The following is a 994,359-nucleotide window of genomic DNA, read 5'->3' as shown; positions in this document are numbered from 1 at the left end:
GGACATCTTCCTGAGGTGGCTCAGCAGCATTGTGACTGCAGGAAGGGTCTGTGATGTCAATGGGGTTGGCCCTCACACTTTACATTCTTAAATCCCTGGGATTTAGGAGCTTCAAGGGCCTTCTTACTGCTCATTGTCATAACAATCACTAGGTTCTGTCACCTCTGTCTCATTAGATGGGAAAGGGCCATTTTAAAATTGATGTTTCACACCTTTCCCCTGATTTCACCTTCACAGTTTGATAAAGGACCAATTTCCATCAAAACAGACAAAGCAAATGAAAGGCTGCAGTCTGCCCAAATCTTCCTCTAGCATGTTTGTTAAGGAAGCCAACTCTTTTAAAAGGCCACTAGGGGGAGTTTGACAAAGAATGTAGCAATGACGGCAGGTGGGACCCAGCTTTACATAAAATACTGAACTCTGGCTTTGAAGAAGAAATTTCGTTCAGTTATTTCACGAATAACATGTGGATTGTTTTAGCTCTGAAATATTTTCCCAAGTCTTAAAATTGGAATTTGCATGGTTTACTAATACTACTAGGCCCACATATATATAAATGATACTTTTGGCTGTGTTACTTTTCAAATTATAGTACAGGATTTGCCTTGCTCCGAGGACACATGATGTTCAGGATGCTGAATGACAAACTTTGATCCCACAGGTATCACATCCATGAGATTTGATCCCACATCCATGAGATTTGGCTTCAACGGTGCTAAGCTAAGCCCTCAAAACCCAGAGATACAGTATTTGATGTTTTCTTTATGCAGTCCAAAAGGCTCATTAAACCATCCTAAGTATCATTTTATCAAGTGCCAAGGGAGACTGACACAACAGTGACAGAGGACAAGTGGCTATGGACACCAAGAGAGTGGGTTAGGACCTTGACCCCTCAAGTACTTTGGGCAAAATTACTTTACCTCTTCAAGCCTCAGTTTTCTCATCTGTAAAGTGAGCTAATAATAGTTACCTCATAAATTGGTTGTGAGGATTAAATGCAGTAATACATCTAAAGTGCTCAGCTGAGTGCCAGGTGGGGAATCCACTAGGCTGTATCTGTTATTAATGATTATTTCCCAAGGTTGCAACAATCCAAGAAACAGATACAGGGTCTGTAGGTGAGAAAGGAAGACTGGATTTGACAGATAAAAATGCAAAGAGTTCACAGAGGTTAAGTGACTCATCTAAGTAAATGGTGCAAATCTGACCAGACCCCCCAGTCTTCCAATCATCCCTTTTGCACGTTCCCTCCTGGGAGGCATCACTCTGAATTCTGCTAAGGTGTGAGTGTTTCACTTCCATTCTAAAGGGGTGCTCAGTGCTAAGTGGGTCCTTGATGCTCCTTGCAATTATAGGTCATTTCCTTAGTCCATCACTCTCTTGCTCTCCTACCTTTTCCTCTAATGTCAAACAGCTCCTCTCTCATCTTCACTTTCAGCTGATGACCTTTCCTTACTATTTCACCAAGAAAATGGAAGGGAATTTTGAGAAGCCCACCCACTACATCTCTAGACCTACGTGCATTTGTGTCCATAAATTCTGCGTCCTCTCCTGTTTTAGCAGATGAACCCTCCTTGCTCCTCTTTCAGGCCCTTCCCAGTTGTCCAGAGGTCCCACTCCCTCTTGCCTCTTTACGGGATTATTCTCATCCTCATATGAACATACTTTTTTTTCTTCCATTCACTTTAAAGCAAATAACCTTCTTTTGATACTATATACCCTTCAGCTACCACTCACTTTTTTTTTCCTTTCCTGCATAGGAAAATCACTTTCCTTCCCTGAAAGTGTTGTTTATATTTTGCTCTTTCCAATTTCTCTTTGCTATGGTCTGAATTGTGACCCTCTCCCAAATTCAGATGTTGAAACCCTAACCCCAATGAATGTGACTGTATTTGGAGATAGGATCTTTAGGAATTAATTCAGGTTAAGTGAGGTCGTAAAAGTGGGTTCCTGAATGGTGTCCTTATAAGAAGAGAAAGCAATCTCAGTATTTCTTCATCCCTCCCTCCCTTCCTCTACACACACACACACACACACACACACACACACACACACACACACACACAGAAGAAAGTGTGAAGACACAGTGAGAAGACAGTCGGCTGTAAGCTAGGAGGAAGACTCTTACCAGGAACCAAATCTGCCAACACCTTGATCTTGGACTTCGCAGCCTCCAGAATTATGAGGAATAAATTTCTGTTGTTTAAGCAACACAGTCTATGGTATTTTCTTATAGCAGCCTGGCCAGACTAAGACAATCTTGAATCACTAAAATCAGTCTTTCTGTCCCTTACTCTTTCCACTGCTCTTGACAAGGTCCCTTTGACCTCTCTTGCTAAATCCAGGGATCAATTCTTAGTCCACATCTTACCCCATCAGCGGTATTTGACAGAGCTGAGACTGTCTTCTACTTGAAACTTGTTCTTCAAGTTCTTTAAACTTGGCTCTCAGGGCAACATGTCTCCCGTGGCTCTGCTCTTCCTTTTCATGGGTTTCTCCTTCAGCTCCCTGACCTCCGAGCAGGTGATCAATCATCTCAGTTCGCTTGGAACTTCGTCAAAAGTCTTATGTCCTGGGAACCGTCCGCCCTGGGCAAACGAGCGTTGCTGGCCACTCTCTGCCTCTGAGTGTGGAAGCGTGCCAGCACTCAGTTCTGGAACTTCTCCATTCACGACCTGATGATCTCAGTGAATCTGCTGGCTGTAGGCTGATGGTCCCTCAGAGCCTCTTCTCCCAGACAGCCTTTCCTATCGCAGATGACAACAGCCTGTTTCCAGTTGCTCAAGCTCCAAACCGTGGAATTCTCTTTCACCCTCCTCTTGTCTTCTCCTACCCTACCTGTTTGCCAAGCCTTCCAAATATATCCAGACCAGGTCACTTCTTACCACCTTCTCTGCTGCTACACTGGGCCAAACTGCCGTTATTTCTCCCTTGGATTATTGCAATAACTCGCGAAAACCAGTCTTTCTTCTATTAAACTTATCACGTCCTCCAACAATTATTCTCAATGAAATAGCCAGTGATGTGGTCAAAGGTCCAGTGACATGAGACTCATCAGCTCAAAATCCTTCAATAGTTTCCAACTTGTAAGGGACGAAATGTTTCTAAAATCTACAGAAGCTTTCTGAGGCCGATGTGATGTGGTCCGCCCATAGCCTCTGACCGTCTCTCCTGTCTCTTTCCCTGGCCTACTCTCCTGCAGCCTCAAAGGCCACCTTGGGTCTCCTTGAAAATACTAGTAGCCTTGGCCTCAGGGCCTTTGATCTTGCTGTTGCCTCAGCTTAAATGCACTTTCCCTGGACATTCTCTCTGCTCACTCCCTTTTTCCCTTCTAGTCTTTATTTCAAATCAGAGAGGACTTCCCCGCTATCTAAAACTCTAGTTTCCTCTTACAAACACACTTCTTACTACTATTTCCTGCTGTACTTACCCCTTAGCATTCATGCATTTACTCTTCTTATTAAATATTTTCCTTGCTAGAATCTAAGCTCAATAGGGCACAAATTTTGGTCTCCTTTGTTGATTCCTCTGCCCCAGTGCCTAGAACAGTGTCTGGCACTTGGTAAGTGCTCAGTAAATATGTGTTTAAATAAGTGAATAAACGAAGTCCATAAAGACGTGTAGGCAAAATTCTACAAAGGAATTCAGAAGTACAGCTGACTTCTCTCTGGGGATAGGTGGGTGAATATGGCACGAATTGTGAAGGAGCTGGCATTTTACCTGGACCTTGAAAAATGCAGATGGGGAGTCCCTAAGGTCTGAGTGGCACTCATGGAGGTTGGACTATTTTCTTTCCCCCGTAATAGCCCTAAGGACACTTCCAGGGGCTCTTACTGTGTAGGATCTCCACTGACCCTTGGAGAGAGGACAGACTCCCTCACCACCTCCAAATATTTCTTGTCCCATTCTCTTCCTGTCTGACTTGTAGCCAGTTGTCTATAAGAAAAGGCTCTAATGAAGTCAGTATGGGCTTTACCCCTTACAAAGGACAATCCTTAGTCCGGGCATTTCAAACATTAGTGTGTATAACACTTGAGAGCTTCTTAGACTGTAGATTCTTAGGCTCTACCCCCATAAGTTTCTAAACAAGCTCATTTTGGTCCAGAGATCCAAGGACCACACAATGAACAACTCAAAGGAAGGAATTTCTAAAGGTGGCATCCCTGAAGGTCTATAGAGAACATAATTCTGGTCAGGAGCCTCATGTGTGTTCCTAAAATTGATACTGTGTTCCTACAAACAGTCTTCTAGTTGTCTACCCACCTGCCTATCCATCCATCCACCTCTCAGTGTCTTAGATTCACATCTATGTGAATTTTCCTACACTGTAGCAGTGCTGGAGGTGGTTTCTCCTTTCAGAACATCTTCCCCAGGTTCTCATTACCATGTGCACCTCCCCACCCCCAGGCCAAACCACATCCTACCAGGCACCCCTCAGGTGACAGCTAGCAATTTGCTGTCATTCCTACCTTTGTGTTTATACCTGGCTCCTCCTCCTCCTTCCAACGTTCAGCAAAGCTCTTTATTTCCGTTTTCTGTTTTCCTGTTACCACTTCTTTCCCTCCCACCTCTGAACAAACAGCTTCTCCCCAGACACCTAATTGCAGCCAAGCTGCTGTGGTGAATTCCCACCTCCCTTAGGCGTGTTTCCTGCTCCCAACCCCTACTGTCCTTTATCTGGCTTTGCTTAATGTCAGCTAAACACATGACTAACCAAATTAAGAAGTGACATATGTTAAAATATAGTACCGTTGATAATTTACAATGAAATAAAATGCCAAAGGAAAACATACACTCTGGGGGAGTGCATTCATCTTTGTATACAGCCTGTCACACATACTCACATGTGCAAACAGCATCCAAAACAACAAACAAACTTCAACAATGGAAAAAAACTGACAAAAACCCACATGGCTGACTATGCAGTACAAAGCTAGGTGAGCTAATATTTCAAAGGCCACGACAATTCAAGTGCTGATTTATTGTGTAGCCACCAGATACGGGAGCCAGGAGTTTTTGTGGAGGCAATAAAAGCTTGTGCTTGTTGTTAACTTAGTTTACAGAATTGCTATGCTGCTCGCACCAAGAATATTGATTCTAGCTGTTCCAGTCCCATTTCTTGTTTCCTTCATTTCTCTGCAAAAATCTCTTTGTTGTGGGGAAGTTTACTCTTCCAGCGAGGCCCTGAGTGAGCCTTGTGGATCCAGCAGTCTGCTCTAAAGACACCTCCATCTGACACCCCTGAGGGAGTCAGCTCGGGGCACCGGCTAGTGTGGGCCGCACCCCACTTGCTGCTCTACTGATCTGGAGAAGCCCGTTTTTGTTGTGTAGTGAGACCGTGTCCCCACTATCCCCCCACCAGCCTGACATAAGCACAAGGCTTCAAGGTGAACAGAAATATCTGTTTGAAAGCACAGAAATAGATTCTAATCCCCAAATCAATGAATGTATTTTTGGCCCCAGACATCCACACATTTAGCCAAATGGCTCTAGGACAGAACTTAGAATTGTATGTGTTTGTGTCATCAATAGAAAGTGTACTGAAATCCATAAGGGGGAGGTTTTTCCTTGCTCTGGGAATACCTTTAGGTCCCACCATTAAAATATGTGAGATTCTGTTCTGTACAAAACTTACCCCTGAATAACCTTCTCAGGGGCCCATTACGTCGGTATGTGCTACACCCCTACCTCTCCTTAGGGTCATGCCTCACCTTGTAAGAGTTTGGGCATCTCCCCTTTGCCCTTCTAGCATGATTTTTCTTTTAAAAAATTAAAGTAAAAAAATTTTGTCCAGCTCACTTTTTTCCTAGAAATTTGTGATCAGCTTTTCATAGTTATAAAAATAGACATAAGGGAATAGGGAAAAAGTCAAACATTTATTGAATACCTACTACATGCAAAGTACTGCATGTGTGTATTTATATATTTATAGTTAGTTTTCACAACTGAGTAAGCATAGTGTCCCATTTTACAGGTACAAGTTGAGGAACTTTCTCACAGTCACATAGTCGTGTGTCCGATGCCCTTTCCACCTTGCCAAGTTGCTTCTTTTTGAAGTCTCTATGTACCTTCATCTTTTTCTGCCCCTTTCTGCTTTTGGCATTACTTCTACCCCTTGTCAGGCACCTTGTGTTTTAGATACTCAAGTTCTCTGCTGAGTTCATTCAATCATTTGTTCACTCACTCTTTTATTCTGTCAGTTAGTCAAACAAGCATGCCAACCTTTATTGGGTACCTTCTAAGTACTTTTTAGGCACTGGGCATATGGCAATGAGCAAAACAGGAAAAAAACTCTGTCTTCTCTGATATTATAAAAGGGAATTAGAATAAGTACACAGGCATTCAAGATGAAGTGCGGTAAGTACAATTATAGAGGAGAGAGAGCAAAGATGCTGTGGCAGTCCAGAGGAAGAACACGTAGCCGCCTGCAGGGAAGGAGGGAAGGAGGACTTCTTGGAAGCAGTGACACCTGAGGGGAGTCCTGTGGCCCTGGAGGAGTTATCCCCCCACCACAGAGTGGATGAAGTAAGTTTCACGCAGGGAGTGCCCATATTCAGGGCAAGTAGGGCTGAGTGGCAGGAACAGGGAGGGTTGATAGTCAGAGATGAGGCTGTACAGGTTAGTAGACGCCAGGCCCCAAAGGGTCTTCTGTCTTCTTATAGGCATTCTAAGGAGTTTCGATTTTACCCTGCAGGCGAGGGAGAGCTGAGCAGTCAAATAGTGTTTCCTGGGTCCTTGAGTACTATGACTTATATGTCAGAACAAAGCCTGGTGAAATGTAAACACAGGCAAATGTATGAATTCGGTTTCTACTTCCTTGTGAAGGAGATTTTTTTCCTAAACTTTAAGATGCCAAGTCCATAATAGAAAACTATGACAAAAATATTTAGTTCTTGTAGAGAACTGTTGGGTTTTTTTTATTTCTTCTTGTGTCTAAAATTGCCATTGTAAGATCCAGTTAAACAATTTGGAAACTTGGGCCTCTAAGATCACATTGTTTCTGAAGAAGCATTCATGGCACTGTTACAGGAACTCCTAACATGGTGTTTTTAGTTTTGTAACATGAAAAAGTATCCATGTAAACTGATAAACTTCTCCATCCAAAACAAAATAAAGACACAAAAAATAAACTCTGAAAAATAACTTTGTAGGAAGTGGGGTATCTCTGTATTTATTTTAATGTTTTAAATGTTATATTCAATATCCATCGATGTCCATACATATATAATTTTACATAAATGCAAAATGTGATATCACATTTTTAAGGGAAGTCTTCCCCCCCCATTTTTGCTTCCCCCTTCCCTCAACTCTCTCACCCATGTTAATTACATACCATGTAGCCTTCCTACGAGACCTTTGTAACTTCAGAATATATCAAGTAGATTTAAACACCCCTTTCCCACTGGGATTTTTGGGTGAATGTTACACTTCAAATATTGGCCAGGTTTGAAAGCTCAGTGGCAACAGCTTCTTATCAGTAGCTAGTCTGTGCTAAAATTATACTTAGAGAAGTGTTATCTGGTTTTCCGTTAAGAATTGAAGATCTAAATGTTGTTTCTGGCAAGTGAACAGCTTCTTTTTTATGCTACCTCAGTTTTAAAAAGTTCAAGTAAATGTTCTGTGACTTACAAAATAAAAAATACTTTCCTGGGGGCATTTGCAGGGGAGAACACCAGGGAGCTTCCTGGAGTGATAGAGATGTTCCTTATCTTGACAGTGGTGTTGATTGCATAGGTGTACGTCCTGTCACCTGCAGAGCTACCTTTCCTTCTCCATCACTTCCCAGTCCTTAAATGGCCCCATAGAATAAATCATTGGAAACCCCATGTCATCACACATGGGGGAAGAGTGAAGACTCTAGTGACAAATGACAATGTTTTCACAGAAAATTCTAAAAATCCACAATTTAAATGAATAAAAGTGCTTTTGTCCTATAAGTTTTATTTGGGTATAGTTTACCTACAATAAAATGTATCCATTTTAAGCATATAGTTCAACGGGGTCTGCAGGTGACAGGGCGTCACTCAAGAAAATGTCATCAGAGCTGCTTATGTCTCATTCCTGTTGTGCCACAGAAGCCGCTCAGCTCTTTCCGCTTCTACAAGCATCTTCCAAATAGTGGTGAAAGATGGAGAAGGGGACAGTTCTTCATTTGGTATCATGGAGACAGAGTTCAATTCTCTGTCTCAATATTTCTTTCTGTCTTCTCTCTCTCATTACTGTATCAAACATAGATTGGCAGATAATTTGGTATTTGGTTAATAAAACAAACATTATTTCTGAGCCAAGCGTCTCTCCAACTGCTTGTTACAGTCTCCTCTAAGGCAATTTTGTGCTAAACGTCATCCTGCTTTTTAGTCTATTGTTTATGTTAATCATGTTTATGGAATAAACTATTCTTTAAGGAATGGCATCATAATGTGGCTCACTCTAAAGTACTCTCTATATATATTTTTGATGTTTTTATTTTTTTTAATTAAAGTTTATTGGGGTGACAATTGTTAGTAAAGTTACATAGATTTCAGGTGTACAATTCTGTATTACATCATCTATAAATCCCATTGTGTGTTCACCACCCAAAGTCAGTTCTCCTGTCATCACCATATATTTGATCCCCTTTACCCTCATCTACCACCCTCCCACCCCCCTTACCCTCTGGTTATTATATATTTTAAGTATTACAATAGAAATATCTTTTGCTCTCTTTTTCTCCATTTGGATACATTGATAAACTGCATTATTGAATAGTTTTATTTTATTTAACATACAGTTTTATTATTTATTTATTACTTAAACATATGAGACCAACAAAGAATTCTCCATTAGAATCCCCAAGGACTTTGTCAAAGAGATTTTAAAATAAATAAGGAAATGCGTATGCGCCTATGTACTAGACATCCGTACACAAATCCATTCTTCTGATGCTCTTCACAACAGTTGAAGACTTTCCTCATAAGTATATGTAGATCTTAGGTGTAGAAATAAATAAATGATACATTTATTTTGAAAAGCTTTGAATAAGCAAGTCAAAGGTGTGAAACCCCACTGACTTAGTAATATTTTATTTGTGAGATAGACATTGAATCACTTGATGTGGAATAGCTTCTAATGTTTTAAATATATTTTATGACTGGCTAGTTGAACATTAGAAAGCATAAAAAATTTACCTCATCTTGGCAACGTGTTTAGGTCTCATCTCCAAATTTATTTTTATATATTCATAAGTTTTTTAAAAAATGTATACTGATAAAGTATGATAAATCTAGTGTGGGGCAAACTTAAATTAACTTCTCTCTCTGCAAAAGCAAATTTATTTTAGAATTATTCATAGTTGCTCATGGACCTGTGGTGTATAAGAGATGTGGAATAATTTCCCCAAAGTGCAAACTTAATCACCTTTTCCTGTACTTTTTGTAATAATTCAGGTTTTTAAAGCTTCTGGAGTGAAAATGTTCCAAGTATCCAAAACATTATTCAGCTGAGAACATTGATAAAACCTTATAATTTCAAGGATAGCAATTTAATTACAGGCAATTTGAACATTAGAAAGCTTGAAATATTAGTGTATACAAGTATATAGCTGAGAGTGCACATTGCAAATCCTCACGAAAGAGTTTCAGAATGTTACTTCTTTTCATGTAAACTTATCTTTCTTGTCCCTTTGACATTTTCACCTCTAAACAGGAGGAGCAGCCTTGGGAATCTGAGCCCAGATCCATTTTCCCTGCAGCAACTTTCATTAACCTTTAAGATTCTTTCTCTCATTTGTTGAAGAATTGTGACTTGTCCTATTGCAATCATGGTCTGGCATTATGTCTCTGTTACTGCCCATAGTAGGAGAGACTTGCTGTAAGGGAGAAATGGGTAGTGAGAATGTGACACACATGTACGTTCAGTACTCTCTATTCAGTATGCATCTGGTGATAGAACGTAGATATATATTACTTTCTGTGTAATGGGGAAAGGTGAATTCAGGAAGCTGTGAGTCAGCCAGATAGATCTGGGAGGAACTGGACCAGGCCAGGAGGGTTTATCCACCCCATTGCTCATAAATAACAACTAGGTAGAAAGAGCATTGGTGTTACTGCAAGGAGATGGTGTGCCAGCCAATAGCAGGACATCTGATTACACTGACTCTGTGTGCATACTCCAGGCTCCAGGGAGATAAAGTCTAACTTTCCTAATTAGAATGACATGTTCAGAAGACATGTTAAAGGAAATAATAAACTAAAGTGGGACATTCTGTGACCAAGACTTGAAGGACACAGAAATGGGAAGAGGAGGCGTAGGGGGGAGTTTGGAGGTGCTGAAGGGGAGGAGACAGGGAAGGGAGGATCCTGACTCCCCACTGAGTCACGGGCTTGGCCTGCCTCCAATTGGTTACTAGCTGCCTGGAGGCACGAGCTTTCAAGTAGGAATCTTGTGAAAGGAGGAGTTCTGCTACCCTGACTTTGTGCTCTTACTCAGAAAGACCATTGTCAAAGATCGTTTGCTTGAGAATGGAATGACCAATCCCAGTTTGTCCAGGACTTTTCCTGCTTTTGCACGGAAAGTCCTGAGTCTTGGGAAACCCTTCGGTGGTTAGTTGCCTTAGAGTCCTATGGAATCTGATGTGGGGGTCGGGGCTGGGTCTGGTGGTTAGAGACCTTGTTTGAAGTGGAGCTCTCTTGGATGCAGGATTAGTAGCTAGGGCAGGTCAAAGGGGGGGCAATGGGAGCAAATTTAAAAAGCATGATTCACATAGGAGATTTACTTTCCTCTCATTTCGATTTGGATTCCGAGATCTCTTGGTCTAGAGAAAGAAGGACAAATCTGTTACTATTGAGGTTTCAGGTCACATGTAGGTATCAGGGGGCCAGAGATCTGCATTCTGGTTCAGGGGACAGAGATAAAGGGATTAGCAACATGAGGTGCAGGAGGTGGTAGGAGAGGTTTGGCTATGAAGTAGTTTTCTTCTATTCCCACCTCTGCCATGGCAAGAAGCTGGCTGTTCACTCAACTTTACTCTTTCCTCATGACAGGAAGCAAAGAACATTTCATGGTTCTTGTCGGAAGAAACCACCACTATTTGAAAACAAATAATGGGAGAGAGACAATCAAGTTATGTGTAAGGGGGGTGGGGGGTGGGAGATGAGGGTACAGGGGAATCAAATATATGGTGATGGAAGGAGAACTGACTCTGGATGGTGAACACACAATGGGATTTATAGATGATGTAATACAGAATTGTACACCTGAAATCTATGTAATTTTACTAACAATTGTCACCCCAAATAAATTTAAAAAAATAAATTAAAAAAAAAGTTATGTGGAAAAAATTCCACTGATTTCAACTCAAAATATGTGTGCACATGGGAAGGCCATGCATTGGGGAAATGCATCAGGAGGTAAAGTAGCAGTGCCATGAAACATATTAGGAGCAGCTGTCTGTCCTTTTACAGGAATTAGAGAATAAAACAATTACACTCTTTCACTAAAGAAAAGGCTTTCTACCACATGGGGTGAGTACCTGCTGATGTAAATGCAGGAAAGCTACACAGCTAAGGGGGTAAAGTAATCTGGAGAATTGTCAGTCAGAAGTGGTGCAGCTAAAAATGGAGCGGGGGTAACTGGGAGTGGAGTAGGACACAGAGGGAGAGACAATTTACCTTCGAAACTGCCTTGGTGGCTTCAAATTCTTCATCGGGGCATTTAATAGTTTTTCCTTGAAAGAAGAATTTGCGGTCAGATAAGTCTAGGAAACACTTTCTCTTAGCTCCCTCTTCAGCATGTGCTTTAGCAGGTCAAACTGCTTAACTTCATTTTCAAAAGTTTTATAACCACGTAAATTAATTTTATTTTACATTGAGAAAGAATTATCCTCATCCCAGGGAAACAGTGAGCCACAGAACATACTTTCAGAAATACTGCCTTGGAAAGTTTGTTTCTGAGAATAATCCCAGTGCAAAGCTCAGATAGGAATTTCCTAGAAATTCTTTTACAGGTCAGTGGCATTTTCACTGGTGGACTAGCACAATGGAACCCCTCCCCATCCAGAGGTATAGGACCAGAATCAACACCAACTGCTCAGGAGATTGGTCCCTCTACTAAAACTCAAGTTTGACATTGGAATACCTGGCCTTTCAGAAGAGAAGCGTTGTCTTATTTCGTTGATGTTCTGTATGATTGAATCTTTGTGAATCTTCTCCTTGAACAGACATTTAAAATCCAAAATCTAAAAAGAGATCAGTCTTATAGAAATGCTGTAAACAAGAAAAGAGCTAAGAGGAATACATGGAAATTAAAGTCACTTGAAGATCAGAATAATATTGCAATTAAAAAAATACTACTTGAAACAAATATTAAATTCTTTCTAAAATTTGGATGGAATTAAAAATAAATATAATTATGTTGAGTATGGGCCCATTAGGAAAAGATTTTTATTTGCTTGGGAAAAATGGTGTAACTAGTAAAATACAAATGTAGTTCTTACCCAAACACTACCCTGATAATTGTCAACCTGTTGAAAGGGCAAAACATAGGAAAATTACTTTATAAACATTTTATAACTAGAGAACATTTTAGCTGAGCAGCCTAAACATAGCCTTTTAGTTTAGAAGTAATACACTCTTATTTTCTTTTGATATAAATAGGTTATCTATCATTATTTGAGAATATTTTTTTGCACTGAGTAAAAAAAAAAAAAAAAAGAGGTGGGGGTACTGTATTCAGATGAGGGAAAACAAAAGGCATTACAAATATTTATAAAAATGGTTTACTATCTTTCAAGAATTCTTCCGAAGATATGTTTTGATTGAATTGTCCTTTCTATTTTTTTTAATTTATTTTTTTAATTTATTGGGGTGACAATTGTTAGTAAAATTACATAGATTTCAGGTGTACAATTCTGGAATTGTCCTTTCTAAGATAAATGAAACACTGAAGAAGTTTGTTATCACTTGACTGAAGTATTCTGGAAAAGTACTTTCTCACTGACTTATGAATGAAATGTAGGGAGGTGGGGAGATACATTGACCTTGAATAAACCTACGTGCTCTTTCATGGGTTGCCATATTTATACACAGGACCATGCCCAGGAAAATTTGTGAATGGTCAGTTTTTCTTGGGGATTTCCTCCTCCCCATCTTAATATCTCCATAGGGGTCCAGTCTTTTAGTTCTTCAGTGGACAAGGGTTGCTTGTTTGGTACTCCACGCTGGCCTGCTTATATAACACACCTTTCCTGCATCTTACTGAAACTTCAAATCTTACCATCTTTCCTATTTACAAGAGCAAAACATTGAAAACAACTTAAATATGAAACAGTAAGTAAATTAAATAAATGGATTCTGATGAAATACAAATCAACCATTAAAATGGTGATTTTTATTTACTAAAGAAATGTTAAGTAAAAAAACAAGACATAAATTCTATGTATTATATAATCTATATATAAAAATTCTCTATGTATACATTCTCTCTATATACAAACACACACATATATATTCCACATGAGTACTCTGTACACATATTTACACATGTACAAACACACACTTAAATGTTAAAGCACTTATCTCTTGGTATAGTAGTAGTTTATTTTTGTCTTCTTTATGCATTTTATTAATTCCAAATTTCCTACATTGAACATGCACTACTTTCCTAGTAAGAAAAAAAACTGTCTAGAAATAATAGAACTATTTTCACTGTGGTCCATTTCTTTGAATCTCTAGTGTTTGCTAGATGAACTGAATTTTTATGTGCAATTATGTTAATTTTTGTGGTGCAGACCTTGAACTTCGTGTCAAGAAATCTGGAGACGAGACCTCATCTCTGCTGATCAGCTGTGACCCTGGCCTCTCCCCGGGTCCCAGTCTTCTCATCATTAAAAAAGGAGGTTTGGAAGAGACAGATGACCCCTGAGGCACCTGTCTGGAGTCTGTGGGCTGTGTCTCCCCTAAGTAAGGTATGGTCACTGTGAGGGGCTCGTGCATTGATCCCACGGAATACATTTAAATGATAAACATTTCTGTAACATAAATGGTAGTCTTATATGAGAATATCTGTGGATTTGTGGGTTTTTTCCAGACCCTTACTTATCACTCTAGGACAATGGCTCTCAAACTTGAATCTGCATCAGAATCGCCAGGAGTCTTGGGAGAACACAGACTGCTGGGCCCTAGCCCCTGAGTTTCTGATTCAGTGGGGCTGGGATGGGGCTGGAGAATTGTGTTTCTAACAAGTCCCAGCTAAGGCTGGTGGTCTGGAAGAAACCTACCTAAGGAAAATAATCCTGGTTAGGGGAAGGCATTTTCAATATCTGTAAGTATTTTGGATCTCTCTATTTTTTCCCCTTTCCAAAATTCTTAGAAAAGTGTTCTGGATATCTTCAAAGCCCTTTTTTATTTTAAAATAAGTTTATTTGAAAACATTATACCTCTGGATGCTGTAAGTAGGAACAAATGAAGAGATTAATGAAAGACTTGGGTTTGAGGGTGGGACAGGGAAGAGAAAATGTGTTGTTTCAGTTGACTAGATGGCATCTGCATATAGCAGGCACAGTTTCACGGACGGATGAATTCAACAACAGAGTGAGATGGCTATTTCTGTGGAGCACTTTAACCTAACTGTCAGGATAGTCTCAGGATGTCACGGTTACTTGATTGGTACCTGGGTAAGCCCTGACATACATTTCCCCTTTCTTGTTAGGCAGCTTAGGAAATTGATGGCAGCGTATAAGTGTGTACATCTGAGTCTGCAAAACCAGACAGGATGCTGATAAGGCAGCCTCCTCTGCCTGTGCTGCTAGTGCCCATTCCAGAAATAAATCATGTATTGTCACTTCCCATATCTTTTGCACACACGACTCTGTCTGCCTAGAATGCCTCAGACTAAGCCGTTTGTTGTTGTTCTAATAGTCATCTGTAAGTGAATTGCATTTACCACATCTTATTGTCATTGTCCTGTGTTGTCCTGCTTCCTCCACGGAACTGGAAATATCATGAAGACACAGCTGGTCTTTTATTCATTTCTGCATTTCCAGAACCTAACAGAGCATCTGACAAATGTTTTCTGTTCAAAGTAGGGCTGTGGATATTCACAGACAAAATTTTATGTTTAATATAAGTAAATTGTTCAATAAAACAAGACCATAACTCAAAAGTAGGCAAAGTGTGAAAAATCAAACATCTTTCTGCTTTCACCTGTTCAAACTATGATAACACACCAACATACCTCCTCTGGTCTCCAAGCGCTCTCAGCACTCAGCTTCTCATAGCCTTTGCTCCAGTATCTGCCAGTGCTCGTGGGGAAATTTCAGGAATCTACTGTGGATTTCTTACCTAACTCCCCTCTGCAATCTCTGAAGGGGATTCTTGTTTTGTTTTGTTTGTTTTGTTTTGTTTTGTTTTCTCCTTAGAGACAAAACAGAACCCCAATATTTCCACAACAAGTTTTGCACAAAGAAGCTTGGAGGTATTTGATGCTACGCTAGATTTCATACTTGCTTTTAAAGAAAGAATGAGCTACTTCTCTCCATTTACCTATTTAGCTATTTAAAGTAGCTATCTGTCCTTGTATTCGTATGTTATATGTAGAAAAGTATTTGAAATGATGTTTACCTGTTGTTAGTCATGGGTAGTTTAGAGAGTAGGATTCAAGTGACTTTGAAATCACTTATTTATTTGGTCTGAGCTGATTATTTGAAAAATGAGTATGTTTATTTTTACAATTTCTGTTCCAAAATAATTAAAGAATGTACTGCCTCTCTAAGTGTTGAGAAGTTCCCATGCCTTACCTAATGTCAACATGGATTTATCTGTCCTGCTACTTCGAAGATATAAACAGAAAAATGCACTCCAAGCTATCAAACCCCAGAGCAGAAAAGTGACTTGTGTTTATTTATAGCAGTTTTGACTCTGGAAATGCTCCTGATCTGAACATGTATGCCCTCTCAATCTGCAATACGTGGAGCCCTCTGTGGGGAGGGAATCGGACACTCATACAGGTGGATCAAGGGAGTTGTTTCAGGCAGCCACGGTAGTTCTGTCTTTAGAATGAGTCAAAGCAATGCGGTTTGTCAAGCTTTCCCCAAAAAGCACGTGACAGTAGGGATGAGAAACAGGGCATGAGGTGGTCAGGACCTGATAGTTCTCCAAGTGAGACATGATGAAGGGCTGTTGTTCTCAATGTGCTTGGTAAAGCATTTTTTAACTTTTTATCTGGATGACTTTATAGAGTTTTGCTACTATTATAGGCTAGCTATATTAGTCCTTACTGGGAACAGAAAATTAAAATGGAAGTTTTAGCTAAACTCTCCAGTAATAGATATCAGATAACAATATAAGTCGTAAGACAGAGCATCTTATAGAAATTTCCAAGTAAATATCCAAAAATCAGTTATGTGATGGTAACACATTTCAAACACCTCAAAGATAAAAAAAAAGGTCAGTTGTTAGGGATCAGGGAGAATTTGTGAGGAGGATTTCCTTGGAGACCTATTCCCAAGGGGAAAAGGTTAATGTGTGTGTGTGTGTGTGTGTGTAGGGGGTACTTACCCTGCAGTTCAAATCAAGAGGAAGGGGCTTCAGGGCTGCAGTGGGATCATTTGGAGAACTTGGTATGTTTCCCCTTAGATTAGGAGGATACAGTGGACTGATGTCTGATTCCTACCTAGGAAATGTTCGTGGTGAGAAATGGCTGACTACCTGCTGTAGTCTGAGTGAGCCTGTGGGATGGGATAAAAGGCACATGTCAGGATGAGAGGGAATGAAGATGACCTGGAGGTACAGCTCTCTGAGCTCCTTTTGGGTTAGTGGCAGAGTACACCTACCTCAGGAAGTGAAATCCCAGAGCAGACATCCTTTTGAGGTAAGTCATCACCTGGGGACAATAGCCACCCCAATACTAGTAATCAGTCTAAGCGATGGCCTGCTCCAAACCAGGATGACAGGCTAAAGGCAGGATGAGAAAGCAGGTCAGTCAGATCACTAGTTTTTGAGGTCTGAAGATATAGTTGGAATAAGTCAGAATTATGGCACCAGTTACTTCAGTTTTCCATATGAGACCTCTTACATCATGACCAAAACATTAATTGGTCCCACTCCTGCTGAAGAAAGCTGTGCCCTCAAGTGGAGATTAAAACAGCAATCACAACTTCGAACCAAGCAACCAATAAACAAAAACTGCTTACGGGCAATTCACACATCACTAAATGTTGCACAGATTTAAGGAGTATCAGTTAGAAGGGGGGCAGTGGTACATGATTAGTTTGACACATGTCATGGTTTAGCTTTGTGCCTGGAATTTTTTTGACTCATATGGTTTGGTTCTAAGCTCATTCCTCCACGCTTGTGGAGTCTTATCTCTAAAAATTCATCTTACATTCTACTGGCTTTGCAGAGAAAACACAAGACTGGGTCACTTTGAGTACAGACCTGTAAAAACAGAAAAGTATAAGATTAATTTATATAAACACATTTCGGTTAAAAGTATAACTGAATTTGGTGGATTTCTAGCTCCCACTTGAAATTGTTTATAAAGAGTCAGGAAAGAGTGGGAATCTATTGAGGACATGAGATTTGAAAAGACAAGTCTTAAATCAGCCATTACATCTTAGGTGGATAAGGTGACAGTGACAAATATTTTCAGAAGAGTTCTGGTAAAATTTAACTTAAATATAAACCCATTCTATATCTTGTCATCATAAAATTGAATATTTGTCTCTGTTTGCTATGAACAGCATTCAGCTTTCCTAAAATATTGAGATGCTGATTTGAGTAGTTTCAAGAACTGTTGAGTTGTAAGTTCCAAACTAGACCATTATATATATAGAAACCCAATTTGTTGGAATGTTTGTTGCAGAGAACTATGTCTTTTCACTTAAAAGTTGTAAACTAAGTTTTTAGTGGGTGGTTGATTTACCAAGGAAGTTAAATGTTGGTGATAATTAACTGATGGTGTCATTAATCTAGCTCAAATTAACTGAATTAGCAAAAGAGGATTGTGTAGATTTTCTTAAAATCAGGAACATAGTTCAAGGCATAACTCTTCTTTGTGATATTTTTTTACAACTAAAATCAGGAATCTAAGACATTAAGTGAAACACTATGAGAATCTCAATTTCTTTTCTATAGCTTCTAGTAACTTTTACTCCTATTAATTCAACAAAGTTTATCACAAGGGTACAGATAATAACAGATCTGACTCTGAAACCCAAAGGATTTCATTGACTTATTTTGGCCTCACCATTTGTCTATTATTCAGAATTATTTTGTTGTAACTTATAGATAATTCAGCTTAAAAATGACTCAAGCAAAGGAACGTATTAGCGCCCAGAACTGTAAAGTCTAGGCAACGTGCTAGGCAAGAGCCAGGGTCCCAGGATGCCATTAAGATTGGCTCTCTCAATCCTGTTCTGCTTCTTCCATGTTGCCTTCATTCTCAGACAGTTCCTCCCCTCAGTATGGTCAGATGGCCACTAGCACGTCTACACACTCATCAGTTTAGCAATCTCAGTGGAAAGACAGCTTCTATCGCAACAATTTCAGTGAAAGTTCTGAATCTGAAGGTTATTGGTTCTTCAGTAACCAGTTTGGTCCACCCCAAATCAATCACTATTTCAAAGGGTTACAATGCTCTAATTGGCAAGACTTGGGTGACATCTTTCTTCCCTGCCAATAAAAGGAGGACTCGCCAGACAGAGAGACCTAGAGTGCATGTACACAGGTTTGGGGGTAGAGGGGCATTCTGAGTATGAAAAGACCTCCTTCATATATGTACATCCTGGTCAAGTCTGGCCCTCTTTTATTCCTTTCTTCCTAGGTGACGTTTTCAGTGTACACACACTGCACCCTCATACTATATTCCTGGCCCCCTGTCTTCTCCATTTCTTTCTCATGCCTAAGCTTTCTAGCCTCATAATCATAGCCCCACATTAGAAGTCACATGGACTATTTTAACTTAAAAAGGTAGGTGCCCAGGCCCCACCCCAGAGACTCTGACTCAGTTGTAAAGTAGAGCCCTTTCAGTTGTGTTTTGTAGAAGCTTCCTAAGTGATTTTAAGTGCAGGTGGGGTTGAGACAGCTGCTGCAAGCTACACTTGAGGCTGGGAACAACCTGTCGGTCCTCCACACAGAGGAAGATGAAGTCTGAGTGTTAACCTTCTCTGGGGGTATTACCATTTAACCACATCCAATCCTTAAACTAAAGGAATGAAGCATTAATGGTTACATTTCAGTTTATCAGGACAGAGAAAGCATCAGGGCATTCTCACTACTCCTGAAATAATATCATGAGTTGTCTCTAGTTTTGATCTTGCATATGGTTTTATCCAGTTTATAATTAACCTGACTGAGATGAGCTACCAAAGTGATGTTGTTCAGTGATTTTTAGAGTAACAAATGTTTTAAAGTGTAGGCTTGTGTTTGTGTGTCTGTGTGTGTGTGAGTTTCCTTCATCAAAAAATGATTCAGTTAAAAAAGGGGAAAAAAAATTCGTTTTCGTGTTCTCTGTCACAGGCTTGAATTGTCATTGCTTGGCTCTCAGAAACCAAGTTGTATATTTTCTGCCACATGACTCATTATAAACAACAGCTTTGGGAAGGCACTCTAGGGCCAGTAATTATACCGATGAAACAGAAAGATTGTATTCCAAGTGAGGTTAATTTTAGCAGAAGTCAGATAAAAATATTGTCAACTAACAGCAAACGTGCTGGCAATAGAGCCCACATCACTGGTGGTAGTGATTGGTTGTTTGGGCTAGTGTTCCCGGGTCATGCAGGAAACCAGACTGAACCTTCTGCCAGTCCCAAGTTGCTTTACAAGTCTGAAGTAGATGCTTGGGGCATATTACACAACAATCCTGAGAAATCACAAAGTGGAAAATAATCCTGAATCAGAAATGTATTATAATTAAGAGTACAAAATGCTAACAATTTAAGGTGTGTGTGTGTCTGAATCTGTGTGTGCCTGTATGTGTGTGTGTGAGAGAGAGAGAGACACAGAGAGAGAGACAGAGAAACAGAGAGAGGGAGAGGAAGAGGGAGAAGGAGAGGGAGAAGGAGAGGGAGAGGGAGAGGGAGAGGGAGAGGGAGAGGGAGAGGGAGAGGGAGAGGGAGAGGGAGAGGGAGAGGGAGAGGGAGAGGGAGAGGGAGAGGGAGAGGGAGAGGGAGAGGGAGAGGGAGAGGGAGAGGGAGAGGGAGAGGGAGAGGGAGAGGGAGAGGGAGAGGGAGAGGGAGAGGGAGAGGGAGAGGGAGAGGGAGAGGGAGAGGGAGAGGGAGAGGGAGAGGGAGAGGGAGATAGGTGGGGAGAGGCTCGTAGACCTGTGTAGTTGATAAATGACCCAAACTTATATTTATTTCTCCGTGGAGTTAGCTACTCTGTGAAGAAAAGCCATAAACGGAGAAAAACAATGATGCATCTTATTATGAAAGCAATTTAGATGTCTTAAAAAAATAATCCATGTTTAAATTTTGTTCAGAGTTCTGTATTCTACAAAGAATACAGTATTTTTAGGAAACCACTTAGGCGCCTTGTAGCTAGTATGTGAAGTCAGTTTGCAGAAATGAGTGTTACTGAATAATTAAACAATCGAGTCATTCTGGAAAAAAAAAATTAAGGCTAAAAACGCAAAGGTAATTGGAAAAGAAATTAGCCCCTGAAGAGATCTTTGACATAAGGAGGAAAGATGCTGTTTATTCTCATTGGAAAGATGCCACATATAACTTTTCCTTTTCCTTTTTTTATCATGTAGAGAAAAGCAGAAATTCTGATCACAAAAAATGTGAGTACAAAATAAGGTCTTCTCTATTGGTAGTTAAGCCAGGGTAATATAACGACATGCATATGATTTAGAGATTAGGTATCAGTTGACAGATAAACAGTTTCATTAGTAAGAAAAAAACAATACCCCAATTTAAATTAGCTTAATAAAAAGAGAATGAATTCAACCATGGTATTGAGATGTTTGTGGATGGAAACACAATTTCAGAATCTACTGGATAAGGGACTTTTAATGATATCACTAGGAGTTTCTTCCACACACCTATCCATCCCTTGCTTCTGATTGTTCCAGAGTGACTTGAGTCTGCTTCAGTCTCTTTCCATGTGTCAAGCAAGATGACCATTCAGTCTTAGATAAACAACACTGGTAGAAAGAGATTAAATTTCTCAACATCAGCACATCAACTTTAGAAAATTCCCTAATTATCTCTTGATTGGGCTATATTCTCATTCTTGAAAAACCTCTGTGGGCAGGGCTACTGGTACTCAGACTGACCCAGTGGGGTAGAATGAATCCCTGCAGTCTGTGAATACGTTACCACACTAAGTGAAAGGGATTTTGTAGATGTGATTAAGTTAAGGCTTTTGAAATGGGGAGATTATCCTGGGTGATTTTGGCAGGTCCAATGTAGTCACAAGTTTCTTTATAAGAGTGGCAGGAGGGTCAGAGTCAGAGAAAAAAGCGACTGTGACGATGAAAGCCAAGGTCGAAGAGAGAATTAGATTGAAAGAGACTATGCTTTTAGCTCGGAAGATGGATATTGTGACTGTGGGAGTACAGGCATCCCATAGAAGCTAGAGAAAGCAAGGGAGTGGATTCTCCCCTCAGCTTCCAGAAGAAATGCAGCCTTGTGACACCTAGGCTTTAGTGCTTCTCACCTCTCTCACTGTAAGAGAATGCATTTTTATTGCGGGCGCCACTAAGTTTGTGGTAGTTTGTTATAGCAGCAATAGGAACACTCAGTCTGTACCCAGCTGACCAAAAGCAGCAGGGCACAATGATTGACAACCTTCCTAGAAACACAAGAAGGATGGGGAGAGGTGATTTTCCCAGAGTGACATTGGAACACAAAAACAATATGTATCACATTCATCAAGTCAAGTTTGATGCTGAACAATCTGAAAGTCGCGGAGAGAACTCTCGCAGTGCAATTGGAAGAAGGGAACTGGAGTCCTTCCAAATAAAAGTAATAGAAACCATTTCTAAAGACCCAGCAGAGCTTGTTGTCTCCAGTCATTGCCCATCTTTGTTCATGTCTCCTCAGAAGGATCTTTTGGAACAGTTTGCATCATTTTAGTGGACTTCTTAGGATGAATATTATCTTTTCATGGAGGAATCAATCACACTTATCTTAGTAAGGCACACCTCTATGAATTAACATATTTAAATAAATAGCTATTCCTAAAGTATTCATTTCCTATAAAAAGTATTTGCTATATGTCTTGGAGAAGCAAATCTGTGACTATATCTATCTATGACAGATATATCCTCTTATTCAAGGTAGTTTGAATAGGCCAGCTGGCTTAAAAGTTAGGTTCCAATATGAATAATTAATTTATATTTTGACTAACACTAATAAAGGAGTCTCTTTCCCACTTCTCTAATTGCCCCTGATCATTTTTTTTTTTAATTCAGTTCTTTAAACTGCAGTTATTTGTGAAAGACATCAATTATTTTTGCCACATTACAGTACCACCTTTATCTCATTAATGTTTTTCTTTAAATCAATTCATTTTTAACATCCCACAAAGAAAAGGTAATTATAAAAATCAATACATAGCTCTCAAAATAAAAAAGTTTGTCACCTAAAATCATTTTACATACTACTAGTTTTTCAGGTTGAATACTTTTGAATACTCTTAGTTCAAAGAGAGAATAGCTTTAGTTAACTTTTTACTCTAACTACGCCAGTAATCTACAAGCATAGATTATCAGCCTTTGGCTTCTAATAAAGGCAGAATGGGTAATTTGGACTAACAGTCCCATTAAGAACAACAAAAGTGGTTAGACAAAATATGAAAATAATCTTTTTTTTTTTAAGCAAAACAATTGTTTTTATCTGAATAGAAGAGGAGATAAACATATCAAGTCTCTATTCCCAGGTGCTATAACAGGTATAAGGAGTCAAGAAAATAATCTTTTTGAAGGCATCAGAGAGCTACCAAGGCTGCAAAGAATTATGAGACTAACATCCAGGATAGGTAAACCCAGAGAGATGAGCTCAGAATTTTGGGCTGCTCTTCTCACTGTGATGCCAGCAAAACCCAGAAATGTTGGATGAAAACCTGAAGAGCTGAACAGATAGTTCAACAGACTCATGTGGCAAAGGGGAAAACATGGAAGGAAGGAAGTCCCTCATAAACCCATAGGCACTGGGTTGGCACTCCATAGATCTATCCACCACCCAAGTAAGGGTGTATGGAAATTAGGCAAGTGCTCTCAGGTACTAAAGCCCAGCTTCAAATCATTTCAATCCCTTGTTATGTTAAACAAATCTAGAATTTCAGTGTTCATGTTTCCTACCAAAAGTAAAGGTAAATTCTCTTTGGAGAAAGATAATATCATAAGGCTCAAGTTACAGCTATCATTTTTCATTTATAATATTTGGCACGCAATCAAAAATAAAAGGCATATGAGGAAAGTAGGCAATATAACTAAAAACTACAAACTGAAACAGAATTCAAAACGCTATACGTATAATTTGATTAAGGAAATAAAAGGCAAGATAAGAACTTTTGCAAAGAACTAAAAATAAAATGAAAAGAAATGAGAAACACAACATCTGAAATCAATGGCTCAATGGTTGGATCAGCTACCACTGAAAGGAGAAATAATAGACAGAGTGATAGGTCAGAAGAAAATATCTAGAAGGAAGCACAAAGGGACAAAAGGTTGGAAATACTAAAATGAATGAAAGACACAAAGATGTAGAAAAAAATAATATGTGTTCTGTTGAAATTCCAAAAAAAGGAAAAAAAAAGTGGACAGAGGAAATATTTGAAGAAATAATAACTGAAGATTTTTCCAAAATTGATGAAAGACATTAAGCCATAGATTTAAGGACTACATCTCAAATAATTTAAATACAAAGAAAGTCACACATAGAGACATTATGGTAAAACTGCTGAAAAGAAATAATGAAGACAAATATATTTTAAAAGTAGCCACAGTAAAAAGACAAAAATTAGAAAAAATAATAGACCCCAGAAGACAGTGGATAGTATTTTACAAATTACTGAAAGAAAATATTTCCAACCTAGAGAAAATGAAGATAAAATAAAGACTTTTTCAGACAAATAAAAACTGGCAGAATTCATCAGCAGAATGAAATATTAGTGTTATTCAGGTACAAAAAGATCCCAGATGAAAGCTTAGAGATGCAGGAAGAAATGACGAGCACCGAAAAGGGTAAGTCTAAATGAGTACTGACAGTGCGAAACAATAACAAAAACATAACAAAACACATATATTTTTAAGTTATATAAGACAACAGTAGGATATAAATTGAGAGCAGAGGTAAATGAAATCAAATTGTTCTAAGTTCCTTGCATTATGTGGAAGAAGGTAAAATACTTGTTTACGTTAGACTTTGATAAGTCAAAGATAATTGTTACTTTAGTAACCACTGAAAGGACATTAAAATACTGTAAAACTATGAAATTAATGAAGGTGGGAGTTAGAATTTAAAAAATCAGTATGGACTAAGAGTGAAAAAAGAAAAATTCCCCACTGTAAAACAGTTCTACAACCAATTCAACAGCAACGGTTATTTTTAGTCCTCAGATTGTGATCTTTAAGTACCATTTCCCGCTAAAGGAACAAGGGGATCTTGGAGAAATGTCTTGGAGAAACATACAACAGTAACCTTGTCACGACAAACAAGAAGAGCGCTCTCCAAGGCTACTGAGATCATGCCGAGTGAACTCAGCCAAAATGAATTCATTCTCCCTGGTTTAAAGTTGGAAAATTTGATAATAAGAATAATAAAATATAGTTAAATCCTTGAGTTTAAAATGATATTTTTTTAAAAGCCTCCAATAAACTCAGAGATTGACTTTTAATGACACAAGGGCATCAACTCATTACCAATAATGAGAAATACAGGGAAAGAGCAAGCATTTATTTTAATTTTCTTCTAAGAACTATACTTCAGGGTAACCAAGTGGTTGTAAAAGAGAAGTTCTTTCTTATAAAAGTATTTTAACTAATCAAGAAGTAATGATAGAATTAAGAAATCTCTTAATGAATTACTAGATCTATGAACCAACTATCGATGGTTCCTAGCTTCACATGAAAAAAGGAAACCAGATATCATGTGCCTCCTAATGGAAGTACACAGTAACACTGATGAAATGTCAGACTGTGGGAATCTCCATATGACAAACAACTTGGTTTCTTTAGCAATAAAACTGCAAGGAAAATATAATTAGATCTATGAGGAACCTGTAAATTATTAGAGACTCAGGAGTCCTATTAACTAATTGTAATTATGTTATTTGGATTCAAATGCCAACAAAAGACACTTAAAAAATGAATATAGGCCAACTGTGGAAATACGAATGCAGAATGAATGTTTGATAATTAAGGCATTATTAAAATGTTTAGGTCTTATGATGGAATTGTCGTATTTTAAAAGGAAAGTCTGTGTTTTGGAGTTATATAGTAAAAAAATTTATAAATGAAGTAATCTGATGTTTAGGATTTACCTCAAAATAATCTGATGGGTGGAGAAGTAGGAAGAACTTTAGAAGAAACAAAAAAAATCACATGATAGTTTTTGAAGCTATGTGATGACTACGTGGGTCATCATGGTGCATTCTGCCTGGTTAATTTGTGTAATGAGGCATCTGACTCCATATTTTGATGTTTGATTGCTCACAACTTTTAAGCCTCACCCCTCCCTCTTCCCACTGTACCCCACATCTGGACAAGCTGATGAGAAAGCCTCGTGTTCCTTCATTTGGCAGTTGTGGGAGACTCAGACCACACAAGCCCCTTCGCAAGCCTGCGAGCCCTTACCCTGTCCCTACCCCCAACCACAATACAAACCCAGGCAAGTCTCCTTTTATTGCTTTCAAGACATTTCAAACCTGCCTGAGAGGCCTGTCCTGCAAGTATGTAGCCTGTTAGTCAGAAGTGTGGCTGGCCTGGGGCTCCAGTTATGGCTGGTGTCTGAAATGGGGACAGTCTTGTTGGGGACGGTACCCTTTCACCTGTGGGGTCTCTGCTGACTGAGTGGTTTGTGCCAGGATTGCATGCGGTACACAGTACACCTGTTTGTATCAGAATAACTCCTCATCCACCTTCCACACAGACATCATCTTCCTCTTTCCTAAATGAACCTCATAGACTGACTGGGATGTTTCCTTTATACAAGAAAAATATGAAAGTGTGGGTAGAACAGAAATCATACAAGCAATGAAATGATTCCAGAAAGCAAGCCATACCTGGGGAAACAAGAGGCAGTTTTTCAGATGAGGAGAGAATACCATTACCCTTACCCAACCCAAGCACTCATTACTCTTTTTTATGCGCTGGAGTGTTTCAGTATTAAAAGTAACTTCAATCTACCCATACAACATGTATTTATTAAGTGTCTACATAGGCCAGCTTTTGTGGGTGTAGGACCTGAGCATTTGCTCAGGACCTTGGGCTTGTAAGGGTCCTGAGCTTGGTGTCAAGCTCTGCTTTTTCCATCCTTAAATTCTTAGTAAGTTTTGAACAAGGACGCCTACATTTTAATTTTGCATAGGGAGCTGCAAAGTACGTGGCTGGTTCTGGGAAAACCATTCCAATTAGAAAACACAGCCTGTTCTCAGACTTGAGACAGGGAAGAACAGGTTGTGTGAGAAGAATTGAACCAAGGCCAGGAAGGCTGAGTAAGGAGCAGAGTGGCAGGAGGTAAGGTCAGAGGGAGGCAGAAGCTCTGGCAGCGGTGGGAGTGGACTCGCTGCCATTGCCACCTTCTACCAGCTCAATCACTAAAGCCACCCTGACCCCCTTATCTAGGGACCTTAGGAGGACCATTGTCCCTTAGAGATTCTCCGGGGAGGGCTTTCCTAACCCACCCCTAAGATGGGGCTAAAGCCTTGGGACACAGGCCAAAAAGGGATCATGAGTGGTTGGCAGACAGCTACTGACTCGAGGCTTCTGTTTGTGTTCTCATTTCCAGGTAGAGGCAGCTGAATCCAGAGGCAGAGCCCACTGGGGACTTGCTGGGATCCCAGCCTTCAGAGGCTCATTATCAGTGGTGCAGGAAGGTGCCAACACCAAGTAGTGGGATCTTCAAAAGGATTAGGAATTGTTTTTCCCCAGGTTTTTGTAAGTCCTGTATTTTTTCTTTATAGGAAACCTGGCATTTTAACAGAGCTTACTTGCATTTGAAGAAACAGAGTTGTTTATAAGCTGGTTGGCTTTTACTAAGTTACAAATAGCAAACTGTGCCATTAAGTGATGAATATCTAAAAGCATTTGTAAGTTTCAAATGTTTCCCTCTCTATCTAGGGCAGAACATTCTAGACCTTTTTATTGTGTGAGAAGCAGCTATTTTTCATTTCTCTTAAAGTTCGAGATCACCAGATCCCCAGGAGATAGGTTTTTTTTTTTTCTTTTTTTTTCTTTTTTTTTTTCTTCCCCCCTCAGACTCATCTTAGAATTGGTGAGGGAAAGAAAGTTCCTAACAGCAGCTATTTTCTCCCACTTGGGAATCCAGGAGAACTTTGAAGAGAAGACAGGGCAGTAGGAAGGTCATGCTGGAATCACCTTGCAAGATAACTTATCTTACATGTCTAAATCTGAGGTCCCTCATCAGTGGGGGCCACTTTGCCAGTGGTCCTCCTGAGGTCCCTAGCCCTAGATAAAGGGAACAGGGTGGCTGTAGTGATTGAACTGGTACAAAATGGCCTTGGTAGGTTGGTAGACTTATATACCCTCAACACCTACTGTGTCTCTATGAGGATGGGAATTGCTTAGCAGGTATTCTTTTATTCACCTGAAGAATGAAATTTAGTATTAACACTAGTAAAAATGATACCCGTTAATATTGAACACCTAGTATGTGCCATCACTTTATACACATTCTTGCACTTCTCACAACAGATCAAATAAGTAATTACTATCCTTCTTCTACAGTTGCTAAAAGTGAATCTGGGAGAAGTCAGGTAAGTTACCAGGGGACTGACGTGTCAATGCCAGTGAGTGGCAGCCTGGAATTTGTACTCAAGTCTTCCTGATGTCCAAGGTCATCCTCTCAATGAATACCCCTTTCCTTGCCCAGGAAGCCTCTTCTCCCAGTTGCCACAGAACTGGAGCAGAGCTGGGGTGGCAATCACCATTTTGTTCTTTTCAGAATGGCTGATTCCTGACTGGCCCAGTACTTACAGGAAGCAGATGGAGCAGACACTAGGATTCCGCTGAGTTCAAAAGAGACAATCAAGACTTACTCCTTGAGTCTTTTTTGACGTGAAATTTTGTTTGATAGTTTGAAATGTTTTTAAAACCAGGGCACTAAGAGGCAAAGATTAGCATAGCCTAGTTCAAAGGATGATTGTATGCATTTAAAATCTAGATTGGTAGTGTTATGTTTTAAAAATACTGGCCAGGGCTGCACAATGGATTTTGTTTTAAATACCAGATGGTGACAAATACCCAGCCAGATTGTCTCAGGGTAGACAGAATTTCTTGGCAGGAAACTGGATATTTTGGGAAGTGTATTAACTCTTTCCGACCACTGGAGTGGTAGCTGGTGCTTTCAAAATGTTGACTCTCAAAGGGCTTCTTTAGTGTTAAAGACAGATTCATTCTGAGAATTTAGAACTACCTCACTGCGTAAAAAAAAAGTCATTATTAAAGTTAAGGAGTAAGTTACTTTCCAGGAAGTTAAAATGGTGCATTAGATACAATAAATAATGCCTCTAAATTGGTTTTCATGGTGATCATAGCGATGAGTGAAAATAATGATTTAGCCGCACTGGCCTCCTCTTTATTCCCTGACTTTGGTGAACACCTTCCAGCCTCTAGACCTTTGCACCTGGGTTCCCTCTGCCTGGAAGGTTGTCCCCACCAAACTCCATCTCGTCATTGTCTTTTTCTCATTCCTTTGGTCTCAGCTCAGATGTTATGCCCTCAGAGATGATTTCCTTAAGTGTTTCCTATCAGTCCCTTTCTACCTCTTTACCCAGTTTGTTTCTCACAACGTGACATTTTGTTGTGGTCGTTTATGTGTTTATTTTCTGCCTTCATCTTTGGAATATAATGTCTCTAAGGGCAGGATCTGGTGTTTGGTTTAGTGCTGTGTCCTCAGCTCCCAACTCTTCATAACTGGCCCATTCAGGGAATCAATAAATATTTGTTAAAAGAATGAATGAGTGATTACCCCTTGATATTTGAGAAAACTTTAAAAATGTCAAATCTCTTTAGTAAAAACCCTAAATTTTATCTTTATATTTGATTATTATCTTAATAATTGTGAATACTTTATGTCCAAAACAGAGGTTGATCCACATGTTTTGATATATTAGAAATAGCAATCAGGTATGGGAAAGCTATAGATTTTTCTTCTCTTTTTGAAGGTAAACACGAAAGTACCATATTACATGTTGATTCAGGGCAGAGATAGCCTTGAAGCAATAAAGATGAGAATTGGCCTTTACATTTGCCTAAGAGAGAAAAGTATGGACAGAAAAACAGAAACAAATTTATTGCTATGTTGAGAATTTATACCGAAGGGCTCTTGACTGAATTATGATAGAGGAGATGATAAGAAAAATAGTCTGAAAAATATCAGGAGAGTTTTTTTGGGAGTAACATTGTGGTTTTTATCTGACCTAGGTTTGAAAGTTTTTCATTGTTCCATTATTTCTGGAAGATATATGCTGGGTTACATTTTATGAAGCCAGGCTAGATTGTTGGAAATAGGAAAATAAATCCAGCATCTTGGCATAGTTAGAATAAAAGAAACCAAAATAATGGCATAGGTCTTTCAAAGGATTTGGAGAGATACCAAATTCTATAGGACTTGAATTGAAAGTCTGAAACTTTGTACTAATCTGGGTAAAGAAAAAAACACATTTAAATACTAAGAATCACCAAGTTAGGAAAGAAGGCAATAGATTTCAGGAGAGAAAAAATTATGTGTCCTTGATAATACTAAGTGCTGGATGTCCTATTTTGAATATTTTCTCACAGATGGAATGATACTAATAGCATATAAAAATGTTATGATAGATGGAGAAACTGAGTTTTTAACTATCCCAAATTTATCTCATTTGTTTTTGTGCTCTTAAGAAAAACAAAGCTAACCTTTTAAATTAATAAGCTTGCTTAAGCCCAAGAATTTGGCAACTACATCTATCTTGGTATGAATAAGAACACATTTTATTTAAAATATGTTGTCTGCCTGATTATTATTTATTTTTCCTTTATCTTTAAAATGCTTCATTGCAAACCAATTCTTCTTCAATGCTCTGTCCTAAATCCCACTGAAAAATTCTCATTTAAGGTCTTCTGCAGCATCATGGTGTCCAACTGTGAGGAATACCGCAAGTTACTATGATAGTCTCCAAAATTCTTCCAGTCAGATTGCACCAGTTACAAACAGGACTTCAGGACTGGAGAAGCATTGGAAATTGAGGGTGTCTGCTGTTTTGGCCTCATGGAGTTCATTCTCCTTTCTTTGGGTAACAGAACATACTCATTTTCCTTGGAGCACCAGCTCTGGATGTGATCCAGGCCTGGCCACAAAGCACATTTTTTCCTGCTGGCTGCCGTGTTTGGTTGGTGAGCACATGACCCAAGCCGATGCAATCAGAACTGATCCTGGGACTTTTCAAGGAGCATCAGGAAGAAGGCTTTTCTTCCCCTTGGACCTGCAACTGTGCTCATGTTATCCTGGAGAAATGAAGCACACCACGAGAACGGAGCCAGCTGGAAATGAAACAACATGGATGATGGATAGCACAGCCATGGGATGGAGAGAGGCTGCTCTCTGACAATTTTATTAGAGCAGGCGAATTCAGACTGTCACTTGCATACTGATTGAATGGAGAGTCAACTGTCCTAGAGGTTTTAATGTTGGCTCATGGACCAATGATTGTCAATAATGTTTTCACTCATTCATGGTAAAATGAGAAAAATCAAGTTCAAAGTGATGAATTTTTTCAGAGAACTAGCTTTTCAATCTGAATGACTGCTCCTATTTCTAAAGATTGTATCTTCATACAATTTTGATGTTAAAATGTCCTTTTTCTGTGATTGTAGATGGTATCTTCTAAAATATCCTTACTTGGTATATAGATTATGGTAAGTAATGACTCATGTTCACTCAGGGACCCAGGATCCTTCCATCATGTGGCTCTGCCCTCAATGGTCCCCAAAGTCTCCTCCATACAGTGGGCAAATGTAGAAAGAGAAGATTTCAGGAGGGAGGTTTTTATTGGCAATCCCGTTAATATAAGGTTATTAAGGTAGGCCCTGATCCAAAATGTCTGGTGTCCTTATAAAAAGGGGATATTTTGCACACAGACAGATACCGATCGAGGGAAGATGATTTGGAGATATAGGGAAAATGTCATCTGAAAGCCAAGGAATGCCTGAGGCTACCAGAAGTTAGGAGACAGGCATGGAACAGATTCTCCCTCACAACCCTCCAAAGGAGCCAACCTGGCTGACAGCTTGATATTAGAGTGCTAGCTTCCAGAACTCAGAGGCGATGCATTTCTGTTGTTTAGGGCACTCTGTGGTACTTTGTTATCGCTTCTCGGCCTTCTGGCTAAGATCACGTGCAGTTTGGGGTACTTTGCTCTGGCTGCTCTAGACAATTAATGCAACCTTCCTGATTTTTTGCCAGATGTGTAAACTTCTTGCAATTATAAATTATTACTTACAGTGGTTTCCCAAGACAACTCACTTTTAAAGTAGAAATAAATTTACTAGCTTGTGTCCCTTGGCATATAGCTGCACCTGTCTGCACCTTCATGGCTCTATGTCTTTAGTCTGGGTGACAGCCCCCACCTGTCTTCTCTCCTGGCAGAGTACAGTGGAGGGTATGAGGCCTCCAGGAAGGAGGGAAACAAAGCGCAATGGCTGTTCTAATCCCGAGATTCTTTTATTGCTGCACTCCATCGCAACTTCCTTGGTCCCTGAATTTACAGGGTGCTGAGGACTCTGGGGGACATCCTATGGGACCAGAGGTGCCTGGTGTAGTGCTGACTGCAGAAGGCAGGCACCTGCTTGCTTCAGGTAACTCTAGCCTCTCCTTACATGTGTGGTTTTCACCTATTAAAATATGAAATGATTTTCCTTATATCAACTAACATCCTTTAGTACTTCCGATGTTCCATGGCTCAACTTTGGGGAATATCGCTTCAAACTACCAGCTCTAGCCAAACGTGGGTTAGAGATGTCATTCTCCATACCTTTACTTACACTGTTTCTGTCACCTGGGATGTCCTCTCCTCTTCATTCCATTATCCAAATCCTTTAGTGCCCCACAGTGCCTCTTCCTTTATGAAAGCTTTCCAGCCCCAAAAGACCACAGTGGCTTCCTCCTCATCTGGGCCACAGCACCGACTCCTCTCCCCATGCATGTGACTCTTTCGGCGGGACTGTTCTGTGTCCCCTTCAATATGCTTGTCTTGTGTTGTTACTTACCTTTTCATTGCCCCACGTCTCATATATCTCTATATTCTTATGCACCTCTTCATGATCAAACATTTATCAAGCAGCAAGGGCTGATAAATGAAAAAAAAAACACATTAAAGCATTTTGCACATTAAAACTGTGAAAAAAACAACAACAGTGATCTCTGAATCTACTTTTTAAAATGAAACAAGCACTCAAAGAGATAGAAAATACTATGGAGGCAGGTAATCTGAGATTTGAAATAGGAAACACCAAATGGGCTCAAATCTATTCCAGTATGTTAAGAATCCAAAGGACTCTAAAAATAGTTTAGGAAACAGAGTAGTGAAATGTGGTAGGTCATAGGTAAAGGGAGTTTGCTTTAATGATATAGAAAAATTGGAATAAAATTTGGAGATATAATAAAAACCAAGTGACACTGTCCTCCTAACTGCTTGGATTATTGCATTTATAGCATTGTTGGTCTCTTCCCTTTCCTGGAACATTTTCTTGCTTGCTGGCTCTTCAATCAGGGAATTTCTTTTTGCTGCTCTAAGGTGGCTGCAAAGGTCAGGTGGGAGAGGAGGCTGAATTCAAATGATGACTTGGCTCGGGCTCTCCAAGCAGAGTTCACATTGTTCCCTTTTGGGCAATACAGAGGTTTCTCAAGCTTGTTCTCTCATTTCTGACGTCCTTGAGTTCACTTTGGGTTTGAAATGACCGCCCCCCTTTATTTTTAAGAACCAGAATCTGTTGAAAGATACAGGATTCGATTTCATTTTCTGCAGTTGATGCCAAAAGAAATATGGATTGTTGAAAAACTGGCGGATGTACTGTTTACTTTATTTAAACTAGGAAATTAAATATTTGAAATTATTAGGAAAAGTTCAGCAAAGAGTTAGATTTATACATTTAATTTTAAAATATTTTAGGTGGGGAGTATAAAAGCTAAGAGTTTTTGAACACTTATTTTATACCAGATATTGTGATTCATTCATCTATCCATCCATTCATTTATTTATTTTTTTTATCAAATAGGTGATATGTCTGATGGTTCAAAATTTGAAAGGTATAGAAGGGAGTTTCCCTTTCACCTCTGTCCTCCAGTGTCCCAGTTTCCCTCCTCAGAGGTCACCAAAGTGATATGATCCCTGTGTGTCCTTACAGAAATATTTCCTGCACATTAAAACTAATATTTTCTTCTCTAAAAAAACACAAACGGTGGAATATTATATGCTTTCCTTTCTGTACTTTTGTTTTTCACTGAACAAGTTATCTCGAAGATCATTCCATGTGATTACTCTACAGTGAACTTCGTTTATTATAGCTTTACAATTTTCTGTTATATGGATGTGAATTTTTTGAACCAGTTCATTATTTTTGTATATTTAGGCTATTTTTCTAAATGTATATAATTACAATCCTATAATGAATAACCATGCATATAATGTCATTTCATAATTGTGTGAGGCTGTGTGATAAATTTCTTGAAGTAGATATGTCTGTTTTATGTGGTAGCTATTGCCACATATCTCTTCTCAGATGCTGTACCAATTTCCATTCCCATCAGCAGAAAATAGTAGGATTTACTGTCACATCTAAATTAATCTTTCCAGCAGCCCTATGAGCTAGTATTATCCCATTTGACAGGTGAAGAAACAGAGTTTCAAAGGAATAAACTTACTTGACAAAGACGAAACAACTAATAACAAACAGAGCCCAGGTTTGAACCCAGACTTGTGTGGCTATAAATCTCCCACCTGGGCCACACTGTGCTCTTGTACCTTATTATTTGTATTTAATTATAGGCACAAATTCCTCTACCACTGTTTATTAAATTCACATGCTTGTAACAAGAATACTTAGGATAGTATTCACCTTTAAGATAGCACTTAACTTTTCAAAAGGATTTTATAATTGTAACTATATTTTATAGGCCCATGGAGACTGGCTACATATGAGATTGGACAATTAAGTTTGTGAACTCATCCTAGAAAAAGTGCTACATACCTCATTGCTGAATATCACTATGGTCACCTTCGAAGTTCTCCCCTTGGGAAGCTATGCACCAATGTCAGTGCCTAGTCTACCCTTCAAAGCAATTTTGGAACTCTTTTTCTGAAATAGCCATCAGAGCTTTTGTCATATTACCCTTGATGTCCTGAATGTCATCAAACTGTCTTCCTTTCAATATTTCATTTATCTTTAGGTAAAGAAAGAAGCCATTGGGGGCCAGATCAGGTGAGTAAGGAGGGTGATTTGTTTCCTGGCTAAAAACTCCTTCACAGACAGTGCTATGTGACCTGGTGCATCGTCGTGATGCAAGAGCCACGGATTATTGGCGAAAAGTTCAGGTTGTATAACTTTTTCACTTAGCATTTTAAGCACTTCCAAATAGTAAACTTAGTTAACTGTCTGGTTGGTACAAATTCATAATGAATAACCACTCTGATATCAAAAAAGTTTAGCTACATCATTGTAACAGGTTCGCGAATTTAATTGTCAGACCTAATGTGAGCATTATGCCACTGATAAATTAAAAAATAAAATGCAGAGTATTTGGTTAGTTGTGTAAAGTCACATAAAGAGTTGGTAATAGAATTGGGTCTAGAAACTTGCCTTTTGACTATGTTGCACTATATTAGACATAAGGCGTGCCTGGGGCCTACCCTGCCTTGAGCTCCAGTAGCAGGAAATAGGCAAGTACACCCATCGCTCTTTTCATTAGACAATGGTGATCCTCAGGTCCTTGCATCAGGATGAGCAATCACATGGGAGTTCCTAGTACTCTTTAGTCAAGGGGATGAAAAAATTGGGTGCATATAGTGTTTTTGTTTTTTTTTCCTAAAAAGAGGTGACAGACTCCTAACAATGGAAGGGCAAGAGGCTATGATTACAGTGCAAAATATAGGAAATAGTTAAGTTCTGGAGACTGTACAAGACTACAAACTCCTTAAGGCATAAATTTGTTATTCATTTTTAAAATGAATATTTGATGCATGAAAAGAATATAAATAAAGGTTATGTGTGTTATAAAGCATAATAATAAAATCAATACCTGAGGGCCGACCACTCCCCCCAGAACTCCAACCACGCATACCAGTGCGGCTACTTGCATATCCCCCACCCAACCCACCTCCTACCTCCCCCACAGGCAGCAGTATTCTGAATATTATGGATTTTAAAATCAGTTACACCACACACATATATATTCCTAAACAATACATGATTTAGTTTTAATGGCATTTCATAATTCCTGGGACATTAATTACATAAGCTTAGTAAACATTTGTTGGAAGAATGAAGAAATGAATGAGTGAATGGCAAACAAGGAAGCTCAATCAAAAGATGGGGTATATAACAAAAGCCTCTTCTCTAAACAGTGCTCTTTTATACTTTCAAATGTATATGGCTATAAATCACAATAAAAGATGTTTCTATTATTAACCATTAAGAGTGTGAGGGTGGGACTCTTGGCTAATGCAAGACCAGTTCCTTTTCATGCTTTGTAGGCATGAAGATGAACATTGCTTAGGATTGGAATCTCTTAGAGGATCCCAGAACCTATTAAAAATAAAAGATCTTCATATTTTATGTGTCTAACAAAATTTTTCTCTTGGGAAAATGTAAATTAGATAAGTTAATCAAATACTGCAAACATTACATTTCTGAAATAAAATGTCTAGCTATACTGTAAACCCACCAAATCTATCAAACACAATAAATTTCAAAAAGGAAAATTCAGAAATGGCCCAAATCTATAATGAGTATCAGGTCACTGGCAAGTGTGGCTAATTTTATCCCATTGTCATGGTGTCATTAAGCCAACAAGCTAATCAGAGAATTCACTTTCACTCAGTTGTATGAAGAACTGAAATGACTGTGTTTATTTCAAGGTCTTGGTTTAAAATGCAAACTCATCAACTAGCAGCACTATAATTAAGTCCTCAAGAAGTAAGAAAGTTCTCTTTTAAAAATGTGTAGCACAGCTTGTTCTAGCTAGTTAGAAATAAGCAAGATGCGTTAGATGTTCAAAGCAAAAACAAAGCATCTTAAGAAGGTACTCCACGCAATTCAGGGCTTTAAGGTTATTAAACATTAAGCAGGCATTTTTTTCTTATGCTGTTAAAATGGATACAGGAAAAACATGTAGTTGAAGTATGGCTCTCAGGTAAAATCTCATAACAAATATCAAAAAGGAAGGTAAATAAAAACAATAAAATAACAGTAGCAATATTTAACATTTATTGAGCACTCACTATGTGTCTGGCATTCTAAATATTATATGCATTATTTCATTTCACCCTCAAGTAGATAGTATGATTAATCTCATTCTACAGATAAAGAAATAGGAATAGAAAAGTTACTCTCCCAAACCCCCACAGGTGCTAAATGATAGTCAGAATTTGAACCATGGAGATTTGTATAGCTGCCATAGAAAATTGTCACAAATATAGCAGATTAAACAACACCAACTTATTATCTTTTGTTTCCATAGGTCACAAGTCTGACAATGGTCTCATTGGACTAAAATCAAGGTTCAGCAGGGCTGCATTCCTTTCTGGAGGCTCGAGGGGGAGAAGCCATGTTCTTGTCTTTTCCAGTTCCTAGAGGGTTGTCTGCATTCCTTGACTCCCGGTCCCCTTCTTCCAACTTCAAACCCAGAAAAGGCAAGTTGAGTCCTTCTCACATCGTATCACTCTGACCTCCTCTTTGGTCTCCCCCATATACTTTTAGGGGCCCTTGCAATAACATTGCCCACCTGTATAATTGAGGATGATCTCCCTGTTTTAAGGTCAGCTGAAATATTAGTTCCATCTTCAACTTTAATTTTCCTTTGAGACTATCTGGACAGTTTCCAGCATTAAGACAAGATATTTTTTGGGGGGTGGTGCACAATTCTGGATACCACACAGTCTTATTCCAAAGATCATGCTCTTAACAATTTTACCCTACTAGTGGCATGCAGAAATATTAGCATTTATTATTTTGGCAAACCTGGTTTGCAGATTTTTGGTTATCGATGGTCCAAAGTGAATATATCTTAAGAGAAAAATCGTTTGAAATAATTAACTGGGTAATGTTGCCTTAATATTACTTTACTTAGAAATGTTGGTTTGTTGTGGACATCTAGGCATTCGCTATTTTCTGAGAGTAGTCCATTAAGTAGAGGGATGGAGCCCTCACTGCTGAATAGAAAGCCTAGGGCAGCCATGTTCTGCTGTGAGAGAGTGGCCTGTTTGTTCACCTGAGCAAGAGAAATTGTGCACAGTTGAGTTATGGGGGATCAGGCTCTGTACCTTCTCCTGGTTTGGCTGGACTGAATGCTCTCCCTGTGGCTTCCCTGGGACTCTGACCCAGCCTGCACAGAACATTTCTCCCTACAGATGTGTTCTCTCCCTGACTCTGCTATGACTTCATGGCACGTACCCATCTTCATTTTTGTCACTTCACTGTGGAAGGACAGGTGAGATCAAGCATAAAGAATAAACAGTCTTCATTGGGCTCAGTCCAGGAGCTCTTGAGTCTTGAGGACCTCTGCGTATTTGTCAGTTTTCTTCTCCATGTTCTTTTCATTCTGTTTCCATAGGCTCATGAGCTATTTTTTATGCCAGTAATGGATCTTAGCCTTCTGTTCCCTCTTCTCCTCCAGGGTGGCTGTCATCACCTGGTACTTCCAGCCAACCTCATGGCATCCCAGGTAGGCAAATTCTTACATAGGCTTTAGATGCACAGCCTGGAGCGCAGCAGGAAGCACAACCTGATTTTTCCTTGTTGTAGGACAGTGGGATCCCATCGAATACCTTGAGGCGTCGAAGGCAGCCTGGCCTCACTTGGTCTTGTGGTGCAGCACACTTTGTATGGTCTGCCCTTGTTTTTGTAGAAATTGCCAGAAATGTTGATGCCCTTATAGTACACAACCATCATCTTGCAGCTCAGCAGTCCTTGCTTGATCATGATGGCCGCTGGATGGTCAGGAGATGACATCAGTCATCCAGCAGTAGGACCCACCTCTTCGCTGTTTTTAGCAGCCACCTGGGAAACCCACATGTTATTAAAGTGCTGGAGATCAGACATCTGAAGTGAATCTTATGGGACTAGAATCAAGGTGTCTACAGGGCTGTGTTTCTTCTGGAGGATCCAGGTGAGAATTTGTATCCTTGACTTTTCTAGCTACTAGCAGACACCTGCATTGTTTGGTTCATGGCACCTTCCTTCATCTTCAAAGACATCACTCCATCTCTCTGCTTCTTTCTGTTGTCACATCTTTTCGTTTGACTTTGACTCTTGGGCCCAATTGGATAATCCAGAATAAGTTCCCAGTTTTAAGATCCTTAATTTAATCAGGCCTGCAAAGTTTCTTTTGCCATCAGGTCACATATTCCCAGATTCTGAGGGTTAGGATGTGACCATCTTTGTGGGGGGCATTATTCTGTCTACAGAAAATTTCATATGTAATACTGCCAGTATATAAAAGTTCTGACATTTCCCCAATAGTATTCAACTTTGCAGCAGTAATGGTAGAGAAGGTAAGTTGTTGAATTAATTCAAGTTTAGGGATTGGCAGGGTAGGATTAAGGTATGAGCACAAGGAGGTAAGTGAATTTAGGAAGACGTCATTGAGTTGATCCATCAAGGGACCTGGCTGGGATGGAGGGAAGAAAATCCAGGAGGGGCTCATAGCTTGGGAGAAAGAAGAGTGAGACTTTCCTATACCTTCTTAACAATTTCCTTTTTGATATGGCTTTTACATTTCATTAGCTGCTCCCTTACCCCCCCCCCCCCACCAACTGAAGGAGTTTCTAAATGGTTGCAGTGAAAGGGCCTTATTTGATTTCCATTACAGAAACTTTTCCTCTGTGTTGGCAACACCCCAAAATTGTTGTATTCAGGTTGTAGCAGCCAGTGTTTAAACTCATGGGTGATTTCTGTGGGAGATGTAGGATTAAAGATTACATACTCAATACAGATTTCACTGTGTCCCATGAAGACTAATGGGCACCAGGGGAACATACGTTCTTTTGCTGGACAAGAGGTAAACTCTCCTCATAAATTTTTATCTGAATAATTAAAACTAAGGGTTTTTTTGTTCCTCTTAGGAGGAAATCTAGTGAAACTAGTCTACTTTGGCAAATGTTTTATAAATTGTAAAAAATCAGTTGCTGCCATTGTCCTATAGGTCTGACCAAGATGGCCCTGAAGTTCCCTTTAGCTTGGCCTAATATTAGACAGGCTTTTTCCTGACTCTAGGCACCTAACCTCCCTTCTCCTAGAGCATTTACTTTAGGCAGTTGCTCATTGTAAATCCTTTCTGTGCCCCTTTGAGAAGTAAGTATTAAAAAAAACACACACACAAAAACCTCTTGCCAGTTTTACAACCCAGGAGTATCTTTTTCAAGGACCTGGGAGACTTCCCTTTAAAATATAATCACTGAAGTCCATAGAGCCCCTCTCTCCCAATCTCTGTAGGAGGGTAATTTTCTCTGACTGCTTTTAAAACTGCATCCTGTCATGACGATATGAGAAAGTTTACTTTTCCTTTGGGTAAAGCCAATGAACAAACACAGGTTCCTATGATCCACCATCCCAGCTCTTCAGCACTTTCCAGCCTTTTGTCTGTATGGAGTTAGGCATCCAGGGATGGTCTGTGCTCCCTCCTCTACTGCTGGCAGCAGTATCCGAGTAAAATCAACTCTACTCATCTTGTCCGGTGAGATTTTTTTTTCCCCCTAACAATCTCCCGAGAAAGTCGAGTCAACAACCATAAGGGAAGAGGATATGAAGAGAGTGAGTGGTTGGAAAAGTTGTAAGTAACGACCAGGTAGTAAAGAGCTGTGCTTTCTAATTCAAGTCACAGACAACTGCACTTTGATTTACTTCACCCGTTACAATGGCAGGTGGAATACTGTGCGACCGTATGAGCACAGGCTTTGCTAGAGAAGGAGTAACTAAGGCATATTTTCTTTTGTTGGGCTTTTTGGGAAGGGTGGATTTATTTAGCAGGGTGGTATCAGTTAGGACTTTAGTTTCAAATGACTGAAATCTGAGTCCAGATGGCTTAGCCGTAAAAGGAAATGTATTGGTCCATGTAATTGAAAAGCCTAGGGCTAGAACTGTATCTGGCGCTCAGATATTTACCAAGTGCCTCCTCCATGTCAGACATTGTCATAGGCACAGGTGATACGAATTTTTGTCAGTAAAACAGGTAGCATTCTGTGCTGTCACGGAGCTTAGAGCCTGGTGTTCACGTCCTCAGGACCTAGTTACTCTCCGCTTGCTGGGTGGGTTCTGTGTTGCCGTCTGCTGATGTGTGAGGGGAAGAGAGGCTGGCTTGTGTAGGGTGGGGGAAAAGAGGACCAGGAGCCCCAACTTCTTAAGCAGACTTTGGTTAGGGTCCCCTTCGTCTACTGCCAGTGCTGTGAATTTCTGAGCCTTTGGGAGAGTCTGTGATGCAAATCTGGCTGTTTTTGGCTTTCCCCACTGCCTATTTAGGATTCAGCTTTCTCGTGTCTAAGTTTATCAATGATCCGCTGGTTTTCCAGCTTCCAAAAGTTCGTGGCTATTGTCATTTCTCTTTTGGTCTTTTCTTCTTGTAGGTTTATGCTTTCACATGTTCCCTTTACTGTCATTTTAGTGGGATTTCAGGAGGGAATGAAATAAATGTATTTGTTAAATTCATTACAGTAATCAAAATGACCATTCATTTATTTTCATAAAATAAAATTTATTGTGCATTTTATTATGATAAAATCAAGAGATGCTTAGTGGAGGTAATGCAGAAGTGTGTGAAGAAAAAAAGAACAATCCCTTCGAATCCCAGAAACACCGTAGTTATATGACCAGTCACCTGCTAAACACTTATTTTCAATTTTCTGATGCTGCAAACAACATGTGTTGAAAATCTTACAGCAAAATCCTTATGAACAGCCACAAATATTTCTTTAGCATCAATTCCTAATCGGGGTCAAAGAGACTGCATCATTTTATTGCTTTCAAGAAAGACTATACCACGTATTCATTTCTAGACAGTAGAATTTTCAAACCTAGAGTGGATGGGGAGTGACATCTAACAACACATAAGGTTACTGTTTACATTTCTGAACTTCGGCTTTTGTAAAATATTTTTATGTGGGAATTGCATTTAAAAATTATAATGAATAATAAATAGAAAATTTCAAATGATTATTATTAACTGAAAGAAAGATAGTTTTTCGTAGAAGCAGTTAGAATGAAATAAGAACATACATGACTATTTCAGCGTTTGTGTTTTAATCCTTTGTTAATTGCTATCCACACTGTAAACTTTATCCTAATTTTTCTTCAGTTAAGTTATCATTTGTTCTTTTTAAGGAGCTGCACTTCTGAGCCAGGAGTGAGGAGAGGGTGAGTGGAATCTGTGCCCCTTAGTGGGATGTGACTTACTAGACGACTGTCTCTTTGTGCACAGGGGCTGGGATGTTGCCTTCTTCATCATCACGATTTTCAACAGTGCCTCTCACCATTTGCTTTTACAATCGCCATCTCGTTTTAATCCTCAGAACCATCTGGTGAAGCTGGTAGGACAGATTATTTTATCATTCCTAATTTACAAATGGGGATCAAAGTTAAAGGACTCATTTCTTCAGCTGGGAAGACGCAGAAGAAGGTTTTTAATCGGAATCTTCAACTTCAAAAGGCACCGCTATTTCTACCATGCACCATATGCTTCATCTTGTCTAGCGCCAGGCCTTCAGATAACAATATTTGAGTGAATAAATTGGAAAGGTCGTGGAGTCAGAACTGGTGTTCCAAAGGCAATGACCATAAGAAAAAAGTGGGAGAGTGCCTAACGTAAAATTGTACGATGTTTTCCTGGCATCTCTGTTCCAACTTGAATGTCTGTAATGACTCCAGTAATCATATATTTCTTAATAAATGGCTGAAGCTGTAATGATTGCAAATTTTATGCGGAACATCACCCCAGACAGTAGGAGAAACACATATTTTCTCATATTTGTCTTAAGTTGTTTGGAAAGAAAATCCATTTTTTATAGAAACAAACTGCTGTATTGGTTTTGATATGCTGAACAATTTTTATTGTTGTTTGCCAGTTCCTGTAAAGAGAATTGATCAAGGCTGTCCTTCCCTTTGGGTTTCTATAGGTTGCAAAGTGTTTTTCATTCTTTACCACTGATTAATACATGAGTAGGCAATTGGTGGCAATGGATAAATGTCTGAAATGCAACTATTAGTGGTGAGATTAGGCTCTAGGTTCATTGTCAGGGAGCTCCGCAGGAATACAGATAAAAAATTAAAAAAACAAAAACAAAAAACTTTGGGTGTTTCTCATGGATGATTATTTATTGAATTGACTTGAATCTAGTACATCTTGATTAATTCAATAAATTTCTCCAAGTATTGATACTATTAGTTCTTAACCACATACGACGTCAATCATTATGCCTAGAGTTTTAATAATAAAAAAAGAGGACCCAGTTCTTTCACTTTGACATTAGTTGAGGATACTTTTTTTTTTTTTATCAATTTCAAATAAACATTAATTGCATTAGGCTTGGAGACCATTTCTCCCCAAGGCAAGCATCCTTGGATAACTGAGTATTGAATAAAGAGAGCAGTTTTTATAAGTCATTTCTGTAGAATTTAAATTTTTTGTTGTGAAAAACACATAATATATAATTTATCATTTTAACCATTTTAATGTGTATAATTCAGTGGCATTTAGTACATTTACAATGTACAACCATTAGCACTATCTAGTTCCAGAATATTTTCATCACGCCGAAAGGAAACTCGGTTCTCCTTAAACAGTCATTCTCCATTCCCCATCATCCTAACCCCTGGCAACCACTAATCTGTTATCTCTCTGTATGGATTTGTCTATTATGGATATTTCATATAAATGAAATCACAAAATGCACGGCCTTTTGTGTCTGGCTTACTTCAATAAGTGTAATCTATTCAAAGTTAATCCATATTGTAGCATATATAAAAATTTCAGTCTTTTTTCTGGCTGAATAATGTTCCACTGTATGTATATACCACATTTTGTTTATCCGTTCAACTATTGATGGACATATGGTTGTTTCCACCTTTTGGTTACTGTGGGTACTGCTGCTATGAACATTGGTGTACAGACATCTGTTGAAGTCCCTCCTTTCAATTCTTTTGTATATACATATAGGAGTGAAATTGCTGAATCATATGGTAGTTCTATGTTTAACCATTTGAGAAACCACCAAACTGTTTCCACAGTGGCTGTACCATTTTACATTCCCATGAGCAATGCATGAGAGTCCCAGTTTCTCTATATTCTTGCCAACGCTTATTATTTTCCACTTTTTAAAAATTATTCTGATAGGTATGAAGTGGTATCTCATTGTGGTAAATTTCTGTTGCTTTTTATTGCAGATACGTTTACTCTCCCTTCCACCTTTAACTAGGCCATTGTAAATTGTAGAGCAAAGGCTTAGGTCATGTGAGCAGAACCGTGAGTGGTTTCATTTGACTGAAGGGCTACTAGGTGTGAGGGCGGGTGGAAGATGAAGCTGGAATATTACATTGCGATCAGATTGTACAGGGCCTTGAATGCTAAAGTGAGGCACTTCAGAGGGTGAAAGGTAGCTTTTAAGGAAGGAAATGCCGTAACGGGAGTTGGGAATTAAAACAGTAAAGGGCACTGTGATGTAGCCTGGACTGGAATGAACAAAGGATTATTCCATTGTTGAGGTGGTTCTTAGGGCGCTAAATATATTAATTGCCCGCGTATTATCAGATAGCACCTTATAACTTGTCACATTAGCCCCAAATTCTGGACGATTCCTACATTCCACAGGGATGCCAAGTATGGAGATAAACATAATTGGAGACATTTTAGACTGTGAGCAGTTCCACACTAAGGACTGTAGAACTCTTTGAGTCTAAGTAGAAATCTCCTTTGAGCTGATGTCCATTGATGTTCTCACACGGGGAGAATGTTGTGGCGAAAAACATGAGATTTGACAGCTGACAGACCTGGACTATGCTCGAGTACTTGTCCTTCTCTGAGTATCTGTCCTCAGTCTTTAAACTGCGTATATTATCTATTTCATTGTGTTGCTGGGAAAATCATTGAGATTACATATGTAAAGAGATATGCCTAGGAAACACACAGAAGAGAGCCTGGCACACAGCTGGTGCACGGGACATGTACCACAAAGCCCAAAATACTTAGGCCACCTACTTTTCAAGTGAGTGCTTGACTTACAGTTCAGGGGAAGGTTTATAAGAGTAGAAGTCATACTAGAATGTATAAAAAATGGAGAGAGAGAGAGAGAGAGAGAGAGAGACATCGTTGCCCAGAGAAAGCCTTGGGTCACTTTGATGTAAGTATAACTTGGGAACAAAGAGTAGGCTGATGGGACCTGATTCAAGTCCACCCCCTGGTAGTTGCTTTAAATTTGGCTCCTTTTTCATTGACATTAACTGACATTAACTCATCTGTCAGTTGAAATAATTTGCAGATTATCTATAGTCTGACTTTTGTTTCATTGGTAAATTAAAATCCTTGTAAAACTGGCTGCAGTTTATTCTCAGAGCAGATAGATGATGGCAGGCAGCGGATTGCAAAAGCGTGTAGCACTTAGCTGGGCCTCTGTCCAGCTCGGTTCTCCTCTCTGAGAGAAAGAAGTAAACAACAGAAGCACGATAAAACACCACCCCGTGCTGTTGGGAGGAGGTGGTGATATTTTTAGCTCTTGGATGTGACGATTTGCCTAATATTTCTAACTATATATTTGCCAGAAAACGTGACATCTAGGGGATCAGGAAATGCAGTCCCTGGTGCAAGAGTGGGGTACCCTTAGCATCAGCCTGGTATGTCAGCTACTGGGGAGGGGGTGTTGGCTAATACTTGTCAAATGGTGATGTTCTTAATTATCCTTTCCAATGGAAATTCCTGATGATTAATAACATTAACTACCATTTGGCAAGTGTAGGCTGGGTTTTTACATTTAGTCTTCATAACAACCAAATGAAGTAGGCAAGTAAACTGAGGCTCAGAAAAATTAATTAGCTTGCACACATCCATATAGCTACTGTTGTGGAAAAGAAAAAAAATGCTGTTCAAAAAGATGACTACAGTCATTACATTAATATTCCAAGATAGCAATTTAATTCATTTCAGGGGAAGAGAGTCTGTTTTCGTTTATGTAAAGGAGCCAACAGCCTGTCTAAGGTGGAGTTTGAGAAACTGAATGGCTCTGCATAGTAAAGTACCAGAACGTCTTAGATTGTGCACTCGCAACTGGAAAGGAGGAGAGGATTTCTGGAAGACAGAGGCATGAAGAGAATGGAGAGAGTACGTGGAGACCAAGGATGGCCAGGCACCCAGTAGCAAGTCAGAACCTGAGGAAGAAAAAGACCATCTGATTGGAAATGGCCAAAGCATTTTTAGGGACAGTGAAATCTGCATTGAACGCAAAGCTGCTTTTTGCCCTGAGTTGAATTATTCTTGGTTGCAATCAAAACTTAGCAAAACCTTGTGACACTTAAGTGTCTTGTGTTGATAGTGACTTGGCTGTGTAGCCCATGTTTCGGGTGAAGTGAGGGAGAGAAAGGAGAGGAGTAACAGAAGAGAAGATCTAAGTAGTGATTGAGAATCGGACTTAGAGCAAGAATTTAGAGCAAGAAGGAATGGAAACATGAGGTCCTTCCTCCTAAAATCCTCAGAAATGTTGAGGAGGTTGTGGACTTCTCTCAGAGTCTAAGTCATTTTATTTCAATAATAAAAGAAAGGCCTGTCCCAGAAAGCAAGAGTCTTTGGACTTTTTCATCACATTAGTGTGTGACAGAAGCATCTGGAGGCCTGTTCTGCCTGACCCCAAAGCCCAGTTCTCACTGCCCTGCCCTGCATATGTACAGTCTCTTACTATGTCTTGATGTCCCAGGCTGGAGTGAACCCAATACTGGGGACTCTCTTGTCACTCCCAGCTTGTGAGAGTTCTTGCTCTTTTACACACGGCTCCAAAGTCAATTGTTATTAAAACAATTTCCTGGTGTCAAGGAATTTCTATCGGAGGGCACTGAAACACTAAAGAAGTACTCATAGCTCAACAGCCACAAAGTTGTCAGGTGATCTAAAAGTAGATTTATCTTTTTGCTAAAAGTGGATTTGCTGTTTATGATAAAGGACTACTTTAAAGCTGAGTTTGTTGTGTTTGATTTCTAGCAGAATCGCAGTGTCTCAGTTAAATATGAAGTGACGCTGTGCAGCATGCAGTGGATAGGCCAAGAGGACGGGGCTGACGTGATGACAGCATTACGTGGGTAACCGATAATTTCCTAAGAGTAGTGTTGATGACAAATGTAGGTTGGACATTTTGAATTAATGTCATCTTTGTAAAGATTTTACCAAAAAGTCTTTGTAAAAAAAAAAGAATGTTATTCTCTCTGCAAAACGGTGCTATATAGCAATGTCCCTATAGCAGTGTCATCTAACCCTTTAAAAAATGTGATGGGTGTCCTTTAAATTACATGTTCCTCAAGTGACTATCACAGTTTTTCATTACTTACTCCACATTTATACAGATAAAAATATTTCTTTGAAGCCCAGCTGGGAGATAGAAACTAAAGCAAGCAAGGTATGTGAGTAGCTGAATCAGGTATAACTCAAGCCTTCACTCTGAGTGATAGACCAGAGGAAAATTCAAATACATGTTGGCTGAATGAAGAAATGAATGAATGAGTCTATTTATGTACTTATTTTAAAGAGGGTTCTAATGAACTTGCATATTTATTTTCCTAGTCAACAGGAAATTAGAAGAAGCACCTTAGAAGGAATTAAAGGAATTAGAAGACTAAGATTGTTAAGGACAGGTATACTGCTATCTGACCAAAAATGTGGGGTAAGGGACAGCTGACACATGACGTACAATGACTACAAAATGCAGGCACAAGAAGGAAGCAAGACACAGCTGAGATCACCACTAACTATCATGCGTACTTCTCAACATGTGCGCCCCAGACTAGCAGCGTCACGATCACTTGGAAATTTAGAAATACAAAGTCACAGGCCCCACCCCAGACCTACTGAATCAAAAACTCAGGGTGGGGCTTAGCAATCCCCCAAGCCCTCCAGGGGGCCCGATGCCCACTACAGTGTGAGGTCCCCTGGTGTAGTGCTTGGAGCACTCTAAATACAGAGGACAGCACTGCATTTCAAGAGTGAAATGAGTGTTCATAACTTGGATCAGAGTGCAGAAGTTTCTTTACCTGGAATATCCTGTCCAAGCACATAGGAAAGTTACTGTGGTTGATTGACCATACGTCTGGTTTCACTGGGACAGTCCGGATTTAGGCAGGTTGTCCAGATACATTAAAAATAGTATTCCCTTTTACTTTTGAAAGTGTCTCTATTTGGTTGATTAATTATATGGTCACCCTATTAATATAATAGGCTTAGAAAGATTACAGTCAAAATTGTTAAAATCAACAGATGTATTGGAATTTAAAAGGGAGTTGAGTTATTTGGTAAATTCCCACCACTCATTTCTTGATAATAACATGTAATGAGATTTCAGCTTCTCAGTACTTTTCTTGCCCAGACATATTGCCAACTTTCTTTGCCTAAAGGTGGATTCTCACCATTCAAGCCAGGTTTTCAGCTGTTCTTACCTTTGCAGAACAGTACCTAGAGATTTCCATGGTACGTAGGCAGATCTGTTCCCAACTGAAAATCTGGGCTGGGACCTGTTTGCCTTTTCATTCCACCCCTCTTAGTTACTCACTTTTTAACCCCTGATGGTGCAGCACTCTCTACTTTCTTCTCTTTCCTCATCAAAATGTTATCTGAAGGAAGGGTCAATACATTCATGTGTGCCGAGGAAAAACTGAATACAGTCCCACCTTGGGATGTTTGCACTGGAACTGGAGACACTCTATTAAATTACTGAAATAGCCTGTAGGTGGTTTTTAGTGAGTGGAATAGTTGTAAGGCTCAGGAAGTGATGCAGTATCAGGGGCCACAGGATTGGAGCCTCCCAGACTGAGGCTTTAAGCCTGATCTTCTAACCCACATAAGGTATCAGGGGGCCAGTGAGGGGATCTGACCTTGGCAGTGTCTAGCACTCAAACCTACTGTCAGTGATAAAGATGGACTAATAATCCGTTCATCTTGCTCATCTCAATTAGTTCCAGATCCCAGTATAAACATACTTTCTTGCAAGTAAATGTAGTCACTGTGTTCTTTCCTTTCTCTTAGGTCTCCAAATTCCTACTCCCTCCACCCCCCAACCTGATCAGATACATTCTTCCTAATGCCAAAACCTGAGATTGACCTGACTGAATCTGTAAATGAAGTTGTTTCACTGAATTGGCTGTAAAAAATTTTAGTGCTACAGATTTTTATAGCTAGGGAAGTGACACTTGGAGAGGATCAAATTCAATTCTGTCATTTTGAGGATGAGGCACAGAGAGGTTAAGTGACTTGCCTATGACCACACAGATTGTTGTTTCAATGAAGATGAGGAGGACCCAGGTTTCTTGACACAATACTTGGATACTTAGGTTTGAGGGTGAGGGAATTTCATGCTTCCTTCAATTCTGGTTTAGACCTAGAAATGAGTACAATGTTAACAGTGGAGACTGTGGCCCGCTTTTATGGGTGAAGATACGAGAATATTTTTCTGAAGCCTCTTTTGGGAGTGATAAAAGTGGAAACACCATTATATGGAATCTCACTGAAAAAAATCCCTGCTGCTGTTTAAACAGAACACACTCTGTAGTCCAGTAGACTTTCATGTTCAAGTGAAAGAATAGAATAAGTTTATTTATGCACATTTTTATATCTCCCTTTATAATAGGAGGAATCCTATTTTAGTCAAATGCTTTTTGGAAATGAATGATCAACTTCCTCCCATTCTGGGTGTAATGGGAGACTGCCCATTTCAGTCAATGCTGAGAGAGCGGAATGGTTTTATACTTGGGATAGTGACACCAGATAGCTGTATTTCTCAGCTTCCCCCACTTTCCTCCTGGGTCTAGGACAAGGGCAACTATTCCTCAAGAGAGCTGTCCCTTTGGGCACTTTTCGTCGCTATCGGTAGGAATAGACAATGCAAGGGCATGAGTAGAAAAGACAGAAGCAGGAGCGAGGATGATAACAAAAAGTGTTCACGGTGTGGAGTTTTGTACAGTAGCAAAATTTCCATTTTATTTTATGAGAAAATACAGATATTGGGTTGAAATTTAACATGTAACATTTGACCCCTCATTAATGGATAAAAAGTGTTATTAAATACTCATACTTCTTTAAGTTTTAAAACATGAACAGTGTAACAAAGTATTTTTAAATACTCATCTAATACTGGGGAAAGGAATGTTTATTTCAAGGAAGTACATTTCTCAATTAACTTTTCCAACAGAAAGATCATTGGTTAAAGTATATTTTGTCATGTTACTCTATGCTATTTCTTGTAAGTGCCACAAGCAATACAAATGGTTGTATTTTTTTAGCATGTGTTCAATTAAAGACAACTTTTGTACCTGCAGGGAAACTTAGAGAGCTTATTTATTCAAACTCTTCTTACTGAGAAAATAGTAACAGAAGCAAAAATCAAGGCTCAGGAAAGCTGAGATTTCTATGTCCAACAGTGGAGAGCAAGAAACAACTGGCATCCATCCTGGGAGTGTGGAGCCCAAACAAGACATGACTGCATTTTAATGTAGACTAGATTGTTAGAGTCCTTTTTGTTTCTATCATTTCTATTTGCAAAAGATTAAAAATGAGAAGTAATTAAATTTAACCCCAGGTTCTCTAAGTTCTGTATTTAAAATACAAGGTAAAGAAGAATATGAAAAACAAACGCATAATAACAGGAAAGATAGTGAAATGAAAGGAAAAGCAAGAATGCCTTAGGGTCTAGATTATTGGCAACAATATAAACAAATTTGTTATGTCCCTCATGAAAACCTTTAATTTTATCACATGTAAGGAAATATCTAGGAATATTAGTTTTTGTTGCAACAAATATTGAAGATACTCAGAAAACATTTTAAAAAATCAGTAAATAGCCTAAAAGAGGCCAGTATGGTATAGGCACTAGGAGAAAGAAACCAGCCCTTAAGACCAAATATAGTAAAGAAAGAGCCAGAGGGTGAAACTATCTCTCCAAGGCCTCCACTCACTACTTACAAGGTAGTTTCTCATAGAGGTGAATTTAAAAAAAAAGAAAGAAAGAAAAAGAAAAAGAAGAGAAACACTTAAGATATAATATTTACGGCTTTAAAATAATCCAAACTGTGAATTCAATTTTATTCAAGAGGAGAAAGACAGTTTTCATAGATGAAATACTTAAAATCGTCCCAAAGAAATAGAAAACAGCTCAAAGTAAAGGCAAGAACTCATGAATCAATGTCATGAGCATAAACTTTATCTTCCTGATGCATCATGCATTATGCAACCATAGAAAATAGCAAAATAATAACCAGGGAAAGAAGCTCATGTCAGTGTTTTGCATTCTTCAGTTTAATAAAGATAAATGAAAAGAGAATTGAACTATATGTACAAAAACCCAATATAATGCAATAATGGAAATGTAATAAATCAATTAGTTCAAATTAAGGTATATTTACAATATCAACCTAGTTTATTTGCAACAGAAAAAGACCAAATAGCCCGATTCAAACACATTTAAATACTTAGTCAATAGTCACCATATTATGAGTATTTATTATACTTATTAAACATTTATTATATATTTGTTACAGGCTAAATGATGATAAATGCTTTACATGGATTACCTCATTCAGTCTTTCCAACAGTTCTTTAAGATAGATACTTTTATCATTATCATCACAATTTTGTTAAGGAGGCAGCTGATCCCGGGAGAGGTTCACTAATTTGTCCAAAGATTACAGAGCTCATAGTGGTAAACTTAGCATTTGAAGCAGGCAGCCTGGCTCAGGAATCTAAATGCTGAGCCACTGTTTCATCAACACCCTGCTAAGTGATGTCTGTACCATGGTAAACAAAATGGACATGGTCTCTGCCCTCCTGGTCCCTGCTACCCATTGCTTCAATTCTTAACAGAATTCTTTTAAATGGTAAACTTTAGAGCAATAATTATGAATTCAACCTGCCCTTTAAGACAGAGGCTAGAAATTAAACCACGGATCTCTCACAAGCATTTTTCCTATTAAGTATAGCAGAGATCATATATTTAAAATGTCATGGACAGGATGAGTGTGAATCCTGATGTCAGAGTAAGAAACAAAACCACTCAAAGACAAAGGAACGAAGAAAAAGAAAACAGTGATAGTCTACTGTTGAGGAAGTCCAGGGAACTCAATGAGTATTTATTATACTTATTAAACATTATTATACTTATTATACTTATTATACTTATTAAAGTCCAGGGAACTCAATGAGTATTTATTATACTTATTAAACATCGTAGATACAAACGATCAACATGTTGGATTGCAAGGAGATGCCTGAGACTGGTATCAGTGGATTAAGTCTTCTGTGGTGTCTGTGATCCAGAAATGAACTGCAAGGGATGCTGGTTGGTGATCATATCGTCAGGCGAATTGGACCACTTCACTTGAGGCCAGTTGACCTCTGGCTGAACTGGGCCGTACCTGCCCATCCTCCCTTTCCTGTTGGATTTGCTCTCTGAAGTCCTTGTTTGGAGCTTCAGCCACTGCTGCTGTTCTTTCTTTGTTGCTTCTCTGCTGTCAGAAAGACTTACATGAAAGATGCTGAACTTTCTCCTACGCCTTTGTGCTCGCCTCAGGTCTCTGAGAAGTCAAACTGACTTCTTCAAAGGAAAATGATGCTAAATTATCAAATGCAAGAAACAAACCTAAGAGGACTTAGTCATCTTATAGATAATTAAATATGTTAGAAGCTTTGTCATTTTCTTCTATACTTAATTTAACTAAAATGCACTTAGTATGAAACACATGCCAGGATTGTGGTGATAGATAGTTTAGCCTCACTTCTCTGGAAACTTTTCACAGCATTACAATGCTTTGCTGAGGTATTGAGACTCCTAGTGCTTAAGAGCTAGAAACATTTATCTCCCATTAGTTGTTTTAGATTATTCAGATAAATTTAGCCCTTAATGCGATTTTCTCAGGCACTTATAATTTACCTTTAAATGTGCTGTGCTTTGTTAGAATCAGGAAAAGCTTGGTTCAGCAAAGGGGAAATAATTATCCCCAAAGTGTAAAGCAGACACTAATCATCATTAAGGGCATTTTTTTTTTTCCAGAGAGAGGGAGATGGGCATCGTGTCTTATATGTATTGGGTTCTCATGTTTGTTAACTAGATTGATGGAATTTATATTCCAAAAAAAGGACCACAACCCAAAGAATTATACTTCCAAAAATGTCCTTAGTCTTCTCATGTTCAAATAATATACTCCAGAAAAAATAGGCTTATGAGCTCAGAATCTTCTGTTTCAGACAGTTTGCTTCGTGAAGCTATTTTGGGCATTTTACACGAACTGTCACTAAAAAATATTTTGTTATGCACTTGACTTTACAGAAAAACAACAACTCAGGGAACATAATACTTTATTTCACTAAATTAACTTCTGAATTTCATCAGCTTAAATATAAATGTTTTCCATAGTTATACTTCATTTTCTTTATCTTTTTAAATTTCTTCTAATTTATATTATCATGTTATGTGTTATAGGTCCTTTAAAGTGACCAAATACTTTTTTGAAGAAAGCAGACTCTAAATAAACTGTAATAATTTTAAACAGCGTGTACGTTATATTTTACAGTTACTTTGAAAATGAACACCATTTTGCAGACATATTTCCATTTACAATATTAGCATAATTTACAGATTTGTGATTTGTATGAAAATACTGAATTTCACTGGTTGATGTATTATTGTTTAACTGCCCTCCTCCATCCCATTGTAACACACAGCGCGGGTGCACAGATTTGGAGAAAAGAATGATGAGCATCACCATTGAAATTATTATCTGGCACGTTTAATCTTGAATTATATACTTGAGCATTCTTTCATTATGCCCTAAACAGTAGAGCCCCCATGTATAGATCTCCAGTAAAAGAAAATAAAATGTTACACATGCTCCTTTAGATAGGAAAGTTCCTGTTTCAAATGATAAGACATGGATGTGAAGTAGTATTGCAGAAAAAACAGTGAAGCATAAAAGGACAATAAAACTCTTGGGATTATTTTTCAAGGAGAAACTACCACACACTTTACAAAGTTAAACTGCGGAACTTGAAGGTTTTAGAGTGAAAGTCTATGGAATTTATGTATTTTGAGAAACATATATGGCTTATTTATCTTCCCTAAAATGAATTTCAAATTTTTTGATCATCTGTGGTAAATAAACACAGGAAAGTTTTCAAAGGAGAAAAAAATTATTTGAAAGATTTTACCATTGAGCAATGCTTCAGTGCAAGGGAGTATGACCTCAATTTTGAACTCCATATTGGTTTGTTTCACTCATAGTTTTTAGTTTAGCAACCATCAACGTTGTCTTTGAGTTGCTATATGGAGCTATAACGTGGTAGCAGATTAATGATGCGAAAGGTACTGTTCTGCACTTACAAACATGATACACCTTAATGGCAGAAAGGGGATTTGTATAGGTGAAAACCGCAATTATTACCAGGTCAGGTCTCAGCTGTATGAAATCGATCAGAGAAGCAGGAAGATGGCCAGCTACTTTTGAACTGAAGTGTCGGGCACCTATGAAGCAAAAGGCTGAGATACAGCAGAGGGAGACGTGGGAGAGACATTATCCTTAAACCCAGCAGGAAAGAATCATGTGCTTGTTTGCATCTGATCATCCATTTTCATAGTGATTTTGGTATCAGGGACTGGGAAAGGCTAACATTTGATATAAAACTATTCCATATTCCATTATATTAATTTGTTTATCAATGTTCAAGTACCTACTCTGATTGTGAATTTATAAAATGATCAGTGGTATTAGCTGTCCACTTTCTGACCAAACTCTTGCACTAAGAAAAAGAGCTTCGAGAGCTTTCTTGTTTGGAGAAAAGGACCAAATCTCCCCAGCACAGGTCAAGAGGGAGACCCAGGGACTCAGAATAAGCCCACCCCTTCCTATACCTCCAGGCCTCTACCAGCAAGAATGAAGAGGTCCCCCCCTTCTTTCTACCTCTCTTTCCATCCATCTTTCTTACACCTCTGCAACACGCCTAGTCTTGCCACTCTGCCATATGACCTGTAGACTGTGCAACAAAATCATTTTGGGAGCTTGTTCCAAACGTAGATTGCTAATACCCTAGTCCTCCCCAGTTCCTAGATCACTGACTGGGAATTTCTGGGGATGGATCGCTGGAGTCTGTAATTTCACCAAGCTCCCCAGATGACTCTTATGCACACTTAAGTTTGAGAACCACTGTTCTCAGAGTTTAAACACAGAGAATCTGTAGATATTTCTTTACAAATACATAGTACTTTAAATTTTGCAAGGCACTTTTATACAGCAGCTCATTAGATCCCTAGAAGAATCAAATGACATAAACAACATAGGTATTGGCATTTTTATTCTATAAATGAGACAATGGGTGTCTATAATGCCTAATGTCCTGGTTATACCATAGCTGAGCTGAAGACCTGGCTTCTCTTAACATAGCAAGCTGCCTGTGGATGATATTGGAATGAAGATATTTATAGTTTACTCATTCTCTTATATTATCTCATTTATTCTCCCCAATAATCCTATGAGGTAGATAAAGCAAATATTATTAAATCTATTTGACAGAGGTGAAAACTGAGACTCGGAGAGTTGAAGTGAGGTGCCCAAAGTCATAAGCTAGAAAGTGGTAGAATCTGGACTCAAATTCAGGTTTTTCAAATCCAAGTGCTGCCTGCTGTCTGCTTTTTACTACTACTCAAATGAAGAAGTTGTGAAGTACAAATATTTTAAAATTTTGGATTGCTTAATATTTAATAAATATTGCTCATACCATAAAGTGTTTCTTATGTATGTTTGGCTTTCTCAATAGTGTAACAACTAAAATATTTTCTTGATTCCACTGTACTATTTTTATAACTGGGCATTATATAACTTTTTATGCATTGTTGCTTTAATAACTGTTCTTTTGAAGGTCATAGTAACTTTGGAAACATAGCTACCAAATCCAGAAACCAATTTGCGGTCTTTTTTCTCCTCTTTGTAGTAATTGACACAGTTGAACACCCTCTTTCTTCCTGAAAACGTCTTCTTTCTGTGAAGTGGCATGCTCATGATTCTGAGTTTTCCATCTATCCTTTGCTGGCATCTCTTTTTTAGTCTACACCCAAGGTTCGCCTGTCGTTGCCGTTCTTTCCCTTCATGAATTTCCCCTGGTAATATATACATTTCCATAATTTCAGCTATTAGAATTATTCTGATGACCTTCAAACATATCTTTAACATTTTTCCTGAGCTCCAGATCTATTCAGAATCTTTAACATAATAAATACTCACTAAATATTTCTTGAATTAAACTTCTGTTTGCTAAACATCTCATTTATTCAGTGGATATTTACTGAGTGCCTACTAAGTACTAGGCAATGTGCTAGGGGCTTGGGGTGCATCGGCGAATAAAGCAAAGTTACCCTCATGGACCTTACTTTTTAGTGGCAGAAAACAGACAAGAAACCATAAACATAAAAAATACAAAAAACATGATTGTATATGTGAAGCCCTGTGAAAAAGGAAAGACAGAACAGGATAAAGGGACTAAAGAGTGCAGTGAGCACGAGTGTTGGTGGGAGTGCGGGTTGCACTTTTCTATAGGGTGACCAGGGTTGGCCAGGCTGAGAAGAAAAGTACTTGCAAAAGTCTTAAAGAATATAAGGTACTTCATCCAGGAAAAACGCATTTTAGGCAGCAGCATAGCCATTGCAAAGATCTTCAGGCATAAGTGGGCCTGGTTTATTCGAGAAATAGTGGTAGCAGAAAAGGTCAGAAAGAAAATGAAAAATTAGATTGTGCAGTAAAGACTTTGTAAAGACTCTGGCATTTATCCTTAGTGAAATGGGGAGCTATTGGAGAGTTTTGAACAGACGAATGACACAATGTATTTTACATGTTTAAAGGATCATTTATAGACTACAGGGTGGTAATGGTACCACCGAGAGACCAGTTATAAAGCAACAGTAATAACCTGGGCAAGACATGATAGTGGCTTGTACCAGAATGGTAGAAGTAGAGTTGATGAGAGGTGGGCAGCTCGTGGATATATTTTGAAGATAGAGCCATTAGAATTTCCTGATGTATTAGATATGTTTAACCTGAGCAACTGGAAGGATGGAGTTGCTATTGATTGAAATTGGGAAGGCTGCAGGTAGAACAGGTTTCGTGGAGAAGATCAGGAGGTCAAATTTGGGCACATTAAGTTTGAGGCATCAAGTAGAGATGTTGGATAGAATGTTGGATTATAAGAGTCTGTTACTCAGGAGTGATATTGGGATGGGAATATAAACGTGACCATTGGTGGCATATAGATGGTATTCAAAGCCACGATTCTGGGTGAGATCGCCAAGAGGACGGGCATGGATGGAAAAGACAAAAGAACTGAACTCTGAACTCTGGGGCACTCCAACATGACAAGTGTTGGGAGAAGAGGAAGGACCAGCAAGGAGACTAAGAAGTTTATCTATCACGTAGGAGGAAAGGCAAGAGAGCAAGCACAGTGTTAGAGAGAAAGCAAAAAACAAAAAACAACAAGAACAACAAAATCCCCACAAAACATTATCAGGGAGGAGAGAGAACATAGTTATGTCAAATGCTGCTGATAATTTAAGAGGAGAGGAGAGAATTGGCCATTGGACTTAATAATGAGGCAGTCGTTCGTTTGGGTGGAATGGCAGAGATGAAAGGCTAATCTGAGTGAGTTAACAAGGGATAGTGGGTGACAAAAATTAGGTAAGGTAACTATTGACAACACTTTAGAACTGATTCAAACTCAAAGTGTCTAAACTAGACTATCCTCCTAGTCTCAATCACTCTTGGTCAAAGCCAGAGAGCCATCTTTTACTCATTTCTCTCTCTGGTGCCCCCACATCAATCCCCTACCAAGTCCTGTCAATTTTACTCAAGAAGGCAGAAAGGTAAAGTAGAAAAAATATGCACTTTCAAATCAGACACACAGTTATTTAAAACAGACAGTTATTTAATCTCTTTTAGCCTCAGGTAAGGAGGATATTACTTACCTCCTAGAAATTTTGTGAGAAGTACAAAAGCTCATGCACAAAGCATCTAGAATAAAACAAGATCTGAATATGTGTTAGCTTTCCTCCTGTGTGTCACTTGCCCTTGGGTTTCAAATCTCTTCCTTGTTGCCACAACCTTAGACCAAGGCCCTAAGGCCCTGGTTACTTATCCCCTTGCCACTCCAATCTATACCTGTTCTCCCAGCTTCCAGTGTTGCTCTTGTCCATTACGAGTAATCCCTCTAAAGCACAATTTTAACCATGTCACTTCTATGCCAATTTTTTTTTTTTTTTTTTTAGTGACTCTCCATTACTCAAAGTCCAACACACTGTATAAATGACGTATGGTGATATCCTGCTCCTACGTAATATAGAGCTCCCCCCAATATTTGACAAAATAAGCTGGGCAAACTAGACCATTTACTGATTCTTGTGCATCTTGCTTTTCTACCATTGTGCTTTCAATTATGCTCTCCCTTCCATTTTGCATTTCTGCGCCTCATCTCCACCTGTCAAACTAAATCTTATCAACTTTTAAAAATTTATCTCCAATGCCACATTGGTTGCAGAAACTTCTTGACTTATATCACCCACCCTATCCGCCAACCAAAAGTTCTTTCTCCTCTCTCTTCCCCTCAAGCATCTTTTCGTTCTCTTAATAAAATAAATCACTTTATTATTTAATAGTTATTATGCATGTGTATAGCTCCCTTTCTAGAATATGTGCTCTGCAAAGGGCAAAGATCAGGCATGACTCATCTTTGTGTCTATTTAGCATCTAGGACAGTCTCTGTACTTTGGAAGTACTTACAATGTGTGCACTGAATTAATTTATTGGATCCTTTTATTGCTTTTATAAGTTTGAAGTTATTGCCTTAAAAGTTACTTATGTCACTTAATCTTCTTAGTTCACTTTACTACCAGAGAGAATAAATCACAGGAATAATCCCAAAACACTAAAAAACAATATGCCTTGGCGTGACCAGAGCGCTAGCATGGCGTGTTCTCTCTCTCTCTCTCTCTCTCTCTCTCCCCCCCCCTTCCCTCCCTCACTCCCTCCTTCCCTCCCTCTATCTATCCCTTCTTTCCCTCCCCCTTGTGAGGACAGAGCCAGAAGGTGGCCATCTGCAAGCTAGGAAGAAAACTCTTGTCAGGAATAGAATCTGCCAACACCTTGATCTTGGACTTCCCAACCTTCAGAACTATGAAAAATAAATGTCTGTTGTTTAACCCACCCAGTCTATGATGTTTTGTTATAGCAGGCTGAGGTGAGTAAGATAGTATCTGTTTATCTATAGTTTATTTTTCAAGCAAAGATACTTTTGTTCTTTCTATTTTCACTAAAAACCCAGGCTAGTGACGTCAGCTGTAACTGCACATACTTCACATTCAGCAAATGTTTCCTGAGTGCTTATTATGTTCCAGGCACTAGCTAGATACTTTCACATCCATTAACTCATCCAATTGTCACAATAGTCTGACAAGTAGCACTGTTACTCCCATTTGAATGATGGGGAAACTGCAGTCCAGATAGGTTAAGTGATACAACTAGTAAATGGGATTGTTGACTCCATAATGGAAAGCTGTGTTCTGGCTCACTACTGTGTTTCCCCAAAAATAAGACCTAGCCGGACCATCAGCTCTAATGCATCTCTTGGAGCAAAAATTAATATAAGACCCACTCTTATTTTACTGTAATATAAGACCAGGTCTTAGATAATATATAATATAATATAATATAATATAATATAATATAATATAATATAATATAATATAGTATAATATAATATAATGCCTGGTCTTATATTAATTTTTGGTCCAAAAGAAGCATTAGAGCTGATTGTCCGGCTAGGTCTTTTTTTCGGGGAAACATGGTAGTTGCTAGAATTCTAGTAGCACAGAGGTACTAGTAGCTCAGTAAATATGGGTTTGATAAGTTATTGAGAGTAAGGGATAAAGCTGAATTCAAATATGGGTCTTACAATGCCAAGCCTTCTAATGCCCACTACGTTATGTCCTGTATCAATATATAGTTGATATTAATTAATATTAATATCTGTTGTGTCTTATATTAAATTCACTCTTTATTGTTAAAAATATTAAGGCTTTTCCATGTTTTCTTAACATTTTAATCAGTTTGTAAAAGGTTTTTATTATAAAGCTAACAAATGGTTGTAGAGATCTGACAGTTCAAAATTGTGTGATGTGAGAAACCCTCTGTGCCACATACCAGAAATTGCCATTATTCAGAATTATGTATGTTTCCTTCCAGATGCCCTACGTACACACATGGGATGTACATATACTTGCTTACACACTTCTAAAGACAAAACAAACAATGGCATTTTTGTGTTGTTGTGTGATTTAAAAAAAATGTAAATGTATACTAATTTTTCTTATCTTTCAGATTTTATTATAATGGCTATGTGGCATTCCCTTGTTTTTATGCATTGCTATTTAACCAGACTCCTACTGATGGATATTTAGTTGTCTTCAAATTTTACTATTATAAACATGTTATAATTGAATAGACACCTTTGAACATTTGTGACAGTCTATCTGTGGGAGAAGTTCTTAGAAAAACTTACTACTGGAGGACGTCATCAAGAGGACCTTGGTTGACTGGAGAGCTAGACCCCTCCCTGTCCTTGTAATGTTTTGTGCCTAGAATCCCCATACTAGCAGCAGTTCCAAGGAGATAGCCTTGAGAGAGTTAAGGCGTTGTTGAGACCAGCTGAACTCAATATGTAAATGAACCCAGTTAAGACCGTTACAAATTTACCAGACTCTAGTGGGCAGGCGCAGAGATCTACCTGTCTTGTAGCAGCCCGGATGCAAACCTCCTATGTAAATTCCCTTCTTTATTACACCTGCCCAAGGGGGCCAGTTTCGAACTTACTTCACCGGATGAATGCCGGAGGTTGTGAATCAAAACTTATTGGATCAAATGGTAAGCATTTTCAGCATTTTGACATATATTGACAAATTACCTTCACAAATGTGTTCCAGTTTATTTCCACTAATAGTGCATGAGAGTTCCTTTTTTAAAAAGCGACACATGAACACTGGATATAATCCATTTAATTTATCTTTTCTCCAATATTATAGGTTAAAAAATGTGGTAGTTAATAATTTTGTATTTACATACTTATTGATAAAGTTGTTGAGCATCTGTAGTCATTTATCTGTGTATATAGCTTTATTTACTACTTGCTGCTAATTTTCTGTTGGGTTGTTGGTGTTTTAGTATTGATTAGTAAATAACTTTTTGAATAGTAAAAAGATTGTCTTGCCTTTCCTATATGTTTCTCATATATGAGAATTTTTGTGGAATGAAGTTTAATTTTCATTTCACCAGGCTTATTAATGTATTTTTCCCCCTCTGGTTTCTGGACTTCCTATAATAATGAGAAAGACCTTCTTAATTCAAAGATTAAAAAAAAATTCAAATTTTCTTATGTAATTTTTATCTCAATATTTTGATCCATGATTTATGCATTCAAACAAATATTTATTGTACAACTACTGTGTGTTCACCAGCATCATACCTTAGTGAACAAAACAGACCAAAATGCCCACGTTTATAGAATGATGTTTGATCCACTTAGATATTCTTTTAATATGCTGAATTTGCTATGATATTGTTAATTATTTTAGCATTGGCTTAATACTTGAGCTATATGAAATTTACTTTGATGGAAGGAATGGGGTAGGAATCCATCTTTGTTATGTTTTTATTCATAGGATCAGCTATTTATCTCAACTAAGATCTTTTACTGGTTGTCTTCCAATATCACCCTATGAAAAATTAAATACTTGTAGGTATTTCAGTTTATTTCTAGACTCCATTCTGAACATTGATTGGTTGTGTCTGTTCCTGAACCAGTGTTATAATTTTAAAATTACTATAGCTTTACAATAAAATTTGATTTTTGAAGGGACTCATTTCCCTTTGAAACACTTCTTTTACAGATTTATTTTTCTGATTCTTATAACATGTTTAATCTTCCAAATGAAATTCTTGGTATTGTGATTGGGATTGTACTGAGTTGATGGATTCATTTAAGTAGAAATGATTGCTATTCAATAGTGAATCTCCTCATCCAGGTGTTTTAAGTTCATTGAAGTCTTCTTTCATGTTCCACAATAGAGTTTTAAAACTTTCTTCATGTAGCTCTTGGTTTTATCTTATTTTGTTCACTTTATTTTTATTTTTTTGGTTATTTTTAACAATTTTTTTTTCTATTTTATAATTTTGTGTGTGTGTGAAAAGGAAAATTATTATTTGTTTTGATTAATTTTGTAATTTACTCCTTTACATTGTTTTTGTTTTTTCCCTTCAATTTTTCAAGTACATAGTGATGATATCATTTATAAATAATGAAAACTTTGCCTCATTCTGTCCAATATTTACACATTTATTTCACGTGCCTTTTGAAATGCATTGGCTCACTTTTGCAGAACACTTAAGTAGCTGTGCCCTTATTGGGAATTGTTGCCTTGTTCTTATACAGGATTACCTCCATTATTGCTTTGGTATGAAGCATATTGGTGGTTTTGGGGGTTATTCATGCATTATTATGTCACATTAAGGAATTAATTGTCTCTTTTTATTTTAACAAGATTTTTGAATTAGGAAAGGATGTTGAATTTTATTATGTGCCTTCTAAGCATTATTTTATCTCATTTGACCAATAAATAGGGCATACTATTTTAATAAATTCCCTAATATCAAACTATTATTCCACTATGGAGATGAATCTAAACATGTTGTGGTTTATTATTTTTTAAATAGGCTACTGATTTCTATTTGCAAATTTCTTTATAAATGTCAGTATGCTATTATAAGATACATAATCAATTTACAACCTGCTCTTTTTGACTCAACGATGTTTTAGTGATCTTTCTCATGTGAACCTATTGATCTATCATTTTCTTTTTGTCTGCTGCACAGAATTTCATAGCATGGATAAATCACAGTTTATATAATCATTCCTGTGTTGAAGGGCATTCAATTTTTTTCTTGTTTCGGCTATTACTAATCATTATTACTATTTCTAACAATGCTGCAATACAATTCCTTAAATGCTAATCTGTGTGCAGAGTTTTGGGTGGGGGCGGGAAGATGCCTAGAAGTTTTGGAATTCCAGAGTCATATATGTTATGTACATTTAAATAGGTATTGCCAAATTGACCTCTTAAGTGGCTGTAACAATTGACATGGCCACTGGTCACAAATGTGGTATCTGTTCCCACATCCATTCCAAAGCTGACACTCAAGCAATTTTATATTTTACTAATCTCTGTAACAATAAAAGAAAATCTTAGTGGGGTTTAAATTTGCTCCTTTCCTTTTTGATATTGATATTTCTCTCTTGTGAATTTCCTGTTTGTGGCCTTTGCCTATTTTCTGTTGGGTTGTCTTATGAATTGGAGGATTCTTTGTAATTTCTGCATTTTAATCTCTGCCTGTTAACATACTTTGTAAACTTTTCCCCTCATTTTGTTTTTTGCCTTTTACTTTGTTTGTAATGTCCTTTGTTGTCAATATTACATGGTATGGAGCCTCTGGAAAACTCCAATGACATCTTAGAATTATTGGGAAAATATCTTGGTCTGAAAGGATCTGTCTCACATTCTGAGAGCCACTGCTCTAAACCTTGCCACATCTTTGAAAATAATTAAATTTATTAAATTTATATCAAATGTGCCATCTATTTTCTGTTATAACCCTGACTGATAAACATAGGCTGTTTAGATAGTAAAAGACAGTCCCAGGGGGCGGAAAAAAAGGCAGGGGATAGGAAGAGAGAGAGAGGTTAAAGAGCAAGAGTTCAACTTTTTTTCTTTTTAACTTTATTGGGTGACATTGGTTAATAAAATCATATAGGTTTCAAGTGTACAATTCTATAATACATCATCTGTATATCGCATTGTGTGCTCACCACCCAGAGTCCATGGATGAATCGTGAGATTATTATACTAAGCAAAATAAGTCAGACAGAAAAAGTTGAGAACTGTAAGACTTCACTCATATGTGGGATATAAAACTGAAAGCAACAAACGAACCAGACAAATAAAGAAAAACTCATAGACACAGACAACAGTTTAGTGGTTACCAGAGTGTAAGGGGCGGGGGGAAGAGGGGTGGAAGAAGAGGGAAAAGGGAGTTCTAGCTATTTCCTCTCTGAGGACAGAGCTGTTGCAAACCAATTTAGGCTGCAGCCACGTTAACAAATCCTAGGTGGTGCTCTATAGCTGGAAGGAGGAGGCCACCTCGCTCAGCGCTCCTGAGCCTATCTCATCACTCGTGTTGTGGATACTGAGCTGGTAGCCAGTGGGTCTACATGGCCTTGCAGCAGAGGCTTAGTATGTATAACTGGGCCCCAGCTGGTAAGGGAAACGGCACATAGATGTCAGGGACCCCATAAGTGGGAGCCAAGGGGGCGATGAGTCATCGGGGAGCTTTCTGGGCTCTGATTAGGGTGGGAGAGATGATCATGTGAGTGCACACTTACTCATGAATGTTAGCAGGCAAACTGGGTCACAAAGGATTATCTCCCCCAGAGCAGAAGGGGCAGATGGCAATGCTCCCAGACTCTGGCTCTTTCCGACTTTCATGAAGATGTGAAGGTCGTATCCTCTTCCCATCTACCCAGATATCTTCTTAGGAAGAGTAACAAGGGAAGAGAAGCCTACCTCAGAGACATACATGTTATCCCAAGAAGACTGCAGGCATTTTCTAAAGGGACTGTCCAAATGATTCAATGTTGATGATGGTTAAAATTGCTTTGGATATTTCGTTCTTTTTTTTCTCCATTAGCCTGTGATTAAGTGGTGTTATTTTAAAGGGAAAACCAGATTAGTTACAGAAAACATAAAGGGACTGTATTTTTCTACACAGCTGCGTAATAGTTAGTAGGATTGATTTTTGATCCCAGTACACTGTTACGTGCAATGTGAAACTGTCTCTCCAGGTCCCTAGCCCTCTTACCAATATATCCACTCTCACTAATGCTCAGAGGTCTTATTTAAAGATGAAAGCCACCCAGAAATGGTTTGTGCCACTTTGTTTATTTATGGCAGCAATTGTTCTGTCTCAATTTAGTTTCTTAACCCTGTGCTGGAGAAAAAGTGCAGAGTTCCTAGGCACTGTTCTCCAGCCTGAGCCAAGGCTGTGCGATGCCAAACCTGATGTCTTTGTAGTTCAGGCTATTGTCTGCTGTATCCTGACAGAGATAAACTATCTTGGGTCTTGGAGTGGTTAAATTGTGGTTAGGTCCAATCTACTGAATTGTAGAATTGAATGAGTAATAGATCCGCAAACACTGGGTGTGGTGGGGAGTAAGGATGGCTCAAACCTAAGGTCCCCTAAAAGATGTTGCCGCACGTAATTACCTCACTGTTCCCACCACTGACTTTATATGAGACCTGGGCCAAGTCCCGTCATACCTTGGTTTCTTAGGTGTTCTATCAAAGGGGAAAACATTACCTGTGCTATCTGTATCATGACATGGCCAGAATTTTGAGGTTTAAATGTGGATGATGGTAGAAGTCAAGATTAAGAGCAAACCTGGAGGACGGATTTCTAAGGTACAAATCAGGGTCTGAGAAACCTGTTTTAGCCAAAACAGTTTCACTGAAGGTAGTTTTCCTCATACAACATTGTATAAGAGTTACTTCTAACTAGTTCTTGCTCGTGTGTTTTCTAGGCAGGCAGTTTTACGCAGGGCTTGCCAGAAAAGCAGCTACATTTTCAGGAACTGGTTTGAAGTCAATAATGTATATCTCTGAAATAACCATTTTATCTCACTGAGAGAGAAATGTGTGAATTAGGGGATTGGATTTGAAATAAACCAAAAACTGATTGCAACCTGGAAAGCATCACGTTGGGAGAAAATGGGGGAGCAGTATAATTCTAATTAGCAAAATGGCCAGATTCAGAATAGCACAGCAAAAGGGAAAAGTCTGCCCTCGTTAGCTAGTCTCTCAGTGTTCTTATCATTAATGAATGTTGGTCTGTCTTAATTCTGTTACTTTGCAACATTGAGCCAGTTCCTCTGAGTCTAACACTGAGAATGAGGCAGTCTGGGGAGATGAGTCCTTTCTCCTGGTCTGCCATGAGGACGTGTGGAGCAGGAAGCTTTGGGCTCTAGGGAACTTGTGGGAGGCAAAATTCTAAAGATGTCCCCCTCCCCGCCCCCCCACCAAGATTCCTGTCCTCTAGTGATTCAATTAAATGCTAATATAGGGGCAGGTGTGAAGAGACTTCGTAGAATGATAGTTGTTTTCTAATCAATTGACCTTAAAATAGGGACATTATCCTGAGTTATCCCAGTCGGCCCAATGTGATCACATGAGCCCTTAAAATTAGAAGGCAGAAGAGTCAGTAAGAGATGAGGCAGAAGGGGAGTTCTGAGAGATTTGAAGCGTGAGAAAGACTCAATCTGCCATTGTTGGCTTTGAAGATGAGGAAGAGAGCACGAGCCAAGGAATGCAGGCAGCCTCTAGAAGCTGAGTGTGACGCCCACTCCCCCCACCCCTGTGGACAGCCATTAAGGAAACGGGATCTCTGTACCCTTGTGGGCAAGGGTACAGACCTTAATTTGGCCAGCCATCTGAATGAGCTTAGAAACAGATTCCTCTCTGGAGCCTCCAGAAAGGAATGCAGGCTTCCCCACACTTTGAATTCTGTCGTGTGAGACGTGAAACAGAGAAGCCAGTGAGGTGATGCTATGCCTAGATTTCCGACCCACAGACACTGCGAGACAATAAATGGGTGTTGTTTTAAACAGTAAAACTTGTGGTAATTTGTTATGACAGAAATTAAAAAAAACACACAAAAAAACCCTAATATAAAACAGCTAAAACTGGCTAGAAACCTAAATCAATTAACTTTCAAATAATTAATAGTTAATTGCATAGTAATAGGATCAGAGTTCAGGAAGGCCTCAGGTTGATTCTGTGTCACGATAAGATCTTCAAGAACTGAGGTTCTTTCCATATCTCTTTTCTGCCAACCTTGGTGTTTGCTTCATTCTCAGCCTTATAGCGAGATGGCTACAGCAGTTCCCAGCATTGTACCAAACACCACAACATGTAGACTAAGAAAAGAGATCATTTCTTTCGTGCTGCTTCTTTATGAGTAAAGGCCTTCCTATGACTACTGCTCTGTGTCAGAGTCTGCTTGTTATTGCCCAATATCCAGCTTCCCTTTCTTCTTCACTAACAAAACCCAGATTTTTAGCTGGACACATGACTGCCCAGAATAAAGTGTTTTTGGCTAGGCATGGCCACGTGCCAGAGTTCTGGCCCCTGGGATACAAGAGTTGGAAAGTAACTCTAAAGGAAGGGGGCATACTCTCCTCCACTCTTTCCTCCTGTTTGCTGGTGGATTGGAAGGTGACTGTAATGGTGGGAGCTGCAATGATGATCTTGGAGCATGTGGTGACTTTGAGAATAGTAGGCATGTGGTGGAGCAACAAGAGAGAAGGAATGTCATACTAGGTCTGGGTGATGACCTTCAGACTTCTTGAACTTGTTTAAGGTTGATGTGTTAATCACAGTTGAATCAAGTCTCAAGTCATATACCCTTGTAGTTTCCAGGATTGATTATAAAGGGATAGAATGACTGCAGTCAGTTGAGATTAATTTTGCAGGGTGTAATGGATGCTGAGGGGTCCACCTATTGTCCTAGGAGGCCCGTGGACTCCATCAAGGAGGTGAATCACAGAGGAACACTCTGGTTCTCAAGGGGACTTACTTTCAGAGTATAGACTGTAGGCTTGGGATAAATTTTGTTTTTATAGTCCCCTATAAAAGAATCATATGACCCAAAAGAATCTTGCTGGAGAACATTCCTTTGATTCTCATAGAGTGGTCACGTTGGGAACCTCATTAGCTAGGGATTAAAATGTCCATATAATGTGCCTTAGCTTGGGTTCCTCTAGACGCTGATATAATGACAGGATTTAGTGGAAGTGGTTTATTTGTGAGGTGCAGGGATCAGTCTTAGGGGAGGGGGGGCATGTGAAACGGGAAGGAAAGAAAGCTCAGAAAGGGTGTGCTGGCAAGCCACCTAGCACCAAGGGCAGTGGAACTGGGAAAAATATTGAATCCCTGCCTCTGAGTTATTCCACCAGAACCCCTCTCAGGGCACGAGGGAGCTAGAAATACCTATACATGGACAGTCAGCATTCACTGGTTGAGAGCTGTTCAAGGCACTTGAGGGATATATGGTTTGTAAGACAGCCCTGAGTTGGAGAGATCACCTACCTGCCCTGAAATCCTGAGGCCTGAGAATATAGAGTGGCAACATCTTCTGCGACATGGTACATATTCAAAGGGGTTATTTATATGTCTATCTAGTAATACCTGCCTTTGTATATACCAGTGAAAGTGGGAAATCAGAATTATATCCCACCTTGGAGAATTGTTTCAGAAACTTACATAATTTTGAAGCTGAAAGGGACCTTAGAGAGACACTAGTTCCATTTCTTTATGTTACTGATGAAAAAATGGAGGCTCCAAGAGCTGCCTGTGGTCACAGAGCACTTAGGCGCAATACCTAGCAAACATCCAAGTCTTCTGACTTTGTGCAGGGCAGACTTGGCATGAGGGATGGGCAAGGGGAAGCTTCTGCTCCCTCCACGTCTCCAAATTACCTCCTTTTCTTCTTTTATATGGACAGTTAATTTTTAAAAATGTGAATGTAAATATAGCTTCAAGTCCCCGCTCTCTCTAATTCAAGCCCCATGGACACTCCTGTGCCCTTCTGACATAGGAATTCCAGAGCATTTCTTGGTCGAAGATTCTAGAATTTTTTACCACTCTGATTCAGAAGAAACCAGTGGCTTAGGTTAAATAGAACAAACAGAAATAGATCCTCTGAAGTTACTTAGACATTAAACTGCATTTGAGAACTGTTGAGAAAACTTTCAAGAAGAAAAAGGCAAAAACGACTTTACACTTGAACAGGAATTGATTCTGTGGAGTTGACTGTATATTAGCAGCCATCTCAATATGTGGAAATGATTACTGGGTTCCTGGTTTTGAAAGGTTCTAAATGCTTCTTTCCACACAGGCAGGGTTTTTCCACGAGAGTTGGAACAAGTCAGTCTGATAGCTTTTCTTGTTTTTGGTTACAAAATGATCATAAAGTATATCTTGGGGACGGGCTTCATTCATCAAAAATACTGCATATATTTGAGTTTTACTTTGGTCCTTGTGAGTGGGTCAGGCTAATAGATGTTATTATCCCCATTTCAGAGACTGAGAGAAGAAATGAGGGCCTGAAGGCATCTGGCTCAGTGCTGGGAGCTGGGACAGCAGCCAGGGCTCCACTGACAAGAGAGCTCCTTAAGTGCCGTTTAGTTGGCACTTTAACTCCCAGAAATGTTTTGTGCTTGCATTTATGCCCTTGATCTCATCAAGTGAAAGTCTGTCCAAGACAGTCTTGTTGCTCACCTAAGGCAAGGACATGGATCAGTGAATCTTTTGAGGCCTCTTAATTATTCTGTTTAGTAATACATACATTTTAAAATTAAAGAAGCTGTGTGGCTCTGGAATCCTGTAGATCTGGGATCTGCTAATTAAGCAAGGAGTGACCTTGCAAGATCACTTAACATGCCTCAGACTTGGTTCCTTTATCTATAAAGTGAGGTTTTTTGTGAGAATTACGTATGTTCAATGATGCAAACCATTTAGCATGCTTGAGTATTCCATGTCATAACTATGGCTAGTCCTGTCAGTTCTATCTTCAAAATATTGTATATCTCAAATTTATCCACTTTCATCACTTCTCACCTACTACCTCAGTCAATGCCACCATTGTCCCTCACAAATTGCTGTGATAGCTCCTGTCTAAACTCTGTTCTCACCTATTCCCTTCCTCCACTTTATTGTCAAGCCAGGATGAATCTTTAGAAATGCAAATTGGATTATAAAGAAACTCTACTCAAAGCCCTCCAGTGACTTCCCATCCCACCCAAGTCCAAAGTGCTCACTGTTGCCTCCAGATTCCTACGTGATTGGGCCCTTAGCCATCTCTGCACTATCTTCTCCTCCCACTCCCCTTTCTCTCTGTTCCAGCCACTCTGTATTTCTTGCCTTTCCTCAAGCTGAGCAAGGTCCTGCTTCAGCATCTTTGCATTTAATGTTTCTTCTTCTTGGGAAAATTTTTCCTGCAGATTCACTACTTGGTTTCCTCCCTCACTTCCTTTGGGTTTCTGCTCAGATATTACATTGTCCATCATCTTTCCAACCTCCTATATTTCAATATGTGATGCATATATTAATTTTATATTAATTCAAGCAATAGATGTTCTGTCAATATTTAAGATGGATTGCAAATTGTAATAAAAAGATTAGCTAATATTCATTGAAGTCTTGCTCCATGCCATGATTTTTTTTTTTCTTTTGCAGGTGGCAGTCTATCTTCTTGGTGTTGTCACTTACAATAGATCTTAGCTCAGATGATGATTTCAACGAGAAATCTTTTACTAGACAAGCCAGAAGTGATTCTTTACTCTTCTGTATTCCCTCAGTGAGCAGTTTGTACCATTCAGTTTCCCCTTGTGTTGTAGAGTTTTTATAAATATCTTCTCTTAAATATAATAAGACATTTGATGGCAGAGAGCATATCTAGTGCAACTTTATATAATTTGTACAATATTCTCTCATTTTATAATCCACTTTAGATATTTAGGGAAAATTACATGTGCTGTTTGAAGTTGAGTAAATGAATTCACATTGGTAAGTGTTATTTAGGATCATAGAGTTCAGAACCTGAAATCTCAGAGTTAGTATATTCAAGACAAAATTAGGTAAAGAGAAAAATGAAAATATTAAGGTACAAAAGTCAACGAAGTGCATCATTATGAGACTATATGCATAAAAGGTTGAATTGTGTAAAGTTATCTCCATGGGTCCACATCGTATAAGTATGACAAAAACTTAACATGTGTAAAGAGTTCTGGAAGAAGTAGTAGTCATTTCTTCTTAATTCTTTACAGTAATACCATATTTCTTTACTTATCTTCTCTGCAGTTCTGCTGATCATGTCCCAGAAAAACTAGTAACAAAACTAGTAACAAAACATGTTTCCTGTGTTAGAGAGAACACTTCTGGATGTTGCAGTTTCTTTTTGGGCTATCAGAGTCTCTCTCTCTCTCTCTCTCTCTCTCTCTCTCTCTGTTTTTCTCTTTGTTGTGGTACTTTCAGCTTGTCTCTCGTGGAAAAGCCTCAGGCATTGAGCTAAGTCATCAGAGGGATTCTCCCTGTATATATCATGTAGGTAAAACAAAAACCAACCTCCCCCCCTTTCCGATTGGGTTGCCAGATTTAGCAAATAAAAATACAAAACACCCAGTTAAATTTGATTTTCAGATAGAAAACAAATAGTATTGTAGCATATCTCATGCAGTATTTGGGACATATACTTAAAATATTTATTGTTTATTTGAAATTCAAATTTAATTGGGTGCCCTGCAATTTATCTGGCAACCCTACCTCCATAACCACTCTTTTATGGTACCGTTTTATTGTCTCCTTGGGACTTTTCACTATCAGAAATTGTGTTTATTGTCTGACTCTCCTGGCTCCTTTGTTCATAGCTGCATTCCCACAACTGATCACAGTGCGTAGTACATAGTAGGTGCTCAATAAATATTTAAGTATTTGTTACAAAGGTAGCAAATTCTTTGTTACAAAGAAACAGAAAACTCAAAAGCTATGAGAGGTTAGTAACATCTCCACGGCATACTGCTAGCTAGATGAGGCTGGAATCAGACAGCATGGTGCCAAAGCTCAGGGAACTCTTGCATGATTTCCATATTTAGGGGTGCAGAGGGCAGTGGGGGAGGGAAGGGACACTGTCACCTGCCTTTCAAGAAGCTTCTTAGTAGAAGACCCTTGAATCAGTAGATTTTGGGAGAAGCAAAGTCTGAATGAGTTAAAACGCCTTTTCTATTTGCTTATAATGAAGCAACCAAAGGAAAATGCACTTGAGTGAAAAGAACAAGATACTTCGCGTTTGGAACGGGGGTCAGAGGCAGAGCGCACCCTCCACATGTTCGTCTACCTGAAACTCCCTGCAACTTCAGGGCTGGCCTCATTGCCAGACTTCAGAAACCTCTAGACCTTGATCGCAAGAGAAACTACCAGTGCACATACAAATAATGAGCGGGGAGGGGTGGATGGCGATGAAGTCAAGACAGAAGAAATCAAACTCTCGTTTTGGACCCAGGGCGCGCAACGGGGCGGGGACAGCGGTGTTCAGCCCCAGAACTCAGTCGGGTTCATCTCTTCGTGTGGACGCTTGGCACCTCACAGAACCCACCGAAGGCGTATAATCTTCATGCTAGCTCACTTTATTGGATCCAGACGTTCACTAGCGGGCACGTCCAGCGGCTGGCCCAGAGCGAGCTGCGTGGGAACTGTGGCCGGATCCTAGCAAGCAAGCTGGCTCCGGTCCCTACCCAGCTCCACCTGGCTCTCGCCTGCCCGCCCGCCCTCCTATCCAGGAGTTGGAGGATGGTCCCGGGGTACTCCTGTGGGGCTGCTGGTCCCCTGTGTCTTCAGCCGGATCCTCTCTATTGTGTGAGTCCTGTGTGCGCCCCGTTTGGAGGCAGCCGCCCCCGCCGCTGACAGGTGCTGCCCGTAGGGTGCCGGGTGCGGTCCCTGGCGCAGCTGGACGTGCACACCAGGGTGCGCGTAGCTTCCGAGCCCGGAACCAGCGAGGAGGAGGAGGCCGGGCGCGGCCTGGGGGACTACAGTGGACTGCAGCCGCGGAACTCGGGGCTAGAAACTTTGCAGGCGCAGCGGCCAGGATTTGGTGACAGCGCCAGCCCACCCCGGCAAGTGCAGGAGGAAGAGGCGGCGCCGGAGTCCCGCGGCCCGAGAGCCGCGGCGGCAGCGGCCTCTTTCCCCGGCGCTGGCCTGAAGCCGCTGGGCGCTCCCAGCTTCTGCTGCTGCGCCCGCCGCAGCCGCCACCGCCGCCGCCGCCACCACGGTGGGGCTCCCGGAGGAGGCGCAGCGGGAGAGGGCGGTGGAGAAGGAGGGGGTGGAGGAGGGAAGAGGAGGAGCAGGGGGTGGAGGATGGAGCCCCGGGCTGCCGCGGCGGGCTCGCCAGAGCCTGTGGCAGCATCCTCCTCTTTCCAGGCCCGGCTCTGGAAGAACTTACAGCTGGGAGTGGGCAAGAGCAAGGGCGGGGGCGGCGGGCGTGCTGGGGCCCCCGAGCGCCGCACTGCGGACACCCAGTCGCCCTCCCCGCCACCCCCAGGGGGCAGGCGGGAGGTACTGGCCAGCGCGGGTGGCACGGGCAGCAGGTGGAGCGGCTTCAAGAAACGGAAGCAAGTGCTAGATCGCGTGTTCTCCTCCTCCCAGCCCAACCTGTGCTACTCCTTGCCGGAGCCTCTGGAGCCTGGGGGTACCGGCAGGGCAGAGCAGGGGTCAACTCTGCGCCGCCGGATTCGTGAACATCTGCTCCCCATAGGAAAGGGGCCGGCGGCAGCCGCGGGAGCAGGCGGAGTGACGCCCCCTGGCGGACACTCCCCAGACTCAGCTCCCTCTTCTTCCTCCGCCTCATCGTCCCTGTCCTCATCGCCCCAGCCACCCCCAAGGGGGGACCGTGCCCGAGATGAGGGTGCACGGCGTCGGGGCCCCACGGCGCACTTGTGCCATCAGAAGAGTTCCTCCCTGCCGGGCACCGCCTGCTTGGAGCAGCTGCTGGAGCCACTGCTGCCTCCCGCAGAGCCAGCACGGATCCCCGCGGAGCTGCGGATCCCGGAGAGGGGCGCGGAGCGCAGCTGCAGCCCGGTGAGTGACTGGTGGGCGTGGCTTCAGACTAGGTGCGCGGGGCCTTGCCTCCTGCTTTGGGGGAACACGACCTCAGAGTTGCAGGGCGGGGCGGGTGATACCGGCTAAATCAAACAGTGGGAAGAAACATGTTGCCCCGGCTTAGTAAAGGTAGCGTTCTGACTTGCACCTGACTTTACTTTTGACAGAAATACTACCACCTGCCAGAAGCTGTTTGGGTAGCTTTGTGAGTTGCCAGTGACAGTGGAAGTATTAATGGTAGCCAAGTGGCAGAGGAATAAAGTTAGATGTAAAGTGGGCACTTTTTGGAGGACCACTGGAAGGGCTCTCCAGCTGTGTCCCCTCGTCAAAACTAAAAACAAACCCGACAACTTAAAAAAAGATTGCAGCCAGGTATGATGATGGTGCGTAGGGGTAGGCATTTGAAACTAATGTTTTGCAGGATGGAATAGAAATGGGGAGAGGTGACTTAATGTTAAACATGAGATCGTGTCTTGGGGAAACCCTTGAAGCAGAAGTCTGCACATTTTCCCTCCGTGGTTAAAACTTCCTGTTGCAAGTGGATCGCTGCCCAACAACTGGGCAGCCTGAGCATCTCATCCGAGTTAAATACGGTCCTATGGCTTTTTCTAAAATTTAATAGTCATCTGAAGCGATTGTGTTTCAAGTATGCTGCTTTACACATCGTGTTGACTTCCTTGGTCAGGCAAATTTGGTCAGACAAGAGTCAAGTAAAAAGTGAAAATGTACCTGTAGGATCCCTAAGGTGGTCCACTGAGCAGCTGCTTTTACTCCCTCAGTTTTGTAGAGGCGAGGCTCTCCTTTTGTAAATGTTTATCAAATAGTGTTAATGCTAACAAATACAGAGGATGCCAAAAAAGTGTATGTATGCACAGTTTAAGAAAGGAAAAAAACTATTAAAATTGTAATATTCAATATACACCAATAACAAAAGATGATTACAAGTCACATTTGACTTCTGCTCTTATGAGAGGTGCTCAAAGTGGTTACCATCAGTGTCCAGACACTTTGATTACGGCAAACTACTGTTTAAGCCATATTGACCAAAGTGTCCACTTGTATACATTTTTTGGGCACCCCTGGTATTTTGAACGTTCCATTCTGCCAGGGACCTCTTTTCTTTCAATGTATCTTAGCTTATGTAAATTCTCATTATTTTGATTATGAATTATTGTGAGATTAATGACATATACATTAAAACTTAGATTAAAAGTTGAATTACAAAAACCGTAAGGCCATGTTTTGAAGGATAAGATATGGGAATAGATGTGTTTTCAGTTGAAAATATTTTTAGTTCATGAGCTAATTTATTAGTATAGTTTCAGAAAGTAAAGCAGAATACAAATATTTTATTGTTTAATAAACAGAATTGCTTTCAGTGGCCTGATGTTACTGATGTTCAAGAAAACACCTGATGTTCTACAAAAAGGTTTTAGTTCTTCTCAGTAGAGTAGGCAGAGATATTATTGACAAAAAGCCTAAATAAACCTACCTTTCCTTTTATCCTAAAAGAGAATTGAATAGAACTGTTTCTGGTTCCAAAAGTAAGGTAAAAAGTCATTTTAAAAGGATGTTTTAAATTCAGTATAGATGCATACTGTGTATTTAAAAGGCATTTATTTGTGAGTGTGTACCTCATCCTAATGTATAAGAATTTTACAGTTGGAATACTGTTAACACTTATTTTTATGAATTTTTGCAATCAAGAAGAATAAACAGCAAATAGTAATTGAATAATTTTGGAAGGTTGGTATCCTATTATTGCAGATGTTAACTTACTACATTACTTTGCAGTTCACTGAAGCAAGATATTTTCAAAGCAAAAGCAGAGAATTCTGAATTGATCTTTATGTTGGTTTTTACCAAAAAGTTTTCAGATACCATCACTCTTGAAAAAAATACTGCTGTGTAAATACAAATTTTGTATTCAAAACACCTAAACCTATTTTGGAGAAGATACTGAACTAACATTATTGTGTGTGTCTTCACCATATGCTGGCCACTTTATAGCCTTACATGATTTAACACAGCAGTCTTACATGATAGAAGTGCTTGTTGCCATTTTTATGGATTAGGAAACCAACTCTCAAAATAATTAAATAATTTTTTCAGGGTCACATGGTTAATAAATGACAGAGAGAGGTTTTGTACTCAAGTCATTCTCTAGAATCCTTTGATTACCTTTGACAAGTTTTAGAACTTGCTGTGTTTCTGAGATTACTTCATTCCTATTGATTAATACCTGCAAGTTTACATACGTGTTTTTATTATATTAGTTTCAGGTGTACAAAACATAATGGTTAGACATTTACACCCCTCACAAAGTGATAACCCCCCCGCAAGTCTGCCACCTCTCTGACATTGTATATATTCCCGATGCTGTACTTTACATCCTGTGACCATACACACACACACACACACACACACACACACACACACACACACACAAACACAACATGGTGCCAAAAAAATGTATACACATTTTAAGAAAGGAAAAAAACTATTAAATTTGTAATACTCAATATATAGTCATGTTTGACTTCTGCAATTACAAGATGTGCTCAAAGTGGTTACCATCAGCGTCCAGACACTTCTGATTATGGTGAACTACTGCTACATAGATAACACTTCTTAAAATGTGTATACATTATTTGGAACTCTGTGTGTATGTGTGTGTGTCTGTGTGTGTATACACATACACATATGTTTAATTATAGTTGACATTCAATATAATTCTACTTCAGCTTCAGGTGTACAGTGCAGTGGTCAGGCATCTACACTATTTATGAAGTGATCCTGTTGATAAGTCCAGTGCCCATCTGATACCATACATAGTCTTTGCAACATTATTGATTAGGTTCCCCCTACTGTATTTCACATTCCCGTGACTATTCTGGAGTTTTTTCTTCATCCCTAGAATCAGTTCTATGATGGAATAGTTATATTAATTTCTTTTTTGTCCTCTGTGATGCATTGTTGCATATCTATTATATCACATTTACACCGACATTATTAATCATACCATCTATAGTTCTAAGGAAGCTTTTCATTATAAAGAATTAGCGTTTCAATGAAGACACAGGAGGAATAAAAAACCTAAAGTATCTTTCAAAGAATAGGTGAAAGGTAGGGTATAGGCAGAACAAGAAGCCCTGAGGGGCTTGTCTGGTACCAGACACAGTCCCAGAAAGAGGAACCATTGTTGGTTCCCAGCATGTCCTGCCCATGGAGCCTTGTTCCCTGAGAAGTGGACAGTTTTCTCTGTTATGGGTCACAAATCCAGCTGCCAGGAGCATTCTCTCATGAATATACAAGGGAGGATTCCTCAGTCCTTGAAATACTTCTCTGTCCAACTCAAAGGAGCCCGCTTACCTCTCTGAATGGGGAAGAGGAAGAAATATGGTCGAAACCTGGAACAGGAAGAGGACTCACTGAGGGATCCGGGGAGCAGGCCTAACTCTGCTGTGCCCTTCCCAGCTTCCTACATGTCTCACAGACCTTTCCTTGCTTTCCTTGCACCTCATCTCTGAAGATACTTGGGCTTGGGGAGGGAGTCTAGAGCACATGCAGATTTCAGTTTTATTCACAGTTCACAACAGATGGGAACACATGAAAGAAAAGACAGTAAAGACATTACATCAGTCTCCAGATTGTCTATAAAACAAAGACCAAAAAATCTTTCTTTTAAGGAAGAAATAAATTTTTTTGCAAAACCAAGGCAAAGGGCTCAATTTTTTTCTTTTTCTCTGCTTGATCCTGGCATCAGCCATATTCTCCAACACACTTCCCACCCCTCCACCCACTGGCCCAGCATGAGGCCCCAACAACATACTCTGACACTGGGTGGAGATGTTAATCAAAAGCCAAAAATCAGTTTGGGTTTCTGGGGAAGGAGATTTGGAAGTCACTGATGTTCAATGGTTAAAACTGAACAAACTACCTCCCGTGCCCCACCAGCCTTCTTGCTATTGTTTTCTTTCGTCAAATGTGCCTTTGAAACACATTAAAACACACTTGATAATGCCTTGCACATTAAATAATGTGTATTATTTAAAATATTCCGCTTTGAAAAAAATAAAAAAGAAACCACTTTCTTCCCACTGATTCTAATTCACGTGTCAGGCCATATTGTCACACCAGATGCATTTCATTTTCTGCAGTACAGTTGGGAAAGACGCTTTCTCAATTTGTGTGCATATCAAAAATATGCCTATTTTATGTATTCTGTCTTGAGTTGCTAAAATTATATTTTGCTAGCATCAGAAAGTCAGTATTTTAAGATAAAGAGTGAGGAATATGTTGTGTTTTTTAGTGTTTTAACAAAAAGCTTGTAGTGTTTATGAACGTTAAACTTTTATTGTTCTTTCAAATTCATTTTGTTAAAATTGTCTACATAAAGGACTAAAAATGTTTTTTACAAAAAAGTAGGTAAATTATTCAAGGTATGATAGAAATGTTTCAAAACATTGTAAGAGGAACGTTCATTCATTGGGATGAAATTCCTAGAACACATCTGTAAGCCCTAACAAAAAGTGGAAAAATATTTTCTAACATAGTCTATATGGGAAGTGCATCTTGCTTTATTAATTATCTGACCTTTTAAAGAAAACCTGTATTTTTAAAAGCGATTTCAAAAGGTGATCTGCGTTAATTTTTGCTATCTATTTTTTCAGGTGTTTTTAATATTACTTCAAAGAACATAATCTTAGGGAAGGCACAAATTTAAAAAATGTAATTTTTTTACCATTTAAAATTTTTTTATTAAACTTACTGGAGTGACATTGGTTAGTTAGGTTTCGAGTATACAATTCTATAATACATCATCTATATATTGCATTGTGTGTTCAACACCCAGAGTCAGTTCTCCTGCCATCACCATACATTTGACCCCCTCTACCCTCTTCTGCCATCTTCCCTCCCTTCTTACCTCTGGTAACCATTAAACTGTTGTCTGTGTCTTGAGTTTTTGTTTGTTTATTTGTCTTGTTCATTTGTTGCTTTCAGTTTTATATCCTACACATGAGGGAAGTCATAATTCTTGACTTTTTCTGATTTATTTCACTTAGCACGATAATCTCAAGATCCATCCATGTTGCCACAAATAGCAGTATTTCGTCTTTTCTTATGGCAGAGTAGTATTCCGTTGTATATATGTACTACATCTTCTTTACCCAGTCACCTATCGAAGGACACTGGTTGTTTTCATGTCTTGGCCACTGTGATTAATGTGGCAATGAACATAGCAGTATATACATCTTTATGGATAAATGTTTTCAGATTTTGGGGTAGATACCCAAAAGAGGGGATTGCTGGGTCATATAGTAATTTTATTCTTAATTTTTTGAGGGACCTTTGTATTGTTTTTCCATCATAACTGTACCAATTTACATTCCCACTGGCGGTGTATGAAGGAAAACCACTAAGAAATCTACTAATCACAAAAAGAAGCCCCTGAAAGTAGCATTAGTAGGTTTTTCAAAGTAAGGGTGGTAGGGGATTTGACCTTAGGATATTTTGGAGCAGAATATGAAGTGAAGTTTGTTGTGTGATAGCCATTCTTGAAGAAATACTGTGATCATCTCCAGAGAAAGGGTGTGATCAGTGAGAGATTTACTGTAGAGTGGGATTTTTTCCTCTGTAACTTTTAGTTACTATCCTGTTTGTCTGGCAAATTTGAGTAGAGCTATTACTCTTGCATAAATGGAAGTGTTATACATATTATATGAGATTGGCTTGTAACAAAACTGAATAAACACTAGCAATTGCTCTGTTAATTGTTATTATTGAACAGTATTTTAAAGTTTTGTCACTGCCACCACTACAAATAAGTGGTTGGTTAGAAAATATTAACAGGGATCTTTGCTGGTCCTTTTCATTTAATTTAAGGTATGCATTATTTTACTTGCAGTGGTGGCAAAAGTAGCTCAAAATTAACCAAGGCAGTATTGGCGACATTACAACTTCACACAGAAATGAAACAATCTTATGTTACTTTTGGCAAGTATGTGCACATTATCATGCAAAAGTGAATGAATGCTTTGAGGGATAAAATAGGATTAATGGATTTATAAAGAAAATAGGACAAACATTCCTCCTTTTTCCCCACTGTTTGGAAATAAGGGATGATTTCACAAAATTAAAGTTTAATAATATAGTTTTGGTACCTCAAGGAAACATATAGTGTGGTTTCTTTGCTCATGATGATTATCAAAACATTGTCCAACACTAGACTGATGAGAAGTAAATAGTATGTCTATAGATAACATTATAAACATTGACAAACTCTGAAGATTCAGAAGTTAGGTTTATGGGTTTTTGTTGTTGTTGTTAATTCATAGTTGTTTATGGTGTCATAGCAGATATCTGTTTTAGATAATTAATGTTTTTGACATTAATGTTTTTGAAATCTGAAGCTTTTCTTTAGTTGGAAAATTTACTAAAATTATGTATTTCCCTGCCTCAATAAGTCAAGCATGCCGACTAAATAAGACCTTTTCTTAGCAATTGAGGATAATTGTTTGAATATTGGCTTCTTGGGGGTTTGTTTAATGTGCATGAAATAGTTATTGTATTAGAACTTGCTTTAGGTAAAATTGGTTGGTTTCATAAAATTATAGTATTACCTATTTTTGATAAGTTTTTCTTTCTAGAAAGTTAATTATTGAAAGGTATGAGGCAACCTTCCTCAAACTTTTCTTTTTTTTACTTGCCAAATAATCTTTACTGTTTTTATTGATGAGTTTTGATTTGTCCGTACCATTAAAAATATCATCTGTTTTTTCCAACAGGATTAACTTTATGTACCGTTTTGATTTCTTTGTCATTGTCAACCTTTTCTTCTAAATTATATTGCTTTTTATCAATCAGGTGTGGAAAGTGATTACTATCCTTCAACATTTCAAGGTGTTATGCAAATATATTTTCCCTTCCAGTGTATACCAGTTTCTTATTAGAATTTTTTTTTTCAGCAGAATATCAGCCCATGATTACTCTGTCTCCAAATATTTGTATTTAACATTTTCAATGTAAGCAATGCGAAAAACTGTATTTTCAGTATAATGAGATTTAAAAGTCCAGCATACTGCCTTCTTGAGAGAACAATTTTCCTGTGAAGTCTGAGATATTTTACACCAGTCCATTTCCCATTCTCTTGGGTCCCAGCCAATCTGGAAAATTACAGTACATGATAGACAAATGGGCCTCTGGATGTTTCAGAATTTATGCCTCCTTCGAACTCCATGGGTTCTATTCAAAGAGGCCCCTTCAGCATTAGCAGTCTCACCCGAGTTTGGTGAAGCCTGAGCTACCTGCACCAGTACCGCTAGAGTAGGATTTGGCAAACCTTAGTACAATAGACCTATTTAATAAGCATTGTAAAAAGGTTCAGGAAAATCACTCAATAAATGGTTGCTGAATGAATGAATGAATGATGGAATAAACAATGCCTTCTTGTTTCTGAGTCTCTTTAAGTCTGGCAGATGTATTTGACATTCCCCTCTTCTTCCAGCTGGTGGCTTGGCTTTTCTCAGCTTGTACTTTAATTCTGGTTCACGTCTGTGGGCAGGAAGGGAGGACATGATGCCTGCTATGTACATGGCAGCCATACTGTGCTCACGTGGGGGATGGAGGAGTGGTTTCTTTTTCAGAGGTTTCTGGCTCAGGGCTGCATTTCTTGGTGCTTATCTCTGATCCAAGGTATCCATTTTTGCACCCAAGTCTCCTTGTCTGGCCTCTGACATTGCACCCCCACATCTGGATTCTAGATACCTGCTGATACATTGTTACTTACAATCTCTGAGTCTTGAACTCTGCTTGAATCTTAGCTCAAGATGCTTTCCTGCCGGCCTCACGGCCACTTTTCCTGAAACCCATTTTCTTAGAGTAGATTAAAATCCCAATCTTGATCAAGAATCCTGCCCTCACTAGCCTGGTCCATTGCTGCCTCTTGAGTGCCAAAGGTGTGAGCTGGGGTTCAGACAGCTGGCCAGTTGCTTGTCATAATGATCACCTGTCTCATGCTGAGGCTACTTAGAAAACACCAAAGCCTCGCTCCAGAAGAGCTACTTTGCCAGTTAACTGCATTTGCCTACAAAGGCTGTTTCTTCCCCTGGGGCACTGGACTAGAGCTGATTTTTTCACTTCTCTGTGTCCCTACTCCCTCCTTTGCTATTTATATAGCTCTCAACAGGCCTATTCTTTGTCTTCATCACCCTTTTCCTTAGTCCTTCGTGCTTCTTTCTCCTTAGTCTTTCCTTTTCTCTCTCTCTCTCTCTCTCTCTCTCTCTCTCTCTCTCTCTCTCTCTCCTCCCCGCCCCCGCCCCTTTCTTGCAAGGCAGTTTTTATAACTCACCCTGAAGCATCTGGAGCAGTGCTGTCCCATATGGCACCCACTAGCCTCCTGTGGTTTTGAGCCCTGGGAATTGTGCCATAGGTGTAAAGTACACACTTGATTTTGAAGCCTTAGCCTTAAGGAAAGAAAGGAAAATATCTCATTACTGTTTTTTTTTTTTTCGTTTGTTTTGTTTTTTAATATTGCTTGCATGTTGAAATAATATTTTGGATATAATGGATTAAATAAAATATATAATTAAAATTAATTTCACCTGTTCCTTTGCATTTAAAAAAAGTGGGTATTAGAACGCTTAAATTATGTGTGTGGCTCATATTTTTATTTTTATTGGACAGCACTGATCTAGAGCAGGTGTTCAAACTCCGTTGCCCACTGCGGCCATCAAAGTAAGAAAATAAACAAAAAAGATTTGATGGGGCCCAGGGTGAAGCAGGGAGCCCTTACCCCATCGAAGGGGCAGCTGCCTCTCAGCTCCAGCTGATGGCTGGCATGCAGTGAAAGAAGCAGGGTTGCCAAGTTTCTAGGTTCTTTCATAGAAGCCAAACATCTGGATTTTTGTATTGAAGTCTTGAAGTTTTGATAAATAGTTTGTATTTTTAAAAACACATCGCAGGCCAAATAAAATATGTCTCTGGAGTGAATTTAATTATCAGTTTGACCTTGTGACTCAGAGAGCTCATGTGTGATTTCTCTTCTCCCCTCCCAGTGCTAGGCATAGGTTATTTGGGACACACTAAGTGTCAATACATTTTACACAGTAATGGAATCTGGAGTGGTGGGATGGAAGCCAGAATGCAGTGGTTGAAGGGTGTCTGGAAAAAGGAGGTAGGGACAGGGAGAATGACCCAGCAGTTTGGTTCTAGCCAGGGGATAAAAGGAAGTGGTAGAAGGAGAACTGGAATGATCTTGGCATGGGATCACGATGCTGGCATGGGATCACGGGAGGGATTTTTTTTTAAATGGCTATCACCTGAATGGGTTGATGAGTAGAAGCCTGCAGAGAGGGAGAAGGAGAGGCTGAAGTGAAAGGGGAAGAAGGGGGTAATCAGTGGGATGAGGTCCCTAAGGATGTGTGTAAGGGTGGGTCCCAGAGACCAGGGGAAGTGGTAGCCTCAGTCAGAAGGTGGATGCAGGAAAGCAGGAAATTTGGTGGCAGCAATTTGAGGGTGTTTCCACCTCTGCCTTGTTTGAAAGTGTAGGTTAGGATTTGGACACAGAGGGATGGGGAGAAAAATATGGCCCTAGGCACAGAGGGGAATAGTGCCCTGTGTATTTAAGAAATGGGGAGTCAGTAGTGGGATGAAACCTAGGGTGTGGGAATGGGGATAGTGGGAAATAACAGTGCAGGTGAAGGTGTGCCAGACTGAGGGGTGTGTCTAGTGCAGTAATAGGACCGGGAGGCATTTAAGCAAGGAGACAGGGCCAGGTGAGCCTTAGAAAGGCAGTAGAGATGGAGACCGTGCGAGGTGACAATGATCCTAGTGGAGTTAGGGAGTGACCTGACCTTGGGGTTGGGAAGATGGAAAGATTTGAAAGACCAGGATGTGGCTGAACCTTTAGAAAAAGAGAAAAGTGGAAGAAATGAATTAAAGCACGTTTCCCTTTTACTTATGCCTTTGATTTTTCCAGGTCTGTTCAGAAATGTCGGTATCGAAAAGTCTTTATAACTCGTGGAAAGGTAGAGGGAAGGCTGAGTTTTGAATTTGCTGGTATGCGACATGGTTGAGGGTGCCAGGCTCCTGAGTGGCAGATTTATCACCTATTTACTGTAAAAGCTCATTCTTTTTAGCTATTTTGTATTCTTCCTGAATAAGATAGTTATTTTCTCTTCAGGACTAGGCACTTAAAGTAGTGAGTGTTAATGGAGAAAAAGAAAGGGAAAAACAAGTTTGTCAGTTTAAAATAAACAGGTAGAACAAGAAAACCTCCTACATATCCCTGGAACATAGACTCATATGGTGCCTGATGTCACAGTAGCTACATATTTGGAGAAATATAATGAAAGGGTGTAGACTCCATGGACTGACTCTATGGAAACTTTTATTCTTCAGGCAGTACACTTGAAACATGTTAAATATGCATTCTCTCTGATGGAAGGTTGATCTATTGTGTATGGCAAATGATTAGTTTTTGAAAGTTGCAAATAGATATTTTCTCAAAATAGAAACCGTATTCTATCTATGCCCTTAAGGCATATTTGACTACTGTTCTTTCATTGAAATGTAAAATAGTTTTTAATAAAAGAAAAATTCAGCATTTGTATAGCTGCCCTTGAATAGTATTTTTACCACATCAAATTAGAAATGTTTTCCAAAATGTGTATTAAGATTGGAATAGATTCTGCAGACAAGTTCCAGGTTGTTATCCAGCTATTGCCAAGCCTCATGTTCCTTACAGGTCAGAATGCTCTGAACCAGCATGGCCCCACTTACTCCTGGCCCAGAGCAGACATGGCTGTGCCTTCCCCTTCTGCTTTTTTCACGTTCCTCTATTTTTAAAAGGGAGCTGGAGGTGAGGGATGTGGTCGAGCTGAGATTGGGACCTTGTCTGGTTCTCTCTGGCCTTGCATATATGCCAATTCAACTCAACAGTTTCAGGTGAAAAAACATTTACTTAACCATTTTTGTCATCACCTCTCAGGCAGCATCCATTTACTCTAGACTCAGGCTGCTGCTCTGTGATTTCCTAGCTTGCTTTGTGGGAGCCAGCACTGTGAGACTTAGGGGAATGGGCAGAGATGGGAGGGAGACCTACATTTTGCAGTTTCCCAGGCCGCGTGCCCTCTGCCTCTTTTCAAGGAAGATGGAACTTTGTCAAGTATTCTTATATCTATTCCTCTCTATCTGACATTTGCACTTTCTCTGACTTCAGCTTTATTCTTCCTGGATATATGGCAGAATATGAGGGAGAACTATATGGCACTTACCGTGAGAGAGGATCTTGGTGTATCTGGGATGATCAGCTGTGGTCATAGGACTATCCAGGTGGTATTTTATTTGGGTCTTGGCTCCTCCTTTTCTACCTTCCTAATACCTGCCTTACAGCTATTTCACTTCTCTTTCTGGGAACATGGGCAAGGAAAGTAAAAAGGAAATTAGGCTTTTCTTTTCTGTTTTCTTTTTAACATTTCTAAACTCATTTATTGAGGTGACCATTACACTCATATCAAAGCCAGATAACACTTAAAAAAAAAAAAAAAGAAATTGGCAGGCCAATATCCCTGATGAACATAAATGCGGAAATCTTCAACAATATACTAAGATATTTAACAGCACATTAAAAGAATAATTTACCATGACTGAGTAGGATTTCTTTCTGGAATGCAAGGATGGTTTAACCAAGCATTTATTTTTATTAGAGGCTTTCATAATATTTTTTCTTGCATTGAAGTTTAAATAATTGGCTCCTATGATGTTTTGACATTTTGTGTTGCTTTGGCATATGCTGCACACACACACACACACACACACACACACACACACACACACACACACACTTAATGCCTTCACCAGGAATGGTTTATATACATACCTATTCTTTCACATGCACCGTATTTTCCACTGGAGTCAAAGACAACCAGGAAAAATACAATATTTTTTCATTTCTAAATTTAATATGATAATACTAAATTTCAATGATAACATAATTTTTTTACAAATGTTTTAAGTTTCTCTAGTCTGAGTAACTATAAAATAACCTGATCAGCCAAAGACCGAAAAAAAAAATGAGAAGATAACTTTTATGGTTTACTATGGGGTGTGTTCTACAAACAGAACAAGTAATCTTGCTTTGAATTTAAACTAGTATATAAGGAATGCCTTTTCTTCAGTAGAATAATCATTCTTCTATAAGTATCCATCTTACCCTGTTTCCCCAAAAGTAAGACCTAACCGGACAATCAGCTCTAATGTATATTTTGGAGCAAAAATTAATATAAGACCCAGTTATATTATGTTATATTATATTATATTATATTATATTATATTATATTATATTATATTATATTATATTATATTATATTATTATAAAGACCTAGTCTTATATTATAGTAAAATAAGACTGGGTCTTATGTTAATTGTTGCCCCAAAAGATGCATTAAAGCTGATTGTCTAAGTCTTATTTTTCGGGAAAACATGGAATTTACACCACCATGGAAGAGAGAGAGAGGTCATTGAATTATTCGCTTAATATTTTGAAACCTAGGTATCACAATGGGTGATATCTATCATTAGTATTTTCAAGCCTTGCCTGTCTTTACCATTACCAAATGATCCTTACAGTTAAAAAATGTGGAAGCATTTTTGTAAGCTTCTTTATAGAAATAGTTCACCTTTTAATTAGAGAAAAAGTGATACCTTTAGGATAATAAATCACATTCTCATAATACCTTTAGGATAATAAAGATACATTCTCATAATCTCATAAAAAGCTCATTTTTTGAAATCACCTCAAAAAGAGAGTGGGAGACTATCTGAATTAGGAACAATTGGATCTGGGATAGCAGAGCCTTTGTGTTGGCTGCTTAAAGAATGTGCAACCTACTGTTAATGTTGCTAATGATTCTTAATGGCTCTTTGAAAAAAATATCTTACACCATTTTATTACTTAATTCATCCTCTTAATTATATCTGGATTGTATCCTGAGTGGTGTATTTTCAAGTGCCCGTTTCATATTTTAAAATCTATTTTTTTTCTTTCTAGGAGTATAAGTCTAGTGCAAATTTTAAGCAGCTGCACACATTCTGTTTGTATTTGGTGCCAGAAATTGGCTGTGTGAATTAGTTTTGCACAGCATCCATGAATTTCTTCATGGTATTACCTATTGTGGTAGGGCTTGGCTTTACTACCCTGCCTTTGAGTGAATTTTTGTTAAATCACGATTCACCTTCTGCCTTCCAAAGTTGTGTTACATGAGGTAGGACACATGGGTTGTGATCCTTCTCTGCCCACCCTGAGCTTGGTTTTGTTTGGTCAGTTGTATTGTCTTACCTCCGACCTAAGGCTAACTAAGACATGGGGCTACTTTAAAATGACACTTTATAACTAGTATTAATTGTAGCTAAACATACAGAACATTTATTATGTATGGCACTATTCTAAGGGCTTTCTACGTATTAGCTCATTTATTTACTATAACACTTTCTGAAGTAAGTTTATTAATGTTTGCATTTTCTAGATGAGTAAACTGACCCACAGGAGATGAAGTGACTTGCCAAAGTCACACTTCACTGTAACTTGGATTCAGGTCCCCTGGCCCTTGAGCTCTACAAAGGAAGGCTGTCTGAAGTAGGTTGTGCCTGCGAAGAAGCCCAGTTGAGGACAGTAGAACTCCAAGTGGAAGTTTGGAATGAAGTTCTAAAGCCGTATCTTCCTCCCCATCTCAGTGTGACATGATGGTGCATCTTTGCCTCTCCCATTGCCCTCCCATCTTTCTTATTTTTGAAGGTCATCTCATACAAGTAAATTTAATAACAACAGATTTAGTGTAATGGTTAGAAGATTTTGGTGTCAGACGTAATCCTAGCTGTACCACTTCTTACTGGTGATATGCCCTACAAGCTCTCTTTGATTACTAGATAAAGATACAGTGAACAGCTGTTAAATGTCAGTAATGCTTAAAAAGAGTCTTCCTCACCAGGTACCCCACTAGATCATTATCAGTATTTCTGTTATTGATATTGTTATTAGGAACATGTTACTAATTCCAAGATCCTCATAATTATGTATTTTCTGTATTTTATAGCTTCATCTCACTTCTGTCATTAATGCTTTCTTGTTCTGTGAAAGGTGTGGTATTAGGGAAAAGAAACAAAACATCTATCTGCTAGGCATTCTTTATACAGTATCTCCAATAAACATTATGTGTTATGTACATTATCTTACTTAAACCTTACAGCAGTTTTCACACAGAGGTATATTGTTCATTACATTTTATATCTGGGAACTTCTCAGGCTGAGTAACTTGACTGAGTTACTCACGGTAACAGATGGCTGATTTCTGCCTGGGCCATAATTTCTAGGGTACCCACTACTCCATCAGTTAGTGAGGGAGGCCAGGTCAGTGGACCAGAGCCAGGTGTGACTGATGCCCATGCCAGTGATTAGTGGTTGAGTCTGGCATTCCTTCAACACCAGCCTTGCTAATGAGCCTGAGTGTTACCATTGTTATGGAGAGACAGCTGGAGAAATGTGCTATTATTGGTTGGAAAAAAGTGTCCAGAAAGATATCTTGAATGGGAGTGGGTGAACTTGTTTATTTGGGGGCTCAGTTCTGAGAGCTTTTAAGTGAATATGTTTCAACTCCTTCTTGTAAGTTTTGCACATGTACCTTGAATTCCAATCATGTTGTTAAATACCTGTGACAAATAAAGCTATACATTCTGCAATTAGTGTAGCTGTTAAGATCTCTGGACAGGAAAACAAGTAGTTTTCTGAGCATTTACTTGTTTGTGAATATGTCTATTTGGAGCATATTCCTTTAATATGGAAAAGGCAAGATATAAAATAACATCTTCTGAATTTGGTACAACTCTAGTTTCTTAGTAATAATAACAACAGCACTAAAATCTTAGTCTTGTGCTGGTCACTGTCTTAAGTGCTTCATAGGCATTGCTTCATTTAATCTTTGAGGCAACTTTAAAGGAGCAAGAATTCTTCACCTCATTTTATTGATAAATCAATGGAGATTCAGAAAGGGTGAGGAAAATTGCTCAAGGTCACACAGCTAGTAAATGGCAGCGCTAGGGTTTTGTACTAAGTGCTGGCTCTAAAACTTATGAGTCTAACTGCCATGTTACATGGCTTCCTTTACACTGAAGAGCTGCTACATCTGCTCTTGAGAGTTGTGTAGCTCTTTTCCAGATATATGTGTGTGTACCTGAAAGATCTCCTTATATTACAATAACAATGATTCCTTTTTCTCTCCCTTCCTCACACGTTTATTAAATATCTATCCTGTGGTAGACATGGTATCTTGTCGATACCTTGATAAAAAAAGACCAATTCCTGATCTAGTAGAAGAAACTTCCATTAAATTAAAAAAATACACATTATCAGTTACAAGTATGATAAGGGATTTCAGAGGAGTACAGAGAACTGTGGGAAATAATTGTAAGAGGTCTCAACCTAATCTTGAAGAAAGGGGGTCGGGGGGACATCAGGGAAGGCATTCCAAATGCAAGAAGTAAAATTTAGGATGAAATAAAAGAAGGAATAGGAGTTGGCCCGATCTGGGGGAAGTTAGGGTAGTAAGGGATGTGGCATTTAGTTCTGAGCAAAGAAAAGCACAGCAGAAGTCACTCAGGGAAGAATTGCCTGCGGCAGCTGGGATTTGGTGAGTAAGAGGGCAGATGAGGGGGATGGGTCTGGAAAGGTTGGCACGGGCTAGATTACACAGGACCTTTAGAGCTGTGGGGAGATTTTGGACCTCTACAAGCACTGAAACAGTCTTGAGAGCCCAGATCATTGGCCATGAAGAGGAGAACCATTTTCAGGAAAGTTAATGACTTTGGGAATAGCTTTTCTTTGCTGTTATGTGTGGGAACACTTTGCAATCATAGAATTGTAAAAAGATAGAGAAGTATGTTGGCACTACCATTCTCTACTAAGATAATGGTATTTTTTAAATGTCTGTAAGAATTAGAAACACGTACTGAATGAAAATATCTTTTCCTCTGGGAAAACACGCCACTTCATTCTTCCTATTGCTTTTTTTTTTTTTTTTTTTTAATTGGAAGGTAAATGAAGGTAGGAAAGGCAATCTAATCTCCCATTGTCAGTACTCAGGGAAGAGATTCTCATAGCACATTTCAGAGGTAGGTAGAGATGAAAATGAGATAGAAACCAGTGATCCAGATGTTGCAGCTGTAAATTATGGAGAACATTTTATTGTGAGCTTCCAATTTCTTTCCTGAAGTTAGAGTATAAAAAAAATAAATGAAGAACTTTGGAAAGGGATTCTGTAAGGAGGTGTGCATTTAAAAGGCTGTTATTTGTTAATATAATTAATTGTAGGGGTGAGTAGGAGGATGCTTGTTGAACAGATCTAAAGCACAATAAAGGAGATTTGATTTAACTTTTATATTTTTCTATATTTTTTAGATATGAAACCTAAGTTTTATATTTTCATGTACAGTCAGAAGTATTCACATTTATGAAACATTTGCAACAGTGTGCTCAAGTAAGAAGGAAAGCTTAAAGTATGTAAAACCTCACCATTACATTTGTCAACACAACGTAATAGGATGATAAAGAGGAAATGTCCCAAGTTTCTCATTGAGACTATAGCCCAACAAACAATCAAAGTGGAAGTGGCTGCATAAGCCAGCCGCCTGCCACTCTGGAAGCTCAGGGTATTGATTTTAGCATGTGTGATAGGCAAGTGTAAGTGCTCAGAAATTGTACCATGTCTGCCCCCATCAGGCCTGCCAATCTGTGCTTTGACCTCTCCGGCCAATTACTGTGATGACCAATACCCAGGCAACACGGGCTGCCCTAAGCACCCAAGTGTTACTGTCATCTGGAATAGGACATAGCGTTTGCTAAAAACTCAATGACATGAGCCCAGGTCTTCTGAGTATCAAGAACTTACTCATTTTCTATCTTCTGTAATGGAAAAGTGTGATGTGGTTTCTTCTTTTCTTTGTCATTACGTAGCATTTTGCTGGAGTCATAACCGTGTAAACACAGTACTATTCAAACCACGAAGACGTTTAACATTAATTCTCATTCTGTTTGGGAATCATAGACCCTTTTCAGAAACTACTGAAAGTTGTGGTGTTCTTCTCATAAAGAAACATAAGTGTACATAAAATCGATATTGTTCATTCACCTTCAATCAAGGAAATCCATGATTTCCAACCCATGGACTCCCAGAACCCTTGTTTAGTGCCCTTGGGATCAAAGGAAAACTCAGTGATAATTCTCATAAATAAAATGGCCCCATTAGCACTAGAAAACAAAAATTTGAGTCTCTGGGTTTTCAGTTATGACACTGTATGTTTATCCCAGAACCTTGCAGGGTATGTGATTGATTCTTAAGAAAGAGCTGTAGATTGGCCTCCTAGGGAGAAGTACAGACGTGCCCAGAAAATTAAATACATAAATAAATTAATTAAATAAAATAAATTGTGGCCTATAGCATTTACTGATGAGATCAGCATATAATTGGAACCCTAATTTGGTCACAGTTGGAGTTTCTTGTTAATATTGGGTTCTGTTTCCTGGAAATTGATTTCTATTCCCGTCTTATTCTTGTCTTTAGACAATTCTTTGGTACTGACCCACTGAGAAGTAAGATTCCTGTACTGGAACGCAGTCTAATGTACTGTTAAGTAAATGAAACCAAGAGAATTACCGATCTCAGGAAATTAATACAGAGACTTAATTACCTCAACATAACAGCTGTTGGGATAATTGGTCGTTTGCGCCAGCAAACCAGTGTGAATAGAATTTTGTCCTCTCAGTTCTCACTACTCATTTTTTTTCAATGAATCCATGGACATCTTTTAGAAATAAACGTGTTTGAAAATGTAGAAAAGCCCATAATCTGGAGTCACTTTGAGAGAGCTTTGTTCAAGTGAGAAGGCAGTTCTCAAACCTCAGAGGTGGGTAGCTCAGAGGGACATGGATCTGTGCTGTGTGCGCTGGGCCTTGACAAATGAAAGCACAATTCCCTCCTTTAAAATAAACAAACCAAACACAGGCCTAACTCAGCTCTTTGCCTGGAAGCCGCATTCTCTGCTTAGGGCAGTGGCCTTTGAGAAGGAAGATGGGTGAAGCTGGTGGTGGAATGTCAGTGCCTGTTGGAGAACTGATGCTTGGTGTACCAGGGGTGAGGAGACACACCTGCTTCCGGGGTTGGTTCCACCAACCCTGTTTGGCTCTGGGATTGGTCCTGCCTGCCAGTCAGACTTGGCTTGGTAGCGTAAGAGGTACACAGTGGTTCCCATCATCATAATTTGAGGAGAGGTGGGTAGGAATGGAAATGTCTAATGAGACAGATGGAATTCAGGGATCAGGGATGTCTTATTCAGGATGCTTTCCTTGTAAGTGACGGGAGCTCAGTTCTTCCTGGACTTGGCTTCAAGTCTCTCTGTCTACCCCTCCACTCTATCTTTCCCTCAGAATTGCTTGGCTTTGGATATCTTTTCTCTTAGGTAGGTTCTCTCTACATGGTGGACCCCACCAGCTCTTGGCATACATCCTCCTTCCAGTTCTCGGGAGTGAGTCATTGGAATGATTTGAATCCCTACTCCATCCACTGTGGCCAGGAGATGAGGTGTTTGGCCAATTCATGTGTGTATCCTTGGAGCCCAGGAGTGAGGAATATCTAGGTTAAACAATGTAGATTGACAGTGGGAGGGAGGAAGGTCCATAAAGGCAAATCAGATTGATATTGGCAGGCAGAAATCTCCAGTGTCCACTTGGGGTTTGGTCAATAATCCGCAGTTGGGAAGATGAATGACCAGCCATACAGAAAATCTATCTGTGAGCTGCTGGACTGAGCGCCTGGCCTGGGACACGGTGCTCACTCCAGCCTGGCAGAGGGAAACTGTTTTTCCTGTGTTTTTAATATAAAATGAGCATAGAATTTGGAATAAAAGAGTATGTCAACAAAATTTTTTAAATGCCTTTTTTGAATGACTTATACTATTTGTAAAGCCAGAGTAATGAGATGACTAGATTTAAAGTCAGCTGTGGAACAAATGATAGTACCTGAGTTAATCCAAAGTGTATCTTATTTGTTGAGTCCTAGAATGTTAGAAAGTAACCTTTAAAACACACTTTGCATTAGGGAGATACTGATGCTTGGGATAAATACACTGAAGCAGTTAAGATATTATTCTGTCCTTTCTCAGAACCTAGAATACAAGCAGTTCCTGATCTATACCTTGCTTATCAGTAGTTTCATTTATACAAATATGTTGTAGTGGTATTCACGGACCACTGCCTCAGATTCTCCTACTGTCCCTGCCACCACACTCTGAGAAACAAATGTTGCCTTAGAGGAGCTGTGGTTTCAATACAAAGGAAGAGAAGAAATAGTGCAGAAGAAGAATGGCCTAGGTGAACTGTCTTACAGAGCCCAGTAACCTCTCCAAACCCCACATTTCTCTTCTGTAAAACCGGGGGAATGACATACTCATTTGATGGTGTTTTTTTTTTTTTTAAATTAAATTTATTGGGGTGACAATTGTTAGTAAAATTACATAGATTTCAGGTGTACAATTCTGCATTACATCATCTATAAATCCCATTGTGTGTTCATCACCCAGGGTCAGTTCTCCTTCCATCACCATATATTCGGTCCCCCTTACCCTCATCTCCCACCCTCCACCCCCCCCACCCCCCTTACCCTCTGGCAACCACTAAACTATTGTCTGTGTCTATGAGTTTCTGTTTCTCATTTGTTTGTCTTGTTCTTTTGTTGTTTTTGGTTTATATACCACATATCAGTGAAATCACATGGTTCTCTGCTTTTTCTGTCTGACTTGTTTCGCTCAGCATTACTCTCTCAAGATCCATCCATGTTGTCACAAATGTTCCTATATCATCTTTTCTTACCGCCGAATAGTATTCCATTGTGTATATATACCACAACTTCTTTATCCATTCATCTATCGAAGGACATTTTGGTTGTTTCCATGTCTTGGCCACAGTAAACAAAGCTGCAATGAACATTGGAGCACATGTGTCTTTATCTCTAAATGTTTTCAGATTTTTGGGTAGATACCCAGGAGAGGGATTGCTGGGTCATATGGCAATTCTATTCGTAATTCTTTGAGGAACCTCCACACTGCCTTCCATAACGGCTGCACCAGTCTGCATTCCCACCAACAGTGTATGAGGGTTCCTTTTTCTCCACAGCCTCTCCAACATTTGTTACTATTTGTCTTGTTGATGATAGCCATTCTGACTGGGGTGAGGTGATACCTCATTGTGGTTTCTATTTGCATTTCTCTGATGATTAGTGATGTTGAGCATTTTTTCATATGTCTATTTGCCATTTGTATGTCCTCTTTGGAGAAATGTCTCTTCAAGTCCTCTGCCCATTTTTCAATTGGGTTGTTTGTTTTTTTGTTGTTGAGTTGCATGAGTTCCTTGTATATTCTGGATACTAGCCCCTTATCGGAGGTACTGTTTGCAAAAATCTTCTCCCATTCAGTTGGTGGCCTCTTTATTTTGTCAATGGTTTCTTTTTCTGTGCAGAAGCTTTTAAGTTTCATAGAGTCCCATTCGTTTATTTTAGCTTTTACTTCCATTGCCGTTGGAGTTAAGTTCATAAAATGCTCCTTGAACCCAAGGTCCATAAGTTTAGTACCTATGTTTTCTTCTATGCAGTTTATTGTGTCAGGTCTTATGCTTAAGTGTTTGATCCATTTTGAATTAACTTTGGTACATGGTGACAAATAGCAGTCCAGTTTCATTCTTTTGCACGTGGCTATCCAATTCTCCCAGCACCATTTATTGAAGAGGCTGTCTTTGCTCCATTGTATGTTTTTAGCTTCTTTGTCAAAAATTATCTGTCCATATTTATGTGGTTTTATTTCTGGGTTCTCAATTCTATTCCATTGGTCTAAGTGTCTGTTTTTCTGCCAATACCATGCTGTTTTGATTATTGTAGCCCTGTAGTACAAGCCAAAGTCAGGAAGTGTGATACTTCCATTATTGTTCTTTTTTCTTAAGATTGCTTTGGCTATTCGGGGTCTTTTGTGGTTCCAAACAAATCTGATGATTTTTTGTTCTATTTCTTTAAAATATGCCATTGGGATTTTGATGGGGATTGCATTGAATCTGTATATTGCTTTGGGTAATATGGCCATTTTAACTATGTGATTCTTCCAATCCATGAGCACGGAATGTCTTTCCATTTCTTTGTGTCTTCAATTTCTTTCAAAAATGTCTTATAGTTTTCAGCATATAGGTCTTTCACATCCTTGGTTAAGTTTATTCCTAGGTATTTTATTCTTTTTGCTGCAATTGCAAAATGAATTGTTTTTTGTATTTCTTTTTCTGAGATTTCATTGTTAGTATATAGGAAGGCAATGGACTTTTGTGCGTTGATTTTGTAGCCGGCAACTTTACTGTATTCGTTGATTGTTTCTAATAGCTTTTTGGTGGAGTCTTTAGGGTTTTCTATATATAGCATTGTGTCATCTGCAAAGAGTGATAATTTAACTTCTTCATTCCCAATTTGGATGCCTTTTACTTCTTTCTCTTGCCTGATTGCTCTGGCAAGGACTTCCAACACTATGTTGAAAAGCAGAGGTGATAGGGGACATCCCTGTCATGTTCCTGAACGTAGAGCAAAGGGCTTCAGTTTTTCTCCATTAATTATGAGATTTGCAGAGGGCTTGTCCTATATGGTCTTTATTATGTTAAGGTATTTTCCTTCTATACCCATTTTATTAAGTGTTTTAATCATAAATGGATGTTGTATCTTGTCAAATGCTTTTTCTACATCAATTAATATAATCATATGATTTTTGTCCTTTATTTTGTTTATGTGATGTATCACATTGATGGATTTGCGTATGTTGAACCATCCTTGTGCCCCGGGGATGAACCCCACTTGGTCGTGATGAATAATCTTTTGAATGCATTGTTGTATTCGATTTGCTAGAATTTTATTTAGGATTTTTGCATCGGTATTCATCAGAGATATTGGTCTGTAGTTTTCTTTTTTTGTGCTGTCCTTACCAGGTTTTGGTATCAGGGTGATGTTGGCCTCATAGGAGTACTGTCTCTTCTTCAATTTTTTGGAAGAGTTTGTGCAGGATTGGTATTAGATCCTCTTTGAAGGTTTGGTAGAATTCACTAGTAAAGCCATCTGGTCCCGGACTTTTGCTTTTGGGAAGGTTTTGGATGACTGATTCAATTTCGTTACTGGTGATCAGTCTGTTTAGATTTTCCAGTTCTTCATGGTTCAGCCTTGGAAGGCTATATGTTTCTAAGAACTTGTCCATTTCTTCTAGGTTGTTGAATTTGGTGGCATATAGTCCTTCATAGTATTCTTGGATGATCCTTTGTATTTCTGTGGTGTCCGTGATAACTTCCCTTTTTACGTTTCTGATTTTGTTAATCAGTGTCTTCTCTCTTTTTATCTTAGTAAGTCTAGCCAAGGGTTTGTCAATTTTGTTAATCCTTTCCAAGAACCAGCTCTTTGTCACATTAATTTTTTCTATTGTCTTTTTGTTCTCTATTTCATTTAGTTCTGCTCTAATTTTTGTTATTTCCTTTCTTCTGCTGACCTTGGGTTTTACTTGTTCTTCTTTTTCTAGTTCTTTAAGGTGTAACATGAGGTTATTTATTTGGGAGTTTTCTTGTTTCTTGAGATAGGCCTGTAATGAGATAAATTTCCCTCTTAAAACTGCTTTCGCTGCATCCCAGAAATTTTGGTAGGATGTATTTTCATTGTCATTTGTTTCTATGTATCTTTTGATCTCTCCTCTAACTTCTTCTTTGACCCAGTCCTTCTTTAAAAGTATGTTGTTTAATCTCCATGTATTTGTGTTTTTTCCCGCTTTCTTTTTACAGCTGATATCCAATTTCAAAGCCTTGTGATCAGAGAATATGCATGGTATGATTTCAATCTTCTTAAATTTGTTGAGACTGATTTTATGTCCCAATATATGGTCTATTCTTGAGAATGTTCCATGTACACTAGAAAAGAATGTGTAGTCTGATGTTTTAGGATGAAGTGCTCTATAAATGTCAATTATGTCCATTTCATCTAATGTGTCATTTAGGGCTACTATTTCGTTATTTATTTTCTGTTTGGCTGATCTAGCCATAGCTGTCAATGGTGTATTTAAGTCCCCTAGTATAATTGTGTTTTGGTCAATTTCTCCCTTTAGTTCTGTTAGTAGTTGCTTGGTGTATTTCGGTGCTCCCTGATTGGGGGCATAAATATTGATGACTGTTATGTCTTCTTGTTGTACAGTCCCCTTCACCATTATGAAATGTCCATCTTTGTCGCTTGTTATCTTTTTCACCTTGAAGTCTGTTTCATCTGATATCATTATGGCTACACCTGATTTTCTCTGGGTACCGTTTGCTTGGAGTGTCAATTTCCACCCTTTCACTTTGAGTCTATGCTTGTCCTTGTAGCTGAGATGTGTCTCTTGGAGACAGCATATGGTTGGGTTTAGTTTTTTGATCCAATCTGCTACTCTGTGCCTTTTTATTGGTGAGTTCAGTCCATTTACATTTAGGGAGATTATTGATATGTGAGGATTTCCTGTCATTCTATCTTTAGTTTTCTGGTAAGGCTGTGTCTCCATTGTTTCTTTGCCTTTTTGTTGTTGTCTATTATTTCTGTGTGGTGGTATTCTATGCTGTTTCCCTCTATTTCTTCTTTTATTTCAGTATATATTTCAGTTCTGGATTTTTTTTGAGTGGTTACCCTTAAGTTTATGTAAAAGAAAGTTTGATAATTAGAGTATTCCATTTTCTTCAGCACGCTTACTTTCTCCATTCCCATATTCCGGTTCAGGCCTTTACTCTCCCCCTTTTTGAGTTTTGGTTGCCACAAATTGTCCCTGTTGATGGTGGTCGAATAGCCTCCTTTATTATTTCTTGTAGTGCAGGTCGTGTATTAGAACATTCCCTCAGCTTCTGTAAGTCTGGAAAGGTCTTTATTCCTCCTTCATATCTAAAGGATATCTTTGCTGGATATATTATTCTTGGCTCATGATTTCTCTCTTTCAATAGTTTGAATATTTGGTTCCACTCCCTCCTGGCTTGTAGAGTTTCTGCTGAAAAATCTGATGATAATCTAATGGGCTTTCCTTTGTAAGTTACCGTCTTCTTTTCCCTGGCTGCCTTGAGGATTCTTTCTTTGTCGTTGATTTTAGACAGCTTCAATACAATGTGCCTTGGAGAAGGCCTGTTGGGATTGAGGTAACTAGGTGTTCTATTTGCTTCTTGGATTCGAGGGTCCAGTTCTGTCCACAAATTTGGGAAGTTCTCATCGACAATTTGTTTGAATATATTCTCTGTTCCCTTCTCTCTTTCTTCTCCTTCTGGTATGCCCATTAGTCTTATATTGCTCTTTCTGATGGAGTCAGAAAGTTCTTGTAGAGTTCTTTCATTTCTTTTAAGTCTCAAGTCTCTTTCTTCTTCTATCTGTGTCATTTCCAGGTTTTTATCTTCGATGTCACTGATTCTTTCCTCCATCTGGTCAACTCTACTACCTAAGCTGGTTATTTCATTCTTAATTTCTTCTATTGAGTTCTTAATCTCCAGAAATTCTATTTGGTTCTTTTTTAAAATTTCAATCTCTTTCGTAAAATGCTCATGCTGTTCTTTGATTGAGTTTCTGAGTTCATTTAACTGCCTATCTGTGTTTTCTTGTATCTCGTTGAGTTTTTTCAGAACTGCAATCTTGAATTCTCTGTCACTTAAGTCACATATTTCTGTATCTTTAAGTGCCTTCTCTGGAGATTTTTCACTTTCTTTCTGAGCTATCTTGTTGCCTTGGTTATTCATGGCGATTACTGGTTTACTATTTCTCTTCCTAGACATCTACAGGAGTGACTTCTGCAACAGGTTGATAGAAAGCGGTCTTTCTTTTGTTTGTCAGTAATTGTTGGTAGAATGTTTTATTATTTCTCCAACTGCAACTTATTTTTCTTCTCCCACACAGTAGTGCTATGTTTTCTCTGCACTATTCCAACTTCTCACACAATGGGGGGATTCCCTGGGAGATGGGCTTCTCCTCTGTTAATAGTTCGTCTAGGTCACAGGGCGCAGTGTCCCGGTGGGTATGCAGGGAGCTTTTGATGTTCCAAAGCTCTTCCAGCTCCTGATTCAGAGCCCGTATGTTTCAGCAGTTCTGTTTACTCCTGCAGGGATCCGCCCAGATAGGTGGGGTCAGGGGCGGGGTGAGTTGTGAGAGGTGGCCCAGAGCAATGGCGGCGACCACCACCACAGCCGGTCCTGCTTCCACAGCTCTCTCCCTTTGCCGGAACTAGTTGGGCTGTGAATTTGCATCTGCGGTCCACAGTTCTCAAAATAGCAAATTTTCTGTTGTTTTGATCTGACACTGCTACTGTTTTGCTTCTAGCACAGGGCAGGTGGGGGCGGGGCGAGCTCTGGGAGGGTGGGGAGGGGGCGGCTAGTCTCAGTGCCTAAGGCTCCGTTCTCTGCTCGGCAGTGAGGGCTTAAACCACCGTTTTCAGCCTTTTTCCCTCAGTCTTTTCTCCGAGGTCTCTGCCGTGAGCGTTGGGTTCAGCCGTGTTATATGCTGTCCCCTCAGCCCTGTGGAGCCCTGGCGGAGCCCTAGCAGTCCGAGTTCTTCCCTCTCCCGCAGCTGCGGTAGCTCCGGGCAGCAGCGAGCTCGGCGCACTGAGCCAGGTTTGCATCCTGCGCCCCGCGCGGCTCCGTCTCCACGCACTTCTCCCTTTCCTCCTCCCCCCGCTGGCGCGAATCTCCCACCTGTAGGTGATTTCAGTCGGTAGTGGGCCTCTTCATCTTGCCTGTCTGCTGTGCAGGGAGTCCTTTGTGGAGTTTTTGTTGTTCGATTCTTTGTAAATTCCAGGGGAGCTTTACAGAGGCTCATCTAACGCCGCCATTTTTCCGGAAGAAGCTGATGGTGTTTTTAAGAGTGTCCAGTGAAGCAGTATGAGTTCCTGACATGTGGTAAGTGCACAATACATATTCATTATTCTTCCTTGCTTCCCTTGCCCTGTTACTGCTAATGGCCTGTTAATTCCATATTTGGCTTAACAAATATTTTCTTTAAAAGTTACACCAGTGATTTATGGTTAAGATGGAGAACTAGGTTAATGCAGTGCTTGCATCCTCTCATGGCCACATCAAAATTAGAACTAAACTACAGAAGAACCATCATTGAGAATCGCCTGAAGTCTAACTGAACTGAAGTTTTGCAACTAACAACATAGAGAAGCAGCCACCTTGAGACTGGTAGGAGGAGCAGAGACATGGAACGGGCTGGTCCCACACCTGAGTGTGACCATTAAAAATCGGGAGGGATATGTCGGCTCTGGAAGTCACCCACAGGAAGAGCGAGGGGTCCCAACCCCACACCAGGCTTTCCAGTCCAGGGTTTCAGTGCTCGGGGAGAGAAGTTCCCATTACTTCTGGCTGTGAAAACCAGTGGAGATTGTGGCTGAGTCAGACGAGGGTGGCCACAGTCCCTGCTGCTCCTCTTAAAGGGACCATGCACAGACTTACTTACTGACGGACTCACTCCAGCACTGGGGCAGCAGCTCCAAAGGTGCCAGGGACATACAAAGGATGTGAGTTCTCTGGTTCCAGAGTGAGGGCTGGAGGGGCAGCTTTCACCCAGATGGAGGAGCTGGGGGAAACCATTGTTTTTCTGTTGATCCCTAACCCCTCCCTGAGTGTAGATGCAGGCAGACACCATATCTGAGTGTCCATCAAAAGCTGGCTAACATTGTTCATTTGCCCCACCCTGGTCATTCTGAGACCCTGGCCCACTCAACTTTTGGGCACACCCAAGCTGCTTCCAGTGTCTTTTCCATACACACAGCCTGCCTTGGTTCATGCTGTGGACTTTCCTAAAATCTCTCAAAGGTTCAACAAACCCAGACAAACAGCATCTGGCTTCGGCATGTCTTGTACCTCTGGCTGAGCAGCTCTAAGCCTGGCACTAGTGATAGCCAGCCTCAGTTCATGGTTTGGACTCTCAAGGCACTTCCAAGCCGAGTGTGGGCAGCAACCATATGCGATTTGCTTTGTGGCTCATGCCAGGTAGCCTTTGGCATGGCACAGGCTGTGGCTGAACTTGGCCTGCAGTGGGTCCCCTCCCAGGAGGCCCCAGGGTTGGCACACCCAGTAGTCAGCTTTGGACTGAACTGGAGCATCTCCCGGCTGCCTCCAAGGTTGACACACCCAAAGGGCAGAATTGGCAGGCACTGGAGTACCGCTAAAGCAAATCCTGCTCTGTCGGGTCAGCCCCTGCACCACAGCTCCACCACAACTCCACCACTGTAGTCATGGCCAGCTCTCACAACCAATCAGACCGAGGGTCTGTCCTTCCCGTTGACATGCAAAGAGCAACTAAGGCTCAACTACAATAGGAAGGCATATACAAACCATACAAGGGACACACTTGGAGCACCTGGCTCTGGTACCCATGGAGACTGCCACCAGGCCCCACAGGACACCTACTACATAAGGCCACTCTACTAAGACCGGGAGACATAGCTGTTATACCTAATTAATAGAAAAAAACACAGGCAAACACCCATAATGGGGAGATAAAGAACGTGCCCCAAATAAAAGAACAGAGCAAAGCTACAGAAAAAGAACTAAACCAAATGGAGACAAGCAACCTAACAGAACCAGAGTTCAAAACACTGGTTATAAGGACGCTCAATGACCTCAGGGAGAACTTCAACAAAGAAATAGCAAGCATAGAAATAGAGATAGAAAACATTAAAAAACAAAAAAGCAAAGAATACAGTAACTGAAAAGAAGAATACATTAGAGAGAATCAACAGTAGATTAGATTACATGAAGCATAGGATCAAATCAACGATTTAGAAGATAAGGTAGCAGCAAAATTGCAACAGCAAAAAGAAAAAAGAATCCAAAAAAAATGAGGACAGTTTAAGGGGCCTCTGGGACAACATCAAGCATACCAACATTCGCATATAGACGCACCAGAAGGAGAAGAGAGAGAGAGCAAGGAATTGAAAACCTATTTGAAGAAATAATGATGGAAATTTTCCCTAACCTGGTGAAGGAAATGGATATTCAAACCCACGAAGCACAGAGAGTCCCAAACAAGATGAACCCAAAGAGGCCCACTCCAAGAAGCATCGTAATGAAAATGCCAAAGGTTAAAGACAAGCAGTAAGAGAAAAGTAAGAAAAAAGCAATTAGTTATCTACAATGGAGCTCCCATAAGACTATCAGCTGATTTTTCAACAGAAACTTTGCAGGCCAGAAGGGATTGGCTTGAGATATTGAAAATGATGAAAAGCAAGGACCTACAACCAAGATACTCTATCCAGCCAAGCTATCATTTAGAATTGAAGGACAGATGAAGAGCTTCCCAGCCAAGAAAAAGCTAAAGGAGTTCCTCACCACCAAACCAGTATTACCAGGAATGTTAGAGGGACTTCTTTAAGATGAAAAAGAAAAGATAAAAAATATGAATAATAAAAAGGCAAAACTACGTATCTATCAACAATACTTTACATGTAAATGGATTAAATGCTCCAATCAAAAGCCATAGGGTGTCTGAATGTATAAGAAAAGAAGACCCATACATATGCTGCCTACAAGAAATTCACTTGAGATCAAAAGACACACACAGACTGAAAGTAAAGGGATGGAAAAAGATAGTTCATGACATTGGAAACAAACGAAAAATCTGAGGTAGCAATACTTATAGACTTTAAAAATAGACAGACAAAATAGACTTTAAAACAAAGGCTATACCAAAAGACAAGGACCTAGTAATCGCTCTTCTGGGTATTTATATGAAGGAACCTAAAATGCTACTTTGAGAGGACATGTGCATCCATATCTTCATTGCAGCATTACTTATGACAGCCAAGATATGAAGGCAACCTGGGTGTCCCTGAATGGATGAATGGGTAGTGAAGAGGTGGTACATATATACAATGGAATGTTACTCAGCCATAACAGAAGAGTGAAATCTTGCCATCTGCAACAACATGGATGGACATAGAGGGTACTGTGCTGAGTGTAGTAAGTCAGATAGAAAAAGACCAGTGTTGTATGATTTCACTTAGAAGTGGAATCTAAAGAATAAAATAAACAAATGAAAGAGAAACAAACTGACAGATACAGAGAACATTTTGATGGTTGCCAGATAGGAGGAGGAGTTGGAGGTGAGTGAAAATTGGGAAGGGATTAAGAAATACAAATTAGTAGTTACAAAATAGTCATGGGGATGTAAAGTAAAGCATAAGGAATATAGTCAATAGTATGGTAGTACATATGTGTAGTGCCAGGTGAGTACTAGACTAGTCAGGGGGATCACGTCTTAAATTATATAAATGTCTAACTGCTATGCTGTACACCGCAAATAAATACCAAAAACAAAACAAAGCAAAAACCAAAAACAAACAAACAAAAAACTTGAAAACAAATGTTATACCAGTGTCTTTTGGAGGCTTAAAGGATTATCATTCACACTTAAGCATGAATTAATTTAATTATATTATTTCTTCCTAATTCCTGAATAGAAAACTATACCTTTTGAATAGGAGGTGGAATGGGTGGGATATAAATGAATTACCTCAATGTGTAGAATTTGTGGCAGTGACCTGGACCTGGGTGGATGCTACAGGACTTAGTATGGGGTGGTGGGAGGTGCTGAGAAACTAGAAAATAGTGGAGCTATGAGTGCAGGTGTTTGGGAAGGGAGAATACTACCTAAAGACTTTCTCTGATCCAGAATGTTGCCATAGAATGGCTCTGTATCTGGCAAGGGAATGGGAATTTCCATGTTCTCCTCCTGACCCTCATAACTTCTTGCTCCTAGAACTTGGGCTGGAACTTCTAGTACTGAATTAAGCGGTTTCATCTGGAAATGAGCCCCCTTTATGACATTGCATCCTTGGGCAAATGAGGTCAGTAAATAGCTTTCAAATGAACTTCTGGAACCTTACTAGTTCAGGAAGCCAGGGGCTGTCTGTACTACATAGATAATGTTTTCATAATGATTAGCCTTCCTACTCTTGCAAATTTCTTTTTACTACATCTTAAAGTGGAGGGTCTCAGAAGGGGTCACTTTTAGTTACATCTTCTGCTTAATATATGCCTTTTACATAGTAGATAACTCACAAATGTAAGGTCAAAATGAATAATTATATGAATTTATATTAATTGAAGAAAAGCTTTTAATTTTTAAAATACTGGGAGAATAATTAAGAATAGATGATATGATATAAATGAACTTTACCTTTTAATTTTCTGATATTTATTGAATAGTTTGGTCATTCATTTTATTACAAAATACCTTAAGGTGCTTATCAACCATAAGTTTTAAAAAATATTTAACATCTCTTAATTTCCTGATATCTGTACAATAGTGAATTTTTTCAAAGAAAACATTTTATAAATCCAAACCTGTTTTTAAAACAAGTTTGAACTTGTGAGAGCCAGACAATTACATAAAGTGTAAGAAAACAAACAAAAAAACCCAAAATACAAAACAGATGAACCCAACGTAAGACAGTTGAATGCAAAGTTTTGTTCCCAAAATCGTAAGTTTTTGAGTTAAGCTACTTTTTATTTTCCTGAGACTATCCTACATTGCACAACTATGTCTACAGAGATTTCATTTTTCATAGTTAAATGAAATAATCAGTTTCTCAAGTATAGATCTTCTAATGTGATTCCTGGTCTTTTCAAGCACACAGCTACCCACAGAGTTTTCCCTTAGATTTTGTGCTGGGAACTGACTTAGGCATATGTATCTCATTGTTGGTCTTTTTATATTATTTAATTTTAGTTTTTATGTGTTGTTTCTTCTTACTTCCTAAAAATTAGTGTAATGCTTAAGAATAACGATGCTTTTAGTATATTTTAAAGTTATTTACCAAATACCTACCTAGGCACTGCTAGGAGTTGCCTGTAGGGGTACCTACTTGCTTAACCATTTCAAATCTGAAATGAGCTATGTGCTGTCAGAAGTCTCTTTGCTTAAAAAGTATGTTGATTATAGATTTCACTTTTAAGAGCTTGATCATCTTAATTTAAGATGCACTGGTGAAAGTCAATGAGCAGACAAAGACTCAATAAGGATGGACCTTTGATGCTCTGCCCAGATCCCCTGTCTGGCGATGCAGGCATCCTCCCGCTGCTAGGGTGATAGACTGTAAGGGTTTCACAGCTGTGTCCCTCACTGGGAATTGTCCTTGGCCACAGGAGACTTTCTTTCAAGGTTGTCCCACTGCAAGGGAACACTCAGAGTCAATGACTGCTTGATGAGGGGATTTAAAGGCCCAGCTCTCTTGGCTCGATTTGGGGGCACTTCTGCAGTCCCAGCTCCAGGGCTCCTTGTAGGATCGTGCTGGCCTCTCTTGGAACCACTTGTAGGTCACCTTCTCCCTCTGTCCAATCTTGCCTCCTCACTTCCTTAGAGGTATATTCTCCAGCCTCTCCCCGCCCCCACCTCACCCTAATAAACCATCTTCATACAGCTCTCCATTGCAGAGAACATTTCCAAGGAACTCAGTCTAACAGACATCATTGTTCAATTTCTTGAAATGAAATTTTAGGAAGAAACAATTAGAAGTCATGGAAACAGTGGCAACAGTTTTGAAGAACTTGGTGACACATGGACATTTTGAAGACAATCAAGGGAAGTTCTGCTGGTGGGGTTACACCCAGGTTTAAAATAACAAGGGAGGATGAAAAAGCACAGAAATGCCAGAGGAGATAGGCGTTAGGTGGCACCAGAGGGCAGTGAAGTTAAATAGATTAAAAGTACTAAAAAAAAAAAAAAAAAAAAAATCAATTATAGATTTAAAAATGTAAGATGTTAATTAAGTATTGTTAAAAATCACCAAATGCCAATGTGGGAGGAATCTTTGTTAGCTACAAAATCACATTGTGGCCTGGAGATTCAAGTGCTGCAAAAATTTGTATAAAATCACCTACTTACTATTCATATACTATTTCATTGCAAGGAGCTGGAAGTGGTCTTTAGCTGTCAGATGTAAGAATTCTATGAAGTGTTCCTGTATTATGCATCACAGTATATAAGATCTTAAAGCGGTTAAATGATTTTCTTAATAGTACGTTTGCCTGGTGTCTAACAGGTACTCAGATGTTTATTGAATGGATATATAAATCGGGATGAGGCTGGGAGTTGAATGTAAATTCTGGATATTTTTCTCACTCTTTAGAGGAATGGAACTTAATTCAGAAAAATTGTACAATCTAATGGGACTTCCAATGCTTTTGGTTATTGTTTCTGTTAGAGCGTATTGTACATAAATGTATTATTTTCACTTTTTAACAAAGTGGCATGAACTTCTAGGAATCTATTGTTAGAACATAGTCAACAGTATGAACCAAATATATATGTAGACTCTGTTACTTTTAACAAGGAAAAATTGGCAATGGCTCAAATTTTCAACAAGAGGAAACTGCTTAAATAATTATAAACTCTGGGCTATTATGTGTTAAAATGCTTCAAAATATTTTTTGGTATGCATTTTAAATAAACTTTATTTTTAGAACAGTTTTAGATACACAGAAAAATTGCAAAAGTGGTTCAGAGAGTTCTCACATATTCAGCACCCAGTTTCCCTTGTTATTAACATCTCACATAACTATGGTGCATTTATTTCAATTAATGAACTGACATAGGTACGTGATTATGAACTTACAGGCCATACTTTATTTATTCAGATCTTCTTAGTTTTTACGTAATATCAATTTTTTGTTCCAGGATCCCATTCAGGACATCAAATGACATTTTGTTATATCTCCTTAAGCTCCTATTGGCTATGACAGTTTCTCAGACTTATTTTTGATGATACTGATAGGTTTGGGGAGTACTGATCAGATGTTTTGTAGAATGTTTGTCAGTTGGGATTTGTTTGATGTTTTTTTCGGGATGCGACTGGGTTGTGGGTTTTGGGGGAGAAAGACCAGAGATAAAGTACCATTTTCACCACATCTTATCAAGGGTACATACTATAACATGACTCATCATGGTAAATGTTATCCTTGACCAATTGGCTGCAGTGGTGTTTGTCAGGCTTCTCCCCTGTAAAGCTAGACTCCCACTACCCTGTATGACGTGCTCTTGGGAAAGAACTCACTATGCACAGCTTACTCTTAAGGAGTGGGAAGTTATGTTTCACTTCTTTGAGGGTGGAATATTTACATAAGTTATTTGAAATTCATCATGGGAGATTTGTCTATTATCCCCCATTATTTATTTATTCAATCATTTATAGCAGTATGAACTCATGAATATTTATTATTTACTTTGGGTTATAACTCAATACTAATATATTTACTTTTTTGTTCAGAATGTTCCAGCTTTGTACAATATTGGGGGTTCTTTCAGTTGGCCCTTGTGTCCCTTGGACATCCCAACCTTGTGTGTGTTTGTTTGCTTGAGCACTTTCTTACTGTAAGAGGCTCCAGGCTCTTGTACGTTCTCTGCCCTTGTCCTAGAAATAGTCATTTCTCTAAGAATCCCTAGTTCTTTTTGTTGGAGAATTAGAAACCAAGATCTGGGCAGTAGGTGTGCTTATTACTATTGGGGATAATTTTTAATGGCCTAGAACAATGTTTATTATAATCTGAAATTTTAAAAACACATAAAATTTGATAGTGATGTGAATTGTGTGCAAGAAAAAAATGTTAAAATGTCAACAATTCATTTATCAACGGGTTGTGAGGTTTTTGTTTGTTTACACGTTTTTTCCCCCCTGCAAGTTCTGGATCATGAACCATATACCTAACAATTAGAAAAAGGAAATAATAGTGTTTATTTTAACATTAAAATTATTTTTTAAAAAGTAAAATGAGGCAGATATTGTTAGAATTACCCATCTCCTAAGGCTGTATTTTTAGTAATCATTAAGCTCCTATGTCAAATAAATTCTCAGCATATATAGCCAGACGCTGTTATCAACATCTGTTTAGAGGAGAATTTGAGGACAGCTAATGTAATCATGGGAATTTTCCAGCAATCACAATATTGTGAAATGTCCTTACCAGTATTAAAATTATTCAGGAACATTATTTTTTATGTTAAGGTTTATTAAACTTCACTAATTCAAATTTTGTGCCATATCTACCCACCTCTGTACAATATTTATTTAATAGTTTTCTCTAAATTGATTTTTTCAAAGTTTGGATACAATTACAAAAAAACCTTTTTCACTACCCTAAGCAAAAATCTCATGTCAAAGAATAGAACATAAATATAAAGTGAAATACAAATGTTCCAAAACAATACTATTAAAATGAAAAGATAAAATGAAGGATGTCTTGATACCAACGTGTAAATATGGCCTAAAAAGTTCTGTGTGGTTTTGGGCCCTACTTCACCATGTCATCTTAACTTTTCTTGCTTCCCCCAACTAACCCACACTGTTCTTACTTGAGAGCTTTTTCTTGGTCATAATCTCTGCCAAGCTGTTTAATGGCTTATTTGCTGGCTATCAGCTCATCCTCAGGGATACTGTTCCCGGTCTTCCAGACTTAGTCAAATCCCCAGTTATTTCTCTCCTTTACATATTCTGCTTTGTTGTACTGTTCCCAATAGGAATGTTATAATAGTAAGATTATTTGATTACCCATCTCTTTTCCTCCACGGGAGTATGGATCTGGATTCATTGTTGTATTCCCAGCATGTCAGGTAGTGCCTGGCTCATAATACTGAAATGAATGCATAAATGAACATAACACTCCCCAAGGTTTTGACATTATAGATTAGCGAATTCCAAACATTCATTTTTGAGTGTAATGTTTTTTCTCTATTCAATTTGCTTCTCTCCCAGGTCTGTTAAATTTGACTCAGCAATAATGAGGGATAGGGAATAAAAACTAGTTAGCTTTTTGTACCCCCTGAAAATGCTTTTGAGGTTCAGGCCTTCTGAACCCTGCCAAAGGAGTTTCCTTGTTCTCATACCTTGTGGCCATATTGTGTCCCAGCCTCTCCTACCCTATTCATTCTGGCCTTCTCTCGTTTGTCTGATGTGTAGGAGTCACTCAGTCAATTTTAGTTTTTTGTTGTTTTTTTCCCCCAGAAGAAGTTGTTCCATATGTAGGTATAGATTCGCTTTGTTTGTGGGAGGAGGTGAGTTCAGAATCCTATTACGTCAACATCGTGAGTCAGAACCCTTGGAAGTTTAAATTCTGACAAGATCTTTAATGACTTCTTTGTGGGAATGGAATTTTATGAGCAGATAGTTTGTTTTTAAAAAGATAGCTCTATTTTATTTTTTAAAAATAAAGATGGCTTTATTTATTGGAGAATAATTGTCATAATAAATTTCACATGTTAAAAGAATACAATTTGATGAGTATTGAAATATGTGTATATACCTGTAAAATCTTCATTATAATCTAGATTAAAAAAACAACACCAAACATTTCCATGGGTCAAGAAAGATTCCTTGTGCTACTTTTTTTTTAAAATTTATTGGGGTGACAATTGTTAGTAAAATTACATAGATTTCAGATGTACAATTCTGTATTACATCATCTATAAATCCCATTGTGTGTTCACCACCCAGTCAGTTCTCCTTCCATCACCATATATTTGATCCTTGTGCTACTTTTTAATTCCTTCCTCCCTCCATTCTCTTCCTTAGGCCACCAGTGATTTGATTCATGTCATTGTAGATTTAGTTTGCATTTTCTAGAATTATTATTTAAGTAAGATTATGCAGTATATATATTTGGGGGGGGGTAATTTTTTTTTCTCAGTATAATGATTTTGAGATTTATTCATATTGTTTTAGGTAGTAACAGTTCATTCCTCTTTATTGCTGGGTATATCTACTATATGTATATACTTCAATTTGTTCTTACATTCACCTGTTAATGGACATTTGGGTGATTTCCACTTTTACAAATAAGGCCAGATTTCTAAAATTTATTACTGATTCCAGTAGAATATTGTTTTATTACTTCTCACAATTTGGGTAATTTAGGGACTCATTAAAAAACTGGCTTTCAAATGATTCCAGCCATTAGAAAAATTTCAGAATCCCAATTAAATTTCCAAGTGACTGAGTTTTCATAATACTTTTCCATTTTGCTTTCCCTTTATTTTTTTCCTATTAATGCCTCACCAGAAATCAAAGGAAGCGAAAAAAGGGGAAAACAGTGAAGAGTAATGTAACAAATTAGAAAAATCTAGTTGGTGGTTGAAAATGAAACTATTCATTTCTTAGTTGAAAATTGCTAGAGTTGAGTTTTAAATGAATAAGGGCAGTTTCATCTGGATGAAATATTACAAACACGGTTCTGAGGATTTTTTTTTTTTTTTGTCTCACTAAGCCATTTTAATAGGCATTTTGATTCATAAAGTTAGTGATGTTCGTTAAGCCTTATACTCAATTTATATTTTTGTTTTCTCTGCCTATTTTCACTCAGTGAGACTGTAGTTCAGTGTTTCCTTTTTTGTTAAGTATGTAACTTTTTCACTCTTGAGACTATTTTGCTTTTCAAAGTTGTGCTTTAAATCTCCTCCAGAAGAGGAAGTGACTCATTTATATACAGTAGCATGTAGGTGTTTGATGAATGTTGCTGCTAGGTAGAAATAGACTATAATGCCAGTGTAAATGGAGTTTTACAGCTACTAAAATCTGGAGGATTTCAATTTTCTTAGGAATTTAAATTGAAGAAAAATAACTTCAGAAGTTGGTAAGGGCTCTGTGTTAGGAAGACCTTTGGTTAAATTAACAAGTGGTATGAATGTTATGAAATTGCTGATGGCATAATGCAAGAGTGATGTACTCCTTGAGATACTTTTTTGACTCTGAAATATTGGCTTGGGATTTTGCGAGCTCGAGCAGGATGATGCCCCAGGTATAGTGTAGGCCTGGTATGTCAGATCGCCCAAATCTATTTTTAAGACTTCTGACTGTTATGAAGTCATAGAAATGTCCCGGTCTACATGTTCTTCAGACTGCTGTTGTATAAAGAAATGAGGAAGTGGGTTGTACAGTTATCTTCCTTTGCAGACTTCTTAATATTCTAAAAATAATGGCATTGTCTTCATTTTGGAGACTAGGAGAAGATGAGTTGCAAATATCACATTGTCCTGCCAAATAGCTGCCATCCTGAGACATGGGAATGAGCTTTGTACTTGTGTGGACAGGCTGATGTTAGACTTGTTAGACAGACTTGCCACTTGGATAGGGTTCACTAAATATGAACAATAATATATAGTGGACACCTGACCAATTACATTTTTTTCTTAATTTATGGCAGTGCCTAGAGCAGCACCTTATGCAATCATAGGCACTTAATAAAATTTCACCAAACTGGATCAGTTAAACACTGAAAACTGGTGCTGAAAATTTTTAAATTCTTCCTTGAGGTGTGACTGTGACCAAGTTTGAATCTGATGAGGTACGCACAGATGACAAAGATCTCTGGCTTGAACCGGCTGTCAGGTCTCAGCCTTGTGGACAGTTCAAGAACAAATGCCCACCGTGATATTGTTTCTGTCATCCCTGAACTTGTCAGCATCTTGTCTAATGTATACATATGCAAGGTATGGAATTCAAATTTAAGGTTAATGTGTGAAGGTTAACTTTTAAATACAGGTAAGCGTTGTACATATAACTTTCCATAATAATAGGCGTATGTGCTTTTTACGTGAAATGTTTTTGAATTCCAAATAATTAAATACATAGAAGACCAGTTGGACAAATAACACAAATACTGAGATAGTACATTAGCTAGATAACATTATGAAGAACGTTATATATTTTCACCAGATAAATTTTTATAAAAATGGCAAAATTTATAGGCATATTATAAAAATTTAACAATACATGGAAGAAGAATATAGATGAGGTCATATTGTATAGCTAATCTTTATAGAATTCTAATCTTTGTAGCAATCTTTAGGACTCAAAATTTTACAAGGAGGAAAAATAGCACAATAATATGTAAGAGCATCCATAAGAAATCTTCTGTAATTAGATGTAGTAAATAACATACAAAGTACGAAGAAGAAAGTGGTAGAAAAAGTGATGTGCCTCAAAATCTCAACCAACCTGTGTTGAAAGTGAGCATCTTCTTAGTAAAGCCCATGTAGCATGGTAACTATAGGAGCAATCTAGTGACTATCAAGGATGAGGAAAAAAACATAAATAATTTTTACATGAAATTATAATTATTCTAATATTAACATGCTTGATAAAGTTTCATAGTAATTCTTTCAGTCCATGTATTTGTTGTGTTATGGAGGAACTTGTCTTCTACTTCATCTTTGGCTAGATGTGCAGGCTAGATGGAACAGCCAGTGCAAAGGTCAAAGGTCCTGACTTGGGAATGTGTGTGGGGTGAGCTCGGTGCCTGGAGGAGGCCAAAGTGGCTGGGATGGGGGAGGGAGGAGGGGAGACCATAGAGATAACACGGGGCAGGTCACTCAGGTTTTTATAGTTTTTGTGAGCACTTTTGACTTTTCCTCTGTATGAAATGTGAAGTGTTGGAGGGGTTTGAGCAAAGTCATGATTTGACCTGACTTAGATTTTAAAGGCTGTTAGGTTGGGAACAGACTGGGGATAGAGACAAATGTGTAAACAAAGACCTAAGAGGCTGATGCAGCAATGCAGGGAGAGCTTCCAGTTTTATCTTCTGTTGGACCCTGGGCTGATAGCATACGTGCTCCTCTCTCACCTCAGGACCTTTGTGCATACACATCTTCTTATGAAATGTCCTTCTCCTGGCCATTCATCTTTGCCTAGTTAACTCTTCCTGTCTTTCAGATCTCTTTTATACACAACTTTCTCAAAAACAGATCTTCCATGACCATCTCTCAGAATACATTAGGTCCCCATCGTTATATATTCTCAAGGCTCCTAGTGATTTTCCATCTTGTAGCTTGTTTGTGAATATGTGAGTCTATACTCCTTGGAGTTTTGACTCCATGAAGAGTCTATACTTCATGAGGACAGAAACTTATGGCAGCTGATAAATATTTGCTGGGTGACTTGTGAATGAGTACATGTGTGATTGAATGGATTAAATAATGAAATGGAAAGAAGACACAGCCTGGGACTAAAATATTCAATAAATTGGGCTCCTGACTTGGTGACTGCAATGAGGAGGGATAATTAAATGTGGTATAATTAAATGTCATCGCCTCATAGGAGAGGTCACCTGTCTTGACCTGTCATTGAAAGTAAGTGCCCTTTATCTCTCTTTATCGCCTTCCTCCTTTAGAAATTAGAAAAAGCAAAGAAGTGAGTTGTAAACATGTACCCAAAAGTCTGTGTAACTAAGTGCAAGAAAATGCCTGTGGCAAGAGAAAATGATTAGCAAATTCATGGAACATCTTTAACCCAAACCAGGTCATTTCTGAATTAAGACATTTAGTCTTTGATTACAGATCTCTAGGAGTGACTGCTGTTTTTATCTTATGTTTGATTTTCACAAGTCTTATAATTCAGTCCCGGAACTAGACTCACCAGGCTTGTCTTGTGACAACATCTTTAGTTAAACTCTGTTAAAACCTACATCTGTGAAAATACATAAACCTGAAAACACAGTAAATAAATGTGAGAGGACTTTTATATTATAGGTATTACCTGCAAGAGATTTTTCCTGAAAATGGAATGCTTGGACGATGGTCACTATCATAGATGGGGCTGACCAGAAAGCCCAGGAACTTGAGAACCACAAACTCCTGAACGGACTTAGTTTTGTCTGTTCTGCTTCTACCTGTCTTCAAGAGCTTTCTCCAGGGTGCTTGGAGGTGCATTAGAACATTTGCATAATTTTGCCACTGGAGGGCTCAATGGCCTTTTTGAAAGTTCCTTTTAGGAGACCAAATCTTATGTTTGTATACCAGTGAGACTTAGAGACAAAATGTTTTCTCCCTCTTTTGAGGAAACCTGCTTTTTCTGAGGTGGTGTACCTTTAGATGCCCAATGCCTGTGTCATTCCAGCCAAAAAGCTTTTGTAAACGCCCTTGAAGACGAAAAGTCTTGTCATTGCTGCATGTAGACTGAACTCAAGGAGGCTGCGCTGATCTCTCTCCCAGAGAATAGAAGGGAATGGAGATTATACCGGGCAGGACTTTGAGCACGCACGTGTGCATACGCGGGGTGCTTGCATGTGTATGCTGATGGCAGTCTGGGGGAGAAGTGGAGTAGGATGGGCCGAGAGGTCAGCAGTAGTACAGGAATTACATGACTAATGTAGTTGGGGTGGCGAAGGACTATTTTTAGGGACTAACTGAAAGGATGTAGGGGTGAGTGTCAGGGTGATAGTGGTCACGGACGCTTCCAGGATTCCTTGTTGCATGTTCTCTTATAAAGATTGTGCCTGTGGTTCTTTTCCCGCATGTGTTATATGCATGGTGGTCCAGCTTCTCTGAGACGGATGCTGCAGCATGGATTAAGCAAAGGAATTCTGACATGGGTGCCATATCCATGTGGCATGTGCACAATTTTTAGGAGGCACCCAGGGGGTAACCAAGAGGTATTATTACACAGAAACGTGGAGGCAGTGTTGGCCCCCAGGTGAAAGTATAAAATCAATGTAAAACAGAGAGATGGAAAGACCAGAATGACCCTTACAGATTTGGAAGATTTCATTATAAACTAATGGAAGAATCAACACGTTTAAAGGTCAATAATATGCCCATTAGAAGGGAGATGACTACTCCGACTGAAACCTAATCAGGATAAGGGCGAGTCTGAGAAAGAACCTTTGGAGGGGCCTGGCGAAAAACTACTTACAAAGGCTGGCTCGCTGGAAACGTCATTTCTTGTGACTTCCCCACCATGGTGATGGATTCTGGTGTCTCTAAAATTGTGAAACATTAGTGAATTCTCCTTATTTTGATTTCTTGCTGATTCGGCTGCATTTGGTTTATGACTTGGTCTCCCGTGTGTTTGCCTATTGCAGAGAATAGACTGGTCATATCAATGTGAGTATTCAGAGTCACGTGTCAGTTAGGCTTTTCACAGCAGCTCAGCTTCTACATCCAAGTGTGGTGTGCCAACAGTACCAGGTCCTGCGCCAGCAGAGTTGAGAACAAGGCTCTGGACCCTGGCCAGGTCACCAAGATGCATGCCACTTTCTTAGGCTGTTCGCAGCTTGCAAGTGGGCCTGTCATAGTGACACCTTTCACTGTTCACCTGCCTTCTAATCTCTACAAATCCCACTAAGAGAATAAATCAGAAAAAGAGGCAGAGACCAGGAAAACTGTAATTTTTGAAAGGAAATACCAAGTATAATTTAACTGTTTTTCGTATTACATTTGATTCATGAATCAAAGAAAGATTTAGTGAGCATTTATGATGTATAACATTTCATATTTTCCACTGTGGTGTTCCACTGCAATTTGCCAAGAAAATAAAGCGGAATATCTCTCTTCCTTGGAAGCTTGGTTTCCTTGCTGTGAAGCAACAGCCACACCTACTAGAGGCTCCTTGGGGAGGCAGAGAACAGCTCACATGGGGCTTTGCTGTCGGGCTCCCTACCTCCGTCGTGCTTAGAGGAACGGAAGCTGTTCCTTTACACACAGGTTTGCTCTCCATCCTACCAGACTGTTTTCTTCTGGGTGGAGTGCAAGCTTTCTCCACCTCACTGTGTCCCTAACAGCCTATTTTGAAGCCACCTGCAGCAAGTGTTTCTGGGGAACTTCAGTCTGGGCTCAGCAGTGGTGCCTGCTGGTTTTGGGGAAGCTTAAGGGGCAGCCAGCTACCAGCTCTGCAGGGCTGCCTGTGCATGAGTATGTCGCCTGGCAGACTGCCACCTTGCTGATCCTTAGAGGATCTTTGGGATTACTGGTTCAAGGAACAGGCCGAAAAGAGGGACTAGAGATAATTATGACACACTCAGCATTCCTAGGAACTGTCTGGGGATGCTGGCCGATTAGACAACGTGGGTTATAAGGAAGAATCAGAATGCCCAACAAAAAATGGCTTCAATAAGAAGCCCAGTGTAAGTCTCACTTAATAGGGAACTTTGAGGTTCCAGGGTCAGTTTGGCAGCTCATCTGAGTCTTCAAGGACTGAAGTGCTCTTCATATTTTCCTTCTGGATCCAATAGGACATCGGTGAAGTCTCCTTTAATAGATACAGGGTGACTCCAGAAGTTCTGATTATCTTGTGTTTCCAGATGTGTTATACTCATATGCACATGTGTTTCAACCTCTTTGAGGCTGACTCAGCACAGATTGGGCAAAGGAATTCTGACATAAGTACCACATCGATTTGGTATCGGTATACATTGTGTGTGTGTGTGTGTGTGTGTGTGTGTGATTTTTAGCAGGGAACACATGATGAGTATTTTTGTGCATTTCCCTTTTTACTAAGGAGGAAAATCCTTCCCGTGAGCTTCCAGCAGGCTTCTTTTTAGGTCTTTCTGGTCAGAACTGGTTTGCATGCCCACCTTTTATTCAACTATCAGCAGAAACTACAGAATAGTCTCAATCTAGACCAATCACAATTGATCTCCTAGAGATGGGCACATCATTACTCAAGGGTCTTCATAGGAAATAAATGATGTTAACATAAAAAGAAGATGACCAGTTGTTAACTATCTTCTATAAGATCTGAAAGAGAAAATTCATTTAAATGACATTAAAAATTTGAAAGCCTCTAAATGAAGACTGTTCAGTCAAGAAAGTGGCATTGTGGGGGTGGGAGATGAGGGTAAGGGGGATCAAATATATGGTGATGGAAGGAGAACTGACTCTGGGTGGTGAACACACAATGGGATTTATAGATGATGTAATACAGAATTGTACACCTGAAATCTATGTAATTTTACTAACAATTGTCACCCCAATAAATTTAAAAAATAAATTTAAAAAAAAAGTGAAAAAAAAAAGAAAGTGGCATTGGACACTTGATCATATTGTTGAGCATGAGAATGTTTATTCAGTAAAGATTTTTGGAAAACAGAATGAATGGATTTTGACTACAACATAATTCAGCTTTGCTTGGAGGCTGGAAAATGGACTAAATGAACTTAAGAGTTTTTTTCTTCATGTTGATAAGGAGAAATGTCATCAACAAGGGATTAACTAGGAACTGTATTCACATTGTTGTAAATGGATATGGCCGGTTAAGCTTTGAGAGACCAATGCAAAGTATAATCTGTTTCATTTCTGTGATCATGTTCTTCTACTTCAGTTTGCTTGCACTTAACTGTGTATAAAAGTTAACTAGGACCTTGTTACACAGATACATTCTGAAACACTGCATTCCAGAGATATTGATTCAGAAGGTGTATTAGTTTTCTATTGCTACATAACAAATGAATGAGCTTAGCAGTATAAAACAATACCTATTATTTCACAGTTCTGTAGTCAGAAGTAGTTTGGGTGGGTTTAATTGGGTTCTCTACTTAGTGTCTTGAAAGTTGAAATCAAGATGTCAGCTGGGCCGAACTCTAAGCTAAAGGATCTAGGTAACCATCTGCTCCCAAGCTCCCTTCAATTGTTGATAGAATTGCCTTCTTTGTGATTGTAAAACTGATGCCCCCTTTTGTCTTTCTGGCTAGCTGTTGACTAAGGATCCCTCAGGTCCTTGCCACAGGACTCCCTCCATTTCAGCAGTGGAGAACCTCCCTCATGTCAAATCCTTCTTACATTCAGATTCCTCTGACTCCCCCTTCTGTAACTAGCCAAAGAAACTCTCTGCCTTTAAAGGCATATGATTAGGTTAAGGCCTCCTGGATAATCTCTCTATCTTAAAGTTAATTGAGTTGCAACCTTAATTACATGAGCAAAATCCCTTTTGCCTTGTAACATGACATGATTGTGGGAGTAACAATAGGCGGTGGATATCATGGAGAACAGCTTAGAATCCTGCCTCCCATAGTGTATGTGTAGTGGGACCCGTATATCTGCGTTTTTAACAAATGCATAAGATTCTGATGCAATTCACAGAGTAAAGAGTTCTAGCTGAAGTGTTGCCACAGCTATCCTTGTGGATTAAGGCAAACCTCTTGAAATTAGAAGTGTTAGAAAGGGAGGCAGAAATATGTATAAACAAAAAGTTAATATATTGACCAAATTTTGAGTCAAGTTGCTACTGCAGTATGAGTGACAGATAATGAGTTGCATTTCCAGGGTCTGGAGAATGTGAAAGTGGGTCAGTTAAGTAGTAAGAACTATTTCTTTAACTCTGGGTTATACTCTGAACTGCTTTACAGCTATGAGGAATCATACCCCCTTTTTTTTTTCCCCCCACTCTTCTGGAATGGAAAGTGTTATTAGAAAACTGACCAGCTTATTTGGCATGTTTATATAAAATAAACACTGTGTGTGGTTGAAGTATTTGACTTCGTAGTAAATATTCTGGGATTTTACCTAATGGCTGTTTTCCCCTTTCTTGACTGCTAAGAAGACAGTTTTTCTTTTCTTTTTTTGCTTTTGTTGTTCTTTCGCTTCACATGATTATTTGAGATTCGTCCACATTGCACACATCAATCATTTATTTATTTTAATTGCAAATAATATTCTATTGTATGTAATATTCTATATACAACAACTTATTTCTTCATTCACCATTGATGGCCATTTGGGTTGTGTCCAGATTTGGCTATTATAAATAAAGCTACTGTGAACATTTAGGGACACATCTTTGTATAGACGTTGCTTTCACTTCTCTTGGTTAAATACTTAGAAGTGGAATGGCTGGATCATATGGTAAGTGTATATTTAACTTTTTAAGAAACTGTCAAACTGTTTTCCAAAGTGGTTTTAACATTTCACATTGTCATCATCAGTACCTGAGAGTTCCAGTTCCTCCACATCCTCATCAACAGCTGGTGTGGTCAGTCTTTTAAATTTTAGCCACTCTAATATTTGTGTAGTGGTGTCTTGTGGTTTTAATATGCATTTCTCTAAATACTAATGATCTCGAGCATCATTACATATGGTTGTGTGCCATCTGCATGTATTTGTTTGGTGAAGTGTCAGTCCAAATACATTGTCCATCTTTTTTTTTTTAAATCAAATTTAAAAAGTTAACAAGTTTTAAGCGTTCTTTATATGTTCTGGATTCAAGTCTTTGATCAGATACATGATTTGCAAATATTTTTCGCCAGTGTATAGTTTGTCTTTTCTTTTTTTTTTTTTTTGGTTATAAACTTTATTTTAATGGATTTTCATGTCTTTGCATTTTTTGAACAGTATCTTTCAAAGATTGGAAGTTTTGATAAAGTTCAGTTTATCAGTTAAAAAAAATTTGTTTTCTGTCTTTGTGGTTGCACCTAAGAAGCCTATGCTTGACCCAAGTTCACAAAAATTTATGCTATGCTTTCTTCTAGAAGTTTTATGGCTTTAGATTCTACATTTAGGCCTATGACCAATTTCTAGTTAACTTAATATATTGTGAAAGGCATAGATTGAAATTCATTGTTTTGCATGTGGGTATCCAGTTGTTGAAGTGCCATTTATTGAAAGATTATGCTTTCTTCAATGAATTACCTTTCCACCTGGAATATTTGTTTTCCTTGTAAATGTGGGTCTATTTCTGGACTTTCTATTTTATTTCATTGATCTATTTCTGTATTTTTATACCAATGCTACACTGTCTTGAGTACTATAAATGTATGGTATGTCTTAAAATCAGATGTTAGTCCTCTTTTTTCTTCTTTTACCAAGTTGTTTTGGCAATGTTAGGTCCTTTGCATTTTGATACGAATGTTAGGTTCAGTTTGTCAATTTTTACCAAAAAATTCCTCCTGGAAATTTGATTAGGTTGTGTTGAATCTCTAGACCAATTTGGAGAGAAGTGACTTCTTAACAACATTGAGTCTTCCAACCTATGAGCACAGTATGTCTCTCTATTAATTCAGATTTTTAATTTTTCTCAGCTTTCAGTATTCAGGTCTTGCCCATCTTTTGTCAGGTTATATCTAAATATTTCATATTTTTGAAGCTATTTATTATAGTATTATTCTTTTTAAATTTCAATTTGCTGTTGTTTGTTGCTAGTATATGAAGATTACAATAGATTTTGTATATTGATGTTGTATCCTAAAACCTTACTAAACTCATATTTTAGATCTAGTAACTTTTTTGTAGATTCATTGGATTTTCTACATCGATGGTTATGTCATGTGTGAATAAAGACAATTTTACTTCTCCCTTTGCACTGCCTTTTCTTTCCTTATTGCACTGACTTGAACTTCCAATAAATAAAAGTAAATGAAAGTGGTGAGAGTAAGCATCCTTTCCTCATTCCTGATCTTGGGGGAAAGTGTTTAGTCTTCCATCATTATGATTTTAACTCTAAGTTTATCTTTTTATGAATTATTTTCATTAAGTTGAGGAGTTTCTTTTCTTTCTTACTTTGATAAGAGATTTTATTAGGAATAAATGTTGAATTTTTGTCAAATTCCTTTTTTGCATCTCTTGAAATTATATGGATTTTCTTTTTGAGTTTGTCACTATGGTTAATTACATTGATTACTGTTTAAAAATGTTAAATCAACCTTACATTCCTGGGAAAACACCACTTTATGTATTGATTTTTTATATTGTTGGATTTGATATACAAACATTTTACTTTAAACAATTGCATCTGTGCTCATGAGACATACTGGTCTGTAATTTTATTTTCTTGTAATATCTTTGGTTTGCTATCAGAGAAAAGCTGGAAATATCTAGAATTACTTGGGGGTTACATCCCCCTCCTCAATTTTTTGAGGAGTTTGTATAGAATTCATCCTGTTTTTTCTGTAATGGTTGCTAGAATTCACCAGTGAAACCATCTGGGCTTTGAGTTTTCTTTGTGGGTAGGTTTTTGGCAAAATCAATTTATTTACTAGCTATAGAGTTACTCAGTTATATATTTCTTCTTGAGTCAGTTTTAGTAGTTTATGTCTTTCAAGAATTTGTCCATTTCATCTAAGTTGTTAATTTTGATTGAGATTGTCACTCGTAATATTCACTCATTATGCTTTTAGTATTTGTAGAAAGTTTTATTATATCACTGATGAGTTTTAAATATCTATATTTATTCATATTACCCTAAAAGTAGATACAAACTGAGGCAAGGACAGACTATTATTACTTATAGCAATAATCACATTGGTTCCCCTTTCCTTAGTACTTCCCCCTTCTTGGGAGATGAGAGCCGAAAGTCACACAGCAGTACTGGGGTCTGAACTGTTGTTAAACAACTGCAAAATTTTGGATCTGAGAACTTATGTAAAAGTGTTGAACTCTTTCCTCTTAAAATCGAAGTCAAAGCCTGCACTGTTTGCTAGTTCCTATCACACAGGAAGCAGGAAAAAGCTTTATGTCTGAAATTTAGGTTGGTATCTGAAGACACATATGTCTTTGAGCCATATAGTGGTTTTTTAGTGTTACCGAGCTGTGAGGGAGTCAGGAGTACTCATATGTGTGTGTGCATGTCTGTGTGAGAGAGACCCTTGGGTTTGTGTGTGTGTGTGTGTGTGTGTGAGAGAGAGAGAGAGAGTGGGAGAGAGGGAGAGAGAGAGAGAGAAAAGAAGCAGAGGGGAGTGGAGGGGAGGGGGCGGGGAGAGGAGAGGAGAGGATTGGCATAATTGATGTAAGCTAATTTTATTCCTCAGAGCAGTGAAAACCACAAGATAAGTTATAGAGTATTGTTTGGAATTTGTCCACCTTTTTGTTAATTGTGCTATAAACAAACAGATAATGCTTTTTGGTATAAAGGGGGCATACTCTTTGTACATGGGAAACAGTGACTCTGGATAAAAATTAAGGGGAATAAATGCATTTATCCTATTGCCCTTTCTCAGAGGGAAAGTAAGGCTCATGCCTTCATTTAAGCCAATCTGTGTACACCTAAAATTGTACTGACTCAAGGTCATTGTTGACTCCCTCAGTTAGAGTTGGTTTGAGACAGTTGTTTAAATGCAGAGAAATTGAACTGTGAACGGATTCTTTGGATGCTTCAGAGTACTCTGCATTATTTGCTAATACCGTAGTTGAATCTACATATCCCTGTAGATGTTGACAAGGCAAGAGTGAATCTTGGAAGTTCATTTGGTTTTTATCAGGAACATATCAAGAAGAATAATTCCCATCTCTGAGGGATGTGAAGAGCTGCTGTACAACATAGAATCCTTATTCCAGGGAGGCATGGCGTACCTCCCTTCAGCCCTGCACATACTTGGTTATTCTGGGGCCCACTGTGAGTAGAGGGTGAAATTTCATAACATGCGCTTTACAGTAGCTGATGCTTACTTCACCAGAACCATTGCATTTCCCATGTTGCTAAAGATCAGAGTTTCCTCTGTTTGTACTGTATTTTCAAGAGTTTATACATGATTTTCTGCTATTTAGACATGATTCTTAGAAATGTTTTTAAATTAACCTCATTGTTTACCATGAAGAGAACCTAGAAAAACAAAAATGTTTCAATTCTAGTTGGTAGTAAATGTTTGGTATGATCTTTAAAAACACACAAGATACACAGTTTTTGCGCCAACTATAGGTGATGGGTTAGAGACGTGAGAAGTGAATTTTAGACTTAGGCTTAAGTTAACTTTGAAGAACCGTAGTCGTCTGCTGTTACACCTGAAGAAAATTCCTTCTGTGTTGTTGTATTTGATATTCCTTTCACTTATATCCCCTAGTTAGTTAATTTTTCTGAATTTAAACTTTCTATTATTACAGCATTTTTTCCCCCAGTTTCTAGCAATATGTAAGAGAGACTTGTGCAATCATCATTAACAAATAATAACTACAATTACTAGTGTCCCTGGTTAACAATTATAATAAGCAATAAACTACTTGTTACAATTACACAAAAAGTACCCCTAAAGAGGGGTTAAATGAATAGTTTCTCATGTAATGTGATTGCTGTGTAAAAACGCATAATGAATGTGTATCAATTACATACTTTTAAAATGTGAAGAGATATACATAAAACTTGTGACTGAAATATTTAAAATGGTTCTTCTTAAAATAATTATTTTAACTGGTCTTGAAATTCTCCCTTTAAAAAAAGTAAAGGCCTTAGTAGGCCTTTTTATTAAAGTTTTGCCTTTTTATTATTTTATACAGTTTTCCATTTCCCCTTGCATTTTGTGATAGTGTACACAACGAAATCCCTGTGGTACAACAAAATTGTAAAACCATGAAGCAGAATTCCTAAAGTTGAGGGGAAAAAATAGGAAATTTTATTTAGATACCAAGCTCAAAGAAACTGTGCTGAATAGAGACTTGAGAATCAATGCTTATTTTATTAACCAAGGACTAATGGTAAAAGAATCTTTAAAATTGGCAGGCTTTGAATATTAAAATATTCTAAATTGAAGCTAGTTGTCCTCAGAATGTAGTCTCTCTTTCTTATCTGTAATAGACACACTAGAACACCTAATTTTTACCTAGCACATGGATGTTAGGAATAAAGACATTATTTTCCAGTTGGCTTGCAGCTGGACATGGCCATGTGACCAAGTCCTGGCCACGGGGTGCCCGTTAGATATGGCAGTTTAAATGCAGGCAGCCATCCTTGAATACGAGGGAGAAGTTGCATGCTAAAGATGGCAAAGCAATAAAAGAGACAAAACCTGGGCACCTGCCATCCTGCCATGCCATATCAGACGTGGCTTGATGACCTTCAGTCTTTTTCTTTTTTTATCAAGAGTAATAAACTATTTTATTTAATTAACTTATTTTCAGCTACTGGATTTAGTTTAGATCCCTTTTTAGGATCCAGGGTTACTGAAGTTAACCGTACCCGGTACATCACATTATTTTTCTTTTTGATCACTTGTAAAATCATTTTCTGTGTAAATGAATTCCTTGGTGGGGTGTGTGTCATAAAGTTCAGTGGCATGTTCTGGGATCAACAGCAACATTGAAAGCCTGTTTAACGTTAGGACCTCATGTGTCAGACCTTATTGATCAAAGAACTCAGTTGGGTAGAACAGGTGAACGAGCCTGGCTTCTGAAAAAAAGGAGAACCTATGCAGAGTTCCTCAAGACCTTACATTCAGCACTCATTGTCCATCACCTGGACACATGAGACAACCACCAGGTGTTTTGGGAGCCAAGGGAGGATAAATATATGTTGATAGTAACATGTTTTGATAGTAAAAGTGTGTCTAAACTTTCCAAAAGGCACAGGTTAGAATGTAGAAGACAGACGTATGGTGGTGATGGTGGCATTGGTGGTCCGATCCATGTCTACCGTGTTCTGTCACCACTATTACAGATGGTATTTCTAACCAAGAAATGTCTCGGATGTACCCCATTAGTCACTGTGGGAAGCAGAGGACAAGCTCGAAGCCTCCTGCAGCCCCAAGCGCAGCCCTCCTAAGACACATTATTTCTGTTTTGGTCTATATGAAAAATCTGCCCCGACAGATGGCTCTGCCTAAATGGAAGATAAATTTAAGCTTATAAAAATGCTTAGGAAGAAGTAAGTTTATTTGGAATAAGCTTTCTAAATGGAACTTTGTATTCTTCCAAAGTTACAAATGGATGAATCTGAACTTCCATTGGCACTTTCTAATGTAATCACAGGTCCTACCCATTTATTACAAGTGTTATATATTTGTGATTGCCAGCCCCCCTTCAAAGCATGTTGACATGTTACTTGATTTTGAAGAGTTGAAAATGATTCTGGCGGGCTTGTTTTTACAGACTGGTTATAGCATCCATGCTGGACAACATCTTTTGGGTCCTCTAAAAAAGAAATGTCATTTTCTTTATGGAGTTAAAAATCTTTTGCTTTTATTTAAAGCATGTTAGGGTGTTTTGCATAATTTTTCCTGCCTTTACTGATGTTTGCAACACTTCTCAATTTAGTACCATCTGTGAATCCATCAGCTTGCTATTTACTGCCTCTTCTAGATCATTAAGGGAGATGTTATGGCAATACGCTTTATTTACATGTCACTTTTCCAGGAAACTCAAAGTATATTTATAAAGTTATTGTATTAAACAATGGCACCCATGTGAGTAAAAAAAAAATATATAGTTAGCATTTTAACATTATTATGACTTATTTTAAATAGGAAGAAATATTTCAGTGATTCTAGAGTTTAAGTGTGTCTTTTATTTGATATTGTTGCTATGAGCCATTAAGGAAATTGTTACAGTAGCTTCTGGTAGTTGTATAATGACATGAGGGGGAGAGTGATTGGATTAGATTGATGAATGAGGTTTACATTTTTTCCAGTTGCCTTTCGGCCCCAACATTAAAGTCTTAATTATTGTGAAGTGGTACAAAACCGGTAAAGTTAGAGGAAGAAAGAGAAACAAAAGAATCAGGTAAAATGAATTATTAAGAATAAAAAAATTCACTGTATTGTCTCTCTTCCTTTTAAATTATGGTATTTTCAATATTTATACATGGTTTTAAAGAGGTCTGCATCCAAGCAATTCATTATAAAATGGGGAAAATGAGAATCCGTGTTGATTACTGAATGTGTATATTTTATTTTATTTTTTAATGGTGTTGTACTGTGGCAATCAGGTTGTATTTCGTTAAACACAGAAAATGATTTATCTCTTCTGTAGCTAACTGTATTTTGATTGATTAATGATATAGGTCATTAACCTGTATACGCCATTAACAGGTTTTTAAGGAACCTTAGCTTTTGAATGTCAGAAAGCTCATACCACCTTTGCAGGATAGTTCAAGAACTTTGGTCTCCCAATTTAGTGCAGGTTGTTGCTGAATTTAGTTTGAGATCAGTTGCTTATTGTGGAATTAAAGTTATAATCATCAAAAAAAATCACATGATGTTTACAGGATTTCTAGCTGATATTTGATTTCTAAATTTCTATTTTCTCTTACTTCTTGAGCTCATCAATTAATTGGCTTAGTATTTATTTATAAATTAGTTTAACAGTGAAAAGTCAAGTGAATAAATATGAGGGGACAGTTATAGGCAACTCTGTTAAAAAGAATATAAAATTTATGGCAGAGTTGGGAAAGTGGAGTTTTTGTATTTGCATTTAAGTTGGTCACCAGGAGGCTGAGAATACATTCGTCTGATGAATATTTGACTCAGGTTGCTGGGGTAGGCAGTGGCTTCTGGACCCATGGCTAATTCAGTACACCGAGAGGGGGCTCTGTGAGGGCCATCTGACGCTGACATTAAGTCTCTGTTGCTAGGACAGCAGTGTGATCTAAGGTCCCATGTGAGGGCCAAGGCAATTAGAACAGAACCTCCCAAATTTAATTCATTTGAGTATCATCATCTGATTTCTGCTATATATACACATGGCCTTTATTATTCAACTGTTTTTCTTTTAAATCAACTCAATTTTGTGACTTAAAGAATTATTTTAAAACAAAAATTTTATTTTACTGCCATAAATCAGAAAAATCAGTACCTTGTCCTAAAATAGATGGTAACTAAAAATAAATACAATGAAACCAAACAAAGTATACAGTGCTAGCTAGACGGTGTTCCTGGGAGGCTCAGTGCCTGGTAACACCTTTCTCCTGTTAAAACAAGAATGGAGAGATGTTAAAGACCTCTAGCAGCAAACTGAGATTTTTCTCCTTGATATTAGAAAATTGAAAAGGGAAAACTCTGTCAGTCCCTGATTTAGAATTTTTTAATGTACCGTTACCACCGAAAATGAAATTCTGGACCATACTTTTCAAATACTAGATTAAAAAAGCAAATAAAGAACCTGGATCCAATTGCCTAGTCAATTCATTTGTTCATTCATTCAACTTATGTGCCCCCAAACTGGGTATGCAATGTTGAATAAAACACACAAATTACCCCCCATGGACTATCTGTCTACCACAGATTTCCCTTTCAACCTGTTGTATCATGCATCCAATCCTACTTTCTCTTGTTCCTTTTGTCCCAGCTTTTCTCTCATTGCTACCCCAATCCAGTGTAACTTATTGTGGGGTCTAGAAACTCCTTAGGATCCTTGTTTTCTTCTGACATCAAGCTAGTCCCTTCTATTCCCTTTGTCTAAGACTCAGCCTTGGAATGCACCCGGATCTTGCCCATAGGTAGAACTTCTCCAGACTTCTAGCAGACGTAAAAATTTCAAGTTCATTATCCAGTTTCTGTCATTCCTGTAAGATCAGAGGAATGAGAAAGCCAGGAGGCACATCTAATGTTAGGAGGTCCAGGGTCCTGGTTATTCTTTCCATTTGTGCTACTGTTTGGTAGCAAAAAGCTGGGTTTAAATTCCAACGTGAGCCCTGGGGCCTCAGATGTATAATCAGACATCATCAATTAATCTAAGCAGTGCCTGGTAAAACCACTTCACTGAAGGTCAGTACAAAAGATATTGATGTTACTAATGTTACCTAGTATGGTAGTAAGTGAAGGTTTTCATGTAAAATCTCGCCTCCAGGGTTATTACCAACCCTTAGAATTTCTTCATTACCAATACCAGTGAACTCCCCAGTTAAGTCTCCATTGTTCCTGTAGAAATAGTTTCTCACAGTGTAGATTATTTGATGTCATGAGAGTTTAATAACAAATATATGGCCTCATGTTCCCTTTGCCAGAGGGAAAGCAGTTGTGGCCAAGATCAGCTGTGCTAATAGTCTTCCTACCCTCTACCCGCCCCCATCTTTATTGGAACAAATACAGAGTTGTCTGTAGTTAGACTATAAAACTCCCTATTCCCATTGTTCTGAGCGGATCTCAGTGTAATTATATAAAGTGCTTTGAGAAAGGGGCATACCTGTCTCATCATCCTTCTAAATTTAGATATGATAAATTTTGACATCCTCTAGGAGAAGAGAAGTCTTGAAAATTCTGATGAAAGCAAACCCATGACCAAATTTGAAAAGTGATGTCAATGGTAAATTCCAGGAAAGAAAAGCTATTTACAGTGTATGCTAGGAATATTTGAAAACAATAGTAGGAAATACAAATGTGCTAGGTTGCATGAGTAATGAGTAGTTTTTGAAGTCTGCAATGGCATCAGTAATCATACATCTGTGGTCTTATTTGAAAGCGAATCTGTTTTGTTTTTGAAAGCTTTACTGTGCATGCCTTCGATTGTGGATTCCACTAGGGTGGTATAAAACCTTATACATCTGCTCGAGTCGTGTACCCCTGGGGTAGTCAATAAAAATACGAACTGAAAAAGAGTTGACTTCCTCTCCTTTTATTTCATCTTTTTCTTTCAGAGATAGCTTCAGAAGAGATGATACTGGCTGTACTCTTGTACTTTATTGATGATAGTAATTTGGAGATGAAGTCTTTGAAAAACTTGGCATGCAAGACAGGCGGGAACAGTTGCACAGCTTAGATTGAAAAGACAATAAGTATATGTTTGTGTTCTGCCAGATTATCCATCAGTTTAATGTAGCTCTGCAATTTCTCACTTTGGTGTGACAGTGTGTTTATAACAAGAATTTATAATTCTGCCATTTCACTTCTCAGTGTGTGTGACCTATATTTCTTGTAAGTGGCTGCTTCTGAGAGTGTTGTGATGGTGGAGGGGGCGTTGACATCTGGTGGAATTTCCTCTGAACGCCTTAGGAGAAACTCATGAAGACAGTTCTGTGGGGCCATCCCAGCAGGTACCTGTCAGGCTTGGGAGCCTTACTTTCCTCTGAGCTGTAGAAATGCCAATAGAACACAGTATCAGAGGAATAATGCCAATAAAATATTCCCGCTTACGGGTAGCCATGAAAAAAGGACATCTTACAGGATGGAGTAGTTTCTTAATAATTCTCTAGAAAGGCAGGGAATGATTTTCCCAGCTCTGGTTCCTTGGACCAAAGCCCAGGCTTCCTATGGACATTTCGCAGCAAGAATTCCTGGCAACCAAGCAGTGTCTCCAATTGTGCTCCACACACTTAGAGAGACATCTACGAGTAGGAAGGACATTCGCACAATGGTATTTTCAAAATCATGACTATGTTTTCGATAACATTTAGTATATTTTCTTATTGGACTTCAAGGAATCTCTATTTATCATAGGCTCTCTTAAAGTACCATGAAAAAATGTTTACAACAAATGCCAAACAAAGATCAAAGAGTTAATTTTTTAAATGATCTCTTTCCATTTAAATCAAAGAAGGTAAACTCTAGGTTTATGAAATTGAGAAATATGTTAATTTGTGCTCATAATAAGGTGTTGAAGAATTCTCAGTGTATAACCTCCTCTTTATTTAAAAATAAATATTGTGAGTGTGTAAGAATTTAAATTTGGGGTGTTGAAGAAGGTAGTTGTTACTTGAATGCAGTTGGGGCTAATATGTCCTGAATATTATGCTGAGTCAGACCTCAGGAGAGGCCATGGCCACAAGTTAACAGTGGATTATCTCTGTCATTTGCCTTGAACATTTTTCAAAGAATCCTTCAATTGTTCCTGAAAAATCATCACTTGTGAGGGGACTGGTTGAAGAATAAGGGAAAATAAATGAAATCTGAAGCAATTTTAATTCTTATTACCAGCCAGAGACTGTTCCATTGCATTGGAGGTGAACCCTTTCTTTCCATTTTTCCTTACAATTTTTGAGGTGTTATCACAAAATACGGTGAATGCTACTGCCAAATGCCATCCAATAGAAAGGCAGGGATCTTCACTAAGGGAAGCGGTGCGTCGAAACTTAGTAACAGTGGTGACAGGTTTCAACTTGTTCTGTGCAGTCAGTTGGGTGTGGACTATTGTTGAGAGAAGGTGTGTTTTAAAGTGTGTCATAAGTCATCCTCCATCGTGACAATGCTCCATGTCTCACATCATTTCTGGTATACGGCAATTTCTGTCAAATAAAAACATTATGGTGTCCTCATCCACCTTATTCTCTGGATCTGGCACTGAGCGACTGCTGGCTCTTCCCCAAAGTCAAAATGCCATGAAAGGTAAATGTTATGAATCAATTCAGGGCATCAAGGCAGTCACGACAGTGCAACTAAAGATACTCATGAAAGAGGACTTCCAGAACTGCTTCAGAAAGTGCCAAGAATGATGGGATGAGTGTTTTTGAAGCGAGGGGCAGTATTTTGAGGGGGATTAATGACAATGTGTCTTTTACTGTAATAATTTTTTTAAATTTAAACATTGACTGTATGTTGTCGTCAAACCTTCATATGATATTCGTGGAAGGGCACATAAGATGACTCTTGAGCTATGACTTTGAATTCCAAGGTAAAAACCCTATTGAACAGCACGTCTGAGGTTAAGATGGAGGAGAAGTTAACTAGCATTTGAATTGTCTTTTCTCAACTCTAATAAAATAACTGAAAATGAATAAATAGAACATTGCAAATAGCTCTACTAACTTAGGAGAAAATCTAGGTAGTTTGTGCTAACTTCGGCCTGTTCTATTCCAACAGGGATACAAATAAGAGGAGCCATGAATCAATTTGGAATTGTATTCTCTTCATAACAGAACACCCCCCCCCCCAAAAAAAAAAAAAAAAAAAAAAAAAAAAAAAAAAAAAAAAAAAGCACACACCAAAAAATAAAGACCAATGGCCTAAATATTTTGTTTTATTTTTCTCACCTAACTAGAAGTTGGGAGGTAGGTGGTTGCTGACTCAAGGATTTTTGTCTAGGTCCTGTAAATCTCTTGCCTTTTTCCCTGTGTTTTTCTTATGGTTACATGATAGCTGCTCTATCTCCAACATCACATGCATATTCTAGGCAGATAAAAGGAGGGGAAAATAAAAAGGCTCATGTGAAGTTAGCGTGAGTTTACTCCCTTTTTGAGACTGCTCAATGTACTTATATCTCATTGGCCAGTATTGTATCAAATGGCATCTGCTCTGCCTGAGAAGATGCTTATTGCTTACTAGATGAGAAATGTCCCTTTGGAGAGGGACATTCTCTTAGGAAGGAAGAAGGAAAGGGTAAGAAATTGGTGTGTCACAAATGTCCATCACTAGTATTACCTCAAATAATTCTCAAATCTATCCATATTTCTGTATCTCCATTTATACTATATTTAACATATGAGAAATAAGAAGAAATCAGTTCATTGGATTGACCAGGGAGGATCTCGTGGAGGAGTTGAGACTTAAAGATGAGTTTTGAAGTTTATACTTGTCTTCTATAACTTAGAAGAAAATGGGGTAGGAATTACAAGCAGAAGGAAATAAGGGATAAAAGCTCTAAGATGGAAATGATCATGGTACATATAAGTGTGATTATGGTTATGGGCAAAGAGACAATTAGGAGAGAAGACATGCTTGAGCTGAGACATTTGGAAACTCTTATAGCTAGTTCTTTAAAAAGTAAAATGGATGGAGAGAACTATGTCAGATACTCATATCTGATTGTTATATAGCATTATGGAGAAGCATGAATAAATCCAAAGTATAATCCAATGAAAGCTCTAATCCTTAACGTCTCAGAAAGCAACTCACCTCTAAATGTAGTTTCCATCAACAGCTATTTGATATGCATTCTCCATTTCTATAGCCCATCTCCTTAGAGGCTACCGTGAATTTTCTAAGTTTTTAGAGTAATTAGCATTTCATCACCTTCCTAGAACATAGAAAGTACTAATATATTTGCAGGATCAAATTAAATTGAATTATCTCACTACTGGTCCATAGCTCCTATGGAAGGGTCAATCTAAGCTGCCATGTTGGGTCCTCCAGACATGTCTTTTTTCCCTAGACCACCTGAGTCAGAGGAAACTCATTCATAGCAGATGATGTGAGCCAAATATATTTTCTCTTGAGAATTTAAGCTAAGGGTTTATGAATCTTACTAATTTAACTCTCAAGAACAAAACCAGGCCATGTGGAAATAGGGTTACTGACAAGCACATCCAAGTGATGAGGGGGAGCGGAGGCCATAATCCACAATAAGCAGAGGGAGCTGTTTTGCATGGAGAAAAAGTGCAGGGAGAATCTGCAAGTGGGAAGGGATCATTCCAAAGACAGCAGAGTTTCCATTTCCCAGAGGTTTGGCTCGACTTTACTTTTCCTTCTGTGAAAATATAGTGTCCTTTCAGTAAATTTTCTTTAGTTTGGATTTCTCTTTCAGTTAACTTACAAAGACAGAAATACATTTGAATGATAATTGCTACATATCCCTATTGGAGGGATGAGATTACATTTAAAAAGGGAGGCACTATTGATATATTTTTTTAAAATCACAATATAAAATCAGTGTAACCACATTCCAACCGTCTTATTCTTGCATGTAAGTAAGCATCATTATTCATGTTTGAAACTGTAGAATTGATAGTGATGTCTTTTTTAAAATGAGTCTGTGTCATCACTGAAGTTAATGTGGATTGTCTTAATCTACTATTATTTACTTACTAGTCCAATTTATTACCACGATCCACCCAACCATGGAAGCTCTAATAACACAGGATAGGAGGCATATTTGTATAAGTAGATTTTCCATGTTTTTATTGGGGAAATCAGAAGTTGCTACAGAGGCCAGTCAGAAGTGTGTTTAGTAAAAAGACTACAAAACCATGGTTATGAGTCAGCTTCCCTATCATTGTGAGACTTTGTCTTACCACGGATATAACAATCACCCTGATCTGTTGGATGAGAGTTACCTAATGAGCCAAACTTGACCTTCTGTAGTTCATCAGACGTGAATGCAGGGATGCTGCAAAGCAAGCACTTATTACAAGAGAAGGTGTTGCCACCTCTGCTCAGTAGCAGCTGCCTGAGGTGAAGAATGAAGGTGGGGAGACCTCAGCCAGTATCAAAAGAAACGCCGTCACCAGGGTCATATAATTTTGTTTGGCTTGATTTCATCTTATGAAAGTCCTCTGTGTAATAGGAGTAAAGATGTTTAGAAGCAAAGGACTTGTTTTGAAACATGCCTCATTTAGGAGATCCTCCGTTGGTAGGTTTGAATCCTGTCTGTGCTAACGCATACCTGTGTCTGGGTCAGAGGCCCTTGGAAAGGTGAGGTAGTGAGTAGGTGAGTGGATGCAACCCTCCAGTGTTTTATGCCTTCATACGGTGGAACTTTATTTCTGGAGAGAAACAAGAAATATAGCAGGATGATGAAAGGACCTCTGACTACCCTTGGATTGGGCAGAGAGCGTCTAGAGGCCACAACTCAGGGAGATGGGGAATGTGTGAGGGCATGGGATGTATTGAAGACATGGGAATTTAAGGGGCAAGAAGACATCCTCCTTTCTCACAAATCCCTTTCATTTTCCCCTCCTCTCACTGTTCTCTGCTTGATTTACCAAAGAGAGATGCAGAATTACTTTGTATTGAGCACCTGCTACACCCCACCTTTTGCTTTAGGCACTTCCATACCCAACTTCTGACCAATCCACCAACAGTCTTGGGAAAACTTAGATGACTCTGCATTACAAAGTGGTCTGTGATGGTTTAATGAGTGTGAACTCCCAACTCATCAGTGAAAATTAACCTCGGTGATTTAGAGGGAGACTAAAAGGGTAAATTGAAACCAGACCATAGAAGGGGTCCAAGGCTGTCCTGAGGACTCTGGACTTCAGTCTATGAATTATGGGAATTGCAGAAAAGGAATATTCATTAGAAGGACTTAGAAATGACATGTAGAGACATTGTTGTTTCCTGTGGCTGGGCACATATATTTTTGATAGTTTATACTATCTTCATTTTTTATTTTTGAAGGATTTTTTTTTTTCAAAAGAGAGGCAGAGAATTTCTGAAACCCTGAATACTTGAAAATTATTTCACTAGTCAACGCTATCAAGCATCAAATTTGGATGCTTTACAAGAATCATGAATTACATAGTACAAGTGATTCTCGTGTTTCAGTTCCAGTAGTTCCAGCATTTTCTACACTAATCTAATCTTTTGTGAATCCCAGAGGACTGAACTGGTGATAATTAGTTTTATGCTACAGGGGTTATAACTTTGCATGAAAAGGTATATATGTATAGTGTTCCTTTGCATGTAGTACAAATGGGTTATTTGATTATTGGAGTTAGCAGTGAAATCTGTTTGCTTCAAGAGGATAGGGGACAGCCACCTTCTCTAGGGACAGATCAGCTTTCCCCTCTGTATTATTACAACTCACTTCTCTTAGAGATAATCTGATATATCACAGTACCCATTTTGTTATGTTGTGCTTTTAGAGCTTGAAAGAACTTTATTGGAGAGTTTCAGATTTTTGATTAAATTTAAAATTTATTGTAACTTACTAGGCATAAGTTATTGCATGTTAATTATCTTCCTAGAAGTAATACATGAAATAAAATATTACCAATGTTAGCTCATTATACTCCATTTTATGGCTTTTATTTTCTTTAGTTTCATTAAGTGTTCTGAAATAATCCTGAAAAAAATTAATGTGCTTTGTTGAGAGAATGAATTAAACATCCAAGAAAATCTGTTTTTATATTAGAAAATAGATATTCTAGTAATGTACTTTGCATTGAGAGAAATTTATGAATGATAAGGTTAGGTGTATTTTTTTAAATAGGAAAATGTGGTTGAAGACTTAAAAATGAAGACTTAAAAATTATACACAGAGAAAAAATTTTTATATGACAATATTTTTTGTAATTTTATAGATCAAATTATTTGAAAAGTGGAAAAGTAGGTGAATAAAATATTTCTCTGACAAAAATACTGAAAATAGAGGTAGTTCTAAACCAATGAACACCATGAAATTAAAAGAAAAATCTGCTGTGAAATTTATAATAGATAATCTAACATGAATTACTTAATTGAAGAGTTAGTTTTTCACTGGTGGTGAGTTATTAGAGAAAATTCAAAAGGTCATTGATTCAAAGGAAATTTATGCCAGTGATGGCTTAGAAATTTATATTTCTTGATGAGAGAATGAACACACTTTTGAGGGTTTTTTTTATTTTTTATATGGTAATACTTTATAACATCATTTGTTATAACAGAGGATTTTTATTCTCCAAGTGGCTTCAAACTAATGGCAGTTACTGCTTGCAATTAGTCTTTCCCTCTTCCAAGCTGGGATAAACTAAATTTGAGTTTACCCCAAATAAATTTGAGAGTCAAGCATTTACAGGACAGGATGTTCCTGTTTAATATTTTGTGCTCTCTCATGTTCATCCACTGATAAGATATTTTCTTGTGCTCTTTTGGCAAAGGGAGAAGTTAGCTAAGCATAACTTTTTTTCTGACCTCATTTTATTCTTTTAAGAAATCCTTAGTTTTTTGCAGCATCAAGGTGACAAAAATAGAAGCATTTGAATTCATATTTATAAGGTCTGTGGCAGGCCTAGAAAACAACCCTCAGCACGTAAGTTAGAAGCTGCAAGTCACTGAGGAGAATGGAGCGAGGGAGTCCAGCGTTTAGATCATACAACTGATTTTATCTGAGGATCATGGCTAGGAACTGTGAATAGAAACAGCGTCATGACTGGTGTTTTACTCCTCAAACTTGTGTATTCCTTTCAAAGCTTGTTCTGCTTATATGGAGATCTGGGAATGGACAATGATAGCTCCTTTTTCTTTTTGACACTGTAATAAAAAATGAAAGAGATGAAACAACTTTGTTTTATTAATTATTTAACCTTAAGAGTTTCTATTAAAATGTTTACTTCCTTGTAACTTGAACTACATTATGCATTTTATCTAGCAATAAAGGTAAAAAAGTATACTTTTGGGGGCCCAGAAGTCAATTCACTGTTACGTGATATCATATGCTACCTGGCAGTATAATATGTTTTATTTTTAATTTAAATGCTTTTCACTTCGTAATGCTACAATTCAGTGAACATTTGTGCAGCATTTATATGCTAAGAGCTCTGTAGAATTAACAATGGAAAATTGTAATCTGGTGGGAGAGATACTTGTATATGCTGACTATAATATGAGTGGTTATGAGTAAAATGGTAAAACAAAATGGAACTATTAAGAAAGATAGTATCAATTTTGACTGAGGCTTTGGAGTGGAGGTGGTATTAAAAGGTGCTTCCTGAGGAAGTAACGTTTAAGTAGGACCTTGGAAGATAATTAGGACAGGGGTGTGAGCATTCTGGGTGTAGGCTGGTGGTGATGTGGCCTAACATGAGTTCAAATGTAGCCATTGGTAGTCTTAGGTATGTATGTGTGGAAGCATCAAATAATTCACTTTTAGGGGGAGCTTGAAAGGGTAAATTGAAATCAGACCATAGAAGGGGTTGAAGGCAGTACTGAGGAATCTGGACTTTGTCCTGTGAATTATGGGGATTCTGAATGTTTTTGAATAGAGGAATAATTGTGTTTTTTTCAATTTAATATTTTTATTAGTGTCAGATGTACAAAACAATGTAATAATAGTTGGACATTTACACCCCTCACAAAGTGATAACCCCTCTCCCCCAATCTACTACCCCTCTGACATTGTATATAGGAATAATCATTAAGGACAGTAACTCTGATGGCAGTAGAAAGGACATAGGTGAGAAAGAGATAGGCGGGGAGGAGCCAGGCACATGTTGCTATTTCTTAGGAGGCTCCAAGTAGCCCCGAGACAGTGGACTAAATTGAGAAGTTCATGGTGAGGATGGATTTCTGAATATAGCTGGGGTCTGATGGCTGGCCTGGGAAGGGGAGAGGACAGGAGTCAAAACATTTCCCCCTCAATATTTTGACTTAGTGAGTGGGAGAATGGTGCTATTAGCTAAAGTTGGTAATATTGGAAGACAATTGGGGAAAATAAATATCATTCTGGTCATGTTATGCATGAGAATTAGTGGAATGTTCTTGTGGGGCAATCAAACTCTTGAGTTAGGTAAAAGTAATAGTGATAAAGGTCTAGATATGTTAAATGTCTTCCTAAAACTGAAGGAAACACATGCATAGATGGAACAATTATAGGGAACCAAAGGCAAAGGGGAGATGGCAGAGAACAGGGTCATGAAAAGGAACAGAAATTAAAGAAGGAAGTAATGGTCCATGGTGATAAATACTATAGAGTGGAAAAGTAGATTGAAAATTGAGAATTCATTGACTTTGCTGATTAATGGATCACTGGTCACTTTCAAGAAAGTAATTTTTCAATAAGCAGGGACAATTCAATTAAGGACAATAAGTACTTTTTAGAACCTTCTTTTTTTTTTCGGGAAAGGTTCAAGGTGAACACACAGAATTGGTACCCCTTTCATGTCTCACTCTGTGATTCTTTACTCCTGACACCTGTTATAGGCACTTGGGTTTAGAACTTACTGAAGTTGCAGTTCCTCTATCTGTATGCTCCTGCTCGTGTTTTTTAAACTCTCAAACACCAAGTTTCTTTATCTGCTGAAAAAAGAATATAGAATGTTGTGAATGAATTAAGGTATGTTAAAGCATTTTATAAACTATTAAGTCCTATGCAGATGTTGCTGTTAAAGTATCTGTAGTGGCTTTTGATGAAGTGGTGAATACAGAATGACAAAATACTAATTTGTTTCTTGTTATTGCTTCACTGAATGATCCTTCTTTTTCTTCATTTTGATGTGTTAGAAAGTGACTCCATGTCTTATTTTATGTAGGAAAGTCCTGGGGTTGTGTTTCCTGTCTGTTCTGTGTCCTCAGATCTCCTTATTGTTGAATTTTTTCTTCATCTTCTTTTACTTTCATTCTTATTTTTTCCGTCACCCTCTCTCTCTTTTTTTGATCATATTTTTATTAATCTATTAAGTAAATACTTATATGCTAGGAACTCTTTTGGGAAATCTGAGCATATAGTAGTCTGTTGTCTTTGTATTTTGTTTGTTTATGCTGGAAATTTTATGAGAAGTTGTATTTATCACTCCCAATTGGTGTATCTTACTCTGGCAAAGGTTCATATTCTGGACCTCGGTATACTTCAGGTTTGCTATTCCTAATCTACTTCATTTTGTCTAAACTCTGATCAATATAATGAGAATTAGCAGAGATACTTAAATAACATTTTATAGAACTTGCAAAAACTTTTGAATATTGTCTCTATGGTGATTCACATTATATTTGGGTAAACACATCTCCTGTATGTGTTTGTCAGAATTTGAGGAGAGAAAACTTTCAAAATATGTTTCACGCTGGAAGTTGTTAAACACCCCTCCTTCTCCCTCATTCCAGAGACATGCTTCCTATTTCCAACCCACACTGCCCTGTACTGAGGAATGTTCCTGATGGAAATTTGCCAAATTTTTCTGGTATGTTAGAATTACTTAAGAAAGAAAAAAATGACAGAATCACTGCTTTATTGGACAGAGATAATATGACACATATATGCCATTTCATATAAATATATAATTTGACTTACATAATGAAGAAATTCCTGAAATGACATATATGTCGACATTTAATAAGTGTAATGATTAAATTTTAATTGTAGACACTCTTCAAGTTCTCTGACCTTATGTAAAACTCTCCAATTGTCCTTTTAAAAATAACTTATAAAATGAAGTATATGAATGTCCTTTTACTTCTGTAATTTCATGAATCTGAGCGGTTAGGGATTTAAAATTTTTTTTTCTTGTAACAGTTTCATTGAGACATAATTCCCATACCATATAATTTATCCATTTTAAGTCTACAACTCAATGATTTTAGTATATTCATGCAGTTATCCAACTATCATCACAATCAGTTTGGGGACATTTTCATCACTCCTCAAAGAAATCCCATACCCATCACTACTTGCTATCCATTTTCCTCCAAGCCCCTAAGCCCTAGAAAACCACTAATTTACATTCTGTCAGTATAGATTTTCCTATTCTGGTCACTGTATATAAATGGAATTATATATACAATATGTAGTCTTTTGTGTCTGGCTTCTTTCACTTAGCATAATGTTTTCATGGTTCATCCATGTTGTAATATGTATCATTACTTCATTTATTTTTATTACCAAATAGTATTCCATTGTATGGATATACTATATTTTATTTATCCATTCATCGATGATGGTATTATGGTTGTTTCTAATTTTTGGCTATTATGGATAATGTCCCTTTGAACATTTGTGTTCATTTGTACAGGTGTTTTCATTTCTCTTGGCTATATAATTAGCTGTGGAATTGCTGGGTCAAATGTAACTGTTTAAATTACTTTTGAGGAATTCTCAGACTGGTTCTCAAAGCGGGTGCACCATTTTACATTCCCACCCATAGTGTGTGAGGATTCTAGTTTCTACATATCATTGCCAACATTTGTTATTATCTGTCTTGATTATAGCATTGTGTGAAAGGCATCTCATTGTGGTTTTGATTTGCATTTCCCTGATTGACAATAATGTTGAGCATCTTTTTACATGATATTAGCCATTCGTATATCTTCTTTAGAGAAATGTCCGTTCAGATCCTTTGCCCAATTTTAATTGGCTCATTTGTCTTTTTATAATTGAGTTGTTAAAGATTTTTTTTTATGTATTCTAGATACAAGTCCCTTATCAAATTTTCTGTGCTGTTGGTTATGTTTTCGCTTTCCTGATGGTATCTTTTGAAACACAAAAGATTTTAAATTTGATGAGGTACAGTGATTTTTTTCTTCTATTGCTTGTGATTCTGATGTCCTATCTGAGAAGCCATTGTGTAATTTAAGGTCATGAAGATTTACGCCTTTGTTTTCTTTTAAGCACTTTGTAGTTTCAGCTCTTACATTTAGATTTTTGATGCATTTTGGGTTAATTTTTATATACTGTGTGAGATAGGGGTATAACTTCATTATTTTTTATGTGGGTATCCAGTTATCCTAGCACCATTTGTTGAACTATTTTTCCCCATTTAATTTTTTTGGCACCTTTGTCAAAAATTAATTGACCATAATTGTGATTTATTTAGAATCTGTTTATCTCTAGACTCTAAATTCTATTCCATTTATGTATATTTCTATTCTCACAATAGTACCACACTCTCTTGATTACTGTATCTTTGTAGGAAGTTCTGAAATTAGGAAGTATGAGTACTTCAAGTTTCTTCTTTTTCAAAATTGTTTTGGATGTTCTGATTTCTTTGAATTTCCATATGAATTTTAGGAATAGCTTATCAATATTTACAAAGAAGATACCTGGGGTTCTGGTAGAAATAGTATTGAATCTATAGATCAGTTTGGGGAGTATTGCCATCTTAACAGTGTTTAGTCTTCTTACCCATGACAGGATGTCTTCCATTTATTTGTCTTAATTTCTTTCAACAATGTTGTATAGTTTCAGAGTATAAATTTTGTACTTATTTTGTTAAATTTATTCCTAAGTATTTTATTTTCTGATGCTATTATAAATGGAATTGTTTTCTTAATTTCATTTTCAGTTGCTAATCGCTACTGTATAGAAATACAGTTGATTTTTCTATATTAATCTTGTATCCTGAAACTTTGATGAAATTGCTTGTTAGAGCTAATAGTTTTGTAGTGGGTTCCTTAGGATTTTCTGTATTTAAGATTTTGTCATCTGCAAATTTCGATAGTTTTACTTCTTCCTTTCCAATCTTGATGCTTTTTATTTTATTTTCTTGTTTATTGTTCTGGTAGGAGTCTCCAGTGCAATGATGAATAGAAGGGAAAGAGAAGACATGCTTGCTATTCTTGATCTTAGGGGGAAAGTATTCAGTCTTTCACCGCTAAGTATGATGCTAGCTATGGGTTTTTTTGTAGATGGCCTTTATAATGGTGAGGACGTTCCTTTTTTTTTTCATTAAAGTTTATTGGGGTGACAATTGTTAGTAAAGTTACACAGATTTCAGGTTTACAATTCTGTAATACATCATCTATATATCACATTGTGTGTTCACCACCCAGAGTCAGTTCTCTTTCTATCACCATATATTTGATCCCCTTTACCCTCAGCTACCATCTCTTTCCCCTCTCATCCTCTTGTAACCACTAAACTATTGTCTGTGGCTATGAGTTTTTATTTCTTCATTTGTTTGTCTTGTTTTTTTGTTAAGTGACATAAGTCAGACAAAAAGTAGAGAACCATATGATTTCATTGATATGTGGTATATGAAACTGAAAATAACAAAAGAATGAGATGTTTCCTTTTAATCCTAGTTTATTGAGGGATTCTGTGCTTCCTCTGCCTGAAATGCTCTTTCTTCTCTCTTCTACCTGGTGTATTTCCTCTTACTCTCAAAAACCAGCTTAAATATATCTACACAACAAAGTTGATCCTCTCCCTGTTTCCACTACTGAATTGTAGGGATATAAATCAAAACAGAAGGGAAGGAATTGACTTTGAGTTACTTTTAAAAAGACTATTTCAATTAGGAAAATGTCCAATTATGAATTCAAGGGACTAAGATCACGGGGACTCCACAGATCATTTCATTTAACCTGTTGTGGTATTGATTTTCAAGCACAACACTGAGATGGTGGATTTGCATAAGCAGGAATGCATTTATAGCATACAAATCGATGCACATCTGTTTGCATAGTTAGTAATCTATGCATTTACAAAGGTCTAATAAAAATATGTCCAGAACAACCCAGATATAAACTGATAAATATTGAATGTCCTACAATAAAAAAGATACTGTGAGCTATCTGATCCCGTGAAATTAACTTTTCATTAAGATGGTTTATTGAGAGCTGAAGATTAATGATTTTTACTTGCATGTGTATTAAGTCATAATTCACTTCCTACAGTTTTCTTCTTAAACAGTGAAAGTATTGAGTTTTTCCTTAACTTGGGCAGGGTACCTTTTTAACTTTGTTTTAATGGCTTTCATTCACTCATTTGTTCACTTACTAACTCATCAATTACTAGCTCATTAACTTATTCAATTAATTTTTAAAATATGCATTTATGATGACTTCTATAGGAGATGTAAATAAAAACAGAAATTCCTATTCTGCAAAAATTTATAGTTTATTAGAGAAATTCAAATAATATAATGTGAAGTAGTTGATACAGACTTTCTAGTTCACGATAGCAGCCCATGTGTAGCTTCCTTTTGCCCCAACATATATACACACATGCAAACATGCACACACGTGCCCAAAGGAGAGGCAAGCTGGGAAGACAGATTTATACAACCATAGAGGAAATTTAAGCCTGTTATTGACACTAACCATTATAGTCCGTGATTTATAAACATAAGTGGACACAAAACGTTACTGTATATTTGGGAAACAACAGCAAAATGAAAGATGAACCAATAGAAATGACTCCAGACCAACACGACAGGGAGCAAAATAGAAATTAAAAATTTTTAATTACTATCTTTAGAGAGATTCTAATGTTGTTTGCATTCATAAAATAAGATAAACATGATGTGATTTAATGAGCAATCAAAATTAAGAAAATAATCTGGGAAGTTAAATGTATAGTAATAAATTACGATAAAATTTTGATTTAGCTAAATCACAAGATGCTTGTAGTTGAAAATAAAGTAAGAATCGGAAAGATAAAGCCATGGAAACTATTAATTTCTTAGGACTGCCATAAACTTGGTGGTAAAACAACGAAATTTTAGTCTCACAGTTCTGGAGGCCTTGAGTACAAAGTCAGGTGTCATCAGGGTTGATTCTTTCTGAAGGATTTCAGGGAGCATCTGTTTTATTTCTCTCTCCTAGCTTTTGGTGTTTGCTGGCAATCCTTGGTGTTCCTTGGCTTATAGATCCATCTCTCCAATCTCTCCCTCTGCCTTCACACGGCCTCCCCAGTGTGCCTGTGTGTCTGTTTCTCTTTTCTTCTAAGGACTTGCCATTGAATTTAGGGTCCACCCTGATCGGGATGGTCTCATCTAGAGATCCTTACCTCAAAGACCCTTTCTCCAAGTGAGGTCACATTCTAAGGTTCCAGATGGATATATCTTTTGAGGGTCACAATTCAAAGCACGACAGAAACATATCACAGAAATGGAAAATATGAGAGCAAAAGTATTTAAGGACCCAAAGAATAAATCCAGTTGGAAGTAACATTCAAAATATTTATCACTGGCATTGCCTAGGCATAGATGGTTCAACACGGAAGTTATCCAGTACAAATACAGATTCTGATTCAGTGGGTCTTAGCTGATAGCTGAGACTTTGTGTTTCTAACTAGCTTCCCTGATGTGCTGATGTTGCTGGTTCCCAAACCACACGTCTAGTTGCTGAGGCCCTATAGAAAGTTCAGTGAAGGGTGTAACATTTTGTCGTAGAAGTCCTAAAGTTTGGTGTGCAGCAGATTTACCAATCCAGTGTGTTAAAAATGCAGTTTCCTTGGTTCCAGTGTAGGAGATTCCAATTCAGCAGTTTTGTAATGGGGTTTTGGTATTAGAATGTTCAGTAAGCTCTACTCTTAATTCTGACACATACCTACATTTTAGGAGGTCTGTGTGCTAAGATTTTAAATATGGAGAAATTGTTTGTGATGCCGACAAACCTTTCATAGATAAAATTCTTTGGGATGTTGTTTAATCTATCCTTCCCCATTAACTAATGTACTTTTGTTGAGAAAAGTTCGTTAGGGTTCTGGATTGCATTAAAATTTGTATAGTACACATCAAATTGCAATGGAATTTTTGACTTGTTTAGACAGATACTAAAATAAAAGCTGTATTTAACCAAAATAATTAAGTTGAAACAGTGGCTGAATTAAAAAAAAACAAATTATGCTTAATGGCTAATGAGGGTAGAGCTCATTAGCCATTAAAGCTATCCCGAAAAAGTCATTTTATGTTAATTAAATATTACTTGTGTTAAAAATAAAAACCTCTAACAGCAACAACAAAAAATTAACAACTTAATGTGCAGATAAGAAAAAAAAAAACACCTCAGGATTAAACTTTAGTTTGCTTCTGGGGTTTAATTGCTAGCACCATTAACAAAATAAATACAGCAATGTGGTCCAGAGAGTTTGGCTTTTTCTTTAATATTCTCTAATGCCTCTCTGCCAATTGCTGGATTTTTGATTCTGACCAATGCTGGGAATATTTATTGATGTCATTTATTCATTGGTTGTTTCATTAAAAATGTATTCTAATAATACATTTATTAGGAGCGTATGTCCTGCTCCCGCTGAGTTCCCAGCCATTCTTGGAGGCCCATAAAATTGAATTTCTATCAGGAAGTGAGCCTGGGACATACAAGTTTGAAAAATGCAAAAGTTTGGCCTTTCTTTTAAAAGGGGGGAAACTCTTAAAAAAAAAAAAAGGAATACTGTAGATTGATAAATTGAAAGTATATTTTGCTTTTTACTTTATGTAAAATTTAAAAAAACTTTCATTTTTAATTATACGAGTAATAAAGAAATTCATTATTTTATAGCAATAAAGTAAATACATGGGGACAGATAAAGTTTCCTTTGAATACTTCCTTTAAACCCAATCTCTAGGAATTAAATATGTATATATGTATTTATGTGCATGTAGTAGATAGATCCTTACATAAACACATGTGTGACTGGGTATGAGTGTGTGATGTTTCTACATAATCGGCGTCTGATTATACATGTTCTGCAACTTGATTTTTTTCATTAACAATGTCTTGGAGATCTTACTATGTTAGTCCGTATAAATTGGCCTCATTGTTTTTCATTGTTACACAGGATCTTGATTTCGATTTCCTTTTACCTGATGGATGTCCGCTGATTGCTTCTAGCTTTTGTTCTTACACCAACACTGCATGGAACCTCCTGGTATATGCTTCATTGCGCCCCCCAAGTGGGGTTTTTTGTAGGGTAACCACTGAGTAATGAGATTGCTCTATTATAGTTTGTACTCCTTTTGTGTTTTATTAGCTACTTCTAAATTGCTAAATTAATTTGAGTAGATCTAATCTTATCAGTATTGCAAAGTATTAAATCTTAAAAGTGGGCTTTGAGAAAAACAACTTGTCCCTGCTCAGTTTAATTTCCTCAGTAATGAACTATAGCCCTGTAGATAAAGGGAGAAGAAAGAAAAGCAATACAGTTGCAGTGAAGCTTTGGATTTGGATTACATAATTTTCTTACTGAGCAAACTTGGCAAAACTGCTTTCAAATATACAATGATCAGGTACCCATTGTAGCTACATGCCAAAACCAAAAGCTAGTAATCAATAACTTAGCATCAATTTGAGGGTCTATGTTGAAATTCCTCTGGTTTGATACTCTTAATTTTTTGAAAAAAAAAATTAAAGGAACAAAAAAAGCAGGCTTAATAAAACTGAAGATAGCTTAACAATAATGGGGGCTTTTTTGGAAAAGTGATTATTACAAGTAGAATCTTCCTCATTGGTGATTTTATCCAAGGATTCATTCCAGTGATGTTTAGAATGAATTGAATCCACTGGTAATTGGCTCTCCTCCAGGCTGGATACTTCCCACCCTTCACAGCCTGTCTCCACCTGGCTCCTCATTCTCCAGTTCAGTGCAGACATACCTGCCCTAACTGTTCATACTCACACTGTTACTGCCAGTTCTACAAGAACTTAATAGAACATATAGTTCTTATAAAACTATATAGCACTTCTTCATACTCTTATGGATTGTATCTGTTCTTTTTCCTCTCTCTCCTCACTGCCCATGTGGACTCCTTGAAGGTGAAACCATGACTTGTTCATTACTGTGTTTCCAGGGGCAACACTGAGCCTAGTGGTTAAGGATGAGGACTTCAGACAGATCTGCGTTCTAACTTCTGTTTTGCCTTTGTATGTTCTTGGTGAAATTTCTTAATACACCTATGCCTCAGTTGTCTTATCTGTAAATTGGTGCTGACTACCTTACAAGATTGATTGAGGAGGACTCATTTTCATATCTGCATGCTTGGCACAGTATCTACAGTGAAATGATCGCTGCTCTAGTTGTAATATAATATCTAGTTTAAGAAGAAATAGTATGTAACAAAAAACTCCTTTACGAAGTAAAAGAGGGGTGTAATGTATTATAAAAATGTAACCCAAATTTTCCCAGTCTCTTTTATTTTCCAGTAGAAGGAAACATGTGAGTTACTTTTGTTTTTATCTGATAAGCTGTATCTCTCTGCATTTATTTAGCACGTACTGAGGGACCTCAATGCAAACTATGGTCAGATTTCCACAATTTACATTTAATCGAGCACTTAAAATTTTGGCAAAGGGCACAGCATGGCACTTAATAGCAATGAAAATATCTAGGAATGACGCAGCACACTGAGTTCAGTGGTCTTCTATTCTGCCCAGTGTAGAGATTTCAAAAAGGTGAGGGGTCACATATAAATGAAACAATAGAACGTTTTTAGAAGGCGATCTCATGGCTAGCATTGTCCTCTTCCCAGATCTTTAATTCCACTTTGGGAATTAACTCATGCATCACTCTACCTTCTAACGTGTAAAGTATCTATTCTTCTCACCAAGACCTATACTGCTACTGTTGAAATCTGGGTCTAGGAATTATTTACTGCTCAGTTTAGTTATTTTATACCCATTCTTCTTTCATGTTTTTTTTTTTTTTTTTTTTTTTCAGAGAATCCCAGCTCTCAGTTGACTGGGCATTTTGATGCAAACCTATACTTTTTGTAGTGTATATAATTGTTTTATAATTCTGTCTTTCCTTCTGAAAAATTGCAGGTCACCAACAGAGCCCCTTTCTGTGATCATACTGTGCAGGGAGCTGCTTTTCCTATGCTTCCCCCCATTACTGAGCAGCATCTGCTTTTTATTTTCTCTTCTGTCACAATAGTTTCTCCTCTCTGTTGCTCTCTTCATTGTTTTAGAGATAGATATGAAGTTTTACCTCACTCTTTCTGAAGAGTGAATTTTTGTTTTTATTTTCACATCCCCTCTGAGCTTCTGTGTGTGGTGTTAAAAGGAAAGTAGATATTGCGTATCGAAATTGTCACCTCCAGTCAAGTTGTCTCTGGGATAAAACTGGGGATTTTGGGAAGCTGCAGCATCTCACATCGTTCCTGGAAATGGCAAAAGCAAGAACCTCTTCTCTTTTCCGCCATCACTCGTTCTGGATCCCTGAAGTGTATTCTAGGATGCGCTGTGAATGAGGACTCTCAGTACCACCTCCTGCACTTTGGTTGCCTGCCATCTCTCAGTCCCTGGGATCAAGGTCTCGTCGTAATCCTGGCTAGACTCCACCTCATACTTCTGCTGGTGCCCAATTAACAAACCTGCCTCCCTATTTAGAACTTCTCTGAAAGCTTTCCAGTAGTTTCTTATTACCATGGCCTCGGCCCTCAGTTTTAAAGCCTTAAAGCCTTGCCTTTTCCCTTCTATGCCTCTCCCTCATTTGATCGATGACCTCTCCTGTGGCCAGGTTTCTGTTTCTGTGGGTGCCCTTCTGTGTGTTTAGGAGGCTCTCCTCCATATCCTGCCCTGGTCCCCAGCCCAGATGTGGAGCAGGCTCTTTTCGTTGCTTTTTCCTCTTGGAGGATTCAGGTCTAGGCACAACCCTGAATGTGGGATTTTATTTTTCCTTCATGTGGGTGTCGTAAGAGTCTTTGTTATCTCCATGATATTTGTTGAAAACTAAGGTAATCAGATAGTTACTGTACATATCCCCAAATACCTGCATAAAATAGAGGATTTTTGAAAACATCTCCTAAGAAGGAAACTCCAGATGAAAAGTCAGTGAGGTGAATATTTTAAGGAGGGTCCTTGTTTTTCTCTCCAATCGTGGCTGTGGGTACCATCTGATGGCATACTAAGCCCTGCCCTCCCCTTTCCTTCACAGTTTGAAATTCCTGTTCACAGTAGCAAATTACTTCTCCAGGCACTAGTGTGGGGTTAGGGACAAGTTGTAGGGAGCCAAACTGCCAGGGTTAGAATCTCACCTTAGGCGTGTGACTTCAAGTGATATTTCTTAATCCCTGTTCTGTAGTTTCCCTAGGCATAAAATGGGCACAACAATAGCACCCACTTCATAGGGTTCTTGTAAGGATTACATAAAATAAAATCTATCTTATTATTACCTTGAAGCAAATAAATAAGTGAAAAATTCTGTCTATGTACGATCACTTCTATGCATTTGCGCTTCAACTGATAAAAGAATAAATTTGTTTTCTTGCAGTTATGTACATTTATCATGTCTTTATTCTCTACCTGTCTGTTCCTGGTACGTTTGTGTTAATGGTTTATAGTTTATCCTGGAGAACAGTGCTTCATACAAATATTACTTAATACGAGCTTTTCAGTGCACTTGATGATCGAGTACATTGTCTTGGGTTTGCAAAGCCTTCAAAATATCTAAATCCTGTGGTCTTCATCTGCCTGATTGAATCTATTTGCATATTTGGTCAATTTATTAACTTCATCCAAGTCTATTTATGTAAATATACTCTGTTCTTGCAGGATGGTGAGGCTTGAGTGCAGTCATCCATGAATGAAAATCCTTTGTAAACAGAACATTTCTATGCAAATAGAAAACATATTATTAATCAATAGCCCTGTGGGCTATTTTCAGGTGAAAATAAGGCAGCAATAGTTAGATTCATGTAGTCAAAAAAGCCTTGAATATGATGAAAAATGCATGTTTACCTCTAATTTGTTGATCAATGACTATGATTACTTATTTGCTTATAAAAGTCTAAGATATTTATTAAACTTCAACATGATTGTTTTTCTTTTTTAAAGATTTTTATTAAGAGATATATCTAACATACATTATATCAGTTTTAGGCGTACACCGTAGTTCAATATTTATATACTTAAAGAAGTGATCACCATGGTAAGTCTAGTAACCATCTGACAGTGTACCATGCTATCACAATATTATTGATTTATATTCCCTATACTGTATGTAACGTCCCCATGACTTACTTGTTTTATACATGGACATTTGGACCACTTGCTGCCCTTCACCTTTTCCCCGTTTTTAGTTTTTTAATTACAATCGACACTCAGTATTATTTTATATTTGTTTCAGGTGTACAGCATAGTGGTCAGACATTTGTATAATTTAAGAAGTGATCCCCCTGACTAGTACTCACCTGTCACTATACATAGTTATTAGCATATTATTAACTATATTACCTTTGCTTTACTTTACGTCCCTGTGACTATTTTGTAAGTACCAATTTGTACTTCTTAATCCCTTCACCTTTTTCACCCTGTCCCCCAACTCCCTTCCAATCTATCACCTTGAATGTAGTAGCCGTCTGACACCATACATAGTTACTACAATATTATTGACTATAATCTTTATGCTATACCCTACATCCCTGTGGTTACTTTGTAACAACCATTTTGTACTTTTTAATTCCTTCTACATTTTCACCCATCTCCTAAACTCCCCTCCCATCTGGTAATCATCAAAATGTTCTCTGTATCTAGGTATGAGTTTCTTTCTATTTTGTTTGTTTATTTTGTTCTTTAGATTCCACATATAAGCGAAATCGCATTGCATCTGTCTTTCACTGTCTGATATACTTTATTCAGCACAATACCCTCTAGGTCCATCCATGCCACTGCAGATGGCAAGATTCCATTTCCTTCCATGGTCGAGCACTATTCCACTGTATATACATATATACCACCTCTTCTTTATCCATCCCTTCATCCATCAATGGATACCCAGGTTGCCTGCATATCTTGGCCATTGTAAATAATGCTGTAATGAACATATGGATGCACATGTCCCCTCGAAGTAGTGTTTTGGTTTCTTTGGATAAATACCAGGAAATGGGATTACTGGATCCTTCTTTGTCTTGTTAATAGCCTTTGTTTTAAAGTCTGTTTTGTCTGGTATAAGTATTGCTATCCCAGATTTTTTTTATTTTCCATTTTTATGAAATAACCTTTTCCATCCCTTTACTTTCAGTCTGTGTGTGTCCTTCAATCTGAAGTGAGTCTCTTGTAGGGATAAGGAAGGGTTTTGTTTTCTTATCCCTCAGCCACCCTATGGTTTCTTGATTGGAGCATTTAATCCATTTATGTTTAAAGTAGTTATTGATAGATACATAGTTATTGCCATTTTATTCATATTTTTAATTTTGGGGGCATCTTAAAGAAGTCCCTCTAACATTCTTTGTAATACAGGTTTGGTGGTGAGGAACTCCTTTAGCTTTTTCTTGTCTGAGAAGCTCTTTATCAGTCCTTTGATTTTAAATGATAGCCTTGCAGAGTAGAGTAATCTTGGTTGTAGTCCTTGCTTTTCATCACTATGACCATTTTGTGCCAATCCCTTCTGGCCTGCAAAGTTTCTGTTGATAAATCAACTGACAGTCTTATGGGAGCTCCCTTGTAGGTAACTATCTGCTTTTCTCTTGCTGCTTTTAGGATTTTTTTTCTTTGTCTTTGACCTTTGCCGTTTTAGTGGAAAGTGTGTTGGTATGGAGCTCTTTTGGTTCATCTTGTTTGGGACTCTCTGTGCTTTCTGGACTTGTATGTCTGTTTCCTTCACTAGGTTAGGAAAGTTTTCAGTCATTATTTCTTCACATAGGTTCTCAATCTTTTGCTTTCTCTCTTCTCCTTTTGGTACCCTGTGATGCGAATGTTATTATTCTTGATGTTGTCTCAGAGGTCTCTTAAACTATCCTCAGTTTTTTGGATTCTTTTTTCTTTTTGCTGTACTAATTGGGTGTTGTCTGCTACCTTCTAAATCACTAATTCGATCTTCTGTTTTATCTAGTCTGCTGGTGATTTCTTCGAGTACATTCTTCATTTCAGTTATTATATTCTTCACTTCTGACCGGTTCTTTTTCTATGGTTTCTATTTCCTTTTTTTATGCTTGCTATCTCTTTGTTGAAGTTCTCACTAAGTTCTTTGAGCATCCTTGTAACCAGTGTTTTGAACTCTATATCTGGTAGGTTGTTTGCCTCCATTTTGTTTAGTTCTTTTTCTGGGGTTTTCTCCTATTCTTTCATTGGGCATTTATTTCTTTGTTTCCTCATTTTGGCTGCCTCTCTGTGTTTGTATCTGTGTATTAGGTAGATCTGCTATGTCTCCCAGTTTTGACAGGTGGCTTTATGTAGTAGGTGTCTGTGGGGCCCTGCTCCAGTCTTTCTGGTTATCTGCTCCAGGACTATCCCTTGTGTAGATTGTGTTATAATTGAGCTGTGATTGCTCTTGGTACGTCAGTGGGTGATATTGACCCTCAGACTGACAGGTTGTGGGATTTGGCTACATCCACAACTTAATGGGCTGCTGTGTGGGGGGCTTACCCCATGGAACAGGATTCACGTGAGCGGACTCTGGTGCCTGTTGAGACCATCCTTTGTGTGTGCCTCTTGTGGGGCTAATTGGGTGGTGCTCTGCTGTGGTCTGAAGTCAGCCTCCAAGTATGTTTGTTCTGGGGCCTCTTGGGAGGGGCTCCAGTTCAGGCCCAGGTCAGCCACTGCCTGTGATTGGCTGGGGAGTACCTGGGGAGTCACAAAGTGATTGACAGGTGGTGCTGCCTGTGCTGTACCTGGAGGCACATGGGAGAGGCCACACTGCAAGCTGAGGATGGCAGCCACCAGTACCGGGTCTGGAGTAGTTCTGCAAAAAGCCAGGACACTCCAAGGCCTGCTGTCACCTGCCAGCTCCTATAAGGTTCAGTCGCTGATAAAATCTACTGTGGTACTGAGTTGGGTGTGGTGGGGTCTCAGTGAGTCGCCTGGGTAGAGTGAACTGAGCTCACCAGACCAATTGGGATTCAGATTTGACTATGGGCATGGGGGAGGGGCTCAACACAAGAAAGATGGCACCTACCTGCCAGCTACACAGGTGAAGGGCCCCACACAGGGGAAATGACAACTGTCCCTCCAATCCTTGCCTCGAAGTTACACAACTCAATATCTCCCCAAATGTCTCCAATACCCCCTGAGTCACCAGCCTTCCATCAGAGCCCAGGGTGAGTGCCTGTGTGGGCTCTTTAAGAGGATGTCTGGGTTTTCCATAGCCTTTGTCCCACCGGGACAATTGGAATCCCCACTGTTTGTCCCAGCTAGATGTTGTGGGAGCTCCTCTTCCTGGCACCAGTACTCGAGGCTAGGGAGCCTGGTGTAGGGTTAGGGTCCCTCACTACTTCGTGGGGAACCTCTGTGGCTGGGATATCTCTCCTGATTTTCAACTGTCACACGTGGCTGTGGGACCAACCTGTTTTTCATCTCCAACCCTCTGACTAGTCTCAACGTGGCTTCTTCTTTATATCCTTAGTTATAAAACTTCTGTTAAGCTAGACTTCAGATGGTTTTCCAGATTGATCGTTCTATAATTTAGTTGTAATTGTGGTGTTTTCACAGGATGAGGCAAGCGCAGTGTTTGTCTATTCCCCCATCTTGGATCTCCTCCCTTAGCATGATTTTAAAAATATATTGAGTTTAGTAGAGCATAATTTTGTCGCCTACTAACATTTATTAGGGTACTACTTTATACAGTTTTGAGAAAAAGCAATGACCTTTCTTTACAGACTCAAGGTAAATCCACTTACACAACAGGTAAAGTTTTACATGCTTTATATTTGATACTTCATTTTTCTAGTTTATAGTTGTAGTTTCTCACCTAGCCTACATTCACTGTCAGAAAAAAAAAATCTCACCAGCAAATAGCAGTCCCATTCCCTCAAGATGTTCCTGCTGACATGGAAAAATAGGAAGGAAATGTCACTGGAAACATAATTGGCCTTTGTAAATCTTGGCTTCAATATTGACACAAACACCCATTGTGCTCTTATATCTTCTGATATTCTATAATTAAAGGCTTCCCAGAAGGCCTGAAAATACCAAATACGTATGCTAAAAGAAAAATCTATTTTATCAAATTAGGATTTCAATGTTTTTTTCCAAGACATATAAAAGTATTTATTAACTGCTGTTAATTTTTACTAAATTCAAAAGTTATCCCCTTGATAATACCATATGTATATATATGATGCACTTTCACTGTATCTTACTGTTTTTTAAAATGAGATTTAAAAAGGTATGATACCTAACATTAACAATAACACCAATGAATTTTTACTAGATAGCACTCTAGAACTTGGGAAAGAAAACAAAAAGCAAATTTGTTAAAAAAGAGGTTAATATAGTTGTGTATTGGGGATTTGATTTGATTCTCAGCTTCCTGGAAGCCAGGGGGGGAAAATGGAAATAGGCTGAATTATATATTTTCAGTATCATAAAGGAAAAAGCATGTCAAATTCTTAATGTACTGTATTATGAATATGGTTATACATACATGATTCATTGCACATTGGGAAAGACTTACCAGCCAAAAAAAATATGTCTGTTTTACTAAATTTATATTTTTAGCTACTTTGCTTTGGTTAATGTGAAAAGCGTTTTTCATTTGCTAGGCATACTCTTTCTGGGCACACAGGTTGGTAGCAGCAGGCTATGGGGTTATAGGGAAAAAACTGCCATGGTAAAAAAAAGTGAAAATTTTGAATGTACATAATTTTTAGAATATTGGCTGTACAGTTAGGATTCTGACTTGTTGCATAGTAACTAGCCGTCTCGACAATTGGGAAGTAAGGCTGAACAAAAAGAAATTGATTTCAAAGTCTGGAATTTGTCTGGAGAATGAAGATACTTATCTTCACTATAACTATTTGGAGTTTGATTCCCAAAGCACAAGTTCCTTTAAAATCTTAGCCCAGGAAAATTTTTGTTATGCAATAGGTAAGGAAGACAAATGGGTTACTCAACTATAATAATGCACTTGCAACAGGGGTGATAGTTCAGGAAACATATTTCTTGGTTGAAATGGATTTGTTACTGACATGCTTTGACCACTGGAGCAAGAATAGTAGAGACATTATTTTCAAGCAAACTAATATACTTACTTTTACCTTCCTAGAAATGTTTGAAAAAAATGAAATAAAGGAAAGCAACTCTTAGGGACTCATAACAGAGAGCCATGAGATGAATAACAGGATGTAGTGGTAGAGAATAAAAACAAATTTCTTCTTCGGGTGAATGGTGAAGACTTGGCAGATGGCTTTTGAGATTAACAGACTCCTTTTTCAGATTCACATGTGATAGAAGGTAATGTAACTATAGATTGGCACATAATGTTGTATTTTCATTAGCATTATTAAATCTTCTGTTGGAGACCTAGGGGCATTTAGAAATTACTTTAAAAAGAATTTATTCTGCTTAAGTTTTAGTCTGACCACAGTTTAAAAAAATATGTTTTTTATTTTTATGTGAACACTTTGTGCAAATATTTGAATAGTGTTCCCTGGCATATTTTAATATACAATGATGAGTAGATTTTATGTCTCGATTATGAAAAGGAAAATGGAAAGAATAGAGAACATTTACTTAGCAATTTATGTTTATTTCTCTTGGTTATGTGCTTTGACCTTCAGAACCAAACATCTTGTAATAAAGTCGTGAGGTTCATGAACTAGCTGTGAGTTACTTAGCTGTACAAGACTCTTTTTTTGTGTTCACTGACACTGATTTCGCACCATTATCATACTCTGTAAAGCCAAATGTATAAGGTAATTTTGAGCTCTTGAATTTTGCAGATTTCAGAATTTTAATCCTATTGAGTAGTTCTATTTATATTTGATTTCTCCTGTTGTCAAAACAAAAGTTAATTCTCAAACTTTATCAAGTATCCATAAGTAAATCTATCTCTTCTGTCCAGCCTCTTCTCAAATATACATCAAATAGCATTTGTATAACACTTAATATATAAAACATGCTTTGTGTTTTAGGTGCATTCATTCATTTGATCCTCCATACAGTCTTGTCAGGAAGATAGGAAAGGAATTATTATCCTTGTTTTACCAGTAAGAAAGCAGGTCACCAGCTAGTAACGCGTATTTTCGGTTTCAATAGCTCAACTCTTTCTTTGGGTGCCATATTAGAAGTTAACACTTAGTGTGTTTGCTTCCAATTTTGTGCAGAAGGAGATTAAAGTCAGTATCTATAGAGCACAAGGGTCTAAAAAGAAGAGGTTTAGCAGAAAAAAATACATAATGAGATTGGTATATTGCTTTTGATAGTGAAGGACTGATCCTCTAAATTAGATAACTGACTCCAGAATAATTGTGTACTGTCTTTATAATTCAGCATATCAGACATCTTTTCCTCATGTCTTAATTTATTTCTTTAAAAAAATTAAGATGATGATGAGGTTTCCTAGAACTGACTATGTGCAGGCTGGTTGGAATTTCTAAATATCCTGGCATCAGAATTTAATGGCAATTCCAGAAGACATAAATGGTAGAGAACTGTTTGTTTCTTGACTAGATTTCCCTTCCAGGCTGTACAGTGTGCTGCTGGAATGTTGTGTTAGAAAAATGCTGTTGCTTTAAAAACACAGTGAAACTGAGGCAGTTGAAGGCCATTAATAAACGGCTGATAGCTTCATCTTCTAAGCTTACTTTGCTTTGGAATATATTTCAGTCTCTTCTGTATGTCTCTCCTGCCAACTATGGATATTAAAACCACCAATCAATATTTTCCATGTCATTTAATCTCCTAGTCTATTTGTTGATTCTCTGGTAGTGCTCAATAATCAAAAGTGCACAGTCATGGGAGGACATGATAAGTTAGGTGTGTTCCTGAACCCATATGTTTGATTATTTACGCATTAAGCATAACACTAATTAAACATATGCAGAAAAATGCAAATTATAATCTGTGCAAATTATAAGTCATCAGCAGTATCTCACCAAAGTGTCAGCTTCAGTGTTGCCCTTCTCCATACACTCCATGGTGCAGAGAAGTATTGTAACAGAAAAGGGGCTTTCTCTCTCACTCATTTCTTGGCTTTCTTTTTTCCCCAGCCTTATTGAAATATAATTGACTTAAAACGTTGTGTAAGTTTAGGTGATGAACAGTGCAATGATTTGATTCACAAATGTATTGCAAAATGTTACCACAATAAGGTGATTTAACATGCTGTACTTCACATAATTGACATTTTATTGTTATAGTGAGAACATTAAAGCTCTACTCTCATAGCAACGTTTAAATACATAGTACAGTATTGTTAACTATAGTCATCATACTGTACATTGGATCCCCAGACTTATTCTTTTTATAACTGAAAGTTTATACCCTGTGACCAACATCTCCCCATTTCCCCCACCCTCCTCAGCCCCTGGCAACCACCATTCTACTTTGTTTCTGTGAGTTTGATATTTTTAGATGCCACATTTATGTGAGATCATATATTGTTTGTCTTTCTCTGACCCACTTAACTTAGCATAATGAGCTCAAGATCCATCGTGTGGTTGCAAGAAACAGGATTTATTTTTTATTTTTTATGACTGAATAGTACTCGTGTGTACGTATGTGTGTGTGTGTGTGTGTGTGTGTGTGTGTGTGTGTGCTGTGTGGTGTGTGTGTGTATAATTTTCTATATCCATTCACCCATTAATGAACACTTAGATTGTTACATGTTTTGGCCATTGTAAATGATGCAGTCTCTTTTCTTTGACATTTTCCTTGCACATTCTCTATACCTAGCCCTTTAAGGCCATCTGACCAGCATGTAAGATGTCTGTACTAAGACCACCCGAAACACTTCCTTGCCTCCATCAATATTCTAGTCTGACCTACAACCATGTGGACACTTGTTTTTTAAATAACTTATTGAGGTGTTACATAAATTACTCATTGAGATATACAAAAAATCCCACAGATGTTAAGAATACAGTTTGATGGGTTTGGACAAATATGTATACCATGTAATCATCGTCCTAATCAAGATATAAAATGTTTCCATCGTCCTAGAAAGCCCCTCTTGTCCTTTTACAATCACTCCTGTTCCTCTCTTTCACCCAGATATCCACTGATCTAGTTTTTATCACCATAGATTTGTTTTGTTTGTTCCAAAACTTGACATAAGAAATGCTGACTTCTTTCATTTAAAATAATGTCTGTAAGATTATCTATGGTGTTGCATGTAATTTTATTTCTGAGTAGTATTTTATTGTATCATTGTACAAGTTCTTTCTCCATTTACCTGTTGATGGACATTTGGGTTATTCCCAGTCTGGGATTCATGTAAACAATGCTATATGAGACTATGTATACAAGTCTTTTTGTTTCAATAAAATTTTTTTGGTGATAATTATAGATTCACATGCAGATTTAACAAGTAATATGTAGAGATTCCAAGTATCCTTTATTCAGTTTTCTCCAATAGTAACATCTTGCAAAATTAGAGTACCTTATCACTACCAGGAAATTGACATTGATACAATCCACTGATAACATTCATATTGCCCAGGTTTACTCGTGTGTGTGTGTGTGTGTGTGTGTGTGTGTGTGTATTTAGTTCTAGGCAATCTTATCCCATATGGTAGTTTTGTATATCCACCACCACCACGGTCACATACAACAGTTCTATTACCACAGAGATCTCTCATGTTGCCCTTTTATAACCACAGTCATCTCCCGCACAAACCCCTTCTGGAAACCACTAATATGTTCTCTAGCTGTATAATTTTGTCATTTCCAGAATGTTATATAAATGGATTTATACAGTTTATAACTTTTGAGATTGGAATTTATTACTCAACATAATTCCCTTGAGGTTTATCTAAGTTTTACATCTACCAATGTTTGTTTCTCCCCATTGGTTGTTTCCAGTTTAGGGCTATGATAAATAAAACTGTCTTGAACATTAGTGTGTAAGTTTTTGTGTGAGCATGAATTTTAATTTTTCTAGCATAAATGCCCAAGAGTTCAATGCAGTTGCTGGGTCACATGGTTATAGTATGTTTAGTTTAAAGAAACTGCCAAACTATTTTCCAGAGTGTCTGTACCATTTTACATTTCCAGCAGCAGTGTATGAGTGATCCAACTTCTGTACATCCTAACCAGCATTTGATGTTGCCACTATTTTTTATTTTAGCTATTCTTACAGGTTTGTAATGATATTTTGGTGTGATCTTAATTTATTTCTTTAATGGCTAATGATGTTGAACGTGTTTTCATGTGCTTATTTGCCATCTGTATATCTGTTTTGGTGAAATACCTCATCGTGTCTTTTGTCCATTTTCTGTTTGGATTATCTGTGTTTTCCTGCTCAGTTTTGTGAATTCTTATACGTTAGATACTAGTCCTTTATTGGATATAAGGTTTGCAAACACTTTTCTCCCACCTACAGCTTGTCTTTTCATCCTTTTGTAAGGGTTATTTATAGATCAAAAGTTTTTAATTTTGAATAAGCCCATTTTATCAATTTTTTTCTTTCATGAATTGTGTTTTTGCTGTCAAGTCTAAGAACTATTTGATTAGCCCTAGATCTCAAAGATTTTCTCTAGTGTTTGTATGTTTTTCTAAAGGCTTTACATTTTTACATTTTTCATTTAAGTTTGTGATCCGTTTTGAGTGAATTTTTATATAAGGCATGTGAGCCTTGGGTCAAGGTTTCATTTTATTTTTTTCCCGTAAGGATGTCCAATCTCTCCAGCCAACACTGTTTTTGTTTATTTGTTTGTTTTTTAAGACAGCAATCCTTTCATTGAATTTCATTTGCACCTTTGTCAAAATCAGTTACCCTATTTTGTGGGTCTACTTCTGGGTTTTCTGTTCTCTGCCATCCATCTATTGTTGATTTCTCCACCAACACCACACTGACTTGATTATTGAAGATATATGGTAAGCCTTATTATCAGATAGAGTGATTTTTCTCCCTACTTTATTCTTCTTTATAAAGATTGTGGTAGCTATTCAGACACCTGTGTCTTTCCATATAAATTTTAGAGTAAGCTTGTCTATGTCTACAACGATGGAATTTTGATGGTAATTGTATTAAACCTATACATCAATTTGTGGAGCATTAACTAACATCTTTAGTATGTTGAGTTTTCCAATCCATGGATGTAGTATGTCTCTCCATTTATTTATGACTTCTTTGTTTTATTTTATCAGCATTTTGCAACTTTTAGCATAAGATCCTATACATGTTTTATTAATTTTATGCTTTAGAATTTACTTTGAAGTGATTCTAAATAGTATTTTGGTTTTAATTTCACTCTCTGCAGATTCATTGTTAGAAATGTGATGGATTATTTTGAGTTGATCTTACATCCTACAACCTTGCAAAAATTAAAAACATTCAGAATTAAAGTGTTTTGTTTCAAAAAAAATGTATCGAGTATTTTCAGCAGTGATTGTCTTCTTCTTCTCATTGTATAACCCGTGATACAGAGTGAGCATCTTCTTATATTTTGACAAATTGTCATACACCTTTCTAAGATTGGATTAGCTTTCAATGTTTTATCCCTTGTGTCTTCAGTGTCATAATCTATCTTGGAGAGTGCCTTTAAAGGGAAGGTTTTGGCAAGCGTGACTTCTGGGGCATCTTCATCCTTTCCATCACAACTGCTTTTCTCCTTTATGTTGACAGCTGCTCATCTCTTAGTTCCTCTAGCTGCTTATCTAGAGTTTCTCCAATGGTGGCAGTGTCAACATACCAGTCAGATATTTCTTCCGTAATTTCATTTATATTTCATTCAAATTTTACTTCCAGTATTATCACTTTTTTTTTCTTTAGTATGTGTTCCTCTTTGTGGGCCAATTCTCTCTTTCAGTTATATTTGTAAAATGTCACCTGAGTTTATCAATGGGAGACAGGGAGGCAGCAAAAGTTCATGCTTTGCTGTCTGTGAATGAACTGAATAAGAGATACACACTGACCACCCTCTAACAGATTTAAAAAGAAATGATACGATTGGTTACTGATCATCATGCACATCTGTTTTTTACTTAGTGATTTATAGACTGAGATCTGGCAGCAAAGTTTGTACATTATACTGTTAATCTATCATGGTAACTGAAATTTGATCTATGTTGTTGAGGGACTGGTATTTTTAACTAAGCCGTGATGACTGAACCCCATGCACATTGAAAGTGTGCAAAGTGAGGAATGCCTCACTTTGTGTGTGTGTGTGTGTGTGTGTGTATGTGTGTGTGTCTGTAATACAATGTTAAGGTGTGTGATAATTGCTATGAAGTAGCATAAAGAGGAAATGGGATATTGAGTGTGAGAAAGAAGTGCTATTTTATGTAATTTTGGAAGTCTTTTTGAAGAGCTAACTTTTGAGCAAAGAGACCTGAATGAAGTAAAGAAATAAAGCATTGCTAAGATTGGGGGACAACATGTTATATGGAAGGAATAAGAAGTGCAAAACTCCAAAGGCAGGAATGAGTGTTTGGAGAACGCGGTGCTGGCCAGTGCAGCTAGAGTGGAGTGAGTGAGAGAGAGAGCAATGAGCGGATAAGCCGGAGAGGAACGCAGAGCACAGATCACATCAGGCCTTGACAGGCCATGATGAGGAGTTTGGATTTTACACTTCGTATGATGAGAAGCCACCAAAGCTTTTAAGCAGAGGAGTGAATTGTATTTGCATTTTTAGGTCATTCTGGCTGCTGAACTAAAAATTGACTATGGGGCAGCTCTAGTGGAAGCAAGGGAACCAGTTGACAGACTTTTGCAGCAGTTCACATGAGAGAAAATTATGGTTTGGATCAGAGTTTTAGCAATGCAGATGGGAGAAGAGGTCAGCTCCAGGATGTATCCTGAAGACAGAACTGAGGAGACTTGTTACTGGACTGGATGTGGGCTATGAGGAAAAGATAGGAATTGAAGATCATTCCTCAGTTTTGGGCTGGGGCAACTGAGGGTATGAGTATCATATACAAAAATGGGAAGGATGGGAAGCAACAGATGGGAATGGAGGATATGAAGTTCTCTTTTAGACGTGGGAAGTTGAAATGCCTATTGGGAAGAGATGGGGGCTGGAGATACAAATTTGGGACACATTGATACATAGATGTACAGAGCGATTGGAATAAAAAGATAGTTTCTGAGTTTTTATACATCAATTAACTCATTTAATTCTCTCAAGGATTCAATAATCTATATAAATAGGAATCACCACTACTTTCCAGAGAAGAAATGTAGACCCAGAAAAATTAAATCAGATTTTGGTGTTAGAACTATGATTCTTGACGCTTAACCTGTGTTTGTCCATTGTGTCCTGATAACACTCTGGGAAGACAAAAGGACAATATCATCGTCACTTTTTCCTGTTTTTGAAAAGAACTTCTTTTAATTTTTGTTTCTCTTCACTGAACTACATTTGCTGGGCGTATTGGGCAGTGGATAGGCCTCCACCAGCAACATCCGGGCAGGTAGGAGTGGGAGGGGCTCTGAAGGACACCTTGTTTATGTAGAGGAAGTGTGGCTGCAGGAAAGCACTTCCCCTTACACTTAAAATGCAATTGTACTGAAAGCCTGGACCTAGCCAGAATCTATTTCAAGCAGCCTTTACCAAAAGTCATCCTTTAGAATTCTTGAATATTGGATTTGAAAGTGGATTTTTCTTTGATACGGGAGTCTTTTTTATGTTTTTTTTTCATGGTAGGAGAAGGATTTTGCTTTGGAGATTGTTCTAGTTTCTTCCATGTGCCCCCAAGTCAGAATGTTCTTCTATTTTCTCCACGACTGACAATAGAGCTTCAGGAAGAAATAGAGTTGAAGGGCACCGATATTTGTTGAACAGGTACAATCAGCCACAATAAATGTAAAACAAACTGAGTCTAAGTGGAGGAGGTTGGTTTAAGCTTGTGGAATCTTTGGTCCTGCACGTTTACTCTGCTAAAGGGCAGTGGGGTTCGGAGCTGTCCCTTTTGGTTTCAGACTCACCTGGCAGTAATGAAGCATGTCAGTTCAGGATAACATTCAGAGCTGAAGACGTACCAAGCACTTGTGTTCAACACTGATGACTGAATGGCTGTCTCACAGGATCATTTTCACTGAAAACGTTTAACTTTAAACAATTGATTTTAAAAGGCAACATGGATTTAATTCTAGTTTTATTATTTTTTTCTTCCCATTGTTCCTGAAGAGCAAGTGTTTTCTTATGTTCTTTTCATCACTGGTATTAATGTTATTTGCTTACTTATTTCTTGTTGAAGTAATAGATCCTTATTACTTATGCTTATTTACTTAATCATGGATCTTGCCTTCAGCATAGCCACTTTCTCCTCACTTACCAAAACTTAATATTTGTGCCAATGATATAATAAATGTTAAAGTAAGGAAGACAGGGAGACAAAATGGAAAAAGATACAGGAGAATGCAAGGTATGGCTAATACTATGGAGGGAGAAAAACACAAATGGGTTTATAATCACCAAATAAAATGTGTACATGAGCTTAGCAAGTATCCTGAAGTCACTTGCCTCAGGCCACATTGTTAGTAAGTGGTGGAATCAAGGTTCAAGCACAGGCCCCATGGCTCTGGATCAAACATTGTAAACCACTGTATGTGCCAGACTTCTTTCTACACAGATTGTGTCGTGCCTCATCTACCACATTGGTACTTTTTCAGATGGCTGTCTGTGAAAACAAACAACTATTCTGAAATTGCTGTGCTAAGCCATTTCTGATTAAATTTAAAGAAACTTCTAATCTCTAAAGCTAATGGATACCAAATTCAATGATTAAATATGGTTTTTAAAAATTAGTTGCCAGTCTTTTAATTACATTATAGCATTAAAAAATGTGTTTATTAACTTTAAACATTATAATCAGAGTAATCTATTTACATAAGTTTAAAGCTCAAACCATAATCCATGGCTTAGAATTGAAAGCTTTCCCTATCTTAGCATACCCCACAGCTTCCCTCCTTCCTCTAGTCCTAAACTGAGGATTTTAGCTCTCTTTTATCCCTCTACACATTCTCTCAATATACTTTGGTTGAACTTTCATCAAATACATCGTAATATCTTTAGTATTATGACTATATGAATACATTTTGTGGCTGAACCATTAATTTCCTTTCATCTGTAACTTGTTTTCCTGATTTTTTTTTTTTTTTTTTTCCATTTGGTTAATTTTCTTGATTCAATGCTAGTTCTTTCCACACTCTCTAATTTTCCATATGGTCAAACTTGGCAAATCTGGTGCTCCCAATTTTTTTTTTTTTTGAGTCATTCCTCCTGACTGTTGTATACTCTGGCTTTGATCTGGACTAGTTGCTCTTTAAACTTGCTGAACCATTGTCATCCAAGGACTCCTTTTGCTGTCATCCTGAAATTCCTATTGCATTTCTCTTAGGTTGGATTCCATTCATAGAGAATCTCTCTCATGCCTTACCTGTTTGTTTTGGTACGATATATCCTCCAGTAGTTTCCTGAGAAAAAATATGTGAGACAGAATTTTCTGTTACTTTTCACACACAAGAATGTCTTTACCCTTCCATTTGATTAATTGTTCTGGGCTAAAAAACAGTCTTCTCAGAAAATTTGAAGGCATCATTCTTTTGACTTCTAGGTTATAATATTTCTTTGAGAAGCTTACATCACTTTGCTTTTTAATTCTTAGTAATTGACCTGATTTTGCTCTTGGGTTTAGGACCTTTACTTTTTTCCTGATTCTGAAATTTCATGATAATGAGCATTGCTGTGAGTTGTTGTTGTTTTTTGTTTTTTTTAACAGTTATCCCGGACACTTGTTGGGCAATTTTATATGATGCATGTTCTTAATTTTTAGAAAAGCTTTGATTTTTCCTTTTTTCTTTTTTCTTTTTTTTTTTTTTTGAGCTTAGAAAAGGGTTATGCCTCTTTATTTTATTTTTTAATAATTTTTATTTTTTTAAGTTTTTCAAGTAACAGTTGACACACACTATATTAGTTTTAGGTGTACAGCATAATGATTATATAACGAGGTGATCACCCAGATAAATCTAGTACCCATCTGTTACCATACATTGTTATTACAATATTATTGACTATATTCCTTATGCTGTACTTTACATCCCCATGACTGTTTTGTAACTACTAATCTGTACTTCTAAGCCCTTTCCCCCTTTCAATCATCCCTCCAACTTCCCTCCCACCTGCAATCATCAAAATGTTCTCTGTATCTATGAATCTGTTTCTGTTTTGTTTGTTCATTTACTTTGGTTCTTCACATTCAATATATAACTGAATTCATATGGCATTTGTCTTTCTCTGTCTGACTCACTCTACTCAGCACAATACCCTCTAAGTCCTTCCATGTTGTTGCAGATGACAAGATTTCATTCTTTTTCATGGTTGAATAATTTTTCATTGTATCTCTGTACCACCTCTCTTTATCCATTCATCTATTGATGAACACTTAGGTTGCTTCCATATCTTGGCTGTTGTAAATAATGCTACAATGAACATATGGATGCATGTGTCTTTTTGAATTGAGGTTTTGGGTTTCTTCAGATAAATATCCAGAAGTAGGATTACAGGGTCCTTCTTTGTGTCTTGTTGTAGCCTTTTTAAAAAAATCTATTTTGTCTGGTATAAGTATTGCTACTCCAGATTTTGGTTTTTTTTTACATTTCAACTTTCATGAAATATCTTTTTCCATTCCTTTACTTGCAGTCTGTGTGTGTCTTTTGATCTGAAATGTCTCTGGTAGACAGCATCTGTAAGAGTTTTCTTACCCATTCAGCCACTCTATGCCTTTTGTTTGGAGCATTTAATCCACTGAAAGTAATTGTTGATAGATACGTAGTTACTGCTATTTTATTTTTTATCTTTTTTTCTTCTTAAAGAAGTCCCTGTAAAATTCCATGTAATACTGGTTTAGTGGTGATGAACGCCTTTAGCTTTTTCTTGTCTGGGAAGCTCTTTATCTGTCCTTCAATTCTAAATGATAGCTTGGCTGGCAGAGTAATATTGGTTGTAGTCCTTGTTTTTCATCACTTTCAATATTTCGTGCCACTCCTTTCTGACCTGCAGAGTTTCTTTTGAGAAATCATCTGACAGTCTTATGGAAGCTCCATTGTAAGTAACTAACTCTTTGTAAGTAAGTCTCTCTTTGTCTTTAAGCTTTGGCATTTTCATTACGATGTGTCTTGTTTTGGGCCTTTGTGTTCATCTTGTTTGGGACTCTATGCTACCTGGGCTAGTATGTCTATTTCCTTCACCAGTTAAGGGGAGTTTTCCATCATTGTTTCTTTAAATAGGTTTTCAATTTCTTGTGCTCTCTTATCACCTTCTGGTACCCCTATGATGACAATGATGGTACTTTTGATGTTGTCCCAGAGGCCCCTTAAAGTATGCTTATTTTTTTTTAATTCTTTTTCCTTTTTGCTGTTCCAATTGGGTGTTTTCTGCTACCTTATCTTCTAAATCGCTGATTTGATCCTGTGCTTCATTTATTCTACTGTTGATTTCCTCCAATGTATTCTTCATTTCAGTTATTGTAGTCTTCATTGCTGACTGGTTCTTTTTTATGTTTTCTATTTCCATTTTTATGTTTGCTATCTCTTTGTTGAAGTTCTCACTGAGCTCACTGAGCATCCTTATAACCAGTGTTTGGAACTATGCATATGGTAGATTGCTTGTCTCCATTTGGTTTAGTTGTTTTTCTGTAACTTTGCTCTGTTCTTTTATTTGGGACATGTTTCTTTGTCTTCCCATTTTGGCTGCCTCTCTGTGTTTGTTTCTATGTATTAGGTAGAGCTGCTATGTCTTCTGGTCTTAGCAGAGTGGCCTTATGTAGTAGGTGTCCTGTTGGGCCCAGTGGAGCAGTCTCCCAGGTCACCTGAGCCAGGTGCTGTGAATGTGTCCCTTTTATGAGTTGTGTATACCCTCCTGTTGTAGTTGAGCCTTGGTTGCTCTTTGCACATCATAGATAGATAGATAGACAGACAGATAGATGCCAGTACCATACTGCTTTGATTATTATAGCTTTGTAGTATAGTTTGATATCAGGGAACCTGACACATACCACTTTGTTCTTTCTCAAGATTTCTTTGGCTATTTTGGGTCTTTTGTGGTTCCATATACATTTTGGGATTAGTTGTTCTAATTCTGAGAAGAATGCCATTAGTATTTTCATAGAGATTGCATTGACTATGTTGCTTTTGGTAGTAAGGACATTTGATAGTAGTATGTTAATCTTAATGACTAAATATTAATCTATTGCTTCCAATTGCCTGGATACCCATTGTAATGTAATTTGTTTTTGAATTTTGATACAGGAATCAAGTAACAACTCTACCCAGTTATTCTCTTGCTTTTCAGCGAATTGCCAAGTTCTAATTGATTGAAATCACGTATGGCCTCATTGGCCCCAACATCATTCAGTCAACAATGCGTATTTTCTGTGTACAGGTTTTAATAACTACTTTAAAAAAGTAATTTTGTCAGTTTTTGTTTTCCATGGTACATAATAACTTTTATTTTTTTTCTAAATAATTTCAAATAAGTAAGTGACAATGTTCAGTTCAACAAATTACATAAACAAAATACCCCCCACACAATTTATTTTCCTAAAAGGAGGCTGAAGACTTTTTAAAAATTATATAGTATTACAATTTGTGCAAATTACTGTGTGTGAATGAAGTGGAAACACATTCCTGTTTAATGAATATATACAGTCAGCCCTCCACAGCTGTGGGTTCTGCATCTGAGGATTTAACCAGCTACAGATAAAAAATATATCATCCCTCCCCCCAAAAATTCCAGGGAGTTCCAAAAAGCAAACTTGAATTTGCTATGTGCATTGCACTACACCAAATGCATGCAAATGAAGTGATGTGTAGGCACACCCTACTGTAGCCTATATGCAAATATGGGTTACATTCAAATACTGTGCCATTTTATAAAAGGGACTTGAGCATCACAGATTTTAGTATTCTTGGTGGTCCTAGAACCAATCCCAGAAGGATATCAAGGGCCGACTATATATTTTTTTATTGTTAATGTTGGGGAGGGGGAGAATTTCCCCCTTCTACCCTTCTTTAGTTCTTATGGCTAGACTAATACTGAAATAATAAAATTATCACAATGGTAGATTAACAGGAGAAAAAAAACAATTTAATATGTATGCATCACAATGTGATGCTCAGATTATAAAACGGGCTCAAGAAAATGACCAAACCAGGCAACTTTTTATACCTTTTAGACAAGCAATAAATTTGTGAGAAATTGACAAGGCAAAGAAAGTTAGTGCTCAGTAGATAGGCATCTAAGCAAGGTTTGGGCTGGGTCAGCAAATTAGTAAATGAGTTACAAGGTTTGTCTATATAGGCTTTTCCAAGTCTAGATTTTTTTTTTTTTCAACTCTTGTGATAAGGTTGTCTCTCAGTCCTTAGGAGTAGTGAGGGCACCTATCATATGAGAGATTTATCTTTTGCTTTTAGAGGAAGAAAGGGGTCAGGTTTATTCTTGCAGGGGCAGTTTCTTAAGTAGCTTGAATTCAAAATGATCAGTATGCTATTGTGGGATATCATGGGGTGGTCTGTCCTGGGCCCTGACATTAGATTCTGAGGGTATTTATCGTGGTCTCTCAGAGCCATTTGAACCTATGATTTGTCCTGTGGTAATACTGCCCCCACCCATAAGCAATGGGATCGTTGGCCTTACAGCAAGGTAATGGTAATCAGCAGTATAGAAATCCCATACTTCTCATTCACTTCCTTATTCATTCTGCAAATATGTGTTGTAAGTCTATGATACACCAGGCCCCACTAACAAAAGGACAAATTTACATCTTGGTAAATCTCTGTGGTGCCTTGTATAGTGCCAGATATCATACAGGCAACCAAAGAAATGTTTGATGATGAAGAATGTGGTAATGCTTTCTAGCACTCTGATGGTTGAGTAGAGAGAATCATAGATGAAGCTGTGGATACAGGAAGGAGTTTTAAAAGTAACATGAATTGCAAGCTGCGTTTTACAAGAGAGGTAAGAATGTAGCTAAGGGACAGTGGAATGTTGCAAGAATCTAGCTCTTAAATGTTTTCATGAAAAACACACCTACATTTTGATTGCATTGCTATTGGGGAGGAATTTTCTTTTTTCTTTCTTTTTTTTTTTTAGAGAACTTTTGAAATGGTTATTTCAAGTTCAAGTTGAATGAGTTCTGTGTTTGGAAGGGGAGGGATGTTGTGATGTCTTCGAAGAGCTAAATGCTTATAGAGCAGATTCACATGTTTGCAGATTTAAATCTTTTAGGAAAGAAAAAAATGAGAGAGTAATTCCTTTGAGTGGCACAGAGAAAAGTAAACACACTGATTCTATTCTCTCCTTGGAGGAAAAACTGTGGAAAGCCAGATTTCAAGCATTCTGAGTAATTTTCACTTCCATATAGGGCTGGAACTTGTTGTGAGTGGTAGAGAGAGCAACAGGTAACTTTCTGTCATTTCAAATATGTCAGGAGAAGGCTTTCAGAAAGATTTAATTGGGGAATGCAGCTTACCAATAGTGGCCACAGATTTAATACCAGTGCCCACAGGGAGGGAAGCTAGCAAGTGAAATGGTAACAATGGAGTTATGGAAACTTCGACCAGGGGCCCAGTTCCAAGGAAAGGGGTGTTACTAGGGTTAGTAAAAGTCCTAAAAGTGAGGCAGATCTAACAGCAGGTCAAATGCAAAATTCTCATTGGGAAGGTCAGAGGCAGTGGGTAGAGATCCAAGATGGATGAAGATGCAGGAAGCAGCCAGACAGAATTAGAAAGCACAAAACTATGACTTTGTTTCAGTTTAGACCAGGCATGAGCAAACAAGTAAGGAACTGAGTCCCTCTCAGAATTAGAAACATGGGAGACCTACAGGTCAGGACTCATAGGCTATGGTGGAGCCTTCAGGGCTGACAGTTAAGGGTTATCTGCCAGAATAACAGAATTTGGCTGCTGGTGGTCTTTGCAGCAGACAGATCCTCCGAGGAGTCCTCAGTTGTAGCCTGTGACTTGATTTTCTGAGTGTGAATGGCATTTGAATTTGTCAAAGCAATTCACATTGTTTTGTAGATTCTCATGGTAGATCTTTGACATAGATTCTTATAGATACATAATCATAATTTCTCAGTTATCAGGAAAAACAATTCCACTCAAAACCACCAACTAGGTCAACTTTGTTTCTACTATTTACTAAATAGAACAGATTGTGTACCAGTAAATGCGAAGAGGGAGGTCCTAAATTGTTCAGTGTTTTTATTTCTCCAAAGTACAAAGTGAAATGGTATAAGGCAATTATTGTGTTTATTTCCTTTGGTTCCAAGCTGAAGCACAGATGACTAACTTTTTACCAAATGTCATCTCTTTTTTTCATTATATACAGTTGTCTCTGGGAAATCTCTAGTGTGCATGGAATTAAATTTTTCAGCCTCTGTTTAATCTACGTGGGGCCATATGACTACTTCTCATCAATGACTTGTGAGTGGAAACTATGTCCCTTCTAGGCCAAGGCAGTTAAGAAGTGGGTGTTCCTATCCATCCTTCTTTCTCCTGTTAGCTGGGTGCAGGGGACTCCCTCTAACTTCCCTGGGATGGCAGAGCCACAAAATGGAAGAGCTTGGGTCCTTAAATGAGCACCTAGAGAAAAGCCATCTGCTAACTGAGGTCATTCACATTAGAGAGTGAGAAACGGATTTCTTTTGAGTTAGGCCACTAGAGGTTTCTGTTCAGCAGCTATCATTACCCTGATTAATTCCTATTACAGATAGGATTTAGTTATTAAAGGGTTTAGTAAATAAAAATACAGCTAAATTTGAATTTTCAATAAATAGCAAATAAATTTTTAATATATTAATCATTTAGTATAAGAAATATTTTAGTATGAATATGTTCCAAATATTGCATGCATAATTATACTAAAAACTTATTCATCATTCATCTGAAATCTAAATTTAACTGAGCATCCTGTATTTTGAACAATAACCCTAAAATTAGGAGTAAGCATATTAAAGAGTTGGTGACATAATTGTATTTAAATAATTAATTTGTCACATGAGGTATTTTATTTTAGAAAAGACTTGTTTCTGAGCAAATGTCTTCTTCAATCCTGCCCTCTATGGTGAATTGCAGACTTTAAAACCCCAAGACATTTACTGTTGCAGACAATCTAAGGTGAGAATTTGCTAGCGGGTTGCATGTAAACCTGTCCTGAAAATGGATAAGGAAGGAAGTGATTAAAAAAAAAAAAGAAGAAAAGAAAAAGAAACTAAAAATAAGTTAAGTGTTTTACACAAATGGATAATTTCTTAATGGAGACATAATTCTACCACTTTAATTTGACACTCATTTAATGGCGATAAAGAAAGAACAGCTCAATGTATTTTCAAAGAAAATTATGCAGAGCCAAGGAACACCACCACTATCTACCAGGGTTGGTTCCTTTTCTGCCTGGCTTTGAAGTCATGGAAAATAGAATATATGAACTCAGAGGCAGAAGTAATAAATCACAGATACAAAGAATTACCGATTAGAGAAAATAGAAGGTGACTGATATCACCAAAACCCTTTAGCATAACCTAGAGCTATAAGAGAAATACTTTTCTAAAATAAAAGCATGAGATCATTAATGTGACAGATTCAAATGAAAAGGAAATCAGTGATTCTCTATCATTTAATTGAATTCTCCCTTTTTACAGAGAGAACTGAGGCCCAGAAAAGTATGGTTGTGCCCTAAGACCACAGATAATTCGTGCTGCCAGTCCCACTCGTATGCTTTTTCCTATGTCCATCTGTTTTTCCTGCAGAGAAATTCCTATAATGGATGCAAACTGAGAAAAGAGACCAAATTCTGTTTCCTTATTAAGACAGCAATGTTTATATTTAATTGCCCTGAAGAACAAAAGTAGAACTTCCCAGTGATATAAAATCTCTCTCTAATAAGAGCAGCAAATCATAAAAGTTTCAGTACATTTACATGGTTTATACACAACTGAATATACACCACTGCTCAACATCTGTTAAACAGTACTATTCTCTATATAATGACAGTGTCTTCACAGGTCAGTAAGTTTTTTTTCCCTTTCATCTGAAACAGTGAAGGCATTTTCTCAGCCAGAATGAACCAAAAGAACATTTAGAATACTTTCATTTTATAAAGGGTGGATTTTTAATGTTAAGCTAATGCCAACCAAGAAACATCAATATGTGGCATATATGTGGGACTACAGCACACTTAAACATTATCTAACCTGAAAGGTCATACATAGTATGTGTATCACCTGGGCAATTGAGACCATGTTCATTCAGTTGTTATTAAATGGTGTGACAAGTTGGGCTTTTCTGACTTTTGGCTTCACTATACTAACTATTTAAATCCTTAAAAATGAATACACAATTAAGATATGTGGGGTGAAATACTAATTAGAAGAATGCACTTGCGATAGATTCATATACTTAAAAAACAAATTCCGAAGTATAGTTTTTTAAAACTCTAAGATATATTTTAATAGTAAAATTGACATTCCAAATGTCTGGATCCCAAGGACCTGTTCAAAGAGTAAGAATATTTTTAACATGACTTTCCAATTCAGGCCATTTTTTAGATGTGACTTAGTCTTTAGTCCTAATTCCTTCCAATATTGTACTTATGCTGTGTAGAGCCAGAAAATAGGGCCAAATGATACTGTCAGCTTTATATGTAAATCTTCAGGGAAAAGCACAAAGTTAAGTAATGTTCATACTTGACACGTTAATGGTGATAGTGACATGGAATGTCATTATTACAGAACGATGGGGGCTATCACTGAAGCTGGGAGAAATGAAAGTAATCCAAAATTTTCCATGCCACCAAAATGATGTTTGTGCAGCTTTCACAGTTTCACATTGGATCATGGTATTCCATTAATATTTGGGCTGAAACGTCTCACAGCATTGTAATGAATCTTTTTTGGAATAATCCTTTAAAAATAGATGAATAAAATCTTGCTGACATGATACAGTTTGTAGATTTTGCCACATGTGTCATAACCTATTTCCCTCTTAGCCCATCAATAATCGAAAAGAAGAAGTCATATTGCTTAGTTTTCATTTCACTGCCATTTCCCCTCTGTGGCATTCCTTTCCTATCATTTTAGGCCAACAAAGAAGTGTTGAAAATTCTGTCAAGTCATTGTTACATTTCTTTTTCAAAAATATAATTTTAATTATCTTCTCATAAATGAAGAGGCAGCCTTTCAAAGAAATGGAATTCTGTTTATAATAGGATATAGATAAGTAGATATAAATCTGTACGTAATTCTTTACAACCTATTTTATCACCTGAACACACCATAACTACTCCCCCCAAATCTATTTTGTATGGCCTTCCTTTATCCCCCTAACACCACTATTTTAGTTCCAAACCTCATTATTTCTTACCCAGGATAATGTATTTCCCTGCTTCCATCTGGTTCTCCCTTACTATTTGCAATTTGTCTAATTATGTCACTTTATTGATTACAAAACTTAGGTAGCTCCCTGTGGCCCACAGATAGAATCAAAATTTCTAGCAGTGCGTACAAGGTCCTTCAGGGTTTGGCTTCTTCTGCATACCTTCCAACTTATTCTCCTGAGCTTTCCCCATGCATGCCTTCCATTCGTACCTAGCTGTTCACAATTCCACAAACATACCATGCTGTTCTCATGCCTTCATTTATTTCCACACTTATTATTATTTGTCTTGTTGATGATAGCCACTCTAATAGGTGTGAGTTGGTGTCTCATTGTGGTTTTGATTTGAATTCTCCTAATAACTAATGAAGTTGAACATTTTTTCATTTACCTGTTGGCCATTTGTATGTCTTATTGAGAGAAGTGTCTGTTCAGGTCCTCTGCCCATTTTTTAATTGAATTGTTTAGTTTTTTGTTGTTGAGTTGTACTAGTTCTTTATATACTTTGGATATTAGCCCTTTATTGGAGGTGTTGTTTGCAAATATCTTCTCCCATTCAATTGGTTGTCTCTTTGTTGTTGATAGTTTCTTTTGCTATGCTGAAGCTTTTTAGTTTGATATAGTTTCATTCATTTATGTTTGCCTTTACTTCCCTTGTGTTTGAGGTCAAATTCATAAAATCCTCTCTGAACCCAAGGTCCATAAGTTTAGTACTATGCTATTTCCAGTTTATTGTTTCAGGTCTTATATTTAGGTCTTTGATACATTTTGAATTAATTTTGGTATATGGTGTCTACCAAAAAAATCTGAAAACAGACCACCTGTAAGACATTTATCCATAAAGATATATTTACCCCTATGTTCAATGCAGCATTGTTCACCGTGGCCAAGACATGGAAACAACCAAAATGTCCTTCGATAGACGATTGGGTAAAGAAGATGTGGTGGTATACATATACAATGGAGTATTACTTGGCCATAAGAAAAGATGAAATACTGCCATTTGAGACAACATGAATGGAGCTTCAGATTCTCATGTTAAGGGAATAAATCAGACAGAAAAAGTCGAGAACCATATGACTTCACTCATATGTGGGATATAAAACTGAAAACAATAAACCAATAAGACAAAGAAACAAAACAATAAAACAAAGAAACAAAAACTCATAGACACAGACAACATTTCAGTGGTTACCAGATGGTAAGGGGGTGGGGGGTGGTAGAAGAGGGAAAAGAGGGTCAAATATATGGTGATAGAAGGAGAACTGACTGGATGGTGAACATTCAATGCAATATATAGATGATGTATTATAGAATTGTATACTTGAAACCTATATAATTTTACTAGCCAGTGTCACCCCAATAAATTTAATAAAAATTAAAAAAAAAACTCAAAGAAAAATAAATTATATACCTTTTGGAAAATACAGGTAATATAGTTGCTATTCCTTGGTGGTATTTATTTTTTTTCTGGATTCTTAACAATAATGTCTTTAATAATTTCAAAAGCTGTCATGGCCTTTTTTATTTCCATTTTCCGTTTGTTTTCCATCTCCACCAGGTTCTAGAATTAATTTGTACACAGAAGGTTGTAAAATTTCTGTAGAGTTATATTGCACAAAGGTCTACAGAGAAGTGAAATCAATCAAAAAATGTTTTGTGACTAAAATCTCAAAATGAGATTTGCAACAAATAAAAGATATGTAATGACCAAAAAATATTAATGGAACATGTTTACCATTTAGGAATGCTAACAAAAAAGCAAGATGTTGTCACAATTCATATTGAATGTGTCTGTGTTTGTGGAATCAACACATAATATATAAAATTTTGGATATGTGCACTTAATGTCAGTTCCATATATTTACTTAACCAATGACTGACTTTAATTAGGGTCATGTCTAATTCCTTCTAGGTGTTGTAGTTGTGGGCTTAGACTAAATACTGATTTTTGATGAACAAGATAGGGGTTGGCAAATGTTTTCTGTAAGGGGGGGGTCAGATATTATAGTAAATATCTTAGGCTTTGTAGGCCCTGCAGTCTGTGTCATGACTACTCAATGTTGTCCTTGTAGCCATAAATAATACATTAAGGAAGGGGTGTGGCAGTGTTTCAGTAAAATTTTATTCACAAAAAACACGCAACTGGCTGAATCAGACATGAGCTGTAGTTTACTGATCCCTGCTCTATATAATCATATTTTTTATTCCAAAAATAAGATGCTAGAAGAGGCCACGATTACCTGTGGCTTTGTTTGTGCATTATCTACTTATCTATAACTGGAAATCTTAAACTTTTTCCCCTGGTATTTGAAAGGATATATTTAGTGACAGTTAACTGAACAACTAAGTATATTTTTAAAAATTACCAGGAAAAATCCCTTGATCAATTCAAAAATTGAAATTTCAAAATTTCAGATCAATTTTTTTTCAGATCAATTTTTTGATCTGAAAAATAGATTAAATGCAAATATTTTGCCTCCTCTAACCCCATAACACTGACCATGGGCAAGTCACTAAAGTTTTCCATTCCACAGTTTTCTATGTGGGCAGTTGAATTTCTTTGATAGAATAATACAAACTGGAAAATTAACTTTCAATATCATATCTCTATCTGGAGTCAGTGCAAGTACATCCATGAAATCAACTCATAGTGCCTCTGTAGGGCAGCCTAGGGTACTGTGCCTTTATCCTGTCACTTAGCCCTCCAGGGCCTTTATGACAACTTCCCCTTCCATCAAAAGACAGAAGCTAGCGGGTTGGTTAATGTACTGGAATACCTAATACCTGCTGCACAGTGCATTTGCATTTCTATAGGCTTCCTTAAGACGATGTTAACCTGAGCAAGTCAAACTGATTTATTTATATTTGTATTTATTCTTGCCTATGTAGAATTTTCAAATAATGTACTTGAAAAAAGTATTTGGGGCACAAAGTAAATCTTAATGCTAGCAAAACTGGGTATCTTATTAAGGCGATGTGAGAGCTTTGGGGTTAAACTTTTAGTTACTCCTCAAATCATACTTCTCAGCGAGCTTAGCTGCTCAGGGAACCCATAATGTGTGAAAAAATTTGAATTAATAAAGGACCAGCTATGAATGCAAGAGAAAATATGAATTAATAAAGTTTCACCAGTATGTCAGATATGGGGAACATTTTGTTTTATTGTCAGATCAGTGTGCTGAAACATTTAGTTTTAAAATTGGTTTGTGGTTAGTTGACCAGTGACATGGGTAGAAAAACTGCTATATTTTTGTACAACCATGTTAGTTATTATAGAAAGATGGAAAAAATGTGTACAATAAATGTACAGATTTTGACAGAAATTGGATTTCTCAAGTTGGAATTTCATTAGGGATATGTTCTTTGTGCGTCATTTATTTTACTTCTGTTTGTTCTTGATCTTCAGAGCCATTATCAAGGTTGCTGTGAAAAAGCAGATGAGAGTTTTAAAAAGAATACTGTAGAACATAACATGCTAGGGAAGCAGTGTTTGTGAACAAAACTGGTTTTGAGTTAAGATAGGTAGAGAATCATGATCATTGCTTAAACTGAAACTTATCTACAGTAGTGCATAAGGCATACGTAGTATAATTAAAACCCACAAAAGAGGTTTCCAAAGTGGTTTGGGCATTTGATTCAGAATATCTCTAAATTCACTTGGCAGTTCAGATCATGCACTTATGAGGTGTTTTTTGGCCCTGAAATGTATCACAGATAGTCAAGTGTTGGTCATTCATTTTCTCTTGTATGTAATGAATTATCGTCAACTTAGCTACTTAAAACCACACAAACTTATTATCTCAGTTTCCGTGGGTCGGGAGTCAGGCCACCTCTTCTCAGGGTCCTTTGTTCAGAATCTCACCAGGCTGTATCAAGGTGTCGGACATACTGTGGTTCTCATCTGGAGCTGGGGGTACTGTCAGTTTTCAAAAACCAACTTACTATTTCCACCCTAGGTTTCTCTTTTTGATTAACCAATAGAAAGCAAAACAGTCATACACATACTGATTTCAAATGTTTAATTTACATTTGAGGATGTTTTACATGCAGAGAGGTTAGATGAGTAAGAGTCCAACAATCTTGCAAAAACCCTTTCTTAAAAGGTAGGAATGTGTTAAGACAAATTTTCTACAAATTACATACTCACTGTTTCTGGCTTTTTCCTGCTTATAATATGTACCTGCACAGTAACCCTTTAATTTCAGCTCAACATTCCTCGCCTGTGTCTTTATATTCTAATCATGTAATCACTTGTGATTTTCCTAATCATTCTTCTATATACACTGCATAGTATGGTAGAATTCTAAATAGCTAATATTTTTCTTTAAAGCAAAGACTTAAAAGGTAAATTTGATTTCATTAATAATCACTGGTATGTTTATATTCCTAATACTATCTATTTTGTTTCTGTTCATATTCATTGGGTATAACTATAAAATTATGCAAGCTTATACTTTCTATTTACAAAATATAGCTAGCTACACAGCCTAGTAGCTAACTTATGATGACCCACCCTCTTTTTCTCTGTAAGCCATACAGCTTATCATATTTGTACTTTAACCAACTTTTGTCAATTGAAAAAGAAAACTAATCTAGTAGAAATGTGGTCGAAGGTTGAGAATGGTTCCCTGGCCTCAGGTTTCTGTTGGCATAAAAACTTCATTTTGCTGCATGAGCGTGTTACACTTTTTATTGTACTAACCTAAAACCTGTGAGCTTCTATTATGAAAGGTACATCATACTGTTAATTTTTCCAATATTCTAGGTGCTCTAATTTTCATTAGCTCTAATTTTCATTAGTTCTAATTCTTTCATTTCATAGACAGAAGCTTGCATTATAGTTGTTAGTAAGGAATGACTAAGTGTTGGGCATGTACCTAGATCACCTTTGAGAGGTTACACCATGTGTCAAATATCTGTTGGTAGCTGAGTAACACAGTGAGAGAGGCAGAGCACAAATACGTCAGTACAGCCCAAACAACAATGTCACAAACATACGCACCGCAAAGGTTTCTGTTGAAAATATCGTTACCTGTCAGATTCTAAGTGGATAAAATGGCAAAGGTCTCTTATCAATAAAGAATATTGCTTTCATCATTAAAAATTAATTAGCATTTCAGGGGTGATTTTCAGAGAAGTGAGATAAAAATATAATTTCTTAGTTTTTTAGAAGTGCAATAAAAATCTTTGATTTAGAAAAATGAACCCTGATAATTCAAAGACTTCTAATTACACATTGTCTTTTCCGAGAGAGAGAAAACAAATCCTTAAACACAATGACTGCTCCTAATGAGGCTTCAGAATCCTGCAGACCTTCCTAGCAACTGAGAACCCATTTCCTCTTCACGGGAAAGCATTTTGGCTCAGTACCTCTTGGTCACTCCTCAGAGAGAGAACCAGAAAGCAGACGTAGGGACATATTTTTCATTACTTTCAAACCTTATCTATTGCTATTACACTGAGCTTTTGAAACTTCTATGCAAACATTCATGTTTGCGAAGTGTTTTCTCTCATTTCATTCTCTACCTTTGTCACCACTCGATGTCAGTGCCTGCTGTCCTGGGCGCAGATTACTGTGTGTTTGACTTGCTGAGCTGGTTAGTTGAACTGGCAGGATTTGGCTTAGGTTAATTGATCTTCTTGTAGGCATACAATGATTCCTGTAGTTGCATATTGTTGGTTAAGGAATGTGGCTGTTTTCTTTTGTTTCCTCTCAATAGAGATGTGGACTTACAAGACCACATACCCATATCCATAAGGACATGTGCCTATCTTCCCTTTATGAGATGAGTGGTCGGGAATAGGGAAGAGTATATTCTGTCTGGAAAGGAAAAGCTATTTGGGACCAAGTTCATGTCTTTGATATCCTTAGCAAGTGTCATAGGCAGCTGAACAACCAGCCACAAAGCTGTTGACGTTTGTTCCTATATCTGATTAGTTAACGTGAGATTTTTTCCCCCCTTTGGCATACTCCACAAAAACACAGGAATATAAATAAAGAATGAAGCCAAAAGGTATCTCTCCCCTGCTACCCTGCCCTGCAGGAGTATTTGCCAAAAGAACAAAACAAAGGAGTTGAATTTAACTATAACCCTCATCAACGAAGTTAAGTATAGCTAGATTCACTTTCTGGGTCCAAATTAAACACTTATAGAGTCAGTATTTCCCCCACATCTGGTAACATTCCCTAGTTTCTAAATGGAGAACTGTCCTAGATTTTATCCATGCATCCTGTGATGAACCTCCCACAAAACCATAGCTTGAGACTTAAGGCCCAGGTATAAGACAGATCTGGTGCCCTATATATCGAATGCCGTTCTCTGGCTTTTGGTTTTCAGTCTGCTGTCCTGAGGCTTCCTGCCCAAGCTCATTTCCATCGCATGCCTCATTTGAAGATGCAAAAAATAGTGGAATAGAATTTGGAATGATCCTGGCATTTGGATCAGATTTAAATTAGGAAGAAATCCAGCTCATCTCTCATTTCTGAATTCCCACTGAATTTTACTAGGGTGGTGGAGGACAAGTGACATTATTTTTAGGCTTTAGTTCGGTTTTTCTGTAGTTTACTGTTTTGACTATTTTATTAGTAACTGATGTTAGATTTTAAAATCTGTTCATTGAATTCATAATCCAAAGCTTTTTTTTTAAAAAAAATATTGTTTAACTAGTTTAAAGGAAAAATAAATGGCAATGTATTATCTTTGGCTATAATCTAGAATATTCATCAGTAAAGACTTAAACAAGTGTTGGCATTTGAAGTGCTGGTTGTCTGTGGAGGGAGCCATAGGAATGCTGCGCAAGCGTGTGTGTGTGTGTGTGTGTGTGTGTGTGTGTGTGTGTGTGTGTGTGTAAGAGGGGGGGTGGGGTAGGTAGGGCGGGGAGAGAGAGAGACAGCTATCAGGGGCTGTTCTGGGAGTGCTGGCCTCTGGTTGAAGGCTTTGAGTCAAAGGATGGAACAGAGAGGAAAATGCCAGGTAAGAGACCACTGCTTATCTGTGCAGAGAAACATTTTGCCTGAAAGTTAAAGCAAGTGGCAAATGGTAAGATATCCTAATCCCAATAGTCAAGTCGAAGAAGGTGGGTAAGTGGGGAAATACGTTGAAATGGAGATACAGCACTGCAGAGAGTCCAAGATGGTGTCAGGAGTGGGCTGTATAGAATGATTAGTCCGTCTCTTTGGTGGACTATAAAATAATGGCCCTTTCAGAAGCTATCCTAAGATAAGCTTAAAGCAACAATATTATATTTAAAAATATATATTCCCATGGCATCATTTTTAGAACAGAGATTCAGTTGAATTTGAGTGCTCTTCGTACTTTCTTAGAAAAAAATGTTAAATAATTCTAATACTTTTATAGTATTAGAAAATGATATTATAACCATATTTGCTACTAGAAAAATATTCAGTTCATTCATGTTGGATTTTGTTGTTTTCATTAAGTTTAAATCTTTGTTTTAATCAAAAAATAATTGGACAAAACTGTTAATGAGGAAACCTCTCAGCTGAAGTCAGCATTTTTACCCCTAGGCCTTACATACAATTAATTGATTCTTACTTAGGATACCACAGTATAAAATTCAGTTATCTCTTTTTCCAAAGCCGATCTGAACCAGCAGTTTATAAGAAGGGTTGTTCTGCTAGAGGCTGACTCCATGAGAGCAGAAGTTGTAGTCTAATGTAGAGAAAAGAGAAAGTAATTAGAAAGCAGAGATAGTGTTACATTAGCTAATAAATTAAATATGCTTGTAACATTCCAGCCATCAACGAAAGTTTGAATTATCATTATGTTAGATACTTAAAACAAATATGGAGAAGGGTACCACATTTTAGAAAGCTTCCATCAAAAATGGTTAAAATAGAAAGACTCCTTTTGTTACCCAAGGCATTGAGGTTCTGTTTCCTAGAACTTTTATTTGTGTAGAAGAGTTCATTTTATAACTTTATAGAAAATGTGTTGTTTGTAGAGAGTTGAGCCAATTTGGTGGCTGTAAAATAGGGAAATGTTTTTGTTAAAACCTATGAGCTTGTTGGTGAGGATGAATAATTCAATAAAGAGCCACTGACCTACATCCCGTTCCTTGGGCCCTTTCGTCAGAGATGAGACGGTGTCCCGGTAAGTGGGTATCCTGTGATATGTGGCAATCATGCTTGCCAGGGTAAAGAGGATGCTTCTCAGTAACCCATCGTTTTGTAATTTCCTACTAAAACTTTATTTTTTCTTGTCATTAGGACATATGCATTCCTTTGTGTGCCCAGTGATATTTGTAGTTTCTATTTCTCTTCCACATCTATCATTACATTAAAGCAGTAGCTTCTGCACGGATTTGGGTCATTCCATGATTTTAAGCTGTGTAGTTATTATTTCTTACCATACCATTCCTCTTCTTGCTCTTTTAAATATTGTTTTATGTTAGTGGATAATCTAGGTTTTATGTTATGCACATTGGGCCCAAGGTGAAAAGTCAGAGCAATCACTGGCCAGGGCCCAATGAGCTTTTCTTATGCCACCTATTGGCTCTGTGCAAATAGACTCTGAATTTTGATGCAGAAACAGGCTTTTGTTAAGTTTTTTCATTAAACAGAAGTTAAATTTACAAGTTTTGATGACTGTGTTTTAGCCCACAGTCCCTGCTTATATTTATTTTCTTTCTTTACCCATGGTGACTAATGGGAAAAAACAGTGCTATTTTTTGGTTTTCTGGGAACTGAAGGCTTTGATCCCATATGCCTGTGAGGAAATATGACATAGGGCTTAAATTGGGTGAAATTTCCCAGCATGCCGAGTGGTTGTTCCTTATGTAGAAATCCCATGTTTGATTCCTAATTATAAGCACAAGTTCTGTTTGTAAAAAGTTATTATATTTCCTGTTAGCTTTATTTTGTTGGCAGGCAGTTCAAATTGGTACTAACAATAGAGACACATAATAAGCCAGGATTCTTATTAACTGGAGAGTTGGCAACTATGAGAATCACATGGTGTCTTTCTGGAGACAATGACCAAGCTAAAGTCTGTGTTTTAAAATTCCTCATAACTGAAGTCAACTCTGTGCAGCCTTATGAGACCTGCCTTAGAGGAGTTAGACAATTATCTAATTAAAGAAAAATTATGGGGGAAATGCTAATGGAAAATCAGCCTGACTCAATGATGCAAAAAGAAAATTTGAGTATATTTGAAAAGGAATGAAGTTTTAGTTCCTTTAATTCATAGTACCTGTTCTATAAAAACACATTTTAAGCGTGCAATAGATGACTGTGGTCATTATTGTGGAGAATGGATACCAGCAATAAGTAGTCTCATTGTGCTTATTCAAGTAGTTTCAAGTCTTAAAGTCTTTTTCTAAAGAAACACATTTTAGCAGATATCTTGCTAAGTGTTTAACATGCTCTAATTAAAATTCTGGTCTAAATAAAAGTAAACGTGACATTCTTATATGAAAACCAGCACTGGTATGTATGCCAGGGGTGGGGGGAGGAGAAAGAAGGAGAGAGAGAGGGAGAGAGAGAGAACACAAGTGGGTGCGGTGCGTGCCGTGAGAGGAAACAGAAAAGAAAAAAGAAATCCAGAAGACGGTGCAGATGAGTAAAAGCAATGGTTACCAGGTCCTGAGACGTGAAGCTACTCTTTTTTTGGCAATTTATAGCAGATGGCAAAAAGGAGTAAAACACAGTCAAGACATCTGGGACTTTCCTTTAAAACATTCTCTCTCTCTCTCTCTCTCTCTCTCTCTCTCTCTCTCTCTCTCTCTCTGTCTCGCCCTTACACACTAACAGCAGAGTGATCTAAATCGAGCCAGGATACCAAGAGTCCCCCAACCATGTGACGAAGTGCTAGACTGTGGAGATGTTACCAAGTAAAACAGATATACTTGATTTAATTCGCATAATGACTGTAGATACTTGTAGGTTTTTAAAGTAATTTTTAAAAAGACTGTTCTATTGAGTAACCAGCATATTCCCGTTAGAATTTTTCCATACATTTTATTTGCTTGGTTAAGTCCTTTTAAAATGTCCATAATTGAAACAACTATCAGTTTTCCAATAATAAATTCCAGAGTTGTAGGAACCAAACGAATGAGATTTTATTAGAATGCCAAAATTTAAGTACCTTAGTTAGCAATCCTGAGTAAGTGGCGGTGAAAAGAGTTTCACCTTGGTACAATCCCATCTTTAAAGTTTTTGGGGAAGAGAAATAGGAGGGTAAAGCACTCTGCCCTAATTGAAGGGGAGTGGACGACGTTCTTGAGGTGACACAGTAAGTCTCTTGGGTTTGTCTTGTGCTCCTCTGTTGGAAATCACCTCCAATCTGAAACTGGTGGAGGGATGGAAGGGATCCACAGTCTTTTCTAGTACATTCTCATTAAATTGTTCTTAAGGCAGAGTAATAGGCCAAAGGTTTATTGTGACAACTGTTTTTCAGAGTGCTACAAAAAAGAAAGTGATTTTACCCATTGAATTTTTCAAATCTTCAAAATACTAGTCTGTCTTAAAAGTTTCTACATCCTCTCAAGTTTCTTTTGGAGTGTAGAGAAGTAATACAAGAACCAGTTGTCATATGGTTCTTGATTTTTTCTGACTTATTTCACTTAGTATAATAATCTCAAGATCCATCCATGTTGTCGCAAATGGTACTATTTCATCTTTTCTTATGAACGAGTAGCATTCCATTGTGTATATATACACCACATCTTCTTTAGCTGATCATCTATCGAAGGAAGCTTTGGTTGTTTCCATGTCTTGGCCATCTAAATAAAGCTGCAATGAACATTGGGGCACAAATATCTTTATGGATAAATGTTTTCAGATTTTTTGGGTAGATACCCAGGAGAGGGATTGCTGGGTCATATGGTAATTCTATTCGTAATTTTTTGAGGATCTTCCACACTGCCTTCCACAGAGGCTGCACCAGTCTGCATTCCCCCTAGCAGTGTATAAGGTTTCCTTTTTTTCCACAGTCTCTCCAACCCTTGTTATTATTTGTCTTGTTGATGATGGCCATTCTAACTTGGGTGAGGTGATATCTCATTGTGGTTTTTATTTGCATTTCTCTAGTGATGTAATGATATGAGAGACATAAAACTGAAAACAACAAAGGAACAAGACAAACAAACGAAGAAAGAAAAACTCATAGACACAGACAATAGTTTGGTGGTGACCAGAGGGTAGTGGGGGAGGGGAGTGATAGATGAGGATAAATGGATAACTGACTCTGTGTGGTAAAACCACAATATGATATATCGATGATGTAGTACAGAATTGTGCGCTTGAAACCTATGTAATTTTACTAATTGATTGTCACCCCAATCAATTTTAATTTTTTTAAAAAAGAAACAATTGTGTTCATTTCTTTTTTTCCTGTTTCTAATTGCCTAGAACACCTTACATATTGTGTGGCAAAGCTCCAGGGACAAGGACATGAATGATAGCTAGCATTTTGGAAAGCTGGACTAGAGTTCATGGAACAGATTACCAAAAAACACATTCGTCATTTTTATGGGGTGCATGATTACTCTTCTGAAAGCAAAACCCTATCTATCCTCTCTAGATGTGAGATACTTCGCTAAAATTCTAAGTTACAGCTGTATCTGGGTGGGAGTATGAGGGTGGGAGGAAGGCAGCAGGTCAGGCTGAAGTGAAAGCTGATTTGGCTCTTGATGAGGGAGTTGCGTTGAAGAGAAGCTGGGACAAGATGACAGCAAGGGTCCCCTTAAACATTAAATTTTACCATTTAAAAAATGTCCGTTCTTCTCTAGATCATCTTTTTTGTAAAGCAAAGCTTATAGATGTGAACGTTGATGACCATTCCTTTGTTCATTTATTTGTCAACCATTTATTAAGCCCTACCATGTGTCAGGTTATGTGCTAATTAATAAGACAAAGTTTAATGACCATTTTCCCTCTTAAGAACCTCTCAGTTTAGTGGAGAGTGGTGCTAATAGCACTTAATGTTGCTCATAAGAAGACAGCTTCTGTGGATCTGTAGTTATTTAGCTTTAGGCCTGTGTTCCTGGATGAGTAGCTACAAATAGCAATATTTGACCTAGAACCTAATCTTTTTGTGGGGGGTAGCAAGCAAGAATTCTTGTGTCAGGCTCAAAATATCTTCTTAATTAACTTTTTTATATTGTCATGGGATTGATTTTGAAACTCCTTTTTAAAATTCCGTTGACTAAAATAGTTCTGGAAAAAAGAGAAAAATGTAAAAAGAAGCTCTCTTATTCCCAGAGTGAGAGGCAAAGATACTGCAACAGGCAAATCTTGCTCTCACCTGTACTCATTTTCATTTGACATGCTGCAATTTTTAGATCTTTTCATTTCCTTAAGAAATTTGCATTTGCCAGAAAGAATACAATGCAAATATCTGTAAATTGCTAACCCTGTTCTTTCATGTTGCGTATATTCTCATAAAGCTTCCTAGATTACAAGGACATTAAGAATAATATGATTTAGTTCTGTTTTCTTTGTTTTGAATAGCACATGTTTCTGTTAGCATGCATGCATTAATTCTTCTGTTCTTGCCATTTATATTTTGGGTTTTGACATGAAAGTCTAACTCTTATGTTGGTTGTATTAAATCTTGGTTATATTTTTTAATTGATATTAAACGAATATGAGTATTGAAAGGAAGTATTTTAAAGGTCTTAAACAAGTTCTAAACTTTTTGAAAATTTAAACTAATATTAAGATAGCACTGTAAACAATTCTTTAAATATATATACGTATATGTATATGAGTAAGTTTATGAAGATGCTGACACATTCAACACATCAGAAAAGGATATAATTGAAAATAACTGATGATGGATTCTCCAGCTACATTATGAAATACTAGTTAAAGTACATTACATGATTTTGTATATGAAACATAATGTAGTGTATACTACTTTGTCCACATACACTACAGATACTGGTTACCAATTGGCTATCCAGTTAATGGGCAGGTTCTACATCTCACACTCTAGAGACAATGCCAGTCAAAAAAACAAAAAACGCCTTCAAACAACAACAACAAAACCCACCATCACCACTACCAACAACAACAATAAAAGCTAAGTGAAAAATAAGATAATGGTGCATTGTGCTAAGGACTCCAAAAGTTGATATGACAGGGAACAACTCGTGGGGTGAGGGCAACAGGAGGGACAGCTGCTAAGATTTGTCCGAGACGGTCTCTATGAGGAGGTGGCATTTGTTTTTTGAGCTGAGAGGGAAGAAGGCTGACCATTCCTTTTGTTACTAGCAGACCTTTTCCTAAATTTTTCTAAGGCCCTGTCAGACCCATGTACCAGGTCCACAGGATTTCTAATTAAATAGTTTGTTGTTGGTATAATATGGCATTTTAGAAAGGAAACTTGAACTGAAAGAACCTGTGAGTCCTTCTTTGTATTTGTAACTAATTTCATGTTCTGTTACTATGATTGTCTCTCTTCTAGAACGTTACAGGTGAGTATGGTGACAAGAACCTGGATGGGGACTGGGGAGCTGTGTTCTTGTTCAGCTCTGCTGCTGCTACTGTCTTCCTAACATATACATTCTCAGAACTTTGTTTTCTCGTCTAAAATGGGATACAACTGGCTCTCTACATTTCTATCCAGCTCCAAAACAATTATCCTTCTAATAGGATAGCCTAACAGGGAAGTCTGTGAATGCATCTTGGTATATAAAAGTGATAAATTCACTAGCAGACACTGCACAGCAGTTCTCCTGGGAGAATGAGAAAAGGGTATTAATTGAAATTATTGTGAAAGGTGACCAAAAAGTGGGGGAAAACATCATTGAAAAATAAATTTGAAGTAATTTGAAAATATTTAAACTTGCATGATTATCTAGAACTGGAATTTTAATGTTTTCTGTAGGACTTTCATTAAGTTTTGCATTCTCTACAATTCAATATTTGTGTATTAATTCAGTGAATATTTTTTAAGAGCATGTTGGATATAAATCATCAAGTTCAATTTTAGGGGAATCAACACATTGCCGACTTTAGGGGAAAAGTATTTCCTGGTAGCTGAGCATCATTCTTTCGTTTATTGTTTCTGTTTTATCCCACAAATTTGAAGCAGCTTACAATGATGCATATGCCAGTAGGAATGAATAAACAGTCAGGATGAAAGAAAATACAGATGGAATGGAAAGCAATGCTAGATCAGTGATCAGCAAGCAAAAGAATTCCACAAAGCTCTTAAGGTTGAGGTGAAATTTTGGTTCTGATCTTAGTAGCGGCCAAAGAAAAATAAGAAACTCCATGTCCATCAAAAGAAAAGTATGTCAACTCTTCAGGAGAGGCAACAACTTTCCTAGAGTGCACATCTTAAAGAAATTGCGTGGCACTTTTGTATGGGGGATACTGGTTGATGATGATGTTTGCTGAGCACTTTCTATGTGCTAGGCATGGTTCTTAGTTTTTTATAAGCTTTTTCTTACATAATCTTCGCAACAACTCTATGAGCTAGGAACTATCATGTTATTGATGGCAAAACTAAGGGTTAGAGAATCCAATCAACTTTGCAGGTCACAGTAACAGATGGAGGTGGGGCCTGAACAATTGCAGAGCCTTCCTCTTCATCAGTAGGTTCTAATTCCCCTGTGCAGTTCTCCCTGCCTTTTCTAGCAGAGAGCAAGATCATAAACAACAAGCCAGCAACAAAGACAACATTAGGTTTCATAATGCTGATGCTTATCACATCTCTCACGGTAAGCCTGACGGTGAAGGGATTCAGGGGAAGAATTTTTGCTACAAACGGAGAATGATTAAGTCATATACTTAGCTTAGTAATTGTTTTTGTTGATTGAGGGTTAAAATCTACTGTATCTTAATGATTTGATGGAATGTACTTCACGAATAATCTTTGCAAAATACGGTTTCTTTCAATGTGGTCTTGATGAAATTGATCAGGCAAGAGTCTGTAGTTACTGTTTCTTGATTTAAGGGCAGATTAATTGAGGCAGGAAAGCTTAATGGGTATTGTTCTGGGTGAAGATGTCTAGACCTTTGTTAATTCTCTTGTCCGCTTCTTCCTAACTGTGAGATTCTGGAGGAGGTACTCAGTATCTCTATGCCTCAGTTTCTTTATCCATAAAATAGGGATAATAATAGTATTTACCGTATAAGCTTATGTAAACATTAAAAAAGATAACGTATGTAAAATCTAGAGCTGGGCACATTGTAAGGTCTGCAAGCTAGTGTTGCTTTTTTCCCTCACTTCTTCTCGTGCTTGGCTTACTTCTCCCCAGATTTCCTTCCTTACCCACTTTCCCCTCCTTGATTTTCTTTCTCCCTAACTTCTTCCTCTCACCCTTCTTCCCTCTCATCAACTTCCCATTTTAATCTTCCCTCTGCTCTCCCCCCTCATCTCAATTCATCCTCTGATGTTCAGATGAGCACATAGCTTGAGCTGACACTGTGTCATGAGCCTGAGCTCTTCCAAGTGGACAGAGCCATCAACGCAGGAAAGCAACACAAGTGGGAACAAGCCCAACAAGAACTATTGGGGAGACAAAGAACCTACAGTGCTGTGAGTGTAGGACCTTCAGAAGTGAGTAAACAGTTAACTCTGCTTGGGGGCATTCATGCAGGAAGTGACATTTCTCTGGGTCTTCAGAAAGATAAAGAATGGGTGAAATTGAAAAGAAGGGGTAGGGATGACGAGGCATAGCACTCATGATTATCAAGATGTGTACATGTGAAAGAGTCAAGTGATTTAATATACTTGGAGGGTAGGAGGTTTACACGATGCAGGAAATGATGATAACAGTGGTTTAGGGACAGATTTTGAAACCTACTCCAATTACATTGAACTCTAATTGCAATCTTCTAAGTGGATGCTAGAGACTGACTCTTAATGTTTGTTTGTTATTTTCCAAAATAGAAAATGCTTAACAAACTGATTTGAAAAGTAAACCAGGAGATATTTTTCTTCTAGTTTATTGAACCAGAATATTATAATGTTTACTACACCTGATGATATTTCCTTTGACTTGGGAACTAGTTTATTTCATCGACCTTTTTGAATTCAGATTATAAATGATAAGTCATAATTATCCTTAATATCTTCAGTTTACCACCATAGTATATGTTTTTCTTTGTGATCTTTTGGTATTTTTGGTCCCTGACTCAAAAGTTGAGAATATTTATTGTTATTCACTATATTTTTTCATAGTTATAGAAACTGTCTCCATATTTGTTCTGCAAACATAAATTTTTCTTCAGTTTTATTTCTTGCACTGGCACTGGAACTATGCTTGAGCTAATGAAATATTGATTTTCACTTACCTCAGTGTCTAAGTTTGTCTGACCTTTTTTCTAATGTTAAACACAAAAGATATTTGGCCATTAGGCAAAAGTGAATCAAGATCATAGAAAAGCAATGTAACATATAGGTTATAATAAACTACAGTTGCTATCCGGAGATAGCATACTATTTAGTCAAAGACAATAACTGCAGCTGTATTTTGAAAACTGTGAAGAAAGAATTAATTGTAATTAATTGTAAATTAACTGTAATTAATTTATTATATTCTGTAGTAAATTGTTAGTGATAGCTTCCAATTAATCATATCTCTCTATATCAGTATCCTACTCTGACTTTGATCTTGACCATGTGATTTGCCTTGAACAATAGGATTAGCAAAGTGTCACAAGCAGAGCTTTGAAAAGCACGTGACCATTGGGGTTGTGTTTCGCTTGCTGCTTTTAGGACCCAGGTGCTGTGTGTCTTAAGCCCTGGCTAGCCTGCTGGAGACCTGTGGCTCAGCCAACACCTGACAGCAACATATACAAGTGAGGTCATCTTGGACCATCCAGTCCCAGCTGAAAATCTATCTGATTGCAGCTGCATGAGTAAGTCCAGCAAAGTAACTGTCTGGTGAAACTCAGCCCAAATTGCCAACACACTGAATTTTGAGGTACTAAGGTGATTGTAGTTTTAAACCACTAAATTAGAGAGGCTTGTTACACCATAATACTGATATGATACTCCTTTACATGTTATCTCACCTATAACGTATACGCATATATACATATATCAGAATTGAGGCTAGATTAAGTATTCAAATGCTTTAGTGGAATAATACTTAACTACTTAAGATATTGTGAAAAATAGAGTTTCAAAAAGTATAAACTTACTAAATAATTAAAGCACTTGACATTGGAAAATATCTTGTCTAATTAATATTTATTTATTATTTACAATCTCACCTATTTACAGAATATATTTGAAGCATTTATAGTGTTACATCATGCATACCCAAGGTAATAGGAAGCACACAGATTAATTGAAGAATGAAACTTTTTTTCTTCCATAGGGAAAATTTATGACATGGACCTTAATTACAGATAATAGATGTTTGACTATTATTGTGAAAAAGTTACAAAAATATTATTCTAATGATCCTTTCTTATATTATCTCTTGACAAATGCTCAACACATAGCATCAAATCTTAAATCAGCTCAAGACTTCCTTAGAGAGACCAGGTAATAGATGTGATGATTTCCGTATGAATCAAAGAGCTTGGTCAGACAAAAAATATTCATCTCTAGTCTTCCTAACACCTCACCTGGTTTCTGTCAGGCATTTGTCACTTGAAAAGTGTGTGCAGAAGGGAGGGATGTATTTATTGAGCACCTACTTGTACTAGACCCAGCAGGAAGCATTGGAAGGACTATGGTGAGTGAATCAGCCATGGCCCCTGCCCTTGTGTTCCTTAAATAATTGTGGAGACAGGCTTGAATCAAACAGTCACCCAATCTATAACCATCCAGGGGGGTCAAAGCTGCAAAGCTGAAATAGAAGAGACCTAACATACTTTCAAGAGACAGAAGGCTCCCCTGTGAGAGCTGGGATCTGCTGGGTGAGGCAGTGCCACCAGGTGAACGGAGGGATGGTTGGGGACAGCACAACTGGCAAGAGCCATTAACAAAGGTGTGAAACAGCAGGACCGCCAGAGCAGTCAGGGATCTGTAGGCAGGAGAGTGTGCCTGGTAAATAGAGAGTGAAAGAGTGTGGGGTGAGAGGAAGCTGTGGCCATCGTGCCTTCCTCACACTCATTTCCTGCACCCAGGGAAACTCCATCAAAACATTTTTCTGTTCTTTTATATGTCTTTCATATTTTCTCCATTGAGCATGTAATACTTCTGTATTGAAAAAAAAACACGTTGTTTGCAAAAGGTAGCCCCATGAAATAGCTTATAAAGATGTGTCACTTTTCTAATTTTTCATGCCTTTGTTTCTTGTACTTAATGTCCTACTCAGCTCAGTACTTAATTTAACATTTTAATTAAATCAGTTAGAGATAGAAGAACACACAGATATAATAGAACAAACACGTTGTGAAATGTGGTTATCCAAATGCTTCTTGACAAGCAAGAGTTATGTGTCCTGCCCAGAATGTTATATGCCGTCTCTACCAATATTAATAACATTGCAGGGTGTTACGCAGGCTCTCTTTTTCAATTCCGGTGATTGTGCAGTGAGATAATTTTTGTTGCTGTTAATTCTCTATTGAATCATCACAAATCTTTGCCTTTTCAGGTTGAATTTGACTTGGGGAAAGAACTAAAAATCATTTGAAACAAAGTTTGAAAAGGAAAATAGATGATTGCACTGAAAAAATGACAATTATATTGAAAAATAAAGCATAAGGTAACAAGATTAATTTCTTATGTGGCTCATAAACCAAAGATTAAGAAATGCTAAATAATTTTTGAGTGATGGCATAACTGGAATAAGGATAGAACCCCTGCCCATCACCCAGGGCGACTATTTCAAGAAACAACACATTATGTAATTATGAATCCTGGAATGCATGTTTAAAAAAATCACTTTACTTCATTTAATGAGACATATATTCATTCATTCCCTCAGTGAATATTTATTGAATGTCTACTATGGGACCAGCTTTATTCTAGGTGCTTAGAATATATCAATGAATAAAATAGGCAGAGATCCCTGCCTTAGGGGATTTTCATTTCAGTGTAGTATAGAGAGATAAAAAGTAAATTAAATTAAATAAGTAAATCATAAGTATGTTAGAAATGGTAACAACTATGACAAAGAAGAACAAGTGAAGCCTAGTAAGGGGTTTAGGAATGTACCCAGACCTATGTACCTAATGTTAAAAACCAAAAATGAGACCTAAATTGTAGTAAATAATGAGCTTTACTTAAAAATTTTCTCTTTATCATTACAAAGCCTGACCTTGTTTGCCCTGTTCCATTTCATGATCACAACCTTGGCCACTAATTAGTTTAATTCTGGGGTAATACTGTCAACTTTCAAATTTTATGATCCAGTAGGTAAGGCAAAAAAAAGTCCTTGGCATGGAAAGGTGGCCACATGAATAGAACCAGCTCTACTGAATCAAACCCAGTCCTTTAAACTATGTTTTCTGGAGCTCACTCTGGCTGTATTAATAATTCTGTCTATCACGTGGTCAGTCCTGCCCCTTCTCTCTTGCTCTTATTTGCTGTGTCTTAGATCTGAGACTTATGTGTGAGATCTAAAGAAAGGTGAGAAAAGCGGCATTTCCTTCCTTGTTTTTAGAGGCAACCCTTTGACAACATCAAGGCCTGGACAAGCAACTGTGTTTGTTCTCCCCAAAATGTACAAGAGCATTTCAGGAGGGCGAAGGGAAATAATGGACACCAAATTTGGCCCCCAGCAGTTGGCCAAGCTGGGTTGAGTATAGACACATGCCTGGAAGCCAGAGCCCATCGAATCCCCCATCTTCCAGCCCCTGCTTGGATGCTTTTAATCATGGTACTTCCTGCTATGCACGGCATCTGTTTTGTGGAAACTTAGAGGGAAGTCCTGCCTCCCTGGTACTTACACCATTGAACTTATACCACTGGTTCTGTTTGGAGGGAGAAATAGAAGCATTGAAGTCAGACAGACCTAGACTTTCATCTCTCTTCTGCCATTTAACCCTCGTCAAGATACTTACCGCTTCTAAGAACAACCCACCCCATCTGCAAAATAGGGATAATTATGCCTGCTTCTCAGAGTTGGTGTAGGGAGTACGGGAAATAATGAGCGTGAAGAGCTTATCCTAATGCCTGGCTCCTCACTTGGTGTCTGTTCCTTTCCTTCAGCTCCAGAGAACTAGTTGGTTTCCTCTTCTGTGATGCTGTGCCTCAGATATGTGAAGGCAGCGCTCACATTTGTTTCCTTACAACAAATGGAAGCATCAGTATGTTTTTATTAAATAAATACACAGAACAAGCAGAGCAGGCATGTATTCATCTGCTAGGGCTTCCAGAACAAAGTACCACAAAGTGGGAGGTTTAAATGACAGAAACTTATTTTTCTCATAATTCCAGAGGCTACGAGTCTCAGATCAAGGTGTTGGCAGGTTTAGTTTCTTCCAAGACCTCTCTCTTCTTGGCTTGTAGAAGGCTGCCTTCTCCCTGTATCTTCACATCATCTTCCCTCTGTACGTTTCTGTGTCCTAGTTGCCTCTTCCTATAAGGACACCAGTATATTGGATTAGGGTTCACCTAAAGACCTTATTTTAGCTTAATTACCTCTTTAGAGACTCTATCTCTAAATACAGTCTCATTTTAAGGTACACGTGGTTGGAACTTCAACATATGAGTGTTGGGGTGAGGGAAACACAATTCAGCTCATAAAAAGATGTCACAGGAAAACCCAGATGTATAAGGTAGTTGAGTTGAAGGTGACAAGCTGGACATGATCCATTTATTGCTTGTTCTTTGTTGATCAATGAATACATAAACAAACAAAACCATATGCATTCTTGTCTTTGTTTTTATTTTGCTTGTTCTTCCAATTTCTGAGCATTGGAAGAATAATTTTGATTGAAACAAAATGTAATCTAAAAACAAAACCAATGCATTTTTTAATTGGGTTATTTGTTTTTCTTGTTGAGTTGTATGAGTTCTTTATGTATTTTCGTTATTAGCCCCTTATCGGAGGTATTATTTCCAAATATCTTCTCATAGTCAGTAGGTTGTCTTTTTGTTTTGTTTATGGTTTCTTTTGCTGTACTATCTCAAGCTTTTTAGTTTGATATAGTCCCATTCACTTATTTTGCTTTTCTTCTCTTGCCTTTGGGATCAAATTCATATAATCCTCTCTGAGACCGAGGTCCATAAGTTTAGTACCTGTGTTTTCTTCTATGTATTTTTTGTTTGTTTGTTTCAGGTCTTATATTTCTATCTTTGATCCATTTTGAGTGAATTTTTGTGTGTGGAATGCACTCTAATTCTTGATTGCTAATTATTACTAAAGGATATTCAAAGAGAGATTTTATGGCTTAACTATAACCTGTTCTATGTGAAGTGATATCTTTGATGTACAGATGAAAGCACTTTTAAGTTCAAATAAATAAAGACATGCAGAAGGTGAAAGTCATCAAGTAATGTAAGAAGTAAAAGAAAAAATTGGGATAAATATCTTAGAAGTCTCTAAAATCTCTTTAGATTTTATTGAATAATTTGACTGAGTGGTGTAGTCATCACAAAATCCAGATAGCAGTCTTATGTATTTGTGGGAAATAATATAGTATGTAAATTCAACAAACATAGGAGTTACGCATTTGCTTTCTTATAAAGAGTAGGATAATACTCTACTTTCAGCATATATGTCATAAATGATAGTGTTGAAAGGAGCAAGGATTGCAAATACTGTAGGGTCATTTTAAAGGGAAAACATCAGAATGCAGTTTTGGAATCTTTCTGGGATTCAATCAAGCAAGTACTACATTTCAGAGCATATTGTCTGCAGACATCCAATCACTGGTGTAGTGAAATACATTCTCAAAATGGATATGGCTCTAATGTTAATTTGTTTCAAACAATTATCATCGTTGGGAAATTCTATATTCCACTATGAAAATTAATGTTTAATTAAATAAAATAGGTATGTGTATTGTATATTAGCTTCCTATGTTGTAAAGAAATAGTTTCTTACCTCAATATGTAACTTAAATAGTAATTTTTAAACAAATTGTATTAAAATGGAATTAATATGGACAGAATACAGAAGAAATATGTTATATGTTTTCTTCATGTAAAATACTGGAAGTGCTTTTGAAAGGCTGTTTTGGAATAATGCTTAGTGGACTTGCTACAAATTTATGACTGCAAATGTGAAATAGACACTCAACACTGCCAGGCAATCCTATTCTTCTTTCTAATAAAGTCACTTCCTCTTAGACGTATTTTCATTCTTTTTCTCAACCTCCAGAAATCTCTCCTAGTTGATCATTTCTCCAAATACTTACAGATAAAACAAAATAAATACACTTAGACAAGGTCTATTTTTGTCTTCCCACTACCAAAATATGCCAACCTATACCTTTGGCTGACCATCCTCTTATGATGGTGCATATATTGCTACTCCACCTAAAGCCACAGCTGCCATTTCAGCCCTGGATCCCATCCAATGCTCAGAGACTATTGCAATGATCTCTTTTCCCTCCTGTTCCTGGATTTATTTATTTTTCCTTTTTAGTGGGTCATTCCCATTTGACATATAAGCATGTATATTAGTACCACTTATTTATAAATAAAGGAGCAAAATTCCTGTTTTCAATTTGTGTCATCCTTTAGCTACTCCTCCATTTCCTTCTCACCTAAAGTGTTTCTTCTTGTTTTAGGCTTTTCTGCACCTCATACCGTCTCAATCCAGTACAATAGATTTTTATTCTTACTACTCCACTGAAATGGCTCCTATGAAGGTCAACGTTTTTCCAAAGCTAAAGGTAATAATAATAATAGTAACAACAATAATAATAGCACCTTTATAATGCTTACCATGTATCAGGCACTATTATAAGTGCTGAATTTATATTAACACATTTATTCCTACAACCACCTATATAAAGTAGGTACCATTATAACATACATTTTATAAATGAGGACACTGGAAGCTTCAATAACGTCACAACGTTCTCACTGTGGGTAAGTGGTAGAGCCGGGATTTGAACCTGAAGCAGTGTGGTTCAGGATTTCTCCTCTGAACCACTGCCCTCTTCTTTATCAATACCGTACTTCCTGTCTCAGCAGGCACTTAACATGACTGAGAGCATCCGACATGAACCACTTCATCTTTAGGATTCTCTGAACCATACACAGTTTTAAATTATATTTTAGTCAAGAATTAGTTGTAACTTCTTGCTTTTGGGCTATTCTTTCTGAGTCTCATTTGCTGGCTCCTCCTCCTCTAGCAGCCCTTCGGAGGTTGTAGTTCTCCAGAGCTCTGCCCTCAGCCCTCTTTTTTACTCTCACCCTGGGCTCAGAGCTTAAGACACCATCTCTCCACTGCTGACTCTCAAATGCTCATTTCTAGGCTCGTCTTCTTCCATGAGCTCCAGACTCACTTAGTCAATGGCCTACCTGACTTCTTTGATTTCTGAGAGGCATCTCAAACTTAACATTGGCCAAGATAAAACTACTGATTCCTCCCTCCACCCACCCCTGCAAAAATCCCCTTCCTACAAATCTTTCAAGTCTCAGTTAATGACAGAAAGGTCATGGAAAAATGCCTAACTATATCTGGTTAAAATTGAACAGATTCTCTTTGGAGTATTTTGGATTCCTACAGTCAATTTTTGGATAGGTGCTCAAAGCCTATGGGAGTGTTCTGGTAAGAGAGTTAGTGCACATAACTCAGGAGCTGGTTTGCTGTTGCACATGGTCCAGCCGTCTACATGCTGCAGATCCTGTGAAACTATGTCCTTAGCCATAGCATCACAGCAAAGTTAGAGGGGACTGGGAATCAAAAGCTGAGAGTAGCTTTTGAGGTGGTAAGAATGTTTTAGCATCACTTTGAGTCCTTTGTTTAATCCATACATTTTGAATCAGATTTTCCCATTTTATAAAGTGACTTCTATTTTATAAAGACAGTCTGACAGGCAGAAAGTATGTGCTTTCCCACACAAATCTGTCAGTTCACTCTCTTTATGCACCACCCCCACCTATGGTTCAAATTTGAAAACTTTCTGAAGCAGAGAATGCTAGTCAGGTGGAGGCAGTTTGACAAAAACATTAAAGTGAAAATTCGCCTTAAACCTACATTTATCTGGAATCCTAAACTGCGTGTAGGTAACTGCTGGATAAAGAGCTCTGAGGCCCCAGGTTGGGTACACAAACAGGATAGTACTCTTAAATTTGTGTATATGATCCTTAAATCCTTTTCTCCTTCATGTATTTGCCATGGAAGAATGCCTCAGAAAACCCTTATTTGTACATTGCTGCATGGCTTTGTTCCAAAAGATCAGACCTTGTTATAATCCAAATTCTTTCTTGGAAACCAAAAGTATAATCTTGCTCTGATTGGCAAATTCTGCCTCTCCTGAAGAAGCCCAGTGATGTTGTCAATGAAAAGAAGTGACAAACATTTCACATGCAAAGAGGTGTTTTTCTTGCAAACCTCAGGATGGATGTCATTTCTTAAAGGAAAAGTATTTTCTCTTCTGAAATACACTTAATGGATCTTCAGGGATATCTAAACTTTGGGAAAAACCTGCAATGAGACTAAGCTCATAAATCTTGTTTATAGTTGTTCTTTTCTAAACCAGTGGATTAGAAAAATCAAACTTTTACATATTCTATTTCCCCAATTTTTTAAAGAAGAGAGGCTAGTTTAGCTCTATTTTTTAATTTGTATAGTTAATACATGCACATGGTACTTCGCTCAAAAGGTACTAAATGACACAGTGAAAATTCTCTTTCCTATACTGCATTTTATTACCTAGTTCTTTCAACTTCTAGGCATGTACAATACTGTACTCTAAACTCTTAAAGTAGCACTAACATAAATCACTAAAACTCTGAATATACTTTATGCTTTTAGAAGCACATATACTGTGATTATATAACTAATAATATTGATTGAGGATAATAATAGACATTAAAAGAAAAATTTTAGCTCTTAATAAGTATTTCTTTCATTTTCTTATGTTTCCATAATGTTTATTGTATCTTATATGTTCTCTGCTAAGTATCTCATTTCATTGATTCTAAGATAAACTTTTTATTTCACATTTTAACATTTCAGAAATTAAAATGTTTCTTATAATTTTTGGCATCTTACAATTATTTGGCAGTTTTTATTTCTTAATGGCACACTAAATAAATAACTGTGTATCTTAGATTAGATGGAATATATTTTGACTTATTCTTTCTTGAAAAAATGATACAATAAGTGAGGAGGGGATTGCTAGGTCTTTTTTTAGACCTCCAAATAAAAATTAAAATCATTTTAAAGTTACTCCTAATCATGAGTTACTTTTAGACTTTGGGCTATGGTATGATGTATATAACTATCATTTTTTAAATTAAATATACCATGTTTCCCCCAAAATAAGACCTAGCCGGACAATCAGCTCTAATGCGTCTTTTGGAGCAAAAATTAATATAAGACCCAAGGTGCAGAAATGGTATCGTCACCTGTATTGACATATGGACAGGAGATTTTTTTCCCCATGAGACATTATAGATGGGAATCCAGTTAATAGTGTTCTACAGTGTTATTTTAAATCATTTGTTTTTAAAATGTTTGGCCTGGCAGGTACTGAGGTACAAGAAAGACCAATAAATCAGATATGATGCTTCCTCAGAGCTTTGGTGTATTAATATAAATAAGCAGTGTGCAAATAGCTAGAAAAACAAGTTAAAGAGGTAACAGTGCCATACAAGGTACAGCAATGAAGAGAAAGACATGACATGCATCAGAGAAAGATAAGGAAAACTTCATGAAGAAAGTATTCCTATAAAACTGATTAAAAATTAACAGGAAGTTAATGAGTTATTTGGTCTCGATTATTGGAAAAACCATTTCGTTGACGTTTCAGGTTCAAATTAGTTGAAATAGACCCCTTTCCAAGATAATAATGGTATTTTCTGTATGTATAGTTTTAAGTAAGAAGTTCTGTCTCTACAAAAATGCTTTCTCATCTTGTTATTTGACGAGTATGACAAGTTAACAGAAGTGAAATTGCTCAAGGGTTTGAGAGTGTCAGGTATGTGAGCAGCACCTGAGATTAACCAACTATAAACTAAGCTGAAAATAGATTTTTGGTGTGGTGTGAAGTGCAGGATCTCAGACTTGGTCATCCCATGTGCCACGGCTGTGGTAGAAAGTTTGTGGGACTCGGTACTTCCCATTTATTTCAAACCTTTGTTCTTCACTTGCCAGTGAATGGAATGCACCTTATGGTCACAGTTCCCAGTTTCGTCCAGAATCAGCAACCAGCTCCTCTATTCTTCTCCTTGTTTTCTTTTAAGAAGGCATCACAATCCTAGCTACTGTAAAAACAGGTGCAAAATAGACAATAAACATTTCCATTGGCATTTAAGTGACCATTTGAACAAAGATTTATTGACCATAGGAGATTTATACCTTGCGTATTTTTTTTAATTAAAAAGGACAGACAACTTTAATTTTAGTCAGAACCTTCAACATCTGAACATGTTTTAGGACCTTATTTTTGGCAGATTGTAAAGTGTCTTCAAAAGAATCTTCCATATTATACCATGAATGGATGTCTTGTTTTTCCCCTTAAAAAAATAATATGTGCTCTCACATAGAGCCTACTACTGGGGAAGAGGTGTTGTTTCTCTGAGATCTTAAGATAAGGAGTCCCAAGGACATATCCTTGGATTTCAGAAACTTAAAGAGACATAATTGACAGCAGAAATCTGAAGTCGGGTGCTATTGCAGTAAATCTTATCACCCACCATAGGATAGAATAAAAAGTCCTTTTAAACGCTCAGCTTGATCATAAGAACGTCTAACTTTTGGCTGAACGTAGTTCAGCTTAGCCAAGTGTGATCTTGCGAGCAAGCCAGACGGAGAAATTTAGTAATAAAATTGATGTGTTCCATGCTACATTTATTGTCATCTGCTACCATCTGGATGTCTGGATGTCTGCTTTACCCATGCATGTGTTTAGGGTTCTGCTAGTGGCTATTAAAAACAAACAAACAAACAAACAAAAACACCTCAAAAGTGTCAATAGAAATTTATTTCTCACTCACAGAACATCTAGTGTGTGTGTTTCTGAGCTTTCCTGGAATCCAGGTTTTCCATTTGGACTGTGATATTCGCTCGGGGTCTCGGAGTCCTCTGTGTACAGGCAGAAAGAGAAAGATAAAGGATAGAGAAGACACAGCCTTCTTTCATTCACTTTGGCTAGTAACAGACACACACATCTCTTATACTTACATTCCACCTTTAAGATATGGCCCCATCTAGATGTAAAGGTTGCTGGAAAATGTAACTGGCTGGGCAACTGCTTTTCAGAAAAACACAAAGAAAGAGTGGGTAAGTTTGCTGGATTCACAGGATCTGTAATATGGCAGAGGTTCCACAAATTTTCTGAGAGCGTAAGCTGCCTGCGCAGTGAAAGTTGATCACCCTAGGTTAGAGAAAATGGTGTGAAAATCCCAGTGGGAATTTGTTTTTGCACAACTGTGTTAATTTGGGGGAAATGTTTCATGCCCACTAGCTGAGTGTTGGTAAGAATTCCTTGAGAGAGACAACTTAGGGTATCACAGTAACAGACACTCAACCAGTCTACCACACACAAGTTAACGATTTACAGTACTTGTTATAGCAGAGTCTGTGAATGGTTTCTCTTGCGTGATTCTGTGAATCCAGTAAAGCTAACTACTATGTTTTTTATCTTTTGTTTTAATTTTGCATATTCTCCTTCTAAAAGGAAATGGGAATTTATGCAAAAGTACTTCTGACTTGTTTTTCTTGTCTGCAAACATTTGAGCTGATGAAGTATTGATATAAGGAAAGTCTTCTGACAAAGGTATTAACATACAGCAGAATGTAATGACTAAGAACTGTTGGACTGAGAGACGCAAGGTAGGTATGTAAGAAATAGCTCCCTCGTTAGTCAGTAAATTTGTCTTCTGATCTTATTTTCTGCCTATGTGTGTGACCCTAGGCAAGTTTTCACCATCCTCAACTGGTGTAAAGTTAGACTTGAATACTATCTGACTCTTTCTGTACTATTTTTTCCCCCCAATCTTAGTTTAAAGACTCTGGAATTGATAGGGAATGAAGTCATATTCTAAGTTCATTATGTAAGGCATAGCCTGAAGGGTTAAGAGTAAAGAGAATATGGTTGGCATATCAGTCACTTTGCTTGGTGAGCAAAAAAGTCCCCATCTTCTGAGAATTTGTATTCAGAGAAAAAGATATTTAAAGTAAAAGTGAATCTGATAGTGAACTTATTATCATCTGCCAGTTGTTGTTGTTGTTTTTTTGGGGGGGGGCTTCTGGAATTTTATTGGGCCTCTTAGCATTGTAAATTGACTCTAACTTGTTATTTTTCCACTGATACTCTACTCTTCCTTGCTTTTGCTTAAAGAGTGCATCCTCCTATATTGGGAAGTAGGTGGGTTTTTGTTTTTTGTTTTTGGTGTTAGGAGAAACCTAAGTGGTCAAGACTGAATGTGTTGAATGTATACCCCTGAATTCAGGATGATCTATGGGAGCAGCTGAGACTCCTGAAGGTAAAATGTCATTGATCTCAGAGTGTATGTTGATTAGTTCAGACTTTGGTAAATTTGTAAATATACTAAAATTGTCCGTATCAGGTAACGCTCATATGTTTGGCACCGACTGGTTTTACAATGAAAGCAATTTTACTTCTGTTGAATACCACTTTTCTTTTGTAATTCTTTTGAATGTCATGTTAAGTATTTTAATTTTTACAATGTAGCATCTATCACATAGTAGATACTGAACAATAGGTAGCTACTTATTGTTTCTACCTATTAATATTTTTTCTGGATTTTCAATTTTCAAGGTTGTATTGATTCTTTTGGATCTTTCCAGCCCTTGCTAAGATCCCTTTACAAATATTCATTAGCATCCACTGTGTGTGAAGGACCTTATTATAGGTATTTGTGCATATTATGACTCATAAGAAAAAGCATCAGATGGTGCAAAAAGGAAAGGTGTCTGGATATGGGTGATTTACCAGTTGTTAGCAAGGCCAGCTTTCCTTAATGATAGATGGCATCCCTGGTATGAAGTTGATTTGATGCAAAGGCTGCTGCAATGCCTTATCTAGTCTACAAACTTTACAAGCTGCATAGGTCTTTGAGATTCCAATGTAATATTCCATCCCCTTTGCTTTGTCCTTTTAAAATCTATTACTGGCTTGTGTTTGAGCCATAACACATTAAACTTGCTGGTATTCATTAACAGCTTGCTGTGAATTATTTTGTGAGGTTGTTCTGCGCCAGTTAGTAAGGTGTGTCAACGCCTGGGACCTAGCTGGAGGGAGCTGCCTTGACTTTTAGCAAAGGTTCTGGGTTTCCACCTGGTCCTCCTCGTGGGTCCAGCATCAGGCTGCCGTCTCCCATAACTGTACCTAGAACAAAGAGCACTTGAAGAGAGAGTGAAAAAACTCCCTTTCCTTTAAGGCAGCTCAGTAAGGCTCAGTCTTGAAAGAAATTGTTACGAGGAGACTAGAGAAAAGAAAACAAACCCCAATGTATAGAAATAAAGAGGAATGCAGGGCACAGATGTCTTCCCTTTCTTAACTATAGTGCACACTTAAGTTGATTTGCCTAATTCCTTTACCTTGACTTAACCATGTTATTGGAACCCCCAAATCCCCTTTTGGTACAGACATTCATATTGCCTCTGAATGATGAGACTAAATAGACTGACAGTTGACTGAAGTTTACCTAGCCTTATCCCACCTGAAGAAATTGGTTTTTCAGGCTATTTGTGAATGGTCAATCCTTGGGCAAAAAGAGAAAAATACCATTAGTATTTGGAGAACTTTCCAGATTAATGGCATTGAGGGACACATGGCACCTGAAGAATGTTGTAACAAACCTGAGAGCTCAGAAAAGTTAGGGCTAAAGTCAAACTTCACTTCCTTACTTAGGGTTTGCTGTACCTGACCGTCTTTGTATTCCTACCAGATTTATTTCTCTTTTTTTCATTTTGATCAGATTTCATTGTAAATTTATTCATTTTTTAATTTAATTTTACTTTTTAAATTAAATTTATTAGGGTGACAATGGTTAGTGAAATTACTTATGTTTCAAGTATACAATTCTGTCATACATCATCTATGTATCATATTGTGTGCTCACTACCCAGAGTCAGTTCTCCTTCTATTACCATATATATTTTCTGTAAAAGTTATATGCTAATTCTTATTTTTTATTATGACCTACTTAAAAAACTTCTGTAATAAAGTGATACTGTTCATTTATAAACAGTGAATAATGCTAATATAAGATCTTTGGAAAAGGTCTCTTTTTGACTCAGCTTGAAGTCTCATCTATTATAGTTTTATGAAGGGTGTTGCTATATTCTTAGGAGGAAATGCTACTCTTCCTTCATTAAAAGCACACGCTTTGAAGTATCTCAATACCATGTCCTCCAGAATACCTGAGTCATAGTCTGAACTAAGTAAACATCAGTTTGGAAAGGTAATCCCTTTCCTCATGCATTTTTGGATTGAAAATGAGTACTGATGAATTATATCAAAGTAAATTATTTAAAATACAAAACTCTCTAATGAATTCCTAAATGATTGTGTTCTCATGCTTCATGCTCTCTCTGGGTTTATTCATTTTATCTCCATTATAATTAACACTCAACTATATTTAGTATGAGTTTATTTTTCTACAGTGTTATTTTTGGTACAGTCAGCGTTGAATAAAATATTTACTATTGTGTTTTAGAATACTGTTTTTGGATGATAAATGTTCTGCTTCTCAGAATAGCTCTTCAATGAATATTTTATTCATTTATTATTAGTCTGTAAAAATACACTGCCAGTTTTATGCTTTTAAAAGCACGCTTACCAATTGGGTGTTATTCCCTTTCCTTGCCCTTCAAAATGACTGTTCTGGTCCAGTGAGACAGAGTCCGAATAGACATCCAGAATCTGTGCTTTTCAAACAGCATGTGGCTTTCAAAACAGCACGTGTCCTACTAACCTGCAGGGAACCTCTAAATCTTAGGTTTACTGCCAAGCACAGAATTCCCATGAGGTCAGCAGCTGTGTGTCACTCACACATATAGTCCTAGCACCTAGCACAGGGCCTGGCCCTCAGCAAGTACTTGATCAATGTTTGTTGAATTGAAGTGAATAGAAATACAGGCAAGTTAGTCAGGACTCATTATTTTTAAGCAAAAGAAAAGCCAGCTCATAACAGCCTGAAATAAACAGGAATTTATTAGCTCAGATATCTGAGATATCCAGGGATGCAAGTGGCTTCAGACTTGACTGGATCCAAGGGCCTCCCTGGTGTGATCAGAGCACCGTGCTTCTCCCATTCTCTCTCTGCCCACTCCACTATTCTCTGTATTGGCAGGCTCCCTGCAAGTGGAGGCAAAGGAGACCTCCCACAGCTCCAGACTTATGTTGCTTAGACAGCCAGCTCAGAGGAGAAGTGTCTCTGCTGCAGCACAAGTTCTGGTGTGACCCTCTGAATCCAGTGGCCTGCCTTAGGTGGCCTCACCATCCCTGAACCCGTCACCTGCACAGGGGAATAGTGTATTCTGGCCAGACCTGGGTCAGGGATAGTCCACTTGTGGTCAGTTCTCCTGAAATTGTATGTTCTACAAATGAGGTGTGGTGGTTCCCCAGAAAGATGCCTGGAGGTGGTCACCACCCCAGGGAAATGCTACATATCAAAGAGTGGTATAGCCGCTGGCAACAAATAACAAATGCAAAATAGACTGTAAGTTTGAAAATAGATTAACTTCCTTCCAGTGGGCTACATGCGTCTGGTAGACTTGGTGTTTTTAGGGACTCAGTAATAGATTTAAGCCTCCACTTGGAGTTACTGGGCCTTTAAACCTACAAGATGTGGTGGGGAAAATGTATTCTCCCTCCTCAGTGTGGAGAATATTAAAAGCTTAATCATCATATTTGTCCTGGATGTTATGCACATTGCAGACAGAATTATTTTTCTCTTCCAGATAAATCATGCTGGAGCAGATGCCTCCTAGGACAAGTTCTATTCAGACTGACATTTGTTCCTGCAATTCCTGATGATAGCTCTCATAACAGACAATTCCTGACTTTCCTCTGAGCAGTGTTCCCAGGGCTACACCCTGGTGGCAGCAGCTCCTTGCCTTTCCATTCTTCTCATAAGGGTCCCTGGAATGTAGGGGTGACTTGGCAAAAGTCCCTAGCGTTCTTTTAAAATGTCCTTTGGGTTAGAAGTGCTCACATGCAAACTGATTCCTATGAAATGTTTTGTGGGTCTGAGAGTTCCCCCAAGATATGACAGACAAATGAGGCCCTAATAATGACCCCAAATTCCATGAGAAAGCCCATTTCTGAGTTATCACTGGAATCTACTTATGAAGTGGTTATCTTAGGTTCAGCAGGTCAGGCCAAGTAGAAGCAGAAACTTGCTATAGAGTTATATAAAAAACGCTTTGAATCCTAACAGCATGCCTTCACTTCCTCTTTCTCCCCTTGGTTTGCGAATACAAGATATACCTTCAAGTTGTCTGGGGCTCTCTATTATTCCTGAGATATTACTTTCTGGTGACTTGAACGCACAGTGTTTTTTGTGAATGTCTGAAGAAATCTTACTAATTAAGAATATTGGAAAGTAAGTTTCTGCTATAGCAGAATATAGTAAAATTTCAATGAGTTGTCAAATAATCTTTTCATTATATTGAGATGTTGAACAAATTTATGTATCAGTATGCTACTCTTATTTCATGTTATGAATATTTTTATTTATTAGAAAAAATCAATTAACCTTTTATGATGGAATATACCGTTATACCAAATAATAGTTTTATTTGTATTTTATCTATAAATTAATATGCTTAATACATTTTTTTAAAATTAAAGTTTATTGGGGTGACAATTGTTAGTAAAGTTACATAGATTTCAGGTGTACAATTCTGTATTACATCATCTATAAATCCCATTGTGTGTTCACCACCCAGAGTCAGTTCTCCTTCCATCACCATATATTTGATCCCCTTTACCCTCATCTACCACCTCCTCCCCCCTTACCCTCTGGTAACCACTAAACTATTGTCTGTGTCTATGAGTTTTTGTTTCTCATTTGTTTGTCTTGTTCTTTTGTTGTTTTTGGTTCATATATCACATATCAGTGAAATCATATGGTTCTCTGCTTTTTCTGTCTGACTTATTTTGCTTAGCATCATACTCTCAAGATCCCTCCATGTTGTCACAAATGGTCCTATTTCATCTTTTCTTACCGCCGAATAGTATTCCATTGTGTATATGTACCACAACTTCTTTATCCATTCATCTATCGAAGGGCATTTTGGTTGTTTCCATGTCTTGGCCACCGTAAATAAAGCTGCAATGAACATTGGAGCACACGTGTCTTTATGGATAAATGTTTTCAGATTTTTTTCGTAGATACCTAGGAGTGGGATTGCTGGGTCATACGGTAATTCTGTTTTTAATATTTTGAGGAACCTCCACACTGCCTTCCATAATGGCTGCACCAGTCTGCATTCCCACCAACAGTGTATGAGGGTTCCTTTTTCTCCACAGCCTCTCCAACACTTGTTACTATTTGTCTTGTTGATGATCGCCATTCTGACTGGGGTGAGGTGATATCTCATTGTGGTTTCTATTTGCATTTCTCTGATGATTAGTGATGTTGAGCATTTTTTCGTATGTCTATTTGCCATTTGTATGTCCTCTTTGGAGAAATGTCTCTTCAAGTCCTCTGCCCATTTTTCAATTGGGTAGTTTGTTTTTTTGTTGTTGAGTTTCATGAGTTCCTTGTATATTTTAGATATTAGCCCCTTATCGGAGGCACTGTTTGCAAAAATCTTCTCCCATTCATTTGGTTGCCTCTTTATTTTGTCAATGGTTTCTTTTGCTGTGCAGAAGCTTTTAAGTTTGATATAGTCCCATTCGTTTATTTTAGCTTTTACTTCCCTTTCCTTTCGAGTCAAATTCATAAAATGTTCTTTGAACCCAAGGTCCATAAGTTTAATACCTATGTTTTCTTCTATGCAGTTTATTGTTTCAGGTCTTATGCTTAAGACTTTGATCCATTTTGAATTAATTATGGTACATGGTGACAGCAGTCTAGTTTCATTCTTTTGCACTTGGCTTTCCAATTCTCCCAGCACCATTTATTAAAGAGGCTGTCTTTTCTCCATTGTATGTTTTTTGCTTCTTTGTCAAAAATTATCTGTCCATACTAATGGGGGTTTATTTCTGGATTCTCAATTCTATTCCATTGGTCTACGTGTCTGTTTTTCTGCCAATAACATGCTGTTTTGCTTATTGTTGCCCTGTAGTACAAGCTAAAGTCAGGGAGTGTGATACCTCCAGTATTGTTCTTTTTTCTTAAGATTGCTTTGGCTATTCAGGGTCTTTGGTGGTTCCAAACAAATCTGAGGATTTTTTGTTCTATTTCTTTAAAAAATACCATTGGGATTTTGATAGGATTGCATTAAATCTGTATATTGCTTTGGGTAATATGGCCATTTTAACTATGTTGATTCTTCCAATCCATGAGCATGGAATGTCTTTCCATTTCTTTGTGTCTTCAATTTCTTTCAAAAATGTCTTATAGTTTTCAGCATATAGGTCTGTCACATCCTTGTTAAGTTTATTCCTAGGTATTTTATTCTTTTTGCTGCAATTGCAAAAGGAATTGTTTTTTGTATTTCTTTTTCTGAGATTTCATTGTTAGTATATAGGAATGCAATGGACTTTTGTACATTGATTTTGTAGCCAGCAACTTTACTGTATCCGTTGATTGTTTCTAATAACTTTTTGGTAGAGTCTTTAAGGTTTTCTACATACAGCATCATGTCATCTGCAAAGAATGACAATTTAACTTCTTCATTCCCAATTTGGATGCCTTTTATTTCTTTCTCTTGCCTGATTGCTCTGGCAAGGACTTCCAACACTGTGTTGAAAAGCAGAGGTGATAGGGGACAGCCCTGTCGTGTTCCCGAACGTAGAGCGAAGGGCTTCAGTTTTTCAACATTAATTATGAGATTAGCTGAGGGCTTGTCATATATGGCCTTTATCATGTTAAGGTATTTTCCTTCTATACCTATTTTATTAAGTATTTTAATCATAAATGGATGTTGTATCTTGTCAAATGCTTTTTCTGCATCAATTGATATAATCATATGATTTTTGTCCTTTATTTTGTTTATGTGATGTATCACATTGATGGATTTGAGGATGTTGAACCATCCTTGTGCCCTGGGGATGAACCCCACTTGCTCGTGATGAATAATCTTTTGAATGCATTGTTGCATTTGATTTTCTAAAATTTTGCTTAGGATTTTTGCATCTGTATTCATCAGAGATATCAGTCTGTAGTTTTTTTGTGTGTGTTGTCCTTACCAGGTTTTGGTATCAGGGTAATGTTGGCCTCATAAAATAAGTTGGGGAGTACTGTCTCTTCTTCAATTTTTTGGAAGAGTTTGAGCAGAATTGGCATTAGGTCCTCTTTGAAGGTTTGGTAGAATTCACTAGTGAAGCCATCTGGTCCCGGACTTTTGCTTTTGGGAAGGTATTGGATAATAGATTCAATTTCGTTACTGGTGATCAGTCTGTTTAGATTTTCCAGTTCTTCATGGTTCAGCCTAGGAAGGCTATATATTTCTACGAATTTGTCCATTTCTTCTAGGTTATTGAATTTGGTGGCATATAGTCCTTCATAGTATTCTTGGATGATCCTTTGTATTTCTGTGGCATCTGTGATAACTTCTTGTTTTTTATTTTTGATTTTGTTAATTAGTGTCTTCTCTCTTTTTATCTTAGTGAATCTAGCCAAGGGTTTGTCAATTTTGTTAATCTTTTCAAAGAACCAGCTTTTTGTCCCATTAATTTTTTCTAGTGTCTTTTTGTTCTCTATTTCATTTAGTTCTGCTCTGATTTTTGCTATTTCCTTTCTTTTGCTGACCTTGGGTTTCACTTGTTCTTCTTTTTCTAGTTCTTTTAAGTGTAACATGAGGTTATTTATTTGGGATTTTTCTTGTTTCTTGAGATAGGCTTGTAATGATATAAATTTCTCTCTTAAAACTGCTTTCGCTGCACCCCAAAAATTTTGATAGGATGTGTTTCATTGTCATTTGTTTCTATGTATCTTTTGATCTCTCCTCTAATTTCTTCTTTGACCCGGTCATTCTTAAAAGTGTATTGTTATTCTCCATGTATTTGTGGTTTTTTTCCTGCTTTCTTTTTGCAGTTGATATCCAATTTCAAAGCCTTGTGATCAGAGAATATGCTTGGTAGGATTTCAATCTTCTTAAATTTGCTGAGGCTGATTTTGTGTCCCAATATATGGTTTACCCTTGAGAATGTTCCATGTACACTAGAAAAAAATGTATAGTCTGATGTTTTAGGATGAAGTGCTCTATATATGTCAATTATGTCTGTTTCATCTGATGTGTCCTTTAGGGCTGCTATTTCGTTATTTGTTTTCTGTTCGGATGATCTATCCACAGCTGTCAAGTGATGTGTTTAAGTCCCCTAGTATAATTGTGTTTTGGTCAATTTCTCCCTTTAGTTCTGTTAGTAGTTGCTTGGTATATTTCGGTGCTCCCTGATTGGGGGCATAAATATTTATAACTGTTATGTCTTCTTGTTGTATAGTCCCCTTTACCATTATGAAATGTCCATCTTTGTCTCTTGTTACCTTTTTCACAGTGAAGTCTGTTTCATCTGATATCATTATGGCTACACCTGATTTTCTCTGGGTACCATTTGCTTGGAGTGTCAATTTCCACCCTTTCACTTTGAGTCTATGCTTATCCTTGTAACTGAGATGTGTCATTAGAGATAGTATATGGTTGGGTTTAGCTTTTTGCTCCAGTCTGCTACTCTGTGCCTTTTTATTGGTGAGTTCAGTCCATTTACATTTAGGGTAATTATTGATATGTGAGGATTTCCTGTCATTCTATCTTTAGTTTTCTGGTAAGATTGTGTCTCCATGGTTTCTTTGCCTTTTTGTTGTTGCCTGTTATTTCTGTGTGGTGGTATTCTATGATTTTTCCCTCTGTTTCTTCTTTTATTACAGTATGTATTTCAGTTCTGGATTTTTTTTGAGGGGTTACCATTAAGTTTATGTAAAAGAAAGTTTGATAATTAGGGTATTCCATTTTCTTCAGCATGCTTACTTTCTCCATTCCCATATTCAGGTTCAGGCTTTTACTCTCCCCCTTTTTATATTTTGGTTGCCATAAATTGTCCCTGTTGATGGTGGTTGAATAGCCTCCTTTAGTATTTCTTGTAGTGCAGGTTGTGTATTAGAAAATTCCCTCAGCTTCTGTATGTCTGGAAAGGTCTTTATTCCTCTTTCATATCTAAAGGATATCTTTGCTGGATATATTATTCTTGGCTCATAATTTATCTCTTTCAATAGTTTAAATATTTGGTTCCACTCCCTCCTGGCTTGTAGAGTTTCTGCTGAAAAATCTGATGATAATCTAATGGGCTTTCCTTTGTAAGTTACCGTCTTCTTTTCCCTGGCTGCCTTGAGGATTCTTTCTTTGTCGTTGATTTTAGACAGCTTCAATACAATGTGCCTTGGAGAAGGCCTGTTGGGTTTGAGGTAACTAGGTGTTCTATTTGCTTCTTGGATTCGAGGGTCCAGTTCTGTCCACAAATTAGGGAAGTTCTCATCGACAATTTGTTTGAATATATTCTCTGTTCCCTTCTCTCTTTCTTCTCCTTCTGGTATGCCCATTATTCTTATATTGCTCTTTCTGATGGAGTCTGAAAGTTCTTGTAGCGTTCTTTCATTTCTTTTAAGTCTCAAATCTCTTTCTTCTTCCATCCGTGTCATTTCCAGGTTTCTATCTTCGATGTCACTGATTCTTTCTTCCATCTGGTCTACTCTACTTCCTAAGCTGGCTATTTCATTCTTAATTTCTTCTACTGAGTTCTTAATCTCCAGAAATTCTATTTTTTTTTTTTTTTAATTTCAATCTCTTTCGTAAAATGCTCATGTTGTTCTTTGATTGTGTTTCTGAGTTCATTACACTGCCTTTCTGTATTTTCATGCATCTCATTGAGTTTTTTCAGAACTGCAATCTTGAATTCTCTGTCATTTAAGTCACATATTTCCATATCTTTAACTTCATTTTCTGGAGACTTATCTTTCTTTCTGAGCTGTCTTGTTGCCTTGGTTATTCCTGGCAATTAATGATTTATTATTTCTCTTCCTAGACATCTATAAGAGTGGATTGTGCAACAGGTTGATAGGAAGAGGTCTTTCTTTTGTTTTCCAGTACGTGTTGGTAGAATGTTTTATTTTCTCTCCAACTGCAGCTGTTTTCTCTCTATCACACTGTAGTGTTACGTTTTCTCTGCATGATTCCAGCTACTCACACAATGGGGGGATTCCCTGAAAGGCGGGCTTCTCCTCTCTTAACAGTTCGCCTGGGTCATAGGGCGCTGCATCCCTTTAGGTGAATTCAGTAGTGGGCCTCTTCATCTTGCCTGTCTGCTGTTCAGGGAGTCCTTTGTGGAGTTATATGTGTTTAATTTGTTGTAAATTCCAGGGGAGATTTCCAAAGGCTCACCTCACGCCGCCATTTTGATGACGTCCTACAATAGATTCTTAAGGAAGGTTTTTAAAAGGTAAAGGTAACTTCTAGTACTATTTTAGAAATGTGCAGTCCACTGAAGATCCTCTGTGAATCATCTCCTAGTACTCTGGTCATTCACTCCACTACAGTTTCACTGTGCCTTCTCACGTCAGTGTCTTCGAAGTTATTTTTTCCCTTTGCTGGAGTTTGCTTCCTTCAATTATCTGAATGTTTCTCTCTCTCAAGTCTACTTATTCATCTCTTTTCCAGCTCCATGATTTAGTCTCTAATGCAGATTTTAATATATGTTTTTGAATTATTTTTAATAATAAAGTATTTTAAATGGGTTAGATTATCAGCAGCTCAGAAGTGCTGGTAAATACCTATCATCTCCTTCTTCACACTTGTATCCAATTTAAAGTAGTTGGAAAATTAGAAAACTTTTCTCTCAGCAAATTAATTCAAATTTTGGCAAGAGCCTTCTATTTTACACAGAGACAGACGTTCCTGTAAAATTTAAATGGTAAGTCTTCATATGATCATTTAAATTCATACATGAATACACCGAGACCCTCATGAGCATATGATTATTAAATGTGTAATGCTGGGTATGCCTTCTAAGAAATAAAGGATTCTCACCATTCCTTAAAATCAGTATAATCATTATTATTAATGTTATTATTATTTTGTTTCCTAGATTTCCTAGAAAGTTACTTGAGCCTCCACAAAATTTCATCTTAAAAGCAGAATAACATGCTGACTGTTACTTCTTTGTGGAAAATCTGATTTAGTACTATCACCTTTGTACTGTTTTTGTAGTCATTATGGGTCAAAACTGTTCACCAAAACAAAATAAATGGCCATAGTAGACCAAAGAAAACACATGGCAGAAATATAGCTTATCTGTCTTATTTTATTTTAATTTATGAATTAATTGTAATATTTTAATTCTTTCTTTCCCCTCTGGTTAGTTTTTTCATTATATTGATTTAAAAATTTTATCACATATACGAGGTCTGACAGTTAACTTTGCAAACTTATTACAATGTTGTTGCTAACTTTTTTTGATATCAGAGGGATTATTCATTATGAATTTGTCCCATTTGGACAAACAGTTAACCAAGTTTACTATTTGGAAGTGCTGAAAAGGCTATGTGAAAAAGTTCAATGAAACGACCTGAACTTTTTGCCAACAATTCCTGGCTCTTGCATCAAAACAATGCACCAGCTCACACGGCACTGTCTGTGAGGGAATTTTTAGCCAGTAAACACATAACTATATTGGACACACTCCCTACTCACCTGATCTGGCCCCCAATGACTTCTTTCTTTACCTGAAGATAAAGGAAATATTGAAGGAAAACATTTTGCTGACATTCAGGACATCAAGGGTAATACGATGACAGCTCTGATGGCCATTCTAGAAAGAGTTCCAAAATTGCTTTGAAGGGTGGACTAGACGCTGGCTTTGGTGCATAGCTTCCCAAGGGGAGTACTTCGAAGGTGACCATAGTGATACTCAGCAATGAGGCGTGTAGAACTTTTTTAGAATGAGTTTATGAACTTAATTGCCCAACCTTGTATATTATGTATGTTATGAATCACAGATATATAAATCTATCGCAGATACACACACATATACAAGTATATCACAAGTCAAACAATAAAAATAATAGCTAACATGTACTAAGTACTTCCTATGTTTTTCAGGATATCAACCTTAACTTCAGAGATAGTGAGACGTACAACATGATGGTTAAGAGTAAAGACTCTGGAGCTGGACTGGATGGGTGCAAATTTTAGTTCTACAATTTCCTAACTGGCTAAGAGCTGCTAACAGGGAGAATGTCTCAAGTATGAGAATTAACACAGAACATATACAGCATACTGGAATGGATTGTTACAGGTCTGTTTTTAGGGACATTTCAGCACCCCTTGAAATAGCTTTCAAATATTCTATCTTTTCATAATAGATAATGGTAAAGCAGGTGCTTAGGGGATTTCAGTCATCCAAAGGAATATTATTTTTATATTAATCACATTTATAATCCTGCCTATTTAAATGTGCAGTTGATGCGAGAGACTGCAAAAACAAGGACGGATCACTAGATGATGAAGATGATGGCTTAACTTTCCCAACCTAGTCAGAAATTTGATAATTGTTCAGATGTTTTTCTTGTGTTATAAGAAAACCCATGGTATCTATTCTTTAGTATGTACTTGTTTTTGTAGTAGATTTTGGTATAACAGCTAAATTTTAAACAGCTAACATAATAAAAGTGCACATTGTAGTGTAGATGAACATAAACTGAACACAAATATAAATCTTGAAAATATTGATCCACTGGTGAGTGTTCCTGGTAAGAAGGGTCACTGGGTGCCACCATCTTTGGTGGCTGCTTATGCCTGGGGATTGGAGAGGTGGCCAGTGGATGCTCTTGCTAAGCTGAATCTGGTATCCTGTAACAAAAAATATTCTATGTTTTTGATGTTGGATTTTGCTTCTTAGAACTTGTCACTGTGGATTTCTGTTTTCCCAAACATCCAAATTTTATGGGATAAATCATAACACAGCTTGCAATATATCATCTGACATTGAACAAAGTCTCAAATTGATGAAATTGAGAGCCACGGGTTTCAAAGTAATCAATGTGGATTTTTGCTCATTTGTGTGGTTGGTTAACTAATTGAGTTTGGAAAGCTATTATAAGTTTGGGTTCCTTGAGCAACAGGGAAAATTGCTAACTTTCACTTCTGAAACTTGGGCAGGGAGTAAATCTAAATATGTTATGTTTGTAATGTAATTCTATTAGGCCCAGGTTATATAGTATTATAAATGTTATCTTATTCCTTTTATAGTTGGTATCTAAGGCATCCATGTTGGTAATTGCAAGCAGTAGATGCAGGAATAGAAATAGTACTCAGGTATGATGGAGACGGTTATAGGAAGGTGTGGTCTACAGAGAAATTGGAGATCACAGGAATAGGGAGAAACTGGGGTCATATGTCATTCAGTACACCACTCAAATCTTAGTTTTGAAAGTTTTGTCCTATTAACTTATTATACTCATAGAACTTGATCCATTTCCCTATAACAACAGACCATATTGAATTGTGGCAATTTGCTTCCAATATGTCTTAGCTACTAGCCTGAAACCCCTCTGAGAGCAGAACCTGGGTCTTATTACTTGCAATCCCTTACATTGGAGAAGTGCTGATGTATACAGAAGGCACTCAAACCTCGCTGAATAAGGTTGAATAAATGAAATGGTCTCATTTCACCCTTACTTAAATAGTAAGTGTATATTTTGATTGTTTTCTAAGACTGCTACATTAATTCCAAATGAAATCTAGCAATGGTTCCTCATTGCCTTGGAATAAAGTCCAAACTCTGCTTTATGTATGAGGCTTTATATGACTTAGCTCTTTGTACTTTCTTTCTCTCATCTATCGGATCCCTGTTGCTTGCCCATTACATGTTGGTCATATTTGGCATTTGCAGTCTCACAGATATGCCATACAATTTCACACTGCCCTGTCTTTGTACTTGCTATCCTTTCTGTCTGGAAAACCTGTTTCTCCACTTTTATTTATTTGATTTATTATAGAAACACATAATATAAAAATGCAGGTAAAGAATTTGCTTCTTTCCAAGGTATACAGATGCATTTGTAGTGTTCAGTGATCTCTTTGATTAGGATTTATTTTCTACTTTGTTGAAATAATTTTTTTTTCACATCATGCATCTTTATTTTTTTAAAAATATCCAATTCAAGGAAACAGTGCTTTCACATACGTAGGCAAGACATCTCCAGAGGAAGACTGACGGTAAGGGGACAAGATGACAATAATAACCTGTGGAAACAGAGACTTGTAAGGTGTCCAGGCAGGGCAGAGGGGAGGGGAAGGGAGGGCTGGAGGGGCGCTGGGAAGTTGGACGGGGCCCTGCAAAGAAAGTGACAAGCAGGTGGAGAGGGGCAGAGCAGCAGTTTTATCATAGTTTAAAGCCAAATAATTCTAAAAGTTCGTGTCCCATCCCCTCCTTCTGTTTTCTCCCTCTCCCGAGGCAGCCACCTCCAACTTTTGGTGGTTTTGAGGGTTGGAGTGCTTACCTCCATATCTCTAAACAATATACCTCAAATGCAACTTCTTGATTGTCAGTTCTTGAAATGGTGCTGACTTCCCACCAGCCCTGCCGCCCGTTAGTTAAACTGACCAGCACGATAGTTGTGTTTGAAGTGTCTTAACTGTGTGGATGATGTGCTTACCGATTGAGCTGCATAAAAAAGTGATTTCTTTTTCTGCACAAGTGTTTTTGGTGTTTCTGGAGTTTTTGTTCTGTATTTTAGTTTCCTGTGTACTTTACAAATTCACCCTAAACAATGCCGATTTTCTCAGGCTGCCCACATGCTCTCATGCACGGGGTGTTTTATGAATTTCATCTTCTCAGAGGCGTCTCTCCTAGACCTGTAACCGGCTGTGCCTACTGCACACATGCCACCTCCCCCTGAAGACCCCCTTCACTCGTCCATGTTCGCCTCTTTTTTGATAAGCCCTCTCCTTCCCCTAGTAGCTTCAGTGATCCCCTAGTAGCTTCGCGGCAAAGTGAGCCCAGACAGGAAACATCTGAAAATATCTTTGTTCTTTATCTATGCTCAACTGACAGTTTGGATGTAAATTCTCAGAAAACATTTTTCCTTCAGAATTTGAAAGCATTGCTTCATCCCTCCCAGGGTTGTTGTGAAAAAAGCTAGTTGTAACCTTTTTTGTTCCCTCTCTCTTGAAAGTTTTAGGAGCTTCTCTTTGGTTCCCAAGGTTCTGAAATGTCACTATTATGGAAATTAGGTGTGTCTGTTTTTGTCTGTTGTACTGGGCACCTGATGGTATGGACCCTTCCAGTCTGGCACTGCATGTCCTTGAGTACCAGGAAATCTTGAATTCTGAATTTTATTTTTCTCCCCTCTGTTGTCTCAGGAACTCCATAATTATTCAGATATTGAGTCTCCTGGACTGATCTTCCTATCTCTTCTTCCCTACTTTCCATCTCTGAATTTTTATTCTACTTTATCTTCCAACTTTTCTGTTGGTTTTTTGTTTCTGAGTTGTTCTTTTTTTTTTGTCCTCAGGTGTTCCTTATTAAAAAAAAGTATCCTATTTGGTTTCATGGTTGCAATACATATTTCGAATCTCTGAAGATATTAATGATACAGTTCAGGTTTTGTCTGTCTGCATAGCCTCTGAACTTTTTTTCCTGTTTTGTTGTCTTGGACTCTCTCTTTTGTGATGGAGGCTTTCCTCAGATTCCTGGTGTTGCCTGGTTGTCTGCACGCGTGGAAGAATGGGGCCTAACAAGCCCATGGGATTACACTCCGTGACTGAACATAGCAGTCAGCTGTGTCTTCCCTCAGGGTCATCAGTCTGGATGGCGGTGAGGAGAGGATCTTAAGCGCTTGGCTGGTGGGGTTCCTCCCAGAGAATTCCTCCAGTCTGGCAGTAAGGACCTAGCTGCCAACATCCTGGGAGCTAGCTGAGTGGGGAAGAGAGCTGGCTTCGGGTGGTGGGGTATGACTCAGCTTCCTGTATAAACTTGCCCTTTAAATTTCTCTTTTCCCACAGCTGGACTTTGTGTGGCTCAGTCCAGAAACCGTCTCCCTATTTTACCTTTTCTAGAGAAAACCCTTGCAGACTTCTGCTTAGGTGGGGTGGATAGGTACTCAGCTGGGTGATGGTGGTCAGGGGTGAGGGAGAGCCTGGCACTCTTAACTGCTGCTTAGATTTTCAGCCTACCTTCTTTAATTTCGTTCTACCCTGCTTCCTGAGCTTTTCCGCTCTCTGCATCTTTGTAGCTTACCTAGTATAATTGGGGTTGATTCTTAGTTTTCCCAACAGCCGGCTTAGGATTCAGTGTGCTATGTTTGCCAAGTCTATGCCACCGAATCACCTGCTTTCTACCTTCCCAATTTGTATTGCTGTTCCTTTCTCTTTCATTTTGCTCTATTCTTATGAGCCTTAAAAAAAGTCCTTTCGCAGCCATTTTAGTGGGTTTAAGGAGACAACAAGAGTAGATGACGGGTTCAATCCACCATCTTTTCTGGCCAGTCTTCCAACATAAAATTGGATTGTCAGGGAGAGGGGTGTAGAATGTAAGAGCCTCATTCAAGCAACAAATGCTGGTGGTTCTCTAGCAGCAGGCACTGGCCCTCCATGCTGGACTCTTCAGGCAAACATTTTCAATACAGTGGGTAATTAAAATCACAAATACACTAGATGTGGACATTTGGAGAACCCCCTTCCCCCCTTACCTGGACAGAAACGTTCAAGTTTTAACTGCAGCCCTTCAGTGTGGGTTTGATTTCCTCTGCAGCCTTCTCCACAACAAAATTACGAAAAAATTTTCTTGTATAAGTTTTGTTTTCAAACACAAAGATCTTTAATCTGCTCGTTGTTGTTTTAGGGTAGTGTGAGGTGGTATCGAATAGTTTTTCCCCAAATGGAAGCCAATTCATCCAATACTGTGTAGGGAAGAAACCATTTCTTTCCTTTCTGAGTTGTCACAGTGTCATCCTTGTCACCAACTAAGCTCACCTGGGTTTTTAATAACACATCTTCACAGGCCCCTGCCCAGAATCAGGATCTCTGGGAGTAGGACTCCCACCGTATTTGGAAAGCAGAGTCTTAGAGCCTCACCACCAGGCTGGCCGGAGGACCAGCAGCTTTGGTGAGATCTGGGAGCTTGGTAGATGGTAAAGTTTACGGGAGCCACGCCAGACCTGCCTAATCAGAAGCCCAGGGTGGAGCCTAGCACTGTGAGTGCTCAGTAGACCTCTGGGCAACTTTGGTGTTGGCTACAGTGAGAATCACTGAGAACTGAGCATGTGGTGAGGCCATGATGCTTAGATGACCACAGCACAGACGGGGGAGCTGTCTGGGCAGTTAACGGTGAGCACTGACGCAAGCCTTGTATTCAGCTCACTTTCTCCAGCTGTTTTCCTGCCTGCTGTTGGGAGACTTGGTCATAGATTTGCATAGAGATGACATATACATAACCGGTTAGGGAGTCATAGCTTCGCTCCTGGCTTCCTGTATACTGCTAAGGGCTTCTAGTGCGCTGCTTGAAGAGCCCAGGAGGGCCAAGCAGGGCCACCCCTTGCCCAGGGGTCCACCTCACTCTCTTCAGAGTTGGCTTTGGTGGGCAGGACACATGCCTCTCTTCTTGAGGCCTTGGAAATAATTTTAAATCCGAAGAAATACGTGCTTATGACAAGACAATAAAAATAATAATAGACAGTCTTTATTAAGTACATATTATATGCTGACACTATGCTAGCACTTTACTAGATTATCTTATTAATTGCTCAAAACAACACTCAGTGCCAAGTGCAATTCATATCCTATTCTGCTGATGAGCAAATGAACACTCAGAGAGCGGAATGTGGTGAGGTCCACATAGCTGATAACAGAGCAGCCACTAATAGTAAACGATCTTCCCCTCCCTTACTCTAGTCCCATTTTCCTGAGCAGTTTAGTTTATAGCTTTCTACACCTTTCTCTATGTTTGTATAGTACACACACCCACACAACCCCCACTACTTCAGCTAGTTACTTTTGCTTTTTTTTTTTTTTTTTTTTTTTTTACCACTTAGCTAATGAATCACCACCTCCTCACAGAACTTCCTCTGACCCCGACCCCTAATCTGGGTCCTGGGTATCTCCCACATTATCCTGAAAGTACCACTCATTGATTGCTACAGCATCTCGTGCAAATACCATCTAATGTTTTGTCTCTTCTGCGAGCCTGAAAGCTCTGTGACGACAGAGACCAAACTTTTCTCTCTGTATCTTCATACTTAGCCTAGCACTGGCATATCATAGGCTTATATTAGATAGATTAATTTATGCAACAACATATTTATATAACTTGTGATGTGTGCCTTCTAAAGGTATGGTACTGTGGTAGTCACTAAGGATGATAGTGTATCAGCTAGCTTTTGCTGAGTAATAAACCACCCCTAAACTTTGTGGCTTAAAACAACAGCCCTTTATTTAGTTCAGTTGGCATTTTGGCAATGCAAGTTGGCATTTTGGCTGAGCTGTGCTGGATGTTTCTTCTGGTACTGGTGTCCCTCACTCATGCATCTGCAGTTAGCTGTTGGGTCACTGGAGGCTGGTCAGAATGGCCTCAGCTGCTTATGTCCGGTCCAGGTGGTTTCACCCCTAGCCGGTTAGTCCGGGCTTGTTCATATTAGCTAGTTTATAAAAGCATGAGGGCCTCTTGAGGCCTATATTTGGAACTAGCACAGCATTACTTATGATGCATCCTTTCATTCAAAGAAAGTGACAAGCCAGTCTCCATTTGACGAGAGGGAGCAGAAATTCCACTTCTTAGCAAGATTAGCCACAAAATCATATTGCCTCATATGTGAATATAAAGAAGAACAAAAGATTGTCCCCTTTTTAGCAATTGACCACATATGGTGAGAAAAACCCCATAGTTCCTGACCTAAGAGAGCATATGATCTAATGGATGAACTATTGTATTATTTGCAAGGTCAAAAAAACAGCTGTGTTTTCCACCAACCACCTGAAATTAGACGCTATTAAATCCATTTATTTAGTTTTTGATGAGGGATCCTTCAATTAACTAACTCTTTAGCCTGTTCATGTATAATTTAGGTTCCTTGTTTTCATCCTCTCCATTGAGACATCTGGCCCGCGGAAGGCATTCCCCCCAGGAAACCTGGAAACTGCAGGAAGAGCGGGATCACCTTCGTTCTGACACAGCTTAGATCTGACTCTCTAGGTTCTTTCTGTCTGCCAGGTGGACTTCTGCCTCCATCCACCCTCCTCTGGGCACACACACTGCCTGTCATGCAGGCAGGACCAAGCTGATGGATGGCCTGGGGACTTGGCAGGGCTGGCAGGGAATCACTGACACCCTGGCCGTGGCTCAGAATCCCCAGGAGGTTTGCTGTCCTGACCACAGATCACACGTGCAGGAAAACTGTTACTTTGGCTACGAGCGGAGCCTCTAGATGTGTGATGTGCTCTGTGCTTCACGTGACTGAACCGAAAAGAACTAAGACATTCTCTCCCCTTTATACGCCATTTTGTTTCTTGACAGGAAAAACTCCTTATCTTGAAGTAAGAGGTTTTCGTCTCAGGTTATAGAACTTTTTGAAATAAATTTATCTGGTGTGGACTTCTTGTTTATATTTTAATTTTTAAAAATTCTAATTTTATTCCTTCTGTGTGGGTTTTTTTGTTTGTTTTTTTTTTGGCATTTATTTTGTTTAGTGTTCTCTGAGCTTCGTGGATCTGTGGTTTGGTGTCTGACATTAATTTGGGGGAAATTCTCAGTCATTATGACTTCAAGTATTTTCTCTGTTCCTTTTTCTCTTCACCTTCTGGTATTCCAGTTACACTACACAGCGGTTACATTTTTCGTAGTTGTCCCTCAGTTCTTGGATATTTCCTTCTGGGTTTTTGTTTTTTGCTTTATTTTGCAGTCTTTTTTCTCTTTGCTTTTCAGTTTGGGAAGTTTCTTTGACATATCCTTAAGCTCAGAGATCTTTCTTCAGCCCATATTTTATCTACTAATAAGCCTATCAAAGGAAGTTTTCATTTTTGTTACAGTGTTTTTGATCTCTGGCATTTCTCTTTGATTCTTTATTAAAATTTCTCTCTGCTTATCTTACCCATCTGTTCTTACAGGTTACCTACTTTTCCCATTAAATCCCTTAGCGTATTAATCATAGTTGTTTTAAATTCCTGGTCTGATAACTGCAACATCTCTGCCATATCTGAATGTGCTTCTGATGCTTGCTCTGTCTCTTTGAACTGTGATTTTTGCCTTTTAGTATGCCTTGTAATTTTTGTTGAAAGGTGGACATGATGTATTGCGTAAAAGGAACTCCATTAAATAAGTCTCAGTAATGTGGTCCTAAAGTGTGAAAGACTGGTGAGTGTTCTATGGTCCCATCATTCAGTTTCAGTCTTTAGTGAGCCTGTGCCCCTGGGCTGTGGATTTTACAAGTGCTTCCCAGTTCTCCCCCCTCCCCACTGCCCATTTTATGGCCGAGTGATACTCCATTGGATAAATGTACCACAATTTCTTTATCCAATCATCTTTTGACGGGCATTTTGATTATTTCTATATCTTGGCTATTGTGAATAGCACTGCAGTAAACATAATAATGCATATATTTTTTCAAATTAGTATTTTGGATTCTTTGGATAAATAGCCAGGAGTAGAATTGCTGGATCATAAGATAGTTCTAGTTTTAATTTTTTTGAGGAACCTGCATACTGCTTTCCGTAGTGGCTGCACCAATTTGCAATCCCACTAACAGTACACAAGGGTTCCTTTTTCTCCATATCTTTGCCAAGCCTTGTTGTTTGTTGATTTATTGATGATAGTCATTCTGACGGGAGTGAGGTGGTATCTCATTGTGGGTTTTACTTGCATTTCTCTGCTGATTAGTAATGTTGAGCATCTTTTTATGTGTATTGACCATCTGTATATCCTCTTTGGAGAAATGTCTATTCTGGTCCTCTGCCCATTTTTTAATTGGATTGTTTGTGGTTTTGGTGTTGTGTTGTATGAGGTTTTTTTTGTTTTTTTTTAAATTTTGGATATTAACCCCTTATCAGATGTATCATTCGCAAATATCTTCTCCCATTCAGTAAGATATCTCTTTGTTTTGTTGATGGTTTCCTTTGCTGTGAAAATACTTTTTAGTTTGATGTAGTCCCATTTGTTTATTTTTACTTTTGTTTCCCTTGCCCAAGGAGATATATTAGTAAAAATATTACTAAGGGTAATGTCTGAGCGTTTACTTTCTATATTTTCTTCTAGGAGTTTTATGGTTTGGGGCCTTATAGTTAAGTCTTTAATCCATTTTGAGTGTATTCTTGTAAATGGCATAAGAAGGTGGCCCACTTTCATGTTTTTGTATGTATCTGTCCAGTTTTCCCAGCACCATTTATTGAATAGATTGTCTTTACTGCAATGTAAATTCTTGCTTCCTTTGTTGTAAATTAAATGACCATATAGACATGGATTTTTTTTTTTTTCTGGGCTCTATTCTGTTGCATTGATATATATCTCTGTATTTATGCCAATCCTGTGCTGTTTAGATTACTATGACCTTGTAGTATAATTTGATATCAGGTAGTGTGATATGTCCAGCTTCATTCTTCTTTCTCAGGCTTGCTGTGGCTATTTGGGATCCTTTATGTTTCCATATAAATTTTAGGATTATTTGTTCTAGTTCTGTGAAAAATACATTGGGTATTTTGAAGGGATTGCACTGAATCTATGGATGGATTGCTTTGGATAATGCGGACATTTTAACTATATTAATTCTTCTTATCCATTAGCATGGTATATGTTTCCATTTATTTGTGTATTCTTGAATTTCCCTCTTCAATGTCTTACAATTTTCTGAGTACAGGTCTTTTACTTCATTGGTTAAATTTATTCCTAAGTATTTTGTTTTATTTTTTTGATGCAATTATAAATGGGATTGTTTTCTTAATTTCTCTTTCTGATAGTTCGTAACTGGTGTATAAAAATGCATTAAATTAAAATATTAATTTTGTATCCTGCTAATTTCATTCACCACTTTTAATAGTTTTTTTGTGTGGAATCTTTGAGGTTCTCTGCATGTAGTATCATGTCATGTGCCAATAATGACATTTTTACTTCTTCCTTTCCCATTGGGATGCCTTTTATTTCTTTTTGTTTTCTAATTGCTATGGCTAGGACTTTCAGTACTGTGTTTAATAAAAGTGGTGAAAGTGGGCAAATTGGGTACAGTTTTAATAATGTATTTATTAATGTGTGATAAAAGGACCTTTTTTAAATGAAATTTTGATACTCCACAAATAGAACCACTAAGTACTAACTCCATTGCGTAGAATAAAAGACTATGAATCATCTTTGATCCCCTTTTTCCTTTGTACTTTGATCTATTAGCAATTCGTATCATCTTTACCCAAAATACATCCTGAATCTTAACACACTTTTATCCACTGCACTTGGTTCCTGAAACAGCCTCCTGACAGGTAACCCATGTTCACTCTTTTATCTCCTGCGATCTAACCTGCACCCAACAGTGGGAGTGTTCTTCCTAAAAGAGGTCATGTGACTCCCATGATGGAAATCACCAAAATGAAGTCCAAATTTCTTTCCAGTGTCTCAAAGACTGTACACTATTAGGCCTCTATCCAGCATTTCAATATCCTGTCTTTTGACTCTACCCCTCTTTCACTACATTCTGGGCACTCTAGCCTTCTTGTGTTTCTCCCATACCAGAAGATCATTTCTCTCTCGGGCCTTTGCTCGTGCTGATCTACGTTACCAAAACAAACTTCCCCTGCAGCTTGCCATAACTACTTTCTTCTCATCAGTTGACTCTTCCTCAAAGGTTACCTTGTCAAAGTGACAACCTTTCTCTGCTAGCTCAAGCTTTTCCCTCTCCTTACCTGTCATCACTTAATTATCACATTAGCTTGTTTTATTTTCTTCATATTAATTTTTTAAGTGTTTAATATTATTTGTTTATAGGTTTATTTCCTGGATCTTCTTACTAGAAGGAGGGAAATTCTGCTGTGTCTTTATTCTAAGACAAGGGGCCTGGCACAAAGTAGACACTCAATAAATATTTGTTCAGGACGTAAATATGTTAACCATTAGTTATTTGTAAGAGTTCATATTATAGGCAATTTTTTAATCTGTATTTTTTTAGAATTTTTCTAATCTGTAAAATAAACATTGATTCCCATTATAATGAGGGGGAAAAAGCTATTAAAATAATGATTCATTGTCATGGTAGAAGCCCATAAGGCCTAACACATATGCGTTTGAACAATTATAACGCATAAAGTATTTAAACACAATGAATAAGCAAAAACATAATGGAATCCCATAAAGTTGTGCGGCAGGGGCTCCAATTAGAGCTATTTAAAATAGAGCAATTAGAGAATACTATCGCGTACAATGTATATTTTAGCATGATATATTCATTGATGGGTTGGGGAACTAATTTGGAAATTCAACTGATTCTTTCTCTGCCCCATTCATTTTCACAAAACAACTTTATAATTAAAATCCAGCCCATTCTAAGATAAGGTATTTCAAGCCTTTTATGGTATACAGGTCTTGTGCTGAAGTTCTTCCATTTATTTCACTTAGCTCTGTAAGATGCTCAAAGCTTTTGTGCTTTAGCATACTGCAAGAATTAGAGCTTCTACCATTTATGGTAACTTTTAAGCAGACCCATTTTCTCAAGCCAATTTTGAGACAACTCTGCTTTTCCCTTTCTTGCTTTTCTTTCTTGCTTCACATAGATTGTTTGTCTTTCTTCCTTCTTCACTACCATTAAGGCTCATAGCAAAGCAGAAGCTGAGAAAACTATAATCACTCCTCTTAGAAGTTTTTCTGTCTTTACCAACTGAAGCTATATTAGTTGTAAGAGTTCATTCCCCTTTTAAATTTAAAACATTATCAAATGGAACAAGCAATTAAGACTTTCCCTTTTATTTGACTGAGAATGAAAAAGTTCTTAGGTGTTTTGTCCACTAATTATAATGGGGTTATTAATACCTTCTTAAAGAAGCTGTTGAAATTCTTTGCTTCCCTCCCCCCGCCCCCAATAAAAATACCTCAGTAAGTCACAATCTCCACAATGGAAGTACTGACTACTGCTGCGTGGTACAGACAGAACACTGGCGTGTGCTTTTCTAATTTTGTTTTGCTGAAGATGTGGCACTTTTGAATGTCTCTGCCCACAAAATCAGTGTGTGATAAATATCACATTTCTTTGCTGTCTTTAAATCAGCTTAGTTGTAACTCTGAGTCCCCATTCAGAGTGTCTAAGGTTCCACTTCCAAAAGTGGGATTACCAGTCTTTCCTTTGAAGGTCTTGTCACCTCTCAGTGCACGAAACCCAGGAAAGTCTCTTAACTGCCCACCGTGCCTCCCTTTAGCTCAAACCCACTGTCACCATCCCACTCCCAACATAATATCTCACTTAATTTTTTCAGTGAGTTTACATACAGTGAAAGTCTAACAGTGTCATTGACTTCAGACTGCTGCTTCATTTAGCCTTGCCCAAATCCAGCATAATATACAGAGAACAGAGATTGCTGCTCATTTCTCATTCTTGAATGCAGATGTAAGAGACTGGCAGAAGCAGAGTAACCTGGAAGTAGAGATCCCGAAGTCAACTTTAAAATGAGAGATCAGAACACCTTCTTTTCCGAAGGGTAGCACTATAAAGTTGAACATGGTTTGGACATAGTTATTTTCAAAATTCCCTGAATTCTCATTATCTACAAATAAATCAGCCCCTATTCACTTTTGACCTTGCTACTTTGTCGTTTACTCTGTGACCTTTTTCTTCTAACTTTGTTCTTCTTTGCTAAAGCAGTGCTTGAAAGACGTGCATTAAAATAAACAAACAAAACACACACACACACACACACACACACACACACACACACAACCTCAGTATGCTAAGTAGCTAAAACTCCTTAGGGAAAATGGGTTTTATAAAAATCTAGCATAAATAATAAAAGAGAAAGTAGTCTACTTTGGATAGAATTAATCACTAAGAAGCAAAACAAATAAACAAATGTGCAAATAAAAAGAACTTGTTACAGGGGGATTTGGGAGTGGTTGTGTACTCCAGAAGGAATAAAGGAATATTTTGGAAAAAAAGATATAGCATATTGTGCTAATAGAAAAATTTGAGATTCTCAGAAATGGTAACAGCAAAAATTATACGTGGACGTTGAGAAATGCTTAAAATGCTATACTTTATATGATAAAGCAGGACAGTGTTTGTTCTTATAGTTCAGTATTTGTCAAAGTCAAATTATTGAGGTTTGGGCAAAACAGCATATTATCCGCTTATAAAGAAATTTGTGGTGATTTTCCCCACCATGTTTTCTTAGTTACAAGGTGTTTCCATCAAGAACGTCTCTCAATTTATAAGTCCAAACGATTTTAACATTGGCAAGTGAATTAATTTCTAAAAAATGTTTCCCATAGATTCATTTAAGGGAAATCAGCAGTTGTTAGTTTGGTAATTCAGTTTCACAGAATTTGCATGTTATGAGTCAAGACTCCGTTATAGATCCTATACAAGTTCCAGGAACAAAGTATTTTGCTAATTGATTTATGCACTACATTTTTAATGCTATTATAATGCTAAAAATGATTCATGACCTCAAGGTGATTACAGTCTAGTAGTAGAGATCCAAACTGGAAAAAGAGGGGAGGGGAGGGGAGGGGAGGGGAGGGGAGGGGAGGGGAGGGGAGGGGAGGGGAGGGGAGGGGAGGGGAGGGGAGGGGAGGCGAGGGGAGGGGAGGGGAGGGGAGGGAAAGAGAGAGAGAGAGAGAGAGAGAGAGAGAGAGAGAGAGAGAGAGAGAGAGAGAAAGAGAGAAAGAGAGAAAGAGAGAAAGAGAGAAAGAAAGGTTTGAGACATACGTTGATCAGCTTTATGGTCTAGAAAAGTCATGGCGAATAAGGAGTGAGAAATAGGAAGCACTCCAGTTATATATTGTTGCATACCATGCTGTCTCAAAGCTTAGAGGCTTACGATAGCATGAACCATTTATTTTGTTCATCAGTGTGCAATTTTGGCAGGACTTGGCAAGGCAGATTGTCTCTGCTCCATGCAGCATAACTCAACTGGGGGCTAGAGGATCCACTTTCAAGGCTTCTTCGGACACCTGGAAAGTTGGTGCTGGCTATTGACAGGAAGCTCAGCTGAGGCTATCGGCCTAGCTTTACCTACATACGGGCCTCTCCATGGGCTGCTTGGGCTTCATTGTGGTGTGGTGACTGGATGCAAAGAGCAAGTCCTCAAGAGAACCACATGGACACAATACCGACTTTTATGACCAACTCTCAGAGGTCACACAGCATCACTTCTGCTAGTCACAACTTTGTCCAGATTCAAGGGGAGGGAACCTCACATCCCCTGTTGATGGGAAGAATGGAATGTCAACATCACATAGAGAGAGGAGCATGTGGAATGGAAGATATTTTTTTTTTTTTTTCTTTTGGTGGCCCTGTTTGGAAAATACAATCTTCCACAATCTACCATGCAGCTCCCACTCACTTCTACCACACATGCAAGATATACTCATCCTTTTCCCCAAGACCTTCACATCTGCTTGAAGTCCAGTGTTTTATTATCTAAGGTCCAGGTGAAGATTAGGCTACTTCAGTGCAGTTCTTTGGGTATAGCTGCTAAATCTGAAGAATTCTGAACTAAAGAAATAAGTTATCTGCCCCCCCTCCCATCCATACCCAACTTTCCTTTTTACGCCCAGCTCTACTGAGGGTAGAAATAAATATTATGTATTTTAATGATATTCAATACAATGTCTTGATATATGTATACATTAGGAAATGATTACCACAATTAAGCTGACAGCCATCACCTCACATAGTTACCTTTTTTGTGTGTGATGAGAACATTTAAGATTTACAACCTTAGCAAATTCCAAGTATACAACATAGTATTAACTATAGTCACCACGCTGCACATTAGATCCCCAGCACTTATTCATCCTTCATAACCGAAACTTTGTGCCCTTTCACCAACATTTCCCTACGCCCCCCACCCTCCCAACACCCAACTTTCAGTAGCAAGGCAGACATAGGTAAATGGTTATACTCGTAGACACACTCATTAAAAAAGCAGGGAAAGCAGAAGGTATACAGCAGTCACTAGGCCACAGCAGTCATGAAATCCATCCAGGCTCATGCCACCTGTTTCTTCATTAGGATCTAGTTCTGTTGGGAATTGTCTTTTCCTGCTCTTGGTTCTACCCTCCAGACTCTTGGGCCTGCCCTCTGAGTCAGCCCTCATCTTCCATTAAACAAGCAAACAAACAAAACAAAACAAAAAACAAACAAACTGCATTTGCAACTAAATAGTTTTTCAGCCTGTTTCCTATCCATAGTGTCCAAAGTCCGCTTTATTTTGTACTGTCCCTATCTCTTTTAATCCAAATGGGTGGTTCCTATTCCAGAATGATTCTCTTAAATATTTTGTGAGCTATGCTGAGATTTCTGTGAGGTATGGGACTAACAAGCAGTATTGCCAGTGGAGTAAACTATGTTTTGATGACCAGACTATATAAATTGTGTTAAGCAAAATGTTTGGCCTGTTTTGGAGAATAGAGGGCTGAAAGAAAGAAGGACTGTAGGCACGGTCCCTATTGTTCAGAGCCACCTTGTGAGCTGATTCAGTAGCATGCCCTAGCTCCCAAAATGGCGGTTTGCAGAAAGAGTTTATGAACTAAATCTAACAGCAGAGACTAGAGGAGAACAAAACAGATCCCAGAATTAAAGGGATCTTCTGAATTCAGGATGGAGTTAACCTTTTTAGACCCTGGCAGAAAGAGTCTAAATTGGATTAAATGTTATAGAAACCAGTGAAGGCCTTTTCTCACTATTTAAATAGAAAAGTTTCCTTCACATTTACAATGTGAGTCTGAAGTTATTTTTGCCAAATCAATTCCAAAGTTTTATTCTTAATAAAAGTCGGCAATTTATAGATCTGAAAGTCCCATTTTAAGTTTAACTGGAAGTTTGGTTTAAAGTAGGAGGTAGCCACATCGATTTCTTTATGTTCAATGTACCTTTATTCTGAAATTAAACTTGCTCGGTTTCTAAGAGAAAATGACCTTTAAATTATTAATCTGGAATATTTGCTTCATCTTAGATGTCTCAAAAGTATTCCAGTTGTCACCTCCCAGGATTTATAAATGCAGAAATAAAAAATATTCCTGTCATTCCCTCTAGAGTAGTGAAGAAAAAAATGTAGACTTAAATTTGTCACTCTCCTTGGATATATCTCCTAAGAATAATTATATCCAGGCCTGCATTATTTTATGGTTATTACTTACTCTGTATGTCTCAAATACACAAGAGCTGTAGTTTCTCTAATTGGTATATAATAAGAGAAATGATATTACATAAGAGATTTGTTTCCCACGTGTTTCTATCCATCCTCCTGAAAAATGGCACTTACAATAGTACTGAAATTAATATTGAAAATTGGAATCGTCATCAATTCTTCCTAGGGAACATTGTGAGAGTAGCACAGAAACTGAGAGCAGGGTCTCTGAAGCCAGACTGCCTGAGTTTTCATCCTGGTAATGCTACCTACTAACTCTATAATCTTAGGCAAGTTAATCAACCTTTTGCCTCAGTTTCCTTATCAGAATTTTAGTGCACATTTCATAGGGTTTCTATGAAGGAGAAATTAGTTCATATCAGTAAAGTATTTAGAAGAATACCCAGCATGCTAAGTGCACAATGCATGTTTGGTGTTAAAAAAAAAAGCGAAATGCAGTATACAGACAACATAGTGTAGTGTTTGAGGGTATGGGTTCTAATCCCAACTATACTACTTGTTAGGTGTGTAAGTGTGATGGACTTACTTAACCTCCTGAAGCCTCAGTTTTCCTCCTTTGCAAAAGAGAATAATTGCCCAAAGTAGTACCTAACTCACAGAGTTTCTCAGGATTAAATGGGATGGTCTATAGCAAGTATATGGCATAGTTTTCACGTCCTAGTGCCAGTGACTACAAATATATAATTTTTGTGAGTTTTCTGTCCCTGTTCATTGAGGTTTATCTTTCATGCTCCACTTTGTACTTCTAGGTCATTTTGAGACCTTTAGAGAACCAGATAGGGGTCCTTTGAAAGGGATGTCTGTGGGTGCAGTGAGGGTAAGTGAGGCTGTAAGATAACTCACCTAAATTCCCAAGAGGCCTTGCAAGGTGGACTTGTGTTAAGGAATTTGCCACTATCCATGGTCTGGCCCAAAGCCATGTGGGCCCAGAAACCACACTTGTCAGCAGTTCCAGAGCCCATCTGTCCCCCAGAGCTGGGCTCGTATTAATGAAGCTCATACGACTAATGTACAGGCTCAGAATGCCAATGTTTCCATTTACAACGAGAAGTGAAACTGCTGGACCTGGACGCTTGTGTTCCCACCCAGCCCATTCTGTGCCTGTAGGCAGATCACATCTCTAACCAGGCTATCAGTGTATTAATTTATAATGAGACATAGCTGCTGAGTTGCTCCTCAAGTCCCTCAAGTTTCCAGTAAGTTCTCCCTGAAGCCATGCAGACGGGATACCATATTCTAATCAAAGAGCAGCTTGGTGAGCATGGAATCAGAAGGGCAGTTTTTTCCCAGACTCACAGGTTTAATGAATTAGAGGCAGATTCACAGTAAAAAAGGACATGGCACCAGCCCAGAGCACTTTCTCCCAGCGTTTGAATGGCCACTACCTATGATTGTTTCTGAGACTGCTTTGTACCTATTTCCTTGTCTAAACTATGTCTTTTTACTGGTAGAGTCAATATGTTCCATCAGATTATTGCCATGCCAGAGGCTGTGTTAATTCAGCCTGAGGGTCCAAGACTAGCTGTCCATGAGGCAAGTCTGGCTTTCAAAAGCTTTTGATTGTCTCTTATCCTGCATAGAGGCTAAGATTTAAAATTCAGGAGTATACACATAACCACCAGACCTCTAGCCTCCATTGAAAACTCCAGAGATCTGGCCTTCCTGGGCCCTTCCCACATCAGATCAGTCCTCTGGAGCTGAGGAGAGGCTATTCCCTTTAGATCAGGGGTGTCAAAACTGCAGCCCGCGGGCCACCTGCGGTCTGCAATCCATTGTTAATTGGCCCACAGCAAATTCCAAAAATATATTTAGTTTATTTAAATAAACCAGGTGAGGCACTATGTACTTCACCTCGAGTGAGTGGCCTGGCTGTTTGTGTATTTTACCACATATGGCCCGTGGTGAAAAATGTTGAAAAAAGTCTGGACCCCCCTGCTCTAGATGAAGCTTGGGTCCTGCCCTTCACTCAGTTCCCCATGTTTCCCACCAGGTACTTGACATTGATCCGCATTACCTGCTGGTAACATACGTGCCTCTAGGCATTTGAGTTTGCACTGTTCTGACAATTGAAGTTGTCTTCATTTATGCATATGTTCTGACCTACTGTATTTTTATTTCAAAGTTTAATTCTCAGATGGCGGTCTTTATTTTCTCAGTTCCTGATTCATTTTCACTGTCACCCCCAAGTATTGAAAACACATTTTAGTTTTTAAGTCCTTGAGGGTTACAGTGATATGGAGACTGAAGTGTAAATCTCATAGCTTCGCGGAAGTGGGATGGATGGATACCCTTGATCTTTCCTCAGGAAATATGTGCTGCTGTTTGCAACTCTTCTCTGTTTTTAGCCCAAGAGTCTTTTCTTCCTCCTGGGTGAAGAATATGAAGTACTCCTATATTCCATACTTTTTAAAAGGCTATAGCTTTTCCCTACATTGAGAGAAACATAATGTGAACACCGTATTTACAAAAAAGATGAATTTGGATGCTTTGTTTACAAATGTCTTACCATGGAATTTCTTTAAGGAACAAGAGCTTATTGTTAACTTCAGCATGCTATAGGAAGATGTGCCATTTGTTAGGATTCTTAAGAACTACGGGCCTTTTAAAAAAACTTTGCGTCTAATGGTGGCAGTGTCATTATGTAGTTGAAGCGCTGACTGTAAAAATGAATTTGTTGCCCAAGGAAGCATTTTTTTTTTTCCAAATGGGTAATCTGACCCTGAGTTCTTATAATCTTCTAAATAAATTAGGATTAATTTATGAGTGATGTGTTTGGGAAAATAGATCTGCTTGAGAAAATAGAAATGTCAGTTGTAGGTCTTACTAGACCTTACAGGTCCATACTACCTCAAATTTGACTACTTTATATCTTGAATAATCTTTGGGGTGCAAGATTAATGACATATTCTTTTCTCTCTGCTTCCATAACATCTTGTATATATCTTTTATAATAACATTTAATTCATCTTATTTAAACTACTGTTCAATTAAACACTAAATTAGCATAATTTCTGGCACATGATTACTTCTGAATTTCATTATCAGTGTATGCTTACAAATTTTTTTCCTCAGTGAGGCTGTATATTTCTTGATTCTGTGGACTACTTCATGTTTATATGCTCTTAACACAGTGTAGGGCACACAGCAGGTACTAATAAATGATGAACTGAACTTTTCATTGGAGATCAAAATTCTTCTCAGTTCCCCTGTAGAGATCCAACCTGACATTAATGTTGGGAATGCTTCAGAAATAATGACTACAAACCACTTAATTTTCACCATTTTTTGATTCAAGAAATACAGATAAGTAACTGAAAACAACAAACAAACAACTTTTCATTAGAAACAAACCAAAATTTTAAAATAATAAACAAACAGCAAAAGACATTTTAAGCAATGATAAAATAAACCACACACTGAAGGGGGATATCTATAACTCATATAATTGACAAAGGAGTAGAACTATAATATATAAAGACCTCCCCAAAATAAGTAAGGGAAGGGCACACAACCCCAAAGGAAAAAGGCTAATAATAATAAAATGCTCAACTTCAGAAGTAATCAGGGAAATCAAATTAAAACATTAAGATTCTGTACCAATCACACACAAGTGGCAAAAATGTCAGAACTGGAGTATCAATACTGTGCAGAGTGTTTGCAAGCATCCAGTGTGGCAAAACCTTTCATATGTTGTTGTTTGAATTGTAAATTAGCCTAATTATGTTGGGATATAGTTTGGCAATGTCTAGTAAAGGCGAAGCTGCATATCTTATGACCTTACAATTCCATTCCTAGCTGTATATCTTCCAAGAAATTATTGTACATGTACAAGAATTAGAGTAGTTTAATAATAGCTATAAATTAGAAACAACCTCAATGTCCACCAACAGGAGAATGGATGCATGAAGTAGAATGCTATATAGCAGTTAAAAAGAATAAACTATGTGGAGCTACATGTAAATTGCAAGAAGATAATGTAAGCAAAAATAAATGAGAGGATCTAGATATACTATGATACCATTTTATAAAGCTGAAAATATGTATCAGCATCTTGTTATGGATACTCACATATTTAACAAAAGTATAAAAAGATGTCTCGGAGTGATAAAAGATAACCCTGGAGAGTGTTTACCTTTGGAGAGAAAGGAAAGAAGTGAGATAGGTAGGAGCACTGGGGTCTTCAGTTGTATCTGTAATGTTTTATTTCTTCCAGAAAATCTGAAGAAAATTTTGCATAATGTTAAGGTTTTAAGTGGTGGGAAGGAGAAAGCCAAGAGATACTGTATGAGGTGTTCCGTTTTTAGGATAGGTGGCTTTGATAATAAAATAGAACTATACTCACTGCTGGACATGCTCATCCAGTTTGTCAGCACTGTATAAATTCAAATTATGCTTATCTATACGAAGTCAAAAGGACCCCAACTCTTGCCTCAGAGTCTAAGTATCTTTAGCTATGTAACTTTAAAAGAGGAAATACTGTACAAATCTAGGGAAAAGCATGAGTAGTATGCCCATATCTAAGCTAAGGGGAAGATTTTTGAGGACTAGTGCAAGCCAAAACAAAAGGCTTAGATTTTATATTAATGAGAATAGCAATTGTGCACAAGTCAGAGACTAGAAGTTTTTCAGTGAATTGATAATAAGCAAGTTTGTTTTCTGTGATTCAAAACTAAATTAATTTAAGGCATGTTATTATAAACATTTGGCTGTTACATTAACAGTTGAATAAATCCAAGCTGTGTTTTACTGAAGTCAATAAAAGAGTTTTCAGAAGGCCAAGAGGAAAAATAAATCAAAGACCTTGGCCAATGGTAGAAGGTACATTGGAGATTTTAGTGTAGTTTGCTGTCTGTTCCTTTCTCTCTATGTCCTTTCTTTCTCTATATTGGCATATCCTTTAGCCAGACTGAAAAATTCAGAGGATACATAAATTTGGGCTGGTAAAGAATGGAGACAGTGGGACAAAGAACAGCACTTTTATTTCTGTTACATTATTTTAAAAAATATTAAAGACGAGTAGTCCACTTAGAGTGAGAATAATATAGTGCAATATTGAGATACAGAATATCGAATTGTTATTTTATTTTAAAGAGTAACATATTCTTTTCAAATTACCTCAAAAATGCATGAATTCATTTAAATTTTATGAGCTTTATGCATTAGGTAATAAACAGCAAAATTTGTCCCCCATCATTATCTTAATTCAAATCTCTTTCCCAGACATAAGCACTTGTGGACAATTTGTGTGCAGTCATCCAGGCCCTTTTCTATGACTTTGCATATAAAATTTCCTATACCAATAACTGGGATATGTATTTTTCTGCAACGTGTTATTTCCATTTAAATAGGGAAGCTTTTTTTAGGGGAGCTTTGCATGTCAGTACCTCTAGATAGCCTGGTTCTTTTTAATAGCTACATAATATTCCCTAGTATGGTTAACCTGTTATCTATTTAACCCTTCTACTATTCATGGCCTGTTGCAACGTTTTTAGTTTCTCACTATTACAAAAAATTCTGCAGTGACCATTCTAGTGCATCCATCATTATAGCAGAGGGCAGATGGGACAACGCATAGCCATATCTAGGAACTGCAGTAGTGTAGTTTGTAATATGCCTTTAACATCTTTGATTTTGTTTTTCTTTTGGTTGGCCTCATTTTCAGACAGCCTCACTTCATGTGGTAGCAAATATGTCAACCAGCAGTTCCAGGCTTTCATTCTACAGACTTAACAACCTCTTTTCCAGTATCAGCAAACATGGAGGGGTTAGCTGTCACTGATCCAGCTTGGGCCGTGTGTCTATTCTCGACTTTATCATTGTAGCTCTGTAGATAACATACACTGATTGACCAGGCATGGGTCACATACCCACTTCTGGGGCCAGCTCAGCATGGCCCAAAACGCATGGATTGAGAACGAAGAAAGAGATGGTGATTTGCCAGATAAAAGTGAGGATGATGATACCAGAAGGCGGAAGCACATATGCTGGTCAGGAAAATATATCATTGTCCCCTAAGGATGTCTTATAGATAATATTTTGTTTTTGTGAGTAGGAGATAAATAGACATCTTATGGTATTCAGATTTATGTCATAAGGACCAAAGTATTCTTATAACTATCTTTCCAAATCTTTGCTAGGGTAATGAAAAGGTATATTATTCATATATAATATTGCATATGAAAATAAAGCATGCTATAGATTGAAGATCACTAACATTATAAAAAAGAGATAATTTTTCAATGCAGAAAAATGTTACCCAATGTATTTGCTAAAAATTTAGTGTTATGATAGATCATTTGCTAAACCACAGCACAAATTCTGTATTTTATTTATTCATTCATTAGACAATGTTGATTAGATTCTGCTGTGCACTCCTCACCGTGCCAGGGGATGGGGAGAAAATACTGACTATACCAAGATCTCTGCCTGCAGGTTATCGTTAGGGACCACATGTTAGAAATAAGTAAACCGATGAATAAAGGAGAAAATTCCAGGTTGTGATGCACTATGATGGAAATAAAAAGGATCATGAGCTAGGCAGTAATTGGGCAAGGTCATTTCAGGTAAGGTGGGAAGGGAAGCCCTCTCTGAGGAGAGAACATCTGAACTGCAACCTGGAGACTAAGAACCAACTTCAAACTCTAGACAGAATGCGGTCCAGTATGGTAGCTGCTAGCCATGCATGACTATTACGCCGTCAAATGTAGCTAGTTCCAATTAACGTGTATTCTAAATGTAAAATGCACAATAGATCTCCAAAACTAGTACACAAATTGTAAAATATTGAATTCATAATTTTGTATTGATTACATGTTGAAATTATAATATTTTAGACACAGTGGGGCAAACATTAAAGTTAATTTTATGTTTCTTTTTACTTTTTTAATGTGACCGCTAAAATGTTTAAAATTACATATGTGGCTCACCTTCTATTAAATATTCCTGGTCTAGATGGTTTCAGTCTATTTGGTATTATTGACATGTGTTTTGTTTTTGTTTTTGTTTTTGTTTTATCTTTTTGTCCTTGATGATGTGTTGGCAATTGAATTTATGTAGTAGATTTTTCTTCGAGGGTGTATGTCTATCGTATTTATTGACTGATGTGTCCAAATATAATAATTCAATGTGTTATCAAGCTTCATACAGCTCAGTTAAGAGGTAGCGGATGGTAGAGAAAGCACAGAAAATTGCCACATTTACTTGAGGAGTTGTGTCATTAGTCATGTTCCTGCAGAAATGTTCACAAAATACATGAAAAAGGGCTTGGAGTTGGAGAGGTAGGCAGAGTGAGTATCACAAGGTAATGACAGCGTAGGACAGGATTTCTGTGGGAATCAGCGACAGCAAACCACGAAGATCTGTTTCATTTCTCTACTCAGTGAAGGAGATGCTGCTGTATTGCATGGAATCGCCACTCCTTGCATGATAAATTCCACATACTGTTTTTGCACTGGTGGGAATGTTAGCGGCTTTATAGTGCCTATTTTTTATATCTCTGTCAGGGCGATATTGGTAAGTTCACACACATTTAATAATACTAAATTAGTTCACTGCAGAGAGCAAGCAGGATAGTTTTTCTTTGTGTCATGTTATAATTCTCATTTCCGTTCAGAACTTGTGCCACAGGGAAGAGGTTAATTACTAAACATGCATGTTTAGCAGGTGAAAATTTTAAGTTTATAAACATTTTAGGACCCCAAATGTGATGTTTATTATGTAACCTAACAGTTTTGCGAGGGGAAACTCTACCCCTACTGGTTAGAGAGAGAGTTGAGTCATATCCTGTGAATGTGAAGCAATGGTATTTAAACATCACGGGTTCCTCCGACTTTCATTCTAAGTCGCTGCAGTTCAGAGCAGCAAGTGCTCTCTGTGAAGAAGCTGTTACTAGTCCTTGGAGGTGGACAGCCTCCCTTGCTGGAAGTCAGTACGGAAAGCCTGAATATGCAGTTCTCTCAGTGGAGTGAAAGATGTTTTGTTTCTTTCTAATCAAATATGCTAGATAGCTGCAAGCTGAAAAGTGTCTGCAATTTGCCACTTATTTATAACAAGGTAAGTTCCATATTTTGGTTTAATCATTTTATTGTGGCAGCCTTGAATGGATGTGGCAGTTTTAGTATATGATTATGCTTCAGAAAATGCCTTCTCACAGAGTGTTGAGGTGGCGTTTGAAATTCTAATGGAAGTAATTTTAAACTTATAGTACAATCCATTTGCAAGATACTTAATGTGATAGATCGATATTTCCATTATGATAGTTTTTCATGAAAAATATGTGCTTAAGCTGTGGAAATATTGTAGTACTTTTATATATTTTTGTCTTGGTTTTCGTTTTTAAGGGTTAAACAGTACTAGGATCTTATTTATGTTTTTTCTTTTTGCTACTCTGATCATGGATAAAGGAGAAACATACATAAAATTCATATGATTGTGCTTGGATTTATTCTAATCATAGCTCTTTATGTTTCTCTATTGACATACAAAGTGGTCTTACTAATTATTAGAAAGTTTAAAGTTGAAAAGTAGTGAAACTCTCTTTCCTTTTCACACTTGACTTTCTATTTAAATGAAAGGCCACCATAGTTATAAACTTCTGATTGATGTGTTTGTTTTAAAATGTGTATGAGTTGATCAGAAGACCCCGTCCTCAGTGGCTGTTGGAGACACTCACATATAAATTGTATGGATAGAAAAATCTGTGGATAGAAAATGTGGTGTTTGTTTTTCAAATTCTTCAGGCTTGTTGCCAAGAGGTTGGTGTGAAAGACAGGAACGCTCTCTTGGTTTTTTATTGATTAAAGAAATAACATCAAATCAGTGCTAAAGGTGGTGTCTGGTGTCGCATTACTTTGGACACTCACAGTTAAGGCCTTTAAGTTCTTTGTAGGTAGAAAAGGTTAATTTGATTTTGAGAGCAACAGCTGTAAATTTGTAAGATATTAATGAATTGAGGGGGTTTTGCACGTTTAATGACAGTGGCTTTAGAATAATTTCTCTTTTTTTAATCGACCCACTATCATGCTTAGAGATTGTTTCATTTCATTTCAATTCAAAATTATACCCATGACAAAATTGCTAGATGCAAACTGCAAGATACAAATTGCTTTTCATTAGATGTATGTTCAATAACTCATGTTTTTGCAAAAGTAGAAGGGTTCATGAACTGATAGAAAGCATGTGGTTTTCCTCATCTTTGAAGGGAAAGTTAAAATTAGTTCAACTTCCAAACATATTTGAAGACAGTATTCCAAATTGGAAACGAAAAACTTTAAATAAAATGACAGTACTATGAGTCTCTGGGACCTTGCTTAGGGAAAAGGCACATGTCTCAAAAGATTAGAATATTAGATGTAATAAACAGATCTCCTGATGCAAGATTGTATATCGAACTCAACTTTTTTACCTGGGCAGCGAGGGAGCTATCCTGGTTAGTGAAGTATTCTGCTTCAGAATTTCTCCTTATATGTGAATTATTAAATGTCAATAAAAAGAGACTAGATCTACATCAAGACAAAAGCATGTCTTATTGCACTTTGCATTGTTTCAGATTCTTAATTACGGGTTATAATGGCCATACAAACTGTTGTTGGACATGACAACTCAGACTGATGAAATATTGTGAAATCAAGTATTTAGATTATGCTCTAAAATAATTAAGTTAATTATTTATGACATTGTACAGCCAACTGGCAATTACCTGATTAGATTATCGAGGCATCTTGTTTCTCCTCCTTCTTTCTGTTTTCCCCATCCTTTGGCTGTTTTCCTGTTTCTTTGCACTTCCAGAAGGGCTGTGTGTAATGGGCAGGAAGAGAGAAGGAAAGTAAGGAAACACAATTAATGTAATATTGCTATTTCTCACTTCTCATAATGGTTTTTATGAGGAAAGAGGTCAGAAAGAGGTTAGATATAATGACAAAAATGAATCTTTCAGATAACCTGTGCATTTCAATTATTCAGGAAATTCCTTGACCTCTGAGATGAAGAATAATTGGGAACATTGTTGGGACAACCTTATCTACCTTACAGGATTGTTGCATAGATGAAATAATATTACATTTCTTATTGTATTTTGTTAGCTATGAAATGTTAGACATATTTTTGAGGAATCGTTTTTGTGTCTTCCTGACGTGAAGGAGCTGACAAGACATCACAGATACTCAGAATTCCTGTCGGAATTCAGAATATTTCTTTTTACTAATGAGAGTCTCCTTTTTCTCCTCTTTGTAAACTATTTTACCTGTTAATTTCCGACTTACTTAAAAATATTTTGCAAAGATAAGCACCAAAAATAAAGACCCAATTTTACCAAAGCCCCAGTGCTCTTTTAAAATTTGCAGTTGCTCAAGGAAACTCATTCTGATTAAAAAGGTATTTATCATGTGGCAGTTAAATTTTATTTTCAACCTTAAATCAATATAATTTCCCTCCAGTAGGTACTGCATCGACAGAAGCACATAGCATGACATTTTTCTTTCTCTTTAATTTTTTTTTTTTTAACTAAGGCTTTAAAAGATTCATGATAAGGAACCACAGAGTAGGAAGAAATTTTTTAATAGAGTATTTGTTCTGATTCCTGAAAACTAAATCTTTCTGGATGGTTCTTTAGATTCTACTGTTTCTAATAAATCCCACTGGACATCAAAAGCAGCACACTTACTGGGAAAATAATAGTAGTGATAACTCCACCACCTACCTCTAAAAATCAGTTTATGAGGATCTAATGAAACAGTTGGTATGAAAGTGCTTTTGAACTCCACAGAGCTTATTACAAATACCATTATCACAAAGTACGATTTACAAAATTATATATTTAGAAGGGAACTTAGATGTCATCTCGTATCTTCATTTCACAAAGAAGGGCATTAAGGTCCAAAAGGATTAAGAAAGGTTCCTAGCTTCATTCAACCAGTGTCTGAGTCAACACCTAAACCTGGGTCTTTCTGTGTTTGTCCACGTAGCTGAAAATTGGTCAGAAGATGAGCTGTTTCTTGAGTCCTACTGGTAAGGTTTTTATAAACAAATAAATAATATTTTTCAGATGTTGAGGAACATCCTTATAGGAAGCTATATCCTTGGAGAATGTTTCATAGAAGACATGTTGCCTTGTTTACAGGTTTTGTGAGCTTAAGATTCTCTGTTGGATCTAGTCTAATGGAGCATGGATTTGTGAAATGATTATCAAACTATACTGTAGAAATCTTGTAATCTCTTAGCTGTTGCCATAGTGGAAGCTTCCAACATCTTATACTTTGGAATTGAATTATAAAAGTAAATATGAACAATGGCTAAGGATAGATTTTGTAGCTTTTAAAATTGTAGGTAGTATGGTAGATTGTTTTGTTACGTTTGTTAAAAGCAGTTAGCAAAAAGGGATTCCCCAAAAGCTTACCCTTAAAAAGAGATTAGGAAAATTTAAACAACCAATGAACTTCCAACCCTTTCTGTTAGAATTGATCTGGCTATTATATAATATAATATAATATATATATATATATATATATATGTATATATATATATATATGTGTGTGTGTGTGTGTGTGTGTGTGTATGTGTGTATACATACACACATACATACACACACGTTATGTATACATATGGGTCGCTACTCTTTTCAGGAAGATGAGATGGGAGAAAGATGACTTTTCATGATAGAAGTTAATACCATATATCCTACTATACTAATGAATGCATAGGTTTATAAAGAAAAAAATTCTTTAAAACCTGTTAACATTATGATTAGAAGACAGATTAATTAAAGTGTGTGTGTGTGTGTGTGTGTGTGTGTGTGTGTGTGTGTGTGTTGGTGGCGATGGTTTCAATAAGGGTTATTTCTTTTAAGAATTCAAAACATGGTCACCATTTCTTTCAATTAGAAATGTAACTCTTATGAAAGGTATATGCTATTTTCATGTCCTGTGTTCCAACTTATATCTTCAATAAATAAGTAGAATTTATCATCATGCTCTCTTATCAACACATCCTAGCCCTGCTTTGTAATAAAGTTTGTTTACTTTGATTTAAAAAACTGTGTGACTCTGATACGTAACCATTAAGAGATAAACAAAACAGATGCGGTAAATGTATATGGGTCGTAAAAACAATTTGCTAACTATAAATGCAATGGGATAGTGTGTGGTTTAAGGGACAGAGCCCTGAGCTGTAGAGTGTGGTGAGAGGAATAAATATTTATTTGTAATATTGCCCCCTCCTGTGGTTTTGGAAGTGACAGTGAAGCTCTTGCCTTTTTTCAATTTTGTTTTCTTATCTACAAAGTTAAGAAAACACTTTAATGCCAGAAAACAGTCCCACACATCCCATAGGTGCTTAGTAAATATTGAGTAGTGATTCTGTGAACAGCAAGGTGAGTGAAGCACTTTGTATTCAGTCTAAGAGTCCGTAGATGTGCCATCATTACACGTGCCAAGGTTTGTAATGAACATCCCCTTGAGAGCAGCCCAAATAAGAAAGCTTTGGAGACAGTTTATTGGATTTTTATCCCGTCTTACTTTAGCAGAGATACTCAAATTAGTCACTTGGTCTCCCTTGAGTCATTTTATTAGTGGAATGGGATTAGTAACATTTATTTATGACAATTTACAGCATGCCCAAATATAACAAATCAAGTTCCAAATCCCTCACTTTGCAATTGTTTTCTCTCCAAGATGAAAATAATAATAGTGACTAACATTTCAGTCTGTCCCTATAATACCTTTTTATGAACTATCTAATTTATTTCTTAAAACCACCTTATGAGATTTGGGCACTATTATTATTATTCCCTTTTACAGATGGAGAAACTGAAGTAAAGAGAAATTAAGTGACTTATTCCCAACATTACACAATGGCAGCAGAATGTCCAGGATTGAACACAGACGGTCAGGCTTCAAAGCCAGGGTTTTTAACTATAGTCTATGCTGCCTCTCGCTAGAATCCCTTGATCTCACTAATATGAAATGACTGCTAGAAAGTGCTACAGATAGAAAAAGAAATATTTTTAATGCTATTATATTTAACCATTTTTGATGACGTGGACATTCTCATTCTTAGTGAAACCCAGGCCTTTTTGAACGGGAAATAAGCTGAAGTTATTCAGGAATTCACGTGCAATAAGGCTCATGATAACGTAAAATGTGTCTGGAATTAAGCAAATATAACACAGAGTTCTCCTAGGTGATCATAGTCTTCGGAGATGTGTGAACAGATTTCCTTCTTTTTTTTGTTTTTTGTTTTTTTGTTTTTTGTTTTTGTTTTTTTGAGACAGAAAGAAACAGCTTTCAATGCATATGTAGGCAATGATCCCAGGAAAGCTTGTGGGAATTTTTATATTTTGAGGGAAGAGTAATGTCACATCTCCTTTTCTATGCACACTCCCTAGACATTTCCTGATGAAAGTCATTATTTGGGGGAGGGAGCAAATGGAAGAATGGTAGAAGGAGTTTAGGTCTATTATGTAACTAGGTCCATTTTGATCTGCTTTCTCCAGAGACCCACAAAGTATGCTTGAAATTCTTGGGTAGTTTTCAAACCTTCATGTTTCCTCAGGTCTTGCAAAACAGGACTTGCTTCACGATGTTATGTACCATTAGTGCTAGCACAGTATCGTTAGTATACCCTCGTTTGGCTGAATGGGTCGATGGTAGGTATAAGCTGTGGCACATCCAAATCTGCTCCGAGTCATGGCTCATATACCTGAGATTGGATTGAGACCAGCCTGTCACTGAGCATGATGTGTAAGGTGTGAAAGAGTTTACCTCAGTTCATCTCATACTTTATCTTCCAAAGGTTTTCAGTGTAGAACTGACATAGCTATAAGTCCCTTCTTGCCACAATCCTTTCCCTCTATTTCATATCAGAATTTCTTTAATGCACATAGGAACCATAATTGCTTTACTCCCTTGAGTCAAAAGCTAAATGTATGCAGATATATTCATATATAATTTACATGCATCATACACATGCAGAAAGAGATTAGATAAAATTAAAAAGTCAAAATAAATTTGAATGTAAAAATTCATGGGACTTGTCAAAGTTTAAATATTTTAGAATTTATTGTGAAAAAAATCAAAATGCAGAAGAAACAATTGAGTCAGAGTATCAAAGAAAAGAAAGGTATTTGTAAAAATCAATTTTAAACGCTTATTTACAAAAAAAAATTTTTTTTCAATCTTTGACCAAAAGCCTTGCTTTTTCTACAAAATTTCACTAGAGAGTTTAAGTAGTCTGGGAATCAAAATTTATTTGTCGTAATCTGTCAGTTGTGACAGATAGTTTCCAAAATGTCCTCATGACTAGTGACTAATGACTTGGGTTAGGAAATGCTATAGATTTCGAGAGAGAATATTAAAGTGGTTATTGTTTCTAGTTTAGCTAGGGGGGGAAAGCACAGAAAAACTTTCCTGTAAAAACACTCAATCAAACGCAAAGTATCCAAGTTTTAGACAATAGAAGCAACTTGATTCGGAAAATTACACATTTGGCCTTGACCCAAAGCAATCATTAAAAACAAAACACAATAAGAGAAAAAAAATCCCATCAGCACAAAATCATTGGATGCATTTTCTTTTCCCTGGTCCTAAACACAATAGCATAATGTTCACTATTCGAGGATGTTCTATTCCTTGGTATACAGATGCCTTGTGTTATTTGAAATGCATCTGATTCCTGTGGCTCACTGTTTTCTGGGGGTGATTTTCCTATCTTAGAGAAAGTATAATCCAAGTCAGCAATTAGTGAAAAGTGTTACCCTGGCCAACAGCAGACCCGAATTCTACACTGTACTATCTGGGTTTCTGTGTCAACATCCCTTAAATGAAGGATTTATCCTCTAGACCCTCATATTTTCCAAAGAGTAGGAATTATTTTAAGATAGGATTTTTTGATTTTTTTCTTTGTTTGTTTGTTTTTTGTTTGTTTGTTTTTTAAATTTTATTTTATTAAATTTATTGGGGTGACAATTGTTAGTAAAATTACATAGATTTCAGGTGTACAATTCTGTATTACATCATCTATAAATCCCATTGTGTGTTCACCACCCAGAGTCAGTTCTCCTTCCATCACCATATATTCGGTCCCCCTTACCCTCATCTCCCACCCCCCACCCCCCACCCCCCTTACCCTCTGGCAACCACTAAACTATTATCTGTGTCTATGAGTTTCTGTTTCTCATTTGTATGTCTTGTTCTTTTGTTGTTTTTGGTTTATATACCACATATCAGTGAGATCACATGGTTCTCTGCTTTTTCTGTCTGACTTATTTCGCTCAGCATTACTCTCTCAAGATCCATCCATGTTGTCACAAATGTTCCTATATCATCTTTTCTTACCGCCGAATAGTATTCCATTGTGTATATATACCACAACTTCTTTATCCATTCATCTATCGAAGGACATTTTGGTTGTTTCCATGTCTTGGCCACCGTAAACAAAGCTGCAATGAACATTGGAGCACACGTGTCTTTATCTCTAAATGTTTTCAGATTTTTTGGGTAGAAACCCAGGAGAGGGATTGCTGGGTCATATGGCAATTCTATTCGTAATTCTTTGAGGAACCTCCACACTGCCTTCCATAACGGCTGCACCAGTCTGCATTCCCACCAACAGTGTATGAGGGTTCCTTTTTCTCCACAGCCTCTCCAACATTTGTTACTATTTGTCTTGTTGATGATCGCCATTCTGACTGGGGTGAGGTGATATCTCATTGTGGTTTTGATTTGCATTTCTCTGATGATTAGTGATGTTGAGCATTTTTTCATATGTCTATTTGCCATTTGTATGTCGTCTTTGGAGAAATGTCTCTTCAAGTCCTCTGCCCATTTTTCAATTGGGTTGTTTGTTTTTTTGTTGTTGAGTTGCATGAGTTCCTTGTATATTCTGGATACTAGCCCCTTATCGGAGGTACTGTTTGCAAAAATCTTCTCCCATTCAGTTGGTGGCCTCTTTATTTTGTCAATGGTTTCTTTTGCTGTGCAGAAGCTTTTAAGTTTCATACAGTCCCATTCGTTTATTTTAGCTTTTACTTCCATTGCCTTTGGAGTCAAGTTCATAAAATGCTCTTTGAACCCAAGGTCCATAAGTTTAGTACCTATGTTTTCTTCTATGCAGTTTATTGTGTCAGGTCTTATGCTTAAGTCTTTGATCCATTTTGAATTAACTTTGGTACATGGTGACAAATAGCAGTCCAGTTTCATTCTTTTGCACGTGGCTATCCAATTCTCCCAGCACCATTTATTGAAGAGGCTGTCTTTGCTCCATTGTATGTTTTTAGCTTCTTTGTCAAAAATGATCTGTCCATATTTATGTGGTTTTATTTCTGGGTTCTCAATTCTATTCCATTGGTCTATGTGTCTGTTTTTCTGCCAATACCATGTTGTTTTGATTATTGTAGCCCTGTAGTACAAGCCAAAGTCAGGAAGTGTGATACCTCCATTATTGTTCTTTTTTCTTAAGATTGCTTTGGCTATTCGGGGTCTTTTGTGGTTCCAAACAAATCTGATGATTTTTTGTTCTATTTCTTTAAAATATGCCACTGGGATTTTGATGGGGATTGCATTGAATCTGTATATTGCTTTGGGTAATATGGCCATTTTAACTATGTTGATTCTTCCAATCCATGAGCATGGAATGTCTTTCCATTTCTTTGTGTCTTCTTCAATTTCTTTCAAAAATGTCTTATAGTTTTCAGCATATAGGTCTTTCACGTCCTTGGTTAAGTTTATTCCTAGGTATTTTATTCTTTTTGCTGCAATTGCAAAAGGAATTGTTTTTTGTATTTCTTTTTCTGAGATTTCATTGTTAGTATATAGGAAGGCAATGGACTTTTGTGCGTTGATTTTGTAGCCGGCACCTTTACTGTATTCGTTGATTGTTTCTAATAGCTTTTTGGTGGAGTCTTTAGGGTTTTCTATATATAGCATCATGTCATCTGCAAAGAGTGATAATTTAACTTCTTCATTCCCAATTTGGATGCCTTTTATTTCTTTCTCTTGCCTGATTGCTCTGGCAAGGACTTCCAACACTATGTTGAAAAGCAGAGGTGATAGGGGACATCCCTGTCGTGTTCCTGAACGTAGAGCAAAGGGCTTCAGTTTTTCTCCATTAATTATGAGATTAGCTGAGGGCTTGTCATATATGGCCTTTATTATGTTAAGGTATTTTCCTTCTATACCCATTTTATTAAGTGTTTTAATCATAAATGGATGTTGTATCTTGTCAAATGCTTTTTCTGCATCAATTGATATAATCATATGATTTTTGTCCTTTATTTTGTTTATGTGATGTATCACATTGATGGATTTGCGGATGTTGAACCATCCTTGTGCCCCGGGGATGAACCCCACTTGGTCGTGATGAATAATCTTTTTAATGCATTGTTGTATTCGATTTGCTAGAATTTTATTTAGGATTTTTGCATCGGTATTCATTAGAGATATTGGTCTGTAGTTTTGTTTTTTTGTGCTGTCCTTACCAGGTTTTGGTATCAGGGTAATGTTGGCCTCATAAAATGAGTTAGGGAGTACTGTCTCTTCTTCAATTTTTTGGAAGAGTTTGTGCAGAATTGGTATTAGATCCTCTTTGAAGGTTTGGTAGAATTCACTAGTGAAGCCATCTGGTCCCGGACTTTTGCTTTTGGGAAGGTTTTGGATGACTGATTCAATTTCGTTACTGGTGATCGGTCTGTTTAGATTTTCCAGTTCTTCATGGTTCAGCCTTGGAAGGCTATATGTTTCTAAGAACTTGTCCATTTCTTCTAGGTTGTTGAATTTGGTGGCATATAGTCCTTCATAGTATTCTTGGATGATCCTTTGTATTTCTGTGGTGTCCGTGATAACTTCCCCTTTTACGTTTCTGATTTTGTTAATCAGTGTCTTCTCTCTTTTTATCTTAGTAAGTCTAGCCAAGGGTTTGTCAATTTTGTTAATCTTTTCAAAGAACCAGCTCTTTGTCACATTAATTTTTTCTATTGTCTTTTTGTTCTCTATTTCATTTAGTTCTGCTCTAATTTTTGTTATTTCCTTTCTTCTGCTGACCTTGGGTTTTACTTGTTCTTCTTTTTCTAGTTCTTTAAGGTGTAACATGAGGTTATTTATTTGGGAGTTTTCTTGTTTCTTGAGATAGGCCTGTAATAAGATAAATTTCCCTCTTAAAACTGCTTTCGCTGCATCCCAGAAATTTTGGTAGGATGTATTTTCATTGTCATTTGTTTCTATGTATCTTTTGATCTCTCCTCTAATTTCTTCTTTGACCCAGTCCTTCTTTGAAAGTATGTTGTTTAATCTCCATGTATTTGTGTTTTTTCCCGCTTTCTTTTTACAGTTGATATCCAATTTCAAAGCCTTGTGATCAGAGAATATGCATGGTATGATTTCAATCTTCTTAAATTTGTTGAGACTGATTTTATGTCCCAATATATGGTCTATCCTTGAGAATGTTCCGTGTACACTAGAAAAGAATGTATAGTCTGATGTTTTAGGATGAAGTGCTCTATAAATGTCAATTATGTCCATTTCATCTAATGTGTCATTTAGGGCTACTATTTCATTATTTATTTTCTGTTTGGATGATCTATCCATAGCTGTCAATGATGTATTTAAGTCCCCTAGTATAATTGTGTTTTGGTCAATTTCTCCCTTTAGTTCTGTTAGTAGTTGCTTGGTGTATTTCGGTGCTCCCTGATTGGGGGCATAAATATTGATGACTGTTATGTCTTCTTCTTGTACAGTCCCCTTCACCATTATGAAATGTCCATCTTTGTCGCTTGTTATCTTTTTCAACTTGAAGTCTGTTTCATCTGATATCATTATGGCTACACCTGATTTTCTCTGGGTACCATTTGCTTGGAGTGTCAATTTCCACCCTTTCACTTTAAGTCTATGCTTGTCCTTGTAGCTGAGATGTGTCTCTTGGAAACAGCATATGGTTGGGTTTAGTTTTTTGATCCAATCTGCTACTCTGTGCCTTTTTATTGGTGAGTTCAGTCCATTTACATTTAGGGTGATTATTGATATGTGAGGATTTCCTGTCATTCTATCTTTAGTTTTCTGGTAAGGCTGTGTCTCCATTGTTTCTTTGCCTTTTTGTTGTTGTCTATTATTTCTGTGTGGTGGTATTCTATGATGTTTCCCTCTGTTTCTTCTTTTATTTCAGTATATATTTCAATTCTGGATTTATTTTGAGTGGTTACCCTTAAGTTTATGTAAAAGAAAGTTTGGTATTTAGAGTATTCCATTTTCTTCAGCACGCTTACTTTCTCCATTCCCATATTCCGGTTTTATATTTTTAATTTTTTAAAATTCTGAATTCAGTGGTTGCTCTGAATCTTGAAATCATTTCTGGAACAATTCCAAGTTTAGCCCAAGTGGCTGAAAACTTTTGCTAAGCCCATACCTGGAGCTTGAGAAATGTTAATGCAATAGATGATAGATAGATAGATAGATAGATAGATAGATAGATAGATAGATAGATAGATAGATAGATAATGATAGATAGATAGATAGATAGATAGATAGATAGATAGACAGATGATAAATAGATAATAGATAGATGATGGATAGATAGATCATAGATGCCTCATAGCAAATGTGTGCTCTAAATATGTGAATAGCTACAAAGAGTCATTAAAATATCAGACATAGGAGACTTTGTAGTCTTATTACCTGTTTTAAATAATTGATGAATTGCACAGTATATTAATAATATTCAAGAGTTTTTGAAAAGTGCATTGCAATTCCAAAGGTATCCAGATTACTACCAGGAAGCCACTGATATCTTGTAGTCACTTTGAAGAGAAGGTGTTAAGGTAGTTATTGTTTCAAGTTCTCTAAGGGAAGAAAAAAAAAGAAACATTCCTGTAAAAATACTTCATTAAAAACAACTAAAAAGTGTCAAAATATTTGCAAGTTTTCAACAATGGAAACAACTCTTGGAAAAATCATACTGTTTTTTAATCCTACATGGCCAATGCTTTACACCAAAGAGGCAGAGTCCCCATTTGGGTGATTTTTATATATGAGGCACTAACATAATTGTTTTCAGAAATCAGCTAAGATCTAAAAACTATAGTTGCTGCATTAAAATGCTCTTCTCATTACATCCTGGCCTCTTCTTCATGGTGTCCATTATTTTTATATGTTTCCAGGAAAGGTCACTGTTACATTTACCACTTTAATTGAAATTTTTAAACAAAAATTAAGAAGTTAACTAAAAACTGAACATCACTTTTATTTAAAAAGTATAGTTCAACAAGTCAAATTAGTTCAAAGTATTGTACCAGCTGTAAAATTTCCATCATTCCTTCCTTTACCTTAGTTGCATGTAATTCATATTCACAAAAGTTTGGAATTAAAAGGTGCCTTAGGGATCAACTAGCTCAAGTGTCTCATTTTGCACATGAAAAATATTCTGGCACAGGCAAATTAAATGACTTTCCCAAGGTTACACATACCTAGTTCCCAGAAGAGCCAAATTGGATGTGGGTTCCTAACATGCAACTCTGCGATCTTTATACTGTATCAATAAGTGAGAGCATCATTATCTGAATTTACTATTCTAATAATACATTGGACTTTAACTTATTAAAATGTTAATTGTGCAAACATAAATCAATTTAAGTTTGGCCTAATTTTCTTTTGGCCAGTAAACTTTTTTTCTTACCATATTTTTGGGAAGGACATATTTTAACCACAGATTCTGCATAGAAACTTTTCCTAACACCTGAAAGTTTACCTTTAGTCTATTCACTTGGCACTGTAGATGCACTTGTAATTATAGAGAAAGGTCCACATTTAACCACTTGTGCACATCTAAGACTGGTTATCGTTTTCCACCCCCTCCAACTTTCCAGATCCTCAAAATGAGTGAATACTCCAAGCTGAAAGAAAAACTCCATAAGTGAAAATTATTGTATTAGTAAATAACATATATACCGCTTTGCATCATTTAACCAAATAAATGGAAATGTCACTAAACAGTATCTTAATAACTGTACTTTGTCATCAAAGTCGTAATGCACTGGAAATTCCCAGCCCCTTTGCCTCTCTCTGGAGCTCCTTGAGGAGCTGGGTGGCCACACCCAGGTGGCAGCACTCAAGGTACAAAGTTCATTGCCTCTCCAGGTGGAAAGTCCTGTTAGGACATGGCCCAGTTGCAGACCAAGCCAGGTAGTGTCGTTTCCCCCACTTTTTAATTAAGAACCAGCAAAGATTGTGCCTCATTTGGCTTGTCATTTGCAACTGCAGTGGGGAATGAGAAAGACAGTTTTTTTCTAGAGTATTCTTTAGAATACTAGTTCCATGAAAACAGCATCCTATACTCAAGTAACTTTGGCAGACGTGGCAGATTGGATTCCTCTTTGGAAGATTCTCACTGAGTATAAAAGGCAAACACTTTAAACGACAGGTTTCTTTAATATTCTTTAAGCCAGTATTTCCCAGACAAACCCATGTTCGAAATACTCCCTGCTCCCATCATGGGACACACTTGGGAAACAGGTGAAACAGTCCCCTCAGTGCTTGTGTGTCCCGGAAAGAGGGTGGGTTAGGACAAGTGAATGTAGGTCTCTGTCCCTGGAAACCTCTCAGAATGTGAGCTCAAGCAGAGTGTGACAATAATTTTGACTTTGAGATTTTCACCCCCTTCAGTAATGTCAGAACCATTTATGGTACTATCCCTCTGAACTGATTTCATCACGAAACAAAGGAAGCTCAGTGCTAAACCTGTGAAGTGGCCGGTAGAGAAGATTTCACAGAAATGCTCCATACGCTGAATCTAGAAGGATGTATTGACATTTTCCAGGCAGATAAGAGCGCAGGCAGGGAGGCATGGCTTAGCATAACAGTTCAGGAAACTGGTTTATGAAACAACAGTAGTATCTTTGGAGTCTAAGGTGGAAAGTGGGGAATGACTGATGAGGCAGGTAGGCCCAGGTCAGCTCACGAAGGTCTTTTAATGCTATGCTGAGGAGCTTGGCCTTAACGTATAGGGCAGTGATTCTTCAACTGGAGGTAACATCAGATTCACCAGGAATCTTTCTGAAACTCTACAGACCCAGGCCCTATGCCCAGGAGATTCTGATTCGTTAGATAAAAGATACAGCTCAAGAATGTACATTTTGGGAAAAGCATTCAGGGGATTCTAATGTACACTCCAAGCAGAGAAAACTTGGGGCACCAAGAAAGGGTTTCACGGAAGGGGATGTTGTCATTGGAAATTTGAAGACTTTGAGGAGGAAGGTTTGAGAGGAATGATCCCAAAGGCAGGGGCACCCATGTGGAGGCTCTTACACCTGTCTGAGCAAAAGGCAGCTGGGGAAACAAAGGCAGTAATGTGGCAGCGGGAGGGGACTGGGTACCACAGGTCTGGGTCAGAGCTGACACATAGTGTTTGGTGCCTGACCAAATACAGTATGAGTGAGAAGGAGTGTCCGGATTTCAGGCTCCATGACATTGATGACATCAGGGGCAGGAAACACTGAGGGGATGCACATAAACTGTTACTCCCTCACTCGCCCCTTCCCGCCTACAACATGGCGACCTGGTGACACGTCTAGCATACTTCCGCCTCATAGTGCTGTTATCTTCTTCCATAAGTTTGCAGCCATCAGACAGACCTTCCATGCAACTGAGCACCTCCTTGTTGAAAAGACACCTGAGAAGCCCTGATCTATTGGTTGAGCTGTCCTAGGACCGAGAGGGCACTTGGAGTATAGGAGTAACCATGTGGGAGGGCACAGGTGCACGAAGGATCGTGTAGGCGAACCCACAGAACACCCTGCACTGTGAACCGAGTCAGGTTGTCTGATCAGCCACTCCATACTCAGCAAAGCTGAGGTGGGGAGGTAGAGGAGAATAGTCACAACATGCTGAACGAATAGGTACCCTCAGTCCTCTCCCAACCAAGCCTCAGCAGCAGAGAGAAGTTGAGCTTTGAGTCTGAGTGAAGAGAAAACTAATGAGGTGAGGAAGCTGAGATTCTGCTGAACAGACAAAGAATAACTTTGGCAAGTGCCATGGTGTGGGCTTGACTATGTCTCTTCCCAAGGCTAAGGGAGAGTTAAGAGGAACCTTGGTGTGGGGCTTGGTCGGTGCCCTGAAAAGGAGGATGGCTCATCCATACAGGAGAGCCTGGCTGTTAAAAGAAGGCCCTGTGAGCTGCGAGATGACCGTAGGGTAATGTGATGAGCTATAAAACAAGGTGGTACAATGCTTGAGAAAGAGTCAGTACATCACACGAAAACGGGTGATGAGTGGAGTCCAGATTTGGAGCTAGAAGACCTGGGTTCAAATCCGGCCCCTGTCACATACTGTGTGATTTTGAGAACATTGTTTGACATCACTGGGCTTCACCGTCCTCCTCCTAAAATGATCATAAAAATACTTTCTTTGGAAAGTGCATGCTGGATGTGGAGTATACTGTGGGTCCCTTTGTGCTGCCAATATTCTCACCTGATCAGTGCCCAAGCCTTTTCATATTATTTTAATTCAAGCATACAGTAGTCTAGTGGTCTGTGGAGCAGTCAATTCATATGAGACAATCTTGGGTGAAAATTGAAACAGCCTATACTATGCAGGATAAATTTGACAGTAGAGTGATTGATTGAAATAGTGTTTACAAGCTCTTGTTTATATTTCCTCAGCCTTATGTAATTTGTTTTGTTCAGGATTTATACAACTAGCATTAGGAGGGTAGGATTTAATGTACTGTGGAACTGACAGAATGCTTCTTAATACTGGTTTTTCTGGCACACATGAGCGGCTAGTCAAACTGTGTTCTAGAGAGGGGAGGGGTCTATTGGTGCCTCCAGAACCAAAGCCAAATATGCTCAACGTCAATATGCCCACTGACCCCCAGCCACAACACACACACACGAGAATTATGAGTAGTCTCATATTAGAGTCTGAGACATCCAAGTTTATAGACCTGTGTATCAGTTAAATTTGTGTACTCTAAAGGAAGACTTATTTTTCTCATGGACCTGTTATAATTTCTCCAGCAGGTTTCCTGTATGGAAATGCTGGAAAAGAGCACAAATAGATGGGAGCACAAATATTCTGTTTTCTTAGAAGTCCAGAGAAGTAGAAGTAAAATATAAAACTTATCTTTTGTATGATTGGCAGATTAGGCAGTGTAAAGTTTTATTTAAGATAATCTCATTTATGTGAGCATGGGTATCATTCTGATTTTTGGATACATTAGTCTGTGCCGTGGCCACAGTCCCACGGAGGGAAACTTTGAATCCACAAGGGCCTCGATAGCTCACATGTGATTCGCTGGTTGCTTCAGTGCATTCCTTTCCATGCATACAAGCGTGCAAAAATATTTTTTGAAAGTCTTTGTGCCAAATACTTTAGGGACACATTTAGCAGATAAAATGAACACAATGCATGCTAACAAGGAACTTTAATCACTCTCATGAATATCAAATTATGAGGTATACTGAGTGACGTTAGATAAACTAGATGATACATAGTATTATAGGGGAAGTTAGTTTAGATTATGGGCTCAGGGAAAGCTAAGAGAGTGACTTTTAAACTGAGACTAAAGATGCCACGTAGAGTTAATTTTAGTTTTCCCCATTGTTTGAAAGTTTCTGAGGATTAGAGAAAACATATGTAAAATACCCAGCATAGGATTTGGCACAAAGGTATCCAGGAGATTCAGATTCATCCCGTCTCCTAATCTATGGTTATCGATCCAGGTAGCACTTTAGAGACTAGGTGCTGTGGGCTGCAGGGCTGCCTTCTTCAGCTCTGGATTTGGTGATTTGGTCAGCCCCAGGTCAGCTGCGGACTCACCTGGCCCACGCCCTTTCTGGTTAGCTGTCATTGAGCATGCTCTGTATATGAATATCTGTGCAAATCTGCTTCATTCAATATTTCTCTGCAGAGATGAGTACCGTTCCCCTCCCAGACCTTGTGTTCCAGTCCATTCAGCTTGGCCCTGATTCCCTGCCTCCTCTCCTTGGGAACAGGTTCATCTTCTGGAAACCAACCCCCGTGGAAGTCACCTTGAATCAAGACATTGGCATCTCCCCAGTGAGAGATGTTCCCCCACCACCCCACAAACCACTTTCCAGGTCACACCCCTCCATTGCAGTTCATAATCAAGATCAGAATGAGCTTTATCTGCCCCTTAAACTTTGTTGTTCCTACTTTTACATTCACTCCTGGGGGGGTGGGACGAATGCTGCCTGGATTCAGCGAGCCACAGCCAGGCCTGCCTAGTCCTCTCTCCCACAGACAACCTGTCCTTGATGACCCTGCCTGGAACATGGCCAAAGCCTCATGGGTAATTGGTGAGGTCCCAGAGTGTTTCTCCCTGGGCATGGCAGTACCTCCCACGGGAGAGGAGATGGTAGCAGTGCTCGTACTGGGATCAGCCCACACTGGGTGTCTCTGAGGAGAATGATGCAATTATCTAGAGTGAACTGGAAATGGACTGGCTTTGAATTAGGTGTCAGAGGGTCCGAGAGTAGTCCTGAAGGACCCAGAGGTATTGTGGATGCTGGGAGGTTTGGAGCTCCCTAAAAGTATTCCTCAATCCGTACTAGAGTATTGGAATGCCCCCTAACAGAGAGCAGGGAAACTAGAGGAGATGGAGCAGGCCATGCTGTCCAAAGTCATCAAACCGCCAGGGAGCTACCAGCAACAGAGAGCAGATGCACTTCTAGCAGCGTTTCTCCAACACCCGTTCCCACTTGGCGAGAAGCAAAGCTGTGTCATGAGAGAGAACTGGCTCGTGACTACAGCCCAGTGGGCCTTTCTTGGATCTAGTGTTGGCACAGGTGTAAGAAGAGAACTTAGGTGCCAATCAGAGAGTGCTTCGATGTGGGTGTGCAAACAAACACCACCACAGAGAATAGGAAGCCGGTTTTCTTCTCTCTTTGTGGTTTCTAAGGTTTGTGGTTTCAGGCTTCTGGGACCATTTATGGGAAGGGACGGTCTTGTTTTTCTCTCTGATGTTCCCACGATAGAGAGGAGGTAAAGGACAAGAAGCACCAAGAAGAGCATGCGTTAGGAAAGGATGCCTATGCTGCCCCTTGCATGTGCTTTCTCATTGCAGATACATACGTGGACAAGCATGTCAGAGTCTGCCCTTGCAGGGATGTCACCTGGCCTGTATCATCAAAATGTAGCATGTTTCTATATATGTTACTCTGTTTTTGAAAAAAAAAAAAAAAAAAGAAAAAGCAAAAAGAAAAGAAAGCCTATGCTTTCTATGTTTGCCTAAAAGAAAGTCCCCGTTAGCAAGTCCTTTATTGTTTAATCTGATCAGTTTGGCCTCTGTCATGGAAGACCCGCAAAGCCAGTTGAAACTGTGATCTGCAAAGTTAGGTGTGCATAAAAATTCTTTCACTATGTGGACTTTACAATGATTTTATGATCAATTTTTGTTATACCTGTTACCATTTACTGACCTGCCAATAATATGACAGAGCTGTTGCTATTGCATTAACACCCTCCATCACATCATCCCCTTTCTTTCTGAGCTATCATAGTAGGCGATGAGAAAAATAGGATACATCTGAGAGAAATTAGGTGAGACAAAAGGCAAGCATATTTCTTTCTCTGTCAGAATGAGCTATGAAAATTAAGATTGAGAACATCTGTTTTAATTATGTTTGTAGCACAGACTGGTCTGTTGTTTCAGGATCTCAAAAAAAAAAAAAAGACGGAAGTTACCTGCTAGCCTCTCCTGATCTTCTAAGTCTAATTTGTTTTTTGCTATATAAAATGCTACTATTGACATTAAATCATGTTCCAATGTGCAAATATTATGTAAAATTTTTGTAATTCCCTTTGCAGACCCTTTATTGTAATATTGGAGAGGACAGACTAAATATAAGTGTACATAGATTTCTAATTAAAAATGACTGCCAAAGTATGTTAGTTCTGTATTTAGGCATAGAAGTTTTATTTTTTTGACCCAGTTATGAAAACCATAGTAATGCAAACTGACACAAAGAAAGCTGCTGGGAACAGCAAAGGAAATGGAAGTGAACTTAAGTAGAAAACAGATCTTGGGCCATCAGGCAGCTGAAGGGTTGAAATATTTATCATTTACCAAGTGTCCCCAGAGTGCTACACTATAGAAAATTAACCCATAAAGTTGCAAGGGTCTGTGCAACTGCCATCTGCCTCTGAGGCTGTTAACATACTTGACTAGTCCCCATTTTTGTTCTGTTTTATTTTTATTTCCTTTTAAAAAATAATTGTGGCTAAATCCCTACTTTTACTGTCCCTGAGAATTAAATATTTTCCCTCTTCCATCACCGTACTCTCTCACTTGTTCTCTTTTTGCTGTGGATTAAATCCATTTTTTTCTCATTAGATTATTTCTTAGAGGGAACCTGCCCAAGACCTCATCTCTGTCTTTGAGAAACTTACATTCAGATATTGCTCAGTTCATTTTCTAGTCTTGCTGTACATAATTTATTTCAATTTTATTTGAATAAAGTTGTAATGAATTAATAGAATAATTGCCTTTTCCCCTATCAAAAAATAAATTACTGAAGGATTAAATTAGTGATTTGTTTTTTTTAAATAGAGGTTAAGAAATTGTTTAAAGTTTATTCTCACAAAATACATATTTGAAATATTTGAAAATACATATAAGTATATTTCGTAGGTTAATAACGTGTTTCCCCAAAAATAAGACCTAGCCGGACCATCAGCTCTAATGTGTCTTTTGGAGCAAAAATTAATATAAGAACCAGTCTTATATTTATTGTATTATTTATATTATACTGTATTGTATTGTATTGTATTGTATTGTATTGTATTGTACCCGGCCTTATATTATATTAAAATAAGTTAATAATTATATTAAAATAAGACCGGGTCTTATATTAATGTTTGCTCCAAAAGACGCATTAGAGCTGATGGTCTGGCTAGGCCTTATTTTTGGGAAAACACAGTAGTAAATATACATTAGTTCATTTTTGTTTAACGATTTTTCAAGTTATTAATTTTATTAATATATTATTTGTAAATCCTTTTGAATTTGTATAGAGACAATCAATATATAGATTAGAGACTTTATGAATAATGCCAATTTTATTTCTTCTTGTTTAAATCATAGTTTGTATTTCATTTTCATCTTCATCTTTACTGCTCTGGTCAGGACCTCTAGTAAAGTGGTGAATTGATCATAGTGGGCATCCTATATTTTTCTCAAAGGGAAAGGTTTAATATTTTACCACAAAGTATAATGGTATTTGTTAATTTTATCAGATTAAGAGAGTTCTCTTCTATAGCTGGCTTGCTAGAATTTAAAAAAAATTAATAGATATCAAATTTTATCAAATGCTTTTCCTGGATCTTTTGAGATGGATTTCTGGATTGAGTATTAGTGTTAGCGTTATCATTAGTGTCATTTTTAGTTGTGTTTGTCAGTTACAGCTATTCTTACATAAACCACCATCCGTTTTGCTTCACTATTAATTCCTTTGTAGTGGGTTGTCAATAGTATGTAGAGTGCCTATTTAAATAAATATTTGTTGGGATCCTCTAGTCGTCTAATAATAAGACTTTAAGATGGGGTTTGTAATTTGAATATGAGCTATGCATCCATTTATGCTAAGGTAGATTTTTATATGATCTGATCTGCTCTGATGTTTCATTGTTATCACAGTCTTCCTTGAGCCTCCATCTCCCTGTCTGGAAAATGGGAATAGATAGCGTAGATTGGCTGTAGAGGTACTTGCCTTTTTATCATTGGGTTGAGATAATAACCTTTTGTGAATCACATGTTAGACTATATGGTTAAACATTCTGTGATTTAAAAAAAAAACCCACAAAGAAATGATCATGAATGAATGAACACCTTGCATTGGAAATTCTCTTTTATCTTCTAAATAATACAGATTAAATACATGTTTCCTTGTGTCCTATCTCCAAAAGCCAGACTTCTGTCATTAATTTCTTTGCTAATGTATGATCTTTTGATTTGGACAGACAAGGTAGAAATCCTGTAGCATAGACTTTCCTTAAGAAAATGAAGGGCCTAATCAGCACCACCAGTGAGTTTACTGTCATAGAAACAGATTTCACAGGAGAGAGAGCAAGAGTACAATGAAGTAGAAATAGAATCCGAAATGAAAAGCGAAAGATCACTGAACTGCAGTGTTTGAGGGTGGGAGGGTCGCTTTCCCAATGCAGTGATATTCTGTAGGATCACCCACATACACATCTTTCTTCATCTGTAGGAGAGCTCCTTTCTCTGTGGAGGTTAGGGAAAATTATTTTGAAAACTATGAAAGGAAAGTTCTTCTTTAAAAGATCATTTCTTGGACCCAGAAATAATAACATTGTCCTGATAATAATCATCATTTGCAGGGCATTTTGGAATTATTTCTGTATGTCTATTTGAATATGGGTGGATTTTTCTGGCTTGGAGAGAATTTATAATTACTGAAATTAAATAATGTAGATGCCGGAAGGATCTGTGCAGACTGTTCAGTTCCTTTGACCTGTCTTATGCTGAGGGGGCCCTTGGATGGGTTCCTGCCTACCGCTTTTCTGGTTTTCACATCTATAAAGGAAGTTGAATCTTAGCATGGGGAAGGAACCATGAAGCTCTTTTTCTCGTTTCAACTGTACTGCACACTGCACTGAGCCTAGAGACAGAGATACTACCAACCAGGAGTTAAAATTCAGAATAAGCAGTAATACATCAAGGCATTAACTGTGATGGGTTTTCCCAGTATCTGTTTTTACTTGCCACAATATATACTATTTAATAAAAAATAATAGAGGACACAAGGATTCTCTAAAATCCTGCTTGAGTGAAGTTTTAATTCTATAAACAACCAGAGGGTGAAAAAATCAGTTATTGTAAATAATTAAATCACAGTGAGTCAATGCTGTGACCACACTCCATTCATTGGTCAAGTTAGTGGACCTAGTCATTCTTGAATCCAAATCTCATGTCTATTGATAGCTTAGCTTCTCATTTTTGACTTTGAAGTTGCTAACGCCTACCTGGAGTAAGTAGCGTAACCTCTCTGAACTCCAAGCTCTTCCTTAGAAAGCAGGGTTAGTATAGTGAGGAAGTACATGGGCTCTGGAGTCAGCCTGTGACTGAAGCACAGCCCCCTAACCCTCCCTCCTTGCCCCTCATTTGCAGCTGTTTAACCTGAGGCATGTTTGCCTCTGTGTGACTAAGTCGCCTCATGTGTCAAATTATGGTCATAAAGCTGCCTCCTGGTGCAGTCGTGAGTTTCAGTGAGACTGAAAATGCCAAGCACTTGGCACAGTGCCTTCCACAAAGAAAGCACTCGATAAATGTTAGTTATTAAAAACAAACTTGAAGAAGGTTTGTGAAAATAGATATGGAAGTACATTAGATTTGCATGGGAAGCAAACCATGTCTAAAGGCAGACCAAGGGAATTTTGTACCAGTATGGCTTTGAAAACCTACCTCCATTTTTAAGAATTCTCTTTTCAACGATCATGTTTTTTCCTGATTTATCTCTTTCATCGATAGTTATTCCCCCTGTGCATTTATTCAGCACACTCTCTTTTTCTCTTCTTCTGTGTTTGGCATGAAAGGAAAAAAGAAAGATGTCAGAGAGTCAGTGTGGCTATACCTGTAGCAACCCTCCTTCCATGACCAGCGTGTCCCCACCGTTGTTGATGGAGTTGCCAGATGATGAAGGCTAACAGGCCTAATGACCTCTTGCCAAGAATTAAGAGTACAGAAACAAACATAGGTTTTAACAGATCTTCTGGAATTCTGCACAAAACAAAGTCAGTTTGGATAGATCCATAAATTACCAAGAGAGGGCTATGATTTTTTAATTATTACAAAAACTAAAAAGATCTGTATTAGTCCTTTCTTTATCTCTAAGTTTGAGACACCTAAAGACATGGCAGTTGATTTTTTTTACTTTTTCAACCTGTTGAGTGTAGGAGTAAATTATGTTCTGCATTCTTGTTTATTAGAAGTTGGTGTGCATTTTCCAACAGAAAAAATATTCTGAATAATGACCAACTTCCTAGGGAAGCTCACAAGTCTGTTCAAGCCACTGATTATTAAAAGTATGCTGGTGAGGTTCTAACAGCTCTGCGGAAGCTGGTTACCCAGCATGCCAGAGAGGCCCTATGGGGACGGGTTCTTCTTCCCCTGCCACGTCCCTTTGGCAGCAGGCAGATTAAGTGCCCCTCCAGCTTCGGGAACCTGGAGAAGAGGTGCCAAAGAGCTACAGAAACAAGAGAGGGAAGGGGAGAAGGGTGTGGCTGATGGCTCTAGAGACAGGGGCACTAAGGAGAGTGGGGAACTGGAGAGCCAGATAAGCACAAGCAGAGAATAGCCAGGAGTTTAGGACCTGTGGCCTCCTACACACCCTTCTTATTTCCAAACTCACTCCTTGAATGTCTCATTTCTGTTCCATCAAAGATCCTAGGGGGTTGAGCTACCTACTTCCTTTTCCATTGCTCTTAATTTGTTGCTTCTGACTAGGTTCCCCCCGCCCCCCCATGCTGGGTTCACAGAATAGAACAGTCTCTCAATTTCCCTTCTCCCTTGACTTTTGAGAAAGTGTAAGGAATTTTATTCCAAGTGATAAAAGAAAGCTGACTAAAAATAAAGTGTCCTTATTATGCTTACTCTTTTCTCAGCTCATCCTATGACTGCTATCATCACCCTGTATGACTGACTGCTCTTTCTCTCCTCCCTTCTCCTCTCCACTTTTATCTGCTACTGATAAGGTTCTGCTAATAAAACTTAGGGGACAAAATGGACTCAACTGAGATTTCTGCAGTATTTCAGACAGTGATCTTAATTCAGCTCTTACATGCATGTGCTTGTGACCTGGAGCTTCTGAGCCCCTGGGTCCCAGTGAAGAGGGTGGTCCTAGAGACCAGGGTCTGGAATGGGAGCTGGAGACATTGAGGGGACCAGCACTGGGGTCAAGGAAGTATGGGCTTTTAAAGAAGAGAGTGTCAACGAAACTCGAGAGCATATTGTTCTTCTTGTTCCCTGAAGACCCTATTTGGAGTCATTCCTGGGTTGAGGTTAAATGAAGAATTAATTATCCTGGAGGCAGGAAGCTCTGCAACAATAAGAGGCATAGGGAGAGAAGGCAGAAAGTCCCACGATCTTTCTTACATGAACTTGCTTTATCCTCACCCTTCCATTTGTTTTAATTTCATCGATGTTGGAGTAGCATATTTTAAGTTTGCATAAGGCTTAATAGTTTCCAAAGTGCTTTTCCAGATAGTATTTTATTTAAACCTCATAACAATGATAAAGTAGGCAAAGGAAGTCTTAAAAGCCCTATGAGTATTTATTGAAGGAAAAAAAAAAAACAGAGTCCAGAGAGATTGAGTTGCCAATGGTCATACACAGAGTGTATGTTACAGATCTCGGCCTGGAATTCTATTATTTGTCCTCTGTTTTTCCTTCACATTCGAATTTTTCCTCTTCTTACTGGTGTTGACTCACTGGATTAGCAAAAATATAGTAATGTGAAAATATGGTAAGTTTAAATGTTGTATGTTTTATGAAAATCTTTTAAAGTAAAATCTGAACTATGCAACGGTTTAAACTAAAGTAGGAATGTATTTTCCTTCCGTATTTCTTTTAACATTGTAATATTACATTTTTTCTAAGAATCAACCATAAATAATTCACGTATTTGAATTATTTGAAAGAGCTTTAATAGAATAAGAGGAAAGAGCTGGAGCCTTAGCTAATTTATTCTATTAGAATATGAATAGCAAACTTAAGGCTGTAAAATTGTTGGGTTGAAAATGACGTCATTCTGAACACTGATTTATCTTGAGGAGCCTGGTTTTGTTGTTGTTTTTTTTCTGTAATTAAAACAAACTCAGTTGATAGCAATAAACTTGCTCTTTGATTATAAACATGCCTCTGGTCATTGGATTAAGTCCTATGAAATGGAGATGGAAAATAAATGCTGTTGTTCAGGGCATGGTTATCTCGGTTTGATTATCTCTGTGCTTGCTTCCCATTCTTCTGTTTTGACGTTTTGCTGCTCATTGACATGCTACCAGAGGTTGAAAAAAAAGACAATGCTATGAAACAGATAGAGCTTGCAGAGCTCCACTTGTCATTGCATTGACTACTCTGAAGAAAAATTTGGGGGCGTGGAGGGGTACTCCAAGAGACACCTAATGGTATATATCAAAATGAAGTTTGGGATTATTTGTAATTTGGGGCTATTCCTATCACACATTATCAAGAAGTTTGGGTATTATTTGCTAAGTAAAACAGTTATTATGAGAGACAATCTCAATATCTATATAAATAAATGTTTTAAAAATCATTTTTAGTAGTTGTATAAATTTCTGTTAAATGCCTCTCTTATTTCTAAGTGGTTTATATGCCCTATAATCTGATGTTGGTAAATTTTTAGGAAATTACGTCTAATACAGAAAGAACTATTTATTCTAATAACTGCTAAATTATTCTTACTAACCTTTATACTTTTGGTGATTCATTTCCTCGTTGCATCACATTGCAGAACAAATAAGAGTTTTCAAAATGAGAAGAATTTTTTCCCAAAGTAGTTTTTATTGCCCAGTTGAGCATTTATAAATTCAGCCGTACTGTGATATAATTGTCATTTGCATAGTGGTTTATTTTATTCTTTTTAAAGACATTTAAAAAGTACAGAAAGTATAAAGAACAATAAGCCCCTCTGTTTCCATTCTCCATAACGAATAAATGTTAATATTTTGTGATATTTGCTGCCAGTGTTCTTTTTCCCCAAGAAAGAAAGTATTATAGATAAAATTATAGACTTTATGGCCACAAACCTGGTATTCTTTCAATTTCCTTTTAATCTTTTTACATAAAACATATGCATATACATAAGCAAAATATAGTATATTTTGTTTATATAAATGAAATCATACTATGTATTTCTCTGTGATTTTCTTTTTATACTTACTATTATGTCTTTGAGATCAGTCTTTGGAAATATATGTGGGGGGTCGGCTGCGAGATGAGGGAGTTCATTCCTTTCAGCAGAAACCCTGGAGTAGAGAAGCAGTATTTGGGAATTAAGGATATAGTACTTCCCCAGAAAATGAGCATTAGCAAGGGCACGGTCACTAATATAGCAATTATTACTATAAAAGCAGGATAAAAACATAATGGACCCCAATGCCAGAACTAGAATACCAGGTGAGGCCAGTGTGTCATGAACAATGCAGACGTATACTAACTAGTGAGACTCAGAGACCAATTTTTGCCCAGCCCACTCCCTACTAAGAAATAAAAAGGTATTTAAGTAGGGAAATCATTATATCCATTTTTAATATTTTGAAATGTCATTCTGATAGCACACATTTTACCTATATTATATGCTTGCAAATCTTGGTAAGAAACCCATGAAATATAACTACAAAATCACTGATAGCCTAACTAACATGATCTGATTTTCTCGTACCGCTTTCTTAAACGTTTCTACCCACACTTTCTTTATTTTTATGTTAGCAAGATATGCCTCAGTGAAAGAATTTTAAAAGAATCATTAATGAGTATAAGTATAAGCGTTCTTCAAGTGGCTGTATTGAGAGCTAACAATTCTCTTTAGCTAGAATATTAAATATGTGGAAAATGAAGCCTTCAGTTTTACATCCCACATATCAATGAAGACATATGATTCTCAACTTTTTCTGTGTGACTTATTTCAGTTAGCATAATAATCTCAAGATCTAGCCATGTTGTCGCAAATGGTACTATTTCATCTTTTCTTTTGGCCATTGTGTATATGTACCACACCTTCTTTATCCAATCATGTGTCAAAGAACACTTTGGTTGTTTCCATGTCTTAGCCACCGTAAATAAAACTGCAGTGAACATTGGCGCACATATATCTTTACGGATAAATGTTTTCAGATTTTGGTGGTATATGCCCAGGAGAGGGATTGCTGGGTCATATAATAATTCTATTCTTAATTTTCTGAGGAACTTCCACACTGCCTTCCATAACGGCTGTACCAATCTGCATTCCCACCAACTGTGTATGAGGGTTCCTTTTTCTCCACAGCCTCTCCAACACTTGTTACTATTTGTCTTGTTGATTATAGCCATTCTAACTGGTGTGAGGAGATATCTCTTAGTGGTTTTTATTTGCATTTCTCTGATGATTAGTGATTTTGAGGATCTTTTCATATGTCTGTTGGCCATCTGTATGTCTTCCTTGGAAAAATGTCTCTTTAGGTCCTCTGCCCATTTTTTAATTTGTTTGTTTGCTTTTTGTTGTTAAGTTGTATGAATTCCTTATACATTTTGGATATTAGCTTCTTATTGGAGGTGTTGTTTGCAAATGTCTTCTCCCATTTGGTTGATTGCCTCTTTACTTTGTCGATAGTTTCTTTTGCTGTCCCAAAGAAGCTTTTTTGTTTGATATAATCCCATTCATTTATTTTTGCTTTTACTTCCCTTGCCTATGAGGTCAAATTCGTAAAATCCTGTTGGAACCCAAGGTCCATAAGTTTAGTATGCATGTTTTCTTCTATGCAGTTTATTGTTTCAGGTCTTATTTTTAGGTCTTTGATCCATTTTAAGTTAATTTTGGTACATGGTGACAGATAGCAATCTAGTTTCATTCTTTTCCATGTGGCTTTCCAATTCTCCCAACACCGTTGATTGAAAAGGCTTTCTTTTCTGAAAGCAACAAAGGAAGAAGACAAACAAACGAAAAAAACAAAAACTCACAGACATAGACAATAGTTTAGTGGTTACCAGAGGGTAGGGGGACAAGGAGTGGTAAATGAAGGTAAATGGGGTCAAATATATGGTGATAGAAGGAGAACTAACTTTGGGTGGTGAACACACAATATGATACACAGATGATGTATTATGTAATTGTACACTTGAAACCTGTGCAATTTTACTAACCATATCACACTAATAAATTTTAATTAAAAAAAATGAAGCCAACAAGGAAATCATTGCATTCACAATTTCATATAATATTTCAAGTCCTGGATAATTTACTTCTACTCTTTTGTTGGGTAACGCTGACTTTTATATTTTTAATTAATGGCAAGTAATAGACTATGAATTACATAGTATTCTAATATGTGAACAAATATTCATAGAGATTATTATTTTTATATTGCATAATTTTTATTGCATTAAAAGGTGATGTGTACCATACTAACCTTAATTTGTCAAAATATTTTTATAATAGACAATCCTAATAGCTACTGCTAATTTATTGCTTATAAGCCAGGCACATCCTAGTTTCTTTTTATACATTGCTTCCAATTATTAAAACCCTGCCCAATGGATATTATTGATCCTATTTTACAGGTGAGGAAACTAAGAACTAGTGATTTTAAATAACTTACCCAAAGGAATGCAACTAGTACGAGGTATGATCAAATAATCTGGTGAATAGTTAAATAAATAAAAAATTATTACAGTAAAAGACACCTTGCTATCAATCCCCCTCAAAATACTCCCCTCCTCATTTTGAACACACTCATCCCATCGTTCTTGCCCCTTTCTGAAGCAGTTCTGGAAGTCCTCTTTCGTGAGCATCTTTACTTGCGCTGTTGTGACTGCCTCAATGTCCTGAGTCATTTTGACTTTGGGGAAGAGGCAGAAGTCATATGGTACCAGATCCAGTGAATAAGGTGGATGAGGACACACCGTAATGTTTTTATTTGACAAATTGCCATAGCAGAAGCAATGTGTGACACGGAGCAGAGTGTTGTCACGATGGAGGATGACTTACAGCACACTTTAAAACACTCCTTCTCTCAACCGTAGCTCACACCTGAATGACTGCACCGAATAAGTTGAAACTTGTCACACAATGTCACAAAGGTTCATTGTGCTGCTTCCCGTATTGAAGATCCCTGCTTTTCTGTTGGATGGCAGTCCAATTTAGCTGGTCATCCTGTATTATCTTTTTCTATTAGGTTGGTGCAAAAGTAATTTCAGTTTAAAAGATTAAAAACAATTGCAAAAACCGCAATTACTTTTGCATCAACCTAATAAATCTGGCACCTGCCTTGATATCATATTGCTTATGTTTTTTCCAGCTGTAAAAGGAGAACTTAACCCTAGTGCTATGGAACATGTCTCCCAGATGTTTCCTTGGTGGCATAAGAAATACCACATTATCTAGGTGGCTGCCCAACAGTTCTTGAAGGATAGAGAGGGTCAGCTGGGGCCCTGTCTCTGTTCCATCTCCTTGAGGGACTAAAGAGTTAACAGTGAAGATGTTTCTCAGATGTTTGTTTTGAGCTTAAGTATTTGTTTTTTATACTGTATTTAATTGGAGTTTGATCCATGTGACTTAAGAGAGAAGATAGAATGATAGGGGAGCTTTTTTAACCTGGCAGCCATGGCTAAGCTACTTGGTCCATTTTCAAGTGGGATAAGATGAAGGGAGATTTATTCTTTTTGGTTCTTTTGTTCTACTGGATGGTAGCACAATGTTGGTTTGATGAATTTGAAAATAGCATATTTGTACAGTATAATAAAGGACATCACCATTAGATTATTAATGAATTGTTGACAACCAGATAGCGGGTTGATAACTGAAGTAGTTTTCTATCAGGAGAGCTGTTTAAATATAGAATAGATCACCACTTTCCTGGGAGTCCATTCCTTTCATAACTACTATTCTGCATTTTAGCCTTTTTAGTTTTTGTGTCTCTGGATGAAATTTTATCCTTCTTTCTCTTCCTCGGTTAGTATTATTTCATTTATTTAAACCATTTTAGAATAATTTGTTAGCCTTTATGACAATCCAAATTTTGATTTATTCTGAGATCTCTGCTTCAACAAACTTTGTTCTTACTAGTGGGCAGTAATCCAAACCTCCTCAAAAGAGTTTGGCACTCAACTCTGAAGTTGTTTTTCTTGAATGAGAGTGTTATTCCTTAGGAGGCAAATGTTATGAAACTTAATGGGAAGTGCTAAACCCAGAAGTGCTTTGCTGACTTTTGTTTTTTGTTTTGTTTTGTTTTTTGGGGTGTTTTTTTTTTTTTGCCAAGAAGTGAGCTAATGTTTAGATTCAGCATTATGAACTCCTCACACTTGAGTTTGGTGAGAAAAGTATGACTCTGGAGATTCAGATGCATCGTTCTTTAATTAAAGATGATGCCATTAAAGAAATTAGAGGCCTGAGAACAAGACAGCTAATGCCGAAACTTGGGAAGCTTTGCCACTGATGTCTTTTAGAGTTCAGTTTGTTCCAGTGCACACAGAGATTTTCCATTAATGCAATATCCTGGCTATCCATATCTCTTTTCCAATAACTAGAAGGAAGTCCTTTGGAAGAGAACTCAAGCAACCAAGTATCAAGAGCTCTTCGCTTTAAAATGTGACTTCCTCTTTCTTTTCTGCAAAGAGGAAGATGGTAGCATTGATCCTTTGCCACTCTCTTCCTCTCTCCACATCTGCCCTTTGCTGATAGTGAATCAAATTACAGAAGTCAGTTAGTGGTTGTAAATTGTTATAATGAACACTTCTCAACCGAGGAAACTCTGAGTTGGGCCTGCTAGTCAGTTAGCAAGCAGCCGTAGAACACCCATGTGATTTGCGCCTTCATACCAGGAAATCCAGTACTTGAACATCTTATTCCTAAGTATTTCTCTGGTGTCACCTTAGTTGGTTACTAAGTGGGAAATTAATATGTGCTTTGGGCAATGGTGAACTCTTTCTTCTGACAATGATTTATCTATTTTAGTAGCTTCTCATGTTCCCTCAGGGTAGAAAAGCGACATTTTGACTGGATTTTGTAACCACATTTATCATGATGATTTGGTATTCTCAGCATAATGACAGTGGGCATAAATTCTTCATTAATCCCTGTGACAAACGATTCGTCATATAATGGTCTATGTATTTTCTTCCATAAAGTGCAAATTCTAATAAATATTAAGCCAGTCAAAATAATATTTTTATTGTGAAAAATTTTATATAAGCCGTATGCCATGATTTTTCTTTGACATTTTTAGGTTATGACAGCAATTACAATGAATGGCAGACAAAGATTAAAAGTACATCGGAAAATTACTCATACTCTGTATCCTAAATCCATTTTTTTAAAGCAACAAATTCTGTTCCTTTCATGTGTTGGAAAGAGAGGAAAAGCAATTATTCTGTCGTTATGTTAGTAGATTTGTGTTATTCAAGCATAAGTATAATAAGCTTCCGGTACTTAACCTGCTTTAAATGCAGTCATTATCTGAAAGCTTCCTTATAATACATATATACATATATGTGTGTGTGTATATATATATATATACACACACACATATATATATACATATATGTATATATATGTATATATATACATATATATACATATATGTATATATGTGTATATATATATATATATATATATATATATATATATATATATATATCTGACTTATATTTTTCTGCTGAACATCTCTTACATTATATGCAGCACCAAATATGTGAGTCCCCTAATGGGTGGGCGCCATGTCTTAATCCATGTTTGTGTATCCATTCCCTAATGGGAGAATGAATGGATAGATGGATGAGTGGATGGATAGAGGGAAGAGAGTTAGGGGATGGGATAAAGAGGAAGAGAGGGTGGGCAGGCTCTTTGGTACTCAGAATTCATGTTCCTCAGTAATAATGATATGAATACCTTGACTTGGTGTCCGACTACTAAAATGCCACTGTTGTTAATTTCATAGGAGGTACAGTGTTTTCATAGGAGAATAGGAGAAGACACTGGTGATGGCTTTTTATTTTCTTTATTCTTTAAAACTCACATGATTATTGAGTCAGAAAGAACTACTGGCATACCTCAGACCACTGCAATAACATGAATATTGTGACACTCCCTTGGGTGAATAAAGCAAGTCATAATCTTTTTGTTGGTGGAGGGTCTTACCTTCACTTCGTAAAAAATGCAACATCTGTGAAGCACAAGAAAGCAAAGCACAATACAACAAATTGTGCCTGTACTAGTTTTTATTAAAAGGGCAATCATTTTAAAGTTCTAATTTTTATTAATGCAATAACATAATATTTAAGTAATGGTCAGCCAGTCATGACATACCATATGCTACCAATTAGGAGCTTAGGGAACCAAAACCTCCTCCCAAGACTTGACTTTCAAAGGATAAATTGTCCATGACAAGGACAAACATTCACTGGGCATGTTGTGAGTCTGTGGCATGATACTCATGTAGTGCCCTGCAGACCATCCATCCAGGGTGATGTGAGGCACCGGGAAGAACAGACGTAACAGAGGCCATGCTCGTACAGGCTCAGGGGTAACTTGAGCCACACTAGGCTTGTTTTCTGAAAAATGAAAATACCTCTCTCGTTGGTGTCAATTGATACTGATTTTTAACTCACTTTACACAATTAATATGAAAGTAAACATGTTGAAGCGGTCTCCAACAAGAGGGACATGATACACAAATTAATCTGTGCTCTCAACAAGCAAATCCTGAGCTTTCAGTGAGGAGAACATCACACAACCTGTGCCACCTATGCAACTGCAAAAACAGTGTCATGGCAGCCTGGTTCCAAGCTGGGTGCTTAGCTGTTTTTAATGCTTTGGGAATCCAATCCAATGTTTGAAACTATAAATAAACCAAGCACTGTGTAAATTAAGCCACAACAGGAATATCAAATGAATCACTTTGTGAATTTGAATTCTCATAATTTAAGCATATCTCAGGATAGAACTCTATGCATGTTCATAGATGACCTATGAAGTGAAATGGAGACTCATCCACAGGAAAAATAAATGGTCTCATCATCTACTTCCATATATTTGTTGCAACCTCTGGTTAATTATCAGGCCTATTCTGATGTACAAACAGGTATAGGTATCTCCTCTATTCACTCCTCTAATGCATAAACATTTGATGAATGAATGAATGCACCGTGTCAGACAGTCTTGTAAATACATACTGGTGTGAACCAAAAAGATTAAAAAAAAATCACTGTTTGCAAAGAGCTTACCTTCCAGCAGAATGCTGTTTGAAATACTGCATTAGTGTCAAATGCTAAACATGAATATAGTCTTTCATGAATGTTTAATCAATTGATAAACCTTCATCAGGGTACCTGCAAAGATGAGCCAGTCCTGGCCTTAGTATCTAGGAATTTAGAGTCCAGCAGGGTAAAGTTTAGTGTGGTCAAGAGGTACAAAACTGTGAGACAGTAACAAAGGTGAGTCTTGACATAGCACAGACCCGGGGGTAACTAACTACAGGGAGAGAAAAATCAAGGAGAGAAGTTGTTAGGGTTAGGATAGTAAGGAAGGCTTCTCTGAGGGTGTCATCCTGTCTAGTGAGCTCCTAATTATCATTTAAAACACATGTACCTTGACATTTTAACACATTTTTTGCAGGAAACGAGTAAACTCGTCATATCGCCTCTAGTTGGAACCGGCAAAAATTTTGCAAAGTAAATAAATAGAGACCTCTTTTTAAACTAAAACATTGAAAGTTTCATAGAAAAATATCAAATAGATCGAAAGATATGAATATTTTACGGAAAGTCTAATTTTGGCGAGAAAATGTCAAAAAAGCCCCGCGTTAGGACGCGATTTGGCGGGAAAATGCCCGTTTACAAATTAAGATGAACGTGGTGAGATACTATTTATACTGGTGCTCATATACACTTATCCGTTGGTCTTTGAGTATTTTAGCATTTCTTCCAGTGGGATGAGAAAAATGAAGAATTGAGTTGATCAATGGGAAAACTATTAGCATAATGAAGTAACGTTCATGATAAAAGTTAATATAATAGATGCATTTATTTCTAAGAGCTCTATCTCTAGAGGTACAGAGGGACAGTCAAATTGTGAAATTAGGTGGTAGAGCTGATATATGTTTCACATTCATTAAGTTGACCATGGCTTTGTTCAAGGTTTCTATGCATCTTCTAAAGAATTGCATGTATGGCTAATTAGCCTTTCAAATGAATTCTTTTCAAGGTAATAATAGTGATTAAATTATAGCATCTCTATCTGTGCAAATTTTCGTGAATTGCCTCCCATGGTCGGTTCCATAGAATGCTGTATTGCTGGGAGACATGTTCTCAGAGTTCACCCTCTCCAAATACAATCTTTTCTATAGAAATACTAACTACAGAAATGTATTTCTATAGTTCCAGAAATATATTTCTGGAACTATAAGGCTAGGAGTTAACATTTCTATAGTGTTTACTATGTCCCTCACACTATTATTAGCACTTTACAATTATTAGTGCATCAAATTCTCACAAGCCAGTGAAGCATGACCTGTTAGTATCTCCATTTCAAAGGAAAACTGAGGTATACAAAGCTTAAAACACTTGCCCAAATTCCCATAGTTAGAAAATGTTAGACCCAAGGTTTGAACTCAGGCAGTCAGGCCGCAGAGTTGTGTTCTTAACCACTATGTTATACTGTTTCTAAAATACGGAAGGAGCATTGTTACCTTGAGGTTATTCTGAGAACTTTAAGTATTAGAAATTACCATGTGACCATATATCAGATGATAGGTCTATGTTTGCATATGAAATACAAATTCCGTAGCCTTTGTATCCCATTTGGCTCACACACAACCACTGACCGCAGATCCCTTTCACTGATGATGCAGGTTGACTCAAACCTCACTTCACTAAATCCTGAGACACGTTGCCAAATCCCGAGGCTTTTCTTTTTTATTATTTTATTATTTTTTAATTTTATTTTATTAAATTTATTGGGGTGACAATTGTTAGTAAAATTACATAGATTTCAGGTGTACAATTCTGTATTACATCATCTATAAATCCCATTGTGTGTTCACCACCCAGAGTCAGTTCTCCTTCCATCACCATATATTTGATCCCCCTTACCCTCATCTCCCACCCCCACCCCCTTACCCTCTGGTAACTACTAAACTATTGTCTGTGTCTAGGAGTTTCTGTTTCTCATTTGTTTGTCTTGTTCTTTTGTTGTTTTTGGTTTATATACCACATATCAGTGAAATTGTATGGTTCTCTGCTTTTTCTGTGTGACTTGTTTCGCTCAGCATTACTCTCTCAAGATCCATCCATGTTGTCACAAATGTTCCTATATCATCTTTTCTTACCACCGAATAGTATTCCATTGTGTATATATACCACAACTTCTTTATCCATTCATCTATCGAAGGACATTTTGGTTGTTTCCATGTCTTGGCCACCGTAAACAAAGCTGCAATGAACATTGGAGCACACGTGTCTTTATCTCTAAATGTTTTCAGATTTTTTGGGTAGATACCCAGGAGAGGTACTGCTCTGGGTCATATGGCAATTCTATTTGTAATTTTTTGAGGAACCTCCACACTGCCTTCCATAACAGCTGCACCAGTCTGCATTCCCACCAACAGTGTATGAGGGTTCCTTTTTCTCCACAGCCTCTCCAACACTTGTTACTATTTGTCTTGTTGATGACAGCCATTCTGACTGGGGTGAGGTGATATCTCATTGTGGTTTTGATTTGCATTTCTCTGATGATTAGTGATGTTGAGCATTTTTTCATATGTCTATTTGCCATTTGTATGTCCTCTTTGGAGAAATGTCTCTTCAAGTCCTCTGCCCATTTTTCAATTGAATCCCGAGGCTTTTTGTTCTCTCACACTAGCTCTCCTCTTCCTGAAAGCTAGCCATCTAACTTTCACTGAATCTAGCACTTTTTTCATTCATTCATTCATTCATCAAATGTTTATTGAGCCCCTTTGTGCCAAGCATTGTGCTAAAAACAGGAATTATGAGGGTAAATCACATAGATATAAAATCCACTAAAATAGGTCAGCTCACAAGTAAAATATTCCTAAATTGTGATGAGTTCCATACAGGAAACAGCAGGTTACTATGGTAAAGAATAACAAATGGAGAACTTTTCTGGTGCGTGGTCAGGGAAGGCTTCTCTGAGAATGAGAAGACCTCTAGGATGAGACCTCCAAGATGAGAGGAAGCTAGTTATGTAAATAGCCTGGGGAAGGAGGTTTCAAGCAAAAGTAACAGCTCGTATGTCACCTCGTGGACAAGAGCTGAGACATTCAAGAAATTCACACACGGCCAGCGTGGCTAGCATGTAATGAAGGGGGAGACTGGCTGGAGAGGAAATTGGAGAAGTTGGTAGTAAAGGTTGTAAATGGCCTTGTAAGCCCTGATAAGGAATTTTCAGTGCATGGGAATCCGTTGAAAAGCTGTATGCAGGAGAGTGACATGATCATTTTTTTGTTTGACGATCACTTCTGCTGCTTTGGGAGACTCAACTGTAGAGGGTCATGAGTGGTACGCGGATCATCATTAAGTGGCCACTGGGCTGATTCATTAGGGATGGTGGGGTGTGGCGTGGGGGGAGTAGTGATGGGTTTGGAGGAAAGGACAGAGTTAAGACCTGTCATTGAAGTGTACTTGACAGGCCTTGCTGATGGGTCTGATGAGAAGGTTGAAGGAAAAAGAAAAGGATGATGACGAGACTGAAGGGACAGCAAATGCTTTCCTGAATTGAATGATGAGTGCAGGGAAAAGTGGAACATTCAAGAGATGAGTTTGGACATAAAGTTTGAGTTGCCTCTGAGGCTTCCAAGTAGACATGTCAAGTTAAGTGGTTAGGCCTGAAACTCAGGAGAATCCAAGCCCCAGGGCATGAGTGTTAGCGAACGTGTTGGGGTTTGACAAACTCACCCAGGGACAGAAGATGAAGATAAATGTGAAGGCTGAAGATCACACCTTAGCACATGCCAACATTTTAGAGAAAGAAGACCATTGCTCTCTGTTCTCCCAAGCAGAACTGTTCTTCCCTTGCTGCTTTGCAGAAAGACAGAGATAGCCAGGCCATCTATCCTGCTTTTTTCCTGTGGCTGCACATGGCAGAACACCAGCTAAATTTCTCAGGTGGAAATTAATTCATCCCACCACTTCCATTCTTCTCTCCCTAGAGTCCCTTCTGTCTCACCTGGACCTAACTTCTGAGCAGGTCCTCCCAGAACCTCATTCCATGGTCAGGCCCCACACCACTGAAAACAGCACAGTACTTGAATGGGTCCTGCCCTCCCTGTAGGACGCAGAATCATCCCACCTGTGTGCGGAGAAAGTCAGGAAATTCACACTCCTCCACCACATTTTTTCCCCCCTAAGAACACTAAATTCTGTAGTACTACATAGCAAAAATCTAGCAAATGGCTTCTGGCAGAAAGACATTTTGTTGGAAGCCCACAGCATCCAGCGTTCAGCAGGCAGTTATAAGTGGTGGGAATACTTTGTCAGAATCACTCTACAGGTAGAATTCCTGCTTCCTGATTGTATCCACATAAGCCATGTCCTTTAGAATGAAGCCCTGACTAATTTCCTTAATTTACAAAGAGCACGTCCTAACCAATTAAAAAGAGCTCTTAAAATAAAAATGAGTCTAGAATATGCACAGGCAATTTGCATAAAATTAATATAAATGGCTAGTAGACATGAGAGACAGTCTCACTAGTAATTAAAGGATGCAGAACAAAACAAGGAGGTGCCTGTTTTAATCCATCAGAGGGGCAAACATTTAAAAATTTGCATGACAGTCAGACAGTGTTGAAGGTATGAGTGTTCATGACACCTCGCCCAGCATTTTCATGCTCAGTTTCTTCCTCTTCTCTACAACTGCAGAAGAAAACAAAGAAGGAAAATGGTTATGTGGAACAATATAATCAGAGAATTGGGAGTCAGGTTATTGAAGCAAAAGAGGACACATGGGTCTCAAGAAAGAGGCCATCTTGCTGACTGGTCTAGACGAAAGCATGGGTATTAGCAGGAAGTACCACTTAGGAGCTGATGTGTGAAAGGATCTAGGGGGAGGAAGACAATTTTGAGAAGTGTTCAAATAGGTTATAATTTGGATTAAATTTAAAATTTTTGAGAAATGCAAGTATAATGAAATTTCTTGTTTAGCTTTTGCATCTTTAAATGTGACCCTCTGCAGAAGAGTAGCTTATTGGAAATAGCTGATAACATCTATTTTTGGTGTGGATATATGACAAACTCTCAATCACTGTTAGTGGAAATGTTAATTGGTGGGATATTTTTGGAGGGTTAGTGATTTTACAAGATCTTTCAAAGTTAAAAACACAGCCTTTTGATGTAGAAATTCCATTAGTAGGAATTTACCCATTGGATACTCACAAACGTGTATACCACAATCTGTATAAGATGAAATTCTTTGCAGCATTGTAATAGTATAAAAAAGAGGGGGACTAGTGTTCATCAACCAAAAGCTGACTAAATAAATTATGGTATCTATTAATACATTTAATAGGATGTTAAGGGTCTGAGGTAGATCTGAATGTGCTGACATCAAAACATTGTCAAGATGAAACAAGTCAAGTGTAACAGTGCATACAATATATTCATTTCTATGCATGTACATTTTTTAAAAAAGGTATGTGCCAGTTTTTCTTTCTGGAGGATACTCAAGAAAATGTTAATGGTGCTTACCATTGTGGAGAAGCACTGAAATTTGAATGGGAAATGGAAAATTTTACTTTTCACCTTTACTTTTGCGTGCTGTTTGGAATTTGCAGTCAATGCATATGTTTTAAAGAAATGACACTGTGAGACAGACATTATTGGAAATTCTCCATGTGGCGCTCCTAACTCTATGTGTAAGCTCTGGTTTGTCTTTAACAAGAGGATGGTGTATAACGCTATTATTTTTTAACTCTGTTTTGTTTTTGTTTTCTTTTTGCTTACCTATCACCATCTATAAACAAAGACGCCAAATAGAGAGCAAATTTCTGGATCTCTCACTGTTTTCTGGTAATGTGATGTCATTTATATTTGTTTGTTGCTCAGTCCTGGCAGTTTCACATGAATCCGTTTGAATTGCCAAACATTTACACCCTTTGTACAGTGCATACCTGACATTCACAGTGACTTACTGCATTTATTAGCCTGGCAAATAGGCCTCATACCTATTTGATTTGGTTGTATAAACAAATTCTTCCTGACTGGCGTTGGAAAACTGGCTACAGTCTATGAAAATGTTTGTGGGTATGCCAATTATTCATAACTGGGAACTTCTCAAAGAACTGCACTGAACCAATAAAAAAAAGCTGATGATTTAGTATCTCGGTTGATGAGGCAGTGCGATTCAGAATCCAAGATAAGATCTCAGGTCTTCAGACTTTTGCAATTCGAACTAGAACTTCTGTAGAAAGGAAGATGCTGAGCTCATAGGTAGAGGGTTCTATCTTTTCAACTAACAAAAAAAGGACAGATTCAGCTGACGGTGTGACTGTGCAGAAGAGCTTTAATAAAAGAAATGAACAACATTTTTCTGTAAAATGGAGAGGCACATTTTATATTTGGAATAAAAAATAAATTTACAATTAAAGTACATATTCGACTTCAATACAGAAGATATTTTTCTGCACCTTTTAGATGGAGAAAGTTATATATTATTTCTGTACTACATTATCTGATATAAAGGCAATATGTATGATTCTATTCTCTTTACTGATTATGAACTCCTGATTTTTATATGCATTGTATAAAGGCCTTTATTCTGACATAGCATCCAGCTATGTAGTTTAGTCAGTTGCAGCAAAGATACTTGATTAGAAGACCCAGAAATGCGCTACAAATTACTTAAAGTAATAGAAGGCAGAGAAATATCTTTTCCATGAGAAAGATTCTGAATCTGTGATTTAGAAACCCTTGGCACTAGAAATTTAAAGTGCTTTTTTCTTAACCATGACCAACTGTTTCCTTTTGATGTGCACTTTTTATCTAAGGAAAATGATATAATTAGGGTCTAAGGAGTTAAAATTGCCATATAGTTTCAGATGTCTAATTCACTTTCTGATTTTTTTTTTTTTTTTTTTTTTTAATCTGGAAGGACAGTGTTAGCAGAGTGGTTCAGAGCATGAGTTTTTGGTATTAGAACAGTCTGGATCCTATTTCAGCTACTTCCTTGCTGAAGCAAGTTATTCAACCTCTCTAATCTTCATGTTCCACATCTGTATTACTAGGATAAGCGTAATTATGTCTTTGTTTTTTTGTGTAAAATTAATGAGGCCATGTCTGTGCTCCATCAGTGTTAGCTGTTTTCAGTTGGTTGCAAGTAACAAAAAACACAATTCAAATTGACTAAAATTATAAAGGGAATTCATTGGCCCATATAACTGGAAAATCAAGTGGTTAACTAAGTGGGTCAATCAAGTCTGAAGACTCTAAGGTATTTCTGTCTCTCCATACAACCTTCCCCAGTGTTAGCTTTATCCCCCTCGTGACCCCAGCATGGCTACCAGCTCTCCCACAGCTGGCTGCAGGTTTCCTCATTCTCCTCCAGGAGGAATGAGTGAGCCCGTTTGTTCCAGCATTCTCAACCAAGTCCAAAGATTTACCCTGATTGAAAGAGCTTAGGTCACATTCCAACCCTGAACCAGTCGTGGTGGTCAGGGGGTTGGAGTAGCCTAATCTTTGTGACATTCTCCACCTTTGAGCTGAGGAACTAGTGAGCTTCCCTCAACCACACTGATAATCAAGAGGAAATTGAGGACTATCAGGAAGGGGAAGGGGAGAGACACCTGCTTGGAAGGTAATCAATACACGTCACCATGTTGATCACAGTTATCCAGGCACCAAGGAGAGGGTTGTCCATTGCCCAGGCAGGAAGTATCCGTGGCCTTGAGTGGACTCAGGGAACACTTGACTCCCCAAAACCTTCTTAAAATTGCTGTTAAAAATAGAGTACTTTCAGGGAATTAAAATAGCATACAACTTTCATGCCAAGATGAACAGTATATGTTTCTATAATAAGTCAAAGCTTTCCTAGGATAAATATCTATTAGTGAGAAACATTTGACTATTTTAGATTATCAGCTAATGCTAAACTATGAGAAAGTTTTAAAAAATTACAAGTGACACCTGATGTTATTATTTATTAATATGATAGCACTCAAGTTTTGAAAGTTTAGAAAATCTTTTATTTTTTTTTTTTTCAGGGTGTACTGAGAAAACTTAAGCTGTTATTCACTTTGCTCTAGCAGTGTGTTTGGAACATGAAGAATGTCAGTTACTAGAATGATATAAGCCAAACATGTATTTTTATTGTGTTTATGTAGCTACTACAGTCAACTCTTGATCTACAATTTCTAGGATTTACAATTCATCCATAGCAGACCCTGCTTTAACATTTATTAATCCAAAAATTTTATTTATGTGTAGAAATCCCTTATACAATAACTCTCTATGACAAAATTGTGTAGCAAGAAAATACAATTAACAAGCCTACTGTGGTGTGATATTTTAGAATTCGAAATCTCACAAACAAGTATAAAAGCATATTTCAAAAGTAAATAGAAATTTATTTTTGATTTCTTGTCTGTTATTATGCATGCCTCAGCCTACAGCCCTCTCATCCACTGTAAGAATAATTGTGAATGACACACTTTCCTCATAAAATTGCGCTCAGGTGAGAGCATATCAATTTATGGGTGAAGGATTCTGAGGATTTGTGAAAATAGAGAAATCTCAATATTTATCTCTGACAAGTGACTTCCTACAACTGCTCAGACTTTTCTTCTTCAAAGCACACTCTTTGTGAGTATGTCTTAAATTCTCATCTAGATACTAATCTGTCTTTCACACCATCTAGTTTATGTTCTTATCTATAATTAGACTGTCGTTTTAAGAATACAAAGACAGGATCGAAGTATTACATGTTTAACATAGGATACTAAGTGTTTCACATAGATTATTTTACTTAATCTTCACAATAGCTCTATCAGGTAGGTACCATTTTTATCACCATTTTTTAAGGTCAGAAGCTATACTAAGTAATGGAGCCAAAATTTAAAGCAAAAGAATCTGAATAGAATCTGCAGTTAAGATGTTTATAGTAGCACACTACTTGCAAATTATTTTAATTAAACCTAATTGTGTAACTATATCCCTTAAATACATCATCACCCATAGTTTTTCTGGTCTGTAAAATGGGGGAAGGGAAAGGGCACGGTGAGGTAGGTTAAGTTAATTTATCACTAATATGCCTTCTGTGAAGTATATCATTATGCTTACTAAGCAAAGGCAAGTTAGAATAGTTGCCACCTACCAAATACTAGGTTATTTACTCAAAAAAATTAACTGTGCATAAACTTTTAAAAATCAGACTTTTCATTTTAGAATATTTTTACGTTTATAGAAAAGTTATGAAGATGGATAATTTTCATATACCCCACACCCGTTTCCCTTATTAACATCTTGCATTAGTATGGTACATTTGTCCCAACTAAGGAACCAGTATTGTTATATTAACTAAAGTCCTTACTTTATTCAGATCTTCAGTTTTCATTCAAGGCCCTTTTTGTTGTTCCAGGATCTCATCCAGATACCACATTTCATTTAGTTTTCATGTCTTCTTAGGCAGCTCATGGCTGTGACAGTTTTTCAGGCAATTGTTTTTGATAACCTTGACAATTTGAGTAGTACTGGTCAGATATTTTATAGAATGTCCTTCAATTTGGGGTTTTTTCTCTTATTTTCTCGTGGTTAGGCAGAGGTTCTGTGTTTTAGAAGGAAGACCACAGAGGTAAAGTGCCATTCTCATCGCAAACTTACTAAGGGAACATACTATCAACATGACTTATCCACACTGACTTTAACTCTCGTCACCTGGTTGAGGTAGTATTTGTCAGGTTTCTCCACACTGGCCTCTGTGGAAGGAAGTCTCTACGTCCAACCCACACTTAAGAGGTGGGGAGTTCTGCTTGGCTTCCTTGAGCAGTATCTACATAAACTATTTGGAATTCTTCTCTAACATAGACTTGTCTGTTCTCCCCCATTTATTTACTTATTTATTTATTCAATTATTTATTCAAATCATTTATTTAACATCAGTATGGAATCATGAATATTTTATACTTTGGATTTGAATTCAATACTATGTTATTTATCTTGTTGCTCAAAAACTCTTAACTCTACCAGAGTTGGTAAGGATGGTACATTATACCTTATGCCTTTTCCTGACAAATCTTTTCTTCTTGGAGTTGTTGTTGTTGTTGTTGTTGTTGTTGTTTCTGTGAGCTCTAAACTTTTTTATGCATTTTGGTTTTCTTAGGGGAGAAAAAGTGAGCAAAAGGTCAGAAAAGTTAATACAAACAAAAATCTATCATTCTCTCAGGTCTGACAAATACTATTGTGGTAAAATAGTAAGAATAACATTCATTAAGTAACATAATAATACTGAATGCAGAAAAGTCAACCCAAGTATTATTTACTTTCTAATCTCTGATTAACCGTTGGTGAACACTGGCAGCAGTATATGCATAATATATATTATAATTTGAAAAAAGCAGGAAGAACCTGCTTTGCATTTGTAAATCACTTGCCTCTTTTCAAAACACTTTAAATTACATTTCTTTTTTTCAATTTGGACAAGTCTGTGTTTTAAAGAAGAGGAAAATGAGGACCTTGGAGCTCAAAAAACTTTCCTTCTGCCTCAGGGCAATTTAATAGTACAACTTGGCCTTTTGACAGGTCTTTTGTTTTGACTGCTGTAATCTCTCCTCTATTTTATAATATTTCTCCTCATCACCTGCCTCCGAATAACTACTTATGTTTAAATAATTTCTTACATTTACAAAACACTTTTACATATTTTACATTTACAAAACACTTTTACATATTCATAATCAAAACAGTCCTTTATAAGGTATTTATTACCCCATTTTAAAGATTAGAAAACAAAAGTGCAGAGGGGATAGTATTTGGGGCCGAAGTGAAATAGTTGATATCATGCCTGCCCTTTCATCATTAGAATTTGCCTCTTGTAACATAAAGGCTGATTACAGGGTCTAATTCTAAAAGGAAGTGATCCATGTACATAGGGATTGAGAAAAGAGAATTTTATTTGCTTTACTTTGGCTCATGTTATTTTATGTACTGTATGTGTAGGTGGAAGGGTTACCAGTGGTAATGAAGTGATGTTGCACAGAACAGTCAATTTAGCACATGAGCCAAGGGTGAGTAATCTGTGTTGCAGGAGCCCCAGAAAAGACAGGCTGGGAATACTGATTTCGTGTTTCTTCCAGCAGCAGTTAAATATTGCCATTTAGTGGGCCTGAGAATTTATTGGCTCATTTTGTTTGGTTTGGTCTATTGCAAAATCAAAATCCCAGAATTAAACCCAGTGTTGTAGTTTGGTTCCAAAACAAACTATAGCAAAGCTTTGATATAACCAGATCAGACTTTCCTGCTTAGTTTATCTTTCTGGTTAAGTGAAGACTAACTTATTGAATACTATAACCATGCCTCCCAGTTTACCTGAGACAGCTGTGTTTATGCCTGTTTATGCCATGCCATTATTAACAGCACTCCCTTTCACTCTCCAGAGCATCCCAATTTGAATGATAAATTATCTGGGTATCCTAATCATAAGCTGTTTTTCCCAGTTCTTGTTGAAAATATTCATAAAAACACAAAGTTTTCCTCACTTAGTAACTGCAGAGCATTGACCTTATTTGACCTCTGGGTGAGCGAGGTCACAGGGGGCATCTGTGTGTGACCGTCAATGATCAGTGCCCAGCACCGTGGAGGAAGACATGGGAGGCATGGGGCAATTTCTGTGTGTTGGCAGCCTCACTGTGCACACTTGCTCCCATATCACTGTCCACTGACTGCGTACGGATTTCCTGAGTTTATCTAGCGGCTTTCTTGTTTCTATGCTTCTTTTGCTTATTCTTGTTGCTCTTCTAGTGTCAGTCTCTATTCTGTTGTAAGAGCCAAGGCCTCCCTCCATCTGTCTCATACAAGGTCAAAGGAGGTAAGAAGGTGAATGGGGATAGCATAGACATCCAAGATCACAGAGCCCGGTGCAGCCAGCCCTCGGGTCCAGAGCTGTTGTGCAGAGTTATATAACTCTATATGGGCCATCTTGCCCTCTCCAGTCTCTGTATTATGATCCTTTGGCGTTAGCAGCCACTTTTAACTTTTTATTCTCTCTGAACTTGGTCCAAATAACCTTTGCCTAAGTAAAGGAAACAACCTTTTTCTAAGTAAAAACCTGTCACTGACCAGCCTATTCATTGTCTGCCCTTATTTCAGATACCCACCTCTAGTCTAATCAGCTATAAACAAGGGTCAAGGAAATTAAGTTTACGTAGAATCAAGCATACGCTGTTCTTTCAGGTGGGGCTGTGTATTGGTCAGGCACTGTGATTGACGTACCTAGTCAGGTATGCCCATTGGTTGCCATGGATTTTCACCATTCTGTGTGGTTTCAGTTTTCAAAGTCATTTAGTCAGTTGACCCCTAACTAATCATGACGTTCACTTGACAAAATTGATCCCTGGGTTCCATTGAACTCTATCTCAGTGGCTTTTGAATTCTGTTTTTGAAAATTAAGTTTTAAAAACCTTTGATTTCTATTTGATAGAGATTTCACTGTGCAAATATTTTCAATGTCATAGAAACTAGGAGAGATGACTAACTAGAAACTGATAATGACTAAGTAGAAATCCTCAGTGATACCTCTTGGTATCTTTGACGAGGTTGTTAAATTTTAGAAGTTTAAAATGTAAAAGCTTTTATGAAATTTTAACTTTAAGTGGTTTTTATTGATAGATAAAGTTAGAGCTGCACTGAGCATGGCCTGAGTGTATGAAACACACAAGGAATAGCTTAACCAATCTATAATCTACTGTGCATGGCAATATTAAGAGCACCCAAGAAAATCTCACAATGCAGACACACTTCTCTCTCCCTGAGCACTGCTATACTAACTCTACTTCCGATTGATAATAAGGATCAACCACCCCCGCTAAATGAGTAACCACATTTTTTTGCTTGTAATGAGAACCTCAAAACGGCCAGGTGGTGCTCTCAAGTTTGCATTTATCAGCACCATTATGTCTTCTGGTGGAAACTTTCCTCACTTAGGTAAAAAGGCCTCCTCAGCAGCAGAGCTCAAAGTCACAGGGACCCTCATATTGATTCCTACACATATTCCCCAGGTGTTTCATGGTGTAAATAAGAAATGTATGGACATTCTTTGTGTAGAAGCCTTCTTGAAAACTTGCTTTTATAAGTGGCACAATGGGTCAAGCTAGGCTGCATATTGAAATTACTTAGGATCTGTAAGAAAAATTACTAATACCAGGGTCCCACCCCCAGTGTTACTGGGTGCCTAGACAAAGCCCTCAAGGTTGGGAACTGCTAGTCTGTATAAAATGACTGAAAGAAGGGTTAGGCATGAGGAAACTGGACATCACCATGCCTGGTAACTGCTGCAGTTCAAGCAAGCCGATAACAGTAGAGGAAGGACTTCTGTAAAAATGGTGTCTTGGTGGAGTGGAAGATGGGGAAACTCTGGTCATGATAATGTTCCAAGTGCTTCCTTTCAAATTCTCAGACTCTGTCTCTCTCCCAGGTTTTGTTTGTTTTTTGTTTTTGACTTTCCCATCGATGACCTAATAAGGCTGTGAATTTCACTGATGTTGTAATTTATAACTTCAGATATTACATCTGCTTTTTGGCCTCAACAGTCCCAAAACTTTGAGTGTTGTTGTAGAAACCTCCCTAATCCTCTAACTAGGCCTAGAACTCTGAATTTAAAATTTTGAACTTATCATTTCCTTTACATTCCCACCAAAGATGTACAAGGATTACCTCTTTTCCATATCCTCACTAGCATTTATCTTTTATTTTTTAATAATATCCATCATAATAGGCTTGAGATAATATCTCACTGTGGTTTTGATTTGCATTTTTCTGATGATTAGTGATGCTGAGCATCTTTTCACATACCTGTTGACCTTTTGTATGTTTTCTTTGGAGAAATGTTTATTCAGGACCTTTGCCCATGTTTTAATGTGTTTGTTTGGGGCTTTTTTTTTTTTTTTTTTTTTTGCTATTGAGTAGTATGAGTTACTTACATACTTTGGATGTTAACCCCTTATCATGTATATTGTTTACAAATATTTTCTGCTATTTCATAATTAAAATGCCTTTTCATTTTGTTGATTGTTTCATCTGCTGTGCAGAGCTTTTTTCTTTGCTAATTTCAAGTGTAAAAAACAATGTAATAGTTAGACATTTACACCCCTCACAAGGTGATAATCCCCCTCCCCCCAATCTAGTACCCCTCTGACATCGTATATATGTTACAATCCCATTGACTCTACTCCCTACGCTGTACTCCACATCCCGTGACTATATATATATTAAATTATAGTTGACATTCATTGTTATTCAGCTTCAGCTTCAGGTGTACAGTGCAGTGGTCAGGCGTCTAATGCAGAGCTTTTTAATTTGATGTAGCAACATTTGTCTATATTTGTTACCTGTGCTTTTGGTGGCATATCCAAAAATTCATTACTAAGACCAATGTCAAGGAGCTTTTCCCCTATGTTTTCTTCCAGGAGTTTTATGACTTCAGGTATTATGTTTAAGTCTATAATCCATTTTTAGTTCATTTTTGCATGTGGTGTAAGGTAAGGGTCTAATTTCATTCTTTTCCATGTGGATATTCAGTTTTACCAACGCTGTTTATTAAAGAGTATATCCTTTCTCCACTTTGTATTCTTGGTGTCCTTATAGAAGATTAGTTGACCATATGCGTGTGGGTTTATTGCTGCGCCCCTTATTCCATTGGTCTGTGTGTTTGTTTTTATGCCATTGCCATACTGTTCTCATCATATAGCTTTGTAGTATGCTTGGAAATTAGGAAATTTGATGCCTCCAGCTTTGTTCTTCTTTCTCAAGATTGCTTTGGCTATTCGGGGTCTTTTATGATATCATATAATCCAACAATTCCACTTCTAAGTATTTATGAAAATGAATTTAAATCATGATCTGGAAAAAATACCTGCACTTCCCAGTTCCTTGCAGCATTATTCACAGTAGCCACAGTATGGAAACAACCTGAAAGTCTATTGATGGATGAATGGATAAAGAAAATTGGGTATATAGATACAATGTAATATTATTCAGTGTTAAAAAAGAAGGAAAATCTGCCATTTTTAACAACATGGATGGACCTGGAGAACATTATGCTAAGTGAAATAAACCCAGTATGACAAATACTGTATTATCTCACTTATATGTAGAATCTGAAATAGTCAAACTCATAGAAGCAGAGAATGAAACGGTGGTTACCAGAGGCTGTGGAAGGGGAAAAAGAGAGGTAATGGTCAAAGGATACAAAGTTTCAGTTATGCAGGATGAATTAGTTCTGGAGATCTATATAGCAGAGCCTGTAGCTAACAATGTTGATTATATAATTAAAATTTTACAGGTGGGTAGATCTCATGTTAAGCGTTCTTACCACACACAAAAAAGTGATGATAATAATAATAAAGGGAGGCAGAGGAAACGTTGCAAAGTGCTGGATATGTTTGCGGCCTTGACAGTGGTGATGATTTCACAGGCATATACTTATCCCCAAACTCAGCGAGTTGTATACAGTAATTATGTACAACTTTTTACTTATCTATCATACCTCAATAAAGTAGTTAAAAAATAGCAGCATACATATAAGTGTGGGGCATAGTGTTTCGGGAGAGGAACGGGCTATTTGAAGTTCTAATAAAAGTCACTAAATAAGTGCTAAATTTGAAAAAACATGAAAGATTTAAAACGGCAAAGTTTGTATTAGAGCTGCATGTGTGCCTAGCAACTCACATCTTTCCTGGTACATCTTTATGTTTGAGAACTTTAATAAATATTAATAAAATGATACTTTACAATAAAAAATTATATTTCTAGTGTCCCTCCATAATTGGCCTGCTGGTGTTCTTCTTGGAACCGTTTCAGTGAGCTGAGGAGAGATGTCTCTTTACATGTACTTCAGTTCTTGACTTTCTTCTTTTATACAGTTGTGGGTACCCTTGGAACTTGACACAGTGGTGGCCTGGAACTTGCTCCTCCTCTCATGTCTGCTTTGTGCTACTGGCATTAGTATTGTTTCAGGAGCTCAGCTCAAACTTCTGAGTGACTCATCAATTCATTTCCCGTATCTACCACATCTTGTCAGTTGACAAATTCAACTGATTGAATCTCCTCAATATCTCTCCAATACATCTTGTATTTCCATTACCACTGACTAGGTGAGGCCCTTGTGACTTAAACTGGACTGTTATAAAACCTTTTAAATATTTTTTATGTCCACAGGATTGCTCTATTCTCTTGCATCCTACCGAGAGAAAAGGCTCAGTTTTGTTTATCTCTGTGTTCTAAGCGCTCAGTCCAGAACAGGAAAGATGAAAGATAGGCAATAAATGTGTGCTAAATGAGGCCTAGTGATATTTCTTCTCTCTGCAGAAGCCTGTGATGATTTTCTGCTGTCCACAGGCGGACCTCTCCTCCGCCTGACGTCGCTGTACATCTGTCATCCTTTCCACCTTGCTCCTCACACATTCCCATGATGCACCCGCTCGTGGCCACTCATCATTGGGCTCCCATTAATTTTTCTATCATCCCTTATTTCAAATCTTCACTTGTCAAAGTCCTACTCATATTTTCACACCTTGCTCCATTGTCGTCTCTATGAGACCACCTCAGATTCTTCTCCCATAATAATTGGGCTTTCCAGCTCTCTCAAGGACTTAATAGCACAGGCTATCTTTAATTATGGTGTTTGAGTGGACAGGGTTTCATTTTAAGTGCCAATTTTGATCAATTGGTAATGACAGCCTAGAGCACCGTATAGACAAGGATGCTAAGACTATACGGAGGTTCCTTATGAAAGAAGGTGCTAAAACGGATTAGATGCCATATTGGGCACAGGATAAGAGAGAGAACAAACTGTCCATGGAGAAGCCAACTTTGTTATAGATCCCCATGTATGCACTTACTCAGTTATATCATGTGCCCTTAAAGATATCTTTCTATCGTCATAGCCTCTATCACAACTTGTGTTTGGTTTGATCCTTAACCACTCTAGTCCCAATTTTAGAAGTTTACAATCCAAAATGGCAAGTATGACATATATGCTAGAATGTGATAATAGACACAATAAGTATATAAAGTGCTCATGAAATGGTCCTTGAAGAGTAGGTAGGAAGACATGGAGAACAATAGGTGGAAGGCAGCATATATCCAAAGGAAATTAAATCAGTATCTTGGAGAAGTATCTGCACTCATACATTCATTACAGTATTATTTCACAAGAGCCAAGATACGGAAACAACCTAAATGACTGTCATCAATGAATGGACATAAAACATGTCACACACACACACACACACACACACACACACACACACACACACATGCATACACACATACTGGAATATTATTCAGGCTTTAAAAAGCCAATAACTGTAAGTCCAATGAGGTTGTCTCTTAACAAAGTATTAAATTCTAAAACAGTGAAAGTGAAACATCTAGTATAGTTGAAATTACCTTTGAAAATTCCTTAAGTTGCCCATGTAGTGTATTTTTTAAATATAAAATCAGGTACTCAATACATTATTCACTCTAAACTTCAAGAAGCACTGCAATAGAGCAATGAAGCTACAAAAAAGTACAGACATCTGAGCATTCGAACTTGTCTGCCTTTTAGATACCTATCAAAACGCTAGCAGAGGATGCACAGTGGGTAGAAAATTTCTCCTTTCCTGTAGATTTTTAGAAAGTAGTAAATCTGTCTACATTTACTATTTATTAATGGATTTGTTTATTTTGAAACAATATATATAAAGAAAACTAAGAAAAGCTTGGAACATACTTGGAGTTTAAGAAATGTTTGCTGGATTTGAATTTAAATCTTGCTTATTAATTAGACCCATGTACAAACTGTTCTTGAAAAGTTATTTAGAAGACCTTGGTTGGCTTTCTATTTTTCCAGATTGGCGTCTTCCATGTGGCCCAGTGAACAGCTATCACTCTCTTGCCATTTACACTATTTTCGAGACACCTTATCATAGTTCTGGAAATGTGTATTGAAGGAAGATCACATTTTTTGCCCACCAAAATTGAAAATTAATAACATCCTGTGCTGGCTAGGATATGGGAAATAGGCATTCTTTTTTTAAATTTTTTATTGGGGAAGGGGAACAGCACTTTATTGGGGAACAGTGTATACTTCCAGGACTTTTTTACAAGTCAAGTTGTTGTCCTTTCAATCTTAGTTGTGGAGGGTGCCGTTCAGCTTCAAGTTGGTTGTTCTTTCAGTCTTAGTTGTGGAGGGCGCAGCTCAGCTCCAGGTCCAGTTGCCATTGCTTGTTGCAGGGAGCGGAGCCCACCATCCCTTGCAGGACTCGAGGAATTGAACTGGCAACCTTGTGGTTGAGAGCCCACTGGCCCATGTGGGAATTGAACCGGCAGCCTTCGGAGTTAGGAGCATGGAGCTCTAACCGCCTGAGCCACCGGGCCAGCCCTGCGAAATAGGCACTCTTGTAACATTTGATAGGATGTGAACTATTTAAACCTTTTTGGAAAAATTCATGTTCTAAGAAATAAAAACACAGGTCCTTGTAGTGGCAAATATTGACACAAACTCATGTTCATCAATAGGGAAATAATTGAAGAAATTATGATTTTCCCACAATATAGAAGATAATATACCTCCAAAAAAAAAGACTAGATAAATCTGTACGTGTTGATTAGAAAAATGCCTGTGATATTTTTCTTAAATAAATTGTGAAATAATAGACAAAATATAATATTCTCTTGGTTAACAGCAAACAAGAACTGAAAACTCAACCACAAAAAATAAACCTGTATGAGTGTGTATTTGTTTGTATAATACCTTCAAAAGTGTGGAATGATATATCCTAAGTTTTATAGTTTGGTAAAAACAAGGAGTTGAGACAATGGGATGTTTAAGGGAAAAGCAAGGTGATCACTTGACCTTTTACTCCTCTGTTGTTTGAAGGCCTGATTTCAAATTAGTGGAATAGGAAGAAAATGACAGCTTCGGGATGCAATATGGAAATGGAGTGGATGGGATGTGACAACTCTTTGGATGTGGTGGAGAGGATAGTAAAGAAATCAAGGCTAGCTCATCAATTGCTAGCCTGAGCGACTGGGGGAATGATGCTATCATTCATAAAAATAGAGATATCCTAAGAAGAAGTGAATTCTTTTTTCATTGTTACCAAAGAAAGATGAAGAGTTTGGGTTATCAGTCAAAGTTGTGCTGTTTCTTATTTTAAATGATAATTGCTCTTAGAGGAAAGCTTCTTATCTTGGTCTTGAAATCGCAAAAAAATGCTATTTTATTGTTGTATTTCATGAAATTATAGAACTAAAACAGCCAGACTGCTGTATAAAATGTTGTCTTATCCATGTATACTATTCTAAAACAAAATAACATTTTTTAATTGGAAAATTTATAGGAATTTAAAATCATCTCAAACATATAAAGAAAAATAAGCACTCCTGCTCTATTCGAAGTAGCAGAAAGCAATCTCACCTGTACAATTTTTACTGTATGTTTCTTTTGTGTTGTTTTAATATAGTTATTCCTCTGCAAGTGCATTTGTAACTCAATGCCTAGTAAATTGAGAAAGTATATCCTTGCTAAAGATGTTTTGTAAAGTTAGTTTTACAGAGAATTTTAGATCTAGAAATAACTTGTGCACTTTTATTGCATAGAAAGCAGGATTAGAAATTTAGTTTCATTGTCAATGTGTTTCTTGCAGATATTGTCAAAATGCTGTGTGAATTGATTTCTTTATGTTGGGGTTGACATAGAAGTACGTAACCCATCAGTATGAGCCCTTTTGTAGGAGTCAACAAAGTCACCTGAATAAATCATTTTAATTTTCAACTTAGTTATGTGTAAATCAACTGTTCTTATATACCTTTATTTTCCATTCACCATTGATTGTATTTTTATTTCAGACACTATCCTATGTTAGTCTTTCTTAGTTGAATTATGTGAGGCTTTCCATGGGAAATGTTTTTCATATTTCTAATTTGAGTTGAAACGGGAATTCCTGTGACTGCCATGTTTTTATTTTGAGTCTAAAGGATTTCATGAATTTCAAAAGCTTCAGAGAATCAGGTGATTATGATGTGTGAATTCACAAGCTGATGTATTTTATTGACTAATTCTTATAGTTTAAGTTAAGCTACATATGGTCTCTCACTGGAGGAGCGAGAAGAGAGATAATACATTTAATATTTTGTATGTTTCTTTTTTCCAGAAAATAAATACTTCTGGAACCAGTAATGCAGATGTCCCTTTGGCTGATCCCGGAATGTACCAATTGGACATTACATTAAGAAGGGGTCAGAGTTTAGCTGCTCGAGATCGAGGAGGTAAGATCCTAAGAACACCATCACTTGGAAGCTTATTCTGTGTGTTTTTGACAAAATTTGTTTTTCTTATGGTTGCTTAAGTAAAAAAAAAAATATATATATATATATATATATATATATATATATATATATATAATGTATATTATAATATTATAACTTTTAGAAGGTTGGGTTCAACGATGTGGTTTGAAAAGTTATCTGACTCCTCTGATCACGGAGGAAGAGGTTATGATGCACGTTTGAAAACTCTGAGCCAGTTCCAACCCAGACAGCAAGGTCCCTACCAAACTGCTGACAAATTAGATTCTGCATCATATCTTATCTAGTAACACAATTGGTTAAGCAGGTGAGACACATATTTGAGGCCATATCAGAAGTCACCTTTTAGCAGACTTGTCATTCTTTTTGCTGCATTGATTTACTCAGTTGAATCTGCTAAAATTGCAGAAACCAGAACTAGTATCTCACCAAAACTTTGGAGATTCCAACAAGTGATTTTCTGAGGCTTGGTTGGACCTGACAGTAGTCTCATCGTGAATTAAACGGGCATTTGTAGGCCGTAATGAAGGAACGTGCAAGGCAAATACTCTTCAGTTCCTGGATTCCAAATCTCAAGGGGATTTCCTGATGAACTAACCTGGGCAACGTTGGGGATTCTTTGAATCCAGGGTAGAAGCAGGACCAGAGATAGACCCTAAACATACTGTGTAGTATCCTTTGCACATTTTGAAAGATCAACTATTCATAAGATGTGAAGAACTGAGGACCCTCAAGGTCCACAATCCCAGTGGAAGCTGAATTTGGTGTAACTCCTCCCACTCGGAAGAAAGAGAGTCCCTCCACCTCTAATGCATTGTCAGAGAACCTGGAGAGTGCTCCTGGCATTACGTGAGCTTGTTTTTCTCCTCTGACCCTACTGTTATCCATACTTAAGGAGAGAAAGGAGCCAAATTAGAACTATTGTTTGTAATTTTTATCTCCTGTCTCTACAAGAATAAAATGGAAAAAATAATATAATAATGTTGTTTTTTTCTTTAAGACTAGAAACTATACAAATAGTGGATTTCGTTTTTAAACAAAAACTAGTAAATATCAGAACATTCTTAATGAATGAAGGTGAGATTGGAAATGTAAGAATTTAAACACGTGGGGGAAATTTTCAAAATTAACCATCTGATTTACTAACTGGGGAGAAATGTTTATTGAATTGAACTGCTTGTCTCAAAAGAAGTTACAATTATATCAGAGAAAGGAAAAAATGCTATTAACATAGTTTTATCTATGTACCATTTGTAGTTTTTAGAGTGCTCTTAATTCTATTACATTACATCATTTGAGCTAGCACATAATTGAACTATGCCTCAGGAGAGCAAACTCTTAGTCGAGGATGTGCCCTCTCAGCAATAGTAAATACATATGCATTCATTACTTTCTGTAGCATTGTTTGTAATTATAAAATACTCATGAATAGAATAAGCCATAATACATTCAGATGGTGAGCTACTCCGCAGCTGTAAAATAAATAAGGAAAATCTTTAGGAATTGATATGGGAAGAGTTACAAGATATATTATTAGGTGAAAAGGCAAAGTGCAGAAGATTACTGACAGTATGCAGTGTTTCATGTCAGAAAGTAAGGAGTTAGAAAATTAGGCATTATCTTCTCGTTTGTTCAAAAGATATATTGGAAGTAAACTCCAGAAACTAATGTGATTGGTAACATTCATAATATGGTAAGAACAGGTGTCAAGAATGGGGGGATGGGAGTGGAGTAAAAGGAGTGAGGAGCAAGTGACATTTCTCTGAGTAAACCTTCTTGTATAGTTCTAATTCTTTAGCCATGGTGATATGTCAGCACCCCTATAAATAAAGGAATGAGCAAGTGAATATAGGTATAGATATAGACATATCTCTATATTTCTATAGCTCTATTTATCTATATCTACCTACCTACCTACCTACCAGGATGTGGCAGGAACACAAAAAGAACATAATTACAGCCACACCTCAGGGGAATGGGGAGTAAAACAACTAATTTAAGTGATTATGTAACACAGTGTTCGGATTAAACACTATAAAACTCAAGACAAAAAGAACTGTATATAAATAATGTACTCGATCTAGAGCATGAGTGTCAATTCTGAAACTACTTAATGTGTATATAAAACATGAGCAAATAAGTAAATATATTGTAGATAATGAGAACCAGGTTTCTTATTGTTGGCGAAAGAGGTTACAAATACACAACAGAGAAAACTAGAATGAACCTTGTGGTATTTAAGCGGTATCAGTATGAACTAATGGTTTTTAGTATTTATAGAGAGATGTATAACAATTAAAATGAATAGAGGTGTGTGTGTGTGTGTGTGTGTGTGTGTGTGTGTGTGTGTGTTTCCTAGATCCTATGCTGAGAGGCTTAGAAGCAATCACAAAGGTGTAATGACAAAGTAAGTAATGAACACACTAGGGCCCAGATCTTGGTTTCTAAATACAATTTCCCCAATAAAACGTAAGCAGGGCTCCTGGAGAAATGGTTGATTGCAGAACTGGGTCAGCAAAAGTACAAGATGAGCCTGGAACATTTTGCAATACCAGAAAGTAAGGAAGTATTCTTGATAGCAGAATGTCGGAATAACATCAGAACCAACTTAAAAGAGCTCCTAATGACCAAAGCTAGAACAATTTCAGCAACAAAATAAATAATGGCAAGAGTGCGTTCTAACCCATAGCATAATATAAATATCTATGAGTAATAATTGAATAAATTAATAAGTGGGGGAGAAGGCACAGCTTTTCCTTATGGTAGAATTCTAATGAACAAATATTAAAGGGAAAATAGAAATAAAAATCCACCTTTAAACAAACAATACAAGTAATAATTATTGCAGGCAAAAATCATCAATTGATACTAAAATTGTAGGTGTAAAATTATGATGAGAAGCAGAATATTTGCATTATTCCAAAGTATTTCCCCACAAGATACATATGAATTACCAAGGAGAAAATGATAAATTAACAGTGGAGAAACTAGAAGGCACCACATTTACCAAGTGATCAAAGTTAACTGCTGTCTCATCAGCAGTGATGATGAGACAGACAGACTTCATGGACCTACTGATATGATGTATATGATTTCTGTGGCATTTTTACCATAATACATAAAGTCAGTAGAAACATGAGAACATATCAGGCAAACTTCAGCAAGATACGATGCCAATTATCTGAGCAGAGTGGCAGCTACCCTTTGGACAGGGCATGTACAATCTTGGGCCACAATTTTGAGTCTGGATGATACCGTGCATGCACCACTGTCTTTCTTAAAGGAGCACATTCTTCTCTATAGATGTCTCTACCAAAAATAGGAATTGTTTTAAGGTAGAATGAGAGGATCGTGTTCTTAAGCAAAACAAGAGAGAAAAATATTACTTTTTGGAAGTGAAGAATATCCCAAAGTGTTTAAAATGGAAAATCCAATCCAGCTTCACTATCTTACTTACTTACCTAGCATTCATGAAGTTTTTATTGGGTAGATATGAGAAAAGAAATTTTAACAGAGGAGACAATCCGAGTTAAATTTGGGATTGATTAAAATTCATGTTAGACCCACCTATGAATAACACATGTTGAAGCATATGATTGTGTAGTCAGTATTGGATCACTTTAGATTTGCGAATTTATATACATATAATTTATATACACATAGGATAATTGGATGTAGATGGATAGTTTGAAGTGAGAAAACAAGTCAGGAAGCATTGCAGTCACTTGGGAGTATAGTTTTGAAGTCCTAAACTGGGATTACGGATGTGGAAATAGAGAAGGAAAGGAAAATACGGGAGATGGTTTAGGGGAATGTCCAGTAGCGTCTGAGATCAATTAGATAAGGAGTTCAAAAGAAACTACAGAGATTTTAAGGCTGATGGTGCCAGGGAGTCGTGTGGATTTAGGAAAAAGGTGAATGTAAGAAAAAAAAATTGTATTACTATTCGAATTAACAGAAATTCTACTCGTATCATTTATTACATTGATGTCCTCACCTACTGCCCAGAAAAACCAAAATGCCTGTGATCCCTATGTCCTATCCCATATCACCCTTGCACATAATAGTGGAACAGAAAAACTCATTTCCACCATTTCTAGAATGTTGTTTGAACTTTGCATCTCCAGAATCTTCCTTCATATATTATAGGCATGAAGTTGGGCTCAGCAATCCAAACTGGCCATCATTCTTCCATTTTTATAACCTGTTTTACAGAACAATAACCAGATGGCTTCTTGGAATGGTACTACCTTTTCCTAGGTTTTATTATCTCTTCTTTAAGTAGCCTGATAAACTGGAAAGATCTTGGGGAGTCTGACACACATAATTTCAAAGCCAAGCTCAACATTTTATTAGCTGTGTGACTTTGAGATGTGCAATCTCTGCTAGAATTGTAGGGTTCCAGATTTAGCAAATAAAAATACAGGCTGCATAATTAAATTTGAATTTCAGATAAACAACATTAGCTTTTTAACTGAGTTCCTTATTTTACCTTGCAGTCCTGTGACAATTGTCATGATTAGGTATGATTAGAAAAATGCTACTTATATTTTAACTGGGTTGGACTTTTCAGGACTATATTATCATCTATCACATTTTAAAGTTCATATCTTTTTTTAAAATTAAAATTTATTGGGGTAATTGTTAGTAAAGTTACATAGGTTTCAGGTGTACAATTCTGTAATACATTATCTATATCAAACATTGTGTGTTCACCACCCAGAGTCAGTTCTCCTTCCATCACCATATATTTGACTCCTTTTTCCTTCATCTACCACCTCCTCTCCCCCCTTACCCTCTGGTAACCACTAAACTATTATCTTTGAGTGTTTGTTTCTTTGTTTGTCTTGTTCCTTTGTTGTTTTCAGTTTTATATCCCACATATGAGTGAAATCATATGGCTCTCTACTTTTTCTGTCTGACTTATTTCACTGAGCGTAATAATCTCAAGATCTATCCATGTTGTCACAAATGGTCCTATTTCATCTTTTCTCATGGCAGAATAGTATTCCATTGCGTATATATCCCACATCTTCCTATCCAATCATCTATCAAAGGACACTTTGGTTGTTTCCATGTGTTGGCCACTGTAAATATAACTGCAGTGACATTGGAGCACATATGTCTTTACAGATAAATGTTTTCAGATTTTTGGGTAGATACCCAGGAGAGAGATTGCTGGGTCATACGGTAATTCTATTCTTAAGTTTTTTAGGAACCTCCACACTGTCTTCCTGACATGATAATTTGTATTGCTAGAAAAATAAGAACAATCTGCATAGATATGTCTGGTGAGAGCAATTCCTTGCACTCTGATTTCTTGAAATTTGTGTCATGGAGGATGTTTTCATTTCCTAGGACTGCCTTAACAAATCACCGCAAAGTTGGTGGCTTAAAACAACAGAAATGTATTATCTCACCATTCTGGGGATCCGGAGTCAAAAAATCAAGGTGTGATAGGGCAACACGCCCTCCAAACGCCCTTGGAAAGAATTTATCTTTGCCTCTTCCAGCTTCTGGTGGCTCCAGGCATTCCTTGGCTTATGTTAGCATCGCTCCAATCTCCTCCTCCATCTTCTCATGGCACGCCCCTCTGTCTCCATGTCTCAAATCTCCCTCTCCTTTCTCTTGTAAAGACATCAGTCTTTGGATTTAGGGCCCACCCTATATCCAGTATGATCTTATCTCAAGATTCTCAACGTAATTGCATCTACAAAATCCCTGTTTCCAGGTAAGGTCACATTCACAGATACTGGGGGTTAGGACTAGGTCACGTTTTTCGGAGAACCCATGTCAACCCACTGCAAAGGTCAATTGCTTCTCTTCAAATACTAGGACCAAGCTTAAATCATCAAAAACATGATCCACGTAAAGTAGTTTATCGTGATTCTGTTGATAATGGTGTTAGAAAGCCCTGGGTTGAGTAGAGAATGTCAATGAAACCACTCTGAAACTCCTAATGTCCACTCTGTGAGTCTGATGTGTCGTTGCGAAAGGAAAGTTTCCAAGTGTTCTAAGAACAATGTTTTCAGGTTGGAGTAGGAATTATAAAAACCTGGAGCCTGGGAAAAGATTTTAAATGTTATCCCCTGCCAAGCTTCACTTTTCTCACAGTTTAATGACACCTCACTTATACCAGCCAGATCTGAGAAAATGAATTGGAAAACCTTTTTTTTTTCAAAAATAAATTCAACTTGATAAAACTGAAACATATTCTGTGTTCTAAGTGTCAACAAGTTGGTTGGGGGCGGGGGGCAGTCTGCCAGCAATTTTGTCATTAGAATGTAATTTATGAAAGCTCTTAGATAGTTACTCTCTGAGTGGTAAGGCATAGCAATATTTCTAGTACATACTGTGCATCGACATGTTATTTGGTGTTTACATATATTTCCTCTAATCTAAATAAGATTGGCCCTAAGAGCAGCTGCCACCTCAATACATTCACTCACTGTTTAGTGTTCAAGGTCCCTTTGGTTTTGACCCTGGGGAATTTCCTCTATGGTAGGACAGTCATATATCCTGGTTTGCCTGGGGGGCAGTTCTGTTTTTTACCTGTTGACTGCTGTAATTGTTGGCAGTGCTCCATTTTACTCTCAAAAAGGGTCCCAATTTCACAGACATAGTATATTCTGATGCTTTCTAGAGAAAAATCTTAATTCCATTAAAGTTGATCAGAATATTAAGCATTGTAAATGTTCCTTTTTCCCCCAGAAGGAGAATGCAACTTACATCATCAGAGAAAGGGTTGTTTCTGAGCTGGTTTGAGGGATTTTCTTGGAAGCCGCTTCTTTAGGTTTACACAGCCTTTAACAAGCTATTTTGATCAAGAAAAGGTCTGTCATGTTGCATTTTTGTGCAAGATTATGAATTGAATGTGTTGCTAGTAAATCATGTTTTGCGTTTCTTACAGATGGTGGAATCAGTTATAGACTTGTTTGACCCCGTTCAGACACAATTATTTATGTACATGTTAATGTTACTCCTTTCAACAGTTTCCTACCATTGGGAAATTTTTTAAAAAATCAAATAATCAAATCATATTTCCAGGAAACCAAAAAAAAATCAGAGTGACTTAGTTTGAATGATAGCTGTTTCCCTTAGTTTATGATCGTAAGCTACACACACACACACACACACACACACACACACTTTCTTCTGTTTTTAATTTGTCTTATTTTCATAGATCTAAAAAGCATCACTCGTTAACACACAAAGATTCCCTTGTTGTATGTTGATTTAAGTCGATGCCATACAATTTCTAAACGCTCAGAATGAGCTTCTACCTGGAGATTTTATAAAAGACTTCATGACTGTACCATTGTCATAGGAAGCTTTCTGTTCTGGCCTTTATACTTTATTTATTCTGAGCCAGACCAAAAGGTGCAGTGGCTCTTCTCTAGGCTATCGGTCGCACTATATACGTGGACGGATTCCTAGCTTCAAAACTCCCAAGGTTTGCTCAGAGGTGCCATTCTTTACCAAATGTAAATCTCAAGCTCTGTAAACCATAGAGCAGGCACTGCACCCTTTTCCTGAAGAGACTTGTACTCTGAAAATGATGTTTCCACACATGAAATGCAGTCATAGCACACCTAATTCAATATTTACTTTTAAGTGTACTATGTCTTCTATTCTCATGGTTACACATTTGCTTTGCTTAGTTATACTTAGAAAGAAGGACCAATTTTTATCTAACCTTTGCATATAGCTACATTGCCATGAAAAGTGAAAGGACCCAGAAAAGGCAATGTGTACAATATCTGACACTGTTTCCAGCAGTTCATAGCCAAGGCCCATCAATACGCATCGTATTTCCTTCAGAATCTGCATAGACTTTGCCAGTGGTGGTTTCCTGGAAATATGATTTGATTATTTATAGATGAATTGGTTTTAGAATAAGTCTACTTTAATTCAGCATCTCTATTAACAAAGGATGGTTTTAAGCTTAACTCATTTTAGAAGTTCATCTCTGAGTTCCATTTATTAGGTGTTGTCCTTAAATTCATCTGAGGTTAATTAGCTTGTATTCATGGTTTTCCATATTTAGACTTCTTAAAAGGTATGTTCCTTCTTGGTATAAGCACAAGGGAAATTATATGTGTTTCTGGATTTGGATGTTTTGTGCTGATAGGAAGACATAGTCACAGGAATTTAGTTCCACGTTCCCTGAAATTGGATCATATGAAGTATACAAAATTACATTTTCCATAAATTTTGAAAGTTCACTTGGGCATAGTATACCAATTAAGAATGGGTTCACATTTTTGGTACAACTGATATAGTCAAAACTATATAAGGTATAGGCCTATCAATTAAGATTATTTTAGGATAGGGCATTCATTCTGATTAGCACGAATTTAATCTCCTAAATTTGGGGTTAGAGAGAGAGAGCAAAAAGGACTAAAGGGATTCCATCATGTACCTATCATACAATAAACCATTAAAAATAATACCAACAAAACTCTGAAATAAATAACTGCAATTAGATATGTCTCTTCACTTCCACAAGGTCCTATTTTTTTATTTTTTTATTTTTTTATTTATTTATTTATTTATTTATTTATTTATTTATTTATTTATTTATTTGTGCTGCCTTGCATTAGCAATCTACTTTTATAAAGTCATCTGTCTTTGGACCAAAATAGTTCTGGAAATTCTGACTTTTAAGCACCCTGGCACAGTCGATCAAATATTGACTCAAGGTGGCAACTCAGTGTACATTTGAAAATCTGGGCCTATGAGTTTATTCTGCAGTCTCAATAGTCTTTTCCACCAAGGTCTGAGACTGACTTTCCTTGTAATTTTTTCAGAAAACACCATGTCTGGTCTGTAGCTAAAAGTAGGAACCTTTAGGCAAGCATGAGAGGAGAACTGGCAAACAAAATACATTTAGCTGTCTTTTTAGTGAAATTAACAAAACAATTTAAGTTATTTAATTTTTTTTCTATGATTAGGAGTATTAAGAATACTTAAGTCAACTTAAATAACTTTTTTACAATTATTTAATATTTATTTACCAAGTAATACTAACAATCTTTTTAAAAAGATTTTTATTAAAATATAGTTAACATACCATGTAATATGAGTTTCAGGTGTACACCATAGTTATTCAACATTTATGTACCTAAGAAGTGATCACCATGGTAAGTCTAGCAACCGTCTGACCCTGTACCACCCTAGTGCAATATTACTGCCTATGATCCCTATGCTGAACATTACGTCCCCAAGACTTACTAGTTTTATACCTGGAAATTTGAACCTCTTATTCCTCTTTACCTTTCCCCCTTTTAAAAAAATTTCAATTGTAGTTGACTTTCAATATTATTTTACATTAATTTCCTGTGTACAGCATAGTGGTTAGACATTTTTATAATTTAATAAGTGATCCCCCTGACTAGTCTAGTACCCACCTGGCACTATACATAGTTACTACCATATTATCGACTATATTCCTTATGCTTTACTTTATATCCCCATGACCATTTTGTAACTGCCAATTTGTACTTCTTAATGGCTTCCCTTTTTTCACCCTGCCCCCCCCCAGTCCCCTTCCTGTCTGTCATCCTGATAAATCTAGTACCCATCTGACACTGTACATAGTTATTATACTATTATTGACTATATTACTTATGCTATACCCTGCATCCCTACTTTGTAACAACCAATTTGTACTTCTTAATCCAGTCCCCTTTTTCACCCATCCCCAAACCCCCTCCCATCTGGCAACCATCAAAATGTTTTCTGTATCAATTAATTTGTTTTTGTTTTGATTGCTTGTTTATTTTGTTCTTTAGATTCCACATATGAGTGAAATCACATTGCATCTGTCTTTCGCTGTCTGACATACTCCACTCAGCACAATACCCTCCAGGTCCATCCATGCCATCGCAGATGGGAAGAACCCATTCCCTTCCCTGGCCAAGCAATACTCCATTGTATATATGTACCACCTACTCTTTATTCATGCATCCATTCGGGGACACCCAGGTTGCCTTCATTTCTTGGCTATTGTAAACAACGCTGCAATGAAAGTATGGATGCAAACGTCCACTTGAAGTAGCATTTTGGGTTTCTTTGGAAAAAATTCCCTGAAGTGGGATTAGTGAGTCCTTCTATGTCTCTTGTTAGGCCCTTTGTTTTAAAGTCTATTTTGTCTGCTATAAATATTGCTATCCCAGCCTTTTGTTTTTTTACATTTCAATTTTCATGAAATATCTTTTTCCATTCCTTTACTTTCAGTCTGAGTGTGTCTTTCAATCTGAAGGGAGTCTCTTGTAGGCAGCATATGTAAGGGTCTTGTTTTCTTATCAATTCAGCCACCCATTTTTTGATTGGAGCATTTAATCCATTTACATTGAAAGTAATTATTTATAGAGATGTAGTTATTGCCATTTTATTGTTCATGTTTTTTTATTTATTTATCTTTTTCATCTTAAATAAGTCCCTCTAAGATTCCTTGTAATACTGGTTTGGTGTTGATGAACTCCATTAGCTTTTTCTTGTCTGGGAAGCTCTTTGTCTGTTCTTCGATTCTAAATGATAGCTTTGCTGGGTAGAGTAATCTTGGTTGTAGGTCCTTGCTTTTCATCACTTGGAGTATTTTGTGCTACTCCCTTCTGTTCTGCAAAGTGCCTGTTGAGACATCAGCTGATAGTCTTATGGGAGCTCCCTTGTAGGTAACTAACTGCTTCTTTCTTGTTGCTTTTGAGATTCTTTGTCTTTAACCTTTGGCATTTTAATTGTGATGTGATTTTTGATCATTCTCCAGTGACACAGCAGATAGTCACATGAAACTCCTCAAATACAAAAGGGAGACCACAGAACCCCTCAGATCTAAAACATTCTCAGCAAACCTATGAAGCCATTCTGGGCTCCCCTTGCTGGTGCCTCTGATGTCTCCTAGATACCAAACTATCCCTCTAGTCTCACAGGCCTTCAGGCTTATTTCACTGCTCCCAGGCCTAAGGTTAAATAACAAGAGGCCATAAAATCACAGAACAAGTGTCCTTTCAAATGGCATTAGATTTTGACATGAGGTAGCTCTGAACATGAGCTCAAATTACCATGTCTTTGAAAAGTCTAGTAGTTTGTTGGTCATAGTTGCTCTTAAAGAGGAAGGTCAAGTAAACACAAAGAATCCTGAGTGTTCTTGTGTTGTTTCTTGATCTAGAGGCTGACACATGCTTGACTTCAATGTTCCTATTGTTAACCTAAAAATAAGAGGCCAAAGTGAGAAGTAACAACTGTTTATTTGAGATCCAAAAGAAGAGCTATTCTGGAAGCATTGATTCAGGCACAAACCCAAGCAGTGTGATTAGGAGGTGAAGGCAAGGGGTATTTATGAGAAAGGGAAGGGAAATGATTACGTGAATAGAAGGAAGGCATTTCTATGGGTGTTAATAAACTAAGGAAGGAATTTCTGTGGATGCAGATAAGCTAACATAGTGATGCTAATTCTAAAGAATATCTTTAATTTTCAGTCCTGTAGTCGTAACGTCTGCTTTCCTGTGGGCTTTGCAAACAGTTGTTTAGAGTACAGTGCTGCTTTAGGGCCAGTTCAAAGGTTATTTTGCCTAGTTTTAACATTCTAAAGGTTTGAGGAGTAAGATATACAAGACAGTTCCTCTGGATGCCAGCTCTGACTCATTTTGAGGTGCCTCCATTTATATTATTTTTTTACACTATGAGGCAGGCTATCTCTGTAGATGCTCCAAGAATTGTGGAAAGAAAACATTTTAGTAAATATAGTTATGAACGTGTATCAGAAATGTATTGTAATCTCTTTCGCGAATGAAAAGGCCTCTTGTAGGCCAATTTAAAGATTCACTCCTAAGAACATTTTATTGATGCTTTTAATGTCTATATTCATTTTATCCTAGTAGTAAACATAAGGCTTCTAGATCAAAAATCTGACATTATTACTTAGAGTATTGGTTCCCCATGCCCCCCTTCTCTTCCTTTGGGGAGATTCAATAAGAACAGATGTCAGTGGCACATAACAGAGGGTCTGTACTGCAGGAGAGGAACCCCCAAATTATGAAATTTGTAGTTTCTGTAGAAACTGCTGTACAATAGCCCCTCCTCCACTCTTGAGAGTGAGAGAAAAAGAGCTTATCTTTCTAATGTAAGCAGATCCTCTCTTGAGAAAAGAGATTCCTAGATCTTTACATTTATTTGAAATGTAAACTCATGACTCTAAGCCTGTCAACCTTAGAATGTGGGGAAAAAAAATGGTTCTGGGGAAAAGGAGACGTTCTTTATCTTTATAGAGTGTAGTTCATCCTTTATTTTGCTTCAGCTATTTGTCTTGCCTTTCTGTTAACCATGGGGCATGTCCTTTGTGAATATGTGTAAATGCTCTACAATTATGATCTGGAGTGAAACTCTCTTCATAATTGAGGAATGACCAATTTGTCATTCACAAACATTTTTAAAATGTAGACTGCTGAGTTGTTCTGAATATTAGAGGATTACAGTTTTGTACCAAAATGTACTCAGAGACAACAACTACAAAATTATATATTTAAGCTTTTTGTTTTGAGGATGTTTTACCTACTGAAAGAAGGTATCAGAGAATAATTTCTTGTTAAATTTAGAAAAGAATGAACAACGCTTTGTTCTTCATTATTAAAGAAAATCTGTGAGTATAAATTATAAGAATAATGAAAATAGATGGCTTTTCCAAACAAAACAAGTGGATTCAAGTTTTAAAATCCTCAAATTTCAATTTTTTAAAGATGGTATCTTATTAGCAGTCTGTCATAGAAGAAAAGACCATGTTTTTTAGTTTGGGTTCTCCAGAAACAGAGCCTGAAACAGGGATTTGAGCTACTTCAGGGAATAATCCGAGAAAGTAGAGATAAGGGTGAAGGTGAGACAGGGACGGGAAGGAATAAGTAAAGAAGCAGGTTGCCTTTTGGTACTCTGAGACATACTGATGGATGCCCCCAGCAATTCCCGGGGAGAAACCAATAAAATGGGTTATTTATTTAGCAATTCCCATTTGCCTGTTGCTAAGACCTGCTCCCAGAGGTGTAGTACCTGTGGCCTGGCCCATGCATGCTCCTGCGACTGCAGAACGTCCCAGGTGCTTGATATAAGAACAGAGGTAGAAAGCCATTGGTGTTTAGGCAAACTGAGAGTGGAGATGGGATATGGACTCTGATAGCATCTGCTACGACATAGGCTGGGCATCAGAGAGACCAGGAGTAAGTCACTGAATAACTAAACTAAGCCTCATCTGTAAAATGGGGATAACAAATGCTTCTGCCTCCTAAGCTTGTTCTCAAGATTAAATGAGATACTATACATGATGTTTTAGAGCAGGGCTCAGAGTAAGCCCTCTGATCATCTACTTTCATCATCAACAACAGTATTGTTATTATTAACATGATATTTACTAAAATGTTGATGAAATTAGTGAATATTTCTAAATGAGAGCTACAAGGACTTTTTTTCTTTTTCATTATTTTTAATGAGTGTCAGATATTCTTATAGATTCTGGCATTTAGCTTTAGATTTTTTTTCTTTTTAAGAATTTCTCTGGTTTTATGCTATAGTAAAACACCGTAGTTTTTGCCCTAGTAGTTGACTAATGTTGTTGACATCCTACTCATTTTATGTCTTTGTACTGCTTACTCCAATGCAACAATCCACCCGCCTCACAGGGAAATAAAAGTAGGATTCTTGTTGAGACTTGAAAAAAGCAATTGTTTTTGTGATGTTGAAGATATTTCTCATACTTTTTTCTCTGACTCTTAAAAGCACATTTTAAAAAAATGTTCTCCTTAAATTTTATACTCATATTTCCTTCATCATTTCAGAATTGCACTCTGAAATAAAATTCTGGAAATGAATCATTGTCATTTTTCAAACTAGCAAGAAAAGTAAAGCTATGGAAAGCAGTTAGTATCTCAGAGTATTTAAAATTATTTGAAGATCATTTTTACTGATTTCAGTTTCACGATTCTGATTCAGTAATGTTGAGAAACAAGAACATTCTTTACTGTTATGAATCATAGAGGTCACAGAGGAAGTCAGTAGGTTTTACTTTTGACTCTATCACATGCACCAAAAAAAATCTGTAGAGTAAAAGGACAAACATCTTAAATGCTCTTGAAATACATTAATGTTGAGTATCAGTAATGGAGAAAACTGCACAAGGTTACCTTTTAACTTTTTACAAGAAAATAAGGATTTGTCCTTAAAATTTTATTAGCAAAGACAAGAACATTTTAGATTTACCAGTGCTTAATGGTACATGTACTGTCACTTTATAGATTTCAAATTCGTGAGGCTATTTATGAGGCTATTTCTTCCAATGCTTTTGATATAACTAGGACTTGTGCTTTTGAGTGGGTGCTAAGATCTGGTGTATAACCTCATGAAAACAAAGTATTGCACACACTAGTTTTAGGAATTCCAGTGTAACAGTAGAAGCAATGGTAGGACAAGTAATGTGGGAAGTCCCTGTGGAGAGAGACCTGGCTGTGGAGAGAGACCTGAGGCCAAGGAAGGCCTCAGAGCTAGTAGTAGTATGATTTATCTATGCCTTGGGCCTCTAGCTGGAGGGCTAGAGGTGAGGTCTGAAAAACAGTATGTAAGAAACTGGTTAAATAAACCAGGATTTAGAACCTGTGGTATAGGCAGAATTCTACGTTGACCCCTAATGATCCATGTCCTTGTGTCGAATCTGTGGCTATGATGGAATCCCACTCCTGTGATTATGCTATATTATGTAATATGGCAAAAGTGTAGGGATTTTTGCAAATGTAGTAAATATCTCCAATCAATTGACTTTGAGTTACACGGGCAATGCTTTTTGGTGGGCCTGGCCTCATCAGGTGTGTCATTTAAAAGGAACTGGTGCCCTCCTTGAGACAGAGAGATCCTTGTGCTGGCCTTGAAGAAGCAGTCAGCCATGCTGTAAACTGAAAATGGAGAGGTATGGTTTCCAGGAGACAAGCGCTTCCACCTTACAGCTGCAAGGCACTGAATTCTGCCATCAACCTGAATGAGCTTGGGAAAAGACCCCGAGGTCCAGATGAAAACTCAGCCCAGCTGACACCTTGACCTCAGCCTTGTGAGACCCTGAGCACAGCTCCCAGTTAAGCCAGGCTGACCTACAGAAACCTTGAGATAACAAACGTATTTGTCTCGCTCTAGTAGAAAACTAATAGAGGATCTAAGTTAAGGAGAGAGACAAAAGGGACCTTCATTTGTCTTTTCTTCTAGATTGCCCAAGCTATTTCAATTCTTCTGAAAAATACTCTAAAAACACTGGACTTAACCAAATCTTAAATAGTTTCCCTTAAGAAGGCTAGAAGGTGGAGAACCAACAAAATTAATATGGAATTATCAGATGCCAAGATGTTTTCAAAAATCTACTTCCAACAAAACTCATTTTTAGGACATCCATAAACAGAATTGCTAAAGAGTACTTTCATTTCACTAAAAGATTAGCATTTAAAAAATATATTCATTAATTCTTGAGGTAGCAATCATTTGAATACAATGGAAATCGATTGTGACATTTCTAAATGGAAATGAGGATGTTAGGGAAGATTGAAATGACTCAGAAAAGATACAGTGCAACTCTGTAAAAACTTATAAATCAGCCCAGGGCCCTGCACCCCCAAAATACAAAAGGCTTCAATATCTGTTAATGTAAAAGTATTTTTAAAGGATATATCTCTATCTCAAGAAACACATATAAACCTCAGAGCTTTTAGTATTCATGAAAAGTTGATTTGCCTTAGCTTGGAAGAAACTGCTTTAATAAATTTATAGTGAAACAACTTTAAAGAAAATAAGTAAATTGAAATATAAAAATAAACAGTTGGCTAGGAGGACAACATTGCTGAAATTTTAGTACAATATTTCAGCTTCTAAGAGCCTAGCCACAATGTAAGGAGTGTCTGTGGCAAATAGGATCAGTGTTTCTAATAGTAGCAGAGAGAAATTCCATTATTTGGACTGTCTAACTTTTACAAACTTTCCTAAGGATGAAATTAAATGTGAGAGGCTAAAACAAACAGATAAAACTCCCTGTATAAAACCACACTCAGTATGAAGAAGATGTCTGAGTGATTCTATGTGTAACCGTGACAGTTTTGGACTTTCATGGAATCATGTATTTGACTTATCAAAAATACTGCTCTGTCTCCTAAACACATGGACTGGTTTTGTTTTCTCTGCACGTGCGTTCAGTTCTGTGTTTGGGTTCTGCCGAGGAAGTCCCAAGCTATGGCCTAAATTACTTCATTAAAAGACCTCTTTTGCAGGCTGCCCTGCAAGGTCCCGTGTCAATAGGGATATAGATGATAATGTTAATAATAATTACAGTGATCAATTAGAGAGTATGTAGTATAAAATGATAAAGCAATAGAGTATAAAATTTTTTTTAAGATTTGGTGACGTGGACATTTAATGTGACAAGACTAATGCCTGGCATATAGTATGCATGCAGTATATGCTAACTGTTTTAATAAAAAGAACAACCCAAGCACAGTGCTACAGTGTATTGAAGTTTGAACTACTGGTTGTTGGGGAATTAAAGAAGCAACCCTGTATTACATTCTTAGTAAAACTGATTATTATCTAAGGTTTGAAATTTATAAAGTCCATGATAACCACGCTAAAGTGGATACTTTGCTGTATAGAACATGGAAAACAAGAAAGAAGTAGGTATAGGTTGAGGAAGCAAAAAGAGCAGACTATCTTTCCAGTTGTGCAAGAAAACACACACAATATCTCCTCAGTTGTGTAAGAAAACACACACACACACACACACACACACACACACACAACAATGATAGTCACATCCTGCATTTCTATGGCATTTTTATTTTTCATCCTTTTAAAATTTCATTCTGACTACAAAGCCAGATAAAAGCCAGACTTGCTCCACATGTGTTTTGAGAGTCAAGTAAACAGAATTTATGAAGTTACTATTATGGTCACAAATTCATGAAAAATTAAAGACTTGGGACTTGGGTTTGGAATTCATATTTTAAGTAAAAAGCTTCAGAACGACGAGAAATTGTAAATCTGTGATATTTTGATGATGGCAGTATTGTTATCAGTCCTTTGGGCAAGTCCTTTGATCTCTATACTGAACTTCCAAATAGACATTGTAGGTGAAAAAATCTAGAGAAGAGAGAAGAAAAAATAATTTTTATCTCAAACAAAACAAAAATTGAAACCATTAATGACTGGGGCTTCAAATCGTTTTTCCCATTTAAGATGACGTTCATATACACTGATAACCTTTCTAAGAAAGTCTTTTATTAGGTTCAACTAAGTTTCCTTAGAGCTTTTTAAAAATATCTCCAACTACACCAAAAAGATGTTCTAAAGGGTAGAGTCATTAGTTTCCTGTTGCTTTGTAACTAAGTTCCACAAGCGTATCAGCTTAAAGCAACATCCATTTAATAGTTCACAGGTGCTGTAGGTCAGAAATATGGGCATGGCATACCTGGGTCCTGTGCTCGGAGTCTCACAAGGCTGAAATCAAGGTGTCAGCAGGGCTGATCTCTTATCTGGAGTTCAGGGCCCTCATCCAAGTTCATTCTTGGAAGTGGCAGAATTCAATTGCTTGCAACCACAGGTCTGAAGTCCCTGTTTTCTTGCTGTCTGCCAGCCAGGGGTTTCTTTCAGCTCCTAGAGGCCAGTCTAAGGTCCTTTCCATATGGCCACCTCCATTTTAAAGCCAAGAATAGCACGTCAAATCCTCATGCTTCAAATCTGACTATCCTTTCTACTACCAGACTACCAGGTAGAGAAATCTTGTGCTTTTAAAGGAAATTTGATTAGGTTTGATTCACTTTGACAGTCTCCCTTTTGATGAACTCAAAGTCAACTCATTAATAACCTTAAAATTACATCCGAAAATCCCTTCTGTAATATATGAGGGCAGACAATTCAGTTTGCAAACTCATCCTAGGAAAAGTGCTACATACCTCACTGCTGAATATCACTATGGTCACCTTTGAAGTTCTCCCCTTGGGAAGCTATGCACTGATGCCAGTGCCTAGTCCACCCTTCAAAGCAATTTTGGAACTCTTTTTGGAATGGCCATCAGAGCTGTCATTGTATTACCCTTGATGTCCTGAATGTCATCAAAATATCTTCCTTTCAATATTTCCTTTCTCTTCAAGTAAAGAAAGAAGTCATTGGGGGCCAGATCAGGTGAGTAGAGAGGGTGTTCCAGTACAGTTATTTGTTTACTGGCTAAAAACTCCCTCACAGACAGTGCAGTGTGAGCTGGTGCATTGTCGTGATGCAAGAGCCATGACTTGTCGAAGAAAAGTTCAGGTCGTCTAACTTTTTCATGCCACCTTTTCAGCTCTTCCAAGTAGTAAACTTGGTTAATTGTTTGTCCAGTTGGTACAAATTCATAATGAATAATCCCTGTGATATCAAAAAAGGTGAGCAACATCGTTGCAACAAGTTAGCGAACGTAATTGTCAGACTTCGTAAATTGCATAATCACAGACACGATATCTCATCATATTCGCAGTTCAGGGATTAGGACAAGAAATCTTGGGGGTGCATGTTAGGATTTTGCCTACCACGGTAGGGAAGACATTTACCACCAGATCCCAATAACGGCTATGTCATTATGTGCTGGGCAAGTCATCAATATTTAATAAATCCTCGTTGCCTTAAATATGATATTTTAGTGACGAATGTTGGGTGCCAAATCTCATTTGGTCTTATTAAACTAATATCAAGATAAGATAATTCTAACATCAACAGGAGTCATAGGAGATTCTGAAAATAATTTATATTTGATTATATTACATTACGCATAGCTTATAAATCTAAATTTTAAAGGACATAGTGTAGATATAAAGATGAGAAGTGTAAAAATTCGCATTCATTTTGTATGCATTATTAACCTTTATGTTGGTTTTGTCAAAATATTTCATACCAGCTAGTCTTAAATTTAGAAATTACTTTGAGTAATTTAAGAAAACAATATAGTACTTGCCCTTTTATAATTGGCCCTTTGAGTACATTCTATTTTTCAGGTGATAGTATATTCCCTGATCAAAGGGTAATGATTTGGCATCAGACAAGGGAATCTTAAAATATTTTTATCTATTTATTCATTCGCTCTTCTATTTTAACTCCCTTGAAGAAAAATCCCAAGTTCTTACTAAGGATCTGTAGACTCCCACATAAATCGTGGTGCCACCAACCTCTGACTTCATCTCCTATCACTCATTTTCTGGGTCACTCACTCCATCCACACTAGAATTCTTCAGAGCCTCTGCATTTCTGCTTCCTCTGCCTGAAATTTGCTTCAGGTCTCCTTTCAAATGTCTCCTTACAGGTAGAGGCTTTCCCTGCACAATCTATCTAAAATATCACTACTGACCCCTGGCTTTATGTTGTTTCATGCACCTATCACCAAATGGCATATTATTCCCTTTTTATGGGCTCCTTTCCTGTTTCCCTCCACTAGAATGAACGTTCCCTGGGAGTAGGGACTTGGTTTTATGTTCTGTTGACTCCCCAGTGCCTAGCACATAATAGACACCCAGTAAATATTGTTGAACACATGAATGTATTTCAGAAAAAGAAAAATAATTCAGTAAATCACTGGAGAATTCATTCACTCTGTAAACCAGCACAAATCTTGTATTCAGAGAGAGCCCTGTCTTACTTAAAACCGTAACAATATTAACAGAAGTGGAAAAGTAGCAAGTTTGGCAGAAAGGCAGAGGGCAAGGAAAAGTGGGTGACTGGGAAATGTAGTGCTTAGTTTGGTTCTGCAGCTTTTCTTAAACGTGCCAGTGCAGGCCATGGACTTTTCCACAACCTGCCAGGGAGTTGGAGGGAATGCTGTGTTGAAGATAAGAACTAGGACTCACAACACCTACTACTATCCTATATGCTGTCTTTGCCTCCACCAGTGACGGCATGCTTTTGCAGGATAATTGCAAGTGTTGAAGTCACTTGTCACATTAAACACTTATTAACTGTTTTTAGCATGAGGCGAAGGTTTTTCTCATTGTTCCGCAAGTATTTTAGTTACATTGTAGGTGTTAACATTTTGCTTTGCTTATCTTTTTTACTTACTTATAAAACTTATATAACCACTGACTATATCAAATAATATGATAATTGAAGAAAAGCCTTAATAGAGGTAACTGGAATCATTGCCTTGAAGCTTGTATTTTGAAAATTAAACAATCCGTCTTTTTGGTTGTAGAAGTGTATCCTTGAAAAATTCTGTCATGCAAAAACAATGAACAGAATCTCAGCTTCCTGCATCTTCTTTTAATGACCTCAGGTATATAATTATGCCAGCAACTAAATATACTAAGGATCACACATGCTTGGAAGAGGTATCTGTGAAACAGGGACAAGCTATTTTCTTATAGCTCTAAAGATACAGAGGAGGCAGGTTAGCTCTATGACATACATTTCATAACAGACCCGTCCAATATAAAATACTACATTACACAATATATGTGTTCAACAAATAATTAATTGAATTTTAAAGTGATGAGTTGGAAGTATCTGAACTGCCTCTACATTCCATCTACATGACCATCTGTCATCTGTCACTTTTGTAGCTGGCATTCTTCTATTCAATGAAAGACTAGACACAGTCTCTTCCAATTCTAAGACTTAATGCTGTTACAAAACTATCCAATCACCACTATTTTGAAGGGAAAACATTGCTAAATGGGAAAATGAACAATATGCATAACATGAATTTTTCCTTTTGTTGCTGTTACTAAGAGGTAAAACAACTAAAAAAAATGAAAATAATCTATCTAAACTATATCTGTGAATATCATTTTACTTTTTTTCCCTAGAACAGTAATATTTATTTAACATGACCAGTATTTTCATTGTACAAACCCAAATAAAGTGATTGTCTTTATTCACTGGTTCGGTTCTACAACACAATGATTTCACATAACAGAAGCTTACATCTTACTCTTATAATCTAATTAATATGGGTCAGTGATGGAAGGTGGGGCCCCAGTCTGCTCCACACTGGCATTAATCAACCCAACTTCCCCCCCCCCATCTACTGTGATTACTTCCCTTTTAGTTCTCAGTTTTTTTCTCTTTAACCTGTAGATGGGGAAATGAAGTAAGAAACACATGGTAGGCTTTTTGTGGGCGAGGCTTAGAATCGACATGCACCATATTCTGGGCTTATATTCAGTTAACCAGAATGCAGCCATGTGGTCACTCCTCATTTTAAAGGAGGCAGGACACTATAGGCCAGCTGTGTGCCTGGGAAGAAAACATGGTTATTGCCAAGCAACAGCAGTCTTGACTGCATTCTACCTTTTTGGTCACCAAATATCTGGTTCACTCTTCTTCCTGAACCTAGAAGTCATTCACTCTTCCCCAAGGCAACCAACCCAGAGTCCCGTATGGTCATTGTATCCAGCCCCAAGTCCAGGATCTCAGAATAGAAGGAATTCCTTTATCAGGTCCACATGTGGTTCCTTGTAGCCCAATGAACTATGACCCTGCCTGCCCTTTGCCATACACATCCAGTATATAGCACCCACAAGGAAAGCATGGAGACGCCTAGCAATTATTTGTCCATAGCAATATGTGAAATCCCCATGGACAGCTTTTATGAAGGCCACTTCCCTGGAGGATAGGGAAATTCCTTATTATTCAAACTGCCCTATTTGGGGAGCATCTCCTTGTCCATTTTTCTCTGTGGCAACTGGCTTCTCTCAAAAACTTAGTAGGCTTCCATGTGCCATACGCCACAGCCAGTGTTCTTTCTTGGACATGCTCCTCAAACCGGATTCATTCCTTTGTTCCTCCTTTCAACATAAAGGCAGCTACTTTAAGACCATTATGCTTGGGTGGGAAAGCCAATGTGATCTTTGCCTGGGGCTGTTTTAATGATCTTGTGTTGTTCAAAGTTTCTTTGAATCTCATTTTCTGTTATTTGGGATTTAGGGCCAGCTTTTCCAATTCTTTCCTTCCTTTCCTTCGTACTTGTAAATCAGTCTATTTTAATCTGAACTTACCTCTTGCTTATGATTACTTGCTAAAGGCAACCAATTTTAGAAAATACACACCTTTCCAACATTGTCGCCTTAAAGCCTAGGCTCAACAGCAGGTTGTCTGCCTTTCAGGTATTCACAGGAACAGTTTACCAAATACTTTCTATGGCCAAACAAGACTCTCCAGACTTCCAGTGTAATCTCGCCATCTACTACCCAACCACTAAGTCAATAGTACATTTCTTAGCCATTGGTTTTAATAGCAGCACACTTTCTTGGAATCAATTTTTGTGTCAGTTAAGATAAGCAGTACTAAGACCTGTAAGAGATAAACACCCAAATCTCAATTATGTAACAACAAAAACATTGATTTCTTTATTCCTTCATAGTGTATTTTAGGTGTGGTAGGGCTTCTGGTCCATTCAGGGACTCCCGATTCCAGGCCCTGACCTCATCTGGAGTCTCAGTGTTGGGAAAAAGGAGAGGATTGATACTGAAAGATGTCACGGGCCAGGCCTACAAGCAGAATATGACTTCTGTTCACGTTCCATTGGCCAGAACTCAGTCCTCAGTTGTGGCCACACCTAAGTAAAAGATCTCGGAATGTAGTAGAGCTGCTTTCCTGTAAAGAGGAAAACACAGGTGTCAGTGAAAGGAAGCAGTTTCAGCCAGAATTTCTCAGTATGTATAAAAATAACCTTCCTTTGTGCAAAAATATGAGTTTTTACTGTATGTTTATTTATTAGACATATGACATAATAAGAGTAGAGCTGTCACAAGCAGATTTGTTCACCTTCATGCTGGAATGATTTCTAGTGGATTGTTTTTAATAAATCCAAAGCAATCAATTAAGTAAAACTTCAATCAGGTTTCCTCCAAAAATGAGATTGTCTCAAAGCATTTTGTAAAACTAGGGCTGATGGACCGTTTTTAAGAATTACAGTGAATGTCATCATAGTTTGGGAAAGGGGCAGTAGCAAAATGCTTACTGTTGTAGAAGTGGGAGCCCAATGCTTTTGTGATATTAATGTTACATACATCAGATTTAGTATTTGAGAATAAAATCCAAATGAGAGTCTTAAAATCATAGTGAGTAAGAGTAGGGAAAAAAGAATGGAACATAAAAGGTATGCGGCTTAAGTACTGGTTACTTCATTAGTTGCTGTTGTTATTTTGGGATGAAACAGGCACTCATTCATTCAGTTACACATGAGCAGTTTCAGTCACCCAGCATTGCTAGATCACATATGATAACCCAGGGGTTGTGCCATATACCAGGGATCTGAAATAAACAAAGGACCCCAATGTGACAAGTGCTATTACAAAGGATGTTCGTAAGTATAAGAAAAGGGCCTCAGAATGTCCATGGGATGGATCAGGACAGGTATCCAAGCAGTAGTGAGGCTTGAGTTTAGTATTGAAAGAGGACTGAAGGTGGTAGTGGAGTGGACAGTCAGGGCAGATGGAAAGGGATGAAGAGGGAGGGGCATGGGTATTAGAGGGAAGCTGTGAATTTGAGGTGCTCTAGTTAGTTGTTCTGTAGATTGGTGGTCTGGTGGAAGAAGAGGCTGAAAAAGTAGCAGACAAAAACTTGTACGACGTGCTTAAGAGTTTGAACTTGATTCTGAAATCGGTGAGAAAAGTGATGAAGAATTTAGAGCAAAGGAGTAGCATTAGATTTTTATGTCAGAATAATATCTAAGCATAAGATATTGGAGAATGAATGGGAGTGGGGAAGACTAGACTCAGGGAGACAAATAGGAGACCATTAACTTTTTATTTTTTCTCACAAATTGAATATGTGCATATGCTAAGGAATGTATTATTCAGTTACCATGCCTTTGTGATGCATTTCAATCATTTTGTAACATAATTGTCTTAAAATTGTTTCAGTTAATAATAGTAATCAAAAAGAGTCATAAAATTATTTTCATTATGATTACTTATAATTTTGATTGACAAAGAGGATTTTGTTTTCTTTTTAGGGTTGTAATAACTTTGTTTTTTTAAATGGATATATTGTTCTATGGGCTTGAGTTATTTTAATGTATATTTAATACTATATATTTTATGATACATGTTTATTCATGCAATATTTGTAATTATTTATAAGCATTATTTTTCTTGATTTCACAAGTCTAATAGAATTGTTATCTCTACATAACTAGGAAGCAAAAATCTGAAAACAGTCATTATTTTTCTGCTGTACATTCATATATTCTTAAGTGATTAAAGAAAGTAGCTAAAGTAAATGTTATCTCAATTGAAATGAATTATTCAACATGGGAAATCAGAGAATTGATGCCCATTTTGAGATATTTGTAGTTCTTCATTTCAATTTAATTATATTGATTCCAGCTTTCAAATTGCGATGCAATTATATTACTTTGTCTTCATGTTAAGGAAGATCAAAAGTAACAGTAATTGCTAATTGTTATTGAATGTTTAGTGTGTGCCAGGAACTATACTATTTTATATGTACTATGTAATTAATCCCTCACAATGACCTTGTGATCAATGAGTTTCTATGATCATCTCCTTTTTTATCCACTGTAAATGACTTATTCCAGTTCACACAGCCTGTAAATGCCGGAGCTGAGATTGGAACCCAGGCTTTCTTAACTGGGAGGTCAAGCTCTTAACCACCACTCTATACGGCATCAAACCACTTCTTCTGTGGATGGAGTGATCAGGAGTCTTCATCCCTTTCAAAAACTATGTTAAACAATTTTGTACTATTTAATTAAAATTCTTTTGGAGTGCCACTGAACAATTTCATTCTTTGCAGAGACCCCCAGTATTAGACAACTGACAAGTATCCATCTTAGTAAAGCTAATATAGTAATAGTAATATATGTTATTCATAGAAGCCAACAAATATTTATTGATTACTTGAGTACCAGCTTTGTGGTAGGTTCTGGGATACTGAAGAATTCTCTGCCCTCATAAGATTTTCTGTCTGATGGAGGCATAACACAGTAAATACATAAATCATCACCCCAATTACATTTACCTATGTTTGTGTAACTGCTACTCTGCCATGGTAATGGCTCCGAATTAATGATTGCCAAGTTCACTAAGACCCATGGCTTCCTAGTATAGAACCCAGTTTCTGATGGAGGAACCTATGGGAGGGCTGAGCTCAAAAAGAATAGTTTGAGGTAGGCGGAACAGGCAGTTTGATTGGAAAACCTTCCAGTGTTTGGGCATCATGGTGTAGTGGAGCAAATTTGGAATCTAGAATCAAATAGATCTTGTAATGGATTCTGGAGCTGCGACTTACTAGTCATGTAATGACTAGCAGCTTAACGTCTTTGAACTAGTTTCCTCATCTATGAAGTACTAAGAATATTAATTTATTCATTTGTTTTCAACAAACATTTGTTGGATGCCTTCTATGTGCCAGTTTAACCTAGCTCATAGGGCTATTGTAATACCTAAATGAAATATTGTGTTAAAAGCCCCAGGAACGTAATAAATATTCAAGAAAGTAAGTACCTTCCCACCTCGACCTTTTTTTTTTTTTCTTTACTGGATTTTATTTTTCAGCCCTGTAAGTGCCCAGTGCCCAGGAAAGGCCAGGCTGTGGGAAAAGTTGGTTCATACCACCTAGTCTTATGAAACTGAACTGAATGGAACTCAAACAAGATGGATTGGCTATATAAAGTCAAATAAATCATTCTAATTAAAAAAAACACACATACTTTTGTAGAAGGAGAAGCTATTTGGAAAGTTGTCTATGTATTAACTAATCTTCTGGTAACAAGAGACACATAAATATAGTGGCTTTAAAAAGAAATGTTTTCTCCCACATTGAGTTTGAAAGTGAGAGATCTCGGGCTGATGAAGTGGTTCTGCCCTCATTAACACGTGGCTTCCTTTTCTGGCCCAAAGCAGCTTCTCCACTTCTCACCAGAGGATTCAGAAGTCTCATATGTCACTTCTACTCACATCACCAGCAAGGACTTGGTCACAGGGAGGATAAGAAATTCTCTAATGGGGCTGGCCCGGTGGCTCAGGCAGTTAGAGCTCGGTGCTCCTAACTCCAAAGGCTGCCGGTTCGATTCCCACTTGGGCCAGTGGGCTCTCTCTCAGCCACAAGGCTGCCGGTTCAACTCCTCGAGTCTCGCAAGGGATGGTGGGCAGAGCCCCCTGCAACTAAGATTGAACACGGCACCTTGAGCTTAGCTGCCGCTGAGCTCCCAGATGGCTCAGTTGGTTGGAGCGCATCCTCTCAATCACAAGGTTGCCGGTTAGACTCCCGCAAGGGATGGTGGGCTGCGCCCCCTGCAACTAGAAACGGCAACTGGACCTGGAGCTGAGCTGTGCCCTCCACAACTAAGACTGAAAGGACAACAACTTGAAGCTGAAAGGCACCCTCCACAACTAAGATCGAAAGGACAACAACTTGACTTGGAAAAAAAAAAGGCCTGGAAGTACACACTGTCCCCAGATAAAGTCCTGTTCCCCTTCCCCAATGGGGAGATCACATGTCCTTCGAAACTCAGGGAGGCCGTATTACTAAAACGAAAAAGGGGAAAATGGATGTTGGGGTTCAGTCTTCCATAGAAACCAAATTAGGATCAGAAAGCTCCATGGTGAGGGTATAAGGTAATAAAAAATACACACAATTTGTGCAAAATCCCTTGGACAAGGGGAAGCTTTGAATACTGACCCTGAGCCGTAGTTCTGAAGCTTGGGTTCACACAGCAGTTCTTAATGAGTGTCTAAGGGGAATAAAGTGGCCTGATTTATGTACAACAGAGAAAACTCTGGCAGCCTTTAGAGGATAGATCTGAAGGGAATCAAGGAGACCAAACGGAAGGCTCTTAGAATAATCTAGATAAGGAATGATGAGGCAGTGGTGGCAGAGATCGACTAAACTGCAGTTGTAAGTGGAATTTTAATGATTGCAATTCATAAGATTTAGGAATCTGTATCAGTTCGGGTAGGCTGAACTGCTATAGTAAATACACCCTCAAAATATGTAATGGCTCAAATGCAGTAGAAGTTTATTTCTCACCCACATGGTAGTCCAAGACAGGTGCTTCTGGCTGGCAGGTTGCTCTCCTCCATACAGTGATTTAGGAATTCAGGCTCCTTACACCTCAAATCACTTTTGACTTGTTATATTTTAACAGCCATGTTTTGTCCACCGGCATATATAGTAGCAGCAATAATACTATTGTTAAGTTTATAACAACTCTAAACTGAAAGGTATGAAGCAAAAAACAAAACAAAAAGAATGTGTAGACTAAACAGATTGTAGAAATATCTATGGGGAAAATGTCTATGATAAGAGAAATAGCTTCTCACTTTCAGCAGCATTCAGTTGGGAGTTTCAGAAATTGAAATATTTCTATTCTATTTCTATTTCCCTCATTTTCTACAAATTTAGCCGTGTGTTCCGAGCACCTTGATGATAATTTCCCAGACGTACATAATCAACAAATGATGCTCTGTCACACTTTTTTTTTTTTAAATTGCATTTACTATTTACCAAAAACTGAGAAAAATAAAATAAATTTTAGGTATATTTCTTTCAAATGCATTAATAAAACTAGGTCTTGGTGTTTGGTATGGCCATTTTTAGTTTCCTGGAAAAATCATTCATGTGGAGTGGCTCATTCTCTGTCAAAGGCATGTAAGTGAAATGTTATCAGAGATCTTTGACTGTCCTCAGAGAAATTTGGGGAAATCTCCTCATTTTAAAGATTAAAAAGCTATAGATAAGAGAGATTAAATAACTTTTCTAAGACCACACTCCCTATAAGAAGCAAAACTGACTCTGGCCAATATTCTTTTCACATTAGGACTACTTACTGTGAGAAGAGTCACGGAATCCAAAAAGAAGAAAATTCCAGAGTCTGTGTAATTAACATTAAATGTGACTCAATGAGGGCTGAACTCTAAGAAAAGGCCATTAAAATTGGTGATTGAAAGTTACTGGTTACACTCAGGGAAACAATTTCAGAAAAGTATTGGGAAAGCCAGCAGAAAAAGGATTAAGGAGAGTATAGATACTTTAGGTATAATTTCTTGATATTCTAGTTTTTTGGTTTTTTTAATAGGAAAATTAAAGTACTTTTTAAAAATGTTTAAAATTTTTTTATATTTGATGTTTTTGTTTTTGTTAAGATGGCCTTATAAACACAGTGACATATTTCAGAATCCCAGGCAAAATTGTTTCTCTTTGAGTAAAAAAACATTTTTTAATTATGAGGAATATATATTGTATCTACAGAGTCAGTGCATTACTGGTCATAGAGGGAGCTCCTGGAGGTGATGAGAATAAAGCCCTTTAGAAAAAATGACATCTAACACACTCTTCTCTAATGTAGTTGCTCTTATGTCATAGATTAATATACAATTTACATTCAAATTTAAAGCAATACTTGTCAAAATCAGTGTGAAAAAATGTAAGAAACTCCCTTTTCTATATTTTACTTTACCTAAACTTCCAGAAGTTATCAGCAAATTGCATGTAGATACCACCTGTAATTTATACCATGTATAAAAAGGAACTTGAATAAGCCATATTTATCCCAAATTCAACATACATACTTTTTCTTGCATATCCTGGACTCTGCATTTATCAGAGGATAAAAAAGCCAAAAAATTACTCATAAAAACCAATAGTCTATGCCTGTTATTTACACATTCTGTATCCCATGTGTTTGGAAGTTCCTTCTACTCCTCACAGAAAGAAATTTGCTTGATTTAGTTCTATACTGCATTTTCTCACAGTATGTCTAATTCATCTATGTACTGTATCGTGGTAATGTCATTAACCAGAAATATAAAAATCGGTGGAATATTCATATTCATCATTATGGAAAAAATGTTAGTTTACTGTTATTACATTAAGGCACATGCGATTATAAACCTCTTGTGTTTGAATTTTAATATGTTTAGTCATTTAGTATTTCCATGTAATATTTCCAATGTAGGGAATTAGAAATCTCCCACAAAAAATGAGGAAGGAATGGGAGAGCTTAAGGAAATGATTTTAACACTTAAATGTGGCACCTGTTTTGAAGATTTTTAAATTATTAGTGAAAATTATGTTAAGACAATCTGTTGCTCTGCGTATGCTTTGAACATCACTGTTTTTACAGGCCTCTTTGAAGTGTAAAGAACCTAACCATACAAAGTTACCTTCTCGGTTGCATTTGGGCAATAAAGGTAGCTTTAGATTCTTGTAGAAAAATGGATATGTCCAAGAAAATCAAGGTTAGCTTAAATTTGAATTATTTTTAACTGGCCACATTTACTATTTATATTCACTTCTTTTTTTTCTCTCTTTTGTTGTCCTCTGTTTTCCTTTTTTTCTCTTCCTCCTCCTCTGTCTGAATGTGGAGCAGAGGTCAGTGACCACCAAACCTTAAAGCAAACTTCAGACCAAACACAAAAAAGGCAACTCCATAGCATATAATAGAATTTATTATAGCGTAATTTACATAGAGGGATGTAGTATCAGAGCAGACAGATGACCTTGACAGTTCTGTGCAGGTTAGTCTCCTCTGCTAGATAGTTGTTACAGTAAATGTTTGATAGTATAGTTGAACTGCTAATGATTAAGGAGACAAAGGGACAAAGAATGCAGTACAAGCCAGGAACCATCCCTGCTGGTGGTCTCCTGGTGAATAATTGCTTAGCACTGATGCTAACACCACTGTGATATTTGTCTCGGTTGTTACTCCTTTCTGGCCGTTACTGACAGGAATCGTTATGCATATATTGTGTGGGCTTACAGAACATAGCTTATCATTAACTACAAGGCCTGTGTTTGCTGGTCGGAGCAGTTAGGCCAATCAAAGTAAAAGCAAGAAAAGAGAAAGTGGGGGGCTTACAAAGATGGAGTCAGTTTGTTCATCTCGACATCTGTAGATCCAGCTTTTTTTCTCCTCCTTCTTGGAGACTCAGTTTCAGTTTGGCATTGTTTTTGATAAGGAGTTAACATTATTGAATAATTATACGTCCCCGAAATAGAAGTAGCTGTTTCCGTTTTATTACATACTAGGTTTGGAATACAATTAATTTAAACATTTTAACCAGGAGAGTTATTTACGCTGAGAATGAAAACCAGGAGACTCAGCATTAGATGGCTATTTGCATTTCAAATATCTTTAATGCTATTTTAAAGAAAGAGACCCTGCCATCTTGTGTTTGCTGTGTTTATTGCTGCACAAAGGGAGACCCATTCAAAGTTTAGTTCTATGTTGGACTTAAATTACATTAAAGGCTAACCAATCACATAAAATGTAGACGTGCTCATCAGTGTCCTGAGAGACACACACACACACACACACACACACACACACACACACAGTGCCAAAAATATGTATACACATTTTAAGAAAGGATAAAACTATATTAAAATTGTAATACTCAATATATACTGATAACAAAAGATGAATACAAGTCATATGTATACATTTTTTTGGCACCCCCAGCATGTGTGTATGTGTGTGTGTGTATACGTGTATATATATATATATATGTATATATGTTTATATATACGTATATATGACATGTTCACGGTATCCTTTACTACATGAGAAAACATTATACAAACCATCTAATTCTACTTTTTTAAACCATTTGATCTTACGGTACAGAAATAGACAATTGATATTCCCTAGGTCTAGAATACTCTAGAATTTTTGAAGCATAGAATTAACAATTATAAAATAATATGATTAATGTTTAAAAATAAATTCTGAAGTTAATACTTGCTCATAAAATGAATGTTGAAAGGTTGGTCTTGAATATGATATCACCGTGTTTTCCCAAAAACAAGACCTAGCCGGACCATCAGCTCTAATGTGTCTTTTGGAGCAAAAATTAATATAAGACCTGGTCTTATATTACATAATATTATATTTATAAGACCTGGTCTTATATTATATATTTATTATAAGACTCAGTCTTATATTATAGTAAAATAAGACCAGATCTTATATTAATTTTTGCTCTAAAAGATGCATTAGAGCTGATGGTCTGACTAGGTCTTATTTTCGGGGAAACACAGTAATAATAAAGTCTGAATTTTTTAGAGCTAACGCTTCCTACTTTCTTCTCCCATATTTATTTGTCCTGTTTTCATTTCATTACCACCATAAGAAATGTTTTAATGAGGGTTATAGTTCAGATAATAACAAGAAAGCATGAGAAAATGCCTGAGAACCAAATGTGTGCAGTAGAAATAACTGAATAGCTGAACCACAGGCCATGCAATAATTTGGTAAGTGTTAGTGCCATCTTGTGGTTCAATGCAATATTGCAACAAAACAGCCCAGGCAGGTAAATTTATTAATTTTTTGAGTTTTTGAATCAGCAAACTAAATCTATTTTCTATAATATATTCATTAAAGATTAATCATGTGTTAGTGCCTTTGATTTGGGGGGGGTTATTGTAATGAAATTCCTTCATTTCACTGGAAAGTCTATTATAATAATAAAATTAAAAAAACCCCCAAACATGTGGCACTTCCTTATCTATGAAATGCAACAAGGTAGCATTTCCCATAGAGTGATCGGGGATTACTAGTATTGAAATACGTACTAAAACGAAGTAGGCCCCATGGTCAAAAAAGCCTGGTAAATACCACAAGTCATATACCCTTCTTGGAGAGTCATTCAGTTATTGAAAGGCTATAGAAAATGAATCTATTTCATTTTGCTCTACAACAGAATTTTCCAAACACACTTGACCTCAGGACTCCTTTTTCAAAAAGCAGATAATACCTGTTAATACCACCAGATAATACCTTTATAAAATAAAGTTGGACAAACACTGTCAAGCATAGAAGATTAGAGAATTAGATACGAATCTTTTACTAACCCTAAATTAAAACAATGTCTCCAGTTCCCTAAGTTGGAACCACACGCTGAAGGTTTTGAACTGTTAAGGACTCTAAGTCACTAAAGGTCCTCTAAATTAAGAACTTGGAGACAATTAGAAATTCCTTAAAGAAGCTGGACTATTAAAAACTATTAAATTTTAATAATAGCACGCAGAGGGCTCTCAGTGATGGTTGGAAAGAGAGAAACGTAGCAAATTCAAAACAAAGTGAGGAAAGTCAATGACTGACTCACCATGAGTGTGTACATGGATCTGTTTCTTCTGTACTTATGACTATGAAATTTGCTAACGTATTTACCATATTGAATCCAGGTCATCCTGTGGCCAAAGCCACTTGTTTATAAAATATTTTATTATCATCATGTGTTTTCAGAGTCCCTAAAAACAGCCTCACTCTCTCATATCAATCCCTGAGATCTTTTTTGCCTGTCACAGACTCAAAAATCTGTCCCTAATTCCTAACTTAACCCTTAGGCCTACTCTTGTTCGCTAGATAGTTATTTACTCAGGCCATTGGGTATTTACCTCCTCAAATGGCATCACGGATATGACACCAGTCATGAAAAATGTTCTTCTTGGAGGTGGCCTAGCATAGCAATTAAGTTCAAGTCTTAGCATCCTAACTGTGTGACTTTGGGGAATTTACTTACCTGGTCCGTGCTATAGTTGTTTCAACTGTCAACTCACAATCATGTGCTGTTAGGTGTCATGGTGCGTCTGATATAGAAAGTGCTCAATAAATGTTAGCTAGAATGATCTAGGTTCCCTTTTGTAATTTAAGTTCTTCCGTCAAGACCTAGCCAATCAGCCAGCAGGATTCTAAGAACCAATTGTACCAAACTGTAAGGGGATTTTGACAGTTAAACTCTACAGTGGTTAGGGAACTGTTTCTGGGGAGGAGCAAGAAACAAATCGCTTCTTTAAAAATTTTACTTTTGAGTGTATAGCTTTCTGTGCAAAATTACTAAAAGTTATGTCAGTGTTTTTACATAATAGCCGGACTAAATAGAGTGTGCTACTAAGAAACACAAAGCCACATTTCTTGAAATCACTTTTCATGTAAAAGAGTTATTCATACTTATTTTAAACTAAAGAAATGGAGGATTGTTATACCCTGAAATGGTGAATGTTTTGTGATGATGTGCCTGCCCCCCCCCAAAAAAAAATCCTGTAACTATACTGGTCTCCAGATTTGAGTTCTAGTCTGATCTGGGCATGCAACTTAACCTTGCTGAGTTCTCTAATCTGTGACTGGAGACAATAGTAGACTCACAGAGACATAGAGTGATTAAACAAATAATAAGTGGGAGAGTTTTATAGACCAGAATAACTTACTTGTCAATATTAGTATTATTTGTAGTATCTAAATGATTATTCAACGTCGTTACATAATAATTCTATGATGGTGTTTTAGAGCAAAAGAAAGAAAATATGGGTCTGTTCAGATTTCCTAAAAAGGCTGAGTAGAAGGAACATTGCATTTGGATTCTGAAAGTCTAAATTTGCCTTCCATACTGTTACAATATTTTCTAGCTTACTTGTGATTTGGAGCAAGTCACATTGAATCTCCAATTCTTTCTCACCTGCAATATAGTTTGATAACATATGCTTTCACCATCTTCATAGAGTCTTTGAGGATGTATTTAATAGTACTCTGTACACTGTAAACTCTACAGTCATTCATTTACTCATCCATTTAACAAATGTTTATTGCGTGCCATGTCTTAGGGCAGAGCCCGTGGCCCTAATGGGACCCATTGCCAATGGGAAAATCCACACAGTAAACAGGTAGATACACAAACTAACCTATAAGTAACATAATGATTAGTACTACAAAGTAAATGCCAAGAGAAAATTACAAGTATATCTATTTCCAACTGGGAGGTTGAGAAAGACATCCCTGAGCAAATTTAAAGTGGGACCTGGAGGATAATGAAGTGTCAGCCAGGCAAGAGGAGAAGAGAAATGGGAGGGAGGGGCTTTTCAAGCAGAAAGGCTAGCTAGAATATGCAAAGACTGGAAACAGAAAATAATTTTCAGTGACAGGGGAGCTGGAACATAGTAAGGGCCCAGAATTGAAGTTGGAGAAATGGCAAGTGCTATATACCATGTAACATATTTTGGATTTTATTGTAGGTAGAGTTGAAAGCTGTTGAGAAGTGTTAAGCAAATAAGGGGGAAGATTGAATTTGCTTTTTTAAGAGGTCAGTCTGGGAAAAGGACAACAACCATATAATTTTACTCATGTGGAATATAAAACAGAAAGCAGCAAAAGAACAAACAAAACAAATAAGCAAACAAAAAGCTCATTGGGACAGACTACAGTATGGTGGTTACTAGAGGGGAAGGACGGTGGGGGGGAAGTTGAAAAGGGTGTCAAATATATGGTGATGGAAGGAGACTAAACTTTGGGTGGTAAGCACACAAGGCAATATATACATGATGTGTTATAGAATTATACATCTGATACCTATGTAATCTTATTAACTAATATCAACCAATAAATTTAATTAAAATATAAATAAATAAGTAATCAGTCTGGCTGTTTTATGGAGCATTAATGGAGGGGGACACAGAAGATGTAGAGTCCAGGTAGGAGGATATTGTTATAGTAGGACAGCAGAGAAATCATGGTGGCTTAACCAGAGTGAGACAGAGAAGGTAAGATCCCAGGTGTATTTTAGAGGAGAATTAATTGGACTTAGTAGTGCACAGAATGGAGAAGAAGGAGCTATCAAGAATAATTTTCCGGGTGTTTCGCTTGAGCAACTGTCACATTCGGAGCCATTAACTGACCTGACAAACCCTGAAGGAGAAGCAGGCTTAGCAGGAGAGAGGATCAAGACTTAAGCTTTAGACATGTTAAAATTGGGATGTCTATTAGATATCCCAGTGGAGATGACAAAAGTCAGCAGGAGGGGAGGTCTACCAGCCACAGCGTTGTCATTAAGTCCTTCAGTCACACCAAATGTTTATTGAGGACAAACAATATGTCTGATTCTGTACTAAGTGCTGAAGATTTAAAAAACAGGGACCAAAAAGGCTCCGATATTATGGAGCTTATTATATTTTAGCAGGTGGTAGTAGTGGTTGCACAGATGATTTTCACCAATCAAAGACAATAATTTGATCTGGGGCATGACTGGGAAGGTAGAAATGGGTCCATGGCTTTTACTATCCCTCAATATATGTGCTGTAACACTCTGAATCCCCAGGTTCCCCAGCCCTAGTTGGGAACCACTGTGTTAAAATAGCCATTTTCACTACTAGTAAACATTTTGGTTTCATTGAGTCCCCTAAAGAATGCATTACATAGCAGGTTACCATGTAATAGTCTGCATTTACATTTTTAAATATTATTTTAAAGTTCGTATCATTATGATAAAATCAAATTGCCCAAATGGGAGTTTCACAATGAAAAATTGGGATCATTATTTTATTATACCCATGTCGAAGCTTACAAAAACCGAGGTATTTATTTGGGGAATGTGGAGGGTTTTGAGAGAGCCCCCAAGTGATTAAATAAGAAAAGCCAAATCCTATCATGCAATCCTTATGTTTAGCATAGATATTTATTTGTCATTGAGGTGAGTAGAGTGTTGAAGAGGGATATGGATAGTGAGTTTGTAGAAGTCGGCATCATAATTGTAATGCCGAACACATGGGACTTTACAATTTTCAGAGCCCCACTCACAGTTTTCTTTAAGTCATATAGATCATAGTTACCAAGTATAGCATCAGTTTGGACACAGCAGAAAAATGAAACAAAGTTTTACTATAAGGGAGTTGGGCCTTATATAAAGAATTATTTCCTGAGGATGAAAGTTGTCATACACTGGAATGATTTACTTGGGGATGTCACTGATATCCATTTTCTAGGAATTCTTAACTACAGCATAGGCTCATTAGATCAAGAATGGACTCATTCATTAGTCAAAATGAGAAATAGTATAATATACATGTACTTCTGTAAAGCCCTTCCCTCTTGCCAGTGTAGTAGAAAAAGCACAGACATTGGAGTCAAACAGCCTTGGTAGGAGTCCTAACTCCATCTCTTGCTAGCCGTGTGTTCATGAGCCACTTACTTGACTGATTTTCTTTATCATCTTTGGGAGCTTGGGAGGTGTTAAGAGCTAACATGAAGTATCCAGATTGTTCAATAAACAGTTATCTCCTTCTTCCTGATGTGTTCCTCTGAGACCTTCATGCCTTCGTGACATTCTAAAATTGAAACTTCCGAGCAAGAGAATGTAAGACCAAGGGTAAAACTGAAGTTCAATTTGAGACTCACCTTTCCTAAGCCCATTAGACTAGTATAAAATTAGTATAAAATTTTGACATCATATATACCTAAAACGAGTTAAATCAGCCAAGATCATGGATCAGCCTTTTTTATGGTTGATCAGATGACACCAAGAGAAATGTCAGATTACTCTTATCATTTATAGCGTGAATTATATTTACATATGCAGCATGCAACAGAGATTCATAAATACCAAGACAGGGTGACAGTATTAAGTAAATAATAATAATAATAATAATAATAATAATAATAATATAATTTACTGCCATTTCAATATTTAAGGAAAATTAAAAACAACAACACTTAATCCTTATTTTCTCATGTGATAAGCTTTGTTTAACTTTTATTCCTTGAAATATGTTCTGGTGTTCAGATGAGCTGTTCTCTGGCTTCCATAGAAAGGCATGATTAACACAGGTCAATCTGTATCTATTTAACAGGTACAAGTGATCCATACGTGAAGTTTAAAATTGGAGGAAAAGAAGTTTTTAGAAGTAAAATAATATACAAGAACCTCAATCCTGTGTGGGAGGAGAAAGCTTGCGTTCTTGTGGAACATCTTAGAGAACCATTGTATGTAAAGGTAAGTCATTTATTTGTTTCTCCCTAATGCAATCTGACGTAAAATTCCCTGTTTCGTGTTTTTTTATTATGTCTCTCTGTCGGACAAGATTTTCAGCAGAGATATATTCTGCTATGCACTTCTAATCTGTTGCTGTGATAAAGTGAGATAGAGGAGGGGGAGCTAGTAGGAGCATGTTCTCTTCCCAGTCATTTAGGAGGATTATGAGGTCCCTCTCCTCCTGCTCTGTGCCGTGAACTGATTTAGTGCATTTTGGGAACATATGAAAACAAGTCCCCATATAATCTAGCAAGATGGAAAGCTTACACAGAACCTAGTCTTTCCGTTTAAGAATGATATCCTATAAAATGCTTTACTTGGAAAACAAGAGGGGGTACGATAATAGGGGGAGAAATATTCCTGTCTCTACTATATTACCAAAGATGGAAAAAAAAGTCTTTCCTCTAGTTTGATGTAGTTTTTTTTTTTTTAAAGAAGAATTTAAGGAAAGTGTTACCACCTTAATTCCTTGTTTTGTTTTGTTTTATACCTGACTTCCCTTTAGTTCATATCTCTAGGTATATATATTCCTTTTGACTGCTGTGTTGTGACTACCTGTTCCGTGACTGAACTTTTTCTGCTTTTACTAAATATCGCACACACCCCATTCTCTTCTCTGAGTTGTCGAAAGTGACACATGAGCCCCACATCTGATATTACTCTTTCAGCAATCTCTGTGCATTCTCCTTCTCCTCAACTCTTCATTTATATTGCTTCCAGTTGGTTTTCTTCTCCACAGAAAGGAAAAAGTAGCCAAGATTTTATTAAAGTCATAGCATGATGGTTTATATGATCAATGAACAGAGCATTTCCTAAGTACAGTGTTGATAAGTTTCTAGAATTTATTATGGGAAGAATAGACCCGTATTTACATAATAAATAGTGTCAGGTGGACACTGGCTAAAGGAAATTAATTAAATAGAATTAATGAACTGTCTCATATAGTATGTGATGGCATAACAATTACAAATGTGAGAGCATTCATAGCCAACCCTCCTTTAACCAAAGGGAAGACCTTCATAGTCAGAGACGTTTCTCCCCTGCTCCTCACTTCTAGAGAGCAAGAAATACCTATATGAGAAAAAAGAAAATACCTTCATAATAAAGAACTGAGATAGGGGATGAAAAAAGGAATTGAAAAAGACAAGTGGGATGTAACAGAAATTTTATTTCTAGGGAGGCTTAGATGAGATGAGTTAGAGCAGTTGCAGTCATGAAGAAAATTCACAGGAAAGGAAAGCACATGTTGATAACGATAGCCCTGGGCCATTTGGATTGCGTTTCATGTCCCTTAAGAGAAAAATCAGGGAAGGAAAAGAGCTTACTTTTATTTACTTTTGCTGTGGATCTGTATCTTTTTTATTTTTATTTTTTATTAAATTTATTGGGGTGACAATTGTTAGTAAAATTACATAGATTTCAGGTGTACAATTCTGTATTACATCATCTATAAATCCCATTGTGTGTTCATCACCCAGAGTCAGTTCTCCTTCCATCACCATATATTTGATCCCCCTTACCTTCATCTCCCACCCCCCATCCCCCACCCCCCTTACCCTCTGGTGGATCTGTATCTTTAATAGGACATTACTCTATGACAGAATCACGTGAGTCACCAGTCTTTAGAAGGGTTACAAGTGAACTTCCTAAAATTACAGTAGGTGTTGGTTGCATTCTGTTGCTATTTGCTTGTGTTCAAGAAGAGTATTCATCTATGTAAAAACCCAAATATCAAAATGTGTATTTCAAAAGGAATATCTTAATAGACCCCAAAACAAACAAAAATCTGAAGTTCACAGGAAAAAAATGATGGAAAAGATTGGTTTTGGTTTGAGAGAGCAAGAATATATACACATATATACCTGTACTGTAAATGGAGAGACGGTGACACTACATGCAGGCCAGAAGGCTTGGTTAATGACACTGTGAGCCAAGAAGCGAGGAGAGAGAATCCAAGGGTGGTTTTTGTTCGTTTGTGTACCACTTTGAGTTTTCAGTGTGCAAAATTAAGTAGTCACAGCTTCACTTTGTTATATAGAAGATACATGGTGAATTGTAAAAAATTTGCCACTATTTTACATTTCTACGTAAGAAAAAATGATTCAGTTAAATAGAAATCATACTGGCCTCTCAAATATTAATCCAAACAGAAAATTACAATATTTTATTTTATGTATTGCATTATAATTTTCAATATGCTTTGATGTGTTTTCATTTGATTTTCATTTTCTGTTCATTGCATAGGGCTTCTTTTGAGAAAAATTTCTAACTTTTAGCTTAACTTTTTCATTTTTTGGTGATCTACTTTTTGCCTAACCTTGGACACATGAAAACCTAAATAAAATACAGTGGTGGAATTTGTATTTTAAGTTGCCAGAATTTTATGAAAATTGCATCTTTTTCATTGTCACTATGTAACCCTGTGTGATTGACTGACTCGATTTTAATATGACGCCCACATCTTCCATGATGGGAGATTAATCTTGCTTGAAAGATTTTGTAGGGACTAACCAATTCTGTAGTGACACGTAATATGAAAATGTATCCAGGAAGTATATGGTTAGAAAACATTAAGTGAACTACCTTCCAATTTCTAATTAAAGAAAAAAGAGGTCCATGTGCACCTTGATATCTGATTTCTATCAATACCAAGTTTACCAAGGGAAACACAATTTAGTTCTGAGCCAAGTTTATAAAATCACATTAAAGTAGCAGTGCTTGTACCATTTCTAGTACAAACAAATTTTTTTTCCCCAAAAAATCCTGGAACTGTCATTTTTAAATAATCTATACAAAATAAATATGAGTACACTTTCCAATTGGTTGGAATTCATATAGCTTTTAGTTTTAATGAAAAGAGAATATTCCTTCAATTCTGAATGACTTTACAGTAAGAGGGGGCAGTGAAAACTTGCATGGAGGAATGGGCTTGCAAAACTATTTATAATAAGGTAGCAGTAGAAGCGGGGAATGAAAATGCTGTACTTCTAATTGAGACAGGAGCCACGGGAGCCTGCTCTGTGTCCTCAGAGATGGTCTGGCACACATCTTAAATAATCAGATAAAGTCAGCATGCATTTCCACTGAACTGAATTGAAATTCCCCATTGTCATTTCACTGATAATGTTATCCAAGGTACACAGTGAACTCCCAGAATTACAGTGGAAGGGATAGAAGTGATATGAAGGGAAAATGTTTGTGTAAATGGTTGCTTGTTTGGCCTTACCATGAGCTAGAAATCTGGGTATTAAATTGGAGTGCTCTTCTAAATAATAGAACAATTTTGATAATTAGGAAAATACTTTGGGTGGGGCCATGTGACTGAGTTAAGATGTAAAATTTAAAAGGTACTTTAAGCTTGGTTCCAGTTAAGGACCACATTACTGCCCTATCTAAAATATTGTTCCTCAGTAGGTTTTAAGGGCCCTAAAAGAATGTCCTATACCAGCGGTCCACAACCCTGGCTGTACATCAGAATTATCCAGAAAGTTGTAAAGAATTGAAATTTCCATATCTCTCCCCTAAAGATTCTGATTCAGGACCTCTGAGGTAGACTCCATGTTTCTGTATTTTCAAACCACAGTAGTTTGCTCTGATGCACTGCTTGAGTAGAAAGTCACTTTTCTAGACATTTAAATGGAAATAACTGAAGAGTTAGAATGGAAATATGTTTACAGCCATAAACCATAGAGCACCCCCCAAAAATTATTCCAAAGTTAGTATTACCTTGGATGTTTTTTTTCTTGCATAGTTCAAAAATGCTTCCTAAATGCATGAATCTCTTCCAATCTGGGATTTAGGGGCAAGTAACATAAACTTTTTAAACTTTGGATTCCTTACGTGAAAAATGGAAACAATACCTTGTTCACTGAGTTGTGTAAGAATTAAATTAAAAAATATTTGTAATGTATTTATCACTGTGCCTAATGTATAGTAAACATAGAATAAACAATAATCAGTGTTAAATGTGCTTGTTGTTACTACAGTGGGCATACCTTTCTCGTTTTATCTCTTTTCTATGCTCTGCAATGCTCCCTTTGACAAATAGTTTATAAAGCTTGGAATCAAGTAGCATAGCAAATAATTTCATTAAAGAATGAATTCTGATGTTTCCATTCTTTCCCATGTTTGTCTTTGCTGACTAATAGGAATTGAGAACTAAAGTAAACATCAGCATTGGGACAGTAGGAAAGACTCTTGTTATGAGAGTAGAGACAGTTTGAATGTTGAATCACCCGGTTGGGTTGTCTACACTAATCAATTCACTGGGTTCACAGCTGTCCACTTCACATGTATGGATGCACCCAGGTGTTCTCATTGATTAAATGTCACTATAGTATCCCCAAGATTGTAAGACTTTGGGTAATACAATTAGAAGAGATTGCACAAGAGAAATTTCTCTAATTTTTGGTGTAAATTTTATGTTGCAAAATACACTACGGCAGCCACTTGGAAATACCGAGGTGTCAGTCACATGAAATGTGCAGTATGTTTATGTGATATGTCACTGAGTGGATAACTAAAGCTCAGAAGTGTAATTGATCAAGGAGAATATTTATTACAGGAGTGCTGCACTTTCTACAACAAATGTACTCCTGAAAGGTTGTATGTAAATCAAATGACTGTAAATTGAATAATTTAAAAGGCATTAGGGGAACTTATTACTTAAATAAATCCCTTTGTGACTCCTCAAAGTTAAGAATTCCTTTGTAATGCAAAGTATTTATCTTTTTGTTTTAATATTGATTTTTTTATCTGTAAAGTTTGTTTAAATTGAAGTACATCTGGACTAGAGGAAAAACAGTAACTGATTCAGGGCTGCTGTATATACTGTTCCCTTTGCTTTGAGCTTTGTAATTATTGTACCACGAATTGGACACAGGAGTGCTGGGCTGTGGATTCTCTCAGCCTGATGGATTCTCACATCTCAGACAGTCAATGACTTGGGTTGTCCATTCAAAAGCAACCTAACCTGTTTACGCTCATTTACTCCAGTGTGCAATACAAAGATTTTCTACTTGAAAGGTCAAGAAACACAGCTCTAAACTTCATCTAGTAGCATTTTTCCATCTTAAATGTTTCTGTGATCTCCACTAATATTTTTTCTTTGCAGACCCTATTTTTTTCTTTACAAAACCTATCAAATTGTGTAATGACATGTCACCTATGTACTTCCTTGTTTAACATCTGTCTATCTCACTATACTGTAGACATTGACAATGTCATTTTTACTCACCACTGTTTACTCATAATGTCCAGCACATTGTCTAGCACATAATAAGTACTTAGTCAATATTGGATGAAGGAATGAATAAGAAAATTAATAAATGGATGAAAGTTAGCCAGCTCCCATGTACTTAGAGTTTTTTTGTTTTTGTTTTTGTTTCCAAACGATCTAACTCTGAGCTGTTTCTCCAACTCTCCACCTTTCTCAATCTGCTTCAACCACCCTGGCTTCTTGATGATCCCTGAACATGCTAATTGCTTGCCGTATCCCCCACCTGGAGTGCTCTTTCTCTACTAACATGGCTTAATGATTCTCATCATTGAGATCTCTATATGAACACACTTCCTCTGAGATAGGACTCCCTGTCTAAAATGGTAGTTCCTAACATGCCCCCTTACACTTTAGTCTCCATAGCTCTGAACTGTATGTATCTGTTTAGGTATTTATTGACTGTCTCAGCTGCTAAATGTAGGGTCCAAGAGGTCAGGGACAGTGCCTATCTTATTCACTATAGTATGAATAAGAACCATGAAGGGCACAGAGAAGATACAGGATACATTGTTTTGCCACAAAGAGGAAATGCATTCTCTTCTCCTGTTTCTTTTCTTCTCTTTTCTTTTTTCTTTTCTTTTCCTTTCTGTGTCATTGTTGTTATTCACATTGATATTATTCCCAAATCATAGCTTATAACAATAAAAATTTAACCTTCATGGAACTTTATAAAGTACTTTTGTCATAATATCTGAAATTTCACTTATTTATGTTTTTAAATGACATTGTCCTATAATGTTATAGAATATATCTTCAATGACCTGAGAAACATGAAGAAATTGGAATCATATTCTCATCAACTATAGTCCTGTATGGAAGATGTAATTGTTGAATTTTACACCAACTCACTTTGCCTCCCAGTAATGTTAATAGCCCTTCTATAATAGGGGAAACTATTCTAAGCCTGTGTTTCCCACATGTTTGATGATTTACTCTATTTTATTTGATTTTATTGTATTCATGTTTCTTAAGTTCTATTTGATATAAGTCATTGATTTTAAGGAAAAAATTAAACATAACTTCCTTTGAGTGTTTTGTGAGACCGTAATATTACAAAGCACAAAAACATATAAATTTTAAATCCTAAAACAACAACAAAAAAATTCAACACACAACTATTCAACAGGAATTTTATTATTTTGGAATGATTATATTTACAATAAAGACATTTTCATTTAAACCTTTTTTGGAATTGTTTATAATAATGTTATCTTCTTGGCCTCTTAGGTATTTGACTATGATTTCGGACTACAGGATGACTTTATGGGCTCAGCCTTTCTGGATCTCACACAGTTGGAGTTAAACAGGTAGGTTTTGAACTGTTGTAATATCACTATACCTCGTGATAAAGCTGGGCCAGTGTAATAGAAAATATCAGCCCATTTGTGTTCTAGTTGCTATTCTGTCATGTGTGCGTGAGCCTTCATGCTAGCCAGCCTTTCTCAAGCACCTCTTTCTCATCTACCCGATGGAAATAATAGCATCTTCCCTGCCTATCTCATTTGACTACAACTATTCAACAGAAAAATCCTTGGGTGCCTGCTCTGTCCCCTAGCACAGTGCTAAGTACCAGGAATCTAGAAAGAAAAGACACATGCATTGCTGTCATATCGCTTGTATGGTTGTAGTGGGGCATAAATAAAATTATGTCTATAAGTCATAATAATTAAATTAAGAATTAGATCACCATATAGGAAATAAAACATGTGCACTTTGCTCCAAAAACAGCAACTCAGTTATCACCCGAGCCTAAGTAGAGTCTAATTTTGCCATCCCTAGTGATCTTAGGTTACCAAGGAATGCCCCTAAAGTGGAGGCAGATTGGTCATATTTGCTCAGTTATATTAGTTTATCATTGCTTGACTAGTTGTAAAGTTACATTATTATTACTAATATTAATCATTCCTTGCACCTAATTATGGGCGTGCATTTTTTTTCATTTAAGTGTGTTTTTCCAGGACCCATCAGCTACAAATCAAGTAGTTGTTTCAATCTATTGTGGAGGGCGCAGTTCACAGCGGCCCATTTGGGGATCGAACTGGCCACCTTGTTGTTAAGAGCACCGCGCTCTAACCAACTGAGAATATCAGCTGCCCCTGGTCTTGCATTTTTAAAAATGCATTTCATTGAGATAAAAAAACACACAGACTGAAAGTAAAGGGATGGAAAAAAGATATTTCATGAAAATGGAAATGGAAAAAAAAGAAGCTGGGGAGCAATACTTACACCAGACAAAATGAACTTTAAAACAAAGGCTACAACAAGACAAAAACGGACCCAGTAATTCCAATTCTGGTATTTATCCTAAGAAACTCAAAACACTAATTTGAAAAGACATGCATCTATATGCTCACTGCAGCATTATCTACAATAGCCAAGATACGGAGGCAACCTGGGTGTCCCTTGAATGGATGAATGGAGAAAGAGGAGGTGGTACATATATACAACAGAATATTAATCAGCCATAAGAAAGAATGAACTCTTGTAATCTGCAACAACACGGATGGCCTATATAGTGTAGGGAGTATATTGAGTAGTGTTGTGATGGCTGTATGTGATGTCTGATGGGTGCTGGATTTGTTGGGGTGATCACTTCATGAGTTGTGTGGATGTCTGTTCGCTTTCTTGTACACCTGAAACTAGTGTAGTGTTGTATGTTAGCTGTGATTGAAAAATAAAAAAATACATTTTAAAAAAAGAGAATATCATCCATTAGCTTTTTTTATGTTTAATTATATTTATTGGGGTGACAACGCTTAGTAAAATTATATAGGTTTCAGGTGTACAATTCTGTACTATGTCATCTATATATTACATTGGGTGTATGACCAGCACAGTGTAACAGAAGAATCACCTCTCCCATTCTAAAGAATACAGTACTCTTGATACAATATCTTATCACAACCAAGAATTAACAATACGACACACTGCTGACTTACATGAACTCCTCAAATAAAAGTTTCCATGATAAAGACTAGTGAATTGTTTTTGGATACTACTTTTAAGGCTTTAGAAGCAGTCACTAATGTCAGTTCCTACTTACTGGTTTGTACTCCATGTTAGATACTCATTTTAGAAAAACTACTCTGGTATTGAAGATGGACTAAAAACTAGAATGACTGATGACAAGTCCCTCTGTGAGAAGGCAGGGGCAATATTCTATCCAAGAGGGACAGAACCAGTGACAAGGTGAATGGGGGATGGAGGGTAGGGAGTTCTATCTGAAAATAAACATTTTCAAAATCAAGAGCAACTTTTCCAAGGAAACGACATGGATCTAGTGCGGATTATTTTTCAATAATATGAGATGGCTCCTAATATTCACTAGTTCAGTTTCTAAATGATCGTAAATCATGCTCTTAATACAATATTCTGTAATCAACAAAGCTTCTTTGATAAATTCAAGAGGCCACCAAAGGACAGTGGCATGAAGGATGGTTGATGAAGCTGTTTAAATCAGTCTACTTTTCCAAAGTCTTTCGAGTTTATAGACACAGAGGCAGATATAGATATAGATATGTACATATGGAAAGAGAAGAAACAAGAGAGAACAGAGGATGATAAAGAGAGAAGAGAGGATGATAAAGGTAAAATGTTAACAACTGGAAAATTGTAATTGAGTGTAGGTTCATTGATTGTAACAAATGTACCGCTCTGGTGTGGGATGTTGATAGAGGAGCAAGTGTCTGTGTAAGGGCGTAAGGAATGTGGAGACTCCCTGGACTTGCCACTCAACTTTCTGTGAACCTACAACTGCTGTAAAAAAGTCTATTTAAAATTTTCTTTTAAATGCACTTCAATATAGGAGATAATACTGCAGGAGATTAATACTACAGAAGAAAAAATGGTTTGGAAAGGGTCAAGCAGTGCTGAAATGGGTTGCAAAGGAAGCTGTAACATCTTTGATGGTTTTAAGAAGGCATCCCTGTCTGTTGTAGATGATCATGCTTCCTCATGTGACAGGAATAATGGAAAGCAGGAAGCAGAGTAATGGGCCAGATCACTCCTCTGTATTTCTGTAAAGTAGATGAGTAGAGAAATATAAATAGTAGAACCCTATATGTGTAATAGTCAGCTAAGTAGCAGCCTATTGGTCTGCCAGGGGTCATTTGGCCTCAAACTGGACAAAAGAAGGGCCTTTTCTGTACTTCCTACATGTCCTTTATTGTAGCCTAAAGCCAAGAATAGACTTGACCTAAGGACAAAACATTTCATGGTTCAAGTTTGGTGCCAAATTTTTCATTGTCCCTTAGGTTTATGGAGGGCATGAACCCCTATTTGTTCAATATTAATTAAAATATGGAAAAAAGAAATCACCTATGCACTGTCAGTTGAATGTGTATTTTGCTTATTTTCTAAAAATGATTGTAGATAATATTGAGAAACTCATAATCTTTTCCTCAGAGATGCTTGTCTAATTCTAAAGTCTTCCAAATATTGATCAACTCTTCTAAGTATTGATTTCCCTGTGTTTCTGAATCTAAAAATTGTTCAGGCATAGGTTTAAACAACCAAAATATTGTTTCAAATATTGGAATGTCTTTTAAATAATTATACATTGTTTTTAAGGTATGTCTAGTAATACATGTCAGCAAATTGTATTTTGTGTTTTCCTCTTTTCCCCACTCATTTCTTTACTTTATATCATCCTCCTGATTTAGAAAAAAAATTCATTAAGAACTGAAAGGAAGATAGGGGCCAGTAAGTGACCCTACTTAGTTGTTGGACTCAAATTTATATAAAATAGCTGGCATTATTTCTGTCTGTCCTTTGATAGATGATTGCATAAACAAGATATGGTACATATACATATATACAATGGAATATTACTCAGGAATAAGAAAAGATGAAACACTGCCATTGTGACATTTCTTGCTCTCAAATGTTGAGATTATCATGCTAAGCGCAGTAAGTCAGAAAAAGTCAAGAACCATGTGACTTCACTCATATGTGGGATATAAAACTGAAAGCAACAAATGAACAAAACAAACAAAGAAACAAAAACTCATAGACAGACAATAGTTTAGTGGTTACCAGAGGGTAAGGGGGCAGTAAGTGGGGTGGTAGATGAGGGTAAGGGGCATCAAATATATGGTGATGGAAGGAGAACTGACTCTGGGTGGTGAACACACAATGCAATATACAGATGATGTGTTATAGAATTGTACACTTGATACCTGTGTAATTTTACTAACTAAAGTTAGCCCAATAAATTTAATAAAAATAAACATAAAAAAAGGAAATCATAGAGAAGGGACTTATAGGTTTCTCAATACTGTTGTAGTTTCTTGGCCTTTCCAGCAACTCCATGGCCTTTCTGGAACCCCATGAAGAAATAAAACTTATCTAGTGAATCCAAGTATACCCATTTGGCCCACAGCTTATTGAATAACTTACTGCATTGATGATACTTTAATAACAACAACAATTGTAGCAGGAAAGTAAAGGAAGACAAAATTGTTGATATAAAATGTATTTTGGCATACTCATTGAATAACTGTTCAAAATCTTAATATTTTATATCACAGGCCCACAGATGTGACTCTGACATTGAAAGATCCCCATTATCCTGACCATGATCTTGGAATCATTTTGCTCTCAGTCGTCCTCACACCTAAGGAAGGAGAACACAGGGATGTGGTAAGTCCCCTCCCCCCACCAGGGCCTCGTATGGCTGCTTTCTTGCTCTCAAATGTTCATTCAAACATGGTTTGAATGCTGTGAGCCTTCTCTGAAACCAGAGGTAATAATAAGAGAAGAGGTGTATGAAAATTTGGCCTATTCCGTGTTTCTGTGAGTATCCCAGGTAGCACTAGTCCCCAAGTATTGTACCTTTTGAACTCAGATTTCCTGTCTATGCTCCAGATCAGAACCTCTTGTTGTAAATAAGGGGCACATTTGCATCTTTTATTATAATTTTATTTCCAATGTCAGACATGTTATATTGCAGACAAGTGGTACTATTCATTCAGGAATGCATTCATTAGTGAATTGAATATCTGGAATTCTACTGAGAGGTATCCAGACCTTACTATTTTGAGTATATTGTCAGGTGTATCATAACAAAGAAAATTAAGTGAAATTGTTACAGAGTTTCTGCTTTCTGGTATTTGTTTGCTGAATGATAAGTGAGTACTTTTCATCTTTTTGATGGGCTGCCATGTCAGTGTTACCCATTTTCTAGCACTGGCTATCTGTACTTCCATGCACACCATGCAGCTATGAGAAACTAACAAGGGATACAGAGGAGCCAATTACTCCAGCACTGCTGAAGGGACATTAAAAAATATCAGGCGTGACCCGCATTGGTATGCTGGCCAGTGCACTTTCTGCCACAATTTACCAGAGATTATTTGTTAGACTCAATGTGCTTTCGTGTACTGGGAGCTACTCTCACTAGTTCTGATTGTAATACATTCTAGGAATAGATGTAATTTTTTAGGCAAGTTCAGATATTCTATTTCAGCAGTATATGTATTGCTGTCTTCAAATAATGCATGATTAAAAATGGTGTATATTGTCTGCTGAAAAGGTATGATTGACATTTTTCTTCAGATTGTAGACAAGAACAGTGAATTCCAACTTCCAATTCAGAAGTGTTTTAAACTCATTGAAAAATTCACCCTTTTCAATAAGTATGTTTCTCTATCTTAAAAAAATTAAACAATGAGGACCCATGTTCATATATAATACTTAAGTATGGATTAAGTGTCTGTAACTTCATTCAATGAGGAAGAAATTTCTCTTTTCCAACAAGTACTACCAAATCATACTTACTGTGAGAGCATGTGTGCATAGCATGGACCCATGTGTGCAGATGGAAGGTTGGGTGAGGAAATTTTTTTTTTTTTTTAACAGAGAATATTTAACAATGAAAGCCCATCATTTTAGAAGTCACCAATTCAGAATACATTATTTCGTGAAGCACAAGCCAAGAAGTATATTCTAGCTGCCTAATCCATACTTAAGAATTAGTTATAAATGTTCTTTACTGCTTTATTTAAATAATCCTAGTACTCAACAAGAACCTACTATAAGCCAGGTCTGTGCTAGACCCTTAGTGTATAACAGAACTTACATCCAGTGGAGAACTCGGGAATCAAATAATCACTGAGGGAGATGCATAATGACAACTGTTTTAAGCGGCATGAAAGAGAGGTACATGTTGCTGTAAGAACAAATATTGGAGAATTTGTTCTAGTCCAGGGGACAGGGATTCTCTCAGGAAGTCAAATGGGAGCTAAGCTTGGAAATTTGAATAGGAGTTAATAAGGCAAAAACCAGGAAGAGAGGAAGTATTTCAAGCAGAGTAAACAGCACATGCAAAGGCCCTGTGGCTAGAGAAACCATACTGCATTTCAAAAATCAAAAAAGTACTGGAGCTTAGCAAAGAGACTGTGAGAGATCATGGTGCATGATGACATTTGTGGTGAAGAAGAGATGCCCAGACTATGTAGGGACCATCGGCCATGTTACGGCAACATATACCTCTCTTTCATGCCACTTAAAACAGTTGTCATTATACATCTCCCTCAGTGATTATTTGATTCCCGAGTTCTCCACTGGATGTAAGTTCTGTTATACACTAAGGGTCTAGCACAAGACCTGGCTTATAGTAGGTTCTTGTTGAGTACTAGGATTATTTAAATAAAGCAGTAAAGAACATTTATAACTAATTCTTAAGTATGGATTAGGCAGCTAGAACATACTTCTTGGCTTGTGCTTCACGAAATAATGTATTCTGAATTGGTGACTTCTAAAATGATAGACTTTCATTGTTAAATATTCTCTGTAAAAAAAAAAAAATCTTTTTTTCCTCACCCAACCTTCCATCTGCACACATGGGTCCATGCTATGCACACATACATACGTTCTTCCATTGTGCTAAGTTCTCTCAGTAGGTATGATTTGGTAGTACTTGTTGGAAAAGAGAAATTTCTTCCAGAAAAAAAAATCATTTAAAAATATTTCAGGACCTAGTTGTTGTCAGTGATTTATCAGACATGAATAGGGAAGAAAATAGGTGGGTTACGTGAAATAGTTACACATCAAAAATCTGTTATTATTCATCTTCTTTTGTTCCTTTTCCTTTCTCCTCATCATATCTCTCTAGGACATTTGCCCTTAACACATAGTTCTTCCTGAAATCATCATGTCATTTTCTTGACTCAAAACCCTTTGGCTACTCCAGCTTTTTGGAAGAAATCTCTTACTGCCACTTATTTTTCATTCACTGCCTTACTACATGCCCTTTCGCTTCAGAATCAGAACTTTACTGGGTTTATTCTGTGGCAGCTGAAAAATGGTGTCTTCTTCCCCTCCACACTAATGTGGACTCTCAACTGGCTTCTCTCTTCTTCATCAGAGAAGCAAGTGGCTTAGCCAGGGCTCAATGCCTCAGAAAAGGCACAGCTGTTACAGCCAGGACCAGAGTCGGCTTCTGGCTGGTGAACCATCCTGAGCTCAGCCACACCTGACCAGAGAGAGAAGAGGAGCAGTGTGGCTATGCTGGCTTCTCCTTGTGGGGGTGATCAATAACCAAGAGCTGGGGTGGGTTATAGAGAAGCAAGCTGGGTCAGCGGGTGGGGAGGAAGGATAAAAAACTCCTAGCTAGTCTGATATCCTAGATTTAGATCTGGGTTTCTAAGCATATGCTTTACATTATGAAAATTCCTAACAAATACATAAACATTTTCTTTCTCCCCTTTGTTTAGGTCTATGTAACAGCTATAGCTATGTTATTAAAATCTCTAAAACTGTGAAGCAACACTAGTTACAAGATTTTAAAACTTTGAACAAGGGCCATTTACAAAATTGTTGATTGTCTACTAAGCATTGTGCTAGACTCTATAACTTATTTTCCTTCTAAGTGTTCTGTAGTTATTTCTCTGACTACATTGAAACGCCTGATGAGGGGCTTTAAGGCCCTCCGTGGAACAACTTATGTTCCCTCACTCGTAATCTCTGTCCCTGCCAAGCAACTCCTGCAATACTCACCGTCTCTTGAGTCCCAGCTTTCTTCAGTGCTACTTGTCCTACCCAAAATATACCTGTCCTACACTTCACTTCACCTCCCTCCTAATCCTCTCACTTCTGGTGAATTAAAAAAAAAAAATCTGTATGTAAATTATTGCTTCTGATTACCTTTCTTAAAATTACCTTTCTGGTTACCTTCTCTCAAAACCTGGTCCAGCTTTCTGTACCAAGTGGTTGTTCATTCCATTGTAGATAAATATCTGTGAGGATTTGAAGGGATGCTTCAAAGGTGCAGGGAAAGTTATTTTAGGTTTGTTCTTTTTTTCTCACCTCAATGTTCAAATCCCTGAGGTTGTCACAAACAATATTAAATATTGATTTAATTTTCCTTTTGAGTTCTTAAAATGAGCATATTAATGACAGTAGGCTTAAAATTAGTCTGAAATTATTGCTCATTTCAAAGTTTGTAATGATGACAATGAATTAAAAGCAGGTCACTGTATTTTCCTCATTTTGTAACATATCTACTATTAGCTAAGTATATTTCTCTGGAATACATTTGAAGTTTCTTGGTTAAAAACAATCCAAGATTCAATGTATCTTCAAATTAAATTTATGTATTCCTGAAATATGCAACCTAAAATCCTGCAGTTAAAAAATGACATGCTGATTTTTCACAAATTATCTAGGAACAAAATTGTTGAGAGAAATTCCAAACCAAATAAATCTTATTTTGCAGCAAACCAAGAATCAGCTACTAAATGCTTCAGAATTCTCTTTAATATTCAAAATGATGTATGGGGAAGAAACAAAGGATGATTTTACATTGGCTCTCACACAACAGTTCCCTTTGATTATTAGTTTAGAAATAATCTATTTAAGCTTTTGAGACTTAAGTTTTAAAAACTCATGTATATTCTTATGCATGTGTTTATAAAACTTTGCTAAATATTTTATATGTATCTAAGTGGAGAATATGAGTTTCAAGAGTCATTAACATATAAATCCTAACAATCAAATAGGAAATAGAACATTAATATTAAGAAAATGCTATCAAAAGTAGGAAGAAATGAGTAACTGGAAATTCAGAGGGCTTAGCATCACAAAGTGCTGAGATTTCTAAATCAGTTATCTCGTGGGATATATATATATATATATATATATATATATATATATATATATATATATACACACACACACATATACTGTTAATACTGACAACATAGTCCATGAAAAATGCAATTGGGGTGATTTCTCCTTGTGTGGATTGCCAGTTCTGGAATCAGCAAAACTGAAGAATGTGTTGAAAAATCTATCATCAGCCTACTGAATCTCCTAAAGCCTCTAAAACATGCAATGCAATTTAAGAAGCATAGTATGAGTAATAACCAAAGTTGCTTATATTAAAATTTTCTCCATTGAGTTCATGATTAAGTCTTTTAAAAAAATCCCAGATGTGAACATATATACATGTTTACCATATATATAATATATATACATACATATACATATATATATATATATATATATATATATATATATATATATATATATTTATTTTTAAGTTTTCAGCATTGTATGTTTGAGAAACAAACATCTTCATGGGGGGGGGGGCATGCTGACTAGTTGCATGACAAAAGTGTCATTTCTGTTTTGAATGCATGTCCTGTTTTTGAACATGCACAAATACGTAGTGCATACATGTGTATCCTGTGTATGGTATTTTGGTCTGATAGTGTGTTTGAGTTCTTTCTGGCTCTTTTTCTAGCAGAGTTCAATCCACAACTTTCTTCATTGGAGAATTTGTGAAATAAAAGTGAGTCAATTTGTGTTTCGCACTCTCTTAGACTACCTAGACTTACAAATTGCTTGGCTAAAGCTGAAAAATAGAAAAATTCTAAGAAACATATGCATTGACCCTAGTTGGCCTTTAGTGAATTAAAAAAAAAATCATGTTGGTTTATTTTTTAATTTTTTCTAAATTATTCCATAACTAACATTTGAACAAATATTCCCCAATATGGGTTTAATATGTTTTATGATTTATATGTACTGCAATATCTACCCATTCTGTGATTTTTTATATCTATAGTAACAATGTAATTGCCTGAAAAAAAATCACTACAACAAAAGATAAAAGCAAAAAATAAATTGAGTTATAGAATCTTTTAAAAATATAATCAGTTTTGCAGCTCTGTCACAGGCCATATTTTTATGCTACTTATTTCTTTTATTGGCTTCAAAGAAAGTTGAGTTGCTAATGAAGATTTGAATTTTACTATAATAGTACTGGATAATGACACTTTCAAAAACAAATTCATATGTTTCTCAGCCGAAGTTCAGATTATAGAGCAAAAAATAAATCTTATTTTGCTCCATCTCCTGTTTTTAACATTCCCCAATCTTTCTTCTCGAACATGTCTCATAGATAGCAAAGGTAACATTATTAATAGTATGTTTTTGAATTATTTTCTACTGTTCTCAATTTTACTGAATCTACCTTAAGCCAACCATCTAAAAAGAAAAAGAGACTTGGGAGTAGACTACTGAAAGCCATTGTTTAGCTACTTGTTTTGGCTCAAGAAGCAGGGATTTTGTTATAAAATCTAGTCATTTTGAGAGTCACTGGATCTAATAATAGAATTCAAGATACTGAATCAGGAAAATACTGAATTGATTCCCATAACTGCCAAATCTTTCATATTTATACTTAGGGAAATTACCGACTTTTCATTTGTGTCAGTTCCCAATCTAAATAATAATACCATGCAGCCTGCTTATTAAGCCAATTTTGAGAGACAGGAAAAATACCAGCCCTGTAGTTTGCTTTACATATTGAAGACTGATTGTGTGCAGTGGTTCTGAGTCACGGGATGTGGCTTTGAGCAGCAGTACTGGATCTGTATGATACTGAGTAGTGTTGCCCAAGATTCAATTCTTCCTCGTGTTCTCAGCCTCTTTTCTATAGTATAACATTTCTTACAGAATGGAATTTTATAAGATTTTTTACCTACTAGATAATGATAAATGGTCACGAGTGAAGAGATTTTACTTTTTGATTTATTTATCTTAATTTTTCTCAGTTGATTTGACTCACGACATTGTCTCTGATAATTACCATTCTTTGTCGATTGAAACTGCTTTCTGAGAAAGTTGAACAGTTATTGTGTGACTCCTAGTAGGGCAGTTTTTGTGAACATGGCATACCACAGAAGTTTTGGGTTTCCAGTTGCCTTTTAGTGGTGATGGAGAAAATGGTGGTGGTGGTGATGGTGATGATGATGATGATGCAATAATTCATTTTAACATCAACAATAAACATTTATTACGTGTCTACTACATGTCCATCTCCACAATGCAATGGTGGGTTTTGTTGCTTCAAAATGAATTGGACATTAATACTTAGGAAACATAAAATATTTCTATATTTGGTAGCAATGCTTTCAAGTTTCCTGGCTACATTCAGAAAAACAAAATAGGGAATTATTGTAACTTTAGGAAATCAATTATTCTTCCATATTTTGGTCAGCATTTAACACAGAGTGTAATTCGAGAAAATTTAACCTGTAAAATTGCAATCTACAGAAAAGAGAAATGTATTCTCATTTTGAGAATTTTATGATTGTCTCATTTTCTACTCTAGAACCTCTATGTAATTTCTATGTCTTGGTTTAGGCCAAAGGTTGTCTTCTGTATGATTTAATCTTATATTAAAATCTTTCCTTTTTTTCTATTTTTGTAATTTATGAGTGGTCTCTGAAATGGTCCTGCTTTATAATGAATTCTGCTGAAGGAGATACAGTTCTTCAAGTCACCAGTGCACTTCCTTGATATACAAATATGGCAAGCATTTCTATAAGCTATATTCTTTGCTCCAAATGTTCCCTGTTCTGCACTTCATCTGCCTTAAAGATAATTATAAAGCTAAGAGCAGGTAAAGAGGTTAATCAAGAATTGACACCTCAGTGTTCATTGAGAAATTTTTAAAACTGGAGAGGAAATAAGTCTTTGGATTTTTATGACTTACTTTATACAAAAGCCCAATGATCTTGGGCACTCATCACAAATCTCCATAACCTTAATTAAAACTTGTAACCATAAATTCCTCTTACTATCACACACACACACACACACACACACACACACACACACACGCACGCACAACTAGTTTAAAGGATATGTTATGGCTAAACATTTATCAGAAAGATTTATTAATAGCCATCACAATATGCCACATTTTTTCTCAGTTGAAAGCATTTGCTGATGCTGATATCATTAAAGATTAACTGGAAGCAGAGCCACTTCTAAGATGTCATCAAAGCAACAGACTTTGAATGTGTTTGAAGAGAAAAATTATTATATACCTGGTAAAGTCATGGTACATCCTCAACCTCTACTACCAAAAGGAACAATCGCCAATCATGAGACTTACTGTGTTTTTTTCCAGTCAATAATTAAGATATTTCAGATTTTCCATTCTGTTTAAAATATACCATCCCATTACTTTGTACAAAAGAATAAACCAAATGAACTCTCACCAGAAAGACTGCTTGAATGTTAAAGGTGCTTCTTCTAGCTATGCATACGTGAAAAACAATTTTTGTCTTGTATAGTTGTTGCTGGATACTGTTTGCTGTTTAAATGATAAGCTTCCTCTAGAAACCAACTGGCTGCCCTATTCTGTACTTGAGTGATAAGATAATGAAAATGCTTTATTTTGTTTACAGACAATGCTAATGAGGAAGAGTTGGAAAAGATCAAGTAAGGTAATGCTTAGCATGTGGTCTTTCAGCTTTTCTTGTCGAGAACTATCAATCAGCCGCTTTCCCAAATCTCTCTCATACCTCTTCACACTATACTCCAGGATTTCATCATTCTTCAATTGTTATTTTTTTCCCCATAAACTTTAAGCAAACCATGCGCTGCTTTTTAAGTAAATAGAAATCACACTGATCAATTGCACCAAAGTCATCTTCTTGCTAATCTCTGGTCACGTCTCAGCATCATTCCCAGCATCTGATTTCTGTGCCACAGGGTCTAGAAAATGTCCTTGCTTTAAATCAGGAATAAAATTATGAGGCAACAGTAGGGACAACTCCAGAGAGAAGCAAGAGCCATGTAATTTACTGTTTCTGTTCACTGAAAATTGACTCCAAGGTTCTCTAAACTCAAAATCCCTATATTGCTACATCTTTGGAGTGCATAATGAGAAATATTTTGTGTCATTGCCTCTTTTCACTTCAAGAAATAAATGGCTCTTGGGAGTGAGAGGAGTTTACGGTAACTTACTAAGCCCTAGCTTTTATAACTTGTAAAATATATAATATATAAACTAAGCTAATTTGTTCAGTGGTGGTACCACTCTTGGATAGAAATAAATATCAAGGTAAAATTGACTTTTATGGGAATACTCCTTGAAATAAATCAAAGGGATTTTATTTTTAAAAATCTTGTTTGCTCAAATTTCTATGTAAAAAGTCAGTATTCCTTTTTAATAGTGACTAATTTTTTTAGACCCTGGAACAGGACAGTCTTTTTTCTTCCATTCTGATTGAATCATGCTACTGAGTTTTTCGTTATCATTTTTATTGTGAATTAAGAAAATACATCAAAATAGCTTTGCATTTACATAATGTCTTAATTTGCTTTAACAAGTATTTCTTATTACACATTTTCTTCCCAATTCTTATAGGATTAATGGCCAAAATTATAATTTGGTTCACAAAAAAAGTCAGGACAACATTGAAAATCACTTATATCGTTTTAATAAAATCCAAAACATTTTAAGGAAAGTTGCTGAATATTTCTGAATTAGTGTTCACTGTGGTTTTTACTGACCAAAATAAAGTTTCAAGAGGTCTTAAAGAAATGTTTGCACTGTTCATATTTGTATTACACTTTTTTTTGTAATTGTACTTCAAAATTAGTGTTACATTAAAGGTATCTTTTTAAAAAAAATTCATGTAATTTTGCTTTCCTCATTCTGTCTATATTATGATATATCTGTGTAAAAACATTGCAATCCATTAATATGTAGTAATGTTCTCTCTTTCAGATGTAGTTAAGATGTAATGCTAGAGCAGGATATTATATGGTATTGAGTATTAATTAGTGGGAATGATCAATTTTATTATAGTATAAAAGAAAGAATAAAAAGATGCTTTAAATACTTCATTTAGTTTATATTTAAGTTTAATTTTAGTGATAAATTAAGTAAATATAAATCCACTTCTTTGGTCTAAAAAAATAATTTTTTTTACAAAAATAGTTTGAAGTTAATAATAAACATCTATTCTCCACTATTTTTATATCTAAAATTCTTTTGAGTTTTTGTTTATTACTAAGAATCCATTTGTACATTCAGATTGGTACATTTTTCTAGCTTGCCATTAAAGATACAGAATTCCCTGTGTCTAAATCTGCACTCATTGGGGTACTTGGCAGATTATATTTAGTGTGAATGGTAATATGGCTTTTGGAGTTTAGACTAAGGTTTTCAATTCTATGAAATTTAGTAGGGATACTGAATGCCGAGTAAAGGAAAATCAGTTCATTCATTTTTTTTTTTTTGATGAGAACATACTGAACACCTGATATGGCATTCAAATTATCACTGTCCCCTAAAACATTTGCCATATTTGTCTGTATTAGTGTTATAAGAGCAGAGAATTACATTCAAAATCCAGGGAAAGTTGGAAACTTCAATTCCCACCTACTAGTCTGCCATCCTTCACACACTCTGAAACTGTTCTCACAATTCTTTCCTCCAGGAGGAAGGATGATGTTCAAGCACAGTAGCCTCCCTTTATCTGTGGTTTTGCTTCCTCAGTTTCGGTTACCTCTGTTCAATCACAGTTGGAAAATATTAAATAGAAAATAGCAGAAATAAACAATTCTTAAGTTTTAAATTGTATGCCTTTCTGAGTAGCATGATGAGATCTTGAACCATCTCTCTCTCCATCCCACCTGGGACTTGAATTATCCCTTTGTTCAGTGTATCCACGCTATATACACTCCGGCCCTTAATCACTTAATAGCCCTCATGGTTATCAGATTGGATATCACGGTGGGGGTGGGGGGAGACTGAAACATTCATATAAGTTTATTACAGTATGTATAGTTGTTCTATTGTATTGTTATTGTTTATTTCTTATTGTACCTAATTCATAAATTAAACTTTATCATAGAGATGTATATATGGGAAAAAACATAGTATCTATAGGGTTTGGTACTATCCATGGTTTCCAGAATCCCCTGGGGGAGTCTTGGAACTTATCCCCTGTGGGTAAGGGGGGACTACTGTAAATTGTGCTTCTTGAGAAACTAACAGATAAGTGACTGTACTGTGCAGTTTTATGATTATTTACTGTGTTACTGTGTTGTGGGAATGCATCCCCTTTCTAATTATTTTGGTCTTCCCCTTAAAGATTCTTGTGTAAGTAAGGATTTTTCCTTTTATTTTTGGAAAGAGAATATAATTTATTTGCATTACATTTTATTACAGGTATTTCATATTTGGTGTAACTATGCTCAAGGTCAAAGATGAACTTTTCGTATAAATAGGTCGTTTTTTTGGGAGGGATCTTTATTAACAGGAACAAGGGCTTTTGCTTTTTTATAGCAGGGCTTTGATAGGCAGCTTGTCTTTGAGCACCAATGTTAAATATAAAACCTGAGAATTATAAACTTACATATCGTCAGATAATGTGTTTAGATGTCTCTCCAGTATGAAGTTTTTCTTCCTCGTATTTTCTCTGAAATGATATAACCATGAACGGGGGGAAATTTAAATTGACATTGTTATGTTTTTAATATGCACATCTCCTGGTATACAAGTGAATCAGCTCATGGAATTTATCATTATTTAAATCTTCTTGTCATTTTCATCATCTTGCTAATAATGGATTCTTTCAATGAAAATCTTATTATTTGTGGCACTCACATAACCTGGGATTGTATTTACTATTGAAAATAAGAGATAATAATCAACTTGATGAAAGGGAAATTGTAATTGCTATTCAGGACCAACTTATATATTGCTTAGAGTAAATGTGTTACCTTCAAATAACAAGTAGAAAAATATACATCTAAACTTACCTCTGAAAAGCAAAAGTGTATAAGATATGTACTATATTTAAATGGTGTGTTAACCAGTAAATAGTTATGAATTCCATAATATCTCTCCTGGGATTGGTAATACCCTTTAAAACACTCATTCTGGTTTTCTATCAGCGCACTACGAGCATGCATATTTTTAATTCTGCCCCACATTCAGTTGTTACAGAAAAAATGTTATTTTAAGAAGAAAGGGAGCAGTGTCTCCCTAAACTTGGGCAACTGGATAATTATCCTGGTCAAAGAGTTTTGCTTATGTGACAAAATGAGTTGGGGCAGAGAAAATGTTAATACTTTGAGTTATTGCAATATTTTATTCTTTAGAAGAAGCTTAACATTGATAATTAATTCTAATGTTAAATTATTCAACAAGAAAGTTTCATGAGCTCAAAAGAGAAGATGTATATGTATTTTGTGAATAAATTTTGTGGGGGTCAAACAAAAAATGGAAATAAAATAATGAAATAATTGCTTCTATCAGACAGTAAGAAATTATTTTACACTACATTGTGTGTGTGTTGTGTGTGTATGTGTGTTTTAATGTAGAAAAATGAGTTTATCTATAGCTATGATAATAATAAACTTATGTAATTTCAATAAATCAGTTTAATTATATGAGAAATAATCGTTGTGATAATATAAAGATATACATGTTGCAATTCATATTCTCAACAATAACAGTTTAGAATTGTTTTAAGAAGAGTTCATCCTTTGAATAATATAATATAGACTGTGATGATGTCTCATTAGCATATCTTCTGTTACTTGATGGCTTATTGTTTTTTAGTAACATATCTTTTTTTAAAGATTTTATAATCACGTAGCATAATTTACATGAACTATAAAACACTTTATTCACTAGTTGAATGGAGGAATTTTTAATAAGACTTTTGGCAAGGATATTGTTAATTTAAACTAGAGAACACTTTCAATTCTGTAAGTCTGCAGGGCATAGTGAAACCTGACACCTTGGATGACACATTAAAAATGCATCAGTGAAAACCTCTAAGTGCTTTAATTTAAGAAATGGTAGAGAAACAAATTAACACATTTTTAAGTATCTAACACAGTCAGTCAGACATAGTATAAAAAAAAAGTCATTAGTTTACAATAGTTACCTCCTTTCTACAAAGACCTCATATCCTGATAATGTTATAAATATTATTAAAAACTGCAAAAAATGAAAATTTTTTGGTCATTGACCCTCTCAACTGTGAGTGACCAAAATGACTTTTTGGTGTCTCATTTCAAATTATTATGCATATGTCTTTGAAAAAATGAGACGCTTACATGTTTTTGAAGGCAATGTAAAATTCTTTTTAAAATCCTTCCTTTGCCACTGTTAATACTCCCAAGTCTGTGTTATTTTAAAATGCTATAAAGTCAACCTCATAATTAAGGCTTTGGAGATTCCGAAATGCAGCAATGAACAAAGGGCAAATAACATGTATATTTCTATTATAAAGTACTGTATTTTTAACCTCCATTAACTAAACTCCTAAAATGTGTAGTAAGTGTACTTAAAATAGAGATATCATAATGCTGGTAAATATTTGATTATCCCCACAAAATACATGGAGCCATAATTAAAATTTTATATTGAGATGATTTTTTTCTTGCTGTTTTGACAATATTTCCCCATAGACATAAAATATACATTTTTATGTATTGTAATTCATAACCACAGGGATTTTGCTGTAACAATAGCATTACGTTTATTTGACCAGTCTTGTTGAATTTTTAAAATGTGGTTGGTCCTGTGGGGAGCAAATCTGGATGAGTAGGCACAAAGTGAAAGGACAAAATGTAATCTCAAGCAGAGGTTGGATTCCATGATGTCTACATGCTAGCTCTAAGATGTCTAATTGTGAGGTTGCTGATTGGCCTTCATATGGCTAATGTGTGTTACTAAGTGAGCTGATGGTTTCCCAAGACCCTTTATAGGCTGATCAAAGGGAGGGAACTAATATAAACCTGGCTCCAGGATAATGCAGCTAAGTGTTGATTTGCAGATTACGTGTCCTTTAATTCAAAGCTATATATGTGTGTGTGTATATATATTATATATATGCATATAAGACATATATATATGTATATATAGTTAAATTGAGTGTGACTAGGAGGAGATTTATTGGTTTTAAAGTCCCCTAAATGTCCACAATGAAAATAAATCATAATTTTGCGAAGACTCTTTCAAAGCCCTGGTTGACAGCAATATATGCACATAATGTATGCATGTATTTATATATATATACACACATATACACAAACACACACATGCATGTACATGCACTAACACACACATATAAAAATGCTAAGGTAAAATTTCTAGAAAAATAACAGACAAAGCCAGGCTTCAGTTACAGGGCAGGTCCTCTGGGGACCTGAGATTCTCTCTCTCTCTCTCTCTCTCTCCCCCCCCCCTTCAGCAATATTAAAAAGGACACTTGGAGTTGCAGAGGGAATCTGCAACTTTTTATGTTTAATGAGTATAAGTGAGATGAGCACAATGCTATTTGAATAACATTTCAGTGTGAATTTCCACCTACATCATGTCCCTGTTTTTAATTACACAACTATCCATGGGTTTAGTCAATTTGATGGAAGCAGCCGAGAGCCACAGCTTTGATAATCGTGATTGTAGTCTGACCCGGAAAGGCCATGAATATTATTTACTTACAAATGTATTTATTTCTTATCTCCTAAATGCCCAAAGAGGTATTGATGAAAGGAAACTGTGCACCTATAAAAACATGCTGTGTAATCAAGAGTGCTACCTGGTTTGACATTTGAATCTCAGGCTTCACAATTTCAAATCTGTCATGAATGTTTTGTGTATTGAAAAATTGCTGAATTATAATAACATGCATGATGTTTAAAGGCCTGGACACATTAAGGTGAATAAAAAGTAATCACTTTTAAGACAACTTTAGTGGTTAATCCTTCTTCATCTGATGGCAAATTTCTTAAAGATTTCTGTGCTTTATTTTATATACAAGGCTGAAAAAGAGCATCATATTCATTTGTTAGAGGAAAAAATGAACAGTCCTTTAGTTTTATTTTTCTGAGAAAAAAGTATATCTTCTAGATTTTTAAATTTAAACTACTAATTTTTACATTCATAATAAAATTTTTATCTTATAGGAGAAATTTTCTGAGTGTATATTGGTTTTATAGAGGCAAAAATAGATTTATAGATTTAAATGAAGTATTTCAATGGCTTGCTACTTTAGTTCATTTGAAACCTCAGCAAAAATAGTTCAACAATTCATTATTCAGAATAACTTCAATAATTTCCCTTTATCAATTAGATGTCTTTAGTTTTCTTCTGTTTCCTTTTGCTGTTACTTTATAATCTCAGCACTTTTAAACTGGCACTTTCCCTCACTTACCAACCTGTTGTCTTGATGGAGACTAAAGTTTAACTAAATATCTACAATTATGATGTAAGACAAGTCTTTTCTGAAATTCATGAATAGTTATTCTGTTTTTCTTGCCTTCCGTAATAAAATCACCACTTGTTTAGAACTCATTATCGTAAGGCCAGGTGTTTTATTATTGTTGGTTGTTATTGTTATCATTAGAAACTCTAGTGAAAGGAGGGCTTTGGCTAGTCTGCTGTGAATTTTGTATTCATGTGAGCAATAAATGGCAAAAGGGTCTACAGGAAAATTAAGTCGTTTCATTTGAAATAAAGGCCTAAATTTACATGAGAATGTAGGTTGTAAAATGAAATACAAATTTTAGTTGATGAATAATGACAGAAGTAATTAAACACGGCATGAAAAGCACAGCCTAGGGACTTCAGTAGGTCCAAATGTGGCTAATATTTTTGTTTTTCAAATTTTAACAGAGAAACCTAAGTTCTAAATCTTGATCATTAACCCTTTCTCCGAAAAATTCATCAGTCTCGTTTTGCTCTTTGAATACTAATCACGTAATTAGGTCATTACCCTCTGTGTTCATCTGAGGAAGAATAGAATGTGTGGAGTTGGTATAGTTTCAATATTAGTCCTTAGACCTTAGACTATCTAACCTTTAAATGAATTGACAATACTTTTGAATGCTAAATGGTTGTCTTATTTGTTGTAACTATTTTGAGTCTAGAGCCAAGACTTTCACATCTATTTGCTGCCTTAACACATTTTACGTTAAGATAAAACTTACTGTTAATTGTTTAGCTTGTGCTATTGATTCAGGAGAAATTATTTCTGTAAGGAGACTTCAAGCAATAATTTCTTTAGTATGATACTTTACAATTTTTTCACTTGTTGCTAAACATGCTGCTTAATTAAAAATAAAAGAACTAGGAATCAAAGTAAAAAGAGAATTGGCAATAGAAAAGGAAAACATGCATCTTTTCTAAAAGCGAAAATAAGGTGTTTGAGTTAAACAATAGTATAGCATCAAAAAAGACTTAGTCATTCCATCTAAGGCGTGTGCCCCAATGTCCAAATGTAAGTGTATTCTTTAAGGATATTTTTTCAGAAACTGATGCGACAATGTGCTAAATGTTACAGATGAGAACCATAGCTGTAAATGTAAATGAATTATGACTCTGTAGTGATGATAAAACAATGTCTTAAACTCAAGACCTTTTCCCTATGACCTCTGACATCAGTCAAGCTACCTAACCAAACCCTATGCAAGTAACTTGGGGAAATGTAATTAAGTTTCGTTAAATAATAGATTTCATGTAAAAAGCACAGGTAGATTGCACAAATGATCTCTGATTTGAGTAATTCTTAAATTACTCAAATTGCTGTATGCCTTAAAATACTCTAGTGCATTATTATTTTCTGATACTAGTTTTGGTATCGCACTTGGAAGGAATATGTAGACTTAATCAAGTAAAACTCCAAGTGACTAACAGTCAATCAACAAATACATACTGAGCACCTACTCTGCATTAGGTATCACTTGAGGTGCTGGACCACTATAATCTTAGTTGCTAACCCAAACTGCAATAATCAAATAAGTTATAAAACTGCTTCCTTTTTCTCACAATGTCATAATACTTTCTCATAACTGTCATCAGTTTCCCATAATTTTATCATAACTGACACCCAGAGAAAGGATGCAAAACATTAAAGTTTAAAGGACGCATGCAATTTAAATGTTGTGTTTAAAAGTGAGTAACTATGTTTTTGATTTCCTAAAGTCGAATTGGTTTCACTTTATAAAAATCTGATGATTAGGTAATAAAATGTACAACATAAATCTGTTGCTTTGTTTTCAGACCAATAGACACCTTTCGTAGTATTTATTTGTTTTTTAATTATTTTTGGGGAGCTCAAGTTAACTAAGACATTTATATTATATATATTTTATGTTATATAATAAAACTAGGAAGTTTTTAATAAGGAATTAAATCAAATTAGGTGTGTGTTTATAAGTAAGATTTCTGCTGTTATTCTTCAACAATGGTCTGACGATCTGTGCTGTTAAATTGTTTTGTTAAAAGGACCAGATATTGTCTGGCTTATTTCAAAATCTTAAAATATGTTTAAACAGTTCTACTCTCTAAAATAAAATGTTAGGCTCTCAAATATATTAATCAACAATTGAGAATTAAGAGGTAAGTAAACTCTTAAAAAATACAGAAATAATCCTCTCTATACTACAATTGACAGCAGGTATGAGTAAAACAAAAACCTTAACTGATTTGAAAGAAGAAAACTTACAATTTATAGATATCCAGAGTATCTTTAGGATATATAATTTTTAGGTTTTTATTTGTTTTGATTTTGTTGGGCTAATTAAGTATGCTCAGAAACACCTCAAAATTTAGCTAAATATTTGTTTGTTTTTAGGAACTCTCAGAAAATGAAGTGGTTGGATCTTATTTCTCTGTGAAGCCTTTCTTTTGGAGGGTAATGTCTAAATCCTTTATATTAATATTCTTGATCTTTGGTTCTGAATACTAGTTTTGAAATTTAAATATGAATTAAGAAATTCACTTTTCAAAATAGGCTCTCAGAGAAATGTATTCATTTGCCTTCTTTATTAACTTTTATTCTCAGTCACTTAGGTGACTGATTCGTTACTTCATTTGTAAAAAGTAAGACCTTCATATATTTAATATATTGCTTTGGTGTCAGTTCCTTGTGGGACCAAGTTTATTTCAAATCATTAACAGCTAGAGGCCCACAGACCTTTCAGGAATATTATGATGCTGTCTAGAGGATCCATTATGGTTCTTTTTTCACTTGTAATATCTGCTCCGTTTGAGAATAATTTTCTTCTATTACAGTCATCTTATACTACATACATACTAGATAATCAGTGTTCTTTCTTTGAAAAAATATCTTATGAATTAGAAAATAGCAACTCTACTTTTGATTTAAATAAAGAAAAAAGTGAAAATTCTACAGAGAATGTTTTAAATGCCATTGCAATTTAATATTATTTACTCTTTCATGACTTAAACATAATGAACTCTGTCATCCTTTTTATTCCCTCTGCTATAATCCTGCATTATTCACAGCACTGTTACTAATGCACTTATTACTTTGCCATCAAGAGTTTCCCTCTTTGTTTGATAATTCACACTTGGTACATGATTTCTTAGCAATAGATATTGCAATAAAAATGTTACACTCATAGGAGTTTGCCATTTTTTTCTTGGCTCTTAAACTGCTCATGACTGAAAACTACTTCTCCTTCAGAATTTTAAGATTTGTTGCTGTGTCTCTTAAGCAGACTGGCAGGTACTAGATGAAGTCATGCATTGATTTGACCAGTGAGCAAGTATAAACCACATCTGTTCATCCTCTACACCCTCCACAAACCCTTTTTTTTTTTTTTGGCAGCCTTTTATTGTTAGCTTATTTTAATTATTATAGCCTCTTCATTTCCTTTCAGTCTATTGATGCGCTAATGTCATTCTGTATCTTTGCTAAAATATTAATAATTCCTCTTATATGTTCATGCATTATCCATGAACACACAGATGACTGCTTTTGAATTGTTCCGTTACATTAAATGGTAAATGGCTTTTTGCAAAAATTTTGTCTCTCTTAAGACCGTCAAGTGTGGTGAATTCATATGGTACACTCCCTAGCCAAGAGAGCAGAATTCAAGGGTGTTCTGTGTTGAGTTTGCTTTACATGTGGCAAATGTGCAGAGTGATCACTATTAATGAAGACTTGCCACTAGGACCAGCTCCACAAGTAATGCTTTTTAAAAATGTCCCTTTCATGTGACTCTTTCAACATCTTCTTTCCATTTTAGTCTTACAAATTAGTCTTCCACTTACCAGTACTTTCCATTTGGTTGTATGCATCCTTCAGTATTCTTCACTAACCTTTTCCAATCTCTTGAACTGTCTTATTTTTGAATAACAAATATGCACATTGAAAAGACCGCTTTTTTGTATCTGAAAGACAGTGGTTTGATGTCTTTTCTCTGAACATATGTTGAGTGACAAACAAATTGGGTCATAGAGGCAGAGCCTTTAGGGGTGATTTATTTCACCAGTGAGGAAACTAAGGCCCAGAGAAGTGATGTCATTTCCCTGAAGTACCTAAATGATATCATCAGGACCAAGAGTTTTCTCTCTCTCTCAATGTCATGGAAATAAATGTTTTGGTGAAGACTTAAAGCAGCGGAGTTCCTTTTTGGTTGATAATGACTAGAGATGTGATACATAATAGAGTCACCCCTTAGTGTGTCTTTACTGACACCCTTTCAAATTCTTCTTTCATTATGTGACCCTTCTCCTCAAACCATTGATGGATGCATGTGTTTGAGCACTGTGATGTTGCTGTGTTTGAGGTCTCATTTTACCAAATCAGTGACCAAGTCTGCTTTGGATAGTATGATCTTTCATGTTCACATGCAAAGGTCACTCTGGCAAGTGAACTCATTGCTCTTTGCCCAAGAGGTACTTGTATTTTGATGAACTTTCAGAGGAGATGTTTATGAAAGGAGGTTTCACAGAGACATTTTTAGGTATACAGACAACCTAAATAGCTCCGATAAAATCTTACATAAAGAGCGTATGTGTGCTTTGTGAGTTAAACAGGATGTGATTTAAAAGAACAATTTTATCTACTTATTTGTAAGGACCAGTACATGTGTACAGGAGATAGCAATTGAGTTGCACTGAGTGAAACTGAATCCTGGTGAGAACTCACTTAGTGAATGTCAGTGCTACTTGCTATATCTTAATTTTCTTGAGAGCAAAATAATAGAAAAGACTGAAGTAATACAGGGATAGTCTAATTTTCCAAAAGCGTAACATTTATAATTCATCAAAATACCTTATCTTAGAACACAAAACATTAAGCAATGAGTATGGTAATCACCATGTTTCTCATGAGAATAATAAAAATTATGTGAAGCCAGTTGGATTACACTAAGTCAGAATTTCATTAAAGTCTTTTAACTTCCCATTAAAGGATGGTAACTTAATACAGTTCTTTCAAATATTTGGTGCATTTAAGTTTCTTCCCAGTTATCTCCATTGACAGACATTTAGATTCTGATGTTTGTTCAATAACTGAGAATTACTTGAAGAGACCATCTTATGAGAACATTGTGGTAAATTAAAGAGAAATTTTAGTACTGTTTAAATGGAGAAGGCTATGCCAAGCTACCTCATATTAAAAAAAAAGGAGAAATGGATCATAATATGAAATAGGCAAACAGTACATAGAATATGGAGCAATATGGAGTTATGTCAGAGCACCACATTATGGCAGGGTCAGACAAAAGTGTGATTGGAGAAGACCCTGCAGACCAAGGAGAAGAGGTATCGGCTGTGTAAAACAAGAATGTGATCCTAGGCCAAAGTGCTTACATTCTGAACAACTCATCTGTAGACGTACATCCAAGACAAGTTCAGCTGTTATTTCTTTCCAAGGTCAGCTGTTATTTCTCTCCTTAGTTATGAAAGTAAGACCCTCAGAAAAAAAACCCCACATATTTATAACTTAAAGTCTCAAAAACAAGCCTCTATAAATCAACCTCAGAACTCATTATTTCTTTACATATTATTGGTGGAAACTTATAGATTACTTTAGCAGACAAATAAGATAACATATATGATGATTTTTCTATTTGTATACATTTTGAGCAAATATAGTAAAAGCCTAAGACCTTTTATTTGACCACAATTAAGTTTATGGAGGGTAGTTAAAAATTTGAATATATATGTATATTATATATATTATATTATATATTATATTATGTATAATATATACATAACTAATATATATATATACATATATACATATCTATATACTGTGTTTCCCCGAAAATAAGACCTAGTCGGACAATCACCTCTAATGCATCTTTTGGAGCAAAAATTAATATAAGACCCGGTCTTACATTATGTAAGACCGGGTCTTATGTTATATAACACTGGTCTTATATAAGACCCGGATTTATATTGTATTGTATTATATTATATTATATTATATTATATTATATTATATTATGTTATATTATATTATATTATACCTGATCTTATTGTAAAATAAGACTGGGTCTTGTATTAATTTTTGCTCCAAAAGACACATTAGAGCTTATTGTCTGGCTAGGTCTTATTTTTGGGGAAACATGGTATATATAACATATATATTGATATAGATAGATATAGATATAGATATATAGATACACACACATATATATCTTCCCGACACCATAACTTGTACCAAGAAGCAATAGAGATAGGGAAGAAAGTTTAAGGCTAAAAACCAGGAGAATTTCTCTAAGGATTTATAGTGCCAGTTAATCAATCATCTTCTAAGACAGAAAGGATACAAGCTTTATTATTAGGTGATACATTTCAAACTAGGCTGCACAAAGCACTGGGAGGATTTTCTGTACAAGCAACCGTGTTTTGAGAGGGTGGACGGCTGTAGAACAAATCTACTTGTTGGACTTCATCATCCAGGTGCAATTCACTGGAATAAACTCAGCAAGAAAAGGGAAAGACAGAACATGCCTGTGCCTCGGACTGAGCTAATAATTGCTCCATGCTCCAGGCTTTGCCACACAAAACAGTCATTCTAGGTTGTCATTATCTCTTCTTTGTAGTGTCTTGTGAATCATTTGATTAAATAAAAGCATGTGCACCTCTGTGCTAAAAATAGAGGGAAGGACTGACTCCACACACAGCTATTGTAAAGGCACAAGCAATGTCTTTTCATTTCAGTTTCACAGTGTCTGGATCTCATTTGGAAAGATTAGGTTGTACACAGGTAATAAAATCCAGAATAACAAAAGCCAAGGATTATTTATACATATCAGGAGATGGGTATGACTGAATGTTCCTTTAGCCACATGTTAAGCCTAAATAGATTTTAAAAAAATTTTTTGATCTGTTTTTAATCAGGATGTAGAATAATAGGATATCTCCTATTATTAGTGATCCAGTTTATCAAGAAATGGAATTAATAAACTTTATTAAGTAGAATTGTAATATAGAAGTGTTCTCAATTTATATGCAAGATTCTACAACTTCACAACCTTATTAATAGACATTAGACTATAACTTCTTATGTAGTACAGCTAATGCGCAAATGCTTTACTGAACAATAGATCTTATCACCACCTGCTGACTTTTACTTCTGGTAAGCCCCTAATTTGCCTTTCTCAATAATCAATACCCAAGAATAGATTTCTTCTAAATATATGTCAAAATATTTCAAAAAATCCTGTACAAATTAACTTTTTCTTTTATTTTTTGTATCTTGAACTTCTTAGGCTCTGTCCAAAAAATGAGAGACAGTGGGAAAAATCATCAATTAGGTACTGGCAACCCCAGATTCAAATTTCAGCCTTGCCAATCTCTAGACATTTGGCTTTGAGCAGGGTATTTAACTTCTCTGTGCCTCAGTTTCTTTATCTTAAAAATACTTGTCATGAAAAACACCGGAGTATGAAAACTCCAGCACATAATATCTGCTCAATACATGCTTATTTCTTTCTATATAATATAACCTGTCATCCAGACCGGCCTAATCTAATCATCCCTTTTAATGTTATTCAAACTGATGACTCACTGCATCATACTATTGTTTAGGAACTTTGTCTACCTGCTCTAGACAAAGTCATTTAATACAATCTTTTAGCTCCACCATGATAATTCCCTCCCAGTATTTCTTGCTTACCTGTATCTTTCTTCATCCACACCTTGCTGCTCTGGGCTGTAGTAGGAAAGGGACTTTTGGGTTTTTGGAAGCAAAAGCAACAAAGGTAAGTGTTACGTGGGGCAAAAGTTCTGTTACTTAGAGATATCTCCTTAATCGTGACAAAGGATTCATCTGTGGGATGCAGTTAACATGATCATTGCTATTTTCTGTCTGTGTAACATTTATTCTTCTGGAGGCTTATCACTTTCGTGACATTGGAAACCATCACTAAACATTTTTGAAGCAGCAGACTTGGGAATATGATTCTTTCCGTGATTTCTCTCGCTACATTGCTTTTTTCTGCTACACCTATTAACAAAAACCTGAAACCACTCAAGTGGGACCCATCACCATATAATCTCAGTCTTTTATTCTCTTCACCATCACAGCGTTATGCTACGGAAGAGAATAGTAGCTGGAAATTATATCATTGCATTGACATTTATCTTCATTGTGCTGGAAGACATTTTCTGACAGTGACTTAAGAAGCAAATACTTATTTTTTTTTTTCAAATAATGGTTTTTGAAGAGTAATGCTAAACTCTGATTCAAATGAGGTGTTGCTAGTGGCAGAAAGCTTTCCCATACAGCTCTGATCGTTCATTTCCATCCAGATGTGTGACAGGCCTGCTTTTCCTGTCCTGGGCTTCTGCAGAGCAGAGCTTCAGAGTGCTTATTACCAAAATATACAAGTAAGTTCAACCATTAAGTTTATTTATTTTTTCTGAGCTTGCATGAGCTGTGAACTCTCATGGGTGACTTACTGTTCTGAAAAGCCATTCCCTATCCTAACCCCTTTCATACATATGAAAAGCAATTGAAATCTTGAGTCCCTTAACAAGGAGTAATATGCATAAACTAATATTCTCTTTAAAATGCTAGCTCACTAATTCTATAATCTTAGTAAAGATAAACATCATTGACTAATTGCCTCAGATTTTGAAATTTGTATTGTTACCTGGTATCTTGACCTTCTTTATTAAATCTGACCTTGGATGAATGTTCCTTTTGAGAGAGGATCTCAAACTGGTGTGTGTGAGATGCACGTGGGGCCCATTTGGAAATGCACGAGCAGCTCTGCTCCACAGGAATGGAGTCATGTCACATCCAGGAGGCACAGGCCCGCTGATTTCAACAAATTGCCCACTAAGACTTGGAAATGACTTTGAACTTTAAAAGTTTGAAGATTCTTTGTTTTGCAGACTTGGTTCTTTGCTCTGAAGCTGGGTTGATTTTCTGTTTTACTCTCCCCTTCCTTTTTCTTTCCCTCCTCAAACAGAATTCTATTTCAACAAGGACGTAGTTGAAAACATTACCTTAAATAACTAAGTACCAGCTGTAATATGTTAGTTTTATTGAGGAATATCTTGGATTTGTTTAACACTCTGTCCTTTAGGTGCTCAGTAAGTACTTCTTGGTTGACTGATCAATCCTTGAATTAATATGTATTATTTAGATAACATCCTATGAGTAAAAAAAAATTAACAAAAGGAAGGAGATAAACAAACTTGGCATAATTTTTCAGTAGGTCCCTGCTTTTCTCTCTAAATTCTCCAAATACTCAGACAAATATGCTTTCCTAATCGATAAATTTAGAAAGAGGACTAAAGAAGGACTTTAATTAGCCTATATTGTATCCATGTCAGAGAGTGGATAATGTTATAATTACAGAAATTAATAATAGTTATTAGAACATAGAAGACCAGTGTGCATGTACCTTAGAACTTTGAAAGCAGAGGTTCTCAAACTTGAGCATGAATCAGAAACACCTCGAGTGAGGGCTGGGCCCCACCCCAGGACTTCCGATTCCGTTGGTCTGGGCTGGGGTTAAAAGAATTTGAATCTCTAACAAGTTCCCAAGTGACATTGATGCCATTGGGCTGTGGGTCACACTTCCAGAACTTTGCTATACAGAAGAAGGGAACTTTAAATAGAGAAGCAAGTGACTCATAAGGTACTAAGGTGGGCATTAAAGCGAGTGGTTTCCAAAGTTTTTTGTTTTTTTTTTCTTTTTCAGTTGTGGAATTCCACTTGTCACCACCCCTTCAATGAGCTCTCCAAAACCTTGATTTAAACAATAACTAAGAGTAATAAATGACTATCAGTCATTTAGTAATAAATGACTAAACAGGTTAAATACTAGTTTACATTTTTTCCCCTCTATCCTAGCCCCTCAACATACACACCCCATAACGCCCCTTTCCCCAACACACACAGACGGAATAGTGTTCTTAGTACTAAGAACTTGGGGCCCCGGGGTACAATCTGCGAAACCATAGAGAAGAAAACATGCCCAAATCACGTAATCAGAAATTACTAGAAAGATGCAAGTAAGTGGGTGTTTACATTAAGCCCTTATCTTTTCCACTGTTATAGGCTAAGTTTATCTTTTACCCCTTTATCTTATAGTTTTATTTCAAGTTCCTATTCTTCACATTTAGACTAAATATTTATCTGTTTCATGAGTATGCAGTTAATTAAATCATGGCTAAATTAATGGAGTTTCTTTTTAGAAGAGTACGGCTTAAACAAAAAGAAATGGTAAAGAGGGAAAAATCACTTTAAAAAAAGTTATCTGATTAGTATGTCTTTGGAGCCACACACACCCCCACCTATATTATACTTTAAACTTTTTGCACCAATCACCTTAATTTCCTCGTTTATTAGCCCTATTTTTGTGTAGCGATATTCCCCTTCATTCTCCTCCTTAGCTTCCCAAGTCATTTTGGGAATGTTCTTCCAGGTTATAGAAAAGCATTTTGTAACAACTAATGACAGTAGGTAAAGCCTCCATTAACTTCTCTGAAAAGCATGAAGAATCCTATGGAAGGCATTCTTTATCCTTCCTTTCCTGTAAGTCAAGTTGTTATTCTCATGTGAAAAATGGGAAGAGGAGCAAGCGAGGAAGGATTTCAGACATGGTACCATTCAGGAACCTGGCATAGCTTTGCTGATTGAAGATGCTATGTAACCTAGACTGTACCCACCTACTATTTGACTGAGTGCTATATATGACTTCTGCTTCTACAGTGCACGGAAACTGTCATTAAATATATCCATCAGTAAGCTGAAATATTGCAAGTATGAATACATGTGCTTATATCATAGAAAAGTAGATTTCATGTATTAGCCATGGAGGAAAATCTAGCCTAGAATGTTATTTCAGATATAATCAATTCACTTAACAAGAGAGTACCCTTTAGCAACATTATCCTTAAACGATGACCTTTAAACCTAGGAGTCTCTGCCCTGAACACCAATAATGGGAGAAGCTCAGGAATAAAGGTCAGACGTCCTGGGCTCTGGTCACATATCTATCATTTATTAGCCCAGCCACTCTGAGTCTCAGATTCCTTATTAGTAAAATAGGAATAGCAGTTCTTGTCTTCTTACTCCATAGGGTTTTAGTGGAAACCACATGATATAATGTACCCAAACGTACTCTTAAATACTAAACCTCTATCTAATTGGGTAGTTACTAACTCCTCATTCTTCACTAAGATAATTATTTCTTGTTACTTGCCAAAAAGATTGTTTTCCTTCTTTGCCATCCACATTCCTTAACTAAAGTTTCAGACCCAGAGTTTAGAACCCGTTTCTCTAGAGTCTTCTGTTACAGGCAGTCTCAACAGAAGTGGTCAGATAGATAGATAGGTAGATAGATAGATAGATAGATAGATAGATAGATAGATAGATAGATAGATAGACAGACAGACATTGAAATCCATTGCTGCATTATATAATAAGTAGCATGAAATCTTAGAGCTAAAATAAAAAAAAAAAACAACCTTGAAGATCACTTGGTGCAATGAATTCTAAACAATTATGTTAATCTAAGAAATCCTTGGTTCAAAGAAAATTCAATGTGGAAACCCAATGTGCAAAAAAACAGATGGGAGCAGAGGGGCTCTAGATGAAGTGGGCATGGAGTCCTGTGAACGTTACAGGTGCTCCGAGAAACCTCTGTTGCATTTCAGAACACAGTTGAACAATGCTCTTGGATTCAGAGAGGTGAGGGTGTGTATGCAAAGGCCCACATTGATATCTATAAGGCAATGTTGTTCAAAATTTGCTGACCACCAAGGCAGGGAAATATGCAATGTAATGAAGAAAGATTTCCATTGAAATCTTTAAATATTAAAAGTATTGTCACTTGAAGAAGGTAGTTTTCATCTTCCTAATAAAAGCATCCTGAAATACATGAATTTTGATGATGACAGATAAAAATGGCTATGGCATTACTATGGTATGGAAAACAAGTAGGAATTCAGAGTGGGAGGGGGAGTTATACAAAATAATTTATAACTTTATTACATTAATATAGATGGAGCGAGGCCAAAAGTAGAGCTAATCCATAATTTAGAAGTGGAGTAATTTGAGGTTGAGAGAAATGTTGAATTTTGTCATGAAATGACTATAAGTGAAGAAAACATCCTTGACAGGATGAAATAGCAATTTTAATAGTACTGCTTGGTTCTGAATCCAGACTGTAAAGTTATTAACATTTTAGCCACTTTCTTTAGTTTGGTTTACATGTGAGTTAGTTCAAAGAAATTATACGGTCATTTTCAGTAGACATGTTAATTTTTAAAATTTCTGATTTGGTTCACTGACTTGAATATTGTGACTTAGAATTGAGCATAATAAAAATCATTAAAGAAAATATATGAATACTAGAATGAGAAATAAATCCAGAAACTTACCTGCCAATGTAAATCATATATGTAATTTTTAAAATTTGTGATGCAAGTTTTAAAATTAAGCAAGGCATTTCGGATGGCCATATTGGTTGTTTTCTGTTCTATGGTACCTTAAATAGTTCTTTAGTGAGCTGAAACTCAGTTATCTCTTAATATGGCAATACAGACATTTTTTAATAGTCTGACCAGAACTTGTAACTAATATTACAACTAAAAACCACCTGTAAAATTCATTTGTTACATGAAAAAAATTCTCAAAAATCCATAAGTAATTAAAAATTAAATATCACAGTGTGGATAAGGGCTTTGATATTATAATATTTTATACTAATTTTGACACAGGCATATTTGACAAATATGCAAATGTTCTCTGATATTCTTAAGGTATCTACATCTTGTAATTTTAAGAGTTGAAAAATTAGACTTTATTTTCAGCACTCACCTCTTTTACACAACAACCTTAAATTTTTCATGAGATGATAATTTCATATTTACTAATTTATAATTAATAAATTCTAATCCATAAATTATTTTTATTTAAAAAAATTGGTAACTGCCTTTTTTTTTTTTAAATTATAACAACAGGGGAAAATGTAATGCCAAATGAGGCATTTTTGTTTAAAACACATTAAGCTAACTCTGTTTTCCTTTGCTAAAAGTTTCAGACCCAAAGTTTACGTCTCTCAGATGTACACAGAAAATCACATCTTTGGCGTGGAATAGTCAGTATCACATTGATTGAGGGGCGAGACCTCAAGGCGATGGATTCAAACGGGTTGAGTGACCCCTACGTGAAGTTCCGGCTTGGGCATCAGAAGTACAAAAGCAAGGTGACTGTATCTCTTTTGTGTTCCTGTCACTATTTGGAAGGCAGTGGTTGGTTAAATGGTTGGTTAACAGCCATGATTTGGAAGAGGACACTAGATACTTTTTTAAATGCTTAACAGAATTTCTTTTGAACATCATGTCAGCAAACAAGACCAACTGTATTGCATTTCTTACTTTATGTGCTATGTGACGCTCTGTAAACTAGTTAAGTTGTCTATGTCTCAATTTCTTCATTTATAACACAGACATAATAGTAGGAACTATCTTTAAAAGAAAAAAGGCTGGAACAAACCTAAGTCAATGCCTAGCCCGTAGAGTGCTCAAAGAGTGTTACAGGCTACTGCCCTGTTTCCCCAAAAATAAGACCTAGCTGGACAATCAGCTCTAATGCGTCTTTTGGAGCAAAAATTAATATAAGAACTGGTATTATATTATATTATATTATATTATATTATATTATATTATATTATATTGTATTGTATTGTATTGTATTGTATTGTATTGTATTATATTATATTATACTCAGTCTTGTATTATAGTAAAATAAAACCAAGTCTTATGTTAAATTTTTCTCCAAAAGACTCATTGGAGCTGATTGTCCAGCTAGGTCTTATTAATGGGGAAACACGGTATTATTATTACAACTAGTACTAGTATCAGTACTAGTGCAAATAGCATTATTTTATATGCCATAAAAATCTGTGTGCATTACTCTGAACTATTTTATTCAAACTGACTTGCACCAGTGCAGATTGCAAGTTGTTTTAAAATTTATTTAGAAAACAAGGGGCCAAATTCCTGCTCCCACTACTAGCAATGTGCCATGGGGCAAGTGACTGCCTCTTCATGCCCCGATTTCCCCATCTGTAAAAATGAGAATTAAAATAATGCCTACCTAATAAAGTTATTGAGAAGATTGAATGAATATGTTTTGCATGTAAAGGGCTTGGAATACTGTCTTGCCCATGATAAATACTCAATCAATGTTACTGGCAGAAGGAAGAGGAAGGTAGCAGCAGTAGTAATAAGTATATTGTGTACTAACAATTATATTGGTAATAATAGTATATTAAATAATCATATTATCATATTATTGATAGAAATAATAATAATTGGCAAAGGTCATAGTAGTCATAGTTGTATTTGGGACACATGTTGTATCTGTGTTATATCCAAATTCAACCTCTTTAATGGTCAGCTTCTACAGCTGGTATTCATAGGCAGCTTGGGACAACTGATCAGACCCATGTATTAGAAATCACATTTTACTTTGACAGGAACATCTTGGTCTTGACATCATTATTTTCATGAAATTTTGATAAACAGCCTGCCTAGTCTCCTTCTGGCCCAGGAGGTTTTCATCAGTATCTAAGGTAGTTAGAAATATCGCAGAGGTGATTTGTTAGCAGGCTGATTGGTTACCTTACTGAGTGCTGATTTCTGACCTGAAGGAAATTATATCAGGAGGACCATCCTAAAAAAGAAAATTGAAAAATTAGGCTCCTTATGACCAAATAAGTAAGACAGACCACTCCCCAAAATACCGAAGGAGTTCATCTCAGCCCAATTATGAGACATTTGGATTATCATAGCATCCATCCAGTGCCATCTTTTTTTCTGCATGGGTTTAATAACAGATTTTAAAGCAACTACTGTTCCAAAAATAGGTACCTATGACCACTTCTGTCTTGTCCTTTATCAATTAACATCATTTCCATGTTCTGATAGGCTTAAAACATGACTTACTTTTATAGTTCTGCTCTTTAGGTATGAAATATGAAACCCAGCTATGGACACGTGTCTCTCTTTGCTCTTTCTTTCCATGATCTATTGCTGATTAATTTCAGATTATGAACTTTAAAAATTGTGATTCATTTGCATTACCTGTGCACATAACATACTTCATTGCTTTCAAAGTCTTTACATCTGAAGATCTGTCTGCCATACATTAAACAGAGAAAAGGCCACAGCATGCCCTCCTGCTAAAAAAGAAAGAACGGGGAAACAAATTTGAATGTCGTTTAACCCAATGGTGAACAGAATTTTAAAGCACATCAATATGGATCACTTTATTTATTGATACCACCAGGTGTCTTACCTGAATACTTAAAGTTACAAAATTACCTTCAGATAAGGTGTCTATATGCAACATTGAGATTACACACACACACACACACACACACTAATACTAATTCACAAACATTTTTGAGATATTATTTTGTGGAAAGAGATCTGAAGCTCTAATCAAAGACTTGAGTTAGAGTCTAGATTCTAAAACATATTGACTTTGGATGGGTCACTTAACCTCCAGGTCTCAGTTTCTCCATATATAAAATGGGGATGATACATCAGCACTATAATTTTAAGGTAAAAGTCTACCTGACCACCCCAAACTCACTATATTTTTTCCCCCTGCTCCCACAGAACTTTATTATCTGTTATTTTTCTTTTAATTTTTTAAAATTTAATTTTCATGTATTCAGTTCAGAATTCCCATGTGTGGGGGAGTAAGTTTAAAAAAAGAAACTCTGGGAATACTCATCTTTTTTTATTATGAGATGATAGACTACGATTTATTAACTGGTTATGTAAAATAATTGCTAGTATCTGAGTGAGCTATTTCACTTATAGATGATTTGCTTTTCGTATATAATTCATATCTTGCATATGTTATTCAAGATGATGAGGGAGTGACTGGTTTTCAGGACATATTCTTTAGAGTTCTTTCATACAATGTGCGGTAAAAATACCAGAGAGCTAATGACTCGTTTCCATCATTTCTGGAAGCTTTTGTTCAAATCTCACACTTACATGTTCTTCTAGACAGTAGCTAAAGTTGATTTAATGTCTCAAGTTAAATATTTTAAAAGACTGATATTTATGAGACAATAATGACTTTTTGGTTTTCCAGATTATGCCCAAAACTTTGAATCCTCAGTGGAGGGAACAATTTGATTTTCATCTCTATGAAGAAAGAGGTGGAATCATTGATATCACAGCATGGGACAAAGACGCTGGGAAAAGGGATGATTTTATTGGCAGGTTCGTGCAATTTGATATTTTTGTTTCACCCCAGAGAAGGTGAATTTTGTTAAAGAATGTTTGCTTTAAGTGTGCTTATTGTACATAATCCTTGCTGTTTTGAAGGAAGGGATCTTACCATGGTAAGGCAGTACTTGGATGAACTGAAAAACAAATTTGAAGACTGACCAGTAGGTGGCAGTTTTGACCAGTTGATGGACAGGGTGTCCAAATTTGATATCCAGAAATTTTCCCCAGATGTCAGAAATACTGTGCGTAACAGTTATCAGAGTTGAGAATGAGCAATCTCACTTGATATAAAATACTTAAAGGAACAAATAGCATGCTATTTGTTCCTTTAAGTATTTTATATCAAGTATTTTATATCAAGTGAGATCTCAGATAGTCTGTAAGTGATCTGAGATCATTACTTTCCATAAAGTATATTGTGACTGTAAAATGCATTGTTTCCTACAACTCCCTACAAGGTGAAGAATCTTTATAATCTCATAGGAGTTCATAAATCAGTGGAGTCCCCAGGTTTTAGTGAAGGAAGCATTAAGCGAGGCAGATCGATGTTAATCTGACAGTGCTGTGAAGAAAGGGCTATTCTGCGGCTTACATGACATCCTTCTACAAAGCCAAAGTTATTTTGAATGACTGCTTGATTATATGAATTGTTTTCTTACTTTAAAGCCTATTTTTTAAATTTTTTGGTAGTTATATATGTGTCTTTGGATCAAAACACACTGAAACTTGACAATACTGAGATAAAGTATGCTGGGCAGAAGAATTTGTTGGTTCAGAAAATTATTCAGCGTTTTTTCCAAGTTTCTCTTGTTCTCTTTGGATATACCACAAGTTTAAGTAACAGTACACATCTGTTAACACACTGAATACATGTCATTATAGTTATACATCTATGCTCTGTCTCCCTCAATATGTTATGAACGCTATCAAGTAGGTACTGTCTAGCTCTTCTTTGAATAATGAATTCATTTTCATAATTTATAGCAACATTAGCTATATTTGGTGACCAAAATAATCAGAATGACTGTCATGTGTAACTTACTACCTCAATCTCATTACTGTATATTCAAAGTTTCTTATATTAGTAGAATAATGAAGTAATTGGTAAAATGTACTGGTTTCCTGTACTTTGGAGTCCATATTACATGAAGTCCTTCTTACACCTTTTTCTTTTTTCCCCCCATAATGATGGATATCCTTTTTATGTATTTTTTCTTTTTTTGAAAAGAATTTCCAAACTGGAAATTATGGCAATTCCTTAGCCTATTTGGTACTGACATTTCCCTTTCCCTCACTTCATAATATGAGTTCTTCAAGGACAGGTCTAATTATATTACAGAAATCGTTGGCAGAGGTGGACCTGTTTATCTCACTTCACCTTGTTTCTACGGGCTTATCCGTATTTTGGCAAAATTTGAGAGAACAGTGACAAATGGCTGCTCTGAAGATCATAGCGATTGCTCTAGATCAGAGGTGTCCAAACTTTTTTCAACGTGTCCAAACTTTTTTCAACGTTTTTTACCAAGGGCCACATGCGGTAAAATACACAAACAGCCAGGCCACTCACTCGAGGTGAAGTACGTATTGCCTCACCTGGTTTATTTAAGTAAACTAAATATATTTTTGGAATTTGCTGCGGGCCAATTAACAATGGATCATAGGCCGCAGTTTGGACATCCCTGCTCTAGATGATGGGGGAGCTGTTATAGTCTTATGATATTTGGGGGAAAAAGAGAAAAAATCCATTTGTGGAGCTTCTGGGTTGGTGAACATATGTAGGTGCTGGGAGAATGGGGCACCCTGAGAGAGCCGGAAGCTCCGTGACCCTTCCCACGTGCATCTCTTCCATCTCGCCATTCCTGAGTTATATCCTTTTATAATAAACTAGTAATCTAGTTGGAAGTGTGTCCTCTATTCTTATTTTTTACTGTACCTTCATTACCCACTAACTTTTTTAAAGGACACTATCTAAATTAAGTCCCAATTTGAGAACACTTGTATAAATTAGATTATCTACATAGATTAGTTTATTGTGTTATAGTTTTGTTATTGTCCACTTTATTTTCCAGTTTTGGTCATATATAATGAGTTTTGCAAATGTGTTTTGTAAATATCTACTCAATAACAGGGCTTAGTTTTCATAATGAAGACAAGATTGGCTATAAATGAAAGAGCCACTTGCAAATCTGGAGTGTCAATATGGTGAAAACTATTTTAACAGTGAACATTACCCCACTCCCATTCTCACTTGAACCCAAACAGTGAGGCTTTTGCCCCCTATAATTCATCAAATTAGGGAATAATGAGGGTAGTTCATCTACCAATTGTACAGATGCAAAAAGTGAGGCAGAAGGAAGTTTACAGGTTGCTCAGCCAGACTCAAATCCAGGACTTCTGACTCTAAAGTCCATGCTCCTTTCACCTTGGTCTTATATTCAGTATGTTCTAAAGCCATTAAGTACTCGATAAAATGCTGAGTAGTCAGTAAACCAACTTAGGTGGTTGCACCGTACTGCAAGTTTCAACAACAAATTTTACCTGTTGCTGAACTACAAATTTCAAGTGAAGGTCAAGTAATGTTAATCTGCGAGTAATTATTTAACTTTCTGATCACCTGTGTTTTGGCAGGCAAGACGGACTGCCACCTTTATGATAATCAGCTAATAAATCCTCATGATTGTTACAGTTTTATGCAGAGCAGTAATCTGAACAAATTGGCTGCTGACAGCTGTGGTAAATTGCCAAGAATGAGTGCTGTCAGAGAACAAGTTGTTTTTATGAATGTGCAGAATAAGTAAATCCTATGTCAAGCAATTTTATTCAGTTGGAGTTCTTCGCAATCCAATATAGCAAGATTTATAGCATTATTTATTAGTGTACAAAATGCTTGTTTACCTGTAAAATGGCATTGATTTGGAGTACATATATTTTAGGTTGTTGAATTGCTACTGACTTTATTTGTTTCATTGTTATCAGGGCCGCCGCTACCCATGAGAACAAAGTGCTACAGATGTAAGCTTGAGTAGAGAGCTCTATTTCAACAAATTTTTTATTAATGATATACGATAAGAGGAACATATTCCAAGTGGGAGAGTTGTGGGTGAAGAGCAAATGCTTTCAAATTCTACAATCATGAAAATAAATCTATACCTCTGTACTTACACTGAAAGAGACTATGGGATGTGTAGGTGCACACATAGGTGTGTTCAGGTATATTATGGCAGATAAGGAAAATGGCTTTTGGTGCTGGATATTAACTGAATGAGTGTTTTCTGAAGGTTGAAGGTCAATGCCTTTGAGCCTTTGGCATTCTATAGATTCTGATTTGCAGTGTTGCTTATTTGTTACGGCAATATTACAATGATTCTTTTACTTCATAAATGAGGGCAAGGGCAAGCCTGCTGCATTATTAATTTGACAGCACAAAGGCAGCACATCAGAAAATTATACAGTAGAGTTTTTTTTATGAAATCATTATATTTCACCATTTTTCTTACTAAAGATTGAATAAAATATTTCATTCGGGAGATAGACAATATTTAAGTAAGAAAGTAGTGTGTCACTGATTCTTCTCTTGGTTTTTCAAAAACCCAACCTAAACCAAGTATATTAAGATTTTAATTCATTTGCTTTCATGGGTTACTATTTTTCCATGTGAAGATTTTCTCAGAAAGTTTATACTTTTTGCAATATTTCTTATAAAATGGGCAGTTTCCAAAAACAGTTTCCATGCATCAGTGTGTGTATATTAAATAGTTTATCTTTGAGTCAATGAATGGGAAATTTCACAAGCTTATAAAAATATGCTCTGATAAAGCAATCCCCCCAAGGACAACTGTACAGTGAGAAATTCTGAAAACAGAAAGGTAATAACAACATTTGCATTTTGTAGTGTCAGAGAAGATGGCGATGGAGTAAAAACTTCTGCGTAATTGTGAAACTTGGAAACACTTTAATGGTTACATATTGAATTCTTTACAATCCAAAGATTCCAAGGAATTAGGTACTATATTGATTTATGATACAAGATTTTACAGTATGTATTATTAGTTTTACTATGTAAAGTAGTTCCCATATATTAAGAAATCTCAAAAAGCTTTATAGTTTTATTGTTAAATGTGGTCAAAATTATGTAAAGTATGGTTTTAAAAATTACCCCCACCAAAGAAATTCTGTAAAGGCCCGAGTTTCTGTTCTGAAAGCTTCATTTTTAAATGTCTTGCTCTTCATGATGACGTCTGATATAATTAGCTAGTTACTTCAAGGCACAGCATACACTTAGAAGTTCATTGTTAAAGAGAGTGGACGTAAATTTCTATTGAAAATATTTTCCTTGATAATTTTGAATTACTTTGGCTAAATTCTTGCTAGATCTGAATGTAGCCCCATTGGTGTGTAAACCAGAATGACATCGACTCCCCCAGGAGTAGGTGTATCTGTTACGCGTATTCTTGTTTATCATTCTGTTCCCTTGTGCTTGTTCAATTAGCATTATCTTCAATCCACAGTTTCTTTACTAGGATCTTTTAAAGCCAATTGTCCATTTTGTGAGGATTAGTTCAGTTAAAACTAGATTATATAATCCGTAAATCCACTTAACAGGGCAAATATGAGCTGCAATTCAGTAAAAGCAAGTCAGCAGGTAAGGGGGCCGTTGACAACCCTTTCAGGTTACGCAGCTCCTACTCCCCTCAAAATACTTGAAGGCCATATGTGACATGTCTGCTATTTGGCCACCTGTGTTAATGAATGGATAAAATTTTTATCAAACTTGATTCTTGTCCTATTTTTAAATTAAAGAAAAAAAAATCCAGGGTCAGCCAGATGGCTCAGTTGGTTAGAGTGTGAGCTCTGAACAACAGGGTTGCTGGTTCAATTCCCACATGGGCCCGTGAGCTGCATCCTCCACAACTAGATTGAAGGGCAACGACTTGGAGCTGATGGGCCCTGGAGAGGTACACTGTTCCCAAATATTCCCCAATAAAAAAAAATTTAAAAAAAAATCCAAATCGTCCTAACATTTACTTCCTGCACTGCAGGGGACTCACATGTATATACCCAGGATGCTAATCGCAAGACTGGTTCATCTGGTAGGAACGTCATTCATTGATCACTGGTTCAGGCATGGCAGATGGAAAGGCAGAAAATAATGATAGAAACACTGACATTTCTCTTGTCGAACTCTTAGAGGGAAATGTCACCAAATAAATGTGACTTATTCCTTTCATGTGGCTAAATCATACAGTTTTTTAAAAGTGCGAAGAACTTCAAGCTTTGATATGGAAGTCTGGAAACATAATTTGAGGTCTTAGCATCACTAATCTCTTTGAGCCTCAACTTCCCCATTTGTGATTACAAATTACAGTAGCTCTGGAATCTTAGTTTTGAGTTTGTTTTGATTCTTCTATTGATTGGTTGATTGATTGATGAGTTCGATTCAGTACAGGTAGTAATTTTTTTTAATTTCCAATATCAAACTAGTAAGGTATGTGCAATAATAAAACTACAACACACTGGCTCTGTGGTAGATCTGAAAATAAGAATGTGAGAAACTAGAAGCCTTAGAAAGGGCTGAATCCCCAAAATCTAAGAGACCTGACTCATAAGGTACTAATTTAATAAATACTTGATGAATGAATGAATGAATGAATGAATGAATGAATGAATGTTGGGGGGAAAATCACACCACTTTCTAGAGAGTATAGAAGTGGTAGAATGAACACATTATACACTAGCTTTGCTCTGCCACTGTCACCATGGGCAAATTTTGCCCTCTCTGAACCCTTGTCCATAATACTTGAATACCTACAGAGCACTAATTATATTCCAGGTGCTGTGCTAGGTGCCTTCCTGGAGGCATCTCGGAATATGGACAGAGAAAGACAACTGCCAGTTATCTCAATGAAAATTAGTAAAAATTAGCCAAACAAAGATAGATAGATTCATCGTATCAGGCAGAGGGGTTGCCTTGTCCAAACACAAAGAAACAGTTGAGCCCTAACATGGATGCGGAAAGAATTACAAGCTGTCTGGAATGACTTAAGTAGTAACTGTGAGTCAGCAAGTGACACACAAGCTGATGATGGTGGGTTGTGGAGGGCACCGTTGCCTTGCTAAGGATATTTCATAGGTGGTGGGAAGTCAGAGGGACACAGTCAAGTTCATGTTGTGGACATCTGTAACTAAGGGGACTGAATTGTATCAATGATTTTTGCCTTAGCCCATGTTCCCTAGGAAACAGAGCTTGAGGCACTGATTAAGTGCCTATGTTTTATTGGGAGGTCCAATCCCAGGCACTGAGAATGAGAAAGAGAGAATATGAGGCAGAGAAGAGTAGGAAGCAAGGTAAGGTGATATGTTACTAGTCTGGCTGGCCACTGTTTCCTGTGTTTCAGAGACACAGCTGATTGCTCAGCAGGGGCACCTCGGCCACATGTGGACAGGCAACATGGAGAATCACGCTTTGGGACAGTTCCTAAGAGGGAGAAAGGTGTGGGGAGTTATCTCCCCATCTCCTATTCCACCCATCAAAGTTCACCCTTCAAGGAGACAACTTCTGCATTATTTCATCTGGCTTCTTTGGCAGTTGATTAGAGAGCTAGATCCCACACCCCACAGTGTGGCTTTTCATCCAAGTACAGAAGTGACCTGAGAAGCCAGACATTTGGGGCATGTGGCAGTTAGGCCTACATGCACAGTGGCAGCCAAGGGAAGTAACCAACCCATTTGGGCAAGTGATAGTTCGGCCAGTTCTCAGTAGAAGACCCACAAGGACAAAAGCACAGTTGATCGATCATGGTGGTGGGTCAAAGAGCAGCCCCATGGAAAGGTACAGCCAAAGTCAAACCTGAGGCATAGCAGGCAGCAGAGGACCCAGGAGGCCATGGTTCCCGGAGAATCTAAGGGGCTGTATAAGATGTGATAAGTTTTCAAACCATGCACATGGAACCCCAACATAAAGCAGATGTAAAAGGAGCTGTTCTTTGAACCAAAGAGGAGAGTCCACACCCCATTTTTTCACACACCCCTTCCCGATGGTGACCTTTAAGGCACTTCTCTAGTATTCCTTGGAAGACAATTTGAAGTTAGATTATCTGCCTTCTAGCAAAAACATTCAGAGTTTTGGTGGTGGAGTGGTGGCGGTGAGGAATAATAGTTCATTGTCTATAAAGTAAATTTGTTCTTGTAGTCTTTTGTTTTGTGGAATTGCAAAGAAAGGAAGATGTAAATAAGTGTGAACATGGATAGAGTTATAACAAATTGTGGAATTTGGGTTTTTTGGGAATTTGGAGTCATTCTAGTTCACTTACCTCAGATTTCAGATGAGAAAACTGGAATTCAAGAGGACAAGTTGTCTTGGAAAAGGTCATACAATTAGTGACAGATGGAGGGGTCTGACCCCTAATCCTGGATTCTGTTCCCTGTGTATGTATTTGTGTATGTATTTTTGGAGTTCATGAATTTGCTTCAATACTTTTATAATTTTGCATTTTCATTTTGATAACAATATAAAGCCATTAATTTATGTCTATTCTGAACCATCTAGATGACCACTTAATACTTCTGTACCCAAACTATGAGTTCTTCCTGTCTCATGATGTAACAGTACAGGCAAGCTAAATACAGGTGAATCTGACTGTCAGTCTGCTATACCAAAATGCCATAGATTGAGTGGCTTAAAAACAACAGAAATTTATTTCTCACAGTTCTGGAGGCTGAGAAGTCCAAGATCAAGATGCCAGCAGATTCAGTGTCTGATTCCTGGTGCATAGACTTCCGTCTTTTCTCTGTGTCCTCACATGGCAGAGGGGGTGAGGGAGCTCTCTGGGGCCTCTTTCATAAGGCACTAAATCCTATTCACGAGGGCTCCACCCTCATAACCTAATCACCTCCTAAAGGCCCAACCTGTTAATACCATCACGTTGGCCATTAGGTTTCAATATAGGAATTTCAGAGGCACACAGACATTCAAACCATAGCACTGACCCATAGCAATTAGTACTGAATCTACTTTGTAACAGACTGGGTTTCAGGAGTTCCATCTTTTTATGTATTTATTTAACAGCAACAAAAGGGTAACAAAGGCTTTTTCTCTACCAAATTCCAATAATGATTTGATACTCATTTAATGCAGGTATCAGTGATACTGTAATGCTAACTTCATCCTCAAGTTAACAAGAAAATTTTACTTAGTTTTCAGGTGACATTTCATTTAAAATGGAATCTCAGGGTTACTCCTGAGCAGAGTTTTTAGATGAACAGATCTGAATAACTTTGTGTATATATATATATATATCTTTTCATATATATATATATATAACTTTATATAATTTAATTAATATAATACCTGGTCTTATTTTACTATAAGACCGGATCTTAATATAATATAATATAATATAATATAATATAATATAATATAATATAATATAATATAATGTTGAGTCTTATATTAATTGTTGCTCCAAAAGACACATTAGAGCTGATTGTCTGGCTGGGTCTTATTTTCCGGGAACACTATTAAGAACCTTAAGTTCATTAATACTCTCTTGTCCAAAATATTTATATAAATAAGCATTCTTTACATTAGAAATTTTAAAGTCAAAATTCGGAACAAATATAGGATAAGATTATGTGTATCAGTACACTCAATATCAAAAATTTATTTGTAGCATAATCCTCCCTATAAATTTATAATGTTAATATAAATTTTATTAGTTTCAAGAGTGTTTAAAATTCAATTTGTAAATTTTTCTTAGTTTACCATCTTTTAAGAGCAATTAGTTAAAGGCTTCTTCCCTAGTTTATATGTGCGTGCGTGTGTATTTAAAGCATAAAAATAAAAATCATGTAATTCTCTACTTAAAACTGAGATAACTTTTCTGTTGAAACCGAATCCAGATATTGCCCAGTGTAAGAACCAGCACACACTACCTCCTGTGATGCACAATTACTTATGACAGACTGGTCAAGAAAACAGCCTAGATCTTCAATTCCAGAGTCCCAAGTTCAGGTCCTGACTCTGCTAATAATGAATTGCGTATCTCCATTAACTCATGTAACTTCTCTGGCCCTCAGTTTTCTCATTAGTAAATCAAGGAGATTGGGAGGATCACAAATCCTTATGCTTATTGGAACCAGGTACAGAATGAAATGAAATAGGCTAACTTGACATAATAGACAGTATTGGGGACAGTAATTAAGTCAGAGGACATTTACTCTGTCTTTAAAATTATTTAAATTCAAAAAAAAAATTTTTTTTAACACTGCAAGGAAAATCAACAAATCCATGGACCAGATTTGATCTGAAAGTTGACAGTGCCCGGACCAGTTCATTTTAGAGCACCTTCCCCTACTTGAAACCCTTAAATGTAGTGACTCTAATATTTCTAAGGAGTAGCCCAGCATCTATACGACCAGTGTGAAATGTTAATAGGCATAGAAGGAAATCGCCCAGAAGGTTTCATTGTGTTTTAGTATTTTAAGAGAGATGCAGTGTCATGCAAAAGGATAAGGCAAGGACTACCGGGAGGGGGAAATGCATGATCGAAGTGAGAGGAAAAACCCTTTTTGGTCTCAACTTTATCCAACCAAAAGTACGATCTGAATTGTAATCCCCATTCAATTCTCTAGCATCATACCCCGAAGCTAGTCTTCAAAGATTCATCCACATTCAACAAACTATAGGTTCAGCACTGTGCCAGATGCTGGGAAGATCTATAGAAAATCATATTGATATTTTTCCTTTTTATTAGAGGATGCATTTGATTGGTTGTTTTTCACCATTGCATTTTTTTTATCCTCAATTTGTTCTGGGGTTATTGACAAGAACTTAATTCCAATTGAAAATAGAATATTAGATAAGATATTTGGCATATTTTTGCATCCTTTAGAGTGTAAGGAGAAAGCATGAGAATGGATGCTTTGAAATGGGTGTTGTGTTCACAGAAACAATGAGGTTATTTGATATACATTGTAACTTTGAGAAGATGTTTTCCAGACTTGGCACAGACTTTAATTTCCTGTTCTCTCAAGAGTTAGCATTTAGCACACACACATTTTCTGTCACTGACCAGGGCATTTCTTTTCTTTTTCATTTTTTTGCATCTATTTTTTGCAGTTGTTTCTAAATCCAGCTATCACTTATGTCATTTTTGATAGGCAAAAATAAAAGGTAAATGCCAAACTTTGGTTCAGTTCCTAAAATCACTCAAGCTAAAGAGATGTTTGAGCCCAGTTATTAGCTTTGAGGCACTGTTCATAGGAGTTTAATTTAAAAGCAAAACAATAAACAGAATGAAGAATAAGAAGGAACAAAAATTTAATCTGTCCTGGATAGATTAAATTAAATCTGTCCCTGTTTATGATATGTTACCACATTCATTCTTGTAATTGGCTGTTTCCTGTTTTAAATACCTTTTATTCATATCTGCCCCTTACTTTCAGTTTACTGGCCTTGTGGTTACCATAGTATCTTTTTCTTCCAAGTCGAGTGACATTTTCATGAAAGGAGTTTGCAAGGTGTATAGATAGTAGCTCTGAGAGAGTGGTAAGTCAAGCATGGGCTGCCACATTATGAAACCTCTCAGGACAATTCTGGTACCTAACACTCAAGCTATAATGTTTTCAGAGGATTTGTTTGTTTGTTATTTGAATTTATGAGTGTTCTATAAATAAATTGACCTGGTTTTAAAAATGTAAAACTTATGGCATCATCAGAGTGCCTATTCTATTCGCTGCTTAATAACATTTAAGAATAAGGGGAAAACACCCATTGGTTTAAAAGTGACACAACAATTCAGACTCTTGGTAGCTCATGGTAGTTCTGTAAGCAGAGCCCTGCTGATGTAGGCCATCCAGAGATTGGAAGTCCCTGCTGATTTATGAATCTGGTTACAATGGTTAGTAATTGAATCAGATAAGTATGTTTTTTGGTATCATACAGGAAATAAGCAATTAGACACTAACATAATCAGGGTCTGAATTTTGTGAAGAAAGCTGACATGAAAGATGTATTCTTCCAGTGGTCCAAATAGTATTTCTATTGATTTACTTTTTACATAGCTCTGAGCAGCCTGCACTTTCACTGTTTGATGTGGGGGAAAAAAAGCCACTCGCTAATTCAAAACATTTGTTTTTAGGTGCCAGGTCGACCTATCTGCCCTGAGTAGGGAACAGACACACAAGTTGGAACTGCAGCTGCAAGAGGGCGAGGGACACCTGGTACTTCTGGTCACCCTGACAGCTTCGGCCACAGTCAGTATCTCTGACCTCTCCGTCAACTCCCTGGAGGACCAGAAAGAACGGGAGGAAATATTAAAGAGATATGTACGTATGTAACCCCTCCCTCTCAGGGTCATGTGTGACTAGATGAGGTTGTAAATAATTTACCTGGAGTGATAGAAGTACATCTGAAAAGCTGTCTGACAGATCAACCAGCAGAAGCAGAAACCTGGGCAAATGCAGATGTCGCACATAACTGTGCAGACACACTTGCATTACCCACTGACGTCTAGACACCCGGTCTTCTCTAGAGCCTCTTTCAGAGCAAGTTCTAGATTCTGAGATTCTCCTCAGTGTTTTTATCATGCAACAAAATTATCATGCAGAAAAACTTGCCATAAAGGAAAGTCAAGTTTACACAACGTTTCTTTAAAATTAATTCATTGACTTTTTGTAATAGCAATTCACATTACTTTGTATTTCCAAGTTTGAAATGGAATTAATGACACTTACATTAATTAGTAGCTTGGCAACTAGAGGTTATTCACAGAAATAATTTTTATTTACTACTGTTTTAAAAAGCCTCACTTTAATCCTTTCATTTTTCAAAAATTGAACATGAAATATAATTAAAAGGAAGCCTCCTTACCTTTTGATCAAATGTAGAATGATAGGGTGGAATAGGGAATAACTAAAATAAGAACCTTCTCATTTTTTAACAAACCAAAATATCCACAACCAAATCTCCCTACTTCCCAGCATCCTCACACGACGCATTTCCCACCATGTAGTTTTCCTGAATCAACAGAGAGGGGAGCTCTTACTCCACCATTCTCTCTCAATGGAGGCTCGAAGAAGTGAATGCTCAGTACCCAGGAAGCTGAGAAAAAAGCTTTTCCACTTAAAATTACAAAGCTTGTATTGTACGATGCTGCCAGGTGTTTAGAAGGCTCCTCTAGACACTCAGCTATGAAACCAAGCTCTGACTAACAAAGAACTGCTTAATTTTTTTTTTTTTTTTTTTTTTAGATTTTAAAATATTCCTCTTTGCTGACTGACATCCTTTCAATAACTGAATTTAATAAAGATGTACCTTATCAGGCTGTGCAGATAACATGAAGTGCTGGTACTAATGCTCTACAATATTCTTCAAACAGATTAGCAGGATGTGCGCTTCAGCAAATTTATTCTGGCTATCTCCACCGAATCAGCTGTCTGCTAATGCTTGTACAAGTCATCCACCAATGGTGTTATCATAAACAGTTTAATAGAGGTGGCTTAGCAAGGCTAAAGAGTATATGTTTTTAAACTACCTAAGAGCCTATGGTGTTGTGTCCCATATCCTAATATATAATTGCAATTATGAAAATTGTTTCACATTTGGGTACCTACCGAAACATAGTTTCTTGTTACCAGAAGAAAGCCTCATGAATTAAAACAATTTTTAAAAATTAATTAGTATAGTAATATAAAAATTATTCCAGGTATTATAATACTGTATTTCATGGGTTAATATTTGATACTATCCCAGATGTTAGAATGATACTGCAAATTAGGTAATTAGAAATCATCCAACTATTATTGATTCTTTTTTTTTCTTTTTGCTGGATGGGATCCCTTAAATCGGCCATTTCCATCCAGAGTTTGAATATTTGTTTTCCATACCTTCTTCCAAATACTAGTTATTATTTCAATAAAATGTAAAATATTATGTGGATCTTCCAGCTAATTCTCAGGTTATATTCTGCTCAATATATTAAAATGTGAACCATACTTAATATACTTTTGTTAGCTCAGTATTTCAAGCATAGGCTGTATCTCCCTCTACAGATGTACTGTTTAAGAAGCTACTGTATGCAATATAGCACCTGTGTTATAACTACTCATAGCAATACAAGGACAAAGACCTATATATTGGGGCTTCAGTGTCTTTCCTTTTTATTATATAGATTATGAAATGAGTGACTGTTGTATCATGTCCAAAATCTCACATGTTTTGGAGACACATAGAGAGATTATTTGGAAAATTATGTATATATTTTCCTGTGAGAACATGTGTATTTTTTAAAGTGTAGGTTAAGCTTAAGAATTTGGTTGTGGTGAGGGAAGTAAATGAATTGCCCCACCCCCATGTGAGAGAGGCCTGAAAAGGCTCTGCATTGCTGTTGTTCAGCTGTTCATTGCGAAGCATTGAAGCCCCACAAATTAAACAGACATTACTGTGTGAGCCATTATTTGATCACCACATTCTGAAAAGATGGCTAATTCCATTTTTCTTTCTTTTTCTTCTTTTGGGGGGAGGAAAGAAGGGAAGGTCAATAGGGGGCGGTTAGTAATGGGTAGTAGACCAAGAGCGATTGTATGACCTTTTCAGAACGGGTATGCTGAACCCTTGCTCCCCCTTGTCACAGTTTAAAAACCAGAGGAGCTAGTTTAGAGAAGAAGTTGTTAGCATTCCATTTTTATTATGACATTTCACAGTCATCTGATTTAATGTCCCTTGACCGGATTGTCCACCGTGAGACGATGGGCTTGAAATGTTATTTAGAGCATTGATAAAAGGTGAGCGGTTCTAAGATGACAGCGAGTCATAAGGCTGGTGGTGTGACATTAATTTTCTCCATAACAGAGATGGAATAAGACGTCACGGTGACAAGCTGTCAATCAGCTCTGGCCCCTCAGAGCATCTCGATGCCATAGGATGGGGTATTGCCTCTCCCGTAATAGAGCTGAACTGAGATGCTCTCCCTGACAGCTGCTGCAGCCATAGAGAAAATATATTATACAGCCTTTCATTAAAAAAATAAAGAGGACTCCTCTCCAGAGCATTTCAATCTTTTCCCATCTATTGAGGGCTGAAAGGATTCACAGCAAATCATAGATCCCTCTGCTATGGAAATTTTTGGCTTCAGAAGCCATCCAGGTTTTGAAGCCTTCTAAAATAACCATAAATAACAAGGCAGGAATACCTTTTGATCAAGAATTACTTAAATATATTTTAATTGCTATATTTAAGTTTTTGCTTTTTTTGGAATTCTTATCATAATTGATGTGTCACTAGCCTAAACAGTGGAAGTTCGCTATAAATTACAGAGTGTCAGCTGATTTGAGAAAATGAAACCTTCAAACACTAATTACCCCTCTAAATGGGAAGCAGAACATGGGAGCTGAAGCACCCAGAAGCTATAGGTCTGTGCAGTGAGGTTAGCAGTATGAAACAATTCTCAGACTTGAGGACTGATGATATTTGTTTTAGTCACAATGAAACTTGGTTTAAATTGCTCCTGAAAAATTAAAGGACAGGAACCTTTTCCCAAAAACTCTTCTCCATCATTAGGATAGCAGACTTACCTGGTGTATAACACTCAGTAAGTTCTGAGATAAGAAGCTTCCCAAACCGATCATTACTACATTAGGAAGACAACATGCCTACAAACCTCTGAATTCTAATACTGCTGTCTAAAGTTCCCACTGATAAACCTTTAATTTACAGGAATTTAAATGGAGAGAGAAGTACATTTTTTACTGAACCCTATCATCTGGGTAATTTAAACAGATTTTTGGTGATAAACAAGTGTTTAAAAAAACGATAAAAGATTAAGAGCTAATCCTTGTACTAAACACTTTTTTTTTTTCAAAGTTAGGTTATGAGATTACACATATATCTGAATCTTCTCCTCTCAATATACCAAGGTCATAGCTTCAGTGTAAACAATGACTAGTCATACAGGACTGATAAAGTTAGTATCGCAGTAAGCTTTTGTTCCTCAGTAGTCTCACCTGCTTAATACAGGATGGGGAGGTTCTTTAGTAACATTTTTAATAGGTAACTTTATTATGCAAAAGCAAGTCATACTCCTTGGTCTTAAAGTGTTTTAAAGATTATGATAAAGAAATACCTTTGATTTACTGAGTAGAAATGCTGATCTTATAAGAAAAATGCTACAATTTGTAAATAAGCAAATGTATATCAAGTTCAGTGGGTGCATTTTACTCTTAAAGCATTTATGCCCATTAATTAGGTTTGCACTTTTATATTGTTATCCCTCTTTTAATTCCTTCTGGTACTACATTTAGTAAAACACTACCATTATTAATTTATGAAATTAAATAGGTTTTAGATCTGATTGTTCTATCAAAATTTTTCTACTTCTATGCATACTGCAATGGTAAATAAAATTACAAATTAAAGAGAAATTACTCATCACTTTTGAGTTTATTTTTAGTGATCAATTTGATTTATTTTAGATGATTTTATGTCTTTTACCTGAAAGGTTTATAAAACTACATAAGTATTTTAAATTAAAGATAGCAAATAGCCTTTTAATAATTTAATCTCCATCTAACACATGTAATTTCCAATGCCCATCAAGAGAAAATCGTAGGAAAAAATAATTTAATGTTAACTTTCTTACTCCCAAAGTCTGAAATATTATATAACCAGCAACTTGTTTCAATATTAAGAATCATGAGTCTCCAAACCATCATACTCATAGATGAAGGCTTTTTCAGAGTGTTTTCGTAAAGGAGATTGAAAGAGAAAAGCAGACATAGTCTATTCTATAATTTATTGTTCACCACCTACTGATAATTATTTATGGAGAAAAAATATTGCGGTATTTTTTATTCTTTCAAAAGACCTACTTACATAGCAACAATTATCTACATAAGTAGTGCGTGTGTGTGTGTGTGTATGTATGTACACATTCATGATGGTAGAAGAGTAATCTATATTGAAGAAACGCAAATATCCTTTGAGTCACTTAAACAGCATCCTGAGATCAACCATAAAACTTAGTGTTTTCTCACACACTCTTTGAGACTCTTTAGGACCTTTCTTTTCTAACACTGATGTTGGGGTCTTTCAGAGTCCATTGCGGATATTTCACAACCTAAAAGATGTGGGATTTCTCCAGGTGAAAGTAATCAGAGCAGAAGGATTAATGGCTGCTGACGTTACAGGTAAGTGATGATGCAGTTACTCTGTGTGTGTGTGTGTGTGTGTGTGTCTCCCTCCATCTATCTATCTATCTATCATCTATCTATCTTTATGTAATCTATAGGTATATCGATATAGATATGTAGATATCAAACAGCATGCAAGGTCTGTACCATTTAATGATTGCACTCTTCCTTTCACCTGACTGGATTATCAAAGTAAATAATATAAATATAAAGTTTCAGGGTTGATCTTATAAGGATTTGCCAACCACCCGATATTTATACTGTCGCTGCTTTTTAAAAGGGTAACATATTAAAAATAAATAATGAAAAATAAAATAAATTTTGAATAATTGTCGTCTTCTCCAAGGTTCAGTCAACACAGTGGGGATTTTTCTTTCTGGTTTTGTCTTTTGGGCACTGTAGAGTAATGCTGTATCTTCTTTTCTCAGACGGGACCAGCTTCTCTCAGATGATATCAGAGTTTCAACAGTTAACAATTCAAACATGTCTGAAATCTGTTGCATAGTACATTGAAAAGTTTAGATGCACAATTCTCAATTACTTGGTATGAACTCTTGGTATTTGGATTTCTGGACCAATTCCCAGTTGTCCAAATTTCTTAGCACATCCCAGAGATAATTTTGGACCTAAACTAAGCATCCACATTGTTCTAAATTTTTTAAACAAAGAATTAGACTGTAAAAATGCCCAAATTACTCTTGTCTGTTAAAGCTTCCTGGTTGGGATATTACTGTTTCTAAAACATACTGATTAATTGGCTAATGGTTATTATTTTATCAATTTCTAGAATTAAATCATTGCTTTAAATTTGCAAATATGTAACCATTTATTGTTTAATTGCATAGGATTTGGGGAATATGTATACCACTTCTTAAATTGTCCATTTTAAGATGGACAACAAATAGGACTGACCAATTTTGGTGCAAATTTCACTGTTTCTGAAAGAAAGTATTCACTTATTATCTGTGAAAATATGCTTACCATTGTGAATGTTCAGCAAGTTGACCCTAAAAAGGTAGCTGACTTATTTGAAGGGGAGAAATATACTTTTCCTAATCTAAGGGCTTACAAATCCATTACATGATTGCTGGTACCCTTCTTTAATTCATCAAATCAAAACCAAAGATCACAAACCTTAAAAGTAAAACAGCAGATAGCTGCTCCAGAATGGCAATATTTTTAAAAGTTTAGTATCATAGTATCAAGTGACTATTTTAAAAATAAAAATATTGAGACTTTACAGTTCCTTTAAAGAGGTAATTATCAACTCATTTATAGCCAAGAAGATAATAACTATCAAATATTCTTTCAAAATAGGCATACCTGAAGACAGTGAGAGAGAAGGTTGTCTGTAATCATTCTAGATATATGCTGACTTGGCTCCTTGTACTAAACAATCAGTGAATATTAAGTTTATTCATTTCCTTTTTTATTTCTGGTAAGGTTATAATCAAATTAATCTGGACACGACCATTATTATTATTATTATTATTATTATTCTGCTGCATTTATTATTAGAACCACAGTCAACAATAAATGATTGGTTCCTCTTTTTTTGTTCACTTTGGACATTAACTTCAAGATTGGCCTAGGAAACAGTATTGCTTTTGCACTACAAAGGTTATGGCTACCCTGTGAGTCCCAGCAGCAGGTAGATTCGGAGATTAAGGAATTCATGGTCTTGACACTCACTCCTGGGAGACACCTTCGCTTTTCTTCAGGATTTTCTGTAGGGGAGGGGAACACCCAGTGTTGTTGAAAACATCTGAAGATAGGAAGAAAAGTCTAACACAATCAGTGTCTCAGAGGGCACTTGAGTGTTTGGAACTATCACGGGGCATTTATAGTGGGCATAATAATTTCATATAGAAAAAGTCAAGTCCTAGTTACTTCGGAAGCGCCGATACCTGCCCATTACCCAAATTGAATGCAATTATAAAAGTTTGTTTCTTTTGTAGGGAAGCTGTCCTTACTTGTAAAACTTCATAAATATGCAAACTACACTAAGCCAGTTGGTGTATATACCACCTTGGCAGTTATATGCCACTTTGGAAGTTCTTTAAGAGCTGGGGGGCTAGGGGAGGAAGCGGATATATTTCTTTCCAATGGTTGTAATTTCCTAATATGTAAATTAATGTGACTAACAATACCTTTTCCTAGGGATTCAATGAGACATAATTTTTATCTGATAAAATGAACTTTAATTTGGAAGATACTAAATAACAGATTCTCCATTTTTTCCTTCCAGTGTTAGGGATATAAATCTAGTGATTCCTCATTCTACACTGACCTTATAATCTAATGTTCTCTGAATTGAACAAGAGAGATGTTGAACTATTCAGGGGCAAGAGGATAATTCAGTCTTTGACCTTGTTCACTCTTGGACCTCTTGTGGTCTTTATGACATTTGTGATGGTGGGAGAAACTGATGAGCGTATATTTAAGTCAGCAATGTCTGAATATACTACCAATTTTTAAAATAATCTTTACTTCTGGAAAGGATAAATATTTATGTATATATACTGGTCCTTCTTGGTCTTTGGTCATTAAATTTGGGGCACAGATAAGCTCTTTGTATACTTTATCTCTTACTTATTCAAAGAAATACTTTAAAAATATGTTGTACAGCTCAAGGATACTCACAGTCAGGCTCTACAAGATATTCAGCAGTAGTTTGAAAAAAGGAAATTAAGTCAACAGTGTTTTTTTCAAATCCTCAAATTAGCATCTATTTAGGAGTATTGTGGGTGGAGAGGGGAGAGTTTAAATCACTGATAACTCTCTGTGCTAAGGGAAGAATATTTTTTCCACCTGGTGTAAGTGAAGTTATTACTATAAGATGCTTGCTTGGCTTCAGAACACTTTTTTATAGACAAGTCTAGCAAGACAAACTTATATTTGGCCAGCTTTGCTCGATTTTTAAAATACTTTAATGATCAGAACATAAAGTTACACTTCCATAGTTGAAGCAAATAATTTTAAATTGCAGCATTTCATCATTTAACATGAGCACAGGAAGAAGAGATTCTATAATCCTTTAAGTAGCCATCAATCTTAACTGCACTTACAAAGAATTTTTTTTCCTTTCAAAATGTAAAATTTTTCTTTTGTTACAACACATTCATTGAGAAACATTGTGATACTGTATTAACTCTGTGTGAATAAAGAGCAATTGAGACTCTCTTTGAATGAGTGAGTATAAAGCACAAATTACTTTTTAATGAAACCCTCAATTCTTTCCCTTTCCACAAAAAGCCTATAGCCTTGTTCAGCTGAACACAACTACAGTAGGTCACTTCACTTAAGCCCCTAATAAACTGTTGATAGTTGGGGGTCGTTTTTTCTGTAGCCTCAATAGCCCAGTGTTGGACAGTGCACTTCAAATCATTAAGGTTAATACAGATTTTAAAAAGAGATTAACTCTGGTGGTTAAGGCCTCAATTTATAACTCCCACACATACACATGCATTGAGCAAGGCACAAGAGTGGGTTGAAATTTCAGTCAGATTGTGGGCAGCCTTTCACAGCCGGAGAAAGTGGCACTCTGGTTTTCAAAGTTGGTCAGCTAAATTCTTCGTGAGGGAAAAAGTTTGGGGAACTGAAAAATACTGTGCAGTACAACTTACTTACCTTTCAACTAACCAGTGAAAAGGTTAATGTCTCTCTAAGCCATCAAAGTAAAATCTAGAGACTGTCTGGCCCTGCGTTCACTGGGGAAGATTCTACCGCTAAATCAAGTGTTCCTTAAAACTGGATTGATTGTGAGAAGAGAAAGACCAATGGGAGGAAAAAAAATATTTTCTACGGTATTTTTGGTGGAGGGAAACAGTCCATGTTGGAATTTGCGTTTTCTAGCTTCTCGTTATTCTTTTCCTTGGATGGGACCTAATTTCTACTTTCTTCAGAACATTTAAAGTTTTCTATGCTGAGTGAGGCTTTCTTTGCAGAATACTTAGACTTGGCCTATTGGTTCTTTCCAGTTCTAAGAGAAGTAAAAGAGTTTTTCTATTCAGCCCCTCCCCTACGTTTTCCCCTGAGTTTTTTTTTTTTTTTTTTTTTTGAGGTCCCGAGGAAGAGGTCACAGCCTCCCCAGGGACACCAGCCACTCAGTTTCAGAAACAGTGATATGGTAGCACTGTGAAACCCTTTCAACAGATGCCCTACCTTTTCACTGTGTTAAAAGGTACACTAATATAAAACTTCTGCACCCCAGGTGAATTGATATCTCAAATTAATGCACCATCTCTTTCAGGAAACAATAGAGGGAGAGGGAGAGAAAAAGGAAAAGAGAGAGAATTTTACAATTAACATAATCTGTCACGGAAATAGTCCCATGTAAATGAGCATATCTTTTTCTGAAGCAAGGCTCTGCATAGACTTGCGACTCACTAGCTCCATAGGATGGAAAACTACTCGTTATTAAGAGAGATGTTTACAACCCCTTTCTTTGCATAGGCTTTTCCCATGTTTTTCTTTAGGAAAACTGTCGTCATTGTTGGAAAATATTTAAGTAACAAAACAGCAGAAAAAGACACGCTACAGTTTTGTTTTTTTTTATCAGTCTCCCTGAGAGTCTTATTATCTTAAGAAATAACAGTTAGCAGCTCAGATTCATTAGCAGAGCTAAATTTAAGCCCCATTTGACAGGCTGCCTAGAAAACATTTTGTTTTGCTGTCTGTGGGCTTTAATTAAGATGTGTTCAATTTCAGTCCTCTCCGTCTAGACCCCCCCCACCCCCCCAACTTGCTGTGTCACAGACCGGCGATCAGACACTTTTAGATGGTCCGGCCCATGACTTTGACCTTCTGCGCAGTCCTGCGTTCCCTGGGGAACCGTTCAACTCATGAGGTCTGATTTCACACTTCCAGGATGCCTCAGCTCTCTTAACAATGACAGGGAGACAAAGCCCTTTAGAGCAGGCCGCATGGGGACTTGTTTAAATTGGAAACCAGAGAGGAGTCAAGGAACAAGGTTATGGGCTACAGAATAGTGCTTTTAATAAAGAGCTCACAGCTCTGGCTCAGCTCAAAGAGGTCTACCTCTGTACCATTAATTGAGCCATTTATCTGGAGCATCTTAGGGTTCTACTTTCTCACAGAATTGTGTGGTAAATATCAGCTAAGAAGCAAATGAGATATGCATGAAATGAATTTTAACACTTTGATTACTGTGCCTGCAGTCTTCATTAAAAGTAAATTTATTTGTATTTCTGACCTCATTATCAGTAGGCTGTCTGCATTTTTATTGGTGCCTGTGATTTCCAGCATGAGTGTGCCATGACAATATCTTTTATACAGAGATTTGGATTTATTATTCTTGGTATTTCCCCTGAACATTATGGGTCTGTTTAGAGAAAGAAAATGAAAAGGGACGCTGTACAAAAAAAGGCGAGTCGGTCTTTGAAACTTTTATGTACAGTTAGAGAAATGCCCAGCACCTATATGTAACATATACAAAATATTGTCCTTTAAAAAAATGAACTTTTTGCAGGTTGTTCATGCAAATTGCGCAAGATGTATGCAATTGTTGCCTGAGTGGCCCTCAGAATACAGTAAGTCTACAAAGCAGCTATGTTGCTGCTTTGATAGCATTGTAATACTTTGAATTTTTAATAGCTTGGGCCTTCGATTGCCATCACCACATTCAGTAACATTGATTATATCTGATGAATGCAGGCTTAGATTTTATGATCATTATTTAAAACCTATGTTGGAATGAGAAAAAATATATATCCTTTAAACTTTACACAGTTCCATTGAAAGTATTATAATACATAAAATATAGTGTAAGTCCTTAATATTTGTAAATTATTAAGGGTAAAATCATTTACCAAATAAAAGACATTATGTGTTTATGGCATTCTTAATTTTTTAACTTTTACTATCTTAAAATCTTAAAATTATATTGCTAGAAACAAAAACCTAAATCCTACACAAAATGTATTGAAAATTTCCCAAGCACAGTGTGTTTCATTTCCATTATATAATCTAATATTATCTCTATTTGCTTTTTAATAATTAAGCTTGTAGAAGACTATTAAGCAGATAGTAAATTTCATCTAATTTATAATGCAACAAAAATGTCAGCACCTGACATTCTTATCATTATAATATACCTAATTTAGGAAACAATACTGTATACATACATGTTAAATGTCTTAATACTATATACATCTCTTCCTTAAGAATGAGACCAAACAAAAGCATCACAAGGAAAGAAAGCAAATCATTTATTTTCATTCTTTTATATCACCAGATCTCACATAGATATAAAAGTTGCTTCCTTTCAGTAATTGCATGTTTTAAAAATTATATTCTATTTATAGAAATTCAAAAGTATTCTTCCAAAACCAAACAGTTGTTATCAAATATTGGTGAAAAGGGGGATTAAAATGATAATTTAACACAAAGCCTGGTGAGGCCTGAGCATGAACTAGTGTTTTACAGGGAATTACAGGAATCATGTGTGATTCATATGCAGGTCACATGGTTCGAAGATACTGCTCTGGAAGAATAGGTGGGATGACAAAAGAGATTAATAATTGGTTTTGATATGCTCTAGAGGTGAAGAACTATGGGTTGGGAAACTGGTGGTCCTGCTATCAATGGGAAATGAGGGGAAAAGAAATACTATAAAGTAATTAATTGAGTTCTGCGGAACTAAGATTACAAAACGATCCTTTGAGTAAAGCAATAGAGAATTGCTGATTTGGCTTGGAGGGCTAGCTCTAGGATTTCACTCAGTGCTTGAAGAAATGCTTTCAAATGCTAGAAACAGTCTTTAAACTATGACTTCTGTTTTGTTACATTATGATATACTTGTGTAAATAAGCAATGCATCTCCTAGAATGATGGATTTGGGAAATGCTGCAGAGAGGATCTGAGAAAAAAATCTTACTATAGGAATATTCGGTTTATATAATAATATATTTAGATGCATAAATGACTAAACAGTCAAGCCCAGAGAGTGATTCTATTAAAGGATTGATGTCAATGGGGCTGCCAAGTGGAGGAATACAGAGACCTGTCCTTGGTCTAACCTGTTCAGCCTATTTACTAATGACTTGAAGAGATAATTGACTGCCTCCTTATCAGACTTTCAGACTTGCTGGGAGAAAGAGTTAAGTCATTTGGTATGAGACCAATCTATATGTATATAAAATATATATGTATATTGTGTGCCTGTATATAAAATACATATGTATGTAGTATGTCTCTCTCTCTCTCTCTCTCTCTCTCTCTCCATATATATATATATATATATATAAATTGTATAATAGGCTTAGTTCTGACTGAAATAAATAGGCTTAGTTCAACAAAGAGAACATTAAAAAATATAAATCAAAGCCTTACCTTGGTACAAAACTGTGATGTCTTGCTTTAACAGTAGGAAACAGAGAAAAGATTTTAGGGTTTGAATTGAGTTTCAATTCCATGATAATGAATTACACATACATCAATTTTGTACATTGAATAGGGAAATGTTGAGAATGATACTCTCTTCAGGACTCATCATGGATATGCATTCAGTTTTGGAAGCTATTCTTTACAGAAAGACAAACTATTAGGTTGGTGCAAAAGTAACTGCAGTTTTTGCAATTGTTTTTAACCTTTTAAACTGCAGTTACTTTTGCACCAACCTAATAACATTGGGAAACTAACCAGAATATGTTTGTGATTGGGCTATCTGGTGTTTAAAATCAAGTCAACTGAGAATAGCTCAAAGAAAATAGTAATAATAATAAGAAAAACAACAACTAATATTTATTGAGCCCTTATCATATGTCAGACACTACCCAAGCTTGGTTAAAGGATTATCACAATGAATCTCACAACAATCTAATTAGGTACTGTTGCTATTCCCACTTACAAATTAGGAAACTGAGGTGTGGAGAGGTTAAGTAGCCTGTTCACATTAGCATGTTGGGAAGACGCTGTGACAACTGCTTACCCTACTCCTGCTTGCAATCTGCAGCAGCAAAATGAACTCCACATGCTCTCAGTTAACTGAGTTCTAATGTCAGATCTTAGGCAAGGATATCTGATTGGTGCAACCGAAATTACATCTGCAACCCCAGTTGCTAGAAAGTGTAGAAATGTCCCTCTGACCTTTGTGGCCTCTCTAGTTCAGGGAGAGATGCTAGAAGGTAGTAAGACTAGGTGCTCAGCGAGCCAGCCACACTATCTAGTCCAGGGGGCCGGGTAACGAACAGTAACGTGATAACTCTCTAAGTGACAGGTGCTGTGCCCTCACTTTATATCCATTGATTCATATAAACTTAAAAATTATAATGAGCAAATCATAGAATCAATACAAACTACAGAGACATAGTTTTGTGCACAATGTAAAGAAACATTTCTCAAAAGACATAATTGCCAACAAATAGATCAGAATATTCCTGTTGAGGTAGTGAGTTCCCCATCACTGGAACTGTTTAAGTAGAGCCTGTATGACCACTTGGTTTCAGAGAGATTCAAGCCCTAGATGAGCTTTTGAACTTGGCCTCTAAGGGCTTCTCCCCCAGCATCAGAATCTGAGCTCCTGCAGTAGGTGCCAAGATGAATAACAGACTCCGGAATGAGTAGGTATTTTGTCGAAGAGAAATAAAAAGACAAAGATATCATTCTGAAGACAAAGACTTGACAGATGGCAATTTTCCATTTTATTACCTAGAAATATAAAAAGGTTTAATCACTTAATACAGTACGTACTTAATTTTTTAAGTTTAAAGAATTTCATTCTACTGCAAAAGATCTCTTCAGCTAATTAATTTACTTACAGGGAAGATTATCTGAAACACATTCTAACTGACTGTATATTTACTGTAGGCCCTAATGTATCTACGAGAGCTTACAAAAACAAAGGAACTTTTATTTTTATACTCATTTTAGACCGAACAACTTTTATGTTCCTAATCTTGTAACAAGTCACTTGTATATAGTTTCTATTAAATAGTAATTGAAAATAATATATTTAAACATTTTTGCCATAATTTATTTAGACCCTTAAAAGCATAGACAAAATTTCTTCATAGCCCCTCCTCAATTTTATAAATCCTGTAGTCTCCCTTTTCTTTCTTTTCCAGTTTCTTACCTGTCTCATTTTATTTTCCATACTTCTGTCATAAATTTCACGCCTCCCAGCATATACCAAGATGGTCCAATACTAGGGCTCAAGAATGCTTGTAATTATACATAATAGTTTAAATATTCTTTTGCATCTAGTTCTAGATCCCAGAAGAAATAAACTCATACCCTGTTTCCCCGAAAATAAGACCCAGCTGGACAATCAGCTCTAATGCATCTTTTGAAGCAAAAATTAATATAAGACCTGGTCTTATATTATGTTAGATAAGACCCAGTCTTATTTGCTCCAAAAGATGCATTAGAACTGATTATCCGGCTAGGTCTTATTATCAGGGAAACATGGTATTTGCATTAATTTTTATTTCCATTGCTCTTTGTCATGGTACGCGAAGTGTGTCCCAGGAATCTCTGGGGATCCCCAAGACCCTTTCAAGGTTCTAAGAAGTCACTTTCATAATAATACTAACATGTTCTTCGTTTTTTTTCACTCTCATTCTCTCATGAGTATACAGTGGAATTTTTCAAAGGCTACATAATATGTGATCACTCTGATGTTAGCATGTCATGAATTTATTATTGTTATTTTTGAATGAATAATTGATAATTTTACATGTTCTCATTTTTAATTTCTAAAATGGTAAATATTGATAACTATAATCTATATAAACAAAAGCCTTTTGAGATCCTCAATAACTTTTAAGAGTCCCTAAGACCCAAATGATTAAGAACTGAACTGTTGCTGTAAGGCATTGATTCTCAGCTGGGGAAGGGCAGTATTGCCCCATTGGGCATTTTAGAGATTTGTGGGGAAATTTAATTGCTACCATGACTGCGGAGCCCTACTGCTTTTGATGGCAGAGGGTTGGGGATGGCAGAGACATGGGTGATGCTAAATGTCCTACAAAGCTTTAGACAGTCTTAAATAGTGAAGACTGTCCCGTTTCCTACATAACTAAATGTAGACATTGATTATAGGTTTAAATTCCGTTTCATGTTTATCTGTGCCTAGATCGTGTACTTACTCAAGCCTTGCAAATGCTGCCATTTTACACACCAACCACCAAAGACCTTAGGATTGCCTCCAAGCCACTTCATGATCGTGTTCCCCATTCCAACTCTGACATGTTCGCCTCTTCTTCCCATTGCTGTCTGTGCCTCACCAGGCTTTGACCTGGCCCTTCCTTCTGCCTGAAACGCTTTTCTCTGGATAACCACTTGACTGCTCCTTCACTTCCTTCAGTTCTTTGCTCAGACCTCAACAACCCTAATTAAATTTATAAACTGTGCTCCTCGCCCACTCTCTTCAAACTCCTATCCTATTCTATTTTGTTCTGTTTTCCATTAACATGTATCACTCTCTAATATACAATATAATCTACTTATTATTTCTGTCTAATATTTATTCTCTTTCTCTTCCTTCCCCACTGCAAGTAAACTCGAAAAAACCAGAGACCTTTCATTTTTGTTCATATGGCTTGGCACATAGTAGACACTCAATAAATATTTGTTAAATAAATCAACATCTGGTTTTATTATGAACATCTTTTTACTTAGTCCTCCTTTATAACATTAAGACATTATATTAAAATTTGAAATCATGTGGGTCAGTTTTATTTTATTTCATACTAAGGAGGGCATTACAAAATCTTCAGTATGAAAAAAAGATGTATTAGATCTAGTGGGCCAAGAGACACAACTCTAGCAGGTCAATTTTCCTATCACGATGAAACCTGCTTTGTGACTTGGTGAGAAAAGAGAAGCCCTATTATTATTATTTAGTCTCTGAATCAGATCCAGTGGGAACCCAGTGAAGACTGTCAGTTAATTGTAATTCTACCAATCAGACATTTAAAATATGTTTAGGTCAGACAGCAAAAAAGGTTAAGTTCAAAGCCCCCACTCCAGTGATAAGGGGAGGATTGGAAGATATCTCCAACATACGTTGCCTTTTGTTCTGGTGGACCCTATGGAATTCCCTCAACTGTAACATTGTTATATGTTATGATTGAAATTCCAGTTTGTAGAAAGGACAGATGGCAACCTTTATTATAATCAAAGGGGAAAAAAGAAGATGAAAGTATAGCCATTTCAAACTGTGGCAACTGAGGAAATTAAACCAGAGAGCTTAATTTGTGCAAGGTAGGCCCAAAATAAAAGGCCCCCATGGGTATGAATTGCTTTCTATGCTACTCAAAGCCTTCTGTGTTTACAGAGACATGGCAACAAAGAGGTGGTCACTGGGTTCTCCCCCCACACCACACACACACGTTTTTATAACACATCACATCCAGCAGACTGTGCTACTTGTCAGCAGCAAAATGACCCTGGACAAAGCCCACCACTGATGGATCAGGATTAACTTTCTATTCTGGGAGTAAGAATATCATTCAGTATCTTTTGAGTGACTTTAATGCTCAAACCAGCATTTTGCACAAACTGAAGTCGTTCACTTGCCCACAAAACAGGTAGCAAGCAAGCAGGGGTGGTGCAGACTTTCCCACAGTTCTTTATAAATATGTCAGTACTGTGACCTCAAAGATCAAGGGCTAAAGAGTGAGAGAGAATTAGCCAGTCCACGACCACATTTAATCCTCAGTGCCGTTTTGAAGATTGCCAGAAAAGATGCCCCTCGGAGACAATTCTGACAATTGTTTTTGTTGTTGTAGGAATGATTTTCCACCATAAGAAGAACTGAGGTGATGGAGTATAGGCTTCAAAATCTGTTACAGATTTTATAAGTTAGAGTAAAAGGTTCTCTTTCTAATTTTAATTCCCTTGAGAGGTGTGTTTTTTTTTCCCTATGAAAATCTATAGGGAAAAATATAGTCCATAGTATTGAACTAGATTATGTATAAACTCATCAGTCATCACATAGTATTTTTAAGTATTTTATAGTAGTTATGTAACATGTCTAGATGTTTGCATTATAGAGACCCTATTAAAAGGATGCACAAGTAAATTTAAGCGAAATATCCCTGATCATAAATTGTTAGTCTTCTTTTTATGTAATTGTCCTTCACGTCTAGAATTGCTGGTGATAGAGATGTGTAATCACCACAGATCACCCGGGTCATCTCCATTGGGGAAAAGTATGTGCTTCCTTCTCCCCTTCCTGTTGGAGAATGAGAGCATGATGTGCTTCCTCCCCATTGCTCTTATTAAGCCTCTCACTTACCTTTATTACGGTGCTTACCACCCTGCATTATAATTGTGTATTTACATGTCTGTCATGCCCACTAAATTGTGAGTGCCTTGAGAGCTGGTCTATGTCTTAATCATCCTTATAATTCTGAGTTGAGAAAAGCAGACACTCCATAAGTAATTAATGCTTCAAAAGGTATTCCAATTTCTTTCTAGAATATTGTCAACATGGAAAATTACCATGTTCTCAAGGAAGGCTGAGCTTCTCTTCCAGCTGTCTTGGTGCTTAATGTAATCAACCCCACTGTCCTCGTCCTCACCCAGCACTGCTGCTGCTGTTCCTATCTTGCACCCAAACCAAAATACACAGTTTCCTGCACTGCCAAGGAAAGGGAGAGGCACTTTTTGGCCAAAATGGAGGAGGTTAAGGAAGAGCCAGCTGGTACTCACAGGTCTGCTTTAGTCTTCTGACAGGAATGAGTACGTGGGAGACAAGAGATTCTGTAATCTGTGTTCCCATACATTTAAGCTCTTCAAATAGCCAAAAATGACCAGACACAAAATACACTTCAATTTGGGATGCTGCCTTTATTCCTTGCATTTCTAGCCGTACTAAACTGAATAAAAACATTACAGGGAACAGCACTGCATCACTCTCTAGAGCTTTGGGGAGTATCGTGCACTTTACAGACATCAACACTCCATCCTGTAGTCAACCTCACTCCTCAGATACTATCAGCAAGCAAAGCAGCATAGCACAGGGTATAACTGGAATGATAAAAGGATGAAAGGAAGGAATAATTAAGGAGATAATTAATGGTTAGGTCCATCACTGGTATTTCTGTGACTGGTTTCATTTGTTTAAGTGGCACATAATCAGGGCTGCAAAATTTAGGAACTGAAAAGCCAGTCATTTAAAGCATCATTTAGCAAACCAGATAAGCACATTAACTGTGTGTAGCCACGTCTCTAAAATAAACGATAGTGTGCTTTTTAGTAGTAAGTTTATAGAATTCAATATTGCATGTTTACTATTATGTTGGTTGAAACTGATGTTAATTTTTAATTGCCCTTGAATCATGCAGTGGCAGAAGGATACTTGCTAAATTAGCCAAAAATAACACAGTATGTAATGACCTGATTTGGCATCCATAATTGATACCTGTAAAATAACTTTTAGAAGTTAAATGTAAAATTGCCTGATCTTTCTTTACCTAAATAGTCTTGTCAGATTTCTGATATTCAGTCTGTGCATTTTGTTGAATGCTTCTTGACCTTGGGAAAAAGACAGGCTTGGCTAAGCTCAGTGAATTGTTTTATATCTCCAAATAATTCAAGCGTAATAGATTGTTCAATATTGACATCTTCAATTCCTGTTGGTTTTACCTTCAAAATACATCCAAATTGTAACCACTTTCTATCACCTGAGTATTGCAATAGCCTCCTAACTCTTCCTTTGCCCTCTCTCTACCCATTCTCCAAATAGCAATCATCAGATCATGTCCCGCATCACCTTAGATCCCTCCAAAAGCTTCCCCTCACACTCACAGTGAAGGCCACATCCTGCACCCTCCCCGTATTTCTCTATGTCATCTAACACGCTCCTTGCCACAATCCATTCCTCCAGTCACACGGGCTTCCTGGATATTCCTAAAAACATCAGACAGTCACTTCGCTGACCTTTCCATGATCTGTTCCTCCAGGTAACCCAAGGCTCACTCCCATGCCTCCTTCATTCCTTTGCCCAAATGTCACTTTGTCAAGAGACCTTTTCTGACAGCCCTTTTAAAACTCACACAGGTATACCAGCACTTCTCATCGCCCTTCCCATTTCTGTTTTTCTCCATAGAACTTACCACCTTCTAAAATGCTATAAAATGTGCTTATTCATTATCTATCTCCTTCCTCAATGCAAATTACATGAACTCAGGGTTGGATTTTTATTTGTTTTATGCACTTACGTCTCCTCAACACATAAAACACTGCCTGATATGTGGTAAGTAATACATATTTGTTGAATGAATGAATCTATAGTCAAAATGTTAACCAGTTCATCCTTTGTGTGGCCTTCTAACTACTGAAATATAACATACTTATTGGGAAATGTCTTGCCTAGTGGTTTGCATTTAAATACATGTCATTGAAGGGAGCATGGACCATAGAAATAGAGCAAGGGCTCTGAAGGTCAGATAGACCTGTGTTTGAATAGAGCTCCACTACTTACAACCTGTATAGCCTGGTGAGTTATATAATCTTCCAGCCTCAGTTTCCTCATCTGTACAATGGGGATAGTGAAAGTTCTTTTCTCATAAAATTTTAAGCAAAGGAACATAAAACATAATGTTGGGCTTATAATAAAAATTCAGTAAATGTTGCAATTATTGTAAGTATTATAATTGACCTTTATTTGCTAATATTTTTTGTAAAATATTTTACAAATGTTTACGCTTTTGACTAGGAGATTTAACTCAAGATGTGACTTGTTTCCTGATGTTTTTGTACTTTAAAGAACATTATGATCTTTTCTGCTTGAAAAGATGTTACTTAAAGCTATTATTTATTGATGCCCTACTAGTGTGCCAGACATTGTGTTAGTTATATTCTAATTGTTATCTCTGTAAGAGGCTGTTATGGTCACTGTTTTTTTGCATAAAGGAACAGGCTCAGAATCATGGAGTAAGTGTTCAATCCCAGCTTGCTCAGCCTCCAAAGTTTAGGCCTTTTCCTGGAGACCACGGGCCTCTCACTTTGAACTTCAGTGCCTTGCTCAGCGCTCTTGGAAGTACACGGAGTATTTGAGGATTCTAAAAGTGTAGCTCAAGTGAGGGTCTTAAAAAGGTCTTGAGATTGGAGATGAGGCTGAAAGACTATAGCTCATGCCATACCATGTGGATTTTAACCTAGAGGCTCTGGGAAGACATCAAAGGTGTTAAACTTGAGAGTAAAGGCTTTCAGAGAAGTGTAAAATGACAGAATTTTCAAGGGTTGGTTCATGTCACTGAGCACAGTTCAGTCTTTCATATAACTGTAAGCACATTAAGAATAATGGATTTTTTAGATTGGGAAAAATCAGTATAAATGAAAGCCATGTTAAATAGGAGTTTGGTCTTAGGCAAAGGCTCTTCAAAAATAAAAAAATGGAAGTAACATTACACTCCTCCTAGTGTCTAATAACATGGTCTCTTAAAAATTGTATTGCATATCCATTTCAAAGTATAAGATAAGTGCAGATAGGACAATATTTTTGACAATGATCGTGTGCCACTGGAATTTAGAATAGTAAAATGACTGAGAAGTGGCTTCAGAAGGTGCTCACACTGTTATTTTGGTCTCTGGTGCTTTAACACCTTTATTTCAATAGAAAAGAGTGACTGAGAAAGTAAGTAATGTGATGATGGATGGCTGATACTGGCTTTCCCTAGGAATGGTGTTGAGAAATAATCAACTAAGAAAATGTGAATAGCCATGGTCTCATGGGCATGAGGTTTGGTAAATGTATTAATTTCTTAACAAGATAGGGAAAGTGTTAAACATTAAGAGCAGAATTTGTTTCTTTAATATCTTTCAGCCAATCACTGACTCCAGATCTTTTTTTTTTTTCTTTTGTCAGCAAATGAAGATATAGTGACAAAGAAGGTGGTGATTTAAGAGACTTTCCATGGGGTTGGTTAAAAGTATTGGAAACTTCTTACACAAGTGAATATAATGCCTGTGAAAAAAATCAAGTAAAGCTTTTTATCCTCTGCTGTTAGAAGTTTGAAGTACAGTTTTTCTCCCATAGATATTGGTCTCTGGAGTAGGTTCTTGTGTTTTGCTATTGGAGAGGTGGTGCAATTTTGACTGAATCTGTTACACATTGTTGGTTACTTGATGGCCAGTAAAGCCAAGTCAGTTGAAATAGAGTAGTGATTGAAGTAAAGCAAGTGAAAATGGGAAAACAGAAATACCGAAAAGTGTTGTATTTATATAGTCGTTTCTTTACTAAGTTAAGATTAACATGAGTGTACGTGTACAGATGTATGAGGGAAATTAAAAGGAGGTGCAAGGAAGAGGGACAGTTACAATGGTCTTTTAAGTAAATATTTCCAAAGCTAATCATTTAAAGTTCTGTCTAAAGTGAAAGTGAAGTAGTTATTCTTTTGACTTGGAATTCTATCACTATAAATACGGCTTTCCTTTCCTCTCTCATCATTACAACAGATATATTTTATCTCTCCAACACCTTTTATAAACGAGTCGAGGTTGTAGTTTATGTCCTCTGTTCTTTTGTTCATACCATACAGTACCCAGCACAACAGTAGGTAGAATAAAGATAATTAATACGAGCATTAAGAATAAGTAAAGTTTTGAAAACTGAGTCAACTTTTTATGCTCATGCCTGAATTCTGTGGAAGAAAATAAAGTTGTTGATGCGGTAAATAAAACATGTTATGATGTGTTTTAGTGAACAAAATATTTTCTTTTCAATATTTTCTTCCATGGTGTGTGTGAGATGTAAGTGAGGATGGGAGCAGGTAGGGCAATAAGAATGAAGGTGGGGGGAAAAACGATAACACAGATCCTAAACCACAGGTAAATTTTTCACCAGACCTCAAAGGTGTACTTTTCTCTATTCTTTTTGGGAAAATTATTCCCGAGATCAAAGAGTGAGAAGACTACTATAATGTTAAATTATGTAATTATCCTGGAGTATATGAGGCCACTGAACTAATACACACATATCTCCTTTTAAAAATAAAATTAACAAAAAGGTGAGTCAAAATTTGTATAGCACATTTTAGGAATTAAAATGTGGAAAGTAAATATACTGCTATGTGGGAATACATAGCTTATCTGTCACTGATAGCTAATGAATTCTTTCCTATTAAAATTTAATTGAAAATCTTCAATGATATTTAAGCTTTCACAGAAGTGTAAACTACTGTGACTACAATTCACAATGCATTTAAAACAATTATTCTTTATCATTAAAGTTAATAATATGCACATTAACCTCTTATGTAGTCTAAATCAATATTGTAGCTTAAAAGATATGACCTCTGGACAGCTTTGTCTAAATATTGATTTCATTGTCATTTGTATAAGGTATCAAACAAATCGCATGCTGCACTAATATCACTAATGCTGCCCCTGTAGAGCCTCTGACTTTACGGGTTCTTATAACATAGGACATGTCATTCCAAATATCGAGGACATCACAAAATATAATTGCTGAATGGACAAGATTTGACTATGGCAAAACAGAGTTGCTGTAAACAGATGATAACTTCCAAAGCCTTTGCTTTCAATGGACAATAAAAAAAACTGCTCTTTAACATGCAGATTGGTTGTTGAGGTTGTTTCAAATGGCAGGATTTTTTCTGCCTCCGAGGGTCTAATTTACCTTTTCGTGATGCCTTAGATATTTCAGAAGAGACTCTTAAGTCAGATTAAAATGTGGTAATTCTGCAATATAGCAGTTTTTCCAAAATCACCTTGCTTAGAAATTTCTTTTATGAGTTACTAGTGAGTCAGATGAGTTGGAAAATATATGCATTTAAAAGTAAAGAGGCTGAACCTTTCAAATGGTCGTTATTGAATTAATTAAAAACTGATTTAGGGATGGACATGCATCACGTGCCCCTCATAATTGCCAGTTATATTATTATTTTTGTAAAAAAAAAAATTTGCCAATTGACATACCAACTATATAATTTGCTTTCTTTTACTTTTCTGTGGTGCTGAATTTCAATGAATCACAATGATTGTTAACATCATCCAGTTACAGCTAACTCTATTTTGATGTTGTTTTTCTAAAATTTTGAGACTGTGTTTCACTTTTTTTCTGTAAAGCATTTTAGGAAAGAGATATGCTCATGATCATGATACTCTGAGCTGTGGGTGCAGTTTATACTAAAAATGTTCCCCCCAAATCTCTTATAGGTAAAAGTGACCCATTTTGTGTAGTTGAGCTGAACAATGATAGGCTGCTCACACATACCGTCTACAAAAACCTGAATCCTGAGTGGAACAAAGTCTTCACATTGTAAGTGATAATTCCCTTGAGCTCATTTCAAAATGTTGCTGAATGATATTAATTTTGAGATTGTGTGTGGTTGTTTATTCTTAACTGATTAACAACTCCATGCTTCTGGGCTGCCTTTGCTAGCAACAATAAATATCATAATTGCATTACCTTCCTGATAATGAAACCTGGGGAAAGGGTACACCATTTTTCTTTGTTTTCACAGATTTTTTTTTTAAAAAACAGTGCTTTCTATTTGATTTGACTAAGGATTTTGCTCCCATTAGCTGAAGTGCCATACTGCTTCTTCCTTTTATACTTTCTATTGAAATTCTCCCCAATTGCATTGACACCAAGGAAGACAAAGCTCTATTTGTTCCATTGCTCAAATCAGCAAACAATCTGGTCTCGAATTCGGCAGATGCTTTAGTTTTGGTTTGTTGCATTTTCGTACAATAAGAATATTAAGTATTGTCCTAGATACCAAAACAACCTATGAGTTAATTTTCCCTTTGTTTAAAAAAGTTTGTAAGCCATTTTGATCATGCACTGTAAAAGCTGCCGATGCTACGCTATAGTTATCTCCTAAATTCATTTCTTTTTTCTTTTTTTTTTTTTTAAACTGGGCTTTAGTAATGAACTCTGAACAAAGGAAAACTCCAAACAAAAGTGATTCTTAAAAGTTTCCTAACATAGTTTTTTTGGGGGTGTATGAAAAACTGCTAAATTCCTCATTAATTTCTTATAATGGCTCTGCTGAAGAGCCAGTAACTAATCAGATTTAATTATCTGACCAATTTATCTTTAAGGAATTCCACATTTTTATAAGAGATGAAAGCCTGGTCAGGAGACTTGCACTCCTAAGAAGGTTGTGGAGCGTGTTTTCCTCTGGAATGTATAATTGAAAGAATAGGTTTGATTTATTATCAAAGCCATTAATTGATTGTGCCCTGATAAAGCCTCTTCTCACATGTGATTGCAGTCTTTCAGTAATGAATATAGTCACTTTTTTGTCTTCTCTTAATTCATGTTTTCTTGGTAAACAGTTTGATCAAAGAATAAATCCTGTCAACAATTGGGGCTTTTTTTTTCCAGAAACAAAAATATGAAGAGCTTTCACAGTTGTTTATTACCATATGTTGTCTTTGGAACACAATGGAACACTACTTAATTTCTAAATCCAGGGTGGTACAGTAGCTATCAATGTTACATTTTCTCCATTCTGATTTCCGTGTTAATTAATTTTTACTATAAACCCAACAGAAATAAGTCAATGTTTTCATGGGAGCTGTAAACAAAAAGGAGATATCCTATTACATAAAAAAAATTATATTAAATATACTGTGATATCAAATCTAGTGATGTTTTCTGTGGGAGTAATGGAAGACAGGAATTGTGATAATTCCTGTTGTGCTAATGAGAACAAGGAAAAGTCTAAAATCTATCAGTGCCAATTATTGGTGTTTTGTTTTTGTTCTTTTATTTTTTTTTTTTAGTTTACAATAACTTATTCTGTTTTGGTACAGAATGGAATTACCCATACAGATAGAAAATTATATTTCATTAAAAAATTATAACTTGAAATTATGATGGTGTTCAAAGTTCCAGTTATAGAACCATCACTGTAGTCTACTAAGATGCATTGTGGGAAATTCTGTCAGATACCAAGCTACCTTGTATATGTGTATATGCAAATAGCTTACATAAAAACACATACACACAAAATCAGCTGGAGCTATCTAAATTTTCAAAAGTGTTTTTCTTCTTGTCCCCACTGATGAAGTCTTTTATTTTTCTTACATATATTTATTATGCAGCAACATTAAAGATATCCATTCAGTTCTTGAAGTGACAGTTTATGATGAAGATCGAGATCGAAGTGCTGACTTTCTGGGCAAAGTTGCTATACCATTGCTGTCTGTAAGTTTTATTCACCTGACACACTGCCCCGTGTTGCTTTTGCTCAAGAAAAAAAAAAAAAGAAAAAACCCTCAGCTCTATATCTGTCATTTCTCAACCAAGGTCTGTAATAAGAACACTAAAAATTTTAACATACTCAATTCACGGCCATGTTGAATCCCATGATAGTTAATTTTTCCTGACAGACTTGATCCTGGTAATGAACAGGTACTTGTCAGAATTGCCACAGTTGTTTTGGGTTCTCTGTCAGTTTCAGCAGCTGGGGGTCAAAGGTCACTGAGGGAGTGTATTCAGTGGAGACCGTGAGACAGACGGCTGTCATGTCCTTTTCCCGCAGATTCAAAATGGTGAACAGAAAGCCTACGTCTTGAAAAACAAGCAGCTGACAGGGCCAACAAAAGGGGTCATCTATCTTGAAATAGATGTGATTTTTAATGCTGTAAGTCTTAACTTTGGCTTTTTTGTACTGCTAAAGAGTTCAGTTTCATGAAAGCTTTTGTTCCTGATTTGTAGAGAATTTCTGTCATTCCTCATTTTCTCTAAACCTTGATGTATCCTGGAGAATATGCTTCTGCCACTGCCTGGCACACCCACACTTTCTGTTATAGTTGGCTGCTGCCGCTGCGGCTGTGCTCTGGCCACTGCCTGCCTGCGTAAGAAATGGAGGCGCATGCATGTGCAACTGTATACATTTATATTTTATGAGCACAGCAGCCAGGACTTTGAAACTTTAGAAATTATTGCAAATTGAACTGCATGAAAAACTTGTAAACATTTGTAATATATTAATTCATAACAGACACATATGTTGATGTATAGGTGAAAGCCAGCTTACGAACATTAATACCCAAAGAACAGAAGTACATTGAAGAGGAAAACAGACTCTCTAAACAGGTAAAAAGCAAGGAAAGATTAATCCCTCTGGGAAGACCTGATTATATCTGTAAAACATCTACGTTAATTCAAATAAACTTTGGAGGTATGGAGGGGGGAAGACTATGACATTTTTGATCTACTTATGTGAAATGGCTTTTTTTTCTTTCTTTTTCTCTCTTCCCTTCCTTTCCTTAAATGATCAAACAAGGACAATACCAAACTAATAAATTAGACGGGGGTGGTCAGAAAAGAAAGGGGATACTGTAGACGCTGCATAGAATGGGTATGTATTCATGCGTTAGCAAAAGAGTGATCATTTTGAACATAAAATACAATTTGATTGCCATGGAATGTGTAAATGAGAACACCACAAACTGAGGTTCAAATATATGTCCAGACCACCCACAGGTATGATGCAGGTGTGTGTAAAGCGAGCCCAGTATAAAGCTCTTCCCTCTAATCCACAAGAGAGGGGGCTCCATCTTTTAAGGGAAACCTTCTTAATTACATTTTGACTGTGATCTTTTCGAAGTGAACTTTTATTGGTATTTTTAGTCAAGAAAATAGAAAATCAGGAACTCTGATTTTTCTGTCATGAAGGAATTTAAAATTAGGCTTGATATCTTATAATTAGACTTATAGTTTTAAATTAGGTTTTAATCAAGTTAAGGGTACTAAGCTACCCCTTTAAAAATGTTTACTTCTAATGAACGCAGCTAAAATAAAATGCATTTATTATGACTATAAAGTTTACAGAACTCATTTGTGTGTGTTAAAATATTTAATAATTTTCTGTGCTACTATAAGACTAAAAAGATTTTTATTTTTAATCCAATCAATTCGCCAGAGTAAACAGTGGGATCTTTGGTTGTTTCAAGACAGTGCATGAGTTGCAAATGCAATATCTATCTAAATAGAAATGCAGATACACTTTTCCACAATTAATAGATAAAAATAATAAAAATAGCTTTTAAAGGAAGTGGTCAGAGACCAAGCATAAAAACAAATAGGGAGGCTGTTAACTTTGCCTGAAAGGAATTTCAATTTTAACAACTTGTTAAAACTGGTATGCATGTACTTGTATCTATGTTTACACGTGCATATTTTTCCCATATGACCTTAGTAAATTTTACATAGCTCCTTCTTTAAAATACCAGATCAGCATTGAAGTATATTTGGAAGGAACAAAATATTAACTTCCAGACATATTATTCTAATTATTAACATAGCTGTGGGTAGTTTTTTTGAACCATCATCTAGTGTATTGACTATTGTTTTTATAGTTGTAGTCATGCCTTAGTTTTAATTAAGTTTAAGTTATATCGATTTTCATATACATTTTTTAGTAAAACATTTTGTAAAGCACTTGGTTACCATACATTTTTTCCTAACTGCAAAATTATGAAAAAATAATGAGAAATTATAGGTTAAATTTATTATAGGAAAGAGAGAGATCAAGACTGAAAGGGAGGGAGAGAAAGATAGAGGGAGAGGAAGAGTGAGAGAGAGAGAGGGAATGAGAATATGATTGTAAGAAAGGGAGAATCCTACTAACATGGTTTAAAAAAATGTTTTCTATAATAAAGCAATACTTGACAGGTTTTTCTCTAAGACCCTAAATAAAACATTCTAAGTTATCCATTTCACTTTGAAATATCTTGAAATTAAAGCATTTAAAGAATCTTAAAACATAAGAGTTGAAAAAATATAAAGGTTCACAGTATGTAGGCAGCAAAAAAAAAAAAAAAGTTTTAATCCTTTGGAAATTTTTTTTCTTTTGAACAAAGGTAGACCAACCTACCTGATAATATTATTTAAGAAAATACGTTTAGCTAAGAAATTGCTCTTTTAATTCAGTTTCTTCCCCTTTCTCCAGAGATACTTCTTTTCCTTTAACTCATGAGTCAAATTGCTTGATATATTCTTACTACTTTATTAACTTTCTGAATCCTTCTAAAATCAGACTAAGCTTGAAGAATTTTGTAACATAGCTGATGGCTTTTAGTTCTGCAAATTCTAATGATATTTCATTTTCCTTACAGCTGCTACTAAGAAACTTTATCAGGACGAAGCGTTGTGTCATGGTGCTTGTAAATGCTGCATACTACGTTAATAGTTGCTTTGATTGGGACTCGCCCCCAAGGAGCCTTGCTGCTTTTGTGGTATGATCATACTGTATTACTTACATTGTTATTCATTAAATTCAGTAATCATAGCTGTGAGTTTCTGTGGCTATAGTAACAGTTATGTTGATGTGGCCATTTAAAAACTCCTTTTTTAAGACTTGACGGGACAGATTTGCCGTGGGCAGGAACCTGATGGATCCTTCAAGGTCTGAGTCCAAGAATACATTCCTTACCCCCCCCCCACTTCCGGAAAGCAGAATATCTCCGCCAATGTATGATTTTCTGCGTGACAGTTAAAAAGTAAGATTTTATGTATTACATAATCCCAAATCCCAATAACAGAGCCAAGAAAAGTCCTTAGTGTTAAAAAATTAATAATCTTGATCATTCTCATTTTAATTGTATAGATTTTTTTTTTTTTTAATGAAAATCATTGGCAGTAGAATGCTAGCTGGAAATAACTTTAATATGTGAATCAATTGGAAGTGGATGTGACCTATTTAAGAGGTATTTTATTATTTCTGAGATTTTCCGGTTTTTAAAAAGGCACAAGTGAGAATTTGATAGATCCAAATAGTCCTCTCACAATGTTCATCTTGTAGCCTTTTACTTTGGTTATTTAAAAACTGCTGAGGAGACCAACTTGCAAAGCTAGAAAATCCGAAATAATACTTTCCTCTGAGCTTTAGCTGGAATTTTCTGCTTTCACATTATTTTTGCTTATTCAGGATTTCAGTTTGAAGTTTAAGTGGAGTCCTTCCTTTGAAATCCTTTATTTTATTGTCATATTTGTTAGAATATGATTACCTTAGGCTTCCTTATAGTTGCCAGTTTAGCAGAGTATGACTTTATTACGGGGGCTTACAAGAAGAGCCTTAATTACAGTAAGAAATCAGCATTTTACTATTACCATTCCAATGAGTATCTGTACATCTGTTTAGGACTTCGAGCTCTGTCCTCCTCTCAGGCCTTGTATGGGACTTTCATTAATGCTTGAGCACATGAAACAAAGAATGTGTATGTCCCTTTGTGTTGTAAGTTACTAGAAAGTTAGGCAGCCTGTTTCCCGTAGACATGTGGTTGTCTTTCCTTAAAGAAAGCGATTGTCATCATCATTCAGTTTTAGAAAAGAAAATCTGCCTCTTTCAATATTCTTTTATTTAGTTCTTTCACATAAGAAATACATCGGGGTACTGTTAAAGTTTATTATGATTTTTCGCTATCATAGAGCCACTTTGACATTAATGAGGAAAAAAATTATATTGAGTTTTCTTTGTTTATTTTATGCCATCATTCCATGGGGCCTTATGACAGACGCAGTAATAGTCTACCAAAAAGGTCATGCTGCTATCTTTGATTCACTTCTTTCAAAGTCATTCCCCACAGCTGTTTGTGAAATTTGAAAACAGGAAATCTATATAATGATATCATTTATTGAGGAACATTCATTTTTAACGCTTTAGCATTACAATGTGTTGTGTGAGTCTTCATAAAGTTCATCCGGCTTCTGGAAGTCACTCATTCAAGATGGCAGACTTTGTTCAAAATTTTCTTCTGATTAAAAAAATTTTTAAAAAAATCAGGCACTGAAATTCTGAGAAACTTAGGCTCATGTACATGATAATAAAGTGATTTCATACAAGAGTCAAAGTTCACTGAGTAAGGAATGTAATATCTCTTAGCTGGTGATCAGCTTCTGTCCGACTCAGTCCTGTGAAACAAGCTGAATGCCACGCATTTGCAAAAAATGGGAGAGGGGACAAAATAAAAGTACTAGGAAAAGGGACTGCTGAAACAGGAACTGATGGTGCAAAAAAAGACCACAGACTAATATGTGAACACACATTAAGAGTATTTTTGAGAAGAAACAATAATTAAGTGTTCCATTGAAAGAAAGAAGAACAAAATTACATTCTGTTGAATGTGATGAAAACACAGCAACAAAACCAAACTTCACTTCTCTAGACCTGAACTGAGAGGGCCATGAGAATGGGACCCTTCACTGGTACTCCAGCATCACCTACAAAGTATCTAACACTTAGTCATCTCCATATGAATGGCTATCTAAATCAATTGACCCACCAATGAACCAGTCAGTCAATTTGAAAATTTTTCTTATGTGGAGAAACTCTTTATTCAATGATGCCAGATAAATAAGGGTTTGCTCTAATAAAGCTAGTTATTAAATGATGATAGACATCACTTAATGCTGTTGCAGTCATTTTCCCTAGACCTTTCATTTACATTCGCAACTGATTCATAATCCTCTATCAATCATCTGTTTTAACCTCAGATTAAATTCTGATACCAAAAGATCTTTATATAATCATAACAACAACTAATATTTATTAATCATTTATATGCCAGGGAAGTGTTTTTCAGGCACTAATACATGAAAGTGCTTTTCATGCATTAATGAATTTAATATTTCCAACAACTTTAGTATGAGGTAGATACTATTATTTTCCAATATATAGAACAAGAAACAGAGGCACAGGAAAGTTAAGTACCTTGGCCAAAGCCACACAGCAGGTATTATTTCTTTTCTAAAAGAGCTTTTAAAATATATATCATGTAATCTTAATATCATAACCATTCAGAAAGAAAGGCTTGTAGGATTTTTATTTATCTTGTAGATATTAAATGATGTGGGTATTTAAAAAAGAAATGTTTCAAAGATCTCATTGCATAACTAGAGGCTTTTAAGGCCCGTTTATTGAAACGAGCTGCTTTCCATTAGGAGAAGGGTATGAGCAGCACCCCATTGTTACAAACATATTGTTGCCATCATCCCCTGTTGATGGATCATGGGTCTATTATTATAATATTGGTTCCACTTGGCCCACTTTTTAATAAATGCAGCTGCCTCATGGAGCATGTGCATTTGTACCATCATGTGGCTTGGTTTTAGGCCCAGATCAGTAAACTTTTATCGTGTTGAAGTGCCTTTTTTCTATTGTTTTGTTTTTCTTTTCTAATTTACTATCCAAAAATAAATGTAGAATAATGCAGTCAACATGGTAAAACAACACATTTTTTTGGTCCCAGTGTCAGGTAAAGTGGAGAGAACGAGAAATGCAGGGTTAGGGCTTCTCTGGCCTGTTCAGCAGTATCCCTGTGTGTCGTGGGCAGATTCAAAGTGGGCTGACTGTTAGAAGCTGGAATCAGCCTGGAAGGTGATGGATAAAATATAAGCACACACGTTCCTGGGGATGTCCTTGTTTTTGTGTGCCGTGAATTAGGTTTTTAAATTTTACTATGAATATTGTATGCCTATGAATATTGAGAGCGAACACAGATGTACGTGGTGCAGAAGGCATTGCTTGTCTTTTGGAATCGTCTATTGTAGACGTGGAAATGTCTCATAAATTGGGCCTAATTTTCAGCAGGCTCTTGACCAGACATTTGTGTTCTTGCGGATGTCAGTGGGTGCAACATGGAGAAAAAAAAGAGTGCACATTCTCTCTTTCTTTTCAGTACTGTCATTTCTCACTGTAATGAGCACAAAAATAATTGGACAACTGAGCTATCAGTAAAAGGACACACTTCAGTGTGCGTCAAAGAATTATTTTACAGGACAAACTTTAATCTTTAAATGTGATTGTAGATAATTTGTGGTACCATCTGTCCATTTGGAATTGTTTTAGCCTTTTCTGTCGTTATACAGTAAGTGCCGCTGTGTTTAACATTAACATTTGATATTTTACACATTTAATTTCTGTTCTGCTGTGTGGTCCTTAGGGAACAGAGTGCTAGTGCTACATGAGAAAGACAAAGTATTGATCAGTTAACATTTCAGCTACATTTATGTATGTCGCAAAATTAATGAAAATGCCAGACAAAAATGTCAGAGTGCACAAAAAGGTAGAATTTAAATTTGGTAGTTTAATGAAAAGTTTAAGATGTGCATTATCAAAAATACCCTCTTGCCTTTAAAGTACAATTCCTAACAGAATAACTACAGGGAGACACATATTTTACTTAGAGGAACAATGAACATGAATTATGAAGAGATGTCAACTCCGCAAAGTACCTTGTGTTCCAAAACGGCATGTTTGAATGTTTAACGGGTACTTATGAAATACATTTGTTTCTGTTGCTATCTGGAGGGCTACTGGCTTCAACCCTTTGTACTGACCAGCCTAAGAGGCAGGCTTCCTACTGAGAATCTCTCCTTAGGTTTTCCTTGGTATCCATGTGTTCCTTTTGTTTCAGAACTGAGAATTCCCTCTTCAGCAATTCACTGAGTCCACTCTGGTTCATTACTCGTTCCTTTCTGGGTCCTTTCAAATGCCTGGTTTTCCTTTGCTTCCAGATAATTTGTGCTCCACCTTCATTCAATCCCCATTTTAGTAAAGGAGTACACTGGGGACGACAGCTACTCCCAGAAATGCTGGGCTTTATGCAGGGAGAGAGAAAAAACAGAGATGATGCATGCAAAGAATGACATGAGGCAGCTCTGTGTAGCCAAATGATTACAAAAAAAAAAAAAAAAAAAAAATGGAGGAAGCACAAGCAAAGGAAGAGGAACTGAACTTGCAGAGAGGATGGGATGTAATACAACGATCTGAAGACAACAGGCTCTCAAAGATACCTTATCAAGTACTCCCAGGGTATAAAGCCTGCTGCTATTAAACAGCATATGGATTTTTTTTTTAAGTTTGTACAAGCAATAAGGACACTTTAAGTGAACTTCCATGTCCAAGGACTGAAAAAGGGAGCATTACTTAAGGAGAAATATCAATGTGAAAACAAAAGAATGTCTACGTCACCAGTAGTTCACGTCTTAGCATTCACATTACTGAACGATATAGGGTGATCATACTACATGTGGATAGTAACTTTAAGTTCCAACACAAATTTCTATCTTAAACATTTCAGAGACATCAGTAATACCACACCAATCAAATTTTGCGTCTAGTCCATGGCAATTTTCAAATGATTTTTATAGAAATTCTTTGTTGTTATAGTTGCAACAATTTTATTTTAGTGCTAGCAGAAAAATCGGAAATGTTGCGGATGTCATTTTTGTTGCTTTCCCCACCATAGCAAAACAGGAGGACCCCCCAAAATCAAAGAAACAAGTACTAAAGGAAAATGATCTATAACTGATGGTCCTACCCCTAATACTCTTGATTTTTCCTGAAAATACTGTAATCTAAACTTCCAAGCTCTTTTGCCCACACCTTATTCATTCATGGTTTTCTGATAGAAACACTTACCAAGTTTACTAAACAATACGTCCATTTTAATTTATACAAATTTTAAAGGTGCATTAAACATATTTCCTTCACAAATGTGTGAGGAAAGAAGAAAGCTTATATAGAATTTCTTTGATTTAGAAGATTGTATACCTCCAAAGTTGCCTAAAATTCCTTTTACAAAGTCAAAGATTTTTGACACCTAGAAGATTCTAGTACGACAGTTTTACTTTTAGTAAGTAGATTCTGTCCTCAGTTCATGCTGGCACTTCAAGTTGATACTCAAAATATACATTTTCCCATAAATTTATCTGAATTCCAGGGTAGAATAACTTTTTTCAAACATTGGCGTATGAAAAATTAGCTTTTCTTCAAGTGGTACCTTTTAGAAAGCATTGCATATAAATTCTTAGAATTGCATCAAAGACCCACAATTGAGAAGAGCATAGAATATTAGGATTGATCACAACTAGCTAAAATCAACCCTGAAACTTAGGAAATGTAGCAAATCAGATATTAATAGAACAAAGCATTTTAACTAGATCTCTCTAAGCCTTCTTGAGGAGCGATGCTCTAGTTTAGTTTGTAGAGCTATTTAAATGTATAGTCTTTGGTTTTGTTTTTTTATAGTTGTTATATATACAAACACAGCACTTCCTGAAAGCAGTGCTCAGTTCTCTTTAAATGGTGCTAGTGCCCTTTTTTGTTTGTTTTAATAGATGTCAGCAAAAGGGACACCTATTCTTTGGAGGGAGATACTCACATAAGCTAGAGACTACTACTCTCTGAAAAACTTATTCCTCTTAAATTTTATTTTATATTTATAATGAGACGAATTTAGTTCTTACGGTGTTTCACGTTTTCTATTATCTCTACTCTCCCTCCTTGTCCTCTAAAGCAGTAAGATGCTATAGTCTGGGGACATTTTCTGTGAGTGATTTGGGGGAAAATAAAATGATTTCAGTTTTTCTCAGGCATAGTGCTATTGTGCTATATTTTAATTAAATGTAAACTACAAATAGCACCAAAATAACTATGATATTATATTGAATGTAGGAATCTAGGAATTAGGCTTCTCAAGAACCTTAATGGTATGTGCACTGAAAGTTGAGGTGAGGGTGGGGGAACAGCAATGCCTCAGTGTAGTCTCCTGCTTGCTGCATGGCTGCTGTCTCATCTCACCTCAGGCAGCCTCCTTGCATTCCTTATCAGGTAGTTTCAGTTTCAAAACCTTTGAAACCCTTAAAAAATACATTGCATGGTAGAGATTTTACAACAGAGTTGACTAAGGATCAAAAATTATAAAATAATGAAATCAGCGATGTCTCACTGTCTGTCCCTCAGTTTCCTAAACCAATGGTCTTGTCCTCTGAAGAATTGTCTATCTTCCAGTTTCAATTTAAACTGTGAGGGACATGCATTCTGAACAGAATAGCAGGCCATATTCCATTGCAAAATATGAAAAGTGGTTTTGCAAAGAAAAAGGTTGAAATGAATGAGATATGTACATAATTTATTTTTAGTAAAATTTTGGGAAGAGTAATAACTCTTCTGAAAGATTATAAATTATAACATAAATGCAGTCATTAATATGCTTTAGACAGTAAGTTCACTCCACATATTTTCATGCCCCTTTGTATCAGGTAAACATTAAGAAATAGGAGTAGAATGCTTTCTGTTGTCCCATTTTTCTATTGGACCAGTTATGAAGATACACCTTAGAATTATGAATGTATTAGAGTTAATTTACCCAGTGAGAAGCTAATCAGAAATGTTACGGAAGTTGCTCCTGTTTTTCATTGTCCCTTTTCTTGATATTTTAGCACATTTAAGATGCCAGTCAGAATTGGGTATAGACCCAGTAGTCAGTCTTACCACAGTAGGTCTGTGTATTATGACTCTGCATCGCATCTCCACTTTGCTGTGATGACAGAGTTCCAACACTCAGCAAGTGGCAACATTAGAGATCAGTAACAGGGTGAAGACGAAAGAGTGACCATTTCTTGTGTTCACACCAGTCATCAGCTACTGGCTCAAATGGAGGTAATGAAGAGAAAATTAGAGAAAAGCTAAAAAGCAAGGAAAGATGGAAATTATATCAAAGTGTAAACAGATATTTGGCCAAAAATGAAAGTCAATTCTGATTTTAAGGATTGAATCAAAAATTTTAGAGATAAAACTTAGCTTTTATTTTATCTTAAATCAATGTTTCTCTACTCTCTTTTTCATATTCACCCCCTAAGGAGATAATTTTCATTTATTTTAATGAGAGAAATTCAACATTAAGCAATAAAATTTTGTCAGGGAGTACTGAGTTTCAGAGGGCCACAAATCACTGTGATATTTACATTTATTTATTTATTTATTTTTTGCTCTCCTCAAAGAACCAGTTTTTGCTCCCTTGGGTGCCATATAGCCTTTGTTGAGAATGCATGCTCTAAATGAAGTTTAATGTGAGTTTAACTATATTTACTTTCATGCTCTTGGTGGTAAAGTCTAGTTTGGATTTTCTGTAGTTTGCATACAATGCAAATTATCCCCATAGATAATCAGTCTGGAGGAAGAGAATTTGTAATCTCTATACAAAAATCACTGAATATATTGGAGTCCAATTAAAAGAACAATTTTGACTTTCTAGTGACAGAAAAATTGAATCTTCCTCTTATGAAAACCCATATGAGAGTTTTCTTCTCCATACCAATTCCAAGGGTGCATTGTTGTGCTTCACTGAAATGGAGAAGTGGGGTGAACATTAATTCTGGCCTCAGTAATATAACCTCTATCATTATGAGGGTTTGATGGGTTTTGTCTTACTTTGCACTGTATTTGTGACTAATAGATAATCTTTATATTCTTAAATGAATATCATTATGTCAGAGATGTAAAAGCATACTTCATTAAGCTCGATTACCTATTATGTCTTCATCGGATGGGCAGGAAAAAAGGTTGTGGAATAAAAAGTCAGGTGACATAGTGAAGATACATGTTCTACTAGCTCTTCTGCATGGCAACTTCCCCAGTTCCCCCATAGGAAACCAAAACTTCTACTATTGCAATTTATAAATACTATATAAATATATGATATTTTATATCCCACTTAGCTATATACAAATAATTCTACAACATTTTCCATAGTCAGTATTCTATAGAGTTCCTGCTAAGCAGACTTCAGGCAATGCTTACATGTTGGAAACAAGAATATAGCATCCAATTTTGTCATAAAATGTTGGTGAGTTAAGTATTATTTCCCTTAGTCAATTAGAGAAGTCTTTTGGGTTTAATTTAAAAGAATAGATTACCAAGGTTTAAAGTCATCCATTAATTATCCACAAATTAGTATACTTAGGTTTTATAAAAGAAGTGTTATAGTTTTGAAGTGATGTTAGTAAAGTGATGGCTGCTACTCAGAGAAAATTAATTATAAATATAGACATTCCAATAGCTGTGTTCACTTTTTCTAGTTGGGCAGCAATACCAAAAGCTTACCTGGTTTGGTTTAAATTATTTTAAACAGAGTTTGGCACTTCCATTGCAAGAGCTTATTGTATCCCTCAACCAGAAAGCTGGTATTTATAAGAGAGACCTTTAAACCTAGGATCTACTAGTTTGTCTTAGTGTGCACTGTTTCCGTCATTTTTTAAATTCTCAGAATAGGAGCCTCCCACCACAGTTTTATTTCTAACACCTAAATCTCAGTTGATGTGTAGTTAAAACTAAATATTTTTCATATAGATTTCCAACCTCCAAACAAGATGTAAAAGTCTGTTTTGTAAGACAGATAGTGGCTTGGACCTTGGAACACATTTCCCCATAATAGCAATGTCATAGATAGTAACATAGATCCTCTCACCACGCCTGCAGAGCCCTTCCTAGAGTATTAGCTCTTGAATGAAAACATTACATGTAGCAAGTAGATTCAATGGAATCATGGCTGTGTGCTCAGGATGCTACAGTAGGAACACATCTATCCCAACCTCAGCTTCAGGATAGAGCACCATCCTCACGGCAAAGTCATGGGGCCTGCAAAGGTGGAGACTGTATGGGCTCCGAAGGGTGCAGATAAAGTCATAGAATGCTACGATTGAAAAGGAGCTTAGAGATCATTTCACAGTAGAGGAAATTAAAGTGCTAAAAGGTAAAGGGATTTACTGAGGCACCAACTTTCCTTCCCCTCCACTTGCTGGTAAGGGATGCTTCAAAGACAGCAACATGGAAAAGATAAGAAGGAGAAAGAGAGAGACAGAAAGACAGAGGGAGAGACATCTATCTCTAACTCCTGAAGTTTATACGTCAAGTTGTCCTCACCTTGTCCTGTAAAGTTCTAAGAGTGTAAAATTGGACCTCCGATCCTTGGTATTTCCTGTTAAGGAATGTGTTGATCTGGGAGGGCTGCAATTGCCTACTTGAAATAGTAAATCTATGCTCACTTTGCTTAATATGAATCCTGCAATTTAAGTAATAAGTGTGTATCTTCTGTTTTGATGAATTTTTCTATGAGTTGAGGTCATATCATACTAGAGCTGCCCAAAACACTGTGCAGAGATGTGTGTGGTAATAAAGAACTCTTAAGGAATTCACTGTGTATTTAGGTGAGGTACATTTTAAACAAATAAAGAAATGCCATTTGGCCTCTAAGTAGTATAAATTACTTTTTCCCAAAAGTAAATGTAGGCTCATTAAGAATATATTTCCCAGGTTTCAAACATATATTTTCACTGAGTCGCTTAAACAGTTTAAACCATCTATATTGATACATATTGATTTAATGGTAGCTAAGATGAACCTGTCCATGGCCTAAATTTTCATTAGACTAAATAAATGCCAGGGGAAAAAAAAAAGGTGCATGTATTCTGAATTATTTAGAGAGGCTGGTGATCCAGCTTCATTGCGTTGCTCTCATCCTAAATTTCTTTTAAAATTACATAGATCAAAAAATTTTCTAGCATATAAGTAAGCAATATAATAGGATAGGACATCCCTTTACAAAGTGATGGAAATACTGAAATAAAACTAAGTTGGGCATACCTGGGGCGGCTATTAGAATTTGTAGAGTATTGTCCACATCATTACATGAATTACGTGAGGTATAGTTTGCCGTAAACTTAGTGCACCAATTTATTGCTATTGGAGTTACTGGAGTGAAGAAAGCTAAGTTAAATCAACTGTATGAAATGCTTTGAAGTCCTTAAGTACAAGGGCCTGTGGGTCATCGAGGCTTGAGTAATGTACATGATTGCAACAACACAGGTTTGTGTTTCTAAGAGCTGTATGGCCTTTCAAAATTTGTATCAATCTTGAAAAATGATTTAGCTTAAAATTATTATTTGAAAATATTCTATGTTGGACCTCAGAAAGTGATAAATCACAAGGAAAACTATCCCATCAGTGTTTGCTGAAAATGCATGATTCTTCCTCCAAAAAGATATTGGAGACATATTTAATAATACCTGGGTTCTATTTCTAATTGACTAGAATGTTTAACCTAAGTTTAAGGAACTAGGAAATAAAATAGATTGTAAACTGAAAAATGCCATTTGTCAGTATTTTTAATCCATTACTAGAACCAGTGACAGGAAATAAATTCCGGCTGCTCTGCTTGAGATGCATTTCAGTTGCCATTAACAGATCTTCCCCGTTTTCATGCACACTCAATAAAACTCTGTTGAATGACTGACTCGGATGACTTCGGCGGCAAAACTTGAAGTTAAAGCTGTAATATTGTAACAGAAACCTCCAACAGGAGTATCAGATGAAGCTGAGAATAAATGTAGTATATCAGGCGTCATAAAAGGGTAAATGTGGGGTACATTTATGCTTTCCTCTATCTACTCTGAGATTCATATGTAAGATTCACACTCATTATTCTTGTCATCTTAATGAGATCAGTGTGGGAACATTTCTCTCCTCTCCCTCTTGACTGTCAGAAATGGGGCACTCCATTATTTCTCCTTCCTCTCTCTACTTTTAAGGACGAGTAATATTTTCTTAGAAGGCCAGAAATGTTAACTGGTTACAGTGGGCAGCCCCAGAGTATCGCATGAAAAGGCTTCGGGACTTTAGGTAGGAACCACAGCATTAGTGTCTCTCTCTCTCTCTCTCTCTCTCTCTCTCTCTCTCTCTCTCTCTCTCTAGCTCTCACTCTTTTTCTCTCATGTGTGTGCTTTTATTTTATTTTCGACTTTTATCATCTGCCATATTTCCCAAGGGGTTTTCTTGGAAAAGAGGGGAACAAATCATTTCTACATGTGGAAGAAAAGATGGTACCTGAGTATTACTTCTAATTGCTATCCTCCTTGTCACTGGATCTATTGCACTAATTAATTTTGTGCACAGTCTTCCTAAACCAAGTCTGAATGCAGTTGGTTCATGTGTCCAAGCTGGTCACATGTCAGGCCTTAAACTGAAAGAGGTAAAATGGGCAAGGGACCAACTTCTAGTGCATCTTATCCTCGAACACATTTGCAGATCTGTAAAGAACAGTCACTGTTTATAATTAAAGTTGCTAGGAAAGATTTTTTTATCATGGTTTTAAACATGATGAATTCGCTTTGTCCTTAAGGACAGTAGGAACTTATGGAAATATTATTTAAGCCATCTATGCTATTAATGATTCATTTACATCGTAACCACACTGTTTTTGGAACTGCTTTCCTTTAGAGAAACTCATGTGTTAGAGGATTCCCTTTAACATGATTGAAGAATTTTAAAGTAGGCATTTTTAATATTTGCTGCCTCTTAATTATAATTTGGTTAAGGCACCACTGTTAGCACAGGGATTATGAGTTAATAAAAGCATCATAGTATTAGTAAATAAAACACCATGTAATTTTCCCCAGGTAATGACTAACAGCATAAGGCTATATTAACAATACTCTTAGTATACAGTCCCTAAATGTATTTGATTGTCATCCTTTAGAAGATAATTGTATATTGAAATTCAGTAATGAAATAGTTGAGGGATTTAGTAAGCTAGTTAATGTAAACTTCTTAGACGCATGACTCTTTTCAAATGATTTTTATTACACGGCTATGTAAATCATCATTCTATGGTAACATCCATCGGAAAGTTTTAAATGTTAGTTTCACAGTCGCCAGAGCGACCTTATTGAGATTCCTAAAGAGCTTATTTATCTCATCACAGTATTTGTTAAAAACAGTTGAAAAATAAAATTAATAAGCCATTAGGTCATTATTACGTAATGTTTTCTCCTCACATAGATAAATGGGTTCCTTTTTCTCTCTTTCTTTTTAAATAATGTCTCTCTGGCTTTGTTCCGCGGCTGCAGCAGGCTGTTAGTATGTATCTTTATACCATCAGAATGAATGAGATATATCTGTATAAATTATTGATTCACTTGAGCCTCCCTCTGTAATTCAGAGCTGAAAACTCTGGCAGCTTATCGAATAGAACGATATAACTAGGAGACTGAAGTTACCTACCACAGAAACAATTGCCAGTTGGGGGGTCAAATGCCCTTTTACCTTTATACCTGAACACCTGCAAATTGAGCTGTATCCCATTCAGAATTTTAAGAACAGGTCCATTGTCGCAGGAAGCAGAGTTTGTTTCTTGGAGAAAATTATGCCAGTTCTAGTTCTGAATGAAAGACAAGGCTTTTATTACTCAAGGGATATTAGGGCTGACTGCTTTTTTGAGAAAACAAATTTGCAGTAACTTTATCTGTAATTTAGTCCTGAATGGGTGCAAATAGACTGCACATTGTATGGTGCAGAAAGAAGAAAATAGGGGTTTGTTAAAGCCGTACAAGGGCTATGTAACCATTATATTTCCGAGGGAAGTCTTATCGGAGTTGCAGGTTATAAAGGGGAATATTTTGGTTACAGCCTCTAGCATCAAACACCTGTTTTAAATTTTAGTTTAGAATGACATTGAGAAAGAAAGTTTTTGTCTAAAATTGTGGATGATGAAATACGCATCTCTTGAAAGTTCCTATACAGGTTGTCTTTGACTTAGAGACTGGCCCTATCCAGAAACTTCAGAAATTATCACAATCACTCGTCATAAGCTTGAATGTTAGTCATGGAGCTGGTTGGAATCTGTTGACTTGTTTTGCTTTTATAAGCAGATTAGATTCATAGATTTACATACCCTTTCCCATTAAAAAAAAATAAATACTATACAATCTACTTCACCTAAGAGTCTGATTCAAGTTTGGCCAAGGCTGAGAGCAAGATGAATGTTTTGAGTAAGGGACAGGAAAAAGCATAATTCAGTTGATGAGCTTCCAGGTCACACAGTGTGGGGACTAATGTATCATACGTTATTTGGAGAAACTCATCCCTCAAGTTGCTTACCCACTCCTTAGTCAGCAAGCTCAGTAGTTGTCATAGAAACACTCATTTTTACAGTGTTATAGTTGATCACTGACATGGAACCAGACTAGGTAATCAAACATCTTAGCCATATGCTTGTTCTGAGCTCCAACCTAGTCAATTAGCACATTTTATATTAAAAACTTAGTTGTAATAGGTCTTCATTAGCTAGCAGTTGCCATAATTGAATAGTTACTCAATTATATTCTTCCCCCACCTCATTTTCACTTCTTTTCAGAGTCCAAGTAGGAATATATCCAAGAACATTCATGAGCCCCTCTTCAAGCAAAATTCATGACCCACACCTCAAAAAAGCTGTTAGAGGTTGATCCAGGGTTTCATACTTAATTTTTCTTGCTGTGTTTTGGCATAGATAACTAGGCCCTTGGGCCCTCCCTTTTTCCATTTATTTCAGGATTTCTAGTGTTTCTTCACTGAATAAAGAGAAGACAGAAGTCTTCTATGGTAAAAGCCTGTTGTGCATTAATGTCTCTGGGATGTGGCTACCTTTCTACCCTTAAACCTATCCCTTCTTCTACTATTCTCCAGTCTCCCCACCAGACACACATCTGAGCACATCATTATCCTGGGATTATTCCCCATTATGTGTGTGATGGTCCCTGCTACCCTTTTCCTGTGTCTGCCATATTTTATGTCACTGCAATTCACCTGTGCCCTGTTATCATCTGACGGTCAAATCAATTATCTAGGGGTGGGAATGGGGCCACCCCTAGATAGCATATGTACATTTTATCACTGGCCTTGTGGACAAAGTATTTCTGATTTTCCTTGCCATCCATGTCCTTATTTACAAGCAGGTGTAAAAGGCTGTACTTGGGGTATCAGAGAGCAGGTAGAGCATTAAAATGGCCCCTGGATAATACCATGTAAGAAATTTCTGGCCCTAGTTACTCACATGTATGTTCTTCTTGCTTGGTGAGAATTGCAAATTGTACCTCTTCCTTCTATGAAACAATTTGGAAGATAATTGGTCATAAAGGTTTTCTGACTTTGGTAGTGTCGTTGTGATTTTTCTCTGTGTAATACAAAATAAGCAAAAGCAGGTAACCTCATAAGAAGTGTAATAAACCACACTTAGCTTTAAAAAAAACCCCACAAGGTTTGAACTTCTCTGCATAATGAAGCACGATAGCTGCACATTTTCAGCACTGGAATGGCACATCAAAAGGAAGGATAGAATCAAAGTCATACTAACATTCCAGCTACTGTCCATTCTTTGGAACATGGTAGGGTCCTTTCTCATGCATCCATCCTTGCTGACTAAGTCTTTGCAACTTAGATTTGTAGCTGGAGTCAATGTAAGAATATAAATTGTTTCAAGGATGACAGATTACACATCTGGTTTCTTCTCCCAACCCCCATGTTCACCTTTATAACATTTTTTTTTTTTTTTTTGCAAAAAGTAATGCGGTTTAAAAATCATTTTAAGTTGCCCAACATAAATGATAAAATCAAATATTGAATTCACAAACAATAGTCTTTATTGGTTTGTGACAAGTGATCCATCTTTTTACATTAGTGCAGCTTTCTGAACCAGATTATTTTTCATAATTGATAATTCGTGAGTCAGATATTTGTTATCCGTTCTTTTATGGCTTTGAAAATAGTGAACGATGCCAAAGATCACTGTGCTTTTATAAAGAAAATTATTTTAGTGTAGTTTATTGGCTGGCATTTTCTGAAAGTATGTTACCAGTAAGTTTTGTAGAGAATGCAACAAAGATAAAAGTAATATCTCTTGCTAGAAAGAGACCTGATGGGTTTAGAATTCATATTGATAATGTGAATTAGGTTTAGAAATCATTCATGTTTAGCATGAGAACAACGAAACTATACAAATAAGAAAAAAATGCCAAATAGAGTTCCTGGAGCTAAGAAAAAGTAGTTATGTTGCATATAAGGGGAATTTTTCCAATACACAAACCACATTAAAACAACACACAGACACAGTGGGCTACCTTCCTATGAGCATTACAATTATGTCGCAGAATAATGACACCATTTCTTACGATCAGTAATTTTAGGTGATATTGATAGATAGCCTTAGGATAAGTATCCACCAATCATAATACAATTTTTATTATTTACCTTCATATTTGGTTCCTAAAACCTTCTTAAATGCAAATAGGAAAAGTCTTACCCTTTATTATGGTTTATAATTATGTTAAAGTAGAATTAGGTCTGTAAATGAATTTACTTGTCCCAGGTAAACAATAATAAGGCCTTTAAAATCTATTTTGCCTAAGAGGGCAATATTAAAAACTTTTCTTACCCTTAAATAATAATTCTGTCCTACATCCTCAACGTTTTCACTAATTCTCTTCACAATTATACTGACTGACAAAGTATAACTCATTTGGTAAGTAACAATCCAATTTACTGAGCATTATATAAGAGGAAAAATATTGTTAGATGAATTAAATATTAATTTCACAGAAAATTTATTATTAATCTGCTTTTAGAAATGATGTTTCATCCTCAATCGTTATTAAAATTTCTCCTGAACAATTTAATTATAAAAACTATTTCTAATATAAACATCATCTGCTTAATTAAAATAAAATTGAGACCATTTTATCATTATGTAATTACATTATGACTATATACAATTAAATACATATATAAAACATTTGCTCTTCAGGAGATTCTAATAGTAGGGGGAAAAAAAACACCTGTAGGTTAATGCCTTCATCACTTCCATTTTTAAAGTTATAGATTTTATTTATTGCTTAAAATTCATACTTTAGTTGGAAAACAAATGCTGAACAATATACAGTTGGCTACAAATCAGAATAAACTAGCATATTACTAGTACAGTGCCTTTTCATTGATTTTGTTATATTTGAACTCTTTAATTGAATTTCACCTAAGATTATTACGTCCAAATAGTTCATTGATATATTGTAGATAAAATTTTATTATTAAAAACCAAAATCCAATTATAAAGAATAGTATTCTTTCCTTACTCAACCTGAGTATGTTCTAAATTCTGTTTAAAACTAAGGATGTGTGGAATATCATCAGATGGGTAAGCAGAATGCTTGAACTATATATATAGCAGTGTTAAAGAATGATAATTTTCCTTTATGAATTGGCAATGTTGACAGTGTTACTGAGGGTTTATAACAGTAGGAGAAAGAATTTGCTCTACCTTTTCAGATGTTTCATTGGCCTCATTTATGGCATGTGCAGTGATAGTGGGATATGTTTATTTGTACATATGGTGTGACAGATTGTTGATGTGTTTTAACCATAATATATTATTCAGTTTTGAAACCTACTCTCTTTAGAGTTGGAATTTCTTTATAGTTGAAGGGAAAATTCATTTCTAATAACTTTTCTTATCATTTTAAAGATCTGCATTTTAAAAAATCACTCTGTATTGCAGGAAATGCAGGCTGTTATATAAATTACTGGGAATTCAGTATGAATTTGATATTTTTTTTGCAAGTAAAAATCAGATTCCTTTATTGTAAGATGAACTATCATGAGCTTCATAACTAAAGTATTTAATATTTTCTTAAAGAAGAAATCCAGTTCAAAATATACATAATATTTAACTTAAATATTGAAAGTAGATAGTTTTTGAACAAATGAATGTTAAAAGCTATATGGAGTAAGGGAATATGTAATATAAACAGATCCATCCCTCCACCAGATTTGCCTCCTGATGAGATTTGTTCGAACCATGGAAACTAATTCCAGATTTTGTGAGTGAGTACTCTACTAAAAACAATCGAAATTATCAACATAGATTCTACATAAAACTTATGTACAGAATCACTGTTCATTCAGAGGTGTTAGGATACATTATTAAAAGAGAAAATTCCCCATCAAAAAGTAATTTACATTTTTCAGAAGATAAAGAAACGCCCCCAATATTGTTTACCTCTTTTTCGTCTCCAACCTAGTTGTCTTGTATGTCATTCTGCAGTTTGGCCTGTAGGTAGCAGTCTTGCACCATAAAAAGCTCCTCTTCGCTCATTTATTTAGGCTGGAAAAGCTTACACCATTACACATCTATTAAATGTAAGCAGTGTTATTTGCATAAATTCCAGACTTTGATGATGGTCTCTAGCCTACAAATTATGCAGTTGTTTGGCCTCGAAGTTCACGATTTTTCTCAAAGGTGACTTTACTTTACATTGTGACCCCATGTAGGTGGGAAATAGCCAAATAGTTGGGTTCATAACCTGGAATTTTGAAAATCTTAAGGCCTTTTGTCTGAAATACATTGTTTTGTTTCTCACACAGATAAAAGAGAAATTCACAAGTCTTCTAGAATATACAGTAATATTTTAGTATTTATGTAGCAAAGATTACAAAAAAGTGCTTCTGAAGTCAGGCTCTCTCACATGTAATGAGGCAGTTGCTGTTAGCAATTCGGAACCTTTACCAGGTTAAACCTGTTTTATTTCTATTAAGAATAGTTAAAAAGCCAAAAACAGCTCAGCATTATTATTGTGATTTGTTATTTTTAAACAATTGCCACAAAGTACCATTGCATATATATATATATATATATATATATATATATATATATATGCAAAAAAAAAAAAAAAATATATATATATATATATATTTTTTTTTTTAATGGCAAATCATTTCCTTACTTGCTTTGTAGCTGTCTTGGAATAATGGATAACAGTGTATTAATTCACAGTTGCAGAGCATGCGTTCCATACCAAAATGTACCTTTATTTCTGATTCATGGGTTGAAAATAGTACATTATATTTTTAAACTCGATATACTGAAAAATATTCAAAAGTATAACTTTTTATTTCTTCTGGAAAGATAATTCTCTTTTGGTAACAAGGCTATTTGTCCACTTTTGACCTACTTTCATGTCTTCATTCCTTCCTCTAATTAACTTAGTGCCACTGAGTGTCCAGGCTCTATCCTAGATTGGGATTTCAAATTGGTTAGGACCTGACTGTGAAAACATTTATATTTTAATTAAAGTCACATCTTACTGAGGAGGGGAATGGATTTTACTTACTCTGAAATCTGATCAATATATTGTACTTTAAGGTTAATATTTCATTCCTAATGTCTAATGTCTAATTCCATGAAAATTTTTGAGGAGTTCAAAAAAATTATAAACCCTCATCCTTGTGTATATTTCTTTGCTGCCAAAGAACTCATTGGATTTTAGAGAATGGAACTTGCATTATTTCAGGGATCCTCTGAACAAATTGTTTCTGAATGATTGTATTCTTAATATGGTATATTTAAATGAAAGAGAAACTAACCTTTGTTAGTTTGTTGATACCACTATGTCAACATATTTCAAACTATTAGCATTTTAAGTTTCAGCTGTTGAACAAATTGGCAATACGATACCTCTTAGTTTGCAAAAATTGCCCCACAGTCCTAGAAATTGTTTATCATCAGTTACTACCTTTGTTGATAAAACTTCAACTACTTATTTTTCGTAAAGTTTAAAATTAATCCAATCATAAGAAACTTATGGCTGTGATTGCATTTGGGACCTGTCATGCCCACTTTTTATAATGCTTGCAAAGGTTACAGAGTGCAGTTTCAGGAACAAGAAGAGCTTATTGTTTGTGAGGAGTAGCTTTGATTCCATGGATCAGTGGTTATTAGAGCTGCAGCTGGTTCACAACAAATATTCACATCTTAAGTGGTTAGATAGAGAACTCATTTTCTCACAGGGTAACCCGGCGGGCTGGGGGTGGGGGTAAAGCTCAGAAAGAAGTAACTTAAGTGACTAAGAAGTTTCCAACCAACTTGTGAAACTGGGACGAGAAAACTAACCTTTAATGTGCGAGGGAGGCCTTTTCATTTCTTAACATTACACATTTGCTTTTGAATCCTTCGTTATTCTTCCAAGACTTTCTGATCATAAGATTCATTGACATATTCCTGTTGTAAGTGTAGTTGATTTACATGTTGGTTGTAAGCAGATTCAGGCATAATTTCAAATCATTATTTTTTAGTATGCTCTTTTTAGTTCTGAAAATGTTCTTTCCGTTAGCTGAAAATGTAGATCCTCCGACAGTCCTTCTCTACACCTGCCTCTCCCAAATCAAGGCTTAGGCTGGGATACCATACAGATGAAGGACCTTCCGTTTCAAGGGATCAGCTCTTATCTGAGCTAAATGAGGCTGAAGTTGCAGATGAAAATAGAGTGGAAAAACAGGTGCTGAAACAGGTGGGTTTGTGATCTTCTGCCATTACACGGGTTCTCATAGTTGTAGACTAATCACAAGAAGCAACAGAGCTCCCTCTGTTATAGAGAAGTCTGGGGCATCCTCACACCAGGGCTTGACCCACATGGGTGATGAACTTGACTTGGTGGGGATGACATTTCTCTCGCTCTCTAATTAATCCACCCTAATATACAGACAAGTACACACATTGCTGCCTCTTAATAAAGTCAATAAAGATTTTTGTTTTATCCCCAGAGACCCCTCCCTGTGTGGGAGAGAGGCCACAGAGCAAAGAAACCATCTTTGTTCTCTGTCAAACCTCAGAGATCCCATTTCCAGGGGCACAAAATGGATACATCTCAAAACTAAGGGTCACTTCAGGAATTTTTATCCTTTATTTCTTCATTTTCTCAGGAGATGTGAAAATACCTGTAGAACAGAAACAGAAGTATAGAAAAAGACTTGGCACCACATTGGAATAAACAACTTTGTTTCTCTTTTAATAGTTAAAGAATAAATGGGTTCCATTTTTGAGAAATGAGTAATTATTACGTGTATTAATAAGATCATGGTACCCAACTCCTTGGCAGAGTGCATGGAACTTCTCAGCCTTTGATCTACATACACATGTAAAAACCAGATTAAAAACCTCGGCAGGCCAAGGGCAGAGCTCTTAGGAAATCCTGATGCTGCTGGTTGGGGGGATCCCACTTTAAATAAGCATTTATTGAAGGTCTTCACTCAGACAATAAAAAATCTCAATGGTCTAGCACATTGTTTTTCTAATTTTAGCATGTTTCAGTATCACCTGCAAAGCTCTGAAAAACACAAATCTAGACCCTGATCCCAAGGTTTCTGATGTAGTAAGGTAGAGGTGGGACTCAAGTATTTTCATTTTTAACAAGTTTACAGATGATGCTGATAATACTGGTATAGGGACCACACTTTGAGAACCACTGTTCTACTGCAACCCACTCTCCTGGAAGCTCATTAGAACCACCAGGGGCGCATTAGAAGAGCACACACACACACACCAGTTTCTGCTCTTCAGTAATTCTGATTTAACTGGTCTTGGATCGGGATCAGGTATGATGAGTAAAATCTAGCTGCCCTCAGGTTATTCTAATGTGAAGTCAGGATAGAAAACCCTGGATCCTTTCACGGAAGAATATATAATTTGTTGGAAGAACTACACGAAAAGAGGAAAGGAGGCACGGTTTCAGAAGACCGGAGAAAGAAACCAGAAATTGCTACAAGAGGAGGAGAAAGACACGGTAAAGATCCATTTCTTTTTTTTAATCGACATAAAGTAAAACTTAAGAGTGAAGGAGGTTCAAGAAAAATGTACCTACAGCTGGCATTTAGGGAGCTGCCAGGATTTCCCTGCGACTGACACCCTGATACTCCTCAATCCATCTTTCTGCCTCTGTGCCTCTCTGCACTTTACACCTAGAAGGAAAAGCAGCCTTGAAGTGGCTTCCATAGGATTTGGGTGCTCTCGGAGCAGATGAGTGTAGCTGTAGACATAAATTAATAAAAATGAAATGTACACGTATTTCTCAAAATATTTTTAAAATTTCCCTTCTCTCTCTAACTCCTTCTTTTAAAGAAAGAACGGAACCCTTGTCAGTTCCCAACGTCACGTGAAGACAGTGTTAATGGGGTAACATCCAAGAAGCAGATTGAGGCGAAATATAGGAGGGTGATCTTTCATAGTCCTGTTTGGTACTTGGTACCAGTTCTATTTAGAGTAGACTGAGCAGCTGCTTCGAGCTAATCTTTTTTAACATTTGGAGACTTAGCAAAATAATCTTTATTTTTACAAAAACACAACCTTTCACTCTACCTAATAAGCAGCTGGTTTGCCTCATTCAGATATACTGGTCCCACACTGCAAATTCCCAGTACCCAATATTCTCTAGTCCTGTGTCCAATTCCAAGCAGTCTCTCACTTGCACTTACATGACATTTATAAACTTTCATATCTTTAGCTTTAGTATTGAACATTTTGTTCATGCTTTTAGTTTTCCATAAACCACTCTAAAATTCATAAAAGGAGGCACAATTAATGGTCCCCAAACCGTTGTTAGTGATTTGTTGTTTTTTGAAAGATAGTATAAAGAAAAATAAATCTCAGTAACCATTCTAACCTTAGTTCTCATATGTAGTTGCATGCTACCCTTACATTCAGTCTTCTAGGCCAGAGTTGGCAGTGACCTTGCCTACATCGTACCACTTCCTATGCCCTGTCTTTTGACAGACATTATACGTTGATCCCAGCACACACAGATATCATATCTCAACAAAACACTCCCAGTAACCGCCAGTTAGAGTTGATTCTCAAGACAAACCTGTCTGTCATTCCCTAATTCTTTGCGAATATGTTTGTCTTCTCTCCTGGGTTTGAGCCTATAAAGACTGGAGAAGAGGTTGCATTTGTTTTTTCTATTCTACTCAGGATGTGGTAGAGGGCTTTGTACATAGCAGATCTCAATGTCAATGCATTTTTTGTTGAATTTTATTTTGTAGGCTCATCTAACCTGATGGCAAAATATATTTTATAGAATTTTTTCATGTAGGTTTTATTATTCTTAATAAACAGTATCTCAACTAATGGAAAGCAAAATATAGCCAAATAGAATCATCCCGAATCAAGAATGATTTCTAGCTATTTTTGGTACCAATGATACAGCTAAAACAAAAAAAGTAGATTCTCCAATCCAAAATAAACACACTCTCCCTGAAATCCTTTTTATGTTATTATAATCTTCTTTAATAAACCAGAGGAAAAAATCAATTGCAGCTCTCTAAATTTTCACAAACCCTGACTTAATGGAGTTTACACTAATGGTCTTTTCTATATTATTTCTATTATGTTTCGCTAATAAAAAGCAGGTTGCTAAAGCCTCTTTATTTATTCAGTTGTCATATTTCACTATTGTGATTATTAGAGATATTGTTTATTCATAAGACAGCATCCATAACATTCACTTTGATGAAGAACATTTTTAAGTAGTTAGATTTGTGCTTTCCTGAACATATCATAAAGTTTAATAAAAAGGAATTGTTTGTGGCCCTTTATTCCTTGATGATTTTTCCCAAGACATATTACTAATTAAGAACTTTGCTGAAAATCTACATAAATCAGAAAGGTAAAATAAAGTGAGCAGTAGACGTGGAAAGAAAAGTTGTTTTTTCGTTTTTAGATGACATAATTCATATGTTAGCATTTAATGAAGAGCTTGTTTCCTTACGAAGTAAAATATGCCCTTTTTCATAGCCATAATCTACAGCCTGCAGAGTGTGTGTGTGTGTCTGTGTGTGTGTTATTTTGATGCGGAAGGAAACATAAAGTTGAAAAAAAAACAAAAAACAGCTTTCTTTACAGAGTACTAATGGTTTCTCAATAACTTTCCCTAATGTCTTCAGGAGGGGGGTGCGGGGAAGACCTTAGCACCTTTTTAGTTTTGCAGCTGTTTTTACACTTTTATTTCCTCTTCTTTCCTCCCACATTTACACAAAAAACCTTCTCAAGTCTCTCTTAAGCGCTGCAGCAACTAAATCAATCCTAAGTGGCAACCACTTCTAACAGCGTTGTGTATGGCTGTGTGTTAATTAGCTCCAGTAGATTATCCCCCGGTGTGCAGCGGGGTGTTGGTGGGAACTTCTCAATGTGCAGAGAGTGCTGAGGATTTCATGTTTATTTTCATGTATGGAGGCAAATTCTCAGTATGTCTTCAAATTATCTCCTTGGGGGTGTTTTTCCTGAGCTAATCCTGACAGAATCTTTCTGTCAGATATGCCCATCATCAAGAACAGGAGAACAGTACACATACAGGAACCTCTGTGCTCGGGGCTGTATGCAAATTTAATGCCCAGCTCATTTCTGTTTCTCTTACATGGATGACAGACATCTTAACAATGTGTTCCACATTTCCCTCTGGGAATCCAGTTGGATTCCTCTATGTATATGAGTGCATATATACATCCATTTGGAATGTGTCTTTGAATGTAGTATTGGGAACATATATGCATACAAATGTGTTTATATATGTACATATAAGCACATTTATTATAAGTAATGTGGATATCGGGATGCATGTGTGAGGATGGGAAAGAGTCAAGCAGCTCTTGATCAGAGATGTGTCTACATCCCAGGGAGACTAATCAGCTGCTGAAAAATGGATAGGGTAGAAGAACTGATAAACAAATCTATGCTGAATGCAATTCCACAACATTTGGGGTGGGAGTTGTGCCACTATGAAATGGTGCGTAGCAACAGCATAGCAAATCAGCTTTGTTTTTCAGCTATTTTCATAGGAAAGAAGTTATGTCCTAAGAGCTTTTCCAATCTTAAGTGCCAATCTTTATGATTGACCATAGATTTGGGACTTAACTTACCTGTTGCCACCATTGTGTCTGAGGTTGTCAATCTATTAAGTACTTCCTTTGCAATGTCATTATTTTATTTTGCAGTCAAAATTTCCGCCCCAGGGATGTGTCCTTGAATCCCTATCTCCATTTGCTGATGAACTAGGCTGGCAATCCTAGAGGGACAAGGGAAGGACCCCTCTAATGCTCTCTTTTAAGCCTAGGATGCATGCCAGACAGCCAGCTCTATGCTCTTCTGTCTCCTGTAGCACTTCACTGTCAAAGATGCTTCCCATATGGAGCACCTACTCTGTGCTAAGTACTTAGCAGTTTTATCTGAAGTGGCCAAAGCTAAGGGTGGTACTCTTCATCAAAAGCCCCTCCCCCCCAAAAAAAAAAAACACCTCAAGTGAACATAGATGCTCAGTAAAAACAGTTCGTTGAATATTCAAATGCAATTTCAAAGTAAATCTAGCTACCTCTGAGATGGTAAGACCACCTTTCTACAAATTAGGAAGTATTACTATCTGGTTTACATTGCAAATATTAGACTATTTTGCTCTGACAAGAGTACGTATTGTGATAGTACTTTTATCTCAGAAATGGAAACTGAGTCTAGTGAATTTAAATCATTTGCTTAATAGTATAGGGCTTGTAAGTCTTGATCAAGCCAGGTGTTTCCCTCTCCCAACCTAAAATAAGAAGGAGGAAACAAAGGGGTTACAGGGAAAAGATAAGTTAGAGCAGCCTAAGAGACTAAAACTATCCATCAAGTCTCTTCTCGCATTATAAACTCTTTTGAAAGAACCAAGCAAAGCTTATCTCTTACCATTCCAGGCCCCTAATATTGCAACTAACAAATAAAAAAGGAAAGAAGATAATGCTATTTTCTGTCTGTATCTTTCTATACTATGCTTCTCAGTTTTGTCTTGTTTTCCTCTTAATACCGTTTGCATTCTCAAAGGGGTCCTCTCATTGTTTTTCCCACTACCTGACTAACTTAAATGGCTCCCCCAAATTCCCCTGAGAGTTGAGGAAACAGGGGTTTTCTGTAGCTACGTTATTTGAGTTTAAGATGGGTGTCACTGTGAACCCAACCCAGTTTTAGCATATGGGATTCATTTATGGTGATTCAAGTTTTATTCAAAGGGCTTTGCTTTGTACCCACTGTCGTGGTCAGATGCAGCCATATTTCTAGTGCTTAGCCTGAGGGCATTACTCTAGATCTCTAATTATTACCAGAAGACATAATTACATACTGAATCGAGGGTGTAAAAGTCCTAGAATTTTATGTATGAATTAGTTTCTTTCAATTAAAGAGAATGAATATTTATTGAGTATATATTATATGCCTGGCAGTGTGCAAATGTCATCATGTGATCTGATCTTTATAATTATCTTTTACGGAAGGTGCTATTAATTTAGCATTTCATGGAAAAGGAAAACAAGCTCTGAAAGAGAAATTTGTCAGAGATAGTAGAGTTAGAAAGTGCTAGAGCCTGGCTTCAAACCCATTGTTTGGGTTTACATCTCAGTTGTTTCCAGATATGCCGTCATCAGTTGGGCAAAGTGAACACCCATCCCAAGGAGGCATGTGCTGGCCAGTCTGAGAGGGACCATGATGGCCAAGACATTTTTTTTGAAGTCTCTGATATTATTTTTAAATGAATATGACTTAGTCATTCTACTCTGGAACATTTTCATCTTTATTTTATTTTTTTAATTACTACCAATTACAAAAATATTTCCTATGTTGCTTAGCCTTATCTCTGCCTATCTCCAGCAAACTGCCGTGTAAACCCTGGAGCTTTTTGGTATTCCAGGTGAAAATTTGCCTCTAGGGAAAATACTGTATGTTGGCTTACTGTCCTTCTATTCTGGTTTAGCAGGTGAAGCGGAATCTGGGAGTAGTGGGATATTTACCTAAAGGCACGGTTACAGTTGATTATAAAACATTTTAGATATTCAGATGTGATGACTTCAAATTGAAGGTGATAACCAAGTACCTGTACTGGGTAAAATTTGGGAGATGTTTCAGAAAATTGAATTTTAAACTCTTGCCTTGCCTTTAAAAAAAAAAAAAGTATTGAGGTGACAGTTGCTAGTAAAATTACATAGATTTCATGTGTACAATTCTGTATTACATCATCTATATATCACATTGTGTGTTCACCACCCAGAGTCAGTTCTCTTTCCATCACCATATATTTGATCCCCTTTACCGTCATCTACCACCTCCCATCCCCCAACCACAAAACTATTGTCTGTGTCTATGAGTTTTTGTTTCTTCATTTGTTTGTTTTGTTCTTTTGTTGTTTTCAGTTTTATATCCCACATATCAGTGAAATCATATGGTTCTTGACTCTTTCTGTCTGACTTATTTCGCTTCGCATTATAATCTCAAAATCCATTCATGTTGTTGCAAATGGCAGTATTTCATCTTTTCTTATGGCCAAATAGGATTTCATTGTGTATATATACCACAACTTCTTTATCCATTCATCTATCAAGGACACTTTGGTTGCTTCTATGTCTTGGCTGAGCTCTTGCCTTTTAATGTGAGTATCTGAGAGGAGTACTCATCTCTGTGCCCTAGCACCTAGCATATGGCTCGGTTGGTCAGTTGATTGATTGATTAGTTAATAAGCAGGCAAGCATAGACACTCCCAGAATTCCAGCCTAGATAATTCCAGAGACATTCAATACCATAGGACTAATTCCAGAAACAATAATGGAATTTTGTCTTATGCCACACTATAGTACTTAGAGAATTTAACATTAACTCTCAGGACCCTGTCAGTCCATCCAGTCCACACATGTCCCTGCCCCCGCCCATCATCATCCTCCACGTCCAGCATCATCTTACTGATTTTTCTCTGCCTAAATGCATCACATCTACTCCAAGTAAAAGCTGTAAAACTCTGTAGTTGTTACAGTTGCAAATAGGTTAATTATGCATCTAATGCATTTATTTGTTCACTCAACATTTAGTTACTGAGCACCTCCTACATATCTGGTGGTGTGCTGGATGCTAAGAAGCAGGTCTGGTAACCTGATAGAGAATTTCAAGTTCATATGGGTAAAGACATAAGGTGATACACTTTGATTTCCTCACTGCCCAGATTTTTCCAATGCATTTTACAGGATTTTCTAGAAATGACATCCCAGCCATTGTTCTGACTCGAATACAGTGAATCTAATAACTTAGTTGAGTCTTCTTAGAGACCCAAGCAAAAGGTCTTGGTGCTGCATGCCTCCCATTTCTCTTCCATATCATAGGAATTCACAGTTTAGACATCATCAGTTATAAGAATACCATCATGAAATTATTATGGACTTCAAGAAACTCTATGTAGCAATTCACTATAAAATAGAACTAAACCAAAGCACAGCAACATGACTGTCCTTTTGGAATCAGGGTTAACACCTGTGTCTTCATTAAACTTTTATAACATGTAATATTCTGGCAGAAAAGATGCTGGGTATGTATAAAGTATGATGGCTGCTGGTGTTGCTTCTGTAGCATTTGGACAGCTTAAACCATATGGCCCAAACGTACCTCTAGATAGGTGTATAATTTTAGTTGACTTTGTTTCAGAGCACTTGGAGGTCTGTTTGAATTAGTCAAATCAGGAGCCAAATTAAATCCCAGAAATAGGTGTATTTCCAAAAAGAAAGGATGGGATATGTGTTCTAGTTGACCCAGTTAACAAATCACTGCCTTAAATCAAATAGTAGTACATAAAGGAATGTTTATGTATCTAAGAACTATGCCTCAGGATCTGCCTTTCTGACTCTTTGCAAGCATAAAGTAATGTTAAATACACAGACGAATGCTTTACCCTTACTTGAGCATGAAAAAGAATCTGATTAAGACTCGTTCTACTTTAAGAGATGACTGATCCATTAACCAGTGCCTCAGTAGCCATCCTTAAACCCCAGAGCTTCACATTTTAGGTATTTACTTTCTCATCCCTCTAACCAGAGGTAAGTTGAAAGAAAACTAGCTCCAGAAATGTGCAAGCAGCTCCACTCGCTTGAGTCACTTAACTTGCACTTGAGTTGTGCTTATCATGTGCTAGGCTTTGTCCTAAGGACTATAGTAACTCATTTAGCCCTCATACCAATCTCACAAGATAGTTAGTTACTTCTGTTATCCTTCCTTTATATACAGATGAAGAGACTGAGGGACAGAGAAATAACTTGTCCAGGGACCCAGAGCCGCTAAGTAGTGGCTGTCATCCCCAAACACACTAGCTCCCAGCTTTGTTCTGAACCACCGCATGCTGCTACGCCTCAAGGGACACGGGGGCTCATTTTTCCTTCTGTGAAAACCATAGAATCTTCCTGGAAAGAGATTAAAAGGCAGGTTTTCAACAGGAAGCTTTGCTTTTAGCAGGGGAAGCACTCTAAGATGGGCATAACTCATAGTCCTGTGGACGGCAGAGCATATGCCCAATCAAAACCTCTTTGCTTCCTGAGATGCAAGGGGCCCCATGATTTTTAAGTCCATGCTTTCTTAAACTGCAGAGCAGCATCCAATAATTACCTTGCTTATCTGTCCTTCTAAGAGAAGAAAAGATGGTATCAATAGGAAGTTGCTAATTTTATCAGCTTCAGTTTATACAAGAAACCAAGGTTGCCACTTAGAACAAAACCATGAGCAATCAGGTGGGTCTTTTAAATTTATTCCGAAGGCTCAGACTGTGAAATCATAAAATCACTAGGGAAAGGGAATTTCATAGTATAAACCTTCCAGCATTAAGTCTCAACCCTTCATTATAAAGAATCTGAGTTGATTCCAGCCGCCATGGTAACCGGAAAAGCACAGGAGACTAGAGAAGGTGAAGAAATGTAGTAATGAAAACCCCTCAACTACTAAAGTGCTTTTCTGTCTTTACTGTTCCTTCTGCTGCTTAATAACACAACATCATATTTTATGTATTGAAATGGTTCTGTGTGTGGTTTCATCTCCCCCGCTGGATAGTGAGCCCTTGAGCCCTGGTTAGCACTTTGTACACATCGCCACCTCTCAGTGACACAACGCAGATATACAGATGCATTTGTTCTTTTGTTCATTTCTTCCCATAATTCCCATAAGTTTGAGGAACTATATTGAGGACAGGGCAAGAGCTTTGCAGTAAGACAGCCTGGAAGCAACTTATGACTCCACTAAGAATGATGATGATGTCGCTATGAGAAGTCCTGGGGCTGGGGGAGGGGGGGGTCACAGCACGGGCAGAAGCAACTTTTTGAGTGGGCACATATGATGGGTCAGGCACCCACAGAGTTAGTAGGTCAGAGCCAGTTTTCACACCAAGGCCCTTGTAACTCACTTCATTCTGTTGTATTTCTCACCTTGGACAAGTTATCTAACTTCTCTGATCTTCAGTTAGCTCCTTTTTCACAATGGGGAAACTTATACCTACCTTGTAGGTGCTGTGTGACTAAGAAAATGTAAGAAAGGGCTCTATTCACTGAGCCACTCCCATAGAAGACACGAAGTAACAACCAGTTTAACTTCCCTCAAAATCCCTCCCACCCCCAGCACCCAAACCCTCACACGTATGCATTTGTAACTGCTAAGAAAGATAATGTATAATAACCGCACACTAGGGCGTAATCCTGTTACTAAATCTCCTAATGAAATTTTGTTTGTGCATAAGTTCTTTGGGTTAGATTGTTTCTGGAAAAGCTGAAAAAGCACTGAACGAGATAGAAGAACATGTTCCCTGACTTAAGGAACTGTCAGGTCAGTCAAAAATGAGTTATTGAGGGAAACCATGTTAATGACATGGGGAGGGACCCCTCCACACTCTGTACAGGTTGTCACCTGTGCAACTCTAGAATCAGCTGCCTCTGGATTGCCATATGATGTCTCTTTGTTTCTGATTATTGCCACCTACTCTGACTTTAATTCATTGCAGCCTTGAGATTTCATAAACAAAAGTTCATAAAAGTCTTAGTATCTTGAAGCCTTCATAAACCCATAAGTAAGGCTTACAGCAACAAAAAGTGCTACTAGTTTCAGCCTTGAGAACAGATGTCCAGTGGTCAGTATCCCTCTGCGTGTTGTAGAAAAAAAAAAAAAGAAAAAGAAAAAAAAAACCTTGAAAGAATTCTAGAATATGCTTAAAAAATTCAGAAAGGACAGCTAGATCTGGGGCGTGTTAAGTGGGTAATACTAAATGTCTTTTTCTGCAATTGCTGTATGTGGATTCTTCAATGTGGACTGGATAGGCAAAAGAATTCTCAGTTAGGAAAGCTTCCTCTATTTTACAGTGGTGAAACTTCGCCGCCTTAAAGCCTGCATGTCTTACTTTACAAACTTGTCACAAACTTTCACCATAATGTCCAAGTCTCCCCTGAAGATTGTGCAAAGCGAAAATCAAAATTCTTGCACAGCTTTAATGATGACATCAGTGGTGAGAAAAAGATTATGCACAACGCACATACACAAATCCAGCTGGCACATGAGCATAAATAACAGTTTGGTGACAGCAGAAAAGTATTGATGCCTTTCAAATCTGATGTCTTTCCCTGAAGAAATTTGCTGATTTGCTGTGTTGGATTTAGGATAGTTCTCTCTTTTCTTGATAAATCTTATTTTTTTTCTCACTTTCTTAAGTTATTATGCATTCGTAAATTGCATCTTGAAAGATCATAGTTGTCATCACCCACCCCAATTTTTCTTCTATAGATAAACTAGGGAACTTTTTTAACCTTTAATTTGGCACGTGATGAACAGCAAGATATTAATACATTTAACAGAAATGGGGCAAAATAATTTTAATAGCCAACATCAGAGCTCCAGGGATAAAAGTTTTGAAAGCACAAACAAAGTAATAATACTGGTAATAATGTAGGAACAGGCATGTATTAGTATGCCTCCAAGTTAAGAGCTAATTATCTTTGTTTTTATTCTTAAAAACAAATTTGTTTTTTCCATTAAATATAAAAATGGTTTCACCTTCTAGCGACCTCTTCATTAAACCTATGCAGATAATTAAAACAAAGAAATTACCACATAATTGGGCCATATTACACATAATTTATTATTCCTTTCCTGTCTTTAGATAATAGTTTATTTGTATAAATAATTTTTATAGTACTTTGTTGTGTATGGAGGATACAGTGTCTAGGATGAAAGAAACAGTGTGATTAGTTGATGAGGTGTTGACATTGCCTTTATTTTATTATAGCTACACAGGTTGATTAGCAGCATAACAGAATAAATCTGCATACAATTAAAATAAAACATATTGCAAAAAAAGGCACTCAGAACGTACTGGCCTGGTTCAATAAGTTCTGGTACAGCTGAAATTTTGCTTTTAAAAATGGTTCACAACTCTTGTTTTGCTTATATTTTTCGGGTGTGTTTTCTTGGACTGTTTTTCTTTACCTTCTGAAAGATATTTATGACTCTCCGGGGTGCACCATCCCACTGAGATAACTGTGTTCTTAGATGCTTGAAGACAAAGATGAACAACTCACTTGTGGTGTGTGGTTATCTCATTATCTCTACCCACCCTGTTGTAGGGTATTGCTTGAGCTGCAGTGAACTGCTTGCCCTGCTGGCAAACAAGCCCCTTGCAGCTCATGACACGTGTTTTAGCCGTTATTTAGGCTAGCGCTTTGCAGTGAGCCTGAATATGCCCTTAGGCTCCCAATGAAAAGGAAGCTTAATGATGTGTCAAAAATTGCCCTACAAGGGCCCACAATAAATTCAGACTTTGTAAGTACAGGAGCCAACAGGGTAGCTGAAATTTAAGGTAGTGTTCAGAATCAGACCACTTGTCATGAAGTCATTCTGAGTGTGTGTGTGTGTGCAGATAGCCCAAAGCAAGAGAAAAGAACCTGCGTCAAAATGACTGAGGGAAGCAGTCAAAGGATAATTTGGGGACTGTGAGTCAAAGAAGCCAAGTGCACTTTTTCAAAGCAATTTATAGAGGGAGATCTAAATGTTTAAGTTGTCGATCAAAGAAATCACTGGCATATTTTCCCAGCAAAAATAACCTTAGGTAGAAATGAAACTGTGAAAGCTGGGGAAGGAATGGCTCTGTCATCTTGGTGAGGGAGTCGGTGATGCCTTGCACGCTTCCTTTTCCTACACAGAGGAAAATAGGACTAGAACTGGACAACTTGTCTCACTCCTTTGGCAACGTAATGAGCAGTATCTTCTCTTAATCTAGTTTAGAACAAATAGCTTATGCAAGGAAGGACTGCATTATAAAATAACTCCCAAACGTTTGTGTAAAAAGATGCAGACCTTTTATTTTCCCAAAGCAGTTGTTGAATAATGAACTCAAAGTGGAATTAATTAAGGATATCACAGAAACTGCAGAACCCTTGGGATTGCCCCAGTTTTTAGAAATCTTTTAATACCCTAATCAAACATCAGCAGGTTCATTAAAGAAACTGTCCTAGGTTGCTACTTGATCAGAAAAAGACTCCAGAGAGGTATTTTTTTCTTAGAACTTTCCTTTTGTCCTACTCTCCAGCCTGAAGATTATTGGCATTAACAAATTTCTTCTCTTTATTGTCATTTGAAAGAAGTAAATACATATATATTTGCCACTAGAAAATGTATGTTTATCCCATGAAATTCTTGTAGACATTTACCCTTTTAAATGTCTTAACTTGAGTTTAATTTGTAAAGAGCGTTTGGGGGGAAAAAAACAACTCATTGAAGATTAAGTTAATTATGTTACACAAAGGATTCTTACTTAAGTACCTGTGACTCCTAAAAATGGATCCGGTAGACAAGATGGATGGAGCACCATGACCAATTGCTAAAGTGTCAACTGTCTGTCAGCTGTGAGAAGAAAATTTTCAGTGGGTCCTTAAAGGACATTCAAAGATTATTTCTGGCATTAAATTTGGGAGTTTAAAAACTCAACAATGGTCTTATAAGAATTCTTTGTAAACAGATTTTTATTTGTATATGGTTACGAAAAACAAAATAAATTGTAAGTATTGCATGTTGGAAGCACAGACAGTGGTTTGGAGGTTCCTGTGGACCCCTAGTGATGGCAAATTAATGGACCAGAACAACATACATAGGGCCATTTTGCACTGTTCAGGGATAGTCTTGACTTAATGTCATCGTCTGTGAGCTATATTAGCCTATAATCATAGTAGTCTAGAATTTGTAGTGGCATTTCTACTTATAAACGTAATTCTCAATCTTCAGCCCACTGGCAATGCTGACTGTTCTACTAATATTGGTGTTGAGTTCTTAATGGGACCTTGCACTTCAGTAGCCTCCACTTGAAAGGAGAAGTTTGTGGCCTCATGTGTGTTCCTGCATAATCTACCAGCACTCAATAAATGTTAGCTAATTGGCAGCAGCAGAATGAAAACCCAGAGACTTTATTTATATCGAGATATGGGCCCCGATCTGGATCTCATTATCTTTAATTTGTTAATGTTTTACCATTTACAAAACATGTTCACTTGCATTATCTTCAAAGCCATCGTGCATGATTGGTTGGGCCATAGTTTACCTAGAGTGGCCCACTTCATGGGTGGTGGATTTGGGGCTAAACCAAACCCAGTGCTTGCTTCACCGTTCTATAGTTCCTCTCAGTTGTTAAGAAAAGCTAGTGTAACTTAAATGAGCCATCTTGTCTGTGTTTAGAAATTTCAACCATGGAGCAAAAGAAAGATAAGGAAAGAAGCCAAAAGCGTGACCATGATGTAGTGCTTCCATGTGGAAACACAAGGAATGTTAACCCCCAAACATGTATTTCCTCTGTGAGGAACCAACTTAATCAAAAACTAGATGTGATCTAGAAAAAGAGAAAAAAAAATCTCAAAGAAATTCTCATATTTGGAATGTCACATCCAAATAAGACCTACAGGAATCAGCAATTCCATAGCCTAATTCTCTCAAAGACTATCAGTATGACAGATGTTAAGTCTTAGATTTTTCCAGCTAGTAAATGCACACGCCTAGCTGATTTCAATGTGAACTTTAAAAACCCATAGCATTCCTTAATCTATAGCAGATCCTTTAAAATTTCATGGGAAAAGAAACCTTCACTTGAAAAATATTAAAAGTAAAGGGAGGGAAGCTATTTTCTAATACAGCAAGGGCTACTTATAAGGTTTTGGGAGAGTTAATTATAAATTCAAAATCCATGGATAATTTATTCTGATGTGTAATAGCCCAGGTATATAGCTGTACTTGAGAGTGATGTTTTTGCACATTTACCTTTTATGTCCCTGGCTATGGAAGGCAGTAAAAAGTGATATATTCTTGGCCTAGGGTCAGAAAAACAAAGGAACTCGGCTTGGTTTTATTTATTTGTATGCTTGAATCTTCTTTTTGTTTACCTCTGTGGATGGCAACAGAAGAATTTATTAGGAGTGAAAAAATACCAGACTCTTTTCTGAAAATTAACATTATGAAACCTCGTAAATGCTGCCTCTGCTAGGTCAAATGCTGAAAAAAAAATTGTTTTCCACCAAATGGTAGAATCTAGTTGGGTTGAGAATAGAAACACAAAGCGGGATAAATAGCAATAGAGAGTAGCATATACTTGTGCAAAGGAGTGGTTCAGACAAGAAGAGGTATGGAAGCTTATAGTGAAGGGTTGGTGTTTGTTGAAATTCTTGTGGACTTTTACACTCTAAAGGGCTAAAACGTTAAGAAAAAAATTCTGAGAGTTCAGATAATGACACACTTTCAAGGTAGAGTTGTGAACACCCTTGTCTTATGTTCTTCCTTTTCTCTATTACCTTTCATTCCTTGTCTCTACCTTACTTGCCTTTCTTTTTAATATATTTTTTATTTTTTCAATTAGTTGACATACTACATTAGTTTCAGATGTACAACAGTGATGAGGCATTTATATACCTTATGAGGTGGTCACCCTGATAAATCTAGTACCAATCTGATACCATACATAGTTATTACAGTATTATTAACTGTATTCCTTAGGCTATACTTTATATCCCCATGACTATTTTGTAGCTACCAATTTGTATTTCTTAATCCATTCTCCTTTTTCACCCTGTCCCCCCAACCTCTTTCCCATTAGGCAATCGTCAGATATACTCTATCAGTTTGTTTCTGTTTTATTTGTTTATTTTGTTCTTAAGATTCCCCATATAAGTGAAATCATATGGCATTTGTCTTTCTGTCACACTTACTCCACTGAACATAATACCCTCTAACTCTATCCATGTTGCTGCAGATGGCAAGATTTCATTCCTTTTTATAGCTGAGTAATATGCCATTGTATAATATATGTTTACCACCTTTTTTTTTATCCATTTGTCCATTGATGCCCCTCCCCCCCCAGGGCTGTCATCACATCTTGGCTATTGTAAATAATGTTGCAATGAACATATGGATGCACATGTCCCTTGGAAGTAGTGTTTTGGGTTTTGGTTAAATACCCAGAAGTGGAATTATGGGTCCTTCTTTGTCTCTTGTTGTGGCCTGTGTTTTAAAAATTATTTTTTCTGGTGTAATATTGCTATCCCAGCTTTTTTTTTTTTTTTTTCTCATTTCCATTTTCACGAAATGTTTTTTTCCATCCCTTTCAGTCTTTGTGTGTCATTTGATCTGAATGTAAGGGTCTTATTTTCTTAGCCATTCAGCCATATCTTTTGATTGGAGCATTTAATCCATTTACATTTAAAGTAATTACTGATAAATATGTAGTTATTGCCATTTTATTCATGTTTTTTATTTTTGTTCTTCTGCTTCCTCTTCCTCCTCCCTCTTCCTCCTTCCTACTCCTCCTTCTTCCTTCTCCTTCTTCCTCCTTCTTGTCTGTTTAACATTTCTTGTAATACTGGTTTGGTGGTGATGAGCTCCTTTGGCTTTTTCTTGTCTGGGAATCTCTTTATCTCTCCTTCAATTCTAAATGATTGCTTTGCTGGGTAATCTTGGTTGTAGGTCCTTTTCATCACTTTGACTATCCTGTGCCAATCTCTTCTGGCCTGCAAATTTCTGTTGAGAAATCAGCTGACAGTCTTATGGGAGCTCCCTTGTAGATAATTGGTTTTTTCTTGCTACTTTTAAGATTCTCTGTCTTTAAGCTTTGTCATTTTCATTACAATGTGTCTAGGTATGGGCCTATTTGGGTTCATCTTGTTTCAGACTCTCTGTGCCCCCTGAGCATGTATGTCTATTTCCTTCACCATGTTAGGGAAGATTTCCATCATTGTTTCTTCAAATAGGTTTTCAAAATCTTGCTTTCTCTCTTCTCCCTATGATGGTAATGTTGGTATACTTGATGTTGCCCCAGGGGTCCCTTTAACTATTTTCATTTTTTTGGTTTATTTTTTTCTTTTTGCTGTTCTGTTTGGGTATTTTCTACTACTTTATCTTCCAAATCTCTGATTTGATTCTCTGCTTCATCAAATCTACTGTTGATTCCCTCTAATGTATTCTTTTTTTTAATTAAAGTTTATTGGGGTGACAGTTATTAGTAAAGTTACATAGATTTCAGGCGTACAATTCTGTATTACATCATCTATAAATCCCATTTTTTGTTCACCACCCAGAGTCAGTTCTCTTTTCATCACCACATATTTGATCCCCTTTGCCTTCATCTACCACCCCTCCCCCCTTACCCTCTGGTAACCACTAAACTACTGTCTATATCTATGAGTTTTTGTTTCTTCATTTGTTTCTTGTTTATTATTTTCAGTTTTATATCCCACATATCAGTGAAATCGTATGGTTCTCTACTTTTTCTGTCTGACTTATTTCGTTAGCATTATAATCTCAAGATCCATCCATGTTGTCACAAATGGTACTATTTCTTCTTTTCTTATGGCAGAATAGTATTCCATTGTGTATTTATACCACAATTTCTTTATCCATTCATTTATCGAAGGACACTTTGGTTGTTTCCATATCTTGGCCACCATAAATAAAGCTACAATGAACATCGGGGCACATATATCTTTATGGATAAATGTTTTCATATTTTTTGGGTAGATACCCAGGAGAGGGATTGCTGGGTCATATGGTAATTCTATTCTTAATTTTTTGAGGAACCTCCACACTGCCTTCCACAGCAGCTGCACCAATCTGCATTCCCACCAACAGTGTATGAGGGTTCCTTTTTCTCCACAGCCTCTCCAACACTTGTTACTATTTGTCTCATTGATTGATAGGCATTCTAACTGGTGTGAGGCGATATCTCATTGTGGTTTTTATTTGCATTTCTCTGATGGTTAGTGATGTTGAGCATTTTTTCTCATATGTCTTGGCCATTTGTATGTCCTCTTTGAAATGTCTCTTCAGGTCCTCTGCCCATTTTTTAATTGGATTGTTTGTTGTTGTTGTTTTTTAATTGTATGAGTTCCTTATATATTTTGAATATTAGCTCCTTAATCAAAGACGTTGTTTGCAAAAATCTCCCACATGGTCGGTTGCTTCTTTATTTTGTCGAAGTTTTCTTTTGCAGTGCAGAAGCTTTTAAGTTTCATATAGTCCCATTCATTTATTTTACCTTTTACTTCTCTTACTTTTGAAGTCAAATTCATAAAATGCTCTTTGAACCCAAGGTCCGTAAGTTTAGTACCTATGTTTTCTTCTATGCAGTTTATTGTTTCAGGTCTTATGTTTAGGTGTTTGCTCCATTTTGAGTTAATTAATATATTATTTATTTCATTTATTGTATTCTTCATTTCTGACTGATTCTTTATGTTTTTTATCTCTTTGTTGAAATTTTCACTGAGATCATTGAGCATCCTTATAACCAGTGTTTTGAACTGTGCATCTGGTAAACTGCTTATCTCCATTTTAATTCTTTTTCTGGAGCTTTTTTCTCCTTTATTTGGGACATGTTTATCTCCTTATTTTGGATGCCTCCCTGTGGTTGTTTCTATGTATTAAGTAGAGCTTCTATGTCTCCTTGTCTTAGTAAAGTGGCTTTATGTCGGAATCCTGTCGGGCCCAATGGTGCAGTCTCGCTGGTCACCTGAGCTGCGTGCTGCAGGTTTGTCACTTGTGTGGATTGTGAGTGCCCTCCTATTATAGTTGAGCCTTGGTTGAACATTGATGAAAGGGATTGGCCCTCAGGCTAATTGGTTGTGATAACTGGTTATGACTACAGTGGAAGAGCTATTGTGAAGGGGCGATCCTACAGAGCAGGATTCCCTTTAACAGGGCTCTGGTGCCTGCTCAGTCTGCCCTTTGGGGGTCCATGTGTGGAGGCAGCCAGGTGGTGCTCTGGCTGGGAGGGGCCCAACCATAATCCAAGTTTAGCTGTTGCCCATGCCCTGCACCAGGCCACTTGGAATGAGCCACAAAACAATCCACAGTTGGCTGCCATCAGTGCTGGGCTTGGAGGTGCCTGGGTGAGGCTAAATTGAGATCATAGGTCCGCTGTTGCTGGTGCTAGGTTTGGGGCTGCTTCAGAAGAAGTATGGGACATGCTGAGGTCAAATGCTGTTTTTTGGGGGGTTTGTGAATCTTTGAGAGATTTTATAAAAGTCTGCAGCATGAGGCAAGACATGCTGTTTGTATGAAAAAGCCACTGGAAGAGGCTTGGGTGGGCCTGCAACTTGGATCAGGTGGGGTCTTATCTGGGAATCACCAAGATAGGGTAACTGGTGTTAGCCAGGTTGATAGAAACACAGATATGGTGCCCGCCTACATTTGCACACTGTGTAGGGAGTGGGCTCAACAAAGAAACAATGGCTTCTGCCAGCACTTCCGTCTGGAAGAAAGCTGACCCTCCAGCCTTTAACCTGAAGCCAGACAACTTAGTCCCTATCCATATGTCCCTGGCACTTTTTGAGCTGCTGCTCCAGTGCTGGAGCTCAAAGCAAATGAGTCTGTCAGTGAATAAGTCCATGCACATGTCCTTTAATATTAGTGCTTGGGAATGCAGCCATTTTCCATCTCACTCAGACTCAATCTCCGCTAGTGTTCACAGCCAGAAGCTGGGGGGACTTCTCTTTCCATCACTGAAACCCTGGGCTGAGGAGTCTGGTATGTAGCTGGGACCCCTCACTCCTCAGGAGGGATCTCATCCAAGAGATCCCTCCTGATTTTTAACTGCCACACTCGGGTTTGGAACCAGCCCATTCCACATCTCAGTGCCTCCTACCAGTCTCCACGTGGCTTCTTTTATACCCTTAGTTGTAGGACTTCTGTTCAGTGAAACTGCAGGCAATTCTCAATGATGGTTTTTCTGTAGTTTAGTTGTACTTTTGATGTGATCATGAGAGAATGCAAGCGTTTAGCTACTCTGCCCTCTTAACTGGAAATTACACCTTATTTCGTTCATCTATTTTCACCTGCTCATTTTCTTCCATTGAGGGTATCGTTTTCCTATCTTGTTTCTATCCCCCAGGTCTCCTTTAATTCCCATTCTGTTGTGTCCATCTCTTCTTTTTAACTGACCATGATATGGAGCACAATAGGCACATGCATAGTGCTTAGGAGTTCAGATTCTGGAGTCAGCCAGAAATCTGGCTCTGCTCTGTGAACTTGGGGATTTTACTTAGTCTCTCTGAGCCTCATTTTCCTCATCTGTAAGATGGGTCTAATAATATAACCTAATTCAGTTACTATAAGGATTAAAAAATAAATCAAATAATGCCAGTTAGCACAACTCATGAAACTAAATGCCTAATAAATGCAGACTTCTCATTTGAGTTCTATTATTCCCAATCTCATTCCAGAAAATCAATAGAAGTAGATTACAAAAATGTATGAAGTAGATATACTAACAAGTGTAAGCAAAGGTATAACGCTGATGGCCAGGGAGTGGGGGGATAAATAAGCTGACACTAGTGGGGAAGGTGGCACATAAAATGCATAGTTCAACTATTAGACAGAGGAAGGTCAAAATTTGGGATCTAGGCTTCCCAGAAAGTAGATGAAGACAAACAAGATTGAAATGTTTGTTACGTGATTCACAATCTTCTTAATATTTTTATATTAAGCCTATTCAGTAAAAGCCCAGTTATTTTTGGTACGAATACCTCAAAAATTGTATTCAAGAACCTACATAAAGTTGACAATGTATAATGTGAACAAAATCTCCAGTTAAAATAATACTGTGTTTCATAGAGTTCTTTCTTTTAATTTCCCTCAACGGAGGCTGCTGCAACACCAAAATGTAATTCAGTAAAAGCAACTCTAGCTCTGTATACAGGGCATGAAATTTGGAGCCAGACCCTCTTTGGTTTGAATTGTGCCTCTGCCATTTACTTGCTTAGGGTCTTTAGCAAGTGATTTGATAGTGCTAACATTATTTCCTTACCTGCAAAACAGAGATATTAACCCCTATTTTGCATGATTATTTTAAAGATTTTACTAATGTATGAAAAGCACCTAACTCAGTGCTAGGCACATGACCGCAAATGATAACTATTAATTTGAGATGGCATAGCCATGAAGTTTCAGTATGTTGCTCTCATATGGTTTGGCCAAATCAAAAAAATAAAGAAGATCTAAAAGGGAATGTATGTCCTTCAGGCAACCTTCCATAAATACAGTTTTTCATGACTGATTTTTGATAGGCACTGGGCAGCAAGCATTCAGCATTATCCTCTTTTGACAAGTACTTGGAGTGCAAATATTCTGTTGCCAATTAGGGACAGACTATGCTTTAAGCCTCAGCTGAGATGGGAATATAGTTGACAACTCTTTTAAAAGTTGAGAAGCCAAACCAAAACATACGTCTGTAAAATGCCACCTCGCCTCCACATGGACATGGGCTGAGAATGGGACAAGATTTTTCTCACAAGCCTCAAAAGTCTATGCCAAAGAGCATGGCTGTGATTATTTTAGCCTGCAAAAATGTTAAAGAGAGCGTAATGCAACTCACTGCCATAGGCATAAGGAGGGTCCCATTAGAGCACTCATAGAATAGCTAACTTTAGACCTTCCTGTGAGTCCTCCACCTAAACTTGCTACCCTCAAATGATAAAATCCTGTTCAGACTGGTTAGCTCTAAGTGCGTTAAGTACTATGGAGCATCTGCCAAAAGGATTTATTTAGGATGATGAATCTTAATGCCATTTTTAATACTAATTAAATAGTAGGCTGTTTTTTAAGCTCATGCCTATTTTGTGACAATAAAGCTGAGAAAGTACTTTAAGAAATGCTTTGTCTCTCCTTGCTCTCCTTTTTCTCCCTTCTCTTTTTAGTCAAAAGAGATAAGTCACTAAGGTACAAATTTTAAAAAGTGTGGGCTAGTGTGAAGGAGGGTAGAGCACATCCTATTTCATCTCAGTGGAAATTCCTTTCCATCAAGACAACTTGCCCATAAAACCCAAGTCAAAATGACACAAAGGGACAGGTTCTATAGGATGATTAATCGTTGGAGACCCAGAGAGCCTCATATAGCTTGTTCATAGTGAATTCCTGTTCATTTGCAAAGTCCCAGAATGAACCATCTGAAAGCATATTGTTTGTGGCCAATTCTCTAAAAGGGTACAGTTGTAAAAAACAAATTAAAAAAAGTAAAAATAAAATAAACTGGTACAGTGTCATTGGTAGAATACTGTGTCCAGCATCTATCAGCTCCTCAGGTAAAATTGTGGCCTGAGGTTGACTTGCAAATTATTATTGGAGGCGGGGAGGGGGTAACTAGCCCCGAATGTCTAAGGATACAAAAAAAAAGGGTTGATACTTTTGCAGAATAAATAATCACCTCTTTTCAATGAGCTTGTCACACTGGGCCTAGTGCCTAAATTAGAATTGATATAGAGGAACAAATCTGAAGGGATTGAAAACCACCCTTCAGCAGATCTGAAGGCAGGAAACATTCTCTGAAGATTTTATCTCAACCTCTCTATGCAACTGTCCTATGTGTAGAGTGTTACTGTAAGCCAATCGGAAACACAGGAAGGTAATATGGAGTAATCTCTATTGCTATAAAATGAGGGAAAAGGAACCCAGCCAGTCAATTATGATATGACTCCATTCACATCTTAGAGACTATGTCCCACCAAAAATCCCTTGTCCTGTGTTCTAAGAACTAACAGCCAAACACAGTTTCTTCTCCACAGCTTACCTTAATTTTCTAAGGCAACGAGAAAAATTGAATTTTGTTGTTTGCTTTCAAATTCTGTTTTATCTAGTCATCCTACTTTTCTGACCAGTACTAGTCAAACAGGTACCAGGAAAGTAAGTCCCCCATTTATCAGAATATAGAGGGGTGAGAGATGGCTTTTTACCAAGAGGCTATTTAAAAGATGAAAGGTGACCCCCCCACATAATTGCAGTTTATTTATTTATTTATTTTTTGATGGGAGGAGAATAGGTGCGGTGGCGTTACAGCTACCAGAAGGAGGATAACTGTGGCCCTCAGCATACTGGATCTATTTTATGGTCTGTTCTCTGGGAAGCCTCTGGGACATAATGTGAAATTCATCTGGATTGGTTTCCAATCCCTTCAGATTTGTTCATCTGTATCAATTCTAATTTAGGCACTAGGCCCAGTGTGACCAGCTCTGAAAAGAGGTGATTATTCTCCAAAATCATCAACCTCTTTTTTATATCATTAGACATTTGGGGCTAGTTTCCCCCATAATAATTTGCAAGTCAACCTTAAGCCAGAATTTTATCTGTGTTGCAGATAGATGCTGGGCACAGTATTCTACCAATGACAACTGTACCAATTAATTTTATTTTTAATTCTTTAAATTTGTTTTTTACAACTGTACCTTTTAGAGAATTGGCCACATACAATGTGCTTTCAGACGGTTCATTTTGGGACTTTGCAAATGGACAGGAATTCACTATGAACAAGCTGTATGAGGCCCTCTGGGTCTTCAATGATTAATGATGGTGTTGGAAAAAGAGTGAGAACCTCTGATGAATGTCCGTAATGGTTCCCTAAATTAACTGATTATCAGAAACACTGAGGGGAAATTAAAAATACAGAGTCTAGGACCCCACTACCAGAAATTCTACTTAAGTCAGTCTGGTGGGGGCTGGGAGTGGTGGATGAATTCTAAATAATTTACAAAAAAAAACAAACTATACAAATTACATTGAAATGTGTGAATTGTCTATTTTACCTTTTTTATGTGTACATTTGATAGGCCAAATGATGCTTCCAGATACGTGTTAAACGAGGGGCGCAAATGATTCAATCAGAACTCAGTTTTGTTGTCATTTCTTGGCTTGGTTTTCACTATATTAGCATTGACCTTAGGCATAGTTTCTCCTAAGTGGCAATCAGCACCCCTAGGTTTACATTTGTCTAGCTTTCAGTAAGGAAACAAAGAGAGATTCTCTTTTCCAATAGGTCCAAACACCAGAGTTGAGTCTCATTTGTTCTGATTGGCCCATCCTTGAGCCAATGACTATGACCTGGAGCAGGTGCTATTCATAGTTGACCACGGCTTGGTCACATGTCCATCCCTCTGCAGCCAGACGTAGAAGCACCTCTATCAGAAACCGACAACTGAGAATGGTAGAGGGTTTCCACAAGGAAATTCAGGGTGCCGAGTAAGGAAACCAAAAATGTCAACTGTAGATTAAAAGTGGATGGGCCATCAGACCTGATAAAAGGCAGAAATCATCATATATTTGAACCAATAATTATGAGAATAGAATCTTCCACATATAAATAATAAGCTGATTAATTGGTTTTTGATGGTACATAGTGCTCTCCCACTCTCCCTCCCGACACTAACTTTCTTGTGTTACAGATCAAATCAGATTAGTACAACTAGAACTTACCTAGAATTGAGGTTGAAGTATAGGAAAAGAAACAACAATGAAAGGAACCAACACAACTTTTTTAGTTACCCAGTGCATTATGGGAATAAGACTCTTGCAATTGTCAAAAAGATGGTGGAATAGAAAGGCTATGATGTAGCAAATTTCAACTACGAGTATTTCTGTATGGAAGGCCAGTCACATTTTAGCTGTGCCAAGGCACTGGGTGAATCTTGAAGAAGTGAGAAGATAAGAGGTTTTCAGCAAGGTATAGGATTTCTGTTACAGGTTTTCGATACCAGTTATCAAGAACAGTTCTTATCTTTGACACCATTTATCTTGAACACAGTCTTTTAAATCTTAAAGTGGGAAGGGAGAAGTTCTTAAAGCAGATTAATAAATGATGCCTTTAAATCACATAAGAATATTCTTTTACTTTTAATAAGCTTTAAAAACATATATTTAGGATATTTTCATATAATCTTGAAGAGATGCTACAAAATTGCTTAAACCCCTGTCAAATTTTACCACTTTATTTCTGCAAATAAGATAGTGAAGTAGGGATTAAAATTTATGGTTAATATACATGTTAGACAATACTTCCTTCACCCTAAACTCAACTTTCCTATCTGTAATATGGGAATAAAAATAATTAAAAATTATAAAGGTGAAAAATGATAAATGGTCCCTTGAGGCATAGAAATGCTTAGATATAATTACTCCTTCATGGTAATAAATTTATTTAATTAAAATTATTTAAAGCAGGCTTCAATTTTCAATTCCTATTAACGAATAATAAAAATCTTTAACTATATTAAATAGTACTATATTAATCCCATGTAAAATTATTTCCTTAGAAGTGAGATAAACTATATCATTAACAGCATTTAATGAACTTCCACATTATAATTGAATTGATATTTCCGTTCTACAGTTGAGGGAGAGGAGCCTATAAATAATCACTTAATATTTATGGATACATACTTGTGGGGTAAATAAATAAAAGTATCGATAGATACAGATATGATATAAATATAAATTTATATACACACATTTTATGTTATATCCATATACGCAAACATGTTATATGCATACACACACTTGGTAAATGTATTTATGCATAACCTATTTTCCCTGCACACTAAAATGTTTCAGCTGATTTAAGGCTCTCATGCATAAAGTTTCTCAATAGAAAAAAAATAGCCAATCATTTTGTGGACAGAATCTTAGGACACGTTTTTCAGACCTTATAATTTACCTTTTCACAGTGTTGCCTTTTAGGGTCTGCCTCTCTATCTGTGTGCAGTTACCCTTTATTTTGCATAGACTAGGCAGAAAGGACAGGGAAATAAAGCTATAGAGACAATCCAGAGAATTTCATGATAGGTGGTATGGCATGTGGATTGTTTTTAGGGAGTATATTGCCCTCTCCTTGACATCAACCCCAATCCATTTACTTTTGCTGTAATTTGCTGTAATTTCTTTTCTAGTTGATGGTTAGAAGTCATACTCCTCTCTTTTCCCCTCAAGATCAAGCTAGAGCTAGAAAAGAGGAAACATATTGCTTCTTCTTTATCACTCTAGTAAACACTGAATCCAAGTTGCCACTGAGTTAATGTCTTTATTTTTTTTTTAATTAAAGTTTATTGTGGGTGACAATGGTTAGTAAAATTACATTGGTTTCAAGTGTACATTTCTGTAATATATCATCTATGTATCACCCTGTGTTCACAGTTAATGTCTTTATTAGAGTGAGAAATGTGATGAACACTTCTGGACAGAAGTGTGGTCAAACATGTCTGAAAGACAACAACACAACTGAAAGAAGTGCAGTGTTGCCACAACAGTGAGCTTCTAAAAGGTGAGCTGGGTTCTGCCCATGCACTTGGAGGACAAAGCCACACCTGTCGCCCTGAGAGATAGAATAGCTCTGTGGCACTGACAGCTGAACAGGGAGCCAGTTTAGATTTCAGCAATTGATAGATAGAGAAAATGGCTGTAAAAACAATGGGAAATCTGCCAGGGCTCACCTGCTTCTCCATGCTTGATATAATTTAGTTAGCTTACGAACACATATATTAAGCTTTATCATGAAAAAATTTTAAGAAATGCATGCAGCCGTTTAGGAAGATACAGGATTATCCTAGAGTTTTAGAAGTGCTTGAATAAAAACAATTTGAAGCAGTTTTCAGATTTATCTCTCTCTTCCTGCTGGGTTCAGCAATTTCCATTTCTATTTTCTTGATGTAATATCCCGAGAAAAACAAACCCAACGAACCAAAGGGAGCTGCTCACTGTTGCTGACCAAAAAAGTGAAACAAATCCCTCCTCATGTTTTCCTGCTTTTTTTGTGGATGGAAGTGGGCGGTGAGAAGTTTCATTTCCTGATAGGTGGTATTGTAGGAAACTTGGTAATAGAGATCACTGAGGAATTCAAATGAAAACCTAAGACTCTAGGCCCAAATTAAAAGAGCTCCCCAGCATGATGAAAGTAAGGAAACAGTGTCATATTTATCCAGTAGTGCTTTCTTCTGAGCAGGGAAGATGACCTTGTGTGCTCTACCCTCATTTTCCTGTGCTAAGATTTGTTCTGTTTTGCTTTAACTTTTTTTTTCGTTCAGCCTGTTACTCTAAGCTATCCTTCCTTTTCTATTTTTCCCCATATCTATCTTCTCTCAGTTTCTCTTAGCATTTTTTTTTGTTGTTTTTTTGCATCCTTTCAGCTATTTCCTATTCAGAGGGTAAGAAATTCAATATTTTTCAAAACTGATCATATTTTTATGGGAATTTAGAACTAATTGCATCATTGTCTCACCTTAGGATGGTAGCATTTTATTATATTACCATTTTTTCATCACCTATCTCTAGGACATTGCTTTCCTAATTATAATTAGCAATGATTGATGATAATATTTGCTTTAGCTATTTCTTAATAGCCTTTGTGGAACTTCTCTGAACTCAAAGGAGCAGCAACTGTCTTAAGAATTATCATGTAGATGGTGTCATCAACTAGCATTTAAAATATTTTTAGAGTGTTGGCAAGATACATCCAAGGTCTGTGATCATTCATTGCTTCTGCCTAGTTTCTCTCAGCTCATTGGATTGGAATTTACCTCCACAGAAGTTACCACTTTTTATTTTAAACAACTTGAGTGAAATATAATTTATAATACCATAAAATTCACCCATTTTAAGTGTATAATTCACTTTTTTTTAGTAAATGTACAGAGTTGTATGACCATTACCTCAAAAAGATCCCTTGTGCCAATTACAGTCATTCCTGTTCCAACTTCAAGCCTTTAGCACCACTAGTCTGTTTTCCATCTCTTGTGATGTACCTTTTCTGGGCGTTTCACACAAATGGAATCTTACAAGTGTAGTCTTTTACATCTGATTTCTTTCAGTTAGTTTAATGTTTCTGAGTCCATGACATAGCATGTGTCAGTAGTGTCTTCTTTTTATTGTTATAGTGTTCCATTGTATGGATATAGCAAATTTTGATTATTTACTTACCACTTGATAAACAATTGGGTTGCTTCCATTTTGATAGTATCATGAATAATGCTGCTATAAATGAGCATTCATGTATAAGTCTTAATGCGGGCATATGTTTTCATTTCTCTTGGGTAGATAACTAGCAGTGGAATTGTTGGTTGATATGTTAAGTTGGTTTACCTTTTTAAGAAACTGCCAAGTCGTTTTCTAAAGGTACTGCACCATTTTTCATTCTCACCGGCAATATATGACAGTTCCAGTTTCTCTGTATCTTCAGCCCTTCTGCCTTAATTACAACCCTTCTAGGGGGTATGAAGCAGTATCTCATTGTAGTTTATTTTACATTTCCCTAGTGACATGATGTTGACCATCTTTTTATGTGCTTATTAGCCATTCATATTTTTTCTTTGGTGAAATGTCTATTCAAATCGGTTGCCCATTTTTTAATTGGGGTTTTGTCTTTATATACTCTGGATACAAGTCCTTTATCAGATATGTATATGATTGGCGATTACTTTTGTCCAGTATGTGGTTTGTCTTTTTATTTTCTTAACGGAGTCTTTTGAACGATATATGTTTTTGACTTCAAGGAAGTCTAATTTTTAAACACATATTTAGATAGTGCTTTTGGTATTGTATCTGTGAATTCTTTGCCTAGCCCAAGGTCACAGTCATTTTCTCTTATGTTTTCTTTTAGAAGTTTTATAGTTTTATCTCTATGATGAATTTTATATTAACTTTTGTATATGGTGATTTTATTACTTTTAAAGATAGATTTATTTTTCACCTGCTCATTCCCACAAGTATACCTGAAAATATCTTTGCGAAAGTTCTGAAAGCAAGTAGAAGGGCATAGTTTTTATGGTATGTCTGACTTCATCTCACACTACACTACCTTTTGGTTCATATTTAAATTTACTTTTCGGAATAGCCCTTCGTTTTCTTTGAGGGGACATTAAATTCCAGAGAGTTACAGAAGCCTCCTGAAGCTGGTGAATAATTTAAATGTTGAGTACAGTGTAGTATATTGAGTGACTGTCCCAACAATGAATATCAGTAAATCTATAAAATACTGATGATCATCCCATGAGAGCTTAACGTCAAAGTTATCCCACCTGAACCTATAATTCTGCCTCCTAATGTCCTCTTTTGTTTAAACAGAATGCAGTATTTAGTTATTCAGGAAAACTGATAATACCAACACACTGGTAAAAACAGGTTTAGAAAATCTTGATTAAATAAATACTCGAAGAAGTATAAGTGTTGAGAATCATACACGAGTCCTGTGAGGCTGAACAAAATGTGTTCACTCCCAACAGGTCATTTTTAGAAATGAGTTTATAGGCAGTGAAATACAACACCAAAAATGCTTGAAAGATACCACACCTCAGCATCTCCACGTCAATGCAGTGAAAGCTTTTCTGAAAATGAAATGGCCTTCTTTTAGAACACTGGAATCCTAAACTACCAGACATTTCAGGAACTATTTTGGCTGAAAATGATAGGAGAGATTTTTCTTTGTCATAATTTTTCCTACAGTGGAAATGTTTTTTGTATTTTTAACAGTTTGACAAGAGTTAATTACAATGCACTCATCTGTTTTGCGAACTAATTTGAGCCATTGGGTATCAACACTATAGACATGCAGCAGTATTGCAAATGATACGCATGCTTCCCTTGCTCCAAGAATTTGTACTTGCTATAAAAGAAAACAGATTTGGACAGCGCTGAAAAAGTTGGGTTTGGTTTGAAGAAAACATTTCAGAATTACATTAGAGCTGGCCTATAAGTGAACTAAAAATACCTGCTCATCTCAGTGGTCTTGGCCCAGGGCCTTTCCTTTTACTGTAAAAGTCAGGCTGTTTGAACAGTTGGAGTTCGGCTTGCTTGCTGTCTAAACTAGTGTTCTCTGATAACTTCTGTTACCATTGAAACACAAGCCCTGTTGCATTTAAGAGAATGTTTAGAGGTATGGAAAATAGCCAAGAGAAATGTATACTTAGTGTTCAAACCTCTAGGCTTCCCGTCAGTAACTAGACCACTTAGATCTGTTAAGAAATGGGAGAACGACAGTCATCAGTAAACATTACACAGCAAGGGTAAAAGATGGAATGGAGTAAAGGAGGCTGTTAAAATCAGCCTAAGATGATTATTTGAATTGCAAAGAGAAATGTTCAGACATAGCTAGAGCTGCTAAACATAACTCTTGAAGTTTTTCCAGAACAGAGGGATTGGGGGGAATGAGACCAGTGAAGGAGAAAATTAGAAAATTATAAGACAGAATGGGAGATGAAGTTTCAGACGCTAGTAAGATAGCTGAAATATATGATATTATTAGGTCTTAAATCTATTTATGAGGGTGAAAATTTAAAAATGTTCTCTGACTTTGGCTCTGTGATTTTAAGATTGAAATGAAGATATTAAATCTGGGCAAAGAATAACCAGCAGTAACTGCTAGGTTATATTATGAAGGATTAAAAAGAAAGACCAGAAATCAGTAGCCCAGGGAAGATATTCATGATAAATTGGATGAGTCTGAGAGAGATAATTTGAGTGGAAATGAATCAGAATGGTACCAAACATCCCTAAACTTGGCAGAGTACAACCCTCTGCATATCAGCTACTGTCTAAAAAAGCAGTCACCATAATTGATCATTTGCTTTTTGAAAGGTGCTTCTATTCAGTGAGATAGAATGAGGAATATAAAGACTACCGGACTAATTTTAAAATAACTTGTATCACAGACTTCACTAACATGTGTTTGGCTTGTGAGATAGCTGGGTATCCTATTTGCTGGCACAGTATATAGAACAGAGGGAGTTTCCCCCATGAGCAACTGAAGTGCCAGCTGTTGCCCTCAATATTGTACCTGTTCACAATAGCGGTGGCTTTAAAGCCAGATTTCAAGCTTAGGAAAATTTTACATTTTCCCTACATCAGCAAACATTAGTATCAGATATGTGGGTCTAGATACAGCATTTACACACAAAAAAGAGGGGAGTTGATGAAGAACCTTCTTCAAAAATAGTAATGGTAACAGATTTCATTTATTTAAACATTTAAAACTATCTTTAATAAGCTTTAAAAAATCTTTACAGCACTTCTAAAGTCTTATAAAATATCTAGAAATGGTACATTTGCATGACAATGTCCCTGAATAAAATATCACATTCAATCCACCATTTTTGTTAAAACAATAGTTTGAGAATATAGAAGACAAGAAGGGATATCAGAACATCATATAATGACTAGAATAATATGGGGGAAAAAACACCTTTTTCATTGGCGCCTGAGGTATAAATAAAAGAAAAATGAAAACAGATTGAGAACCAACATTAAAACACTTTTTTTTGTTTGTTTTACTTAGAGAATAATTACAGCATGGAATGTTCTTTACCTATACTAGTGAGATAGTCACGCGTTCTTCCAGAACCAGTGAAATCCTGGAGAAACGGGATACTAGAGAAAGACAAGCTTCAATGAGTGTAATAGCCTTAACTCATTCGTACATATTTCTTTGATGTTGTTGAGTATTTTTTAGAGTGCTTGTTACTTGATACCAACAACCTCCTCATGGACCAAAATAATACCAATTTACCAATTCCACTTAATTGTCCATATTTGGTCATTTAAAACAATAAATATGTGTTGATCTGTAATCCGTAAGAATGACTTTGCATGCAACTTGATTTTTGAATGCAGAATTTCAATGAATGATAAAGTTATTAAAATGAAAAACATAACTGTTTTGTACCATGGTGGGTATTACAAACTTCTAGGTACAGTACTAATTTCTAATGAAAGGGACCTGAGAGAATCAACATTTCCAAGCGTCTATAAGCATGTGTCTCTTTCATTCTGCATCCAAACTTTTGCTAACATTAAACTCACAACATTGCAGGGATTTCTTATCAGTTATTCATGTGTGGTTGATGTGATGCTCAAGTGGGACGTACTCTGGGTTTTGCATTTTGGAGTTGTCAGTGTTCTCAAAGCAAAACCAGCGCCTTTCATCTCTGACTGATAAAAATGACAAGAAATATCAGTACAACTTGTAAGCTAAAAAAGAGAACATCAAAATAAATAAATAACCCCCCAGGCCTTCTGGCTGGCAGGTTCTATTGACATAATATCGCCATCAAGGACAGTAGTGTGCATTATGCTACGATTAGTTGATAGTATCATCTTGGAGGTTGTTTGGCTCCATTTTGTTGTAGAGATTCTTGAGTAGGTGTTTCCATGAGTCGCATGTAAGACATCTTCAAATGAGTCCTATCTGGTTGTCACACTTGCTTCTTTAATAGATAGTGATGCTATGCTTTTCGAAAAGGCATGGATGTACTAAGATTGTGGACTTTTAAGTTTCAGATAGCAACTTCAAAAACCCCTGTGTACAATTTCACTCAATAAGGAATTAGGACTTTCTGATGTGTATTTATAAGTAGCCTAAGTAAATCTGAGTAAGCAATGATTTTTCAACACTATCAGTAAATAAATGAATTAAGTTACAATATATGCATTTGATTCAAAGCTGTGCCTTTGAAATCAACCAATTGTTTGATTGTTTTTCTACTCCTAACCATATACTCATTCTTCCACTGGAACAAAAATAGGGAGTTCTCTTGATGTAATTTGCTTAGTCAATATAAGGGATCATTTGCTAGAGAGTGCACTTCGGTTTTTTTTGTTTTTTTTTTTTCTTTAAACACATAAACCACACAGACACAAACACACACACACACACAGATATATACCACAAAACAACAAAAGTCTTGTCAGTTTGATATCTGGTTGAAACTATTCAAAAAGAAAGCAGCAGAGGGAACCCTGTCAGTTCTCATTCTAACAGAGCGAGGAGAGAAGCCAGTGTGTAAAAGTATGTCTGTGAGCATGAGAAGGCTCCCTGTATCATTGGTGGTATGACCACAGGAAACAGCAAAACAGGCTGGAGAGATCCAGTGGGTCTAAGGTTGTAAGCAATTCCCTGCTACTGTTTATTTTAGAATATTGTCCAAGCAAAGCAAAGCCTCTCTTCAAGAGAGCAACATGCCATCCTTTAAAACCATCTTGAGAAGGCTATTGTTAATGCTAGAATTAGTCGGGTTCATTTTGCCTATCTTCTGTCCCCTGTTTAATGGAGGTGGTACAGAAAGCTTTAGTGAAACCAACCAGAAATAGAGACTTTACAATAGGTATTGATGCCATCTAGTTATTTAAATCAAGGTGAAACCACCCCCTTTCCAGAAGAGAAGACTGATGATGTGTGTATCCTGGCGTAATCCAAAGGGGAGTAAATAGGCAGAGAGGATTCACCTCTACTTCTTCTTTAGGCATATTTTTAGGCAATATTAAACATTAGTAGATGGAAAAAACATTAGTAGAATCTAGTGCAAATGGTTATAGGTGAGTACAATGTTTTACTCTCTACTACTGTCTTACCCCTAAATCCTTAAGTTATAATTCATGTCATCATCTAGGAATATACACGTGTGTCTAGCCTTCTTTGTTATACATTTGTATATGTACATTCTGTTTCTTCACTAAGTTAATGTAGAATGTGCTGTTGTCTGTGTGAGAAATTGGCAATGTTTCTCAAAGAGGAATGCTATTAGCATGTGGATGGGAAAATTTTCATGTGTCACACCAGGCTTTAGGACTAACATCCATGTTTCCATGTGCCCTGGGGGAGAGAAGTGTCAGGATAGCACCCAAATGTTTGAAAGTTGACCCTCTTACCTTCCTTCCCTTGTGCCAAAAAAGATGTAAGGAGGTCATTGATGGGGTTAATTCATAAACAGTGTTTTTATTTGCTTCTTATTCTCTTTAATCATGTTTTTAATTCAGGAATTTGGCAGCCTTGATGATGCCTTTGTCAGAAAGAAAAGCCACCTTTTAGGTCCCTCTGGACATTCCCTACCTTTCTTCTTTAAGGCTAGCCTTATTGGTAGAGGTGAAATCGTTTCCTTTTAAGGATTAATTAAGAAAACCCGTTTTTATATATTTCTAGGCACCTTTGAGTTTTTATTTTTAAAAGCATTGCTTAGTTCCCCAAAAGACAAATACTATGTATTTATTAACTTTCTAATTTGAGGTCCCGCTCCCATTAGAGAATATTCCTATACCAAGTATGTTCTGTGAGGTTAGACACATTTGTATTTTTGCTACATTTCCTCATTCTGTTTTATCTGAAATAGATATCGTTGAATGATGAAACAAACAGAAACAACAAACAGAAAAAACATCAGAAGGTGAAGGTTGGGTGAAAAATGGGTTAATACTGTGAAGGTTGGGTGAAAAATGGGTTAATACTGTGAAGGTTGGGTGAAAAATGGGTTAATACTGTGAAGGTTTGGGTGTAAATGTGTTAAGTTTAAGAAAAAAAGTGTCTTGGAATTAGGAAAGGGGTTTTCTAAAAGGGCCATGAAGTAATTAATTGTGTTGTAGGAGATGGCCTTTCCATGTAGGCAGAGAATTTTTCCTTCACTCCTTTCTGAAGAGACAGTCCAATGGAGAATCTCATCTCTTAATTAGAAAGAAAAATACTCATCAAACACATCTCATCACTGGAGAGCTAATGATCCACAGCTGTTAGTCTGAAAGGGCAGGCTTTTTTCCTGAACAGTAGGAAGTGTTAATCATTTTGGATGAGATTTCTTTTTAAAATATACTGTAGTTTGCAAAAGAATAGGATATTCAATATTCCAACTTAAATGATTTTTTTGAAGTGCGCACCCCCAGGGATACTGTCATGTGTCCCACTGAATGAGCATTGAATGCAGGCAACTTCCCCTGTACTTCAATGAGAGCATCAATTGATGGAATGATGTTAATGACCCAGTCCAGCCTGGGACTCTTAAAACCCCAGGCTCAAAGAAATAAAAATCATGCATTGTACCTACTAAGAAATGGTGTCACTATGAAATCTTAATATTTTCAATCATTCACTTTATATAATTTGCCTTGTTTAAATATGAGTGAAAAGCCTTAGCCCACCTTCACTTAGCGTCTGAGTAGAATTTTTTTTTGTTTAATCTTCATGTGAAAAAGCCTTTTTTTTGGTCCACAAAAATGTAATTGGCTCGTTCATTTTCCAGTCTTTGCTTTTACAGCCACCTTGCTAACCTCTTCTAAACATTTTGGACAGAAGAAAACCCCATTTGATAGAAACCTTGTGAATAGCCAACTTTTGATTTTCCAGGACCATGCAAGATAGTGGAGGGGAAAAAGAAGAACGAAATTGGCTCCACAAACCTCATTTCAACCACCAGTTTTTGACTTCTTTGTCATACCAAACCTTTACCAGAACACCTAGGAAGTGGTATTCCGTTTCTTTCCACTAATGCAAAAGTAGTTTTCCCAAAGCAAGAGGAAGGAGAAGAAATAGATACAGAAATCTACATATTGAATAATCAGTCCCTAAATAATTGATACCTTCGGGGCATTGACATTCACTATAAAATCCTTCACCTTAGAGGCAGTGGTGCACTGTGGGAAAAGCGCACAGGGTTGGGAATCAGACGACCTGGCTATGCCACTCAGAGGGTTTCCTTAGATAATTCTCAAAAAACCCTGAGCTTCGGTTTCTTCATTTGTAAAATGAAAATCGTAGTCTCTGCCTTCCCATCCTGCTGCTCAGGACTTTTTCCATAAAGCTCATTCTATACAAAGCGATGTAAGATACTTGTTAGGACACATTATGTTGTTTACTTTTCCATCAAATACAAATTTTCAAAAAACACACATTCTGAATAATTATGATTAAAATGCAGATTATTCATAAAGCCTAACCCAAATAAATACTGAAGGATTGCATTTTTTTAATGCTGATGCTGATATCATAGGCAAGGTAACATTAATTTAGATAAAAAGGTATGTGCGTTTAAAAGTGAAAAAAAATATGGACAGGAATTGACATTTATAAAACTGCTAGTTCAGAACAAGATTCTTTTATATCTAGGGGCATGAGGTTGTTAAAAATTGTTAACATTTTAAAACCTAATTGTTTCAACTTCAGAGTTCACAAAATCTATACAGCATGCTAATGCCATTTACAATAATGAGATTCTGTAAAGCTCTTGATTTTTCTTGTTTCAATTATTAAGGAAAATTTTAACTGCAACTCCTGTGTTTAATTTTTGACTTCCTTCCAACAAGCCCCTTCCTATCCCACCATGCACAGATTCGTTTAAGGAACACCACCCAACCTCCATAACTGTTCAAGGACCAATTATCATATTCTATTATCCTGTAGTATTAGTTTATAAAGTATCCTTAAAGTAAGTTATAAAGTTATAAAGTAAATTTTTCAGAAACGATTTTAAATAGGAACAGTATTAAGTTGATAATAGTTGTACTTCCATAGTACTTTGTGATAAAACATTTTCACATATGTTGCATCACTTGTTTCCCACAGCCAACTTGTGAAATAAGCAGGTATTACCATCTCCATTTTATAGATAATAGACTAAAATGAAAGAGGATAACTGACTTGCCCAAGGTCTTATGATGCTCAAATAGCAGAAATAGGATTAAAACCACTTCTTCAGGCTTCTGGTCCATACCACAGTGTCTCCTTAGAGAGAGAATATGTATCAGCTTTCGCTGTATAACAAACTGCTACATAGTTAGTAGCTTAAAGTAACTATCATTTATTTAATGATGATTCTTTGGGCGAGGAATTTGGACCAAGCTCAGCGGGGTATTTTTTCTATTCTCAGTGGGACTTATTTATCTCTAGTCAGCTTCTGGTCAGGTAAGCAGCTTTGCTTCTGGATGCTGCCTGGTTTTCAGCTGGGGTGATGGAGGTAACTGTGCCAGTTGTCAAGTAGCAGACTAGCTTGGGCTGATTGACATGGTGTCTCAGGGTTCTGAGTGCAGAGGGCAGGCCCCAATAAGCAAGTGCTTTTTAAGTCTCTGTGTCCATCAGATTTGCTACCCTTTCCTTGGCCAACACAAGCCATATGTCCAATCTGTGTCATTGTGGGAGGGTATTACAAAAGGCATGGATACAGGGAGACATGAACAAATGGGGTCATGACTGCATGCAGTCACCACAAGCTAAATATGAAAAAGACTGAAAATGGACCTCATTTCATCATCTCTTCCTCCTGTACTTCATATGGCTTCTTGAACCATTATCTATGGATTCTAGGGAGATATTGGAAAAGTGAGAAGCTGCAAAAAGGGTCCGAAATGTTATATGGAGTATAAGCCAGTATATTCCTGTAGTAACACCTACTGTTCATTGAGCATCTTATATGTGCCAGGCACGAGGCTAATTCCATCTCAAATCTGCAAAGTCAATAGTAAAATTCCCACTTTTCAGATGATAAACTAAGAGAAATCTAGTAACTTGCCCAAAGACCCATAGCTAATGACTAGAGAATTTGGATGTAGACATGAGCCTGACTCAAACACCCGTGTTTTTTTCCACTGCACTGCACTGCAGCAGCTCCTTGAGCGATTCCCTGGTCATCACTGACAGTCCAAGGCGCGTTGACAGAGAGCTTCTAACATCCAAAGTAATGCATAAAACTCGCAATACCCTTTTTCTAATGAAAGAGGTTGTGTGTACTTATTACCCTTTGACTAAGGCCCCATGAAGATTTTCTGCTGTAGAATTCTTATTGGGAATTATGATAGCCACCTAGTGATTTGAAAAACAAAACCAAATTTTTGGAATAGTTTTTAGTCTTTAATGAGCAAGGATAGCTAATGTGGGGCTAGATATTTTGCTTGGAATGGGGGCGTTGATTCCATTAAAGTAAAATGCAGGTAGTCCAAGTTTCCTTATTAAAAGAATGGGGCGGGGAGCAAAGGGAGAAAGATGAGAGAACTGTGTTAAAAAGAGGAAAAATAAGGAAAGAATGCCCGTGATGGAGTCAAAGGAAATTAAAGACTATACAAATGTGCCAGAGTTTGTATTACCCAATTTAACATTGAGAAGTTCTATAATACGGTTGGTAAGTCCTTTTTCCATGTCCCACACAGACGAAAAGGGGTTGTGGAAGTATGGGGTGAGAATAGATGCTAGGTTTTTTATGGTTGATAGTTATATTCTGAAGATGTGCCAGTGATTTTTTTGATTCCTTGATTTCTTTTTTTGCCTCATCTTAGCCTGTTTTATCTCTTTTCCCCCCAAACCTCTGGAAAAGTGCGGTCAGGAACAAGGACAGATGTTACATTGTCTTGGCCTTGCTAGGGTTTCTCTGAACTGCCTTCTTCCTCCTGTTGCCCTAGTGAGACACTGAACACCCCGCCTTAGGAGTTACCTTGGCTTTTTGTAGGAAAGAGGAGAGGATCACTCTTAGTGCAGATGGGCTGCAAGGAGACAAGAAGCGCAATGTGGACAAAATGAGCTAAAAGATGTTTTTCTTCCTCTAATGGCTCTTTATTAAAAGATCCTCACCTCCTAATGAGGATTAGAATCATCACTATTAATACAGGGAACAATTGCTTTTTTCCCCCTAGTGATTCTTAGCAATCTGAGTCCAGACACCAGTCATATATTAATTTTGAAAAGCCAGTATTAATGGCACATAGTAATTGTTCGATACATATATTTGATAATCTATGTTTAAACTTTTTTTGAACGTTTGAAATCTTCTGTTCAACGTTCAGAAAGAAAAAATGCTTTTGCATTCTGATTTATTCAGAAATCTCATTTACCTTTTGCATTATTATTTTTTATTTTTATCTTCCATTGCCCTACTTTGGCAACCATCAGCTTGTTCTCTATATCTATGGGTTTATTTCTGTTTTGTTTATTCATTTGATTTTTTAGATTACACATATAAGTGAGATCATACAGTATTTGTCTTTCTCGGTCTGACTTATTTCACTTAGCGTAATACCCTCTAGGTCCATCCATGTTAGCGTAAATGACAAGATTTCATTTTCTTTTATTGCTGAATAATATTCCATTGCATATGTACCACATCTTCTTTATCCATTCGTCTACTGATGGACATCTAGGTTGCTTCCATATCTTGGCTATTGCTAGTAATTCTGCAGTGGACATAGAAGTACGTATATCTTTTTGAATTAGTGTTTTTGTTTTCTTTGGATAAATACCCAGAAGTGGAACTGCTGGACCATATGGCAGCTCTATTTTTAATTCTTGAGGAATCTTCATATTGATTGTAAGTGAGTGGCTACATTGATTTACAATCTCACCAACTGTGTAGGAGGGTTAACTTGTCTCCACTTCCTCGCCAACACTGTCCTTTGTTGATTTATTGATGATAGCCACTCTGATAGGTATGAGGTGACATCTCATTGTGGTTTTAATTGTAATCTGCATTTCCCTGATGATTAGTGATGTTGAACATCTTTTCATCTCTTGGCCATCTGTATGTCCTCTTGGGAGAAATGTCTATTCAGGTCCTCTGCCCACTTTTTTGATTGGATTGTTTGAGTTTTGGTGTTAAATTGTATGAGTTCTTTATATATTTTGGATATTAACCCTTTATCAGATGTATCATTGGCAAATATCTTCTCCCATTCTGTAGGTTGTCTTTTTGATTTTGTTGATTGTTTCCTTTGCTTTACAAAAACTTTTTAGTAGTCCCATTTATTTTTTCTTTTGTTTCCCTTGCTTGAAGAGATAGATCCAAAAAGATATTGCTAAGAGTGATCTCAAAGAGTTTATTGCCTATGTTTTCTTCTAGGAGTTTTATGGTTTCAAGCAAAACATTTAAAAATGTTTAATCCCTTTTGAATTCATTTTTGGTGTAAGAAAGTGGTCCAATTTCATTTTTTTTTTTCATGTATCTGTCCAGTCCTGTCAAAACCACTTATTGAAGAGACTGTCTTTACCCCATTGTATATATCCTTGCTTCGTTTGTCATAGATTAATGACCACATAAGCGACAATTTATTTCTGGGCTCTCTATTCTAGTCCTTTGATGTATACATTTGTTTTTATGCCAATACCATACTGTTTTGATTATTCTAGCTTTGTAGCATATTTTGCTATCAGGGAGCATGGTATATTACTTTAGGTAATAAAGGTATTTTAACAATATTAATCCTTCCAATCCATGAGCTGGTATATCCTTCCATTTATTTGTGTCTTGTTCAATTTCTTTCTTCATGGTCTTATAGTTTTCAGAGTACACGCTTGCTTTTTTTTTTTTTTTTTCAACATTAGGGTCTCCTTGATTAGTTTACTCATAAGTTAGATTCTTAAAGAACACACAATAGGGAAAGAGACTATTTTTGTCCTGCTAGGATCCATAAAACTAATGCAGTTTCTTCCTTTGTCTCTCTTCTCTATGATTCCTCATCCTGTGTTCTAGTGCTCTGGTTGTTAGGGCATATCAATAACCATAGATATTCATGAGATATGTTGTATCGGTTCTGAGCGCTATATTTTAAGAAAGCTATGGATGTACTAATTGGATGGATATGGTGAGTAAATGATGTCCACCATGGAGAATACCAGAAATCACACTTTGTAACTGGTGCTTGAAGCAACTAGTGATGTTGAACCTAGAGAACAAAAAGGCATGACGGATATCTTGATTATTTATAGGATTGTGATCCAGAAAGTGTATTCTATGCAACATCCAGCCTACAACTAACACCAATACATGGACATTACAAGGAAGTTTATTCTGGGTAACAACAGGATTCTAACACCAATGAATGGACATTACAAGGGGGAATATATATGCTCAACAGATTAAAAACAATTACATTTGGTGATGTTTAGCAATGAAATCATCTGAGTCCCATTCATGAGGCCAGAAAACCACAAAGTCAGATGAATGTCCTCAGAAAAGGCAACCATATAGGAAGGTCCAAGAGAAGAGACTGTGGTCAGACCAAATACAAAGATAGTTAATGACTGCGTAGCCAGAATACAAAGAGTCTTTCTATTAATAGAAATTCCAAGTACTTCTACCTTATGTGCCTCAGAAAGTTGTTAGTGACAACCCAGGTTGGAATCTGAATACATTTTCCTTGAAGGCACTTGGTTTTATACAGTGGCTCTAGAGTACATTTACTGATACAAATATTTAAGAAGATTTATGTTAAATGAGTTGGAAACCCAGTGTCCACTATTCATTAATTCAGCACGTATGTATTTAGTGAACACCCATTATGCTTCAAGCACTGTTGTAGACTCTGGGGATAACACAGTGAACGAAAGGAAGAAGGCCCTTCCCATAAGAGCTTATATTCTAAGAACTAGCTCACTTTTACAACTAAATGTGTAAAGAATTAATATGGGTTCTAGCCAAAACTAATTTTCTTTTTTTCATGTGTTGAAGTCTGTTAAATTTGCCTTAATTCACTTCTTGAATAAACAATTAACTTTTTTTCTTTAATTAGGGTGACATTGGTTAGTAAAACAATTAACTTTTAAAATGCATTTTATAGAATAATCCTAGCAATTGATTACACTTTGTTTTATCTTTATATATATTGTATAAATTTCAAAAGTTAGAAGGAAAACATTATCCTTTCGTGGAAACCTTTCCACTTTTCTGGTGAAAGAAAAGATATGGCTCATGCTTCCTGCATGGACCTATTTGAGATTTTCCTTCTTCAGGAACTTGAATCTACAGTTACCGTGTAATTCTGTCCAAAATTCATTTCTTGGGTTACTAAATCATTATTTATGCTTTTTGGCGTCCATCTGAATTATGAATATCAAAGAATTCTGTAAAACATGCAATTTTCAAATTTTAATGTCACATTTAAAAAAATAAAAACAACTCTCATGGTATAAAGTCAGTTTAAATATTGGAGAAAGTATGTTAGAGGTTATGAGGTCTATAAAACTCTGTTTAGAAGTGAAAACAATGAGGCGGAGGACTTTCTAAGGCTCAGAACCTGGCTTCCGGCCCTTATGCAGGGGTCTCTCCACCGCTTCACACAGTTTTGTTTTCTCTTCCATTTGAATGGGCTGTAGACTTGGCTGAGGCTTATTAGGAAGGCTGCGCCTGGCCCGTGCTGCTGTGCCTGACACAAGTGTTCTTACGGTAAAGCCCCTGATTCTTCTGATCTATCAAATACACGGCGTTTGTGTCGCCCCCACCAGCCGGCTCGAACTCCCCGTTATACTGTGGTTCAGCTACATCTTAGCGGGCGGATGACTTTCTAGTTTTGAGTGTTAAAATATGCATTCACTGAACAGCTTAGTCGATAATTAGTTAACTTTCTACGATTTGTAAGGTATTGGTAGCATTAACACAATATCTTGGGGGTGCTTACTGGGTACTAAGCAGTGTGGTAAGTCCTTGAAATGTTTCAGCTATTTAATTCTCACCACTGCTCAGATACTCTCATCATCCCCATTAGACAGAGGAAGTAAAGGGAAGATATGTGTGGGTGGGTTATAGGGCTAGTTAGCATCAGGAGTAAAATCCAGCTCCTAATTACCGTCTGACTTACTATTACCTTAATTTGGCAGCAGCTGCCACAGACCCAGAGAATTTAGATGGCCTGTCCAGGATTGTAAGAGTGGTGAGGGATGAGGGCGAGTCAAACATTATATTCAGTGCTAGTTACTTTACAATGCAGATGCTCTTAGAGTGGCTCCTGCCAGCTTAGGTGAGTTCTGAATCTAATATTTGTCTTACAATTTTAAAAAATCATGTTTATACTTAGAGAAGTATGTAGTTTTAAAAGATAATAGAAATAGACATTTTAAAATTTCCTTTGGTAAAATTATTATTTTTTTAAATAGCTGTTTCATTTCTATGGTAATGCTGAATGTTAAGCCAACCTTTTTTTATAAATGTTGGTAGCAGTGTTTTTTATTCATAATGTGAAACCTTTGAGGCTGCCTGGTGCAGCTTTGGTATTTTCTTCTGCCTGTTATGCTTGTTACATTGTGTGATCAAAGTGAGATTTAAAACATCCCTGATAATAGTGATTCATTCTTCATCACTAAGGCAGATAGACTGGCTATTTCTGACAATGTGGTGAAGCTCATTTGGCTGCCCTTTTTTTTTTTTTTTTACTTTATTTTGTGCAAACTAACAGTTTCACTGAAGGAGAAAAATTAAAATTGTCTCATTGACAATGTAATGATACCAGTTTTCCTTTATAGAAATTAAACAAAGTAAAAATCTTAATTGTAACTTTCTAGGGATCAGTTGTGCTTTTAGAAAAATGCCTAGCAATTTCTCAAGTCTTTGTTTTCCAGATAAATCTGTCCCTTCTGAAGCATTTAGTCTTGGGGTTTTTGAAGTGGAGTACGGATAAGAGAGTCCATTTAATGAAATTTAGAGTTGACTCATCTTTTTTTTTCTCTCTCTCTCTCCTCTCTCCTCCAGCTCTTTCTCTTTGTTGTCTGGAACTTTGAGCTCTACATGATACCACTGGTTTTGTTGTTACTACTGACATGGAACTACTTCTTGATAATATCAGGGAAAGATAACAGGCAACGTGATACCGTAAGTCTCTATTTTCTTACTTGTCTGTGTTTTTGTTCTTATGCCTAGTCCCTCTGACAAGATCAACATTGAATTTGGTTTTACAAACCAGAAATTCAGTCCATAAATGCTCAAGTTTGGAGAAAAGTTTTATCAGTTCAAAACTAACAACGCTTTGGTCCTAACACAATAGAAAGTATTCACTATTTCTAACATTACTCTTCTTGGTAGGAACTAAAGTCAAGAACACACCAATGTCTGACCTATGTTTTTTAATTATAAGTGGGTTATTCCAAATGATTATTTCTTTTATTCGCCTTGTTTTTGTATCTTAATGAATCCTGAATTAAGACATAATATCACAAAATTATTAATGATCACACCAAACAAAATTTATTTAAATCATTTCTTTGTGGTCTGTCATGAAGGAAAGATTGGCAATGGCTGTTGGCCTAGAAAAGTACATAAAGTACCTTAATTCAATTCAGTGAATACCGAGCAATAGCAAATATCCTTCTCTATGGCAGGGGTGTATTAGGAAACCTGCTCAAGGATAAAGAGCAGTCATGTAACCTAGGGAAAGTTATACTAAACCCACCTACTCTCTCTAACATTTTGGAAAGTTTTCAGGATGTGTGAGACCACCTTCTGTCTTTCGAAAAGAGTTTTTGATTGAGAAACAGACAGTAGCCACATTACAATCACATTTGTTCTCCTGCCAACCTTCATTCCCCTTAGATTATCTCAGTTGTGATACCCTTAGCAAACATACAACTTCAGAAAGATTTCTCATATATGAATAAATGGGGGCGGTGTGTCTTCTCCAAATAGGACATTGGTAATTTGATAACTTGACAGACAGCTGTTGACAAGAATTTAAAAGTTTGTAAAACATGAGAATCTATTTGGTAGCTATATGTCTTCATCAGATTACATAGATTTTTTTTCCTTGCCATTAAAAGTCTCACTTGATTTATAATCAAGACTTTTTGCCAACTAGTGTGCCCATAATAATGCAGAAAAGTTATTTGATCATCATACTAGTATCAAGTAATACTTTATTATAATCGTTAGCATCATAATGGTTGTATAAACATACTTGTGAAAGAAGTTCCCTTTTAAATAACACAAATACCATGACTTCAAATGGTAACACAAGCAAAATGCACTCTTCAGAATAATTTTCCTTATCACCACTACCTGATGCACTACCACCAAGTACATGGCAGAGATGCCAACAACGCACCTATCTGTTTTTCACTAGATTATAATTTGAGGGAGAGGACTGTGTATATCTTCGCACTTGCCTCTGTGTCATGTGTTTTGCCAACTAGAGGTGTTCAAAATACTTTTCATAAAGTTTAACAGATTGCTTTTCATAAAGTTTAAGAGATTGCTTCTAGAGATTTTAATGGTTAGGCAGCATCACTAGACAAGAAGTTATTATTATTATTGGCAAGGCTTTTATGGATTATTTTAAATTGCACATTGAGAGACAAGCCCCAAATGCCATAATAATTGGTGTCATGGGGACTCATAGGTACTTTTGTCAATTAATCCAGGATATTTTCTTTAAGAAGATAGGACTCTCAGACAATTGCTTTATTCCCCCCATTTATGTCAGGGAGATTGTCGAAAGAGAAGAACATCTACTCTCCATTCAGTTTCCTTAAGACAAGTTTGCAAGTAAGACTATTTCCAAATAGGAAAAAGTGATAATTTAGTTTTAGCTTCCTAATCCTATATGGGAGCTTATCTTCAAATTTCGTCATTGGTTTGAGTATTTTTAGTAAAAAATTCTGAAACGAGAGTCTTTCCTTGTTATCGTCTTAAGAGTATACCTGCCTTGGCTGGATAGATCCACTTCTAGAGGGGAAATAATAATATATAATTTATCCCCTTCTACGTAAAATTTCTTAAGAATTTTTATAAACCTATTGAAAAGTTACATATTATATAAATTTTCCTACCTCTTTTTCCCCCAAAAATATAACTCCAAAATAGTATTTACTGAATCTTTCCTTGTAGGCCCATCTCTAACAGACTTGCCCTTTTAGCCATGGGCAACATTTTACTCCCCATCACAGCCCAATGTGAAACCTTGTATAGTCTACCTTTCTTTCTTTATTATTAAGTTTATTGGGGTGACGTTAGTTAGTAAAATTACATAGGTTTCAAGTGTTCAGTTCTGTAATACATCCTCTATATATTGTATTGTGTGTTTACCATCCAGAGTCACTTCTTCCTTCCATCACCATATATTTGACCCACTTTTCCTTTTTCTACCATCATCCCTCCCCCCCTTACCCTCTGGTAACCACTAAATGGTTGTCTGCGTCTGAGTTTTGTTTCTTTGTTTGTTTGTCTTGTTCATTTGTCGCTTTCAGTTTTATATGCCACATATGAGTTTTCAACTTTTCTGTCTGACTTATTTTGCTTAACATAATAATCTCAAGATCCATCCATGTTGTCACAAATGGCAGTATTTCATCTTTTCTTATGGCTGAGTAATATTCCATTGTTTATATGTACCACATCTTCTTTATCCAGTCATCTGCTGAAGGACAGTTTGGTTGTTTCCATGTCTTGGCCACTGTGCATAATGCTGCAGTGAACATTGGGGTACATATATCTTTACAGATAAATGTTTTGAGATTTTTCAGGTAAATACCCAGAAGAGGGATTGCTGGGTCATATGATAATTTTATTCTTAATTTTAACTTTTTTGAGGAAACTCCATACTCTTTTCCGTGGTGCCTGTACCAATTTACATTCCCATCAGTAGTCTAATTTTCATGGAATGCCAGCTACACTCCATAATTCCCAGTAATTGCCTTGTATTTGCCCAAAACACACACATCCACATATTCTGTTTCTTGGAGGCACCAGAGCAACAATCACAGTGTTTCATTCAGCTTCTTCTTCACTGGATCAGTTGAGACCTTATGTAATTCTTAAATCCAATTTGTCTAATTATGTATTTTCTGCCATACCCAGCTGTGCATTTGAACTGGTTGCTCCTTTTGAAAAGGGACCTGGATTATACCTTGCTGGTTACAGATTTTATATACACATATACATATACATATATGCATATATATTCACACATACACATACATACATACATATGTATGTGAATTAAGGGAAAGGGTAAGGTTTGCCGTGCTGTGCCTAAGTGACTCTACCGAGCAGTGCACAGCACTGGAAGAATAGTGTTTTGTCCTAAGTCCTTATTGGTATCAAAAAACAATGCAGAATTTTTTCAGCATGTGTAAAAAGTTTAAGGAGTGTCTAAAGTGCATTAATCACACTGTTGGCTAATGCCAAACCATGAACATTTCTGTTTTGGGTGTGTGTTGGCGGGAAAGAGAGAGAATGTGAATGAATTTTCTGTCACAAATACAAAATCTGTACATTCAGCTGAGAAAATTCAATTAGGATGAAAATTATAAAACACACACAAACACACACACACACACACACACACATCAAAATGACCTTCAAGTTTGTATAGCAAAGTAAGAAAATATTTCTATTACATGAGAAGTTAAAAGAGAAAAAAGAAACACTGTGAAAGATGAAAAGTACATAGATGGGTAAAAATTCTGTGTTCAACGTATTGGTTGATAGTTGAAATTAATACTGAAATAGGAAAGGATTTCTTAGTGTGTTTACTGTTTGTTAAGACCATTTCCCTTTTTGGAGACTTAAGATCACAGGAGCCGAAACCCCCTACCTTTTCCCCACCACGGTGCCTGTTCCAGTTAATGAGAAAAATGAGATGTAATCCTTGCCAAGCGAGTTGTGCTGCCGTTAACGAGCTGAACCCATTGAGAGGATAAGGAAACAGCCCTTCCTGAGGCTACTGCTGTAGATGAGAAAGAGGCAGGGTTAGAAATGGTATTTCACGTCTGCTGATTCCCATTTGGACTTGTTAAAAATAAACAGTCCTAGCTCTGAATCCACCTATTCTCGGATCATGACATTAAAATTTCTAGCATGAGAATTATTAGGCTTTTTCAGAGAAAACTGTTTAATACATGCTGCATTCAGAAAAGTCTCTGACATGAAGGGGATGTAAAGATAGGAATGTCTCTCGGTTTGAGCTGTCACCCCAAAACCTGGGGAAAAATCCACACACCCGCCCCTGTACTGCCCATGAGGTTTATACCAACTATCCACATCACAGTTGCTGTGCCCTGAAATTTTGTAAGTTGAAGAGGAGATGCCAGGAAGTGGCCTTTACTTACTACTGAATCCTCATTACACCCTGCACACACCATCCTAAGCATTTTATTTCATGTCAGTCAGTCCTCCGAGAGAGGAGCTGATTGTGTCAGCCCAGATGATGCGTTCGGGCCTAAGTCAGGTGACCCGCGGTCTCTTCCTCTGTGACAAGGGGACATACTCATGTGAAATAAGCATGGCCACAAGAGCCCTTCCTTGAGAGAGGAGAAGCAAGTCTCAGAGAATGAAAGAGATGGCTTGGCCAAGCAGACCAGGGGTCTATTGTACTCTATGAGACAGGTATCGTTATTAGTACTTTATAGCTAAGTAAACAGGGCAGAGAGGTTAGATAGCTTACCCAAAGGCACACAGAACACACACACACACACACACACACACACACACACACACAGAAAGTGGCAGAGCGAGTATTAGAGTCTGTCAATCTGTCTGAAGTTTGTACTGTACGAGTTACCACCAGTCAGTCACATGTCTTTGTAGGGCTATATTTTGGTACATCATGTCTCCCTGGGCACCTTTAGTTTCTCCCTTGAGTTGCGGAAAAACCAGTAGCACTAACTCTACCTTTCAGCAGACAGATTAAAGGAAAACCTTTTTCCCCCCATTTAACCCCCCATATCCTCCTTACTTCTCATTCAGGGAAACGGAGCAGGTATTTATTAGGCAACTTCTGTGTATCAGGTATTTTGCTAAGCCCTTTAGAGACATCATCTCTTCATTCTTTACAATAAGTACATCAAGTACATTATTCGACATGGTTTTATTCTCATTTTACAATGCAGAAATTCAAATCAAAGAGGATAAATAATGAGCTCCGTAGAGTAAGTGGGCTGTGAAGCCAGCTCTGTCCTGTTCTAAAACCTCAGGTTATTTTCATGCTATACGCTTAGGCATGCCTTTCCCAAGGAATCACTTTCTAAGTGTCCAGGTCCTGACATGGAATGCCAGATAACCCCAAATTCCTTCTGATGAGATACCCAGTGACCTCTCAGGAACTAATGCTGGTCACCTGTTTGATCCCAGGGGACTCCATTAATTTTGAACACATTCATGACCTGGAGGACTACCGTTCATCCACCCAGGTGAATGTGGGAGGAGTAAATTAAAGCTGAGAATCCTTCACTTTAGTAAAGAAAGTCTTTGAATATCTTTGACGTGCAAAAATTTTTCAACAGTGTTTTTTAATTACACTTGAAAAGAACATTCACTTTTACTGTCATGATATTCCTCCCACATAACAATCTCAGTTGCCTAATCAATGGAGACATTAAAAGACTGAAGAGTAGGATAGATCAATGAAATCATTCTCTGACTCAGGATCTGACTGTGACACAAATTGAGCCAAAGACAGCTTGCTAAAATGCTTTAGTAAGTACTGAAATGTTATGTTAGCTCCCTCAAATGGCAAAGCCCTTGATGCTTCTTGTCCTTTTTTGAGTATTGTTTCTTGTTGAGTCTGTTCCAATTAGGCCCAGAGCACTTATCTCTAGAAATAAAGCTCGTAAGGCGAGAATTTTCTTCTCCTTTTTAAATAATTTATTGGGGTAACATTGGTTAATAACCATATATGTTTCAGGTGTACATTTCTATAATACAACATCTGTGTGCTGTGTTGTATGCTCACTCCCAAAGTCTATAGTTTCCTTCTCTCAACATATATTTGACCCTTTTAGCCTCTCGCCCCACCTCTTCCTCTCTGATAAGCACCATACTTTTGTCTGTCTATGAGTTTGTTGATTTTGTTTGTTCATTTGTTGCTTTCTGTTTTATATCCCACACAGGGACGAAATCATATGGTTCTTGTCTTTTTCTGTCTGACTTATTTCACTTAGCATGATACTCTCAAGATCCATCCATGTTGCTGCAAACAGCAATTTTCCATCATATTTTATGACTTAATAGTATTGAATTGTATACTCGTATATGTACCACATCTTCTTTTATCCAGTCATCCATCAAAGGACACTTTGGTTGTTTCCATATCTTGGCTATTGTGAATAATGCTGCAGTAAACATAGGGGTGAATGTATATCTTTACAAATAAGTGTTTTCAAATCTTTCAGTTAGATCCCCAGAAGAGAAATTGCTGGGTCATATGATAGCTCTATTTTTAATTTTGTTAGGAACTTCTTCTATACTGTTTTCCGTAGAGACTGCATCAATTTACATTTCCGCCATCAATGTACAAGTGTTCCCTTTTTTCCACATCCTCTCCCACACGTATGTCTTGTCTTATTAGTAGTAACCATTCTAACAGTTGTGAGGTGGTGTCTCACAGTGGTTTTGATTTGCATTTCCCTAATAGCTAGTGAGGTTGAGCATCTTGTCATATATTTGTTGGCCATCTGTATGTCTTCTTGGGAGGAATGTCTGCCCATTTTTAAATTGGATTGTTTGGAGTTATTTTTTGTTGTTGAATTGTATGAGTTCCGGGTATAATTTGGCTATTAGCTCCTTATCAGAACTATTGTTTGCAAGTATCTTCTCCCATTAGCTTGGTTGCCTTTTTGTTTTGTCGATGGTTTCTTTTGCTGTGCAGAAGCTTTTCAATTTGATGTAGTCCCATTCATTTATTTTTGCTTTTACTTTTCTTGTGGTTGGTCAAGTTCACAAAAACCCCTCTGCTACCAAAGTTCATGATTTTAATGCCTATGTTTTCTTCTATGTATTTTATTGTTTTTTATAATATATTCAAATCTTCAACCCATTTTGAGTTAATTTGAGTTAATTTTTGTTTGTTTTCAGATAGCAGTCGTTTCATTCTTTCACATGTGGCTTTCCAATTTTTCCATCTGTATTTGTTGAAGAGGCTTTCCTTTCTCCATTGTATGCTTTTGGCTCTTTAGTCAAAAATTAGTTGTCTGGGTTTATTTCTAGGCTCTTGGTTCTGTTACATTGATTTGTGTCTGTTTTTCTGAATACAATACTGTTTTGATTATTGTTGCTTTGTAATATAATTTGAAGTCAGGGAGTGTGATACCTATGGCTTTGTTCTTTTTTTCTCAGGATTGCATCAGCTATTTGGGATCTTTTGGGGTTCCACACAAGATTAAGGATTTTTTTCCCTATTTCTTAAAAAAATACTATTGGGATTTTGATGTTGATTGCATTAAATGTGTATATTGCTTTAGGTAATAGGCCATTATAACTATGTTAATTCTTCCAATCCATGAACACAGAATATCTTTCCATTTCTTTGTGTCTTCTTCAATTTCTTTCAACAATGTCTTGTAGTTTTCAGTGTATAGGCCCTTCACTTCTTTTGTTAAGTTTATTCCTGGGTATTTTATTGTTTTGTTTGAAATTACAAATGGGATTGTTTTCTTTATTTGTTTTTCTAATATTTTATTGTTAGTATATAGGTATGCAACAGATTTTTGTACATTGATTTTATATCCTCTGATTTTACTGTATTTGTTTATTGCTTCTAATAGTATTTTTGGTGAAGTCTTTAGGGTTTATATGTATAGAATACTGTCATCTGCAAATAGTGACAGTTTTACTTCTTAATTCCCATTTTGGATGCTTTTTATTTCAGCTCTTGCTTGACTGTTTTGGCTAGGACTTCCAGTACTATGCTGAATAACCGTGGCAACAGTGGGCATCCTTGTCTTGTACCCGATCTTAAAAGAAAAGCTTTCAGTTTTTAACCATTGAGTATTACATTAGCTGAGGGTTTGTCATATATGGCCTTTATTATGTTAAGGTACTTTCCATCTATACCCATCTTATTGAGTGGTTTAATCATAAATGTGTGTTGTATCTTGCCAAATGCTTTTCTACATTGATTCACATAAGCATATAATTTTTATCTTTTATTTTGTTAATGTGGTGTATCACATTAATTGATTTGCATATGTTGACCCATCCTTGCATCCCTGGAATAAACCCTACTTGATCATGATGTATTATCTTTTTAAGGTATTGTATTCAATTTGCTAGTATTTTGTTAAGGAATTTTGCATCTGTGTTGATCAGAGATACTGGCCTGCAATTTTCTTTTTGTGTTGTCGTTGCCTGGTTTAGGTATCAGGGTAACGTTGGCCACAATGAGTTAGGAAGTATTCCCTCTTCAATTTTTTGGGAAGAGTTTGAGAACAATAGGGATTAAACCTTTGAATATGTGGTAGAATTCACCAGTGAAGCCATCAGAACTTTTGTTTTTGGGGGAGGTTTTTGATTGCTCTTTCAATTTCTCCTTACTGTTTATCAATTGATTAGATTTTTCAGTTCTTCATGGTTCAGCCTAGGAAGGTTATATATTTCTAAGACTTTGTCCATTTCTTCCAGGTTATAATTGGGTTGTGTACAGCCTTTCATAGTATTCTTGTATAGTCGTTTGTATTTCTATGGTGTCTGTTGTAACTTCTCTTTCATTTCTGATTTTATTTGAGTCTTTTTTTGTTCCCTCAGTGAGTCCAGCCAGAACTTTGTCAATTTTATTAATCTTTTCAAAGAACCAGCTCTTGGTGTCATTATTTTTTCTATTGTCTTTTTGTTCTCTATTTCATTTAATTCTGCTCTAATTTTTTTTAATTAAAGTTTATTGGGGTGACAATTGTTAGTAAAGTTACATAGATTTCAAGTGTACAATTCTGTATTACATCATCTATAAATCCCATTGTGTGTTCCCCACCCAGAGTCTAAATTTTATTCCATGCATTCTACTAACTTTGGGCTTCATTTATTCTTCCTTTTCTAGTTCTTTAAGATAATGTGTTAGATTGTTTATTTGAAATTGTTCTTGTTTTTTGAGATAGAACTGTCATGCTAAAAACTTCCCTCTTAGTACCACTTTTGCTGCATTTCCAAAATTTTGATATGCTGTATTGTCACTTTCATTTGTTTCTATGTATCCTTTGCTCTCTTCTTTTAATATTTAGTAGCATATTGTTTAATCACCACATATCTGTGGCTTTTCCTGTTTTCTTCTTGTAGTTAGTTTCCAGTTTCATACCATTGTGGTTGGATAATATGCTTGGTATGATTACAGTCTTCTTACATTTACTGAGACTAGTTTTGTGCCCCAACATATAGTGTATTCGTGAAAATGTTCCATGTGCACTTAAGAAAAGTGTGTATTCTGTTGTTTTGAGATGAGCAAATCTCCATAAATATCGACTATGTGCATTTGGTCTAATGTGTTATTTAAGGCCGATATTTCCTTCTTGACTTTGTATTTGGTTGATCTGTCCATTGCTGTCAATGGGGTATTTAGGTCCCCTATAGTCATTGTATTTTTTTTGTGTGTGTCAGTTCCTCCCTTTAGGACTGCTAGTAATCGTTTTATATATTTTGGTATTCTCAGGTTGGGTGCATATATATTGACAAGTGTTACGTCTTCTTGATGACTTGTTCCCTTTATCATTATTAAATGACCATCTTTGTCTTGTTAATCTTTTTTATCTTGAAATCTATTTTGTCAGACATAAGCACAGCTATACCCACTTTTCTCTGGATGCCATTTGCTTAGAGTATCATCTTCCAACCCTTCACTTTGAGTCTGTTTGTCTTTGTAGCTGACATGGATCTCCTGAAGGCAGCATATAGTTGTGTCTTGTTTTTTAATCCATCATGCTACTCTGTGCTTTTTAATTGATGAGTTCAGTCCATTTACATTTAGGGTGATTATTGATATGTAAGGACTCATTGCAGCCATTTTATCTTCTGTTTTCTAGTTATTCTGTATCTCCATTGTTTCTTTTCACTGTGTTTCTGTGTGCTATTTTATTTTTATGATGTTCTATGATTTATTTTCCTCCGTTTCCTCTTTTTTGTATGTTGTGTGTCTCCATTTTAGAATTTTGTTTTGTAGTTACCATTAGGTTAATGCCAAAAAAAAAAGTTTCATATGTGTAATAGTCCTTTATCTTCTGATTGCATCTTATCTCCATCCACCTGTGCTGGCTGATTCCTTTTCCCACTTCCATTTTATGTTTTTGTTGTCACAAATTAATCCCTTTTTATGATGTGCATTTGTTTCCAAATTGCAGAAGGTATAGTTTTTTTCAATTGTTTGAACCTTTAACCTTCATGTTATAATTAAGTGTTTAATATCCTATTGGAAATTCCTGCTACTGTCTGTCTGTTTGGCATCTTTCTCACTGTTTTGTATTCTTTTGTCTTTTTGTTTCAGGTGGAAGAGTCCCTTTAAACATTTCTTGTAATTCAGGTCTTCTGGTGGTAAATCCCTCAGGTTTTGTTTGTCTAGAAAAGCCTTTATTTCTCCTTCATATCTAAAGGATAACCTTGCCTGATATATTACTCTTGGTTGGTGATTTCTTTCTTTCAATATTTTGAATATTTGATTCCACTCTTTCCTAGATTATAAAGTTGCTGTTGAAAAGCTTGACGATAATCTAGTGGGGTTTCCTTTATATGTTACAGTCTTCCCCCCACCCCACTGGCTGTATTGAGAATTGTTCTTTTGTCATTAATTTTTGACAGTTTTAATATAATGTGTTAAGAAGGTCTTTTTGCATTGAGATAATTAGGTATTCTTTTAGATTTTTGGATTCGAGGGTGCACCTCTTTCCATAGGTTTGGGGAGCTCTTATTGATTATTTGTTTGAATAGGCTCTCTGTTTTCTCCCTCTTCTCCTGATACACCCATTATTCTTATATTGCTCTTTCTAATGGAGTCAGATAGTTCTCATAGACTTCTCTGATTTTTTTTTAACTCTCAATTGTTTTCTTCCACCTGAGTCATTTCTAGATTTCTGTCTTCAGGATCGCTAATTCTTTCTTTGATCTGGTCTGCTCTATTTTTAAGCTCTTTAATTCATTCTTCATCTAATTTATTGAGTTCTTCAGCTCTAGAATTACTCTTTGGTTCTCTTTTATAGTTTCAATCTCTTTGGTAACGTACTCCTTTTGTTTGTTGATTTCATTCCTGAACTCATTGAACTGCTTTTCTGAGTTTTCTTGTCTTGTTGAATTTTTCAGAACTGCAATTTTGAATTCTGTCATTTAAATCATAGTCCTCAATGTTTTTGAGTTTGTTTTCTGCAGGCTTTTCATCTTCTTTCTGAGCTACATTGTTACCTTGGTTATTGGTGATATTTGATGAATTATTTCTCTGCCTGGGAATTTGAGGAATTGAATTTTTTTTAAGTACTGTTTCTTGTCTTAATAATTTAGCACGTTGATAAGTACAGGTCTTTCTTTTGTTTTCCAATAGATGATACCATAGTGCAAGTTTTTGTTTTCTCTTAACCTGTACTACTGGGACTTCCAGGATCTCAGTGGGGGCCATATTGTGTTGGCCATTGAAAATGCCCTGTATTTCCTAAATAAGTAGGCATTCCTTCAGTCTCAGGGCACCACCCCTGTGGTGGGATGGGTCTGGTGAAGGGACTCTGGGCCTGTGAGTTCCTGATGTTGCTTTACTGCAACCAAAAACCACCAGCTGTGCTATACTATCTGAAGTGTCCCAGCTGCCTCTACTTGGTTCCCCGTGGATGAGTGAGGGAGAGGTGAGCAGAGCTCGGGAGGCAGGTTCATGCATATGTGACTTTGTTCTCTCAACTGGGTTTATCTGCAATGTGTATTGGCCACTCAGGCTGGAATGTTACTTTTGCTCCTTTGTGACCTGCCAAGTGAATGCTGTAATCCGACCCTCCACTGCTATCCAGTCAGTGGGACCATTGTGAGCATCATCCTCTCTCCCCTGCTCACTCTGTTATGCTCACCTTCAGATGTCTCCATGTGCATATGTCTCACACGTGTCTGTATGTTGAGGAATTTCTTTGTTGAATTATAGTTGTCCAACTTGGTGTAACTTTTAGGGGAGAAACCAAAAAGTCTTCTCATGCCACCATGCTGTTGATGTCACCCCAAGAATTTTCTTTGCTGCCATAAATGCTGTTGATTGGACAGTTTGGGATGGTCCACCAAATACAAGCCACAAAAGAAACATCTGATTATTTGGCCTGAGTTTCTATAAATCAAATATGTTCATTTTGTTTTCTCGGCCAGTGCTCTCATTCCAAAGAAGTCCATAGTGAAATATTTGATTAAATGAACTATTGAGTAAGTGAAATATTCTTAACAAGACCTACAAATTCTGGCCAAAGCTGAGCTGAGAGGAGACTACATATGCAAAGCATTTTTGATATACCATTATATCCCTCGTACTTCCACTGGGGGCTTTATCATTGACAGAAAGTAGAATAGACCACAGCCTCCTATTTGCATCTCAGTACCAAAAAAGACCACATACTTGCTTTTAACAGAAGCAGCACTGAGTCATACAGCCTGTAAACACATCTAAAAATGGATGCTCACTCTTTTCTCTTTCCTGCTTATTTCAACAGCAATTTTCTCAAATTTTTCAGAAGGTCATCAGCTTTCAAAAGATGTAAGGAGGATCATGAAAAGAACCAGACCTTTAGTTTTCCAGCACAATCACTAGCATAGAGAAGTAGAAATTACAGCCAATCAAATATCAGTAGTAAAGTTCATCCCCTGTGATCCCTCTCAAAACTGTTCACCAACTGCTTAGCTGTGCCAACTGCTCACTGTACAGGTTGGTCTCCCCACACATTAATGACTATCACCACGTGAGTCTCTGGACATGGACCAACAGGCTTTTCACATTTTTTCCCTCTTCTAGAACCACCCCCGCCCAACCATCACCTCCCTCTCAGTAGTTAACCAAGCCTTCTACTTTGCAGAATTCCCTCAAACTCCAATCCCCAAAACCTCCTGAGTTTGTCCCCAAATAGGATTGCCCGTAACCTTATTTTTAGCAAATAAAAATGCAGATGCCCAGTTAAATTGGAATTTCATAACCAACAGATATTTATACTGAAATAGTAATCATTATTTATCTAAATTCCAATTTAATTTGACCTGTATTTTTCTGGCAACCCTACCCCAAATTACACCTTGTATTCTTACCTCAAGACCTGTAGGAAGGTGATACTTCTGAAATAAAATTCTGACTCTCTCCCTCTGCTCTTTTGTCTTTCCACATCTTCAAGCATGTGTACATGACTCCTCCTGAGCGAGCAGGCCCAAGCTAAACCATAGCGTCAGCTTTATCTCCCCTGTATTCTAGCAGGATTTTGTGTGTGTGTGTGTGTGTGTGTGTGTGTGTGTGTGTGTGTGTGTGTGTTGTTTTTGAGTGTGGAGTGTTTAATCAGCAAAAGGTTGGGGTAAAGGACAGAAGGGAAGAGCTACCAAAATGAACCAGACTATGCCATGCTCTTTTGTCATCTCCTTCACCCTAAAGCAACCATTCAACACTTGGGAGAGCATGAAACCTAGACTCAGATAGGTTATGCCACGTGCAAGAACTCACACAGCACAGTGGTACCAGAACCCAGTTCCTACTTGCTCCCAGATGGGTGTTTTCCACGTCCCCTCCAACGTACCCATTCCACACACTCCAGGAAGGCAACAACTTGGTCCATAAAACACAGTAGGAAGTGGGGAAGGAAGGAATGCTGCTTCCGTGTTTGTATAGATGGGGAAACAGAGGCCTACAATAAGGGAGTAGCTTTTGAAAAGGCAGTGACACTGAGTGGGACAGACGTGGTGGTCCAGGGAAGGGCATTGCAGCCTGCATCTTATACTTGGCGGAGCCACACGTGGTGTTCTAGCTCCACGGATGCCATGTGGGCACAGTGGATAGACAGGGCAGTCAGCCGGCCCTGGAGCAGTGTGTGGCTCCATACCATGACAGATGGCTAGAGTGCTTGCAGTCCTTGTCACAGGAGCCACACTTTGAAGGGATTGAGATGCAGCCAATTCACAGGGATTTCGCAGCCTGTGGGGGCTGGCAAAGACATAGGTGCACTCTCTTGCAAGGGTTCACCTGTACTGGAGTACTTCTTGACCTACACTGTGAACTTGTAGAGGATCTTTTTGGCTTCTATAAACAGGTATTAGTTAGGCGCGGAGGCGGGGGTAAAGGAGGGACTTTCCACCTTGGGAGAAGGGGTAGCTTTGAGGGATGGTGGGTCTATGGACTGAGGAGAGGAGGACCTAGGGTGGCTGGGATGGTGACAGCAGTATCTGGTGTGGAGTATGTATGCAAGTAGTCGATACACTCTCTTACACCATCTACTCTTGTCTTTAAAAAAATGTATTTACGAATATAATGTATATTTCTTTGTTCTCATACATATTTTGTTTTTTACAAAAATTGAATCACATTAAATGCACTATTAGTATACCTACTTTTTATGTTCAGCAACATATCTGAAGTATCCCTCAAATTATTGGATAACAACATGAATTTTAATAACTACATAGTTTTTACCATATGAATACTTCATTCTCTCTTTTTTTCTTTTTTAAGATTTTTTTTTATTGGGGAAGGGGAACAGGACTTTATTGGGGAACAGTGTGTACTTCCAGGACTTTTTTTTTCCAAGTCAAGTTGTTGCCCTTTCAGTCTTAGTTGTGGAGGGCGCAGCTCAGCTCCAGGTCCAGTTGCCGTTGCTAGTTGCAGGGGGCACAGCCCTCCATCCCTTGCGGGAGTCGAACCAGTTGTGGTTGAGAGGACGCGCTCCAACCAACTGAGCCATCTGGGAGCTCAGCGGCAGCTCAGCTCAAGGTGCCGTGTTCAATCTTAGTTGCAGGGGGCGCTGCCCACCATCCCTTGTGGGACTCGAGGAATTGAACTGGCAACCTTGTGGTTGAGAGCCCACTGGCCCATGTGGGAATCGAACCGGCAGCCTTCGGAGTTAGAAGCATGGAGCTCTAACTGCCTGAGCCACCGGGCCGGCCCGAATTCTGCATTCTTAATGAAACACTCATTTTAGAAACGTTTGTTTCAAATGTTTTTGCTATCTCAAATAATGCTATAAAGGAAAAAATGTTAAACAAATATTTGAGCAGGTCTCTAGTTATCTCCTTTGGTAAAGTCCTTGAAGGAGAATTTCCAGGTCAGAGTATATGCCTTTTGAATGTTTTGGATAGTTAATACTAATTTGCCACCCATTAAGGTTTTAATGTTTCATACATATGTGCCTGGGTAGCACCAGCTATCTTTATCATTTCATCTGGAGAGCCATCCTTGACTTTCCTCCCACTCTCACCCTCTACTACCAGCCTACCCCTACCAACACACACTTTAAGAGGTTAAGTGAACCCATCCCTGTGAGTTCCCGTATCCCCCTTACTGTATTTTAATAAACAGCTCACTATGGGTCTTCCCCACTTGCCCAAGGTTGCTCTAATTGTATTCTATTTGTGTATCTAATCCCAGCACACAGCAGAATGTCTCAGGCATAGCAGCATAATAGTTGCTCAAAACATGTTTGATGATTGAGTAAATGTTTTATAATCCATTCTTTCTTTCCAAATAAAAAATTGTCTAATTTTTATGCATAATTATTTCCATTCAACAAATACTTATTGAACATTTATGGGCACCGTGCTAGCTATTTTTCAAAGGTGACTAGACCTGGTCCTTGCCCATGACAGTTTGTGTTGTTGTGAGGGAAATAACTAAATCAAATGCATGAATAGGATAAGGGTAATGATAGAAGTCTGCATATAACATGCGGGGCATGTGGCTAAAAGACCTTTGGATCATCCCAGATGTATGTATGTGTGCCGCACGTTCAAAGACAAGGGTTTCTCTTTGGCCATGGCTCTTATTCCATCCTTCAGTCTGTCCCTTTCACTTAGTAACTCCACGTTTGCATTTAATACGTCTTCAGTTTATTGGTTATGCTTTTACTCTATTCTCAAAGTACAACTAAACTTGAAATTGAAAGGATAAAATTGTAGAATGGTAGAAGATGAGTGTTACGTGTATGTGACATGTCAATTCATATAAAGATGTAAAGATAACACTTCTATTTTTAAAAGAAAACTTGCTAAAGATTTTCCTCACTGGAATATAAACTTGCTTTGTGTCTGTTAGGACTCAGGAAAGAGACTTAGAATTTAAAGTTAGAGGATGCTTATAGTTAATCTTATATGTTAGCCCCCCACCATCTTCCTGAATCCTTTCCATCTTGCTCAGATTCTCCAAAGATCCGTCTGAAAATGTAATGAGATAGAGATGCTCTTCATGCTTTTAGAGGATTTCTGCCCTGAAACCCAACTCCTTTTCCACCCAGTAAATTTTCTTGGCATCCTTGAAGGAAACCTTAAGACCTTGCCCCCATAAATGATTGATTTTCTCTTATTTGAGTACCAGTTGACTCTTGGAGCCCCAGAAACTCATTGGAAAATCAACTTCCTAAACTCCCCTCAAAGCCTCCTGTAGATCCAAAAAACTCACCTTCTAGATGGTCCTCCAAAGTGTCCGATCCAAGCAGTTACCCATATGTCAACCAAATGTTTTTGTTATGCCTATTCTTCCTTTAAAAGATCTGCCCCCTCAAGTTTGTCATCTCTGGAATTGAAGAATGAGACTTAGGAGAGGAGGAAAAATAAGGATACCAATAGTTTTGGTCTTAGCGCTCAAGGTAGATATGTTATCCTGCCTGTTCCTAGCGATGTCCTGTTTATTCTTTCTGAATGACTTTACATTCCCCTGTTTGTAGGTAGCCAAAACTTTAAAATTTTATTGTGAGGGAGATAGGATGTAGGGCCAACAAAGCAACTCATGGCCTCATGACTAGTTTGCATAACTAGCCTTGATCATCGTACCCTGTGTGGTGGATGGTATTGGCAGAAGGTTTCATACGTTTGTGCAGACTTATTGTCTCTGGTTCAGAAAGGTAACAAAAAATTGCAAGACCTCAATTAACAAATTAAAAGTAGAAACCAAATGATATGTGTTTATTTGCCTGTGGAAAATGTTTATAATTCCACTATTATTAGGAGACAATAATCCTGAGAGTTTTTTCACTCATTTTTATTTTAGTGTTGCATGAGTTAGATTTATCAAGAGCATTTAACTTTAAAGCCTTTTCACCATCCTGTACATAGAACTGGAATTGTATGTGTAGGTAACCAAACTTAAATAACATTTTCTGTCACCTGTTAATGAATATTTATTTTACCATTCAAGAAAAAGAAAACAACTATTATACCATATCACTTATTTAAAAAATAACTGAATATTCTGGTAGCATACTTAAATGAGAGAAATTCACCTAAACTACTCACCTAAATAGTTTCCAAGTGAGTTACACTCAAATGGGCAGCAGCAAAAACATCTTTAAAAGAAGTGTTAGTACTACCCCTTTCCAATTGGTAGAGGTTAAGAGCCCAAACTTGGAAATTAGAAAGATCTGGAATTAAATTCCAGACCTTCCATTTGTTAGCTATACAAATTTATTCATTCCCCTAAGTCTGTTTTCTCACCAATTAAAATGTGGTAATCCCTACCTTGTTGAGGTTTTGTGAGGATTAAAGAGACAGTTAACATACTATGTTCGGCATATAGTGAGTGCTCAATAAATGACAATTAAGCACCTAAAACAGGATAAGCCAATGTGGGTATAATGGGAGTCTAATTGTTATACCATGTTTCCCCAAAAATAAGACCTAGCTGGACCATCAGTTCTAGTGAATCTTTTGGAGCAAAAATTAATATAAGACCCGGTCTTACTTTACTATAATATAAGACCGAGTCTTATAGAATAGAAAATAGAGAATAGAATAGAATAGAATAGAATAGAATAGAATAGAATAGAATAGAATAGAATAGAATAGAATAGAATACTGGGCCTTATATTAATTTTTGCTCCAAAAAATGTGTTAGAGCTGATTGTCCAGCTAGGTCTTGTTTTCGGGGAAACACAGTATGTCATTACCTCTCTTGAAGAGTTGTCGCCTTGTAAGTACTATTGAAGATGATGGTTTTCCATGGCATTAGTCATCCTTGGTTTTGAGCTTGGAGACAAAGACAACAGCAGTGATAGAAGGACTTCCTGTGTCCATAATACCCCTGCTATGTATATGGAAATTCCACAAAAAATCAAAACTATATTTTTATTAACAAAAAAAAGCAGATGAAGATAAACAATCCTCTACAGATTAAAAGCTTCTTGGTTACTGAATTTTACAGAAATACCATAAATGTGTGCCGTGTTACAGATCACATCCACAGATATTTGAAACAAACGTTTTTCTTGATTAATGTTACACAAATCTCCACCACGCACGATGCATAAACACAAAGGCTGGTGACACTGTGAGTGAAGAACAGGGCATTTCCCTGAAACTGTCATTGAACCCAAAAGCAAAATACTTCTTCCTAACAGCCCCACTCTGGATGTCGACCAAGAGAAGGAGAAAGGTAAACCTACACTAGAATACCAGGCCTGGGCACAGGGACTCATTTTAATAAATCAGAATAGAACATGAAAATGTCAACTTAATCAAGCATTTAAATTTTATTAATCAAGCCTAATTTTTATGAGTGCAAATAATCACTGAAGCTGGACAAATTTGTTCTCAATTGCATCAGAAACATAATTTTAATATTTAATGGACTGATGAATTTAAATGGAGAATTATCTTTATGAAACATGCTCTTCATAATTTGCCATTAAATGAGAAATAAAAAAATCAACATAAATCTTACATAAAGGTTATTTAACTAAATGTTGGTACTATAAATATTGTAAATGCATTATGCACTAATTTAGCAATCACACTGTACACTACATAAAGCTGAAATGATAAGTGGACCAGGTCAGCTTTTCTTAGAATATAGAGCTCTTGTGTTATATTGTGGGAAGCTCACGATAAAACGGTTACAGAGGTTTTGTGTGAGGTTTCGTGAACATTCTTTCCATTCAGGCTTTTATGCTACATTTCACCATTCACCACAGACATTCTTTCCAGTTCAAATGTAGGTCTAAACCTACAAGGGCTGTCTTTTGTGAGGTGATTATTCTTTATCAAAAAAATTTATTATTTATAGAAAGGGAAATAAGGGGGGAAAAAAACTGAAGTTTTCTAACTACTGTGTTTCCCCGAAAAGACTTATCATGATTTTTCAGGATGATGTCCCCTGAACATAAGCCCTAATGCATTTTTGGAGCAAAAATTAATGTAAGACCCAGTCTTTTTTTCGGGGAAACACAGTATATGATTTTTTTGACATTCAAAACATTCTCCTTTTTAAAGTTAGATTTTCTGACATAATGTTCTCAGGCTTCAAAATATTCTAGGCACAAGAAAAAAAAGAAGAAAAATTAAATTAGCCTCAGAATATTTTTCTCTTCAAACGTCCACTTATTCCCCTCACTCCCTCCACTACTCCCAATATATTGCTTCAAATAGGCAGTAGCTGTGAATTTTTGTAAAAAGTGAATCAATCCTAACAGTATGGTCCAAAAGTTAGCTAATATTAATTTCCAAGGTAAATGATTTTTTAAAAAATTCTGTTCTTTGAAGGTCCCTAGTATTCCAAAAGTGTAGCATTTTCCTATATTGCGTGTACTGAAGTATACATTTACTTGCAAAAGAACTTCTTGTCTATTGTGGCTTTAATGCTCCCAAACATATCGGATGGGGTTAGATAAAAGTACATTTTTGAGAAGATTGGAGGACATGGTACTCTCACAGTCATAGCAGCTCCTTCTTGCTTTGCAGAAAATGTTTTAAATAGATAACGTAGACTCCTCATTAGACACTTAAAAATGAAAATTCCTTAGGTTTTGAAAATTTGAAACATTTAAAATTATGCCTTTTTTCTTGCAAATTTGTGGCTCTGCAATGGAAATTTAGTTTTATATAGAGAGACTTAAGTACAAATTTCTCTTTTTTATTTAAAATATGTTTATTAATGCACAAAAATGTTTTGCTTTGAAAATATTAAATCTTATGAAACAGATTAGTTGTAAGTCTAATAGTTATTTTTAATGTCATTTCCAAAGCACATTAAAAATTCCAGTTTTTGGCCTTTAGTGTACTCCTTTTTAACCTGACAAATAACATAGTTTCAAGAAACAATTATTGTTTAAAAAGCATATTATAGGTTAATCGTTGACCTATTTTTCCCTACTGAATCAAATTAATATGCAATATCCTTAAGACACTTAGATTAGAATTTTCCCTGCAAGCAAAAATCCAATACATTGTGACGCCTTTAGATGGAGACAGAGTTCAAATAAACTTGAGAATTCCTTTCACAGTGCTTTGTGTAAGTATAAGAATGAACATTTAAGAATACTGAGAAGGAAATACAAGGAGAAATTCATTTAATTGCTTATACTGATTATAGAATTTATATTTAGCCTTTCTTAATGGAAGGGGTTTTCTGCATATTAAGCTGACACTTAGAGAAATAAAAGGTTACATACTCTTGGCCAGTAAAGTGAATTTACTGTCCTTGCACCTTATAGCAAAGCATATTATTCTGCAAATAAGAATGCTGTTGTTGATGATGCAGAATACAGGCTGTATGTAATCAGTGACATGCATCAAAAGTCATCTGATAGCCACATTAAAGCCGCATTTCCTATTAAGAATCAGACTAAATTACAACACGACACTTCCCAGAATGAGCCAAGGAAATGCATTCTGTAAGAAGAAATAATTGTATTTGACTGTAAAAATCAGGAAGTCTTTTAGCAGTAAGTAATAATGCTTTTCTTTTTAGTCTGCCTTCGTTTGTATTGCAGTATATTCAGCCTCACTGGCAAGTCTATCACACTAATTATTATTACATCTAGTGGTTCAGTTATCTTGATGACTACTGTAGCTGAAATACTCCAAGGTCAAATCCTTAATAGCGTGAATCAAGCTAAGCAGCCATCCTACATGCAGTTGCTTTTGAGATATACTAGATGAAACAGTATATCCCAGACCTGTTTATGGGTCTTATTATTCTTTCAAATGTGGAGTAAATTATATGTACAGTTTAATTGCACTATTCATTTTGCAAAAGTTTCTTCTCAAAAATCTTGCAAGGAGCAGGTGTCCTGTTGTGACAATGACAGCACAGCTCTCCTATAGTGATCTTATTGACCACAAAAGTTTTCAGCCTGACCTCCGCTGCTTTCAAGTGATCTGAAATAATCTAAGTGATTATATGCATCTTTTCAGTTCATAGACTTTCAATAATTTCATATGATACTTACACATGTAATAAATCCATTGGCACACAAATGCATGTTCTGCTTGGTTTGTGTGACAGAAAATGGTATAAATGAACTCCAGACCATGTTGAAGAATACCTCTGTCCCCAAATTCTTCTGTATCTCTAGAGTGGAAATAGGCATTAAGTTTGTTATGTATCCAAGTAGCATCTGTACACATTTGGATGTTCTATGAATATGAAATTAAATATGAAACTTCATTCTTTTGTGACAATTTTCATTCTTTAATTTTTGAACATCACAGTTGCACATCTGGACAGCAGTGATTTCTTCTTTAATTTAAATGTGTTGCTTTTTTATCGGCTGTGTTTGAGTAAAGCAATTTGAATTGTGCAACTATTCATTCTGAACATAGCAAAACATCTACTTAATTCAAAGATTATTTCTGAGGAAAAAAAGTAAACTAACAAAACACACTGGTTTGTATCAGCTTTGGCTCCCGAGCGTTTTTGGCTTTATGATACTCGATCTATGGGTAACATAACCAAGATTCTTGGGGTTCCTTTTTGTTTAAATGGAAATAAACTAATGGAAGGCTTTATCCCTGGGAAAATCACAATATGAAGTATTTTAAGAATTATTTGTGAAAGTCTTAACCCCCTCTTGTCACGTTAGTTTTAAAACATGTACCCTAAATTGATATTAAAGTAACAGTAAGCAGTATCCGCTGTTCCATGATGATTTTAATAATGAAGCTTATCTGAATTGACTTTTCCTCATCTTTTCACTGTCTTGATCTTTCTTTTCTGCGTCCTTTGGTCCCCTCACTTATACATCTTTGTCTGGTGGAATAATTATAAACATGTTGTCATATTTTTATTCAGATTTCCAACATCATTATTCAGCCAGATAAATAATGATAAAAATTCCAACATTTTCAGCCAGATAAAATTTTATTTTCTTTCAAATCATAAAGTGTTTAGTTGTCCTAAATTATAATTTAAAGTCAAAACTATTGAAAGAGCTTCTATATAACAATATAAAATATATAGAATCAGCAGATAAAATTGTGCTCCCTTTTGAAAACAGATTTTTAAGTGTACAGCCACATAGTCTATTTAATATGTTAATGACAAATGTTCAGCAAATAGGGAATAGGAAAGAAGAAATATTATGCTTTTTAAAATAATGTTATCTACTGATTCTTTGGCTGTAATGTAGCTGGCATGCTGCATTTGGGGCTGTCTACATGTGTTTTTTGAAATGTCATCTTTATTAGTATTACATTCAAAGGATAGTACCAAGAATCAGTTTCTTTCAAGACCTTCCTCCAGCGTGTGGCATATAAGTCTGTGACGAGCGACATTACAGAAGGTCATGTCACTTTTAACTGCTTGCATTACATCTTTCTGATTTCCCTAGTGCCCTTCCTTTGTTTGATTAATACTACTTGCTTTCAAGCAAGGTATCAGAAAGCATAATTTGGAAAGAGAATTCTAGAGCCGATCTAAGATATTCCCCCTCAAGAAAAAAGAAAACAGAAAAAAAAACTTTGTAAAAATGTATGTTTTCTAACAATGCATTTTTTCGTCACTCTTCAATTTTTTTTATTTTTTTTTCCCCTCAAGGTAATACAACATATGCATTGTTACTAAATTATTGCTGACAAATGTTTGGGCAAGTGGACCTTGTGTACTTGAAAACAAAACTAAGTCGTCCTTCTTTGGTTTTATTTGAAGAGGAAAGAGCTGGAATTTGACACTAGGACTCCTTTTTTTTATTTGTTTTCCTTAGTTCAGTGTTAAACTCCAGTACTCTCTTTCTAAACAGTAGGTGTTATTTGAGTTCTCTGGGAAAGGTTGCAATTTTGTGCCGTCACTAAATGCACTTCAGTGACATATACAATTTGTTTTTAAACACTCAGAGTGCAGTTTCTATGTTCACTGCGTTCGAGCAGTGCTCACGTCTTAAAGTACAGCCCAGCTTCTGAGACACTCTTGGCCTTCAAAGCTATCTATTTCATTTGACCATTAAAGCCTGAAAATTAGTTGTGAAAGTGTTATCATTTTAATTGGGAATCTGTATACAGCCCTCTACTTGTGCCCTTGTATGTGTTTCTTAGTGTCAGTGAAATAGGATCCAGAATTTTGTATATCATTAGGAACAGAATGTTTTGCACAGGAAAAAAATACACATAGTTCAATTTCCAAAATTAATGTTTAAAATATTATTAAATTGATGTTATTTTTATTTTTTTGTAGCTAACATTTTTGAGTACTTACTTCGATATAGGAACCATGCTAAACACTTTAAAAACATGATCTCATTGGATCCTTAATCAACACATAGGATATGTGCTATTATCTCCATTTTCCTTAAGTGTCACCTGAGCACAATGTAATAGTGGGATACATTCTGAAGCAGCTAAAAGGCATCACTAGGAAACCATCTGTATTATATATAAATCCTCACTTGTAGATGTTTATGATGTCACATTAAAAAGGCACTAGAGGAGGGGAAAGCCCTCACTAGAGTGCTAAAACACAACACAAAGGCCTCTCACTAACACAACAGTTTTCTGCCAAATGTAAAAGCGAATGGTTCTATTGGGTGGTTCTGGCTGCACGTTTGTGGAGTAATTGTGCATAGCCTGTTACCCACTCGTGAAGGGTAAGCACAGTTTGGGTTTCACAAATGAAGCCCCTGATTCTGTAGACCACTTTTCATCATTCTTGAACATAGGATGTGGATCAGCTGATTTGTAACATATAAATTAAGTTATTGGTTCATTTTATGGTTCAATGATATTTTGAATTTTAAAAAATCAACTTAAATATAGTGGACATCTCCAAATCCTAAAATAAGGGTTAAATATTTATGGTATCTATTTCCAGGCAAATATTTGAAGGCCTTTTTTATATTTACTTTTATTAATCTACATCATTGATTAGGCATAAGTCTTTCCAGGCAAGCTAGTTTAGTTCTGCAAGATATATGATAGACACTTTACCAAAAAGTGTGTTCAAAGATGTGAAGAACAGATGATGCATTCATCTATTCACTCTATCAACAAATATTTCTTGAACACTCAGTAGGTACTTGCAATCTGCTAGGCACAACCAAACACCACACTGCCTTCCTAGCACCTACAGTATGATAGTAAGTACTGAAAAGGGGAGGCATGTAATGTACATTCTTAACAATAACTTGTGAAAATATTGTTGAAATTTGTGCACAGGAGTAGAAGTATAGTATTCATTTCATTTTCCGTGACATATTTGATAAAGGACTTTGCATGGGTAATTTTTGCAAAAAAAATTTACTTAATCTAATGGATATCAAATCATCATGTGGTATACTTTAAATATATACAACTTTATTTAAAAAAAATAAAATAGATAATGACCAACCTTTAAAAATTACTTAATCTAAATCTAAAATTTAAAACATTCATTAAAGATAAAAAATTATGATCATTTTAAAAAACTTGAGGATTAGGTGAATTTTTCCCCCCCAAACTGGGTAGGAGTTGAGAACTCACTATCTGCTATCCAACAGTCTGGGTGTGAGTTCTAGTTCAGCTATTGCTGGGGTAGGTGAATTCTTTTGATGCAATACAATGTACTGAAATATTATGGCTGTTTTTCCTATTTAAACCTCTATCACAAATAGCCCAATTTGGAATAGCCTGGCATATAGCACCTCAATTATGCATTGTTAACCTATTGTTGTCTGTATACTTATGATGCAACTACTTCAACATTTCAGGAAATTAAGACTCAACATGAAAAATTATCTGATAGTCCCCATTTAAATTCTATTGAATTTGAGGGCTGACATGAGTAGAGATGAATTATCTATGTTATTGATTTTGTATTTCCACAGTACCTAGCACTGTGTTCCTTGGACGAGAGGGGTTATAATAGATGCCTACAGAGGGTCTGAATATAATTATAGAGGGAAAGTCTAGAATCCTTCTTTCTTGCTGAACTGAATTGCTTTATATGTTCCCAAAATAAGTGTAAACGCTCACTAGATATTGGAAACAGCACATAGTGCCACTGTATTTCTTTTGAAATATTGAACGTCCAAATGAAAGACCACAAAATTCGATATAAAATAAAAGATTTAAAGTATGACATTAAATTAGGAACACTCTCACAGGTTGTCAGATGCTTTGGGGCATATATCAGTTCATAAAAACTGGAGGTTTGTGTTTGGGATTTTTTAAAAATTAATTAATGCTTTTAGAATATTTGAGAAAAATTATTAGAGTGAGTCCTGACATGTTATCTCAGTTTATGTAACTCTTTGCATAATACAATCTGAGTTGTTGAAATTTTCACTCAATTACTAAGCATATTCCTGTCTGTATCATAAAGCCACATGAAAGAAGGGCTAGCTGTCTCTATCTTCTAAAGTTACAAGCTCTGAGAGAAAGGTTTAAAAATATTTGATAACCATGCTTCTTCCGAGTTTATTCAGAGATACAGAAACAGACTGTGTCTGTATTAGAATTAGACACAAGAATTAGACATTGTATCAAATGGTATAAATAGAATCATAAGTTGTCACTTACCTGAATAACCCTCCCCCAATGTTTTTTTTTTTTTTTTTTAACTTTTGGTTTCCATGGAGAGGGTGTGTGTGTGTGAGTGTGTGTAAAACCATAATACAACACCTGAAATAGGGTGAAGTCCTATTCGTAATAGCTGCAGTTATATATTGATTGAGACAAGGGGAAATTACTTGGCAAATCCAAAATATAACTATTCTATTCTGCCGAAGTAGGTAAATTAGGAGCCATTAAACACATGTATGCCTATCCACCTACAAATTATAAACATTTGATTATTGAATACATTTCTAATTTTCTTTCAATAATGACCATTCTCACAATGTAATCCTTCTGTAAAATCAGAGATTTTAAATTAGCATTTCAGGTAATCTACAAAATCAAAAAGATATTACAGAAATTATCAAGAGTTGACGTTTATACACAAGAATTGAAATTGAAGCCATGAATGATATTGTCAGTTTTATGCCGTAGACCACCATCATGAATCAATGAACAGACATAGTGTTTTTTCGTAGTTTGCTGAAAAGTAAATTAGAGCAGAGCTGTTTTCTGATTAGTTATCTAGCTCCAAATTTAAAGTGCCTGATTGATATAGACAGCAGAGTAGGTAAAAAGGAGATTTCCTGGTTTAAAGCATCCCTCCAATTAATGTTCATTTACCTTATGCATATTTCAAATTCTTTAAGTTGTCACAGAATATTTCACACAAATAGGGTTCCCCTGACTGGGATTCAGTTCCCTGGTGTTAATCAATTAAAGGCATAGCGTTTTCCTCATCCCTGTCTCTAGATGAAAGTCTCTCTCGGTGCATCTGTTTCAAATGTTAATAAAGTTTTCATTTCCAAAAGGTTCAAAATGACAGAACAAAATTCTCTCCTTTAAGAGCATGAAAACGACTTCCGTTTCTGTCTGCAGGTAGTGGAGGACATGCTAGAGGACGAGGAAGAAGAAGATGAGAAAGATGACAAGGTAATTATCTTTCCCAGCACTTGGGCACCTGGGGATGGGGAAATGGAGACGTGACACTGTTTCCACAGACAGTTAAAAAAGGAGTTGAAGTGTTTGAGTCCAGAAAATTGGACAGTGCTGTTTATCATCCTAACAATGCCACTGTATGTTGCAAAGAGGGAGAGAGGGCTATAAATCCTCTTCGCTTTTGTCCAGAGCTGGGTCAAATATTTTTCTGCCAGGAACAAAAAAAATAATTCAGCTTGTCTGGAAGTTGATAGCTCTCGTGAAGATAACGGCAGTGACAACTGTTTGTGAAGGGCAAAAATTTGTCCTATCTTGAGTAGTACAAATCGGGCTACACTTTGGGGGAAGAGAGAAGAGAAAAAACAGCAGGCTGTATGAGTTGAACATGGATGTTGTCATCTGTAATTTTCAAAGACTTGCTCAGCATAAGAACCCATTGTGTGCAGAGGGCTGCGGAGGGCATTCACACAATCCCAGGGCTCACTGCCCTTTGCCTAGACTTGACTGGGAGCCGTCCGAGAGCCTGTTCAAAGAGGTTCAATTTTCGATTTTTGGTTGGCTTGGGGATGGTGGTGACAGTAAATTACAGCTAGTTTCTGGTACTGCTTGGATGGGCTGTCCCCTGGGGAGAGGGCACCACTGGAGGGAGGACGTAGAATGATCTGGCAACACTGCAGCAGCACCTGGGGTCAGAAGAACAGCTTTCTATGGCAAGCAGGATAGTGATGCTGGTTTATCATCATCCTTGGGCATTTCTAGGTCTAAAATCTAAAAATTCCTCGGGTGAGATTGGGATAGGGGAGAGAGATTGTCATTCATTATTTCTACATTGTGCAGCATGTGAAACCAAATTTTGACCTTCACCGGAATCTATCTGAATTCTCTTATAGTGAAGCAGTGAAATTTTTTGAAGAAAGGAGAAAAACAATATATCTTAATTTATGCCCTTGACCTTTGATTGCAGTAGAGATGTACAGTTATAGTCCAGTGTAAGAATTTGTGTGCTGGAAGCAAGCTTTGGAAATGTCAAAAAAAAAAAAAATTCACAGTGATTAGTTAACCTCCCAAATGGTTTTTTTCCTAATATTCAATGCTAAAAGGAAAATGGTCACACACACACACACACACACACACACACACACACACACACACACGCACACACACACTTTCTCTTCTAATGCTATTTCACACACTTTAAATTCATAGAGCTTTTATGTGAAATTTTTCTTCTGTACATCATTTAGTCATTAGCGACATCATCAAACATAAACCATCAAAATCTCCTTTCTGCAAAAACACATATGTGCTTGTTTTTAATGTTAAATAACAGGAGCATCCACTTCTGGCAATAAGTGATATGATTTATTGTTAAGGTCAGTTGTAGAGCTGTAGAGAGCTTGTATTTTAACTCAACATGCCAGCTCTGAATCATCATTTCTCTGCTGATAAACACTGAGCTGCCATCCATTTATAGCCATTTTCCCTTGCTTGTTGCTGCTTTATTATTAAAGCCACCATAAAGATCCATTCTGGCAGCGGGCGTTTCCTCAGGAATGTTAATAAATGGAAACCTTTAGTGAAGTCTAGTACTTCAGTGTCTCTGCTTGAAGTTAACCTGTATTTGTTAGCCAGTTAGTTGGTACTCTGTAGCACTAATCTCCACTTTAGGGTCATTTTTTTAATATAGAGGATGTTAGGAGTGGGAAACCCGTAGCATACCTGGTTCCCCAGCTCACCAAAACATAGATGTCAAGTAGAACATGCGTGGTGGAAACAATACCCGATCTTGGGAGTAGCATCTTTGTAATCTAGTGTGTGGTTGTCTGAAATTGACACCCCCTGTCTAACACATTTTCAGATCTAGTTACCAAAGTTGATTGAAAGGGAGTGCTTAAATTACTGTGTGAATTCAACTGTATTCTTCTGTGCAGGATGCCAGCAAACAGTGTGTTTGCCATATGAAAGGATTGTGAGCTGATTTTCATAAATCCAACCTTTTATTTGAGTGCTATATAAGGAAGTTTTTCTTTTTTACTCATAAAGCAACTGATAGCATAAAAATCATATCTGAACAGAAAGAAAATCTCAACTGTAACAATTTACAATAGACTTTAGGGGCTTACCTAAATAGAGGAAAGAATCTTGGAGTGGATGTTTTGAAATATAAAGTTTTTACTATAAAAAGTGGAAATATATAGGATCCTTTCAATTTCTATTTACCAGCTTTCATCTCTTAACTGGCTCTCGCAGTGGTAAATGTTGTAAGACTTGGCTATCAGTGTGTCTAAGTGGGAGAAGGGTAATTTCCTATTTTAAAAAATTCATTGGTTCCTCTATTTAAAGTTTGTGTATAGAGTCACGCGTAATGGAATTTCATGAGCAAACAAATGTGTGTTTTGCCGTACGAGCAGGTACTGACCTCTAGCTCTCATTATTCCTCTGTTTTCTCATATGGTATAATAGTGGGATCAGGTCAGTGGGTCCTCTTATAGGATAAAAGTAAAAAAGATTAATAAATGTGCCAAAGCCTCACTTTAATTGAACCTGAAGCATATGTTGCAAGTATGTAAAATATGTCCCAGATGTTTCACCAGGGCTAGTGTCTTAGCTTTCCCTGATTACCACAAGGCACCTATTAGTCCTATAACCTTTGGACTTGGGGGTAAATGGGGTATTACGGGGCACAGAATCACAGCACCTGTTTTCCATTCAGCAAAGACCCCTGGCAAGCTTTGCCTAAGCCTATCCATATGTTTTCACTTAGCAGATTGTTGGGCGATTATGAAAAGTGTCTTTCTTTAGAGCCAGCATTGATATTAGTCACTCACAATGAAAGAGCAAGTCATTGGCTACTTGACAAGGTCTGTGTGGGCATAAACTGAAGTCGTTTATTTCATTTGAGCTTGGAGTGTTTTCCCTCAGCATAATTATATAGATGGTATAAGAAGCTGAAGCAAAGATTATAATTATTTAACACAGTATTTTTGTAATAGCTTTTCTTTACTGCTGACTTGAGAACGCTGGAAGACTTGGGTTAAAGTTGATAAACGCTAACTCATGATTTACCTGGATCCCCAGATCTTGAAATTTTGCCCATGACGGCCTTTTGAGTATTTTTATGTGAGTTCTTCCTTCTTACTGAACAGCTAACTAGTATGCAGGTGAGGGTTTGTGATCCTGAGACTTTTCCTTCATTCCAGAATCCATTGATATTTGCTGAAATCTAAAATGAGGTGGTTTTTCTCTTAATCCAATTCTAGGGTTTTCACAAAAGTAGAGAACATGGGTTTTAAATGGTGAGTCTTAGTTATGAATCATTGAGTGGTTAATATTTTCACTTATCTGCATTATGTAGTTAGTCCTATTACATGTTAAGCTGTACTGGAGATGAAAGTTTTCCTGTGTTAAATGTTAGGAAGACACACTGCATTCTCAATGCCCTTTGCTGTAGAGAGCATTTTCTCAGCCCTCAACCACAAAGTCACAGTTTGATCTGATTTTTGACCTGATACAAAAATTCTGCCTTTGTGGCTAATAGGCTATCTTAGTAAATAAGGCTTCGCTAAATTACCTAGGTGGAGCTATCAACAAGCCATGTAATAGTGTTTTTCACTATGCTTTATATGGTACAGTGGTCAATCTGCATAATCTAGACATCTAATTAATGAAGATCAGCTTTCGTTTTGTAGCTTAAAAAGTTGAGGCGTGCTTCCCATGGTGTGTCCTGCCCTCGTAATAGAATCCAGCTGCAATATCAGCAAGCAGAAGGTAGAAGCAGGTTTTCCTCAGGAAAAGCATGGACTCATGCATGGCAGTCTAGTAATGTTTATTGGTAAAAGATATGAAAGTACCCAGGCATTTATGCTTACATTGCTTCTCCTTTTTCCTTCAACCGTTATGTCAAGGTTACTGTGTGTCAAGGTAACTAGATGCAGCAAATGAAACATAGCTGCGTTACTTCAAAATACGCGGATTGTTTGCTTTAATTCTCGAAATCTGTGTTCTCCAGTTTGATTCTCCAGCCCTAAGCATGTATATAATATACCCAAAATGCATATGTCTCTGCATCTCAAATCAACTGTGAGAGATAAAAAGAGATAGGAGAGCAGATTTTAATCTGACAATATGGCGTTTTCTGGTTCTATTCAGTGAAATAACTGCATGGTGGGGAAACAGATCAAAGCTTTATAGAAAGGCAGGGACAGAAGAGACAAGAAAAATAATTCTTTTAAAAAAATCCTAACTCACACATTTAATTGTAATACCATTGTATCAGTTCATCAGTTTTCTATTGCTATGTGACAAATACCACAAACTTAGAGGCTTAAAACAGTACACATTTATTAGCTCTCCGTTCAGAAGGTCAGAAGTCCAGGCATGGTTCAACTGAGTTCTTTGCCCAGAGTCTCACACTTAAGGTACCAGTGAAGCTGAATTCTCATCGAGAGACTCTGCAGAAGAATCTACTTTCAAGCGCATTCAATTTGTTGCTAGAATTCAGTTCCCTGCAGTTAGAAGACGGAAGTTGTTTTCTTGTTGGCTTTTCACTCTTCGTGGCCATTTCCATGGCCCCCTCTATCTTTATATCCATCAATTGGGAATTCCCTTTGTGTCAGGTCTCTGTCACACTTCAAAACTCTCTTCAGAAGAGCCTAGTCCCTTTTAAGGACTCACCTGATTAGGTCAGGCCCACCAAAGATAATCTACCTTTTGAAAAGTCAGCTGTGCCATATAACATAATCTAATCATGGGCATGACTATCCTATCATATTCCTAAATTCCCTTACATACAAGGGAAGTGGATTATACAGGACATTTATACTAGGAAATGGGAATCTTGGTAGCTGTCTCATAATTCGGCTTACTACACCCATCTAGAACCACCTGTGCTCTAGAACAAAAACAGAAAAGTCTTTGTGTTTCTTGAATATATTTATTGCTAGTCTGTGATATAACTATCCTACAACAAACAAATGAGGAAAGCCTTCCTGCTTAGACACGTCCTTTCAAAGATTATAAGGAAACATCTCACACCAGAGGTATGTATAAACTGAGGTATATCTTACTGTCACGGTACAATATGTTCCACGAAAATGGATTCTCCCCTCGAGCCTCCAGAAAGAAATGCAGCCATGACCACATCTTGATTTTAGCTCAATGAAACCCATTCCTGACTTCTGAAGTGCAGAACTGTCTGATAATAAATTTGTGTTAAGCCACTAGGTTTATGGTAATTCATTACAGCAGCAATGGGAACTAATAACAAGTGCCTACCAACTGCATTTTTATTCTTAAAAAATACTATATTTGAAAGTACTAGATCTGCGCTAATTTTTCCTTGTTATCTTAGTTCCACTCTTCTACATAAATATGGCTACAGGTTCTTCATTCGATATGTAAATTAAAAACAGTACCTAACAGATCAAATATTTTAATACAATTTCCCTCAGTTTTTATTTCAGAAAAGCTTGTCCGAAAATGAGAGTGGGTTACTTCCCATCTCTAGTGCAGCTGGTTCCTTTCCCATTTAAGAGCCTGTTTTATTAATTGGTGAGTAAAGTATCAAGGCATGGTTAGCTTCATTTTTCAATAGAAAAGAATTTCACTTCCTTAAAACATTTGTTCCATGCCTTAAAATGTTTCACTCTACAAAGCTCCAGGGCAGAGGGTATTAGCCTTATTTAGGTTACAGATCCTTTGAATCTAAAGAAAGCCATAGACTTTCTCCTCAGAAGAAAACAAAAGCGCGTGCACACACACACACACACACACACACACACACAATCATTCCATTTTTTGTAATGAAAATTGAATTATTTTAGAGAGACTATAAAGTATCTTTATAAAGTCATATCTCTATTGCGCTCACCACCTTCCTCTCGGCATTAATGCTTATTTTCCTCAAACACATAAAATAAATGCAAATTTTGTAAGCAAAATTAAATTTAATTCAGCTCAAACATAAGCCTTTACAAGAAGGCTGATGTTTGGCTTTAATATTGAAATTATGGAGTGGTTTTTGACACAGCAATCGGCTTGTTATTTTTGACATCTGTTTGACTATGACTTTTCAATTTCATGGCAGTGAGGGTTTAAAACACTGAGTTGGCAAAAGAAAACAGTAACAAACAAAATGGGAGCTGCTGTGGCGCTATGAGATGAGTGCTAGGCATTGTGGGATTCCTAAAGTTCTCCAGAATCCTTGTTGAATTCATATTGTATCAATGAGATTGTCTTTTGAAAATTCTGCATTGTTAGAGCTACATTATTTTTTTAAAAGAAAAGGATTAAATATTCATCATTCCACATTAGGTCATTGGAGGCAAAATTAGTGTTCAAAGAATTACATCTAATGATTCCAGCTGTCTGCAGGTTTCTATCTGTAAACAAATTGGCACACTTTGTCACTCCTTCCTCTAGTTTGCAGAAGCACTTATCCAGCCTTGGAATGTTTAGGTAGATACCTGCCTGCGACATGCCCTTTCAGTGTGGCAGTTGAGCTAAAAGAATTTAAATGGAAAGATTTACCTAATTTGGCAAGAATAGCCATCAAATAAACAAACACTACTTTTTGCTGTTGCGTTACTCTAATAATTGGATTCCCTTTGCCTCAAAAAAAAGCTTTCATTTGATGGTCAACCAAATGTTTCAAGACAGGTCCTCTGGAAAGCTAGTCAACTTCTGTATTGCAGCAGTGAACTTCCTCTCATACTCCCATTTCTTGACAAAACCTCCTGAAATAGCAGCATGTCAGCCCTGGCTCTCAGGAGGTTGACAACGTTCGTAGAAATAGACACAGTTTTTTCAGGATCGCTGGCAGCGTCGCTGACACCAGCTGACACCACTGTATGTTGAGATGAGGAGCATGTTTCTTCACCAAAGCAGTAGAACCAGATGTGTTGCCAAGCATCACAGATGCTCCATCTGAGCCCAGAGTGCCAAGATTTTTATTCTGCCTCAAAGTTTGTTTGGCAAAGAAATTCTTCACCATGTTAAAGAAATTGACTCTGCAGATTCTAAAGGAAGTTCATGAAGTAGAAATTATTTCTTGATTATAATAACTTGCCAACAGGAGTTGGCTATGCAAATAACGGTATCTGTTTTCATTAGATTACATGAAAAGGGAAATATTAAAGAAATACCAGAAATTCTCAGAGTGTTATCATTTGATAGAAGAATGTGGCTTCACCAAAATATTTCCAGTGGCATGTAGGTTATTTTTCTTGGTGATATGATGAACTTAATACAAGTCTTTTTTTTCTTTGGGGCAAATCCAAAGCTGGGTAAAGGGCCAGTCTTTATAAAGCAAGATGTCTTTATCTTTTAAAAAAAATCTATAAGGTCTAATAGATTTTCAGAGTAGGCAGCCATAGGTATTCCCTCAATTTTATTGGTTCATGGTTCAGTTGGCCAGATTCTTACCATGCAAGAAATACTGTACTTTTATGTTCCATAACACTCCATAATTAATATAAAAACAATAGATATAAAAACTTCATGGTACTATTTTTTCTTTGAAATTTTCCAACTTTAGCTAGCCTCAAAGTAAACAGATGTATTTCTGTAATCGTGCTAGCAGGGCGTTTTCTTAGATGTCTACCAATAGGAAACTATTCTAGAGGTCTTAACATGGTAGTGACAATGGCACCTGTCTGTTTACCTTCAGTAACATCTTTGGTAGACTGCCTTTTGTTCAAAACACCCTTCCTGCCTGCTGATCTCAGGCTTAACCAGGTGACGCACTTGGACTAACTTATGCCGTTCCAAGCAGAAGGTTCAAGAGCCATCCTTGGCTCTGCCATCTCTCTTTTCCTTCTGAAATACAGCTGGAACTGTCCACACAGGAGGTTGTCCTTCAGCCTGAGTTTTGGAATAAAGGTGACACGGAGCAAATCCGTGTGGACATGTAGTGTTAGCAAAAAATGAACCTGTGTTTTTACAGGCGTCTGTGATTTTGAGGTCTTTGTTCCTGCAACATAGTGTAGGCTGATACATACAGCATCCCATTCCATACCACTCTGTGAGAATCAGTGTCTTAATATTATAATTTGACATGAAACATGATTTTTTTATAAAAAGTAATCAAAGTTTCAGAAAGGATTTCTATTTATAGTATATATGTATTTTTTCTTTCTGCATTCACAGACCTACTCCCACCTCTTGAAGCCCAATTTCAGATACCATTTGTTATTGTGTCTCTCTAATTGAAAAATGATGCTTTTTTCCATAAACATATATTGAGGGACAAGTCACTGAGTAGACAAAGATAAATGACCCAGTAGGAGCCTTTCAGGAGTCACTGTCTGATGGGACCCTTGGTTATGTAAACTAATAATTATAATGCAGTGAGAAAATGTAATAAAGTCATGAACAGTTTGGATGGGAAAAACGGGAGGGTGACTATTTTCAAAGAATTGTCAGCAAATGTTGCACCGAGGAAAAGGCATTTAGTTTGGGTCTCAAAGGATGAGTGAGAATGTAAGAGGAAGTGTGATATGGTAGGAGCATAAAGCACAGGGGTGGCATTGGAGGTAAATGACACTTGAAGGTAAATTTAAGATTGAGAAGGCTTTACGCATCATCTAAGGAATTCGAATCATATTCTCTAAACAATGAGGAATCAAAGGTAGTTCTAAAGTAGAGAAGTGTCATGAAATTTGTGCTTTAAGGGAAAACTTTGGCAATAGGGCAGAGGGTGGTATAAGCAGGAAATAAAACTTGAAGTAAGGAAATATGCTAGGAGTTGCTACAGTAGCCCGGGCAAGAAATAGTGGCATCATGCACTTAAATAGTAATAACGATAATAGAAAGAAACAAATCTGAAAGGTATTTTTAATAGTAAATGTAATAAGATTGTTGAAAAAAATTATGTTGAACAGAGTAAGGGAAAATTTAGGGTTGTGGATGACTGTGAGATGCCTAGCTGAGATATCCTTATATTTGTGTAGCACTTCACACGTTGCAAAGTATAATACTTTCCCTTCCTTACCTTATTTTATGTTCACAGTAACTGTGTGTTGGCTTATCAAATATCGTTCCCATGTTTCAGTACCAGAAAGATTACCTTGGCTAATGGGGATGTAGTTAAGATTAGAAACCAGATAATGTGACTAAAATGGAGAAGTAGTTGAGCCTAGAAACAAGTTATCTAATAGAGAAGTAGCTAAGTCTAGGATTTAGGTGACTTGTCTGATGGTAAAGAAAATGAGATCAGGAAACAAATCCTCTAATTAATTTTTCTTCCCAATCATGTTGTAGCAAAGCCTGCTAACCCACCTAGAGAGGACAACCAGGGCAATTGGAATGCCATTTTGCCATAACCATAGCCCATTCTGTTCTGTATCAACAGAGAAATATGCCTATCCCACCCTCTTTCCCCTGGGCACTAGGTCTTGGGAGAGTATTTGGGAAAATGATGGCAATAGGTCCATATACAGTGCCTTTTACCCATTTGGTGTGCTTTCAATAAGTCAGCACAAATCCAATGTGGAAGCAAGAAGTGTCAATATAAAAGGCGGTAAAATATTTTTAATGCCTCAGGGTTGGTTCAGAGCAAAAGGTATATAGTAACCATGCTTGTTTTGGCTTTGATCTAAGAATCATTAGGAAAATATGATACTGGAGGAACATGGGTCACTTGAGAAGCAGCTACTATTGTCACTGTATTTTAGATGAAAAGACTGACACCTCTGAGACATAAAGTAACTCACTGAAAGTCACAAAAGAAGTGGAACAACCAAACTTCAAACTCTCATCTGTCTCCCTCTAATGCCACCATTTTTGGCATAACAATCTCCCACCCCACACTCATACACACATAAATTAGTGATCTAAAGCAATGACTTTCCATTCTTTCATTGGATTAAATGGGCTCACTTGGGCAGTTCTTGCCCTAATCTCTCATGTGGTTCTAGCCAGATACTTGAGACTGTGGTCGTCTAAAGGCTCGACTAGGCTGGACATTCAAGATGGCGCCGATGACAGGAAGTTGTTGCTGGCTTCTCCTAATGTGGCAGCTCGATTCTGAGAGGGAGAATCCAAAAGCAAGTGTTTCAGGAGATCCAAGTCGAAGTTGCAAGGCTGTTTATGACCCAGCCATGGAAGTCCCAAAATGTCACTTCTGTCATACCCTAGTAGTCAAGCAAATCACTAAGTCCAGCCCAAATTCAAAGAGAGGACAAATTCAATTCTACCTCTTAATCAGCAGTGTCAAGGTCAGATTGTGTAAGAATCTAAGGGATGGGAGATTGTGTGGCTATCTTTGGAAAATAAAACCAGCCACAATTTCCAAAGAGAAAAAGCTTTCTAGTAGCTGTCCTATACATTAAGAAACATGGGGCCTATTGCCTATCAGGAGACTCTTTTTCTAAGGTTTATCAGCATGTAGTGCTGAATTAGGTTACATAAAAAATAAAATGCAGCACTTTCAAGTTGCCGGGTATATCCAAGTGTTGTCATCTTATACATTTTTATTTCATTTTCTGTTTTTAATTTACAAAATTAGAAGCAACAAAGGACTGGATGAACTGTCATTCTCGACTTCTCTGCTGAAATCTCAAAGGGCTACCTAAATCTCTCCTCTTTTGCTTTGCTCATAGATAAGGATTCAGTCCAAAAATTTCACCTTCTAGCTGAGCTCTCCCCTAAAACTAGTTGTGGGTTAGGAAGGAGTTGTAACGAAACCTTTTAAAATTCCTGTTTAAATTGTAATGGATATCCACTGTCCGCCACCGATGAGGGAGGACAAAATGCCACTGCCCTGTGTTTTGGAAGTCAGGCTTTGCTTACTTACTGGCTGCCAAAAATAAAAAAGTCAAGTGAGGAAAGGAGGTTGCAGAGCATTTCCTTCTTAAAATGTAAGAGGTCCTACACTTTAGAAAATGTAATTTGAAATTGCCAGCAGTTCACATCCTGTGTTTTACTAATTTGTTCAAGGACATTTCTCATGGGATTTAAAAGATCACTAATATCTCTAAAAATTTCGTTGTAGAAACTGTAAGTAGCTCAGTCAAGACTCTTTTCTGGGATCGTTGGAGCTAACGTTTTTTCTGCTGAAGTGAGGTAGCATTATGTGGATGTTAAAAATCAATATTCAGCACGTTATGCACATAAATGATATTTTTTGGTTCTGGTATCTTAGCCGAGTATTCTGATCAGCAGTAATTTGGGAATGGGGACAGCATGTGTATTCTCTGTGATTCTACACTTTAATATTTTGTAGACATACAAGGCAATATAATAAACGAACATACAGCTGTTGGAGTCTGATAATGTTAAGATTTTATTGATTATCCAACAGAGTAACTGCCCAGGGTATTACGTTGGCTTGTCACAACCTTCAGTGTCTGGGGTAGTTGAACAAGTTCTTTTTTTTCCATTGAGCTGACCTCAAAGTTGCATAGTTTCTGAATCAAGGTCCTCAGATTTCATACTTTGGCAATTTCTTTCCTTTTAATGGGGTATATTAGAGGAAATGTGTCACCTTTTGCACCATGTAATACCAAATCAGATCAGAATTCATGCACAGTTATGTCAGTGGAAATCTAATAGTACAGGCTGGCTTATCTTTAGATAACACATAGAAAAATGAACTTCACCACCGACAGATTTACTTGAGTTTGTCTTCACATAAGTTATTTGCAAGTATTCGAGCTAAGGTATATAACTGGATTATTTTTCATACTATTAAAAACAGCCCTCAACAGTAAAATGGTTGCTAAGTATTCAAGTGTCACTGTGTCTCCCCACCTCCACCCCTTTCTCTTTGAAAGAGTTCTGGATTATAAATTCAAGAAAGAACAACAACAAAAAAGACATTTTGCATCAGTTATATTTATTAAGAGAACTAACAACTTTAGAAAAAACAAAATTTACATAATCCACTTATGTGAAAATAACATTCGCTAATAGTTAATGACATTTAAGTAACACAGGTTACATGGTAGTCTAACTGGGAATGATATTACGCTGCCTAAAAAGCATTCATCTGTGCTTCTCTTTTATAATCAGAAAAAGTCAAAGCCCATCACTAATCTGAAGCCTTCCTGAAACCAATTAAAATAATTTAAGATAAGTTGTACTGCAAATGTGCTTTTTAAGTGTTTTAGACTTAGGATGTCTTAGGGATGTTGTAACCCCTTTTAATGTTACTATTTATATATAACTACCATGTGTATAGTATTACACCTTTAATGCACTATATTAGCTGTCATTTGAAATTAAGTGCAGGCATGTTCTTTTTTGGCCTTCAGTTTCTCCTACATAAAACATTTAAATAATGATACCAGTAGTAAAAGGGTAGGTAGCATTCCCAATGGAAACTCACTTCTGCATCTGGTTGGGTTGTGTTCGGGTTTCTATGTGAAAGATATCATAATATCAGAATCTCTTAGTGTTCACACACCTGGTATCCAGAACTCTACCTGATGTCTTTTCTCGGGGAATTAATGGAATCAAAGCTTATGATAGGCATGTTTGATAGATGTGCCTTGTCTGTAGAGATCTGGTGATAATTCCATCAAAATTTGTCCCTAGCTGGTCATATATCTGTGCATTTTTATATCTTTGTGGTTTTCTTCACCAACTCTCTGCTTGCATCAGTGCCTTCATTAGAAGGTCAGGTTTTGAGAATTTAGTAATTCACCTTGAAAATGTACTATAAGTTGAATGTTTCAAGCATGAGTTTTCTCCACTCAGCATGAATTTCATAGCATTAAAAAAAGGCAAACCCATTCCTAAAATATTTTTTGATATCTGTTTCTCATTATAGGAGGAAAAATAAATAGATGCTTATTGATTTCAGGTGTTCTTTGTTTCCATAAGTCATGTTTGCTTTTCATATTATAATGATATTGTGCAGACTTTTCTCCATAATGATAAAATTATACATTTTTCAAATATAAAAAACAATTTGTTTTAATAAAAGATACTATCCAGATGGGAGCCACTTGGAGCCACCCACTTGGAAGGGTTATACCTTACACTAAAACAATCGACAAGAAAATTATATTTCTTGTATTTATTCATAAATATTCCCCCTCTCACAGTCTAAATCTTAGTGATATAACTTCCTCTGTAGGTCTTTCCCCATAACAACAGGTAAAAGAGTAATATGTTAGAAAGAGATCAGTTTTTATCTTACAAGGGTTGACCAAGTTAGTCACCTATAGGTATGTTTGCAGCTATTTACACACCCAGGGCATGGAAATGAAGGTGGAAATTTTCTAATTAAGTAAGAAGAAATCAAGATATGGTATTTTTATTGTATTTAATATGAATGATTCACTCTGTTCATTTGTTCACATATTCATGCATGCGTGCACTTATAAATGCTTGCATACCTATGACGCATGTCTATTCCATGCATCGTATACTGACACATTTTAAGAAGAGTGGAGTGAGTTTTCTTTATTCCCCATCAATCTCAGTCATGCTTACATCTGTTGCCTCCATTTATGCCCCACTTTTATTCAATCTTAATTCTTTGTGGATTCCATCTGTACTATTTTATTCAACTTGCTCCTTGAAGACATCAATAGCCTCACCTTGGTCTTCCACCTTTTCAATGCGTTTATCCCAGTGCTGTCTTGACTACCATTTAATATTCCCTTCTGGCTCATGTTCAATTTTCATCTTTGTCTTCAATGTTTGGGTGTACCTCCCAACTGTATTCTTCTTTAGAGAACTAATCTATGCCACCATTGTAACTATCACCTCAGTGAAGATAACTCCAAAATCTTTATTTTCATTCCTACATGCAACAATGTATTGTGTACTTAGAATGCTCAAAGCACAATCCCATGTGCTCTGAGGGACAAAAAGAGAAAGACCTAATTCTTTCCCTTGAGGAGCTAAAAAAATCTCTAGTTATGCCTTTTGTCCCAAGTCTGTTCTCTCATTTTACCCTCTTGGATATTGAAAGTTGTCCCATCATAACCCCAAACTCAGTATATTTCAATCTGAACATGTAGTCTTTCTTTTAAAAATAGTTTCCATTCCTAGCTTATGGATGTCTACCAGTAGCAAGAGTATTTTGCTCATGAAGACTCCAAAACTCAAATCATCTTTAGTGGTACTCTCTGCCTAATCCACAATAACAATTCTGTAGATTCTGCTGTTGTAATAGTCCTCACTTTGTACCGTCTTAGATCCTCTTGATATGCTCGGTTTTGCTATCTACATGAAATGCTCTTTCTGCTTATTTAAGATCCATCTTTTCTTTAAGTTCCAACTGGAATCTGCACCGTACCCCAACCCTGGCCACTAGTGAGCTTCACTTCTGAACATATAATGATGTATTTGCTCTCCTCAGTTGACATTCATCTTTTTTCCCTTCTCAGTTTTTTATGGGATTATGTGCCAGGCATTGTGCTGAGCGCTTCACATGCATCATCTCTTTTCTTCTTCATGACAGCGCTGTTAATTCGGTATTATCACCCACATTTTGCAGATGAGAAAAATGAGACTCTTTTTTCTAGGATAAAGGACTTGTCCAAGGTCACAAAGAAAGGCTGATATTAGAACCCAGTTTTATCTAGACCCCAAAACCCATGATTTAAACAACTACGCCCCATTGCCTTATTACATTTACATGTTATTTATTAACTCATGACCTTATTTAATGTAACTGTGTCTTGTCTTCACAAAAACATAAGTTCTAGTACCAGAACTGAGTGCATATTATGTGCAATGGTAAAATGTAGTAAGCATTTGGTTAAATAATCAATAGAAAGGTATATATGAATGTAAAACAGCAATTCAGACATCAGTCCCATAACCACTCAAACTAGCCACACTGCATACTAGATATTGTTTAACAAAAGAAAAGTTATTGTCAAATCATCTCCATTTTGCGAATACCTTCTGATCTCCTCTCTGACATCTATAGCGCCCATAAAAAACAGAATTGAATCTACCTTCCCCAGTAGATAGAAAAGGGAACTTTCTACTCCCTGTGGTATGTTATTCCTGTCTCCATTCACTGGTCTCTGAGACCCAGCTACTGCTAGTGATGCTATAGATTAGAGGACACATTTTTAGTGCAGTTCCTGTTGTCAGCTCTAATGTGTCCCCATCAATCACACTCCTTTCCATTCCCATAACCACCACCCAAATTCAAATTCTCTATACCTCGAGTAAGATACCTTTCAGCCTCTCTCAGCTGTAATATGTCTTTAAAATTCCACCAACAATACTGAAGATTTCTTGAGGCGGGATAGCATAGTGGTTAAGAGTATTGGCCCTGGAATCAAGCTTCTGTGTGATCTTGAACAAAGGACTTCACCTCTATGCCTCAGTTTCCTAATCTGTAAAATGGGGTTAATAATGGTTCCTGCCTTATAGGGTTGTTTTGAGGATTAAGTGACTAAACATGGAAATCTTAGAACAATGGCTGTGATATAGTAAGAATTTCATAAGTGTAAAATTAGTAGTAGTATTATCATTGTTATCAATATCAGCATTATTAGTCAAGGGTTCCCAGGAAGATTGTCATGTTATTACATGGAGCTGAAGGTCTGAGTAGGAATAGACTTTAGAGGGAAAGAAAATTATTTCTGTTTCTAACATAGTGAGTTTGAAATGTCACCGGGCCATCAAATTGGGTATTTCACCAGACATTAGAAATAGAAATCTGGAATTCAAAAGAGGTTGTGGCCAGGAACCTAAATTTGAGAAGCACTCATTAGAGATAGAAGTAATTACTGAACCAGAGGCTGTTGGGAGTGTCAGGAAGAAGGCCAAGGCAAGTTCTGTGGAGAAGCCTCTATTTAAGGGGCCAGGGAGGATGCAGAAGAGAGCATATGGCTGAGAAGGAATCATTAGAGTGATAGGAGGGGAATCAGAAGGGTTCCTGTCAGGGGATCCAAGAATTTTGAGAACCATACCACTAGAATTAAATATGGCAAATGCTCCTAGAAGATGAGGATTGAGAAAAACATCATGAATGTTGGTAATTACATCAGTCTGACCTTGGTGCTAATAGTTTTCCCTGAAGTCCTGAGAGCAGAAAGCAGAGGGTAAACGGGAGGCAGCTTGTAGGAACCGCCCTTCAAGAGGGTTTGGCTCTGAAAGGGTCAGAACAGGAAGGACAGGAACTTACAGAGTTAGCGACAGTTTGTTTTAGCAATGGAGAACTCGCAGTATGTTAGATGGAACCTGTGGGGAGGTGGAATTCCAGAGCTAGAAGAGTGCAGAACCAAGGTCTCAGAGGAGGTAGGGATGGGTGGAAGGAAGAGCACAAGAGAAGGGATGAAGTTCCGTGGGGAGATTCTGGGTGAAAGGGTGCATGATGCAGAAGCACGTGTGGCCTCAGTTCTCTCAGGAAAGTGGAAGAAATGAACACTGTCTGGAGTTGAAAGTTGGAATGAAAGGCTCTAAAGAGAGGAGGAGGATTGAAAGAGTACTTGGGAGGAATGTGATAGCCAGTCAACACAAGATGAAGGAGCATATCTTGACATAACTGTGAAGGGCCCAGCTGGGGGTATGTGACATAACAGGAGTACACGTATAGCAACCAAAGAAAAACAGTTCACAGCTCAACAGCCCAGAATGATTTGTACAGGATAATACAGACAGAGCATAATGACAGGTACAATGAAGTCCATATAAGGGAAGGAGACAAGTGAAACCAACATTAAGTGGATAGGATGGAAGAACGATGAAGAATTAGGAGGAGGAAGCCTCTTAATCAGTGAAATAGGGAAGGCTCGTCCACCAAACTAAGGTGTAAATGGCAGAACAGGATAATTGTGTTACTCTAGACACTTTAAATTCTTCTCTTTCTTTCTTTCTTTTTTTTGTTTGTAATAGAAAGTTCTTCCTGGATAATAAAAGAGGATACATTTTAAAGTTAAATGTTTGACACTTCTGAAAGCATCAATCAAACTGTTTAGTAAGGAAAGTTGAATTTTGTTCTCCATCTTCTTTAACTTTTCACCTATGGCTTTAGATGAAGCCTGTTAAAAGAAGAAGGAAAGAAGATGTCAAAGAGAGTTGTAAATTACAGAATGACATCTACCATGCGGTTGTTCTGTCACTCTCACTAATATTGCTTAGCATTTTGAGTTTTAAATATAACGCAGTTATTGAGATTTAAAACTCTGTGGATGTGGAATACGTTTTTGAAAATAAGACTTTTTACTATGCATAGCCAATTATAGTCCACTGAGAAAATGATGTATTTTTCCAATACATTTTTATTATGTACTTAACTGACGGACCTTCCCAGCTTCTTCATAGACATTCCACTCCATCAACCACTGTCCATAATATACTTCTTAGGAATCTACTTAAATTTGTATTTACCTATGGGGCTAGATTGGCTCCAGAGGACACAGTCCTTTTTTTCCTTGAGTAAATTATACATATTTTAGAAAACTATCTAAAAACATATTTACCTCATATGGAATTCTGGTCTCAGGGGTAATTAAGACCAGTTTTTAAAAAGCGTAGCCAATGCACTTTAACTCTCTCAGGCAAATAAGATATATTTTATAATCATCTAAGAACGATTTCTCTCTTCCTTTCCTTCTCTTTCCCTTCTCCTGTAACTATCACATGCCTCTTTTATACAAACATTTAGTAATTATTTCAGTGTTTTCTCAGATACTGCTTTTCTCTTGGGGGGTCAGCATACCAATTGTGCTTTCCGTCTATTGCATGCACTGGCAACTGCACACAGAAGAGGCACAGTATACCCTACACATGGTTTCTAGGAGAGAAGTTACTGTACAAAGATGCAGAGTCTTCTGCATATACATTTTCTTCGGTCTTCACATTTTAAGAACGAGTTTCCGATATTGGGGCATTTACTCATAAAGCAAAGAGTTGAGTTTTGTTTGCTAAGAGATACATAATTTAATGAACACTATATTTTGAGCTTATTTAAAGATGGAAGTAATATCTGAAAGTAAATATGTAATAACATCCTTGTAATTATTTGCAAAAGCAGCTATATACCATGATCATTATTAAAACAACCAAAGAAATAAATGAAATTTCCTAGCAGTACATGCTCTCACATTTAGCTATTTTGCACTTCTGAAACATCCTTTACACACTGACTACATTGTATACACTGAGTAATGAAAATGCACAACCCATTCTTCCTTTGTTCTACAAGACTCTTGCAATAGTTTCCCAGGACAAAAGCAGTAAGAAATCCATAGTTTCCCAGGACGAACGCAGTAGGAAATCCATGTGCTAATAGATGATTTGTGCAAACTGTGTGAGAATAAAACTAAAAACTTGAGGAAAAGGTGCTTCCTAGAAACTGTAAGATGAGTGTAAGGAGTAGAATAATGCCCGGTTTATTTATCTTCTTCTCTGCCTCTGAGGACCAGTCCTTTATGAGACTGACTTCTGAAGTGGCTGTGGATAAATGTCACTGCTATATGCACTCTTCTACTGTGAGGTCAAGGTTTCTACTGGTCTCTTGCTAGTCAGGGTAATGGGGACCTAAGAATTTATCCTGGTCTGCCCAAGCTAGTGTGAGCCTCTAAACCGGATTCTCTGGGTTTAGGGCTCATAAAACCTTCCCTATTAAAACATTTGCAGTGATTGATAAGCTTCAAGCTTTGGATAAGAGCTTTCTGTGAGGTTGGTGGCCTAAATCCTAATCAACTTTTTGGCTTAGATTAGTCTTAGAATTCAGATGACCATGAGTCTTGTTTTGCCTGGCAGAGTCCCCGTTTATGCCTGTCATCCTACTGTAATTACGAATAGCTTCCAATTTCACTTTCTGAAGTGTCTCAGTCTGGATGATAAAGGATATGATCTCTCTACTTATCTGAGTTCTTTGGATTGAGTTTTGTTTCCATGGATGTTTTTGTATGTGTGATTTTTGTTTTATTTCTCTACTCAGCTGTATTTGAGGAGATTTCTAAGAAAAGATCCTGGTTTTCATCAAGACAATCTAGGAACCATGTTAAAACATGGATTCCTTAGCCCCATCCCAAGAGATTCAGATTCATTAAGGATGAATCAGATGCATTAAGGATGTGTTGGGGCCCTGGAATTTTTTTAAAAAGGTGATTCTAAGTCACTTTAGAGTTTGAGAAGGAGAACTTTCGTTTCAAGTTCCTGCAAACTCAGGCTAGCTATCTGACCCCTGACCTCTGAACTCAGGTTCATGCAAAGGGACGTAACTACTCCAAGGTTCTCTGGTGAACATTGGGTCAAGCTGATCAGCAATGATCTGGCTCAGCAACACTGACAGGCTTGAAAAACTAGTATTTCCCAAGTTAGCTCTGTGGGCTTGTCCTCACTACCTTGTCATAGCTGGAACTCAGGTGGTCGTTTTGGATGAAAGTCAGAAGAATTCTTCCCCAATGCTTCCGCCAAACACACAGACACTGTTTTCAGGCAGGTGAGTTAATTGATGTACCTGAGGAAGCCATTTTGAATATTTTGCAAGTTGAGTGGTGAGCACGGATTGAATAGTGGTTTATTTCTGGAAGGTTGATCCTAGAATAAAACTCATTAAGTGATTCTGCTCTCCCACCCCCATTCGTACACGCAGCATTTTGCTGTGCACAATCAAGGACATATGCCATTCAACAGTGGCTCCGTTTTGCTGACACTCTGAGTCACCCTTTTCTTTCACATCTGTCAGGGCTCTGCACACTTTATGCGTTCCTTCTGGGTCCTGATCCTTACATTCCACCTGGCAGGAGAAGCATACACCTGAACAAAAGGAAGCAAGGACCCTTGGCGTCCCAAAGATCAGGGCTCTAAGCCTTGCACATTTAACGAACTGTTGTTTGCATTCTCCAGGCTGTAAAAACGTTTATGAGTCTGTCAAGGGCACCTGCATTTGAGGGACCTTAAAAATTGTTTTCCTTACTCTCATCTTCACCCCACCCTCCACCTTATCTTGCCCCTTCTCCCGTACACTGTCTCACATGCCTTGGCTCTGTCGAAGGAAATTAAACTGTGATTTGGTATGCTAAATTACCTGAACTAAAAACTATAATTTGCAATATTATTAAGTCATCACTGTCATGTATTTCAATTTCTTTCTGTTTAAACCCCTAACACAAATCATTGCTCTTTTCGATTATTACTGAAAGGAGAAAAGGAGAGAGAAAAACCCTTGGTTGCTCTACTGACTGATCATATCTGTCAGACAAGTTAAAATAGTATGTGTCTGAGTAGTTACCTCAGCCTGGCCAGTTTTTAGTTGAAAACTCCACACTGTTTTCAGGGTGTTCTTGTTCACGTCCGAGGACACGTGGGAAAGATCTAGGGCTCCTTGGGTGCTTCCGACAGTTTGGGCCAGTTGCAGGAATTGGAAATTGCACATTTCTACTTCCAGAAAAATCCTGACTAGGTTCCAGTCCTGGATTGTGAGGACTTTTTATTTCTGTACTGCTATTTCCAGTCCTTTTGGAAACACCTGGTTATTTGCTGTTAGCTGATAACATCGATGGCCTTCATAACAACCAGGAGCCTGTTCCCTTTCTGCTGCCATGTTCTCTGAGTCACTACTTTGAATTAGGCGTCAATAGTTTCTGTAAGAGCAGACCCGTCAGGAGAAGCTAGGTTTTGCTGCAGTAATGACTCCAAATCTTGGGGTCTCAGAACCACAGTGCTTTATTTCTGCATGTACTATGTGTTCACCAGAGGTGGGCAGGGCCTGGCTCCATACCTTTGCTGTCTTGCTCACCTTGGGCCCTAGGCTGACAAAGCAGCCGCTGTTTGGGATATTGCCAGTTACCAGCTCAGTAGGAGACACATAGCAAAGCATACGTTGACTTTTAAGGTTTCCTCCTGGAAGCAACACAGGCCATTTCTGCTCACCTTTCATTGGCCAAAGCAAGTTACTTCTAGGAGCTGAAATCTTACCAAAGGCCCAAAGTGCAATCTTACCACAGGCCCAAAAAGAGAGAGCCAGAATATTTGTGCAGCCTCAATGATGACTACAAGGAGTCTGGCAGTTTCGTGAGTCTAAAATAAGGAAGGGAAAGAATGATTTAAAAAAAGACAAGTTTTGTCTACCAAAAATTATGTTATTTGAGCCACTCTGAACGTAATGCTTTCCCCTTCACTTCAGTAACATTACAAAAGCAAGGTGCAGACTTTGGTCACTGTTGGGAAGTAGCAAGGCTGAGGTCTGATCACAGGTTCCTATGGCTGGTCCCTCCCTCTGTGACTGTCCAGGCATGGACAGTAGCACAAGGTGGTCTCTGTACTATGTCAGTAATGATCTGGGCAACAGGGAAACTGGAATACGCTATTTCCTCTCTCTGTCTCTCATTCATCAAGTCTCCATGGAAGGATATAGATTTTACCAGGTGATTGTACTGTTTAGAGTAATAGTTCTTTCAGGCTCTGTAGTCAGACTTGCTCAATTTAGAGTCCAGCTACATTATTTACTAGCTTGGGTAAATTGCCTAATGTCTCTATAGTCTCAGTTTCCTCATCTGTCTAATGGATTTATAATAGTATTTACTTCACAGCATTGATAAAATATATTATAGCTCTTGGGACACAGCTCCACAAATGGTATTCCTAGCAGATCACTTAAAATTTTCGTATGTACTTTAACACAGTATTATAGATTCTGAAATTTGGGGAAACTAGCTCTTTTTCCATTACTTTGATAAAATATTTTTAATATTTTCCATTCTTCAAAAGCATGTTTCAGGGAACAGGGCTGCATATATCCTAAGTGCTAGGAGGTGTCAACTATTTAGACACCATTGCAGGTGTCTTTTGCCAAGTTATCCACAGAATATACTTCTGTCTACTCAAAGAAAAAATTGTTTTTCTTTAGTCTCCATGATGATAGATTGGACTAGCAAAAAATATATAGGCTGGGGAGGTTTCTGAACTCTTTTCAAAGTTGATCTAAGTATTTGAATATGATGCGCATAACTTAAAAAGATATGGACTCTCAGAATCAAAACATAACCCCAGGTCATGGCACAGGCAAGGGCAAGAATGCAGTGGGGCCACAATTTACAGTGGAAGCATGAAGGATAACTATTTCTTGACCTTCTAGAGTCAGTTTGTCTCCCAGACTTCCGATTATGTTAAGTGCTCATGAATTGGCAGGCCAGCGTACCAATGGTTAGTCTACTGGGAACTGTCAAGATAACAGCGTTTTGTCTTTACCCAGGACAGTGAAGTATATTAGGTACAATCCACTTCTCTCATTTTCTTTTTATTTTTTAATTAAAGTTTATTGGGGTGACAATTGTTAGTAAAGTTACATAGGTTTCAGGTGTGCATTTCTGTAATACATCATCTATATATCACATTGTATGTTCACCACCCAGAGTCAGTTCTCTTGCCATCACCATATATTTGATCCCTTTTAGTTTTCGGGCCCAACAGAAAGCTTGGAATAGGGTGTTATAGTACTTCTGGCTCCAAGAAATTCTTCTTGAAGGCTATTAGTATCATCACAGAGTCCGGGGACAATGATTGAGAAACTTAGAGTGTCGATAACAGTGCTTAAGAAGTAAATGTGCAAGAGAATGGTAACTATATTTTGCATGACATTCCAAGGCTATTAATAGAAGCAACCAAGGTCACAGAATAACAGCTTGCCCCCATAAATAGGACTTCCTGTCAAAGGTTTAAATCAACAATGCACAGCTAAATTTTTTCCGAGCCTGGGGCCAAGGAGGTCAAGCAATCATCGCTTTTGTCCCATTGCCACTAAGGATACACCCACCTCCTCTAACCAACTCAGAATGTCCCTGGTAAAACAGGCAGCCAAGTTAGAAAAGTGGCAGGGAGCCATGTGTATTCAAAACCACCCCAAGGAATCTTGTCAAGGGATCTCTGTCCTTGACAATGTTTCAGTAGTTCCCAAACCACCAAACCCTGCTTTGTAACAAGCACCAAGTCCTAATTATACATGCAATTGTGGCATGTTTTTTGTCTGGTCTGGGAAATGTTTCCCTCTGCAAGATAAACAAGGAAACTGAGTTTAAAAGTCTCTTTAGCTTTGGAAGATCCAGAAGATAGAATAAAACCCACATCTATGAATCTAATTATAGGAGTCAAAATGCTCTAATTTGTCAGTAGTATCAGGTTTACCTTATAGATTCAAAAGCTCATTTTATTATGGAGCAATTATTCCAATTCGGTTAGCATTAAAGACCACTAAATAACCAATCAGAAGACCTGGATTCTGTTATGCCTCTGATGCAGTATGGAGCAAGGAGCTTTTCCTTTCTTGGCCTAATATATTAAATGGGATATTTGGACTCGGGTAGAGGTCAGCAAACGATACAGTCCATGGGCCAAATCAAACCCACTGCCTGTTTTTGTAAAGTTTTGGTGGAATACAACTACATCCATTTGTTTACCTAGTGTCTGTGACTGCTCTCATACCACAATGACAGAGTTTAGTACCATGTTTCCCCAAAAATAAGACCTACCCCAAAAATAAGCCCCAGTTAAGATAGTCGGCCAAGCAGACACATTTAGCACGTTATGACAATGTTCCAGAAGAAGATGACATGACTGCATTTGAATAAATGTAGATTGTGGTACATGAAAGTATAAGACATCCCTCCCCTGAAAATACGCCGTAATGTGTCTTTTGGAGCAAAAATTAATATAAGATTCAGTCTTATTTTCGGGGAAATGTGGTATAAGACCTGGTTTTATTTTTGGAGAAACGTGGTAGTTGCAACAGAGACTGCATGTCCTGTAAAGCCCAAAATATTTACTGTCTAGCCCTTTATAGAAAAAAATGTACTGACTCCTGGGTTATAAGCTATCTAAGATATATTTCCTCATCTACAAAATGGGAATAAACATAGTACTTCATAAGATTATAGGGATAAGTTCTTTATACAAGTCCTATATAGTACATGTTAGTTAGCATATAATTGTTCATTAAATGGTGAATATAATCACTGTCAAAATTCTAGCAATCCCATTATAGAGAAATAGTTGCTGCTTCAGTGCTCTGTTCAGTAAGATATTGCATGGAAAAGTAAGGATGACAGTTTATGCATGTGACTTTTGGACAACTGTAGAACAAAACCCAACGTCAGCAGAAGATATCCATAGGCAAACTGTATTTCCAACCTAAAGAATGTTAGAACCTCGCATTATCTAATTATCAACTTGATACTTGAGCCAACCTTTGAAGGCTAAATCAGATTCAGACGAACCAAGAGAAGAGTCCAAGGTATTCAAGGGAAGTAGGATACCCAGGAGGCATTGAGGGGCAGTGAGTAGAAGAATTTGGCTGGAGCAAAATGTACTGATAAAAGAGTTGTGAGTGACAGAGCTAGGGAGGTTGGTTGGGGCCAAGTTGTAGAGTTTTGAGCACTGGAGCAAGAAATGTGGAAAGGTTTTTTATGTGCATTGAGATCCACTGAAGTTTTCTGAACCTGAAAGAATTAGTATTTCTAGAATAATTTATCTATCTTCATGGTACGGAATGCATTAGAGGAATAAGAAGCAGGAAATTAATTTCATTTTATAGAGATGAATTTCAGTTTTGTCTGCATTGTTACGATTATAAGAATGTTTTATATTTGTTGTTTATATTTTTTATATCCCTTTCTGAAACTTCACTTAAGCCTACTTTACCTAGTGAGTTTAAAGTGGAGTAGTAGCTAATGCACAAATGTAAAACTGAATTCAAGGGCTTTTTTTCTCTTTTTTTTATAGCTACTTAAAAAGCATTATTTTACATGTACTTTAAAAAAACAATGTTTTCAGTTTATTCAACAACACTTATTGAGGGCCTACTGTGTAAAAGATAAGAGGAAATGAGTAAAACATGAGTTTAGCCTTCAATGGGGGAAACAAGTGAAAAAAAATAAGTTAACACAGGATCTTAAGTAATTGGAGTGTTCAGAAAGGGTGGGAGATGGGCAGGGTTCTAAAAGTGGGACAGATACTGTTAATTGTCTACCTAATGCCCATTCCCCCCCATTTTCCTTACTAATAGAAGACCAACCTAATACCAGTAAACGTGGCAAAGAATCTGGCTAAATATTCATTTTTTAAGGTTTCATGGCAGCTATAATGACCCTCTAATACAGTTGGCCAGAAAGCTGAAAGAGGATGTTTTCTTGGGGTTTTCTAGAAAAGCATTGTACTTTCTTGATTTAAAAAAAAAAAAAAAAAAGGGACACATATTGCTGGCTCCATCCTTCCTCTTTTCATTTAGTCTTGAATGTAGAGCTAATGCCTAGGTCTGGGGCAACTATCCTACCACCATGAGACAGTAAACGTGTATGATGAGGTGAAAAGACCAAGTTGTTGGGGCTCCAATGATGTCCTTGAACATCTAAAACAACATTGGTGACCACCAATTTCTGTACTTCCTATTGTGTAAGGAAAATTAACTCTGTTACCTAAACTGCTATTTGAATATTCTGTTACTTGCAGCTGTTCACTAGAAGATTCATTAAGTCAACTTGACTCTACATTTATTCATTTCTATAAACACTTATTTCTTCTACAAATATTTATTTCTCTAACATGTTTACTTTAAGTATTTTAAGCACCTACTATATGTCAGGCACTGTGCTAGATGTTAGGAATACAAATATAATGATTCTGCCCTAATTTTCCTCTTCAAGAGTACCTGATCATTTTGTTGAAGATATTCAGAAGGAGAACAATAAAATGTCTCTTTTGTCTCTGCCTCTATCTTTCTTACCACTCTAACTGTCCTCTATCTCTACCCTCTGAAAAGAAAAAAATGATGCTAGCAGAATCCAATCTATTTTTGTATAATATATATTACACATGCCTCTTCCCCTTTCCCTCAGAAAAAATGGAAAGAAATGGTCACTCTATAAGAAAAGTCAAGAAAGACAGTGCAAGTCCTCTGTCCTACTTTGTATCGTGCACCAAAGAACACTTTCTGAGCTCTGGCATAGCTGTGGAATCCCCATCTAGAACATTATAACAGACCCATCTGGGGAAAGGGTTAGTTCCCTTGTGGCTATAGTGCTCCCAAACAGAACGGTGGTCATTAAACAAGTCCTCAGACCCCAGCCCCTAAATGCCCTCTTGGACCTTGCTGTTCTTGGGTTTATGCAAAAAGAAATCCACAAGTATAAGCTGCACCTGGAGAGCAGGTTTGTTCTCTGCAGGGGGGAGTATATCATACTCATAGGGTGCTCTGGAGTCTTGCTTCTTCTTTTTCACTATCTTAAAAATAAATGGTTATTTGACAGGAAATGCTTTGTGTTCAAGGCTCTGCCTTTGTGATTGTATTTTGGGAAATGAGCTGAACATCAGTTTAGTCTTGGTTTCAAATCTCTGGATGTAATCCAATTAAGAATTACTGTTTGGTAAGAAAACCCAACTGCTTCAGACATACTCCTTTGGCTAAGATGCTGCAATAATGGGGCTATTGACAGACCACTATGCCATTTATCAACACTCTACAGGGATAAAGTCAACGCATCATTCCTGCCTTCCTTGTCTCTGCTAAAGTATCATAACGTCCCCGTCACCCCAGCTCAAAAAACCTGAATTTTGCCAACAGCTTATGTTGCTTCTCTCTCTCTCCCATCTCTTGACTCCTCTCCTTGATCTTTTCACTACTACTGCCGTAAAGCAGGCCCTCCTCACTTTTTGCTGGAACTAGCAATGGCCTACCAACTATTCTCCTTAACCCCAGGCTCCAACCCACATCTGCTCCCTATAACCTGTAGCACATAAGTTCCGTGGAGCAGGGTCCTTGCTTGTTTGCCAGGTCACCATTGCATCCCCAGGACCAAATACAGTGCCTGGCACATAGGAAGCCCTCGGTAAATAATAATGGCGTGAATGCATCCAAAGGAACAGCCCTGTCTGATTTTGACTTCTTGCTCATGACTTGACTTCTTGTTTTCTCATTATCCATGATTTAAAAGTCCAGCCCTCCCTAGGGTAGTATTCAAGGACTCCCGTATTCAAGGATTCAAGCTTGGGTCACAGTCTGATATTCTGGTATTCGTCTCTTCTATACTCCGTCATGTGCCCTCTGTTCCAACTAAACCAGGAGACACTACTTTTCCAAGACAGAATATTTTGCCTCCTTCCAGGGTCCAAGCCTTTGCTCCCTCTCCCCAGAATTCCTGGAAAGCCCTCCAGGCCCTCTCTGCCAGTCCAAATCCTTCCTATGTCTTGAGAACCAGCTCTCATCCCCACCTTCCTTCGTGAAGGCTTTTCTGAAGCTATAACAAGCCTGTCATTTGCGGGGAGCTTACTATATGCTACCTCACATTTTGTTCTCACATAAACCCTGAGAGGAAAATCTGTTTATCCCCAGTTTAAAAATTGTGAAGCTGGAACTCAGAGCCATTTTAAGAATTTGGTCAAGTTTGCACAGCACAGTAGGTGGGATTTGAATCTAGAGCTAAAGCCCCTACCCTCTATTATCCCATTATCCACAATAATTGTTCTTGTGTGTTTTGCAAGCACAGAGGATGCAGCCACGGGATTCAGTTTAGCTGTGGACAGGATTTTAAAACAATCTTGAAAAATCCGGAGATCTCACAGAAAAAATTGGACTTTGAGATTCTCTTGAAACAGAGGTAACACTGGGTCTGGGTTTCCACATGGCCGTGATCTAGGGGAACTGGGTCGTAGATGTCCCTCTCCATGGCACTTATACTGTCACCCGGCCCGGCCTAGGTAGGCATTTGTGTTCCTGATAGCAACTTGTTGGCACCTGTCGTGAAACATTTTCAAATTCTCCGTTATCTCATTTCATCTTCCTGAGGCTGTAGGCTTTCTCCTTTATTTTTGTCTTCTCTGCTGTTTGCCTTCTCCCTAGCATGAAATCAGTGCTTGGCATATCGTAGACTCAATTATCCTTTTAGTGAATTGACTATAAGTAAGTTTGCAGGTTTGCTAATCAGCCCAACATTTATTACTTCTTCAAATACAACTTTTGGCTTAATTTTAGTGAAGTCAATTCTGGCTTAGTCTTATATGTAGAAAAATAATAGGAGTAACAAACCAGTGAAAAATTCCCCAGACTTTTTTTACATTGGATTACATTTATATTTTCATTAGATATTGTGTGTTTCTTTCTGATGATTCTCAGTGGTAGATGATAAAATCATTTTCCTTTCCCTGTGCAGTCTTTCCTGCTTCTACCGGTTAGCCATATCCCAACTTTCCTATGCCTCTAGTATAGACTTGATCAGATAGAATCCCAAGGATTTGTTTACTAGCCTGTTCTGTTATGGACAGGAAGTGAGTATTATCACCTTTGTATCGCTCACACTTAGCATACATCCTGGTGGATTATAGGTGTTCAGTATGTTTCAATGACTACATTATTGCCTGAAGTACATGCACAGTAGATAAAATTATCTAAATTGACATTTCCTTAGTCTGACATGAAGAGACATAAACACAAGTTAATCAGTGGTATTGATAGTTTAATATAGTATTTTTCTTTATATTGCCTCCAGCTAAAAATTTAACATTAAATTCTTAAACACCAAAGGGATATGTTGTTGTCCAGTTCTTGGCAAAACCAAGAGGCTTCAGAAGTTCTAATTCTTTCTTCTTTTGAAGGGGTTTTTAACAGGCAGTAATTGGGGTCATTAGCCTATGCTTCTCTTTACCACTGTCTTCGGAGGCTGGCAGAGACCTGGTGGAGGCTGCGTGTTTAACTTCATTGACCAGAACAAATGATAGCCCTGGTACTCCGTTTTCTTAGTATCACCAGGCCCAATAAATTAAAAATCAGTAGAAATAATTAAAACTTAAAACTGGAAGGAAGGAAGGAAGGAAGGAAGGAAGGAAGGAAGGAAGGAAGGAAGGGCACTTTCTTTTATTTTCTGCTGCTGTTCAAGTATTACAGAGTAATTTCTTCTTATAGTTTTCCACTTTCCAAAAGTTTCACCCGAATATTTTATTGCTTTAATGATACTCAAGATTTTACCTTAAACTAGGCAGCTTACATGATGTCATGTCAACATTCTGAAAATAAGTGCTAACATTTATGGAATGTTGCTGTGGGCCAGGAACTGGGATAAGCATTTTAATTGGATCATTCCATTCTATCCTTATAACAATTCTAACAAATGGGCATTGCTATTAACATACGAGGTGACTGAGATGTAGAGAGGTTAAGAAACTCATGCAAAGTCACAGAGTGGAATTTGAGTTCGAGTCATGCAAGCATTTGCCCCTCTGCTATTCCAACATTCTGCTCTCAGAAGCCACTTTGCAGATGAAATCCCTGATCGAGGGGTACTAGTGACTCGCCAGAGGAAGTCCCTAACTTGGTGGCATGGACTGCTAGTATTCAACTATTGTGGAAGCATCTGAGAGGAAGCTAGACACAGTTCAATTCATTTTTAAATAATGCACATAGTACGGTTAGCAGAGCCTCCCAAAGTAGCTGTCAGGTCTGAGTCCTGCACTTGCATTATTTCCCTTTTATCATCCAGGATTGCTTTTGCATCGGACTCTGTCTTGAATATAACACAATAATTATTTGTACAAGTAAAGTCACTTTATTTACTAAAAGCAGATACAAATTTTGAATATTGGAAACCAGAGTGTCTCTTAATGTGTTCTCTCAGACTTTGGTTTAGGAAGGGAAGTACAATTAGAAATGCATAAACTGGAGCTGCGTTTTTATGCTTCTATTGTGAGGGATCACTAGTCCCTTTGTTAAGATTTTGATTTACCAGGGTCACTGTGTGAGAGGATCTCCAGAAACCAAGTATCTTCTGTGAAATACCTGAAATTATAAGTTTTGACAACAGAACTGTAAATGAGACTCTAATTAATTTACTGATTAGGGTTCTTTCACATTATGCATAGACTGAAGATGAATAGTGGACATTTCACACAGCAGGGAGGAAGGAGATGGTATCAGGATGGCTGAACAGATGCCTCTGGTCATCGAAGCTCTTGGCAGCTTCCCCCTCAGCTTCTTCTAACCTCCTTGAGGTGGATTCTGAGCTTTAATTCAGCACACTGATGTTCTCACCCTCATGTAATAATGATGTGTGTGTTTCTGCGTCTTACATCCTGATGTTCTCCAGGAAGTTGTCTGATTAATCCCACCTACCTGATAATCTCTCCCTCCAGAATTAATGGATATTGGATTGTCAAGTATTTGAAGGCATTTTCAATTTTCAGCTCCTCAAGGGCACAAAAGTCCAGTATACATTCAAATGCCCCAGCTTCCCACACTCGACACACAGTGGGTACTCAGGAAATACGGGCTGACTAAATGAACAGAGGTAGGGCCTTTCTCAGAAAGAAGCCCTATGTGCTTTGCATAAAAATTGCTAAGGTACCAGGAATAATGTCTTCATTCATATTAAAATTATGAAATCCAACAGACAGTTTCTACCACTTACAACTACATCAGACTTACTCCCAAGGGGCAGCTTGTTCACTGGGAAAACCTGACTCGGCAGGTTTAAATTATTCCTTTCGAGCCACTTAACTTCTGAATTTCCTCATCCAGTGGCTTAAACTCAGAACATTTGCATTTAATTGCAGCAGTAGCATGTTTTCATGTTCCCGTCTGAAACATATTCATTATCAGTGTCAAGCTTACATTGAGAGTTTGGTTATTTATTTCTAAAAAATCAAATTCAACAAAGATAACCGAAGACATGTAAGTAGATTTTTCTATGTTTTTATTGTAAGAATATGCAGTCTATAGATACACAAATTCAAATCCTTGGCAAATCATATTTTCAATGGCTGTCTAGAAAAAAATGGATATGAGTAGAGAAAGTTATTTTGGGAATGATAAGTCAACATGAATTTTATTTTTGTAATGTATTCGTACATATATTTTCAATATGTGTATGATTCTACAAGAAAATACTGTGTCTTGTCTTGCAAGCAATAGCTGTAGCATTTCATGTGATGAAAAGATTTGAGCCTTATAAAAATGTATTTAAAACAGTCTTAAACCTTATTCCAAATTAAAGAACATGAAGATCCTGTTGTATGCTTATAACTAGAGGGTAAAAATGGAGGGTTTCTTTTTTTTTTTTTTTTTTTACCCTCTAATTATAAGTGGGCTGGGTGTATACTCCCCTGATTATCCATTTATTAAGAACAACACCAACAAGTCTTCCTATTAGAATGTCATGCCATTGAGGGCATATGTGGTGAAGTTCAATACCTTTTGTTATTCCAGGATATATTTGAATTAATTTAAGAATAAAGTGTTCCCTTAGGTCCATTAGTTGTTGTTGCAGTAATTTTAATCAGAACCAGAAGTGTGCTGGCTGCTTTAAGGTGATGTCACGTGAATAAATGTTTATTTCATGAATCTATGTCCTGTTGATCAAACCACATTCTTGTCTAACATGTTTGTGAAACAGTGAGTTTCTTTCTTCAAAGTCGAAGGTTGCTACTTAAGATTGATGTATTTTAAAGATGGATAGTGACCTTTGAAAGGTATTCATAAATCACTTACAACTGACCCGCAAACACAAAGTGAAATGAATAAATGAGACAAATCCTTGCCAATATTAACCTTAACTTTCACCTTAAATACTCAGGTAATCAAAGAAGAACTGCTTTCTTAGCCTCAATTACTAGGAGACATCATGCCAGTTCTCCTCCTCTCTGAATATGCAGATATATTGACATGACGCTACTGCTCCTGTTGAAAAGATCACATGTGTTTAACTAGCGAAAGATGACAGGGTGCTCAGAAGCCACACCTGGGAGTCATCTGTAGACTAAAGATCAGAATCATGAAATGCTATTCAGGATGGTGGATACAACCCTCCAGAGTTGAGCTTTGTATTCTTCCCTGATCTGGGTGCAGTGGAGAAGGGGGTATAAGAACCCACAAGAACAATCGCTGCCCACAAGGGGTTTCCTGCAGCAGCAGAGAAACTGTCTACTGGTCTGCAGACATATTGGACCCTAATAAGAAAGCAGGAAAAACAAATCAAGGGTAAATCTCAGGCTACAGACAATCATCATTATTAAAATTCATCACGAGGAGAGATGAATGGACTAAAGTCATCAAGGAAGGCTTCTTGCAGGCAATGGTCTTGAAGAATGGGTAGGACTTCCCAGTGGAGGGGAGGGATAAGGAGACGTCAGGTCGGAAGTTCAGTCAACGGACAGGTTGGGAAGCGTGATGTGTGCTCACAGCGTGGTCCCACTGGAACCTCTTGCTAGAACTCAGCTGGCTGAGCAAGTTCAGAATCAGGTACTTTACATTGGGCCCAAGGGCTTCTATTGAATGTGCTGCAAAGGAGTGTATTTCATATTCCTTAAGCAGAGACATGACACGAATGGCAGTATTTGAGTTGGAGAATCCAGTCAGGATGGCCAGGCTAAGATGAGGGTGGTCTGGTCTAGACAGCACAATGGGAAGCGAGAAGGAATGAAAAGAGAGGTTACTCTGCTAGATTGCTAGGGGTTAAAACAAAAATTATCTAGAACATGGGAGTTATATTCATAAAGTTTCTGATGTTATCCATGCGTTAAATTAGCAGAATATAGTACTGCTTTTTTATTATTTCTTTATCGAAGTGTAGTTGGTATACAATCTTATATTAGTTATTAGTTTCAGGTTTACAATATAGTGATTCGACATTTTTATACCTTACAGTGTAATCACTCCACTAATTCTAGGAATCATCTGTCAACGTGCAAACTTATCACAATATTGACTGTGTTTCCCTTCCCCGTTTCACCCATCCCCCTAACCCCTCCCTTCTGGTAACCATCCCTTCCCTCTCTGTTTCTGAGTTGGTTTTTGTTTCAAACAGATTAATAATATAGTACTAAGTGTAATGTACCTGCAGTCTGCTAACAGTGCCACTAGGTGGTGAACGTGTATTATTGGTGGCTTTATACAAGCCCTCTGCCTCTTCTGGGAAAGGGCTTTAGCTAATTTTGAGAATTCAAATTCTAATTAAATCACATTAGATTTTTCCATTAGTGAAATATAACTTTATAACATATATCAGTAGTTATTAATCGATAGGGAAAACTGAAATATTACTCATTAGTAGTTATTACGAACACACAAGAGCGTGTATACAAAATTGGACCTATCTAAATGACACTCCTACAGGGTTCCTCACTTGATTTTAATTTTTCTATTCAGTGCTCACACAGGAAACTTCCTTATTTAGTATTCAAATAGTGACAAGTATCTCTGGTAACAAATCACGTCGACCTATTTGGGTGCTTAGAGGTTTGGAAATCGTGCTACATCCTAGTGTCCGATCTGACTGTTCGGGTTAGAGCCCATTTCTTCTCCATGGCTGCCGGCATCATGGTTAGACAACACCCGTACCTGACAGTGCTTCTGCTACTACCAGGAACCTCAGGGAAGGTGTATCGTACTGCGTTGTCTCCCTCATGGTGTTGTCCCTGCCTGTAAGCATCAGGAAGCAGGCTCCATGTGTGTCGGGCTTAGTGTTCTATCCCAGGGCCTGGTGTGTTGCGGAGCACAGAGTAGACCCGCAGTGACTTGAACTCTTTTCTTCTAGTCAAAAAATAATGCAGTGTCCTTTCCACCTGATCTCAGGAAATCGGGTACAACTGCATAGTGTATTTTTGCCATTCAGGCAATCAGAGCTTAACCTCAGTTACCTCCTGAGAATGACTCAAGTTCATGTAGACATTTTCATGTATTCTTTGTTTATTGCAATCTTTCGTTTGAAATATTCTCACGCACGCGTGTGTGTGCATGCGCACACATGTGTACTTACGAGGCCCTTTGGTATTGATATTTCTAGGTTAACTGAATATTTTGGTTATGCTAAATTATCTGGCTTATCTTGTGTTCATATTGCATTTCTTTGTCTATATAAACATAGGAGGAACACATCCTACACTGGTAGAGAGTATTTGGATTTGGGACTGTGCTTCCACAGCAGTGTTAACAAGTGGTAGTGGTAACCATTTACTGAGTACTTAGTATGTGTTACTGAATATTTCAAATAATCACGTAGTATTACCAGTCATATTTTATAGGGAAAGAAGCCAAAGCTCAGATGGGATGAGTTCTGTACACAAGAACGCATAGTTAGCAAACCACCGTCCAAACCCAGGGCTGTTTGGGTGTGTAGCCTGTATACCTCACCAGAATGCTACACGGCCTGTCTCTCCTACTATGTTGTTTTCCTGCCTGAAAACCCAACCAAAGCAGTAACATAGAAACTTTTATTCAAACACACTTATGGCGTTGGACATAATGTATACAAAAATATTAAAATCTCTTTCAGTGTAGCAATTTTGGTCGAAATCGCCATTTAACAAGAAAAATTCTACTTAATCTCTTAGTAGTTTGCAAATTATTTATGACCCTCCTAGATTGTAAAATCCTCAGCTGGTTTGGCTATTTCCATACACATGGGAAAACTATCCTCCTGACTAATATATATTGTGTACTAGATAATCATGTAACTCAAAATGAATATCATTTAATTCAAAGTATACTATAGACAAACAAATACTTGGTTAAAAGTGTAAAAACTGAAACTATGGAGCTGCCACAGCAACTAGTCTGGATCTCCAAATATTCTTGGAAACACACAGAAGAGGCATGTCTCTGATGCAGCCTGGCAAGGCATTGGGCCCAGCCATGTCCTCCTGGTGGGAGTGGAAACTGTACAGCCTCTTTTGGAAGGCAATTTGGCAGAAGGTATCAAAATTACAAAAACACAAATCCTATGGCCAAACAATTCCACTTCCAGAAGTTTATCCTACAGATACACTGACACATGCGTGAAATGATCACATACACAAGGTATTCTTTGCTTCTACATTTTTGTAATAGCAAAATGTTGGTAAAGAACCTAAATACGCATTCAGGAAAAACAGAATTAAATTACAGAACGTCAACACAATGGACTATTATGCTGCTGTAAGAATGAGGAAGCTTTTTAACACTGATGTGGCACTATCTATCTATCTTATCTAGTTAAGGAGGCAAAAAAGGCTCGGGGATGTTTATAATATGCTCCTGTTTGTGACTTAAGGAAAAAAAATACACACATACTTAGACTATGTGTATTGGCTTTACTATGCATAGAATAATCTCTGGAAGGATGTATAAGAAATTGATGACATTGTTGCTTCCAGGAAGGGGAGTAAATTGGCTGGGAGCCAGGGAGTCTCTTCCCTACCAGTTTGAATATGTGTTATCTGTTTTTTAAAATCCTATTTTTTTAATTTAAAAAACTTTCTAAAACATGTATCTCCTTCAATTCTGCATTTCAAGTTCTAGAACTTGAAGATTAGATTGAGATTATAAAAGATATACCAAAGATTTATATGTACAAAGATGTTCTCTGCATCATTATTTATAAGGATGAAATAGGGCAATCATTAAAATGTTCAGCACTTAGAAATTAAAAGCAAGAAATACGTATGTGTTCATATGTATACGTTTGTGTTCACACTATACATCTCCTTTGTAAAATCCAACAATTTTATATGTTCAGTGTCAGGAATTCAGATCAAGCCTGTCTTGTTCATTGAACCCACAGCATCTGACACAATGCTTGACACATAACAATCTCATGATTAGTGATTATAGAAAAATTAATAAATAGAAAAGACAATCGAAGGATATACTCTAAAATGTCAACATTATTTACCAGACATTTTTCCTTTCTTCTGTGATTGTTTTCATTTTGCATGTTTTCCACAATGAGCGTGTACTATTTTTATGATTGGAAAGAAATACAATAAGTATTATAAGACCGTGTCCTAAAAGAATTCATCTTTTTCTTGCCGTGTCTATCTGTGGAGGAATGAACAGCTATTTTAATGAGTCCTAGTGAATGTTTGCATTTGATCAGCAGTGCTTACAGAAATTCTGGAAAGGATGGTGGTGGTGTGTAAGTGGCAGCTGGTACATTTAGTGAGTATCGCAGGTACATGAGGGGATAATTTGAATGCTAATTACAATATCACTCTGCACTTAGGAGGAATCACAGAAGTAGGATTAGAATTACTTGACTGAACAGAATTATATATACATTGAGATCTTGTTTGTAACATGAGACCTGATCTTTGTGGGTTTTATTTTTTTCTGTTTTTGACGACAGATAGATGTAGGTTCTGGTCCCCACTCTGCCACTTACATATCTGCGATCTTTCTAAAATTATATTTCTCCCTCTGCAAAATGAGGCTAATCGGAGGGTCTTGGCTGGGTTGCTCGCAAGGAAGAGTTTAAGCCGGCACCCAGCGTGTAGAAAACTCTCAGGATGCTTCCCTCCTCTTTCTACTCGCACATCTGTCACTGTGTCCTGGGTGTGAAGGAAGAACTAAAAGTTGATTTAGAAACAGTGCCGGGGCTAGTTTTCTAATCAAACATTTTACTTAATCCTAGTAATGCTCCTTTGAGATGTGGGTCAACCCATTTCCTGGGTGTGAGGAGGGAGCTGTGACTATCCTAAGACCACCATGATTAGCACCTGTAAGTGTGGATACAAAATAATGCAGAGCCTCACTGTGACCTCTACATGTGTGTCCTAAGGAAAGAAGATGGAAATCTTCTATCGATCGATTGTATTGCTGAGCCTGAGGACGGGAACACTTATTACATTAGTATGGGTTTTGGATGTTTGCCTAAAGCCGCAAACCTTTTGATGTCCACCTTCTAGCCCTGGGAAATTCCTCATCACTCATATAATTCCCTCAAATAAGATAAAGCAGGAATTTTAATGGAAAAATTGTCTGCCCCTCTTTGCTCTCTGATTTCAATTACATTAAATTTTTTTTTTACATACTAATTTCTCAAGATGATTTTCTAATGTGTGTTCCAAATAATTTTAACACTCTCGAACACAGTGAGCTTACATAAATCATAAAGTAGATGAGCATGATCAAAATTGTCACACTTGAAATAGATAAAATTATAAGTAATTATGCAAAAATCAACATTAAATTGCAACATTAGAAATATAAAATTTCAATATATAAAAAAATTGTATAAATCATACCTGGATGATTTAACTAATTCTTTGAAGCAACTAAAAGGATGATTGTATTTCTTACTCATGCTAATAAGGTACTAAGGAGAAAGATACAAACCTTTAGCTAAATGAACATTTTATACCTGCAGAAAAAAAATCATAGCAACCAGCAATGTTAAGGAAACATTGCCTGTCAATGAATCCTTTCTATAATGTGATCATACTGCCTTTCAATATTTTTTTAAACCATGTTTCTTAGCTGTAGTCAATGAGGACGCTGAAACTCACAGGGTACTTGCCATCAAGTGGCTCTTTGATAAAATGATCTTACATTGCCACCTGGCATCACTGATTTTACATTTTTAAGCAATATTGCCCGCCATCTCTACTAAGTTAATAGGAATAAATAAATGCCCATTTACTAAAGAAGAGGCATTTAAATAATTCTTAGGTAGAAAAACAAGAATGCAGAAATTATAAAGAAAATTTTGGCATTTAGACTAATCAAGTAAATAATAGTAATTCTCTTTGGTAAATGTCCCTTTAGAACGCTGTCTTTATTTCCTCTAGCTCTCTGTCTGTCTGGGGAATGATACTTCTATTTGTATTTCTGCATAGCAGCAGTTTGGCTCTGATAAAATGTCTAATTCATAATACTGGTAGATGTGCCAAAAAGTCACACAAACCAGAAGGTTAAAAATAATTTCTATCAACTCTGCACAGTGTGTTTGAGGAAGAGCAGATTGTTGTAACTTTCATGCTTACAATCAGGGCGCATTCATCAACAGAGGCATTTAAATGTTTGTATATCTGATAGCATAGAAACATAAAAAATCAGGTAGGAAAAGTCAATATTTATTGTAATCTATCTTCCAACACTAAATGATAGTAACAAAAATAACAGTAATAATGTAAAAATGGCAACGTTTTTGAGAACTTACTATATACCAAGCAGTAGGTGAAATGCTTTACAAATTCAGGATTAATTCACCACATTAGACTCAGAATGATCTTAAATTCTTCTAAATATGTAGTGATTTATTAAGCTCTGCAAGAAAATACACCCAAAATAATTTTCTTTGTCCTCCTGGAGTGTATACTCAAAGAAAAGAACTAGAAGGAAGATCATTTTCTCTTGCAGTGGTACCATTTCCCAATTCCTTCCTATTGGAGGTTTTCTTAATATTTTAAAAATAGGTACTTGATTTTATGTTGTTCAAAGTTTCCTGCAGTGTGTGTGTATGTGTGTGTGTTTCTTTGATTAGAGTGGTTAACAGTAACTGTGGTCCAGAGCTCAAAGTATTTATGATTTTATTACAAAGGTATCTTTTTCTAATTCCTTTCTGAAGCATTTGGGAAGGGGAAGTTCGCAGGGAAGTATGGGTGTCACAGGATGAGAGGAGTGCAACTTACAGACAGCACGGACACTTTCGTGAGATCCCCAGTGAGCTCCTCCTGTAAGGTCTGGCTTTCAAACTTGCCTCTGGATCACCACCTGCGTACAAGGCTTTCTCCATCACCAATCCTTCCCAGCTTACAACGAAAACAATTCCTCATTCTTATTTGATGCTGGAATCTCCAGCACACCCAGCACTGTGCTAAATGGTCTACTCAGAATATGGACTTGAGGGTTGTTTATTTAAAGAGCCAAGGCTACAGTAACACACTTACCCGAGAGCAACTTGTGGTGAGACAATAGTAACCTTTTTTCTTTCTTTAATATGGCCAGTCGGATGCAAATGGATCTACAGGACAGCAAAGCTCCTTTGTGGGATTAACAAAATAATTGCTTGATAGACAATATGTGGTGGGGCTGTTCACACACTTCTGAGTGTGTGAGGCTGATGGTCTGCCACCACACCAGCATAATGAAACAAACCTAAATGATCTGTGACCTGGCCATGTTCGAGATTGTTTTCCAGATACTTAGCCAAGAACTGCGTTGGGTCTCCTTAGAAATCAAAACAGCCAAGTATAAAAATCAGGAATGAGTGAGAAAGCAACAATAAGAGAGCTGTATGTTCTTGTGCCTCGGTGCCTGGTTGTGGCTCCAGTGCAGCCTGCGTTGCCTCATTCTGCTGGGGCAGAGCGCGGAGCGGTAGTCTTTACCCACAAGAAGGGTCTTTTTTCTCCTTATGGAAACATGATAGTTATTGAACACAGTAGTGGCTTGGACATTTAAACTGTAGAGGATGTGACATCCTCTTAAGCTTTATAAAAAGGGGTTAAATGAAAGACTGCCTAGGCTAGATGGATAAAATTCTTAATTTTGTTAAGGCAGTAAAAGAGACTGAAAGGCAAAATCGATAGCAAGTAGGACGGTGCAGAGCTGTGTGAATCTCGTATGAATCACCCCACAGGGCTCATGAACAGACTGAGAAGAGCAATGTATTTGCCAGTGAAAGGATGGTTTCACGCCTGCTGCGTCTCCACCAACCCTCTCCACCCACCGCTGCTCCTGCTCACTCTCAGCTAATGGTTTTGCCTCCTTCATCATTGAGAAAACAGAAGCGATTAGGAACTCCCACACCTTCACATCTTTCTTCTGCCAAATCTAAGACCGACTTCATTTGCACCACACTCTTACGTTCCCTCTGGTCACAGGGAAGAGGTGTCCCTGTTTCTCCCCTCCACTGGGGCTCCTGCGTTTAGTCCTCTCTTCAGCCGTATCCCCTTCTCCTCTCTACTAGACCAATCCAAGAGCAAGTCTTGCCCTTCTCATACATTAATGTGCATATGAGTCACCTTGGGATCTTGTTAAAATGCAAATCCATAGACTGAGTCGTCAGGCTGTATTTCTCATCTTTTAAAAAACAATCCTCTTTTGACCCACACATATACTCTCTAGCGCCCTCCTCATTTTTGAGCAACCCTTTATAGCAAAACTTTCCAAGGGAGGTGTCTACCGTGTGTCCACTTTTCACTCCCATTCTCTGCTGGATCTGTCCAAAGCTGCTATTCCTATCACTGAACTGACATTTGTCAGCAAACTCCATTTGCCAAATCCATTGGCATATCTTGACCTGACAGCAGAGTTTCAGAGAGATGACGCCTCCTTCCTTCTTGAAATTCTTTCTTTTGACTTCTCGGAAGCCTCTTCCTAATTTCTCTTATACTTCAGCCTTTTTCCATCTCCTTGGCTGGTTCCTCCTCGTCTGCTCAACAGCTAAGTGTTGTTGTGCATTGGGACTCTGTTCTGGGTCCCTTCTGTCTACATGATTTCCCTGCCTGACTGTCCATTTGTGTGATTTTTTAAGAGCCTTCTAAATGCCAAGGACTTTCACATCTGTATCTTCAGCCTTGTCTTAAAAATCCATCCACCTATTGATATCACTTCCTGGATATCGCTGGGCATCTCATGCATTTTCATGGCGCAAACGCAGCTCTTCCTGTTCCTCTAACTCAGTAAAACCAGTCTCCTTTACCCAGTTGCTCAAGCCAGAAATGTCAGCAGTTCCTTTTTCTCACCTCCCAGATACAATCTGTTAACGTGTCTTTACTTCCAGCACACTCTGAATATGTCCACCCTGGTCTCAGCTATCATCCCCTCATGGACGACGACAATAACGTCCTATCTTGTTTTTCCTCTGTAATACATTTTGCCTAAATGATCTTTTAAAGATGCAGATTAGATCATGTTATTCCCCTGGTTGAAACACTCCAATGGATTCCCATCATGCTTATAATAAAATCCCTACTGCTTATTCTGGTGTGCAAGGCCCTTTGTGGCATTACTTTTCTGACATCTTCCTATGCCACTGTCCCCTTCACCTGGTCACCATGTTCCAGGGGTCCTTTGTTTCCTCAAGCAAGTTGGTGTCTCTCTTGGAGCATTTGTATCACCTGTACTGGTTCCCCTGATCTTTTCCTGTTGGCTCCTTCTGGTCATTCAGATCTTGGTCTGGTTATTGCCTTTTGCCTGCGGGTTGATCCACATGCACACCTTCCACTGCCCTTCTGCAAACCACAATTCCCAGCTCCCTTGACAATGGGTTTTGGGGGATTTGGCCAATGGGAGATGCTGGAAGGAAGGAAGAAGTTAAACAATAGGACAGTTTTTCTCTCTGTGTCTTTCTGCTTTGTCCTCCCCCTTCTGCTTCCCTTTCCCCACGCATCTCCCCATTCTTGCTCCTGGGGGCATTTCCCAGCAGTGACTAGGTGCTGGATCTCCTCCGTGGTTCAGACAGAGACAGCCCCTCCTCCATGACCACAAATGCTGCCAAGCAGCCCTGCCCATGGTTCCAGTTTCTACCTGAGTCGCTTTGTGTCCAGCATCTGGGCCCCAGAAACATTCCCTCCCTCTGGTAGTGGCTTCCTGCATTGCTAATGTCTGTCACGCCGTGTGATTCTCAGTTCTTCCATCACCAGTGTAATTACTTCACTGTGTTCATCTCGTTTGTATGAAATACCAAGAATAGTATCTATGTTTCTGAGCAAAACAGCTCCCAACGACGCACTTCGTCCTCAGAGCTGCTCTGCCTGACCACAGGGTCACTCTCCAGCACAGGCACCTATTTTGAGTCTCTTCATTGCACTTTGTACTTTCTGCTCTTTTCTCCTTTGTTTATTCAGTGCTGTCTTGTCTACCACTGTATTCCCAGAGCCTAGAGTAGTGTTTGATATGTAGTTGGCATTCAGTAAATACAGAATAAGTCTAAAGAATGGACTGAGATCTGGCTAAACAGAATACTGCTCAAAGGTGTGAATGAAGTTGAATGGTCATCAGACCTCTACATACAAACTCCAGGAAAAAGAGAGAAAACAAGACAAATAAAGAAATTAGGCAAAAAAGGAAAATGTTACTCTTTGGGAAGAAAGAAAATTAGTGGGGAGAGGGAAACATTTATGTAATATCTGCTAATGTGCCAGTTGCTTTATGTACATGAATTCATTGTGTTCCCACGTCAACACTATCAGGTTGCCGTTACCTTCATCTTATTGATGGGGAAACTGTTAAGTAACTTGCACAAGGTCACACAGCTCTATAATGTACAACAGGATTCAAGCCCACAACATCCCTCTGCCTGATTAGGGCCAGCCCAGGGAAGTACATCATAGCCTCAATCCATGTCCCTCCTACTTTTATTTCAAATGCAGATATATAAACCACTAGTTCTGAAGCACTTGTTTTATCCTGGTAAACCAATGGCCATCCCCAGTGAAAGAATTTGAGATGTTTTGCAAATGGATTCCCAAGTGTTTCTTGCTTGCTCCCACCCTCTTCCTCCCCTCCCCCAATAAACTGAAAGACAGACCTTGAGCCACATGACTAATAACAGTCTTGCTGTCAGCTCTAGAAAGGGGGCCTTTGGAGTTTCCTTCCAGGTTGACCTCAGAATAAGCCTGTTTTAGTATGATTTAGTCTGCAGTAAGGAAAGGGTTTAGGGGATCGGCCCACCCCATATATCAGCAGCGTCCCATCGAGCACAAAGTTGCTATTCAGGTATGTGCTCCATATGGCACCAATAGAGAAAGATGGCTGTGGTCCCTCCAAATTTGCCAGGCCCAACATCACCTCTGTTTTGTCCAATTTCATTGAGGAGCCCTATTATCTTCTGAAGGGGGACACTTGAGACTCTTGTCCTTGATTTTCTACACTATGCCTGTGTCTGAAAATGGTGAGGTTTTATTATGCAATTGATAGGGAAATTGTGGGAGAAGAGCCCCAAATGGTAGAGCAAATCGTTTTTTTCCTAATGCTAATTTCCTTTGTTTGGTTGATTCAAGTCAGGCCATTAACACAACTTTGACATTGCTTTCTCCTTGACCTGTTCTTAAGCATTTTCTCTATCCCCAAACATCTTGCTCTCAGAACACTGAAAACTTACAGCAAACAAACAAATCATGGAAATTAAAGAGCAATAAAACTGTTGTTGGCTTCATACAAAAAAATATTATCCAGTATTTAAATGGCGATTATTTCCAGAAACTTGGCAATTGTAACCATACAAATGATGAAATTGATTCCAGTCACAGTCCATCTTTGTTTGGAAAGGAAATACCAGTAGTGTTTGAAAAATGGATTATTAAAGACCTTGCTCTGCTGAAGGTGGCTCATATGTTCTATTTGCTAACACAGCATCTTGTTGGGGAAAAAGAAATAAGGGCAGCTTTTCCCTACCCCAGATTATTTTCACTACAGATCTTTAGAGCAGGAAATAAAAAACAGCTAATGGTTCATGGGGCATGTGGAATTAGTTTAAGCAGAGCCGAGCCCTCGTCCTGCTGACCGCCTCCTCTTTCCTGTGCTGTTTTGTCTATGCTTGGCCTTAGAATATGTCAACAAATCTCTTTTAAACTCAGATGGGAAGAAAGGATGGTGATTCTCTCTCTTTCTGTATGGGAGTAATTTATAACAGATGTGCTGTTTTAGAAAGGTACAAGTTTGTCTTGTAAAATATTTGTAAAGAAAAATAGCCTCCGGATTTCACTAAGTAATCCTTACTTGGTTTTGGAGATGTCACAAAGAGCATTGTTTTTATAATACTAATATGATTCTTCTCCCTCACAATTTGATTATAACTCAAGATTAGTTTTTGGGAAGAGCCAAGTTTCAATCTCTAAAACAATGTAGTGAAGAAATACCATATGTGACTTGATGGCTTTTTGACAGTGACCTGAAAGGAGCCCAATTTCAGTCATGAGATGTTGGTTAGAGTCCCAGGAACTCTTTTTACCTCGTAATGAGATCTTAGCGATTCCCAACCACCTTATCGTGTCCTTATCGGTAAAACGGAGGAGCCACCTGCCTGTATAACCCAAGTGGGAAGAGAAATGAAAAATGGTTTCTAAACCACAAAGTCCTGTACAAAGGTAAATGGGCAAAATGATTAGTTTCATAGCAAATCTACTCAAGAAAAAAATCTTTGAGGGTTTCACACCTTCATGTATATATGCCTTTTTGTATGTATAGTACTAATAAAAGGAGTCTTTTTTTTTTTTTATTAAAAACTGCACCAGTGGGTAGATTAGCAACAAAGCAGTGCTGTTTAAGATTAAATAATAAATTCTAGCCCTGATTCAGCCACGGGGCTTGTTGAAGAACAAATCGCTGTTTCAAATGGGAACTTTTACCTGCATAGCACTGCTATTTAAAAAACCCCATGATAAAAAAGGTGTGTGCCTTACATGAGTACGGCTTACATAGGCTTATGGGGAACGTATGACTGTCAGTGGGGGGGATACTTGAAAACAGGAGCTCTCTGCTCGTTTTTCAAATCCCGTATCTCAGATGAGAAAGATGTGGCTGGAGGCCACCAAAGAAGAGAGTTTAGATTAGGGTAGAAGTTTGAGCTGGAATGTTAGGCAACTGGTCTGCAGTTCCATCATGTAGGGAATGAGAATAATAATACTTATAACCCTTGTGTGATTGTCGTAAGGATCATGTAAAATGACACATGTAAGATAACCTATGCTGGTATTCAATGACAAAGAAGTTATACAAACGTCAAATAATATTCCTGACATATACCACAAATAAGGCAGAAAATTCTGTCATCTTTGTTAAGATTTAATAGCATTTAGCATTGAAAAGTTTTATAGTATTTCCCCTCTCACTCTCTTCAAATTGTTAATATTAATGACTACCAGGGATTCAGCACTTCCTGTGTTCCAAACATTTGTGATAAATGCTTTAAATGGATTAAACTTATTTAATTGTATAACCATCACACACGTAGGTTCCATTATTACTCCCATTTCACAGATCAAGATAAGTAAATTGCTCATAATCACATAGCTAAGGAAATTACAATGTAGAGATTTGAACCACACTCAGCAATAGAGCCAGTTAGTCAGAAATCTAGTCATCTTCTAAATAAGATTGTAGTTGTCCAGAAAAGAGTGCTCAGTCTTCCCTGAACTCTCAGCTGCCCTCTTAGCTCTGCATTTGAACTCCAACCATATTTTAAAAAAGTACATTTGAAAACAAAACAAATGATTTTTCAAAAGAAGTTTTTAAACACTCATACAACTTGTTCAATAGAAGTTGGGATAATGAAAGACTAGCCTATCGTTTGCTATTCGGATTCAGAAACAAGCTGGGTGCCTCTGTTCCCTATCATCACTCAAGCTCCAACTGCTGAACCCATTGGAGCAGGAGAAATGCTATCCTCCAGCTTTCAGAGGGGTCTGAGGGGCAGCGGCTGTGGCACAGCCCTTGTTCTCTTCTCTGTAAAGTGGCTAATGGGTGACCAGAAGGGATTTTAGGACACACCTTAGTTAACCTTTTTCTTTTTTTTAAAATGAGGTCTAAGGACAGGTAGTGATTTGTCCCTGGCCGCCTTAATCCTGACTGTGCTTTCACATTTTCAAAACCTTTCCAGTCTGCTCATTTTGACATTATAGAAAACCCTGTGAAGCGTGCAACTTCTTATCTCAGCACTCGTCCTGTCCTGGGTGAAAAGTATCCTTTGTCACTTATTTTCCTCTCTGGTTACTTGGGAACAGCAGCCTTACAGCTTCTGTCATGGCTTCTATCAAGGTTAGCCTGGAGCCAGGCCTACTGGCCCTTTCACTTGGGAGTCCTTCTGAAAGCAGAACTTCTCATGGGACCAAAGCCGAGATGGGATAATCTATAAAGCCACTCTCTGGAAAATGCACTTCCTGCCTGCTGGCGAGGAGATTAAGTCAAAGGTTTTGATATTGATATATAGTCCTAATCTTTTAAGAGCTTTCAAGTACTAACAGGACAGTTAAAAGGAGTTTTCTTAAATCATTAGGAAGAGGGAGATTTGCAAGTCCCTTAGGGCCTACTTGATGAGCGGGTTTGGTAGCAAGAAATTTGGCTCCAGGGAACCTTACCCTCTCCCCCATCCCCTCCAGAACAGGTACGTCTGCATCCATGGGTGCTTTCTGTAAGATTTATTTACATTTAATGAAAATGAAACATTTTACGGACAGCCTTTCACAAATAGTAATTATTTTTGCTTAATTAGAAGTTAACATGGTTAGTTAACAGGTTTTGTTTTTGCCTTGACTTTCTGCCATTTTTGTTTCTCATCCGAAGATGTTTTCCTTTCCTTCTCCTATTCACCCGCAAGCCCTAAGTCTCCTCCTCCTCCAGTTCCTAGGAGCCTCTCTCCTGCACGTTCTCCTCCCCCCTTCCCTCTGCCTTCTCCTCCTCTCTTTCTTTCACTATTTCCCCCTCCTATTGTCTCTCTCTTTCCTCCCTTTTTCCTTCCATTCTTTCCTGGCTTTCAGCATAACCCTTTCCAGTGCCAGCTGCCATTTAAAAACCCCTTATTGTTTACATTGCCTAGCTCAGGAGACAATTTTCTCCAAATTTTTGTTTCTTTACCTTTAAAGTTACATGCGAAACACATAACATTCAACTAACAGGTCAAGGTGCAACTCATGTGATTAAAAATCGCATTATTGAAAATGAATACAGAAAAGCACATGGCTCCCTTGCAACAGAGGAAACGAAAAATTAAGACCAGGTAAATGCTCATTCTGCAAAAAACTTGTGCAGAATCAGCGGATAGGAAAAAAGATCTTCTCAATGTAACATTATAAAGAATCTACCATCATTTTCTAAAATGAAATCTGACAAGTTAACACTATGACATCTGGGGCAAAACTAAACATGCATGAAAGGTTTCATATACTTGGGAATTCTAATATTTCAAAATTTTGTTTTTAATATAAGCAAAAATAGATAAAATAATTAGAATTCTTTTAATAAGGAATTGTATCCATAATTTTATTACTAAGAATATTACTTATAGACAGTTTATTTGTACCAGGCATTGTACTAAAAGCGCTACATGTCTTATTTTAGTCCTTTTTATAACCCTGAAATATAAATGTTTTTGAGAACCGTTTCATAAGAGAAAATATACTGGTTTAAATGGTGTTCATCTGTCCTCTTAATCTCAAATGTGTCTCAGAATCCTTTAATGTCTCAATGGAGGGTTCCTATTTTTAAGGTAAATATTAGGAAAAGAGCCAAGGCACCAAGCAACCTGGATAAGATTTGATACAAGAACTGAATAAGACACTGAGGTAAGATTCAGTAGTCAGGGGTCTCTGTGAATTGTTAAGTTGTTCTCTGTGAGAATTTCAGTATTCTAGATTTCAGGCCGAAACATAGTTTTCTGTATCTGAAAGAGAAGGCATATTGACACAGAGAAAAAAATTTCATCACTCCGTGTGCCTTTATTCAATTTATACCTCTTTGCAAATATATTTTCCATAGGTAAGAAGTACAGATCTGAGAGGAAGTCTGTTTTGCAGGGCATTTTACTGAATGAACTAAAAAAGTTGTGCACCAAAACTATATTTAGCATAAAAAATAAATCACCTGAAACATAAACATATTCCAAACACAGTTGTACATTTTGTGCTATGTGAGGCTCTATTTGCTCACAGAAGAGCTATAGTCAAGAGTAAACTATAACCATCGTGTCTCCTAGCAAATATCAGTCTTTCATCGCTCACCTTTTGCCAGAGGTTACGCAGCAAGACTTTCAAGCAAAAGCAAAATTATGATCCAGATTAGCTCTTTGAGGTGGCAAGTGTGAATGCTTCCTCCAGGAAACAATAAGTAAGGTGAACATATGCCCTGGTTTGCTGGGACAGTTCCCTTTTATGCTCGTCCTAGTGTAAGATTTAATAGCCCACACCCCCCACCACCACACACACACACCTTGTACTCTTAAGACAATCTCACCCCAGAAAGAAATTGAAATAACATTTATTTTAATTAGTATTTCAGGTAAACATATTTTACATACCTGCTGTGATCAATACAACACAGGTGTTCAACAGACTCATTTTCTATGATGTCAACAGGACTACAATGACCACTTTGGCAGGGCCCCTAAATAGAATTAATGACCGTGGCAGGATGCAGCTGGACGTGCGAGGAACCCAGCTCCCCAATACACAGCCTGACACCTATCACTTGGCCTCTCGCTCCCATTCCGAACTGAATAAAGGAAGGAGGGCACTTATCATTTTGGTTTGAAAGTCAATAAACAGGATTCTCCAGATCTGTAAGGCTCTCCTATTGATTCTTTAGGTCTTTAGATTTTCTTAAATCTCTGAAAGCCAGGAAGTAGACAGTTCTTTGTAAAAAAGAAAAAAAAAAAAAATCTAGTTAACTTTCTGTTGTGATGTGATAGTAAAGTGGGTGAATATAAAATAATCACTGTATTTCAAGTTTGCAGTTATTGATGTTTTATGGACTATTTAAAATATAATAACAAGATTTTTAAAAATTATAGAGAATGATTAGAAAAAGTTGTACAATATAAATCTCACGTGTTCTCAGATTTATAGTTATAGCTCTTTTTTATGGGTAATTTTTTTTTACATCTTCAAAAGAAACCTTAATAATGCATTAAAAAAAGAAAAAAAACAGTGTCACCACCAAGCCTTTGGATGATTAACTACCCTATGATATTTCTTTCATCCGAGCTGGTTTATAAAGGAAAGCAAAAACGACAATAAAAGAAATGTACCAATTTATTCTCTACTAATAAAGTATTGAACATTAGTGAAAAAAGTATGAAATATTGGAATGCAACACAGAGCAATTCCATTACCCATTGCAGTTTTGGGTCATATACTGTATATAAAGAGTAATTACTTCATTGGTTGGAGACCACAGTGGAGGAATACAGAATTTGATGAAAGAGATTTTAAAATAAAAATTTTATCCCAAAGTATTTGCTTTTCAAAACTTTGCCAACATTACAGGCCATCTTATTTTGTTTTTTTGGTGGCAAGGGGTGAAGAGTGTGGTGTGGGGTGAGTGTGCAGAAAAAAAAAAAAAAAAGAGTGAGCAGATTTTTAAAACCCTTTAGCCAATAATCACACATTAGCACTTAGATTTTAAAGTAAACATCTTTGTGGAAGCCTTAAATATCACATCTTATTCATGAAAGTCTTATATTTAATATTTGCAAACTGCATTATTGAAATTAAATTGGGTGGTTTCTAACACATCTTTCACTTCCTACTTTTGAGTCAACTTTTCATTTCTTGCTGATCACGGTGTATACAAGTTTCTAAATGTTTTCAAGTCTTGTGTAGCTCACAGGGATTCTGGGTAGGAACTGAAAGCTTCCCGGGTGGAATGGCAAGGTTACATGGTATATTATGGAGCGAACAGACTCTAGAGTTGGGCAGTCATAATCCTAATCTAACTGGGTCACTTTTCCGGAACCTCAGTTTCCTCTTCCCTAGAGTGCAGGAAAATACCTACATTGTAGGTGCTTGTGTGGATTGAATGAGCTATGTGAAAAGCACTTTATAGTGCTTAATGAGTGTCTATTTGTATTCTACTTTCTAAAAATAATTTAAGCTAGGTATAATAATACAAAAATACATTAAGAAAAATAAACCATGTAAAATCATGCTCAATGAGTACAATTCATTTATTTCTTCCACTTATGGTCCTTTAATAATATACTGGAGTATCTGATTATGAAAGTAAAACACATTAATTGCAAAGAATTTGAATATTACAGCAAGGTAGGAAGAAGATAAACTCCCATTACATTTAACATTTTGACACATTCCCTTCACCTTTTTTCCAGCCTACACATTAAAAAAAAAAGTTAGGATTATACTCTATCATATTTACTTCCTGCTGTTTAAATTTCTATTACATCATAAGCATATTCATTAAATATTCTCTTTAAACAATATTTTGTGATTTCATAAGTCTATAAATTTTTATGTACCACAATGTTAGTGATTTTAGTCTTTTAAATTTATAACTTTTGACATAAGTTTTTACTTTATGTCACTCTTCCATCAGTTATTTTACTTTGTGATTTCCTTTGCTGTTTGTATCCTTAGAAACTTCTTTCATATTCCAAAGTCAGATACCTATGTTTTCTTTTGTGTTTATAATTCACCTTTAGCTCTTTACTTTTTCATTAATCTCGTATGTACTTGGTGTTATCTATTTGAGGTAGATGTGGGCTATCTCAAGTAGATTTGAATCAACTAAAGTATGATTTAACATAATTTTCCCCAAAGAATTAACACAATTACCCAGTAGCACAATACTTCCTTCTGTATGATGGTGGTTTATCATATACCAATCTCTCTTTAAATTGTCATCTTTCATATTTTAATTACTTAAATGTCTCGTATGATAAGTGCCTTCTCATTATTTCTTTTACAAAAATTTCTTGGTTGTACTCATTTATTCCTCCAAACATTTTAAAAACACTTTATCAAATTCTCCCCATTTTACTCCAAACACATTAGGATTTGCTTGAAATTACTTTTAACCTATATGTTTAGTTGGAAAAAAACAATAGATTCTGTTAATATTCAATGTCCCAGTGCAGAAACGCAGTATCTCTATTTGCTTTATATAGATTGTTGTACATTTCTTGTTAAGGTTATGCCTAAGTATTTTATATATTTCATTGCTATTATAAAGGAAATATTTTCACATCATAATTCCAAACTGGTAAGACATTATTCTCAATGAACTCTGAGAATAACCAGCATGCTTCAATCCAGCTTGATTTATTCTGTATGTTGAAAAATATTTGTAAGAACATTTTACCTTATAGACATAAATGAATTTGGCTGGTGCTTGAGAGAACACTGAAGACCATGGAGAGGATTAGAGCAGACCAACTTCATAATTATGAAAGGCACTAGAAGGAGCCACTGGTCATCCATTTTATTCTAAAGTGTAAAAGTGCATAGATGAAATTAATGCATTTTGTTGATTACTGGGGAAGGAAAAAAGACAAGAAATAAATGCACCCATGTCTGTAATGACAAGTGAAGGACAACTTTTGAAGATAGTGGGGTCTCCAAAAGTAGGCAGTTTTTCCTTATACTTTGAGCCTTATGCATCTCATCTACCTCGTTTTCTGACAGTCCATTTTGGCATAAGCAAGATGAATAATGTAGGCAATATCTCCCACGGGAATTAAATTCAAAATGAAGGCTCTAAGAAACTGGTACCTAAAGATCATGTTATAAAACTGGCTTCCATGTCCTCAATCCCACTGTACCCTGTTGTCCTTGGAGGCTGCACACATACCTGTCATCCGGATGCTTGTCCTTGGTTTCCAAGGTGGCAGGATGCCAGCCTTGGCCAAGTATTCACAGTGCAAAGTGCTTTAGACTCTTCTGAAATGAAAGTCAGTATGTAAATGTGCAACATGACGACATTATTATTCTAGCTTCCTGGCTGCTTTAGCAAGCACTGACTGCCACATGAGGTCTCAAGTGTTCTGGCACAGTGCACAACTGTTCAAAAGAAGCTAAAGTAATGAAATTGGATCTACATTTCCATAGCTATTCAAGCTGGCATGGAGGAATGCAGTCATGGAATCGGGGTTGGATGGTCTCCACCAAACAGCCTAGGCAAGTGCCTGTGATGCCAGGCTACTAAGCAGAATTTTCAGTCGTGAAAGGCCACCACTATTTCTTCCTCTGGGACTAAAATTACAAAATATGCACACTTCCCCCAGGCTCACACCATTCCCTGGGTGCTTTATGCTCAGACCCCATCCACCTGTTCCTTGGAGCACACCAAGTTTGCTGAAGTCCAGCACAAGTTTTAACATGAAGAACTAAGTACAAAGGGGGGAAAATGTTTAGAGAACCCTGACTAATATACCATACGCAACTAGATTACGAAGTTTGTGACTGTTACTTGAAAGATGGGGGCCAGGCTTACTGTGTATCTCATCTATCTGAAGTACCATCTAGGAAGTGTCCACTTCATGGATTACAGTTGACCTTGTCTTTTTTTTTTTTTGGTTTTCATTGCTCAGATTCTCTCATTTGCACCTAGCATTCTCTGCTGTTGAAATATCTGGAGTGAAGACTACACTTACGTGTGTGGATGGTGGGGTCAAAAAACTGGGTCTGCTAAGTAGCGAGTCATGGTGGATCCAGGGTCAGGGCAGATTCCAGGCTTGGTCATTCTGAGACCTGACCACCTTTACACCTCCCCTTCCCACCCTCTCCTGGCTGAAATATTTCTGTTCATAGGGGAAGGAGCAACAGAATCCGAGTCTCCTGCTTTAAGGCCACTTTTATACTAGCACAGGTCCAAGACGCTGGCTACCCTTCCTCCTCCACCTCTTTTTATCTCCTGAAATTCTCATGGGCTCCCTGTGTCTATTTATGTATATGCAGACATGAAGTTAAGTTTAATGTAAGAGGGGGACAATTCGAAGAATTCAAGCACCGAACAATAAATACCATTACTCATACAGAACCTCTCTCCCTCTTTTTATTACATTTTAGGACAGTGAAAAAAAGGGATTTATGAATAAAATCTATGCCATCCAGGAGGTATGTGTCAGTGTCCAGAACATCCTAGATGAAGTGGCTTCCTTTGGCGAAAGGATAAAAAAGTAAGTGATGCTGACATGTGAGTCCTGGCCTTCTGTGGGACAGTGTCCATTTGTTTCTCAGAGGGTGAAATACCACATTCTTTTTGGCAGGGGATACTCCTTCTGGGTGATCTATTGCTCAGTTTCATCATTATTTGCTTTGTTCCTGCCAGTCTTTGGTTTTTATGAAAGTTCTGTCAATTTCATTCCTGAAATTTAGAACATATTGCTTGGAAAGAAGTCACAGTTGTAGCTTTGAAGAAATAACACCGTCCTAAATTTTAGCACATTTTCACAGGGAAAAACTTTGTTTTTCACAGAATATGAAATTGTGATAGGGAAAAAAAAAAACACCAAGCAAAATTAGAATTTCAGGTAATCAAAACACACCTACATTTTATTATTGGTTGTTACATTTTTATCGCATTACTCTAAAATTTTAAAAAATAGTATTATACATAGCACCCTGCAAAAATAGTCTTTCAACTTTGTGTAAATAGCTGCGATCATAATTATACTAGGAAATAAAGGCTTTGTCATTTAAAAAAAGCACAGATTTTTATAATTTTCTAAAAAACAATCCCTTCCTTCATTTTTTAAATAAGGAAATACAGCTTCATTGAGATCTAATGTAAACTTAAGAATCATACCTTCTTAATTTCATTGGTGTTTTACTTCAAATAATTTACTAATCCATTTTTTAAAAACAACTGTTTAATTACAAAAACAGTGAAGTGATTGAAAACCATTGATTATTAGTAAAAATATACGAAGGCCCCATACTACTAAACTATAAAAATACATGATCGCTAAATGGTCTAGTCACAAAGGGGCGAATGTACATCCAGAAAAGCATACATTTTCCTAGTTTTATATATCTATTCATTGTTTATTTTTCAAAACCAAAAGTTATGGGGCATACACAGAATTTGAGAGGAATAAGTTATTTAAAATAAAGGTTTGAGTCATTCGCCTGGTACCTTTCATGTTTTGAGGGATAATGCATCTTATTTTGTATAATTTTTTGTTTAATAACATTTCCACATACACGTAGATGCTGGGTTTGCACTTTCTCTTGTCGTATTAGACAGAACCACCTCCCTTCACTCAATGTGCCCGTAAGCAACATTCAGTCTCAGACTTCTAAAAACTGAGTCCCCCATCTTCTTCTTCATGGTTTTTCTATCTCTAAGAATGTTCCCCTCTTCTCCACACCCTATTCACTGAAGCACAGCGTGAAGTCCTAAATGGGGCATTTCCCTATTGAGTGTTGTTTTTTCTCTGAGGTGCAACTGTGTGTTGATACCTGACGCAGCATCTCATTGATACCAGAAGACCTTGGGTCAGCTCTGAGGTCAGGCTAGTGTATGCCTGAGGGGAAAGGGCTTCTTTGTAACCCGGGGTGGTGGGAGACCTCAGAACAGGTGCTTGGCTGGAAAACATCTGGCCTGATGGAGGATATGACCAGATCCTGGCTGTAGATCAGCCCTGGGGAAAACTGGGTTATGTAGAACTTTCCACAGGTAGAGACAGAGATATAGGTGTAAGTATAGGCTGAAATATAGGAATGTGGTATAGGACCTAGTGAGTTTTGCGGGAGCCATCTTTTCTGCTATACAATCTTCTGAATACTAAAAAAGAAATTCCCCTGGGGTCACATGGGAAAAAATTCACCTATCTAGAAAGCAGATTCAGAAGCAACCTTTAAGTACAAAGTGAAAACCCTTTATAATTTTATCTTGTTACTAATCATTCCAGAACTTTCTTGAATGGCATCTCTTTGGGGGAAAGATCATATTCAAAATTTAGATGCAATAATGCATTGTGGAAATAGAAAAGGGCAGTTTTTCCCCCCTGACATTTGCTACACTGGTAAGGATTCTTTGACATTTATCCTTCCAAAAGGAGAAAGAACACAGGGAACCCTTCAGTGAGGCTGCCCAGAAGGGGGGTTTTCTGAGCGAAAAGCCAGTGCCCTCGCACATGGAATGGAGTGATGGATGGCTTTGAGCTAGGCCACAGCAAAGAAGCAGACCCTCAGCCTTCTGTTCTCTCCATAAGCGGCAGAAGCAAGGCAAGCACAGGTGTCGGGAAGGGAACGAAGACATGATCCTTCACCTGGCAGCAGTTATAAGGCACTCATTCTGACCATGGGAGGAAAAAGACAAAGACAGAGAAGCCAGACCCTAAGAATTACTGAAAACCAGACAACCAGATTGATCCAACTTTGGCTCTTTTCACTGAAAAAAAAAAAAAAAAAAAATGTTTTTAGGAAACATTTGACCTAGAGAAAGATGCAAAAAGCAAGCCATATGCCACAAAGCTAAGGAATAACTTCTGTGCTATGCGCTGAGGCACAGTGTAGGAAGAAAATCTCTTAACAATCATCCTTTATGGGATTGAAAACTGCCCTGAACAAACCCCACACCAAGTGAACATAACATACATAACCAGGAAATTAGAAGAAATAAAAAACACTAACATTTACACATTATGTACAATTTCACATTTTCCTGATATGTCCTTGGAGCCTTTCTAACTTCCTTATAAGAATACCAGATTGCTGATGTGTTAATTTCTCTTCAGTACTTTCAACTGGACCGTCCCATTCTTAAGCTGGCTGGCCATTGTGGCCCTCTGTGTATTCATTGTCATCTTGTACTTCATTCCACTGAGATACATCGTCCTTGCCTGGGGTAAGTAAAGCGTTTTTTTCCTTTTTGCTTTTTTCTTTTAAAAAAAACTGTCTTAGCTGCTAAGAACAAACTATTTTTAAGGGATGAGTTATACTGTCAGTAGTTCTCTATATTTATGGTCATGAAGCCACTCCATGATGAAAAGAGACAGGTCGGTTAAAAATCACAACTGTATAAAGATTTAGGTCTACCTGCAAAATGCATTTTTCTTATCTGCCACCATAGGCTCCATCATACTATAAACATGTAGTTGTACAGATTCTTCATATATCAAAGTGTAGCTTTGTCTAGATATCACTTTGATTTATTTTTACCACTTATACGTAAACAGAGGCATTTCGATCCATATGGTGCATTTAGGACAATACGCTTTTGTGCTATGGTGCTTTATCTTGTGGAAGTGTCTGTAAACAGGTACCATATATGGCCGCCTGTTTAAGAGGTCACCTTTAGGATGTGGGAAAAGGGGCCTTGGCATTGACAGGCTGCTTAGGAACAAGAAACCTGCTTTATGTGTATGAATCAAGAATGCTTCTGCAAAAGCCTGCTTTAAAGGTGCTATTCTGACGTCCTAATTTTTATTGCAATTATGCTGCAAGCCAAGAGTTTCCAAGTCCCCAGACCCTGTTTAGGTGGTAGTATCAGCAGCAGTCTTCATACTTTCGGGTTTTTCCCCCTCAGTGGACAAAATTCTTGGTTTAGAAAATTCATTTCTCAGTCTCCAAGAATGACTAACATATAAAACTATGACATTGATGATAATATATAAACAAGACTGGGTAGAAGGAGAATTCTCTATTTGCCCCTGACCTGCATATACCTAAGACAGCTAAACCTGTACAAAATGCAGAGGACCAAAATGGGTCTTAACTCCAGACAGCATGCTTACACTGAAAGCAAAGAAGATCAAAGAGAAGGTTTCGTTCTTTTCTTTTTAAGGCTTTTTAAGGAAATATGTTGAAAAAAGTGAAAAGATGTCTGAAGTCTCAAAGCCCTCGTTTTAAGATTTCTATCTCCCTGTTCTTTTTGGTGTATCTTGTCATAACCTTTATTTCTTGGGTAGGGAGAGGAAGGTGGGAAGAATGGTGATTATTTTTTCCTTCCTTAATTTGTATAGTTGAAAATAGTTTCAACTAAGACATTGCTTTATACTATGGAAGAGGCATTTTCCACCATGTTCTTGTTTCCCTAGTTTATGTTCAAGCCCTCGTCTTTCATTCTTTCCTGTGATATTTAAAACAGATGCTGTTTTATTGAAGGAATTAATAGGTGTGGCAGTTTATTACCTCCAACCTACCTAGGGTCAGACCTGCCATCTCAGTTGTGATAGGTGGTGAACCTCTAGTTTCCTTTCCCCAGATTCACAGAAACTGGAGCCCATGGCAGACATCTGTCTATATAATTGGGGTGGCCTCACTGGGTGTCTTAAATGTAATTTTTGGTTATGTTTTGGGCTTCTTGTTTCACTGAATGAAAGAGCAGGTGATTTTAGTGGTAGCTGAATGCTGAAATATTCACCAGAAATTTAAGATGGGTCTCACATGGAGCCACAGGGACCAAAATTATGATTGCTTAAGAAAATTATTCTGCTGAACTCCCTGAAGAGCCAAGATTCTCTACTTTATGGCCCAGTATTTACCAGTCTATTCATCTCATATAAAGCTGTTTATGTATTTTTATGTGTCTATCCTTGGTAATTTAAGTGCAACATATTAAAAGAATAGACTTATACCACTGAAATTCTACATTACACAATAGAATATGTAGAAAAGATACTTTCAGTTTTATACGTTATTTTGACATTTCTATCTCATTAAATTATTTGTTTGTACAAGAGCTCCAATTTCACCAACATTTGCCCTTTACCCATATTCGCCCTTCAGGTGGTACACAGGATTAACTGTTGAATAATTTAGTATGGGTAGATATTTCTCATCTCTAAAGGTTCTTGGCTGTTCTCATCCAAGAAGTCATCCAAGTAAGTCAATCACAGCAATATCTTTTGCAAGCATTAAATGTAAATTTCTTGTAATTCAAAAAGAAAATTGGTTTCTAAAAAAATCTCAATTCCAGAGCTGTAGAAATGGAAACAATTATTTTTCTTGTGATTAAGAACCTTTAAGATTTAATCTCTTAGCAACTTTCAAATATGCAACCCAGTATTAGTAACAGTCACAATGCTGTTCATTATATCCCCATGACTTATTTGATAACTGGAAATTTGTACCTTCTGACCCCCTTCACCTACCACCCACCCCCTTCTCTATATCTAAGAGCTTGTTTTTTGTTTCTTAGATACCACATATAAGTGAGATTGTATGGTGTTTGTTTTTCTCTGACTCATTTCACTTAGTTGCAAATGGCAAGATTTCATTCTATTTTTATGGCTGAATAACATTCCATTATACATATATCTCACATTTTCTTTATCCATTCATTCACTGGTGTACACTTTATTTTCACAACTTGGTTACTGTAAATAATGCTGAATGAACATGTGCATGTACCTATCTTTTGAAGTTTGTTTTCATTTTCTTCAGAAGTGGAATTGCTTGATATGATAGTTCTGTTTTTAAGTTTTTAAGGAACCTCCATACTATTTTCCATAGTGGCTGCACCAATTTACATTCCGGCCAACAGTGCAAAGATTCCCTTTCCTCCACATCCTCACCAACACTTATTTCTTGTCTTTTCAATCAATAGCTATTCTGACAGGTGTGAGGTGATATCTCATTGTAGTTTTGCATTTCCCTGATGATTAGTAATGGTGAGTATATTTTTTGTACCTGTTAGCCATCTGTATATCTTCTTTGGAAAAATGTCTGTGCAGATCCTCTGTCCATTTTTTAATTGGATTGTCTGGGGTTTTTTGCTATTGAGTTGTACGAGTTCTTTATATATTTTGTATTGTAAGATACATCTGTAAATATTTTCTCCGATTCAATAGGCTGCCTTTTCATTTTGTTTATAGGTTCCTTTGCTTGCAAAAGCACTTTCGTTTGATATAGACATTTGTTTATTTTTGCTCTTGTTGCCTTTGCTTTTGGTGTCAAATCCAAAAAATCATTGCAAAGACTGATGACAAGGAGCTTACTGCCTATATTTTCTTCTAAGAGTTTTATGGTTTCAGGTCTTAGCATTCAAGTCTATAATCCATTTCTAGTTGCTTTATGTACATGGTGTAGGACAGAAATACAGTTTCATACCATTTATTGAAGACAGTGTCCTTTCCCAGTTGTATATTTTTGGCTTTAGGATTAGCAAATGAATCTCTTCCACAAAGTCTCGGTGCTTGTCCAACGGTTGCTTCTGTGCTGGGCCCTGAGCTGAGTGAATCTGACTGACTACTTTAAGAGCCCTTTCTCAGTTCTATGGTCCGTTGGGTTTCGTGAACCCAAGCCCCAGTAGTTTTCAAAGCCAGGTATTTTGGGGGCTTGTGTCTCAGGTTCAGGTCTTAAAAGTCAGGGTGCCTAATGTGGGGTATGACCACTGCTCCTCAGGAAGAAGCTCCGAGTTTGTGTTTCCTCTCAATTGTGGATCACTGTGCCAGGAGTGAGGTTTATGGAGAGACTGCATCTCAGCCTCTCCACCAACTTCCATGTGGCTTTTTTCTTGTTTGCTTGGTGTGAAGGAATTGCTCAGCTCGTTTTCAGATTTTTTTTTTAGCAGAAATTGTTCCATGTGTAGTTACAGATGAGGTGTGTCCATGAGAAGAGGTGAGTTCAGGATATTCCTCCATCACTATCTTGAACTGCCTCCTTGAGGTAAATCCAGGTGTAAAAGCTCCCCTCGGGGAGATACTGGTGCTCTGGAGTACAGCAGAGGGAGAGCGTGAAGATGGTGCCAACAGGCTGGCTCAAGTCACAGGGACAGTATAGATGTGGTGCCTGGCGGGAAAGGAAAAAAAAAAGATACTCATCAGCTGTAACAAGATGGAATGACTCAGACGGTACCTGGCCATCACCTCCCTGGAGAGCACCCCAGTAGGCCCCTGAATGTGTGTCAGAGCAGAGGCCTGCCCCTCATGCTCCAAGACAAGCAAACGAGCCTCTTCCATACACAGACTGGGTGTCCCTCAATAGGCTGCTTCTGTGCTGGGCCCTGGGGCCAGTGCATACAAAGGCATGGGCCTTTAGGAGTTATTTTTCAGATTGCTATAGTCCTGTAGGGGCTCATGGCTGTGTGCTCCATTGAGCTTCAGAGCTAAATGTTTTTAAGAAAAATAGACCAATGGAACATAATTGTAAGCCCAGAAATAAAACCAAGCACATGTGGTCAACTAATATTTGACAAGGAAGCCAAGAATATTTAATGGGGGCTAAGACAAGGATACTTAATGGAGAAAAGACAGTGACTTCAATAAATGATGCTGGAAAAATTGGATAATCGTAGGTAGAAAAACAAAACTTGATCTCTGTCTTACACCACTCACAAAAAATAGCTCCAAATGGATTACAAGACTTAAACATTAGGGTGGAAACCATGAAACTCCTATAAGAGAGCATAGTAAAATAAACTCCTTAACATGAGTTTTGGTAATGATTTTTTGGAAATCACAACTACAGCAAAAGCTAAATAAAAAAATCAAGTAGGACTACATGTAACTAAGAAGCTTCTGAACAGCACAAGAAACTATCAACAAAGTGAAAAGACAACCTGTGGAATAGGAAGAAATATTTGCAAACCATACATATGGTAAGGAGTTAGTATCTAAAATATAAAAAGAACTCATACAACTCAATAGCAAAAAAATAATTCAATTAAAAAATGAGCAAAGGACCTTAATAGGCATTTTTCCAAAGAAATATAAATGGCCAACAGGTACATGAAAAGATATTCAACATCACTAGTCATTAGGGAGATGCAAATTCAAACCACAATGACATAGGACATCATCATTTAGAATGGCTATCGTCAGAATGACAAATAAATACTGGAGTGGATGTGAAGATGAGGCAACCCTTATGCACTGTTGGTGGGAATGTAAATCGGTGCAGCCACTATGGAAAATAGTATGGAGGGTCTTCAAAAGATTTGAAAAATTGAGCTACCCTATGATCCAACAATTCCACTTTTGGGAATATATCCAAAAAAAATGAAAACCCTAACTTGAAAATATATCTGCCCCCTCCCATCTTCATGGCATCATTATTTACAACAGCCAAGAAATGCAAACAACCTAAGTGTCTATCAATGGATGAATAAATAAAGTTGTGGTGTGTGTGTATGACACTTAGGGGTGTGTGTGTGTATATATATGTATATATATGTATATCGCACACAATTTAGGTTGTCTATCAATAAATGAGAGGATTTTGTTTTTGTGGCTGAAGAATATTCCATTGTGTGTGTGTGTGTGTGTGTGTATATATATATATATATACACACACACATACACACTATATATATATATAGTGTATATACACACACACATATATGCACACAATGGAATATCCAAGTTGTGTGTGTATATATATATATACACACTATATATAGTTTTATATATATATATATATATAGTGTATATATATACACACATAACTTAGACTATCTATAAATATCTATCTATATACACACATATATACACACAATGGAATATTCTTTGGCCATAAACACAATAAAATCCTCCCATTTGCGACAACATGGCTGGACCTTGAAGATATTATATGAAGTGCAATAAGTGAGCTAGAAAGACAAATACAAAAAGAACTTCCAGTCAAGATGGCAGTGTAGGTAAACCTGTACTTGCCTCCTCCCATGACCACATCAAAATTACAACTAAATTATAGAACCAACATTGAAAACCACCTGAAGTCTAGCTGTACATAATTCCTGTAACTACGAATATAAAGAAGAAGCCACAAAGAGACTGGTAGGAGGGGCAGAAATGTGGAACGGACAGGTCCCATACCTGGCTCCCGAGCCTGGACCACTAGTGCCGGGAAGGAGTCCCCATAACATCTGGCGGTGAAAACTGGTGGAGATTGCCTCTGAGTGAGATGGAGGGCCACTGGAGATGTAGGCAGTAAATCCTTAGTAAAATTTTTTGGATGTTGCCTCGGACAAGGGAAACAGAAGAAAAATAGAAAATAGGGACTACAGCAAACTAAAGAGTTTTAGCAGTGCAAAGGAAACCAACAAAATGAAAAGAAAACCTACCAGATGGGAGAAGATATTCGGCAATGATATATCTGATAAGGGGTTATATCCAAAATATGTGAGGAACTCCTACAACTCAACACACAAAAAAAACAAACCATCTGATTGAAAAAATGGATCGAGGACCCAAATAAACATTTCTCCAAACAGGACATACAGATGGCCAATCGACATGAAAAGATACTCGGCATCACTAATCACCAAGGAAATGAAAATAAAAAACACAACGAGATATCACCCCAGCCTATAGAACGGCTATCATCAATAAATCAACAAACAACAAGTGATGGCCAGGATGTGGAGAAAAGGGAGAACTTGTGCACTGTTGATAGGATTGTAAATTGATGCAGCCACTGTGGAAAATAATGTTCTCAAAAACTTAAAAATGGAATTACTGGGTCATATGGTAGTTCTACTTCTGGGTATTTATTAAAAGAAATCCAAAACACTAATTCAGAAAGATATATACACCCCTATTTTCACTGCAGCACTATTTACAATACCCAAGATATGGAAGCAACCTAAGTGCCCCCTGATAGATGAATCGATAAAGATGTGGTGTGTGTATACACACACTCACACACACACACTATAGAATATTACTTGCCCATAAAACAATGAAATCTTGCCATTTGCGACAACATGGATAGATCTACAGGGTATTATGCTAAGTGAAATAAGTCAGGCAGAGAAAGACAAATGCCATGTGATTTCACTTACATGTGGAATCTGAAGGATAAAATAAACGAACAAAATAGAAACAAATTCACAAATACATAGAACAAACAGACTGACGGTTGCCAGATGTGGGGGTTGGGAGGATGGGTGAAAAAGGGAAAGGGATTAAGAAGCACAAACTGGCAGTTATAAAAACAGTCAAGGGGCTATAAAGTACAGCACAGTGAATACAGTCATTAATAATGTAATAACGATATATGGTGTCAGGTGGTACTAGACTAATCATGGTGACCACTTCATAAGTCATATAAATGTCTAGTCACTATGTTGTACACCTAAAACTAATACAACTAATACAACTGTAATTGGAAAAATTAAAAAGCCCACAAAAAAACAAAAGAAAGCAAAACACCAAACTCATAGAAAGAGAGATCAGATTTGTGGTTTCCAGGGGTAAAATGGGGGGGAGGGGCAAAGGAGGGATTGGAGGAAGGTGGTCAGAGTTTACAAACCCAGTTACAAGATAAATAAGTACCAGGGATGCAATGTACAAATGATGACTATAGTTAACACGGTTGCTAATATATATAGCAAAATTGTTAAGAGAATCGATCCTCAGAGTTCTCATCCTAAGAAGAAATCTTTTTCTTTCCTTTTTATTGTATCTATGAGATGATATACGTTAACTAAACCTATTGTGGTAACCATTTCACAATATATGTAAATCAAACAAAATGCTGTATACCTTAAACTTATATATAGTGAAGAATGTCAATTATTTCTCAGTAAGAATGAAAAAAAAGCTAGATGTTTTTGGGGCTCATCACAAGTCTTAGAAGTTGGGCATACCTGACGTGGAGTTCAAAGCCCTTTGCTCCTAGGGAGAAGCTGTGGATTAGGAGCTCCCTCTACACTGTGGGTTGCTGTGTTGGAGTTGGGGTTTATTGTGAGAGTGTTCCCTGACCTTCTCCTACCTGCTTCGATGTGGGCCTTCTCTTATTCACCTGATACTGTGTTTCCCCGAAAATAAGACCTACCCCCAAAATAAGCCCCAGTTCAGATAGTCAGCCAGACGGACGCATGTAGTACATTATGACGATGTTTCAGAAGATGACATGACTGTATTTGAATAAATGTAGATTGTTGTACATGAAAAAATAAGACATCCCCTGAAAATACGCCCTAATGCGTCTTTTAGAGCAAAAATTAATATAAGACCCGGTCTTATTTTTGGGGAAATACAGTATGTAGTCATTACTCAGCCAGTTTTTAGAATTTTTTCAGAGGAATTTGTTACATAAGCATCTGTAGATTTGGTATATTGATAGGAGGACATCACCATTTTTTTACATCATTACCTTCAAAGCTTTTTTGTTGTTGTTTTTTTAATTTAAAGCTAGTGGTGAATCCTTTCTCATTTCAGGTCATTTTGAGATAAAATGAAGGTCATGTGTCTTTTAAACATTTTGCTTGCATAACAGCAACACCTCACACAGACACACTAAAAAGAAAAAGAAAAAAGTTTCTCTCTTGAAAAAGAGGAAATCAGACTTCTTGCCTTAAAAGCCATCCCAATCCAAAATGTAGGGAGACAAGTTTCAACCATAGATGGTACACTCAAGTAAAGCTTCCGACTACTGTTAACACTGAGGGGAAAAGCAAGATAGTGCCATTGTTCATTCTTGCCACGTGCTTTTCATTTCCCAAACACAAAGCCTTTTTCTGAGAAGGAAGCCACTAACAGAGAGAGGAACAACAGACCAGCCATTGAGTTGGGAAGGAGAAAGGAAGAGGACAAAAGGAGGAGGGAAGAAGCGAAAGGAGGAAAGAAGATAGGGAGGGATGAAGGGAGGAAACTGGGTTTATTGGTTCACTCAGTCGAGGCTAAAGGGCAGCTTAATCTAGATGTTCAAATCACTTCAATACGTTTGCTAGAAATGTTTTTCTGTAACTCCAAACTTTGGAGACTTCAATAATGTTTGATCTATCACTTTTTCAGGCATCAACAAATTTACGAAAAAGCTTCGGTGTCCCTATGCAATTGATAACAATGAACTACTTGACTTCCTTTCCAGAGTCCCTTCAGATGTACAAGTGGTATGTAGATTTCATTATCATTACTACTATTTTAATGTAGTGTAGCACTGGTTTTTAAATTTTATATCCTTAATTTCAAAAGGTTTTAGAAGAGACAGGTAAAGTTAATAAAGCGTGTAGTCGATTTTGCCATTCAGGAATTGAGCGCAGTTGGAGTGCTAACCAAGAAGAGATTATAGAGAAGAATGGAGAATGAGAGGTTGGTTCATCAAGAACCTACCAGAGCTGTCAGGGACAATCCTCCTCCAAGGAACGTTCCACTGGATTCTGTGAAGGGAAATCCCCACTACCTGAAGGGAGGAAATAGGAATATTAGATGATGCAAGCAAAGTGTGCCTGTGGACATTTGAGAGAAAAACACTTCTTTGTATAATTTGCGTGAATTTAGTTAAAGATGAATATGGGAGCAAGAGTGACAGCTTTTTGAAGACTGGGGCACATCTCAATCATTTGAGGTTACTTAATGCCATTAATTATTAGTGATTTTCAGAGTAAAATGAAATGTTTTTATCAAACTCTTGGAGCTGGTTACAGTGATACCTTTTTCCTTCATTTCAGTTGAGTTTCTGATTTGGTATCAGACATGAGTGTGCTGCATGGAGATTAAGCCTATATTAAACAAACAAACACAATACACTGCAAAGAACCATTATCTATCCCTACAGGATAAATGGAGATGCTTTTGTTTTCAATGTTATGTCTTATGAACAGTGAAGACCCCAGTCTTACCAACGTTCACATCAGGGCTCTCATATAGTTTCTGGCAGGATTTCCCTTCTTGCTCTTGCTGTATCATTCTATTGTTTTCTGCATCCCAGCTGCAGATCTCATGCAGCTTCCAGAGTGGGCACTTTTTTTTCCTCCAAGCAGTCTTTTATTCCTTTGCTTTTCCTTCCTTTGCCAGAAAGTGGCCACCTGACCAGTCTTTCTCTGAACTATGTTTAAACAGGTGCAATACCAAGAACTGAAACCAGATCCCTCTCACAGCCCATGTAAAAGGAAGAAAAACAATCTTGGCTAGCCAGCTCCCAGCACTAAGAAGACCAGCATCTGTTTGGGAAGATAAAAGAAAAAGCCTTCAAGCCTCAGAAGCATTTCCTTTCTTTCTGCTTTTTATTTATTTTGCCTTTTATGATTGAATTTGTAAATAGTGTACAAGGGCCTATGTCTTTGAAAATATACTCCAATTGTACAGCATCAATTTGATAAAGGATTAGTTACTGCTGTGTGAAAGTCTTGTTAGCTGTGGATAATAATATAACACACTGGAACAACAAATGTAAGACTCGTAACACAGGGAGAACATACTTGTCTAATTACAAGTGGAAGAACCAGATTAGATTAAATGCTTAGCTATGCTCTGATTAAATCTACATAAAATGTAAATGTCCATTTGATTTTAAAGTGTTTTTTTAATGTGACCTTTTTACCTGAAAAGTAATCCATTACTGTTTTCTATGTTTTATACATTTCAAAAGGGAGGGGAGAGTCCCAAAACATGAAATGAAAGAGATGCATTTCAAGTTAACATAAATTCTGACTTCAGATCCCAACAATTATTCCTGAGCAAATTATTTAGATATGACTAGGCAGATTTTAAGCTAATGAGTAAAAGTACATTCACCCCCTCAAAACAATCATCTACACTCTGAAATCTTACAAAGAAAACTTCAAAACCTTCTATCATTCCTTTTAAAACCTTAAAATCTCTATAGGATTACACATAAATACTGCCAGGTTTATAAATGATTACCTATCTAAATTTTTATACCTACCACTACTTTAATTTGTACCAAGTGAGCAAATTAGCAAAATTTCAGTAGTCAAACATACTAGCAAATTAAATCCGTATTGCTTTTGGTGTCAGATTATACCTCTGTGTATCTAAAAATATTTAATAAAAAGTGTTCTCACAGAAAAAAGAGGTATGTGCTTTCTCATTAGCTTTAATGCATACTTTGATTTTTGTTATTAGTGTTAATTTTAATATAGATGAGAATGCAGTGTACTAAGTGATATGCCAGTGTTTCATTACATTCATGTATAGAAAAAAATAATCATTCTTGATAATATGAATGCATGAAAACCTATTTTGTAAAATAAACTGTTTATGGGGAGGGGAAGTTTGCCTTTAAAAATGTTTCACTACTTACTGTAGAATCTATACTTAAAAATTGCATTCCCAAGACTCTCATGGTTGTTTTTGTACCTAACTCCCTATTATATCAAGGGAGTATACCTCTGGAAAGAGAAATAATTTGGTAAGAATGTCTTACTTCCCCTGACTGGGTAGGGGGATGAAGCTTGGTTTAAATTGCTATAGACAATGTTTTGCACTACTTTATTAATAATAGACTGAGATAGGGTGAAGGTGGGGGTTATTCTGGAAAAATGTAGAAAAACCAGAAGCAACAAATATATATTTCACTCAAAAAATTCTTTAAAAATAAATTTAATCTCATCAAAGCTGATTTTTAAAGTATTTTTATTTTAAAGCTATGTTGTTAAATACTATTTCTTATGATAGAACTATTTTGATCTGTTTATACACTGTGGTTGAAAGAATGCCAATTAAATTCCCTTTCTACAGAAAGGCTTTGACCTCAATATGCTCTATTTAGTGCATCATGTTTCTAATGACATGCTTACATCTGCATATCATCACTGTTTGTTGCTAAGACATAATACTCCAAGAAGTTGATGTTACTACAGAAAGTTTACTGATAGGATAGTTTGTTTGAAATCATTTTTGATTCCATCTTATGTGAGATTTATGTTCCATGATGACAGTGTCTACTCAAATGTCTACAAGCCTGATATTCTACAACCTCAGATGTACCTAGTAAATAGTAACCATTAACAGATGACTTGTTTCTGTTTGTTTCATTCTATGAAATTTCTGATGTTTAATTTAGTTCAATGATAATGTTGACTATACATTCACTGCATTAAATACAAAAAAAATCTTTTCTAAGTATAATCAGTACTCCTTTCTTTTTCTGGTGCTTGAGAGAAGAGTAATGGAGGATTGTGTGCATATTCTTATAAATGACACTTCACTTAGAGAAACTCATGTTTTGGTTGTCCAAACAAGACTTTCCCTAAAACCTTGACTGTTGTAAAAAAAAAAACTCATACCTTCAGAGAGGTGAGCATCCATTGAAGCTGACAGAAGAGTAAGAACTATCTTAAGACATGAAAGTAATATTCAGAAGACTTCATTGCTTTTAGAAACTACTTTTATAGGCTGAAAACAAGAGACTGTATCTAATAGAATTTTCACCTATTTCTTTCCCCTCTGTGAGGGGTTTACAAAACCATTTAATTTTATTTAGTTTTGAGAGATTTGCTATGTAAATATTTCAAGATATCTTTACTTAAAAGACAGGAAGCCTAACACCTATTTGCACTGCTAAATACAGTAGTCATGTGAACTACTAAATATATTACTATATTTTAGTGAGTATATTCATCGAAAGTCATTCATATTCTAAACTATAATTCATAAGAAAATGCATATTTTAACTTTTTCATCTATAAAAACTAAGTACTTCTTGTCCGTTTTGGTACTGTTCCACAGACTCAAACTGATAGATTCTGTAGAGATTCCAGATTATTTTTGAACCATTCTATGCACAAGGAAAATCTGAATTGAGAGATTCTTTAAATGACTTTGCTTTGTGGTATATTTATTTTAGTACCTACTGTATGACTTGCCCCGTCATAGGCAGTAGTCAAACCAATGATAGTATATTAAAATCAAATATGGAACTAAAAAGTATAGTGAGAGCAAAATTTAATTGACACATTTCTGAAAATATATTTTACAGAATTTTATTCTGTATTTAAAAGCAAAGAAAAATTCAGTAGTAAGCTCTCTTATCCGGGGACCACAGGAACTTTTTTGTTTCCATTTTGATCTTAATATCCAATGTCCCTAATGCTTAAGGTAGTCCACTCTTGTATTTAACAAGCTTAAGTCTTAGAGCTTTAATGTCAGTTTATATACTTGTTAAACCCAAATGTTTATTTTTGAGCTTTGTACTCACTTAGCATTAAAAACATATGTGTGTGTGTGTACACACACACACACGGCAGTTGATTCTCCAGAAATACAGACAGCCACCATTATACTTCTTGTAAAAACCTCAATTATTATTAAATTAGTGCTTATTTAAATTCTGGACTTTAAGTGTGTGTGTGTGTGTGTGTATACAGATGACTATTCATTTGTTTGATTAGAGTATCTAGAAGCAGCCTTTTCTAATTGCTCAGTCAAGTATGAATTGAAACCACATTAAAAAAACAATGTAATGAATACTTACAATCGTGTTGTTCTTTTCACTCATAATTCTTTTTTCCAGGATGACTAGTATAATTCACTAAAAAAAAACAAAACATTTTTTTTTGGTGAACAATGTTACCTTTTATGCCTCAGTTTCTACATTTATACAGTAGTATTCACATCATAAGAGTTATTCCAGCTGAATCTCTGAGATTTAAAAAATATCAAGGAAAATCTCCCATTATATAAGATTATGCAAATAAAAACCATTGAAAGTCAAAATTGGTTACATGCTATAGAAACTAACAACACTGAAAGTTTTGCTGAAATTTAGTTACATTTCTGCTTTTCCAAGGGGCTCTGGGTTAAGAACTAAACAACAAAAAAAAAGTGAAAATCAAATATGTAATTGGTCTCAAATGAGTTTCAATTTATTGGGATCTTCCTTCCTTTACATTCTAAACAACAAAACTGTGTTCTATGCAAAAGCAGTTTTGTAGACAGTTAGGTTTTTCATTTATATTATAGTTGTCTCCAAATGTCACTGAAAAATTATGACTCCATTTTTAATACGATAACCAAATGGCACTACTCTAGTCAATTAACAGTATTACTCTATTAAACAAAGCTTTGTTTGGATTAAGGAAAATAAAATAGTTATGAAAGTAGCTGTGCCAAAGTTTTTTCAGTTTGTAGCAAGAATAACATTGCAACATAATTCACCCGTTGTAGATTCTTCAATATTCCTTCCAAAGAGAAAAGGAGTGACCAATCTGAGAGTCAATGAGCATACATGCAAACCATCTATCTTCTTGGGAGAAATGCGTCTGAGAAGATCCTGAGACCTGGCTGAGTGGGGTTGTTGCTGCTGCTAGGGAGGCAAGCTGATAAAAAAGGCTCAGTTTCACTTGCTAGTCAAAGACAAGCTTCAAAATGGCATGAGTCAATGTGAGGGATATAATTTTGCCAGAGTTCAAGTGATAACAAGTTTAGGGAACATGCTAACTACATAGAGAATAGTGCACACCTGGCCCCATTCTTAGTTGTAGCATGATTACTGGAGACACATCAGCAATAATAGTCAAGCGAAATTACACAGACAACTGGACCACAGAAGAAAGGTGAAGGGAAGGAAATACTAGTATTTATCCCAAGTTCAGAGATCTTTTAATAGAGCTATTCAGATTAAGCATAAACCTTATAACTAAACTCTACATCATTCCCACAAAATATTCTTCCTTTACACCATCGTGATTATAATAGTACGTCAAAATCTGTGTATAACTTGAAAGTAATTTGTTGGTGTCAAGAACCAATAAACTTTTAGAAAAATTTGATCAAGACTAAAGTGTCTATTTTCTATTATCCCCCTGGAGAGGGATAATGTTTGTGATTCTGTTCTTTGTTGTACAGGGGAGGTAGCTAACCCAAGTTCTGACTCAGCTTGAAACAATGGCATACCTGCCACTTATCTTTTTCCTAGAACTCTTACAAACTACAGATTCCATTAACACAGAGACCTAGCAAACCATAGCGAGGTTTTGGAATCACATGGGAACCTACCTGGAAAAGTCACAATACTATGAATGTTTGGAGTAGTTTTAAAATAGATCAATGTGGCGTTCCATTTTATTTGAAGTTGTGGAACATTACCTCTTAAATTTCCCTGTAGGATGAAAAAATGCATTTTCAGATAAAACAGAGAAAAACTTTTTTTGGGGGGCAGGGGGATGGAATCACAAAATATCCAGAGCTGGATAACTTAAACCAAGAATCAGACACACTAACTCTTGTGGAGTGGGGTACTATGCATTCTTGTGACAATATGATGCTAACACAAAGAATACACATGTACTGAATCTCCCATTACTGTGACACAACCCTGACAGGCAGGTGAGAAATCGCCCCTCAAAAACACATTGATGTGATACTCTCCAGCGTAGTGTAGTTATGATGTAGGTATCCAATGTATGTATATAAAACAACCCTCAAACCATTGTGTTTTGAATCGTACTACTACGGAGTACCTTACAAGAAGCCATTTTCCTGGCGTTCACAGAAGAGGTGCAAAATAACATGCTCTGGACAGTGTTAAGATACTTTCACTCATATTTCTCTCAATAGATGGCTGGCTGCTTGTATCTGTATTAATATTGTAAATAGTAAGATCTATATTAAAATGTGAATTTTTTTTCCAGATCTATGATGATAGAACAAAAAAATTCTCAATTTCATAACAGTAGAGAACTTCCTCCAGAGGCATTTAAGGTACATTTAATTTTAGTTTCTCACTGCTTCTTGGTGTTGAATCAGGGAAAAAAAAAAAAAAAAAAGAAACCACAAGAGAGTAATTTTCAGGTTCTATGAATACTTCTAAAATCAGAAAAGGCTGATAGTGAAGATATGTTACCATGACTCCATAAGGTATGTGCCATGAAGAAGTTTAATCTTTAACAATGTGAAAATCCTACTAAAGTAATGGCCCCACTCACCATGGCGAGGTAGAAAGGGCTTAAAATGAAGATTAAAGAAGCATATCAGTAACATGATAAGCCAGATTTACTCGCAAATGAGGGGCATGTTGTATAAGTGTATTATTTGAGATCTGCATTAGTTGATACTATGTTTAATTACATCCTACCTTGAAAAAAAAGGATACATTTAAAAAATGTACTTTAAAAAATCCAGTAGATGCCAGTTTAAATAAAACAACTTTAGAAAATTTCCAGACTGATTCTTACTTATATCAGGAGCATTACTTTTAAATTGGCCATTAGTATTACAAACAAATATAAATCATATTACAATTAAACATGGAGAAGTGAAAAGGAAATATTCAAAACTCCATCAGAACAACCACCACTATTAGCAATGTATTTGCTTGCAATCCTTTCCCCTATGTAATTATAGAGAAAAATTTCATTACATTTAAATGGTTTCTATTTTTTAAGAACTAAAATTAGTCAATAAAAATGGCATGGAAGGAACCAGTTCTGCCACTTTATATAAATGGCTTTCAACCTCTCCTTAAATCCGTTAACATGACTGAGTATTAACTTAAAAGTACTTTGAAGAGCAACAACTGAAATCATGGGAAAATAAATGACAAATCTAGATTTGCCTAACCTTGAGGTAAAGACGATATGACTAGTCAAAATAGCCTATTTCTGATACCATTAAAACTGATATTTTATTTTTTATTGAGTTTCAATTAATAGACTCTCCTGCAAAACAATTATCTTGACCCTTGGTTTACTGGACATTCTTCAAAATTTTCAAAGACAGTTTATTCCTGAGATTAGGAGATCTATGTCTTTTGTCTGATTTTATACCTTCCCTAACTTATCAATATATTAAACAGCATCTAGAAATCAACCCTCTTAATTCCTTTAAACCAGAATGATTCCTACCCTTTTTTCCCCTCATCCCTTTGCCTTGTTTTCATCTTTACAATTCTACTTTTAAGTTTTCATGGAGAACTCTTTTAAATACATATTTTAATTGTCCCAAATTTTACTTATTGTTCTGTAATTTTGTCTGTTACAAAAGAGAAACAATGCAAAGTAGAAAAAGTACCTGTTTAGGGTGAAGTCAGATACCCAAGATACATATGCCTTAAAACAAAAACAAAACCGATTATAAATCAAACCATTCTGGTCACTAGAAAAATTTATCAATGTCATGACATAAACCATTGCTGACCTAACCTTTAAGTTGAGAAGTACTGACAACAAACTAAGTTCTTTTTATCTGTCATCAGTTTAAGATGAATGATTTTTTTCAACATGACTATTTCATTTGAGGACAGAAGAATGGAGAATCACTGGAAATTTTAGTTCATCTACTATTAAGATAAATGATAGTATAATAGGTATAAATTCAAAGCTGGATTCCAGATTTTCACTTCATGCAATTTACCTGCTGGAAGTGCTAAGCACATTAAAAAACAAAAAAACAAAAAAAACACAACTCCCATTCTTCGATAGAACTAAATCGTATGTTCCAAAGGAGCTAGCCATTCGCTATTAATGTTTAACACCTATTCATTAAAGTTCACTTGATCCAATTTAGATACTTTTGCAAGGAAGGGAATTATATTTATCAAATCTGGATTTAACATTCTAAAAAGATTTGGGGCTACAATAAAAAAAATTGATGGAAATGTTTCCATTTTAATTGGAGACAACTATTTATATACGTATTTGAGTAAGGAACTTTTATTTATTTGCACTGGTCTATGTTAAGGGCAATATTAAATATATAAATAATATTATATACTTATTTTATTAGAAGTATTGTTATGATAATAACTGATCACTGGTTTTGCTGACTTAATCCTGTTGGATCTTAACTCAGTAAGTAGTTTAAAAACCCAGAAAAATAGTTCACTACATTTGCTTTAAAAATGAAAAAAAAAAATATATATGTATATATATTCAACAATACAAAGACAGAATAATAAGAAAATCAATCACTTTATCTAGTGCTGAAGGTTATATTTCAAGGGTTTTTAAAAAATAGTACAATGTATTTATAACTAAAACTATATAGCTATACTTAAAGAAATCAACCTATAATACTGAATTCAAATATACAAAATATTGGAAAATATTCATATATCAAATACACATATAATCTTGCTTATAGTAAAGTAGTCCCAAACAGCAGATTCCTCTGTGATAAAAAGCTACTCACTTGCGTTTATGATTGGTAAATGTTATTAACAAGCTTCTTTTTCAAATAATAGAATGCTTTTCCCTCTTCTAACAAATCACAAGTTCATGTATCTCAAGAAACAAAGATGTTTATAGGTCCTTTTTGCTTGGTACTTTCATTAAGTAGGAAGCGTGATTAAATATATTTTGGGTGTTCCTGAAGATTAGAATTTACTTAAGAGAGAAAACTCTTTTTTAAACATCTAATGACCAATGATGTAAAAAATATCCTAAATTTGTTTTCTCTGAAAAGGTCTTCTTTTAGTAGGATTTGCAGTACCTTGAAAGATGTATGTTTGGAACCAAATAAAACAATACCACAGCCTTTCTAATTAATTTATAGTCTAATAATCTGTAATTCTACATCAGAGCAAATAACCACCAAAGTATATACTCCCACCGCAATTCTTTTTAACTTCCAAGGGAACATTTCTGGAAAACATAATTTGATTTACAAGAAATAGTTAACCACTGCATTGTCTCCAGTTTTGACATCAACAGGGAGAGCCTAATTTCAATAATACCATCACTGACCTTTCTAACTCAATCCACATTTGTTATAAAAACAATGATTATTCTGAATTCTGCAAGTTGCACGTCAGAGAAGGTGCAACTGGCGTGGAAGCTGCGTGATAAATGCCTGAGGGAAAGAGTGCCTTGTGTCACTCAAAGATGACCTTCCTACTGATTAAGGAGAAACAGTGACAGGCTCTCATCAAGTTCATCACTTAACTGGAAAAGTGGGTAAAGGCACATGGATTGCACATTCCACAAATAAGTTTTTCATGTGGAGTTACTCATTTAACTTTCTATAACAGCATAAACAAGATGGCAAACATTTCCTGGCATTTAAAGTATCCTAGCATTAATGCGTTTTGTTTACTACCTAGGAATGAGCACTAGTTCATCAAGATGCAAAAGTACAACCACATTCTATTCACTCTATAAAGTAAAATCGGTAAAATTGTACTGATGAAAGGATTAAACTATCAGAACTTTGTAATATTCACTTTTAAAAAGTAAAAGCATAAATTACTGTAAATTTTAGAAACACAAAACTAAAACTAATTTTTTCAACAGCTTACATAGAAGACAATAAAACTAACAATATTTAAGGCTAGTTTACCTTCCTGGATTGTAACCTTTCCTCTTTTATTGTAGTCAGCCCATCAAGCACACCACCTCATACATAAAGGTGTTCAAGAAACGATGAATTCAAAAGACTCATTAAGTTCACATTTGATTTCTACAAGGATAAATCTTTTTCTGGTCATCTTGGAGTTAATAAAATTACAGAAAATGTATATACTTCAACCACTTTTTTCTGCGTAGAGAAATTAAGTACTAACAATATAGAAAACTCTAACTCCACAGGCACCTTTCCTAACTAAGGAGCTATCAGTGAACATTCTAAATCTTTCATATTCCAAATATTTGTGGGGATTATGTATAAGGAAAGTTGAATCGTAACAGCTCAGAAATCTCCTTCCAAGCTTTATTTACATTGTAATAAGGGCTTTTATGAGTATTTAAAAAAAACAATTCCATTGAACTGATGTTAAATCTGGGAGAGTACAATGAAGAATAGCATTACTTGGCCTTGTTTTCAGCTGCTACCGCTTTGAGACATCTACAACTAAAAAGCCAGGATTCAAATAGACAATGAGTTTTATTTATTAAAATTTCCACTTCCTTTATCTCTAAGATAGATTTGAGGCAATTAACGTTTTCTAAAGTAAAATATAAGAAATCATATTGGAAATAAAGTTTCTGGTTAAAGATTTAAATTCATATACATGTATTCGTATTGCTAACTACGCTGCAGTACATTGTTCGCCAAGTTGTATTTCTGAAAAAGTGCAAAATGCAATTGATACTTATCTTGTTAAAGGCAGAGACCTCGATGACATTTGAGTGTTTAAAACCTCATTCATCATGGCCTATGGAAGTTGGCAGATAGAACAGTTATGAAAAATAAATACTAATTGCAACTAAATGAATATTTCTTATGAACATTTAAAAACTTTTTTTAGCAGTACAAAACCTTAAGTTATGATGTTCATTATTTCATTAACTTACAATTATCAACTTAAGAATTACTATCTTGCTTTATAACTTAAATGATTCATTATAATGAAAAAAGGGGTTAAGAACTAGCAAGGAAGTAACATTTATTAGTGCCATATAAGATGACAGGCTAACTTAATTCCATTACGACACAGATACCTGGTGTTACAGCCATTTGACAGGTAAGAAAACCAAAGCTTAGAAAGGAACTTGCCTTGCAATTTAAAAAGAAATTAGACAAGGATTTGAAACTATGTATTTCTGATGTCAAAGTCTCTGTTTTCAAGTTTATATTAGTTTACTAAGCAAACATTATTCCAGATGCCTTAACAATGAAGTGGCTACTCTTAGGAATAAAAATGTTCTGCCCATCATCTGTGGAAGCACTTTACTCTGAGAATTTTAATGTTCTTTAGATAGTCTCCTCTCATCATGTTCTCTGGTACTTTGACAAATTAAGTAAAAATTAAAAAGAATTTGTATGATGTCGTATTTGAAGGCTAACAGAAATAACTAATGTTTCTTATATGTAAAAAATTACTGATTTAAAAATATAGAGAAAAACCCCTTAATTTTTGTTCAGAGCTGATATACTAATATTGCAGTTTTCAGTTTAGATTATAAACCCAGTAATAAAACACTCAGCATCTGTATCTTGTTAAAAGATCTATTTCTAAGATAAAACTAAAGTGTGCTTCTTTAGCAGATTAATTGCTGTGAGATCATCACTTTAGTTACATAAAAGCTAAATGGAAGTTTTAATGTTTCTTTTCCAGCTGTATCACAATGTAACTTATTCCCACTAGTTAAGCAACTCCAATTTCAAAAGTGATGATTATCCACACCCTTTCTTTTATAAACTGCTATTAGGGGAAAAAAACTGCAAATTGAAATGTTAGTACTTTGTAAATTCATACTGTACATTAAGATTTTAGATCAATTCAAATCTATTACTTAGTTGCTACTGATAATCTTAATATTTAATAAAACTTATTATAGAGAATGCTTTCACTTACAGAATACTGGTTACATAAGAGTAGAAACACACTTTGTATGTGAACTGCTGTAATAAAATAGATCAAGGGATCATATTGTCAAACTTTGCACATTCACTGCATTTAAAAACCAAAAGAATATTATTATTGTAAATTTTAGAAATGTTTATTTTAGAAACACACAATTTTAAAAATGTTTATTTTAGAAACACACAAAACAGTATTTTAGTCCACATCCTTCAGAGAAGAAACAGGGAGCTACATGTTTATAGGTGCACACTTGCATGAATGTCCTTGCCATGATTCTAAGATCTAGAACAGTTAGAATAGAGGACATTACATTTTGATTTGAATAAAATATTTAAATTAACAAATTTTACATATACAATATAAATAAATACCACTTTCAGAAAAAAAATAATGATAAAGATTAAACAAATTAGTGTATACCAAACAAAACATTTTTTTTTTTTTTCCTTTTGAGACAAATTCTATACTGGAAAAAGACAGAAAAGCCTATATTAGTTTTGCAGAGGTGCTTTTAAAATTTAGCAAGGCTGCAAATTCTGTCAATAAATAAAACCAAATCAATATTTGTTAATAAGCTATGAAGTACATATAATGTTAAAGCAAGCTGATCAGGTTTAGAGGGCTGATTCCTATTTTTTGGCATCATCATGAAAACTCTGTGACTGACCGACACATGATTTCCAGTTTCACCAATAAGGCCTCAGTGTGTACTCCAGGACACACTTTTAAGCTCTCAGGCAGTTCCTTAAGAATACTTGGGAGCTTTAGCAATGTCTTGATATTTCTAGCATAAAGGTCCAATAACCAGTCAGTATGAGCACTGGTGGTTTCCTTGTAATTCTTACAAGCCATAAGCAGCTCATTTAAATGAGTTAACCCTTTGAAAGCTAAGAGGAACTCTGAAGATAAATCAAAAATTGAACAAAAATTTAGCAACATCCTACTAAGTAAAAACGAGCCAAACTCAAGTTGCTGGTGGTAAAACTGTTTCTCTGTTTGTGCATGAAAGTTCTCCACTGTATCTTCTATTTTTGTAATAGCAAATAGTTCTTCCTTGATCTGAGACGATAACACATAATCCAAGGGCAATTCCCCCTTAGAGTTCCTCTGCTGTAAAAGCACTGGGCCTGTGAAAAAGAGAATGCAGAATGTTAATAGTAAAACATTTTTACTTTTGCAGCTTAACAGCTGTTTTCTCTCTGTTTTTCTAAAGCATCCAGGGCTCTGTTTACAATCATATTTTGTACTAATTCATGTTGACATCAGCAACTGGCTATACATATTGACTGCCCGATAAAGGGGCATTTAAAAACACCAAAATTCTAGTAAACTGCCTAATGAGAGTTGCCTAAAAGTACATGCCTTGGTTCAATAATACAGATGATTATAAATAAAAAACATAAAACTCTTATGAAACTTCACACGCTGTTATCTTGAAATAAAAATTTCAGTGTTAACAGAAGAATTTAACAAAACATATTCGTCTGAAATTCTGCATAAGAGTCTCAAAGGTATCCCACAATATCACCAAGAAGAGAAAGTAGTGCCCCCTTCCATTGACAACAGGCGACCTTGCCCAAACAGAACGCAAAAACTAAAATGTTAACTGGTCTGGGTCAAACTCAGAATTCATCCATCTATTGTAGCTAAACCCATCTAACGGCCTACTTAGAAACTACTGAAGATAAGAGTTTATCCTCTAGGTAGTAAAGGATGATGATGGAGAAGCAAAACAACAATAACTCAGTATGTGGTCTCACAGCAAAGTACAGAAGTATCTGTACCTCTGTCAAGTCCTATAATTATTTATGCATTGTGCCATAAAAATGTTATCAGGAATAGAAAGGTTTTAGTACTCGTAGACATGATCAGAAAGTCCTACCATACAACACAGATCACATTATCAGACAGGGAGAATAGGTTACAGCTGCTGAAGCTTAATGACGAATCTGATCAGACACGTGTAGTGGTCTAAATATAAAATGTATTGAATGTAAAAGATCAATCACTGACGATATATGAAAAAAAACTCTCAATCAACATTAGGTTTCTTTTCATTATGTTGGTATTGCTAAAATAATGCTCCAAGTTACTCCTGTTAAAAAAAAGATTCACAGACACAAGTTACTAAAAGTAAACAAAGGTTGTAGAATCAAATAAATCCTTAAGATTATTGCTCTCAAGACTAAGTGACTCACAATGAAGAGCTAACATAGTTCCTACAATGATGGAACCAAATCATTTGACAGCTCCAGATCCAGAATGTGACTAAGGCAAAGATAAATCTGTATGATTGCTAAAGGATCTTGATAAATGCAAGAAGTAGATTTCCTCTCTTAGGACAAGGGACTGACTCATCTTCACCAAGGACCCTAGAAAAATTCACATTGGTTGCTATAATGCCATTGTCTTCTAAAGAGTTGGACTTAATGTAATAATGTCTTTTATATCACTGAGACAACTTGAAGCAAAGCTGAATATTGTCTTGGAATGTCTGATACATGGTTGAATAGAAAAATAAAGCACTTAGGAGACAAAACATTGTTTCAGTAAACATATAATAATAAAAAATGTAGAACTGAAAAATGTATTATGAAATGGTATCAGTACAACAGACACAGTAAGGCCTTTAGGGGGCAGGAGAAGACTGTAAATAACTAAACATCTTAAGTTACCATTACACAGCCTTTCTTAGAGAGAGAGAGAGAGAGATATATATAGTAAAAAGAAATCTAAAAAAAATATACTTTTATTTTCATGCAGAATCAATAGCTTTAAATATGGGATAAAATAATTTTCTATTTCGAGTTAATATTGGTACAAAAAAAAGCTAACAGAAAATTTATACAAATCTTCATTTCTGCATTATAAGCTACTTATCAGTTTTCCTTTGTTTTTCTTTTAAAACGCAAGTCAGTTTTGACTATTTTGATGTAAAATTTATTAGTTTTCAGTTCAAATATAAGAAGAATGTCACTGAAAAACATGGGGATGGGTTCCTGAAAGCAGAGAGAAAGAAATCAGCAGAAAAAGCAGGTGAATATTAAGCTCAAGTTACCTCTATGACAAAACCCCTACACAACAGTTACCACCACTTGAAAATCCTCCCACTTTAACTTAATTGACTGCAAAATGTGAATGAAGAAGAGATATTCTAGGGTACCTTCTTTTATAGTCTGTAAAGAAATGACTCATAAAGAAGATTAACCGAGTTAGCAGTTACATACAGGAAATGAAACAAGAATGAAAAATCCAAGTAATCACAATTGAACATTTATATCCATTTATTAATAAGCTTTCAGAAAGGGCTGTTTCACAAAGACATTACATACTTTAAGTAAAAGTATTAATATTTAAAACCAACACACTCAATTCAAAATACATTCTCACACACAAAACTAAACAGGCTTAATAATACAATAAATAAATAAATACATATTATAAAAAGGCTTTTTTATCCCTCCTAAATAAAAGGTGCTTATATTCTAGGAGACTTTTTATCTTTACTTTTCATTAATATAAAATAAAGGCATCTTTCCTTACAGATCTTAAATACGTGTATATAAAATGCTATCTACCTCTGAGGGATTCATCAAAAAACTGGATAATTTATCAAAACCCGTTTAGCATAAACGCACTCACCACCATGCTGGAGTAGCAGCTTGCCAATTTCTACATGTCCGTTTGACAGTGCATCATGCAAAGGAGTCACCCCGTCCACTTGAGTGAGCAGATCTACCTCTGGACAACGTTGCAAAATTTCCTGGACACACACTGTGTTACCATAGTTACAGGCTTCATGCAAAGGCGTCCAGCCAGCATTGTCTAAATTAGAAATCAAGACAAGTTTTAAAACAGCAAAAGTAGGACTTTTGGTAGTGAAGTATTAATATTCTACTTTCCTTACCAGTGTGACTTCCTAGGTGCTTCATATACAAATAGAATGCTTTAACAAAAATTATCTAGGGCATAATCATATTTATAACTATAAGAAAAATTAATTTTAAAACATTGATGTTGGGATTTGATCAAAATATGGACACCAAAAATTATTTCTGCACTATTAGCTAGAAACCAATATATGAAGAATTTCTTGGTTTCGCTACTGGCAATAATTTAAAGATATGTTAGTCAAATACATTTAAAAGATTTTTCTGAGTATAAACACTTAACTGTTTAACATCACAAATATTAAGACAATGGATTAGACCACAAAGATTCAGAACTTACCTTTAACATTGATGTCTATTCCTGGCAAAGAGAGAAGAAGAATCAATCTCTCCACTTGGTTATTTATGCAAGCTCTATGGAGGGGTGTTTCTCCTGCCATAAAATATTAATAGATTATTCCAGAGAAGACAAGATATCAACTAAAGAAAATAATCAAAGGGCATGAACTAGGAGATCTGGCCCCAAGCCAGAAAATTATTTATTGAGTTTTCCTTTTGACTGGTTTAAACATCTCTTGTACTAAAAAAAGGGGGGGGGGAACCCCACCAAACCATAGAGCTTCTGTTCTATCAGCAATTCAGCAATGAAATTCTACTGCAAAAGGTTTAACACAGGCATTGTCTCCCCCTAGTTCAAGGTTTAAAGCTTCAATCCCGCTATAAAACCCCCAGATGATCAGAGAACACCAAAAATACTGGGTTTTGCAGCAATAAAAGTTTAGAGTGCAATTGCCCTCTCTTAAATTTATTCATGAACCTACGTTAAATGTATGGCTCTTTTTTATACAGCATTTATAGCTTAATTCAAATGAATGTTTCTGGCTAAGCACGAGTGCCTCTACACACTCAAGTATAATTCAGAACTTCAAATCCATTAACAGATGGTTTGCTGCTTCTCAATAGGCTGTCTGGCTTGGCTACAGCAGCACAGAGAAGGAGAAATGGGGGAATCTTAATATAAACACACACACACACACACACACACACACACACACACGAAAAAAACCACCAAAAAAAAAAAAAACAACCCCTAGTACCATTTAAAGCTGAACAAGAGTGACAAATAGAATGGCTAAGTTTTTTTCTAGGAGGGATGCATTAATGTCTGCTGGCTAAAATTGTCTATCTCTGTGATAACTAAGAAGCTGTAAGTGATAATCTGATACAAGGGGAATTAAAAAAACTTAAGTGATTGATTAGAAAACAAATGAAATACTGAATAAAGTTTTTTTCTTGCTGTAAAATACTAAGCACATTTTTAGGTTCTGTTTTACAGATTATCTCTGTAATTTCTACCAAAACATTTCTTTTACATTGCATTGAAAACCTTTTGAAGTTTTCCTCCTCTAGTTTTCAATTCCTTCCTCCCTCCCAGTTCTTTCTGCTGTTCAGCCTAAAGTCATTCATATTCATTTTACATTCTGACACAATAAACAAAGAAAAAGGACATTGTTTGGTGAAGTTAATATCTGAGCTCTCATTTAATACATTCTTTTCATATTTTGACCAAATGGGTAGTTATTTTGAATTTATGATAAGCAAGTATGAACTTATATTGTGTTGAAAGTTTCTAAGAGCTTCACTAATAATGATAATATTTGTATTAAAAACATGATATAGCTCATCAACAAGACACTCAACAATTTTACTTTTTAAGAGGTATAGACTCTTAAAAGGTAGCTTCTACTTGTGAGTTAAGAGGTGCCTAAGTAAAAGGTGCTGGAGTGAATTATTACAACACTATTCTTTTTACTCCATCCTTTAGGTACTTAGGTTCCAGTATAGTTAGAACCAAAAGCCAAACACATTTCATAGTCTGGGCTCAATGCCTGGAAGAAAAGAGTCCATATGCTTAACACAGCTATGTAACATAGCCTACTCTTCATTCTTTGTTCACAAAATGTCTAGGACTGAAAGAGATGAAGACTGAATTATACTTTTAAATCAAAAACACTGATCCTAAGTAGCATGGGTTGAGATGGAATAGAAAAGTAAGGTGGGCAAGTCTGGAAAGAGTGCAATATGAGCTACACACTGTATTTAGTGTGTACTCTATTTTACTAGGTATTAAACAATCACTTCCTTTGAATAAATGAGTTTAAAAAATAATATGCTACCCAGAAAGGTATTTTCTGGACCTACTTCAGTATTTAAGTACAAGTATTCATGAGGGACAGTGTAAAACTTGCAAATACTGACCACATCCATGAAAAGTTCCTAGCATAAATTAACTTAGATACTTGGAATACCTTTTAAATTAGTCTTGTGGAAATTCATCTTTGTAACTAAAGAGGGGCAATTCTCCTTAGAACATGACAATTCTCCTTCTGACTTCTTTTTCAATCTTTTTAGTGATGAGGAACATTTAGCAAGGTTCAGCTCTCTGAAAATAAAGTAAGAAATGATGGAAGCTTGTTTTTTACCAAGGCATGGCAGTATGCATCAGGTATTTTAAAAAACCTTTCATCTTTTAAGCCCCCTTATTCATTCAAATCTTTACCGCTTTCTATTTTTATATGTATTTCAATTGTACAGAAACAAATTTTAATGCATTCATTTTCATCTTATTAACTTTACACCCCAACTGCCTACTGAAAAATTTTTGAATATGGAATGTCAGGTAGAGAAAGAGACTAAGTAAACTATGTTTTGCAGAGAGAATAAAGCAAATAATTTATAACACATGGCAAAAATTGTGTGGAACAATAATCTGATGAACAGTTTGGAAAGTACTTCACCTTAACAGAAAGAAAGCATGTACAATGGATCAAAGAAAGCAAAAATGTTGAGCATACGTACTTACAGAAGACTGAGTTTTCTAATTAGTATAATTCAAAAAGCATCACAGATAACCATAAAGTTTAAGAAATGTGTCAGAAAAAGAGCTGTACTCTAAAAACAAAGCTAGTTGGTTTATAAGCATCACTTAACGGTAACTCTGGCAGTCCTTCAACTTGTTTCTGTTTAGCACCATTGAGCATCAGTAAGGCCCTCTGAGATTCAAGGCAAGGTCGCTGTGCTATTTTCTTTGGTATCTTCATCTTTCCAGTCCCATGCATACCAGTTTTCCCCAAAGCTGGCAAATAGGAATATACCTGTTGGAAAATAATATTATATTGCTTTCTCAACTACAAAAACCTGGAAAGCAGTAAAAATAAATTACCTAATTCATTTCACCATTAAATTTAATTATTTTTTCTTGGTTTCATCATTGAATGCTACCCTATCTCATTTAAACATGCTAAAATATTAAGAAAGCTGATAGTTCCATGCCATTAAGTCAACAGGACATGCACAAGAAGAAAAATGCCTTCTTCAAAATATTTTTTTCAAATTCCACTGTTATGCTTATTTAGAAAAGCTCTTTTGATAGTCTTATATTCAACTTGCATATTTTAAATATTTGTGATTTATGTACAACTGGTATTTTGTCATTTCCATTTCAGTAGTACCTTCCTTCAACAAGTCTGGAATAAACAGAATAAGGAGTGCAAAAGTCGTTAAAGACAAGGATTGTTGCAAAAACAGTATTTGCCCAATCTAATTAACAAACATATTTATCATTTGTTAAAAAAGCTGCTTGAGATATCAGATATTAATGATAGTTAAAGACAGCCAAGATAAAACTGGAAAACCATGGATCAAATGTAGCGGAAATGAGTGGATCTATAGAATAAAAGATAGTAACTTTTGGTATCATTAGTAATTTTGTTTTATAAATACCATTAAATACTATGTTGAATTTTTTTTGGATCTAGGTGTTTTCAAAATAATAATCGTACGTACTGTGGCAAGTGATTAGCAAACAAAGATTCTTGTATTATTTTTCTGTTATCAATCCTTTATTACTCTCAAGTAATTTTTTCTATTCACTCATTACTCCATGTTTTTGAAGTAGAAAAATACACTTTTTGAAAATTTAAAGAACTAGAATTGAGTGGTGCTTACCATTTTCTCAAGAGAGAGTGGCTCAGAATAAATACTGATGGAACTCTGTAAACACAACTTTTTAAAGACTGCCTCTGCAATAAACATTTGAAGCCAGGAGGAGGAAAAGGAACAAATGAAAATCTCTAATTCCTGGGAAGAAAAATCTGTGGAAAACAAAAGTAAATATAGTTATTGCTAAACCCTATGAAATTTATTTCTATAGACTATTTCCTCTGTGGATTTTATTCATGCAAATGATGATTCCTATACCAATAAGATTCACCTACGTAATTTTAAACCACAAAAAATAGATTGATGATATATGGATAAACAATTATGGGATTTTATCACCATGCTTACCAATTAATGTTAAAGATCTCTTCCCACAATAGGATTGCATCTTTGGAAAACTGATTTTTTTTTTTTTGTTTTTTTTTTTTTAATGGGCACATGTGTATTTAACTTGCAGTGATTAGTCTTGAGTTGATAGGAAAAAATAAATTAGACCCCTTTCCCTGACAATACCCATGAATTCTAACACTGCAGAGAAGGAGGCAAGGTGAAGAAAAGGGAAAATGTAAGAAAACAGAATGTATAAGGATTTCTTTAGAAGTTTGTATCCACCCTACTATAGCAAGTGGGGGATGGGGTATAATTTTAAATGATCAAACAAACAACAAAAAACATCAAGAGCCTCAAATCTCTTCTTTAAAAATCCTCAAGTTCTCCAAAAACATGGAAATGCATAAATATAAGCATGAACAGAAAATGATAAAGGACTGGAATGATTATTTCGCATGTAATCTATTCAATGTTATAAATTCTCTATTAATACTCTGCATGAGAGAATGGATTATACAGTGGAATGATAAAGAATAAGAAAGACCAATTAATAGGATACTAAAAGAGCCAAAATTAAACAAAAACAAACAAGATAAAAAAGTTGTGTATTACATGATAAGTCAGATTAACTATAAACACTGGAAGAAAAAAAGAATTTAAAAAATCCAATAAAATTAGCAAAATAAATGTAATAGGTTAATATGTTTTTAAAACTGGACATATAGGCAGATTGACCTGAGGTTTGGGTTAAGAGACTTGGGGTTCTAGTTCAGACAAAGGAGTACATAAATGCTGCACTTGTCTCTTCCCACAACAGCTCAAAATGACAATTAAATTACAGAACAACTGCCATGGAGAAACACATGAAGACTAGCTGAACAAAAGTTCTAGAACTAAGAATATAAAGCAGAAGCAATATCAAAACTGATAGGAAGGGCGGAGATGCAAAACAGGATGGTCCCATACCCACATGTGGTGGTTAAGAGGGACAGCTGGGCTTCGGTACCCCCTGAGGAGTGAAGGGTCCCAGCCTCATACAGGCTCCCCAGCCAGGGTCAGATGGAGGGCTGGTGTAAACCCAGGCATCTTCTTAAGAGCATTTACATAAACTTACACTTCACAAACACTTGCTCTAAGTGCCAGTAAAGGGACAGAAGCTTGAAAAGCACCAGGGACATATCCAGAGGAACTGAATTGTCTGGCTTGAGGGTGAGGGCTGGAGGGGCAGCTCTTTTACAGACAGAACTGCTGTCAGTCACCATCACTCCTTTGTTGAGCTCCTCCCCCAATCCAGCCTGCAGTAGCAGGTGAGAACCAAACCTGAACACTCCATTCACCTGGCTAACACCACTTGCTCCACTCTGGTGATTCCCTGAGACACTGCCCCACCCACCATAATTGGCCATGGGCCTGAATCTCTTTCAGAAGCTTTTCCTCACAAGCAGCTGGCCTCCCTGTACTACGGAAATTACAAAAAACTCCCCAAACCCCAAACAAGCAGCAGCTGGCCTTAGAGTGCCGGTACCTCTTGTTAACTAGCAGCCTACCTCAGTTCCCAGCATAGCCTCTCCCAGGTGCTTCCAACTGCAGCATAGGCAGCTACCAAACAGAGATCACTGTGCTGCTCCTACCAGGTGCACCTGCCCAGGCACAGGCAGCAGCTGATATTGGCCTTCACAAGAGCCCTTCCCAAGAGGCCCCACAACCAACACACCTGGTGGCCACAATAGAAAACCATGTAATTAGCACCAAAAACACATCCAAAGGATGAACTCAGCAGGAATCACAGCTCCGCTAAAGCAAATCTTGCTCCATGGAGCCTGCCCCAGCACAACTCCTTGTCTGTTGAAGTCACAGCCACCCCTCACAGCCAGTCACTCTGAGGGTCAATCTCACCCATTGATGGGTGAACAGCAATCAAGGCTCAACTATAACAGAAGGGCACACACAACCCACATGAGGGACACCCCTGGAGCACCTGGCTCAGGTAACCCGGGAGACTGTGCCACTGAGCCATACAGGGCACCTACTATATAAGGCCACCCTGCCAAGACTGGGATATGTAGCAGATTACCTAAAACACAGAAACAAACATGGAGAGGCAGCCAAAAATAATGTCCCAAATGAAAAAATGAAATAAAAATCCAGAAAAAGAACTAAACAAAATGGACACAAGCAATGCACCAGATACAAAGTTCAAAACACTGGTTATAATGATGCTAATGAACTTAGAGGAAACCAAAACCATAAAACTCCTAGGCGAAAACATATGAGGTCTGACAATCAAGTTCGTGAACATGTTGCAACGATGTTAACTTTTTTTGATATCAGAAGGATTATTCATTATGAATTTGTACCAACTGGACAAACAGTTAACCAAGTCTACTATTTGGAAGTGCTGAAAAGACTGTGTGAAAAAGTTAGGCAACCTGAGCTTTTCGCCAACAATTCATGGCTCTTGTATCACGACAATGCACCAGCTCACACGGCAGTCTGTGCGGGAGTTTTTAGCCAGTAAACAAATAACTGTGTTGGAACACCCTCCCTATTCACCTGATCTGGCCCCCGATGACTTCTTTCTTTACCCGAAGATAAAGGAAATATTGAAAGGATGATATTTTGATGCCATTCAAGACAGCAAGGGTAATACCCCGACAGCTCTGATGGCCACTCCAGAAAAAAAGTTCCAAAATTGCTTTGAAGGGCGGACTAGGCATTAGCAGTGGTGCATAGATTCCCAAGGGAAGTACTTTAAAGGTGACCATAATGATATACAGCAATGAGGTATGTAGCACTTTTTCTAGGATGAGTTTGCAAACTTAAGTGGCATACTTCATAGGTAATAAACTCTTTGACATTATTTTTAGTTTATGTGTTTCCCCGAAAATAAGACCTAGCTGGACAATCAGCTCTAATGCGTCTTTTGGAGCAAAAATTAATATAAGACCTGGTCTTATTTTACTATAAAACCGGGTATGATATGGTATAATACAATATAATACTGGGTCTTATATGAATTTTTGCTCCAAAAGATGCATTAGAGCTGATTGTCCAGCTAGGTCTTTTTTTTTGGGAAACAGGGTAATACATATATTTTTTAGATACATCTTGGACAAGGGAAAGAAAAGAAAATAATAAATGAGACTACATCAAACTAAAAAGTTTTTGCATAGCAAAGGAAACCATCAACAAAACATGACAACCTATCGAATGGGAGAAAATATTTGTCAATGATACATCTGATAAGGGGTTAATATCCAAAATTTATAAAGAATCTGTGCAACTTTACACCAAAAAAAGAAAAAACTAACACTCTAATTAAAAAATGGGCAGAGGACCTGAATACACATTTCCCCAAATGGACATACAGATGGCCGATAAAAATATGAAAAGATGCTCAACGTCACTAATCATCAGAGAAATGCAAATTAAAACCACAATGAAGTATCACCTCACACCTGTTGGAATGGCCATCATCAATAAATCAACAAACAAGTGTTGGCGAGGATGTGGAGAAAAGGGAACCCTAGTGTACTGCTGGTGGGATTGCAAATTAGTTCAGCCACTATGGAAAACAGTATGGAGGTTCCTTAAAAAATTAAAAATAGAACTACCTTATGACCCAGCAATTCCACATCTGAGGATTTATCTGAGGAAATCCAAAACACTAATTCAAAAAGATATACGTACTCCCATGTTCACTGCAGCATTATTTACAATAGCCCAGATTGGAAGCAATCTAAGTGTCCATGGACAGACGACTGCATAAAGAAGATGTGGTACATACATACAATGGAATATTCCTCAGACATTAAAAAAAGAATGAAATGTTACCATTTGTGACAACATGGATGGATCTAGAAGGTATTATCTGAAATAAGTCAGATAAAAAGTACGGTATGATTTCACTTACATATGGAATCTTAAAAAAAACAAACAAACAAACAAAAAAAAGAAACTCATAGATACAAAGAACAAACTGATGGTTGCCATATGAGAGGGGTAGGGGGCCTGTGAGGAAAAGGTGAAGGGATTAAGATCTAAAAGTTGGTACGTAGTTACAAAACAGTCACAGGGATGTAAAGTAAAGCATAGGAAATACAGTCCATAATATTGTAGTAACTATGTATAGTGCCAGGTGGGTACTATGTATAGTGCCATGGGGGGGGTATCACTTTAAAAGTTATATAAATGTCTAACCACTATACTGTAACCTGAAACTAATACAATACTGAATGTTAACTGTAATTAAAATTAAAAAAAAAAAAAATAAAGTGGTGTTGCCCAATGGAAATATGATGCAAGCCATATTGTAATTTTAAAAAATTGGACAGAATGATAAATTTAATAACAATAGAAAGTATAAAACTTGACCTCCCCAATCAGGGGCTGAGTTCCTTCAGGCTGAAGAGACTTCAGACACCCAATGAAAGTCAAGTCCTAATCAGATGCCTTCCCAAAAGGTTGGGTCTCTAATATCCTTATAGTCCTTTACTGTTTGATTTGACAGTCTGATTTTCAATTGGGGGAAAGGGGTATGCATGGAGGAAAAATGGACTAAGGGGGAGGGGTCATTGCTCCAGGGAACATCTGGCAAGTTTTGGTTGTCACAACTTGGGAGGGAGGTCCGGCTGGCATCTAGTGGGCAAAAGCTAGGATGCTGCTAAACATCTTATAATTCATAGTTCACAGGACATCCCCCCACAACAAAGAATTATCAGGCCCAAAACAAACAGGATAAGAAAGAAACTGCCTTGACTTAGAGACCTGAGGTTCGTGCCTTGTACAGATGATCCTATGAGTAAATGGCTCCAGTCAGATGTCAAGTATCAGATCCCACCTAACCCCACACAGAAATGATTGTTGATTTCAAATAACCCTTTCCAGAATAGCCTCAACAGAGGTACAATTTGTAAGAACTAGAAATGAGAAAGAAGTTATTTACAACCTTTTATTACAACTGACTACTTACAACCTTCTAGGCTGTTAGTATTAGCTGAAACTGCAAGCAGTAAACTGAAGGATAATCATCAAAAGGAATTTGAACATTAAATCTCTAGTCGTATACATTAAAAAGAGTATATCTATCATCACAGAGTTTACTATAACCAACTAATCTCTTAACATATCAAGTCCAAGCAAAGGCAAAAGGAAAGCTGAAATAACTTGCACTGTGTAGCTCAAGAGATTATCTTGTTTTGGAACTTCGAAATGGAGTTGCTCATCTAGAAAGAACATTTGACTGGTTTAAAAAAAAAACGGAAATAAATGATAATGGATCCACATATTACCAGGTAACACATGCAAAGGAAATGATAATAGATGAACATGAGAAACTTAGCCCCTGGACTGTAAGATTTTTAAGGGCATGGTCATTTTTGCGGCCCTCATAGCTTGTAGATCACTAACTTGCACAGAATGAACATTCAGTATTTGATAAAGGAATGGCTGAATGACAGGCAGATAGCAATAACTCTAAAGAGCCAAGACAGGATGATGTTTTGTTAAAAAAGTTAATCAGATCATGCCACTCCCTTGTTAAAATGGCTTCTAATTCCTCAACAAGGCTTAGAAGTTCCTATGCAAACTCCTCTTCCCCTTCTTTGGCTTTAGTCTGGCCACTCTTGTCCTTATTGTCTGCCATTAGCCAAACACCAGAAGACGTCAAATAGCCAGACACCAGAAAATGTCAAACAGGCCTGGCTCTTTCCTATCTCAGTGTTGGTAAATGGTTCTTCTGACTGGAACACACTTCCCTGACTCTGCCAAACTACTTATCCTTCAGGTTCTGCTTCCCTTGACCACCCAATATAAAGTAAGTTCAACCATCTCAACACCTAGTTTTTCTTGTTTGGAGCACTTAGCATTTTTAAATTATGTATTTACATTAACTTAATTACAGTCTGCCTCTCCCACTTAAAACTTCAAAAGGGCAAGGACCATGTTTTGTTTCCCTCTTCTACTGCATATGAAGTGTTTAGCTCAATGAGTGGTAGAGGGACAAATAAAGATTTGTTGAACAAATGAAGGCAACAGAAACATTTTGACTGAGACAATCATAAAAATTTAATTGATGGAAGAGGTCTGAAGCATGGAGAGGGATTAAAATAGCGATTTAAAAAACAGGTGAATAAAAATTTGGAAAACTACTTATTAGGAAAAGATAATGACGTAGTCTGCCAAAGGCAAAGAAAGCTTTATTACAGTTATCTGAAGAAAACTTTAAATAGTATAGAAGATTTTGAGGTCATGCTTTCTTCCAACTGAAAACAGGAGAAGTAACTTTTAGTTAGGGATTGACAAACTATGTCCTGCTGCTTATTTTTATGAATCAAGGCTTATTAGAACACAGCTTTGTTCATTTATGTATTGTTGCTTTCTTACTACAACTGCAGAGTTGAATAGATGGGAGAGAAACTGTAGAGCCTGTAAAGCCAAAAATATTTCTGGTACTTTATAAAAAAAAAAGTTTGCCAATCCTTAGTGTAAGCCAATATATCAGGAATTTCAACTAAGCATTAAAAAAAAAAAAAAATCAGATCACTTGATCTTAAAATATACAAAGGGATATAGGAAATATTCTGTTCAAAGCGTTTAGAAATAAAAAATACTATATGTGTGGGGTTGATGGACATGAGATCTGATGGAAAGAAAAAAGGATTTTACTTATCTACTGAAATATCTTCTGCCTTAATTTTCTATAAAACAATTAACAACTAACAATAACTATTCAACTATTTTTAGAAATATATGTTTAATTTTACTAAATTAAAATTAATTCAATAGATCTGAATTTGAATTTTATACTTTTGGATGAGGAAAAACCAAAATATCCAGTTTGCCATAAATGAGAAAGATGGACCAATATTTACAACTGGAAGTTATTTAACAACTAAATTATAACATCTTTACCAATGACTTAAGAAAAGCAAAAAGCAAAAATAGTAAATGAGCTGAAGAATGGAAAGGATTTTTTTTTTAAAACGAGGGAATATTAAAAAAGAAAAAGAAATGTTCTTCATCAAAACATCAAAATATTGACAAAAAGGACATCATTAGAATATCTAGTTCACTTGTAAGGATAAGCATATTATTCTACTGACTCCATAGTCAACATTTTAATTTTGCATGTTAGCTGTAGATAAGCTACTGCTCTCTTAAGGGTAAACTGTTTGCTTGATTTCTCTCTCTTGACAAATCAAGACATATTTGTAACAACAAAAACTTGGAAAGATATTAATTTCAACTATTTTTAGAAATATATGTTTAATTTTTTAAAGCCACCTATCGATAGCCTAAAGAACCAACTATAATTTGAATTATTTTTAGAAATGTTAAAATTTTTAAAACTGCCTATTATATTATGGGGAGGAAGGTTATCACTTTGCGAGGATGTAAATGTCTATTATGTTGCTTTGTACACCTGAAAAAAACAAAAAACAAAAACAAAATAAAACTGACTATTATAGCAAAAATGGAAGAACTGTGCGTGTGTTTTGAGAAGGGTAAAGAAAAGCTTAAACATACTTTTCAAACAGGGATATAGTTTAAATCTCATCTAGAGTTTTAAATATTAGTGATTGAATAGATCCTAGAGAGCAAACTAATCACTCAGTTTGTCGACAGCATTATAATGGTAATGTTAAAGTCTAGTTTTTAGCTTGAGTCAGTCACAGGCTCAAACTTTTGGGTTTAAACTTGTCATGTAAAAACTGGAAATAACAGTGGATAAGAATGCCTTACTTTAAAGTGAAGGGAAATTCAGAATATGAGTAAAGAAAGCACTAAAGCTGATGTATAACATGTAGCAGATCCCAGTTAATACAAGGCTCATTTCATGGTTTTGGGTAAACTATGGTATATTTCCCTAAAGGAAACCAATACATACTAGAAACAACACATATAACTATATGAATAGCCTTGAAAGCCACTGTTAATCCCATCCTGAGTCACCAAATTCAAAGAGATTTCCACTATGGAATGAAAACAGGGAATCCTTTTAGCTGAATGTTTCCTTTTCCTTCTGGCCAATAATGCCAGAATTCTGTTTCTAAAATGGAAAAAAGACACACACACACACACACACAACTAGCAAGTAGGAATGGTGGGAAAGAAATGATAAGAAAGGGTTCTGCAGCAAGATTGAATTTGAGCTAAGAAATGTTAAAAAGTCATGCAACAAAGGACAGCTACTTCACAAAAGGAACAGCAATCACCCCTCAGCTCAATGAAACAGAAAGAGAAAAAAAGGAGATAAAATGCTTTAGATAAAAATCTTTTAACTTCAGTAGTATAAAAAGAAACCTCTCTTTGCAGAGGGCATCATCGAATAAATCCTGAATCCAGTTATAACCTGGATTCCTCTTCTAGATTCTCTTTTCAAAGTATTAAAGTGATTGACAGCATATTCAAGAACTTTTCCTTTTATATAAAACCAAGATGCACTGAAACCCACGCATAACAAAACAGAATACTTATTTTGCAGTGTAAAATATTTTTAAGTATATAAAAAATCATCTTTTATATTTGGGGGGGGGCCACAAAAAGCTAGCTTGGTTTAAAATATGTTCATTTTAGGAGTTCAGGATTACAGAAAGAGGGACTTTGGGGGGGCGAGAGTGGGGGGGAGGATAAAGGAGGGGAGGGGAGAGAGAGATTTCCATAGTTCCCTAAACTGGCTTTGAAGTTTAGTGATGAACATAAGGTCATAGGAAAGTCTCCCTCTCTCCGGAGACCCAAAAAAGAACTTTTCATAAGATGAGCACCTGAAAATGAGCTTTGCCATCACATTGCTTAAATAGTATTATTCACCCAACTTATTTGAGAGGCAACTTTAAAAATTAAAGTAGGTAATGGGGGGAAGAGAAAGACTGATAAATTTATTCATATAAATTACTTCTATTTGCTTCATCCAGGTTCATCTGTTAGATCACTAGAGTCAATGGAAAATAAATAGTAGCAACTTTTTGTTACAATAAAAAAAATTATGCAGCAAAGGTACACGGGAAAAATGTTTTAAACAATGATTTAACCCAAGTTATGCAGGTGACTTTATAAGTATTCTGATTCAGTGAATTTAATTTTTTAATACTGTTAAGTATTCATGCAAAGACAGACCTAGGAACTGTTCATATGGCAGATAAGTTCAGAGACACGCAATGCTTTCTACTCAGCTTGAATGATTAGAAGTATTAAAGATATTGAAATTGTTTTTATCATGAGAGATTCAAAAACATCCACAAAAGAGCCAATCTCCAATGAAAAGAGAATAAAGTGATTTTTAATTTGGTTAAATGTTTAGTTGCATAGGATGGTTTAATTTTCAGTGGTAGGATTAAGGAAAACATTAACAATATTATATGTAGACATACAATAATTTATTTCCAGGTACTATTTTCTATACTATAATTTAATTTCAATTTTCATAAAATCATCAAAATATTTTTGAATAACAAATGATGTGTGTGCTGGGAGAAGGCTCATGTAATATTTAAAGGAAAATAAGAATACAATACTACATATATAGTAAATGTAAAATTGCTTAGAAATACTTGAAAGGAATGTATTAAAACCTTAACAATGGTTATCTGTATGGGAGAATTCATTATGGGTAATTTTTACCTTCCTCTTTATATTGTCTATGGATGTGTGCACACATGTGTGTATATGTATATATATACAAATGTGTAAATATTCGTAACTTTTAAGGGAAGCTTCCTATGCACATATGTTAAAGGAAGCTCAAATCTAATTTCTACAATGGGTTTAAGAAAAACATAACATAGACATACTTACCATCACACGAAAGGGAAACATAACTTCCTAAGTCCTCAGACATGTGTCGCATCACATTTCTACCCATCTTAAGACCAAGGACGATCCAATAATCTATCGCTGCTCCAAGAATTCCAGTCAGTAAGTAAGCTAGTTCATGTTTGAAGACCTAACATTAAGATGGGAAGCATATTATTAAAATATATGATTTCTATCAGTATTTTTTTGAATGCTTGTTGAAGCAAAACTTAGCTATTTTAAAATATAGTCATATTTTGTTAACATTTAGCTAATGCTAAAAAGTATTAAGAACTCTAGCAAACTCCCTCTCTCCATTCTCTCCCTTTACTTCCTTCTGCATCTCATCTATATTTCTGTTTCTTTATTTGACAAAACAGTTAATGAAACAAAATTTCCAGAACTTATGTATGGATAGCTTATAACAAACTTTTAAGATCACTTTACCAGTGGTTTCAAGTGCTTACATCAGGCAATAATTTCATTAAAATAGTGAGGAAGTAGCTTGCATTTATGGACTTCAGTTAACAGGAATATGAGTGTATATAAAAAAAGATTAGCCACCCGTTTATATATAAAATTAACCTTTGCATTTCTCCAGAAAGACTTGAAAAACAAAATAAATAAAAACTTTAGCAAACAAGATTATCCTTTGTTGTAAAGAAATTGATTCAAATTTTAATTAAATTATATCAAATACCATTACCTTAGAGATGTATCGAGATCAGTTTTAAAAGTATGAATATTATTTTATATGATCACTTCTATAATAAACATTAAATTCCTATAATATAGCATAAAACCTTACAATAAGTGTGCTTTCCCTTAGAGTTTAAAAATAATCTTTCTAATCCATAAACTGTAAAGATGAAGAGGGGTGAAAATAGTATTTTAAAAACACCTTTGATTGAAATACAAACTTTTAACAACGACATTAAAATTATGCAGTTGAAATTCCTATATTTTTTTGTCCAGGAGTGAAAAAAAATTACTAAATTAACAGTTGGGTAGAGGCATGTGGAAAGGTTTTAGTATATAAATGTTATGGTATCCAAATAGATTATAACTGATATGTTCTACCACCATACTAGATCTAGTAGGGGATAGTGACAGAGAAATCTATAGCACTTTGAACCCTCAGTGACGACTGGATTTCTTTTTCCTGCCTTAGCAAACAAGGTTATTACAGGTATATATAGTATTTCATTAGGGCATCATTCCTTATCATAAGAAGCTATTATAATATTTCAAAATTGAAGTTCTATTTCTGGTTTGTGTGCCAATAATGGCAAATGGTCAAGTAACATACACATCAGGCCTGCCAAAAAAAGTGTTTATTGAGGGAAAACCCTCAGTCAGGATCCCCTGCAAGATGACTAGGGAGCTGCACACCTATCACACTGGGGCAGCACACTGCATTGTGGCAGGGCTGGGCATTAGAATCTGGGACAGAGACTCTGAAGAATGAGTCCTAGGGGATTTTTAAGCTGCATGATTACGAAACCACTGTTCTTCCTCAGATCCGATCATGGGCCACAATACAGAACCTTGACTACAGATTGATCCTGCTAGGTCAGAATTCATGAATGGGCATCAGCACGTTCCCTCCCTTCTCCCACACTGATTAGAGGGCTAAGTTTGAGCCTTGCAGGTACAGTTGTGTGACATGGGAAGTGAGCAGCAGAACTGGCCATAACAGGGTGGGAAAGTACCAGCATCTCCCCTGGACCCAGACAGGGCCCAAGTCTTAAAGCTAAACAGAATCAACTCGTGAAGCACTGGGTCTTCGCCAGTATTCAAAGAGCTTTGCAGGAGGCCAACTTCATTCTTTGTAAAGACAACATATTAGATGATCACTCTCAGCAAGTTTTATTTCTCATGGTTCAAGTTATCAAGAGAACATGACAGGGCAGTGAAAATCTATATTTAAACTAGCAAATTGATCATGTCAAGATTCATGCCACAGAATGTTCCTTCCAACATGTGTATCTGAATATCAGCAATGACACTACTCAGAAAGGAAGCGAGAGACTGGTAAATGTTGATTTCTCAAAGTATTCTCCAGCTCAAAGGTATAGTAAAGCAGGATCACTTTTCAAATCTCTGGTCCTAAGACTTTAAATAGGAGGAAAGATTAGCCTACAGAGCTAATAAGCCTCATATAAAACCACAATCCAGTACTCCCATCAATTAAAAATAACATAAAATCAACAGTTGGAACTTTTCCTTTTTCATTATACAAATATACACCCTTATACCACAAATAAATATTGACGCTGCTTAACATTCAATTTTCCTTGATATTACTGTTATTAAACAGTTAGAGATATTACTGTTATTAAACAGTTAGTTACTGTTATTAAGCAGTACTTGCAAGGAATGATTGTAGCTCCTTTACAAAAAAGATCCTGCCAAAGTTATTTTTATCTGCGTGCCATTAGCATGGATACATACATACCACATACCCATAACAGAAAAATGTTATATAAAAACACACTTTCAAATCAGGTTCTTGGATCCTTTTATACTATATCCTTAACTATGACACTCACTATAACCATAGGGCCAAGACACACACTGTGCTATGGATTGTAATCAACGAAACATTAAGTGTATAAACAATGCTGCTTTTCCTAGCATAGTGCATATATATGCTCTAGAAGTGGACTAGTGAAAGCTGAAAAAATAGAACATGAATACCTTAAGAATTAACAAAGAAATGAAAGACAGATTTGATTTGCACATGTGACATATATCTACTTTAGAACTCCTTTCTAGTATGTTCAAGTTTATTATCAGACATTCTGTCAATATAGTTCTCTATTATCTGCCAATACAAGTATAATCTCCAGTTTATAAACTTGAAGAGCTTCCAAAAATTGACCAGTATATAATGTAGAACATACTAGAATCTTGGCATTTTGACTCCCAGGTAGGGCTTTCTACAATATCCCATTGCAAGAGATGACAAACTGCTCCTCTAGTACCTCTGACAGAAAGATGCAAACATAATGTACGTACTTGCCTCTTCCTGTTTTAAACACTAGCATTTGAAACAAGAGAAAAAGTATGTTGCAGTGGAGACTTGCGCTCTAGTCAAGGCTTTGCCCTAACAGGCTGTGACGTGTTGACTAAGTTACTTAAACTCTTTAGCCTCAATTTCCTTATCTTTAAATACAAACTAGTTTCCCTTTCTGCCTATAATTGTAGGACTATCATTAAATAGCACTTAAGGACATCACAAAAAAAAGTATCACCAAGCTTAGTAAAATTTGTATCTCCTCCATAACCTTGACACAGCCCACCTCTGCTCTTTGCCAAGAAAAGCCCAAAGCTTTCTCAGATTAATGACAATGAAATTCACTGCCATTGTGTCACTCTGTAATACTTGCTGATTGACATTATGACAAAACAATATTAGCATAAACTGAGGACTTCTGTTTAGCTAATGACTTAAATTAAATGCTTCAACTCAGCAAATCAAGAAACAAATGTTTTACAGTACAGAAAATGATGTCTGTGAACATGCATGGAATTCTTGAAATTGGAAACTGCCAAAAAGGTTAATAATTACGTACAAAAATAAATTCTAACAGATAAGGTAACAATAAAAAAAAATTTATATGAATTTGAGCAATTCAAATGTTAAATAAAACATTAATTTGTAAAGTTTAAAACCAGTTCTCACGTTACAACTTGTTGTACAATTTATTGCTATAATTTATTGTAGATTGCTGCACAAATATGTTGAATTTATTTATAAATGTGAACAAAAATCTTCAAGTTGAATATGTATAAATCTATTGCTATTTACATCAGTATTTCCTGAGCAAATTCTTATCTGTGATAGTCCCTTGGTGATTTAGTAAAATTGTGAAAACGTCAGTTTTATTATTGTTTTCAGTTGTAATGAACCATTTCATTTACATAATCGAATAGGTAAAAAGGAAACGTTTAAAAATGAGGAAATATTTCTATCTTCAATGATTCTATTGTCTAAAAAGTACATAAAAAGGCAGATGGTAATTAATAAGGATGTTATCAGTTTTAGCTTAGATGTACTATACTCAACTGGCAATTAAATGCAGATAGTTCTATTTCTGTTAAATATTTTAAATTTACACACATTTGTGTAACCATATATTTTTTACAACCAGACACGCGTATAAGAAAGTGGCTACCCACCTGGTTATTGCCACATAATACGATTACTTGATCACAAAGAAGTCTAGCTACACCTAGAAACAATCTTGCTTTTAAAATACCAATTAAAAAAAAATAAATTAGGTCCCTCAAAAGAATTTTTCTTTTTTTTTGCATGCCTCAGATTAGGCCCCTAAGCAGAATTTTTAAAAACAAGGGTTTCTGTTTTTGATAATGGAGGCCTAGGTAATTCAGATAAACTCTATTATAGAAGAAAACTAAAAATGTTGAATAACAAGTAAAACATATCCTGGAAAGTTATGAGGAATTGCTAAGCCAAGATCTAGGAGAAAGTAAAAGCTATGTGAGACACTCAAAGCTTGTTGACTTTGCCCTAAGGATATATTCAGAGAAAGAGCTGAGATACATAAGTGAGGTTTTTGGAGCCTAGGGGAAAAAGGAGTATAAAAGTCATAACCCAAGGTCTAATACCTAATAGACTCAGAACGGTTTCACCATTAACAGTAAGAGTGAAATAAAAGCAAATGGAATGTATTTGTAGCCCTGTAGTTCAAATGGACTACCCAGAAACTCTTGAATCTGGACGCTGGATTCGAGTAGTCCTTGACTAGTAGGTAGTACACCCAGGCACCTGTCAGAAGCAAACAAATTCTCTCTGGAAGAAGATACTCTTTGCCACAAATTGTTTCCACAGATAACTTTTCAAATGCAATTTATAGCACACAGTCAACAATAATTAGCTTGCAAGAGAATATAAAAGATATAAGAGAAGCACACAGCAGAAACAATAAATATAAACAGACCCACAAAAACTTCAAACGTGGAAAAATCAGACAGTATAAAATAACTATTATTGCTATGTTCAAAGACAAAAGAAAACCTAGAAAATTTCATAGGGAACTAGAAGTCATAGAAACATGTCATAGCAATTTGGAAGTAAGAAAGTCTAAAACCGAAAAAATTATAAAAATTCAAAGTACAATTGTCATGTTTAACAACATATTCGACACAGCTGAAAAGAGATTATTAAACTAAAAACTGGATGAAAAATACTATCTAGAATGTTCCAAGTGTAGGAAAAAAATCGAAAGTACCTATAGATGAGAGGTAAAAAACAGGATAAGAAGATGAAGTATAAGTTTAATTGGAACTTAGAAAGTAGAAGAGGGAAAAATGTATCAGAGTAAATATTAGAAGAGAAACTATATAAGAATCTTCCTTAATCTTGAAATAGAATAGACTTTCTAACGTTTGACACCAGAGCTCTCCACCTTAACTACTATGCTTTACTGTTTCTGAGGAAAATATTACCTAGCTGGCAGTTATGACTTATCAATCATGAATAATAAGATGGCATCACTATACAAAGCAGAAACTTTTACAAACAAATCCACAAAGTAAATTCAAAAGTGTTGATTCAACTTATCATTAAGCTTGAGCTCATAGGTGATAGAGAAACAACAGAAAAAACACATTTTGGTCCCTAATCTTACATGAGGTCAAAAAAAGAAAAGCTCAGTTAATTTCAGAAAGCAGAAACCACATAGAGCTTATTCTTTAACCAAAATTCACTAGTAGAAATTAACAACAAAAGTATAGACAAACAAAAGCCATTAACAATAATAAAACCCATCTCTTTAGAAGTTTTAAAACACTCTTTTAAACTATTTATTGGATCAAAGGGGAATTCATTATTGAAAATGAAAATACTTTAAAATAAAAGCAGCCTAGGTTCAAGTATCAAAGGCTGTAGAATGGATCTCAAATTGTACTCAAAAGTCAATTTATATTAAGTGTAGGTAGTTGAAATTAAGACTAAAAAAGATCCAAAACTTTAAGACAGAAAGTAAAAGGAAACAATTTTAAAAATACGAGAAGTTAATGACAATACAAAAAAACATAGACAATAAAGTCCCAAAGCAGATCACTTTGAAAAGGAGAAAGAGAACTAATATTATGCACCCAAATTGTGGCAAAGAATGTTGCTATGCACTTTTCATATTTTACTCATTTAACCCTCCCAAATACCCTTCAGATAGATAATACACTAAAATCACTCCATGTCAAATTTCTAATGACAGACAAAATCTACTTACAAAGAAATAGCTGAGGAAATAACTCCCAACATCCAGAAAGGTAGGTTTAAAAACAAGTAGGACTTTTTATTAGTACACATAAACTGTATGAAATCACAGGTTCCTTAAGAATAGAAACATACAAAAGTAAATAATCTAGAAAGATAAGTATAGATTTCCTACTGGTAAAGATCAAATAACTGTCCCTAGCTACCATATCTAGATGTGAGACGATAAAGAAACCATTCTCCAAAAACCTTTTATCTTAAACTAGATAAACTAAACAGAAAACAATGATATATTTGGGTTCATTTTAATTTTTCTCAAGTAATTCAAAGAACAAAGAGAAGAAAAATGATGCAAAATTCAAAGATGTATTTTCGCAGGTAATTATTCATTTGTAAATTAATCCTACTTACATCATCAGATTTGCATTTTTCCTTGTGAGAATATATAGTCCACTCCAAAAGCATGTTTACTGGTTTGGTCAAAAGTCCAGAGGTCTCATTTCCTGACCAGAAGATTTCAAGGAGAATTTCCTTTCCTGTTATTTTCAGACTCTGAGATTCTGACCAGTCATACAACCTAATGAAAATATGCACAAGAAGTGTATCTTTATGCCAATATGACCACTACAGTTATTAGACATTTTGTCATAAAACAACAAATTCTTGCAATTTCTGAATATAGAAAGGTCAGAATATTTAATAGTAATAAAGGACAAAATATAAAAAATGGCCTGAGTTCAATATAATCACCATGTAAACATAATAATCTAACTTCAAGTTGTCGCACATAAATCAATTTATCAGGAATATTACAAATTCAGTGTTAAAACCTAGTGTAGCTTTTCACTTAAGCATTCGATTACTAAAGAATTCAAAAATATAAAAGTCCTGAAAAATAAAAACACTCTTACCTAATCCAATATATAAGTTAGTGAAAATAAAAATGTGAACTAAGGAAACATAAGAATATATAAATCTTTACTGCCATTGAAGGCCTGTGTCTGGAAATGTTTTTAAAATAAATCTACTTTAAACTAGAAAACAAGGTAATTTTTTAGAAATACATATACAAATGATTAGAAAAATGGTACAAAGAACAATATAAATATAGAAAATGGTGGGGTTTATCCCAACTAAAACTTACTTTTGACTCAGATGTCGCACTTCACTTTCAACTAAATTAAAGAAAAATTTGAGCAGTCTCAGGTGGAGCATCTTAGAGCCAAGAATATTTTCTGAAATTCGATGACAAAAACTTTCACTGAAAAGACAAGATCTGAAAAAGATGAATCCAAGAAAAATACAAGCAATTTATTGAGTAATTTGTGGATAAAGTATGTTTTTAGAGTATTACTGGAATTTTAATGAAATTTGCTTCAACAAAATATAAAGCAAATTCAGTAATTTTATTATTTTCTTCCTTTAAAAATTAAACCATGTCAAATAGCTCATGATACTGAATTTTTAATAATACAGATCTAATTTTTTTTAATTTTTCAATAATTGTAATGTTTAACAACCATCTGGTACTCTCTTTGCACTCTTTATATCACTGATAAATAAAAAATAATGAAATTCATTTTGATTTAGACGACGTGCTAAACTCTCAATTTATAATTTATTATACTCTCCATAACCATCTTCTTACTCAACTTTTTCCATTATTTAGTAAAATTAAGGTCATTTTGGACTACTTTTTCGAGTTTTAAAAATTCAGTATTTATTTTCTTTGCATTTTCTATAGTTGTCCTGTGCAATAGAACTTTCTGTGATGATGGATATGTCCTATTGAAATGTAGCTTGTACAACTGAGAACTTGAATTTTTAATTTAATCTTAATAAAATTTAAATAGTTACACGTGGCTAGTGACGACTGGGTTGAACAGCACAGTTCCACAGTATTTTTTAAAAGAGAGCATAAGATTTCTCAGAACTCTAGGACTGAGAGAGAGAGAGTCTAGTCAACAATATTTATTACAATTTTCTTCTAACTTTATCATCAATTATATTAACAATATACTTGTAACTCACTACCTCTGTCTCTATCTTCTTGGTCTTCTTTTTTAATACCACATTCTCAGGTTAGGAAGGTCCTTAATAGCTATTAAAGTTAGCTCATTTAATACTCAAATCTGTTCTAGAAGATCCTCCATATGCGTAGTTATTTAGTTTATCTGATAATTGCCAGAGATGGATACCAAAGTATCTTTTTTTCTTTTTTAACGTATATTATATAACATTTCAAATATATTCAAAAGTAGACTAAATCACCCAGTTTATCTATATTCCTACCACTTCCCTAGACACTTTCCCACTATACAATCCCCAATAAACCCAATTATTTTGAAAAAAATATGGGTATTTCTGTTTAGTAAAAAATCTACTTTTAAGCTATCTAAATCTCATTTCACATAGCTTCAATTAATTCATTCAAACATTTATTATTACTTATTATGTTCCAGCTATTATAATAAGCACTGAGGATAAAGATGTTTAAAACTGAGCATCTATTCTTAAGAAAGCCCAAGGCTGATGTGAGTAACAAACTCAGGAAAAAGAATTAGGAAGTAGTATCTGAGTTGCATTTTAAAGCATGAGTAGGAGTTGGACAGGTATTTTGGGGATGCAGGAATGAAGGTATATATAGGCAGTGGAAACATAAGAGCAAAGGCAAAGGAAATGGACAATAGTTCAGTCGTTGGGCACATTTGAGAATATGATGAAGGTAAGAATGGAGACATATAGAGGGGTGAAATCATGAAGGGTCTTACATGTTCTGATAAGAAATGTAAACTGTAGGTGATGTGTGAGTTACTGAAGGACTTCTATCTAGGAAATGAGAAGATCCCTTTGAAAAGAGCATACTGGGGTATTTTGGAAGATAAATGGAAAAAAATAAAATCAAGATCAATAAAGCAGATCAAAATTGCAATAGTTTACATAAGAAGCAATGAATGCTTTTAAATAAAGGCAATGACAGTGAAGGAAGAAACAAATTTGGAAATTAGGAAAGATGTTAGCTACATAAACCATATATTCTCACATCCTATATACCTATGCTCGGCTAGTACTGTTGTGTTTGGGTTGTGTTTACATCTCAGTCACCTTCAAAAGTGCAGGAACTTATTTTTCTTATCTCTGAAATGCAGCACAGTGTCTGGCTTCCAGTAAATACTTTATAAACATTTGTTGAAAGAATGAATAAATGCATGTAGCTAGCTGATTAGCTCGCTTCAAATATATCACAACCAAGGTGGTTGGTGAATCTTTATGATTTCAAATTGATAACCAACAGTTTAGCCTTTGCCTGGCTAGTCGAGTATCCCTTCTCTGACTACCACGGACTGCCTAACAGTGAACACTTGGGCAAAAAGACAGTACTTTACAAACTCAAAGGAAAAAGAAATAGGAAAAAGAAAGGAGGGCTATCAGATACAGACAGCTAACAAAGAAGAAAGCGAAAAATGATCAGTTTTGTTTGGGAGAAAGAAGGAGAAATAGGAAGGATTTCTGGAGAGAGTAACATTTGTAAGACAAAGCAAGCATCTAGGCAGATGACAGCATGTGCAGAGGCCTGAAAGAGATGACATATTTAGGAATATTAAGTTCAGTTTCAAAATTCAAATTTCTAGCTGAAAAAAACATGTCAGAAACACAAACACAGATATTGTATAGTTACAAATGTTTGTTTTTGATGACCAAACTTTGATGATATCCATATTCAATAAATTAATTTTCTTAATTTTTAAAACAATATGCAAACAGAATTACTTTTGTTAAAAAATAAAAACGAATAATGATTTGGCTTTCCTGTGAATCCATTTCATGTACCCATTAAACATTTATTTTTTTTAAATAATCTGATTGACAAACATGACCAATTTAGACTTGGCCTTTTTATAAGAGTTTTTGCAACAAATACAACACAAACATACTATATACATATACATACACACATAAACTTTTTCTAAAAAAGACATGTACTTCCTTCATCAGTATCTAACAAGCACATAGCATAACAACTAGTAGATCAAATCTAGCATCCTCATGTGAAATTCCTTACCTGATAAGCACTTCTATTAGAGACCACACTCCTTTCATACAAGTAGGACACTGAAACAACTCTAAGTAATATCTTGACATGGCTGGGGACTTCCAAGGAGGATGTAGGTGAAGAAGAGCTGACAGTATATGAAAATATCGACCGGAAAACGTATCTAGGTTATCCTATTATTTAAAAATAAACAAAAAAATAAAACACTACAGCTAAAGTACAGTTTCACCAGCTTATTCAGTCTAAAACTATAATAACCCTGGCTTAACTTTCTCGCCAAATGTATGTGTTTGGACAAAAGAGATAAGACGGAAGTATCATATTTAGCTAGTTAAATATTACAGCAAACACAGGCATACTCTAAACATGTATCTACACATTCTAAACATGTATCTACACAAAAGGTAGATAATCTACACATGTTTCTACACAAAGGTAGATAATCGTACCTTTTGGGATTAATTTATATGAAATGTTCATTTTACTTTTCATGATTTTAGTGAGATTAAGCGTTCCCAAAAGTGACCTGAAAAGAACTAAAGGTAAGAAACTTCATGCAACATTCTTCCCACCAATATTAATCTGACATAGTTTACACCTGTTATTTCTTCAAATTGGCACTTTGATGAAGAACATGATTAGAAAGCTACCTTTGAAAAGCTGTTCCGATTGGTTTTCATAGTTTAAGGAGTATGCTATCTACACTATAAATAAAAATGATTATCAATGTACTAAAGGAGTGATTTTACTGAATGGCATTCTAGATCATTGTAGTCTAATTATTTTCATGTTGGATAATTTACTGCCATGGAAAAAAAATCAGATAAAATTTTCCCACGAGAAATTTATCTTGGAAATTCTGTGATAACCACTCAGAGCAGTACTTACTAAATAGTTTAAAAACAGAAATGTTAATGGGCACTATATTTCCTATTAAAATGAGGAGAAAAGTACCGAAGAGAAAAGGAACTGTTAACATACAAAAATGAAAAAGAATGTTCATATTTTAATTCTTTGAAAGACTGTTCTTACCTGTAGAATGTTCTCCAGAAGAGCATGAAGAAGGCATACAGGAGGGATATACTGTGCTTGCAAAGAGGAAAGTTCTTCAATTGCTTCTTTAAAAAACTGACCTTCTATGAGGCTTTCAATTAAATTTAATACACTTCTGGGAAATTCAGCACTTTTAACCTAAGAAAAGAAGGATTCTATGACTCAAAGATAAGGGTAAAATTCTGGGATCAAATCCTGAATTACCTTATTTCCTCATCTGTAAAATGAAGATAATTCCTGACCTCACACCCTTACAGGACTGCTATGTGGTTCAAAAAAGATGATTTATATAAATGTTTTACATGATAAGGCACTGCAAAAAATACTTGGTTTCATTTATTATTCTGTTGTCTTAAACATTAAGGGGAAATACTACCTCTAAAAGAAAAACTTTAAGAGGAATTTACAAAGTCTAGCTGATAATGAGAAGCCTCAGTCAGAGCTACAACTATACATAGTTCTTTATGTGCAAAATTTATTTTTCTCTTAAACTTATACGCAAACTATGTCTATTAATACTAAATATATTAAGATGTCATCTATATTTGCAAAGAGTGACAATTACTATAATATCATATAATGACTCTGAGGATGCACATTAATATCAATAAGAGTTCCATGAAATACATTCCCCTTGGTCAAAATATTTTTACCAATACAACAAAAGTAACTACTTTGAACTAGTTAAGGATCAAAAATACTCTATAAGACTACATGGACGTAAACGATCAATTTTAATGGAATGAATAATTATATAAAGGAAAAATACTTTTGTAAATATTATATTGAAAATTTCATCTAGAAGTAGTTATTATAAAAGCTATAAAATGTGAGAAGCGGGACACAAAACTTACCTGTGCTGAGCACAAGTTAAGTTTTTATCTTGTTATTAGTTTTCACTACAATATACTTTTTTTTGGAGCTTTGACAGGAGGTCTTTTTCTTTTTTATTTCCAATTACAGAAACTACATCTAAAATTTGACAGAATGTGTTGCAGACAACACTTTCCTTCATATCAAAATAACTAAAAATAACATAAATAACAAACCTTCCTTTTTGTCCATCACCACTCTACTCCAAGACCCTTACCTCGACATTGTATACTGGTTGTTTATCTATTCTAATGCAGCTGTATCTGATGGCCTACAAAACAGCAAGCATATAATTAAAATTAAACATTTTTAGGTCAAAAAATACATTTCCGTTCACAAAGCATTAAAACCTGGGCCAAATGTACAAAACAGATCCATTCAGGAAGACACTAATAGCTATAAGTGATCTCATATTCATGGTTGCTCAGATGAGGGACTTTCATCATTTTAAGGTCATGGCAATCTCATGAGTATGAACATTCTCTATTTTCTCCTTCTAAATAGAAATAACTTAAAGGTAAAGTCATATTAATTTTGAAGACCTGAAGAGGTCCACTGTCCTTAGTATTTTAATGTAGAAATAGAAATAGGCAGAACATTTTCTATACGAGTTCACAGGAGAAAAATATGTAGTCAAATTTTCTACATAATCACATGTAAAATTTTCCTATATATTTTTAAAATACCTATAATTGCATATTTGTTTAAATATGCAAAATATACCAGAAAAATATTTGCAACAAACATGAAATAATATCCTGATTATATAAAAAGATCTAGAAACAATGATATGAAACAACCTAATGGGAAAATAGAATAATCAAAGGCAGAGGAAGAAATACACAAAAGGCAAGTGAAGGTGTAAAATATGCTCAAAATTGCTAACAGAATAAATACAAATTAAAACAATGACAGAGCTTTGCTTCTACTTAGGATGCAGAAAGCTGGAAAGAGAGCCTTCCCCGATACCCAGGGCCTCAAGGTCTGCCTAAAGTCTGAGGCTGAACCAGGACAACAGAAAAAGGGATCATTCAGTCCTCATTCTCCAATATCAGGCTAGCAAGCATCCAGAAACAAGCTACAGTCTATAAATACATAATTTATCTGTAACATCACGGAGGCATAAATAGCAGAGAATTCAGCATACTTACTAAATGTCCAAACACATTACTGCTCATAAAAAAAAATAGTGAACTAATTATTTTAAGACATGACACATAAGGAGTCTATCATTATTATTATTATTATTATTATTATTATTATATTTTGGTTATACTTAAGAATAGGAAACGATACAGGACTTGGCATACTAAAGATATTACCTGAGCTCTATATATATGCTTCCTTAAGGCATTTTTTATTTCAGCAATATCCACATCTGTCCTGATATCCTTGGTTTTTGATTCTTTGGCATGATCGGCAAAAACAGAATTCTTCATTTCTTTCTGCATACACATAAAAGTACTTCAGACAGTGTACTATAGACAGTGCCAACAGAACTCGTAAGTATCACAATGGACAATACAAGAACACACGCATGCAGTGTTAACCACAACAAATTTAAATTTGGAAAATATTACCTGATATTTACATATGTACTTTCTGAATGTACTTTTCATTTTAGTCTGTTCAGAGTCTTTCCTAGAACCTCTCTTTTTCTTTGTTGCCATGTTCACACAAAACCTGATCCATTATTTATTTACCTTTATAATTTTTTCTGAAGATCCTTCTCAATATACGTATATAAACATGATGTGGTTTAAATTGTAAAATGAAGTTATACGCTGGAAAAGTTAACTTAAGAAGGGTCCCATTAAAAAAAAAAAGCTATCTTATATTTAAAATGGTCTGTATTGTATCAGGAAAGATAAAAAACTAAAATTTAGTTCCAACATTCCAGAGAAGTAAAAGAAGAAAAATGAATTAAAGAAAGATGAGGAAAACTAGTAAAGCAAACAAACAAAAAAACGACAACAAAAAAACCGCTAAAATTTAGATTAGAATGTGTTACCCAAGCTACATGCACATGTAGGCCTAAGGCATTTTTCATTTTAAGAATTTTAGCCTGTTTTTCAGAACCTGTTTCTTTTTCTTTTTTATTACGGTTAGACAAGACAAAATATATTTGAATATCCTGATTATTAACTCAAATGTCTTTGTGTAGGCATGTAAAAATATTTTCATTTTGAGCCAAGGTTAATCATAATATTAAGTGTGAATATCACACCAGATCAACTTAAGTTTTTTCATAAGATGTGTAGTAGGTTCTATTTAACACAGCAAGTAATCAAAAAACATCAGATTATATGTGTCTAAATTGTATTAGGGAAGAGCCAGAAAAAATGCAAACTGTTTGTCTTAGCTTACAAAGTTTTACCTGATCTCTATATGCGTGCTCTCTTAAGGTAGTTTCAATTCTGTTGTGTTCGATGTCCTTCCTGGAATCTCTTTTTTGTGTGTGTTTTTTCCTTAAAGTATAACTCCTTTGAATATCTTCATCCTTTTTCTTAATTTCCTTCTAAATGTATTTAGATCACAATTAAACAAATCTCAACATGAATGATACATATTATAAAATCCAAATAAACTCAGGAAGAGTCTGATTTATAACACAGTATAACACATTTAGAAACATAATAGAAAGTTCCAGTCAAGATGGAAGAGCAAGAAATGCTGTGCTTGCCTCCTCCCACAACCACATAAAAAATTACAACTAAATTATAGAACAACCATCATTGACAACCACCTGAAGACTAGCTGAACAGAAGTCTTATAACTAAGGACATAAAGAAGAAGCCATGACGAGCCTGGTAGGAGGGGTGGAGATGTGGAATGGGCTGATCCCACCCCTACATGTGGTGGTTAAGAATCAAGAGGGATATCTCAGCTGCAGAGGTCCCCTCTGAGGGACGAGGGGTCCCAACCCTACATAGGGTTTCCCAGGACAGACTACCAGTTCCAGGAAGAGGAGGCCCCACAACATCTGGCTGTGAAAATCAGTGGGAATTCCAGGAAGAGGAATTCCCACAACAATTGGCTATGAAAATCAGTGGGGAAAATCCAAGTGAAATAGAGGGCTGCTGGAGACCCAGATGTCCACTTAAAGGGCCTGAGCACAGACTCACTTGCTCATAAACACATGCCCTCAGCTCCAGCGAAAGGACAGCAGCTAGAAAAGCTCCAGGGACATACCCAGAGGAACTGAATTGTCTGGCTTAGGTCGAGGCCTGGAGGACCAGCTCTCTCCAGGAAAGAACTGCTGGCAGACACTTTTGTTACTTTGTTGAACCCTCCCCCAACCCAGCCTGCAAGCATACGTGGGCACCAAATCTGAGTCTCCATCAAGCTGGCTAACACCATTCGCCCCATACTGTTGACTCCTGGAGACCCTGACCTACCCAATTCACACACAGGCCCAAACCTCTTTCAGCAGTTGTTCTCACAAACAGCCAGCTTCAGTCCATGCTGAAAATTTTACTAAAATCTCTCAAAGGTCCAGTAACCCCAAACAAGCAACAGCTGACCTCAGGTGCCCTGTACCCCTTTGCTAAGTGGCCCCAAAACCAGCACTAGTAGTATTTGGCCCTGGTTTGAAGTATAGCCTTTCAAAGACACTTCCAAGCCCAGCACAGGCAGCTACAAACTGCAAGTCTTGTGGCTCCTTCCACGTGGTCTCTGGCTGGGCACAGGCAGCACCAGAGCCCCTCCCAAGAAATCCCAGAACCAACATAGCTGGTGCTAGACTCAGACCTCAACAGACAACCACCCAATTACCACCACAAACAACACATCCAAAGAGTGCACTTGGCAGGCACCAGACCTCTGCTAAAGCGAATCTCGCTCCATGGGGCCAGCTGGTGGACAACACCTTGTCTGCTGCAGTCACAGCCAAGTCTCACAGCCATTCAGCCTGAGAGTCAATCCCACCCACTGACATGCCAACAGCAATCAAAGCTCCACTACAACAGGAGGGCACACACAACCCACACAAGGGAAACCCCTGGAACACCTGGCTCAGGTAACCAGGGAGACTGCACCACTGAGCCCCAAAGGACACCTACTACAAAAAGCCACCCAGCCAAGACTGGAAAACACAGCAGACCTACCTAATACACAGAAACAAACATGGGGAAGCAGCCAAAATGAGGAGGAAAAAAAAAAAAAAAGTTCCCTCTAAAACATGAAAGAAGAATAAAAATCCAGAAAGAGAACTAAATATAATGGAGGCAAGTACTTCTACAAGATACAGACTTCAAAACACTGGTTATAAGGATACGCAGTGAACTTGGGAAGAATAGATAAACTCACTGAGAACTTACACAAAGAGAGAGAAACTATAGAAAAGAAACAGTCAGAAATGAAGAATACAGTAATTGAAATGAACAGATTGGATGGAATCAACAGCAGGTTAAATAAAGCAGATATCAAATCTGCAATTTGGAAGATAAAGGTAGTAGAAAACACCAAACCGGAAAAGCAAAACAATTTTCAAAAATTAGAAGAGTTTAAGGGACCTCTCACACAACATCAAGCATAACAACACACTCGCATCATAGGGGTACCAGAAGACAGAAAGCAAGGGATTGAGAACCTATTTGGAAAAATAATGACAGTGTATTTCCCTAACCTGGCAAAGGCAATAGACATACGAGCCCAAGGAAGCACAGTGAGTCCCAAACAAGATAAACCCAAAGAGGAACCACACCAAGACACATAAGTAAAATGACAAAGGTTAAAGACAAAGAGAATCTTAAAAGCAGCAAGAGAAAAGCACTTGGTTACCTACAAGAGAGCTCCCATAAGACTGTCAGCTGATTTCTCAACAGAAACTTTACAGGCCAAAAGAGATTGGCACAAAATATCCAAAGTGATAAAAAATAAGAACCTACAATCAAGATTATTCTATCCTGCAAAGCTATCATTTAGAATAAAAGGACAGATAAAGAGCTTTCCAGACAAGCAAAAGCTGAAGGAATTCATCACCACCAAACAGTTTTTACAAGAAATGTTAAAGGAACTTATTTAAGAAGAGGAAAATAAAAGATAAAAAATATGAATAATAAAATGACAATAACTACATACCTACCAATAATGACTTTAAATGTAAATGGATTAAATGTTCCAATCAAAAGACAGGGTGGCTGAATGGATAAGAAAACAAGACCTGTATATATGCGGCCTACAAGAGACCCAATTCAGATAGAAAGACACACATAGATTGAAAGTAAAGGGATGAAAAAAGATTTTCATTCAAATGGAAAAGAAAAAAAACACAAAAAAAGCTAGGGTAGCAAAACTTGTATCAGACAAAACAGACTTTAAAACAAAGGCTATAACATGACAACTAAGGACATTTCATAATGATAAAGGGATCAATCCAACAAGCTATAACCCTTGTAAACATTACACACCCAATGTAGGAGCACCTAAGTATATAAAGCAAATATTCATGTACATAATGGGAGAGATCGACAGTAATACAGTAATAGTGGGGGACGTTAACACCCCACTGACATTAATGGATAGATCATTCAGACAGAAAATCCACAAGGAAATGGCAGCATTAAACGACCCATTAGATCAGATGGATTTAGTTAATATTTTTAGAACATTTCACCCCAAAGCAGAATATACACTCTTTTCAAGTGCACATGGAACACTTGATAGATAATATGCTTGGCCACAAAAGCAAGTCTCACTAAACTTAAGAAGATTAAAATCATATCAACCATCTTCTCTGAACACAATGATATGAAATTAGAAATCAATTACAAGAAAAGTGAAAAATACACAAATACATGGAAGCTAAATAGCATGTTACTAAACAATGAATAGGTTAAGGATGAGATCAAGGAAGAAATCAAAAGGTATCTTGAAACAAATGAAAACGTAAATAAAATGACTCAAAATCTATGGGTCACAACTACTTTGGTTAAAGCAGTTCTACGAGGGAAATTCTTAGCAATACATGTCTATCTCAAGAAACAAGAAAAATCTCAAATAAACAATCTAGCCTTACACCTAAAGGAGATAGGAAAAGAAGAATAAAGTCCGAAGTGAGTAGAAGGAAGGAAATAATAAGGATGAGAATGAAAATAAATCAAACAGGAGTCCAAAAATAGGTTGCAATATCTATTGGGGTGATTACTTCATATGTTATATAAATGTCTAACCACTAGTTATACACCTAAAACTAATATAATATTGAATATCAGCTGTATTTGAAAATTTTTTTTTTTAAATAAAGTAAAAACAAAAAAAATATTATGTTGGTGTAAAAGTAATTGCAGATTTTGTAATTATTTTTAAACTTTTTAAACCACAATTACTTTTGCACCAACCTAATAATAGTTATATACATGGGAAATCACAAACAGGAAATCACTGTTGGAGGGACTATGCATTAGTAAAATATTTTGGAAATCACTTGGGTATTACTTAGTACAAATGAATATGCACAGTCTTTAAGGATATACTTGCATATCTTAAGCTATAGAAACTTTTGAACATGTGCATCAAGAGTAATGTAAGAACATGTTAACACTGTTCATGGCAGAAATGTTCCTAATTGCAAAAACCAACTAATCAAATACAAACCAACACAAAGAAATCCAAATACTTATCAAGAGTAAAATGGACAATTGTGAAAACAATGGAACATTAAATACACTGGTAAAAAAGCAAGTTACAGAAGACTATAAATGCCATGAAATACAAAACTTCATTAACAGGCAAAATCACAGGGATACATTCTTAAATACGTATTATTAGGGATACATACAGTGCCGGTAAAACTATATTGAAAAATAAAACAATTAAAACAAATTATAAGACAGAGATGGCAGCTCAGGGTAAGAGGAAGAAAACGGGATGCAACTTGGAAAAAACATACACAGAGTCTTAAATAACTGAGAATGCTCTATTTCTTAACTGGTGGGTATGTAGCACTCATTTTTGCATTCTTTTAAAAATTGTACACAAATACTTTATAACATTTTTGTATATATAATTAAAAATAATTTGATGAATGACATATGAGGTAAATTTAGAAAAGAGATGTAAAATGTAAATTACTTTTAATTTGGAAGATCTTACCTGATTTCCATATGTGTGCCTTGCTAATTCAGTTCTCATTTTAATAAATTTGAAATCTTTACTGGAATCTCTGCATTTTTCTTTTTTGTGATGTTCAGTGAAAATAGAACTAACATTGACATCTTCAGCATTATATTGCATTTTATTCTGCATGTTTGTAAAAATATTTTAGTTAGACTGTGGATTAACCATAGCTTCAACACAAGCAATGTAAGTCACAACAGAAAAAAACCCACTCAAGAAAGTAAGTTTTGTAAAATATACATATGAGATTAAATATAGTAAAGAGCCTTGTGAGTTATATTACATAATAGTTATACTAAGATGAAGCAGAAAAACATAGATTTTTTAGTTCACAAAGTTTTTATTTTGTTTACATATACTTTTAATTCAGGTACTTTAATTTTATTAACTTAATTTTTCTTGGAATCTCTGCTTTTTTCAATTTGTCATATGATTAGTCAAAACAGAATTGTCATATGATTAGTCAAAACAGAATACGGTAATCTTCATTGTTTTATTTCACTTCTCCGAATGTTTGTAAAAATAATTTAGGCTGTAGATTAAGCCGAGTCTTGCTATTAGGCATATCAAGAAATACCTGTTTCAAAAGACACATCAATTCAAAATGTTTCTTATTAAGGTCATATACATGTAGTTAATCACAGAAAGTAGTCTTATAAATCACATAAATATCAACTGTACTTTGGAAAAGCCAGAAAAAAATTCCAAAAATACTTTAAGCTCTTGGAAAGTTTTACCTAATCTCATTCTATATAATTTCTTAAGATACTGTTCAGTTTAAGAAGTACCAAATTGTTCCTAGAATTCTGTTTGTAAAATTTTTGACAGCTGCAGTAAACACAAAATTTATTTTTACTATCTTCCTACTTACATTTAAAAACATTTTAGTTGAGACTAAGTAATAATAACTACTAGGCTAATGATTAGGTGAATCAACTAAAGAATGTTTTTATAAAACACTATATACAATATGAAACTGAACATAATTGAACATTAGTTTTTCCAGAATAGAACTAACAATGCCTTTTTTTGGTTGCTGCTGCTACTTCAAAAAATTTGTGAGCCATATTACATGCTAATTTCTTAAGGTCCTTTTTAGTACTCCAAGTTCAAAGTCTTTCCTATTTGTTTTTCATATTTAGTCAAAATATAAATCATTTCTGTCATTTTTAAATTTTGCTCTATATGCAGTAAAATATTTGAATTTAGACCATGAATTATTATACATACTGCTGATAGATAAGAATTCTTTATAAGACACACATGTTATATTAAATATACAGAGGGATTTTATGTTGAGAACATACTGTGTATTAAGAACTGTGTGTTTCTATATGCATATATGCATTATTTCAATAAGAGTCTCAAAACAGAGACACAGGACAATATCCTACTATGCTCAAATCATAACCATAAAACACAGAGCTGGGTTCAAATACCAGCTCTCTGATTCCAAAATCCATGTTATTTCCACAGTATTTTACATCTCAAACAATTCTGTAAGAAGCAGAAACATACATTTTTTTTTTTTCAGCCAATAAAGCTTTACCTGGGTTCTACTCGCAGTTTCTTTGAAGGCATCTTTCATTTCAAGAAACCCCATATCTTTCCTGAAATCTTTGTTTTCTTGCTTGCCATATTTAGTCCAAACAGAATTCGTTTGGAAATCTTCATCATTCTCTATTTCTTTCTGCATGTGTGTAAAAATGGTTTCAGCCATCAATTAAGTATAATTTCAACATGATGTACTTTTTATGGTATTCAACTTTATAATAGCTTTGGTAGTCAAACAAGTAAGTAAAATACACTTTCCCGAATCAAAGGTTATTAAACACTAGTAAATTCTTTCAAGGGAAAAATCATTACAATAAGGTCCTGAACAATAAAGTGATTTCTGTGTATCTTAAGAAAAGTTAATGCCTTGTTGGTCTAGTATCAATCGATCCTTTTTATGAATACTTATGAATAAAAATATTTTATCTCATCCTTGTCCAAGTTCAAATCACAATAAAATCTAGATAAAAATTTTCAGTTTATAAATAGATTACTTCTCAGGGTGTTTTTCAGTATTTTTTACCGATAAGACTTCTCATTTTCAAGTACACTACACACAGGAAAAGAGGCTAATAGCTGAATTCACAGCTTTTATTTTATTTGAATAGCAATAAATTAATTAGCTTCATCTAACTCTAATTCAAACACATATTGGCAAGAAATCCAAACTGATTCATAAACCACCTTCCAATAATTTAATACCTGCACGTGTACCCCCCCCCACACACACACGTATAAATAAACACACATATAATTCTAGAACTTCATTAAGATAAATAGTTGGGAGTAAAGACGTGTTCATGACATTTCTGAAAGTGTACTTATGAAAGGGTATTCAGATATTCACTACCGTGACACAGAGACTGGAGAACCACTGTCCTCCTAAGGAACAATTATGATATAAACCAAAATGTGGTAAGGCCTATGGTGTGATCCCCGGTTTCCTTTAACTTGCACTAAGCTTCACAAGTAGATATGAGGGCCCTTTAGCAGGCTGTGATCCTGCAACCGGAGAACAATCCCTGAGAGTAGCTGATTGAATTTGAACTTCTTCAGTTACTCACAAAAGTGAAATTGAAAACTAAGAAAATGAAGACACTTCTTCCTTCCTATTACTGGCATCAAAGAATGAATTACTCTGATCATACAAACAATTTCTGCTAAGGACAACATGAAGGGGGATGAAATGAGTTTCTGGCTTTAAATTTCACATGGGTTGACAAAGGAGGCTAAATCCTCGGGTCCAAATCATCAAGAAATGTCTAAACTATAGGATAAATTAATCCCATATAGATTCTAGCTCCACAAAATATGCAAAAGAGTACACCATTATCATTAGGAATTAGCCAAGAACATGTTTTCTAATCCTGAATAAATTTACTCTGCATCTATTTCAGATGCTATATACTGATCTGTGAATTAGAATGTATGATGCAAGTACCCTATATAAATAACAAATTAAAAATCATAACTTGATAAATAAACTATGACATTTGGAAGATATTTAAAATAAAATAATCTATTTTCTATAGAGCTAAACAAATGATGAACACATAATTTTCTCCAAGCCACTAATAGGAATTATTTTTATCTGTACATATTCATTTCTTATTCCTTATTTTATAAATATTCCTTTAATGCCAACTATGTACTTTTAGTACAGTGTTAGGGGTTTGTCTCCTATGTGATCTAGGAAGGGAGGGCCAGGTCTAGTCTATATTACATAGTATAATGCTATGGTCCAAACAGTTGACCAAAAGCCTACTTATTCGGGAAACTACTCTGTTATCTACGAGTAGAGCAGAACAGTATGGCAATGACTGTTAGCCTGGCTTCTGACTCAGATGTTTGTTGGTTTCCTGTCTTGGACTAGGTATAGCTATGCTCTGGTCTCATTCCCTGATTTGCCATGGCATTTGCCTTATTCCCTGATTTGCCATGGCATTTGCCAGGCAACTGGAATTAATTCCTGAGACAGGATGGAGAGCCAGAGAAGTCAAGAACAAGATTCTTTTGGGTGCTCACAAGGGTTCTTAATTGGTATTTATGGCCTATTTCTTAAACGGTTCTCATAATCCTGTGTTTGACTACTAGTTTATGGTACTATTTTTTTAGCATCAAGTATTTTTAACTACCCAGAAAGAGACTAGGTGAATATCAAGGAAACTTAGTAATACCCAAAATGAGAGAAGGAAAGAGAGATTTGAGAAGAGAAGCCTTAAAATTAATTGAGAGAGTGGCCTTAAATTTTGGATCTGACAGTTGTGGAATCATGGGCAAATTATGTAATCTGACTGTACTTCATTTTACCAACTGTAAAAGGGGGCCATAATACATGCACACAGAAACATGAGGTTTAAAATAAGATTAAGCATTGAAAATACTTAGCATAGTGTCTGGTACATAGTAATTGCTCAACAAATATTAGCCCGGAGTAACTGTAATCACACAACCGAAGGAAGGTAAGGACTAGTTTTTACATGCAAAGGAAGAAATTCAGTCACAGGATAAATAACTTCCCTATGGCCATGGAACTAGAAAATTATAAGTCTGGGTCACAAATTTGTTGATTTGGCTCAAAAAGCGTGTATTTTTTCTGTTATACCTTCTACATTTCCATAAGACTACTCTGTGGTTCATTTTATTTTCTTTCTTAAGCAAACAGTTGAAGAAGTTTTAAGTATTCCTAAGTATCCTCTCCCTTTTTGCAAAGGCTTGGGTAAAACAAATGAGACATGTTAGTCACTTGTTATTCTGCATTCCTATTCCTTGCACATAATTTTACCAATGCACAATACACACTGAACTGTAATAGTTTCCACATTGTTTTCAACACTAACTAGTAAGTACCTCTAAGTCTGATATGAATTCTCATTCATTTCCCCTAGTATATAGCATACTGCCTGGTACAGCAAAAGTCTTCAATAAATATCTATAAACCTGAACAAAATAAGATTCCTGATTCTGTTACTAAGCAGCTTTCTAAAAAGTAGGCTCGACAAAAGTTTGTTTTAACAACTGCTTAATTGTTACTTTTCACTCCGTCATTTTAATGGCAACTCTAATCCATCTAATGAAGAATGTAAATATATTCTATGCCAAAGTGGTAGAAAAAGAGCAAGACATCAAAATGAAGTTAACTGTCTAGTTTCTCCTCGGAAGTGATCACAAAATGCCTTTCTTATTTGTAATGAATGGTTATGAACTTCCAGCTATCTAAGCCAGAACTTATAAAACAATGCATTCTAAAAACAAATATAAATTAGAGATATCTGCTATTTTTAGCTGATATATTATTGCTGCCCTCCAGGATTTCAGCAGTTGAACCGAAATGTTATCAGATAATTTCAAAAAAGATTGTGAATAAAACATGCTATATATTACATTTTAATCATTTGTTTCCATGGAAAAAGGAAAATTCAGGTACTTTCACTAATCTGTGCAGTTAAGAATGGCTATCATTCTGTTGACAGTTAATTCTACCTTTAAACTGTTCATATAGGCAAATAGGATGCTTTTGGCTGCAAGTAATAGAAAACCAACTCAAACTAACTTAAATAATATGGAAATGCATTACCACACAGAATGGCAATGTGATCTAGCACCAAAACAGGTTTCAGAGTTGGTTAATCCAGCAACGCAAGTATCTCAACAAGGTCTAGATTCTATTCCTACATTTTTCTGTGTACAGCGTTGGTTTCATCCTAAGGCTACTTCTCCATATAGTCAAAGAATGGCTGCTAGTGGTAGTTTAGGTTACATTTTTCCATCTTCACATCTAGCAGGAGCCATGCTGTCAGTGGCTCTCTCTTCAGAACAAAGAATAAACTTCCCAGAAACTCTTACATATCTCTTCTCTTGTCCTATGGATTGGAACTGGTTCCCATGTCCATCCCTAGCCCAATCACTGTCAAGGGCAATCAGATTATCCTTACTTCAAGCAGATACATCCCTCGAACTATGTAAGGCCAAATTTCCAACTTATAAGGCTGCTCCTCAGTAGGGAAAGGTAATTATAGAATGATATATTACATCTACTCTTGGAAGACTCAAGGTCTTTCATAATTTCTCTATTAACCTAACAAATATAAAATGAGAACTTATGTGCCAGGCTTTATGCAAATGATTCAGACATACGTATGGAAAAGACAGACTTCATCCTTGATGACACGGTACTTTTGGTTTAGATGGGGAAAAAGGCATTAACCAAGTAATCAGCCAATTAATTCACTACAACTACAGTGAGTACTATAAAGCACAATAATGATATAAGAACACATTAGAGGTGAACCTAACTTAATAAGGAGACCAGGAGACTTCCTTGAAGAGGCAACATTATCACCAGACCCTGAATGATGAGCAGAAGGCAGGCAGGCACAAGGAGTGGGCAAGTAGTGGGGAGAACCCTGTCCGACAGAGGATATACCTTTTGAGAAGACACTGAGACAGGAAGTAGTTTACCTATTTAGGAAACTGGGGGAAAGGCAGTTTTGTTATAGTACAGTGAGCACAGACAAAGTGGAGCAAACTACTGTTGGAAAAATAGGAATCCTATGGGAACTTACAAGCCATGTTAGAGGTTTAGAACTTTATCCTAAGGGAAACGGGAAGACATTGGAGGGTTTTAAGTAGGAGAGTGACAGGATCAGAATTATTTTAGAAAGAGCATTTTGGCTGCTCCTGAATGAGTTAGCATGGACTGGAGAAAGAAAGAGTAATTAGGAAATTAGCAAGAGTAAAAAGGAGTAACATGAAGACTAATTAGGAGTTTATTCCGGGAGCACAGTGGAAAGAGGATAAACTCAATATGATATTAGTAGAGAAAAAAGAGGTCTGACAATTAAGTTCGTGAACTTATTTCAACGATGTTGCTAACCTTTTTTGATATCAGAGGGATTATTCATTACAAATTTGTACCAACTGGACAGTTAAGCAAGTTTACTATTTGGAAGTGCTGAAAAGGCTGTGTGAAAAAGTTAGATGACCTGAACTTTTTACCAACAATTCATGGCCCTTGCATCACAATGCGCCAGCTTACATGGCACTGTCTGTGAGGGAGTTTTTAGTCAATAAACAAATAACTTATTGGAACCCTCCTTACTCACCTGATCTGGCCCCCAATGACTGCTTTCTTTACCCGAAGATAAATGAAATATTGACAGAAGACATTTTAATGACATTCAGGACATCAAGGGTAATACAAGGACAGCTGTGATGACCATTCCAGAAAAAGAACTACAAAATTGCTTTGAAGGGTGGCCTAGGCACTGGCATGGGTGCATAGCTTCCCAAGGGGAGTACTTTGAAGGTGACCATAGTGATATTTGTTAATGAGGTACATAGCACTTTTTTTTTCTAGGATGAGTTTGTGAACTTATTGTCCAACCTTGTTTATTTGAAATAAAATTAATAGGACTTGGTAATTGACACAGTTTGGGGAATACAGGAAAGGTTTCAAGGATGATTCCCAGGTCTCTGTCATAAATTATTAGATAAAAGGTTATGGGGGGGCTGCCTGACGGCTCAGTTGGTTAGAGCGCAAGCTCTGAACAACAAGGTTGCCAGTTCAATTCCCACATAGGCCAGTGAGCTGTGCCCTCCACAACTAAACTGAAGACAATGAGCTGCCGCTGAGCTTCTGGAGGGTCGGCCGGATGGCTCAGATGGTTAGAGTACGAGCTCTCAACAGCAAGGTTGCCGGTTCAATTCCTCCATGGGATGGTGGGCTGTGCCCCCTGAAACTAAAGATTAAAAACGGCGACTGGACTTGGGGCTGAGCTGCGCCCTCCACAACTAGATTGAAGGACAACTACTTGGAGCTGATGGGCCCTGGAGAAACGCACTCTTCCCGAATATTCCCCAATAAAATATATGAAAAAAAAAAAAAAAGGTTATGGTATCTATTGAGATGGAAAACAGTGAAGGAGCCAGTTTTTCTTGGAAGATCAAGGTTCAGTTTTTAGACACACTGAGGTTTCTCTTTATTTTGAGTGACTCTTCTCAAGAACTCTTCTTTAATTCCAGAGTGTTTCTTCTAGGGTTGTTCCCATTAAAACAACTTAAAAACTGGTATTTGTACCAAGTGGGAAGAGGGAGGTAGGAGAATAGGATAGGAAAATATTTCTAAATCCTTAGAAATAGCTCCCTCTTTTCCAAATGGAAAATAACCTCAAAATTCTCATATACTATAGTCCAGTGCTATTGTATTTATACTGACATTAAAATGCTTAAAATTATTTTGTAGTAAACATCACTAAAGAACTGAAAACAAAAGTAGAAACTCAAAATAAGACAAATTTTAAATTTAATAAGCTTCTTTCAGATTTATCAAAAGTATTCCCAAATACTTAAATAATTGAGAGCAACTGCCTTAAATATATGTCATTTAATCACTTCCAATCATATTTTCAAAACTCAGAACAAAATGTAACGTTATTACATTTCACTATATGGCTATTTTAAAAAATAAACATATTTAAATGTGTACTATTTATTTTACTTACCTCTAAAAGAAAGTCCCCTAGATACTGAATTGGATAAAATGGAGCCTTAAAGTTATCTTTTTCTTGCTCAGCCTTGATTCTTGCATTACTGGCAATCACATGAGTTATTCCACTTGATGAACTTTTTGGTACAATAACATTTGCTTTTCCAGCCTTCAAAATTCTAAATAAAAATGTAAATAGTATAGAGAGTGTTTTTAAGATAACTATATTCAGACAAATTAGCTAAATCAATTACTTCCTAGGAGCAGAATTTCCTGAAAGTCATTCATTCCTTTGGGCTACGTGAATGCCATGCAGAATAACTACTGTAATGATTTCTTACATTTTAAGTTGTTCAGAGCAGATGTTTAAGATATCAGGCTATTCTTTCTACTTATCCACTTCTTAATATGAGAAAGGTTTTTAAGAATCAAATATTTAAAATTTATTCCCTCAGGAAAAGTCAACTCAATAAGCCAAAAAAATAATGAAAAGTCACCTCAATAAGCCAAAAAAAAAACCACCACAATAAAAAGTCACCTCCATAAGCCAAAAAAACAAGGAAGCAGCTACCTCAGAAGTCAACATACATCCAAGAAAATCATTCTGGACCACAAAAAAAATGGAAGTAGTTGCCAACCCTCCTCTAAAATATTAGCTTTTGAAAAAGTTTAACTCTGATATACTTTAAGAAAAACACTACATTTAGATTTAGAAGATGCACATACAGACGCACACATCCCCCAAGTTTCATGAAAGTTCTACTTAAGATTTAGAAAGCCACAAGAGAACACTGCTACCATTTAACAATAGGAAAAAGTCAAATAATCTACAAAAATTATCATTTTTCATGAACCCATCAGAGAACTGAGGTAACAAGCCAATGAAGAAGCTGAATTTCCAAAGAATGATAAGCCCCTTTGCGAAAACATTGGACACTCAAACGATCTCACTTTTGCCAGGGTGCAGGAGAGAAGTGGTTGTCATAAAAGCAGGTAAGAATCAGGTAAAATTGTAATAAGTGTGGGGCTGAGTGTAGAAAGCATGACAGTTTAGTATAACAGAGTTCCTGAGACAAGGAAAGCCCATTCGCATTTGCAACCTCTTTGCCACAGGCCTCTATTAAGTATGCATGAAAAAGGGTAGGAGCAGGTAACACAGGGAGTCCCCACTGGTAGCACAGGTGGGCCCGTGGGGACTGGCTCCAAGAAATAGACATAAAAACCAGGCCCATGTCCCTGGATCCTTGTCGCATATGAAGCAAAAGCCTTGAGTCATTTGGGTAAGGTAAGAAAGTCTTCTGCCTTCAGAATGCAGGAAAGGTGCACTGTTTCTGCTGGAAGAGTAGAAGTAAAACCCATATGCTTCTAGGGAGGGGTAGGAAAACCTACCGTGCAGCCCAAACAAAGACCCATTGCTTTTGGTTGAGGGATAGAAGCAAAAGCTATCTGTGTGTGTGTGGGGGGGGGGGGGGGGGGGTGGTCAGGAATGCCACTTGGGCTTAGGGTTCTGCACCAATACAAAGCAGAGATCTAATACTGGAAGAGTGGATGATGACACTTTCTTGCCTAGACCCTGACCACAGATAGCAGGCAGAATCTGGCTCCCATGGATGATTGACACTCTGACATTAAGGAAGTCCCAACCCAGAGTCCAAGAACACAAAGGATGCTTAAGGCTGAAGCTTATCGGAACTGCACATTAAAACCCCATTATAATATATTCCCATTAGGATGTTATAAAAAAAAATAAAAAGAAAAGGAATAAAAGCTTTGGGAAGGGGGGAAAAAAAGGCTGAAGTTTATCCAGCCAAACTGAGAACACACCCACTCTTACCCTCATCCTAGAAAGGAATAACAAGCAAGAGAGGAAGAGTATGAAGAAAGAGTCCTTCTATGACCCACTAGTGCAGGTACTATCGAAAGCTGAGAGTGAAGCAAGAAAACTAATTAAAAACCCTCTAGCACCCAGGCCCCACACTAAATCAAAGAAACTAGCCCACTGCAGGAGTAAATTGACACGGTGACCATAGCATTAACAAAACCCAAACCAAGCTCAACAGCTGGTAAGATTAATGCAGCCACCCATACTAACTGCCTTGTGGGAGAGGTACACCCATTTTTGGATATAAATATTATTCACCTCAGCCTCTACTGTTCTTCTATACATGATGTCTATGCATACAAGAAAAAAAAATACAAGGCATATACAAATAGCACGGAAGAAAAAACACACCATTGTCAAGAGATAAAGGAATAAACAGCACAGAGAGATAATCCAGATGTTGAAATTATCAGAAAGTAACTTTAAAATAACTTACTGACAGGTTAAAGGATATAAGGAAAAGGTAAACAATCTGCATGAACAGGTAGGGAATTCAGCAGAGAGTACAACAAACGGAATGGTAGAAATAAAAGATACTATATCAAAGAAGAATTTCTTTAACAACATTGTCAACATGTTGCACACAACTGAGGAAGAAATCATTGAACTTGAGGATAGGTCAATAGAAACATCCAACTGAAACATAAAAATAAAACAAAAAGTGAAAAAAGAAAAACAGAACAAAGCATGTGAAAACTGTGGAGCAGAATCACATGGTCCAGAATCATCATATATGGGGATGGAGCGCCAGAAGAAAAAGAACACAACAGAATATTTAAAGGATAATAGCTGAAAGATATGGAAGCAACGTAGATGTCCATCGACAGATGAATGGGTAAAGATGTGGTGTACATACACACACACACACACAAAAATATTACACAGAAACAAAAGACAACGAAATCTTGCCATTTGTAACAACATAAAAGGCTCCAGAGGGTATTACAGTTAGTGAAATAAGTCAGGCAGAGATAAACAAATACCATGGAGTTTCACATATATGTGGAATCTAAAATAAACAAACAGACTTACAGGAAGAGACCAAAGGGATGGTTACAGAAAGGGAGGGGGTTGGGGAATGGGTGACAAGGGGAATACAGTCAATAATATTGTGATAATTTTGCAAGATGACAGATGATCACTAGAATTAGTGGGGTGATCACATTGTAAGGCATAAAAACGTCAAATCACTATACTGTACACTTGGAACTAATCTAATTAATCTTAAATAAAAAACAAAAAATAAAAGATAATGACCGAGAATTTTCCATAATTAATATAAGACCAAAAAAAACCCACATGTCCAAGATTGTCAGAGAACCCAAAGCATATAGCATAAATATACATAACAAACTATAAATAGAAAACAAAATACACACACACACCTAGACACATAATCAAACTACTAAACACCAAAGGTTATATTGCTTTTTAAATTTTAATTTCCAATTTTTCATCACTAGTATATAACAACATAATTTTTATATAGTGACTTGTTATCCTTTGATCTTGTTAAATTCACTAATTCTATAGCATCTTCTTGTAAATTATTTAATATATAATCATGGCTTTTGGATATAAAAACAATTTTTTTTTTCTTTCCAACTCTATGCCTATTTTCTTTGCCTTACTGCATTAGCTAATAGTACCTGTAGAAAAATGCTGAATAGAAATGGTCAGAGTAAGCATCCTTGTTATAGTCCCAATTATGAAGGGGGGAAAAAACTATGATATTAAGTTTAGATTTTGTCATAGATGTCATTTATCAGGTTGAGGTCACAAAAATTCTTAATAAAATATTTGCAAATAGAATCAGCAATTATTAAAAATGGATAATACACTATGAGGAAGTGGAATGCTTCATCAAATTTGCTTTAACATATAAGAATCAATCAGAATAATTTACCATATTAACAGAATAAAGGAGAAAAGCCAATTCTCTCAACAGATGCAGATACAACTTTCAGAGCAATCCATTTATAATAGCATCTCAAAACAAGAAGTATTTAGGATTAAACAAAATATGTGCAAGACTTATACAATGAAAACTATAAAACACTGGTGACAGAAATTAAAGTAGACTTGGAAGGATACAGACTCTGTTGATATAACAGGATGATTCAATATTAAGATCTCAATTCTTTTCCATCTAGACCTACAGTTTCAACACAATCCCAGTTTGCGTTTTTGTAGAAAATTGACCTGATTCTAAAATATAAATGGAAATATAAAGGATCCAGAATCACCAAATTAATTAAAAAAAAAAAGACAAAACTGGAGGATTCATACTACCTGATTTCAAGACTCACTATAAAGCTACAGTAATTATAATGGTGTGTTATTGGTATAGGTAGACATAGATATCAATAGAGCAGAATTAAAAGTCCTGAAACAGACCACACAAATATGGTCAACTGATTTTTAAAAATACTACAGAGCACCTGGAACTCGCTCATACGTTGCTACTGGGTATGTAAAATGGTACAACTACTTTGGAAAACTGTGGCATTTTCTTAAAAAAATGACAAACTGCCATTTGGCACACAACTGCCATCTGAGTCAGCAATTTCATTTTTAGATATTTATCCAAGAGAAATGAAAATTTGTCTACGTGAAGACTTGGATTCAAATGTTCACAGCAGATTTATATTAGAAAAAATATGTTTAAATGCTCACCAATGGGTAAATAAACATTGTGATATAGCTATACAGTGGAATACTAATCAGCAACAAAAAAGGAATAAACTGCTGATATAACAAGGTGGATTAATCTCAAAATCAAAGGAGTGTATATAGTATGATCCCATTTGTATAAACCTCTAAAGAAAAACAACAATTCTAATTTACACTGACAAAGAAAATCAATGGTTGTCTGGTATTGGTAGTATAGAATTAAATGTGCAAGGACACAAGGAAATGCTGTAGGACAATGTAAATGTTACAGATCTTGATTGTAGTAGGGATAGCAAGGGTGCAGAAATTTGTCCAAACTCATCAAAATGTACACTTCAAATGTGTGCATTTTACAATCTACAAACTATATTTCAATACAGGTGACAAAAGGCCCTTATACTCCACCCCCCAAAAAACTCATGGCAATCTTAGGATAGTTTATCTGATAAGAAGCCTTTTGAAAATATAATATAAACAATAAAAAGAAATAAAATTATGATGGAAACAAGATGAACCATGAAGATTACACTATATAAACACAGAAAAGCGCCTTTGTGGTAATGTAATATTTCACTTACAAAAATCTAAAAGTGCTTTAAAACTAAAAAAATTTTTTTGCTTGACTTGGCCAAAAGAAATAACATGGAAAGTAAAATAAAGACTGCAAGAATAATTTAAAGCAATACTATAAAACATTTTGTTTCATTAGACACATACACTTAAATGTGTAGAATGGCTTAACTAGGAGTTAAACAGTAAACCAACATGGGTCATTTGAACTAAATTAATAATTGCAAAGAAATACAAAAAGGTATTCAAGAAAACCAAAATTGTTTTCTCATTGCTTTACCTCACAAGAGAACCACTTCGTTTACTGGCTCTCACAAGGAGGACAACTTTCCATCTGTGGAAGGCTCCTGGAGCACCAGTGCGTTTCAGTTCCTCACGCCATCTTTTAGGTGCAGATTGCATCTGAGGTGAATAATGGGAATCTTTTTCAATTTTATATCCCCATTCATAAGTTGTTTCATCAAGCCATCTGCCACTTTTGGCACTATGAATTATATAGTCTTTAGTTAGTATCCACTTTCCTAAAAAGCAAATAAATAGTCAGTCAGAAAAGGACTTTGCTTCTGATAAGCAGTAAACAATAAAGAGCAGATATCAAATAAAATTTAACCTTTGGCAAAATTGAAAAAGACACAAATAAACAGAAGTATATATTGTGCTCAAGGATAGGAAGAAGAAACATCAATAAAATGCTCATACTACTCAAAGCAATCCATAGATTCAATGCAATCCCTATCAAAATACCAATGGCATTTTTCACAGAACTAGAACAAATAATTATGAAATGTGTATGGAACTACAAAAGATCACGAATCTCAAGAACAAAATAGGAGGTATCATGTTACAAGGCTACAGTAATCAAAACAAAGGGTACTGGCATAAAAACAGACACATAGGTCAATGGAACAGAACAGATAGCCCAGAAAGAAAGCCACACCTAAATGGTCAACTAATCTATGACAAAGGAGGCAAGAATATACATTGGGGTAAAAAGAGTCTCTTCAATAAATGGTGTTGAGAAAACTGGACAGATACATTAAACAAGGTAAATTGGGCCACTTTCTTATACCATATATATACTTAAAAAAAACACACAAAAAAACCTCAAAATGGATTAAAGACTTAAATGTAAGACCTGAAACCATAAAACTACTAGAAGAAAATACGGGCAATATACTCTCTGAAGTGGTCTTACCAAAATGTTTTTTGGATATGTCTCCTAAGGCAAAGACAACAAAAGCAAAAATAAACAAATGGGTCTCCTTCAAACTAAAAAGTTTTAGCAGTGCAAAGGAAACCATCAACCAAACGAAAAGGAAACCTATTGAATGGGAGAAGAGATTTGCCAATGATACATCTAATGAGGGGTTAATATCCAAAATACATAAAAAACTGATACAACTTAACACCAAAAAGACAAACAATCCAATTAAAAAATGGACAGAGGACCTGAATAGACATTTCTCCAGAGGACATACAAATGGCCAAAAGACATATGAAAAGATGCTCAATGTCACTAATCATCAGAGAAATGCAAATGAAAATCACAATGAGATATCACCTCATACCTGTCAGAATGGCTACCATCAATAAAACAAACAACAAGTGATAGACAGGATGTGGCGAAAAGGCAACCTTCCTGCACTGCTGGTGGGACTGTACATTGGTGCAGCCACTATGGAAAAGGTTTAAGAGGTTCCTCAAAAAATTAAAAATGGAACTACCATATGATCCAGCAATTCCAAGTCTGGAAAAATTAAAAATGGAACTACCGTATGACCCAGCAATTCCAAGTCTGGGTATTTACCCAAAGAAATCCAATTGAAATCCAATTTGAAAAGACATACACATCCCTAAACTCACTGCAACATTATATGCAGTGAATTTTTAGGGATGCGTATGTCTTTTCAAAGACATGCAAGGACCATAAGGGTCCATCGACAGATAAATGGGTAAAGATGACGTGGTAAATATATACAATATTAGGCAGCCACAAAATGAATCAATCTTGCAATTTGTAACACCATGTATGGACCTAAAGGGTATTATGCTAACTGAAATAAAACAGAGAAAGACAAATACATAATTTCACTTACATGTGGAATCTAAACAATAAACAAGCAAAACAGAAACAAACTCATACAGAGAACTGATGGTCGCCAGACGGGTGGGGGAAGGTTGGAGTGATGGGTGAAAAAGATGAAAGGAATTGAAAAATACAAATTGGCACTTATGAAAACAGTCACAGGGATATAAAGTACAGCATAGGGAATACAGTCAATAATATTGTAATAACTATGTATGGTGCCTGCTGGGTACTAGAATTATTGTGGTGATCACTTCATAAGTTATATAAATGACTAATCACTAGGTTGTACACATGAAACTAATACTGTATATCCAATGTAGTTAAAAAACATTTACTTTTCAACATGAGACTCTTAAACTACATCACCAACATTATCTTTGATCTATGTTGTGTTTTCCTAAAGTTTTTGGTAATGAGAGGCCTACATCACTGAACATCGTACCATGTTTCCTCCAAAATAAGACTGGGTCTTATACTGTATTTCCCCGAAAATAAGACTGGGTCTCATAAAAATTTTTGCTCTAAAAGACGCATTAGGATATATTTTCAGGGGATGTCTTATTTTTTCAAGTACAACAATCCATATTTATTCAAATACAGTCATGTCATCTTCTTCTGGAACATCATCATAACATACTAAACGTGTCCATCTGGCTGACAATCTTAACTGGGGCTTATTTTTGGGGTAGGTCTTATTTCCGGGGAAACACGGTATGTAATCTGGCTCATAATTACAATTCTAATTTTAAGTAAATAAAATACAGATATAGGTTTAATAAAATGTGGTATTATTTAAATTATGATTACTATTATTAGTCACTATCTGGAGTTAGATTTATATTCTTACTCTTATGGTAAAAACTTTCCCAATTAATGTTCACAGCATTGTTATACTTTGTAAAACAAATTTATTGAATCAGAGAATTTTTCAGGGTATTTAAAAACATTCTGTAGTTTCTTTATCTGGGCATCAAGAATCTTTTTAAACATTAGGGATGATGTATGTTTTCATTTGTGGCGGTAACAATAAATCCAAGTATTTTTCTGGTAAGTTACTCCAAAAACAATGGTAAATTCACCTCAGTTGAATACAATTTTTTTTTTCAATCAGTAGACTAATGATATACCAGATCAATCACAGTAGAGAGAACAGAAAGGAACATCAATGGTGACAAAGGGAGCAAGGAAGAGACTAAGTCCTAATTTGGGTTTATGGAATTTATAACTTTAGAAAAATACAATAGAATGACCATTGCTTCATAACATATATGGGAGGGGAGGCAGCAGCAGGAGAATAAAAATGTTAACTATTTCTAATGATAAAGAAAAGAAACTTGACTGACAACAGCTAAGGCTTCAACAGAATCTTTTCATTAAAATATTGTTTCTTACATAAAGCACTTACACGAAAATATTTGATGAAGTATTTCTGCCTATTTAATACATTTCTCATGTGTTATAAAGTTTTACTCTGTAAAAATAAAGCAAAAACTATATCAAATATAGGTATTTTGAGAAAAATGTCAGAAAAAACACATTTATGTTTGATATAATAAACATACTATCTTTGCACATATACTAAGGTACCTTTTCTTTAACACGACTTTCTTTTTCAAAGGTGGAGGGATGACAGTTAACTTACCTGCTGCACAAGCTGCTAAAAATTTTTCACTCTTACATAGGCGGTCAGCGATAAGATGTGTACAATTTTTGTATTTCTGGAAGGAAAAATTCATATGAAAAAATGTTACTAGGGTAAGATATCCTTTATAACACATTCTTTTGATTCTTATAATATCAAGGCGGCATTTTATCATTTTTAGGCCAGTATTATAATTCTAGTTATTTTTCTGTATCTTCAAAATTTTGATAAGTTTCTATACTCACCTCACTCTTAACAAAAGTACAATCTAGTTTTAAAAGCAATTTGCCTAGAGCTTCCTTCTCTTCCATCTTAAATCCTGTCATCTGGATGATATGCTTTGGAGCACCATCTTCCATCTAACATATACACACATAAAGGAGATAACATGTTACAGAGATTATTCACAGGGTTGACATTATTATTTTTTACTTATCAGTGCTAAAAATAAAAACTAAAGCCACTAAACATATAATGAATCAAACACACACAGCTTAATTATAAATACCAAGATTAAAATTGTTTATGTGCAATAAAGTTAGTTTTAAAAGATAATCTTCTCAAAATGTGACCTTAAATGAGATTTTTTTCTGGTTTGAACATTAAGTTTGCATTACTACGTTACTATACACTAATATACACTTATGAATGAATGTAATTCTTCGGCAAAGGACAGATACTTAAATATTAGCATATTAGCTTCATTTAAAAAGTATTGTTTTTGCTACAATTTTGTGAAATTAGGACATTTGTGGACAATAAAACTTAATCAGATTTTATACTAATTTTTAAAGTTTATGGACAGATATTGAAGAGTATGTATAAGTACTGGAAAAATTGATAAAACTCGTGGTCCAACAGCATTTACACCTAATATTATAATTTAGTATAGTAGGTACATATAATGAATCTGAATCCTATTCACAATCTACATTTCTTAACTCCGTTATATATGTTAATTTCATTACCTACAAATTAGACTGAAAAAAATCACATGGTTTTCAAAATTTTGATAGTACCTTAATCCATATTTAAATGTAGTTCATAAAGCAAGTTGTATTTGAAGTGGCAAATTTTTAAAGCAAGAAAGGGAAAACTCAGCATTTCCAATTAGAATACAATATTTTTATTTGTTTACGTGAGGCTTGGATTTTCGAACTAGATAGTATCTCAGAGAAAATGTAGTTCATCATTAAAAATGAAGAAATCACAAACTAGAGAAATCAGGGAAATTTTCTATTTCTCTAACAATTTCATCACCACAACTCTGGATTAGTATTTAATCAATGTCATAAGTAGAGCAATAGCATTTGGCTTCTTTCAAGACAAAAGTAAACCTCAAAAATTATAACTGTTTGAGCCTAGGAATAGTCACAGACAATTGGTGAAGTAAAAAAATTTCAAAGACTAAATACACACACACAATTTATAATACCAAGTCTATTTTCAAAGACTAAACGCACACACACACACAATTTATAATACCATGTTTCCCCGAAAATATGACCTAGCCAGTCAGCTCTAATGCATCTTTTCAAGTAAAAATTAATATAAGACCTGGTCCTATATTACTATAAGACCTAGTCTTATAGGTAAAATAAGACCAGGTATAATATAATATAATATAATATAATATAATATAATATAATATAATATACCGGCTCTTATATTAATTTTTGCTCCAAAAGACGCATTAGAGCTGACTGTCCAGGTAGGTCTTATTTTGGGGAAACACGATATATATGAACCACATCTGTACCTGTATCTATTTAAAGGTTGAGATTCCTTTTATGGTGAAACTTGAAAGAATGTCTAATTACAAACAAAGAGCATTGCTAAGGGTCAAAAGTGAACCTTCATTTCCCTTGCTTAAAGTTTGTAAGAGGAAAACTTCAGTTAGGGTAATTGCACTTCCGGTTCGTCTCTACCCTTCGTCACTCTCTGGCTTTGGGAGGAGAAGCTACTTGAGAAAATTAACTGGATATGCTTTACTCAGCGTATCTAAATATTTGCAAAGATGTTCATATTAATACTTTCTTATATGTCCTAAGGAGCTGCCAGTAGTAGCCTACACTGACTGCCTGGGTGGGTAAATCAATTCAGTGGTTATGTACTAAGAAGCACGCTGGAATTGCACATTAAAGCCATAAATAAAATATTTTTATACAGTAAAAACGATGGTATTTTCACATCAGTAAATCTGACTTTCATATATCTGTACTGGTTCCAAAAGAGGAAAAGAGATGTAATGTATTAACCCTCTACTATCCTAAAATTCAAGATACAGGACATAAAGCGTCTTTAAGGATAAGGCTTTTTAATGAAACAAAAGTTTTAAAAAGTTTTGAGGATCTGGTCAGTACAAAATTGTAAAGTGTACACAATAGGGCTTGGTGTCTTATGAAATAGTTACACATGTAAAACACTACCATCAGAAAATACAATGTAAGTAGCTTCTTGTACAAGGAACTCTTTATTGTATTAATAATCCTTTGTTGTTTTTAACCATTTACCACAACTGTTGAATGATAATACCCATTAACATAGACTGGTAATATATGCTGTTTATAGAAATAATGATTTAGCCTAATGCAGAACACATATTAACACACATACAATAAAGCCACATGTGGACTATAAGGCATATGACCACAACTACAGAGAAATGCTGCTTTCAATAATTCTAGGAAATTATTTAAATAAATCATTTAAGCAAATTTCCTTTAGAAAACGATAGGTCCTTTCAGAAATACTAGACAAGTGAAATTCTGCATATCTGTGAATATCATCTTTGTATTCTAATGGAAAGACAATCTAATTGTTTTTATAATTCTTAAAAGTCACTTTTATCAGAGGAATTGAAGTGTTTTAACTGTATATATTTTATTTACTGCTTGCATTTTATTTATGTATTTAAGAGTTTCAAAAGCTATTTAGTAGGCTATTTCAAGAAATGTTGCCAAAGAAAGGAAGTTTGAGTAGCTTTAAAAACCTAAAATTTTGCTTGTCTGGCTACTCAAATTACTGATATAGAGAATTTAATGTTAAAATAATCAAAATATGCAGAAAGCAATGAGAAAAATCACTGTAACGCCACCACTCAAAAAGTTTAAAGGTTGTTCTTTACATTATATCCGTTTCCTGATCATTAAATGTTATATAGAACTGTATAAAAAAATCTATCATATTATATTCTTTTAGATCAAATTAAAAATAGCTATTTCACAATTTAACTGTTTATCATTAACAAGGTGACATTTTAACATATTTTGGTTTGATGCACAAATTAAGTGATTTGGACTTGCTAGAGTCAGTATAAATCATATTGTCTTTATAATGGAACCAATATACCCACTTTGCATATTTAACAGCATTTTCTGTCAAATAAGAGTCCACAATAAAGTAAAAACAGGACCAACTGTGCTTAATAGAAGTTAGCATAGGCTTTTTAAAGCAATTGCTTTCATTTGAAAAACAAATATGAAACTGAAATTAAAAGAAGGGAAGAAATACTGGTGAAAAAACAGGACGTCCTGATTCCAACATTATGCAAATATGAATATTAAGAAACAAATCAGAATACACAATATTTACTTACAAGTTTATCAGAAAAACTGGGCTATTTGCTCAACTACAAAATTTTGAATCCCAGTGATGGCACATAAGTAGCAAAGATTTTTAAAGAACTAATTCCATTAAACTAATCTAATAGCTTCCTATAATAAAATTACCTACGTACTTGAAGCAACAGCATTTATGATACACTTAGGAATGATTTTTAATACCACATCATATAACTAATAGTCTAGATCGTAGATCTAATTCATATAGTTCCATGGGAAAATTGCTATCTATATACATAGAACTAGACATAGACGTATGTAAATACATGGATAGATTTATTCATATTCATAGAATTAGTGGATTAATGGTTCTTCCTAAGACCCTGAAGGATTAAGAAGACAAACAATAGCCTGATATGCCAATGAACCCAAAGAGAGCACTATACCAAACTGGTAAAATACCTATCAATGACCCAGACAATTCAGTCCTCAAAAATAGGGTCAAGTTTTGTGTGGGTGATATGTTCTGCGGTTTGGAGAATCAAAAGCTAACTTCTGTTAGAAGTTTTCCAAGACGAGAAATAAATATACTGCAATGTAATGGTACCAGTGGTATTTTTAGGGAAATTATAGATTTTTCTAGAACTTATAGGAGGTGGTGATCCCTCAAGCATTGAAACACAAGATACTATCCTAAAGGGGAAAAATATAAGATCATTTATTTAACAGTTAAGTGTTTATCATTTATTTAACAGTTAAGTGTTTATCTTTACTGTCAGAAATTTAAAATTATATTAGAGTCTTAGTTACAAGAAAATATTTCTGTAGTAATTTTTAAATTTTTGTAATAAAAAAAATCTAGTTACTTACCTTCAACCATATAATACACACAACTAAGGAGATAATGATTGTGAACAGAGCTGGCATTTATGCAGAGCAAGCAACTGTCTTTGTGGTGTGGACTTTCCCAAAATATCTCCCACATGGGCCAATCCCTGATGCCTGAAATTCCTTTGCAGTTGGTGACAGAAATGCAAATAAACCTAAGCACTCATCATAATTAAGAACATTACACAGTAGCTTTTTAGGTCCTATAAATTCTTTATAATATGGCACATAGCTAGAACACACTTAAGGAATATGACATTTAGCCAGAATATGTTGAAAAGAGAACTCAGCAAAAACAGAGGCAGGAATACAGATATGAATACAAAGGTATGGTTCAGGAGGGAGGATGAAAGAGCAGGGTATAACAGTTGAATTAAAAAGGAAAATGCTGGGGTGGCCAGTCAGCTCAGTTGGTTAGAGCATAGTGCTGATAACACCAAGATTGCTGGTTGGGCCACCACTGTGAGCTGCACCCTCCTTAAAAAAAGGAAAATGCTGCAACAAAGAGAGGCTTAACGGAGTCTGTGGTAGAAAAATCACTGTGAAATTTCCCTCTTCTAGAAATTATATACCAAGACTTGAATACAATAATATTGTTGCTTTAAATTCAAGTTTGAAAGATTTTCATGATTTGTGTTATCTAAAGAACTGGAAAAGTATCTAAACGCTAAAACTAAAAAGGGTGAGTTAAAGTGTCAGATCCCTGTTTTAACCAATATTGCAAAAGGTAGACACAAATCACAGTACTCAAACTGTGTGAGTCAAATAGTTTAGCTCCGTATATTATAACATCAAGGGGAGTTTAGGAATTTTGTACCCTCTTGGCCTAAGAGCCAAATTAGGCCTTCGGATTTTTTTTTTTTTTTTTAAGAGGTAGAATCTGTTTCCTGTCTCATACTTGTAAGATAATGGTGTGTGTTTGTGTACATATATAAATTAATTACTCGACTGAGATCTCCAATGACAAGACTTAAGGGATGTTATTTCTTCCATGGTATTATTTGGGAAAGAAGCAGACTCTCAGATAGTAAATTTGGAAGTAGAGGGAAGAAGTGAAGGAGTAAAGTGACCGTGGTGAGGAAGAAATGAGAGGTTAAGAGTATTTATAGAGATGTCCAATCTCTCCAGTACTGCACAAGGAATAGGCTGAACTGAAGATGCTAGTTTTAGGGATAAAGTGGCCCTTAAGGAATATGGTCAAGAGGTATGATATTCAGGGAGAAAAAAGAAAGGACAGTAGGTATTGGTTAGCCACGGGGGGTGAGAAGTCAAACCTGCTTTAGTATTTTAGGAACACTGTAATCCCTAGTAGGAGCATAATGTCTAAGGTTGAACAAGCTGGATTTCATTTTAATTGAGTACCTACTATCGTTTATACACTTCATATATTTCAGTTCATTTACTTCTCAACAATGTGCTGTTTACCCTTCGTACACAGATGAGGATACTAGAGAATCTGACAGATTAAGAAACTAGCTCAAAGAGACACAGCTAGTAAATAGTGAAACCTAGATTCAAAGATCTGTTTCTGAAAAAATTGTATGCCTTTTCTCCAATACCACTTTGGCTTAAGTTTCAGAATTTAGTCTAATACTTTCAACCACAAAATAATTTTACAAAGCAATATATTTTCAGTAGTGCAAGAAAAAATTACATGTATGAAAAGGAATCTGCTATGAGGGTGGGGAGATAGTTAGATCAGCAGTATCACTGAAAATATTTAAACAATCTTAAATTATTTTCAGATAAATAACACTAATGTCTAAAATTTCAAAGCAGTTCTAGGAACAATCTAAAGAGTATCTTTTTTTTTATGAAAAAGAATGTTTCCATTATTTTCCTCTCAAAATGGATTTGGTATTAATCACTAGACTAATTCATACGGGCTTTTCTTCATCAAAAACAACACTTTTTATTTCAAATAATTTTGATATAAAGTAAAAACTACGTGAACTTAAAAGTTATAGGGATGTTAAACTTTTAAGCAGTAAGATATCTTTAGAGAGTAACAAAGAGTGCATAACACATTTTACAGCATATATTTCCCATTAGCGTATTTTAAGGAGTCAATTACAAGAGTAACAGATAATATTTCATTTTAGTTATATTTTTGAGAAAGAGGGTTCTATTGCTAGGTTTTATTATTCAGAGCCTATATGGAATTGTTTTGATTTTAAAAATGTTTTGTTTAAACAGTGAAAAGACTCTCTTGGAATAATCCAGAAAATACTGTTTAATTAATAAAGCCATACTAATGGTTTCTTAAAATATAACATTTTTAGACATTAGTGGAAATTATGGATACCTATTATGAAGTCTGAAGAGTTTTGAATTTTGATCATAAAAAGTAACATCTGGCCACCTTTTCAAGACTTTCACAAGATTTATGCTTTTTGCTTTAGGGAAACAATCATAAAATTGAACTTACGTTGATAAGGCAAAAGAAAATCTGGACTTAGAAGACATCTAATTTGCATTATTGAAGACTGTCTTTACAATAAAAATTTGTACATTAAGTATCTGAACATCCTAGTTCATTAAGAAGACTCTAACTCAGAGATAATCAAATAACTCACTTATAAAAATCTACCCCCAACTATCAATTTATGTACTGAACACCTGAAATACAGGTTAGTCAAACATTCCTAAAATGGGAACATTTTGCACATCAAAAGATATTCTGGGAATTGAGGCGTAACATTAATAACAAACAAGAAAGTCCACAAGGCACAACGTCTGCCACACAATTTTCATTCCTAATATCTCAACGGCAACAATTTTTCTTCTTTTCTTTTGTTGGTATAAAACAGTCATTTGTTAAAAAAAAATTAAAAAAAAAAAAGAAAGCTTGGCACTTCCAACATAAAAAAAATCAAGCTCCATCTAATTTCTGGGTTAAATTCTGATATGGCAGGTCAATTTTTTTGGTCAATATTTAAAGAGGTTTTGGGAGTGGAACGAATCTCAGAATAACCACTAAGTCTTGTTCCCAGCCTTCAAGCAGCTAAAATATCATATTCCTCAGGAATACTGACCACCTCCTCCCCCCCGGGAAGCGTGTGTGTGTGTGTGTGTGTGTGTGTGTGTGTGTGTGTTACGTTTAAAGGCCTACAGTAGCTGCAGAGATATGATCATTACCATTTGATATGTTCAAAAATTCTGGTAGGAAGAAAAGAATGACACTATTTTCCTCGTCACAAGAAGGTGGGCCTGGGGATCCCAGCCACCTGCAGTGACGCAAAGTTATGGAGAGCAGCCAAGAATCTGGGACTCAGAGAGAAGCGTCCCAGTCGGTTCTATGGAAACGAGAGCGGCGGGTGGCCTAGCGCTTGGCTGGCAGAGGACCCAGCTGCGGAGCTGCCCAAACAAGAGGCGGGGGAAGCGGCTCAGTCCTGCACTCCACCGTGGCAAGAAAAAGCAAGCTCTGCGGTTGCAGCCCACTAAGGACCGCACAACTCAGAGTCAGGAGAGGAGGAACAGCCGCCGAAGAAAGCGCGAGACGCAAGCGCCGCCTCTGCCGCTCACCCCAACCCCTTCCCAGCGTCACAGCCGGGAGCGGCAGAAACTTCGGGGGCACGGAGGAAACATCCCCAGAGTCAGGGTACACTGAGTCTTCCGAACTGAGGCTCTTTACCTTCCTGGTCGGAGTGTCTGGGCTGCTTCTTTCAGCTGGCGGTGGTGGCAGGGAAGTCGACTGCCGCTGCAGCACTCGCTGCTTCACTAATCTGGGCTCTGGGAAATAAGTTCCCGCCGCGCGCTTGGCGCCCCGGAAGCTATTGTGTCATTTCCGGGTGGTTGTCAGTGACGCTCTGGAGCGGTCGTCAGGGTGGACTAACAGAGTTCCTGGCTGGATTGTAGCCGGCGGGCCAGGCTCCTGTTAGATCAGCGCCGGAGGTGGAGGTGGGAAACTGGTAAGTGATTTTTCTGAGTTGCTTCCTGGGCCTTATAGTCCTCAATGGCTGAGGCTCCTGCAGCATCTTGGCCAAACCAAGAAGTGAGCAGGACAGGGCTGAACCTGAAGGAGTCCCCGTGCATCCCTGTGGCGCTAGACCCTCTGTATTGCTAGACAAGGCCCTGGGATCCCGGCTTACCGTCTCCATTCGCAGTACTACCACCAACTTGGAAGTTGACCTCGGGTCCCCCAGTGTCCCTGGGCAAGGCCGAAGACGCCGCGTACCGCGACTTGGTTTAGTTTCGAGTCTCTCTACCAATAATTAAAGAGTGTCCTTACTCACCCATTGGCAGGGTTTGGTCACCCTCGATTTTCGTGAACTGCTTTCACATCCTTTTCCCGAGTGCTGTTTCCATTGCCCTGGGTGACAGTGCCTGGGAAGCAGACAGTTGGCTGAAGTGAACCCCTTGGACAAACATTGTGGAAGTGGGATGAGGAAGTCATTCCTGATTTAGAATTACATCAACGTTCCCGCTGCAGTTTGAATTGGGTGACAATGGTCTTTGTTTTCCTGGCTGCTAAGAGCTAATGAGATAAGAGAACAAGCTTAAAATTTCAAGCGTAGTCTTTAGATCCACGTTTTACCTTTTGAAAACCACAGTGATCACGCAGTAGGTGTGCCTTCAGAAAGCGGTGCTTGTGCACTTGCTCCAGGCTTCCTTGATAATGAAGGACTCAGGAGAATTTTGGATGGAGGTCTGAGGTAGCCAGAATAGTTTTAAAAAGAAACGGCTTCCAAGAGGGGATAATGTGAGGCAGTGTTCCTTCAGCCGAAGATTTAAAAAAACGTAACCTATTGAACCTTGGCTACTTCTCTGAGTAATGCAGTTTCTTCAGGTAAGTTGTTTTCACTCACCACTTAATAATTACCATTTTTTCCAGAAAAGGCAGCTGATTTTCTTTCCGAAACAGCCAGTTCCAAAAAGAGTTCTAGAGATAACTCTATGATAAAGGAAAACGCAACATGTTTGATTCAAGGCCCCTACTGCATCAGCAAGTGCCTTGCTGCATTTTGAGAGCAATGCACCATGTTTAGGACAGCCCATTGATCTTCTCATCTCCTTGTTGATTAATTCAACAAACTTTTATAATTTCATTTAGTGCCAGTTTTGCCATTTTCTTTGAATCCTGTGTTTTTCCTTTATTTCTCCAGTTGAAAAGATTGTAATAATTTAAGGGAGGTTATGTATTTCTATTGAGCAACTAGTTTTTAGACAGCGATTTCTTTTTTTAAAATCATTACTCTTTACTTGTAATATTCCCTTTCAAATTAATAAAGCCAACCACTGATACTAATCACAAATTGCTGTTGTCTGCCAGGCACTTTACGTTCATTATTATATTTAAACTTACTACAGTTCTACAAGAAAAATCTTATTATCCCTATTTTGCAAACATTTTATATTGAGACTCAATGATGTGATTGGGACTCAATGATGTGACTGAGACTCAAAGACATTCCTACAAATTATACAATTAAATGGCAATTGAAATTTGAACCCAGTCTACCTGACTCCATACTTTGGCTTTTTTTTTTTTTTTTTACTGTTCTCTATACTTCCTCTCATAATAATCATAACAGAATAATTTTCACTCTCAGGTAAAATTATATAGCTAGCATGTCACATTCTTGTATTAAGGAATTAATTCCTTATGTTAATGTGTTAAGGATTAAGGAATGTGTTAGGAATTTAACACCATAAGGTAATTTTGACATGAATAATACAAATTCTTGTGTGTTGATCCTTGACCTGTTTTATCATCCTAATTCAAACAAATACAAGCAACCTGGAGACCATCAGTATAGTAGTGACTCTAAGTCCAGAGTATCAGCTATCTCCTTAGGCAACTTTACACATACGTGTGTGTGTGTGTGTGTGTATAGAAAGAAAATGAGTGAGTGAGCACAAATTCATAAAATTAATCTTTGTAATGCCCTGTAAGGAATTATTATTTACTCGTTATTAGCAAAACTGTTCTTTTCTACTCATAAAAACCCTCAGACAGATGGTGATTATCACACATTTTAAGGGAGTATGCTTAATTAAACCTACCCATTCCAATATTCTATTTAATGAAGAGAAATAGAAATAGCCTAATTGTCAGAAAATTCACTAAATCTAGTTCAAATGACCAATACTAGAAATGACAGAACATAATTCTAAAGAATATCTTGTTTTACAAAAATACACAAGTATGTATATATACACAACACACAAATACAACTAGTCTCAAATTCTAATGTGCACTTTATTACATTGTATTGCTATAACTATATGAAAGATTTGCTTAGCATATCCCATAGGTAGATCTCAGCAATATTTAGTTTGCAACCAAATTTCAATGTTTATGAAGGTTGAGATTATATCAGCTTTGTTCATTTTCTCATCTGCAGCATCTAGCACTATGCCTAACATGTAGTAAGTAGGGGCTCAATAAACACCTATGGAATAAACAATTCCTGTTCAAAATGTTTTTATCTACAGAAAAGTATTTGTACATGTGTTTTTAAAAAGGGATTTCCATATAAATAAATGCATACTTATTTATTGTTACTCACTTTGACCTCGAAATATAATGTCCACTCCACCGTCATCCATAAAAGGCAATGTTGCATCCTGTAAAGAAGCTTGGACAGTGAGACGGGCTATAAAAAAATACCCAATATGATTGTTGCTTGCTTTTTGCTATGCAGTGTTACATTTAATCCTCACAGCACTCTAGGGTATCATTATCCTCCTTTTACAGATGTAAAAACTGAAGCATAGATAAGATTTGTAAATCATCATAGGTTCCACACAATCATTAAGTATTAGAGCTGTGATCTGAACCAATGCTGACTCCAAAGGCCATAATCTTACCCACTTTGCTCTACTGCTGCCAATAGGGTTTTAATCCTGGCTCATCTACTAAGTAGGTATATATACAGGGAAATTTATTTCTCTGAAGATCATATTTCTCATCTATAACATACAGGGATTGGATTAGATGATCTATAAGGTCCCTTCCAATTCTAAAATCCTCTGACTTTAATTGACTCTGAAGTATTATCTGATGATTATAGCAGTTGTAGTGTGCTAGAAAACCATGAGTGGAGTTTTACATGTATTTATTGGTGTCTTCCACATTGGTAAGTGCACAATCATGTTTTTGTAATGGAAAGAACGAGATCAAAATTTTAAAAAGTCACCCATGCTTTTTGCTAGCTTATGACCGTAGTGTCAATGAACCTTGTGAGCTTATGGTTTCATATGTAAAATGTCTTCATGAGACTGCTGTGAGGGTGAAGTGGAATGATACATATAAAGCCTCAAAAATACTGACTGATAACACAGTTGCTACTAAATAAAATATTGATTCTCTCCCTCTAATCTTGTAAGGATAAAAGAAGATTGGTGGATATAAAAATGCTTTATAAATCAGCCAAAGGTGACAAACCTTTTCACTTACAGTCTACTAGGCAAGATAGTTATAAACACAAATAGTTATTACATTAGGGACAATTTACATATGATCATTGAACACAAAACATGATGGGAACACAGAAATTTTGCTTCCAGGAGGAGCAATTTCAGTAAGAAGGTAATGGTGAGTTTGGACCTTAAAGGATGGTGAGGATTTTGGCAGGGGGACAAGAGGAAAGAATGTCCCACTGGAGGTGCAAAGCTGTCAGAAAAGAGAATACTGACTACTTCACTTAGGATGGGTGAAGGCTAATAATAAAGGTTAAAAAAGCTGAGTTCAGGGCAAGCTCTGGAGAACAGGGTGGTCCTATTAAAGATGTTAGGCTTTTCACAATAAACTATGAATTGCATGTACTCATACAACTAGGATGGGTTAAAAGGTGGGGTTGGCATTTCATTGTGGAAATTATACCTATTTGTTACAGAAATATAAGCATACACAAATAAGCCAAAAAGAAACATGAAAAATGGCCCATAATCCCACTCCAGCCGCAGCTCATCACTTGCCCTCTGACCCCCACCCTCAGCCCGGTCCCCTCCTGACTGGGAATCAGCCCTCACCTTCATAGTGAACGGATTATTATTGTGGACTCGGGGCTCAGGCCTGTCCAGCGGTGGGAGGGGACTCTGAGGCGCAACCTAGCGCCCTGTTTCTGAGCCTCTGGCCTGAGCAGACTTGGACTCACCTTAGGACTTGTCCAAAAGCACGACGTCCAATGGGGTGGGTGCTGGGTGCTGGGATCCCACTGTGATGGCACCCGGGTTCTCCTGAGTCCTGAGTCTCATGCTGTGAGGTCTTCTCACCTCTCCTTTCTGTCTCCACTGTGGCTCCTGCCCCTTCCTGATGTCTGTGACCCGAAGCAACCACCTGCTCCTCTCTAAGCCTCAGTGCCCCCATTTGAAGTCACAAGGTGGACTAGGCCCTTGGGCTCTCCTCTCCCAGGAGTTATTCCAGGACGCCCCCATGCTAGGGTCAGACCTGGATCTGCCTCCCCTTCTGTGCCTGGGTTCCCCAGGATCATCCCTTTCTGTTCCATGACCTTTCATAATGCCTTTTCTACAGAAAAAAACAAAACAAACAAACAACCCACCCCTTTTCCAGCGTCTGAATACTGTTGAGTTACTTCGAACCTGCTCAACACCCATCTCTGCTCGTCACAAGGTAGACTACTGCTAGGCTGTGTCCTTTTAGAGGCTGGGAAACAACCAGGTTTTGGTCATTAGAAACGATTATGCAGACTTCTGCTCACCTCATCAGGTGACTCTGGTTATGGGAAGTTTTGGAGTGGTTGACTCAGGCTGCAGTTGAGTCAGGAAACACGCAAAAATCAGCATAATTATATTAAAAAGCTTCAGGACCTGAAAAAGAATATTGCCTCCCAGCCTCAACTGCTGATACGTTATTGGAGACAGGTTTTTGAAACAGTGCTCCAGCTATTTCCCTGTTAACTTTGGTTAAAACACGAGTAGACAAGGAGACAGGTGGCTCAAAAAATAGTCTAAATGATTAGTATAGTATCCATAATATGTATGTATACACACCACCACAGAACAAACATATATAGCTGTTTTAATCATTTGGGGGATTTTTTTGCTGAATAAAGTTCTCATGAAAATTATCTAAAACAAAAAAAGAAGAAAACACAAGAAAAGACAATTGTCATTTTGATTAATTAAGCAAAGGATATAATGTAAAGCAGCTGAATTCCGAGACAACCTGAGCATGAGCTCAAACTCATGAACTTATATATAATCTTGAAGAAGTTATTTTAATTGAGCCCCAATTTCTTCATCTGTAAAATGGTAATATCAACTTTATGGATTTGTTAGGATTAAATGTGATACTGTGTGAAAGCACGTAGAGGCATTAGAAAAATTTTGTTAGGGATCTATCTAGTTTTCGTTGTTACTGTTTAATAAAGCCTAATTGCTTTAAAATCAGGTCCGCTGGCTCCAGCTGTGAAGTCAAACAGACTTGAGTTCAAATCCCAGCTCTTTCATTAGTTGTGTGACACTGGGAAACTTACTTTTCTATTCTTTCCCTATTTGTAAAATGGGAATAGTAACAATATCTTGATAGGGCTTTTGTGAAGATTAAATGAAATAACAATGCATCGAGTTTAATATGGTGGCTGGACTTGTAAGCATTTTATTGGCTCAAATTTCCAGAGAAGCAGATGCCAAGAGGGGGATAGATATGCAAGAGGTTTTCTGGGGAAACTGCCTGTGACGGATAAGGAGAGGGAGCAAGAGTGGGAGGGTAGCCTTCAGGCCTCAGTGCAGGACTGACCATTTGAAGGACAGGTGGAAGGATGGAAGGAGAGGAGGGTAGGTAGAATCTCAGACTGCTTCTTCAACCGGGTCCACGGGAATCCTTGAGCAAAAGTCATGTGTTAGAGGAATCCCATGTGTGGGGACAGAGTCCCAGAGAGCAGTTTCCAGGCTCTTGGCCTCACGTGGAAAAGTGTTGGCTCGGTTATTAGATGGCCATCAGCTATAATCAGATGGCCATCCACTGTGGCTGGGTGGCCATCAGCTGTTACCGGTTAGTCATTAGCCACCAATATAACTGCTGTGGCTACAGTAGGGGGTTTTTTGGTTGGCAGAGAAGCGGTAGGTGGATTGTGGATCATGTGGATCCTACTTCCTGTGTCTCCCCCGTTTGCCAGTGAGGTGGGGGTGCAGGAAGACCCCTTGTTGGGGTATTGGCAGATGTTTGCTTTTGTGTCTCTACCAGTTGGCATCCAGAATACAGTGGTATGACTCCCTTATCTATGGCTCCGTGGGTGTTCCTTTTTGGCCTCACCATGTCCTGCGTTCTTGTGCGAGGAGTGGGAGCTGAGACCCTGCATGACACAATGTCACTCCAGTACTCGATATAATGTTAGCTATTAGTAAAAATAACTAACAGTTGTCACAAGCTATAATTTACAAGTGTTTTTAAATTTCAACTCTTGAATTTTACTGCCTGTCCCCACCTCCACTAAGAAGAGGACAAGCCATACATTTGAGGCACATGTTCTCAGACTAACAACTTCTTATAGTTTATATTAATAATACAGTTTTGTTAGCCAGAGAACTGTTAAGGAATCAAAAGATCTCTTCCAAGTAACAGTTGAAAAATGCAAACAGTAGCTAAGCCACTGATTTTTTTTATTTTTATATATTACGTGGTTAAACACAAACTGATGTCTAAATTGCTAAATTCAGGTAGCCAATAAATATAACAATCTTAAACAGCTGAGTAATGTTAGTATCCATAGTTTGAATATTAGCATAAACTTGAATTTCCATTTACCTTCTTACTAAAGATACCTCTGTGGGTACAGAGCCAGGAGTGCAGTTTCTCGGCTCTCGGCCTCACGTGGAAAGGTGCTGACTCAGGTAGTAAATGGCCATCAACTGTGATTGGATGGCCATCAGCTGTGGCTAGTTGGCCGTCAGCTGTAACCAGTGAGCCATTGGCCACTAATGTAACTGCCGTGGGTACGGGTACGCTAGCAGAAGATGCTGAGCTAATAAGCATGGATTGCAGTTAGTAGGCGGATTGCACTTAGCAAGTGGGATTGGTTGGTTGGCGGAGAAGCGGACAGCAGATTGCAGATAGTGTGGATCCTGTTTCCTGTGTCTCTAACCCAGCTGCCAGCGAGAATATAGTGGTATGACTCCCCTATCTATGGCTCCGTTGGTGTTCCTTTTTGGCCTCACCATATCCTGCGTTCGTATGTGGGGAGCGGGAGCAGAGACCCGCCTGACACCCTGCATGACAACCTCTGTGGTTAAAAAGATCAAGATATTATAGTTTTGTAGGTCTGTACCCCACTCCTCCTTTTATGTTTTTAATAAGCAATTGTAGAGATCGATCAATTTAGTTTTCAAATGGCAGGTCATGACCCATCAATTTGGTGACTTACCCTGCACTTTTTTCCCCCCCCCAGATATGTGTGGCTTCAGGATTTGGATGTAAAATGTGTATGTTTTTGTGAATCCCAGTTCAGTTTTAAAGCAGGAGATTTAGACTAACTTCCTTTATCTTACATGAGGAAATGAGGACTAAAGAAATGATTTAACTTGCCCAGATAACTCAGGAAACATGACTTGAACCAGAAACTAGGTTCTTAAGAATCTAAATTTAGAGCTTTCTTTTGTATCACGATTCCAGGAAAAGAATTTCTGTTTCCAGGGAAAGGCTTCTTGTTTGCTCTACATAGAGCACATAATTAATCTGTTTTCTAGTTGATTAATATGATAGTTCTTCTCTCTCACTTTCGTTATTTTTTTTTTTGGCAAGATTTACTGAAAAGAGCTCTTCTCTGACTCTGGCCATTAAGTGTCAGCGAGATTGTTTCTAGCAGTCAGCAGCCATACCATGTCTCCCGAATTTTACTGTCCGTTTTCCCTTTGGGGAACACAGCTAACGCAACAGTTTAAATCTGAAGTTTACCTGATTTACACTAAGGAGTGATGGGAGCTCTTTCTGAGGAATATTATATTGATAAAGTCTTAATTTTTACTAATACCAGTGAATATTATTTTGCGTGCCATTGTCATAACATTCTTTACCCATTTTCTTGCTTTTTTAGATTTCAGCTCACCAACTATTTTTCATTTTTAAAGTGCAAGTTTTGTGTATAATTACATGATAACTTATTCCTTTATAATCTTTAAAAATATATCATTCTTTCATTTTCTCACATATAGTCATACCTGCCCTCAAAAATGCCTATATGCAATTAAGCAAAGGTGAGCTCTGTCCTCTGCTGTTTAGAGATTTGACTGGGAAAAGTTTGAAGTGGGCTGTTTACAAATGGAGCCCTCTTCTAGGCTCTTTTTGTGTTGCTCTGTACCCTGGTATCACTGAGACTGCCTGTGCTCATTCTTTTGATTCACTTGGCCTGGTCATGATCTTTCTGGGGCTTTCTCATTTATCTAACTCAGCAGTTCTCCAAAGTTCAGTTTCAGGAGCCTTTTATGCTGTTAAAAATGACCGATGATAACCTCAAAGAGTTTTTATATATGTAATTATATCTGCTTATATGTGTCATATTATAAATTAAAACTGATTATTTAAAAATAATAAAGCCATTAAATGGTAACAAATAGCATTACATTTTTTTTTTGTTTGTTTTCAAAGCAAAAGTTGAAATGGAAGAGCAGCACTGTTTTATATTTTTGCAAACTTTTAGTGTCTGGCCTAATAGAAGAGAGCTAAATTCTCAGATCTGCTTCTGCGTTCATTCTGTTATGGTATGTTGTTTTGGTTGAAGTAAGTGAACAAAATCTAACCTCGTACAGACATGTAGATGGAAAATAAAGGAGTATTTTAATAGCCTTTTCAATAAAATTTAACAAGTGATAGTTTCTTAAGGTTTAATTACAATGTAGACTCTGAGATCATATTAGCTTTTTGTACTGTTACTTTAAAATCCCTTGGTCTATCTTAAACATTGAATGAATTTTTACAAACACATGGTTTTGTTACATAATGCATTGGCCATATGGAAAATATTTGATCCATTGAGGTATGCTGATCTTTCAAATCTTAATACATTTCATTATACAGTATCAAAAAAAAAATCGCATTTGTTAGTATCACCAGAGGTCTCATCAGGAAAATCTTAAAATATTGGGAAACTATCCATCTGACAGTATACCAATTTTCCAAAATTCTTATTTTTGCTTTGAAAGCTATGATTTTATCAATGGCAAAAAATAATGTCTAATGTTTCCCTTGAAATGTCAGTCCAATTTAGTTGTTTTTGAGAAAATCTGTGCTATACTCAAAGGTTGAGTTAATAGAAGTACTAATTTGTACTGCCTCATCAAATACATTATTAAATGAACCTGGCATTATTTTTATTCCAACTGTATGGTAGTGAAAAAATATGACTACTGTAGTAGGCAGGGTAACGTTCCCCCAAAGCTGCCTACATCCCAATCCCTGGAATCTGTGAATATGTTACATTATATGCCAAAAGGAAATTAAAGTTGCTAATCAGTTTACCTTAAAATTGTGAAATTATCTTGGATTATTCAAGTGGGTCCAATTCTCAAAAGTGGAAGGAGGAGGCAGCAGAGGAATTCAGAGTGATGCAGTATGAGAAGGACTCAACCTCCATAGCTAGCTAGAAAAAGGTGGAAGTGGGCTAGGAGCCAAGGAAAGACAGCAGCCTCTAAAAGCTAGAAAATGCAAGGAAACAGTGGATTCTCCTCACCCTCCAGAAAGGAATGCAGCCCTGCCAACCATTGTTTTTAGCTTAGTGAGATCCATTTCAGACTTATAACCTAGAGAACTGTAAGACAATAAATTTGTGTGGTTTTATAATACAACTAATACAGGTGGGGACTACACTTGGTGCTAGCTAGGGCATCATTGCTTTTGCACTATTAGTACAAATGTCAACCCAGTGAAACGGCATATTATTATGAAAATAGTTTTGACCTTGGGAACCCCCTGAAAGAATATTGAAGCTCCACCAGGAATCTATGTACCACACTTTGGGATCTCTTACACACTTTTTGTACTCCCTCTGTGTCAACCAGTAGCTTAGGTACTGGAATGCAAAAATAAAGAAAGCACAGCCCCTGTGTTAAACAGATTATAATCTAGTGGTTGAGAGAGAGGTAAGCAAATCGATAGTTGCAGATAGCATAGAGAGACCTTTACATTCTCACTTAGCAGTGTATGGGGTTTCAATTTCTCTACAGCCTCCCCAACACTTGTTATTGTTTATATTTTGTTTATAGTCATTTCTAGTGAGCTATGAAGTTGTATCTCATGTGGTCTCAATGTGCAATTATCTGATAACTAATGATACTCAGCATCATTTCATGCACTTATTGGCCATTTTTATTTCTTTGGAGAAATGTATATTTAAATCCTGTGCCATTTTTAAATTGAATTATTTGTCATTTTGTTGAGCTGTAATAGTTCTTAAAATATTCTAGTATACTATCCTATCCTTTTATCAGATATTTGATTAGCAAATATTTTTTCCCATTCTGTAGGTGTTTTTTTTTGCCTTTATTGTTGGTGACCTTGGAAGCAGAAGTTTTTTTTAATTTTCATGAAGTCCAACTTATCTAGATTTTTTTTTTTTCTTTTGTTGATTATGCTTTTGGTGTTTTATCTAAGAAACTATTGCCTGATCTAAGGTCAAGAAGATTTACACCTATGATTTCTTCTAAGAATTTTATATATTTTAGTACTTACATATTTAATACTGTTGGATCAATTTTGAGTTAATATTTTTGAATGTCTTGATGAAGGAGGCTGACTTCATTCTTTTGCTTGTTGCTGTCCAGTTGTGTCAGCAACATTTCTTTAAAAGACTAATCTTTCCCTATTGAATTTTCTTGAAACCCTCATCAAAAATCAATTGGATATTGTATAGGTTTATTTCTGGACTCTCAGTTCTATCCCATTGATTGCATGTCTGTCCTTATGCCTATCCTATCACACACTCTTGTTTAACGTAGCTCCACAGTAAGTTTTGAAAAAGGGGAAATGTGAGTTCTCTAACTTTGTTCTTTTTCAAGATCCTTTGGCTATACTGGGTTCCTTGCCTTTCCATATGAAGTTTAAGATCAGTTTGTTTATTTTTGCAAAACAGGCAGCTGGGATTTTGATAGGGATTACATTGAATCTGTAGAAAAATTTGGGAAGTATTGCCACTTTAACAATATTAAATCTTTCAATCCATAAACATGGACTTTTATTTAGGTCTAATTTAGTTCCTTTCAATGATGTTGTATAGTTTTCAGTGAACAGGTCTTGCACTCCTTTTGTTAATTTTTTCCTAAATGTTTTATTCTATTTGGTGCCATTGTGAATGGAATTGTTTTCCTAATTTCATGTCCAAATTATTAATTGCTAGTATATAGAAATGCTGTTGATTTTTGTTTTTTAATTATATCCTGCCAACTTTGTTGAATGTATTTATTAGCTCTAGTAGTTTGGATTTTTTGTTTGTTTTAGAATTCCTTAGGATTTTCTACATACAAGATCATGTCATCTATAAGTAGATAGTTTTACTTCTCCCATTCCAATATGGATGCCTTTTATTGACTTGCCTAATTGTCCTGGCTAGAACTTATAGTACAATGTTGAATAGAAGTGGTAAAAATGGACATTCTTGTCTTGTTTCTGGTCTTAAGTGCAAATCTTTCAGTGTTTCACCATTAAGTATGAAGTCAGCTGTGGGTTTTTTGTAGATGTCCTGTATCAGGTTGATGAATTTCCCCTCTACTCCTAGTTTGTTGAGTGTTTTTATCATGAAAGGTTGCTGGATTTTGACACATTCTTCTCTGCATATATTTAGACCATCGTGTACCTAGTTTTTGTCCTTTATTCTGTTAATAAGGTGACTTACATTGAGTCATTTTCCCGAGTTGATTCAACCTTACATTCCTGGGATAAATTCCCACTTTGTTGTGGTGTATAATTCTTTTTATTTATTGCTAGATTCAATTTGCGAGTACTTTTGTCTCTCTATTCCTAAGGGATATTGTTCTATAGTTATTCTTTTGTGTAATGTTTTTGTCTCATTTGGTATCGGGATAATATTTGCCTCAGATAATGAATTGGGAAGTGTTCCCTCCTCTACTGTTTTTTGTAAGGATTTATGAAGGATTTGTGTTAATTCTTTTTTAAATCTTTTGGTAGAATTCACCAATGAAGCCATCTGGCCCTGGGTTTCTCTTTGACGGAAAATTTTTTATTATTAATTCAATCTGCTTATTTATTATAGGTCCACTAATATACTGGGGGTGCCAAAAAAATGTATACACATGACTTGTATTCCTCTTTTGTTATTCGTATGTATTGAGTATCACAATTTTAATACGGTTTTTTCCTTTCTTAAAATATGTGTACATTTTTTTTGCATCCTCTGTATGTAAATATATATATACATGTATGTATACATACATACATGTATATATGATCTTCAGTCATTTTAGTACTTTATATCTTTCTGGGAATTCGTTCATCTAGGTTATATAATTTGATGATTATGAATTGTTTATAGTACACTTTTATAATCTGTTTTTTGTAAGGTCAGTAATAATGTCCCCCCTTTCATTACTAATTTTAGTAGTAATTTGAGTCTTCTTTCTTTTTTTTTTTCAGTCTAGCTAAAAGTTTCTCAGTTTTGTTGATATTTTCAAAGAATCAACTTCAGTTTCATTATTTTCTCTATTGCTTTCCCATTCTCTTTTTATTTATTCCCAACCTAACTGTATTGTTTCCTTCCTTCTCCTTGCTTTGGGTTTAGCTTGCTCTTTTTCTAGTTTCTTAAGGTGGAAGGTTAGGCTACTGATTTTAGATTTTCCTTTTCTAACACAGGCATTTAGCCTGTAGTTTCATGCTCTTGTGATGTGTTTGTTTGGTGTTATCAGGGTAATGCTGTCATAATGAGTAAGGAAGGTTTCTTTCCTCTGCTTTCTGAAAGTCTGTGAAATGTTAGTATTATTACATTTTATTTGCTTCATAGAATTCACCAGTGAAGCCCTTGGGACTTTCTTTGTGGGAAGATTTTGAATTACTAATATAATTTCTTTTCTTGTTTTGAGTCTATTCCATTTTCGCATTTCATCTTAAGTCAGTTTTAGTTATTTATGTCTTTGTAAAGAATGTCCATTTCATCTGTATGTCTACTTTGATAGCATAAAGTTGTTCATTGTGTTGTGTTTTAATCCTTTTGATTTCTGTGTGGTCAGTAGTGACATCTTTTTCATTCATTATTTTGGTAATTTGTGCCAGTTTTCTTTTTTATCTTGATCAGTCTAGCTAAAGGTTTGCGATTTTGTTGCTCTTTTCGAAGAACCGACTTTTGATTTTATTTTCTCTATTGCTGTTTTCTATTTCTTTTCTTTATGCTGTAATCTTTGTGTTGCCTTTCTTCTCTTTGCTTTGAATGTGATTTGCTCTGCTCTTCCCAGTTTCCTAAGATTTAGTCTTAAGTTACCTATTTGAGACCTTCTTTTCTGATACAGGTGAAAATATAAATTTCCTTCTAAACACTGCTTTTTATGTATCCCATAAAATGTGATATGTTGTGTTTTCACTATCATTCTGTAAAAAAAATATTTTCTGATATCCCTTGTGATTTCTTTTTTGACTTACTGTTATTTAGAAGTGTATTCTTTCATTTCCAAATATTGGGGCTTTTCCAAGATTTCTTTTTGCTTTTGATTTCTAATTTAATTCTGTTGCACTTGAAGAACATTTTGTGATCACATTCCTTTTTAATTTATGGAGAGTTGTTTTATGATGTGGCATATGGTCTATTTTGGAAAATATTTTTTAGCCTTTGGAAAAAATGTGTATTCTCCTATCATTGAGTGGAGTAGTCTATATACGTGAATTAGGATGACTAGGTTGACAATATTCAAATCTCTTATTCTCTTACTGATTTTCTGTTTAGTTCTATCAATTATTGAGAGCAAAGTTTTGAAATACCTAATTATAACAAATGATCTATTCTTTCGATTCTGTCATTTTTTGCTCAATTGATTTTGGTGGGTGGTTTTAGGTGTATATACATTTACAAGTATTGTATCTTTCTGATGTATTTTCCATTTTGTCATTTTGAAACATCATGTTTTTCTCATATACTATTTCTTAAAGCCTGTTTTGTCTAATGTTGGTGCAATAATTCCAGCTCTATTATAGTTACTATTTTCATGGCATATCTTTTGCCATCTTTTTACTTTCAATCTATTTTTGGTATTGAATGTAAAATATGTCTCTTACCATGTTTCCAAAAAAATAAGACTGAGTCTTATATTAATTTTTATTCCAAATGATGCATTAGGGCTTATGTTCAGGGGATGTGATCCTGAAAATCATGCTAGGGCTTATCTTCCAGTTAGGTCTTATTTTCGGGGAAACACAGTATAGATAACACAGTTGGATCTTGCCTTTTTATTGAGTCTGGCAATTTCTGCTTTTGGTTGAGATGTTTAGACCATTCACATTTAATGTACTTATTGGTATGGCTAGGTTTACATCTTCTATTATGCTTTGTGTTTAGATGACTTTTGTCTTTTTTATTCCTTTCATCTACCTTGGCTGCCTTCTTTTTCATTAAATAAATATTTTTAGTGTATGCATATTTAAATTTCTACTGTAACTTTACCTTTCAAACAGTTATTTTATCAGTGTTTGCTCTAGAGAATACATTCTACATCGTAGTTTACCACAACCAACTTAATGCCATCCAGGCAATACCAACCTAATTTTGGTAAAATATAGAAACTTTGTTGTAATGTAGTTCTATTCCTTCTTCCTCTCCCTGCTATTATTGCCATATGTATTAAATCTCTATATGTTAAAAACTAAGCAATACGTTGTTATAGTTATGGCTTTATGCAATCTACGCCTTCTAAAAAATTCAATGAAAAGAAATGAGATAATATTTTATAGAGTCTTTCATATTAACCCAAATATTTACCATGTTATTACCATCTGCTGTCATTTTCTTTCAGCCTGAAGGATTTCATTTGCTATTTCTTTTAAGCTAGGTCTGCTAGCAACAAATTCTCAACCTTTATTTTGTATTCTGTTTTAAAAATGATGGCTTTTTTTTCCCTTCAGTTTAAAGGATAATTATTCTTGATATGGAATATTTGGTGGATAGTTTTTTTTTGTTGTTGTTGTTGTTTGTTGTTGTTTTTTTCTCCCCCAGCACTTGGAATTTCTCATTCCACTGACTTCTGGCCTCCATTATTTCATTGATGCTTACCTATATGTGATGAGTTACTTTTCTCTTGCTGTTTTCAGTTTCTTTGTCTTTGTCCTTTAATAGTTTGATTATGTTATGTCTAGACACCGGTCTCTTTATATTTGTCCTACTAGGGATCCGTTGAACTTCTTTGATGAGTAGGTTGATGTTTTTCGTCTAATTCAGTTTGTTTTTGTCCCTTTTTTCTTCATAGATTTTTTCCATCCCTTTATCTGTCTCTACTCTTTTGAGGATACTATTACATGGTTTTTGATATGGTTATGATTGTTCCAAATGTCTTTGAGTCGTTGCTCATTTTTTGAAAATTCTTTTTTCTCTCTGTTCTTTCATATTGGGTAATTTATATTAAATGTCCTTAATTCATCAGTTCTTTTTCAAGTCATTTTGAATCTGCTGTCAAGACCCTCTAGTGAATTTTCTTTTCATATGTTGTACTTTTCAACCCCCAAATTTCCATTTTGTTCTTTTAAAAAAATCTCTCTCTCCTTATTAAAAATATCTATTTTTTATTCATTATTGTCTTACTTTCCTTTTATTTTTAAAATATGGTCATCTTTGGTTCTTTGAACATATTTATAATAGCTGCTTTGAAGTCTTTGTTTAAATCCAACATCTAGAGACACTCAGAAGGTTACTATTGACTGGCTTTTCTCTATTTCTTTGCATGCCTCATAGTTGCATGTGGAAAACTGGATATTTTAGATCATATATTGTAGCAACTCTGGGTTCTGATATTTTAATCCCTGAATGTTGTCATTGCTTTGTTTATTTGTTGGTTTCTTTGTTTAATCATTTGCCTAAATTTAGTCAGTGGCATTAATCTCCCCTGTGATGTGTGGCCATGTGACCACTGATGTTTCTGTCTTTTTTTTTTTTAAGATTCTTGTTTTGAGTTTTACATTTGGCTTCCTAGGACTTGCTCCTGTGTCTGTGTAGCTTCAATGATAAGCTGATGGTTGGATAGTGGTTGTGCTTAAACACTTCAGGTCAATAAATCGTCGCTCATCTCCCCATCGATCTCTGGATTAACAGAGGAATGCATTTAAAGTTTATACTGTTTTCAATTGTGTCCCAGCTTTTGCTTCCGCTGGGCTCTTTCACATTTCCTCTGTATAAGTGATCCTCCAGCCTCAGGAATGTATGGCTAGCTTTGTTCCTCTCCAGTCCCCATTGCACATACTCAGGCTTAGCCAAGAATATGCTTGCTCCAACTATGGCCATGACCTTGGACTAATGGAGCTGTTGGCCCATCCTCCTTGCCTGCTTCAAGATCATCACTTACTGTGAAACACTACTGGGCATGAACATCACCTGCCACTCAAACTCAACTGAGCCCCCTTTGATCTCAGCAGAGACATTTTCAGTCCTGAGGCTCTTCCCCACCCTGGAAGAACCTCTGTACTGACTGAGCTGGGGTTGGTGGTAATGGGAATAACTCCAGGGTCCAGAATGCCACAGGGTCCTACTGTCCTTCCCTAAAGATTAGCAATTTTCCAAATGTGAATATCTCTCAAACTGTTATATTCCTTTAGTCAGTTTCTAGAGTACTAAAATCGTTGTATTTGTCAATTTTATTTAGCTCTTTAGTTTCTTGTTTGGAAAAATATTTGTTAGTCACACTCAACCATAGCTGGGAGTCCTGCTTCTGGTCTTGTATTATATATGCATTTTTTTCTTTATTCTCTTAGGATGTTGCAAATTTTACATGTTCTATTAATCGGTTTATCTCTGTTTTCTTTGAGATAAATTTTTGTTTTACATTGGTCTCAAACGTGAAGAAAAATGTTTTCTTCAAATGCTCAGTGGTCCTTGGCTGTGCATTCAATTTAGAAAAGAGAAAATAAAATTGCTGCCTGGAAACTGTATTTGGCAGACACTGTTTTGACTGGCATGGGCTTTAGGGTAAGCAGGAGGAAAACCATGAGTGTGCTGGAAGTCAGCTAAAGGCCAGAATGAGGCAGGCTTCTCTTTGGGACACCGATATACATATGTGTTCCCTAGATTTCTAGACAGTTTTCATTAATTTCCTCAAACACAATGCTTCTCCCATTTACTAATTTTTTTTTCTTATTCGTAGTTAGCCATTTAACTATGAATAACAACAACAAAAATAGTAGTTGCCTGTACAAAACGTTAGGGGAGGGAGATTCAGTATTTCTTGGACAGCGTTTCAATTGATTGCGTAATTTAACTTCTCTTCCTACGCCACACTTCTGCCAGGAATACCCGGTCATCCCTTTAATCGCAGAGCATTCTGCACACATTCTAGAATTTGGCTTTTTCCACTCTGTTTCTTCTGCGAACACTCATTTATTTGTCTTACCTTGTACAAATTTGTAGGGAGGGCTCTCAGTCTCTTCACTGTTACAGGTTTACATCCTCTCCCTTCACCTCCAACACACACCTTTATTGTCTTTTTAAAGGGATCTCTGGAGGGAAACGGAGAAAAATATACACTGATTGATTCTCCTAATCAAAAATTGTGTGCATATGTTTATAAGCGGGTATACATGCTGTCCTGGGTCCTGTTTTCACTTCTCCATTTAAGCATTTTTTGCATTGCTATACTTTTTCATAATTACTCTTTGTCATGGATTACGAACACATTTTAAAGAAATAATTTGTTGCATTTTTATGATGATTATGGTTATTATGTAGTTACTGCCTTCTTCTCTTTCTTTACCCTTTTTTCCATCCCACCATCATGCACATTTACCTTTCTTCAGGTAACCAATTTTAACAACATTGACAGTTTGTGGAACAGTAAGTTAATTTTTTCCTTTGATCAAGCTGATTGTGTGAAAGCTATCAAGAAGGACGATTCGCCCTAGAGCAGGCTGACATTGTCATCAAAAAAGTAATTTCAGTTATTTATGGGTTTCCCAAGAAATCATGTGATTTCAGCTACGGAGTGGAGGTGATATGTTGTAGCTCTTCAATGGCTTCCTAGCATTGACATCTCCACCTTAGTTCTTAGATGAAACTGAACCATTTTCCTCTTTTTAATTCCTGTTTCCTCTTTTGTTCAAATTCAGTTTCCAGAGAGGCCAAGTTGTCAGTGAGGGTTTTTGTCTTTCTGGTCAAATATCATCTGGAAGTCAGCTTAGGATAATGCATCTTAGTAATATTTAAGCACTTGTGTATCAGACACCAGAGAAAGGCCAAAAGTATCAAGACAATCATAAATATCAGAAGAAACACTTGGAACCTTCATCTCAGTTTTCTAGTTGACGTAGGCTTAACCAAGAGATCAGTTTCGCTGAATATAGATGACAAAATAGTCTTTTCTATTAAAAAGTACATTTATTGTATTTTTTCATTTAGTAAAGCAAGATATACAAATAAAAAGTATAAGTTTTGCAATGAAGCAAAACTCATTATTTGTACATTATGGAAAACTACAGAAAAAATAAGAATAAGACTTTAGCAAATATTCTAGATAAAAACATCAATATACAAAAATTATACAAGTGCATATATGTATAAACAAAAAAATGAAAAAGTTTGTACAAAGAGATATTATTTAAACTAACATTCAAAATATGAAGTGCCTAGGAATACATCTAACATAAGAAGAGACATGCAAAAATCCCCTGGGGAAAATAGTAAAGCATTACTGTGTGACAAGACCTCAATAAGTGGAATGATATACAATTCACGTGGCTTGGGAAACCCAACGTTTTGCAGATGCCCAATTTGATCAATGCAACCTCAATCAAATTTCAGTCTGTTTTAGTGGGCAGTGGAGAATACTTGACAAAAGATTCTAAAATTATATGGGAAGACAAAGGGCCAATAGCCAAGAATAACAACAGTGTACTTTAGTGAAGGGAAAGAAAAACAGGCTGGTAGAAACTTACTCGTAAAAGTGTAGTCCATGGACCCACAGCATCGATGGCATTACCTGGGAGCTTGTTAGAAATACAGAATCTCAGGCCCCATCCAACCCCAGATCAATGGAGTTAGAATCTGTTTTAACTAGATAACCCAGCAGAGTGGGGGAAGATGGTTTTAAGAAACTGTTATGGAACCACTGGTAACTAAACAGGAAAGAAAAAGGTTATTGTATTGACAGGCATTGCTTGTTTTATACCATGCAATCATCCCTCAGTATGATCTATATTTCTTTAGGAACCTTTGAAAAATTAATGAAAATAAAAGGAATGTTTTGAATATGTATTTTCCTAGGCACTTCTGTTATCCATGTGCTTATAAGTTGTGGATCATCTTGTTAACAAGCTTTTCTTAGGTGCTCCAACTTGAGTATGTCTTTATGTATTTCCGGCATCTCTTGGCTCCAGCTTGTACATCATAACCTAATGGTAATACTGTCACTACCAATGTAGATAACTAATGTGACTATGCCCCCTCCATTGTGGCGTTGATAAAGTTTTATCTAATTATTTTATAGGTGCGTTTTGTGTATTTTGGAAAAGAATTCTGCTGAAGATACTAAAGCAAGGGCAGCTCTTTTACTGACAAATCAGAAGGGAATCATCTTCTACCCACTTAGGATTAGAAGACCAGCTCATTCTTAGAGTCTTCTGAAACAAAATTAGGTAAGAAGTATTTTTCTTCGAATTTTGAATAATTTGTGCTTTGACTCCTCAGTTTCCTTGAAGGCGTCTATAATTCTATTCCTTTGGCCTCTAAGAGAAATACAGTTTGCATTTTCCTTTAGGAAGTTAGTGTGTCAGCCAGCTGTCAGCCGTATGATGTACCTGATCCCCCATGTCAGGGGAAGCACAATTCAATTTTAAACTAAGTCTGCACCACAGTGCAGCAGGGCTGCCAGCATCTCTCTTTATGTTTCTTTCTTTGAAATTCTTCCTTCTCTCCAAACATTACAGTTTTATTTTTAAATCCTTTGTGTGAAATGAAACTACCACTAACTGACTTTGCTTGTCTTCAGTTAAAAATCAGTGAATTGAATGAAATAATCTGTAAGTATCTCTGCTACCCTTTCTCATTTCTAGAAAATAAAGTACCACTGCTTGTTTAACTTGTGACTTGTCTAAACATGTTGAAAGCATTGACTATCAGGCATAACACTCAGACTCTGAAAGGGAACTGTGACAAGTTCAGTCAAAAGGGAAAAGAGGAATAATTTATAAAAGGCACTGCAGATAATGATGCCAGCCAGTGATTTTAAAATGCATCCATCTCACCTCTTAATGAATTAGATTTGTCAACAGCAAATATTTTATGCACCATTCCTAATAAAAGTGGCACGCTAGGAATGCAGCACTTTGAGGTTGGCTTCTTCAAAGCTTTAGCGGTATCTTCAATTCAAAGGTGTTTTTTAATAATAGATATTAAAAAGTATATTTAAATAATATTAAGGTTGTGACACAAACACCACATGACAAAATTCCAGGGTTTCAAAGCACAGGCTGATATGCCATCACTATTTCACATAACAATGTTTTTTTTAAATTACGAGTGTAACAGGCTGATTTGGGGATTGTGTGTCAGTTTAACTTTTAATATTCTTGTTGTTTTGGTTGGTGTCACAACCTTAACGTCAGCATTTCAAATAGGTTTCTACATTTTCTTTGGTTCAGGGTCATTAAAAAATGCCTATGCTAAATCTAAGAGGCATAAATAGGTCACACTGAAGTGAAATGCCTTGCTTCTTTGGTGTTGAGAGACTTAATACCTGCCTTGTAAGAGGAAAAAGTCAGTTCAGGCATATCGGTAAACTTCTGTTTCTCAGGAATTTGATTCAGACTAATATAAACCCAAATAACAAGACATGATGTTGATAGAATTCTGTTTGCACTCTATTCTTCCTGTACCTCACTAACGCTAACCGTTTGTTCTTAGTGGTTATCACCTCTGTAGATGTTAAGAACCACAAAACTCACAATTGATTTTTTTTTCATTAGAAGTACAAATTAAACCTGATAATTATTTCATCGGAAGGATCCTTATTTGGTATAGTTGGGTATAGGTAAACCCTGCCTTAAAATCTTTCAGATGGCAGTCCTTTTTATAAAGCATTGTTATGCAGATTTTTAAAAATAAAATCTTGCTTTTCAAAGTAACAGTCGTTACTTGTGTTTACAAAATGTTCTCGTACCACAAGGGACATTAGAGGAGTAGCCAGAAGCATTCTGCAGGAAAAGAGCGAAAGGGGAGAGAGGAGGGAGAGACTAATCTGCTCATCCAGATTCCTCCCGTGTCCTTGATTCCTGTCTGTCAGGATCTGACAGGGCAGGTCTGCATTGCCTATCCTGAATCTAGTTTTAATTTAGAAAAATAAACATTAGACTCTATCTCACAGTTGTCTTTTTCAGCATCTATGTTAGAGAAACAAAAGATGAAAAGAGAAGCAAATGGTTTGTTGCTCTTTTCTTGCTGACTCATAAAGATACTGACAAACCCCAAACACTTCATAGCTCTCACCTCCGCGACTGAAGCACCAGGTTTTACCCTTCCTAGTTTTTTATCAATGACTGGACAAACATTAATCTTTCTTGTCTAGAGTACTCTGTTCCATTCCTTCTATCTCTTTGTTTTTCAAGCAGTTTTGAATTTGAGAAATTTCTAATAGTTTTCACTTGGGATGATGCTGTGAAATTATATCCTCCTTTATTGTCCTAGCTTCACTTTTCCTATCCATGGACCCTCCCATATCACATCATTATTAAATCATCACAATTCTGACAAGTGGTATTCTTTCTGAGTCCCAGTCCTCAACAATAGGAGGTAATTATGCTGCATTGTGTAATGATTTGAAAATGCATACAGTTGTCAGTGAAGGTTTTGGCTAAATTCTCCAAATTCATTTTAACTATAGTAGTGCCCTTCTTTGAACAAATTTTTAAATTGTTATTATTGTTCATACTAATACTAGTTCTAATTTCTGTTTGATAAAAATGAAAGTCTTTAAACAAAAATGCCTGTTTCTAAATTCAGAGGAAGCTATTCAAATAAATGAATTGGAACTCTATATACCTGCGATATAAAAATATTTTCTGTCAGAGAAACAAAATACTCTCTTTAAATACTGTAGGCCAAGCCAACTTCATGCAAATTCATTTAGAGCAGTTTCAGATTTATGTGTTTAATAAAGCTGGGTAGTGGATCTAACTTATGTATTTAATGTCCTTCAATGTACAGTGATGTTCTAGTGACTGGAAAAGAATAATCAAATTTTATTTCGTGTTTCTGCTACATCAATAAATTCTGTAAATGGCTTTCTAATGGGATACGATATATGCTTTTAATAGTTTTCTGTAACATGAAGAGATAATATGTATTGAGTGCTTTCTATATGCCAGCGACTGTTCTAAGTACTATCCTTGGATTGTCTCATGTAATGCTCGTAACAACCCTTTCATGATCTCCCTATTTTATAGATGCAGGAGAGGCACATGAAGTAAATATTACAAAACTAATAAGTAATGGGTCTGGGATTCAAACACAAGTAGTGTGACTCCAGAGCTCACACTCTAAGCCCTCACTACTTAAAATGTGGTCCACAGGCCAGCAGTATCTCTGTTACCTGGGAACTTGTTAGAAATGCAAGCTCTCAGGCCCCACCCCAGACCTACTGCAGATCTGCATTGTTAACAAGATTCCCAAGTAATTGGTACCTTAAAGTTTGAGAAGCACAGCTCTAAACCACTGTGCTATCTTGCCCTTTGAAACAGAAGTAAATATATTTTAAAATATATTTCTATTTTTATGCATAATGTGTTACTGAAATCCCATTTTTAAGCTATTTTGGGTGTTCTGATCATATATAAAGTACCTTATAATGAGCTCTAATAACTAAACATGAACAGGGATCCACAACAGAACCAAGTTAATCTTGAAATCAATTGTATAAAGCACAAGGAAAAAAAAAATCCCCGATTATAAAGTCTTTGTGCAGCAGCCGCTAACTACTTCAACATCTGAGACTTTTCTTAAATCACGGCACAGCACCTGCCTCTGAGTACAGACTCTAGAGACAGGCTGTGTGGATTCGAATCTCAGTTCCGACCATCACTGCGGGACCTCAGGAGAATTACACAGCTCTTTGTACGTCAGCTTCATCATCTGGTCTAAAATGAGGTCTCATCATGAGGTCTAGAATGGTACCTGTTTCACAGGATTGTTGTGAAGATGAAATGAGTTAATCCACGTCAAGTATTTAGAACAGGGCCTCAATGTGAGGTACACGAATAAATGGTTGCCCATTTATCGTTGTCATTAGCTACAATTCCCATCTTAGAATACAATAGATTCACATTTCATCCTTCTTGGTTATCATTGGTAATGAACAGACAAACATATTTGTTAGCAGAGCTCACCACATAAAAGCATATCTTGCTGAAAACTATCTCCCTGTGGCCCTTCCTGCCGGTGGGTTCTGCTAAATGCCACTGGTTTGTGGTATATAACCTTGTAAGTCCAATGAAATCAGTTCAAAATCAAAATGAAATGTGTTAACAGTATATTGAATTTTTAAATGTATGTGCCTTTAAACCGAATAAAGATAAGGATTGTAAGTTCATTTGGCCAACCACTTGCATAACCAATACAGCAAAATTAGATAGATGTTTGTTTGAAGGCTGAATGTTTCAAGAAACTTTCTTGTTTCCTTCTGAGTGAACACAATTCTGAAATTAATCCTGGTAGTTTCTAGGAGAATAATGATATGGTGTGTGAGGACTCACTTAACAGCTTTTCAAGAATACGTGTAATGTGGGAAGTGAGATTGCGTGTTCCTGGAAAGTACCATTTTTGAAAGCTGATTTGTGAAATGCGCTGAGAAAAAAACAATTGGTGTAGAGAATGCCCTGGGAAACTTAAACTACCTATTCCAGGATCCATATCCAGAGAGTTCCATTTACTGAGGCCTGAGATGAAGCCCAGGTATTTGAAATTTTAACCAAATAGCTGAGGCAATTCTGCTTAGTCTTGGACTATTCTTTAGAAACACTGCAGTAGAGGCAAAGACATGAATTGAAGAAAAGCTTTTGTTGACTACCCATTCCTTTTTGCAGCATTTTTCTCTTTGATACTCATTTTTTCCATCCTCTGACCACAGTTATTTTATCTTTTTTGGTCTTTCTCCTCACTCTTGTTACTGTTCCTCATGCCAATCCTAAATTTTCTGCCTTTTTTAAATTTTTTTAAACCCTCTCTCAAAGAACATCTCTTCTGGATTTATCAGTCATATCTTTGCAGATGATTTTGCAAAATGATCACAGAGGAGTCTTTGCCATATAAAAATCTCAGCCAAAATGCAGCTGCTGAAATTAATTTGGCAGATGTGGGCAACATTTTTTTTTAAAAAAATGGAAAAGGAGGGAGGAGGGAAGAATGAAAAGAACAGAATAGAAAATATCAAAACAAGTCTTATGGGTAAGGAATGTCTCATGAAGCTTTTGTGTAAGGTTAGATTGCAGTGCATTTTTTTAACTGGTGGGTCATACATCATCCAAAAAACTTGAAAGGTACTGTCTGAGTCTTGGTCTTCTGAACTTCAGTGTGACATTATGAGCACTAGGTTTTCTCATGCATTTTCTTTATAACTCCTCCATCTCTATTCTGGACATTTCCATTTATATAATCCACTCAGAATCATCATGTCTAGAGCTGAATTTGCCATGCCTCCTTAGCACTATTTTTCTCCTAAGATTTTAAAATCTATTCATAAACTATCATTCTGACATCCAGGTTAAAGTCTCAGAATTTCCTTTGCAATAATTTATCCTTTACTGCTTAAACTTCCCTGCACCTCATCTTGCCACCCTTGCCTATCCTTGGGCCCTAAACCAGCAGAAAAACCTCATAGGCAACCGTGGTAGTTACCCACCCCTCAGCTGGCTTCTTGAAGGCTAGATGCACATGCCCTGTGTGCTGTCTTTGGCTGCCTGCAGCAAGACTGCATGAGCCTCTGACAGCAAGCATGCCCCGCTCCTTATGATGACCACCTCTTTCTTAGCCACTACTGTCATCGTGGGTATTTACCTGCACTGACTTTTATTGTCCAGGTAGAGCCACACCATGGCTTTTACCCTCTGCTAGTTTTTAATGACATGTCCACAAGTTTTCTGTCTCCTAACATGACTTTATAATGATCATATTTTGGGTTGATTTCTCTGGGTCTAAAGTCCAAGCCTGTTGATGCCTGGGACATCCAACACCTGCCTGGTTTTCTTTCAACTATAATTTCCTGCCTCACTCAGCAACTCCAAGCTATCTACTTGTACCCTGGAAAGCAATTTCAAAAGCTATCTTTTATGGTCTCATGGCTCCAACCTCTTCCTATTCATCAGCACCTTCATCTGGATTAATTTACTATCCTCCTAATTGATCTTCCTATCTCTGTTCTTTCTCCCTACACTACACCATAGTAGCACCCAGTTTGATTAAGGATTTATAAAACACTAGTCATGTACTGCCTTAGTAAAAACAAAACAAAAAAACTGTGACTCTCTGTTCTGTACAGGATAAAATACCGATATTTTCCTCCTGGAGAAAAACAGGCCTTAGTATACCTCTTTAATTTTATCTTTCACTGTTTTCCTTCATGGATTGTCTGCTCTGCCTCCCCCAGACAGTCCCATTTATGCTCCAGGGTGTCCTCATCATTTCTATCACCAGGGCCTCCTGTTGGTGGTGGTTTGTGAGTCTGGAGCAGGTAACTGTGGCTGGGATTTAGGAGTGGGATCCCAGTACATACAAAGAAACCTCAAAATGGGTACCCAATTATATATTGGTCATATGCAAGTGAGTAAGAGCCCAGATTGTGGAAGAGGAGGGAAATAAGCAGGAGATGAACTCATTATTTACTTCTCAAGTTACTGTCTGGCTGAGGCTTCCTATGTCCTCCCTTCACTTGTTGGATCATTCCCACAATTGGAGAATGAACCTACATATAGCGAGAGATTAAATGTCTTCAATCATGGATCCTGTGAGGCTATGGATTTTGGAAGCTCGCTGGGCTTTCACCTATGGGAATTGCCTTTATCTTCCTTTTTCTTGGTGGATCGACTTCCCTTTCTCCATCTGCCCATATGGAACTTCCCACTGCAGGATTCTAGACCATTTGTTACTTGTACCACTCAATTGATACGAAATTAGCTAATGTTTTATAATATTTTCTTGTATTTTTATTTGTTTTTGCTTCTCGTGTCAAAAGTAAGAAATGCTCATTATAATAAGTTCAAATGAAAATAGAAGGTGACAAAGAGTAAAAATTCCCTTTCCCCATCCCTTTTTAGTTCCATCACCCACAGATTAGCACTGTTAATAGTTTAAGTATCTTTCCTGATTTTTTTGAAATGGTTTGTCTGTTTGTTCTGAAAGAATTATACTGTATCATGGTGTATATATAGTTCTACAACTTTTTTAAATAAAATAATATAGTTTTCTGGAAATCTTTCCATGTGATGCTATACAGAGCTAGATTATCAGTTTTTATAGTACTTAAGTTCCATTTTATGTTATATTGTTATTTAAAATAGCCTATCGTACTGACATCACATCATATATACAGTTTGCTCAGAGTAGTCCCATTTTATGCCTTTTATCATATTATTTCATCTGGTTCAGCATTTGTCTCAGGTTTTTCATTTTTTTGAATGATTATTTAATAGTTGCACGTAAATAAACTATGTTAGGTTTAGGTAGACCTATACTTTGTATTTCTACGTTCTAACATGATCTCATATGTGAGATGCCAGTGTAGTGAACAGAATTCTCACTTTAACATATGGTTAACTTGGCAATAACCCATCTCTCTTTTCCAGATCCTTTCCAGAACTAATACTATAAGCTAACACATCTTTTGCAAAAGCAGCATGAAGAGTGCTTGCTGATAAAGTAAATGCACTCTGGCATGAGCAGTTAGGTACAGCTAACTTTTTCAGCTTTTGGGTGATGGTGATGGCAGAAGTATTCGATGCTGCCACCTCTGCTGGCCACTCGATGTGCCAGCCAGTTGTGGTGACACATGCCCTGGTTCATGAATGGCACACTGTTCCCCAGCCTTTATTTAATCTTGCCATAGACTGAGTATAGTCCAAACTCTATTGCTACAAGGTTTTTTTTATCATATATCACGTGATATAAATCTATACCTACTTATTTATTTTATTGTTGGGTAATACATTTTTATTTTGTAATAACCCTTTCGGTGATGGTAATTTAAAACACACACACACACACACACACACACACACACAAAACAGTGCGCATTTAACAGTTAGAACTGAATTTCCTATGACTTGCTGGAAAGATTTAGTGTGTAACTCCCACTACGGGGGCTGTAACGACATCAATAATCACATGAAAACAAGAAGGCATCAGTCTCCTGAAGAAGAGCGACATCGCCTGCATAGCCTTATTTTAAGACTGTGCCTGCAAATACTACATTTTAATACTTAGCTGCAGAAGGTACATTTGTGTACCACTCTGTGAAACATGATTTTTCATTTAGATAAAGTGGTGGTTCTAAATTAATCTCATTTTCAGTTTCAAGTTTTCTTGTGCATACATGAAAGGTGAAACAATAGCTGTTAATGTATTGGCTCCATTAAAAGAATTTTATCAACAGTTAAATGCCAGTTTTACATCAGTATCATTGGATATTTCTAATTATAAAAAATCAGTTCTACTAATGGTTCAAGTTTCATGTCTAATTCATGGATTCAAAGTAAAGCGTTTAGAAATTCATTCTGTAAAAGGTAAAACACTTGACATTTTTGTGAATAGTATTATAAATTGAATTATAAACTGCATCATGATAAAATTATTTGGTCTTGCTAATATTAAAAATATGTTGTGGTGGAACATAACATAATTTTTTTTTTAAAATAAATATAGAACCTATGGAGAGAGCTAGGAATATGTTGTGATGCACATGGTTATTTATAATGGCATCCAAAAATCTGCAAAATATACCAATCTAAATAGAAGATGCAGTCATCAAAAAGAACAAATGTGTTTATACATACACTAGATGTCCAGCCTATAGATTTTTGTGATTAGACTGATGTTGAAGAAAACAAAAATAATTTAAACATGGATGCACTTTCTCTTTTTGGATTTTAGAAATGTTTGAGACGTTGAAGAATTACTTTGTAAATCGTTTTAAGTGTCCTACCAAAATATTGAATACTCTTGTAAAAATGTCCTCTCAATTTTGGTTGCAGTTTCTTCAAAACCTTTCAAAAATATTTAATCAAAGCATTAACAAATGGAAGGCAAAAAAATTCAGTTTATGTGAAGTTTTCCAGCAATTGCAATTATTGAAAACAAAGCTCACACAGAAGAAGACCTTGAAATGTATCTCCATGAAATCAAAGGGGGAATGGAACAAATGATGAAAACTCAAATGGTGTACAAGATTTAATTATGAAATTCCATTATTGTGTTTTGAAATATCTAGACTTATGGGGAAAATCTTTTCATGGAGCTCATCTTTTTAATTGAAAAAAATTATATTCTAGTTCAGAATGAAGTTAAAGGCGGAAAGCCAACAATTTTGCAGTATCCAAATTTAGCAAAACATTAAAAAATAATTATAAATATTTGATGAGTTTTTATTATTATTATTATTATTATTCCAAAAAAGTCACTGCAAGGAGGCCAAAAACAAACAAACAAACAAAAAAAACTAAAAATATTTAGGCTAAAATATGTTTTGCATTATTAAAATTAAGGATATTCTCCTTAATTTGCTATTAACTTAATAAATTTACCAGGTAGCTTAGCACCTAAAAAAGAGTGTATAGAAGAGTCAGTTAAAGGTACTAACAATTTAAAATTTACTAACCCTAAAATGCAACTTTGAAAAATATAAAAATAATATAATTATGTAAAAAAATGCATTCTTTAGAAAAGTAAAGTATCTGTGAGAGACAGATACAACTAAGAAATTGATTGATTAAAGTATATGAAAATGTATCAAGAATCATGTTTATATATTTTAATATTCAAATAATATAAATATTTTTTAACCTATATATTTATATAAGAATTTTTTGAAGGGCTGGTATTTATGAAAACAAAAATTTTTGAATATAATTATTCTATAGGGAATAGATATAATAAAACCACTTAATTGGTTAGTAAACATACATTTCAAGAATGTATAATTTTAATTATTTTCAGTACCCATTTTACTCTAAAAAAAAAAAATTCCTGTTTTGGATGATAAATTATATGGCCCTGTTTATATGCTTCATCCTCTTTCCCAAGTTCAATTTCCCCTTATTTAAATTGTTGCTTTATATTTGTACATGACTGTAATATTTGTACTTCAAATTTGTTGTTTCTAAAAACCCCACTTCCCCTACAAGCCCCTTCTTTTGATTTTTCTCTCACGAGGATGACTTTTCTCCTGGTCACTGAGACTTAAAATCTTGCTATAAACACCGATCCGTCTCCGTTTTACAAAGGTCACTCTGTTAATAGGACAGAGAATGACTTAGAAGGATATAATGCAATACATAGAGAGACTCTTTAGGAAACTGCTGCACTAATGCAGATGGTAGAGTTTGAATCTACACGGGAGCAATAGAAGGAGATGGATGGATATGAGAGATATGAGATACGACTGATCATTTCGCTATGCAATTGGGGAGATAATGTTGGAATGTGGGGGATGGCTCCCACATGTCTGAATTGAGTAAGTTGATAGTGGTACTGCTAGCTATCATAGGGACCTCAAGAGAAGAAAGAAGTTTCAGAGGAAAGATAATAAATAAGATTAGGGTCATGTTGAGTTTGAGGTGCCTGTGGGACATCCAAGGGAGTTACCCAGTATGGACTTGGATAGTTACAACAGGAGTTCCAACACACAGGAAGACATGGGATGTGGATGAAATTGTCCAGTCAGAAGGCCAAGTTAAAGAGAAAAGCAGCCTGTAAAGGAAACTGAGCTGTGGTGTCCAAGAGAGAGTTGGGGGAAAAGCTGCGCTCGAATAGCCAATGGATTGGCTTCTGGAGAAGGAAGAGCCTAGGACTAGTGTTAAGTATAGCAGATTGCAGGGAAGACTTCATGCTTGGCAATTGTGACGTTGTAATAACTGTACACAATAACGTGACATTGTGCGGTTGTGATAACTGTAGGAGGAATTCAGGCCTGGCTTAGACAGGAAATGTTCCCAGAAGTCGTTTACCACTTGAAACTTTTAGACTTAAGTTTAATAAACCATATTTAAAAGATATAATAGTCCTTAGTATAGTTTTACTCTCTAACTTCTAATACCCTTCTACAAACTTATTGGTCATTTTTACTCTGACTTTTTTGGAGTTTTACATTATGTGTACGATGGCACATTAATTCATATAGAGTAGAATTTTAAATATCAAGAACATCAGTTTTATTATAATTTGATACATAGAACTGTTCTAGAAAGTTGACTGTGAAATCAAGTCAATCCAAAACAATTTCAAAAAAATCTCTTTAGATTTCATTCTTAGAACCTGTTTCTCAGTGTTATCTTTGGGCAAAATTTTAACTTTTTTTACATTTTATTTTTACTTATTAGCTGTTACTTTTCAAAATTACATCAAGCTGTATTTTTAGACGTTATTTAGTAATTAAAACGTCTAATTTAAGTCGTTTTTACTCCTGCAATCTATGCCTCCACTTTATCTCTTTATATGATCATTTTGATCCCTCAGCTTTGGTATGTTTTATCTTTTAATGTAAAAATGTAGGGTTCTTTCATCACAATTACAGTCATTGGTCTGATAATCCTGTGAGTCAATCTACACAAAACAAGCTCATATCAAACTCCTGGCAGGTTCAGTTAAAATTAAAATGCATGCTCAACTGTAGAGATTGTCAAGTGTGGAAATAATATTTGTCCAGCTGGACAGCTTTCTTTTGTAGTTGCTAAATGAAAGTTGAGATTCTGTCTGCTCCTTGAAAGCTTCTGTGTCATGAAGGTAATTTGGACTGTTTGTGGTTTGACAGGGATTATTAAAATCAGATGAAGTGAAGGGAAGCAAGTGTGAGAAAGCAAAATTGACACTGACACTCTCTATTATTTGCAGCTTGGATCATGATGACTATGTTGATATGATAGATTCACTGTTGAGATATGTTAAGCAGCAAATAAAGTAAAAAGCAAGTATAGTGATGGATTTTTAGATTTAACATGAAGAAATCCAATATTTACTTTCACTGATTGCTTTTTAAATAGATTTTTCAAGTCATTTCATATGAATTTGCTTTAACCAACAACAAATTATCTTTCTACAGAACTATGGAATTAAAAAGTATACTGCAAAAGGAATATAACAGAAGATTAATTATTAAAGCAATAGATCACATAATTAAAATAATAGTTTAAAACTAGAAGAATCCTTAAAGATTATTTTTATCTGACTTCCTTTTTTGTTTTCATTGTAGATGGAAACTAGAAAGAGTTTTAAGGTATCACATATAAATTTTATTTGATAGCTTAAATGTGTAATCCTGATTTTCTTTTTTACCACAAGTATATTTTCTTACCATTTTACAATTTTAAAAAATGGTTTGAGTTGTTAAAAGGCATTTTAAAAAATGGTTTAAGCCACAATTGTAGATAATATTTTTCTGCTTAAAGATAATATACAAGTTATGTTATTATAGTTATATGTTATCTAAAAATAGTATTATGTACATTGATAAAGTAAACGACTTCCATAAATATGATTTTCTAAAAACATCTTTAGTAGAGGGAGTTAGAGCTAGGAAGCTATTTCAAGATGTCAATCAAGGATAGTTATAGAAAAATATAATTAAATATGACTATATATATATATATATATACACACACACACACACACACACACACACACACACACACACACACAGTTGTTCTGGAGTTGTCTTATGCATTGTGGAAACCCTTCAGTGGTATTTAAGCGAAGTAGTGAAATTATCTGATTTGGTTTTTAAAACGAGAAGTCTAATGCCAGTATGAAAGGTAGACACACAAGTGGGTGCCCTACAATTCTATTCATTTCAATTCAATTCATTTCAATTCAATTCAATTCAGATACTACCTGGAGTTAGCACAGACCCCACAAGTTAAAGGCTCAGTCCCACAAGACTGCCACTACTTTAGACATAGGCCACAGGTGGAGTCTCTAGGATGTCCGCTTCTGCCTGGCTGACTACAAATCTGAGGGTTCCCGCAACCCCACCCTCCCAGGTTCAGCAATTTATTAGAATGACTCACAGAACTCCGGAAAGCACTGTGCTTCTGATTACAGTTCTATTTGAAAGGGTACAACTCAAGAATGGCCAAATGGAAGAGATGCATAGGATAAAGTAAGGAAAGGGGTAGGGAAATGGGAGGCAAAAAACAAGTATCTATTTCTTATTATACCACAAGGTGTGAGTCTTGGAGGCCAGATAAAAGGTTTTTACCCTTTTTTCCAGCAAGAAACATCAGTTTGGGGATACTGATAGAGGACAGAAGGAGAAGTCAAATTTGAGAACATATAGTGACCATTTAAGATATTAAGTAAAGAAAGGGTCAAAGAATTTGGTGACTGTTTAAGAAAGAAGTCAGCAAACTTTTTTCTCTTAAGGGCCAGATAGTAAATATGTTAGGATTAATGAAACACATAGGGCCACTGTAGCATATTCTTTTTCGTTTGCTTTTATTTTTACAGCTTGTTAAAAATATAAAGACCGTTCTTAGCTTCAAGGCCATAGGAAAAACAGACTGCACCATAGTTTGCCGACACCTGATATTAAGATACTAGGGCAAAGGAGGGGGAGATTAAATAGGAGGTGACCCTATAAGAAAAGAAGCCAGTTTAAGAAAAAGATTTTGAAGTAAGTTTTGGACATGTTGAGTTTAATGGACCTTTGAATCAGCAAAGTGGAATTGTCTAATAAGTGCTTGGAAATATGTGGGGGTTATGGAAGAGGAACTGAGGTTACAGATACAGACTTTGAATTTTTTAGCATTGAGGCAATAGGTGAATGAGGTTACTCAATGAAAAGCATACAGGATAAGAAAAGGACCAAGAACTCCAGAGTGAAATGAATGGGAAGAGAAGGGAAAGAAAAATTTCCATATTTCCCTTCCCAAGTTAGGAAAAGGGAAAGAAAATTTGGGAAGACTACAAAATGAGAACTAATAGGAAGATATTTTTTTTTAGAGGTCTAAGGAGGAGAAAAATCCAATGAATAAAAATAAAACAAAATTTTAAAAAATTAAAATACTTTAGAAGAGAACACAATGATCTATGGTAAAAATGACATAAAAAGAAGCAGTAAATTTGAATGAAGGATGCTCCGGGCAAGTGTTTAAAATGAGAAGCAGCTCTAGAGAGAACCCTGTGGTGAATACCAAGTGTTTAACGGCAGAGAAGAGAAAGGAGCCAGTCAAGATGTTTATTAGTTTAATAAAAACTATATGAATGTCACCTATAATTTTATATATGTATATATATATATATATATATATATATATATATATATATATATATATATACATACACACACACACACACATTATATACATATGGTTACAAGAAGCAGAGTACAGCATTAGGAATAGAGACAGTGGAAATGTAATGGCTGTATGTGATGTCGGAGGGATAGTAGATAGGAGGGAATTGTCACTGTGTGAGGGATATAAATGATAAATGTCTAACTATTACATTGTTCTGTGCACCTGAAACTAATTAAAAAAAAAAAAAAAAAAGAAAGAAAAAGAAAAAAAAAGCTACTCTGGTTAATTTAAGCAAAAAACCAAAAAGTGGCTGTTGGGTAGTAGAGTAGGGAGAGGATTCATTGTGTGTATCTCACAGAACCAAAAGAAAACTCTATGAGAAGCCAGAGAAGGACAAGACCTCTGCAATTATAAGGGCCTCAGCCAAAAAAATTTGTGTACCTTCTCTTGGGAGGCTGGAATTAACTTGATCAATCTACCACCAGTGGTTCTCTTTTCCTGCCTTCATTACAAATTTCAAGATTCATTTAGTATGCATCTGATGGTTCAGCTCGGGTCAAATGTCTAGCCCTGGTAGTTATAGCCAGGAAAGCTGAGTCCTCTAGCATAGAAATAGACCACCATTGTATATCCATATATTATATCTCAGATTAAAAAAAGAAAAAAACTGAAATGTTCTGAACTAGCCAGCTACCTACCTAAGTGGGGACTCCTACGGGGAGCCTTCAAGAAATGTGTGAGAGACAAGAAGAGAACTGGGAAGCTATAATACTTAGGAAGATTGTCGAGAGAGGAGACAACTTCAGAGGAGCTATCAAGAACAAATAGTGCAGAGATTAAGTATGATAGGAACTGAAAAATATTTTGTCAGTTTCAGTGTAAGGATAGAGGCAGAAACCAGATTGCTCTGGACGGGAAGTGAATGAGAGATGAGAATATAAGAGTAGGAAATTTGGACTGCTATTATGAGATGCTGGGCTGGGAAAGAAAAGATGTCCTAGGGAGGGCGTTGTTGGTTGCTAAAAAGCAAGAAACTTGAACAGTTTATAGTCAGCTGAAAGTGATATTGATACTACAGCACGAGTTAGTGATAACTGATGGAGCAAAGCCCTGGAAGTCATAAAAGGGTATTTCAATGGAGAGTTTTAGCCATCAAATTAATTTTAAGTTAATTAATATTACCAAAATTTAAGAGGACAGTATCACATTGATATGACTAGCTAATTAATACTAGTAACAACATTTTAGGAGAAATTCTTAAACTCTTGGAATGTACTTTAAGAACCCTAAATCTTTTAGAAATACCCATTTATATACAAAGTACATACTAAGTTCAAATCATTCTTATTTAATTACTAAAAGAGTTCCTTAAAATGTAATTGACATCTCATAAGCTGTGTTTGTTATTCCCACTTTAAACATAATAAAGCTGCCTTTTTAAAAAGGTCTCCATATCTTAAAATTTTTACTGATGCAGATGTACTATTCTCCAAATTAGTAAGGTTTTACTGCACTTGAAGATATATTAATTAATCATTAACCCCATAATTTGTGACATTATTTATGTCTAATCTCCAAATATATGATAATTTTATGACTTTTAAATCATGTGAACTGCATACATGTCAAGTTATAAAAAATGCTGAAATTGAAATTTGTTTTCACATTATTTTCGTTTTACTGTTATACTAAAGCAAGAGATGAATAGGATTGCATATTGAAGATTATAAAGAGTAATTAAAATGAAAATATTTTCTAGAAAGAGAAGTGCATTGAAAAATAAAGCAGTGTCAGGTTTGGTAAGTAAAGCATGACAATTAATTCTGTTGGCGTGTCAAGCAACAATAGTGTATTCTGACTGATCCTGTCAATTTCTACTTCATACATACGCACATGTAAATTATTAATAGAAAGTTATAATAAATCATTTTATATTAAAGGGGATTTTAAAAGCTATCGTATGTTAATATGAGTACTTACTGGTTATATATTAATACTCTAGCCCATATAATTATAATATTCAGAACTTGCACATTATTTGTAGAAAGTATAGCAGTCTGTGGGGGAAACCTAATGTATAGATGAGAGTTGAGAAAATAAATTGAATAGAGTAACACATTTTTTAAATTTCATAATGTAAGACTTTAATGCATAGGATATTTTAAATGACTATCAACAAATTGAGATCCACTGAGTTTTTTCTCAGTTTTTGGGAGAGGCTAAAACATTAAAATTTTAACTTCCAGTGATTGATAAAAAGAAATTTCTGACAATTCTGAAATACCACCAGGGAAATCTAGACTTAAACAAAGAAATTTTCTTTTGGTATTGTAGAAGTTTTATAATGAAGAAAATTTATAATATTTCTAGGGACAACTGTCAAATATATATGGCAGTAAACAAATCAACACATAAGAAGTGAAATAATTTTTTTTAAGTACGTGTCCCTACAGAGAGGCAGTTTATATATAGCACTGTGACTAAGGACAGCCTTTGAAGCCGTCTGAATTCCAGCTTTGCCACTTCCTACGTTAGTGATTTGGGGCAAATCATGAACCTCTCTGTGCCTCAGTTTCCGCATCTTTAATATGGATATAAAGTACTTAGAATAACTCATGGCCCGTATATATGCTATATAAGAATTGGCTATTATTATTATTAATATTATTTAGCCTTCAGACCTTTAAATTATGTCTCAATGAATGAGTTCACTGAACTACATAAAATTTTCAAGATTCAGTAAAAGTTAAATTTTATCAGATCTGCAATGCAAACCAAACCAACAATACAAAGAATAATACAAATAATGTAAAGAACACAAAGAATGATAGATAGGGTACATGATACCTGTGACGGTACGATTCCCAGATGTTGTCCTTTTCCTTGTCCAGGCATAATGTCCAAAGTCAGTTGGTCTCAAACGTTTTGTTGAGTGAAGAGTGTGCGAAGTCAGAGTAGCCCAGAAATACAGGCTAGTTGCTTCTTCTTTTAGAACATTTTAGGGATCTGGGGATTTGAAGATTGAGCTCTATTCCTCTTGAGAGGTTGGGTAAACTTACCCAAATTCACACAGACATTAGTAGAACCAAGATCAGGACTCAAATCTGTTGATTCTTTGTTCAATGATGTTTAGAGATAAATGTGTTTTATTATAATGCAAACATTTTGAAACTTTTTTAGTTACATATAGAACATATAGTTATTTTTAATTAGAACACCCCACTTCCTTACCATGCTCATTAGCAGTGTTTATTTTAGGTTAGACAGTGATATTGAACAATAAGACTTCAAGTGAGCCAGAGCTGGTGGACACATTAATTCCACAGTCTGTCCATAGATCTGAGAAGGTATATGAGCCTCACTGGGTTTTTCCAAAGGAGAAATATGATATGGTCCAAATGTTTCCCCTTTAGTAACACAGTGCGGATTTCTTCCCAATAGTTAGTTTTTCAATCTTCTTTTTTTCACTTTTTTTCAAGCATGTATTGGTTGGTTATAAAAAGAATGGCACTCTGAATTTTTATTATTTAAAAAAGATAAAATAAGGACTCTAACCATTAAATGTATTTAAATTAAAAAGAAGAGACCCTAGGATAGAAAAATATCATTTTAAAATATGTAAAAGGACCAGTGAGATTCCAAAATTATTTTTGTGGACTTTCTTTTGATCACATAGCGTATTATTTTTTTATTGCTTTATTGTAATGTTTTCTGGCAGTGCTTATAATATGTTCATATTTTATTATAGTCCTGTTCTTAAGAATTTATAACTCAACTGTTACAATTTGCCTACGGCTGAAACATGATCTACAGATGTTTGGCTTAGATATAATTCTTCAAACATAACTCATTTTTAAAGGCAATAATTAATATTAGGTTGCCTGTTAATACGTGTTGGAAATATTAAGTACTTTGTTTTTAACCTTATACAAAAAATGGTCAGAAACGTTACAGGAGAATGAACGTTTAAAAACAACATTGCAGAATGGCAATTTCAAAAACAGAGTTATTGTGTGTTAAAAAGCTACAGCTCCCATTTTTGATTGATCATGGATTAGGATAAGTGACTTCATTCGTTATGTCAGATTATTATTATCTCCCTGATGACAATTTAATAGTTGAAAGTACAGCAACATAAAGAAACTGTAAAAGTATATCCCGACCCACAGAAGAGACTCACAGCCTCTTCTGTTTTCTTCTTAAGTTTTTTAAAGTTAGTTCTGCTTTTCTGAAGTACCACTGAAGTATTTGCCAAACTACATTGGCAAATTGTAGTAATTTACTTTTCTGTTGTTGAGGTCGTATTTGTTTTATTTAGAGAATAGCAGTCATCCTTCTTCCGGCTCCCATTTTGTGGCCTTTTTCTTTTTACTGTCTCTGCTCCTTGTGAGGAGAGACTGCTCAGGCTTTCTCTCTGCTCCTTCATGATGCCCCCCAGCAGTGTCGGACACTGGGGGCCCACAGAGTGCACGTGAGGCAATGGGAGGAGTGGTGCCTAAATTCATGCCCATTCAGAGCATGCTTCTGATCTAATGAGAAAACTTCTAAATCCGAACTTCAGCATCACTTACCACAGCCTGCTCTCCTTTATTTATTTCTCCTATTGGTCCTGTGCATCACTATTCGCTTGGGTTAATTTTCTTATCCTGTTCTATTTTATCCATCAGGGTTTTGTCTGTTTGTTTTTTAATCCTGTCACACAGCATCTTAAACTTGCTGCCTCTATACCTAAAAGGTAACTCTTACTTCTCTTATCCTCTATCACCTTGGAACCATATCATAAATATGGGAGCATCACAGATTTATGCTGGTCACATGAAAATTCCGAACCATCATCATCTGGTACCCTATCATTGTTATCAAATGACATTCCTTTAATGCATTCTTTGTATTTATTGATTAACTTCTCTCCTGAGGTTAGATAGAGAAAATCACACAACCACATACATTGGGAATCTTTCAAAATCATGGTCACCAACCCCATCTGAATGCTCAACATGTTTCAGTCCATTATTGTTTTACTCCAGAACTGATTTCAATGAAGTATATAACACACTCGTTCAATATCAAAATAATACAAAATCGTATTTTAACAGCATTTGCAAACATGAATAAGACAAAATAATACAAAAAGGTTGGTGAAATGGTCATAGTTAAGAGAGATTTAGGAACTACGTAAGTTTTGAATTAGATTTTGAAAGAAATGATAAACACAATTGGCAAGAGAGAATTGTTAGGGCTGGAAGATATTTCAAATGAAGGCAGATAGAATATATAAACTAAAAAATCATAAGCCACCTGAAAGTAGGGGTAATTTCTTTTAAAAATATTTTCCCAGTTGCATACAAAATGATAATACTTATTGCCAAAACAGGAAAATGCTAACTATAAAAAAGATAATAAAAATCACCTGTAGTCCAAATATCCAGGGATAACCATTTTAACATTTTGGTTAATATCATTTTTACAAAGCTGTGTTTCGTGTGCAGTAAGTGACTCATTTCTCAAGATACAAGCACCCTCAAGGTTTAAAACCAAACAGATCTGGGTTCACGCCCTACTCCTAACAATGGGTAGTTATGTCACATGTCCATCTCTTTGGGCCCAAGTTTCCTCCTCCATAAATGAGGATAACTACTTTGTAGTGTTATAAGAATTAAGGAAAATGATGTATATAAAGTACCTTGTACATAGTAGATATAAAACAAATCATATTGCTACTTTGCTATTGTATTCAAGCTGACTTCTATACATATTTCTTAAATTTCGAATATATGTTATCAGAATTAATGAGGCTTTATAGTATTGACAGATTGAGAAAACTCTAAACAGAATATTGAAATATAACTTGTTTTATTACAGAGATGCTTGCTACAAACAAATTATTCACTAAGTTTCAGTTTTCTACAGGAACCCTCAGCCAATCAAATCTTTTCATTATGAAATTTGTTTTGTTTTTTTTGCAACAATTTTTGAATAACTCCATGTGAGTTGAACTACCCAAAATGATTTAAAAGTATGCAAACATAAACTAAATCCATTATTAGTAATAATGGCCACTGGATTTTGAAATGACTATTCTGATAATAGCTGTAACTAGCTAGTTGAGATGCTAGAGAGATATATGAAGATATCAGACTCATTGGTTATATAGAAATATTGAGGTTTTGGTGCCCTAAAGAAGTATAACTTCTAATAGACATGGAGTCTTCTACCATTTAGCTTATAGTTTTTTGTTTTGTTTTTTTTAGCCTGATTTCAAATTGATGTTTATTATGGCATATTATAGGTAAATATTTGTTTTCAAATGAGAAATTTCACTTTACTGCAAAGTATTTTGAGAGAGATAAATCCAAATGTGTCAGGATTTTGTAATTTTAAAATGTTATATCCAGGCTGTGGGGGAGGCAGAAACTTTACCCTCAAGGTTCTTTCAGCTGGTCTAATAATTAAATCCACATGAGACAGATTAACGAGAGAATATAACTAAATTTAATACATATGTATACGTGGGAACCCCACATACATGAACAGTTCAAAGACAGAAAAGGAAAATGAGGTAATATGACATTCTGAGCTAAGGATCACCTTGGGGCTTCAGAAGGAGGAAAGATATTGCAGGATGAGAAAAGCAGGTGTTCAGTGATTAGTACTTTGCCTTGACATATAGATTGGTCAAAATAGGTTATCACTGATAATCTCTTATTCTGGGCAAGGCCCCTAATGCTAATTATTGTAGGTAGTTAAAGGGGGCAGGAACCAGCAGGGTCTTGGTTTTCTCTAGCTCAAAACAATCCACATACAACAGAGGCACATCTTGGGGTGACCTATTCTAAACTACTACAGTTCTTATTCTATACTTGAAACTGAGTTTACAAATGACAAATCTTGTGATGCTGTACATTTTTACATTAAAACGTTTTAATTGGGTGTTTTTCTTTTAAAATAATATTTCTGAAGAAGAAAAAAAACTTTATTCCAAGACTAATTCTTTGAATTCCAAATGGGACTTATGAGAAATCTTCAGCTATTTCATTATAGGGAAATAAAGTAGAAACGTTATTAATAAAAAAAATTAAGACGAAGTTCCTTAGTATTGTAGCCTCTGCAAAACTTTTTAGACAAGTTTTCAAGTATTTTGGATTTATCCATACTAAAACCACCTAAGCCTTTTTTGTTAATTTTACTATAATTGTAGTATAATTTTACTGGTCTTGTTTTACTATAAGACCTAGTATAATATAATATAATATAATATAATATAATATAATATAATATAATATAATATAATATAATATAATATAGGTGCGGGTCGTATATAATATAGGATCGGGTATAATATAACATAACATAATATAATACAATATAGTGTAATAATATATAACATAGTATAATATAATATAATACCATACAATATAATATAATACCAGGTCTTATATAAGACCGGGTCTTATATTAATTTATTTTTTTTAAAGATTTTATTGGGGAAGGGGAACAGGACTCCACTGGGGAACAGTGTGCACTTCCAGGACCCTTTTCTTTTCCAAGTCAAGTCACTGTCCCCTCAATCCCAGCCATGGAGAGTGCCATTCAGCTTCAAGTTGTTGTCCTCTCAGTCCTAGCTATGGAGGGCGCAGCTCAACTCCAGGTCCAGTAGCCCTAGTTGCAGGGGGCGCAGCCCACCATCCCTTGTGGGAGTCGAACCGGCAACCTTGTGGTTAAGAGCCCACTGGCCCATGTGGGAATCGAACCGGCAGCCTTCGGAGTTAGGAGCACGGAGCTCCAACCGCTTGAACCACCGGGCCGGCCCCTTATATTAATTTTTGCTCCAAAAGACGCATTAGAGCTGAATGTCCAGCTAGGTCTTATTTTTGGGGAAGCACGGTATTTCCCCACCTTTTACAGAAGTGCCTGTTACTTATCAAACATTCAATAAGTATACATGGAATGAATGAAGGAGGGAAGCTTTGATAGTGGGAGAATGCATATCTCTCTATAAGGAGTAGCATATTTAAGGTTTAGCCAGTTATCAATACTTAGGTTGACAGGGATGCTAGAGCCACTCAGGAGAATGGTTTGCCTTTTTCATATATAAATACGGCCAGGAGATAAGACTGAAAATTCTGAAATTATAATTTCCAGGTCAGTATATTGACAAGAGTGGAAGGAAGGTGTTAAACTCTTTCTGCAACCACCTTTCTTCACAGTGGTCTATGAGGCTTTGTGATTTCCTTTGCAGCCTTTGGTTACTGTTAGAAGCAGCAGGATGTTTAAGTACTCTCTGAGGGGTGCTGTTCTGTTCAGCTTTCAAACCATAGAAAAGTGTGAAAATTAGGTCACACCTCATGAAATTTAAATAACAAAACACTATGTCGCTTAATAATACCCTAGTTCTCCTACTGCTCTATTTCATTTTGCCCAAAAATGGCAATTATTGTTTTTGGTTTAGTATTGCAACTTGAGGTGGGTTTTTTTCCTTCATTTTGGGGTAACTGACATGTTTTCTATTCTTGTTCCTCAGAATGGATTGGGGAGATGAATTTTCCCATAATTCTTTTGACCTGCATTGTTTGTTAAATTCATTTCCTGGAGACTTGGAGTTTAAGCAGATCTTCAGTGACATTGATGAAAAGATAGAACAAAATGGGACAAGGTAAATATTGCTAATCATTTAAAACAAATTGGTTTCATGTTTCATCTACACGAACTTTACCTAGTCTAGTTTTAGTGTTTCCTACGTTTAGTTAATTTTAGGTTTTAATTATTATTAACTTTGCTGAAAAATTTGATGAGATTCCTCTCCCTAAAATTTAACATGATTTTCCTTATCTGATTAGCACTTTAAATAAAACTAGAAAATATAGACATTGCCTTCAAATGGATAAATTAAAGTCTATTGAATTGCTATTATTATTAGAGTTTGCCAATATTGATGGCCTGGATTTTCATTAATATGTTTAGAGTTAAACATTCTCATTTAATAGATAAGCACAGAATTTAAAAATTTTAAATAAGTATTAAAATAAAATGGTGGTATAAAGCCTTGGATTGCTTGAGTTGCTGAAAACAGCATTAAAAACAAATTATTTTTATATACTGTTTGCCATTTTAAGTCTCCTCGTCTCTTATTTGGGAGGCTAGGGACTCCATAGAGAATTGCTCTTCATAGAGAATAACTCTTCATCCCCTACTCCAAAAGTTAGTGTTACCATACACTGGGGGAGCAGGGACAGTTAAGTAGTTTCCCGGTAACACATGTTCTTTGACAGAAAGGACTTTATCTTCATATGTATTTGTGGGCCCTTGAGTCAGTTCACTTACTTTTGATCAAAGGTTCTAATAATTCACCCCGTTTGAGTTACAAATATACAAACCATAGTAAAAATTTCTATTGTAGAATGACAACATAGTATTTTCTTTTTTAAAATTTAAGAGATAGTTATATTGAATTGTCAAATAACTGAACTAAACAAGTGAAATGTTCCTATGATTTTTTCCTCATGTTTTATATGAGAATACAGTTAATTTTTTATCATCGTAAAAGTGGGAGTAGATAGCTTAAATTCAGAAGATAGTGTATCATTGGGGAATTATAATTAAAAACAAAACCTACCATCCCAGAAATCTTCTCCACAAAGGCAGAAGAGAAAGAAAACACTTTTGTTATTCAACTAGCATTAAAACCAGAATGCAATGCCCATCACAGGCAGTTTAATAAGAGTCTGCAAAGACAGAAAGGAATCTCACCCCTTTAGATAGTCTGCGTAGTACGTCCAACCCATTGCATATATGTTTTCTAGATAAACAATAACTAGCCCTCAAAGAGGATTTGACAGCACTTTTTTTTTTCACACATAGGTCTTCCTAACTTTATTACGGTTAAAGAACACGTGTTAGCTAATTGGCTTGATCCTGAGGAGAAACAAACTTCTCATATCTTTATGAAAAGAAGTAGTTTTGCAAATTGGAACGTGGCCCCCACTGAAGTTAGGCTCTTACTCTTCCACAGGAACTGGAAGATAGGGGCGCTATTTCCCTTCTTGTTTGCATTTGGAAAAGATGGCTCCCAGGTTCTTGAGAAAGACAAGTCCTGGCTGAGAAAGCTGACAAAAGGCCTATCTACTCTTCCAAGGGATACATTTCAAAGAAATGAAAAAGTACTTAAAATTATAAGTTTCTAAGTTAAAAGCTTTAAGAAAAAGGAATGGATGGAAATCTTTTCCTTTATTTAAAATGAAGAATTATGCCTCTATTTTTAATTTGCATTTGCCCTTACTATATATATTTTTTTAATTTAAAAATTATATCCTTAGATTCCATGTTATAGTTTATACATATATATATAATTTTTAAAGATAGCATATATATATGACTTAATCATACCGTAGTGTATACAACTTATATATAAATAAACAATAACTATATTAAAATTTAGTGTAATTATGTATTTATGTGATTTATATATTATATATTTATATATTACCTGACAATGTTTCTAACTCAAAGGAAATTGTAAATGAAAATAGTATTAGCTTAAACAGATTAAGACATTTATGTAAATTCCAGAGATGGTTACATTAAAAAAAATTTTAATACTTTTTTAAAGGGAGCTTTCTTCATTCATAATAGCATTTGGGTACCATCAAAACAAAACAAGTCACTGAACTCTGAGACTATTGTTTTTATTTGCTAAACCATCTGTAGTTTATTTCCTGGCCTACCTGGTCAATAAGAAATCATATTTAGAAGTAAAACAGTGATTAAAATATTGTATTTTGCATTCATAGGTAGTTATTTAGGTCAAGACTCAGATGTTAGTATTAAAAAGAAAACAACATAGAATATAAGGATGTAATTTTTAAATTAAAAATATTTTATTGCCCATATATTAAAACAAACCCAGAACAGAACCATCTCAGGTGACCATTGATCTTTACAAGGAATAAAATAAGGGTGTAGCTGTATGTGCTGTATGCTACATTTAGAACCAAGTCTATTTTTCATCAAATTCAATTATGTTTTTATTATACTCTAGAGAATAAACATAATAGTATAGGGTGTATATATTTTTAAAAATAAAATACTGAATAATAACCATAGTTCAGAAGAGTGTAAATCATTTATGCACTCATTTATTGCCTTCTAACAGAATGGCTTTTAGAAAATTGTATGTCATGACGAATCAGTTATACCACACTTACACTGCAGTAGTTGAATTACCTTTGGCATTTTCGTATTCCGGCAGTTCTATTTATCTCTCAATGGTGTACACTGAATAAGTAATGAACATCTGTGTGATATGGGTTTTCCCAATACTTTAAAGGGAAAAAACATGAGTAATTTATTTTTAAATATGGTATTTTTCCTTACCCTTAAATTTTTAAAGTTGTGTTTCTAGCAGTGACCTTGAAATCTGAGTGTGAATTCCTTCTCTCTTCTTAATATCATCAGGTTTTATGAGCCACAGGGTCTTTTGCTTCTCCAAAGCAGTGATTCCCCAGAATGGACCAGAGTGCCCAGAGGTCACTGAACCTTCACCTGCCCTTTAAAAGAGGCTGTCATTCTCTCAGACCATTTTCACTTTTCCACTCAAGTTAGAGCCAGGTGTCTCTTAGGTCTGACAGTGGAAACCAGTGAGAGTGAATCATTTACTTTTAACATGTACCAAAATTGGTAGCAAGAGGGTAAATAACCTATGTGAATATTATACCCACGGACTCAGTTCATTAACTGAAAAGTGCACATAGCACTGAAATAATTTTTAAGCTGAATGGAACCTATTATTTGTTTAGTGAGATATTGGGATATAGAAGTTCTCTTGGGCTCACAATGTGACATAGGATGATTTTTCTCCTCTTAATGTTCAGTTGGAAGGATATAATTGTATCACTAAGAGTTTATTTTACCTTTCTGTTTTCTAATTGTAGGTAATCTTTGTGTGTACCTCACAGGACATCGGTTTTGTTGGTACTGGTACAAGATTACTACTTAAAAAAAATTTTTTTAACCTATAGAAAAAACTAGTGCTACCATGGATAATATCATTTGTCTGAACCCAGGAGATCTGTTATGCAGGTGGGGTTGGGGTGGCATTAACTTTAGATTGTGACAGAATGTTGGATACATGGTTTCTATAAAATTAACCATGTTTATCCATAGAGGAGACATGTTTCATAGATTATACTTATTTCTTAACAAACTTAATGCTTAATTTTTTTGAATTTATATTTGAATATTTCCTTTAGAGTTTTCCACATGATGGCCTAAAGGTCTGGAAGAAGTAACCAAAAGAAATCTTCAAATAAGCTATCAACTTCGGGTTTATTATGGCAGAACCACAAATCTGCCATGGACACACACACACATTAATGTATTTTATGACCAAAGCAAATGATATAAAATGAAAATTAGTCATTTCAAAGACTGTACTGTGTATTATTTTTTTCTGGCAGTGTTTTGGCACTTATTTAATGGTAACAAGAGGATGCAAATGAATATTTGCTCCTTTTTTAACTTCCTGTGTTTGTATTCCTCTTTTGCGTTTCTCTATTCTTTTGTATTCCATCTGATTTGCAGACTTTCTGCCATTGCTACACACACGTGTCCTTCCTTTCTTATGAGCGTTGATCTCTGTGATAGTCTCTAAGAAGTTGTACAATTAGCTTTCACAAAATTGTTCTCCAGCAGTGCTGCTTCTGTCTTCTCTCCCGTGGGCAGTGTATGAGAATGCATGCCGTATGTCCTACCACCTTGCAATGTGACCATATAGGGAATTATTAAAACCCTCAGTTTGTAACTTCTAGTCCAATCTGTTTTTTGACTTAGTGATTGAATTTATGCGGGCAATGGAGCTAAAGTTGTAGACTAGAAGTGTTCTCAGATCTCTTCTGATTCTCATTATTGCACACGTTCTCCCTCTCTTCTTTTTTCTGTCTTTCTCTAGAAGAAAATCAAGGGAATTAGCACAGAGTTAATGCCAATTAATACAGATTCACCACTTTTGTCCTGATTTTAGTTTGTATGATTTCATGGAATAGACCACATTCTTACTTTAGTAATTGTGCTGAAAGTACTGGACAAGTTTCCACAGAAAAGAAAAGAAAGAACATTAACTTATTCTTACTTGTCATGAGTATTAAACTGCCATGTCCGTATATCCCTACAGAACATTTCTGGAAAATCCTATTTATATTGTTAACATACCTCTGTGTCACATCTGTCTAGCTCCCATAAGTACAGTCTATGAAAAGTGATCTCAAGCCAGATGTAAATTTAAGAGGAAAAAGAAGAGATCTAATTGTGTCTTGGGATATAATGCTAGGCTGACTCTGGTCAGTTCCAGCTCAGTCCGGTACTGCTAGGACTGCTCTGCTGTTGACCAGAAGTCGGGGGAGTATTGTACAATTGGTTGACTCTTTTGAGAGTGCTGTAGATTTTGTAGGTTGGCATCGTCGCTCACTGGGTCTGAACTTTCTTAAAGCAATCTGAAGCATTTAAGAGCCCCTCTAAAGTTTTGTGGTGAGGATTGGTGGTGTAAAGCAAGAAATTACAGAGGGCCCTAACTCTGAAGTTTCTTTCATAGCATGTTCCTCATAGAATAACTCTGAACAAAAGGAAGGTTAACAGTAGTCTTGGGAGGCTATTAATATAGTCCAGATGAAAGATTAAAAATCTGCCTAGTCTTACCTAGTCTTTCAGGATAGGAATGGAGGGGAGGATACATTTGAAAAAGATTTAAAGAGGTACTGTTAACAGGATTTGGTGCCGAAGTTTTTTCCTTGAAAGTATAGTTAAAACATTTTGAAATGACCAAAACCTCTCTGAAATTGAAAACAGTTCAGCGTAAATGTGTAATTTCTTTTTAGCCATTGAAGTGATTTTATGAATCCTTTTCTCAATCTTTTAAAAAAATATTATTCAGAAATTATTTCTCATAAAAATTTGCTCCTTTTTTCCCCCTACAGATGACTTATAGTTTTATTACACACCAGTTTTTATACATCAGCCCTCTTTTCCATTAATTACCTGTTAATTCCAAGGAATTTTAGTAATCTAGTTAGATAAACTGTACTTAACTAAAACCCAGAAAACTCTGTTTACTTCACAACTATTTCTTTGTTCTTTTAAACGTGCTAGAATTGAAAAAGCCTCTTCCTTAGACTGAATTTATATTGTGGATAAGGAGTATAAACAAGAGCATCAAAATGTAAAATCTTTAATTTTTAAAAAAATTTCCTATACTGTAAAAAATAGTCTTTAATCTCTGCCATGACACTGCTACCCTGATTTAAAAATAAAAACAAAAATTCTAACCTTCTATGAAAGCACACATCTATGTTTTCCACAACCTTTACATCAAAAAGTTTTCATAATTTTTACCTGTGGAACAAAACTTTTTTTTCTTTGAACTATTTTGTGGCTGAGTAATAAAGACTATGTGTTTCAAATCTTGAAAGAGCTTTTACAATAAGATTAAGTTTCAAGATTTCATGTCATAATTATTCTCTTCTCTTTTTCTCAGTTTCTCTCCCTGTCAATTACACCAGCCCGATATTAGTAGGCTCTTGTGTTATTGTTGTTATTTAATAATGTCTGTTTAATTGTAGGACATCTCAATCCTTTTGGAAGTACGATAGTGCAGCTAGATATACATGCATATATACATACAAGCATAAATGTAGCCGTGAACATAAAAATAAATACATATTTTTTTTATTATCCAAGTGAATATAGCTCTAAAGTGACCTAGCAGCAAGATGAAATGATCAACACTGAATTCTCAGGGTTTAGGTATCAGGGAATTCTAAGTACAATGATTCCATTAATTTTCTTAAAGCATCAATACCCTTGCATATGATCTTGTTTTACAAGGAAAAGCCTTTCCCACACCTCCCACAGACACTATTAATAGCTCCCTCTTATGTGCTTCCTTAGCACATTGTACATACCGCTTATCAAGTCTTACTGTACTATAGTTATTTATTTACATGCCTATCTCTCTCACTAGATAATTCCTTTAGGTAACGGACCATGTCTTATTCACGTTTGGATCCCTAGATCAGAGTGCCTAACACAACACAAGTCCATCATTTAGTTAATGTTTATCAAATATGTCTTCATTCAATAAGTAATTTTTATACTCAATGAGAGTGAATGTTGAATGAGAAGGTTACCACAGGTATCCTTTTAAAAAGCATACTGCGTATTGCATTTTAAAAAAATGATTTATAAATTGATTTACACACAGCCTCTCAGTAATGCATTCACTTGCATACATCATTAACTTGGATAATTCTGAGTCACAATTAAAGCACATTGGGTCTGAAATGCATTAAGAAATGTTGAGACGTATGAAAAGGCATAAAGAGTACTATGATAAACATTCCCATGCCCACCACCCAGTTTAAGGACTAAAACATTCCCAGTACTGCTAAAGCTCACTGTCTACCTCTCCCCAGTCTCATCCCTCTTCCATCCCCACACTGGATTTGGTGGGGATTTCCTTACACGTTCCAGCACATTTCCTTACAGGTTTACCATCGATGCTTGTAATCCTGAGCACTATGTAGCATCGTACGGCATATTTTCAAACTATTATATGGATAGTATCATACTGTAGTATTCATTGGTACCTTTTTCCCCCTTAACATTACATTTGTCAGATTCATACATGTTGATGACTGTATTTATGCTTTATTTTTATGGCTCTATTCCACTAAATGAATATCACTAATCATTCTCCTGTTGATCAACACTTAGGATATTTTCAGGGGTTTTAGTATTACAAAGAAAGTTCAGAAGATGCTGTAAAAAGTCCTTGCAATAAGCCAACTAATGGTGTAAATTTGGGGTTTTAAAACTAATTAGGGAAGAGATTCTACTTCTATTTTAGACACTTTACACTTTTGGCTGAATGTTTGGGATCTGACAATAAATGTGCTAATTGGACTTCTATTTGCTAAATTACCTTGGTTATATATTCATAACTGACCTTTTAATGAAAAATTGAAGTAACTTACAGTTAAACAGAAAACACTGAAACCAAAATAAGGACAAGTACCATGCTATTTCAGAAAATCTAGACTAAGATCTGCTTCATCTAAGTCTAAGGATAGACCAAAGATTACCATCCCCATCAGCAATATTATTACCATATATAAAAATACTATGTTACCTTTTAGATGTTGAAAATTATTTTTAAATTTAATATTGACCTCAATTAGGAAGATAAGTTGTCAGATTACATACCAAACTGACATTTATCTTAAATTTTGAAAATATTACTTTTGTATGATAATCAGGTAATAAATCTCTAGTCTTCAAACAATTGCACTTTTAAAACAAGATATGTAGACAATGGTGAGTGGCAGAACAACAAGATACTTAGCCAACTAAAAACGAAATCAGGTACAGATAATGAGTTCTGACACTTCAAAATTTGTGACAAAATGGTTTTAAAAGCCAGCTTAACTGTCTTAGTTTTTATCAATGGGGGAGGTCCTCTGAAATCTAACTGCTCAATCCCTTTATCAGTATCGGACAAATTACTAAAATATCTAGCCCTCTGAAGGCTTTGTCCTATTTATAAATTGTAGTTATCGGCTTCCAGATTCAGATGTTAGAGATTAGCCCAAAAGCTGGGTCCTGATTGAAACAGATTTAGGTAGACTAACCACTGAGCCTTTCCAATTCACATTGCTGTCATCTATTAGATTTCATTAAATGAGACACATGAGGATGCTATAATAAAAACCTTTGATAAAGGGACCCTAGAATCAAGGTGTGTGCTTAGGGCATCATGTTTCTCGGTCCATAGAAGTGCTTACTTAAATTAAGAAAATATATGCCAATCTCGTGTCAGACTTAGAACTGGCATTCCTGAATAAAACTCTCTCATCAGGAAATTGAGTGGCCTGTGGCCAAAGGAGGTATTGTTTTTTTTGTAAATTCTTTGTTTTCATGAAAAGTCTCTTTGGATCTCAGAATGTATTTGTTTCAAGGTAATTCAGTTTGAGTTTAGTCATGCTCAGAAATCTCCTGAAAAGCCTTCCTTAAAGTTTTACAGTGTATGTTTTACAGGCAACACACACCTGATGAATTTCGAAGAGTCTTTCATATGACACCGGTTTTAATAATTAGAGCTTGGTTTCCAAAGGCTACGTGGTTCTATCAAATGGAATCTATAATTACTGGCAATGATATTTTTAAAACTAACATTTTTAGTAACATTTTTAATACCATTAAGAGGAAAATGCATAGTTGTGACTTTTGGGTGAGGGGATTCAGCTTCAAATGAATTTTCCTTTTTATAAGCTTCTTGCAGTTTAGATATGCTGCCATCAGGTGGTAGTAATATGTCATATGTCATGTGGCTCCCCAGATGACATTCTGCTTAAGGTCACCAGTTTACCCCACAATGATTTATAATCATAAATGTACAAATTTTTGTATGAAAATTAAAATAATTTAGAGTGTCCATTTAATATCAGAGCTAAGGATACTTTGAATGGAATTTTTAAAACCGTATACATTGGAAGATTCAATTGAACCTGTTTATTTCTAGTTCGTTTGTTTATTGAGTAAATGAAAAGTTTTATGACTCCTAAAAATTTAGGAAATATAGAAAAATATAATTAAAAGCACCAAATTTTATCACTCAAAGATAATTGCTATTAACATTTTGTTTCATTTCCTTCTAGTCTTTTTTTATGTGCAATTTTTAGTATGTTTTTGTTTTTTGGAGTGGAGTGTGATGGCAGAAAAAGGTACTTAGCTGTAGTAACAGTGTATATACAGCATATATCTTTTACAACTTTTAAAATCACAAACTCTTTGTATCTACTTTGTGACTTCTTAATATTCCATTGATTGAAGTTTTCAATAATTTTATATAGTCATTTACCTATTAGTATATAATATATGTTTCTGGTCTTCAGTCATCAAGAGTATTTTTATCTCTGCCTTTTCATCCATTGTCTATCAAGAGGACTATTATTTCATCACATCTATAGTTGATTTTTTTTAAACACATAAGAATTTTGAATTTATCTCCGAGCAGCTAGATATCTTATATTTCCTCTATTGCATTTGAAATGAAACTTCCAGAAGATTTGAACTTACAGTTTTGATTATGAATGAAAATGTATAGTATCTATTATTATTTTCATATCATATGAATGTGTTATAATTTTGTAAGTTGTATGCAACCAGGTACCACATAAACGTTTCATGGCCTATGATATTATGACATGGAGCTATTACCTACTTTCTACCAAAATAATTTTCTTTCTTTTTTGTAGCATAGAACACTGCATTAAAGAAATACAGTCTGAAGTTAACAAACAATGTCCAGATGTGCAGCTGCTAACAACAACTGACTGTTTTGAATGGCTAAATAATTATAACTATAATTCAGCTAAGTCACCATCTACTTCCCATGGAGATTTGATAAAATTTCTCAAAACACTGGTAAAAAAATAAAAAAGAATCTTTGTTTCATAGTGGAGTGGGATGGGCAAACAAGGAATGCAATTCATTCAATTTCTATATGTAAATATTTATTTTAATGACCATATTAGCCTGCCATATCTAGGGGTGTGGTTTCTGTTTTGTTTTATTTCTATAACCCCAATGGAATCCAGTGAACTGTTTGTTTTATTTTTTTCTATAACGTTTATCAATAAAAATGAAGCTTTATATAAATGGAGATTAAACATAATTCCTGGGTGATTTGTAATGTGATATACATCACAAAGTGTATTGATATGTACCACAATTGTCTACCAGAAAAGTTCATATTTATTACATCTTATGTCCCCTGACAACTACTCATTTTCTCTGTGCTCATTATTAAGTACAATAAGATCACCATCGATTGTATCTATTAAGTAACCTTGTCTATCATCCCCTTCATCCCCAGCCTGCAGGCATGTCTAGTGCTTTTCAACCAAGACTGCAATTCATACCAGACCAATGTTAACTGATGGAGAATTATTACATTGGTCATTTCTTGATACTAACCACCCTCCATATTAAATAAGTTTTTGTAGCCTTCAATAAGAACAGTTATTTTATTACTCCTATATCTGCAATGGTGGTTAACTTTCAAAAACAGTTTCCCAGAGAAACAGCACAAGTGTTAGAAAGCACTATTTCTGTAGTTATGGTTTTGATTTAATTTAGGGGAAAAAGGGGCACCGTTTTTGTCTAAACATCAAACATTGACTAAGGCAGATGTGGAAAATATCTTGAGGTTGTAGATGGCTTAGGATGACAGAATCAGATGAAAATAGTTTTGGGCTGTTATTATTGCAGATGTCTCTTTAATGTTTACAAAGTAAAAGGAGGAAGAGAAAGGATGACTATGTGCCCTGAAGCCTTATTCTTTCAAGAAAATCCTCTCACCCATTATCTCTTGAAGGTGGAGCCTTGAAGAATAAATATGGATATAGTTATTCCTTTAATTTCTATTAAGAGCCATGTGTATTGAATTTCATTAATATTGATATAATAATGCTTTCTCATTTAATTAAAAGCAAAAGCTTTTAATTATCTTTTAATCTGTCACACGTAAGTCATTCTCTATTCACTGCAGGGCAAAAAGGCCGCCTTAGTTTTGCTCAAATTCATTAGACTGATAAGCTTGTTTGAGACCTAGGTTTTTTACATCATTGATCATGTTATTATATTTTGAGGAAAGAACCACATTATTAAAACAGATCCAGATTAAAGTGACCTTATTATCAAGTTTTTACAGGCTAAAACTGTCAATTTTGACAGCATTTTTCATGCATCCATTTTTTCCCATAGAATATTTTTTATTTATTAATTAGCTAGCTGTTTAAATTTAAAAAAAACAAAAACAAAAAACAGAGGTCCTCATTATGGCAATTATCCAGAAGTTATTTTCAAAATTTACCAATCATATTAAACACATTTTTCAAACCTCTGTAAACTATTATACTTTGCTTGATCAAATATTTACAGTTACTGGCTTATTTAAAGAAGCCCAAGTTTGAGGCACTAATATGACTCATTTGCATTATAGAATTTATTATCCTAGTGATGTCCTGGACTCGGACATTCCTTTTACAGAAATATCAAAAGAACTAAATACAGGGAGAAGAGAGAGAAGCTCTAGAAAGGTCAATGCACTTTGTGGCTCTCTGGAGTGTAGTAGATTGAATGAGGACGAGGAGAATGCATCCCGGGTTCTGTCCTTTGTTGTATGTGACGTTTAGAAAGTAACTTAAACATGCTGCACTTTAGTGTCCTTATCTGTGCATTGGGTTTTAAAATAATGTGTGTCACAGAGTTTTCATTATGAATAAGCTGGAGACTGTATGGAAAAGTGCATTTTGTGTAATAAAATACTACATAGATATATTGGATGTTGTTTTTTACAGATAGAACACTAAATTAGATATTGCAATGCTTAGAATGACTGAAAGCGAATTCCTGGAATTTGTCTAGGCATTGTTCATAGTTCTGAATCACACATAATTCCTGTGGTATCTTTGTCAGTAAAAAATTTCAAAGCCAGCCTAATTTTATGCCACTTGAACCTTGCTTCCATTTTTCTCGTTATCAACTTGTTGCTACCTAGAGAATGTAAACTAATTTCAGTATTAGCTGAAATAGACATAAATTGGAAAGTCAGCATGTAAGGGGAATGTGTGCGTGTAAAATTCAAAGTCCAAAAGAAAGTAATTTTTTTGTCCATTTACTTACTATTCATAATTATACCTACCATTGTTTTCTGTCAGCATGGAAAGTAAAAAGGAATAATTTCATATCTTTTGGGAAATGATTTCAGAGAGTTTTTTTCCCCCCTCATTTTGAGTTAGTTATTTCTTTGCAGAGAACTAAATATTCTGGTTGATTTCCAAAGTAAAATCTTTCTTAACATGGCCCTCAGAAAGGAATTTAAATGAAAGTTAAAGTTTTTAAATGTGTTAAATTTTATTTCTATAGATGGCAGCTATTTGTAACCTCTAAGCACATACTATATTTAAAGGTCTCCATTCTATATTTCATTTGCGGGTCTATAATAATAAATATACTCATTCAGACATGAAAATTATCTACCAGGAATTAATTAGGGCATGATATTGAATTTATCTTGTCTTAGAAATACATTTTAATTGATATTTTACTATAGATTTTTAAGGTGCAGTTTTTATTCAACCTAAGTTATATCAGGGGTAGGTAGGGCTAAAAACTGTATGTCTAGAAATCTGATTGAAAATATAGTTCATCACCTAGGCTTTGCAAGATTTAACAGATCATAAAAATCAACATTCTAAAATGTCTGAATTGATTAAATTTCAAATGCAAAAAAATAATGTTGAAGAGCATCAGAGTATTGATTACAATTTGAAATGAATAAAATTGTGTAGGAATCATTTTTTCCTGTTTTTTTCTTATAATTAATCACATTTCTAACATTATAATTTACTTTTATTAGCAAGATTTGTTGAAGAATGAACAAAATCAAGAAGAAATGATATTGGATTTACTTTGGAGCCTCTCCTGTCAGAACAGCGTTTCATTTCCATCAACGCTAAATGGAGCATCTTTCCATTTCCTCTCTAGGACCTCTCTTCATTCTGTTGAAGATCATTCCTCTATGGATGTAAAGTCTATATGGGATGATATAAGACTACATCTTCGACGCTTCTTAGTGAGCAACTTACAAAATCATAATGAAATAAATAATTCACAGCAAAAAATTTTGTTGAAAAATCAGTGCATACAACAGCTCTTGTTTCTTTATCCAGAATCCGAAGTTATAAGCAAGTATCAAAACATACAGAATAAACTGTTGGCTACACTTCTGCAGAATCACTTTCCTTCTTACAGCAGAGAATCAAATTTAGACATAATGGTCCGTGGATACCAAAGTACAATGCTTAAGTTATACTCAATGATAAAAGAGGATTTTAACACGCTGTGTGAAATTTTAGCTCCATCATCAACAGTGAAATTCATTAAAGAAACTTACCTGGATACTGTTACGGAAGAAATGGCAAAATTTCTTGAAAATTTTTGTGAGCTGCAGTTCAAAGAAAGTGCTGTCCGTGTGGTTAAAACAAGCAAGAGCTCCAGCAGGCATAGAGGAGCAGTGCATGCTTTGGGTTAGTGATTTTTTAAAAATTTCTGTTGGGTTTAACTTAAACCTTTTGATATCTTTAATTTTCTTACATTTTTCTATTTGGTTAAACCTAATTGCAAACTTGAAAATAAATGTTATGAAATTTTGTAGTACACATTTCTCTTATACATTCCTTTTTCTGTAAGTATAGTAATAGAAGTGTTTTCTTTCCTGTTAAACTATTAAAGGTAATGGAAATGTAAGTCAAAAATATTGCCGATAGGAGTTTTGGTTTTTTTGATTGCATAAATTATTCAGTGAAACTGTGTGTGTATACACATATACATATAAACACATGCATATATTCAGTTATATTTATATATATAAAATGGAAAAGTATAATTTTTAACACATTGTATCTTCCAAAGCTGAAGTATTTATTACGTAAAAAGAATGTTGAAAATTTGTTGAAATTTGCATTAACTAAAATTGGAAGATTGAAATTAAAATGTTTTATTTTAGTCAGCCAATTCCGAAGACCTATTATAAAATATTAATTGTAAAATTCTATATTCTAATTGGTTATGGAGGCATAGCATTTTAACTATAGCTGATTTTAAAAGTTCCTCTAATATTTTTTCTATAAATTTATATAAATAAAAGATGATCTGAAAATTCCTAATTTTATTCAGAAGAAAAAAGAAAAAGGAAAGAAATTATTGTGATGTAAACTATTTCCTATCATCATTTTAATTTCCCAATGGAGAAAAAATAAGGTAGAAAAATATAATTATTTTGAAACTTAGTCTTGCTTTTGCATGAAACTTTGAGATATATTTCTAAATTGGTTCATAAAACTATACTTTTTAAGTGTTTAAAAATTATTTGGTAAATTGTTATCTTTGAATTTATGATTGCTTTATAAAAATTTCCATAGGTCGCTATATTTTCACTTACCTTCCTTAATAAAATGCCAGAATACCAAATTAGTCTGATATATGAATTTTCAAATAATGTAATATTTTCTCTTAAAAATTTTATTTTCCTCCAGAAGCTGTGTCACATCACAGAACAGAGCTGCATAAGCCAATTTTAGGTTATGGCAGAACACAAAGTAGGTTAATTTAGGAACATTATAATTTTGCTCAAAGCTAAAAGATTTTCGTTTTAATTGTTAATACATAAATTTTAAATGCGTTATATGAGTGTACTGATTTTCTCAAATTTTTATGTCCTCTAAAAATTTTCTTACTTATAAAGTGTTTTCAATATGAAAGTTTTATATGTGCTAAATATAGTTTACGGAAGAAAAGATCCATATGGTTGAAAATATGTGTAAGTTGCTATGGAGTCTTTAGGACTTATATTGAGGTGTTTTCCCATTCGTGAGAGAAAACTACATGTGTCTTTAACACCAAGATTTGAAACATTTTCCCAAGTCCAGGTGCACTGATCTTTCTCAAACTCCTTTATCTGAACTTTGGTATAAATGACTTGTTAAATGAGTGAGTTTCATATGTCGGCACCATACTAAGTATATCACATTCCTTATTATCCTAATTTCATAAACAAAGAAGGAAGCTTAGATTAATTTACCCTGAGTCAGGATTCATATAGCGGTCTTTAAGTCTCCAAGAACCATATTCTCAACCACTATGCTATTGGACCTTTCTTTTTTGAAAGTGTAGAATTAAATGCATGTCACTTGTAAAAGAAATTTCAAACAGTACTGTTTGAGGGGGCTACCTGAAAATAATTTAGTTCAGCTTTATTGAGCACCTACCATAAGCAAGTCATTTAGCAGACCAAGTTAAGGTAAGGGAAAGAAAACTAAATGAGTAATTGCTTCTGATGCTTGCTGTATGAAAACTGCTAAACTATTGTGTTTCCCTGAATATAAGACCTAGCCAGACAATCAGCTCTAATGCGTCTTTTGGAGCAAAAATTAGTATCAGACCTGGTATTATATTGTATTATATTGTATTATCTATTACATTGCATTATATTATATTATATTATATAATATGTTATATTATAAGACTGGGCATTATATTAATTTTGCTCCAAAAGATGCATTAGAGCTGATTGTCTGGTAGGTCTTATTTTCGGGAAAACACAGTAACTCCAATTGATCAACATTATTTTCTAATATTTGACCCAATGACCAAATTTTATTTATTAAGGAAATACTGTTTAAGATGAGCATAATAATAATTTATATTTGTTAATAAAAGAATTACAATAATTTATATTCCTATTTGAAAAAAATCTAGATTGGCTTCAATGGGTTGTATGTTATATTATCTTTAGTGTATGTCTATAGCTTATGCTTACCAAGTCTTCTATATTTTGCCGGAAACTGTAAAAAAGACATTCCTTAAGTAACAATAGCTAACATTTATTGGGTCAGTCATTGATTTGCATTATCTCATTTAATCCTTCATTATCTCATCTGATCCACCCAACAAGGTAAGTACTGTTATTATCATCTGTATTATACAGTGAGGAAACTATGGCATAGAGGTATTAAGTAATTTACTCATGGTTACAGAGTGAAGCCAGAATTCAGACTCAGGTCTGACTCCAGAATCCTTCCTCTGTGACAGTGCTCTACTGCCTAAAAGAACAGTATGGAAATAGCTCATTCCATTAAAAACACTGCTCTGAATCCTCTGTATGGTGACTCTACTTTAGTGTAGTCATTGTTTTACTTTTCTCTAAACTATTCCATACTCTTCTTATGTGGAGACTACATAATGCCAATTTGAAAGGTTTTGCTTATAATTCCTGTTTTGTGATCTGTTGATATATCTTAAGCAGGCGTTGCATGTATGCTAGTCTTTTTGTTTCCAACTTCATTGAGATATAATGAACATCTAACATTATGTAAGTTTAAGATATGCAGTGTGTTAATTTAATATACTTATATATTGGGAAATGATTACCACTGTAGCATTAGCTACTATCTCCATCACATCATATAATTAGCATTACTTCTTAGTGGTGAGAACATTTAAGATTTGCTCTCTTAACAACTTTCAAGTACTCATATATAATATATTATTGCTGACTATAATCACAATGCTGTGTATTTGATTCTGAGAATTTACTCATCTCCTAACTGGAAGTTTATACCCTGTAACCAATATCTCTTCTTTTATCCCTATTCCCTTTCCCCTGGTAATCACCATAATACTCGCTGGTTCTACAAGTTCAGTTTTATTAAATTTCACATATAAGTGATAGTATACAGTATTTGCCTTTCTCTGTCTGGCTTATTTCACTTAGTGTAATGCCTTCAAGTTCCGTCCATGTTGTTGCAGTTAGCAGGATTTCCTTCTCATAGCTGAATAATATTCCTGTGTGTGTGTGTGTGTGTGTGTGTGTGTGTGTGTGTGTGTGTCTTACACATCTTTACCCATTCAGCTGAAGATGGACACTTAGGTTGTTTCTATATTTTGGCATGTATGGCCTTTATTATGTTGAGGTGTATTTCTTTTATATTCATTTTGTTGAAAGTTTTTGTCATGAAAGAATGTTGAATTTTGTTAAATGCTTTTTCTGCATCTATAGAGATGATCATATGATTTTTATCTTTCATTCTATTAATGTGGTGTATCCCATTTATTGATTTGCATACTCGTATGTTGAACCATCCTTGCATCCCAGGGATAAATCTGGCTTAATTATGTTGTATGATCCTTTTAATGTGTTGTTGAATTCAGTCTGTTAATATTTTGTTGAGAATTTCTGCATCTGTGTTCTTGAGGGATATTGTTCTGTAATTTTCTTTTACTGTAGATTTCTTATCTGGCTCTGATATCAGGGTAATGCTGGCCTCTTACGTGAGTTTCAGAGTGTTTCCTCCTGTTCAATTTTTTGAAAGAGTTTGTGAGTCTAATGTGCTCATGTCCTGTCTGTTCACTTGTGTATCTACGATGATCTCAATGAGCTAAGACAATTTGCACCTAATGAATCTTTATTTGCCTCTGATTTTTCTAGTAAATTGAGAATTGGTTGTTCTTCCCTGAATAATCTGTAAATTATCTATACAGATGTATAAACATATGTATGTTTATACTTATGTTTATAATATATATAGAGAATAATTACTTGAGCATCAAAAATAACAATTACTGCTTATTATTTTGTCTAAGGCTTTACATGTGAGTTCATTTAATCTCCTGAACAACCCTTCATATTATTCATGTTTTAAATATGAGAAAACTAAGACTCATAAAGGCAAATATTTTCCAAGGCTACACAGTTAATCACAGAAAGGGGATTTTTCTGTTTGCAGTTATTTGGTATATTATCGTGATATGCCGCTAAATTCCATGGCAAAAAAATGTGTAAGGTATTATGATAATTAGCATAAAAAATAATTTTCCAAGCACTTTCACATTTTCTTTTTTGATTCTAACATTTCTGTGTTCTATTCCATTCAATGTTTTTGCTTTTCACTTTTATTGACAGTGATTCATAACTGACTCATGATTGTTTGTGCTTATTAACTCAGAAACTAACTAGAGGCAGTTTCTATGCTATTTTATATTATTTTATCTGGTGAAATTTTATCTGGTGGTGGTGTTCACCTGGGCACCCCAGAGTGAGTTTCACCTGCAACCATGTAGCTGGGTATTGATTCAGGCTCTCCTGTACGTGTATTTAAAGTATAGTGACAATCTATATAACCATTGTCCTGTGATAAAGTACCATAGAGACACTTAATTTTATTTATATATAAGCTTATCCCTTGGTTTCAGTTACACATCTTGGCATTGGATGGTAACTGTTTTTCTCCTTTATATTCATATGATTTATTTCTTTGGAAGCATGTGCTATTTTAATATTATAATACATTTAAAAGTGTATAGTTTGCATATTTTATTATTTGAAGAAAATAATAAAATAATGTTAATATAAATATTATAGAATCTTGTGATTTGGTGATCTATCCTAGAGAAGAACAATATTATTTTTTATAGATACCCTTTTTACAAAGTTTCAAGAATAATTTAAGAACCAAAACTTTCTCAGTAACTCTGATTTTGCTGATCTGTATTTTTATGAGTTCCTCTAATAATTGTTGAGGAAAATTTTTTAAAGGTGTCTACTATAATATTTTGTTTTTTTTCTTTTAAATTTAGTTTATAAGGCTTTAAAGTCAAAATGAACAGCTTTCAAAAGGCTATAAATTTGCATTTAGCACTTTGATTATAATCTGATCTGTCATTATCTGGGAAGTCATATCCATATTTGCACATGTCCAGGTATCACTTATGTGCCATTCTTATAACATTCTTTTATGTCTGTATTTTGAATGATTAAGTGATCAAATTACTTTTACTTTTAAAATTATATTTAGATTTAAGAAAAGTTGCTATTACATTTCTTAATGCTTGAAAAAGAGAGTATTGTTTATGTGTAGTAAATTTCACTTAAATAAATCCTCTGTATTTTAATATGAAATGATGTAATTAGGGGATTTCACTTGTAGGATAAGTTTCATGGTTCCCTGTATATTTTATCCTGACTTTTTTTTTTTTGAGGGTATTGTTAGCTTGAAAGGGAAAGACTTTAGAGAATATGATACATGCCTTTGAATATTTGGAAGGTCTAAAAATCTGCAGTGGGTGGAGGGTTGAAACTGAGTGGCCTCTAAAGCCCCTTTCCTTTCACAGCTCCTTGCTATTTTTGTTTGAGGAAGATTGGGGTGGGAGGAAATGGAATCCCTCTAGGGATGAAAAGATCTTTAAGGGTAAGGAGAGCTCCCAAACCAAAATAAAGGTAGAATTCTTGACTAGGGAGGCACAGATCACAACTGGAAAGTAGGCCCCTCAAAAGTCACCCTCTCTCTCCTACTCCTCAAGTAGCTCTGACTACCTGAGTGAGGATCTCAAGGAAAGGTGAAGAAGTATGCTGAGGCCAGCATGCAAAATGCATACAAACAGCAGCATTTGTATGAGAAGAGATCAAGCCTCCTAAGAGGACCACCACACCTCTTCACCCTGTTGTGCTCCTGAGACAGAAGATCTCCTTTAGATTGCGGATGAAAATTATGCTTGTCACTAGTAGAAGCTGGAATTTCAAGTAGTACAAAACAGTAATTGGGGGAAAATTTCATGAAAGTAATATCTTTATTCAGTTATCACTGATTATTTTAAAATGATAATCTAGTTCCAGGGCTTTTTTCTGTACCATTGTTGAAAATACTAATTGTTGATTAGTTCCCACACCCCACACTACTATATCATAATTGCTATTTTTGAGTGAAATACTGGGTACATTGCTTGTTTACGATTACTTTAGTTGCAGAAAGTGAAAAGTGCACTTGTTGGGGAGTCAAGGGTTCTGGACCAGAATCTTCCACCTCCTTGTTTTGTAACTTCAGATAAAGTCATTTAACTTTTTTGAATTTTTATAATAAGGTGAAAGGGATAGAGTAGGTAATTTCTAAGTCCTTTTTACTCTAAACTTTTTCTGACTTTGTAAGTGACATTGAAATCATTCTACTACCGGATTTTATGCCTACAATTTGTCACTGGAAAGTGCCGCATTTATTTTCTCTACTGACAGTACAGATGTATTAACTGGCTAAGCATGTGGCTTTGTATGCCACAGTAGCAGTTTCTAAAGCCTACTTTAGATGTTTATCTGTGTGATTTTTCTTCCCCAAGTGAAACTTGAAAATAACAATATCAAAACTGCCCACCTCCTGTGGTTGCATTTTATGAGAGTGGGAGGGTGAGGATGGAGGTAGGTGATTAAGCAAAAACAGGAAGTGGAGTTTTTCCTTTCAGCTTACATCTGAAGCTATTCCTAGTAATTCATTTCTGCGTTTCCCCTTTGATCACACAACCAAGTGTTTTTGTTTTGTTTTGTTTTCTTTTTTAGTTTCTATTTTTATTTTTAATTTTTTGCAGGAGCATTTTTAATCAGATAATTGAAAATTAAGATCACAGGCAAGAACTGGAAATGCAATTATTCTGTATTGTTGATTGAAAAGAAATCCATAGGCCTTTTTCTGGCATGTGTTTAAAGCAGGCAAGTCAGGGATTTAATAACGACTTATGTTTTGGCCTGAAGAAGAACCAGCCTCATTTCTGGTAGGCATGGACAGTACGTTTTCTCAAAAAGTGTATCTGGACCCATACAAATCCCTGTACAAGCACAAAAGGAAAGCCTCAGAAGTAGGCCTGTAAAGCATGGATCTTGTCCTAAGAGTCTGCTGATAAGAATTTCACAAGCCATATTATGATGAGATAGTCATACATGGTAAATGTTTGTAAATAATTTGTTTTGTTTTCCAGCATGTAAAGAAAGTGAAAAGTGATGGTTTGGGTTTTAGCATAATTGATGCTAAAGCCTTACGTCCTGCCAGTTCTGGTACATGGCATGCTCAGTGCCTTCTTGAGGTTTCTCTTAGAGTATGCTAGGATGACCATGTCATCAGCAGAGAGAAGGGGCTTGTCTTCCCTTTTTCTGAACCAGGAAGGTAGGTGTTCTCCATTCAATCAGGTACCTTTTTGTACTGTCGATCTCTCCATAGTAGAAGTGTACAAGGTGAGCCATCTGGGTGAGGGTAAAAATTAGAACTGTTCATTTTTATTTCATCCTTTATAGAGGAAGCAGGACAGGGCAAGTCTTTATGCCATTTAAGATAGTATTTTCTGTGTTAAAAGTCATTCCTGCCCATTCTGATTCTTGAGTTTTGGTAAGGCACAAATAGCTTAGGGTTTATTTTGCTGGAAATACTCAACATATATACTTTGTAAAAGGTGATCCTTAGAACATGAATTTAACATTCATTTTCACTGATATTTTCCCATTGATCATCTTCATTTTTTTTAATCATCTGTTTACAAATACATAAAGCATTTATATAATAGATACTGTTTTTGAAGTGCTTTTTATTCGCCATGCACCATGCTAAGCACTTTTTGTAGTATACCATTTGATTCTTGCAACATCTCTGAGAAGTTGGATTTTATCTCTATTTTCAAGATACAGAAACTGAGGTCGGACAAGTGAAGTAGCTTGCCCAAAGTCTTACTGCTAGGAAGTATCTCGGCTGGGAGTCACATCCATTTCTGAATTGTGACCAAGCCTATTCTCTAAACTACTGTGACTTTCAGTCTTTTGTTAAATGAATTTACTTGTAAGATAAAGAATCATTTTATAATTTGAAGAGTAATTCCCATTTTCCACCCGGATCTTGATTTTTGTGTTGGACTTTCTGGAATTGGACTTTCTAGATTTTTTGTGTTGGACTTTCTGAAACAAACAAACAAATAAACAAATGAATTTATCTGTATATAAAGTTAAACAAACTTGAATTTTGGAAGGAACTATGACAGTAATAGAGTGCAACACTACATCACTGGATTTTCTGTTTGGGAAAGATTTGGAAAGAAAAAAAACTCACGCTTTACATATTAATACATAAAAAGGAAAATAGTAATGTTAATTTTTTATTTAATATTAAAAAAATGTATCTAGATAGAAACTCTTATTTTTGTTCCTAGAGATGCAAGTAAGCTGCTGTAGCCAGTAAGCAACATTTAAGCTTTTAGTAATATACTAAGAAATGAAAATAATTGCAAAAAAATCATTGAAAAGTTTAGAATAAAATTATTCTGAAAGTGAATGGATTTACTTGTTAGAGTTAAGCTGAAAGTAACTGAGTTACTGAAATAGTTGAAGCAATTATTGCCAGGTTTGAGATCCTTTTTATAATTAATTAATAACACCATTATGTTTGCAAGATGCTTCCACATTTTTGTTTTTTTCCATTTGACGTATGTTTGCAGTATTACCACTCTGAAAGTAGGCAGTGCAGCAATTCCAGTTCTTGTTTTATGGGTGTAAAAAACAAAGGTATTTTGGCTGGCTAACAAATCAAGTTTGAGACAGAACTAAGAATAGAAGTATCTTTCCACTGTACCTTAATGCCCCAGAAGAAAGTAAAAGTCTGACATTAGAATGTTCTTTACCTAAAAAATTGTTTTTAAGTTCTTCCTATGAAAGGTTGTATAATCTGTGAAAATTATTTATTTGATTAAAAATTACGAGAAAAATGACTGAATGTATATGTGCATGAGAGGAGGGTTTTTGTTATGTGTTTGGGTCCATATGTAGTATTATGCATGTGCAGGAATGTCTTTATTTACCTAAAACATGTTTTCTGCCAGTTATTCACCATTAAATGTTATGAGCCTTCTGAATCTTTGTTCTAAAGACAGTAGAGCAACAAAGTTGGAAAGTATATTTCATAAGCAAGAAAGTGGATGCATTTAATTTTAGTAATATGTTTGCTTCCATGCAGCAACAATTAGCAAAATGCTAAATTGCCTTCAATTATCTACTTCCTCCCTCTTTAGAACACCTGTGTGTTCTTCCTAAGGGTGAAGAGAATATTTCACTTGCTACATCCTCTAATTATGAGATTCAAGTACTAAGGATGGTAGATAAAAACGACTCAATTTGGTTTCACACGAGGGAACATAGGTCAGTTTGGGATTTATATGCCTATGTACCATTCAACATTTTTTAAAACTGAAGACTAAACAAAAAAAATGATTAAAATACTGATTTTAAAATCTTTTATTTTAACTTGGAAAAGAAATTGTCTAATTAAAAATAAAAGTAATATATTAAGAAATGAAAAAATTTCAAAAACTCACTGAAAGGCTTAGAATAAAATTATTCTGAAAGTGAATGGATTTACTTTGCAACTCTTCTATACTGAACATAGAATATGGACAAGTAATGTACATGGGGTTGTTATAAGCGAGAAATTCATCTTGTGTAGAAAGTGAGTTGCTAAGTCACTATGGAACCTTACTAAAACTTTTCTGAATTCTCCTTTCCACTGTTAAAATTATTTGTTATTCTATCATATATCTTGATTTATGAATGTAATAATAAGTGTGAATTCTTAGTTCTGTTGTTTTATATGAAAACTTTTACAGGTTTGTGAATTTATAGGTCATGAATTCCTAAATTCTCATTTAACACATGGTCATTTTCCAGTGGACTATTAATAATGTTGAATATTGTTTAATTAACATATTTTTTCTCATTTTCTCAGAAAAAGTAATAAATGATTTCTGGTTATTATATTATTAATCAGTTATTAGTACCCAGATATTTTTTTCATAAGTTTTCAAGAAAAAAAGTTTAATAAGCAAACAAACACTGATAAGATTCTTTTAAAAATGGAATCTTTTTAACTAGAAAGAAAAAAAACTCAAGAGTCTGAGAATTTTAATAGTTGATTCTGCACTGCAACGTTCTTTATTATGAAAATCAACTTGGAAAATGTCCATTATGATATAACTTTTTCATTGTCATTACTTATATATAAGGATGAAAATTTTTGACCATCAGTGTCATATCTGTGAAGTCAAATATTTGGTATAAAACATTATCTTCTGCCTCAAAGTAGTTGCCATTTAACATCTCCACCTATTATTTTTGAACTTAGGAGAAATCTGTCTTTAACACTTTGGACTGGTCAGATTCTTTATCTGAAGTAGCATTTTCTAAGTATGAACTGATCTCTCTGCATAGGAATTTATACAGGAGAAACTGCTGGTGGCTTTGAGAGTTAGACCAATCAATCGCCCACACACGGAAATGAAAATAATCCTCAGCATAGGGTAAAATATTTAAAAAATCATAATGGATTTCCAGTCAGAAATACTTTTTCCTTTGTCATTCTTAAAATTGAATTTTTATTCGTTGCGTTTATGTATTTTTTTAATTTGCATCTAGTCTTACCAAAACATTTGTAAGAACTTTGATGGTTGGGCTATCTGAATGGAAATCTAAAATTGCACATGTAAGGAAATGAAAAATTATTTAAAGTGACGTACAGTATATTGCCTTAATCTAAAGGAAAATTTACCAGTGTCTATTTTTGAAAATTTTCAACTTTGAGTAAACACATAAAACCCTTCTCTATTATTTAAATAAGTGTAGTTTACCCTGTTACTATGTTAATCTCTCCCATAAAAGAACAATAGGCAGTACTGTTAGCAGGTAAGTGCTAGTGAGAGATGAGAATCTAATAAGGATTTTATAAAAGACTAAATAATTTGAATTTTTTTATATTTTAGATGTCTGTAACATGATAAACTGAGCTGATTTTAGAACAACTGGCATTGTTTGTCCTCCAAGGTAGAAATTACTTTAAATTTAAAATTCAGTATTAACATTTCTATTAGCAAAAACTAACAGTGCTAATTATTATAATAATTACTGGAGTAGACACCGAGGTTTGAGAAATAATCTATCCTGAAAAGAAGAGAAATTGCCTCCAAATTTTATGATGATAATTGTCAGAGAAAGTTAAATTATAAAATTGTTTTATAGTGCCTTCCTATATATTTTTCTAAACCGTACTGAAATAAATTATAATCATAATTTTTAATGTTCTTTTTGGTAGCACAATAAAACCGTGATCCTTCAGCTATTTGAAGAGGGTGTAGTTTTAATGGACATTTTTCTTATTGTTTTTCTTAATCATGGTTACAAAAGCTGTAAGGTTCGTGGTGGTTGGTATATGGGTCTAGTTAGTGGAGCCTGGACCCTGAAGGCAAATAGGAAGGTGCAGCAATCACAGCCCTTTAAGATTTAATAGCGAAGATCTAATGTGGAATCAGGATGTGAAAATGAGAAAAATCCTTGCTTGACTTTATAGACAAGATATTACTGCACATATTTGATTGTAGCTTTATGTTCAGTGAGTCCCTCTAAAGAGACTTGTGTTATCTCATTATTTGGATTAAACATATGCAAATTTATATAAGCTTTCTATGTTTATTGATAAGTGCTAATCTTGTGTTTTGCCTTATTTCTGTGACATACAGACAACAAAATATAAAGCAGTTATAGGGATATGAGTTACAAAGTATACATACTTTCTTGACATTTATAACTATATCTAAAAACAACTGCCAAATACTAAATTTGGCGAGGTCACTCAGTTACTAACCAATGTGAGTTTGTTTTTTATTTTTCGTTAAATTTTGATCATGTGCCAAGGTTTCTGGGACACAGAAAGGAAACTAGAAATCAGACAGATGTTTAAAAACATTAAATACCCTGATAAGGTTTGCATCCTTGTGGTTTTCTCTGCTACCCTGATAGTTCTTTAAGGTTCTGTCATTTTCAATCAACAGAGAGTACATGTGATCAGTTTATCTGATAAACTTGTCAATGCCTTTGAAGCAGGATTCCCCAACCTATTCAATTCAGAGCCCCCTGCTTCATTTCAAGCATCATCTTGATAAGACAGAGCTATGTCACAGGCATCTGTGTATAGCCAGCTCAGTCTACAACTAATTTGTGCAGGAAAAAATTAAATCAGGAGGTAAATTATTTCATGATTGCTCATTCCCAACAGAGTTGGGCATCATTCTGAAGAAAATATCAAATAATTGGTTTCAGGCCGTGTCAGACACATGCAATTCCCTTCTCTAATGGCTGTGTGTGGGAGCACCAGGCCTCAGGGGTCAGCAAAGAACTGGAAATAGCTTAGTGCCAGGCACGGCAATAGAGAGACAGAGCACATAGGAAATGAAGTGGCAATAAGTGCAATCCATAGGGGAAATGTGCTTCACTTGGAGTTTAATATATCGGTTCAGAATCTGGCAGGAAGCCATGCAACAATTGTTTACCTTTTTGTCAGCATCTGCATCTGTTCTGTTTTGTAAACAGCACTTAACTCGCAGTCAGTAAATGGTGGAATCAATAACAACTGTTAAGGGATTTCCTTACCACCCCCCCCCCTCCTTTTTTTATATTCTATAACAAATGCACACCACAAACAATGTTTGCCTTAGATTAACAAGGAACAGACATTAACAGGGTCAAAGGGATTTGGTTGGGAACATTTTATAGCTTCTTAGGTTTACAGTAATTATATCTGTGTGATTTGAATGTATTTTGTAACCTATCCAAATTAAACTGTTAAAAAAAAATGCTAGCAAGCAGTAATGAAGATGATTTTTTATAATTATCTTAAGTACTGTGTATAGAAAACTGCTGGCACTGTTTATAATAATTTAGTTCTGTGCAATATTGTATATTACAGCTGCTATGCAGAAATATTAAGTTCCCTTTTGCAGTTTTAGGAAATTAGTGATTATATTCAGCCGTACTAATTATTTTAAACATACAGTTATTAAAAAAAAATTACACACCACAGTGAGACATAAAAAAGGCTCTATCTTGTGACTAGTGCTTATAAAACTAACTATATCATTAGTAAATGCAGAAGAAAGAATAACACTACTTTTAAGTTCACTGCCTTCAGGGACCTGAGCAGATGAACAGTGTCATAAATGCAGGATTGTTACAGTAGTTATGGCATCACTTAACAGTGAATATCTCCAGGATCAGAGGATCACATTATTGCTAATGGGATTTATGCATGCATCTCCCCATGTACTACTTTGAAAATTCACTCCTTAAAATCTCTCTGTACACAATTGCTAAGCTGCCTTGTTTTCACTTTATTAAACTACTTCATATCTCATTTAACCCAAACCTAATTTCGTTTTCTTCTATTTTTAACTTATATAATAAGCATTAAATCTTGGGCTTTTCTATTAATTTTTCTGAACGTCTGACTTCTTTGAATCTTTCATTGGATTACTGTCAACCACAAATAAAATTTGGGTCACTTAGCTAAGATTTACATTCTCCTCTCTTTTTTTAAATTTTTAATTTTTTAATTTTATTCCTCTAACTGTTTGGTATGAATTTCTCCGTTTTCTTGATACTCTTTTTGCTGTTTCACTTACCTAAATTATTTTGGCCAGCAGTTTTTGATAGTTTGTCATATCTTTTATTAAATATATTTATTTAGAAATAAGAATTTGGAAATGTGGGTAATATCTTTCTTACTCCTCCTCTTAAGACTGAAAAGTATTTTGGCTTCATCTTCTTGATTGTGCATGCTATTCATTTATTTGGCATTCTTTCACTGTGTATGATATTAATTCATGATAATATACATACAACCACAAGTTATATGTACATTGTAAATTCATCAGTGTAACTTAGAGTATCTAGATTTGGGTGCTTTTATATCATCTGAATCATAATCCAGGTCTCATAAATTTGTACTTTGAACACATTTATTTGAATGGAGTACAGCATGTTTGTAGGCTTAGAAACTAGAGAAGAGTTGCCTTTCACAAGTGTACATTCTATCCTAAAATAGCGAACCTACCTTATTAATCCATTCCATTATGACATTTACATGATTCAGCAAAAATGAAATAATATTTAACACTATCACATGCTCTGATCTATAAATATAAAGAAAAATGTATTTTAATAGAAAGTTTTGTTTCTAGATTAGAATCTGCCATTGAAAACCATAGACAAAATTTAAAAGTCAGCTTTCACCTTTTGTAGTTACTTTCTTTACCAAGAAAAATGGTCATGTTACCAAATATCTTTCTATAAATTTAGGAATATAATATAAATGAAAGACTTTAGCCTCCATTGTTTGTTCTTTGCGTCTTTAAAATCTACTTGATGGAAATTAATATATCTTTTGCCATCTCATGTTAAATATTTTAAATCATACACTAATCTTTTAATATGCAAGTTTAAGACTTATGATTGAAAATGTCATACAGAAGGTCAAAATGTTCAAGTTTTATAGTTCCTAAAATAATCAAAATGACTATCCTGCATGTTTGTTAGCATTAAAATGAACTATCTCTAGCAGAGCTTGAAACATTGTAGTGGTTGTCATGTCCTGGCGGAGTTTGTAAGGCACTCTTGGGGTGATGGGTGTTGTGTACGGATCATTAGCTAATTAAAAAAAATTGATTGTTAAAGGTATCTCTTTGTTGTATTAGGTGAAGGCAATAATCATTATTCCCTAAGCAAAGGGAAAATTAAGTGCTAATTAGCAGGTTATGAAGTGTGCAATAGTAGAGCATAAGCAGTGTTTTCCCATGGGTAGCAAATGCTATTTGGGGACAATAAAGTCAACAAATTGATTGCTGATAACTAATTGTATTTTTCAAACCCCTTAAAGTAATACCCTGTTTCCCCGAAAATAAGACCTAGCTGGACAATCATCTCTAATGCGTCTTTTGGAGCAAAAATTATAATATTCTATTATATAAGACCCGATCTTATATTCTATTATATAAGAATATATTATATTCTAATATATAAGCTAATATTAGTATATATTATATATATTCTACTACTATGCAAGATATCTAATATATTTTAATATATACGACTATATATTGTAGTAAAATAAGACCAGGTCTTATATTAATTTTTGCTCCAAAAGACGCATTAGAGCTGATTGTCCGGCTTGGTCTTATTTTCGGGGAAACACGGTATTAAATGTCATGAGGTTACTCAATACCATAACAAAGTTTCTGTATTAAAATCTTAACTTGTAATAAAACTTGAAGTTTCTGCTAAATTATTTTAGAATTTATCTTATGCATGATTATTTACATGTAGTATGCTTATTTTTAATTAGACCTTTTCCTTTCACATCTTGAGGTCTCTAGTCATAGTTTTTATTTCCATGTTTATTATTTAAGATATGTCTTTGAAAAAAGATAGATGTAGCACTATATACACTAATTTTAAAAGAATTTGCATGTAAGTAGCCTTCATAGTCATAAAATAAAAATTGCTTAGTTATCTGTGTTTTCATTTTGAGGCATCTAATCTTTATTGGTAATGTGGTGGAACGGACATATTGCATGTTTAGTTATTATGCCATAACTTAGATTTGATCTGGAAAATAGGCTTTTAGGATATTTTAGTTGGTATCTCCATGAAATAAAGGGTTGAGTATTGAGATTAACTTTTTAATATCACGTGGACATATTTCTAAAAGTTAACTTTGATGTGTAATAGAGAATTCTAAAAAGGCAGCCTCTGTTAATATAGTTTTGTGATTTCTCAGAGAAAGAACAGATTTGTACTTTTTTATTTTCAATAGTTAGAATTTACACACTAAGATAAAATCTGGTCTTCATCTTTAATCACTCATAAAAATAAGATTGTTCATCTAATATCACTTTGGAATCACTCATGCTACTTTGTGATAAAAACAAAGGAATACATACAGCTGCTTCCCCAATAGATCACATCTAGCCGTGCAGCTTCCAAGTGAATTCCAAGCCTATAAGTCTCACTTTGGCAAACTGGAAATCTTGGCTCTCCAAACAACTGTAAATGGCAGGTTTCCAATCCTCTTACTTGGTGTGCATGCATAAAAGCGAACTCAGAGGATGATTAAAGAGAGGGACTGGATAACTTTCCCTCCAGTTTATCCATGTCCCTCTACTTTGAGGCAAGGACCATAGGACAACCCTTAGCCTTATGTGAAATTCCCATTTATTGCCCAAACTTACTTCTTTTCTGTTATTTGTAACCAAATACCTTGGAGAAATATGATCTTATCAATACATGCTTTTTTTAAGATACCTTAAGGGTCTGATAATATTCTCTTTATACCAGTTATTAAAGTTAGAGCAGTTTGCAAACTGAGCTAAGTGGGGCTCTTTCTCCCTTAGGTTCCTTTGAATTTTAGGTACATGTTTATGGTCGTAGTCCTTTGCACACAGCCTGGAATCCTAGGCATCTCCCACAGCTGCCCTCACAGGGCCCCGCCACTTTGGATTAATGGTGAGAAGTGTGGCTCTGACATGTCTAGGTCCCTGGAAGATGCCAAAGGTAGGAGAAAGCAGTGTGGACTCTTCCTCATTAGGAAGATACTCATATTTGCTTCTCAAGTAGCAGGAATTTCCTTCTGAACCTATAGGAGAAATCAGACATTCTTAATTGAGTTTCTCTAAAGATAACCAAGAAGGGAAAGAGGAATGCTTAAGGCAAGAGCAAGAGCTTAGAAACAGGAATCAGACCCTCTGGGAGTGGAGTGTGAGTGCCATGGGAAGAGCTAGAGCAGAGGTGAGACATTCCCGTAAAGGGCCTTGAGGTGAGGGCATGCATCCTGATTTGCAGGGCAAGGGGGTCACACGAGGGGCCTTCCCAGTTAAAGGAGAAAACTAAGTTCTATGGTCACGAAATGGGAGGCGGCTCCACTTCCAATCTGAACACCAGGAGCATTTCTGGAGCCCTGGTTTGTTTTGTTTGTTCCAGAAATAATATAAATTTGTGAAAATGCAAGCTTTATGAAAGCCTTGAATATGTTTCCTCATATTAACAAGGGGAAAGAAATGATAAAATTGAGAATGTTTAGATTGTTCATGAAAATGGTGTGGGAAACTCGTTCGTCATTTAAGAGATTATGCAAAGAGGGCCAGATTTACATTGGGGATGGGAAGAAAGAGAAATACTGAGATTTAAAAAATATATTAAAGTATTTTTACTTTTTGTAGTGTCCTTAGTGCACAATTAGACATGTGAAGTTACGCTAAATTATATATTTCATAAACTTTATGAATCTGAAAGTTTTTCTGGGGCACATTTGTAGATTTTTATGTTAAATATTTAAGATCTGAAATAAAATGAAAATAAAGTGATCCGTTGCGAGAACTGCATTTTGTTAGGAGTGATTTCACTACTTATAAAATTATCAGAGTAATAAATTTCATTATAAAATTAACGCATCAAATATATATATTAAGGAGAAAGTAAAGCCCTCACATGTCCTTCCCTCCATTCCCAATCCCTGGGCTCACCACTCTTATTTATACTTTGTTGACTAGTCTAGAATTTTTTATGCACATATAAGAATTAATATATAAATCTGTATTTTTTAAAATGAGATCAAACTAGACATATTGTTCTGCAGTGTGCTTTTTTCATTAATATTTCATGACCTCCTCCCATGTCAGCGCAATCTGGTCTGACATTCTTTTCGGCAGTGCCATGACATTCTATAATATAGATGTAGTAGCATAATTTATTTGCATATGGCTCAATTTAAATTGATCTTATCAGATTGTTCACTCACTGGATTTAGAAAAACCTTAACTTGTTTCTTCCCAAAAGCAATACATGCCTACGGTTACAGAAATACACATACACACACACACACACACACACACACACACACACACACACACAAACACATGTCTATGTAAAATTTGTACAGATGTGAAAATTGTTAGGTCTCTTTCACTCGGTCTACCCTTAATCCTAAATTAAAACTTGTTAATGGTTTGGCATGTACCCTTCCACACTTACGTATGTGCAGGTACTATATATCTACATTCTAATTCCTCTGCAATTTTCCAAAAATTACTATATCATGGACCTCTTTTGTATCAATATGTACAAAATGACCTGCATTACTCTTTTTGCAGACTGCAAGATGTTGTGCTGTATGATTATATCATTAATTATTTAATTAACTAACTCTTATTGATCGATGTTAGGATTTTCACAGTTTCTTTTCTTTGTACGCTTGTGTGAGAGTATCTTTGCTACAAGTGATATTCCTGGGCCAAAGTGTACGTTAATTTAAAATTTGATATGTAAACTCAGATTGCCCTCTAAGACCAATATACTCACTGGGTTTTAAATACAAATATTCATAAGCATGAATATCTGGATTGATGCATGTTTTCGTTTAGACATCAATTATTATTTTTTTTAAGTATTAAAATCCTTGTACTCGCTTGCCTCCTTCTGGACTATCAAGGCTATTGCTTTCTTGTCAGATATCCTCTCATTGCTAAAAAAAAAACACACAGAAAACAAAAAAATACAAGGCCTGGACAAAGGGATGGAGTGAAGGAAAGGAACTTAATGCTCAGTGCCTTGTAGTTATTAGGAGCTTTGGAGCCAGACAAACTTGGCTTTGCATTCCAGCTTTGCCACTTGGCAGCTATGTGGTCTTTGGTAGGTTGCTTGCCTTCCAGGAGTGGCAGTCGTTTAATCTATAAGATGAAATGATAATAAGACCTACCTCATAGTGTGTAAGTATTAATATAGATATTAGACATAGTGTGGCACAAACTAAACACTTGATTATATCATTATTTAAAACATACATGTATACATATATACATATACATATATAATGTTAAACTGACAAGGTGACTTGCCATCATATGTTAATGTGGTGTTCCTACACATCACTATATGACAAAGAATTGCATATTTGTTATTTTTAAATCAAATTCTCATTGAATATTTCATTTTATCTTTAAAATGCTTCATATAATATCTCACTTATATGTGGAATCTAAAGAAATGAACAAACAAAACAGAAACAGACTCATAGATACAGAGAACAAACTGATGGTTGCCAGATGGGAGGGGGGGTTGGAGGACAGGGTGAAAAAGGTTAAGGGATTAAGATGTACAAATTGGCAGTTAAAAAATAGTTACAGGGATGTAAAATACAGCATGGAGAATATAGTCAATAATATTGTAATAACTGTAGTGCCAGGTGAGTACTGGACCAGTGAGGGATCATTTCATAAGTTATACAAATGTCTGACCACTATGCTGTACACCTGAAACTAATATAAAATAATATTGAATGTCAACTGGAATTGAAAAAAAAGAAAGACAGTGAAACTTTCTAGGAGTCAAAAAACAATGCTTCATATAATGTCCTCTGAAATTGCTGTATTCACTTTTTTTTCAATTTGAACAATAGTCACAAAGTAAGAGTAAATGAAAATAAAAGCTGTATCTGGAGATCGTCTTTGTGTATCCTCATGACTCTGACCCTCACTGTGTATGAATGACTTCCTGATTTAGCTCCAGCCCTGATCCCACCCCGGAGCTTCATGCTTCTAGAGCTAAATGACTGCTCATTTGGTCCCTTGGATGTTCCACGGGGATTTCAAATGCAGCCTGGATAAACCAGAACTCATTGCTCCCTTGATCCCTGCTCCTCTGCTCTAGTCCAAGTTAATGCCACTAATAATCCCTCAAGCAGAAACTCTGACTCATTCTCCCTCTTTGCCCCCCCTTCCTCACCATCAAAAGGATCACCAGGATTCTTTATTTTGCCTCACCACCTAAACATTTCCAAGTCTGTCTCCTCCTCTCCATTCCTGCTTTCAAGGTCCAATTTAGGTCATTATTACCTCTCGTTTGGACTGTTAAAATAGTTGTGTTCTAAAATTGGATTCCTTGCCCTTGTTCGTACTTGCCTCCAAAGCATCTGCCAAACACACACCATTGCCCTGTTTAAAGCTCTTCAGTGACTCCTCATCACTGTCAGCAGAAAGCTCTGGCTTACTTCGTTTTAGAAACCAAGGCTTCCTTCACCTAGCACCTGCCTTCTTCAGCCTCATCTCATGCCTCTCCCACCTCATATTTTTCCCTCTCTAGTCACACTGAGCTGACAGAAACCCCTGCTCATGTTGTACTGTCTCCTACCTGCATACTCTCTTCCTCCCTTGCTTTGCCTAATTCCCATTGATCCTTTATGACAGCTCATGTGTCATTTTTTCCAGGAAGTTTTCTCTGAGCTAGAGCCCCTAATCCATGCTCCCACAGTATCTCCATCTGCCTTTCTCAACGCTCTTAGCATATTCTATTAAAATATCTAATTAGGGGTCTGTCTTCCCATATGGACTCTACGTACCTCAAGGGCAAGTATTATTTATTTTCCCCAGCACCCAATCCACTGCCCAACACACGACAGGAGTTCAATGAATATATGTATATTTTTTAATTGAATCATTTTTCTTGAAATAAATCAGTATCTGGAGATATAATGTAGTCGCCAACTAATCAACTTATTAATTGAGCCCTTACTATTTAAAAAAGTGTTGTGCCAAGATTCATGGGGAATTCCAAAAAGTGTAAGAGCCTTACTTCCCATCTAGATTGGGAAGTAAAATATGAATGTATAAAAAGCTGCTGGGAGTTATGCAGACAAGCAGTTGCAGAGTTCTAAGAAAGTAATTCCAGGAGGGAGGGGGTCTGTGTTCATTTGTGTTCAGCGTGATCAAGATGAGATGTATCTGTGTTGGTTGCAGGCTAGGCTGAATCTAGAGTAGCAGAAAGCAGGAAGAGATGACAAACTGTTCCTTTTCTGGTGTTTTCCTATAATGCAAAGTAGGGGATGTGTACAGAACGGAGAGTTCATTGATAAGGCACAACAGAAAGAAAACCTGGGCCTTATTTCTCAGACCTCCTGGTTTGTCCCATCTCAGCCATCAAGATGCCTTATCCTGTAGCTCAGTCCTCCTCCCTACCACCCACCCTCACCCCCAGCTCAACCCTGGAGTGACGAATTGTATTTCTTTCCAGCAAAACTACTTTCCTCCAAGCAATTTTTTTTCTGAAGTTTGAAATCAATTTAGTGTCTTCAAGTGCCTTCAAATCTAGGACTGAAAAAGACCAACCCACAAAGCGATCTGAAAGGAAAAAAGTATATAATACCCTATTAAATTAATTATCAAGTAATTTGTGTAAGACTTGAAAGTACATTAGGAATTCTGGGAAAGGGATTTTAGTGCAAAGAAAAGAAAGCTAGGAAAACTTCAGTGAAGGATTTGGACTTGAGTTTGGCCTTGAAGGATGAGTAAGTAGGCCTGTGTAGGCAGAAGGAAAGGGGAAAAAAGCTTCCCTTGCAGTTCAGACGGTGCAAGCCGTAGAGATTACTATTGGAGGCAGTGAAGAGAACGGGGACTGGCAGGTAGGAGCTGGTCTATGTATTATTGATGAGGGCGTTAGCCAGGATTCAGAACTTGCAAGTGACATCTTTATTCTTCCATTTCTCATCTCTGCCTCTTATGTGAAAAAGGGAGGGACATTTATTAAGGAAGAATGTGGTAGCTCACACAATAGAAGAAAGAGCTAAACAATTAAACCTCTGGAAGGACAGGGTTTCTGGAGACTGGAGCAACTTGAGCGTAGCTTTCAAGCTGTATTTCATTGTCTGTTGTCTTGGTTTCTCCCTAATGTGATGACTTCATTCTCAGTCCAGTTTCTCCACTCAAACAGGGCACATGGCCCCTGGCAACTTCCTGCTTGTATCCTAACAGCTTCCCTGGGACCTCTGTTCAGAAAGTCTGATGGGCCAAGGGATCAGCTTATGACTAGAAAGGGGAAAGTAGTACTGGGCAGACAGCTACGAAGGTGTCAAACAAATGGACGACTGATTGAATGATGTGATACCTAGTGTAAGGACAGATTACAAAAAGTCTTGAAAACCAGCCTTTGATGTTTAAATCATACATGATTGTTATTAAAGTTTTTGAGCAAGAAAGGTAACTTGAGAGAAGTGGTTGAGAAATAGATTTTGTCCAGTGATGGGTAAGGTTGCCTGAAGAGGAAGAAGGACATAAGGAAACCACCCAGATGCACATTTTACCCCAAGAATCCAAGTGTGACTTTCAGTGAGAGTTTATACTGAGGCAAAGCCTTACAAATTGAGAACAGGACAGCTAGATGGGAGTACAAAGGGACACTAGAGAGGCAATAGAGTAGTTGTTCTCAGAATGTGACTTCCAAATCAGCAGCAGCAGCAGCAGCAGCATCTGGAACCCATTGCACATCGAAATGCTCGCCAGGCTCCACCCAGACTCACTGAATCAGAAACTTAGGGGGTGGCCTGGCCATCTGTGTCTTAGCCACTATCCAGGTCATTCTGATACCGGTTACAGTTTGATACCAATAGAGTGCACTTGAAAAGCTACTTACTGGTTTTGTTACTGTAAGCAATTCATTTGACCTCTTCATGCCTTAAAGGTAAATGCTAATATTGGTGCTTTCCTCACAGAGTTTAGAAGATGAGTGTAAATATAGAGGGGGCCAAAAAAAAAAAAAAAAAGTATATTTATTTTAAGAAAGGGAAAAAGCTGTATTAAAATTGTAATACTCAATATATACGGAATAGCAGAAGATGAATACAAGTCACAGTTGACCTCTGCAATTATAAGAGGTGCTCAAAGTGGTTACCATCAGTGTAATTTGAATATAGTTTTTTCCTTTCTTCAAATGTATACATTTTTTGGCACCCTCTGTATATGGAAAATGTTTACAACAGTATCTGGCACACAGTAAGCATTATATAAGTATTTTCTGTTGCTATCATTGACAGAACCTGTTGTTTGAAAGAAAGATAAGAATCAAAGATGATTCCTAGTTCTGGATGAAGTGTACATTGGTTATTGTTGATAGCTAAAAATTGTCCACATTATTCCAGTATGGATCTTACAGATTCAAACTGTTCATAGAAATTGCCTCCTGACCCCTACCTTTGTTCTTCAATTAAAATCTGGTGTGACTGCTGTTTTTCTCAAAGAGTATATTCACTTTCTCCCTCACTGATAAGTACTTACCTTCTCTGAGACTCAATTTCCTTATTATGGTTTCAGTGAAGATTAGAAATAACATATCTAAAGTTTTTAACCATATAGTGTATGTTCAGAACATGGTAGCTATTAATTACTCTTATCTCCATGTCACTTTCTTTCCCTTCCCTCTCGTAACAATGGTTTCTCCATGTATGTGTCATCTTGTCTGTGACCGTTTTTCCCTTCTGCGTTCTTCCTATTCTTCTAAGACCAGGGATACCCCTTTTTCTGAAGGGATAAATAGTTAATATTGTAAGCTTTACAGGCCCGGCCATGCAATCTCTGTCGCTACAAGTCACCTCTACTGTTGTATCACAAAGAAGCCATAGCCAATATGTAAACAAATCAGATGTGTTCCAATAAAACATTATTTGTGGACCCTGAAACTTGAATGTCATATGATTTTCACATATCATGAAATATTTTTCTTTTGCTTTTTTCCATCCATTTACAAAGAGAAAAGCCGGCTTAGCTCACAGACCATACCAAGACAGGCTGTGGGCTCGATGTGCCCCATAAACTGTATGTGCCAGCCTGTATTTGAGGGGACTACCTCTCCCAGCTTCTCACTGCCTTTCTCTCTTTCTCTCTTTCTTTCCATGTACTCATCTTTCTTCTTTGTTGCAACCCAGTTACCAACGACACTGGATCCACCATGCAGTGCTAGTAAATTTTAAAATATTTGTGTTCATTGAACCAAGTTTTATGTTTTTTTATTATAATATAAAAATCAACTAAGTCTCAGATTTGTTTATAAACTCAAAAAAGAAACATAGGTCCAGTTGCTTAATTTTTCATGTACTTTCTCTTTACTGTTTTCAATTAAAAAAAAAAATGTTCTCATGAAACAAACCATAACAGAACGACAGAGCCCAGTATTGACTATTTGTATCAAAATAAGATGACAATCAATTTCTGACATTTTCTTCAATTAGTTTTTTATCCACATTTTCTTAGCTCTGAATGTTACTTGTATGGTGAACCTAATACCTTCTTGCATGAACTTAAATATACTTTGAAGAGCCAAGGATGGCATAGGAGCTGATGGTGACTGACATATGGTATGGCCCTAATTACTCACCCCACCCTGCTTTCAGATCTCATTCTGAACCTCTCTCCTGTCTGTCACCATGCATGGTGTATGTCACATGGTACCTGGTGCATTGTGGGCAAATCTTTGTTGAATTAACAAATGAAATGCACGTAAAGATGCTTTTTGTAGCTCTTAGGCTTTTTCAGGGAAGACAATGTAAAGGATAGTATCTGCCACTGAGGTGCTCCAACGTCATATTTGAAGCTTGAAGGAAATATGACTTTGCCTTTATGGCTAAATAACTATTTCTTAGGTGAGGAAGGCAGCTGAAAAGGTAAAATTAACTATAAAATTTATTCTACAAGGTGCCATCACACCTGATAAATGGCTTCCCTACTCTGTTACAATAATGAGCTCATGAGTACAACTTAGTGAGTGGATACAAGAGGTTGCTATTATCACCATGGCTATCACTTTTCATACTAATTTTAACATATATTCATAGGTATTGTAATTTGCCTACCTGATAAAAAAAGTATAGAGAGAATCTTATCCTTTATTTTTTACTATAAAAGAGGAAAAATGTTCAATCTCTTCTGAAAGGTTATGATTCAGTTAGAAAATATATCAGGAAGCACATTCAGCAGGTATCTTAAATCCATCTTTTTAATGATGGCATTATTTTTATTCCAGTGCTAAATTTTTAAAATTAATTTTTAACATTTTATATTAAGAGCTGATAATGTAACATCTCTATCATGGCATATTCCTTTAAAAAATTAAATATCAATTCTCGGTTATAACCTTAGACTATAGTAAAGATTGTTAACTTAGAGTTTTTTCTATAGGTCTAATTTTTTATCATGATAATAGAAAATAACACTTATGATAAGAGATATAATTAACTGAATTCTAGCAAAATTTGGGACCAAGAAATGGAAATTAGGAGAAGATATTTCATTAATAATGTGCCGTTAACATATATTACTTAGAATTTAAGCCTTATTTCATTATACTGTAGGTGGCTTTTTATTAAGATTTTCCCTTAAAGGGTCAGCATATCTAAGTATTTATAACTGGGAGTTAAACCAGCATAAAACAAAAGTCAGTTGAGAAAATATTCAGAAATTTGTCCTGTGTACAGCTCTCAGTTTTGGCTGAATTCAAAGGTAAACCATTCTTTGATTAGCATCTTTAACTAACAGTGGCCGCATCAGGAGTCAGATATTCTCTCTCATGTTCTCAGTCAAAAAAACAAAATAAGAAAATAGGAGAGGGACACAAGTATTATACCCTTGGCAAATGAGCAAGAAGTCCAATCCCTTGTTAATGTAATACTGACAGCTTTTGCCAGAGAAGATGGAATGGACTGTGGGAGAATTTTGTTATCATTTAGCAGTACGTTTAGGTAACATTCAGTGGAGCCACTGTTGGCCTGGGAATCATAAAAGGGTAATAAAAGAAGCAGTTTCTTTTCAGTTTTTCTCATTGACCAAGAAGAATAGCTTCAAGGTGACTCTATCACCACTCTTTTCAACCAGTTAGGTTTCTCTTGGTAGGTGCAGCAAGGAGGTATTTACTGTACCGGCCCCTCCAAAGGGAACAGCACACCTCCCTGTCATGTGAGGGCTATTGATGGGTAGTGAGGATTTATTCCAAACGCGTGGTTCTCTCTGTCCTGTTGTCTACCCGTCTGTAGGTGACTGTTGCCAGTCCTGTGAATGGCTGCACAATTAAGTGTAGCAACTGTCTTGGCCTAGAACAATCAAAGAAAGAAGGTTCAGAAACTGCAGATGTAGTACATACTAGCAATTCGGTCTTTTCTAATGGAACGTTTTGGTTGTCATATACCACTATGAAAACCACGTAGTGGCCATGTAGTGCTAACCTGTGGATTTGTCTAAGTTCCTGAAAGGCCAGAGGACATCGCTACCTCTCAGTTCATCCCCTCTCCTTAGGCAGGGACTATGTCGTAGTCGGCAAGAAAGTGAGTTGTCCGCGTAAATGTTTTGAGACCTTTTATTTTTATCACATGGGAAGAATGATAAAGAGATCATGAAGTAAAATCTGGGACAGGACCTATTTTTGGAAAGGGAAGTAGAAATTTCTAAGAGGTATAGGTCTCCTTAGTAGGAGGGAGTCATATGGGGCCTAGTTCTTATGAAGTCAGACAGACCAGGGCAGAGGGACTTAACCAGATGATCAATAGAACCCCAAGGCCTTAAACGGTCTGGGAACCTCCTAGAATTATATGCAAAGCATTGTTTATATGAACGTAGATGTATAGCTTACATTAGATTCTAAAAAAAACATAATGACCACACACACAAACAAAACCGAAGTTTTGAAGGATTGACACAAGCAAAGAAGCAGTGGGAGGTCGTGGAGTGGGTGTACAATTCAATTTTATGCATTTTTAAGCTTAGAGATGGGGTCCATTGAATAACAACAGTAACATTTAAAGTAGTTCAGAGTGAAACAGGTCTCTGATACAATGTTTACAGTTCTTTCTCCCCAAAATATTTCCTGTTCAAATTGACATACAGTAATTAATGTTAAACTCATTTAATATTAGTATTTTACTAAAGGAGTGTGTTTATGGGAGGGAGCAGGGCCAAGCAAAATGAGTTAAAAGCAGTTGGTTATGTCTCTGGCGCTCAGCGATATGTATCATTTTGAAGTTAGTCATTCATGTAGGCATGATGATGCATAGTGAGAATATAATAATGAGGGGAAGGATCGCTCCCTTTCAGAAGATTAAAGTTTCTGGAGATATCTCCCCAATTAACAATCACAATGTGATATAGTAAGAGCTAAAATGAATGTATGTGTGGGGTGAAATAGGAAGGAACATGGAAAATAGGAAACTAAACGGGCCTGGGATCTGAAGGCAGGCTTCTCAGAGGAGATGGGACTAATATCTAACATTTATGCAGCACTTACTACCTCTCAGTTACTGCTGACTCAGTTAAACATCATACACTATTGAGGCATAGAAAGACTAAGTAGTAATCGGCCAAAGTCACAGGGCCAGTAGGAAACAAAGTCAGGATTTGAATCCAGGCCACCTGGCTCGTAATTCCATGGGTTAGCCCCTCTACTACCTCTTGTGTATCAGGTACTGGTATTATAAATAGCAGTGTGCCACATAATAAAACACGGGGGACAAAATGGAAAAAATGGGGAAAGCCAGAGAAAGAGAGAGAGAGAGAGAGAGAGAGAGAGAGAGAGAGAGAGAGAGAGGAGTCCAACTTCCAGCTTCCCAGAGTTCAATGTTTTCTGATTTTAAATTCAGATTCATTAATTTTTATGAGGCTCAGCTTTCCCTATAGTTCCTTATTTATTCTCTCACCAAATAGAGGGGTCCTAATACTTATCTGTGGGGTATCTAAATTTCCACATATGTAGCTTGTTTTGGGTTGCATTTTCACTCAACTTCAAAGATAATCACTTCATCCTTCTAATCATTCATTCACTCACTCATTCATTTACTCAATTCACTTTGTAGTTTTACTCTCACTGTTTTGGATGGTCTATTTGGCACCTTCCTCAAAAGAGATAAGAAATACAAAATTCAGTTTTGAAAACGAAGGTGGAAATATTTCTTATCTTAGTTTGACCCTCACATGCTTTCCTCGTCATATAAATTTGAAAAATAAGTTATACTAATAATAATAATAATACCAGAGAAAAGAGGGAAAAACAGCTTCAATTTCTTTCTGATGTCTATGACTAAAACAAAAAAATCAAACAAACAAAAAAGCAGAAAAGCACACACACAAACACACACAAACAATTCCTGCAGGTTCTTCATGATTTTGCAGCAACGTATTAGGCTTACATGATAAAGAAGGTTCTTTATGAACTCGGGGACATGGTGTTAGCATTCTGTCTCTTCCCCTGCTATGTGGCTCCATGGAAGCAGGCGCTCGCAAAGGCAAAATGCTCCTTTAGGCCACAGTGTGCTCCAAAGTCCCACCTGCTCTCAGGAAGTGACTTAAGTACTGGCAAAAGCGCTGCTTATTATTTGTTCCTATGCGGTCCCTGCTGACTTCTTATTGTAATACTGTTAAAAAGTTTTCTTTACTGGAACAAATATATTCCATTTGGATTATGTCATGAATTTCATCTGGAATAATGAGACTTTCAATAGCTTTTGTGTGTCACCTCTTTTTCACATCACTTGTCTGGTGGCACCAAGAATACTTCCTCACTGAAAATAGATCCATTTACAGTCAATAATAGGGCGGTTAGTGTTCGTTTTTCTTGGGAAAATGAAAATGTGCACCTTTTATCCTATTATACTGATCCACCAGCTTCAGATTATCTGATTTTCGAGCTTCTCATTTTCTCTTGTATCTTAATGCTATTATTAACAAGAATTCTGTTGCTAATGGTTTTGAAAAATAATATGTGTGCTTTCAGCCACTACCCGTATTTTTATGGTTTGTCTGATTTAGCTGGACTTTGATAATTATTCCAAATACTGCTTTGCTGTGGATCAAATGTGAGGAGCCCAACATCCTTCTAGATTTATTTTCAATGTCCTTAATTTTGCTACAAGAGAATGGAATTAATATTGTAACAGTCACAAGGTGAAAAATACTTCTAAGTGTATAGTTTATATTTTTTAAGAGTTTGTAGTCTATATTCTCTGCTATCTCTTTACATTTATATATAGATATATAGAGAGACAAAAAGAGGGTTTTTGGGTTTTTTGTTTTGTTTTTGCTTTAGAACATTAGTTCTATGAATATCTGGTCATATTTTTTCATGGAGAAATTCTAAAAATATATATATATATTCCAGAGCAGTGTCCCCTTAACATTGGTTTTTGAGAAAATCCTGAATGTTAATAGATGTACTGGTAAATGTATTCATTGGTCAAAAAATTTTGAGAAACATTAAGTTTCTAAAATTTTTACATTATTATAGAAGTAAATAGAGACTTTAATATGCTAATTTGCATCACGAATCACCTTAAGGATTATTTAGATGTAGTAATTCCCAAAACTATTTGATCATAGAACCCTTTTCAAATGATTATCAGTTTGAGAAATGCCTTTTAACAGACTGGCAGACGTTAGTCCCTGGATGCAGAAATAAGTAACTTTTATCATAACCCGGTCGTGAAGAAAAAGTTTGTGTTCAAAAACTCTAAAAAATATGAAAACAGAGAATTTTATGTTATATTTTAGAAAACATTTTTATTAAAATTATATAGAGGGAAAAAAACCCCTCAACTGTTTAGTTATTATTTACATGGATTTATTCATTGTTTGTTGATGGTAAATTAAAGTCTTGCACTAAAATGGAAATTTAAATTTCTTCTTTATACTGTTATTAGGATTTAGGAGAAATTTATATTTCCTAATTATCATAGAGCTCATCCTATATAAAGAAACAATCATTATTTCAGTTATTTTATAGCAATGATTGGTGGCCACCAAACATAGTTGCCTGTGTATAAACATGTGTATCCAAAATTTCTTGAAGAAAAACAGTTCCATAGTGATAAAAACAAACAAACAAATGAAAAACAACAGATAAAGACCAGATTGACTTAAAGGGGGAAGGAAAACTTGGGTTGATTGCATCCAGAGAAGATTTTCTGGAGAGGTGACTTAGAGAATAGCAAACACAACCTTGAAAGAAAGAAAACGGATTAATTTAGTGAAGATGATTTCTGCTGAGTGAAACTCTTTGCTAATTTGGTTAACAGTGAAGAACCTAAAGATCAGGAAAATAGATATGCTTAGGCAAATAGAAATTGTGAGCTAATGTGTGTTGATTAGAACACTAGTCCTGTGAGATACTGTGGGGGAAATAAGACAAATAAGTTTGGGAAATGCTATTTCATCCTTTGTGTTTAATTTTCCTTTAATTGAACTTTCACAAAATGAATTTATCACAGAATTATTTTCCCATAAATTAAAAACCCTCACAACACCCCTTGGGAGAACACTGAGCTAATAGTAATAGGAAATAAGGACTACTAATTAATGGACCTCTACCATAATCATTGCTTCTTTGGGACAAAAATGCTAAAATTTAGGTCATACATATTATTCTATCCTCTTTCATTATTATAAAGATGAAATTGAATTGAAACGAATTTACCTTTATTTCAATACAGTTAAATTTCTGAAATATAAGATCCTTTTAAATCCAGGTCATGTAGGCAAGACCTCTTCATGGGGAATCCTCAGACCCTACATAATTTTTAAACAAGTAGCACTGTTAGATTATAGTGCTTTGACTCAAACATTTGTGTGTGTGTGTGTGGGGGGGGGGGGCAAGCTGGGGGCCGAGGGCTTTTTTGCTTACTTTATAAACATTAACAATACTTTTAATTTATAACTGAGCCACACAAAGCCTTGTTTAAATATGCTTAATTTCCAGTCAAACTATTAAAGAATTAGGACAGATTCTTAAAATCTTTGAAAGTTTGGTTTATAAACATTCACTTCTAAATGCAATATTTTTAAGATTTACAAGATTAACTCAGCCCCTCCATCTACATGAGCAAAACTTAACAGGCTAAATCAATCAGGCTAAGTGGGAATCAAGCAATGGCTAAATGAATCATAATATTTTTATTCTCTTCTCATTTTTAGGTCATGATTTTAATGGGAAAACCTTAGTTATATGTTGGTTGCATGTGTTTATGTTCTCTGGCTTGCCTATGGAAGATTGGTGGATGTGAGTAGGGATGTTTCCAGATAGACTTTAATGTATGTCACTCAGGGGCTGACATCAATTTAGAGTTAAAATAGAATTTTTGTAGGTAATCACAGATTTTTTAAAGCTTTTTTTTCCCCCCTTTAAGAATAGGACTACATTCCACAGTGCAAGTTGGTTGACTGTGACTGGTCTCCCTCATATTGTCTGCAAAGATACCATGACAATTTTGGTCCTCAGTGAAAGTATCATATGGTTTGATGCAAACATTTAAGTTTAACTGAAGCTAACTGGATAAAATGATTAAATTACTGGAACCTTCCATCTAAATCCATGTGATGAATGTAACCTTTTTAAAAACAGATTCACCAGACCTTACATCATTCCTAAATAGCACTTTTAATTTTTCTCTCCAAAGGAACTTTATGCTTACTTCATAAGAGTTACAAATTTTTCAATTTGTAATTAATCCTTAAACCCCTCCTTAAATATATGTTTAAAGAAGTGGCAATAATAAAGGATTCTTTAAATCCTTGAAAATTTGGTCAAAAGTGCCATTTGGTGAGGTCAGTCCTATTCTCTATACTCTTGAAGAGCTTAAGGTATTTTTCTGTTAAAATGGTAGGGTGACTTGACAAGTAGCATGATTATACAGGGGAAATAATTAGCCTTTGTTTATCTTAAGTTGCATTGTTCTTATGAAAGTGTTAGATACCACAATTATTTAGATAGAAGTTATTTTTAAACATGAGTTCATGAATTATATAGTCTAGATTCAACAACTAAGTTAATTTGCTTATTTTCAATGAGATTGTAGTAACACTTCCAAGGTCTTAGAGGCATATCCTTTATCTAGCCTTTCATTCTTTAATTTTTTTAAATTTTGATTTCAGGCTACAAAAAATATCCAGATTCCCCAAATGATAATATTTTACTGCATTTCCACATTTGCATTCTCTCTTCAAACTTTTAAGTTGTTTTCTGAAAAGAGAATAGGTTGTAGACATTTACCCTTATATATACTTTAATGTGTATTTCTTAAAAACAAGGGCATTCTCTTTCATAACCACAGTATAGTTATCTAAATCAGAAAATTAACATTCATGCAATACTAACACTGAATTTAGACTTTACTCAGATTTCACCAAATTACCCCAGTAACATCCTTTATAGTAAAATACTGATCATGTATTGATTTCAGTTGTCATGTCTTTTTAGACTCCTTTTTTTGTGTTTGTTAGTGTTGCATTTTGTAAATTCAAATTTATATAACATTTACCACTCGGACATAAATTCAATAAGGTTTTTTTTATTTTTATTTATTTTATTTTTATTTATTTATTTTTTTTAACTTTTATTAGTTTCAGATATAAACTCCTTTCGTCTAGAACATTTCCTAGTCTTTGTGTTTCTGGACACGATACTTTTTTTTAGTTTCAGGTGTACAAAGTGTACAAAATTAAATAGTTAGACATTTATACCCCTCACAAAGTGATAACCCTCTTCTTCCAAGTTACTACCCCTCTGACATCTTATATACTTGTTACATTACCATTGACTATCTTCCTTATGCTGTACTCCACCCCTGTGACTATATATATATATATCTGTGTGTGTGTATATATATATATGTATATATATATATATATATATACACATATATGTATATATATATATATTTACTTATAGTTGACATACAATATTCCTCACTTCACCTTCAGTTGTACAGCACATTGGTCAGGCATCTTACACATTCTATGAAGTAATTCCCTTGATAAGTCCAGTGCCCATCTGGCACGCTACATAATCTTTACAATATTATTGATTATATTCCTCATACTGTATTTCATATCCCTGTGACTATATTGTGTCTATTAATTTGCTCTTTCTAATCTTTTCACCTTCGCCCCCATCCCCTCCCCCCTTCTGGATACAATACTTTTGAAGTGTATAGACCAGTTATTTTGTAGAATGTCTCTCAATTTGGGTTTCTCTGATGTTTCCTTGTGACTAGATTACAGTTGTATCAGACTTTAAAAAAAAAAGGAATTGCATAACGTGATTTTACAACAACAAATTACATTCCTGTTTATAGCTCTGAAAATCAATATAATTATTTGTCATATTTGCATCAAACAGAATACTCAATCCAGATTCCCAGAAGAAAAGACTCTCCTAGGAGACTTTATATGTATTTCTTAAAGAACAAACCAGATTTATTTATTGAGTATCTTGTTAGCTTTGATGGTTTATGGAATCACATAGATTGTTCTAGAATTTACTGAGAAAACAAATACAGTGTACAATAATATTGATTTTCTCTTTTCACAGTTACTCCTGAATGCCCAGAGAAAGGAAGAAACTTTTTCCTCTCTTTAGATGAACTCAAATTCTTATCACAGCTCATAAAATCCTTTTTGAAGCTGGAAAAAAATGTTCAAGAATTGTTAGAAGAAATTTTTTTATTGCTTAAGGTATCCAGGAATACTTCAGGTAACATACTGTTTTGTTTAAATTTGTAAAGCTATCAATCTTTTTGTTTTTGCTTCCAGTCACTGAATCGGTGCCATTACTTGAAAAAAAAAAAAAATACATGATAGAATTCTTTAAATAAACAAAGTATGAAAGAAACATTAAAAATTAAAGAAAATTCTATGAAACCATAGAATTACAGTTTTAGCCTTTATACATAGCAAATCCCATAATTCTAGTCGACAAAGCATCATAAGTCAATTCTGGATAATTGTCTTTGACTAAAATCATTTAGCTAAAGTGAAAAGAACAAGCAGACTGAATGATGTAGTAGCTGCTCTTCTGCTATTAGCAGCTGGATGATGGTGAGCAAGATATTTAGTTTCCTTGGACCTCAGTTTTCTCATCTTCACAATAATAGCGTAGGACCAAACTAATTTTTTCTTCGTTTTGTTTTGCAATTAGATGCTTTAGATTACAGTATGTTATGTAGGGCTGTGAGAATTAAATGATTTAGTGTATGTAAACTATTTAAAAGAATGTCTAGACTATCATAAACAATAAGTGTGAGCTGTTCCTATAGTAGTTATAATTATATGATATGTTGCTTTAAGTTTAGTCTTAACAAAATCCTTTTGAAAAAAAATTGTGCCATGTTGAAATAATGTGCCGTGTTGAAACAATGCTTCTAAAATTAAAAGTAGAGTTCAAAGCCATAATAGTTAAGATATGGTCTTGTCTTCTTATCTATACTTATAAAGATTTGCATCTATATCAGAATGAACTATACATGATACCATATATCATTTTAAGGAGAATAAATATAGATAGTGGCTGCATTTATAAAACAAAATTAGGAAAGCAAGTGATTAATAATCAATCTGAAAATTTCAAAATCTGATTTCTTAGTAAGTAATTACATTTAGTTTAATGTATTTACTTTTGTATTTACTTACTTTGCCTGGGTAACTAACATTAGGTAAGTTATAGGGTTGGAGTTTGTTTTATATTAAGCATAGCTTACTGGCCTTCTATGTTTCAAGTTAAGTTTAAATAGCAGTATTAAATTATAAAGTAAATAATATAAACAATTTTCCAAATTTGGAGATAATTTAAAGAAAAGTGGAGGTGGATTAGCGACTTCTGAAACTGACAAAAAGCCAATGGGAAAACAATGAAAATATAAGACATAAAATATGAAAATTATAAGACAGAATGAAAAAGTAGATTAATTAGAAGATAAAGTGAATCCTAGAGGATCTTCTAGATGGAACTGACTGGATTAAAGAGAGATCTGAATAGAGAAATTTGACATCCTGATTTTTGATTAACATGTTGGTTCCTTAAGCAGTTGGACACTTGGTGTGAGTACTCACCCATCACTCCTGGCTAGGATTTGGCATTCCTCATGTACATATCTAGCTGATCTTTTCTGAGCTGTGGATCAAGAAACAGAGTGACCTCCAACAAACCTGGACCCTTACCCATTCAGGCTCACCTTGTGTCTGTCCTAGGCCAGGCTCTAGAGATATTAGTTCAATTCTGAGAACTCTATTCCTCTTAAGGGCAGCATAAATTCAAAATTAGAATCATGTTAGAGAGGTATTGTGAAGATATAAAACTGAAATGGCCAAGAATTGAAGCAAAGGTTTGACCTAGTGGTTTTAGAGAAAAAGAAAGAGCTGGTTCAACTTTACTAGATTAAGTTCAAGCAATGTCGAGTCTTGCAAATGCTATAAATTTAAGAGCAATAGTTACCATTATTGAATAAAACCAACAGAGAAATTATATAATTATGCCACAATATACTGCCTTACCCCAAATTTATCATATAAGCAGCGTGGTATATAAAAGTAACTTTAATATCACAATAATAGTGTGCTATAAAACATATTTGTGGATTATCAAACATAATATGAAATGAATTTTGAGGGACAGGTATAAGAAATGTCTAAGTACTAGAACATCTCCTTGTGGTATATGTCGTCTTTTTTGTTGAAATTCATGTTTCTTTTTGTAATAAAGCCAAGATTGATTTAATCTGACATAACTTTATATAAATGCCCCCCTGAAAGGTGTCTTGAGGGAAATTGTCAAGAAAAATCTTAAATGTTTCATTCAGTGTAGCCAAGTTAATCCATTCTTATCAAAAGACTTGGTTTCTTAAATTAAGAAGGAAAAGATTATTGAAACAGATGATTAAAGAAACCAAATGTATCTTAGGTTATCCTGATAGTCACTGTTTTGCTTAGAAATCTTATGTGGGAAAGAATGGGGTGGAAAGATCAAGTAATTTGGTATCTTGTGTATTTCTTTTGATTGGAGCATGTTTTGCTAATAAAGATCTTGGAAAGAGTTGCCTATGTCTGTGTAACTAAAACAATGTGATGGAAGGTGAAGTTTTTTTTTTCTTCATTGTCCAGATATTTAAAAAATATCCATGTGCTTCACATCACATAAAGAAAATATAAAGATGACTTACCAAATAATTTACTTCTTACTTTGATGTTTCCTATGATATGGTAGAGTTAAGTCAAATTGGCAGTGTTCTTAGTAATTTGATTATAAATTGAAATCTCTATAGAGTTTATAGAGATACAAGAAATATTTTTTGAGAAAGGAAAGGTATTTAGTCATTATATTTATTTGCTTTTGGGAGGCATGATTTGATGGTGTTCTATTTTGGTCATTTCCGAAAAATGATAGGACATTATTTGACTGTTATGGTACCTTACTGTATTTCTTTTAGGTGATTCTATCTTATGGAGTGGCCTCAGGTTTGATTTGTGGGGCACTTCTAATGCTCCTTCAGAATAAAGTTGTTCTGTCGGGCAGTTCCTCAAATTTTCCAAAGGTGGCATCTGAGATTTATCTAAACCGGGAGGTTTCTTGGCCCTCATTTTTCTTTAGCCCCAGCATTGACAAAGAGCAATGGCTGCTTCAATTGTATGTAAGAAGAACACTTAGGGTTTGTCTCAGAAGAATCAAAGATTTCAGATCTTCTGAAAGATTGTTTGTACTCTTAGGGGGTCTTAAGAGGGGTCAAATGGCTTCTAAGAGTTCCTTAGCTAGATGGTTAAGGGACTGTATTAGGGAGGCGTATGTAGTTAAGGTAAAGAGGCTCCCAGGGTTTGTAAAGCTCATTACACTAGGACTTTAGCTGTTTCTTGGGCAGAGAGGTCGAAAGCTTCCACATTGGAAATTTGCAAGGTGGCCACCGGGGCTTCTCTTCATACTTTTTCATGGTATTATCTCTTGGATGTAGTCTCTTCTACAGATTCAGCTTGTGGTGGGAGGTTGCTTGTGAGCCAGAAAAGAACAGGGAAGAAAAGAAAGACTTGTAGTTCCCACTTAGAGCTGCCAACAAGGCCAGTTGCTTTGTAGTGCACACAATGGGAGTCTATGAAGACCAATTTGGGTGTGAAAGTGGATGTCACAGGGAAGTACTGCCAACCTCTACTCTCTATGAAAGAAAGCGACAGTGTGGAAACTAACCTGAAGTGTAAATGAACCACAGCGAACTCTGTAGTGGCAGGCTGTTTAGCAGCTAGCATTCCTGTGGCTCTGCACTCTCCTGAGGTCCTTAATCTGGGCATGCTCTTAAAGAAACCAGAGTTGACTGTGTGCAAATAACCTACATTTGAGAGCCATGAGTCCAAAATGGGCTACCTCCTCTGGACAATGCTAGTAAGTGGATAGAATTTTCAATATATTTTAAATAGGTGAAATAATTTGTCAAATGTTCACAGAGCTCCTAATGTTTGGAAATGTCAAATTTTGAAATTATCCATTTTGAATTCCAAACAAATATTAAAATGCCACAGTTTGTTAACACCATGAGATATTTGTCTAGATTCAGTGTTGCTAATCCTTTATAATATAACCCTGTGTGCGTGTATAGATGGATAGTAGATTTCTAAAGTGGAATTGCCAAGTAAAAAGGTATATTCGTTAAGAGGATGAAAAGACTAGGAACAGTCTGAGAAAAATATTTGCAAAACACATATCTGATAAAAGACTTGTATCCAAAATATACAAATAACTCTTAAAATTCAAAAAGAAAACAAAAAAGTCAATTAAAAAATGAGCGAAGGATCTGAACAGACACCTCACCAAAGAAGTTATACAGATGGGAAATAAGCATATGAAAAGATGTTCAACATCATCGTATGTCATCAGGGAAATGCCAATTAAAACAAGGAGATAGCACTACACACGCATTAAAATGACTAAAACTTGAAACACAATACCAGTTCTGGCAAGGATGGAAAGCAACAGGAACTTCTCATTCATTGCTGATAGGAATGTAAAATAGTGTAGTGTCTTTGGGTGACAATTTTGTGGTATCTTACAAAGCTAAACATTGTCTTGTATGATCCAGTAATCATGCTCTCAGGTATTTACGCAAATCAATTGAAATTTATGCTCACTCAAAAAACTGCGCACAAACATTTGTAGCAGCTTTATTCATAATTGCCAAAACTTGGAAGCAGCCAAGATGTCCCTCCCTAGGGAAATTGATAAACTGTGGTACATCAATACAGTGGAATATTATTTAGTGATTTAAAAAAAAATGAGATATCAAGCCACAAAAAAAAAACACACACACAAAAAAACATGGAAAAATCTTTAACACGTATTGCTGAGAGAAAGAAGCCAATCTGAAAAGGCTACAGGCTATATGGAAAAAGCAGAAGTATAGAGACAGTAAAAAGATCAGTGGTTGTCAGGGGGAGTTAAGAAGGGAAGAGTGGTAAATAGGTGGAACATAGGAGGTTTTCAGAACAGTGAAATTATTCTCTCTGATATAGTTAAGATGGAAACATGATATGCATTTGGCAAAACCCACTGAACTGCACAACACAAAGAATAAACCCTAACATAAACTATGGACTTTAGTTAATAATAACCTACCAATGTTGGTTCATCAGTTATAGCAAATATACCATACCAATGCAAGATATTAATAATAGGGGAAACTGAGGGCAGGAGAAGAGAGAGTATATGGAAACTCAGTATTATTTGCTTAATTTTTCTGTAAACCTAAAACTGCTGTAAAAAAATATATTAATAAAATAAAAGATACGGACATTTTGAGAGTGCCAAGTCAGTTTGTCCTATCTATCTTGACTGTTAATGGTATTTTTGTTATGCAGAATTGGTTTATGGCTTCTGCAATTTGTGTCCTTCTGAAGTCTTTTCTACACAGATCTTCTGGAAATATATTCCATATTTTCTTTTAGTAGCCTTAGAGTTTCCTTTTCTTTAAAAATCTTGAATTAATCTGGATTTTATTTCAATATTAGAATTGATCCTTATTTATATTACCATCTTCTTAAAAGACATAATAAAATACATGCCGAAAGCATTTTAGGTAAAACGGTATAACACTGATCTAAAACTTTCTCTAAATTGTGATGTGTGTTGAGAAATGAAACAGGATTACTGAACTGCAGTCCATGGGCCCATGAGGTTCATGAATGCACTTTACAAGAGGGCCTGGGAATCCTCAATAGTGTGTGTGAGTGTGTGTGTGTGTGTGTGTGTGTGTGTGTGTGTGTGTGTGTGTGTGTTTGTGCGCGTGCACTTACCATGGAGTCATATTGTGCATTTTGGATGGAGTGTTCTGTCACTTGAATCATGTTCTCAGACGTGTTCACAAATCTAAAATGATTAAGAAACACTAGAACTGAGAAAAACTTTTCTTCAGAATAGATAAACTCTGATAAAATTTCCCAAAAGGATGTTATTATTCCTTATCAAATAGAATATTTTCCTCTCTAGGGAATGTTTCTGTGAACTGTATTACTTAGGAATCATTTACGATTAAGCTTATAGAACCATATTTAGGAAAAAAAACATAAAATAAAAACCACAGATCTTCTAGATGACTATATTAGTCAGAAGCCCTAATGAGAAGAATCAGTAAGATTTCGAAATTTATTTACCCAGGACATATGGAGAAACTGACTCTTAAGGGTCTTAAACATTTTTTTAAGTTACATAATAGTTATAATTCATCATCATATATCAAGTCTAAGCAAAAAAAATAAAAGAAAGAAAAATACTGCCTCATTCATATAAAATTAAAATATAATTAATAGAATCTTAATGGAAAAGTGGAAAGATTTCTTTGTGGCCTATTTGTTCATTACATTTTTGTAGGTTCATTTTTTTCTTATGAAAAGAGTTCCTTAATTCTAAAAACTAAAATTTGAGAAAATAGTTCCATTTTAGGAGACAGAGATTATTTCTTATCTGTCCAAGTGTTTGTGTTTTCCAATGAATTATTGATATACTTATTAAGAATGTAATTATTCCTAATATGCTGATGTTTAACCATTTTGTTCTTCCTGTTTCAAGAAAAGAGCTATTAAAGTGCTAAGGAACACCACCAGTTTTCAAATGCAATACTTTAGAATTTAAATTTTTACAGGAACAAGGAAGTTAATATTTACTTTGTACTCTTAACTTATCCTACATTATCACCATGAAAATGAATTAATGATCCAATTTTATAGATTGCATATGTATGTACATCAAATATGAATATGAATGGCACATAAATTTCATCAACTTGTATGCTTGGAAAAGGACTCTATATATTTTGACACTGTCTTATTGTAATGGTGACATCACCCTACCTTTTGTTGACTATATTCTCTGCATCTTGATATGTATGTGTGTATATACTTTTGATAGAGCTTTTCTACATAATTAATTTTAACCAGAATCTATTAATTCTGACTAGTATGGAATGTCTTAATGTATGTTTGTGTGTTTGTTTCCTTTTTTTGTTTGTTTGCTTTTTTATTGCATAGGAATTGTGGACACATCCAATAGAGCAGCTGTAATAGAGAAACCTAGAGCAAATGCAACCAGTATTCCTTCAGAACAATTACTACCAGTACAAGAGGTAAGTGAGGAAAAACAGGGTGGTTTTTCTTTATTCATATGTAATAGTATCATATGTCTGTGAATCCATTATGAATCAAAAATGTTTTGAGCTTTACCCTTTGACACTAAAAAAATAATTCTTGGTTGAAAATTGGCTTCTAAATTCTGACAAAAATTGAATTTAGTAGAGACACTGTTCTCTTTGATGCAAAGAGGGCTGTATTCTCATCCCAGCTTAGGGTCTACACTTTGAGAATTTGTATAGATAATTGTTGAAAGGGGGGAAATGGAGATTAAAAAGGAAAGGAAAAAGAAACTAATAGTTTTAACTGGCTTCTGTGTGCTGTTTGTTCTCAGACCTATTACCACTCTTCTCCTGCTCTGCTCTATGTTATAGAGAATTACGTCTTCCAGGCTTCTGGGAAGGTTTGGCCGATGAAAGGCATTGATGGAAGACTAGGAGGGTGGATGTTGGAGAAAAACCATAGTATGTCTTCCCCTCTCTCTGTTTTAGGGAACATCTCTAGTAGTATCTGTGACTCCTTCATCTCCTCCATGGGCCCTGCTCCTGCCACACAGTCCTCCCTCCATGATTTCGGTTCCACCAGGCAGTTCTGCCTTACCTTTAGTTTTGATTGGTGGCCCCAGGAACTAGACTCCCATAGATAGTCCCTAAACCCTTTCTTTCTTCCTCTAGCCCTAGTAGTAGTAGTGGCTTCCTGCTGCATTAATATCTGTCTTGCTTCACAACTCATGTTTGGCTCCTCAAAATTTTATCCCCTTAGTAACCTACATTAAAATTTCTCATTTGGAAATACCTAGATTGGTTTCTGTTTTCTGAATGGATCTTGACTGATATAGTAGGCAAACATTTAAAATGTCAAAAGAACATAGATTTTTAACAGTTCAAGTTAGAATGCAAGGAAAATAATCAGGAAAATGCAAAGTTATACATTAATGCTTTAACCAAAAATCAGAGTAGGTATTAAGAAATTGGTGTTAGGTAATTGAAGAAAGGGATTCAACAGGTTATTTACTTTGTGCACAGAACAAAAAGCCACATTATTTCCTCTTTCTTCTTGGATCAACTACTAAATGTTCTATATTCTAACTGGAACATTTTGGTGCCAAACATCAGAAAGTAAGAGTGGAAGGAACCAAACAATATTTCATGACAATAAATCGACTTCTAGGAGGACATTTGGGTAATAAAGGTTTTCAGTGTTCTTTTGAAGACAAGCTATTAATGTGCTTGATTTTCTATATTTTGAAAAGAGACTTCAGTTGGGTCAAAGTATTGTAACCTTGTAAATTACATGTAAATTACCATGTAAATCACATATGAATCACATGTAAATCACCATGGTCCAAGGTTATCATCATTGAACACACAGGTAGCCATGGCGATTACCAGCAATTTTCAGCAGAATATGTTTCCTTGGATGAATGAATGAATGAGTGAATGAATGATTTTAATAAATAGACATGCCCTCATGGGGTTAAAAAAACAACAGACTTTTGTTGTTGCTGTTTTTAATTTTCATGGAGGTGATTTCCTTTTTATATTTCTGTCATAAATGTGCCCCAAGGAAATACTATTATGGCACAGGGACTATACCCATGACACTTCTAGAGTTTCACATAGAAGAAAGGAGATTACATGAGCTGCATAGATTCAAATATTGAATAATTTTATGTAAAAATAAGGTGAGCGATGTGTTTTCATGCTCTTTGATGTTAAAGGTCCAAATAAACTTAGGAAGGTTCAATTACAACTTAATTATAAGCATAGTAAATATGAGAGCCACTTTTTCCAGTTATAGAATCATGAAATCATAGAATTTTAGTTTTGGAAGAAGAATCACTTTTATTACTTTATATATTATATACAAAAAGCATGAAATTAATGCTGAGTGGGATGTGTGCAAAAAAATGAAAATAATTATCACAATCTCAGTAATTTTATACTGAAAGAGATCATAGAAATCATTTAACTCAGCTCTCTTATTTTTCTAACAAAAAACCTGAGATCCAGAAAAATTAGTAATTTAGTCAGGGATATTGAGCCTAAGGTCTTCTGAAGTTGAAGTATGTAAATTATTACTGTAAGCAAGATTACATTAAAACAGGGAAAGCTTAATTCTAAGAATAGGTTTAGCCTACTACCCATAATGTTTTTAGTACTTTAGAGAATATTGGAGGATTTGGGGGAAATATGCATTCATAAATATATTGCCATATAAGACAAAGACCAAAAGAAAACAAGTAATATCAGCCCCCACCCCAACCTTTTCCACTCCTCCCAAACAGAGTAATGCAGATCTTTTTAATTTTTCATTTCCTAGAACAAAAGTAGTGCCACATACCACTTTGTGAGTGGAGAAACTAAATAAAATTCTAAAGTAAAAATCTAGAAAGGTGAAGTGTTGTATTTTCTCTGAGAAATATATTTCTTATTGCTATTTTTTGGCTTGTCTGGATTTCTGATAGTGAAAAAGAAATAAAAGATTGAATATTAAACACTGTCATGTTGCAATACTTGTTAACAATAAACTATAAAAAAGACTATAAAATCTAATTTAGACTTTATTAAATATATTGAATTTAAAGTTTGTTTTATGTGATAAATAGTAAGTATAACTTTCAGTTCTCATAAAGGTAGTTTTATTGAACTATATTTAAGAGATTAAATTTTGAAAAAGTTTTTGATTAAATCCACTGATGAATTAAAATGAAATGTCAGTATATTACTGTGTAAAGAATGCACATGTTTTTGTATATTGCTTTATTCACTGGGTAATATTTTTCAGGTTGTAAGAATGGCTTTCTTTACACTTTATCAAAGAATCCCTATATTCAACATGCTGAATGAAAGCAATAATTTTATCTCTATAACAATAGAAACATTTGGTGAATTAAGACTAATATAAACTCATATAAATTTACATTTCAGGCTACTTTACTAGATTTTGGCTGGAGAAAAGCATTTAAAGAAATATCTCTTCCCATGGCACGTTGTGTAACAACAGCAATTGAAGATTTTTCTATGAACATTCTCCAACAGGAACAGAAGGAAAGGTCTTCAGCTGTGACTTATGCTATGAACCTTGTAAATGTTCAGCAAGTTTGGCAAGAGAGCCATGTGGTTTCTGAGGAGGACCAACCAAAGAAAATTGCAAAGGCGAGAATCAAATGAAATGCTTTCAAAACTGTAGACTGCGATAATGATTTTATATATATATATGCCATTTATATATGCCATTGCATAGGGGACCTGTAGAAAAATGGTGGAGCCTCTTGGCAAATACTTGATACCTGACCCAATACCAGTTTTCTTGTCTGGTATCATGGGCCACTGCTAGTGAAATGTACTTAAACCTGTTACCACCTTGTTGTTCCATGAGACTTAGGCAACTAAGAAGGAGGCCTCTGTGATTTCATGAGGAGCTGGGAAAACTGCTTGTTTGAGTTATGCCTTCAAATGACTTCAGGAGAAATTTAGGAGGTTGAAGGAGTCTTTTGTTGATTTGGGCAAACTTTAAATCTTTTTATATCCCTTAATGAATATTCTATTTCATTAGCATCAGGCTTACATCTTTATATGTGGTTTGAGAGGCACAGAACAGTCTGAGAAAATAGGAAGTAATTATGCAAATAATAGATACTCAGTAGTAAGTCCACAATGAGTTCAGCAACTTATGATTGAAATATTTTTAAAAGACAGTTTTTAAAGATGGCCTCCTATTCTGCTACTGCTACCTTGAGGGTCTAGAACATTCCCCAGGAACACAGTTGGCTAATCTGGAGTGGAGGCAAGTTTCACCGTCCAATCTACCACACCTCCTTTGCCATTAAGAAGGAGTAGATTCATAATAACTAGTGAAAAGCTAGGCATATTACTTCTAAAAGTTGCTGACTTCTTACCAGTAAGAAGATGCTACATGAGATTGTTTTTGATGCTTCTAGATTAAGTTAAACTGATATAATCTTATTTATATGTGGTGATTAATAAAAATAAACTTTTTATGAAAATTTAGCAAAAGAAAATTAAAATAAATTCAATAATAATGCAATCATTAATATCAAGGATACATATTTTATGAGTCCTATTAACTACAAATAAAAGTATTGTCATGTAAAGCTATTTCATGAGTTTTTCATAATGTCTGTCTGGTAAACATAAGGTTTGAAGGTTATATATATAGAAAAGCATCATTTTGGTATTTCCTTATTTGACATAAAACACTTAACTTTCTACAACTGAGAAATCGATTACTATAAAGTTGTGTCATTATATTTATGTTTGATGCCAAATTCATTATTTAGGAATTTGGCTCCCCTGTACATAAATTACATGGTGCTGTCAGAGTACAAATAATTCAATGCTACATTTATTTCTCCCTAGTTTTGTTCTGACATCATGGAAAAACTTGACACAATGCTTCCACTGGCTCTGGCATGCAGAGATGATTCTTTTCAGGAAATTAGAGCAAACTTTGTGGAGGCCTGTTGTAAAGTGGCAACAGCTGTCCTGGAGAGACTGCAAGAGAGAGGCAAGGAGGTTCCTTCCAAAGCACCCCTGAAAAACTTGCACACACTGCTCTCCACGGCGGTATATGTCTTCCAGCATTTTATGCAATACGATAATTTGATGAAAGAAAATACTAAGAAGTGAGTGTTGTTTAAATTAAATTGATGGCCATGCTGAAAGTGACATGTAATTTTTGGATATCACAAGAGTGAAATTTTGATGATAATATTTGAGGAGAAAATAATAATAAACACAGAGAATTATTTTTATTTGTCTTGACTAAGACATGTCAAAAAGGTGGAGCATGGGACATATTAAGCCAGATGCATAGATAGTAAGAAAGATATCTATTTTCTCTAAAGGCTTCTAATCTGGAGCAAATTTTCTGAATGCTGTTATGACGTGACCAAACCAAACCCTTTCCATTTCGTAAGGACATTGTACTGACTACACCGAAAAAAAAAAAAAGTAAACTTTTTGTCCCATGTATACACAGTTGTGGCATATGCACCTCTCTCTTGTTTCTAAGCCAACAAGATGTTAGGAGCTGACGGAAAATAAATGCATTTCAATCTATTCTATTGACTAACATAAACATATTTCAGAACATGAACTTAGTAATAAATTAGCCTTAATATTTGAGGGGGAAGCATCTTAATTTTCATGTATTAGTAGTCTAAACAGGTGCTGTGTTTTCTGTATAGAAAATGAAAATGACCACAGCTATTCTCTCTCTGGCTACCCTTGTACTCTCTAGATGATAGCATGGCCCCTTGCAAAGGGACCGTGTGAACCTGGCAGTTCAGTGTGAGCCCAAGAATCTATTCTGTATTACTCATTTAGCCTTTTCAATTCCTTAGTCATGAGAGAAAGCATAATACAAATAGCTAAAGATAAAAGTAAAATACATTTGGCTTGATGTAGGATATAACTATGATATTTCTTTAATTCTCATAAGTAGTCAGATGTTGTGATTCATACTTGAATTGATAAACTAAATGTGCCAGAAATCACTTTATTTCTGTAAAGTATTTTAAAACAGTTTATGAGATAATTGACATCTACAGAATTATAATTTTTAAAATAAAAGGATTGTGTTTGTGGGACTTGTGATAGCTTTATAAAAGTTGGTTCTGACAAATGCATGTTTTCTCTATAATAACGATAACCTAATGCTAAATAATACACTGATCTCTAATAACAGGCTTACAAAGAATACTTTTATTTTTGAGTGATGTATTGACAATGCAGTTTGTCTCAAGATGACGGGCATATTTGTGGAACAGCAGATGTACGTTTTCAAAGGACTCACAAAACAAAGACCAGCTTTTTTTTTTTTTTTTTTTTTTTTGGCTCTTTGGAAAGTGAATGTGGATGCAGACTTCAGTACTAGGAGGAAATGAATGATTGATATCTAATAATCAAAACCATTTGTAGTACTGGAGATTGTTACCTCCTACTGCACAGGCCTTAAATCTCTGTCTCTTTGATCATTCCCTCTGAGCAGACCCATATTTCTGGTGCCTGTCCAACGATATCAGGAATTCATCAACACGCTCCAGTTTCAGGTTACGGACTACTGCGTCAGAGTTTGTGCTACAAGCATTTTACAGGATGCTGAGAGCCACCACTGGAACGACTACAAAGCTTTTTATGAGGTGTGAAGTTAAGTTTACTATCCCTCCTTTTTACACAAATATGTTTTACTGCCTACCTGCTTTCTGGCTAATTAGAAACATGAGATTCGCATTACTAACACACTAAGGCTGTTAGGATAATATTTTTAAAATATTGAATTTGTACTTAGGAAAAACACTGTTTTGAAAAACCTGAAATAATTAGACATCAGAACTCTCCTTATGCTTAAAAGTAAAAATAACTTCATGAGAGCTGCAGTGTTTCAGTGCGATATAATAAGTTGGAATATAATGAGATACAATGAAAATTCAAAGAGATAACAACACCAAAATACTACAACCGTGTGTTTTTTCCAAAGGGACCAGTTATAGGTATCCTTGCATTTATTTTCTTGTTATTCATTTCCATCTATGTTTGATAAATATTTTTTATTAAGTAGCTTCATTCTTTATACTTACTTTTGCCTTATTGTATGTTGTGATGAGTGTGCTTCAAGACCCATCTGATCATTTATAGCTTACCTATTTTCATTTAGCCCATGTTTTGAAATCCCAAATTTGTATGAAATTAAAGCCTATTGGTTACCAGTACAACCAAACCCAAATCAACTAAAATGATTAATTATCAGCTTTCGTTAGTTTTCCTTTCCCTGAATCCCATTTATTATACATAAGCTACAATATCTGAAGTTCCTTGAAGTTGATTCCAGGACAGGATGAAACATTTATAATATCTTAATAAAAGATTATCAGTGTTTTAAAAAAAATTCATCAGTCAAGACCAGTCATTAGCTCTTCTCATGTAGCCTTTCCTCTGGATTGAAGCTTCTGACTTTTGCTGGTCTTGATTGTCCTAATCACTATGGAGAATAGAAAAAAACAGAGTGGAGTTTTATTCAGTGGAGTCACCTCCTTGACACTGAAGGTTCCTGTGGCGCCATTTGTGCTGGAGTTATTATCATAATAAATATTGCCACAACAGAGAAGAACAGCAAATAAGCTCTTTTAAAGGACTTTCCACTTTTTCTAAGGCCATTTCATCTCTCCTTTAGAGGTCCTTCTTTTTCTTTTTGCAAGAGCATCCATGTAAAGTTTTCCCAAACCTGACATACTTCAAGCAGCAGTGGGCAGAATGAGAACGAGAAAGTGGTATGGTACAGCTGCTAGCCCGAGATAAGGATGAAAGTATTGGTCTTTGCCTCTCCTGGCAGTATCACAGCTTCCCTATTTGCCTTGAGGTAAACAGAGAGGTTGAAAATGAATCCATCTCATGCTTCAAACTGTCAGTATGTCCGTGTGCTAATAAGCAATCTTATAAGACATTTTCATTGGAAAACAGGTATCATCTCACCGTATGTCCAACATAGAGGTATATTCCTCTCATGCAAATTGGGAACTATGCAGAAGAGTTGAACAGTGTAAATAATAAGTGGATGCATTGAGAACCTGTTATTGAAGTTACCAAGTATTTAAAAAAGAAAACAAATTACCATGTAACATGCAGCTCTTAGATCTTATGACAATGCTTTAGCTTCAAAGACAGAAATAACAAGATAGTTATTATAGTACCCTGTGATTACATGGTACTGTAGCTTGCATATACTTACATGGTCAGTAGTTACAATTTAATTGCAGAGTTAGTGGTTGTTATTTATGCTCAGAAAAATAAAGTGATACTGCTTTTCTATTTACCCAAAAGAAGAACCTTCTAAAATTAGCACAGATTTGAAACTGTTTTGACGACTGGAGTACCTGACATGGTTTTAGCCTGTTTACTGACCCCTTTCTGTTCCTCTCCCCATTATTCCAACTGATTTGTGAAACACGACTGGTTTTTTGGCAGGGCTGTTTTGAGAGGAAAGTAGATGAAATCTGCTTGAATGGAGGCGAAGGGTAGGATAGAGATCTCAGGGGACACTATTGCCATGTGCAGAGTGTAGTAAAAAAAAAATAGTGAAAGAATTTACAAGATATGGAGCAATATTTGCTCATGTTTTGTGATGTCAAGTGAGCCCTAGTTACATCATTTCCATTTTCTAAACTGTCAGGTTGAGAGAGTCAAAGAGTTTGGTATCTCTCTGATGAGGTGCTGGTCAGATGGCACAGTGGGTGTTCAGATTACATGTTTAAAATTAAGCATTTAGTATAGATGACATCTGTTCAATTTTAGCAACTTGTGTTTTCCAACAGTCAAAGAATAAAGAATTGTCTGTTCAAAGATAATATTGAGTGGCTTATATAATAAAGCCCAGCTGCTTGTTTCCTGATATATAATCTAAATAAAAGGCTCACATCTGTTTACATTATAGTGGGTCTACAAAAATAACAGATGTTTACTAGCAGAATAATTTTGAAATGTCAACAAATAGAAAAACAGGTCAGAAAAATAAATGAATCACATTTAGTTTAATGAAAACCCTTGCATACATTGAAGTTATACACATTTTGAAGAGAATTATGAAAATGATGACCACTTTGGAATATAAACATGAAATTTATATCTTAAAAATAAGTATTTTTCACTTTTAGGAGAAGAAATCTGTGTGCCTAAAGTTATTTTTATTTTCTCCTTTATTGCTTAAAGGTAGATATTAAGGAATTTTTTAAAAAATATTTTTGAAAACTATAAGAAATCATGCCAGTCACGTAATTATAAGCACCTATCCATTACCATGGGAAAACTAAGTGTAAATTATTCATATTAATGATTACATCAGTTGGGGTCAGTTTTTCTTTAATTACAACATACAACACTAAAAATATAAGAAAATTGAGTTTTAAAACTCCTTTCTTTAGGAAATCTTAAAAACCATTCTTTATCACAGAGCACACAACAAAGAAAGCATAAGGAATACAATTTTGCTACTTCCGCATTAATTTTGTGATTTTTTTTCTTAAATAGTTTTGATAGACATTAGTCAGAAAGTCAGAAGTCCAAGTCCCCTCCAGTTTGCACTTGAATCTGAAATTTTGAGGCCCACGTTTCCCACCCAAGGATACAATTCTTCTCATTTATAGATTCCGTTTGAAAGTCAATAGATAATATAAATTACTATTATACAGTGGCTACAAAAGATTTTAGTAATTGAAGAAATTACCAGAAGAGTAATATGTAAGAAAAACACTAACAGGAGCATATGCATAAGAAACTATCCACTTATTGTATAAGAGATTCTTTTTTTAGATGACACTTGTTTGAGAAATCTAAGTAGTGGGCAAAGCAGTAATTTTAACTCAAAGAGGATTGCTTAGAGATAAAATGGGAAGTTTTACTATAATAGTTTAACTTTTGATATAGTAACGTTCAAGATAATATTTGAAAAATGCATTCTACTCTTTCTATTTTAAATAATCTTTTGATTTGGTTTGAAGTAAACTACTGGCATACCTCCCTGAGATCATGTTAACTAATTAGTGCTTGTAAAACACTTGAACTACCTTGTTATTTCTGTCTGTCCCCTTTGGCTTTGGCCAATGTTGGGTCTCTCTCTTTGGTCAGGGAAAATTTGTCACACAGAAAGAGATCTATAAGGAGAAGGAAAGAAATGAGAATCTGGCCCTTTGGAAGTATGAAATGCTATAAAAATACTAAGAAATAATAACATCTGCCTAGGCTTTACAAAATCTTGTACAATCGGACTATTGTAGTATCTATTTCTAGTATTGTTATTAAAGCACCATGGATAAAATAGCCTAATGTAAAAACCTTCAATAGTTACCCATCCCCCTTGGTTTCATAGATGTTGATAAGAATACAGTGTGTAAGTCAAATTTTGCTCCTGTCATTATTATAATGTGAAATCTGAAACATTTGTAAAATTGTCTCAGTAATGCTAGTCTCAGAAAATATATAATACTTAATTTTAATAATGAAAATTTAATTTTAGAAGAATCAGCCCATTATCTTAAACTAGCATGACTTGTTTAGCAACTGTAAAGCTGATTGTTTAAAAGTAAATTTTCAGCTGTAGGCCAGGAGTAGGTAAATCAAGGATATGCTAGGTGAAATTCTTGCGGTCTGGATTTGCATTAGAATATCTAATCTCATAATTGAAATGAAACATATGTTCCTTTGTCAGTAAAGATGTTTTACATCTTGTCAAAAATCTTTCTTGGTCATTTAGTGTGTCAAACTCGCCAGCTATTTCCTTTCAGCCTGAACTAATTAGGTTCATAGGAAGCAAACAGACATTTTGGAAGATGTGATTCTTTTGTTTAATGTGTGGTGGTTTTGCCAGGGGGAAAGATGCTCCTTCTCACTCCAGATGTGGCATTATTTCTTCTGGGCTCTTCATCATGACCTCTGGACCATTCTGCCCTCTAAGTTAGCGCAGGAGATTCTAGCAGAAGTTCTGGAAAAAACTTTGGGTCTACTGGCCTGCAGATATGCTCGGGCCCATCCAAGTTATAAAAGAACTCCACAGATAAGGTAATTGATGTGAAAACTATTGCTTTTCAAGAAATTTTTTTTCACCGTTTGGTATAAAGCAGAATGTAACTCTGAATCTCGTGACATAACTCCTTGTATATTTAACATGTTTCTAACATCTGAAAAGAAATTGTATTCAATTTTCTTGAGATATTTAAATGGAAATATGGAATGTGAATCAAATAACTGTGCTCTTTTTTGTTCTTAAAAATCACATATAAAATCCACTTCTTTCTAAAAAATAACTCAAGATGTATTACAATCTAGGATACACACACACACATAGATTAACAAATAAGATAAAATTCAGTCCTGAAATGGAGAAAAAAAGCAGTTCTGTGGTAGTCAATTTGGCTTTAAGATTCTAAGCAAGCAGGGGATTTTAGTTTTTTAGTGTTGTTTTTTTTTGAAGCCTTTAAATAGTGTAGTTAATCTTCATTAAGGAAACTCCTTTGTCTAGTCATTTTTCTCCTTAATCTATTCTAATTACTTCTTTCCTCTTTTCCTTTATTTTATTTCTTTCTTTTCATTATGTATTACTAAAAGCCAGTCCAACAAAATGTGAAATCAGAGAAAATGAGGAGCAATAGTCACTGGGTATTAAATTAAAGACTGAATTATAGTCCAATTCCATGAGTTACCTAGGCAATTAATATTACAAAAATGTGCTTATGTGACAACAATGGTCTATGTAAAGACAAGCCTTTGTTTTATAAATATTCTGACTAATGTGATTAAGACCTGTCTTTTAAATCTATAGGTATATATAGATATATTTTAGGAGGAACCTACAGACCTCAGGGTTTGTTTTTTTTCTTGGCAGTAGGAATCATTTCCTGATCGTGTTCTTGTAAAGCATGCTATATTTGAAGGGCATTTAGGTCTTGCTGCAGTGTTTCATAAATATGGTATTTTGCACAGGCTGTTTTGAATTACTGACCAAGCATTTTTTTTTTTTTTAAATTGAACTCTGAAGAATAGATGGAAAATTCCTTTTGAGAGCAAAGAATACCTTCATTCTTTTCCTTATGTAGCATAAATCACTTTTGACTATGAGGTGGCAAGTCATTATGAGATGTCTGTGAAATTAGATTTACTATTAGCTCATGAAATAGGTAGTATATTTAATTAAATAACTGTACTATAGAGACTTTTGGTTTTTGTTTTCTGCCTGGTTACATAAAAATGCCATGCAACGCTAGAGTTATTTCTTCTAGTTTTTTCTAAGTAAAATATTTTTTATTTGAATGTTTATTCCTAAACCACCATTAGTATGGAAATCAGATTATGTGTGTGTGTGTGTGTGTGTGTGTGTGTGTGTGTGTGTTTGTGTATACATAAATCTTGGATTTGTAATTGTAAGTGGATGCAAACGACAATTAAACCTTCCTAAAAGTGATTATTGTTCCTTTTATTAATAGTATTCCAGTAGCCTCCAACTGTCAAATAACCAAAACCATAGATATGGTTTATATATACATGTGTTATGTATTATTAATATATAAATGTATTTATTAGTAGTATAAATTTATTGTATATATAACAAATTTGAAGCCAAAATATCATTTTAAAAGATTTGAACTTATTTTTCTTTGTATAACTTCAAAATTTCCGTATTCTATTTCTTCAACATTGAATCTAAAAGAAAACAAAAGAAGAGGGAATTTGCTGATGTCTGTAAAATTTAGTCATATACCCAAAAAATCTTCAAACAGATCTTTGGGTTCCTATTAAAACTCAGTAAAGATAAAAACAAAGAAATGAATTTATGAATAAGATAAATATGATAGCATATTTTCCAAAAATTTATTTAATATTGGAAATTTCTGAAACTATAGGTTTCTACATTAGTGCTTGTGGGTCACTTTTTCTCATCTCCCACTTGTTAGGGGAACATGTGACCAAACCCTGTAACTTTCTTTTGACAGCTTGTACTTGAATGAGGAGAATTGTTCTGCTGTCAAATTTTCACCTATCATATATATGTGCATAATACCAAATTTTCTTTTAATCTGGCTTTTTTTTGCTGAATGTAATTTCAAAGAAAGTCTCTTGAACTTCTTTAATAGTATTCTGATAATGCAAAATAAACATATATGTTTTAAAAAACACTGCCAGACCACTTCACTATTATAGACCTCCCCATCCCTAAAGATAAAAAATAATGATATTATGGGTCATCTGGCACCTGGAAACTCAAAACCTATCTTTCAGGCTTTCTGTCTGTCTTTGATTTTTGAAACTCTGGTATCTAACCAAATATTTCTGTTCTTATATATGTTTAATACAAGAGATATAGTTTATAATGTATATACCAAGTAGGAAAACAATTTTGTTTAACACAATTTTCTTCCATTTCTTTCCAATAGACTTGATGTTACAACAATTTTAATATGCACTGAGAACATGTTATGGTCAGTTTGCACATCTGTAAAGAAACTTTTGAATCCTCATGAGTCTACAGAAGATAAAATTTTTAAAATTCATACCCATTGTAATAATCTGTTTACAACGTTGGTCATTTTGACTTCACCATTAACTGAATTATATCAGTAAGTATCAAATATACTCTCTTTTTAGTTATTCTGATATATAAATAATGTGATTTAACAGTTATTTTCATACTATTTACTGAATTGTGTAAAGTAGTAAGTAGAAATTTTTGAACTGTGTTTTTGACATTGTGAATTGGGCCATTTTATAAAACTAACACTAATCAAGAGGGGTTTCTTTATTCTTAAAGCAATTTAGTCCTAATACCGTTTTGTGTCTCTGTTGGTCAGTCCTATTCAGTTGACACATCTCCAATACAATCAGGATCATTGGAACTTCACTATTTGAATTGTTTAAATAATCAAATTATATTAATGAGTTGGTTATTTAGTTCATATCTTAAAATTCTGTGAAAAATAAAATCATATCTAATGGCATTTTGCTCTTAAAATTTTGTGGTTTTTTGTTTTTTAGTTTTTAATTTTATTATATGTAAAGGGATTTGCTCCAATAAAAACTTACAATTAAAAAAAATGGTTCTAACATATGCCCAAATCTGGACAAGACCTAGTGGTTCAGTTAATAATAATAATGTTGGTTAATCTACCATAGTTTTGCATTTTTAGTATTAGGCTTTAGTGTCTGAGATAGTAATAGCAAGTGAAAATAGGCAAGGACTAAGGGATTACATTTTTCAAATGTGGGCATAGTTTACTTAGATAAATAAATAAGATTTAGGGAAATTAAAAGTTTTGAACTACTTTTCTGGTTTATTTGATTTAAATTTGTAATATAGAAAGGCTGCAGTAGACCTTATAATAAAACATTAATATAATTTTGTTTAAACCCTCCTTTAAAATAGTCACTTTATCTTAAAACCTAGATAATTGCATATTCTTATTAGATTATAGTATTTCTGTTTCTTAGGATAAATTAGGTGAAGTATTCCTTTCTTAGTATTCTGATAAGGGCAATGTACCTGGAGTGCCAAAAAAATGTATACAAGTGGACACTTTGGTCAGCGTTGCTCAAACAGTAGTTCCCCGTAATCAGAAGTGTCTGGACGCTGATGGTAACCACTTTGAGCACCTCTTGTAATTGCAGAAGTCAAACATGACTTGTATTCATCTTTTGTTATCGGTATATATTGAGTATTACAATTTTAATACAGTTTCCTTTCTTGAAATGTGTATACATTTTTTGGCACCCTCTGTATAAATCTTGATTTTCAGTGAATTTTGAGACTTTTGTGTTAGAAATAATAGGAGTAATTAACAACTTTGATTCCAATTTCCCTGTAATTTTCACCCATTCTTTGACTTTCAACCAACCCATTGTTTACAAATTGTTCCTCCTGGCAACCCTACATTGAAAACTAATTTTAGAAATGGAGAATTCTTTCAGAAAAGGAGAAAAAACAGTGAGATGAATTGCCAGAAGTTTGGGATTATATTAATAATGGTTCATAATCATAACAAGCTCAAGGTCTGAAACCCATAGTAAATCTTAGTAAACTAAACTGATTTACCATAGATGAAAAAATTGCTATGCTCTTAGTTCAATGGGTCATTTCATTTAAGAGGAAGGCCCTGTGAAAATCAGGAACAAAGTTGACAAATTTCATGGATTGGTCATGCTGAGCAATATTGAATTTCATGGTTTGTCACAGATGAATAGAAAAATTTCAACCCCCCAATGCATTTGTAAAACAAATAAATTATTATCAAAGATGGAATATTTTAATAATCATAATGAAACATGCATTCATTAGTGTTAACCTATGGCCTCTTGATACATTTTTTAACAACTATGCAAGTACTCAACTCTCTGTGATTTGTGCAGTAGATATTACACAGTAACCTCATTCAACAAATTTAAATTGCTAATTTCAACCAGGATTGCAGAACATTTTACACCAAGCACTGCTTCTGGTTTTCTTAATATAAAACAGATAGCTATATTGTTTTGAAGCATAAGCAAAAATCTAGATATACTTTCTTTTAAAATATTTTTCCGTTCATAAAACTTTTCACAAGTTTTATACATTCATGTTGATTTAAATTTTATGATTGTTATCCTAGAATATTAATTTAATCTTTGAAATATATTTTGCTTTGTCTTGGCAAAGGAATCTACCGGGCAGTGTATCCTCACCAACTAGGAAAAGATATACATGCATTGACTTATTTAGCTTCTTTTCATAATAATATGAAGTTGTCATAGTAGTATTTTAGAAAAAATTGTATATCTCACATTAAAAAATTAAACTGTATGAGGAATTGGCGAAAAGTTAACAATCAGATATTGATAGTACTGACATTTGTCCCTCTATGTGATATGCCTTTTTAGATGATGACTGCTTTTATTCCAAGCAGTTCTGACAGATAAACGGAATGTATTTTCCTTTTTGAGCTTAGCATAGAACCACTAAATCCCAGGACAGGAATACATGATTTTAAAACCTTTTCAGGAAGAATGAAACCTGTTTGCAAAAATGTGTATTCTTTTTTAACTGTCCTTTGTAGATTTCTTTGAGAATGTTGTAAAAGGAGTACTTTAGGTTTGCCCTCTAGGGAAAGAGACCTGCTGAAACATAAAATATTCACCATGTATTTTCCAAAGTGCTTATCACTTGTAGTTCTTAGGTAAAGGCATTCATTTAAACTGCACATTCAGAAGTGTAGTCAATGCACATCCACATATACTCCGAGACAGTGGTTTCATATATTGTATTTTACTTGCATTGAATGTTGGTTTTAGTTTTATACAGCAAATTACAAATTAATTTTTAGAATTTTAGGTATATGCAAGTTAGTGTCAAGTCAACCAATGTTTTTGCCTCCCTCACCCTTGTGGCAAAGTACAAGGATTAAACACAAGAGATATGACAGTGAGCAAGATGAAATATCTGCCCTCATCAATTTAGGAGTCTGATAATTTTTTTAATGTGAAAATTAAAAATGTTTTGACGTGTCATATAAAAACCCCTAAAAGTGGAAATTTTTAGAAAGCTGACTGTCCCCAATGTTATAACACTCATTAACATGGAAGAATGAATTTCAGTACAAGTTCCAATACACCAAGCAAGGGTTGAAGTCATCAGAAATAGGTCAGAATGTTGATCACTAAACCAAGCTCAGCAGACCTATCTTGGGGTTCATGTGTTGTCACTAATATGGCTTATGAATCACTAAACTTTAAGGTATTTCAATGTTGTAGCTAAAGTTTGGTCTTAAACTAATCTAGGTTTTTTGAGGTAATGGTCTTCTTAGTGTGTTCATTTATTTATTTAAAAAAGCACAAAACTATTTCACTGTCCCTCACAAATAGAACATGTTGGACTAAAACTTTGTTTTTCTTACTTCAGGAATGTCTGGCAAACTTTCAGGTAGTTCCCCAAAATGTTAAGCATAGCGTATGTGTTTGTAAAATGTTGAGTATATGGTCGTATGACTCAGCAATATTGCTTGTATGTCATATGACTCAGCAATATTGCTTTTACGTCATATAAAAGAAATCAAAACATATATCCACACAAAGATTTGTACACAAATGTTCATAGCAACATTTTTCATAATAGCACAAAGTGAAAAGAACCCAAAGTCCATCAACTGATGAATGGGTAGACAAAATGTGGCATAGCTATACAGTAGAATATTCGACAGTGAAAAAGAATGGAGTACTGATAGATGCTACAACAGAGATGAACCTCAAAAGCGTTATGTAAGTGAAAACAAGTCAGACATAAGAGCACACAAATTATATGATTCTATTTACTAGAAGTGTGCAGAATAGGCAAATTCATAGAGACAGAAAGTAGATTAGTGGTTGCCAGGGTCTGAGAGAAAGGGAGAAAATGGTAATACCTATCAATGGGTGCAGGATTTCTTTTGAGGCATAGGAACCATTTGTATACTTAAAATGGGTAATTTCTTTTTTTTTTTTTTAATGGGTAATTTCATGGTAAGTGAATTATATATCTCAATAAAGCTGTTAAAAATGAATGAAGACCGAATGGAAATAAAAATACTTAAAATGTAAAAATATTTTAATATTTTCCACACACACATCTGGAAGAATGCAAAATGATCCAGAAAGTGGAAGTTTCTTGTCTTAGCCATTTTGTTTAGATTTAATGGCTCCCTTTGTTCTGCTTTTCCTTTAAACATTATTTTTGAGGGGAAATTTCTATTAAAAAAGAAAACTAACTAAAACTGAACAGCTTTATGTGTGGTCCTAATAAGGTAAATCACTGGTGAAAGGTTAATAGTTAACTTTTGAGAAGGCCTGTGCCCTGAACCCTCGACTATATGGTTCCTGTTCCATACCCATGGGTCAAATCTTATAGTATCTCTCCACCATGTTTTATTCTCAACCTGCCCATTGGCTTTGTACCACCCAAGATTGCTCTTCACAGATGGACCCCAAAATTCATCCTCCTTTCCGACTAAGCAGGGTCTGACAACTCTCTATCCATTCATTTTTTTTAAACCAGTATTTACTATGTACATACTATAAAGTGGTCATTTTTTAACTCAAATCATCATTTTCTAACTTCAAGGAGTTATTTTCATCATGAGAAGCACAAGTCAGGAGGCAGGGGAAATGTGGAGAACCGTATTTTATTCCAATTGTCTTACCTTGATTTCTAAATGTCACTTAATAACATTCAGACAACTACTTAAGTGCCAGGGGTAATTCTAGTTTATAAAAGCAAAGCAGTGACTTAGAATTATGTCTAAAATGGTGAAATAGATTGAATTCGGTGATTTCACCATGAGGTCTGACAATTAAGTTCGCGAACTCATCCTAGTAAAAGTGTGCTACATACCTCATTGCTGAATATCACTATGGTCACCTTCGAAGTACTCCCTTTGGGAAGCTATGAACTGAGGCCATTGCCTAGTTCACCATTCAAAGCAATTTTGGAGCTCTTGTTCTGGAATGACCATCAGACGTATCATTGTATTACTCTTGATGTCCTGAATGTCATCAAAATGTCTTCCTTTCAATATTTCCTTTGTCTTAGGGTAAAGAAAGAAGTCATTTGGGGCCAGATCAGGTGAATAGGGAGGGTGTTCCAATACAGTTGTTTGTTTACTTGCTAAAAATTCCCTCAGACAGTGCTGTGTGAGCTGGTGCATTGTTGTGATGCAGGAGCCATGAATTGTTGGTGAAAAGTTCAGGTCCTCTAACTTTTTCATGCCGCCTTTTCAGCACTTCAAAGTAGTAAACTTGGTTAACTGTTTATCCAGTTGGTACAAATTCATAATGAATTTTAAAAGGTTAGCAACATCATTGCAACAAGTTCGCAAACTTAATTGTCAGACCTTGTATTCATGGTTAGTTGTCTGTGATTTTAGGGCAATCAGAAAGACTCACATGTCCTCAGTTATCTCAGATATTCCAGTGCTGTCTCAATAGTTCAGTTTCAACCTAATGCTACTTCTTCTGAAGTTCTAGTCTTTTCTTGGTATTTTTTTTTTTTTTTTTTAGATTTTTTTATTGGGGAAGGGGAACAGGACTTTATTGGGGAACAGTGTGTACTTCCAGGCCTTTTTTCCAAGTCAATTTGTTGTCCTTTCAATCTTAGTTGTGGAGGATGCAGCTCAGCTCCAGGTCCAGTTGCCGTTTCTAGTTGCAGGGGGCACAGCCCACCATCCCTTGGAGGAGTTGAACCGGCAACCTTGTGGTTGAGAGGACGTGCTCCAACCAACTGAGCCATCCGGAAGCTCAGCGGCAGCTCAGCTCAAGGTGCCGTGTTCAATCTTAGTTGCAGGGGGTGCTGCCCACCATCCCTTGCGGGACTCGAGGAGTTGAACTGGCAACCTTGTGATTGAGAGCCCACTGGCCCATGTGGGAATCGAACCAGCAGCCTTTGGAGTTAGGAGCATGGAGCTCTAACCACCTGAGCCACCGGGCCGGCCTTTTCTTGGTATTTTTATTTGTTGAGCACTTCCAATGTCTCAGGGACTATGGTAGGCACAGATGATACAAGACATCTGAGGTAACCCTTCTGCCCTCATGGAACTTACATCCTTAGGCTTCCTTGATTCCATCTTAGTGGTTTATTCCATTACAATTATATTAGGAGACACAATTCTCCTGGGAGGCCAGCCAAAAGCAGAGTGGCATAAGAGAAGCATAAAACCCAGCTAACTCTTTAGTTCATCAGTTGTTCTCACTTTTTATGATTTATTTCATTCTAGCAGCGAGCTGCATAAGCCCAAGGAATCAATCAGATTGGTTAATGCAAAAAGGAGAAAGATAGATCCAAGAATCAAAAGAGACTGAATCTGGGGTAGAGTGCTCAAATGGTGAGGTGTGATGAGCCCAGAGGCAGTATGATGTTAGGGAAAGGGAAGTGGCTTGAGTCAGATGATTTTGGAGGAAGGCTAAAGGCCAGGCATTTCCCAAAGTTCATTTTCCCCCTGTAAGCAAAGCCATCTTCACAACCTGCTAACTTGGGAATGGGAATAAATGTATTGTGCTTCAATCTATAGAAAATTACTCATCTTTTAAAGGAGTATTTAAATTTGCTATATCAAAAATCTGTTCTGTCTGGAGGAAAATATAATTCTGTGGTTCATACAATTGTATTTTACTCTCCACCATGAATTATTTAGCGCATCCTCTCTTTTAGCTGTGTACCAACACGTCAGTAGAGGTTATCTAATAGCTAGCTCATTATTTTATTCCCCCATTGAGGCTTGTGGGCCAATTTTCAACCTGTTATACTCTCCAGAATAATGAACTAATTTGGGATCTTGCTGTGGAATTAAATGCTCATAGAGATCTCACCCCCTATGAGACCATAAACATCTGCCATAACATTTGTTATAGCCAAATAACCTTACTAGTACCAGTATGACTACGAAAGTGGAGTAAAAGAGGTTAGGTACTGGCAGAAAGATTCTGGGAAGCATTGTATTGTCAAAAGTTTATAGTCTAAGATAAATTTTGACACCAAATAGCCATTCCATTATTATTAGATCCTCCATCATTTTTTCGAATCTTGAAGATAAAACTGTAACTAGGCAACCATTAGGACTCTTGGGAATTCCATGTCAGTTTTGAAATGGTCACACCTTCTTAAGGAATATTTACAAATGTTGTTATCATGCTAATACCTTACATATGTTGAGCCCTTATCATGTACAAGGCACTTTGCTAAATCTTTTACATGTGTTATCTCAATCATCACCCTGACCCTGTGAGGTGGTTATTAATCCCCATTTTACAAATGAGAAAACTGACGCCAAATATTTTGCAAAACGGCATTACACATCTGATAAAAACCAAACCCGAGTTATAAACCCAGGCTGTCCGGCTCCAGAGCTCCTGCCACTGCCCAGGCATTTCCTCTAAATGATCTTCAGTGACTCACTGAATATGACAGAGAGAGCATTCTAGGTAAGGTATTTATTCTTGGAGAAGAGATGGCTCCCAGATAACTGGACACATGGGGATTTATGCAAAGGCTCAAGGGGTAGGCAGAAAAGTAGGCAGACGCTAGGATCCCATTGTCCCCAGTTCCTCCTGCTTTCTCATCAAACCTGCCATCTCTTGTCCCATCCTTTTCCCCCCAGTCTGTCTCTTCTTTAGAGACTTCCTTTCTCTCCAGAACCTTGCTGTGCTTCCTCTCCTGTTATACCAGAACCCTCCTCTTCCCAGCTCCCCTGCTACTGTGTGTGTTCCTCCTTTGGACCCTTTCTTTCTTGGCTTCTCTACCCGGATTCTTGAACACTGCTGGTGAAAATCACTCAGCTGTCTTTTCATGCCTTTTGACAATCCCACTCTTTGTCCAGTCTCTGGCTAGCTCCCTTTTCCATCCTTCTCTGTTTTGGCTACTTCCTCCACCTTGCCCTTTCCCATTACTTGTTAGCAGTTGCCTTGCCCCTGCATTTCTTTGAGAAAACCCAGACCATCATGAATGCACTTTCTTAGTAATTATCTTGATCCCTAACTCACTTCTACATCCTTTGATAGGTGATCAATGTACCTCTTTTTCCAACCAGAGCACATCTTTTCACCTGAGCTCTTGACCACATTTATGTCCTACTCTACCACCTTCGTCTTTTAATGTTTTTTCTATTTATCTGATTCTTTCCCCAAGCCCCTCCTGTATTAAAAATTCTTCCTTCCTCACATATACTTTGTGCTCATTGTCTCTGCGTTGACACCTACCACTCACTCAGTACACTGCAACTGCCCTCATATGCTAAACAAACAGCGTGGGCCAGGTCATCCATGCACACTCCATCGCTAACTCCAATTTTTGTCTCTCCGTTCCCTTACTGTCGCTGTAGCTTTTGACACTATTAGCCATTCCTCTTCCTTGGTTTCCTTAACGTCACTTTCTCCTGGCTCTTTGCCTACTTCTCTGATTATTCCTTCTTGATTTCATCTGAGTGCTTTTTTTCCCTCACCTCACCCTTTGACGATTGATGTGTTCCAGAGTTCTTCTGCCCTTGACTATCTTTCCATTTTACATTCTTTCTTTGGGTGGATTCACCCATTCCCATGGCCTCACCCTCATGCTAATTACTCCCACGTCAATATCTTCAACTCAGATGTCTCTTGCACGTGCTAGATCAATAAATCCAAATTCCTCTTGGATGTTTCCTTGTGGGTGTATTTCAACTGTCTGCAGTTCCCTCCACTTATCTACAACTAAATAAAACACTGCAAGTCATCTTAGACTTCTCTTTTTCCCTCACTTAACTCTTCTCCCTTCTGCCTGCTTCCTCATGCCATCTCCAAGCACATGTCATTAGTAGATGGATAGTGTTAAGTCTATTAATTTAGTTTCTTGTTTTACATTTGTCTCCTATTCACTAACTCTTCTGCTACAAACCGTAGGACCTTGTCCTCTTCTGTCCACTCTGCTGCGATGTCATCTTCGTTATAGCTCTCCCTCCTGCCTTGATCCTCTCCAGTCTATTCTCACTAGTGCTCAAGTGATTTTTCTAAAATATAAAATTGCTGGTATCACTCCCATGCTATAAACTCTGTAGTGATTCCTCATGGCTGGTACAAAGTCCGGACTCCCTAGAAATGCATATCCTGGTATCCTGACCTTGCTTCTGCCTGTCTCTCTAATTCACATAGTGGAATACGCAGGACTGATATATGACAGCCTGATTTTGAAGTCTAGTTAAAGAATTTTGTTTTTATTCTGAAAATGAGGAAAGAATAGCTTTCAGGAAGGAAATGATGTATTAAAAGTCTAAATAATTTCTAAGTATATTTAATTAAAAGCTGTTTCACTTGGCAAGACACATGGGAGAGACAGGTCAAATTTAGAAAATATGAGGATGCAAAAAGATGTAAAATGAAAAGATATGGATGGATTTTCAAAATGGAATTGGTGTTCTATAGTACCTAACAGATGCTGTTGCTACTGTGCTTTATATAAAGAGAAATAGTACCACTTCAAACCATTCCATTTCTAAAATGTTCCCAATTGTCATTCTTAACTCCATGTAGGCAAATACAGTCTCCTTTTACTATAAAATTTTTATTAACCAAGCTATCTGCTAAAGATTTTATGTAACAAATCCTTTCTTATTACCTCAAGATTTATTGCTGAATTTGGGCCAATCTAGAAAAATGTTACAGTCACTTCTCCAAAAATTGCTGTAGACCAGATATTCTGGCCAAATTGTTCTAATTTTGAAATCATAGTCATATATTTTACGGTTAAATTCTCCTTTACAAGCTCTCTGTAGGCCTTTAGAGGCATACAAAATTAATTATAAATCTCTTTTTTTTTTTTAGTTTTTATAAATAACTTTAAAGGGTAAAAAGAGGTATCTTTGTGCTAAACATTTTTACATTAATAAAGCAAATATAGCAAAATATTTATTGAATGCAGGTTGAGGGGGGAGAGATAAGTGATATTTTTATACTATTCTTTATATGCTTATTTTTGACAAATTTTATGATGTGAAATTTTAAAAAATATTGAATGAAAGTGGTATTGTCATACATTCCTAAGTGTAAGGATTGTTATATCGAGGTCTCTGAGTCATTAACACAAATCCCAAGTGGGTGAAGTGTGTGGGTGCACTATGCATTCTAGCACAATACAATTTTGTGTAAAATCATTACCTTTGAATGCTAAGTATAAAAATGAAAAGTATCAGTGGTCTTCATAGCTAATGTTTCCTGTATATTCTGTAATAATTATTTTTATTTCCTTAGGACTTTTCAGCATGGCATGGATGATCCTGCTCCAGATTCCAAACCATTTTTCAAGCAACCATTACATTGGCTTTCTTGCATATCACATTTCTACCCTTCTTTACTCAGGTGAGAACCTTTAAATACTATACTATCTTTAATTTTTTAATTCCTTTTAAAGTTTAATAGAAACAAATGCATCATACAAAAATAAATTACAACTTTATATAATACACAGATAAGTAAAGAATATTATATATAATATCATATATAATATTATTATATTTATATATAATATATATAATATTATCTACTATATATATATATATATATATATATATATATGCTCAAGAATCCAAGATACAGGCCTCCTAATTATGTTTACTAATTTACAGCTTTATTAATATAGTAGCTACAGTAGGTATATCTACTGTAGCTACTATATAGTAGATATAATATAGTAGATATAGTAGAAAAATGTGAATTTTTGGAATTTTGTTCTATTTTAGCTAATTGCCTAACCATTTTGAAATTCATCCTTCTTGACCCATGACTGGAGATTTGGCAGTTCTCCAACTAATTTTCAAAAAGGACAGCAAAACTGGTTAATTCATGTAACTAACTCGGAGCCTTAGTAAAAGTTTAGACAGGGATAACTGTCTCATGGGGATAAATGTCCCACAGTATGGAATTAGACAGATCACCTACGGGAGAGCCATACGATAGACTAATGTGGAGTCATTGAAAGGGTTGATTATGAATAAGGTATTTCACTTTTATTTAACTAATCTTATTTAAATATAAGAAAAATCATTTAAAGCATGAAATGTACTTCCAGAGTAATCGGATGATATTTTGTGGCATTATGTGGAAAGTCAGTTAGATTCTGAGCTGAATATATCATTAAAAAGTACCTTTCTTTGGTGTCTGTAAGTAAATATATTATATATAGCTGAAAGAGATATTATTAATCCCCATGTGTTCTTGATTCATCTTGGAAATACATTATCAGTGATTTCACCATCTAAATTGACTGTCTAATGGAATTAGACAAATCAATTATGCAATAGCCATATGATAGACTAATGTGGAATTATTAAAAGGGTTGATTTTAAAAAATATTAAATGTCTCTCTCTTGAGGAATGAGTCTTACCCATAAATAGAGGGTGAGAACCTCATACACAAAGTCTCTATAAATACAGCAAACATATATGATTTACCTGTTATGTGCCTATTCCCTAGATAATGGGGAATCCAAGATCAGTGAGACAAAGACCCTACTTTCAAGGACCTCAGTATATTGTTTTTACTTCACTTACACGTAAAACTTTTTCAGCATCTCTAATTCATTTCTTAGGATCGATTCCTAGAAATGGAATACCCTTAAAACTCTGTCATGTCAATACCCTGTCACCTGGCGTGTAAATATACTCTTACGTCTTTGAGAATTAAACAGCCGACTCTTTAGTACTCATTACTACAAAAATAACAAATTAAACAACTGGATCTTTTACAGTATGAGTTAAGCAAACAACATGTGTTATTTTAATGAGTTCCCCAACTTCTTAATGTATTTGTTTACCATGTTATTTTCATATTTTCTTTAGTCTATTTGTATTACCTACTTTTATCTTAATCTATAACCATTGGAGTTATGCCCCTTTAGGTTTAGGTCTGTAAGACATCTACCTCCAGGCTTGCTCTGTTCAGCCCAGCTAGGGGCATGGGAAGTCGCCATGGGAATGGGTTTATCTTTCAAATTACTACTTCTTGTATTTAACTTCTTTCTCTTTTCTATACCTAAAGCACATGTAAATGTATTAAGACTTTTTTTCTGCTTCTGTGTAGCAACCAACTTCCACTATTATGCTAACACAAAGATTAAAACATGGGGTGATTGACTAGTCAGCCCATAGTGAAAATGCAATTTGATACAAGCTTTCTGGAGGGCAGTTTAGTAAGCTACATCAAAAACCTTAATGATATTTATATCCCTTAATACAGCGATTTTATTTCTAGGAATCAATCATAAAGAATTAATCACAACTGTTGACAAAATTTTATATGTAAGCATTTTCACTGAAGCATTATTTGTGAAAGAAAAAAACATGGCAATATATGTCTCACAGTATGGAATTAGACAAATCAATTATGGAATAGCCGTACGATGGACTAATGTGGAGTCATTGAAAGGGTTGATTTTAAAAAATATTAAATGTCAAATAATTGTGATTTATAGTTAAGGGGAAAATACAGGTTAGCAATTATGACATCATCAAAGTTGTCCCAGTTTTTGGAGTGATAACAGCATACCAGACATGCCAATGCTTCGTGTACATTATCTCTTTTAAACCTCACACCGGTCTGTGAGGTAAGTATTCATGTGCTTCTTTTGTGGAGAGTAAAGTAATAAGAAGAGAACAAAGCTGGGAGGCAGACTCTGAAACTAGGTTTATCCTCTTCCAAAGTTCAAGCTCCTGAGAACTACAGCTCCACCTTTCAGAGGGAGAGCAGTTCAGGGTGATGTTAACACGTGTGGGAGAAAAATCTACGATCATCAGTTATCTTATGTAAAGTTTTTTTTTGTGATTCAACATTGTGGGAGCTCTGATATACTAGTGTACGCTGTTTATCTGCAACAGAGGGAGCTAGTATGCTGATTCTCTAAACTTGTAGGATGACAGAACCTCAGTTTTCCAGAAGATGAACAGTTATTGGAAGGCACTGAGAAGTATAAATAGCACTGAGAAGTATTGAGTCATGTTACTATATGTATAGCATTAAAATGTATATATATAAAACATATTTAAAGGACATGTACTAGAGAGTTTATAGTCTTTATCTTTATATGGTAGGGTTGCAAGCAATTTTAGTTTTTGTCTGTGTAGTTCTCTATATTTTCCAAATTTTCTACAATGAAACCAATTTATTGAGACAAAAACTTTTTAAAAGCAAAAAGAAACCCCATGTTTTTATTGCTCTTTTGTTCACATGACTTACCCTATAACCTCCATACAGATGATTTCTAGCTCTTCATCTCTAGTTCTGAGCACTTATCTTTACCCCAACATATATCCAGCTGCCCATGTTTCTTGAACGACCTACTGTATTATTGGAAACCCATTAGGATGTCGTCAGTTGATCCTGTCTTCCACTCTTCCCTTCTCTTCCACGCCTGGTGTCTTTTATTCTTAAACACTTCAGAGCAGAAACTTGAGTATGGTTTCTATGTTGAATTGCTTCTTTGCCTGTTGCTAGTGTGTCATGTTCAGTTGATTCTTCCTCCAAAGTTCTCTTAGAACCATCTTTCTCTCCAACCCATTACAACAACCTTAGTGCAATTTGCTATCATTTATCATGTTTAAAATACTCTCCTGCTCGAGAACCTATAGTAGCTTCTGTTTCACCAGCACTGGCTAGCCTGGCTTATTTCCTGGAACACCCAACAGTTTTCTCTGCTTCAGCTGTCAGTCTCCTCACTTGTGTTTAAAACACAATTGTTTTATACCTTCGACTTTTATTTATTGCTTATTATCAATGGCCTTTCATTAATGTAGATTTGTCTCCCAGATTGCCTTTGGTTCTCCCTTTGCCTTTCTAAATCCTCAATGCAAGGAACAGTATAAACCCCGCCTTCAGTGAGTGCAATACTTTCTCACAATTATTCTCTAACAGGTTCGCATAATCTGCTTAGAGAGACATGGCCCATATGATTTATGATTCAACATATTCAGAGTTGTGGTATAGTCAGAGGAACCCAGGACAGCAATAAAAGTAATATTCAAAATAACTTAAATTATTGGCTTGCATTTGTTAAACATTACAATGGGGATTCCTAGACTATCATCATATGACCTTAAAAATTTCCACCTTTTCATCCATTTCTCCCACATATATCAGCTGTTTTTCTGTGTCTTTTACACACTAATTATCATTCAAAACTTCATTCCTTACCTTAGCAACAAAAACGAACTGTTCAGGGGAATATGTGGGTATTTCAGACAATGACAAACTAAAGATGTATTAGGCTTTTCTTTTTTGAAAAGGGGATGCTCAGAGGAGAAGTGATTGAAATATTTGCTATTACGGAGGATCTTAGTAACTCATTCATCTATTTGCTTATTTATTTATACCTGTGCATTGTTTCAGAAAGAATTTCAGTCAGCTTTTAATAGCATTAAATATATTAAGATAATAAATTAAAAGTGCATGAGAAGGAAGAAATGGAGCAAGGAGGAAGGTATGAAATTATGACTTAAAATAAGGGTTACAAATGCATAAACAGTTGTATGGATCATAAATTTGTCTATAGGATTACTAGAAGTGTACAAATTGGTAAAAATAGAATTTTTCATGTTCTCCTAGAACCCCTGGAACAGTTGAGAAGAGTTTGCTTTAGGGAAAGTGAATGTATTTTCAAAGCAATAAGTAAAATGTACTGTGTTCATTATCCCTAGCAGTAGTATAGACTAACGATGCAAGTTGAGTTAGAAAGAGTAATCAGTTTCATATTAGATTAGACTAAGGCATGTGGAGAATATATTAATCACAAGGTAAATGCTATGACACCATACTGTGCTTTCATATAAATGTTCAAGAAAGAATACCATCTTAGTCAATTATACTATGTTGCATTACAGTGCTTTTTATTATTTATAAACTTTCATCTTCTTGTATATTTTTAAATATTTCCAAGTATTTTTCAGGTCTTCCTTAGCTAAGTAGGTCATAACTGCATACTGCATCCAAGTAGCATAATCCGTGTGAGTAAACAGTCTATTCATTTTACACTGCTCATTTTCTCTTACGATGACAACATGAGGTTTTGATTCCTGGCCAGTCCATTCTGAGCTGTAGATATTCATTTCTACTATGCCTTTGTTTCTATTATGCTTTTACCAAATGCAATCCTGTTTCAAATTTATATACTTTTTTCTTTCCCTAAATATGTTAAGCTACCTTTGGCTTCGCTATATCATATATGTTTTGTGGGTCTTTTATTCCATTCAACCAAATTGTGTTTGTCCATTCTTTCAATAAATGCATTTCAATTTTTTCTCCAAGTAAGGCATTATGCTAGGTGTTAATGGTGAGAGAAGAGATAGGCAATGAAGTTTGAGGCAAAGTCTCTTTTCTCAAATAGTTACATATTAGTGAGGAATACAATCTTAGTGACCCTTTTTCGAGATGAAGTCATACTTGCCTACGTCTTCATGTAGTCCGCATGTGCACCCAAATTCATTTCTCTAATTTTAAGTCCTATATGGAACTACAGACCCATATAGTCATGGGTGCCAACCATATATGAATGCTTGAGGTTTACATCTAGAGGTCACAAAGACACCTCAAATTCAACATGACCAAAACTAAACTTAGGATATTCCCCCTTCAAACTGATCCCCTTCTATTTTTCCCTATGTTGGCTAATGGTACCTCCATGCAATTGTAGAAGCCAGAGACCTAGGAAGCAACCTAACCACCTCCCTCTTTTTCTCCTACTCTATCCAATGCATTACTAAGTCTCATTAATTTTAACCCTTGATACCTGCTCTTCATAGCTTCACCTTTGCCTTAGTCCAAACCACCAACTCTCTCCTGACTATTGCAAGACCTAGTTTTCTTCCTATATCTGTGTTGACTGCCATTTCCAATATTCTCCAAACTGCAGCCAGAGATTTCTCAAGCCCAAATCTATTTTCAAAACTAGATGTTATCGTTTTGCACGTATGGCTTAAAAATCTTCCATGAATTTCCCTTTGTCCTTAAATATACACAAAAACTTTTTTAGCATGACCTATAAGACCTACAGAGATGTGGATTACCCACCTCTTTAACCTCTTCTGATACCACACTACCCTGTGAGTCTGCTTTCCACACATTAGCCTTTTTACATTTCCTTGCCGTGTCATGGTCCTTTCTGCCACAGGATTTTTGCACATACTTTTCCCTTTCCCTGAAATGTCTTCTTCCTCCTTCACCTAGTTGATGCCAACTTATCTTCCTATCTCAGCTCCAATGTGACGTCTGTAGGAAAGCCTTTCATTAACTCCAAAGACTAGTTCACTTTTTCTTGTTATATCTTCTAATGGCATCTTTTGCTTTTCCTTCACTGAGTTCTCAGAATTATACTTATGTCTATATTTGTATGATCATTTAAACTATATATGTATTCTCCACTAAAGTCTGTAGAATAGACTGTTTTTGCTTACTGTTGTGTCTCCATAGTCTAGCACATAGAAATCAGCCAATAAAAATTAGCTGAATAAATTAGTGAATGAAGGAACAAATGTGTTCAAAGCAGTATTGTTATCAGATAGTACCATGTTAAATGGTACATTTAGCTCTTTTCAAACATTTGATCTGAGTGGTAAAGCTCAGTCATGGGAAGCATGGTCTCATTGAGGAGGTGACTTTTGGTATCCTGAAGAGAGAACATCTGGAGAGGAGGATGAAAAAAGAGCTTTGGTCTCCCAGCTGCTGCTAACAGCTGTTCCACAGGACTGAGGAAAAGAGCTTAGAGAGCTTGTACTCTGATGAGGTGCCAAGCTTTGACATGGAGCCAACAGCCAGGGGAGAAGTAATGAGAGCTTTTTAACACCAAAGCTCTTAAGTGGCTGTTCCAAAGTGTGGATGGACAAACAGCTGGATCTTTGAAAAGATTTTCAGAGAGAAAGTCATGTGCCTATGGAGTAGTTATTAAAAGAACTGAAAATGTCAGATGAACTAGGTAGTTGACGTACCTAGATATCTTAAAGTTTATATCCCTCCTATCTTTACTTTTCTATTATAGATTAAAGATATACAAATAAGAAAATAGCAGTGGAACCAGCAATGAGAATAACAGAAGACAGCAATAGGTTTTCACATTAGACAGTCATAGTTTATAAACCTATTTAGTTTTGTGATCTTGGAAAGTAAATTAACCAATGTGAGCTTCAGTTTCCCTGTACTATGTGAAACTATATTTTGGCAAGGGAGATGAGACATAAATACAATACAATCTCATTGATCCACTTGAAAACAGCATGCATTCCCATTATGCACTTCTTCCATCTTGAAGCACCTTCTTTCCTTAACTTCTGAGGGACTGTCATGGCAGAGTTATTAGGATTAAGTGAACTAACATGCCCACATGGCACTCATCACAGAGGTACTTACTAAACAATCATTCTCAGTACTGTTGTGTTAGTAAAGAGCTATATGTTTCAGAAAGCTGGAGATTTTGTCAATTACATAAACATGTGAAAAGAACCTACTACAAGTATAGAGAATATTAAACTGCTTTCTCATTGGGTCTCTGCCCTTATTAGAAGCATGATTCCAGGGGAGAACTTTCTTGAACTCCCTGTAACAGGATATTAACTCTCTGGTACATGGGGTTCCAGAGAGATAACTTCTGCTCCTCAAAAGGGGTGGCTGAGAATTTAGTGCTGTCCAGTGTCTCAGTGACTCAGGTGCTGGATGAACATGACTTCAGAGAGAGTCCCAACTGCTGGCTGAAGTGTAATATTGATTTTAAAATTAAAATTTGATTTCTAGAGATTTTTAGAAATGGGATATGCTACTTATGTAACACTAAAATGTGGAGCTAGGGCTATGAACTTTAGGTATGAATATCTTTGGGTGATTTGGGGGAAATGGGGTCATCACAAGTGAAAAAGGCTAATTTGCTAAAATCAGGAAATAACGCAGGTCCTCATAGGTTGAATGCCTACCCTCTAAGTTGTATACTAGATAGTGCAGATACAACTAACTCTGAAAAAAATGAGACTCTTTAAGAATGTCAATCTATCCTATTGGACAAAATTATTAAAAATCAAGGCAAATCCTCTATGAAATCATTTAGGTGAACCCTGTCTAATTTCTATTTATTGGATAATCTTTAATTATAAAGATCAAAGAGGCTTGGCTATAATCTGATTATAGAGATTAAAATATATGCAAACATTTTCAATGCTATATCTACCACGTTTCCTCGAAAATTAGACCTAGCTGGACCATCAGCTCTAATGTGTCTTTGGAGCAAAAATTAATATAAGACCCAGTCTTATTTTACTATAAGACCGGGTCTTATATAATATAATATGATATAACATAATGTAATATAATATAGTATAATATAATATAATATAATACTGGGTCTTATATTAATTTTTGCTCCAAAAGACGCATTACAGCTGATGGTCGGCTAGGTCTTATTTTCAGGGAAACACGGTATGTATAATTTATATTCTTTTGGTTAAAGTAATGAAGAAAACATTTTGGGATTTCCCCCCGTCAACTTTTTTTCTCAGATACTAAAGTTGTATTCTTAAAGAAAGATGACAAAATTGCTTTAAAGATTTGTCTTTACTTATTTTCCTAGAAAGATCTTCAAGAATTAGTTTTGGAAAGCCAAGAGTAATATAGTAATACGGGGCTTCCCCTCTGCTTCCATTTTCCCACTATAGGGCTTTTGCTCTCAGTTTCTCTTTAGTTATGCCCTTGCCTTTGTTCTCTGAATCATGTAACTTATGGTCTCTGGTATAAATTTGGGCCAGTAATCCTTGACAAGAACCATCTGGTCGAAATCAGTCCCTAGATACCTTGAATAACATGTCTCCAATTTGGGAATCAGCCTTGAGACCACAAACTTGATTTTGGGTCAAAAACATGGTATCCTCAATCACGAGATTAAATAGAGCCAAACATCCTCAATGCTGGAAAATACAACTTACCCACCAAATAACATGCAGGTTAAATGGACAGAAACACGGAATGAGCATGGGGTTTAAAGACGGAGAGACCTGGGTTCAAAGTCCGTAGCCACAATTATTAACTAAATGAACTTGGACTAGTTTCTCAATAATCCTGAAACAAAGATTAAGTGAGATGAATGTTAAGTATCTCCACGCATGTCTTATTTTGGATTTCCCCAAGAATCAGCTCCTGAGACAAGGACTCAAAGTGACAGTAGTTTATCTTCTAAGTGGAAGAAAAAATAGGAAGGGGAGAGGGTAAGTGAGACAAAGGAGGAGAGCAGATAAAGATTAATGTGATCAAGCCAGCTACCAAGGAGTAACCAGAAGGTAAATGTTCTGGGGAAATTCTTGGAACCCGTGTGAAATTCCCACTGAGTTATCCCACCAAGGGAGTGAGGATGCTGAGGTATTTATACAGCAATTTCCATCAGTTATTGATTGAGGGCTGCACTGGGGGTGTTAATTCACTGGCACTGCCAGCCTGTCTTGCTGGAAGGTAGAGAAATGCAGGTTCTTACAGTCATTAGTCAGACCAGTGTCAACCAAGTGGTAAGGGCAAGAGGATGTGGGGACATTGACAACATCTGCTTTGGTCTACCCCTTGCACTATGGAAATCCACGCATTCCCCATGTTAAGTTCTCTGAGTCCTACCATTAATTCTTCTAGGTGATTCCTGGTCAAAATTTCTTTAAAAAAAAGTTTTATTACAGTGGAGTGAGTGGGACAAGCTAAAGTATGCCCTGCTGCAGTTATTTCAGAGTCTGCAAATGGTGATTCTCATTATTACATTTCTCTGCCTCTCCTTCCAGCTTCCCCTCCCCCTCAGTGGTCACATCTACTGGGTTGTGTTGTTGCCCAGTGGAGTCACTGAGGGGTGGAAACCCTGCTATTGTTCTCTTACCAGAATGTGGTTATTTCAGTCATCTATTTATGGTGATTACCAGTCATGAGAGCAAAAGGGAGATGCCCTGATGAACTCGTGAATTACAGACATACTGCTCCCTACTCCCCTTCTATAGTGGTAACTCCAGCTTCTCGTGATAATTAGGGTTCATCACCTTCGCCAGTGTAGGAAATCCTTTCTTCACCTGATAGACTGCTGGCATGGGAAGCCAAAAGTGACCAGATGGCAACTGTAACTTAAGCTTAGTAGAATCCTTTTTGATCCCCTGGTAGAGGACCGCCACAAAAACCAGGACCTGCAATCCCACAATGCCTGTGGGGACAGAAAACACAAATTCCCCAAGAGGGTCATCAGGAGCTGGGGAGAGGGGCCCCTCTACTTTCACCTGTTGGCTCCCAGGTCCATGGAGTTTGTCTGCTGGGGACATAGTATCCTACAATGGCTGTTGGTTCGAATTAAATATCAAATCTTGAAGAGCAGTGCCCTTCACACAGGATGTCATCCTCAAGCTGTGCACTTCTGAGTCCATTCTAGTGTTCAACTAGTCTGTCAGCTTCTGCACGATACATACAGGGTAGGCTCCGTGAATCCTGTGGTCACATGGTCTGAGCAGTAAGGCTGTTTCTATTGCAGTGGGAATCAGGCTGGTGTGCACTAATGGAAGTAAGATTCTTTTAAAACTTCCTATTGTAGTATAAACACGTATTTTTAAATTGCAGCAATTACAAGTGAAGTACTTGATGAATTTTATAAAGGTAAACACACCTGCACACAGCTAAGATTTCACATGGTGATTCTATAAAAATAATGTGTTAGTTTCATAAACCAATAATGATTGAATCTCATTATTGTATCACTCCTTACTACCTGGATTTGAAAATTTCTTTAGGCCAATTCATGCTCTAGAAATATAGCACGTATTAGAGTATAAGCCCAGTATAACCCAGCCATAAATTTGTCCTGTCTCCCAATACAAGATTTATACATTCCAATGGATTTATACATTTTTGTTCTCTTCTTTGTACTATAGTGGAATTCAACATGTACATATTTGATACATATTATATATATAAATATATATAAAATTTCCCTTTCTGTCATTTTTCGTGAGGCTAATCTCACTTTCACAGCTCCACCAGCTCAAAGGATGAGGGAACATATGCTTCTCCATATGCCCAACACAGACTCCTCAGTGCATTTATTACTCGGAGCTTGGTGATTCAGGAATGTTTGTAATATTTTATTTTTCCTCATAGTGACTCATTCTACTGTACATTTTGAAATCTGTGATAAGTTGAAAGATCTTAGAATTGAGGTACATTTCAACAAACAGCTTCCCATCTGGTAAATGAGAGGTTTTATTTATAATCAGGTATTCCGATACAGTGGTATGAAATTACACTCAAATTATTTTGTTTTGTTCCATGTCTAAAGAAAGGGCTGAGCAAAACATTAACCCCCTCCAGCCTATTCTCTTCACTGCAGCCAGATCAGGAAATTCGTCGGCCTTAAAGTCTTCACCGGGGCCCAAATCCCCACCTTGGCCAATGATGCCCTCCATGATCCGGCTCCTGACTCCTTCTTCAGGCTGTCTCTCAAAGATCCCCCTTCTTCCCTACACTCCCTCAAACTGGATCTTTCCGTTCATTCAATGTATCTTTAAATCAGCACTCCATTTAAGTAAAATCTATAGGTTGGCAATGTTCAAAAATTAAGTCAATTTTAATACACCACTTACTACCAACTAGATGCTTTGCATCTACTGAACCCCAAGCTAGTTCCCAGATGTTAGCAGTTGGGGTTTAGGAGAGAAATAGGGACAGCCAATTTTAGGATCTGCTTCAGTGTTTTAGTCTGAAGGGCTCACCTAGTGGATTCCTCCCTTGGTACCGTATTTGGAACTACTGCAAGAGCCAGACCAATTTGGGAATTCCCAAGGTAATTCAGAACTCCTAAAATGGTGGACTATGTTCCTCTGCACGAGAGTTAAGTAAAATAACTTCCAGCTTCTCTCTTCACCACCCCCCACCCAACCCCCCCCCCCCAACCCAGGGCAGGAGTTTTCCTAGCCAACACTGCCCCACCAATCGCCCAAGGAGTTTCTCTGTTTTGAGTCATGTTCATCAGAGTCTCACCTGGGAACCCTGAGTTGGTCCAAAGTTCAGATGCAGGCTGAAGACTTTTGTGTATCATAAGATTGTGAGATGTTCCAAATGCCAAGCTAAGCCAAGGAAGAGATGCTTTGAAACGTCTTCATTTTATATCTTTGGATCTTCTCACTTTTGTTTAAATAGGCCTGTTGGCAAAATGTCTTTTTTATTTTTTAAGAGTTTGCCTACCCATTTATAATCATATGATTCAATCAGCTAACATTTACAGAGCCCTTCCATGTACTTAGTTCACTGGTAGGTGCTTTGAGGATTAAAACAAGTTCTTGTGTCCTCATGAGGCTTCAACCTGAGTAGAGAGGTGAAGCTTTAATTGACGAAATAATAAAGTGCTAACGTGTATATTTGCTGTAAGTGTGTTAACTCAGAGTGAGATGGACCACTATGGAGAGAAATGTTTAGTGGAGACTTCACAGAGAAAGTGATATTGTTACTGTACATTGAAGGATTGGTAGGATTAAGATAAGTAAAAGACTGTGAGGAGTTCCTCGCAGAGGTGGCAGCCAAGTTGGACCCGAATGGGCACATAGGCACAGAGGCAGAAAATGTGATGCCAACTGGGTCCATCCTTCATACCTGTGCTCCAGGAAGCACTGTCTACCACAGTGGTTCTCAAACCCCAGCATACATCAGAACCCCCTGGAGAGGGCTTGTTACAGCACAGATCTCTGGGGCCCAGCTCCAGAATTTCTGATGGCACGAGGCTTAGGAACTTGCATGTTTAACAAATTCGCAGGTGATGCTTATGTTGCTAGTCCAGGGCCCAGGCTTTGAAAGCTACTGGTCTAGACTAGGTTCCTAACCGGATGGTTCAGTACTCCATAAATTTCATCTGGAAATGATCCTGCAAATCATTTCTCTCAGCAATACCTTTTGTTCTGCTTTTTTCCACACTGAAGTTTATGGTCCTCTCACTCCCATTTTTACATTGCTCAATCACACCTTTCCTTCCCAGTGCCACCCTAGTCCCACAATCCTTATAGCGGCAACCAGATTGAGTTTGATCATTTCCTGCCTTTTCTCTTGTTGGGGTTGTAAGCTGATTTCAAATGGTGTGACCTTTAGCCAAACTAAACTTTAAGATTTTAGAGGGAAAAAGTGAATTATGTTATCAGTTTTCAGTTTTTACTTTCTTATCTCTGGCTGATTCATCAGTAAATGAAAGTGGTGATGTTGGGAACCTGATTTTCTTTTTCTGTTCACTGATGATAATTTCCCAAGTAAAAGCTTATTTGCCTTGGAATTATATCTCGTTGATGAAATGATTACCCAAGTAGGTAGCAGTGTGGCTGTTAGAGTGGTTCTGATAATTGCATGTTGATTTAAGGCTTTACATATTAAATAATTAGATTACGGTTGACGCTTGACAGAAGCTTTGAATTCCTTTAGTTTTATCGGCAATCATAGTACATGGCAAATTACTAAGTAATGAAAACCTATTGTAACTTCTTTACATGAATAATGAAAGAAGTTAATAACACATAGTAGGCATTTATATTGTTGGTGAATGAACAAATAAATAAATGCATTACAAATAAATGCATAAATGATTTTGATTTGCTCTATGAAACTACAGCAGACATAGTTCCATGAAATATAGGTATGGTTATTTTGTATCAGTTTTAAATTTGGCAGGCTACCAAATGTTAATTTGCTTTGAGCTAGTTGAGATTAAATGTAATTCCTTCCCTAAGCAACCCTAAAGTAAGCAAGCATGAAAGCATTTTCAGAGTAATCTTGGAGGAATTGACATTTAAAGGAGTTAGCATTACATCTGTACTTTAAGGCTATTAATTTCATAGATAAATTAGCTTCATTACTCCATCTTTATCTTGCATTTTGAAAGGACTCCATCAGCTGGACGACTGACAACTGAGGGTCAATTGAAACTGCTCTTATCCCAGCCAGGTTGTAATTGGAACCTGCTTCTGGAAACCCTACTGCATCATGATGGTATTTTACTGAGAATCTTGCTGAAGGGCTCAAGTGAGTATTTGTCGTTACGAGAATGTCCTCAGAAAACCCAGTCATTGTTTGAGTTGAATGAATTTTTTTTTCCTATTCGAATATTGGCAGAGGGATGTAAACCAACTGCACTGTAGTGGCGTCAGCAGCAGGCAAAATATTGAATTGCTTTATAAACGTATTGGAAAGAATTTTTTTCAGGGACTCTGAATGAAGGGAAACAATATTTTTATATAATATTGTTCTATCATAACTATCATTATGTATAAATATAGAAACGTATCAAAATCTGGATTTTGAAATGCATCAGAAAATTATAGGAACACAGTTATAGGTCCAAAACAGAAGTCTCAATTAGACCTAAAAAAAGAGACAGAGGGAGAGAGAGACTGCCTTAGAGCCACGCTAGAAATTTCAGTGGGTCATGAAGAAGCTTATAAAACTGATAAACAAGCAAGCGGTGGCTTATAGCCATATCCAGTGGGACAAGGAGACGTAATTGTAAGCAAATAAGAGTGGAAACTGAGGAGAAGTAGAAGACCATACTTATCTTAATTAGATTTTCTTTTTTTCTCTGTAAGTGCTATTTTAGAAAATGTTAAGTAATGTTATACCAACCTAATATTATATCCCACTGCTCTCCCACTACAGCTGTGAAGTTTTCCCTAACCATTTTCACATACCCCCTACGCATTTCTCCTTCTATACGACACATGAAGCCAGATTAATTTTATCAATTACTAGTTTCACTTTTGGTTTCCCAAATCAAAATTGTTTTTTTTTCTCTAGCTCCCCATCACCTGCAGAACCAAATCCATGTCCTCCAGCCATTTAAATATGATCCTGTACTCGTTTTCTAAACTTGTTTTCCACTATCCCCTTGCATGCGCGTACACACACGCACACACACATTTCAGTCTTGTCCCTGAAGCCCCGTGTGCGTGTTCCCTGCCACTCCGTGGCTCACCCATTTTTTCTACTTGAAGCACCTCTACAGACATCTCAGTTTCCACCAGTCTGCAAGGCCAGCTGATGTTCCAGATCTTTGAAAGCTCCAGCTCACACTATTCTCTTCCTCCCCTGAACTTCACAGTATCCATTACTTTGGCTGCTTATTTGCCCTGAGCTTACTCTGCCTTATATGGTTGTTATGTCTGTATATGACTGAGGCAGATGTCACCAGGCCCTGCCAGCCTGTTGGGATACAATAAGGTTCATAGCATTCCCCTGTCCAAATCACTCCATTCATTTCTGGGAATTTTTAGTTTCTCACATCGGCTCATGACCAGTTCCCCCTGTTCTTCTCTCCCATCCACTTTGACGTTTGCTTCCCAAAAGCCACTTAAGGGAGGTGTCTCACTGCTGAGCCCTTGTGAGAATATTGCTTCTCCCCTGGTTCTCTCAAATCCATAAAAATCTGTGGTGCCAAAGGTCACCATAACTCTTCAAGCCTCACTGTGTTCCATGCAGAAATTTGGAGATGACGCCTCTCCCAAACTCTGAGTCGAACTTTCTTCCCTTAGACCCCAAGCAGTACAGTTCGGGCCTCTCAACTCACAAAATTCACTTGAAAGCAATTTCTTTAGCTTCAGGCTGTAGCTCCACTCTCCTAAAGGGAAAACGGGTGCTAGGGAAACTGCTTCCTCAAGTAGCCAACACTGACTGTTGACGTATGTAGGTGTCAGGCACTGTCTAAGCACTTTACACTTGTTATCTAATTGGCTTTTATTATAACCTTACACAGTATATACTGTGGTTATCCTCATTAAAAATAATGACACTAGAGGTTAAGATAATGTTATTTGCCCAGAGACCCATATAACGAATAGATAGATAAATAATGGGTAGACCTGGATTTTGAACTGAGCCAGAGCTCTCTGTCCCTTCCTATACAAATACGCATGCATAGTAAATCCTGGGGTGGACCAGGGGCATCTGGGGGAACTGTAATCTGTCCACTCTCAGGGTGGATCAACCAGGACACATGTGCATTTAACTGCTGTTTCCAGTTAGGTAGTTAGATGTGAACATAGATTTTTATATCCCTCCTCAAGCTACCACAGTGCATTTTATAGAAAAAATCCAGTGATTGACCAGTCGGTGATCAGTTAGGATGTAAAATATGGGCTGGGTGACATGGATAGTATTTGACACCACTGGAGAGTTACTCTAATATAATCATTGTAACTCACGAGCATTGTCCCAGAAGAGAAATGGTCTCCTATCGATAGACTTAGATAGAGCAGCCTGGGAAACTCAATTGAGATCAAATCTTTTGACTATACTGATATAGCCACTAACTACAGGAAGAACAATGGTAGTTATGAATATTTAACCATGTTTTCTTATAAATAAATCCCACATTTACTTACCAAAAGTATTAGATTCACCTTCTTGTCTGTGTGAGAGACTTCCAGGTACCATATTGCCATATCGTATCACCTTCAGTTTGGTTCTTATGGGGTACACAAGTGTATTTACCCAATCTGCTCAAATACCCATCACTTTTTTACAAAAGCTGTTAGGTATTTGATTAGGGTTACATAGCCATTCTGGAATTGTACTGAATTTATTAGTTACTTTCAATTTTGTAAGGATGAGGTGACAGAATTTACTAATCAATTGACTTACTTATTAAGCTCCAGTAGAAGTCTTGTAACTTTAAGTTAGAACCAATATACTCATGGAATCTTACTAACTAGTCTAAGATGGAAATTACATAATAAAAATAAGTTTGTAATATTTTTTGCTGAAATTTTCTTCTCATTTGTTTAGAAGTCTCAGAGTATTTCAGAACCAGTTAGTAATTTAGAAGTTTGATCATATATTTAAGAAAGCAAAACTTTAGAGTAAGATATGCTGAATTAGGTGTTTAAAGCAACATAATTATCAACTTTTTTATGAGAGAGGTTTTCTTTATAAATAGTATCTTTTCAGTCTAAGTGGTAAAATTTAACTGTTAAATTGCCTCATGAATAAGAACAAAGATTTTAAGTACAACTTTTTATTATATGTATTTTAAAACAAGGTTCTCTTTTTTCAATAAGCAGTTATTAAATTGTTAGGTACAGATTTTTTTTTTTTAAGTAGACAACCACATACTACAAAGATGAAAACATGGGATTTATCTTATAGTGAGAATGATGTCTGTACCTTTAGGTTTTGCTCTATGAAAGTGATTTATCAGACTTTCTATTGATTTTAAAAGAATTAGTAGAGCACATATGGAAAGACTATCTTATAATATGAGATGCAACTTCACTAAGGGTCAGAAAATAGCAGAATTAAATAAATGAATTGTAAAACTTAAATGTATAATATATGCTTCATAGGCTGCAACGTCTAAGAAGTAGAATCATGGTTTTGCCATGGATAATAATTCCTCCTGTATAAAAAATACGTACTATTTTGAGGAAACGATTAAATTGCTAAAACTTGATAAGAATAAACTGATTTCACATGGTAGGTGATTTATAACATTATTTGGGTACAGTTCAGTTGGCATGAGAAAGTAATGGTCATTGGTTTTATTTTTAAGTTAGGCCATCTTAAATTTGAAAGAAAAAACACAACACTTAACTACAAATGTTTATAGAAGATTTAAAACTTTAAGACACTATTTTGGATGCCTGATTTAAAAAACCCCTGTCAATTATTTTGGCAATTACCCCACTGAGGCTACGTGGCCTAAACAGTTTCTTACATGTGGCATCAAAGGAACAAATATTTGGCAATTTCCCAATTGTTAGCAGGTGGCCTTTTCCTGCTAGTGACATTCGAATGAAGTGTTACTAACATTCTTTCCTTTGCCCGTTGCCCCAAAAAATGATTTCCAGGGAAACTTCTTGGCTTCTTGTAATTTGCCGTTGTAATATAATAACAACAATAAACTAGCAAATACATAATATTTAACTTGTTCCAGACCTTGTTTCTGAGGGCTTTAAATGTATTCACTCACTGAATCCACATGAGAACTCTGTGCGGTAGGTACAATATCATCTCCGTTTTACAGATGAGGAGAAACATAGAAATTAAGTGACTTGTCCAAGTCACATGCCTCATAAGTGGCAAAACAGGATGTGCTCTAGATGTCTGGCTTCCAGAGACTGTGCTTTCACCCACCGCACAACATCCAGAGACTGTGCTTTCACCCACCGCACTGCACAGCATCCAGGCAGAGTGACAGAACGTTTATCAAACTGCAGGTTGCATAACTCGTGGGAGGTGTCAGGAACCTCTCTAATGGATAATTTTGACAGCACATTTGTACTTTCAATCTTATAACACAGTGCCTAAAGATAATCAAGAAACAGATCAGCAGAAAGTTCTAGCTAAAGGGCTGCTGCTAACCCTACCAAGCAATGGTCGACTTAAAATGAATGAGTCAATTCAGGTTATCTTATTTTATAGTTAATATGTCCTGACGTTTGGAGTCATGAGAGGCATATTATGGCAGTAGTTTGCTGTTTTGTTGTGCAAGGTGTGTGTGCATGTGTGTGTGTGTGTGTATTTTTGTATTATTTCATTTTATAAGTATGACAAAGTATCTTAAAGGTGGTGATCAAAAACCAAATATGCTCCCTCTTGGTACCTTTGGTGTTCTTAACATTGATGTCATAGGCTGCTTTGGCTCATGATGACATCTGCATTCTGACTTGTTCAATCTTTTTTCCTTTGCTGGATTTGTACCCTGCTCTTACTGGGAACAGTAGAACCGTATTTGTGTGTTTGCTCTAGTCCATTCCAACAGAGAATCCTATCCAAGAATGATAGCCTAGCCTGGAGTATCAGTGGGCTCCACAGAATTATTTCAGTCCTAGAAACAGTTATCATCTAGGGTCAACTGAGTCTCCATGAGGGTTATGGTGATTGTAGGGTATGATCATGTAAAGCACAGCTTTTTGATTTTGAAGTGCAAATACATCACCTGGGGAAATTGTGATTCAGTAGGTCTTGGGTGGGGCCTGAGAGTCTGCATTTTTAACAGGCTCCCAGGTATGCTGCTCCTGCAGCTGCTGGTTCCCGGACCACCGTTTGAGTAGCAAAGCCATCAACAAAGCACCTGTTGCTACAGAAGACACAAGAATCAAGTATGCGGCTGGTCCTTCCATTGTATTATATAGGCTTTCAAAAAGAGACGTAATTTACTTCAGAATATTTCTAAATGAATTTATCAGGAAGTTCACAGCAGTCAGAAAGCATGATCTTATTCAAGTACAGATCTGATTATGTCCCTCACTCCCCTGCTAGAAACTTTCGTGGCTGCCCACTACTTACCGAGTAAGGACCCCAATCCTTGAGATGCAAGCAGTGCCCATGCTGCTCTGGCTCTGGCCGTCGTGTCCAGCACATTGTGTCCTGCTGTCCCCCAGTTTAGATGTGTGCATTTCTAACAGCACTGTCCCTGCAGAAGTGTCTTGAGGAAAAAGCCAGCTACTCCAACACCAATGACCTTTCATCTGTCCCATATGTGTACCACGTTCTTTTCACCTATAGAACTTTTGAAATGTTTTTTGTACCTAGAATCTTCTTCCCCGCCGTTTCTTGGCACTGCTAGTCAATTTTCAGCTTCAATATTACTTCCTAGGAATTTATATTTGATGGTCATATAAGGTCCTACTCCAATTTTAAGTGACAGATTAATTGACGTAATTGTGTATTCAATGTCTGTCTCTGTCACTGTGAGTTCCAGGAGGGCAGGGACAACTCACCATTTGTTGTATCCCCAGTGCTCGGCCTGGTTCTCGACACTTCAGACTGGTACTTAGGATGTACAACATGCTTAAAAAGTATTTGTCAAATGAATGAGTGGAGGCCAATTAAATTTCTATGATAGCAATTCTGTTTCATTCATTAGCTGTGTGATCTCTCTAAACTTGTTTCCTCATTTCTAAATGGGGTACTAATAATTGACCTTATGTGTTCATTTAGAAAAGTAAATAAACACAAAGCGCCATTGTTTGGCACTTAAGAGGTACTTGATTTATATTAGATTCTTTCCTTCTTTTATGCTGAGTGCCTGGAAAAATATGCCTGATGCATTTTTCTTATGTATTCTCTCTTCTTGTGCTCTGTGTGGTGGTCTCTCCCTCTTGCTTTTCAGTAACTCTCTCATGTTTAAGCATAAATTTAAGTGTCTCCCTGGAGGTGGGGAAACCCTTTGACACCTTGTGCCTGAGAAGGTGTTGCCCTAGCAGCTGTCATGCACGACAAGATAAGAACTGGGCCAAGTAAATGTTCTCAAGTTCTATATATTATAGTATTCCTTGAGAACATTTTCACATAACTTGGGAGATTGGTGGTATGGATTTTGTTTCACCTATAACAGAATCAGATCTAATCTGTCTTTGCAATGGCTAAAATATTTTATATTCTGTCTCTTCATGGCACCTAGAACATGTCTAATATAATCATAGGAAAATGTGTCTTCTTTAGTCTTATACTTAATGTGCTTCTAGTGTTAGCATGTAAAGTTGATTGAGCATTATATTACCAGTGATACTATTATCATGAATTTATGTAGCATCTTTCTTCCAACAACTCATGATTTAACTTATTATTTAACTTATGATCCTTGGATTGTGTTTCCCCAAAAATAAGACCTAGCCGGACAATCAGTTCTAATGCATCTTTTGGAGCAAAAATTAATATAAGACTTGGTCTTATATTGTATTGTATTATATAAGACCCAGTCTTATATTATAGTAAAATAAGATCGGATCATATATTAATTTTTGCTCCAAAAGACGCATTAGAGCTGATGGTCCGGCTAGGTCTTATTTTCAGGGAAACGGGATTATTAGGACCATTTTTTAAATGAGGAAACTTAAATACAGAGAAATTGAGTAAATTGCTCGATGTTTAAGTGGTCCTTGCTAGAAGGAAGAACCATTATTTCCTGAAAGTATGTCTGTTGTTTTAAATGAATTCTGAAATGAAAATAGAGACTCGTGGAAATAATTATTCTTAGAAATAAGAAATAATATTCTTTTGAACTAATTTCTGAAAATGTCTTGTTACTTGATTTTATAAATACATTCCCTGTTCAATTACTATAATGGGCATTGACTCGGTACAAGGCACTGTTCTGGGCTGGAGATGCAGTGGTAAACATGATGGGCCATATCAGCTTCATATTCTGGGGGTTTGATTGCTGGGGGAAAGTGGGAGGACAGTCTTATAAAGTAAGACGATATAAAAATTAGATAAGTTCGGCTGCGACTAAGTACCCTGAAGTGCTTTTTCTAAAATCGAGTGAATGAGAGGGATTGACAGATTGGGTGATAAGGAAAGGCTGCTCTGAAGAGTTGACACCTCCGTTTACTCATGGGAGATTTGGGAATAGATGCAAGATGTCCTTTTGTAGTCTTAGATATTTGGAATAAGGTATGCATTCTTCCAATACCTGAGACTAGGAGCCGCAAACTTTCTCTGTAGAGGGCCAGATAGTAAATATTTCAGGCTTTGTAGAACACATCATCTTTATCACAACTACTGAACTCTGCCATTGCAGCGTGAACACAGCCGCAGATGTGCATTGCTGTGTAGGCGAGGAAGACATTTTTCTTGCCCTTCTTAGGGTCCCTGGCTGGGTTTGAAAAGTCAACTGACAAAAGACAGATTCATGGGACAGAAGCATACAGATTGATTTGATATAAGTTTTATGTGACATAGGAGCTCTCATATGCAAATGAAGACCTGAAGAAACAGTTAAACTTGAGTATTTTTATGCTAGGTTTAATGAAGAATGGATAATTGTGGAGAAATACGATAGGTCAAGGAGTATGAGATAAGTGCAGTAAATTGGGGGAAACTTAGCAATGCCAGTTGGTTAGGATTCTCCTCAGCGTCCCTCTGACTTCAGAGATAATTCTCCTTTCCTCATATAGGGAGGGCACTTCTCACCTGAGGGTTTTATGACCTCTTTCAGGGAAGAAAGTGTTTGAGAAAGGTCAGAGTAACCTTTCTGCTCCTGCTGTTTTCTCAAACTCCTTCAGCTTACAGTATAAAATATGTCGAAGTGCCATATTTTGGTGTAGAATGTCCCGAACCCCATCAGCTGTATTCTAACAGAACTTTATTTATGGACACTGAAATCAGAATTCACATGGTTTTTGCATGTCTCCAAACATATTCTATTTCTGATTTTTCCCCCCAAGCATTTAAAAATATAAAAAAACATTTAGAGTGTGGGCCATAGGGGGGAAAAAAAGGTGGCGGGCTGGATTTGTCTCCTTGGGCTGCAGTTGCTAACTCTTGTTCTAGAATATTGTGCAGCACCCAAGCTCCCAGGTGGCTTTGTCACTTCTCTACAATGTGGTCATTTGGAGAGGACACCTGCACATAATCTTAGTATGGCACTTTTAATTTCTCTCCCAGAATGTCTCCCAGACATTCCACTCAACAGATAGGCTTGGTATCTGCCTACAGAAGGAATCTCCCTTTGAAATAGCTTTAACTCAGTTCCACATTATACAGACAGCTAGAAACTTTGTGTTTATTGGGGAGCACAGCTCAGGACTTACTTCTTACTCCTTAGGCCTGCCAGCTCAGAATTTGAACCAATTAGTCCACCTATGTGTGCTTAGAGGTCATCAGACATTGTCTGCAGTCTCATTGTCTTTCCTTGGCATAATGTGCTTAAAGAGATATTGCCCACTTAAGAGTCAACACAGAGAAAAACGATAAAGATCTTAAGTACAATCCATGCCATACCTTGCTTCAATAAACTAGGTATGTGTCTAACTTGAAGAAGAAAACACTAGAGGAGGCAAGATAGCTATCTTCAAATATTTTAAGTCTTCATGTAAAACTAAATTAATTAATTAATTAAATAGCCATCCATTTCAGCAAGTGGAGATGCTTGGGAATAAGTTAGAAGAAGATGGATTTGGCTGTCTGTCTGTCAGTCAGAAAAACCATGATTTCTCATCCCTAATGATAACTGAGGAAGTCATTTATAACTCTGAGCTTCTTTTCTTTGTCCACTAGAGAGACTAGCCTTGATTTCTCTAGTCCTTTCTGGTAAGTGTTCTATACATTTTTTAAATGCAAACCAGTTTGGTAAGTTGAGCTATCCAGCAGAGGGACTGGCTGCCTTGACGAGTAGTGGGTATCCCATCACTGAAAGTCTTCACAAAGAAGCTAGGTCACCATTCTCATAGATGCTAGAGGACTTTTTATTCATTCACTCAACATTTATTCATTTATTGACCAAATATTTACTGACTTCCCTGTAAGGTGGCCTGTCAGTCATATAGTCTCTTTATGTGTTTTAACCAGATAGTTAGAACTTGGTAGAATTCTATCTGTGGGTTTAGGAGTCAAAGTTTTTAAAGACCTGTTTTGGCTGTGCTTTGTTGTTCTTGCCAATGAATAACGCTAAAGCAAAATCCCTCCTTTCTCCACAAATAACTCTGTTGAATTAAAATTAAATCCAATGGGTGTTATGCAGAATAACGCTTTGTGTTTCTACCTTGCTTCCTTATTCTTTAGAACTGCTCACTTTCATTTACAAACCTAAAGGGCTTGAAGTTAATTTAACAGTCTATTTGCAAACATCAGAGGCATGATTCCTAGATTCCATTTTATAAAACAGTAGTCCTGCTAGATGCAATACTAGAAAAGGGTTTCATGGTCAAAATGCTATAGAAACACTGCATACTATATGTTAAAATCCCTTCATGGAGAATCACAGGACTCATGAATAATTAAATGCTCTGAGAAATCCTGCAGAAAACAAAAGTATTTAATATTATTGAAGCCAGCATTTCCAGCACATATTTCCTTGACGGTAGGTCAAGGAAATCGTTAATGCTACCCATTAATATTGTATGAGATGCCCTTTGAAAATCTTACTTTTTGGGAAAAACCCTAGTAGATACAGCCAAAACTGTTTCAAAAAGGTTTGCCTATCTGCATTTATAAATCTGTAAATGATACAAAATAATTTTTAAATATACAGAATTCTGTGCATGCAACATGCAGATTGTCAGTTTTCAAGGAATTGGAATCCAGTTCTAATTAATTCCTATTATTTAAATGTCTATTGAATATAGTTATTTTCTTGATGATTCATAGACTACTTTTCTACTTTATTATGGCAGCCTCTTTAAGACTTTGTTTCAGACACAGACCAATGGAATAGAATTGAGCACCCAGAAATGAACTGAAACTTTGGGCAGATAATTTTCGACAAACGAGCCAAAAATATACAACGGAGAAAAAGAAAGCCTCTTCAATAAATGATGCTGGGAAAATTGGAAAACCACATGCAAAATAATGAAACCAGACTGCTATCTGTCATCATATACCAAAGATAACTCAAAATGGATCAAAGACCTAAACATAAGACCTGAAACAATAAATTGCATAGAAGAAAGCATAGGTATTAAACTTATGGACCGTGGGTTCAGAGAGGATTTTATAAATTTGACCTCAAAGGCAAGGGATGTAAAAGCAAAAATAAATGGATGGACTGTATCAAACTAAAAAGCTTCTGCACAGCAAAAGTAACCATCAGCAAAACAAAGAGGCAACCAACTGAATGGGAGAAGATATTTGCAAACAACACCTCCAATAAGGGGCTAATATCCAAAATATATAAGAACTCATACAACTGAACAACAAAAAAATACAAACAGTTCAATTAGAAAATGGACAGAGGACCTGAACAGACTCTTCTTCCAAGAAGACAAACAGCCATCAAATATATGAAAAAATGTGCAACTTCACTAGCTATTAGGGAAATGCAAATCAAAACCACAATGAGATGCCCTCTCATACCTGTTAGAATGGCGATTATCAATAACACAAGTAATAAGTGTTAGAGAGCTTGTGGAGAAAAAGGAACCCTCATACACTGCTGGTGGGAATGTACATTGGTGCAGCCGCTATGGAAGGCAGTGGTGGAGTTTCCTCAAAAACTTAAGAATAGAATTACCATATGACCCAACAATCCCTTTTCTGGGTATCTACCCAAAAAATCTGAAAACATGGATTCATAAAAATATGTGTACCCTTATGTTCATTGCAGCATTATTCATGGTGGCCAAGACATGGAAACAACTAAAGTGTCCTTCAATAGATAACTAGATAAAGAAAATGTGGTATAGATACACAATGGAATATTACTTGGCAATAAGAAAAGATGAAATACTGCCATTTGTGACAACATGGATGGATCTTGAGATTATCAGGCTAAGCCAAATAAGTCACACAGAAAAAACTGAGAACCATATGACTTCACTCATATGTGGGATATAAAACTGAAGGCAACAAATGAACAGGACAAACAAACAAACAAAAACTCATAGACACAGACAACAGTTTAGTGGTTACCAGAGGGTAAGGGGAGGAGGGGAATGGTAGATGGGGGTAAACGGGGTCAAATATATGGTGATGGAAGAAGAACTGACCCTGGGTGGTGAGCACACGATGCAATATATAGATGATGTATTATAGAACTGTACACTTGAAACCTATTTAATTTTACTAACCAATGTCACCCCAATAAATTTAATAAAACTTTTAAAAAAGAAAAAAGAATGGAAGAAAATTTTTCAAAAGATGGTTTTTATCATTTGTCTTAAAAAAAATGGAGATCACATTCACCTCACAGAGTTTTTGTGAGAGTCAAGATAAATAGGAAAACGTATGTGAAATACTTAGCTTAGTGCTTGGACCATTGTAGATATTCAATAAACACCTGTCTCCCATCTCACCATAATCATAGCCCTGAATTTGAGAGTGTGGGTATTTAAAAGAGAAATCTGATGTTTAGTGTTTACTTGGGTACTGAGGAAAATAGCATAGACTCCATTATAAGTGCTGAACTTGAATATGTATACAAGCATTTTAGAACATAAAGTAAGAAAATAATTCCCAGAAAAAAAACTTGGGGAACAGGATCCCTGAAAAGAATGATTTTTTTTTTTTTTTTTTGGTCTTCATATATGTAAGACCCATTATGTGAGAATTCCTTTTTAAAATTTCAAAATTTGCTGAAATAAGAATGGTTTAAGGAAAATAACATAATGATCGAGGCATATTTAATTGAAAACATAAATAAATGACAGGTTTTTATATCTGTTGTTAGCCTTTTATAAAACAAACGGCAATATTTTCAAAACTAATTTTCAAATCAGGTTTCAATTTTATTTTCGTTGTTTTCATAGCAGAGTAGGCTGTGACATTAAAATTTAGTGCTTCCCTAAAGTGATTTTCATGATACTCCACCCCCCTTTTCTTGGGTATTAATTTATTGGTCCAGTGTTTTAGGTTTTGCATCCTTGTTTTCTGTGCTACACTTTGTGTTCTTGTGCTTTCTGTCTCATACCTATGTGTAAAGTGAGTCTTTCTGTCTCTTCCCTTTGGTTAGGGATGCTCGTTAGTGCCTGTTTAATTCAGCGTCCCTAAGCTCATGGCACACGCTTCCACGACACTGCTGCCAAATCCATTTTAGTGACTCAGCAGGAGCTTGTCATTAACAACAGTCTTGTAGAAAGTAAAAATTAAGCAGTCTTGGAAAGCAAAGTGCTAGTGTACCATGTATGTGTAAATGTTGGGTAGCAATCAACCCAGCTTCCTGGTGGGTGGGTAGTCAGGCTCCTCGCCTGACACTGCCCTTCCTTTCAAGCACTAAAAAGTTCAGTTCTCAAAAGGAGTTTAAAATAATGACTGCAGAGAAAAGGGCCCTTCAATGTTATTGAAAAGACAATCTGTTTCCAAATCTTATATTTGTTTATCTAATGTATAAACCATTTGATAGATAAAGGGGAAGGCAGATGGAATTCAAAAGAGCAGCTTTATTATTGGTAAAACCTGGGTCAGAGAATATGGCTTTAAATATGTCGCTTACCAATGCTGCTTTCCAGTATTAAGCTCATCCCTCCAACCCTTTAACCATCCTAGATCCCCCCTCATTAATCCCTAAACTACCAACAGAGTTGAAAGCCACAGGGACTCCTTTGCAGTGGTAGAGCCTTCCCTAATTGACTTAATAGAGGAGAAAGCCAGCCAGAATGCAGCCCACTGCAGTCAAATGGGCCCCCAAAGCCAAGCCACCCAGGCCCAGTCCCCACCGCTCCCAAACTCACCACTGAGAAGAGTCCTTCCTCCTTCCTTAGAATGAGGAGTGGGGAGAAACAGGAGCATGACTCCCATTAAAGGGAGGACAATGAGAGTCCAGACCTGGGCCAGATATTGATCTGATGGGGCAATACCTCTTGGATAAAATTATTGATTGATGGAGATCAGGCTAAGTGGATGACGACTGTTTGAACAATGGATACTTTCGACAGAGCTAAAGCTCACTGATTTTTATTCCTTTAAAGACTACTGACTATGCCTATAAAGACAAACCTGGAGGATTTTTTATGAAATAAATGTCTCGTCCAGAAGCAGAGGGAAAGTAAAAGGAGGGAGCTAGACCTCCATGAGGAGGAGAAGGGAAAGGACTGACGTAACAAGCAGCCATCAGATACGGCCTGAAATCTTTGATGAGACTGAGAACCAGCGCCAGGGATCCAGCTTCCCTCGCCCAGACAGGCCTCACGCTGAGCACTGCTGGCGAGCAAGGTGTAGGTGCTCTCCCCAGAGCTTGTCTGCAGTCCCAGCGCATCCCCTCTCCCTGAGCCCTCCGTACCCTCTCCCCGGTCTGCCCACCAGGACACATAGGGTTCCACTTGAGTATCATATGGCACAGCCAATATTTTACCTTTTCTGGCCTACAAAAAATGGCTATTTCATGTAGTTCAAATTAATATTCAACAAATTTAGCTTTTCTTTTAAGTCTAGGATAACAACTGACTTCAGTCTATTTGGGCTTTTCAAATTGCAAAAATCCCCAAGGCAAGTAAACAGAAATAGACTACTTTATTCCATGGCAAAGGAGAATAGAGAGAGAAAAATAAAAAATAATAACTCACTGAAGTAGCTGGACACATTTATATGGTAATAATACTACTACTATAATGACTACTACTAATACTATAACTATTCCTCATATCTGTCCCTCTTTCTCCATCTGCATTGTCATCACGTGATTCACGGGGCCTTAGATTATTCATACTCTGTTGATAGTCTAGCTTCATCTCCTACCTCCCTCACACCAGTCACACCTCAGCCACGTCACCCTGCCAGCAGCTAACCAACGTCTCACTATTGTACCAACTCTTCTGTCTTCCTGGAAATTACCTCCCCGACGTCAACCTTGTCATGCTGATAAACTTCCACTCCTCCTTGAAGACTTTGCTACAACATGATCTGCTCTGCTTCCCCCGATAAAATGTAAAGCATCATCTTTTGTATTTATAAGTGCCTTATACTTAAGGCACTCAGACTAAAAATGATCAAATACACAAACAAAAGGAGATGGGAGAGAACATTCATAAGGAAAGAAAGGAAACCAATCTGGGTGAAATGGACGATTAGAGATTGGAATATTATTTGGGAAAAATTGTGGAAACTCTTGATTGTCAGGCTAAAGAATTTCTAACAAAGTTGAGGGGCGGGGGAATGACATGAAAGATAACTGATAGTTTTACGTAAGATGAATTGGATGGAGGAAACAACAGAACTGCAGAGACTATATTGATAGAGAGTTGCAATTATGAATGCCTGGACTCTTTGTCATGTAACCTTTTATGCTTAATGAAAATGTCAGGACTCCAGATCTCAAGGGACAGAAGCCTAAATAAGCCTGGTTTAACCAAAAAAGAAAATTTATCAGCTCTGCCAGCATAAATACCGGAGGTGCCAAAAAACTGTATACACATGACATGTATTCATCTTGTGTTGTCAGTATATATTGAGTATTACAATGTCAATAAAGTTTTTTTTTCTTTTCTTAAAATGTGTATACATTTTTTTGGCACCCTCTGTATATAGGCATTGCTGGATCCAGATTCTCAAACATTGTTGTCTCCTCAGGAATGTTCTCCTCCATCTCTTGGTTCTGCTTCTTACTATATGGGGTTTGTTCTCAGTCAAATTCTCCCCAAAACAGCCATCAGTGACTTTCAGCCTATTATTTTTACTAGCTTAGCAACCCCAGTAGAAAGAGGTCACCAGTTGCCAATAGTTCCAGCAAAAATCCTGAGGAATATTCTCATTAGTTACCTGTGTATGCCTGAATTAATCACTGATGATAGGGGGTGTAGGGGTTATTATGCTCTGATTGGCCAGGCCTTGGTCATATGCCCACCCCTGGTGATGGAGTCAGCTTCATTCAACCAAATAAACAGAATGTGTTCGTGTGTGTGTGTGTGCACACATACTCACACTGGGGCTGGGGGAAGATGGTGGTGGTGGAGGCAGGGATAGCTTGCTAAAGCAAAACTAACTTGTTTTAAAAGAGAGAGCATGGCTATTAGGAAGGCAAAAATAATAAAACAGTAAGTTTCCTCTACATAAAGTCTATGGTGTTAGTTAGTTTGCAGATAACATTGAGTTCTTGATCGTGGAAATCAAATCATAGAAAGAAAATTATCAAGAGGAAACATAAAGTGACGAACTTCTAAATGATCAAGAAGAAGAAATGTACTCATTCCAACAATTTAGATTGTATTTATTCCAGATATTTAAAATATAATAGACAAGCTATGAGTCATTTTATTATGTTTAATTCAATAAGTATTTTTACATATTATGATACTAGACATCATGCTAATTGTCCAAACAAAACAGAAATTGTTATTTCACTTTTTCAGTCCAACCTATAGATACAACAGTATAGGAACTTCTGATTACTGATCTTTGAGGAAGTCATAAGGGAGCCAGAGAAGGGCTAAAAAGGGCAATTAAAATGGCTCTATCTTTGTGGGAATTCCTAAAATAGTTTTATTGAGAAACCAATTGATAAACCTCTTAATTCTGAAATGATAGGGCCTATAGGCTTGAAAAACATGTATAAATTTATTTGTAGACTTGGTAACATAATTCTGATAACACTATAAATGTGAATTTTCCATGAAATTTATGTTCTGAGTTTCAGAACAGAATAATGGATGATCCATATAATAAATTCAGAACACAAATCCCAAAGAGAGATGCAAAGATTCAACTAGCTTTAAATAGATTTTAGATAACAAATGGATATATATAGAATAATTCTATTTGACATTCAAGTTATACATACATGTATTCATTTATGTATGTTTGTATATGATATGCATAAAATACTGGGCCAGATATAGTTAGTGAATATCACTTATTGGTAGGATTTGGTACAATTTTGTTTTCTTAGTTGGATTTTTTAAATAATGTCTACAATGAATGTGTATTATAAATGAGCAAAGGAATCAAAAAACTTTCTTTAAGAGAACAAAGAATTCTGACATAAAGAGAAACTAGCAGGTGCCCTTTGAAGTGATGTCATTGTGGTTCTTCTCACAATTTTTTTTTCACATATATCCATGAGTGGCTCAGAAACAATATTGGGTTAGATGGGCCATTGATCTGAAAGAATGTGGCATTTCTCTTACTATGTAAATATTAATCATACACATTTCTACAACATTATGCCAGGGTAAGGGATAAGAATTTAATCATATTCACTGATACCTATCTTACTAAATCATGTTTATTCTTTTTAAGAATGCACCTTTCAAGAACAAGGTTCTGATACAGAAAATAATCTGAACCAAATATCCAGCTTGACAGAAGCCATCTTTAAAGTATTATACTATTGCAATTTTTCTCCACAAACCTTTGGAAACGTTTTTGTGAGCTACATGGAAGAAGAACAATTATGGAACTTTTTATATAACATTCCAGGTATGAGAAATTTACTATTTGTACAAGAAGCATTTAAAAGATAACTGAATGTATTTTTAAAGGCCTTTAAAAAGTTTTAATATCAGTTTTGCTGCATCTGTTACTTGTAAAAATTTATCTTACTTTCTTTTTCTTTTTTTTTTTTTTTTTTTTTTTTTTAGTATAAACACTTCTTTTAGGAGTCATTAGCTATTAGTTCCTATCAAAATTTAGTATACTTGGGACAAGGTGACGGGGAGGTTGAGGGGGAAATTATGTAATGCCAATTTTCTATTATTATGACGACAATGATGATGAAGTGTTCTTTCGTAAAAATTTAATTTAATGTTTACCAGCGATTATGTTTTGCTGTTGGGTATATAAAACGTTACTAGGATGTGAAAAAATATTTTTCAATTCTTGGGTGCATTTATTCAATGAACTGATGGACAAAACTACTGGTCAGTTTTCTTCAAATGCAAAAGGCATTTATTGTGATGACCATGGTGTTTCTCTCTACAAGGCATCCTATCATTCTTTTTGGGGACAATATGTTTCCCCTTTTGTTTTGTTCTTCTGCCTACATCTAGAGCAAATGTTAAAGAGGGAGCAAGTTACATATCTGAACAGGAAATGTTCATGGATTGCCCTACCTTCAGGGCCAGATGTAAAGATTTCACATTGTTTTATCCTTAATGTTCTGCCTTTAAGTCTCCATACTTAGTTTCTGGGGGGAAATTATGAGAATTTAGACAGTGGTTGTCCTGTTAGTCCATTAACCATTTACATCATTTACATTTGGCTATCAACCTATAAGCTTTCTCATACACTGTTTGGAACTGAGATTTTCATAAAATATTTCCTAGGATCCGTATAAAAGAATCTAATTGGCTCATAATTCTGGCTTCATTCTTTGACTATCCTCTAGATATTACTTGAACATTGTTTTTGCTATTTTAAAGTCATTATAGTACATCTTCTGTTGGTCATTATCCCTGCAAAATAGCAATAGATCACTATGTAATGATTTCAAAAATATGAATCTATCACTTATAGATTACGTAATAATTATCTCCTTTTAAAGTTTTATCTCCTAGTTTTTATGCATTCACTCACTGTTTCCTTTTTAACCAAAGGAGGGACAGTTCTTCAGATAACAAGACTGGATTATTTCTGATGTGGACTTTATTGAACTGAAAGAAAAACAATTTTGAAAGCCCTTTCACCCCCTGCTGTTCATAGTTGTTTCTGGTGAAGTAAGAGCCAGATTCTCTTGAAAGATTATAAAGAATTGATGACTCACATGCTTCAACCATTATTTACCCTTCAACGCTTAAGTTTTTGAACCATTTTAATACTCAGCACACGACTGTAATGAAAATGGCCCAGAAGATATCAGTGGACTTTAGGTACGGGCATGAGAAACCAATCTGCTATTTGCTCCTACTTAGTCTTCTCTTCGTCTACACATTGAGCAAATGGTAAGGTCTTAGAAGTCTCTTGAGACAGGTATTATACATATTCATAGAGCCCAAGTTGTGTGAGGAGGCTCAAAGAGGCAGAACTTCTAATTGGTCCTTGGCCTTTGTACAAGTTGTTTCTCTATAAACATTAACAAATATTCTTTGGGTCTCGAATATTCTCTGAAATCTGAGACCTTGCAGTGGTACCCTTGTTTTTTCTCTTTCCTATTTAAGTCTTTGCAAGTGTTTTTCTTTTCTTGTATTATCAATTATGATTATCTTAAAAACCCTAATAAGACAGTATGATATACTAATTAATAACAAAAATAACCCTTTTATTATGACTTCTGTTTAACTTGAAAATATAGCAGGTTTAGAGGAAATACAGCAGAGACACATAATCATAGTCCCACAATATTTACATTTTACCACTAATAGAGCTATGTTTTAGTAAATATAATTAACTTACCCAGGCAAATTGGAGTGCATTATTTAAAAACTGGTATATTTTCCACCTCCTGAAACACTCACTGATTTCAGTATACCTATCCATAAAGCATCACATTCTTATCATTTTATGGTACAAAGGCAAGGATGAAGTAGCCAGTATCCTGATCTTATTGCTCAGTAAACCAAGCTCAGGGTATTAAGAGAATTGCTAAAGATTGTCTAATAATTAAGTTGCAGAATCAGAACAAGAAACCAGATCTTTTGACACATAGCCTATGTTATTTCTCTTTATTTTTTGTATTAGATGGAATATTTTGACACATTTGCTTTATGAGCATATGAATTTAATAATGAAATATACAATCTGATTTTATAATTGTAAATCCAACATATAACTCCTTCAAATGAACATAACCCAGTGGAGAAAAACTAGACTAAAAATATCCATTTAAAAAAAGATTACAAAAGATAGAAATACAAAAAGTAACTTGGGGACCTCATGTGGGCATTTCTTTTTATAAAAATAACTTTTTTATTTTTCAATTACAGTTGACATTTAATATTAGTTTCACGTGTACAACATAGTGACTAGACATTCACATAACTAATGAAGTGATCACCCCAATAAATCTAGTACTATCTGACACCATACGTAGTTGGTGTATGTATAATAATTTCAAGTTGATTTTTTTTTGTATAGTGTGGGTGAGGTGTTATTTTAGCCTTAGATTGCATGAGAAAAGTACTTTTCCTTTATATTTGAAATTTATTTTTTTTGATACAAGTGTATAAGTTTTCCAGCACCATTTTGAGAAATCACTATTTTATACCAGTTGAATTACTTCAGTGTTTTTGTCAGAAATCAAATGACCAATTAATCAAATGTATGCATCTTAATTGTGGACTCTCTAATACTTGGAACTACATGTCTCTATTGTTATTTGTTTTTTATTTGTCCTACCTAAACTGTTCCTTTCCTCTCCATTTTGGCCTTCTTTTGGATTAACTCAGTATTTTTCAGTATTGCATTTTTTCTGTTTCCTTGTTAATTTTCTGTCTGGAAGATCTGCTCAGTGGTGTCCCGGGATGTTTATGATTGTGTTACTGTCGATCTCTGCCTTTATGTCAGTCAATATTTGTTTTATATATTTAGGTGCTCCTATGTTGGGTGCATAGATGTTTACTAGGGGTATGTCCTCTTGTTAGATTGATCCCTTTATCATTCATTCTGTAATGTCTTTCTTTGTCTCTTATTATAGTCTTCGTTTTAAAGTCTATTTTGTCCAATGTAAGTATTGCTATCCCAGCTTTTTCCTTATTTCCATTTGCATGAAATATCTTTTTCTATCCCTTTACTTTCAGTCTATGTGTGCCTTTCCACCTGAGCTGGGCTCTTGTAGGCAGCATATGCATGGGGTCTTGTTTTCTTATCCATTTAGCTACCCTATGTCTTTTGATTGGGTCATTTAATACATTTACATTTAAAGTGATTATTGATAGGCAATAACATAGTTATTGCCATTTTATTATTCATATTTTTTGATCTTCATTTGTTTTTTTTTTATTTTCTTCTGCTTAAAGAAATCCTTTTAACATTTCTTATAATGTTGGCTTGGTGGTAATTGCATTCCTTTAGCTTTTTCTTGTCTGGGAAGCTCCTTATCTCTCCTTCAATTTTAAATGATAGCCTTGCTGGGTAGAGCAGTTTTTGTTTTAGGCCCTGCTTTTTCATCACTTTCAATATTTCCTGCCACTCCCTGCTGGCCTTTAAAGTTTCTGTTGAGAAATCAGCTGACAATCTTATGGGAGCTCCCTTGTAAGTAACAAGTTGTCTTTCTCTTGCTGCTTAAGGATTCTCTCTCTGTCTTCAACTATTGCCACTTTAATTATAATGTGTCTTGGTGTGGGCCTTTTTGGGTTCATATTCTTTGGGACTTTCTGCACTTCCTGGTCTTGTATGTTTATTTCCTTTGCCAGATTAGGAAAGTTTTCAGTCATTATTTTTTCAAATAGGTTCTCAATCCCTTGTTTTCTCTCTTCTCCTTCTGGTACCCCTATGTTGGTACCCTTGATGTTGTCCCAGAGGTCTTTTAAGCTGTCTTCTTTTTTAAAATGCTTTTTTCTTTTTGCAGTGCCAATTGGGTGTTTTCTGCTATTTTGTCTTCTAAATCACTGATTTATTCCTCTGCTTCATCTAGTCTGCAGGTGATTCCTTCTAGTACATTACTCATTTTCGTCATTGTATTCTTCATTTCTGACTGATTCTTTTTCATGTTTCCTGTCTCCATTTTTGTGTTTCCTGTCTTTTTGCTGAAATTCTCACTAAGTTCCTTGAGCATCCTTATAATCATTATTTTGAACTCTGTATCTGGTAGGTGCTTGTCTCCATTTTGTTTAGTTCTTTTTCTGGAGTTTTCTCCTGTTCTTTAATTTGTGATGTATTTCTTTGTTTCCCAATTTTGTCTGCCTCTCTGTGTTTGTTTCTATGTATTAGGTAGATCTGTTACCTCTTCAAATCTTGGCCAGGAAGCCTTATGTAGTAGGTACATTGTGGGACCCAATGACACAGTCTCCCTGGTCACCTGCACTGGGTGCTACAGGAACACACACAGATGTTGTGGGGGGCCCTCTTCCTAGCCCTAGTACTTAGGGCTTGGGGGTCCCTTACTCTTCCTGGGAGGGGATCTCTGAGACCAAGATATCCCTCCTGATTCTCAACTGCCACATGCAAGTGTGGGGCTACCCATTCTGCATCTCTGCCCTTCCTACCAGTCTTGATGTGGCTTCTCCTTTACATACTTAGTTATAAAATTTCTGTTCAGTTAGACTTCAAATGGTTCTCCAGGTCGATTGCTCTGTAATTTAGTTGTAATTTTAACGTGGTCATGGGAGGAGGGAAGCACAGAGTTTATCTACTCCACCTTCTTGGATCCTGCTCTGCTTTTTGTTTTTAGCCTTCTTTCTTTTTTGTGCTTTAGTTTGGATACTTTCTATTGTATCTTAGAGTACAGTGATCTTTTCTTCTGTAATGTTTATCCTTCCTTGAATTTTTATTCCAGGTATTTTTAACTTGCAGCAATTCCATTTAGTTCCTTTTTATATTTTGTGTATTTGTCTCATTTTTAAATCTTTGTACATTTGTATGAAGTCTGTTTTAAATCCTTGTTTGCTCATTTCATCATCTGTCATTGGAGTATGTTTCTATTATTGATTTTTCCTCTCATTACAGATAACAGTTTTTTGTTTTCTGTATGTCTAGTAATTTTTGATTGGATGGATGCCCGAAGTTATGAATGTTATGTTGTTGCGTATGTAGATTTTGTTTTCATCCTTTACAGATTTTGTTTTCAATAATAGTTGTGTTACTTGTAGATTTTCTAATGTTGAACCAGCCTTGAATACCTTTGAAAAATCCCACTTTGTTATGATGTATAATACTTTTTATGCAATTTTAGGTTCAATTTTCCAATGTTTTGTTTTGAATTTTGCATCTATGTTGATGAGTCATATTAACCTGTAGTTTTCTTTTCTCATAATATCTTTGTCTGGTTTTGGTATTCAAGTAATGCTGGCATCAGAATGAATTAGGAAATAGTTCATCTCTTTCTATATTTTGAAAAAGACTGAAAAGAAATGGTATAATTTATTCTTTAAATGTTTGGTAAAATTCACCAGTGAACCCATCAGGGCCAGGTGTTTTCTGTTTTGGAAGGTTATTAATTACTGATTCACTTTCTTTACTAGATATAGGCCTATTCAGACTATTTCTTCTTGTGTGAGTTTTGACAGATTGTTCCTTTTTAGGAACTGGTCCATTTCATCTAGGATATCCATTTGTGGACATAGAGTTGTTTATAGTATTCCTTTGTTATCCTTTTAATGTCCATGGATCTGTAGTGATGTTCCCTCTTTCATTTCTGATATTAGTAGATTGTATATTCTCTTTTTTCTCAGTTAGCCTGACTAGAGGCTTATTGATTTTATTGATCTTTTCAAAGAACCAGCTTTTATTTTCATTGATTTTTTTCTATTGATTTCCTCTTTTAAGTTTCATTGATTTTTGCTCTAATTCTTACTGTTTTTATCTTCTGCTTAGTTTGGATTTAATTTCTTATTTTTCTAGTTTCCTAAGGTGGCAGCTTAAACTGTTTAGATTTTAGATCTTTCTTCTTTTCTAGTATTTGCATGAAATGCTATAAATTTCCCTCTGAGGACTTCGTTTGCTGCATCCCACAAATATTGATGAGTTGTGTTTTCATTTTCATTTAGTTCAAAATATTTTTAAATTTCCCTAGAGATTTCTACTTTTACCCATTTGTTATCTGTCTAAAAGTGTGTTGTTCAATAATCACATTTTGGGATTTTCCAGTTATCTTTCTGTTATTGATTTCTAGTGTACATCCTTTGGGGTCAGAGCAGACATTGTGTGATTTCCATTCTTTTCCAATTGAGGTGTGTTTTATGGCCCTGAATGTGGTCTATCTTAGTGAATGTTCAATGTAAGCTTGAGAAGAATATGTATTCTGCTCTTGTTAGGTGAAGTTATCTATAGATGTCAATTATATCCAGTTGATTGCTAGTGTTGTTGAGTTCAACTATGTCCTTACTGATTTTCTACTTGCTGGATCTTTGTCTAATAGAGGAGTGCTAAAGTCTCCAACTATGGTTGTAGGTTCATCTATTTTTCCTTGTTGTTCTATCAGTTTTTGCCTCACATAGTTTGACACTGTTGTTAGGTACATACATGTTAAGAATTGTTATGTCTTCTTGGAAAAATGGCCCCATTTATCTTTATGTAATACTTTTCTTTATCCCTGATAACCTTCCTTGCTTTCAAGTCTGTTTATCTGAAATTAATATAGCTACTTCTGCTTTCTTTTGATTTGTGTTAGCATGAAATACCTTTTTCCATCAATTTATTTGTAATTTATATGCGTGTTTATATTTAAAGTAGGTTTGTTTGTAGACAAATTGTTCAAATTGTTTTTTGGTCCACATTGATCAATCTCTGTCTTTTTTTTATATATATATAAAGGTATTTATTTATTTATTTTTAAACTTTTAGTTATTTTTTTAAGTGTGTTTTTCCAGAACCCATCAGCTCCAAGTCAAGTAGTTGTTACAATCTAGTTGTGGAGGGCACAGCTCACACTGGCCCACGCGGGGATCAAACCGACAACCTGGTGTTACAAGCATTGCGCTCTAATGAACTGAGCTAACCAGCTACCCCAATCTCTTTTTTTTAATTTGTGCTTTTAGTCCATTGATGCTCAAAGTGATTATTTATATAGTTGGATTAATATCTACCACATTTGTTATTGTTTTCTATTTGTTGCCCTTGTTCTTTGTTCCTGTTTTTGGCTTCCAATCTTTTTCTGCCTTTGTTGTTTAAACTGAGCATTTTATGTGATTCTGTTTTCTCTCTTTTCTTATCATATCAGTTATACTTCTTTTTTTTTTTTTTACTTGTTTAAGTGATTACTCTAGAATTTGCAACATATATAGAGAGAGCTTGAAACTAATGCAAGTCCACTTGCAAATAACACTATAACACTTCATAGGTTGTGTGAATACCTTATAATAGCAAAATAATCCTAATTCTTTCCTCTCATTCCTTGTATAATTGCTATCATTCATTTCACTTATATTTAAATATGCATAAGTATGTATGTGTGCATATATGAGTATATTTAAGATATACACCTAAGTGAATACAATGTTGATATTATTTTGAAGAAACTTATCTCTTACATCAATTACAAATAAGAAAACTAAGACTTTTTATTTTACCTTCATTTATTTCTTCTTCAGTGCTCTTCCTTACTTTATGCAGATCTGAGTTTCTAACCTATATTATTTTTTCTTTCAATAACTTCTTTTAACATTTCTTACAAGGCAACTCTAGTGGCAACAAATCCCCTCAATTTTTGTCTGAGAAAGTCTTTATTTCTCCTTTACTTTTGAAGCAATATTTTACAGGGTATAGAATTCTAGGATTTTTTTTTTTTCTCTAAACACTTTAAATATTTCACTTCATTCTCTTTTTCTAGCATGGTTGCTGAGAAGTCAAATGCAATTTTATCTTTGTTCTTCTAAAGGAAAAGTGTCTGTTTCCGTATGGCTTCTTTCACAACTTGTTTTTTAATCTTTGATTTTCAATAATTTGAATACAATATGGTTAGGTATAGTCTTTTTAAAGAAGTATTTATTCTGCTTGGTATCCTCTGGGCTTCCTGGATCTGTGGTTTGTGTTTGACATTAATTTGGGGAAAATTCTCAGTCACTGTTGTTTTAAGTATTTCTTCTGTTTCTTTCTGTCTTTCTTCTCCTGTATTCCCATTACATGTATGTTATACCTTTTGTAGTTGTCCCCCAGTTCTTAGATATTCTGTTCTTTATTTGTTTGTTTGTTGTCTTTGTTCTCTTTGTTTTTCAGTTTTGGAAGTTCTATTGAGATATGCTCAAGTTCAGAGATTCTTTTCTGAGCCATGTCCAATTTACTAATAAGCCCATGAAAGGCTTTCTTCATTTTTGTTGCAATGCTTTTGATCTCTATTATTTTATTTTAGTTCTTTGTTTGGCCTTCTCTCTCTCTGCTTACATTGCCAAGTTGTTCTTACATGCTGTCTATTTTATCCATTAGAGCATTTAGTATATTAATCATAGCTGTTTTAAATTCCTGGTCTTATAATTCTAACATCTTTCCTATGTCTATTTCTGATGCTTGCTCTGTCTTTTCAAATTGTGTTATTTGCCTTTTAGTATGTCTTACAACTTTTTTCTTGAAAGCTGAACATGAAGTACTAGGTAAAAGGAACTGCTCTATATAGGCTTTTAGTAACGTGGTGGAGAGCTGTCGGGGAGGGGAATCTATCTACAGTCCTGTCATTAGGTCTCAGTTTTTTAGTGAGCCTGTGACTCTGGATGGTGTACTTCACAAAAGTTTCTCAGTTTTATTCTCCCCCATTAGGTAGGAGAAAATGGCTAGAGGACTTGAGTTTGATATCTCCCTTCACCCAGGTCAGTTAGGCTTTGATGAGCCAGTGGGTTAGGCTCTGTTTTAATAGTTTCTTCTGAGGGCAGACGTTAAGAAAACAGAGTGCTCTAGCCTATTTCAAAATGTTTCTTTCCCCCTCTATTTGCTGGAAGCACTAGTGGTTTATTCTCTGATATATACTGTGGGAAGCTAGTCGAGTTCCTCGAGGTAAAACTCACAAAAGTATGTGAGCCCCCTTATAACAGGGTCTTTCCAGAATTTTAACTCTCAGACTTGTGTGCACTCAGCCTCCAGCAATTCACCAATTACAGTTCAGATTTTTCTACCTTGGCACTGTTACCTGTGGTAATTTCTGCTTGTGAGTCTGTTCCACAAAGCTGTGACTCCCTGTATTTCCCTGTTTGTATCTCCAGTTTGCCTTGGGTCTTCACTTCTCTTAATGATCCAAGAAGTGTTATTTTTTTTTCATCTGCTCAGCTTTTTATTTGTTGTTAGGACAGAGTGGTAACTTCCAGGCTCTTTATATGCAGAGTCAGAAGTGAGAAGTTCTTGCCACTTACTCCCTTTTCTCTCTTCTCTCTTTTCTCATTTCTCCTTTTCTTTCTTTATCTGTATCTTGACCCTTCCATGGATGTCTGTGGCTATTGCTTAATCCTCTCTATAGTAGCTAGTGCTCACGATGTTTCAGAATCCTGTATGAAGAGAATACTGTGCAGCCCTGCACTGCAATAGTGTAATTCTTACAGAAAACTCTTATCTTAGGTAATAATAACAGCAAATACATACATAGTGCCTATTATGTGCCAATTATTATATAGAAATTAATTCATATACATTTTAAATAATTATTTGAGAGATTTGAGATATCTATTATTTTCTCTATCATCTTCAAACCTTGATTTTATTTTAAAAGGAATAAGTATACCTTTTTAACAAAAGGAAATAGGGGAATTTTGGCTTTCTAGAACTTTTAGATACCCAAGATGATTTAATCCATGACTCCAAAGAGTTGAACCGAAATGAATATTATTTATTGATACAGGAAGACAGCTTCTTTATGCCTTTCAGTGAATTAAAGTCTTGAAACATCATTAAAAAGATAGACAGCTATGTCTTTCACCATGCCCACAAATACAACTTACCCGATGATTGTGCCATGTTAAAATATTAAACTCTATATTTGATATTTCCAAGATCTTCTTTACCATGGTCATTTTAATAATGGTTTGAGTAATTTGAGAAATATCACCTCAAAATCAGAGGTTGAAAAAAGCATATAGGTGTTTTTCTGTATTGATTCAAGTGATGGTCACAGGAATTTCCAGTTATATTTTTTTAAATTTGTATTACATTTATCACACAAATAATATATATTCATGGTAGTAATATATATAATCAGAAAGAAAGACTGAAGAAATGCAGGAGTAGAGGGAGAGAGGTAGGGAAGGAAAGAAGAATAAGTAAAAGAAGAAGTAAAGGAAGAGGAAAATCACCATTGACATCGTAGAGTATATTTTTAATTCTTTTATAGGTGTAGGCAGATATGCATTTTTAAGTAAAAATAGCATGTCATACTCTTTCTAACCTGCTTTTATTTTTATACTAAACCATGTACGGTTGTATCATATAGATGGATTCACTTTTGCTAACTAAACAAATCACCAATTACCAGACATTTAGATTATTTCCAATTTTTCTTTATAATCTTTATATAACCATAATTAATTTTTTAGGATAAAGTCCTAGAGAAGGAATAAGTGGATTTACAGGTAAGTAAAATGTTAGAGCTTTTGATATTATTGCCAACTTGTCATCTAAAAAGGTCACACAATTTATATTTCCACCAGTAATGTTCCAAACTACCAGTAAATGTTGTTAATCACTATTATTTTAATTTTGATTCCCTTTATTACCAAGAAGAAAAAGATTTTTTTTTCAAATCTTTATGAACTACTTATCAATTATATGATTTCTAGGTTAAAAGCAGCTCTCCCTTTCTCTAGCTTTAAAGTAGATCATTGAGACACTGAATTCCCAATTGAACAAGGCACAGAATACTGCCAGATTCCGCTAAATGTAACATACTGTCTGATTTTAAAGTGTCAACATGCATGGAGTCTGAGCAAGACGTCATCCAGTGCTTGAGATTGGCACTGACCGATGCTGTGAAGGACATTGTACAGCAGGTAATATCCGTGATGAACTCTGGGAGAAACTGTGAGACAAACTTAAACAAGCACAGTGTTCCTGAACATTTGCGTGACAGCATTCCTAAAGAATGGAATTATATTCCAAAAGAAACCAAAAAGAAAGAATCCAGCAAAGGTATATTTGTTTGTTTGTTTGTTTTTTGTAAGAACATATCCCTAAAGAAACAATATTCTAGGATATGAGATTAAATAAAATTCTAAAAATGATAATATTTGTAAACTACATTAGTCTTATTTTTACCATGTATATTTGGGACCCATAATTTTCTTTACTGTGAGTCACATGATCAAGGAAACTAGAAGTGAAAATGACTCAAATGGTCGTTTTTTTTTTATTTAACTACCAATTGAGAATTTTCTGTGACATTTTGTGTTCATGTTAGTATTCACAAATTAGTTACATGATTTTGACTAATTTTCTCTAAATCTATTGAGTAATCTAACATTCACACTCTCAAGAAGATTGCTGTGATACTCAGTTTAATTGTTCTTTCTTTGACTTTCCCGCCCTGCAACCATTAATTATTACTTTCTTTTCTCTTGTTAACACACCTACATGTGTAGCTATTAGGTCAAAAATAGCATCCTATTTAGTAACTATATATTTTTCTGACAGGGTATTTTCCCCAAATACCTGTGGTCCTGAATTCAATGCATTGTTCTTATTCAGTGCATCTACACGTGTATTTAAGAACCATCAGTTATCTATGTTATTCATTTATTTTATTAATCAAGTCTTTTCTTCTTAAATGATTTCTTCCTATCTAGGTAGTTCTACTTTCCAGTAAATTCACAAGATTCCTTTGTGTATTATATGTCTATCTGTAGTCATGAATCTTCTTTAGGATTTTTAAAATAAAACTTTTCTCTTTTATATTCACCTTTAAAGAAGAATATTTTTTCACCAACTCTAAGGAAATTGTCAACAGTAAAATACTCCAGCTGAACCCACTAAAGTTAACTGATGGGACTAGCATTTCTTTCATTCTTCTCCGTGAAGATCCTAAATAATGTGGCTCTTATCCAGTGACCTTATATTACAAACTCAAATCAGTTATCTCTCGGTGACCTTTCGTAGTAATGCTTTCATTCTGTCCAAGCCCCATTAAACTGCCTTTGAATCTAGTAAGGCCATTTAATTGAAATTGGAAAATGTCAGCTTTTCATTACTTAAGTTCTTCCTTGTCTGAATGTTCCCATCTTTCCTTCATTCTAGCTTTTGGATATTTTGGATATTTCATAGATTTTGAGCAATTCAGAAAGCATGAGCTATAGTTAACATATCATGTCATATGATATTTTGCCTGTGGCTTTCAAGTCGTTCTATTTAGGAATAATTTTGCTTTCTAAAAGCATTTTGGAATTCTTCCATAACATTTCAAAGAGCCTCTGCTTTCAAAAAACACTTACTTTGTAGATATCAGTTCTTATGGTTTTCCTTACTAAATAATATTCTTCATAAAAGTATTGCTTAAGAGTAGAAGTACAATACTTCTTCAAGACAGCCATGATGGGGTGCCAAAACACATAAATAAATAAGGTAGTGGAGAAGAGTGACTTTATAAAGCATTTTGCGCATTCCAAGTGGCTATGACAATAGGAGATTACCATTATTTTTCATTTCTGCCCTCTTTTAGACAGTGGTCAACCTTCATTGTCACTACAGTATACAAGAAATATATTTACATGCCAGACATTAAGTCATTTATTCATTCAATAGATATTTCCTAAGTGAATTACTACTACCTACCAGGCACTGGGGTTGAGGCCAGAGATATACTGTAAATAAGATATCTCCTCTCGGTGCTAGAAGACTAGTATAACTGCAGATGGGTACAAAGACCTCAGGATATGTACAAGACAAATTTCTGGGTGTGAAGAAAGAAAGAAATTAAACTTTTTGAAACCTCATATTGAGATTGTCACTGGTCTTCTCCCTTGGTCTGTGAGGCCAGTTGTGTGTTGGGGACACTATTGTTGGGTAGGGAATGGGCAGGGTAACCTCACTCTTTCGTTAGCTTTTAGCATACAGTAATGAATTAAGGTTGTGTTTGTATTTTAGAATCTAAGTTTAACATAATTAATCTTCACAAAGAACACAAGTGGCTTTAGCATATTCCTGTAAATCAACAATCAACTACAGTTTAAAATATGCTGGGAAGGCAAGGAAGAGCAAACAGGACAAAGTGAAAAAGCTCACAACTTTATTCTTAACAGGAGCTCTTGCTCAGCCATATTATAAGGAAAAACAATAATAATCTGATCAGATTTGGCAAAAGAAAGGAAGAAAGAAAAGAAAAGAACAGAAAAGAAAAGGAAGGAAGGAAGGAAGGAAGGAAGGAAGGAAGGAAGGAAGGAAGGAAGGAAGGAAGGAAGAAAAAAAGGAAATGCGTGGGAAAATCATTTAAAATATGGCTTCCAATACGTTATTGTAAAATAAGAATCCCTCCTAAGTGAGTATTGATCCTTGAGATATTAGCTAAAGATAGTTTGAGGTCATCTTGATTAGCAAAAGATTTCAAAAATAAACATTTAAAACCTGAAGACAAACCTCTGAAATTGTTTCCAGTAACATTTTAAGTCAAGTGTATGTAATAAAGTACTTTGCAAAATTTGTCAAAACAATAATAAGTGTTCAAGCGGTATTTTTTCTTTTTGAGGATTCTAACTTATTAAAAGACAAGTAATCACTAGCTTAAGGGGACATTTATTCTTCCTGACACAGTGAAAATGACAGAACATAGAAAACACTAAAGTAACAAACTAAAATGCATTTTTTTATTTCTTTGTCAGTAAATACTGTTACATAGAAAACATTGAAGATTTAAAGAAATAAATATTACAATAAATTATACAATGTAAGAGATTTACTGAAGAGTTGAATGGAAAGTTCAGATGTTTCTCATATAGCTCAGCCTAGGTACTTGCTCCTTATTTCAAGGATCAAATACACAAAGAACTAGTTGTATTGTTTCTTTGACAATAATTAAATGAAAGATATACTAGAGAATATATTTTCTTAGCAGTAAATTACTTTTTAAATAAGAAGAATGCTTTATGGGAAAATTGGCGGAGTAATTACTTTATCTGAAACTGGATTCTGGAGAGGAAACAGGTAATACCACAAGGGAAATGTATTCATGGCACATTCACATGCAGATTGTTGAGAAAGAAATTGAAGGCAAAAATACACAGAGTGCTATCGGAAGTCATTCAGGTACTTTATTTTATAAAAACCAGAAATGTTAGTTTTATAAAAACCAATACCACCAATAAAACTATCATAGCTGCCTACTTAAGAACTTAGAAATATTTTCTAACATGAATTAAAATATTCCAAATAAAAGTTTAAGTGATTCTTGAACATTTTTCTGAAAAATTAAAAACAAAATATTTTTCAATTTGTTTACAAGAATAACTAAGTGACATCATGAATGTTGAATAATTATTAGTGAAATTTCAACAACCTTTGCCTATGTGGTGGCTGAAATAAAAAAAAAAAAAAAGAAGTGCCATGATTTCTCAAGCACAGTTATTGATACACTCGTTGCACGAGGATCTATGTATATTTACCTAGTGGCTTTTCCCCTAAGACAGCTATTAAAACCATGTATGGAAACAAACTAAACTTAAAATCTGACCTTTGAAACACTGTTTCACCAAGTGTTAAGGCCAGATTTTAAAAATAATAAAGCATATTAAATTATGTTATCCCTACTCAATAAATTATTATTGACATTTCATACCATTAATAAAAAAAATTTTAAGTGATTTTAAGACATTATTTTGTCTTTACCTCATTCGTTGTAAATTTCCCTTTTGCATGTTTAATAATCCACAACATATATTATTACATCCAGGAGTACATGCATGGGAAGGAAGAAATGATAAATACATAAATATACATACCACATTGTATTTATTCTAAGACTTGCATTTTTTCACACTTTATCAGCTTAATTTGCTTTATCTATATTTTAAGCCTCATCTAAACATATTCATTTTAATAAAAAGAAAATACTTATCGGAACAATTTTTTTTATCAATTACCAAACTAGATGCTTTCACATTTATTATTTCATTTAATACAGCAGTCTTATGAAATCATTCAAATATATGTTGGATGCAGTTTACAAACTTACAAAGATTGCTCTAGTTAAGTTTTTTAATGATTCTTAAGTTGTCATGAATTTTTGAGGAGTCACTAGACTAGACATGTTTTCCCAAGATCTTTGTACTTTTCTAGAGCAGAGTGACTTCTTTAAATGTCACAAATACTTTGAAAAATCTTTCACATTGTTTTATTATTTTTGTTCAGTAAAAAGAGTAAAGATTGTTTTACTGAAGAACTCAAAGCTATGTTCTTTTGATACCTCACTTAGTTTCAAGATTCAAATTCATTTATGTATACATAAATACATAGTGGATTAAAACCATCTCTGGCTTTGTGGGATACACAAGCAATGAGACTTTTTTTTCCATACTCTTGAGTATACTTGTAAAGACAACCCATGAAGACATAAATAACAATATAACATAAACAATAATAGGTGATAATACAAAAGATGATTCAACATGGCACATTATAGACCTAATTACCAAAATAGTCGTATGGATAATATGTTCAAATAAATTCATAGGAGGAGAGGACTTTGAAATAAGAGTTGAAGAATATGGGTGACCCTGAAGAGAGAAGGTATTCCATGTGAGAATGATGAGATATTCAGAAGCCTAAAAGGCAGGTCAAGCCAGTTTATGAGGCAAACAATGAATTTGGTTTAGTTTTACTGAGTTAGTGATGAGTAGGGGAAAAGAATAGGGAGCTGAAGTTGTAGGATTGCTACCCTGGAGAAAGGCCAAGACTGAAGATTCTGGAATCATCTAGAAAGTAATCCTCAGGACACATTCGGCAATGCTTGGATGCCACAACTGAGGAGGATGCTATTGGCATCTAGTGGGTGGAGGCCAGAGATTCTGCTAAAACATCCAACAATGCTCAGGATAGCTTCTTACAACATAGAATTATCCAGCCCAAAATGTCAATAGTGCCAAAGTTGAGAAATTCTGATTTAGACAGAGAAAGAGAGCATCAGTAAATCCTTCAGAGAAATAACACCAAACAAAGGAGAATATGTAGAATTATCAGTCAATAGGCCAAGGACGTCTTAGTAAACACCCACCTTTAAGAAGTATTAGTAGGAAGTAGAACTAGCATGGGACACAAGAAGCAAAGAAGAGTAATAGAGATAACCATGAAACAGTTTGTAGACTCATTTATTCAACAAATATTTATTGAACAACTGTTATATATGAGGTACTAAGTGCTGGGGATACAGAGGTGGCTTCATGGAGCTTATATTTTAGTGGAAGGTGACAGATAATGAACAAATAAAGGAGACGATTATTAGGTGATGCTAAGTGCTATAATAAAAGCAATAAAATGGAGTCTAATGATAGGGAGGGACTTGGGCTGGGATAGGAAGGGTGTGAAGTGACTGCTTTAGATGCGATGGTGAGGGGAGGCTGAGGAGGTGACATTTGCGCTAGGAACTAAAAGAAGAATTGACAAGAGCTGGAATGATTTTGACATGGCTTCCAACGAAACAGGAGAAAAGCTTATGGAAGTAAAGACCACAAAGAGGTCCAGCAACAAAGTGCCTTTGCATTTGTTAGTTGAGGACATCTGGGCCATTTAAACCTGCAGTCTTCACAGATAAAAATATAAATAATCATTCCAAATTTTCTAATCTTCATTTGTGGGAGAAAAAAATAAGTTTCACATTTGGGAAATTTTAGGCAGTACTGTAAGGACCCTAGTAGAGTTCTGTCAGAATATGTCAAGCACTTGCTCTTCTCAACAATTTCCTCCACAAAAGTTAGACATCCCCACACAACACTCCAAACAACACAGTGATGGAACGCAAATGCTAATATTAATCATACCTTTTCTTTCTTTTCTTCCCCAGGCTTCACAAGGCTTGCTGCTCAGGCAGTATCTATTGTAATCAGCAAGTTACCTACGGTGATTGCATGTTTGCCTCCCCCAATTAAATACTTCTTTTTTCTGTCTGAGAGAAAAATGTCAAAAAACTTTGTTGACTTGAAGAAAGCTAGCCTGCTTGTCTGGAACTTGATTGTAATTATATGTCGGATATTCGAGGATGGCAACACTGTGGAACTTTTAACAGGTGCCTCCCTTGACAGATGGAGTAAAGAGAAACTCAGTTTAATCTCTGTGTGTTTGGAAAGCATCATGGGAGAGCAGACAAGTAGCCCTAATCAAATGACCCAAAAGGTCATACAGAGCATTGAGCAGCAAAAACCCAACTGGATTGAATGCCAATTGCTGAAAGCAAGGAAATTGAGCACTGAATGGTAAAGTAGTATTTTCCTTTCACTAAATTTCACCAAATACATTCAATAACAAAATCTCCAATAAACAACAACAACAAAATACTGTAAGATAGGCAGCATTTTGGTAACTTCATGGGAACTTTGATGAATGTCGAAATAAGATAAGTATTCCATTAAAAACCAGATTGTTAGACATTCCTTGTCTTATTAAAATTTGAACCCCATTGATACACTGCAACATTATACTTATTTTGTCACCGTCTTAAGGTTTCTGATTAAAAGGGTAGTAGTTAAACCCAGGAGAATTTGGTTTCACTCTTTTCAGTGTGCAAACAGGTATCTAGTGGATAGCCTGGAGCGTTTTGTAAATGGATTGGGCATGGAGATTAAATTAAGAAGGAATTAATGGATATAAAAGGCTTTTTATTGCTTTCTGTGTACCTGATTGTCAAAAAGGTACACATTTTTCATCTGGTAACATAAGAATCCCAGAGGGCAACTGGGGCATATCACACTCAAGCTATAAACACACCCAGCTGTTTCTTTATGAAAATGTCAGCCTTCTCATAGGTTTGTCACCAAGAGCGAAGTGATTTGTGGTATTGCAGAGATTTTTAAGGTTCCCTGATGAATTTAAATATGTACATAGAGTCCTTCTGTCTTAAAATTAGTCTTCAGTATAGAATTGCATGATATGGATAAAGGAATTATGGTTCATATGGTCTAAGATCACTAGGCCAGTTTTTTATTGTTTATTTTTTTACACCACTCACACACACTGTCCCCCAGTCTTTAAAAATATACTCATGTTGCTAGCAGATACTATTCTAACTTTCTGCCTGAAATGACTATATATTGTTAATTTTCCTAGTACATGGTAGTGATAAAGCGCTCAGACTTTGGAATCAGATGGGCAAATACAAATGCCTTGTAAGCGGGCCATCTTGTGCAAGTGGTGAATCTCACAAAGTCTCATTTTCAGATATAATGCCAACCTGACAGTTGTTTTGAAAAATTAAATAACATTCATAAAGTTCCTCGAATCAAGCTTAGAAGTACTGAGCATTTTTTATTTATAAACTATTAAAATACATTGAACTCACTGGTTAGTATTAGGATAACAAACACTCTACTGCTTTATCTTAATTTGTAAGAATTTATATTAATCCAAATGGGGAAGTGTCAGTAATCATGATTTTCCTGGTCTTGTCATACTGATTTCTAGAAATATACTTGTGGGACGTCCTATGGGGAGGAAAAACCATAGCAGTCAGGCAAGAGCTTAGTAACATTGACAGTGACCTTCGTAATCTTTACATTTGCATTTGATACCAATTTATAGGCTTTATTTAATCCAATGACTAAGAGATTAAGGTCAGATGTCATTATCTCTGACAGTGGTTATAAAAGGGAGAGCAAAAAAGAAGAGTAAAGATAGTGGATCTGAGTATAGTCACAAAGTTAAATTTACAATATTGATGGTTTAGGAGCCCTTATAGCAGTAAGATCAGTTTGAAGAATGTCTCAGTCATACACCTGGGGCTACATACAGTATTTCATAAGTAAAATTGTTTCCTCAAAAGTTGATTTTAGTTTACATTTTTTATAAACAGCACCAACACATCTGGTATGTCCTATGTAGGGAGTTGTTTAGCTAATAATATTTGGCTGATCAGCTCTCTGTTGCAACATTCATCCAAAATGAAGAATTGCTGATTTTTAAAAATGTTTTACAGCCCTCAAAGATTCTGAATATATATTATGTAATTATGTACTTAGCACAATGCTATGTCTTTCTCAATTTCTGAAATAACATCAATATTTTAAATCAAGATTTCAAGTTATTTATTACATTTATTTGAAAAAGAGTTAAATTTGGCTTATTAACTTGCTTCAGGTCATTTCTTCTAGGATTTGGGTACTGCAGGAATGTTTCTTCTTGACTTTGATTTCAAGTTGATTATCTGATATGCAAGTAAACTTCCATCTCTACATATTTCTCATAAATCGATGATCATGTATTTCATATCTCTATACCATGAGGAAAATGTATTTTAAACCATGATGTCTGTATATAGGTGGAGAGTTGTCTTAGCTTCACCATGTATATATGGTGAAGCTTTATATATAAATATAAAGTATGAGAATGTAAGCATTTAAACTAAATAGTTCTTCTGTTAAGATAAAAGAAACGTTAATTTTCCATGAAGATTATCTTGGAACTACTAAATATCATTTAGCTAGATTTTTTCACTTGCATCTAGATTTAACTTTGATTTTTACAGAAATTGTGAAAATAACCACAGTGGAAGGGTGGCAGCTGTAAGCATTGCTTATCTTGCATACCGCCAGGAAGCATTACTATTCATTAAAATAACCTTCACTTTGTAGTAACACTCAAGCTGTAAACAGTCAACTTAGATTCTGGAGAACATACAGCCCAAAAAGTAAAGAAATGTCTGTCTTTGCAAAGTAATTTGTCGAGTTGAAGATTATTGTTTTTCATCATGGTGACCCTGACTTGGCTGGCTGGGTGCATATACAGATTAAGATTAATGCAGTTATTCCTTGGCTAAGGTCTGCCTCTTTCAGGGCACATTCTCCCTAATGACATGATTGATAGGCAGTCCCAAATCCAGAGAGGAACTCATTAATCATAGCATTGACTGAATCCAATCATTTGCTTCACCTGCACAGTGATGGACAGGAAAGGATACAATTCAGGGGCTGACACTGACGCACTCCTTTGTCAGAGGGCCTCAACTTTTTCAATGTCAGCCTCCAAAAAACCTGACAAGAAATTTTGCTTGCAGCTCATATGCAGCTTCAAGATATTTACAAACTTCCTTTATTGAAAAAAGATTATTTTATTTGTTAATTTCATTATTTACTAATGAAAATCTCTAAGCGTAGGATTTGCCTTATTTTTCAGCAAGGCTTACATGATCGTAAAATTCTTTTTTTTTTTTTTTTTAAGACAGATATTTTGAAGCTACATGTGGAAACAATATAAAAGTTAATGTCCAGCAGCTGGGTATCATTTAGTTCAGTCTTCAGGTCAGCGGCACTGACTCTTAGCAGAACTAATTTTATAATCATGGCAAAATCTCAGTAATGAACTGCAGTATATAGCTGATGACACCACAGTAAATTTCATTGAGTCTGGGAAACAGTTGCAAACCATGCATTTTCTTAAGAATATTTAGATTGCAAAGCTTAACATGATCCTAATAGCGATTGCAATAGGAAAATTAGTGTGGAATATATATGATGAAAGTTGACTATCATGATTAATTTTCACTGGCATAGCTTGAGAATTTTTTATTTATTTATGCCATCTATTATTACTATGTAAATAATGTTTAAAATCAATAATAAGCATACAAGGTCTTATAAAAGATATGTTTCATAAATATAACTTGGATATACTCAGTGTAGTGATGATAATAGACCTTTTTCCTAGAAGAATAATCAGGGTAGTGACTTTTGCTAAGTATGTGTTATGGAGAAGAAACAGGAGAGGGGGCATATATTTTTAAAAGGCAACAAGTGTCAAAAGGCCAATTTAAAATACCCAGTGGTAAGCACACTGCCAGGAAGCAGCCAACCTATATTTAGCATAATAGGCTCCCTCTTTTGACACTTTAATTAGTCTTTTATGTGTTCTAAGACAGGTGTAAAGAGGAATCTACAAAAGACAGAAAACCAAAGCTATTTCTGGCATCAAAGATACTTTTTATCCTCAAAGAGAAAATACAAATTATTTCTTACATGTTCTTAAAAAGAAATGTTTTGTTTTCATCCCATGATTATAGCAATTTCAACAATTGCAGTAATGGGAAAATGTTTTATAGATAGGAGTATAAATGCAATAAAGAAATGTTTTAAAAGAAATGATTCAATTTTTAAAAATGCTTTCAGGTGCTTAGTTCTAAGGCACTGTTTATATGAACAGCAGTGGTTTGGGAAGTCTTATCTATTTGAGTGAAGTTTTTATGAGTGCTTTGAATATGAGACATCAACTCTCCACACTCAGTCTCTTTGATTATTTTCCATCTTTACAGTTCTTTTCATTGATACATATATGCTTTCTTTGTATTTAGTGCATTTATGACAATAGAGAAAAGCACAGCCTTAGAAGAAGGAGATATTGCTCTTGAACTGACTGAGCAGAAAATAAACATGATGGTCCTGGATATCTGCCACAAACCAGGTGGCAGCGAGTACCTGAGGCAAATTTATCACATCATGCGGCTCAATGAGGTAGGGAAACGGCCTTTTTACCGAGCAATTAGGTGTGTACTGGCCTGAGGCAGCGTCTGCTGGCAGCTAAGGGTTAGTCAAGGAGGTGATAATACTTCTTAAAGTCAATACCAAACTCAATATTACATTATTAATAGAATCTATTCAGCCCCGGCTGTTCTGCATTTGTACAGCAAAAGCTTCACTGAAACAATGTAGGTTTTATTTATATGGTTTAAACAATAACACGGCTCATCAACTCAGTTCAGTTCTGAATCGTACAGACTAGAGGTATAGTTTGGGAATTGTGTGTTTGTGACTGTTACGCTGATGTTAAAACCTAGTGTTTGTGAAATGAAGAATTTCCTGAAGAGAGATGTAGCTCATCTCCTGTAGGCATCCCACTTGTGTTGGTGAAATTGGAGATTTCTTACATAATGAGAAAACTTCAGAAGAATATTGAACCATATTCAGGAGCAAACTAGCTTAACCCAAGAAAAGGCATTAATGCACAGACACTGGTTAGGACCAGTGTCATGCTTGTCCACCTCTCAGCTGGGTTAAGCCCCTGACCTTGCATGTTTCTGCTGTGTTAGCAAAAAACTGTAAAGAGCATGTAGGTATCTCAATTATTTACTTAAAACAATACAAGTTGACTCAGTCAGGTTTTTAATTTGATCACATGTATCTGAATTAGTGTGACAGCTAATGTGAATAGAATTATGTTTATATTTACAAACACATGAATGAGTTTTTTGGAATATTAAAACTGTATAACATGAATAATGTGAAGATAGAGTGTTTTATGTCAATGAAGTAGGCCTTAAAAACCATAGATTTCCAAGGAGTGAATTAAATTCTATCACAGCATTTTACAACTGCGTTATATAAATGTTCTTCCCACTATTACCTCTCTGAAAGTTACTTCAAGTAAATCTTGTTATCTGTCTTTTCAAGAGCTAATCAACCAGTCAATACACAAGTTGTATAACAGTGTATTCAATGACCACCTGAGAAGCATCACCTAAGGGGCTAGAGCTCAGTATGTAATTGTTACAAAGTAATAAACCTATTTATTCTCGCTTGCTAATGATCCCTCACAGATTGTTTGGGGTTTCTGTTTGGGGAACTCAAGCATTTCAACTAGTGGCCTTGACTAATTGAAAGACCTCCATTGGGAAGTCATGGTCTTTATCAACATGTCCACCTGGCTACCCAAATTGGCCAAAATATCTGTTGACTACGGAGAAACAGAAATTGCAGTAGGATTCACTCAGATCCTTAGTAAAATGGTGTTCAATAGTTCTGAGGACAGCAATGACTGGTATAGGTTGACATACTGATAGACTAGTCCTCTTTTTAAAACGTCCATAACACAAAAAAAGAGCAGTAGTCACCAATAAGCAAAATCAACAAAAGTTAAGTTGGATATTTAGGAAACCCAAGGCTATCTTCCCGTCGTGGAACTCTGAGGCAGTTGTTCTAAACAGGTATGCTTTGAGATCTATTGTACGTAAGATTCTTTGCTGAGGCATTACCACATTTTGATCAAGTTGGTTCCAAGTTATGATTTTTCTTTCATTACAACTGAATATGCTTACCGCTATGACAATGTCTATCAGATGGGATGTCCGGCTAAGTACTTGGTGGTTTATTGTGCTCAGCGAGATGCAGTGTCCCAAGGTAATAATTTAAGGTGACTGTGGGGGCAGAGCCCCAGAAAGTAGTTTCCAGGCTCTCAGCCTCACATAGACAGGTGCTGGCTCAGGTAGTAAATGGCCATCAACTGTGATTGCATGGCCATCAGCTGTGGCTAGTTGGCCGTCAGCTGTAACCAGTGAGCCATTGGCCACTAATATAACTGCTGTGGCTGTGCTAGCAAGGGAAGAGAGAGAAGAATGGGGGCTAGCAAGAAGATGGCGGCTGGGCTGGCAAGCGTGGATGGCGGTTTGCGGACAGTGTGGATCCAGCTTCCAGTGGGAGTATAGTGCCGCCAGAGAGAATATAGTGGTATGACTCCCCTACCTATGGCTCCGTGGGTGTTCCTTTTTGACCTCACCATATCCTGCGTTCTTGTATGGGGAGCGGGAGCAGAGAGCGAGCAGGATCTCCCGCACGGCAAATGGCGCAGCGAGCAGGGTCTCCCGCACGACAGTGACCCTAGAACCAAAGACTCTGTGACTACTAAAAGAACGCAGGCGATAAACCCCAATAACAACACCAGGGTGATTAAGTGACTGTTATAATATACATGGCTGCTTTTATACGGTGAGCTATCCTTCTGTTGGAGGTGAATTTCCGTTGTGAAATTTGTTCATTTGATCAGTAGCACTCTGAGTCTTCAGCACTTTCGGATGTGCTACTATTTGAAATAAATATTCAAAAATGTAATATAAATACAGAAGCGTTTATGGGCACCGGCCTAGGTGAAGGAAAGAATGCGTGTGCCTTTGAGAGACAGCAAAGTTGTAAGAGAAAATGAGTTTAAAAATGTTTGTCTTCGAGATAAAGGAAAGATGTCTGGGCACAAAAGTCCAAATGGTAGTTGAGGATCCTGGCCATGAGCCCAGATGAAAGAGGCCGTGAGTGCAAATTTGGTGGTCTTCATTGAGTATGGCAGTTGAGATCATGAGACTGGTGGAGCTCTTCTGTGGAGAGAAGTAGAAAAACGCTGGGTAGAGAAATAAGCTTTGCTGTAGCTGCATAGGGAAGGTGTTCAAGAAAGGATATTCAAAGAATATATTTCTCCTAAAGAAATATACCAAATTAGCAATCAATCTGGTTAAAGCAATGCCACAGAAAATCTGAGACTTTGAAGAAGTAATGACCAGTGTCAATATAGTAGCAGAGACGTCAGAGAAATTAACAAGGGACAAAACACTACCATTGTGTTTACAACTTGCAACAGAGCACTTTCTGTTTTTTTGAATTGTGGAAACAAACAAACAAGCCAAAATACAGTCATGTAAAAGGAAATCAGTGAAAAAGATTAATAGCCAAAACATAGTAGGTTTTCTAATGAAAGGAGAGCATTTTAATGCTTTTTAAAATTTTACTGTCAGAAATTATAATGGAGAAAAAATTTGTTTCTGTTCAGAAATCGAAATCTAGGCATAAAATTATGTTCTAATGGCTTTATCATTATCTAATAATATTTAGTAAGAATCAGTCAAATACCGTAGAATTGATTTTTTTAAAAAGAGATATGATCCGCAAAGAGCAAGTTTAAGAAAAGACTATCATTGTTTGCTTAAGTAGTGGTTTCTTTGATTTTTAAGGGTTTTGGGATCTGAAACTTGCCTTTCACAATACCTACAGTGGGCGTTCTCTATTCATGAAGTTAGAGAGGCACAGGGAAAAAGATCACAGTGAACTGAGACCAGAGATATGGCTTCTTGCCCCAACTCTACCCCTCATCCCTGAGTGACCTCTGGCTTGTCTCTTGACCTTTTAGAGCCAACCATTGAACATGGTGTGAGCTAAAGTTTCTCAAACTTTCATGTGCCTACCAATCTCCTGGGAAATCTTAACAGTCAGATTCGGATTTGCTTTGCTGGGGCCTGAGATTTTGCTTTTCTAACAAGCTCCCAGGTGAGGCTGATTAGGCTGATCTGCGCATCAGATTTAGCATAACAAAGGTTTTCTAGAAAACTTCTGAAATCCTTCTCAGCTCTAATGTTCGGAACCTAGTCCTAATCCTAACTGTGAAGAAAAAAAATTACACTGTGATGTACTAAAAATTAGGAGAACATTTATTTTATTTATTAAATGATGTGCTTATTAAGAGTTAACATTTGATAGTTTATAGGAAACTTTCCATCATTTTTATTTGTTCTTCAGAAAGAGTCCTATAAAGTAGATTAGGATTATTCACCTGATTTATTTACGGGTGGACAATGAGGTAAAATTCAGAGGGTTGACTTGATATTTTTTAGGCTACAGCATGGAAATAGAATTTAGGAGCGTGCATTGTAATTAATTCTACATAGGTGAGGCCGCTTATAGTGAAATATCAGAGTACTTCGTGCTCTGCTGGGCAGGAGTAGGTAGCAACTACACTTAATAAATGAATAAGCAGTCTTATACTGTGAGTAGTCATGCACCTGAGTTAAGTTTTGGTAACCAGATATGTTAACATGAAATAATGACAAGATAACGCCTATTAAAAAGATTCTGACATATGAAGCATACGTTCCTTATGTGAGAATTTGTTAAATGCTTTCCTAATCTATCCTCTATTTTAGGTGAACTTGTTTTTGATGGGTTTATTGCAAAGCTGATTGGTACTCTGCTAGGTTTCTTCTGAAAATGTATTTTGTCCTAAGGCAAGTAATACACTGTAATCTAGAAAATGTGCTGAAAAGGTAGATTTGGATATTGATCAGTTTATTTTTAAGAGAATATATGCTTCCCACCGCAACGACTTGTAATTTTTTTCCCCCTTGAAGGCATATTTAAAAGAACAGCTGTTTTCTATGAATGCTTCAGAGGAAAAGCCATTACCCATCAGACCTTTAAAAACAACCTTGAGGAGTGGGGAAGATCAGCCTTCTGCCTTTAACCCTTTCCATGTGTACAAGGTGTTTAGTGAAAACATGCTAGATCAGGTATGTGATAGTAAATTTAATTTAAATGGATGGTTTCTTTACGCTAGTAAGAAAAAAATTGGTTTGTGTTTGAATATTTACTCATAAGCATTTTCCTAGGAAGCAAAAGGCCTTGTATTTATGTGCATGGTCTGCACAAATTGACTTTGAAAAAGTTATTTTACCTTCTTTCTGTTTGTCAAACTGATTCATATGTTTGGTCTGTAAAATTTAGCATCTGACCAGGTCAGTTCACCGTGGGCAGAGGGAACATCTGTTTGGTTGTGTCTAGAGACTGGCAGAAAAACCAGGAGTTTTGTAACAGTCTTTCTCTCCCTTGTCGCCCCCTCCCCCATCTCCTAATACCCACACTTACCAAATACCTGGGCATCCTTATCAGTTTATCAAATGTATCAGGTAAATTATAAAATAATTTTAAATCAATTATACATAGAACATTTAGCTCCTCTTTTAAGTGGCATGAGGTAAATTTGCTTTTTTTTATAATCCTAAATGCATTGCTGAATTTAAAATGAATTTGCTAACAATCTTAAAGTCAGGATGTTTGGAATAAAGTCAGTGTGATAAACACCACACATTTTTTAATGTCAGATTATGCCATTGTATAAGCTGAATGTTTTAGTAATTATATGAAAAACATCATCTCTATGCCAAAGTATTTGAAATCTAAAGTTGCTCTTGTTTTATTTATTCTTTTGGTGGCTTTTCTGAGAAGCCTCTTGACAGACTATTTGAACTAACAGGGCAGAAGAGAAGGATTGCTTGACCTAGAGCGCTGATGAAAATAAAAATTAAAACAATAGCCTAATTCGGGATGCAGATAATATTTTTACCATGCCTGTTACAGCCCTAGTCTACATTCATCAATACTGTAGTAGAGTAAGACCTTCAAATGCTGACAACCTGGGGCAGAATTCTCCTGCTCTGTGACAGGATGGGAGCGCTCCATTAATCAGCAGGTGACGGGCATAGTTCTGGTTGGATTTTAAACATCAGCCTGGACTCTTATTATCAAAACTATTTAGTTTAAACAGTGTAAGCATCTATAATACTTTAAAACCAAATATATCGTATACGTTTGCGTTTTTTGGCTGCTTTCCTGTGTTGTGCCTTAGATTGCTCCAAATCATAAATAACCATTGTCGCTGTTAAACTATCCTCACAATTACATAAATAGCATGTTTTATTCAGTTCTGAAATATGTGATTATCCTTACAGTAAATTTTCTCCTTCCTCTGTTGTGAAATTATTAAATGAGAAAAAAAGAATCATTTGTGTTCCTTACATAACAAAAAGTAGGTGCTTGCAATTTCCCCTTTAAAGCATTTTCTTAATCAAAGAGGTAATGTTAATATTTACACATTTTAATTCAGCTGTGTCATAATTTGAGTAGTAGCACTTCCAAGTTTGTTTGTTTACTTAATGAAACTTCTGGGTGCTGAAAAAACTATAAACTGGTAAATGAAAAAGTTGCCAATTATTTTACTTTGCTTTTCAAAGAGTCACCATTTCAGAGAAACTTGGTCAAACGCCATTAGCACTTGGAGGAATAACGACTCAAGAAATTGATTTATATTTTTATAAATAATGACTGCATTCCCAAATGGATTTATACATTAATTGCTGTCTTATTGGAATAAAAACCTTCTTCTGTGGACATGATTGATGTTATCTGTCTAAGTCCTTGTTCTGGACCCCCCTCCTTCTTAGTTAGTCTATCACAGCTGGAGCTTTAATTTACTGATCATATTAACTCTGATTAATAACTAACAATAGTGTCTTCTCATTTATCAACAGTCAGCCATTGCAAAATGGAACTGGAATTGGCCAAACTTGCTGCCAAATTATCTGGGACTGGATAAGATGACCTTCAGTGTGCTGCTCAAAAACAGGTAAGATTGAGTATTTTGGGGATCTGGTGGAGGGGGATGGGTATATGTACACATATCCTTTATATATAGGATATAGATAAGTGCATATTAGTATATATCTGAAATTATATGAAGTGTACTTTCTAAATGCTGTTTTCACATAGTAAACAGTTGCAAAAGGCAGTACAATTTTTTTCGGAAATGAAATTAGTTGGCTTTAGTCTCAATTTTAAATATTTTGACTTTGAGTGTATGATAGTTAAATATTGTAAAAAATAGTATTGAGTTGAATGTCATTATAACACTGTGCTTTTTGTTTACAACAATTTAATGAATGCATACAAAATGCCAAGCCAAACCAACTAGTCTAAGCAGGGAAAACAAATAAGTGAAACTGTCAAGATGGAATTTTTGCTTTTCAGCTAGTTTTTTTGCCACTGTCTTGCTGTAGCCTCAGTTGCGCATTACTTTACACACACGGACACACATACACATACACCTTAGGGCAACCCAATAAAAAGATGTGATTTCAGACTAGACATCTACCCATGTAGTTTACTTTGCACAAAAGTATAAACATTGTATTTATATACTGGATCAATTAACATGTTTTTTAAAAATAACTTTGAAGTTTTCAGTGAAAAGTAAGAAGTATAAATTTTATAAATTGGATTTCTGTTAAGTATCACATTTTCACATAAGATATATATGTGTGCGACTCTTTTTATTCAAGTATTATCTGTTTGCTTATATTTATGTGTGAAAATGGACTTCTATTAATCTTTGTGAGGAAGAATGTATTTCTGTATCTTTTTGAAAAAAAAAAAATTAGGTATCATTTTTCCTGAAAGATAATGACCGTGACACAGTAGAATTGTTAAATCATCCTTGAGAAATATGCTTGTATATAAGAAAATATCTTAAAAGAGAGAGATTCCAGTATTTCCCAAATGGATGTTTACATAAATAAACAAACAAATAAATAAATAAATAGATAAATGGCAGCTTTATTGCCAATAACAGCTGTAACTTAGATGTGTGCTCACAACGATATTCCTAATATTCACCCCTGAATGAAATTCACCCCGATCATCATGGACAAAACAGAACAATCTAGAAGCTTACCACATGGTAGGCAGTAGTTCAGAATGCACCCTATTTATGCACTGGTCCCCTAAAGGGGCGCGTTTCCTGTCCCAAAGTTAGTTGAGGGTACATGATGTTTACACAATGTTTTTTTCCCTAGTTTTTGTTTTGTTTTGTTTTACATTTTTTTATTAGTTTCAGGTGCACAAAACCATGTAATAGTTAGACATTTATCATTTATATCCCTCACACAGTGGCAACTCCCCTCCCCCCATCCACTTCCCCTCTGACATCGCACACAGCCATTGCATTTCCACTGTCTCTATTCTTAATGCTGTACTCCGCTGATGTTTACACAATGTTAAATGTCTATCTGGAAATAAACTAGGAATGGTAAGTCATTTGTTTCCTGCTATTTGGCAAGTTTGAGGGTTATGTAGATTAACTGTATTATATTTTGCTAAGTTTTCTTCATTTGTGAATTGCTGCTTCCAATCCACTAAATGGTACTCTAGGGGCAGCACATCCTTCAAAACTTACTGCATTTGCTCTGAATAACATTGACTTTTAAGAGAATTTGTGTTTTCACTAAAATTGCATATTGTTATTTTTGTTTAATAACTTTAAATATATTTCAATTAGGTCAATAACTATTAGTCTATTTCCTCAAAATATTATGCACAGGAGTAAGTGGAAGAACTCCCACAAATTTAGCCAGAAGTAACAGGTCAAAACAGTCCTCTTAGAAAAGGGTCATGAATTTTAATAGAAACAGCTAGAATGTCATCTTAATAAGAGCCTTAGACTTTTAAAGAATGGTCTGAAAAGCATTCTACTTCAAACTACCACATACCACAAGCTACAATGAACATAATTTATCTATTTTCAAAGGATGAAAGACACCTGAGAGTTTTTAATTTCTTTTAGCACTTTCCCATTTATTTTCAGGATAATATTTATGAGACTTGATTAATATTGAACTGGTAAAAAAAAGTTTCTGGCATGTTGTCTAAGACTCTCTTGTTTGGACTTATCTGAAAATGCTGCTTTTTTAAAAAAAAGAGTACATTGAATTTTTGACAACATGGTTATCTGAAAATACTTATTTCAAAATGAGACCACAATATTGAACTTTTAGAATGAGAGTTATATGTGCCATCCTAGGTCCACAAAGTGATAATTTATTACGTACAACCATGATCTTTGGAGGTAGGCAGAGGTAAAGAAGAAAACCCAGAGCAATCAAATATGCTCAGCAAGTAAACAGCTCACTTGTTCTCTTTTTTCTCTCTTTAATTGGTAATATAATTATACTAATCTGTACACTATGGTCTAGTGTATATATAGGGCTGCAAATGTCTGAAGACATAAGGTTATGAAGAAAAGTGAACTCAAATACACAAATATGGAAAAAGTTGTAGTAGGGAATCCTTTCTATTTAATTTCTAAATTCCTTTGTGCGTGGTCTTTACATTCAATTTAATAAGCAGGCCATGTGTGGGCTTACTTTTTTCAAGACCCCAATGCCTGCAGTAAATCAGATCTCCCTCACCCCTAAAACAGGTTGGAGATGGGAAAGCAGAATTCCTGGTTTCTCAGGCTAGTCCTGTTGTGAGCCTACTGTAGGAAGGTTACCTGAACTATTTGACTTTGGATTTCCTCACCTTTAAAATGAAATAATGGTAATTATATATCTACTTTGTGGAGATTGTTGATGTAATCAAGATATGGAAAAGGATATGGAAGTATTTTTGAAAGTTGAAAATACAATACATACTTAGTAAAGTAGTAACACGAGCAAGGATATAGCAGTTTTAGTATCTGGTCAGGTAAGGAAGCAGTAAAAGTCATTAAGGATTAGCAGGAATTTGGAGGTGGGAGATGGAGTAGTCGGGTTATATTTGAGGTTACGTATACTAGGATTAGGTAGACTCCAGCCCTACACCAATAGTGAGGGTCAGAACAAGTATCAGGTCAGAGGCAAGGCCCTGGAAGAGTGAGAATATGAACAAGGGGAGACTCTACAGGCCAGGTGTGTCACTCAGGATTTAAAGACTCATAAGGCGAGTATTTTAGGGACAATTTAGACACATGAAAGAGGAGATTTCTGGTGCCAATAATATTGGTATGTGAGACAATACTGGTCTTTGTTCTACAAGCTGGTTCTGTGCTGACTTCAAAGGTAGAACAAATCTTGAAATGGCTGCCTGAGTCTTTGGAAGGGATGTCCATTTGCTCACTCTCCGGCCTCATCTCAAAACATTTCCCTTCAATTCATGATGTTTTAATTGCCTACTTCCTGTTCTTTGAATTCTCCAAGCTCTTTCCCATTTTAGGGTCTTTGTAATTGCAGTTCCCTCAGCTCTTCACATGGATGGTGTCATCTTGTCTCTCAGGGGCTCGTGCTACCTCCTCAGAAAAGCCTTTCTTTCCTTATAACTTATCTAATGTTACCCTCCAAGTCACCCTAGCATTCTGCTCTACTGTGCTTTCTTAATTAAGTTATCACTATCTGAGATCTTAGTTTCTGTTTGTTTGTTGTCTCCTAATCCTGCCCCCTAGGGTAGACTAAAACTCCATGAGAACAGCACCTTGCCCACTTTTGTTCTAACTGTGACTTCAGTACCTAGAACAACACATGGGCATATAATAGGCTCTGAATACTATTTGTTGAATTAATCAATAAACAAGTGAGGAATAAGAATACAAAAGAAAAAGTCAACTCCTGACAGTTGAGCACACGGCAGACATTCTCCAAATGTGATTCCCTAATGATCAGTAATCAGTGTAGGTACCAGAAGTATACTCTGGAAAATCTCAAGTAGAAAATTATCTACATGCATATTCATTCTCTTCAGTTTCCAAATTTGAATGAAAATTAGGTTCATTAAGCTCTGTATGTTTAAAATGTCTGTTGTTATTATTATTATGTAAAGTGTGGCTCACATTAAAAGCACAGAACACTGGTCTTTGTTTTTAATTAATTGATCCAATTCAAGCCATAACCTTTTCAGCAGCAAAGTATGTTCTTTACTCCATGATTCAGAAGTCCTTTCATATTTGGGTGATAGGGTTAATAGTTGTGAATACTAAAAATGCTAATTGAAAAACTTAAGGTGGAGTTAGTTGACAAAAGTATCCAACCAAGCCTTTGTAAATTTGTGATTTTTCAAGACATTTGAAGAAATATGCAGTGGCTGAGACTTCAGAAAAGAGATCGTGAATCTATATTCATGACATATATTTTTCAACTTAGAAAGTTTGCCACTGTGGGGAAAAAAGGCTCCTTAGGAAGTTCAGAAAAATCAACATATATATCAGTTCTACACCTCTACCTTTAATGCTATGTAAGATTGTATGTTGATCTTTTGAAATTACAAAGGCACTTCACAGTTTCTTACTATTAGTTTCTTGCTTTCTTTCTCACCCATATTAAAATAAATCCAGACTTGGCAGATGAGGAGGTGAGTGCATTTGCAGGAGAGTGCACCAAAAGGAACAACACTCTGTATTCCTTCATTCATGGCGGATCTCCAGACGGCCATTTTGATATTGTTTTCTTTGTCACTGGAACAAATTCATGTTGCTTCTTTTCTCTTTACCTTATTTATTCCAGACTGATTTCTAAGAATTGTGCTGTTGAAAATAATCTGTGAATACAGTGGAATGCTATGCTATTTTAACCATCTAAATATACTGCATATGAGTTTGGCTTCAAGTTGAGCAAACACAATTAACTATGATGGCAGGGACAGCAGAAGGGGTGGTAGTGACAGATTTCTGGCTATCACTCTGGGCCCTTTCCAGGTAGACAGTAACCATATAGCTGAGGAAGCAGAGATTAGAAAACATGTTTTAAAAGAGCCATTAATCTGTGGAGTTGATTGTTTTCTTTTAATAATAGTAATTATTATTAAAGTAGTTTTACACTATATCAGATTATATTGCGTGTGATCTGTGGTATGTAAAAAGTAGAAAATATTGTCTCTGGCCTCTAACCATGCACACTGCACTCTCCAATGACCGTTCTCAGGCAGTGCTGCCATTAACACAATGTTTATAGTTGCTCACAGCAGTAAATTCCTGATGTACTAGCAGGCTGCCTGGTTATGGAGAGGTGGGTTTACAAAAAAAGGGAAGCTGATTTTATGAATACACACCTTTATGCTATTACATACATTACATATGCCATGGCATTCAAATTGGGTTTTCTTCCATTCTCTAGCTCCTTAGAAAACCCTTTTATTCCCACCTCCACCAAATGGCCTCAGATTCAGTGACTCTCTATCAACCATCACCATCTTCTCAAACAGGAGCAGGCTTCCCTCCCATCCTTAAACCCTAAGCAGCCTGTTTTTTGCATAGACACTGTCTAATGTGTATTTAAGGATGTATACATTTAACACTAATCCTCAGGATTTCCATGGGTTAGGGCTTTGGTTCACGAACCAAACAAACCCATACATGTGTATTTTCTGATTGGTAACTTGTATATGTCATCCTTTATGGTTTATAAAATACTTTCACACAAATCTCCTTTGAATCTCTCTACAACTATATAATTAGAGATAGGTACCAGTGAGACTGCAAAACATTAAATGACATGCCCAAGATCACAGATCTTAAATGGCATCTGGAACTTAAAACAAAGTCTTCTAACTGTATCTGGTACTTTATCTACTATACCATATTCCTGGTCCAGTTTTTACCCCCAGTTTTATTTAGATGTAATTGACTTATAACATTGCGTAAGTTTAAGTTGTATAACATGTTAATTTGATATATATTGCAAAATGATTACCACTATATCATTAACACCTCTACCACATCACATAATTAGCATTTCTTTTTTGTGGTGAGAACATTTAAGATCTACCCTCTTAGCAACTTTCAAGTACAGATGGTCCCCAACTTACAATGATTCGATTTAGATTTTTTTACTTTACGATGGTGTGAAAGCAATATGCATTCAGTAGAAACCATGCTTTGAATTTTGAATTTTGATCTTTTCCCAGGCTTAGCAATATGTGGTATGATACTCTCATGATGCTGGGCTGTGGCAGTGAACTGCAAATCCCAGTCAGCCTCACGATCACAAGGGTAAACAACTGGTACTCTACGGGTATTCACTGTGTTAGCCTGCAGATGATTTTGCCCACCTACAGGCTATTATAAGTGTTCTGAGCATGTTTAAGGTAGGCTAGGCAAAGCTATGATGTTTGGTAGGTTATTTTCAAGTTACGATAGGTTTATCAGGATGTAACCCCATCGTAAGTTGAGGAATATCTGTAGATAATCCAGTATTATTAACTATAATTGCCATGCTGTACATGATAGATCATCCTATAACTGGAAGTTTATACCCTTCAGTCAACTTTTTTTTCTTTATTAGCTGTATATTCGCTGTAAAAATACTGCTAATGAGGATAGCAAACATAGAGAACACTTGCCATGGCTGGCATAATGTAAGTAAATTGCATCACATATTTACCTGTAAATCCTTGCTATAACCTTATAAAGTAAGGACCATATTACCACCATTGTCCTGATAAGGAAACTAAGGCACAGAGCTCTCAGTGATGGTGCTCGTATTCTGACTCTTAACCCCGTCTCTCTGCTCTTCTCCAGAGCTTTGCTTACTTTATTCAATCAACAAATATTTTGGAGCATTTACTTTGTGAAAAGCATTTATTCAGAACAAAGCAACAGGTGCTACTCCACAAGATTTTTAAATCATTTTGAATTTGCACTTTGGTTGTCACAAGACTTGTTTCCCTCTTTAACCCCTTGTATCTCTCTCAGCCCCTGGCTTGCCACCACCTACTTTATAGGAAAATAAAGTCATCTATTATAAACCTCCCAACTTTCCTTCCTAAACCTCAATTTTGTTTCTACCATCTTCAACCTTTTACTTCCTGTCTCCAGCCTTGGAGAAAGAGAACTTTCTCTTAGTTGAAACTTGAGAAGTAAGTTGACTTTTTAGGTAGTGGAGGGCCTGAGGGCTAAGACTTCACTAGAATTGAGGGAATCACCAAAGCCTTTAAATACAAAGGAATGACAAGAACAGAGAGCTACTTTAGGACATTAATATCAGCTGGGGTAGAGGGACAGGATAACTAAAAGGAAGGAAGGCCAGGTTAGCGACTATGGCTAGAGATGGAGGGAGAGAATCTATATTACAGATATGAAAGATATCGCCAAGGATGCTTAGCAGTTCAGCTAAATCTATTCCTAATTTGCATAAATTTAGATATGATTCTTTCTCTGTGAAAGTAGTGTGGCTCAGGTATGCTTTAGGTAGAGAAATACCATGCTTACCGTTTCTTCAGAATGTTGGTTCAAATCCTCCGAGCAGATGCCAAGATGGGATTAGAATTACAAGAGGTTAGGGGTGGAGAAATGCACAACAAAAGGGGAGGAAGAAGGAGTAGGCAAGGGAATCTTCTGACCAAGTTACTGATGTGAAAGGAGAGGAGGAAGTTGGATTGGGTAGGGAGAGTCTCAGATAGCAGAGTAGTTCTAAGAAAGTTTCGACAAAGCCAGTGGGGACTCCTTGAGATCAAGTCATGCACTAGAGGAGTCTCATGTCCTACAGGACTTGTCTGGCCTAGTACCTGCACTGTGCTCAGACACTGGCAGTGATCAGCTTGGGAGAAGCATGGTCTGAGTGCAAACGCGGTGGTAAATGCAGAGGAATGACATCTAGAGCCATTAGTCGCCATGCTAACTGCAGCAGGGCATGTGAGTGGTGCATTTCCATGACTACCATAGTAGGGATGCAGAGTGATCCTCTTAGCTATGGAGAGATTTTATGTGTATGTGTTATATAAGTTAACGGGGCTGTGATTTAAATAAAGGTCTCCATTTAGTGAGGTAGAAATCAGACAACCTAAATAAATACGTTAAATGCTATTGACAGAAATGCAGAACTGGCAACATTTTGATGAAAGGAAGGTATAATAATTTTCTCAAAAGCAGCCATGGGAGAATTTTTTGCTTGTCAAGTTGAACCAAAATTCACTTTGTAATGAATTTTCTCCTACCTAATTATGCATTCACATACTGGCACTTTGGGGTTCTTGCAATGGATCAAAAGCTATTAAAAATTTGCTTGTAGGGAGTATATTCTTTTTTCAATAACTATTCTTTAAGTCTTTCCCCTGTCAAATTCTGTTCAAACCCCAAAGCATCTGTGATGTTTTTCTACAAAAAGTTTTAGCATAGGTTCTGCCAGGAGTAGCTGTCACAGGTCCATTGATTCAGCTTGGCTGACGGTGAAAAGATCATTGACCACTTTCAGGCTTATTGGTCATTATTGAGTATCTCAGTTTGTTTATGTTGCTATATCAACATAAAGAGATGAAATGATCTCTTTGAAGATATTTTACTGTGACATAATTATAAGAGAAATTTAAATGTCTGTTAAACATAATTAAATAAAACAAATCTGAACAACTAATGTTCACTTTTTTATATTAACATTTATAACATTTTTTATCATTTATTAGAGTACTTTTTTGATGTGTTGTATATAAAATTTTCGGATACCTATAGTACTTTCTTATACTGTAAATGAAATTCTCACCTTTATGTACCTTGAGGGTGTAGTTCTAAATCCGATAATATGAAATCTGGGGGAAAATTTTTTAAATCAAGATATTTTTTTATCCAGAACAGGCACATTAGTATAATTTTGAAATTTATTTTGTAATAAACTATAAGTGATTCATACACATGTATTATTTCAAGTGGTACAGGAAGATAAGATAGGAAATATAAAAGATTCCCCTCCCTAGCTCCTCAGTCACACAAGTACCACTCAGGTGTAACCATTTGAACGATTTGTATTTTATTTTCTTTTGGTTGAAAAATATAATGGATAGTGCTATACCACTAATTTTTTAAAATTTACCAATTTAATATTATCGATTCCTTGTAATGAAAAATACATACTGTAAGTGACACTATCTCCTCCTTTCCCCTCTCCTTGAAGCTCTGCTAATAAAATTTTAATTTGAGTTCTTCTATTGGTCACCTTTATGTGATATAACCTTGATTTTTTTTAAATCAATTTGTGTTTTTTAATATTGTTTAAATTTACGTAAAGCATAATGAAATTCACTCTTCTTGGTGTTCAGTTCTGAGTTATGACAAATGCACAAAGCTGTTTAACAACCAAAATCACTCAAAAATAATTCCCTTGTGCTGAGCCTTTGTAGTCAATTCCTCTCCAGCCCCAACCCCACTGATCTGTTCTCTGTCCCTATGGTTTCTTCTTCCAAGAATGTCACGGTAATAGAATTATGTAGTATATCACCTTTTCAATCTGGCTTATTTTACTCAGCATCATGCATTTGCGATTTCTCCAATTGTTTGTTCTTATTGTAGAATATTAGTCCATTGTATGAATGTACCACTGTTTGCTGATCCATTTACCTGGATCATTAAAGGACATTTGGGTTCTTTTCAGCATTTGGTGATTGTGAATCACCAAAAAGATCCTCTTATAACCATGTCTATAAGGTTTCACATAAATATAGGGTTTTATTTCACTTGGATAAGAGCTACGAGTGGGAATGAGGGTTTGTATAGTACATTCGTGTTTATCTTTATAAAGAAACTATATCTGCCTGTGTTTTATGCTGCCTATGAAAAATCTGATGCCAGACTGACTTTTTTTGCCCCTTATCCTCTCCCTGGATGCTTTTTTTAAAAAAATAACTTTTTCCCTCCTGGTCATTCTGAAATGAGATTGTGTTTATGTGTGAATCTTTGGTTTCTCTTGATACTGAGAAGGCCTCTTCAATATTGTGGTTTTCCTCAGATTCAGAAATATTTTTCCTTTTTAATATTGGTTAATCCCTTTGCCCCCACCCCCAGTTACATTTATATACTTTCGGGAATTCCTATTAAAGACAGATGTTCTGCTTTATTGTGTCCTCAGATATTGCGAAGGGCTTCCTTTGCCTTAGTCTTCCGTCCTCACACACGCTATATCCTTCCCACCCCCTTTTCAGCAGCCAACTCATTCACTTCCATGGCTTTCAGGGATTATGCCATATATCAAAATCAAATGCCTTCAGGAGCTGGGCAAATATGTGAAGGCAAGGTATAATATGATAGGAGAAGGTGAGTGCTTACTTAGGTAAAAACATCCAAAGTCTATTTTTAAAAATGCTATGTTAGCTAAATAATGCATAACATCAGAACTGATTAACACCCATCAATATGAATCTCTCAATCTATGCCCCTGAGTCATCTGTAGCCCAGCTCTAATTGTTTAATATACTCCAGATCACATACACTTGGATTTTTCACTGTCATAATATTTTAATGTAATAACTTTCATCTCATATAGAAGTCCTAACATCATAATTATCATCAGAAAGCTGCCTCTTCTTTAGAATTGTGAAATTTCTATTCATGGCACTTAACATTTTTCTAGCCTTGGCCTAGAAACTTTGAAATACTTTGTAAAGTTTCTACCACAGTCATTTACAATCTGTTAGACACCAAATGCCCCCAAATATTCCCTCTCAGCATTTATTTATTTTTGTTTTTTATTATTAGTTTCAGGTGTACAAAACAATGTAATAGTTAGACATTTGCACCCCTCACAAAGTGATAACCCCCCTCCCCCAATCTACAACCCCCCTGACATCGCACACAGCTATTACATTTCCACTGTCTCTATTTCCTATGCCGTACTCCACATCCTGTGACTACATGTATATAAAATTATAGTTGACATTCATTATTATTCAGCTTCAGCTTCAGGTGTACAGTGCAGTGATCAGGCATCTACATCATCCCTGAAGTGATCTCCCTAATAAGACAAGTGCCCATCAGATGCCCTACAAAATCTTTACAACATTATTGATTATATTCCCGAAACTGTCTTTTGTATCCCCGTGGCAATCTTTTTTTTTTTTTTTAATGTAGTTTTATTTTTGGGTTCTCAATTCTATTCCATTAGTCTATGTGTCTGTTTTTCTGCCAATACCATGCTGTTTTTATTATTGTAGCCCTGTAGTACAAGCTAAAGTCAGGGAGTGTGATACCTCCAGTATTGTTCTTTTTTCTTAAGATTGCTTTGGCTATTCGGGGTCTTTTGTGGTTCCAAACAAATCTGATGAGTTTTTGTTCTATTTCTTTAAAAAAATGCCATTGGGATTTTGATGGGGATTGCATTGAATCTGTATATTGCTTTGGATAATATGGCCATTTTAACTATGTTGATTCTTCCAATCTATGAGCATGGAATGTCTTTCCATTTCTTTGTGTCTTCAATTTATTTCAAAAATGTCTTATAGTTTTCAGCATATAGGTCTTTCACATCCTTGGTTAAGTTTATTCCTAGGTATTTTATTCTTTTGCTGCAATTGCAGAAGGAATTGTTGTTTGTATTTCTTTTTCAGAGATTTCATTGCTAGTATATAGTAATGCAATGGACTTTTGTACATTGATTTTGTAGCCAGCAACTTTACTGTATTCGTTGATTGTTTCTAATAGCTTTTTGGTGGAGTCTTTAGGGTTTTCTATATATATAGCATCATGTCATCTGCAAAGAGTGATAATTTAACTTCTTCATTCACAATTTGGATGCCTTTTATTTCTTTCTCTTGCCTGACTGCTCTGGCAAGGACTTCCAACACTATGTTGAAAAGCAGAGGTGATAGGGGACAGCCCTGTCGTGTTCCTGAACGTAGACCAAAGGGCTTCAGTTTTTCACCATTAGTTATGAGATTAGCTGAGGGCTTGTCATAGATGGCCTTTATTATGTTAAGGTATTTTCCTTCTATACCTGTTTTATTAAGTGTTTTAATCATAAATGGATATTGTATCTTGTCAAATGCTTTTTCTGCATCAATTGATATAATCATATGATTTTTGTCCTTTATTTTATTTATGTGATGTATCAGATTGATGGATTTGAGGATGTTGAACCATCCTTGCGCCCCGGGGATGAACCCCACTTGGTCGTGATGAATAATCTTTTGAATGCATTGTTGTATTCGATTTGCTAGAATTTTGTTTAGGATTTTTGCATCTGTATTCATCAGAGATATTGGTCTTTAGTTTTCTTTTTTTGTGTTGTCCTTACCAGGTTTTTGTATCAAGGTAATGTTGGCCTCATAAAATGAGTTAGGGAGTACTGTCTCTTCTTCAATTTCTTGGAAGAGTTTGAGCAGGATTGATATTAGATCCTCTTTGAAGGTTTGGTAGAATTCACTAGTAAAGCCATCTGGTCCCGGACTTTTGCTTTTGGGAAGGTTTTGGATGACTGATTCAATTTCGTTACTGGTGATCGGTCTGTTTAGATTTTCCAGTTCTTCATGTTTCAGCCTTGGAAGGCTGTATGTTTCTAAGAACTTGTCCATTTCTTCTAGGTTATTGAATCTGGTGGCATATAGTCCTTCATAGTATTCTTGGATGATCCTTTGTATTTCTGTGGTGTCCGTGATAACTTCCCCTTTTTCATTTCTGATTTTGTTAATTAGTGTCTTCTTCTCTCTTTTTATCTTAGTGAGTCTAGCCAAGGGTTTGTCAATTTTGTTAATCCTTTCAAAGAACCAGCTCTTTGTCATATTAATATTTTCTATTGTCTTTTTGTTCTCTATTTCATTTAGCTCTGCTCTGATTTTTTGTTATTTCCTTTCTTCTGCTGACCTTGGGTTTCACTTGTTCTTCTTTTTATAGTTCTTTAAGGTGTGACATGAGGTTATTTTTTGGGGGATTTTTCTTGTTTCTTGAGATAGGCCTGTAATGATATAAATTTCCCTCTTAAGACTGCTTTCGCTGCATCTCCAAAATTTTGGTAGGATGTATTTTCATTGTCATTTGTTTCTATGTATCTTTTGATCTCTCCTCTAATTTCTTCTTTGACCCAGTCGTTCTTTAAAAGTATGTTGTTAATCTCCATGTATTTGTTTTTTTCCTGCTTTCTTTTTGCAGTTGATATCGAATTTCAAAGCCTTGTGATCAGAGAATATGCTTGGTATGATTTCAATCTTCTTAAATTTGCTGAGGCTGATTTTATGTCCCAATATATGGTCTATCCTTGAGAATGTCCCATGTACACTAGAAAAGAATGTATAGTCTGATGTTTTAGGATGAAATGCTCTATATATGTCAATTATGTCCATTTCATCTAATGTGTCATTTAGGGCTTCTATTTCATTATTTATTTTCTGTTTGGATGATCTATCCATAGCTGTCAATGATGTATTTAAGTCCCCTAGTATAATTGTGTTTTGGTCAATTTCTCCCTTTAATTCTGTTAGTAGTTGCTTGGTATATTTCGGTGCTCCCTGATTGGGGGCATAAATATTGATGACTGTTATGTCTTCTTGTTGTATAGTCCCCTTTACCATTATGAAATGTCCATCTTTGTCTCTTGTTATCTTTTTCACCCTGAAGTCTGTTTCATCTGATATCATTATGGCTACACCTGATTTTCTCTGGGTACCATTTGCTTGGAGTGTCAATTTCCACCCTTTCACTTTGAGTCTATGCTTGTCCTTGTAGCTGAGATGTGTCTCTTGGAGACAGCATATGGTTGGGTTTAGTTTTTTGATCCAATCTGCTACTCTGTGCCTTTTTATTGGTGAGTTCAGTCCATTTACATTTAGGGTGATTATTGATATGTGAGGATTTCCCGTCATTCTATCTTTAGTTTTCTGGTAAGGCTATGTCTCCATTGTTTCTTTGCCTTTTTGTTGTTGTCTATTATTTCTGTGTGGTGGTATTCTATGATGTTTCCCTCTGTTTCTTCTTTTATTACAGTATATATTTCAGTTCTGGATTTTTTTTTTGAGTGGTTACCCTTAAGTTTGTGTAAAAGAAAGTTTGATATTTAGAGTATTCCATTTTCTTCAGCACACTTACATTCTCCATTCCCATATTCCGGTTCAGGCCTTTACTTTCCCCCTTTTTATGTTTTGGTTGCCACAAATTGTCCTTGTTGATGTTGGTCGAATAGCCTCCTTTAGAATTTCTTGTAGTGCAGGTTGTGTATTAGAAAATTCCCTCAGCTTCTGTATGTCTGGAAAGGTCTTTATTCCTCCTTCATATCTAAAGGATATCTTTGCTGGATATATTATTCTTGGCTCATAATTTCTCTCTTTCAATAGTTTGAATATTTGGTTCCACTTCCTCCTGGCTTGTAGAGTTTCTGGTGAAAAATCTGATGATAATCTAATGGGCTTTCCTTTGTAGGTTACCGTCTTCTTTTCCCTGGCTGCCTTGAGGATTCTTTGTTTGTCGTTGATTTTAGACAGCTTCAGTACAATGTGCCTCGGAGAAGTCCTGTTGGGATTGAGGTAATTAGGTGTTCTATTTGCTTCTTGGATTCGAGGATCCAGTTCTGTCCACAAGTTTGGGAAGTTCTCATCGACAATTTGTCTGAATATATTCTCTGTTCCCTTCTCTCTTTCTTCTCCTTCTGGTATGCCCATTATTCTTATATTGTTCTTTCTGATGGAGTCAGAAAGTTCTTGTAGAGTTCTTTTATTTAAGTCTCAAGTCTCTTTCTTCTTCCATCTGTGTAATTTCCAGGTTTCTATCTTCGATGTCACTGATTCTTTCCTCCATCTGGTCAACTCTACTACCTAAGCTGGTTATTTCATTCTTAATTTCTTCTATTGAGTTCTTAATCTCCAGAAATTCTATTTGGTTCTTTTTTAAAATTTCAATCTCTTTCGTAAAATGCTCATGTTGTTCTTTGATTGTGTTTCTGAGTTCATTAAACTGCCTTTCTGTGTTTTCTTGCATCTCGTTGAGTTTTTCAGAACTGCAATCTCGAATTCTCTGTCATTTAAGTCACATATTTCCATATCTTTAAGTTCCTTTTCTGGAGACTTTTCACTTTCTTTCTGAGCTGTCTTGTTGCCTTGGTTATTCATGGCAATTACTGATTTATTATTTCTCTTCCTAGACATCTACAGGAGTGGCTTCTTCAACAGGTTGATTGGAAGAGGTCTTTCTTTTTTTTTCCAGTACTTGTTGGTAGAATGTTTAATTTTCTCTCCGACTGCAGCCTTTTTTTTTCTCTCTCACACGGTAGTGCTATGTTTTCTCTGCACTATTCCAGCTTCTCACACAATGGGGGGGTTTCCCTGGGAGACGGGCTTCTCCTCTGTTAATAGTTCACCTGGGTCACAGGGCGCAGTGTCCGTGTTGGTATGCAGAGAGCTTTTGAAATTCCGAAGCTCTTCCTGCACCAGATTCAGAGCCCGTATGTTTCAGCAGTTCTGTTTACTCCTGCAGGGATCCGCCCAGATAGGTGGGGTCAGGGGCGGGGTGAGCTGTGAGAGGTGGCCCAGAGCAATGGCAGTGACCACCACCACAGGCGGTCCTGCTTCCACAGCTCCCTCCCCTTTACTGGAAATAGTTGGGCTGCGAATCTGTGTCTGTGGTCCACAGTTCTCAGGACAGCAAATATTCTCTTCTTTTGATCTGACACTTCTACTGTTCTACTTCTAGCACCGGGCAGGTGGGGGTGAGGCGAGCTCTGGGAGGGTAGGGAGAGGGTGGCTAGTCTCAGTGCCTAAGGCTTCCATTCTCTGCTTGGCAGTGAGGGCTTAAACCACTGTTTTCAGCCTTCTCCCTCAGTCTTTTCTCCAAGGTCTCTGCCGTGAGCGTTGGGTTCAGCTGTGTTATATGCTGTCCCCTCAGCCCTGTGGGCCATAAGCGGAGCCCTAGCAGTCCGAGTTCTTCCCTCTCCCGCAGCTGCAGTAGTCCCGGGATGCAGTGAGCTCGGAGCACTGAGCTAGGTCCTGCGTCTTGCGCCTGCGTGGCTCCGTCTCCGCACTTCTCCTTTCCCTCCTCCCCCGATTGCGCTATTTGCCCACCTTTAGGTGAATTCCATAGTGGGCCTCTTCATCTTGCATGTCTGCTGTGCAGGGAGTCCTTTCTGGAGTTATTGTTGTTCGATTAGTTGTAAATTCCATGGGAGCTTTACAGAGACTCACTTCACGCTGCCATTTTGATCCAGCTTGTTATGTTGATCTCCCCCGTGGCAATCTTATGGTTACCAATTGTGCTTTTATTCCCCTCACCTTCTCCCTCATCCCCACCCCACTCCCATATAGGAACCCTCAGTTTTTTCTCTATATCTCTGAGACTGTTTCTGATTAGTTTGTTCATTTAGTCTATTCTTTAGATTCCACATATAAGTGAGATCATATGGTATTTCTTTCCCCATCTGATTTATTTCACTTATCACAGCCATTACTTTTTATCCCCCAATGCTTCCATTCTCAAAATCCAGTGCCATCACACACTGATGCCTAGATATCCTGCTTATGCTAGCCTTAACTTCTAATCCATTTATTTCTGCTGGACTGATGTGCTTTTCTTTTTAAAATCTTCCTTTATTATTAAAACCAATTGAAACAATACTAACATTTTAAAACACAGAAATAGCAAGTTTATAATTGAATCCACCATCCTGAGTCACCTCTTTATTTCTCCTCATTCTCTTTACCAACACATACTTCCTTTTGCACAGTCACAATGAGTGGGGAAATCTATATTTACAATTGTGAGCTCTACATTTTTCACAAAACTGTTTTTGTCATTCACCCATGTCAAGGCATAATTTTTATTTTTAATGGCTTAGCATTTTACCAAATTAATGCAGTACAATTTAGCTAGCCTTTCCTCTATTGCTTCCAAATTTTTGCTTTGTTTTGATTTTCCATATTACACTGCCATGAAAGTATAGATTAATTCCTAATGCTGATAGAATAAAGGTGGAATATAAAAGGACTCAGGGAAACTTGTTTTACAAATTACCATAATATTCAAAGTAATAAAAGCTAGAATGAAATATAGAGATTTGTAAATACCTTTTTTTTTTTTTCCTGCTACTCTTCTGCTTCTAAACTTGCAGTGGATCCACATTGACTGTTGCACGTAATCCAAACTCCGCCCCAATTTCAAGGCCTCCTCGTTTTGGTCATCCATTCACGAAAGGCTCACCATTCCTTTACCCACTCTGAAGTATAACGCTGTGGTTCAAAATCTTTCTCTACCACTTTATTGAAGCCACCTTTTCTTACCTGTGTAAGACATCATAGCAGCACGTTTCTTTTTGAGTGGGCAGATCAAAAAGATTAACTCCCAGCAAATATTTGGCACAAGGTCTGGAACATAGGAAATGCTCTATCAATATTACGCACATGTGTGTGTTTTTACCTATTATTTGGTCCTTCATTTTAGAGTAGTTATAATGATAAATATGGGGCCAGGGATAAAATAGCAAGGCACAGCAGAAGCATCCAAATAACTGCAAAATTGGGAAAGGGAAGCCCAAGGAGAAAAAGCAGAAATGAGGAGAGGGGTATCTAGAACACCCTTTATTAGGTGCTGGCCGTCTGATGCATGGTCTGGGTTTAAGGCAGAAGGTGAACTCAGGAAGCTGATGTCTGGCTATTCATGAGTCCAAGGCAGGGAACGTGTGGCCAGAAGGCCCAGTGTTTGACTTTTAATCATTAAACATAAAAAAATCTGCTGGGTTTCAGGTCCTGTGTTCAGCTGTGGATTTTGAGTTACTCAGAAATCAGGATCTAGACATGGGGTCTGAGTAGAGGGCAGCAGCATCCATGATCAAACTTGATCCAGACACCTGTCCTCAGAGACAGGGATTCCTCCTCATTTCCTGAGCAAGACTAAGGTTCACCACAGATCACTGATAGCGGAAGGCTGCAGAGAGGAATGATACAGCTAGAGATGGAGAATGGCTCTTTGAAAGTGAAGCACTTCCTGATATTTGTGCTAATGACTCTGACAGCTTTGCCCAGGTATATCCCCTCTGCTTCCCTTGACTGTCATCCCCCAAGTCCTCCTTTTCAAGGACAGCTCAGGTTCACCATCAAGCCCCTCCTTAGTCCCATAGCTCTCAAATATCTCCCATTTTCCAAGTTCCCTGATCATTTATGGACTGTTACACATGTAAACGTTCAGCACGTGTTCCCTTGTGATGCTCCCTAATGGTTTTAGGTTATCTGTTTCCCCGGGTAGGTGGTCAGCATCAGGAGGACAGGCATCTCGGGCCCTTCTCAGTGCAACTTGCCCATATAGCACGGGGAAACGCGGGCTGTGCGGGCCATGCTTTCTGGCTCTCAGGTTAGATGTGCTGTTTCAGAATGACTTTTATTTGCTTTTAGACCTTTCTAAGGTATGGAAAGGATAACGGAGAGAAAGAGGCTTTGTTAATTCACTTACCGTGTTTCCCCAAAAATAAGACCTAGCCAGACAATCAGTTCTAATGTGTCTTTTGGAGCACAGATTAATATAAGACCTGTTCTTGTTTTACTATAAGACCGAGTGTAACATAATGTAATATAATATAATATAATATAATATAAGCCGGTATAATATAATATAACATAATGTAATGAAATACCAGGTCTTATATTAATTTTTGCTCCAAAAGACACATCAAAGCTGATAGTCCGGGTAGGTCTTATTTTTGGGGAAACAGAGTATTAAAAATTTTATTAAATTATTTTAAATCACACATACGCTCATTAGAAGATAAACAATACGAACGCTGTGTAAAGTAAAAGTTACTAATCTCTTGCTCTGCCTCCCCATGTACCTTATAATCCCACCTGAGGTAACAAGTCTGTCCTTTTCTTTCATTCTCATTTAAACCTTAAAATATCCTTCGAGCATTAAGCCATCATTCTGGATACGATTTTAAAAGACAAAATTAGGATAAATATTGTGACTTAGAAAAATAACAGATAAAAAATAGAATATTCTAGTTTTCTATAAAATGAAAGTTTTCTAAAGTCACTAAGGGATGTAGGAGCTAACAATTGGCCTGGAAGCTGGTAGATTTCTTATTATCAAATAATTGATAATTCCAGGTTAATGAATTAAAACCTATTAATAGAGTCTTGGGATAAAAGAATTGGTTCTTAGAAAGGAATCAATAACCTGATTAAGGTTTTGTTGTTTACCTGTCCCGCATGCCCAGAAGCTCTTTGCATCAGGATTATGTCTTTGCCGTATTGGTTCATCTGACTCAGCCCAAACCCAGTCATAAACATCTATCTACTGGTCCATTTCAGCAAATCTGATCTGTAAAGGACTTAAAGATAGTTAGGGCTGCCTAGAAATAGATAACTTTGTGTAAAGGACAATCCAGACTCTTGTTATTTTATTCTACAGAGAATACATGTGCCAGCAGATAAAAGTAAAGTATTATATAACCCACAAAATACAGTGTTGATTATAAGCATACTTCCATCTCATTATTCAGTCCAGCAAAACCTTGAGTAAATAGATGGATCTGTGACTGTTTGTTCATCTATCCATCCATCAAACATTCACTAGATAGAGCAGATAAAGAAATGCACCAGACACAGACCCTGCTGTCAAGAACTCAGAATCTAGTAGAGGAGACAGACTAAAAAAAAATCAGTGGTTATAGCCATTCTAGAGGTTCATGCAAGTTACCATAAAAGTACAGTGGAAGATCCTAGAGGAGGGAGAGCTAACCCCAACTGAATGTAGAGACAGTCAGAAAACATACCCAGGAGATTGGGATACTTAAGCTGTGTATTGATGGTTGAACTTGAGTCAGCCAGGTAGCCAAGGTGAGAAGTGGTTTAGACAGAGGGTTTGCCATAGATAGTCACATAATATGTTGTATCTAGGTTATTTTGGCTTGAGTAATGGTCTCTTTACTGAATTTTTTTAACTTTTAAATCGGTTCTATTTGTAACATATAGGCCCAGTGAATGACTGTTAGGCTGCTTAGGACAAAGTCAGGTGCTAAATTGAGTGAGGGGTGGTGGGAGGAGAAGGGGCCAACTATCCTATTTAGTCCTATAACTGGAGAATACTGAATCCTTGGAATCCTTTAGAATCCTTTAGAATCCTTGGCCTCATCTGATCCTGAAGGTTTCCGGGCATGTGTAAGCAATTGCTGGGCCTGCGTAACTCATAGATCAAATGGCCTCATAGTCTGTCACTAAAATTCTATTTGCCTGATATGGCTCGGAGGGGATGTACCTTCGTGAGGGCACTCTTGGTGCATGATTGATGGTGCTTCAGACAAGATGTGCTAGTTTAATACTTGCCTTGGTCAAGTATGAGAGGTGCACGTGATTTGTCTTGCTCTTAATGTCTGTGTACTTGTGCCTTGTTCTGGATCTGCACAGTCTGTTCTTCACTTTCTCTCTGAATGGTAAAGAGTTACCTGACAGTGGTAGGAAGGTCCAAGAGTGACAGTGATGCCTCCATGAGAGGGAGTTCACGTTTGTTGCTCTGAACTGGCTGGTCTGAGATGGACTCATGCTAAACTGATAGATGCTGAGGGCTTTCTAGAGAGGAGAGTGGAGTTGTGTTTTAATTAAATGTTCATTTTTTTATCATTTAGCAAATAATCTAACAGGAATTTTAGGACTGAAATTTGATTTCAGCAAAAGTACGTACGTGTTAGCTATAGATGCTTGTTTCTAACAACTCTGAGAATGTGGATTATATGTGTGATTTTAATGCATTCGTTGGAAATAATGTTATTTTTCACAAAGTAAAAGCATTCATAATTTTGCTGCAAGGAAGAATATTTGCTTCCTCGCACACATTTTATTTAATAATTTTTACTTCTTTAAAAGCAAAACAGCACACAATTTGAAAATGAAATTTCCCCAAAGTGTTCAGTTTGCTAATATGTTTTTCATTTTCTTCATTATGCTATAGTGGAATGTTGCCATACTTTGAAATGTGCAACTTATCTCCCTGGAGGCAGCAGATGGTGTGACTAGGATGTCTTTTAGTACAAGATTTAGCATGCGAGATAGCATCAGGGACTGGCTGACATGGGGCCCTGCCCTCAAAGAGCATTGACTCTCGTCCTAATTTTTTAATTACAACATTTATGTAAATTATTACATTTAGATAGTTCAAAAAACCTACAAAAATGGAAAGGTTTTGGCAGTTTTTTAAAACTTCCTTTACTTTATATAACACATTTCATCTAAAAACCATTTGAGTTATTTCAATTATATTTGCCATTGTTTTCTTCATTGAATGCCTCATTACGAGAGGACCAGCAGATCTCTTGGGCAAGACATGATTTCGCTGGTATTTCTACCCTAGTCTGCAATCTGGTCTTCAGCTTTGAAAGTCTGGCTATTTGGTTTCGTATAAGAATATTGACTCACAGTAGGAAAACTCATGATGGACTTGTGCAAAACCAGGGTTCCATTGTACTAGTGTACAGTAAAAAATACAATTTCAAGTAGTTCTGGTCGTTCTATCCCTTGAGGTGAGTTGACCATATAGCTGGATTATGACAAAAAAGTCTGTTTTGTTTGGTGAGTTGGAGTAGACCCTCCCACAGGGCTGTGCTCCCATTAGGACCTGATTCATGTGTTGCGACTCATGGTGTCCTTGCTTTTGAACTGTGCTAATTTTTCATTCTTTCTGCACATTTTAAGTTCTCTGCTGACTACTCTGCTACATGATCTCTTTACATAGAACAGAGTAGGGGAGGAAAGACTTTCACTCTATCCTCATAGGTTATACAGCTGGGTCTATGAAATAAATAACAGGCAGATTAACAGGAGAAAACGTATACAAATTTATTAATTTTTAATATTACATGCACACAGGCATTGCAGGAAAAAAATTGAAAACCCCCAAAATATTCAGATTTGGGAGCTTATATACCACTTTACTAGGGCAGAGGGAGAAGGAATGTAGCTCTTAGAGGAGAGTAAACTATTTTTAGGAAATATGAATGGGCTCTTAGAAGAATAGACGGGAAATGTAGTACTTTGTGACAAAATTTGTCTGGGTGTGGTGTGGACTTACATTCTTCCGTGATGAGTCAATCTTCCCTGGTTGATGCAAGTCCCCAGGAAGGTATTTATGTAACACTTGAGTTCCTTTGGTGGCTCTGTCTTCAGGCAGATAAGGGGAGTTCAGAGAAAGCCTCTCCCCAAATTTGCTGTTTTCAAGTGCCTTCAGCTCAAAATAATCAGTATACCAAAGTGACATATTTTGGGGTGGCATGTCCCGAATTCCTCCCACAACTAATAAGCACTTACCTCCCAAGTAGAAAATAGTTTTATCTGAGGGCAAACTCCAGGAGAGTGGTGTTTTTTCAATAGTGCTGTGATCTATTAGCAATGTCTGCAGACAGGAGAAGAGAAGGATGGCTTAAGTGATGCGCATTTGCTTACCCTCACTTAAATCCTACTTTTATTATATAGAATCAAATAAGTACTCGGATTAGCATTTAAGAACAGCTTTCTGCCGGTCTTGGACATTCTTTGAGAGCATGCTTTGGAAGCTAGAAGAAATCTTAATTTTCCCACTTTGTAGTTTAGAAAGCATTTGTCTTCAGGGATAGGTAGCTGAGCAAGGACTCAAGCCCAAGGTTTCTGACTCATAGTGGTCCAGCTTATTTTCTTATAAACCATAGTAAAGACCTAAGAATCACTAAAGACTGATGATTTTGTTTTCCAACTTAATTTGAGAATTGTTTTTTCCCTGGTACGATTCAGTTTTTTTATTCTTTTTAGGTTAGCAAAATAAATATGAAAATTAGATGTATGACCAGTGGTACTGAATCTTGGGTGCATATTGGAATTATTTCAGAAGAATGTTAAAAAAAAAAAAAATGCTCAGGCCTCTGACTGATCAATTAAATAAGAATCTGGGGTGGAGGGGCCGGCCCGGTGACTCAGGCGGTTAGAGCTCCATGCTCCTAACTCCAAAGATTGCCAGTTCAATTCCTTGAGTCCCACAAGGGATGGTGGGCTGCGCCCCCTGCAACTAACAAGGACTACTGGACTGGGAGCTGAGCTGCACCCTCCACAACTAAGACTGAAAGGACAACAACTTGACTTGGAAAAAAGTCCTGGAAGTACACACTGTTCCCCAATAAAGTCCTGTTCCCCTTCCCCAATAAAAAAAAAAAATCTTTAAAAAAAAAAAAGAATCTGGGGTGGAACACAGTAATTGGTGCTTTAAAAAAAAAGTTTGTCATGTGATTTAACTTTGCAGCCAGGATTGAAATAATTGATATAACAATTTGAAAACTGGCTGAAATGATCAAATACTTAGTGAATGCTTAAAAAGTCATTGTTGACATTAAGTTGTTGAAGGAATTAATACTTTTACCAGTCAAAATCAATGCTTCCAAATAAAAATCACAGAATTACAAATAAAGGTTAGTAGACTACTAAATATTTTTCATTCCATAATTCTAAGTACAGCTATCAAATAAGAAATTAAAAAATAAAAATGTGATGATATGAAGAACTATTTTTACATCATTCTGTAGTAATAAATAAAGGCAAATATATCTTTTTATATACTGGGTAAAATGTATAGAAATAGGATTCAATCTTTATTCAGTCAAATTCAATTTTATATGAATGCAAATATGCAAGTAGAGATCTGGCAAACTGCACCAGAAAGCATGTAAGTATGCTCTTCTGATTCAGAGGACTGTTCATTGATTATATGTATGGTGATACAACAGTTTTGTTATCATTGCTTACAAAATGGTAATTGCTACCTAAGAAACTTGTGGTTTTCACTGCTCATCTATTGATAGCACTGAGAGTCTTGTGAATTCCTGTGCCACTTAAAGATAGCTAAGCTTTTCTATCGTGTTTCCCTAAAAATAAGACCTAACCGGAAAATAAGCCCTACCATGATTTTTCAGGAAGACATCCCCTGAACATAAGCCCTAATGTGTCTTTTGGAGCAAGAATTAAGATATAAGACCCGGTCTTATTTTCGAGGAAACACGAGATATATGTAGCCAGTAGAAGAGAATGCCGGTCCAAAATCCAAAGAAAAGAATAGCAGGTACTTATCTTTAGAATGAATTTTAGTATTTATTCAAGTATTGTTGATGTTTTGAAAATTCATACGCTAGTGCTCCAAAAATGAAGCCATAGTATGAAACCCTGAAGGCATAGAGGTCCCTTCCTATCTTCCACGTCTCCTTAGTTGCCCACTACTTTGCCCAATACTAGACCGTTTTTGCAGGAGGCCTCCAGCATCCAGTACAGTTTGTTCTCTCCTCTTCCTCTCCTTCTCTCTCCCCTTGTTTCCCTTCCTCCCTTCCCTCCCCCTTCTTTAGTCCATGCTTTATTTTAAGAGGATAGGGAGGAAATTAAGTGTTTTTGTTTTAAAATGCTTTTCAGTCTCCAGAGTAGGACTGGGGACAAAGCAGTTGCAGTGCTACCTGCACTTAAGAAAAAGTTTTAAGGATACCAGACACACTTCAAGTGGACCAACAGAAGATGAACAACTTGAAACGAGGCTTAAAATTTTCCTGAATGAATTAATCATTTAGAGACAATTAAAGCTATCTTGTCAGGAACTAGAAATCTTCCTAGTTTTGTTGAAAATAGATATTGTGTATAGCCAAAAGCTGGCCAGCATTGTAGAAGCCCTCCCCTAGTATAGAGAATTCTGAATTATCACTCAAAAAGTTGACACTGAAATATGTCATTGAGAAGAGCTTTTTTGTGTTGCTCTTTGGATTGGCAGGTTATGACAAAACTACATTCATGTTACTTGAATACATCTTTTGTCTAGTTTTACATGCTTTTTGACTTGTCTAGAGAATGACATATTGAGGTTTTCATTAGCTTTAACCAGGTGTGATTTTCTTATGGAAGACACCTCAGCAGGACTGCAGTTTAAGACGAATAAACCAGTGAAGCTCAGAAAGGCCATAGCCTTCCTTCAGATGGTAGCAATGAGCTGAAAGACTCATTAATCAACCACAGAGTCACAGGTGTGATGGCTTGTCTACAAACTGCCAGCAGACTGTGAAAGTCACATCCGACAGGCTGAATTGTCAAACTAGACCCATCCATAAACATTTTAACACAGCAAAACTCCAACACTTTTGTCTTGAAGACAAAATAAAATGTTAAAGTTTGTCCAAAATTTCTATGCAATGTTCCTTATTTTATTTGATAAAATTCAAATTTCATGAAAAAGAAGCAAATTTGGCATTCTTTCATAAGAATTTGTATTAGTGTCTTTATTTCTTGTTTTATTTTTCTTAATGCTTATGTACTCTTTTTTTACTTAAAAAGAAAAAATCCATTCTCTTTTACTACATGAAAGGGTGGAGGATGGAAACTGCCCGTGTGGAAGCTTTATCAATAGGGAAAATCCACGTTTTCACATATGTGTTAGTTTGAGTTGTACCACTCAGAAGGGTTTCATTCATAAGGAAATGTATGTAGATATGTCTTAATGGATGGACTATGTAAACTACTTTTTTTTTAACTAAAAGAAATTCTCTACTCCAAGTGAACTTCTTTGCTTTTTGTGTTTTTTTTTGATCTCTAAGGAATAACAATTTTTATTTTGTTTTAATTTTTTCTTTTTTAATTTGTACATCACTAAACAAGTCATTAAATTTCATGTGTGGTTGTCATGCGGGAGACCCTGCGGGGTCTCTGCTCCCACTCCCCATACAAGAACGCAGGATATGGTGAGGCCAAAAAGGAACACCCACGGAGCCATAGGTAGGGGAGTCATACCACTATATTCTCTCTGGCGGCACTATACTCTCACTGGAGGCTGGATCCACACTGTCCGCAAACCGCCATCCACACTTGCCAGCCCAGCCACCATCTTCTTGCTAGCCCCCATTCTTCCTCTCTCTCCTCTGCTAGTGTAGCCACAGCAGTTATATTAGTGGCCAATGGCTCACTGGTTACAGCTGACGGCCAACTAGCCACAGCTGATGGCCATCCAATCACAGTTGATGGCCATTTACTACCTGAGCCAGCACCTATCTATGTGAGGCTGAGAGCCTGAAAACTACTTTCTGGGGCTCTGCCCCCACAGTGGTTTTTGTCAGCAGTCTTGCAAAAAAATGACAATAAAAATAAGCTTTCAAAAAATATATATATTCAAATTTTATTTGGGCAAGAGGTAGGGGGAGAGTCCAATGAAATTCAGTAAAATATGTGTGATGGCCTTAAGTAGGTCTGACAGTCCCAGATCTATTCTGTAACTCCTATAGTAACTTGTATTTTTGCTTTTTGTACGGGTGGAAGTTAATACATAATACCAAATGATTCATTTTTTTCTCACTGCAGTTTCATTTTATTAACTTTAAAAACATGGAATAATCTATTCTCATGCTCTGACATCCATGGCAACGGTCCCACCTGAGCCACCGTCTTTCAGCAGCCGACCTCCACATTTTTCAACTTCCTGGTCTTCAAATGGGCCAAGACAAGCCTAAAAGTCCAGGGGAGCAGAGAATAGGCAGATCTGGATGGAGTGGTGCAGAGGACTTTGGTAGTTCTGTACGTAATTTTTTGAGGAACCTCTATACTGTTTTCCATAGTGGCTGTAACAATTTACATTCCCACCAACAGTATATGAGAGTTCCCTTTTCTCCACGTCCTCTCCAATACTTGTTATTTCTTGTCTTTTTGATGATAGCCGTTTTAGAGGTATACGATATCTCATTCAGGTTTTGATTTGCATTTCCTTGATAATTAATGCTGTTGAACATCTTTTCATGGGCCTGTTGGCTGTCTGTATGTCTTCCTTGGAAAAAAATATCTATTCAGATCCTCTGCCCATTTTTAAATTGGATTGTTTGTATTTTGTTGTTGAGTTTTATGAGTTCTTTATATATTTTGGATATTAACCCCTTACTGCAAATGTCATTTGCAAATATCTTCTCCCATCTGATTGGCTGCCTTTTTGTTTTATGAATGGTTTCCTTTGTTATGCAGAAGATTTTTAGTTTGATGTAGTTCCGTTTGTTTATTTTGTTTTTTGTTTTTTTCCCTTGCTGTTGAAGTCAAATCTTCAAAAACATCCCTAAGACCCACCCACATCCAGAAGATTAGCACCTATATTTTCTTCTATGTGTTTTTTTTTTTTTTTTTTAATTTTATTGGGGAAGGGGAACAGGACTTTATTGGGAAACAGTGTGTACTTCCGGGACTTTTCCAAGTCAAGTTGTTGTCCTTTCAATCTTAGTTGTGGGGGAGCAGCTCAGCTCCGGGTCCAGTTGCCCTTGTTAGTTGCAGGGGGTGCAGCCCACCATCCCTTGCAGGAGTCGAACCAGCAACCTTGTGGTTGAGAGGACATGCTCTAGCCAACTGAGCCATCTGGCTGCCCATATTTACTTTTTTTGGTACTCCTATTTTCTCCTGTGGAATATAGTGACTATCCAGTATCATTCCCTTTCAACTTGAAGGACTTCCTTTAGTGTTTCCTGTAAAGCAGGTGTGCTAGCAATAAATTACATGTCTGTTTACCTTGAACTGTCTTTATTTTGCCTTTTTTTAAAGGGTATTTTGCTGTATACAGAATTATTGGCTCATAGTTTCCTTCTTTTAGTACTTTGAATATGTCATTCCACTTCCTTCTGGCCTGTATTGTTTCTGATTAGATTTTGGGGGGGGGGGGGAATGATGACTATCAACAAACTAATAAAAAGGAAGCATGAGTACTAAATATTACTGAGAAAACAAAGAGAATGAGTATAAATGGGATGACAGCAGATGTGGAAATTTAAAAATTGGAAATTATATTAATTTTCTAATAAGTGTTAATGTTTTAATATATTGGACACTTTGCTAAAACAAAGTCAAATCACCAAAATTTGCCAAAAATATGCATGAACCTGAAAAGAACATGTAAACAGTTGAAAGTTGAAAATATTAAATGTTGCCTTTCATCATACAACTGGACCTAAACCTTCTAGAAATAATAATTCTCATGCTATGTGAACTTTTTTTGAGAATAGAGAAAGAAACCTACCCTATTTTTTATATAAAATCTATGTAACTTTGAAACTAAGCTTAATGAATATAGGCCTCCCGAACAATGGGCAACTATCAATGATAACTACATGTAAGAATATGTTAAGTAAAATATTAGCCAAATCAAATCCAGTAGGACACAAGGATATGATGCAATACAACTAAGTTGGATTTATACCAGGAAGGTAATGATTATTTAAAATAGTGTGGCAACATGACAGTGTTAAATAAAAATAAAAGCCACGTGATAATTTAATAAGTGATAATATGGAATTCAATAATATCCAGCACAATTACGGATGAAAATTCTTGGTTAACTAAAATTGAGGGGGGACATTTCTTTAACTTGATCTCAACCCAGTCATCATCATCATCAACAACATCATCATGATCATTATCATAATCAATAGTATGAGAGACAATCTAATTAAAATGGGAATAGGATGTATACTTGATACCATCAATTATTTAGCATTGTTCTTTACATTCTAACTGTTGTGGTAAAGAAGGAAACATGTAAGAAGTATAATTTGTAGAGAAGAAGTAAAATATTTTTATATATTTTTCATATAAAATTAATCTGAGAAACTGCTAGAATTAATGAGATTTGTTATCAAGCCAGTTTTAAAATAAATATACAAGATCAATAGTCTCCCTTCATAGTTGAAATAAACTTAAAACATGAAAAATAGCAATGACACTAGTAATAGAAACCATAAAGTATTCTACCTTAGAATAAGTTCATGAGAAAATACAGAATATCTATTAAGAAAAATGTAAAATTTGGCTGAAATATTTAAAAGAGGTTGAGTAAATGAAGAAATGTAACATGCTTCCAAATAGAAAAACTGAATACCATAAACATGCTATTTTTTTCAAAATTAATTTGTAATTTTAATGCAATTTCCTGTGTCTATTCCTGTTATCTATTTCTTCTTAAATAAGTTGTTTTTTACAGATCATAACCTGGCATATCATGATACACCCTCTGTTTCCCTTGAGTTAGAATTCTATATTTTAAAAGAAGTAAATGACAATATTTAAACAGGATTGCTCTTTTGAGCTTGAAAATCTCACCAAATGGGAAGTGAGTTTGTCCTGTTTATTTGTTGGCTTCAGTATTACATCCCACATATGAGTGAAGTTGTGGTTTCTCAGCTTTTTCTGTCTGACTTATTTGGCTTAGCATGATAATCTCAAGATCCATCCATGTTTTCACAATTGGCAATATTTCCTCTTACAGCCAAGTAGTATTCCATTGTATATATGTATCACATCTTCTTTATCTAATCATCTATGGAAGGACACTTTGGTTGTTTCCATGTCTTGGTCACTGTGAATAATGCTGCAATGAACATCAGAGTACCTATATCTTTATGGATAAATATTTTCAGATTCTACCCAAAACACCTGAAAGCATTTATCTGTAAAGACATGTACTCTGATGTTCACTGATTTATTTTAAAGAGCCAAATTTTGATTTCAGTTATTCTATTTTTTCTGTTTTCAATTTTATGTTTCTACTCTTAGTTTTATTATTTCTTTACTTTTATTGTGCCTTTTCTCTAATTTCTTATGGTGAAAGCTTAGATTATTAGTTAAGAACATTCAACTACAAGCATTTAATGCTATATTTTCTCTCTAAGTACTACTTTAGTTCCATCCCACAAATTTTGATGTATTGCATTTCCATTTTTATTCAGTTAAAAACATTTTTAAATTGCTCTTGAGACTTCCTCTTTGACCCATGGGTTATATTTAAGTGCATTTTAAATTTTTGAATATTTGGGGATTTTTCCAGATAGCCTTCTGTTACTAATTTCTACTTAAATTCTGTTTTGTCATAGAACATTTTTGGTATGTTTTCAATTTTTCTAAACATCTTAAATTTTGTTTTATGGCCCAGAATTTGGTCTGTATTAGTGAATGTTTTATGTGCATTAGAAATAAATGTGTATTCTGCTATTATTGGGTGGATTGTTCTATTACTGTAAGGTCATATTGGTCAGGTTTTCTTAATCTTCCATATCCTTGCTGATTTTTTTTATCTGTTTATTCTATTTCTCCTTTTACTTCTACCAGATTTTGCTTCAATTATTTTAGAGCTCAGTTATTAGGAGCATTCACTTTTAGGAGTGTTTCTTCTTGGTTAATTGACATTTTTATGACTATATAATGTTCCTCTTTAGCCCCTTCCTCCATCTTCAAAGTACAGCACTAGGATCTCTGCTTCTTTATCACATCACCTTCTCTACTCTCAATATCCCCTTTATAAGGACCTTTGTGATTACATCACATCTACCCAGATAACCCAAAATAATCTTCTTATTTCCAAATCCAGTGATTAATCTTATCTGTAGTCTCTTTTGCCATGTAAGGTAATAGCCCCAGGTCTGGGAGAAAGGACCTGGACATCCAGGGGGATGATTATTCAGCCTACCACAATTACCTTCAAATTTACTCTTTCTTCTGTCATCTATATTCTTCTACTGAGCCATTCCTGTGAAATTTTTATTTCAGAGAATGTATTTCTCTGCTGGGAATTTCAATTTTTCCAATTGTTTTAAGAATGTTTACTTTTACTTCATGAAGCATTATTTTAATAGCTGCTTTTCAGTCTTTTTCTCATACCTCTAATATCTGGGTCATCTAAGGTTTGGCATGGATTGACTGTCCTTTTTTTGTTGTTGTGAGTTCGTCAGATTTTCCTGGTTCTTGTTATGTTGTGTGGTATAAGATTGTATCCTGGACATTAGCATTATTGTGAGGCTGTGAATCTTGTTGTAGTCCTCTGGACAATGTCTATTGGTTTTGCTTTTGTTTTTTAGCAAACAATCAAAACAGTTAGGTTCAGACTATAAGTTCTGTTTCACTTTCTGTGGGTATCAGTTCAGTTCTCAGGTTTTGCCCCTCACATAAACCATTCAGGAATTAGTCTTGGAATTGAGTGGTGTTTATATTGTAGTTCAGATCTTGAATCTTTTCCTATGCCTTTTTGGGTATATTCTGTGCATGCGTAACTTGTGAGTGAGCCTGAGACTTCTACTGGTTTATATACAGAAGTAGGGATCCCCTACTCATACTGTGTGGCTTCCGGGAGCCTCTTTTCCTGATTTTCTGGCCAGAAAAGTTGACTTCTCTCAGAACTTAAGTCTCACTATCATACAGTTCTTCATTCTTAGCACTGTCCTTGGGTGAAGTGACAAGAAATAATGGAGCTATTAGAAATTCACCCAACATTTTTGCACAGTAAGCATCTGTTTTCCTGGTTCCTCTACCCAGAAGAACAGATTTTCTCCCTGAGTCTTAGGTGCTCACCTGCCACTACCATGGCAATGCAGATGGGCAATTAAAGCTGGCAAGAACAGGACTGGGAGAGGGAAAAAGGAGAAAAAAAGGAGTTGAATATGTTCAACTATCCAGCTCACAGAGACTTTTCTTCTCCCATCCTCTGGCCAGAAGGATGGGCTGTCTACAAGTATTTGCTGATTGCACCTGCTACAGAGTTCTTGATTCAACTTACCATAGGTTCAAAAGGAGGGGAAAGAACTACGAAGTTCACTGCCAACTTACTGGTCTTTATTCATGCTTAAGCCTCTCTCCATAATCTGCCTGCTATTATTTATATTTGTAGTCTTTGAGTGGTGTTCTGTTTTGTTTGTTTTTTATTTTGTCTCGTGTCCTTAGTTGGATTAGTGTGAGTGGTCAGCTGCAGTGGACTTTATTTTTCCCAAACCCAGAACTCTATATTTTAAAATATACTACATTTTAAAATAATGTGAACATTGTTGACATATCACTCAGTCAGTTGCTAATATAAAGATGGATTGACGGGGCTTCACTTGGTTAATCCCAACTTTTGAAATAATCTGAATATGATGTGATATTTTCTTTAATGCCTCTCAAATTTCATTAATTCTATAAGTATTAATTGTATACCTAATATATATCAGAAACTGTTCAAGTCCTTAGATTTATAATAGTAGAACTTACTGTAATTTATGCTATATGATTCATAACATAGAAAGCCATTTTTAAGATCATATTCAAAACCATTTTACTACCAGGATGAAACTTAATATAGTTGTAAGGCATTATCCCCTTAGTATTTCACGGAATTTGAGTCAATCACAGTTCGTTCAGTTCCTCAAAAGTCTTTGCTTTCTCTTATTGCCAGGCTTTTCCTCTTAAAATACATTTTGTTTGGTGCCCTCTTACTCTACACAAAGCTTCACTGACAAAATCAACTAGCTAAATTCCATTCATCCTTTTGGTCTTAGTTTTAGTATCATTTACTATGGGAAATATTAATTTACTCCAGGTTAGTTAACTCTGCAATGCAGTCACTTACCCACACTGAAGTACAATTTCAGGCTTATTGGCATGTCTGCATTAGCAGAAGTTAAGGCCTTGTAGCAAGAGAAAGCATAGACGTTTTAGGGGAGAACAGCCCAGAGTGTAAGGAATAAAAGCATGCTTGGTGGAGAGCCATCCTCTGTGAGTTCATAGAAACTGCCACAGGTTATGGAGTGCTTTAGGGTTTTGCAACCTAAAATGAAGAATGTTTTAGTGGGTGAACATGGGTGGGGAGAGCAACATGATCAGATTTGTATTTTGTTATTAAGACTCATATTAAAGATATATAAGATGCTTTCAACTTTTAGAAAGTATTTGTCTTGAGTAAGTGAAGCCATAGATGTAGTATAAAAATCAAGTCACAAATAGATGAATAATGAAAGACAATGCCCCCTTCCGTGTCCTCCAGCCACTCAGCTTCCCCCACAAGTAGTTGATTGCTGCTGTTAGTTATTTTAATGACTACCCTGTATAACTATAACTTTGTATACCATATTTAATCATCTTTCTTTAGTCTTATCTATTGACTCCCCACAATGACCAATGATAAAATTAGTATCTACAACATCCTCCCATCTTTCCTCTCTAACCTCTTTACTAGTTGTATATGTTATTTGTCTTGGTTCTTCTGTTATTTACAGTTATACCTTTAAATATGCTTGTACTTAATTAAAGGATATCTTTTTTAATTTTTTAAATTAAATTTATTGGGGTGACAATGGTTAGTAAAATTATATAGGTTTCAAGTGTACATTTCTATAATACATCATCTATATATCACATTGTGTGTTCACCACCCAGTGTCAATTTTTAAAGGATATTGTTTGACCTTACATATAGAAGGTAAAGAAATTAATGTTCCCACCGTAAGTTCAACTTTTTTTCTCAGTTCTTGTTGAGAAAATTTTATTTATATTATTTACAAATTGCTTTGGTTTTTACATTTATATTGTGTCTTAACCATAATTGTCATAGTTATTTTAATTGCCACTGTATATTTAAATGGATTCAATTCTCACTGTCATCCTTTTGCTATGATTTCTTCATTTATCTTTGATCTGAAGTTCAGTCTTTAGTAGTTTATTCAAGATGGGATCATGATAGTTGTCTATCTTGAATATTGCATATTTAAATATTTTTGTCTTTTGTCTTTATTCTTGAATAACAGCTTGACTGGATATATATTTATGGGGTAATGATTTGTTTCTCAGAAGACTTCGTAGTCATAGCTCCACTGTTTCTACACATAGCTTTGGAGCCAGCCTATCTTTTCCTCTTTCAGCAACTTAATATTTTTACCTGAAAGGCAAAATAATTTTTTGTTTCTCTTTGAAGATCAGACCTCCCATCAGTATATGTCTTGGTGCTTATCATTCTGTGTCAGTTTTCCCAAGAAAACATGTCATTTCAATTTGTATACCCAAATCTTACTATATTTCTGGTAAGTTTTCTTAAATAATATCTTTGGATATTTCCCCTATTCCATTTGTTTAGGGTTACCAATTTATGCTTATGTTAAATTTACCAATTATGCTTATGTTGGATCTCCTTCATATTTAACATCTGTTTTCTTTATTTCTTATTTCCATTTATTTTTCTCACTTTTATTAATCCTGTGTCTGTTCTTTTTGCTGTTCCAACATGGCCTTCAAAAAACAAAATAACTTTAATAAATACTTAGATAATATGGCAAAATTTCCATTTCTTTGTATTGAGAATTGAGGGTTGGGTTTATTTTTATATTCTTCTTGTGACCCTTGAAATTTGCATAGTAAAAATTTTCAGTAACGTACTACAAATCTATTTCAAAAAGACAGACTCAAGAAAGCAATAAAATTTACTTTAGAATTATGACTTCTTTATATCTATATGTGTGGTCATATTTGAAACATATTTTGCTAGTTTAGTGTCTAATTATAAAAAGGAGGATTGTATATTTGCTATTATCCTCGATTAAAATTATTGCTTTAGCATTTGAAAATATTTAAGTCATATTATTGTAAAGATATGTCTGTGGTCATTTTTTCTAGCTCCCAGTGTACTGTTTATTTTATTATACAAAGTGCATTTGGAGCAAAGGATGGTATTTGATTAAATACCATTATTTTACTCAATATTTCTCACTATAGTTTTCACTTTATTATTTATCAAACCATCTGTTGTAATCTAAAATATTAGCAAATAATATAGTGATAATTGATCATCTTCCTTTTTGTCCTCTCCTCCTTATTTTTAAAAACAATGCATAGTGCCATTTTTTAAAATATCATACTACTTTCTCAATTAAACAAGATCATTTTAAACAATGACAAGAAAAATGCAATAACAATTTCTATTCTATATGATTCTGTATTCTTAAAGTGGAGAACATGGAATAATTTTAAAAGATAAGTGTCTATGTCCATTTCAAATTTCAGTCTATAAATACTATCAAAGGAACTTATTACCACCCTAAGAAAAGTGTGTAACTAAAGAAGACACTTGAGAAATTTTTTATGTACATGAAATTTTTTACAATTGCATGTAAATTCAAATTTATTTCTATAGTGATAATTTTCATATGTTCTTTATAAATTGATTCAGTTATGAAACAAAAATATCTATGAATGCAACTCAATAATGTATGCATAAATACAATAGGTCTTAGTACTGTGTCAGGATAAGTATATCCATTATCTACTCCAGTTATTGCCTATAACTGTTAATCACTTTAAATAATCAGAAATTAGATACATAATAAATATTATTTATAAAACCTGAAAAACATGAGCTCTTGAAATTTAAAGGTATTAGTTTATATCTGAAATAATACAGATTTTCAGACAAATATTTGAAAAGAAGTTTGAAAGTGGAGAATTAAAACAGTACATTTAAATTTGATCTTATTGCTATCAAGTGTGCTACTTCACCAAGACTCAGAATAAATGAAAAATCAACTGTACGGTACATGTAATTTTCTCCCACTGAGCGAAGAATTAACAAAGTCATGATTTCTCAATGTGTACAGCAAATATACCTGTAGAGAGTATGATGGAGAGATAGAAATTAGTTTTTATTCCCCCTTTCTCATACTAAATTGCCTATAGAACAAGAATAAAAATCCAAAGGGTAGTTTTTCCTTCTGCATAAAGTAATATTCCAGTCCTGTGCTTTGCTGGAAATATAAATAAAGACAGAAACATGTAGGGCAATTTTAGTATGGCTAGATTCATCATTTCAAAAGAAGCCGAAGATTGCTTCGAAACATGCGCCCTGTGATTCAGCCACTTCTCTATTAACATTTAGCCACCCCATTTATTAACATTTGCTGAACATCAACTTATAAAAAAACCAGGACTCTTAGATCATTTAAAGCAGTTTGCCGGAAATCTCTGGGTAGTATTTCTTAAGTGTGAGAACTATAGGTACCCTCAAACACAGTGTTCAGCTTCTGCGTGGAGCACTTAGCATATTCCTCTTTTCTCTATAGTTTTAAATGTCTGGGAACATGTGATCAGGGTCCTTTTTATATTCAAAATGGGTCAGCTTCTGTCTAGAAAGTGTCTTATTGTCATGATGTCACCACATCTCAAGATTTGTGACCTTTTGCACCATATGGATTCATGGTAGTCCACGTCCTAGCTTACAGGCCAGAGTGCTTTTGTGCCCCCGCTAGGGGGTATCAAAGGCTTTTGGACTGGAATTTCAAGTACCAATAGATTTGGAAAGACAAAAAGTAATTTTTATATATCCTAAGGACCGCCAGATGTCGCAAAGGCATCATTGATGAAACGGTTTTTATCCAAAATGTGGCACTCATATGAGGAATACTAGTATTGTTTTTGAGAGTCGTAGAGGCCATAACAGGTCAGTGAAATGTCCTTCAAACATCTGATTTTTACATTCAAGAATGGGCCCAGATGAAAAGATAACCACATATCTGACATTGACGTTACTACCATTTAGACAACCGATTCAATTGCCTTAGTCAGTGGGATCAATCAGGCCTTTATTACTTTGAAAAACCACAGAAAGATATAGTTTTCCTTTTTTTGTTGTTGTTTAAGAAATGATGGTTTGAAACTACATCCTACCACTGTATTTTAACTATAAACATTAAATGTTTAGAAACACACATAAACTTTCGTAACTTCCTCTACGCCCTAAGTTTAAGACATTTTATGAGATGTACAAAATTATAATAATGAAAGAAATGGTGCTGAGTGAAATTCTGCTGAGCCAAACTGTATGCATAAATTGGCAGTTTAACAAGTAAAACTTGGAAGCAAGCATTTGATGATTGATTTTTTATTGAGACAGAACAAGCATGATAGTGGGTAAAGTGATTTTCTTTATTGAGAAAAAAATATAGTGTTTTTCAACATGTCTCTAGTATGAATGGAAGCCTTGTCAAAAAAACGGAGCAACACATAATATCTTTTAAAAGGTGAATTAACATAAGCATATCACTTATTTTATGGATCAAATGTTATACTTGTCAGTTTTATTCAGAATGTCATAAAGTTTATATCATAAAGATGGTATTATTACCTTTGTTATGTCCTGAAAAAAAATCTGACATGAACTGCTTTGTAAGTAGATTATAAAATGTATTCTGTTGAAGTATGCAGTGATGAAAATTAAGGCCAAAATATGTATTCACGTGTAGGTTTAGGCAACTCCCCTGTAATTTTAAGTACTTGAAATACATTATTCAACAAGTAACCTGCTGTATATTTGTGTGTAATGGTCTCTGCTTGAGAATACAAGAACTGTCAAGATAAAAATAAGAAACATGCATCATTCTAATTTAATTACAATTCATCAAAAAATTCCTCTGTTGTATATATCACAGGGAGATATGTAAACTTTCTTTAAAACAACCATGCACAAAAGTTCATTGACTTCTACTGTTAGAATTTTTGTGTATATTTTTCTATTGCTTAAAGAATATATACATACTCACATACATCAACATGTATGTACACATGCTGAATATTTGCTTTACATGTACTCTTACTGTACCTATTTTATAGTCACATCCATGGGAAAATTTAAATGATGAATATGAATTTATTTATAGAAGGTTCTTTCCAAGTTTATAAATGTACATTTATTTCCAATTGTGTTTTCCTTCTAAATTTTGTAATTCTACTTAGCTGTGGATATGTTATTCACATTTGGAGTAAAATGTATGACAACATAAGGAAGACATTCTCATGCTGTTTTTCTGGACTTAATTAGTAAGCAACCTGTGAATCCGTGGTTCCTATTCCATTTGAGTATGTATATCGTGGGTCCATGTTCTATGTGAAAGAGTATCTCTATTTTATTCTAAGACTTTATGTATGTTTAACCTTTAATTTGACTAGCAGGTTGTATGATTTACATAAAAAATAGATCAGCTTTGAATTCACTGTTATTGGTATAACACAATCAATCATCTCTAAATGTTAATGGTGTTAAAGAGCAATGAGAGCATATGTCTTATATTTGTAATCCTGTGGATTTATGAAATTATTTAGGGTGTCTAAGAGCGTCAGATCATGGCATTTCTCTGTGGTTAGGGATTGAAATTTTCTGAGTGGTGGTTATCCCGCTAATAAAATTAGCATATCAACAAAATATAAGTACTTTTTTTTAAAACCATGAATTAAATGTGTGTCTTGACTATAACATTCTTATAAAGGAAGTAGTGTGTGTGTGTGTGTGTATGTGTGTGTATACATATATATATATATATATATACTCCAACACAGTACTTAAAATGCTATGAGTTTCTCTCATTCTCTTTTCACTATCTTTTAATAAAATATGACTTTCATAGGTGTTATCCTAATTACATCATGCACACAATTCCTCAATGAAATAAAAGTCAATATGTGAATGACACGAGTAAAGGGAAAAAATAGGATTTCAAATAGTAAAAAGCATGCTCTGGTAACAAAGACTGAATCAATCCCTGTGTTGTATAGCAGCTTGATCATATCTTTAAAACTGATAGTAACAAAGAATATTTATTTGTTGACATGTTATTGTAGGATTTATTTTTAAACTCAAACCCCAATTATCAGGAAAATTGCATCCTCTTTATCTCACAGAAGGGCGTAGTGAATCATAGCATATTTGGTTATTGGGACTATAATATTGTTACCTTGCTTGAAACACATGGTCTCTCTTGATATACAAGAAAAAAAACTGAATCCATTTCAATAAATTAATAGGGAAGAGAATCCCAATCCATCCTTCTTTTCAGAGGTTCGCATACATTGTAATGAAATGCATTAGGAGTTTTCTTCTCTTGAAATCCAAATGAGACCCATTTTGGCTCACACCCTTGACAGTCTCTTTTATAAGCATTGCTGTCTCCTGTTCTTGTGTGGGCCTAGTAAAATGCTTCCTTTGTAAGATGCACAGAGACAATATAATGCCACGAAAGACGAAGGTGTCAAAACACAAAGTTAGAGGCAATCTAATCAATGCCTCCTGATTTAGCCTTTGAAGGCTCTCTTCATTAAAACTCTTTAATGGTGAGGCTTATCTTGAGGTAGAGCTGTTACTTAATATTTTTCAGTGTCATTCTTTGGACAGTCATTTGTACCTTTTAAATGTATTTTCAGTATTCATTGTTTAGTAAATTGGATGTCTTGTTAGCATGGTGGTGGTATGAATGACTTGCATCAAAATGATTGAAGGTAATGGTGTATAAATTCTTGGTATATTTTTTTTTTCCCTATCCCCTAATCCCCGTCTTTTCCTCCAACAAAAAAAATCTTATTTTCTTTCAAACTATCAGGTGTAGGATGTCATTTGATGCTTTATAAAAACAGACACTTAGACCTTTTCCCATATCCAAGAATCTGATTGGAAATCTAAACCTAACTCAAAACAATTAAAATTTCTGTGTAAAAGGAGTTTATTACCAGTGCCATCCTTATACTAAATACACTTTCCAAACTAATTTTCTTTTTATCTAGAGCTTTGGGATAAAGCAATGTGAATCTCACTAACGTGATAGTAAAAAGCCTACGATGTCCCATGCTCTCCTGAGTTTTTGTTTCCCAGTAAATACATTAGGAATGATAAGAGATGGACGAGGAGAGAGGTAACACCTACCCAATTCCAGATAGGGTTGTGAATTTAGGAATTGTGTCTATATAAGACTTTCTTTAAAACAGTATTGCTTTCTTAGGTGTGACTGAAAGTGCATAAAATAAAAACTGTTTAGAATTTTCAGTACACTAGCCCTCTCTCCCAGTAATTTGTTCAAATTTAATAAATGAAAAACTTAAAATTATTTTCTTTTATACATGGACCATATGGCTTCATGATTTGAAAAATATAGAAAGAATACATTAAAGAATGTCTTATTAATGACCCATTTTATACACAGACAGTGTGTGGAAAGCCATATACATACAGCAATAAAAATACTTTATTATTTTTGTTTGTTAACTTACAGAATACATAATCCTTCCTGTAAACAGACTTAACAAATACATGTGCTTTTGGATCAGCACATTCACATCAGCCATTTAAAGAACCTGAGAAATGAGGAGCTTAATCTCTTTTAACATGCCCAACTTAAATGTACAAGACGCTCTCAGTACCACTTCCACCCCAATCCACAACTACCAGTGTAAAAGAAACTTTACGAAATGCAGAAAATATAAAAAGGTAAACACCACAGAATTTATACACACAGTATCTTGAAAATGGAAAAGAATTCAAGTAACTTTGACCTGATTTTTAAATGACTACTGTGGTGACTACAGCTGCTCTCGCTTAGTAATTATTTGTGATAGGTTGTTTTTGAGTCCCATATGTATAGGAGCTCCAGGCCCAGCTACCTCATTTGCTGGCACACAAACAGATTCTTCCAGGTGCTGAAAATTAAATTTTAATATATTATTTAAATATTAAGAGAATTACAGTTTCAGTAATTTTATTGCCACAGCTGGAGCGCAAAGCATGATTGTAGAATGCAGTGTTGGACAATCTAACATATAGGAAGTTTATGGTGATTTTTAAAATTACTAGCTTATATATTTAATAGATGATGGCCTTATTTGGCAGGTAGTTTATCTATGGGTAATCTTGATTACTTTTTGATAGTTTGGGCACCCTTTAAATTATTGCAAACTATTTTTTATTTTTTTGGTCTTTTTATGTTGTCTACTGAAAAAGGAGATCATATCAATGACACAGAAATTTGAGATATTAACAGGTAGATGGTTAAGAAATCTGTGCTTCTTGTGACATAGTAAATGTGTATTATTCTGTTCTGAAAAGACTTTTAAAGCCTATATATATATTAAAGCCTAATATATATATATATTATTTTATCTCTGTGCTTTTTTTTTGAGATGAGAATCATCTCAAAGTTGTTAGAAATCAGGGGGAAAGTCAACAAAATCCTAACCTCTTAGTCCCTAAAAGCAGGATTCATCATTAGCATGCCTATTGAATTGTTTTGTGTGGCTTTTGAGCTGTCCAAACTATGTAAAAACCAATTAAAAATAATAGATGTGTGTTGGTAAGATGTCCATAGTTCATTTGGAATTTAGAGTAAGAAATTAATAATGAAATTTTGTAAGTTATAATCATTTGTAACTTAATTTTTATTATAAAATATTGCTTTTCTAGGAGTTACACACATTTAACTTTACATATAGAAACCTCTATGTTGTTAACTGAAACATATTTTGCTGGCAGAATAATAGAGCAAACAGCATGTAGTGTTAACTCCATGGTGGTCAAGTATCCGTTACATGCTCTGGAGCCAGATTGCTTAGGTTCAAATCTCAGCTCTGCCACCCTCTAGTTTGACCTTGAACAGCCAACCTTTCAATGCCTCAGTGTTTTCATCTGTATAGTAGAGCTACTTGGTAAGGCTGTTGCAAGGATTAAATGAATTTATCAAATAAAAGACTTCAACTTGTACCTGGCACAAATGCTCACTTTTGTAACTCTTTAAGTGTCTTAGAATTTATTCAAAATACTTCTAGATAGCCAATACCTTTATGGTATTTAACCCATTAATATACATAAACTCTTTACCTTGGGATTTCTACTTTACCCTACCCTTGGAATTTCTGCTTTAGATCATAGTAGTAGGCCATTTACAGTTTCATTCATAACTCCACATATAGTGTGAAAAACTGTGACACAAACTGTCAAATAGTAAATTATTTAACAAAATCTCTGTAGGAAGAGTTACATAATTACTTCTTAAATCTCAGAACACATTTTAAAAATATAAGAGTAAAGAATTTGTCAGCCTTTTCATTTCTCCTTTTCCTAGTGTATATTTCTAGAAAGTACTTACTTTTATGTCTTAACTGCTTTTGAAAAATCCTACTGGTTTTGAAAATGACTATAAGAAAAATAATCATGCAAATCATATTCTGAAAGATGGATTATAAGCCGTATAAGATTTTTTTCTCTGTAAAACATGCTTTTTTATATGTCAATATGAGTGACTAATATTTTTCCATTGTAAAACAAAAGATTTGGGGTGTCAAAGAACTGAGTACCTACTGGGTCAGGACTATTTTGGGCTTGAGGTAGGGGAGTAGAAACCAAAATCCTTACCTTCATAAAATTTATACTCAAATGATAGAGTAGGCAATAAGCTGATGAATATGTAGCATAATGTCAGGTAGTAATAAAGAATTAAAGAATTAAAATTAAAGCACATAAGGGTATGGAGGTTAGGTGACTCTTTAGGTAGTGTACCTAGGGAAGGAATCTATGAGGAAGTGATATTTGTGTCACCTGAGGGAGCAAACTATGAATATTTCTTGGGAAGAGCACATCAGGCAGAGGGAACAGCATGTGCCATTCTGTTCAGAGACACAAATAAGCTCCACATGGTCCAGGAACAGCAAGAAGACCATTAATACTGGAGCTAAATGAGTGAGGAGAGACAGAAAGGAGAGTAGGGCAAAGAGGTAGCCAGAGGCCAGATCACAAGGCAGGTGTTAATTTTATGTGATAAGAAATCTTTGGACAGTATTGAACTTGAAGTGATGTAATATGACTATAAGAGTAAAAAAGCTGGGAGAGAAAAGTCAGAATACTGCAACAATAGTGTCATGTGGATTTGACTCGATGCAGGCAGTAAGAAGTGGTTGGACTTTGGCATCTATTGTTAAGATACTGAGTTGCACCATGTGAAAACTAGAATGCAAAGGATTGCTGATGGATTGAGTGCGAGGTGTGAGAGGAACGAATCAAGGAGAGCTCTCAGGCTCTTGCCTGAACAACTCTGAACGAGGGTGTGATTTATAGAGATGAGGACACGTGGGAGAGGATTGTATTTGGGAGGCAAAGGCAAGAATTATATTTTTTACATACTACATTTGGGATGTCTTTAAGGCCTCTAGAAGTAGGAGATGGACATAGTCAAATGGAACCCAAAAGAGAGATTGGAGCTGTAGTTGTTATGGCCATGATCGTAGTTCAGTGTGTTTTTATAAGCCGTGATGGAACTGATTAGCATCGTCTTGATCGATAGCTGAGGCCCAGGGAACTCTAACATTGAGAAGATGGGAGGAGGAAGATACAGTTAGGTCACTGAGAAAGAATGGTCAATGGTTTGGGGGGAAACTAGGGGTATATGGTGTTCCGAGAGCCAAGTGAGGATCTCAGGGAGAGGGAGTGATCAAGTGCCACCATCCATCTCCCTTGAGTCCTTCTCATTTTGTCACTTAGATCACAAATATTCCCAGACAGCTCATGGCTTTGGGTTTCCCTCCCCCTCCTTTTCAGTCACTGTGCTTGGACTGGTTTCCTTTCCCTTTCTCCCTCAATACCTGCTCTGATACTACCATCTGCAGAAAGGTACCTCCCTTACCCCCAGGTTCCTTATGGTGCTTCTCATTTTTCTCTTGGGTCAGTTTAAGACTAACCCTGGACAGTCGCTGTGGGGACAAGAGGGATACTGTCAGGAAGGAAATATTCCTCTTAAGCCTCTCCTCTTTTTCCACCTACTGCGGCTGCCACAGTTGCCAACATTCCTGGTGCTATCCTAACTTCTCAGCCCCCTCTCACTCCCCACCCCCAAATCCCAGCCTCCTTAGTTCTTCTGTTTAATGTTATTTTTGGCTAATATGAACCCCTTATTATGTACCAGAAAATCGCATATGTAATCTCTGCCTTTATTCTTTATTCCTGTTCCAGATCATTTGAGTTTGGTGTTTTCTCTAAAAGTAAATAAATTGACACCTGGTCTCTGTATTCTCAGACCTCAGCGCATTGTAGCACTCACGCTTTCTGACTCGCCAATAATCAGTGGAAGAGCCTGGGGTCAGGTCACCAATAAGGGCAGATGCATATTTTCTATAGGAAATTCTTCTCTATGTTTGGTTATTAATCTCTATGGTAAATTATGGGTCAAATGGATTTTTTCTGAGGTAACCTGGACCCACCATATCTTATTAATGTTGTTTCTATGAGAAAATATATCCCAAGTTTTTAATAAGCAATTTACTAATAAACTTTCAGAACATAATCTATTTACAATGGAGGGAATATTCTGCATATTTATAGCTATCTTGCCTTATTTTATATCTATTATAGGTAAATAGATATAGCATACATGTTTATATATAATCTACAATAGACGTAATTACTGATGACAAATGTAATAAATCATTCAGATAATCATTTTCTGAAATATGAAAACTAGATATTTTATATAAAAATCAATTCTTCAAGATGGTTCTTAGTTTTATTTAATTATAATTTACTGAATCATAGAACATTTAATTTTTGCCTTTGACTAAGTCTCTCTTTAATTTGTCTTACTTTCTAAGTTAATGAATTCAAAAGCATATTCCATTGCAGAAACAACTGGCATATAGGAATCAGACATTTTTTAAATTAAATACTTTCTAAAACAAACCATTTTCATAATAAAATAATGTTTTGAAAAATAATGTTTTATATTTTTAATGTGATGTATTATAAAACTGGGTAAGTATAAATTGAAGATTTTATGGAGAAATGTAACTTACATGGCAAAATCAATATACTTGATTCTAATTTTTAAAATATAAAGGATATAGGGTGCAGGTACAATCTATATCTGTTTTAAAGCACATTCGTATGTGTTACTCACTTTCACTGCACAATAACCCTAGGAAGAGGGCTGATATTATGATCCCTATTTTATAGATGAAGACATAATGGCTTAGGAAGGTCACTTAAGGTCTGGGTGCTGGTGAGAAATGTCTGACCCTGTCATTCTGCTTCCAAATCTAGGTCTCTTTCCACTGCCCTGTGCTGCCTTATATTTTCTGAGGTAAATTGTCTTTAAGTTATATCCCTGGAGTTATTGCATGCCACATAGGTTTCAGTAACAACGCGTTTAGCTTCCATTTTGGCTCGCTGGACACCTACGGAGCTGATTTAAGCCTTGAGCGCCAAAGGCAATGAGCCTCTGTGTCTGGAGTAGATCTGTGCAGTGCCGAGCAAGAGAAGAAACGGGTGTCATCACGCTTTGTATTTTCAAAATATTTTAAACACTGAAAGGCAGGGCTTTTCCTTTTACAACCCAACAGGACAGTATGGAACTCCAGTGAGGAGTCCACACTCATTTCTGGCTCATTAGTCACCTCAAGGAAGTGGCTCCCAGGCCATGGAAGACAGGGAGGATTGTGACTTCCAGTCTCTTAGAGGGTCGTGACAGGGCTGGGAAAGGAACTGCCTGAATTTACTTCCTCCCTGCTCTAGGGTCGTGGTTGTTGATGGTTAGGAGGTGAAACAGCATTACTTTTAATGTCTTACTACATTTTAGGCATTGGAAAAAGAAAGAAGAAAGCTTTTCTGCTTTCATTTTTCTTTTCTCATACCACTTATTATCATGGGTCATAAGGTAGAGAGAAAGGGTAAATGAAATGCAGTGCTTTCAAATGGTTTTAATACAAAGAGATCTGAAAGGATGTATAACCAACTATTGACTTTCAGGTGGCAGTTCTTTTAAGGGTGGTTAGCTTTGGGAATGAAGGGATGCTTTCAAGATATATTTTTTGGCTTTTGTGTGAAAAGAATTCATTACCTTGAATTTAAAAAAAACCTCAAAGAAACTTTTAAAAATTGTTATTAGTCACTATGAAAAAGTACAAAGATGATATACTTCCCCAACTTGGAAAAACAACTAAAATGTTGAGGGACAACAGTATATCCCCTTCATCAGAGTTGAACTGTTTCTATATGAACAGTCGAGAGAGGGACAGTGAGGTGGGGTGGGGTGCATGCCTGGACCTTCCAGGTACGTGCTCACCTGCCAGTAGAGCTTCAGGAGGCTGCAGCTATTCATGGAAACTCTGAAGTTGATTTGGATTGGTTGTCTTCACTGTGGGTTTTTTGATGAAATAGACCAGAAATATAGTTAAAGGGAGAAAAGTTCGCTTACCAATAGAAGCACAGATATTCTTGGCTGGTCCCTGCAGTTTTTCATATAATGAAGTGGTTTTGTTTTTGTTTTCGTATTTTGGAAATTATTACACTTCAATTTTTGAGGGGAAAAAAGTAGTATTTCAGGTGGTTTAATAACATAACCTAAAATAAAACTTGTAATAGTCGTATCTTATTTAGACCATAGTAACAAAATTATTATACAGAAAGTAATAATAGTAATAGTCTAGAAATTAGTAACTGCTAATATAGGTTTAGCTTTTTTTTTCTCTTTTGCTTCAAACACAAACTTTTTTATATGTACAGATGTAAAACCATATTTAACATGGGAATATTCACATATTATAGACACTCATTTATTACCATTTGGATTTAATTTAACCTCTGTTAGTTTATTTTGTGTGCTGACATTCTAAAGTTTGAATAAGATTGATTTTCTCAGCCAAACCCAAAATATACATGGGGTCTCTTGATTTTATTATATTGTTTCTTTTAACACAAAATTAAAGAAAGTAGTTCCAGTGCCAGTAGATTAATATCAAAAAGCTAAATTCTGCATTTTGACATATAACACAGTGAATAACAGATACCTACCAAAGAACTGAAAAAATACTAAAAATAAAGAGTTTAAGGAATAGAAAAATTGGGTTTGTTTTTAATAACCCTCTTTATAATTTGATTACACATTGTCAGATCCTTGCAAACGTCCAACTATACAGTGATTTTCATTGTTCTCTGAGCCCCACATTGGGGGAAACAATAATTAATGTAACTGGAATTGTGTAATCACGAATAAATTAAAATTTTAAAATAAATACTTCTATATGACATAAATTTTAATTATTTCTATTTTTCTTTGTATTTCAAATAAAATAGTAAGAATTTGAAAACTCCACCATTGTAAGATGATAGTGATCTATAAAACTTATGTTTACCATCTATCCTTTCTTTCATGCTCAGTAATTAAAAATGGCTATGGGCATTTTTTATCCACTGAGATTTACCAACTGCTATAGCTTTCAACATTTATAGAAGGATTTCTACACCTGCTTTTTTTTTTTTTGTGAGATAACTAAATATCAGAGCAGCTTGAAGTGTTTTCTTTAAAAAAAATAATAATAAGTTTACCTCTAGGCCTCTGGTTTTCAGCAGATAGAAAGTGCTATCATTAGCCTACCATCCGTTTTAATTTGAAATCCTAAGAACAAAAGTCATTAATAAGTCCTTTGTCATGGATTTTAAAAAAAGAAGACGCCTTTTTAGTATTTGTATGTCATCATGCCAGGCCTAGAAAATTAGGCTAATTTATTATTTAAAACACTGGTGGGATTCCTAATTGCATTCATCATTAGATATGACACGTTTAGAACTGAGAACCATATCCAGTGAGAATTTTCCAGTTTGAATTTTGAAATAAAAATATTTTTCAAGAGATCCCTAGCTATTGCCTGTTACCATGGCAACAGTCCTATTTGTCTGAGAGCTCTGTCCGCTGCCAATGAGAGAGAGAGCAACGTCAACTAAACATACGAATACATCAAAGACAAATTCATATGCTCAATCTGATCAGCTCAATTAATGTAAGAACAGAAGCTGAAGGGGGTTAAAAGAGGGCACCCATTCAGGATAGATGAAGCCCCTTTTAGCAGAATATACACGCCGGCCTTTGGGGGGAGGAATTTAGCACACTGTCAAAAACATTATCAGAAAAGAAAGTACTAGGCCTCCTACACCTAACAGATATGAAGCTGTCAGACAAAGAATAGCACTATTCATTAAATGACACTTATTTTCTCCCACTTTACAAGAATACAGCGAACAAAACAAGCAGGAGAGCAGCTGAGAAAGACACTTTTTTCTTTTGCTAGTGATGACAGACATGCAGCAATTATGGTGATAACTAAGGAATACTAAACAAGAAGCCAGCCTCCATTCTGTTTATCACCTTAAATTTTATGTTACTAAATTTGCATGCAACTCCTGTTTTGTTTTATTACTTATGTCTGGGAAAAATTAGATGCCTTTGTTTTTATCATGGTACCTTGAGTTTAGTGTAGCATACCTCTAAACTCGATGAATTATCTCACTTTTCTTGTTAAATGGCCATATCAAGTTGAAATGCTTTTGAAGCAAGACATTTCTGATGCACAACAAAACTGCTGTTATCAATGAGAGGTGTATGTGGGGCTTGGGAGGCTGAGTTCATTAGTGTAAGGGGAGATATTCTGTATTACTTCTGCACATAGTTTTAAAGAGCTAGAGTAAAAGTTGTATTAATAGTCACCTTCGCTTCATGCTTCATTTTACATGGTGATACGTGTTACGGTGTCTGTATGTTTAATAGATCCTTTTTTTTCTTCTTCAGTGAAATTGTAGGTGGTAGATGCAGAAACTGGTCTGTAGGGTTTGTAACAGGTACAGACAAGTAGGAGTTCCTGTGAGATTGCTGCCTTTTAAGAATCTTATGCTTAAACCATGATGATCTGATTTAAGGCCCATTATCAATAGTCTGCTACTTATATCTGCATGATCGTGGACTGATTGATACTGACTTTGTAGCCATGTGCTCCATAATGCGCTGTCAGGAAATGCTGACAGATGCAATGAAAGAACAATAAATGTGGGGCAGCCGTAATGTAAAGGTCCAGCTAGGCTGTATGAAAACTGATAGCTAGGATATTGGCTCCTATGTTACCATATACACCAGTCCCTTTGAGAATTTAGCTGGTGAGTGAATTAAAATGGTCTCTTGATACCCAGAAAGGGGTGGGGGTGGCGGGGGAAGATCTTCATTTAAGGAACTTGCCGACTTTGCCAAAACATTGCTTTATAAGAACAGAGCCAAGATTAAAAAAAAAAAAAAAAAAAATTCTCTTACTCAAAAATCTAGGCATGTCTGACACATCTGAGAAACTATTTCTTAAAAATCAATGCACACATAAAAGCACTCTATCTACTTTTTATGATACTTAATCCATTTGTATATAATTACAAAAGGAGACATTTTATTAGAATTCCTAGTTTGAATGTATGGCATTTGATACTATTTTTTTTAATTCTTGATCTTAAAGTTGGTGCGTGACTATAGCTGACATTTTGTCAGTGCAAGTTTAAAACAAATAACTAGGATGAGAAGTCAGTTTATCAGTGTTAAGCCATAAACATTACTCTCTTCTTCCTGTTCTTAAAATGTAGCTTTAAAAGAAGTTAGATTGGGCTATAATTTAATAATTTAACTATAATTTAATACTTTATCATGCTTTTTCAGGCTATAATTTAATACTATAATTATCAGGCTATAATTTAATACTTTATCATGCTTTTTCTTGCTTACATATTATTTTACAGATAACCTGTGCTTTCTTAAGCATCACTTAATAATTCTTAGTATTTAAAGATATAATCCATATTCCAAGGTTGATGTCTCAAATAAAGTAGAATCCTAAGACATTTTTACGAATCATTTTTTTCAAAAGTGAAGATCATTATTTATGATATCTTCAACAATAAACACAAACCCTGATATATGACCTTAATTTGTCTTCTTTTGATTAAAGAATGTAATGAGTACTTATATATGTTCAATGTTGAGCCCCTTGGGGTACCTACCTGTATTGGTGTGAATTAAGGTCAAAGCTGCATAGATAATTTTGATTTGTTTCCTTCAGGAAAAAAGTAAACGGTATGTTCTTTATTTACAAAGTTATCTAAAATATTTGGTGGGAACCTGGAGAATCTAATTTGACTTAAGAGGGGGTGAAAATAATTTGGTCAGCTGAATTTAATTTTTGATCCAAACCTTTTCATGAGATTGATTTGCCACATTCAAAATGACATTTACACACAAATTTTTAGAATGAAGAAACACTTATTCTAGCAAGATTTGAGAGATGCTATCTTCTGAGAGTACTCAAAGAATATTCTAAGCAGATCATTGACAAAACATGCCTAAGACTGTAATTGTGTACATTCAAGAGAATGACTTTTTTATACCATATTATTGACATAACAGATTGAGTCATCATTACCCTCTGATATGCAAAGGCCTGCTTTAGAACTCTTCTGTGGATCCTCCTTAGCACGCAAAATATTGACACAATAGACGATAATGGCTCCTCTGGAACCATTAGGGTCCGTCATGTCAGGGCCTGCTCAGGCATTTCTTAGCAGGTAGCACACAGACTCTTGACATGATAGATCATAACAAGTCCAAAGGACTAATTATCGTTCCCTAGATTATACCATACTTGGGAATTTCATAGTTTATTAAAATTAGAGCATGTTATCACCAATGTCAATTTTAAGTATTTCATTAATTAGATTAGTGGTACACATTTGATATACACACACCATCTACATTATAAATTACATAAACAAATCATATCACATGCAGTTAGGTACACCTTTTCCTGTCTAGAAACTTAAGAAGTTCACACTGATCGTTATGAATATTCATAAAAAGCAATTCCTTCTCAGCCTTATACCTTTTATGCCAAGAGTCAGCCTGGAGCAAATTGTGAACGTCCACGGCCTAGACCTTTGAAAGCAGATAGGCCTAATGGAAAGAGTGACAGAGCTTGAGTGACGCTGACTCTGACAGGCAGGAGCTCTGGTGAGCACCCATCTAATTAGATCTTTTGTGTGGTCTGGTTAGCTGAGGCAGAACTTGATGTTTTACTAACAAAATCCTTTGAAAAGAAACCTCATTCCCCCAAAGTTTGGGTTGTTTGCCAAGTAAAGAAATGAAAAAATCTGCAAAGAAAAATTCCCAACTCGTTTTGGATGATGTGTATTATCTGCAGTGTTAAGGATGAAGTGAGTGATGTTGGATTGGCTTGTAAGGAAAGCATCATGATTTTTCTTTTCATGTGAATAGTTTTTATTGTGTTGAGATTACAGACAAATAGAAATTATACTATACACTGTGGCAAGCCATTAGCTTTTCATAGAAAGAAATTTTATCTACAGTGAAAAGCTTTTGATCTTAAAGACTTTCTAAAAGGCTTTTTAAGTTTGATTTTTGGTGGTGTTTGTTATTTGGTGTAAGTGTCGGTATCAGTGTATAGAAATATGTCAGGTAGTTTCACTATTTGCATGGCAGTACGTCACATTTAAAGAATGTCCTTTTCGAATTTTCATTTCAGAAAATGTAAATTCAGCTTATTCTTCAAAGCTTTAATGAATATAAATCCTAATCAGATCATATATAAGAAAAATAATTTTCTTACTTTTATTAGTCACTGATTGTTTTCCCATAGTTTTTGCTTTTTTCAGGTTCCAAGCAGCATCATAAGCTTAAAACACACACACACACACACACACACACGCACACAGCAGTTGCTTTGAAATTACAAACTCATTTTGACACAGAAAATTCCCTTTCTCCTTATCTTTAGCACTCTTAGAGAATTGGAGTAAACCAATGCACATTTTCTGTTAACTGAAAAAATGCAATGGCATAAACCTATTGCACACTGGAGGTCACCCTTGCTATTTACAAATTTCTATAATTTTACAAAACAAAAGTAGACACTGCATGCTTTTAATATGCACCACCGTTTTCATGATATTTTGATATAAATACATGGATGTTATGTGTCTTCCATGTATAGTTAGTCATATTAAGTACAATTAAGGAACCCATTATAAAAATCTTATGGTTGTCTGATTTTTCTGATGAAATAAACAAATGACAAGAAGCTTTTCAAAATGAAACTAGAAGCTTTCATTATATATTATATATAATGGATTTTGAAAATCTTTCCAAATTATTATAACAAATCTAGAGTAGAGTTTGTATGCATTTCTTATGCAATAATTTGTCAGATTTTTTTTACCACATCATTTCTGGGGATAGCTTTACCCTACTTAATACTTATAGCTTGTTGATAAGAAAAATTACTTCTGTAGTAATTTTTTCACATAATTTATTGTAGTATGCTAAATTGTTGACCATGTTCTACAGTTTTTCCTCCATGTTACTTTTACATTTTTATGTCCACTCAAGATAAAAATAATGACATATAATTTTACTGTGAGTAAAAATTTATTGTTTTAAAAATCTACTTAGAAGGAAGAATATACATAAAAACAAATTTATTAAACTCAATAAGAACTCCAGTTTTTGCAAACATCTCAATGACAAACCATAAAACCAAGGGGAAAAAACCCTTTTACCTACATCTTGAAGCCATTCAAAAATAAGAGCCAGGATAGATTCAGGAGAAGTGTCTGATTCCATTTCAGTGAGAAGAATATACTGAAAATGTAAGGATTCATCATCTGGGAGCTGTAACAAGCAAAATGTAAAGTTTTTACAGAGGAGAAAAAAATACATTTTATCTATTTTTCCTTAAGATGGAACAGACATACTTTGAATTTTTCCTGATGCATCTTTCCTTAGTATACATAGCCAGTTTCCTTTCTCACAATTATTTTATAGCATTTTTTAATCTTTCATGAAAACGATTCTTATATCCAGTTTCATGAATGTTTAACACAATATGTCAATTATCTAGCATAAGGGTCAGAGGTCAGAAGTGAGTTAAAATATGGAAAGATGGCTTTAATAGATTCATATGAGGTGACAGGATCAGGGGAGGAGAAGGGACACCATCACATTACCAAGTGAAAGCCTAAAGACATTCAGGGATACTTGTCCACTAACGGAGCAACTCAAACCTTCTCTGCTGCTTATACCAGAAGAGGCTTCATTTACTCTCTTTGCCTCTCCTTGTTTAGGGATCATTGAAGAGAATTGGTGAGTCATAACCTCAGCTCCAGATGGTTGATTTTTACAAAGAGAAGCAACTACGTAGCATCTCCTTTTTTCAACTTCCTGTCTGAGACATTGCCGGTGTTATTTCCTGTGTCTCAAATCCCCCTTTTCCATCTAGTCATTCTGTCCATTGCTGAAGGTTCAAAGCCAAGTGTCTCCGTGAAGGCTTTCCCAAACACTCTCGCACTACGGATATCTCTTTCACAGACACTGTAGCACTGAGTGTATCACTCATTTTGGATTTGATATGTGCATCTTTGGGGTTTTTTTTTAAACCAGAACTGTGTGTTTGTTTCATCCCACCAGTGAGTTGTATATCCAGTTGCAGCAAACTCGATCTCTTTTATCCTATAATCCTCACTGCCCTGAGCAGAACACTGGACACTGAACAGCTGGAAGTAATCTCTTCCTGCTCTGAGCGCTCCCACCACTTCCTTTGCACCACTTCCGTGACCCTTATCACTTCATACTTTGTATTGCAGTTATTTAAGAATGTGTTTTTTATCTCAGCTAAAATGGAAATTCCTTGGGAGCAGAACTATGTTTTATGCATCTTTCTATACCACACTATCATCACTAAAACAACCACATTTAGGACCGTGATTTCAATGTAATTTTTCAGCAACTTAACTAGAATGTATTGAATACCTTGGTACAAAGCACTATGCTGATTTCTGAGGATGATACAGCATAAAGTATTATTGTTTGTACGAAAAAGGACTCTACAGTGCGATGGGTGAGAGAATAGTGAATGTGAATAATATGAGAACATGACCAGAGCAGAGTGAATGGAGAGAGCACTGAGAATAGGAGTCAGTTTCAAGCTTTCAGTTGGATATTTGGTAACGAGGTTTATGTGGCCTTTAAATCCAATTTTAGTGCCATGCTCTATGGCAAAGGCTTCTCTCTCTGGGGGTAAAAGAACCTGAATGCAAAGGATTTTTATTCAGCCCTATCCCACCAAAGGGAGCAACGGCCAAAAAGCCTCTTAAGGTTGAGCACCTGAATCTATCTCAGGCCAAGTGGAAGGAAACACTTTGCATGAATGCAGCTCTCAGCTACATGTGGAATGAATGACTGAATACAGGTACTCACTGTGATATTGACTGAACAAAAAAAAATAAAAATAAAAAGTAACCCATCTTAAAACACAAGAATTCCTTGTATTCAACAGGGAACTTTGTGCTTCATATGTAGAAAATCTAGAGTCTTTTACATTTATGTTTGCATTTCTCCATACGAATGCAAATATCATTATACTTTAAATATCATCACAATAAATTTCATTTTCTTCTGGAATTTTACTAACTTCCTTTACTTTCAGTCCAGTAAACTGAGTAAAAGTAAACGGAGTAGCTGCTTGATCTTTTAAACCAATACTAAATTCAAAGCTCCTTGAGATAAGAGGCTGCATCTAATAATTTTCTCTCCACAAGTGCTTAAATTCTAATTTAAATTAGTTTTAGAATGGAGAAGAAATTCCGTGTGTGATAGATATAAAGCACTGTGTCAGGTTCAGTGGGGTCATGCAGTGACTGCCCCTCTAGTCCCTGAGGTCAGGATATAGCAGAAACCCTTGATGAATGTTTGTTGAATTTCATTTTATTTTACCATGAGTAACATCTGAATTTGTCTGTGTTGTAGTGATGCTGAAAGATTTAGTACAGAAAAACTCTTTAAAATCTCTGTTCACTCTACCACCAAATGATTAAACCCTTGCTTATCTGCAATGAAAACGATCAATGCTCTTTGATCCTGTGGCTCTTTTAGTTTACCAAGAGCAATTTGATTCTTAGTATCTTACTAAAAAAAGTGACTCTATAATAGCAATCAATAAATATTTCCTGAAATTGTGATTTCCAAAAAGCACTGAAGGAAATTAAAAAGCTCAAGGAAGGAAGTCCTGCTTTTAATATTACCATTATTTGGCAGAAAAAAAATTTTTAAAGTAATGAAAATATATTGTGTATTAAGTGCCAAATGGCAGGAAATTCTATGAGGATCCACAGCAAGGCAGTCTCTCATTTTGATCTGGTGTAGTCTAATCCAGAAAGAAGTGGAACTTGAGCTGGAATTTGGAGAATGAAATCTGGTTCAGATGGGTGAAGATTTATAAGGGTGATCATTAGCATAAAGTAAATGATGTCAACAAAGATCGAAAGGCTGAAAAGTTGATGACATTTGGGGAGACCATGAGGAAACCATTTGGGTGGAGTAAAAGAAAAGTAGGCTGGAAAGATAGATTTGAACTGGGTTGCAATGGGTCTTGTAATCTACAGGAGGGAATATTCCTTTGATTCCTTTGGCTTTGCGGCACAGTCACTGAGAAAACAACCTTTTTGAAATTTGAGTTATAAAACCCAGCAGTTGTACATGTATGGGAAATATAATCAACAATGTTGTAAAAATTATGTAGGGTACCAGATGGGCACTGGACTTATCAGGGGGATCACTTCATAGACTATGTAGATCCTGACCACTGAGGGTACACCTAAAGCTGAAGTAGAATAATATTGAATGTCAGCTATAATTAAATTATATATATATATATATATATATGTATGTATGTGTGTGTGTGTGTGTGTATATATATATATATATATATGTATACATATATATACATCGTATATGTGTGTATATATATATATATATATATATATATATATATATATATAGCCACAGGATGTAAAGTACAGCATAGGGAATATAGTCAATGGTATAGTAACAGCTGTATACGATGTCAGAGGGATAGTAGATAGTAGATTGGGGGGGGTTATCACTTTGTGAGGGGTGTAAATGTCTAACTATTATGTTGCTTTGTGCACCTGAAACTAAGAAAGGGAGGAAGGGAGGGAGGGAGGAAGGGAGGGAGGGAGGGAGGGAGGGAGGGAGGGAGGGAGACCCGTAGCAGTTGAAGGAACGTCAGGTACTGTACGGATGAGGACAGGTTAGTGGGTTGGGGGTGTGATCAGGAGCCAGGACTGAAGTGAGGAGAGCAGGCAGGCATACTATGAGGCACAAGCAAGAAACGAAGGTGGTTAAAAACACAGTATTCTAAGGGGAGGACTTGTATACTTTTCATATTCTTGACACATAGCTCCCTATACTTACCTTTTATTTTATGAAAAGAAGGAAAATTTGGCTTAAAGATGATCAGTGGTAAGCAAAGGAATGTAGACTGCCTAGAGGTTTGTGGAAAATCGACCTGAGAAGATGTGAGTAACAAAATGTCTTATTAAATTCTATATTAATATCTTGAGGAATGCATAGCAAGTGTTGGTATTAGTCAGAATGACCTGTAGAGATGGGTACACATACAGAAACCCTAGCCCAGCCCAGGAGGTACCTAATCACAAGGCCTGGGAATGAGGCCTGGGCATCTATATTTGTAACTAGCTCGGTAGATGATTTGGATGCACACTAAAGTTTAAAAACCAGGACTTTGTCTTTAGCAGTTTTGAGGAGTACTTCGAAGACATCGAAAACAAGGGAAGTCTGAGAAAGTCTCATAGTCAAAAAGAGCCCAAGGCGACATGGCTAATCCATGTAATGTGGTGTGCAGGGTGGGATTCTGCAACAGAAGAGGGCATTAGGTAAAACTGAAAGAAATCTAAATGAACTATATACTTAGTTCATTTAAAAAAAACACAGGACTGTGATGTGTTCTTTCTCTTGTTCTTTCTTCAATTATCATTATTAAGGTAATTAACCACCTGAACAAATTATGGAAAGGAGTGATGGCTATAGCATCCATACTTCAAGATTACTATCAGTATTGTTAATGACATCTTGGTAATTTCCCTTTATTTTTGAATTTTTTCCATCTCTACTACACATATTTTATTATCTCAGATTTTAAATAATTGTACAGTTATATAAAACTTGTGCCATTTGAATTGCAGTGTCTTTTCAACCACTGGTAATAGTAGGTTGTTTCTTTTTTTTTTATGTGAAGCTTGATATGATTTTACATGAACAGTTTTGTGACTATTTCTTCTTATTATTATGTTCTTCCTAAGTGATCATCATAGAGACCTGAATTGTTGAAGTTTTTCTTTTGGTCTACTGCTGTACATACTGGAATTTTGTGACTAGATATCTACCTTTCCCTTCTGTCTTTCTTATTGAAAGATGTAAATTCCACATTCGTTTGGTTCCAGTGGAGAGTACATCTGTGTTCGTCACTGGCTGGAATTGGATATTATGCATTGAGTGAAAATTAGATACTTGTGGCATGACAATGAAAGTTCATATGCAAATCGTTGTACTGAATTGTGCTGTCAGCATGGGTGAGGTGGGAAGTTGTATCCCAGAGTTCTGGTGATTATGCTTCTGAGGTCTGGAGATGAGGAAGACACATGAGGTTGGAAGGCTGAAGAGAAGAAGCCATGATTCTCAGTTCTTAACCATCAGATAATTTCCCTTTAATATCTCTATTTTCTCAAAATGACCCATTAAAGATTACTGAGAAGGAAAGAGTTTATCTAAGTAACTTTATTACCAAGTTTAACTAAGGGCTTGTGAGTACAATGATAGAATGTAACAGTAAACCTACTTACCTGATCAGGATTCTTAACTTGCTGTGAAAGTAAAATATTTCATGTTCATCAAAAGTTCTAATGGGACATTCCCCTCATGTGAAAAAAATATGGATCTTACTTCCACAACTTTTTAATACAGTTCTGGAGTTTCCCAGACAGTTCATTACACTAAATCATTTTGTCATTTTTTAAATGATGAGGGCATATCAAAACTACACACACACTTTTCCAATGCATTTATCATCTTCTGAGTTCAGCATTTTGTAGTTATAATGGTATAATTATTGGTCTGGATGACTCTCAAAAGCAATAAAATGTAACCATTCTTGATTTGGGGAATTAGTGATGTAATTAATTTTCTAGAAAATAAACTCAATTGAATCTCATATTTCTCCTTTTTATCTCTAAATGAAACCAGCCCTGAGTTCATATATATATACATTTATATGTATATGTGTGTATATATATATTACATTATTCAAATTGTCACCATTATTTTGCTTTATTAATTATTTTAAGCTTTCCCCTTAGGGATGTTTTTAAGCGTTAAGATCCTGGGGCCATTAGAGAGGTGGGGCATGGTTCACGGAGAGGTAGTGATGTATTAATATATATTCTTCCAATAGGCAGAAGATGTCTAAAGCAGGTTTAAGTGTACTAAAATAATTTCCACTATGACATGTTCTCTATCAGTTATTAAAATTAAAAGTGATTGCAGAGTTAGACGTTAGCTTTGCTTCTGGCACTGTCTGAATCTCTTAGTATCTTTGGATCCTTCCATTGGTACTCGCATAATCACTGTTACATTCACATAGAAGTTACTGAGACTCTCTGTTGATAGTCATGAAAACAAATTTTAATTGAGTTTGGCATGTCAAAACCCTTTCTTGGGTTTTATGTTTGATGTACCATGCCACATTTTCAATGAATAAAAAACTGCCTCCTTGCATATTTATTACACATTCTCAGTTAGTGAGATTTTGTTACACAAGCAGTTGCCTTATTATTTTTTACACCTTCACTTTGATATCACAGTGGTTCCTTGTCAATCGACATAATGTATCAGAAGTGGCACAGCTAATGAGCACACAGTTGCCTTTGGTTCATTTTACATTGTGAAACCCTACTGGGGAATAGGCTGTAAAAATTGGGGGAGGGGTGCTGACATTTTATAAATGTCACATGTCAATCCTACATTGTGGTGGTTGTGAAACACTGCATTCTGATGGTATCATAGTTATATGATGGGCCATTTTCACGAGTGGGCAATGAGCTTTTTGTTTGTTTTTTTAGAGCCCTAAAGAAATGTAGGTGTGCGCGCGCGCGCGCGCGAGAGAGAGAGAGAGAGAGAGAGAGAGAGAGAGAGAGAGAGAGAGAGAGAGATAAGTTTTCGTCTTACAAGTTAACTATAAGCCTTTTGGCCTGTGTACATGGATCATGAAAGATTGATCTTTTTATTAATATACATGAGTAGAGGCAAAATTTGGTGACTTAGAGTAAAAGAAATAACATGAAAAGTTAAATTCTACTTTTCTATCGTTGAACACAATATTTTGATCTTAGAACAACAGTAATGTGATGTTTTCTGGTTCCTTAACTTGCACTTGAAATTTGTATTGGAGGAGTAAAAAGTCAGGGCATATCACTTAAACTTAGCCTTTATTTTAATGTATGTTTTAAAAACTTGTTGATGGTGAGATGTTAACAGGTAATTTTATTGGTTATTCTTTGGTTCATGAGAGTTTGGATTTTGTGAATAAAGGAAATTATTAATTGCAGAATAACAAATATATTTTTATTGCTTTTGAGATTTTATGGACCATCCTTTGTCTTGTGATACTTATAGAATTATGAATTCAGAATATGATAGCAAAGGGTGAGTGGAGTATTCTCACTTCTGAAATGTTTTCATTTTTAAGCTGGTTAATTTAATATTCAAATATAGTTATTTTAAAATTGGAAAATATCTTTCCTTCAAGGCCAGTCATATATAGCTGTGTGTGTTTTTACTGTTGTCAGAGACGTCCTTGAATGGCTTGCTAAGTCACTATCTGACCAACCAGAAAGCAATGAGACAGAAAAAGGAAAAATGAGAAAGTGCAGTGTAGGGAGGAATAATAATAATAATACAGTTAAATGAGATCCAGCAAGTATTCATATCTACGCATATTTTTATTGTCACCCAGGTCAGCATCTTCCACTGTTACCTCTTCTGTAGTTGACGTGGGTCACCCCTCATATTGTTCCCTCTCTTACGAGACTAAAAACAAGAGCAACGCTATCCCGCACCTACATACTGTCTTATCATCATCACGGCATAATCCCACTCATCCACAGGGAGGTGGGCATTATTTTTCTAGTTTCAGAGACATGACTTGTCTTAGTTTCATGTAACATAAGTAGCAGAGCCAGGAGTATATTACAACGTTTATACTTTCTACCCCAGTACTCTTTCTACCATACCAAGTATTTGCTCCATTAATATATCGAGGTTTCTTCCCACACAATAGATTTTTATTTCAGCTTAACAATGCATAACTTGAAGGAAAAGTGACATTTATTCAATATCTCCTAGCCAAACAGATGCGCATCATTTGGGCCCTGTAGTCTGGGTATGATCTAATTTTGATTGCAATATTCAATAATTACCATTCAGAGAATGTGGTGAGAAATCAGTTGCTTTCTAAAATCATGATATTAGGCTACAACTTTTCTAATGAAGCTCTTTGTGGCCAGGCCTCAACCTGGTGACTCTAGTGTGTGGCACGCCTTGGGAATTCCTGTCCCATTTTACCACCGACAAATTAGGGTAGGGGTGGATGAAAGCCGTGCCATTGACAAATTACCACAGCTTTCCATCCCTTCTTCTACCACCCACTTACTGCTATTAATAACTACGTTAGAATTGTGAGATCCAGTGGAAAGGGCATGAGAATGACTTGTTTTAGTTGTGATGACTCCTTTAACTTGCCACGTTGAATTTGAACATTCTACTCATATTCCCAATTTTTAAAATTTCCCACTTCAAAATGTAAACTTGACCTTTTATGAAATCTTTACTGGAAAGGCCATTTTGTGGGAAATTGTAGAATCATATTTACTAACACATGGTGGAGTTAATGCTAGAACCATTTCAGTTTAATTTTTAAGGGTGAGGTGGTTTGTTTTTCATTGCAATTCAAAATGATTTCTAATATATGAACCAATTTCATTGATGAAACATAATATGTTTTAGCAAATATTTTCCTTTTTAAGTTTTTGCCGAAATTTGGTTTTAACATTCCTAATTTCATATTTTAAAGTTAGGATTACACATTAGTTTTGAAATACTATTGGGAAAAGTTTTAAGATATATTCTAACTTGTGAAGACTTAGAGAATTCCTATTTTAAGCCCAACATAATGTTTCTGTTAAAATTAAATAGAAACTGTAAATACCTACAATTTTTGTGTGGTATAAGTTAGGCCTCAGTTATTTTTCGTTTTTGTTATCAAGTTTTCTTCCTCGCAAATATGTATATATGCAAATGTGCGTTAGTTGAACTTAGTAATTTTAACTTTGTGCATCATTGAAACTCTTCATATGACTGTCTTCTTTTCAGAAGTGAAGAGTACATTAGTTTTATTTTTAAATGTAGTCGTTACCTGACAGAACTTGTTGCTCTTCTATCATCTGAAAATAATTATAAATTATAACTTACATTTCTTTTAAATGAAGAAGGCAGCAATTTGAAAATATATTTTCCTCATAAATGCTGAAAATAAGAACTTTATTGGCAGTATTGTTATAAATAATCTGCCTAAATTATTAACTGTAAATACTTTGTTAGAGACTTGCCAAGAGTTGACAACCCATTAAATTTTCTTTGTTTGAAACTATCCAGTTCTGTTGTTGGGCAAGACAATTTATTCATACAATCATATAAAAATCATATTTAATAAAGAACAATCCAAGGCAAAGAGGAAAAAAATGTCTTTATTCATAAGCAACCAGATGAGAAATGGATTTCTATTCAGTCAGATCCTCTTAGTCAATGAAACAGCATTTTCATGCATATTGCACTCAAGCGATAATTAATATAGTCTAATTCAGGACATGATGCTTGAATTGATGTACTGTCATCAATACCCCATGTTAAAATCAAACCTTGACAGGGGTTTAACACCCTGGAACAGGTCATCATGTGATAATACTCTTTGCCTCTCAGTATTTGTCTTCAACCAAGCAAAGTATTACAAGATGGGGTAAGGAAAAAAGGGGGAAATAATTACAAATGAAGAGTGACGCGGGCTGTGAATAGAACATATGTTAGGCTAGGCAGAGGCATCAGTGAATTATATCATTTCATGATGAAGCGGCACTGGGGCTGAACGGGCCTATTTTAAACCTTGATGTATTTTATCTCTACTGTATTTGGACTGTCATCTTTGGAGAAAGACTTGGTGTAATTGAGAGTCAACTCCAATCTGCATGACTCGAGCATGAAGTGGGGGCCGGATGAGCACGGCTGTGGAGGCCAGGGAAGCTACTAATAAGATAAAATGAACAATCACCTTTTATGCCTTACAGTTACAAATGCATTCTGTGAAATACACTGTTCAGCATTATGGCTTACAAATGTCATTCTTATTACAAAGTTTGCGAAGTGTTCTAAAAATTAAGATCTAAAAGGAAACTAGCTCCTTTTAATGCTCACTTTAGGGAAGAGAGAATCAAAAACCTGTTTTACATTAGGCTTTCCCTGTGAAAACCTATTAGATGTATCAGCATAATTTGGTCCTAATGTGTTTTCATTATATTTGATATTATTTGGCTATTTTACTAAAATCCTTGTCATTTTTGCACATATTAAGCTGAACACTCTTTACCCCCCACTCACATGCCCCCTTCGTTCTTGAAATTTACCTTGATAACTTCTGTCAGAAGAAATCACTCCGTTCCCTGAATACTTTAAGCACTTAGCGTCACAACTGCCTTTATTCCCTATTTTGTAATGCTTTCTGTTTTACCATGCATGTACGAGTCATCTCCTCAGCTAGACTGTACGCTGCTGCAGGGCACAAGCCGTAGTTCACACTGTGTCTACTGTAGTTCTGGGCATTCAGCAATTTTAGATAAATAAATAGTTTTGGTCTGTGGATATATATTTTAAATGCACTATCTCAATTATATTTGGGAATAGTGCAGAATTTTCACACTCATCCCTTTTCAACTAGTCAATCAACATCATATTGCCTGGTGGGGAAACTGTTCCATGTCTATCTGATGCTAAGTTGGAAGCTAAGGATAAAGCTGAGTATAAACAGTTACCACTAATATCTGTATACGAGTAGAATTTACATTATTTTTTCCTAACCATAAATTCTCTTCTCTGTCTATTGTGAATTCAGCAGGAAGTAGCATTCACTCAATCTCAGATTCCTAAGGGAGAGGTTCAATAGTGGAATAGGCTGTGGAAAATTGTGAGTAATAAAGAGGGTTAGAAAAACTCGGTATTAGGTCAGCCAAGCCATGTTTCCTATGCAATTCCTATCACCCACCATTAATGCTCTAAGAAAAGTAAAAACCTATTCATATAGAAGACCAGTAAATTTCAGCTCACCGCATGGCAGCTGAATTCATGGATCCAATCCATCAAAGTAGTGGCATTGATGACTCCTTCCTTATTCCTGTGCCTGCCTCTATTTCCCTTCCTCCCTCACCCTAGTGTGGGCTGTCAACTGTTTTTTGCTCACTATAACAGAAAAGTCTTGAAAGAATATTTAGCAAGTTATGAAAGACATAGTTATAATCTGTTTAGATAAGGCCCTTGAGCCTCATCCTTTATAAAGGCAAGTGCAAACAGATCTTGCTATTCGTTTCAGGTTTTAGAAAGTGTTACATAAACTTTAATATGATGAAGAAATTATTACTGTTTCCTGTTGTCATGTAGTATGTGTCTAGGAAGAGTAAATGTTTGTGTTCATTGTTTTTAAAATAAAACTGAAATATATCAATTATCATCTCATTTTAAAAACTCTACAAACACCAAATATTTAATTTTCATAAGACTTTGATATTAAATAAATTTAATTCAAATAAATTAATGTACACTGTATTAGTAATGGACAATTCACTAAGATCTAATTACAACTTAAAAATATATATAACTTGGGACAAATTTCCCATTTCTTAGGAAATGCCTTATCATATAAAAATAAATAACTAGATTTTACCATTTTAATATGGTTTAGGCCAGCGTTACATATATATACCTTTACAAAGGAATTAAAATTTAATCTTTAGGGAGGAAGACAGGGATTATACAACCTTAGTGTATGGCATCTTTTATCACTTAGATTATTTTGAAATATATGTATTGTATAAATATATGTGTATGTATATATATATATACACACACACATATATATATATATATATATATATATATATATATATATATGTGTGTGTATATATATATCTATGATCTCCTAGTAAATGTGAACATGTTAAAGTATTTTATTTGGTAAGTTATTCTATATGCCATATCATGATATCAGTTCTGTCACTTAAATTTTTAATGATATGGTCATTCATTTGTGTCTGTTTTTAAATAATTTTGTTAGGTCAGTTATCCATTAAAAAAAAAATCAAAGTTAATTTTGTTTTTGGTATATACCTTCATTTTCCAAATGAGAAACAGATACAAATATTTAGTAATTTTCACCCAGACAATCTGAAACAGTTAATGGTGCTAGTTGAGGAACTCATGAATGATGACACACTGTTCCTTATCCTAATACATTTCAAAAATAAATTCTCTTCTTTTACTTAAGCTCCTCAACACCATTTACACTTTCATAATTATTATTTGCACCATATCTCTGCCTTCAATATTAAACTTTAAGTGTTAAAATAAAATTCACATTAAAAATTCCAAATTATAAGGGACCATAGAATTCCCCTTAACAATTTAATCAATGTGAATTTGAGTAATATTATATATAAACCTGAAACAAGAAGGATTGTCATATATCCACATTAAATATAAGAATGAGTCCATACCGTGTTACCCTGAAAATAAGACCAAACGAAAAAATAAGCCCTAGCATGATTTTTCAGGATGACAACTCCTGAACATAAGCCCTAATGCATCTTTTGGAGCAAAACTTGATATAAGACCCGGTCTTATTTTCGGGGAAACACGGTAGTTTTTGTGCCCAATCCTCAGAAATTGAATAGTTTAACTTGTATGGAATTTGATCAATTAAGTAGAGAAAAAAGGCAAGGGCTCTTAAAAATGAATGGAAATAAACAAAAATAAAGCCATTTTTTATATGTGATTGTGCAATATGCTAAAGAGAAAGTGGTGAGTTTATACAACTGAGTTACCTGCTTATTGCTCAATCACACAGAGTGATTTGGGGGTTACCTTGCCCTGCTACATACCCTCACAGCCAATAAAAAGACAAAGCTGGGCCATACCAAACATTTCTCTGTGATAACACTTTTTTTTTTTTTTTTTATCTTCACAACTGACTGCCTTGCCAGCTGATTCTCCAGCTGCTCAAATATAAGATGAACAAATTCAAAGGACTCTCACTGCTGATATTTTCTGGAAGGAGGCAGGTCATCAATCCCAAACTAAAATACTCAAAGGAATCTGATTTTGGCATCTCTGTAGATTCAGAACCCTCCTAATTTAATTCTAATGTACTAGCTCCAGAAATCTATATAAATGAGATGTGAACAAAGAGGGGGAAAAAGAAAAAGAAGAAGAAAGTTAACACAATTAACCTAGAACCTCAGAAGTAAAATACAAAGTTCCCTATGTAGTTCAAGTGAATTATTTCAGTTCGAAAATGAAGAATGCTTAAATTCCACGCAAATAAGCATTGCCTTCAAAATTCTAGGCATTCTTAATCGTGGCTTCCTCTGAGCTGACAGTAACTTGAAGAGATCAGCAGTTTTCACCAGTGTTCTAAATTGTGCATTTTTACCATAACTATACTATGGAAGAGAGAAGAAAACTAATGACATCAGTAAATTGCATAAAGTTTCTACTTAAGTCAGTGGCATATGAAGCACATTTGACACCTGGAGATCATTCTTAATACCCTCATTCTATACAACAAAACTATTTTCAGCAGCAATCAATCATAAAGTGAAATGAATAAAAACAGTGATGTCTGGAGGGGAACATATATAGTTAAAAATTCTTGTCAAAATTTCAAGTGATTGAACTGTGAGCATATAGTCATGTCAATAAAAATTATAAATGATAAAATAAATATTTCAGCACCTAAAATGGAAAAAAAGTAATTCACACTTTTTTAATCACATTGATATACTTTTTGGAAAAAAGATAAAAATCTTTACATTTAAAAATTTTCAACACAAATAAAAACTCCAAGTGGTCAAATAGAAGAAGAGATTGAAGTAACTCAAGTTCTGTTTCTCCGCCTTTATCTCGCTGAGCTATCATAGATTATTTCAAATCTACTGTTTGAACATAGTAATACGTCATAGCATAGGAGTTGGAGACACCAAGTGTACTTGAAGCCAGATTGAATAATTTGGAGTGGTTACTATCTTACTCTTGAACGTTGTTGTGTTACAATGACCCCAAGCAGCTGAGTTTCCATGTGTCTGAGCTGACCATGTAACACTGAGTTTTCTGAATTAATTTTCATGTTGAATAAAATGTTTATTAAAGCGTAAATAATAGAACTGTGCTAATTTGAAGCTTGCATATATAGTATTAAAATTCAACTGTATCTACAATAGTGATTGTTTAATACTCAGACCAATGAAATGATTTTCTTGTGGGAGTAGTATTTTATTATTAATATTGTTTAGAGTTGCCAGTAAATCATGATAGCAAAAAAGCAGGCTAACTTTTTGTAGGTGTTATTTCTGTTTTTAAGTTCTCTAACAAATATGTACCCTCTTACTGTCTGATCTTGAAGTAAATTTCTTCCACCTTCCTTCCCTGAGTATTCCATTGTTTTAATTATTTTTTGGTCATTTTTATTTTTAATCGGTAAAATTACAAAGTCAAATAAGATAGTGACTTTTTTCTCACCATTCAGTGTTATGTTTCAAGGCTCCATGGACTAATAATGAATATAAAATGACTATTCTTTTAAATATTTTTCAACACATATTTGTATTGCTTTGGTTGTTATTTTATTCATTCATTTATATATGTGAGGGCCTCCGCTAAAGTTTAAAAGACAGTCATGCCTTCGGTTGTTCCTCTTATCTTTCCCTAAAACCGTGTTTACATTGTTAGAGTTGTCTAAGAAATAATGAAAACGCCTCTGTCTTCTGTAATGTAGTTGTTAGCAAACAACTGAAGCATTTGAAAGGAAAGTTATAGAAAAGAATTCTGTCATGAATATTTCTGTTCTTAGCCAATGACCTTTTCAAATGCACTATTATTATCCATACTGATACAGAAAAAGATAAAAGGACAAGAACAGAGGCCTAACATTCCATCAGCAACAACTGAAGTTCCCTAGTATCAGGTGGGCAAGGAAGGGCGTGTGATCAGCATTACACCCATACATGGGGGGCCAATACAAGATGTGTGGTTGGCTGCCAAATGCAGCTCACGTTTGAGGTAGGCCTTTAATTCTCAGGCCTTAACACAATTTTAAGAAGGTGGCTGATAGATTGTAATTATTCTTGTGTATTTATATAATCTCTGGTGACTGTCAGAACAGTCCAGGTTCCACAACTCTTGACAAGCACAAAACCTGTAGCAGCTTTCACAAATTGGCACATTGTTTGACTTGGCAAACAGGGTGTTTAAAGCTGTTTTTACAAAAGTTTCCATTATTTTTACAAAAGCTGCTACAGAATTTAAGCTTTTTTCACATTTCAAACGTATGTGTTTGTTTATGGACAGATAAAACCAAAGGGAAAATAAGAAAGCATCCCAGGTTTTGTGCTAAATTTCCACCCAAATAGGTGTGCCTTAAGAAGACATGCAACTAGAGCTCTACAGATCGATGGATATCTCTATTTAGATTATCTAAATAGACCCCTGATTTCTCCAACTCAATTTTTTTTCCAGTGTCTATATTCTTTAGCCTTGATCCTTTTATCATAGCCGTCTTGTGAGTATACGTGCATCTCTATTAGAAATTGATGAGTTTTAATTTTTATTTTATAATTTCTTTCCCCTTAAGAACAGCCCCAACCCTATTTTAAATACTTTTACCTATTAGGAGATTAATGCAAATTCAGAGATGGGAATAAAAAATCTGAGCTGATGTTTCATATTCTTGAGATGGTTCCCAGTTAAGGGCCTAGAGAAATGCTGTAAACTCCCCCATCTATAGGCTCCCTGCTTCATTTCCTACTTCCAGCTAGAGCTCTCTCAGTTTCCATCATTTTAGGTAACTCTTTCTAGAAAGTTTCGGGGAAAGCACAGTTGGGCTAACCCAAGGGCCTTGAGCCATTTTTTCCAGAAGACACCCTTTATAAGGGAGCTGGAGAAATCAGCATGGCCGTGTCTTTTAAACCGTCCTCTTTGCGATCTTAGTTAATTAACACTGATGAACCTGAACTTGCGAGTCACTAGGCTCCATGTTGTTCATGTGCAAGAACAGGAACATCTCAAAGACATCTGAGGGATTGCTGGAGTAGTAACTCCAGGAGGACAATGGCAGGCTCAGTTGCCATTTAGCCTCATGACACAGCCTGGCACCACCAGTAAGATAATTTTTAAAATGTATAATTTAATAATGACTATTAAATGTTTACATTTAGTGCACATTTCTAGAAATTCAGTGAGTGGTTAACTGAGATTCAAAAATTATTTTATTAAAATGATCAGAATGAAGTTGTCCTTAATATAATTTTCTTTGACTTCTAAGTACATTTTTGAAGGGAAAAAGCCTATTTTAGTTCATCATTTCTCAGGCACTTGAAAGTTTAACATGAGTAATATAGAGGACTGTTGTATGAATATGTAGTATATTTTTTAAAAATCCTCATTTGACAAATAAGCTGCCGAGCATATATCTCAGTACCTCAGAATAATTATACTTGTTTTGCAAACAGAAGGAAGATATAGCAGCTGAATTAGTTGCCCATTTTTATTCATAAAATGATAATTAGTGAAGGTATAAAATCTGGCATGTCAAATCCAGGAAAGAATGCTTTCTTGCTTTTAAGCATTTAGTAAAGTGCTGATTGTCTTTTATAATTCAAGATAAAATTACAGACCTTTGTTTGGATGTGTCTGCAAAGACTGGTATGTGATATAATTCTAGCTAAGAGTCACCTGAAGACTGATCTATATAATATTTGTAGCTAGAGGCAATCAATATTGGTAAAAGTGTTTAATAATAGGTACCATTTATTCAGTGCCAGCTATGTGCCAGGCACTGGTGGCAGAGGCTTTATATACATTATCTCATTTCATCTTCATGACAACAATTTAAAGTAGAGGTATTTTGTTCCCATTTAACATATGAGGAAACTGAGGCTCTGAGAATATAAATTATTTTCTAGAGCGTGCAAGGCTAGTAAAATTGGGGCCTGGGCCAACTCCTATTCTGGACAAATGAAAGCCTGGATCTCTGGATGTGAGGTGAGCATAGGGACATATGAGACTGGCTTACAGGCTGTAGGGGTCACAGCCAAGGAAGACTGCAGAAGAGAAGTAAAACAGAGGCTGAATACTGGCCATAGCACCAGGCCACAGGCTTCCACATTTGGAGCTAGGATTTCAACCAAGCACTAAGTCAAAATCTGTTTTTCTATCTATGATTTGTGAAGGATCCACTAGGTGGTAGTACTATGGTATACAGAGGTGAGAGGACCTGCCCCTGACCTCAGAGAGCCTGCAGTCCAAAGGGGGACATTAATACACAAACAGATCTTAATCACTGTATGCATGTATCAATTATCAAGGAGAAAGGATATGTTGGAGGTGGGGGTGGCAATTAATGAAGGCTTATTGAAGAATTTATCTGAGGTGAATTTTGAATAACAAATAGTAGTGAAACACACACACATGCACATGTACATACATATGCGCACACACACGTGTGTATATACTCTTCATGAGCCTCGATATGCCACCTTGTCCATGACTCCTAATCAGAAAGACAAGAAACAGATGAATGTTGTCAGTGCTCAACATTTCGCTTGGTTTGACTTTGTAGCCACGCTGACACTACACTTGATCTACCCTTGTCCTGAACGACACGCTGACTTCTTGATTAGGGGTTTCTGTTTTGTTATCAGCGCATTAGGCAATGTACCGCTCAGGTAGCAGAATTTGATTATAGTTTTCATCTTTGCTTTCTGAATTGCTGTGGGTTTGCTCTAAAGTCTGCTCATATGTGACCTCTGCAGTTTTTTATTTGAAAAGTTTCCTTCAGACCTAGCAGGATGGGCTAACCCACACCTCAGCCCCAGCTTCTGGTTTTCTTTACTCTTTCTGGTCATGGCTCTTTGTTCTGTGTTTAAAACGGCTAAGCCTATGATTATAGGGCTGTTTTACCTGAGAGCTGTGAGGAGTGGATCAAAAGTGATACCATCAGCTCTGGCATGACTAGTTATTACCTAATGGACTCTTCAATCTTCCTAATTCTCTCAGCTCAGTTATACTTGGGCAAGAGCTAGAGAACTTTAAATCTGCTGATAAACTTTAGTTAAATCCGTTTGCAAGGTCAACATATAGACAATAGCTCCCTTCATCATTGATAACCTGGAATATTATCTGCTCAACAAAGTTCAGTGGCCTCTCTCGTTGTAATAAAGTATTTCAGTATGTAAAACTCATGTTCAGTATGGGTAGTTTTGTATTTTTCTTAATATCTTTGATAGAGACACTACCAGGTATAATTAAGAAAATGGGATTGGATTAGATTTTTTTTAACGGGGATGTTAGGAAATTGAGGGTGAATGAAAATCTAGAATATATAAAAATCCAGAACACATTTTAAAATAACTTTTTTTTGGTATTTATGTGTTCATTCAATGAATATTTAATAAATGCCTACTGTGTGCCTGACGTTGCTTTTAAGCAGCTGAAATACATCAATGAATAAAATAGACAAAAATTCCTGCCTTAAATACATTTATATTCTAAAATGATCTTCTCTTTGGAGAAGTAAATCAGTATTTCAATACCCAAATGGAGCTATAAGTTCATATAAATTGCATGTACAGATTTTGATTTTATTTACTTTACTAATTTGATCTTCTTATGTAATTCCTCTATTCTTTTTTCTTCTCCTATTCATTCATTTAACAAATATATATTGAGCACCCACTAAGTGTGAAACACCAGCATACATACAGGTTAGAGACTTGCCTTCAGGATGTGCACAGTCCAGTTAGAGAAACTAAGACTTGCACATAAATATAAAACTTAATACGTGATGCATTAAAAAAAAGTCATGCAATGTGTCTGCAGAAATAAGGGAAAGCAGGGGCAGAGGAGATGGGAGAGATGGGGAGATGAATGGGCTGATCAAGGGATGCTGCACAGAGAAGGTAACATTTAAGGTGGACCATCACTGGAGCTATTATTGGCAGAGAGCTTTGCAAGCAAAAGTTTAAAAACAAAAGTGTTGGAGGGGAGATGTATTAGTAAAATAGCACAACTTCACTGGTGCATATTAGTACTGGAAAGTTGTGTTAAGTCCAGATTGTGGACAGAATTGTAAGACAAGCTCCAAGTTTGTACTTATTTAATAAACATTCAGTAGAAATGAGGTAAGAGAGGGCACTGATGAATTTTTTGCTATAGAAATGGCACTAAACATACCGTGTCGGAAAGAGTTAAGCTACTATGTGTCTGCAGGATGATTGGTCCAGGCTAAGACCATGTGCTGTGGAAAGGATTCTGTTTAGTGGCAGCTTTCTTACACGGTGTGGTAAGGTATAATTAAGTATTATTTGGACCAGTTCACAGTAGAATGATATCTGCAGACTTTCTCAAGAATACCAGTCTCTTCCTATAATTTCAAAACATAATTCTGTCAAGGTAAAACCTTTATTAAAGACAAATCAATTATAATGAGATATTGCAAAACTATAGAAAATTTGAGATCGTGAAAGTTCCGAGAAGAGAAAAATATCAAATGGGAAAGTGGTGATTCATGTCACATTCATTTACCATAGGGATTTCGGCCCAAATATATAATTTTTATATAAATTTTATGATTTGAGTTTATTTGGGAGGGTAGCCCTAAATGTCACTGCTTTCTGTTTATGTCAGATCCAGGTGAATAACTATGCAGCAGTAGACTGTGCAATCAATAAAGGATCAATTATTTGTACTCAGTATCTAATTGAATAACTGAATAGATTCTTCACTTAAAAGTATATCAACACTAGAGCCTATCAACAAACACTTAGAAAATCAGTAGATTATTCTTGCAGTGCCAATTTAGACCTTCAGTAATATGTCTGTGTTTAATTGGTACCACTCTCTTCTTATGAAAGTTTAGTACATCAAAAAAGATGAGTTACACTTGAAAAGTCATAAGCTATACATAAGGTTATTTTTTAGTTTGGAAGTAATTGTTTTTAAAATACTAATTGGACTTGCTTAGAACTCATTAAGAAGACAGTTAAATAAATTATTAGGGAATAACAAATAGATTAAAAATGTTTAAGTTGAAAACATCTCTCAGTTTACTGATTGCTGCTGAAATTTAGCCATGTCTACAACTGGTCTTATTTAAATAACAATTTAAGATTTTCTAAAAATATTTACGAATTTGGGGATATTTTTATGCTTTTATTAGTGATATAATGTGAGCATGAATCTTAACCAAGGCCTGACTCTCAGAATTATTCTTTAAGAATCTACTTTATTTCAATAGTGAGTTAATTATAGATCATTTAACATAGACAGGCAGCAGTCCCTACACTAGATAACAGAGACTTTAAATTTCATTTTCAGCATTACCATTGATTAATTGTGACAATGAACAAGTCACTTAAGCTCTACATAACCTCAATTTCTCCATCTGTTAAAAGGAAATAATATCTGTCACAAGATATTTTTCAGAGCACTTTGGAATCACTGGCATAAAGATGTTCAATAAATCAAGAGCAGTATTATTATTACTCATCCAAAATGTAATAAAATATTTTTAATGTAGTAATCATTCTGCTCAGATTTAAAAGATGAAGTCCCTGAATTTAGATTTCCTTCCTACTCCTGCCTTTTACTCTTGAATGTTTACATTATTTCCTTGAAGCTTTGATCCTCTGAAGGTAATTATTGCATTCTTCTGCTTTCTTGAGAATCATTTTATTTCATGACTTTCCTTAGTTTCTATTTTAGGTGCTTTCTTCTTCATTTTACACGCCCTCTCTACACCCCCAGAATTTTTACACCTTGTGTCTTTTTTTCCACTTTGTACATTTTATATTTTCATTTGAAAATATTCCTTATGAATTTCCTTTCCTTTAAATAGGCAATTGTTTACCTTGAAATTGGCTTTCTACACATCTGAAAATTAAAATCAAAGTTGTCTGCCTATCACTGATCATTCCAACAAACATTTCTTACAATAAAGAGTCAGGTTACATTTTATTAAGCAACCAGTAAAAAAAGCAACTTGGTTTTGAGGATGAAACTAACAAAACAAAAATTAATAGTTGAAATTATTTGAGAAAATAGTAACTGTGAATTCAATATTTCATACTAAGAGGATTAGCTGTACAAGATTTCCTAGTTGATCATTCCCTTTCCTGTGCTAAAATTGATTTGTGGTGCTACTTTACTCATTTATTAAATTCATGGGTCTGTCTCTGAGTTCTCTATTCTGTTTCATTCATCAGTTTGTCTTGTTTTCGTGGTGTTAATTCAATATGATTTTTATTATTATGGCTTTACTGTATGGCTTAATATCTGGCAAGGCAAGTCCTTCTTTTTTAAGGTGTACTTAGCTGTATGCAGCTATATTCCTTCCTATAAATTTTAAGGTAAGTTTGAATCCCTCAAAAAAGTTCAACTGGAATTTCATATGGGAGATCCAATGTTGTATTAAGTTGTACATGACACTCACATATCGCCTAGTGAAGTGAAGAAGTGCAATAAGGTGATAAAACCTCCTGTTTAAAAAATTCGATGATTCTAAATTAAGCAAAAGACAGTTCCTTCGTTCCTTCAGTGGGATTATAGTCTAACTGACAAGAGCCTCCACCTGAAAATGTAAGAGTATTTGTGCAGCCGCTGCCAATGTTCTAGTGGCAGACATGCCGAAATGACAGAAAGAAGAGAAAGTCAGGATGGGCGGGGTCATTGGGGAGGGCTTCGTGGCAGAATTCTTACATCAGATTTGGAAGGAAGGGAGAACACAGAATAAGGTAAGAGCAGGTGGTTCGGAAGAGAGCAAAATAGCAAAACATGGAGACCAGGGTGGTGTCCATACAGGAGGTGATGAGAGTCAGGAGAGGGGAAAGGAGGTTTTCCCCCCTAAAACAGTGGTTCTCAACCAGGGCTAAGCACCCCCCACCAGGAGACAATTGTCAATGTTTGGAGATAGTTTTGGTTGTCACAATTAGGGGAAAAGAAACTGCTTTTGGCATGCAATTTAGATAGAGTCCAGAAATATTGCTGAACCTCCTACAATGCATGGGGCAGCCCCATAACAAAGAATTATCTGGCCCATTGTGTCAGTAGTGCTGAGGCTGAGTTTCTGACTTCATCGGTCGGGATGGGGCCTCAGGCATTGGCTGTTTTAAAAGCTTCCCTGGTACTCATGTGCAGCCTAAGTGGAAAACCATTGCTCTAGATCCATGTAGTTTAGAGGGGGAGACAATTTGATTTAAGGAATTATGTTTTTGCACTCTTCATTCATGCCACTTTAAAAAAAAATCATATTTCTGTGCTTTAAATGACACAAAATGCAAGAAAATGCTTTTGGGTATGGTGTGTGTGTGTGTGTGTGTGTGTGTGTGTGTGTGTGTGTGTGTGTGTGTGTGTGTGTGTATAAAAATGACTTGACCTTCTGTTGGAATGGGGAAAATTGCATATAGTTAAAATATCAGATTCTCCCCTGCTTACATCAAAAAGACTCCATGTTCTGTTAAAACTACCATCTTGCAAGCAAGCAAGAGAGAGAGAGAGAAAGAGAGAAAGAAAGAAAGAAAGAAAAGAAAGAAAGAAAGAAAGAAAGAAAGAAAGAAAGAAAGAAAGAAGAAAGAAAGAAAGAAAGAAACTTACCATTAGATGCACACTTTATGTCTATTTATTAATCTACTAGAACAAACAATATTTTTGTCATTTATGATTTTCTCTCTATTGAGATGTTTAGAAGTACAGTGTGAGCACAAACTGAATTGTCAATACTTGGGTCAAATTATACAACTATTTCCGATGATTTGGACAATATATCCTTGCTCAAAACACTGATGGCAGCTTGGTTTCTCATGTCCTGGAGTTATGTTATTGATTTTGAAATGGGCTCCCTTTTCCAAACTCCAAATCTATGGAGCAGCTGGTGGTGGTTAGTGACCGGCTGCACCAGCAGTCTCATCTTTTTAGCACTGAAAATTAATTTTTCTCATCTTGGCACATAAAGAACTCAAGTGTGCCCTTACCTCATTACCTGAAATGTTGCAGTGGCACCAGCAGTGTGTGTGTGGGGGGGTGATGGAGAAGCTATTTGGGCATCAGAAGTAGCAGCACTGAGATATTACGCACAAAAACATTGTACCAGGAGAAGGCCCTCACCCTTTACTGTGGAAGCAAGAGGTTTACAGTCACATGGATTCCAAATATCTGATAACAGTGAATATAACATCAAGGGCTCTGGTTGGAATTTTCTCCCCCTAAAATGGCACATCTCTGTATCAAAAGATGAGTGTGTTGTGCCAAATACCCATGATAGATGAATATTGAATTGCTCCATGTAAAAAATTTGCAGCTGAGCTCCCAGAGCTCGGTAATCTGGTTGTCCCAAAATATTTATCCTTCATGGATTTATGTGTAGTTACCAGAGCCTACAATAAAAATGTTTCACTTACCATAGGATAAGAAATGGTGTTTCTGGTATGGTGGGGAGAGTTCTGGCCTGGGAGTAGAGAAACCTGGGGTTTTATCCTGGATCTACCAGGCTTGTTGTTTAACGTCCTTTATTTTATGATCACTGGACATTAGTCATCCCTCACCTGGAATCCGGTAGAAAAAGGCCCCCAAACTCCACTTTCATTCCTTTTAAATCCCCCTTCCAATTGGCTGCCAACATGAACCTTTTAAAATATAAAACTAATCCTGTCACACCCTAGGCCACCAGATGTGGCTGTGCAGACTGAGTTTCTTATACATATATTGTTTGACACTTACTGTCCCCTGGGTCTTCATTCATGTTTTCTTTTCTGCCCGATACATATCTATCCATTCTTTTTTCCTAGTTAATCTTCCTTATGCTTTCAGATGCATCTCAGGAATCATCTCATCCATTGAGCCAGCTGAGTTTAAATGCGCTTCCATTATAATTATCACATTGAATGACAATTACCTGTTTAGGTGCCGGCTCTCCTATAAAGATGGTGATATGCTCTTTGAAGACAGATCCCTGATTCTAATCTTCCCTTGGTACTTAGCATGATGCCTGGCAAAGAATGGGCATCCGGCAGTGTACAGTATATTATATTATACAGTATAGAAAGAAGGAGGGTAGAAAGAAGAGAAAGGAAGGGAGAGGAGAGAAAAGGGAGAGATGGGTGAAGAAGGAGTCAGGAGAGATGGATAAAATACAATAGGGAAGGAAAGAGGGAGTAGGAACGATGAATGGTATACTGTGTTTCTCCAAAAATAAGACCTAGCCAGACAATCAGCTCTAATGCGTCTTTTGGAGCAAAAATTAATATAAGACTCGGTATTATATTATATTATATTATATTAATTATATTATACATGGTATCATATTATAGTAAAATAAGACCGGGTCTTATATTAATTTTTCTCCAAAAGACGCATTAGAGCTGATTATCCAGCTAGGTCTTATTTTGGGGAAAACGCGGTAGTTGGTGTATGGTGATTTCTGAGATCTAACCCATTTTAAGTGTTTGTGACTCTATACCATTACAATATTCCATGTAGACTCTACTCTTTGCATGATGTTATGGTGTGCCGTACTCACCCTTACGCTATCCTTTGGGTTTGAATGGATTGTCTAGCAATGAGCCTCTGCTAGAAGGGCAAAAGCAAAACCAACAAGTAGACTTCAGATCTCTCTAAATTTTGCTTTTTCTCCCTAAACTTTGCTGATCTTATTTTGAGATTTTTATAGTATATTAGTCTCTTGATATCTTCTGAGCAGCTTATTCAGATATTATGCCATATAATGTGTAAATAGTAATTATTATAGAATATATGAGTATCTAGAAAATTTGGTAAATTTTTCTTAGAGCCTGTTGCTAGTTAATACTTTGTGATCATTAATTCCTTACAATGTAGGTGCTTTTTTAAACCAATCCTTTGAGTAGCTCAGTCTCGTGGCTACAGTTTTGACAGGGTAACATTTTAATTTTATTTTGATAAAAATAAAGGAATGATATTGAAATAGCTAATTTCTATTATGTAACCATTTTGTTCCCATCTCAGAGAAAAACTAAGGGCAAGAGATAGGGAAATCTATAGTTTATGTAGTGACTTCCCATTTAGAGGCCCACATGTTTAGGAACAAAATTGTAAATTGAGGAAAGTATTCAGATAATTTTTAAAAATCGAATTGTCATTTAACTACGTATACCTAATTTGCAGTATCTAACAAGGTACATTTTAACTTCATTTACTATCAAAAATCTGATTGAAGAAGTGATCACTCAAGATCATTCAACATAGAAATTATTTCAACCAATGACAAAGTATCATAAATATGAGTTGCCTAAATTCCTGGGCCCTCAGTGCTATAAGAAACTTTTATGGAACTCTAAACTCAGGGTCCCTGACTTCAAGGAAAATGTCAACTAAACATGATAAATTAGTGTCGTTTAAAAAAAAAAAGTCTTTGATAAAATCACATAAGTTCATGGTTAGAAATTACCTTTTCCAGGTGTTTTTTTTTTAAATTCAGTAAACATTTAGTAACATAGGTAAGTGTTTCTAAATTTTGATTTTTCATACCTAATTTTGTATTAAAAATACTTGTAACCCAATGTAAACAAATTGTGAAATTTTACAACCAGAAATGCTTTAATGTATGTATTCCCAGTATATATTAAGATTGATTGTTAGATGCAATTTAACTCATTACCTCAAGGAAAGTTGTTTTACAACTTCAATTCTTCACTTTCACATATTTGGACTATTATAATGTCTTTCTGGCAGGAGTAAAGCCATCTTTAACCCTGATTAAGTTAGCCGTACATTGTTGATTCCTGTTCAAATTCATTGATATACTAGGAACCACATGTCAATTTAACGTCTCACAAGATAGGACCATGAGCTAGTTGGAAGCTCATTGTTACTTCCTATACATTTTTATTAGATACAGTTTCAGTGCCATGTCTTTATATGATGATTTTCAAAATTTAATATGGTTGCATAGTAGAACTTGAAAAATTTTCTGATGAATTTGTCAGATACAAAATTCCTAATTCTGTTATCTGTTTGTTTTTATTAATATATTGAAGTTTAGTCCTCTGGTTCTAGTCGACCTTCTATTTTGATAGACAAACTTGATCTTTCCTAAAGCATCATACTATTTTGAGTAAGCACATAATTTAAATAAAAATGTCAAATTAGAAGACAGTTAAAATTTTAGATAAGCATATGGAAAAATGATAGAAGAATAAAGACAGACTTATGAGAAATAGGAAAGAAAATCTGAGATAAATACAAAGTATGACAAAATACAAAGAGGTTATATTCCCCCTCCCAAATATTTACATATAGTGAAAAAAAGAAAACTTTCATAGATAATTAGACTACGTAGGATCCCATAATCATTAACTGAATTAATGTTTTAATTGAATTAATGTTTTAAATAAGGATAGACTGTCCACTCTATCTTTAGCTTATTCTTTCCTCTTAAATTGAAATCTTTCTTTTTCTCCTTATATATGTTCTTGTAACATTCCAGTGAGTCTCCAATTTACAAATAAGTTGTTGGAGGATATTTTTTTGCAAGTTGTTAAAAGTTAAGATGCCTTTTTCAAAAAGGCAGCAAAATATTGTACAGATGTTGCAATAAATTAAAAGCTCTCACACCAACTCACAAAACCCTACTTGGTCCATACTTAGTAAAAACTAAATATGGTATACTAGGTGACACCTAACATTCTAAAGCAACAAATCAACCTTTCTGATATTCAGATTTTCAAAGTCAGTAAGCAGTCTCTTTCTTATTGAACCATGGCCGTCATGGAGGTGAAGAAAGCCTTGCTTTTGTTGCCATTTTCTCTCCTGAATGAACAGAAACCTAGACTTTCTCTGTGTTCAGCCCCTCATTTAGCCCAATATTTGCTTCCTTTGGTTACATTTCCCAGGTTTTATATGTCTTCTTTGTTGAGGGCTTTACATAAGTAATGTGGCTGATCCTTAAGGGGGTTCCTCTCAGGTCTAGAATGGTCCTAAACACCAGAATAAAGGCCAAAACATATACAGTGGTACCTTGGTTTTCGAATGTAATCCATGAGCTCTGAAACGTTCGAAAACAGCCGACAGCTAGGCCTCAGGATCTTGCACTCAAGGGAAGCTGTGACATATTCGACTTCTGAGTTGTGTTCAAAAACTGAAGCATTTACTTCCGGTTTACGGCCTTCATAAACCAACATGTTTGTCAACAGAGATGTTCGAAAACCGAGGTACCACTGTACTTCCTTGCTGTTGGGTTATCTGAGAAGTGCCCAATAACCAGCGCTCCTCTTCCCCACTTGAGCTGTAAACAACTGAGAAACAAACAGAGTATAAGATGAGGCCAAAATCTCACCTTTGTTCTGAAAGTGACCAGGATGGAGGATGTGAGTTTCTGAATCCCACAATTAGAGAATTAACCACCGAGGCAGGCAGACCAGACAAGGAAGAAGGGTGGAATTGGGCACAGTCTGCTTAGTTATTTCCGGAAATACCTGTAGGCTAAGCAACTTTACCTCCCCCTGAACAAAGTGAGTAAAGAGACAGAGGCCAAGAATATGCTTAGGAAAAGAATTCCCATTTCATGGAAAGTAGGAGTGGGGAAAAGGCTGGTTTTTCTAACTGAGCAGAGAATAACAAGTCTAGAATAAAACCCTTTGATGACAGCCTGCTTCAATTCCTCTCTTTCCATTTTTCGTGACAGTAGCAATCCACCTACCTAGCATGCTTGTCATCTAGAAGGCCTTTCTCATTCTGTATGAGCCATGACCATTCTATTAGCCCTTCTTCAGGCATATAAATAAGAGCTACCTCCCCCCTCTCCTCCTGTGTGTGAGCCTCCACATGTGGGTAGATTTAGTAGAAGCTAGCTGGTCTCCATACTTCTAACACGTTGACCATGTAGGGGAGGCAAAACTTACTGTCTATCCTGAGTCTCCAGCTGGGCCTGAGAACTAAATTGACATAAGAGAGATTAACAGGAGAAAAACATACAGATTTTTGCATGTCCATCAGAGGCTCAGTTGGAAAATGAAGACCCAAAGAAGTGACTAGATCTAAGTGCTAATGTGCTAAGTTGAACAAACAGTGGTAATTATGGAACAGTAAATATATGGGGAGACAAAAAATAAGAGTTATTTTAACAAAGTCTGTACAGATTTCTCTCAGACTCCCCATCTCTGGTGATAAGAATGTTTCTTTCCTCCTAGCATAAGGAGGACATCTTTCACATGGGAGTATTATCTCCTGCTGTCCTGGAAGACAAGGGGCAGTCAGAGTGACCTGGCACCTGCTGTTTTCCACTGTCCTTAGCTCAAAATAATCCTTAAAATGATGCTAAAGTAACGTATTTGCAGTGACATAGTCTGTCACCCTTCACATTCCACTTCATATTCACACTGCAGTTCCAAACAGATCTGATAATGTGTGCCCTTGCCCAAAGCCCTCAGGATTTCCCATTTTCTACAGTCTCAAATCTTGAGTTCCTTACAGTACATGCAATATCAGCTAATCTCATCCCAGAGTACCTTTCTCTCTTCATCTCCCATCTTACTTTCTCTGTAGACTTTGAATTCTTTCCCCCCACTAGAAAACGAACTACTTTACCCACCCTTTCTTTGTATGCACTTTTTCCTCTCATTTTTTTTCCTGCAATTTATCTGCTCAAATGTCATTCATCCTTCAGGGCCCTTTCAGAGGAGAAAAGCACCCACCCCCAGGCTTTCCACATTCCTCCAGGGCTCACCTAATTGTTTGGGCATCTCTCTTTGATAGAAATTTGTCACATTTTATTGTGATTATTTTCCCTTCTCCAGAGAAGGGACAATGTCTTACTCATCATTGTATTTCCAGGTCTAGCACAATATCTGGCACATAATACTTAACAAATTTACCTTAATAAGATTCATCTATTTCTTATCATCTAAAATAATGATTACAATGATATTTTCTAAAAATACTAAGCAGACATTTCCTCAAGCTAGTCATTGCCAAGCTGAGAACAGTCTCACTAATTAATAATGTCCGGGATTGTCTTTAACTTCCTAATCTGATATTATTAGTGGCAGAACAAAAATTTTCATCTAGGTTTGTCAAACCCCACCCACACTCCTGCTACACCTCTGGCTTCCTGCAACAAATGGCCTTACATAGCAAATGTGGTCTTTTCCATAGTCTATATAGAAAGATCACCCCTACTCCATCAATTTTTATTTTCCTCAGGAAAGAAATCTGTGTCAGTTTAAAAAAAAAAGGAAAAGAAAGGAAAACCAACCTGGCCAATTGGGAAGCCCACTAGGTAAGGATTAAAGGAAACAGCTATAAAGCCAAATGCAACTTAAAACAATAAATAACACAAGGCAGGATATTGAGCAATATTTGCCATGACTGTAACCACTCACATTCTTGGTCTAATTTTCTTTCCCAGTTTATGTTCTTTTATTAGACTCTGAGTTTGACTTCTATACATTACTACACACTTAATAAAGATATTTCATTTTTCCTGGTGCGCTTCCAGAGACCTAGCACGCAGTGAAGGTTTTATAGTCCTGTGTGGTGCAGCAGATGTCATTCCATTTGCCTAAGTCCTGCTGACATTTGGAGATGTGGATTAATTGAGCTACAGAATGAAATTTAATTAAAATTAAATACAGACTTGGCCATTGTATCTGTTCATTTCCTGCACTCTAGTGTGTATGTTTGCAGGCAGCGCCATAGTTAATTTGTTTAATCAGGATGCTCTGTGGGGGAAGCTGCACTTTGTTTTATGCTGAAAGACTGAAGGTGTGGTGGATGCCAGGTCGGAATACATTACGTACAATGTGAGCTGTGCAAATGATGCTACTGATGAGCCCCAGAGGGTTACCTGAGGGAGCACGGTGGCTCCATAGGAACCTGGAGAGAAACAACTTGTCGTAGACAAGGTTTAGTGATGTCTTTTAAATTGACATTACATGACCACAGGAATCCCATCTATTACCCATTAACATGTTGCCATAGTATTTGTTCATTCAGACATTCACTCAGCCAAGATTTTTTGAGTGCCAGCTGTGTGGTAGGCCCCGAATTTAAGGTAGGCAACATTATTTCTTGAAGATATATTTTTTAGCACAAGGTAATATAGGATGTTTAAAAGTCTTTCCAAAATAAGGAAAAATTATATGACTTTTATGGTTATGATGAGATTGTATTAAGGCGGATCAGTGGATCCCATCTTTCCTTTGAGATTCCTCCTTCTGGGGGACTTCCCTGAATCCTACAGAAGGAAATGCACTCTATTTTAACAGCTCTCCAAAGCACAGAGGAGTTCTTTGTGGTTTATCTGTGTATCTTCCTATCCCCCTTTCTAGATTAGAGCTTCTTGTCAACATCTTTTTAATCTTTAAAAACAGACCAGTGCATCATCTGTCTTCAGATGTGCTCAGACTGTTTCTTGAATGCTCGTACATTGTCAAGCATGTGTATTCCTGTGTAGTGGACATGGGCTGTGTTAGCTGTCTAGCATCACTTCCTCCTTTCTGAAACTATAATACCCTGTCTCTGTTTCGGGGAATCGTTCTTCCCCCACCTGTATGCCACAGGTGAAGGTGAGCGCCCTGAAGCCTGAGCCAGTCAATACATTTGATCCGCCCTAGCCTCTGTGACTGGTTCAGAATGGGCACATGATCCACACCAGCCTAATCAGGGCCAATAATACTGCTTTCTAAGGCTTTGGTTTCTCTCTGTTGTGTACACAAGGATGCAACCCATGAGCTCCCTGCTTTTGCAAGGGTGGAATATTTGAAGATGGAGCTAACCCAAAGGAAGCTAAACTGAAATCAAGAGAATGATCCCCTGGTATTCTGCGAAGTTCTATTGCTGCTCTGTTATCTTAGCTAATGAGGTTTTTAAAGCTGGTTTGAGTTGGACTTTCTGGCTCTAGCATACAGAAGAACAATACCTGACCGGCCTCATTATAGCTGACATATAATGCTGGAATCACTTCCAGGTCTGTGAGCTCCTTAAGGACAGCGACCTCACTTCTTCTAGTGATGTATTAACTAGCCCAATGCCTGAAACAATGCACACTCAATAATTATTTTGTTGAAAGAATAAATGTAAATTCAGGTGATTATGTGATAATGTCAACAAATAATCTTTTGACTTTGTAATAAAACTGATTAAATTGACATTTTTGCTCACAAACCCTGTTACATCCTTTTTCACTGACATTCATATGAGTGAAAAGATCCTGAAGGGTTATCCAATAATTTCTAAAGGTGAGAGTGATAGTTCAGTAATTTCATATTTACAGTCAACCTTATATTAAAAAACAAAAACAAATAAACACACTGAAAAGGAAACTCCACAACCCTATTCTGTTCTATATGCCAATGTTAACTAATCTTACCACCTGGAAATTATTCTTTATATTCCGTATATGGAACATGAAGATTGTGAGTTCTTGTAAATTCCAAAGTAAACTTTTCCTCAGTTGAGCTATGTTGCTTCTAGCTATAGATTCCAGTTGGCTCAATAAATGGGCACACCGTATTTTTCTGGCACGTTTTTTCTATTCTGTACCCACTATACTTATTTCACATGGACAACATGCTATTCATCCTTGGAGCTATGCTAAAGCTAACATTGTTTTCTCCTTGTGTATTTCTTTTATGAATTTGATCCTGCTTGTTTCCTAACTCTCTTCATTTTCCATGGACATAGCGATGTTGATGATAAGGATGTGGTGAAAAAGAAAAAAAAAATTTGCGTTATATGTCTTTAACGCTCAGTAAAGAGACTAATTTGTATTATTGAACTGTGGGGTCTTTCAGAAAAGTATTCATGTCTGTTTCATCTTAACATAACCATCATTTAGGCTATTACCTTGCAAATAATAGGGGCTTGATAAATATGTGCCGGATGAACCAATAGATGAATAAGGATATGACAGCAGGTTTTTGACAGTTTTGCAATATTAATGAAGCTTTTTCTGTGTGTGTGCTAATTTTAGACTTTATTTATTCAACAAGTATTTATTGTGCACCTACTATACACATGGCATTGTGCTATAGACTTTGAGGGGTAGATGAGTGGTCTAATAGTTTGCACTAGAGATGGAAGAAGCAAGTTTGCACAAGTCTAACTAGAATGCCAGCCTGAAAACAATTTATGCTATAAGAGGCGTAAATAAAGTGTGAAGGGAATTCTCAGAAAAAAAAAAAAAAGATGCTTACTGAGAAATTGTGTGCCATTTATTCATCAGTGCTTCATTTTTCAAAATTGGGCTCCTGGTGTCTGTGCAGGTGTGGCTGAATAGATAAGCAGAGCATGACCAACAATCCTTTTCTCAGAGAATATATTATAAAGATTCTCCTTTGATATGGGGCTGCAGCTGCTATTTGCCTCTTCGTCTCTTTTGGCCCAATGCCTTTGCTCAAAAAGAGCCACCCTGTTTCTATTTGTGGCGTAGCAGACCAGTCTGTCACTGCTGTGGGTTCTCGGCAGCCAACAACTTTGCCACGTTTTTGACATTGTAATTCAGTGCTCCTTTGAAGTGCTGTTCTTGCCCCCTCCCCTTGTGGTTGCCCCATTTTACTTCACCGTGCAGCAGCTGCTTGAGTATTCCTCTGCCATCAGTTTCCCACACCCACCCCGCCCAGAGGAGTTGTGTTGTGACAGTACAGCTCCAATGATAGTAGACTGGCCACTTTCCAGTATTGTGTGGCTTGTGATCCAGCCTCTCAGGAAACATACCGTGTAGTGGAAGTCATAACTCGCATTTTCTAAAGCAATTTGGGGGAAGTCAAAAAGTAGTTCTTAAAAATCTTGCCTGATATGTGGAACCAGTGCAAGGTGAGGGAAGCATTTACTCTGTGAGTCCTCTTTTATTTGGACTTTTTAAAGAATAATTAATACTGCTTCCATTTGAAACTGAGCTTCAGTGGACTTGTCTCTGATGGAACACATCATTGCTTTCTGAAACTCAGTAGGATTTAATCCTCATTCACTTCTCAGTGTGGTGACAAGTATCGTAACAGCCAAGTATTTGAGGCAGCCCACAAAAGTGAACCCCTAACCCTATAACTAAGCTTATAGAATCACAGCTTTCCTTGTTTCTTTTGTATTCTTCATTGATTCACTAACTCACAAGACATTTATTGATCATCTACTGCAGTGGTTCTCAAATTTTTGGTCGCACGACCCTTTTACATTCTTAAAAATTATTGAGGACCCCAAAGAGCTTCTGTTTATGTGGATTATTTCTATTAATATTTACCATGTTAGAAATTAAAACTGAGAAGTTTTTAAAGCATTTGTTAGTTCTCTTGAAAATAACAAACCAATTACATAAACAACATGTTTTATGAAAAAATATATTTTCTGAAACAAAAAAAATTAGTGATAAGAGTGGCATTATTTTATATTTTTTGCAAATCTCTTTAATGTCTGGCTGTATACAGCTGGACTCATATCTGCTTCTACATTGAATCTGTTTTGATTGGTGCTTTGTTTGAAGTATATGGGAAAAATCTACTTCCTACAGATATGTAGGGATAGTTGTATTACCACTTCAGATAACTGTGGATATTCTTTTTAATACTATACCAAAACTCAACAAGTGGTGGCTTCTTAAGGGTTAGTTGTAGTGTGGAATCTGAAACCATATCTTGCACTTCAAATGAATCTTTTACCATGTAAAAATTAGTAATTTCATGTATTGTTCATTTGGAAAATATTAGTTCATTGAGTTATACAGATATCATATGTTCATGCACATCATTACACAGTATCAAAAAATTTATAATTGTTAATATCACCCCTGCTCTCATCAGAAAAATCATTAAATATTAGGAATTTGTCAAGTTTATGGTGGCAGATACATGTTTTCCAAAATTCTGGTTTCGCTTAAATATTTGAATTTTATCATTGGCTGTAAATACTGTCAATTACTTTTCTTGAAATGACTTTCTCACTTGGCTCATTTCTGAGAAAATATTTGCCACATACCTGTCAACTGTTCTTTCAAGTAAAAGTGGTTTCCCATGACAAAAGTTGCTAGTTCCACCTACAACTCAATTATACATATGCTTCCTCTAGACAACCGTTGTACTCTGCTATGCCGTGGAAGTGCTTTATGTATACTTCCTATTTCATCACACAGAATATTAAGTGCATGTACACACAAGGGTCAAGACTTAATAAAATTGATTATTTTTACTGCCTCATCAAGGGCATCCCTAAGCCAGTCTGGCTTTTCTTTCTTTCTTTCTTTCTTTCTTTCTTTCTTTCTTTCTTTCTTTCTTTCTTTCTTTCTTTCTTTCTTTCTTTCTTTCTTTCTTTCTTTCTTTTTTTAAGGTACATGGCAGTGAAAAATATAATGAGCACTAGCAGTTTGATGCTGCCGCATTGATTTGTGTGAAGGCACTGGTGATTTTACTCACCATTGTTTTTGCATCATCAGTGCAAATTTCAACAGTGAAAAAGGCAAATAATATTTTAGTATTAGTATGAAAATTGTTTTGATTTCATGACCCTTAAAAAGATCGTTGAACCCATAGGAGTTCACGGATCTCACTTTGAAAATCTGTGGCCTACTGTGTACATTAAATTGTGCCCAAGAAAAACAACAACAACAACAACAAACTTTATGACATAGTAACCTGACTTCAAAAAATTTATAATTAAGTTGAACTATATGAAATTGCCATTTTTATAGCTCAAAAACTTTGATTATTGACAATTTCATATGGTTCAACCTATAAGCTAAACTATACAAGTGTGTGTGAGTGTGTGTGAATCGTGTTATACAAATGGTATGGATCTAAGCAAATCAGTATACAACCAGCAAGAAATGCAGAGCATTTTAGAGAGTTTCTAAGTTGAAGAGAGACATGTACTTAAAAACTTTATACAGGTGAAAGAGGCAGAACCCTTTCCAAGTGGGGAAAATAGTGAAGCAAAAGTTCAGAAATTGGTATAAATGCAAATAAAGGATATTTATGACTACATGAGGTACAGAGTCCTGTGTCCAAGGCTTGAAAAAATAAGGAAGAAATGATATTGGGGAAGGAGCGGACAATTTGAGAGTTCTTCAATTGCCAGTCTGACAAAGTTAACTTTGAGGTAGGAAAACAATGCCATATTAGATCATTCATTCATTCATTCATTCATTCCACACCCATCTATTAAGTGATCATGAGGTGCCAAGCACTGTGCTAAGCACTGAAGGAGTCAAAACCCATAGTTCAGCCATGACACTTAGTTTAGCCATTGAACCAGCTTTGTGCTTTGGTCCCCCAGTAGTGATGATCCTAAACAGCTGATGACGACCATTGTCTTATGTGTCTTTAATGCGTTATCAGAAGGCAATCAGTTAATTCAGCTTGGGGGCAAAAATAAAAAGTTGCACGTGAAAGATGACTTGTGAGATCGAATGAAAGGAGTTAGTTATAGGAGTTGGCCAACTAGAAACGGGAAGGTATATGCTAGACTGAGGAAATTGCATTAGCAGAGAAAGACTTGAAAATGTGGAAAATAAAGAGTGGTTCATTATGGTGAGAAGGTAGGAAACGTGAGAAGGTTGGAAGTAAGATGGGAAATGTCAGCTGCATTCAGGGACCAACAAGCCCTATACTCTATACTTCGGAAAACATCGGAGAATTCTTAGTCTGAGGCTATCCTGGCCAGTCAGAGGATGATCCAGAGATGGAGATACCGCAGGTTTGGAAAACAGTTTGAAGACTAAGCCAGAGTTACTGAAGACTGGAGTCCCTGTAGTGCAGCAGGCATGAAAAGAGAGCAAACAATTTGAGAAACCTTTAGAGGAACAATTAGTAAAATACGATAAGTGGTTGTGGATTAAAAAAAAAATATTCAATGTTTCTAGCTTAATCCACTCAGAGCAAGGTAATGGCATTAACAAGATGAGACATTGCAGACAAAGGTCTTGGGAAAAAGAGAACATGTTTGGGAACCTGTTGAGTTTCCTCAAGGAAACTCAGGAGAAAGCTCAGGACGAACTCATACATTCGTGAATCATTAGTGTACAGGTGATTGTTGAAGAAATTGGAGCAAATAATTGTTGATGGAGTGAGGGGGAGGAGAGTGTGAAGCGCAGGAATCACATGCTGGCAGATGGGAGGAGAAAATGGATCTAAGTGTGAAAGAGGGAAGTAAGAAGTCAAGAAGTTCTCCAGAAGAGAAGACATGGGGACTACCTTTAAGTGGCATAGTGGATATAGAGAAGCTATGACAGACCATTTGGTAGAAAAACATCTTTGAGTATTTGGGTATGGGAATTGAAGGGAGAAAAATGAGCCAGAAGCTAGTGTTACTGCAGCTGGATGAGAAAGACAAGCAGGTCTCCTTATGCTATTTTCTCTGATTGGATAGCTTGTTTTTTATATTTTTTTCAACATTTCTGAAGCGTCTAGTGGGCTAGAGCTCAACAAAATTTTCCTGAAACTTGGACAGGTTTGGTCCATAATGTTTCTATCCCAAGGTGTCGTAGGGCCACTGGAAACCTCCAGTATGTTTTCCAGTGTCTGTTTCCGGAGAGCACAGTAACTCTAGACTAGGTCTGAGATAGTGCTTGTAAAGCCGCAGGGAGTAGAGAAGACTGAGTCTGTCTTTGGGCAGAAACAAACACCTTTGTTGGGGAAATGCATCCCCACAATCCCCCTGTTCTCCGGATGACATTCCTGCCCTCGCTTAGAAAGCCCTGTCCAAATCTTACTTAACTAAAGATCAAGTTCAAGTCACACATTTACCAAGAAATCGACCCTTATTTATCCGTTCCCACATTGCCCATTCCCATATTCCACACCTTTCCCACCAATCAGTTTTCAGATGTTCCTTTACTGTTATTTATACTTGTAATTATTCTAAGCAGTTGCGTGTTTTTGCACCCTCAACTACCCACTTTGAGCTCATTTTTATTTTCTCTTTTACTCCCCAAATTACTAAAGATCAGCCAAATTGTAACTACTTAATCCTTAAATCCGTATACATATAAGGGATATATACCATGTTTCCCAAAAAATAAGACCTAGACAGACAATCAGCTCTAATGCGTCTTTTGGAGCAAAAATTAATGTAAGACCCAGTCTTATTTTACTATAATATAAGATCGGGTCTTTAATATAATATAATATAATATAATATAATATAATATAATATAATATAATATATAATAATACCAGGTCTTATATTAATTTTTCCTCCAAAAGACGCATTAGAGCTGATTGTCCAGCTAGGTCTTATTTTTGTGGGGAAACATGATATATATACATATATGTGATATATATATATACATATATCCCAAGGTGTTGGGATATAGATAATATAATACTTAAGGATTACAGCTGCATCCCTATGTATTTAGCCAATAATATTATGAAAGTGTATATGTTATTTTAAAACTGAATTGTGAGATATATATCTTTTAATTCTTTCTGTTTGTATACATCCATTTATTCAAAGACCAGGCATTACGTTAATCACTGAGGTATAAATTGAGGCATGGTATCTGTCCTCATGGAGTTTATGGTCTAGTGGTAGGAAAGACATAACAGTTAACTAGTGTGATAAGTGATAAAAAATAGTGATATGAAGATCCGAGAAGTCGTCCTGGCCAGAGACTTTCAGGCTGAGTTCTAAAGCAGGAAGGGTAAGCTAGGAAAAGCTGAACGATGTAGAAGGAACTGTTCCAAGTGCATTTGAGGAACTGAGGATGTTCATTGTGAACAGAGGTGGAGTTTGAGAGAAGGGAGTGATAAAAGAAAGGGTCACTGTGAGACTGAGGCCCAGTCTTAAATGTCACATAAGCTTCCTAAGGGAACTTGAATTTTATCTAATGGTAATTAGATGCCATTAAAGTTTCTTTTAAGGTGAGAATGACATGACATGATTTGTAATTGTTATACCTAGCTGTTTTAATTATTGAAAAACTAGCATATGTACCAGCATAAAAGAGCTCCCCAAAGGCAATCACTGTGAACATTTCATAAGCAATTTTTCAGAGAATTTCTATCTATGAATATAATGTACATATGTACTCATACATATGTATAATTTATAATTTTTTATACAAATAAGAGCATATTGTTTTGTATCCTACTTTTTCAAGTTGACATTACAACATGGAGATTTTTCCACGTGACTTCATGAAAATCCTCCTTATTCTTTTTAACTACAGCCTAATACTCCAGAATCTGGGTTTCCATAAATTACTTAACCAAATACAATTGACGAATATTTACATTATCTTCCATATTTACTTATTGTAAAACTTGCTATAGCATCCTCATTTATGTATCTTTGTGTGGATATGCTAATATTTTTTAAAGATATGCTAATAGTCGTGAAGGATATATTTCTAAAAACAGAAACATCTGATTAAAGGGAATTGTTATTTAAATTTCTAAATAGCTGAAAATGTTTCAATTTAATAGGTATTCCAAATTTCCCTCCAAAAAGCTTATGCTGATTTATATACCCATTGGTGGAAGATGATAGGGCTTATTTTCCCTACATGCTCAAACTTAAGAATTTTTCTCAATCTGATCAGTGAAAAATATCTAATTTTATGCATTTCCTTTACAATGAGTCAGGTTAAGTAACTTTTCAGATTCTTAAAACCTATTTTATTTTTATACATATTAACTGTTTATGTCCTTTGCCCATATTTCCCTTAGGTACTGATTTATAAGGGGCTTTATTGATTAGCAACATTAACTCTGCTCTATATATTGCAACTGTTTTTACCAGTTTATGATTTATCTTTTGATTTTATTTGGGTATTTTTTTCCTGAGGAATTTTTTTTTTATTTAGTTATTCATATTTATCAACCTTTTTCCTTTACCATTAAAAAATAGTTTGGAAGGATCTTCTGTAACATGGAAAATGGATTAAATCAGAGTGAGATAAAACCAAATTGGAGACGATTAGGATGATTCTGTAGAGAAATGATGGTGCCCTGATTTAGGACAGTGGCCGTGGGAATAGATAGAAATAAACGCATTGGTGAAATAGGAGGTAAAAACATCTGAACCTGGAGATTGGTTGAACATGGGAGAGGGAAGAGATGTGTTTCAGGGATGATATGCAGGTTTCTGCCTCAGGCAATTGAGTAGATGGTTCTCTAAGATAGAGAACACCTGGGAAAAAATATATTTGATTTCGGGGAGACAGTAGATGCCAAATTCAGTTCGGGGCATGTTGAGGTTGAGGATCCTGTGGAATGTCTGAGGTAGATACTCACTATATAGAAGGTTATATGGGTCTAGAGCTCAGTATAAAGCTAGATTTGAGTTATCAGCACATAGATGCTAACTGAAGCCATGGAATGAATGAGACTCCTCAGTATGTGGAAGGAGAGACAAGACACAGTGCTGAAGTGTAACTGTGTATACTGAAGACTGAGAAATGGGAAAAACACAGAAGAGGGTGATGTCTTTGAAGTGAAGGAGAGTATATATTTTAGAGATTAACTGAATGTTGGCAGAGCTGAGCCTATGTATAAACTACTACCTGGAGCCCAGCATGATAAAAGTGTACTCAAATTATTAAACAAAGGCAGATACAGACAGCTCCAAAAGCAAAGAAAAATCTTAGGAAAGCAATGGTAAGTGTTAATATGAGTAGTGAATAGGGAAATTTATGAGAAAATGCCTTTTTTTTTTTTAATAATTCCCTTGGAGTACTTTTTAAAAATACCTTCCCTGTTTAGGCTACATAAAACTTTATTTTACAAGTGTCCTGTCTTGATCCTTGCTTTCTTATCCTGTCAATCTACCAATATTAACTTTTATATATGGTGAACCATATATAAAATCACCTAATTCCACTGGGTGATTCCACTCCTTTTCACAGATAAATACTTATGTGAAACATCCCTGATAAGAATTTTATTTAATAATTCTTAAAGATTAGAGCTGCGGCCCTATGTATTCAGTCAATATTATAAAAGTGTTACGTGTTATTTTAAAACTAAATTGTGCTACTATCAAATATTCTCAGTATTATTTTAAGATGAGGTAAGAAAAATGGATCATAATTAAAACAAAAATATAACGTTTTACTTAACTTGAAAATGGAAGCTTGAATTTTTAGTGTTTTGACTTTATAGTAAAATACCTACCTAATTCTTGCTGTTGGTTTCCTTTGCAAAGTTGCCAATTGAAACTCCTTTTAAATAGATGAGTGCCAAATCATACTGGCTCAATGCTGCTGAGTTCTCTTACTGTAATTGAAATCCCATTAAAGGCAGGTACGTATATAGTACCAGTGTGAACTACAAACACCCTCATTCAAGGAGAGAGATCACAGTAAGCAGCAGAGACCAAATTAGCTCTGTCGTTCTTGTTCTATACTGTATTTATGTAAATAAGAAATGTACTGATGCTAAATGTATTCTGACTTCAGAAACTTATAATTTGAAATTAGAGACCTCCAGAACTATTTTGGAAAGACTTTTAAACCTGGACAACTCCCTGCTGTTATAAAGACTGACGCTGCTTCTGAACTGTAATGAGGAGATTTTATATAAGACTGTTCTTACTAGAACCTGTTTTATATAAGAACATACTTAAAAAGCTAATTTCTTTTCTCCTTTTTGCACTGCAATCCACAAAGTGTGACTAATAATAGATTTAAATTTGCTAAGTGCATTCACTCCTTTGTGCCATCATAAAGAGAATCTATTACTGTAAAATTGAGGCTTAGTTCCAAATTGCACCATTATGAAGTTTTCTTCCAGCAATGTTTTGTCTCTAATACACTTCCCTCATTGTAATTCTATTGCAAACCTGATGTCTAGCATCAAGTCTCACAATAATTATTTTAAATTGCTACTAGGAACAGTAGTCCTGGTGGGATATATTACTACCATTCTAACAAGATGAATTTCAATGCACTTGTAACCATATTATAGTATATTATGAAAGAAAGAAAATCTTTGAGTTTTATACCTATGGACATGCATGTAACAGAAAAATAATTTTTATAAACTTCAAAATACTTTATATTGAATTTCTCCTTAAACTAATTATGTCACGAGAACAAATTAGGGTATCTAACTACATAGCCCCTTAATAGCTTGCTGAGTGACTTGAAATAAGTAAATAATTATAAATATAAAATAATAGTAATTCTGCTTATAATAATTATGCATGGTAATGTATTTATAACATATATTTTAAAGATAAAGTAAATTAGATTGCCATAGAAGAAAGGCACAACTATTAAAAATGAAGCTGGCATAAAACTTTATTCTTAATTTCATCTTTCCCAAGGTTTAGGGGTCACTTAAATGAACTCCCCCAAAAAAATGTGTTTAAAAATAATTAATGGTATAATAGAAACTTCAAGAAAGTCATGTTCAACTGTCTAAAATATTGAGTCATTAGTTTGCTAATATGTCATAGATAAGAATACTAGAAAACAACATGGAAAGCACTACAAAACATTTAAAGTCACCCTGAAACTTAGGTGATTGTTAAACAGTAATATTACAAAATGTGCTCTGTGTTTCATGAGTGATTTTACATCCTTAACTAAGGGCATTCTAAGCTTCACCTTACTAGTAAATTGCCTACAGGCTCACAAATAATTAATTGAGAAGATGATCACTTAGAGTCATTAATAGTATGAACCTTGAATTTGAAACATACCAAAATTATTGTGAAGAAATACTAGAGCCAAGCTTCTCTATTACAGAAAAAATGATGATCTGAGATCAAAAGCTGGTTCAATCTTAGTAATTTGAATAAGTTGGCCATAAAATTTAGAAGAAACTCCAAGAAGCAATTCTAAATCTGCAGAAATTCTCTTTTAAAAATGTTTGCATATACCCCAAATGAAAATCACTTAGCTACCTAACGAAATTTAAAGTTACTCCCTGGAGTCGACCAAATGAAAAAAGTAAGTCTGCATACTTTACAAGGGGCCGTTGAATTTACATTAACAATTTAATGTTTTACCTGAAACAATAATGGAATGAACTATATTACACACCAGCCAGCATGGAGCTACCAATTGAGTAGTGAGAGGTTACACCAACATGGTTGCATGGCCTTCTTTTTGTAATACATACAGTGGTCCACTGTTATGCAATAATAACCATTCTGTAGTATTTCCAGCATAAAGAAAAGTCTAGAAATATATTAGAATGTCTGAGCATTACCTTGTAAAAACCTAAGAAAATTGCCTTCTCACTATTAGATCACTTCTCAAATTATTGGTATTATTTTGTAGCTTAGTTGCAATGACTCCTTAGTGATCTAAATCTGAAATCATATACTGTTGATTGAGAAACATTGATATTTGTCAGTACATGTGTCATTATCTCTGCTTTTACTCCTTTATCTGTAAGCTTACATTATTTTAAATATATTGTAATGTTACTGGGAAAAAACAGAACCCAAGACCAACATGTCCATCATTAACAATATTTTTTCATCATAGATATAGTCTCCAAGTGATCGAACGCAATTGAATTATTATATGAGCAAATGATTCCATAGATTTAAGTGTAAGATTTCACCCCACACTTTCAGGTTGGAAAAACAAAAAGTCCAAGTTAATAGAAACATGATTAGAAACAGAAGGTGTCTTGTCTCTCGATATTGTTAATCAAAAAAACAAAAAACAAAAAAAACCTCATAAACCTTTTACAATTTTCTACCAATACTATGCCATTCTTTATCTTGAATTAAAAGCTTTTTTTTTTGTAATAAAACAAATTGTCCAGAAAAGCATCTTAAATTAACATTTCCCCAAGAGCATGACTGAAAAAAACATGTTGACTCTGTGCTTATCAGTGTCATTTGAAATCAGTACTGATTTTTAAAGAATGATATAGAAAGCTGTTATGTTTAATATCATACACATGTTCCCATTCCTTCACATTTCTTGACAATGGAATTTTGAATTAACTCCTTGAATGCTGTGCTGCATACTCACCAACAATTAATTTCATTATTGGAAATGTATTCTCCCAGCCTCCCGGTGAAATTGGTAAGAGGGAATTATATAATATATTGAAGATCTTCAGAAGGGAACCACATACAAACTAGCCCAAATCCAAAAATCTCAGAGAACTAAGATTTCCTGAAATTGCATGAGCATAAGAGTCACCTGGATCATTTGTTACACTGTAGGTTCCCAGGGCCCTTCCGGAGTAATTCTGTTTGCATAGACCTGAGATAGGAACTAAGAATCTATAATTTTTCAATCAGCTTAGATGTACTGAGAAACATTTGACTTAACTCCAACTTTTTGTATTTAAGGCAATTGGGAGGGAAAAAAAAGGGTTTGGGCAAGATTAACTTGCTTTTGAGAACTCTGAGCTGATGGCACAAATCTAAACAGTTGTCTCCATCATTTCATCCTCTGTGTCTGTGTTTGTGTGTGTGATTGGGGTATTTTGGTTCAAAATAGGTTTCCTGTTTTTTAAAAGACAGGTTAGTTAAGCACAGCATGTGTCTGAAGTGATGTGTTTGATTGACAATGAATAAAAATAGTTATTTTACATCTCCCAGAAGCACATAGTGAAGAGATCATCAACCTGGAAAGGACCTCAAGATTTCTAGTCTGGCACACTACGTCTTAGGAAGAACTACACCTCATGTCTCTTAGAAAGAGGATTCATTTTTATCTCAACTATATCAAGGATAAACCGTTTTTCAACTGCCCCTGTTAATCTCTCCCCAATGCTCAGTATAGAAATATTATAATTAGCATAATTTTTTTAGTTGTCATGCATGTCCCTTTCTTTTTCCTTGTTAGAAATGAAATATAGCGTTTTTCATTTATTTGAGTATCCCACTAATTAAGGCAATTAAAATGAACAATTAAAATGTATATATAGGGCCTCACCAGACACCAGATCTGTTGGCACCTTGATCTTGGACTTCCCAGTCTCCAGTCTATGAGAAATAAATATCTGTTGTTTAAGCCACCAAGTCTACAGTATTCTATAATATACAGCAGCATGAACTGACTAAGACACTCAGCTACACGCATTTGTTTCTACATACGGTTCAGGGGGTACAAAATAATTTGAGTTAGCTTTGGTCTCTGTTCCTGTCTGCAAGTCGTTAGTTTCTTTCCATAGCTCTTAGTCCTCCCGATGTGTCACAACCTGAGCAAACGTGAAGTATTCAGTTATGTCCATATTGTGGGTGGAAAATTTGAAAGAAAAGACTCATTCTTGGGTTTCTTTCTTATTTCAGGGATAACTGCTGCTGAACTCACATAAAAGTCACAACACAACTAGATAGCGAAGGAGTGGATATAAACGTCTATCGTGGTAAAAAATATGACAATGCTGCAGCAGTAGCCATTACTAACTGACATTTGGGTAAAAAAAAGCAGAATTTGATTCCAAATTTTCATCTATGCCTGTGCAAATCATCCTCCAAACCTCTGAAGAGTTCACAATTTTGGAAAGTTTTCTTCAATGTTTTCTGAAAATTTTGAAAAACTATATTCTTTCTTTTCATCAGTTTTGAAAAGGATTCACTGATGGAAAATAATGTAGCTTGAATGTATAGGAGTGAAAAGGCTTTCCCAGACACAATGGAGTGTTCATTTTGAAGTACACAGAAGAAAGACAATTTTTTAAAAAAAATGTGTATATAGAGAGATCTTTAATTATTACAGCGAGATGAATATTAGCTTCTTAGATGGGAACACAAGCTAAAGATCTAGAGCAGTAGTTCATACCCTTCTTTTGAAACAGGAACTCCTTTGAAGTTCTAAGAAAAGCTCTCTGCCTATCAACACACATCATATGTATATACCTCCAAAATTTGCATGTACTTTCAGGAGCTTCATGGACCCTGGAAGCCTCCTAGGTTAATGAACACTAATCTGGTGGGAAGAAACTATCCCTGAAAACTGGTGTCAGTACATTTTATCATACATTAAATAAGGCAAATTATCATCAAAGCTCAAATGGTATAAAGCACTAATTCATTATTTTAAAAACCAGGTGAAAATTGAACTGTGTTGACCATGTAATTATACTGTAAATTTGTGTAGCATGAAAATGAGTGCTAGACACACATGGAAGAGAAGGAGGTGTGCCCTGGAGGCAGGGATTGGAGTGATGCAGCCACAGGAAACAAAGAGGCAAGAAGCCGATTCTCCCCTGGAGCCTCAGGAGGGAGTGTGGCCTTGCTGACACCTCGATTTTAGCCCAGTGAAACTGATTTTGGACTCTGACCTTCCCAAACTGTGAGAGAATAAATTTCTGTTGTTTGAAAAAAAAAGAAAAGAAAATAAGTGCTATGTTTCACCTGAGAATAAGCAGTAACTGATTTTAATTTTTCTGGTTTTTCACAAAGTTGAGCAATGAATTTATGCTTTTAATAGTTTGTGCAGAATATCCATATGTAAGAAAACAATAGAGTGATTATCCCTAAACTCTACAGAAGTTAGTGACGAGACCAGACTATAAACTTCAGAACGTTGTCCTTTTTAGGATCCCAACACCCAGAGATTTAGTGGTAGAGAGATGTGAACAGGAAGGAGATGACTGTATTAAAATGAAAACCTTGGAGTGGCCCATGTCTGGGAATACATGCGCATTATACCTTGAGTTTGCTGCTGAGTTGACCATTTCCTTCATGGATCATATAGGTGTTAAGACCCATTTCCAAAAATGCTCCTTATTTTACAAAACAACCCCAATATTTCTTTACTTGATCCTTTACTTAGGAGAATCAAATCCAAGTCAGTTACTCAAGGGGGAAAAATCTTTACAGGCATACTTGCACAAAATTGCCCTATTTCTGAAATGTTCTAGGCAAATCGATTTTATCCTAAATAAGATCAATTCAGGCATGAGAAAAGTGCAACTCAAAAATAGCTTATGAATAATAATTTTATAAAATGAAAAATATGTTTATTTCTCCCCGCCCCTCCACCCCACCATCATGTGTTTTTCTCTTCTGTAATACTGAGCAACTAATTTTCTCACCGCCCCACATTCCCATGGACAGGATCCATGCTGCAGGGTTGCACAGTGAAGTCTCCACTTTCCACAGTTATATCAACCTGCTGCTTTTGCGCTGCAGTTTAAGCATTCTACTCTTGGCAAGAATTTTCCTCCAGTGTGTCATCTCTGTAGTTCCTGACCCTGCATGGTATCTAGGATATATGTTAGGTGTTCTTCTAAAGTTTCTGAGTATAATACATCAAACTAGAATTGCCATAGTTACAGAGCCTCAGTAGGAAAAATCCACTTCTGCTTATCATCATGAAGCTTATCTCATCCCCTATTTCGCCATTCCCCTGAAGGAGTATGAAGTCATACATTCTCCTAACCCCCTCCCAATCAAATGCCATTGTAATGAATAAATATTAATTAATACCTACTACGAATTCACAGCGATATAAAACGTGGTTGTGTCCCTGTGCTTACTGTCCAGTAGGGAAGTTAGGACATGAAAAAAGGTGATTAATAATAATATGAGGTAGCATAGACTATGTGATACATGATACCCTCTAATTTATCCAGTAACAAATCCAAATCTACATACATTTATGTTGCTTAAAGGGAGATACATCTGTACTCCTTGACTCACCCTGCCTTTTCACTAAGCTTGTGTCTTCTAGCATAATGAAAAATAGTGTGATAATATAGTGACATATTACTGTGACTTCAGGCTATTTCCATAGAGGCAGAACAGTCTCATGGGTACCACGATGGAATGAGATACAGGAGACAGGGATTCTAATCTGAGAAATGCCCCCGACGTTTCGTGTGACCTCAGAGAAGTGACTTAACCTCTCAGTTTTGAGCTTTGTCATCTGTAAAGTAAGCTTAATTAAACTTGCCAACATCATAGAGATGTTATGAAGTCTAGCTAATGAAAGCTCATTAAATGTTTTGAAGATATAAAGTGCTTGCTTTGCTGTCATAAACAATAAGCAAAAAAAAAGTTTTATATGAAAATACTAATTTTTGTATGATGTTCACAAAAGACGATACTGATATCCTCTAGAGCCTAGTTGGAGGGATGGATTTGCGCTGATTCATTCACACACTCACACTTGGTTATTTTGGTGACGAATAGCACTTAAGACAAAGTGGATAAGATGAAGTGTTCATCTGTGACCATGGAACAAAGTAAAGCTCACTGGCCCCCTGGAATTGAACCAATAGCCTAGGTCTCATTAGCACTTACAGCTAACGAATGGAGCTAATTGGATACCACATTGATAATAATGTATCTGAATATGGTTTGGTTTATTTTTTTCCCCAAAACATTCCCTGGATTTAATTTCAATAACCATAAAAATCATTTTGAGTAATTAGGACCAAAGACAATGAGCAAGACATTATTCGATGTCACTACCATCCACGGGATTAACTCTCTCTGTCTCAGACAGGCCTGGAGTCCTTAGCAGACCCTTGGCTGCCCTATGAACGTGAAGCTTCAGAATGACAAGGCTAATAACCCAAGTTCCTCTTGATGAGATTAGGAAGGGCTCTTGCACATCTCTTGCTCACTAAGGGTCTATTTGCAAGAATTAGAAATTGTTCTGGTCTGCCTGTCCTTTGGAGGCTAATAAAGTAACAATGAAGATGCATTGTGCTACAGAAAACAGTCCTAAGTACTAAATAAAAAATGCCTCCACCCTGAGCTCATAACTTCACCTCTTGGGATTGATTATATCTTTTGGCTGAGAACATGAAGCAAGCCTTAATGAGGAACTGAGATTAGGTGGGACCATTTCCGTAATTCTTAGTTCTTTGAACTTTCAGGCAAGGTTAATGTACATGCTATTTCATGAAATAAGACAAAAATATATGTGATGTTGAAATATTCCCTTTCTAGAAGTATGAGCATAGTAGAATCCTGCAGTGCTAACAAAGTAGCATGTAAATCTTAAGGTATATACTTCAGGTTCAAGTGGAATGAATGGCCTATTTGGCCCAAATAAGTAAAATTGAATTCTGCAAATCTAAAATACTGGAAATTAACTCCATGATGTATTAACTCAAATAATAATGTTCCTGACGTTTAAAAAAAAAAAGATGGAAATTAAACATCTAGTTACGAATACTGTGTCTGCACAATGTGCTGCATGCACCGCGTGTGTTAGAATTTCTTCTCAGTTCTTTTTTTAATCTTTTATTCATAGCATTGCAGGTGATGAAAAATTTATGCCTTGAGTCTGGCATTGAAATTAAATGCAAAATGAAAACAGAAGCAGTTTATACTGACAGCTTAAATATCTTTATCTAGCATACGGTTGTACTATAAAAATCACTGGGTGACTTTTTAAATCTCCCGCATTTAAAAAAACCAGAGTTGTACAATAATGAGTAAAGTTATAGATCTAAGATATCAACAGAAAAGTTGTATTTTATTAGCACTCTTTGTTAATTTCATTTTGTTCTATTTTGCTGTTTTTGTTTAACTGGCACAGACACATGAATATAAGCTTTTAAAAAATACTGCACAACTTCATCGCAGATATTAATTCTTCTGCATAGCAGGAAACAATTGATTTTTGAAGTATATTTAATGATGTGACTTCTAGGGTAGCTTTATGTCTTAAGCTGAATAGAAAACATTCATCTGTACCTAAGGTAGTTATGCTGTAGTAAAGGTTAATTATTCCAGTGAATCAATTTGTTCGTCACTATTTTAATAGGAGTGATGCTTTGGAAGAATGGCAATAATTACAATAATATGCACAGTTTCCAGGTATGTGAATTTTCAAGTGTATTTCCTTTCACAGAATAGTTGCAGGTAATTCTGGATACATTATTTTATTAGTCACAACTCTAGTCAAAATGAGGTTCCCTGTAAGTGGTTCCTATTTTCTAGAGACATCAAATCTTTTGTCGTAGGCATACGTGTATATGCTATGCTGCATTACAATGTTCTCTGTGGCTTTTGTTAATGAACTTATGTTGAATCTCAAATAGTTAGCTCATAATGTAAATTAATTGAAGAAAATAAATGCCTCCGTTTGTGAATAATGCACACAGGTTTAAAATACATTGTCTGGATATATATATATATATGTATGTATGTATGTATGTATGTATGTATGTATGTATGTATATATTAGAGAATTTAAAAAATAAGCATAGAGTTATTTAGCATTTAAATGAGTAAAGCACGAAATTTAGAACAGTCTGCAGTTACAGAAAGCACCAATACTAAAACAACCACTTAGATTTCCATATTTAGAAGACTTCAGCACACAGCTTAAATTATTTTACACTCAGCCTCTGATTTGTAGCTTTTTCCTAGATGTTTTATGTAAACATACTGTGTATAATTATGCAGATAATTTTATACAATATTAATTGTGCTAAGAGTGCAGTGAAAGTTGTTTAATTCAGTAATTCATTTACATTTTAATGATTTTAATAGCATAGATTACCAAATCGAATTGAAATATCTTTCACTATTATGTTGTGTGAAGTGTTCAAGTAGTTACATTGTCTTATATTATTCAGAATATACTTACCACATCTTGTTATTGACAACCAAAAAGAATCTTCAAATACCCATATTCACAAAACTAAAAACAAAACCATTTTCAATGCATTTTTTAATCCAACATAAAATATGCTTAAAGAATAGTTCCGAAAAGCCTTGACACATCAGATATCAGATGTTTAATATCTGTTTTCAGCATGTGAACTGTGGAGCTGGACTACATCTTTGAAATCCAGTGATGAGATATGTTACCTTATTTTGCAGGCAACCTGCACAAAAGCAAAACAAAAACAAATGTATTTAATTTATTCCTCTTTAATATAGGAGGAATAATTCAAGGTGTTTGTTATGGGAAGCAAATGAATGACTAACTTTTACATGTAAAGATAGCATCTAAAGCCCTCTCCAAATCAACAAATTTCAGGTTAGCATTTCTTTCTTATTTCTTTCATCATGTACAGATTTAATATCATCAGGAATAAATCTAAATTGTTTGCTTCTTTCCTCCTAATTCCTGAAGCAATGTAAAAGCCTAGAGAGGTTTGAAGTGACAGGATTACAAGCAGTCTTTTGCATACATGGCCTTTAGGGATAAGCGGCTACCTTGCATCTAATAAACAAGAAAGTGAATTCGTTGAATAATGAATTAAGTGGCATAAGTTGTGATAACAAGGAGCAAATGTAACTTCAGACGAATGGTATTTGCTTTGTGTGGGGTTATCTGAGAGGGCTGATGCTCCGCCAAGGGAGTCTGAAAAAAGGCTCATTATATTAAGATGTTCTTTTACAGAACACATCTAAAATGATCTTGCAGTTTTTTCCCCCGTTTGCTGAACTCCTTTGTGTGCTTCTATCAAATCAACTACCTCCACCAGGGGGATAACTAGGATTCTTTCAGACTGTTGAGTGTTGTTTCAAATGAAAATTCCTAGTGACTTTTAGATGGGTCACCCAACAATTAAATAGAGATGTCTAATTGCTTCATCCATATTAGGGTCAGCGGATAGTTGCAGAATAAAAGGTGGGTGCCCCCATTGTATAGTTCTGAACCAAATTAAATTATTAATCTACTCTTTGCTTCAATGTAGCTTCACGGGGATTCCTAACCTGCCATGCTGAATAAAACAGAACGACTGCTTTACATTTTCATTATGGAAAATTATATTTTAAATTGCAAATGCTACCCTATTTAGCTTGCATTGCGTATCTCATTGGATATGTAGAAATGTCTTCAACCGTCAGTGCTGATAGGTTGTTTTGGTAATTTCTAGTTGTAGCTGAAAACTATGAAACCATCAAAAAAGATGATTTGCATGCAGTACCAACTCTGTAGCTAGGACCAATTGAGCCATGAAAAGCAAAGTCGAGACTTAGGGGGCCATTATCTCTGACTCTTAAATTCAAAAGATATAATTAAATAAGTGTGTTACGGGAGGCTTTGTAATCTAACATGAGCTTCAGGTTAATTCAACCAAGGTTATTTCCATGATAGCAATTCCTACAAGGGATCAAAGTCCTAGTTTTTGTGACCTTTTATAATTATTTTGATTATTTATTTTTTTTGCTATTTAATTACTCTAAAGTGAGTATTAGCTTTGTGAAAAAATATAGCTGCATTTAGTTTTCTAATAAAGTATTTAATAATGTCTTAATAATTATATTCTATTACCGACAGTAGGCACAGTTGCAATAAAAAATAGCCATATTTTCTTAGAAATGATTTTGTGAGAATTTATGTCAATATTTTCAATATATTCCTACTTTTCACTTTACTTAAAAATTTTTCATTATGAGACCCATAGCAGAATTAACTCTAAAAGCTGGTTGACCTTTAGAATGCAGTATTATTTTTAAAGATAAATCACTTAGCAATCACAACTGAACGGGGGTTCCATTTTTGATATATGGCATTGGTGGAAGTTTTGAATTTCATTCCTTGGTTCATTCCTGTGTTTGGATGCATGCTAGCTGAGTCTGTTGGAACACATAAAAACTTGAATACCAGTGAAGCTTTTTTACAAATTTGAAATGTTTTGTAAATAACCTAATTTGTTTATTTAGTCATCAAAACATATTTAGTGGACATCTATTATGTACCAAGCATGTAAGGAGCCATGCGGACAAGAGGAAGTGAACGAGATCAAGTCACTTCTTTTGTGGAGTTTACATCCCAGTGGAGGGAAATGAAACAATAAATAAGTCAATAAGTAAATTAGCAAGAAAATAACAAAGTGTTGGGAAAAAAGTAAAATAGTATTCAGAAAATCATCCCCAAAAGAGGCTTCTTTAGACAGGGTTGTCGGGAAGACTTCTCGAAGGAAGTAGCATTTTTGCTGACTGAGAAGTCAGCCGTGAGAAGAGCATTCTGAGCAGAAGGAATAGCAAGTGCCAACGCCCTGTGGTGGGAATGAGCCTGGCATATATGAGAAACAGAAAGAAGCAAGGTTGACTTCCTGGGCGTGCAACCTGGGTGGTTACACAGGGTTCCATGCTTAGAGGCCACAGTTTAATGCTCTTCTGTCACCATCTTGGAATTCTTAATCATCTTTTAACAAGGCACCTCACATTGTTCCTGTAAATTATGTAGCCCATCCTGGAAAGAAATCTAATATAGTTAGTTGTGTGAGTGACAGTGGGACAGGTGTGCATAAAAATAAGGCCAGTAAAATAAGGTCCTTTCTGAGTCTGTGAGGTATTGCCATCAGTATCGTTTATGAAAGATTGGTTGCACTTTGCGATGCATCCATTTTTGTCTGCTGTGTAGAAAACGGAAACACTATTTTTGTTCTATATTTAGCCAAATCTTCACATAGAAATGATAAATTCCTCAAGGGTAATGTTGGTCTCTTCTGTGTATTGTGTACACTTCATAGCACCATATGATTAGCTATTCCACGAATACTAATTGCAGCTAAAAGGAATTTGCCTTCTCTTTTAACCCGATAGGGTTTCTTTGGAAAAAAAACCACAAGGCATTTAGTGTTCACATATGAATTATTGCTTTCTTCCCACTGTTAAATTGTAGTACCAAGTCTGCATAACCATTTAACAACCAGGTCAAATCATATCAAATTGCTGATATTCAAACATATTTTGGACCTAGAAAATGGCAATTTCAGTAGTTCATAGCAGATTGAAAATTGCCGGTTTATTTAAGGAAGTAAAATAGAAATCTGACAAGCATCTTTGTAACCCCTGTAGGATTTATTTAAAAGGAGAAAAAACAACTAGTGCAGGGCTGTTCATTCGTCTACCACGCTGAGCAGTGCTGTCAGGTCCGCCCCCACGGGCTTTCTTTGAGGTGAATCCCCACTGCAGCAAGGCCTTTCTGCTAGTCGGCACCTCCTCCATCCAGGAACAGAGTCGGGGGCTTGACACCCACTTTCTACTACATTCTGCAGCATGGCAAGTGGTGAGTTGCCAGGAATAACTATGTGATTGGCCTAAATCCATGCCATCGTTCAGAGCTGCAACAGGTTCCAGGGCTTTGTTTTACACACTCTGATTCACTCATGACCTTTCCTCTAGGCAAATCGACATCCACATGTTGATGACCGTGATGATTTACTCAATTATTACTAAGCACAGTGACATTATGGGGTCCGGTGACAGAATCTGGCCAGCAGGGGTTTATGTCACATCAGCATTTCTCTGATCAGGACAAAGAGGTGCTTTTATAACTCAAGCAAGGTCATGAGCTGACAAATTCTGGAAAAAAAAATCAAAAACTTCTCTGTGAGGCACTTTTGTTGTTTGCTTCTTAACTTCTTCTTTTTGAACCGTTGATGGTTCTAAATAATCATTGGCAAGTTGCTTCTTTTTTTAAAGTTTTCAATTGCAGTTGACATTCAATATTATATTAGTTTTAGGTGTGCAGAGTAGTGGTTAGACATTTCTATAACTTACAAAGCGACCCCTCCGATAAGTCCAGTATCCACCTGCCACCATACATAGTTATCACAATATTATTGATTCTTTTCCCTATGCTGTGCTTTACATCCCCTTGACTATTTTGTAATTACCGATTTGTACTTGTGAATCCCTTCACCCTTTGCACCCAGCACCCCAACACCCCTCCTATCGGGCAACAATCAGTCACGTTGCTTCTCACCTGTACTCATTTGCATTTTACCGATACCCTAAAGTCCTTTAGTTTATGGTTCTTCTATTTGCATGTTCTATTTCCACAGTTTATTGTTCTCTTTGGTTTTCCAAAATCTTCTACACTTTCAACGACACTTTGAAAATTTTGAACCCATCTACACATTTTGGGAGTCAGTACTGTGATTATGAAGTACTTTCTTAGTAAACAACAATGAAAAACTCCTAAGAAGTTTTAGTCCTAACTTGTCTCAAAAATATGTCTTAAATATATTCATTATCCCCCTTAATATTTTCCCAGTAACTGTGCACAGCCTTGTACTGAAAGGCATATACCTATTATCTGCTTGATCCCAGAAGATAGAAGCATGTGTTTGATTTTTTTCCCATACATGAACTGCACAGGACCTCTGAATTAAAAGTGAAAAAAAAATCCAATCATTTGGATATTGTAATCTGTATAGTTTTCCTCCTGAACTTTACACTGGCCTAGAAATACTCCTCAAATGAGGGAAGACAGGGAGAGAGGGAGGGAGGGAGGGTTACAGGAGTGCCCGCAAGGAACTTAGGATCTGGTGATGGAATCAGACAGACAATGATAGCGAAATAAAATGTGCTCTGATAAGGAAAAGTACAGGTATTTACATATGCTTAAAGCAAGGATTTGTAATCTGGTCTTGGGGAGTCAGGGAAGACTTCCAGACATCCAAGCTGAAATTGAACCTTTTCAAGGTCTGCACAGGTCTCATTTTTCTCTAGATTCATGCAACCCTAAATAAAAGACTGATGTATTTCAGGATTATTTTCCATAGAGCACCACGCTGCTGCCTGCATTCTACTCCTTTCCGTTTTCCTTTCCCCTGTGAACGGTTCTACTCTCTGGCTATAAAGGGCTTGTTTAAACCTTTCATGCTGCTTTATTACCAACCAAAAGTTGCGTGTTCTGTCATTGGTTACATTGGGCGCATAAATCTTGGAAACAGTTGTAAATAATATGATAAACTGCCATGTTCAAAGACCACTTTTAGAGACAAAGTACACTTAATCCACAGGAGTGACTCTAATGGTGGGAATTTCAGCAGCTATGGCAGGTGAGTGGGAGGTATTTTTTGAGTCAGGGGCTATTCAGAAGCTTCTCCCATACTCCACTAAGTAGGAAAATGCATACATTTGCCACCATTTTCTACCTCAAGTACCAATATTCTTATTTACTCAATGGGGAAATAAAGAGGGGGGAAATGACAGTGAAGAAAATAAAGTGATATAGAAGAGGAGTGGAAACAGAAACAATGAAATGATTAAATTGCTTCCACCTTCCTTTCAAGCTGTATTTCTGCCACTTCTTAGAATAAATGACATCTTTATTCTACAGCCCGCCTTACCTAATTGAGGCAGCATGACATTTTGTGGAAAGAGCATGGACTGGTGTCAGAGTTTTGTGTATGAATGTTGGTTTTACTACTTGCCAACTGTGTGACCTTGGGCAAGTCACTTACCCTCTCTGTGTCTCAGTTTTTCTCAGATCTAAAAACATTAATAACTCCTCACAGAACAGATATGGGGATTATATGAGATAACTAACACCTGTTAATACATGTGTGATAGCAGAGTGATCATAATAATGGCAAAGTTCTAGACTAGTTTACGAATGAAGGGGACAATTACTGTAAAAATAAAGTAATAAGTATGGAACAGGATTCATCTTTAAGAGAATTCCTAGGGAGTTTTATTTGCTTATTTACTATACATCTCACCTGCCCCAGCACTCCTCCCCCAGTTCAGGTGTAAATTAGAGACACCAGGAGTAGAGGAAGAATCTTGGTTTGCTATATATATAGTAAGATTGTCAGTGCTAATACTCTGTAACAAAAGCTACACTTTTAACCTCCTTCACAACATGTGGTAGAAACTGTTGTTCTGGGAATCCCACTTCTAAGACTAGACACTGTACACAGCACAAAGAGAAGCTCTTGTTTACTTTGCCACTTAGGGAAAGATTTTTCTGTACTTTTTCTTGCCAGAAGGAGAAAAGGTAGCTCAGTGTTATTATGATAACCTCATATTTTATTGTCCCATCAAAACAATAAAATGCTCCTGAAAATTGTTCCCAGCGTCTGTTTTTATATATATGGGAGGAAATCTCATTGTTGAACTGAAATACCATTATTGTGACATTATTCACTGAGATTCTGTAAAGCTTGGCTTTCCAAACAGAAGACTGATTATGAATCTGTGTCATGCAGAGTTGAGGTCACATTGAAACATTTTTAAGGGACTAGTTCACTTGGGAAATTGCTGAGTCAGAACTTTTCAACAGCTTTCCAATAAGAGTTTAAAGAGGAAGGAATAAAATATTCCCGGCCTCTGCTTCTTCTAAAAGTCAATGGTAAGAACTGTGATTTCTTAAGATCTCTGTTATAATCAAAGACGAATGCATGAGGGTAGAAATTGTCCTCAGCACCATAGGGATAGACTGTCGTTTCAGTCATATAGTAGTCATATGCAGTTTTGTATATCCTCCGTCTCTTCGTCCTGCCCACAGAGGTAGTTTAACCCCAGCATGCTAGCTCTGACTCACAAAGTTAGATTGTCCTCTGGGAAGATAAAAGTATTTGTAGCTAGAAACAGATTTGTCAGTGAACCGTCTAGATTGAACAATTTAGACTGTCCACAAAAAAGAAAGCAGAAAAGTAGGTTCAAATTGGCTTTCCTTTTAAACCTAGGTATTTTGTATTTTATTGTGATTTCTCAGAAACTCTGCTTAAAGGAGGTTGCAGTTTTAGACCACTCATTTCTCAACCAACGTCTGGATACACTCAACCAGAGCAAGTGTTTGCTGAGGGATTTCTTAAAAATTTGGAGGTGATTTCAGTTATGAGACTTATTTTGGCATGGTAATTGTGACTGCTCTAGAGGAAATTTTCATTAGATATCTTGCAAAACACTGCCTCACTATCTTGGAATATATTTCTAGAATTAAAAAATTGGAAGGCAAACCATGTGCATGGGAGTTTCGTGCCTCTTCATTTTATCCTTAACCAAGAGACTTTTTAGCCTTCAAATACCTTAAATGTGAGGGAGAAAAGCCATCAGTGTTTCATTTGAAAGATAATTTCCAGTGTTAATAAGTTCTGAACAACTAGTATGTTTTGACTTCTACAGGTTTCATGGCAAAGCACTTAGTTAAGTTTACAAATACTGACATTATTATCTACACACTCTTAAAGAATTATTTGATGAGGGATGTTAATAGGTGCGTAAATACCCAACATAAACATAAATCTATAGGATAGAGTTAATCATGATTGTGTCAGTGTGAATATGAAGGAAGGATAGACTGCTGATCCTAATATGGCTTCATACTGTCGACTTTAAAAATAAAACAGCCAGTTACTTTGCAGCCACAACAGCAAAATGGGTTTATTGGTTAATCGCAGAGAATTGCAATTCAGGACAAACAAGCATGCCAACACCATAGGCAAATCCAAAGAACATAGGAGAGGGGCTTGCTTTTATTAGGTTTTAGGAAGAAATTGGGGAGGGTTGTTTTGGACAAAAGTTCATTGGAGAAGAACAAGAATTTGAGACTGTGGTGGCTGCAAGAAAGAGGTGGTTCATGCATTGTTGCCGGGGCAAGGAGGGACTCTCTCTCCACTTTCTTAAAAACAGATGAAATTCCTATGTGATTAATGTCCTTCCTTCTTCCTGCTGGTTGTACAAACTGCAACGCGTGGTCCGTGCATGAGATATCACCCCTTCAGGGCTTCCCGACTCCACTTTAAACGAGGTTTCCTTTATTTTCACAGTATTAATTGGAGGAGTGCAGTATCTAAAGTTTGCTACTCTATTATTCGTCAGGCACTTTATGTTACTTATGTCTTATAATCCTCATATCTGTTCTGGTAGCTAGGTATTAGCATTTTTATATTGAACAAAACCGAGGCTTGTCTAAGGTCATATAGTTAGTAAGTGACAGGCCAGATTCAAAGGCAAAACTTGAATACTTGGAAGTCCATGCTGCTTCCACCCAATAGAGTGCTGCCACAATCAGGTACGGCTGGCTGCAGAATAAAGATGTCGTTTATTCTAAGGAGTAGTAGAAATACAGTTTGGAAGGAATGAAAATTCTTCCTGGTACATAAAAAACACTTGGCCAACAGCAAGGACAGTTGAAGGACAACTGGCATGGTCACCATGACAGACCATGAAGATTATCCAGAGAGCTTTACGGACTAGCCAAAGACAGAAAGAGCTAGGACACAGAAAAGATTGTGGAATATCTCTGGAGAGGCAAACAAACACATAGCAAATGCTATAAGGCAATTTGTAATTAGTAGCTAAATTGTGTGATAAAAATCTCTAAATGATTCAAACATTTAGGTGGTAGACAGATTTTTGAGGGTGAGGTTAATCAGAAAGCCTGTGGCAGAGGCCAGTTTCTTAAACTGAGAAAGATGGATGCAGATAAGAAGGATGTTTCTAGATGTGTGGGGCAAGAAAGGGAAGATTCAAGGCCAGAAAAGAGAGTGCGGCGTCTTTAAAAAACTCTACTTGAGAGTTTATGGATCCAAGAGGACAGTAACTGAAGTGTTAGAGGATAAATGATACATTTTATGGAGAAAATGAGGTAAAACATTGGGGGTTAGGGGGATGATTAGGAAGTACTTTAAAAGCTGGAAAGAGGGGTTGATGTCCCAGTAAATGGAGAATGTGGAGTGATATAATGGAAAGTATTATTTGGCAGATTTTAGTCAGTCTGGAAGATACAAGATAGACTGAGATTGTGTGAAGTGTTATTCAAGAAGAACTTTTAGAAGGATGTGATAATAATTCAGGGAATTATGCATTCATTTTGATGGTCCTCTTTTTACCACCTAGAATTAGATCAAGGAACATTCTAGAACTCTTTAGTGTAATGACATTTATGGAAAGGTGTTGCTATGGGCCAGACAATCTGCTAAGCATTTTCCTTTCAGCTAATCTTAACTATCTATGAGGTATAGAAAGTTTTAACTGCTTGACTTTAAAAACAACAAAAAACTGAGTTAAACAGTAAGGGCCAGCATATGAAAACAGGCAGTGTCATTCCAGATTGTTTAGCCCAGAATTCCATGCTCTGGCCCACCACCTGGGATAGGAGATAAATCTAGTTTAAAGCCCCTGAGAAACACCAAACAATTTTTATTTCTCAACATGTAAATGTTGCAACAGACATGTATAAGTCCCTGCCGCCTATACTAATATACCGAGTAAGAACTTGAATGTTCACAGGCATTGTTCTAAGTATAGTAAGTGCATCATCTTCTTTAACCTCACACCAAGGCAGTTGTAATATCCCCAATTTTTGAGGAGAAACCGAGGCACATGGCCAGAGTCACGTGGCTAGTAAGTGGCAGAGATAGGATTTCTACTGTGTTGTGATAAAGGAAATAGAGAAATGCTCAAGAGACTCAAAGAAGTAAGAAATCACACGTGAGTGGGGAATAAGAAAAAGGTACAAAGGGGTTGGATTTGAACTGATACATATGGAATGTGTAGGGTGGCGGAAGGCATTCCAGCCTGACAACAGAAGGCTAGAGTGGGAAGGGGGTGGAAAGACTGGAGGCTGAGAGACTGCTCATGTTAGGCACTCAAAGAATTGTTGAATGAGTGAATTGGTGCATGCGAGACTATGAATGAATCCATGGGGACTGCAGAAGCATGGCAATAGTAGTAACTGAGGGAGAATGACAGAAGAGACATTGTAAAGGCAGATTTACAGGACTTTGCAACCAATTGGGATTTTGATAAAAAGGGAACCAGCGGGAGAGAAGGTTTGGCCTTGGACAAGTTGGACCTGAAATGGCAGGCATTTTGGAGTGTTCCTCAAGAGGAATATTTCAGATGGGAAGTGGCATCTGGAATTTGGAAATAAGGTTATTATACACAGCTGTCAATTAACTTAGTTGCTAGTATTGCAAAGAATTAATTTCAGGGAAAACAAAATTAAAACTTTGAAAACACTTTTAGGCCATGCAGAATTTTGTACAATGCTACTTTTCCATATAAATGGCTTATTTATATTAAGAGAGAAGGTCAAGAGAGACAAAGTCAAACAAATTGGTAACAAATACTGCTTCATTTCAAGAGAAGGCTTAGTGTTTGCACATTTTAAATAGCTGCCTTCCATAGTCTTGGGATTATATACCAAGAAAATGAGATTTCACAAAGAGGAGTTGTGACCAGGCCAATTAAATCATTTCCTTTTAATGCTGAAGTTCTGGGAAACTGATTTACGTTAAGGAGAAATTTAAGGTAATGTTCTGGGAATGTGAGACCAAAATTTCCAGTCTATCAAAGTCTTTAGGAGAATTATATAAATTGTACCTGGAATTTAATTATTAGCGTGACCTCTTTTGACCTCCCAAATATAGGAAGGTTTTTAAATCCTTAAAATTCTTTACATGAACTCCTGTTAAAAGAGAAGATGATGATTCATTCAAAAGTAATCTGTTCATTCACCATTAAGTGGAAAGAGCCATTTTCTAGCAGATAGCCCTCCTTCCATAACTCACCATCCCACAGTCGAAATAAGAAACATGTTCGCAATAGTTAGGACACAAATGTCTTGAACATAAGAACAAGAGGGAACTTCTGGCAAAGTGAAGCTATCGGTAGATACAGATCGGGGGGCTTTGATCCTGTCCTGATGTGAAGGCGTCAGATGTTATGATGACTACGTAAAACAGTCCGGCATAGAAGCATCTTAGATAACATCCTTACACATTTTTGGCCAGGAACCTAAACCTTGCTTCAGTCTGTGGCTGCAATTTTTCTGCCAAATAAGAAGGCACTTTGCTCGCTCTTTTTTTTATAGAAGGGCCAAATGAGATAGATTGGAAATATGTACTTTGAACAGCTAGGCAGAGTCCCAGGAAGTTTGCCAAACAAGATTTCCAAATAAAATGTTTGGGAAAGAAAACAGGGATGGACTTTGCAGATGTTGGATGGGTTCCACCCGCCATCTGTGCAAGGAGTTACCTGGTATCACATCAGCTGAGAGCTATGAAGTGGCACAAAACTATCCACAACAACTTCATTGTGAAATGGGTCGATTTATTTACCAGGCACCCCTCTCTTTACCAAGATAAAGTATCTGAATGTATCTGCATTTCCTGTGAGAAACAGTAACGATGACCAAAATTATGTAAACATGAAGGAATTTCAGTCATCGAACTATTACCTCACTGCGAATGCATTAGCAGTCAATGAAGGCAGATTAATTTACTGACGGTGAGTTAAGTGCATTCTTGGCTCACAAAGGGGAATCATTTGCTCACTTAAGCCAGAGATCCCATTTTTGATGGCAAATGTCACTGCCTGGATTTCCCTTTGACAGCCTGGCAACCCTGCACCCCTGTTATAGTATCCATTTATTTGTCTTATTTTCAGCCAGATTAATCCATTCTGTTTTGACAAGAAGACTGATGGGTAATTGATAACTGTGATAGACACAAACAGAAGAGTTGGATGCTGAATAATTCAGCACTTTTCAGTATCAATAAGAGAACAGGTTGAAGAATTTGTGTCTCTATTTACACTTAAACTAAACTAAGTCAGCCCAGACATTTATGCTGCCAGTCTATCAGAAAACCAAACAGTGTACATTCGGTTTCCACCCGACAAAATGTTTTATAAGCTTGTAACAATATGTGTGAAGCTGCCAGAATAATAAATAGGTACAGCAGCCCATGCATGCTAATGTTATGTTGTAAGCAGTTTTGTTGACAAGTGCTAATACTTCTTTCATACTATCATCAAAAGCAGCTAATACAACAGCCATTATTTGCTGGCTTTCCAAGCAAGACATGATGGATTGTGACCTTAATATGGGTTAGCCGAGTTTTGAAAGTTAAACAACTTGCAATAAATCATAGAATTATTACAATGCAGTTTAATTGGTTAAGGACTGTTTATTTCCTAAACAGGGTGAAAAATTTCTGTTTCGGCACTTTTAATTTGCAAAGTGCATTTTCATTATGAATGGCAGTTTAATATTCTGCTCTTTTGTCATGCAAAATATGCAACACACAAGCAATCTATTAATTGGACAAAAATGCATTGCAAGCGTAAATTATCCTTTATATCATCACTTGTGAGCTTTTACATCTATTAAATGTGTTAAATGGAACATAGTTAAAGGCTTTACAACTTGCAGGCTACTTCTGAAATTTAAGTCAAGCTTCAAGATGATTTTAATGACCTTTATTTTTGGCAAAATAAAGTAATTAAGTAATTGTAAATATAAAGGGCAATTTAAAGAGTTTCTGCTTCCTTTGGCATAGATGCATATGTTGTATTGATTCAGCAGTCTCAGGAAACAGACAATAGCACTGGTTTATATTGATATGTCTTGAGAAATGGAATCCACCTCATGTATTTACTTCTTTCTTTGCTACAGTGTAATTTGTAGAGCAGAAATTCCTATTGGCAAATGTGTAGAAAAAGGTGAGTAAGGCAGTAAGCAAATTGATATTGCTATATAGCTCAGCGTAATGGAATAGCCGCCTCCATATGCTTTAGTTCAATGATGTGCCTCTGCATGGGGCTATTTAGATCACAGAAACAGTAACAAAATACTTTGTACTAGAAATGTTGATATGACATATGCTCAATTTTAAGAATGCCAGATCTCTCAATGTGTTCCTGTAAGACTGCTTTAAAATGCATGCAACCTATTCATGCACACAACTCTGAGCCCGTTTCTCATATTTATTGACACCTTTTAAAAACTTAAAGCTTCCACCAGCGTCAGACACTTTCCACAGGTTGGCCCAGCTGAAGCAGGGATACTTTTACGCTGCCACTCCACGTCTCCTTCAAAGATATGGATTGTCAGCACTACAAACTGAAAGTTAAAAGTATACTTTGGATAGGCATTCCGTTCGTTTTTCCTAGAGTAAAAAAATGTTAATGTGAGAAGGTGCATCCAGGTGTTATAGAAGAAAAACGAAAGAACATTTTTTCCATTCAAATCACTCACAAAAGCAATACATTAAAATAAACTGTCTAGAAAGTAAATGATAAGAAAGGTGGAAACCAAAAGTTGTGCAAACTGAGAGAAATTGTTCATTTTTATTTATGTTATACAGTAGCTCAACAGTGCTTCAGGTTCTTAGAGAGTTCATACTAAAAAGACAAATCCAGTTATAGAATTTTAATCTTGCACTAATGTTGATCTTTCCTTGTCCCATTTAAATGCCATGCTTACCTAAGCTAAGCAGTTTCTCTGATTAGAAATAAAGAGATGGGGAAGAGGAAGATGAGGCAGAAGGGGAGACGGAGAGGGAGAGGGAGAGGGAGAGGGAGAGGGAGAGGGAGAGGGAGAGGGAGAGGGAGAGGGAGAGGGAGAGGGAGAGGGAGAGGGAGAGGGAGAGGGAGAGGGAGAGGGAGAGGGAGAGGGAGAGGGAGAGGGAGAGGGAGAGGGAGAGGGAGAGGGAGAGGGAGAGGGAGAGGGAGAGGGAGAGGGAGAGGGAGAGGGAGAGGGAGAGGGAGAGTATGTGTCAGGGAGAGACTGCTGCTACATTCTGTTGATTGTACTTTTTGTTTTTACTAGTGATGAAATGCTAAGGCAAGATTATACTGCCCTATGAGTAATATGTAATTATTTTGATCCAATATTATTAAGCATCATAAAGCACTAAATTTTGATAATGATTTAATGTTTTAATCTTATTTTCTAAAGTTCATAGAAAATTTTATCAGAGCCATAACCAATATTTAGAAAATATAGGTGAATACAACCCAAACTCTTATGAAGCCAATAGGAAATTGCATTGATTACACTAGTTCCTGGGACACTTTTCAAAGTCGTTAATTGATAGACTGAACCCGTATCATATGTAAGGATTAGAAGATTCTCTGAAAGCTCAGATACATAAAACTGAAAGTACAATGACTATATATTTAATCATTTTGTTAATATGATTTTTTGTTATTTTCAACTCACTTTTCACCATATTATTACATTTCAAACATACGGAAAATTTTAAATAATTTTACAACAAATACCCATATACCCATCACTTTGATTCTGCTAGTTTATCATACTTGCCTTTGCACATGTCTATCCGTCAATCCATCTTACTTGTTGATGCATTTCAGAGTCAGTTGCAGCCATCAGTATACTTCTCCCTAAATACTACAGTGTGCATGTAAGTAATTAGAGTGCAATTTGTTTACTGTTCTTTTTTTCTTTTGAGGATAAACCTGCATATAGTAACATGCACAAATCTTAAGTGTAGCATTTGATGATTTTTAACACACTTTTGGTAAGCTCCGCCACGTTGATGAGCTCTGTTAGACGTCAACATGGAATGGCGTTCAGTGAATACAGGAAACTGAAAGCGGTCTCTTCAGAATGCTCACCATCACTAGGATGAGCTAATCTCCAGGGCCACCTCCTACTTGGGACATTCACCTCTGGAGGTCTCAAGTTTATTCTGTTTTGCTAGGATGGGTAATTTAAATAATAGGGCTCCACAATTACTCTATTCTGTTATGCACCTATTAAGTGCAAGCATTTCGCTAAGTGCTGTGGAGAGCACAAAGGATTCTTAAGTATAGAGGCCAATATATGAAGTCCATCAAAGAGATTCAGTAACATTGTGTACTATACACCTAAAGTGGAACAATACATGATTATGTATACTTAAAAGTCAAGTAAGTAAGAGAGGAAGTTCCAGGGAGTTCGGAGGATGGAGCTAAGAATGTCTGAGCGTGTTCTTGAGGGCTCCTCATCTTCCACACCATCCATCCATCAATAGCCACAGTGACCATCTAAAAAGTAAATCAGGTCCTGTCACTCTTCTTGCTTAAAAACCCCTCAGTGACTTTTCAGCAGACTCCTTTGTGGGCCTGTGTGACCTGGCTTCCCTCCCACCTGATTCTATCTCTTATTCCCCATGTTCTCCTTGCTAGCCTTCTTCTCAAACACGCCGAGCTTGCACCCCACTGCAGACCTTTCTCTTGTTTTCCTCTTTCCCTGGAACATTTGTCCCCTAACTCTTCAAACAGCTGATCCCTTCTCATCATTCAGGTCTCAGGCCAGATGTCCCCACTGAAAGTTCTCTGCAGAAAAAAACCCAGCCATACCACCCAACCACCCTGCCCCAAGTCAGAACATACGTGATGCAGGAGTGGACTTGTTGGCTTGTTGCAGTATCATGGAAATGAGTTTAGAAAGTTTGTGCAGAAGATTATTGGAGGAACATCTGAATGCAATTAGCAATGAACGAGAAAAGATGAGTCAAAAATGAAAAGGAAGTATCGATAGGACTTGATGAGCATCAGTATGTGGACAGAAAGGCAAAAATCTAAGAGAACTCCAAGATATTCAAGTTTGGAAACTAGAAAAAGTAGAAACCCTAGTGTTAGGAACCAATATTGATAGCAGACTCTTCTTGGAATATTTATCATGCAACATTTGTAAGTGTGCAGAAGAGAGAAAAGAATGACTCAGGAAGTTATTTTAGTACTGTAGACAAACAGGAAAAATTTACAAGGCTATCTAAAACTTTTTGCTACAATGAAAGTAGTTAACATAAATGAGATCATAATAATAAACCTCAAACTATTGTTTCCCATGAGTAACTACATTAGTAACTATGTTCGTTATTATTCGTAAGTCTGATGCCATTATTTGACCATTTAAACCCAAATTTAGAAATATATAAAAATAAGATTTGAAATAAGAAAATGTCAACGAGTGTGGCAACAGCTGGTGATGGATCAATGGCATTTGAGATTATATATTTGAAAATCCTTCAGGTTTGCAGTGTATGGTACCTTCAGAGTCTAGGATGACATATGTGATATCTATGTTAGGCAGCATTTCTTTCAACCTTGACTTCTTTGGTATAATACAACAGTTGTTTTTAGTGTGTCCATCTCATCGGAAATACATGTACAGCTTAAAAACATCTGCAAGACTTTCAGTGTTCCTTAGTTTATGAAAGTAATCCTATGGATTTTAAACCTTGAATACTTTTGTATACTTTAATTTGGAATGGTTTTTGTGTATATGATACAATTTTATCATCACAGTAATCTGTGAGCTAGACATTGCCCTTAAATCCAGATGAAGAAACTGAGACTCAGTGATTTTATTTCTTCAGGTTCTTATCACAGCTTAATAAATAGTAGCTATTTCTTGTGTTTCTTGCAAGCTGAAACAAAGCGTTAATCCTGCAGCAAATTATTAAAATCCTTATATTCTCTCTTTCCTCTTCACCACCCTACGTCTACTGCAACCCCTCCTCCCATAACCTATTTAATATTTCATCAGCCCTATAACTATTGAGAAAAATTATATTCGGTATTGGGAAAGTAAGGTAGAGACTTTTTATAACATAGGTCTTTCAAAAAATGTTACCAGCATGCTGACATCTTCATAAAAATTAAGGATCCTTGAGGTGTCAAATTGACTAATGCACAATCACTTGAAGAAGCTCAATATCAAGGAATGAGAGACAAACTTAAATACCTGTCTTGTGTTTTCGTAAGTGTGACCTACTCCCTTGAAAAGGCCATTTCAATCTCAAATTTCTATTACTGTTTATCATCCAAAAACATTGTTTCAGTAATGCTTCATCACTATATAAGAATTGTTCCAATATTTCTCAGGGAACCATGTCAATTTGAGTTACAGTACATGCTACTTAAATACAGTAGAAATAAGTGTAATCTGCTGAGGACACTGGATCTTTTCAAAGCTGTTCTTAAATGCTATGAAAGAGAATAAGCATAACATGCTAATTTGCAGATTCCCTCTTCTTATGTTTCTTGTTCTTGCCTCTACTGTAGCCTTAGGCAGAATTCTGTCATTTATCAAAATCACTTCTGTGTCCAAAATCCCATTCATAAGGGTATCAAAAATATACAATTTTGAAAGTTAAAATAACATAAGTTCCTATGTATAGGATTTTAGTCCATATAAACCTTACCTATTGCCTGTTAATATATTTAAAAATATTCTATCCCACCTTGATCCCTAACTACTCTTTATACAGAAAGGTAAATGAATTTATTAAGATAAGGAAAAACAAATATTTTACTTTCTGTGAGTTATACAAGGATCAGGTCTAAAGCAAGAAATATATCTGTATAATTTTTTTTCTTCATTGCAACTATGGAATCTCTCACAACTTTTTATTAAATTGCAATTCCATTACTCTTTAGTCCCCAGGGGTGGAAAGAATGCACTTTATTTTTTGGCAAAATAAATAAACACTCTGAGTTGGTAAAAATATCAATTACAAGAGTGTCTACCCTAAAAGTCATATTCATTTTGTTTGTTATTGCAAGTTATTAAAAGGCTTCCAGGCATGCATACAAAACCTGAAAAACAATGGTTGAATCTATCATATTAAATTAAACCCTCTATAAAAAGCGTAAACCCAGATAGTTTATCAGTTAGGGAATGCCATGCTACCCCAGAAGTCAATATAAATAAGACTTTATTAAAACAGAACTTAAATGAAGTTCCACAAGAACCCTTGATGGGAATGGTTTTGCTTTAGATTCAAATGTAGAGAGTAAAAACACATCAGCTGACCTTAATTTCCTTAAAGTAACAAAGGAAGGAAAGAAAAACAAATTCCATGGCCAACAACTGGAATTACACTTGAGAAGGAAAATGTAGCCTCAGAAAGGTATATGTGAAACAAAACTACAACATAATCAAGTTAGACAAGTCTCTGCTTTCAAAGCAGACAATTCATAGTCTAATATTTGGCCTTACACTGTTTCTTTGACCATTTGTCCAATACTTCGTGTGCCTTCTTTAGTCAATCCCTGTAATTCTATGTAACTGCCACAAGTTGGCGGTCCAGCTCATGTTCTTTTGTTCTGATTCTTTATGACTAAATTAATATGCTTTTCATGACAGTTGTCTATTTTTTTTCCTGAAGCAACTTGCATGTTAAATGTAAAAGATGTGCACACACTCTGACAATCGGGCTGTAGTATAGATAAGATAGTTTTCCAGATACAGTTCCCAGCATGTTAGCTGGAACTCTTCCCATTTCCCACCAGGTAAATGCATGTTATTCCCCTATCTGAAAGTTAATGTTCTAAATTATCATGTTAATTGGCTACAAAATATTTCATGGAATGGATGTCCCATATATATATGAATAATCTATAAGTGAACATTTACCTGGTCTCTAATATTTTATTTAAATAATGTCATGATAAAAATTTTTAAGATCTTTGAATATCCACCCAGATGAGTAATGATTAAAATATTAACATTTTTGATATATAAACAAAAAATACAAACCAAAAATCAGCAACCATTTCAAAGAGTTGTATAGCAAAACAATTTTACAGATAGTTAGATTGAAATAAAATATTCTACTATTACCTTCAGCCTTTCTGCTTTCTTGTATACCCAGTTTTTAAAAATCATTTCCTTGGGCTCTCCTAATAAACAGTATGCAATCTTTCATCCTGTTTCCCAAAGATGGAAGATACGGAATTACTTCGGCAAACACAAAAAGGGAGTTCTGCATTTATGGTGACAGATTTTTAAGGACATACCACAATCCTGTCTGTGTAAACTTATTCTGGCATTTAGATGAGAAATGGGACTATATGGAACAATTTCATTCTGCACAAAGGTGTGCCTTGAGGACTTACTGAGCCACACATAGCACAGATTCATGTATGGCTTCTGCATGTTGAAGAAAACACGGTACCTGTGAGCCCAGTCAACTCTCCAGAACAGTATTCTCCATGAAATGATTGAGCAACTAAGGACAAGTCCATTTTCGAATCTACCATCTCAGCACACAGGCTCTTTTGTTGCCATGGCCATGAAAGAACCCACTGGAGGGTCTCTTCCCACTAGCAATCAAATACTTTGATACATAGTAAATCTGCTCACAATCCATAGGCCAAAACTAGTCACATGGCTTCTTCTAAATGAAAAGGGACAGATGGAATATTTAGCAAGCGTGACTGTCACCATCACAGACTTTATACGGTGATTTATCATCTAGTTGGGGTTTTTTCCTTCTAGTTTTTGTCACGGCTATTTGAAAATCTGAATGTTTGAGAAAAACTTATTTTAAATTAATTTTTATTATAAAAGTTGAGCTGTATTCCCACTGGGGAGTAAAAGCAAATAAACTAAGTCGAAAAGTTTTAGTGAAGACGAAGAACAAGACAGAAATCAACCCTGGTCAAAGTGGAAGCAGTTTGCTTTCTTCTAGCAATAATGTCAGCATTTCCCAAGTTCATAATTTTCTGTTCTTGTCTTCTAACCCCCAGAAGTAGTTGCCATTTCTCAAGATCTTTTTTCTTATGCTTACATTTATGCATCTATAACTGTTTTCTCCTTGTTTGAATCTAATAGAACTGCTTATGTCACACAAAATTGGTATGTTCAACTGTCTTCATTTAGGAGATTACAGTTTTAGGGCTTTGCACACTGAAGGTATGTGGATGTATGCCGGAAATTTGACTATGTATATAGCACATGTATATTAAGGCTGTTGCCTAAGAAGAATTTAGGCAGAGAACTTGACCTTCTCAGAAAGACAGCTGGGTCTCATACAACAATCAGAGTAGAACAAAATGGAGAGTGAGGTCAGAGTGGCCAAAGGGATAGAATGCCGGCAAAGTATGATCCTGGCTTAGAGAAAAGAAGGTCTGGTGCCTCCCTAGGAGATAACAGGGGAAAGGAGCTGCCTCTTGAAAGGATGGAGTGGCACTGAGGCAATCCCAGAAAAGGGACATTTAGTCATCCGCAGGATCCCAATGGGAGTCCACAAAAAGACGTACACCTTCAAAGTACATCTTTGGACACCCAGGGTCCCAAGCTAACAAGTTTTACTGTTTGCCCTTGTCGTCCATTGTTAGGTCTTAGTGCTTTGCAACTCTTCTGTAAGAATATAGTAAATTACTTACTCCGGTGTAGTTAATGTAATTAATCTTTAGTAATTACCAAAAACATTGATAGCCACCACTTCATGGTTCAGCTGCCCTTCTCTAGTCCACATTAATCGAAGTAGGGAACCCTGGGGCCTTTGCTGGTAGAGAGAGATTTTAATGCTACTTAACGAAAATAATAGAAGGCTTCCTTTCTGACAGAAATTTGTATTCTGATAGTATTTTATTTGTATCTTTTTTAAAATGTCATGACAAGAAACGGAATTGATTTTGAAGAGGAATCATTTTGAATGATTAACCATGAATGACTCTAATTAGCAGAAAATAATTATAGGTTGGACATAAGCTCTTTTGAATGCAAAGGCTAGAATAAAAGACTATTGGAAAAATAATACCACCTGATAGATGTTCAGATAAATCCAAAAGAGGGCTATTCTTTGAATCAATCTTCAACTAATGCATTTTCAATGCCTCCCATTAGAAAACATTCATATTTCGGCCAGACAAAATTTATTAGCAAGCATATGTTATTGGTCAGAGAATCTTAAGTGTAACAATTCAAGGAGACATCTTTAATGCTTCCTAAAAAAAGAAAACAGAGTTTCACTTGTTCTTTTCATAACACTTTCTGGATCCAAAGAAAATCTTAGCTAGATGCAGCATATTTGTACATCGCAGGAATGCTTAAAAAAAACTGTGTGTGGAGTTTAACATATTCATTTCACTTGAAAAATGTTTGTCAAATGATTGACATGACAGAGTTGTACTGTGGCTCCTGCCTTCTGAGAAGAGCTTGTGGACAGGACATGTGGCAAACTGATGAGAAAAGTAACGGACAGATTCCATTTGCAATCGGTTTCTGTACAGACCATCAGCAAGATCTAAGTGAGAGCGCTCAAGAGGTTGTAGTCCACGGAAAGTACATGTTTGAGCTAAAGAGAGCCCAGATATGGGCCCCAAGGGACATGTGGGCCAGATATGGCCCCAGAGATAATTAGCTGGTCCCTGACTAACTCTCTGACTTGAACAAGTGTCACAGTGCCTCTTTACCTGTTTCTTTATTATTAATACCACCCATATACCAGTGTTGTAACATGGTGAAAATGAAATGTGAAATTAACTTTTCAAAGTTAAAAGCACCAGCAACAACAAACGATATGGTATTACTTGGTCAAAATGTAGTTTTAATATATTTGATTTTTACCAATAAAAACATATTGACACTGTTAGAAATGAAGAGGGTCTGTGTATATGTGGTTGAATAAAGCATAACTTCTTTTCATATGAACACCATACAGAAAAAGAAATAAAATAATGCCTTATTGCGTTGAGGCATGCTTTTATGATTGTTGAGAGCTAATTATGCAAGAATGCACCTTTGCAAAGAAATATACAGTGGCATTCCAATCACTGATCACAAATGGTCCCTTGGCACATTTTATTGTGATTTTGCAGGTTAGATCCCAATTTAAATAACATTCTTGATACTTATATCCTTGCTTTTTTCTACATCACTTTCCTGTCACATCTAGAAAGTGGTGTGTGTTTTTTTTCTGTTAATAATAAGTGGGGTCAAGCCTTAGGCATTGGATAAAATACTGGTCCCACCTTCTCAAAAAAATCACAGCACCCCTCCATCCTGTACCATCGTACCATCCTCTTTTCTCTTCTTCCCTTCTTACCTGAAATATTGAATGAAACATTATCTTCAGTGACTCACCCTTAGAATATATGATGGTTGCCTGGGAGAAGACAGAAAGGCCCAAGAATCTCCTTTGATTTTCTCCCATTGATTACTAGCATAGATTATTTTATATGATTAGCTAAATCAGTTAGCTTTGCAGTATAGGCCAGTTGTCCTTATTTAACTAGGATTTCAGGAGAATCTGTTTAGTGGTTGTAATAGGTGATGTTTAGCATCCCTTAAAACATTTTATTACAAATAGTCCTGTGTAGCCCAGCGGTGGCTTGAGAGAAAAAATGAAGGTTGCTTACTAAATGGAAATGAAGAGGTATGATCATCAAGGAGAAATACACACTTCAGTTTTGCCTGGTACTGGTAGACAAAAGCATGGGTGAAAAGAATGAACCCTGATAAAATATCTAGCAAACCACAAACATCCTAACTTCCTAACTCTTCCATCTATTTTTTTAGAGCAGGGGAAGTAGGTTTCACCAAAAAGACAAGGTTCTTTGGGGAGGAGGAGAAAGAATGGAGACTGTGTATTTGTTCCTTCTGTGATAGGAGGATCCAAAAATAAGATGTATGCATCCTTCCTAGGGACTGGTTAGATTTTCAATGACCTTGAAATCTTAAAAGCTCAGGCAGCCAAGGATCTAACCTGTGGCCTGTTGGTGACAGAATGGACTCAGGCTGAAGAATGAGCAGAGGCTATGTTTCCCCTTCCTTTGTCTGCTGGGCCTCACTCCCAGATTTTTAGGAACCTCCTGCTCTCAGAATGTTCCCTCATCTGGCCTCTTGGGGACTCTGGCTCAGGAAAGCTTAGCTTGCATTTTCCTTGACTGAGGGCCTCTTACCTCAAACGTAGCTGAGGGCCCTAATGCACACCTTGGCCATGTCTGATTTCACAGAAATGATCCCTATAGGCATGGTGTGGTGGGACGTTTAGCCCATCTGTAAGGACATAGAAATACCACCATTTATTTATATTGTCAATAAATATTTCGTGGATTGGATGGGAATGTCTTGTCACGTGGCAACGCCTAGGGGAGGCCAAGGATGGGGGCAGATTACTGGTCCTGGTCATTAAGTGTAGAAGCCACTCTAAACTCAAGCTCTTTCGGGAATCTTGACAGGCTCCACCCCTGGTGCTAAAGGGTGGGACCCTCAGAGTCATACCTGGTACGCTGTGGAAGGATTAGCATTATCAGCACCCTCTCCCCATGAGACTGAAACCCAATACTTGATTCTCTTGGAAGATAGAAAATGAATTGTAAGAATTCTAATAAACAGGCTATTTATTTTTTGGTTACCAATGGGCGAAACAAATTTGACAGGGCATGTAAAAATTCACACAGATGGATCAGTGGTTAGTGAAGAGTCTGAATTGTAGTTCTTCCTAATGCATATTTGTTTCCAAGCTTTAATATTTAAAATAGGTTAGAAAATAAGAAGTAAATTCATTGAGAACCGGTAGTTTAATGGAGCCCCGGAAGCATGGATAGGTTTTCACAGGTGATGCTGGGAAGAAGTACTCAGTGGGGGGGAAGGAGCACAAATCAGGGCTTAGAGACAAGATACGTGGGGTAAATTCTTGGATGAAGCACTCCAATTTAATTGTAGTACAGGATCAACTCTATGGTATGTTGGCAATCTCCCATTTTCTCAGCCCTCTTCTGGAATGTTTGATTCTGCGGTTTGGTTTAGTTCAGTAGCCATTCCTTAAATGCCCTCTAAGTAACAAGCACTGTGCCAAAGCGAGGGAATAAAAGATGAAACGGTACACACTCTCTTTGCCCTCGGATCACTTACAGTGAGGCAGATCTTTTCAAGTATTAGGGTTACTACAAATATGCACAGAATGCTGTTGGAGGGAGAGGAGCCCCTAACCCAGCCTGTGGAGTCAGACGAAGCTTTCCGAAAGCACGACAGTTGGAACTCAGTCTCGGTGGACGAGTAGCAGTTAGGCAAAAAACAGAAGGTGTTCGAGACACGGAAAAAGCATGAATAAAAGCAAAAATTGTGAGTTTGGGAAACTATTGATAGTTCAGGATTGCAGAGCACTCATTTGAATAGTTTCTAAAGAGCGTCATCACTGCTCCAATCATTTTGTGTGTGTGTGTGTTTTTTAATGTCTGTTTGGTTTTTGATGTGGTGCTGAGATGGGAATATAGTCCTATGGCTTCCATTGCATGCCTACACCCTGCACCTAAAGACTAATGGTGTTCCATTCCCAGAATGCACACATATTTATGTTGTGTTATATTGTTATTATACCACGTGAAATTGTGTGCCCAAACATTGCATATATTCAGTGTTCTCTGAATTTCATTCCCTTGACTCAGTGAGCCCCATGATGGGCTATTATTGGCCAATATACCCAAGAGTTATATGAGAGCCCAACAGTGAGATGTTTTCAGAATTCCCACCTTTTAATGCTCTGTAAGGAACTCTGATTACAATTCATACAACCCCCTAAGTATCATGTACTTGCAGTCCCATATATGTTCCTATGTTCTCAATACTGACACTTTAAATCTCCATAATAGATTTGTTTGTACCCCCCTTTAAAAACAAAACACCAATATCAGAATATATGAAGAGCAGAAGTGTTCTTCCTAGACTGTAGTTCTCCTTTCTACCGTGGTCTAATAATTCTCTATCTTTGAAATAAGTTTTAAGAAAGTAAATTTAAAATGTCATTTTAAAATATGGTTTATAAAATAAACAAGTCATGGGGGTGTAAAGTACAGCATAGGGAATACAGTCAATCATATTGTGATAATGTGGTACAGTGTTAGGTGGTTGCTGGACTTCTCGTGGTGATCACTTCTTTATATACACGTGGAATAACTGTGGTGTACACCTGACACATATAATATTGTACGTTAGCTATATTTTAATAAAAATATTTAATATATAGAGAGAGCATCATCACTGCTCCATATATATATATAGGTTTATCTACAGTATGATACATATAACTAAATATGCTGTTCAGTGGGCCATTAGTTCATCCCTCGTGATCCTGCTCTTGTACTTGGGACATCAGGGTTCCATTTACTGCTTGGTGTGGTGGCAGCTGTGGGTCACTGGAAGCTCAGTCTAAATAATTCCTTGTTCGTGGAGCTCTGCTCACCTATAATAGAAGCTGCTATGTGCAAAAGTGAAATCAGATATCATTTAGAATGTACATTTGCCCATTTGTAAGAGAGAAGACCTTTATTCTCTTGCTAAGTTCTTTGTGCTATTTATTTCCATTTTAAGGCAATAAAAATGACACAGAAGTCATTTGAAACTCTGTCGATACTTAGCAAATAAAATGGGAAATTAAAAGATGTGAATAATTTAAGTTTGAAATTTGAATGTGAATAATTTAAGTTTCCTTCTGCAGTTGTCTAGATATTTGAACTCGTAAATGTTTGAATAAACCCCTTATATTCAACTCCTACATGTATGTAGAGCAAAAGAGAGGAAAAAAATCCTTTGAAATGTTCATATTTTCCTCTATGTCAACATTAATATGTCATAATATTTTTTGTTTCATGGGACTCATTTCCAGTTGATGCAGAATTTTAAAGTGAAGATAATCACAATAATTAAGGAGTAAATGTGTAAATGAAGGCCTGATTCGTGTTATTCAATTAACATAGATTCATAGAAATTTGGCAACTGAAGGATTAAAATACAGATTTTAATCTCACTTGCTTCTGTACTTTTCAGTTCCCCTACACTATCACCAAAGAAAGGGCAACGGTACAGAATTAGAAATGTAACAACAACAACAAAAAAAAAATCAGCAAGCTATTCCCTATCCCTGCGTAGCTATCTGCCTAATACTCCTGCAGAGGGCAGTCCTTAGAGAAAATTCGTGTGAATGTTTTCTGTGAAGGGCATGAGGAGGTGGAGAAGCATGGCTCGCCTCTCTGTAGACAGCCCCAGTGGTGTTTGCGCTGATCTGCTCAGGACAGACTGAGCCTGTGGTGTGCATGGGAGCCTGGCAGGCCTGGCCAGGTCCTCCACCACCAGGCAGTCTGCCTTTTATCTCTTATTCCTCCTGACCAGTGTCAAAGACCAAGTAAAAAAACCTAAACGGCAGCAATTAAACATTATTTCCTACTCCACCTAAGTGGAACGGCTCTCACCACCATTTCCCTCAGCACGTCTTCCTCAAATTCCCCTCCTCCTCTATTTCCACTGCTACCACTACCCTTTTCATCCCAAGAGTCTCAGACTGAATTTCCAGATTCAGGCGTAAATCCCTTCAGTTTACTTCCAGAGTGATCTTGCTGACACATTGCTTTTACTACATTCTTACCTTTTTCTCGGTTCCCTACAGTTAGAGACAACCAGCACCCACTTAGGGTCAAATGAACCTGCTGATCTGTAATTACAAACTGAAGGAATAATGTTAAGGTGATGAGTTGCGGGAGCCGGTTCAGCCTAAACAAAGCATGCTGGGAGAGAGAGACTCTTTGGGATGGGGCAACAGACATGTCTTCCCTAAATGCATCAAAATCACAATAGAGGAGCCCAGGATAGAGTCAGGAGGAGGCAGTGAGATAATGAACACCAGTTTGGACATTGAAATCCCAGGAGTTCATCGTGATGGAAGTATCTAGAGTTGCAAATACAGATTTGGAGTTTATCAGGGAGGTCTGTGTTGTGAAGGGTCCTCAGGGTTTACTTGACAGGAGGTGATGAGAAGGTCAAAGAAGGGCTTGTAGAGTTAAGAGCAGTAGGCTAGGGGTCAGTACAGGAGGAACTACAGGGATTGGTCAGACAGGGAGGAGGACACCCAGGAAAGAAGTGCAAGCAAGAAGCAACGAGGAGAGACTTTCATGAAGGAACAAGCATTTACCAGTTCAAATGCCAGAGATTAGATTAGGATGAAAAAGGGTTCACTGAATTGGGCCAGGTAGATTAAGTGACCACAAGAAAAAGCATTCCGCAGTGAGGCCCACTCTTTTCAAGAAGCTTATGGAGAAGGAAAGAAGTCAAGGCAGTAAGCAATGGGAGATAATGCAGAAAATAGACCCAATAATAACTAGATGACATAATCAAATGGCTTTAGGAAGTTTAATTAGGGGAAATGGGAAGAAATACAGAAAGCAAGTAGACTATTTAGGCAAATAAGATTAGCGATAATAAAAATAGAAGAGACTCTGATTCCTAAATCTTTCTTTCCATCTTCATTTTATATTTAGCTCCAGACGAAAACGTATCCCTGTGTTCTTTGTCAGTATTTCAGCTTATCAATTTTTAAACATATCTGACCTTCACAACCCCCTTAGACACAAAGTCTCAGGTCAAATCTTTGTTCTATGTTGTCCTAGGAACCCCCTTTCTCCTTCCCCAGTCGGTGGGTTTCCTTCACCCTGGTAGGCTACTTGCACTGGTCTCTCCTCTGGCCTGTGTAAAAAGTACCCGCTGAATGAACATTTCTGTTCCATGTGCACTAAGTCCATTTTCTCATCACTTTCATTAGTTTCTAGTCTCCTTTTGGTAATAAATTCAGGTTTCCACTCTGTCCTTATTTCTTCCTGACTGACTGCCATTTTTGATCCCTCTTTTCCATTTCCTTCACTGTCATTCCATCGCGTTTTCTGATTCCTTGATTGTTTGTCACTCCATGCTTTCTGCAACTTGAAAAGTTGCCTTTCTGAAACCCTGACTTCTGTTCTCTTGTTCTTTGACATTGTTTGCCTGTTGTATTTCATTAATGCATTCCTCAATAGAAACAGAGAAGCGAGTTAATGTCCCTTTAACTTTTTTATTTAGATTACCATCCTCTTCATCAAATATTGTTATTTCATGCATATCATTCAAAATGTTTTAATGATTTTTCTTTGTCAAAAGTCAGGGTAGGCCCTCACAGAAACACAGGGAAAAGAGTTTGACTAGAGATTGTTTGAAGGGTGTTTGTTCTAAAGCTCAGTGATTTTTCAGAGTTACTGTTACCTTTCAATTGAATTGAGGCATTTTAACTCTTGAATGCTAAAATAATCCCTTAGGCCACTAGGAGCCATTAGGATATCAGCCAGAGTTATGGGGTGCACAGGAGAGTAGAAAGATATAAGGCTTGATTAAGGTGAGAGTAAAGATGGCCCAGGACCAGGGGGATTTCTCAGAGAGTGGAAGCCCTGGGGTCACGAGAGTGGAGGGCTCTGGGCAGCTAAGCCAGCAGGAGCACTGGTCTCTAATTAGGGGAAGAGGCTGGTGGACAGGAAGAGTGATGCTAACCAGGAAAGGATGTTACAGGGAGACAAGGCTAAAATGGAAATGAACTCTTATAGGTTTGCCTCGATGAATAAGAGTCCATTTTGAAACGTTTCCTTTTGGTTATCTTTTTTTTTTTTTTGAGGGGTTAATTTCCATTTCTTTTCAAATTAACCCCTATTAAAAGAAAGGGTCTAATTTTTATAAAGCCCCTCTTTTCCATACATCACATTAGTTGTAGGGAAAACAGTAGGAGAGTTTGCTCATTCACTCATTTATGCATATACTCACTCACTCATTAAAAAATATTCACCGGAGTATGTTATGTGCTAGGTACGTTGGCACTTTGTATAGAATGGTAAACAAGACACGGTTCCTATTCCTCCTAGAGTTTAAAGTAGGGCATGTAGACAAACGGAAAGGCAGTTACGATGCAGCACAGTAAGTGCCATGATCAGAGAAGGGTTAGGGTTAGGGTGTTAGGTTAGGGTTAGGGTGCTGGTTAGGGTGTTAGGTTAGGGTTAGGGTTAGGGTTAGGGTGCTGGTTAGGGTGTTAGGTTAGGGTTAGGGTCAGGTGCTGCCTGAAACAGGAAAGAAACTCAATCCAGACTAGGAGCAACAGCAAACACTCCACAGATACGATACTTTAGAATTAAAAGGACCAGGAGTTGGCTGGGCAAGCTGGAGGGAGGGGCAGGAAAGTGAAGGCAGAGAAGCAAAATAATATTCCAAACTAGAAAATAGCACCTGTATCACTCAAGGTGAGAAAGAACATTGTAGTTTCACATATGTGAACAAAGTTGTCTGTGTCTAGAAAGCAGAATTGAAGAATTGAAGGGTTCAGTAGGTAAAAGATGAGCCTGGGTCCCCATCATAAAGGACTTTTTTGTGCCATGCAAATAATTTATTTTTATCCTGAGGACTATGGGAGAATAATTTCTTAGATAGGCAAATGACTTAACCAGATTTGCTTTGTGGAGAGTTCGTTCTAGCAGAAAAGTGGAGACAGGATTAGAAAGGGTGGGCAAAATAGAAGATTACAATACTAGTTTGCAAGTCACTATTGCAGTGATTCTAGATAGAGATAATGGTGGTCTAAATTAGCAGAAGAGGGGATTAATTCAAGAGATATTTAGCAGATAAAATAGGACTTGGTGGTTTATCAGAAAAAAAGAAAAGAAAATCATGATGCCCAAATGACTCATTTGGCCACTGGGTAAATGGTGCTGTCATACACAGAGATAGAGAACACCAGAGAAAAAGCCTTTTGTGGGGAGAAACACTGCAGATGCCTTGTACAACTTCAGATAAAAAAATATGATGCTCACAGAAGCCAGAATTATAGATCTGGGGGGGTCAGTGGCTTATAAATGGCAACTGAATTTGGGGGAAATGCATGAGCTTACCCAGGCCAAGAGTGCACAACTATAATTGAACAAGAAATTGGGTATTATTTGTTTAATATCTGTTTCCATAATTAGATTTTAAGCTCATTGAAGGCGATAACATTGTGTCTGTTCACTAGAGCGAAGTATAGTACCTTGCCTATAATAGACAATCAATAATTTTTGGATAAATGAAAAAATATCTGTGAAACCCCACTCAATTACAAAGACATGTAAAAAGTATATGGGATTAATATCGATTATTATTGATTATATAATGTACACTTGCTTCAATACCCTATCAGTAATTACATTGCTTTCCTTTCTGAAATGCATGCATCAAAATTTGGTTTTGATTAGTTTATTTTTAATATCATCTTATCTTTAATATCATCAGAATATTAATATCTATACAGTATACTGAGTAGCAGGAAAAGAAGTCAAGAGTGGTACCCCATTTTGGTTAAGTTACTTAGAGTGCCTCAATTTCCTTATTTATGAAATAGGGATAATAGTACCTGTTTCATAGAGCTATTAATAGAATTAAATAACATAATATACTTTACACAACAACCTGTACCATAGAAGAACTCTAAATAATTAATGTTATTTAAATCTTTGTTGAGGTGCTAGTTCTCTGTGGTGCTTCTACCTGTCTAGTGATAACTTTTGTCCCCACTATCTTTTCAAGGATCTTTGCATAGCAAACAGCCTTGGAGATTGGGGTGGTGACTCCCTCAGGGCAGAGAGCAGATTTGTTTCTTTACCAGCATAATAAAGATAATGGCTCCCTGAGGGGCAAAAGTTGGGTAGGTTTGCTAGCAGCCCCCTTATAAGATTGGATTTCCTAAATTTGGAGTTCTTCAGCTGTAACACAAACCCACTATGCATGCAGCGTTTGCCTGGGCAGCTCTTCATTGCCCCGTGGGGTCCTGAGGGGCGAGGGTACACAATGTGAACATGAAGCTGATATTCCCATGGTGCCTTGGGTAATTAAGGTCTTTGCCTATTTCCTAAGGGCCTTGCATGTTTAGCCAGCACTTAGGAAACTGTGGCTGGCTATCCTGTTAGCTTGTAAGCAGGGTAAAATCTCAAACTCTTTACTTGATAAAGTTGTCTCTTCAGTGCAAACCTATATATTGTAAAGCCTTGATGCAGGTGTTTTGTAACACACTGTTTCCCAATCTTGACATTGCATACTTTTCATAATTCTAATTATGAACAATATATAAACAGAAGCTCAAGAGAAAAGATTGTTCATTTTCACTTTGAAGATTTCAATCTTTCTGTTTATTTGTTTGGGAAAAATTTGAGAAACACAAGATGACTACTTTGTATTTAAAAATGTCTTTCAGTCACAAATCCATGGGGGTCAACTATATGTAGTACAAATCCTTGTTATCTACTAAATATTAACGATCACAAGTATACATTGAAATCACACAAAATATTCATAGTATTGTCAACAATCATTGAGTAGAAAACCTAGATCAAGGCAGCCATTGGCTAACAAACACCACCTATGTGTTAATGCAGAATAACAACTGTGTATGTATTTATATTCATAGATCAGGTGATCCATCATCTAGCTTCCCAGTATTTATTCAGGGATGGGCACATAAGTTCTAAAAAGACATTTTTATTTGTGTATGTGTGTGCACGTGCATGTGTGAATATAAAATACCTAGTCCCATCTCATAATATAGTTAGGGGTGTGCTTTGTAGGAAATATGATGATCCAGAAGTTAAGAAAGATGAAGAGTGTTCAGTTGGATCAAATGTGAGCAGTTGAGAGTCAGTAGGGAATAATGTTTGTAACCCTTTTTGTTTTCTAAAGGCAGAATGCAAAGGAGGGGGAAATGAGTTGCAAGTAGGACTCAAGATAGCAGACAAAATACACAGAGATAGATTTTTACTTGAGTAGTCCAAGACTAGAATAAGATAGAAGTAAAAGATCCAGTGCGCTTTAATGAGGAAGCTGGGAACATAGTGCAGGATGAAGAGAAACAAGGCTGTGAGCAACAAGATTTCCTACAAGGACCACTAACCACGTGAAAGGAGCTGTTTGCAATAGTGACATTCAAGCTTAACCCAAAAGACAAAGAGGTGACTTGGGAGCGCATGAACCTTATGTCTCCAAACACCAGAAAACAGTAGTAACTCATGCTAGTAAAAGGGGAAGAAACTACTGAGCACTTGGTAAGCCAAACATGTCTATGATATGGCTGAAAATTTCCATGCATTTGAATCACTGCTACCAAGCAGAGGTAAAGTCTTAAACCACAGGTGTCACTTTGAGGCACAGGTGAAAACTAAGCTAAATTAAATGAACATGCAACTACACTTGTAGTTTTTCAAAATGGGACATTGAATATTTACTTGTACTCTTGGGGCATCCATCTTGGGGCTAAAGAATGGACAATGAGGTGGAAATAAATTACTAAGGAGGCTGGAGAGAATGGAAGTAAGGAGCTCAAGTTTTTATCTTTATTGACAGGTATTTTTCCCTCTTTCACTCCTGGGTGGTGGTAGACAAGATAGAGCAATAATAAAAATTACTTCATTTTGGAGACATAGCCAAAATCTAAATCACTATCACATTTAAAATAATTAAAGTGTCAGGCATCCTATTACTTGTACACTACAACTTTGTTTATTGTTCTGTTAGATAAAGCCTCTTGTCCTTACACTGCAGGCAAAGCTGTTAACAGGGAAACTCAAGTCCACACCCTAGACCTAATTTTTTAATACAGTTTCCTCTTTGATCTACTGTGTCTCTGAATTTAATTATGAGGTATAACTTGATGCCCTGCCATTGGATCCTTTGCTCTTCTTGCTCTTTCTGTAGTTGGTTAAAAAAAGAAGAGTTGTCTGTTTCTTTTAAAGCAGGCTCATTTTTTGTCAGTTCATTGAAAGGTGTCACCTTCTACTTCCTGTTGCTCCTTGGCTGCTTTTATTCTTTGTCTCCTGAACTGACACAATTACCATCTCTACATTCTGCAAATAGGGCCTGCAGAGTGGGTTTCCTAGGAAAATAATTTTCAAAAGTGCCAAACATAAGAATGACTCTAAAGCCATTTGATGAGTTCTCTGTTACATCTCCTCATTTGCTTCCTTCCCAAAGAGATTTTTGATTCCTGCCTGGAACATGCTTATCAGCTTAAAGGTGTGCAGCATCATTATGTTATAAAGATTTTCTTCTGCAGCAGCAAGTGCACTAACCTCAAATGAAGCAGTTGCTAATCATGTTGCACTAAGCAAATAAAAGTCAGAACCGACCTAATCTTGCTTGCCTAATATCAGTTTCTGCAGACTTCAAGTGTAATGTTCTAATCACTGGCGCAAAACAGCCAATTAATTTGCTTTCCCTACGTGTTTTTACTCGCCACGATGCATAGGGGAGCAGTGCGTTCGGTCGTAATCATGCTCCACAAACATGGGAAATGTTCCCTTTGAGCTTCCAATCATTAGACCGGCTGAAGTGAAGACAAGCCCATTGACAAGTGAGAATGGCAATAATTTATTTTCTATTGATGGGTTGTGACAAATCATGTCGAAGCAGTGGCTGCATACTGTGGGGCTCCGCTAAGGAAGACTGTGATGGGCAAAGATGAAACCCTTCACAGCTCATTTAGTCCAAATGTAGCCACCTGGGTGGTGAATCGGTTCAACATACCAGCCCAGGCATTCCAGCACAAAATTAGATCGCTAACAGGCAGGCCATACAGGGGTTCCTACAAGGCATTAATCAACAGGGTTGAGCTGTCAAAACGCAGACTCTGAAATTAAAAAACACCAAAAGGATAAAAATGTGGCAATGCTGTCAAAAAAATCAAGAATGTGATTCCTATAGCAGGATTCTAGCCACCATTAAAGAAGCTTAGTAGAAAAATACATTATAAAGGGGTAACGAGAAGCATTACCCCTGTGGAAAATTTTCCTAAGATTTTACAAATGTTAATTAGTAAAGCAGCATGAAGAGTCATGTAAGCATGAGCGTACCCCCTTTCAACTTGATGCTGACAGGTCAGGTTGCATATAAGTCCTTCTTACCTCCCCACAACATAGTTCATCTCTTATTTAAATTTCTTTTCTAACCGAACCTACTGATGTGCTGAGCATTTGATGTCTCATGCTGCTTCTGAATATAGACACTTCAAACTCTGCAGAATTCTTGGGTTAGCAGAGCTTATTTTCTGAAGACTCTTTTTGGTAGAAGAGAGATGGCTTGCATCTATCTGGAGATATGGAGTGTGTGTGTGTGTGTGTGTGTGTGTGCGCGTGTGCGTGTGTGATTAAATTTTATCAATATTCTTTAAAGAGGTTATTATCTTTTTCATATTAGAAAAAGTATTTAGTGCCATAAACAAATCCAGACTTTCTGAAGCTAACCAAATTTGCAGTGCTTAAAAAAACTTGCAAAGTTTCTATTACCTGAAAATATAGAGCCCAAATCTTGAAGAATTGCTTTCCAAGCCCCACATGGGGGTTTCTCAAAGTGTGGTCTACAGACCACATACGTGAGAATGATCTAGAGTGCTCACTGAAAATGCACCTGCATAGACCCACCTCAGAACTACTGCAGACAAATCTCTAAAGGGGCCTTGGAACTTGAATTTGAACAGAATACCCAGGGTGATTCTGAATGTACAGTGAAACTGGAAAACCATCTTTTCTTATGTGAATAAGCCCCAGTCCATTTTCAAGTACAAACACTTGCTTCTTTCCACCACTAACACATCTTCCCCTTGGACAAGCTGTGCTCCATTAGTTTATAAAACACTAATATTTTCCCATTCCCATGCCTTTGATCATGTTATGCCCTTCTTATGCCCCAGCCCCATCTTTCCTATATTCTAACAGTCAGCTCAAATGCCCTCTCCTACATGAAGCCTTCTCCATGACTCCGAGCCAGATACAAATATTCTGGCCTCGCCTCCCTGCTATCCTCGCCCTTTGTTTGTACCTTTCATCACATCACCACTTTCTGCCTTCTGTTGCAGTTACCTGTACACGTACATGCTTTACCTCCCAGTTCTAGCTTGTTCACTCCTTGAATCATGTCTTGTATGTTTGTTATACCTCATACCACCTAACTCATTGCCTTGTGCTGTGTGTACAGTAGATGTCTATAGAACTGAACTGTTGAATAACAGATGTTAGTAAATTCAAATCCAAGCTTTCTACCTCTAAGACATTCACAATGTAAGTGTCCTCTCTTACTGTGTGCCCAGAATTCTCCTTAGAATCTTGGAGCAGGTCTCCCTGTAAGCAAAAATACATGAGGTCTGTTATTTTGTTTTACTTCACTGCAGTTTGTCTATGAAATGTTATTATGCTTTAGATTTTCTAAACTAGCTTTAATGATATTTTTTCCTGAAAGAATATTTGTTAACATTTTAAGTTTTCACTTAAAATGATATATAAAGTATATTGATTATGCTGGAAAATAAGTTTTATTATAGTATGCTACTGCAAACCATTTCTTTCGTATTTCAGATATTCCTTTTTTAAAAAAACAAAACAAAAGAGGAACGATATGGCCTTAAATATTTGATAGTTTTGTACAATGATTAACTAAAAGTCAATAGCTTCAATTGTTTAACTATGTCTAATTTGATTTCAGACTAATATCGTAGACTATAATATAGCAGAAAACACAGGAGTCATGGTTTGGATTTCCATGACTTAAGAAATAAGTTCAGCCTGATTATAAGCCGAAGATGTGTTTTATTTTGAGCCTCCCTATATTCTGGAAGCATAAAAAGATTATAAAGAGAATGGACAAATGCTATCAGTTTTGTCATTTTTGAAAGCAGTATGTCTCCTCAGTCCATGTTGTAATTGTTTTTAAAACCCCTTTTTACTTTGACATTGCTGTGTGTTTAGGCACCACACAAACACAGGGAAAGAATGTTTACAGGATACTTGAGACTATTATACTTGAAAAAATAAAATAATTCAGGCTAATTTGAGCCCAACCTGTTCTAGTCATAAGAATAGCCCTTTATCTGCCTCAGTTTTCAATTACAGACACTCTAGATGAGGAGCAGGAGCTGAGGAGATGCCTTTCACTTTCCTTCAGTGCCAGAGATAATTAGGGCAGACTAGAGCCAGGGCAGAGCTGCTTGGAAAAGTTCTGAAGGTCTGGGAAACTATGCTTTAAAGAAGAAGGTGATATGTAAGATAACCTCTTCCTGACACCTTAGGTTGTTTTAGGACTAATGCAAAAAGTACTTTCTGGGACCACACATTTCATAAAGTTTCTGTCTCAGTTTAGTAGTCATCGAGTGGGTTTGGCTTCAACTCAGTTGATAATTACAATAAAACAGAGAGTGATATTGCGTTTTTATTTGTATTAGAGTTCTTGGCCATGGGCACCTAGGGAGCCCCTAGATATAGCTAAAACCTAATTAGAAGGAAAGAACATTGCTGATTCAATTTCTGAATTGGAGACTAAAAGAAACACAATAATCCCTGAAATAAAATCATAAAATCATTTGAAAATAAATAGCTAAAAAGGATACTACCTTTGAAATATGCCCTCTACTTCTCCAACCAAAAGAGAACAACAATGTGGTATTTTCTAAAATAGAGCCTATTTGATCTGCTAATTCCTCCATTCTATCCCTTTAAACTATTTTCGCAAACATCACATGTCACTTGGGGAAAGGAGTGAAAGGTTAGTCCACAAATGGCTGACTGAACAGTGATGACTTTATAGAGGGGCCTGAAGGAATGTGATAGATAAACACTGACAAAGGGAAAGAGATGAGAATCAGCCAGCCCTTAGTATGAGTTTCGGGGAAACCTTTGATGTGTGAGAAATATTGGGCATCAGACAAAAGGTTCTTAACACTGACTTCATGACATTCATGATACAAGAATTACAAGAATTCTTCAAGAAGATAATAAGCATAAAACTATTTCAGAGAGGCTTCTTTGAAGAAGCCACAGAGCACAAATAAACAAACAAAAGACAGCCTGTCCTTCAGAAGGTATCCTGCATGCTCTATCAGCAGAAAGAAACCAACTATGACCTATGCATAAAACCTAATGGAAAAACAGATGAAGAATGGCACAGAGAACACAGGAAGTGTTAAAAAATATACTTCTCCATATTCTCAGTGAAATTACAGACATGATCTCTTGAAAATAAACAGTTAAAAGAGAGTTCAGAAAAGTGAAAAGATGAAATCATAGAAGATTGAAATTGAGCTGGAAAACTCAAGAAAGAAATGAAGGAGAAACTAGAAATCATTATAGAAATGAAAGCCCCGTTAAAGGCAATAAAAATTAGAATATATACTCCTGAAACCAAAGTCATGGAGGGCAAAACTGAAAAATAAAAACATGGAGGATAAATCTCACAAACCCATTTAGGAAAAAAGAACAATGTAAAAATTATTAAAGAGAAGATTATAGATAAGGCAGACAGACAAAGGAGACCCAACAATCACAAAATTACTGTTTCTGAAGAAAACAGCAGAGCAAATGGAACAAAAAAATTATCTAATATGTAAGAAGAAAGACTTGATTTGTATATTGCAAGGGCCCTTCACATTTGAGATAAACTGAATACAAAATAACCAACACCAAAACATATGCTAATATAATTTCTGGTTTTTAATAATAAAATTATATGAGCATTCTATCCGAGAAGGTAAGTTACGTAAAAGGGAGAAAATCACGCATGTCTTAAACTTCTTCAAAGCAACACTTAATGTCAGAGAATTGTGGGGCCAAAGCTATAACGTTTCCAGGGCACAGAAATATGATCTAAGAATTTCATTTAAATATAAGTTATCTTTCAACTATAAAGACGATATCCTCAAGTAGGTGAGGATTTAGGGATTATAGCACCCATGATGATGATTATTAGCAAGAGATGAAGCGAAAGAAAACACTACTTAAAAATATCTAAGATTAAACAATCATGGAAATATTGTTATATGATTAAATGTTATAAATCTTAAGAGTGTAAAAATAATTATATACACACACGTGCACACACACATATATGAACTATTGAAGAATGGAGGAAAATGGGAAGTGGCAGGAGGAACCACCGATGTGTTAGCACATCTTTTATAATTGGCTGTTTTGAGTACTGAATTCAGCTACTTGTGGTTCTTTCATGGGGCTTTGCTCCTAAATATAACGGAATTTTTAAGGAATTCTAACAACTCAGTGAAGAAATGTTTCTTGAAAGTGCAGTGATTTTCTTTCATTTCATTTTTTTCTTTGATTTGTTATTTTTTATTAAAGACAGCGTGTATAGAATTATCCCATTTAAAAAGCATTTCCATCTCTTTGTCTTTGTATGGACATAGACCCCTGGAAAGCTATTCATATATATTGAAGTTATTTCTAGACGGTGGGATTTTGAGTGATTACCTGCCTTCTGTAGATAAGAGCATATAAATAATTTTAGGAATGAACAGTTTTAAATATCCAGAAAAACAGATATGAATTAAATACCCAGAAACTGGAGCATCTCTCTGATATTATGTGTGGACAGTCTTCCTTTTCATTTCTTCCTTAAAAAAAAAAGCAAAACCTTTCAATCAGCATATGTAGTATGTTCACAGTAGCACAATGTTCATCTAGTTATTTTTCCATGAAAAGCTTACAATTTAACTTGATGGTCTTTAGTTTTTTGCATTCATTTGAGTTCCATGCTAACTCTGTGTAACAGAAAAAGGATATGCAAAGAATCAAACTGTGATGCCATTAGATAACCCTCTTATTCCCTGTTCACACATTGTGCATGTGGCCCTCTTACCAAAGTAAATTGGTAATTTTTTTTTTGGAAATTATTCAAGGTATAAGGCAACATCTTTGGGAGCTGCGTTAATGTGGGCATGAAAGGAAAAATGTTGATCCAAACTCCTTATTATACCTTAAGAATATATTTTAGTGTGTGTCTCAAGTCACTATTTTTATTTAAAGGAAATCTTTGACTGAATCGGCTGTTAATCAAAGAAGTCCAAATTTGTCATTTTTTGCATAACTCACATTGCCCCAATGACATAAGTAAATGGTTTCACTCACGTACTGTGGCCTATATTTGTGAAATAATTTACTACTCTAAAGATCCTTTTAAGATGAATTAATTAAGTTGTTCACAGATTAGCTATTTATCCAGATGCTTTGTTTATAATCAGTCAGTTTGATCTTTTCTTTTTTCTAAATATACTGTCATGTTTGTGGAGTTCTGATTGCGTAGTTGCAATGGGATTAACTTCCTTTTTTATCACTTTCATGATAGGAGCTACAATTTTTAAGATTATGATAGAATTTCATGATTATCAAAGCTCCCAATTTGACATATTATTTCTTAAAGTTTATTTTAAAAGATAGGATGATGGAAGAAATCAATAGCTAGTTAGGTTTATTAGCGTAAACTCTTTGGAAAGGAGATGCGGAACTGTATTTAATATGATGGGTAACTTATAATATTTGCACAAATCAGATACTCAAGTATCTACTACATGGGCAAGCTTTCATTTGATTTGTGATCTAGTTTACTTCTTCTTTAAGAGTAAATTTAAACATCGGCTCGATCACCTTCTAGATGTCTTTACTCAGTATATGGCTTCAGTTTAATTGCAGAATTCAAAATGCTTTCTTAAAATCATGAATTTTTGTTAAATTTAATCATGATATAGTCACAAAGATGAGTGTTCACAGCGAGGACTATTAAAACTTTTTAAGTGGATAATAACAAATTGCTCACTATAGTTTCTTTTACAACTTTTAGTTTTGTATATTATTTTGTCCTCCAAGGTAAAATGACATAGTGAGCATATTACATAAAAACCAAGATCATCACTCTTTCACTGCCTATCACCCTGTTTATGCTTAACCAAGCATTTATTTATTAGTTCTTAATGGTAAAGGCTACAAGGTTACTACACCTGAGAGAAAAATCCGTAAGACAGGCTTCCTAATTAATCACTGGGAGGGTTCAGGAAGGTCTTGCTATTTCTGTAAACCGAAGCATTTATGCACCGTATTCCAAGTGTTGATCACGAAAATGGCAGGCAGTGCTTTATTTCTCTAAGTTTCTTTACTTCCATTAGGAATAATGAACCCTGTACGCATCTCTCGTTGTATATACATGGATGCCATTGTTAAAACGAGGGCCTTTGTTCACCTGAGGACAGACACATGGACAGTTCTAAGAAAACAGGCAGTGGTACCAGTATCTTAGGAATGATACTAAAATGCCACCCATGGTCCTCTGAATTGAAGACCACCACCTCAGAACAAAAGGCTCTGAGACAGAACAATCAAGAGCAACAGACCCTGGTGGTGACCAGTCACCATACCCAGGACCATTTGTGGTAGTCAGTCAGCTGGAGTATCGTTCCACATTGGGTAATTTTACTGAGTTCACACACAAAAACTGCAATGAAATTTGCAGCAGTGCTTCAGGTGAAATCGAAACCTCATTGACAGATTGGCCTGGGTCACGCGGTGCACTATAGATTGGTAAAACGGCACCAACTCTTGCCATATTTACAAGTCTATTTGGGAACCCACACTTCTCTCCTCAGTGCTTGGCATCTCTTGGAATCTGCTTCTCTCCTCAGTTCTTTGCATAGCATGTTTCCTGGTGCAGAAGGTTTGCATAGCACGTTTCCTGGTGCAGAAGCTTCTGCAGTCAGAAGCTTAACACACTGCAGATCTTAATAGCCTGTTTCTCCCACCTCTAGCCAGGTCCCTGACATTAGCAGAGGCTACCACCTAAGCCAAGCTGCTGGCAAAATTTCTCTCCTGAACACAGTAATGCTCGTTTGTTAAGCCTAGCACATGTAAACAGTAGACAGAGACACTTGCTCCCTCTGCCTGTGTACATGTACCTTTAATGTAGCACAGCAGGCCAGGATGTCTAAGCCTCTGCACACTATCCTAGCGAGGTTTATCTTTTTCCTCCCCTGCATCTCTCCCCATTTCTACAACCCTTACATTCATTTTTAGTTGCAAGAGATGCCAGAAACAATAGCATTTCACTGTTCAGCGCTCTGGTGATGCTAGCCCACTCCTGGCACTGCTAAGAATAAGGCTATGGGCGCTGAGGCCCTGCTGCATTTTGTTAGAGATCCGCCCCTTCCCCCAGGGTGCCGCTTCCTGTTCTTGTACAGCCCCCTGTTCTGTAAGTCACCTCAGAGCCTCAAGTACCTGCCCTCTCTACTTCATCCAAAACAGCTCCACTTTTTATGGTTTGCATAGCATCCTTCCACAAAATACCTTTCATGCAGATGCTGCTGCAGTTTAATAAAAAGAACTCTCTCTCAAAATATTTGAAGAAATTAATCATCTAAGGTCTTGATGTGTACGTTTAAATTCTACATTTCAGGGGAAATAGCAGCTTTGACGAGCGATCAGCTGTGCTCTGTATGTGGGGCATGTACGTAGCAGGGGAAGGAGGAGAAGAGTTTCTATGAAAGGAATAGGCGTAGGGGATAATAGTTGTACTAGTGTGGAGAACTTTTTTCTTTGTGAGTTGGTTTAGTTTGGTAAATGGTAGAATGAGAGGTGTCACTTCATCCAGTTCCCAGGCCAGTGGTCATGAGTGCGAGTGTGGATGGATTGTTTTATTTGGACTGTTGTGCAGAGGAGATTCTGGCAGCCTGAAAGCAGACCTCCTACATGCAGGCCATTGGTGGTGAGGCTGTAGGGCACAGAAACGGTATGGGGCTCAGGTTCCTCAAAAAATAAAAAACTAGAGCTGCTGTACGAGCCAGCAATTCCAGTTCTGGGTATTTATCGAAAGAAAAACACTGGAGATGGAGGCTAGGCATTCTGAAGAGGCTACAGATTTGGAGGTCATTGGCCTCGTGGTGATGCTTAAACCCAGGGGGCTCTAAAGAGGAATGTACCAACCAAACTGAATTTGTGGAGGATGTTACCCAGTTACAGAGTGGGAAACAGAAGCAGCTCAATGAAAAATAAACCCATAAGGGGGAGAAGGTGAAGGGATTAGAAAGTATAAATTAGTACTCACAAAATAATCAAAGGGATATGAAATACAGTATGGGGAACATAATCAATAATGTTGTAAAGACTAATGTATGGGGTCAGGTGGGTACTAGACTTCCCGGGGGGGATCACTTCATAGATTGTGTACATGCCTCACCCCTGCACTGTACACCTGAAACAAATAGAAAATAATATTGAATGTCAAATACACACACACATATATATATATATATGTATATATATATATACACACACACACACACACACTGTGTTTCCCCGAAAATAAGACCTAGCCGACCTAGCCGCACAATCAGCTCTAATGCGTCTTTTGGAGCAAAAATTAATATAAGACCCAGTCTTATTTTGTTATAAGACTGGGTTTTATATATTATAATATAAGACCAGGTCTTATATATTAATTTTTGCTCCAAAAGACGCATTAGAGCTGATTATCCGGCTAGGTCTTATTTCTAGGGAAACACAGTATATGTTTACATATAGAGAGAGAGTCAAAAAATGTATATACATTTTAAGAAAGGAAAAAACTATACTAAAATTACATTGATGATAACTACCTTGAGCACCTCTTGTAATTACAGAAGTCAAACGTGACTTGTATTCATCTTTTGTTATCGGTATATATTGAGTATTACAATTTGATTACAGTTTTTTCCTTTCTTATACATTTTTTTGGCACCCTCGGTGTATATATATGTAAAGTACAGCATAGGAAATATAGTCATTGGTGTAACAGCTATACACGATGTCAGAAGGGTAGTAAAAGATTGGGGGGGCTATCACTTTGTGAGGGGTATAAATGTCTAATCATTATGTAGTTTTGTACACCTGAAACGAATAAAATAAATAAATAAATAAATAAACCTACCAAGAGGGGTAGTCAGAATATTAGGAGAAAAGCTACAATAGTGGTGTGAATGCGAATAAAAGAATGGACTTCATCAAAAGATAGTAATGGAAAGCCTGGAGAGGGCAGGGAGAAGAGACAGTCTATGAACAGCTGCTTCCCCTCTTAGAAGAATGAAACCAACATATCTAAAGTGAGCCCTGGAAGGAGAACATTTGTCTGGGGAGAACACTGACCCGCTGTTCTGCCACTAAGGCTTCTGCCTTTCCCTTGGGTTCCTTTATGCAAACGATTAGCTTTTTGCAGCTCCCTATCCCCTGTTAATATGTTAATTTATATGTTAAATTATAACATAATTTAAGCACAATAAAAGTGAAGATAATATAGTAATGAGTAGCGGAGAAGCAGAACGGAACTTTGATATAAAAACGTCATAGTTCCACAAGGTCCCTTCTCTATAAGCAGAGCTATGCAGGCAAGCCAATCCATGTCTAAAAATGCTGGAAACAGGGTTTTATGGCAAAGATTTGGGGGCTTTTCAAGTCAGGTACAGTGTACCCATGGGGAAGAAAATCTTGCTATAGCTGGATCCTGAACTTGGCTACATCTGCCCAGACCACCATTTCTGGTACGGATGTCGGTGGGATGGATGGCAGATAGCTCCGGCCTAATTTAACCTGTCACCATACAAACATTCTGCCATCAGCGCACACAAAGATAGTTCAGAAAAGTTCTTGTCAACTGGATAAAGAACTGCCTTTGTATCCCAATCATTTGGATGCTTCAGCTTCCAGATGTTGTGCAATCAGCAAGTGTCCATATGAAGATACTTCAAATAGTCATTTTCTCAAAATAACAATCTATAAAACATAAATAGTAAATTTCTTTTTACCATAAAAGTAAATTAGATTATCAAAAATAGAGGCTATAAATCATACGTGGTATGTTTGAACTTTTTATGTACCATAATAACTAATCATTTGGCTATCAGGGCACTGGGGAAATTACAATAAATTATATTTTGTGGAATATGTACCACATGAATGAAGCCAAGACTATTATAGAAGTGACTTTCACCTTGTGTGATGTCATAGAAAAAAATGATGCTGCCCTAATAACTTCATAGGGTTAATTGGTTTCAGAGAACACACAAGAGGCAGCGATGTCACAGAGCTTTTTTACTTCCTTTCCCGTGGGAAGTTGGCCTAATAAAAATGAGAAACATTTCAAGTAGCTAACTAATAAAGAAGAGTTGCATTGAGTTAGAAGGAAATGCTTTAGTGCTGTCCCCTTTGAAAGCCTAGTTCTCTTTCTCTGAAAACTGAAAATCTTACTCTTTTCTTGTGCTTCTTTTCCCATCAACTTGGGAAACTTTAAAATGACCATTGTTTCCAAAACCTGTTCTGATGATGGATGTTTTTTTTTTAAATTTGCTTATGAACACAATCCATTTAATCAGATAGGGACCTCTTCGGATACTGAGACATTTATCCGCATAAACTATGCAGTTTTGTTTGGACAGAGGAGTAGGTTTGCTGGTGTCAAAGATGGGCTGTGGCCGTCCACTGGCATCTGGGGGACAGAAGGCTAATTCTTCTGAATAGAGCCATTGATGATCACATTTTGGGAAAATTTAATCATAGAGTAATTAGGCTTTAATTCTTACAAAAACTTACAATTAATTGGACCTTTTATATAACTTTTTTTGTTTGATTTAAAGTACCATGTAGGTTAGTTATAGAAACTTAATTTAAATATGGATTTAATTAGAATCGTTTTATGATTTTAATGAGTCTTAAAAGTCTTTTGATGAGCAGCCTCTATAATTATGGTATTTAAAATGATTGGGTAAATGCATACTTTTATAATTTACCTTTCAGGAAACTGTATTTTTTTGGAGGCTATTTTTTTGTATGATGAATTGTTTCATTTTATGTTCAGATTTTGTGGGGATGGGTGCTTAGCTCTGCCCCTAATCACACAAATGTTTTCTCTGTAGATTGAAATTAAACTTCCATGGAATCAAAAGCATCAGGCAGTAGCCCAACACTACAGTTAAATTTAATCACAGAAATATTTTTGTTTTTACTTTAAAGGACACTGAATTACTGCTCAAATGTTTAGCTGGGGATTCAATTTTCCTACATAATCAGGTACAAAGTTACCTGAAGACAGCTCTTTTTCTATAGAAAAATGTGATTTTAGGCAAATGATTTGAAATCTTTTTAAAAAAATGAAATGCAGTATTGACTTGTCAACTTTTTAATGTACTGTTAAAACCACCAGAAATGAGTCTTTTCAATAAACATGAAAAAAATATAAATTAGAAAAAATATAAAAACATTAGATACTTTCTCCCCTTTGAGTCGGCCCCATTCCTATCTATACTAAATCAGATAATTAGCATTTGATGTTTTTCTGCTGATTAGGGAAAAAAAATGGTATGTTAAGTAATATTAGGACACATGTTTTTATTTTCCATTTTTAATGATATTATGTCCTATCCTTCACTTTCTAGTTTAGGTCAAATTATTTACATGTGCTTGAAAATCAATCAATGCAGTTTACCATATCAAAAGAGGATAGGAGTAAAACATATGGTCATTGCAATAAAAATTTGATGAAACTATTTCATAATAAAAACTCTCAACAAACTAGAAATAAAAGTGAACCTACTCAACTTGATTAAGGACCCCTGCAAAAAACCTACAGCTAACATCATACTCAAAAATCAGGAACAAGGCAACAATGTCTTTTATTTAACATTTCCTGAAGGTCCTAGCCAGTGCAATAAGACAAGCAAAGAAAATAAAAGGCATGCAAATGGGAAAGGGAAAAGTAAAGCTATCCTTATTTGTAGATGACATAATTGAATAGGTAGGAAACCCTCTGGAATCCACAAAATAGCTATTGAATCTAATTTATAAAGTTGGGAAAATTGCAGGATATAAAGTCAAAATAAAAACTGGCATTTCTATATATTAGCAACAAACAATTCACAATAAAAAAAAATTAAATCTCCATTTAAAGTAGTATAAGAATATACAGGAACATATTTAACAGAAGATGTGTAAGACCTCAACACTTAAAACTATAAAGCATTGCAAAGGGAAAGTAAAGAAATAAATAAATGAGACACCGGTAAGAAAAGAAAACCAATGGGAAAGTAAGGGAAAGTAAAGAAGAACTAAATAAATGAGACACCAATAAGGAAAGAAAAGTGTAAAAACAAAAGTATGAATCATCTATACTATATAAAGCCAATCCTAATCACTAAAGGATATGTAGCATTTTTAAAAAATTAAAAATGGACTAAACTTACATACAAATGAAATAGTGACCCGCAATCCCTCATCTGCAATTCTGAAATACAAAAAGCTCCTAAACTGAAATTCTGTATAACTTATAGTCTTAATTTATCCCATTTAAAATGAATGTTTATATGTTTTGCTGCAGATATATTTTGTTTCTAATACAGAACTGCCCTAGATTCTGTTGGGAATGTTACTTAATAAATAGAACATGCACATTACTTTTCTAAAAACTTAAGTCTGAATTCTGAAAATGACCTCAATTTCCAGTAAAAGATTATGGATTTGTAATACATTTGTTTAGTGCTGTGCAGCCCTTCATTTAATTTTATTTAATCCTCCAAAATAATGTTATAAAGTAGCTACTATTATTATGATTCTATTGTCTAGATTAGCAAACTAAAATGCAGAGATTAAGTGACTTGATAATTAATGATAGGACTAAAGCTCATATTTTCTAATTTTTAAGTCCTGTGCCCTTTTTCTATGCCAATACCCTAAAAAGATGCTTTGGAATTCCTACTTTTTAAGAATCATAATAAAAATGGTTCTAGGAATTTATATGGATTCTGACCTATCCATGCTTATCTAGAACATGCACTCCATATTTTATGAATTGGCAAACTTACAGTGGTAAATGAAGAGCTTGTTGAGTATTATTACTGAAATAAGACCAGGGTACAGGAGAACTCCTTCCAGGGACTTAGAATTTGACAAAAACTGAAATAAATGAAGGGCCTTGGCATTTGGTCCTGCAGCTATGGGTAGAACCTGTGGTGGGTAGCTAAAGGCATATGGAATCAACAGGAGAGAAATATTCAATATGCGGCTTCCTTGTAAATTCAGAGAAGCACTTAAATCTATGCATATATCTCTAAACCCAACTTTATATTCTTTTGATATTTACTTATCAATAAATTGTCAGAATCCTCAAGGCTCTGTGTAGCTAATTACAGCATATCCTCAGCCTTAGACATATGTGAGATATAATTTTAAGTATGCTATAAATATACTCAGTGCAGTAGATTGTTATAGTAATAGCCTCACAATGAATCACAACTCCTAGGGTCATACACTGACACTGGGCTTGACCACATGACTTGCTTTGGTCAACAGACATCAGGAAATGTAATGAGAGTAGAACTCTGATAAATACTTGTGCATTGGGGCTGCCCTCTTGGAACTCTGAAACCACCATATTGTGAAGAAGACTGGCATGAAAGGCCATATAGACAGTGAGAGAGCCCAGCCTGCCCAGAAAACTGCCAAGTAACAGCAGCCTCACGAGTAGAAGCAGAAGAACTTCTTAGAGAATTGTGAGAAATATGAAATTGTATTGTTTTAATTCACTAAGTTCTGGGGTGGTTTATTACATAATAGATAAATGATACACCCAACTTTCAGTTTTTCATTTGGGGAAATCACTTAAATCTGAGTTGTTGGATCCTTCATAGACAAAGTACAAAAGGTAAAACTTAAGATGAAATGATGATTTAAATAGATACCAAAGATTCCTCTGACTTGGGCATTTAAAGTCTAACACTTTCTAAAGACTATATGCATATGTATGTACATGTATATACATATGTATGTTAGCAATTTATAAAATTAATTTCACTACTCTTTAATGTAATTTACATGATTATAATACAAAATTTGTACATAAATTTCTTCAATATTTGCATATATAAAGAATTGGAAGGAGATCCAAGATGGTAGTGGCATAGGAGGACATGGAGCTAACCCCCTCCCATGATCAAAATCAAGTACACATGTAGGTAACAATTACTCCTGTAAGACAACCCAATGCTGAATGAACAGCTTCTAACAACAAACAAGAACAAGAGAAAGAGACCAACAGAAAAGGCTGGGAAGTTGAGGGAGCCCTCTGGGAGCTGTGGCAATTCTCCAGGGCAGAGGAGCCGTGAACGCCCTTGTTTACATTCCACTCCACGTTGATAAGGCTCCGGGAGCTATATTCCGGGCTGTGTCCTACCTGTAAGATCACTGCAGTGTATTCAAAGCTACATTGCCGGGAAGCTTTTGCCTATGAACATGGGAGCAAGCAGGAACAACAGGGTGTCGCCACACCCACCCTACTGAGAGTGGCTCCTTCCCTGGCAGACCACTTTTGGAACAACAAATAAGAGAGAGACTGTGTATAAAACGCTGAAGAGCTGCAGGAGTTCTCCGGGACTGCAGAAATTCTCCAATGTAGGAGAGGTCAGTGAGCACCTTTGTTTACATCCCCCGCCACTTACATAGAGTGGGCGGGAGCTCTATCCAGGTACTCTGTTCTACCTGCCAGGTTTCTACAGTGTGTCCCTGGACACCTGGGCCCTTTTGGCCTGAACAAAGGAAGCAGACAGGATCAATAGGGCATCACTACATACACCTCACCTGGAACTACTCAAGCTCAGTAGGCCAGTGCCCTGGATGCTTTAAGCACTCACTCTGCTCCTACTGGCCTGCCCAAACCACAAGCATATGTACACATAGTCTACATAGCTCCTGCTTCTACAGAAAGCCACTTTTCCAAGACAAATAGATTGCTGTTTTGTCTGATTCACAAAAGCAAACAAGAAAGTCAAATAAAATAAAAAGACAGAAGAATATCCCTCAAGAAACCCCCCAGAAAAAACAAACAAACAAACAAACAAACAAACAAAAACCCTAAGGTAATGGAAGTAATTTGCCTGATAAAGAATTCAAAGAAAACAGTCATCAGGATACTCACCAAACTTGAGAGTAGGATACAGGAACTTAGGGAAAACATCAACAAAGAATTAGAAAGTATAAGAAAGAATCAAGCAGACCTGAAAAATACAATAAATGAAATGAAAAATACCTTAGAAGGAATCAATAGTAGACTAGCTAACACAGGACAATGGATAAGTGACCTGGAAGACAGACTAGTGGAAATTAACCAGTCAGAACCACAGAAAGGAAAAAAGAATTAACAACACCAAAAATCAAGCAATCCAGTTAAAAAATGGGCAGAGGACATGAAGAGACATTTCTCTAAAGAGGACATACAGATGTCCAACAGACCTATGAAAAGATGCTCAACATTACTAATCATTAGAGAAATGCAAATAAAAACCACAATGAGATACCACCTCACTCCAGTCAGAATGACTATCATCAATAAATCAACAAACAACAAGTGTTGCTGAGGAGGTGGAGAAAAGGGATCCTTCATGCACTGTTGGTGGGATTGCAGATTGTTGCAGCCACAATCAGTGGCTGTGGAAAACAGTATGGAGGTTCTTCAAAAAATTGAAAATGGAACTACCTTATGACCCAGCAATTCCACTACTGGGGATCTATCCAAAGAAATCAAAAAACACTAATTTGAAAAACTATATGCACCCCTATGTTTATTGCAGTGCTATTTAAAATAGTCAAGATATGGAAATAACTGAAATGCCCATCGATAGACAATTGGATAAAGAAATTGTGGTACATTTATACAATGGAGTATTACTCAGCCATAAAAAAGAATGAAATCTTACCATTTGAAACAACATGGATGGACCTAGAGAATATTATGCTAAGTGAAATAAGTCAGACTGAGAAAGACAAATACTGTATGATTTCACTTATATATGTAATCTAAAGAACAGAATAAATGATCAAACAAAACAGAAATAGACTCAGAGATATAGAGGAAAAAAAAACTGATGTTTGCTAGATGGTGGGGGTTAGATGGATGGGGGAAAAAGTGAAAGGATTAGAAAGTACAAATTAGTAGTCACAGTGTAGTTATGGGGATATGAAATACAGTATGGGGAATATAATTAATAATGTTGTGAAGATTATGTAGGGTACCAGATGGGCACTGGACTTATCAGAGGGATCACTTCATAGACCGTGTAGCTATACACCTGAAGCTGAAATAGAATAATATTGAATGTCAACTATAATTATATACATTATGTAATATATTCAATAATATTGAATGTCAACTATATATATAGTCAACTATATATATATAATTATTTACATTATGTAATATATTCAATAATACTGAATGTCAAATATATATGTATATATGTACATGTCACAGTCACAGGATGTAAAATACAGCATAGGGATTATAGTCAATGGTATTATGACAGTTATATACAATGTCAGAGGGGTAGTAGATTGGAAGGGGGTTATCACTTTGTGAGGGGTATAGATGTCTAACTATTACATTGCTTTGTACATCTGAAACTAATAAAAAAAGAAAAAGAATTTTTTAAATGAGGAGACTTTAAGGGATCTCTGGAATAACATCAAGCACTCAAACGTTTGCATTATAGGAAGTCCAGAAAGAGAAGAAACAGAGAAAGGAATTTAAATAAGTAATGGCTGAAAATTTTCCAAGCCTGGCAAAGGAAACAGACATCCAGGTCCAGAAAGCACAGAGAGTCCAAACAAGATGAACTCAAAGACATCCACACCAAGACATACTGTAGCTAAAATGGCAATAGTCAAAATAAAGAGACTACCTTGAAGGAAACAAGAGAAAAAGAAGTTACATACAAAGAGAACCCTGTAAGGCTATCAGCTGATTTCTCATCAGCAATTTTATAAGCCAGAAGGGAGTGGCAGAACATCTTTATAGTGCTGAAAAAAGGGAAACTACAACCTAGAATAATTTACCCAGCAAGGTTATCATTCAGAATTGAAGGAAAGATTAAAAAGTATCCCAGACAAGCAAAAACCAAAAGATGTCATCACCATTAAACCAGCTTTAAAAGAAATGTGAAAGGGTCTTCTTTAAGTAGAAAAGGAACGGCCGTAACTAGAAATAAACAAATATGAGAAATGGAAAAACCTCACAGGTAAAGCCAAACATTCAATAAATACAGCAAAGCAGTCATTTAAAAAACTACTACGAAGGTTAACAGAAAAAGTATCAATCTCAACTCAAACTACAATAAGGAGCTCTTCAGCACAAAATGATGTAAAATGTGACATAGCATAAAAGATGGAAGAGGAGTAAAAATGTAATCTTTTTACAATATATTCAAACTTAAACACCTATCAGCTTAAAACAGACTCCTATAGATAATGAATGATATACATGAACCTCATGGTAACTGCAAACCAAAAACCTACAAGAGAAATACAAATAACAAAGAGAAAGGAACCTAAACAAAACACTAAAGAAAAACAGCAAACTCCAAGGGAGGAAATCAAGAAAAGAAGAAAGGAACAGAGCACAACTATAAAAACAACTAACAAAATTACAGTAAGTATATACTAACCAACAATTACTTTAAGTGTAAATGGATTAAATGCTCCAATAAAAAGATATAGGATGGCTGAATGGACTAAAGAACATGACCCATCTATATGCTGCTTACAAGAGACTCACTTCAGTTTGTAATACACAGACTGAAAGTGAAGGGATTGAAAAAGGTATTTCATGCAAATAGGAAAAAAAAAGAAAGAAAGCTGGAATAGCATTACCTGTGTGAGACAAAATAGACTTTAAAATAGAAAATTTAAAAAAAAATCAATAAGACAAAGAAGGACATTACACAAGGGGTCAATTCAAGAAGCGGATATAATAATTGTAAATATCTACACACTCAACATAGGAGTACCTAAATGTATAAAGCAATTATTAACGGACATAAAGGCAGAAATCTACAATAATACAATAATAGAAAATTTTAATACCCCTGCTTACATCAATAGATAGATCATCCAAACAGAAAATTAATAAGGAAATAATGGCCTTAAATGTCACATTAGATGAGATCACCATAATAGACGTTTATAGAACATTTCATAAAAAAAACTGCAGAATACACATTTTTTTCAAGTGCATATACAACGTTCTTCAGGATTGATCACATATTAGGCCACACACACAAAACAAGCCTCAATAAATTCAAGAAGATTGAAATCATGTCAAGCAACTCTTTTGACCACAATGTCATGAAACTAGAAATCAACTACAGGAAGAAACACACACACACACACACACACACACACACACACACGTGGACACTAAACAACGTGCTACTGAACAACCAGTGGATCAAAGAGGAAATCAAAAACTATCTTGAAGCCAATGAAAATGAAAACACAACTTTTCAAATTTATGAGATGCATTAAAAGCAGTTCCTAAAGAGAAGTTCATAACTATACAGGATAAGAAACAAGAAAAATCCCAAATAAACAATCTAATTCTACACCTAAAGGAACTAGAAAAACAAGAACAAACAAAACTGAAAATAGAAGGAAGGAAATAGTTAATATCAGAGTGGAAATAAACAACACCGAAATTTAAAAAGCAATAGAAAAGATCAATAAAATTAAGAGCTGGTTCTTGAAAGGATAAATAAAATAGGGAAACCTTTAACCAAACACATCAAGCAAAAAAGAGAGAGGCTAAATAAATAAAATCATAAATGAAAAAGAAGTTACAATTGACATCACAGAAATGCAAAGAATCATTAAAGAATACTATGAACAATTTTATACCAAGAAATTCGACAAAGTAGAAGGAATCGATAGATTTCTAGAAGTATATAACCTTCCAAGACTGAAATTAAAACTCTAAATGGACCAATAATGGACCAATTACTAGCAATGAAATCAACCTGGGGCAGGGGACTCCCAACAAATAAAAGACCAGAACCAGATGGCTTCACAGGTGAATTTTACCAAACATTCAAAGACAAATTAATACCTGTCCTTAATCCATTTCCCCCAAAAAAAAACTGAAGAGGAAGGAACACTTTCAAACTCATTTTATGAAGCCAGCATTATCCTGATATCCAAACCAAATGAACACATTACAAAAGAAAAAAAATGTATAGGCCAATATTTTTTATAAACATGGATGCAAAAATTCTCAACAAAATATTAGCACGCCAGTTTCAACAATATATTAAAAGTATTATGCATCATGACCAAGTGGGATTTATCCCAGGGATGCAAGGATGGTTCAGCATCCATAAATCAATTAATATGACAAATCACATTAACAAAATTAAGGATACAAACCATGTGATCATTTCAATAGATGCAGAAAAAGCATTTGACAAAATCCAGCATTCTTTTATGATAAAACTCTCAACCAAGTGGGTATAGAAGGAACATATCTCAACATAATAAAGGTCATATATGACAAACCCACAGCTAATAGTGAAAAGCTAAAAGCCTTTCCTCTAAGATCAGGAACTACACAAGGATGCCATTATCACCACTTCTATTCAACACAGTATTGGGAGTCCTAGCTACAGAATCAGACAAGAAAAAGAAATAAAAGTTATCCAGATTGGAAAGGAGGAAGTAAAACTCTCATTATTTGTAGATGACATGATGCCATACATAGAAAACCTTAAAGACTCTCTACCAGAAAAGCTAGTAGAACTAATAAATGACTTCAGTAAAGTTGAAGAATACGGAATCAATGTGCAGAAATCTCTTACATTTCTATATATAATAACAAATGATCAGAAGAAATTAGAACAATCCTATTTACAATTGCATCAAAAATTATAAATACCTAAGAATAAATTTAACCAAAGAGGTGAAAAATCTGTACTCTGAAAACTATAAGATATTAAAGAAAGAAATATACAACTTACAAATAAATGGAAGCATACACCTTGTATCTTGCTCATGGATTGGAAGGATTAATATTGTTAAAATGTCTTTATTACCTAAAGTAATATACAGATTCAATGCAATCCCTATTAAAATATGTATGGCATTCTCCTCTGAATTAGAACAGCTAATCCTAAAAATATGGAACCACAAAAGACTCCAAATAGCCAAAGAAATATTGAGAAAGAACGTGCTCCCTGATATCAAACTATACTATGAAGCTACAATAATTGAAACAGCATGTTATTGGCATAAACACACACACACACACACACACACACACACACACACACACACACATATGTATCAGTGGAATAGAATAGAGAGCCTAGAGATAAGTCCTCATTTATATGGTCATTAACCTATGCCAAAGGAAACAAGGATATACAATTGGGTAAAGAGAGTCTTCAATAAGTGGTGCTGGCAAAATTGGACAGATACATGCAAAAAAACAAGAAATTGAATCACTTTCTTACACCATATACAAAAATAAACTCGGATCTAATTAAAGATCTAATGTAAATGTTATATATGAAACCATAAAACTCCTAGAAGAAAACACAGGCATTAAACTCTTTGACATTGCTCTTAGCAATATGTTTTTGGATATATCTCCTCGAGCATGGGAAACAAAGAAAAAAAAATAAACTAATGGGACTAGTCAAACTAAAAAGTTTTCACACAGCAAAGGAAACTATCAACAAAATGAAAAGACAATGTACTGAATGGGAGAAGATATTTGCAAATCTGATAAAGGGTTACTATCCAAAATATACAATGAAGTCATACAATTTAACACCAAAATACAAACAATCCAATTTAAAATGGGCAGAGGACCTGAATAGACACATCCCCCTCGAAGACATACAGATGGACAACAGTCAGATGAAAAGGTGCTCAACATCACTAATCATCAGGGAAATGCAAATTAAAACCACAATGAGATACCACCTCACACCACTCAGAATGGCTATCATCAATAAATCAACAAATAATTACTGGCAAGGCTGTGGAAAAAAGAGTTGGTGGAAATGTAAATAGTGTAGCCACAATGGAAAACAGGATGGAGTTTTCTCAAGAAATTTTTTTAAAAAAAGCTTCTATATGATCCAGCAATTCCACTTCTGGGTATTTGCCCAAAGAAAACAAAAACACTAATTTGAAATTGTATATGCACCCTTATGTTCATGCAATAGTGCTAATAATAGCCTAGATAAAAAAGCAACCTAGATGTCCATCAATAGATGAATGAATAAAGGTGATGTGATACACACACACACACACACACACACACACACACACAGGAATATTATTCAGCAATAAAGATGAATGAAATCTTGCCACTTGGCAACATGGATGGACCTAGAGGGTATTATGCTAAGTGGAATAAGCCAGACAGAGAAAGACAAATGCTATATGATCTCACTTACATGTAGAATCTAAAAACACAAAATAAATGAATTAATAGCACAAAACAGAAATAGACCCACAGATATAGAGAGGTGATGGAAAGTGGGGAAAAAAAAAAATAGAATTGGAGATTTTGTCGACTATGGAAAAGATGTAGCCTGAGCCTTCCTTTTATACTAAGAGAAAACACATAAAACATTCTAATATACAGAGTATGTGGTGTCTGTTTGTGTGAGTGGTGGATTTGTTTAAAGGCAGTAGAGAAAGTACAGAAACCAGAATTGGGATGGGAAGTAGGTTGGCTTTCCGGAATGAGAATGCTTCTAAGAAAATGGCCAAAGTACTTGTTTACCAGAATTGTGTTTTAGGCATGCTTGCCTTCCACGCAGTCAGCTTGGTGCTTGGCCTTTATTAAATGTCGAATAAATAAATGTCCAATAGATGAATGACTACTAAAGGAAGCTAAGTATGATAAATATAGTAAGAAAATATTTCTGAATCCTATTGTTTAAAGTTGAAAAAACCAAAATTGCATCAAGTTTAGGATACACACAAAATGGGTCATCAGAGTTCTGTAGAACTATAAGTTTAATCCTCAATATTCTAAGAAAAGAACTGAGTTTTGCGTAGTCACCTCAAATTTAAATTCTAGCTTGGCTACTGGTCAGCTTTGTGGCCTGGTGAAAATCATATAAACAGTCCAGGATCCTTAACTATAACAATGGAGATTATTCTATTTACGCTGAATACAGTAAGTCCATAGTTAATGTCATTGATAAGTTCTGTGACTTTAAGCAAAAGAAGGCATAAAGAAACCAATTTTACCATGAGCTAATTGATATAAACGAGTGTCAATTTCCTACAGCATCTCATCAACGTTAAAATGAAACGATGTTATTCATGAACCTACTATAGTTGTTTTGGGGCTAAATTAGATAATAAATATGGAAGGGAAAACACAGAACCCCATGCAAGGTAATCTTTCCTTGTTCCCTGTTTCCTCCCTTCCTTAATAGCCATAACAGCTTTCCGAAAGAGCCAACTCTGGCTGTACTTTTGGTATAGTTTGAACCTGGGTCGGAAACAAACAAAACAAAACAAAACAAAATTCTCCTCTTTGCTCATCTGTGCTCAGGTCCACAGACACCCTTGGGGTAGAGCAGGAGGGAGGTAAGCTGCAAATGAGGCTGTAACTACTGAGAACCTATTCAATGCCTTCCTAGAGATAACACTGTGCCACCTGCCTATTATTCATTCATTCCCCCAAATACTTGCTGAGCAGTATTACCAGGTACATCACTAGGTTCTGAAATTATTGAGATAATAAATTCATTCCTGCCCTCAAAAAGGCAAAGGGTAGCATCGTAGGGGACTCAGAAGTTTAAAAACTAATTGCAAATAATCTCTCAAGGTATGTAACATTGGAAGTAGAATCACATACCCCTGTATTATCATAAAGGAAAAAGTGGGATAATCTCCCTGGGGGAAGCAGAGGAGGAAACTGGAGACAGAGGTGGACACAGAAAACTTGGCCAAGGAAGGGATATTTTAACTTATATTTTGAAAGATCGATAATTCACAGGGAATAATTAGCTATTCTCTGGTGTACAAAAAAGGGAGTGAATATGAGTCTGCAGAGTCTGCAGGTAGAGTGGGAGGTCTTACTGAAGGGGTAGGATGGAAAAAGCATGGTGGAAGGTGATGCTGGATATGTGAGCAGGAATAAAATCATACCGGGGTTTATATATATTGATAAGAAGTTTAAACATCATTCTATCAGCAGTGGTGAGTCACTAATAAAGAGCCATTAAAGAGATACAATTAGACTTCAGGTTGAAGAGACAAAGCAGTTTTCTATAGCTGGTGTCCAGAAGGCAGAGGGATAACAGAAGTCAAATTAAACCCAACCTAGAGACATAATTTGTCCCACACTAAGAATCATTTAAATCAAATGAAAAACCTTTAAAATCTCCTAGGATTTCTTCATCTTTAGTCATGGTGAAACTATAAAGTATGAAATTGATGCATCAAAATTTCAGTAAGTGTTTTGCTCTTCTCATTGAATCAAACTTTACAATATGTTGGTTTCCATTCTCTTTACATTGATGTAGTTTTGTTCTCTCCTAGCGGTTCTGCTGGCTGGATGTGCCACAGCAGGTCTTACAGCAGTAATACATTAGGTTAAAAAAGCAATTATTTAATTGACTCTAATTTCATTGGCATTCCTATTAGCTAACGGAAAGGAGTTCAAATCACTGTTTACATTTGTAAAGCCAATATTAAGATTTAAATTATGGCCTTTGGATGAAGTTGAAAAATGAAGCCTGATAATCCTCTAAGCAATATTTACAGAGGACCCTGCCTTTGTAAAGAATAAAGGGAGTGGAAAGAAGAGCACATTAAATCAGAGGGGCTTTTAAATATTCATTTTGCAATCAGCGTTACTGGTTTCCAGGCCACAACCTAACTTCATAATTCTTTTTGTGGAGAAATGTCAAATCTCTTGCTCTAATTTTCCTATGAAATATAAACTGTTGCTTCATTATTTTTTTCTGATTCTGGAGTATAGGAGTTCTAGATATAATGCTCACAATGCAAATATTCTTCCTCATCAGAGAAATATCTTGTTGGGAGATACTGCAAACATTCGTAATTCATAAATGTAGACATTTCGGATAGGTAGCTTCTGATTTAAAATATGCTCTACCTCTATGTAATAGCAACAAATAAAACCTTGTCTAAACATCCAATAAAATAACTATAAAAACACTAAAACTGATAAAAATTCACAACTCCAAAATCAATCACTAAATCTGTTGTAAAAGGTTTTCCATGAATCACAAGGTGATAGAAGTGGTCCAGACAGAGCTCTCTTATCTTGAAGATGAATAATCCAAAGAACTCAAATGGTGCTTGTGAAAATATTCTCCAACTTAAGGGACAGTGAAAAATCACTCTGGAAAAAAAAATACCACAGAAACATGCTTAATATGGGGATCAGATTAAAATGTTAGAACACTCTGGTATCTTTAGTAGGATATAAGGGATAGCCTCTGTGAACTTTAGACAGATTTAGGTTACAACCTGTAACACACAAAAAGAAAAACAATGAGATGCACCAACAAGAGGCCAAAGTGAAAATAAGATTTGGAAAAAAAGTATTGAAATTGACCCTAAAGATAATCAAATTATCTTTATACACAATAGTGTATATATCTATATACACAATAGTGTATAAGACCTAGTTAATTTCACAATAATAGGAAAATAGACTTAAAGCATCCAGGCAGGAAAAAAAGTAAAGCAGGTTACCAAAAAGGGACAAAAATTAGGTTGGCCTTAAACTTCTCTGAAGCATTAAATGCCATTAGATGATGCTACACCTACTTTTTTTGTGTGCCATATTTTAAATTTTGACTTAGAGAAGCAACAAAAAGAGTATAGGTTTCTTATATACCCGTCATCCAAATTCCGCTTGTATTTACCACCTGACATACCAAAGAACACTTATCAAAACTAAGAAATTAACCTTAAATCTATGTAACTTTGCTAGCAATTGTCACCCCAATAAACTTGAATTAAAAAAGAAAGAAAGAAATTAACCTTGGAACACTAGTATTAACTGAAGTACAGAACTTTTTGAGGTTTTACCAGTTTTTCTACTAATGTCCTTTTGTTATTCCAGAATCCCATATTGTATTTAGTTGTCATGTCTCCTCAGTCTCCTCCAATGTGTGGCAGTTCTTTGTCTTTCATGACCTTGACACTTTTGAAGGGTACTGGTCAATAACTTTGTAGATTGTGCCTCAATTTGGGTTTGTCTGATCATTTCTCATGATTATGTTAAGGCTGAGCATTATCAGGAAGGAAACCATAAAGGCAATATGCCTTTCTCAGTACATCATATCAGTGATTACATTATGTCAGTATACCTTATTACTGGTGATGTTACTCTTGGTCACTTGGTTAAGCTGGAGTTTGTTAGGATGCTCTATCATTGTTACTATTTTTCCTTATAATAACTAAATACTTGGAGGGGAGTACTTTGATCTTAGCAAATATCCTATTTTTCCATTAACTTTTATCCACTAATTTTAGCATCCATTGTGTGGCAATTATTACTATGGTGTTTTAATGATTTCTATTTCCATAATTCCTTCATTTGGAATTGTTATTTAAGGAAGAGTTGTCGCTTCTTCCGCAATTTATTCAGTAATTTATGTATGGATTCATAGATGTTTATTTTATTACTTGATTATAATCTAATGCTATTGTTATTCATTTTGTTGCTCATGCTGTTCCAAATTTGGCAACTGGCCACTCTTCCAGGCTGGTTCCTGTGCCCTTTGATATGCTTCCATGTTTTGGGGATTTTTTTAACCTTTTTTTACTTTCTGATGCCCCAGGCTCATATTGTGTTTTCCCTTCCCTAGCCCTAGAATCAACTAAAACAGAAACGAGAAAAAAAAAAAAACACAAAGCAAAAAAAACTGGGGTAGCAATACTTATAATAGAGAAAAGAGACTTTAAACAAAGCCTATAATAAGAGACAAAGAAGGCCCTTCAATCCCACTTCTAGAATTTATCTGAAGAAACCCAAAATGCTATTTCAAGGGGACGTGTGCATCCCTATGTTCATTGCGGCATTATTTACAATCGGCAAGATATGAAGGCAACCTGGGTGTCCCTAAATGGATGAATAGATAAAGAAGAGGTGGTACATATATACAATAGAATATTACTCAGCCATTAAAAAAGAATGTCATCTGCAACAATATGGATGGACCTAAAGGGTATTGTGCTGAATGAAGTAAGTCAGACAGAGAAAGACAAATGTCATATGATTTTACCTATAAGTGGAATCTAAATAACAAAATTAAAGAATGAAACAGAAATAAACTCACAGATAGAACATTTTGATGGTTGCCAGATTGGGAGGGGTGTGGGTAAAAAAAGGGGAAAGGGATTAAGAAGTACAAATTGGTTGTTACACAGTCGTTGTCATGGAGATATAGAGGATAGCATAAGGGATATAGTCAATAATACTGTGATAACTATGTATGGTGTCAGATGGGCACTAGATTTATCAGGGTGATCGATGGGAGGGGAATTGGGGTGAAAAAGGTGAAGGAATTAAGAAGTACAAATTGATAGTTACAAAATTGTCGTGGGGATATAAATAAAGCATAGAGAATATGGTCAATAATATGGCAATAACTACATATAGTTATTACTATATGTAATAACTGGTCAGAGGGATCACTTCTTAAATTACATAAATGTCTAACCAATATACTATACACTTGAAATTAATATAAAATAATATTCAATGTCAAAAATAAATAAAAAACAAAATATAAAAAAAATTTAAATAATAAAATTCACCTAAGTTGTATGAACCGATAGTTTGTTCCTTCTTATGGATGAGTGGTATTCCATAGTATGGAATGGTTTAAGGATATCTGAGTTGTTTACAGTTTGGGGCTATTGTAAATAAAGCTGCCATAAACTTTTATTTATAGGGTTTTGTGTGAATGGAAATTTCCATTTCTCTTAGCTAGACACCTAGAAGTGGGATGGCTGGGTTATATGGTAGATGTATGTTTAACTTTTTAATAAGCTGCAAAAACGCTTCCCAAAGCAGCTGTACAATATTGCATTCCCACCTATCTATGACATTTTAAGGAGAAAAGTGATAGCCTAAGGATTTGATACCCCCCTAGATTTATTTTAATGTGGGATGGCTGCAGAATTCTCAGTTATTCAAAAATTTAAAAGTTATAGCACCAAATGCCATTCTTGAAAAAAATTACATAAAGTCATACTCTAGCCAACCAAGAGAGACGTTGTAATTAAGAACTTGGAAAAAAAAAAGAAAAAAAGGCAAACCCAAACCCATTCCTAACAAGCAAAATCTTAAGGAAAAAGAAATGAAGAAAGGATATTTCCTTCTCGTAAAAAGTATATCTAAAGAGACAGATCACATCAGATGATATTAATTATAAAATCAGAACTCTTATTAAAATCAAGGGGGGGAGGGATGCAATTCCTAATCATCACATGCAACATTATTCTAGAATTTCTGACTAGTGCTGTAAGACACAAATCAGCAATATTGGACTAACTGCTGGAGAGGAAAATAAAAAATGTTTACTAATTTTAGAGAGTATTTCTTAGAAAACCCAAAAATGCCACATAAAGTCCTCTTTAATGGAAGTCAATAAGGCTATGAAATGCAATAAAAGTATCAATATCCTAATAAGAAACAGAAAAGATAGTAGAAAAATTTCTCCGAATAATAGCAACAGACACATTATAAAACTTCTAGGAATAATCCTAACCAAAATATGCAGGATCCATATGTAGAAAGCTTTAATAATTACTGAAGTACAAAGGACCTGCCTATTGACTTCTACAATACTGCCATTCATTAATCCATTCAATCTGATTGCTTGTCCCAATTTTGTCTTTGCCACAGATGTAAGTTCCATAAGAGAGGGGGCAATAATTGTCATATTCTGTGTGTTATTCCTTGTGCCTGACATATTGCCTGACTCACAGCAGGCACTCCAAAATATTTATTTCTATATACCAATACTTTGTTCAATTGTCTGTGTTTTGAAGTTTGCATAGCTTCTAACACACAGTCATTAAACAACTTAGTAGTTTTTGAAAGGAGTCTAGACTAGTTAATTACCATTGCCTAGCACATAATAATAGCCACCTATTTGACCACAGACAGCATATGGCTTATGGTTTGAAGTGTAGGTACCCAGAGTCCTGCATCCCTATCTTTCTTCACTTTCCCTTTCTAATATTAATGGATCTCACACAGCACAAGAATTTCAAAGCTAAGGGGAGTTTCGGGGATTTTAAAAAATGGCTCTTCTCTATAAAGAGACTGGTTGTACTTCATCAGTTCAATTTTCAGCCCCCACAGCAATGCTAGGTTAGTAGCAAATGAATGGAAGTGAAATACCACTTATTAAAAATAGAAACCCCCAGAAAAGAAACCCACAGAATCTAGGAGCAGGTTAAAGTGAAATATTTCAGTCTGCAGTCTGAGCCTTTTACTTGGGATATTTTCTGCTGCCATGTAATACAAAATTTGAGGTTAATGACACACACAGTATTTCATTGCTTGATGGTTTACTTTCATTTTATAATTAGTCTGACATTTTTCCTCATAGTATTTGATTGCTAATACTTTCCTATATTTTAAAAATAATGAAATGTTATCATACCATTGGTTAACGTTGGTTGAATAGCTGAACCAAAGTCGAAGAGAAAGCATTTTCTCAATTATTCTTATCATTTTCCAATGTTTTATTATCTATGGGTGTGTATTTGTGTTTCTATGTGTTTGCTGGGGGTGGGGATACTGTGGAGTAATTTCCCTGTTGTGCTTTAAATAGGGATTTCCTATGAACACTAATAATGATAATGTCATAGTAACTTACTGGGAGAACTAATCTGGATTCTATGGAGATGTGTGGAAGTTTTGTGAAAATGAAATTAGAGATGCAGCATATCTCAGCAGTAATGAAACTGTTTATGCTGTTTATGCAGAGGTAGGTTAATAAAGAGCAATGTTTCACTCTCAGTGCTTTTTGATGGTCAAACATTTATTCCTTTGGGTCATTAATGTACTATATTCCCAAGGTATTCTTTGGGCAGAACTCATCTTCTAGCTAATGTTAAAGAGGGACTGGCCCATTACAGGCTTTTTACATTTGTTATTGATAATTCTGAATTGTTAGGGAAGATCCTCTTGAGTATACTGTAGTGCCTATAAATGAAAGGGCTGGCAAAGCCTTATTTTTTATAACTGAATTTATAGCAAAGTTAGACATATTAAACATCAATAGACGTTATTGGCTCTACTGAATATTGCTGGACCAATAATGACTTTTAACAGTAAAGAAAATTTAATAAGTTTGATATGGAAATCAGAATTGTAATACAGTAGCAGCAATACATCACAAAAATTTGGACATCAGTGAGAATAACCTTTGAATGTTAACTGCCTATAACTGAATTAGACTTGCTGCACTTTGGTCAAGTTCATAGGGTATAGTAAATAGGACAGCTAGGCAAGATAGAAAACACTGGAATGATTTTGTTTACTAAATATATCAGTGTCAATTGTTTTTTTTTTTAATGCTTCCTAGCTATTTCCCTAAAAAATATGACAATCACTCAACCTTAAATTTGTACAGTTAAATATAGAAGGAAGTCATTTAACTTGGTCACTAAAGGGACTCCTTCTGGGAGTTAACTTTAATGTCCGTCCACTGACATTTGAAGTTAAACTTTCAATTAGGAAGATAAACTCAGAAGAGAGGCAAACAGGGCAGTGCTGTGGGCTATGAAGGTGAGGCAGAAGGCTGTCCAAAGCAGGGACACCTTCTCTCAAGGTACGAGGCACTTGTGTTGGGTTATTCACTTGACAGTCACAGAAAGACGTAATACAGTACGTCACTTACTCTGGCTCCAAAAAGCACTGCAAATGTCAGTCAGAATTTTCTGTATATGGCAATGGCTGTGGTACACTCACGGTAAAAATAAAGCATTATTAGACATAATCACACCTTAAGCTGTGGTGACAGATGTTAAAATGACTATGAGCAGTTGAAGAGGGAAAAGGGTCACAGACAGTTATCTGGGAGCAATGAGACAAGGATGTTTGGAGAAACAACCTGTTCTCTGGAGAATGATAGGATTTCAGGGTATGAGAGATAATGGTTAAGTTAATTGGGAGGATAGAACAAAGAGCCACTTGCTAATTAAATGGATGGCATATATATGATTTTACTCAGGGAAAATACCAATGATCTGAGTTGGGCACCATCTAGTGTGTGTACTTCTTCAGTGAGGGCTGCTGGAAGATGCCTCATAAACAAGGGCTGGCACAGCTTTCGGGGGCAAGGCCTTGTTTTCTACTATCTTTCAAGATAAATACCATTCAAATGATATGTTCATCCACCAAATGGTAATGAAATAGGAAGAGGGCATCAGGAAGTTAGCTGTGGGAGTTAGTCAGTGTATACATTTTGCTTAGTGAGGAAGATGTTTAAATTTGAAAAAAAACAAAAAAAAAACGTAAGTATTAAAGTGTATTCATGCTGTGTTCCTATTATGACACTCATCGGATTAAAAGATATATCAGAGGAAATGGTATGATAGGGTTGACAATTGGCTGTAAGAAGAAAGCTGAATAAATGAGCAAAGGACAGAGATTTTTTGTTGTTGCTGTTTATTTAAAAGGATTATAGTTTTTAAGATGTTGTTTGACTTCTTAAGGCAAGATGAGGTTGAGTTTTTATTTTTTTAGCAATCCTCACATCTGAAATAGCATCATATACATTTTTAGCTAGTACTAAAATAAGTTCCATATTCTACACAAATAGGGGAAATGAAATTCATAATTGACAAGGTATGAATTTTTTATACTTTAAGCCATGAGGCTGCCACATCAACAAATGTAATTCCTTAGCAAATATGTCTTATGTTTATATTTATGAAATGTACACAATTGACATAGAAACCAAAAGGGAATAAGTAAGCATTTTATATATATATATATATATATATATATATATATATATATATATATATATATATATATATATGTTTACTTTGATTTGCAAACTCCATTCTGGGAAACATTTATTAAATTAGAAACAAGGAAGGAATGCAAGCAAAATGTGCTTAGAGTTTCAATTTATCTTAGACTTGGTGTTACTTTTATGCATTTTACCAAAGCTTGGATTCACATTGGTTGACGTGCCTTTTTAAAAAAATAATATATAGAGAGCTACTCTCAAAAGTTAAAATGATAAATTATTAAAACTTAAAATTCATCTATGGGCGCCTTACATTGCAGTGGTGATTTCATAATAAATACCCTGAGCTGAAACAGCAAGAAGAGATCAAGCCAAGACTCTTGGAAGGAATGACCAGGTCTGGAGCCGTGACATGCTCCACATTTTGTGCAGCTGGTGGAGAGGGCACCAGAACTTACTGACAGACCATAAGATGAAATGTTTTCTTGAAATAACTTTGATGTCCATTTAAATATACATTCTATGAAGGTAAAGATCTTATTTATCCTGCCTATCAACCTCTTTGAGGCCAGCATGACGTTAGGGAAAGCAGTACTTCTTACTAGGTCCCCAGGGGTGAAGAAAGCAAGTGAGGAAGCAGTTCTATCATCCCCCAGGAGTGGAGGCAATGTCAGTTATTCTGAGAGGCTCCTAATCTGGCACCACTGTGAAAGTGATGGCATTTCAACTCTAGTGGGTCTGAAACATACGCAAGTCAGATATAATTCTGGCCTGGCACCTGGGGTGCAAAGAGACATATTTTTTCCCACCAATTAATTTTCTGACATATGCAGCATGGATACAAAGTGTTATTAAACTGTGAGATCCATGACAGCAGCTCACATTTCACTTATTGTTAACAGAGACATAGAAAAGCATAGGTTGCAGTATAGTGTGTAAGATGCACTATAGTGGGTAAGAGCACTTAACTCTCGAGCCAGCTGCTTGGGGTAGAATCCTGGCTCCATCACTGACCAGTTGTATGACCCTGTGTAACTCCTGCTCTGTAGCAATAATGCTAGTTAACCTATTTCATAAAGTTGCTATGAGAGCTGAATGAAGTGCTATATGCAAAGTAGTTAGAACAGTGTCTGGCACATGGAAATTGCTACATGAGGATTAGCTATTATTATTATTATTATTATGTGCTCCAACCCCCCGCAGTGCCAGCCCATAGTAGGCATATTTACTGAATAGTAAATACTTTGATTATTGAATGAATGAAACGAAAGACCTTTGGAACCTATATGAATATGAACAGATAGGCAGTGACTCAAGGATGATTCAGGGCACCAGGAACTATATAGAGCTCTCATTTTCTTCTGGATTCTAGAATAATTTTAATCATTCTAAATTCTTAGCTGACTTCAAAATGAGCCAGATTTATATTTCCAATCCTTTTCTAAACACCATGTTGCTATTGTTAATATAATAGTAACAGAGGTTGCAAACAGTCTCTTTAGCCAATGGACCAAGCATTTCAAGATGGTGCTTCCATTCAGATTGTTTTCCCCAGAGGTGGTTTGTGCAATGGTTAGCCTTGTGCCAACCTGTGTTGCCAAAAAAGCTTGTGATGCCTGAGTTGGCATCAGCTTTACACAAGCTAGTAAAAATACACTCAGTGTTAAGAAATTTTAGAGTTGAAAATACGTAATCTTTTCCTTTTTGATGAAAAGAGAACGTTTTTGTTTTCATTTTTAGAGCAAGAATAGTATTGCTTGACAGTTTAAGCACGTTTTAACATAAAAGCTTAATGAATGGAATCGACATCAAGTGTCTAGAGAGCACAGTCCATGAACCTTTCCAGATATACCACATTTAACAAGAAAAAAAATACGCTTTTTTTTCCTTTTTGGATTCAGTAAATTATACATTCCTCTGAGAAAAATCAGCAATGCGATTCTGGCAATATGTAGTAGTCCTGACACTTCTCTTAGCAAAAGGCATTTCTTCTAGATCAGCACTAACTGTTGGCCAAATAGCATGACCTTGGACTTCTATCTAAACTCTTCTAATTTTTAGAAATCCACTGGTGGAAATGAAATCTCTATGGAGATACGGATGATTTACTAGTAACGGGAAAGTTCAGCTTCCATTACTACTAATGGCTGTGCTTCCATTTATGTTTTCCCTCAGCCATAACTATTTAAAATGTTACTGTTAGCCTTCTTAGTTGTCCCATTTGTTGGTCTATAACTCTACTGCTTAAATCTATAGAACCAATCATATTAATTAAAATGAATTGGTTGGGACAGTTAAGTTGTGGTTCAGGTTGTCTCCGAAGGCTATAAATTCAAATTAAGAGTTTTGCTGCTTGTTTCTGAGCTTGGAAACATTCCTTTTACTGCATTAGTAGTAGCAAAAGAAATCCACTGCCTTACAAAAGAACATTCATTTGAATTCCTGCAGAAATAGCTGGATAAACTGCATATATAGCTAGTTATCATAATCATATAACAAATTCTTGGCTGAAGCAAGCATCTAAACTGCTAATTCATTATGGCAAGTATTGATATTTAATAGTCTTCAGTATGGATTTTCATAGACATACTGTATTTATTTCCCTATATATTTATATCTATTATATTTATTTCTCTATATTATATATAAGATTATATATAATATTTCATTCCAGGGGTTCTAAGTGGTATACTATATTAATGGTGATATATTTTGTAAAATAATATTTGTCTGGATATTAAAATGTTAAATTTGGTGAAAATAATTTGTGGGGACTTGGAATAACTTACTTTGCTTATTTTAAGAAAAGCCTATGTTGTGTAACTTCCTATGGTAAAGATGGGACTGCTATTCATAGTATTCTATCAGAATTGGAGGTCCTTTACATCTCATAGAAACCTCTACAATAAAATTTAAAAACTAAAATCTCTATCTTTAAATATGAAGATAAGCAGTACAAGTCAATGATGTTCTCAACTATTTTTTACCTTTGTTTGTGGGTAAATTTCCTTAATGCTTTCCTTTTTCCTCCTGAATTATCCCCAGACTAGCATGCCTTAATTAACTTGAGGAAATAACTAAATTAAGTTGGAAAAAAGTTTGTAAAGCTCTCTTTGCTCCTTTGTCAAAGTGAGAATTTTGCTATTCATTCATTCATTCCCAAATGCTCCTACTGAAAACAGCTTGTAACTCCCATGTAGGACCCCTAATACTTAACTACATGAGAGATTCAATACAAAGTTCAGATAAAAGCAAAACTTTCAAAGTGTTAACAATTACAGTCTACAAGGAAATTTTAAACTAGTCTATCTTAGAGAAGAAAAAGCTAAGCAATAAATTGTCTAGGTTATGTGACAAGAATAACATTCCCTTCTGCATCTCCACTAAACGTATGCTAAAGGAGATGAACTGGAACTATACATGTTTCTTAAAACTTAGTTTTTAAAACACTAGACCAAAGTGGTTGTGGATTTTCATCATCTGGAGAACATATCAGAAAGAGGGTAGGTCTCATCTATTTAGTATTATAAAGACCCATCACCAAAGAAAGAGATTAACATTCTAATCCTATGGTTTGTTTATGTGGCTTAAAAAAGATAGAGCTACTAAAAAAATAGTGCCATTTGTATTTGAGGTGATTACATTCAAAGTTGATTTTCTGGCTTATAACAGATTTCCCATAACTATTCATGAATCACAATACCCAGGAAGTTATTCTCAAATGTAGCATAGCCTTATATCTGTCCCCTCCTTAAAGTTTGTCCTGTGGCACTAAGTGCTATTCAGCATTACCTTCCTATAGAAATGTCTTTAAAGAAGAACATCAAATTCTATAGTTTCCAATTTTACCATAGAATTTGATAATGACACTACTACTCAAAATAAGACAAAAGTAAACAGGATGCTTTCTCAGATTAATGTTGCTACTTTTCCAATGCGTGAGGAAGAACATGAATTATTCCCCAAAGCTACCTCAGATTATATCATAAATAAAGATAGGAACACCTAAGTTATGCCTTTCCCACAAATAGTTGCTAAAATAAAGCCTAAGGAAATGACACTTTTTATCACCACTGACATTTCATACCTAAACTGAAATATTCTACAACATCGTTATGAAATTTTGAATATGGGTAAAGAATAATTATTCAGTCTAGCCCATATGATGAACTCTTTTGGTCACCAAAGTGGTTGTGGATTTTCATCATCTGGGGAACATATCAGAAAGAGGGTGGGTCTCATCTATTTAGTATTATAAAACCCGTCACCAAAGAAAGAGATTAACATTCTAATCCTGTGGTTTGTTTATGTGGCTTAAAAAGATAGAGCTACTGAAAGGACAAGACCTTATCTATTAGCTCCTCCTACTTCTACATTACCTAGCACAGCAGGCTCTCAATAAATGTTTGCTGGATGAATGTGCAAATTAATTATATACAGTAAAACTCTGGCTAATTGGGATCGATATCAAATGAATCATAAACCAAAGCAGATATTTCAAAACATAAGCTGCATGCACTAAAAGCCCAATATAACAGGTAACTTATAATTCCCTCTAATTTCAGTCTTACAACATTTTTAAGTAGGGATCCACGATAATTAATTAATTTCTTACCAATATTGAGACAGTTTCCCCATTTTTGCTAATTTGGGCCAGTCTTGTATTTCTTCTATACCTATATCGGATCCTAAGAGCTAGTATAGTCTTAAGTATAGTGTATAGAACTGGTATATAGTCTTATGGACTCCTTGGTCATCAAACAGAGATTTGAGTTTGCTTAGTGTTATATGTCCTTATGCTTTAAAAATTAAGAACCTACATATTTAGTTGTTTTCAGTTAATTGCATTAATCAAAATGAAAAAGTGAATGATCATGTTTTACTAATGACTAAAAGGGCTTTGCTGGCCTATAAAATTTCTAACAATTAATTTGATGAGAATTAAAATGACAGAACCCTCTTATAATATTCCTATTGTATGCTTTTGATGTACTTCTAAACTAATGAGAAAAGCAAGGCAATCAACAATCAGAGATCCAAACGAGACCAATGAAATTAAGTGACATACTTCACTGTAAGTAGCACAAAAAGCCAGAGTAAGGAAAAGGTGATTGGGATCAATCATGGTGTCACATCACCAGAAATTAAATTTTTAAATCGTTGAAGGCCTATAAAATACTCCAGTGCAGAATACGACCTAAACATAGTAAATTTGCTAACCAAGGCTTGCTTGTTTTAGAACTTATATTACATTGGTCAAAAACTCTAGTCTGGTAGCAAATAACATGACGTTACTGAACATCTTGTTTTCCTTACGTCACTATCTCATTCTGAAAAAGGATGTGTGATGGTTAGTGCATGAATGAACTTGCAGGAAGTTGTCTTTTGGTATGGTCATTGAATTTAAGACCTTAAGAATCACCTAGTCCTATAGAAATGCAGGACAAGGCCCCAAGAGTCCTCACTTTTATCATTCATACAAACAATTTAACAATACCTATTTGAGATACCATCTACTACCTATTCTAATACTGGTGGTTAAAGGTTATTCTTCAATTCACCAAAGAATAGCACAGTAACGTCTAAGCTCCTAAGGCATACCCAGCACCGTGCTGTTCAGGCAAGGAAATCATGAGCACCTATGATTCCGTACACAATTCCAATGTTGCAGGTTTGGTTGTTTTTTACCCCCGTATCACCAAGCAATCCTCTGACACCAGCTAAGTATTGTATAATTCAACTCAATTCTGAAACTATCTGCTTGGAGATGGTATCAGATTCCACAGGGTAAGGGCTCATTCCTACAAAATTGTCCTCTGCTGCCCCTGCCCCTCCTACTTCAGATGCCAGTTACAACTCGAGGGTGTCACCTGTGCTTCTGACTAACCAGGCTACAGATTGGAGGTTCCATCAACCACCTCCTTGGGTTCAATTAATTTGTTAGAGCAGCTCACAGAACTCAGAGAAACATTTGACTTACTAGATTACCAGATTATTATAAAGATACCTATCCCTAAGGAGCAGCAAGATGGAAGAGATGCATAGGGCAAGGTATGGAGGGGAAAGAGCGCAGAGCTTGAATGGACTTTCCCAGCGCGCCACTCTCCCCAAATCTCCATGTGTTCATCCACCCTGCAGTTCTCTGGACCTTGTCCTTTTGGGTTTTTATGGAGGCTTTATTACATAGGCATAATTGACTAAATCATTGGCCATTGGTGACTGGACTCTTATCTCTAGACCCTCTCAGCCTCCCTGGAAGTTGGGGGTTGGCTCCACTGGTAACCAGCCCACAAATTTAGGTGCCTTCTAAAAGTTACTTCATTAACGTAACAAAAGACACCTTTATAGTACTCATCACATGAAATTCCAAGGGTTTCAGGAGGTCTGTGCTAGAAACTGAGAAGAGGACCAAATATATATTTCTTATTATCAATCACAGTATCACAACACCTAAACTGTGAGACTTACTGCAGAGTAAGTTGTCCTGGAACTGGTGACTGACTAGGGACAAGACTGGGAGTGGAGTGTGAAGTACTTTAAGTTCAGACAATGCATTATTGAGTGTGGTAGCAAGGGTCAGTTTGAATACTTAAAAACTACATATGTGAAAAATATATATATATATATGAATTATGAATATAATTGGAGTGGGAATGAAAATGACCATCAAGTTGAATTTAGAAAGCCTGGGAAAAAATGAAGTTTAAAGATACTGAATTACAGTTTGGGAGACAGATGAATTATAGACGGAGAGACAACAGCTGAATATATGGGAATAAACATGGGGGCTTACCTAGAGAAAAGAGAACAGAGACTCATTTCCCCCGCTGGTTTGAATCTCCCCTGGAAGCCAGTCTGTACTGCTGGGTAGAGGACAGCAGGATAAAATGGTTTGTTTGAGGAGAATAAAATCCAGTATGATTTCACTTTCCACTCATCATCTGGTAGGATAATTTGAAATCATTAATTTGGCCAGATGGTTAATGTTTAACAGTACAATTAACTAATAAATAATTGTAAAGCACTTTGTAAATATTAAGTACTACATAAATGTTTAATAATAACATTAAATCAGGAGGCTTATTTCAAGTTACATTTTTATTTCCAAGTGTTTTATTGGTGTTTCAGGAGAAATGCCAATAATATGATCGAATGCCATCATTATAGACTGTATTTGAAAAATACAACAAAGGGCTTATAGGAAAACAAAAATAGCCTTGGTCATGCTAGGCTGAACAGTGAACTAGCACGAAACGGAAGAAAGGAAAAAGGGACGACATGTTCATAGATGTGTATAACTGAACACTGAGTGAAACCACTGTCATACTTCGCAACTTCATTTTACCCACATATTTATAAGAAAGCCAATGTATCAGGTAAAACAGTGTGAAGGGAACAGGACAGGAGGAGGAACATGAAAGTAGGAGAAGCCACTTGTACAAGTAGAGTCTCAAAATAATTAGCAACATGTCACGAATCCATAGCTCACCCACTCCTTACAATATTGCATTCGATATATACCATTAGCATCCCTTATTTTGTAAAGGAGAACACTGAGGCACAGAGTGGTTAAGAAACTTGACCAATACCAAACAAAAGGCGGATTCAGGATCCAAACCTAGACAGTATGGCTCCAGTACCTGCTGGGAGGACTCTTGGAGAGGTTTTATTTCCCTGATAAAATGGGGCGGGTGCAGCTGGTGTGCCCCTTCCTTTTTCCTCCCTCAAAGCAAGGACATGATGCTGAAGTTGCAACAATCATCTGGAACCATGAGGTGAAGGACAAGAGAAGCACAGAGACATCAGCTCTGCTGTTGTCAAACTATTTATCCCATGCCAGCAGTCACCCACCTCTGGATTTCTTGTTCTGTGAGAAAATTAACTCCCTATTGGTTTAATCCATCACAATCAGGATGTCTGCTATTTGCAACTTTAACCACGGTCCCAAATACTCATAACAAGTTATCACTCACTAAGTGTTTGCTGTGAACCACACACTATTGTATGTTGTATGTTGTATGTGTACTTAAATGTTTCATCCTCACGGCAAGTCTGTGAAGCAGGCACTGCTATTATTCCAATTTTGTTGATAAGGAAACCGAGGCACAGCTTATCTGGCTTCCCACAGCCACACAGTTTATAAGGGATTCATCTCCAGCATCTGGCTCCTAAACCTCCACTCTTCAGCAAACAGTATTCTAAGCAGTGAAACACTGAACCCATTTCAATTAAAATCACGAACTAGATAGGGATGCTTCAACGTTACTTTGGAGATTCTAAAGGACATGTTTCTCAGCAGGGATGTGCCTGACATTTTGGGAAGACAACTATTTATTGTTTGGCATTGTTGCATTTTAAAGACGTTTGCCATCTCAGTTCCCAGTCCCAGAAGCCCGCACTAGACAGTGTTAACCGTAATGCTCTCCATATTTCCCTATAGGGAGGCATTGTCACCCCAGTTAAGGACCACTCTTCTAGAACAGCATTCGGCAAACATCCTCCGTAAAAGTCCAAACAGTAAATATTTTAGGCTTTTGGGGACATTCGGTCTCAGTGGGTCTCAGTGACAACTATCAAACTCTGACGCTATAGAGGGAACTCTGTCACAGGCCATGGAGGTGTTCCTAACAAACAACTGCGTTGCCATTTTACAGATGAGAATCCCGAGGCACAGAGAGGTTAAGAAATTTGCCCGAGGTGATTCAACCCAAAGGCAGAGTGATTCCAGAGCCTATACTCTTATTCAGGATACCATTCAGAGATTTTAGATGTTTGTTCTCTTAGTAGAAGGCACAGTAAATGCCTCAGAGTATTTCTCACACTCTAGATTCTGGCCCCTTCCTCTGTCTGCTGTTGGTTGCTCTTTCCTGCAGAACTTGCTGCTGTGACAGTCTGGACATACCAAGGACATACCTTGTGCTTAAACACTCCCCAAGTGTGGCTCTCCTAGTCGGCCCTGACACACAGCTATCTACAAAGGCCCCCCCAAAATAAAACATTCCATCAAACTGATCATGAGAACAGTTAGTTACTCACTGATCTATGACTGTTTATATTTTGTACCCCTCTAGGTCTCATTTTAGAGATACCAAATCCACCACTGCTCGTTGAAGGGGGCAGAAATAGAAATCTCTTAGTCACGGTCTGTTACACGTAAGAGCCCTATAATATGACCTCAAATTCATAGAACATACAGACGAGCAGGGAGATAATCTCTAGTTGAGGCCTGAATGTGTGTAAGTCCAGGAAGACCCACCAAGGGTCTGAGAACATTCACGGCAATCTGAGCAGTGCTAGTGAGTGAGGGTGTGACTGCTGGTTCTGTGAGAGTATCACAGCCAAAATTTTAGGGTTCCCTGTTGTGTTTGGATGGGAAAGGGGGCTCCCTAGGCAAGGATAGGCCAAGCTCCCACATCTACCCGCCCGTGAGCCATACAGATAGAACACATACCGCAAGATAATTAGGATTATGGTATAGATCAGTGGGGTCTCATGGGATTTTGCTGCTCCTCAGTGTCTAAGACACAACATATTCACTGCCACCAGCAGGAGTGGGCGTCAGGTTGCAGTTCTTTTCCCAGAGTAGGCAGGTTGGGAAACTAGCACTGGTGAAAGAGAGAAAGCTACCAAAGTCAGGGAAAACAAAGCTATAATCACGTCATAAAGCTGATTTAGGGAGAACTAGAATTTGCTGATTCTGACATTCTCTGGTTTCTGTAGGGGACATGCTTCTACTACAGATTTTAAATATATAGAGGAAACTAGGGATAGACATTTTAAACAGATTGCCCAGTCAAGTGTGTTTAACAAATCGATAGATTTTCTTTTTCCACAGTTTTTTGATAGACTGTTTTTAGAATGGCTAGTATCAACAAGACAAATAATAACAAGTGTTGGAGAGGCTGTGGAGGAAAAGGAACCCTCATACACTGTTGGTGGGAATGCCGATTGGTGCAGCTGCTATGCAAGGCAGTGTGGAGTTTCCTCAAAAAAAACAAAAATAGAATTACCATATGACCCAGCAATCCCTCTCCTGGGTATCTACCCAAAAAATCTGAAAACATTTATCCATAAAGACATATGTGCTCCAATGTTCATTGTAGCTTTATGTACAATGGCCTAGACATGGAAACAACCAAAGTGTCCTTCAATAGATGAATGGATAAAGAAGTTGTGGTACATATACACAATGGAGTACTATTCTGCCATAAGAAAAGATTAAATAGTACCATTTGCAACAACGTGGATGGATTTTGAGATTATAATACTAAGCGAAGTAAGTCAGACAGAAAAAGTAGAGAATCATATGATTTCACTGATATGTGGTATATAAAACTGAAAACAACAAAAGAACAAGACAAACAAATGAAGAAACAAAAACTCATAGACATAGATGATAGTTTAGTGGTTACCAGAGGGTAAGGAGGGAGGTGGGTGGTAGATGAGGGTAAAGGAGATCAAATATATGGTGATAGAAAGAGAACTTACTCTGGGTGGTGAACACACAATGTGAGAGATAGATGATGTATTACAGAATTGTACACCTGAAATCTATGTAACTTTGTTAACCAGTAATGCTCTCCATATTTACTAACAATTGGCACCCCAATAAACTTTAATTCAAAAAAAAAAGAAAAAGATGCAACCATCTGAATGGGAGAAGATATTTGCAAACAACACCTCTGATAAGGGGCTAATATCCAAAATATATAAAGAACTCATATAACTCAACAAAAAATAAGTAATCCAGTGAAAAAATGGGCAGAGACCTGAACAGACAATTCTCCCAAAAAGACATACAAATGGCTGACAGATACATAAAAAGATGCTCAACTTCATTAGCTGTTAGGGAAATGCAAATCAAAACCACAATGAGATACCACCTCACACTTGATAGACTGGCTATTTTCTATAAGACAAATAACAAGTGTCGGAGAGGTTGTGGAGAAAAAGGAACCCTCATGTACTGCTGGTGGGAATACAAATTGGTACAACTGTGGAAAACAGTATGGAGGTTCCTCAAAAAATTAAGAATAAATTACCATATGACCCAGCAATCCTTCTTCTGGGTATCTACCCCAAAACTTGGAAAACATTTACTTGTAAAAATATATGTACCCCTATGTTCACTGCAGCACTACTCATGGTGACCAAGACATGGAAACAACCTAAGTTTTATGTATGATTGCATAAAGAAGGTGTGCCACATATATACAATGGCATACTATTCAGTAGTAAGAAAGGACAAAATACTGCCATTTGTGACACCGTGGATGGATCTTGAGAGTATAATGCTAAGCAAAATAAATCCAACAGAAAAGGACAAGAAGCATATGATTTCACTCGTGTGATAGAAAACAGAAAGCAACAAGTGAAACAAACTCATAGACACAGACAACAGTATGGTGGTTGCCAGAGTTGAAGGAAAGTGGGGGGAGGATGAAGAGAGTAAAGGGGGTTAAATATATGGTGACAGAGGGAGACAAGACTATGGGTGGTTAGCACAAAACACAATACAAATAGTGTATTATGAAATTGTACACTTGAAAGTTATGTTATTAACCTTTGTCACCCCAATAAATTTAATTTTAAAAAGAAGAAATCCCATCCCCTTGAAGATCTTATAGCAGAGGGTCTTTAAGACGTATCAACATTGGTTTTAAAATCCTTTTGTGACAACATATCATAGTGGATCACTTAGGGGTTGGTAAAGATAGGAGGAAAAGAGAAAGGAAATATATGCAGATAATTTCTTGTTGGAGTGCTGGTAAGTATGCCCTGACTAGTCCTGAGGAGGTGGCATATATGAGAGAGGAAGGAGGGGAAGGATTAACCATACTTAGGTTATTGTGATAATATTTATTTTGCACAAAAGATTATATACATACATAGGTCCATAGTCTTAACATTTTGTTCTATACCTCCAATCATGCAGAATTAGAAAGTTTTTAATTTCTAATTCCTTCCTTCCTTCCTTCCTTCCTTCCTTCCTTCCTTCCTTCCTTCCTTCCTTCCTTCCTTCCTTCCTTCCTTTTTTTCAAATGCTCTATGGGACCTTGCTAACAATTTGCTGCTTTTCTAGGGTGATTTCACTTGGTTACTTCAAATCTGACCTTATTTCTAGGGATAGACTGATGTGCCTTTAAGGTATATTCAATTTAGCTTGATATTCTTGTTGCTGCCAAAGTCTTCCTGGCAAACTTCTCTGCCATGTAAAGGCACTACTAGGTTAATCGGTGAGGGGGAAATACTATGAAAAATATTTGTTTATTAATCGCTAATTCTAGATTTTATTTATAGGCATGTATATCCTGGTAAGCCATATACATTTTTAAAATCTTGAAATCCAGAAACCTCATTTAAAACAATACTTTAAAACTTTACCTTGAAGTAGAGCTGATTTGACTATTTTCTCTCCCATTCTCCCGGCCCAGTCTGCAGAAGCAGTGCCAATGAATTATGTTGCCCAAGAAGCAGACAGTCAAAGAATAAACAAGGAGATACAGAAGTAGTAATAAACCAATGAATACACATATTCAAACCTTGAATGAATAAGTGTTGACTGTAGTTTGGAAGTTACAAAAATACTAAGATGTGATTTTTCTTTTAGGTGGGAGATGAGGAAGGATGAAAGACTGGAAGAGGAAGAAAAAACAATGTTGGAACATTTAAAACGAATTTGCAACATCCAGAAGTCTTCTGCCTCAGATAACACAGAGGAAGAGTAATCTGCCGAAAACAGCAACAGCGTTATTTTAGGAAATAATCACATATAATGGAGTAGGAATTTTACTACAGTCAGGATGAACCTCAGATGTGCTGTGAAGCATGAAACCAATGACTGAGTAATCTCTGAACTGAAAATGAATAGAGCACATACAGAATAAAGTGCTACCTATTTTTTATTTTAAAAATAATTTCAAATGTTTTTCTTTCCTCAGTCTTTCTCTTTGTATGATATAACTGCTGCCATCTCGTGTTCCCTTTGAATTATTTTTCTTCTTTCAGTCTTGAAGTATCTATGACAACAGGCAAAATGTTTGGATATATTTTCCCTAAGGATTTTTAAATACAACATTTGGATATTAAGTTGAATGGAGTTGCATAGCCCCTGAAAGTCATCTGAAAAATTCAATCTAATTTTGTAGCTATAACCCAAGTCCAGGTCTTAATTGCCTTTAATTGTACCAGCCGCCTTTCCTATAGCCTCTCCTTCATCCAGTTTATCTTAATCATAGCCGCAAAAAGCACCCTCCAGAAGTATGACTTTACTCATATCTCTGCATATAGTGGTTTTTTTAAACGTCAGTTTCAAACTTCCAGTAATATGCTTTCAGACCCTATGCCCAGTGGCTCCAGGTTCAGGCAACTGCCTGCTATCTTCTTGACTCAAGCCACACACCTGCCAGTTTTCCCAACCAGAAACCATCTTTGTCACAAAATTATGTTCAAAACTCACTCCAGAAATCTCTGTTCCACAGCTCATTATCCATAGTTTGTTACTTCTCTTATTTCTATTACATTGATACACACACACACACACACACACACACACACACACACGAAATGGAATCTGTTCTAGTACCCTCTACGCCAAATAATGTTATATTTACTAACTATATCCTCCTTATTGGTGCTTTGATATTAGACTATAAAGACTTTAAAGGCCTTACAATATAACATGACGTCTTCTCTTATAACAATAGTCTCCCAAATACCTATAAAAGGTATTTATCTACTCGACAGTTAATAAACACAGTTGTTTGAATGGCTGTCATTGAAAGACATTTAGACTGTTGAGCAACCTACAGGACATCTTGGAGAAGCTTTATGTCATGAACTATTTTAGATGATTTGACATTGAATATCATGGTTTCTGGTGTTCTGAGATTGTCCATGATCCCATATTGTGTAATTTTTGTAAAATATATGTAGGCTACATGATTTCCAAAGGAAAGTACTTTAGCATTTTTCAAAGAATAAAACTTGGAGTGCAGAAGAGGCCACCATAGAAAATCTCTTGCATTATTTCTTTATATAAAAATACATTAATGGCCATGTAGCCATCCGCTTCCCAGATAATACATTTTCTTTTTAAAGAATGTACTTTAGTTGGCCAATATAATCATGAACCCAGCATTTTAAGATATGGTTGAAATAATTCTGAAAATTCAATGTGGACCATTTAAAGAAGTATAAGAAACTTTGATGAGAACTGAACTTTCCATCTTATCTTACCTATAAACAGTTACTATAACAATCAACATAAAACAACAATCGGTTTCATTCCCTCACCTTAGTGCTGATCTGTGTACTAAATCTGCATAACTATGTTTTATTAGAATAGACACTAAAACAGAAAATAAAAATAAAAATAAATTGATCCAATAAACTAAATGAAATAATCTTATAAGGTTTTAGGATTTGATATTTTTATTCTCATCTTCTAACATACCTGATCATCTTTTAACACTATTTTTTTTTACCGAATCTGTGTATTTCTATAGTAATCCTGGGAAGTGATTTAGTTCTTCTAGAAAAAAATTTCTCTATGGTTCCTTTTTGAAAGAAGTACAGTAAGGGGAGAATGGGATGAGTCAGGAGAGAAAAGTAGAAAAGAGAGGAGTTTGCAGTTGAATTCTCTTCTGTACTTGCTCAGTGAAATTACTGTAGCTTTAAGTGCAATAAAATTTATAAGTGGGAATGTAAACTGACAAGTCATTGATTTATCAGATCATTTTGGCTTTATACTCAATATGTTTCTTAAAGTATGATTAAGAAGTACTATTTCAAAACAGTTTCCTGTCTCACAATTATTTTTCATTTGTATAAATTAACAACAAGAATGAATACTTCATAACTCCCCATTTGCTTACTATAAAAATATTATCTTCCTATAAAATATTATCTTCCTCAGTGTTCTGTTTAATTGTATTTTTATATAATCATAAAGAGGTACCTATTTTATTATTGGCTTATCAGTTACTATGTGGAAACAGTATGAATGAATTCTTAATAAAATATAGATGGTAATGTGTATTTCATATGTTTTACATTTTTATCATTTCTACCAAACCCTGTTATAGAATTACGAACCAAGAAATGGGAAAAATAAATCACCTGTTTTGTTTACCAATATGTACTTACTCAAAATATCCTATTATCCCAGTTCATAAATTGTGAGTCAAAGAGAGCTTCAGGTACTTTGTAATTAGTATTTCTTACTACAAAAATAAGATTTTTTAATGCTTTTTGTTTTACTTGAAATGTTTCATAATAAAAAACATTAAAAATCTGTATTCAGTCTTGAAAAGAAAGAAAATCCTGTCACATGCTACAACATGGATGAACTTTGAGGGCTTGTACTAAATGAAATAAGTCTATCACAAAATTTCATAGTGTATGATTCCACTTATATGATGTATGCAACATAGTCAAATTCATAGAAACAAAGTAGAATGGTGGTTGTACTTCGGGCTAAGGCGAGGGGAAAATAGTAGTTTAATTGGTCTAGAGTTGCATTTTTACAAGATGAAAATATTCTGGAGATGAGTTTCACAACAATGTCCGTACTATCCAAAGCAGCCTACAGATTCAATGCAATCCCTATCAAACTTCCAATGGTATTTTTGACAGAAATAGAACAAACAATCGTGAAATTTGTATGGAAACGCAAAGGACCCTGCATAAGCTTAAGAAAGCAACCTTAAGAAAGAAGAACAAAGGTGGAGGCATCACACGTCCTGATTTCAAACTACAGAACAAAGCTATAATAAGCAAAACATCATGGAATTGGCCTAACAGCAGACACACAGATCAATGAAACAGATTATAGAGGGCAGAAATACACCCACACATCTGTTCTCACTTAATTTATGACAAACGAGCCAAGAATATACAATGGGGAAAGAACAATCTCTTCAATGATCGGTGTTGGGAAAACTGGACAGCCAAATGCAAAAGAATAACACTGGACCACTATCTTACCCCATACACAAAAATCAACTCGAAATGGATTAGAGACTTGAATGTAAGATGTGAAACCTTAAAATAGCTTTCAAACTTCCACAGAGTAACACTTTCTTCAGATGAATTCTTACTCCAGCAAACCCAAAATACAAAACAGATGTAAAGGTTAAGAAGGTTA

General features: G+C 36.2%; 3 protein-coding genes, 2 long non-coding RNA genes and 1 pseudogene across 33 annotated transcripts; 2 read left to right on the top strand and 4 right to left on the bottom strand.

Moving 5' to 3' along the window:
• Window positions 1–37,882: 37,882 nt before the first annotated feature.
• LOC148758500 (large ribosomal subunit protein uL13 pseudogene) lies at window positions 37,883–69,832 on the bottom strand (annotated as a pseudogene).
• A 1,801-nt stretch (window positions 69,833–71,633) lies between these two features.
• Window positions 71,634–563,183, top strand: MCTP1 (multiple C2 and transmembrane domain containing 1). Of its 25 annotated transcripts, XM_074328730.2 has the most exons (26): window positions 71,634–72,176; window positions 72,963–73,394; window positions 193,773–193,877; window positions 288,703–288,817; window positions 325,469–325,611; window positions 332,156–332,235; window positions 336,457–336,568; window positions 341,673–341,720; window positions 344,632–344,670; window positions 353,833–353,892; window positions 359,775–359,852; window positions 364,520–364,690; window positions 367,600–367,730; window positions 378,878–379,064; window positions 383,828–383,921; window positions 402,075–402,177; window positions 403,974–404,076; window positions 404,414–404,515; window positions 404,896–404,970; window positions 406,995–407,114; window positions 469,622–469,741; window positions 496,427–496,480; window positions 548,600–548,709; window positions 551,275–551,384; window positions 560,221–560,318; window positions 561,268–563,183. In XM_074328730.2, exons 1-26 carry the CDS (start codon window positions 72,111–72,113, stop codon window positions 561,337–561,339), a joined length of 2,928 nt encoding a protein of 975 aa, XP_074184831.2. In that variant the 5' UTR covers window positions 71,634–72,110; the 3' UTR covers window positions 561,340–563,183. The 25 variants fall into 25 exon arrangements, with proteins under 25 accessions (XP_074184831.2, XP_074184823.2, XP_074184828.2 ...); XM_074328715.2 differs by lacking the exon at window positions 71,634–72,176 and having other exon boundaries at window positions 72,634–73,394; window positions 341,676–341,720; XM_074328714.2 differs by lacking the exon at window positions 71,634–72,176 and having other exon boundaries at window positions 72,634–73,394.
• On the bottom strand, window positions 551,379–561,273 carry LOC141570683 (uncharacterized). Its single transcript, XR_012494990.2, has 3 exons — window positions 561,048–561,273; window positions 560,539–560,608; window positions 551,379–555,271 (listed from the first exon to the last, which is right to left on the bottom strand). It is a non-coding gene; the product is annotated as an uncharacterized LOC141570683 (long non-coding RNA).
• A 9,379-nt stretch (window positions 563,184–572,562) lies between the features above and the next one.
• SLF1 (SMC5/6 complex localization factor 1) lies at window positions 572,563–634,885 on the bottom strand. Of its 3 annotated transcripts, none has more exons than XM_019711755.3 (21): window positions 634,753–634,885; window positions 626,913–627,026; window positions 626,668–626,743; window positions 623,217–623,457; window positions 617,828–617,990; window positions 611,320–611,460; window positions 609,747–609,893; window positions 605,029–605,169; window positions 603,974–604,096; window positions 602,869–602,922; window positions 601,758–601,916; window positions 600,735–600,898; window positions 597,816–597,947; window positions 597,083–597,248; window positions 590,428–590,575; window positions 580,309–580,454; window positions 579,292–579,455; window positions 578,610–578,743; window positions 576,641–576,733; window positions 576,053–576,235; window positions 572,563–573,537 (listed from the first exon to the last, which is right to left on the bottom strand). In XM_019711755.3, the coding sequence occupies exons 2-21, from the start codon at window positions 627,024–627,026 to the stop codon at window positions 573,056–573,058; spliced, it is 3,171 nt and encodes a 1,056-aa protein (XP_019567314.3). In that variant the 5' UTR covers window positions 634,753–634,885; the 3' UTR covers window positions 572,563–573,055. The 3 variants fall into 3 exon arrangements, with proteins under 3 accessions (XP_019567314.3, XP_074184813.2, XP_074184814.2); XM_074328712.2 differs by lacking the exon at window positions 634,753–634,885 and adding an exon at window positions 631,101–631,120; XM_074328713.2 differs by lacking the exons at window positions 605,029–605,169; window positions 634,753–634,885 and adding an exon at window positions 631,101–631,121.
• Window positions 634,886–634,891: 6 nt separating this feature from the next.
• On the top strand, window positions 634,892–994,004 carry KIAA0825 (KIAA0825 ortholog). 3 transcript variants are annotated; one of them, XM_074328710.2, is made up of 21 exons: window positions 634,893–635,029; window positions 654,693–654,840; window positions 677,216–677,347; window positions 686,994–687,162; window positions 690,161–690,830; window positions 724,133–724,294; window positions 731,095–731,189; window positions 734,124–734,351; window positions 735,576–735,841; window positions 737,209–737,359; window positions 741,577–741,767; window positions 744,137–744,319; window positions 754,467–754,574; window positions 768,107–768,246; window positions 784,822–785,001; window positions 795,991–796,215; window positions 802,067–802,475; window positions 806,558–806,717; window positions 811,145–811,303; window positions 813,101–813,195; window positions 990,823–993,707. In XM_074328710.2, the coding sequence occupies exons 3-21, from the start codon at window positions 677,217–677,219 to the stop codon at window positions 990,938–990,940; spliced, it is 3,840 nt and encodes a 1,279-aa protein (XP_074184811.2). In that variant the 5' UTR covers window positions 634,893–635,029; window positions 654,693–654,840; window position 677,216; the 3' UTR covers window positions 990,941–993,707. The 3 variants fall into 3 exon arrangements, with proteins under 3 accessions (XP_088652755.1, XP_074184811.2, XP_019567320.3); XM_088796629.1 differs by lacking the exon at window positions 677,216–677,347 and having other exon boundaries at window positions 634,892–635,029; window positions 990,823–994,004; XM_019711761.3 differs by lacking the exon at window positions 724,133–724,294 and having other exon boundaries at window positions 990,823–993,709.
• Window positions 639,398–672,112, bottom strand: LOC148758499 (uncharacterized). Its single transcript, XR_016020699.1, has 3 exons — window positions 671,542–672,112; window positions 652,605–652,710; window positions 639,398–640,154 (listed from the first exon to the last, which is right to left on the bottom strand). It is a non-coding gene; the product is annotated as an uncharacterized LOC148758499 (long non-coding RNA).
• Window positions 994,005–994,359: the final 355 nt, after the last annotated feature.

The sequence above is a fragment of the Rhinolophus sinicus genome, chromosome 3 (assembly GCF_057876585.1).
Source record: "Rhinolophus sinicus isolate RSI-liver-muscle chromosome 3, RSI-T2T, whole genome shotgun sequence".
Lineage (NCBI taxonomy): Eukaryota > Metazoa > Chordata > Mammalia > Chiroptera > Rhinolophidae > Rhinolophus > Rhinolophus sinicus.
This window is presented reverse-complemented; position numbering and strand designations above follow the sequence as displayed.

What these genes read in the sequence shown, in the direction of transcription:
- SLF1 (XM_019711755.3), bottom strand. Translation starts at nt 627,026, where the DNA reads ATGGAAGATGGTGCTCCAAAGCATATCATCCAGATGACAGGATTTAAG. An exon ending in TTTAGCAGCTTGTGCAGCAG is followed by an intron (nt 623,458 to 626,667) that starts GTAAGTTAACTG and finishes TTTGCTTTTTAG; the next exon opens with GAAAGTGGATACTAACTAAA. An exon ending in TAGGGGACTTTCTTTTAGAG is followed by an intron (nt 611,461 to 617,827) that starts GTAAGTAAAATA and finishes ACACACATGCAG; the next exon opens with AAAGAAATAGAGAATGATGA.
- MCTP1 (XM_074328714.2), top strand. Translation starts at nt 72,675, where the DNA reads ATGGAGCCCCGGGCTGCCGCGGCGGGCTCGCCAGAGCCTGTGGCAGCA. An exon ending in TGGAACAAAGTCTTCACATT is followed by an intron (nt 402,178 to 403,973) that starts GTAAGTGATAAT and finishes TTTATTATGCAG; the next exon opens with CAACATTAAAGATATCCATT. An exon ending in TCCCTTCAGATGTACAAGTG is followed by an intron (nt 560,319 to 561,267) that starts GTATGTAGATTT and finishes ATGTTTAAACAG; the next exon opens with GTGCAATACCAAGAACTGAA.
- KIAA0825 (XM_074328710.2), top strand. Translation starts at nt 677,217, where the DNA reads ATGGATTGGGGAGATGAATTTTCCCATAATTCTTTTGACCTGCATTGT. An exon ending in AGGAGCAGTGCATGCTTTGG is followed by an intron (nt 690,831 to 724,132) that starts GTTAGTGATTTT and finishes CTCTTTTCACAG; the next exon opens with TTACTCCTGAATGCCCAGAG. An exon ending in AGTGTGCTGCTCAAAAACAG is followed by an intron (nt 813,196 to 990,822) that starts GTAAGATTGAGT and finishes TTTTTCTTTTAG; the next exon opens with GTGGGAGATGAGGAAGGATG.